We start from the raw sequence: 1,153,433 nt of genomic DNA, 5'->3' as shown, positions 1-1,153,433 counted from the left end.
AATTTAAATCTTTTTGAAGTTAAAATATGCTAAGCAACTAAAACATAATTACATCACTCTCTAAAATTTAGGGAGTAACTAGCAGGGTTTCTTTAATTTTTTTTTTTTTTACTTTTTTTTAGTTTATTTCTTTATCTTGGAGTAGGGGGAGGGACAGAGAGAGAGGGAGAGAGAAAGAATCCCAAGCTCTGTCAGCGCAGAGCCCAATACAGGGCTCAAAGTCATGAACTGTGAGATCATGACCTGAGCAAAAATCAAGAGTCCAATGTTCAACCCACAGAACCACCCAGGTGCCACAACGGTCAGTTCTTAACAGCTAGAGTTATCAGGAAAGAAGCTGTCTAAATTCTAGTTAATGACACCAATAGTCTTCCTTCAACTGTATATACAGATTGCAACAGGGGTTCCATAGCATGATGAATGGATTAGCCTCACAAACAGCCTACGTCTTTTAGGTTTGAGTTACATCTAACTGAATTCTGTATGAAAACCTGCTACCCCTATTCATGTTGCTATATCACTTAGCTAGGTTTTCCATTCATTTCCTTCATACAAACATTTAATTGTCTTTTCACAAATTTAAAGGCCTTGAAATTGATAGATTTATGTTTTTGTCATATTCTCCCTGTTATGACCACGTAATCTTTCTAAATAATAAGATGCTGTCCAGTTGAATCCTAGCTAGTAAAAAGAGAGTTTACAACCAGATTTCCATGAGTTGGAATTCCAACCCTGTCATTTGATAATTTGGTGACCTCGGTTAAGATAGTTAAGGTCTCAGGGCCTCAGTTTTCTCATCTGTAAAAGCTATAATTTAGGGATTGTTGTGAGGTTTAAATAAGTTAATCTAGAAAAAGCTCTTAAAAGCTCCTGGCACATAGGAAGCATTCTATAAGCATTAGCAATGATCATGAATCTTTCATAAGGAAGGTTATTTTATTGATGGAAAGTCTACCCATTTTGTAATCCCATAGTATCAGCCATAAGATGGGCTTGGTGAGAGAGGCATTGTGTATTTCTCTACTAATTCTAATCTTACTAAGCTGTAATGATTTTTTCAGAGAAGAAAATAATCATGTTAAAGTTTTTCAGGAGAAATGCCCTGCTATTTATAAAAAGCTTTAATGAGGCCTTTTGCTTAGCCAAAGTTCAGTTTCTCCATATTTGGGTCCTATTGGGAAGTCTGAGGCTTAGGAGAGAGGTGGACCTGTAGACTGTGTCCATTCTAGATGTGTCTAGCAAGTGTTCCTTCACTGCAGAGGGGAAAAGCAAACCGCCACATTACCTAAACACACTTGTTACAAGGGTTCAGCAAGTCATTTGGGTTCCACCAATAAGATGCACACGTACAAAGTTTGGATCATGGTCATGAAGGTCTTGAAGTGTAACTGCCCTTAGATCTCAGTGCCCAGTCCCTGACTTTGCCAGTGTTGAAAATCAGCAAGCAAAAAATACCACCTTCTTCCTTGCTCTACTCAAAAGTTTCCTCTATTTGTTTCCTAACCCATGCACAATCTGGAGCAGTGGTTCTCAACTGGGGGTGATACCCCGTCCCCCAGGGGATAGTTGTTCTTACTTGGAGACATTTTTTTAATGTTTATTTTTGAGAGACAGAGACAGAGACAGAGTGCAAGCAGGGGAGGAGAAGAGAGAGAGGGAGACACAGAATCCAAAGCAGGCTCCAGGCTCCAATCTGTGAGCACGGAGTCCGATGAGGGGCTCGAACTCACGAACCGCAAGATCATGCCCTGAGCCGAAGCCAGACGCTCAACCGACTGAGCCACCCCGGCGCCCCACTTGGAGACATTTTTGATTGTCAGGAGCCAGCACGCTGCTGGGGAGATAGAGGTACAGTCGGAATATTACTGCCATCTGGTAAGTAGAGGCCAGGGAGGCTCTTCAACATCCTACGAGATGGCCCTCCACAGCAAAGATTTATCCAGTCCAAAATGCTAATAGTGCCAAGGTTTGAGAAACCCAACAACCCTATAATGTGCTCAATATCTGCTCATTAAGTGGCTCTTTAACTCTGTGAGTTGCTTGTATTCAACCTCGAGGTAAAGAGATAACAAGTATGGAAGTGGCTTGGGCCAACAGCACCAGAGCACGAGAGCAGGAAAACTTCCTGGGATGTCTGTATTTACTTAGTTTATTGATTGGTTGCATAGTTTAATTTGAATGAGTGATTCTAATTTTGGAATTCTAGTCTCTGTATGGGAAAAAAAATGGTCCTTATCTGTTCTTTTTTTTTTTTATTATTATTTTAGTGTTTATTTACTTTGAGAGAGAGAGAGAGAGAGAGAGAGAGAGAGAGAAGGACAGCACAAGCAGCGGAGGGACAGAGAGAGACAGAGACACAGAATCCGAAGCAGGCTCCAGGCTCCAAGCTGTCAGCACAGAGCCTGACGCTAGGCTCAAACGCTAGGCTCAAACATGACGCTAGGTCATGTACCGTGAGTACATGACCTGAGCTGAAGTCGGACACTTAACTGACAGAGCCACCCAGGCACCCCGTGTCCTCATCTGTTCTAAAAGAGGAGAGATGAAAGACATTTGGACTGTCTTACTAATTTGTTGAAAGGTTCCCTAGATCCTTGCTATTCAAAGCAATACCACAGCAATGGCAGCACTGGGAGTTTTCTAGAAGTGAAGACACCCTACTCCCACTCCAGAGACTTTGAATCAGAATATGCATTTTAACAAGATCCCCGGGAGACAGGTGGGCACATTGAAGATGCTCTGCAGAGGCAAAACCAGCACAAGATTGGAGAGACAACTTTTAATTGGCAAGTACCTAGATATCGAATTGCGTGGTTTCATTCTTTGGCTCTCTGGCCAGTAAAAGGCAAAATTTCCAAATCAGACACATAAATCAGTGCAACTTCAGATCTGCTTTGTTTTTATATCTGATTGCCACTTAAACACCAGTGGCCCAGAACATATCAATTATTTCTTTATCCCTCTATTAAGTATTTAATGATCTACAAATAAGCTCCGGAGAAGATGCCACATAAAGAGACCCTATGGTCCTTTTATAATGTGAGTCATTACACCCTTTATCGTTTCGCTTGTGAGATAGATGCTCAGATACCAACGTTAGGTATACTGTTAGGTAATGTAAAAGAATAGAGAAAGTCACACCTTCTTAGCAGAAATATTCCCAGCACTCTCCCCACCCCTGCATACACATTCACAGGGGTTTTTGTGGATCGTCCTTGGCTGTCAGTGTAGCACTTTGCTCTCTCCCAGATCACACACAGTCTGTAGCTCCACACATCGCTAAATTACCTCTGCAGGGATTCAGCAGGGATATCTGCCAAGGGGCTAAGACCACACTAGAGGCAAATGGGTGGTTTGCAAACTCTAGTTCACAGAAGGCTAGGGTTTTGCACAGCAGTCTCATGGACTGAGGGCAAGTTGAGTCATTGGGCTCAAGGGACCCTCCTTCCCACGCCAACCAGACACATGTATCTGTTCTAGAGATTACAGTGTATAAACTTGCGTTTGAAAAATGCATACTACTGTTTATAAAAAATAAATTAAAGAACACTGGAGCAGATGAATGCTAAGATTTGGTCAAGATCCATAATTCTATATATCGCCTAAAGAAACACAAATAGTAACAAACATGAAAATATGCTTACCCTCAACAATAAACACAATTCCAGTTTTCTCATGATATTATCACAAAAGGCATCTTTTTGAAATGCCCACATCTCATTAAGGTGTGATGAAACATATATTCATACATATGTATGATAAGGTTATAAGAGGACATAATGTTTTGAGAAGTAAGTGAATAGTAGGCATCACAATCCATAAAAATATTCATATCCTTTAATATACATATTCCACATCTTTCACTTTGTAATAGAGAAACAATTCAGAATTCATCGAACAATTCTATGGACCAATAGTTATTAAAGTTCTATTTATTATATCAGAGTATAACAATCTAAATAACAATCTAAATGTTAAAAATTGTACAATTAAATACAAGATATATCATATAATATGTATATTATATATTATGCTTATGACATCACGTTAGGTTAAGAAAAATACAATATAAGGTGGCTCAGTTGGTTGAGAATTTGACTTCGGCTAAGGTCATGATCTCGTGGTTGGTGAGTTCAAGCCCCGCTTTGGGCTCTGCACTGCCAGTGCGGAGTCTGCTTCAGATCCTTCATGTCCCCCTCTCTCTGTGCCTCCCCTCTCATGCCTGCTCTCTCTCTCTCTCTCTCTCAAAAATAAAAAACAAACATGAAAAAAAAGAAAACTACAATATAGAAAATGTGTAAACTATTCTTTCTAAAATGTCATCATGTAGAGAGAGAGCAAAATGCTCACACTAGTTTTATGGGTGATGAGATGATCATTTGTCTTTTTTCTTGTCACTATTTTTCTAAATTTTGCACAACTTGAATGGTACTTTAAAATGAAAACAAGTCCACAGGGCATCTGGGTGGCTCAGTCAGTTAAGGGTCTGACTCTTGGTGTTGGCTCAGGTCATGACCTCACAGTTCGTGGGTTTGAGCCCCGCATCGGGCTGTGTGATGAGAGCACGGAGCCTCCCTTGGATTCTCTCTCTCCCTCTCTTCCTGCCCCTCTCCCACTTGCACATGTGTTCTCTCTTTCTCTCAAAATAAATAAACATTAAAAAAATTTTTTTAATAAAATGACAGGTCTTTTTTGAAGGAATCTTAACAGACTTTAGTGATCACCATTAAAGAAGTATCACTGAGCTTTTATGTAATAGCCACTGCCCTAGGCACTTAACATTTTAAAAAAATTGTCTTTGCCCTCAGTCAACTAAACAAAGAATACAGTGACATGAGTTATGTGTGCAGGATGTGTGTACAATATGTGGGGGCCCAGCCATTGATGGAAGTGCTTCTTTTTTTTAAGTTTATTTATTTATTTTTGAGAGAGAGAGAGCACGGACGTGCATGCACACATGTTGGGGAAGGGGCAGAGAAAGAGGGAGAGAGAGAGAATCCCAAGCAAGTCCCATGCTGTCAGCACAGAGCTCAGTGTGGGGCTCGAACCCGCGAACTGTGAGATCATAACCTGAGCCGAAGTCAGATGCTTAACCAACTGAGTCACCCAGGCACCCCGAGGGAAGTACTTCTGGCAGTTATACATATATTACAATATGTGAGCCTCAAAATATATTATCTGCATGTTGATGATGCAACACATAAGAATACTTCTACCTGCATTCATTTCTGTGATTTTTTTTTTTTTTTTACCCTAAATGCATAAGAGTGCCGGTGACAGGCTTGATTTCACATAGATATTTTTACTTAGGCGATAGTCTTATCCCAGCTTCTGGGGAATTTTTCTAAATGTGAGAAAGAGGGTCAAGAAATACGACTTTGGAAAGTAAGGAATCACTGTCACGGGCAGAGGTGAAGCAGGGGTGGAAGAAGGTGACTTCCCAGATCACCAAACAGGAACAAAGATGGCGCCATGTCAGAGAATCTAGAGACACTGGTGTCCTTCCCTCTGGTCATGGCCTTTTTAGCTCAATGTTTATGAAATGGACTCCTGCCTGACTTCATAAATTGAAGGTGTAACATATGTTTACCACCAACTTTCTTGGAAGATGAGAAATGGGAAGGTACTTACCTTAACAAATTTATCTAAAGACAGAAAATGTTTTAGACCTTAATCTAATGGTTAACACCAGACCAGCCAATAGCTCACCCGCTTCCTTTTCCAGACTTCTTCCTCATTGTTTGTTTGCTTTCACAACCACACTATGCTTGATTTAATTTAGAGTAGGGTACTTAATTACTATTTAGGGTTAAAATAATCATTCCTAATTTACTATTTGGGGATGTGAAGTAATAGCCTATATTAATGTGTGTCCAGTTTTGTGCTAGGCTCTTCATAGGTTAAATTCATTAAGCGAGAAAAGATCATCTCCTTTTTTAATGTTTATTTATTTTGAGAGAGACAGAACATGAGCGGGAGAAGGGCAGAGAGAGAGGGAGAGAGAGAATTCCAAACAGGCTCTGTGCTTTCAGCGCAGAGGTCAACACGGGGCTCGAACTCATGAATCATGAGAGTATGGCCTGAGCTGAAATCAAGAGCTAGACCTTTAACTGACGGAGCCACCCAGGCATCCCAAAAAGATCATCTATTTTAAGCCTCATAAAAAATGTATTAGGCAGATGCCATTAATTCCATTTTACAGATTAAGAGACTGAGGCCCTGACAGCTTACATAACTTGGCCATGGCACACAGCTAGTGACTGGCTGGCTGTGACCTGGATTGGGTATTCATGAGCCCAATGCCCCTCCCCCTTCCCTCACATTACCAGCTGCAGTTGAGTTGGTCTCCCTTGGATTCCAGGAGGAAACAAGTGTACCCAGTGTCTCGGGTAGAACTGAGCAGCAGCAGCCCTCAGTCCCTTGCTGACTGCACTGTCTCAGTGGCATTGGCTGGCTGTGCAAAGAAAGAAATGGAAGGACACCACATGGCACACTGCCACTTGATCTTACCGGTAAATCCCCAAGTGGGTTGATGATGCCTGGTCCCCTTCTCTCCTTATGACTCTCAGGAAATGAAAAACAGCTTCTCTTCATAAAATGTCTGGCGCGCCCAGCTTGTGGTCTATAAATATCATCTCACCAAGGGACCAGGAGTCTAAGATGACCTTGGACATCTTGCCTTACCAAACAGCAACAAAGCTCTTGGTGACTACTGGGATTGACACAACAGGGCTCAGAAGCCAACATGAATAAGCCCCCACCTGGCAAAGATAACACAATAACTGCAATGGGTTGGAACCCATCAAATGTATTCAAATCTGTGAACTCACAATGATGCAATAAGAAAAACCTTGTTGGTCACCTTTAGTGGACGCTGGGGAATCAACACATTGTTGAGAATATTGGTGAATAAAAAAGGGAAATCCTCAACCATTTGTCTTGTCTTGTTTTATATAACCTGAACCTGAGCTATCCATGTGGTTGATGAGGGGCAAAGTCTCTTTATCCCAGCTAATAAACAGAAAAAGAATGATAGTCTCTCTATTTTGCAGCTTCTCAGTATTAACGAATCCAGGCAGTGATCCGATGGATAATCTGCCTCTTACCAAGTCTAAACTCCCAATTTATAGGTAGGAATTACAGGGGATGCAGCACCACCACAAGCCATTAGCATAATCAAAACTGTGGGAAATCCTCCAGAAGGAAAGACCCAGTTTTTCCAACAGCAAAAAGAACACAGAGATCCTAAGAGACACAAGAGAAATACCAACATATCACAATGTAGGAACTATATTTTCTTTGTGATTAAAACAAACTATTAAAAAGTTAATAAGACAGCCAGGAAACTGTGAACACGAACTGGTTATTTGGTTATATTAAGGTATTAATGCTAAGTTATTTAATGTTTATTTTTGAGAGAGGGAGACAGAGCCCGAGTGAGGGATGGGCAGAGAGAGAGGGAGACACAGAATCCAAAGCAGGCCCCCAGGCTCTGAGCTGTCAGCATAGAGCCTGACGCGGGGCTCGAGCCCACGAACCTTGAGATTATGACCTGAGCTGAAGTCAGACTCTCAACCGACTGAGGCACTCAGGTGCCCCAAGGTATTAATGTTAATTATTTGGGTGGGATAATAGTATTCTGATTATTCTATTTTAGAGGTTCATAAGGAAATATTCAGATAAAATTAGAAGGTTTGGTCTGGGGTTTGGTTGAAAATAACATTGAAGAGAATATAGTTCAAACAAGATTGCCCAGACATTAATAATTACAATTGTGTATGATATATATATATATATATGTATGTAGATATATATATATATAGATATATATATATATATAATGACATATCAGGTTCACCATAGTATTATATATATGTGTGTATATGTATGTATATATATATATATATTATATATATATATATATATAATTTGAAATTTTCAATAATAAAAAGCATTCAAAGCTGGAAGACCCTCCCAAAATCTTTTCACCCTTCCAAACTTAAGGACAAATTATTTGTATTGATCCTGTAAAATAGAACATATGCAACCTGAGCTTATTTGCCAATTTAATTCTTTCTTCAACTACAAAGATGAACTGTTCCACACAAACCATTACCACAAGGGAATCCTGAAATGTCTTCCTTATCTTCCTATGTAACTTTAAATTGACACTAATTTTTAGTGACAAGGCCACCTCGGATGACCAGATTTGGTGGTCCTGTCCGAAGAGGGATTATGCATTTGGTCTAAAGGTAGCTGTGGCTCTGGTGCCCGCACCATTAACATCCAAAGGGCGGCTGGGCTGTGGAGAAAAGGCCTAAAGCTCCCCCATGTGGCCAGTACAGGTTAAAACAAGCCATGCCTTAAACGGAAAAGCGGCGCAAGCCTCCTGACCCCTTCAGTCCTTACACGCAGATACAGCCAGAAATCTAAGAGCGTACTCTTTGCCAGGCCTGATACACACTTTTTTTTTTAATATTTTATTTTGTTTTTGAGAGAGCGCAAGCAGGGGAGGGGCAGAGAGAGGGGGCTGATAGCAGAGGGCGTGATGTGAGGCTTGAACTCACAAACCTGGAGATCACCACCTGAGCCAAAGTCAGTCTCTCAACCGGCTGAGCCACCCAGATGCCCCCCAGGCCTGATACATTCTTGAATGTGAATCCAGCTCTCCCATCTAATAGTAATAAAACAAATTTTCCAAAGAAATAAGTTTCCTTAGTCGGAGAACAATAAAAAAATATTTCAATAATAATCGTCCTAAAAGGTTTAGACATTTTATGTGTTTAAGGTCTTATGTGTCAGCTTTTGCAAATGTTTTATGTGATTGCCACTAAATTCTGGCATGGAAAAAGGGTTGTAGACATTTTGTTCTACTTTATAACAAATTATTAATGTGTCCAAATGGTGAAAGGATAATCTTAAAAAGTGAGCACTGTGAAAAATTTGACTTTCTCTGATAGCACTGACTTTCTGCAGTTCGCTGGGAATTAGAGCAGGAAAGAGGGAGTAACCGCTCTGGACTCCATCCTCAGGGCGGCTCCAGAGGGATACTGTTTCAGTGCTCGTGATGGAGAGGGCCGTGACCCGCCTCAGGAACACACAGCAGAGCGGACCCCAAGGCCAGGCCTGTCTCCCCCCAGGCGTGCCCTTCCCACAGCCTTACACACCCGGGACTTCCCTCTCTGTATGAGGCCTCAGGGAGCTCATGGCTGCCTTCAGCCTCCACTTCCTCTTCTGCAAAATGAGTGCACTGGGCTAGATGATCATTCTGTTCAAAAGCTAAGCCTTTACCATTTCTCTAATGTCTGTGGAGCCCAAGATTCTTTGCTTGACCAAACTTTAGTTAGGTTCCTGAGGTTTCCCATAGGTCCATCAGTGGACTTCAGCAAGAACCCCCCACCCTTCACATCTGATTAGGTCCTCACCCTCCCCCATTCCCCAGGAATGGATCACCCCAGCCTACCTTCAGCCAAGATCCTGCTAGGCCCCTTTAGCCAGAATCCCCTCCAACCTCTGATGTTTCCTCTTAGTAATTTTTCATCCATTGACCCCCACCCTGTTCCTTGGCCATAAATCCCCACTTGCCTGTGCAATAATTCGGAATTCAGCCCAGTTCTAAACTGAGGTCTCTTTTCCCTGATTGTGAGAGTCCTGAATAAAATCTGTTTTTACTACTTTAACTACTGTCCAGCTCTGGCTTTTCTTTGACATGAGCCCCTTCTTCAAATTGCTCTGGGCCAAGGGAAGCCTCCTTGTCCGGAGGGACGCTCCTAAGGAGGGGCAACTCAGCCCCAATGACTCAAGGAGGCGTACAGAGGCCAGGACTTATTGCCCCATACAGGGCAATTCTGAAGGGCTGTCCTTGCTCCAAGGTTCCCCATGCCTCAGCTGTGACTATACCAAATTTTAAATAGTCCCTCTGCCCAATCTTACCTCCTTTACTCCCCACAGTGGATGAATCACAGCTTGGGGTCAAGGGCACACCCCAATAGACCTCCTTAGGCACACAAACCTCCACTTTGGCAGGAGCTCATTAAAGGTAGAACCAAGGGAATAAGAGGCAGCGTCTGGGGTCCCAGGAGCCTGGTGTATTAGTTGTATGTTTGAGACTTTTATACCCTTGGTCAGGAGTCTGCATCTCCAACGTGAGAGTGATCCTCAGGCATAGGCTTCTCATAAGAATTAAATAGGACCATAATAAAGACAGGTCGGTAACATTTTTGTTCTTAGTAGTGCTGATGTTGACAATAATAATGATGTGATGATGATGATGACGAGGTGGTCATGATGGTCGTGATGGCGATGGTGATGACGAAGAATGTAAATTAGTGGCTCAATGCCCCACCCATCAGATTAACTATTTCCATTAACGTTCTTTCAAAACTTGACCTAACCTTGTGGTTCCTGAGTTTGGATGCAGAGCAGGATCCCTGGGAAGGTGAAGAGGGGTGAACAGAGAGTCTCCTTTAGTAGCTTAGTACAGCCCCAGGTGAAACAGGGATCCCTGGACTGTACTCTGAGAAAACTGCCTCAAGCACATGGCCTCCTTCAGCTAAGGCTCCACCTACAGACTCAGGTGGCTCCAGGACCTAATCCTGACCCTAATCTGAGGGGATCAAAAGAGAGCCTTGAGCTCCATTCTAGAAAGGGGGGTTCCACATTATTCCAGAAGATGGCAGGATACAATGAAGAGAAAATGAGATTGTTGAGAACGTAGGTAGGTGTGACTAGGGACCGTAAAGGGGAACAGTCAGTCTGGAGTTTAAGTAGGCTCCTTCCCCAGGACCCAGAAATCCCACTCCTTGGGATGCACCCCAAGAAACTCTCATGTGTAGGTCCTGGTGCACACCAGGATTTTCATCCCAGAGTTATCTGAAGTCATGGGAAGTTGAAGGCAATCTAGAGGTCCATTGCAGGAAAATAGATAAATAAATATGACAGATGCAATTAGAAGCAATAACCTAAAGGTGAATAAAGCAGAGTGGATAGTTGATGGAAAGAGTACTGAGTGGAAACAGTAGGAACCAAAACAAGATCTTTATAGCACAGGTTTGTCTATATTTTCTAGAAACTCATACCCACACCGGAGCACAAGAGACAGGGTACAAGGACATATAAGAGCACCAAAGTAGTTACATGGGAAGGATATATTTGTTATCAAGAAGCAGCTGCAACATTAATATTTTCAAATATTTGCATGAAAAACACCCAAGGTGTACCATTCTAATGTGTTTCTCTCCTTCCCACCCTATAACACTTGGTTCCCAAACTCTCTAGTACATCAGAATCATCCAGAGAGCTGATGGAAGATATTGAGAGCTGATGCAAGAAATTGGTCCCACATGGACCACGGATGAGAATGAATTGAGGAGTATAGTTAATACACAACTCTGTATTTGCACTTGCAAGGAAGGGAAGAGAGGGAGGAGAGAAGCAAGGGTAGGGATATTAGACACCAAAATGCTTGAACCTCACCGCTATGCGATAGAATTACATTCAGGCTCTCTGATCCTGTTTCTCTGGTGAGAGTGGAGATGCACCCCTGTGCGTCACTGCTGTCCTTGTTTAGTGACTCGGCCTCTGAAAAGCCTCTGGCATGTGGTAGGGGTCTAATGTTAGTTCCGTTGTCTCCTTTTCTGAGACTATGTCTCCACCCCCTGCTTCTGGTTCCTGAGTTCCTGCCTGGCTAACCTACCCAGAAAGACTTGGGTTGAGGTTCTGCAGGCATGGTCGATGGCCAGGAAGTGGGTGGGATTCAAGATGCACAGATGACATCTACTGTCACTGAAATGGAGTGACTGCTACAGGGTGGCCCTTTGCTCCAAGGCTTCAGATTGCACTACATGAGTTCATTATTGATAAGAAATAGGTCCAGGATTCAAAAGGCACATAAACAGTAACTCTGGTCCACAGGCCCTTATCTGAAATTCTGAGACCCATAAAGCCCTTAAAGCTGCATAAAAACAATCTCAGGTAGCCACAAAACCTGGGCTGGCTTGAGGAGAAAAGATTTATATTCTTTACATATCCCATTTAATTTAATGTGACTATTCACATGTGTGTGTGTGTGTGTGTGTGTGTGTGTGTGTGTGTATTTCACTGCTGAAATGTTAATGTGGTTTTTGCACAGAGTGCTGTTCCAGATGCTACTAGGGGATATGCAATACATGTTATAATGTTTTTTTCTTAAAATCCAAAATAGTCCGAGATCCAAAACACATCTGACTACAAAGATTTGAGGTATGGGATCATAGAGAAAGGCAGTATGAACTAAAGGGATGAAAAGTAAAAAATCAAGTCGCCATGTCAGGATTGTCTCCTGTGCCCCTTGGGGAGTAGCAAGAGCTGTTGCAAGTGTCCGCTTAACTAGTGTGTCCTTGCTGCCAGGTCGCTTCCAGGGGAACTTGGGTATGTGGGTGTTATCACCTCCCTGATACCATGTGATCAGCTGACGAGAACATTCTGGCCTGCTCGATAGTCACAGTCTTCCAGAAGGACTCACGCATGAGCATCCCTGGCTTTCATCATTTTCCCAGGAGTTTTGTTTTGGCAATTCTGCCCTTGCTCTGGCCCCTGATGCGGATGAGACTAAATTTACAGACTTAGGAGGTTGAGACCCAAACTTAATGGTTTGCTGTGGCAACTGCTCCCTCGGGCCAGGCTGCCTCCTCCACTAGCATCAGGGACAGCCCATCCCTTCATGCAGTTGCCAGGGTTTTCTCAAGGTCTTACTGTTTCCGAACTTCACTTACTCACTCCCAGTTCCCAGCCAAGAACAAAATCTGCTTGCCTCAGGGTTGAGACTCCATAAAGATGCCAGGCCTTTTTTCTTCCTCACACTGTGAAACCAACCAAATCATTTAGAAAGATTTAGTTAGGACAGTTTCTTCACACTTTATATCATATCTTTGGAACAGTATTAAACATATTGTAGGCACTTAATAAAGAGTTATTGGCTGTTTATGCCTGATTTTGATTATTTTCACATTTTCTATGTCTGTCCCAATTCAACTTTGCAAGTGAACCTCTTCCCCAAAAGCTCTGTAATTTTTACTGCTTTGCCACATCATCACTTGTTCCCTGCCTTCCTTCCGCTCTCAAGATAATCTGGAAATAATATAATGTTTTGTATAACTTTTCCCCCCAACGATACCACTATAATTTTTTTCTGATGGTTGGTAACACAACTGAAGGGTTGACAACCTGAGCCCTGAATGGTGTTGGAGACTTAACCTGGATCCATTTAATTACTCGATGTCACCTGGCCAAACGCAACAGGGAGCATCTATGAATAAGGAGGTGACACACACCAGAATCTCTTAAAAGAAAATGATGTGCAGGTTGGAAATCTAAGAACCATTGAAAAAGAACCAATGTTAAATTTTCCCAAGTCAATATGTATGGACTGAGTCACTTTCTTCCAAATTGGTGAACATGCCAATTTGCTCTCAACTATTTGAATAAGAAAATCTCAATCCCCCCAACAGTATTTCTCACAGAAATAGAATAAGAGCAAAATTTGTATGGAACCACAGAAGACCCTGAATAATAATAATCTAGAGAAATATCTAGAGATATAATCTAGAGAAAATTATCCAGAGAAAAAAGAACAAAGCTGGAGGTATCACAATCCCTGATTTCAACATATACTACAAAAATATAATAATCAGAGCAGTATGGTACTGGCACACAAATAGGCACACAGATCAATAAAACAGAACTGAGACCAGAGAGAGACCAGAAATAAACTCACACTTATATGGTCAACTAATCTATGACAAAGGAGGTAGGAATAGACAGTCTCCTCAGCAAATCATGCTGGGAAAACTGGACAGCTACATGCAAAAGAATGAAACTCAACCACTTTCTTACACCGTACACAAAAATAAACTCAAAAGTGGATTAAATACCTAAATGTGAGACATGAAACCATAAGGCTCCTAGAAGACAACATAAGCAGACATTTCTTTGACATCAGCTGTTGCAACATTTTTCTACATGTGTCTCCTTGAAGCAAGGGAAAGAACAAAAATAAACTGTTGGCACTACATCAGAATAAAAGGCTTCTGCACAGCGAAGGAAATCATCAATAAAATGAAAAGGCAACCTACTGAATGGTAAAGGATATTTGAAAATTATATATCAATATGGGGTTAGTATCCAAAATATATAAAGAACTTACTTGTACAAGTCAACACCAAAAAAATAAAATAATCTCATTAGAATGGGCAGAGGAGGGGCGCCTGGGTGGCTCAGTCAGTTGAGCGTCAGACTTCAGCTCAGGTCACGATCTCGCAGTCCATGAGTTCGAGCCCCGCGTCGGGCTCTGGGCCGATGGCTCGGAGCCTGGAGCCTGCTTCCGATTCTGTGTCTCACTCTCTCTCTGCCCCTCCCCCGTTCATGCTCTGTCTCTCTCTGTCTCAAAAAAAAATAAATAAATAAACGTAAAAAAAAAAAAAAAGAATGGGCAGAGAACATGAACAGACATTTCTCCAAGGAAGACACCCAGATGGCCAACAGACACATGAAAAGATGCTCAACATCATCAGGGAAATGCAAATCAAAACCACAACAACTTAACACCTTATCCCTGTTGGAATGGCTAAAATAAAAAAGACAAAAAACAAGTATTGATGAGGATGTGGAGAAAAAGGAACTTTTGTGCACTGTTGGTGGGAATGCAAATGGTGCAGCCACTATGGAAAACAGTCTGGAGGGTCCTCAAAAAATTAAAAATAGAATTACCATATGATCCAGCAGTTCCACTACTAGATATTTACCCAAAGAAAATGAAAACACTAATTTGAAAAGATCTATGCACCCCTATGTTTAGTGCAGCATTCTTTACAATAACCAAGATACGAAAGCAACCCAGCGTCCAATAATGGATATTGAAAGATGAATGGATAAAGAAGATGTGGTATATATACACAATGGGATATTACTCAGTCATAAAAAAGAGTGAGTTATCCCTTTTGTAACAACATGGATAGATCTAGAGGGTATTATGCTAAATGAAATACGTCAGTCAGTCAGAAAAACACAAATATCATCTGATTTCACTCATATGTGGAATTTGAGAAACAAAACAAATGAGCAAAGAAAAAAAAGAAACAAACACACAAAAAAATTCTTAAATACAGAGAACAAACTGGCGGTTACAAGAGAGGAGGTAGGTGGGGGAAATGGGTGAAATAGGTGAAGGGGATTAAGAGTACACCGATCATGATGAGGACGAAGTATAGAATTGTTGAATCATAATATCACACATCTGAAACTAATATAACACCGTATGTTAACTTTTCTAACTTTTCCTCAATTTAATGAAAGAATATCTCAATGCCCTGTACTCTGTAGAATTCAGCTTTTTTCTTTTCACCACCTAGAGCTGGATGTTCGCTACCACCTGATGTGACCAAGATTTTGAATCAAGTGATCCATTTAGAGTGTCTCCTACAAACCACTTTATCCTCTTACATATCAGTGGCTGTTTGAAGATATACAACTGTTTAAATAACTCCTTTCTCTCTCAGAAGCTAAAGAAAGTCTCCTCCCTGTGCCACACCCTGCTACCCTATACAGACCCAAGCCCACCCTCATCCTACTTATTACTCTTCTTTACCCACCATCCCTGGGTCTGGGGGCCCGGCACTCCTAGTCTCCTGAAGGCAGACCTGGTAGGAAAAAAGGAAAAAGGAGAGAGAAGACAGTGAAAGAAAGGGAAGGGAACCCCCCATTGTTTCCCTTCCCCGACTCCCACCACTTCAGTGCCCCCAGGAGTGGCCTGGAGGAGATGGAGAAGGGGAGGAGGAAGGCAAAAGAAGAGAGAAGCACCCACAGAGAAAGCCCTCCCTGGACATCCATTCTATTCTCCCCATCTGCCTGCTGCTCACTTTCACCTGCCGATGCCGCCCAGCCCAGCCCACGACCCTTAACCAGACCATGGACTTGGAAGGACCAGCCCTTCTTCAGGGAAGGTATCCCTCTGGCTCCCAAGTCCCACCTCCCAGCACAATCTACAAATGACCTTTTGTAACACAATGTTTTGTAAATAGACACTATTTAAATTCCACCTTAAGTTCTGGGATGTGTATGTTTATACTTCATACTAAGTAAAACTGTCTTCCAGCATATATTAAATATAGCTATTTTAGTCTGTCAGTGTAATTAGTTACATCTGAAGACAAGCTCCATCATTTTAACCCTATTCCTTATTTTAAAAATCAACTGTCTTGGGGCGCCTGGGTGGCGCAGTCGGTTAAGCGTCCGACTTCAGCCAGGTCACGATCTCGCGGTCCGGGAGTTCGAGCCCCGCGTCGGGCTCTGGGCTGATGGCTCAGAGCCTGGAGCCTGTTTCCGATTCTGTGTCTCCCTCTCTCTCTGCCCCTCCCCCGTTCATGCTCTGTCTCTCTCTGTCCCAAAAATAAATAAAAACGTTGAAAAAAATAAAAATCAACTGTCTTTACTATATATATTTTATAATAACATTTGGGTAATTTTTATTAATGTTACTACTACAAATGTACAAATTACTATATAAATATATATATATATATATATAGGCACAGTGATGTTCATATCTGTGATATTTACATATAAGAAATTACATATAATATATTACATACAATATAGATTTTAATACATATACAATATTAAAAGACAAAAGACAAAAAGACTGGCAGAAACTACTAAAATTTTAACAATGATACTAGAATTATGGGATATTTTTAAATCATTTCTACTTTCTATAGTTCTCAAATTTCTTCTCCTAACAAATACTACTTTTAGAATTGGAAAAATAAAAATAAACATAATTCTATATTTTAATATGTTAATTCCTATTAACTATGAAACCTGGCTAACACAAGTGAAACAAGGGTACTTTTGAGTCAATCTTCCAAATTTGGATTTTCAAAAACAAGAATACCTATTACAACGCTTTAAAATATGACTGTAGCAGTGCCTGGGTGTCTCAGTCAATTAAGCATCTGACTCTTGATTTCAGCTCAAGTCATGATCTCACAGTTAGTGAATTTGAGCCTTGCACTGGGCTCTGTGCCTATGGCATGGAGCCTGCTTAGAATTCTCTCTCTCCCTCTCTGCCCCTCCCGACTTGTGCTCGCTTTCTCTCTCAAAATAAGTAGACTTAAAAAATTTTTGAAAACATATGACAGAAATTTGGAAATTGTCAGAGTGATAGAAACCTATAATTAAGAGACTAAAGAAAAATTATCTTTTCAGGATTATCTGTGGTAGAAACAAAATCTAGCTAATTCTTAGAAAAACAAACCCTTGTCTGGATATATATCTCAAGTAATAGAAAATCATTTCACTTCATGAAGTCTTACATTCTTGGTGGATTTTCTGATTTAAAGACACATGTATATTTTCATCATTTCTGAAGCATAAATGTGTTTTTAACTCAAAATCAAAACCATGATGAGATACCACCTCACATCTGTCAGAATGGCTAAAATTAACAACACAGGAAACAACAGAATGTTGGCGAGGATGCTGAGAAAGGGGAACCCTCTTACACTATTGATGGGAATGCAAACTGGTGCATTCTGGAAAACAGCATGGAGTTTCCTTAAAAAGTTAAAAATAGAACTACCCTACAACCTAGGGATTGCACTGTTAGTGTTTATCCAAAGGATACAAAAATACAGATTCAAAGGGACATATGCACCCCAATGTTTATAGCAGCACTATCAACAATAGCCAAACTATGGAGAGAACACTTTAAATGTCCATCGACTGATGAATGGATAAAGAAGATGTGGTTTATACAGACAATGGAGTATCACTCAGCCATCAAAGGGAATGAAACCTTGCCATTTGCAACGATTTGGATGGAACCGGAGTGTATTACGCTAAGTGAAGCAAGAGAAAAACAGATACCATAGGATTTCAATCAAAAGTGGAATTTAAGAAACAAAACAGATAAACATATGGGGAAGGGAGAAAAGAGAGAGATAGAGAAACAAACCATAAGAGACTCTTTACGATAGAGAACAAACTGAGGGTTGATGGATGGAAGGAGGTGGCTGGGGGGGTGGGCCAGAAGGGTGATGGGCATTAAGGAGGGCACCTCTTGGGATGAGCACTGGGTGTTGCACATAAGAGATGAATCGCTAAATTCTACTCCTGAAACCATTATTACACTATATGTTAACTAGAATGTAAGTGAAAAGTTGAAAAAGAAAAAAAATTTCTCAACTGTGCCCATCTTGCCTGGTTATATCAGTCTCCAGCAAAGCTGTATTTGTGGACAGCGGGAACGGAAGTGAACAGGAATTAGGAGAACTGGTCTTTTTGCCCCGGCAGCTTGAGAAGAACCCTGTCGCTGTGGGCTGGTGACTCAGCAGCCCAGAGCCTCAGCTTCCTCACCTGGAGACTGGGTTTGACAGTACTGAGCACCTCAGCACGTGGCCATGAGGGCCCCACACCTGTCAAAGGGCACCATCCATAACCTCTGGTGTGGCTGGCCTTTTGTGTCCCTCTTGCTGAGAAGTGAGCCAATTCTAGCGGAAAGCACAGAGTCCTGGAGGGCAGACGGTACCGTCAAGGAGCTTTGGGGATGCTTCAGAGCACCTAAAAAGAAGAGCCTTAGAGGGTAACAGTGTCATGTGACACACGAGACATGGATGCAAAGGAGAGAATGGGGAAAGGGAAGGTGCGGTAGGAGGGACATTGGTTTGTCTCCTTTCCCAAGGCAAAGGGCAGTTGAAAGAACCAGGTGATAGCATTTTCTAAAGCAGTCCCCGTTAAGACCAGTGATGAGTTAGAGCAGGGCCACGGTGTGTGCGACCACGAGGACAGACAGTGGCCAGTAGGCTTCCTGGTGAAGTTCTTAAAGAGGCCGCTCAGACGTCTGGCCCAGCTCCCGTCCATGACTCAGACGGGAGGGAGCCTGAGGGGCCGTGGGTTGTGGTGAGAGCCTCCGGTTCACTTGTAGGTGACATCTGTAGCTGCTGTGCCTGGTTCCTCAGACACCTTACTAAAATATTGTGATAAGAAAGCTGTTAGCAGGACACTCCGGGATGTAGGTTGTGTGTATTTTCCCAGGTGCAGGATGGGACCTTCTTCTTCTCTTCTCGTAGACCAAAGAGAAATGCAAAACCTTTCATCTGAGCCACCGGGCTGGTCAGAGCAGGGACATCTCCAATCAAAAGGTTAAAAGGTTGCTATTATGTCTACAGAGCAAGACAACCCCCCTGCCCGCCCGCCGATAACTGAGACCTTGTAGGGGATGTTCGAAGGCAAAATAAAATGCTCATAAACCAAATGCCCTCACTCACATTTCCTGACTATCTAACCCAGATGGCTAATTGGTGAGCCATTTCACGTTGCCTGTCTTCAGGCCCCTTGGAGGTTTCTCCGACAGAACCAACAAGTCAGTAACAATCTCACAGGCTAAGGGACAGAAACAAGGAATGGAATAGATCACAAAAGTTTCAGCAAAGAAACCCGAAATTATTTTGATAAGTCAATGATTCTTTTCTCAGTTTAGAATTCTCATGAATCTCCTTTCCTGTCTGTTTCACAGCAGAGAGTCTGGGCTTTTAGCTTCCTGTCTAATGTCTATTGATTGATATTCGTAAATTTTATGGAAAATATATTGCTACTTTAAGGCTGGACCACCATGTTTCTAGATCCTTAATGGCATCCTGAAATTTCAAGGAAAGAGAACTAATAAAAGTTTCAGAAATATGCTGCCCTGGTTCTAGGGAAAGCCTTTCTTTAGAAAGGCGTTTATTTTATCCTTCTTTCAGGCCTCTTTATCTTAGAGAGAAAAGAGATAGATACACAGCGTCTTCAGTTAGCATCACACAAGGGTGAGTTCCTCCAAAAACTAGTCTATTTATGTAATGCAGGAACATGCTCTAGAAAGAGAAAAGGTACATTTCTATAGAAACAAAACAAAAAATTTTGGGGGCAAAAATTGGCCCTTTGCCCTGGGATAGCTGAAGACGGGTTTTTGGAACTGATGTGATTAATGCCCAAGATTTTAATTGTAATTTTAATGAACTGCATTTTAATTGGGGGCTTGGAGGAAAGTGAATTCCTAAGCGATATCTATAACATTCCCCTCGCTTATAAGGATAATGTAGCACATGAGATGAACGTGCCTGGATGGAAGTGTAACCAAATGGTTGACAAAAACCTTTCAAGATCTTATTTTACGTATTTCTGGGAAGCTTCCATTTTTAAGCTTTTGTAATCAGAACAAAAAAGGAGACAGAAAGACTTTGGCGTTGGCTTTACTTTAGGTGCTCTATGGATGGATACTGGAAATAGGTTATTTTGATCAAAAGCACAGATCTGCCCACACAAATGAAACTAGTAGAGAAAGGCTGCCCAATAACCACTTATGCCAGAAAAGGCTTGGCCCTGTATGTAGGTACAGAGGGGGCGAGGCCGTGTGCCCCACACCTCGGGTCCCCAGCCCTGCAGTGACCAAGGTTCACTCAAGAGGCCTTTGTTAATGAATCCATTAACCGGTGGGGGGGAGGGGATGTTCACAGTTGGCCCAACTCTTGCCTGCCTCAGAGAGTCTTGTGCTTGTCAGCCTCTGGTCCCCATTCCATGAGCTTATCCAGCACTGCACCTATTCTCACCAGATGCCTCTCGGCTAACAGGGGAAGGTCCACCCCACAAGACCAGTTCCTGCGGAAGGTTCCACGAAGAGGAAAAGTACATAGAGAAAGAGGGTGGGGGGTCTGAGGCTGAGGAAGAATGGGGGATAGGTGTGGAGAAAGGGTGGAAGAGGAGGATGAGGGTGGTGCATGGAGAATGAAAAACTCTATAGTTTGCGGGAGGGGGAGGGCATAAAATGGGAAGGGTCCTAAGGAGGCATTCAAAGTGCTTCTGGGGTTGAAACACTGAACCCCCGCAATGTCCTCACTCATGACTTCTGCCTATTGGTCTGTGTTTCTTAAAGCACGGTGTTCCTCTGAGCCTGGGCCATTGGGTCACTCAAGTGACAGAGGCAACAAGTCCAACAAGGACCCAGGAAGGGCACAGGGGCGAGGTACACAAAAGGAGGAGCTCAGGTCCTGGGAAGGCCGCCCTGTTGAAGATGAGAAAATGCTCTGAGCACTGGAAAGGGCCCCAGGTGGCCTCAGGAATGGTACTGAGGCAGGAGAAATGATTAACTAGATCTGAGAAGAAATATCCAACATAGAGAAGCAGCGGGAATGGAGGGAGAGCTCAAAAGATCCATCTCATCTATCTCCCTCACACCTTTGTGTGAGGGACACAGTCCCCCAGGGATGCATTTGGAGGCGGTCCCCCCACCCCCCCCAACGTGCGCCACCAAGGAAAGATGGAGGGAAAGGTGGGTGATTAATCATTGCCTGGGCTGACCGGAAGTCACAGACATTGTGATTGGAACGCAGTGTTAATTATTAGCTGCTGGGCCTGGTAACTCAGGCAGCCATCCTTCTTGCCCACCTTTGGTGGCCTTAATGATGGCTGGGCCCCGCACCTGAGTTCGGTTGCTCCCAAAACTGAATTTGAATTTTATTTTTTCTTTCCTTTAGTGAACCCTTTAATGAGGCTCATATTTTCAGAACAAATGACTTTATGTTCGAGTCCTTAAACAGATGTAGTGCTTTCATCCTCTAGCTGACTTTGGGCTGCCAGACATCTTAGCTTTCTTTCAACCATATTTAAATTTTTTTTTTAACGTTTATTTTTTGAGAGACAGAGACAGAGCATGAGCAGGGGAGGGGCAGAGAGAGGGAGACACAGTATCTGAAGGAGGCTCCAGGTTCTGAGCTGTCAGCACAGACTCCCACTCGGGGCTCGAATCCATGAATTGCAAGATTATTACCTGAGCCCAAGTCGGATGCTTAACCGGCTGAGCCACCCAGGTGCCCCTCAACCATACTCTAAACTATTATAAAGAGCACCTCCCGTGTTATCAAGTGGGGACCACGGTTAGAGTGGTTTCTCGGTGACAGGAAATCCGCGGCTGCCCTTACGTCTTAAAATATTAGAGACACAGGCTTTGTACTTAGAAGGCCTGGGCTTCGGGCTCCACTCACTGTTGGGCAAGCGAGTTGCCTCTCTGAGCGTCAGTTTGGTCATCTGTCAAAATCAGATGAGGGGAATAATTCCAAGAGCTTTGGTCAGGAGTAAATGAGACAGATCAGTGCCTGGCAACGTGCCCAGCACATCCTGTTAGTTTTCTTCCCTTTCCGAAACATTATTAATTTGCTTTGCAAACCTGTTTTCACCCCCCTCCACAGTGCAATAAATGCCACATGAGCACCTTAGAATTTCAGGTAAATTTAAATGGTCGGGGTATTATTAATTAGACTTAGTTATAACTACTTATTGCAATCAATATTAAATTGCATGATAACAATTACTGTCTCCTCTGCAACACTCACGCGTAAAATCAGATGCTTCTATTCAACAACCTGCTCTCAGTCCCTGGTGTGACGATAATTTTATCGATTGTCTGTCCTGGACCTGTAATAGGGTAGCACGTGCTTCTCCATTCTGGGGAGGACTTCTGTCCCACATCTGCCTTTGGACCTGTATGTAGACTGCACCTTCCTGAGATGAGCAATGCAGGCTTGTCATATGTGACACCTCTTTCTCGAGTTTAAGATGTGCAGAAGCAACAGGGGGAGAGTCTGCAGGTGGTAGTCCTAAGGGGACAGTCCCTCTTTGCCACTGACACCTCCCTGAGGAGCCACCCCCAGGGAAGTCTTGGGAAAGAAGCCTGTGGGATGAAATTATTTCTGGCCATGTCACTTGCAAGTAATTTTTCTTTACGTTTCAAAATGTTAGCTGAAATCCAGAGTGTGGTACTGTGGCCATTACCAAAGGTTAAAAGCTGAAGGCAACGTTGTGGTGATTCCCTAAGTTACAGGAACAAACACAGAGTTTAAAACTGGGTGTCCTGCTATATTTGAATCTTGTCCCACCTATCATGGGTCCTACACCCGAGGCAGAGGCCCCCCAGCTCCCAGATGCAGAGGCAAAATGCCAAGACAGGTCCATTCCTCAACAAGCTGGTGACGACTTTCCGGAAAGTCAGCCTCCCTCATCAGCCTCCACCAGCCTCCAACAATAGGACCCGCCAGGATGCCCTGACGTCTGGCCAGCCCCACCTCCTGGCCTCTTCCATAACTGCCATAATGCCTGCTCTCCTCTGCTCTTACACCTTCATACCTCATGCTTGGGCCCTTCTGAATGGAAGCGCACTGAAACTTCCAGATTTTTCTGTGGTGATGGGACTGGAGGAATCTGCACTTTTACTTACAAAGTGTATTCATGTTTGCAGCAACATTTCAAAATGGGTGGAGAAACTAATAGCAAAGAACAAGGGTCTCTAAATATGACTAATTTGACTCAACTAGCTGCCAACATGCCTCAGTTTCCTTCTCCTACTCACACTTTCAAAACCTTGCACAAATGCTGAAGCATCTTTGAACTTTTCAGGTTTAACAGGGGCAAAGTAGATATTACCTTTATTTCTCTTTACTGGCTTGTATTTTGTTTTGTCAATTTGTAGTCGAAAAAAAAATTTTAATTAAAAAAAATTTTTTAATTTATTTTGAGAGAGAAAGACAGAGCGTGAGTGGGGGTGGGACAGACAGAGAGGGAGACACAGAATCCAAAGCAGGCTCCAGGCTCTGAGCTGTCAGGCTCTGAGCTCCAGCCCGACACTGGGCTCCAACTCACAAACCTCGAGATCATGACCTGAGCCAAAGTCGGATGCTTAACCAACTGAGCCACCCAGGCGTCCCTGAAGTCAAAAACATTGTATTGTTCTATACTTTTTTGGTGTAGGAGTTCACTAATAAGATAATATAGCTTTGTTCCCTCTCGAATGAAAAGTTTATTCTCCATGTTGCTGGATTGGAACAGTCCCATCAATGGCTAAGCTTAGAACACTCCAGTCACCTAAACCACTGTCTGAATAGATTTGAACCAGGAAAAGCAAGGATGTTAAGGGAAATTATTTGGGAAATTAACTGTATTGGGTTGATTGTTGTACATTTCTATTGATTTCTTATATAGAAAAGATTATTTCCCTTCCTTGGAGACATTCAAATACAAAGATTTTATAAAAAAGACATTACCTGATTTAACATATAAAATGCCTTAGAAGGTGCAAATTTGGTAAGTTCATTACTTTCCAGACCTAGTGATCTGATCACTTGTATCAGCAGTTAGAGGCCAAGAACAATCCTTGCAAAAGAGAGTGGAGGAGAGCTCACATTACCTGGACCGTTGTGACGCAGGCATGATTTTGAAGGGAAAGCAAATTTTTCCTAAAATAGTTTGTCATTGTCCCCTTTCTATTATCTAATTGCCTTGATTTAAAAATAGGATAAACTCAGCAGAGTGAAGAAAACAGTCTAATACAGAGCCACATTTCATTAGCTGTCCTTACAGTTGTTGTCATTGTTGTTATTCCTCAGATTTATCTTAAACTTTGCCACCTGAGACCATAAGTCCAATGCTCACAGAAGAAATAAAGATTCCACCTAGCCAAGGCTCAATGGATGACGAGTCTGTGATTACAGAGCCAGTGGAAAACAAAGCAACCACAGACAGAATATATGCCACGTCTACTGAGGAGACCAGTAAAAAGCCAATCTAGGAGCCAGATACGAGCCACCTTACCGACTTGGGTGACAATAGCTCAGAGTCCAGTGGCACCAACAACAGACCTGCTTGGGGATTCCACTGCCTGTAAGGACACTCTGCTCCCTGACTTTACACAGAGACTCTTGGTTGACTTTCCAGTTTGAATTTTGCTTTTGTTTCAATTAGCCCATTTTTGTGGGTTTTCCCTCTTCACTCATGCACCTTTTAAAGTTTATTTATTTATTTTGAGACAAAGAGACCACGCATGTTGGGGGGCGGGGCAGGGGTGGAGAGAGAATCCCAAGCAGGCTCCGTACTGTCAGCTCTGGAACCCCACATGGGGCTTGATCTCGTGAACCACAAGATCATGATGTGGGCTGAAAGCAAGAGTCAGATGCCAAGCACCCCACTTCTACACCTTTTATAATCCACCACTCTGCTTGGCTCCCATCCTATCACCCTGGATAAATGTGGAAATAAAAACAACCCCTCTGTGGGGAGCCTGGGTGGCGCAGTCGGTTAAGCGTCCGACTTCAGCCAGGTCACGATCTCGCGGTCCGGGAGTTCGAGCCCCGAGTCAGGCTCTGGGCTGATGGCTCAGAGCCTGGAGCCTGTTTCCGATTCTGTGGATCCCTCTCTCTCTGCCCCTCTTCCGTTCATGCTCTGTCTCTCTCTGTCCCCAAAAAAATAAATAAACGTTAAAAAAAAAATTTAAAAACAACCCCTCTGTGGTAGTAAGCCATAGCCTGACTCCGTGTTCAGGACTTCAGAAATGAATAGGATCTATTAGCATCTCCCATTTAATTTTCTTCCAGCAGGATTTTCTTCAGGATTGTAACCTTCTCCTACTGTCACATTTTTTTTTCTTTTGAACCAATGTTCTCTATTTTAAAAATTATGCATGAAGAGTAAGTCCCCTCAGTTCAATACACATTGTGCAAAATCAAAAGAGAATGGGGCACAGCCAAGAATGCACAAGCACCCTTTTAAGCAGACAGAACTAAATTTACTTTCTGGTCCCAACTCACACGTTATCCATTTGTTTTGCTTTTATAGACTAAGATCACAAGAATCTTCAACAGAAGAAAGGCCAAGAGGGCTAGAATCTCACCAGATGGTGGTATTTAATAATGGAGCAAATAGAACCGATGACAAAGTCGGGAAATGACACAAAGAATATAAATACGGTGAGATGGCTCTCTCCATCCCAAATAAGCCTATTTGACAAATATTTTCATTCCCTTTGTAATGTTCATGGTAAAATACGGACACAGAATCACACATCATATCTAAAAATGCTCTGCTGGTGACACTGTGTGATTCACTCTTTGTGTCATATGTGTCTTTAAATAATAGATTGACGGGTATTAAAATCACAAAAATATTTAGTAGGAGCTGATATGACTTGTATCACCACTTTGATTAAAAAATAGATTTAAGGCAGTTTATAAGTTGAGAAGGAAAAATGATAAACAAAGCCTAGAGCGTTTACTAGAACCAGAACTGAAGTTGACCTTAAGAACTTGATGCCTCCGTAGTTCTCCATCCTTCCTCTGGGTGGCGTCAGTGTGCACGGCTGAGAAGGGGCTGCAGCGTCTTCCCCACCACTGCCTGCCAGAAGGCTCCTGGAGAGTGGTGGGTAGAGGTAAAACTCAGAAGTGGTTGGACAGGTAGGAAGCAGCACACGTGTAAATGAAGTCTTGAATCTGGGCAAAAAGATCTATTTTGTGTATCTTGGAGTCTTTGAATAGTTTGACATCAGCATTTAAACTTCTCTCCACATAGAATTTACCTGCCCACAAAGGCCCCATCCTTCCCCGCATTCCATACCCCTGTACCCCCAAATCCACAAAGACACACAGGAAAGGTATCCCGAGCCAGTATTCTCTTCATCACAGAAAATTAAAATAGCCCTCATTAAAACTTGTTAGGACCCTGCTCTAGGACGTGCGTGGTCATGGAGTGCCAATGTCAAGTTTCACAAGGTCTTCCACAGGCCGAGTAGGGTTCCAACCACCTGTAATTAGCACAAATTCAGAGCAATTACATAAAAAAAGGTATAGGAAGTATGATAACTAAATAACAATTGATGGTTACTAGGCCCTGTCATTGTGCCAGATTCTGCTTTAAACGCTATGCATACAGTATCTTATTTCATTTAAAGCCTCAAAACAATCCTACAAAATAAATACTATTCTTATTCTACAGACAAGGAAACCACAGCTCGGTGAGGTTAAGTCCTTGGCCCAAGGCCCACGCAGAGTGCGAACTGAGGAATCAAACCAGAGTCGGCTGGACTTCCAAGGTCTGACCATTCCGCGGTGCTGCCCCCCAGTGGGAAGAGCTGGTAATTAGCAAACCGGAATTCTGGTTCTGTTTCTCTTCGTTTCTCCTGAACTCTGTTTTCACCTCAGAGATGGGCTGGGAAAACATGATCCCCGAAGTTCTTTTTATTCCCAGCCTCCTTCATTGCACCAGAGATAGGGAAATACGTTCAAATAGCAAACTGATTCTTAAGTATCCTGACTTTATGGCCAAACTGATAGTAATTCATTGAGCCTGGATTTATAAATTACATATTAAGGCTAATCGGTGTCTTGCATGTGAATCCTGATACTATAATTATTAGGATATACATAAATCTCCATGAGGACCAGAACCGAGACTTCATCTGTCTTTGCATTCCTCACACTGGGAACTGTCTTTCACACCAGAGGGGCTCCTAGATGACTAGTTCATCCTCAGAGATTAATGTAAGATCATTAAACCAGCTCTATACTCACTTTTGGGGGGGAGGGTGAATAAAAGAAAAACTGGAAACCACGGAGCTAGAATTGAATTTAAAGACAATTTATGTAGTTCCCTCTGTTTTATAAGTGACTAAATTAGGCCCTGAGATGACATTTTTCTTATCACTGTATTGTTATTGTTAATAATATGTAGTTATTATCGCCATCTTCAACTTCTAAGGGGCTCCAACTGGCTAAGAATTCCTTTTTCATCCTCTGCCAAATATCCTAGGAAAAGAGTCCTCAAAAGCTCTCTGCTTTTTTCTTCTGAGCTAGAGATTAGGAACCACAACCCTCTGGCCACCTTGACTGCCCCCTACACACACACACACACACACACACACACACACACACTCACCACTCAAAATGAATTCCACCCTTAATTCTTAATGATGGACAATTATTTTCTTTTGCAGAAAGTTTTTGAAGACAGTTTTGTAGAAAAGTTTCATTTTGCTTTTTTATTTAAAGGGAGAAAACACCGCATCATATACACATACACGTGTGCATGTGCATAAGTGCATGTCTGCATTGTGGGTGTGTGTTGTTTTTACTCTGTAGTTCACTGGTAGATGCAGTTCTGCATCAAAAGAAGAAAAGAACAAAAATGTGCAATTTGAAATTAATTTTAGTTTGGATCTGTAGGCATTCTGTTATGAGCCTTCTGTTTACATATGCCTGGTTGGAGATGCAAAAACTCTTTCTTAAAATGAACTGTTTTGTGGGAAAAATGTTTGTCTCCTGGGCTAATCCTACATCCAAGGTGGAAAACCTCATATAGTCCTATCTGTATTGCTTTCTTGTCAGGATGATCCAAACAGTCAGCCAAAACTCTGGGAAGAGAGAAAAGATCACATCCAAGGAATTCCTTTCAAACTGCAATGAAGGGTGAAGATAATACCCCAAAAAGCTGCATGGAGTCCAGTTATGAAGAAAAAATGGAAGCACAATTCTGTCAGACCCAGTGGAAATGCTCTTTAAATAGTTTTCAACAGTTTAGCAGAATATCAACTTTAAGCATCTATGAGAAGAGTTCATTTATATTGGACTGGTCCTCAAAATTATGTTGCGGTACATATAAAATGTTATTTTATTAGTATAATATGGAAGCCCAAAATAGATTTTGTTCATGGAGAAAGAATACAATTAAATAAAAAGAACTAAAAGACTGATACTCATTTTATTTTGGAAAATATTTTAAAGGTTCTGACTTCGTGTGTATGTTACATACATAGTGAACATATGCACACTGAAATCAAACCATATAGACACTAGAAAGATGTATAGGGGAATTTTATTTTTAAAAGTAATTTTGGATGAAGAAGGCCTTTCTCAACTTGACACAATCCAGAAGCCATAATGAAGAATAAAAGCCAACATAGTTTAATACATAAAAATTCAACACATCTGTGTAACAAAAAAAAAACACCTAACATTGAAAGACTAAAACAAAAATCAGGAATATGCAATGTATTTAACAGGGAAAGGTTTGAATCCTCATGGTGGATTAAAAATGGTCACAAATTCTATAATAGGCTTTCCATCAAGTGCTGGGCCCTATGTCCCCTCCCACTGAAGTGAGCCCCTGGCCTGCTTTAACCACTAGAGTAGGGAAGATGCTGTACTGATTTCTGGGCCCAGCTGGGTCTTAAGAGACTGCATGCTTTCCCTTCCTGTCTTCTGGTGTTACAGCAAATACTCGGCTCCCAGGAAAAGACAAGCGGCATGCCCTTGGGGCATCAGAAAAGACTGCTTATTTCACACTGGTGCCAGCCCAGCACAGTCATCCCCAAAGGCTGAGCCCCGAGCCCTGGCGCTGGCCTTCTTTTATGCCTGGCTAGCTTCTGGGCACTTGGAATCTTTCTATTGGCTTCACAGAGGAAGCACTATCGGTTGTGCTCCTGGAGCAGTTGGTTGATGCAAGAGGCTGCTGGAGAGACCACATGAGGAGGGAGAGGGACCAGCTGAGCACAGCCTCCCAGTCATCCCTGCCAAGGTGACAGCCATGTGAGCAGAGCCACTGTGGAACCTCTAGGTCATGCGAACTTCCAGTTAAGTACCACTGAGTGACAATGCCAGGCAATGCCACTCAGAGCAGAAGAATCACACAGGAAGTCCTGCTTGAATTCCTAACCGACAAAATCATGAGGTGCAACAAAACGGTGATTATGTTAAGCCACTAAATTGTGGGATAGCTTGCCATATTAGATAGATAACTGATACAATCCTTAATTTGTATAAACAGATATTATAAATCAATGAAAAGTAAAACATCTCAGTTGAGAGAGAGGAGATACTAACAAGCAAATTATGACAGAAATACAATGATCATTAAACATATATAAAGAGTCTTAGACTCACTAGTAACCAAATAAGTGAGATTTCTTTTCTTTCTTTCTTTCTTTCTTTCTTTCTTTCTTTCTTTCTTTTTTTTTTTTTTTACCAACTGAAAAAATATAAAAAGTCCAATCCTGGTAAGGCCATAGGGAGCTAAGCACTGCCATATATTATTTATGGAAATGGAAACTGGCAATCTGACAAGAGAACTTTCAGAAAGCCTTTTCAAGACTGATGCAGAATCCAGGAAGAAAGAGAGACTAATAATTTGATTGTATGAAATGCAAAACATCTCCAAGACAAGAGAAATACCATTAATTAAGGCAAAGCGTATATTTATCAGTGGATTATCGACAGTGTTAGACTCTGCTCATGTAGGTAGACTTTGCTCACCAATGTTAAAAAATTTAAAAAAAATTCACCCGAGTAAATGTAAAGATCAAATTGGTTTTATTCAAGGATTCATGAATTGGCAAGCATCCCATCTAGCAATAGGAAAGAGCTTTGCTGAGCCGTACAAAGGGAAGGGTGTTTAAAGGCAGAAAGGGGCAGAAAAAGGAAATTATTAGCAAAAAAAAAATGCATTGTTTTAGGCAAGGTCATCCTTCTAAGGGGAATGGAAGGGCTGTATTTGGTGAGGATTATCTCACTAGTGCTGAATGGGTAATTACAGGCTCATTGGTTAAAGGGTATATCCTGGAAAAGGTTGAAACTGAAGTTATGTTAGGTATTAGGTCTTGGGTTTGCTGACATGGGGCTTAGCACAGGTGACTCCTTTTCGGGCCTGTTGTTTCTTTTTTAACACCATAGACACCATTAACCCAGTTCCCTTTATTTGGTACCTCCACCAACCCACAGGCTCCAAGTCTTTCACTAATTCTTTTGTATCTGGCCACAAAAGAGAAAAAGAGTGTGAAGGATTATGCAAGAAGGTTTAAAGCCAAACCTGGAAGTAGTGTATTTCACTTCTACCCATATTCCATGGTCCCATCTGATAAAAGTCAGCCCATTTATCAGAGGAGGCTGATAAATGTGGTTCAGCTGTGTGCTCAGGACAAAAAGGGCAATGGGGTTTGATAAACATAACAGCATTTTCTTAGTCATACACACACACACACAAACTAGATTTTACCAATATGTAACACATAAAAAATATAATTTCCTTCTTATACAAAGAGCACCTATAAATCAGTAAAGAAATAGAAAAACATAATAGGAATGCTCCAAAAGATATAAAGTAATTCAGGGCCACCTGGGTGGCTCAGTCTGTTAAGCAACCAACTTTGGCTCAGCTCACGATCTCACGCTTTGTGGGTTCAAGCCCTATGTCGGGTTCTGTGGCTCTGTGCTGACAGCTCAGAGCCTGGAGCCTGCTTCAAATTCTGTGTCTCCCTCTCTCTCTGCCTTTCCCCCACTCACACTCTCTCTCTAAAAAATAAATAAACATTTTTTTTTAATTTAAAAATATATATAAAGTGATTCAGAGCAAGGGAAACATAAATGGCAAATAAACCTACCAACAACCTGACTCACAATTAAATACATGTTCTTTTAGATAATGAAATCTTTTTTATATACTTGTTAAATTTTTCTAAAGTTTGTATGATACTCAGTATTCCTAAGTATATGGGTTAAAGACGCCTTCACAAACCATTTCTGTAACTGTAAATTGGTTCAATTTATTGGAGGGCAATCTGGCAATAAATTGGTATAGGCACATAACACTTAATATTTTAATTCTATTGTTAGGAATTTATGTGTTGTGTAAGGTAGAGTGTCCAATTTTCCCAGGACAGCTGGTTCAAGAAGCTAGCCCTGTTGTCTTAGCATCTTCTTGTATTTTCAAGTTTCTTGGTTTAGACAACAAATTACACAACGGTAGCCCTAGTGATGGATAGATTTTTTTTTCAGAACTGCTTATAATAGCAAAGTCCTATAAATTCTTAAAAGTCCGTCAATAGATTGTATAGTAGTTCATGAAAATTATGATATATATATTCAATGGGAGCTATTAAACAATTAATGACAGACACCTAGAGTCATCTTCACTACTGCTCTCCTCTAAACCATATGGAACAAAAAGGAGAGCAAATAAAACACCCACAATCTACTCCTATGGCATAACTATAATACAGAGAAGAAAACAAACTCCTACTTTACAAATAAATGGGGAAATGCACACCTAAAGTCAACAGAGTTGGAAGAAACTTCATGGAAAAGCAGAGATGTGGAAGATTCCTGGGGAAAATAGACCTGAGAGAAAACAAAAATGTTCCATTTCCAAAAGTAGAGGACAGCACTAGAAGTGGGAACTATCTCCATAGTCAATCTGAGACCAGGAGGGTCTGAGGGCTAGGAACACCAGAATCAAAAAGAAAAGACTTGGAAAGTACTCCTTACTAGACATGGCAGTATGGAGCAGGCACTGAGTTTGGAAGAAAGCAAGGCTGTGGAATCCCTTGGAGAGAGAATCTGATGACAAAGGAAGGAAGGGAGAAGCTGATGATAACAGCCCTACTAAACTGTGTTAACACTGAAGAATTATAGGGACCCAGAACAAACATACACACACATACATATGTGGCACAGTGTATTTAAAAAATAATTTTAAAGAAACTGCATCTACATCACCAGAAGAGATCACCCTTGAATTGTGAAACCAGAAATTAACAATCTAACTTTACACCGCAAGGAACTAGACAAAGAAGAACCAACTAAGCCCAAAGTTAGGAAAGAAGGAAATAACAAAGATCATTATGAAAATAAATGAAAAGAATAATGAGACTAAACTGGGTTTTTGAAAAGGTAAATAAAACATACATACTTTAGTTAGACTTGCCATGAAAAAAATGACAGGACTCAAATAAATAAAATTAGAAATGAAAGAGGAGACATTACAACAGATAATACAGAAATGCATATGATCATAAAGACTACTATAACAATTATACACCAACACATTGAACAATCTACAAAAAATGGAAAATTTCTAAAACGTAAAACCTACCAAGACTGATTCATGAAGAAATAGAAAATCTGAACAGATCAATTAATAATAAGGTGATTGAGTTAGTAATCAAAAACCTTTCAACAAAGTCCAGGACCAGATGGTTTCATTGGTGACATTTATCAAACATTTAAAAAAGGATTAATACCAATCCCTATACTCTTTCAAAAATTAAAGAGGAAGAAATACTTCCAAACTCATTTTATGAAGTCAGCATGATCCTGATACCAAAACCAGACAAAAACACTGCAAGGACAGAAAATTACAAGCCAACATCTGTGATGAACATAGGTGCAAAAATATTCAACAAAATATTAGCAAACCAAATTCAACAATTTAAAAGGATTACATGCCTTAATTAAGTGGGATTTATTCTAGGCATGCAAAGATAGTCTAACATCCATAAATCAATCAGTGTGATATGCCACATTAACAAAATGAGGAATGAAAATCATATGATTACCCCAATAGACACAGAAAAAGCATTTGACAAATTTTAACATTCATTCATGATAAAAACTCTCAGAAAACTGAGGTTAGAGGGAATGTACCTCACCATAATGCAGGCCATATAAGGCAAACCCACAAGTAACATCCTACTCAAAGCTACAAACTTTTCCTCTAAGATCAGGAACAGACAAGGAAAGGATGCTGACTCTTGCCACTTTTCTTCAACGTAATATTAGAAGTCCTCACCATAACAATCAGGCAAGAAAAAGAAATAAAAGGCATTCAAATAAATAAAAAACAAGTAAAGCTTCTAAAAAACTTATCTGCAGATGATGTATTATAGATAGAAATCCCTAAAGAGTCCACACACACACAGACACAAAACTATTGGAACTAAAATTAATATTCAGTAAAGCTGCAGAATACAAAATCAATACACAGAAATCTGTTGTATTTTGATACATTAAAAACAAATCTTCAGAAAAAGAAATTAAGAAAACAATTTCACTTATAATTATATCAAAAGAATGAAATCCCTAGTAATAAAATTAAACAAAGAGGTGAAAGATCTGTACATTGAAAACCATAAGACATTGATGAAAGAGATTGAAGATGAGACACATAAATGGAAAGATATTCCATGCTCAAGGATTAGAATTAATATTGTTAAAATGTCCATATCACCCAAACCAATCTACAGGTTCAATGAAATCCTTATCAAAATTCTAATGGTATTTTTCCCAGAAGTAGACAAAGCAATCTTAAAATGTGTATAGAACCACAAAAGACCCCAAAGAACCAAAGCAATCTTGAGAAGAAGACAAAGCTGGAGCCATCACACGTCCTGATTTCAAACCATATTACAAAGCTAGGAGTAACCAAAACACTATGGTATTGGCATAAAAACAGACACATAAGTCAATGGAACAGAATAGAGAGTCCAGAAATACGCCCATGCATTTATAGTCAATTAATTAAGGACAAAGGTGCCAAAAGAATATGTATGGGCAAAGAATAGTTTCTTCAATAAATGGTGCTGGGGAAACTAGAAAGTCACATGCAAATATTAATGAAACTAGACCCCACCTTACACCATGCACAAAAATCAAATTAAAATTAATTAAAGACTTGAACATAAGACCTGAAACCATAAAACTCCTAAAAGAAAACATAGGAAATAAGCTTACTGGCCTTGGTCTTGGCAATGATTTTTTGATTTGACACCAAAAGTAAAGGTGACAAATGCAAAATTAAACAAGTGGGACTAAATCAAACTAAAACCTCTACACAGCAACGGAAACCATCAACAAAATGAAAAGGTAACCTACAGAATGGGAGAAAATATTTGCAAATCATATCTCTAGTAAGGAGTTAACATCCAAAATATATAAGGAACTCAAACAATTCAACAGAAAAAATAAATCCAATTAAAAAATAAACAGAAGAGGGCCTGGGTGGCTCCATTGGTTAAACATCCGACTTTGCTCAGGTCGTGATCTCACAGTTTGTGAGCGACTCACCCGGGCTCACTGCTGTCAGTGTGGAACCTGCTTCGGATCCTCTGTTGCCCTCTTTCTGTCCCTTCCCTGCTCATGCTCTCTGTCTTTCTCAAAAACAAATAAATATTTTAAAAAGTAAGCAGAGGAACTGAATAGACATTTTTCCAAAGAAGATACACAAATAGCCAACAGGTACAGGAAAAAGTGCTCAACATCAGTACACATCAGGAAAATGAAAATCAAACTACAATGAGATCACCTCACACCTGTTACAATGGCTATCATCAAGAAGACAAGTATAACAAGTGTTGGCAAGGATGTGGAGAAAAGGGAACCCTTGGGTACTGTTGGTAGGGAATGTAAACTGTCTTAGCCATGATGGAAAACAATATGGAGGTTCCTCAAAAAAATTAAAAATAGAACTGCCATGTGATAGAGCAATTTCACTTCTGGGTATTTATCAGAAAGAAACAAACTCACAAATATATCTGCACTACCAAGTTCAATGCAGCATTATTTACAAGAGATGAGACATAGGAACAATCTAAGTGTCCATCTATGGAGCAATGAATCTATATATATCTATATCTATCTATCTATCTATATCTATATAGATATAGATAGATAGATAGATATAGATATAGATAGATATAGATATATTGATATATATATTGATATATAATGAAACATTATTTAGCCATTAAAAAGAAAGGAAATCCTGCCTGACCTTAATGCCTGTTAGAAATATTTCAACTACATGTAACTGAAAAGCCGAGGTGGCTTAAATAAATTGAGGTTTTATTTTTCTACACGGCAACAAATCCTGAAGGAAGAACCATGTTGGTCAGCACCAAAGTGTACAAGATTCCATTGGCCTTTCTCTCATCCTTATAAAATTATTTAATTCAGAATGACAAAATGGTGACTTCCCCAATTTTCTCATCCCCTTTACACTTCTTAGCTATCATTTTCCCATAAGTGAGCCTCACCATCACCCACACTAACCAGGAGGAAGACACAAAGAGGAGGCAGCACTAACAGAACCCCACTTCTGTCTCATTGGCAAGGAATTTGGGCACTTATGGATAAGACTGGGGGGATGAGTGTTTGCAGCCTCTACAGGACTGGCAGGCAAAGGAAGTGAGAACTGGGGCCAGGCTCAGAGTGCCAGCCTATATCTGCTGTGACTCTTGTTGGATATTCCTAAGTGTCCTCTTTGTCATCCGGTCACATTTTCCAACACTTAACTTTTTTTGTTGAATTCTGGGAAATATATTAAGATCTTTATTTCAACTCAGAATTTTTTCTTTAGGTTTGTCTAATCAACTTTTTAAAAGTTTGTTTCTCAACTATTAATTTTAGTGAGAGTTTTTATATTTCTAGAAGCCCTGTTTGCCCGCACACTTATGTTCCTTAATCCCTTTTATTTGGGTGGAGACAGAAATGTCTTTTTCCTATTGTGATTTCCATGATGGTAGAAGGGCGGGGGTACACCCCAGTACACTCCTGGCCTTGTTCCACTGTGGGAATATAGAGCCATTTATGTGATCACTAAATCTGAGGGGACAGCATGGGATGCTTGGCTCATCTCTTTTTCCCTCTTGGAAACAAGTTTCTCACAGATGCGGTGTTCTCTGCAGCTCTGCAAGGGACAAGCTCTCCGGTCACAATGTCAGCACAACCTGTGACTGGGTAGGTAGCATCTGCTACCTGAGCTAAACCCTACCTGAGCTAACCCAGCTCTCTTTCTGTAGATATAAACCACATCCTCCAACTTAGCTGCACCCAACGTTTTGTTGCAAATGGTATTTTAGCCTCCATTTGCCATTCTGGATTATTCCTCTTGTTCCCAGAGCATACATGTGGAACACATCAAAGACCCCAATACTGAGGAAATCTTTGCGTTGCTGATCCACTGATGGTGGGTTTCCTCATGTTTTCAGGATGTCACACTGAAAGCTCATCCACGCCAAGTTTGGTTTTTCCATTGGACTCTGTGACGCTTATGTGAGACTTGGGAAACTGAAGTGTCCCCAAGCCCAAAATGATGCCACATACGTTTCTGTCAGGTGTCTGAGGGATAGTACTTGCCTGAGACAACTTTTATACTAATTTTACATCCCCGGAAGCTACTAATAGAATTTGGACTCTAAACCCATGTACAGCATGGGCTGGGCAAATCAAGCCCAAATCTGACTTATTTTCTTCTGCTCAGAGCCACTAGAGTCAAATTTCCTTGCTGCCTTCCTGGGCAATGTTTGCACGATCTTCTTTCATGGGGCCACAGATTTTCAAAGGTTCTGGCTTTACACAGGCGTCTTGGGGATAACCTCATCTCAAGTGAGCCTTATGTCTCTGATTCTACCCCAGCATGGAGTTTAATCCCCAAACCCCCAGTATTAAGGTTGGGGACTCATCTCTGCCTTTCATCCTCTGGGAAACAATATTCCCACGGGGTGAGGTGTTCTCTGCCTGGGCTCCATTTTAACTGAGATGTTTGTGCATATAATCTTAAAACTGAAACTTGGCTGTAGCTTTTTTTTTTTTTCAAGATACAATGTCAGGTTTCAGTATCAGAATTATGCTTATATTCGATAAAATGAATTTGAAAACATTCCTGATACAGTAATGACGTAAGATGACCAGCCTACTGTCACATGAATTCCGACATAGCCAAAGGGCTCCAGCCCTCCACAGAGGCCCTGCCCTCAAGCAGGAGCAGGCCAGAGCTCTCTTCAGACAGGAGAGGGGCAGTAAAGAGAACACCACAGCGACCGTGTTGCATATTTTCCATGTGGCTTATAGTGTTGTGCTCCATGTTACTTTTCAAGCAAGAGCATTATTTGATATTTAAAAGTAAGCAAAAACTTATCTAATGAAGCTAACTGGACCTGGACATTTTTTGGGTCATTATTTAATAACTCTGTAATTTTTTCAATGGCTATTGGTTAGTTAGGTCTTCTATTTCTTCAACTCTATTTCATTGAGATTTCCAAATTTATCCAGACAATATACAAATACAGTGTATTTCCCTATACTAATGTATCTTCTCCCCAGCTATTTTATATCCTTCTTGGTCTTACATGTCTTATTTTATGCTTTCTGGTTTTTCTGCTCCCTTGAGAGTTCTTCTGGCTTGTCTTTACCTATATGGACTAGATTTATTCTCCATCCTCACCCCTCATTTGAAAGCGAGTCAGCTTGGTTTAACTTACACCATCAGTCACATTTCCTGTTTGACACTTCAAATTATATTGTTCTATTTTTCAATGGCAAAAATGACAAAGTTGCTGTTGACTCCCTTCTAAAGAAGATGAGGCCTTAACATGCTTTTACTTTCCCCCACCGCGTTTAATTCTTGGTCGTAGCCATAGTTTTTACATTATGTATATCCACTCTTCATAACATTTTGGACATCTCATTTCCTTTATAACCATAGGATTCCTTGGACTTGACAGTTTTTAACTGCTATTTGACAACATTCTCTTTTCTCATTCTTTTATTAATTTTTTACCTTTGCTAATTTTTTTTCCTTTGGTCAGCTGTAACAGGTCTAGGATATATATAGGTGGAGTGTGCATGTATGTCTTTCTAGAGAAGGCACTTCTTTATATTTTAGGATCCAGTGCCCCACCACGTGTCCATATCTAGTGCTTGCATTATTGACTAGATTGCTGGGAATTGTTAACAACTGGATGTCTAGAAAAGGTTAATGATCATGGGAGAAGCACAGGTATGGCCACTTCAGAAATCAATTTCTTCAAAGAGTACTGTGGTTGTACACATCGTGGCTGGCAAAGATTCAAGTTTTTTGGTGCCAACTCATAGCAGAAAGGAATAAAAATCTACCTTCTTCCTGCTACTCCTTGAAAGCTCAGCCCTTCATACTGTGCCTGACACATGACAACACTCAATAAGTTAATCACACTTCAGTTGTTCAGCTCCATTTCAGAATAAGAATTCCTTAATGCAAAGACCAATAATTCATTTTTTTTTTTTAGACCAAACTATTATAATAATGCTCGGTACTTAATAGTACCAAGCACTTCAGTACCTTAATAAGTGCTTGAAAAGGCCCAAGCCCAATTTCTAACACTACACAATTTCAGTTGCAATACAAGTTAAATCCACCTCTCCCCACTAAATGCGAACCCCAATCCCAGCCTCTTCCCCTAGGAAATGTGTTCCTAGTTAATAATGGAATCTCTCCCAAGAGAAACACCCCCGAGTTTAGTTTTTCATTTCATCTCAGTGTTCACGGACATCCTATAACCAAATTCTACCCCCTGCCCCCAACAAACACTGTGGCTAGAAGCTGAGTTTCCCTTCTCACAGAACAGTAAAGTTGGCGCAACAGAAAGAGGTTAGGCTGTGGCAATGTGTTCTAATACCATTTCCTACGCTTAGCTTGCATTAACACTTAAGCTCCAAGGTGTAATGTCCCATTTTTTAAAATGCTGTCAGTACCTATCTACTTTGCTAATTTTGTTTTGCTTTGCTGTAAATGAAGCACCTAGGGCAATGTGGACATAAAAATTTATTTTTAATTACAAATTGTGTCGTGCAACAAGTATGGAATCTCCCCTACCACCATTTCACAAGAGTGAAGTAATGCAGTTGTTACTTGCCACTTGCAAAAGAAACAGTAAAGGCAGTATTTATAAGTCAAATACTTGCACTATGGGAACTATTTGTACTTTAAAGTAAAATGTGATTTAAATGCTTAATTCTTTTACCATTTATTCAAATTACGATTTTGCCTTAAATGTCCCAGCTTTACAGGAGTGGGACTGCTGCTTACCTTTCTTTTCACAAAGGCGTATCCATAGGCTCATGGGACTCCCATGACCAGTATTCACTTTATTTTCCTCTACATTAATGTACTCTTTAACCACCAGAGTATGCCTGACACATAGCAACCAAGGAAGTTCCTTTTCATTGATAATGGCCATAACTTTACAATCTAAAACTAATCATAGGGGCGCCTGGGTGGCGCAGTCGGTTAAGCGTCCGACTTCAGCCAGGTCACGATCTCGCGGTCCGGGAGTTCGAGCCCCGCGTCGGGCTCTGGGCTGATGGCTCAGAGCCTGGAGCCTGTTTCCGATTCTGTGTCTCCCTCTCTCTCTGCCCCTCGCCCGTTCATGCTCTGTCTCTCTCTGTCCCAAAAATAAATAAACGTTGAAAAAAAAATTAAAAAAATAAATAAATAAATAAAACTAATCATAAACTATTACTTCCCAGCCTCAACCCACATCAACTGATCAATCACCATAATGAAAAACAAGCTTCAAGAGTTTTCTCCAGATATTTAATGCAAGATGCAGTGTAGCCATATTCCATGAAATGCTGATGACCACTAGGGGGCTGTTGCCCTACTCAATCAAACAAAAGTACCACAACACAGCTAAAAGCTTTAATATAGATGTATTTCTGTTCTTAACTGCTATCATGTAGACAGTCTGATAAATAAGGTTGTCTCTTGTGCTTTTGCTACTGCTGTAGGAGGTTATATATTTTATAGATGACACACACAATCAACTCTACTGGTTTAAGAGTTCTAAATGTTATGTGTACTATAGACCTTTTTTTCTTCCCCATTTAAGATGGGAAGACCCAGCCTTTGGTATAAGTAACTTACTTCCATGACAATATTTAAAGGATATCATTAGTGTTCGCTGTCAGTTGTGTCGTCTTTTGGTAAGGGGGTGGCCAGGGCCTCTTTGCTCTCAGTAAGCGCTCTGGGCTGGTGGATAAACACACTAAATTTAACACCCTGGTTGTTGGCAGCTCTGACAAAACCACTATTGGCAGTCATTGTGATGGCTTTTAGAGTGTCTCCCGTCCCAAAAATTGTTAATGAGCGGCTATTGATTTTTGAACTGGCCACTAGTCTCAAGGCACGCTCAGAAGGCTGGTCTGGCACCACATTAATTTGCTTAATTAGCATAGTGGCCCTCTCTCTCTCCCCAGGTCCTCCTAAGGTATCTAGAATAGACTGAAAGTCCTTGACAGCAGATTCACAAGCAAACAACTCTTTGTCCTTCATAAACGCCTCCAGCTGTGGTAACACCTGCTCTTTCCTCTCTTGCTCGGCTTGTTCTGTGAGCACTTTTTCTTTGAAGATAAAGTGGCAGCCTCCATAGCTGAGGGCAGATACGTATGTGATTAAAGTAGTAATGTCCAGATTTACCCTTTTGCACACATCAACCTTAATTTCTGTTGGAAACGCAACACTTGCTAGTATATTTTCTCGGTCTACTCTGGTCACTTGCAAAAGTTCAGGGCCTTCGTCATCGGACTCACTCTCGCTTGGTTGGAGCTCTTCAGGGTGATCTAACAGAGAGTTAACCGCTACTATGTCCCCTCGCACGGATATGCCCATTTCTTGGAGCTTCTCCGCCATGGGGCTGGAGACACTGTTGTAAAACGCAAAGATGATGTGAGGATTGCTATACTGCACTGGCTGCTGGTGACTGGCCTGGAGGAAGTCTTCAGCCTGCTCAATGATGCTCTTGTCACCATACTGGCCCCTGCCCAGCCAAATGTTGTGTAGAGCTTCAGCCTTGCGGCCAATGGCTTTCACCCACGTATGACCACCGTTTGCAACTACATCCACCACAAGGGTCTGCTTTTCTCCCAAGGTATCTGTGTAACCAAAGACATGAAGAACACTAACAACTTCTTCCAAGTTTTCTGCTGATTCCACAATGGCTCTTAGGTGTGTTAGATTAGTGCTCTGTAAATGGGATTCCTTAATAGCTACTTTCCCAGCTTCTACTTTCTGTAGGAATTTTAATTCTGCCTTCAATTTGCTGCACAGCTTTGCACCACCTTCTATACCACCTTTCCTTGATCGAGAAAGTGATTCCGCTCTCTTGATCAGTTCCTTGGCTATGGCGATTCGTTCACAGAGCATGGCGTGTGCAGACATGCTGACGGCATTATTCCTTTCCTATGAAAAGAAACAAGACAAGGCAAATTGAAATAGTCCTCAAAAATCATGGCAATCAATTCTTCACTGAGGACTACATAAGTTCAATCTAGCAACAAAGCTTATGGAGTCTGAGTCTATGAACCTGGACTTGGGCATGACTGATTTGGGAGTGACTCCCTCCTCTGACAACTAAGGATGATACCTGTATTTCTGAACTCTTCCTTTGGTATGCCGGGTTCGACACACTTTTTAGACCTTTATTTTTTTTTTTCAGTTTGAAGGTAGTATTCGGCACGTCCCAGGTCAGAATAAAGTGCAGTTGTTCAGCAATCTACTACATAAGGGATTCGCTCAGCAGCAGCTTTGCTGTTTGGTGGGAGAGCAATTTTATAAAAGGCTGGGAAAGTGTAGAGAACGTGACTAGATTAAAAATGACTAGCCGGTTATAGCAAATTGTCCAAACCCATACTGTAAGCCTTTCTAACCTTTTCCTCCTTCGTGAGTCGCTCTCCTTGACGTGACTGCCTCGTGCTATGCCACGGGCACACGGTACACCCGCCGAGGAATCAAGACTGCCCCGTTCCTGCATTTGACGTCAACACAGTATATTTTAAAAGAGCTACGGGACCCACCAACTCGGCTCCCGCTCACACCAGGAAGGAAGGACAAGCCGAAGATTAACTAGACCCCACGAGTGCAGCCCGTGACGACCCGAAGGTCTGCGGAGCCTTCCGGGGGCGGAGGGGGCGGTGGGCATTGGGCCCTGGAACCCTAACGGGTCCGCCCGCACAGCAGGACCCCGCCACGCAGACTCGGGCTCAAACAGCCCCCGAAACCAGCGCCGGGCGTGGAGGCCAGAGCGGGGACGGAGGGGGCAGGGGGGAGGACGCGGCGGCCGGGAGCCGGCCCCCTCCCCCCGCCAGGCCGGCCGGCCCAGCCCCCTCCCGGTCTCGGTAGTGGCGCCCCGTTCCCTCCCTCTGCCTCCCCGGCTCCTCACCGGCAGCGCCAGGACCGGGAGCGCGAGCAAGCGGGCACGTGCGTGCGCGAGGCCGGGACCCGCCGGGAAACCTCGTCTGGCGGACCCCACCCCACTCTAGCCGCCGCGGCTGCTCAGCCCGCGCGAGCGCCGCCGCCTCGGCAGCCTCTCGCGTCACGTGGCCCCGCGCCGGGTGACGCCGAGCCCGCGAGTCCCAGGCGGCAGCGCGATCTACCGAGCGTGGCTGACGCTAACGCGGCGGCCATGTTTGTTGAGGGCACCCGGCTTCTCGCACGCACGGAGCAGGGAGGCACCGGGGGATCGCGGCCACTTGGGCCCAGGAAAGGAGCGGAGGCGAAGCTCGCGGGGCTGGGCATCATTCCCAGTGGGTCGTCGGCCCCTCGGTCTAGGAGGCTGACCCCGCACCCTAGGTCTTAGGCTCGGTTGGACTTTCCCTGGGGCGGGAGTCGTGCATTTTGGTGGAGAAAACTCCCAGTTGTGCCCAAGTACCCCACTCCTGCTGTCAAGCTCAAACCCCTACCAAGTGACAGGCAGCGGTGGTTCCAGAAAGATTTTCAGCTCATTTTAATATAAGAGGAGACAGGCAGGAAGCTTGTCAAAGGTGTCACAGCTGGTAAGTGCCGGAACTGGGAGTCCGGATTCCAAGCCAAAGCACTTTCTACTGCACCATCCTGGGCTCTCCATTGAAAGTGTGGTATCAGAGATATGCTGCCTTTCTGAAGAGGACAAATAATCGGATGGCTTCTGAGGGAGGAACTTATATTAGGCTAACAAGAGTGTCCAAAGTCAACCAAAAGGTTAGGACTTTTGATAAAGCTAATTTTAAAAAATTAAAATGGGCTTCAAGTTAATATTAATCCCATGTGTGCCTGCTCCTTCCCCAAGCCTTACTTGAATGGCAGTCTTAGGAAAGAAAAAGCAACAGACCCACGAAAATAAAAAGAACAAGAAATGAGACTGCACATGAGATATGTCAACACATTTTTGGAAGGCCAAGAGCAAATAATAACATCTATTCAATGCTTATTATATGGCAGGTGTTACTCTAAGTACTTTTCACATATTAACTTATTTGATCCTCTTCGCAAACTGAAAGGTAAATATATTTTACAGGTAGTCACCACAAAGAGGTTGTTTAACCCAGGCAGCCTCTCTGTAAATGGAGCAGTGAGCACAGTGGAGAAAGTGTCTACAGCAAGTGACTGACAGAGCAGAGCCCAAAAAGGTTTTGGAACTGCAGGTGCCTGGAAGACAGAAGGGAGGAGAGCAGTGAGGCAGGACTGAAAATGGGCACGGCTTCAGTCTGTGAGAACAAACAGCCAAATGCTCTCTCAGGTGCAGTGCAAGCTGGACAGCTAGCCACCCTTCCCTGGGTAGAAAACTAGAGTTTACCATGTCGAAGGCAGGGAGTCAGAGGGATTCGAGACACATTATGAAGTGACAGTCTCCTATGGAATGTGAAATACTATTAGTCCCTCCTCTGCCCCTCCCAGGATGCAGACGCTCCTCTCCCTATTTTTCTCTGGAGAAGCCGAGCAAATGAAAGACCACAGAAAATGGCCTATAGCAGGATCCCTGAGTAAGTAGGCGCGGGGCTCGCAAACACAGTGCTTCCAAACATTCTTCTGTTTGAAATTTGAAGTAAACATAAAGCAGAACAAATGGCTTTGAAAAGTATTCTATAACTAGCATCCTCAGATAAAAGGTGTTCCATTCATGAAACACGAGGACTTTTTTAAGGGAAAGGTGACAAAGAATGAGTTTTCTTTTTTTTTTTTTTTTAATGTTTATTTTTGAGAAAGAGCATGCACGCGAGTGGGGGAAGGGCAGAGAGAGGGAGACTGAGGATCAGAAGGGGGCTCCGCACTGAAAACAGAGAACCCAGTGCAGGACTCATGAACCAAACCATGAGATCGTGACCTAAGCACAAGTCGGAGGCTTAACCAACTAAGTCACCCAGGCGCCCCAAGAATGAGTTTTTCAAAATTAAAAATGGTATCGCCAATGTTAAAGTATCAATGAAAGAGTAGGAAGAATGGGTAAAACTGTACTAGAATGCACAATAAAGACAGGTGAAAACCTTAGCAAAAAATGTTTCTCAAACACTATGAAATTTACCAAAACTGAAAGATCTTAGTTTCTACAGTGAAAAGGCCTCCTGAGTTAAGAAACCCAAAGACAGACATGTCATTGTGAAATTTCAAAATGCTGCAGATAAAAGTCCTAAGAACTGCAAAGGAGAAAAAAGTTATACCAGCCAATGGAGAGAGAACATAGTTTCAAAACTGCAACTGGCTGGATTAGGGCAGAAAGACAGAAGGTTCCAAGACAGAAACTTCTGGAGGTGTTGGGGAACCAGGGTGGGGGATTGGAGGACTGAGGAGAGAACCGTTAAGGTCACTTGACACGATATACTGAGGAAAACGGTATGCAGGTTTTACGATCCTGTCACGGGAATCTGGGAGTTGGTGATGGCTACACAGAACACAAAGAAGTGAAGCAGTATTACCTGCAGGAAGATTATTTAGGAAACGGGGTAACAGCATACTTCCATAGCCATAACAGAAACTTTTAAACTGAATATTATGATCTAATTAAACTGAGGCAGAGAGAAGGGAGGGAGAGTTCTGAATTCCCATCTTGCAGGATATAAAGTTTATATAGTGGCTCAACTTCAGGAATCTGGAGATAACTGGATAAGCCTACTGTGTGAAATATGGAGGACAGTACCTGCTGGAAAACCTAAAAAAGTTCAAAGTGATGAAACGCAGGGGCACAGCCTTTGATGAAGTGTTAGAATTATCGAACTTTTTAAATATGCTCATGCTTAGGAAGCTGTCGCTCACGTGGAGTTACGTGACAGAGGTGGGGTTAAGGGCTGACTTGGCGGTTTCAGTCCCTGAACACGTGAAAGCTCTTTCGATCCTCCTTATCATCCAGTCAGTGCCCAGTGAACCGGTGCTCGAGAACTATAAAGGTCAGTATTGCCCCTCATCCTTATCTCGCCTTTCCAACTCCCTCCTGCCCCCACATGTGAATTTTAAACATTTCCATGGTTCATAACTAATTATTCTGCCAACTTCAGTGAGGAACTAGAAAAGAGGAAGGACAGCACAAGTGGAGGCAAACTTTTTAAGACTGGGAAGATACAAAATGAACTGAGAATGGAGGGGGCTGTGCACATGAGGAGCACTGTGACACGTAAGTGGATTAAAAGCGGCTCAACTCCACAAGCTAGAGATGACTGAAGGGTTGTGGGGCATTCTGGGATGCAGTGGGTCATAAGTCCAAAGAACTGAGATCCCCAAGAACTGAGACAAAAAGGAATGGCTTAATTTTAAGGTTAATGAAAAGAATAAACTGAGAACAAAGGTAAAAGTGTTCTAGGCAGCTTCAGTTGAACTAGGCTTTGCATTTAGTGGGGCAAGAGGCAAGAACAGAATATGGACATAAATCTGCTTCAGTGAGTTTTTCCTCCCTTTATTCTGCGGACTTACTCTGTTAGCCCCCATTAGGAATCTTACACACATTTTCCTTTTGTCCCTAATATGCCTGCCTTATGTTTCCCTTCTTTGATTTGTAGGATTTTGGCATTCCTCTAGTTTTTGAATATTGGATAGAAGGGAGGGCTTATGCAAATCAAAGGCAGCTAAACCTTAGAGTACTTGACCATCAACCCTGCCAGGCCTTTCATTGGCATCATCAAATTCTGTCCTTAGAAAACCCTCTGAGATAAATACCTGTACAGTCACTTAGCCTGTAAATGAGAGTTAAGACCTGACCCCAAACCCATTCCTTTTTACCACTATGTTCTCTTTCCAGTGTGCAATATACCAAGAGCCCATGACAGGACAGATGATTAGATAAGGCCTTCAAGACCAACATCTTGATGTTGGGTATCAAGTTGCCATCTTCCATCTTTCATAATAATCCTGCCACTGCCTATGCTAAGATATGGTGCTGTCGTGATTGTGGGAGCAGAACTGGGAATCCTGACCAAACTGTCCAAGGTAAGACTCTTTTCTCCTACACTCAGCTAAATCTTAATCAAGATCTTTTGAGCCACATTTAAATCATAGAACTACATACTGTATCTTTGTTGGTAAGAATGATGTTCATAATCTCTGTTCTGTGAGCCAAACTAATGATGATTTCTCTTATCCTAAGAAGCTTTAAAAAACAAAAAAACTAAGCAAATGTCTACACATCTGATGAAAACAGAGTTCGCGTTATTTGCCTGTTTGTATGGGCCTTAATTTAAAGCCAAAGTTCTGATTACACTGAGATAACATGAATAAGGGAGACCCTTAAGCCATAGTTTTGATGCTTAAGTATTAGGATTTTATTTCCATACTCACGTTTATCCTCGAGTTTAAAAAGTCTAGTAGAATCTAAGGGACTCCTTTTAAATACATTTACCTACTTGTGATGGAGAAACCAATAGGAACCAGTACATCATTTTTATCCACTTGCATCATGTATCTCCTATAGGAGACTCTTTGGCCTGGCACTCTTCACAGCTCCAGTGCAATTTCAGTGTGCTACAGTTTCACTGATCCACACCTAATGGTGCCTACAAAGCACCCATGCTTCCCATCTTGTCTCATGAATCCATGAAAGCCTGCAGATTCTCCCAGCTCTAAAAGCAGTGTTTACTAAAATCAGCATTTTGCTTTCCTGAAACATGGACAACATCTGATAGTAAAGAGGTTAACAAGATTTGACTTAACCAAAATTGCATGAAGATTAAAGAGTGTGTCACCATTCTGCTCTGCAATGTAGTTTCCAGAAGTCAACTGTGATAAAAAGCAGGAGATAACTATTTTAAAATTCTACTAACTCCTAAAAAGCTGAAGTTGGATTTAACAGTTTATTATGATTTATAAGTGTCATTTTAAAAACATCTGTCCATTAAACCATGTAGAAATAAGTATGCAAAAAGTCTGCAAAACAAAACATACTTTAAACATGTTTAAGTAGAGGGATTATTTGAAATTCCGGATTTTTCAGTCACTTCATTATTATGCTATTGCAGCCAAGTAATCCTTAACTTCAGTCGGAGTAAGCCTCCTGAATCCGGCTTCATTGCAGATTCCAACCTCTATGTTGTCTTCTGTCATCTGCCCTTCAAAGCTTTCCTATTGAAGAGGAAGGGCAAAAGGTCAGTTTTCCAAGCACTTAATTATAAACTCATTATAAATCCCATTGTTAGAAATTGTGCTAACCTTTAGAGTTAATATGGCTGTGTGAATGGCATCTTCAAGTTCCAGGTCTTCGTTATATCTAAAGAATTTTTTGGAAAGGCAATGATTTATAGCAGAACTTACATTATTTATGGTTACTTAAACATGACAGCAGCAATGAGAATTTCTCAAAATCTAAAACGCTCCTAAAAATACTAAGCTACAGATTAATTCTTTTAGTCCACTCATTGTGATAGCTGTCCCCCAATAATAAATTGATGCTTGTAATCGTAATAGCAGTATAAATATTTTAATATAATCAGAATGTGGTGGCAATATTATAATTTTTTTAAATAAAGAAATCAGACCTTTGCTAAAATTTCTTTTGTTTGTTCTTGTAAGTTTTAACTTCATGTGAAATGTTTAAAGACTATTAATACGTAAAAGGAAAAGGAAAGTGCTTTAGGAAAGATCTTAAAATTATTTGTTTACTGATTAATCCCATGTCTAAAATTTTTCATAATCTTTTAACATTATGTGAAAAATGTACTGAAAGGTTCATCTGCTGGTTATATAGAGTTAATTATAAATTTTTGCCGTTCAAAATGCGTGTAGGACATTTTTCGGTGGACCAATGCTGAGAAGATAGCTGGAAATAAGAGCAGTGACAGCAGATTTTTACACAGTACCACTTTTCATCCAGCACATACAACAATCCACTGCCAATACCAGGAACTCAGCTTCACCATTTTTTTCTGTAACTGTCATAAGGTAAACGGTTATCACTTACGTCACTTAAATTTTCCACCCCAATTTTTTACTCCAATTCCAACTATTTTTTCTTTGAGATTGTAGGAGGAAAAATGAAGTAAAAAATAAAAACAATTAAATTTAGGAAAAATCCCAAAGAATGCAGAAATAAAAGTTCTTAAGAAATAAATAATATTACCACTTAATATACTGAAGACTAGGGAGCCAGGGTGAAGAGAAGTTTTTACTTTATTTGTAACTAGGCTAAACAAATGAGTGTTTGAATATAAAGTAATAAATGTGTTTAGATTCGGGATACTAATTGTTTAAAAACACTGAGAACCATAAAGTGAGATTGCTAAGAAATTGAGTTTCAGTAAGCCTACCTTTTCTCTAGGAAAGTCTTCCCATTCACATAGTTCTTTCCCATTGCTGTGGCTTTCCATGCAAAGTAAGCTCCCTAATCAGGAAGAGAAGGGAAACACATTTTAAATCATTAATCTAGTTATATCACTCTGCCGTTTCTTTTTTAGGTCTATAAATTTGTCTCTAACAGTTCACAGAATATTTGGAATATAATGAAGTATGTCACAAGAGAGGCTACTTTCTAAAAAGATTAGAGAGCTAAACAACAAAGAGGAACAAAGATACCTCTGGAGATTATGGAGAAGTTCAGTAATTGACAGCTTTCTCAGCTATTTACATCCATCAAAACTCATCAAATTGTACACTTTGCATATGTGTGATTTATGGTTACAATTTATGTGAAAAAGTCAGTTAAAGGCTACAGGTTCACTTACAACAAATAATCAAAAGTAATATTTCAGCATATTAGGATTGAAGGACTCTAGAATCATATATATATGTATATATATGTGTGTATATATATATATGTGTGTGTATATATACACATACACACACACACACACACACACACACACACACACACACGTGAGAAAAATGGTAACCAAGTCTTTATCATCACTGCTGAACAAAGTAAAAAGAGACAGTATTTCATTAAAAATATTTTGAAGTTTTGGGCCACCTGGATGGCTCAGTCAGTTGAATGTCCAACTCTCAGTTTCAGCTCAGATCATGACCTCATGGTTTCATGAGTCCAAGCCCCGTGTCAGGCTCTATGCTGACAGTGCGGAGCCTGCTTGGGGTTCTCTTTCTCCCTGTCTTTACTCACACTGTCTCTGTCTCTCTCAAAAATAAATAAATAAAACTTAAAAAAATTTTTTAAAAATATTTTGTAATTTTGGTATTTTGTAATCTAATGTTTAATGAAAGCAGCAATATGTTGTATATAACATGGCCTCATCTGTTGAAAAAAATACATATGCACACACATTAAGAAAAATACTGAAAGAAATACACCAAACATTCTTTAAAAGAAACAACTGCCTTTGAAATAAAGCAGGGAAGAAAAGGGCAAAAGATGAAACCTGGATTCCAGTGATGATGGCTTCTGCTACCCACTGGGAAGAAAGCTAAGAGGGCATGTCATTTAGTTTCAGAGGCTCAGAGATGGGGTAACAGACACTGTCAGAACTCCCAGAATACTTGTTTTTTCTTCCGGCTTTCCTCAGACAAGGAAGAAACTTGTGGAAGAAACTTCCTCACACAGTTGCAGAGCACTAGTAGCCCCTCTGAATGCCTTCTAACTCAGATGCCGATCTCCTGCTTTAGAGTAGACGGACTCACCCACTTTGCACAACACTGTCTTCAAGAGTCATGTCTGTGTGTGTAATTACAGTCATACTCCAAGTCGGCCCCAGGATTAAACAGATGGCAAGGAGTGCAGCACTGTCTTCTAGACCCAAATCTTTCATCGGAATATTTCTCAAAGTAATAAAACTCCACAGATTTAAAGAGATTTGATAACTATTTCAAGAAATCATTCCACCGTGTGAACTTAATGAATACGAAAAGGAAGAAGAACAGAGAGCGCAGACCTAATGTACCCTCTTCAATCAGAAGACTGAATTACCAACATTTTAAATGTACAAATGCACTACTCCACATGTTCTAAAGCCCAAATGAAAAAGAAAAAAAGAAAATACTGCTAAATTTTAAACTTTTTATGGTTTTTGTTTTTATTAGCTGTTCAAAGGGTACTTTAATCCCTCCGGTATATCTGATAATACTTACAGATGGATCTGACTGAAATAAATACGGTCGCCCCTCATTCCAACCACAAATTAGTAAAGAAACTCCAAATGGCCGAACACCACTAAAGAAAGGAGAAACAAAAATTATTTGGCATCTTCATGGTGTTAAAATCAACCTAAGGTAGGAATTTATTAACACTTTCAAGTCTTAACAAAGCAAATCATCAGGTAAAATGAATTAGACTTTTAAGTTCCTTAAACAGTATTTAGTATCTTTCTGAACAAATCAATTCAAAAACAAATTCTCTTTATGGTACTAAGGAACACTAGTCAAATCATTTTGGTAAATGGAGTGACACAAATTTTGGAGTTAATAAGCGTGGAGTAACATTTTGTGTCTTAACAAAGGACAACTTTCAACAAATGCAGTTTTTTTCCACTAGCTTTACACGTTAGCAAGTACTTTTATACTATCTCATCCACGTGTATACCCAGATTCAAGAGAATTACAATGAATATGGATGTGTCCAACAGCTATTGCTTTCATTATGTGCTTATAATCATTTATAGTTGGAAAGATAAATTTGGAAGCAGAAATAACTGCCTGCCCATAGGGAAGTGTTTCAGTCACTGGCAAAAGGGTTTTATTGAGAAGCCGCATTTTGCTAGTACATCAACAGCAAGAAAACACTCCAATCTCTTCCTTAAAAAATATTCTAGCTCCAACTAAGATCAGAAATATTCATCATAGTAATTTTCTCTACTTGTTCAATAAATACAGGAATAGTAAGTCCTCTTTTTAAATACACCTACTCTTCTAAAATGTTTTCTTTTTTCTAATTCATGATGCATTTCAAGTAATAAAATCAACTTACCCTGACTGAGTATATTCTTGCATCACAGAAGCTACTCTCTGTACCAACTGAGCTGTGGGAATGGGTTCTTGGTACACGAGATAGTACTGCTGAGCTAGTTTTCGAGCTCTGTGCACAAGCACTCTAACAAACAGGGAAGAAATAAGACTTCATGAAAATCTTGACACTCGGCTCCTTAACGACTCTTCTTCTACAGGCATATACCTACAGCACAAGTCTTACATGCTTCTATGGAATAGTAACGATCAGCTCAAAGCCAGTCTTGCTCTTACATCTGGTTACAGTTATCTTACACGAAAACAGAGCCACACAGAGGAGCTGAGCCACAGGAGACGAGACAAGGACAAGGCAAAAGGAAGAAAATTAGGGACAAGGGGTACCAGTCAGCTCGGTACTAACAGATTTAGCATACAAAATGGGAGCCTCATCTCCCTCCATGGCTTCTTCAAGATTGTGCCCCCTTTCCTGAGGGCAGTCACCCTGTCTTTGTATCTTAGTCAAGCCAACACACATAAATGCCCACACGATCACTCACTCGCGCGCGCACGCACACACACACACACACACACACACACACACACACACAATTTGGGGCATATCTTTCTCACTCTACTTCAATCTTTTTGCTACTCTGCACTTCAAAGAGTACCCTTAAGAGATTAAGGAACAGCAAGAAACTACTTAGAACATAAAAAATAACAAATGTATTAAATAATAAGAATATTCTATATAATAATCAAATTAGCAAGACAAATAGATGTACCTTTACCTGCTCCTAAACTACTCATGTGAACCATCACCCCCAGTGTAATACTCAGTTTGTCTTCCGCTGTCCTGTCCTCACACTTTACCCCATCAGTGCACTGCAGCATCCCTTCTACACAGTGGCAACGGGATCCACTGTAGTGAGGCTTGACCACATTCCAGCAACTGTGGCTTTTTCCAACTCATGAAAGTGAAACTTTGGTTGTCTTGTTCCCCCAAAATCAGGAATGAAGTTAATTGTTTTTTCTTTCCTTACTTTCTTTACTTCCTTTGCTTTACTCGTTAAGTGGCAAACATACAAAGTTGCCAATCTCTTTCAACTTGCTGGTACCCTGATGTTTCAGGGGCCTTGAGAATTTTGTCCCTTTGCTAAGAACAAAAATATAATGGGGATAACTCTGAATGGGATGGTAATGTTTTCTTTTGCTGCCTTGTAACTTTTTTTTTTTAAATATAGTTTACTATAACTTGTATTGGTTTGGTTTTTAAAATACATGAGAGAACAGCAAATCCTCTGAAGCCCAGCCCTTGGATGGAAAAAAAGGGGTGTGATCAGAGGGGAAAAACCACTAAACAGATAAGAGAATTACTGGATCTCCTCTTTTACAATGCAGTGGCACTGAGTTATCCTTAAAGCAACCCTTGGTCTATTCCATGCAGACAGACTAAATTCAGCTGCCCGTGATGCTGCTGTTGCTAAGAAAAGCACAAAAATGAAGAGTTGGGAGATTAAAGGAAAAACATCCCTTGATTTTTCTCCTCAAAGTGTATAAGCAGCTCATAAAACAGTGAGGAAAAACAAATAGTCCAAAGTACCTGTAATCTGGGCCCATGCCACTATACACCAAGCCTATATGCTTGGTGATTGGTTCCACTTTGTGTACACTTCGCTCGTCATACAGAATGGATTTCTGTTTCTTCTCGGTTGCCAATACCACACCATTTGCAGCTTTAAAAAAACAAAACAAAACAAAACAAAACAAAAAACAGTGCTAAATGTTTAGTCACTTAAAGATTCTGCTTCAACAGTTTTCTACTTATGGATGCATTTTACCCAAATTCCTTTATTTCTTATTTATAAAACTTTTTCTGTATTAAAATCACCTAAGAAATGATAAATTCAGTGGGGCGCCTGGGTGGCGCAGTCGGTTAAGCGTCCGACTTCAGCCAGGTCACGATCTCGCGGTCCGTGAGTTCGAGCCCCGCGTCAGGCTCTGGGCTGATGGCTCAGAGCCTGGAGCCTGTTTCCGATTCTGTGTCTCCCTCTCTCTCTGCCCCTCCCCTGTTCATGCTCTGTCTCTCTCTGTCCCAAAAATAAATAAACATTGAAAAAAAAAATTTAAAAAAAAAAAAGAAATGATAAATTCAGGGCATCTGGGTGGCTCAGTCAGTTAAACATCTGACTCTTGATTTCGGCTCAGGTCATGATCTTAGGGTTCATGGGACTGACCCCCCTGTCCGGCTCAGTGCTGACAGCTCAGAGCCTGGAGCCTGCTCTGGATTCTGTGTCTCCCTTTCTCTCTGCCCCTCCCCTGCTTGTTCTCTCTCTCTCTCTCTCTCTCTCAAAAATAAATAATCAAAAAAAATTTTTTAAAAATGGTAAATCCATTTTTCCCTCATTGGTCATCTCTATTATGCTAAGGAATCCCTATAGGTAAATGCATTACCCAATATTCCAGAACACCGAAGAGTCCAAAGAGTCTGTACCTTTTAGATCTGCTTGGCTATTGTTCTTGTAATTTGAAATTTAAAATCAATGATACAGGCTTTTTTTAAAAAAAGGGTATCTTTAGATGAAGTTTTATAATTAAATTTTTCTAAATTATAGAAAGGATAAAAACTGCCACAGAATAGTGATTATTATCAGTGGAAAAACAAAAGAATGCTCAGTTTTTCTCAATGGGAAAGACTACTTGTGGGTTATTACAACTAAAAGATAAAGGAGCTATATTTATTTTGAAAAAAAAATTAATCATCTTCTTGTACTCATTGGCTTATTACTTTTCTTTAAACTTCAAAATACTGTAAATCAACAGAAAGAACTATTAAAAATTATGCTGCCCTATTTATTTATATTAATCACTAATTAATTCCAAAAGCACTTTAGGATAACTATTAACAGGCATGTGAAATGAATGAAACATTTAATTACCTTTAATTCCCACTGAAGGGGCTCCTCCAGCTACAGCAGCCAAAGCATATTCAATCTGGACAAGTTTACCAGATGGGCTTAAAAAGAAACAAAGGTATTTGCTAAATTCACATATTTTCAAATATGTATAATAGGAATATCTCTAGGAGAGGGCAGATATATAAGTCAAATCCATTAACCAAATACCAAGGAATAGCTGGGCTTTCACATTATAAAGCTGTACAGAAATTGAGGATACCAGGCAATTTGTACATATACATAGTAAAGCACTTAGCTTTCCTTTCCCCCCCCCTCCTTCTTGTCTGACTCTTTAAGCACCATCATTATTACTGTTGCCTTTTATCACTCACCAACCTTGTGACTTCAGGCAAGTTACTTAATCCTGCTGTGTCTCAGTTTTCACATCCATAAAATGGGGATAATAGTACTACAGCCATTTTAGAAGTTTGTTGTGAAGATTAAATAAAGGGATGCCTTTTGTTCCTGGCACAAAATCAGCAGCAAGTAAATACCAAATAGTGTTATTAAGAACAGGTATATGTCGGGGCGCCTGGGTGGCGCAGTCGGTTAAGCGTCCGACTTCAGCCAGGTCACGATCTCGCGGTCCGTGAGTTCGAGCCCCGCGTCGGGCTCTGGGCTGATGGCTCGGAGCCTGGAGCCTGTTTCCGATTCTGTGTCTCCCTCTCTCTCTGCCCCGCCCCCGTTCATGCTCTGTCTCTCTCTGTCCCAAAAATAAATAAACGTTGAAAAAAAAAAATTTAAAAAAAAAAAAAAAGAACAGGTATATGTCTGTTAAATACCAAATAACAGCATAGATTTCATATCGGTGGAGTTCCACATTTTAGAAAGTAGGCATAGCCTAAGATGTAAGACCTAGAGAGTTATCAACCACGACAAAGTATCTTCTATATAAGCTATTTCTAGAAGCTGTGAGCTGGCGATACCTAACATACCTGATTTCATGGGTTTGGTAGCCAGATTCTAGCCCTAACCTGGCTTTTAAGATCATACTTTATTTCGAACCAGTTGTTGAGTTAAAATCATCGTAAACTAACCTGATTTCACAGTTAAAAAGTTTTTGAGTGAAAGTAGTTTGTCCAGAATGACATAGCTTGGTCTGTGTCTCTAGTCTACTAGTGAAAATAAAACTTGAGTTTCAGAAGGTCATTTATCTTCATAAAATTATGGATACTCTCATGTCACCCAAGCCTCAGCTTTGTTCCAGACACACAGACTACTCTTAGAATTCAAAAACCCCTTTGACAAGCTAACCCCCTCTGTCTGCAATGCATTTCACCCTTGTCTGGTGAACTCCTTCCTCCTGGTCATCCTTTAGTCTTCAGTAGAAATGTCATTCATGTCCTTAAAGAAGCTGTCCTGTCACAGGGACTAGGCTGAATCCCACACACTCATGCCTATGGTGCCCCATACTTCCTCTCTGGCTAAGATTCATCATGCTTAAATTACTCATACAATGTTCGCCTTCCTCAACAAAGTCTAAGCTCTGTTTGGTCAGTATCCTAACGTACAACCTAGTACCAGGAGTCCGCATCATTTAGCTGACAGAGACACAAAGGAGACCTATTTAAGGGATAAGCCTAAGTGTGACAGTTTAAAGACTCTTAAGTGACAAAAGCAGTTAACTTGAGTGGAATAACATTAATAGGTATTTAAATTTTTAAATTAGGCTGTAGTTGTTAGTCACTATTTCAATAATCATATGACCCACTAGGTCCATCTGGCTTTCAATTATTGCTCAACATCGAGCTCAAATACACTTGGGAACATTTTATAAGGCTCAGGTAAACTTAAACTTACCTTTTCACTGTTCCCCACAATCACCTGCATGAACATCTACTGTTACATCTTCCTGTATGAAAGCTCGCCCATCTGTGAGCTCACTGAGCAATCAACCATCTGTGTATTCAGTCACACAACTAGCCCATTCCAAAGCACCAGCACCTCTACCTGGGATAACCGATACAGCCTTCTAACTAGTTTTCCTCTTTCCCACCCTTACTTTTATCCCACCAGTCAGTTACCTTTGTACCAGGTCACCTGTCACTTAAATATAACTTCCTGGTTCACTTAAAATACAAACTTCTGGGGCGCCTGGGTGGCTCAGTCGGTTGAGCGTCTGACTTCGGTTCAGGTCATGATCTCACACGGTCCGTGAGTTCGAGCCCCGCGTCGGGCTCTGTGCTGACACCTCAGAGCCTGGAGCCTGCTTCGGATTCTGTGTCTCCCTCTCTCTCTGACCCTCCCCCCGTTCATGCTCTGTGTCTGTCTCAAAAATAAACAAACATTAAAAATTAAAAAAAAAAAAAAAATACAAACTTCTTCTGGCCTGCCAGGCTCTTCAAGATCGGCCCTACCCACACTAACTCTTTGCTCACTATACTCTAGCACACTGGCCTTATTATCAATTCCTGTAAGAGTTCAAGCTCTTTCCAACTTCAGGACTTTCATTTATCCTCTTTCCTCTGTCCATAAGTCTCTCTACCCCTAAATCTTCAAATTGTTTGCTCTTTTTCACCTTCTTGTCTCAAAAATCACCCTCAAGCACTGGCTTTTCCTGACTATCCAATCTACAGTTATGCTGCTTCTTTTAGGCTCTTTCAATAAAATTCCTGAGTAAAACATTTTTCAGAATGTATTAGTAGACACCAATTTGTTTACTCATTTACTGTCAATATCCTCAACTGAATGTAATTCACATGAACACTTTTTCATCCTATAACACAGCCTCATCACTTCCATCATTAAGAGTTTGATTCTAATTACAACAGGCGAGAAACACATTTTTAAAATCTAAAACAGAGTTGAACCATTATGTTAAAAAAAAGTTTATTTTACTAAAGACATTATTACAGAAGGATTTAGCTCCTGATGATATTTGATTGTTTCGGCTCCAGTTATTCTAAAGAAAGAATTACACTCTCTTAAAGATACAGAACCAAGTTTGCTTTGTTCACAAATATGAACAGTGACTAGCAAATATTGTTCTCTATCATTGTATATAAGACCTTTGATTTACAAAATTTCATTTCATTCAAAGGTTAAAACACCCTCATTTATCACTGAAAACTGTGAAGTTTACACTTGGAAAGTACTTTACTTTTTTAGTATATTACTATTTTACTATTTTAAAAAGATATCTAACAGTAATAGGAAATGTATTAATTTTGTCATCAGAAAGAACCCAGTTTGAATGTGACCTCAGCTACTCATCTAAGACCCTGGACAAGTAACTTAATTTGACCAACCTGTGGTTGGTTCATCTGTAAGATATTGAGATAACGTTTATCTCACATGATAGGAGGAAGAAATGGAGTAGGTTAAGTTGCACCCACACATAAAGTACTCAACAAGTTGGATCCTGCTTGCCTTCAGTTGCCAGATACAACTACATTTCAACTAAATGGGAGATTACCGATCCGTAAGAAAATGGTTAAAACTGAATCATTACCCGGTCGATTTATTAAACCCTTCGCTGCGCTGACGGTTTCTTACATTGTGAGCAATATTGAAAAGTGTACGTATTATTTTAATCCTTTGTTCTAAAACAGAAAAGCCTACAATCTTTTACAAAGTAAAGACATTCCCCTCCCCCCCCCAAATGTAAATGTAGTGTAGTAGTTTGGGGCCCACAAACACTAAGTGACACAGAGAGATTCGCGCTTTCCTTTTTAGTCCTTAAACTTCTAACAGGGGCATGGAAGAAACCGAAAGCGGGAAGAGGTTTCTAAGTACCAAAGGGAGACTAAGACTCAGACCAAACTGTAACGGTGAGGTTTTCAGAAGAGAAAAGGGGACCTCAGAGATTTGACCAAGATTCTAAGCTCCAGAAGCTCCCCAATCAGGCCTACGTGGTGGGTCTGGAAGGAAATCCCGAGTTCCGAACGGGACACCCGGAGACAGCTAATCCAAAACTGCCTTATTCTCTAGTTTCCAAAGAGAAAGCAAATCCCTGACTGAAGGCCTTACCCTCCCTCAGCCCCAAGGTCGCCCTGGATCCCCAAAACCGCGTTCCCGCGGCTTCCCGGCATCGGGGTTTTCAGGCCGCGGGCGAGCCAAGCAAATGACTTTGCAAACTCGCGTTTCCATCCCTATTTCCTACTGTGCCCCCCGGAAGCATTAAGCCAAAGACTAGGCCGGAAAGAAAACTAGAAGCCGGGGAGTTCCTGCAACCTCGACTACGCGGAGGGCTTTCGGTGCCCCTTCCATACCTGAATGTAGTCAGCGAAAAGCTGTAACCGCGCTCCGCCATCTTTGCCTGGAGTGCCAAAGCACATCCGCACACATGCGCACTGGCGCCGGTTTCTTTTCATTTCCCCTCCCCGCTCCTTCCTTTCTCTCTCTCTGATTGGAGGAGAGTCAGAGCCGTTCCAGGGACCTGCTGGGCGTTGTAGTTCCAGTAGCCAGGTTTGTCGGACTCTGCATCTGTGCGCATGCTCGAGATGGGGCCGGGAGCCAATAGCCAGGTGGGAGTGGTCTTCAGGCGAGGAAGATGGCGTCGGCCATGCTGGTCCTGGTGGTTCCTCCGTGGCCGGCAGCCCGGGGACTCCTCCAGAACTGTTGGGAACGACTGCAACGGAAACTTTGGCAGAGCTGGCGAGGCTTTCCCAGTTCCCCGTGGGGTACGTAAGCTATGCCGCCGTGGAGGAGGGATTAGATGAGAGGACCCCAAGCATCGTGGTGAACGCTGCTCATATTTCGCCCTCGTCCCGCGCTTTGATCCGCTGCCGCCGGTGGGGACGTTGTCCGGGTTAATTCCTTACTTAGAAACTAAAAACAGCTGGTTTTGCTTCCCTTCGCACTGAAAAACAGAAAACGTTCTTTGTCCTTTTCGCACAAGCAATGTAACCGAAGCCCATCTTAGATCAGGGGCGCTGCTGTCTGGATCCTGTTTCCTTATCAGCCTCTCAACCCCTGAAGCGATTTGCCCTCCTTTGTGGTGTTTGAGCTCGGCAGTTGAATACTGTTGATATCGGTGTGTTCCCTGGGAACTAATTTCAGTTAGAAGTATCTTGAAGGTTAAAATTTCATTGCTTTGACATTTACATCTATCCTTAATTCTAAGGTATTACGCACATAATACCCCGGGAGTCTGAACCGAGAGTCCCCGATATGCCAAAGCCTACATGTGCTTCCTAGGAAATCTCCACACCATCCCTTTAGGTACCACTGCTTTTCAACGGAAGAAGTAGGCTCGTGAGGGCCTCAAGGTCACACGGGCCAAGCTGTTAACCACTGAGCTATGCCTAACAATACTTCTACAGATATACTGAAAAGGAATATCGGTTGTTAAATGTTAGCTTTGTATATTTTTAAGAGCTCCTAAAACCAAAAGAAGTATTCCAGGTTTGAGGAACAGCAGGAAAAGGATAAAGGAGTCTTTTTGACTTGATCAGCCATTTAGGAAAACAAAACCTGATAGTTTATAGTCATATAAGTAAATATTATATAGAGTGGTGAGTTCTTTAGAGAATGGATAATAAATATTATGAAGAACTAAGTGATGTAAAGGGCCTACCAGGTTATATGACAAAGGAGCTAACTCAATTGGAATATAAAAAAAGGGCGGGGGGCACGGTGGCAATAGACAGTTACTTGAGTGAAGGTTGGAAGTACATTTTGGGAATCTCAAGCTTAGATTGACTTGTAAAGTAAATAGGAACTGCCTACCCAGTAGCATGTGGAGTTTGAGTGATTTATTCATGTTTACCAAACCCGTGGGTTCTGTATTTCAAAAGGTGAGAAGTCTGGGTAGAATTTCACAGATTCATTTCAGCAGGTGCCTCTAAAAAAAATTCTGTTTGTGTTGTTTAAAATTGTGTATAAGTTTTAGTGTATTTTAATAGCCAAGGTTTCTGTTAAATGCCTATTGAATGTAATATTCTAAACTTTATATAGGGCTGTTGACATCACTGTTGGTTGTTAAGGAGAATGATACCTGTAAACAGTCATTTTGAAGCTAGAAATCCATTCTGCATTTCCATGTTTTGTTTTTATAGGACCAGCATTAGCGGTCCAAGGTCCAGCAGTATTTACAGAACCAGCAAATGATACTAATGGAAGTAAGGAGATCTCCAGCCTTTTGGATAGTATTTTTTGGATGGCAGCTCCTAAAAACAGACGCAGCATTGAAGTTAACCGCTGTAGGAGAAGAAACCCTCAGAAGCTTATTAAAGTTAAGGTAATACACTGATTTTTGTGGGTTTGCTTTCTCTCATATCCACCACTGCATGTCTTCTGGTACTTATATGGCCTATCAGTAAATCATCCTTAGAGCTTATATGTACTTTGCTCTGGCCTCTTCGCTATGTATGTATGTATGTCAATTGTCCTATAGCCTAAATATTAGGACCACAGTTGAGAGTTTGGAATCTGGGCAGAGGACTGGGTTGTGAAGAACCTGTGTGACTTTTGTTAGGAGCTGGTGATTTGGAATTATATGTGGGTAAACATCTTAATTAGGGCAGAACCTAAAATTAAAGTCAGGAGCAGTAGATATATTGGGTCCTGTGTTTTACTAGCCCTTACGTATTTATTCTCTTCTTCACTGTGATCATTAAAATGCTGTGAAGGAAAATCCTTAGGTAGGTAATAAAAATGGCTAATATCTGTTAAATACCTACGATGGATATAAGTGCTTTATGTGAATTATCTCATCAAATCCTCACAACAGCCCTCCAAAGTAAATATAGCTTTGCTCATTTTTAGGATGAAGACATTACTGCAAAAAGAATTTGACTGTAGTCACAAACTGTCAAGTGATAGAGCCAGGATTTGAGCCTAGGCAGTCTGATTGTTGAACTCACATTCTTCTCTTGAAACTTTCTGGTGTGTTCCTGTCCTCAGACAATTCCAGGTCTCCACACCCGCTCCCTGCCCCCATAGATACACTCTTCATTAATCTAGTAGACAGAAATTAGAGTGTTTACTACCTTTGATTTGTTCACTTAAGGCTTTACCAGCCATCATTTGAGTGGTTCTCCTCCATAACATTCCACAGCAGCTCAGTACAGGTGAAACTCAAGAACAGAGAATCGACTTGCATAAACTTCCACATTCAGTATTAAACCACACCCTTAGAACTGAAGCCAAAAAGTATTACTGAGTCACATTTGGAACTGGACTTAAAGTCTAGAGCTGAAAAGTATGTCCTTAATTAAAGCAACAATAATTTATACAATTTGGTTGAGAGAACCGAAGATTTTCAGAATGAGAGCCTATACCAGTCTGCGACATGATTTTATTTTGAGGGAAAAGGATATCACCCTGTGTATTCATTTTCCTCACTAAATTGTTTTCTGCCACACACGGTACATTTTGTTGCTGTTGTGGTCAGGAAGAGAGCACCGACTTCACGTATAGCTCCTGTACCTCTGGTTAGACATGCAGTCCAGTGTCGTGAGGAAAATGAGAAATTGGCGAGGCAAGTCATTTGCAGGGTTCTTTGCTCCTTTCGAAAAATGAAGTTGTTTTTGTCCTTGCCTCACAAACGTTTATATGTTAATCTCATGAAGTGGTTGGAATTTCTTTGATGCTCCTATTTACAATTTTTCTTTTCTATTTCAAATCTACCTTTAGAACATTGTTGAAGAGATTTCTATAGAGGTTATAAATGCCTTATGAAAGTAGGGCAGACATGTATAAAAACTCATTAAATTACTTTCAAATTGTAGCATAACAAGAGAGTTTTATGTTAAGGATTACAATCAGTCTTCATTCTTAAAAAGAAAAATTATACCATATGCCAACTATTATACCATATATGATACATATACTATTATACCATATGTTTCATACAGGAATTTAGGGTACACCGATAAATAGGGGAAGCCAATTTTAATGTTTGTCGCCTTGTTTTCCCCACAGTAAATTGAAAGAAAAAATGAGTTCCATATCCCTTGGCTACATTTAGATGCCAGCCATATGGATCTCCCCATTGTGTTGAAGGACTCCTTATTAGATGTTTAGTATTTGAAGGTGGGGTAATAGAGTTCATTTTACATAATATGCCTGTATGGTTAAGAAAAATGTACCAAGTTCATACTTGGTAAACCTGAGTTCTAGTCCCACTTTTTCTATGAATTGAAATTCATTTGTCCTCTGTTTCCTTATTAAAGTGAGGTTGAACTACATGGTGCATGACCTTATGCAACATGAACAGTCCAAGAAAGTTCAAGTGTGAGCGTCATTCCTGTCCGTGATTGATGTGCATTATTATGCTTCTTGTTAAAACAGGATTTTGTTGTTTTTTTGTTTGATTTTTTAAAGAACAATATTGATGTGTGTCCTGAATGTGGTCACCTGAAACTGAAGCACGTCCTTTGTGGCTATTGCTATGAGAAGGTGTGCAAGGAGACGGCAGAAATCAGAAGACAGATAGGGAAACAAGAAGGGGGACCGTTCAAGGCTCCTCCCGTGGAGACTGTGGTGCTGTACACAGGAGAGGCACCATCTGAACAAGATCAGGGTAAGAGAATCATTGAACGAGACAGGAAGCGACCGTCCTGGTTCACCCAGCATTAAGACCAAAGGTATTCGAGGAAGATAACTTCATATAAAACACTTGTCCTGGAAGAAAGGAAGATGCTTTGTTTTCATGTTAATTTTATGCTTGTTTTAAAATCACCAGTATTGGGGCGCCTGGGTGGCGCAGTCGGTTAAGCATCCGACTTCAGCCAGGTCACGATCTCGTGGTCCGTGAGTTCGAGCCCCGCGTCGGGCTCTGGGCTGATGGCTCGGAGCCTGGAGCCTGTTTCTGATTCTGTGTCTCCCTCTCTCTCTGCCCCTCCCCCGTTCATGCTCTGTCTCTCTCTGTCCCAAAAATAAATAAACGTTGAAAAAAAAAAAAAAAATTAAAAAAAAATAAAATCACCAGTATAGTTTAAAACATTCTCTGAAAGCAGTTACTTTTATGTGGGTTAATTTGAAGAATATACCAGGAGTAAACTCTGAAAATGCATGTTTATGCAGAGGCACAATGGATTAATATATGCGTTTCTGTTACACTGTAAGGTTTTGAGTAAACCTAACATTTCCAGTACAGAAAAATAAACAATGTAAAATTCTTAGCAAAGATCACATGTTTTGGAGGTGCCTGGGTGGCTCAGTCGGTTAAGCGTCTGACTCTTGATTTCAGCTCAGGTCATGATCTCGGGTTCATGAGGGCGGGCCCCACATCAGACTCTGTGGGCCTGCTTGGGATTCTGTCTCCCTCGCTCTTGGCCCCTCCCCTGCTCAGTCTCATTCTCTCAAAATAAAAAAAATTTAAAAAAAAAAGTATGTGTTCTGGTTCTGGTTTTGTTTTCTAGTGATTTGTCTTACACAAAAATACACAGATACTTTTAGTTAAGTAACACCTGAAAATAGGTTAATTTGAATTCTGGGTATTGTTTCTTCAAATGGTGGTAGTGGCAGTAAGAGAAGGTTTGTTCGGTTTTGTTTTAGCAAATTAGAATTTCCTTTGGTGGAACTCACTTTATATGGGTATATTATGTTAATTTAGATAGAAAGCTCTTCATATCTTGCATTAAATCAAAATGACGTTCAGAATTTATTGGATAGCTCATGAGATTTGTACTTTATAGTTTTGAAAGAGATTTTTTTTTATTTTTTATGTTTTTATTTTATTTTTGAGAGAGAGAGAGAGAGAGAGACAGAGTACAAGCAGTCAAGGGGCAGAGAAAGGGAGACACAGAATCCGAGGCAAGCTCCAGGCTCTGAGCTGTCAGCACAGAGCCTGACGCAGGGCTCAAACTCACGGACCGTGTCTTGAGCCACCCAGGCGCCCCTGGAAGAGATTTTTAAAAGATGTGAGTAAATTCACTAGTCCGCAGAAAATGTACTAAGAATGTTGTCTTTTGTGTTTTTCTTCTAGAATGTCCCTTTTATTTTATTTTTCACTTTATCTCTTTGTAGCAATGACATTTTTAACATAATTCATTTCAAATTTCCCTCTTCGTGCCCCATTCTTGTGTCTATCCTGAACCTGAAGTTAGCTATTTTATGTGTCTCCTGCCTCATCAAAAAAAAGAAAAAGTGAGAAAACTTATTAAAACACAAAAACACACAGATAAATAAGGGAATTACAATTAAATGGAAAATTAGTAGGCAAAATAATATAAAACCTAGAGATACATTTAAATGCATGCCACTGTAGCCTGAATATTTTTTGGAAGTAGGCAGGGAATTCAACTAGGAACTTTTTTCTTGAAAGAACCTACGAGGATAAACCCTCACAAGGTAAGACACATGATCCAGAAATATACCACATTCTTCATACTCAAACCTGAGGGCTGTTTCTCCCATGGGATTTCATAGTGAGGATTCTGTGATGCAGTAATCCATGTTAGTATTCCTAGAAGGAAATGAACCAATTTCATGAGGTACAGTATAGACCAGTACTGCGTTGTGGTACAATTTAGTAAAAGCAAATCCTTAAAACTTCCAAAGTATTGGAATCCCAGTAAGTAACTTTTGACTCTATCCAAGCATGAAATTAAGATTCTGGAAGAATTAATTATGTGGGTAATCATATGAAGGCAGTCATCTGCAGATCATTATTTCTTAATGTTGATAAGCTTTAGAAGTGCTGTGTGTCGAACTTAAGGTGGAATAGGTGATTCATGAAAGCTGAGGCCAGTGAAATACATGCCTGAATCTTCCCACCACCTACTCAGCCTCCCCGTGGACAACAGGTTGTGTAGTGTGCCCCTAGGTAACGTGCTGTCCTTGATTTAGCGGCTCCACACAGACCTGGTGAGCATATGTGGGCAGGTCACTTTGCTATTCATGGATAGATAAATGTTATGGAATAGATCCCCAGATTTGATGTCAAAACCAGATGTTTATGTTAGGAAATGGTGTCATAAAAGATTACCATTTTTTTTTTAATTTTTTTTTAAACGTGTATTTATTTTTGAGACAGAGACAGAGCATGAATGGGGGAGGCTCAGAGAGAGGGAGACACAGAATCCGAAACAGGCTCCAGGCTCCGAGCTGTCAGCACAGAGCCCGACGCGGGGCTCGAACTCACAGACCGCGAGATCATGACCTGAGCCGAAGTCAGCCGCTTAACCGACTGAGCCACCCAGGCACCCCAAATTACCATTTTTTTTAAGAAGCCCCCTCAAAGTTATCTGTGTAGTACATTTTATTAGTTCATTCTTAAAAATTTTTTTTTTTAACGTTTATTTATTTTTGGGACAGAGAGAGACAGAGCACGAACGGGGGAGGGGCAGAGAGAGAGGGAGACACAGAATCGGAAACAGGCTCCAGGCTCTGAGCCATCAGCCCAGAGCCTGACGCGGGGCTCGAACTCACAGACCGCGAGATCGTGACCTGGCTGAAGTCGGACGCTTAACCGACTGCGCCACCCAGGCGCCCCTATTAGTTCATTCTTCCAGTTTTTAGTATTAGAAGAAAAAGGGCATCATGAGTTTGAATTAAATTATTCATGTACCTGATGTGTTAATGTTCTGAACATTAGAAATGAACTCCTTCCCTACTTGTCGCCTGCTCTCAAGACGCTGAGACATTTTGCTAGGCACTCTTGGAGAAGAACTCCACAAGGGTTCAAGTTGTGGTTGGGAGAGGCTGGGGCATGCCCCCTCTGAGCTTGAGGCACTCCCCTCCTCCTTCCTGACTTGTGTTTAACCTGGTCCTAGCAGATTAACCAAGTCCTAGTGGATTCTGAAAATCAGGTGTCTGACTTCATTCCATCTTCCTGCCAGTGTCCTCATTCTGACCCTGTCCTCCTTCCTGAGCTGTTGTTACCATGTGCTTCCCAATTATTAGTTTCTAGTCTTCTCATATTTCTAATTTTCTTCAGTAGTTTTTAAATTACAAAAGTGACACGTCATTATGGCTAATGAAACAATGCAAAGTATGTAAGCAAAAGTTGAGAATCATTTCTCTCCCACTATGCCTTCTACCACACCGCCTGGTGTCTATGCTTCTAAATGTCACACTGCCACTAGATGCTTTCTAAAACCCATGTCTGATTGTATCACTACCCTGGTCAGAACCAGGCTCCTGGTTAAACCCTCCCTCATCTTCACAGTCCGTCCAAGTCTTCATGCCTGCCTCCTACCGCAGTGTAGTGTGCCGCCCATCCCTCAGATTGTTGAAGTCAACCATCTGCAGCCGCTAGTTGACCACATTCTCAGCAGGCTTCACTCCTCTCTCACTGTGTTCACTTGGCCTCACTGCCTCTCCGACCTCAGCATCCTTCAGACTCCCTTACTGATTGCACCTCTTGTCCCTAGCCCTTTCACCTTCTAGTGCCCAAGGCTCCCTCCTTGGTGATCTCATCCAGTCAATGGCCTTAACTACATGTTGACACCTTCCAGTGTGGTGTTTCTGGCATGGGCCTCGCCCTTGAACTGCAGACCCATGCTCAACTGCGAGAGTCTTCTACACTCTTCTACATGACATCTCCAGTTGAATGTCTAGAAGATGTCTTCAACTCCCTATCTCCAGTTCAGAATCCCTTCTCTCCCAGTCTACTTTCTGCTACTCCCTAGACCTTTTTCATCCCAGCTGATGGCAACTCCATTCTGGGTGCTCAGTCCCACAACCCACCCCAGTCATCCTTAAATTGGCCATCTACCCGTCTCTTCCTCTCATATTCAATCGGAGCAAATCCACAAATCCCACTGGTTCTACATTTAAAAATATACTTAGAATCTGACCTCTCACCACCACCTGCCATCCCAATCAAAGCCCCTATCATCTTGTCTAGAATACCAAAGTATCCCTCTCACTGGTGTCCCTGTTACCACTTGGTCTCCTATAGTCTGTCCCCAACACAGCAGCCAGAATCCTTTCAAAACTGGGCAAGCCATGGCTCTCCTCTCTTCAAATTCCTTTATTCAAAATGTTAACTCGGATGAAACGTGAGGATACATACGTGAGGACTTTTGCATTACGTAAATATATACCTTTTGTGGATAAACTGAGTTTTGAGATTTAGGTGTACTGTGGATGACCCCCACTTAAAGAAATTGTAATAAATCTTTTAAAAATGTGAATCATTCTTCATAATTTGTCAGGCATGACTTTCAAATTCAAGATTTCTTTTTATATATACGAAAAATAGAGGGCTTTCAGCCATTCCTGGTAGGGGAGTGGGTCACTTTAACACTCTTCTAACTGGAGAACTCTTCTATCCGAGCCCCCACCCTCCCATATGCAGTTGTTATGTTTCAGGGACAGGATTATTCCCTCAGAATTTCTAAAACTGTGCTTAGGAACTCTACCATCTATGATTAGTGTTTCTTTTCCTGGCACGCACACCAAAATAGATGCTCTGCCTTTGGGCGCAGCTCACAAGGAGCAGTGTCATCCTGTGGCCTATATTGGTGCATAGCGTTTTAACTTGTGCCTTTCTAATGGAATGGTGCCTCTTCCAGCTGCTGTCTTCACTCCTGTCTACGGCAGAGGGCAACAGAGAGCGTGTTCTGGCACCAGAGGCTCTTTTTACCTTACTGGAAACACTTCCTGTAATGGCCATGCCCCTGTGTCACCCTGCTCCTCTCCTGTCCCATTGACCTCCTTTGCCTTCCCCCTTCTCAATGTTTGGTAAGTGGCTAGAGAGTGTTAGGGAGGCAGGTTGGAGCCAGGACGGGAAGAAAGCTAGGCGACCAGCATAATCTGGTCTCCTGGACCCTGTTTCTCAAGCTCTGAAACAGCTTGACAGTTCTCAGCCTTGAAACCAAACCCTGGAAGTGCCACAACGTACCAGGCATCCCGAGCTGCCTCACTAGGGGGCAGCAGGTGAACTGCACTGCCTCTTCTCCAGAGAAATGGCCTGTCAGGTCCTGCAATGCAGGGGACATTTTTTTCTGATTCTACCAAAGCCATACATTTAAAGCCATGGAGACGAATGAGATTATCCAGAACAAGTACTCAAGAGTGAGAGGAAAGAACCCTAAACGGAGGAGGAAATCAGGATGGTTGTTCAGCCACGGATTCCAAGAGAGGAGAGCATGTCAGGAAGAGGGAGTTCCCTATTCTGTCAAGTGCGGCTGGGGTGAGGATCGAAGGGGGCCCAGCGATCAGGACAAATCTCATTTGTGACCTGGCAAAACTGCTATCATTTGAATGTTTGCGGCCAGAGCCAGATTGAAGTGGGCTGAAGAGTAGACAGACTGAGGAGGGAAGCAGTGTTCCTAGAGAGTTCTTTCCAAAAGTCTTCCTCTGCAAGGGAGTAGAGAGATGAGGGGAAAGCTGGAGGAAGACAGGGAAGGAAGAGGCCGGTGTAGCACACACATGCGCTATGAACTTACAGCTCAGACATGTGTTTATGCTTATGGGAATTATCCAGTAAAAGAGGGTACTTGATGAAATGATGGACAGACAGAGTCTAGTTCTGTATTCATTGAGACTTTGCTTGAGATGTTAACCCTAAACTTTAATGGATTTGGTATAGTCTTTCCACATGGCAACATGGTATTTTTCTATATTTATTCCAATCTTATTTTCCAGCCTTAATTAAGGTCCCACACATTCATTGCAAGGGCCACCTCGATGCCCTTGACCCAAACCACTGTCAGTGGAGAGGAGACTGTCCTGCTAGTTAGCCAGAGAAACTTCCACCTCCATCAGGCATGGAATAAATAGTGATCAGACATCAGTATTTACTAAAGTAGTCCCAGAAGCTGGAGGAAATCTGAGAAGGCTGATTCATCTTCATACTTTTCTGGAATATGCCTAAGACGCCTAGGTCTCTGAATCTGTGCTCACCACAGCCCAATCTATAATTTTGCTTTTCCCATTTTCCTGCCATTAGATTTAGGTAAAGCAAATACTTCTATTCAGTCCAATGTATTGATGATTTAATGGCTGGTGTTGTAAGTCATGTATCATTTGGGAAGCTTAATGGTTATTTCTGCTGATACTATTTTCCAGAACATAGAGGCCAGGGACATTGAATTGTACACTTAGAGTTAGCACAGGATATGGTTTATAGGAGGTAAAAATGAGCAACAGGAAAGACAAATTCTCAAAGCTTTTAAAAAATTATTATTTCCAGTTAATGTCCTCATTCAAAAACCAATACTAGTCTTTATAATAAGCTCAAAATCATTTTTCTTCAATGTGAGTGATGTTTACTGAACATGTCAGGCATTTTGCATGTTATAAATAACCTTTAAAATAATATTGTAGAGTCGTTACTAATAATTACAGCTGAGTGTGTATAATGCATGAGGCACAGTGCTGAGTGTTTTATATACACTACTATTTAAATATATGCTGTAAAGCAATATATGCTGTCAAAATTTAATGTTTTTTTTCTGTGATACTTCCTGTATCTTTTGGCCTTTATCTGAATCAGGGAACTAGAACACCTTATTTACTTTCTCAAGGAAGGAAAGGCAGAAAGAGAGAGAAAGAAAAAAAAAAAAAAAAAGACTTCAAAATCTTGGCCGTTAGGGGAAAAAGCAAAGAATTAAGGAAAATGATTGGGGAAGGCACACATTTATGTAGTAGGTTAGCTTCCCTGCCTGAGGGACCAAATGAAAAAGCCCTGAGCCAGAGAACAAGAAGGCAGGAGTCTGAGGAAGTTTTCTGTGTCCTGCCCACCCCACCCAGTCCCCAGTCAAATTCTAACTCTGGAAGGAGGCCTGGAGTTTTTTGTTTTTGTTTTTGTTTTTTCTTGGGGGGAGGGGGAGGGCGGGTATAGCCTCAGGGAGGCAGAAAGACTCCAGGGAACAAGTGTCTGTGTGGTGTTTTTAGTCAGGCAGTGCCTTTTACAGTATCACTGAGAGGTGAAGAACCATGGAATGTCTGGTCCTGACAGGGTCTTATAGACAGGAACCAAGGATGACTCTCCAGATATATGTGTGGTGAGGCAAAGCAGGATCTGTTGACCTTGAATTGGCGGTTGTGTCTGTCACCTGGTAGAATGGAGCCTCACAACAGAAACTAAGCAACACCGTGAGGTAGACTTTGGCACACAGCAAAGCCTTGCCATTGTCAAACCAGCAAAGAGGCTAAGAATTGAGATTAAACCGATTCTAAATCCTAAATCCTAGTGACTTTGTTACTATGGTAGACACACTTGGGGTTTATAGATGGTGAACATGACAGAAACTTGCCCACATCCCGGAGCTTCTGGAAGGGAGCTGGTATCTGAAGCTAGCCTGGGCTCTCCCATGTGCCTCATTGCATCTTTGGTGTTGGCACATGCTAATCGTAAAGCTGTACTTTTTAATTCTATAGAACAAATGTTGGCGAGCCTCCCAGATGGTATATAGATATTTATAGTAGAATAGGTTGTTAGAGCTTGAAAGAAAATGATTTAGTCCAGTGGCTTCATTTTGGAGCTCAGGAAATTTAACCCTAGATTTAACCAAGATCACAAAGCTAGTGAACGTTAGAGATGGGTCTAGGACTATCTATTTGGACCATAATCCCAGCCATACTTGACTTTTAAAATATTCTTTTTTTTTTTTTCAAATTTTTCTAATGTTCTAAATTGTTTTTTTTCTTTTTAATGTTTATTTTTTTTAAATATAATTTATTATCAAATTGACTAACATACAGTATGTAAAGTGTTCTCTTGGCTTTTGGGATAGATTCCCATGGTTCATCGCTTACATACAACACTGAGTGCTCATCCCAACAAGTGCCCTCCTCAATGCCCATCATCCATTTTCCCCTCTCCCCCACCCCCTGCCATCAACCCTCAGATTGTTCTCTGTATTTAAGAGTCTCTTATGGTTTGCCTCCCTCCCTCTCTATTTGTAACTCTTTTCCCCCTTGCCTTCCCCATGGTCTTCTGTTAAGTTTCTCAATATCCACATATGAGTGAAAACGTGATATCTGTCCTCTAACATTTCACTCAGCATAATACCTTCCAGTTCCATCCACGTTGCTGCAAATGACATGATTTCATTCTTTCTCATTGCCAAGTAGTATTCCATTGTATATATAAACCACATCTTCTTTATCCATTCATCAGTTGATGGTCATTTAGGCTCTTTCCATAACTTGGCTATTGTTGAAAGTGCTGCTTAAACATTGGGGTACATGTGCCCTGCATCCTTTGGATAAATTCCTAGTAGTGCTATTGCTGGGTTGTAAGGTTGTTCTCTTTTTAATTTTTTGAGGAACCGCCACACTGTTTTCCAGAGCAACTGCACCAGTTTGCATTCCCACCAACAGTGCAAGAGGGTTCCCTTTTCTCCACTGTTGTGGAGTATCTGTTGTTTACTGAGCTGTTAATTTTAGCCAATCTGACCAGTGTGAAGTGGTATCTCAGTGTGGTTTTGATTTGTATTTCCCTGATGATGAGTGACATTGAGCATCTTTTCATGTTTCTATTGGCCATCCGGATGTCTTCTTTGGAAAAGTTTCTATTCGTGTCTTCTGCCCATTTCTTCACTGGATTATTTGTTTTTCAGGTGTTGAGTTTCGTTAAGTTCTTTATAGATTTTGGATACTGATCCTTTAACTGATATGTCATTTGCAAATATCTTTTCCCATTCCATTGGTTGCCTTTTAGTTTTGTTGTTTCCTTTGTAGTGCAGAAGCTTTTCATCTTGATGAGGTCCCAATAGTTCATTTTTGCTTTTAATTCCCTTGCCTTTGGAGATGTGTTGAGCCAGAAATTACTGCATCTGAGGTCAAAGAGATTGTTGCCTGCTTTCTCCTCTAGGGTTTTGATGGTTTCCTGTCTCACATTTAGATCTTTCATCCATTTTGAGGTTTTTTTTTTGTGTATGGTCTAAGAAAGTGGTTTAATTTCATTCTTCTTCATGTTGCTGTCCAATTCTCCCAGCACCATTTGCTAAAGAGACTGATTTTATTCCATTGGATACTCTCCTGCTTTGTCAAAGATTAGTTGGCCATACATTTGTGGGTCCAATTCTGGGTTCTCTATTCTATTTCATTGGTCTATGTGTCTGTTTTTATGCCAGTACCATACTGTCTTGATGATTACAGCTTTGTAATAGAGGCTAAAATCTGGGATTGTGATGCCTCCCGCTTTCGTTTTCTTTTTCACTTGGCTATTTGGGGTTCCATACAGATTTTAGGATTGTTTGTTCTAAGTTTGAGAAGAATGCTGGTACAATTTTGATTGGGATTGCATTGAATGTGTACATTGCTTTGGGTATTATTGACATTTTAACAATATTTATTCTTCTAATCCATGAGCATGGAATGTTTTTCCATTTCTTTGTGTCTTCTTCAATTTCCCTCATAAGTTTTCTGTAGTTTTCAACATACAGATCTTGTATATCTTTGTTAGGTTTGTTCCTAGGTGTTTTATGGTTCTTGGTGCAATTATAAGTGGGATCAATTTCTTGATTTCTTTTTCTGTTGCTTCATTATTGGTGTATAGAAATGCAACCAATTTCTGTACACTGATTTTGTACCCTGTGACTTTGCTGAATTCATGTATCAGTTCTAGCAGACTTTTGGTGGGGTCTTTTGGATTTTCCATGTAGAGTATCATGTCATCTGTGAAAAGTGAAAGGTTGACTTCCTCTTTGCCAATTTTGATGCCTTTTATTTCGTTTTCTTGTCTGATTGCTGATGCCAGGACTTCCAACGCTATGTTAAACAACAGCAGTGAGAGTGGACATCCCTGTCATGTTCCTGATCTCAGGAGGAAAGCTCTCATTTTTTTCCCATTAAGGATGATATTACCTGTGGGCTTCTCATATATGGCTTTCATGATGTTTAGATCTGTTCCTTCTTTCCTGACTTTCTTGAGGGTTTGTATTAAAAAAGGATGCTGAATTTTGTCAGATTTTTTTTCTGCATGTATTGACAGGATCACATTGTTCTTATCCTTTCTTTTATTAATGTGATGTATCACATTGATTGATTTGCAAATATTGAACCAGTTCTGCAGGCCAGGAATGAATCCCACTTGATCATTGTGGATAATTCTTTTTATATGCTGTAGAATTTGATTTGCTAGTATCTTGTGGAGAATTTTTGCATGCATGTTCATCAGGGACATTGACCTGTAATTCTTCTTTCTAATGAGGTCTCTTTCTGGCTTGGGAATCAAGGTAATGCTGGCTTCATAGAATGAGTCCAGAAGTTTTCCTTCCATTTCTATTTTTTGGAACAGCTTGAGAAGGATAGGTATTAACTCTGCTTTAAATGTCTGATAGAATTTCCCTGGGAAGCCATCTGGCCCAGGACTCTTATTTGTTGGGAGATTTTTGACAACTGATTCAATTTCTTCACTACTTATGGATCTGTTCAAATTTTCTATTTCTTCCCATTTGAGTTTTGGTATTGTATGGGTGTTTCGGAATTTGTCCATTGCTTCCAGGTTGTCCAGTTTGTTGGCATATAATTTTACATAGTATTCTCTGATAATTGCTTGTATTTCTGAGGGATTGGTTTTGATAAATCTATTTGCATTTGTGATTTTATCTATTTGGGTCCTCTGTTTTCTTTCTGAGAAGTCTGGATAGGGGTTTATCATTTTGTTTAATTTTTTCAAAAAACGAACTCTTAGTTTCATTGATCTGTTCTGGTTTTTTGGATTCTATATTGTTTATTTCTGCTCGGATCTTTATTATTTCTCTTCTTCTACTGCCCTTGGGGTTTCTTTGTTGTTCTGCTTCTAGTTTCTTTAGGTGTGCTGTTAGAGTTTGTATTTGGGATTTTTCTTATTTCTTGAGATAGGCCTGGATTGCATTGTATTTTCCTCTTAGGACTGCCTTTGCAGCATTCCAAAGGGTTTGGACTATTGCGTTTTCATTTTCATTTGTTTCCACATATTTTTAAATTTCTTCTTTAATTGTGTGGTTGACCCATTTATTCTTTAGCAGGATGTTCTTTAACCTCCATGCATTTGGAGGTTTTCCAAACTTTTTCCTGTGGTTGCTTTCAAATTTCATAGCATTGTGATCTGAAATGTGCATGGTATGATCTCAATTCTTTTATATTTATTGAGGGCTGTTTTGTGACCCAGCATGTGATCTATCTTGGAGAATGTTCTGTGTGCACTCGAGAAGAATGTGTATTCTGCTGCTTTAGGATGAGAAGCTCTGAATATGTCTGTCAAGTCCATCAGGTCCAGTGTATCATTCAGGGCCATTGTTTCTTTATTGATTTTCTGTCTGGATGATCTGTCCATTGTTGGAAGTGGAGTATTGAAGTCCCCTGCAATTACCACATTCTTACCAATAAGATTGCTTATTTTTATTATTAATTGTTTTATATACTTGGGTGCTTCCAAATTTGGTGCATAAACATTAACAATTGTTAGCTCTTCTTGAAGGACCGACCCCATAATTATGATATAATGCCCTTCATCTCTTGTTACAGCCTGTAGTTTAAAATCTAGTTTGTCTGATATAAGTATGGCTACTCCAGCTTTCTTTTGACTTCCAGTAGCATGATAGATCTCCATCCCCTCACTTTTAATCTGAAGGTGTTCTAAGGTCTAAAATGGGTCTCTTGGAAAGACAGATACCATATGTTTTCACTCTTATGTGGATCCTGAAAAACTTAACAGGAACCCATGGGGGAGGGGAAAAAAAAAAAAAAAAGAGGTTAGAGTGGGAGAGAGCCAAAGCATAAGAGACTCTTAAAAACTGAGAACAAACTGAGAGCTGGTGGGGGGTGGGAGGGAGGGGAGGGTGGGTGATGGGTATTGAGGAGGGAACCTGTTGGGATGAGCACTGGGTGTTGTATGGAAACCAATTTGACAATAAATTTCATATATTAAAAAAATTTTTTTAAATAAAATAAAATGAGTCTCTTGTAGACAGTAAATAGATGGGTCTTTTTTTTTTTTAAATCCATTCTGATGCCCTATGTCTTTTGATTGAAGCATTTAGTCCATTTACATTCAGTGTTGTTATTGAAAGATATGGATTTAGCATCATTGTCTTATCTGTAGGTTTCTTGCTGGTAGTGATGTCTCTGGTCCTTTGTGGCCTTTGCAACATTTCCCTCACAGAGTCCCCCTTAGGATCTCTTGTAGGCCTGGTTTAGTGGTGATGAATTCCTTTAGTTTTGGGGGAAAACCTTTATCTCTCCTTCTATTCTGAATGGCAGGCTTGCTGGAGAAAGGATTCTTGGCTGCATATTTTTCCTATTTAGCACATTGAAAATTTCTGGCCTGCCAAGTTCCAGTATATAGGTCTGCTACTACCCTTATGTGTCTCCCCTTGTAGGTTAAGGCCCATTTGTCCCTAGCTGCTTTCAGAATTCTCTTTATCTTTGTATTTTGCCAGTTTCGCTGTAATATGTCCTGTCTGGAGGGAGTTCTCTGTGCCTCCTGGATTTCAGTGTCTGTTTCCTTCCCCAGATTGGGGAAGTTGTCAGCTACGATTTGTTCAAGTACATTCCACCCCTTTTTTCTCTCTCTTCTTCTGGAAATCCTATGATATGGATATTATTCCATTTCATTGAATCACTTAGTTCTCTAATTCTCCCCTTGTGGGCTGGAATGTTTTTATCTCTCTTTTTCTCAGCTTCATCTTTTTCCATAATTTTATCTTCTATTTCACCTATTCTTCCCTCTGCCTCTTCAACCTCACTGTCACCACCTCTAGTTTATTTTGCACCTCATTTCCAACATTTTTCAATTCATCATGACTGTTTTTTAGTTCCTTAATCTCTGCAGCAATAGATTCTCTGCAGTCTTCTGTGCTTTTTTCAAGCCCAGCAATTAATATTATGACTATGACTCTAAATTCATTTTCAGTTATATTGTTTATATCGGTTTTGATCAACTATTTAGCCGTCATTTCTTCCTGGAATTTCTTTTGAGGAGAATTCTTCCGTTTCATCATTTTGGCTGATTTTCTGTCCCTTATGTGTTTTAAAAGTTTGTTATATGACTTGCACCTGTGAGCACTACTGTATTAAAGAGGGGTCATACACTGTCCAGGGCCTTGCCTTTCAGGAGGTGTTTTTGGAGTGTGTTACTTGTTGTCTGTTGTTGTGACTCTGGTTGCTTTATCTCCCTACTCGTAGTGATGTTTTGGACCCTATACCAGGCGTGCTTTGATTTGTTCTCCAAAGTAGCCCTGGAAAAGAAAACAAACAAACAAACAAAAAAAACCCAGGAAAAACAAAAACACGCACTACAGCAAAACAACGAGGTGGCCACCTTGTTGGAAGAGGGCTTATCTCATACAGAAAGAGAGATAACAAGGTGGGGGGAAAATAAAAGAAAACTGACTAGGCAGAGGAACTCTATGGCTTAATACAGAGAGAGGCAGAGGAAAATAAAGAAGGAGCTATAGACCAGCTATAAAGAGAATAGATTGAATATGTCCACTTAAACAAATCAACAATAACCAGACTATAGGAGGGAAGAATAACCAGACTATAGGAGGGAAGAAATAATAAGGAGAAAAAGGAAGAGGGAAAAAATATCTATATCTATATCTATATCCATCTATATATGTATATATAAAATAAGAATTGTCCAATAATTAAATAAGGAAACGCAAAACCACTGAGTGCCTTGGAACCAGTGGCAGCACTGGTGTGGAGGAGGGGCCGTCTGGTTCGACAGTTGCAATCTCACTCCAGTAGATAGGCAGCTACCAGGCACGGAGGGGCGTGGCTAGGTGTAGGTGGGTCCTGCCTCCCCTGTGGAGAGCTGTCCATTCCCTGAAGCCCCACCTTGTCGGCAACCGGGAGAAAAATGGTGACACCCCAGCCTCTCCTCCCTGACCAAGTGTCCCAAACCACTCTGCTCAGGCCGTCCTTGCAGTGCCGCGGGCACGAACGAGGCGGTTTGTCCCACTGCACCAGTTCTTGTGCCTCCCTGGAGCTCGGCTGGGATTTAAACCCGATGTCTTAAAAGATCCCTCTCTGTGCACCCCGGTTCCAGGGAAGAGCCGCCCCATGCCACCTCACAGTGTCGCGAGAGGTTTGTCCCAGTTCCTGGTTATCCTCAGGTACCCAATCCAAACTAAAGTTCCTCTCCTTATAAATACCATTTTGTGGTTGGGTTGTCTGAATTAGGAAGCAAATAAACCCACACACTATGTTCAATCATTAAGTCTCTTACATATTGCTAATCTAGTGTGGTCCCCACCCCCATCTCTGTCATGCTTTGGTTTGCTGTTCTGTGGAATGTCTCACATTTTAAATTAAAAAAAAAAATTTTTTTTTAATGTTTACTTATTTTTGAGGAAGAGAGAGAGACAGAGCGAGAGTGGGGGAGGGGCAGAGAGAGAGAGACGCACACAGAATCCGAAGCAGGCTCCAGGCTCTGAGCTGTCAGCACAGAGCCCCACGCGGGGCTTGAACCCACGAACGGTGAGATCATGACCCAGCCGAAGTTGGATGGTATACCGACTGAGCCGCCCAGGTGCCCCTCACATTTTGAATTTTTAAAAAATGTTTATTAATTTTTGAGACAGACAGAGGGTCTGTGCGCCCATGTGTGTGGGAGGGGTAGAGAGAGGGGGAGACAGGATCCGAAGCTGACCGCAGAGAGCCCCACGCAGGGCTCAAACTCAGGAACCGTGAGATCATGACCTGAGCCAAAGTTGGAGGCTTAACCGACTGAGCCACCCAGGAGCCCCGCACGTTTTGAATTTTTGTTTTACTTCCTTCTGTTATTCATTTCCTTCTGTTCCCTCCTTCTGTTCCACTGTCCCCATGTGAACAGGAAGTTAGCCTTAATGCTTGATTAGATGCAGACTCAATTGTGTTTGGCATAATTAATATATAGGTAGTTCTGTGTCCTTAACATATTGCATTAGAAGTCACGTGATGTGTGGTTGACCGGCTCTCAGTGATGTGAAGTCCCATAAATGGGTTCAGGTAGCAGCAGCCTGATTTTTCCACTGTCAAGTTCCCCATTAACTTATCATCTAAGGGTTTCATCTATTGGTGGATCTTCACCTGAATCAATTATTTTATTAGGACTTGCAAAATGATGGATTTCTAACTATGATCTACTCATTCTTAGCAGTTGGAATTATCCTGTAAATAAACTTTCCCTTATCAATGAGGATAAACATTGGTCATACAGGAAAATCAGGAGAGATGTGGAATCCCCCCCTTTATTGGCCATTTTTTAGAACATGGAGTTGGTGCCCTAGTTACCAATAATGGTGACCAGTCTTAAATAATTTCTTGAATATCAGGATAACTACACAGTGTTTTAAATGTTTAATATGTTTTTTAATCATTGTTTGACTCTTGCATCCTTTCTTATTCAGGATTTTGTTTTTTAAATGTTTATTTATTTTGAGAGAAAGAGAATGCATGCTCGTGCACACAAGCAGGGGAGAGGCAGACAGAGGGGGAGAGACACAATCCCAAGCAGGCTCCCCACTATTAGTGCAGAGCCCCACACGGGGCTCCAGCACATGAACTGGGAGATCATGACCCGAGCTGAAATGAAGAGTCGGACACTTAACCAACCGAGCCACTCAGGCACCCTGTTTTGAGAATTTTTAAACATAAAGGCAGTTTGGAAGAATTGTACAGTGAACATCTATACCCACCTACTGGATTCAACCAGTTATTAACATTTCAGTATACTTGTTTTTTCTCATGTATCCATCTATCCATCAATCCTTGCTATTTTTCTAATGGATTTCAGAGTAAGTTGCAGATACCATACACTTCCCTTAAACACTTCATTCTGGATAATATTAATTAGATTTCAGTATTAATTATAGTGTTTTTTTTTTATGTTCTTTAGACATTAGTTCATAATATTTTAGACATTGGTGTTTAGGCCATGTAGCTTCTGCTGTGCAATTAACCATTCCAAAACCAAGTGGCTGAAACCAATTTTTTAGCTCATGATTCTGTGGGTTGTGTGGGACTGCTCATGTTGTCTCTGCTGAGCCCTCTCATACATCTGTCGTAAACAATGCAGGTAATTAGAGGATCGAGGATGGCCTTATTCACATGTGGGGCTGGGTTTGTGACCTATTCAGGCACACAGAGCCCCATGCTCTGAAGGGCCTCATACTTGGCCCCAGAGATCTGCTGTTGCAGTTTTGAAATTAATATGTGAAAGGGCCCCACATTTTCACTTTTTTCTAACCCTGAAATTTATGTAGCTGGTTCTGCTCCCATGGTAGGCCTTTGGTGGCACTAGGCTAGGACACCAGGAGCAGACAGACCATATTTCTTTCATCCAGTCCGTTTGTGGGGGGCTTCTTCATATGCTGGTGGTCACAGAGTTCTCAAGAGCAGCAAGAGAGTAAATCTTAAGGAGAACGTGCTTTTCAGCCTCTGCTTGCATCACCTTTGCCAGTGTTGCAACCGTGAAAGCAAGTCACATGGCCAAGCCTAGACTCAAAGGGAAACACTCGAGCTTGCGAATACCGGGGGAAGCTGTGACGTTACTGCAGTCTATCCCCAGAGTGAATGGCATTTAGAGGTCCTGATCTGTTTACTTGGGGTGCTCATTGCTCCCAACTTGTCACTGCCTTCAGGATTTTTAAATGGAAAACAACTAAGAAATGTACTGCTTTTAAACGGAAAATACTAATGACCTTATAGTGTTATTTTCATTTTGAATGCAGTGTTACAGGACTTTTATTTCTTTAATTTTATACTTGCAACTCTGTTGCAGAATGCTGAGAATCTTAGTTCCTAACAGTATTAACATAGTTACTTATTTGCTTTAGCTTACAATTTAGCTATAGCCATACCACTTTATAATGATAGTAATATTACTGAATGAAGTTATGATTTTTTCATAGCTGGAGCACCTGGCTGGCTCGATTGGCAGAGCATGTGACTCTTGATATCGGGGTTGTGAGTTTTAACCCCATGTTGGGTGTAGAGATTACTTAAAAATAAAACCTTAAAAAAAAGACTTCTTCATAGCTTAATTTGCCCTTATGACACGTTTCACTAACAATATGCAATCAAAATATTTGTTCTAAAGTTATTTGAAATAATACTGTTCTTCATATGATTATATCACTAACTTGAGATACAACTGAATCATTTGATACAATTTCATAGTCAGGGAATGTTTTTTATTTTTCTTGATATATTTTGATATTTAATGAAATAGTCATAGATTTGCATGCAGTTGTAAGAAATAGTACAGAGAGATCATGCGTACACTTTACTCAGTGTCCCCCAACAGTAACATTTGCAAAACCATAGTATAACATCGCAGCCAGAATATCAACATTGATCCAATCCACGGATCTTGTTCAGCTTCTGCCAGTTTTCCTTGCACTTGTGTGTGTGTGTGTGTGTGTGTGTGTGTTTAGCTCTAAATAATTTTGTCACCATCAACATACTGAACAGTTCCATCACCACAAGGGCCCCTTCTCATGATTTACTTCTATATTTTGAATACAGAAGATAATTACATGATTTAAAAGTGAAAACTGTATACTAAGGTACAGTCAAAGGAGTCTGGCTTCTCTCCATGTCTTCTTATCTCTTTTCTCCTTTTCATTATGAGTGATTTCTTAAAAATTGGTATTCTTCCACTGTTTTCTTTCTGAAAATATCAGCAAATATATGTATCTATTCCTATTCCTTCCCTTTCTTTCATACAAAGATACAGAAGAAAAGCAGTTTGCCTACCACTTGCTTTTCGTACCTAACAATTGTTACCTACCAGGATAGGCTGGGGTCTATGTGTAGGTTTGGGTACAGCACTGACACCTCAGTGGTTTGAAACACAGTTCACTTTGCATCTCACAGTCCGTGTCCCCCTCGGGGGGCTGGGGCTCTGCTGCCACCGTGGGCTCCCTCCGGCCTAAGCTGAGAGACCAGCTCTCCCTGGACTGTTGCGGAGGGAAGGGAACGTGGCAGAGCCCACACTGGTTTTCAGAGGACTCACTACCACACACTTCATTGGCTGTCGAAATTGTGGCCATAGCTGATTTCAGAGAAGTGCGCTTTTATTATATGCTGGGGAAGAGAGAAAGCCAGCACACCTGTGAACAGCCATAATAACTATCACAGTCCACTTTTCTTGGCAGTAAGTACTTGGTTCCAATTCTTCCCTGCATACAAATATGCTTGTCTAACCTGAGGATGCTACGCATTCCTGGCATTCATCTCCAAGTCAGACTCTTTGGGATGATTGGTGGTAGCCCTACACCAAGGGTCAGGTGTGTGTCTCTACACTGGATCCAGATGTGGCTTATATATATATATATGATATATATATATATATATATATATCATATATATATATCATATATATATATCATATATATCATATATATCATATATATATCATATATATGATATATATATCTATATATATCATATATATCATATATATATAATATATATCATATATATATGATATATATGATATATATATCATATATATATCTATATATATCATATGTGTATATATATGTATTTTATATATCATATGTATATATTATATAATATATACATTATATATATATAAATGTTTATTTTTGAGAGACAGAGCATGAGTGGGGGAGGGACAGAGCGAGAGGGAGACACAAATTCTGAAGCAGGCTCCAGACTCTGAACTGTCAGCACACAGCCTGACCGTGGGGCTCGAACCCATGAACCATGAGATCATGACATGAACTGAGGTCAATTGCTTAATGGGCTAAGCCACCCAGGCACCCCTTTAAAAATTGTTTTTAATGTTTATTTATTTTTGAGAGAGAGAGAGTGTGTGTGTTCATATTTTATTTTATTTGAAATTTTTTTCTTGAGATATAACAGAACACTTCCAGAACCCTGAAAGGTTTCTTTGTGCCCCTTTCCCAACACAGAGATAGCTATTATTCTGATTTCTATCAATATAGTTTGTCTGTTCTTGAACTTCGTATAGATAGAATCCTATAGTATATAATCTTTTATGTTTGGCTCCTTTCATTCAACAGTGTGTTGTTAGGTAGTATATTGTTAAATACCATTCTATTGTATAAATACCACAATTTATTTATTCATTCTATTGATGAGCATTTGGACTGTTTTTTTATTTTGGATTATCATGGATAAAGATGCTATACACATTTTTGTACATATCTTTTGTTGATTATATGCCCTCTTATGTTTTTTATATAGGAGTGAAATTGCTGGGTTATGGAATAGGAATATATTTCATTTTTAATGGTTCATATCATGCTTATATTTACGTATTAAATAGTTCTTGAAAGTGGTTGTTATCTATTCACATTTGATGCATTTCCTGGATCCAGAGACTTAACAAGTCATCTGACCATCTGTCCACACACAGCAACAACACACCCCGACAGGATGGAGTAAGATTGTCCTGGTGGACATTCCCATTTGGGAAGTAGACCAATGGGATGAAGAGCAATCTTTACAGCAACTCTGGCATACCACCGGGCAGTTGTCTGAGGACCTCTACCCTGGGGCTGTTTCTTGAGTAGGACTGTTCTGGGGCTCCATTGTTTTTATGACTCTTTGACTTTAACCTCTGGAAGACTTTTCTCTACGCATTATCTTCTTGGTCCAAATGTGACCAGGCATTTTACTACTGCATAGTATGGATCCCCCTCCTTCCAGCTTCTACTCAGTTTCCGAACCCTTTACAGCTGAGCCTTAAGACAGTATCACCTCCCACTTTTTTTTTTTAACCATAGCACCCTACTTCTGTTTACAAGTTGATCTATCTGTCAAGATACTGTGTTAAGCTGCAGCAACACCCTAACACAAAAATCTCAGTGGTTTTATGCAACAAAGATCTATGTCTCACTCATGTTACATGCCCCTTGCCATTCCAGCTAAGAACCCTATTTTGTGTCATTGTCATCCTGACTTTGGGACCCAAGCTAAAGGAGCAACTACCATCTGGAACATTGTGTGGGCTCAGCGGAAAGGAAAGAAAGGCTAGTCACACCGTGCCGGGCAACAGCTCCACACAGGGGTGAGGAATGATGCTTCCACTGACATTGAATTGGCAAAAGCAAATCCAAGTGGGCATGGAAGTGCGTTCCCGCCATTGTCTGGAGAGAGAGAACACCTAAATGACTACTACAGCTGTGTGTCCTGGCAGCATCTCCATGGCAGGATAGAGAGACCTTCTATATACCATCAAAGGCCCGAAGGGCACACAGTTCTATGCTGTGCAGATGTGGCACAGATCACCCAACAGGTGTCACAGTGGTAGACATTGGGTGTTTGTATTCCTTTGGTATTATTAACGTCATGGTGAACAACCCTGTGTACAAATCATTTTACATTTTACATTTTTGCTAGTGTATTTATTTTTTTAACTTTTCTGTGTTACAATATTTCATTTTCCTTTCGACTAGCATTTTTAGCTTCATCTGATATTTTTGCATTTTAATGGTGTTAACTCACACTTAGTCAAATGATTAGGTTTTCTATACATCTGATGCCTATTTAAAAGAAAAAGTTTAATGGTTATTTATTTTTTAAAGAGAGAGAGAGAGAGAGGGAGACACAGACTCCAAAGCAGACTGTAGGCTCTGAGCTGTCAGCACAGAGCCTGACACGGGGCTTGAACTCACAAGCCATGAAATTATGACCTGAGCTGAAGTTAGACACTTAACTGACTGAAGGATTCAGGTACCACAATGTCTGATGCCTACTAAAGCATATTAAAGCATTGTTTCCTTCTTTTTCTTCTTTGCTGTGCAATTTGTTTTCTATCTGGTATAGGCTATGTGTCATTTTTTATCTCTTGAAGTACAGATGTTAGAAATCATGCTTTAAACCATTAGTTTAATACCATTTTTCTCTTAAGAATATCAAGTAAGGGGCGCCTGGGTGGCTCAGTCAGTTAAGCGTCCGACTTCGGCTCAGGTCATGATCTCACGGTCCGTGAGTTCGAGCCCCGCGTCGGGCTCTGTGCTGACAGCTCAGAGCTTGGAGCCCGTTTCGGATTCTGTGTCTCCCTCTCTCTGACCCTCCCCTGTTCATGCTCTGTCTCTCTCTGTCTCAAAAATAAATAAACGTTAAAAAAAATGAAAAAAAAAAAGAATATCAAGTAAATAACAAACTTCTATATTAGGATAAGACAATAAATTTTGTCTATTCTTTAAATATAAAGGTACCCTTAATTCTATGATTCAGTCTTTATTTCATCTGTGACTTACAGGTCTAGATCATTATTGTGATTTCCCCTTTTTTACATCAAAAACTGCCCTATCCCCGAAATCTTTTTTTGCCTTGCATTCAGTTTGTTAACCACACCTCACTGGTCATTTTTACTTAACAGTAAAAGACTTCCCAGTAGGTTTTAACTTCTTTCCTGATTTTTTGGTTTAGATTGATCAATTGCAGTGTATTTTACAGGGCTGTTGGTTTTCTTTTACTTTGTTTCTGCAAGGAGGGGGAAGGTGGGTTGTACTGAACTTCAGTCACATCATTGTTTCTCCCCTGATCTCCTAAAGTCCTCTGGTTTCTACATTCTTTCCCCCTTCTCCCTTGGTGTCCTCCAGTGCTGTGTCTTTAGCCTTCTTTCTTCCCCATCCTTTGAGCAGAGTCTTCTATGTCCAGGACTCCAGCTGTTTCCCACCTCTGACAAGGACTCCAGTACCTCTATCTCTAACCAGAGGCACCCTACCAAATACCACATGTGTATTTTCCAAATGCTTCCAGATGTCCTGTCCAGAATAGTTTGAGGATAATGCAAATGTAAACTTTTGTTCTTCTCTCAATCTGCTCTTGGTCTTGTCTTGCCTTCATTTTGGTCACCAACATTCTTCAAGCCTCTGAAGCTAATATCCTTGAAAAATCCTTTAAAATCCTTTGGATCTTTCATTATATCCAGTCTGCTCCTAAATCCCATCGATTCACTCCTGGGTGTCTCTCAAATCCACTAGCTCCTTTCTGTTTCCACAGTTGGCACCATATTGGATCCCTCTTTACCTTCCCTTGGACCCAGCAATAATCTCTTTGGTTTCCCTATCCCCACTCTTTCTCTGATCTGTTTATCTAAATCTTCATGAAGATACTCATGCATAAAAGCTTTCCAGTCTGACATTCAAGGGCTTCCACATTCTGGTGTGCCCACCTGCAATCAAAATATCTATTTCAAAAGCCACCCTTGTCCAGGAATCCTTTATTGACATCACTCATCAACAGATCGTCTTTTTAAATATATTTTTTTTATTTTAGAATAATTTTAGATTTCCAGGAAAATTTCAAAATTAGTACAGAGTTGCCATACACCCTTCATGCATTTTTCTCTATTACTAGCAATTTACATTAGTATAGTGCATTTGTCACAATCAATAAACCAATATTGATACATTATTATTAAATAAAATCTGTACTTTACTCAGATTTCCTTACTTTTGCCTACTGTCATTTTTAGTTACAGGATCCTACTTAGGAGACCACATTACATTTAGTCATCATGTTTCCCTAGGTTCTGTGATAGTTAATTTAATGGGCACACATTATTCTGGGTGTTTTTGTTTGGATGGTTTTATTTTTGCTTTCCTGTTTGTTTTTTGTGCTGAAACCCCAGAACAAACCAAGTAGGTGTTTCTGTGAGGGTGCTTTTGGTTTGTTTTTTGTTTTTTGTTTTTTTTAATTTTTTTCAACGTTTATTTATTTTTGGGACAGAGAGAGACAGAGCATGAACGGGGGAGGGGCTGAGAGAGAGGGAGACACAGAATCGGAAACAGGCTCCAGGCTCTGAGCCATCAGCCCAGAGCCTGACGCGGGGCTCGAACTCACGGACCGCGAGATCGTGACCTGGCTGAAGTCGGACGCTTAACCGACTGCGCCACCCAGGCGCCCCTGTGAGGGTGCTTTTGGATGAGAAGAACATTTAAAGCAGTAGACTGAGTAAAGCAAATTGGCCTCCCAATGTGGTCGGCCTCGTCCAATCAGTTGAGGGCTTGAACACACCAAAAGTGTAACTCTCCCCCAAGTAACATAGAATTTCCTCTGTCTGACAACCTTTGAACTGGGACATCAGCTCTTCCTGGTTCTACAGAAGTCTGGCAGCCTTTTGGACTTGAACTGGGACATGTATTGGTTGTGCAGATTTTGAACTTGCTAGCCTTCATGATTGTAGGAGCCAATTCTTTATAATTAATTCATTTGTGTGAGTGTGAGTGTGTGTGTGTGAGTGTGTGTGTGTGTGTGTGTGTGTGTGTGGTGTGTAGGCTTAGTCTATTCAGATTGGTATTCATACCTCAGACTGGACTGTGTGTCTTCTAAACAACAGAAATTTATTGTTTATAGTGCTGGAGGCTGGGAAGTCTGAGATCAAGACATCAGCATGGTCATGTGGTCATGCTCTGGTGAGGGCCTTCCTGGTTCACATCTGTCTCCTTACATGGTGAAGAGAGCAAGGGATCTTTGCAGGGTCTCTTTTTTCAGATAACTAATCCCATTCGTGCGGCCTCAACCCTCATGACATAAGTACCTCCAAAAGCCCCACATCCTAATATCATCATCTTTGAGGGTTAGGATTTCAACATACAGATTTGGTGAGGATGCAAACATTTACACCCTAGTGTTTTGGTTCCATCGTTGTGGAGAATTTGGGCTAATACAGGCTCCTCTTGGCTGTGATAGTTTCTCAGACTTTCCTTCTTTCTGATGACATTTGTGGAGTACAATGCCCTTCAGACTGGCTTTGTCTAGTGTTTTTCTCATGGTTAGACGGCTTGTGGGTCTTTGGAGGAAGGCTGCCGAGGCGAAATGCCTTCATCACATCCACCGTGTATGTTTTCAACACGATTTATCACGATAGTGTTACCCTTGCTCACCTACCTGGCTGAGGTCATTTCTGCCAGGTTCCTCCACTGTCAAGCTACTTTCTCCCCTCTGCCCATACTCTACCCCCTGGAAGCACGTTACTAAGCTCACCCACACCCCCGTGGTGGGGATTAGATGCTGGACCCTTGACAGGAAGTACCTACATGAAATACCTACATGGAATTCTTCTGTATGTGAGGTTCATCTCTCCCTCCTATTATTTACTTATTCAAGCATTTATTTATGTTAGTATAGACTCGTGGATGTTTATTTTAGACTTTGGATTACAATCCAATACTGCGTTATTTGTTTGGTTGCTCAAATTGTTTCAGTGCTGGCCATTGGGAACTCCTTCAGGTTGGCTTCTTATTCTATTACTTTGAAAAATACCACGTTGCAGTTTATCTTGTCCTTAACTACATGCTTGACTAAGCCTCACCATTAATCATGAATTCATTGTATTCATCTTCATTCTCTGCAATGACCAAAGCATGTACCTATTCATTAATTTGTTCATTTGTACAACTAACGTCTCCCACCGTGTGGCTGCATGCTATAAGGAGTGAGGACTTGGCAGTGATGAGGTCCAGTGTCACAGAGCTTTTACTGTCTCATGGGGAATAAACACACACACACACACACAGAGAAACGTGTATTGATAGAAATCGTAATTAGTGCTATATAAAGAAAACAACATGGGTGCGATGAGAGAAAATGGTGGGGGAATCTGCTTCAGAAAAAACCTTCTCTGTGGGCATGGGACATAAGGTGAGAGTTGGAGGGTGAGCGAGAGATGGGCCATGAGCAGAGGAAAATTCCATGCAGAGGGCAGATAGAAATTTCCCGAAGTAAAAAGGAGGTTACAGTGTAAATGATAAATATTTTCCAAACTAAATTGCCCAAATGTAAGTTTTATTTTAATTGGTACTATCCACTGGTTCCTTTAAGCAGTAGATGAGAATCTTGGTCATGGTCTGTGTTACCGTGATTCATGCCAGTCACTAATACAATCCATAATGTGTCTGACATATCTCAATGGCAGGGTTATATCTCATGCACATCACAGCCTAACAGAGAGTTTAGTCAGTCCGGTCTCCAAGGTGACTCTCCAAGTGGTGAACCCAGATAGTTTGACCTCTTCTATTGTGTGGCTCCAGATTCTGAAACCTTCACTCCAGAGCAGAGTGAGAGGGGTGTGGTGGGAGTGGGGGGTGCGTTGGGGGATCTCAACGGTTTTCAGAGGCAGAGAAGGTGGTCACATCCCTTTCATCTGCATTCCGTTGGCAATAAGTCACATGACCTCATTTCTTTTGTATGTGTAGAAAACATGTTTTAACAGAAAAGACCTATAGTTCTATCTCTTCTTGGCAGCCACAGCAGCCTGGTTGGCCTTTGACATGAAGTCCAAGGTGGTAGAGGTAAATTATGGGCAATTAAGAAACTTACTGCAATATGGGAATACACCATGGGAAGTGGTGCAGCCCTCATGGGCCTGAATCTTCAGTCAATCCAGGTTCACAGGGCTTGTTGTCCAGACCGTTGGCCTGACCTGGCTGTACTTTTCCGTTCCTCACCTCCTGTCTTCTCAAGACCCAGTCTTCGATCCTGTACTGGTGTGGATTGTGCATAATGGTGATCACATGCCCCACCCCATCCTCAGTGAGCTCTCCTGAACTGTTGATGAGGTTGACATCTGCTTTCCCACACAGCACATGTGCATATCTGGGACCATACCCTCAACTGCAGCGACGGCAAAAGCTATTTTCCACCGCCCATCGGTGTTGGTGCGGAGGGCCCACAACAGCGCTGGAGCTTCTCAGGGGTCACCAGAGACAGGGCAGCAGCCCCTCCTGTGGAAGACAAAAACACAACACTGTCTCTGCCACATGTTTCACAGTGTGATGCATGCAGAGAGTCTTGAGGAACACTATGGTAAAAATACTTTTGAAATGACTGAAGAGTTAGTTGCATGCATTTCAAGCTGTCATGGTTATCTCATTTAGAGATAGAAGACAGCTGTTTTCCTTGAGCCCCGAATGTGTCCCCTACCACCTTCTCTGGCATTGGGAAGGCCTCCAAGCCCCTGGTCATTTCTCACCAGTCAAGCTTCCCACAGTGCTGTTCACACTTTCCTCAAGGTTGCATCTCACAGGACCCAAGTTTAGCTATTGCTTTTAGAAGGCACAGTGAATCATCCCCTTCAGCAAATATCAAATGCCCTATGCCCTCTGCAAATGTCCTACCATCTCCGCTGCTGAGCCAGAAGAAGAAAAGCCAGGAATGGGAGGACTTCGTTGTAAGCAACCATCGTTATTTATTCCAGGCCTAATGGTGGAGTCAGATACAGAAAACAGCTCTACCAGTTATGTCTGGGAAAGAGTAGTGGCTTTAGAGTTGAAAGAATGAATTTGACACATCTGGATCCTTGACCTATTGAGTGACCTTGGGCTAATCATCAATTCTAAACATGTATTAAGCACCTACTATAAGCCAAGTACATAAGAATGGAGGTTGTAAAGTAAATTATGGGCCATCAAGGGACTTACTGCATTGCAGTATGGGAAATGTTTTCTCATTCCCCTGATGGGTCTACCCTGGCCCACAGTGGAAAGGATGTCTGTCCCCTCTATCTTGTAACCATTGCCAACTTCAACATCTGGATGCTTTTACTGCTGCTCTCACCAGTCGAATTGATGCCTCACAAGAGCCTGTTTCTTTACATTGCTGACTTCCAAAATAAGGTCTCAGATGGATGAGCTTGACCGGGGCACCTATGTGATAGGTCTGTGGTTTAGTTGTAAAGAAGGCCAGGAAAATGAGGGTGCAATTTTTTTCTTAATTTTCCAACTACTAGATGGGCATTTAAAATGTGCCAGGCAGAAAATATGGCACATAAAAAGATTTCCAAATGGCACTGAAGAACCACTTGATCTTTCATGGAGGCCATGCTTTTGTTTTGGCATGATGGTGAAATCGCTCTCAGGTGTTCTGAGCAAAGACAGACAGGAACATAGACCAGGGATGGTTTGGTCTTGGGTTTGCCACATTGGGATAGTTGCAGCAGAAGAACAAGGCTACTAGATGTCAAGTGGCCTAGAAAGAGGTAAGTAATGATGTTCTCAATGAATAGGGAGAGCAGATGGTAACAAGAATGAGAATAGTTTTCTGGAATTTAAGATCTCAAGCATTATGCAATTCTGAGTAATCATCTGGTGTAAGAATGTGGATAAGTGTCCCCTTGGTTGCACTGTGTTGAGATGGTACCCTACCTAGGTCAGGGGAAAGAATAATATGACATCTCGAGTATCACTTGACTTGTTCAGTGTATTTCAATCACCTTTTCCTTAAGAACTAGACCCAAATCCTTCAGGAGCTGGTCTGGAGACACCCGAGTGACAACCTAAAGTTTTGCGTACAAAGTTCTCTATTTCTGGGACAAGTTTTCAGGCAAATGCAAAGGGAAATAAGCATTCCAATGAGAGGGATCTATCAGAAGAAAGTCTTGTATGGACCATCTTATGAGACAGGAATATAGTAAAGAGCTGGAAAGGAAACTTCTGCAGGCAGCATCACATTAGGGAGTAAGGTTCATGGTGTCAGCCTCTTAGAAACTGGAACTGAACAATTCTAATGTGGAACTGAACAGATCACTGGTGATGGACTGACAATAACTAGAATCACCTGAGACTAGGTGTAAAATCATGCCACACTGTGGTAAGGATACGACAAAGTCTCTATAAACCCTCAAAATGTCCCCTTTGCAGTCAACCCCTCCCTCACCCCTTAACCCCTGATGGCCATTGATCGCTTCTCTATCCCTCTAGTTTGCTTTTTCCAGAATGCCATATAAATGGAATGCAATATGTAGTCTTTTGGATCTAGGCAATATACAGTGAAGATTCATCAATGTTGTTGAGTGTATCAGTAGTTCTTCCTTTCCGTTGCTGAATACTATGACATTGTATGGATGTACTGCACTTGTTTATATATATCTTCCAGTTGAGGGACTAGGGAGAGAGTCATGGCAGCCATTTTGGCAAACAATCTAGCACACATGTTAATGATTCAAATTAAACACAGTTATGTATCCTTTGTACAAAAGAAATTCAAACAAATGTAGAGAGAATAATACAATTATTCCCCATATAGCCTTCACTTAGCTTCAGTAGTCACTAAGATGTGTTTCATGTAACCTATTTTGCTTTTTTTCCCCTCCTTTGCTGAAGTATTTTAAGGCAAATAGTGGACATGCATAGTAAAGGATGCAGGGATTACTTGGTTTGCATCTCCAAACATTATGGATGTTTTTCAAATAGCATTAATGGATGAGCAAATTATTTTCTGTAAAGGGTCAGACTTTGTGAGCTCTATAGCCTTTATTGTAATTATTCAACGTCTGCTATTATGGGAAGAAAGCAGCCTTAAATGATACATAAATGAAGGAATGTGGCTGTGTTCTACTAAAGTTTATTTATAAAAACAAGGATCAGGCCATAGTTTGCCAAACCCAATCTAGTATCCAGTCCATGATCAAATTTCCCAGATTGCAAAAGTGTCTTTTTACTATTTAACAATTATGACACCAATTATTTATTTTTTTTAATTTTTATTTTAGAGAGGGAGAGGGGGGGAGAGAGAGAGAGAGAGAGAGAGAGTGTGTGTGTGTGTGTGTGTGTGTGTGTGTGGGAGGAGGGGCAGCAGAAGAAGAGAGAGATAATCTTAAGCAGGCCCCGTGTTCAGCACAGAGCCTGACTTGGGGCTCCATCCCATGACCCTGGGATCATGACCTGAGCCAAAATCAAGAGTCAGATGCTCCACTAACTGAGCCATCTAGGTGCCCCTGACACCAGTTCTGATGGGGGTTTTCCCACAGTGATGAAGTGTGGGAAACGAAGTTTTGGGGTAATGGGGGGCTCGTGGGATCCAGAGCTGATGGCCAAGAAAGAACTCTTGAAGTCATCTTTGGTGCAAAAAGATGATTTTATTAAAGCATGGGGGCAGGACCTATGGGCAGGAAGAGCTGCACTATGGTCATGAGAGGTAACTCATTATGTACCCTCAGGTTGGGAGGGGGTCAGGGATAAAGTAAGTCTCTAAGAAATTTTGGAAGCAAGGTTTTCAGGACTGTGACAGGCTAGCTGTTCCTAGGGAAACACCATTTATTACCATTTAATAAAACCTCAGTCATGAGATCTTTTAGATGTATATCAGGGTCTATAAGCTTGGAGTATGATTGCCAACACATATCTTGGGGCAGTTGAGATAAAGGAAGTTGACTTCAAGATCCACCAGGTTGGGATAATGTTAAGCTAAAGTTATCTTTTGACCCCAGAAAAGTGTCATCCTTGAGGTAGCTGAACTCGTTAGAGGGAGGTCACTCTGCCAGTCTCAAGGACTTGTCAATGGGCTGTAGGCAGTAAGGGAATTTAATTTTTCATTTGCCTTAGTTTTCCACATTGCCATGGCAAACACTTAAACGCCTTTCCTTTGTTCTTGGGTAGCCAGGATTGTCTGAGGAATATCATACATATTCTACCTGTGGGGCAGAGAAGTGTGCCAGCCTATATTTTGCCCTCAGCTTGCCCCAAGCTCCCTCATCAACACTACCAAGCAGTTCTGGAACAGCAACTGAGTGTCTTTCAGTTTAGCTCAATTCTGACACCATCTACCCAGAGATAGTGTCAGATTCCATGACTAAAGGCTCAATCCTACAAGACTGTCCTCCACTTTAGATATCAATTTTAGGTCCAGGTTTTTACCTCTGCTTCTAACCAACTGGCTTTAGATCTCAGGTTGCAATGACTCCCCTCAATTCATTTGCTAGAGCAACTCACAGAACCCAGAAAACCAGTTTACTCACTAGATTATTGGTTTATACAACTCAGGAACAGCCCTATGGAAGAGATGCATAAAGCATGTCACAAAAGCTTCCATGCCCTCTCTGAGTACTTCAGTCTCCCCAAATTTCCAGGTGTTCACCAACCTGGAAGCTCTCTGAATCTTGTCCTTTTGGGTTTTTATGGTGGTCTCATAACATAGACACAATTGAATAAATCATTGGCCGTCTGTTACCGAATTTAATCTGCGTCCCCTTTTCCCTCCCCAGAGATAAGAGTTGGGACTCTAAGTTCCAATCCTCTAATCACATGGTTGGCTTGCCTGGCAACCATCCCCATTCTTGGGTTTTATAGGGGCTTCCCAAAAGCTGCCTAATTAACATAACAAAAGACATCTGTGTTGCTCTCATCACTTAGGAAATTCCAATGGTTTTAGGAGCTTTGTCCCAGAAATAGAGAGGAAAACCACATACATAATTGTTATAAATTGCAATGTCACACTGGTTTTTCAGCTCACATCAGGATCCAAACAAGGTTTTGAATCCAGTCTTAAATGATTTATTTTTTATTTTTAAAATTTTTTTTAACGTTTATTTATTTTTGAGACAGAGAGAGACAGAGCATGAATGGGGGAGGGTCAGAGAGAGAGGGAGACACAGAATCTGAAACAGGCTCCAGGCTCTGTGCTGACCGCACAGAGCCCAACGCGGGGCTCGAACTCACAGACCTCGAGATCATGACCTGAGCTGAAGTCGGACACTTAACCGACTGAGCCACCCAGGCACCCCCAGTCTTAAATGATTTTAAAGTTTCTAATGATAAAGTTAATTTGTAGATCAGTACCCACAAAATAGAAGCCATCCCAGTTGGGTGGCTCAAGTTACAAATCTGAACCGAAATCAGCCACACTTACGGGAAATGCCTCATTGTCAAGGAAATCTAACCCATACCAGTCACAAGTCTCCAACTTACCCTTAGCTAGCTTACTCTACCCTAGGAAATAAGACCTCCTGGCCAACTATTTCCACATTACCTCTTCTAACTGTGTAAAACTCACTGTCCCCTAAATACCCTGGGGGGAGTGTTCCACTGCTTGTGAGGCACTGTATTACCCCAATCCATGGACTGTCTTCCTTTGAATAAAGAATATCAAACTCATTACGAAATGTTTTGGTTTTGTCACTCGACACTAACACAATGACTTAAGTAACCATATTTTCCAGTGTATATTACGTCTGCTATCCCCAGACCTTCTTCCTTGAAAATCAACTATTTAAAATGAACAATAAAGGGGCGCCTGGGTGGCGCAGTCGGTTAAGCGTCCGACTTCAGCCAGGTCACGATCTCGCGGTCCGAGAGTTCGAGCCCCGCGTCAGGCTCTGGGCTGATGGCTCGGAGCCTGGAGCCTGTTTCCGATTCTGTGTCTCCCTCTCTCTCTGCCCCTCCCCCGTTCATGCTCTGTCTCTCTCTGTCCCAAAAAAGTAAATAAAAATGTTAAAAAAAAAAAAAAATAAAAAAAAAAATAAAATGAACAATATGTATTCATCACTGAGAAATTAGGAAAAAAGCATAAGTCCCTCTAATCCTATCAAGCAGAAATAACCATTGTTTGTTTTTCTCTGATTTATTTCGCTTAGCATAAAGGCATCATATGATTTCACTCATATGTGGAATTTAAGAAACAAAACAGATGAATATAGGGGAAGGAAAGGAAAAATAAGATTAAAAACAAAGAGGGAGACAAACCATAACAAACTGAGGATTGCCAGAGGGGAGGTGTGGGGGGGGGAGGGCTAAATGGGTGATGGGCATTAAGGAGAGCACCTGATGGGATGAGCTCTGGGTGTTATATGTAAGTGAATCACTGGGTTATACTCCTGAAATCAATACTACAGTGTATGTTAACTAACTGGAATTTAAATAAATTAATTAAAAATAAATAAATAAATATATATATTTTTAAAAAGAAATAACCATTGTTATCCAGTGTTAATATTTTGGTATATATGCTTCTAAATGTAAATCCGTTGATATAGATCTATAGACAGATATAAATCCATAGGAAATTTTTAAATTAACAAGGGATCTGGCTTATATATTGTTTTATAACTAGCTTGTTTCACTTCTAATGTTATAACATAAACATCTTTTTATGTTAGTAAAGATCTTTCTGCAACTTCTGTGGAGGTTTCTGTGATAGGTGTGTTCTATCATTTTCTTTTAACTTACTTACCATCTCATGCTTTTGAGATCAAAAGAAAAGAATTAAAAACCCCGAGGGCTACTCTCCACTGATGCCAAAACTTACCTTGACAGAGTTTAGTCTCATGGCTGAAAAGAAAATAACTTTTTAATGTTAAGAGTTACAAAAGGTGGGCTTAACCATATTGCTGACTGAGCAACAGTCATCAGATGATCAGGGACTCACAGGGACCCTGCTGCCTCTTTACCATCCCCAACAGTTCCTGTGGTCACGTATGCTTTAAGGAACTCATATGTGCTCAGGGTTCTTAACAGGGCCTGAGTTGGGCCAACCACAAAACACTGTTTTGGGGTTCTCAGAGTTTTTAGTGCCTATCCCCATAGATAGTCCAAGGTTCCATAAACCAATGAGTTTTAAAGATAATAAAGACAAGGGCACTCGGGTGGCTCAGTTGGTCAAGGGTTCAACTTCGACTCAGGTCATGTTCTTGCAGTTTGTGAATTCTAGCTGTATGGGCCTCTGTGCTGACAGCTCAGAACCTGGAGCCTGCTTTGCTTTGGATTCTGTGTCTCTCTCTCTCTCTGCCCCTCCCCTGCTCTCTCTCTCTCTCTCTCTCTCTCTCTCAAAAATAAATAAATAATTTTTTTTTTTTAAGATGATAAAGGCAGAGTTTGTACTGTCCTCAATATTACAACTTACTGGCTCTGAGTCTTGGTTACCAATTGTAGTCATTTTGCAATGTCTACAATTCTTTGTCAGTCTCCTCCTCAAAAAGGTGGAGTTCACTTTCTCCTTGCTTATGAATGGGACTTAGGGATTCACATCTAACAAATGGGATGTGACAGCAAATGACTTCTGAAACTAATCATAAAAGATATGATGGCTTCATCCTTGCTTCCTGAATCACCCATTCTGGGGGAAGCCAGCTGTCACATTAGGCAGCCCTATGGAGAAGTCTGTGTGGGTGAAGAGCTGAGGCCTCTCTCCAACAGCTACATGAGAGAGCCATTTTGGAGGTGAGTCCCCTAGCCAACCCTTCAGATGACTGGTCACCATCTTTTTTTTTTAATGTTTTTTTTTTTTAATTATTATTATTGAGAGAGGGAGAGACAAAGTGTGAGCAGGGAAGGGTCAAAGAGAGAGGGAGGCACAGAATCCAAAGCAGTCTCCAGGCTCTGAACTGTCAGCACAGACCCCGACGAGGGGCTCGAACTCACGAACTATGAGATTATGACCTGGGCCGAAGTCGGACGCTTAACCAACTGAGCCACCCAGGCACCCCGACTGTTCATCATCTTGACTACACCCCCAGGAGAGTCCCTGAGCCAGAACTTCCCACTTAAGTGTTCCCCGATTCAGGACCCTATGAGATATTAAATGCATATTGTTTTATGCCACCAAGTTTTGGAGTAGTTTGTATAATGAGTAATTTGATAACTAACATGCTAATGAAGAAGTATTTTTCAGGGGGGCATAAAGAAGAGCGTGGTTTATGATAGGGTCTGAGAGGAGAGGCGTATGGAGAGGTGGCATTTCACTGGCAGAACCTCCCAGAACACCACATGACTGAGTCCACTTCTAACTCAGGGTTTCCCCTGCAGTCTCCCAGTTCCTTAGGCTGCATTTCCGCCTTTCCCCAAAGACAAGCAGATGCTCTGCTCTGACGTCCTCGGTGTTGGTGGACTGATGAGAACAATGGCGCTTGCTTCCAAGCATTTACTCCATGCTCAGCATTGTTGTAAGCACATTGTTCATCCGAAGTCATTTAATCTTCACCACAACCTCCTGAAGTAAGTTCTACAGACATAGACACTGAGCTACAAAAACCCTAAATAATTTCTTCCATGTCACAGACCTAGTATGAGTGGGTTCCAAGTTCAGGTACACAGACTCCAGAGACAACACTCAACCACAGCTTTATGTAGCAAGCGAGACTAGTAATCTCTAAGAAGAATGACAGGGTATTAATCAGTGATTGTTGTGAAGTAGGGAGCCCCATTTCAAGCAATACAAATACTTCTGCAATTTAAGTCACCCCTTTCCTCAGGTACAAGATACCACAGGTTCACCAAAGAGCATGGAAGCTGGGTCCTGGGCTGTGGTGAAATTGCTCTGCCCTGCACCAGAGATCCCCTCTCCAGGAACCAGGTTATCTGCGTTCTCCAAGTCTTTCCCTAAGACTAGGACTGAGCTTCTGTCCATATGTCTCTTCCCTCGATGTTGCCACTACCTGCCCTCCCTGGGTGCCTGGAGTAATGGCCTCCTCTCATGGGGCGAAGATGAGACCAACTTTTGGATTTGTACATTTGCCCTCTGAAGTTAAACATATGGAGCCTTGAAGAGGTGGGATGGAGTCAGATTATTCAGAAACTTAAATGCCAGCCTGGCATGTTCAGCCTTTGTTCTATAGGCATTTATTTTTCTCAATAAGAATCGCTCACGAGGTGCCTGGGTGGCTCAGTCGGTTAAGCAACTGACTTCGTCTCAGGTCATGATATCAGGGTCTGTGAGTTCGAGCCCTGGGTCGGGCTTTGTGCTGACAGCTCAGAGCCTGGAGCCTGCTTGTATTCTCTCTTGTATTCTCTCTCTCTCTCTCTCTCTCTCTCTCTGCCCCTCCCCTGCTTTCACTCTGTCTCTCTCTCATTCTCAAAAATAAATAAACATTAAAAAAAAAATTCTCTTGGGGCACCTGGGTGGCTCAGTTGGTTAAGCATCCAACTTCGGCTCAGGTCATGATCTCACGGTCTGTGGGTTCGAGCCCCACGTCGGGCTCTGTGCTGACAGCTCAGAGCCTGGAGCCTGTTTCAGATTCTGTGTCTCCCTCTTTCTCTGACCCTGCCCTGTTTATGCTCTCTCTCTCTCTGTCTCAAGAATAAATAAACGTTAAAAAAATTTAAAAAAAAAATTCTCTCACATTGCTTAAAATGTAAAGGCTCTCAGTCATGCTGCATATGAAGGAATAATCAAAACACACTTTAAAGAGGAGGAATATCCTTTTTTTCCAAAGGATTTTTCTAGTTCCTGCACAGTGCTCTGAGAATACCTGGTTTGTGGGTTTGGGGCAGGAGAGTTCAGAAGGTGTATTCCTGAGTTGGGGGGTGGGGGGAGGGGGCAGAGAAGAATCTGGGAATAAGAGAAGGGAAATAAAGAGAGACAAAACTTCAGACATAAACAGACTCAAACTTAAGGTTACCAAGATCTATAGATGTCAAAGGAGGCTTGGCTCACATTTCCACCTAACCTCACCTCTGAATTTGATCTCTACCCACACATCCAACAACCTCCTCTAAGTTAATATGTCCAAAGGAGAACCCTCAGTTTCTGCCTTCTCTGGGTTTCTCTTCCTTCAGGTTTCTCTCTTTCAGTAAACACCATCTTTATTCTAGTAGCTATGCACCCCCAGTCCTTGGAGTTCTCCTGTCTCTTAATCTTTCAGCAAAGCCTGTTGGCTTCACCTTCAGAGCACAGTGGGAACCTACCTTCCCTCCCCTACCCCGTCCTGGTCCAGCTCCCCATTACCTTTTGTGAGGTTATTGTGTGACTCCTTCCTGGTTTCCTGGCTTCTACTCTTACCCCTGTAGTCCATTCTCCTCATCACAGCTGGAGAGACTCTTTTTAAATGCTTATTTATTTATTTTGAGAGAGAGAGAGAGAGAGAGAGATCATGAGTGGGGAGGGGCAGAGACAGAGAGAGACAGAGAATCCTAAGCAAGTTCCATGCTGTCAGCACAGGGCCCGGCGTGGGGCTCAAACCCACGAACCATGAGATCATGAGCTGACCAAAGTGGGACACTTAACCGACTGAGCCACCCAGGGGCCCCTGGAGTGACTCTTTTAAAACAAAGGTCAGTTTATGTCCCCCTACTCAAAACCCTCCAATGGCATCCCAACTTTATCAGAATGAGATTTAAGCTGCTTTTTAGGCCCACAAGGCCTTACATGAATCTGTCCATCAGCTACCTATTCTCAGTCACTTTCCCCATTCCTCCTTGCACTCCAGATTCTGTGTCCTTTCTGTCCCTCACACATGCCACCCCCACTCCATCCTGGGGTCCTGGACATTTGCTGCTGCTCATGTTTGGAAGGCTGCCCAGTAGCTGCTTAGCTCTCTCCGCTTCATTCAGGTCTCTCCTCCAGGTCACCTTCTTAGAGACGCTGTCCCTGCCTACTGTGACCTCAGTTCCTTTCCCCAGCCTCATGAACCCTTTGTCCCTGGATATATGACAGACTATTTATTGGTCTGTCGTCCTCTCTGCTCCTTGCTTGCTAGCCACCGAGAACGAGGGTTTTGCCTGTTATCTCCCCGGTGTCCCCCGTACCTCCGCTGGTATCTGGAACCCACCAGGTACTCAGCAAAACTTGTTTGAATGAATGAATGTCATCGTTCTGTACCATGAACCGTAATGAATGTGCAGTGATGCAAGAGAAGGAAGACTCACACTGGGTCAGCTTAGCAGCTACTCTTAATTCCCTGAGTGATGTTGGAAAATGAAAATTTCTGGATGATAAATTAAAGCTACTAAATGCCATTTATCACAATTCTTATCATAATCAACTCTATAAACTATGGGATGCACATTGTACATCTAATTGAATGTGTGTAAGCGAGGTGTGTAATGACACAAACGTATAGCTGGTGGGTTGGAGTTAATGCATAGAAGTGTAATATTAACTGAAAACAAGAGAGCCAATGACACATTGTCTACACTGGCAGATGGATCCACCATTATAGGGAATGAGGAAATGAAATCAAAGGGATTTCAGTTTTGGCCAGAGAAAAGAATGAAATGGAGAGGGTATGGTTGGTATCATTTAAATCTATGCCTTTATGTTTTACCTCCTAATTGTGACCTATGGTTTTAAGTCAAGATAATAAAATGCACAATAATGCAAAATAAAAAAAAAATGCGTAAATGAAGGAATGCATCAACACAAACCTCTCTGCCAGAGACATCTCATTACTTTTCATTTTGTTTCCTGGCATTCAAAGATGACAGAGTGGTTTATACTTGTCTGAGAGGTTACAAGGGAGACAGAGCCTGCAGTCAAATAATAACAATGGAAGCAGAGAAGAGATCACAGAAATAAAGTTATCTTTTAGAATAAGAAGTTCAGAAGTGTTCTATGTGATGCTGGAAATCTTGCGCATAGCCCTTTGTGCTCAGACCACAACCATGAGGAGCTCACCCCCAGGTCTTAGAGGGAGGAATGGCTGTTCCTAAGGACGGTGCATTTTGGAGGTTTGGATGGAGAGGTCAGAAATTTAACCAAAGTTGGAGGGAATTAGTCTCCAGTTTAGGAGATTTCTTGCTAAATATCTACCTCCCAAGCTTCTACTGCCCAAAGGAAAGGCACTCTAGATACTCAGATTTTTCCCTTCCTTTATTAAAAGGATACAGATGTTTTAAAAAACAAACCATCACAGGACATTCTCTACAATATATAACAACAGGCCCCCAACCCCAGTGATCCTCAGCATGTGTCTCCTAAGTCCCTTGTATCTGTAATGAGAAATGGGAGGCAAAAACGGGTGATTCCTTAGGTTCCTTCAAAATAGGGGATTTTAAGCTTCTCTGAAGTCAGAAGTTACTCCCATAAAACTAACATAAGCAAATCATTTCTGTCTGCAACATTTGTCCAGAGCTCCCAACAAAGAGTGAAATCCACACCAGGGTTCTCCTTGGTCCTGCCTCGGCTTCCCTGGCTAACAGTCCTACAAAAGAGCAAGTAAAATGATCCAAACCCTGAGAACAGGCAAAGGAAGGAACCAAGGCTGAATAAAGCACAAGCTGGAACATCCACTTGGGAGAAGTCAGGAGGTGGCCGAGGCCCCGGGGCTTCCTCCTGGTTATAGAGCAAAGACAGCGAAGATCTGCAATCGGGACTCACTCCCTCGTTCCCAGGCAGCCGGCTGATGGTGCTGTGGGAGGCAAACTATGGGGGCTGAGGTGGAAGATTAGGTCCTGCCTCCCTCCCTTGCTTGTTAGTTCAGCAATCTTGAGCCTCAGTTTCCTCATCTGTCAAATGTGCACAATGAAATAATATATAAATATGCTTAAGTTGGTTCACACGCACAGCAGGTGCTCAGTAAATGCCAGTTCTCTTATCTCCTTGTTACCTTTACTTAGATACAGAGGAAAGACCTTAAGGATTTGGCAAATCCCCCAATAGATTATAAAGCACACTAATTGTGCCAGAAAAAGTCACTAATAGGGAGATTTAAAGGAGGAGGCAATAGCTGGAGGAATCAAAGGGGCCTTCCAGAATGTAGTATTCCAGAGCATAGCTCAGGGCCCCTCTGCCTGACCTCCCATTCATGTTCTTTTGCCTCCCAAACTCGACTTCAGCTTTCATCCTTGATCCCACTCCACCTTTGCTTTTCCAAGCATTCGATCCTCAAATTTCCTTTACGGGCCACTGCTCCATTCCTGATTTCTCCCTTTCTCTGAGGTGGCAGTTTCCTTCTTCCAGTCCCCTAGTCCGAGAGGCCCCACCTCCCTCTGGGCACTTGGCCCTGCTACCATACTCGCTGCAGGGTCATCTCTTCCAGTGGTTAGAAACAAGTAGAAATACCAAGTACGACAGAGCAAAAGACAGGGTCCCTTTCCCAGATCATGAATTTGCCTTTGTAAACGCTGCTGTGGTCGAATGAGAGGGAGGCTTAGAGCGTAAACACCGTAGTAGAGACTTGATTGAGCTTCATTTCCATAACTAAGACTTATGTGATTTGAAGTCATCATGGTCCTTTGAGTGCTTTGGATTGAAAAGGCATTCTATTAGAATCTGGTAATGTTAGCTGAGGCATGAGCTAATCTTCAATCAGATACAGAAAATGCCTTTTGGAGGAACCAATATTACAACTCAAATGTGCAAAACTGTATCAAGTCAGCCACCTTCCAACTGTTTCAAGTTAAAAACTTAATTCTATTCTCAAAACCTGTAAGGAAGGCAAAGAAATGGTAAGAAATTGCTGCTTATCCCTGGATGTGGTCATGAATAGACGGGGGAAAAAAACCTCTGGCTGAACAGTGTGAAATTATTTACTGTTGCATGCATTACCCACATGCATTGAGGGTATGTGCGAAATGTTGGTTGCGTGCTTTTTTAAAATTAAAAAACGTTTTTAATGTTTATTTGTTTTTTGAAAGAGAGAGACAGAGTGAAAAGTGGGGGAGGGGCAGGGACAGAGGGAGACACAGAACCGGAAGCAGGCTCCAGGCTCTGAACTGTCAGCATAGAGCCCGTCGCGGGGCTTGAACCCACGAACCATGAGATTGTAACCTGAGCCTATGTCAGACGCTGAATTTTGTGATTAACATAACCCCTTATGGATTCTCCCTACTGAATATCAAGAAAACAACTCAACTTTGTAAATAAATGTCTCTACTGAGAATCAAAGGTATGTCGAATTAAAAGCCATGGAGAAGCCGGCCTCTGGAACTCAAACTGAATATATACTAAATCTAAGTCTTGAGTCTCAGCCCCTCTCACCAAACCATCCCCACCTAAGGTCTAATCTACTACCATGGCCCCTTCGTCAGATCAGTCACCCTCCTGAATTTGTTCGGCACACCAAACTCCATGTTACCATCGGAGATCGCTTACTAAAACCACTGTTTCTTCCTGGATGTTGATGTCTACCCTCTTGCATCACACTGAATCTTGACTTCTTTACCATTTTTGGTAGAAAGGGAGGCGCTGATTGTTTTAGTGCACTTGGGAGATCCTCTCTACTGTAAATCCATCCATCTATTGCTATGTTAGGTCACACCACGTAGACCTCCCCTTCCCCCCCAGGGAGAAGCCGTTGCCTGAAATTTCCAGGGTAAAGGTAAATCTTAGAGAACTCTTAACTTTCCAGTTGCTGTAGGTTACATTCAGTGATTTTCATGTCTGTTTCAAAAGCAGAATTCCAAAATATGTGCTCTTAGGGGGGAAAAAAAGCAAGGGTGTTTGGGAATGCTTCAGTGAAATATTTCCAAACAGAAATTTTTCCCTAAGTATCTTATTTACAAACAATTTTTAAATGTTTATTTATTTTTGAGAGAGAGAGAAGGAGAGAGGCAGAAAGAGAGGGAAACACAGAGTCCAAAGCAGGATCCAGGCTCCGAGCTGTCAGCATAAAGCCCAATGCAGGGCTTGAACTCAGGTACCATGAGATCATGACCTGAGCCAAAGTTAGATGCTCAACCAACTGAGCCACTCAGGCACCCCTCCATAAGTATCTTCTTTTCAAAGTTCCTTTTGGTTTCCTAGGATTATTCCTACATCGAGAAAAGGAATCCATGTCATAATTGGTACAAGATCTAATATTTAGGGTTTTTCTAATCTCAGGCATTAAGTATACTTTTCATTGTTTTCCATTTAAAATTTTTACTTTTTTTGTCCTATATAGTTGTGAACTGGACTAATGTTTTATGAGAGTATGTACTCAAATACTGCAAGCACTGGGCTGAATTCCAACAAATATACATTTAAAATACAGTAACTCTTGGTAGTAGATCGGAAGTTTTTTTAATGGAGTCATTAAGATACATTTATGAATAAGAAATCCCAATTTCATATGGACAAGAACTTGTAATCTAAACTCCAACTCCCTTTCCTTTATAACATCTTTACATAAGAACTGATTGTAAGTGAAGCTACTTGTTTTCATCTGTAGTGTTAGCTGGACATTTTTCTTTATTACAAGTCAAGAACATTAAACACTGAATAAAAAATAAATATGGGGCGCCTGGGTGGCTCAGTCGGTTAAGTGTCTGACTTCGGCTCAGGTCATGATCTCACGCTTTGTGAGTTCAAGCCCCGCGTCAGGCTCTGTGCTGACAGCCCAGAGCCTGGAGCCTGCTTCAGATTCTGTGTCTCTCTCTCTCTCTGCTCCTACCCCACTTGTGCTCTGTCTCTCTCTCTGTATATCAAAAATAAATAAAATGTAAAACAAAAATTAAAAAAATATATATATAAAATAAATAAAAATAAATAAATAAATAAATATTACTTTACTTGCATCAAAGCCAGAAGTATTTTAGGAGGAGGGATGGCTGGAGCATTGATACTTGAATGATTTCTTTTTTCTTTCTTTTTTTGGCCTTAGAGCTATTTTGAACATCAAAGAAGAAATTCCTAATAAACTTTACTTTGCATCCACCCGCATTTAACAAGACTGGAACTATTGAAAAACAACACTGTAAAAGATGCTGAAATCGATTTTGATCAACTGCACACACATTCACGATTATCTAAGAGTAGCTATAGAATTTAATAGTCAAGCACATAGTTGGTATTCCTAACAATTCACTCACAAGGACAAATTTCTATTGATAGGAAAACCTTCTCCCCACAAAGAAAGTGAGATTGCCCCATGAATTATGAAGAGGCTGTCTCAACGTGCAGCTCTTTAATAGTATCTGACGGGCTGCTGCTCAGAAGCCCTCCTAATGCATTTGCTCCTGAATTAGTAATGGGTTTCCAGCCTCAGTGCGCTTTCCTCCAACGTTCAACCTTTTACTGTTCAGCAGGCTGAGTCCAGATATTTGAAGAGCTTCCCTTGTCTTCCTCCCTTTCTTCCTTCCTTCCTTCCTTCCTTCCTTCCTTCCTTTCTTCTTTCTTTCTTTCTTTCTTTCTTTCTTTCTTTCCATTTTTAAAAGAATTGCCAAAAGATGCAACCTGAATTTATAATGATCTGGGTGGAAATGTACTTGCAGTGCTTTAGCATGACAGGAAGTGTTTGTATTCTACCCCCGAAATCTTACTCTGAATTTACTTTGACATTTGCTAGGCTTACAAAACCTATTCAGTGAACCTTCTTGAGCTTAGATTCCTCTTGTGCTTCTGGGTTCTTTGGCTTTTGAGAAGCATCCAGATGAAGTTTGAGAGAGAAAATTTGATTCCTTTTATAATTTAGAATGGGGGGGGGCGGAGAATATTGACAAAAAAAAAAACAAAACAAAAACAAAAAAACAAACAAACAGATTTTTGGAGTTTGAACATCACATACAGTCATTAAGCTAGTCTCAGCCAAGCCTGGAATAATGCTGCCAGAAGCAGCCTGTACATCACCTCTGGAATAAAAAGAATGTAAGGATGCTTTTACTCCATCTTTGAAATTCTTACTCAGTAAGCCCAGAATGCAGCTCAGTTATTCAACTGAGATGTTTATATATACATAAAACACACTGGCTATTTCCAGAAGAAAAATTTGTTCTCTTTCTCTCAAAAGGAGAGTTACAGGGTAACATTCTAGAACAAGGAAATACTAAGAATGGTTTGGATCAGTGACTTCTGCATATACAGCTATTAATTTTTATGTCCAAATTAAAATTCACTTGTAAAGTGGAATATATTCTCTTAGCAAACTTCCTTATTTATCTTTAACCTCCTCATATCTTTAAATTAATAAACACAGTACTGTTTAGTTTGATATTTAGATTTTCCCTATTCTGTAGGTTTGGCAATATAGATGTTACAACTGGATCCCAAGCCATTTTCCTTCTGTTCTGTTTTATATTTCCTCCATTTTAAATATTATTGTTAGTTTCATATTAGTGATTTGGAATGTCTTTTTTTCTATTTTATCTAATCAAGCCCCTGAACATTCTACTACTCTGTGACTTACTGGAAAATTTTTCTAGAAAAGAAACTTAAAAAAAAAAAAAAGGAGGGAGTATCCCTGCTCTGTGCTAAGGGTTCAGCCACCATCCCCGCCTTGTTTACCCCTAGGCAACTGAAGAAAGAGCAGATCACTTCTCAGGGTAATAAATGTCCTTGTCTCCCAGGGTTTTCTTTTCCAGTCCTGAGGATGATAGTATAGCTGAGTCGTGAACTTAACCAGGAATGTAGTGGGGGAGCCAGAGAGCCCCAGGCGCCATTGCCTGCGGGGTGGGCGGGGAACGTTTCCCGGGGGACTTCAACCTTGAAGGCAAAGAAGGATGAAAGACGAAAGTAATTGCTCAGGAACAAGGACTGCCTTTACTTCTGTTGAATTTATTTGTACCACGGGGAACGATCTGAGAAACATCTAGTCTGGAGTTCTGAGGCTCTAAAATATTTCCCTTTGATTCTCAGCATAAGTTACCCAAAGGACATACTTATTTTAGACCCAGATTTCTGGAAAAGAGTGGGAGCCGGCCTGCCGGGAACGGCGGATTCTACGAAGAGAAGTTCGTTTCCTATCCTCGTTTTATTTTATATTTGTTCTCCTCTACTAACACAGTTTGCTTGCATCTCGCCACGATGACTCTTCAATATCTGCTCGTGAAATTAATAAAAGACCAAAGTCATTAATTTTGTGAAACATCACTTGAACAATGCAAACGCTTTTGCTGAAGCCCCCACTTTCTCACTGTCACCCCACATTGAATTGTGGGCGATCTCCCGGCTGTTTGGAAAACCACCCCTTCCGGCTGCCGCAAAAGCTCCCCAGTGGCTGCTGTGGATGCTGCCTCCTTGCGGGCTGTGCTCGTGGTTCTGGAACGTCTTGGGTCTACCTTCTCTTCCACCAGTGTACCTGAATTAGCAGCGTGAAAGTCCCGGTGACGAGCATGCCCGGGAGAGAGAAAAACTCCTTCTTTCTTTTCTTTCTTTCTTTCCTTCTTTCTTTCTTTCTTTCTTTTTTTCTTTCTTTCTTTCATGTTTTATTTATTTTTTGAGAAAGAGAGCGAGTGGGCACGTAAGCGGGGTAGGGGCAGAGAAAGAGAGGGGAACAGAGGATCCCAAGCGGTCTCTGCACTGACAGGCTAACAGCAGTGAGCCCGATATGGGGCTCCAGCTCATGAACCACAGATCATGACCTGAGCTGAAATCAGATGCTCTACAGACTGAGCCACCCAGGCGCCCCAAGAGAAAAACATCTTTAATGGGAACTTTTGGAAAATATGGAAAATCCACAACCTGTTAGTACAAGTTATTTCTTGGCTTTGGTCCTGACTTTTAATCTAAGCTGTGCCAAATTCATAGTGCGTTGATGACTAACTTTAGTCATTCATGATAGGTAGTGTAAATCCTCCACTTGCTTTCTTTTTCAAGATGGCTTTGGATATTCTAGGCCCTTTGCATTTCCATAATCATTTTAGAATCATCTTGTTAATCTCTACAAAAAAAAAAAAAAGCCTGTTGAGATTTTTGACAATTAATTTATTTCTCTAAAAATACATCAAAGCTCTTGATAATTGCTGAGAAAGTCTGGGCTCCTTGTCTGAGTTCTCCTGGAAACTAGGTGACTGGTATATTTGCGAATTGAGGTTGTGTCTTAGGGCTCAGGACGGGAAAGCCACAGTCAGAAGGCCCAGGGCACTAGCCTGACACTGCCCTTTACTAGCTGTGTGATTTCCCCAGAGCCCTCCACTGCCTCATCTGTAAAAACAGGGATAATAATAACACCTAGTTCATGAGATGGTAGCAAGGTAGATGAGTTCATGTACAGAAAAAATTTTCCCACAAGTTTTGATATGAAATATTGACATTTAATTAGAAAGATTTTGTTTTAATTTTTTGAAAACGTTTATTTATTTTAGAGAGAGAGAGACAAAGATAGAGCGTAAGTGGGGGAGGTGCAGAGAAAGAAGGAGACACAGAATCCAAAGTAGGCTCCAGGCTCTGAGCTGTCAGCACAGAAACCGATGTGGGGCTGGAACTCATGAACCTGGAGATGATGACCAGAGTCAAAGTCACATGCTTAGCTGCCTGAGCCACCCAGGTGCCCCTAGCATGAAAGATTTTCTGATTTTCATTACTCTTTTCTCTTCGATTTCAATTTAATTTTTATTTACTGCTGCATTAAAAATTTTTTTTAATGTTTATTTATTTTTGAGAGAGAGAGACAAAGTGTGAGCGGGAGAGAGGCAGAGAGAGAGGGGAGACACAGAATCTGAAACAGGCTCCAGGCTCCAACCTGTCAGCACAGAGCCTGACATAGGCCTTGAACTCACTGACCATGACATCATGATCTGAGCTGAAGTCTGAGGCTTAACCAACTGAGCCATCCAGGCGCCTCTGCTACATTTATTTTTTACCTTTATTTTATTTTTGTTTTCTTATTTTCTAAACATATAATGTTTTGCTAAGTTATTTTAAAATTTATTTCACCCTAATTGCCTTGTGATCAGAGAAGATAGTGTATGCTTTTCATCATTTGTAATTTGTAGGAACTTGCTTTATGACTCAATGTGTGATCAATATTTGTAAGTGGTCCATTTGCCTTTGAAAATAATGCTCATTCTGGCACAAAAACAGTCAGATCAATGGAACAGAATACAGAACCCAGAAATGGACCCACAAACATATGGCCAACTAATCTTTGACAAAGCAGGAAAGAATATCCAATGGAATAAAGACAGTCTCTTCAGCAAGGGGTGCTGGGAAAACTGGACAGCGACATGCAGAAAAATGAACATGGACCACTTTCTTACACCATACACAAAAAATAAAATGGATGAAAGACCTAAATGTGAGATAGGAAGCCATCAAAATCCTCGAGGAGAAAACAGGCGAAAACCTCTTTGACCTCGGCCGCAGCAACTTCTTACTCAACACATCTCTGGAGGCAAGGGAAACCAAAGCAAAAATGAACTATTGGGACCTCATCAAAATAAAAACTTCCGCACAGCGAAGGAAACAATCAGCAAAACTAAAAGGCAACTAACGGAATGGGAGAAGATATTTGCAAATGACATATCAGATAAAGGGTTAGTATCCAAAATCTATTAAGAACTTACCAGACTCAACACTCAAAAAATAAATAATCCAGTGAAGAAATGGGCAAAAGACATGAATAGACACTTCTCCAAAGAAGACATCTAGATGGCCAACTGACACGTGAAAAAATGCTCAACATCACTCATCATCAGGGAAATACAAATCAAAACCACAATGAGATACCACCTTACCCCTGTCAGAATGGCTAACATTAACAACTCAGGCAACAATAGATGTTGGTGAGGATGTGAGAAAAAGGACCTCTTTCGAGCTGCTGGTGGGAATTCAAACTGGTACAGCCACTCTGGAAAACATTATGGAGGTGTCTCAAAAAATTAGAAATAGAACTACCCTACGACCCAGCGATTGCACTACTAGTTATTTATCCAAGGGATAAAGGTGTGCTGTTTTGAAGGGGCACATGCACCCCAATGTTTATAGCAGCACTATCAACAATAGCCAAAGTATACAAAGAGCCCAAATGTCCATCGATGGATGAATGGATAAAGAAGATGTGGTATATATGTATATACAAGGGAGTATTACTCGGCAATCAAAAGAATGAAATCTTGCCATTTGCAACTACGTGGATGGAACTGGAGGGTATTAATGCTAAGTGAAATTAGTCAGTCAGAGAAAGACAAATACCATATGACTTCACTCATATGAGGGCTTTAAGATACAAAACAGATGAACATAAGGGAAGGGAAACAAAAAGAATATAAAAACAGGGAGGGGGACAAAACGTAAGAGACTCCTAAATAGGGAAAAGAAACAGAGGGTTACTGGAGAGGTTGTGGGAGGAGGGATGGGCTAAATGGGTAAGGGACGTTAAAGAATCTACTCCTGAAATCATTGTTGCACTATATACTAACTAACTTGGATGTAAATTAAAAAAATAAATTAAATACAAATACCAAAAGAAAGAGAAAATAATGCTCATTCTGTGATTGTTGAATGCAGCTATGTATTCATATGTTGTATGTCCTTCATATCTATTTAAATCCAAATCATTACTGATATTTTTCCTATTTGTTTTATCATTTACTGCTAATTGTCTACGTATCCTTGTATTTCTCCTACTTTTTCTTGTATATATTATAAAACTTGCTTTTAGATACATACATAGTTAGAATGTTCCAGGTGAATCAAATATTTTATCATTTTGAGGTACCTCTCCTCCTATCTAGTAATTTTTTTTGCCTTAAACTCTACTTCAATATTAATATTGCCATTTCAACTTTATTTTGTTTCTATGAAATATTTTTCTATTCATGCATTTCTAATCTCTTTGTACCTTTTTTGTAAATTTTTTTTATGTTTATTTATTTTTGACAGAGAGAGAGAGAGAGAGAGACAGCATGAGTGGGGAAGGGGCAGAGAGAGAGGGAGACACAGAATCTGAAGCAGGCTCCAGGCTCCAAGCTGTCAGCACAGAGCCTGCCACGGGGCTCAAACCCACAAACCACGAGTTCATGACCTGAGCCAAAGTTGGACACTTAACCGACTGAGCCACCCAGGAACCCCTCTCTGTATCTGTGTTTTAGATGTATCTCCCCTAAATTGCATAAAGGTTTTCTATCAGTCTCATAAGCTTTGTCTTTTGAGTTCTCATTCTTTTCTACTGAATATAATCTATAACCTTAGTATATAATTTGTTTTTCTTACTTATTTTATACTCTCTCTTCTCAACTTTTTTTGGATTAAAAATAAATGATTTCATTTATTGGCATCTTGGAATATATGCATGCTATGATTCTTCCACCAATTGTTCCTGAGATGAGAGCATGCATCCTAACTCATCAGAGTTGAACATTACTTTATCCTTTCACCTTCTTTCAGGGCAATGCAGGGATATTAGAACCCTTTAATTCAGTTTATTCTCCTTAGGTCATGCAATCTTAACCCTTCCTACAATTTTAAATCTTATGAAAATAATAATAGTCAAGGGGCGCTTGGGTGGCTCCGTTGGTTAAGTGTCCCACTCTTGATTTTGTTTCAAGTCATGATCTAAGGGCTCGTGAGTTTGAGCCCCACATCAGGCTCTGTGCTGACAGTGCAGAACTTGCTTTGGATTCTCTAGCTTTCTGTCTCTCTTTCCCTTTCCCACTCATTCTGTCTCAAAAATTCAAAAAAAAAATTAAAAAAATAATAGACAATCAATATTTATTGTGATTAATATCTATATTTATCATTTTCATTCCTCCTGCATCTCAAACTTTCTATTTAGGATAAGTTTTCTTCTGTCTGGAGAATATTCTTACGTTTTCCATGTGGGTCGGATCTGTTGAACTACCTCAGCTTTCATTTGTCTGAAAATATATTTAATTCACTTTCATTCTTGAAGGACATTTTTGTTGCAAAGTAGGATTCAGAATATTGAAGATAGTATCCCATTAACTTTAAGCTTCATTACTCTTTTGAAAGTAATCTGTGACTGCTTTTGTGATTTTTTTTTTTTTTTTTTGCCTTCTTTTTTGTCCACACTCCTCTTACTCCCATTTTACTTGGATATTTTTAGGTGTCAATTTATTTTTATTTTCTGGCTTGGGCTTTCTTTGGAATTCTTGACTCTGTGAATCTATACTTTTCATTAGTTCTGTAAAGTTCAAAGCCATTAGGACTTAAACCGTATCACCTATGTTTATTACCCTCTCTTCTGTGTTTTTCATCCTTTTATTTTATCCTGTCTTCTGGATATTTTTCTTCTAGTATTTTATCTATTTCATTAATTTTCTCTTCAAATTTTCCTAATCTTCTGTAAACCTTAACACTGAGTTTTTAATTTTAGTAATTATATTTTTAACTTCTATAATTATATTTTGTTATTTGTTTTGTTTTATTTTGTTTTTGAAATAATCTCTGCACCCAATGTAGGCTCAGACTCTTGACCCTGAGACCAAGAATTGGATGCTCTACCAGCTGAGCCGGCCAGGGGCCCCATATTTTGTTATTTTTAACATGTATTTTTTTCTAGTTTTATGCAAAAATATTCATCTTGTGTTTTAGCCCCTTGATCATATTAAGAAGAGGTATTTTAAAATCTGTCTAATAATTCCAATGTCTCTAGCTCTGTAGAAACTGTATTGTTTCTGATGGTTCTCCTTCATGTAGGAGACATGACTAGACATGACTGACTTTGATTTATATCTTTCTTTTTCTGGGGTGGGAGGGTTCCAAGAATTGTATTTGAAGTTTGTAGAAATAATTTGATGCATAGAGTCATGTCATTTTCCTCAGAACATTATTTTCATTTGCTCTTGCTACATTTTTATGGGGTCCTAGAAATACAGGCTCATGTTATTACATGTTCAAAGTTTGACATCTCCTGGGCCACTCATATGATTTGAAGTTAGAATTCAATTTGAATGAACACGAGTTTACTTCCAATTTTCCCTTACTTTTAAGATACAATCCTTTAGGACCCAAACCTAGACTACATTGAGCTTACCAGAGGCCTCATTTTTAATGGTGTTGAACTCTTATTTTCTTCTCTTAAATTCCACAGGGCTGTGAGAAATGCTGATCAGATTCTCAGCTACCTCTTCTGGATTGGCAATTGTTCCCTGGCAGAAAGATGTCCAAAGTGATAGGATTGTCATCTGGTTTTTTGGTTTCAGTTTTTTGTTTGTTTTGGTTTTGGCTTTTGTTGCTTTCTCTCAGACTTAACCAAGTAATCTTCACCTTCTAGTCAGTCTTCTGATAACTTCCAGCAGATTTAAACCACTTTTTTTCCAATTTTATTTTTAATTTTTTAATTTTTAGAGAGTGTGTGCACAAGCTTGGGAGAGGGGCAGAGCGAGAGAGAGAGAGAGAGAGAGAGAATGTTAAGCAGGCTCCACACAGAGCCCGATGTGGGTCTCAATCCCACAACACTGGGATCGTGACCTGAACCAAAGTCACGAGTCAGACGCTCAACCAACTGAGCCACTCAGGTGCTCCTATTTTAACCACTTTTAAGTGTACAGTTTAGTGACATTGAGAGCATTCATAGTGTTATGCAATCATCGTTTCATTTCCAGAGCTTTTTCATCACCCCAAACTGGAACTCTGTAACCACTAAACAATAAGCTTCTATTCCCTCCTCCCACTCCACCCTCTGGTAATCACCATTCCACTTTCTGTCTCTATGAATTTAACTATTCTTGATATTTCACATAAGTGGAATCACACAATATTTGTCCTTTTCTGTCTGACTTATTTCACTTAGCATAACATCTTCAAGGTTTATCCATGTTGTAGCATGTATAAGAATTTCATTCCTTTTTAAAGCTGAATAATTTACCATTGTATGTATATATCATATTTTGTTTATCTATTCATCCATCAATGGATATTTGGGTGGCTTCTACCTTTTGGCTATTATGAATAATGCTGCTGTGAACATGAGTGTGTAAATATCTCTTTGACATCCTGCTTTTATTTCTTTGGAGTATATACCCAGAAGTGGAATCACTGGATCATATAGTAGTTTTATGTTAGTTTTTTAAGGAGCCCCCATATTGTGTTCCACAGCAGCTGCACCATTTTATGCTCTCACCAGCATTGCATAAGAATTTCAATTTCTCCATATCCTCCCAATACTTGTTTTCTGTTTTGGTTTTCATAATAGCCATCCTAGTAGGCATGAGGTTTACAACTAATTGTGGTTTTCATTTGCATTGCTCTAATGATTAGTGGTATTGAGTATCTTTTCCTATGCTTATTAGCCATTTGTACGTCTTCTCTGGATAAATGTCTATTCAACTCTTTTGTCCTTTTTTGAACTGGGTTGTTAGTTTCTTGGTTTTTGAGTTTTAGGACTTCTTTATATATTTTGGATATTAATTCTTTATTATGTATGTGACTTGTAAATATTTATGTTTCTTCTGTAAGCTGCCTTTTACTCTGTTGATAGTGTCCTTTGATGCATAAAATTTTTAATTTTGATCAAGTCCAATTTTTCCATTTTTACTTTTGTTGCCTGGGCTTTTAGTGTCATATCCAAAAATCATTGCCAAATTTAATGTTATGAAGGCTTCTCCCTATGTGTTCTTCCAAGAGTTTTATAATTATAGCTTTTACTGTAGATCAAAGATCTACATTCTGTATATGGTATAATGTAAAGGTCCAACTTCAATCTCATGCATCTAGATATCAAATTTTCCCAATGCCACTTGGTGAAAAGATGGCTTTTTCCCATTGAATGGTCTTGGCACTCTTGTAGAAAACCATATATGTGAGGGTTTATTTTGGGGGTCTCTATTATTCCATTGGTCTTTATGCTAGCACCACACTGTTTTGATTACTGAAGCTTTGTAGTACACTTTGAAATCAGGAAGTGTGAATCTTTTAATTTATTCTTCATTTTCAAGATTGTTTTTGCTATTTAGTGTCCCTTGAGATTTCATATAAATTTGGGATGGATTTTCCCATTTTTGAAAAAAAAATCATTGGAAGTTTGATAGAGATTGCTTTGAATCTATAGATTGTTTTGGATAGTATTGACATTTTAGTAACATTACGTTTTCCAATCCATGAACATGGGATGCCTTTCCATTTATTTATTTCTTTAATTTCTTTCAACAACGTTTTGTAGTTTTCAGTGTATAGCTTTTTCACCTCCTTGTTTCAGTCAAGTGGATTTTATAATTTTATAATTATATAATTTAGTATAAGAATTTGTCTGAATTATCTCTAGTTTTTCCTTTTTTATATAGCACCTTACTAGTGTTTCATAATATTTTATTAAATCTCTGTATAGAACACACACACATATTTGCACACATACATATGTACATTCACACACACAGGTATGTAATTTTCTCATGCTCTTTGTGTTGTTATTCTTTCTTTTTTCTGTTTGTTTGGATTTGTCCCTATTTTTAATTAACATCATTTTCTTATAGACTAGTTCTCCTGGACATTACTGTTTACAAATGAAAGACATGAAAATTTATTGCAATCTTTTAATGTACTCAAATTTTGTCCTCTGAGAGTTTCTACATAGAATACTCCAGAAGGAAACTTGCAGCTTTATGAAAGGTGGCTTCATAAAGAACTTGGATTCTGAGGTGTGTTATGGCTGGATAACTGACCTTCAGTACATCAAGGTTTCTGGCAAAATTTGAGAAGACATTGAGGTTGCTTTGCAGTTTTGACTTTTACCTGATGATCGTGTGGACTTATAAGCCATTTGCAGAACACTCTAGTGGAACTGGAGAAGACAAATTGTGTCACCCTTAGTTTGTGGAATCCGCACCTCATGCATGGCAAATGATAATGGCAGTTGCATGTGACCTTTTTAATAGAACACTTAGGAGTCCCAAGAAGCTTTTGTTTCCATCTGGGCTCATGCTATATTGTCCTCTGCTCATGTAATTGTCTCTCTAATTTTTCATACTTTCCATTAATAAAATTTAACTGTCTTCATATCAGTTATACTAGTGTCACCATTCAGTAAGTAGACTTTCACTTAATCTTCCTGCTTCAGTCTGCCCCTCACACTTACCTTTCTCATGCTTGAGTAGGAGAGGGGTAGTCACCTGGCTATGTCAGGATAGGAGCAGATATATGGATCTAGGTATTTATTACAAAGTTTTTTCCTAAATCCTCCCATGTTTCATCCATTCTCCATGATGCCTCCAGTTTCTGGAATTCTGCAACACAGTCTGCTTGCTTCTTGTTGGTCATCCCTGCTTTAAACACATGGATTTAACTTTCTGTGTTAAGGAAGTTGTCAGTTTTTCTTCCACTTTTCATTTTCCAAAAACTTTCCTTCATCTGCTACCCTTTTCTTTCCTATTCTATTTTCCTTTAAGGGTGTATATGCATTTTGCTCTATTGCTTTCATTTTGATTGGGTCAAGGAGAACCCATTTTGATTGGTTCAAGCCCTTATGTTTAACCTGAAACTCATTTAGTTCTCTCAACAACACAGAGGTTAATTATACCAATTTTATATATGGAATTTCATGGTCACTCAATTAGTAGGGAGTAAAGCTATGTTTGGAACACAGATCAGTCTCATGCTGAAGCATATACCACCATGGTATACCATGACATACTTGCTCTTATGAAACACCTTCTCCTCTAATTAAAATTTGCATCTAATTAAAGAAAATAGATTCATGAATTTAATGCAGAGCAGTCTTCAACAACATCAAAAGGTTTAAACCTACTCTAAAGTCTTCAAGTAATAATGCACATCTTCAAAAAATCTTTCAGATTACATGTATTGTACATCTTCATTGTTGCCTGTAAGAATTTAGTACTCAACATAATGGCAATATTGGAAAGTATGTATCTGTTTAGTAAACCCAATATGCATCCAATTTTCTTTTTTTCTTGTTGTGTGTGTGTGTGTGTGTGTGTGTGTGTGTGTTTTTGAGGGGACAGGGAGAGATAGAGGCAGAAGGACAAAGAGAATTCCAAGCAGGCTCCACATCACATGCAGCATGGAGCCTGATGAAGGGCTCGATCTCATGACCATTGAGATCATGACCTGAGCCAAAATTGAATCAGACATTTAACCGACTGAGCTACCCAGGCACCCCAATATGCATCCAATTTTCAAAGAGTGTATATCTGGTATAATTGCAATCTTTCTCCCTCTCTGATGTATATTTCTTCTAGTCAATGTGATTCCAGGAGGCCAAAAAGCAACAATTAACCCTGTACTCTGCCAGTGACAGCAGCCCTGGAAATATTACCTAAAAGTCAAGAACCAGAAGATTATGTCAATATCTGTTATCCATGAATACCCATTGTCTAAACTCTACCTTCCTGGGGTTTTTTAAGGTTTATTTTGAGAGAGAGAGAGAGAGACAGTGAAAAGGGGAGAGAGAGGGGGAGAGAATAACAAGCAGGCTCTGTGCTGTCAGCATAGAGCCTGACATGGGGCTCAATCTCACAAACCATGAGATCATGACCTGAGCCAAAAGCAAGAGTCAGACACTTAACTGACTGAGCCACCCAGGTGCCCCTCTTGTTGTTTTTTTTAATGTTTATTTATTTTTCAGAATGAGAGAGAGAGAGAGAAAGAGAGAGAGAGAGAGAGAGAATGTGAGCAGGAATGGGCAGAGAGTAAGGGGGACAGAGGATCTATGCTGTCTGTCAGCAGAGAGCCCAATGTGGGGCTCAAATTCAAGAACCATGAAATCGTGACCTAAGCCCAAGTCAGATGCTTAACCAACAGGGCCACCAAGGTGCCCCTCTACTTTCTTGGTTTTAGGTTATAAAACCAAGGTTGGCAATTCAGTTGATTGAATATTAATTTGATTTTTTTTTACACTAGGAAAAGTAATGATGACCTCTTATTCTATGCTTCTCATAATAAGAAAGAAGAAATTATAGAGTGGTGGCTTATTGCATGGATTTTAATACTTAACTTAGCTTTGTTCAAATCCTAGAGCCCACTAGTTATGTGATCTTAGAGAATTATACATATCTAAACACAGAGGCTCCTTATTTAGAAAATGTGGGCCATAAGAATAGTGTCTATCTAATGGAGTTTTGTAAATATTAAGTACGGGAATGCCAGTAAAGATTTAGCATAATGTCAGGCACATAATGAAAATATAATTATGGGAAAGGGTTATTACAACAGAACTGTGGTTCAAAGGCCTTATTGAATAGACCCCTAGAAAGACTAATGAAATGGAGATAAAAGGAAAGAATAGACGATGGTTATGATAGAAACAAAGAGTTATTGAGGACTACAATACACCAAACATCACACTAGTCACACAGTGTGACTAATCATTTCAGTCTTGCAACCACTCTGAGCTGTGCAGGGTGTTCTCCTTCCTCCACAAGGAGGAAAGTAAGTTGGGGTCATGTGGAGATGGAACTAGGATTCAGATTCTTGTTTTCCTGACTCCAGAGTCTATTCTCCCTCTTTATAGCATGCACTCTACTAAAGCTGGATGCTAAACTGACTTGAAGTCAAGTCATCTGTGGATTTGTATTCTATTTCTGGTTATTTGATTAATGTTATGTTATTGTGTGTAAAGTACAAAATTAATTCCTCCTTCTTTCTTTAATCATCCTAAAGGAGGGTTAACAATAATTGTCTTTCATTTCTCATGGGGTGTTAAAAAATAATAATCCCATGAGCTATTTGAGAGGGCAAGTCTAGATAAAAAGAATAATCAAATTTTAGAACTAGAAGGGGCTTTAGAGATCAACTGGGAGAATTTTCTCATTCGACAGAGGAGGAAACCCAGGCTCACAGAACAAAATCTCTTGCCCACGTTCTGACAATGTCATTCGGGTGGTGGTTGGCTTCTCTGCTATTGAGGCTTAGGTTAAGGCAAGGAATGTTTGGCTGATAGCAATGGGTCATGCTTTCTTGTGACTCTTACACAATCACTTACTTTCAGGCATTCTTCCTTCTCTATCTAAAAGGGGAAGAGAGAAGCAGCATGGCTCCCTGTGGGGTCACAGACATTTGATCAGCTTCAACATTTTATAATCCATTCTTGAAAACCTTCCTTAATACTACCCATAGCTAATCAAAGTAGTTTCTGACATTTACAGTGAACTTATTATGAAGTACTAATAGTATATATAAAATATATCTAGTACATGGTAAGTCTATTATTTTCATTGATTTTCTCTTATCCTTTCATATTTACCTTGGCTAGCAGAGGCTAGGCAATGGGAGTTCTAATGTGTCCTCAAAATGACAGAAAAGACATGTGCACAATTAAAAGATTGGTTGTACAATAGATATCTGTTGAAAGGGCACAAGACAAAAGGCCCATCCTAATGATATTCCAAACCAAATATGTGTGTTGCTTTTCAACATCTACATTTCTATTTTTTTCTGAAAATTAACATATTGTTAATTCTTTCAATAGACGCCTATTCACTTTTTATCTTTCAAGAAGAGCGAGTATTATTGATGACCACAGTGGATGCGGGTATGATTTCTTTGGTCAGTTGTGAATGGGGAAAGAAACAGCGGCCCCTCTTTGTCTCTCCATGCAGGATATGCTGTGCACAGTGCATGGGGGAGGAATTAAAGTTCTCATTATTAGAAAGTGAACCGATTCCAAGCTATGTGCACATTAGCAGAATACAATAAACACAGGTTGTTGGCTGAATCTATTGTCCTGAGCTCAGCAAAGTAAGGACAAGACCATTACAATGGGTCCTATATTCAAAGGTGAGAACTGTAAAGCAATACACACACACACACACACACACACACAGTATAAAGGAATATAGTATATATAGTAATATACATATATATGAGTTTTACAATTTGAATCTAATTTACTCATATATATATAACACTATCATTAAACACCAGGAAAACACCTTTTAAAACTTCACCTTTCTTTAGAAGAATGCTTTTAATTCTGGATTGGCCTTTCTGGCATAACTCGCCAATTGATTACTGTCAGAAATCAAGGCATGTTGATTGCCCTACATGAGGGCCCTTTCTCGGAGAGACATTGGAAAAATGGAGAAAAGAGTCTCTAGTTCTGCCATTAACCCCTTAAATTTATTGTGTTCATTGTTTTTGAAAAGCATGGGGAGGAAAGGAACAATTTAGGAAGCAAAGGGATTTGGAACCAAGGCCCCAAACCCTGCAGAAGAGAGAAGGGTACCTTTGAGAGACTGTTCACACAACATGGTGACTGTCAAAGTCCTTTCTACCTCACAGGGGTGGCCTGAGTCCTATTTCTTTAGCACCCTTTGTCAAGATTCTCTGGCAGTCAGAGAAGAAAGAAAAATGATTTTTTTTATTAGACAAAAATTATTAGGGGATAAAACACTGAACATTGAAATTGGGAATTTTGCTGAACTCATAGGAATTAATGAGCACTTTTCAAGTTCTTTAAAACCCATTTCTGGGTCTCCTTAGGGAAAAAGAGTCTTTCGTGTGAGTGAGAGAGGAAGAAATTATTTGGTGCTTTTTGGTGGAAAGGGGGATGTGGTATTTCATTTAAATGGGTTGACTCTTCAGCTTTCTTCATATAGTGACCCCCAGTCATTTTAAAAAGAAAACTTTGACTTTCTCCTTGACAACACATCCTTTTTCCTTTCCTGTCCACCACTGTCCACTCTCTGTCTTGTTTTCCAATATCCTAAACTTTCTTCCTGGTCCCCCTGAAATGCAATGCTGCCTACAGCTTTTAGGAATGAAAAGAGAAGTTAAAAGTGAGGATATTCTAGTGACCAATGAGGCAAGTCTAAGAAATGTCACTCGTGCTCCATTACTGCCTGTCAACCAATATTGGAAGGCCAATAACCACAGCTCGAAATTCTTGATAGTCACCTAATCCTTGATCTAACCCTGCACTCAAGCAAGAGGGATATATGAGGCCTTGGATTAGTCATTCAAGTGACTCCACATCAAGTCAGCCCAATGGCTGTCCTCAGGCTCGCACTATGACCCATCTTGTGGACATCTGCTCTTTTTACCAGCCAGGCATCTATCCCCTTACTATGAAACGGATATTTACCAAGAATGCAGCCTGCAGTCAGTCAAGAGCCAAGCTAGTGCTTATAACTGTGCTGGAAAAACCAGTCTCAGAGGAGGACTGAAATATTACATTAAACAATTTACTGGAAAATCCTCACTTAATGGCTTCCAACCTATTGATAGTGTTGTCCACCTGCCTTACTCATTCCTCATTTCCAAAATCCTGCCCAACATCACCAGAGTTTCACTTGACCTTTTTAGCCTACTCCTATAAAAATGCTGCCATAACTTTCCCTGTTGGTGAGACTTTGTTTTCCCTTGCCTAGCAAGAATACATTTAACTTAACCAACAATTCTCCCTAGTTTCTTTGTGGGACCCTCAGCATTCCCATTTGGTGAGAGCACCTCAAATTTCCTTGGAGAACTCCTCCCCAGTCTTCACTCAAGTATTTCAAGTGTGGCTGACTTCACTTCCATTTCTATGTGTGAGCATGTGACCCAGGTCTAGGTAACTATCACATTCCTCTTAACATATGAACTAGTTTTAGGAGTATGAACTAATGAGTGTCAACCTCAAGACTATTCTAAAGCTATTGGTAAATATGTATTTTTCTTTCCACTGGGGTTGTTAAGTTGATAAACTGTAAGCCTGGGGCTTCTAGGGGCCATTTTGAAACTGTATAAAAGAGGCTAAAACAGAGAAAAAGTTATTCCTGGGGACATTATCTGTGAGCATAGAGCTGGCATCCCTTAACTCCATCCAGAGTTGTAAACCCATTAGGTCTCCTTTTCAATTTAGCTAATTTGAACTAGGTGTCTATTGCTTGTAATAAAATACACACACACACAATAGAAATTAGTAATTGAGTTATTGCCTATCTCTTGAGGACAAAACTGCTTTGTACCCCATTCTGGTAACTGGGACCCTTACTTCTTCTCCCCTCCCTTTAGCTATATTCCTTATGATATTGTTTCCAAATATTTGCTTTTATTTCAAAATACAACAATGCATCCTTACCCTGTGTTAAGTGATCTGCCCCACATACCAGGGAAAGAAGATACGTGATCAGGACTTGGCTCACCGTCCTTTAGCAGATGGGTTGCAAATCTCCATGACATTAGCTTTATTTGACTGAAAGCTTTATATTATGTGGATTGGCCCAGGCTCTATTGTATTCATGTCCTCTGCTGTGAGAATAACAGGTGTCATATAGAAATTTCTCCATCTCTGGGTGTCAGAACTAAGCAGGTCTCAGAAGAGCTTACCTATGTCAGCAGAACTGAAACAGATCTACAGCCCTCCTTTTGTAACTTAAGTGAGAAATGCTTTTGGGGTTTTTCGTAAGCCACCAGATTTCTTGAGGTTGTTTGTCATGGTTTGCAAAAGCTAACACAACTTGGTTCATCTTCTCTAGCACTGCCTTGACTCAACAATTCTGTTCTAAAACTTTCAGTTAGTAAGCTCCTCATTACCTGGTTTTTGTCTGAATATCATAACCCTAAAGAGAAAAGGGCAAGAGCCTTTGGGAAAGCCGGAACCAGGTCTGGGAATCTTCCTTTGAGACAGCATGAGTTCAAAGACGCTAGTGCTGGAGGAGATACAGAAAGAGCAATTAAACTGTAAGCACCCAGGTCTTATGTGGAGCGAGGAACCAAGAGTTTAGAATCAAGTTGTTGATGCTACTAAGAGCAGGAGAATCAAAGCTGGCAGATGTGGGAAAGGTGTAGTGTGGGGAAAGTAAGAAGTGAACAATTTGTTAAGTCCTCAAGAAAGGTCCTCGGTAGAGCAGATACAAACACCACCCCATCCCCTCACAAATTTCAGTGCTGGGGATTATCCACTGGACTGCTTTGGTGCCTCTCAGGTTACTTTTGAGATGGTGGGAAGATTCAGTAACAGTTTTTGCAGCCCACATCTTTTCTATCACCACTGGCAGTAGAACTGAGTATGATGCTGGCCAGAGTCTCATCTTCCTCCCCCATGTGCCCAATTCTTTCTCCTCTTTGTGGATGGGTTCTAGAGGAAGCTGTGGGAACAGTTGAATGCTGTGATGCTGATAGGTAGCCAAATTTTCTCCCCTGAATCCTTTGCCTGTTTGCGTTTGTTTTGTGCTAGCCTGTCGGAGGGTGTCATGGTGGTGATCCAGAATGCCACAAGAAGCAGGGCGGGGTGTGGTTGCTGTGGAATGGCACACTCTGGGTAGAAAGTGCAATGAATTACCACCTCAGTGCTGAAATGGAGAAGAAAGTCATCCACTTATACAACCTGTTGGACAGGCAGCAATAGAGGCACTTCTTTAGAAATGACCCACCTCTATGATACACGCGTGGGCGAAGGGTATAAAACAGAGAAAAATGAGAACATACTTGGAGACAAAGACCCTGAGCACCCACTCTTCTGGACAGGAAATGAGATCTAGATTCAGGTACCTGGTGGGGAGGGAAACTTCTCTTGTGTGCAAAGTGGTGGTGGCTAAAGGGATGGAGTCAAATGCTGGGAATAAAGTATGGAAGCCCAGCAATGTAAAGTGAGTGGGCAAGTGGGTGACATTTCTAATTCTCTGCTTTGATTGTGACTATTGAGGCTACAAGTTCTACCCTGTTGTTAGACTCAAAACTCTTGTATACTTTCTTATTTATCTTTCATCCCACTTTACACAAGCATTGCTTCTTGCACTACGAGTGCTCAATAATAATTTAATAACAATCATAATAATGGTGGCAGCAAATGGTTAATTAAATGAATGACCTCCATCTACACAGAACTGTCAGGGAAAAAAATAGCCTTAATATGCTGTATTCTCAAAGTACACTTATTCACGGAGTTTTCATTATTATCAGAGATGGAACATGTTTTAGTGGGAAAAAAAACCGTTAGGTGATAGCCAACAAAACACACTTAATTGTTAATTCCAGGCTAAGAAGAAGAAAACACAATGAACAGGAAGACATTAAATAAAGAGTATTGTAAATAGGTTCACAGCCATCATTTGAAAAGGGAGTCATCTTCCAAAGCAGTTCACATTTTATCACTTCCATTAAAGATATCACACCAGGGAACTGTGGTGTCTTTCTCACAAAGTCATCCTGAGTATTCAAGCCATTGTCCCATAGCAAAGCCCTTAATCCTGCAGCCTATCTTCCAATCCTGTGTGACAATATAGTTAGTTCAGAAAGCTGAAAAACAACCTTATGTAGTTGATTAATTGTCTAGGACCCGAGGGTGATTCTTAAAGGGGGAAGGTGTTAATCTCATGAACCTCATGGTAAGCTTCTGCTGATGTTTTTCTTGCATCAAGGTAAAGAGTTCATGCATCACTATGGGGTAGAGTCTCTGAAGACCTAGTCATTCTTAGAATAAAATGCCTTTGAAGAATTTAGGCTATACCCAGTCATAGTAATGGTGTATTGCACAAAGTAATCATGCACATAGAATCGTCACATTTAGAAGAAAAGTTTGAATATTTTTAGAATGAGGGTTGTTGGGTTTTATTTTGTTTTTGTTTTCTTTTTTTGCTTCAGGTACTATAATAATTATGCCATGATTGAAGAGAGTTTTAGGATTTTACCTTTGGGGTTAATTTATTAATTTTTGTATGTAAAGGGCCAGTTCGAATGAGATTAGTAAAGTATAATTCACTTTCATCTCTTTCCACACCACAAGTTTGGTTAAACAGGACTGAAATTCATGGAGGTCAGAACCCACTCGCCATTCTTAAGCCAATTGTTTTGATAGCAGAAATGGATAGGCTCTGATATATTTACATTTTCTTACCATGTTTTAGCTAATCGTTATTACATTTGGGAAGTATAATATTTTGTCTCTTTTAACACAGTATTGTAATCAACCTGTCAATAACTGATAGATATTCATTGAGATGCTTCACCAGGCACTACAGTAAATAAAAATCATAAAGAATAACTCTTGTGGAGGCTTGGGTAGCACAGTCAGTTAAGCGACCGACTTCGGCTCAGGTCACGATCTTGTGGTTCATGGGTTTGAGCCCCACATTGGGCTCTATGCTGACAGCTCAGAGCCTAGAGCCCGATTCAGATTTGGTGTCTCCCTCTCTCTTTGCTCCTTTCCCACTCACCCTCTGTTTCTCTTACTTTCTCAAAAATAGACATTTAAACATTTTTATAAAAATAAAATAAAAAGGAACTCTTGCCCTCAAGAAACTCATAATCTCATCTTCTAACCAAAGAAAATACTTAGTCCCCTTTTGTTTCCAGAAAAGGTCACCAGCCTTTGGAAAATTTAACCAGAACAATCTTAGAAATGGGAAAGAGAAGTTGATTCTAGGAGGCAGGAAGAGATAAGCAGTTTAGCTCTGGATGCATTGGGATCAAGTGAGTGGCAACATCCTAGAAGCAGCTAAAAACAGAAGACTGGAGATCACGAGGGTATTTGTACTATGTGCATACTAATCAGGATAAAAGGATCACAGTACAGAGGAAGAAAGACTCTCTTTCTCTACTTTTCTTGGCTCTATCACTGACCCTATGAAATAAACTGACAATGGGCAGATTACCAGGAGAAAAACTATACACGTTTATTAATTTTTAACATTACATGCTTAGGGCACTGCAGGGAAAAAGTGAATACCCCCCAAAGCAGTGAGATTTGAGAGTTTATATACCCATATTAATAGGAGAAGGGGAGAGGGTATGTAGACCATTTGGACAGTAATTTTTAGGAGTGTAATTTTTAGGACAGTAATTTTTAGTGATTTTTAGGAGAGACGAATGGGCCCTTAAAAGAAGAGGTGGGAGATGTGATAGTGTGTGACCGAGTGTGTCTGGGTAGGGTGTCGACTTCGAGTCTCCTCTCCTGTAATGAGTCTATCTTCCTTGGTTGATGAAACTTCCTGGAAGGGGATTTATGACAATTGAGTTCCTTTTGGAGGACCAGTCTTCAGGCAGATAAGGGGAGCTCAAAGAGAGAAAGCATCTCTCTGCATTTGTTCTTTTTCACATGTCTTCAGTTCGAAGTAACCAAAATACCAAAGTGGCAAATTTTGGGGTGGCATGTCCTGAAAGCCTTCCAAAGAAAACAAGAAAGTGAACAAGGTCCTTGTAGAGCCAAGTACAGTGAGAAACAAGCAGATGGCCTTGCATAGAGCTGCAGGACATGGCTGTAGTTGGGGGACAAGAAAGAGAAGTTAGAAAAAGAATAGTTGTTTCCAAGTTGAGCTCCCCATTTCCCTCAAGTTCCAGTTAGTCTCCATAGTTATACAAACAGTGTTTGAGAGGTTCAGAAGATCAAGGGCCAAAAGGTTATTCAATTAACCTTCATGATGACGGGGAAACTCAAAGACTAGGGGTTTGTCAGTTACTAAATGTATCAAAAACAGCTTTGCATCTCTCCAAGATGGTGGGCATCTCCAAGGGAAGGAGTACTAATGAGACCACAACTAAAGATGCAGTCTCTGAAAGGGCTGTTTATTTGCAGAATATTCTCTGTGTTTTTGGTAATAAATAAATAAACAAGTTAAATAAATTAAAAGGTCTGGGCCACTGGTCATGTGGGAGCAAGAAGCAGATGAAGGAGTTTAGTGCAATTCTATTTCAATCAGGGAATAAAAAATGCCTCACGTACATATCCCTGCATGAATGTTTAGACTGTTCATTGACACTGTAGAAAGAAAAGAGCCTTCTCTGAATACAGGATAGCATTTTAGCATCTATAAGGTACCAATATTGATTTCATGGAATTTACAACTATTTCTTTAAATCTTGCAGCAGCTAAGTTTTGAAGGAATGTGTCAATTTCTCAGTCTTCTTGCCTACTTCTCTAGCCCCAAGAAAATTAGGCCGCTATCAGAATAAATATTTTCTGGGGCGTTGTGGTGTAATTTGGGGTAAGCCAGACAAATGAAGCCACAACAAGCTACAGGAAGCCATATCACAGGAATACGGAAATGGGGAGAATTTGGCTAAACACCACCACACTGAAATACCTGATAGAGCCCAGCAGGTCCTGCACTGGAAGTGGTTCTGACATCTACTCTGGAGAGTTGTTCCCCTGCCTTTGTAGGGGACACACACCGTGTGCCATGTCTACTGGCTTCAGGTTGCTTGCTCTCTGTCCCTGTCACTTTGCTTACCTGAGAATGAAACACCGTAAGAATTTTACTGATTAGAAACAGCTTAATAAAATTAATCTGTAGGAAACTGCAACTTCACAGATTGTATTTATCACTGTCAAAAGAATAAGCACAAATATTATTTAAAAACTTTGGCCCACCAAAGGACATTTCTCTGAAAGAGAAAAGGATTCTTTATGCTCTGTGCAAGTGCCCCAGTGTGGCTTTTCATGATGTTCAGAGTTGTTTTGAGGGCAAGTGAGGCTTTTTAAACAAAAGGGAAAAGGAAGGAAACATTTTGGACCACACTCTGCACTAGATTCTATGGAAGATGCTTCATAGATAGCATTTCCATTTTATCTCATTGGTGGAGTGCTTTAAGTACACTTGCAATTGGAAGAAATATCAGTTTTCATCAGGGAAATGATAAATGGAATTGGGGATGACTGGAAGGACAAGGCAACATTGGGAAAGATATTTTGAGGCAGGTACATTTGGCAGGCAGCTCAGAATTGATGAACATGAGAGGCACCGTAGGTCAACATTAACAATCGTTTCTAAGAGCAAGCTTGTTCTAGCAGGAAGTACAATAGCAATTGTTGGTTGGATGAATCATAATTAGGTAAGAGGAAACACAAATGAACCTGTATTAAAAAGGACAAGGAGAGTCAGAAATGAATGATGGAAAAGGGAGGCTGAGAAATTAAGAACATGAGTGTTATCTAACTGCTCCAGAAATTCCTCCCAGTACTGAAGGAGAGGACTTCCCTTCCAATTTTGCAATTGCTTGATATCACAAAACTATATTGTTTGCAAACTCTGAATTCATCTAGGCTGTTAGAAGTCAGTTGTTTTGTGGAGGGGAGTAGGGTGGATGGGGCTCAAGGGGGGATTCCAGGGAGCTGGCAAGGCCCTGCTCTTTATCTGGCTGCTGGTTATGCTCAGTGTCTCAGTTTGTGGTAATTTATCAGGCTGCACAATTAAGATATATAAATATATCATACTTCAATCAGAAAGTTTAAAAAATGCTGGCAATCTAAAGTGTCTTGTTATACTTTTAACTTGGTTTCCCCCAAATACCCCAAGACTGAGCACCTTTAAAGTTTTATTGGTCATCTGTATGTCCATTCCATGCATTGATTAAGAGAGATGTCAACAAATTGCAGTGAAATCTTGATTTTCAAAGTTAAAGAAAGGATTTAACAAGTCATTCAGATACTTACATATGCACATACAAAAACAACCCCACATATAAATTAAAAATCCCACTTCAGCACAGGAAAACATTTCCACCTAACTCATTCATAGAAGAAAATCAAGCTTGCTTCAGATTTCCCCTTCATAGAAGAGGAACCAAGAGATAGCAACAGAAAAATGGTCACATATGACACAGTTCTGAAATAAACCTCATATGTAACCTTGCTATAAATATTTATCAAAAGTATTCCAGTTAATTGAGAAACCAATAAAAAGAATAGGAAATTTGTGGCATAAATAAATGGCAAGTTTATAGAACTCTTGCATGTGGAACATGGACAACTAAATATAGAATTTAAAATGAATGCATACATCAAAATCAGTCTTATAAGTAAAATATAAAGAAAGAAAAAATAGAGAATATATAACACAACATGGAGAACAAAATACTACGGACAAGGAAAATATAAAAGAAAAGCAAAACCATGGAAACAACATGAAGTTATATATACAATTATGACCAAGAAGTATAAATGTATTGGATGCTCTTATTAAAAGGCAAGATGAAGCTTAAAATTAAACAAAACAGACACCTTCAAAGATGGTCATAAGGGCATTCATTTTATTTATCTATTTATCTATTTACTTATGTATTTATTTACTTTAAATTCAAGTCCATTAACATACAGTGTAATCTTGGCTTCTGGAGTAGAACCCAGTGATTTATCTTTTACATATGACACTCAGTGCTCATCCCAAAATGTGTAGGGCATTCATTTTAATAGCCAGAAGCATACACTTCTATCTCTTCCCTTTATCTTTTTGACATCATTTTGGCATATATTTGGCCTTAAATATTTTTGACATTATTTGGCAGGTTCCACATGAATTTCTAGTATAAAACAAACACAAATGCCTCCCACATAATAATGAACAAACAGGAAATATAAGGACCTGAAAAAGTGCGATAGTTCAAAAGGAGAAAGGTTTTTAGTTAAATAATGGATTAAATATATTCTCTTAATTGTATTCCTTCCCCAAGCCCTGCTAAAATCACATTAACAAGGACATTTACCAAGAACACATACATCCATAGGAACAAGGAGAAGACAACAGCAACATATTTCTGGAAAATGGATGCAGGGAAACCAACTGGGTGGGCACAAAAGAGTCACAGAGGAAGCTGAGAACCAGGGTAACCATGTGTGGCTTGTTCACTGTGTAAATGTACCGAGCTGTGTAAATGAAATCCTGGCCACATCCCTCAGCCAAGCAATGGACCCTGGCATGCGGCTATGGGTGCCCAGATATATGTAACTGCCTTTGCCTAGAAAGGCACTCTTCTACATACACATATATTTTGTCGGGGGTCCTGCTGACAGCCCACCCTGACTTATAGTGCAGAGTCCTCATAAGGCTTGAGAACTACCAGCACTAAATCTCTGGCTCACAGGACAGAGGGGACTGCTAAAATGAGGAGGGTCGCATAGGTTACCTGGGAAATTCATCTGTAGCTCCCCACCCCATTCACTAGGCAGCTGCCCCTCCTGTTCGCCTCACCCCAACCAATAGATATCTGGGAGTGAAAACCCTAGCAACTGTAAAAGGCACTCTGTACTGGGAATACTGGGGAGAGCCTTTGGACCTTAACCCAAACCAGGGTGGTGAAATGATTGCATGTCTGCAGAGGGCTGACTCCTGAGCCACATTCTCCTCCCAGCCTCCAGAGAGCTGACAGCTAAACCTTACTTTTCAGGGGAGATGCCATTCTGTACTCAGAACAGACCCGAAAATATTGATATCAGGGTTGTCCAGGCAATGACCACCCAAATACCGTAAAGCAAAGCCCAAAGTTGACAGACCACCCTGTCAGCACAGGTTTAGAGCTTCCATTTGAAGTTTTTTTCCCCCTCCCTTAATTTTGAGCATACCTCCAAGAACTGCCATTTGTACAAGGGAAGGACCATGTATATGAAAGAAGATAGAGAAACAGAAACTACCCAGGGAAAAAGAACCATAAAATGAAGTTATTATTCTCAGTGGCATAACAAAGTCAATGAAGAGAGAATGAAATGCTGTTTAAAAAATAGGAAATTGAGGGGGCACCTGGGGTGGCTCAGTCTGTTAAGCATCTGACTTTGGCTCAGGTCATGATATCCTGGTTCGTGGGTTGAGACCCGTGTCAGGCTCTGTGCTGACAGCTCAGAGCCTGGAGCCTCCTTCAGATTCCGTCTCCCTCTCTCTCTGCCCCTCCCACGCTTGCTCTCTGTCTCTCTCTCTCAAAAATAAATAAATCTTAAAAAAATAGGAAATCGAAGAAATTAAATTATGCGGGTAGAAATGAAAAACACAAACGAAGTGTTAGAAAATAATGTTGAGAGAATATCTAGAAAATATAAGGAAAAGACTCAAAAATGGAAAGAAATGATGAGAAAATAGGCAGTGTATAGTGTCCAATATCTAAATAATTGGAATTGAAGAAAGGGAGAGGGACAAAATGGAAAAGGAGAAGGAATTGTCGATGAAATAACTCACAATTTCTCCAGGACAGAGGATGAGAGATGAAGTCAAATAGATGAAATTAGACCCAAACAGTGCATCACTGTGAAGTTTCTGAGTCCTGTGGACAATGAGAACATCCTTCAGACAGAAACAGAGATAGATGCACAGAGTGATAGAAGGACATTCTATACAGAGAAACAGAGAGAGACAGAGAGAGAGACAGCAACGGGGAAAGAGAGAGAGAGAGAGAACACAAGTCATAAATTCATAAATAAAGGAATAAAAATCAGAATGACTGTGGTTGTTCCGACAGCGACACTACAAGTTAGAAGACAAAAGAAGGGTCCTACAGGATTTCTCCAGGAACATTTATGCCCAACTTGGAGCTCTACAGTTTGTTAAGCCAACATCCATGGAACAGATAGAATAAAGAACAAAGATGCTTTCAGACAAGCCCGATTCTCAAAAAAATTTACCTCCTGCCCACCCTTTCTCAGGAGGCTACTAGAGGATGTTCTCCACCAAAATAAGGAAGTAACTAAGAAAGAAGACTTCATTAAAGACAAGAAACACAAGATTCAATAGCAGAGAAGTAAAGAGAATCCCCAGGATGGTGAAAATCATAATTGTGTGATCCACGATTATGATGGCTTAACTGAAATCCAGTGCTGAGACAATAATAACATTTTAACCTGAACTGTTACAATGAAGCACTGCCTCTCTCTCTTTTTTTTTTTATTTTTAAGTTTTGTTTAAATTCAAGGTAGTTAACATATAATGTAACAATGATTTCAGGAGTAGAATTTAGTGATTCATCACTTACATTTAACACCCAGTGCTCAACCTAGCCAAGTGCCCCCCTTCATGCCCATCAGCCATTTAGCCCATCCCCCCACCCACCTCCCCTCCAGCAGCCCTGTTTGTTCTCTGTATTTATTGCCTCTCTCTCTTTATCTTATTCTTCCTACCTTCCCTTATGTTCATCTGTTTTGTTTCTTAAATTCCACATCAGTGAAATCATATGATATTTATCTTTCTCTGAATGACTTATTTCACTTAGCATAATACCCTCTAGTTCCATCCATGTTGTTGCAAATGACAAAATTTCATTCTTTTTGGTTGCTGAGTAATATTCCATTATATATATAACAAAAATACAATTTTTAAACTTAAAAATTTAATACATAAAAATAAAAGACACAAATTTTAAAAATCAAAGCAAAAGTCTCACTTCAAAAAGAGAAATTATTAAAAATCTGTCATTTTTATTCCTAAGGAGAATAGAGAAGGCATTAATTCAAATAAAACATTTTGTTATCAAGGAGTTCTAACTAGTTCATTCAACATGCTGTTCTAGGGATAAGGATTCGACTGAACTCTGCAGAAAATTCCTCCCCTCATGTGTAATCCATCATCAGTAACAATAAGTGCCATGAAGAAAAAAAGATAGACTTGAGAGGGATGAGAGATTATTTCTTAGTTAGGGTATTGTGAAAAGGCATCTCTGAGGAGGTGAGTTTAGAGCAAACTTTTGAATGAAGGAAGAAAAGAATGCCTATACATATGAGGGAAGAGCTTCAGGCGCAGAGTAGAGCAGAGGTTGCAACACAGGCCCCTCTGTACACAAAGAACAGCTAGTTTGCCAACGTAGTGGAATCGCAAGGGATAACGAAGGGGGAGAGTGGTGGGAGAAGAGGCTGAAAGGCGGTGTTAGTCAGGGGTGACTTCTTGTAAGATGCCATCAACCTTGATAAGCGATTTGAAGGCTTTTGAGGAGGAGAATGATTGCATTTGGATTTTAGAAGGATCTTGACAGCTGGGTGGAGGATGGACCGCAGGTGGGGCAGAACTGGAGGTAGGAAGACCCATTTTGTGAGGCTATTGTGATAGTCCAGGTGAGAAATAATGTGGTTTGGGCTGGAGTCAAAGTCCTGGAAACAGTGTATTTGGGTTTGTTCTGAAGGTCAACTGAATTGTCTGATGGGTTGAAGTCAAGGTTTGAAAGAAAAAGAGGACAAGAGTGGCCCTAAGGTCTTGACCTGAGCAAATTGATGAATGGAGGTGCCATTTCTTGACATGGGGATGTCAGTGGGAAGAGAAGGTTTGAAGAGAAAAAGTTAAATAAATAGCTTTGTTTTTGAAGATACAGATACTTTCAGATATTCAATACTGAGTACACAACTGTTTGTAAGGCTTAACAATTCAAGGCCAAGTTGGAGGTTGGAGCTAAAGGTAAGACTTGTCAACAAAGCCATGGAATTGATTGTGAATATGTAGGAAATAATAGTTGGCTAAGAAAGAACAGATTGCATATGTGAGCACTGGGACACTCCAACATTGAGAGGTCAGGAAGAGAGGAGGACCCATACACAATATCCACATAAAAACCATGATTGCCAATTTTTAAGTCCTTGTTGAATGTTTGCACAAGAAATACATCAACATTTTCTCATGTAACATGTAAAAAAGCATAGAGCACAAAGTAAAACTTCTGATCATGTCCTAGTCTTATCCTCTAACAAAGAAACCTGTTAACTAATTTGTGGTATTTCTCAGTCAATTTCCTCAATGTACATGTTTGTATACGTTTATGTGTGTTTGTGTATATAAGTGTATGTATATAATTTTTATTCCTTACATACATGGGATTATTTGTTTATATTGCTATGAAATTTACTTCTATACTTAATGAATCATGGAGGGGTTTTTTTCATATCATTATAAATTTACATTATTTTTCTTTAACTTGTACAGATTATTCTACAGTATGGAGGTACAATAATCCATTCAAGCACATTCCTGTAGATAAACATATATAATGTCTCCAGGTTTTCATGGTTAGAAACAATGCTGCAATGAAAATCTTTACCCTGCTTTCTGTACACTTATTCTCACAGATGGAGATCTATTACGTAGAATTGCCAGACTCACGATACACAATTAAAAAAAAACCTAATGTTTATTTATTTTTGAGAAAGAGGAAGAGAGACAGAGAATGAGCGGGGCATGGGCAGAGACAGAGGGAGATACAGAATCCGAAGCAGGCTCCAGGCTCTGAGCTGTCAGCACAGAGACCGACGCGGGGCTCAAACTCACGAACTGCGAGATCATGACCTGAGCCGCAGTCGGATGCTTAACCAACTGAGCCACCCAGCTACCCCAACGACACAGTTTTTAAATGTTGATAGATACTATCTTATTCCTTGACAACATTGAATATTATCGATTTTGCACTGGTGACGTATACTGGGCATTATTTGCATTTCTCTGATTACTGGCTAAGTTGAACATCTTATCATAATTTGAGACTATATTTCTTTGTTAAGCCTTTTTCAACTTTAATAGACACTGACAAACTTCAGCCCCCAATTTTTCTACTAATGTATTTTCTCAACAGCACTGCATGAAAGGTTCTGACTCTCCCCGCATCACAAATACCTGGTCTATTCAGACGCTTCAAATATTGCCAATCTTAAAAGTGTACAAAGATACCGCCTTATGATTTTAATTGCTTTTCCCTGATTACTTACATGGTTGAAAATTTTTCAGATGTGTGTAAGTCATCTGGACACTTTTGCAAACTGTCAGATCATTTCTTTTACCCATTTGTTGTCAATATTGTTAGAAGTTGAGTATCTTTTTTATTATTAATTTGTATAAGATGACTTTATACATCCTGTAAACTAACACTGCCTCAATTATGCATGTTGCAAACATATTGCCCAACTTGTCGCTTGTCTTTTTCATAGTTCTTTGTAAAGTGATGGTTTTGAGGAAAACAATTTTTAAAAACATAATCATATTTGGGGTGCCTGGGTGGCTCAGTCGGTTAAGCCTCTGACTCTGGGTTTTAGCTCAGGTCATGATCTTGCAGTTCATGAGATTGAACCCCATGTGCGGCTCTGCACTGGCAGTGAGGGGCCTGCGTGGGATTCTGTCTTTCCTCTCTCTCTGCCCCTCCCCTGCTTTCTCTCTCTCTCTCTCTTTCTCAAAAATAAACATTTAAAAAGAATATAATCACATTTGTAAAATTTTGGCTTTGTATCAAGTAGTTTTTGTGTTTTAAGGAAATCCCCTTCTGCCCCAAGGTTATTAAAACATAAGTGTTAAATCGTATTTTCTTCTAAGTACTTTAACATTTTCTTTTATTCATGTAAGGAGTTATTCACTTGGAAATTAGTTTTTCTTATAATATGTGTTAGCCATAGAATTTCCTTTTTTCCGTGTGTATAACTAATTGATGTAACAGCGCTAACTAAAGAGACCTTTTCTTCTCCATTAGTTTCTAGTGCTACCTCTGTCAAATTTTGTGTCTGTATTTCTCCTTTGGAGAATTGCCTATTCACTTTTCTTAGATTTTTCTAAGGAATTGCTTTTCTGTTTCTTATCCTTGCTGTTCAGAAACCATCATTATATTTTCAGGATTATTTTTGTTTTTTTTAAATATTAAATATAATTTATTGTCAGAATGGTTTCCATACAACACCCAGTGCTCATCCCAACAGGTGCCCTTCTCCATGCCCATCACCCACTTTCCCCCAGGATATTTGTATTTGTAATATATTTTGCAATTAGTTTCTACAACTCTGTCATTTGTCTCTGGTTTGGGTATCTCACAACACAGAGGGATTTTAAAGCTTCATGTGGTCAACTCTGTACATTTTGGTGACATCTCGATTTTGAAGACTTTCTCTAACCCATGATTCTAAAAGTATTTAACAATATTTTCGACTAGTTCTTTTACAGTTTTACTTTTTGTTTTTAGATGTTTTTTATCCTCTTGGAATTAATCTTATATGTGGTATTAAGCAGTCTAACTCTTCCCAAGGGGATAATGAATTTTTCTGACACTTCAGCTTTTCTGCATTCCTCCCCCTACTCACTAGGCTTTTCCAGAATTGAAGCAGGACTGAGGAGGAGAGGGCAAGGGCAGAAGAGCTCTGACCTGGCTGGTGGTGCCAATGTAACCAATATAATCTGTAGTTAGTTTCCTCTGAACAGGGCTGCGGTTTCAAACTCACTCTTTCTCTAGGGCAACCCTGTGCCTCTCAGAGGCTCCTCTGGTTGTGCCACAGTCTTCACAGCTGCTCACTTTCACAGCCACTCACCTCGGCCCCCAAAGAGGCATATCTAGGTGCCCCAGACATACAGAGAGGTGTTCTCTCTGAGAAGTAACAGTCCCACCTGCAGCATGACTTTTGAATGTCTCACCAAACATTCCTATAGTTGAAAACGCTGTTTATAAGTATTTGGACTTGGGACCAATTCCAATTTACAAAGACACACAAAATATTCTTGCATGAATTTCATGTATTCTGGTAGCCTGAACTGAAAATCCTAAGGAAATCAAGAGACTATTGGACTTTGTGTTCAGCACTCCTCCACGGGTTGTTTGACATTTCAGAAGATCCAGCACTGATGACAGTGAAGTCCTTGAGTCACTAGAACCCGCCCCTGTATCATGTATATTTGTAGCCGCCATGTCCTTGGTGATTCCACGTATAGGTACAAACCTCCAGCCACTGCATTATGTCTGCTATTTTAGTGAGGTTCAGGCATTTACATATTGAAAATGCATTTTCCTTTTACGGTCTCCTTCATGTCATAGCTAGCGCATTACAGTGATTTTCCCTTTTTATGTAATCTTTCATTATGCTTTTCGGTAAGTTATTGTAATACAAATTTCATTTCGGAATACACTAGATAGGAGGCATTACACAGTATTTATTATAAAAAGGGTCACTGGATTTGACATGGCTGAGAATCACTGCTGTCTAGGGATGAATTCCGGACTTCTTAGCTCATCATCCAAAGCCTTTTATTTCCAGAGTTCTGCCTGTCTTCTCAGGTTTATCTCTCTGGTCCCTTCCCACAAGTGCCTTACAACCAGGCACACACAGCAGCCTGTCTTCTCAGCACGTGCCACACTCAGATGTGTTTCCATGCCTTCCTACTCACCTCAGTCCAGTAAGCCTGGCAGAGCCCCACTGGCCTTCATTCTTCAGCTCCCAGGCTGTCTGCTGAGCTTCCCCATCTTGACCTTGGCACCATCAATACTGCGTTCAGGTTGGTCAGGTGTGTTCCTCTTTCTGCCCCTGATTAAGACTTCGAGGACAAAGTCTAAGGATTCATCCTTGTAGCCTCAGATTTTTACCCGGTATCCATCTGGCCAACTGTAGGACGGTAGACAGTATTTATGACATGTATTTGATTCTCACAAGGCAAAATCAGGAAACAACCAAATTCTGTGGTGATATCAGCTCCCCGGAGAGTATACTGGTCACCATGTGGTGTTGCAGGGGTGCTGGAAAAGGGGTGAAAAGGAAGACAAATCTTCCATCTCAGCTCTGTGTCCCCTTTCAGAACCCCTTTCCCCCATTCCTCTGTTCCTCTCTTATACCCCTTACCAGTTAAAGTCGTGTCAGAGCGTTTTAGCTACCCAGTGAGTGTGATCAGAACTCACTTCGCAGCGGATGCCGAAGACAATGTGCGTGTGTGTGTGTGTGTGTGTGTGTGCGTGTGTGTGTGTCTGCGTGTGAGAAGGGGCCCAGCCAAGGTCTGAGAACTCTGGAGGACCCTGGCCTTGAAAAATAGGCTTTGGATCTTTGTGGCACACTGGCCACTTAGAAGTATCCCCGAGGACCACAGAATAGAATCACACTTAAAGACAGAAGAGCCTAATTCATGTATCCCTGCTCCTCATTCTACTGAAGGAACAACTGAACCCTGAGAGGTGAGAGCGTTTCCCGGGATCTCCACCCAGAGATGGCTAGTGATGAGAGAGGTCTGTGCAGGCTGCCTGGACTTGGTCTGCACTCACAACGTGCCAATTGTGGCCCTCGCATGTGATGTCCTCCCATTCTGTCATCCTGACTGGTGTCTCCTCCCTTGTGTCCCAACTGAGGGGTGCTCAGAATCATAGTGCCTGCTGGAAGTCCCAGAATGGTACCTGTAACAAGTCAAATAACTCTTTTAATGATATAGATATGCAGCTACTTTTTGCAGTGCTTTTAGAGTAAAAAGTAAGTCGGGTTTTTTTAAACCCAGCTATCTCGTTGAAAATGAATTTGATGAAAAAAGCTTATCTAAAAGCATGTCTTGCATTAATAATTGGGTTACATAATCAGAATCTTTTTCCAAGACTTACATTCTTCCCCACTGTAGTATGTACCTCAGAATTCAGATCCCTTTCCTTAGCACTCCAGGTTGTCTCCATGTTTCAAGGTTCAAAACTATAAGGCACTGTTTCTCTCACTGAAACAGTTCTAATCTTTTCTACCAATAACTAAAGAGCTATAGTGCTAATTTCATTCAGCAGACTTGTGGCTTAAAGACGGCTACAAAGATTTTTAGGCCAATTTATTTTTGTATCTCTTATCTCTTAACAGAAATAGTACATGCTGATTGTAGAAAATTAAGAAAAATGAGATGAACAAGAATGGTGTACGTTATTAGAGATTTTTTTTCCAATTTATGTAAAATGTTTGTCTTCCAAATCATGCTATGGCTCACTAAATGTTTGCTCTTTCTTTGAAGAGGAAAAGAAATAAATGTCTACGAGTGTCTCAATATAATTGAGCAGTATTTATGTACAATTGCAAGGCTGTGTACAAAAACCCATTTTGAAATGGCTGCACCCCGTTCTCTATAGGCTTTCTGAAGAGCAGTGTGAATGATCCATTGCTGTAATTAGAAACCTTAGGCTACGGAGAATGGTAAGAGGAAAAAGTACTCTGCCTGGTGCTGGGAAATCCTGATGAAAATAAGACAAAGGCAGCTAAATGAAATCTCCTGCGAAGAGAAATTTTCACTATCATTTTCCTGAGAGGATTCAGCTTCTGGAGTTAAAGAACTAGGCTTACTCCATGGCAGTTGGTCATCACATTGGATTCATTTAGCTGCGTTTGTTGATACCTGGATTTTTCTAGAAACACTTCTAAAGAACTGTAAATCCACAATTCAGCATCATGGACCATCAGCACAAGAGTGGGAGTCCCTGAAGGCTATAGAAGGTTGGTAAAAACCATTATTACAAATCTTTAATTATCTGACCTCAGGTTTCTATTCTAAACTGGGTTCCTGGTAAGAAGAGGAAGACAGAAGGGCATTTTCAGGACTAGGAAAAGCAGAGTCACCATCCTCTTAAATAAATGGAGGTCAGTGGAAAAAAGAACATATATGTTCCGGGGTGGTTGTCCAGCCAGCCTTGCATGCTAACATGTGCTGTTCTGGCAAGTAATTAGTTAATGCAAACCAGACATCAGTTTTGCACACTGTAATACCACTGAAAGGACAGGAGCTATGAGAAGATTTCTAGATTCTGTTGTAGAAGTTGGCCATCCCATGTGAGTTCTTCTCTCATGGTGGAGCCATTGGAGATCCCTGGACAAAATGCAGGTAACAAAAGGAATGGGCTCAATTAAGATGTCTCAGAGAAATAATCTGTAAATGGTAGAAGGATCTTTAGCCCTATTAGTTGATGGGAAGAAAAAAGGCACTCCTCAAAGTAATTTTGGGATCTCGTGTGTCAAATCCTTCCTCAAAGAGGACGACTGAGGTATAGAGAGTAGTGAGGAAGAAGAATAAAAAACAGGATAGGAGAGATTGAAAGATGGGGCTTGGACACCAACCCTTTCACTTCCATAATAATTAATAAATATGTGACTGTCTTTTGACATTTTGCTTCTCACAATGCTACCCCAGAGGTGTCAGAAAGAACAGAGCCACAGGACTAAAGCACTCCTGAATCTGGGAAAAGCAGGGTCTGAGTCCCAGTGAAAATAAGTGGAAACCCATTCTGCAACTTATTTTCTTTGCTTTAGATTATCTCTGAACACGGGCCATGAATAGGGGTATCATTCATGTTTCTTTAAGCTATTTCGAGCATTTTGGAGGCCATATGCAAAGACCATTTATGGACTTCCTGGATAAAAGGTAAAATAAAAACATAAAAAACAAAAAAAACAAAAAAAACCTAAGATCACTAACATGATCTCTGCCATTTTTCATATCACCTGAAGTAGGAATCCTTGGTCAAAAAGCTGCAAATATTTCACTGGTATATGTGGTGGCAAGAGGTAAGGAAACAACCATAACCAAAGCTTCAAAGTGTAAAAGTTATGGCCAGAGACTTCCAGAAGAAAAGGGAGGGGTGGTGTGTCCCGAAGACATTTCCAGAGAAGGGGCGCAAAGGCAGGAGATGCTCTGGAAGCCCCATTGCAGGTCAGAACTCTGCAAAGGCATCCAGAACATACTTCTTCATGGAATGCATATCTGGGGAAGAAAGAAAGGAAAAGAAATCACCCAAGACGGTGACTGAGAGTTCTGTGTACAGCAGGCCAAGGCCAGCAGCTTGATCTCAGTTACCAAGAGAAGATTCATGACACAGAGGTTCAGGGGCCACAGAAAGATGGATCTGGGGAGTCCGCAAACAACCCAAGAGTGCAGGGGTGAAGGTGCTGGGAATCCAGACTCTTTGGGAGCCTTTTGAGCACCACCAGCAGCAGCCCTGGGCTACGAGGCCACCCCTGCCCTCAGAGTGATGCTAATTTGCAAAACAGCTAAAGCCACATGCATTTCTCCCTGCCTGCTTTCCAACCTTGCAACCTTCCAGATGTGCCGGAAGAAGAGATTTAGATGGAAACTAAAATACCAGTGAAGAAAATATTGGAGTTGAAATACGAAATAAGAAAATTCACAGTGAAGAAATAGACCAAATGGAGAAAAAAACTTCAAACGACTAAAAAAATAATAGAAGTTGGGGTGCCTGGGTGGCTCTCTCAGGTTAGCATCTGACTCTTGGTTTTGGCTTAGGTCATGATCTCACCATTTCATGGGTTTGAGCCCCACATTGGGCTCTGTGCTGGCAGCGCGGAGCCTGCTTGGGATTCTCTCTCCCCCCTCTCTCTTTCTGCCCCTCCCCACTCATGCTGTCTCTATCTCTCTCAAAATAAATAAACTTAAAAAATTTTTGAAGAAATCATAAAAGAAATCCTTGAGACTTCAGATTGAAGAAACTTTTGGGGTATCAGGGTTTATTTTGGTTTTTACCTTGAGAACAAAAAGAGACTCACACCTAAATTTATCCTGGTAAAACTTCAGATGTTCAAAGATAAAGGACAAAAGCAGTAACTCCTAGTTGGTTGCAGGCCGTGGCTCATCTCCTCTGCAATGGAATTGTGCTAAGACAGCGAAACAAGATCTATAGAGTTTTTAGGGAAAAGAGTGTGGCCCAGGAATTCCACACTGTGACAATTTATCATGGCAACACTAGGAAATAACCATATTCTGAGATGTGTGAGTATTCAGGGGAGCAAACCACCCATGTCACATGAAAAATACTCAAGAAGGTAAATGCGGTCGATAATAGTGATAATAATGAAACAAAGTAAGGTCCTCAGTGAATAATTACTGTTTAGATGGTTACGTGTAATTAAAATGTCAAAATGGTTTAAGAGAAGTTACAGACTGATAAACCTAATTGTAACACCCTGGTTTTAAAATCTGAGATAATTCTAACACAATCTGAGAGGCAGAGAAAAAAGAAAAAAAAATGAAAGCAAGCTCAATTAATTCTTCTCCTTATATGAGGCATTGAGGATTTATTGATAGTATGGACAGGGCAAGAAATGGCTCCCTATTTTTAAGGAAAGATGCTCTCAAATAGACTATGAGTAGAAAGTGTTATTTTCCAAGTCAGTGGAAAGATAAAATACAACACATCCAAAAATAAAATAAAATAAAACCCAAAAAAGCAATACAACAGTCAAGCATGAAATGCAATTGCATTAAGATAGATAAGTGCCAAAGGGTCGAATTCCATCTTCAGAAGAGAATGGGTTTGGAAAACAAAATCTAGCTAAATGTTGTTTTCAAAAAACATGTAAAACAAATTGGAGAGAAACAAATTTTTCACAGAGATGGACAAAGACACACCCGAGGAACACAAATGGAAAGCAGAAGTGACAATTTTAATACTGGACCAACTAGCGTGAAGGAAAAGGAATCACTTGAACAATGACAGCCATTTCACAGATCAAAGGCAGAATCTCAAGTAAAGGTGCAATTGTCAGGAATAATGAAGGGACCAGTGAAAACAGCACTAAAAAACATGAAGCCAGTTCTCTTAGAAATTTGAGTGAGCAAAACACTGGTATTAGCTGCTTTTAAATGAAACAATTCCATTATTTAAAGCAAGTTATTGATGTTTAACACTATTTTTTCTTTATCTTTTAAAAACATGTTTATTTTGAGAAAGAAAGAGAGAGGGTGCGAGGAGGGGAGGGGCCGAGAGAGAGGGAGACAGAGAATCCAAGCAGGCTGTGTGCTGTCAGTGCAGAGCCTGGCACAGGTTTCGATCCCATGAAACGTTGAGATCGCAACCTGAGTGGAAATCCAGAGTTGGACGCTTAACTGACTGAGCCACCCGGGCGCCCCAACACTGTTTTTCCTTTACAGTGTCTTTTATTTATTTGTGTCTTCTAGGCTATTTTATTGAATCCTTACACAAATATTGTTTCTTGTTTAATAATCATATTTAAAGCCAAGGATTTTTGTGCTCCATAGGGTCTGCCTCCTCCTTCTGCCGTTCCTGGGGCTGCTTGTCACCTGCTCAGTGGGGAGCTGGTACCTCTTCATGAGGCAGCAGTGGAGGAGACTGGGGTCTGGCAAATAGCCCAAGGAAGGGGTCAAGACTGAGAACAGCGATCATTTTAATGTGAAGGTGGTGGGCAGGATGGTTCTATGGTACAACGGAAGATTAAGAGGCATACACCATTTAGGGGGACCTGGGTGGCTCAGTTGGTTAAGCATCCCACTCTTAATTTCAGCTCAGGTCACCGTCTCACAGTTGGTGAGTTTGACCCCTGCGTCCAGCTCCTCCCTGGCAGCCCAGAGCCTGCTTGGGATTCTGTCTTTTCCTCTCTCTGCCCCTTTCCTGATCTCTCCTCCTCGCTCTCTCTCAAAATGATAAACTTAAAAAAAAAAAAAGGCACACATCACTTAGTAAAGCTCTGAAAGCCTGTTGCGAAGCAAAGGATTTGTCAGTGAGGCAGATTCTGATTTGATGGGCAGCCCATGAATAAAATAGACACATCTGCACAGCTGGAAATGGAAGATGAAGCACAGTCGGTGTGTTCCAGCAGACAAAGGTGTCTACTGAGAAGGGAATCTGCTACTTTCCTCCAGAAACTCTGCTCCTCCGGACCAGGAAGACATTCTCAATCAGAAAACCGCAATTTGGTTTCACCGCATTCTGACTACTACTACAGTATAGTTGTGTCTCTTCTCTCATTGTCCCCTTCCCCCCCCTCCTTTATTGTACGTAAAGTAACTGTGTGTGCACAAAAAATAAAGCCAAGGATTTTCTTTTAAGAAGAACCTTAACCCTATCTCATTATTCTGTCTAATGTAATGTCTTATCTAATAGTCTGCAGTTTGATTTTAACTTTCTTTTTCCCTCAGGATTTATTTATGACTATCTACTTTTAATTCCCAACTCATTTTATTTTTAAAGTGAATTTGAGTTCTATCTATTGCGCTCAAAGATTGTGACCTGAGTGATTTATATAAATAGTTTGTGTTAGTCGAAAAAAATGCATTTTTTCTTTGTAACATGTAGAATTATTATCTGAATTTTCTTAATTTTCTACATTGAGCATGTACTATTTTTATTAGGAGAAAAAATATATATAATTAATTGATGTAAACATCCTTTCGGCCGTATTTAAATCATGAGCCTGTCTGTTGAAAACATCGTTATGGTTCCTTACTTGATGTAAAGTTTAGAAATAATTTAAAGAAAGACATGGTGCATTTATCGTTTTACTTGCAGGAATTAAATCCCAGATATCAAATTACTCTCTTGAAATATAAGATAGGAAAGTTCTCCTCCATGTAATCACAGAGAAACTATTTTGGTTATTTATAATGTCCAAATTCTGTTATTTTGTATAATAGAGCTAGGAATTGGCATTTTTAGCACTGTAATTGGTCTCTTTTAGAAAGCAAAGCTGAAATCAATGTCATCTTCTGCTTCTCTATTCTTTTTCCATGAAACGCACCTTGAATTGCTGGGCCTAGTACAACACCTTTAGAAAAACATTTAGTGCGACAAGACTGTAATTTTCCAAATAAAGCAACCGATAAATTGGAAAAGTACATGTGCAAAGAATATCAATCATCATATGCAATATAATTACACACGCAATAAATACTACTTAAAGTATTTTAGGTACAGACTCCTGACATGTAAAAATAATACAGGAAAAACATTGATAAATAATTCCACCGATTGTAAATTATAACAAATTAGAAGAAATAATAAGTCTTTTGTTACAATGGGTTGTATTCTAAGTTGGTTGTAAAACCAAATGAACTTTCTCATTTAAGAAAAAAAGATATGCAGGTGGGTTCTAGAAGCTCATTTGACCCATAGTTCACCGAACCTTGTCAGGGCATGAATGTGAAATTGGAAGAAGGATGTTTCTTCAGAAGAATGTCCTGGGAGCTCTACTCAGGAAGACTGGCCCACATGTGTCCCACCTATGCCAGCTGAGGGAAAGGACATTCTGACTGCACCTCTCATGGGTGCCAGTGGGCAAGACCTGGGAAGGTGTGAGTGGTTTCTCAGGTGAGGCTGATTCTCTGACACATTCTTTATTCACCCAAAGTATTGGCTCTCTCCGATCGGCTTCTCTTTTGATCTTTATATTTTTAAACGAAGCAGAGAAAGATTATTTTCTTTTTTTTAAAATTTTTTTTTAACATTTATTTATTTTTGAGACAGAGAGAGACAGAGCATGAACGGGGGAGGGGCAGAGAGAGAGGGAGACACAGAATCGGAAACAGGCTCCAGGCTCTGAGCCATCAGCCCAGAGCCTGACGCGGGGCTCGAACTCACGGACTGCGAGATCGTGACCTGGCTGAAGTCGGACGCTTAACCGACTGAGCCACCCAGGCGCCCTGAAAGATTATTTTCTAAATACCTCTATGCATATAGTCACACCTGTATAATTCAGAAGAGAAATATGCCAAATGGTGACATACCTTCAGATATATGAGGAACCCTTTTTCTTTTTAAGTTTATTTACTTTGAGAGAGAGAGAGAGAGAGAGAGAGAGGAGAGGCAGAGTGCGATCTGGGGAGGGGCAGAGAGAGGAAGAGAGAGAGAATCCCAGGCAGGCTCCATGTTGTCAGTGCAGAGCCCAACATGGGGCCTGAACTCATGAAACATGAGATCATGACCTGAGCCAAAAATCAAGAGTTGGACGCTTAACCGACTGAGCCACCCAGGTGCCCCTATGAGGAACATTTTTGAGAGTTCTTTCCACCCAGGTGCCCCTATGAGGAACATTTTTGAGAGTGCCCTTATGAGGAACATTTTTGAGGCATGTGGAAAAGAGCCAAGATACCCGCTTATTTTCAGGAAGGTCCCAAGGAGCCCTGCATCATGAGTTAGCCTGAATAAACACGTCCTCCCTTACTTAAAATGAAGCTTGAAATGAGACAAAGGGCTCAGTAACACACCTTCATGGAAACCTCGCCCCTCTCACAGGATGGAGCCATCCCCAACTGCTCTGTGCACCTGCTACAGCCCTTCACGTGGCAGGGCAAGGCCCCTTCCCGGGGTCGCAATGTCAGCCCAGGCCTGCTTCCCAAAGCTCTTAGGAGAGCACTTCCCATTCCACGCACACTGGTGCTCTAGAATGTTGGCCCTCTTCCCAACATTCAACCTACCACGTCTGCCCCCTGAGGTGCCCTCCTTTTGTCATGGAACTTTGCCATTTCTGAAGAACCCCCATCGCATGCCCAGTCACCCTCTGTCTCTTCAAGGGACCATGTCAACAAATAGTTTGTGTGAAGTCTTCTAGAGCCTTCTTCCCCACTGCATCCTCTCTTTCTGTGCTTTCAATTTTTAACTAGGCCACCCACCTCCCTCTTTCTCTTTCATCCCATCTGATGGAGTTAAATGCCTAAGGCCACAGTCCGCAGAGAGAGAAGAGGAGATGGAGGCAAAGGTCACGTACCCTGTACCTGGGGTCAGTTCAGGGTCCTGGCCCGGATGCAGGAGCTCACTGTTTGCCGGTTACGTACACCTCAGCGCCTCTTCTCCCATCCTCTGCCCACAGCTGCTCGGCAAGAGATATTGGTGATGGCAAAAGTCCGGGTCCGGCTGGAAGAGAGGAAGGGGGTCAGGAAGGGGACTGGGAATGAGGAGAACGTGGATAAGTGATAGAAGAGAGGGGAGGAGTTAGTGACAGTGGGAAAAAGAAACCAATGCCCTTTCCTCCTTGCAAACTGGAGAGTCAAAAAGAGCAGACAAGAGAGCTGGTTGCCGGGGCAGCCACATGTAGCAAAGCTTGGCAACTTGTGGTGGGAGGGGTAAAAATTGAGACGGGAGGGCGACTGCCAAGGCAAGATGTCAAGATGGAAGGACTTTCATGTTCAGCTGCTCTTCACGAGGGCAGCTGCCACACTGGGTAGGAGCGATGCAAAGCCACTGAGCTAAGGGGACCTTTAACCGCTCCTTGACATTATACTTGCATAGCTCTCTGCTCTCAGTGAGACATGTGTGGGACAGATCATCCGGAGGGGGATTAATGCTTAAGTGTGGTCGATACTCCCTGGTGTGACCCACAGGCAAGGACTAAGGTTTGTTATCAGTTCTTACCAAGGTTTTCAGGTCAGCAACAGTAGGAATGGATGTTACAAAAGAAAGAAAGAACCGACTCAAGATTGCTTGTTCTGCTTCTGAGGACGAAGTTTTCCATCGCTGATGCGATCTCTTGATGCAGGTCTCGCTGACGTTGTTTAAATCACTGTGACATTTGAAACTTATGTTGATCCCTGAATGGAGTTTGACAACTGATGTATTTCCTTTTATATTTTTTAAATAGTTTCTAAAACTTTTCCGACTTAGTTTCAAAGGATGTGATTTTGATATATTTGTATATTAACATTTTAAAATAAAATGGTTACATTACTTTGATAAATATGAAATGCATTCTGAAAATTGGAACATAAACACTGTCGCCATTTGATACCCAACATCATCCATTTTTAAAACACGTGAACATTTCTTCCTTCACAGTCAGAAAGTTTACATCAATCATTTTCCTCTTACCACCGTATTTCTATCACAATTCCCCCGTAGACTTGTATCCAAATACGACTTTTATGTATAAAGTATTTAATTTTTTAACACTATCAAATTTCTTTTAAGCAGAACTATGTCCATAAATTAAAATTATTTTTAATTTCCCCTGGTTAAAAACCTCTAAATGTAAGGGTGCCTGGGTGGCTCAGTGGGGTTGGGTATCCAACTTCGGCTCAGGTCATGATCTCATGGCTCATGAGTTCGAGGTCCATGTCTGGTTCTGTGCTGACAGCTCAGAACCTGGAGCCTGCTTCAGATTCTGTCTTCCTCTCTCTCTGCCCCTCCCCTGCTCTCGCTCTGTCTCTCTCTCTCTCAAAAACAAATAAACATTAAAAAAAAATCTCTAGAGTTAAAACTTCTATTTTAAGTAGAGTAATTATTATAAATCAAAATACCTTAAAGATATAATGAATTATGATAAATAATTTTTAAGTGTTTATTTATTTTTGAGAGTGAGAGAGATAGAACGTGAATGGGGGAGGGGCGCAGAGCAAGGAAGACACAGAATCCAAAGCAGGCTCCAGCTCTGAGCTGTCAGCACACAGCCCAACACGGGGCTCGAACTCATGAACCACAAGATCACGACCTGAGCCAGAGTCACGCACTTAACCGACTGACCCATCCAGACTCCCCACTGGTCTTTATTTTTTAAACTCCCATTTCTAGGTTTTCTACATTTTCTATGGCATAGAACATTTTCAATATAATTTTTGATATGTTGATAAAGTAGAACAAAGGCATAAATGTGAAAATCACTTGTCTGGAGCAAGTCAGCCGTGAGCATGATTGTAGAATCACATTATTCCATCCGTTTGAAGAAATACCTTGCTTATGATGGAGTTCTGAGGGGCAGGATTCCTCAAATGAGGACCACAGATGATGCGTCATAGGACTGTGAGTTCTCTGGCATAACATGTAAGTAATGAATGGTAACTTGTAACTATAGTGTAGTGTGGACCATCTGAATGACTCTATCCTGAGGCCTCCTGTAGGATTTCAGGGAACGTGTCTTCCATGACATGAAGGCCCCCAGTTGCAATCTTTGGTCCCCCATTTTTCTCTAGCTTCATCCACTCTCTGTCTTATTCATTCAGTCCCTTGGCTTTAATGCCATCTCTGTATTCACTGGCTCCTAAATTTTTATCTCCAGTGCAGACTTCTCCCCCAAACTCCAGACTCTTGTAACCAGCTTCTCCTCCACTTGGATGCCTGCCAGATGTCCCCAAATTAATCGGGTCAGGATTGAACTCCTATCTCTCCTCAACCCCACACCTGCTCTTCCGGCAGCTTCCCCAGCTTGGTTGGAAGCACCTCCATCCTTCCGGGGTGACCCTTCTAAACTGTAAGACAGATCATGTGATGCCCCGGCTCAACAAGCTTCAGTGGCTCCCCTTTCCATGCAGAATGAAAACCAAAGCAGCTGCCGTGGTTTCTTGGAGTTTACACAGCCTTGCCCTCACTAATCCGCCCTTCTCTCCTACCCTAACTCACCATGTGCAGCCACAGTGACTTCCCCCTGTTTCTTAAACACACCAGGCCATTCCCACCTGGAGGATTTTCTCCCCCTGATACCTGCTCTGGCTGCTCCCTCACATCCCACAAATGCTCTCTCCATTCTCACCTTTTCAGTGAGGTCCCACCTGACCCCCTGCCACCTGCCCCATCCTAGCCCAGGCACTCCCCAAGCCCTGTTCTACTCTCCTTTTTAAAGTGCATTTATCATTTTCCAACACACTATAAAGCTCACTCAGTAATACATCTCTTGTTTTCTGTCTACCCCTGCTAGAGGATGAGCTCCACACAGACCAGGATCTTGTCTATTTTGTTCACTGATGTGCAAATTGCCTAGAACAGTGCCTGGCACATGATATGTGCTTAGTGTTTTTGATGGATGAATGAATGAGTGAATGAATGAATAAATGAGTAGAACGTAGGCCAAATCACACATACGTTTTATGTTTTGTCATGCTTTAGAGAACAGTGATGGAAAATGTGAGTTCTCACACAGCACACGGTACAGCAGTCATAAAATTCAGAGAGGCCAAACCAACTGGGCAATTGGCCTTGGGTTCTCATTCCAGGCAGGTACACGGCATACAGTCTAGCCCATCTTGCTCTGTGCTAATGAACAATTCATTAGCAGCAACTACTAGAATTACAATGAAGATTTTTTTCCTTTTGCAATGCCAGAAATAAATGGATTAAGCACCCGTTTATTATAGATTCAATACCATCACAATGCTGACTTTATTTTAAGGTGAACTAGTCAGCTTTACGAATTACCATGTGACATTTCTTCACTCAACAATTGCTTGCTGGCAGAATTTTGGCTAAATTGGAGACCTATTTACTGAAAAAGCCTTGAAGTTATGAAATCACTTTAGCCATTGAACTTATCCAGACAGACCTTCTCTAAAATTAGTATCTTTCAAGTTAAAATACAGAAATAGAACATCCAACTGAAACTAAGGCTACTCTTTTATTAAACTCAATTTAGATGACTTCATTTCACCCAAACAACAATTCGTTAGTATGTTACATTAATGTTGTTAGTATGATTTTTTATACTTGTACTTAAGTGTTAAGTTTTAGTTTCCTGGTTGTAGAAACTCATAAGGCATTTTCACCTAGTTTCACGTTTGTCATAAGAACTAGGTCCCAACAGTTTCCATCTGTCATCCATTAGAATTTAGGACAAATTCCATAAGGAAAGAGATAAGGGATAGGGTTTATTGAGGAAAGAAAAAACTGACGAGGCCAGATTAATATAAGAGAAGGCACAGGGTTGCCCTTTTCCCATCACCCCATGGAGAGGAAAGCCAAAGCCAGTGTACTTTGATGGGCACACGGTGGAGCTTGTGTCCCAATGGAGGGACCCTTCCCCATGTGGGTGTTACTCTTTACAAGGCAGGTATACGAATCATCATCAATGGGGTATTCAGAGCACCAGCTGGGAAGTGGGTACCAGCTGTCTCCAGAGTAGTCTGCAACGGGGAATCCAGGCCCTGCTCCCAGAGGAAGACAGCTGCTGACAGAGGGGGAGGAGATGAATCCCCCGGTCCCTTCTTGTTCATTGCCCAGGCAACCCAGTGTGAGCACACGATGATTCTGCTCAGTGTGTCACAATGTTTGCTGTATTTTAAGTAACAGTATAATAAAAATAATTTAAATCAATAGCTGGTGTCTGTTACTTTCCCATAATGGGTTCTACATAATACTCGGGTTTCTAAAATGCTGCCTGATAAACACTGACATTTAAAAATAGGCTCACTCACTAAGATATTTTAGTTTACAATTGGCAAACAGTTTGGGAGACACCACTATGCAAGACCAAATAAACCCTTCACTTCAGGGAATTACGTTCTTGGGATCTGGGATGAGTACATAGTAGAAGTAAGCACCTGTCTGCTTTTCTGCTTTTTCCTTCACAGCAGTGATATTTTCCTTGGAGGGTTCTTCTGGAGCGTTATGGTTTTCCAGAGATGAACCTAATGCCAATCAAGAACCTTGTCAGATAGGAGCTGATCCATCTCTAACTTCATGTTCAAACATGGCACATCCTATGATGCAGTCAGTAAACAATAAATATTTTTCTTTTGACACAAGCAATTGTCATCAGTTTAACTAAAAACAAGACTTTTGTCATCACCTGGTCGCTGACCACACAAGGACAGAGAAATCAACAAAACTGGCATTCTTTCAATTGAGGGCTTTTTAATTAATTACTCTTCAAAAATGGCATCTGTTTATCTGACAGATGAAAACCCTACAAGATACTTTTATCTCTTTGGTTTTCCAGTTAGATCTATTAAGGGACTATTCCGGCTTCCAATAGCTAGGATACTTTTAAAGCAGAGATGACCAATTTCTAGTCCAATTAGTTAAGATACATTGGCCCTTTGGTTCTAGGAATTTGTGCAACTATTTCATCCCTTAAAGAAACAATTACCTTCTCTATGGAGCATTTGCCATTTCTTCTTCATTATTTCCACACTGCTACGTCAATGAAAATATTGTGCAATTAGCTAGGTGCGTTTGAGGTCCACCTATCTTTCCTAGGAAGCCTTGCTATGAGTCTTTATGATTACTTTGCATTTTATAAGCAAGAACTTTTCAGTGAAGACCTCTAAGGATTTCCTTTCACCACCTCTTTATATAGTTAGTGTATTTTAGAATAACATACTACCACTAAAAATGCAACCTAGATATTCTCTGGGCTTCTAATGGAGAAGTCAGCCTCAGCTCCCTGCAGGGCCTCATCAGCCCCACAGTTGCACACACACAGGATCAAGGAAAGAACTTGTTAAGTAGAAGACCAGGGGGGAGGGGGAGGGGGGGGGAGTTACAGAGAGGGAAGGAGACAAACCATAAGAGACTCTTAAATACTGAGAACAAACTGAGGGTTGATGGGGGGCTGGGAGAGAGGGGAAAGTGGGTGGTGGGCACTGAGGGGGGCACCTGTTGGGATGAGCACTGGGTGTTGAATGGAAACCAATTTGACAATTAATTATATAAATACATACATACATACATAGGGAAAGAACTTGTTTTATTTGTAGAGCCCTTTGGCAGTTTTCAAAGCATTTCCCCCTGTGATTCAATTTGTTCTTTCCAACAACCCTGGGAAGAATCTGTTGTGATTTCTATTGAAAGAATGTAATTAATCAAGACTTAGGGAGGTTGAAGTGTACCTGGTAATAAGCGACAAATGAGGAATCAATGTCTTTTGATCCTGAAGCCTGGGCACTTCCCTGCATCTCACACTACCTTTGATAGGAGCGTCAGGCCCAGTGTTAAGCACAAGCACCCTCGCAGCAGCTTTACACACGCAGACTGCCTACTGATCATGACTCCCAATTGGTGAAAGGTTGAAATATGCCTCAGCCACACCACCATGCGACCATCTCGTACACAAGAGGAGTGTGACTCCACTTCGAAGACGTGTTGGAGTGAGAAATGAAGCCGTTATTTCAAAACACCCTGAAGGTTTCTAGTGTTTGGAAATCTATTTTTAAAAATCATGTATTTTTTTCATTACTAATTTACTCTAGTACTGTTCGATCTTCCCCTGAGGGATTTCTGGTAGAGAAGAAGATTGAGTCGCAAAGCCAAAAATAAATCACATGCAGATTAATATTAAATACTATCAATACAGCTTCTGATATATGGTAGTTTTGTGGCCCTTGGGCTATAACGACCTTCTGCGAGTGGGCAGAAGATGAAAGGAAGCAAAACGGAAGGTGTCATTAGATTAAGATTAGCCAAAGGAATGCTCTTCGAATCCAGTGGCTGTTGGCAAGGTTGGAACAAGGGTGCGGTCGCTGAGGACTCGCCGTGGGCTCACAATTTAAGGGTGCTAAAAGACTCAATAGTTGAAGAAAAGTAGTATTTTAATACAGCCTTCTGAAACATCAAAGGAATGCCAAAATAAAATCCATGATGAATAAAATATTAAAAATTTTAATAAAGACAGAATTGGCATTATTGGCTTTTTCTTTTGTTGCCAGCCCCAGTTTGGCTGGGCACAACACTGCCCCTGACACTGCATGGTTACTTCATTTAACATTTTGACATCTCGTTCATGGTGGATTTTTCTCCATACATTGTGAGTTTTCAGAAATAGTGCATTAGAATATAATTTACAAATTTCACACCCAAGATGAGCGCCTACCTATCTCACCCTAGTCCTGGCTTCCAACATCCAACAGTGTCTATCCCTGGATCCCTACTTCAGTGATAACCCTTGGGCTGCTCGGTTCATCCCGAGCATGGAGATTTTCCACATCCCCCAGCCCTTTCAGAGTCTCTCAACCCCCCAGATTCCTCATTGCAACAGAGACTACCTTGTGTTAGATACAAGAAACTGAGGGGACCAAATGACCAGCGTTGTAACAAATGCCCTACCCTACAGGCTCCCTTCCCCCACAGATCAAGAAATCTGCATAATGGGAGGCATCTCCTTGTTCAATATGTATTTCCTTCTATGACTTCATGAACAAAAATGCAAACATACTCTGCCCCTCTGCATGTGCCACAAAAAAGCCTTTTAAAAAACTTCGGCAGAAGCTCTGTCAGTGTCTGTCAGGAGTGTTCAACATAACCATCTCTCAGAAACCCAACAGCTCGTTAGAAGATCTCCCAGGATGTGCGATGAGCAGAGGCTCCAAGCTTAGGCCACCTAGATTGTATGGCTGCTTCTAAGAGGCAGGAAACTATATACTCTGGTTTCTCTTCAGATCGAATAAATTTTTCACCTTTTACTAAGAGGCAGGAAACTAGGTGAAGGACATTCAGGAGGCCCACCATGCACGTACCTAGGATTGTTAGGACCCTCTGCCTGGGAGGGTATGTGGCAAAGCAGGAGATTAGCAAATGCAGCAGAGAGAATGAGGTGAACAGGATTTGAAGAGCAGGAGATATATTCAGACATAAAAAGGAATGAAACCTTGTCATTTGCAACGACATGGATGGAACTAGTGAGTATTAGGCCTAGTGAAATCAGTCTGGGAAAGACAAACACCATACGATCTCGCTCATATGTGGAACTTAAGAAACAAAACAAAAGAGGAAAGGGGAAAAAGAGAAGAAGAGAGACAATGAAGAAATGGACTCTTAACTACGGAGAACAAAGTGATGGTTACCAGAGGGGAAAGGGTGGGGGTGGGAGAAACAGGGGACAGGGATACACAGTGGACTTATCATGATGAGCGCTGAGTAATGTATAGAATTGTTGAATCACTACATTGTATACCTAAACTAATATAACACTGTATGTTAACTACATTGGAATTATAATGAAAAAATTAATAAAGAAAAAGAGCCAGAGAAGATGGAAATGAGAGCCGTGGCAGAGGAAGCACTTAGAGGAGATGAGTGAGAAACCAGGCAAGAATTGGTGCCGCCATATGCACACACCTGATTGCTAGCTTCCACCACTGCAGACCACTGACTGGTTCAGATCCAGGTGAATCAGACCTAGAGGGCATTGCTTCCTGCACTTCTTGACCTTTTCAGAAAACACTCCCTCACTGTTACAATCATGGGACAGTCTTGGGCATGAGGGGACAGAATAGCATTTGAACACGTGAGCTGAAGGAGGGATTGCGGGAGCATAGACCGTGGGAGGCCACAGGTTGTCAGGGCGGACATTGTGCAACCAGCTGCTGCGGGCCTGTACTTGGCACCTGGGCCATTGGGCTGGCCAAACATGGGACCTGTGCATCTCCAGTGACCCTAAGTGAGGAGGCAAAATGCCAGATAGCACAAGAGTGCAGGTGGAGATCCTCAGCGTCAGCTGGTGTTGTTGCCTCAGTTCCTTTCCACAGCAACCTACAAGGTGGGAGCTGTGATCCCTAAGTGAGAGAGAAGGAGGCCAGTTCAGAAAGGTTCATCAGCTTGTCTAAAGTTGTGCAATGAGGGAGTGGCAGAGGTGATACAGTCTATTTTACCTCAAAGACCATGGTCCTTCCATCCTATGACACAACCTTTAAAACCTCTTTTGCAAAAGTGCTAAAAATATAAACAAATACTTAACCCAGTAAGGTCATTTGAAAATAGAGAACTATTGCAAAGAACAACAACAAAAAATCAAGTTCCAAATTTGCTAAAGGTCATTAAGACTCAATGGCCTCAAATTAAACGGATATATCCTAAAGTAAAAGATATCAATGAACCTTGACAATGCTTTGAATTCACAATGACCTTGATTTCAACAATAGAATGACACCAACTCTGATATCAATTCAAAGATACCATTTCAAGATGCTCAGAAGAAATAAAAGTCACATTAGGATATCACTGAAGCTATCCTCTAGAGTCTTCAGGTTGGAATCAAGTGCTGAATACATAAACCACAAATATGTTTAGATTTGGGACTAAAGAATTAGATATTTTAGGGATGTCACAATAAAGTTTCCAAAACCTAATTCTACAAAAAAAAAAAAAATCAAAATTTTGTGATTTGGACATAAATAAGATTCCAATGTTTACTCTCGGTAAAAAATGTCAGGAAAATGAATTAAAATAGGTGAGATTTCAATAAAGATGTGAAGAGAGGCTGGTTCGGCCATGAGATTACACCTCACAGCCTTTAAGTACAAGAAGCATAATTGACCAAGAGCTCAGATACTTGTTCTGAAATTCATTACCATAACTGAGCCAAAGTGATGCTTCCTATGGACTGCTCCCAGCCAGCAACTGAGCACAGCAGGGATACTAAAGCAGGCCTGTTTAGGGAGACTTGGGTCTCCTCTGACAGGGAACTGTTTTTCATGAACCCACCCCCTGACAGTCGCTGCCTCTTCCTTATGGGCTGCCTGGGGATCTGCAATGTTTCCCACCCAGCCTTCCATTCCCTCTCCCCTTCATTCAGGGGAAGGCTCGGAGTCCAGTCTGATAGCTTCCTGGGCTCTTCCCAGCTCCATCTTCTATTTTATTACCCAGTAATGTCCTCACATTGAGTCTTGTCTCTGTGTCCACTTCTCAAAGGCCTCGGACAAAGTATAAACACGAGGAAAAACTAGGATAGCTAATTTTTTAAGATTTTGTCTTTATTTCTAAAGTTTTAGAGCTCAACATAGTTTCTTCAATCAAATTTGCCAAAAGAACAAACTAATCAATGAATATTATAGTAAAAATGTGTGGAATGCATAACTTCTAATGCTACTAACCTTACATATTTCTTTCAGTGTTTTATTCATAGAGGATAGGAAATATGTCCACTGAAATCTTTGGTTTAAAAAATGTTCCTAATCCTGGGGCACCTGGGTGGCTCAGTCAGTTAAGTGGCTCAGGTCATGATCTCACAGTTCATGAGTTCAAGCCCCTCGTTGGGCTCTGGGCTCACGGCACAGAGCCTGGAGCCTGCTTCAGATTTGTGTCTCCCTCTCTCTCTGCCCCTCCCCCACCTGTACTATGTCTCTCTGTCTGTCTCTCTTAAAAATAAATAAAACATTAAATTTTTTTTGTGTGTGTGATGCTCCTAATCCTAACTAGAAACCAAATACGTTTTAGGCATTAGATTAAAAAGGACCTTCAACTCATTGTGTCAGTATAGATTAGATAATATATAAATCTCTAATACCGAAAAAGAAGTAACAAGTATTTCTGTTACCTTACTTTTCCTTGTCATTTTAATGTTATCATGTCCTAAATATGAGGCTTGGAAACCACCCTTCGTTTTCCAAAATAGCATGAAAACCGTCAAATGTACGTTACCACCAGCTGAGTGGGTGCCTTGGAAACCATGCTGGAGCCTTTACTTTCCAGTAACAATCCTTTTATTCTTGCTGGCAATTCTAGGATGCTCACGAAGAGCCAAATGTTATCACAGTTTAGCCTAAGCAGAAAATAAAAGTCCCTTGTGTGCTTATCTTATCGTTTTTTAATAAAGTACTTTCTCTCTTTCATACAAGCTAGACAAAGTTAATTAGCTTGGATATGAGAAGCTGTTCCTTGTCCTCTTTCCCCTCCAAGCACTAATTAATATTAATGAGTAAAAGGATAAAAATTACTAAGTACTCCTACAATTGTACTCGTGGATCATTTCTGTAGGATGATCCCGAAATCCAGATAAATAGGACTAAATGTGGACTGTCAACCATGAGAGAGTTGACAGACCTTGGTATAAATTTCACCAAAGACCCTGATAAGAGGGCTCTCCCCACCTTGAGGGAGGATTTAAGAGGATTATTGTACAGAAACTGATTGATTTACTAACACCAATGTTCCCCTTTTCTCTTCCTTCTTATTGCTTTGGTTTTTTTGGGTTTTTTTGTTTTTTTTTTTTTCCTGTTTGGCAGGGAGAAGCGGTGGGATTTGATATTCTGCCATGCAGCCTGCTTTAACTCTTTCAGATGCAGAGCCTTGAGGTTTTTATCCCAACACTTCATGAGGCTAAGAAGACAAAAAACCAAAAAACCAAAACCAAAAACACCACATTTTTTTCCACCTCTTCAAAGGAGGGTGTCAAAGAACGTAATAAAACAGAAAGCTTTTTTGGAAACTTAGCAATCATGTCAAGAATTTTTAAAAACAAGGCCTAAGATCCTTTGGCTTTCTTGTGGGCAGCTGAAAGTCATCTTCTGCAAATGTCTCAAGTGCAATTTGAGTCGAGAAGGTATTTTCAGCATGTTAATTAGGCTGCCGTGCCTTGCGACAGAGGAAACCCACGGTCTCTAGGGAATGACACCAAGCAATGCCTAATCAACTTGGCTCGCTACTTCCAGAACTGCAGGTACTGAAATCTGACACAGAGATGTTTCATAAGGGTTAAACATTGCTACTTTCCCACTGAATATATAAACCAGGCATTTTGTGGAAGTTCTAGGTCTGAAAAAACGAGAAAAGTTTATAAGAAAACAAAGAGGCATCTTCTAAAAGGAAAGCTGTTGTGTTCGAATAAACAGACTAGTAATTTATAGTGAAGTGTATAAGTACTCATAAAAGCTATAATTGTATTTAGTAAGAAGCTTTATGAGGGAGAGAAGGTCCTCTGTAGATATACCTACTTGGAGTATATTAAGTATCTTTCTTGGTCTGCATGATAAATAGAAAGACTATGGTTGACAGAAAGAAAAAAAACCCTCAATTATACTTATAACCAATTAAATATGTGGCCAGGATTCATACAAATGGTGGAAAGTTCTTTGCAAATATTTAAGCTCCAGGGGCACCTGGGTGGCTCAGTCGGTTAAGCATCTGACTTCGGCTCAGGTCGTGATCTCACAGTTCATGGGTTTGATCCCTGTGTTGGGCTCTGTGCTGACAGCTCAGAGCCTGGAGCCTGCTTCAGATTCTGTGTCTTCCTCTCTCTGCCCCTCGCCTGCTCACACTCTGTCTCTCAAAAATAAATGTCAAAAAACTAAACAAAACAAAACAAAAAAAACAACCCCAAATAGTTAGGCTCCACAAGTCTCCCTGGCTATTGTCTGTGTTACTGATTCTGGCCTCGTCAGGGAAGCCATTCATCAACAAAGATCTTGAATTGGGTGGAAACCAAACTCGGAAAGAGTTTGAGCGATAATGTCAGGGTTATAATTAAAAACAATGGAGTGAGGCTTGAGTATGCAGATCTGCTGTGTATCCCGCTGACCTAGACAATCAGGGCAAACAACCACATCATGTTTCTTCTGTTGGCTGTAGCTGCAGAGGAGGAGACCCACAGGAAGACCATGGCACTCTTCTGGTGAGCTGGCACTTGTCAACTGTCATTGCTAGCAATTTAGGAAGACTGCTACTTTGACAGTTCTTCCTGTCCTTCCTCTTTCCAAAAAGAGTTTAAAATTAGAACAGGTGGCCAAGGGAGTTAGCAATTCATCCCATTTTTCTTTTCTACCCTCTGAATTGCTATTTGGACAAAGCTGGACTATAGATTGTAAGTGAAGTCTAACTCCAAATACTCCAGAAAGAAAAAGAGAACAAAATAAACATTTCCTTACCTTAAATGCTAATGATACAAGCATTCCTTTACTGAGGAATATTTTTTTCTATATGCCATGCTATAATAGTTCATAATCCAGGCATACCTCATTTTATCACACTTTGCTTTATTGGGCTTTGCGGAAACTACATTTTTTATTTTTTATTTTTTTTTTACAAATTGAAGGTTTGCAGCCACCCTGCACTGAGCAAGGCTTATTCGTGCCATTGATTCCAATGACATTTGTTCACTTCTTGTCTCTGGGTCACATTTTGGCAATTCTCACAATATTCAAACTTTTTCATTATTATGTATGTATTATGGTGATTCATAAGCAGCAATATTTGATCTGTTGTAATTGCCAGGAACCACACCCATATAAGATAGCAAAATTCATTGATAGATGTGTGTGTGCTGACTGTTGCACCAACTGGCCGTTCCCCCAGCTCTCTCTCTGTCCTCAGGCCTTCCTGTTTGCAGACACACAACAATACTCAATTAGGCCAATTGATAACCCTACAATGGTCTCTACATGTTCAAAAGAAGGGAAGAATTGCACATCTCTTACTTTAAATCAAAAGTTAGAAATGATTAAGCCTAGTGAGGAAGGCATGTCGAAAGCTGAGACAGGCCAAAAGCTAGGCCTCTTAAGTTGTGTGCGTAGAGGAAAAGTTCTGGAAGGAAATTAAAAGTGCTACTCCTGTGAACACATGAATGACAAGAAAGCAAAACAGGCTTATTGCTCATATAGAGAAAGTTTAGGAGTCTGGAGAGATGATCAAACCAGACTCAACATTCTCTTAAATCAAGGCCTAATCCATGGCAAGGCCCTGACTCTCTTCAATTCTATGAGGGCTGAGAGAGATGAGGAGGCTGCAGAAGAAAACTTTGAAGCCAGCAGAGTTCATTTGGTTTAAGGAAAGAAGCCATCTCTATCACGTAAGAGTACAAGGTGAAGCAGAAGGTGAAACCTATACTCAGTACACCCATTGGTTTCTCTCTCCAATCCAAGGCCATCTGGCTTTGCCTGTGGTACTCCACTCAAGTGCCTCTGTGAGAAGTCACCATGTTCTCACTGCCAAATCCAGTACCCTGTAATCACGACACGTTAGGCAGAAATTTGGCTACCTTGGACTTTTGGACCCTCTTATAAATTATAAAATTCTGTCTTTTCGTGGCTTCTGCAACCCCACCTGCTCCTGTTTTCCATCCTCCCTTTGTGACAATATTTTTATATAAGAATCCCAACTCAAAGACAGTTTTGTTTAAATTTTTAAAAATTTTTTATGAATGTAATTTATTGTCAAATTGGCTTCCATAGAACACCCAGTGCTCATCCCAACAACGGCTCTCCTCAATGCCCATCACCCATTTTCACTCTCCCTCACCACCCATCCACCCTTAGTTTGTTCTCTGTATTTAAGAGTCTCTTATGTTCACCTCCCTTTCTGCTTGAAACTATTTTTTCCCCTTCCCTTCCCCCATGGTCATCTGTTAAGTTTCTCAAATTCCACATATGAGTGAAAACATATGAAATCTGTCCTTCTCTGACTGACTGACTTCACTTCACATAATACCCTCCAGTTCCATCCATGTTGCTACAAACGGCATGATTTCATTCTTTCTCATTGCCAAGTAGTATTCCATTATATATATAAACCACGTCTTCTTTATCCATTCATCAGTTACTGGACATTTAGGTTCTTTCCATAATTTGGCTATAGTTGAAAGTGCTCCTATAAACATTGGTTTTAATAGAAGGGAGGAAATCCATGGCTGATAGTAAGGAAAGCAGGTGTGTGTGTGTGTGCGTGAGAGAGAGAGAGAGAGAGAGAAAGAGAGAGAGAGCACGTGCATGCATCTACATGTATGTACATGTACATAGGCATCTGTAAAGAACAAATTTCCTATTCCAGCTATTTCTTCCCATTTCCAAAGTGATTGGACCTATGAGACTGGAAAAGAGCTCTTCTTTTTCAAGAAGGTCTGTAAACTGATGGATCCATAATTCCTAAATGACTAGAACTTTAAGGGCTGGGTGTTACAGTTCTACTTTCCCAAAAGTCTTCATCTTCTCCATACTCTGCCCCTCCCAAAATATTTTCCATAAGAATTCCAAAACATCCACTCCCATCAGAACAGTGGATTTCTAGCACCTCATTGAGTCATTGACTTTGTCTCCTACTTAATCTGCTCATCTTATAAATTGTGGTGAGAAAGAAAGGGACTGCATACACATGTTAGGCTCCCCTGCAAACAGAAGCCTGGAAGATTATTATTGACTCCCTTGGAGTACCCAGCATTTCAGCAACACATGAGTTCCTCTTGGGACTCAGCGTGTAGCATTTCTTACCACTACTCAGTCTATTTATTCCACAGGGAGATTTTGTAAAACTGTCAGCCCTAAGTAGAGTTTCATTTCTGTCCTACATTCTTTGATGGAATTGGTCATCTGAAACCCCCATTCACCTTGAGGTCATCTGCAGACAGGCATTTATAGACATGTTAAACATGCATCAGGGTACTCTCGACCACTTTCCCTTTTTCCAAGACAGCCTCTTGGAAAGAAGAGTTTTTGACATTTCTGACTGCAAGTACGTAGTTTATGAACATATAATCACTGTAGGAAATTCCTGGCCCTTCTTAGACATATGGGCACCAAGTAGCAGAGGTACCTGGGTCTCCAGTACCAGATGGCGATCAATCCAGCACACCTTCAACAGCAAGAACTCCAGATGAAGACTGTCTGGGTTCAAGTCCTGGATCCATTACTTATTCACTAGGTGACCCTTAGGTAGCTTATTTTACCTTTCATGCCTCCATTTATTCATCTGGAAATCGGGAATAATAATAATAATAATAATAATAACAATAATAATATCTACCTTATAGGTTTCTTGTAAGAATTAAATGATTTAATGAATTCAAAGTGCTTATAACATAGAAAGTGCCATATGAGAGTTAACCATTTATTATTACTATTGCTATTATCATTATAGTGATATAAAGACTTCTGAAAATAAACATCAGTATGGTGGTTAGGGCAAGGAGAAAATCTGGCTGATATGTCTGAAATAATACTACCTATGAGGGAAGTAGAAGTAAAGAGTTTTAGAAACTCAAATTTGCTAAACAATCTGAGATCCGGGGAGTTCTCTAAAATTTCTATCCTTTGTAAACCCCCAAGTTTCAATAGATAGATAGATAGATAGATAGATAGATAGATAGAAAAATTTGGGACATTTGAGGCTTCTACTCATCCAAGATGACCTAGGCTCATTATATCCATCTTTTAAAGAGTGAAAAAACAATGATTTAATATATTTTTGTTATATTATTATTACCATTACTCTTATTGTAATTAACCCAGTGAATTAAATAATCACTGATAATGTACAAATTTAGGGATTTACAAATGATAATGATTTGCTATTTAGGTTTCTAGAGACCTAATAGCCCTACTACTATGATCGCTTTTATCCCGCATTATACTGCAGACCTTATCAAGCAAAGTGAGGGTGGGGGAAGAGAAAGCTCATAAAAACTAGAAAAGAAGAACACTGTCATTATTTATATTTGATATGGCTGCTACACAGAAAATTCTAAAGAATATACATACAAATTATAAGAAATAAGAAAGTATAGCAAGATTTCTGCATATAAGATCAATAGACCTAAGTCGATTAATTTCTGTACAGCAATTAAGGGGAGCTGCTTGGCTGGTGTTAGTCCCTCAAAATCTTTGAATAAAGGAGCCACAGAATAGGGCTCAAGCCTCTAAGAAGGGCCTTTACCCAGGTGGTAATTATACCTCTAAGGGGAGACAATTAAGTAGGGTGTGAGAGAATAGAAGAAAGCTGGAAATAGAACCCACCTGCCATGATAAAGACCCATTGCTAGAGTGATTTTGGCAAGGACAGCAGAGCAGAGATGAAGATTCTTCTTCCCTTCTTATCTTCCGCCTTTCCTCCAATATCCCTTATTGCAGAATTTAAAAAGAAGTCATTTGGCAAAGGAGACCTACAGTTTGCAGAGACCTAGCCCAGCACCATATGGCAGAGTATGGAAGGATTGGCTTGGAATAAGAGTGGCTTAATAATCTAGCCCACTCTTGTATAGATATCTCAATATTTTATATTTAGGTATTCAGAATATTAGAATATTTAGAATATTTAAATATGAAATGGCATTAAAGTAGGCTTAACTAAATGGAGAAAAATATTGTTTTCATGGGTAATATATCATATCCCAAAATTTATCTATAGACTCAATTTAATTCCAATGAAAATTCCAACAAGTTTGTTTCTGGTGAAACTTTTCAAAGTAGGATTCTAAAATTTATCATAAAAGCAAAAGCCTAAGGAATGGGAAAACCATTCTTTTTTTAATTTAATTTTTTATTTTTTTAAATTTACATCCAAATTAGTTAGCATATAGTGCAACAATGATTTCAGGAGTAGATTCCTTAGTGCCCCTTACCCATTTAGCCCATCCCCCCCTCCCACAACCCCTCCTATAACCTTCAGTTTGTTCTCCATATTTATGAGTCTCTTCTCTTTTGTCCTCCTCCCTGTTTTTATATTCTTTTTGCTTCCCTTCCCTTATGTTCATCTGTTTTGTCTCTCAAAGTCCTCATATGAGTGAAGTCATATGATTTTTGTCTTTCTCTGACTAATTTCACTTAGCATTAATACCCTCCAGTTCCATCCACGTCGTTGTAAATGGCAAGATTTCATTCTTTTTGATTGCCAAGTAATACTCCATTGTATATATATACCACATCTTCTTTATCCATTCATCTATCAATGGACATTTGGGCTCTTTCTATACTTTGGCTATTGTTGATAGTGCTGCTATAAACATACGGGTGCATGTGTCCCTTCAAAACAGCACACCTTTATTCTTTGGATTAATACCTAGTAGGGCAATTGATGGGTTGTAGGGTAGTTCTATTTTTAGTTTTTTGAAGAAACTCCATACTGTTTTCCAGAGAGGCTGCACCAGTTTGAATTCCCACCCGAAGCGCAAAAGAGATCCTCTTTCTCCACATCCTCGCCAACATCTGTTGTTGCCTGAGTTGTTAATGTTAGCCATTCTGACAGGGGTAAGGTGGTATCTCATTGTGGTTTTGATTTGTATTTCCCTGATGATGAGTAATGTTGAGCATTTTTTCATGTGTCGGTTGGCCATCTGGATGTCTTCTTTGGAGAAGTGTCTATTCGTGTCTTTTGCCTATGTCTTCACTGGATTCTTTGTTTTTCTGGGTATTGAGTTTGATGTCCTTTATAGATTTTGGATACTAACCCTTTATCTGATATGTCATTTGCAAATATCTTCTCCCATTCTGTCAGTTGCCGTTTAGTTTTGCTGATTGTTTCCTTTGCTGTGCAGAAGTTTTTATTTTGATGAGGTCCCAGTAGTTCATTTTTGCTTTGGTTTCCCTTGCCTTCAGAGATGTGTTGAGTAAGAAGTTGCTGCGGCCAAGATCAAAGAGGTTTTTGCCTGCTTTCTCCTTGAGGATTTTGATGGCTTTCTGTCTCACATTTAGGTCTTTCATCCATTTTGAGTTTATTTTTGTATATGGTGTAAGAAAGTGGTCCATGTTCATTTTTCTGCATGTCGCTGTCCAGTTTTCCCAGCACCCCTTGCTGAAGAGACTGTCTTTATTCCATTGGATATCCTTTCCTGCTTTGTCAAAGATGAGTTGGCCATATGTTTGTGGGTCCATTTCTGGGTTCTCTACTCTGTTCCATTGATCTGAGTGTCTGTTCTTGTGCCAGTACCATACTGTCTTGATGATTACAGCTTTGTAGTATAGCTTGAAGTCTGGGATTGTGATGCCTCCTGCTTTAGTTTTCTTTTTCAAGATTTCTTTGGCTATTTGGAGTCTTTTCTGGTTCCATACAAATTTTAGGATTATTTGTTCTAGCTCTGTGAAGAATGCTGGTGTGCAAAAGCTATTCTTGAAGAAAACTAACAACATATCAAAATATTATTTTGGATATTTTGAAACTTTTCTGAGTTAGCTACTGAAGTAATATTCATGTCCAGTAAAATTTAGCCTTTTTAGTTGTTCAGTTTTGAGTTTTGACAAATATATATTGTCTATAATCACGACAATCAAAATACAGAAAATCACCATGACCTCCTCTCCCAAGTTCCCTGTTCCCTTCTCATCAACCCTTTCCCCAATTCCCAGCCCTGGTAACCTCTGACCTGACTATGTCTCTATAGTTTTAACATTTCCAGAATGGTGATTTGTTTTTGTTTTTGTTTTTTAAGACAGAGAGAGAGAGAGAGAGAGAGAGAAAGCATGCACAAGTGGGGGAAGGGCAGAGAGAGAGAGAGAGAGAGAGAATCCCAAGCAGCCCTGATATGGGGCTTGATCCCATGACTCTGGGATCACGACCTGAGTCAAGATCAAGAGTTGGATTGAGTCACCCAGATGCCCCCAGTACTGTGATTTTTAAAATAACTGTTTTGATGCACAGTTAAACATGTTGACCAAGGCAACAAAGTTAAAAGCCTAGAATTATACCAGTGCATATAAGAAAATGATGTATGACAGAGATGGAATTGCCCGTCCATGAGAGAAGGTATGATTTTTCAGTAAATGATGCAGAAATAATTGACTTATCCACATGGAAAAAGTGAAATTGAATTTCTCTCTCATGCCACACACAAAATTTAATGGATTAATGACAAATACAGAAGATATATATATAAAATCTTTTTTAAAAAGCCAGAAGAAATGTTAGACACTACCTTTCTTACTTTAAGATAGAACAGTATTACTGAAACCTGACCCAAAAACCATGAACATAAAAAACAGATAATCTTAAATTAAAATTAAGACTTAACTGTTTTTCAAAAGACATTATAATAAAAAATTTAGAATAAGCCACAACCTGAGAGAAGCTATTTACAACACATATTACTAATGAAAAATTAATACCCATAAATCTAAAGAATTCTTATGAGCTAATAACAAAGAGATCAAAAATTCAATGGGAATTGGGCAAAGCACCAACTAGGCATTTTATAGAAAAAAATGGCTGATATACATAGATAGATAGATAGATAGATAGATGAGAGAGAGCGAGAGAGAGAGATAAAAAAGATGCTTAGTCAGGGAAGTACCAAAAATAAAAACACATTGTGTAAAGGAATAAATACTCAAGACTTCTAAAAACACCAACCATTAGAAAAGATGCAGAAGAAAGAAGACAGCAAAGGATGCTGCTGTTGATGAGAGTGTGAATTTGGCATCACTTTAAAAAGTTGAGCACTTGAGTTTCCTGCAATCCAAAAATTCCATTCCCAGGTACATACTTGTAAATATGTGTTCTAGAAGTCATTCGTAGAACTGTTCATAGCAGCATTATTTGTTATTTTAAAACATTCAAAATGCCCAGGTATGCACTGACAAGAGGATGAATAAATTTATTGTGGAACATTCACATGAAATATACAGTAGTGAAAATGAATATTTTGCAGTTTACTAAAACAAAATGGATGGAAGTTAGCAATAATTACTCACTTTAAAGTGATGAGTAAAAACACATCCAATTAGACTGCATTACAGATTATAAATGTATTAATTCCACTTATAATAATATAAATTACACTTGTAATAATACAAATAATACAAATTACACATTAAATGTGATAATTATGTATTATTAAATCCAATTCATATATTTTAAAAGTAATAATTACAATATATTAATGTATAGTATATCAAGTATTATAACATTTTTTAAGGCTCAAACCCAGGTAAAGGTGAACAGTATCACGTTTAAAAATTCATGAGTATGTGGCAAACTGCAAGATTTCACGGTAGGAGCGACACTGGGGAGGGAGGGAAGAGGTGGGAGCATGGAAACACACAGGTAACTTCAGTGATATTGTCAGGGTCGTTGTTCATAATTTGAGTAGAAGGTTCACAGGTGTTCATTATTATGTTTATAGCTTAAGTAAATGTTACATAAATCCAACTATTGATAACAGCAAGTCTGCAAGTGAGAACCTTTTTTTAAGGTGCCTGACTTTAAAAATAATTTACTAATTTTTGGTTCTAAAATATCTTGCTTTCAAGATATTTGTTTAAACACTTGAAAATGAATTTAAATTTGCATTGCATAAAGACTAATTTCTTGTTACAATCAGTCAATAAGTTTACCTCTGAAACTATCAACGCACATCAGAGTGAGTAAGAATCTGTAGAAGTGGTTTCCTTTTGAAATTGCATTACAGTGTGCCCTCAGCACTTTCAGAGAGTTATAGGGAGAAGTTGTCTTCTTTTTAGAGAGAAGTAAATGTGCTTTGTTAAAATCATGGAAAATAATCTACATTCTCTTTTTGTAAATATTGATGGTTTAGGGAAATAATTACTATTTCCCTTGTGCTTCCCATTTCTTAAAGTAGGCTTTTTTTTTTTCAATAAAGATTTACTTGTTGGCCCAGATCTGTCAAAACCTGATTTAATGTTCTTTTTAAATTCCTGTGATAAATACAAGCATAAAGATTCATTTCAGTGTCATGATTACTCTATGGATCAATGAATATAACAGATTAAGTGTGAAGTTAATACAAACTGCATTGTCTTTGAGGATTTTTAAAAATCTTTTGAGCAGCAGAGGAAAAAAAAACAACTCCATGATCAGATACGAAACATAACAATATAATTAAGATTATTATTAATGTACTTTTTATGTTTAACACATTTTTCCAAGCATGTTCAATATTATTATTAAAACCATCTGGCATCCCAATTTTCTTTTTCTTTTTCTTTTGCCCAGAGTTTTTAACCTGCTTATTTTTAATGTAATTTTTTCTTATTTATTTATATTTCTGAGTATCTTTAAGCCCTTTTAAGAAGATTTCAGATGTAAATGAATAAAATAACTGATAAAATACACTATACACCTATACCTATATACTATTTATTTTTTTGAATTTTTAAAATTTTTATTAACTTTTGAGAGATAGAAAGAGACAGAGCATGAGTGGGGGAGGGGTAGAGAGAGAGGGAGATACAGAATCCAAAGCAGGCTCCAGGCTCTAAATTGTCAACACAGAGCCTGATGTGGGGCTCTAACCCATGAACCATGAGATCATGACCTGAGCCGAGTCAGATGCTTAGCTGACTGAGCCACCCAGGTGCCCCTATATACTATTTAAATAAGAAATTAGACATAATTAAAGTTGACAGAGTCATTTTACCTAAGGAAAGGGGGGTTCCTGCTCAGGCAGATCTGGAGTGAATTCTGGGGTATGCTTGAAAAGAGCAGAATAGCAGGGCAGCCAACTCAGGCGGACCCAAGACTAACCAGTGAATGAAATGATGATATGACCCCATCAACATATTAATGTATCTGTATAAATGCATGGATGCAAAGTTCTATAAAAATGAACAAGGGAGAATATAAATGCTTGGCAGCGAGGATGACCTTAAAACAACAGAGAACTCAGAGGGAGGCTTCAAGGAGAGAACCCTGTACAATATTGATTGAGTGTCATGTTCTGAGACCTATTAGCTAACCTACACACAAAAATAACCAATCTCCAAAACAACCCTACAAGATAAGCATTACAGTCCCTGTTTTACAAATAAAGAAACTAAAAATTAAAAAGGCAAAGTAAACTAGCAAGTTTGGTCTTATGAATTTTATACAACCATAAAGGATGTAAGAAATAATTTTTTTTCTTATTTTCGAAATCAAATCTAACTGTGGTGCTGGATCCCTGGCTGTCGAGGCTTATACAAAAGTTCCAAAGGAATTATGCTGCCTAAAATAATTCCTGTGGCCTTTGATTCACACTAGTAACCGGAGGTGAGTTACTATTCAAAGCCTCATGATGACTTGAAAGTAGTGAGGTACTAAAAAATTTTTCTGAAATCTGGGCACCCTGGTGTCTAATGACTAGTCTTTCCAAGGTCGTACATGCCATTGCCTTCTGAAATCTGAGCACCTCTCTCCTCTCCAGCTCCCAGGTATTACCAGAAAGGGAACTGGCTTCCATTCCCCTATCTCTCAGAGATGCTCTTCTAATGTTAGCCCTTCCAACCTGAGTACTGCTTCCCAAACTCTACATGCATTCAGAAAATACAACCATCACAAAACCAGAATGCAGATAACAGAAGTTTCATAGCTGCAGGTTGTACTCAAGTGGGTATAGTTACCATAAATGAAAAATGCACCTTGGTAAATATTGCTAGACATTTTAGTGTTATACAAAAAAAAAAATTTATTAGACCCTGTTCATAGTTATAAAGCTTAAGAGCAAGAGTGATTGGGGAAATTTATACCTTAATCCAATCTCAGGAAAATTATACCTTAATCCAATCTCAGGAGAATGTCAATTGGCCTCATAGATGGTGCCTGTGATCCGGCCTCTGGTTGCACATCAGTGGGGTGAGGTTCCATCAACGTACATCAATATGACCCAAGGGCGCTTTCAGGTATCTGGTCCTATCCCACTGGGTCACATCCTGCTTGGCAGCACTGAATACATATTTGCTGTGTACATTCTGTAAGAAATAGAGATTAGCAGATGGTAAAAATGTAGGGGAAATTATGTGATTATATCTATGCTTCATTAAGATAGTTCATTGGCTTGGATAGGTTTGACATAGTAGATAATGAAAAAAGAAAGACCAAAATGTCTTTTAACATTTACAGTTGTTCTTTATTATTCGCTGATTCCAATGTTAGGATTCACCAACTTGCTGTAATTTGTCTGTAACCCCAAAATCAACACCGAAAGCACTTCCACAGTCATTCCTGGACATGTGCAGAGCAATGAAAATTTGGGGCTGTCCAACACACGTTTCTAGCTAAGGTTGAATTAAGGTGACGCTCTACCTTCTGTATGTCTTAGTAGATTTAGTGCCACATTTTTCATGTGTTTGTGCTTTTTGGTGATTTCTCTGCTTAAAATGGCCCCCAAGAGTAGTGCACAAGTACTGTCCAGTTCCAAACACGAGAAGTCTGTGATATGCCAGATGGAGAAAACATGTGTGTGGTTAAGTTTCATTTAGGCATGACTTATGGTGCATTTAGCCATAAGTTCAGTGTTAATGAATCAACAGTGTATGTAAAATAAGTTGTCTTTAAACAGAAACACATAAAACAAGGTTTATGTAAAACAAGGTTTGAGGGACTTAACCTCAAATTTCCCCTAGGAACAATGGTTCTATATTCACTAATTCAGACATCCAGGGCAACTTTATACAACATAACTATCATAAATAACAAGAATAGACTGTATGACCATATAAATATTTCATGTGTTACTTTTATTTGAAAATCTAGCAACAACAGTTATGCGCAGTGAAAAGGGTCATACAAGAAAATTAACAAATATCAGGGCAAATAGCCTGTTACACCAGAATGAGTTCAAATTGTCATGGGGGTGGGTGAGTGTGCTAAGAAAAAAGTATGCAGAAGCAGGCATAGTGGGGTAAGTATCAAAAGAAGGACATATAATTGAAGTTCTTTTACTCATATATCTTTTAGATTGGTTGGACTTTTTTCTGTATCCTCAAATCAAATTGAAAACATGATTTCTGAAATAAATCCATAAGGAGAGAAGAAGCTGAGAAAATTTTAAAGATGGAGAATGAAATTGTCAAAGTAGGAAAATCATGCAAGGAAACTCAAAATACAACAGAAGAAGTAAAGCACACATGATGGCAGGGAATGAAGAATAAAATTTGTCACCACAGAGTAAATGATATGAGGAACAAATCTGGTTAGGTGTCCTAGAGAGCAAGACAAAAGGGCAAAAACGTAAGTTACAAGGAAGTGTGGAGTCTGTATATGAGATGCAGAGAACAGAGGTGCAGCCAAGGAATTAGATTCCCTTAAGGAAGACACGAAGACAAATAAAACCAGGAAAAATTAAAGATATCATTTAAAAATTTTTCTTAGCTGATAAACCATCAAGGTACAAATTGAAAAGCTTCATAGTGTTCTAAGCAAAAAATCACCAAAAAGAGAATTGTATCTAGACCCTTCCTAACAAAAAAAATGTGAATCAAACACACACGAAAAATCTTATAGGCAAAAGAAGAAAAAAAATGTTCACAGATTCTGAAAAATTTATGTTCAGATGTACTGTAGCCAAATGGAAAAAGGAAATAGAATTAAGAACCCAGGAAGAGAAAACCATGCTCCAAAAGACTGGTGGGAACAGCACTGAAACAAGTGAAATGGCAACACAACCCTCCATAACAGTGGCCATTCTGAACATAAAACTGAATGCTGAGATGAGGAGTCATTCTTAAAAAAGAATACATATGGTATAAAAATATTGTATTACAACAATTAGAAATGGCACATGCACCCCAACATTTACAGCGGCACTTTCAACAACAGCCAAAGTATGGAAAGAGCCCAAATGTCCATCGACTGATGAATGGATAAAGAAGATGTGGTTTATATCTACAATGGAATATTACTGGGTGATCCAAAAGAACGAAATCTTGCCAGTTGCAACAAGGTGGATGGAACCAGAGTGTAGTATGCTAAGGTAAATAAATCAGTCAGAGAAAGACAACTATCATATGATTTCAGTCATAACTTGAATTGAAGAAACAAAACAGACGCAAATAGGGGAAGGGAAGGAAAAATAAAGATAAAAACAGAGACAGAGGCAAACCATACGAGACTCTTAAATATGGAGAACAAACTGAGGGTTGCTGGGGGGGTAGGTGAGTGGGGTGATGTGCTAAATGGGTGATGGGCATTAAAGAGGGCACTTGTTGGGATGAGTACTGGGTTTTGTATGTGATGAATATCTCAATTCTACTCCTGAAATCAATATTACACTATATGTTAAGTAACTTGAATTTAAATTTAAAAAAAATGTTGATGTATTAGCAATAATCTGGGCCTAGATCTTATCTTATCTTACCTTATCTTATATTATCTTATCTATATTATATATCATGAATAAATTAAATCATATAATAATATTATACCACAAATAATGCTAACAAATTAATAAACAGAATTGCATGGAAAGGGAAGGAAGAAAACTTGAAAGCTATGGTGTCCTCATCTTAAGTGGAATGGATAAAACCATACCATTTTGCTCTTCACTGACATTACAGAAACTTAAAGAACAGTTTTGAAACTTGCTGGTAACTGTATTAATTTGAGTATACAACTAGTTGCAGTAGCAAAATTACAGTAGCTTAGCACAGCACAAGTTTATTTCTCATTCATCCAAAGTCCAGTGCAGATTTTCTGTTTGAATGTCTCTTATAAAGAATTTGGGCTTCTTCTAATGTATTGGTTTCACCATCTTGGAGAGCTTTACTCCAGCCATACAGAAGAAAGGAGATAGTATGCATAAGGAAGATACTGCTGGACTTTTCATGGCCAGTTGGGGCTAACATTCCACTGGGCAATCACAAGTTCACAACCAAATGTGGGGTGGCGAAGGGATTGCTGCTGGGAAATAGTTAGCTTTGAGCCCAAGAAGGAGAGTACAACTGGATATTGGTAAATACTGACCATTTTTATCACAATAATCAATGCATATACATTTACCTTCAAAATGCTAGGGAAGACAAAGGTGAAGAAAGTATGGTCAATACAGCCACAGATAGAAAGTAAAGAGAATAGAGTTCACACCAGCAGCCAGACATTTGAATGAGGTCTCCCTAAACCAGCCAGCAGCCAAATTGCCAATTAACTTCAAATGCATGAGTTAGCACAGCTAATACCATAAGGAGCAGCATTTTCCAGTTGAGCCCAATGTACAACCATTCTGAAAAATCTGGGCTTGAAGGCATCTTGAGTCACCAACACAGAACTGTGAAGAAATAAATGGTTATCATATTAAACCACAAGTTTTTGAGAGGTTTACTGTGCAAAAATGGGTAACTGATACAATGCAGAATGCTGATTTGAAAGCCAGTTTCTGGAGAGTCTTCTGTTGTCAAACACAATAGAATAATGGAGATTAGTTATACTCCCCTTCCTTAAATAAGTAGAAACTCAGACAAAACAAAAAATGAACAAAAACCACCACCACCACACACACACACACACACACACACACACACACAGGTTTCCAAACATTAGATACCAGTCACATATGACCTGGGAGAAGAGAAATAAATGCGATAAGCCCAAACATTTTCTCAGCTTATTGCCTAGAGAGCTTCTAGACTATAATGCAGGGAGAGGAAACCCAAATAGAGCCCAGAAGTCTAACTAAGTTAAGGAGATAGACTCGAGAATTCCATAGGCCATGGAGGCTAGACTTCACAGAGCAAAGTACAAGAGAGTAGAGAACTTCTCAGACAGGAGAGAGGTGCACAAAGAGCTTTGGGGTTCTCCAGAGGGATTCTCTCATATCTTCTGCTAAGTACTAATCTGCACAAGAGTGTGAGGAAACACCAGAGGCCAATGAAAAACTTCCCAAGAGGACTAGAAGGAACAATTCTAGGAACTCACACAGGTCCAATAATGGTTTGTATTTTTATCAATCAAGTGGAACAACCATATTCGTATGTTCAAGTAGGTAGATAAGAGAATCAGCATTTAAGGAGAAACATAGAAATCGTAAAAAAAGACCCAAATTAAGCTTCCAGGGGTGAAAAAAAAAACAGTATCTGAGTTGAAAAATATATATGGTGGGATGAACAGTAAATTGGACATTACAGAAGATTTATAAAAATAAATGAGGTATCAGTAACCTGTGGGAGAACTTCAAGCTGCCTAACGTATATGTACCTGAAGTCCACATTGGAGTTGGGACTTATAGTTGAAGAAAGAATAGCTGAAATTTTTCAAAATCTCATGAAACTGTAAACCTACATATCCAAAAAGCTCAATGACTCAAGCACAAGAAACATGAAGAAAGCATCACCAAGGAACATCATATAATCAAATGGCTCAAAACCAGTGATGGAGAGAAAATTTTGAAAGCAACCAGAGGAAAAAAGATACACTATGTACAGAGGAAAAAATTTATGCATGACAGTAAACTTCTTGTTGGAAGCAATAAAAAACATCACAAACCATAAGGTGGCAGAACAATATTATTAAAATACTGACAGAAAAAAAACAACCAAAAACAAAACCCCGATTAACCTAGAATTCTATACCTAGCAAAATATCTTTCAAAAACAAAGGCGAAATAAAGAGCTTTATCGACATATGAAATCTGAATTGACTCACTAGGAGACCTATACTACAAGAAAATGAGCAAATCAGCTAGAATGCATAAAAGCAGAAGGAATCGAATAAGAAGAGGCAGAAGAGCTAAGAGATCAATGATTTATATAAATAAACTCTGCAGTTGGATGGTAAAGAGTTTTGGGTTGTGTCCTCAAAGTCTAAGTATTGTTGTTTATGAGAGTGTGTCATGGCTTAATGAAAGGTCCACAAATTATTCAATATTCCTCCCCAAAGGTGAACAGAATTCCTCTCCCCTTAGTCGAGAACTTAGTTACTTACTTCTAATGAATAGAATGGGACAGAAACGATGATATGTAATTTCTGAAACAAGGTCTCAAAAGGTGTTGGGCCTTCCTTGTTGCTCTCTTTTGTATCAGTCACTGTGGTAAAAGAAGCAAGTTGCCATGTCATGAGGATACACTGAAACGTCACTATTGAGAGGTCCATTGGCAAAGAACTGAGGCTTCCTGTCAGCAACTGGCAGACATTGGGAGAACCATCTTGAAAGCAGGTCTTTCAGCCCCCATCTGTACTTCAGGTTGATTGTCTCCTCGGGTGACATAACTGTAACCTCAGGCAAGAGCCAGAGCCACTCAACAAGCCTCTCCTAGATTCCAACACACTGAAACTGTGAAATAATAAACAGTTATTGCTTAAGCCACTACATTTTGGACAATTTGTGATGCAATAATAGCTAACAAATACGAAGTTAAAGCAAACAAATCTCAAACAAACCGATACGTTAAACCTATTACAGTGGCTACAGCATATCAGGGAAATGCAAACAAAAATTTGTTGGGATCATGATGTTAACATTAGTTGATGTAGACCAAGTCTTGAGTTATGAATACTAAAATCCCTTTCATATATAAACCTGGAAAAGAGATCTAATCACCACCTAAGTGGTGTTAAGTTCATGGTATAATTCATCATTTTTCAAAATGGGAAAATATATATGGAGAGAAAAGGCTGGTATCCAGATTTTCTCAGTCTTACAAGACTTGTTTCCTGCTGCTACAAGGTGAGAAGAGAGATATGTGCACAGAAGGCTAGGCAAACATATATCATTTGTTACTACCAAATTGGATCATTTTTCTTCTATAAAAACTGAAATTCAAAATGCAGTGATAATTTTCATGAACTTTGATATACCTAATAATACTTTGAAAAGGTATATAAAGTGCAAACTATTAGAAATACAAGAATTGACAAAAATACAATACTAGTGGTAAACTTTGCCCAATTCAAAAAGCAATTTGAGTGATCTAAAAGCAGTTGGACTTGGAATTACTTACTGTTCCAACGGTTTATTTAAAAAGACTTTGGCTAGCAGTCTGGTCATTGAAGAGATCTGCTGAGCCCAAGGCCAGGACCCAGGGCTCCTACCTGCCCTGTTTTCCCTGAGGAGTGGGGCCATTTCATATAGATGGCTGCCTGGGCCTCAAGTTAAGTGTCTGCGAGCACTTTGGCAGAAGAAGTTTTTGAAGTTCCCCTGCTAAGCATGAAAAATTGCCTGCCTACACTGTTGTTGCATAGAGCTTCCTTTTTTTTTTTTTTTTCTATTTGGCAACCATTTTGGTTAAATCCTTCTGTTTGGGTGAACTTGGCCATCTTGTTTGAAGCATTTCAGCCAACTTTTGCTTCTGCACATCAACAGTGTTCTAGAAAAATGAGTAATTATATAGAGTAATATATATGTGTGTTTTTGTATCAAAGAATTAGGGGGGGTAAGATAAAGTTATATCTAAATATAAAGATGTTCATAAAATGTTCTCAATGATGAAAAACAAGTAGTAAATCCAGGTGATGGGTAGATGATTGTTCATTGTACTAGCCTTCCAACAATTTTTATAGGTGTGAGGATTTAAAAGTTAAATGTTGGGGAAGAATACTATATATGAAAAATAACAATAATCTCAGATATGGGGGGTATATGGACAGGTGAGGGTAGAATTTGAAACAAGATTAACCTTGAGTTGATAAGAGTTGAAGCTCTATGATGGGTACATAAGAATTCATCATACTACTTGTATGGGTTTGAGATTTTCCAAAATTAAGCCTTCAAGGAAAAACAATTTGTAAACTGGGCAAAGTATGATTCCATTTTAGTACAAGCAAACAAAGACACAAAGAAACCATATACATTTAAAGGTACCTGTATGAATAAGGGAACAGAGGGCTGGCATATGGCATGCTGTTTATCCTGGTTATCTCACAGGGATGGGTGAGATGGCAGGGAGAGTGTTAGCTTTGTCATTATATATATTTATAATGTACTGGTTGTCTTATTGTATAGCATGCATATAATATTGTTATGATTTTCAAAGCATAAAATAATTTAAAAATGGTGCATTAAAAAGAAACAGACTTGAATGCTTTCAGGGATTCTCAAGATGATGTGACTGTGTGACAAGGCCTGGAATTTTGGGAAACTGTAGCAAACAGGAGTGAACCAACTCAATGAAGAAGAAATCCACTAAACTTCTCAAACTAAATACCTCCAGTATTCAATCTCTGGACAGACACACTCTCAATATAAACAACGTCAGTAACTTAACAGTGTAACAACCTTACCTTACTGAACTGGAAGGGTTTCTCTTACACACTTTCTAAAAATAATCCATTTGCAATCTCTATCACTCATGTTCATGGACTACAAACCAGTTCTTGCCGGCATCTCTCAGCTTTTAACATACTAACTTCACTCCTCGACATTTTCTAAGACATTGGCTGGAGAAGAGACATAAACCTGAATAGATCAATAATCATGAAAAATTTGGGAATATTGTCAAAAACTGTCCCAAAATGTAATAGAGTAGGAAGTTCTATTGATCATTTAGACCAATCCCTTCAAGAACAGATCATGCCTCTCTTAGATGAATTTCTCAAGGGCCTAGATAGGATAGGAAATCTTTCCAACACAATTTATATAGCTCTGAAAACCCTGACAGAGTTAGCACAAAAAGGAAAATTCTTGACCATTCCCAATGATAAATATAGGTAAGTATGAATAAGTTGAAATCAGGATTATATTTAAAGAATAATGTAGCCAAGTAGAATTTGTGTTCCATATATGCAACATAAGGGACTCTAATGTATTTTTTCACATTAGTAGGTTAAAGGAGACATTCATTAACCTTAATTAAAGTGTAAAAGCCATCTTTTGACCATGTGTGGGCTACTGTCTGGCATCTTTACATGTTTAGAGAATCCTGAACCTTGTGAGTGTTGGTGTGATATAGAAGATGAAATTAGTTTTCCCAGCTTATCCTGCATCCAGGGCTTGAGTACAAGTCCTAGATTGGTCAACTGCACTGACTCTGAGTTCAAATGGCTATTAAACAAAAAGTGGGGGAATGGCAGCAGTCATGCTCAGCCTCTGGGGCAGCAGGGCAATTGCACCAGGATGAATACGGTAGCCACAGCTGAGCCTGGAACTACCCCACCCTGTAGTGGCTACCAGCTGGACCTCCCAATCAGTCAGGCCAGAGACAAACCCTGCCCACCAGTGCACCCACGGTAGCTGCAGCCAGTCACTGCTGACAGCTAGGCTGAGGGGTGACCCCACACACTAGTACACTCACAGCAGTCATGGCCAACCACAACAGGGCTGTATGCAGCCCACAAAAGGGACACTTCTAAAATGCATGACTCTGGTGACCACAGTGATTTCATTACTGGGTGCCACAGGACACCTTCTATGTAAGGCCATTACTTTCAAGACTGGGAGACATTGCTGATCTACCTAATGCATAGTAACAAACACAGAGTTAGACAAAATGAGGACAAAGAAAAATATGATCCAAGCAAAAGAACAAGACAAAACCTCAGAAAAGGAGCTAAATGAAACACAGATAAGCAATCTACCTAATAAAGAGTTCAAGGTAGTTGTCACAAAGATATTCACCAGTTTTGAAAGAAGAGTGGATGAACTCAGGGAGAACTTCAAGAGTTAGAACATATAAAAAAGAACCAGTCAGTGCTGAAGAATACAATAACTGAAATGAAAAATAGACTAGAGTGAACCAATAGTAGATTAGAGGATGCAGAAAAATGGAACAGTAATTTGGAAGATAGGGTAGTGGAAAGCAACCATACTGAACAGCAAAAAGAAAAAAAAATAGAACAAACAAAAATAGGTTAACGTATCTCTATAAGAATATCAAGCATAATAACATTCTCATTATATGTGTCCCAGAGGGAAAAGGGAGGGAGAAAGGAATAGAAAACATATATGAAGAAATAATAGCTGAAAATCCTCCTAACACGGGGAAGGAAGAAGACACCCAGATCTAGGAAGTACATAAGGCCCCAAATAAGATGAACTCAAAAAGGTCCACACCAAGACCCATAATAGTTAAAATGGCAAAAACTAAATATAAAGACAGAATATTAAAAGCAGCAAAAGAAAAGCAAGCAGTTACATACAAGGGAAACCCCATAAGACTATTAGCTGATTTTTAGCAGAAACTTTGCAGCAGAAGAGAGAGGCATGATTTATTCCAAGTGCTGAAAGAAAAAAATCTACAATCAAAAATACTTTACCTGGCAAGATAACTGGTCAGAATTGAACAAGAGATAAAGAGTTTCCCAGACAAACAAAAGTTAAAGGAGTTCATTACCACTAAAATGGCCTTACAAGAAATATTAAAAAGATTTCTTTAAATGGAAAAGAAAAGGCTATAACTAGAAGTAAGAAAATTATGAAAGGAAAAAAATTCACTGGTAAAAGCAAATATACAGTAAAGGCAGTAGATCAATAACTTATAAAACTAGAATGAAGTCTAAAAAGATGAGAATGGTAAAATCAATTATATCTACAAAAGTAATCAAAGAAATCACAAAATAAAAATATGTAAAATATGACACCATATACTTAAAACATGGAGACAGTAAAAATGTAGTGCTTTTAGAATGTGTTCAGTTAAGCAACCATCAACTTAATATAGACTGTTATATACATAGGATATTATATATGAACCTCATGGTAACCACAAATGAAAAACCTATCATAGATACACAAAAGATAAATTCAAGCGTAACACTATAGTCATCAAATAACAGTGGAAAAGAGTAGGAGAATAAGAAAGGCTCAGCAAAAAACTACAAAAACAGCCAGAAAACAATGAACAAAATGGCAATAACCACACGACTATCAATAGTTACTTTGAATTTAAATGGACTAAATGCTCCAATTAAAAGACATCGGATTACTGAATGGATAAAAAAAAAAAGACCCATCTATATGCTGCTTATAAGAGACTCACTTCAAACCTAAAGACATAGACTGAAAGTGAACAGATGGAAAAAGATATTCCATGGAAATAGAACTGAAAAAAAAACAACAACTAGGGTAACAATACTTAGACAAAACAGACTTTAAAACAAAGACTGTAGCAAAAGACAAAGGACACTACATAATGATAAAGAGATTAATCCAACAAGAGATTAATCTGTAAATAACTATGCAGACAAAATAGGAACATTTGCATAAAGCAAATATTACCAGACATAAAGGGAGAAACTGATAGTAATACAATAATAGTAAAGGACTTTAACACCCTGCTTACATTGATAGATCATTCTGACAATCAACAAGGAAACAGTGGCTTTGAATGACACATTAGACCAGATGAACTCAATAGATATACATACAGACTATTCCATCCAAAAACATCAGAACACACATTCTTTTCAAGTGCACAAGGAATATTTTCCAAGATAGATCACATTAAGTTACAAAACGAGTCTCAGTAAATTCAAGAAGATTGAAATCATATCATGCATCTTTTTCCAGCCATAGTAGTATGAAACTAGAAATCAATCACAAGAAAAAATGGAAAAAAAGCTTAAAGATATGGAAGCTAAATAGCATACTACTATACAACCAATGAGTCAATAAAAATCAAATACATGGAGACAAATGTAATGATAAAAATAAACTCAACATGGATTAAAGACCTAAATGTGAAATATTAAACCATAAAACACCTAGAAGAAAACATAGGCAGTAAACTCTTAGACATCAGCCTTAGCAATATTTTTTCTTGATGAGTCTCCTGAGGCACAGGAAACAAAAGCAAAAGTGAACAATTGGGACTATATCAAACTAAAAACTTTGGACAGCAAAGGAAACCATCAACCAAACAAAAAGGCAACCCACAGAAATGAGACAAGATATTTGCAATTTATATATTTGTTAAGGGGCTAAAATTCAAAATATATAAAGAACTCATACAACTCCACACACAAAAAATTCAAAACAATTCAATTAAAAAATGGGCAGAGAACATGAATAGAAACTTTTCCAATGAAGACATACACATAGTACACATAGCCAACAGATCCATGAAAAAGTGTTTAACATCACTAATCATCCCAGAAATGCAAATAAAACCACAACCAGACTTTACCTCACTCCAGTCAGAATGGTTAGTATGAAAAAGACAAGAAATAGCAAGTGTTGCCAAAGATGTAGAGAAAATGGAATGCTTGTACACTGTTGGTCAGGTTGTAAATTGGTGCAGCCACTGTGGAAAACAATATGGAGGTTCTTCAAAAAATGAAAAATAGAAATACCATCCAACTCAGTAATTACACTTATGAATATTTATGCAAATAACCAAAACATTAATTTGAAAAGATATATGCACCCCTATGTTTATTGCAAATATAATATAGCTGCAATATTATATGTATTATATAAAATAATATATATAATATATATAATATAAAATATATAATATATATCATATATATTATTATATTATATATAATAACTATAATATCTATAATAGCCAAGATAGAAGCAACCCAAATATCAATCAACAGATGAATGGATAAAGAAGATGTAGTATATATACACAATGGAATATTACTCAGCCATAAAAATAATGAAATCATGTCATTTGTGATAACATGGAAAGACCTAGAGAGTATTGTGCCAAGTGCAACAAGTCAGACAGAGAAAGACAAATATTATATGATTTCACTTGTATGTGGAATCTAAAAAACAAAACAAATTAGAAAACAAACAAAAACAGAAACAGACTCATACAGACAGCAAACTGGTGGTTTCCAGAGGGGAATGGGCTTGGGTGGGAAAGGAAAAGAAGATTAGAAGGTACAAATCTCCAGTTTTAAAATAGTCACATGGATGAAAAATATAACATAAGGAATATAGTCAATAATATTGCAATAAATTTGTATGGTGACAGAAAGTAACTACACTTATTGTGGTGTATTTTGTAATGTAGATAATTGTCAAATCACTATGGTGTATACATGAAACTAGTATAATATTATATATCAATTATACTTTAAAGAAAAATAAGTAAAAGAAATTCATTTGAATAAATGTACAGATATATCCTGTTCCTGGATGTAAAAAGTTAATATTATAAACATGTCACTTCTTCCTAAACTAATGTATATTTTAAATTCTCCTCAGAACATAAGTCTAATGATATTTTTTAGAGAGTCTGAAAAAATTATTTTAAAGTTTATACCTGTTAATGAATTTATAAGAAGAGACAAGAGAATTGTCCATAATCACTACATTGAAAAGGGCCTCACTCTGTGAGCTATCAAATCATCTTATAAAATGAGGAAAAGTAAAGCAAGGTGGGATTGTTGGAGGAATAAACAGACAAATAGTAGAATAGAAAAAGAAGTCTAGAAACAGAGTCAAGTGTGTATAAGAGTGTAGCAATTGGGATAGTTGGAAGATGGCGGCGTAGGAGAATGCTGGACTCACCACGGCCTGCTGATCACTTATATTCCACCTACACCTGCCTAAATAACCCAGAAAACCGCCAGAGGATTAGCAGAACGGAGTCTCCGGAGCCAAGCGCAGAAGAGAGGCCCACAGAAGATGGTAGGAAGGGCTGCGAGGCGGTGGGGCGGAGCCACCGAGTCTGGCTTGCGAGAGCAGATGGGCCGGAGGGAGTGTGTTCCGACAGCAAATGGGACTTGACATCTGGAAGGTTATAAGCTAACAGCTCTGCTCGGAGAACGGGAGGGCTGGAGGACAACGGGAGGGAGAGTTGTTGAGCCCTAGACGACAGAGCTCAGCTTGGCGGGGAACAAAGGCGCTCGCCAGCACCATCTCCCTCGCCCATCCCACAGCTGAAATCCCAAAGGGAACTGGTTCCTGCCAGGGAACTTGCTTGCACTGCGCAAACACCCAACGCTGTGCTTCTGCGGATCCATCCCTCCAGCGGGTCTGACTCCCTCCCGGTGCCCCAGGGCCCCTCCTGAAGCAGATCTCTGAAGGAAAAGAGAGCTGAGCCTGCCCCTCCTGCCCCTGTGCACCTTGCCGATCCACCCCAGCTAATACGCCAGATCCCCAGCACCACAAGCCTGGCAGTGTGCAAGTAGCCCAGATGGACCACGCCACCCCACAGTGAATCCCGCCCCTAGGAGAGGGGAAGAGAAGGCACACACCAGTCTGACTGTGGCTCCAGCGGTGGGCTGGGGGCAGACATCAGGTCTGACTGCGGCCCCGCCCACCAACGCAAGTTATTCAAGACAGCACAGGGGAAGTGCCCGAAGTCCTGCACCACTCCAGGGACTATCCAAAATGACAAAACGAGGGGCGCCTGGGTGGCTCAGTCGGTTAAGTGTCCGACTTCGGCTCAGGTCATGATCTCACAGTCTGTGGGTTCGAGCCCCACATCGGGCTCTGTGCTGACAGCTCAGAGCCTGGAGCCTGCTTCCGATTCCGTGTCTCCCTCTCTCTCTGCCCCTCCCCTGCTCATGCCTCTGTCTCTCTCTGTCGCAAAAAAAAAAAACATTAAAAAAAAATAATAAAAAAATTCAAAATGACAAAACGGAAGAATTCCCCTCAGAAGAATCTCCAGGAAATAACAGCGAACGAACTGATCAAAAAGGATTTAAACAATATAACAGAAAGTGAATTTAGAATAATAGTCATAAAATTAATCGCTGGGCTTGAAAACAGTATAAAGGACAGCAAAGAATCTCTTGCTACAGAGATCAAGGGACTAAGGAACAGTCAGGAGGAGCTAAAAGGCGCTATAAATAAACTGCAGAATAAAATGGAGATGACCACAGCTGGGTTTGAAGAGGCAGAGGAGAGAATAGGTGAACTAGAAGACAAAATTATGGAAAAAGAGGAAGGTGAGAAAAAGAGAGATAAAAAAATCCAGGAGTATGAGGGGAAAATTAGAGAACTAAGTAATGCACTAAAGAGAAATAATCTACGCATAATTGGTATCCCAGAGGAGGAAGAGAGAGGGAAAGGTGCTGAAGGTGCACTTGAAGAAATAATAGCTGAGAACTTCCCGGATCTGGGGAAGGAAAAAGCCACTGAAATCCAAGAGGCACAGAGAACTCCCTTCAGACGTAACTTGAATCGATCTTCTCCACGACATATCATAGTGAAACTGGCAAAATACAAGGATAAAGAGAAAATTGTGAAAGCAGCTAGAGATAAACGTGCTCTAACATATAAAGGGAGACCTATAAGACTCGTGACTGATCTCTCTACTGAAACTTGGCAGGCCAGAAAGGAATGGCATGCGATCTTCAATGTGATGAACAGGAAAAATATGCAGCCAAGAATCCTTTATCCAGCAAGTCTGTCATTTAGAATAGAAGGAGAGATAAAGGTCTTCCCAAAAAAACAAAAACTGAAGGAATTCGTCACCACTAAACTAGCCCTACAAGAGATCTTAAGGGGGATCCTGTGAGACAAAGTACCAGAGACTTTGCTACAAGCATGAAACCTAAGGACATCACAATGACTCTAAACCCATATCTTTCTATAATAACACTGAACGTAAATGGACTAAATGTGCCAACCAAAAGACATAGAGTATCAGAATGGATAAAAAAACAAGACCCATCTACAAGAGACTCATTTTAGACCTGAGGACACCTTCAGATTGAACGTGAGGGGATGGAGAACTATTTATCATGCTACTGGAAGTCAAAAGAAAGCTGGAGTAGTCATACTTATATCAGACAAACTAGACTTTAAATTAAAGGCTGTAACAAGAGATGAAGAAGGGCATTATATAATAATTACAGGAAATACCCATCAGGAAGTGCTAACAATTATAAATGTCTATGCACCGAATATGGAAGTCCCCAAATATATAAAACAATCACAAACATAAGCAACCTCATTGATAAGAATGTGGTCATTGCAGGGACTTTAATACTCCACTGACAAAAATGGATAGATCATCTAGACACAGGATCATTAAAGAAACAAGGGCCCTGAATGATACACTGGATCAGATGGACTTGACAAATATATTTGGAACTCTGCATCCCAAAGCAACAGAATATACTTTCTTCTCGAGTGCACATGGAACATTCTCCAAGATAGATCACATACTGGGTCACAAAACAGCCCTTCATAAGTATAAAAGAACTGAGATCATACCATGCACACTTTCAGACGACAATGTTATGAAACTTGAAATCAACCACAGGAAAAAGTCTGGAAAACCTCCAAAAGCATGGAGGTTAAAGAACACCCTACTAAAGAATGAATGGGTCACAGAGGCAATTAGAGAAGAAATTAAGAAATATATGGAAACAAATGAAAATGAAAATACAACAATCCAAATGCTTTGGGATGCAGCGAAGGCAGTCCTGAGAGGAAAATACATTGCAATCCAGGCCTATCTCAAGAAACAAGAAAAATCCCAAATACAAAATCTAACAGCACACCTAAAGCAAATAGAAGCAGAACAGCAAAGACACCTGAAACCCAGCAGAAGAGGAGAAATAATAAAGATCAGAGCAGAAGTAAACAATATAGAATCTAAAAAAACTGTAGAGCAGATCAATGAAACCAAGAGTTGGTTTTTGGAAAAAATAAACAAAATTGATAAACCTCTACCCAGGCTTCTCAAAAAGAAAAGGGAGATGACTCAAATAGATAAAATCACGAATGAAAATGGAATTATTACAACCAATCCCTCAGAGATACAAGCAATTATCAGGGAATACTATGAAAAAATTATATGCCAACACACTGGACAACCTGGAAGAAATGGACAAATTCCTAAACACCCACACGCTTCCAAAACTCAATCAGGAGGAAATAGAAAGCTTGAACAGACCCATAACCAGCGAAGAAATTGAATCAGTTATCAAAAATCTCCCCACAAATAAGAGTCCAGGACCAGATGGCTTCCGAGGGGAGTTCTACCAGACATTTAAAGCAGAGATAATACCTATCCTTCTCAAGCTATTCCAAAAATAGAAAGGGAAGGAAAACTTCCAGACTTATTCTATGAAGCCAGTATTACTTTGATTCCTAAGCCAGACAGAGACCCAGTAAAAAAAGAGAACTACAGGCCAATATCCCTGATGAATATGGATGCAAAAATTCTCAATAAGATACTAGTAAATCGAATTCAACAGCATATAAAAAGAATTATTCACCATGATCAAGTGGGATTCATTCCTGGGATGCAGGGCTGGTTCAACATTCGTAAATCAATCAACGTGATATATCACATTAATAAAAGAAAAGATAAGAACCATACGATCCTGTCAATCGATGCAGAAAAGGCATTTGACAAAATTTAGCAAACTTTCTTAATAAAAACCCTTGAGAAAGTTGGGATAGAAGGAACATACTTAAACATCAAAAAAAACCATTTATGAAAAGCCCACAGCTAACATCATCCTCAAAGGGGAAAAACTGAGAGCTTTTTCCCTGAGATCAGGAACACGACAGGGATGTTCACTCTCACCACTGCTGCTTAACATAGTGTTGGAAGTCCTAGCATCAGCAATCAGACAACAAAAGCAAATCAAAGTCATCAAAATTGACAAAGATGAAGTTAAGCTTTCACTTTTTGCAGATGACATATTATACATGGAAAATCCGATAGACTCCACCAAAAGTCTGCTAGAACTGATACATGAATTCAGCAAAGTTGCAGGATACAAAAATCAATGTACAGAAACCAGTTGCAGTCTTATACACTAATAATGAAGGAACAAAGACAAATAAAGAAACTGATCCCATTCACAATTGCACCAAGAAGCATAAAATACCTAGGGATAAATCTAACCAAAGATGTAAAAGATCTGTATGCTGAAAACTATAGAAACCTTATGAAGGAAATTGAAGAAGATATAAAGAAATGGAAAAACATTCCATGCTCATGGATTGGAAGAATAAATATTGTCAAAATGTCAATACTACCCAAAGCTATCTACACATTCAATGCAATCCCAATCAAAATTGCACCAGCATTCTTCTTGAAGCTAGAACAAGCGATCCTAAAATTCATATGGAACCACAAAAGGCCCCAAATAGCCAAAGTAATTTTGAAGAAGAAAACCAAAGCAGGAGGCATCACAATCCCAGACTTTAGCCTCTACTACAAAGTTGTCTTCATCAAGACAGCATGGTATTGACACAAAAACAGACACATAGACCAATGGAATAGAATAGAAACCCCAGAACTAGACCCAAAAACGTATGGCCAACTCATCTTTGACAAAGCAGGAAAGAACATCCAATGGAAAAAAGACAGTCTCTTTAACAAATGGTGCTGGGAGAACTGGACAGCAACATGCAGAAGGTTGAAACTAGACCACATTCTCACATCATTCACAAAAATAAACTCAAAATGGATAAAGGACCTGAATGTGAGACAGGAAACCATCAAAACCCTAGAGGAGAAAGCAGGAAAAGACCTCTCTGACCTCAGTCGTAGCAATTTCTTACTTGACACATCCCCAAAGGCAAGGGAATTAAAAGCAAAAATGAACTACTGGGACCTCATGAAGATAAAATCTTCTGCACAGCAAAGGAAACAACCAACAAAACTAAAAGGCAACCAACGGAATGGGAAAAGATATTTGCAAGTGACATATCGGACAAAGGGCTAGTATCCAAAATCTATAAAGAGCTCACCAAACTCCACACCTGAAAAACAAATAATCCATTGAAGAAATGGGCAGAAAACATGAATAGACACTTCTCTAAAGAAGACATCCGGATGGCCAACAGGCACATGAAAAGATGCTCAACGTCGCTCCTCATCAGGGAAATACAAATCAATACCACACTCAGATATCACCTGATGCCAGTCAGAGTGGCCAAAATGAACAAATCAGGAGACTATAGATTCTGGAGAGGATGTGGAGAAACAGGAACCCTCTTGCACTATTGGTGGGAATGCAAATTGGTGCAGCCACTCTGGAAAACAGTGTGGAGGTTCCTCAAAAAATTAAAAATAGACCTACCCTATGACCCAGCAGTAGCACTGCTGGGAATTTACCCAAGGGATGCAGGAGTGCTGATGCATAGGGGCACTTGTACCCCAATGTTTATAGCAGCACTCTCAACAATAGCCAAATTATGGAAAGAGCCTAAATGTCCATCAACTGATGAATGGATAAAGAAATTGTGGTTTATATACACAATGGAATACTACATGGCAATGAGAAAGAATGAAATATGGCCCTTTGTAGCAACGTGGATGGAACTGGAGAGTGTGATGCTAAGTGAAATAAGCCATACAGAGAAAGACAGATACCATATGGTTTCACTCTTATGTGGATCCTGAGAAACTTAACAGAAACCCATGGGGGAGGGGAAGGAAAAAAAAAAGAGGTTAGAGTGGGAGAGAGCCAAAGTATAAGGGACTCTTAAAAACTGAGAACAAACTGAGGGTTCATGTGGGGTGGGAGGGAGGGGAGGGTGGGTCATGGGTATTGAGGAGGGCACCTTTTGGGATGAGCACTGAGTGTTGTATGGAAACCAATTTGACAATAAATTGTATATATTGAAAAAAAAGAATGTAGCAATTAAAAAGTAGTACAAAAATGGTTTCTACTTCTAGACGAATATATCAAATTTTAATGTTTGTTAAATGCTGCTAAAGCTATACTTATACAAAATTTATAGCCTTAAATGCACATATTAGAAAAAAGACTGAAAAACAATGATCTAAGTATTCATCTAAATAAATTAGTAAAAGAGCATCCAATGAAACCAAAAGGCAGAAAAAAAATGATCTAATATAGCTAATGAAAATATAGCTAAATGTAAAAACTGAGGACATAATAACATTAACAGTAATAATAAAATGGGGAGGTCAGTAATTCCAACAGTTGAGTCTTGGTAAATACTACTAAAATTAAACTCCTGGGAAGCTGATCAAGAACTAAGGAACCAATGTTATTCATTCATATCAGGAATGAAAAAAGGGACATCATTATGGGTCTTGCAAACATTAAAATTATAAAAAGGGACTAGTATAAAGAGATCACTGGATAGTTTGTATTATAAAGCCAGAGAAACTTTGTCACTGTAACCTGATTAAAAAAAATCTTAGTATATAGGGAAAAGAAAATACCTCACTAACATGTGGGATTCTCAGAAAGTAAAGTTGATATAAGATTAAAACCATCAAAACCACTATAGTGATTTACAATATAAATGACCAAATTAACAAGAAAGAAAATTTTATGTACTAATCTCGGTGAAAGTGAAGAAATTATTTGGTAAATTTGGATTCCAGCCTGGTTTCCAGGTCATTAGGAGGCATATTTGTTCATTAGGATGATGAAACATATTTGATGTAAGAATTGGTTTGATTTATAACTTTAAAATGTTTAGACCCAGGTATGCAGGCCAGCATTTAAAGTTTGCCCTGCCCCTCATATATTAGAGAGGGGCAGATAGCTCCCCAAAGCCCAGGTGGCAGAATGAGCTGAAGGCTAGAAAAGGGAATGCCTCTGTCATCGTCACAAGAGAGAATGAAGTGGCCCTGGGTAAGTCAGGAAACTTGTAGGTGTCATGACAGAAGTTTAGAGAGGTTGAATCTGGCAGATTTTTTTTTTCCTTCAAAGTAAGAGTTGAGAACTCAATGTGTTAGATAAAGAACTTGAGGAGTGGTGAAGGTTTGAATCTGTTAAGAAGAAAGCATAACTAAGGAGGTAGTTTTCTCACTCTCATCTTCCCCTAAAATGCCGTAAATATTTTTCCATATCATACCTAGTCTTCCTACATTAGCATTTTCAACTTCCTCATAGTAATCCATTCTAAGAATACATCATGCTATAACAAATACACTATATTGGATTTTTAAGTTGTTTATAATTTTTTTTAATTACAAAAAATACTCCATTAAGCATCTCCAGAGATAAGTATTTAAATATATCGTAGATACATTTCTAGGATAAATTTCTGTAATGGCAATTTGGGGGTCAAAGAACAAGGTGTTAAAAGTATTGCCAATTACCTTCAAACTATAATCTTTGAACCAACTCATCCTCCTATTCTATTCAACAAAAGAATGACAGTTTATCATCGTCACCATCACCCAAATCAGATATTTTTCTTTTTATTTTAGTATTAGTATTGGCGCATATGTTTTTTTAATTTTTTTTATTTAGAGAGAGTGTGTGCCATGCAACCGAGTGGGTGAGGGAAGCAGAGAGGGAGAGAGAGAAAGAGAGAGACAGACAGAGAGACAGAGAAGCCCAAGCAGGCTCTGTGCTGTCAGCACATAGCCAGATGTGGAGTTTGATCTCACGAAACCTGAGATTATGACCTGAGCCAACACCAAGAGTTGGAAGCTGAACCGACTGAGCCATCCAGCCGCCCCAGTATTGGCACATTTCTTAGACAAAAATGACCCATAATTACTGTTCGTAAATATGTTCACCTTAGATTGCTAGTAAGGTGACACATTATTTTGTGTTTTGTGGTGACTTGCTTTTCTTAACTAGATCCTTCTTTTTTTCTTAACAGATTGTTCCTTTTTCTCATTAGCTTGTAATTGTTCTTTAAATACTATGGATTTCTGGGGCGCCTGGGTGGCTCAGTCAGTTGAGCGTCTGGCTTCGGCTCAGGTCATGATCTCGCGGTCTGTGTGTTCGGGCCCCGCGTTGGGCTATGTGCTGACAGCTCAGAGCCTGAAGCCTGCTTCGCATTCTGTGTCCCCCTCTCTCTGTGCCCCTCCCGCACTCATGCTCTGTCTCTCTCTGTCTCAGAAATAAATAAACATTAAAAAAAATTTAAATATTATGGATTTCTTCATCATATAGGTGACAAAAAATTTGCCTAGTTTTTCTTACCACTTATATTTTAAATTTATTCTCAACTTTAAACTTCAGATTGCAGGATGATATTGGAGGGAATAAGAAGGCTTTTTGAGATTTTTTTCAAGAGATGTTAAGAACATAATCTGTTTTTTCCCCAGATTTTAGAAAATCATACTTTTTGGGGGAAAAAAGGCATAAATTCAAAAATTGCATTCATATTTCTTTTTTTATTATTTATTTATTTTTTACATTTATCTATTTTTGACAGACATAAAGAGACAGAGCACAAGCAGGGAAGGGGCAGAGAGAGAAGGAGACACAGAATCCGAAGCAGGCTCCAGGCTCTGAGGTGTCAGCACAGAGCCCGCCATGGGGCCTGAACCCACAGACCGCGAGATCATGACTCGAGCCGAAGTCGGATGCCTAACCGACTGAGCCACCCAGGTGCCCCTCATATTTCTAATTATAAGAGTGCTATTTAAGATACATTGCTTATCTTATCCATTTGATTAAGGCAAATGTTGAATGGAAGTCATTTCCAGGGGCCAAAGGAAAAAAAAAAGGAGCACAGTACCCAATAAGTCTCTGCCAGGACTTTGACAGTATTCTCCCAACATTCCCTAAGAGAGAAAATGTTCTTCAGCATGCATAGAAACAAGATTGTCTCTGATGGGCTCTATCCAAGAGGAAGCCCTGAAATCTGGCTGGTGTTGAGGCATGGCCAGAAAGGATGTCACATGCATCTTCTCCCCAAATCTCCTTGACCCTGTATAGCCCTCTCTTTTCCTACATCATGTATGTGTATGTGTGTATGTGTGTGTGTGTGTGTGTGTGTGTGTGTGTGTGTGTAGAAAACATGGCATTCAGTCTATTTTTTACTCTCTAGTTGGAGAGGTATTAAATTAAGTATGGGATAGAGTCTGATATTAGAAAAAAAAAAGGGACTGAGAGAGGGTATTTTGTAGAAAGTGCTATTTTAATTCTGTGCTGCCATTTTCAAAATAAGCCCTATCTTACACCTAGTTGACATTCAGAAACATTAGGCCACTTTACTTTCTACTGGCAATGAAAAGACTCTTGGGTCCAGATATGATAATCATAATTAAAATAAAAGTGAATAATGTACATCGAACCCTTTTTGTGCTAGGTAGACACCATTCTAAGTGTATCTTGTAATAAACTTATAAAGAAGACATCATTATTATTTCCACTTTTAAATGAGAGAAATTGAGACAAAGAGGCTGAAAAACATAGCTAAATAAATACACATGAGCCCCTCTTGCTGGAAATGATTAGGAAAAGAAGGAATTGGACTTCGGAGCTCCATGAGGTAATGAGGCAGAACAGGAATAGAAGTCTTTCCCTTGCAATAAGGAAACCTTGACTTCAGAAGGATAGTCTTGCTTTTTTTGTGTAAAGGTTTCCTTGAGAAAGAAATGTGTTTAGGGGCTACATGTTTTGAGACTTCTTGGGGATAATAATGAGTCACAGGATCAGAAAAGTGTGAGAGAAAAGCAAACGTTACTATTTATAATCTGTACAGCTGATAAAACAAAGATGACTTCCATGGAACAGCAGCCCTTTCCTGCTGGACTGAGGGCTTATGTGGGAAAGTTTGGGAGTAAGAATTAAGGGAAAGCTGAACTTCAGCTCTCCATAACAGTGAGGACAAAGTGCCTTTTAGTTTCCAAGGCAATCTGAGTGGGGGGAAGTGAGCAACGGAGGAAAAAGGAGAGTCGATGAGATGGGGTGGCAGGGTGACAAAAACAATTTGAGCAACATTGTTAAATGCAGAGTCAGGAAATGTTTGCAATGCCACCTCCTTTCCCCACAACCTACCTCCAAACATCCAGAAATATTTTTGTGAGTAGTTTTTTTTTTCCTTTTCTCTCCCCCTACCTTTCTGAGGGGGGTATCTGAAGAAAAGCATCACATCTATGTCAACACAGCCCATGGCAAACAAACACTGAAGACGTTGTCCATGGGCAGAGGTGGCTGTGAGATGATGAGCAGACCGGGAATTTGAAGATCTTAGTAGGCTTTGAGCTTTCTCAGGGTGTGGGATTCGAGTCTGAGCTAATTATGAAGGGTATCAAGAACTCCAAGGTAGGGAGGTCCCAGCTGATATCTGGGTTACAAAAGCACTGGACGTTTGGTTGGGTGCCTGGGTGGCTCAGTCGGTTAAGCATCCAACTTCCTCTCAGGTCATGATCTCGCGGTTTGTGAGCTCAAGCCCTGCGTCGGGCTCTGTGCAGACTGCTCAGAGCCTGGACCCTGCTTCGGATTCTGTGTCTCGCTCTCTCTCTGCCCCTCCCCTGCTCATGCTCTGTCTCTCTCTGTCTCAAAAATAAATAAAACATTGAAAATTAAAAAAAAAAAGAATCTACAAACAAAAGCACTGGACGTTTGGGTGAAAATCTGGTCAGTGAAAAAGGATGCCTTTTTAGATGCATGGTATTTGAAACAAAGCAAAACAAATTTTAACTATTTTTCTAGGTGCATAGGGATGACATCCAGGCTGGGTTGCCTTGATTGCATTAGAATCCTTTAACAAACTATCCACCAGACAGTCAGAGGTCTCCGTGACAGGGTTTGGGGAAACCCTTAGGTCTTTCAGCTATAGGGAAGACACTGCTGAAAATCAGGCCATGGATCCTATTATAAGAGATTGCTGCAAGGGAGACTGAAGGCACATCCTTGATGGGTCACCTTTGTCAAAGTGAGGTCTCTGATAATGAGACCCTGAGCCCTGGGGCTGGGACATTTGGTTGACTTCCTGGAATATCTCAGGCCTGCAGCTCTCTCTCTCTCTCTCTCTCTCTCTCTCTGGATAGAGGAGAGAAAGCTTCCTTTGTTATAGTCCTTGCTGAGGTTCACCTGAGGCAGAAACCTTACATGATGATGCTTTTCCTTCATCTCCTGTCATTATTTCCATCCTGATAAACTAGAGTCTGGTCCTAGTGATTACTGTCTGTCTTCCAGGAGGAGGAAATAGGTTTTACAGTGAAAGAATTATAAGACCTGACTAATGTATACCAGCAAGATCTGAGATTTTGCAGTTAAGATCTAGGAAGAAAAAAAAAAACAGGGAATATTTATCCTAAGAGGAAAATGTGAGGGAATGCAATGATGTTTTAATATACTAATCTATCATAATACATGGGGTATAAAAGGTTTCACTTTAGACGTTCTGGAGGTTTACTTTGTAGCCTTGTATATAATCCGTTTTCATAAAGTTTCATGGCTGATTAAATAAAACACATCTATTTGATTTTTAAAACTTAAAAAAAATTTTTATTTATTTATTTTGAGAGAGAGAGTGCAAGCAGGGGAGGGGCAGAGAGAGAGGGGGAGAGAGAATCCCAAGCACAGGGCTCCATGAGGGGCTCGAACTCACAGGCCATGAAATCATGACCTGAGCTGAAATCAAGAGTCAGATGCTTAACCAACTGAGCCACACAGGCGCCCCTGATTTTCAAAACTTTTGATAATATGCCAGCTAATTGAACTTTTACATCATATTATTCTAATCATATGTACTTCAAATTTCTCTGCATTGTAACCCACGCTGTCTGGTGTCATTGTGTGTCAACGATCTGGATCCCACAGAATAAAGCATGTGATACATAGTCTAGGAATGTACTTCTCAGTCCTTCATATCAAGGATGCAATTGTTAGATTCCTGCTCAGGTTCTGGCCAATATGATATTGTCTCTTTTGTTTCTCATACTATTGCCACTTTTGGGCCCCAATTCTCTATTCTGTATTCATGACCTTTACATTGTGAACTCACAGTTCTTCCCATCAAGAGCTGGAGTCTACTTCCCCATCTCTTGAATATAGGCTGGCCTCATTACAGGCTATGGCCAGTGGAATTTGGTGGAAATGATGGTACATCAATTCTGAGCCTAGACCTTAGAGGCCTTTTATGCTTCTTCTCTCTCTCTCTCTCTCTCTCTCTCTCTCTCTTTCTCTCTCTCTGTCTCTCTCTGTCTCTCTCTCTCTCACCCAAGCTGCTGCCATGAGAACAAAGCTTGGACTGTTTGCTGAAGGATGAGTGATCACATGGAAAAGAGCCAAGCTGTCCTGGATGAGGTTGTCCTAGATCAGCCAGCTCCCAGGAAACCTGCCAACTGTCCACATGGATGAGCCCAGCTGAGATCAGCTTAGTTGGACACAGATCAGCAATTTATAGCCAATCTACAGACTCATGAGAAATAATACATGGTTGTTGTTTTAACAAACTAAATTTTGGGATGGTTTGTTATGCAGCATAAACTAACTGATGCAGCTACATTTAAGCACATCAGCTATTTAAAGATTCATAAACAAGTGATGGATTGCACTTTAGAAGTATTAGAATAATTTGCTTTCTCACTAGCAGAAGCTTACTGCACCCTGACAAGTAACTTTTTAAATGTGTATTTTTGGGGGGGCAACTTAATGAGTGCAAAAGGTTTCTCAATTTAACTTGCACTTATTTGATTCACAGGGCTATTTAAAAGTTTTTAATGCTTTCATTATTAATTTTAAATCATCCATTAACATTTTTGAGTGTACTTTGTCCCACTTTCTTTTGCATAAGTTGGTTTTTAAAAGTCTTTATGAAAAACCATTTTACATATTTTAAATGTCTAATTTTTGTCCAGACACTTTATTTTCTTTTAGTTTATTTATTTATTTTGAGAGAGACAGCATGAGTGGGGAGGGGCAGAGAGAGGGGAGAGAGAGGATCCCAAGCAGGCTCCTCATTGACAGCATGGAGCCTGATGCAGGGCTTGAACTCACAAACCATGAGATCATAACCTGAACTAAAACCAAGAGTTGGACGCTTAACCAATTGAGCCACCCAGATGCCCCTGTCCAGACACTTTAAAACTCAGTCATATGCATTGCAGCATGTTGGAATCCCCAAATGGATTTATGTAAAAAACATTACTGATGGAACAAGCTAAGGAATATTGAATGCCACCATGCTCCATGCTATGAACTTCACATTTGTTATCCCACTTCAACCTCAACAATTTTTAAGGTAAGTAATATTAATTCAATTTCATATATAATAAAATTGAATTTAAGTAAAATTTTTAACAACACAAAGCAAGTAAATGGTAAAACCATGTTTTCAAATCCAGTCATTGATTTGCGTCTATATTCATCACCACTACTCTCTACTTCTCTCATTAGATGAAGGCTTTGTGTTTCCAAGAAAGGGGAATACAGCAATATTTGTTTCTATATTTTTGTTTTTTCTGTCTGGCTGTGTTTCTTTTTTTTTATTCTTTTTATTTTTTTTTAATGTTTATTTATTTTTGAGAGAGACAGAGACAGAATGCGAGTGGGTTAGGGGCAGAGAGAGAGGGAGACACAGAATCGGAAGCAGGCTCCAGGCTCTGAGCTGCCAGCACAGAGCCCGACACGGGGCTCCAACTCATGCGCTGTGACATCATGACCTGAGTCAAAGTTGGATGCTCAACTGACTGAGCCACCCAGGTGCCCCAGTCTGGCTGTGTTTCAATGCCTAAGCCAAGTTTGATTAGTGAAAAATCCTTCTGGAGTATGATAAATTGACAAACATTCGTAGTTCATAATGGTCTGCCACTTTTCTTTAATATGTATTTTGATGGAAAGCTGGGTGCAAGCAGATTAGCCAGCTGCCATCCTGTCCTGATAATTCTGTTATCAACACATTTTTATCAACACATGATAACACATGTTATCAACAAAATTATTACAAACTTAAAAGTGCACTGTAAATTTTACTTTACTATACATTTAAATGACAAATCTTGTTTTACTTCCTGGCTTTAAAAAGCATTATGGTTCTCCATTACTTACAGAATTAAGTTTAAAATCTAGAGCTGGGCATATTCAGTTTCATTACAGTCTATCTCAAAGCTTTCTATCCTGTTATCCTTGATCACCTCTCTTTTTGCTCCACTTAAATTGAACTCTTCACCATTTCCAAATACATTCTATCCCCTCAGCCTTTCTGCACCTCCATGTGCACTCTTCTTTCTTCTTAGTATGTATCTCCCCTTTTGGCCATTCAGCAAATTCCTATTCTTCCTTTAAAGCCCTGTTCGTGAAGGCTTTCCCTAGCTTCCCAGCCGTAATTAGCATGCTCAGTCCCATCACACTGATAGCACATCTCTGTCCTAGCACTTACATCATATTGTATTTATATATTTTACTTGACCACAAGTTTATATGCTCTCCAAGTATTATTCATCTTTACACTGAAGGTCAACAAATAATAAATTATTGCTTTAATAATATTAAAATATATGCAAGAATTAGAAAAGATAGCCAAAAAAGATAATACCAAAAGATAGAAAAGATAATACCAAAAAGGCACACAGACAGAAAAAGAAGAAATAAAATTCTCTCTATTCACAGACAACCTAATTGTCTACATTGAAAATTCCAAGTGATTTACACAAAAGCTCCTAGAATTAATAAGTGAGTTTAGCAAGATCATAGGATAAAAGATAAATGTACAAAAATAATCCTTCATTTTTTTTCTATATTCTAGTGATGACCCACTATCCATTAATCATGTTTTTAAATTTTCTGTATTTTACAATGTTTTCACATTATAGAGGCCGTGCTACCTGGGGAGTGAACAACTTTCCTGTGAATACACCTTTCACATACAAACCAACTAATTCTGAGTCCATACTCCCAACCATCTCCTTTATCTAACTCTCACACACCAAAACAATATTTCCCCTGCCCTGCGTCACCCCCGGGCCAACTTGAGACCACCTGTCTAGCCCAGAGCCTACTAAAATTATTCAAACTCTTCAATCCTAAATTTGTTCGAACTTGCCTAACCTGCTCCCCTGATTCCTTCCTACAGAGAACAAGATAAAGGCTCTGGGCCATGGTCTCCCCTTGCTCTTTCTGCCTCCTGACAGACCAGGTACTTCCCCAGGTGGCCCTGCATGGCATGTCCTGCTTCCTGTTTCTAGAAATCTGTAAACTTCCTGCTTCTTGACAATAATTTCTGTGCCTGCAAGTCCATAACTGATTAAAACTAAATCCCAGGTACATTTTAATACAAAGTGAAATTCAAACTTAAAATTAATACCTTTTACAGTAGGACTAAAAAATATAATTCTTAGGTATATATCTAACAAAACATGTGTATGGTTTGTATGCTAAAATCGCCAAATACTGATGACATAAAGAAAATCTAAATAAATACAAAGATACACTAAATGTATAGATTGGAACACTGAAAGAAATTAGAAGATTGTTAAAATGTCAGTTCTTCTGTTTAGCCTATCCCTCCACCCTCCCCCCTCCAGCAACCCTCAGTTTGTTCTGTATATTTAGGAGTCTCTTCTGGTTTGCCTACCTCTCTGTTTTTACCTTATTTTTCCTTCCCTTCCCCTATGTTCATCTGTTGAGTTTCTCAATTTCCACATATGAGTGAAATCATATGATAAGTCTTTTGCTGACTGACTTGTTTTGCTTAGTGTAATATGCTCTAGGCCCATCCACGTTGTTGCAAATGGCAAGATTTCATTATTTTTCATCACTGAGTGGTATTCCATTGTATATATAAACCACATCTTCTTTATCCATTCATCACTCGATGGACATTTAGGCTTTTTCCATAATTTGACAATTGTTGATAGCGCTGCTATGAACATTGGGGTGCGTGTGCCCCTTCAAATCAGCATTTTTATATCCTTTGGATAAATGGGTGATGGTCATTGAGCAGGGCACTTTTTGGGATGAGCCCTGGGTGTCATATGTAAGTGATGAATCACTGGGTTCTGTGAAGCTAAGACTACACGGTATATTAACTAACTTGAATATAAATAAAAAGGGAAAAATATCTTTAAATTACAAAAAAAGAAACAAAATGTCAGTTCTTCTGATGTTGATATATAAATTTAACATAATTGAAATCAAAATGCTAGCAGGAATTTCTTGTAGGTATTGATAAACTGATTCTAAAATTTATATGTAAAAGCAAATAAGTGAGAATAGTCAAAACAATTTTGGAAAAGAAGAACAAATTTGGAGGACTCTACCTGATTTCAGGACTTAGGATGATCCTATGTAATTAAGATAGTGTAACATTGGCAAGTTGACAAACAGATCAGTAGTACAGAACAGAGAATCCAGAAAGAGACCCAGGCAAACATTTATTTCTGAAAAGCTGCAAACGTATTCAATCAAGAAAAGATAGTCTTCTCAACATATAGTGCTGGAATAATTTGACATCCATTCGCAAAAACAGACAAATAAACCCCACAACTTATACCTCACATCTAAAAAAATAATCATTCCAAGTAGCCCAAAGGCCTAAGTGTAAGATGTAAAAGTGTAAAAGTTGTTAAAAAAAAATCAGCCAACCTCTTTGTAACCTTAGGTTAGTCAAAAAGTTCTTTCTTAGATATGGTACTAAATACAAGATTTATAGAAGAAAGTTGGTAAGTTGAACTCCATCAATCTTAGAAACTGTGCTCTGTGAAAGACGCTACTAAGACATTGCAAATATAAGCCACAGACTTGGAGGAAATATTTAGAAATCATGTTTCTTTTTTTAAAATTTTTTTAACATTTATTTATTTTTGAGAGACAGAGGGAGACAGTGTGAGCAGGGTAGGGACAAAGAGAGAGGGAGATACAGAATCCAAAGCAGGCTCTAGGCTCTGAGCCATCAGCACAGAGCCCTACGTAGGGCTCAAACCCACAAATCGAGAAATCATGAATTGAGCTGAAGTTGGACGCTTAACCAACCGAGCCACCCAGGCATCCCTTAAGTTTGTGTTTTTGTTTTTATTTTTTATTTTAAAGAGAGAGAAGGAGAGAGTGGGGGAGGGGCAGAGGGAGGGACAAGGATGTTAAGTAGGCTGCATGCTCAGCATGTAGCCAGACTTGGGGCTCAATCCCACAATCCTGGAATCACGACCCTGGGATCACGATCTGAGTCAAAATCAAGAGTCAGATACTTAACCGGCTGAGCCACCCAGGTGCCCCAGAAATCACATTTCTAACACAGAACTTGTATCCAGAATACAGAAAGAACTCTGAAACTCGACAGGAGAGGAAGCAACCCATTTAAAAATGGGTAAAAGTTTTGAACAGATTCTTCACTAAAAATGGAAAATAAGCACATGAGAAGAGGCTCACCCTCACTCACCAATAGGAAAATGAAAACTAAAACCACAATAAGACACTGCTACATACCTATGCATTTGTCTGCATTTCAATCAGACTGAAGTTTTCTTGAATATACTATACACCTCTCTGCCTATCTTCTGACCTTGCCACATATTCTAGCATCCTCTTTCTTCACTCCCTTCACCTGCCAAATCCTACTGATCCTTTAGGACTCAGATACTGTTAATTCCAAGAAGTCTGTCCTCTGACCCCACCCTCACTCCTCACACCTGGGTGTGAATCAGTGACCCTTGTAATATGTAATGATGGGCCTTCTGTTTTACCCATCACTCCATCTATCAAATATAGAGTGCTAATTTGTTTAATCAGAGGTTTTAGAATTCTTAACTCTGATGTCCATGAAGTCAGACTCTGTCTTCTTCAAGGTTATAGCTACAGAAATTAGCACATTAAAAAATATTGTTGAATGAGTAGATAAATTCATATAACTCCTAGGTATGAACGTCGGTCTCTGTTTGAACCACCCTTGATCCCAACCCCCCCCCCCCTTGGGTTTTCTTAGCTACCAAGACAGTCACAGCCATTCTCTAGTCATTTGCAAGCTAAAATCCTATTTCCTTCATCAGAGGAAGGCCTGGTTTTCTGGGTAACTTGTTCAGCTAACTAAAGTTGGACACCCTGGCCTCTGAATTACTATCCTTAGCCTCAGGTGTTCTCAAATGATAATTCTGTATCACTGGCTACGATTGGTCCTATGGAGACAGACTATGTCAGACATGACACCATAAACATGGGTCCAGCTGCTTGATACTACTCTATAAGACATTCACTTTGGACATTATGATGAAGTGTGCTCCCAAAGGTGATTGCTTCTTTGGTTCAAGTCACTAGCTTTCTCAGTATTTTAGAAGCCACTTACAAAGGATGCCATTTGCTCATCTTTGTCTGCATATGGCCCGGATGAGCATGCATGCTGGTCCCTCCCTGAGTTATAAAAGGTGGAAACACTAGGTTACATGACTATCATGATAACACCCAGTGTTTGAATGGGCTTCTCAAAATGCCTTCATCATCTTATGCCATTATGTAAGATTAGTATCGTCAGGGGCATTTGGGACTGTGACTTGATTTTATGGTACTTATAACACTGTTTGGAGTATATTACAAGCTTTGTAAATATGATTCACAAGTGGGTGGCTTTAAAATTTGTGACAAGTCTTTTTGTTTCTCTACCAAATATGCCTCGCTTTAAGGTTCGGTTCCACCAAATATGCCAAAGTCAGTTAATTCTAGACTTGAAGTCTTCTGCTGTCCATGAGTGGCACCTTAAGGCAATTGTACAACCCAGGGAGCCTTGGTTTTCTCCTCTGTAAAAGAGGATGATGCTATCCAGGCTGCAGTGGGGACCGTGAGGAATAAACAAGACAATGTGATTGTGGGGAATACAGAGGACAATAAGTGTGGGTTACTATGTATGTTGCCATTGCCCCCAGCACAGAGAAGCAGCTTTATAAAGAGTTTCTTTATCTACTCAACATATTAAAATGTGAAAGTTTGTATATTTCTGCTTTCTTATCTTCTGCCTTCCATATAAAAAAGGAAACTCCGCAGAGGAAAATAAAGCACACCTCAGGATTGTTGCTTCAATGGCCTTTATGAAAGGTGTTGACTCGTCAAGTTATCTCCATGACCGAAAGAACAAAGAGAAGTATCTCTGAGCCAGGTTGATGCCGTATCCCTGAAAACAAGGAGGTGTATATGTTGGCAGTTAACTGAGGTAAAGAATTTTCTTTCTTGTGGTTTGGGGATACTGTGCTAATTTAGAAACTGTGGATGCCGGGTTTTGGCAGAGTTTTTGTTTTCGTTCAAGTCTTTGGTCAGAAACTTCACACGATTGGTTGATGTTTTGCTGTTTACTGCTGCAACCTGCTCTAGTCTATTCTTGGGGGGCCTTCTTCACATACAAGGTGATAATGACCAGCGTACAGTCTGGAAAAATGTGTGGCCAGCTTCCTGCTTGGACCCTCAGCTGAGATTTGAAAAGTGATAGATTTGAGCTCAACTGACTATGGCATCTAACAGTGTCAAGCAATGGGAAGGTGTCTGTCAGGAAAAGAGGAGTCCTGGGGACCTCACCCCCAGTGGGATGCTAGGGAAGGCCTGATGATGGGTGCCTCCTTGGGGAAAAGAGTACAGCCGGTGAAACCGCCTTCACATCTCCCAAGTTCTGGTTGTGAGAGAGAATCAAGAGGTGGGTCAGTGAAAGGAGAGCCATGGAGAAGCACCCCATCGCAGTGTTTGGGGAAGGAGAAGATTTGGTTTAGAGAGGGGGGACACTGGCTTCAATGAAGAGTTCTGGAGTCAGAGGCAGCCCTTTGTTTATTCTAGAGGAGGACTGGGTTTGCAGTATGGGAAAGAAGATTTCTCCGAGTGTGTGAAATGTCTCATGGAGGGGATGCTGGGCTGGAAAATGGGGATAGATAAATAAGCATTGCGAAGAATACCATTAGTTCATGGAATCCCAGACTATGGAGATGATGTGCTCAAAACCACTGCATCTTCTATGAATACATTAGGCCAAATATCAACCAACGCACATAGATATACATACACGGAGTAGCCAGCAGCCAACAGTAACCAACATTTCAGTTCTCTGTGCCTCTCGGTTGGCTGTTACGAGGAGGGGTTTATTCTTTGCTTCCTTCCAGTTCTAGCATCCTGACACTGCGTGCAGTTTAATATAAAAACCCGGTTTGAAAGCTAGTCTTGCCCAACAATAGATTTTCCGGGGTGGGTGGGGGGGGAGTATTTTCACGCTCTGCGTTTGTAATTACAATGTTTGTTTTGTTTGTTTGCGGTGCAGACACAGGACGGTGCCCAGACATGTGTGAGCGTTTGTATCTGTGTATAGGGCAGGTGGGGAAAGTGTGTAAGGCGGAGGCCAAGAACACCTGTCATAGGGTACCTGCTGGGGTACCAGATCCTCCCTGAACACACTGTTTGCACCGACACAAAAGGGCCAATGGGCCGGGGCTGGTGCTGGATCTGCCCAGTACCCGTGCTGGGTGTGGGAAGGACGGGGCCGGCGGTAACAAGAATCAATATATATTTACGGCGGGGGCGGGGGCGGGGGGTGCGCGGAGGCTGCAGGGCGGGGCAGAGCTAATGAGAGCAAGCCCGGCCTGTGGTTGGTTCGGGAAGTCTGGTACCCACAGAGGAGCAGGCAGGGAGGGAGGGGATGCGGGCGGGAGGATAAAGCGATGAAGTGTGCTGCGTTACCGCGCATCAGGCGCCGTTGTTGGAGCCGGAATACCGTGCGTCTCTGACCAAGCCGGCCCAATCGTCGCGCACACACTCACCGAGCCGCGCGCGCCCCTCGCCGTGGCCCTGGCGGTGGCCGCCGCTCGCCCGGAGCCCCCGGAGCGCGGCGAGAACGGGTGGGCACCCAGGTCCCCCGGCAGGTCCCCGGCGCGCCATGCAGGGCACGTGCGCCCCCCGGCTCTAACCTGCGCGCTGACGGGAGCCCGATCTGTGCCCAGGCCGGGGCTGCCAAGGTAAGCGAGCGCCGTGCGGGGACTCTGCCTGCCGCCCCTACCCCCGCCCTTCTCTGGGCGGCTTCCCCGCCGCTCCCGAGGCCCCGGCAGCGCCCTCCCTCCCTAGGGCCCGGGATCCACCCTCCTCCCCACCCTCTCGCTTCTCCCGCGAGGTTCAATTGTCAGCCTGGGGCGCGCCGCCGCCCGGGCGGGGCAGGCATCCCGGGTGGCGACCCCGACTCGGGTACCGCGGGCACACCGGGCCGTTCTGCGGGGCACGGAGAGAAACAAAGAAGCCCCCAGGCGGGTTCGTGGCGCCTCCCCCGCCCCCCGGCGCCCTCCCAGTGGCGAGGAGGTGTCAGGGGAGGGGGCGGAGAGACCTACGTAATCCCCCTTCCCAGCCCACACCCACCCCTTGTGAACCACAGCTCTGATCTGGGGCTTTGCCCTGGACTCCCTTGTAGACAATTGTGTCCCATGCAATTCCGTGGTTAGCCGAGCGAGCCCCCAGCCCCGCATGACCTCGCCAGTGGTCGCTAAGGGGGCGCGTGGCAGGTCGGGGCCGTGCTCCCCTGGGTGGCGGCAGGCTGGGAGGATGCGCGCTGTGGGTGCTCCTCCAATGCCTCCCGGTCCCCGACCAGCTGCACCGCTCAGTTTTAGCGGGAGCAGCCCGTCTCGTCGCCTACCGTATTGCGACCTGCACACAGGCAGGGAGGAAGCCTCTGGGAAAAGCGCGTCCGGTGCATTTTTGGCTGGAGGTGCGCTTCCTTCTACCCCTACATTCCCGGACCATGACAATGCAGCAAAATCCGGGGGCGCAAACAATGTGGCCCCTCCAGCCCCCGCTCCTCCAGTGCCTTGTGATTGCTCTGCCGTTTTGACGTCCCGGCCACTTGGCGGATTTGCGGAGTGTGGGTGCGTGGTCTGTCTCTCCGTCTTGCACACAGAGACCATAACTTCCCTGCCCAATTTGAGCGCGTGGGGGGAGCTGGCAGGGACACAGGCTGCAGAGATGCCCGGCTTCCTGTGGTTCCGGGCACAGCGCGCCCCAGTCTGCATTGAGCTGACACCAGATAGCATGTGGGGATTTTCCTAGTTGCCGAAGATATTATTTGACGTTGCGATAGTTTTGTGCTTGCTTCTCTTGGGATCTGCAGTGGTGCAATTCTCCCCTTGTTTTTATTTTTTTCTCTTTGCAAAGCTAACAAGGCTGTGTTCAGCAGAAATGGATACAGGAGGAGCAGCGTAGTTCAAAGACTAAGGGAGGCATCGTCTCTCTTTTCCTGGGATTTAAACGCGATTTAGGAGGGCAGATGCCCTACCTGAAAAGGCCAGACTTTAAAGACCCAGGCAGTGTCGTGGTCCAAGGCGTCTCAAAGCAGGTGGCCAGATCTGCGTTTCTCATCAGCGGACTCGCTCCGGCTGTGGCTATTACGGTAATTCGTTCTAGATCGGGGATTCATTTTGAAAATGTGTGTTTTCCACTAAGAAGGGATTAGAGTCCACATGGTTATCCTGGTATGAATGTGTGTGCCTGCTTGGGAGAGCGAGAGAGTGTGGCAGAATTCCCTGTTGACCCTTCCCTCTGTTTGCTGTCTCCTCTGGAATGTGGCATCGGAAAAACGTCGCACTGTTTTAGTTCCTAGACCTACAGGCAGACTGGACTCGAGAGTGTTTCATTTAATAAACCAGAGTGTGACTAATTCTGGAATCCCAGTCCAGTGCATTTTAGCAGCTTTGTGGAATGACAGTTCTCTTTTTGTCTCAGGTAGTTATTTCACGAAGGCAATTTGCCTAAGTTTGTTTGGATTGTGACATTATTGACTTGGTAGGGCGACCACAGTCTGAGCTGGAACAGCCTATCAGTGCATCAGGACAGACTGCAGCTGCTGTGGTCTGTGGACGTAGCATCATTTGATTCCGATTACACTTCTGGCTTTTAAAGACGGATGTTTTAAAAGATCGCCTGAAGCTTTACTTTTCGTGATGCTTGCATCAGATATGGTTATCAGTACAGGAAATATTAGAAGGCCAGAGGTGATCATGGGAGGCAAGCCTCTGCCATCTCCCCTCCTTACGGGTAAAGTGAGGAAGTTGAACTGGCTGATTTCTGTGGTTCCTTCCCTCCAGCCCCAGCCTTGTGTGATAATGGTAAAGGAATAAGAAAAGTTACCCAGTTTCTTAAGGCCAATAATTACAGCCCCAATTTTGCAAACAAACCAGGGACAGGTTATAGAATTTATGGTTTATTTTTACATATCACAATTTGTTTTAGCCCCAGTATGTGCATTTTTTTCTTAAATGAAATTAGTCAACGACTCAAACAGGTCATTTTTTTTTTATTTTTATTTTTTGCCACTAGAGCAAAAGATTAGGTAGAGGCTGGGGTACTGAGAAGAATATTGGATAGTGGATTTTCTCCTTATTTGTGGATTAGTTATTTATTGCAGCTCCATCTTTGGTGGGTAATGGACAATGTAGCTTATTAACAATGTTGCTTTCGTTGTTGTTTTTAACGGAAGACTCCGAGTAGCTGTTTCATCCTGCACGGCAATTGGCAACAGCATCAGACTTACTTTCCCTGATGGGATTTGATAAAACTTGCTAGCATGGATGCTTGTTATAAAAATGAGTGAGGCGACAATTACTCTAAACAGGCAACCAAAGCATTTTTATGTGCTTGTGGTAATTTTTACAGTTTGGGGATGGTTGAGGTATTTGGTCATTGATTTATGCTTATCTACTCAATTTTCCACAGTAGTATGCCGATTTGTTTTAAAGTTACAATTAAAATAACATCCAGAAATAAGGCTATGTGGCAGGCACAATGAATCACCACCCCCTCTCTTGTTTCCATAGCCTTCTTGTTCATACTGCTAAGACAGCACTTACCATATTGCTGTTACATGAGGTGTAAAAGGGCCATAGCCCCCTTGTCTTAAACATGCTTATGAGCATCTTGAGGTCAAGGACATTGTTAAATTCATCTCTCTCTGGCACATCGCACTTTGCCCGGGACAGGAGTCATATTCTCAGGAATGTTGATTAAGTGCATTTTAAGTAAAAAAAAAAAAAAAAAAAAATGCCCTCTACTCGTTTAGGCAGGAGATAGGTGGGAATTCTTCCCTTTGTGAGTCAGATGGGCAGATCAGAGGGGTTATGTAAGCATCTGAGGGAACAGGTGAGCCAGGACTCAAATCCAGGCCTTCCCCCATGCTGCCCCAGGGAGGGGTTCGCCCCACTCTCAGTGAGAAACCAGGTAGACTGCAGATTGGCATGCTGCATGCTTGGCTTCTTTCTTACTGGAAAGACCGGGGTTGTCCTCTGACAAAATCGATCTGAGAGCTTCTTGGTTCTGTCTTGCTGTGGCCCTAGAAGGGAACTTATTCAGCCCCAGCACTCTGGCCTCCAACCTGCAATTAGACAGTGAGGGTGAGCCCCTCTTTGCCACCTCCTCTCCAGGGCTGGTTCCACCACCCACAGCTTGCTCGGATGATGGACTTTTCTAGGCAATGCCCCGGACTGCCCATTGTTTGTCCAAATCACATTTAACCACTGTGAGCTGTGCCTCTGAGATGACCCAGTAGTTAGACCAGAGACAACCATCATTGCTGGGTCAGCCCACCCTGACGGAGTCTCCTAATAGTCAGATTTCTGTGCTAACAGGTGTAACTCACAGACAGACCCTTGCTTCCATCCCATCACGTCCTGAAAAACAGGACAGGTTACCATTAGGAAACCAGAAAGTTCAAACCCATGTGTCCTACTGTAATGCAGCCCGGGGCATGTTTGACATGCATGGACTTCTAGAGACAACTGTGTGAAATGTTCCACATGGTTTTTTTTTCCAAGTCACTTTTCCTCTCTGAGGTTTAGTTTTCTTTTCTTTAAAAGTAGGGAGTTGAGGGATGCCTGGTTGTTTCAGTTGGTTAAGCATCAGACTCTTGGTTTGGGCTCAGGTTATGATCATGGTTCATGAGTTCAAGCCCTGCATCAGGCTCCACATCATCAATGCAGAGCCTGCTTGGGATTCTTTCTCCCTCTCTCTCTGCCCCTCCCTCACACGTGTGTGTGTGTGTGTGTGTGTGTGTGTGTGTGTGCGTGCACGCGCGCGCGCACGCGCGTGCACTCTCTCTCTCAAAATAAATAAACTTTAAAAAATAAATAAAAGTAGGGAGTTGAATCAGGTAATCCCAAAGGTCATGTCTAATGCCATGATTCTGGGGTTGTTTTTGTGGGTTTATTCAACTGAGTGAATTAGAGGGAGAAAAAGTTTAGTATTAATTATTACAATTACATTAATAGTGACATTTATCTATAAATTTAACTTTGTGATATGTATACACTAGAAATACTTGGGGCGCCTGGGTGGCGCAGTCGGTTAAGCGTCCGACTTCAGCCAGGTCACGATCTCGCGGTCTGTGAGTTCGAGCCCCGCGTCGGGCTCTGGGCTGATGGCTCAGAGCCTGGAGCCTGTTTCCGACTCTGTGTCTCCCTCTCTCTCTGCCCCTCCCCCGTTCATGCTCTGTCTCTCTCTGTCCCAAAAATAAATAAACGTTGAAAAAAAAAATTTAAAAGAAATACTTAAGGCGATGTGTGTTAGTCTCTGGGTTACCTAATAATCATTTTGGACCCTCTGTTAACAATATTGTCTGTAAATATCTATAGTAAATCTTTCTTAATTGCTAAATTAGATTTACTCTATTAAAGGAAAAGATTTGTAGCATTTCTGTTCCCAGTGAGGAGGGCAGTGGTGAAAAAGCAAATAATCCCCAACTCCTGTATAAAAGATTCTTAAGTTTAGGATTTGATAGTCAAGGTTCCGGGACCTACAGTAAAATATTTCTGTTCTCACCACTGAGTGTGTTTCACAGCTGAGTAGCTCTTGAGGTCAAAAGTGTTCCCTGGGATTCACCTAACAATGTTCCTTTCCATTTCCTTCTGGTTCCTCATTTTGCTCTTATGTATTTATTTACTTACTGTTTCTTGTTTTTGCCCCTTCTTGAAGCTCGGCTGGCCCTTGATTGCCCCCATGAAACATACAGTGCTGGTAACACTGCCCGCCCACCCCCTACCTGCCCCGCTAGATGCAGGAGTCAGAGCTTCATAACCTTCTGCTTATCTGAACATTTTCTACTTTCTTCATAAACGTTGCTTCTCCACATACAATGAGGTTTTGTCTGATGATTTTGATCGTAGTAGACGTGAACACAGACTTTCTGACCACTGGGCATTTGTCTTCAAGCCTCCTTAAACACTTTAGGCAGCAAAGCAGTATATAGGCGATTTATATATCCCATGCCATAATGTTTGGATGTGTGAGTATCTTTTGGGAAGTGGTTGTCGTGTTCTGTGACATGGGCATGGTGCAGAAAATGAGAAGTAGTCAGTGCAGGATGTCAATAATGTCACTGCTGTTGGCAAGATACCACAAAGACCACTGAGCTCCCAGGTCACTAGAGGAAAACCTCTGGATTCCCGTAGCTATAAGTGATGTGCACATTATTTGCTGAGAACCCATGCTTTTCCTGATTTATTGGCCCAAAGCGTGAGGTACACAGAAGACTGAAAATAAGGATATAGGGTACAGACAGGCTCTTCTGGTGTTATCCAGCATCTATTGCATTGAAGTATTTTTGGGAGCATTCAATGGATGGGACTTAAGCTGGTATTGGGATGGGGGGGAGGAGAGAGCGCTGGAAAAGGATGCCATCTGTGCCCATAATGACGAATGCCATCATGGAGACTTCACTCGGGGTCCCTTATATATATTTAGTGGAGCAGATTTTCCCTTTCACACTTTCTAGATCTATTTGCATTGCACAGATGTCAGGGAAATATCATGTGTGTGGAAGGGAAAAAAAGAAGACCGAAATTCACATCCATGGCCGGGGATTGTAATTCAATCCCTTTGTCCTTAAATTGACACCCATTTAACTTGCACACCTGTTCCCTGCGTTTGCTTTCGGGGTTTAGCAGAAATCTCAGTCTTGCACTTGAGAGGTTTTGGCGAAGGGGAGACAAGGGTCGAGCGCGGGAGACCTTGCTTGCTCGCTGTTGGTGCAGGAACTGACGGACCACGGCGGCCATCCACCACCCTCCTTCCTGGAACACACTGACCAGCTGAAAAACCACAGGACATGATCCATAGATTTTTACCCTTAAAAAGGCTTCTCTTTTTTTTATTGTTATTCTTAATTCCTTCTACCATCAAAACTTAGGACAGCTAAATTAAAAAAAAAATTTCTCCTCTATTTTGAGCACAAGCTATTTTTGTGGAAATGAGCTTTTTGAAGTTGAGAAAAAAAGTAGTTTTGAGTGTCACCTCTGTCCCTGGTGAGGCATTAGACCTGCGGGTAAAGGGGCTGAGGAGAAGGAGACAGCACACAAATATGCTGTGATATGTGACATTTACAGACCCCTCCCTGGAATCCACACGCCCTCACAGTTGAATCAGTGTTCTGGTCCCTCTGTCAGAACACGCCTGGAAAAAGTTGTCTATGCTGCCTTTCTCTGCTCTCCCCGTCTAAGCCCGTAGAAACATATTTTATCGTGTAATGTTTGATTGAGACTAACAAGATGTTTAACATATCTGTAAATTGTGAAGAAAATAAAACAAGTGTGGCCGGCGGTGCAGCCGGAGACCAGAACGCTGTCCGTTCATTTGTAGGGAGTGCCCTGTGTGCTCCTGCCTCATTTCTTCTTCTGCCTTTCAGAGCCCCCCGCCAAGCTCCAGTCCCCATCCCGCCCTTCCTCTGTCCCCCTGATGGTCACCGATGGTCTCTGCTCATCCAGTACAAGGTCAGCTCTCCATCTGGGTGCTGCTGATCGCACACTTGGGTCCACTCCCTCTGTCTTCCAGGACACCAGGTTCTCCCAGTTTCTTACTGTGTCCCTGTGTTAGGCTTTCTTGGTGGCCACTGACATTTTATCACTACTGACCTCCACATGATGGAATCCACCAGGGTATGGCTCTGACATCTCTTCTTTCCCGTATGATGAGCCCAAGTTTATCTCAGCTGTCCTGCCTGACTCATTCCTAGAATGCCATCACCAACATCTCCCTGAATGCCACGCAGTCTGAAATTTGTGCAATTCACAACCCCCAACTTTCACTGCTCAGAGCTGCTTCACCTTTGGAGTTCTCCACCTGTGTAAGGGACACCTCTGTTCTTCCTGTTGCTCAGGCTGAATGCGTTCGATCCCCTGGCTTCCCTCCCTCACCTCGTCTAGCTTTTAGCAAACGGCTCTCCCTTCTTCTCGGCCCCTCTGGCCACCAGGACAGCCTTATTTCAGCCACCATGATGTCTCAACTTCAACACTGACACCCAACCAGTCTTCTGTGTTCCTTGCCCATCTGCAATCTGTTCTTTATACGGCAGCCCAAATGATCATTCATTCATTCACCAAATATTGACTAAATGTCTGCTATGTGCCAGGCCTTATTTTTGGTGTTGGCATGCAGCATGAACACAACGCAGAACAGTCACAAATCTCTGTTATTTCTTTGCCCACCATTTTCCGATGGTTCCATCCCTCTCAGAATGAAATCCAAACTTCTTATTTGGCCTACAAGATTCTGCATAGCTGGGCCTCCTGCTCCTGCCTTTCCAGGTCAATGCCCCCAAATTTCCTGTTCTTTCTTGACCATGCCAGGCACGCTCTCATCCCACATGCTGCTCCCTTCACCTGGAAGGGGGCAGTGTGTGGGGTGAGGGGGGCTTGTCTCCCAGGTACCTGCAAGCGTGCCCCTTAACAAGGTTAATGACCTTCTTCAGAAAGTCTTGCCTTGACCACCCATTTATACTGCCTTCTCTTCCAGCTATCTGCTTTCTTTTTCTTCACATCACTTAGCCCCACATGATTTGTGATGTATTTTCTTGCTCATGTGTCTATTGTGTATCTCCCATTCTAACTTCTAAACTCACCAGAGCAGGGGCCTGTTTATTTGCCTGGTTCCTGGAACATAGTAGCCACACTCTTTACGGGATACAAATTTTTCCGAATCTGATGGTTTAGAGTTTGGATGGTATTTTCCAGTCTCTGGATCCTCCAAGAATACTCTTTTTCTTTGCCATAAATGATTCCCCCCACACCACAAGGTGGGGGTCAGGGGTCTTCATTACTGTCTGGGCATTTTGTTGGTAGTGAATCTCTGTGTTATTTATCCTGGCTGGATTCCTTTGACAGTTAAAGCTTGAACTTGTCTTTGCTTCCTCCTCAACGCCCAGCAAGTAGCAGTTGGTCACTCAATTATTGTTGAATTGAATCATTTCTTTGTTGTTGCTAGGACTTGAGAAAACTCTCTGCCCTCTGGTCTCTGCCTCCTCTGGGCCACACTGGTTTTGTCATCTTGATTGTGAGCATGTCATTCCTATGTTCAAAACTGTCGGGAGCCACAAAAATCTACACAATAAAGAGCCTACTCCCCAGACTGGCCTTGCGGGTCTGTGGGCTGTGACCAGTCTTGTCCCAGTATGCCCCATGGATCTCTGCTGATGCCAGACAGACCTTCTTTCCATGTCTCCAAGCATGCTCTGTGTTTTCCTATAATTTTGTACATTCTTCTGTATGCTGTTTTCTACCCTTAGATTCCCTACCCCTCCATAAATTTACCCATTTTTAACATCTAGCTTAACTCTCACATCCTAGCCAAAGCTGCCACTGAGTTTCTCCATTGATAGGATTTTCCCTGCACCGAGTTCCCCTGTGATAGGTATCCCTGAATGCCCGCTATTAGCTCTCCTGCCTTTCAGCCTCCCTACTAAATGATGAGCTCCCCAAGGTTAAGGACTGTGTCACATTTATCTTCGTATCCTGAATACACTTGTCCTGGTATCTGCCACTGCAGGTACGTCTCTGAATGTTAAATGAGTGAGTGCCCCAAGGAACAATCTGAGTTGAGAAGGTCTGTATTTTATTGCTTCTAGAATGATGTTATGCACAATGTATGCATCCACAAAATGTGTATCATAACAGTAAGTAGGAAGTTGGAAGAGGTGAACTCCACAAAGACAGGAATTTCTATCCTGCTTTGTTTGTTGATTCTCCTAAGTGCTTAGAATAGTGCTCAGGAACAGAACTCACTATTTAAAGATTGAATGTGGCTCATAGCTGGACCATATCTTAAATTTTTAATATCACTGTATGTAAATGAGCAAGCCCGAGGACTGGAGAAGCTTTCCCAAGATCACGCAGTAAGACACGGAACCTGTCTTCTCCCTGCTGTCCAGCCAGGTCTTGAACAGAAGAATGCCCGATAACTTTCCAGAGGGATGGTCACAGTGTTACTTTCTTACCAATATCTGGGCAACTTCTTTCTTCAGAAGAAGCCTGACTTCTTAGATCTTCTGAAAGAAGCAACAGAGAAAAAAATTGCAGCATTTCAAAGGACTCAGAGACTAGTCAATAGGAAACAACATTTATATGTTCCCTTGCTGTTTGCCTGGTCCATTCATTTTTGGAAATGCCGAGAAGATCTAGCCCCTTTGCTCCGGTGGGCCATCCTCAGGAATTTTGCTTAAACCTGGTGTCTGCTTGAAGCGATGAGGTGGTCGGTGTTTCTTAGAATCTCTCTGATGGCATAAACAATTCACAATGAAGTCATCTAGTTTAATTTCACCAGGGAATTTTATTGGCAATGCTGCTCTCTATCTTCATGACAAATTTGAGTAGCAAGCTAGCACAATTTTTGATGAAAATATCTCCCAGAAGAACTTTGTGAGCATTCTCCATCATTTTGTTGCAAGCAAGTAAAATGTATCTGTCTTGGAAACTTACATTCAGATTCTGGTGTGACATCCTTGGGAAAATAGTTGAAAGTCACTAATTGTTATTTTCATCTTTTTCCTAGGAGAGAGGAAAAGTATCACTATATGTATAATGAAGAGGCATCTAGCTTCTCATAAGAAATTTGACCAAGGGACTACTGGATCACAAACCAAAATAGAAATGCATTGTGTATATGTATACACACATCTGTGTACTGATAATATAGAAATACATATAAAATATTATAAGTACATGATATAATTTTTTAAAACTCTTACTATTTTCAAAGTAATTTTCAATTGTTTCATTCACCTAGAAGAAATTTCTTGAACTTCTGTTATATGACAAGTACTTATGTTTGTGCGTGGGATTTTAACATCTAGTTAAAATCTACTTGAAGGTGAAAATGTACAAAAGATACAGCAGCATAAAATCCCTGCAGTGGAGAAACATTTAGTTTGAGAAAGCAAATTGCAAAAGTTGTGTCCTTTATGATATTTTTTAAAATGACTTTTTGTTTTTAAGTAATCTCTACACCCAACGTGGGGCTCGAACTCACAACCTTGAGATCAAGAGTTGCAGGTTCCACTTACCAAGCAAGCCAGGTGCCCCAAGAGTGGTTGTTTTGTTTTCACACTATTAATGGAGCATCTGTCATGTACCAGACACTGAGCTGGGGGCTAGGTTACCCTGGTGAATGGACATGCAGCCCTAATCCTTGTCTTCACAGAGCTTAGAGTTGAGGTCCTCAAATTTGTGACCTTGCTTCTGAAAATTTACACAGTTTGGTCATTAAACAGAACATCGCCCTTGTCAGGGATTTAGAAATCATTGTGCTACTCTTTTTTTTTCTTTTCTTTTAATGTTTATTTATTTTTTGGAGAGAGAGAGAGAGAGAGAGAGAGAGAGAGAGAGAGAGAACACAAGCAGGGGAGGGGCAGAGAGAGAGAGACAAAGAATCAGAAGTAGGCTCCAGGCTCCAAGTTGTCAGCACAGAGCCCCACACGGGGCTCGAACCCACGAACTGTGAGATCACACCCTGAGCCAAAGTTGGACACTTAACCGACTGAGCCACCTGGGCGACCCTCATTGTGCTATTCTTTAGCTAAACTTAATTTTACCAAATTGAATGCTCCTGTCATTGATCTTAGGCACCTTAGGGCCAAGGCCCTGGGTCTGTTACTTGAGAGCCCACAGTGCTGTAGGATCATGTGTCCTCATGACTTGAAACTTGGCCACAAATGTTGTTTTCCCCAGTGATCCAGAGAATCTTCTGGAGGAGGAAGCACTTTTTTATCTAAGTATTTTAGATAGACTTCAGTGAACTTCAGCATTTTAGATAGACTTCAGCAGTGTGAAGGGACATTCTGGCTACCTGCTCAGGACCCATAGGCTCCCAGGACCAGGTGAAGTGAATGGTCTGGTTTGATGCACATTGTTAGCAAGGGGACAAGTCCTCAGATGGAGACTGCACTGGTCGCTCCCCCTCAGGGGCTGCTTGCTTGCTTTATGCTGTGGAATAGTGATGCCATAGCCCTGACGATGGGGTGAGTCATGGGTGGTGAAGGGAGGCAAGAGGACAGAAAGCCAGATTCTCCTCTTCAGAGGCCTGCGTCCTGCTCTGGCTTAAATGGCGTTTATCATGCAAACCTAGGATTTTTTTAGTTTCTTGAAGAAAGTATTGAACAAACCATTTCAGCTATGTAGAGAAAGTTGAAGGATTATTGCAAGAGAAAGAAAACCAGTCTAAACCCAAGCTGTGTCTGTAGACATGTGGGAGTAAAGGGGAGGGGTAGGAATTAGGTGTCAGAAGTGTCACACTTTAAGAGAAGAAAAGGTCATGCTGGGGTCCTGACTCCACCCTTTCTCAAGTATTCATTTGTCTCGGTTGAAAAATGTAATTGATTCAGTGTTTTTATAAAAACATTAAACTTTGTGGTAGGAATTTTGTCTTAATTGTAAGAGTTCTTGCCTTTGAAATTTCATTTTAGAGGCAACATAGAGTGAATGGCTTTGTTTTTACATTTAGCACATCTTGGTATGAATTTGCAAATGGCTTTTGAGGGATCCAGATATTTTATTTTTCAAATCTATTTTTTCCGAAGTGCCATTAGCAGGTGGAACTCATGACTTCCGGTATTTTTCAGGCAATGAGCTCAGTGAGATTTGGAAATTAGCTAAGCCATTTATAGATTCATAGAATGCTGGCTGGGGAAGGCACCTAAGCCGTGTCCCACTTAACCCTCTCGTGTTCTGCACAATGAAACAGCCATCTCCCAGGGTCATGGACCCCGCATTTGTGGAACCTAGAATGGGAGGCTGTCTCTGGGCTCCTGGCTTGATGCTCTGTGGCACCACTTGCTAGCTCATTTTGGGGCTGGGCTGGAAACTTGGATATCCTTGGGGTCTAGGCACATATGGATTTGGGGGTGGGAGGGGTGGTGGGCAGTTGCAGGCAGGGGACTGTGAACCACGGGCTCCTGCTGGTGGCTACTTAGTTTCAAGCCAATTGCTGACATGTGGAAATGAGTTGCTAGTTCTGATTTCTCCCAGAAAACCTAAAGGCTGGGTATTGAAGAGAATTATACTTTTTTACAATTTTTTTTTGTTTTTTACTTATTTTATTTAATGATATGGCAACACTTAGTGGGCCAGACCAGCCATAACTATAATCCTCCAAGTTGCAACTTGTGCTCTAGAAAAACTGTCCTTTGAGGATTTCTAGGATGGAAAGAAAGGACCATGAACACTGCTTCAAATTACTAAAATCTGAAATGTGGCAGAGGGACTTGCTCTGAGTCCAGAATGAAAACCAGTGGGCAGAGGATTTGGATTCAATGATAATAAGCATTTTCTGCTACTCGGAATTACTGGGGAGCAGCGAGGCATTAGTGTGCCAGGGTCCCACTGAGCAGGGTTCACTGGGCCCTTTGTTGGGATGCTGGCTAGAGGCCTGGGGTCCTGGCACCTCTGTGATAAGCTCTAAGGCTGCCGTGTAACCTGGCTTTGCAGTAATCCTGCGCGCCTCCTCCTGCTTCGGTGTGCCGTGGGAGGATGGCCCAAAGCCTTCAGGGGGAATCCATCTACGGTTGACCCTTGAGCCACATGGGCGTGGGGGGCCCTCCATGTAGTTGAAAATCTAAGTGTAACTTTAGAGTCCTCAGAAACTTAACTACTCCTTACCCATAATGATAACATAAACAGTCAATTAACACATATTTTGTAAGTTACATGTATTATATACTGCGTTCTTACAATGAAGTAAGCTGGAGAAAAAATGTTATTAAGCAAATCATAAGAGAAAATACATTTATGGTACCGTTCTATATTTATTGAGAAAAACTGGCTTACAAGTGGACCCACACACTTCCAAGCCGTGTCAGGGGTCAGTGGTATAGTTTGCTCTCACTGTTTCTTTTTTTAATACAACATGTATATATCACTATACAATGGTCTGCAAAGTAGGGCTGGCTTGCCTCCTGTTTTTGCAGTTTTACTGGAATATGGTCACACCCATAATTTGCATTTTGATCTGTGGTTCTTTCAAGCTGTAATGGCAGAGCGGAGTAGTTAAGGCAGAGAGGCAAACCTAAAATATTTACTAACTGGCCCTTTAAGAAAAGTTTACTGACTCTTGAAAAGGAAAACATGTATAAAGTAACAACCACCTGTAATTCAATGATTAGGCGGAAGAACATTGGCATCTTTTTAAATGTTTATTTATTTATTTTTGAGAGAGGAAGAGAGAAAGCAGGGGAGGGACAGCGAGCGAGGGAGACAGAGAATCCCAAGCAGGCTCCAGGCTCTGAAGTGTTGGCACAGAGCCCGACATGGGGCTTGAATTCACAAACTGTGAGATTATGACCTGAGCCAAAGTCAAGAGTCAGGCACTTAACTGACTGAGCCATCCAGCACCCAGAACATTGGCATCTTAATGCATTTCCTCTAGGCATATGCATGATACTGAAATCACACCATAAATACATTTAACAATGTATCAGATACATTCTCTTGTCATATAATTTTTGATATTTGCATGTGTTATTTTAATTGGCTATATAATAGTCTATACAACTTTCCATGCATATGTATTAGGCATGTATCTATTATGTATTGATTTTATTGTGACAGCTGTATGTTTTACATATAAAATTTTATTAATCTTTCTAAGCTTACGTAGGAAATATTACTAACTCCATTTTACAGATGGGAACACTGAGATGTAAAGTGTTTCTGTGACTTGATCAACTCACACAGTTAGCCTATCTGACACCCCGTCCTGCATTTTCAGCCATTCACCTATTACTGGGCACTGAAGTTAAACTGACCTTTTTTGTTTGTTTTGTGAGGGACACTGTGTCTTAGAAACACTACTTTGATGAATATCAAGTATACAAATCATTGACTGTGTTTCTTATTATTTCCTTAGAAATGATTCCCCAAAGTAGAACAGATAAATCCTAGAGGCACATTGCGGCTTCCTCAAATGGGTCAGAGTTGCTTTGGGCAAAGTTGTAACAACACATACCATCCACAAACACTCTGTGAGGGTGCCCAGTACCGACTGCTATGATTTAGCCATTCTGTTTTTTTTTTTTTAAGTTTATTTATTTTGAGAGAAAGAGAGTGAGCATGGGAGGGGCAGAGAGAGGGAGAGAGAGAGTCCCAAGCAGGCTCTGAATCATCAGCACAGAGCCAGATGTGGGCTTGAACTCACAAACCGGGAGATCATAACCTGAGCTGAAACCAAGAGTCAGATGCTCAACTAATGAGCCACCTGGATGCCCATGATTTAGCCATTCTGTTTTTACTCTTTAATCAAGGGAGGAGGGATACTGGAGGCTGATTCTTTGCAGGTAGTTATGGCCGATGACCCCTGGGAGAGCAACTTCTGGGAAAGATGTTTTCTGGATTAAAATAGGACAGGGTCAGCTCTCATCACAAATCTTTGCCCCTGTGCCTTTCCACTTCTTCCAGCTGTCTTGTGTGACCATGGATGGGAAGTTGCAGGCTAAGAATGGCAGGCAAATGGAAAGGTGATCTGGGGGCCTGGGTCCCTGGGGGCACCGGGTGGGGAAAAATACTCCTCTATAGTGAAGCATCTGTTGCTAGGGTTCTGATATGATTTGTCTAGAGGCAGTTCCATCCAGTGTTGTTTCTCCCACTTGCCCTTGAAGTGACAGAGAGACAGTGAAGCTCTGTTTCTGCAAATTCTTCGTACCTGTGTTTTGCCAACACCCTCTTCCTAGGAAAGGTCTTGGTATTTCTGTTTCCAATTTGTATGAAGTCATTACATATTATAGATATCAACTCCATCATATTTGATGTGGTTGTAATGTGACTTTTAATTTTATTTACGATGATCTATTGGTTAAGGTGGTGATCTTTAGGTGTCTCCATCAAAACGTACAATTTGTCTTCACAATTAGTAATAGAGACAGATTCCTATCCCCCAATAACCTTGCACTTAATTGTTTTATCATCCAGTGGATCTTTCCCTGGATCCATCCAAATTAGTGACTTTCCATGGTATAATTCCTTCCACATTTATTAGTTGTCATTCTTCTGTGAAAAAGAGCTTTCCCTTTTTTCTGTTCTCTTCTTCTTTTGGGAAGAAAGGAATCACTATGTTCTCATAAATTTTTATTTACTCAGTGTGATACAGTCAATTACAGTCATTATTATTATTATTATTATTATTATTATTTTTGATGCTCAAATTAACCCAATTTTGGCCAGTGGGAGCCTTTTATGCTATTTCTAACACCAGAAATTGAAGGCTTATATTTCTTTTTAATTTTCTATGCTTCTTTCCTCTCTTCTCCCTTCTCCTTCTCCCTCCTTTCATCTCTTCCTCCCTCCTTCCTTTGGTTTTTTTCTCTTTCATTGGAGTGGGAGGTGTTTATAACATTGGCTGAAACCAGAGCTGTATTAAGTAAAAGTGGTAACAAGAGGTCTTCTTATCTTCTTCTTGCCCTTAATTAAAATGGATTTAATTTTTTGCTATTAAATGGTATAGGCTGTTTATTTCAGTTAAAAAAAATAAGTTAGAGTTACTCTATTCCTAGGTTAGAAAGTGTTTTAGTCATGTTGTAAACATAGAATTTGGGGGGAATTTATAGTGCATTTTCTCCTTTGACCTAATGAAATGATCAATCCCATTACTATATTTCCTAATAGTGAACTATTTGTATTGTCTTCAAATTCACCCAACCTGAACATTGCTTATTATTTTTTTAATTCTGTGTTGATTCAATATGCTTAGTTTTATATATATATATATATATATATAAATTATGTATACATATATATTGCTTAGTTTTATATATATATATAATATCTTCAAAGTTAATTATAAACTACATATAAATGTACTTATATCTCTATGTATAAATGAAGAAATTAGATTAGTCTACATTTTTATTTTGCTGTATATTTAAAATTTGTAAAAAATAAATTGGGAAACTGTTGTTTTAGTCCTCCCAAAATGAATGTGCTGTTAGGATTATTATTCCCTGGAATTCAGACAGGTTTACTTGTAAAATCTCCTTGGGCTTTATGCCTTTCTCAGGCAATATGATGAATTAACTCATTAATCTCATGGTTATTGGTCTATATAGAATTGCTACTTCCATTTGAGACAAATAAATTATTTTCCTAGAAAGTTATCTATTTGCCTAAATTCAAATTGCTGACTATATTTTTTTGTAAATTTTAAATTGCCTCCTACTATGTGGTCTTACCTTTTTTTTTTAAATTTTATATTGTCCCTCCCTCAATTCCCTCTTTTCCCGTCTCCTCCTTCTTCCCTTTCTTTTAAAAGTAAAATTGGTTAGAAATTTGTTTATTTTATTTTACTTCTTGAACCCAAGAACTAGTGCTGGTATTTATTTATTTTATTTAGCACTTTCTTCTATCTAATGCTGTTACCTATGTGTCTGTTTTTAATAATGCCTTCTTCTGTGAGTCTCTTCTTTTTTTCTCTTTATGCTGTCTTGGATAAAAAGCGAATCTATTTATTTCCATCTTGTCATGCTAGTAATTCTACGCAGTTCATCGTTTTCCTGCTGAGCCCAGGTTTGGCCTAAGGATTTTCTCAACACTGAGCCATACGTTGTCACATGTAGGGTAGAAGGTGCTGCTGTGTCCATCTTTGGAAAATGCAGTTGGCTCCTAGACTTCTCTAATAGGTTCAAATTTACCCAAATCAGGTATAGCACAGGTTTCCCATTCTTAAATTATAAGACTAATTTTATTATTAAACATGAATGTAATGAGTTTCTCATTCATAGATTTGGGTGAAAAATCTATGTTGCATTAAGTTTTTATGGAGTATTTTTTGATTCTTTCACCATATGGGGGATTTTTTTCCTCTTACTTTTATAAACAGTGTTTTGACTGTGATTATCACCTTTGTGAAGTATCTTTTTCCCCAAGACTCTTGACACACTATTTTATGATCCCCTGTCTTTGGGAATCATGGAGAAGTCTGAGGAGAGCCTAAATTTAAATTCTTTGTAGAAAATTTGTGGTGGTTTTTTTTTTTTTTCCTCTCTTGGATACTTTCAGGATTTAAAATAATTGAATTAGAACATCTTATCAAGATATCTAGGTATATAGGGTTTTGTTGCTGTGGTTGTTTTTATTGAACTTTACTAGAAACATGACAAACTTTTCATTTGCAGGAAAGTCATGACCTGTTAGATTTGTGTATATTGGTTCTTTCCTTTGTCGTTCTATTTATCTCAGGAATTTTTTATAGTCTATTTATCTACCAGTATCTCCTCTTTCCTTTTTACTTACTCATAAACTCTGACTTAATTTTAGGATGATCCCAGTTTAAAAGCTTTATTTCCCAGTCTTCCTTGCAGATAGAGGTAGTCATATGACTGAAAGAGCGGACCTACGCCGGCCAACTCCATCTTGTTCTGTGTCCTCCACCTTGAGTGACTATGTCCCCGACATGCCCCCTTTCTGGGAAAATCGCAGAGCCACGCCTCCTCCCCTTGAGTAACCTCCCGCTCACCCGTTCAAACTTCCCGATCAAAACACACCTGGTGACCTGCGTAACAGGACTCCGACCCTTCCCCGGCCAATCGGCAGAGGCCACGACCCTTCCCCAGCCAATCAGCTGAGGCCACAGCCATTACCTCACCAACTGCCCCAGACCCCTATAAAACCTTTGTGCTTTTGAAACTCGCTCTCTCTCCCCGGCATCTCACCGCTGCGTCAGTGCAGGTAGGGGATTGAGCTCGAGCTAGCTCGAATAAAGGCTCTTTGCTTTTGCATGGGACTCGGCTCCCTGGTGGTCTTTGGGGATCACGAATTCTGGACATAACAATGAAATACTTGAGTCTAGTGAGATGTACATGTAAGTCATTGGGTGGGACTTCTGTGGAAGCTCTTTAAGGAGGGGGGCTCACTCATCTGGCATGCTGCATTTGCCCTCACTCTTCCGTGTTAATCTGGAATGTGCTCCTGGTGGCTGGAGTGCCAGCAGCCATCCTGTGAGCTGGTGAAGAAAGCCACTCACTAAAGCTGGTGGAAGAAGGCCTAAAATAAAGTCCGGGACCCTGGCAGGGTAGCTGCCAGAAATGTCATCTTTGGACTTCTTCTCACAGGAGAAAAAGCAAACTTGTCTCTTGGCTAAGCCACCATGAATGACTTGTTTTGTTTTGATCGGTATCTTTGAACAAAATCCCTCTCTGATAAACAAATACCTCTTTCCTAAAGGTAAACTGTCTACAACTATCATCTTTTCACACACTCCTTTGCCCCCCCCCTTATTTTTGTATTCTTAAAGAACTTTTTATTTCTTTTCTACATCTCTAATTTGAATTTCCACTCCAAAGCAGACTTTATTTCTCTTACTGCTTTTTAATTTTTCTTGATTTAATCCCCAATTTGAGCCATATCTTTTTTTAAATTTTAATTTACATTTCATCCATTTTCTCTTTTGATCTCTGAATATAAGTTTCTCTTGAAATTTTTTCTTAAGTTCTCTTTCACCTCACCTCCCATGTGCATCCACAAAGCCTTTTGCACACTTGCTACATGTATTCAGAATGCAAAATAGATTCAGTGTAGGCTTTTCTCCTATTTGCTGTACCTCCTCTCAAAGTACACTTTTCTCTGAATTCCCTGTTGTCTGCCTGTTATCAGTTATCTTTTCGGTTTATTCACCTTTGGACAGTAAAACCATCTGGGCTGATGTTTTCTAGGGGCACTTGGTCCTGTCTGTTCTCCTGGGTTCTGTGTGTGTCCTGCCCGAATCAGAGGAGTGCCAATATTACCCAGAGGCAAGGTAAAGTACCTACCTGGCTCCAGCCAGGTTTTAGTGCCTCCTTGGCATTTATCTACTGGGGTTTATCTAGCTTCCCAAGGTTAGTGTGTGTGGCTGTGTGATCACCGAATGGAAATTGGTTCCTAGATTACAATAAAAAGGGGCGAACTTGTAGGACTCTTCCTCTCCATTCCCAAGGGAGGCTGATTCCAATCCTAGGGCAGATGACACCCCTGAGTGGTGCCCCTTCCTCAGCGGGGCTGAAATAGAGGGAGGTGCTCCCATCTCCGTGCAGACAGATCACCTGAGGAAGCAGGTTCCCCACAGTGCTGGAGGAGCCAGACACGTTTTCTGGGGGCGTGTGGCTCCTGCTTCACTTCTGAAATAGGATGGTTTGCCATGTCTCCTGTTTTCTTCAGAGTCACCCTCTGAACAGACCACAGTTTTGCAATCCAGCCCATCCACATTGCAGCTGAGAGGGATTTCTTCCAGAGAGCTGGAAATACTGATCGGCCACATGATCAATTTCCAGCACCGTGCTTTCGGGAGCATTACCGTTGATGGAAGCCCACTCACACTTGTTTTAGTGGTGGCCAAATCAAGCCCAGATTTTCCAGACCTGAGTCTGATCCTGCTGAGATTTAAAGGCATTTCATCTGAGGCATCCTTTTATTACTTCAAGTTTGATATGTATAAGGCCAAATTTATGACTTCTCCTGGCAATGACATTGTAATTCTCCTGGCCCTTAAAACTTGTAGTTACGTAGTTAGACCCATGTCCAAGTTAACATATAGGAGGTAAGCAGCCAGACACAAGAAGCATTGCCTTCTAGATACCTTTGAGGTTGTTCAGAATTCCACCTGCATCTGGTCCATTCTCATTGTTGCCGCTCTTGTGCGGGATTTCATCACTTCATATCTGAATCAGCAAAGGAGCATTCCCGCTCACCTCCTTTATCCTGTCTCTTCTCCCCGTGCTCGCCTCAAGCACATCAATTCCAATTCCGGGTTCATCTTCTTTAGACAGAACCTCAGTTATGCTCTACTACTTTGCCTGGGAACTGCTGTGTCCTTCCTTTGATCTGTGGTATCAGGTTCAGAGCCTCCCCCCACCCCCATTGCTGGATTCCACGTTCATCTGCCTGTAGTGATTCCCACTGCTGTCGAGGACGGATACTCATCTCATTAACAGATCTCACACCCGTTCAGTGCTCATCCTCAGCTCTTAAATCTTATTTATGATGTTTGGTTCCCCCCTGCCCCCCTCCTGGAATATTTTCTCCATTCTTTATCACCAGTTTGGATTCTACCCCTTCCCAAAGACCAGCTCAAATCCAGTGATCAGATTGTTCTGTAACCAATGCGTTTTAAAAAATGATTGTGACCATTATAAATTAAGTAGGGTTTATGTACATTTGGAAATAATTTCACCTGATTTGTGTGTTGCTCCTTTTACATCACTCTCATCTAAGTGTCTCATTGCACAAATGAATGAGCAAAAAGAACGGGCAATAAACAGACAGTCTTTTTTCCTGCCTCTAAAAGTCAGGATAAAAACCACCCGACTTTGAGAGGTAATGCAAGAACATGCCATCCTTCTCTGTAGGTTGATATTGTGCTGCTCAGGTGGGCATGACCCATTGTATGGGCACTATTGGAATGCTTGGTGAAATTCTCATTTTGTGCTCTATACTGTCTTGGCACAGATAGTCAGTGGCTTAATCTCTGCTGAGGGTTGAATGTCTCTTTATCGAAAACATGAGTTTTTGTTTTTTCTTTTTGGTTCCTGAAGCACAGATTGCTCTAGCACTGCCAGTAAATTAATCATGAAGCACCACGTGGTTTTTCTTCCGGGAGGCAGGAGTTTAGGGTCTTTTTGGTGATGTTCATTTATCATGTCCTATTGCCCACATTTCTGGTTCCTGGATTGCTGTTACAAAAGGCCTGACTTTTCTGTCTGCATATGTACTTGTCTGCGTGATCTATTTATCACCCCCATGGAAGCTTCATTTTCCTAATCTATGTCTATGGCATCTGTTTTTAAATTGGTATGGTCTATACATTAGTAAAGACTGCCCTCCCTTTTAGACCAAGTGACCCTTTGTTAGGACCACATATTCTGGAGTGCTTTCCATAAAACTGCTTCTAGGATGAAAATAGAACTGATCCATGGAAAAAAGTTTGGGATTTTCAAGGTCAGATGAGGTGGCTTCAACAAAGAGAAACAGGTTTCTTTGTTGCAGGACTTCTCAGGGTTTTTGGTACACTGGTGTGCAGCACAAAGCTGTAGCAGGACAGGTTGTTGGACTCGGCACCGAGCAGCTCTGATGTGAACTGTGCCTCTGGAAGGGGTCCGGTGACACCACCCCAGAGGGCACTCCAGCGGCATTCCAGGAGTATCTGCCATGAGGCTCTTTTTTTTTTTTTTAGAACATATTTTAGAAATCGTCTTTTATGGGACACACCATGTCAAACAGCCTCGGCTGTCATAAACCCTGCAATCGAGGTAAAATTGGAGCTTTGCTAGAGTTTTGCCACCAGTTTGGCTTAAAAGTGCTCAGAAGGCCCCTTCTATAGCGTGATGTGTGACCAAGATGCCAGAGCTGGTCTTGGTGCCATGGGGAGACCATGCTGTGGGAGTCTGTTTCCTACAGACTCCTGTTTTCCTATTTTATTACTGTCACATTTTCTCTTTTGTAACACTTGGCATTTCAGCTTTGCTTTAACATGGTATTTTTCACCTCACTTATGCCATTTTAATTTGTTCTCTTTTTGCCTCCTTGTCTATCTTATTGAAATAACTTCCTTTTTTTGTAATTTTCCTGCTTTTGATTTTTAAAATTTTCCTTGATTTAGAAGTTTAACGTTTTTTTTTGTTTGTTTGTTTTGTTTTTTTATTTTTGAGACAGAGAGAGACAAAGCATGAACGGGGGAGGGTCAGAGAGAGGGAGACACAGAATCTGAAACAGGCTCCAGGCTCTGAGCTGTCAGCACAGAGCCCGACGCGGGGCTCGAACTCACGGACCGCAAGATCATGATCTGAGCCGAAGTCGGCCGCTTAACCAACTGAGCCACCCAGGCGCCCCTTGATTTAGAAGTTTAACACCCTTTCTCTTATTCTTCTCAGCTTTCTAGTCTTTTCTTTTTTATTATTATTATTTTTTAATGTTTATTTATATTTGACAGAGAGAGAGAGACAGAGCATGAGCGGGGGAGGGGCAGAGGGAGAGGGAGACACAGAATTGGAAGCAGGCTCCAGGCCCTGAGCTGTCAGCACAGAGTTTGACACGGCGCTCGAAGCCACAGACCTCAAGATCATGACCTGGGCTGAAGTCGGACGCTCAGCTGACTGAGCCACCCAGGCGCCTCTAGTCTTTTATTTTCTTAATTCAACTTCAGTTGAATTTTATCTTAATTGCTTTATCTCATTATTGATTTTGAGGATTTTGTTGGTGAGGGGAAAATTTTCTCCTACCCCTTGTGGTTCTCTTAACTAATCTAATAATTAAATTAACTGAGGACAGATTAACAGGAGAAAAACAAATTTAATTATGTACGTATGAGGGCCCCAGAAGAATATGAGACCCCAAGAAGTGAACCAAGCAGGCAGCTTTTATACCTATAAACATAAAAACAATACATTTCTGAAGAACTGTCCAGACAAAGAAACTTAGGCTCCGGTACTAATTAGTGAACAAAGTAAGCCAAGTTTGTTTACACAACCATCTTGTCCCTGAATTCCCTATCTCTGGCGTCTCTCCACCTCCTGGTATAGGGAGGCTACCCTTCCCATGAGAAAGTGTATTTTCTGCTTTTAGGGGGACAGAAGGGTCAGCATCCTTCTCACATCAGCTCTTTCTCAAGTAATGTTAATTCAGAATAATCAATCAATTAATCAAAAGTGGCATATTCTGGGATGGCCTGCCCTGGATGCTATCAGTTTCATCTTTGGAAAGAGAAGTACAGTGCCCTGCTGCAGGGGGCAACCTTGGGGTCAGAGCATGGGATTTTGCCTGCTCTTTCCACCAGCTCCTCTCTTGAGTATCTTTAGGCAAGCTGTTTGACTCCTGGATATGCCTCAGTTTTCTGATCTATAAAATGGAGTTAGTGATGAGTTCCTTTAAATGCTGAATGACAAAATGCGCCTAAAGTCCTTAGCCCAGTGCCTAGACGACAAGTGTCGAATGAAAGTTCCTCACAGCTATGTTGATATTAGTGCATTTTAAGCGGTTTTATCTCTCTTTGTTGTTAAATTTATACTTACTTGATATCTTCGATGATTTTCTTTATTTTTTTTTCTTTCTATTCGCCTCTAATCTTTGACATTTAGGATTTTGAAATTCATTTTTTAATTTTATTTAATCTATATTTCTCTTCATTAGTTTCTTTCAATGTCTCTCAAATGTTGTCATTTTTATTATGGGGTCTCTTTATCTAGCTACATGGAGAAGGATGAGGCAGAGCTGAAATTAAGAGGGTCATAGGACCAATGAGGAGAGCACAGGTTACAAGGGCTTTTTCTTTCACATCAAGCGACTGCTGCCCCTCTGAAAGCTCCTGTGTGTTTTCACGTCAGTTCTCCAGAAAAATCCTACTGTGCTCTACTAATGAATTCCTCCTGAGCAGAGGTCAGTCTTCCATTCACTGTGAGCGGGTCTAAGTGCTGGGGTAATGCTGCTGTTCCCTTGCAGCCCTCATCCACGCCAAGAACTCTCCAGTCTGTCACTTCCGGCTTTCGTCACCCTTAGCTTATCTTTTTTTGTTATTTTTTGGGAAGGTCGTTTCCAAAGGATGTCATGATCAGTCTAGTCTTAGATGATTATAATGGCGATTCAATATATGTTGTTCGGTTTTCTCCCACAGATCAGGAGAGCACGACGTAGAGCAGTCTGTCTTGCCCTTGTTTTCTTAGGTAAGGAGAAAGCTGGCTGGTGACATGTCTGTCTGCAGCACTGGATGGTGACATTTTCCACCTCCATTCCTTGCACCCCCAGGCTGAGCTGCTCTTTGCCTGAATCCACTGAGTGGAGTCCCGAGGAAACTCTCGATTCCACTCACTAGGGAGCCCCGCCCACCTGGTTCTGGAATCCATCAGAAGTTGCCTGTCCAGGAATTGTCCAAAGGCAAGGAACTTTGGCCCCCTGATCCATCAAACTGAGCGACATGAGGCAATCCGCTGTGCCTTTGGGGCCAGTGGTTTCCTTGGAGTGTGCCTTTCTTGGAATGTAGCCGAGAGCGTAGACATTTCTCTTGGGTTTTAATATCACACGTATGTGAGAAATTTAGATTTTAGAAAACTGATTTCCACAGTTTGTAAGGAACTGAGGAAATAAAAATCTTCTGTAACGGTAGGGAGAACTCACCACCTGAATTATGTCAGCCCCAGAGGGGCCACTGCCAGACTCTAAATGATACCACAGGATTTTTGCCTCTGGTCCTAATTTAGCCTCTGGCCTTTTGGATGCAATTGACTGCAGTGTTTTATTCCTCCTGAGAAAATGCTCACAATATGTGTGGACTGGGGTCTATCGGTCTGTCTGTATTTATCTGTCGCCCTGTGTTGCACATATTCTATGATGGAGAAAATTCTCTGAGAATCTGAACACTTGACTAGTATTGGGGTCTGTCTGATTGAGGAGTGGGATGCCTGCTTTTGTTCCTTACCATGTGGCCTGGATTTCCCATATCAGAAATACTTAAGGGACACTAATTTAAAAAGGCAGATTCCGAGCTCCTGGGAGGAGCCCTGGAATCTGTCCCCTGCTGAGGATGTTGCCTAAAATCAGCATTTTAAAACAAGTTCCTGGGTGATTCTTATACACACTACAGAGTTCCTCCGGGAGTGCAGTTTTCTCTCCCAAATAGAAACTTCTTAGAAACGGATTCACGCGCAGAATCTACTACAGGGAAAGGCGGCACCAGAGAGGAGCCTGGAGGAAGTTAGCTCCTCCTTGTGCCAGGATGATTTGCTGTTATTTTGAGGAGACCAACCTGCTTTGCTCCTGTTCACAAACAGAGCCAGTGTGCCCTCGTATTCTCAGCTCGGGAGTGACACCAACCACGCTAGCTCTGCACCTCCTACATCCCCCCGCCAACCCCCGGCCTGGCTTCTCTGCCCACCAGCTATGTCTTCTACTGTTTTGTTTTATACATGGAATTTGACAGCACAGTTTTTGGATGATCTGCCATGCTCAAATATTGGTTCTTTTAGGACCAAATTTCAGCATCCACTTAGCTTCATGTTCCTCATGCTCAGAAATGAGGGGTCCTGACTTGTCTGGGCCCCAGCCCTGTCTGTCATGGAGGATCCTGGCTGTGGGGCTGTTTTCCCTCCTACTGTGGGGGGTCCCCTAGCATGATGGTGCTCCTGGCCAGGAGGACTTGTAGGTGGATCAGGGGACCCATCATAAGAGGGCACTGGCCTGAAGTACCCCACCGAATATGGCACTGTCATCAGCTGGGATGACGGACATCTGGTGCCACATTCATTAGAAAGCTGCATGAGAAGCCCCTGAAACCCTAAGGTCAAGAGAAGTTGACCCAGATCATATTCAAGACATCTAGCACCCTAGCCAGCCATGCTGCCCTTCACACTTCTGGCCATACCACAGCTGTGCGAGGGACTCAAGCAACGAGCTCACTCACACTGCGCCCATCTACCCATGAGTGTCATCGTGTGTCTGGACCTGGCTGGCTGGGACTTGACAGATTGCCTTAGGAGATCCTCACGGAGCTTCACCACCAGGCCAGGCAGGAAATTGTGCGAGGCCTCAAGGAAAAGCCCTGCAGTTTTGCCCCAGACTTTGGAGCAGGAGATGGCCAGCAGCCTCCAGCTCCTCCCTGGAGAAGAGCTGTGAGCCTCGGAAGGTTAAGTCCTTAGCACTGGCAGCAAGTGGTTCCACCGCCCTGGGTTCTTCCTGGGCATGGGATCCTAAAGCATTCATGAAACTACCTGCAGTTCCACTGTGGGTATGACATTGACCGTCCACAACACGTGACATGTATACCAATGCAGTCTGTCTGGTGCGACCACCCATACCCAGACTTTGCCAATAGGATGGAAAGGGATCTCCCCACTGACCCCCAGCGTGAAAGGCCAGATCATCGTGCTTCTGAGTGCAGACATCTGCGTATATCAGTGGTTCCTTCCTGGCCTCACTGCCCACCTTCCAGCAGATGTGGTCAGTGAGTGGGAGAACCACGAGTCCAGCCTGTCCATCGTCCCCCTCAAATGCTTCCAGGCAGATGGCTCATTACCTCCTTTCTTGACGAGACGACACTTGCACAGAAGATGAGATGATTTTGGCATGGATGCATTTATTCATTTTTTGTACCTTGACCCAGGATTTAAAAACTGGAATGCGGAAGGTGGTAGGGGTCAGTTGGAATTTCTGTTCCCCAAAGTTGTGCAATGTGACCGAGTGTTTTGATTGTATGCTTTTTTTTTCAAGTCGTTCCAAATATGAGATGCATTGTTCCAGGAAACTCCTTGCCTTCCAAACACCTCCCCACATCTCCCTAAGGAGAATGGCCCAGACCTTGCCCAGTCTGCTCATTAAAGCATTGCTTTTATGTAATTTATGTAGTCCATTTTTTTCACCTTCTGCCTGAATACTTGTTAGTTTCTTTCTTTTCTCAACTGAATATCTAATTATTAAAAAAAAATTTGTTATGTGTTCTTCAGCTAATATCTTTTTTTTTAAAGTTTTTATTTAGGAACACCTGGTTAGCTCAGTCAGTTGAGCATCCAACTTCAACTCAGGTCCTGATCTCAAGGTTCGTGAGCTTGAGCTCCACATCGGGGTTTCTGCTGTCAGTGCAGAGCCTGCTTCATACCCCTTGTTCCACTCTCTCTGCACCTGCCCCGCTCATGCTCTCTCTCTCAAAAATAGATAAGCATTTAAAAAAATAAATAGTTTTTATTTAAATTCCAGTTCATTAACATACAGTGTTACATTAGTGTCAGGTGTATAATACAGTGATTCAACACTTCCATACATCACCTGGTGCTCATCACAAGTGCACTCCTTCATCTTCATCCCCTATTTAACCCATCCCCCCACCACCTCCCTCTGGTCACCATCAGTTTGTTCTCTATAGTTAAGAATCTGTTTCTTGGTTTGCTCCTCTCTTTTTTCCCCCATGGTCATTTGTTTCTTAAATTCCACCTAAGGGTGCAATAGCATGGTATTTGTCTTTCTCTGACTTGCATTATATTCACTCTCTAGCTCCATCCATGTCATTGCAAATGGCAAGATTTAATTCTTTTTTTACAATTGAGTAATGTTCCATTGTATATATACCACATCTTTTTTTAAATTTTTTTTGAATTTTTTTTTCAACGTTTTTTATTTATTTTTGGGACAGAGAGAGACAGAGCATGAACGGGGGAGGGGCAGAGAGAGGGAGACACAGAATCAGAAACAGGCTCCAGGCTCCGAGCCATCAGCCCAGAGCCTGGCGTGGGGCTCGAACTCACGGACCGCGAGATCGTGACCTGGCTGAAGTCGGACGCTTAACCGACTGCGCCACCCAGGCGCCCCTATACCACATCTTCTTTATCCATTCATTAGTTGATGGACATTTGGGCTGTTTCTGTAATTTGGCTATTGTTGGTAGTGCTGCTGTAAACATCAGGGTTCGTGTATCTCTTTGAGTCAGTATTTTTGTATTTTTTGGGCAAATATCTAGTAGTCCAATTGCTGGATTATAGGGTAGTTCTAGTTTTAACTTTTTTTTTTTTCTTTTTTTAAAATTTTTTTTTTTCAACGTTTATTTATTTTTGGGACAGAGAGAGACAGAGCATGAACGGGGGAGGGGCAGAGAGAGAGGGAGACACAGAATCAGAAACAGGCTCCAGGCTCTGAGCCATCAGCCCAGAGCCTGACGCGGGGCTCGAACTCACGGACCGCGAGATCGTGACCTGGCTGAAGTCGGACGCTTAACCGACTGCGCCACCCAGGCGCCCCTCTAGTTTTAACTTTTTAAGGAATCTCCATACTGTTATCCAGAGCGGCTGCACCAGTTTCCATGCCCACCAACAGTGCCAGAGGGTTTCCCTTTCTCCACATTCTTGCCAATACCTGTTGTTTCTTGAGTTGTTGATTTAAGCCATTCTGACAGGTATGAGGTGATATCTCATAACAGTTTTGACTTGTATTTCCTTGATGAGCAGTGACGTTGAGCATATTTTCATGTGTCTGTTGGCCTTCTGTATGTCTTCTTGGGAAAAATGTCTGTTCACGTCCTCTGCCCATTTTTTAATTGGATTGTTATTTTTTGGGGGGTGTTGAGTTTTATAAGTTTTTTATATGTTTTGGAAAATAATCCTTGATCAGATATGTCATTTGCAAATATCTTCTCCCATTCCATAGGCTGTCTTTTGGTTTTGTTGATTGTTTCTTTTGCTCTGCAGAAGCTTTTTATTTTGCTGAAGTCCCAATAGTTTATTCCTGCTTTTGTTTCCCCTTGCCTCAGGAGACATATCTAGAAAGAAGTTGGTATGCCAGTGTTAAAGAGGTTACTGTTTGTGTTCTCCTCTAGGATTTTAATGGTTTCTTGTCTCACATTTAGGTCTTTGATCCATTTTGAACTTATTTTTGCGTATGGTGGGAGAAAGTGATCCAGTTTTATTCTTTTGCATGTTGCTGTCTGGTTTTCCCAACACTGTTTGTTGAAGAGACTGTCTCTTTTCCAAAATGGACTATTTTGTTCAATTTTGAATAGTCAGTCATCATGACCCCCTTTTTTGCCACCAAAATTCCAATGTATGAAGACTTTCGGTCTCTCTGGGCGTTGGCTGAGATGCTGCGACTGTTCAATAAACGTACATACTTTAAGAGAGAGAGAAAGAAAAGACTTGACCAGAGTCCTGTGGTTGACTGTAGTGTGGGGCAGGCTGCTCCAGGATCTACCTCATAGTCACATCTGGAACAGAATGAGTTGCCTCTGTTATCACCTCCAATTTAAAAAAGGATTGGAGGAGTCTTATGAAATTAATGGCTCCTATTTTACCTAGCTCGCCACCATTTATTCTATCCATCCACTTAAATGTGTACTTTCTCCCTTATGATTCCTCAGCCTGGGCACACTGGCCATGCATGCCCTGGGTAAGGGAGAGATTTGGCTTCTGTGCATGAAGGCCTGGCACTTGGAGTGCCCCTTCCCTCCCCTCCCAGGACTATAGAAGACTTGCTCAAAACCCTTACTCGTCATTCCCAAAAGGACCCCATCCCTCATGCTTAGATCAGTGGGCACAAATCTCCAGGTTGAGCCTGGATTTCACGTTGTGATGTAGTGCTTAGCCAAGCTCTGGTCTGACCTGCCCCACTGCCTGCCTGGACCCAATCTGCCTTCTTGGGTATGGAGGCAACTGAATGGTCTGTGGGACGATGCCTCCACAGTGTGCATCCAGAGGTGGGGCTATAATTCATTTTTGTTGCTTCCCTGGGCCTTGGTCTTTCCTTCTTGTAAACCATCAACCCCACCCTGATGTGGACCCAAACCCTCTGCCCTATCCCAGTGTTGTCTCCAACATTGATTTTGGTACTCCTAGAAAGCTCTCTGGTACATTGGCCTGGTCTGCTACCCTGAAGAGGGGCCTTCTGATGGGATGGAGATGAGAGGCACTGTATTGGGAGGGAGGCTCTGAGACAGACAGACTGTCTGCAAACACTGAGATACCACCTCGTGTGGATTCTCCAAGCTCTCCACCTGTTCCCAACGCTGATTACAGGGAGGAAAAGTGAGAAAACTTTTCTAGGATCGGCTGCCATTTCTGCTGACCCAGGTTCTGGCCTTCATGGAGCTGGCAGCCTGGCACACCTCTCTGTCCACAGCCACCCTGCCCTCAGCAGCTCCATTGCCTGCAGCACTGGGACGTTAAGCAGCAGCGGGAGTGCACAGGGTGTCTTTTGTACTCACTGGGGACCCTCTCCTTACTGCTGGCAATGGCCTTGTGAGGAGTGGGCTGGCTGCTCCCCTTGAACGGCCCCCCGGCTGCTGCAGCTGCCTTTCCCTCATGTGGGCGAGGATGCTGCGTTAGCGCCGGGGACATCACTACCCCTTTTATCTGTCCCCTCTTTGTTGATTTTGGGCCTTCCAGCCCTCAGCAGCTGCCTCGCCCCGCCCTGGTTTCCACAGACTTGGCTCAGGGTGTTCAGGGGTGACCTCGTGACAGGGGAATGGAGCATCTAGTGGGGTGGACTGATGTGGAGGTCAAGAGCAAGGGCTCTGCACACATTTTTAGCTGTGGGTCTCGGGCAAGTTTAAAAGTTTGGTTTCTTCATCCGTGAAATTGGAATGACTGTGTACTCATTTTCTAGGGGTGTTCCTGGTGTAAATGAGACATACATGTAATATGACTAACATTGTGACTGGCCCATAGTGCCCTTAATAAGTGTTAGTCATCTTCCACTGTTACTAACAAGTGGTCATCCTGTCCTCCTCTTAACCTATACATGGGTGTCCCAAAGCTGCTCGTAACACGGGGTAGGAGAGAAAGCGGGTGATTCAGAGACCTGCTGCTGTCTGAGGAGCTCTGAAGCTTAGTCGGGGATTTCACCTAATAAGAGATAAATCTTAATAAATTAAGATGTATCCGCTCCACCTGGAGGTTTGTCTTCTGGTTCCCAGTTTGTAAATAACTATTAATGAGCTTACCACACACATATCCTCACTTCCCAACCCACATACCCCAAAACATTGACCAGGTTGGTGACAGGGCATGTGAGTCAGAATTTGAAAAGGGGACCACTGTTTTGTAGCAAATTTAAGTCTTTCTAAAAACACCCTATCCCTGGGGCACCTGGGTGGCCCAGTCAGTTAAGTGTCTGACTCTTGATATTGGCTCAGGTCATGATCTCACGGTTCATGAGATCAAGCCCCACGCCAGGCTGTGTACTGACAGCATGGAACCTGTTGAGATTCTCTCTCTCTCCCTCTTTCTCTGTACCTCCCCCACTCATGTGCTCTTTCTCTCCCTCAAAATAAATAAAAATTTTTTAAAAAAAGCAAGAAAAAAAATAAGAACACCCTATCACTCACAAAAATAAAACACAAAGCATACACAAGTTTGGGAGATGTGGTGTTTGCCTAATAGCAGTGGCTCTCCCGGGTCCAGCCCAGACTCGTTGACAATTTAACTTTTTATCTTTTGTCCCTTTATGACTCGAGGAAGATGCTTTTGAATTTAAGAAGTTTTATCAGCTTTCTATTTGAAAGACAAGTCGTTTATTTAAATATTGTAGGCCTCACACTTCTTTCTGATTGGGCATTAGTAACTTTGCTTTACTTCGCTTGATTAATCTAGAAAGTAGATAGGGGCATGTGAGGACCTTCTACCCATAGAAGTGGGACTCTGAGGGTTGGTTCATTTCTCCTCATCAACTCAGCAGGCACGGCCACATACCCACAGTGAGGTCTATCTTATTTTTTAAAAAATTGTTTTTAAGTTTATTTATTTATTTTGAGAGACAGAGAGAGTGAGCAGAGGAGGGACAGAGAGAGAGAGAGGTAGAGACAGAATCCCAAGCAGGCTCCTCACTGTCATCACAGAGTCTGAAGGGGGGTTTGAACTCATGAACCATGAGATCATGGCCTGAGCCAAAACCAAGAGTCAGACTCTTAACCGACTAAGCCGCACAAGTGCCCCATCCTAATATTTAAGATGAAGTCCCCTACTCTTTCATTCATCAACCCCTTGGTTTGCTAACTGTGATCCCCAAATGGTTCTCCCTTTAGCTCTTATTTTCAAGCCAGCTCCCTGACCAGAGCTCAGTTGTAGAAGCAGGAAGACCTTAGGTACATTTTTCATCACTAAGTGAAAAAAATCTATCAGGATAATATAATAATGTTTAAACCTTTTGCTATTTTTAAATAATATTTCTCTCTGTATATGGAGATCCATAATCATTATAGAAAATCTAAGTGTTTCTTCTATCACCATATGAATGTACATGCATAACACATACACATTTTAACCTTTTGCAAGTCATTTTTCCCCATTATTTATTGTGATAATATCTTCAAATAATGAAAGATTATTCTGACACTGTTTTTTTTGGTCCTTAGATATAGATATAATCCAGTTTAACTCATGTCCTGTTGCTGGGCATTTAGGTTCTTGCCAATTTTCACTGGTTTATTCAAAAGATAACCTTCCTTTTAAATAAATCTGTACACATTTGTTTAAAATTTTTTTAATGTTTTATTTTATTTTTGAGACAGAGGCAGAGTATGAATGGGGGAGGGGCAGAGAGAGAGGGAGACACAGAATCCAAAGCAGGTTCCAGGCTCTGAGCCATCAGCACAGAGCCCGATGCGGGGCTCGAACTCATGGACCGTGAGATCATGACCTGAGCTGAAGTCAGATGTTCAACCGACTGAGCCACCCAGGCGCCCCTATGCACATCTTTTTTAAAAATGTGACCTTTTGAGTCTGGCTTCTTTCACTTAGCATAATGTTTTTGAGGTGCATCCATGTTGTGGCATATGTCAGTACTTCATTTCTCTTTATGGCTGAATAATGCTCCACTGTATGTATATGTTCAAATTTGCTCAGCCATTCATCAGCTGGTGGACATTTGTGCTGTTTCTACCACCTTTTGGCGGTTGTGAATAATACTGCTATGCACACATATTTGTTTTCTTCTCACTTCTTTTGGGTATAAATCTGGGAGTGGAATTTCTGGGTTCTTTGGTAATTCTGTGTTTAACTTTTTGAAGGACCGTGGTATTTTAAAGATAGACTTAATTTTACAGCAGTTTCAGGTTAACAGAAAAATTGCAAAGGTATTTATTACAGGGAATTTCAGTATACCTCACACCCAGTTTTCCCTACTATTAATATCTAATATTAATATGGTACGTTTGTTACAATTAATAAACCAGTATTTGTATATTATTAACTTGAAAGCCAGACTTTCGGATATCCTTAATTTTTACCTAACATCTCTCTTCTGTTCCAGGATTCCATCCAGAATAGCAAATTACATTTAGTCATCATGGCTCCTCCTGGCTGTGACAATTTCTCAGACTTTCCTTGTTGTTGATGACATTGACAGTTTTGAGGAGTGCTGGTCAGGTATTTGTGGCATGTCCCTCTACTGGGATTTCTTCTCACAGTTGGTGTGAGGTTGTATGTTTTGAGGAGGAAGACCACAGAGGCAGAGTGCCATTTTCACATAGTATCAAGGGCACATGTCAGTGTGACTTGTCACTGTTGATGCTGACCTTGATCACCTGGATGAGGTGTGTGTCAGGTTTCTCCACTGTGAAGTCCTCTTCCTTTCTCCTTTCCACACAGGAATTCACAATGTGCTGCTCATACTCTGGGAGTGAGAGCTGTGCCCCACCTCCTTGAGGGCAGAGTACCTACAGAAAATATTTGGAATTATTCTCCACGGGAGATTTGTCTCTTCTCCTCCACTTATTTGTTCATTCAATCATTTATTTATGTCGGTACAGACTCATGAGTATTTATTTTATGCTTCAAGCTATAATCCGGTGATACATTATTTATTTTGTTGCTCAAATTGTTCCAGCTTTGGGCATTGGGAGCTTTTTCAGTTGACTTCTGTGTTCTTTTTACATACCCCATCATCATGTGGGTTTTTTGGGTTTGGTTTCGCTTGAGCACTTCCTTAGTTCCTGGTACCACCAAAGACACGCAGGCCCATCTTATATATTTCCTGTTTCAGTGCTAGCATCAGCCATTTCTCCAAGTAGCTCTGGTTTCTTTATGGGAGAGTGGAATGAGACACTGAAATCTGGGTCCAAGTTTTTATGGCATTTCTGATGTGCAAAAACCCATGACATTAAACTTGGTTTAATAAAATTATCAATATTTTATTCACTATTTTCTTGCTTTGCAAGAAGGGTAGCCTTAAAATGCCTTCTCCTTTCTAAGAATAGATGAATGGATGATATAAATTCAGGCCAAATAACATATGTCTTTTTAATTGTTTCTTGGCTATATTTTTAACATTTGAATCTTTGAGTAGATAAGCTATACATTTGGTACATGGTATCAAGTCGATATTTTACGTTTTTTCAAATACATTACTAGTTCTCTCAATAGGATTTATTTTACACTTTTTAAGTAATTTTTCCTTGGCCTTTGAATCTTGATTGGATTATGGATTAAGCTGTGCAAACTCAGTCTAGTGTCTGTTGCCCCCTTAATACAGTTGAGCGATATGTCACTGGTAAAATCAGAGTTGTTTTGCCCTCCTTTTTTCTTATATCTGAATGAACAGTTCCTACTTGCAATGGATACATGTCTTGTTGCTTGGGAAGTCTAGCTTCTGGCTGTGGCCACGGAGCACTCTTTCAGTGTACCTTGGCGGACTCCCCTTGTTGAAAATCCATCTGTTCTAACTCAGTGCTGCAGGAGATATCTTCAAACCCCCTGTTGCCCAAGTGTCACTGGGGTGTGGTTGTGAGAAACAGAGTACATGATATATTTTCTGAAAGATCTATGGTCTGCCCAATACTCTGTTTTCTACATGGTACCACCAGGGCAAAACAGAGCAGAAGTGGACTGGCTCTACCAGTTTTGGTCCTTTGTAGATTTGTTCTTCTGTTGGTTTCTGTCACATCCTTGCACTGTGGGCTGCTATGAGAGCTAGTTTCCCTGAAACCACGCTTGGATATAGCATTTGGGGCCTTTATGATGGAAGATGTGGTCCTCTCCATCACCCTGTGTCTCCTTTGTGCTAGCCTTAGGAAGAATTCTTATCAGATTTTTGGCCAGAAGAAACTTCCCCAGGGTGGTTGTGGTTAGTTTTTATCTCTTGGGCACTGTTTCCTCTACCATATGGTATTTTTCCCTCTTTGGTTTGGGTGATAAGGAGCTCAGAGCAGATTATCTGTGGTTCGTTTATAACAAAATATTTGCCTTTGACTGAATCCTACCTTCCTGCTTCCAATTTTTGCTTTGTCCTTACTTCCTTTTCCATTCAGTTTTCTACGGTATTGAATTTAGGGTTTCTCTACCTCTACACTATTGACATTCTGGGCCACAAAATCCTTCCTTGTGGGGATCTGCACTATGCTTTGTAGGATGCTTACCAGCATCCCTGGCCTCTGCCACTGGGAGCAGCCTCAACTACCCCCAGTTGTAACAAACAAAAATCTGTCCAGACATTTCCATATGTCCCCTGGAAAGCAAAATCGCTCCTTGGTTGAGACTCACTGGACTATGTGTACTCATGTCATGAAAATATTTTTGTCTATACGACAGTGTATAAAATTTTAAATTAATAATAAATACTGAATAAGCCTTAATGGGTGAAAACAATGAGGTGTGGAGCATTTATATAAGGATCCAATAGAGAGAGTCTAGAGCCTTTATAAGTTGCCCAAGCATCACTGCAATTGCGCTGGCAATTGTGAGGGTATTCACCTGAGGGTGCTAGAGCAAGATTTAGTCCACGGGGTTGTCATGTTTCTAAAGAGAGGAGCTTCTGAAGCAGAGACATGGAGGACGTGTAATGGACCAGACTTCTTTGGATACTCCCACTCTGCTATAGACAAGCAAGACAAACGGGGTGTATCAGCAGCCATCATTCACAGGGGTTGGTCAAGCCCCGTGTCCACACACAGGCAGAGCTTCCCACCGCTTCCACTGCCCAGTATAATATAGTACATAACTCAGAAAATGTGGACATGGGAAACGAAGACAAAGAACATGAGGAGAGCATAGAGATAATAAATGGGGACATAAGAATTGGGTTATTTGGCACCTCGGGGGGCCCTATTGCTTCTAAAGACTATTTTAAGGCTGCTTTATGTGCTAGTACAATTGCGTATCCCTTGAGGAACTTGCCTCTGGCCAGCAGTGGGTAATGGACATTTTGTACTTTTAAAATTTTCTCTGAAAGACCATTAAAGTTGTCTATCTTCCAAGGAAATCTTTACCAACCTTTCAAAGCCAGAGCTAAAGAATAATAGGTAGTGCCCAGGCAAGCATTTTCATGTGCCTATTCTGGTTTTTCTAATGGCAGTAGGGACTTAATCATGCAAGAATGTGGTCTGTGTGTGTGTGTGCGTGTGTGTGTGTGTGTGTGTGTGTGTGTGAATAACACTTCAGGCTAAGAGATCTTTCATCAGAGTAAATAGTTGAGTTTTACACTGTTTCTGCCTGTAGAGATAGCGATATAGAGCGCATTTTGCCCTTTGCTTGAAGAAACATGATTTCATTTCACTTTCAGGGTGCATTCCTTTACAATAGAAGCCCAATGTAGTTTTTCCTTTGTTATTGCAGAACAGCTGAAATAGAGGTGCAGAGAAACTTTATAGAAGCATTTTTAAAAAGCAGAACTACAAAACTCCACATTCTTCACAACTTGGGTGTCCTAAACTTGCTGACATCTGTCTGTGGACTTTTTTGACAAGGGTAAGCAAAGAGTTGTTCAGGAAACAATGAGTTTTTTTAGTGTAAAATTAGGTTGTTTTGTTCTGTTTTGTTAGAAAACCAGTTGTGACCCTCCCTCTGTTGGCCCAGGGTTCCCCAGTGGTGGCCCTTGATGGAGCTCTATCAGGAGGTGAATATGAGGAGAATTTGGGCTGGGAAGGCACCGCCCACTGGCCACAGTACTCTTGACAAAACCGTATTTTGGTTAATTGCACAATCTCATTTAGTTTTCAGTCTTGACAGAAAACATTGTTTTGCTGGAGTCTCTGTCTTTGTAACTAACACTGTGTGGGGTGCAACATGGGTTCTTCATGCAAGCAGGATCAAGTCGTGTTGAGTGATATGGACAATATGCAAAGGTGTTTCCCCACAAGCTTAGCAATCATATTATTATACTCATAACACCCGTTCCCAATTCTTCAGACCGTCTTTTTATCATGTGGCAGTTCCTTGTTCTCCTGAAAATGGACTGTGATATGGAGTTGGGTGTTTGGGATGTTTAGTAGGGAGTGCCTCTGGCACTGAAAATGATCACATTTCAATGATCACAGGGTTGTCTTCTGTGGGGCCAAAATGTCTGGGCCTCTGTATCCTTGTCTTTAGATATGAGTCACCTTCTGAAGGGCATGACCTTGGGTGAGGCAGCTGTCTACTACTGAGGCTGACCCTGAAGGTGTAGCTGCAGGTGTGCGCACTCCCCACAGCTGGGCACGCATGCACATGCACATCTCTGTGTCCATCACTCCACCAGTGGCTTTTCACATGCTATCTCTTGTCTTCACTGTTATCCTTAAACTTTGTTAATATTTCCTTCATTTGCATGTAGAAACTAAAGCTCAGAGAGGTTAACAAGTAAATAATACAAACAAATAATCCAAGTACAAATGGGCAAAGGATCTGAATAGACATTTTTCCAAAGCAGATGTATAAATGGCCAACACACATAAAAGGATGCTTGATCTCACTCATCATCAGAGAAAGTCAAATTAAAACTACAATGAGATATCATTTGATAACACCTGTCAAAATGGCAAAAATAAAAAACACAAGAAATAACAAGTGTTGGTGAAGATGTGGAGAAAAAGGAATAATTGCACATTGTTGGTGGAAATGCAAATAGTGCAACCACTGTGGAAAACAGTATACATATTATATATATATAAATACTTACATATATAAAAAATGTTTATATATATTTATATATGTAAATGTCTATGTAATGTAAATAATATATATGTATATATAATATATACATAGTTATAGATATTATAGATATTATATATGATATATAAATAATTATATAATTATATATAATATAATAATAATATATATATAATTATATATAGTATGTATATTATCTCATGTATATATATATATATCTCATGTGTATATATATATATATATATATATATATATATATACACATGAAGGATTGCCCAATCATAAAAAAGAATGAAATCTTGCCATTCAGGACAACACGGATGGACTAGAGAGTATAAGGCTAAGTGAAATAAGTCAGTCAGAGAAAGACAAATCCATGTGATTTCACTGATATGTGGAATTTAAGAAACAAAACAAATGAACAAAGGAAAAAAGAGACAGAAAACAGACTCTTAACTACAGAGAGCAAACCGGTGGTTGCCAGAGGGGAGGTGGGTGGGGGGCCTGGGTGAAACAGGTGAAGGGGACTAAGAGTAAACTTACTGTGATGAGCACTGAGTAATGTATAGAAGCATTTGATCACTGTATTGTACACTTGAAGCTAATATAACACTGTATGTTAATTATACTTGAATTAAAAAAAATGAATTTATATATATTTTATATAAATAGTACTAAATATTTAAATTAAATTCAGCTCTGACTTGCAGCCTGTGTGCCTTGGGTTTCTTTTGGGAATGGATTAACCAAGTAAGAAGAGGAGCATGAATTGGGAGTCAGGAGACAGATTGTTGACTGGCTCTGCTGCTCACTCCAAGTGTGGCTTCAGTTGTTAAACTCGTTAATAAACATGGAGCTAAAATGAGCTTTGAAGCACACGAATCACTCCAGAATCTTGTTAGAATACAGATTTGATCCAACAGGTCCTGGGTGGGGCCTCAGGTTCTGCATTTCTAACAAGCTTTCAGGTGATGCCAGTGCTGCTGGCGTATGAGGCCTTGGAAGAGCCTGAAGTCTCCAGCTCTGAGATTCAATGGGTCTTAAACATGTAGGGACAGCTCTTCCTTAGACAAGAATTCCAGTTGGTAAATATAGAAAAAAATTAAGGAAATGGAAAATCACCAATAGAACACCCCCCCCCCCCATGGTAATTGTTTCAGGTAAGATCTGGATGGATGCTAAATTTAGAATGTAAAAGTTTGAGAACAAACATGATATTTGCATAATATCAAGTATTTATTGATTACAGACGGAAAATAATACGTTTACAGCAGACCCCACCTTCACCAAGGGATCACAATTGGTATCACCAATAATGACGTATATTGATATGCACTTCCATATAGGATGCACTAAGAGGGACACATCACTTCCGGTACACTTATGTAAAACACGGAACTTCAATCTAATGAGAAAATATTAGATGATCCCACACTGAGAGATAGTCTACAAGATAGCAGACCAGAACTCTTTTAAAAGTGTCATTATCTGGGGCGCTTGGGTGGCGCAGTCGGTTAAGCGTCCGACTTCAGCCAGGTCACGATCTCGCGGTCCGTGAGTTCGAGCCCCGCGTCAGGGTCTGGGCTGATGGCTCGGAGCCTGGAGCCTGTTTCGGATTCTGTGTCTCCCTCTCTCTCTGCCCCTCCCCCGTTCATGCTCTGTCTCTCTCTGTCCCAAAAATAAATAAACGTTGAAAAAAAAAATAAATAAAAGTGTCATGATCATGAAAGACTAAGAAAGACTGAGGAATTGTCACAAATGGAGGACACCAAAGGAGACATGACTGGGGGATCTGAGACTGGATCTTGGAACAGAAAAAGGACAGTGAAATGTGTAAATGGAATCTCTAGTTTATTGCATTACCCAAATACTTAGTTTTGACAAATGCATCATGGTGATGTAAGGTGTTAACATTAGGGGATGCTTGGTGGAAGGTAAACTGGAAGTCGTTTATTTTTGCAACTTTTTGGTAAGTCTACACTATTTAAAAATGAATAAATTTAAAAAGTAGACACATCTCTAGGTATATTCTTCATATTTTTAAGCCATTTTTACCTGCAAAAGCACTTACATAATAGCATTATTTAGACTTTATATGTCATATCACTTGTCAATAATGATGGTTTTTCACTTAATTTTCTATTATTTGTACCTCTTTTTCTTCCCCCAAAGCTAGAACTCAAACAATTCTAAATTACTGTGGTGGTCTTAGATATCCTAGCAGCATTGCTGACTATAGAGGTTTTAGAATAAAAAATAATGATAACATTTAGTGTGTTTACTGCAAACTAAGACTGTGCTAAATGCTTTATTCTGTCCAATAGCCTATTATTACTGCTAATTTACAGAAAAGCAAATATTTAGAGAAGTAAAATAGCTTGCTCAAGTTCACAGTAATTTATAAAGCAAGGATTTGAACCAAGATTATGTGACTCTGGCACCTAAGCTTTTAGTTAACACTCTCCAATAACACTGCTTAATAATATTAGCAACTGGCTTCAGATTTTTTAACATGGAAGGGTACCATCACTTAAGCAACATTTTAAAGAGATCAGAATGACCAAGAAATCAACCAGTGATTTGTGATCCTCAACCCGGTATAGGCAAAGCAGGGTGTCCAGAGAAAAGGGTGTCCTCGCAGACCCCTCAATATCCCGGCCCTGAGTCACTGAGGTTGGGAGGGGTGGGGTAGGTGATGAAGGACTTAGACGTCTGACCCTGCATATCCACCAAGGGCAGCTGCGGCCTTGCCCCCAGGCTCCACATGGTGGCCTGCTCACTAGGTGCAGTGGGCCTGGGCCACAGCTGGCTTCCACCTGGGCAGAAGGAAGGAGGTCCCCTCTGACTGTGCTCACACAACAAATACAGAAAAGAGAAAGGAAAATCACTTCAGGTGCTCATCCCGGACTTCCTCCAGGCATCCATAGCTCTGACTGCACAAATGTCTCCATGGTCCCAAGCAGAGGCTGGAGGACCAAGCAGAGTTGAGAGGCCAAAAGACTTCAGTAATTTGGACAGAACAGAACTTATAACTCAGCAAGGCTACCTGTGTCCTTTCACCTCCAAGCAACACGCGGGGTAATAACATTTATCTCATAGAATTATTTCAGAGTTTGCATGACATAACATTTATATTATTTAGCACTCTGCCTAGCACACAGAAAGTACTTAGTAAAACCTGTTCTTGTAAAAGCAATTGATTTATACTTTCATTTGGTAAATATGGGAAAAAAATGAAGAATCTTGGCTGAAGATACTTGAAAGAGAAACAGCAGGTCAAATTGAGTGGGGGGAAGATGTGGCATGTTCAAGGAAAACACATAAAATAGAATGAATTTTTACAGAATAGAAGAGGCATTTAAATACACTCCAATTAGCTATCTGAAGTACAGTTAAGGAGGATATTGTGCCAAAAAAGTAGGCTGCTTTGAAAAAGGAAATTGAAAATTTGCTTGCTGACAGAGTCCCACCAATACTGGCAACAAATCCCAATTAAACACTGCTAGGAATTGAGTTGCGGATTTAGAATCTAATTTGAGGAATTTTCACAGAACAGAGTGAAGATGTAAATAAATAGGCATTACAAAAAATAAGTGACTAAGGATAGGTTTACAGTATCTAACATACACGTATTCCCCTCACACACTCTAACTTGGAGCAGGTGGAGAAGTAACAACACTTGAAGATATATAGAAGAGAAGAAATGTTTTTAATGTGAAATTTATTGTCCACCTGGTTTCCATACAACACCCAGTGCTCATTCCAACAGGCGCCCTGCTCAATGCCCATCACCCACCCTCCCACCCCCCATCAACCCTCAGTTTATTCTCAGTTTTTAAGAGTCTCTTATGGTTTGGCTCCCTCCCTCTCTAACCTCTTCTTTTTTTTTCTTCCCCTCCCCCATGGTCTTCTGTTAAGTTTCTCAGGATCCACATAAGAGTGAAAACATATGGTATCTGTCTTTCTCTGTATGACTTATTTCATTAGCATAGCACTCTCCAGTTCCATCCACGTTGCTACAAAAGGCCAGATTTCATTCTTTGTCATTGCCAAGTAGTATTCCATTGTGTATATAAACCACAATTTCTAAAAGAAATTTTTAAAAGTTAAGACATATAGAAGAAAATTTACCTGCGCTAAAGAAAGAGTTGTGGTTTCCCATGTAAAAGTGCCCCCCGAGCCTATATAGGATATTGAAAAAGACACACACATATACATATCCTAACAATATGTTTTAATTTCATGGATAAAGAGAAAAATCCATAAACATTTAAATTAAAAAAAAAGATGGAAGAGACCAATAGTGTTATCAAGTAGCTCATTTGCTTCACTGATGGGCTGACAAAGGAACAAGATTCACCAGGATTGTGAGGCTAGAGTATTTTATGTAAACAAATTTGTATTCGTAGAGCCACACAACAAAATATACTTTGTGACCTGGCAGTACTGTGTAAATAGTCTACCAATGCATTATTTCTGGAAAAATGTTCAGTATTCATTAAAATCCATCAAAATGCAGAACCAACAAAAGGGAAGTCAGTGCAGATAGGAAACAGTATGAAGCACTGAAACTGCTAATCTCATAGATAAACCAGAGTATGTTTTAAAACATGTATTTGGAAGAATTTTAATGTAACTCTGATAAAAAAAATCCTAAAATAAGAGACATAAATGAACAGTATTGTAATAATCTGGAAGTAAAGTTCCAACTGGTTTCAAAAAATTGTATTTTACTTTTAATTTTGAGAGCTTTATACTACTCTTTATTGTTCTTTTTTTATAGACTCCTGTTCTGGTTTCGTGGATGAACTCTCTCATATAACATTCCTTTTTTCCCCTTACTGTTGTTTTTTTTTCTGCTCCTTGATGTCTTTTTCTTCCAAATCCTTTTAATGTGTCTGTTGGTTTTAATCTCTATATTTCCTACTAGAAGCTTTTCTTCAAAATATGGTCATCCTTGGCTGTCTAGTCATATTTAAGAATGAGATTTAGTCTATCAGTTGCTGTACCTTACTTCATCGGAAGAGCCCTCCAGTCCTCATTATCTAGCAGTGTTTTCCCTTGAGCTGGTCATTTTCTCCCAGAAAAGAAGACTAGACTCCTGCCTCTGGGTTTGAGCTTGACTGCCAGAGTGCTGGGAGCTGGATCAGGTGGGGGTCAACATGGCGCAGTTCAGTGATGCACCTCTCCCCTCTTCTGTGCTTGGTGCCTTGTAATCTGGAGCTTCTTTTAAAAAATTTCCTCTGGGGATAAACTTTTTATGTATTGCTGTGGGATGGGGGAAGAAGATGTACAAGCCAACTTTCCCTATTTTCTCCTATTTCTACCCCCCCCCCCCCCCCCCCCCCCCCAGTTTGGAACTTTCTGGGATTCTGCAGTATGAATTGGCTTGTTTCTGCTGACTGCTTTTTCTTTGGGCTAGTTCTTTGGTATCTGCTTTCTTTTTTGCTAATCACATTTCCCTTTTCCACCTATGGTTCAAAAACAGGTGGGTGGGTTATCTCTCATTCATTGTCATTATCTCCTGTATTTTTTGGTTCTTCTGACTTTATTGCTTCTCAAGTTTTTTGCTATCTCATTAGCTTGAAAGAAGGGAGCAGAGGTAAGCACATGCATTCGTTCCCTGTCTGTGCCTACCCAGGAACTTTGGGGTAGCATCGCCACAAAAAGGCTCTTCTGTCAAAAAGAAAATCCCATTTGGATTTTGGCTGAAGTTGCATTAAATCTGTGCATTACTTTTAGACAAAAAAAAGTTCTTTTTAATATTGAGTTTTCCCATCTGGGAACATAGATGACTCGGCATTCAGTTCAAATGTCTTCTACAACATCTCAGTTTTTTTCTGCCTGGATCGAGGAGCTGACCCAAGGACTGTGGGGAGTGGAAAGACTTTGAAGAAAAACAAAGGTTTCTGGCCTGGCTCTCCTAAGAGCGGAGTGGCATCTGATGGCTTAGTCCATTGTCCTGACCTCCTTTTCCTCAGGCCCAGATGGGACGTTAACGACCACCCGGTGGAGCTGCAGTGGAAGTAGAAAGAGTCTGTGTAAAGCACACAGAACTGAGATAAAAGATGATGGTCCTCATTTACCATTTCACGAATATAGGATACTTCCGGGTGCATGCCTGTGTATTTTTTTTCTTGCTGTTAAGATAAAAGAGCTGTTTACTTTCAATATTTCAGTTGTCTTTTGATAGTTGTTAGAAAAGCAATTTCTCTTGGGGCGCCTGGGTGGCGCAGTCGGTTAAGCGTCCGACTTCAGCCAGGTCACGATCTCGCGGTCCGTGAGTTCGAGCCCCGCGTCGGGCTCTGGGCTGATGGCTCGGAGCCTGGAGCCTGTTTCCGATTCTTTGTCTCCCTCTCTCTCTGCCCCTCCCCCGTTCATGCTCTGTCTCTCTCTGTCCCAAAAATAAATAAACGTTGAAAAAAAAATTTTTTTTTAAAAAGAAAAGCAATTTCTCTCTGGAGAAATAGCCTTTAATCCTGATATGTTCCTTGAATTCCGTCTCAATTCTAATAGTACTTTTTAAATCAATTCTTGGGTTTGCCACCAATGAGGAAATTTTAAGAACTCTGTGTGTTTGAATGCAGGAAGCAGGAGTGTCTAAGCCATGCTCTGGTGTTTCTTACTTGAGGCTCAATCAAAGGCCAGACCAGAGTCCTGTTGGGGGGGGGGGTGTCTCAGCCATTATAGCTCTGTTTTCGGTAGGTTCTAGATGCACTTGTGCAGAGTAATGTTTCTGACGTAGTGAAACAAGAGTAATTCTCTTTGTAAATGTTCTGGCGTTCTCTTTTTGTTTTCTTTTAAAAATTATATACCATGTGATACATACAAAGAAGATATGTAACCTCAGGACTAGGACATTGTTAACAGTGTTGAATCCACCTGGATATTCCTCCTCAGCCTCCAGCTTGTATTTTGCATGACCTGCAAAGGGTACGGACTGCACCCTCAGGCTGTGCCTTGCAGTATTTGGTGAGTCTGCAGTTGGCTTTCAAACCATGCAGTAAATCCATGCACCTCTGAAGAGCAGCCTGTGGGAGACTGGTTAACTTGTAGCATAACCTTCAAAATCACAAGCCCGTGCTTTGTTCTAGTAAATTAGATCACATATAGGAAAGTCCCTAGAAATTATGAAACTGCCTATGAGTGTAAATGTCTCTATGGAGACGCTATATACTGCTATCAAATTTAACAACTCTTTCAGATGCCCTCAAGAGGTAAAATTGTTTTAAATGAACAATAAACAGAGACCACACCAAGAGGGTTAGGATCCATGGCAACTGGAAACGGGAAGAACAAAGGAGGCCTTGGAGACAAAAATGGTTTAGAGCTTGTCAAAGAAATTTTCAAGAAGGGCATACATAGAGGAGTGTTGAGTGAAATTAGTGAACAGAGCAAAGGAAATCTGTATGATAATAAATTTGAACTTCTTAAAAATTTCTATGCAGGGAGCACCTGGGTGGCTCAATGGGTAAAGCATGCCCAACTCTTGGTTTCAGCTCAGGTCATGATCTCACAGTTTGTGAGTTCGAGCCCTGTGTTGGGCTCTATGCTGACAACACGGAGCTTGCTTGGGATTGTCTGTCTCCCTCTCTCTGTCTTCCTCCTCTCTCTCTCTCTCTCTCTCTCTCTCTCTCAATAAATAAACATTTAAAAATATTACTATGCAGTGTTCATGGAAATTGTATTTTACTTTGGCAAAAGACTTATAAGTATATGTTTTTAAATACTTTGTATAGTAAACATGTGAAGATCAATTTAAACATGCTATTTGATAGACTTAACTGCATATGTATTCCTATATTTATCAAGTACTAAATTATTGTTATGGTCTTTCTCTACTATAATTATAATATCTCCAAGATAATAAAGCTGGCAGGCATTTATCATGGGATACAAAGACACCTATTTTATGGAATGGATTTGGTGGGAACCCTTGCTGTCACTGGCCTGCTGTGCTCAAATGGGCCCTGCCCATCTCATGTGCCCAGCACAATCTCACAGGTGTAATGGTTAGTGAATTTATGAATGAACAGGAAAGACATAGGCCTGGTGTCTTTGATTCATGGATGAAGCCACTTGAACTGGCAAGGAACTACATTTCACTTGTCCCTTTCTTGTTTAAGTGTTTTAAACAGTAAATCGAGAATGAATCCTATGACAGCTAGACAGGAAGAAAATTAGCAGCTGCAGTTAAGTATCTAAGAACATGCAATTAGAGAATGTAAATTACACCAATTCTGAACTCTGATGAAAAGGATAGCTAATTTTTTTAAATTATCTTTTAACAAAATTATAAAAGAAACACATGATAACAAAAGTGTAATACATGAAAAACTACCATCGAAAGAATAAATTATTCATTGTAGCACTCTAGCATGCTGGTGTGCTTGCGTTTGGGCTGAGGCCAGAATCTAGGTCTTAGCCATCCTCATGTTCCCAGAGCAGCCCTCAATAGATGTTCACTGAATTAAGTGAGTTATTTATGGGGTGTCTTCAAACCATTCTGTCTTCTCTCACCTTACTTATTAGCCATTGTTAATCAATGGTTATTTCTTTTATCTTTGTAGCTATGAAAAACCGATGAATAAAATGTATAATAAATATGAATTTATTCATATTCAAATTGCCACACGTAATGGATAAAAGTAATAGATATTTCAGCAGTAACACACCTGTAATGTCAAGGAGATAAGCCACCTGCTTCTATGTGTCTTTTGATTATTATCGAAAGAGAGAAACGGACATAGGAAACCATCACTAGCGAGTAAATATATTAATGAGTACTAATAACTTTGTGTTTCTTCCTTTAAACCTTTGAAAGCAGCCCCTAAGACTGTCATCCAGTATTTTTGGCTTCTTCATCTTCATGTGTGGTAGGATTGCACTTTCCCACACGTTGAAGTTAGGCGTGGTCATGTGCCTTAGAGTGGCCAGTGGAATATGAATGGAAGTGATACGTGTTACCTCTAGGTTGAGATTTATGAGGCTATTTACCACACTGTCTTTCCACACAGAGGTGATCCGGGCAGCATGTGTTAGGCTGAAGCTACCATCAGTGTCTGTTCCTGATAAACAGAGCTCTCTCCCTGACCAAGATTTGGCACATGGTATGATTCAGAAAAGGAACTTTTGTTGGATTGAGCCAATGAGATAAAGGTGGTTATTTGCTACCACAGTGTGATTTAGCCTGTCCTGATGGATACATACCCATTCGCAAAGCTGGGCATTTTTCTAGGCATCGTGGAAACTACTACTGATAACATATGTATCTTTACTTCAGAAAAGTTTCCATTCAAATGAGAGAGTCAGGTGCACAAAAAGTACCATTCAGTCTATAAGTACAATAAATCAAACATTCATAGGATGCATTAAAAGTGCATTAAATAGTGACTCAGTAGGTCTGGGAAAGGCGAGAGGGTCTGAATTCTTAACAAGTTCCCAGACAATATTAGAGCTGCTGGTCTAGGGACCACACTTTGAGAATCATTGCATTAAACTTTCACTCTGTTGTGTGAGTCTGACCATTTATTTAGTCAACCATCTCTCCTTTGTACAAGTAACTCTGACCTTTATATCCTTATAACTAAATCTTTACACACAGATTTGTTAGCTTCATTCAAAATATTTCAAGTAGAACTTGAGTACATGTATATGCAAATTTTTAAGGTTTTTGATCTGTGTTGCCAGATGGCCCACTCGAAAGTCTTTATAAATTTGTAAATTCCAACGTATATGAAAACCAGCATTTCCGTGCTATCTTTGCAAATATAGTGCAGCAGTTATCATTTATTAAAATCTTTGCCAATTGACAAATGAGAAAATGGAACTCTTGTTTTTCTTCAAGTTATTTTGATAACTATTGAAATGAAGCAGCTTTTCATATGCTTTTGTGGGTCTGCACTTTCTGAGTTTTGGGGTAGTGTCTTCGTGATCTTTGCCCATGGTCTATGCCTGTATTTGTTGTTTGTCTTATAATTTGAGATACTTTTTATTTGTAAATAATACCAACCTTTGCCTTTTGCACGTTTTCAATATTTCCCCCAGTTTGTTGTTTGTCTTTGGATTTTATGATTATTTTTTAGACAAAAAATATTTTGTTCCGTCTGTAGTTATAATTCTCAGCCCCTCACTTTCTAGTGTCAGGCTTTAGCCCTTATGGTTAGAAAAACAAAAGCCACCTTTACCCCCAACAGGAGGAAACTCTCTACCAGTGTTTTCTACTAATACTTTAATGGATTTCCTTTCGTGTTTCAGTGTTTAGACTTTGTTTTGGTAAGACAGAGGTATAGTTTTCCTCCATAATCTCCTAGAACCACTCTTGAGTGATTCGTCCATTCCCTGTTATTCTGAAACAGCATTTCCATCAATTGCAAAGTTTTAAGTGTATTGGTGTTTGTTTTTAGAACTTCTTTTTGTTCCACTGGTCTGTCAACACCTGTCCAAGGACAACACTGTTAATTACTGAACATTTGAAATGCTTTTAATGCATCTCCTTGACTTTCTTTTATTCCCCCCAAATTTCTTTAGCAATTATAGTGGCTTACTACTCTCAAATAAAATGACATTTTGTCTGGTTCTCTCAGAAAGGCCAATAAAAATGTGTCAAAATTTACCCCAGGGACCTTTAAAAATATTTTTTAACCTTTTTTTTCATGAATTTCAACTGTTCTGGGCCCCCATTCTTTCACTTTCTGTGTTGATTTCATTTGTTTACCTTATTCAATTTGTTTACCTTATTTAATTTTTTATAGCTTATCTCTCCTTCGTGTCTATGGCTTATTTCTCCTTCTAAATCGCCAGGTTTCTTGAGGATGTGGGCTCTGAGTGTGTGTTTCCCCGGGGCTGATCAGGGGGCAGGGCTGAAGGGTCGCAGGACCTTGACAGCTCATGGCCTTTCACAGGGGTCTCTCTTGCCTGGTCCAGGGCAGCTGTGGGTCCTGATTGGGAATGATGAGTGAGAGAATAATTTGATTTAGTGTCACTTTTCTGAAAGAGCTCCCTTTTGCATGTTTTTATGGTACTATATTTTGAGATTACTTTTTATTCAATGCTATTGATATAATTATTTTCTCTTTATTCTGTTTAATGGGATTCATATCCCTAAGGTTTTGGACTTGACCTGAGAATGAGGAGCTGGTGGAGAGAAGGTGGGCCAGGCACCGTCAGATGTGTTGAGGGTCAAGATGGGGGCATGGAGAAGACAGCAGGTAGCACTTGCCTTTCCTTGGGCTTCTTCCTGGTTCACTGTGCTCAGCTGGGCACGCCCTGTTTAAAACCAGCCCATCTGCCCCAGACACTCCCTGTCCCCCTTTCCTGCTTTACAACGTTTTATTCCATTGCACTTGTCACCTGACATACCACATATTTTCTTCTTTATTTTGTTTATTGGCCATGTCAACGATTTAATTTATTGTTTGTGTCCTGCACCAGAATGCAAGGCTTGGGTATTTTCTTTCTTTCCTTCTCTGTGCATCCTCAGCATCTAAAACAGTCCCTGACACCTATTAAATGGGCTCAAAATTATTTGTCTAAGTGAATGAAAGTCTGGATTCCCTTTGCCATGGAGTTGCCCTGCATCCTCTACAAACACACACACACACACACACACACACACACACACACACTCTCTCCTTCATCAGGCTGAGACTTAATCAGCTTTCAGGACTCAACTAATGGGTCATCTCTTCTAGAAAGCTGTCCGTGTAACCCCCTCCTCAGATATCCCATAGTAACCGTGTGAGCAACACTGCAGCGAACCTGCCTGTTCACTGTCCTCCTCCCCCTGTGTGACGGTGTGACTGGCCTGGCCCTGAGCTCAGACCAGTTCCTGAGTTTCTAGGTCCTTGTCTATTACTGGGCTTGACTCATAGCACAGACCTGGTGACTCTCTGTCAAATGAATGAATGCAAGAATTGGGTCAAGTTTTTTAATAAGAGCTGACACAAGCAGACACATGACACAGAGAGACACATTTTGTCTTGCTCTGGCTAAGAATGATATTTCAAAAAAACCTTTTAAGTAACACAGGCTCATGAGGTAGTGAACTGCCCGTTCCTGGAAGTATTCAAGAAGAGTCTGACTGACAACTGTCAGTGGGTATTGTGGAGGTGATTACTGATTTCATTATCTCGGAGGGTGAACTGGATGACCCTGTGTCACTAAGATTGAGTGATTCTATCATTCTTGGCTAATTAAGCTTATGTTTTAAGTTTTCTCTTTCACTTTTTCCTCGCCCTAATTCCCTTTATTCATTTCTCTGCGAGGTTTATTTGTCACGTTACTTGTGTGCATTTGTGTCCTCTAAATGATGACTGCAGCTCCGATCATCTCCCGTTAATTCCTTGGGAAATTCTGGTGCTTTTCATCCGCCTGCTCCTTTGGCAGCCCATTTGTCTTTATTGAATATGCAAATGTGATGGAAACATCTGTCACTTGCTCTGTGATATCTCTTTTTTCATAAATGATGGAGAGAGAAAAAATGATTTCGTGTTGTTAACACCATAAACAATTGGATACCCATTTCAGCAAACATCAAGATTTACAGACTAGTACGTTGACCTGTCTATCGAGTCACTCTTTGCTACTCTTTGTTTCATTTTGCTTTACAAAACAAGTTAAAATTCAAAAAGGAGCTAAAAATTAAATGCAAGATAATTTTCAAAACGTATTTATCAGTGTATTCGTTTCTTAGGGCTGCTGTAGCAAATGAACACGAACTTGGTGGCTTCAAATGACAGAAAGTTATTCTGGAGACCGGAAGTCTGAAATCAAGATGTGGCAGGGCTGTGCTCCTGCCAGGGGCTCTGGGAGAATGGGTTCTTTGCCTCTTGTCACTTCTGGTGGCTCCAGGCATTTGTTGGCTGATGGCTGCATGGATCTGATCTGTGTCTCTGTGGTCCCATGCCCCCTCCTCTTGTCTCTGTGTCTTTCTCTGTGTGTCTCTTATCAGGACATTTCTCACTGGATTTAGGGCCTGCCTGGGTAGTTCAGGATGATCCTCTCATCTCAAGATCTTTGGCTTAATTACATGTTCACCCCTTTTCCAAATAAAGTCACATTTACAGTGCCAGTGGATTAGGATGTGGACATCTCTTTGGTTGGGGGCAGGGGGCACCATTCATGCCACTACAGGCAGTAAACCAGGAGATCTCATAAAGAGAAAAGACAACTGAGTAAGATCTCATGTGGAGATCCCAGGTCCACCACCATAGACCATGTTAGTGGCCTCTTTACACAAAGATCCCCTCTCACTAGGATAATAATATAACCGTAATGGCAGCTACAATTTAGGGAGCACGTGTTATATGCCAGGCACTGTTCTAACTAAGCATCAGCTTGGCCAATTTTCTCGACAAGTCTGTGAAGAGGCAACTGTTGTTTTATAGATGAAGCAAAGGAGTGTTAGAGCTAAGTCAGAGAACTTTCCCAAGGTCACGTGAGCAGCAAACGGAAGAGTCACTTACCTGTGTGAGTTAGACACCAAGACCTGTGTTGGTAACCATGGCTGTTAAGTTCGTGAACAGAAGCAACCCAGTGTTGTCCCCTTGTGACCTGTCCAGCAAGGGCAGGGGAGGTGACAAGGAGCACAGTGGCACACACCACGTGAGTTAGAGAAAGACTCAAAGGTCTTGAGTGCCCGGTGCCAAGGGCTGCCAGTAAAAATAACCAGTCCAGTTCCCAGAACAATTTCCCTCCACTGCCAAGCTACTAGAGAAAAGAATGCAAACTCCATCCCATTTGATTTGGGGGAGGATCATAAATCATATGGAAAGGAGAACATGGTTATGGTTGACCAGTTTGCTCACGGGCGTGCCTGCACACCACACACACATGTACATGCACACACACACACACACACACACACCCATCCTTGGGCCCACTGAAGGATGTCTGTATGCCAGCCACCCCCCATTGTTCTGTCTGGAGGAAGTGCTGGGAAGAGTGGGGATGGACGCAGGCTCTGCTTCTGTCCGTATTCCTAACCCACCATGACCGAGCTCCAGACCTTCCATTTAAGGCCCAGGCCACAGGCTAGTCATTCAGGAACGTTCGTGGGTCCCCCACGACTCCTGAACTCCCACCTGCTCCTGGTTTTCTTTCCCTTCCTGAAAGAAAGGCCGCAGATCAGGCTGGGGAATGAGGATCAGTCCAAGGGAGCGGGCATCTTGTTCTGTGTGGGTAGGAGACACAGAAGCAGCAGGAAAGCACGGGGAGAAAGGCTGCTCCATTGCCATTCATTATTTATTAGTTATTTTTTGTTTATTTATGCCTCAACTGCTTAAGGAAAAGAATTAAGCCAGCTAAGAAAAGGTGCATAAATAACAAAACAAAGATGTGTATTTCTGAGCTGGAGGTGCAATTCTGTGTGTAGGAATTGGGTGGAGGGGGTTGTGGACCTCCTGGTCTCCCCCACTCCCCTAGGCACCAAGGTCACAACCTTGGTCTAGCTCAGGTCTCCAGGACTGACCAAGTGCAGTGCGAAGGGGAGGTGGGCACAGACTTTTCTTTACAGAATTGAAGAGATGCCCAGTGTGGAGCAGCACTTACCCAGTGCTTATTTAGAATACTGTCGTGCTGAGCGCAGGTCATTACGAGAGCTCTTTTATCAGGGTGTGCCTTAGGAGTGAGGAGTCCTGGGTGAGGGCAGAAGGAAGAATAGGTCTGTTCCCCTCTGAGTCTGGGAATATATCTGCTTTTATTTTAAACTGCCCCCCACTTCAGTACCTTTCTACTTTTTGAGAAATACCTTAACTTCGTCTACCTGTAAGTTTTGTTTTAATGTCAGGGGCTTCTCAGTCCGTCAATAATAAATAATGAAAATGAAAGATTTTAATGTTTCACTGGCATGTATTTCAAGTGTGACTATAGTGCATTGCGAAACTGTTTGTGTTTATTGTGTATATGTGTGTGTGTGTGTTCTTTTCTTTCTTATGTTTTTGAAGACTTGTGTGTCCATAGCTGGAGATTTCTAAAGTACACTGGTAACCACTTACATGAAATTTCTAATTTTAGTGTATTGTGTGTGAATTATGTCCGAGTACATATATCATAAGGTTAGGAAATTAGAAAATAATGTCAAGGAAACTGGGGTTTTGCAGACGTGTGTGTGTGTGTGTATGTGTGTGTGAATGAATACAGTATCTTCTGACATCCAGCCTTCTTCCAGTCATCACAAGTTATTAATAACAACTCAGTAGATTATTCATAAAGGTGTAAGATGTTTATTCTGTGAAATTTAGATTACTTTGAGCACATTAGGGTGTTTTTGTTTTGTCTCTTTGTGCATTTGAAAAGGCCATGGCTATCCAAGAGCTTTTTACATTTCTTTGGGGCTCTTTTATACATAGACAGGCATTGTGGACTCCGTGTAATCATTTAACTTCTTTGGCAGTGGTTTTCCTTTCAATCAATCATGCCAGCAGTTATGAAAACATGCCATGAGCTTTATAGTCAGACAAATAAAGTTAGAGGCTATGCCCGTCAATCTTTCATGCCAGAGGTAAGAAACCATGCTATAAGCCATTGGTGTGTGTTGAGATTCTGGGTCCCAAAAGGAGACCTTCTTCCAACTCCTTGTTCATCCATCCATTCATTCATTCATTCATTTATCCATGCAGTTATTCAACCAGTGTTTATGAGCACCTATATGGTTCAAGCACAGTTACAGTCACTGGGTCATAAAGATGAGCAGGACATGGTCAAAACCCTTACAGTCTGGTGAAGGAGACTGATAAGGAGTCAGAAGTCTTTAATATGGTAAATGTTAGGTCAGAAGCTGCCAGGATATAATGGTATGTATTTCTAGATGAAACACCCAATCAAACTGCGAGGCAGAAATGGGTGAAGGAAGGCTCCCTGGAAAAGCTGACCCCTGAGCCAAATCTTTAACCATTGCTGATACTTTTAGAAAGGATAGTGGTTAGTCACATTTAAGAGCCTCCCGGCCACTGGGTGGCTCAGTCGGTTAAGCATCCGACTTCGGCTCAGGTCTTGGTATCGCAGTCCATGAGTTCGAGCCTCACGTCAGGCTCTGTGATGACAGCTCAGAGCCTGGAACCTGTTTCAGATTTTGTGTCTCCCTCTCTCTGACCCTCCCCCATTCATGCTCTGTCTCTCCCTGTCTCAAAAATAAATAAACGTAAAAAAAATAATAAATAAAGACCTCCTTATGCACAAAGATACTAATAATTGTTTAATTTGTACTGTATTGTATGATCATATATTGCATTTCATATCACTCTTTGTAGATTATTATAGAAGATTAGTTACTCGATGGGGTGGCTGGGTGGCTCAGTAGGATGAATGTCCAACTCTTGGTTTTAGCTTAGGTCATGACCTCATGGTTCGTGGTCTTGCGGTGAGAATGAGCCCCACGTTGGGCTCCACTGTGTCAGTGCGGTGCCTCCTTGGGGTTTCTCTCTCACTCTCTTCTCTCTCTGCCACTCCCCTGCTCTCTCTCTCTCTCTCTCTCAAAATAAATAAGCTTAAAAAAATAGATTAGTTACTTGAAAGTATGGTAGGAATCTTTTTCATTCAAGAGTAATGAGGAATTAAGGTGAATGCCAACCATTCTGCAAGCATTCTGGTCACTGAGCAGACAGGTCAATTTGAATTCTTAATCCTAGAGAAAAGTAGGAGGTACCAGATGCCAGCTGGGCAGTGGTGTCAGGAATGGTGGCACAGGCACACGATATGTGGCCTGCATGTGTCTGGCCACGTGAGATGACAGAAGGCAGCTGCAGAGCTCAGATGTGGCCCAATAGGAAGGAGCCTGTGTGCCATGCTTGCGTGGTTGCACTTCCTCCCAGGGGTTATGCCAGCCACTGAAGAATGCTAGACGGGTAAGAGGCATGATCAGAGTGGGAAGTTTCAGAAAGATCCTGCGTGATTGCACTTTGATGGGATGGTGGATTAGTTTCCTAGAGCTGCTGTATCAAATTACCACAAATTTGGTGGCTTAAAACAACAGGCACTGATTATCTCCTAGTTCTGAGGATGGAAATCTCATGTTGATGTGAAGGTAGGGACATGCTTCCCCAAAGGCCCTGGAGACAATCTGTCCTTGTCTTCCAGTTCCTGGTGGTTCTGGGCTTTCCTTGGTTTGTGGTAGCATCTCTCCAATCCCTGCCTCTCTCTTCATATGGCCCTCTTCCCTGTGTCTGTGGCTTCTCCTCTTTTTATAAGGACACTAGTCATTGGATTTAGAACCCACCCTAAATCCAGGTTGATTGCATCTTGAGATCCTTAGTTATATCATCTACAAAGACCCTACTTCCAAGTAAGCTCACATTCTGAGGTTCCAGGTGGAATGAATTTTGGGGGCATGCTATCAACCAACTACAGGTGGGGAGAAGTTGGGAGAGGTCCAGATAATCAGATTCTGGAAGGACCTGGGAAGGTGTTATAATGAGACACCTACGAGGAGACAGAATGAGTACATGGGTAGGATGGGGTGGGAGACAGTTTCTAGGAAATGTGTGTTTAGGGAAAATGAAGGAGGAAATAGTAAAAAGAAGTTTGAGGGGTTATGGAATGAAAAAAAAACGAATCTTCACAAAATTTGCATGCTGCCCATCTAGGTGTTTTCTATCATTTATGTCCTAGCTCATATGCCACTCTTCGTCCTGTAACAATGGCTGATCACATTTTTTTCCGCCTTACTTTATGTCTAGCACTGTGCTAAGAGTGTTACCAGTATTATCTCATTTAATTCTTAGTCTTCAGAAACAGGTACTATCCTGATCACCCCCCACCCCACCGTAGAGACGAAACAATGGAGTCTTGGAGAGGCCAAGTGATATGCTAGTAGAGAAATGGAGGAGCTAGGACTTGAACCACACAAGCACACTCCAAAGCCAGCACTCCTGAACACTCACACATCACATGCCCCACTGCATCCCCATCAGTAGTTAGTTATTTCTCCTTCTTTGAACTCCCATACCACGTGAGATCTATTTCTCTTTTGGGCTTTGTCAATTTATAACTAGTTTATTTTCTTTTTAAAGTTTATTTATTTACTTTGAGAGAGAGAGAGAGAGAGTGATGAAGGAGGGACAGAGAGAGAGAGAGAGAGAGAATCCCAAGCAGCCTCTGCACTGCCAGCGCAGAGCCTGACACAGGGCTCGAACTCATGAACTGTGAGATAATGACCTGAGCCAAAATCAAGAGTCAAATGCTGAACTGACTGAGCCACCCAGGCACCCCTAACTAGTTTCTTTTTGTATATATTTGTGTGCAAGTCTTGAGGGCAGGATCTGGACCTGTTTCAACTTTTGCATGGTGCCCCCAGTGTCTTGTACCTTGCATTGCACAAAGATCATATTCCTGTGTGTTCATTGAACAAAGGGATATTATTAATTCAAGCCACAATTATATGTCCATCCTGGATGAGATACAAAGAAACATACAATTATGGAACAGTTTGTTGTGTGCCAAGATCGAGGTGAGCATGAGGACCTTGGGATGAGTCTAAGAGGAGCACTTAGCTCAGACTGGGAGGGGAGTGGAGGGTAGGTTCCGACCAGGGTAGCTTTCTGGGACTGAGGCCTGAGCCACACCTGAGGGGATGGGTAGGGGTAGCCAGGGGAAGGTTCCAGGCAGAGACAAGAGCTCCACATGTGGCTCAGAATGGCTGGAGATGGGGAAAGAAATAAACTTGGGTGGGTAGGCAGTGGCAAAGCCATCAAAACCTTTTCTGTGGTGCTGTGGAGTTTGACCTTTTTTCAGAGGAAACATCTGAAAGATTTTAGAGAGTTGAAGAATTGAAGAACCAAACCCAAGTTTTGGGGACAGCTGTCTGACAGCATGGTGGGGGATGGGTTAGGGGGGATTAGACTGGAGGCAGGAGGCTATTTGAGAGCAGCTGTGAATCTGTGAGGAGAGTGTGGGCCGTGGGAAGTGGGGTGACAGCCCTGAGGTAGAGGGGCGAGAAGTGGAGATCACTAGAAGCTAGGATCAAAAGAACCTGGTTGCAGATGGAGGAGTTGGGGAAGGAGGGAGGCAGGAGTGACTCCTGCAGTGGTCACAGGGGAGCAGCTTGTGGCGGGAGGGACGTTAATGATTTGATTTGGGACTTGATAAGTTCAGGACTCCGGGTGCAGATGTCTGAAGGGTGGCTGGGTTTTTAGGTCCTGCATCCTGGGCGTCCTGCCTTGCAGGAGCTATTTGAATGGCAGGCAGCCTTTGTTCAGAAAGAATGAATTGGAATTCGGAATTTGGAAATCACTGAGCTGGGAAGACTTCAAACAAAACAACGAAAGCAATACCTTTAAGGGAAACACTTGACAAATTTGATGCATCAATATGTGGAAAGCTTCTGTCGCAAAGAAGGTTAACAAAAGTAAATACAAGTGAAGACGTGGGACTGGGAGAATCCACTTGTAACACAGGCATATATTTGTCAAAGCATTTAGGGTACTAATCAATGGGGATAAGGGACACATTCCTACACTGACACAAACGAAGAAGGAAATGAACTGGCAGTTCTCAGGGGAACTAGAAATTGTCATTGAAGGTATGAAAAGATGCTCAGTTTCACCTGTAATTAACAATGTGCAAGTTAAGCAACAATGGATGTTATTTTACTCTGGAAGGATTGGTGAAATAAACAGTTTAAGGGGAGCAGGAAAGGGGTCTTTGTTCATAGAAAGGTACAAACCACACTGAGAATAAACGGCAGTGTCAACTTCTGAGGGCAAAGGGGGGAGTGGTTGCTAGGGAAACCTGACTTTTATCTGTGATGTTTATATTGTTTAGCAGGAGAATGTGTTCATGCATTGCTTGCATATTTAAAATTAATAAAGAAAGAAATCATTGCCTCCCCCTCATCTTACATTATTGGGTAATTACAAGGAGTCATGACGTGTGTTACTCATTGTTGCTTTCACAGCAGCAAGAAAGACTCACGATGTGCATTACTAATTCGGCTATCTTTCCACCATATTTTAATGATTAGTGATACAGAATCTGGAAGTAAAGGAAATACCAGTTAAGAGGGAAAATAGAGTCTAGAGCAGGGCTTTTCAAGAAAAGCACCATTATTTGCTGGCTGGGTTGACAACATTTCTGTTGTTAGAGGCCATCCTGTGCCATGGGGGATACTCAGCAGCACTGCTGTCCTCTGCCCACCTTCTGAGTTGGGACGAACCACTGGTCTAGGCAAAGCCCAGAAAAAGAACTTAGGCTTCCCAACTCAGCCCAATTCCACTTATAGAAGAAAAAAAAATAGGGACTTAATTATTGCATGGTAGTACTTTGCTATCCCCTACACCACTGTTGCATATTCCTTGACAACATTGTATTTTATTGCTTTTTCTTATCTTTGTATCTTAAATATATTTCCCATGCCCAGGTAGGGGCAACTCTTTGCCTGGCACGGCTCAGTGGATTTTGAGCCTGCAGGGTAGCTCAGAGCCATGAGATGATGGAAAGAAAGTGGTTATTTTGTCCATTGAACATTATCAAGAGTTTTTGGACAGAAGATGATTCCAGTGGATGCACTTGGTTTCCAGTCATAGATGCACTACAGCTCTTGGCTCTTGGGTGTAACAGAAACCCACACAAACTAGCCTAAACCAAAAGCAGGAATCGGTCACCAGGAGATGACAAAAGGCCCCGCATGGGGAGCACATGCATGCAGAGATCAGAGCGCTGGAAACCAAGTCTGAGTGAGAGCAGAGTCTGTATTTTAAGGGCCCTGTCAGCCGTGTTAGGGAGTGAGCACTGTTTGTCCAGAGAAGAGCTCTTAGGTCACAGATCACCCGGGCCTGGAGGCTATTTTGGGGAGCAAGAGCAGGGTGAGGAGGAATCTGTTAAGTAGGTGCCAGCAGCCCTGAGCAAGAAAGTGGCCCAGCTGACTGGTGACAGTGTGGATAGAGCAAGTAGCTGGATCCCAAGGAAACCAGACAGTGGGTTCAGCTGGAAGTGGGGCCTGGGTGACACATATGCAGTGCAATTGTCCTTTTGCACACAGTGAAGAGGAATATGCCCTTGAAAGTTTAGGCACCTAGGGGACATTAACGGAACCAGTGTCCTCTAACTCAGAGAAAGTGACACCAGCATGGCACGGTGTGCACTCTCACCTACTTGCAAAAGGTTGCTGGGAGCACACTGGCGGGCAAGGTGGGGAAGTGCTAGCATGGAGAGCCCTTGTGTTTTCTATTGCATTCTTCTGTTCCTCAATTTTTTTTAAAGGTTATTTATTTTGAGAGACAGAGACAGCGCAAGTGGGGGAGGGGCAGAGAGAGGGGGAGAATCCCAAGCAGGTTCTCCACTGTCAGAATGGAGCCCAATGTGGAGCTCGATCTCACAAAACCGTGAGATCGTGACCTGAGCCAATACCAAGAGTCAGACGCTGCACCACCGACTGAGCCACGCAGGTGCCCCCTCAAATTTTAAGTCTAAAATAAAAACAAGATAAGTGCGTAAATTTATAAAATAAGAGAGTATCTGACTTTCTTATATGGAACGAAGATTACAACTTTATAGTCAAGGAGTTCCAAAACCATTCTGAGGGATGGGAAATGTAACTCCCTGAGGTGCTGAGCTATTCAGAGTCACCAGTTAAACACATACACTTGTTTACATTCTGGTGTGTTGTTTTACAAAATCTCATTTTCAAGTTGCATCTCCCAGTGTCTACGTCTGGTATTTCCTTAGGTCTTGGTCAAAATTTGAGTGAGTATTTGCGTTGTAGGCATCATGGTTTCAGCAAACCCACTGTGTGCCGTCCAGTCCCCACGGACAGGAGCTCCGTGTGGACAATCTAGTGGGAAAAGACAGTCCCGTAAAATATCATTCAATGATGTGAGAAGATGTATGAGAAGCAATGGAAGGAAAATCCTTTTTCCCCTCCTGGGAGTTCTAGCTCATACCTAGAAAAATCTACAATCCTGAAATTTGAGGAATTGCCTGTGAATGATAAACTGTCAGACTGGCAAGTGTTTCATGTAGACTCTCCCTCAAAGTGTTGGGCATTCTTATCCCTTTTCCCTTTGTCAGCTGCATTGCAGGAAATCTTTTTGGTAAGATGGCACTTGGAAATAACAAAAGCAAAATGCTTTTTTGGTATTTTATCGGACAGCTTTTAAGATTAGTTTAATGTTACTTGTGTGCTGTGAGTTTTAAGTTCCGATGAGCTGAATATTTAAGCAGACACAAGACTTTCACAGTCACTGAGAGTTACTTTTATTTATTATTAAGTAAAAAACAAAAAAATCTACAACTCAGTATTTTCACCATTGGGCTTTAGAGACTGCTAGGATGTTTCTTTCATATATGCCTGTTTGACATCAAACACATATATGCACACTCATAGACAGGGTCAAATTTTACTTGTGTATTAATTAAAACAGGATTGTATGCACTCAAACGGACAGGTCAAACTATACTTATGAACTAATTACACTATTATTCTATGCACTTGAATGTAATGTGTTACTTAATGTTCAAAATCACCTTTATAGCATGCTTTAGGTTGGAGGAAAATAAGCAATCAAAAGAGGCATGAGTCTCTCCCCAACCCCCCATTCCTTCCCCCAGAACTCAGAATCCTCTTAATTGGCACAGATCCCTACAGGGAACCGATGTGACAATTAGAAGTCTGCCCTCATTATCAGAGGCTCAAAGGAATACAAGGTGTTGGGAAATACTCTTATTTTCTCAGTCCCATTGTAAGCAATCCCTGGACACAGCATGCAGAGGCTCTCTAGAAAGCCACGTGCGCAGTGAAAGGGATGCTTCTTATCCCAGGGAGGAATGGATGAGTAGCCGGAAGGATGCAAACTGCTAGACCCCCTCCCCCTCCCCCTTGTTGTTTTGTTTGCCCTTGTCCATCCCTCACTGTGCCTTTAAGTGCCCACTGCTTATGGTTCCTAACCCTCATTCCCTGCGAGGCAGTGGTTTTTATTCACACTGTGTGCACAAAAGTCTCAGGTTCCGAGGAGAGCTCAGACCTCCCATCCCTTACACCCAGAGCTGCTCTGATTCTCTGTGCATTTTGATTTTGTGTAAAATGTAATCTGAAACTAGGGTTGCCTTGGGGGGGGGCAGGGGATGAACAAAGACAACAAACCTCAGCTTTCAGATGTAAATGACAACCATGAGAATGTTCCAGTCATACCTGGGCCACTTGGGAACAGTTCTCAGGTCTGTGGCAAGTGAGGCAAGGAGTGGAAGCACCCCAGGAAGAAAGCAGTAAATCTGGGGACTCAAGAAGACAACAGTCTTCTCATTCCCAGAGGGTGGTTAGGTTCTGGCATTACATAAATCCACTCTCCTCCTACCCTGCATGAAGGAAAGATGAAAGAGCCAGAGGAAAATTAAAGGGCCACTTAGCACGTTGAGCAGGGCCAAAAGATTTTGCTGTCTGGTTTCTGGAAAGAAAGGATTGGTCTACTTGGGGATGATCAAATGCACAGTGTCCAAATGGGTTGTTTCTCCTTTGGCACCCAGTGACCGTATGCTGTCCTCCAGGGGATGTCCACTCCTAACTATGTGTTGGGAAAAACTATCTGATTAAATAGTCACCCAGGGTATGGATGTCTCCCAGTGTACCCACGACCACCTGGGTGCCTGTTATCTTCAGTGAATCTTAATAAGTGGAATCTCAGGCAAAGCTGGAAGATGGCATGAATATCCTACTGCATAGGGAAGGGGTTTGTACCACAGTGCCTGGCAAAGCCCCAGGGTCTGAGCCATCATTCTTGCCACTGGAGGATCCATGGAAATCCCTTACGAGGAAGCTGGCACCTTACCAATCTGGGTTTCCTGGGACATGGGTAGGTGGCCTCTGAGTAGTGCCCTCCCCCAACCAACCCCCAAGTGTCCTTTCTTCCTTAGCTTTAGTATCTGCCCTAGTCCTTGCTCCAAATCGTGATTCAGAGATGACCCCGGTTTCTTCTCTGCTTCTTGGGTCTTTTCCCAGTGTCAGCCTGGACCAGGAAATTACTCTCCATCCCAGCCTAGGACCTTGTGCTCAGGTGCTGGCATGAGCTCAGAGGAACCCCCCACTCACTACTTCACACCCCCCAAGTCACCGTCTCTTTTGTCAGCTTCTAGGAACAGAAACACTTCCAGAAGATTTTGTTTCTTTACTGCAGGATGCCCAAAGTTTTTATTTCAACCAACTCACTGATGTGAGGAACACTATCAAAATGTCTCTTCTGTGCTGTCTGTGGATAGGAAGCAAACGATGGAAAAATAGTTGACATTTGCTCTTACCCTAAAGCAACTCAAATGGAATACACTTAATTTCATGTCTCATTTTGATTTAATTAAAATTTAATATTTGATAAAAAGAAATAAGTGTTCTATGCATATGTAAGTGATGGGGCATATTAATGAAGCCTTTTCACAACTTAAGAATTAGAACACCTGGGCGTGCCTGGGTGGCTCAGCCAGTTAAGTGTCAAGCTTTGGCTCAGGTCATGATCTCACAGTTCATGAGTTCAAGCCCCACATCTGCTCTGTCTCCCTCTCCCTCTCTGTCCCTCCCCTGCTCATTCTCTCTCTTTCTCTCTCTGAAAAATAAATAAATAAACTTTAAAAAGAAGAATTAGAACAGGTGAAGGTGCAGGTGCCTATGTCCCCACCCCCCGGCTCATCTTCCTGATTTCTTGCTATTATTTTCCCCAGCATTTGTTACGAACATTGTCAAACATACAGGAAGGTTGAAAGAATTTCATTGTGAACATTAACATTATTTTCAAAGTAAAAATGTCTTCCAATGTTGAAGACGGAGTTTCAGCAACGTAGGACTCTGTCAATGCTGGTTGTTTCTTATTCAAGTGGGTAGTTAGGAGTTCACTTCACCTTGTGGGCTGTGAATCCTCAGATGAAAGGCTCTTTACAAGCATGAGTCACTGCCAAAATGCAGCTGATTTGAAGGTAGGCAGAGTAAATCCACTAATATTTGCTAGATCTGCTCTGTGCATGTAAGAGGAAGTATTTTTGGAAGAGTATGCAGCTTTTTATGTAACAAAGAAGTCATCAGGGCGCTGGGCTGGCATTTTACTCACTTCCTTTCAGTAGACCGATCACTTTGATAAATGCAGACCTTTCATGGGTGAATGTTTTTAATATTTTAGTCACTTTTTCCTTCTCACAGGCATACTTTATTTCAGCAGTCTCTTGGTCTTGCTACCTTTTCAATAGATAATTATGTCTCAAGTTTTTTTTTTTTTCCTTGCCCACCAAACCACATTTCTTCTTAATGTTCATAGTGGCTAATGGCCTGCTCACATTTGAGTAACCTTTTAGATAATTCTTCTCAGGGAGCCACATGGCATTTTCTTAGCATAATGTTTACCTATTTTGCAAGTACTCCTTGAGGAGGAAAAATGGATTACTTGATGGAGTTGGTATTTGCAGGTAAAGAGCGGCAAATGTGGGCAATTATTGACAAATGATAGTGGGCCTTCTGTGCCCTTGGTTCAATTCCGGAGTCCATTACTGCGTGCAGAGTGCTTTGTGGGGGGACTGGAAAAGAGGCCCCCAATGTCTCCTTTCCTATGCCTTTTTTTTTTTTTCCAAAAAGAAGAGACAGAGAGAGAGGCCACAACCAAACCTGTACAATGGAACTGTAGTGAGGGGCTAGGAAGCGGTCCTAATTTTGTATTTGGGGTCTGTTTTTCAGTGTGTATCTGTGATGCTCTAGAATAGGGGTTCTGCCCCTGAGGCCTGGGGACCCCTAGGTCAGAGTTTCTGGAATTCTCCTACAGGCCAACTGTATTAGGATCCCCTGACAATATCTGTTAACAGGCAGGCTCCTGGGCCTCATCTGTAGATCTCTTAGATTACTCTCATAGGAACTAGGGTTTGGGAATCTGCATCATCGTAGAGCTCTCTGGCTGCGCTTTATAGTGTACTAAAGTTTGGGAACCACTTCTCTATAGCTTCAGGGTTTGAAATTTCCTGAAATTGTATCCAAATATTTTTGTGGTTCGCATATGAACATTTTCCCCTGACAGTCAAAATATTTGGAACTACTACTCTAGAAAATAGAATCCGTGGGCCCTCAAGGAATTAATCCTGCTGTCTTACAGTTTGGGATTGAGTGGCTCAGCTTCTGTGGGAAATGGCACCCAGAGAGGCTTGATGGCCAGGAGAACTTGCCAGAACCCAGCCCTGGCGCTCCCTTCGCTAGACCGTCAGTGACGAGGACCTCAACAATTATTCTTCCAATACTCAGTTCTGATCATATTACCTCTCAGTCCAAAATGTCACCTGCCCCCCACTGCTTAATGGCTTTGTAGCATTCTGGGCCAGGTCGGTCCCTACCCCGGTTTTCATTATGTTTCTTCCCGTCGTCCTCACCCCAGCCAAGCTGAGCCACTCACCTTCCCATCCTTGGTGTCGTGTGGTTTGAAAAGGCTGCAGGGTAAGACACACCTGCACTCCCACCCTGGCACTGCCACTTGTCAGCTGTGTGACTCTAGACAAGTGACTTAATCACCTTGAGTCTCAATTTCATCCATAATCACATAAGAATAGTTGTACCTCCCTCAGCAAAAGTTGGGGAGCTCAGCCGTGTGTCTGGCACACAAGAAGAGCTTGAATACTGGCCCTGTCCCTTCTGTCCCTCTGCCTTCCCCCGTTCCCTCCGAGTCCCAAACCTATCATCTCCCAGAAGTTTCCTTGGGTCTCTCAACACTTCCCCTGCAAGAGGCCCTCTGTGTCTCCTCTGAGTACAGGTAATATTTTATTTTTATCTTTCTCAGCCATTTACCCCTCCCTGCTATGTGTGACTTTTAGGTACACAAAAAGTCTTACCTGCCCTGCTCCCTGTGGGCAGGATTCCTGTCTCATTATCCCCATGGACCCAGACAAAAAGGTGCTTTTTGCACTTAAAAGGTGCTCAACTGCAAGTTTATTTTAGAGAGAGAGAGCAAGAGCAAGGGAGGGGCAGAGAGAGAGGGTGATGGAGAGAATCCCAAGCAGGCTCGGCACTGCCAGCACAGAGCCCAACACGAGGCTCAAGCTCACAAATCAGGAGAGATCACGACCTGAGCTGAAATCAAGAGACAGACGCCTAACTGACTGAACCACCCAGGCATCCCTATTTGATGTTTATTATGCACTAGTCACTGTGTGAAGCTCTGTCCCTGATCAAACCTTCGCAATGGCTTTGACTTGGTTCTCCAACACCCCCAATCTAAAGGTGAGAACTAGAGGCTTAACGAGGTGAAGAAAATATGCTCAAAGTCCCACAGTTAGAGGATGTAAAACCAGATGGAGCTCATGCCTTGAAAGGCTATGCTGTGCTGATGTCCCTGCCCTACCTGGCCCACTCTTTTAAGTCTTACAAAGGTCCTTTCATTGTCCATTCTTTAAATTAGGGAGGGCTTGGCGACATGGCAGCCTCAATTAAAAAATAGTATTTTCAGAACTCTTCCTGAAAATGTTTTCCTAATGGAGGATAATACTTCCATGAGATTATAACATTTAAAGAATATTTAATTTGAATTAATAAAACCCTGAGCATAATGCTGTCTAGACGACAAAGCCTTGGAGAATATCAGCCACTCTCTTGGAAGTGCCAGGCCCTTCACGAATACCAGCAAGAAAAAAGAAAGCATTTTCTCCAGAATAATTCATCCCTATTCCTTCTGCAGTGAGAAATCATCAAAGTTGTTGACACTCCAAAGAGAATCTCGCTTTCCACAGGAAATAATAAGTGGAAAACAGCCGTCCTAGGCTGCTGGAGAGAGCAGCTGACGGCTCTACCCAAGGGCTCCGGTTTGAATCAAGCTGTGTTATTTGTGCAACATCAAAAGGAGAAGCTGAAATCTACTGCACTGAGACCAAAGGTGATTGTAACATATGGTCTTACTACCGAGTCTGAGAATCCTGGGTGCGATATTAATGCCAACCTTGGCCTGATTTGTACCGCACTTCAGTAGAAGTTCCTTGTATTCAAGAGCCTCGGCATGGTATTAAGACTGAACAGTCTTTATATTTTATTGACACCTGGACCCCTTAACGTAATTATGGTCACCCATTAAAATGACGTCCAGCAGGGGGAAGTTTTATGTATGCCATTTTTTTTTTTTAAGCCAGAGATCAAATGTATCCAAATGCAAAGATTACACTTGCAGTTTTAAGGACAAATGACTACAAAGAAATGTGTTTTTAATCTATTTAGTATTGTGTATTGTCCGTATGAGATACTAGAGTGTAGACTATGCCTTATGCCCAGGGAAAGTTAGATAACCAAATGTTCTCTCTCAGAAGCCCATACATCAGGGGCTGTGTCACTAGAACATAACCAAGAGATTGCTGTCCCCCCACAACAGAGCAAGGTTGAGCTTTATTTGTCAACATTCAAATTAGTCCTAAAAGTTTCACTAGTTAGCTCAAGGGATTTTAGAAGTAATTTTTCATTGGCGAAATGAGTTAGGGTACAGTTTGTCCAGGAAGGCTATGTAGGCACCTTTGCCTTTGTCTGCAGAAGGTAAAATAATCAGAAAAATGTTGAGGACTTTTAGCACAGGGTGCGTGTCTGTGTTTGAGGCTGCTGATAATGAGTGTTTGCTCAGGGAAGAGACGGGGCTTTACTGTCACTGCACCGTGGCTCCAGGGACAATATCCTCTAGTCCTCACGCTGTCCCATGGTTAGAGGCTCCAAAGAACCCAACAACTTTGAGTACCTAAATCGAGGCTTGTATGCGTGGAGTGTATTTTCAGTGATTTAAATGCAACGTTGGCTGTAACTTCCCAGGGAACCTCCCCAGGCATCCCTGCAGAGCACCACGAACCCTTTGCCAATTGCGGCATCTGGGCGGCTCAGTCAGTTAAACATCCGCCTCTTGATTTTGACTCAGGTCAGGATCTCACAGGTGGTGAAATCAAGCCCCGTGTTGGGCTCTACACTGAGGGCAGAGAGCCTGCTTGGGATTCTCTCTTTTCCTCTCTCTCTGCCCCTCCCCAACTCGCATGTGCGCTCTCTCTCTCTCTCTCTCTCTCTCTCTCTCTCAAATAAGCTTTGAAAGAAACCCTTGCCAATTGTATACAAGTATAAAGTGAGAGCAGCTCTCGCTTCCTCTCTATTTTCATGCAGGCATCTACCAAATATTTATCAACTATCTACTAGGCTCAGTGCCCTGAAAGGGTAGGTGCTGGATTGTGGGAGCAAAAAGTGTAAGATAAGGTCTTTGTGTGCAGGTGCTCACATGTCATTTGGATTTGCCCTCACGGCTTCTATTACAAATGAGGGCACAGTAACATGAACCAAAACCTTTCCCCTGTGAAAACTCTTGCAGCTCCTGCCACCTGCTCCTCCATCCTATAAATCTGGTAGGTGCCATCAGGCTGGGAAATAGTTACCTGATTCTCCTTCCTTGTTCTGACTGCCTCTGCTTTTGCCCTCAAGAAAGGTATCTCGAGCATCCCTGCCCCTCAGCACAGTCCCTGCCATACACAATGGTGTTCATCTGTCATAATCAGAATGAGTTAGTGGCGATGTTTAAAAACTGGCTCTTTTAAGAAAATGAAGTATATATACACACTTACATGTTTATTAAAAATTTTGCTGATATAGAGGATAGGTAGCGCACAGTTTACAAATCACATATACATCTTTTTTGTTATAAATTCCATAAAGTTGATAGATTTTTTTCATAGAATGTCGATGTTAATTTCTGCCAAATTTTTGTGTTTTGCAACCTGTGGTTGCAGTGGACAGAGTGCAATTCAAATTGCATATTGTTTGGTATTTTCATTTACCTTAACTGGTAAGATAAAAGTGAACCCATGAAGGCACGTGTTAGGACTCCACTCATTCTTCCATGTTGAATTGGGTGAAGTGTTCTGAACCCTGGAAGAATGTTTCCTCAAAGCTTTGTGCTTGTTCCAAATGCAACAGGTACAGAAATGACAGCCTATTGCAGAATAACTGCATTATTAACATTTTCCCTATCACTTCCTAAAGAACAGACAATTAAAAAAAATAGTAAATCCAGGCCAGATTTCTATTAATTCCCAGGGTATAATTACTCCCACCACAGCTGGTCTCCAGCTACCAGTGTGATTTCCCACTGAACGAGCAGTTGGGAAGAGATGTTCAGTGCAATATTTCCATCATATAGATTCAGTACACATCAGTTACCTCAAAAGCACAGAGAAGAGTATAATCTAGTAAAATAATTAGGATGTGATGAGCTATCAGTGTTTATTGCCTTTTTCTTTAATGTAACTGATTTAATCAATCACTGAAAGTATAGCAGTGTTCTCTCACAAGCCAGTACGAGCTGGCCCCAGCATGCCAGAATGGATGTGAGTTAGGTGGTGGATTTAAGAGTTCTCTTTGCAAGAGAGGATGGGCCTACTCCATTTGGTAGGTCCTAGATAAGGGATCCTTGCTGGGGTTTACCCGTTCAAAGATCAAGAGTGACGTGGTCCTGAGAGAGTTTCTCTGGGACTTTTATGCTTTGAGATCCCCTCTATCTGCAAAGAGAGGGTTCCATTAGAACATACCTTACTTGACTCCTTTCTAATACATTTGCTTATTTTAAAAATAGTTCTAGCAATTTGTGTTCATGATCTATTTCTGCTTTACAAATGATCTAAAACTTAGTAGCTTAAAAGAACACATGCTCATTTTTTCACACAGTTTCTGAGAGTCCAGTGTCTGGGGGTGGCTTCGATGGGAGGTTCTGGCTCAGTCTCTCACCAGGCTGCAGTTGGCATGTCAGCCAAGTTTAGAGTAACCGAAGGCCTGACTGGTACTGGACGACCTGCCTCTAAGATGACTCAGCACATGGCTATTCCCCTTGCTACGTGGACCTCTCCATAGGGCCACTGGAATGTCCTCACAATGTCTCTGCCAGAGCCAGAGATTCAAGATGGAGCACGCAGGAGACCACGGAGGCTTTTCTGATCTCATCTCAGAAACCACATGCCATCACTTCAGCTTTAGTCTGTGCATCAGAAGTGAGTCTCTATGTTCAGCTCACTCAAGGAGAGAGAAATTAGGCTCCACCTTTTGAAGGTGGTGTCAAAGAATGTGTGGGCATATTTTGAACCACCACATACCATAGTTTTATATAACTTTAGTTCATTCTAATTTATGTTTTCAAATTTTAGGATTTTTATTTTACTTTTTAATAGTTCCTTACATTATCTATGTTTTGTTTTCATAGATACCATTGCCTTTTATTCATTCTAAAATCTTGTTAAGTAACTTAATTTTTTTTTTTTATTTTAGAAAGAGAGAGTGCAAATGAGGGAGAGGGGTAGAAGGAGGGAGAAGAGAATCCCAAGCAGGTTCCACACTCAACATCGAGTCCTACTTGGGGTTCAATCCCAGGACCCTGGGATCATGAACTGAACCAAAATCAAGAGTCAGATGCTCAACCCACTGAACCACCCAGGTGCCCCTTGCTTTGTGACTTTTATCGTTAATATTCTTAATTTATATTGTTTGAAACTTTTGATTTTATGTGATTGAGCTTTGGGTTTTCATTTGTATTATCACGTGATTTTTTATTTCAACTATAATGATCTTTCAATAATTGGATTTATTCCTAGCTCGTTGTACTCTCCTTGCTTATCTCTCCTCGTCTATCTTCTTGACTTGGAACTTTCTACATTTTATATTTTAGTTGTTGCAGACTGATTTGATTACACAGATTTTTTTGATAACTGTGAGGCCTTTCAATAATTATTGGCAACCTCTGACATTTAAAGGTAAATGGGAGCTACATATCTCCACAGCCACACTCTCCAGTGGTATGTTACTGCAGAAACAGGTCTCAAACTGTTTGGCCACGTGTGCAATCATATTAGCAAGCAGGCATAGGCACGGAAGAGCTGCGTGTCCCATCTGTAAACCCAGGGAAGCCTCTACCTGCAAACTTTCCAGCGTTCTGCCCCACATCTTGCCGGGAAGACCAATTCTGGTGCCAACACAACAAACATTCTGATGCCGCTAAACCTGTAGTGGGTTCAGATGAGAGAATGTCCTGTGGGCACAGGACTGAGAGGAGTTCTGTGCAAAGAGGTTTGTTTCCCTGGCTCCTTGGATTCTCCAACCCTGTTCATACCAGGTTTGAGTTACCTGAATAATATTTCTGGTCAATGAAAAGTTAATCTCCAAATCCCATAGACCAATTAGTGGTCTCTCAGAGGCAGATTTAGATTGGGATTTTTGAAGGACAGTCACGCTCTGGGCTAAGGATGCTTCATTACAGCTCATCCAATGTTAGGGAGGGAGCGGGACTTTGGGTCAGGGAGCGTCGGGTATTAATCAACTACCCTTGGGTTACAGATTAACTCAAGCACTCTGCCTGTGTATTGACATGTGTTATGTTTAATTCCCAAAACGTAACATTTAATTTCTTAAATTTTATTTTACATTATATATTTATCATTCCTTTTATTCTTTTTATTGAGTTCTTCCTACCTTTAACTTCTTAGTCTCTTTTGTTTTGTGCACTTTTTAAATTTTCACATTTGTTTAACATAGATTTATTATCTGCATTCTATTTTGTTTTACTTTAACGCTGTTTTCATAATCACCAGCAATAAGCGTGGAGAGCATAGTCCACCACAATAAACAGTAGAAATGGAAAGATATTTTTCCCCGCAGCTGCATCTCCTTAATAAACTTAGTATTTCCTTAAACAGAGGTTCTCCCAGCCCACCCAAAATTTCCTCTTATTTAATTGTGGAAACCTACAGATTAAAAAGTTTGTAGGCCAAAGAGTCTCCTTTTGGAGAACCTCATTGGAATCATCGAAGTGGTATTATTTATCTTCCTGTTTCAGTCACACCTTTTGTAATCTAAATTCTGTAATGTAGCTGTGTCAGTCAGGGTTCTCCAGAGGAATGGAACCAATTGGATACATATAGATATACAAGAGGAGATTTATTGTAGGAATTGGTCCACGCAGTTACGGAGGCTGAGAAGTTCCACATCTACCATCAGCAAGCTGGAGACCTAGGAAAGCCAGTGGTATCATCTACTTTGAGGGTCTGAGAACCAGGAGCTCTGATGTCTGAGGGCATGAGAAGATGGAAGTCCCAGCTCACAAGAGAGGGCAAGAATTCACCCTTCCCCTGTTTTTTTGTTCTATTCAGGTGCCCAACGGATGGGCTAATGCCCTCCCACACTGGTGAGGACAGATGTCTTTACTCAGTCCACAGATTCAGAAATGTCTTCACAGACACACCCCAAAATAGTGCTTTCCCAGTGACCCCTTAGCCCAGCTAAGTTGACGCATGCCATTAACCATCAGAGTAGCCAAGCCAACAATTAATGACGACACACTCAGTTTAAGAGTACTGCCTCAGTCAGGAGGGACCATGTTCTGCTGTAGTAAACCTCAGAATCTCAGGGGCTTTATTTATTTATTTTTTTATTATTATTTTTTTTTTCAACGTTTATTTACTTTTGGGACAGAGAGAGACAGAGCATGAACGGGGGAGGAGCAGAGAGAGAGGGAGACACAGAATCGGAAACAGGCTCCAGGCTCCGAGCCATCAGCCCAGAGCCCGACGCGGAGCTCGAACTCAGGGACCGCGAGATCGTGACCTGGCTGAAGTTGGACGCTTAACCGACTGCGCCACCCAGGCGCCCCGTCAGGGGCTTTAAATGTCAGCACTGCTTCCTCTCTGGCTGAGTCTTTTTGACGTTTCTGGTCTTTGGGCCAAAGGAAAAGAGTGGGCTCTGGAGGGCCTCCCACTAAAAATGAGATGCTCTGGCTGGAATGATGTGTTGCTCTGGCTCACAACTCACTAACTGGATGGGCCTCCTGCCTCCAGGCCACAGTGCTCCAGAAAGGGCAATCCTGCAGGAAACGGGAGAACTGGAGACATTTGGCAAGTACACGCACTTACCTCAAATGCCTTCCCATGGTGTTGTCATTACGGTTAAAAACCATTCACCAAAATCCATCAGTGAATATTAATTATTGTGGCCGTCCTGGTGCCTTCAAACAGCTACACATAAACTACTCACTGGGTTAATAGACGCTGTCTTTCCTCTTTTGCACATCCCGAATGATGCCAATGATGTGGCGAGCATGTCACTAATCACACTCGCTCTCTTCCATTCTCACTGTGGCGTTGAATGCTTCCAGAGTCAGGTGTGCTTCTCCCATACTTGTTTATACTAGCTATGCTTACTTTCCTAGTTGCATAACTCAGTTAAATCGGATATAATATTATAAAATACAAGGACAGAAAGAAAGAGAAGATCTTCTTTGCTACTGAAAGGGCACCTGGGTGGCTCTGTCAGTTAAGCGTCTGACTCAGGTCATGATTTCATGAGTTCAAGCCTTGCATCGGGCTCTGTGCTGATGGTTCAGAGCCTGCTTGGGATTTTCTCTCTCTCTCTCTGCCCCTCCCCGCCTCAAAATGAATAAATAAACGAACAGATAAATAAATAGTTGCTGCTGAAATAAGTGTAGGCTAGATCAGTGCCACTCAAATTTTAATGTGCATAAGAACCACTCAGAGATGGCTTGAGGCAGATTCTGATTCTGATTATACTAGCTCCCAGATGAGGGTGATACTGCCCGTCGACAGATCACACTGGTAACAGCAAAATATGAGATAGTTACAGACGCTTTCTGGGACATCAGTAATGTCCAGAAGGACGTCCCCTTTAGGTTGTTTTGACCATATCTGGTCCTCTGAAGTCTCCACTTTGCAGACGCTTTTCCCGGAGTGCACGGTGGTTGCATTAGAGAGCTGGCTGTGTGGTTGAGGGCATGTGATTTCCACTTTAAGAGAAACATACTCAAAGGAAACACCTTGACCCTATTGTGAAACGTAGATGTTTGGGGCTAGAAGTCAAATTGTCAGGTGCTCATATATTGTTTTTAAGTAATTGTCTACTCAGAACCCTATTCACATTGACAGTCCAGTCATACTAGAGAAGAGCTTCTAGAGCTTCTACTGAGTTACATGGGATGTGTGATTGCCAGTGGAAGTTACCAAGACTCTTTCAGCAATTAAGCAGGCTTTAGGCAGATTCATCTCACAAGTTCTCAGTCAGGGCTACCTCGCTGCTCAACTCTAGGGGTGCCTTTTACACAGAATAGGAAAGTAGACCTGCAAAATCTCTTGAACCTTGGAGCTTTTTGTGTGTTTTGTTTTCTAATACGGGGAAGATTATTAGCTGCGGTAGATATTCGACACTTTAGAGTTAATCTGGGCAGAGAGGAAGATGTGCTGAGTGGATTCAAAGCAACATAAATGCTCTTTGCTCTGACATCGCCTTCACACACCTGTGGTCATGGCTGAGGAAATGTATTTTATAGTCACAGTAGGCAAGGGGAGGGAGAATGAATTTTTTCATTGTACTGCTAAATCCTGATAAGCTTGAGGGATTTTCAAAGAGTAGTGGCAGTGGAATACTTTGGTATGGGGAAACTTGGACCAAGAATGATTTTCATAACGTATTCAGTTGATTAGTGATGTATTTGCAACAAAGAATAATTCCAGTCCTCATCTTCTAGACTCTGCCCAAGGACCACAGAGCTTGCTGCCGTTGGGTAAATCGAGAGATGGCCCCTCTGCCAGCCACCCCAAGTGGGGCAGTCTTGTGGTTTACAAATAAACCCACCTGGAGGCACATCCTCCTCCCACCATGCTCTACCCTCCATATTCCAAACTCCTACCTTGTTCAATTCCACTACGTTTGTAAAGGATCATTACTGACCTAGGTCTAGTCTTGGTTTCTGGCTGCTAATAGGTTCATTGTATGAGTTCCTATCAAATCCCAAACCGGAGTCTGTCTGAAGCATTATTCTTGAGACTGGAGTAAAGGAAAGCACGTCCCTTCCACATTGTGTAGGGAAGGACTTCAGGCAAGAACCTACCAGGCAAGGTATTCCAGAAATCCCAAAATAGGAAGGCTCTGGGCCAAATTAAGATGCTTGAATCACACAGTTTGTTAAATCAATTTAAAATACAAATAAGGAAAAACCAGTGGGGTAGATTAATATAAATCAGGCTAAGATATCAGCAGGTAGGGCTAGTCTGAATTTGGGCTAGTAAAGTTGATGCGTCCTACCCATTGCAGCAGCCTCCCCCAGTGACATCCAGAGCTGCATTTGAGCAAGGGGACCCACAGGCTGTAGGTGCCTGGGACCATTGACACACTCTCACTCTCCCTGAGAAACATGCTTAACCAGTAGCTGTAGCTTGCCAGTTAGCTGCTAAACAGCTATGGTTTCTAATTGCACTTTTTGGGCAAAGCACCAATGGAGTCAGAATGGGGACACAAGATGTGTCACTAATGGGTGGTTGATGTGAGGGGTCACCCAGCTGTCAGTTCATGACTTGGTCTGTCCATCCTTTCCTAGTTTTAAGTAACATTTACATTTCTGCCATTATATATTCTGCTTTTTATCTTTTGTAGCATCATAGGTTTTTAACTTCCTGTCAGCATTTAGCACACACTATAATTCTGCCCATGCCTCCCAAGCCATTTGTTGAATCATTATTTGTACTTAACACATACTGAGTTCCTCCTGCGGCTCACAAGCCGCTTGCTAACTCACTGTCTATGCTTTACATTGCTTATGAATTTATTCCATTTTATTTGTTTTTCTTGTCTTCTTGAGCAAACCTGAGTAATGTCAAATGATACAGCAAATTCATGTCATGCAACAGAATAGGGGGACTGAGAGAAAAACACTGTGAAAAGACATTTTTTGATGCTTAGCCAGTAATTGCTATGGCTTCAGCAAATGGTACATCCCTGATGATTCTTTTTAAGGAAATTCTTTAATTATTGTAATTGTTAGTTGTACATGCTCATTTTAGGCAGTCGGAAAACACAGAAAAGTATAAAGAGGAAAAAAGCACCTTTGATGCCAACAACTTGTGACAATATCAACATTTGGTGCACTTTATTTTTATAATCTTATTTTAGTAGACGTCTTTCCTCACCTGTTAAGATTGTACATGCATTTCTATATCTTGATCTTTTCCCTAGATTTTATAACATATGCTGCTTCCTAGCTTACTATCAGTTCTTGTAGCCATTTAGTAGTGCAAATATATCTTTTTTAGAGTTTGCAATTTAACAAACCATGTCCTTTTTGGACATATTGGCTGATTCAGATTGTCCACAATGTACATAACACTGCATGAATGGATTTGTGCATAAGGTGTTCTCTCTCTTTCATAATATTATTATATTTTGTATGAGAAATATAATATTTACATATTATATATTATTTTTCTCTCTTTCATATTATTGTTTGTAAAGATGATTTGGGGATAACTGGTTGAAAAGACCTAAATGTTTTTCTCTTGAGATAGATGTTGAAAAATTATATTCCAGTAGGGTTGTTGCAGTTTACAGACCCAAGTAATTGCCTCCTGGTGACACACACAGGTGACTCTTGTTCCTCCCCAGTGCTAGTAGTAGGAGATCTTCCTTTTTGCTTCTTTCTTAATTTTGACATTCTATGGGACTTCAGTTTTTTGGCATTTAAAACGGTCTGGTATTTTATCGGCATCTTAATTCAAAAGGTAGACAGGGCCTCTCTTCACTTGATTTTTATCTTAACCCAAATGTGTCTTACTGTTTCAGAGGCAATTGTTTTATTAAATATATAGGGCTGGGAGAGGATTTTTCACATTCAGTTTTTTCACTTTGCATGGAGTAAACCATACTTTGATGACAATCGTCAGTGACGACCTAATTCAGCATTTATGCCGTCCAGGGTAGAGGCTTGCCATGCGTCCTGGCTATTTAGCTCTGGCCCTCAGAGGATAATTGATGTTCATGAAATCTCCTTTCCCAGTGATTTAAAACCCTCAGCGACATGGCTGCATGCTCACAGGTCAGAACCACACTGAGCCAGAGATGGGCTGGACGACATTTAAAAGAATTCTACTTTTTTCCCCTCCACTTAAGCAGGCTTCCCCCCCAAAAAAGTATATACAGTTGACCCTTGAACAACTTATAGGTTAGGGGCACAAGCCCCCTACACAAGTTGAAAATCCACTTATAACTTTTGACTTCCCCAAAACTACTAAGAGCCTGCTGTTCACTACCAAGCCTTCCCCATGACATACCAGCCAATTAACACATATTTTGTATGTTATATGTACTATATATGTATTCCTAAATAAAGTAAGCTACAGAGAAGAAAATGTTATTAAGAAAATCACAAGGAAGAGAAAATACATCAGCTGTACTGCACTGTATTTATTGAAAAAAAAATCTGCGTGTAAATGGACCCATGGAGTTCAAACTTGTGTTGTTCATTGGTCCCCGGTACATGTGAGTGCATGTGTATGTTCATGTATGTGTGCATTTCTGTGTCTGTGTGCATTTCTGTGTCTGATGCTTTCACATTTGTTTCATAAAAGCACCTGCTCCTTGTAGAATACCAGTGAGCTAGTTAGAGGACAGGTTGATATATCTTGAACCCATTCATATCATCCAATAAACCCTTAAAGAAAAAAATGTGTATCATTTGGAACACAAAAAGCACCCCATCCCTGGTCCCAGTGTACCTTTCTATACGGTGATATAATCAGAAGTATAGTTCTTAGAAAAATATTTACTGTTCTGTGTACATCCAAGCAAATTTGGAAGGAAAAAAGAAGAGAAAAGAGAATTCTTTCTTTTTTTTCTTTTTTAATTTTATTTTTTTAATTTGCATCCAAATTAGTTAGCATATAGTGCAACAATGATTTCAGGAGCAGATTCCCCTAATGCCCCCTACCCATTTAGCCCATCCCCCCTCCCACAACCCCTCCCATAACCCTCTGTTTGTTCTCCATATTTAAGAGTCTCTTATTTCTATTTGGGGTATCCGTGAGGGCACTCGCTAAGTGAGAGAGGGAGCAAACCTTTTCTATATAATGACTTCAGGCAAATTAGAGAAAGGCACTGTTTGCTCGGAGCTCTTTCCTGCCATCTGTGGGGAGTAGTAATACCCTCCAAAGCCACAGTGTCTACTGGGTGATTGGCCCCCTGCAGGTGTGCCTGTGTCTTCTCTACAGTTTTTTCCAGGTCCCCCAGCCCTGAGCATTTTCTCCCTTTCTCTGAGCTCCTAAGCCTATATAAGGCGCTTCCGAGTGAAGGAAACCAGGTGTGACACATGATCGAAGATAAGCAGCAGGACTTGGTGACCACAGGAGGTGGTGGGTCAAGATGGGTGAGGCAGGCAGGGAGAAGGTGAGGACCATTCACCCAGGGCAGCCCCTAACAGGACTGGCTACATAATTTGTGGGACCCCGTGAAACATGCAAATTTGGGGCACCTTATGGAAAAAACTATTTAGAATTTTAAGATGGTGACAGCAGGGCAATTAAAATAAATGTGGGGATCTTGTAAGAGCAGGCAGTGGAGACCGCCCTGACTCCTTTCACTCCCGTTTCCTTGTCACTGCCTCGAGAAACCCCACATGTCTCATGGTTCTGCCCCTGAGCAGTCCTGACCCTCAACACAGACACAGACACACACACACACACACACACACACACACACACACACTCCTGCTAGGATGGCTTTGGGCCTTTCATTTTATTCTCCCTGAGAGAATTGGTACAGTGGGAACTACACCTTTCCAGCATTCTTGCTGTGAGGATCAAACTGGATATTATCTCTCTAAAGACAAACTGCCCGCTTCACTCCTTGTGCCTGTCGAGTGATGTAAACGATTTTCCTTCGCGCATCCAAAGTCTAGAATGGCTTCATAATGTCTACGTAGCAGAGTCGAAACATTCTGCGTCAACACGCAGAATTCTCTAGAACCTCATTTCATACTCCCTGTCTTTACTCTCCTCCCCAGAGAAGCAAAACTATCTTTCACTCAGCCAGCCTTTCTAACACTAAGAATGTTCTGTTGTGATTGAAGTTCGCCTACCTGTCTTCGCCTCTCTCTTCAGTTCACGAGTTTCTTCAGGCCACATCATGTAGCTCTTTCTCTAGATGTTTTCTACCGTAGTGGTCTTCATGCTCCTTTATAGGAAGCTTCACAGAGATTATTTTTTGATTGATCGATTAATATTTCCTTTTTTATGTTTTTTTTTTATTTTTAAGTAATCTCTGCACCTGATGTGAGGCTCAAACTCACAATCCCAAGATCGAGAGTTGCACACTCTACCGACTGAGGCAGACAGGAGCCCCTGTTTTACGTGCGTGTGTGTGTCTGTGGTGCCAAAAACCCGGGATCGAACCAGAGAGAATTTTTTAAACTGTGTACTCTTTTGCACTTTTCAAGTTAACGTTCAAAAAAGTTTCTCAATAAGTCTAAACAGTGGGGAAATATATAACTTATTTATTTAAATAGTGACATTTTACAATATTTTTTTTTACTTTATTTTTTAATTAATTTTTTTAAATTTATTTTTGAGAGAGAAACAGAGACAGAGACTGAGCAGGAGACAGGCAGAGAGAGAGGGAGACACAGAATCCGAAGCAGGCTCCAGGCTCTGAGCCGTCAGCACAGAGCATGACGTGGGGCCTGAACCCACCAACCGTGAGATAATGACCTGAGCCGAAGTCGGATGCGCAACCGACTGAGCCACCCAGGCACCCCAATAATATTTTGCTTTAAAATACATATACTCAGGGTGCCTGGGTGGCTCAGTCAGTTAAGTGTCTGACTTCGGCTCAGGTCATGATCTCACCTTTCGTGGGTTCAAGCCCCGCGTCAGGCTCTGTGCTGACAGCCCAGAGCCTGGAGCCTGCTTCGGATTCTGCGTGTCTCTCTCTCCCTCAGCCCTGCTCCCACCTGAGCTCTGTCTCTCTGTCTCTGTCTCAAAAAAATGAATAAACATTTAAAAAAATGTAAATACATATACTCAATGGAATCTAAATACTATAGTATTTTGAAAACATCATCAATTTACAAAGTCCAGTAAAGCTTTCCTTTAACCTAAATGGAATATTAGCATTTCTCATTTTCCTCTGGAATTCCTGTTTCACTGACCCCATTTAATTTCATCCTAATACAAATATATTTTTATGCAGAGCAGTATTATTGATCGCTGTGTTATATTTTGCTGCAGCAAAATACGCATGAAAGTAGGAATTACATTTTTTAAATTTCTTGCGAACATGAAGTTTTTCTGTATGTGAAAAATATCTGAATTGGTGTATTGTTACATTTATGGTTAGCGCACAATAGTTCACAACCTAAATATGCTATAAATCTTTATCAGGAAAAATATACAATTTTATTAGAAATCTCTCTTTTCCTGAGTAGGAAGGGGCATTTAGTTTTCACATGTTCATGTACCCATAGATGAATGTTATTTGCTGCCAGAATAAGACAGTTGTCAGCATCAATTCTGTGCATTGAAATAAGAAATTTCACAGTTGAAAGTGGTGAGGACAATTGTTAGCTTTAATTCTGTTTGGTTTTGGTAACAGTAATAATCTGTGAATGACACTGAGAAGGAGTCACTCAATTTTTTATACTCTTTCTAGAGCCTGTGCCACAAATCACAATTATTTTTAAGTTTATGTCCCCTGACAATTTGATTAGATTCTCTTTCGGTGTATTTCTGGGAGTATTGAAAACCGGGAAGGCTCTCCTAAATGACTGTTAATTATACCTGTTACTCTTAAACTTAGAAGCATCTTCTGAAAGTTGGTCTGTATGGTTAGCAAAGGTGAGATTGAAGTATTGTTAACTTAGTCCACATTAGCCAACGAGATGTAATCTTTTTACATTTTATATATTTTTAAGTGTTTTTGGCAAACACTTGACTTTTTTATCTCATGTATGTCATTTAATTGGTAAAATGATCACTTCTAACCAAATTTGCAAAGCTGGCTCTCTTTGGCAAATCAATTAGCCAAATCAGATTTGCTTTTTGCAAGAAAAATCTTACCTTCCTGTTTTTTAGATTCCAACTGTGTGTGTTAATACATGTTTCTGAGACAGCCGGCTCACTTCTGAATTCTCCTTCGGAGATAATTACATAGAGAAGCCAGGGAGCTCTCCCACACATGTCTTGGCTGATAAATTAGGGCTCTTTTGCCACCAATATTTTGTACCAGACCCTTTGCTTTGCTTTTGTGGGAGGCTCCATCAGGAGCCATGCATTGTTTGCTATGAGCTGGGAAATAGAAGAGACACTTTTGTGTCCCCGTTTGATAGTATGTCTGGTTAATGAACATAGCAATGTGGGCCAAAAATGCTCATTTCTGATTCTGTGTTTCCATGCTTTACCCTTAGCAAAAGTAGCTGTAAAACTGGGAAAACAGGAAACCTTAACCAAAGCACCTTGATTGAAGGAAGCTTCAGGAAGGAGATGTTTACATCAACCCTTTGTGGAGTTCCAAGAGGTTTCAACATGGGGAGTCAGGGTAGGATTCATGGTGGGGAGAAGTACGCCTGTATTTCAGAACGTGGCAGAAGTGAGTTGTGGAAGGTGAGTTGTGTGCACACCCGGTTCAGGGACCGTGGACATGAAGTGACAGCCTTACTGTGGGCTGGGCTCAAATCCCTCACACACCGGCCCTTATGATCCTTTTCATCAAAGTCCCCCGTGACTGGCCTGCGGGGTCCTCCTGCATGCTGGGCAGAGCAATAGCTTGGTTAATTAAGGCCGATCCAGATGGAAGAGACTGTCCCAGTCATGAGGCTTCAGTGTAGAGGATTTTAGAAGCTAAAAAGGCAGGTTTCTGAGTCTTTGTCGTAAAGGTGATAGGTGAGCCATGGATGTCCACAAATCTCCAAGGTGAGATGTGAGGAGATGGGGTTTGGTGAATGTCCAGGGCAAAGCTCTGCTGTGTTCAAGACATGGAAAGCTGAAGTCATGTGATGGGGCCTTTCTATAAGTTATTAGGATAATTATATGAGAAAAACAGTAAGAGCCAGCATGAATTCATCTTTATACTTCCCATGGTGGATTATTTTTGACCTAAACTGGTTCAAGGTACCATTTTCTTCACACATTGGCCAAGTCTTTTTCCTGCACAAAATTGCCAAAGAAATCCAGCAATTCTTGTGGATCTGATGCTGGAGAATCTTGGGGAATTTGTGATGACTTACCTGTAGAGGAAGGTCTCGCGTGGAGAGACATATCTGTTATATTCTTGCTACTAAGTGAAAAGACTGCATGTACGAGGATGTCGTTAATGTTAGAATGTAAAGCAAAAAGAAAGCACCCGAGGGGGCACCTGGGTGGCTCAGTTGGTAAGCGTCCGACTTCAGCTCATGACCTTCTGGTTCATGAGTTTGAGCCCTGCATCAGGGTCTGTGCTGTCAGCACAGAGCCGGCTTCAGATCCTCTGTCTCCCTCTTTCTCTGCCCCTCCCCCACTTGTGCTTTCTCTCTCTGTCTCCCTCTCTCTGTCTCTCAAAAATAACTAAACATTAAACAAAGGAGAAAACATATTTGCTGAATGTCTGAACATATTTAAGAGAGTGTGGTAACGTGAAGCGCTATAACCCATGCCTGTGGATAGCAGCCCTGTGAAAACTCAGAGAAACTTGTTACAAGGACCTTCTTTGTAAAGTGGGTTTTTGAGAATAAAAAAAGTAACACCAAGCCAACATGGAACTGTTCCTTGTGCTCCAGATAGTTTTAAGCATTTACTTAGTCTTCACGGTAAAGTCTGAGAAGTATGCGTAGGCTCTGTTAAGATTCCCACTCTAGGGATGAGGACATCAAGGCACATGGAGGTTAAGTAATTTGCAAGGATACTCAGCTAGTTGGTGGCCAAACAAGAATCCGAACATTCGGTTCTGGCTCTCAAGCCTGTACTAGGCACACTGACGTGGAAGATTTCTCACGTGTTTTGGTCAAGATCTGTACCCTACGGATCGCTCTCACAGTTTTAAAAAGCTGCATATGTGTTTTGGGGTTTTGTGCACACTAAAAACACCATAGCAGTAATGACAATAATTATAGAATACAAGGAAGAGTATTTTCCTTTTCCACCTTTTCTGTATTCCTTTCCAGGTCCATATGCATTCATAATTATTGTAAGATTATAATCATAAGATAGTTAAACTTTGTTCTCTGCTTTTTCTACTTATTTTATTTCAGATATTTTTATTTTGCCACCTTGTCTTCATCGTAATTGTTCTGATAGCTGTAAAATGCTTCAGTAAGTTGATGTTCCATGATTTATTGAGGCAATCCCCTCCTGGTTTCTTTTTTGTGTGATACTGCAAATAACATTGCAGTGACTATCTCATAAATGATTTCTTTTCCTTCTTCTGGGCTATTTCTTAATGATAAATCCCCAGGATTGAGATTACCAAAGGCTAAGAACACTTTTGTCGCAAAAATAAAGTCACATTACTTTTCAAATGAGTAGTTGTACGTGGTCATCAGTTACAGGACACACAACCCATTCCTCTGCAATCTCACAAGGATTGGAGTATTTTTGTGTAAATCTTATTTGTTTATTTTGAGAGGGAGAGAGAGAGAAAGAGAGAGTGATCACAAGTGGTGGCGGGGGAGGGAGAGAATCCCAAGCAGGCTCTGCAGGGTAAGCTTGGAGCCTGATGCAGGGACTCAACTCCTGAACCCTGAGATCATGACTTGAACCAAAATCAGGAGTCAGCTGCTTTAACCAACTGAGTCACCCAGGTGACCCAAGGGTTGGTGTATTTTAATGTTAACATCCTTTTGCAAGTGTACCTCCGCTTTCTCAAGTTACATCTATCTAATAGCAGACAAGTTTGGCTATCACATAGTAATATCTTTTATTCATTGTGTTTAGGTGTTCATTGCTGAAAAAAAGCACCAACTGAATTATAAATGATTTCTCTTTGTCTTTCCCAAAGGAAGTACTTGGAAGTTGTAATTAATAACAAATTAAATTTTGTTTTACAAGAATGCTTATTGTGGCTACTTAGCTCAGGGTGTGAGTAATTCCTGCAATTCTTGGCAGATTCTGACTTTACCTACCCCTCCACTACCATAAAGAAATATTTTCGCTTTCTTCAACGGTAGATGTCAGAGCAGCTAATTGTGCTGCCCTATCATTATGTGAATTCATTCTTACCATGAGGAAATCTCTGAAGACCACTCTGTGTGATTCATGTACACTCTACTGAAGAAACAAAGGTAATCTAAGGCAGTGAGATCACTCCATTTCTTCATTTGCGTAGATGCATTCAAGAACCTGATGTGGAAAATGTTGGGGTTTAGAGCTGACAGCTGGGAAGGAATTCTTCAGACACCATTGGTGCGAAAAGGTGGTTTTATTAAAGCTTGGGACAGGACCCTTGGGCAGAAAGAGCTGCACTGGGGTTGTGAGGAGTGACTGGTTATATACTTGGGATTTGGGGGAGGTAAGGACAAGGGGAAATTTCCAAAAGGACTTTCATATGCTAATGAAGACTCCCAGGATCCTGCAGGCCTAGCTATTGTCAAGCTAAGGTTGTTTTTCCTTCTAGCAAAGTATTAACAGTAAGACTGTTGGGAGTTCCTGGAAGAATGTACTCTGCCTGCCTCAAGTATTTGTCAATGGGCTGCAGGTTATAAGGAAATTTTATTTTTTCTACATTTTTCTTTCTGACATTGTTTCCCACATCAAAACCTAAGTCATTTTCTTTGTGGGTTAGTTTGTGCCAGACTGTATTTAATTGTATTTTGTAAGCGAGTCACGATCAGAGTCCAAATTGAGTGGACTCTCTTAATACTCATTTATTTATTATGCAAATATTTATTGAGCACCTTTACCCTGCTGGTGGCCAATTTTGCAAAGCACGGGCCTGCCCTCCTGGGATTTATGGCCCTGCTGGGACTGTCCAAGAAAAACAAAGCTGGACATTAGTTAATGCAGTTGGACATATTCTTTTGGTTCAGTACTGCTGCAGCATAGACCTCAGTGTAACCTGAGCTCAACTCTGCCAAAATAAAAGGCCTTTTAAACTCTGCGTGTGCCAAAGAAAAGCTACAAAAGGATGTTGAGGGGGTGCGTCTATGTGATTAGGCCATTTTGTTTTACAATTGGTAATTGGTGCTTATCTAGGGGAGACACAAACTTCTCGTTTTCTTTAGGACTGGAGGTGGTCTTGCAAATTGGAGTCAGGTGCCCCATCCACGTTAGGGTCTTACTCTCCATAGGAACTGGGAGACAGGAAGCCTGCCTTCCTGGATGCCTGCATTTCAAAGAGCCAGCTTCCTGGTCCTTGAGGAGACAATTACAGCTGGTAATGGATTTATATCTCAAAGCAGCAGGGAAAGGATTTATAATAGCAAGCTTTCTAAAGTACATGCTCTCAGAAAAGGAGATGGGGGTCGCCTACAGTCAGGTTTTGGCTGGAACAAACAATAAACTTTTGGGACAGTATTGAGTTTTCTTGGGTGGGCATTTTAAAGGTCCTGGAGTCTTCTGAGGAAAACAGGCCTTGAGCTTATAGAAACTATGCTAGTGTTTTTTGTTTTTTTTTTAACATTTTTTATTTTATGTTTGAGACAGAGAGAGACAGAGCATGAACGGGGGAGGGGCAGAGAGAGAGGGAGACACAGAATTGGAAGCAGGCTCCAGGCTCTGAGCCATCAGCCCAGAGACCGATGCGGGGCTCGAACTCTCGGACCGCGAGATCGTGACCTGAGCTGAAGTCGGACGCTCAACAGACTGAGCCACCCAGGCGCCCCGCTAGTGTTTGTTTAAGTCTGCTAGTGGGAGGTGTGGACACAACTATGCTGAAAGTTGTACTTCTTATTTACTTATTTATTTTTTAGTTTTTACTTAAATTTCAGTTCGTTGACATACAGTCTAGTATTAGTTTCAGGTATACAATATAACGAGTCAACATTTCCATACAGTGTCTGGTGCTCATGGCAACAAGTGCACCCCATAAGCCCCATCACCTATTTCACCCCCACCCCCCCCCCCCCTCTGGTAACCATCAGTTTGTTCTCTGTAGTTAAGAGTCTGTTTCTTGGTTTGCCTCTCTCTCTTTTTTCCCTTTGCTCATTTGTTTTGTTGTTTGAATTCCACATATGAGTAAAATCACATGGTACTTGTCTTTCTCTGGCTGACTTATTTCACATTATTCACATTATTTTCACATGTGTGCACACACACAATGGAATATTATTGAGCCATAAAAAAGAATGAAATCTTGCCATTTGCAATAGCGGGGATGGAGCTAGAGAGTATTCTGCCGAGTGAAATGTATCTTCTGTATATGGTCCAGCTGATGGACATCTGGGCTGTTGCCATGATTGGACTATTGCAGATAATGCTGCTATAAACATTGGGGTTTATGTATCCCTTTGAATTAGGATTTTAGTATTCTTTAGGTAAATACCTAGTAGTTCAATTGCTGGATTGCAGGGTAGTTCTATTTTTCACTTTTTGAGGAACCTTAATACTGTTTTCCAGAGTGGCTTCAACAGTTTGCGTTCCCACCAATGGTGCAAGAGGGTTCCCTTTTCTCCAAACCTTTCCCAACACCCGTTCTTTTTTGTGTTGTTGATTTTAGCTATTCTCACAGGTGGGAGGCGATATCTCATTATAGTTTCGATTTGTTTTTCCCTGATGATGAATGATGTTGAGCATCTTTTTACATGTCTGTTAATTATCTGTATATCTTTTTTGGATAAACATCTATTCATATTTTCTCCCCATTTTCTAAATGGATTATTCATTTTTTGGGTGTTGAATTATATAAGTTCTTTATACATTTTGGATACTAACCCTTTATCAGATAAGTCATTTGCAAAATCTTCTCTGATTACATACATTGCCTTTTAGTTTTGTGATTGTTTCTTTTATTGTTCAGAAGTTTTTTATTTTGATGTGGTCCCAATAGTTTTATTTTTTGCTTTTATTTCCCTTGCCTTAGGGGACCTTTCTAGAAAAACATTGCTATGGCCAGTGTTAAAGAGGTTATTGCCTGTGTTCTCCTCCAGGATTTTTATGGTTTCCTGTGTCACATTTAGGTCTTTCATCCATTTTGCATTTATTTTTGTGTATGGTGTCAGGAAGTGGTCCATATTCATTCTTCTACATGTGGCTGTCCAGTTTTCCCAGCACCACTTGCTGAAGAGACTGTCTTTTTTCCCATTGGGTATTGTTTCCTGCTTTGTCAAAGATTATTTGATCATATTCTGGGTTGTCTATTCTGTTCCAATGATCTCTGTGTCTATGTTTGTGCCAGTGCCATACATACTGTTTTGATCACTACAGCTTTGTCATACAAATTAAAGTTTGGAATTGTGATGTCTCCAGCTTTGCTTTTCTTTCTCAGAGTTGCTTTGGCTATTTGGGGTCTTTTGTGGTTCCAGGCAAATGTTAAGATCGTAGGTCTGATGGTGGCATTTTGCTAGGGATTGCGTCAAATGTGTGGATTGCTTTGGGTAGTATAGACGTTTTGACAAAATGTGTTCTTCCTATCTATGAGTGTGGAATGTGTTTTCATTTATTTGTGTTCATCAGTGTTTTATAGTTTGCAGAGTACAGGTCTTTGACCTCTTTGGTTGGGTTTATTCCTAGGTATCTTATTTGGGTGCAATTATAAATGAGAGAGTTTTCTTAATTTCTCTTCCTGCTGCTTCATTATTGGTATATAGGAATGCAACAGATTTCTGTAGATTGATTTTATATCCTGTGACTTTACTGAATTTGTTAATCAGTTCTAGCAGATTTTTGGTGGAGTCTGTCAGGTGTTATATAGAGAGTACATAGAGTATTGTGTCATCTGCAAATAGTGAAAGCTTGACTTCTTCATTGCTGATTTATTTCTTTTTGTTGCCTGATTTCTGTGCCTAAGACTTCCAGTGCTATGTCAAGTAAAAGTGGTAAGAGTGGACATCCCTATCTTGTTTGTGACTGTAGTGGAAAAGCTGTCAGTTTTCCCTATTAAGGATGAGGCTAGCTGTGGATTTTTCATATATGGCCTTTATTATGTTGAGGTATATTCCCTCTAAATTTACTTTGTTCCAGGTTTGTATCGTGAATGGATGTTGTACTTTGTCAAATGCTTTTTCTGCATCTACTGAAATGATCATATGGCTCTTATCCTTAATGTTGTACTTCTTAAAAGCAAAGGTTGAAGCCTAGTTGAGAAGTGGGCTCAGAAGCCTGACTAAAGTTGGGTCAGGGAGACCGTCTTTGCCAGGACCCAGCCAATTAACATGAGACTTATTATGTTGCTGCCAGTAAAGGTGTGCAATTTGTACACTGTGCAACTCTAGAAGTGCCATTTACTTCATAGGCTATGTGAATGACTACCTACGTCTGAGCTGTGTGGCGTATAGCTTGCATGGCCAGGTGTGGCAGTCCTGTGACCACAGTGGCTTCAGCTGGTAGAAGAATTTCCAGATGGTTCCCTTTAGTTCCATCTTGGTCAGTGGGGAAGATGCCTCCTGTCCTATCCCTACCCAAGATGTCTGAGTCCCTCATTGTCATTTGAGAGGGTTGGACCGCCGGACTGACTGTGGTCTACAGTGCTGAGTGCATCCAAGTGCTGAGTACAACTTGCCTTCTACCCTGTCCCTTGGTCTTCCAGAGAGAAAGTCTTTACTTCCCTTCTCCATCCACAACACTCTCTGCCCCCACTGCTGTTCTCTTTGGAGTCTAAAATCTCTATAAGCAGACACCGTCTGACGCCTAAGACTGTGGCTCTTTCCAGTCTCTATTTCCTCTTTGCAGTAGAGGAGAGCAAAATCAGGAACACAGGAAACGTATGGATTGATACATGTAGATAATTGCCAGAAGCACTTTTTTTTTAAATTTTTTTTTAACTTTTATTTATTTTTGAGACAGAGAGAGACAGAGCATGAACGGGGGAGGGTCAGAGAGAGAGGGAGACACAGAATCTGAAACGGGCTCCAGGCTCTGAGCACGGGGCTTGAACTCACAGACCGCGAGATCATGACCTGAGCCGAAGTCGGATGCTTAACCAACTGAGCCACCCAGGCGCCCCCAGAAGCACTTTTAAGGAAGCAGTTGCAGGGTTCTGGTGGGAAAGTAAGGGAGCTCTGGGAGCAGACACCAAGACACATCAGCCAGTCTGCAGCAGAGACCAGGGGCCTTCCAGGAGACACTTCCATAAAACAAGGGTAGATGGGCAGAAGAGAGCAAAATGCAGTACAAAGGGTGGTTTGGCTAAAAAGACCTACCATGCTTTTTTTGTTATTTTGCTTTCCCTCTCTTCTGCTTTCTATTGGATCAATTATGTATCCTTTACAGCTTTCCTCCCACCTTCACAAAGCAATGTATTCTATTTGAATTCTTTTAGTGGTTAACTTTATGTTTCTAAGAGGCATAGTTAACTTTACAAGCACAAGAGCTCATTAATCTCCGCGTTATCCTTAACAACACAAAGCCTTTAAAACGCCCAGCTTTCCTTGTCTGTCTCCCATATTTGGCACTGCTTTTATTTTCTTCTTTTTGTGAACTTCCAAGTCTCTTCATTTATCATTATTTTTATAGTCAATTCATGTTTAGATGAACCAAAATGTTTGCCTGTTTCTTTGCTTCATATGGCATCTTAAATCCAGCTTACTTCTAGATTCAATATACTGTGTGCTGAAATAATGTTTAAGCTATGTAGAGTGAGGAAATGTCTCAGTCTTTGTTATATTTGAAAGCTAACCCTTACTCGTGAATTACAGACTTGCTAAGTATATAATTCTAGCCTAGCGGTTCTATTTTCCCTTGGCACTGTAAATGTATCATTACATTGTCTTCTGGAGTCCTTTGTTGCTTTGGGGAAATATGCTTTTGTCTAATTGCCATTACTTTTTAGATAATCTTTCCTTTCCTTTTGGCAATTTTTGTAAAGTATTTTTATGTTCTGCAGATTCACTCTGCTGTATCTGTGCAGGTCTGCTTAATTTATTCTCTTTGACACCTGCTATGTGGCCTTGGTCTATGGGTTGTGTCATTCTTCACATCGGAAACGTTTCCACTATCAGTTCTTCCCCATTTTCTCTGTTCTGTGTTTCCTGAAAAACATACCTGTTTGTGTATAGTGGACATTTTCATTCTCCCTCCGTATTACTTAAAGTCTTGTGTTTTCCATATCTTTCCTCTCTTGTGGTGCACTCTAGATGATTTTCTAATATCTTTCTTCCAATAGACAATTCTCTGAGGTCTGTTAATCAGCCAGTCTGTGGATTTCACTATTTTAGCAGCTTGATATTTCATAAGTAGAATGTCTTTGCATCAATTTGTTCTTTGTCCCATAGGTCCCTGTCTTATGATTCATATTTCTTCCTTGATCTCTTTGAACAATTTAAAGTGACAGTCTTAATTTAAACGTTCTCTTAGATTGTTTTATTATTTTTGGTACTCAGGGTTCAAAGTTTCCCATTTCTTACCTGCTGACTGTGTCTTATGGTGGTTTCCTCTCACAGAGTCCCGTGGGCCTGGACCATGGCTGCCTCCCATTAGGACAGTTCACATTTACCTCTCTGGGCTTCATGCAATTCATGCATTCAGGACAATCTTCTGTGGCAGTTTTTGGCTGGGGATGTCATGTGTTTTTTGCTATCCATGTATGTGAATTTTGACTCCATTTCTCTTGGTAGGTTAGGTCTGGGGCATGATGTTCTCCGATAATTCCTATCACTCTTGGCCTCTTTGAAGTCCCAGTGTCCCTGGGCTGGTGGGCAGTGTTTGTGCCTTCTCCACTGGGCAGTGTTTGTGCCTTCTCCACTAAGTGACAAGACAGCCCCCCAAATCTCCTGGCTTCCAGCAGGAAACTTGGGGTCTCCATTCATTGAAAGCCATGCTCCCGGAATTTAAGGCCTGTGTCCAGTTCTGAAATACCTGTGGCCTGGCTTGGGCTTCAGCTTTAGCCAAGTTCCTCCAGCTTCTAGTTATCTCTTCATTCCTGGCACCTCTTTTGATCTTGAACTTGGATATATACACAGAATAGTATTTCTTATTTAGTGCTTTTATGTATTTGAAGCAGGTAGGTCAGCATTAGGAGTAGGAGATGGGAGCCTTTTCATGTCAGCTCAGCTTGCCCTATTGTATGAGACCCTGAGGTGTTTCATGAAACCAGCATAACATTGACGTCAAAGCTGCTGAGACCCCTTAATAATGATGCTATGGTGATGAATGGTTTCAAGATGGCGCTGGCACACTAGCCTGTGGAAGATCCGTGCTTCCCTGTCACACCAGTCGACCCAGAAGCAGGTGACCCCTCACAGGCAGGTGTCCTCAGTCAGTGACTGGGGGCCTATGACATTCTCTAGACACAAGAAGCATTGCTCTGCTTTCTAAGCAGTTCATTCTGGATTCAGTTCCCTACCTCTTTCAGACTGGTGATTTTTTTCTTTCTTAGGACTGCTGCCTCCTCTATAAAGCCCTGCAGTATTTGCAAGGAAACTTCTTCCCCCATCTCCTGTCTCTACAGATTAGAATCTGCAAGAAGGAGCCCCCCACCCCGTTTTTTCTCTCTGAGAGAAGTTTCAATTGGAGGGTGAGATTGTAGCCAGGATACAACTGGGTAAGACTTGAGGGAGACATGGAGAAGGGAAACCAGGACCATGACTGTCCTTCCAAAAGGCTGCTGAGAAGGGGAGAAGATAGATAAATAGGTTATTTGAGTGAGACGCATGAGGGAGAGGAGTGAGCCTACCTGAGGGCTGATGGGAAGGAGCCAAGACAGCAGAAGGTAACTAACAGAACAAAGTTATGGAGGGACCAGAACAGCCTTCCCCTGTGAGGTGACCTGACATACACAGCCCCACAATGTCTCCACTTTAGGTATGCACTAGATTATGTTGAAGGGAAAACTTTCACTGAAGGGGCAATGCCACAGCTTACAGCCCTACCTTCGGATTCTTCTCCAAAAGGTTGGCAGAGTTGAGAGAGATTTGAAATCACTGTCCTTGAGTTTTGACTTTATGGGACTGGTAGTTCCTGGCCTGGCTGGAGGCAGCTGCCTATGGGGTCTGACGTGGGGCTTTCCTCAACCCGAGGACCCCTGCAGCCTGTCAGCCTGCCTGGACTGGGGCACCTTGGTGGTCAGTGAGTCTTTTACTGGAGGAATTTCTTAGAAGTTGATGGGTCTGTTGTCACTGCCCAAAAATAACTTGGGGGGATGGGTCCTTGAACAGATACATTGTGAGGGTGTATTCTAGTCAGCTGCTCTAACAAAGTGCCTTAGCCTGAGTGACTGAAACAGCAGATATTTATTTATCACAGTTCTAGAGGCAGGAAAGTCCAAGATCAAGGTGCTGGCTGGTGAGAGCCCTCTTCCTGGTTCACACATGCCCCCTTCTTGCTGTATCCTCACATGGAGAGAGTGCAGGGGCTCTGATTTCTTCCTCTTCTTGTAGGGATGCTAACCTCCTCGTCCATCCTCATGACTCCTTCTAAATCCGGTCACCTCCCAAAGGCCGCACCTTCAAATACCATCACACTAGAGGTTAGGGCTTCAACATAGGAATTTGGGGGAGATACAAACATTCAGTTCATAGCAGAATGAATGTAAGGAAACTTTCAAAGGTTGAGGCCCTGGGATGGCTTTGATAGAAAATTGTAGAGAGGGATTCAGAGCCATCTAGAAGACAGAATATGTGCATGCTTGCAGGAGGCTGACAGAGGACCCAAGAAGGGTTAAGTAGGTGTGTGTGTGTGTGTGTGTGTGTGTGTGTGTGTGTGTGTGAGAGAGAGAGAGAGAGAGGGAGAGAGAGAGAGAGAGAGAGAGAGAGAAGCAGATAGGCTAAAAATCAGGATGAAAAATCAAACATTTACAATTTTACATAAGTACAGCTTGCTCTGGATTTATTCAGGCAGTTCTCACTTTTAAGTCCTTCTGAAATGGCAGTTTTCTGTAAATGAATGAACTAATTCATTCAGCAAGTATTTATTTGTGATACTATGTGCCAGGCACCATGGGAAGGAATAGAGATGCAGAGACAGGTAAATTGCCTCTGTCCTCAGGGAACTCATAGTTTCATGGGGCAGTGGTCCTCAAACTGGGAGACATGATTCCCAGGGGCAAAAGAAGGCTTTCCAAGAGGTACTCAAGCATGGCTATTTTACAGAATTCTGTTCTCAAACCATCAACTTCTACCTATTCTTCTCTAAAATTAATCTTCTTGGATGAGCCTCTGCTCACAATAACTTTTTACAAAAGGAAGGCATTCCCCTCACCTACCCCAGGTCTTACCCTGGTGGATTACTCACAGGAAAAACTTCAAGGGCATCAAACAAAGAGAAAACCTTTTTGTAAATAATAAATCAAGACATCATAACATTTGGAGCTTCTTCTTATGTTCCTGTCTTCTATAGTTCTGTTAAGAATGAAGTGTGGTGTTGAAAGGGAGAGGTTGGCCCCATGTATTTGTGGTAGCTGATGGATGGTATGTGGGGAAATGACAGGCTTCATTTCAATGACTTCACCTCTTTATTCTCTGCCTATTGTGAAAAAAGTTCTTAAGGGACATGTGCTGGACAGCAAAGCAAGGAGAGCTTCTGTATGAAATAATAAATACTGAAAACAGGTCACATATATGTTTTTAAGTTTATTTTTTTTATTTGGAAAGATAGAGAAACAGAGTACATGAGTGGGGGAGGGCCAAAGAGAGAGGGAGAGCAAGAATACCAAATGGGGAGGGAGTCTCATGAACCGTGAGATCATGACCTGAGCTGAAATCAAGAGCTGGCCACTTAACCAACTGAGCCACCCGGGCGCCCCAAAACAAGACACCATCTTTAAATATGTGCAGCTCTTTATACCCACCCTCAGTGCCCATCCGCCAGCCAGTCACTGATTCCTGCAGATGCAGTGAGGATGTTTCCCGGCACTGCCAACATCTTCTATGCTATTAAATAAAATGCACAAATAGAACTCTTACCGACTTCCCTCAGGTGAGCAGTATGTTACTTAATTCAGATAGTCAAAACCTAGTTTCTCAAATCATATCACAAACTCTTTCTTACAATCATTATCATGTTTAAAATGTTTAATATTTCCTTCCTTCTACCGTAACACAAAATAAAATTGTAATTATATGCTAGCTAGTAGACTGATTAGCAAAATATTCTTTTCTCTTTTTAAAATAGATATAAAAATTCTCATGATGATATCTAACAAAATTATTGGAGTTATTTCAGATTTTTATACATGAGACTCACTTTATTTTCCTTCAAAACTGAGTCATATACAAACAATTACAGAAGGAATGCCAAGGGTGTTGCCAGGCTCCACTCTTCTCAAATAACTGATAATTTTAGCTGCAAATTACATTGCACTAGAACGAATTAAATAATGAGAAGGATTTATTATCTTGTTTATACAACTTACTTTAAAAAGGATAAATATATTAGATCATATAATTTTAATCTTACTGGAATATTTTTAGTGATCTAGCTTATAAATTGCATCTTTTACTTTATATCTAGTCAATTTATAATATTTTAAAATATGCATTAACACACTGATTTGAATTTAAAAATAAAATCAGAGTTTTTCTGACAAAAACGTCTGTTTTGACTTATTAGTTTGACAAAGAAGATGGCTTTACCATTTATGTTCTATGGTAAATATTGACATACATCAAATAATTAAATCTATAGCTCCAGAATTATGCCAAAAATATATTTAATGTAAAATTGTTTTGTTAAAAATGTTGGATTCATAAAAGTGTAATGAAATTAATAAGGAACTTTCCTAACTTTTCATGAATTGATGAATATACTTCCAAGTGAAAGAGGAGTATCAATCATCTGATAAACTTTTTTGTATGCTTCCCAGAAAGTGAATGACTCTGATGACAAGTAAACTTTTTCAAGTGAGATGTTTTCTAGTTCTTTACTTTTACTAAACTGAAGCAGGATCTAATTGAGTTGTTGGCTTATGAGCATTAAAAATAATTTCAACGATGAATAACTATAAGATTTGGATTATAAAACTTGGATATAGTTCAAAGACTTGTATTGTATTACTATAATAAAAGCTTTTCCAGTCACATCTACTTATTTATGTTACCAAGATATGTTACTGCTTAATTCTATAATGATAATAGTAGGATTAATAGTTTCATTAACTTAGAAGCCTGAATCATTCTAGCAATGTCATATTAATCATGGCTAGATAAGCTACTTGAGGAGAAACAGCCTTTATTCATATTATTGATAGGTGCATTTTTTATCATTTTTTTCTGTTAGTAATTTTTAAAACCAAATTTGTAATACATTTATTTTTATTTAGATCAGTTGTACACTACTGATAATAATTTTAACAACAATAATAATTGAAGTTAATAAAAGAAGTTGTTTAACACTTACAGCCTGGGATCACTGAAGTTTTTTAAATTACACTTTAGTCTCTATATTTAGATGATAGATATAGATATAGATATAGATATAGATATAGATAGAGTCACAGAAAGGCATAACTAACAAAAGAATTTACATCATAAATACATAGCATTAGGATTAAATTATGGCAGGGAATTGCAATGGCAACATGCATGCAATAACAAAAGGGATAAGATTTCTGTATGTTGTGGCCATCAAATGAGTATGTTAGAATCTGTTGGATACATTTAAAAGACGCATGCAACCATTTAATTTTACAATGTCAACACATATACAAGATTGAAGAAATCACCTCCTTTGCTGTGATTGAGATTGTTGATGAAAAAAATTTCTACTTCAATTTTAAAACGTTCATGCAATCAAATAGTTTTTCAAAATACATGTTTCCTGGTTATGGTAACCGAAATGTGTGAAGAGAACAAAAGAACTATAAGAGAGCTCACATAGAAATAAAACAATTATCACACGGTTCCATGAATGTAATACGTATAATAAGTATATGGCACATCTCTCAGGAAGGTCAGTGAAAACTTCCCGGAGTCACTAGGACTAGAAAAGGTGCACAGGAGCCAAGCTAAGCAGAAGATGGGGCCCGTCGTGGAGGACCCATTTAGGGGAACTGTGGGTGTGCAGGTATGGTGGAAGCAAAATGTATTCAATCAGTATCCTATGCTTGGTCACTGAGGTAGTATTTTGTAATTACAGTGAGGCTGAAGTGGATATTCTTGTGCATCGATATTTTCATATTCTCAAGGTGTATCTTTAGCATACCTTCCCAGAAGTGTGATTGTTGAGCAGAATTGCAGTGGGGTACTGGAGTCTGCCCACTCAGACATAGGCTTGCAAGAAATGATGGCTACAATTTCAGGAATTTTGGGAGCCTGGTGTTAAACCAGTGATAACTTGCAATTGACCAGGGTGGGGGAATTTCTACCACGGAGATTAGCAAATGCCCTCCGCCAGCCCTAGAAAGCCAGTTTACGAGCACAACACTGCAGGAAAAGTGGCAAATTCCCAACTATTCATGTATTGATTTTCTTTAAACATATTACTGAATTCATTTTCTATATCTTGATACAGAATTTTTGCATCATTTACCTTAAGAATGGGTAGGTTGTAATTTTTGAGGGGAAGGTGCGTGGCATAGGTGTTGCTTTGTTAAATAAATTAGGAAACTGTCCTGTACATTCTGAAATATGGAAATTGTATAATAATGATCACTTCATTGAATTTGTGAAATAATTTTCTGGTAAGGGATTCATACTTTTAATTTTTAAATTTTTGTTTATTTTTAAAAATTAAGTTTTTTATTTAATTCAACTGTTAACATATAGTATTATATTAAGTTCAGGTGTATAATGTAGTGATTCAACAATTGTGTACATTACTCAGTACTCATCATGATAAATGGACTCTTTAATCCCTATCACCTATTTCACTCATCCCCCCAACTACCTCCCATCTGGTAACCATTAGAGAACACTCTGTAGTTAAGAGTCTCTTTCTTGGTTTGTCTCATTCTTTCTCTTCTTTTTTCCTTTGTTTTATTTCTTAAATTCTACATATGAATGAAATCATATGGTGTTTGTCTTTCTCTGACTGGCTTATTTCACTTAGCATAATACACTCTAGCTCCATCCATGTCATTGCAAATGGCAAGATTTTATTCTTTATATATTTTGGATATTAACCCTTTATCAGATATGCCATTGACTATCTTCTTGCATTCCCTAGGTTGCCATTTAGTTTTGTTGATAGTTTCCTTTGCTGTGCAGAAGCTTTTTCTTTTGATTAAGTCCCAATAATTGTTTTTGTTTTTGTTTTTGTTTTTGTTTTTGTTTTTGTTTTTGTTTCCTTTGCCTCAGGAGACATATCTTAAAAGAAATTCATCTGTGTTCTCTTCTAGGATTTTTATGGTTTCAAGTCTCAAGTCCATTTTGAGTTCATTTTTGTGTATGGTATAAGAAAGTGGTCCAGTTTCATTCTTTTGCATGTAGCTGGCCAATTTTCCCAGCACCATTTGTTGAAGAGACTGCCTTTTTCCCATTGCATATTCTCGCCTCTTTTCTTGAAGATTAATTGACTATATAATTATGGGTTTATTTCTGGATTTTCTCTTCTGTTTCATTGATCTATGTGTCTATTTTTGTGCCAGTGTCATACTGTTTTGAATACTACAGCTTTGTAGTGTAACTTGAAAACTGGAATTGTGATACTTTCAGCTTTGTTCTTTGTCTTCAAAGTTGCTTTGGCCATTGAGTCTTGCAGTTCCACACAAATTTTAGGATTGTTCTAGCAATGTGAAAAACACTGGTGGTATTTTGATAAGGATTGTATTAAATGTGTAGATTGCTTTGGGTAGTAGAGACATTTTAACAGAATTTGTTCTTCAGTCCATGAGCATGAATTATCTTTCCATTTATTTGTGTCATCTTCTGTTTCTTCATCAGTGTTTTATAGTTTTCAGAATATAGGTCTTTCACCTCATTGGTTAAATTTATTCCTAGGTATTTTATTATTTTTGGTACAATTGCAAATGAGATTGTTTTCTTAATTATTGCTTCTATTGATTCATTATTAATGAATAGAAATGCAAGGGGTTTCTTCTGTACATTGACTTTGTATCTTGTGGCTTTACTGAATTCATTTATCAGTTCTAATAGTTTTTTGATGGAATCTTTCAGGTTTTCTTTATAGAGTATCATGTCATCTGCAAATAGTGAAACTTTTACTTCTTTCTTACCAATTTGGATGACTTGTATTCCTTTTTATTGCCTGATTGCTGTGGCTAAGACTTCCAGTACTATGCTGAATAAAAGTGGTGAGAGTGGACATTCTTGTCTTGTTGCTGATCTTGGGGGAAAGCTTTTGGGTTTTCACCATTGAGTATGATGTTAGCTGTGGGTTTTTTATATTTGGTTTCTATTATGTTGAGTTATGTTCCCTCTAAACTTACTTTGTTGAAGGTTTTCATCATGAATGGATGTTGTAATTTGTCAAATGCTTTTTCTGCATCTATTAAAATGATCCTTTGGTTTTTATCCTTTCTCTTGTTGATGTTGATTGATTTGAGAATATCAAACCACTTTGCAACCCAGGCATAAATTCCTCTTGAGTATGGTGAATGATTTTTTTAATGTATCCTTGGGTTCAGTTTGCTAATATTTTGTTGAGGATTTTTGCATCTATGTTCAACTTTTGTAATTCTCTTGTTTTGTGGTGTCTTTGTCTGGTTTGGGCATCAGAGTAATGTAAACTTCATAGAATGAATTTGGAAGTTTTCTTTCCTCTTCTGTGTTTTGGAGGACTTTGAGAAGAATTGATATTAACTCTTCTTTAAATGTTTGATAGAATTTGCCTGTGAAGCCATTTGGTCTTGGACTTTTGTTTGTTGGGAGATCTTTTTTTTTTTCTTAACTGATTCAATTTCATTACTGGTAATTGGTCTCTTCAAATTTTCTATTTCTTCCTAATTCAGTTTTGGAAGGTTATCTGTTTCTAGAAATTTATCCATTTATTCTATTTTGTCCAGTTTGTTGGCATATACTTTTTCATAATATTCTCTCATAATCCTTTGTATTTCTGTGGTGTCTATTGTTATTTCTCCCCTTTCATTTCTGATTTTGTTTGTTTGAGTCCTCTCTTTCTTTTTGTGTTCAGTGAGTCTGTCTAAAGGTTTATCAATTTTGTTGATCTTGTCCATAAAACCAGTTTCTGGTGCCATTGATCCATTCTATTGGTTTTCAGTTTTTTAGGTTCTAATTTGTTTATTTCTGCTCTAATCTTTATTATTTCCTTCCTTCTACTGATTTTAAGTTTTGTTTGTCTTTCTTTTCCTAGCTCCTTTATGTGTAAGGTGAGGTTGTTTGAGGTTTTTCTTGCTTCTTGAGGTAGGCCTGTATTACTAAAAACTTCCCTATTAGAACGACTGTTACTAAATCCCTAAGATTTTGGATCACTGTGTTTTCATTTTCATTTGTCTCCATGTATTTTTTTATTTTATCTTTGATTTTGTGGTTGACCTATTCATTATTTAGTAGCAGGTTATTTAACCTCTCTCTGTATATATGCTCTTTCTAGATGTTTCCTTACAGCTGATTTCTAGTTTTATAGAATTTTAGTCAGAAAACATACATAGAATGACTTCAGCCTTTTTGAATTTGTTGAATTTTGTTTTCTGTGTTAATATGTGATCTATTCTGGAAAATGTTCCATGTGAACTTGAGAAGAATGTGTATTCTGCTGTTTTAGTATAGAATATTCTGAATATATCTATTAAATCCAACTAGTCCATTGTTTTATTCAAAGCCACTGTTTCGTTTTGATTTTCTATTTGGATGATCTGTCCATTGATACAAGTGAGGTGTGAAAGTCCCCCACTATAATTGTATTACTAGTGATTATTTCCTTTATGCTTGTTATTAATTGTTTTAAGTATTTGGGTGCTCCCATGTTGGTTGGATGCATAAATATTTACAATTCTTATATCTTCTTGTTGGATTGTTCCCTTTATGATTATATAGTGTCTTTCTTTGTCTTTTGTTATAGTCTTTGTTTGGAGGTGTATTTTGTCTGATATGAATACTGATATCCAGTTTTCTTTCCACACTATTTCCATTATAAATGTTTCTCCATCCTGGGGCGCTCAGTTGGTTGAGCATCCAATTTTGGCTCAGGTCATGATCTCATGGTTTCTGAGTTCAAGCCCCACAATGGGCTTGCTGCTATCAGCCCAGAGACCACTTTGGATTCCCTGTCTCCCTCTCCCTACTCCTCTCCTACTTGCACTCTTTCAAAAATAAATAAACTTTAAAAAAATTAAAATATTTCTCCATCCCATCACTTTCAATCTGCAGGTTTCTTTAGGTCTGAAATGACTCTCTTGTAGGCAGCCTATATATGGGTCTTGTTTTTTAAATCCATTCCATTAACTGAAATATTTGATCAGAGTGTTTAGTCCATTTACATTCAAAGTAATTATTGATAGATATATATTTATTGCCATTTTATTACTTGTTTTTTGTTTGTTTTTGTAGGTTTTCTCTGATCCTTTCTTCTCTTGCTCTCTTTCATAGTTTCTTGCCTTTCTTTAGTGACATATTTGGATTGCTTTCTCTTTATTCTTTGCATATCTATTACTGGTTTTTGCTTTGTGGTTACCATTTGGTTTGTATATAACATGTTTTGTATTTAGCAGTCTTTATTAAGTTGAGGTCACTTAAGTTTGAACCCATTTTTTATTCCTCTTCTTCCCACATTTTAGGTATATGGTGTCACACTTTACATCCTCTTCTTGGGCTAACCTGCTTTTATTTTCTTTCTTATTTTGAAAAGTGTAAGGATTTAATTCTCATTTACTTTATTTACCTGTTGTCTCATTTCATAGCAAAAACGGTTTAACCACATATTAGTTCATTACTGGTCCTGTATAATGTCTGACCCATCGCAATCGGGAGAGTTGGTGTTCCCAGGAGAGAGGCTCGGAGTGACACTATTTGTCATCCCATACAGAAGGGTTTGTATGTTTTAGCCTTTAGATGACTGACCCAGTGAGTGCTGGTGGGGCAGAAGTCTTATTTCATGCCACAGATTCTCCTTTTGCATATAGTTCCACCTGTGTTCCTTTTGTCGCCTTCTCATCATCATCATTAATTTCTAAAGTCTGTAATTGCAATTTAAAATGCCTTTTCGCCAAAAAGCTGTTTTGGTTCTTAGTTTTAAATTGGTTAAGATGTTTTAAAACTTCAAATGTGCATTATTAGTATCTCCTCCTTGTTTCATGGTTAGAAAATGTCATCCATATCCTTTCCATATCTTTGTAATTTATCTAGTTTTTCTCTGAGGCCGTGTATAACTAGTTTCTGTAAATGGCTTATGAATATTAGAAAACAAAATCTATTCTTTGATGGTCAGAATCTTGAAGGCTTTCTTCAATAGTTTTGTTCTGGCCATGGCTGTGCCAGAGGACATGTAAGGACAGTGTGTAGACATCCAGGCAGAAAAGGGAGGAGACAGAAACTACTCTAGTTCTGGGACATCTAAGTGGCTCAGTCAGTTAAGCATCCAACTCTTGATTTCAGCTCATGCCATGATCTCATGGTCATGGGACAGAACCCCACGTCAGGCTCTGCACTGGGCGTGGAGCCTGGTTAGAAGTGTCTCTCTCTCTCTCTCTCTCTCTCTCTCTCTCTCTCTCTCTCCACACACACACACACACACACACACACACACACTCACAAACTCTCTCTATCTCTTAAAAAAAAGAAAGATGGGGTGCCTGGGTGGCTCAGTCGGTTAAGCGTCCGACTTCGGCTCAGGTCATGATCTCACGGTTTGTGGGTTCGAGCCCCGCGTTGGGCTCTGTGCTGACAGCTCAGAGCCTGGAGCCTGCTTCCGATTCTATGTCTCACTCTCTCTCTGCCCCTCCCCTCCTCACGCTCTGTCTCTCTCTGTCTCAAAAATAAATAAAACATTGAAAACAATTACAAAATAATAGTAAAAGAAACAACTATAATTCTTCATAATGCCTGACCCCCACAAAGGAGAAATATTTGCCCAATGTTTTATGGGAATAAACTCAGGCCCTCTGAGGCACAGAGCAGGTGGACTTAGAAGTCATATGGGTCTGGATTTTATGAAAGGAAATTTGAGTCTGCTGACATGAAGCAAGTTTTTAAAACCTTAAAGGTCTCAGCCGAAGCAGTAGGCAGTCCATCCGGCTTAGTCGTCAGCACTGTTGGCTTCTTCTATTTCTCCCAGGCCACAGGAAGCTGAAGATGTTGCCTGGTACTGCTCTTCAATGCTTGTGTCCATCCAGAGACAATAGCCTCCTAGCACATATCCTGTTCGCCTTTTTGGAGTCACAAAAGCTGTGCAATCTTAAAGCATCCTTGGACTAGCCTTCAAGGGAATGTTGCTCAGGATCTGGTCATAAGTGGAATTAGAGTCCTTTGTGGCACTATTTTAACAGCTCCTTCTCTGATTACTCTTTCCCATTTGTGTCCCACCCTTAGAGGATGCACACGTTTTAATGACAGCAGCAGCTTATTACCAGTTACGTTATACTAGAAAAATGTAGAGATTCACTTATTTTTATCTTCTCTTCGTATTTTCCTTCTCAGACAATTTCGGCTTGAATTCTGATCCTGAACCCAGTGCTATAAATTATAATTGAGTCTCAGATATGTAAAGTGTATTCTTGGCTCCAGCTAAATGAAGTCTCTCCCTGGGAATGCAGATAAGAAATAAGAAACATGTGTCTTCCTACTTAAAATGCATGAATTCTGTTAAATAGGGTCGGTGTTGGATTATAGTTGAATGTCTGTATTAAATTAATGAGGTCTATTGCAACTTCTTTCCCTTTGTGGATGAATCGTTCTGTCCTAGAGAGGAAGGTGTGTCTTATTCCCTCCAGAATCATTGCTTGCAAGGAAAGGAAACCAACCTGAGCTGATTCAAAAAAGGGGGAGTTGTAGAGGAGCAGTGTTGTGAAATCATACAACAGACAGATGCAATTGCAAATTCACAAGGGGCTCAGGTTTCTCTCTACTTCTCTTTTTGGACTGTATTCCTTTGCCTGTCCACGTCCTTACATGGCCTGGGGGTTGGATGACCTCACAGAACTAACACCCACCACTCATGTATCTTAGAACCATCAGGAAAAGAACTCTTTTTGGTCACTGACCAGCCAATTAATTGGCTCCACTTGGTGCGATATCCATCTCTGGCAGTCAGCTCTGGCCCAGGAGTGATGTCATCTAGGGCAAACCTGGCTACCAGCACCTGCTCCTTGTGGGGCTGGAGAGGAAAGAATTTCCCAAGAAGAGGAAATTCTGAGGCAGAAGGACAGGCAGTGAGGCTCGTGTGGTGCAGAGGAGGGAGAAGGGCAGAGGATCACTGAGGTATTAGGAGGTGTTTTACATTCTCCTTGGAGGAGACCTGTATAAATGGCCCCACAGTCTGTGTCCAAAAGGATTTTGAAGCATTAGGAACAGAATTTTGCAGGTGAAAACTGATAGTTCATCTTGTATTTTTAACTTAAAAAATCAATATCACAACGCTGGGCCATTCAACTTCAAGTATATTTAGATCACAGGTTGAATTTTGTTCCTGAGCAGCAATATGATTTCAGAGAACAGGAGGGGTGTCAGGTCCCAGTTCTAATTTCTCATGCAGTGGCACAGGGTCACCTTGAGAGCCCGGCTCTCGACTCCTGTAACGCTCATGTTGTTTTTTCCAAACAAGAAGATAAGATGTATCTTGGCTCTAAAAGTGGGCAGAGCTGGGCCAGAAATTCACAGGCTTCACTGTGTATAATCAGGTGTGGCTGGTGTCACAGAAGGAAGCCCTGAGACTTGCACATTCATGGTCAGATCCTCCTACTCGAGAGGACCATGCAGGTGCAGCTTGGTGCCCACCTATGCAAGACACTCTAGGCTTGCTCAAGAGTCTTTAATGAATCTTTCTTCTAAGGCCTGGAAGCACTTTGAACAGGGTTTGGCAGGTCCCTTATCAAATAGCGTGGTGAGTTATTAATTACCTGATCTTTAAGGCTAAGGGAGTTTAGATAGACAGTTGCCAGGGGTCTCATTTCATGTGTACTAGACAAATGTAATGGGACCTAGTATCACATTAGAGTTTTGGGGAGATTCTGTGGTTTCTGCCATTGATTTTCCAGGATTATTTTACATTTTGATCTCTTTAGGCTAAGGATGACATATCTATCAGTCAATCTGAGAAAAGACTTAAAGCCTATTTGACCTTCCTTTTGCTGGTCAGAACCCTGACTTCTTTTTCCCTCTTACCCTCTGTATCTCTTGAAGCCTCTAATGCCAAACCTCATGCATTGTACTGCCCAGTTAATATTTCCTAAATGAAATTTCTGGAGAACTAGCTTTTAATAGTTGAGTTGACTACATTTTATTATCATAGATAGGAATACTAGTTGAGTTTTGTAAAGATGATTATGAAGTGTAGATTCTTGCTCCTCGAAGTGTGGTCCTTGGACGAGATCACATCCTCCTTTGGGAAATTAATAATGATGCTGAGTCTCAGGTCCCCATCCAGACCTGCTGAATCAGAATGTGCATTTTGATAGTGTCTGTGAGAAATTCATACGCATTTAGGTTTAAGAAGCCCACTCTGGACTGTGTTTCTTAAGCCTAGTGGCAATTAAAATCCCAGACAATTAGGTCAGACTTTCTGTGGGTGGAAACAGGCTTTGGTATTTTTTAAAACTCCCAAGGAAAATCACAGGGGAGCTCACTGTAACTCCGGAGGAAGCAGCTTTGGTCACTTTGGACAACCTGGCTTTTTTTTCTCTTTAATTTTTAAATTTTATTTTACCTCCAGTAAAATTAACATACAGTATTATATTAGTTTCAGTGTACAATACAGTGATTCAACAATTCTGTACATTACTCAGAGCTCATCACCATAAGCGAACTCTTAATCCCCTTTACCTGTTTCACCCATCCCCCCACCCACCTCCCCTCTGGCAACCACCAGTTTGTCTTCTATTTTTAAGAGTCTGTTTTTTCCTTTGTCTCGATTTTCCTCTGCTCATTTGTTTTGTTTCTTAAATCCCACGTATGAGTAAAATCATATGGTATTTGTCTTTCTCTGATTTGACTTATTTCATTTAGCATTATACTGTCTAGGTCTATACATATTTTGCAAATGGTGAGATTTCATTCTTTTTTGTGGCTGAGTAATTTTCTACTGTATATATATACCACTTCTTCCTTTTCCATTCATCTATTGATGGATACTTGGGTTGCTTGTATAATTTGGATATTGTAAACAATGCTGCAATAAACACCAGGGTGCATATATCTTTTCAAACTAGTATTTTTGTATTTTGGGGGTAAATAGTACTGGAATCACCATATCATATGGTAGCTCTATTTTTAATTTTTTTGAGGAACCTATATACTGTTTTCCACAGTGGCTGCACTCGTTGGCATTCCCACCAACAGTGCACAAGTGTTCTTTTTTTTCCACATCCTCCCCAATATTTGTTGTTTCTTATATTCTTGGTTTTAGCAATTCTAACAGGTGTGAGGTGATATCTCATTGTGGTTTTTCATTTGTATTTTCCTGAAGATGAGTGATATTGAGCACCTTTTTACGTATCTGTTGGCTAGCTGGATGTCTTCTTTGAAGAAATGTCTGTTGATGTCTTCTGCCATTCTTAATTGGATTAATTGGTTTTTGGTGTTGAGTTGTATAAGTTCTTTATATATTTTTGATATTAACTCTTTATCAGATATGCCATTTACAAACATCTTCTCCCATTCCCTAGGATGCCTTTTAGTTTTGTTGATTGTTTCCTTTGCTGTGCAGAAGTTTTTTCTTTTAATGAAGTCCCAGTAGTTTATTTTTGCTTTTGTTTCCCTTGCCTCAGGAGACATATCTAGAAAAACGGTCCTACAATGGATGTCAGAGACATTACTTCCTGTGCTCTCATCTAGTATTTTTATGGTTTTGGTCTCACATTTATGTCTTTAATCTATTTTGAGTTTGTTTTTGTGTATACTGTAAGAAAGTGGTCCAGGTTCTTTCTTTTGCATGTATCTGGACAACCTGGGTTTTTATTCTAAAAATCAGATGCTACAGTAATGAACTGAGTCACCTTTCCTTCCAATAAAATCTGGCTTCATCTCTCTATCTTGCACATCTTACAAATTATAGAACATTCATGTCTGGAAGATACTTTGTGTTAGAGGTGATTGCATTTAAGCCATGTTTAATCTAGGATCAGCTGTTTTCAAAATGTGCACTTTGAAGAGTATGGTTGAAGTACTTTGAGGAATCTCATAAGAAACTTGCAAGGTCAGGTCTTTTAATAATATTTTTTTTCTGATGCCACCACTGAATTAGTGTGGAGAAATTGTTTTTCTTCTATAAAGAGCCAAGTTCAGTAGGGGGCAGCTTGCACAGATGCTTCAGTTTACGAAATTAATCTGGAAACCTGACATGTGTGAGGTTTATGACCTTCCTTTTAGCTTCCCTTGGCCACGCAATGACCTTCACGGCCATCTTGACTCCTCTGTTGCCTTTGTAGGTTCTTCTTCCTTTTCCTGTATCCTGGGGCTTAGGCCTTTGGCTTCATGTTTTCTCTGTGCTCACTGTCCTAGAGGTTCCATCCATTCTGACGACTTTCAGTTTAACCTATGTACTGATGACTTGTGAGTTTGTATTTCCACCCCACATTTCTTCTCTGAATTCCAGACTTGTATTTGTTTCTTCACCTGGATGTCTCATAAGCATTATTATTATATTTTTTATAAGAATTTTTTTATTTAAAAAAAATTTTTAATGTTTATTTATTTTGAGAGAAAGAGAGAGAGAAAGAGACAGAGCATGAGCAGGGGAGGGGCAGAGAGAGAGGGAGACACAGAATCTGAAGCAGTCTCCAGGCTCTGAGCTGTCACCACAGATCCCGACGTGGGGCTTGAAGTCACAAACCGTGATATCATGACCTGAGCCGAAGTTGGACGCCTAACCGACTGAGCCACCCAGGCGCCCCTAAATTTTTTTTTAATGTTTATTTATTTTTGAGAGAGAGACAGAGCCCAAGCGGAGGAGGGGCAGAGAGAGAGGGAGACACAGAATCCAAAGCAGCGTCTAGGCTCTGAGCTGTCAGCACAGAGCCTGATGTGGGGCTCGAACTCACAAACTGTGAGACCATGACCTGAGCTGAAGTCAGACACTTAACTGACTGAGCCACTCAGGCACCCCTCATAAACATTTTTAAACCTAAAATGTCCAAAACTGAACTCAGGTTTTTCTTCCCAGAACCTGCTCCACTCCCTTCCTATCTCAGTACATGGCAAGTCTATTCTTCTGGGTGACTCGGGTCAAACAATGGCATCCTCCTTCTCTTTTGCTCACATTCCATGGCCAATCTGGAAGCAGATCTTTTCTTCTATCTTTGATGGATGTTTACAATCCAAACAACTTCTTGCCACTATCCTAGTGCAAACCACTAACAATTCTTACTGGAATTATTTCAAAGACTCCTTATTTGTCTCCCTGCTTTTTCTCTTGGTCACCTTCACACCCTGGGAGAGCCCGTTAAAACATCTGCTCAAATCTGTTCACAGGCTTCCTATCTCTTAGGAGCAAAATTGGAGTCCTTACTAGGACTTAGGAGGTGCTATGTAGGTGGCCTTCCCACTTCCCTCCCCGTCCTTACCTCCACCTCCCTTCCCAGTCTCTGCTCCAGCTTTCCTCCAGGGTGCCGAGAATGTCCCTTCCTTAGGGCTTTGACTTTTTCTATTCTCCTGCCTGGAAAGTTCTTCCCCCAAATACCCACATATCTCCTTCCCTCCCCACCTTCACATCCATCTTCTCCTGTTGCCCCTTCTAGGATTCAGCCCTTCACAGCCTCCCGCCTCCCAGTGCCCATCCCATGTCTGAACCCTGTCCTCCCCAAGCTCATGTCACTTCTACCGCACTATATAACTTACTCAGTTTTGTTCTTCATCTGTCTTCTCAGTCTAAAGGTAAGCTCCAAGATGGTAGAAAAAGGCATTTCAACTGTTTTGTTCACTGTTGTGAACTCTTGCTTAGAAAAGGCACATACAATGAATGAATGGATATATTTGCTCTTCCAAAGAAGACTGAACCCCATTTAAAGTAAAACATCATGTGCTTGTCATCCAGTGGTTATCAGCCCCCTGCCAGCAGCATGAATCACTAAGACATTATCTATGGATTTCTAAACTCAAAGGGTCCGATGTGTGAACAAGCACAGTGTAATGTGATTCACATGCTTATGGCTTAAAAACAAATGTCCTGGGAGCTCAGAGGGGCAGCAACAATCTGGCTGAGGTAGGAGATGTGGCATCAAATGTGGTGCAGAGTAGGAGTCCCCAGGGAAAGAAAAGGGAAGCATCTCAGGCAGAGACTGAACCATGTAAAAAGGGACATGGGTAAGAAGTGTTTCTAGAATCACTGAACAGCAGGATCAGTGTGGTCTGTGGGCGGGAGCGGCTGGGATAATCCTGGAAAGAGGAGGAATGAGCCCAGCCTGTGGAGGGTGAGTTTGCCGGACTGGCAAGTTTGGATTTGATTCTGTAGGCAAAGAAATAAACAGATTAAATTGATGGCAGGTAAATATCTCTAGTGAAAGTTCAGCGAAGGATGAAGGAGAGTGAAGGCCAGTGGTTTGACAATGGAGGTTGGGCTAGGGCCTGGCCATGGAGTGAGGAGGGGCAAGCGACCTACAGAAATATGAAAGGGTGACTGGCCTGGTTCTAATAAAACCCTGACTGTGGAATAAAGGCTTAAGCACCAGTGATAAGAGAAATACAAATTAAACCCATAGTGATATACGCCCATCAGATTAAGCACAAAGGAAGCTGACAATAGCAAGTATTGGCAAGAATGTAGAAACATGGCAACCTCTCTGATATGGGAGAAGGAATGGGTTCTGCCCCTTTGGCAAGCACTGTGGCCCCTCTGGCAAAGTGAAGGATGAGCTGTCTTACTGTTCTAGCAAAGCCATGCCCGTGCACACTCTCAAGAACCTCTCATAAATGTGTGTCACCGCTTGTCATTAAGAAAGTAACATGCTGGGGCTCCTGGATCGCTCAGTCGGTTAGATGTCCAACTCCCGCTTGGGTCATGATCTCACGGTCCATGGGTTTGAGCCACATGTCAGGCTCCATACTCACAGCTCAGAGGCTGGAGCCTGCTTTGGATTTTGTGTCTCCCTCTGTCTCTGCTCCTCCCCTGCTTGTATGCTCTCTCTCTCTCTCTCAAAAATAAATAAAACATTAACAATTTTTTAAAAAAGAAAGTAACATGCTTATATGGCAAACAAAAAAAAATGGAAAAAATCCAGATGCTCATTTATAGGAGTGTAGATAAGTAAGTTTTGGAATATATGGCAATGAAATACTATAAAATGAATAAATCAGAAGTCTGGAGCTACCTTGTAAGCACATAAATATCCCAAACATAACATTGCTACTTCTAGAATGTAAGGAGCTTTTTGATAAACTAATGTGAAATCATTCATGCCACTAGAGAAGGTTAGTTAAAAACCATAAGTGATAATAGAAAAAAGAACATTTTCTGTGAGATTTCTATAATATAGAATATGCATAGGATACCTGATTACTAGTTGAAGCGATCTTTGATTTGCATTGTTAGATTATTTTTAGATACCTACCTGAGAAGTCAAAATGCCACTAAACACCATATTTTCTTTTGTAAACATAATCATAATAGGTTTTGTGTGAATTTAGGGAACATGGGATTAAAATGGAAAGAGTTTTGAATAAACACTGAAAAGATGTCAGCTCTGGCCCTGGTTCTGTCCTTAATTCTGTAGCCTTTGGGTCATTTAAACTTTCTGAGACTTCTGTTGGTTGGTGTTCATGGAAAAGTGAGGATAGGACCACCTGCCCTGATGCTGATGGTGTGATGGTCAAGGCCAAGTGAAAATGTGCAGAGAAAAGGGGCTTTGAGAAGTTGAAGTGCCCTCCAAGCTTGTCGCTCTAAATTCACTGACCACATGCTTTATGTTTTTATCTTACTGAGGTAATAGATTTTGAAATAACATTATCACTCAATTGGCAGGTGTGAAAGGACAGTAAAGCAGCCTGAATTTTCTATTCACGGACCAAAACTATTCATATCTGTGTTACTTCCGGTCCTCTGAGCAGCAGGTACAAGATGGGATTAGCCACACAGGCGACTGATTAGGAGAATCCCTTGGAAGGGGATGTGGGGAGGGAGCCTGAAGGGCTGGGAGACCCAGCAGATCGGGGCTGACCGTGGTCAGGGGAGAGGGAAGAAGAAGATTGAGTGGATCCTCAGTGTGATTCTCAGTGTGGCCTTTCAGGAGAGCCTTTCGTCTCCAGGGAATGGGCCCACACTAGCTTTCCTGCCACACCCAGCCGTTGGTAGGAGCCACCCGTGACAAGCCATGGGTTCCAGAGCACAGGACTGGGCCCATCTCCAGCAATCAGCAATCTGAGTTACATTTTCAGGCCACAGTGTCATGAAAACGCCTCATCCTATTTTATGTTCGATAACCATGATTGCCATTATTCACAGTAAAAGGCCTTATTAAAGCATGTATTCATTTAGATAATATAAGATGGGAATTAATGTCTGTTTCAAACTAATGGCCAATGTCCTGCTTTATTTTAATATATTTCTGTCACTGTCAGAAAAAAAATATAAAATTGACTGCCATTCTTAGTGATTTTTAAAAATTTTTTTTTATTAAAAAAATTTTTTTAACGTTTATTTATTTTTGAGACAGAGAGAGACAGAGCATGAACGGGGGAGGGGCAGAGAGAGAGGGAGACACAGAATTGGAAACAGGCTCCAGGCTCTGAGCCATCAGCCCAGAGCCTGACGCGGGGCTCGAACTCATGGACCGTGAGATCGTGACCTGAGCCGAAGTCGGACGCCCAACCGACTGCGCCACCCAGGCGCCCCTCTTAGTGATTTTTTAACATTGATCTTGGTGTTCAGGCTAATGCAACAAGATATAGAAAAAAAGCAATGTGGATGGCCATTGTAAAGTTGGGAAAAAAAATGATAATTATTTTTGGACAAATATTACGCAATGTTTGTATACTTGTAAAATGGAAGAGAAATAGCTAGTTAGTTGAATAATTAAGGCAGTTTACAAAATTAACAATTACAGAATGTGAAATTTAAAAGTCATTTAAAAAACATCCGATTCACAGTGGTAATGAAAACAAGAAATATCCATATGTAATCATTAAGTGCAAGAAGTATATAAATAAACGTACAAAACTTTACTGAGAAACATAAAAGATTTTGGGGCGCCTGGGTGGCTCAGTTGGTTGAGTGTCCGGCTTTGGCTCAGGTCATGATCTCACAGTTTGTGGGTTCAAGCCCCGCATTGGACTCTGCTGACAGCTTGGAGCCTGGAGCCTGCTTTGGATTCTGTGTCTCCCTCTCTCTCTGCCCCTCCCTCGCTTGCACTCAGTCTCTCTCTATCTCTCTCAAAAATAAATAAACATTAAGAAAAATTTAAAAAAAAAGAAACACAAAAGATTTAAATTAATCTATAGACATTGCATGTTCTTTCAGGAGAAAACTGAATATTGCAAAATTGAGGATATGTTTCATGGTAATTCATATACAGAGTACAGTGTTATGATGAAAATATACTCAATTTTCCTATTTAATTGCAAATTTTTATTAATTTAATTTAGTAAAATTATTCTAAAGTATTCTGAAAGGATGAAGAGGCCACAAAAGATACATCTAAAGAGGGCAAAAGAGAAAGGATGAAATAAGGTCAACATTACCATATTCAAAACTGTAGTAATGAATAAAACGTGGTCTTGACTCTGAAAACAACAATAGGTTTATGGAACTGCATAACAAGGATAAATTCTAACATGATCAGAGGCAGCGGATACCAGTAAGAAAGAGGGATGTAATTCACATGTTCCCAAATAAACTGCAAATGGATTTGAGAGGCAAGGTTTCCAACTGTGCCACGGCAGCTAGTGGGTGCAAGAGAGAGGGAGAGGAGAGCTTCCTAAAAGAACTTGTGAGGACTCCACAGAGAAAGCTTAACTGCCCCAAATTGGAGATCTTCCATTCATATCCAAATACACAAAATTAAAAGGCAAATAATACATTGGAAAAATATTTGCAACAAGCATATTGGATGAAAGCTTAATACTTTAGGGTGCGTAGAACTCATGTACTTCAGTAAAAAATAACACTAAGCTTCAGTAGATAAGCATTCAAAGAGCAAGATCAGACAGTTAACAAAAGGGCAGTAGGAGTGGCTAAGAGGAGGTGGAGGATGTACAGTCAAGAGCTAGAATCATGAGAATAATCAGTGTTGTTGAGTTTGTGGGGAGGACAAGACTCATGTGGATTGCTAATTGGTATATAAATGGGTGTAAGGCGTTTTGTGGAAGGCTCCTTGACAATATGTATTCATAGCCTGCAACTAGGCCGCGCTCATTCAGGCCCTATATTTCCGAAAGAAATAAAAAAAAATGCAGAAAATACCTTGCGTGTATGCAAGAATATTAGTCCTTTCATTATTGAATAGTGGAAACATAAACCGCCTGAATGTTCAAAATAGAGCAAAATGAACTCCATTATAGCATATTTCTAAAGAGCATCCATTAAGATTTACTTAGGAAAAAAATTTTTGACAACATTGGAAATGTTTACATTTTATTGAAAAATTGGAATGCAAAATTATATATTCAGTGTGTCTTTTTTTTCCATTTAAATTCAAGTTAGTTAACATGCAGTGTAGTCTTGGCTTCAGGAGTAGAACCCAGTGATTGATCTCTTACGTATGATACCCGGGGCACATCCCAAAAAGTGCCCTCCTTAATGCCCATCGCTCACTTAACCCATCCCCCCCACTCCCCTCCCCTCCAGGAACCCTCAGTTTGTTCTCTGTATTTAAAAGTCTCTTATGATGTGCCTTCCTCTCTGTTTTTATCTTATTTTTCCTTTCCTTCCTCTTTGTTCGTCTGGTTCATCTGTTGCGTTTCTCAAATTCCACATATGAGTGAAATCATATGATATTTGTCTTTCTCTGACTGACTTATTTCGCTTAGCATGATACCCTCTAGTTCCATCCACATTGTTGCAAATGGCAAGATTTCATTCTTTTTCATTGCCGAGTTGTATTCCATTGTGTATATATACTGCATCTTCTTTATCTGTTCTTCAGTTGATGGACATCTGGGTTCTTTCCATAATTTGGCTATTCTTGATACTGCTGCTGTAAACATTGGTGTGCAGTGCCCCTTTGAAGAAATGGGCGGAAGGCATGAATAGACATTTTTCCAGTGTGTCTTAAGATAAAGTAATAGGAAAGAGATGATGGCAAAGAACATAGAAAATTGGTTTATAGTGTTAGATTCTGGCTTATGGGTGTCGCTTTTTCTGTTTTATGCTTTTGATTGCTTTCACATTTTCCACAGTTTCACATTTTACACACTTTCTTATGAGTTTCTTTCATAATTAAAGGAAGGAAGGAAGGAAGGAAGGAAGGAAGGAAGGAAAGAAGGAAGGTGTTATGTGGAAACCAAATGTGAAATGTCTATTATAATTGAAGTCTAGAAGACTTTCTGGCAAATAAAATGTTTTCCTAGTGTTGGTCATGGCCACCTTTCCTAAATTAAAGTCTTTGCAATGAGCTGACATCAGGTAGGGACTCATGTTTTGGAAAGATGCTTTACGGTATAGCAGCATTGGTGAGTCTCATTATAAAATTCATTGCCATGGAAAGTATTCCTCAAAAGACAGAATTAAAACCTCTGTAAGAAATGGACAAGGACCATCAAGATAATAACTGATTCAGGCAAAAATAATTAATGGATGCTAGAAGAAGTGGGTGAAAGTTTAAGAAGTAATAGTGTATTTACATAATCTCCAAATATCTCTCCACAAGACAGCTATTAATTACAAAGGATAAAATAGCTTTACAGTGTAGAAGCCTGGCAGATATCACCTTATCTAAGTAATTAAAGCTAACATCAGAAATGGGGTAGTGATAGCCCACTATCACTGAATATGGTGGATGGAGAATTCAGCACCACTTCTTTGGTGTTCTGGCCCAAAAAACAAAGCCTGGAACTGATCACAAGGAAACATCAGGCAAACTTAAGGTGAGGGACATTCTACAAAATCACTGGTCTTTACCCTGGAAGACTATCAGTATCATGAAATATGCAGAAAGATCCATGATCTGGGATCTTGGATTTTCCTTTGCCATAAATGATATTATTGAAAACATTGGTGAAATCTGAATAAGTTCTGTAGATTCAATGTTAATTTCCTAACTTTTATAATTATACCATAGTTATAAAATAATAAGTTATAAAATAATTTCTTGTTTTTAGGAAAGACACACCAAACTATTTAGGAGTAAAGAGTCCACAGATGACTTTTTAATGGTTCAGAAAAAAATTAGACATGTACACATATCAATATGCATAATTATATAGATTATATATGTATATATGCATGAATGTGTATGTATGTATACACACACACACACACACACACACAGGCAGAGGGAGAGAGAAATATTAACATTATTAGCATTTGGAGAATCTGTCTGAAATATATTAGGGAATTCATTGTAATATTCTTGCAACTTCAAGTCTGGAAGTATGCCAACATGGAAAAAAAAAAAAGAAAAGAAAGAAAAACAATAAAGGAGAAAGTGGCCAGGTGCTCGCAGGCTCAGCTGAGCATTAGTACTTCTTTAGGGCCCTGGCTGGAGTGAGAAGGCCGCTCATGTCCTGAACTTCACCCTCCTTTCTTGATACTGAGCTCTCTGTCTCTCTTGGTCCTGTAGGTGCCATGGGTCTGGTACTTTCCGTATATTTTCCTCCCTAAATCTATTAACAGCACTATGGAGTAGGTGCAATCATAATCCTCATGTACAAGCGGGAACTCTGACATTTGGAGAGACTGAGTAACTTGCTCAAGATCCCAGAGCCGGAAAGTGGCAGAATCAGACTTAAACTGTGGCTTCTCTGCCTCCCTCTGCCCTTCTGCCTGTCCCACATCTGGGAACCATCTGTCTCTCCCATCACAATCCTTTCAACACCACTCTTTATTTCTAGCTATTTACAACCCTGAAAGCATCCCTGTGGTCCTTACACATGATGTGGATTCACCAAATTGATTTGTACCAACACATGTTGCCCCATTTGCTCAGTGTGCTGCCGTTAAAATCACGTTGAAGTTCTGCCCTATTATTCCTTAAACTATGAGATTCTGGATAGGGAAGACAAAGCAGTGACCTATTTCATTAAGTCTCTAAATTTGAGGTCCTTAAGGCTCTTTGGTGTAGAATGAGCAATCTCTAACATTCCCTGGTTGTGGTACGTCAGCAGCCCCTCCTGGCCATGGTAGACAGTGAAAAGAGACAAGACACTAACCTCTCCTGGCAGGTCTTCTCCCTCCTCCTGCCTCCCCATCCCAGCTGCTATGATCTCAGACTGCTCTTACTCTAAAGTGTAAATGCCTCCAGGAGGACCCCGTTTAAGTCTGTTAAACTCCAATTTTGTAATTGTGTTAGTGCCCTAAAGGGGACTTTGTGTTTGCCAGCTGGGAGATTGAAAAAGAGTCAAGACAGCAGATTCAAGTACGAAATGTAGCCTTTGGATGGTGCAAGAGACTTATTTCCCTGTTTTTATTTTTTTATGCTTTGAGGAAAAAAAGTAGTAAATACAAGAATTTAACTATGAGCCTTTATCAGCAAAACAGCACTGCCGCCACAGAGTGGAATCCAACATTCTCCCTTGTTAGCAAAGATTATTTTCTTTGTGGGAAATATTGAGGAGGGGAGGATACAATATGCGTCCTGACATGATAACTACCAGGAGAAATTTGACCTGAGAGTTGACAGTTACTAGGGGAAAGTCATTGTAAAGAGCTTGAAAGTGCAGTGAAACCAGCAAGTACCCGAAACAGAAAGTAGAGGATTTGGTGGAATGGGATGGTTTGAATGGGACACAGGAGAGAAGGAAGATGTGTCTTCGATCCTTGCCACCTCACGAGTTTATGTTGGTGCTGAAACCTCTCCCTGACTCATGAAACTGAAAACCTTTCTTTCAGAGAAGGTCGGTTTAGGGGAATGCCGAGTGCTGGTTGGCGCAGAAGAATCTGGATGTGCCCCCTTCCATTGAACAGTGGGGTCCAGTTCAAGAAGGGGGTAGAAATGGAGACTGGTGTGAGGCTGTGTTAGTCTGCTTTTGCTGGTTATGTTGTGAAACAAATATCCACACAATGTGCTTTTCCCAGGTAGGCTGTGAAATAAACATCCTTCTGCTACAAATGTTTATTTCTCTCTCACATCACATGGAGCCTGTGGGTCAGCTGCTGCTGTCCTTCAGTTTGTGGGTTGGGTTTCTGAGGCATAGGCTGGAGGCCTAGTCTAGAACTGGCACGTGCTGTTGTTGGGGAGAGAACAGGAGCAAGGGGGTTGGTGTAAACCCATGACACCTCGTAAAACTTCTTGCTCGGAAGTGAACATCATGTGTAATTGGCCAGAGCATTTTACATATTCCATGGCCACATCCGCAGCGTATGAGGTGGATGTATATGGTCTTCCTACAGGCAGCATGAGCAAGTCTCATGGCAGACAGAGATGTTTGATCCCCCCACAGAGGAGAATGGAATGATTGAGGGGCATCATAATGCACTGTGTAATAGCAAGTGGTGTTACTGTCACAGCCAACTCTCCTTCCATTGTTAAATTAAACATCTACTTGTATTCATTTATTCTGACAGAAAACATGAGGTCTTAGGATCAGTGACAGACTGATTTCTTGGCGATCTTACCATCCCCATGGGATGACGTGATAGGAGCCAGATGTCCCCCGGGCAGGCAGAGGTTTGTGCCACAGGAGAGATCCCTGAAGTTATGAATTCCAGAGCTTATATAGGTGCTATTGGAATATTTGGCTGCCTTCCTCTCTGCAGAAAGGAAGAAAGACCTTTGTTCTGGAATATAATGAAATCCTTTCCGAGGAGAGGAACCAAAAGACTCTGGGCTTACACACCTGCATGTAAACAGATGCTTCCAGAGGAGGTGGGATTACATCTTTCCAGAGGTCTCTACCTTTAGGGTGGCCATGAATCACCCTCAAACCCAGGTATCAGTGCTCTTTGCTCAGAAACCCCTAACGACCAGAGACATGATAATATTCATAGAGTATTTTTCCCAACGCTTGTGCTTTTTAATGTTCTGAGTTTTGTTGTTAAGTTTTAGTAGACCCACATTTTCAGAGGTGGAGATGAGAACCCCTCTGGTTCACAGTTCTCGGTAGGTGAATATTCTCTGGCTGAAATTCTGAGACCAGAGTGAAAATCTAACACTTGTCTTCCTATCCCAGCTGGTGGACATTATTGGGTTAGATATTACATCTGGAAACTGTTCATGTTTATACACACCATCAATGTGGAGAAAGTAAAGTTACTGAAGAAACTGCAACTTGGATATTATAATTTTTCTTGCCTCACGAGCCCTCAACATCTTAGCATTGAGTGACACAATTTGCTTACATTTAGTCCCCAGGGCTTTTGAGATGCTGTTGTGGAAAAGATAAGTGACACACAGTCACATATATCAGGGTCAGCATATGCCTATGGATTCAATATCTTTATGGATTATATGTTCAAAGAAAAGCTACTGCTTGTTTTTCAATGTCTGAGAAACTCTTCTGTGTGTCTGTAGAGTCTTAAAATGTTAACCAGTGCACTGAAGGAGATGGCGGTGATATTCAGCTACCAGACTGACTGACTGGTAGTGATGGAGGTCACTGGATGCATCTCCCTCCCCCAAGTACAACTTCTATGAATATAATTTTGTGAAAAGTTTCCGAAATGATACCAAATGATAGTGCTCTGGAGCCTAGAAATAGTGATTGATATATCTGTCTCTGGGACTGATTTCTAGGACACAGGGTGTGACTGGGGCCTGGAAGACCAGGGCTAGACCTCTGCCAGGCTGCACATTCCACCTGCCCTCTGTAGCTCTGGGCCAGCCCCAACCCACATCCTGGCCTCCATTTGCTCCTCTCTTCCTGTTTTCATTTGGGGTCCTCCCCTCCCCAAAATGCAGTAGAGCTGGAAGTGGACTTAGAGATACAATGGGCACAACGGGAGCTCTGATGACCATGATAAACAAAAGATTTGCAGAGAGACATGAAAACAGGTTACGGTGTCTGGCAAGGGAAAGAGAAGCTGCTTCATACTCTCCAGCAGGAAGTTTCATTGCAGGTAGATGAGCAGGTAAGCCGCGGCAAGCATCCCCTTCAGTCTGCAAGAGCTGCATGTGATGAAATGGCTGCTCGATGAACAGAAGCTTAGCTAGAGGCATTACAAATGAAATGTAATACAGCCTTGCCCATGACAATGCTCCGCTCTCCAGAATTCTGACTGAATTCTCACCCTCCCACTGCTCATGCCACCTTTGTGTCTGTGCTGGATTGTTGCAAGCTGTCCCAACCTCCTCCCTTGCCTCTCCTTCAGTGTGGTCTTAAACCGGCAGCTAGAGACACTCTGCTCATTGCCAGCCAGGTCGTGTCACTTCCCTGCTCGGAGCTCTCCAGTGATTCCCCACCCCACTTAGTGTGGAGACCAGAGCACTCCCACTGAACAAGGAAACCTAGCACCACCCAGCCCCATGCTACATCTTCAACTTCATTTCCTACCATTCTCCCCTCTGGTTTCTTAGCTCTGGCCACACTGGCCTCTTTGCTGTTTCTCAAAACAAGGAAACAAAGAACGAAAAAAAGGCACTTTCCACCTCAGGACCTTTGCACTTGTTCTCTCTGACCAAAACCATCTTTCCCTAGACATTTCCTTGGACACTTTCTTTTCTTCCTTCTGTTCTTTACTCCAAATCTTCTTTCCTTTGAGAAATCCAATCTAAAATGCCACCTCCTATCTACATCTTAACATTTCATTTCTCATTTATTATTTTGCCTTAAAATTTCCTACCCTCTAACATGTGTATTTTACTTATTTATTTCCAGGGGGCTTTTTTGTTGCTCTCTCCTCTCAAACATAAGCTGCACAGCCAGGCTCGTAGTCTGTGATGGTAACTAACAATGCCTCCTCATCTCCAGTGCCTGGTGTGTGGTTAGCCCTCGATGAACACTTGTTGGATATATGACTGAATGAAAAGACTCCTCCACATGAGGCCCTAGAGAGAAATGGATGCACAAGAGATGAAAACAAATGTTAGGTCACTTTGTGACTATCCAGGTTCAGGCAGCAGACCCAAAGCAAGGTCCTGTTGGTCCACCTAATCTTGTTGGCTCAAGATTGATCAGCAAATCAGATCAATCCCTGCTAGAGCCATGGTCCTGACTCAAGCCTTGACCACCGTGGTACATGCAAGCCCAGCCCCAGCACACCTGCAGGGAGAAGACCTGGGTAAGGGAGAGCCCTCACCTGGAACCAGGCAGAGCCTTGCCCAAGGGGTTCCAGAGCTCTCCCTCTGGGACGCTGTAGGAAGGTAGAGCTCACTCCCTGGGGGAACCCTACAGAGAACCACCTGCCTCTGCCTCAAGAGTGGCTGGAGGGAAGGAAATGTTGGCCCTTTGTACTGGGGAATGTAGGTAGGAGTCTGCCCTCCTGGCTGGTGATGAACCCCAGACCAGCAAACATGTTGATATTTGGCCCCACATGTAATAAAACATGATAAAACGTGAGCACGAAGACTAGGCTGATAACAAGAATCTGAAGGAAAAGGAAGGGAATAGAGTGCCATAATCATAAAACATGCAGAATTAGAAAGGCATCCATTGGCCCAAATCCATGATAATTTTAGAAACCATCTTGCAATCTTAACAAAGAAAACCTGAACTGCAAATAGCAAGGACTTTGTGGGACCTGCGTGAAGAAAGCTATGAACGTTAATTTTTAAAAAAACAAAATAGGAATTTAATAAGTGGAGAAACAGATCATGCTCTGGGTTGGAATAACTTAACGTACAAACCCTTATCATATTCATCTGTTAGTTTAACTTAATTCCACTGACAAGATCCAGGGGATTTTCATGTTCTAGAATGTGGCCAGTTGAGTGTAAGGATTGAGTTCCATTGAATCTTTGGTGGGAATCCTCTGTGTGGGTATCGCAAGCATTCCCCTGGTTCCTGCCTTGTCAGTGCCTTGTGATAAACACAGGGCTCTTATGGCATTTCCCCATGCCTAGCTTGGGTCCACAGCAACCCTGGTTCTCCAGATTCTAGACAAATAAAAATGCAAGCATTGTTAGGAGACTCTTGAGAAGAATATATTTCAAAAATTAAAAAAGGGGTTACTTGTGCTATCCAATGTGATAAATTGTTATACATATATAGTAAATAAGTGTATATGTTTGACTCTGGGTACATGTACACACACACATACACACAAACCTGAAAACTTAATGTGTCAGTATAGGAAGAGAAAGGACAATCAAAGAGATTGAGACTCTTGCAATACATATGAGTTTATTAAAAAGTTTAGTGATTTCTAATATATTAAACGATTTCTTAACACATAGCCCTTGGAAAACTATTTGTAAGGGTCAAAACCGAAAATGAAGGAGACGGCAACTGTTATAAACCATACACAAAGATAAGTTTCAGAAGAATTAGGCTATGAAGTGGAAACTAGACTAAAAAATAAAAAAGAACAGGGCAAACAAGGTGTTTAACTGAGGAGAACAGGGTTCCAGGAGGTATATCCCCATTAGTGTCATAAAGGTATTACCGACAAAAATAACTTTTCAACACTGAGCAAGGACTGCCCAGACCCCCCTCCACTCTTAAATTCAGTGACCCAAGACGTCTTGCATACTCAGGTGATGGGTCCGTGTGTTGGTTCCTTTAGAGCAGGGACCAGGTATGTATGTGCTCCAGAGCCCCGATGCCTGGGTCTGAGTCCTGGCCCTGCTCTTTATTCTTTGTGTGACACTTGGCAAGTTACATAACCTCTCCATGCTTCTGTTTCCTCACCTATAACATGCAGACAGTCATAGCAACTGCCTCTGGGGTGGCTGCGAGGGTTAGGGAGTTCTATAGGTAAAGCACTTAGAACGGGGCCTGGCACGTTGGAAGCCATAGAAATACTAGATATTAGCTTTCACGACGGCATTTTTCCAATGCCAAAATGATGCCAGGCAAGTGGTGAATGGTTAATAAATGAACAACTCTGACTCTCTAAGGATACAAGCAAGCCCCACCCCTCTAAGACCACCGGTGACAGATTTTGGAAACAGAGGCAGAAATGCAGTTCACCAACCTTTTTCTTCTGCCACTTGGAGCATGAAAAAGCACCGTGCAAGACAAAGTCTGCACATACCCGTGATGGGTGAGTCAAATAAGCTATTGAAAACAGGGGAAATGAGCTCCTAGCTGCCGAGGGCAGTGTTAAGCCCATATGTTTTGCATAATTCTGCCCCCATCGGATTGCTTATTGTACAAAGAAAATGTTTTGATAGTCTGTCACTGAAATCTGTTTTTAATGAAAACATCCTGGGATCAGCTATTATTCTTAGAAGACAGCTTTGTTGTGGAGTTAGTCAAGTATGGAGCTCTGTTATGAGAATTTCCCCGTCACAGATGTCCTGCGGCTGGAACATGAAAGTTGAGGAAAAGCAAACAGCCGTGGGCTGAACAGCAGTAAATCTCAGCCCTGGGAAGGATGGAAGTGGTAAGGCGGGGACCCAGCTCAGGGCCATGAACACTGACCCTGGCGCGAGGGCTGCTGGGGGCTGCCTCCACCCTGCCCTCACCACCTTGGCCACCAGACTCAGCTGCACGCCTCTTCCTGGCATTTCCCCTCTGCTGCTCAGAGTTGGGGTCTGAGGAAGAAGGTGCTGGATGGAGGAGGCTGCATTCACATATTTATGTTGTCTGCTCCTGAAGTTGGAACTGTCCCTGTGAGGACAAACTGGCCGTCTCTGGGGCCAGCCTTTCTTAGAACCAGCATGAGTCCATTAGGTTGGGAAGAAATAGTCAATGGGGAAGTTTGGTGAACTTGGGAGTCAAGACATCTTTATTTTCCCTCTGTGTATCTCTGTTTTTCTTTTTTTAATATATGAAATTTATTGTCAAATTGGTTTCCATACAATACCCAGTGCTCATCTCAAGAGATGCCCTCTTCAATATGTGCATCACTATTGATAGAAATTTGGTCACGGTTATGCTAGAGACCTGGAAAAATATATGCACAAATAAAATTAAAAAATATGCTGATGAAGTGAGTATAAAAAATGAATGGCTCACAGGTTCTGCCACCATGTCCATGTTCTTTGAGAAAAACCTCGCCAGTTTGTCAAAGCCTTTTTTTTTTTTTAATTTAAGAGACATGATCTATATGAGTGGTGGGGCCTGAGAATCTGGAAGGCATTATAAGTCATTAATGACAGGAAGTGATGATTTAGGTAGTGGCTCATGAAGACACCTCCTCTCAGGAAGACAAATTCAAGGAGAGTAGTTCCTTTAAGGTCATGTGATAGTAAATCTTATATGTCCTGAAGATGCAAATGGCATCAAGACAAGGGGCTGAAAGAAAGGAGCTCAGGATGAAGCCAGACTGGTTAGCCCCCCAGTAGTGCTGACACCCACCAGCCTCATGGTCACAAAATTGGTAACAGGACCAGATTCATTTGTGTCAATGCACTGTCAACGCTGACTGTTAGCAGAGGACACCTTGCCTTTGGGACACAACACGAGGGAAGATCTGGTGACACAGCATGTTCCTGGGAGCTCTCAACCAGAATCATCTTATTAAATCAGCGAATGTAATATTCTGATATCCAAGAAGAAATAAGCTTTAAAAAATCTCATTCAAAACACGTACAGTTGAGCTTAATTTGTCCTTGCAGGCGGGTCTGTCGTGTTGTATTTGGAACTGCCCACGTGCAGCTTGGCATCTCCTGTTGGAATTCAGTCGATCCTAATTGTCAATCATCCATTCTGAGGACAACCTAAAATAATTGATAGACATGATTGCAGTCTTTTATGGGGAGTGATTATGCTGGTTGACCAGCTTTCTGAGGATATCAGATACATCCACTTAAAGTGAGTGTAAAGTCTTTTTAAATATCACAGGCCTCCTCGGAAGGCCAGCAACTCTGGGCTTCTTTTCCAGGATCCCCACCCCCAGGCCAGTGGGACCTGCTGGGACCGGGCCACCCTGAAGGTGGCCCCTTGGCCAGGCTTCCTTCAACCCACTTCTTAGAAAGAAGAAACCCACTCCCAACCAGAATCTCTAGCTTTCTTCAGGGGTAGGTTTATGAGTGACTTTTTATTGTACTGTCTGTATGGTTTGGGAATTTAAATACCAAATGTACATTGTTTCTATAATTACAAAAAAAAAAAAAAAGGATTTTCCCTTTTATCCATTTCACCCATAATGATATTGACCTCTTCCTCAAAACCCTTTACTTCCTAGATGCAGGTGGAAAGGAACAGGGGAAAAGCAAAGCAACAAAAATTTTTTAGCACATTATAAATCACTGTGGTATGCTTTCTGTATTAGTTTTCAACCTTGACTCATTTGGGTAGGGGCAGGATTGATACTGGCCCTGGATTAACATCTTATATGGTTTATTTGATTTTTTTTTTTAAAGTTCTTTTTTTTCAATGTTTATTTATTTATTTTTTTGGGGGGGACAGAGAGAGACAGAGCATGAACGGGGGAGGGGCAGAGAGAGAGGGAGACACAGAATCGGAAACAGGCTCCAGGCTCTGAGCCATCAGCCCAGAGCCTGACGCGGGGCTCGAACTCCCGGACCGCAAGATCGTGACCTGGCTGAAGTCAGACGCTTAACCGACTGCGCCACCCAGGCGCCCCTGGTTTATTTGATTTTTAATAATGGTAGCTTCCACCCACGTGACCTGGAAGCAGTGTTCTGCCTTTCAGCCTTGACCCCCATGATGGGGCTGACAGAGGATTAGTTTCCAGGGCGCTTGCATGGATGTTGGATCCTCAGAGGGCTGAATCAGGGACCGTGAAGGAGCGGTCTTGTCAAGGGCTGTGCTTGTCTGCTGTTAGGGCTTCTGACTCAGGCCCTGCTGCAGTGGTCTTTAAAGGCGTCCTTCCCATTTGATTTTCCTGTTGCCCTGTAAGGTGGACTCCAAGAGTGTCCCTAAGGTTCCTAGCCCCTGGAGTGCAGTGGGAGAAGTGGATATAACCTCATATAAATGCTCATGCATTTGAAGGAAGAATTATCTAATCTCAGGTTACTTACAAGGTACAACTTTGTTGATCCTTAATACTGTCAATTGTCTATTCCTCCACTTGAAATCTTTGAAGAGCGTGGACAGATCTGTAAAGCCTGGATGGGCCAAAGGCAAAGAGTAGAGCACTTTCCTGGTTGCGTTCATGTAGACGGTCACTTGGTCTCCATTTCATTCCTTAACCTGCTTGGGTTCTAGCTTATTCCTGATGGAGGAGGTTCCATCCAGGAGGTCCTGGCTGGTGGGGTGCCATGAGATTTGGGGATCTGGAGTTGGATCCTTTTTAATCCCCGTTCACTTTACTTATAAAGTCTTCACTCTGCTATTCTCCTTTGCCAGTGTCAAGTTTTGCTGCTAAACTATTAGTAAACTGTAAAAAAACAATTTACAGGAAACTATAAAGTAAAATGACCAGTCTTCCCCCAGGTTAAGTGCTAAATTGGTAACGTGTAATTTGAATGGTCTTTTTTTTTTTTTCTGTTCTGCTTACTCTTCAAATGCGCATGTGTATGTTTGATTAATTAGATCAACATTTGGTTAAGGACAGGTGCATCAAGAAGCTTCTTTTCTGTCTTCTAAAGTCTAGACTGTGAATTCCTCAAGGACACAGATGTCAGTCCCCCATCGTTCAGCAGTTCTTTCATCTGTCCTATTCTCACTGCACGTGGTGAGCAAGCCTGTGTTCCAGGTCTGTGCTCAGCACTGAGGACGGTAGCCCGGCCCCCACAGAACTTCAGGTTGACTTTAAACAAAATACACAAATAGTTCTTTAGAATTATTTTCAAAGACACTAATGTAAGTACCAGGTATTGTTCTAGGGACATTTGTTCTGGGTGGGGAGCCCAGAGGAGCGAGGATGAAAGGTTGTGGAGAAGGAGGACTGAGGGAAGCATGTTTCAGACAGAGGGAACAGCATACTGACATCTCCCAGAAAAAGAGGAGTACCTCCGAGCAAAACTTCCCAAGTGACTGGGATGTCATGCATGGGGTGGAGAGAGACAGACAGTAGGGCCAGGGAGGAGGAAGGGCCAGATCCATTTTCCATGCTTGTATGAAATGTCTCCTCTTGTCTCAAACTTTAGCCTAAAGAAAGTGTGAGGCCATTAAAGCCACAATCTGATGTCCTTTTATAAGAATTCTACCTGTTGTACAGAATGTATATGGGGCATGGGCAGGGTGGGGAGACTTAGATTGGGGAGGGGAGAGGCTTGGGCCATGACGAAGGAGTAGAAATGGATTCTTAGAATGGTTAAAAAGCAGTAGCAAAAGTTATTGACAGGGAAAAAAAAGAGTTACTGGCAGGGAGACCCAGTGGAGAAGGAATTGTTACTGAGTATGGGCTTTGGTGGGGAGCATCACGTTTAAGGATAAAGATCCTGAGTTCCTTTTGCACTGTGTCTGGGGGCTGTGAGAAGCCCCAGTGGATGTTGGTTTGGAGCTCAGACAAGAGCTTTGAGCTGTCAGGGAAATTTGGGAATTGTCAATGTTAAGAGAGTAATTGAGGCCATGGAAGGGAATATGGGCCCCTAGTGTGAATGTGGGAGGGTCTGAGGACCTCCAACATGGAAAAGGGTGAGTGAGGAAGAGCAGGGCTGGGGAAGCCTGAAGAACAGCCATAGGGAAAGGGGTGAATGCCACGTTGTTTCCTCACCATTGAGAAGGCATGCAGTGCCCGGCGTGTGGTAGGGAGGGGCACACAGCAGGATCTGAGTACATGAGTACGTGTACCTTAAATTCTCTGACTCTCCCCTATGCAAATCTGCTCACACCAGGGCTGAGAATATAACCTACACATGCAGAATGCAAGCTTGCGACTTGTTTCTTACCCAAACCCATTTGTCAGCAAAGCTTTAGGTTTCACTGGGGTTTTTGGAAAGCTGATATTATATACCACTTTTTTCTGGAGTATAAGACGGTATCGGTTACTTTCATAGCAACGTTAACTTAATCAGAATAAAGACCCATGAGCCACAGTGACACTGGGATTGATAGGACCCTGGTGGAATACCGTCAGCAATTTTCCTATGCCTGGCATGTCTCCATTCAACTCCTAATTTTTGACACGGTTTCTCTGTACATAAGTGCAGACGTTGTGACCAGTGATGGCTATCTGAGGCAATATTCTACTGGGCACGTAAGGGACACTGCTTCCTCTTGAATCTTTCACATCCGAGTAACTACGCTGAGATGAGTCAGTGATATTTCCAGCAGCTTAACTATAGATCAGGTTCCTTTGTGGTTGAGGGAGTCTTACAAGTGGAGCATGTCTGAGGACGTCTTTAGGTAGTTTTCTCAGAGGGCTGGGGAAACAGATCTGCCCCTCCCCACAAGCCCCACACCAAATCCTTGCTTTCTGAAAGGGACAGAAAGATTTCTTTCTAGTCCTGTGATTCTCACTCCTTAGCATTAAGTTTTAAAATCTAAATCAAATGACTCATGACATAAAAGAATGTTGTTTGCTACCTTTTGTCAATTTTATGAAAATGATTGTGATCCTCGTGTAAGTTTTCCTTTTACATGTTGGTTGCCTGAGCCAGGTACCTCGGTGGGGGTGGGGGCACGGCATTCTTCTTTTGGGTAATGTCGCTGATTTTGTTTGCTCGGGATACACGCTGAGTTAACCTCGTTGGACTTTTCCCCAGGAATTGATGCGCGTGCACGTGGTGGGTCATTATGCTGCTGCACCTCTGTAGTGTGAAGGTCAGTGTGTTTTTCTGATTATAAGAACCCATCCATGTCATTCCATTATAAACCCACGCCACTCATAATGGAATGTGCCTCAGCCCACAGGCCACGGTGGTCGCCCGGCCCGGGAACTCCCGCCAGCACAGCTCGGACATTTGAGATCCATCACCCGTCCCTCCCCTGCCACCTGCATCTACCCCTTTTTGACTGTGCTCCATTCTGAGATGATGTTCTTTGCATGTCAAGTTTCCCTTGTGTGATGTGAACGTACAGTTGTCGCAAGTGAATTTGTACCTGGAAACGAGCACTCTGTGATGGTCCTTCCCAAATTATAGTGAAGCACTCTGCTGGGTTGTGGGGAATTGCCTTATAGTTGATGTGAATGCATGGAAATTCACCTGGAGACCAGAGCAGCAATCTCTCCTGCTGCCTCGGTCAAGCCAGCCACCAGGAGTTTGCCAGTTCATTGCAGGGGGGCTCTTGTAGCTGGGGGGGAGGGCTCTCCTGGGAAGGGCTTTCCCCAGATCCCCGCAGACTTTGTGCCAAGTCCTCTCCTTCCCATATCTCACAGCCTTATAACTTTCAGTGATAGTCTTGGTTTACAATAATCACAGCTTATATTACCTGGACACTCTGTGTCATGATATGTGTTAGATGCTTTTCTGCATGAATCCTCTCTACCTGCCACAATCTGAAGAGGTAGGTATGACCATTGTTCCCGTCTTATGTTCTAGGGAACTGGGTATAGAGGGCTCTGTCACTGCTGAGTCTCTGGGTGGGTAAGTGAGGAGCTGGTCCGTGCCTGTGTGAGCTGGAATCTCCATCCACAGGCCCTACTGTGGCAACCCTTAAAGGAGGCTTTTGTTTAAAAAATAATTAAAAGCTCACATCTGCATGGTGCTTTGCAGATGTGCTAAACATAGCCACGTGCATATTCAGCTAATCCCTGAAATGGCCCTGCAGTAAGGGGACCAAAGCTCTTAGATGTTCAGTGCACATCTTGGCATTTTTCAGCTCACAGGAGGCAAGAAATCTTCAGACTGAGGTCCTCTCTCCCACCACGGGGCACTGTTTCCAACTCGCTCACAGGGAGCGATCTTAATTAGCAAGTTTAAGGCAACACACTTAGAGAATGAGCGTTTTCAGTGTTGTGTTCAAGAAGCATTAATCACTACTTAATCACGTGCTGCCAAATGTACAGGGACAGTGACAGGGCAGCAATTTCAAATTTTAAATGTTAAACTTTTTTCCTGTTGTGTCTCCGAGTTTGTTGTGCTGTCGAGCAGCTGCTTTATTTCTCTGAGTTCAGTGAGCCACCCATCCCCTAGTTTTCCCCACGTGGGGAAGGCTTGACTTTTGCTAAGAGAATGCTTTCCCCAATGCACAGTGCTCTTGTCTGTTTACATTCCCCTGGGACTTCTGAATTGTCTCTTTGGCTATAAAGATACAGGAGGAAGTCGTAAAAAATACGTTTTGGATGCATTTTACATTCTAGGAGAATGTTCTTACTTCCCTCTTTTCAGGAGGGGGATCATTGGAAAATTAGGACTTTCCCGTCCCAGAAAATCTCAGCTTATGTGCCTCTTCAGATATATACGGTCTGCCTTGAATGTAACCACGAAGCTAAGTGTGCATGCAAACTATCTCAGGGGATTGTATTCAGTGATCCGGGAAATACGGTGGCCAAATATTCTCCCTCATTATTTATGTGAGTGAGCTCTCCCTGAGTAACAGGAGGGAGAAGACAGAGATCAGGACTGGTGGTCCCAGAGGACTTAGTTTGTGAAATGTAAGCATAACCACAGCCTCCTACACAGCAATGACACTAGAAACCTAAAGGGACCGAACACAGCAACCTTATTTCCAGTTTCTGTGGAAAATCAGTGCAAAACTCCTTGCCCCACAGTGCATGATAAAGGAAATGTTACAGCCCCATTACTTTTGTGGTTTTTGTTTAGATCTTCAAAACTGAAATGATCCCAAGGTGCCCTATGCCTTTCTATAATATTTTCCAAGATTCATTCAACGTGATCCAAAATAAGTCTGCATTACTAGCTGGATTTATAAAAATATCTGGAGATGAATAAGGGATCACTCAACTGACCATTTAGTGCAGATATACTTTTCAGCTTCTGGAATGATCCTCAGTAGGATGAATGTTCATCTCTCAAAGAAGCCCAGATGAGGCAGAATTTCACACTAAGACTAGTGGTTCCAACTAGGGGTCTGTCTCATCACCAATTGTAGCTTTGCGTGTGCAGCTTGGCCATCTGCATTTTGAAAAAAGTCTCTGGGGGCGATTCTTATATGCACCCCTGTTTGAGAACGGCTGGCGAAAATTGATGGGATCTCAGCCTCTCTGTGTCTGTGAATGAGAGTGGAACAGAAATTTACACTGCAGATCTTTAGGGCACAAAGAGGATCTTGTTGCTTGAAGATAAGCTTCCTGAAGCCTGTAAAAGGTCCTTTTTGGAAAAGCAAACAAATAGACTTTAGGACTTACACATTGCAATGACTAACACCTCTGTGTCTGTTGGGTCCCCTAGAACATAGATACTGGTTGTGCGAGCGAGAAATAACACCTGTGAAAGAAAAAAGGAGGAAGTAGAATTGGGCTGGGAGTTGCAGCCTGACCGTCTTCCACCCAGTGGGACCCCCAGGAGCAAATCTGTCTGCAGAAACACCTGTGTTGAATGGGGAACAGCCAGGCCTTTGGACCCCCACCAAGCTCAGGGCACCCTGAGAAGATCATGACCACACCTCATAAGCAGACCTGGACCTGAAGGAGTTGTCCGCTATAAGCAATGAGTCCTTATCTCTATTGTTTGCCCCACTCTCCAGAGACTTTAGAAAAATCAGTGCTTCTGGGCTTTTCAGAGTTTGGTCAGAAGCAGCTAGAATAGGGAGGCAGAACGAAGATGTGGTTCTTTGCTGGAATTCGCCACCTTCCTGGAGGGAGAGAGGGGAATGGAAGAAATAGGGAGACAGACTTGGCTCATTAGATTTCTCTCTGTGTCAGGGTATGTGCTAGAAGGCAGGACTAGGAAGAGTAGGGCATTAAGACTTGAGGGATCTTAAAAACTTCTCATGTAGGAAGTGAAGCCCAGAGAGGCTGTGTGCTGCTATCCCAAATTGTCCAGAGAGGCAGAGCTTAAGGAAGCCCTGGGGTCAGACCCTGCTCCACCAGCTTCACGTCTGCCCATGACTACACACTCCTCCAGATACCGAATATTCTTTGTCTGTTCATTCTCCTTGACCCCAAACTGTGTATGATAAAAGAAATCATATATCTTCATAACTTGAGTGTTTTTACATAAGTCTCCCAAATGAAAAATGATCCCAAAGTTTCCTACACCTTATCTCCACCCCATTACATGCTGGAGGTAAGCTCTGTATCTAGAATGTATGTATTAGTAGATGGAGGTATGGATCCTTGAGCATCTGAAGCCCACAGCTGGCTTACTGAAATACCCACTGTTTCTCAGTCTTACTTTTCAGTTATAGTGCCACTCAGGCATAAATGAAAAGTCATTGGAGGCCTTTAATTCCACCCCGCAATTTGTTATCTTGACAGCAGTAGAAAATCAGCGATAGTGAATCATTAATTCTCTACATTTATCGATTTGGGAACTCAGTTGAAAGGTCCACTGCACCCCTCCTGCCCCTCCTCCCCCTCTCCCTCCTTCTCCTCCCCTTCCTCCTTTACCTCCTCCATCCCTCATAGATTTCAGGTTCTGAAGTCCTAACCACTGTATTGCAATAACTACTGAAGATATAAGCACTAAATCTCCTGGCACATGAAGCCACAACCTCTAGATTCACTGAGTTGGGGACCACCAGGCTCTCCCCCTAGCCCTTCTCCTGTCACTGCCTTGAATTCAGCTCTACTGGATGATGAGAGAGCAACTGTGTAGTCTAGCACTGCTAGTGGGTGAGCTGAGTCATGCCCTTGGCCGAGTCAAGGCACTACGTCAAGGAGACCAATATCCTTGGGTGAATCTGAAGGGGCCTGATCTGACGAACGAGGCCTCCTATAGGGGCTGCTTGCCCTCTGCCCCCCAACAGGTGACGGGCACCCCCCTCCTCGCCTCCCTCAGAACTCGGATCATCTGGGGAGCATCGACTCTGCCTGATACCTGGGGGGAGCTCTGCCACCAATATTTTCCCGTGAGGAAGCAGCAATCTCAGCACAGAAATAAAACTGTCCTGCTGACTTGCCCAGAGCCTGTCCCAATAATTGTTCCAGGCGTCATCCTGACGCAGCAGCCCCGGCAGACCAGGCCCCACAGGCTCAACTCTCTCTGTGAACCATGCCAGCAGGAGCAGAGCTGCCAGCACAGAGCAAGGCTGTGGCACTGGACAACCTCTTGGTCTGCTCTTAAGAAGGTGTCTTGTTTTGAATACATAATCTGTGCTGTTCTTTCAAAGTAAGTGCTTTTATAAAAGGTCTGGACTGTCCTTTAAACATGTTTTTCTCTCACTTAAAGGGAAGTGTATTTCTAGTCTCTTTGTGGACTCAACTTGAGAGAGGGAGACAGGTAGGGGAAGGATGCTTTTGTGTGCAACTCAAAAGACTGGTTTAAACTAGGGCATGCACGTTGCAGGGCCGTTTTCCTCAGACAGCAGCTGGCCAAAAACGTGTGCGAGTAGCTAATTGTTTTGAGCTTTGCTGGTTTGAAGTAGCACGGAGTAAGTGCCTTAGTTCAGGCAAGGGAGTGTCAGCTTTATATGCAGCCACAAATGAGACGCCCCCCCCTTGCTCGGTAGTGCCGGATTTAGAACCCGAATTTTCTTTTTCGGCAAGAACAGGAAGTCCCTTGGTACCAATTTCTATCCCCTTCTGCTCGTTTGCATTGTGTAGAAGGAATTCTTCGAGAACACGGCATCGCTGGTGTCCTGCTGCTGTCTGGGTACCGTGCTGTGTGTCAGCAGATGTGGGTTCTGGGTTTGTTTGCTTAGCTGTGCTTTCTTAACGAAGGTCCTTGTTTTACACGATTTCAAACAGTAAGTCAGTGTTTTCATGATCACAGCTAAGTATATACCCTGAGTGGATATGTATTTTTTTTCTTTGTCTCTTGCAGGGTTTTTTTTGTTTTGTTTTGTTTTGTTTGGGGTTTTGTTTTGTTTTGTTTTTTTACAAAGTAGAAGTAGGGTTTTAGAGTATTTTATTCCCTGTAGAAGTTTTGGATATAGATTATCCGTGTCACTCTGGTGTCATGAACTGCTAGGAATTAGATGTCAGACCCCAGAATAAAGGTCCTATGGGACAGGCTCATCTGATTTGGATGCTGCAGATGGAGACAGTCATTCATAATTCACTTGGCAAGTATTTATTGGGCAGGGTCTGACCACACTATGTACTAGACCCTGTTGTGTGGGAGACACAGCGGCGAACAAACAGGCCCCTGCCCTCATGAAGATTCCATTCTAGTTGGGGGAGGGGAGGCACCAGAAATTAAAGTAAGTATACAGCATGATGTCAGGAACTGGGAAGTTCTAAGAGGAAAGAGAGAGCAGGGTAAGGGTAGGTGGAGAAGAGACGCCCCAGGGACACCCTGTGTTTGTCTGCTTGGCCATTGCACCCCACCTTTGGGTACAATCTCCAGAAGCCCATGCTGACCCCGAACTTGCATAAAAACATAACCCAGAGGTCGTCACCTCTATACTCCCTGACAAGATTATTTTATTTGGCCACCAGTGTTTTTGTCGTTGTTGTGGTTTTTATTTTGGGACAGAGTTTGATTTTGTAGATGACAATATAAAAAAAAAAACAGTTCTGTATAAAAATTCAGAATCTGAGCCTCTTTTGAAGAAAAAAATCAAAAGTTCTTACATTACATGAGCCACATTCTGCTTGGCGGCAATTTTCAGGAGCTGAGGGAGGGGGCCTCTGTTAGGTCGGGGGCCTATGACCTTCTGACTGTCACTGCTCCCACTTAGCTCACCTCCTGCTGGCCTCTGAAGGCAGCTCTGGCTTCAGCCCATTTTGATGCCAAATTTGATTCCATTCCTCCCTGGGCGGACACCATGGAGCTTTCTCCTCCTTCCTTGTCTCACATAGGTCAGCAGAGCAGGGGACTCAGTGCAGTCGACACTTGCTTCATTGGTGACAGTTGCAGGTCTAAATAACTAAGACGATTTGGAGTGATGGGTTCGTTACACTCCTGCCCACTCTCCAGTTATTTCATCCTTTGTCCTTTATCAGTTCAGCCTCCCAGATCCTTCCCAGACTTTCTCTCCCCCCCAAAATGTAATTAGCCAAAGCATGTTATTTTGTTCTAGTTACCATTTCTTTCAGTTTGATGCGGTTTTTCAGAGACTGATGCCATTCATTACCTGGTAAGAGTGTGACCACAGGAATTGCAAGAGGCTGCGTCCCCTGAGTTCGAAGTGGTGCTCAAGGGGCACATGCCCTGGGATCCTTGGCTCGCTCCCAAGAATGTCAGCGTTCAGGAGTGTCCTCCTCCTTTTCTTAACCGGATCAACCAGGGTTGGCCTAGAATTCACTCATTTGACTTATACAGGATGTTTGCAAGTGTACGTAACTCTCATAACCATATGTTTGCAACCCCCATAATCAGTATGTAAGTGTCATTTTCACTTAAATAATCTTTCCTTACTCCATAATGATATAATAGATTCTTTGTGGGTGATGCCTTGCCCCTGTTGCACGTGTCTTTCCTTCTGTCAGAAGCACATGTCTGAGTGTCCGCTACAACATTTTGCCCCAGTCAGTATCCCTGTCGGCGAGGGGCAGTCTGATCCTCACTCACAGGCCTGTGCTCATTCTGAGAGTAGATCTCTCCGTAGCCACCCTAGGTTGCCTCTACCCAGGAACCAGTAGCTTTGGCATCAGCTGGGAGCTTGGAAATGCAAACTGTCAGGCCCATTCAGGAAATGCTAAATCAGTACCTGCATTTTAATAAGATTCCCGGCAAATTTGTGTGGACCTTTAAGCATTGGCCACAGTATAAAATGTCCTTGGGAACTAAGTAATTCATCATAAATATCTAAATGGTCATTAGGGAAAAACTAATCTTGCAGTGTAGTTTAACACTGGATATAGAATGTGGAAAAACCAATTAAAGCCACTAAAAAAAAGTTGTTAAATTAAACAGAATATTACTACCTGTCAGGCGAGACAGAGAAGTGGTTAAGAGCTGACATGGGAGTCCAGTGGCCAATGTAGGTTAGGGTCTTGCTTCTCTCCCAGCTGTGTGACCTTGGGGAAGTTACTGAGCCCAGTCATCTGCAAGCCCACCTGCTCAGTGGGATTTGGAAATAAATTTTCAGCTGCCTGGGATCTGTCAGTAGAGACACTGGTTCAGTGGCTTTCTGCTGAGACCCAAGCATCAGGATTTTTAAAAAACCTTTGGGTCACTTTGAAGCACAGCTGAGTTTGGGAACCACTGGCATCTTCAAATGAGGAAATAAGGTGGGGTTTTGAGAGAATTTAATGGTAGCACAGAGGGAAAGGTCACGTCACATGCCTGACACAGATGATGATGATGGTGATGGTGATGACCATGATAAGGAAGATGGTGGTGGTGCCGGCAGTGACGATGACGACAATGAGTGTTCCATTTACGCACCCTCTGGACTTGCACAAATCTTCGTTCCTTTTTCTAAAATATAAGCATTACTTTACATATGGGTCTGTCTTTGTGGAGGCTTATTAACATAACTTGTCAGAATAAATATGATTATTTTATAATGGCTGCTGGTAGATCTGCATCGGACTCAAATCCTCCCTTTTAATAATGCTGGGGTTTTTATTTGCGTTTTTTAAAATTTATTTTTAATTGAAGTATAGCTGACCTATAATATTAAGACTTCCAGTTATAAAATATGTAAGTCATGGGGGTGAAAAGTACACACAGCATAGAGAATAATAGCGTGTATTGTGTTTGTTTTGTACCTTCGGCTTCTCCAGGTGCCATACCGGACATCATCACCCTTGACATTCCCTGTGATCTGCAGGCGTGCCCAGAACTCTCACATGATCTTAACCTCACTTGATAAGGACTTAGAGAAGCAAGGGGCTTGCTGAACTCTGCCCACTGCACAACCAGAGTGGGGCTCAAGTCTTTGGACTGCTGTTTTTCTATCAAAAGCTCATTTTAAAGGGAGTTTTCCTGGCAAATCTTCTCGGTTGACTGCCGATGAATCTCCCCCAATTGTTAGATTAACAACTGTTTGGGAAATAGCTTTATTTCCTGGGTCAAGCTCTAACTTAGTCTTGCATTTAGGTCTTTTCAAATCTGAGGAGGCCAAATACAGAGGAACCTTTTTTTTCCCCCCAGTGGAGAATCAATGACCAGTGAGGGCAAAAATAACAAAGGCCCACTTAAGTGAAGAAATAACATAATTCAGGTAATTGTTAGCAGCAAATATGATACGGTCCACTAACCCTGTATTCTAGCACTTGTATCTGCAGTTTTTCATGAATTCCCTAACATAATTAGTTTTAGGAGATATTGCCAGGTGGCACTTTTCTACCTTTCTACTTTCCCAACCTCTTGGAATTATCTGACGAGCACTCGTACTAGAAAGCTATGTCAAGGAGTTTCACAGGACGTAGTAGAAATCACATCTATCAAACGTTAAGTCGATATACAACCTACCGACACCACACTCATGTGAACCACAGCAAAAACCTTCTTGCCTCGTCTAGCACTGTTTTGCCCCGGCAGAGGGTTCAGCCCTTCAGCTCCCAGAACATGATATATGAAAGTGTGTGAGGAGCCAGGGCACCCTCAGCTCCACCTCTGTTGAATTATTGTCCCTCCTCTCTTTTCCACCAGCATGGGGCCAACCTCCCAGAGAAATGACCACTCTCTACTCTCTACTCTCCTGAAAACCACAGGACCAACTGTAACTGTTGGCCTTATACCCCCAAGACCCTAGTGGTGTCACTAGAAACAGGGGTTTTTCTTTCAGGTCACTTTACCGTTGCTCACTGTGCTGCCCAGTGGTGTCTCCATACTCTCAGTCCAGTAATCTGTTCTCCATTTATTTAGGATTCATGTATGAAAAGTATAGTTAAAAGTCAAGAAGGGGAGCACAGTGTCTTGGTTAATCAATACGATAGATCTAACACTATAAACCCCAACTCCATATTATTTAAGAATTAGGGCATCTGGAGGCTCAATAGGTGTGCCCAATGTGATCCAAGGTGCTAACTCATTTATGCTGATTCCTTATCAGGAATCCTACTTTCAAGCCAAAGGGTTTGCAGTGAAAACAACTGAGGAGTCAAGTGCTATTTCAGATACTACATAGATTCATTCTATACTATACTATAGATTCATTCATACTATAGATTCATTCATAAATATTTGTGGAGTAGTTACTCTGAGCCACATGTTGTGCTACATGCAGGGGATAAAATGGTGAACAAAGCCCACAGTGATTTTCCAGGTTTACAGTCTAGTGAAAGAGAAAAGTCACTCAAACCATAGCTTATAGCTTATCTGGGTGTTCAGAAGGGAAAGAACATAGCTCTGTGAGTACACATAAAGGGGATACTCTACTTAGACTGGGGTTTAGAAAGTGTACTTGATGCAGGGGGCACTTACTAGGGAATTGACATGTGGATTGTAGTTAATTAGGTAAGACAGAAAGATTTTCTTATTATTAAAATTGATGTCGTCTGCTTCCAAGAAAATCTGACCTCATTATTTAATATGGAGAGATACAAAAAAAAAAATAAAGCAAGTTAATAGTTCCTAGTTGTTCTTTCTAGAACCATCTATGTAACATTTAAAGTCTACTGCTCATTACCTTGCAAACCATCTCCTATATATCTAGGCAATTGCTTTTCAAGTTATTTCACACTCTGGATCTGTAGGAGGTTCTCATAAATATTTTGAGAGTCTTCAAGGAAGAGAATAATGACTGGCTATTTGCTTTATCATACTACCCAAACTAATAAATTTGAAGAGTTAGTATGTTGGTCACAGAGCCGTGCATAGCAGAAAAGCTCTACTGAGCCCTATAAAAAGGAAGAATTACAGTTCAAGCCAAGTAAGAATATAGTAGAGTAAAAGATGAGCACCAAAGTAATTTCTCCTAATTACTAATACCACAGTGAAATTCTGGAATAATTAATAAGTAACGCATTAGCCTAATGTGTACCAAGGGAGTGATTGGTTAAGTAAAAGCTACTGCACTAAAAGTGATATTTCCTAGAAGAGAGCATTCTGCTATCTCCTTTCTCTGAATGTGGCTTCCCTCTTCCTCCTGCCCCACAGGGAAAGAAATGTATATGGATAAGGTATTGCGAATCATTTGTTTGATTCTATTTGTGCTCTCTAAGGCTCAATTTCAACCTGAGATCTAAACATTTTAGTATAATTGATACAGAAATCATGAAACAGAAAGGAAAAATGTCTACTCTCTTCCTGTTCCAGAATTAACAATTTGTGTTACAGTGATTACCACTAGGTATTTGCTCATTCTCTCCATCATTTATTCATTCTGTGAACGTTAGTTGATTACCGTACTAAGGGCTGTGGGGCCATCCAAATGAACAAGACACAAACAGATATTTACATAAGTACAGTATATGTGTGATATTCCAAGATGAGCTATTAGTAATTGTCCATAAAAGGCTTCTGTGATCAAGTAAGCTTGAGCAGCACTGGCATAAACAAACGTAATCTGATTTCTTTGCTGCAGGACCTCTTAAGAGAGTTTAAGAGATGAGAGGGAGATTCAGGCATGCAGCATTTATATAGCATTTTTTTTTAACATCATCTACTAATTCATGATTCCTTGGGTATATTCTGAGAGTTGCACATTTAAGCCTTTGAGCAGGAATCTGCCCTCTGGGTAAGGAGGCTGATATTAGTAGGTTGGTAATTTCCTAGCAGGATGCATGGGGATCATGTGAGACAGAGTTCTGTCTCTGACGGAGGAAGCGGCAAACTTCTAGTAGGTAGAGAACCAAGAGAGAACACAGTCATATAGACCAAACAAACTTGAGGGTAACTTATTTTATTTGCATCATTAAATTTAATAATATTGAATACGAATAGTGAAAGCAAGGGGTTGAGGGTCAGTAAGTGCCAGGAATTTCAGCAGAGTGGACAAAGTCTTTAGGCTCTTGCTTCAGACTTTTAGGTTTATAGCCATATTTTGCTACTGCTGACTTCTATGACCTGAGGTAAGTTACTTTACTTCTCTAAAACTCAGTTTTTCATATGTAAATGGAAATAGTAATAATAATACTGCAAAGGAAGAAAGCATAAAAAGAAGAACCCTTATATCAGATAACTTAGGTATGTGTTGCAATGTATATAATTGCTAAGATTCTGTTTTGATCTACAAAACTGCAATTTCAGAAGGCTCACACTAGTAAGATTAAAACACCTGGTCTTTTTTTCTGACACCATTTCTCACACTGTGTGCTTTTTCTATTCTCTGTCCCCAACTGGGTATCCAAAATATCAATTCAATTCTGATACAAACTCCCAGTTAGCATACACCTTACAGCTTAAGGACTCGGTCTGACCACATTGCTCCTGCTTTAAGTCCTACCTGCACATGGGGCACCCAGGCTACCCTTCCTCAGGCCAACTATAAATTCTTCTCAGCCAAGTACCAAGTACAAATACGGGTTCCCATGACTCCTTCCTCTGGTGTTCAATAATATAGTAGAATGAGTTACAGAACTCAGAAAAACACTGTACTTATTATTACATAAAGGATTCCAGTGAACAGCCAGAAGTACATAAGGCAAGGTCCTAACAGGTTCCTGAGGCATAATGCCTCTGTTTCTGTGGAGTTGGGATGCACCACCCTCTTGGTACATGGATGTATTCCAACTTGGAAGCTGGAATTAGGGGCTTTTATGGAGGTTTCATTAGGTAGGCACGATTGATTAAATCATTGGCCATTGGTGATTGATCCAAAAGTTCCAATCTTCTGACCATATGTTGGATTTTTCTGGTGACTAGACCCATCCTCCAGCTCAGGTCGCCTCACTAGCATAAATTCAGGCACAGCTGAAAGGGATTCATATGAATACGAAAAGATGCTCCTATCATTCAGGAAATTCCAAGGGTTTAAGTTGCTCTGTGCAGGAACTGAGGACAAAAACCAAATACATATATGAAACCACACACCTCTTATAAGAATAAGTATCAATAAACATCTCCTAAGAACAGAAAATTCTCAAACTGAATCAAACTACAAAATTTATGTATATTGTATTTAAAAGAGACACGTATAAAGTAAATAAGAAAGAGAAGTAAGAGACAAAATAAATAAATAAATAAATAAATAAATAAAAGTCAGCTTACTGTGAAGTCAAGTACTGTTTGCTGGGGAAAAGTTCTTAATGTGACAAAGATGCTATTATTGTATTGATGGAAATCACAGTCCCCAGTGAGAGAGCCACGAATCTCTATGTTCCTCCTAATAATGTAGCGTTGAAATAGGTAAAGCTGCAGGAAATGAGCAGAAATGTACTTCTGTTGAGAGTTTTGGCTCATCGTTTGGCATACAAATGTGAGATAAATATTATTACACAGAAGCCAAATAATTTATGAAATTAAAAATTATACCAGTTTTTGTTCTGCATGATGCTTTCTGATTCCACATGTAAGACGCTTGGAAGTTTCCACTCCATCCTAACAAACAAGAAGCTGAACAGACTGAAAAATCAGCAACAACTCCTGAGTATTTAAAGATAGAGAAACACGGGGCAAATTGCTCCCCCCACGACTGGAGAGCCAGACTGGCAAATACACGGAGTCATGGCTTACGAGAGCAGACTCGTGAGTAGACACAGCCATGGGAATCACACATGCAGAAGTAGGAAAGCCTAAACTGTAATTGATGAATTGCTTGGAGGCTTAGGGCGGACAACTCTGAGAATTAGAAATTCCAGGGACCTAGTCTTAGGGGGCCCCCATGATTTTGAGAGATTTCTCTCCAGGAGCTGAACCAGATTTTGACAATAAGAGAATACTTTTGGCAAAGGGAGGGGAAAAGGAACATCTTGAAATACCTCAGGGTGCTCTGTTCTTAACAAGGTCTGCCTTCAGTGGAAACTAGTTAACCGGAGTCTAACCTGCTGGATTATTATCAGAACCTAATTGACTAGATGGAAGGGAAATACCCAACTCCAGTCCATTCCAGCTATCCTGTCTTACCTAACTGGGGAGAAAAATATAGGAAAACACTTGTGAACTTGTTGGGAGGAGTTTGGGTCTCTTCAAAGATCCTTCTAGTTGAACTAAGGATCAGATTGACATGAGACAGGTTAACAGAAGAAAATCAAATTTAGTAGTGTATGCACAGGGAATCCACACAGTCAGGCAAAAATGAGGTATATATGCCATTCTGAACTAAGGAGAAAGAGGTAGGGGTCTGGGATTTCAGAGGATAGGAATGCAGTTCGCAGGGAGATAAGACAAACAGATGTTTGGTAATTGGATATTTGCCCTACCATACAGATGAGTCACTCAGATAAAATTTATCTCTGCTAATACCTGTTTTCTGGGAAAAAAAAATTTAGTTTCTTCTGTGTAGTTAAGGGAGGGCAAAAGTTTCTTTTGAGCCCACAGGGTCTCAAGTGACTTCATCTTAAAATAACTCACATGCCAAGTGTCCTGAACCCCTTCAAACTTCACACTCTCACTTAAAACACAGATCTAATCATTGGACTATAGAATGTTCTCTTCCCCCCATATCTCACCACCACATTATTAGAGGCTTGTTTACCACAGTTCCTTTTATCTTGTGCATCATATCAGGCTATCAGGAAAAAAAATGACAAGGCGTACTAAAAGGCAAATAACACAATTGTTTTAAGCTTATTTATTTTTGAGAGACAGAGAGAGAGGGCATGGAAGAGAAGCAGAGAGAGCAGGAGAGAGAGAGAGAGAGAGAGAGAGAGAGAGAGAGAGAGGATCCCAAGCAGATTCTGCACTGTCAGCACAGAGCCCGACATGGGGCTCGATCTCACAAACTGTGAGATCATGACTTGAGCTGAAACCAAGAGTCGGTCACTTAACCAACTGAGCCACCCAGGTGCCCCCCAAAAACACGATTTGAGGAGAGAGTGCAAGCATCAGAACTTGACATGGCAAGGATGTTAGAATTATCAGACTGGGAATTTAAAACATTTGTTATGTATATGCTAAGGACTCTAGTTAATAAAGGACACCGTATGCAAGAACAGATAGGCAAAATAAGCAGAGAGATTAAATCCTAAGAAGACACTTAAATGCCCGAGATCAAAATTGCTGTAACAGAAATGAAAAATGCCTTTAAGATGGACTTATTAGAAGACAGGTTGCTGCCAAGGAAAGAGCCTCTGAGCTTGGGGATATGTCCGTGGAAGCCTTAAAAGATTGAAAAGTAAAGAGAACAAAGACTGAAAAAAACAACAGAACAACCAAGGACTGTGGGACAACTACAAAATGTGTGACATACATGGAATGGGAATTCCAGGAGAAGAAAGAAAGAAAAGAGCAAAATAAATATTTGAAACAATGGCTGAGGATTGCCCCCAAATTAATGTCAGACACTAAAATCACAGTTCCAGAAAGCTCAGAGAACACCAAGCAGAATAAATACCAAGAAGCTACACCTAGGCATATCATATGCAAACTATGGAAAAATCGAAGATAACTCTAAAAGAAACCAGTGTAAAATAACCTTACCTATAGAGGAACAAAGGAGAGAATTACATCTAACTTTTCCTTGGAAACCGTGCAAGCAAGAAGAGAGTGGAATGAAATATTTAGTGTTTAGAGAAAAAACCCACCAACCTAGAGTTCTGTACCTTTCACATTCAAAAGTTTTCAAAAATGAAGGAGAAATAAAAACTTTTCCAGGCAAACAAAAATTGAGGGGATTTGTTGCCAGTGGACGTGTCTTGAAAGACATGTTAAAAGAAGTTTTTAGAGACAAGGAAAATAATATAGGTCGGAGACTCAGATCTACATAAAGAAAGGAAGAGCACTCAAGAAGGAATAAGTGAGGGTAAAATGCAGGAAGTAGTTTGTTCAAAGTAATAATAGCAACAGTGTATTTAATTCTGTATGCTTATATGCATACCTTATGTACATACTTATGCATGCTTTTATGAGAGAGGTGGTTGACAGTAATGATACAAGAGAGAGAAGGAAGGAATTAGGATTCTTTTGTTATTATAAAGTACTCACACTATCCATGAAGGGGTAGGGTGTTATTTGAGAGTGGACGTAGATTCGCTGTAAATTTATATTAGAAACACTTGGACAGCCAAGAAAATAAGCTAAGAAGAAAAAATGGAATCACATAAAATTTCTGATTAATACCACCGAGACAGAAAAAGAGTGGAAGGCAGAAATAAGAACATAGAACAAAGGCAGTGAATAGGAAATAGTAACAAAATGTGAAATATTAATCCGAATATATTAGTGATCATTTTGAAGACCAATGGTCTAAATGTACCAATTAAATATCAGACATTGTCGGAGTGGATCAAAAAGACTGGACCCAACTCTATATGGTGTACAAGAAACAGTGTAAAGATGTGAAAGTAAATGGATGGAGAAAAATATGCCATACTAATGCTAATCAGAAGAAAGCAGCAGTAGCTGTATTAATTTCAGATAGTAGACTTCAAAGCAAAGAAAGTTATCAGGGATAAAGAATGATAAAGGAGTCAGTTCTCCAAGAAGACATGACAGTCCTTAATGTGTATGCACCTAAAAAACACTGTTAAACTACATGAGACAAAAACTGATAGAACTGCATAGAGAAATAAATGAGTCCATTCTTATAGTTGGATCTTTCAACAACCCTTATCAGAAATGGACAGGTCTCATAGGCAGAAAATCAGTAAGGACAGAGTTGAGCTCAATGCACCCTTGATCAGCCAGATACAGTTGATCTCTATTGGACAATTTCATCCAACAACAGCAGAATACACATGCTTCTTAACATAGAACATTCACCAAGATAGACCACATTCTGGCACATGAAACACACCTTAAAAGCTATGAAATAATAGAAGTAATACTGTATCTGCTATCAGACCACAATAGAATTAAGCTAGAAATCAGTAATAGAAAGATAACCTTAAAATCCCCAAACGTATGGAGATTAAAGAAGCACTTTTTTAAAATATTTTTAACTAATTGAAATTGAAAACCAACTGGGGCGCCTGGGTGGTTCAGTCGGTTGGGTGTCCGACTTCAGCTCAGGTCATGATCTCACCGTTTGTGAGTTTGAGCCCTGTGTCGGGCTCTGTGCTGACAGCTCAGAGCCTGGAGCCGGCTTCAGATTCTATGTCTCCCTCTCTCTCTGCCCCTTCCCCACTCACATTCTGTCTCTGTCTCTAAAATAAAATAAATATTAAAATAATTTAAAAAAAAAGAAATTGAAAACCAACTTATCAAAATTTGTGAAAAGAAACAAAAGCAGTGCTTAGAAGGAAATTCTTAGCATTGAATGGATCTATTAAGAAAGAAATCAATAATCTAAGTTCCTATCTTATGAAACTAGAAAAAGAATAGTAAATCAAAGCCAGAGTAAGCAGAAGAAAATAAATAATAGGACTTAGGGCAGAAATCAATGAAATTTAAAACAGATAATAAATTGAGAAAATCAATGAAACCATAATGATTACAATTACAATTCCACACACAATACAATTAGACAATAAGGTTTTTAAAAATTCTAACTATTTAAAATTGAAAAATAACTATTGTCCAAAGAAGAAATGGAAGCTATAATTTTCACTATTTAGGAAATAATGTTAATGTAATTATTATACATTGAAACTCATCAAATATTGCTGAAGTTATTTATAAGGAAAAAATCACAATTATGTTTTATTACTTAAAATCAGAGAAAAGAAAACTAAGCATTCAGATGAAGAAATTAGAGAACCCCCAGCCAAACAAACCTAAATTTAGAAAGAAAAATTAATTAAAATATAAGAAGAAATTGACATACTAAAAATAAAACAGGAAAAAAGTGGCATTGATCAAAAAATCTAAAAGCATTTAGTTGGGGAAGGGCAACATTGTAGCAGATCTAATTAAAAGAAAACAAATATCCTTGATTAGAATCATAAAAGGCATCTGGGGTGCCTGGGTGGCTCAGTTAAGCATTTGACTTTGGCTCAGGTCATGATCTCACAGTTGGTGGGTTGGAGCCCTGTGTCAGTCTCTGTGCTGACACCTCAGAGCCTAGAGCCTGCCAATTGACTTCTGTGTCTCCCTCTCTCTACTCCTCCCCACTTGAGCTCTGTCTCTCTTTCTCTCTCAAAAATGAATAAACATTAAAAAATTAAAAAAGAAAAGGCATCTAAAATTACAGAAAGTTCAAAGAGATATATTAACATAAATTTTTATGTTTAAACTTATAATACTATATTATAAAGTCTTGGACTGATTTTTTTAGAAAAGGAAAATTACCATACTTACAAAGTAGAAAATTTCAAAATACCAAAGCCATGAAAGAAATTATAAAACTTGCCGGGGAATTACCTATTAAAGTTTCCAGAACCACACCCTTTTAGAAATGGATGTTTATAAATTTTCAAGAAATACATAATTCCCATGATAACTGTAAGACATGAGTAGTAATTATCAGCAGTAACAATAACCAGAGAAGATAAAACACTTGTCCCTTTATTTTATGAGGCTCTCATAACCAGTGTCTAAACCTACAAGTACATCACAAAGTAAGAAAACTAGAGACTGACATCTTTCATAAATAGAGGTGCTAACATCCCTTTAGATCATTAGCAATCAAAATTACCAATCTAGATTTCATTTCTTTATTTAAAAAGTATTTACTGAGTCTCTCTAATGTGCAAGCCATTCTGCTAAGCCTGCCAAATACAGCATCTCTGCTCTCAAGGAGCTTCCTTTCTAGTAGGGAAGACTGATATATACAAGTAACTACAGAATTAGTTACTTGTTTGAGATAAATACTAGGAGACCCACTGTGTGCTAGAACAGTGCACAATGAGGTGGCTCTTGCTCATGGGCTCAGTAGTTGAGAGATGTAGTTCAGAACCAGAGCATCAGAATTTGAATCAAAGGTCTGCTGCTTTATTAGCTATCAAACTTTTGACCTACTGGTTCTCAACAGGGAGTGATTTTGTCCCCCAGAAGATGTTTGTAATGTCTGGAGACACATTTGTTTGTTACAACTCTGGAGATGCTGCTGGCATCTAGTGGGTAGAGGTCAGGGATGCTGCTAAACAACATCCTGCGGTGCACAGGGCGCCCCCCACAACAAACAATTACCTGGCTCCAAATATCGATAGTGCTGAGGCTGAGAAACCCTAGTACACGATGATGATGAATCCCAAATGTTTCTCCAGCGGGGGACAAAGAGCCAGAGCCATGTATCTAACTGTTCACTAGGCCTCTCCACTTGATATCCCACAGGAGCTTCAAACTTGAAATTTGTCATCTTCCCCTGGAAAACTTGCCTCCTTTGAGTTCTTTTTTTTTTTTAAGTAAATGACCCCACTATCTACCCATTTGCTCACACTAGAACTCTGAGTGCCATCCCTTCCCTCACCACGCAAATACTATCTTTAATGAAATTTTGACAGTCTCCCTCTTAAATATCTCTTGAATCCATCTACCATGCTCCTCTGTGGGACTTCTACTTACTTCTTCAGTCTTCCTACCATTCCTGTTCCTGCCCTTCTTGTAACAAACATGCCAGGAACCTTCTACGTTTTAGTTGCACTGGCCACAGAACCACAGAACCTCACACCTTCTCTTTGAGGCTATAACAGTTTGCATTGCCTACAATCACACACACTTCACTGATGAGCTCATTCAGGTCTTCGTGTGATGCCATTTCTTCCAGGAGGCTTTTTATGAAACTTCAGGCCTGCAGCCATCTACTACTCTCCCTTGGCACTTCTCTGACACAGTAACAACCTTTATTCTAGAGTTTCATGAAATGAAAACTTGGAACAGATTTGGGTTGGGAAGGCAATTTCAGTATAGGAGTGAAGGAACTGGAGAGGGTATTTGGAGAGTTAAAGAAAGTAAGTGAACAGAAAGGGCTAGTTCACCCATCTTTGGATAGACCAGGTCCAAGGAAAAACCAGCACATAGAACACTGAGGCATTTCTAGAGCACCTGTAACTGCTGCCACAAGTCTGAAGTGTCTGATAACACACAATTGGTCTAATGAAGCCAGGAAAATAAAGCAGTGGTTCTCACTGGGGGAGAGGGGCAGTGCCGTAAGGGGACAATTGGCAATGTCTGGAGGCATGTTCTGGTTTTCACAGTTGAGTGGCTGCTTGTGGCATCTGACTTGTAGAAACCAAGAGCCCTGCAGTGCACGAGACAGCCCCATAATAAAGAACTGTCCAGCTCAAAATATAAAGCAAGGTTGAGAAACACAGTAAACATACTGTGTGCCTGTTGGCACAGCATGGCAGCTGCCTTCCTACAGAACAGGTGAGCTAAGAGACCAAGGTAGAAGCTACAATGCCTTTATGACTTAGCCTGAGAAATGGCAAATCTGTCACTCTGCCATATTGTATTGGTCACTCAGGCCAGCTCTGACCCAGTGAGGAAGGGCACTTTGTAATGGTGTGAATACCAGGAGGTGAGGATCATTGGAAGCCATGTATGGGGCTCCCAATAAAATATTAGAAAACAAGTAAAAAGAAAATAAATTAGTATAACATTTAGAGATGTCCAATTGTCAAACTAAAAAAATACTGAAATATTATTAGAATTAAAAAGAGTTAAATAATGTGCCAGGAAACAAAATAAATACATGTCAATAGATTTCATCTCAACCAGTGATATACAGTTAGAAAATATGAGGGAAAGAAAATCCAGTTATAAAGTATCTAAAGTATCTGAATAAGAATATAAAATTTCACAAAGGGACATAAAAGATTTGAATATTATTGAGAGATACATCAAGTGGTTGTGATGGAAACACTGAACTTTATATAACTTCATGCTTCACAAATTGATATATAGGCTGGATGTAAATCTAAAATCCAAGGAGAGAGATTTATGTAAATCTAATTTCCTGTATGCCATATATATATATATATATATATATATATATATATATATTTCATTAAACAATTCCAGAAATTATGTCAATGAATAAATAGAATGACATAACCAAGAAACTTTAGGGAAAGAAGTGTGGATGTTCAGTTTAACATTAATATATTATAATGTAATTTGAGGACAGTATTAGTACAGTAATATAAAGGAAGATCAGTGGAACTACATAAATAGGCCAGAAATTGACCCTAATATAAATTTTGTAAGTAATAGTGATGGAATAAAAAACTCTTTAAGTAAAAAATATATTACACAGTAAATGTTTGATACAATTAATTAACTACTTAGAAAAAAAAACCCTAACATTTATTTCCCCCATTAGCCACACAATTGTCCCTAATACATTTGTGTTAAATATACAATGTGAAATCATCAAAGGTCAAAAGAAAATACGGATAACTATTATGTTCAGTTGGAGAGAGAGACATCTCTTAAGTATAAGTTAACAGAATTGTAACAATGGAAAAGAAATCCAGGTATTTGCCAATATAAAATGCTAGATTCTCTGTAAATTAAAAAAAAAACCCACAAACAAAATTAAAGACAAGTAAATATCAGCAAATTTTGTCATGTTTATGGAAAAGTGTGAATATTCTAAATATATAAGAGAAGTAGTAAAATATCTTTTTATGATAAGTAAAGCAGTAATATCCTATGACAAAATAGAAAAGACACAAGTTGTCTCTCCATTGATTCTTCATTCCATATATATATATATACATATCGAATTCTTCATTTTTTTTAAGTTTGTTTATTTTGAGAGAGAAAGAGGCAGCATGAGTGGGGGAGAGGCAGAGAGAGAGGGAGAGAGAGAGAGAATCCCAAGCAGGCTCCATACTGCCAGCACAGAGCCTGACAAGGTGCTCAAACTTGAAACCGTGAGATCATGACCTGAGCTGAAACCAAGAATCAGATGCTTAACCTACTGAGCCACCCAGGCACCCCCATTTAGTATATATTTATTGACCACCTATGGTGTACCAGACACTGTGATAGATGTGAGTCACACATGTAAAAATTTATTGAACCACTGAGAATATATTTAGCTGTCCTGAAACACAAAACAAAAAATAATAAAAAACACTCTGTCGTTTTGCCTATCAAACTAAAACTTTTTAAAATGACACTACTCATTGATGTGTGCTGGGACAGGCACTCAAAATATGCAGAAGCAAGTGTAAATGAGTTGATGTGAGTCATAGGTTTTGGCTAGCAGTTTGCATGCATCAGTACTATGACTGAGTTATCAGGGTCCTCAGAGAATAACTTAACAAAATACTGAGATATTGGTACAAAGAATAAGCTATAAATAATTTATTTTGGGGTGCCTGGGTGGCTCAGTCGATTAAGCGTCCGACTTCGGCTGAGGTCATGATCTCGCAGTTCGTGGGTTCGAGCCCTGCGTCGGGCTCTGTGCCGACAGCCCGGAGCCTGGAGTCTGCTTTGGATTCTGTGTCTCCTTCTCTCTCTGTTCCTCCCCTGCTCACGCTCTGTCTGTCTGTCTGTCTCTTTTTCAAAAATAAATAATGATTAAAAAAATTAAAAAAAAATAGTTTATTTGAAGCGTGCATTTACAATAATGAAAAATTAGAAATATATTACAGAATTCTAAAAAGGATTACTTAAGATACCTAAAGCAACACCATAATATGGAATAGTGTGTAACCTTTATAAAACAAATCTCCTAAGAATACTTAATAAGAATTGCCCATGGCATAATGTTATATAAGTACAATGTATACAGCACAATATTTTTTGGCTGAAAAATGCATATGCATGCATTGAAAATAGTTGGGGAGGAAATCCCGATAGATCAGCACTGAATATCTTGAGGTGATGGGGCTTGAGGTGGTTTTAGTTGTTCTCTGTATGTTTTTGTTTATTTTATAAGCTATTTATAATTAGGTGGCATTGTTTTTATCATAAAAACTGTGACTTAGAAAGAAATGGAATATATTAGTTCTGCAAAGGCAAGAGGAGGAAGTAATGTAGATGCAGGAAGCCTCTCTCCAAATTATGGAACTGCTTTGTAGCTTGATCATTAATTTATCCACATAGTTCCCCTCCACTGCTTCTCTCTCTCTCTCTCTCTCTCTCTCTCTCTCTCTCTCTCTCTCTCACACACACACACACACACACACACACACACACACCTGCAACAAATCTAATCACCATTCAAAAGAACAATGTGAAAACTGGATAGGTGGCTTTAGGTTTATTCAATCAAATGCTTTAAAGAGTTTTTGCCAATATACTGCTAATTGATCCATGGGGCCATTTCCTCTAGTGATTTATGGTATTTTATGGTGTCAGCTATAATTGAATTTCCTTACTAGATTTTGTTGTTGGAATTGTTTCATAAATTGAGATCTATTATAGGAAATGACATTCAATACTGGTGCTGGAAGGAGACAGAGGGAGGGGGAGAGTCATAAGATTTCAAGAATTGATTGTGCAGAAGGCCTCTTGTCAAAAGGCCAGTCTGGTTCCAGTTGATGGAGGCCCTGTGGCAAGAAGTGACCCTTTTATTTATTTTGCTGTCTGTGTAAAGGATACCAGAAACTGTGGGAAATCACATTACATAAAAACCATGCAACGGACAGTTTGTTTTGGATCAATCTAACAGACTGACTTACAGCCTGGCCTGTTCTTTAGAGTTATCTAAAGGCCAGCAACATTGATTTCCACGTCAAGACTCATAAACTCCCAGTATATGTGGCTCCTCTGAGAATTCCCCTTCTGTCCCAGCAATGACCAGAGACCTCCAGTGATGCTTCTCCCAGTTTGTCATTAATTTAAACACACACACACACGTGCGCGCGCGCGCGCGCACACACACACACACACACACACACACACACACACACACAAAGGTCTTACACAGTGGGTTTTAGAATTTAACTAGATGTTGAATTAAATCTTTTTAAAAACTTTTGTGTTATCAGATACTATTCAAAATAAAATGTAGGCAGAAATTCACATCATTATTATATTTTTAAGAGTTGTGATGAGTAGCCCTGTCTCTTCCTTCATTCAGGAGAATTCCATCATCTTTATGTCATTATAAATTTTTTTTAATCCCAATGAAAAGTAAGTGTTGCATTTCTTAGATGGTACTATTTATTTTTGAGCAGCTAGATTAGGTCAAATGTAGTCTTCTGGAAACATGGCAGTAGTTCTTCTCGGAATATGCCTGTCCACTATCATAGAATACATATTTGAAAATAGACCACAAACCGAAAATGATTAATGTTTTATAGTATGTGCAAAATTAGTTCTACTTTGCTGTCTCCTGAGGAGTGCTTCCCTTTATGACGCATGGTCTAACTTTTCTTTTTTTCTGTTTTGTTTTTCTACCTTGAAGTCAGCCACCTGAATCACAAGGAATGCACTGTAGCCCTCCTTTGCCTGAGGGATAGAAAGTACATTAAGCAGAAATGCAAATACCTCTTATTCCATGTACATTTGTCTCTTGGAAAATATCAGTTGGATACTCTCCATGTTGGCTGGAAGTGTCATTTGGGGTTTCTCTTGGGTCCTTGGGATGCTCGGGGCTTTTTTCTCTTCCTCCTTCTAGTCCTGCTCTTCTTTCTCCATATAAGACAAGATTTTATATTTCTGAAAGACAAATGAATTCATTTATTAATTAAAATGTGATGATGAACAGATCTTCATCATGTCCTTCTCATTGTCTCATTCAGATGAGGGATATCCCTGCTTCACATTTTGCTGAGACTATTGCAAGGGCCAGAAATGGCCAGAGAAACCTTCCTGCCTTTCAGGATAGGTGAACTGCCTACCTCCTCTCTAAACCCACTTGTACACTAGCGCCTGCCCTCTGTCTCATAGGAGGACATCAGTTCAGCACCCCCACACTCCCAGTCTCTGCTAGATCATTCCCTAAGTGTGCACCAGCAACATCTCCCTCACCTTCTCATCTCCTGCCTCCTCCCACCCTGCTGTCAGGCAGGACTTCAAAGGTATCTGGACTGCCTCCCATTCCTTTCCTTCCATCCTGTAATCAAGCTTCACTAACTCCAGCTCTTGTTACACTCACCACTGGCCTCCACTTCGGAAAATCCACGGGTCAATTTTCAGTCCTCACCTCTCAGCACCTGACACAGTGGACAGCGGCTTCCATGAAACACTGCTTTCTCCACTTCCAGGAAATCATCCTTTCCTGGTTTTCTTCCCTAATTGACTGACTGCTTCTTGGGCTCTTTCCCTGACTCCCCCAAACTGTAAACTGTGGGCTGCCCCAGAGCTCAGAACCTGGCCCTCTCCTTTCCCTTGGTGGTCTCATCCACTGCCATGACTTTACAAAACGTCCATAAGCCGGTGACTCCCACGTTTATATGTCCATTTTGGACCTTTCCCCTGAACTGTATGCTTGCACGTTCAGTTCCTGTTTGAGAGCTGCAGTTGGATACCCAGTAAACACCTCACATTTAAACTCTCCGACTGACATCCTTGTCTGTTCACCAGCTTCCTCCATTCAGTCTCCCCACTTGATGACAATGCCATCTTTCCGGTTTCTTAGGCCAAAACTGCAGAGTCATCCCTGATTCATCCTTTCTCTGTACCCCGCATCCAAACCTCCATCCTCAAAAATAGATGGTTTCTCAGCACGTCCACACTTACCACCCTGGTTGGGGGATCGGCATGTCTCCCCTGATCACAGCAGCAGCTTCCTAACGGCTCTTCCTGTTTCCACACTGAGTACATATGGTGACGCTCCTGCCAGCAGGCCCCTTTTCAAACCCAATCTGGAATATCCCACTTCTCTGTTTGAGCTTCCAATGGATGGCTCCAGAGACCGGTTCAGCAGCCTCTGAGGCTCCATGTGAACTGGTTCCCACTTTCCTCTCCTGCCTACTCTGGCCCAACCATATGGGCCTCCTTGCTGTACCTCTGGCACTCCCAGCACCCCTACTTGGGTGTTTCATGCCCGGTCTCCCCTCTGCTCCCTGATGTCCAGACAGCCTGCCTCCTCTCCTCCTCAGACACCAGCCTCCTTCACCATCCTATTAAAATTGCAACCACCTCACACTGGAATTCACTTTCCTGCCTCATTTTTCTCGATGGCCCTTATCCCTTCCTAATATAGTCTATAGTTGGTTCAGTTGACTTGTTTATGGCCTTTTTCCTTCATCAGAATTTAAGCTTCCTAATGGCAGAGATTTTTGTCTACTGTTTGCTGCTCAATCGAGAGTGCCTAGCACAGAGGCAGGAACACAATCAGTTGCATGTATGAATATATCCATCCAAAGATTTTCAGTGATTAAGAGCGAGGACACACAGGTGTGGATGCATTTTTTTATTCCTTTGAGCTAATCCAGGTTACATTTCCTCCTCATTTATCTTAGATGCAACATTTTAGGTGGGTTCAAGGAGAGGGGCATCAATTTGAATTACAAGTAAGGGCCCTTTCTTTCCAGCTGAGGGGACTCTGTGATCCTGAACTGAGTTACATTTGCATTTTCCTGAACTGATTTTGAACCAGCAGCAGACGCAGGGACAGCCTTGGGCTTTTGCAGTGGTGTCTTTTTCTTTCTTTCATTTTTTTTCCTAGTTGCTACTTAATAGACAAGGAGAAAAGTTCTAGAATGAACATTTTTATGAGTACTTTTGTGTGCGGGAGGGGTATCTCCCAGTTTCAATTAAGTGAAAAGAAGAAGCATTTTAAACAAAATGTGATTTGTTCATAACCGGAACCCCTGAACTTCCATTGGATCATGTCTGATGGCCTCAAAGCCTTTCCCACTGTATTGAGAACAAACTGCGGGTCTTCCCATGGTTCTGTGTCACCTGTCCCTGCCACCTCCGTCCTGTGCCTCTCTTTTCCTTGTTCACTATGTGCAGACTCGTGTGTCTCCAAGTTCACTGTGTGCACTGTGTTCATGCAGTCTTCATGCGGTTCCTTGAATCGTCAGCAATTCCCTTTTTTCTGTTTGCCTGCATTGTGCTTTTGCCTAGACAAGCAGAAGATCTGTAAGGTCATTACCAACTGTATAGTAATATTAAGATTTTATTTGCCTTTTTCACCTGATTCTCTCGTGTGGTGCACTGGAGTTTTTCAGAAGCTCCATGATGATCAACAGACTAAAGTCAGGAGCAGGCATGAGAATGCAGCTGTCTTCTTTTCTACCAGACCTTTACTTGCGAAATGTAAAACAATGCTACAGTTCTCTTTTTTTGTTTTGAAAAACATAGTTATTTTGCATAAAATATGTTACCCATGTTAATATTCTATGAGTTTATTCTTGTTGCTTTTATTTTTTCTAATGTTTATTTATTTTTGAGAGACAGCATGAGCAGGGGTGGGGCAGAGAGAGAGCGGGGCAGAGAATCCCAAGGAGGCCCCGTGCTGTCAGCAGAGCCTGACAAGAGACTCAAACTCAGGAACCAGGAGATCATGCCCTGAGCCAAAGTCAGACACTCAAGTAACTGAGCCACTCAGGCGCCCCTGTTCCTGTTGCTTTTAAATGATATAGGGCATAATATAAATTTTTCAGCTTTAATTACGAATGTGATGAAAATTGATAGATAAAACCCACATAAATGAAAGTTCTTTGGGATTCTCAATATTTAAGAGTGTAAAGTGATCTTGAAACCAAACGTTCAGAATCACAGATTGAGAGCTACAGCTATACTAATTTAAGGGTAATTGTATTGTCCAATATTGCCAGTGTCCCTCAGCTTCCATCTTACTAGGTTGTGAGCACCTATAGAACCCAGAATCGGAATGGGAAGAGAAGCAAGAGCTTGACCTGCTGGAAAAGATACTTTGTTATGCAACGGTCGACTTCATTCAGGCTTTCTGAGAGAAACCATTGAAAGTTCACTAAATCGTCTTTCATCTCCTTTGGGCATTTACCTGCTCAAAAACTACCCAAATCATGAGCTGCCTCAGGTCAGCAGTGGAACAGCCATGCCCCTTCCTGGTGCTCAGATACAAGGCTGCCCTTTGAGTCAAGGACCTGAGTAGAGGGGGGAGCATGTCTCCAGGGCCTGGGTAATGGTCACAAGGGGTCTCCAGTGGTAAAGGCTCACAGTGTTTGAGATATGTGACTTTAAAGCAAGTGGAGTCCCAGGACTGGGACCCTTCTCTTTTGGGTCTGTAGGCTCTATTAGTCACAGGCCATTTTACTGTAAGAAACGCGAGGCTTGTCTTTCCCAGAATCTAAAATAATTTTCATTCTATTCTTAATAAAATAATAACTTTCGGGGCACCTGGGTGGCTCAAGCTTCCAACTCTTGGTTTCGGCTCAGGTCATGATCTCACGGTTCGTGGGTTCAAGCCCCGCATTGGGCTCTTTGCTGACAGTCCATGGGAATCTGATTGGGATTCTCTCTCTCCTCTCTCTCTCTCCCTCTCTCTGCCCCTACCCAAATGATGCTGTCTCTCTCTCAAAATAAATAAACTTAAAAAAAATTAAAAAAATAAAATACTAACTTTACGAGATACATTCACAAGCACTTAGTCCACGTTCTTCCTACCTGTGAACTCATAGTATTTACATTTTGCTGTTACAAATGAGGACATTAAGGAACAAGAGGGTAGGAGACTTGCCAAAGTTTAACAGATCAAGCCAGAGGCGTTGAGCCAGAACAGGGGCAGGATTTATAATTCAAAACCTCAAAGGGGTCTGATTTTATTCCCTTTGTGTTTTATTCACATATGTGAGCTTTCTATATGGATTTTTTACTTGCTTTAAGACTTAATTTTTATTCGAATTTATTAAACTTAGTTGTATGAACTTAGTATATATAACTTTTGGTTACAAAATAAGTTGCCTGGCTTTTTAAAAGGGAAGATTTTACCAATAACCGGGAATTGCTGGGAGATTATTTAACATAGTGTGAGTCTTGGAGCCCTCACTCTAAAAAGCAGCTTAAAACAAAGGACCAGGAGGGGGTCTGTTGTCAGAGCCTCCCAGGATTAGATGTTGAAACAAATGGAATCAGGCTCTCACCTGGGGAGCTTTGTGTACCCAGGCATGACCAGGAGCCAATTAAGTCAGAATCCCTGGGGCTGGGGTCTAGGTATTTACATGTATTTGTTAAAGCTGCTTGGGCTAGTCCAAGCACTATTGACAACTAGTGGGCTAGAAAATCAAAATACAGCTCTGCAAAGGTCAGTGAGGCTCTCTGAATTTCATGAAGCATATGCCACTTGGATTCCAACTATTTACGAGGAGTACAGTCAGGAATGAACTTGCTCAGAGTCATAAAAAACAAAGGACCCAGACCAGTCTGAAAAAAAAAAAAAAGCAAATAACAAATAGCAAGCTTTAATCTCTGATCCCAGGAAAATGCCTAGACATGGAAGAATAAATCATAGTGAAAGCACCAGGAATCCAAGTTGGGCAGAGGCCAGTGGTCTAATGGCGAGAACCGGTCAGAGGTCTCTTGGTGTATGGTGTGTAAGTCTATACTTACACCTTGCCTATAAATGGGACACCATAAAGAGAGATCACAAGAGACTTTGAAGCTGTGTCCAAGAGGGAAAGGACAGGCTGACAGCAAGTGCGTCCCTGCCCTGGTTGCAAAGGAGGAGCTCAAGAGCCTGGAGGGTGGGAGCTCAAGGAGGGCAGACAGAGAAATGAATTGAACAGAGATGAAATGAGAAATCAAAACAGTCCAAAGGAGCTTTCAGTGAGGGGCGCCTGAGTGGCCCAATTGGTTAAGCATTTGACTTCAGCTTAGGTCATGATCTCACTGTTCGTGGGTTTGAGCCCCTCATCAAGATCTTTGCTGTCAGCACAGAGCCCGCTTCAGATCCTCTGTCCCTCTCTCTCTCTGCCTCTCCCCCACTCTATCTCTTCCTCTCTCAAAAATAAATATTTTTTTTAAAGTAGCTTTCAGTGAAGAAGAGACATAGCAGCAGGCTACAGAGACCCAACACCTGGGACTAAGCCAACCACAAATCATCAAGCCCAGTAATCATGCCAGCAAGACCAGCCTCTGCTAAAGCAGCAAGGAGCCCCGTGATGCCCTTCCTTTAGTTTGTGGCTCAGCTGGTCCTCAAGCCTTCATAGCTGCGGCGTTTCATGCTCTCACTTCTGTTCTCCTGATGGTGCAGTTGATCTCTGCTCAGTTGATTCCTTATAAGAATGAATATGTCAGTTTCTTTTTAGAAAATATTTAAAATAATATTCAGCCAGTGCTGGTAAATTTTTCCCTCTCAAAAACGGTAGCTGTTATTTTTTTCTTTTCTACTCCTATTGGCAAATGCAGAGTTTCTGTTTGCCACTTTTAAAATGGTTTTGTGTCCAACAGAAGTCTGAACTACCACCAACCTAATGACCACCCAGAATCAAACCTTTAACTGCTGGAAAGTCATAGCCCCAGGCTACTTACAGTTTGAAGGTCACAGAATTCAGGAAGCTCCATGAGGCTACAGAAATGCTTGCCCTGAGTTACTGAAGCACCCTGAACTTCCTGGTCCTTTAACTTCTTCATACTAATTAACGGGAAAGTCAATAGATTTGCAAGTGATTCACATACAATGACAGCAGTAACATTCATTTATTCACCCTTCCAAAGTAATCAAGGGGTTTGCTGTAGACACCAGGAGGACACAGCAGTGAGCAAACAGTTGTGGCACTCATGAAACATGCCCTTGTACTGGAAGAAGATAGACATACAAACAAATGGATCTATATTTGTTTGTCCACGTTAAGTGCTATCAAGACAGCACAAGGGAGGGGTGCCCAGGTGGCTCAGTTGTTTAAGTGTCTGACTTCGGCCCAGGTCATGATCTTGTGGCTCTCGAGTCGGCCTCTGTGCTGACAGCTCAGATCCTGGAACCTGCTTCAGATTGTGTCTCCCTCTCTCTCTGCCCCTCCCCCACTCATGCTCGCTCTCTCTCTCTCTCTCTCTCTCTCTCTCAAAAATAAATAAACATTGGGGGGGGGGCGGGAAGACAGCACAAGGGAAAGGGGAAAACTATTAGCCACAGGGAAAAGATGCTACTTGGTGTGCGATGGTTGGGGATGAGTAGATGCGCTGAATTGGATCAGAGGTGTGAGAGGGAGAGTCAAGAATGTCTCCAAATGTTCAGCCTGAGCAGGGGAAGGAGTGGAGTTACTATCTACTGAGATGGGGAAAGGCAGATTTGGGGCTAGGTTGACCAAGAACTTGGTTTTTTTGGACATGTTGTGCTTGAGGCTCCTAGTAGATATCCTATCCAAAATAGATGTAGCTAGTTGGGGGGAAAACCCACCAGCAGTAATCATATGATTCTCTGCATGTTACAAATGGGGACATGTTCTCCACGCCTTTTCTCATTGATAGTATTATAGTAACATCTGCACTCTTTCCTGGGCTTGCACGATTGAACACACAGCTGAAACCACCAGGACTGAGCTGCCTCAGGACTCAGCTGGGGGAGGGGGTTGGCAGGACTTGCTGCAGTGAACGCTGATAAATAGCAGAGTCAAGGAGCTCTTGCAAATCAGATGCACCGCAATGACACTGTCAGAATTTGGGAGCAGAGGAGGGAGGGAGGAACAGGATGCCCATATGTATTTGGAAAAAATCCCCAGGTAATTCTAATAGTATTCCTCCCTCCTGACATTTTTGTGGGAATGTTGTGATAAAGCTTTCCAGATTTTTAAATTGAGAGGTTTTTTTTAAAGAGAAAATGTGCATTGTATTTGGGGTAAATAAAATTATTGCGAGGAAAAGAAATATAAGCTAGAAGACCAGGGGTCACAAGCCAGAGGTTTGAAGCCCCACTTTACGGCTCACTGGGACCCCAGGCAGGACCCCCCCCCCCCCCAATGGACTGTAATCTGTCTTCCTGGGCCACTGCCACTGGGACGATTGTGTGACATGACAAAACCTGGGCCACTGCCACTGGGACGATTGTGTGACATGACAATTGAGGACATTTCTTGGAAACTGGAAAATGCTGTGCAAAATCTCATTGTTATCATTCCCTCATTGTCTTCTGTCGGTCTTGCTTTTCCAACAGTTCATTTTCATCCTGTTACTCTCCATCCTTCCTGAAGAACTTGCAATGAATGGCATGTTCTTCCCTATCGGGGGCAATGAATCTCAAAGACAATTCCTAACACTCAAAACTCCCCAAACCTGATCCCAGCCTGCCTCTCCCACCTTACCCTCCCATTCCAATTAGGTTCATGTCCTTGCACAATCGAATGCAAGCTTCACGTGGGCGGAGCCTTTTGCCTCTTTAATTCTCTGGTTTATCTCACTGCCCACAACAGCGCCTGGTTGGTAACAGGCACTCAACAATCTTTGTTCAACGAAGGAATGGAGTACAGTCTTTTAGTGCCTGCTGATGCCAGGCCCCTTTGGAGGGTGGGTTCTAGCCCCTTTCTGAGACCTCCCTGGTCTTCTCACTTGCCAGAATGACAACTCAAGGGTTCAGGAGGTCATGGGTTAGAGTAGAGGAGAACGAGGATCCGGAGACAGTTATTCAAGCACTCTCAATGGACCAGGTGTGTGCAGGATTGACCTGGCCCACAGGTGGTATAAGGGAAGTAGGCAAGAATGTTGTAATGTCCAGAGCCAATAACCCTGGTCACAGGTCACAGCAGAATAGAAGCAAATTGAATTCCCTGCTGTGTCGCCCTACTTCCCCATGATGGACTAGTCACAGGGGTGGCCAGGTACCACCAGCAGCAAGTGGCATATTGTGAGGTGAGGAAGGGCTGGCAGAGCTGGGCAGGTCGCTCGTGGATGACCTTCTTCTCCATCCAGTACTTGTCACACCACCCTGGACTCCTGACTTTATCATGTGTGTGAGGCAGTGTTTACTGGGGGTTGTGGGTGCTCTGTATTGAGCTCAGGTTTTCTGATAGTTCAAGGCAAAACCTAGGTGTTTGTGTCAGATAATGCTCCATTGCTTTCACCAGCACTTTCCCAAGGCCCCGTCTCCAGTCTTCAGTATCGCATGCTCTAGGGCGCTGTCCAGATCTCAAGAGAGTCCTCTGGAGTAGAGGTGGGATTTTGTGTTTTTAAATTAGAAACAACTTAATTTTAGTGTATCACATAACCTTTAAACCCCTTAGGGGAAAACTCTTAGACTCAATCAAGTGGCAACCTCCAAGTGCTGCCTGGCAGAGACCTTGCTGCATCCCCCGTGACCTCAGACACTCTGGTACCTTTAACATGGCATCACCTTTTCTCAAGAGCAACACGTGTGGCCACACAGGTGACCACAACAGGGGAAATCTTCAAGACAATGGCAACAGTCCTACAACCAGCCTTTCTGGAGACTGGAGCAGGTAGTGGGAGAAAGGGTGATTTTTTTAATATTTATTTATTTTTGAGAAGAGAGAGACAGAGCATGAGTGGGGGAGGAGAGAAAGAGGGAGACACAGAATCTGAAACAGGTTCCAGGCTCTGAGATGTCAGCACGGAGCCCGACGCGAGGCTCGTGACCTGAGCCGAAGTCAGATGCTTAATCGACTGAGCCACCCAGGCGCCCCAAATGTTTATTTATTTATTTATTTATTTATTTATTTATTTATTTTTTTAATTTTTTTTTCAACGTTTATTTATTTTTGGGACAGAGAGAGACAGAGCATGAACGGGGGAGGGGCAGAGAGAGAGGGAGTCACAGAATCGGAAACAGGCTCCAGGCTCCGAGCCATCAACCCAGAGCCCGACGCGGGGCTCGAACTCACGGACCGCGAGATCGTGACCTGGCTGAAGTCGGACGCTTAACCGACTGCGCCACCCAGGCGCCCCTGTTTATTTATTTTTGAGGTGTGTGGGGGGAACAGAGGATCCAAAGTAGGCATTGTGCTGACAGCAGAGAGCCTGAAGTGGGGCTCAAACTCACAAACCATGGGATCATGATCTGAGCCAAGGTCGGACACTTAACCGACTGAGCCACCCAAGCACCCCAGGAAGGGCATTTCTGAGAAAGCATCTCTTGGCAGGAAGAAGTAACTTGATTCAGAGAAGCCCCAGAGGGATTGGCTGCCACTGTCGCGGTGAAGCTAGCTCCTTCCAGTCCCACTGAAGCAGCAAAGGTGTGCTACTCAGCTTGCTAATACCTAGCTCCTCAGTCCTCATCCCTGTCACCACTCTGGCTGTAGCAACCATTTCCTGAGGAGGTCAGGTCTTATTTTATTGAATCAACTGAAGCTTGGGGAGGTCAGGATCATGCAACAGTTAGAAATATATTTAAGGCCAGTCAGTCTGACTTCAAGGGCTTTTGCCCCCATCCCTCGCCTGTGTGTTACTGGGACACCTGTTCTCTTGTTCGGCCATCCTTGAGCTGCCAGCAAGATTGAGGACTGAGAACCATTCTGGGCAGGGGACCTGGATCAGCAAGCACACTCTTGGAGGGAGGTTTTCTACAGAATGAAAGGAAAACCAGAGGACGAGGAGAGGGCAAGAGGCAAGGGGGGCAGGTGGCCATGAAAGAAGAGGACCTCCGTCTTGCATGAGTATTTTCCAGCCCATCTAAAGACTTTCAAATTGACCTTTGTTTATCCCCGATTATCCGTCGTTGCTGCAAGTGGTAGCTCCCAGGACACTTTGGTTAGAGAGAGACAAGTGATTGTAAGCCCATTCCTACCAGACAAACACAGATCCACTAAATTGTTTTTAAGTTTTAATGGCATCGGTGACAAAAGCATATGGTTTTAAATTATTTTTAACATCTCAAATTATAGATTATTGTTTTTAAAATCTCAAAATGCCGTTTTTGACTTGGACATTTTCACTAGTCCGTGGTCATGCCAGCTCAATTAGCATTACTTACAATGGAGAAAAATTCAAGCCATCTAAATTTCCAAAAATAAAATTAGTGTGATAATTACTATAAATATCCATGTGCTAATTATGGTTATTGAAATGACTTTTGTAGCATATTTTTAGTGACATGGAGAAATTCTTATACTCTGATAGTTATGCATAAAAACTGGATACAAAAATGTGTAGTCTCAACTACCTGACAAAATGAGCAAAGCAAAAAGGAAGAAAATATTGTAAATAACCATTTGGGGAGCCTCTGAGTAGTATGGTTATGGGGGCATGATAAATATTTAAAAAAAATTTTTTTTGGTAATTTTCCAGTTTTTAGCAAGTATTATTTTTATACACCAAAATCCCAACCTGGGACTTCCTTAGGTCCTGGGAATTTACATGATGTGGCTTGAGTTTTCTTCCTGCCCAGGAAAGGCTGTAGTGAGAGTGAGGCCCATGGTCGAGGCACACACCTGAATGTTTGGCTCTGAGGTCGGCAGCACAGCCATGGTCCCCCATGGGATGATGAAGCTGAAATAAGGGCCAGGGTGTGACATTGTCCCTGCTCATCCTCCGCTGGGTCTCTCAGGTCCAGAGGAAACGCACCTATGCCATTTCGCTTATCTTGGTTCACCTTATGGTCCCTTTGCACCATTCTAGATTGAAAAGTGAGGGCAAAGGTGCACTGAGCCTGGTGAATCCATTCAGTAACCATTCCAAGGTTCTCCCTGGCACCTCTCAAGACGTTTGAACCTTCAGGAGGCACTTGGCTGCCTTGGTATCTCTGGTCCTGGCTGGTGTTAATAAAAATTCAGCTAAGTAAACTTGAAGATCAAATTGGTGTTATTCAGTGATTCATGAATTGTGTAGCATCCCATCTAGCAACAGAAAAGAGCTCCACCAAACTGTAGAAAAAGAGAGGTTTTGAAAGGCAGAAAAGGGAAATTATTACCAAAGAATGCATTGTTTCAGCAAGATCGCCTTCCTAAGGGGAATGGAAGGGGTCTGTTGGGTGGATGAACTCACTAGTGCTGACCAGGTAATTTCATGCTATCTCCTTAAAAATTACAGTCCTGGAGGGGTTGAAACTGCAGTTAGATTCGGCATTAAGCCTGGGTTTGCCGGCATGGGATTTGGCACAGGCGAGTGACTCCATTTTGGGTATGCTGTCTCCTTTTTAGCAGTTCTCTCTTTTTGATCAGATTCAGCTTGAATGAAAAATGTGATTAAAATGTAAGGCATCAGCACCACCCAAGGACTCTGTAGTCCTTGCAGCTTTTGTCAATTCATTGAGTGGGGTCACAGGTCATGAAATCCTTTACCTAATCTCTGTGATAGTCACAGGCCATGAATTCAGGTTCACAATTTTAAGTCAGCCATTTTCTTTGCTCCTTTTCTGACATTCCAGTCCTAGGGAGATCATATTCTTGGTGGTTAGCAGCTGAAAAAAGCATTTAAAAGCTTTTGAGAGACTATAATGCACCAGGGAGATCATTATGACTACTATAAACAGGATAATTCCCAATATCTGGAGTGCACTTTGGAGTCATCGTCCCCAAGACCCAAACGATCAAAATCAAAGAAGTCAAAGAAAGGGTCTGCTGAAGGAGTCACCTTCTAAAGCCAAGTAGCTTGCTCAGTGACCTTACATAACTGAGCTTCAGCTTCCTCAGAAGTATTAATCCAGGTGAAGTAATCCATGGATACCTCTCTGCTCAGATAAAGGATAATCAAGGGTTATCCTATTACCAAGAACGACTTTGGCCAGAGAGTCTAAGACTCTTTGTGGGCAGCTACTGTTTTAGCTATGGATTCTGCAGTATCTTTAAGGAGAGGTTTCTGACCATATTCTCATTTACATTCACTCCTAACCAGAAAGTATGGCCCTGCCAAGGGGAGTGAATCTTGATTCTGAGTCACAAAGGCCTCCTGGTAGTTCCTTTCTAACTTGATCGTGTAAATCCAGGAAAGTCAACAAATGAGGTGTCTTAGTTTGTGTGTGTGTGTGTGTGTGTGTGTGTGTGTGTGTGTGTGTGTAAAGTTTTTTTGTGGAAAGTTAGATAATCTGAAAGACATTGCCTGGTTATGTCCAGCCATCTAGGCCTTCATAGGCTCAAGGAGCATGATGACCACCGCAGCTAAAATTAATTCCTGTCAGGGCACAAATCACTCCAACTAAGGTGACACTATTAATGGACAGATAGGAGTTTTTGATGATAAAGCCAGTAGTCTGAAAGGCAAAGTTATGCCCCCATTCCTTAGCAATGTCTTGAGAGAAACAAATGGGGGCATTATCTTTTCAGGCCAATGCCAGAGTGAGGGAAAGAAAGAGGAGAAAAGAAGTTTAATGTTCAGTTAAAGTATGAAGTCTTGATCTGGCTTCTTGTGTGTAAGTGGTCTACCAAGATGTCAGCTTCTTCTCTTCCTCGTTGGTTTGGTTTGGAGGTTTCTAGTGTTTTTATAGGACCAGATGTCAGGTGGAGCCTTCTTCAGCTGTGAGATGTGTATCTAAGTTTCAGGTCCCTGAAGTTTGGCTACCATCTGAGGAGTAAAGAGGATCTGGTATCTCCTGCCAAGGAGATTCAAGGGCAGTCTTTGGTTTTAGTGATTCCAAATCAGAAGGATTGGAGAAAAGTGAGAACATTAGTTTAGTAAGTTGTTATCAGATATTTCAGGAAACTAGAAGGATTCAGGATCCAGTCCAGTTTATAGGTATATAACAAAATTTCAAATAAAATGAACAGGATCACAATCTAGTATAGACAAGTGTATGTACTTTTTTTTCTCTACAATTATCCCCATTTTTTCCAAGGATAATCACAGTAAAACTTAATTGCTTACTTTAGACTTGAACTGGTCATTTACATAAGTGCAGCAAGAATAGTGTTTGACCATATAAACTCTTTTTAGGATAGCTTTGTTGGAACCTTGTAAGCAAGGTACAAGGCCATTTTTTCCAAGGGGCTTCATTGGCTCCATAAAGTCAACTTGAGTTCCTTAAAACTATCTGGTCAAATCTGAGTCCATGCATAGCTATATAAAATACGACATTCTCGTCAAAGCCTGATAATATAACCAGTGTTTCCAATTGTGTCCTGTTACAAGGAGAACAGATTCTTTTTTTTTTAATTAATATAATTTATTGTCAAATTGGCTATACAACACCCAGTGCTCATCCAAGGAGAACAGATTCTTATTGAACTCATATAATAAGTATTTTAACCATGAAGAGAATACTCAAGAGTTTCCAAATTTTGGATGGATCTGGTAGGGAGAAGAAGTAAATGTTTCATCTTTGTTTGCAAGGGTATGCTTTACCAAATTGTTGTAAGCCATAGATAGCTTAAGACAAAAGATTTCCTTAGATCTGGAAAAACAAAACATTAAAGGACCAGCACTGTTTCAAACAAAAAGTCATAAAAATTATAATCATCCTCCTCAGTTCGTTCAGTCCCATGTAATTAATTCTTATTTTTCTTGAATCCAGTTTTTCCATTAGCTCTAGAAATTCTTACCCAGTTCAGCTTTATGATCTTACAGGCTTCTTATGATCAGAAAGCTGTACTTACCGTAATTCTTTCTTTGAATCTCCTTAAGATGAAGTACTTTTGCAGGAACACTTCAGCAAATCATCAGAGTAAAACAGTAACTGTCTGTAAATGACAAAAACTAAAAAAAATGTCTGTTGCTAGAGATCTGATGAGAGTTCATTAAATGACAAATTGACAAAGAAAGTTGGTTATTTTTGTAACATAAACATTTTGAGAAAATAACTAGAATCATGACTGATAATATTATGCCAGGACCTAACAGATTTTAGAGATTTCATACAATTTCTAGGAAACTAATAACATATACACACACAGCATAAAGAAGGCCTAGTATTATTTCTTATTTGACAGTGTTTCCCATGTAACTTAACATATCAAATATGCCTGGGGAGCCTGGGTGGCTCAGTCAGTTGAGCATTCGACTCTTGATTTCAGCTCAGGTCATGATGCCAAGGTCTTGGGATTGAGCCCCATTTCTGGCTCTGTGCTGAGCATGGAGCCTGCTTGAGATTCTCTCTCTTTCTCTCTCTCTCTCTCTTTTCCCCCTCTCCCCTTCTCCCTCTTTCCCTCCCCCATTTGCACATGCCCTTTCTCTAAAATAAAATTTTAAAAAACATATCAAATATGCCTCATTAGTTTATCTCTTATTTTATAAGGAAAGAGAATAAATCTTGTACATGTTCCAGGGATCCTCTAAAAAAAATTCCTAAACTTAGTTTGATTTCAAAAACACTTTATTTAGAATTTGATTTGGGGAAAGTTTGTCAAAAATTTCAAAAGGTTTGGGGTGCCTGGATGGCTCAGTCGGTTAAGTGTCCTACTCTTGATTTCAGCTCAGGTCATGATCTCACAATCGTGGGACTGAGCTCCCGCATTGGGCTGCATGCTGAGTGTGGAGCCTGCTTGGGATTCTCTCTCTCTCTGCCCCTCCCCTGCTTGCAGGGGTGTTCTCTCTCTCTCTCTCTCTCTCTCTCTCTCTCTCTCAAAAATAAATAAATAAACTTTAAAAAAATTATCAAAAGGTTTTAAAACATTTGGAAAATAGGATTATAGGCCATTGTAAAACAGTACTTATCCATTTACTTATAGTGACAAATGAAGATTTCACAGGCAAATACAGAAAGTTGAATAGTTCTGTGGCTTGGCAAATTGTGAAAAACAACAAAACAAACGAAACTTAGGTTTTTAAATAGACTCACTTTTTTAAGTAATGAAAGAACTGATAAATACACAGGAACTCGGGAAAATATTTTGACAAGACATAAAATATATTTCTAGGCAGATTACTTAAAAGGTCAAGAAAAACTTTTTACAGTTTCCTAAGAACAAATCAAGAAAACTTTGTCCAAGAAAATGGTGTCCTTTTAAGAGAAAGAAAATCAAATTTAATTTTGTACCAGTTTATTTTGGGTATCAAAATTCATTTAACTTAATTAAGTTCATTCTAATCCTAGCTTGATCACACATTAAAATTCTTTTATAAAATACCTTTCCATAAGCCTTTCACAACGTTCTATCTTACATTAAGATTTTGTCCTATATTTTTCTTCTTTCCCATTTTGAAATAATTAGCTTCTTTTTAGGATGAAATTACTTTCATTTCCCTCCACAAAGATACATTTCCATTCCTCACACCTTCTTTTCCTGGAAACACACATCCTACTTGACTTGCATTCACAGATGTTTCCCTGGTAGTTTAAATTTCTAACAGCTTTAATTATGTAAGAACTTTAAAATTCTTAAAAACCTTAATTTTTAGTGAAAATGAAGAAGTAAACAACTATGACTTGTCTTTTATATTAGCATTCTGTGGTTTGGCAAATTTAAAAATACTTTTTATAATTTCTAGAAACATGTTTTCTCATAGTAAATTCTTTTTTTGCATGGCACAAAACACACTGATTAATAACCCAAATATCTTTAGTTCCTCTGTAAAAGGAAACCTATCTTTAGTAACTAATGTTTTAGTATTTTATCTTATTTAGAAATGACCTAGGTATTTAATTTTTTATGTTTAATATTTAATGACTATTCATCATTTAACTCCCCAAAACTTTAAGATTGCAGGTTACCAAAAAGATTTGGGGGGAACTATTTAAAAAGTTTGGGAGCAACTGGGCAGCTTAGTTGGTTGAATGTCTGACTCTTGATTTCAGTTCATGTCATGATTCCAGGGTCATGGGATCAAGACCCACATCAAGTTCTGCACTGAGCGTGGAGCCTGCTTGGGATTCTCTCTCTCTCCCTCTGCCCCACTTCCATCTCACATACTCTCTCTCTCTCTGAAATTAAAAATAAGTAAATAAAAAAGATCACCTAAAACCTTTTCATTCTATTTACACCCATTTAACTCACAAAAACTTCATGAGACATCAAAGTCAGCCATTATCCCAAGCTATTTATTTTTCTTGCTGACAAGTTTTATAAGATAACAAGTTCATGTTATCTTATTTGACTAATAAAGTCAGGTAAAAGAGAAGTTGTATGTCTGCATTATATTTAATGCTGGCAACTCTGAAGACATGCCTATTTTAATTAAACCAAACCTAAACTACCTTTTATTTGCAAAGATTATCCCAGGTCACATGAACCTGAAAAATAGTTGGGTTAGTTTCTATTATATTTTTGAGATTTTTTATGAATAATTAATTCACATAAGGGCTTATTTAAGTCAAATAAATAAATAAAGTTCTTTTACAAGTTAATTTTAGCAATGTCATCCGAAGGTAGAAAATACCACACATCTATGGGACGCCTGGGTGGCTCAGTCAGTTAAACATCCGACTTAGGTCCAGGTCATGATCCTGTGCTTCATGGGTTCAAGCCCTGCGTTGGGCTCTGTGCTGACAGCTCAGAGCCTGGAGCCTGCTTCAGATTCTGTGTCTCCCTCTCTCTCTGCCCCTCTCCCACTCGTACTCTGTCTTTCTCTCTAAAAAATAAATAAATGTTAAAAAAAATCTTTTTAAAGAAAATGCCACACATCTAGAGCACATATATGCAGACACATGTAACAAACAAATATGTAAACAGAAACTTTATAGCTTCCTTTTTATGAAAATAAGCAGGATTGAAAAATAGAATCAAAAGAAATAGGATCTAAGTTGTTTTTCTGGTAGATGGAATAAGTGAAGCCTTCCTGCTCAGATGTCTAAAGCTAAGTTTTAAATGACCTTTCCCTACTTTGGTTCTTCTTTTGATAAGGGTTACCTCTCTGAAATGTGTACTTTAACATTTATGTCTCAAAAGCACAGGGAAAGAAGGCAAGTTACAAGCCTTTTAATATAAATAAGGGAGGCTTGGAGAATGGTTAAAAGGATTGGGTGATCTTTGAACTGCCCTTAGAGTTACATTTCTAGTTTTGCAAAGATTTGTAAGGTAAGAACAGTTGCTCACAATTTCTCAAAGAATTGGATTGCAACTTAAATGACACCGTAGGTTGATCCATATATCCATCTTTCTATAAAGGCTTTAGAAAATCCCCCACGCACACGCCCCTCAGCCCAAGAAAATTTTATTTAAGCCTAGGGGAGAAGGCCGAAAATAAAAAAATTTTCTTTTAGGCTTTGTGGTTTGGCCAATTTATAATCATGGAACCACTTTGTAATTTTGTCTGGGACAAACAGCATACATTTTTGGCAATTTTGAGTAGCTCCTTGGACTCAACAGGTGACCTCAAAGAAGGTACAAGAGTTATTACTGTCCCAAGATCCAGAGTCACAGCCAGAAGAAAGAAGTGACAGTCTGCATGTCCCAGGCAGTGAGAAACCTAAGCCACGCCCTTAGACAAGCTAGAAGGCAGTAACTATCTCTGGCAAAAAAGACCAATAACCAATGGGTGTGGGTTTGGAAAGGAACGGACATTATGAAATTTTATTTTCCTGTAAAGACTGGGGATTATAGACAGATGTTCATAAAGGCTTACCCTATAAGCATTCTCACCTTTACCCAGCTTTTGCCAATTTTTCCAGGCTCCCATCTGAAGCTCTGATATTTCCCAGAATTCGGCAAGAGTTTTCATTATTTTTAGTTTTAGTTGTCCTTTGGCCATTTAAGATGATAACATAGAAGTTGACCAGAAAAATCTCTCAGAGTCTCCTTAACTCTGGGAAGGCTTTGAAGGTAGATATGGGGATGTCTGTAAGGCCATTAACTTGGAAGACTTTTGTTAACAGTTGTATAAAGACAGTTCAGACAAAAGATAACTAGAACAAGTACTTAAATGAAGAAAGATGGAGGAGAGCAGTAGGAATTACATAAGTCTTATATTCCTTTGTTTTAGGTACCTCTTGTTTCTTCAATTTTTCATTAGCCTTTTATGAAAAATATTTCAATGCACCTATTTTGGAATTGTGAAACCTTTTGGATCTGGTTCATGCCAATTAAAATAAGTATTCCATTCTGTTTTTTTAATTTTAGAATTCCTATGTTTAAGTGCACTTCTTACATGATCTTATCTAATTGGAAAGTTCCAAATTCTGGATTGTTTTTAGGAAGGTTTTGCCATTTTTATAGTTTTATAGTTTCTAAGGCCATAGATTTTAGACATAAAATAAGTAGGTGTGCCAGGAGGTGGCATGCCTGGCTCTTTAAGATTTAAGGATCCCATCGGCCAAGGCTTTGGGTTTCTCAAAGCCAACCTGTCACCTAAAAAGGATGTGTCACTGTGTTGTGCAGTGTTTTACAGTGTACCTTGTTGCATGGAAATTTTCTTGAGCTTGGTGGGGGAGCTAGTATCAATCCGAACCCATTCTGTGACCAACTTATCCAAACATTCAATGTCTTCTTGAGACATTGAGCACTCCAGCAACCTTTAAATGCTCAACCTGTGGGGTTTAAGATGGCAGCATAGAAGGATCTGAACTCATCTCTTCCCATGAACACAGCAAAGCTACAGTTACACATAGAACAGTTAAGGACCTGAAGGCTAGCTGAATAGCACCTCCACAAGGATAGAAGGGCCACATCAAGATAGGTAGGAGAGGCAAAGACATGGTCTCACAGAAACCCCATCCCAGGCACGCCCCCCCCCCCCCCAGTCATGCAGGATCTCATAGTATGGAGCTTGTTTCTGAGGCGCAAGAGTTCTCTGCCACACATCAAACATCCCAAAGCATTTGTCCTTGAAAACCAATGAGGCTTAATTCCAGGAGAACCACAGGGCTGTAGGGAATGGAAAATCTGCTCTGCGGAGGCTCATGCACAGATTCATTCTCAACAATTTGAAAAGTGCCTAGACCATATGTGAAGGAGTCTCTCTCATTTGTTAAACTTAAAGAATCTGCCAGAGGGCCAAGAACCTGTTAGGAGCTCTTTCTGGATAGAATGGTGGGCACCATTTTTGCATTCTCCTTTTGCTTTGTTGGTGCTGTTGCCAGTGGGCAACATTTTGGCACCCCACTTTTAGCCTGCTAACTCTGATAGGAGTGCCCTGCTCCTGTGTACTGCAGCTGTGGCCAGCCCTACCACAGCTGGTGGGCATGCACAGCCCACACAGGGAACACTCCTTGAGCACCAGCCTCTGGTGGCGGGGGGCTGTGGGGGGCGCTGTGCTTCTGGGCCTCATGGGTCTGAAACAGTCAGAGAGACAGTCCTCATCAGGCTACCACCCCCAAGACACTGTACTAACAGCAGAAACGCATCCCCAGTCTTCATGTAAAAAAAACCCTAGTTTCTTGTCTTGGAACCTCAGCTTGTGGGTCAGGCATCACGTTTGTCACACAAGAGGCTATAGAGGTGCCCACAGGGAACATGGGCAGGGAGACACCCAAGTCCACATGGAACATTCTCCAGGATGGATCACATGTTTGGGCACAAAACAAGTTTCAATACATTCAACAAGACTGAAATCATATCAAGGATCTTTTTCAATCACAATGGTAAGAAACTAGAAATCAATTATAGGAAGAAACTGGAAAGATCACAGATATGTTAATATTTAACAATATGCTACTGAACAACCAATGGATCAATGAAGAAATCAAAGGAGAAATAAAAATACCTGGAGACAAATGCAAATGGACGTACAACAGTCCAAACTCTGTGTGATGCTGCAAAAGCAGTTTTAAGGGGGAAGTTTGCAGCTATACAGTCCTGCCTAAAAAAACAAGAAAAGTCTCAAATAAACAATCTATACTTAAAGGAGTCAGGAAAAAGAATGAATCCCAAGTAAGTAGAAAAAGGAAATAAGGGTCAGAGTAAAAATAAAGAAATAGAAACTAAAAGCACAAAAGAAAAGATCAATGAATGAATTCAAAGATCATTAAAATGTCCATACTACCCAAAGCAATCTACAGATATATTACATATAGAAAACCCTTGAAGACTCCACGAAAAAGCTGTTAGAACTAATATATAAATTAAGTAAACTTACAGGACACAAGATCAATATACAGAAATTTGTTGAATTTCTACCCACTAATAATGAACTATAAGAAAGAAAAATTAAGAAAACAATACCATATACAATTGCATCAAAAGAATAAAATTCTTCAGGAGTAAATTTAACCAAGGAGGTGAGAGATCTGTATGCTAAAAACTGTGAGACACTGATGAAAGTAATTGAAGAAGATACAAATAAATAAAAAGATATTCTGTGCTTGTGGATTCAGAGCAATCCCTATCAAAACCCCAATGACATTTTTCATTGAACTAGAATAAATAATTCTAAAATTTGTATGGAATCACCCTCTTGTATAAGGGTGTCTTGTATAAGACCCCCTCAAAAAGGCAAAGCAAGTAACCTTGAGAAAGAAGAACAGAGCTGGAGGTATCACACTCCCTGATTTCAAACTATAGTATAAAGCTATAGTAATCAAAACACTATGGTGTTGGCATAGAAACACATAGATCAATGGAGCAGATAATAAACCCATACACATATATGGTCACTTAACTTACTACAAAGAAGCCAAGAATATAGAATAAGGGAAGGAAAGTCTCTTCAATAAATTATGCTGGGGGAGGGGGGGGCGCCTGGATGGCTCAGTCGGTTAAGCAGCCGACTTTGGCTCAGGTCATGATTTCGCTGTCCGTGAGTTCGAGCCCCGCGTCAGGATCTGTGCTGACAGCTCAGAGCCTGGAGCCTGTTTCAGATTCTGTGTCTCCCTCTCTCTGACCCTCCCCCGTTCATGCTTTGTCTCTCTCTGTCTCAAAAATAAATAAACGTTAAAAAAATTTTTTTTTTTAATTATGCTGGGGAAACTTGAGAGCCACATGCAAAAGAATGAAACTAGACCACTGTCTTACACCATATACAAAATAATTCAACCTGGATTAAAGACTGGAATTTAAGACCTAAAGCCATAAAATTCCCAGAAGAAAACATAGGCTGTGGTCTTCTATCATGTCATCTTCAAATAGTGATTATTTTCATATTTTGGCTGTTGTAAATAAAGCTGTACTGAATACAGGGGCGCATATATCTTTTCAAATTAGTGTTTTCATATTCTTTGGATAAATACCCAGAAGTGGATTAACTGGATCATAGGGTAGTTATATTTTAATTTTTTTAATTTATTTATTTTGAGATAGAAAGACAAAGAAAGAGAGAGAGAAAGACAGAGACAGAGAGAAAGCAGGGGAGGGGCAGAGGGAGAGGGAGAGAAAGAATCCCAAGCAGGCTCCATGCTATCAGCACAGAGACCGATGGATGCCAGGCTCAAACTCATTACTATGACATCATGACCTGAGCTGAAATCAAGAGTTGGACGCTTAACCAACTGAGCCACCCAGGAGCCCCAGTTATATTTTAATTTTTGGAGAAATCTCCATTCTGTTTTCCACAGTGGATTCACAGATTACATTACCACAAACAGTGTATGAGGGTTCCCTTTTCTCACATCCTCTCCAACACTTGTTATTTCTGTCTTTTTTATAATAACCATCTAAGAGGTGTGAGGCGATATCTCGTTGTGGTTTTTAATTCATATTTCCTGATAATTAATGATGCTGAACATCTTTCATATGCCTCTTGCCCATCTGTATGTCTTCTTTGGAGGAATGTCTGTTCAGGTCCTCTGCCCATTTTTAAATCAGGTTTTTTGGGGTTTTGTTGTTCACCTACATGAACTCTTCATATATTTTGGATATTCATTCCTTACTGGATATATATGACATTTTTCACAGCAATTTTTTGGTGGGGCGTGGGTGAGTGGGTGGGATCTGACTCCAACGGCAAGGGAAACCAAAGCAAAAGTAAACAAATTGGGCTGCATCAAACTACAAAGTCTCTGCACACAAAGGAAACCATCAACAAAATGAAAAGGCACCTACTGAATGGAAGAAGATATTTGCCAACTTAAATTGGGTAGGGCTTCAAATATTTCCTGGTTTCTTTACATTCTGATTGGCTTGCACCATTCTCCCTTCAGGAACATCCACCCCACTCTCGCCCTGCATTTGTTTCTTCTGGTAACTCTCACCTTGTCAGTAGAGTATGACTCCACAGAGGACCTTGGGTTCACTGATTTTTCACTCAGGTGTGTTCTGGTTTTCCAGGGCAGATGCCATAGTTTCTACTCCTGTTCATTTTCCAGCATTTGACACATGCATTTGTTGACCGAATGAATAAATACATGAAGATTGGCTGGGAAACCCGCCTTTAGCAGCTTAAAGCCATCCTGAAATGTGGCTCTAGCCACCTTCAAGTAATGTTAATAAAGCCAGAATAAAATGCTGGCCTCTGACTGTGGGTCTTAGTTGAGGTTTTGACATGGAGCGCATGTTACAGAGGCGATAAGACCTGTCCTCTGCAAAGAACAAAGCTAATGTATTGGAAATGCATGCACTTAAGACTCATTAGCAGGTACCTGTGACTCTTATTTCATGGGAACTAATGTTTCATCTTGAACAGCCTTTCAGAAACCCATATTACTTCATTTTCTCATTTCCCTTTTAATACTGCTGTCTCTGGGGGTTTTGTGAAAAAGCCTAACGAGCAGTTTGAATGGCAACCCAGGCATCTCGTTGTGATGACACTGTCTCTGTTGCTGCCTCCCTATGAAGGAGGGCTGTGTCTGCTGCTCCTACATCCCGTGGCTTCTCCTACAGCTGTCACTCCCTGGAAGGATACAAGACTTTAATCTCTGATGTTTCCCACCTACGAGGTAGAAGGGAAAATTAGAGATGTTATCTGAATAATTAATTCAAGCCTCAGATGGAAAAAAAAAAGATTTTTTTCTAAAATATCCAGATCATTGAGACTCCTGTGTTCTATTTATCTGGGTAGGCGGCTTATCTTTTAACTAATTGAAATGGCAGCAAGTGCTCTTGAATATATTACCGTATCATTGAGACCCACAACTTCTAGGCATCAGCTTAAGAGTGGAAAATGTCTTAGCCAGACGATAATCATCTAGTTCGCCTTCTGGTGATTGCCACAGAGAATCAAATTAAATGGTCTTCTCACTGAATTTAATGTAAACCTATACCATACTATTGAGGAAAGATTCCCCGTGGCTGGGAATTGTTGGGAGAAGCACTTGTGCGGGCTGCATCTTTTGTGTATCACAGACAAGCTCAGGTGATGGTCCCAGGCATCCAAACAAGAGATGGACTAGGAGAAAACCATTCTATTCCTTTAGTCTGGAAAACTGAAAACATTGTCAAAAATCCTCAGCAGACTATAGCTTTTGTCCATGATTCCAAGGTTCCTAGCAGCCTCAGTTGATTATCCCTTCTCCTTAGTTCTGAAAAATCAAAAAAGGGTGGATTTGTATGACAAATGTCGGAAGGGATTCTCTGTAAAGATATTCAAGAATTTCAGCAGTGTGTCATGTTTGAAAAAGGGATGGCTAAGTGTTTCTTTTCTCTTAATATTCTTTTAGAACTAAGCAAGACACACATGAGAAGTCAAGTAGGGAACCCAGTTATCTGGATAACCACAGCCTGAATGCCAGCTCCCAATCCACTCTGGCCATAATCTTAGTGATGCCTCCCCCAGTGCCATCAGAGCTGAATAACGAATCCTATTTTTTGTTTTCAAAATAGAATTCTTCCTTCCTTTTGACATTTCCATAAATAACCGGTAATAAAGTAATATGGTACTTATCTAGGTCACTTGATTTGCTGTTTTGACCATGGGGATATCCTGATGCTGTGGGAACTTTCAAGGGACTTTCGCAGATCTAGACACTTGTCCATTTAGTTGCGGTTCACTTAGAATGCAACGCTTTGTCTCTGCTCTTGTATTAACTCTCCTATAGATGTTCAAATCTTGATGGAGATGCTGGTGGATTGATTTTTCTCCCTATCGTTCCAACTTTCCCAATAATATTATCTTAAATCACTGAAGGGGCTCCCGGGTGGCTCAGTCAGTTAAGCATCTGACTCTTGGTTTCGGCTCAGGTCATGATCTCACAGCTTCGTGGGTTCAAGCCCCGCATCGGGCTCTGTGCTTGCAGCAGGGAGCCTGCTTGGGATTCTCCCTCTTTGTCATTCTCTGCTCATCCCCCACATGCACTGTCTCTGTCTCTCTCAAAATAAATAAATAAACTTAAAACAATAAACTAAATCACTGAAGATAGGCCTCATCCTTTTTAATAGCATCAGTTCTTAATTATTTCCTTCTTCTTCCAAAGGATATCTCTTGATTTAAACCATCTCTACCGGCTCTTGTATTATAGCCTCGGTGCTGAACTGGTACAACCTGGTGTGGCTAAGAGAATGAGTGACAGCTAGCATTGGATTTGAATAGCCTGGACTGGAAATATCAGGAGTGGGCACAATGAGGGGAGGAGAGGGACTTGGGAAGGAATGTCTCACCCACGACCCCATCTGGGATGTGAACTGGCCGTGCCACTTCTCAAGTTAAGGGAGAGGCATAAGTATGACACAGAAGGGAGAAACCAGATGCATTTATGTTGCCAGATGCGATCTGTGTTTGCCTCTTTATTACTGCTCTAAGTTGTCTTCCAAAAAAATGGTCTCACGTATGAATGCTGAATTAATACCAACTATGGATGTGTTCATCTGGGGCACTTTGATAGCAAAAGGAAATGTTGCTGTGGCTGGTTCAGCACCCCTGTATACTGATCGTGGTCCATCCTGGGTCATATTTCCAAGGATTGGCTCTTCTGTTAGAGCTGCAGTCCAGGGTGGTGCCTTCCTCCGTCCTGACGGGTGATCTAAAAAAGCCATGTTGATGACCACCTATCCTCCTGAGGGGAGAGATGTGCATGTCTATATACCTGGCCAGTAGTTCCTCTAGGACCTTGGCAGAAACTGTCTGCCATGTTCCTTCTGCCCAAAGGACAGTGTTCAGAATCACAGTACTCATGAAAGCACAATGTAGGGGAGTCCCCCACTACTCCTTCCTGTCTTCAAAAGGGCTCAGTGTCTCCCAAAGAGCCTCTCTCCTTACCTGGGCTTTCTTGGCCTTAAAATTGGTCTTGATTCTGCTCCAGCCTCACACCCCCCGCCCCCTCCCTGCTCCTGCTCTGCATACCCTTTGCTTCAGACACACTGGTCTTTCAGTCCCTGGACACACGTGGGCAGTCTTTGTAACTCTCTTCACGCCTTTCCATATGTTCTTTCTGCCTAAAACATTTCTCTCCAAGTCTTATTTCCTTCCCTAACAAAATGAGTAATTACCTTCCTATCCTGCAAATCCCTCTAAACTTGTTTCTTTGTCACTCTATATTAAAATGATTAATTTATGTATCTTCTCACCACTAGATAGTATCCAGCTCATAACATATGCCTCATCTCCAGTGTGGTACAAGCCACACTGTATGTGCCCATATGTGTTCAAATTACATATTAGTTAGCCATAATATACCATTGGTGATGTTACTTTGCACTATAATGGTACAGAATAGCCTTTGTACTGTATTCTGTGGCAAAATAAGATTTCAAATACAGTACGTTCCAGAAAACCAATCCAATTCAGTTTGTATTGTCGTAAATGTTGGCAAAGCTGTGAAAATGAAGGATGCGAAAATCCTGACATTTATTTCTCCTGATTAGTTCTGAGGAGCAAAGTGTCCCAGGGCACATGTTATTAAGTGATGCAGTGTCCCCGACAATAAAATTAGGCACAAGTACCACTTGCCTTAGATGCACTGACACTGCCAGATTCCAGAGTGAATGCAAGGGCCACGAGATCCCAGTGGAAACAGGCCACACACGGTGATGTCCATGGTCTCCATGACTGTGCCTCCTTCATTTACACACTCCCCTCAAGGACCCCCTCAAGGACCCCCTCAAGAACCTTGTTCCTTTACCTCTCATCCTTCCGTGAGACTTAGAGCCTCGGTTGCAGATGGCACTGTGGGTTCAACTTAATCATTTGATGAAAGTGCTCCCTACAGGTGGACTTGGCTTTCAGGATTGATGTAGTATGGGCTTCCCCAGACATAGCAGGCTCCGTGCCCCTAGCTCTCCTCTCACTGATGCAGGCTGATGTTTCTAAGGTGAACAGACTGTATCCTTCCCCAGATAAAAAATCTCCTGTGGCCCCTCCTCCAAGGGAGGAGGTCCTATGTCTTGGTGTGTTGTGGGACCCTCTCCCCTCTCACCCCCTGGCTTCCCCTAAATCCACTGGTATGCCATGCTTGTCAAGCTCTGCCTTTTAAAAAAAATATAATTCATTGTCAAATTGGTTTCCATACAACACCCAGTCTTTATATACAGAGCTCCTTCTGCTTAGATTGGATTTCCCTCTGCCCAGGTCCAGTTGGTGACCTTCCCACTTCTCCTTCCAAACACGGCGGCTCTGCTCTCCCATCTGGAAGGTTATTTCCAGCATCTCTCTCCCTCCCACAAGGACCTTGCCTACCTCTCCTGTTGTGGTCCTTGTTGTTGTGTCAGAGTTGACTGCTTAAATGCTCGCGTCCTGTGCAAAACTCTTTGAGGGTAGGAGCACTGTTTAATCCATCCCTCTGTGCGTACTCAATACTTGGTGCAATGTTTTGTACACACTAATGATTCAATAAACATCTGCTCGTTGAATGGGCTAAAGGAAGGAAGAAAGCAAAATACAGTTTTTTACTTAAAAATCTGACCAACTCTGCTGGACCTAGCCTCCCAGGGGGTGCCACAACTTAAGAGAGTATCTCTATGGTGCCCTGAGCCTCCACAACAAGTAATAAGGTATTTGAGGATTAACTTCAATATGGATGCAAACTTAGCACCTCATTTGCAATCCTGCAGAAATGTCCTTTTTAGAACTATATTCATTGCCTGACCACACTGACGATTAGTCAGCAAATCTGAACAGGATTGTGAACAGAGGAGCAAAACACACCATGGCTTACATTCTTTGCAAGCTTGATGCTCCCTCCTGAGTAAGGCAGTGGGGTCCTAGCCATGGAGCCTGGGTTCCAGGCGTAGCTCCCCTGCTCACGTGCTGTGCTCAAGGCAGGCCACTGCCCTTCTAGAGCAGCAGGAGGGACTGGACACGATCCCACTACTCACTCTGGGGGGGTCTCTGTGACTTGGTTTTATGGGTCAGGTTTGTTAGGCAGGTGGCGGTGCCCTGGGTGTGGAAGAGACATAGTTACCTTGCTTGGCACAGCAGCCCTGTGTGGCTCCAGGAGTGGAGTTGTGGTGGTCGGGGGTTGGTTTATGGCTGCCCAGTTCCACAGCCTCGTTGCTCCCTCACACTCCCACCGGGGGCTTCCAAGTGGTCAGCGGGGTCCCTGGGGCTTGGGCGCCATGACCTGCTGGGAGTGACACTGTGGTTCTGGGAAACGAGAGCATATTCTTTGCTTTGGCATGTGTCAACACCTAAAGAAGGGACCTTTCCAACTTGCATCAAGATGAGACTCTCCTGAGGAAGACAAGGACATGTCTGAGATCGAAAAGGGAAAGGCATCTGTGCATTTCTATTCATTCTCTGTCTCTTGTCAGTCTGTCCATCTGTCTGCCAATCTTTCTCTCTCACAAAGACACACACACATATACACACACAGAGGAAGACCACTTTCAGCGATGTCTCTTTTCAAGTAGATCAGAAGGAGATGCTTCCCTTAAATAACATGGGACGGCCCCCCTTGCCTCCTACCTTCCTCTCTCTCCTTACCCTGTCCCTCTACCCCTGCCCAGACTTTGACAGCTTTGTTCTTGAACACCTTCAAGCATAAATCTCCCAAGTGGCCCAGAGTTGCACCAAGAATTCCAGATTTGACCGAAATGGTGACAGGTACATATCCTCGAAGCACGGCCGGGCCTCCTGCTCACCTCTCTTACATACAAGCTGCAAGAATGGCACTAGAGCAACAAGAAACAAAGACGTCCCTCTGCCACCATCACTGGGGGCCCCAGAGAGAAGTGCGGGTGGGGGCTGTTCAACTCTCTTAAACCTATTGTTGGATTTTTTTTTCCGTTAGGGGTAAGGCTTTTTGTGTTCCTAAAATAATTCATTTGACTGTCATTTTAACAAGTCCCTTGCCTGTTAAATCATGACTTCCTATGTGGATATTCCTTGACTTAGTTTGATTTGCTTATTAAAATTTCTTCCGCCTAATGTTCCCTTCCAGCCGGCAATGTGTGGGATTCTATTTCTTCTTCAAAGAAAAGGAGCCCACACAATTTAGTTTATGTAATTCTGTGATATTCCTCTGCACAATGGCCACCACAAAACACAGCTTTTTCAACACATGGCTTCAAGGCTTAAAACACAGTTTTGAGGCACAGTCTCAGGGACAGGTGTCAGGAGCTAAAGAGTTGGATAGAGATGGTAATATTGCAGCTACCTCCTACTTTCCTCCTCGGAAGTGCTTGGCCATTTGATGATCTGTCAGATCAGCCACCTCTGTCCCGTGAGCAAACATGCAAATGTACAGGCTAGACTTGGATTTCAGGATGTGAGATGCGGAAGGAGACCCAGGATTGGGACCTCATCCCCACCTTTCCCTTCTTACCAGTGTCATTCAGGAGCCTGTCATGGGGATTCTGGACAACAAGCCTTGTGCTTTAGGCAAAATAGGCACTGAGAAGGGTTCCTGAACTCAAACAGCAAAGCATCATGTCATGGCTCTGCAACACAGAGGCAGATATGCCCCATCCCGAACCATCCACTCACTCATTCATTCATCCGACAGAACATCTACTGAGCACTCACTACCTTCTCACCAGGCACCACGTTAGCTGGAAATGCAGATCCAGAAGAGCTGGGCAAGGCCCGTGTTCTTTTGGCACTTGCTCATTAATAGAAGGGAACTGATAAGAAATAAGTAAGACCGTTGCAGATAGAACAGGTCATTCAGGCTCTGGTTTATCTGCATCAAGGCCGGACAGAGAGATGTGGGATTAGGAATAGGAACTGAACTGAGAGCAGGAGGTTTGGAGCATAAAGGGTGGAATAAGCCCAAGGGGCTTTTGCATGTGGTCAGAAGGAAACACAGCGAAACACAGCCCCAAATAGACCTTTTCTATTATAACCTTGACTTTCGTCAAAAACTTGTGCGAGAATCTGCCACCGTTTGTGATTTTCAAGTTTTTTAAAAGATAATGTTCACCACATCCTGTGGTATTCCCCATGTAAAGTCTAAAGTGAAGCATTTTATTAAGAACCTGGAGGGAGCAAAAATTCTAATATTCTGATCATGAGAACTATGCTTTCTTTATGTCTTCTTGGTTGTCAAGAAGATCAGAGGAATATTTGAATCAGTTTCTGCAACTATATCTGCCCAGGTTATAATTTGGAGAGAGTGTTCAAGATTGATAAAAGCCCCCACTTCAGTCACACAGAGCAGGCTCACATCCCCATTTCCTACTGTAAGAGGACCTTGGGAATGTTTATTAACCACCTTTCTGAGCTGAGTTTTCACCGACAAGGAAGGGGTGATACTCAGGAGGTTTCTAATGTGATAATTCACCACGCTCCCAGCATAGAGTAAATGCTCATAATTATTATCCTTTTCCGTATTGCTACTTTGCAATTTCTGTCAGGTCTCTATTCCTCTATTTCCCTGTACGTTTCTTTTGTTGCAAATTTTCTCAAATCCATTGTAGAAAGAGATAAGTTACATGTAAATGTTTTTTAAGTTCCATTACCCCCTGATGGCAAAACCAGAGCTGAGACTAGGATAAAAAAGCTTCAGGCATGTACTTGCTCAAAATAAAATCTGTTCCTGAACTCAAAAAACTGTTATGGTCCTTCTTCCAGCTAAATAACGCCAGTTTCTATAACCTCGTCTCATATACTTTAATGAGGTTTCCTTCAGGGCCTGTGTTTTCCACTCACTGTTTTTGATTTCTTAGTGTAGAGGCAATTTTTAAGAATCATTTTCTCTATTGTAGATATGGCTTTTGTCCACTTTCTTTTCATTTCTGAGATGGTACTCACTCACGACTTTATATATTCCAAAACAGAAAAGCTATTAATGACTTTGTCAGTTAGAAATTGGCAAAGCAGAATCTTTTGTCTCCCTGTGTTTTGAAAAAAAAAATCTATGATAACATGTCCCTTCCCTAGAAGTGACAATTTTTTCCTTTAAGATTCCATCTCCTTACAGAAGGTTTTGTTTTTGCTAATCTACTATAGTGCATAAGAATAACTTAAAACATTAAACATGCAAGGCCGGCCCAAGATTTTTTAAAAGTCCAAGAATATATCACTTAATTAGAAACATTTTAACAATTTTGAGTTATTTCAGTTGGAAAGCAAAACAAGTAAACAAAATATCATTGTTGGATCCTTGCTGCACATAGGAAAACAGCCAGCAAATGCAAGCTTACTCCCTATGAAGTAGGTCACAATGTGATAGATTGTTCTCAGCAGCTCACACATTGGATTCACTTTTTCAAGGGTCAGTTAAAATCTATGCTTAACATAGCCCACAACCAGAGAGCCTTGATTACAACCAATAATTGGAAAATTACAGTGTTGCTGAAACTGTGACTAATATTCTCTTGGTTTCTTATCAGTGTCTGTTACTCTTCACCCAGGCAAGAGAAAATAAAAGACACTTGAATTACTTAGTGGGATGGAGAAAAAACTGGAAGCAATTTAGTGATACTGTTAAAATCCTCCTTATACAGAGAATGGGAAAGCCACTCCTCTTTGCAGGGAGGAAGGAGAAGTCAGGTCTCTGTCCCATGAGATTTGCCTTAGCAATTACGAAGAATTGCGAGATGGTAAAACAGTGGAATCACTGTCTGGGAAGAGTGGTCTTTTATCCACGGCCATTTAAAAACAGGACAGATCCACCTCTATCTCCCACGGTTCAGATGTGAAGGGAGAATGATTAAATTATTTCTTCCACCCGGATGAGTCTATAGTGTGAGCTAGGAACACTTGTGAATGCCCGGGAAAACATAGCCACAAAGGAATCGCACGTTGGGAATCAGCTATCCACCTGCTGCGTTCAAGAGGCAGCTGTCGTGAGTCTTTAACGATAACACCTGTTTAGGGACATGATGGCATTTAGTTTTATGTTAGCCTTTGTACATAACTTTTTGTCTCTATTTTCTTCTGTCTCTGCACTATCTACTAACTTGTCATGTCTTTCTGTATTTTATCTATTTTTAATGGCAAACTTAAACACTTTCTGCAAAAAGAAATGACATGATTGAAGAAAATCCATCATATTAATTAAAGTTTTGAAGTTCTGCGCGTGTGTGTGTGTGTGTGTGTGTGCACCAGGAATCATGCCAGTTCCAGGGGATATAAAGAGCAGGGAACACTGGCTTCAAGTCTTCACAGCATAGGGATGCACATGAACAGGTCAACTAGCAATAATACAGTAAGGATCTCTGCAGGGGAAGGGGATTCCTGTGGGATCAGGGAGCAGAGGCCCATGTTTTCAGGAATGGGAAAAGGCTGGAAGGAGAGGTTATAGCAGAGTTGGTGCTGGAGCGTAATCTTGAAGCAGGAATACCATTTCTGCTGCAAGTACAAACAGAGAGAATGTGGGCAAAGACAGGGGTGGGAGAGTGCAGCCTTCAAGGAACAGCTCCGAGGGCGCCCTTCTTATTCCAGGCAAATGCCATTATTCCAATCAAGTAAATTACTGACAAATGTCTTCCTTGACTAATGTTTCCTTCTATGCCTTAGTTCCCACCACGTGGACAGGGATCACTGGTGTAACTTGACAGTTTCAGGAGAGTTGCCTGGTTTCCAGGGAATTCTGATAAAAATACCACAGCACAAGTGTCTTCAACAAAAGAAAAGCTCTCTATAATCTCTTTTGAGGCCGTGACTGATACTATGTCAATAAAAATCCCTCTGCCTCAACATTAATGCATAAATACCCTTTTTCAAACACAAACTTTTCAGATAAAGGGATGCTCCCCTCCAAAAAATTGGTATGATACCTTTACAAATACACTAGACTGTTTAATGTTTGGAATTTCAGTTTTGTGATTAAACCTGCAGGGCCATGACTAGAAACGATTTGTGGGTTTGTTGCAGGAGGATTTAAGTATGAGGGCTCTGGGGATGGTGTGAGGGGACCCTTGGCCAGTGAATGAGCCTCGCCAACTGCCCAAGACCTGTGTTTCAGTGAGGCTTTTTTAGTAAAGCAATATCAGTAGTATTTTAGTAGTAGATTTTCATTTGTTGAATACTCACTATGCTAAGGGCTTGATTTGCACTATCTCATTAAGTTCTGACAACAGCCCATTTACAAATGGTTACTGAGGACCAGAAGGATTAATTAAGTAAATCGTCTCAGAATACACAGGTTGGAACTTGGTAGGTGCTGCACCAACTTTGGTTTAACTTGCAATTATATTCTTGAGTATTTAATTCCTAGTTGTTTTTAATCTCCTTAATAATACTTTAAGATGTTATCAGTCCACATGAAGTTTATATAAACTGCAGAAATCTTATGCTCTAGCAGCAGCCTTTCTTTGTTGGAGATTTACAAAGGTCTCTGGACAAAGCCCCTGGAGGATGGTCAGGTAACCGAGGTCTCTGAACTGCCCAGAAGAGCCAGGGCACCTGGGAAGTGCACAGATAGCTCATGCTTCCTGGGCTTTGCCAGCCTTCCTGACAGGAAGACTGGTTTCCAGGTGACAATGTGGTCTGTCCATGTTCATACTGTCGTAATGACAAGCATTAAAAAAAAAATGACCACATGGTACCAATAGTGTGATGAGATGCTTTCTGAAGTCTGGCTTTTCTGCCTATGGTAAATTCCATGGTTACCGCCAGTGGGGCCAGAAGAATGCCTAACAAGAGACTCAAATAATGAATGAATAGGCATGCCACATGGCCATTAAGGACCGAGACACAAAATGCCAACACTGTGCTTCATCAGGTTAATGGACTTTTTACAAGTGCCCTGTTCTTGGAAGATGGAAAAAGTGCAGGCCTAAATTGCTGCTAAATAGACTTATGTAATCCAAAGAGTAGACTGTCGCTGAAGCCTGGTCCTCATGATGTATAAACAAAAAGTCAGGAACTTGCATTTGATTGATGTGTGTAATAAGTAACTGCCCCTGGGATCTAAACTGCATGACTCAACACATTTTTAGGCCTTAATCTTCTCTTGAAAACAAAAGTCTTATTAGTTGTAGAATAGCATGTACTTTTATAGCCAGGAACCCCAAAAATGCACATTTAAATCCCAGTTTTAATATACTTTGATGGAGTCAGAACACTTGCTTGTTTCAAAAAAGAATCCCTTGTGCAAGATGTTTTTCCCCATGTTTTAAAAGCTACAAACAACCCAGCTATTGCTGAGTATCAGCTCAGCTCACATGGAATGCTCAATGTTGCAAATGATAAAAAAAAAATGCATTTTTTCTCATCAGATACAATGGTTTCTACAATAACATTGGCTCCAAGGGAGACATGGTTCTCTGAGATTGGATTTTGTTGGAAATTATGGTGTTTGAAGATTACTAAGGTATCAGAGGTCCTTAATAGAAATCTCAGATGACCGGGACATTCTGTAGGATAGAGATTTGTAATGCAAGACTGGTGGCCTCACCCAGCAGGGACCGCCTCTAATTCCGGGTTGTGTATAGGGTGTCGAAGGCTGCAGGGATCACTAAAATGTTCAGTGATAATAACCATAATCAACCCTAAAGAAGGATAAAATTGGATCCAATTGAATTGATGCCGGATTTCTCAAAGGACGGCACTCTGGGGGCAGTCACACCGCTGGGGCCATTTGGTCCTCCTAATCCCTGTGGGCTAGAAGGAGCGGGGAGAGACAGACCCCAGCAGAGCATGGAAAAGCATGGCCCCTCGGGGAGCTTGCATTTTTGTTCTTGCCATCCCTGTGTGGACCCTTAGGAAGATGCTTTGTGTCATATTTCAGATCTCCCTTGGAGAGCAGCTCTCTCACAGCCTATCTCTCCCAGCATATACTTCTTTCCCTGGGAAGACAGTGATTGTGGAGCTGGCATCTTCCACCCCTGCTCATTGTCTGTTTGCCCCCACAGAATCTGTACCAGAACAGGTTTTTAGGCCTGGCCGCCATGGCATCCCCATCTAGAAACTCCCAGAATCGCCGCCGGTGCAAGGAGCCACTCCGTCACAGCTACAACCCTGGCCAGTTCCACAGCATGGCCATCAGGACCGGCCCCCACGGCACCGTCACCATACCCCGCTCCACCAGCGACACCGACCTGGTCACCTCAGACAGCCGCTCCACACTTATGGTTAGCAGCTCCTACTACTCCATAGGACACTCTCAGGACCTGGTGATCCACTGGGACATCAAGGAGGAAGTGGATGCTGGAGACTGGATTGGCATGTATCTCATTGGTGAGTAGGACAGCACTTAGCCAGACTCGCTGACAGAGTGCTGCAGACAGAATGGTCTCGGCCATGTGGGTCGGGTGGTCAACGAGCGTAGCATTCACAATGCACTTTTAGGTATGCTTTAATATTTCAACAGACTCCATACTTTAATTAAAGTGCACAATTTACAACCAAATGTGTTATACACCAAATTCTTTTTTTTTTTAAGTTTATTTATTTATTTTGAGAGAGAGAAAAACAGAGCACACAAGTGAGGGAGGGGCAGAGAGAGAAGAAGAGGTAGAGAATCCCAATCAGGCTCCTCCCTGTCAGTGCAGAGCCTGATGCGGGGCTTGAACTCACCAACTGTGAGATCATGACCTGAGCCGAAGTCAAAATCCGGACTCCTAACCGACTCTTAACCCAACCCAGGCGCCCCTGTACAGCAAATTCTAACACACTGGAGACCCATTCACTAAGGCTTCTCTTACCATCTCTATTCAGTGGAAGAAAACCATGAGTTAGAAGGGCCAGCTATGGTTGAACACAAATGTTATTACCATTTGCAAGTATAGACGCTCTTGTAATTATGAATAAGTTAATATCAAAAGCCTGTTTTCAAGTCTATACGTTTTTAAGACCAAAGCAACACCATATACACAAGCAAAGGACACACATCTCTACGGAGGGGGTTCTACTTTGTTTCCAACGTAATCATGTGCCTCTTTTCACCTGTTCTTTGACCATTCTTACTGCTTTGTATTCAAAAGATGTAATGGGCTTCAGTGGACAGTGACAGCACTGCAGGCTGGGAACAGAGTGATGGTTGAGAGGAAAATGGCCACACAAGTCTGTGTGCTGCAGAAAACAGATCTCACAAATTTGAAATCCCATGAAAAAATGTATTTGATCTATTTTACATGATAGAATTGAATGTGTTAGAAATTGATGCATTTATGCTGGTTAACTGGCAAGCAGAGGTGTGGTTGCTGGGTGGGGAAGGGGAGTCGCTCAAGTCAGGCACTAAGTTCAAGGGAGACCAGGCCTTCTGCCATCAGTCTGTGCAAGGAGCAATTTACACATTCTGACACACAATGCTGATTTAACATGGAATATCACAGAAACCAGTGGATTGTTCTAAGTATTTTGCAACCTGGACTGTTTTTCTGATAAACTAAAGGGGATCCTATCTAACTAACTAGCTGTGAGGGAAATATTTTTAGATCTCTTAACAGCTTTGCAGTCAGCTTGGCTGATATATTTACAATATATGCATTATCGTAAAGATGGAGAAACATAGTTTTTTAAATTTGTACACAAGTAATGGTTACCAGCTAAGTTGGACTTAGGTAAAATTGAATTTGCTGAAAAAATAGTTCTTGTGTAAAATTGTTTGGATACCATCAATCTAACACAGAGCTTGCAAAATAACAGCCCACCAAGCATATTTTTAGTCCACATTGTTTTAAATTTGATAAGTTATCAACATTGAAAAATGTAGAGATTTCACATTGAAATCCAAATTTCTAGGTTCTTTCACAAAAGCCCTCAATTTGGCAGACTGAACCTGTAATTCTACTTGGCTTTAGTTTGCTAAAGTTAAGCATTAACTGCCTCATTTAGCCTGGTCTGCACCCTTTAGTTTTGCCACAGTCTCCCTCCCACCCATCCCTACTTTCATTGTGAAATGTTACTTGTTTAGCACCTTAGGCAATTAGGGTTTTGGCCCCAGATCTAGTTTTGAACCAGCTCTTTAAAGCTGCACCTTCCTGCAGTGGTGAGTCCTGTTGTCATTCATTCATTCATTCATTCATTCATTCAGGGAACCATTGGAGTAGGAGAGTGTTTTGTGGGGAAGGTGAGAAATCCAAAGACATTCATCCAAGGTGAAGGAATGGGCAGATCTGGAGCTCAGCCCTAGATCCAGGCTGTGGGTGGAGGTTTGGGGTAACTGGCACCCCAAGAGTCAATTAAGTCATTGTGGATTGTGTAGAAAAGAGGACCGGAACACCTCTGTCAGAGGGACGGACAGGAGAGGTGCTCACAAAGGAGGTGGAGGAGGGATGGAGACTTAGACCACGTCACAGAAGTCAAGAGAAGGTGGCGGAGGAAGGAAGGGGCAGTCAGCAGCATCGAATGTCGTAAAACTCTAGGAATGAATAAGATCTGGTGTTAACATGACATTCTGATGGAGACAAAAGTAAACACAGCTCGTCATCTTAGGATCTTAACTTGACAGTTTGCTCTTCTCATAGTAGCTGCACATATATAACTGTGAAGTTATTTAATGCAGAACGCCAACACTTTCGGCAACATAGCATTTCAGAAATAATTTCCAAATCCAAAATTATCTGTGTGCCTTAAGAGTTCATAATTTGTAGGTCCTTAGTAACGTGTCTGTCAGATTTGCAGTGTCTTGCCAAAGATCGAATCACCATTCTAGGCCTAAAGATTTAGAGGTGATGATTTCATTTAATCTGTAATTTCACCACTGAAGAAATGCTGATGCAGTGGCTCCCAAGGCCACACAGCTGCCCTCGCCTGGTGGCAGACCCCATGCTGCCCATAGGAACATCTCGGTGGAACCTGGTATGGTATCATTCCACACCAGTGGACCATCTGTCCACGTGAGGCCAGGTTTGTGATGCTTTTAGCTCTGGCCTCTAGAGCTCCAGGAATACACGACTTTTCTTCTGCCATAGAGAGTGAGACACCTGCATGTGGACGGGCATGTGTGGCCCTCTCACCAACACCAGTGCTGTCCTTAGCCAGGAACCCAGTGATGGGACAGTGACAGTAGCATTACCGTTATTATCCATGAAATCCAGTTTGGTTGCCCTCCTTTATGAGTGGCCATGAGCTCGATACAGAGTAACGAAGGATTCTCTCTCTGGTGACACAGAATGGGGAAAGATCATGTGGTTTCAGTGACAGCTTGACCTCGTTTAGAATTCTACCCTGCCACTGGCCAGATGTATGGCCCCAGCTGTGTACTGTCATCCAAGCTCTAGGTTTCTTATCTCCAAAACAGAGGGGAAAACATAACTTTCTTCTCAGGATCATTGAGCAGAATTGATGAGACACTGCACATTTACTGCCCGTTGATCAATACTTCATGTCTTGATCTACCTTGTCAGGGAGCTCTATTCTCTGGATGTGTGATAGCAAATTACCTTAATTCCCAGGCTTCGTTCAGCCTAGCCTTCACCCTTAGATGGGTACTCAATCGTTGTAACTATGTATTATAGACAAAAGCTTCTTACCAAACCAATAGGAACATGGAAAGAGATTTTAAAGTTCAGTAAGTGGGAAGAAGGTCATCACCTGGTCAAAAATAAGTACATAGAAGCATGTTTATTAGAAATAGGCATTTTCAGAAAATAGTTCTGCCATTATTCATTTGAAAATGCCTACTTGACTTTGACAAATAAAACCTAATTATTTATGAGTTCTATATTTAGGGTTAGAGAGTCAGCAATGCCCATGGCTTACTCACACTAAGGGAACAGTCTTGTATAATTGAGTTAGGATACATAAGTTGGAGGATACAACTAATACCTCTAGTAATTAGAATGCTAAGTCAATGAGAATGTATCTATTCAAGTATTTTTCACCTCTTCATCTCACATTCATGTTAAAATAATATAAAATAATCTGCTTACTAGTGATGTCTAATAATGTTCTCTGACCAGTACCTGTATTCACTCGTTCAGTCCTCACAACAGACTTTTGAAGCTGGTATTGATATTATCCCCGCACTGTAGTGAGGCAGCAAAGACACAGAGGGATTAAATAAGCTACCTAGGTTCACATAGGTGCTAAGGTAGCCTAATGTTCCTGCTTCAAGGGGTTGTCAATATCCCTGTAATCACACAAACATTGCTCCCACAAAATGACTTCCACCATGACAAAAAAATATGGAAAAAAAGAACCTTGGGACAGATGGCCCAGGGCCTATCAATCCTCAGGGTGGCAGGGAGCATGGCTGGGCCCCCACCATCCATTCCAGGCCTCTTCTTTTCTCCAGTGCTTTCCTCTAGTGCAGAATCCTGTCCCTAAAATTTGTATATCTCAGACTCCTGTGCAACCATGTCCCAGATGCACACTGGTCCCTTCATTAGGCGCACCTGTGCAAGACAGGGAAGGAGGCAGCAAACTGTGGGGTTCCTCCTCCTACTGGTTAGCCTGTGGCTGCCTCAGTCATGGCTTTGGAAAGTTCAGCCATCCACCACAGCGCCTTGCTATCCACTCACTCACTTCCTGGGTGATGTGGTGGTGGCAGGTACCCATCTTGCTACAGGCTGGTTGCTCTCTGTGGGTGGAGAGGCAATCGCTGTGGCCTGGGAAGCAGCCTCTTGCTCTCCTGCCCACTGGCCACCGCTGCTCTATGAGGTTCTTGAGCTGAGCAGTTCCCATGAGGCCACTCTGAGTGAGGTGGAAGCAGGGCCTTGGAGAACCAGTTATTCTGGGGCTGTTCCCAGAGACCCAGCCTGGAGTCCATTTCTCTAGGAACCCAATCCTCTGCATTGAATCCCCTTCTGCATAAAATATCTGGAGTGATTTCTGTTTCTCTGCATCTGACCCCCACAATACACTTGAATTCCCAAGCAAAGACCAATAACTTTTCCAACAATTGGCAATGAATGCCTTTGGGGAAGGAGTTGACCTCTCAGCACAGATGGTTCAGGCAGGAATATCGACTATTCTTTTTTCTTATGTGCTATGTGTTATGAAGTATTATCAATGTAAGAGAATGGGCTATTTATCAGGACCAATTGACAGTCTTTTAAAAGGTGTCATGTTTAATTTTTTTTTTTTACTTTTATTTATTTTTGAGACAGAGAGAGACAGAGCATGAACGGGGGAGGGTCAGAGAGAGAGGGAGACACAGAATCTGAAACAGGCTCCAGGCTCTGAACTGTCAGCACAGAGCCCAATGCGGGGCTCGAACTCACGGACTGCGAGATCATGACCTGAGCCGAAGTCAGAGGCCCAACCGACTGAGCCACCCAGGCGCCCCAAAAGGTGTCATGTTTAAATGTGTACAGTGAAATGTATCTTGTTTTCTTTAAAATGTGTGTTATTTTGCTATCCTCATTAGTCTTTGCAGATTCTTCCCACCTACTCATCCCATCCTTTTCTCTTTGAGGTTCTCCTTGTGCTGCTGTGGGTCCTTAATAGTTAACCTATTCTTAAACTTACTATAGTGTAATGAAATTGCCTGTTTTCTTGAATAAGTCCCCAAATCTATTAGAAACTTCCCGAGAACATAGACCATATCTTGTTCACCAGTGTGTCCGCAGGGTTTAGCACAATGCCCAGAGTGGAGGAGATACTTACTGCACATTTACCTAATGCATGAATGAGCATCCCTTCTAGATATTATTTACAGGGATACCTGATCATAACTGTTAAAATGAATATTCTGGTGATCAGAGTGGAAGATTCAAGTAAATACCTCTCCTTAGAGAATTGCTATAATGAGGCAAATCTCTACACTGAAAACCCAGGGAGCTAGGAAAATATTATGCCTTTTTGGCAGAAATGAGGCAATTACGGTAAAAGACATATTATGCAATCATCTTAGTAACCCAACCAGGGCTGTGAGCACACACTGTGAATATTAAGACTGGCAAATTTTGCAACCAAGTGATTTTCCAGGGGATACAGTGCCTGCCGTTAATGAAGCAGAGATAGTGTTGCTGTGCCCAATTATCTTTACCAAAGACGAGATAGCCAAAAATGTGCAGTCAACATGGGAGGGCACAAGCACGTTGACCAGTTGTCTCATTTACTCCTCCACTAGGCGGTCCCAGTGATTAGTACCCCACCCCCATTTTGCAGGGGAGGACCTGAAGATGTAGACTCGATGCCATTGGTATATGGCACAAAGAGCCTTGATAACTGAGTCCTTTGCTACAAGTCCTGCCTTCCTTTCACCTCCTTCTTGCCTGTTTTCCCAGTCTAGGCAGATACAATCTTAGTTGCAAAAAGGACAACCATGACCTTGCTCCTCTTGGCAGAGCTGGAACTTGGAGCCTGCTCTCAGGAACCCCTGAGTTCTGTTTATTCGTCTTGTCACTGCAGTGGATCTGTATTCTCAAAGCCACAGACCCATCTAGCTCAAGTGTTTACTTTCTACCAGGGCCCCATAGATAACCAAAGTAAAATTCATATCCCTGTCTTAGCCTCCACTGAAAACATGAGGTCTGGAACCAGAGAGGGGGCAGTCAGCTTCTCCTTCACAGATCAGTCCTCTCCAGGAACGCTGTTCCTGTCTGGACACCAACTTTAAGGAGGATATTGGCAACTGCAATGTGATGAGCAGAGAAAGAGCAGGAAAGGAAAAGTACACAGTCCCCCACAAGCTCCTCTTAGTGCCTCCATGCAGGAGGCTCTCCGTCATCTTAGGTCCTGGACACCACATCAAGGCCTCTCTCTGCCCCCTCCACACCCACCCTCCATCTCCACCCTTGTGGCTTCTTATCCCTCAGTGCTTCCCTGAACTCCAGGTGGCCTCCCTCCTTCAAACTCCCTGTTAGAGCACCCTGTTCTTTTCCTTCCCATCCCCTATCACAAATTGTAATAATACCTTTATTTCTTCACTTAGTGTTTAAAGTCTGCATCCTCGGGGTGCCTGGGTGGCTCAGTCAGTTAAGCGTCCGACTTCGGCTCAGGTCATGATCTCGAGGTCCGTGAATTCGAGCCCCGCGTCGGGCTCTGTGCTGACTGCTCAGAGCCTGGAGCCTGTTTCAGATTCTGTGTCTCCCTCTCTCTCTGACCCTCCCCCATTTATGCTCTGTCTCTCTCTGTCTCAAAAATAAATAAATGTTAAAAAAAATTAAAAAAAATAAAGTCTGCATCTTCAATTGTTTGAAAGCTTTAGCTCAGAAAGGACCATATTGAGTTTGCCCAACACCATGGCTCTTGCATTTTTCCCAGCATGACAGATGGTTCAGTCTTGATAAGTATCTGTTGAATGAACAAATGAATGCATGAGTGCATGAAGGATGGATGGATAAATTCATGGATGAGTCCCAGGTATTAGATGATAACAGGTATCCAGGCTGGAGAAGAGATGCTATAAAGTGGGGTCTATGAGAGCTGGGCCCCAAACAGAAAGTGTGATTGAATGTTTTCTTTATGCCTCATTCACAAACCCAAAGCGAGACCAATTCCTGGAAGCTTTAGGAGGAAGATTTTTGCACTCAGATTTCACACACGTAAAGACTATTCAAAAGTGAAATGGCCTGCCATAGAAGCAATTATTTTCTGTTTGTGGAAGTGTTTGCAAACCAGCTAGATGATTGCAGGAGTATTGAAGAGCGGGGATTGGCTCTGTATTACAAAGGGTTGGTCGAAGGGTACCTGAGGATACTTCTAGCTCGCTGATTTGGATTCCATGTGCTTTTTCGTCTGTTGAGTTAGAGATAGCATTAATATCCTTTGCTCTTTTTCTTTCTTTCTTTTCCCTAAATATACTGTTAGCTGATACATTTTTCTACTCTGCTTTCTTTCTTTCATGGGAGTATAGATGAGGTCTTGTCAGAAAACTTTTTGGACTATAAGAACCGTGGAGTGAATGGTTCTCATCGGGGCCAGATCATCTGGAAGATCGATGCCAGCTCTTACTTTGTGGAACGTGAGTACTTTTCCCATTCCTGTTGCTCGCGATGGGGTTCAACTGTTTCAAGTCCTTCGTTCTATTGCATTGCTTCCCTGAGAAATGTGCTGTGTAAGAGAGGCATATGTTTAATGAAATGCTTAAAAATAATGAAAGGTGAGGTCTAGAGCATTTGGGCAACAGCCGTACAAACCAGCCCAGACGGCCATTCCTTTTGTTTCAAAGAGATGTTTGGTTCATGGTGATTCATAGGCCTCTGGATTCAGAACCTTTTGGCTCAGATCTTTTAACTTTCACTCTGTGCTCCTCCACGTGCTCTCCAAATTTGCGATAGTTGCCCCTTCTGTATCCTGTAGTGCAGTGTTGGCTTTGCTTGAGCCAGTTCTTCAAGACTCTCTGATCATGGCCCCAGAATATTGGGGATATTCCACACTTCACCCTGATTTTCGGCTCTGGCCATAATTCCCCGGGGTGGAGGTGATACGTTACTACTACTGACCTGTTTCTTTGATTCCTGATCTACTGATATCTCTGGGTGTATAAACTTGTCATCATGTATTTTACTGAGATATTTCCTAAAATTTTATGCTATCTTTGAAAATAAGTCATTTTTGTAGTTAAGGAAGGATTCTTTTCCAAAATCCCCATACTGGTGCATTTCCCATTGCACAAGGAAATATCTATGTGGGCCTCATGTTTACCAACTGAAGGAATGCACAGAATACCCTTATCTGCAAGTTCTTCCCTTCCCACTTGGGTATGGGAGAGTGCTAACTGTACAAATCCCTCCTGCATCTTCTGGTCCATAGCAGGGATTCAGTCAGTATGTCACTTTTTAAAGGTAATGATGGAATAGTCCCTTGTTCCAACTGTCCAGTTCTCAGAGGAAAGGATACATGGCCAGGAAACTAAAGTCTATAATCATTTGACTTGTTCAGGAAAAACTATAGTCTCTAGCATGTTTTGCTCCCATTTTTATTTACTCTCATTTCCATTTGTTCACTTAGTAAGCATTTTGTAAGACCTACTATATTCCAAAAACCAGAGATTTGAAGATGAAATGTCTGGTGTCTTCCCTTTAGAAGCTTTTGGTGTCTCTGCTCCTAGAAATGACACAAATGCCCCCCTTTTTTATTGGCAAACATATGTAGATAGGAGATTGGTACTATCAGATGTAGAGGGGACATGATTTTATGAGATGTGGTTGGGCCCTTGACTTTGGATTAGTCATAATGAAGTTCCCAACAAGAGATTCCCTTTTCCTTAGTATTTATCTCCCTGCCTCTAGCTTTTCTCCTCCTAATCCATTCTGATTCTGATACCAGACAAAATGCCTTTATATTCAACTCTGATACCATCTGCTCAAAAGCCTCATGGCTCTGCTTTCTGACTACATCAGCTGAAACCTCTCTGCCTTGTTGCCAAGCCCCAACAAAACCCACCCTCATCCCTCAACCCTATTTCTCCACCCTCCCCAGCATGCCCCCTTTGCCCAAGTCATGCCAGTATCTTCCCCATCCCGAAAATAGCATCATTTATCATAAAGGACATAGGTGGGCTTGATTTGGGGACAAAGACAGGTTCCAGCTAGTAGTACTTAATATGACTTCCCAAATGCCAGAAAGAACAAAAAAGGTAAAAACTTGCATTAGCAATGAATATTAAACACAATAGCTGACTATATGCCCTGATCTGATCTACATTGGAAGTTTGGTAGGAAAGGACTTCTTTACTACGCACCTGTTTCCTTCTTTGGAGTTCCAACTAATTGGGAAATCGATACCATTTAGGGTCAAAATATAGTCTCAGCTCAAAATGGTGCAGGTATGAGCACAGCTTCCAAGTTTTTGTCTTTTTAGAGTCAAGGAAATAAGTACTAAGGATAATGTGAAATCTTATGAGCTAACGTAAAAAAGATGAGTCTGTGTATAAAGTCATCTAGCAATAGTGCCATTCTTTTCAAGATTTCCAAGATTTCTGTGACATATAGAATATTTTGTGTATATTCATCTCAAATAACAAGCCATATCATATAATTGTCTTCATGAAGAAACATTTTAAATACCACTAGAAGATATTATAATATAAAAGCAGCTCTGTAAATTATAAAAAATATTGCCATAACTGAGTGCAAGTGTATTCAAACTTGGTTAAGTAGCAATGTCCTATAGTAAACAAATGGCTTGCCACGTCATATTCAAAATAACTAAAAATCGAACACTTTAGAAAAATGGAATTTTATAAGTGTTCTGGTGCAAATCTGAGACAATCTCACTCTGCAGTATCCCTGTTGGACTAGCAATATCTCAGTGTTTTAGACAAATGGATGAAATTGAGAAGGCGGATATTTACATTTTGCAAATACGTCAAAACAGTGCTCAATATACAAAGAATGTAAGATTTTGTACAAATGTAATATAATTTGTCAAAAACTAAAAATGTATCCAGAAAAAGATTAATTGAGTTTAAAAATGATTAGAATATTAGCTCAGGGCACACATATAAATCAAATAAATTAAAATGCTGTGATGGACTATAGCTTTAGGAGTCTGAATGCATTAAGACTATAAGTATGCTGTATGAATTTATATTTTAATGTGAAATCACTTATATTTTCAAAAATGTATGATTGAAAAAGTGCCAAATTAACAAACAGGAAGAAATTGGATGTACAAAATGTTCTACTATCACTATCTTTCAATAATGCAGCAAAGCATCAAAGGTCCTCTTGCTATAATAAAAATGCAGAACACAGTCCATTAACCAGAAGTTTACAGAAGTTTTTGACGTTAATAGAAATAAGACTCTTGAAGTCTCTAAATAGTAATAAACACATTATTCTAATTGGTAAATTATACCTTCTTAAAATTAAAAATTATTTTACAAACTTTGCACATAGGCCAGATTTTAAATGTTGAAATACAACAGGAGGTCATTCTTTCTATCTGAGGGTTAAAGTAATAAAATAAATGGGGTTGTTATTTCATTTTTACTTTCCATTTTTGTCTTTATTTTTTCCTTTTATTATTTCCTTTTATAAAAGTAGAGATACATCACTGATTACTTGGAGTCTATAATGTTCTAACAGTACATTTCTTCAGGGTTATGATTCAATTTAGAATTAGGTAATTGCTGTTGATTTATACAATTTTTTTTAAGGTCTGGCTAAATCGGATTTTGAACATACTTCCAAATTAGGAGCATTCAAAACAGATTATTTTCTGCACTCTTTAAGGAATTACATGCATGATAAAACACAAAAGAAATAAAACCTGAATTGTTTCCTTTTCTCTGGCATAACTTTTCCCTAGTGGGCCCCTGGCTGTTTGACTATACTAATAATTGCTGTAATATGAGAACTGCGAAAAGATGCAAATTTTAACACTGACAAAAGAAAGAACTAGTGAAGTTTCAGCTTTACTCATCCTGATCAAATCTTAAAATGCCGTATCATTATAGTAACTCCATTACTATTTTTTAATATGTGCAGTCAGGCTTAGAGCAGGCTAGGCTTAATCCTCAGGAGTCACCACAGTCCTTGCTGATCGTGTGCTCCTATCAGAACTCCTTCAAAATTGGGGCTTATGTTGCCCAGAAGCAATGACAAGGGTGATGATTCTACAGGGAAGGCATCTTTGTGTTGATCCTTGGCCCAAATCTGTTCCATGTAGCTCCCTGTTCATTGTTGCTCCTCATCGGTAGCAGGAAGAAAAATGTGCCTGCTGCCACCACTGATTACAGCCAAAAAGAGTTTCTCCCGAAGGGATCTCCTTTCTCCACCCACTTTTGTGTTGTGTCCTGTTATCACGGTCAGGAGCTCTGCCTTCTCACAGCTGTCTGGATGCCAACCAGAAATCCACAGTCCTCTAACTGCTCTGCCTTGCCTTGGTTTCCTGCCCCTGCTCAGGTCACTGGTCCTGCCCTGCTCCCACATTGGATCCTTCCCCACTGTGTCCTCGTTTCCAGAATCACTCCCTGCTACTGCCCACTTTGATTCTATCATCCTGCATTTGTCAGAATGTCCGTCAAACATTAGCACATTCCCAAGATCCTTTTCCATCCAGCCTCCCAAAGTTAAAAAGCACACAGTGGCCCCTGATTATACTTAACAGCAAATCTAAGCACCTAGTTTTTAATGACATCCATTGAGCCTGGTGAGGTGAAATTTACACAGGTGGGAGGGGTCAGCATTTGCCTCTCAGTCCACACTTGGGCAAGGGGCTTCCCAGTGAGAGACAGGTGGGCTCAACATCAACCCCGGTGTGGCCTGCTCTGTCTCTTCATCTGTACAATGAAGTTAATGTGTACTGCCCCCAATGCAGCCCCATAAGGATGGATGATTCACCCAGGGAAGGCCAGGTGTGTCTGGTGTAACCAGATCCGCTGTGTAAGAAGAAGGCTTTGAGTTAGGGATTGCGGTGCCACTTGGAAAGGGAGTCAGATCAGCAGTGCACATTGCACTTGGCATTTCTCCTCAGGGAATGGACAAGGGAGTGTCATGGTGACAACTGTGTGAACTGAATGGCTTTATTTGGAGAGTTTTCTGTGAGAAATGCTTTGCAGCTAGAGTTGAAGACCGAAGGCACTGGAGGAAAAGCAGGGCTCCAGGAGAACCAGCTGGCTTCCCCTCATTAGCATTTCTGGCACATGCTTTCTCCTCTCCGGCAATGCAGCAAGAGCAAGGGAGGCCACCCAGATCCATGATTAGACACAGGGGTCTCATCAGGTGGACAATCAAGTTTGTTCAGGTGACACATTGTTACAGCCTTTTATTTGAACCTGAGCATATTTTCACCAGCACTGCTCTGCTGTTGGAACCAGTATGGCTGAGAACTGCACTGCAGGCTGCCATTTTCAATCACTGTTTTGTGATTTCCAAGGAGGTGTCTCCATCTGTACTACAGTAAACATTTGAGCCATAGACTCCAAGCCCTCAGGAAGTCTCAAGTCTACTTGGGGAGACTAAACATAAGCCCGGTACTCATGCTGCTTCACAGGTTTTCTGTGAGGAACAAGAATGGCTCCATACAAATATTTGCAAGATAGTGGACATCAATATTATTATGTCATCTTATTTTTATTCCATAATTCCTGGGACACCATGACTATCTCCATTGTCCATCCAGTTTAATACTGTCCCAAAGGGAAATCATGGTCAGCATTGTACTCTACAACATACTGCTTATGTTCTTACTTATATTTCTTCAAGATTGAGGAAAAAAATGGATAGTTCACAGCAATACTCCTAAAATTCATTTTTCTCTTTCACCACACAATTCCCCTGGTTTTCCTTCCACCTAAACTTCTCCATAAACCTACTCCTGGTTGTAGCTCACACTCAGGGTGCTCTTCTTCCCTTCCTTTTTTCCTTCACATTTTGCTTTAGAAGCCTAAAAGTAATCGTTCTGGAGATAAATCTCTGGGAGTGGTGGAGAAAGGAATCCACATCACCAAAGACACAATCACTCACTCTTCAATAGACCAGAGTGAAATGGTTGGAGATATTCACATAATAATACCATTTGGCTGCCAAGCCAATCTAAGTGTGCAGTGGTTCTGGCTGAACAGGGCCAATAAAACGATGGGACTGTGGCAGTGGAAGGGCAGGGGTCCAGGTGGGAAAACAGGACATACAAGTAAGGAGACACACACAGCCGGCTTGCCCCCAGTCTACCCAATGTGAGAAGCCAAAGTGTTGGGTGCAATCACTTCTTACCATGTCGAATATTCCATTACATCAGGGGCAGCAAAATTGATCTTCAGTCCACAGAAGTGTCAGTCTATCAGATTAAATAACAGACCATACAAAGAGTGACTCAGCATTATTACAGAAAACAGAAAGATATAACCAAACAGTCAATTCAGATTTGCAGCAATACAGATAGTGCTGACTTCTAGTTGGATATGTGTCAGATTCTCCCAATGACATGAAAGCTCTTCATCAACACAAATAAATGGTCAGGCCCTATTATCACAGACTGAGACCTTTCTGGATGAGTCACCATGTCAGTAAAAGAACATACAGATTCACCTGCCTCTCTTAACCCTATAGTGCTGGAGGCCTGTTGGACTGTACTAGTCTTCAGGACCTCCGATCTAGAGGTAAAGGCTTGGTCCCTGCCAAAGCTCTTGCATTCTAGTACAGGAGACTAGCATATACCTCTTATAGTGTCCCATATCAGTGAAGACGGAGGAGCACCCAACCCAGCCTTGGGACACAGAGTTAATTATCCCCATACATAAGAGGAGCTCATAAGGCAGACTGGGCCAGTGGGAAGGGCTGTGTTGGGGGTCAAGTGTAGAGAGGTCATTTCAGGAAAGGGACAGCACCTACAAAGGCATGAAGGCATGGGGAGTGGGCAGGCGGGGATAGGTGAGAGTTAAGACAGATTCCTGACAGAAGGAGGAGAGGAAGAGGAGGAGGGGGAGGAAGAGAGATCATCAAGTGTGGAGGATTAAGTGTGGCCACAGATTCCTTGGCAGTCCTCTTGAGAGGAGGGTCCATGTCTCCTCTCCCGTGAGAGTTTCCATGCTGAAGTGATGCTGTGCCAACTTCCAGGCCCAGGCTTTAAGAGACTGGTAGCTTCCACTTCCTACCCTTTAGAATACTCACTCTTAGAACCCTGAGACAGCAGTGCTGTAAGAAGCCCCGGTGGCCACGTGAAAGGTTGCATAGAGAGATGGTTCACCAGCTCAGCTGCTCCAGCTGTCCCCACCCAAGGGACGGTGGGGCGCAGCCCGGCTATTATACATGGCAACAGCATGTGAGACCCCCAAGGGAGAGCTGTCCAGCTGGACCCAGTCACCTCACAGAACCTTGAGAGATCACAATATAGTACTGTTTTAAGTTGTTAAGTTTTTGATTCCTTCGTTATGTAGCAAGAGTTGCCGTAGCACCAGAGAAATGGAAAGAGTGGGGCCATGGGAGTCAGGGAGGAGAACCTATCAGAGAGGCATCGTCAACACAACCTGGTGAGTGCCAACGGAGGGGTCACGGGAGACACGGTCTGGAATGCATCTATGCACAGTTGCCATATGGGGGCTGTGGTGGTTATCGTAAAAAGAAAATTCAACAAGCTGATGAGAAAGAGTAGGGTGAACAGTTCATCCTGCCTTGCTCAGAGCGATCCTGGTTTTGGCTTTGAAAGTTTCCAGTCCCAGGAAACCTGTCCATCCTGGGCACACTGGAATGGTGATGGCCCTCTGGTACATCTGCACTGACAGAGGAGAGCGAAGTGTCCTGGCGCTCCTCCAGCGAGGAGGCTGTGAGAGACTCTGAGGTGGCAGCATGGGGAATATGACTGAGATGGGCTTGAACATGTGTACAGAATGAGGGGAAGGAGCCATAACATAAGAGCTCTCATTGATTTAGTACCCACTCGTGTCCACTTTTTTACACCCTGTTATGCTGATGACAGCACCATGAGGAGGGTGCCAGCACCATTGTTTCTGAGGAGAAAACAGACGTGGTAGTGTGTGTGGTACAACTGGGGTATGAACCAGCCTCACCTGCTTGTGCTCATCAGCCCCAGGGAAGAGGTAGGGGATGTTGGATGTTCGATGGACCGGGGCCCATAAGCAGTCAGAAGGCACTGGATGCAGAGAAAGTTAAGAGCCCAGCCTTTCCTGGAATTCCTTGACCTGCTAGGGACCAGGAGACTGGAAGTGTGGTGGGGCAGGATAGGGACAGGACTTGGGGTCAAGACGTGTGTGCTGACCACCTTATAGCACCCCTTTCCTACCAAGAAGGGAAATAAGAAGAAACCGGAAAGACCCAGGAGTGATTTTCACCTGTATAGGTGTGGTGGAGTAAAATACCACTCTACAAAAAAGACTCTCTCGGTCCCTCTCAAAGCCACTCTGTACACAAAATGAGTCTCTTTCTCTCCATGCCATAGACACAGGGAGCTAGAAACAAGCAGGGCTGCTAAGATTCTCCATACCCCTGCCTCTGGACAGTGCTTCAACAAGAGAAGGAGGAAGTATTCTGCCCATTTTAATGTCCATGAGATGGGGCATGATAGCTTTCTCCTAAAGGCCGGTGTGGGACAAAGCGGAGAGACACCGCGTTTGGCAGGAGAATATGTAGGGCAGACAAGGGAACCTGACCTAACTAGGACGCTGTGTCTGGACTTGCAGCCAGGTGGGTGAGGCCGTGTCTGAAGGGCATGCCCAGCTGATTACCGTGATGTCCAATTAGACAGATATAGCAGATGGGAATGAAGGCGGCTGCAGCCATCCCACGGACGGTGGCCTGTGCTTGTCCCTGGGGACCTGAGCCTGGCTCATAAGATCTGATCCCTGAACTGCCATTTGGGGAAAGACTGATGTCCTGAATAGAGGAGTAATAATAGTAATAGCAGAACTGAAGATCTCTGAGCTCTCCTGATGTGCCAAGCACATGCTGAGCACCCTAACACGTATTGTCCCATTTAACCTTCATGAGAACCCTAGGTGGCAGATAATACTTTCCCTTTTTGTTGATAAGGAATCTGAGATGCAGGAAAAATGCAGCTGCTCCACTATTCACAGGGTGGGACCCGTCAGACCTTGGCAGTGTGACCTTGGAGCCTGCTCTTTTCACTCCTGTGATGTCCTGATAAGATCAAAGTAGGCCAGAAGGGCCACCACCAGGAGGATGGAGATTCAGTGCAGGGTTCTGGTCCCATGGGGGGTGGGGTACTACATCCAGGTATCATATCCAGGCAATACACTGGATGGAACTTTGAAGTTGGAGTCAGTGCTGGGGGCTTACCTCCCAGAGTGACTGGCAGGGGATTATTTGGGCATCAAAATGGGGACCCAGATGTCACTGGGATAGTAAGTCCTTGACCAGAGGAAGGAAAGTAGAAGTGATTAACATATGGCCTTCCTCCCATCCATATGATTCTGAGTGAGGGGTTCAGTAAGCTCCACCATAAAAAGCTACAGAGAAAGTTCAAATTAGAAGACAGACGCTATCCAAGATGTCAGTTACTTCCCCACGCATAAACCCAGAACTTCTCCATTTCAATATAGTTGTTATGTGTGTATGAATCTCATTTGTATATGCATTTTTTAAAGTTTACTGATTCCCTACAGAAAATTTGAAGAAAAGATCAAAGTAAAAATCACCCATAAGTTCAACACGAGATAATATTTTTAGAGATTTTTTTTTATCACTAGTAGCATCTCCCTAAGAGGGGCCTAATAAATATTTATTCAATTAATTAATGAATTACTTAAGCTAGTGCTCAGAACTCCTGTGTAGAAAGCAAGAGACTCATGCTCAAGGACAACAACTGTTATGTCTTATCTTTCCCACAAGTGGCCTCTGAGCCATCTAGAGGAAGAAACAGGGAAATATGGGTGAGGGAGGGAACCAAGTGGTCCCTGGTCAGACACATATGGCAAGTGGGTACCACAAAAATGGAGTACACCATACAGATATGTCCAACTTCTTGGAATAAGGAGGGGGCAGAGAGGTACAGCCTTTCATTTTTTAATTTAAAAAAAAAATTTAACAATACTTATTTATTTTGAGAGAAAGAGAAAGGGAGAGGGTGAGAGTGGGGGAGGGGCAGAGAGAGAGAGAGAGAGAGAGAGAGAGAGAAAGAGAGAGAATCTCAAGCAGGCTCCACACTGTCAGCACAGAGCCAGACTCAATCCCATGAACTGTAAAATCATAACCTAAGCCAAAATCAAGAGCCAGAGGCTTAACCAACTGAGCCACCCAGGTGCCCCCCACCTTTTAAAGAAGAGTTATTCTGCTCTCCAATAAACATGGCTCAGTCCACACTGGGAATCTGACCAACCAGTTTAGTGATTAGCAGTTCCTCCTTTGATTAGTTAGAAGCTGATGCTAGACAAGCAATAGGAAGGGAGAATTTTCCCTTTTCCACCTCATCCCCAACTTACACTGCTTCCTTTTGACCCATTGAGACTTTCAGCTGAGTCTATGGTCAGGCACAATTGTAGGTAGTGTTCTTGGTGAGAACAGAGACCCACAGAAGTAAGGGAAGCCTGCCTGAACACCATGTGTGCCTCCCTAGACACTTGTCACTGCTCCCTTGCACCTACCTGGGGCCAGTTCAGAGGTCACTCCCAGGAGTTGCTGTCATCAGCCAAGACAGGTCTCTTCCAAGTCAACTCCAAGGCCATTTTCGAATGATGCCAGCAATGTTGTCCACATGGGCTTTGTACAGCCAAAAAAGAGTTCAGAGTTCATATACTATATAAATAGCACTAACTCCTCACAATTTCTCATTAATCCAGACCTCAGTATCTCATGCATCCCACCTTCCCAAAATTCCAGAGTTGATATGGTACCCAAGAATACTGCAAAACCCACCAACACCCACAAAGTCTAGAAAATGCAAACACCTTGTCCATTGTGGCAGCTGCTAATTCAGCCTTGTTTCCCTCTTTCCAAGCAAAACCAGAGTTTGCAGGTACTGGGCCACATTCAGACCCACATTGCTACTGCCGGCTGTTACCTGAGAGAAGATGGCAGACAAAAAGCAGAAAGGAGGAAGGAGCTAATTGTGTTTCTTTCAACTTCACCAGAATGGGCTCCAATCTCTCCTTAAAAATCCTTAAAATCCAAACCAGAGAACTCATCTTCTAAGAGATGATCTGTGTCATTATGCCTCTCATATCTTGGAGAAAATACAGTTATAAATATCACACTGTCTACTAGAGAATGGCATCTATGAAACACTGCTATTTTTGTACAAAATCTAGAAATTTGAACCTATATATTCAAAGCCTTTCATGAGACTTCTATTCCTTATATTTAAAACCTCTCTCTCTCTCTCTCTCTCTCTTTCTCTCTCTCTCTCTTTCTCTCTCCATTAATAGTTACCCTAGAATAAAAGAGGCTTATTTTACAGTGTGGGTTTTCCATAACAGAGGACATGAGTTTCTAGTAAAGAACTTGGGGGCAGTGTGGAAACAATGAAATGAAAAATGCCTGGGACACACAAGGGGAGATTATTCACTCTTCTTGAAGTGCTTCCCTGAGATGCCACATGCATTGAGACTTTAAGGCCCAGCTGACCCTTTAACAAAGGAATAGATGAAATAATATAAATAATACAAAGTATTTTTTCGAAGGGGAAGAGTAGATTATGTAAAAAAAACAGTAATAGAAGGGCAAAAAGGCAAAAAGGGTAATGGAACATGGAAAATAAACAATAGTCAAAATAATTTATCACGAGACTGCACCCTTTGTACTACTAGCCTAATCACAGGTAGTTCTCAAATTGAATAAAATACATTTCGGGCAAACTCAATACAAAAAATGAACATTAAAACATCACAACCAGTTAAATGGAAGCTCTGGATACTTGACACAAACTAAGTGACCTCATAAGCAACTGCACAAAGCAAATTTTTACAAGAGATGGACTCTGATAGAGGATTCGGCTCCTGGGGTCTCATGAGGGTCCCCAGTTGTCTCCATCATCGGCTCAGCCCAGGTAGCCCTTGGGGTCCCTGCGCTCAGCCCCTGCAGCGCCCTCTGTCGGCGACCGAGTGAAGAGGAGCAGGAAGAAGGTCCTTTGCGCGTGAGGCTGCTTCTGTCCCCATCCCACCAAGGTTGGAAAGGAGCCAGAGAATCCGGAACTCAACTAAAGGATCAGACTGTCCTAAAACTCTTTGTATGAGACGCAAGAGAATGATGCGAAGCTTATAGGCAGCTCCAAGCTGGCAGCGGGCAAGAAGCTAAAACAGATGCAAGATAGTAAGAATTTCATAAAGCCTGTGTTTCCCGCCACCTGGAGAAAGTGTAGAAGTGACGGGATAGTTATTGGGATGTTTATGTCAAATTAGGACTGTTTGTAAGACGCATGCCCCTCTTGCTTGACCACCTCTGACACAAGCAAGAGTCTGACCTTGGTGTGTTCGAGAATCTTCTGTCACCCCTCCCACCTCCACACACTTTCCTCTAGGACAGTTCTTGGTCATCTGGTATAGACTCATCTCTAAGCCTACCCTGAAAAAGATGCTGAAATTTCCAGTTCAGCCAAGTGCCTTGCACATGCCGGTCTGGTGGAACGCAAGGCTCTGCCATCCCAGTAAAGGCTTGTGCTATTAGCCAGGTTAATATTTCTGTGTTTTATGGGATGGCATGTGTGCCTCATTCATCACTTTTTTTCTCTAATGGCTGTGACTCTAACCTGCACCATCATACCACACAGTGTCTGTAGACTTTCTTCCTGGATGGCCTCCCCAACTCAGCTGTATAGTGAAGATCAAAGCTTCCAACTCAGAAATGAGTTATTCCTCAAGTGGCAACAACTCCAGTAAATTCCAAAGCTGAAAATATATATATTTTTTCATGAAATCCTACACCAGTGGAGTGCATTGTTCCTTTCTCAGGAATTTGCTTGCTGTAAGGCTGCTTTTTTTTTTTTTTATGTCAGAGGTCCCTAAAAGGGACCCAGCATTCATTTGCTGTATCCTAGGTTTCAGAATCAACTGCACCTGGGAAAAGCAGCAAATTCAATATGCAGCATGCCAGATGGCCTGGCATGTCTATATGTGCTTTGAGCTACCACGTCCTGTGTGCCAGGGAGCCAGACTGGTGGGTGGGCTTTCCTGGGCCGGAACTGCAGGTCTGAGTATTCCTGGCCTGCAAAAGTCTCCCCACAGAAAACTGTGGTCCCATCTGCAGCCGACCACGTTAGTCCTGACTGAGCATCAAATTGTGAGAAAGCTTAATGTCTCCTAGAACCCAAGGGGAAATTGGGTAAAGGGAGAAGAGAGGCACCCTGAGGGGAAACATTTTCTACTAGGGACAGAGCAACATTTTCTACTAGGGTGGATTCCTGTACTTCTTACCAGAGAAGCCCACCTCTGAGGAGTCTACCTTGTCGTGCAGCCTATTCACAAGATTAAAACATGATTGTCTGTGCTATATGATTCCAAGAGAGCCATTTTGGTAGGTTTCCATGAGCTGTGTCTCTGGAGCTGGTAATGCATCAGTCCTGTTAAATATAGCCACAGGAATGTCTGGTGACCATGTATCAGAAATTACACTGCCTCATACTACCATCCCTAAGATCTGTGCATGGTCAAAGATATACCCTGTTAGCCTGAAGGATTAGGATACCCTCCTAACCTCATGAATAGCCATAGGTATGAAGCTCTGACCTGCTTTACTGTGGTAGTGCATTACTCACACTCCAATGTCATAAAAGCTATTTGTCACTCAGGTCTTCTGAAATAGGCCCCTGACACTTGTTCGTGGTTCTTACCTTGATCGTGTTTCATAAGTCAATATTCAAAATTCTCTTACTGGGGCGCCTGGGTGGCGCAGTCGGTTAAGCGTCCGACTTCAGCCAGGTCACGATCTCACACTCCGGGAGTTCGAGCCCTGTGTCGGGCTCTGGGCTGATGGCTCAGAGCCTGGAGCCTGTTTCCGATTCTGTGTCTCCCTCTCTCTCAGCCCCTCCCCCGTTCATGCTCTGTCTCTCTCTGTCCCAAAAATAAATAAACGTTGAAAAAAAATAAATAAACAAAATTCTCTTACTGACCAGAGCAGTTCATTTTAAATGTCAGGCTGAGATTGCTTCCCTCCTGCACCCACACACTCTCAACACTGCCCTTCACACATTTAAACCTCTTCCTAATATATCCTTGTACTTCGTGGCACCACCAATCTGGAAAAAGTTGGTTAATACCTGAGAAAAGTACATGCTGCCCTGAAAGACCTCTAGAACACACTCCAGCAGGTCAAGACCTGGCTTAAGACATTTGTAATCAGCATAGAATATAGGGAAGGGTCTCCATCTGACCCTTTCCCTTTATGCCAGGAGCTGTACTTTCTACTTTCTGGAACTTTCAGTCTGTCAGTCCTTCTGATTTATGTGTCCTACCTCAATCCTAGGGAACTCAGTTCTCCAGCATCTGACCAGTCAAGAGCCTTCCCACTACTTGGACTAACATGCACAGACCTACCCCAGTAATCCAGATTTAGGGATAAAAACATGTGGCACAGAAGGTACTGGAATCTGTGGTGTCATGGCCAATCATGTACACTTGGCCTCTGAGGATCTGTTGGGATCCCTGCTTCCAACTTGAATGCCCCCTGGGAGGCTTAGAGACAGCTCATCTAACTCCACCCAGGAGAGATAACACAAAGAAGGTCAACAGCTAAGTGTTGCTTTTTCATTTTCAGTTCTCTATTTTTCTAACTATCTCTCTCTCACCAGGGATTTTTTAATTTTATTAATCTTTACAAAGGGCCAGCTTTTGGTTTTCTTGATCTTCTGTGTATGTTTTTTGCTTAATTCGTTTCTGCTCTTATTTGTAATTTTTATGATCTCCTTCCATCTACTTTCATTGGGTTTAATTTGTTGTTGTTCTAATTTCTTGAGATGGCTGCTTAGCTCATTGGTTTTTAGCTATTCTTCTAGATGTATGCACTTAAGGCTGTAAATTTTCCACTAAGCAGTTTTTGTTTTGCTTTGTTTTGGTAAAATTCTAAGTGAAGCATAACACACACATAGTAGAAAAATGCACAAATTTAAATGAAGAGCTTATGAATTTTCAGAAAGTGAACACATCCATGTACATAGCACCCAAATCAAGAAGCAGAGCTTTACTCACATTTTAACCCATTCTGTTTCTCTTCCCTCCTTCCTATACATTGACGTGTGTGTTTTTTATCTTGCATGCTTTTTTTTTTTTTTTAGTTTTTATTTAAATTCTAGTTAGTTAACATACAGTGTAACATTAGATTCAGGTATACAATTCAGTGATTCAACACATCCACACAATAGCCATTGTTCACAAGTGCCCTCCTTAATCCCCTTCACCTATTTAACCTGTCCCCCCCTCCCTGCCCCACCACCTACCCTCTGGTAACCATCAGTTTTTCTCTATAGTTAAGAGTCTGTTTCTTGGTTTTCCTCTTTTAGTCTCCTATGATCATTTGTTTTATTTCTTAAATTCCACATATGAGTGAAATTATATGGTATTTGTCTTTCTCTAACCAACTTATTTCACTCAGCATAATATTCTCTAGATCCATCCACATCCTTGCAAATAGAAATATTTCATTCTTTTTTATGGCTGAGCAATATTCCATTCCATTCCATGTCTCTGGTATGTGCTGTGTGCTCTCTGCTGTTGTATTTTGGCTGCTTTATCCTTCAGACTGGTCATCTGCAGAGGCTCTCTTTGCTTGCAGTAGGCAGTGTTTTGTCCTTGGCCAGGATGTGACAAGTTTTAACTAGGTGTGCTTGCTCTGCTTATGAAATGAGACCTGCCACCACCTCTACTGGAACTGAGACCCTAAAGAACTGTCTGGTCAGGAGACATGGTGTGGGCAGGAGTTTCTGCTGGCCTTCAGGGGAAGGGACCCACCATGCTGGGACTGAGGTACACTTACAGGAGAAGGGCAATCTTGCCAGAGCACAGAGATATAGGACTTAGTGGAAGCCAGCGAAGCAGTCAGTGTAGAGGCTGTGCTTCCTCCCACAGGTGGCTCGGTGTTTATGCTGAGGAGTGGGGGATAGAAATGGTGCCAGTCAGTTCTTTAGTCCTTGAAGACGAGTCTCAATGCATGTGGCATCTCAGGGAAGCACTTCAAGAAGAGTGAATAATCTCCCCTTGTGTGTCCCAGGCATTTTTCATTTCATTGTTTCCACACTGCCCCCAAGTTCTTTACCTGCCTTTTCTCTAGGAGCAGTGCAGTGCCCTCTGGGCAGCCAGAGGGCACTATCCCAGCCAAGCCTGCCGACTTAAAACTCAAGGCTTCAGGAATGTAGTGTGGGCAGGGACCTGTGCTCGTCTTCTGGAGGAGCCTCTAGCTGCACTGGGACTGAGGGAGGTTTGACTGAGAATGGTAGTCGCACCAGAGCACCGGGGCATAGGACTTGGAGCAAGCAGGCTAGGCAGCCAGTGTCAGAGCCAAGCTGCCCTCCTCAGGTGGCTCTGCACCTATGCTGAGGGGTAGGGGAAGGAAATGGTGCCAACCATCTCCTTTGTCCCTGAGAGGTGCCTCCATAAATACTACCTCTCAGGCATATGCTCCAAGAAGAGTGAACAATCTCTCCACTGTGTCCCAGGTGCTCCTCAGATTGCTGTTTCCATGCCATGCCCCATAAGACCCCAGATTGCTTGCCTGCCTTCTCTGTAGGAGAGGGGCAGCACCCTCAGGGCTCTCCCAGCCAAGCCAGATCTTTAAAACTCCAGTCTTCAAGCCCCACTGATTACTAGAACTCACAAAAATCAGCCCCTCTCGCTTTCCCAGACAATGGCTTTGGGGAAATATTCTCCTGTGTGTTCCCCTCTGTACCCCACTCTCTCTCGCCTTTCTCCTCAATCACGGCTCTCCCTCCTCTGTGGCAGCCGCTGTCTGTTTCAGTCCCAAACTGTGTCTCCACACCTCGTACCTTCCTCCATGTTGGCTTTTCACTCCCTCTGGTTGTGGAGTTTGTTCTGTTAATCTTCAGGTTGATTTGATAGTTATCCAGCTGTGTCAGAGGGACTAGACCAGCCTAGGGTCCTACTGCTCCACTGTCTTAGCTTGAGCCCCACACATCTGTGTTTCTGTCTGGGATCATTTTCCTTCTAAAAGGAAAGAGCTGTTGCCTGGATGGCTCAGTCGTTAAGCATCTGACTTTGGCGAAAGTCATGATCTCATGGTTCATGAGCTCATGCCTGGCTTTGGGTGAGCTCGAGCCCTGCTTCAGGTGAGACCTGCTCCTCTCTCTCTCTCTCTCTCTCTCTCTCTCTTTCTCTTTCTCTCCCTCTTTCTTTGCCCCTCATAAGATTCTTTCTCTCTGCCCCTCACTCACTTGCACACTCTCTCCCCCCACAAAAAAAAAACAATAAAAGGAAAGAGCCTCTTTTGTGTACTTCTTTTAGTGCAGGCCTACTGGTGATAAATCCCTCAGTTTTTGCTTGTCTGAAAACATTGCTATTTGACTTTGACTTTTGAAGAATAATTTCATAGTTGTATGAAATTCTAGGTTAGCTGTTATTTTCTGTAGCACGTAAGAATGTCATTTCTCTGTCTTCCAAAAAGTCATCTGTTAGTCTCTGTCATTCCTTTGAAAATAACATGGGGTTTTCTTTCCTTCTGATGCTTTTAAGACTTTCCCCTTTTTCTTTCATTTTTAGCAGTTGAACTATGATGTTCTTATGAGTGATTCTCATTTTGATCCTGAGGCTGGATGGCAAACTATTATCATCTCCTTAAAAGCCTCTTCCCCATTCTCTGGAACCCAGCTATTCCATTGTCCCATATGTCCCTTATTCTCTCCTCTGTATTTATCATTATTTTTTCTCTTCCTTCACTCTAGATGTATTCTATGAATGCATTGTACTGACCCTTTTCCTGCTGTATTTGCAATGCTGCTAAGCCAATACATCGAATTCTTAATTGCAGCTTTTCTGTTTTTTCAATAATAAAGTCACTATTTGATTCATTTCTATTGGTTCTAATTTTCTGACAAAGGTTGCACTTTATCTGTTTTCTGCAAATATAAGTCATGGTTTCTTTAAAGTCTTTGCTTAATGACTTCAATATCAGGATCCTCTTTCCATTTTCCTTCTTGCTTTTGGTCAGTTGCTTCTGTCTCTTACCATCCTTGGCAGCTTTCTATCCATCATCATAAGTTGCGTGTGAAATGTAGGAACTTTGGCAGTAGCATCTTCCCCTGCAGAAGGTTTGCCCTTTTCTCAACGAGGCAGTGCAGATGCTGATGGGTGGTGGTCCAATTAAAGGATGAGCAGAATGAAGTGCAGTGGAGTCATGGTAAAGCCTCAGTCTCCCTCTAGCTCACCCTGTTCCTAGGGACCCCTCTGCAAGGCTTTCACAAAGAGCCAAGAGTTTTCATCAGGGACCCTTCCCTGACCCTGTCCCTGCCAGGTGTCCTCAGTACCAAGAGAGGGCTCTACTTTTCAGATGTTTTCATGATTGGATTTTTAGACTTTTGCCCTAAAAGCATAGGATTTGGCAAAGGTCTGAGGGGAAACCAGCTGGGTCTTGAGGTCTTCAGTCCTGCCCCTTTGGGCCCACATGGCCAACAGCAGCTCTGCTGGTTTTCTGCCACCAAGGGTAGAGGCTGTAGGTTATCAATTCACCTGACTAGCTCTCCTGTCCAGAATTTGTAGTTGTTGTTTCCGTTGTTATGCAGTGCCTTAAACATTTCGTTTCAAAATCAGTTTGCCAAGTTAGCAGTAGAAGCCTTAATCTGCTACAATTATTCTAGCAGGAAGAGGAAGTCTAATTTCCTTTTAGCAAATACCCCACGTGTACTGATCCTAGAGACCAGAAACACTTGCCTAATAACCAGCACTAAAGCAGGAACAAAATACATTTATGGGATTGTTTTTGGGTTTAGAATTGGCCCTCCAGCACCTGAAATAAATATTGCCCATAAATTGAACTTGTAACATTATTTTGCGTAATGGTTCATTTTGATCAATCTCTCACTTTTGCTGCAGTACCATATTTGATAGCATTAACATAAGATTTATGCTACTATTGTAAATAGGGAATTAGTTAAATAATGTTCAGTTCTTTATGTAAAAAAAGATATATCCATTATTAAAATTACTTCAGAAAGAAATCGCAATTAACTATTTTTCACCATAATTTAGCTATTAGAGAAACATGACCTTAGCACATAGCAATTTTTACAAGTTAGGCAAATCTGAAACTCTAAAGGATGTGAACATCTCCTCTGTTTATTCAAAATTTATGACTGTATTTTTTTTCAATTATTTTCAAATTACAAAGCTAATATAATTAGTCCATAATATAGCATTCTAAACCACCTCTGGAAGATATTAATTGAGATAATATCTTTACCAAATGACAACGTTTTGACAAATCAATATGATATCCTGTAATACAATAAGATTTTTTTCTATTAGAGTCATATATTACTTTAATGAGACTTTTACTACAAAAAATATCATTTGAGCCAAGTTAAAACACCATATTTCTCAGAAATATTTATAATAGAACAAAGTTGTTTTTTTTTTTTTTTGGTACAACCTCTTATGTTTACACTTACATAATTTTCTTTTTTGAATGAGTTCTTGAATGCACGCTGCTAAAATGATATGTTACGGGACAAGTGTATATAAAAGGTGACTCCTTCAATCTGGTGTAAGTCCAAAACAAGAGCCTGATGCATGAAAAGCTTTAAAACTCTACCTTCAAGATATCCAACAAACAATATCAGCTTTAAAATAAAATTACTTTTCCATTGTTAACTCTTTACATATGTCATGGAATCTTCAATGTTAGAGGCTTTTTCAATGAACACTAATCCCATTTATTCCCTTTTACTGGAAAACCCTTCCTTTTGTTTTGGTCAAAAATCACAGCTGTTCTCTAAGCTACTCATTTCTTAAGCTCTATTTAATTTTAAAATGAAAAAGCATACAAATAAACATATTGCTATATAGGATAGACTGGAAGGACCTAAGAAGATTTATATCATTAGTGTTGATTATTTTTGTAAATACTGCTCTTGGTATTTCCTCTTACTGAAGCTAAATGTTCTTCAGATTCAAATTTTAATTTGAAAGCCATTGCTTCTTTTTTTTAATTCAAGTATAATTAATATACAGTGTTATATTAGTTTCAGGTGTACAATATAGCAATTCAACAATTCTATACTTTTCTCAGTGCTCATCAAGATAAGTGTACTCTTAATCCCCTTCATGCATTTCACTTCACCCACCTCCTTTCTGGCAATGACCAGTTTGTTGTCTGTATTTAAGAGATTCTGTGTTTTTGTCTTTTTTTTTTATTTGTTTGTTTATTACATTCCACATATGAGTGAAATCATATGGTATTTGCCTTTCTCTGATTTATTTCACTTAGCATTATAACCTCTACATCCATCCATGTTGTTGCAGATGGCAAGATTTCATTTTTTTATGGCTAAGTAATATTCCATTCTGTATGTATACCAGATCTTCTTTATCCATTCATCTATTGATGGACACTTGGGTTCCTTCCATATATTTGCTATTGTAAATAATGCTGCAACAAACATAGGGGTGTGTATATCTTTTCAAATTAGTGTTTTCATTTCTTTGGGTAAATACCCAGTAGTAGAACTATCAAATCATATGGTCATTCTATTTTTAATTTTTTGAAGCACCTCCATACTGTTTGCCACAGTGGCTGAACCAGTTTGCATTCCCCCCAACAGTACATGAGGATTACTTTTTCTCCACATCCTCTCCATTGCTTCTAGATCTTTTTGAGCATGTGAAGATATTGTACTCTCTATTACCCTTTCTAAATAACTGTCAGAACTGACTCTCTCACTGTGATTATAACTTCTTGAGTTAAAAGTGCTTTACCTAGATGTTGAGGTTATGGTTTACCTTGGCTCACATCTGTTTTAGTAGATTTAAGCTCACTGGAATATTAGTAGATTTATAAATCTACTAATGGAATATTAGTAGATCTATAAATCTACTAATGGAATATTAGATTTAAGCTCACTGCTCTTGCCACAGAATGTTATTGCATAGATAATTTGGCTCTTTCTGCACAAATAAGTGTTTCACAAAGGAAGGCATTTGTGCTGATCCAAATGTCTAAGTCATCAATTCTGATCACACTTTGATTCATAAGATTTGGGCATTTCTGCATTGCATGCATTGTAACATATGGATAGCTAAAAACTTGCCATGAATTTCAAAATTCATGGTGTTGGCAGCCTGTGCAATGTTCAGACAGCAATAGGAATGATCACCTTATTCTTATAGAAGAAGACTTCTTATTTTTTCTGGGTTGAAGAATTCTATGTAACAAGGTGTTTTGGTTTTCTTTTTTTAGCACATTGAAGCTGTCATTCCTTTGTCTTCTATAGTTTCTGTTGATGTTGACTAGCTATCTGTCAAATTATTGCTCCTATGAAGATAATCCAGCTCCTTCCCTCACTGGTTGATGATGTGATTTTTCTTGTCTTTTTCAAAGTTCTACAGTGATGTCTGTGTGCTGTGTTCTTTTTGGATTCATAGGGGTTTTTCTTGACCCTGTAGCTTGATGTTTTTTTATAACTTTTGGAACTTTTTGATGAATTTTTAAGTTTTGAAGAATTTTTGGCTTTAGCACCACTGTCTCTCTCCTTTACTTTTGGATTCTAATTTATACATATTTTAGACCACCCTCTAGTATCACATATGTTTCTTACTTCTCTTTTATATTTTATACCTTTTTTCTCTGCATGCTTCATTCTGAACTTTTTCCTGACCTATATTCCAGTTCCCTAAATATTCTCCTGTATTTTGTTTAATCTGTTTTAAACCCATCTAATGAGTACACTATTTCAAAAGTGTAGTTTTTCAGATCCAGAATTTCTGGTTGGTTCATTTTTATAGACTTCATTCTTTGCTGATATTTTCAATCCTGTCTTTTATTTCCTTGAATGTTTTCAGTATAAGTTCAGTTAAAGCTTGTGTCTGATAACTCCAATATCTAGAAGTCAAATGAGTCAGCTTATAATGCCTACTTGTTCTTTCAGTATTTTGTACATTGCATTGTATCTGCAAGTGCCTGGGCAATTTTGATTGAGGACTGGCCATTGTAAATGAAAACTTGTAGAAATAATTTGAGGCTTAGAATGATGTTTCCCTCCAGAGAGGAGTTACATTTCCTTCTGGATGATATCTAGCAATCCAGAATACACTCAGTTGAATTTCAAGGCTTGAAATGATTTGAAGGGTAAGGGCAAGTGTATAGTCAACAGCATATCTGTTCTGCTATTCAGTGTGCTGATTTGAATCGTGAAGGATTACCAGAGTCTTCATCTTTGGCAAGCCCTGAACTCTTAAGTTTGATCCCCTTAGCCTCGAAAGTCTGAAAGAAGTTCTTTTCACTTTTCTAGCCTCTCAGCTGCCTTAATCAGAATCAACACAGCTCTCCCCAGCCCAACTAAAGAAATAGCAACCCCAAATACTAGGTTTATCTCTGAGTTTTCTTTTTATGGATCTTGTCTTCATATTCCCATTGTCTCACTGGATCTCTGATGCCTTCAGGCTAGGATTTCCAATTATAGGGGGGAAAACTTCCAAGACTCTCGAACTAAATTTGAGAGATTAACAATGAATATCTTTTTTTAGTACAAGTCTGTTCTATGTAATAATTGGAACAGACTTATACTAAAAACGTATTCCCTGTTTTGTTGAAACTCAAATTTAACTGGGTATCCTTTATTTTATCTGGCAACCCTACTTTAGGCAGATTTATTTTCATATTTTTCCAGCTTTTCTAGATGTTTTCTGAATTTACCCAGTACGTCATTACTGGAAGTGGAAGTTTGCTATTGCTAGCTAGTCAATAATCTTGACTTTCTAAAAATTTTAAAAGACAATCACCAGATGGAAAGTCAATGTTAATTAAATCCTAGCTGCTGTGAGCTACATCTGTGAACTTGTATAAGTGGCCTCACATTTTGGCCTCTTTGTTTTTAGATGTAGATAGATGACATTTGTTGAGGTCTTATTATATGCTAAGCATTGTGGTAAGCACTTTATTTTTTTCTTTTAATTTTTTTTAATGTCTGTTCATTTTTGAGCGAGATAGAGTACAAGTAGGGGAGGAGCAGAGAGAGAGGGAGACACAGAATCTGAAGCAGACTCCAGGCTCTGAGCTGTCAGCACCAGAGCCTCACGCAAGTCTCAAACTCACAAACCATGAGATCAAGACCTGAGCCGAAGTCAGACACTTAACTGACTGAGCCACACAGGTGCCCCTGTGCTAAGCACTTTAAAAAAAGATTAATAATAATCACCTATACTTCATAAGGATTTTATGAAGATCAAATTAGAAAATAGTATGAATGGCCTCTAATGTTTTCAGTGCTAATTAACTGTTAAGGTCAACTTGTCATAACTTTTATGTTTTTTTATTTTTGCTTTTTTTTACTTGTATTTTTATTCAGTTGTATTAAGCACATTTAACATGAGATGTACCCTCTCAACAAACCCCTAAGTGTACGATACAGTTATTTATAACTGTAGGAATAATTTCATACAACAAATCTGTAGAACTTACCTTGTGTAACTGAAACGTTACACCCATTGATTAACAACTCCCTATTTCCCTTCCTCTCCCTTCCTCTGGAAACCACAATTCTGCTCTTTGCTTCCATGATTTGACTATTTTAGATACCACATATAAGTGGAATCACACGGTATTTGTCCTGTGACTGGCTTATTTCACTTAGCATAGTGTCCTCAGGTTTCATCCATGTTGTTGCATATTGCAGATTTCCTTCTTTTTGAAGACTGAATACTATTCTGTTGTTGTATATACTATGTTTACCATGTTTTCTTTATCCATTCATTGATTGATACACCTTTAGGTGCTTTCCAAATCCTGGCTATTGTGAATAGTGCTGCAGTGAACACAGAAGTGGTGACATCTCTTCAAGAGCCTGATTTCAGTTCTTTTGGATAAATAACCAGTAGAATTATATGGCAGTTTCACATTTCTTTAAGTTTTTATTTTAATCCCACAGAGTTAATATGCATTCAGGCGTACAGCATAGCAGTTCAACAATTCCATACATCAGCCGGTGATCAGCAGATAAGTGTATTCCTTAATCCCCATCCACCCACCTCCCCTTTGGTAACAATGAGTTTAGTCTCTATAATTAAAAATCCATTTTTTAATTTGTCTCCTTCTCATATTTCATTTTGTTTATTTGTTTTATTTCTTAAATTCCACATTTGAGTAGAATCATATGGTATTTGTCTTTCTCTGACTGACTTATAGATAGATAGGTAGATAGAGATAGAGATACACCACATCTTCTTTATCCATTTATTAGTTGATGGACACTTGAACTTCTTCCATAATTTGGCTATTATAAATAATACTGTTATAACATAGGAGTGCATTTATTTCTTTGGATTAATGTTTTTGTATTCTTCGGGTAAATACCCATGAGTAAAATTGCTGGACGAAAGGGTAGTTCTATTTTTCGCTTTTTAAAAAAACTTTTAATGTTTATTTTTGAGAGAGAGGGAGACAGAACACAAGTGGGGGAGGGGCAGAGAGAGAGGGAGATACAGAATCTGAAGCAGGCTCCAGGCTCTGAGCTGTCAGCACAGAGCCTGACACAGGGCTTGAACCCAAGAACTGTGAGATAATGACTTGAGCCAAAGTTGGTTGCTTAACCAACTGAGCCACCAGGTGTCCTACAATTTTTACTTTTTAAGGAACCTCCTTACTATTTTCTACAGTGGCTTTACCTATTTGCATCCCCACCAACAGTGCACAAGGGTTCCTTTTTCTCCACATCCTCGCCAACACCTAAGGCTTCTTGTATTGTTGGTTTTAGCCATTCTGACTGGTGCGAGATAATATCTCATTGTAGTTTTGATTTGCATTTCCCTGATGGTAAGTGATGATGAACATCTTTTCAAGTGTCTGTTGACTGTCTGTATGTCTTTGGAGAAATGTCTGTTCATGTTTTCTGTCCATTTTTTAGTTGGATTATTTGTTCCTTGGTGTTGATTATACAAGTTCATATATTTTGGAGACTAACCTTTTATTGGGTATGTCATTTGCAAATATATTTTCCCATTCTGTGCATTGCCTATTAGTTTTGTTGATTGTTTCCTTTGCCGTGCAGTAGCTCTTTATTTTGATGTAGTCCCAATAGTTTACTTTTGCCTTTATTTCTCTTGCCTCAGGAGACATATCTAGAAAAAAAAAGTTGCTATGCCCAGTGTCAGAGAAATTACTGCCTGTGTTCTCTTCTAGGCTTTATTTGTTTGTTTGTTTCAGGCCTCAAATTTAGGTCTTCAGTCCATTTTGAATTTATTTTTGTGTTTGGTGTAAGAAAGTGGTCCAGTTTCATTCTTTTGCATGTTGCTGTCCAGTTTTCCCAACGCTATTTGTTAGAGAGACTATCTTTTTCACATTGACTATTCTCTCTGGCTTTGTCAAAGATTAAGTTGTGGGTTTACTTCTGGGTGTCCTATTCTGTTCCATTGATCTATGTGTCTATTTTTGCACCAGTACCATACTGGTTTGATTACTATAGTTTTTAATCTGACTTGAAGTCTGGAATTGTGATGCCTCCAGCTTTGCCTTTCTTTTTCAAGATTTCTCTGGCTATTTGGGGTCTTTTGTAGCTCCACATAAATTTTAGGATTGCTTGTACTAGCTTTGTGAAAAATGCTGGTAGTATTGTGATAAGGATTACATTAAATGTGTAGATTGTGCTTTGGGTAGTATAGACATTTTAACAATATTTTTTCTTCCAGTCCATGAGCATGGAATGTCTTTCTATTTCTCTGTGTTGTCCTCAGTTTCTTTTATCAGTGTTTTCAGCGTACAGATTGTTTACCTCTTTGGTTAGGTTTATTTGTAGGTATTTTATTATTTTAGGGCAATTGTAAATAGGGTTGTTTCCTTAATTTCTCTTTTGGTTGCTTCATTATTGGTGTATAGAAATGCGACAGATTCCTGTATGTTGATTATATATCCTGCAACTTTACTGAATTTGTTTCTCAGTTCTAGCAGTGTTTTGGTGGAGTATTTCAAGTTTTCTATACAGAGCATCATGTCATCTGCAAATAGTGGAAGTTTTACTTATTCTTACTGATTTGGATGCCTTTGATTTCTTTTTGTTGTCTGATTGCTGTGGCTGGGACTGCCAGTGCTATTTTGAATAAAAGTGAGAGTGGACATCTTTGTCTTGATCCTGAACTTACTGGAAAAGTTCTAAGTTTTCCCCATTAAGGATGATGTTAGCTGTGGGCTTTTAATATATGGCTTTATTATGTTGAGGTATGTTCCTTCTTTTTTTAATGTTTTTTTTTAATTTATTTTTGAAAGAGAGGAAGCATTAGCGGGAGAGGAGCAAATAGTGGGGGACAGGATATGATGCATACTCTGTGCTGACAGCAGCGAGCCCTATATGGAGCTTGAACTCACAAACCTTGAGACCATGACCTGAGTTGAAGTCAGAGGCTCAACTGACTGAGCCATCCAGGTGCCCTGAGGTATGTTCCTTCTAAACCTACTTTGGATTAGGAGGCAAGATGGCGGCTTAGGAGGACGCTGGGCTCACCGCACGTCCTGCTGATCACTTAGATTCCATCTACACCTGCCTAAATAACCCAGAAAACCGCCAGAGGATTAGCAGAACGGAGTCGCCGGAGCCAAACGCAGACGAGAGGCCCACGGAAGAGGGTAGGAAGGGCGGCGAGGCGGTGCGCGCTCCACGGACTGGCGGGAGGGAACCGGGGCGGAGGGGCGGCTCGCCGGCCAAGCAGAGCCCCCGAGTCTGGCTTGCAAAAGCGGGGGGCCTGACGGACTGTGTTCCCACAACAAGCGCGACTTAGCGTCTGGGAGGTCATAAGTTAACAGCTCTGCTCGGAAAGCTGGAAGGCTGGAGGACAAAGGGAGGGAGAGCTACTGAGCCCCCTGACAACAGAGCTCAGTTTGGTGGGGAACAAAGGCGCTCGCCAGCGCCATCTCCCCCGCCCATCCCCCAGCCAAAATCCCAAAGAGAACCAGTTCCTGCCAGGGAACTTGCTCGCTCCGAGCAAACACCCAACTCTGCGCTTCTGCGGAGCCAAACCTCCGGCAGCGGATCTGACTCCCTCCCGCTGCCACAGGGCCCCTCCTGAAGTGGATCACCTAAGGAGAAGCGATCTAAGCCTGCCCCTCCTGCCCCTGTGCACCTTGCCTACCCACCCCAGCTAATACGCCAGATCCCCCGCATCACAAGCCTGGCAGGGTGCAAGTAGCCCAGACGAGCCACACCACCCCACAGTGAATCCCGCCCCTAGGAGAGGGGAAGAGAAGGCACACACCAGTCTGACTGTGGCCCCAGCAGTGGGCTGGGGGCAGACATCAGGTCTGACTGCGGCCCCGCCCACCAACTCCAGTTATACACCACAGCACAGGGGAAGTGCCCTGCAGGTCCTCACCACGCCAGGGACTATCCAAAATGACCAAGCGGAAGAATTCCCCTCAGAAGAATCTCCAGGAAATAACAACAGCTAATGAGCTGATCAAAAGGGATTTAAATAATATAACAGAAAGTGAATTTAGAATAATAGTCATAAAATTAATCGCTGGGCTTGAAAACAGTATACAGGACAGCAGAGAATCTCTTGCTACAGAGATCAAGGGACTAAGGAACAGTCACGAGGAGCTGAAAAACGCTTTAAACGAAATGCATAACAAAATGGAAACCACCACAGCTCGGCTTGAAGAGGCAGAGGAGAGAATAGGTGAACTAGAAGATAAAGTTATGGAAAAAGAGGAAGGTGAGAAAAAGAGAGATAAAAAAATCCAGGAGTATGAGGGGAAAATTAGAGAACTAAGTGATACACTAAAAAGAAATAATATACGCATAATTGGTATCCCAGAGGAGGAAGAGAGAGGGAAAGGGGCTGAAGGGGTACTTGAAGAAATAATAGCTGAGAACTTCCCTGAACTGGGGAAGGAAAAAGGCATTGAAATCCAAGAGGCACAGAGAACTCCCTTCAGACGTAACTTGAATCGATCTTCTGCACGACATATCATAGTGAAACTGGCAAAATACAAGGATAAAGAGAAAATTCTGAAAGCAGCAAGGGGTAAACGTGCCCTCACGTATAAAGGGAGACCTATAAGACTCGTGACTGATCTCTCTTTTGAAACTTGGCAGGCCAGAAAGAATTGGCACGAGATTTTCAGGGTGCTAGACAGCAAAAATATGCAGCCAAGAATCCTTTATCCAGCAAGTCTGTCATTTAGAATAGAAGGAGAGATAAAGGTCTTCCCAAACAAACAAAAACTGAAGGAATTTGTCACCACTAAACCAGCCCTACAAAAGATCCTAAGGGGGACCCTGTGAGACAAAGTCCCAGAGACATCACTACAAGCATAAAACATACAGACATCACAATGACTCTAAACCCGTATCTTTCTATAATAACACTGAATGTAAATGGATTAAATGCGCCAACCAAAAGACATAGGGTATCAGAATGGATAAAAAAACAAGACCCATCTATTTGCTGTCTACAAGAGACTCATTTTAGACCTGAGGACACCTTTAGATTGAGAGTGAGGGGATGGAGAACTATTTATCATGCGACTGGAAGCCAAAAGAAAGCTGGAGTAGCCATACTTATATCAGACAAACTAGACTTTAAATTAAAGGCTGTAACAAGAGATGAAGAAGGGCATTATATAATAGTTACAGGGTCTATCCATCAGGAAGAGCTAACAATTATAAATGTCTATGCGCCGAATACCGGAGCCCCCAAATATATAAAACAATTACTCATAAACGTAAGCAACCTTATTGATAAGAATGTGGTAATTGCAGGGGACTTTAACACACCCCACTTACAGAAATGGATAGATCATCTAGACACACGGTCAATAAAGAAACAAGGGCCCTGAATGAGACATTGGATCAGATGGACTTGACAGATCTATTTAGAACTCTGCATCCCAAAGCAACAGAATATACTTTCTTCTCGAGTGCACATGGAACATTCTCCAAGATAGATCATATACTGGGTCACAAAACAGCCCTTCATAAGTTTACAAGAATTGAAATTATACCATGCTTACTTTCAGACCACAATGCTATGAAGCTTGAAATCAACCACAGAAAAAAGTCTGGAAAACCTCCAAAAGCATGGAGGTTAAAGAACACCCTACTAACAAATGAGTGGGTCAACCAGGCAATTAGAGAAGAAATTAAAAAATATATGGAAACAAACGAAAATGAAAATACAACAATCCAAACGCTTTGGGACGCAGCAAAGGCTGTCCTGAGAGGAAAATACATTGCAATCCAGGCCTATCTCAAGAAACAAGAAAAATCCCAAATACAAAATCTAACAGCACACCTAAAGGAACTAGAAGCAGAACAGCAAAGGCAGCCTAAACCCAGCAGAAGAAGAGAAATAATAAAGATCAGAGCAGAAATAAACAATATAGAATCTAAAAAAACTGTAGAGCAGATCAACGAAACCAAGAGTTGGTTTTTTGAAAAAATAAACAAAATTGACAAACCTCTAGCCAGGCTTCTCAAAAAGAAAAGGGAGACGACCCAAATAGATAAAATCATGAATGAAAATGGAATGATTACAACCAATCCCTCAGAGATACAAACAATTATCAGGGAATACTATGAAAAATTATATGCCAACAAATTGGACAACCTGGAAGAAATGGACAAATTCCTGAACACCCACACTCTTCCAAAACTCAATCAGGAGGAAATAGAAAGCTTGAACAGACCCATAACCAGCGAAGAAATTGAATCGGTTATCAAAAATCTCCCAACAAATAAGAGTCCAGGACCAGATGGCTTCCCAGGGGAGTTCTACCAGACGTTTAAAGCAGAGATAATACCTATCCTTCTCAAGCTATTCCAAGAAATAGAAAGGGAAGGAAAACTTCCAGACTCATTCTATAAACCTACTTTGTTGAAGGATTTTATCATAAGTGGATGTTATTCTTTGTCAAATGTTTTTTCTGAATTTATTGAAATGTACATATAGTTCTTATACTATCTCTTACTGATCTGATGTATTATGTTGATTGATTTGTGAATATTGAACCACCTTTGCAACCCATGAATAAATGCCACTTGATTATGGTGACTTATTTTTTTAGATGTATTATTGGATTGGGTTTGCTAGTATTTTGTTTAGGATTGTTGCATCCATGTTTACCAGGAATATTGGTCTGTAGTTCTCTTTTTCAGTTAGTCTTTATTTGGTTTTGGCATCAGGGTAATGCTGGCCTCATAGAATGAGTTTGGAAGTTTCCTTCCATTTATGTTTTTTGGGAGTTTGAGAAGAAAAGGTATTAACTCTCTAAATGTTTGATATAATTCCATCTGAAGCCATCTGGTCCTGGACTTTTGTTTGTTGGGAGGTTTTTGATTACTGATTCAATTTCATTGCTGCTTATCACTCTATTATAATTTTTTATTTCTTCCTTTTCATTTTTGGTATGAAAATGTGTTTTTATGTGTTTCTAGGAATTCATCAATTTCTTTTAAGTTGTCCAATTTGTTAGCATATAGTTTTTCATAATATTGTCTTATAATTGTTTGTATTTCTGTGGTATTGGTTGTTATTTCTCCTGTCTCATTTGTTATTTTATTTATTTGAGTTCTTTCTCTTTTTTCTTGATTTAAATCTGGCTAGAGGTGTAATTTTATTTTATTTTATTTCCCAAAGAATCAGCTCCTAGTTTAATTAATCTGTTTGATTGTTTTTTAGTTTCTGCATCATTTCTTTCTGCTCTAATTTTTATTATTTATTTCCTTCTGGTGGTTTAAGGTTTTGTTTTGTTTTTCTTTTTCTAGCTCCTACATGTGTAAGATTAGGTTGTTTATTTGAAATATTTCCTGCTTCTTGAAGCAGACCTGTATTGCTATAAACTTCCCTCTTAGAACCACTTTTGCTGCATCCCAAAGGTTTTGGCTCAGTGTGTTTTCATTTTCATTTCTTTCCATGGATTTTTATGTCTTCTTTGATTTCCTGGTTGACCCATTCATTGTTTAGTAGCATGTTGTTTATCATCCATGTATTTGTGGTATTTCAAGATATTTTTCTTGTGATTGACTTCTAGTTTCATAGCATTGTGCTCAGAAGAGATGCAAGGTATGACTTAGATCTTCTTGAATTTGTTGAGGCTGGCTTTGTAGGTTAATATGTGATCCATTTTGGATGATGTCCCATGTGTACTTGAAAAGAATGTTTTAGGATAGAATGTTCTGAATATGTCTGTTAAATCCATCTGTTCCAGTGTGTCATTCAAAGCCATTATTTCCTTGTTCATTTTCTATTTAGATGATCTGTCCATTGATGTAAGTGGGGTATTAAAGTCCCCTATTATTATTGTATTATTATCAATAGTTGTGTGTTTGTTATTAACTGTTTTATGTATTTGGCTGCTTCTATGTTGGGTGTATAAATATTTGCAATTGTTATATATTGTTTTTGGATTATTCTATTTACCATTATATCATGTCCTTATGTGTCTCTTGTTACAGTCTTTGTTTTAAAGTCAATTTTGGCTGATATAAGTATTACTACTTCAGCTTTCTTTTGACATCCATTCACAAGAAAGATGCTTCTCCATTCTCTCACTATCAATATGAAGTTGTCTTTAGGTCTAAAATGAGTCTCTTGTAAGGCAGCATATAGATGGGCCTTGTTTTTTTATCCATTCTGTCACCCTGTGTCTTTTGATTGGAGCATTTAGGACATTTAATTTCAGCATAATTGTTGATAGATATGTACTTATTTTCATTACATCATTTGTTTTGTGGTTGTTTCTGAAGATTTTCTCTGATCCTTCCTTGCTTTTCATGGTTTGCCAATTTTCTTTAGTGATATATTTGGATTTCTTTCTCCTTATTCTTTGTATATTCGTTAGTGGTTTTTACTTTGTGGTTCCCATTAGGTTTATACATAACATATTCTGCATATAGCAGTCTATATTAAATTGATGGTTGCTTAAGTTTGAACCCATTCGTTACTCTCTCCATGTTTTAGTTATATCTTGCCATTTTTTTGCATCATTTGATCTTGTGACTTCCTTGACCTACTTTTTACAGAAAAACTCATTGTTTACTGCTTTTTTGTTACCTACCTTTATACTTTCACTTTTGGTCATTCCTCTCCACTCAAAGAGTCCCTTTTAATATTTCTCACAGGGCTGGTTTAGTGGTCATAAACACCTTTAGTTTGTGTTTGGGAAGCTCTTTATCTCTCCTATTCTTGATGGTAGCCTTGCTGTATAGAGTATTTTTGGCTACATATTTTTCCCATTCGGCACTTTGAATATATCATGCCACTCCCTTCTAGGTTGGAAAGTTTATGCTGAAAAATCCCACACTAGCTTTATGGGTTTTCTCTTGTATGTTACTGTGTTCTTTTGTTTTGCTGCTTTAAAAATTTTTTCTTCATCACTATATTTTGCCAGTTTAATTACAATATGTCTTGGTGTAGATCTGCTTTTGTGGACTTTGGTGGGGGTTCTCTGTGCCCTTTTTAAATATTTATTTATTTATTTATTTATTTATTTATTTAGAGACAGAGAGACTGCATGGGGGAGGAGCAGAGAGAGAAGGAGAGAGAGGATCCCAAGCTGGCATGTGTTCAGCATGGAGCCCAAACTGGGGCTTGATCTCATGACTGTGAGATCCTGCCCTGAGCTGAAATCAAGAGTCAGGCTTTTAACCAACTGAGCCACTCAGGTTCCCCTCTCTGTGCCTTTTAGATCTAGATATCTGTTTCCTTCCCCAAATTAGAGAAGTTTTCAACTATTATTTCTTCAAAAAAATGTACTGCTCCCTTTTCTCTCTCTTCTTCTTCTGGAACACCTATAATATGAATGTTATTATGTTGGATGAAATCACTGAATGCCCTAAGTCTATTCTTATTTTGCATAATTCTTTTTTCTCTCTTTTGCTCATGTTGATTACTTTTCATTACTCTGTCTTCTAGGTTATAATATATTCTTCTGCTTCTTCTAGCCTGCTGTTCATTACATCAAGTGTGTTTCTCATTTTGTTTATTGAGCCCTTTGTCTCTGCTTTGTTATTCCTTATCTCTGTGTTAAGTATCTCACTCATGTCTTCCACTCTTTTCTCAAATCTAGTGAGTATCCTTATTACTATTACTTTAAATTCTCTATCAGGTATGTTACTTATCTGTTTTGCTTAGATCTCTGGCCAACGTCCTGTTCTTTCATTTTGGATAAATTTGTCTGTCTCTTCATTTTTTTCTGCCTCTCTGTGTCTGTTTCTGTGTGTTAGGAAACTCATCTGTCTTCTGCTCTTGAAAGTAGTTACTTTATGAAGAGGAGATCCTGGAGTGCCTGCAGTTCAGTGTCCCCTCTGCACCCAAACTTGGCACTTCGAGAAAGTATCCTATGCGTGTTGCTTATGCCCTGCTGTTGTGTCTGAGTCACCTTTCCTTTCAGTGCAGTTGTCTGCACTGACTTTGCCTGTTGTGGTCTGTGCTTGTTCTCTTTCCTGTTAGTGACACCCAGGTAAGCCAGCTCTGAGTGGGCATGCCTATCTGGAAACTTGGGAGCAAGGTGGCAGTGTCAGCAAAATTTGCACTGGGCTGCTGGCCTTATGCCAAATCCCCTGGGTTGACTTGGGTTGTGAGGCTGGGCAAGGCACATGGCAATGGCTGGGCATAGATAGGCACTTTGGGGTGGCTGGATGAGGTGGACAGAAGCAGCTGGGCACCCAGCGACTGGACAGGTCATATACCTGGCTTTAACAAAATTTGCCCTGTTCCCGGGGCCAAAGCTAGCAAGCTTTGAGTGAGCAAGTCCTCAGGAGAACTCCTGGGTGTGGTGCACTGCTAGCAGGTTACATAGCAAGTACAGCACCACTCCTTACCCCCACAGATGGCCTTGTGTTTATGCTGGGGGGCAGGGGAGGAAAATGACACCTGCCAACTTCTTCATTTTCAAAAAAATCCCCCAACATACTCCAAAATCAGTATGAACAGAGCTGTCTCCCATTTGTCTCTGGTGCTGCATAAACTGCCATTTTTATGTTGCCTCTCTGTGTGCAGGCTGTTGTCTCTTTAAGGGCAGCAACCCAGCTGTCACTCACCCTCCTGGCTTGCCCAGTGCTGAGTCAGCTGACTTTTAACAGTCCAGGTTCCAAGTCCCACTGATTATACAAAGCCATGGAATTCAGCCCCTCTGGTTTTCCAAGCCAAATGTTATGGGGATTAGTCTTCCCCAGTGAGCTCCCTAGTGCAAGAATCCATGTCTCTGCCCTCTCTAAGTGTGCAGCTCCCTCCCTCCTGTGGGTGGCTTCCCTTCACCTTCCTGATCTTCCTAACCTTTCAAATGCAGCTTCTTCTCTATATTTAGCTGTGCCAGCCTTTGGGTCACTCTCTAGTTATTTACTTGTATGTGGATTATATCTAGTTGTAAACGTTGGATGGGGAGAGTTCAGGGTCCTGCTCCACCATCTTCCCAAGCTCTTTGAGTAGTTCTCTATCATAACTTTTAAACTTAACTGAATATTATACTTCTGCCAGGTCTACTACCATCATGGCATACTGATGTCTCAGATACTACAGAAGCCTTGCCAATCCCTCAAGAGTGGAGGCGGAAAAAGCCAACAATTTTCTTGTTTGCTTAAGTGATACTATGACTGAAGTAAAATAACCTGTACTTTCTGGATACATTCCCCCAAAATAAAAATTACATTTGCAAACATACGTATTTATACAGGCAGAAACATCAGTTTTACTCCACTTTGTGAATGAGCTGGTACCCCTGCCCACATTGGAAAACAAATCATGTGCCAGGAAAAAGCAACCAAAATAGGGAGACTTACTTCAGGGCCACCATGGGCCTACGAGAGTTTACGATGTAAACTTCATCTTCTGGAATGGCAAGAACACTGAGTGGAGCCTAGGTTGGATTTTGACCCCTTACTTAACCCATAGTTGGACACCCTATTGTAGGATATATCTGAACAACTATACAAGACAGTTCTGTGGATCATAAATGCTGATCTGGCTGGCACATTTGAGAAGAGTAACTTATATGTGCTGACCACCTCATGTATAGTAGGCCTCACACATTATTCCATTTTCTCTGTACAACAACCATGTGTGAAACAACATATGCAACGTTGGCAATGACGTCGCTATTCTACATAAAGATTAAGGCTTGGAGAGTCTATGTAACTCGTTCTATTAATGACAGGTAAGTCAAGAATTGGACTTCTATCTATTTGATCCCACATTCCTTCTTTTTCTTTAGATTGCTTTCTTAAAGTTCTGTTACTACACACATAATTACTACAAATAAGCAATACAACTATTATAGCAGGGATTTCTGGTGTTAAAACTTTGAGATTTTTGAATGATTATTATTTTATCTAAAAAGAGTAGAGAAAGATGGAGCCACTGTTGGCTTCCTTAGATGAAGTATCTGCCATAATAACCAACAGCTCTTTCATATTACTTGGCCTTTGAACCTTGATACTTTTCTCAAAAAAGAGCAATAAAAGTTAAAAATGTGCCCATTTCTTAGTCTATATTTGAGTCTATTTTATAAGTCATGTGATATCAGGCCATGGAAAATTTGTGTTCTATATGAAGAATTAGGACCCATCAGGACACTATACCTGATCCTGTGTTAATAATAAGGCAGTGGAGTCAATTAAATGAAACTAACAGCTCATTTTTCAACAGGTCTTTTTGGAGGATCCCTACATTATATTGCACTGTAGATATAAAGATAAATAGTACGCAGTCTCCTTCTCCTGGAAAAACTTAGTGTGGGGTTAATCAAACAGATCAATTTAACATAACTGTCACCAAAATCAGAGTGATGTAGCATAGAATTTGTAAGATGAAGTGATTTTTAAAAATCCATACAACAGGGGTGCCTGGTGGCTCAGTCAGTTAAATGTTTGACTCTTGATTATGGCTCAGGTCATGATCTCATGATTAGTGAAATCGAGCCCTGCTTCAGACTCTGAACTGACAGTGGAGAGGCTGCTTGGGATTCTCTCTCTCTCTATCTCTCTCTGCCCTTCCCCCACTCATACTTTCTCTCTCTCTCTCAAAAATAAATAAATGAACCTTTTAAAAATCCATACAACACATCATTTATATATTATTGTGTGTGTTTTAACATTTGTGAGTGACTTCTCTTCACACTACATACCTAAAGAAGAAGAAATTTTACATAATTCAATTTCTTTCAACTTTGAGTAGAAAATCATTTTAAGCTATAGGAGATACTTATTTAGGTTAAATAAAAGGAAGATTCATTATTAATCAAGTTGCTAAATACTGGAACAGACAAAACACTTGCTTTAAAACAAGTTGTTTGGAAAAAAAAAACCTTTGCCAGCAGTTTAAGAAGATTAACATGCTTTGAAATTTTCCTTGAATTCTTGACACAAAATATGCACTAGTCTGTTCACCTAGCAATAGGATTCAATACAAGATTGTACATAATTTTTTTTTGGTATTTTATTTTATTTTTTTTTGATTGGATTGGCATTTTATTTTTTTTATATATATATGAAATTTATTGACAAACTGGTTTCCATACAACACCCAGTGCTCATCCCAAAAGGTGCCCTCCTCAATACCCATCACCCACCCTCCCCTCCCTCCCACCCCCCATCAACCCTCAGTTTGTTCTCAGTTTTTAACAGTCTCTTATGCTTTGGCTCTCTCCCACTCTAACCTCTTTTTTTTTTTCCTTCCCCTCCCCCATGGGTTCCTGTTAAGTTTCTCAGGATCCACATAAGAGTGAAACCATATGGTATCTGTCTTTCTCTATATGGCTTATTTCACTTAGCATCACACTGTCCAGTTCCATCCATGTTGCTACAAAAGGCCATATTTCATTTTTTCTCATTGCCACGTAGTATTCCATTGTGCATAAGATTGCACATAATTTTACTGATCTTTTTTACTTAAGGACATTGGGCTAATTTTGTTTGAAAAGGAAAGCTAGTAGTGCCTTTTCTGAATGCCTGTTATCTAAAATTTCATTGCGCCCAACTGTGCTTGAGGTGAGGCCAGTCACCCCTCCATGCTGATCTCACTGGCACCTACAAGCAGAGTACCTCACATTCTGAACTGCACTGGCCCAGTGGGGTTGTGTTGCTATATAGGCTCACTGCTTTATTCAGTGTTCCTCCATGATCCCTAACCTGCCTGTCAGGCTGAAGCAATAGTAGATCTGGGTGAGTATATCTAACAATGTGGGGACAACTGTGAGGTGCCTTGGAGAATATGGAACTAGGTTATAAGATTGTCCACCAAGAGCTTAAAAGGCAATTAACAATAATGCAAAATGACTGCAGGGAAAGAATGACTCAGGAGGGAAATGGAAAGTATTGACATATCTAAAGTATGGACATATCCACTAAAAGGTGAGCACCCAGGTTTTATCCAGGCAACGGGAGGTCTTAGCAACTACAGTTCAATGAATAAAAAAGAGTCAATATGTTGGCTGATCAAAATTTGATGAGGGGCACCCGGGTGGCTCAGTCGGTTAAGTATCTGACTTTGGCCCAGGTCGTGATCTCGCTGTCCATGAGTTTGAGCCCCGTGTTGGGCTCTGTGCTGACAGCTCAGAACCTGGAGCCTGCTTCAGATTTTATGTCTCCCTCTCCCTCTGCCCCTCTTTGCTCACACTCTGTCTCTGTCTCTCTCTCTCTATCTCAAAAATAAACATTAAAAAACTTTTTTTTAATTTGGTGAAAAATGTTTAATCTCACTACTAATCAAATACATGAAGTAAAAATGGACACTGTCTTAAACTCATATTTAATTGATAATGCTCAATATTGACAAGGTTCCCATGAAATAGTCAGAGCTACATTTTCTGGTGGAAGTGTAAAGTGCTTTTTGGAAAGCAGTTGGGCCACAAGAAGGGAGAATCCTTAAAATATTTACATCTTCTTGGGCACCTGTGTGGCTCAGTTGGGCTTCCAACTCTTAACTTAGGCTCAGGTCATGATCTCATGGTTCATGAGATCGAGCCCTGGGCTCCATGCTCAGTGTGGAGATTCTCTTTTTCTCTGCCCCTCCCCCACTTGTGTGCATACTTGTTCTCTCTCTCTCTAAAAAAAATTCACATCTTCTAAGGTGTGAATATTGTAGTATTCATCTTCTATGTCAAGAAGCCTTTCTATCTATCTATCTATCTATCTATCTAGTTAGGTTTACAAATAACAGAAACCCCAAAATAACAATGGAAAACAATATAAATGTTATCTGCAAGGGAGGCTCCAAAACATGATACTTCAGCTGGACATTACTATCTAAAATAAAATTGAAATTCTGTCATTAAGGAGGAAAGGGAGAATGGGTGTTTGGGTAGGTAACCAGCAGGTTTTGCTCCCTTATCCTAGGGAGCAAAATTGAACTTCAACATAATTTTCAAAAAGTCGTTCATTTTTAGGGAAAAGCCCAAATTTCCAAAATTACAGGAATATTTACAAATTACAAATCGATTCAATGATTCTATAAAACAAAGAATGTTATCAATAAAGGTTTGATCATTGAACCTGTTTGTTTAATGTTAATTTTTAAAAATGCAGTTTCATTGCATTATTATTTTATGACATTACATACTATTAAAATTTATACCCTCAAATTTGCATAAAAACACTCAGAGAAGAAATTTTATACTTTTCTTCATTGAGTTTAAAACTAGTAACTTCTGTAGTACCTGAGTGGCTCAGTCCATTAAGCATCGGACTCTTGATCTCAGCTCAGGTCTTGATCTCAAGATTTGAGTTCATACCCTGTATTGGACTCTGCAATGGGTGTGAAACCTACCTAAAATGAAATAAAACAAAACCAATCATCCATAATCAGATAGGATGGATGCTGAGAAGTTGAATATTGAATTTCACTTACAAAGAGTAATTTTTGCTGATACATTTTTAGAAAGACATCAGACCTTTCCATGGGGTCACATGTTGAACAAGTGTCATCAAGTGTGGCCTGCCTGGCTCATGGGAGGAGTTCAGTGGCAGTGTCCGGGGGTGTTCCTCTGGAGATGGTTATCTCTTCCTGGGTTATACCTGGCTTCTCAGTACCATTTGATTTTTGTCTTTCAGCCGAAACTAAGATCTGCTTCAAATACTACCATGGCGTGAGTGGAGCCCTGCGAGCCACCACCCCCAGTGTCACGGTCAAAAACTCTGCAGCTCCTGTAAGTCCCATCTCTTCCTCTTTGTCAGAGCTAACCCTGGTGCTTTTTCACTCCCATTTCATTCGTGTGTGTGTGTGTGTGTGTGTGTGTGTGTGTGAGTGTGTGTGATTATAGTGCTAGATTATAATAGGTAGTTCAATAGAAATTATCCAAAGGTAAACTTATTAAAATCACACCACTTTTTGTTTGAGGAATGTTAAGCTTAGATAGTGAGATGTTTCTAGTAGGCTCATGCATAATGTCTGTGAGTAACAAGTGTTTCTTTAGAATACATTGTTTTTAATTCCTTGCATTTAAGGATTTATATTTTCATATGTCTCGATTTCTTCTTAGGCCTATAAATAAATTTCTGGAATAACATTTATAATCTCAGATTGATTTTGAGCATAGAACGAGAAAATGGTAAGCCTAGAAAAGACTGGAATCTCTGGTCCTTTTTCCCTTTATATGAACGAAGAAAGTGCCTGAAGTGCCCAAGGAATGTACCTAAGCTCACACAGTTAGCTAGTTGCAGACCAGGGACTTAGGTCAAATCTTTTGTTTCTTACTCTCTGGTTTTTCTGAGTATTCTGAGAGTAGCTGCCGTTTTCTCCTAAATTACAGTCTAGTTTGTATCTCTGTGGTGCTTCTTTCCTTGGTTCTCAATACATCTACTTACAAGTGGCATTCCCTTTCCTTTTCACATGAATTAAAGATTACTCAGTGAAGGACGCTAACCAAAAACCAGTAAGGACTTTGTTGGGGTGGTATAAGTAAAAAAAAAAGTTTGTTTCTTCTGTGTGAAAAAAGAGAGACCGAGAAAACTTGAAATGAAATATGAATTACCCAGAAAGAACTTTGCCTCCAAAGGACAACATTTCACTGTTTCACAAGTCAGTTCTTCAGTGTGCAGAAGAAGAGTGAGTCGAGTGTGCCTCTGTTCAGGGAGGTGGTGCAGAGCTGGACACTGGCCAGGGAGGGGGGTCCCAGGACTCCTTGTCAGGGGATACACAGCAAGAGGGACGGTAGAAGGGGAGGGACCATCCGCACCTCTGACCCATTGTACCATTTTCCCCTACACTAACCAGGCAGATTGGAGGATGATATTGCCATATTACTGGGTAGAACAGGAAGGTAAGTATGGCAATTTGGGAAAGTATCCCCAGGTGCCACACCCTCCTCTCTGGGCCCATTGTGTGTGGGAAATCCTCAAAAGAAGGTGCCTGGGGAAACGAAAGAGGCCCTGACACAGGCCTCCAGTTGTCAAGGCAGTAGAGTCAGCTACATCGAGGCAATGAACCTAGAGCTGGGGCTGCACTGACCCAGAGGCGAGATGGGCAAAGCAGGGAGGCACAGAACACACAGCAGACCGAGAAGAAAAAAGAGGCTGGAAGTGGAGTCTGCTGACTCGGGAAAAACCTTTCAGATGCAGGCTTGGCTGCCTTTTGCCACAGCACAGCATGTCATGCAATTAGGCAGCTTCTTTCCGGATACACTGATTTCTCAGCCAGGATGGACCGTGCCCAGTGATGGACAAGCCTTTTTGGCTCAAGGCTGGAATGGGAGAAGAGCTCCTAATCTGCCTCTGCTCGGAGTACTACTGTGAGTGAGCTTGGCCAGCCCTTTAATCTTTAGGTAAGCCCTTTTTGGAGAAGGCTCTCTGGAGCATTTGGCTTCTCTGAACTCAGCCTACTGGAGACTCCAGCTGTAATCTGTTTCTCAGACCAATGCAAACTGCAATCACATCATCACAGAGATGTGCAGTATAAGCCTAAAAGAAAACAAGGTGCCAACTACCTGGAATACTGCCTGGATTGCACAGTAGACAAGTTTTACAAAATGGGATAAACTGTCAACAAACAAGTCTTTCCAGGGGCTGCCGACAAGAAACAAGGATGATGTCTGAGAAGAGGAAACATTATGTGAGCTGCTTCAACCTGCTATTTGACAGAAAAGTTCAGGAGATTGCATTGATTCTGAGTCAGCCCTGACCTCATCTTTGTTATTTAACCCGTGCTACCATTACCTGTACTTAAATATCAGACACCTTGGAATACTTGGACACGTTGCTGTCGTCCTGATGGCCATCTCCATAATGATTTTCTCACATAAATCAGTAGACACTTGAGTTGCCGCTTTTATATATATTCCACAGACAACTTTCGTTTCTCTTCTTAATCCCCACACATGTGAGCACCCAATCATAAGGCCAAGTGATGCCAAGGACAGAGAGAAGTCCTCCCGCTGCCGTGCTGGACGTCCTTTGCGTTGGGAGCATGCATCTTCCTGCAGACAGTATTTTAACATGCAGTTGGGTTTTATAATAGTTAACCTCATGGCTCTTACAGCACAGTGCACTCTTTAGAGGAGTTTCACTTGCCTTATTTTAGGTGATTCACAGCACATCTGTGAGACAGGCGGGAAGTGCCATTTTGGTTATGTGACCCTTTGGCTATCTGATGATCGAGTTGGAATGAATCTCGGTTTAGTTATTCATACAATCTAGCAGCCTTCTGGATTAAATAAGTATTTACAGTCTGGTCTAAGGCCTTGTGCACACTGTTACTAAGGGGAAATGCTATTCAAGTTTTCCAAAATCATTTTGCCGATGAACTTTGAGTATCCATTTTTAAGCGAGATCTCTGGTGCTGCACTAATCTCTTATGAAAAGTTGGCTGTCAGTGGCCGTTGTGTCATGCCCCAAGGGTCACTGAGTTAGTTGGTGACAAAACAGTATGCTGAAAGTAAAGTTTTTTGTAAAGGAGGAAAAGATGTCAAATGCCCATCTAGTATATAATCAGTGCTTTGATGTTTTGAGCACAGAAGATTCTCAGTATGTTTTCATTCTTTTTCTCACTTCCTCATTCCCCCTTATCCTTTGTCTTTGTCTCACTGAAAATTGTTGAAGTCCCAGTTATATGTTTTTTAAAGTTTATTTATTTATTTATTTTGAGAAAGAGAGAGAGAGAGAGAGAGAGAGAGAGAACAGGGGAGGGGCAGGGAGAGAGGAAGAAAGAATCCCAAGCAGGCTCCACACTGTCAGCACAGAGCCCCATGTGGGGCTCGAACTCACGAACTGTGAGATCATGACCTGAGCCAAAACCAAGAGTCGGATGCTTAACCAACTGAGCCACCGAGGTGCCCCAAGGTCCCAGTTATGAAAAGAGGTTGTCACCTGTCTTTATCTTTCCAAGGCTCTTATTTATGTATTAGTCCTAACTGTTTATCAGAAATTATGATGAGTGAAGGTATTAGAAATAATGAAATATAAGTCCTGATATTGAGAACTCATGGCTATTCCATGATGATTTATAAATACTGTTTGAAATGCCTGGTGCTGGGGTATAAAAACCCACTGGGCTGGTGTATAGAGAAGGCAGTGAGAAGATGCCTGCAGCAGCTGGGAGAGCTTCCAGAGGAAGTGGCATGCGGGCGGCATGAATGGGATTTGCCAGGCCTGGGAGGGAGTAAGGCACTGGCAGAAGGAACGGCATGTGCAGAGGCATGTGGGGGTATGAGGTGCCGCAGGCCTAGCAGGGAACAAGATCTACTGTGTGTTAGGTCTGAAGAACATACACCTTACTTAATTTTCACCATACAGCACCCTGCACTTTGTTTCTCATACTGTTTGTATGTCATTGGGAGCACCTCGCATATGCTTTCTGTTTTATTCTATTTTCTGTAAAAAATTGTGCTCACAATAAGCTCTTTCTCTCAGCACTTTTGCTACTTTTCCCTTGTGCATTACAGTCTCTTTTATAAGCCTCATGATATTTTTTTTTCTTTCCCTCTTTATACATCGAAGGACAGAAATCTCTCCATACCTACAAACTGCCAAAAGACAGGGAAGATAAATTGTCCTTAGCTCAGCACACTGGGAGTTTGCAGCTTTTCCCTTCAGGTCTGTGCCTCCACAGTAGCTTTTCAATCTGCCTTTCCCTCTTTGTGGACCAAGTGGGCATCCTCTAATGGGGACTGCTGGAGAGGAGAGAGCTCTCCCTCTGCCTGCTGGGTTCTCTATGGGAGTGAGATTCCGATGCAGCTTGTAGCTCTTCTCGATGTATGTTCAGAGTCCTGAGCACACTGCTTGCCACGCCTACTTTCCAGGACTTTCCCTGAAGAGTGTTTGTGTTTCCTTGCACCCAGCAGTGTGGAGGCCTAGGGATTGTAGCCTCTGGATGCAGAAAATAAGTAGCTGTTGGAAGAATGACTGTGGCAGGATCAGGAGGCAGGGTACAGGGAGTTGGGGAAGGGCCACCAGAGTGAGGGGCAGGCAGAGGATGTTATGCCCCCTTAACTGGGGCCTGCTGTAGATGTTTCCCAGGTTTACATTTAGACCAAGAATGTATTTTTTAAATGTTTATTCATTTATTTAGAAAGAGAGCATGTGCGGGCAGGAGAGGGGCAGAGAGAGGGAGGGAGAGAATCCCAAGCAGGCTCTGCACTGTTAGCACAGAGCCTGACATGGGGTTCAATCCCAGGACTGTGAGTTCATGACCTGAGCCTAAATCAAGAGTTGGACACTCAACCAACCGAGCCACCCAGGCACCCCGACCAAGATTGTATTTCTTACTCAGTCTTAATCAAAATTTTAATTTGTGGAAATTCCATCAGAATTTTGTTATTGGATTGTTATTGGATTGTTCATATCCTTAATTCGCATTGCTATTGTCTAGCTACCTGTTAGTGTTTTCAATGAGAGATTGGAAGTGAATATATCCATTTCTGCTCCTTCTTCTATCACTGTTTTTAAAATTTTTATTTAATTTATTTTTTAAATTTATATCCCAGTTAGTTAGCATATAGTGCAACAATGATTTCAGAAGTAGATTCCTTAATGCCCCTTAACCCATTTAGTCCATTCCCCCTCTCACAACCCCTCCAGTAACTCTCCATATTTAAGAGTCTTTTATGTTTCTTCCCCTTCCCTGTTTTTATATTATTTTTGCTTCCCTTTCCTTATGTTCATCTCTTTAGTATCTTAAAGTCCTCATATGAGTGAAGTCATATGATATTTGTATTTCTCTGACTGACCAATTTCACTTAGCATAATACCCTCTAGTTCCATCCACATAGTTACAAATGGCAAGATTTCATCCTTTTACATTGCTGAGTAATACTCCATCGTGCATATATACCACATCTTCTTTATCCACTCATCAATCGATGGACATTTGGGCTCTTTCCATACTTTGGCTATTGTTGATAGTGCTTCTGTAAACATTGGGGTGCATGTGCCCCTTCAAAACAGCATACCTGTATCCCTTGGATAAATACATAGTAGTGAAATTTCTGGGCCATAGAGTAGTTCTATTTTTAATTTTTTGAGGGACCTCCATACTATTTTCCAGAGTGACTGCACCAGTTTGCATTCCCAACAGCAGTGCAAAAGAGATCCTCTTTCTTGCATCCTCACCAACATCTGTTGTCACCTGAGTTGTTAATGTTAGCCATTGTGACAGGTGTAAGGTGGTATCTCATGATGGTTTTGATTTGTATTTCCCTGATGATGAGTGAAGTTGAGCATTTTTTCATGTGTTGGTTGGCCATCTGTATGTCTTCTTTGGAGAAGTGTCTATTCGTGTCTTTTGCCCATTTCTTCACTGGATTATTTGTTTTTTGGGTGTTGAGTTTGATAAGTTCTTTATAGATTTTGGATACTAACCCTTTATCTGATATGTCGTTTGCAAATATCTTCTCCCATTCCATTGGTTGCCTTTTAGTTTTGCTGATTGTTTCCTTCATTGTGCAGAAGCTTTTTATTTTGATGATGTCCCAATAATTCATTTTTGCTTTGGTTTCCCTTGCTTCTGGAGACATGTTAAGAAGTTGCTGCAGCCAGGGTCAAAGAGGTTTTTGCCTGCTTTCTCCTCAAGGATTTTGATGGCTTCCTGTCTTACGTTTAGGTCTTCCATCCATTTTGAGTTTATTTTTGTGTATGGTGTAAGAAAGTGGCCCAGGTTCATTTTTTCCATGTCGCTGTAGAGCTTTCCCAGAACTACTTGCTGAAGAGACTCTTTCTTCCATTGGATATTCTTTCCTGCTTTATCAATGATTAGTTGGCCATACGTTTGTGGGTCCATTTCTCTCTTCAATTGATCTGAGTGTCTATTCTTGTGTCAGTACCATACTGTCTTGATGATTACAGCTTTGTAATACAGCTTGAAGTCCGGGATTGTGATGCCTCCTGCTTTGGTTTTCTTTTTCAAGATTGCTTTGGCTATTCAAGGTCTTTTCTGGTTCCATCCAACTTTTAGGATTGTTTTTTCTAGCTCTGTGAAGAATGCTGGTGTTATTTTGATAGAGATTGCATTGAATATGTACATTGCTATGGGTAGTACCGACATTTTAACAATATTTGTTCTTCCTATCCAGGAGCATGGAATCTTTTTCCATTTTTTTGTGTCTTCTTCAATTTCTTTCATAAGCTTTCTATAGTTTTCAGCGTATAGATTTTTCACCTCTTTGGTTAGATTTATTCCTAGGTATTTTATGGTTTTTTTGTGCAACTGTAAATGGGATCGATTCCTTGATTTCTCTTTCTGTCACTTTATTGTTGGTGTATAGGAATGCAACCGATTTCTGTGCATTGGTTTTATGTCCTGCAACTTTGCTGAATTCATGAATCAATTCTAGCAGTTTTTTGGTGGAATCTTTTGGGTTTTCTATATAGAGTATCATGTCATCTGTGAAGAGTGAAAGTTTGACCTCCTCTTGGCCGATTTGGATGCCTCTTATTTCTTTGTGTTGTCTGATTGCAGAGGCTAAGACTTCCAATAGTATGTTGAATAACAGCCCATTCATTCTTTAGTAGGATGATCTTTAGTCTCCAAGTATTTATTTTCTTTCCACATTTTTTCTTGTGGTTGATTTCAAGTTTCATAGTTTTGTGATCTGAAAATATGCACGGTATGATCTCAATCTTTTTGTGCTTGTTGAAGGCTGATTTGTGTCCCAGTATGTGACCTATTCTGGACAACGTTCCATGTGGACTGGATAATAACATATATTCTGCTGCTTTAGGATGAAATGTTCTGAATATATCTGTTAAGTCCATCTGGTCCAGGGTCCAGTGTGTCATTCAAAGCCATTGTTTCCTTGTTGATTTTCTGTTTAGATGATCTGTCCATTGCTGTAAGTGGGGTGTGGAAGTCCTCTACTATTATGGTATTATTATCAGTGAGTTTCTTTATGTTTGTGATTAATTGATTTATATATTAGGGTGTGACACATTCAGAGCATAAATGTTTACAATTGTTAGGTCTTCTTGGTGGATAGACCCCTTAATTATGGTATAATGCCCTCCTTCATCTCTTGCTACAGTCTTTACTTTAAAGTCTAGATAGTCTGATATAAGTATGGCTACTCCAGCTTTCTTTTGTTGACCATTAGCATGATAGATGGTTCCATCCCTTTACTTTCAATCTGAAGGTGTCTTTAGGTCTAAAGTGGGTCTCTCATAAAGAACATATAGATGGATCTTGCTTTCTTATCCATTCTGTTACCCTATGTCTTTTGATTGGAGCATTTAGTCCATTGATGTTTAGAGTGAGTACTGAAAGATATGAGTTTATTGCCATTATGTTTCTTGTAGCGTTGGAGTTTCTGGTGGGGTTCTCTGGTCCTTTCTAGTCTTTGTTGCTTTTGGTATTCTTCTTCTTCTTCTTCTTCTTCTTCTTCTTCTTCTTCTTCTTTTTTCATCCGTTCTCCCCTCAGAGAGTCCCCCTTAAAATTTCCTGAAGGGCTGGTTCAGTGGTCACGAACTCCTTTAATTTTATTTGTCTGGGAAACTTTTGATCTCTTTTTCTATTTTGAATGAGAGTCTTGCTGGATGAAGAATTCTTGGCTGCATATTTTTCTGATTCAGCACATTGAACATATCCTGCCACTCCTTTCTGGCCTGTCAAGTTTCTGTGGATAGGTCTGCTGCAAACCTGATCTGTCTTCCCTTGTAGATTAAGGACTTTTTCCCCCCTTACTGCTTTCATGATTCTTTCCTTGCGTGAGTATTTTGTGAATTTGACTATGATATGCCTTGTTGATTGTACATTTTTGTTGAATCTTATTGGAGTCCTCTGTACTTCCTGGATTTTTATGTCAGTGTCTTTCCCCAGGTTAGGAAAGTTTTTCACTATGATTTGCTCACATAACAGTTCTACCCCTTTTTCTCTTTTTTCATCTTCTGGGGCCCTATGATTCTGATGTTGTTCCTTTTTAATGAGTCACTGATTTCTCTAATTCTTAAATTGTGCTGTTTTGCCTTAGTCTCCCTCTTTTTTTCTGCTTCATTATTCTCCATAAGTTTGTCTTCTGTATCACTGACTCACTGCTCTGCCTCATCCATCCTTGCTACTGTGGCATCCATTCGATATTGCAGCTATTATAACATTTTTTATTTCATCCTGAGTAGTTTTTACTTCTTTATCCCCACAGAGAGGGATTCTAATCTATTTTCAACCCCAGCTAGTTCTCTTATTATCGTGATTCTAAATTCTGGTTCAGACATCTTGCTTGTATCTGTGTTGATTAAGTCCCTGACTGTCATTTCTTCCTGCTCTTTCTTTTGGTGTGAATTCCTTCATTTCATCAGTTTGAAGGAAGAAAAGGAATTAATAAGGTAAAAAAATTAAAATTAAAAAATTAAAAACAACACATACAAAAAAAATCAAATAAATGATGCTAGATCCTAGGTGTGTTTTGGTCTGGTTACTGAAAGGAGCTTGATAGATTAGAGGAAAAAAGGGGAGGGGGAGGAAAAAAAAGAAAAACAAGAAAAAACTTTAAAAAAGGAAAACACTTGAAAATTCCAGAAAATGAATACAGTGAAATAGAATAAAATGAAATGATGGAAACAAAATAGACTTTGAAAAATTTACAAAAAAGTAAAAAATATAGTACAAAAAATAAATAAAAATATTGTTAATAAAAATTGAAAATACAAAAGAAAAGAAATGAAAAAGAAAAAAAGAAAATTGAATAGATGGATCAGTGAACAGACTGAAATACTATTGTATTTACATCATTTTTCCCTAGAAGTCAAACTATGAAGCACTTTATAGTCCATAAACTAAGCAGGCAGAGAGATTTTTGGTGTTCCTGAAGAGCAAGATTGGCACAGTTGGGCGGGGCTTAGTGTAATGGCTCCGTTCTCCACTAGATGGTGTTGTTTAGCTTACTGGGGTGGACTGTTGTATATGCACATGTGCAAGAGGGGTGAAAACGGCATCACCCAGCTACCCAGTCTCTAGTATCAGAACTCTGTGCTCTCCCCAACCAGCAATCCTGCACCTGTTCTTTGTCTCTGGCTTCCGTCCACTCCCCACTTTTACACTGTCTGTGACCAAGCTGTCAGGTTGCCAGGTGGCACCTCCCTCCTGAGTTTTATCTCAGATGTGGCTGTATTTCCCAACCCCTCACTTCTGAGGGACTATAGCTTTGACCCACTCAGATCCTCTGGGGGATGGTCTCACCAAGCAATGGCCAGGTGCCAGCTGCACCCAGGAATGTTTGCAGGACCGTGCTGCCACCAATGCCCAGAAACTGTGGCTGGGTGCCAGCTCACCCCAGAAAATGTTCATGCAATCATGTAGCAGCAGCATTTCAGGAAATGGAAAATCACAACACACATCTGGCACCAGGCTTCACCCTTAAAAACCTTGTTCCAGCACCAGCAAATGTAGTTGTTCTTTGGAGTCTGCTGGGACTGGGTGGCCACACAGCTTCTACCAAATGTCCGTCCAGCAGTGGAACCGCTTCTCCTTGTGTGGCCTGTGGACCACCTGGACCCCACTCTGCTCCAGAGGATTCACCCTTCCCACCAGAGCACCACCAGATACTGAGCTGCAGAGTTTAAGACTCTGTGCTCCCCCTGTTTTCAGGGTCTTAATAGAATTTAAGCCTTCTCCTTTCTCCTTTCTCTCTTCCTTGTTCAGTCTCTGTGGCTGTTTCCATTTTTCCACTTTCTTTCCAGCTGCTTTTGGGGGGGTGCTTTTCCCACACTCTCCCCCCATCTCTGTCCTCTCTCTGCAAACAAAAACTGCTCCCTTCCCTCCACGGCTTCTCTCTCCCCCACTTCACTTCTCTGCGCCACATACCTGCTGAGTTCTATGGTTCAGGTTGTGCAGATTGTTGTATTAATCCTCAGATAAGTTTTCTAGGTGTGCAGTATGGTTTAGTGTTGGTCTGGCTGTATTTCATGGACACAAGATGCAAAAAAACTTCCATGCTATTCCGCCATCTTGGCTCCTCCCCTTCTTCTATCACTTTGATCCAGTGTCTCTGCAACCAAGATTTTGATAACAATTGAACAGCAGAAAGTCCAAAGCAAAGTTCTCTGCCACAACACTGAAATGTATTTCCTTAAGTTCATGTTCACAGATTTATTTGCTTTGTCAGATTCCTAAAGAGTTCACATTCTCCTATTTGAAAAAAAAAACAACTCAGTAGGCCATTTCCCTGGGAATGTAGGGTAAGTTAGTACTCTAAAAATAAGATCAGGTTGAGATTTTCCTTCATAGACAGTCTGGGTCTTCTGCAATGAACAAACAAGTCAAAAGCACCCAAAGCCTAAGTCATTAAACTTGGTTCTAGTAATATTTGTCTTGGGAATTTTAAAAGCAGATTTTTCAGAAAAATATTTTAAATCATTAAAAATAACTATAGAACAATTCCTTTCAAGTTACCAAACCTCCTGGCCAAATAGTTGCAAAATTAACTCATAGGCAACTGACTGGTGAGACCAACTGTCAAGAACTGTTAGACATAAACTGATAATCTGGAAAGCATGTTGGTGTTATAGTAAATGATCTTGTGGTTTATGTGTGGCAGAGATTAAGTGGCAAGCCTAGGTGCTGATTGAAATCATTGTGATAAGCATCAATTGCAATGTATCATCAGTTCGGGGTGAAGGTCTCCCAGCTTACCAAAGGGCCCCCTTCATCCTGTGTGTCCACTTGGAGTCTCAGCTTCACCTTTAAAGTACCAAAAAAATTAATGGAGGAGCACATAGTTTATCCTCCCTTGTTAACTGGGATGGACAGCACTGCTCTACTGGAGAGGTCTTGGCATTGGATCTGGGAAAGACTGGGCAGAGGATCTCACAGTGCCCAGGCACAGGCAGCCTTGAGCAAATCTTAGGATGGAAAGAAACAGGGCCTTCTGAGGATTTAGTCAGAATTGAGTCCTTTATGATCTCACTAGACTTGTGCCCTGCAATCATATTCTTAAATCTGCCCTCTTTTCCAGTTGTGGTTCTGGAAACCTGGCCCCATGGCATTTTGAGAAGATGACATGATGTTTATTTTATGACTTGTATTTTAATAATAGCCATAGGATCCTTTGAAAATTAATTGTTTTGTTTGTTTTCTCACTAACACATTCATAATTTATTTTTGTAGCATTTCACCAGTAGCTATCCAACCAGGCACTAAAAGAGAACTTCATCAATAATCCTATGATGAAATGCAATTCCAAGACTTAGTTCCTAATAGTCTGAAAATCAGTTTCTAAATGAAAGAATCTCAGTTATGCTAGAAGGGCAAGAAGCCTGAATTAGACTTACAGTATTCTAATCTTTCATTTCTTTCTTTCATATATATGCCTGTTAGCCTTTGTTTAGGAGACAGCTTAAGAAAACATTTTGATTTGTATAGTCTATAAATTAAATGCTACTGATAAAAGAGAATAAATGTAAACTTGAGGGCTCCAGCTAAAACCACACACATGATTTATTTACATGCAAAGGATCAGTGTTACCCAGACATTTACTAGTGAGCTATAGAATGATTTTATAAGGGGGTATTTTACAGGATTTCCTGACTATTTTAACTTTAAAGTCTATCTCTATTCCACAAAGTCTAGGGTGCACTGGGAAAGGAGTTTCTCAGGGGAATAGGGAGAAGTTGATGGTCAGATGTTTTTTAAACTTTTGACTCACTGAGCCCATTTGATGGTTAGATATTGGCATAACATATCGTTTGTTTTCTATTTTTTCTTTTATAAAAATTTTTTAATGTTTATTTTTGAGAGAGAGAGAGAGTCAGAGCGTGAGCAAGGGAAGGGAAGAGAGAGAGGAAGACACAGAATCTGAAGCAGGATCCAGGCTCTGAGCTGTCAGAGCAGAGCCCGACATGGGGCTTGAACTCATGAACTGTGAGATGACTTGAGCTGAAGTCATATGCTTAACCGACTGAGCCACCCAAGCACCAAACGCAGCAGAACATTTAGACATTTGTGTTTTGGGTAGCACATTAGATGGACTCCTTCTTTTAGAAGAAAAATATCAGTAAGAGAGGTCACAGCCACATGAAGCATCTTCTTTCAGAGAATTTGCCTACACCCTGCCCACCTTTGTACCTCTGTAAAAGGCACCCTGGGAGCACCTGGGTGGCTCAGTCAGTTGAGCATCTGACTTTGCCTCAGGTCATGATCTCACAGTTTGTGGGTTTGAGCCCCACATCAGGCTCTGTGCTGACAGCTCAGAGCCTGAAACCTGCTTCAGATTCTGTGTCTCCCTCTTTCTCTGCTCCCTCCCTGCTCACACACTGTGTCTATCTCTCTCAAAAATAAATAAACATTAAAAAAATTAAAAGGCACCCTGAAAGTTTAGATTCCATTTTGGCCCAATATTAAGAAATTTGTTGTGTTTCAGGGGGAAAGGCTCAGAGCTTATTGTAAAGTGGAACTTTGGGGTCTTGAGTCTGGAGGTGGTGTTTCCTGATAATGTTCCTCTACCAGCTTTGTTTCAGCTACATTTGCATAGGGTTCATTTTCATCCTTCTTTCCTGGGATGTAGAAAGCAAAATGCCAAATAATATTCTGTGATTACCAATAGTTAATTCCAAATCATCTCTTCAATTTTCATTTTCCATAGAAACCACATTTTAAAATACCTAGACACATATCACTAGTGCAAAGTGGAGATCCTCTGTATGTTTGTAAGAGCCATGTACTTACACTGGGATCGGGATATCTGTGAAGCCCTGATGTTATATGAATGTGTTCATGCATGTCCTAAGGAGTGGATCCAAGGCAGATTCTGAACAGGGAGTGGATCTTGTTCAGATTCTGAACAGGGTTCATGGTCCCAGAAAGCTTATGTGCCACTGGTGGAGAAAACACCAATGTCATTCTTTGCTGATATACAGACCTAATTTGTCAGGCTTTTTGCTATTAAAAGTCTACTTTTGCCTTTATTGGAGTAAACACCGTAGTCTATGGCAACCCTACATAAAGCAAGGAGTGTTCTTAATGAAAGGAACCAGATAGTAAGTATCTAGATAAGAGACCCAGACCTAGAAAAGAGATGACTCTAGACATGAATATATCCAGTGAGCCTGATACAGGAGGACATGAAAATTAAATGAAGCCTTCTTAATCAGAAGGCTTTTTATTCTTACTTTGCAACAGGATACAAATGCTGACTTCCCAAGGATTAGAGGCCAGGAGCTTGGCACAGAGTCAACAAATTAAAAAGTATTGTTCTTTCCAAAACAAGCAAAATGGATGAATTCATAGGTGAAGTCTTTCAAATGACGGAGGCATAAATAAATCTGGTACAATTTAAACATTCTAGAGTAAAAAGAAAGAAAAATCTTCTAAATTATTTCTTTATCCACCGTAGATATCATTGAAACTAGAACAGCCAAAGTTAGCACTAAAATAGAAAATGATAGGTCAATCTTGTTGGTGAATGTAAATATAAAAACCTAAAGTTAAATATTGGCAAATAGATTTCAAAAGTACAAGAAAATAGAACATTACACCCAGGTTGTAAGGTTGCCTCAATATTCAGGAAGTTATTACAATAAACTATATTAATAGACAACCATATCATCCTCTCCATAGATCCAAAAAACAACATCTATCTGATAATTCTTTCTATTAGTAATCCCACTGGCTTCTACTTTCATAACAATGCCAAGTATTAGTGGTATTACTAGTGATATTACTAACAATCTCTTTGTCTTGTTCCCAATTTTAGTGAAACCATTTCTAGTAGTTCCCCAGTAAACATGGGTAAGAAATGAAGATTCAATATTGGGAAGAGAAATGAAATTATCACCACTTATAAATAACCTTATTATATGACCCAAACTAATTGATTGAAACTCTTAGAAACAATAAACTATTTCTAATATGTAAGCATTGATAACTCTACTATAAGCAAAAAAAAAACCACACCCAATTAGAAAACATAATGGCAAAAATGTTTCATTTTTAGATTAACCAAGAAAAATAAAATATCTTAATAACAAATGTGCAGGACCATGATCTCAAAGTGATGTCTGCACTCACATGTTCATTGCATCATTATTCACAATAGCCAAGATATGGAAGCAACCTAAGTGTCTGTCAATGGATGAATGGATGAAGACAATGTGATACAGACACACACACACACACACACGGGTCTTATTCAGCCATGAGAAAAAAGGAAATCCTGCCATTTGTGACAGCATAGATGGACCTTGAAGGCATCATGCTAGTAAAATTAGTCAGATAGAGAAAGACAAATACTGTATGATCTCATATGTGGAATCTAAAAAAGTTGAACTCACACAATGTTATTTGTCTATTATACTCAATAAGGGTAGAAAAATTGCGCAGGACCAATTTAATGAAAAATTTACAACTATTGAAAGATGTAGAAGATTTGAATATATGCCAAGATCAACTGTAAATTAATCTGTAAATTAATCTATAAATTCAAAACAACTTCAATTAAAATATAAATAGGATGCTTTTGACAGCAGAGTAACCCTGGTCTTGTCAGAACCAATATGTGAGAAAAGTTATAATGGTTTTGGAAAATGAAAGTAATGAGGAAAGATTAGCTTGCCAGGAATTGAAATGTGCAATGAAGCTATAATAATTAAAATAGTTGATGAAGAAAGAGACTAGTAGAACAATGGAAAAGAAGAGAGTAAGGAAATAGGCCCCAGGTTATTGGCAACTTTAACAGTTAAGATAGTATTTAAAATCAGTGTTAAAGACATTTTAAGAGACACTTAAGGAGATACTTAAAGATAGAAAGCAAACTGAGGGTTGATGGAGGGAAGTGGGTGGGGGGTGGGCCAGATGGGTGATGGGTATTAAGGAGGGCACTTGTGATGAGCACTGGGTGTTGTATATAAGTGATGAATCACTGAATTCTACTCCTGAAACCAATATTGCACTGTATGTTAACTAAATAAAATTTAAACAAAAATAAAATAAAATCAGTGTGCAAGAGATTTTACCATATACAGTATTATGGCAACAAAGCAAACGATTGAAAAATATATATATACACTAATCCCTCTTATTATTCCTAATTCCTTATGTAAAAATGGATAGAAGTTTTCAATATTAAAAAAAAACATAAAACTTCTGGTAAGAAAGCATGGATAAACAATTTAAAATCCTGGAGAGGAATAGTTCTTTCTAATCAGAACACAAAACCCAAAGCCATAAAGGGAAAGTACCAATAAATTTCATTAGATACAATTTAAAAAATTTGAATGGAGAAAAACTCTAACAAGTAAAAAGTAGAAAATAAAAAGAAGAAAGGAAACTGATGAAAAAAAATCAGGCAAAAAGCCAACTTCCTTAATTTACATAGAACTTATATTGTTTATTTACATTTATATTGTTAATTATATATTTATATTGTTAGAGAAAATACAATCAAATCAAACCATTTTAGAAGCAAGCAAAGAACCTGAAGTCAGTTTTTAGGAGGAAAAAGTATCATTGCCAATAAACACATGAAAAGACGCTCCATCAAAAGAATGTAAAAACAGCCACACTGGGAGAAAATATTTGGAAAAGATATATCTGATAAAGAACTGTTATCCAAAATATTCGAATAACTCTTAAAATCAGCAATAAGAAAATGAACAACCCAATTTAAAAATGGGCTACAGATCTGAATAGACATCTGACCAAAGAAGATATACAGATGGCAAATATACACATGAAAAAATGCTCCACATCATATGTCCACAGGGAAATGCAAATTAAACCAAGGAGATACCACTGTACACCTATCAGAATGGCTAAAATCTAGACCCTGACAACACAGAATGCCGACAAGGATGTAGAGTAATAAAAATTCTCATTCATTGCTGGTGGGAGGGCCAACTGGAAGTTTGGAAGACAGTTTGGTAGTCTCTTACAAAACCAAATATACTCTTACCATATGATCCAGTGATCACCCTCCTAGTGTTTACCCAAAAAGTTGAAAACTTAAGTCCATACAAAAACCTACACACAGATGTTTATTGTATATTTATTCATAATTGCCAAAACTTGGAAGCAACCATGATGTCTTTCATTTGGTGGGTGGATAAATAAACTATGGTACATCCAGACTATAGAATATTATTATGAGCTATCATGCTATGGAAAAACATGGAGGAATCTTAAATACATATTACTAAGTGAAAAAAGCCAATCTGTAAATGTCAAATACTGTATGACTCCAAATATACAGTATTCTGGAAAAGACAAAAACATAGAGACAGTAAAAAGATGAATGGTTGCCAAGGCTGGTGGGGAAGGAGGGATGAACAGAAGGGACACAGAGGATTTTGAGGGCAATGAAAGTAATCTATACAATATTATAATGGTGGGTACATACATGTTATTATACATTTGTTCAAACCCATAAAATATACACCACCAAGAGGAGCCCCAATGTAAACCAGGGACTTTGGGTAATAATGACTTAAGCGTGTAGGTTCATACATTGTAACAAAGTTGGAAGATGTTGGTAATGGGGGAGGATGCATGTGAGTAGGGGCACACTGTACTTCCTTCTCAGGTTTTCTATGAACCTAAAACTGCTCTTAAAAAAACGTCAATTTAAAAAAAGAGATGTTCTGATAAGAAAGCAAAAATTAAAAAGGTTAATGGTACTCAGAAATGATGAGGGTTTGTAAAAAATATGTGTACACTACTCCGTCCATTTTCCTCATCAGACATGTTGCAAAATACCTTTGAGATAGACATACAATAACATTCATTGCTGCATTGAAGGAAAAGCAACAATAGGAAAAACCAAGAGTCCATAGTTGGGAGACAGGATGATACATCCCAAGGGGAAAAGATTGGGAGCATCTGATTGTGATTATGGGGAAAGTTTTATTAAGTGAAAAACCAAGGCATAGAACAGTGTTTTTAATATTACCCTATTTATGTAATTTTTTATTGATAGTTAAAAAGATAAATACAAAATTATTTTCAGGAAAAGATAATAAATGAATAACAGTGGTGACCTTTGAGGATTTTACCTGTTTATATTTTCCAACAATGGATTCCTTCCCTTTTTTCCTGTTTATATTCCCTAACAATAGATTACTTTTTTAAAAAGCAGCAGGAGTCATCAAAATAGGGAGATTGTGAAATTTTGTGTTTTCATCATAGTTGTTTTGCCATTTTAAAATCAATATTTTTTTTTAACAAAAAGGCCAATTGCATCAAAGAAAAAAAATGTTCCCTTTCCTCCCTTCCCATTTTCTTTCCAAGACTAGGATGGCTAAATCTGGATACTGAAACATTTGTAGTGTCACAATTTAATCCATGATGTGAAGGGAAGGAATATCTCCCAGCAGATGTTAACATAAGAGCACTAAAACCACCTGCCTTTTCCACAGCTGGAAGCAGATGTCCACTGCCCACTTTAGTTTGCCCTACTCCCCCCACCTCCATTCCTACAGGAATGATAGATAAACAGAAAAAAGGCAAAAAAAAAAAAAACACTTGTCAATATTAAAAAGCATGATCAATTATTAAAACCATAGGTGAAGAAAGTGCTCAGGCCAGATATAAAAAGAAATTTCTGGTGATGACGGTGTCACTGGATGTCCCAAGCTTGAAGGGGGAAAAGCTAGAGGCAAAGCAGGTTGGCAGCACTGGGGACTCCATGGTCACCACCTGCCCCCCTGCCCACAGTAAGTGATGTGCATGCTGCTGATGCAGTTTGGTGTCATTTCCCCCTTGAAGCATGTTAATTTTAATTTGCCTATATATAAAAATACAAATTTGTGTAAAATATCCCATTTCACAGAGAACAGCTGGTGTACTTCATTTAAATTTAGAAAAGTTTTTATTGTGCTAAAATATATGTAATATAAAATTTACCACTTTAACCATTTTAAGCATACATTTAACCACTTTTAAGCATGCAATTCAGTATCATTAATTACATTCACATTATTGTGCATCCATCACCACCATCCATCGCCAGAACTTTAACATCATCCCAAACTGAAACTCTGTCCCCATTAAATAACAACTCCCCTTTCCTCCTCCCTAGCCCAGTCCCTGGCAACCACCACTGACTTATTGTCTTTATGAATTGACTTTATGAATTGAGGTATCTCATATAGGTGGAATCATTCAGTACTTGTCCATTTATTAATGGCTTATTTCACTTAGTATAATGTCTTCAATGTCCATTTTGTAGCATGTATCAGAATTTCCTCCCTTTTTAGGCTGAGCAATATTCCATTGTAGTTATATACCACATTTTGTTTATCCCTTCATCATCCATTGATGGACACTTGGGCTGTTTGGCATAGATATTTTTAGAGGGAATCAATATTGGTATTTGGGGAAGGAAAATTAAGTTGTAGGATTTCTTGCACTGAAGGATGTAACTCATTATCTTTAAAAAGTTTTCTGTAGTTCAGGGATATTTGGGTGGCTCAGTCGGTTAAGCGTCCAGCTTCAGCTCAGGTCATGATCTCATGGTTCGCTGGTTTGAGCCTTGTGTCGAGCTCTGTGCTGACAGCTCAGAGCCTGGATCCTGCTTCAGATTCTGTGTCTCCATCTCTCTCTGCCCCTCTCCTGATCATGCTCTGTCTCTGTCTCTCAAAACTGAATAAATGTTATGAAAAATAAAAAAATAAAAAATAAACCACTGGTTTAAAAAAGTTTTCTGTAGTTCAATTGAGAACTCACAGGAAACTCACAGTGTTTGGCTCCTTCTGAAGTAAATTCAATGTAATCAACAGAATAAAATTTTAGAAAATTTCACTTGTGTTCTCAATGTGATCCACAATAACATTGTATCTTTGAAACTTGGTAAGAGAATGATGAAAAGGACAGCTAGGAGATAATGGGGGCACCTTTGAAAGGCTGGTTCAGATGCCTGACATAGAGGCTACCCAAAAGGCACTCACTGAGTTAGAAAACAAACTAAGAAAATTCACCTGAAACCCAGTGGAAATAAGAGATGAAAATAGACAATAAAAAAGATCTAGAGATCAAATCTAGCAACAATAGGATATTCCAAAAAAAAAAATTACCAATGAAATAAAAGATAAAAACATTTTCTGATCTTAAAAAAATACACTTTAGACTTAACATTGAAAGTCCTAATCATACATCAGAGATCTGGAATTTATATACTAAAATACATATGTATGTTCATGGAAGAAAATTTAGTAAGCACATAAATAAGAAGAAAACTGATAACCCAACACACAGCAAGCCTCTGTAACTACATCCAGAAGAATTTTCAAACTGATGAATCCTATAAACAATCAGGAGAAACTTTCAGGATCCTTGGGAAAAAAAACAATAGCCAAGAAACTTTTGAGTGTTTCCTGTCAAGCACTAATGATTATTTAAATGATTAAAGGAAACATTTTATTTTCTACTGTTCAACTGTCAAAGGTGTGTGAGGACAAAGAAAGACAGATATCCTCAAGACTATAAGAAGACAGAAATTGCCCACACATCAGAGATACAATCCCAGGTTTGAGGAAATTGTGCATGGAAATGAATAAGGAAACTAGTTAGCTATAAAGAGATAGGGAAAATAATTGTGAGGGTACATTATTGTTTTATTATTCAAATATACATTGTATGACTTATTGCATGAATGGGTTAAATAAAAAATACTTTAACCTTAACAATCAAAAAGCCACCCTGAAAAACTCTACAAAGAAAAACACAACTCAGTAACAAGACTAACCATGGTAAAGAATACTTGTTTAAACCAAAAAGTCATATGGTATCTGTCTTTCTCTGTATGGCTTATTTCACTTAGCATAACACTCTCCAGTTCCATCCACGCTGCTACAAAAGGCCATATTTCATTCTTTCGCATTGCCACGTAGTACTCCATTGTGTGTATAAACCTCAATTTCTTTATCCATTCATCAGTTGATGGACACTTAGGCTCTTTCCATAATTTGGCTATTGTTGAGAGTGCTGCTATAAACATTGGGGTACAAGTGCCCCTATGCATCAGTACTCCTGTATCCCTTGGGTAAATTCCTAGCAGTGCTACTGCTGGGTCATAGGGTAGGTCTATTTTTAATTTTTTGAGGAACCTCCACACTGTTTTCCAGAGTGGCTGCACCAATATGTTTTCACTCTTATGTGGATCCTGAGAAACTTAACAGAAACCCATGGGGGAGGGGAAGGAAAAAAAAAGGAGGTTAGAGTGGGAGAGAGCCAAAGCATAAGAGACTCTTAAAAACTGAGAACAAACTGAAGGCTGATGGGGGATGGGAGGGAGGGGGGGTGGGTGATGGGTATTGAGGAGGGCACCTTTTGGGATGAGCACTGGGTGTTGTATGGAAACCAATTTGACAATAAATTTCATATATTGAAAAAAAATAAAAATAAAAAGTACGAAAAAACAAAATAAAATAAAACAAAAAGTCAGTGTCATACTTGTTGAGGCGCAGAGGGACTTTGATGGGGCTTTTACCCACCACTAACCTCACAGGGGCAGGTGTCCACAGGAGTAGATTGTACACATAGGTCTGATCTATTCATGTTGGAAATGTAAATTATTATTTTGAATGCATTGAAATATACCTTTATGTGTTCATGAGCTTCACTTCTAGTTCATGACTAGTTTATAAAGGGCTCTTGAGCAGCCATGAGGACTAACATGGTGACTGTATTAGTGGGCAGGATCACAAAATTCCACAGATAGCATGGCTTAAGCAACAGACATTAATTTTCTCACAGTGCTGAAGGTTAGAAATCCTAGAGCAAGGTTTTGGCAAATCTGGTTTCTCCTGAGGGCTCTCTCTTTGGCTTGCAGATGGCCTCCTTCTCACGGTGGCCTTACCTGGCCTTTTCTCTGCGCACATGCATCTCTGGTGGCTCTCCCACTTCTTATAATCACGCCAGTCTGATTGGATTAGGCCCCCGCCCTAAAGACCACATTTAACCTTAAAACTTCTTTAATAAAGGCTCTATATTCAAATATGTTAGTTACATGAGGAGTTAGGGCTTCACCATGTGAATTTGGGGGAACATAAGTCAGTTCATAACAGAGGCCTACTGTCTTCTTCGGATGACTTGATGAAATCTACCCTAGCCGTCTGGTCAAGTCTCTGTGCTCCTAGAGCTAGCTTGCTATTAACCATTATTATAAATAATATATATTATATATTTATGTAAATACATATTATCACATAAGTATAAAATTATATATTTAATATATTCTTATATACTTAATGTGTATATTTAATCTATATATATTAAAACGTAAGGATTTGAGTCTAATTTTCTGGGACTCTTTAATGATACAACACTGGAAAAGAAGGTTGACCTTAAAGTACCAGTCTTGTCTCCTTGGTCCTATAAATATAGATACAGATGTAGATGTACATATAGTTGTAGCTGTAGATATAGATATAAGTAGAGGTATACAGATATATGCATATATACAATTATATATGAATTTTTCTTTTCTTATTTATGTGAGCTTGATCATCTCTCCACAGTCCAACAAACCAAAAATATACTCATGCATTGCAGTGCTTAGCCTTGACACAGTAAAGGTTTTTACAATCAAAATTCAACCAAAATAAGTATATAGGGTATCATCCTTTTTAACACTTTAAAAGAGTATAAATAGTGTATGCTCTTTGGAAATATATATAAAGAGAAAAGTATCACCTGTAATCGTACCACTTAAGAGACTAAGGAACTCATAGAAATGAAAGGCTTTTGATTCTCTCAGCTCTGGAGCCAGTGTTTGGAGAAAATTTAACAAGTCTCCCAGTGAGGGGGTCCCAGCCAGCATCTGGGTTATGTGGACTCTCATGGCCATCTGGCACTGTGTCTTTTGCACAGTAAGTGTCCAATAAAGGGTCATCAGATTGGCAAAAATCTAGCTGAAAACTTCCTAGTTTTTAAAACCCAAATGAGCTATCTATAAAAACTCTTTTTATTAACACTTCATTGAAGGATAAAAAATTTCAAATATAAAGATCTTGATTCCAGATTTGCAACGTTCAGTTCCAGTGTTCAACTCAATGGTCATGCTCTGGAAAAACTTTCCTTCAAGGAAAAAGTCTTGAGAAAAAGTAGATTCTTACTTCCCAAAGATCTCACAGAGCCTATTAAGTAAATTAAATCTGAGCTATACACAGACTGAATGAATGTAGGGTATAAGGTATTCTGGTTTGACAGAGATACACCTGGGACTTGGAAGGGTGGGCTCAGTTCCTACTGACCTCAAGCAGAAAATTAACTGGCCACCCATAGGAGGTGCAGAGAGATAGCCATTACCAGCCGGCCTGGTCCCCACCACCAGGAGGGCCACACTTCCCTTCTGCCGACCACATTTTCAAGCTTAATTAAAAGTTCATGGTTGTGATATACAGCAAACTGCCATCGACATTTTTGCCATCCTTGGTCTATGAGGAAAGTGAAGGTTGATTAGCAAGTGATTTGATACCCATCTCTCATTTCTTTGCTTCAAAATACACCAGACTGACCAAGGAGCCAAGCTCTCAAAATGCACCTATTCAAGAGTTTGCTGTTTACCCTGTCCCCTCACAATAATTAATCTCGGGTTGTGGTGTATAGTTAAGTCCCACCTCCTCCGACCACCTGGAGGGTCCTGGATTTAAGGTGCTAACATCTGACCTGGAAGCCAGGACCAGCACTTTTAGATCAGGCATCTTCCCAGGTGCAGTTTCATTAGAGTTTCAAAAAGTCAGGATCAGATCCTTCCATTTTAATGCACAGAGATAATTTCTTTTCCCTTTTGGAGTTTTCCTGGGTTACTTTTGACAAAGATGGCAGAAGCCCTAAAATTAATAAAGTCCTCAGGCATGTTACCAGGGTGTAAATGCCCTTATCTGTGTCCCCACCAAAGAAAAGTCATAATTATCAGGTAGCCCTAGGATCTAAAGTGGAAGCCCGATCCTCTGGATTTTCTTATATTGCTCCCAGGGCTGTGGATAATTTCTCCTCCCGTATGCTTAACTATAACCATCTTTTATGAAAAATGTCTACTTTGCCGGCATTTCAGAAGAGGTCAGTAGAAACTTAGCACCAAAACTTAATGCTTTGGTGTGTGGGTATAAATGTTTATTTATACATCCAAATAGATGCATTTCTATATAGTCATTAACAGGATGCTTTGAAGAATTCCTTGAGTTTTACTGGAGCCTATTTAATTTTATTGGCTAAGTATATAATATGTGTATGTCACACTTTCAGATGAAAAAAAAATCTTGCTTGCTTAAAATTGCCAGCATTAACCTAAGGTTGTTTTTTTTTTAATCTATTTGAAATTACTGTTATTTTTCTTTCTAGACTCTAGCAATGTCTAAGTCTGTTTAGTTTGCTAAGTCTCTTTAGTTTGCCTTTTCTTAAGGACTTAAGGAGCTCATATGAGGTAATTTTGCTCTCCTATGTGCACAGGAACTATTAGGTGCGAAGAGAGGGGACTTGTCAGGAGATTTATTTCAGAATATTTATTCAAGAGCAGGGCAATCTAACTTTTCAAATGATTTGCCCAAAGTCATATGGGCTTTTTTTTTAAGTTTATTTATTTTTGAGACAGAGAGAGAGCATGAACGGGGGAGGGGCAGAGAGAGAGGGAGACACAGAATCAGAAGCAGGCTCCAGGCTCTGAGCCGTCAGCCCAGAGCCCCGTCAGGGCTCGAACTCACGGACCGCGAGATCGTGATCTGAGCTGAAGTCGGAGGCTTAACCGACTGAACCACCCAGGCGCCCTGGGAATCTAACTTTTCAAAGACCTACTTATAACCTGAAACAATCATGTGGTTTACGGTGGGAGTGCTCCCAAATAACCTGCCTTTGAAGATTCTGCATTGTTCTCTCCAATGTTCCAGATGTGCATGATGAAGCACTTTGAACTGAGAAGAAAATATGGACAATGTACATTTCAGGTGTAGGGCGTGGGGGCTAATTATTGCTTGTGTGTGTGTGTGTGTGTGTGTGTGTGTGTGTGTGTGTTTGTGCACATGCACAGGGACACACCTTGTTAGGCTAATATAAGTAGGAAGTTAAAAACACACTGAAGGCAAACAGAACCAGATTCAAACCCTTGCTCTCTGACCTACTGACTAGCTGTATCCATTTGAAGCTGAGAATAGGATACCCAACCCCAACAGTTGTGTGGGGATTTTTTGCCTTACTCCTTCATACACTTAGTTCCCACTCTTAAAATCTTTTTAAAAATAATTTAAGGGGTGGGGAGAAATGGAATTAAGAAATGGATAATACCATTTTGTCATAATTTTTCTTCTTACTTGGATTATGCAAATTAAAATTTTAAATGATGCTTTACTCATTTGTTGCCAAATATTAAAGAAAATATCCCCTTGCCCTATATTTCCCCAAATAATATACAAGGATGTCAAAAAACTGGGATGGGTTTATATTCCTGGCTATCAGGGTTATTCATGTAGAGTTAGGGTCCAGAAGCAGGCATTATGGGTTAAGGGTTTGGTCCCCTACAAGTCTAAGCCCATGTATCAGCATGGACAAAAGTCAATGACCACTGTTCTTATCACCTAGAGCTGTACTATAATATGGGGCTGAAAGATGATTCTGTTGTGATTCTTGATGATACGATGGCTTCCATGTCATCTAAAAGAGACGCCCTGTCCCACACTCTGGCTTCTCAGTTCCTAATGCCGATCTATTCCAGCAGGGACTCCCATAGTTCTAATCCACATCTTCACACCTCCAGTGACAGCATCACTTCCAGATTCAGTTTTGGGTACACGAATCTTGGGTCATCCTCCCTGCACTTTGCAGCCCGCTTCCCTTTCTGCCTTAACTATATGATTGCACCCATGTGTTCACCTTCCTCCCTGGCTAAGATTCTGCCATACCTCACTCTAATCTATCACTTGCTCCTGTTATCCTTGTGTCATTGTCACCTGGAAAAATCTAGCCCTGATTAAACGCAATTCCTTCTGCTCTTTACTTGCTTCTAAGCAGCAGAAGAGTCTTCCATTAGTCTTATGACCACAGATCTCAGGGTCCCTATAGCATTCCCCAGGAGTACTCCACCTTTACCACATTTAGAGAAGGCTGTTTCACATTTTCTTCTTTTTCCTCAAACCTCAGCACCCCTCCACTGTCAGTTGATGACCTGCCTTCCTCACTGAGAAATGGAGACAATCACAACACAGCCAACCTGTGCTCCCACCACCGGGTCTATTAGCCTGCCTGCATATGGGCAATGCCTCCTTCCTGTCACCACTGTGACATCCTATTCCATCTTGCCTTCTAAGAAACCCTGATCATGAAATTGGTAACTGTCTCCTGCATCAATTATCTCCTTTACTGGACCTTTCCCAAGCCATCACATGACATTTCTGCTCAAAACTGGCTTTTTTCCAAACAACATTCTTTCCATAGCCCTCAGTCCTAGATGGTCAGCTTCCTGCTGCCTCCTCTTTTTCCATGATTCTAGCCTCACTGGTTGTCTTTCGACCCTTGAATACAGCAAGCTTGTCTGTCCTCAGTGCCTGTCATGTAGTGTGGATACGGTGAGAATTAATTCATATGATGAGGAGCATGAGCCAATCCTATAACTGTTTCTCTGTGGGACTGCTCCAGCTCTCTGGTTGCAAAATACATAGACTTTAGTGTCCGTAGAATACAGGGTAGCTAAATGCATGTTTGGATCGTATACAGAAAGTTTGAAAGTGTTGCGGGTGCCTGGGTGACTCAGTCAGTTAAGCGTCCGACTTCAGCTCAGGTCATGATGTCACAGTTTGTGGGTTCGAGCCCCACATTGGGCTCTGTGCTGACAGCTGGGAGTCTGGAGCCTGCTTCAGATTCTGTGTCTGCTTCTCCCTCTGCCCGTCCCCTGCTCGTGCTCTGTCTCTCTCTCTCAAAAATAAATAAACACTAAAAAAATTTTAAAAAGAAAGATTGAAAGCACCAAAAATAATGAGTTAGTATCTATAAGATAGGGTTTAATTCCTTCATTTAAGATGTTTTCCTTAAAGGAATTCACTAGCTCAAGAATAGTACCTGTAAAATGGATGGATGGATGGATGGATGGATGGGTGAGTGGATGGATGGGAATAATTCAAAATGATGGCCAAATGTATGGGTTTGATTTTAACAAGTATTTGTTTGTTTTAAATGTTTATTTATTTTTGGGAGAGAGAGAGAGAGTAAGGTAGAGGAATAGAGAGGGAGACACAGAATCCAAAGCAGGCTCCAGGCTCCAAGCTGTCAGCACAGAGCCCAATGCGGGCCTCAAACCCACGAAGTATAAGATCACGACCTGAGCCGAAGTTGAACGCTTAACCAACTGAGCCACCCAGGCACCCCTGATTTTAACAAATATTTGTAAGGAAAGAACTAGATCAGAAGTATATGGATAACTTCTAGTGCACAAGTGAGTCTTGTTATTCAGAAAATCACAGTTTAGGCAATTAGAAGGAGGGCCATGGCTTTCCACAAAACCCCTAGAAATGCAGAGGTGTGAGGTAGGTGTGAGGTTCTTGGATGTTGAGCGATACTTAATGAAAGAGCAAGAACTCTCCTGCCATATGTGAAAGAAGGAAAAGTACCACTCATCTCATGATCCAGCAAACTGTAGGCAGCACGAGCCCTGTCCCCACTCCCAACCAGATGCATCTGGAGGGAAGGCAGCTGCTACTCAAGGGCCCTGAGGTGGCAGAGTGCCTGGGGGCTAACAGCAAGCCCACCCTAGGACTTAGGAGAGCTCTTCCTAGTTTCTCTTGCAAAATGAGTACCCTTCTGGCACTTCATGGGACAAAAGACATTGCACTAGAGACAGACAGACACACATTTTTGCCTGCACATAAATATATTTTTTACATGGGAACACATCCTAGAAATTTTAAAGCAAGTGAGGGGACAATGGTTTGTGTGGAAGCAAAATCATTTTATAGGCATCTTTTCAGGAACACGTTTCATTTAGTGAGGTGGAGATATTGCTGTGATGTCACCCAGCGCTGGACTGGAAGAACCATGCACATCCCTCCCTGGGTGATCCCTCACATGGCTGGACCATTCAGTCAGAGGAAGTGGGTGGTGGCAAAGAGCTCTGTGCAGAATGTAGTCCTTTTGTTTCACTCAGCGGACTTCTGACCCACAACAAACAGCAGCTGATGTACTCCCCCACCATTTAATTTACCCAAAGGTTTTCAGTAAATTAATTTAATAGTTGTTTTTAAGAAGCAGAACTAAAGCTGTTTTCCCTCCATCCTCATCGGTTTAGAGGCACAGACCTAACTCTTGGTGCTTTTATCCCCTTAGCTGCAGGGCCTGATGGCAGAGGACAAAACCCAGGGATTCAAGGAATTTCATAGTCTGTCAGAACGAGATTCTAAATTCAAAGAAAATACAAAGACAGAGGTTCCCGGACTGCCCTTATTTACCACCTAATGGAGCGAGGCCTCCTTCTCTCTGTTCTCTGTCCATGTTGTCAGGACCCTCCTCGTTATGCTTCATTTGGGCCCTTGCAAGTGCCTTGGTCTTGTGCCTTCTGTTTTCATGGTTCTCAGCCTGCAGTGTAGCCTGGACTCACCTGAGGAGCTTTCAGGACAGATGCCTGCCCTCCCCCACCAATCCCCACCCCCCAACCCGAGGGTCCACTTCCTCAGGTCTGGAAATCTCTTGCACTACACCCTCTAAGCTATGGCCAAGAGAGCCTTCAGGACACAATCTAAGTATTGTATCCTCATCCAGAGTGACACCAACTTTCTGCAATGAGTATATCTTCCTTTTTAAGGCAAATTTGATCATTTAAATACAAACTTATTTGCCAAAAAATAAAACCAAACATTCAGTGGCTCTCCCTTGCCTATAGGTAAAGGTCAAGTGCCTAAACATATACAACAATAAAAAAGAAATAAAAAAATAAAACATAAATAAATTTAAATGTTCCAAACATGGCAACACTGGCCTCCATTTCCTGACCCCTGCAGAGCCTCAGGGCTGCTAATCATTCTAGCTCAGAGATGTGGCAGTGCTTGTGGCTCCCAGAACACCAGGCTGGTTTGCATGGTCCTGCCTTTGCTGCTGCAATTCTGTCTGCTGCCTCCTTCCTCCCCTTCCTCTTCTGGCTCATTCCACCTCATCCAGAGATACCCAGTTCAGGAGTGTCCAGCCTCCAGAGCAAACCTAGGCCATACCTCCAATTGCAGAGTATTGAAGCAATCGGTTGCCTGTCTGTCAAAGATTAGTTCCATAACGGAAGATGACAAGCCCCCCATGGCACTCCAAGGTGGCAGGAGAGATGACTGAGGGCAGGCCACCAGGAAAAACCCAGGTCTGGAAGGACAGCGGATTTGAGGAATTTCATAGTCTGTCAGGATGAGATTCTGACTGACCCCTGGCCCCGCCTCTCCAACTTCTATTCTCCCCCTTATACACTCTTATGGCCACTTCCCCTGACTTCTGCCCCTGGCTTTCAGAGTGTACTCTGGAATAGCTTGACTTTAGTAAAATTATGATCTATCGGTGTGTAGAACACACAAAATGGTGGCAGATATGGGAGGAACACAGGGTAATGAAAGCATTGCTACTTAAGGGGAGGTTATCATTCAAGAATGTACATACCTATACAAGTTGATAGTATACAACAAATTATTCTATATGGTATATGATGCTTTATACACACACATATTTTCACAAAGTTGGAAAACAGAATACATTCATTTTTAGATAGGAGGTTAGTTAGTTATAGAGTAAAACCTTGGTGTGCAAGCATAATTCATTCTGGAAACAGACTTGTAATCCAAAGCACTTGTATATCAAAGCAAATTTCCCCATAAGAAATGATGGAAACTCAGATGATTCATTCCACAACCCAAAAATATTTATATAAAAATTATTTTAATACTGTAATATAATACAAAATAATAAAGAAAATACAGAATATAAATAAAAATATACAAATTAACCTGCACTTACCTTTGAAAACCTTCATGGCTGCTGTAAGGGACACAAGAGAGAGGAGGATTATCATGTAGAACGACTTTCACTATCACTAATGGAATCACTGCTATCTGTTGGCTCTATGGAATCTTTTTCTTTTCATGCAACTTTAACAAGGAACCTATCCAAATGACACTTGCTTTTGCCTCATTTTGGGGATTTTGTGGAAGTGTGGCATTGCATTGACAATCACCCGCAATCCTGCAGAGAGAGAGAGAGAGAGAAGAGCCATTGGCTCAGTTGTGATCATGTGACATTCAGAATCACATACTACCCGTTTTGCAAGACATCGCTCACTTATCAAGTTAAAATTTAGTAGAAATGTTTGCTTGTCTTGTGGAACACTCACAGACCATTACTCACAACCTAAGGTTTCACTGTATTTCCAAATAATATAGTTAATATATTTTTCTTTACCCTCCAAACACCTTTCCAGGTGTTTTTCTGTTTGTTTGTTTTGAGAGAGACAGAGCATGAGTTGGGAGGGGAAGAGAGAGAAGGAGGGAAAAAAAATCCCAAGCAAGCTCAGCACTGTCATAGGGCTTCATCTCCCAAACTGTGAGATCCTGACCTGAGCTGAAATCAAGAGTCAGAGCTTAACTGACTGAGCCACCCAGGGCCCCCCAGGTGTTCTAAATTTAAAGCAATGGATCCAGTTTTCAATTTTTGTGTCCCCACAAAGTGTCTTAAGAGTCTGGAATCACAGGGAGAAGTGTGTGTGTGTGTGTGTGTGTGTGTGTGTGTGGACGCACAAGCCCTGCCTTGCTCCAGAGAAGATTTCGGGCTATTTACAGAATACATGAGCATGTACTTTTAGCCAATGAAGAGTGGGGCTCCCAATTCAGGTGCTCCTAACAATGGTGGGCACACATTTTACAGGGGCTGTGGTGGGGGCTGAAGTCTATGTGCTCAAGTGGTCCTTGCTAACAGAGGAACAAGTCCAGTTATACAGTTCATGGTTTACCGGGGGATGAAAACTGGCCACAGTTGCTCAGGAGAAGTACACCTGTTGGTTCTAGGATACGGCAGAAATTTCTCACAAGGCAAAAAAATGTGTTGAAAATGAGCCCTGGCTCCTAAAGGAAATAGAGTGAAGAAGGCTGTAGTAGTCTCCTATTGTTTAACAAATTACTACAAAGCTAGCAGCTTAAAAAAGCACACATTAGCTCCCAGTTCTATAAGTCAGAAGTCCAGCACATGATGGCTGCATTTTCTGCTCTGTGGATTGCAGATAAAATCCTGAAATCAAGGTGTCAGCCGGGTTGAGTTCTCATCTGGGAGTTCTAGAGGAAAGTCTGCTTTCAAGCTCAGTCTTGTGGGAAAGATTCAGTTCCTTGTGGTTATAGTTCCCATTTCCTTCATGGCTCTTGAAGGTAGCAATAGTGCATTGAATCCTTCTCACTCTGAATCTCTGACTCTCTCTCTCTCTCTCTCTCTCTGTCCTCTAGACCCAAATTTAAAGGGCTTGTGTGGTTAGATTAGACTTACCATATAATCTCCCTCTCTCAAAGTCAACTATAACATATGGCATAACCTAATCATGGGACTAGCTCACAGTCCCTGGGATTATGCAGCACTGGTATGCCATGGCTAGGAAACCTTGGGACTCCTCTTAGAATTCTGCCTGGTACAGGGCTTAAAAGACCTCCCAGTATTTGACGGTTGAAGATGAAGGAGGAAAGAATTCCCAACTACCAGAATTCCCAACTACCCACGTTATGTAGACGTTCACCCCCAGGGATGCACATGGACCCTGAAGAAGCAGCGCTGCCCTGGATCAAACACCGTTCCTTCCCCATGAGCTGCCAAGTACTTGCCCTAAGTCCAGCCTTATCCCAAAGTCATCAGGGAGATGCTGAAAACTCCCTACATGTTTCCCCTGTCTTCTGATGGAACTCTTCCAGAAGTTCTGCCCACCCATAACTCCTGCCTGATGTTACTCTGTGACCCCTAATCTCAACCTGTGACCCTTCATCCAGGCCCCTGGTGCCTCAGATCAGCTCCAAGATGAGGGAGATGTGCTCATCATCTTTCTGGGCCAACTGAAGGGTGTAGAAGCTAACATATGCTTACTGCACAATTGCTTCTATCCTCTATTTCATAAAGGCCAGGTGTTATTTACAACATGATTAAAATAGCAGCTTGACATGGATTTGTTGGAAGACTGAGGATAGAAAAATATAGATAAGATTCCAAGTATATTAAATTAATCCAGATGAACATGGCATAGCAGACAATGCATTTGTTGTCCTGGGGCGTGAATTTATAAGAGAGTCTGGCTGAGCAGAAAAATGACCCAGACATACAAAGCCATGGAGGCAGCTTCCAGAATACTTTTTGGCCATGTCTCTTTTTCACAGTCAGCCAAACAGGTCCCTCAATTGATCTTTTTATGCTTCACGTTTCTCATTGTAAAGAATCAAATATTAGATAATGCTAACATAATTCTTAACAGTAAAAGGTCAGAGGCTCGAAAACAAGTAACAGTATAACAACATTGGCCTAACTGAGGGCACTTACTGTGTACCAATCTTTGTGCTAAATGCTTTGTATACACCACCTCATTCAGTTCTCAGAACTCAGAGAGGTAGGTTCTATTCTGACCTCCATTTGATAGAAAGGGAAACTGAGAGTTGGAGGAGTTGATTGCCTTGCCCTGGGCCACATGGTGAGGAGGAGCTGGCAGAGAAAGGGGTGTGCAGACTCTGGCTTGAGTTGTCAACACCCAGTAATACACCTACCTATCACAACCTACAGAAATTTTTGGTTAAATACCAGAGCAAGAAACAAACTGTGGTTGTGATGTCATCAAGATGGGGGTATAGGAGACCCCTGCTTCTGTACCCCCACGAAGATCAACAATTAGCTATCCATGAGAAGAAACAGTTCTGGGAAAGTTGTTCCTTAAGTTTCCACTTAAGAAACTTCAGCAACACAGTGAACAAAAATCCTAATAATTACTCCAGAAATGAGGGAAGAGAGCTTCGTTTTGGTTGCATCATCCCATTCCCCAGGCTGGCACTGCTCAGTACCAAGATGGAACACCCAAGTGACCCCAGTCTTTTAGGGCACCACACGAAGGCCCCACTTGGATTTCACTGCACCCAGACCAGCAAAACTGAGCTGTATAGAGATAGCTAGGAACCAGAAAGAAAAGTAGTGTCTACCAATAACAGCCATGCAGCAGGAGCGATTGTGGTTCGCAGTGAAATGCTCTATAGACAAACCCAGCAGTTTTCACCACTGTGGAGGGAACTAATGACTAGCTCAGCTGTGGCAGAACCCCTCCTGATTCTACCCCCAGGTATTTGTGTTTGCATATACAAACTACCAGAGTCCCTCCTAGCTCCCTTTCTGCTCCCTCCCACCAGAGCCTGAGAACCACACCAGCAGCCAGCCTAGGCCTCTGCAGCTGTACAAGTGCAAGATGCCATTCTCGAACCCCCATGGCTGACCTTCATCACTGTGTATGCCAAAAGGTCATTATATAATTACAAAGGGGACCATTTATCAAGAGCATATAAGCAACTGTATATTTATATATTAAATGGCACATTCCTGAACAATCAACGGGCCAGAGAAGAAATAAAAGGGAAATTAAAAAATACTTTGAGACACATGAAATGGAAATACAACATACCAAAACCTACAGGATGCTGCAAAAGCAGCTTTAAGAGGGAATTTTATAGTGACAAATGCCTACATTAAGAAAAAATAAAGTGGTGCTTGGGTGGCTCAGTTGGTTAAGTGTCTGACTGTTTGATTTTGGCTCAGGTTATGAGCTCATGGAGTGAGTTCAAACCTCACACTGGACTCCACACTGAGGGTGGAGCCTGCTTAAGATTCTCTGTCTTTCCCTCTCTGCCTCTACTGCTCTCCCACTTGCTCGCTCTCACTCGCAAAAAAAATTTTTTTAAGAAAAAAGAAAGATCTCAAATAAACAACCTAAATTTATACTGTAAAGGAACTAGAAAAAAATAACTAAGCCTAAAGTTAGCAGAAAGAAAAAAATAACAAAAATCCAAGCCGAAATAAATGAAATAAAGACCAGAGAAATAATAGAAAAGACTAAAAAAACTAAGAACTATTTTTTAAAAGATAAAAATGGAAAGAACTTTACTTAGACTAAGAAAAAAAAAGAAAGAAGATTGAAATAAATAAAATCAAAAATGAAAGAGGAGACCTTCTGATACCACAAAAATGCAAAGGATAATAGTGATTACTGTGAATATTTATACCCCAGCAAATTTGATAACCTAGAAGAAATGGATAAATTCCCGAAAACATACAACCTACCAAAACTGAATCATTAAGAAGTATAAATATAAACAGATCAATAACAAGATCAAAAACTTTCTCCAAAAAAGCTCAGGACTACATGGTTTCGTTGGTTTTTCCAATCAAACATTTAACACCAGTGCTTTTCAAACTTAAAAAAAATGAAGAGGAAAGAACACCCCAAACTCATTTTAAAAGACCAGTATTACCCTGATACCAAAACCAGATAAGGACACTATAAGAAAGAAAACTACAGACAAATATCCTTGATGAATATAGATGCAAAAATTCTCAACAAAATATTAACAAACAGAATTTAACAGTGAATAAAAAGATCATACAATATGATTAAGTGGGATTTATGCAAGAATGGTTCAACATATGCAAATCAATCAGTAAGTAAACTAAACATTAATAGAATGAAAGGTAAAAGTCATATCATGTCAATAGATGTAGAAAAAGCGTTTGATAAAATACAACATCCTTTCATGATAAAAAAAAAACACAAGTTGAGTATAGAAGGTATGTACCTCCATACAATAAAGGCTATGTATAACAAACCCAGAGCTACCATTATACTCAACAGTGAAAAGTTGAAAGCTTTTCCTCTAATACCAAGAATAAGACAAGGGTTCCCATTCTGACCTCTCCTATTCAGCATGGTATTAGAAGTCCTAGCCAGAAACAGGCAAGAAAAAGAAATAAATCCATCTTAATTGGAAAAGAAGTAAAATTGTCCTTGTTTGCAATGATATGATCTTATATATAAAAATCCTAAAGACCACACCAAAAAACTTAACAGTTTCTTAGTTCCAACGAACTAATCAATGAATTCAGTAAGTTGCAGGATACGCAATCAACATACAGTTGCTTCTGTATACTAGCAGAAAATATCAAAGAAATAAAGAAAAAAATCCCACTTACAATAGCATTAAAAACAATTAAATACTTAGAAATACATTTAACCAAGGAAGTGAAAGATCTGTACACCGAAAAATACTAAATGTTGATGAAGGGAATTAAAGAAGACACACACAAAAATAGATATTCCATATTTATCGAGGAGAAGAATTAATACTGTTAAATATCCATGCTACCCAAAGCAATCTACACATTCAGTGGAATCTTTATCAAAATTTCAATGGCACTTTACACAGAAACAGAAAAAAAACAATCCTAACAGTTGTATGGAGCCACAAAAGAACCTATATAATCAAAGAAATACTGAGAAAAAACAAAGCTAGAGATATCACACTCCCTGATTTTAAACTATATTACAAAGTTATAGTAATCAAAGCAGTATGCTACAGGCATACATTTAGAAACATAGACCAAATGAAAAGAAACACGAGCCCAGATATAAATCCTTGTATATACAGTCAACTGATATTTGACAAGGAAGTCAAGAATACTTAATGTGGAAAGGATAGTGTTTTCAATAAATGGTATTGGGAAAACTGGATAGCCACATAAATCAACTCAAATAGATTAAAGACTTAAGTGAAAGATCTAAAACACTACAACTCCTCAAAGAAAACAGAGAAAAAGCTCCTTGACATTGGTCTTGGCATTGATATGTTGGATGTGGCACCAAAACCACAAGCAACAAAGTAAAATAAGTGGGACTACATCAAACTAAAAAACTTTTGTGCCCAGCAATACAAACAATCAACAAGATGAAAAGGCAACCTACAGAGTGGGGGAAAGTGTTTGAAAATCATATACCTGATAAGGTATCAATATCCAAAATATATAAAGAAATAATGGAACTCAATAGCCCAAATGCAAACAATCCAATTTAAAAATGGGCAGAGGACTTGAATAAACATTTTCCAAAGACAGGCAAATAGCAAATAAGGACATGAAAAGGTGCTTGACATCACTAATCATTAGGTAAATGCAAATCAAAACCACAATGAACTATTATCTCACACCGATTAAAATGGCCATCACCAAAAAGAGAAAAGATTAAAAAATGGCCATCACCAAAAAGAGAAAAGATAAATGCTGGTGAGGATGTGTAGAAACAGGAAACCTTGTGCACTGTTGGTAGGAATATAAATTGATGCAGACACTATGGAAAACAGTATGTAGGTTCCTCAAAAACTTAAAAGTAGAATTTCCATATAATCCACTTGTGGTATATATATATATATATTATATATATATTATATATATATATAGTGTATATATAACATAAATATTATAAATATGTTTTATATATTATATGTATATTATATATTTACTTCTAGTATATATCCAAAAATTTGAAAGCAGAATCTTGAAGAGATATCTGCACTGCCATGTTCATTGCAGCATTATTCACAGTAGTCAAGCTATGGAAACAACCTAAGTTGTCCATCAGTGCATGAATAGATAAAGCAAATGTGACATAGATACACACACACACACACACACACACACACACTATTGGATATTATTAAGCCGTGAGAAAGAAGGAAATCCTGCTATTTCCAACTACATGGAAGGACCTTGACAGCATTGTGCTAAGTGAGATAAATCAGAGAAAGACAGACACTATATGGTGTCACTTATATGTGGAATCTAAAAGAGCAGAATTCAAAGAAACAGAGAGTAGTAGAGTAGTGGTTCCTATGGGTGGGAGGTGGGGGATGATGGGGAGATTTTGCTCAAAGGGCACAAACTTTTAATTATAAGATGAGTAAGTTCTGGGGATCTAATGTATAGCATGGTGATTATAGTTAATAATTCTGTATTATGAACTTGAACGTTGGTAGACTGTATATGTTCTCACCACAAAAATGAAATGGTAGTTATATGACATGGTGGAGGTGTTACCTAACACTATGACGATAATAATTTTGCAGTATATAAATGTATCAAATCAACACGTTGTACAATGTTGTATGTCAATTATATCCCAAAACTGGAGAAAAAAATAACTTGACAGGATTTTAACAGCAAAAAGAACATACTGTGGTGTATATATACAATGGATTATTAGATATAAAGAGGATTAACATGCTACCTCATGGGGGAACCCTTGACAGGGACACAGGGTACACTGATATTTGGTCAAACGATATTCTGGGTTTTTCAGTGAAGGTACTGTTAGATGAGCTTAACATTTATATTAATAGGCTGAGTAATGGGGCGCCTGGGTGGCGCAGTCGGTTAAGCGTCCGTGAGTTTGAGCCCCGCGTCAGGCTCTGGGCTGATGGCTCAGAGCCTGGAGCCTGTTTCCGATTCTGTGTCTCCCTCTCTCTCTGCCCCTCCCCCATTCATGCTCTGTCTCTCTCTGTCCCAAAATAAATAAAAAACATTGAAAAAAAATTAAAAAAAAAAATAGGCTGAGTAAAGCAGATTGCCCTCCCTGATGTTGGTGGGCCTCATCCTATGAACTGAAGATCTGAATGGGGCAATAATCCTAGCCATCTGTTGAATAAAAGGGGGTTCCTCCCGCCTGACTGCCTTCTAGCTGGGACATGAGTTTTTCCTGGCCTATAGACTCAGACTGGAATATCAACTGTCCTTGGGTCTTAAGACTGCTGTCTTTCAGGCTCCAACTTACACCCTCAACTCTCTTGAGTCTCCAACTTGCTGACTGCAGATGTTAGGACTTGCAAGCCTCCATAAGTGTGTGAACCAATTCCTTATCACATATGTGCATACACACACCCTATTAGTTCTGCTTTTCTGGAGAACGCTGATTCATACAAACCTCAAAAACATTACTAAGTGAAAGAATTCAGTCGCCAAAGGCCATAGATTGTATGATTCCACTTATATGAAATATGTAAAATACATAAATCCAAAGAGACAGAAAGTAAATTGGAGGCTTTCTGGGGCTGGGGAGGAGAGGTGAATGGGAAGAAACTGCTTACTGGGCATAGGCTATAAGGTTTTACTTTAAGTCGTTAAAATGTTTAGGAACTAGATAGAAGGGGTGGTCGCACAACATTGTGAATGTGCTAAATGCCACTGAATTGTTCCATTTAAAATGGTCAATTTTATGTTATGTGAATTTTGCCTCATAAATTATTTTAAATGAAACAGAAAAAGTAGAGGATGCATACATATTATGCACACACACATACATACATATGTACACACATATATACACGTACGTACAAATGTGCATGCATACATACATACATACATACACATGTACATATGTACGTACACACCAGAGGAAGGATTCAAAAGCTTGCAAGGAGCCAAGCTGGTATCACATTCATAGAATCTACAATGCTATGGATTTTAAGATCCATCATTGATGTTCATACCACCATTCTGGAAAAAGCTTTCCCGTTACAGTTATAAGGCACATTGATGATTAGCCACACCCTGATTTCACAGCATTCACATGGAAAGCAATGGGCATCTTTTTTTTTTAATGTTTATTTATTTTCGAGATAGGGAGAGTGAGTGCCCATATGTGCACATGGAGGAGGGGCGGGGGGGGGGGGATAGAGGATCTGAAGTGGGCTCTGTGCTGGTAGCAGAGAGCCTGATGTGGGACTCAAACCACAAACCGCGAGATCATGACCTTAGGCAAAGTCAGATGCTTAACCAACTGAACCACCCAGGGGCCCCTGGAAACCAATGGGCTTCTTAGGATTGATGAAAGTGGCTCCAGAGAGGAGGCCTGGGAAGGTGCCCAGCTTCAGTTGCTTACTGTTGGACATTCCAAAAGACTCTAAAACCCACAACTTAAACAAATTGCTTGATTTTGAAAAATACGTTGGAAACTAATTTTTTAAAAATTCACTTGTTGCATGGGCCAAAGAAAACCTGTCATTGGGCGGTACAGCCTGCAGCCTCATTTGTGCCCAGTGAGTGCAAAAGGCTGCCTTTTGTAGGTTTCAACGTGACAACAATGATCAGCTCAGAGAGCAGAGTGAAGGATGATCCTTCACAGACTAAGGGAGCAGCTGGCTAGGTGACAGTCATCCAGACAGGGAAGTGAGATCGGCAGAGAATTGAATTGTTTGTCCCTAATGGGTACAGGATTGAGCACTGGGCATGGGGCCTCCATGGGTCAAGGCATCACAGAACCTGCTTCTGGTGCTTGAACTAGGATCAAGACAGTTTGAGATAAGAGTTACAAAGCTAACACATCTTTCTATTACCATTTGAAAGAAGTAGACACTTGAGACCAATGCTTCTCCAAGCATCGTCTTGCTGGCCGGCAGCATCTCTCTCATCTGATAAAACTTGGTAGAAATGCAGACTCTCGGGCCCTTCCCAAACCTACAAAATCAGACCTTCTGGGATGGAGCCTGGAAATCTCTAGTTTATCAAGCCCTGCAGGAGATTTTGATGCATGCTGAAATCAGAGGATGTCAGCCCTAGGGCAAACAGAATGGTTCAGCTATTCCTTAGAATTTGGTAGTTTGTCATAAGCTTACTTTCAGAGCAGTCTGCACCACACAAGAAACTATGTTAAAAAGAATAGCTAGAAAAACTAAAAATCATCAGGGAACATCCAGGATTTGATTACTTCCAGCTAACATTCTCAATGGCACAGTGCTTCTTACACAGTCTCCTCACTTTCTTCTTAGTGAACCAAATGCTTAGCCTCTCACACACAGCAGCTCCTTGCCCCACACAGATTTGCCCCTGGTGCTAATATCTGCAATCCCGTGTTGCCTAAAGCAGTCAGAGCATCCCTACGTAATTAACATGTTTTGCCCAATTCACACAATGGAAAGTAGGAGGAATTCTTCATTTTTCCAGCGCCTCTCTTTTGCCCACAGCGATTATCGGAAGAGCCCTGCAATTAGGAAACTTGCGTCTTGCCTTCAAGGAAGAGTAGAAGCACTGAGGGCTCTGGAAGTTGACTTGGTGACAGCAGCATCAGAAAGCAGAGAGGAACAGGCAGAATAGGACCAAAATATGAATAGAATATGAACACACGACAGCTGAGCAGCCAGGCTGGGTCTGAAGAAACAACCTCACGGGTGGACAGACTCTATGTCAGGTTCTGTCGTTCATTCTATTTAAGTTGGAGGGACCAGAGTTGGATTCATCCCAGGTGAATTTGGGGAAGTCAACAAATTGGTCTTAGCTCAACTTTCACATTTGTGAACTGGTGGGGAGTGAATGATGCTTAATTCGCAAACTGTTAAGAGTGTGTCTAAAAGAACTGGCTCTGTACTTGGCACATAATCGGGTCCCATCCCTGTTACTCGTCTCTTGCCCCTTCAATGGGCCTTGTGAGTCTTCCATTGTATGTGTCCCTGAGATGGGGAAATTGCCTGGGATGCGGTTGACTGTTAGTTTTATGTTTTATTCTTTTAATGCCCCTAAAGATGACTTTGCCCTTGAGGTGTATAGGCCTTGGTGCTGGAGAACTTGGAATGAGTTGCCTGACTACCCAATATTCATATTATGAGGATTCAGTGAGGCAAATGTACCCAAAAGTGCTCTATACACATTTGTAGTGTGTGTGTTCGCTGTTTTCTGTTTGCGTGTTTGAACATTTCAGAGATTTGGAGGTGGAAATAGAATTTGAGACCTGGATTTGTTTGATATTTGTGGGTTTTTTTTAAGGTGGCTTGGAGGCATATCAGATTATTCACTAGACTTTATCTTGGAGGCAAAAGACATTGAAGTGTACGGGAACCACTGATCTCTGATCTAAAATGAAAGCTGTGACCTGTATCTTGGCTGCTGATATGCCATGGCTTGGATATTCTATTATTTGTAATGCACTGTTAGTTGGCACCTGATTTTTAGATTCACATTATCAGTCATGGAGCCCTGCATTTTTCATTCATAGGAAAATCAGAGTTATCTGGGTCAGGTGAATGAATAAAGGTCGAATGAAGGCATGGATTTCGATTTCTGGCATCATTATAGATTTAATTATTCTGTAACTAAACACAAACCTTACCAGCATTTTTAGGGGGCAGAGTCATTCTACAATTATTTAAGAATAATTGTGGGCATATAAATGGAGTTAATGCATCAGAATTGAGCATGATGTGGCCACACCCCTGTTGGAAATGCCAGGGATGCTACATGGAGTTTTTCCAACTCTTACCTGAGGAAGAAAAGCCAGGTCTGGGACATACAGAGGGGCAACTCGGAGTCGCCTTTCACCTGCGAGGAAGTTCTTTGAAAACTCCTGTGTTACGTCCAAAATGCACGCATGTTTTGCATTCGACCTTAAATCTCTTCATGTTAGTTTCTAAATTAGTTTTTACCCCAATCTTTGAGTACAGTGGATGCTCCAAGACGGGCACTCTTGCCCCCTGGGCACACCTGCCTACCTCTGGGAATGAGCACGCACCTGAGAAGCCTCCCTGGCCTCGGAGACTGGAAGGCAGAGGAGATAGGTAGGCATGCTTACATGATCGTGTGTGTGAGACACAGGTATGTTTCCAGCAAACAGTCTCATCTTCGTGTGGTGGTACCAGGAAAGGAAAAGATGGAATTTGAAGAACGTGTAGAGTTAAGGCCGAGGGCAGCAAGTCGTGGGAGCTACATGGCTTTGTACTGCGGAGGCAGAAGTTCCCTTGCCAGGGTAAAAAGGCCTGATCTTCACTCCATTTTTTGGCGAACTGCATTTTGGGAGTGTGCAACAGTGGTGTGGATTCATACTTAGAGCCTTTCAAACATCAGACGTGAAGAGAAAACCGAGAATGGGAGTAGGAGATATACATCAGAATTAACCCTAGAGACCTTAATTCAACTCCGAGGACCTTCTCAGTACCTACGGGGTCTCCTGCACACCACCAGCAGATGTGGCTTTGAATCTGCGAAACCATCTGCCAGAGAGGCTTTGCGTGGAAACGTTTGTGTGCAAAACAGTGAAGCTGCCAGGGCTGCATCTGAGAGGGGGCGTCAGGACCCAGCACCCAGTGGCTAGACTAGTAGCGAAAGGGGACTCGTGGAACGTGCAGATCTGAGAAGATGAGCAATTCCTTCATGGGCCTCTGTCACCCGAGGTTGTTCCAGAGTGAGCGATTTGGCCGCGTCATCACACCTCTTTCACGGTCAATAAATGGTAGTCTGTAAGGGCAACAGATTTGTTAACCTCGGACATGCCCCCGGAACTCATCTGGAGCAAGAAGTCAGGATGTAGAACCTTCCTGAGACAGGCAAACATCTTTACTTCCTGGAAAATGTTTATCATGGCTACTGTTGTCTCCGCGTTCATGTCATCAATCTGGCGATGACTGTAAATGATGTTAGCAAAAGGCCACGAGTTAAGTAGACTTCTGTGGAGTTTTAAATGTGTCTCTCCCCTTTGAGCTTAGTAGCTTCTGAAAAATAGACATTTTTTTTTTTTTTTGTCTCAGACCTGATTTTTGATGCCATAAAGATGAAGAACTTGCTTGTAAATATCCTGAATAGCCAGCAGGGGAATATTTAAATATGAAGAACCAAAATGTGTATGCTTTAAACAGGAAGGAAAAAATACACTATCTTTTGCTATCATAGTGCATGTTTAAGTTCGTGTTAGCCTCCTATGAAATGTGTAGTTTTACCCTACACTTTTTAAAATGGGAATGCACACGCTTTAGACTTAATAATTCTACAAGGCTCTATCGAAAGGAGTTTTTGTTGTGTCTTCAAGGAACTTATAGTCTGAGGAGACAAGCTAGATGTTGACATCGTCATTTAAAAAAAAAAATTTAATGTTTATTTATTTTCAAGAGACAGAGAGACAATGTGAGTGGGGAAGGGCAGAGAGACACAGAATCTGAAGCAGGCTCCAGGCTCTGAGCTGTCAGCACAGAGACCGATGTGGGGCTGAAACTCAAGAACTGTGAGATCGTGACCTGAGCTGAAGTCGGACGCTTAACTGACTGAGCCACCCAGGAGCTCCAGATGTTGACATTTTCAAACTAGAATTAAGAGGTTGATTGTCATTGTCCTACTTAGGCAGGTACAGCAACTTAAGGGTTGTGGCCAGCCGGCCGAGAGCTGCTGTGGCCTTCATCTGGGCATAGGTTTCACAAAGAAGAAAACTTTACAACATTAAGGAATTTTGATTTATGCCTATATATATTGGCCACTTTGACAGTTAGGAGTGTGGTCCAGCCTGAGGATGCAGGTTCTGAGCTGTTTTTTTGACTTCGATTACTCTGTGTTAACCATGCAAAGTGAAGAACAAACCCAGAGTAGGAAGGATAAGTGTCTCCAAATTGAAGGGAGATCATTCCTTGGGACCAGCTCACATTCCCAATGCATGAATCCCAGCTGTGCCTTCCTCTGATTCTCTACTATCAAATGAGACTCTTATAGACACAGACCTGTCTCTTATCTCACTTCATGCCAAGATCCATTCCATCTGCCACTCACATTGGTTCTCTCTGCTGAACCCAGCATCCCTGAGAGGCACCTTGCACTTGGGTCTAAAAGCAAGCATACTGAGGAGATTTGTACACAAGTTGTAGCCAAGCACATAGGCACACCAGGGGCAGCAGCTTCAAAGTGGGGAGGAATTCTAATAATCCGTTTGTACTCTCCTGGGCCAAAGCTGTGAGCCCAGCTTTGAGATGCCCAATCATTATGCTCAAGTCTCATAATGGCAAGCTGATGGTAACATCCAATCACACTCTTACAGCATCAAGGATACTGAGAGGCAGTAGAAAGAGTGAGAGAACAGCCCACATGACCTACAACAAAGAGACTTTGAGCTAGAGGTCATCGAGTTTTCCATTTTTTCCTTCTTTGGTACAGATTATCTTCTAAAAAGTGGATACTCTATGGATTTGCTTGATACTCAGATTTTAAAAATTATTTCCTGCAAGTGCAGTGTATTCAGCAGTAACTCTGCCTTTGAATAAATATTCAGAATTATTTCTGAGTAAAACTTTCCTAGGAGAAAATGGAAGCAAGTACTCTAGCTGTTCTGATTAATATGTTAGCAGATATATATTGAGCAATGATGGGATAGAAAACATTTTAACAACCTGGTTTGCAAATACCTACTAGACTACAGATAAGCCATTTAACAATTATGTTCTGAGATTTCCCAGGATAGCAATTAAAGAGGAGAGATCTCAGAGTAGTTTCTTAATGCTATGCTCAGGCTCCTCCCTAATAAACAGAATTTCCTGGAAATCCCTAGATAATAATACAGATCAGAAGAAATGAAGGTACGGCAGTTTAACACTATACTTTGCTAAGTGGAAACATTGTAATTACAACAGTAAACATCTATTGACCTATCATTCTATTGCCTTAGGGTTGGCTTTAATAAATACATTTTGCAAATTTGAATGTGAAAAGACGTTGTTTACATAAATAGTTACAAAGAGCCTCTAATATTACAGTAATTGTGTTTGTTGATTTCCATTACCCTGAAAAATACCCCTCATCCCCACTAGCAGATCCTCTATTACTGGGAAAGACATTAGATTGTGAGAAGCTTTTTTTAATCAATAGTAGCCTAATAAAATCACAACACTGCTGTCTTTGTAGACTGTAGCTGGAGAAATAACTGTGATTAAATGTGTTTGTATTACAATGTGAGTAGCTGTTTCAATGCTTGTTTTGCTTGTCTCCCATTTTCCTTCTTACAGATTTTTAAAAGCATTGGCTCTGATGAGACTGTCCAAGGGCAAGGAAGTCGGAGGCTGATCAGCTTTTCTCTCTCAGGTATGTTTTGCTCACCTGAAAGCCTTGTGGAGAAAATAAGAAGGTCAACCAGCAGTCAGCACACCTACTTCAATTTGACTCTTACCTACAAGTTACTTCACTTCTATGTGCCTCAGTTTTTCCATCTGTAAAAGAAAAATTAAAAATGTCTGCTCCATTTTCCTTGACCGCATGAGGATATTGGAGGAGTCAATAAGTAATAGATGCTAAGCACTTTGTGATGATGAGAAGAGAAGCCACAATTCCACTTTGCCTCCATCATCAATAGCATTAATTGAAAGTTTATAAAGTGGAGGTAGGGGAAAGCCTGGGGAAAGAAGCAGCCAGCAGACCCTTTGTCTAAATAAAATCTCACATGAAGCTCAATTGATAAAACCGAAAAAAGCCAAACTGCTCAAGCAAGTACATTTGTGGAAAAGTCAGTGAAATACAAATAAAGTATGTAATTTAGTTTTTTTTTAGAGTAATCTAATTTTTCAGTGCTCACAAGGTACCCATAGTTCTATAATATGCTAACAATGGGACAAACTGGGTAAAAGGTATGTGGGAAATCTTTGTACTACCTCTGCAATTCTTCTGTAAATCTAGAATAATTTCAAAATTAAAAGTTTAAAGAAAAACTGAGTTACCCTGCCTAAAATGATATACGAATCTCAGAGCCCTACACACTGAATTCCACCCTAACTGGGCTTTGAGGAGACACAATGGCATGAAGCTCTAGGACTCTATTGAACACAGTTTGGAAAGTACTGCCTTAGCTTGTTGTCAAACCAACAAGTGTTACAGACCATGAATGTCGGAGATCTAAGACCACAGAAATGATGAGTGTTCCTGGAAGATAGACAGTCAACTGCCATTTTTATGTCTATGTGAACCCCAGTAAAGAAAATGCATTTCTAAAGATTCATTGACAAACAATTATAGCAAGGTTGCGGGATGCAAGTCTATTGCTTTCCTACATACCAGCAATAATAAGTGGAATTTAAAATTAAATACACAATACCTTTTTATATTTGCACCTCCCCAAATGAAATATTTAGGTATAAACCTAACAAAATATGTACAAGGTCTATGTAAGGAAAACTACAAAAACTCTGATGAATGAAATTTAAAAAGAACTAACTGAGTGGAAGATACTCCATGTTGATAGATTAAAAAACTCAGTGTTGTCAGAGTTTCAGTTTTTCTATAGAATCAATGCAATCCCAATTAAAACCCGAGCAAATCACTTTGTGGATATTGATAAAATGACTCTCAAACTAATATAGAGAGGCAAAAGACCCAGAATAGCCAACACAATATGAAGGAGCAGATCAAAGTTGGAGAACTGACTTATTCAACTTTAAGACTTACCACAGCTATGGTAACCAAGATAGCATGGTATTGGTGAAAGAACAACAACAACAACAACAAAACAATAAATCAATGGAACAGAATAGAATACTCAGAAATAGATGCACATAAATTTAGTCAACTGAACATTGACAAAGGAGCAATAGCAATACATTGGAGCAAAGACAGTCTTTTCAACAAATGATGCTAAAACTACTGGGCATCCACATGCGGAAAAAAAATCTATATCCAGAACTTACACTCTTCACAAAAATTGACTCAACCCACTAAAAAACTGTTAAAACTAATAAATTCAGTAAAGTTTCAGGATACAAAATCAAAATACAAGAATCTGCTATGTTTTAATACTAATAATGAACTGTCAGAAAGAGAAATTAAGTAAAAAATCCTATTTACAATTGCATCAAAAAAAGACCAAAATACTTAGGAATAAATGTAACTAAAGAGGTAAAAGACCTGTACACTGAAAACAAGAAAACATTGATGAAAGAAATGGAAGAAGACACAAATAAATGGGAAGATAGCCCATGCTCATGGATGAGAAGAATAATGTAGTTAAAATTCCCATACTATCCAAAGCAATCTACACATTTGATGCAACCTCTATCAATATTCCAATGGCATTTTTCACAGAAATAGAATAAAGAATTCTAAAATTTGTATGGGACCACAAAAGACCCAAATAACCAAAGCAACCTTAAGAAAGAACAAAGTTGGAGAAATCATGATTCCTGATTTCACACTATATTACAAAACTATAGCAATCCAAACAGTATGGTATTTATATAAAAACAAGACACACAGATCAAAGAAACAGAATAGAGAGCCCAGAAAGAAATACACATATTATGGTCAATTAATTTACAGCAAAGGAACCAAGAATGGGGAAAGGACAATTTTTCAATAAATGGTGCTGAGAAAACTGGACAGCCACATGCAAAAGAATGAAACTAGGCCACTATCTTACACCATCCACAAAAATAACTCAAAATGTATTAAAGACTTGAACAAAAGACCTGAAATCATAACATTCCTGGAAGAAAATATAGGCAGTAAGGTCCTTGACATCAGTCTTGGTGATGATATTTTTTGGATTTAACACCAAAAGCAAAGGCAACAAAAGCAAAAATAAACAAATGGGACTACATAAAACTAGAAAGCTTCTGCGCGGCAAAGAAAAATGTCAACAAAATTAAAAGAAGTGAGAGAGAATAATTGCAAATTGTATCTCTGAAAAGGGGCTAATGTCCAAAATATATAAAGAACTCATGCAATTTATCAAAAAAAAACAATCTGACTAAAGAATGTGCAGAAGATCTGAATAGACATTTCACCAAAGAAGACATACAGATGGCCAATAAGTACATAAAAAGATGTTCAACATCATTCATCATTCGTGAAATGCAAAATATCAAAACCACAGTGAGATATCACTTCACACCTGTTAGAATGGCTAGTATCAAAAATGCAAGAGGAAACAAGTGTTAGTGAGGATATAGAGAAAGGAAAACCCTCATGCACTATTGGGGGAGATGTAAACAGTACAGCTATTATGGAAAACACTATGGAGTTTCCTCAAAAAATTAAAAGTAGAACTATCATAAGATTTAGGAATTCCACTTCTGGGTATTTATCCAAAGAAAATGAAAACATGAGCTCAAAAAAATACATGCACCCTCATGAGTGATAGTCAGCCATAAAAAAGAATGCAATTTTGCTATTTGTGACAATATGGATGGAGCTAAAGAGTACTATGCTAAGTGAAAGAAGACAGACAAAGACAAATACCATATGATCTCACTTATATGTGGAATCTGAAAAACAAAACAAAACAAAACAAACAAAACAAAACAAAATCACGCTCATAGATAGAACAGATTGGGGGTTGCCAGAGGTGGGAGGTGGGAAAAATGGGTGAAGGTGGTCAAAAGATTCAAACTTCCAATGTAAAATAAATAAGTAAAGTGGATATAATGTACAGCATGGTGATTATAGTTAATAATACTGTATTGTATATTTGAAAATTGCTGAGAGTAGATCTTAAAAGTTTTCATCAGAAGTTATAACAATGTGTGGTGATGACTATTAACTAGACTTATTGGGTAATCATTTTGCATTATATCCAAATATAATACAAGTACATGAATCATTATGTTGTATACCTGACACTAAATATAATATGTCAATTATATCTCAATTTTAAAGAATCACTCAAAATGGATCAGACCTATGTGTAAAATGCAGAGCTATAAAACTCCTAGAAGGTAACAGAAGAAAACCTAGATGACTTTGGGTATGGCAATGGCTTTTTAGATACAACATCAAAGATGTGGTGCATGAAAGAAATGACTGATAAACGATAGACCTTATTAGAATTAAAAATTTTTGTACCGTAAAAAGACAACGTCAAGAGAGTGAGAAAAATTACACTACACTGAGAAAAATTATTTGCAAAACACCCATCTGTTAAAGGAACACTATTGTAAATATAAAAAGAACTCTTAAAATTCAGTATGAAAACAAACAAAAAAAACAAATATCTTAGCAGACACCTCACCAAAAAAGATATACAAATGACAAATAATCATATGAAAAGATGCTTCACATCATATATCATATATCATCAGGGAAATGCAAATGAAATGCAAATGAAAACAAGACGCCACTACACACCTATTCGAATGGCCCAAATCCAGAACACTGACCACATCAAATGCTGACAAGGATGTAGAACAATAAGAACTCTCGTTGGTTACTGGTGGGAATGCAAAAGGGCACAGCCACTTTGAAAAGCAGTGTGGTGATCTGTTACAAAGCTAAACACACTCTTACCATAGGATTCGGTGATTGCACTCCTTGGTATTTACCCAAACGAATTAAAAACTTAAATCTGTACAAAGCTTGTACACAGATGCTTAAAGCAGCATTATTCATAATTGCCAAAACTTGGAAGCAACCAAGATGTCCTTCAGTAGGAGAAAGGATAAATAAACTGTAGTTCAGCAGATAATGGATTGGTGTTCATTACTAAAAGGAAATGAGCTGTCAAACCAGACTAAGACATGGAGGAATCTTAAATGCATATTACTAAGTTAAAAAAAGCCAATCTGAAAGGGCTACATACTATATTATGGAAAGGTCAAAACTATAAAGTCAGTAAGGAGATCAGTGGTTTCCAAGGTCTGGGAGAGGATAGAGGAGATGGAGCACAGAGGATTTTTAGGACAGTGGAAATATTCTGTATGATGTTCTAATAATGGATACATTTGGCAAAACCCGTAGAATGTACACCACCAAAAGTGAATGCTGATGTGAACTATGAACTTTGGGTGATAATGATGTGCCAGTGTAGGTTCATCAGCTATAACAAATGTACCCCTCTGCTAGAAGATGTTGATAATGGGGAGGCTCTGCATGTGTAAGGCAAGGGGTATATGGAAAAATCTGTTCTTCTGCTTAATTTTGCTGTGAACCTATAACTCCCCCCTCAAAATAAAGTCTTTCATTAAAAAAAAATCAAAATGTTGACATTAGCATATGTCTCTCTAAGTTAAAAGAAAAAGGAAGAAGAAACTCAATACTTTTGTATTACTAGGGCAGAAAACCAACAACTCCTGATTTTCCGTTCTTACCTTCCTGTTGAAATGCTTGAGAAATAACAATTATTTGTACAAAACCTGTAGGAAATTCACTAACCAAAGCTCAGTGAAATCCTGAAGCCCAAGAGGGATGCCATGCAGGATGGGCAGCATGGGCCTGGGGAAGGAGAGAAATTCTCTGTTAATTGGTTTCCATTTTGGTTCTACCATACAGACAAGGGCTGATAGAACAATTATATTCATTGTGAGACTATAGCCCTTGGTTTTCTTCCACCTCCACTTTGCAGAGGAATTTTCACCTGGACCCATAGAATTTTCAAAGTTGGATTTCCTCCCTCAGTGTACAACCCAAGTTTCCTGAGGTGATTTCAGACCCTCACCCCAGCTTGCCTGAGCAATGCCAGTAGTCCAGTCCAGTAAAAGCCAATGGTCCTCTCTTGAAACACATCATGACCACAATGCCAGTTGAATTGATTTATTTTAAGGAATGGTTTTATACATGCCAGTAAGTGTTCCATATAATGGGTTCTGTAGACATACCAGTACATATTCATAATGAGGTGAAAAGTAGACTGAAGACTGAGAAGATTTTTCCATGTTTTGGTTGGGCTTTACTCCTTGTGTAAGCCCTGATATGCTCTTTAACCTCACCAAAACACATTTAACTTAAAATATTCTTTGTTTTATAGATTTCCAGGCCATGGGGCTGAAGAAAGGGATGTTTTTCAACCCAGACCCTTACCTGAAGATTTCCATTCAGCCTGGAAAGCATAGCATCTTCCCTGCCCTCCCACACCATGGACAGGAGAGGAGATCCAAGATCATAGGCAACACGGTGAACCCCATCTGGCAGGCCGAGGTGAGTGCTGTGGGCCCTGAGAAGAAACTTCAGTGACCAACTGACCATGAAGCAGCCTACATGCTATGCCCTCCTTTCTTAGAGCCCTAAACTGCTCTGTTTGTGGCTCTCCAGTCTTGGAAGGAGGCTGTGTTTTCTGTGGGTTGTAACTCAGGGATCTTGACAGAGCCCCTCAAGGCAGTACCAGGAAACTGTTTGTTGCTCCTACACTCAGTAGCCCTGTTATAGCTCCTTCTTCTGATTCAGGACCTGCATCTGAAAGCAAGACAGCCTCTCTCTCTTCCTCTGTGTGGGAGAAGGAAGAGAAGAATTTTGATTTGAGCATTCTCACACCCCTCCTACATGTGTGGTCCTTAGGCAAGAGTGCCAAATTTTAAATGAGTCCCTCTAGACCAGTTCCAGAGATTCTAAAATTGCCAGGTTCCTGGGACAGGTAAATAGATAAGCCCCAAAATATCCTTGGGAATTACATATTGTTTGATCTAAGACATGAAACCTAATTGTGCATCCCATCTTCCCGCTAGGCAATTTAAAGGAGTATTGACAGTTTGTTTTGTCTCATGAAGGCCTGTCTCCACTCTCAAATGGGTCCTCTGCTAGCCAGGAGTGAGGAGGCTCCTGAGCAAAGCCACATGTGTGTCAGGCTGGGCTTCACAGTGGCTCAGTCCTCTCCTAGAGAACTAGCAGAAAGTTGTCACAACCCATTGGCAGCCTAGCTCACATGCTTTAGCTTGAGGGTATGACCTGCTAACTGTGTAGCTTGGGGAGCAAAGAGGCTTAGGTCATGGGAAAGGCTACAGTATAATGTAGGGGTTAAAAGCACAGCTTTGCAGCCACACAAACCTTTGTTCAAATCCCAGTGTGGCCACTTGCTAGTTGTGTAGATTTAAGAAATCCGTCATCCTCATTCTGAGCCTCAGGTTACCTTCATTCGTCTGTTACTGAAGAAAATATGTGACTCCTACCCAAGCCACTTGCTTTAGACAGGGCTCCTTCCTTTATTCTTCTGAGTATATCATCTATGATGTAGACCTTTCAAACATTCTTGAGCAAGAAAGTGTAATTAGATGTTTTGGGGCAAAGCTTTTTCATTGTCTCTTAAATTATACCACCTACTTCCTAGGCTTAATTAACCCTGACCCAGGCCTTACAGAAGAGCAACGTTACAGCTTTGAAGTTAGAGCAACATAAAGGAAATGGAATTATATTTAATCTTCCTATGACTTTGGTTATCAACAGATTCTAAAGCACTGAGAGTACCAGTAGCATGGAATAATGAATCTTAAATTATTTGTTCCTTTAGTCCAGGCTATTCTTGCCAATTATTTCTGGTCTCTTCATTGCATTCCTGGGGATAATACAAGATGCCACAGGAATTTATAGTACATGAAAAAAAAAAAAAAAAAGAAGAAGAAGAAGCCTTCTCTCTTCTGAAGGACTTCAGAGCAACTTGTTCTAAAACATTTAGTCATAAAGGTACTATAAGTCTCAAAGAACATTTCAAAAATCCAGCACCATCAGAATGTTTTTTTGTTTTAAAATGTCAACTAGAATCTGCTTTAAGTTCTGAAATTATTTCTGAGTCTTTAGTTAAGATTTACTTCTCTCTGGAAGGATCCTGGCAAACTCTTGCTCATCCTCTGCTCTTGACCTCCTGCATTCTATCCAACGTGCTGTGGTTAAAGTTGGTGTTCTAAAATAGGTTTTGCCACGTGTTTCCCTGATGAGGCTCAGATTGAGGATAACTGATTTCTCAAGTTAAACATCAAGTAACTAACTTGACTGCAAATCTGTACCTTCTTTTTTTTTGTAATTTTATTTATTTATTATTTATTTATCTTTCAATTTACATCCAAGTTAGTTAGCATAGTGCAACAATAATTTCAGGAGTAGATTCCAGTGATTCATCCTCTATGTATAACACCCAGTGCTCATCCCAGCAAATGTCTTCCTTAATGCCCCTTACCCATTTAGCCCATCCCCCTCCCCACAACCCCTCCAGCAACCTCCCGTTTGTTCCCAATATTTAAGAGTCTCTTATGTTTTGTCCCCCTCCCTGTTTTTATATAATTTTTGCTTGCCTTCCCTTATGTTCATCAGTTTTGTATCTTAAATTCCTTACATGAGTGAAGTCATATAATATTTGTCTTTCTCTGACTAATTTCTCTTAGCATAATACACCTCCACATAGGTGCAAATGACAAGATTTCATCTTTTTTGATTGCTGAGTAATACTCCATTGTGTGTGTGTGTATATGTGTGTGTATACACACACACACACACACACACACACACACACACACATATATATAAAATCTTCTTTATCCATTCATCCGTCAATGGGCATTCAGGCTCTTTCCATACTTTGGCTATTGTCGATAGCACTGCTGTAAACATTGGGGTGTATGTGTCCCTTCAAAACAGCCTATCTGTATCCCTTGGATAAATACCTAGTAGTGCAATTGCTGGGTTGTAGGGTAGTTCTAGTTTTAATTTTTTGACGAACCTACATACTGTTTTCCAGAGTGGCTGCACCAGTTTCATTTCCATCAATAGTGCAAAAGATGCAAATCTGTACTTTCTTTCTTTTTTTTTAAATTTTTTTTAACGTTTATTTATTTTTGAGACAGAGAGAGACACAGCATGAACAGGGGAGGGGCAGAGAGAGAGGGAGACACAGAATCGGAAGCAGGCTCCAGGCTCTGAGCCATCAGCCCAGAGCCCGACACAGGGCTCGAACTCGCAGACCGCGAGATCGTGGCCTGAGCTGAAGTCGGACGCTTAACCGACTGAGCCACCCAGGCGCCCCGCAAATCTGTACTTTCAACCCCTAAAGTATACTATAGTGCCCAGTGCCCTGATGGAGAAACCAGTGCCCTGATGGAGGTACTTTGCATACCTCCTATGCAAAGTATTCCAGGACTTTGGTGAACCAGCATCACTTGCCGCTTGTGTCAGGTATGGATGCATTTGGCTCTAAGCTAGAGGAACTGGGGCCAGCTCTGATATTTCTCACAAACAAGAAGTCCAGACAGAGGTGGTCCTGGCAGTGCAGCTACTGATAGAGCCATCAAGGACTCGGATCTCTGGATCTTCTCACTGCACTGTTAGCAGATGGCTTTCATCCTCCTGTCTTAAAGCCTCAAACTCAAGTACCAGGCAGAAAGAAAGCCAAAATGCAAAGAATCTTCTCCTTTTAAGACTTTGCGTCTTTATTCTTTAAGGGAAGCACTTCCCAGAAAAAGCCCTATTACCTGTCACAGGACCTCTGTTTGGGAAAACTTAGTGCTCTGATTCCCCGACTCTATAGACAGGGAGGGCAGGGGAGAAGGCGGTTGGACATGGGTGTTGAATAAAACAATTTGTAGTGTGTGCAGTGTACTTCAGCTCTATTCCTCAGTACCTTGCTCCTCAGACATTATGTGAAGGCCACTCTTGAGAGCTACAGTACCCTACTGCCTCTCATGCTTTCACATGGCTGCATAGATGTCTTTGCTTATCTGCCTAGAGTGTGCATTCCCAGCTAACCCAACTAGCAACGCCTGCTCATCCATCAAGGCTCAACTAAAATATCACCTCCTGTGTGGGCTACTCCTTGACCCCGCCCACTCCAGGCCTCAGGAGGAAAGAGCTCCTTTCTCTCTGCCCCTTTGTCCAGACCTCTACCATACTGCCTTTTATTTGCATGTCTGTCTTCCCTGTGAGAGTTTGAGTTCCTCAAGGGAAGGAATCACACCCAATTTTTCTTAGCACCTCCAGTTCCTGGAACCTACTAGCAATAGGTTATATAAGACTTATCTAGGGCTTACTATTGCAAGGGTAAACATTTTATATAATTAACTCACTTAATCCTTACAACAACTCTATGAGATATATACTATTTTTATCCCCATTTAAAGAAGGGGAAACAAAGCATGGCAAAGTTAAGTAATTTTCCCAAGGTCTCCGAGCTGGTAAATGGCAGAACGAGAATTTGAAGCAGGTCATCTGCCCTAAGAGCCTGATACTGATCAGTTTTGTGTTCAGATGGGTGTGAATAAATTCTGGAGAAAGTATCCATAGTTTATATCAGGTACTCAAAGTGATCAGTATAATTCCTCTCCTTCAGAGGAAAACTAAAGTTTAAATCTATAGCATTGGGTGATAAGGCCAAAAACAGTTATCAAAGAGCTTTATTTGGTCTTTCCAGCTAATCGTGAACTTCTGGAGGATAAGTCTGAAGGATTGATGAAAACTCTTTTAATGGGGAAATCCAGCTGAAATTCTTACGACTGATTATTCATTTAAGAAATGTTACTAAGTATATACACTGTAGTAGAAATAGAAGCCCCTGGAAGGACAGAGAATAATTGATAGGTAAGACCTCTCAGGCTGGTGGAAGGAGACAATACAATGAAATATATGTTCTAATCAAGGTGTGGACAGAATGCTGCAGCATACTGAGGGAAGACTTCCCACATGGTGAGCTGTGGACTGAGGTCTTGATGGGTGAGGAGACATTTTTGGGGAGTGAGATGGGGGTCATCCAGGTAGAAGGAACAGCACATGCAAAAGCACCAAAGCATCTCACAAACTCTTAGGGAACTGTTTAGAAGTGCCATGTGGTTGGAGCTCATGGTACACACAGATAAGTGATGGTGATTGGGCTGGGCTTACTCCAGTTGCACACATCCAGCATGGCTCTCTTATTTCTTAAAAACAAAAGATAATGTTGGCTTCTGAGTCTCACATTGTACCTTGGTGAATGAAATGAAGATTCCCTGCTCCTACAGAATTCATGCACGTCTTTAAATCTCTCTGCCAGCAGGTAAGTGAGAACCAAACTGTCCTATTTTCTATGTACTAATATACAAAGGATGTTCATGAGAAATAATAGAAGTTGCCTGCACTTAAAAGCAAGAATATCCTTTAATGTGTAGTTCAAATGCTAAATTTATTTCTGTGATTAATGCTGCATTAAAGTCTTATGTGATTTTTTTTTATTTATGCAAGTTCAAACTTGAAACATGTTTTTGCTGATTAAAACTTGCTAAATCTTAGAAAAATTATAGTTACTATCTGAATTTTAAAATAAGGAGGGAAAATGGAGAGAAATACATATTAAATGTAATATCAACTGAGAAAAATTTTAAAAGAGACTACCATGTTGATTGATTTATCTCTTTTTTATTATTATTATTACTGTAATTAGAAACTATTTTTACCCAGGGAACACTCTCCTTGATTTTCAGGTCTGTTTACTTTCCTGAATGGATATAATGAGCACTTAGATTATAGCTACACAGAGAAGTTAAATAGAAAATGGCAGCAACTGAAGATTCTTGGGTTATTTATTCAGAGTGCCTATGTGGAGAGTATATTTATACCTCTAGATCAAACAAGAAACTCCTAAAAGCAGATTCTCAGAAATATCCAGTGGATTGAGCAAATATTAAAATCAAGCCTGGGACGTTGGTGTTTGTCAGCCTCCACTCCATTCCCTCTGTCTCAGCCCTCAAAGCTGGGTGGATTAATCCCATACATGTACACTATCAGCCTGATCCAGTATGGTCACAAGATTAGAAGACAAGGCTTTGCCTCCCAGAGCTTATATTCTAATGTAAGAAAATAAATAAATAAATAAATAAATAAATAAATAAATAAACAAATAAATAAAATAACTAACTAACAAGACAATTGCAATGGAAAATAAGCAACACAAAAGAAATATTACATCGTCATATGATGTACATAATGGAGAAGAGCTAACTTAGGTGGCACAGCCCAGGAAGGACTTTCTGAATTACTGTCACATGAACTGAGAAGACAGATACACAAAGACCTGGTTAGATGTATGCTGCAGATAGAGGAAGTAGTTAGTATGAAGGGTCTGGGTGTACCAAACTTGCCATGCTTAAACAACAGCAAGAAGGTCATTGTGGCTGGAGAATAGCCATATGTGAAGGATGGGGGTGGAGTATAAGATGAGGTCAGGGAGAGAGTCAAGGTCCAGCTTCTTGTAAATCGTGGGAAGATTTTATGCTAAATGTGGTAAGAAGCCATTGGAGTAGGGAAGCATCATGTTCTGATCGAAATTTATACAAACATTCCTGCTGCTCTGTGTAGAATGCATTAAAAAGAGGCAAGAATGGAAGCAGTTGATCTGGCTGTCATGGAGCAGCATGTGGCATGCTAATACAAAACACCTAGAAAAGCCAGATAAAATTTTTTTTAAACATTTGTGATAACGTGAGAGAATGGTCAGGACAACAGACCTCATGTGGTCACGAATCTTGAGAGAAAGGAATTTCAAGTGAGCCAACTTTCTGCACCTGCTTTTATAAGAGGGCTAAGAAAGTAGGCCAAAAGCTGCTGAAGAGCAAAGAGGAGTTTTGTATAATTTGACTGCTGAAGAGCCAAAACTTGAAGTTCTGGATCCTCCAAGGGTAGATGTCCCAGCAAAACCCTAGATTCTTGGTTGGACCCCTGGCTGGCTGCAGTGAAGGATCAGGACAAACCAGTGGTAGAAAACTTCAAGACAGCTCAAACAGCTCAGTCAGTCTCTGATTAGTTAAAATAGTATCTCACCTCAGTAACAAGACAGACGGACCATGGGTGACTATTTTTGGAGTTATTAGAGGTAGATTTTAAACACTATTTTATATTTTTAAACTTAAGAAGCTCAACATAAATTTAAAAAATATATAAGTAGAAAATGCCCATTCATCTTGAAAATTAAGCAAAAAATTCCTAAAAAATACATGGGTCAAGGGATGCCTGAATGGCTCAGTTGGTTGAATGCCTGACTTGGGCTGAGGTCATGATCTCACAGTTCCTGAGTTCGAGCCCTGCGGCGGGCTCTGTACTGACAGCTCAGAGCCTGGATGGAGCCTGCTGCAGATTCCTTGTCTCCCTCTCTCTCTGCTCCTCCCTGCTCACGCTCTGTCTCTCTCTCTCTCTCACTCTCAAAAATAAATAAACATTTAAAAAAATTATATGGGTCAAAGAAGAGATCACAATAAAAGAAAATACTTTGAACTGAATAATAATGAATATATGACATATCTAAGCTTGTGGGATGCAGCTAAATTAGAAAATAAGACAAGCTTTGGGGCCCCTGGGTGGCTCAGTCAATTAAGCATCCAACTTTGGCTCAGGTCATGATCTCATGGTTCCTGAGTTTGAGGTTCCTGGAGCCTTTTTCGGATTCTGTGTCTCCCTCTCTCTCTGCCCTCCCCCACTCGTGCTCTGTCTCTCTCTCTCTCTTTCTGTCAATAAATAAATAAACATTAAAAAAAAAGAATGGGGCACCTGCGTGGCTCAATCAGTTGAGCGTCTGACTTTGGCTCAGGTCATGATCTCGCGGTTGGTGAATTCAAGCCCCACATGGGGTTCTATGCTGACAGCTCAGAGCCTGGAACCTACTTTGTATTCTATGTCTCCCTCTCTCTGCCCCTCCCCCCCTCAAAAATAAATAAACATTAAAAAGAATTTTTTTAATGAAAAAAAGAAAAGAAGACAAGCTGATCCCAGTGAACCGAGTTTTCATGTGATCAAGCTACTGTACCAGTCCAATGAAGAGGATAAATGCAGAAATCACTGAATTAGAAAACAACTAAATGTGATAGAGAAAATTAACAAAAATTATAATGTAGTGATTATACACATATTAAAAAGATGAGTATTATGAAAATATTTACACTAATAAATTTGAAAATTTCAATGAAATGGAAAACACTCTTTACACGATTATTTTTGTCATCATCTTTAAGGGATAACTTACATACATAAATACAATTTATTACATACAACAAGGGGAAAAACTGCATTAATTTAAAGCAAACAATTTGATTATAGCAAGATTTCAGGATACAAGGTTAATATACAAAACGTCCATTGCTATACAATGGTATATACAACAATAAACAAATGGAATTTGAAATTAAAAGCATAATGCATTTATATTACCATCCAATGAAACATTTAGCTGTATATCTAATAAAATATATACAAGATCTATAAAATAATAACCACAAACTATATTGAATACATCTTCAGGAATAGAAAGATACTATTGTCAGGACACTAGTTCTTTCTAACATCGCTTATAAATTCAGCGCAATCTTAAAACCCCAGCAAGTTATTTTATGTATATTGTCAAACTGATCTAAAGCTTGCATGGAGAGGCAAAAGACCCAGAATATCTAACATATGGAGGAGAAGAACAAAATTGGAAGACCAATGCTACACAACTTCAGAGCTGCAGTATCAAGAAAATGTGGTATTGGCAAAAAAAAACAAAGCAAATAAACAACAACAACAAAACAAAACAAAAAACCTAGACCAATGGAACAGAGTAGAGAGCCCAAAATTAGACCCCCACATAGTCAACTGATCTTTGGTGATCTTTGACAAAGTAATAAAAACAACACAATGGAGGAAAAACAGTCTTTTCAACAAATGGTGCTGGAACAACTGGAAATCCACATGCAAATAAAAGAATCTAGAGACAGACCTTATACCCTTCACAAAGATTAATTCAAAAAGGATCATAGACCTAAATATAACATCCAAAATTATAAAATCTCTAGAAATTAACATAGAAGAAAACCTAAATGACCTTGGATTTGGTGGTACCTTTTTAGATACAAGATCAGAAACATGATCTGTGAATGAAATAACTGACAAGCTGGACTTCATTAAAATTAAAACTTCTCTGTGAAAGACTATATCAAGAGAATTAGAAGGTAAGCCACAGACTGGGAGAAAATATTTGAAAAATACATATCTGATAAATGACTGTTATCCAGAATATACAAAGAACTCTTAAAGCTCAACAAAATGAAAACAAATACTCGATTTAAAAATGGGCCAAAGGTCTTGACAGGCACCTCACCAAAGAAGATATACTGATGGAAAATAAACATATGAAAAGATGCTCCACGTCTTATGTCATCAGGAAAGTGTAAATTAAAATAACAGTGAGATACCACAGCACACCTATTAGGATGGCTTAAATCCAGAGTACTGACAACACCAAAGATGGAGAGGATGTAGATCAACAGTAATTCTCATACATTGCTGGTGGGCTTGCAAAACGGTACATTCACTTTGCAAGAGAGTTTGGCAGTTTCTTAAAAACTAAATGTATTTTCACAATATGATCTAGCAGTCAAAGTCTTCAGTATGTATCCAAAGGATTTAAAAACATGTTCACACCAAAATCTGCACAAGAATGTTAATAGCACCTTTACACATAATTACCAAAACTTGGAAGCAACCATGATGTCTTTTGATTTTCTTATAAATTTTAGAAAGCCCTTTGAATCTGCAAAAAAATATTCTGGAATTTTGTTTGGAAATTTGTTGAATTGTATTAATGATTCCATTCTATGAAAAGATATATCTCTCCATTTATTTAGGTCTTTAGTGTTATGGAGTTTTCAGTATACAGGTTTTGCATACTTTTTATTTTTTGGTCTATTGTAAGTGGAATCTTTTTCTCATTTCATTTCTAATTATTGCTGCTAATATATAAAATTTTCTATATTAGCCTTGAATCCTGCATTTATGCTAATTTCTCTTATTCAGTAGTTATTTTGTGTGAGGATATTTAGGTAAACAATCATGCTACAGCAAATAAAAGTAATTTTACTCAATTCTTTCAAAACTTGTGTCTCTTGATTTGTTTGTTTGTTTATTTTTGGTATTTGCCTTATTACAATGTCTAGGGCCCTGAGTACAATGTTGAAGGGGTGACAGAAGTCATCTTTGCTTTTTTACTGATATTAGGGGGAAAGCATTCAATATCTCACTACAAAGTGTAGCAATACTGGATTTTTTTGTGCAGATGCTTTTCATCAGCTTAGGAATGTTTCCTTCTATCTCTAGTTTGCTGAGAATTCTTTTTTTTAATCATAGATGATATTGAATCTTATTAAACACTTTTCTACACCTGTTGAAATTATTATATAATTTTTTACTTTATTAATATGGTAAATTACCATGATTGATTTTCTGATGTTAGAGCAACCATGCATTCCTAAGATGAATTCTACTTGGTAAACTGTATCATTATTTTTATGTATTTATATTTTATGTTGGGTTCCTTTTACTAATTTTATTAAGAATTTTTGCCTGTACATTCATGAAGAATATTTATCTGCAGTTTTCTTTTATTAGCCTGGTATGATTGTAATGCTGGTCTTATGAAATGAGTTTTTGAAGTTTTCCTTATTTTATATATTCAAGAAGGGTTTGTGAATAATTATTATTTCTTCCTTAAATGTTTGTTAGAATATATGAGTGAAGACATTTTAGACTGTAGTTTTAAAATATGTGAGAAAGTTTAAAATATGAATTCACTTTTTAAAAGTAGAAATAGGGTTATTCAAGTTAACTAATTCTTCATGAGTAAGCTCCAGTAATTTGTGTCTCTCAAGGATTATTGCCATTTCTTCATGTTACTTTTCATAGGGTTGTTCAAAATAGTGTTTTATTATCCTTTAATGTTTATAAACTCATTAAGGATAATTTCTTTCTCATTTTTTAAAACGTTTATTTACTTTGAGAGAGAGAGAGCACGAGCAGGTGAGGGGCAGAGAGAGAGAGAGAGAGAGAGAGAGAATGAATCTGAAGCAGGCTCCACACTGTCATCATGGAGCCCAACGTGGGGCTCGATCTCACAACTGTGAGATCATGACCTGAGCTGAAATCAAGAGTTGGACGCTTAACCAGCTGAACCACCCAGGCACCCCATTTTTGTTAACCAATCTAGCTATGGGTTGATTGATTAATTTGTTGATTTATTTCAAAAGAACCAGCACTTGACATTGATAATTTTCTCTATATTTCTTTGTTTCCTAATTCTTTCTATTTTTACTCTTAATTTTATTTTTTGCCTTTGTTCCTTTCTTTCTACTTACTTTAGGCTTATTTTGCTCTTCTGTTTCTAGCCTCTTATGGTGACATTTTAGGTTTTGATTTTACACTTCTTTTTCTTCTCTAATATGATCATCTAAAAGCTAGTAATTTTCTTCTAAACAGTGGTTTAGCTGCATTCCATGAATTTGACATTTTTTAAATTTTCATCATCATCAGTTCAACACATTTTCTAATATTCCTTCTTTGACCCATGGATGATTTTGAACTGGATTGTTTATAGTCCAAATTTTAGGTTTTTCCTAAATAGCCTCTTGCTACTAATTTCTATTTCAATTTTATTGTGATCAGAAAATAGACCTGATGTGATCTCAAACTACTTAAATACATTGAGCTTTGTCTTACAGTCCAGCATATGGTATATTTTGGTGGATTTATTACGTGCACTTGGAAAGAATGTGTATTCTATTATTTTATGTAGTGGTCTGTAAAAATCAAATTCCAGGTACTGTTCTTTTTGTCTAGCTTTTTATCAATTTCTGAGAAAAAGATGCTTAAATCTCCTGCTATGATCAGGGAATTATCTATTTCTCCAGTTCTGTCAATTTTTGCTTCATGTATTGTAAGGCTCTTTTGTTAGGTACATGCATTCTAATGTTTTCCTGATGAATTGGCCCTTTTAACATTGTGAAATATCTCTCTTTGAAATATCTTATCTTTGATAATACCCTTTGTCTTGAAGGCTAATTTATCTCACATTAATGTAGCAACTCCAGCTTTCTTATATTTGATATTTGAATGGTGTATCTAGTTTCATCTATTTACTTTCAAGTATCTGTGATCTTACACTAAAGGTGCATATTCTGTAGACAGTATATACTTGGGTCTTGCTTTTCACCTATTATGATAATCTCTGCCTTTAAATAAGAGTATTTAGTTCATTGCCATTTAATGTAATTATTCATATGGTTGTATTTAGGTCTGTTATTTTTTCATTTGTTTTCTGTCTGTCCATAATTTTTTCAGTTTTTTCTTCTTTTCTTTCCTTTTGGATTGAGTACTTTTTAAAATTCCATTTTAATTCATCTATTGGATTTTTAGCTACACGTTTTTACATTACTTTCTTTGTAGTTGCTTTAGGGACTACAAAGACCTTACTATATTTTCATTATCTACATTGACTTAATTTATACCACTTCACAAATGTGTGGTAACATTTCAACAATATTTACCTTCATTTACCTGTGCCTGTGATCCTTTACATTATATTTGCCATATGTAGTGCATTTTACAATATGTTATAAATCCCACATGACTATTTATAATTTTTTTCTTTAAACAGACATATATATTTTAAATAAGTTAAGAAAAAGTATAGTCCCTCATGCTTCCCCCAGTTATTTCCTGTTTCTAATATTTTTCATTCATTTCTGAAGATCCAGGTTTCCTTCAGGTATCATTTCCCTTCGGTGTGGAACCCTTCCTGTGGCATTTCTTGTAGAGTGACAACTAATTCTCCTAATTTTTTGTTTATCTGAACGTTTTAATTTCATCTTGGAAGATATTTTCATTCAATATGAAGTTCTGGGTGACTGGTATTTCCACCCCCCAAAACTTTAAAAATGTTGTCCCACTGTGTTATGGCCCCACTGTGTTATGGTCTCTGTAGTCTCTAGTAAGAAATCTGCAATAATTTAAATCATTGCTCCCCTGTATGGAAGGTGTCGTTTTTCTTTGTTGGTTCAAGTTTGTCTCTTTATCTTTGATTTTCAAGTTTGATTATGAAATTTCTAGGTATAGTTTTTTTTGCATTAGTTTCCTAAGGCTACCATATACATTGTTCTGCCATATACAGAAATGTATTGTTTCATAGTTCTGGAGACAAGAAGTCCATAATCAAGGAGTAGGAAGGGTCGGTTCCTTCTGATTGCCCTAAGAGCGAATTCCATGCCTCTGCCCTACCTTCTGGTGATGCTGGCAGTCTTGGGCACTTCTTGGCTTGTAGATGGGTCACTCCAATCTCTGCCTGCTTCTTTACATGGCGTTCTAACCATATGTCTCTGTGTCCATATTACACCAGTAATACACCTTATACATAAATATACCAGTCACATTGGATTAGGGCCCACTTTAATCATCTCATCTTAACTTGATTACATCACAAAGACTATTTCTAAATATGATTACATTTACATGTTTAGGGCTTCAGCATATTTTGGAGGGACAACACAATTCAACCCATAACAGTTTTCTTATAATTTATCCTATTGGTTCACTGAACTTATGTTTTCACCAAATTGATGAAGTTTGGCCATCATTTCTTCAAATATTTTTATGTTGAATGCTCACTTTCCTTTTTTTCTTGGACTCCACATACTATGTGTTAGACCTTTAGATATTGTCCTACAGGTCCTACAGGTACAACTGTAAGGCAGTTCTCTTTCTTCCTGTAATTGGATCATTTCTATTGATCTGTCCTCAATTTCACTGACCCTTCTCTATCACCTCCATTCTATTATTATCTCCATTCAATGAATTTTTTCATGTATTAGATTTTCTTTTTTTTTTTTTTTATTTTTTTTTCAACGTTTATTTATTTTTGGGACAGAGAGAGACAGAGCATGAACGGGGAGGGGCAGAGAGAGAGGGAGACACAGAATCGGAAACAGGCTCCAGGCTCCGAGCCATCAGCCCAGAGCCTGACGCGGGGCTCAAACTCACGGACCGCAAGATCGTGACCTGGCTGAAGTCGGACGCTTAACCGACTGCGCCACCCAGGCGCCCCATCATGTATTAGATTTTCTTATTCTAAAATTGCAATTTGGTTTTGTTTATGTTATTTGCACTTTGCTGATGATGTTTTTAATCTATTTAATCATGACAAGTATATTTTCCTTTACCTCACTGAGTATACTTGCAAGAGCTTCTTTAAAGTCCCTTTCTGATAATTCTAACATATGGGTCATTTTTTTGTTATTTGTTATTTTGTTGTTTTTGCCATAACAGGCAGTTAGCTTGGTTTAGGCTTACACTGCTTTGTGTGTGGTGAGAAACAGCTCAGATCTCAGTTCAGTTCTTTAAGCCCCAACTGCAAGCTGATTTCATTTCCCCTCTGCATATATGATTCTGTGATCAGCCAGAAACTAGGGCTGAGTTTACAAACAGAATGTGGGTGCTTTCCTTCTTTGCCTCTCTTCTTTCTGGCATTCTTCTTTCACTCTTTGTTGATGCTGGTTACACCAGGCTCCTCTGCCTGGTTCTACCAGCCAAAAATATGTTAGGGTTTTTATTGAAATTTTAGCTGCTGTGCACTTCTGTTGGAATAACTGTAGCTGCATTCAGGTCAAAGACCCCCAGTCCCTTATTTCACCGAACAAGTTTTCACAATTCAACTGTATCATAAGTATAAACAATCCTTTTACACTTTTCTGGACATTGCCAGAATTTGGATTTTTTTAAACAAGCAACAATGGCTGGCTTTCTTCTGTGCTATTCTTTTTAAGGTGCTGTTAAAATTTATTAAACTTAAAAAATAAATCAATATAAGCTACCATATTGACAACATGAAGGAGAAAAATCATGTTTATCTCAGTAGACCCAGAAAATGTAGTTGACAAAACTTAATATTCATTCTTGATTTTTAACAACTTTCAGAAAACTGAGAATAGAAGAGAACCTCTTCAATCTGATAGAGGATTTAAAATATTAAGAATAATAATGATAAAATCTACATCATATTGAAATACTTTTAAACATCATATTAAAATACTTTTACTTGAAATTGAGAACAAGATAACAACAAGATAACATGCTTTAGCCACTTCATTTAATATTTTATTAAAGATCCATCCAATGGAATACAGCAAAAATAAAGAAAATATATCACAATTGGAAAGGAAGACTGTACTTATTCTCAAATAACATTGTTTAAGTAAATAGTGTAAAATAATTAATAAACCATTAGAATTAATAAGTGAATTTAACCAGGTCACTAAATAATAAAAGGTTAATATATAAACATAAATTGTATTTCTGTGTGCAAATAGAAAATAAAATTTTTAAAAAGATGCCATTTACAATAGTACCACAAAACATAAAGTACCTAGGAATAAATCGAACAAAAAGACCTCTATATGAGTATGCAACATTTCTAAGAGAAATTAAAAACAGCTTAAATAAAGAAAGATGTTATATGTTTAAGACTTAGAAAATTCAATATTGTTAAGTTATCAATTCACTCTCAAATTGATTTGTGGATTCAGCGAATCCCAACGAAATCCTAAGAGGTATTTCTAGTGTTACTTGACAAGTTAATTCTAAATCTATGTAGAAATGCAAAAGGTCAAGAATAGGCAAGAAAATCTTGAAGAAGAAAAGCAGAAGGACTTATGCTTCCAGATGCCATGGTAAATATAAAGCTATAGGAATTAAGATAGTATGCATTGGCATAGACAAATAACTATTATATTTAAGTAAATAGATTAGAATAACAAATTAGATACATACACATTGTTTCATGACAATGGTGATATATTGCAATATAGTAAGGGAAGAAGAGCCTATCCAAAATTTGGTGCTGGGTTAATGTGCTATCCATATAAAAAAACAAATGAATCTTGGGGTGCCTGGGTGGCTCAGTCAGTTAGGCATCCGACTTCAGCTCATGTCATGATCTCACAGTTTGTGAGTTCAAGCCCCACGTTCGGCTCTGTGCTGATAGCTCAGAGCCTGGAGCCTGCTTCAGATTCTGTGTCTCCCCCTCTCTCTGCCCCTCCCCTGCTCATGCTCTGTCTCTCTCTCTCTCTCAAAAATAAACATTAATTTTTTTTAAAAAAAATGAATCTTTAATGCAGTCTCATAGCATGTATAAAAATCAATTCCCAATAGATTATAAATCTAGATATGAAAGTTTAACTTTAAGCTTCTACATACAAGAATTATTTCATGACCTTATGGGAGCCAAAAAAAGGTCTTAAATAGAACATGGAAAACATTAACCATAAAGCAAAAGCTTGGTTAATTGGATGACATTGAAATTATGAGTGTCTGTTCATCAAAGCTCTACATTAAGAGCAAGCCTATGTAGAGAGCAAAGAACTAGTATCTAAAATGCACACACTACCCCTATGAATCAAGAAGAAAAGGACACATACTAACAGAAAAATGAACCAAAGACTTGAACAGGCGCCTCACAAAGGAGGTTGTCCAAATGCCAATATACACATAAAAAGGTTCTCAGCTTCATTAGTCATCCAGGACTGAAAATTAAAAGTACAGTGTGATACCACTGCACACCCACCAGAATGGCTAAAATGAAGGAGATCAACAATAACTATTGCTGGCGAGGTATGGAACAAATAAGATTCTCACATTCTGCCGATGCTGGGGTGGTGTGAGAGGGAGGAGGGGGAGAAAGGACATCAGTTAACAAGCAGTTGCAGAAGCTAGGTGGGAGATGATGAAGCTTGGACCAGAATGGTGGCAGTGAATATAGAGAAGTGTAGGTGTAGCCATAATTAGCCATTATGCCTCACTTTTGTCTACTGGGTCCCTTCAATATCCTCAGCTATTATGCACTTAAAATAGGGCTCTGGCATGTGAGAGGGACTTCAAGCAGCGCAGGTAGCTCAGGGAAGCTCCTACTTGTAAGGCCGGCTATGAGTCTATGGTAGTTACCAATAACCAGAACATTATCTTACGGTTAAGCCACAAACCACCCTGACAACTGGAAGTGTCAGATGTGGGCATGAACTCACAAGAGTCAGGCGTGGATTGACCACTTAGAGTACTCTTCTAGATACCAAGTAGGAATAGGTTGTTACCACACTTAATCACTCCAACAACATCTCGAGGAGATAAGAATGTTTACTCAACTCCCTGCTAGTAATTAGCAGGGAAATGGCCAAAACCTGACTGACCAAGCAGAGCAAGGGGATCAGGTTAGGCTACAAGCCTCATCCTCCAGAGATAAATAAAGGAGCCTGGCCAAGGCTCATGATCTCTAGAAAGTAAGGACAATTGCTAAATGATTCCTGTAATCAGCCAGCCCTAACAGATTTTAACCAAACTCTGATTGGTTTCAAATAGATTGTTAACCCCAGTCCTGATTGATTAGAAATTGAGAGATAATTTACTCAGAAATTAAATTGTACTTTAGACCTGGACTAAGTGAACAGTTTCATAAACACAAAAATCACATTTATGAAAGAAAAGCATTCTTCAAAATGCAAAGCTGACTCTGGTGGTGAGTGAGAAGCCCTAACCCAACAGCCCTGTCCCAGGGCAGTGGTTTTTGAGAAAGATTTTTTGAAGTTCTCTGATACAATGATCATCTAAGCACCAAATCAGTTATTTTAGTTCGTTAAACCAGGGGTTTAAAATCATCTGAAAGGAACTCATGAATGAACACCCATGTAAAAACACAAGAGGTTCGACTCCATAATACTGCCTCTGGTTCCCAGGTGACGCCTGAGGCTCATCCACTGAACTCAGAGGCACATTTTTTTTAATATGAAATTTATTGTCAAATTGGTTTCCATACAACACCCAGTGCTCATCCCAAGCTTTTTCCCACTTTCCCCTCCCTCCCACCCCCCATCAACCCTCAGTTTATTCTCAGTTTTTAAGAGTCTCTTACGGTTTGCCTCCCTCCCTCTCTAACTTTTTTCCCCCTTCCCCTCCCCCATGGTCTTCTGTTAAGTTTCTCAGGATCCACATAAGAGTGAAAACATATGGTATCTGTCTTTCTCTGTATGACTTATTTCACTTAGCATAACACTCTCCAGTTCCATCCACGTTGCTACAAAAGGCCATATTTCATTCTTTCTCATTGCCATGTAGTATTCCATTGTATATATAAACCACAACTTCTTTATCCATTCATCAGTTGATGGACACCTAGGCTCTTTCCATAATTTGGCATTGTTGAAAGTGCTGCTATAAACATTGGGGTACAAGGGCCCCTACGCACCAGCACTCCTGTATCCCTTGGGTAAATTCCTAGCAGTGCTATTGCTGGGTCATAGGGTAGATCTATTTTTAATTTTTTGAGGAACTTCCACACTGTTTTCCAGAGAGGCTGCACCAGTTTGCATTCCCACCAACAGTGCAAGAGGGTTCCCGTTTCCCCACATCCTCGCCAGCATCTATAGTCTCCTGATTTGTTCATTTTAGCCACTCTGACTGGCGTGAGGTGGTATCTGAGTGTGGTTTTGATTTGTATTTCCCTGATGAGGAGTGACGTTGAGCATCTTTTCATGTGCCTGTTGGCCATCCGGGTGTCTTCTTTAGAGAAGTGTCTACTCATGTCTTCTGCCCATTTCTTCACTGGATTATTTGTTTTTTGGGTGTGGAGTTTGGTGAGTTCTTTATAGATTTTGGATACTAGCCCTTTGTCCGATATGTCATTTGCAAATATCTTTCCCCATTCCGTTGGTTGCCTTTTAGTTTTGTTGATTGTTTCCTTTGCAGGAGGCACACGGTTTGATTATCAACTGGCTGAAGTGCTCCTTATACTTGTCTGTTAGCATCATTTTACAGCCTCTGAGGAAATAAGAAGTGGAGGTTTTGAGAGTGCAATAAAACCCAATGCCTCCTAATGTCTCATGAATAGAGCGAGCTGAGTGAGGGCTGGCTCAGCACATCCATCCATGGGGTCAGAGTGTGCTGGAGTTGACTTTTGTGGGCTCACAGCGTCCACTACGCACATCTCTCCCCAGCCTATTTAGTGAAGTCTGCTGTGGGAGTATTTATACCAAGAAAATTTGCAAACACTACAAATCAAAGATGGGATGGGGTGGTGCCTCTTTCACTTATCAAAATTTGTTAAGCTAATGACATCCTCTAGGGCTGATACCAAAAATCAAAAGTGAAGCTAGAGTCATAGGTACCCGATCTAGCTGGATTTCTAAGCATAAAGGCTTGAGAGGTAAAGAAATCAAGTACAGATGAGCCAAAGGGGAGGATCTAGAAACCAAGGAAGACAAGGGTCGGGGATGATGGAGCAGGCAGGTGGGAGATGCCCTGGGGAATTTCAGAGGCGGTATGCAGTTGTGCTTAGCACACCCATACAAGCTGATCACATTTATTTGAAAGAATGAAAAAAACAAAGCCAATGGGAACTAACTCATAGAAACTGCCAAATCCTGTGGTTTGCTTTCCTTACTCATTTAATAGAAATGCTGTTTCAGCAAGGCCCATCTCTGACAGTGATCCTGTCCTTTTGGGAGGCCTACAGCAGATCCCCATCTTTGCCTCCCTCGTTCTTGTCTTGCAGGAAGTAATGGCTGTGCCCCAGGGATAAATCCCAACTCATGTCAGGCTTTAATCTGTTTAGCTTTCTCAGCTTTTTCAGTGCTTTGGGTAATTCACCTAGAAAAAATAAAGATACATGAACAAAAGCAAATATAGACAACGGTATTTTTAATGTTAAAAATACCAGGGAAAATCAATAGAGTTCTTGTCATATTATCAATGACTTTAATTTGCAATTTTGTTACAACTGAATTACTGTGTTAGGCTATTGATTTCATGTATTATGAAATTATTATTATGGTACCAGCATGATTAATTAGCTAATCTCACATTTTTGGGGTTTTGTTTGTTTTAAAGACAATATATGTATCTGGAAAAATCTTCTGGTAAACATTTAGGTCACTAACTATATCCATCTTTGTCTAAGAAAACATTACATTTAAGGGAGGCATTAGTGGGTATGGGTGTAACTTAGTGCATTTGTAAGAAAGACATACAGACAGAAGTAATACAGCACAATTCCAGTGATTAACAGAGCAATTGAAAGGGAATATTATGCAGCCCACACATAACATTAAAGAGCAGATGGTAAATCCACCTGATGGTACAGGGAAGAGAAGGGAGTCTGGCCCTAGATATTGGACCAGCTCTTTAGACATGGATCCCTTAGTGACCTGACTTTTCCTCTGAGCATACAAATACCAAATCTGAGGCCACACAGCATATAAACCCTTTCAAATATTCACCTTTAAATATACCATTTTAGGGGCGCCTGGGTGGCTCAGTCGGTTAAGCCTCCGACTTCAGCTCAGGTCACGATCTCGCGATCTCGCGGTCCGTGAGTTCGAGCCCCGCGTCGGGCTCTGGGCTGATGGCTCAGAGCCTGGAGCCTGCTTCCGATTCTGTGTCTCCCTCTCTCTCTGCTCCTCCCCTGTTCATGCTCTGTCTCTCTCTCTGTCTCAAAAATAAATAAACGTTAAAAAAAAAATTAAAAAAAAAATAAAATAAAATAAATATACCATTTTAGGGGCGCCTGGGTGGCGCAGTCGGTTAAGCATCCGACTTCAGTCAGGTCACGATCTCGCGGTCCGTGAGTTCGAGCCCCGCCTCAGGCTCTGGGCTGATGGCTCAGAGCCTGGAGCCTGTTTCCGACTCTGTGTCTCCCTCTCTCTCTGCCCCTGCCCCGTTCATGCTCTGTCTCTCTCTGTCCCAAAAATAAGTAAAAACGTTGAAAAAAAAATTAAAAAAAAAAACCATTTTATATCTTTTGTTTATTTATTTACTTAGAAAGAGAGAGTGTGTGTACCTGTGTGCATGAGTGAGGGAAGGGCATAGAGAAAGAGGGAGAGAGAGAATCCCAAGCAGGCTCAGCACTGTCAGCTCAGAGCCCCATGCAGGGCTTGATCTAATGACCGTGAGTGGGATATTTAGCCAACTGAGCCACCCAGGTGCCCTATAACATACCATTTTAAACATTCAATTCTCTTCTTATTCCTGGACACCCACAAAATGCATACCATACAGCATGATAAAATATATTTAATATAAGCGAGAAAAATGAAATCACAAAAATATTTTACTACAAAGATAAAGTTAGCACATAATGTAAATGTTCAAAGCCTTGTGCACCCTCTAGAAGAACATTAGTAATGACCAAGGAGAAAAGGGCTTCTGACCACAGAGGAAGGGTCACACAGGTAGTGTTCAGCCTGGAAGCCATACTTTGGTATTTGTCATATAAATACTGCTTTTGATTTGCAGCCAATTTTATTTAGGATTTTTGCAACTATCTATGTTAATAAATGTCCTTAATTTTCTTTTCTTGAATCATTGTGCAGTTTGTATCAAAGATGATCCTCAGCAGACCATTTGGGTAGCTGTCTCTTTTTTTTATTTTTAATTTGAATAGTTTATATAAGATAGAGATTATCTATTCCAAGGAGTTTTGGTAAAATTTACTTATAAAATGACCTGGTGACAATTTTTTAATGTTGTAATTTATTCAGGTTTCCTATTTCCTCTTGAATTTACTTTATAATTTTTCTACAAAGTACCTGTTATATATTTGTTTTCTGTTTATTCTTATAAAGTTGTTCATAAAAATATATACAAAATATACACAAATGTGGAGGCTATGTTAGTGTATATATATGTATGATTTTTATATCTCTAGCATATCTCTTTTTATTAATCTGATGCCTTGATTTGCAATTTATAAATTATAAGTCTGAAAAAAGGCCCTGAAAATTTGTAGATGGTAAACTCTCTAAGTCTTTATTATTTGAAAATGTTTTTATTTTTCTTCACTCTTGAATGAGAGTTTAGTAGGTATAAAATTCTAAGTTGACATTTACTTTTCCCTCAGCACTTTGAACCATAATTGGACACAAAAACACCAATTTCCCAAACTATGATTTACCTAATAACAGTCTACATAGAACAACACACACATATACACACGTGCATGCACATGCCCAGGAAGGTGCCACAGTCAAATATGGAAACACTGCATTCTATCTTGCAGACTTATGATGCACATTTGTATAATTAAAGCCTTTGTGTTCCAGCCAGTAAAGAACGGTTTCCCCTGTTTAGCCCAGTGCTTCTCATCAGAGCTCTCTCTCTCTTTTCTTTTTTTGGGGGGAAGTCTCATCATCATGTGGAAACCAGTTCAGGAGATACTACAGTACACAGATTTAAATACTAAATATCAAAAAATAACTCCACATACATATTCAGAAAGTCTCCTCATCCTGCTGTTACTTACCCTGTTTTAGATTATTGTGTTAGGTTTCTATTATTGTGTAACGAATTACCACAAATTTAGCAACATAAAACCACAGCTATTTAGTATCTCATAGTCCTGTAAGACAGAAATCTGGGCCCACCTAACAGGTTCTCTGCTCAGGGGTCCAAGAGACTTAAATCAAGGTGTTAGCTGACCTGTGTCTTCATCTAACCTTGTTTAGAGAAAAGATTATTTTCAAGACCATGCAGGTTGTTGGTTGGAGACCACTCTCAGCTACTAGGGGCTGTTCTCTGGTCCTTGCCATGTGGCTCTGTCCATCGTCAAAACCAGTAAGGAAGACTCTCCCTTGCATCAAATCCCTCTCATGCTTTCCATCTCTCTGACTTCAAAAAATGCCCAGTCTTTTTTTTTTTAATTTTTTTTCAACGTTTATTTATTTTTGGGACAGAGAGAGACAGAGCATGAACAGGGGAGGGGCAGAGAGAGAGGGAGACACAGAATTGGAAACAGGCTCCAGGCTCTGAGCCATCAGCCCAGAGCCCGACGCGGGGCTCGAACTCACAGACCGCGAGATCGTGACCTGGCTGAAGTTGGACGCTTAACCAACTGCGCCACCCAGGCGCCCCCCCAGTCTTTTTTAAAGGGCTCACCTGATTATGTCAGGCCCACCAAGATTATCTTCTTTTGTATTAATTCAAATTAATTAATTAATTAACCTAATTGTGGATGTGGCATCTATGATGTTAACAAGCTCCACCTACTCTGTGGAGGGGATTATATGGGATGGGTGGGGAGGGAGAATCTTGAGGGTTCATCTCAGAATTCTCCCTACCATATTTATTAATTCTTCATTGACAGCCTGTGGGTATCCATATCACACACTCAAATAGAATTTCACTTTCCTTTTATTTCGGCAAAGTCCACTATAGCATAATCCTTATATTTGATTAACTATTTCTCTCTCTCCATATATACATATGTGTATATGTATATGTATATATATGTATATGTGTGTATATATATGTATATATGTATATATATATATATAATAGTTCATGTAATAGTTCACTGTAATATAATCCTTAGATTTTCTGCCAGAACAATAACTAGTATGGCTTGGACACTGATGTTTCAGTCTAGTGTTCATAGAATATTTTGGCTCACCCACCAGCTTGGATTGTATTTCACTTTTGCAGCATTGGTGTCTCATATGGAGTGGAATTACCTCAGAAGTCATTCATTACCTCATTTATTGATGTGCTCAATACAAAGGTAATGTGTGGCTTCTGTGCACAAAGAGGTTTACTAAAAGCAGATACTACATGTGTATCCTTATTAACCACAAGAATATAAATAAACTATAGAGAAGATATTGAAGCAGAAGAACATCTGCCTCTTTTGATGCTTCCCAAAGTCAGAAAAGGCTTCACAGAATAAATTTTATATGAATGGGATTTTAAAGGATGCATAGAAGTAGCATGGCCAGGAAGCTGGGAAAGAACACCTCCCAGGCAAATAGTAAGTCTGAAAATGTGTGAAAGAAAATAAGGTCTTCAGGGAACGAGTATGTTAAATGGACCTGGAAAGGTTGGCAGGAGCTGGACATGTCATTAGGACATTTAGATTTCATCCTGAAAATGAGAATAAAAATGAAGTTATTACCAGAAGAATTAAATGATCAGATCTGTGTTTCAGAGACATAGGTTTACTGGCAACCATAATGAAGACAGGGAGACCAGTTAAGAATGGCGAGGGCAGCCAAAGTGAAGAGGAGATAATGGAGAGTTAGTAAGAGAATTTAGACTCTGACTGACTGGATGGGCTCCTGCAGGTGAGAGACCATTCAGGTTGGCCCAAGACCCACAGTTGAGGAATTACATCAGTGATGATGGCAATTTACCAACAAAACATGTGCAGATGGTAAAACTGTCAGAGTTACCATGAAGTAGAGATAGAAAAGTTAGTTAAGTTGCTTATGACCACATGGCAAACTTTGGTCTTTGTTCCCAATCTAGTAATTTAATCCCATTCCTTCTTAATAGGTGTTTTTAAGGAATCGTCTTCAGAAGCCAAAGAATAGAGATGTAGTTGTAGATGTGGACAAGGACCTGGATATAGATATGGTTGAAGATAGATTGCATGTATGTATAATATGCACTTTTGCATTGATATATTTTATGTGTAATATATAATCATATACACATTACATATTTACATGCACACACATACAGATCTTGCTTCCCACCGACCAAACCATGAGTAAATCTTGGCCTAACTTTGCCATAGCAGTGCCTGCAAATAAAATTAATAATATTCTATTATGAAACTTAAGATTCTTAGAGCCTCATATAGAGATGGTTGAAGCCCTGCCAAGATCCGGTTCATTTGCTCTTATAAGAAATAGAAACTTCCTGTATATCACAAATTTGTAAGAGCAGCCCTTATTATTCAAAACAGCTAGATTCCCTGCAATTACAAGGCTCATGTCCCAGCAGGATTGTCTCTGGCACTCCCTTCCTAGCACAGAATCAAGCCACACATCGCTTAGAGGGGCAGGTCTTCTCCTACACCCAGACTCCAAGGGCACCACTTTTTAGTATAAAACAGTGTGGTTGCTAATGAGAGAAAAAAAAGTTTCTCTTGATTCAATTATTGCTCTACTAATGAATTTGTTTTTCTATCCTTGACTTTAGGCAGCCTTGTTTTTGAGAGCCATTTTTAAACTCAATGAACAGTGTCACCTGGATTGAAAGCCATGTACTATGCAAGGCTCCAAGGAAGAGTAGCTGCCCAGTTTGCATGCTCCATTTACTTCTTTCCTGCTTTCCTTCTCCTTGGAGAACTTTTGCACGGGAAGCAGCAGGCCTAGTCCATTTAACTTTCATTAGCAATGAACAATGGTGTTGGCTGGATGGTACCAGGCAGCCTCTTGTGAACAGAACTGGTGTCTTATTTCCCCTTTATGCCCCACTGCAATAGAGGAGAAGCAAAACTGGGTGCCCTTGTAACTGACCTATTTCACATAACAGTTAGGACCACTCTTACTCCCACATCACCAGTTATATAATCTTGGCTTCTAGTTGGTGTTCCTGCCTTACTCCTGATTATCTTCCTACCTCTTCAAAAGCAACATCACCTGAATTAACCATCCCTACTAATTTTCAGTTCTCAACCTTTCCTGACTTGCATAAGTTTATAAATGAGTCACTATACTTCTGCTGTCTGAGACTGGGGTCATCTTTTCTCATACCCCTCCCTAAGCATGCAAGTGAAAATACTTTCCAGATCATGTTGAACATATCTCTTAAATTTCCCACAACTGTTTACTCATTTTTTATTATAGTTCCACCCTCACATTGATATCTGTATCATCTTAGCTACATTGAGGCAATAATAAGTCCCATTACTTACTCAGCCATGGCCAATAGAGACATTTCTACCTGTGGTACTATCTTCCCTTTCTACCCAAGACCTGCTATTAGTATGGTTGATTATGGTCCATGAATGACCTATTAGAGATACTATTTTCCTCAATCTCCTTGGTCTTTCTGACCTTCACTTCCATTCATCAGCAACCATCAACTCCAATGCTTATACCCTAGATCTTGTTAAAATGTCACAAGCTCTTACAGTCAACTGTCCTTGCATATGCAACCCTCTATTTCCATCATTCTGTTCCCTGACTACTTTGGGACATTCAGTCACTCATCCCCTTTCTTCATTCCTAGCTATTAGCCCTCCCACATGTCCTCAATCTTGGGAATCCAATCTTAGGAATTTGTGGCTTCTTTCTCTCTTACATGCCACAGCTCTCACTGGCCACCCTCTCCTCCTTCCCTGCCAGGCTTCCTCCCCATATCTTACTTGTCTCACCTGATCTGCCTGCCTACAGGTCTGACCTATGTATAGGCCACCTCCTCAGCCCTACCTCATTTCTCAAATGCAGACCCTAGTGTGTCTCATTTGCATGATTCAGATCCTTTAGTTGTTCCCTGATGCCTTTGGGATAAATCCCAGCTCTAGACAGGAAGCTGTTCATGATTTGGATCCTACTTCTCTATCCAGTTTTGCCTTACAACAAGATCCCCCCTAGGGCCTAGATGCAGTGAACCACCCTCAGTCCCCAGAGGGACCTGTGAATTCTGTGAATTTCAATCCCTTGCCCATGGCACTATCTCTCCCTGGAATGTTCTTCCCACATCTTCTTCAACTGGCAGTTGTCTGTCTGCTTATCTGTTAAGTCTCAGTTAAGACATCGCATCCTCTGAGAAGTCATCTCTACCTGTCTATCAGGCTCCTCCCCACCATTATGGATCCTCTCTGTATTCCTCCATCTGGATGAGCCTTTGCAGACCTTCACTAAAAGTACTTCCTGTCTTACGGTTGTCTACTTACAGCGTAAATACTGTGACTGTTAAGGTAAAAGATCTATGGCCCCAAACACTTAAGGGTAGTGGCTGTGCCACCAGTACCCAGCTCAGAGCCAGTGCTCAACAAGTGTTTGTGAGTGTATAATGTTCCCCTTCTTCTGAGTCATTGGTTCCTTTATTAGCGACATTTAACTTCTGCCTCAATTGCCCATTATGGAACTGCTGCCAGTTTATATAATTGCCAACTAAATATTCCCTTTAGTTAGCTACTCTTTTTTTCAATAAGTTCAATTCATGGAGGTTCTTTTTATAAAAAAAAATTGCCTCTTTTTTTATGAAGCAAGATGGAACATAATAAATTATGTTATTTCTATAAATGGCCTATTGAGTAACGGTGCAACCAAAATAAATAAATTCCCTCACATATTGCAACACCAGTCTTAACATCTCTCTGGAAAACTGAATATGGACTACATCAGTGGTTCTCAACAATGGTGATTTTTTTCCCTCAGGGGACGTTGGGCAATTTCTGGACACATTTTTGGTTGTCACAACTTGGGAAGTATTACTGACATCTACTGAGTAGAGATGCACTACCATCCACTGCTATTGTTAAGAATGCCAAGACAAAAAATATATATATATTAAACTGGGGATTGAAGAATAGGTTATAAATCATTGGGCTAAATATTTAAGTCACAGAAAAAGATCTAGATTAGATCGAAGGAGAAGTTCCCAACAATAAGATTATTGGAAGTTAAAATGGATCATTATTGAGAGAACTATGGCTCTTCACCCTGGGTGCACAGCAAAATAACCTGGGAAGCTAGAAACACTACCAGGACCCAGCTCCATTCCCAAGGGAATCTAATTTAATTAGTCACGAATGGGATCCAGTCATGGGTATTTTTGTGAAAGCTCCCCTGATTATGCTGAGGAGAACCAGGGTTGAGTACCAATGGCTCAAAACAGAAATAAGAGTCCCAACAACCTGTGCTCAAGCAAAAAGTAAACTTTTTGTTTGAAAGTTTACTTTTATGTGAAGTTTCCTTTTAACCAAAAGGAAACTTGATGCTCTAGGAATACTGCATGTATCACTCCAGCTCATGCCCAGGCATTGGGCCTTGGACAGCTTTATTTCTGCCCTTGTTGACCAAGTGTAAGAGATCTGACCCTTGGTGCCTAAAGTACAGCCAAGAAAGAGAATCCGCTGCTCTAATGGAAAGGTAACCTATGGAACTTTACTATCTGACCCTGGAGACACCTTTGTTTAGGATAGTCTCATGTTTATGCAGACATAAGGAGCCATTTATGTATTGGTTGGTCCATGCATGTGCTCACAACTCTCTAGGAAGCTTCCCAGGTATAATCTGAAACTGGCCCCCATAGGCAGAGGGCAGAGAGAGAGGAGGAAAGAGGCTTGTCAGGCCAGGTTAGTAGTTGGCAGTTTTAAAAATAGCAAAGGGAACTTACATATGAGGCGTGCTTTGGGCAGCAGCAAGACAAGTAGATCCCCACGCCACCCTCCAAATCTTAAAAGCTCATAAAGAGGTTTTAACTGGGTTCAGTCACATGTGCCAGGAAGATATTTTCAACATCACATCACCATCTCAAGCCTATGTCCTTGGAGCAGGCTCTGGGAGTGAGAAAGGCAAGCCGAACCCACATTTCAAGGACAGGGTGGGGGTGAGGAGCCTCTGAACATCTGGGTCCAGCTCACAGGTCAGTTGTGGTCTTTTTGATCACATTCCCCAACACTGTTACAGTTGTTCTTAGACGCTCATGAACGAAAAGATGAAGTGGCCAGAATTTAAACCCTAAGAATGTTTAGGATTGGCTCCTTCATTTGCCACATTGGTTATCTTTCACAGGTGAACTGGGATTAAAAAAAAAAAAAGATAAAATTCCCCAAACAGGGCTTGGATCAATAGTGCATCTTTTCCAAAGACCTTTTGCAGATACATTTCATAGATTTCTCTTTTGTCCCAGAACCATGCCATTTCTCTGAATAGAATGACAGAGGGGACATTAGTTATAGGAAAATTGTAGCTTTTGTCTGTACTTGTAGGCATTTGAACCAGGCCATATAGATTACTACAAAAAGCTGTAGAATTAGTGGTTGTTAAGCAACAGCTGAAATGAGGTAGTTAATTTGAAAAAAGTACAATAATTAGAAAGTCAAAAAAAGAAGGAAGTAGCACAGATAGTTCCTGACTTAGGATGGCTGGACTTAATTTTTTGACTTCATGATGGTGTGAAAAGTGATATCCATTCAGTAGAGACCATACTACAAATTTTTTATTTTGATCTCTTCTTGGGCTAGCAATACATGTGTGATACTCTCTTGTGATGCTTGGCTTATCTAGTGATGCTCCCAGTCAGCCACACGATCGTGAGGGTCAACAACCAGAATACTTTACAACCATTCTGTTTTCACTTTCAGTACAGCATCCAATATTATATGAGGCATTCAACATTTCATTATAAAAAAGGTTTGTGTTAGATGATTTTGCCCAACTGTAGGCTGAGGTAAGTGTTTTGAACGTGTGTAAGGCAGGCTAGGCTAAGCTACTGATGTTCAGTAGGCTAGATATACTGAATGTATTTTCGACTTATGATATCTTTAACTTACAATGGGTTTATTGGGATGTAACTCCATCATAAGTAGAATCTGTAGTGGATGTGGCAGGTGGAATCTGGATAGAGCAGAAATGGAAGGAAAGAAGACAGTTTGGGGTGCCTGGGTGGCTCAGTTGGTTAGGCATCTGACTTTGGCTCAGGTCATGATCTCATGGCTTGTGAGTTCGAGCCTCACATCGAACTCTCTGCTGTCAGCACAGACCCTGCTTCAGATCCTTTGTATCCCTCTCTCTCTGTCCCTCCCCTACTCACGCTCACTCTCTCTCTCAAAACTAAACATTAAAAAAAAGAATACAGTTTAATCTAACATGGCATGGGTCTTTTTTTCCCATTCATTCTACAATTGAAGATGCTGAGCTTCAGAGAGGTTATGAATGAGACTCAAGAAGCTAGATGTGCAGAGCTAGAAATATAAGCCAAGTCCATCTCATTCCAAAGGTTCTTCAGGGTCTTCACATAAAGGCCAGGTCAGAAGAAGCAGCCAGGCTAAACAGCCCATCCACACTGTCAGTGCAGAACCCAACGTGGGGCTCAAACTCATGAACCATGAGGTCATGAACTGAGCCGAAACCAAGAGTTGGATACTTAACCGACTGAGGCACCCAGGCACCCCTGCTCACTGGTTCTTAAAAGAACCTCACATAGCTGGGGGTTTACATGGACTCCAATAACCATGGCATAGAAGTAAAGGCCTAGTGGGGAGAGCTTGATGCCTGGGTGGAGGGATGGATATATGGAGAGGCTGAGAAGGAAGTCCCTATGGAGGGAGGAGAGAACACAGTCATTGCCCCCAAATTTCAGAGTGAGTTTTGCTAAGCTGACTTCAGTGTCCTGTGCAGGCTGCTATAATCAGAAATACTCATTTTAATAAAGGTGATTACATTTTCCATCATGAAAATAACACATGCTCATTATACAAGATGTGGAAAATAAAGAGGGGGAAACAATCCTTCTTGGTAAGACAATTGCTATTAAAATTGATTGATTGTAATTCTTTCCAGTTTTTTTATTCATATAATTCATATTCTTGTGATCATGAATTAAATGTTTCCTGCTCTTATCACTTATAATTGTAAAACAAGCATTTTCTATCTTTCATTTAACATGTTATAATATTGTTATAAATTACTGTACGTTAGAAAATTATAAACTATTCTATCATATGCATTTACTACAATGTACCTAACCTATTGTTGAGCATTTAGGTAAGGATATTTATTACCGTACACTTTAGAATGGAGTTACTGGATCAAAGATACAGAAGTTTTGAGGACCTGAGACAGTTAGGGGGGCTGGATTCTTGCTTAGATAGGCCTTTTTAAAGGAGTGCCTATTCCTAGATTGATCCTCAAGCTTAGCCTGTCCATAAATGCTGTTCTGTTAGTATCAGGAATGATTGGTTCTTAGGAATTGTATAGAAGTGAACTAAACTAATGTATAATGGAAATTAGAAGCACAGCATGGAGGTATGGAAGTCATTAGTGCTGTTTGCCAAATAATTCTCCACCTCCAGATACACTATAGGATTGTCTCCTGCTGAGACATGAGTCTAGTCCTGATGAGGAGTGGGGTTTGCAAGAGAATGCTTATTTGCTGGAGGAAGACACTCCAGAGTTCTCTTTTCTCCAGTGTGGCTGGCAACTTTTGAGGGGATGTCTGCTCCATCACCCTGGCTTCTTGAATAACTAATGAGCAGAGGCCTCTGCCAGCCCTCAGTGGCAGAGTAAGCTAGGAACAAAACTTTACCATCAAAAGTCACTGAAACTCGGAATTTGGTTGTTAATGCAGCACACTATAACCCATCATCACCGTACAAAGGATATTTTAACATTAGCACGCTTAACATATTTAATCTCTGTAATTAGAAATCAACTAAAGTTAAAAGATTCCTATTAGAAATGAATCACAATAAAAAGAAATAATTATATATTTCAGCTGTTACACAGCCCTTGCTTAAGAGTACTGTGATGTTCAGTATCATTAATACTCTCTTCCCCAGATAGTCTGAGCTGGGCAATGCCAACATGTACCTCCCTCTCCTTTCCTACACTTTATTTTTATTTTTATGTTTTTACTTATCAAGTTTTATTTTAATTCCAGTGTGATTAATATACCATATTATATTAGTTTCCAGTGTACAAGATAGTGATTCAACAATTCCATAGATCACCCTGTGCTCATCAGGACAAGTGCACTCCTTATCTCCATCACCTATTTCACCCATCCCCCCACCCACCTCCCTTCTGGTAACCATCAGTTTGTTCTCTACAGTGCAGAGTCTGTTTCATGGTTTGTCTCTCTCTTTCTCTCTCTTTTTTCCCCTTTGCTCATTTGTTTTGTTTCTTAAATGCCACATATGAGTGAAATCACATGGTATTTGTCTTTCTAGGACTTACTTCATGTAACATTACTTTCTCTAGCTCCATCCACATTGTTGTAAATGGCAAGGATTTCATTCATTTTTATGGCTGAATAATATCCCATTATTCCATGAATGAATATATATATATATATACATATATATATATATATATATATATATATGCCACATCTTCTTTATCCATTCATCTAGCAATGGACACATGGACTGCTTCCATAATTTGGCTATTGTAAATGATGAAGCAATAAACATAGGGGTCATATATCCTTTTGAATTAGTTTTTTTTTTTAATTTGTTGGGTAAATACATGGTAGTGCCATTACTGGATTGTAGGGAAGTTCTATTTTTAATTTTTTGAGGAACATCCATGCTGTTTTCTACAGTGGCTTCACCAGTTTGCATTCCCACCAGTAGTATACAAGGGTTCCTTTTTCTCCAAATCCTCATCAACATTTGTTGTTTCTTGTGTTGTTAATTTTAGAAATTCTGATAGGTGTGAGGTGATATCTCATTAAGTTTTGATTTGCATTTCCCTGATGATGAGTAGTGTTGAGCATCTTTTCATGTGTCTGGATGTCTTCTTTGGAGAAATGCCTGCTCATATTTTCTGCCCATTTTTAAACTGGATAATTTGTTTTTGGGGTGTTGAATTTTAAAAGTTCTTTATGTATTTTGGATACTAACCCTTTATCGGATATGTCATTGGCAAATATCTTCTTCCATTCCATAGGCTGCCTTTTAGTTTTATTGACTATTTCCTTTACTGTACAGCAGCTTTTTATTTTGATGTAGTCTCAATAGTTTATTTTGCTTTTATTTCCCTTGCCTCAGGAGATACATCTAGAAAAATTTTGCTATACCTGATGTCAGAGAAATTACTGCCTACACTCTATTCTAGGATTTTTGTGGTTTTAGTTCTCACATTTAGGTCTTTTATCCATTTGTGAATTTATTTTTGTGTATGGTGTAAGAAAATGGTCCAGTTTGATTCTTTTGCATGTTTCTGTCCAGTTTTCACAATATCATTTGTTGAAGAGACTATCTTTTTCCCATCGCATATTCTTTCCTCCTTTGTCAAGATTAATTGACCATATAATTGTGGGTTTATTTCTGGGTTTTCTATTCTGCTCCATTGATCTATATGTCTATTTTTGTGCCAGTACCATGTTGTTTTGATTATTAAAGCTTTGTAGTATGACATGAAGTCTGGAAGTGGTTTTTCTCCAGTTTTGCTTTCCTAAGATTGCTTTCACTATTCAAGGTCTTTTGTGATTCAATACAAATTTTAGGATTGTTTGTTCCAGTTCTGTGAAAAATGCTAGTATTTTGATAGGCATTGCATTAACTCTGTAGCTTGCTTTGGGTAATAGAGACATTTTAACAATATTTGCTCTTCTAACCCATGAGCATGGAATGTCTTTCCATTTCTTTGTGCCTTCTTCAATTTCTTTCATCAGTGTTTTACAGTTTTTAGACTTTCACCTCTTTGGCTAAGTCTTTTCCTAGGTATTTTATTATTTTTGTTATAATTGTAAATGGGATTGTTTTCTTAACTTCTCTTTCTACTGCTTCATTATTAGTGTATAGAGATGTAACAGATTTATGTACATTGATTTTATATCCTGTGACTTTACTGAATTCATTTATCAGTTCTAGCAGTGTTTTGGTGGAATCTTTCGGTTTTTCTATATAGAATGCCATGTCATCTGGAGATAGTGAAAATTTTACCTCTTCCTTACCAACATGGATGCCTTTTATTTCTTTTTGTTGTGTGATTGCTGTGGCTAGAACTGACAGTACTATGTTAAATAATGGTGGTAAGAGTAGACATCCTTGTCTTGATCCTGACCTTAGGGGAAAAGCTGTCAGTTGTTCTCCACTGAGTATGATGTTCACTGTGGGTTTTCATATAAAGCCTTTATTACGTTGAGGTATGTTCCCTGTAAACCTACTCTGTTGAGGGCTTGTATCATGAATGGATGTACTTTGTCAAATGTTTTTTCTGCATCTATTGAAATGATCATATGGTTTTTTTATCCTTTCTTTTATTGATGTGAAGTATCATGCTGATTGCTTTGTGAATATTGAACCACCTTTGCATCCCAGGAATAAATCCCACTTGATTGTCCTGAATGATTTTTTTAATGTATTGTGGAATTCAGTTTGCTAGTATATTCTTGAGGATTTTTGCTCTATGTTCATCAGGAATATTGGCCTGTACTTCTGTTTATTTGTTATATCTTTATCTGGTTTTGGTATTAGGGTAATGCTGACCTCATAGAATAAATTTGGAAGTTTTCCTTCCTCTTCTATTTTTTAGAATAGTTTGAGAATAATTGATATCAACTCTTCTTTAAATGTTTGATAGAATTTCCTTATGAAGCCATCTGGTCCTGGACTTTTCTTTGTCGGGAGTTTTTGATTAGTGATTCAATTTCCTTGAATTGGTCTGTTTAAATTTTCTGTTTCTTCCTGCTCCAGTTTTGGTAGGTTATATGTTTCTAAGAATTTATCCATTTCTTCTAGGTTGTCCAATTTGTTGGCATAAAATTTTCATAATATTCTCTTATAATTGTTTATATGATGTTAGGTGTTATTTCTCCTCTCTCATTTGTGATTTTGTTTATTTGAGTTCTCTCTGTCTCTATCTCTCTGTCTCTGTCTCTGTCTCTCTCTCTCTCTCTTTCTCTCTCTCTCATGAGTTTAGCTAGAGGTTTATCAATTTTATTGGTTTTTTTCCAAAAACACAACTCCTGGTTTCATTGGTCTGTTCTATTGGGTTTTGTTTTTTTTTTTTTTAGTATCTATATCATTTCTTTCTGCTCTAGTCTTTATTGTTTCCTTCCTTCTGCTGGGTTTGGGTTTTGTTTGTTCTTCTTTTTCTGGCTCCTTTAGGTATAAGGTTAGGTTGTTTATTCTTTTTCTATACTCTCATTGCTGGCCATGCCAACTCCTGATAGTCACAATCTTCTTTAATTGTTGTTGCCTTTATTTTAAAGTCATAAGGCATGCTACTTTAAAAATGAACAATTTAGAATCAAATGAAAAAGGTCTGCTTTCTGTCCTCCCTACTAGCCTACCTCCTTGGGTTGAGTTTGGAGTAAACCCACCCAGGCATTTTCTTTGCAGTTCCAAGTACAAATGAAATCCCACTCTTCATATTCTTTTTTTTTTTTTTAATTTTTTTCAACATTTATTTATTTTTGGGACAGAGAGAGACAGAGCATGAACGGGGGAAGGGCAGAGAGAGAGGGAGACACAGAATCGGAAACAGGCTCCAGGCTCCGAGCCATCAGCCCAGAGCCCGACGCGGGGCTCGAACTCACGGACCGCAAGATCGTGACCTGGCCGAAGTCGGACGCTTAACCGACTGCGCCACCCAGGCGCCCCATCTTCATATTCTTAACATCTTGCTTTTTTACTTTGTTTTTCAATTATCTATTCATGTTGGTGCATATTTACATGTTTCTTTTAAATGAGAGCAGAGTTGTCAATTTCAAAGATTTAGTATCCTTAATTTAACTGGTTTCCTGTTGATAGACGTTTTTGGCCTTTCCAGTCTTTTGCTACTATTAATGCTCCAGTGAACATCCTTATAAAATGTATAATTTGCACACTTGTGCAAATTAATTCAGGGGGAAAATTCCAGAATTAGAATTCTGAGTTGCAGGGAATTTGCAGCTTAAACGTCAATAAATATTGTCGATTCCCGTCCCAAAGGTTGAATCAATTGAATGGGATTGTACATCAATACAGTGTGAGAGTTCTCTTTCCACTCTCAAGAATGCAAGGTACTATCAAATATTTTAAATCTCTGCCATTATAATCGTTAAAAAAGGATATTGTGTTACGGTTTAAAGTGCATTTCCTTAATAATAGGTGAGTTTGTGCTTGTTCTTTCTTTAAATATGTTAATACCTTTAGTATAGTGAGGGTTAAGTGGACTCTTTCTCCTTAAGGTGAGTTGTTTTTATTATTTGAATCTCAGAGAATAGCCTTATTTTTAAGCATTGAAGAAGTACCTCAATATTACTGTTATTCATTTACTGAATAAATAGGGCTCACAGCATTTCTAAGACCTTGATATATATATTGCCACTGGGATGTTTTATAATGACTTCATCCAAAGCAGATGGGCTGGGAATTGGCCAGCCCTTGCACCCCTCAGTTAATTGATGTGACATATAATTTCATTGCAGCAATTCAGCTTTGTGTCCTTGCCCACTGATGTACTGGAAATTGAGGTGAAAGACAAGTTTGCTAAGAGCCGCCCCATCATCAAGCGCTTCTTGGGAAAGCTGTCGATGCCCGTTCAAAGACTCCTGGAGAGACACGCCATAGGGTAAACCTGTGACTGAGACCTCACTATCACTAAGGCTTCAGTGAGCAGACAAAGGGAGGCCTGCAAGCTGCAATAATATAGCCTCATGGTGGTATTGAATCTCTTTGGCTTCTCCCATTAATTCTGTTGCTTGAGCCACAACATTCAATTAAACAAACCCTTACCTTTCCCCTTTTCTGTACCACTGGTTACTTACACAAGAGAGCAGAAAATCCTAAGACAATATTGAAAGAAGCCCTTAATGAAGCATTTTTCTAGACAGGTAGAAATTAAAAATTTGTTTTACCATGAAGAATATTATTTCTGCTTGTGGGATTTAATCATTTGAGATGTTTGTATTACAAGATCAAATGCTAGGTTACTAGAATAGAGAGACTTAGAAAATGCTAGATAGTATGTATGAAATTTTAAAAGCATGAATTGTCATGGGCAACTGCAATTATGTTACTCGCAGAATTCAGTTGTATAAAAGAATGTTTCTGTATCTTTTACATTCATCTCCACTCATGATTCTCATTAAAGTGAACTCTTACCAGGTAAAATATTTATATATAATGTGTGTTTCCTTAGTTAACAGCTACTCTATTTGAAAACACTGGGTATGGCTCTCTGGCCATAAATGTATGCTATGCTATACAATGTAATCCTTAGAAGGATATCAAAGGAATGAGGAGAATTTACAGAATTTCCAAGTGTCTTCAATTAAAGCTTTTTGGATTTTCAGGACTTTGGAATCACTAATGATTATCATGGAGACACTTAATTAGAACCACGTGTACAGCTGTATGCATATAGACATGCTACAACCATGTGTCAAACACAGGGTTTGCACTTTCCATTTATGGAAATCCTCACAGGATTAAACAAGCAAACAAATGTACATAAAGAATGCAAAGCAGTCCCTGGTACATAGAGACTAAACTGCTCTAAACTGTTCTTTTTTTTTTTAAATAGAATATTACATGATTTTTAAAATAAAGGCAACTCAGAAGGCTCCCTCAATTCCTTTGCCTGTAACACCCCAGCCCTTCAATGGCTCTCTGCTTGCCCTGAAGTCCTATAAACAGACCAGGGTGGAGTTTCAAGGTCTATATATGGGGCCGCGATGTTGGTGTAGTTGGACACCAGCCTACAAGTCTTGCTTCGGTCCATCCTGCAGCAGGCCACCTTCTGAAGCACTCCACAGCTCCTCACATGGAGGAGGTTACTCCAGTAACCGTGATGGCATATTTTGTTAGACATTACATATATGTACTGCAAGATATGTATCTGTTGCTGGCGATGTCCATTATTAACGGCATATTTGGGAAATGTCAGCCTGCACAGGAAAAGTAGGCAAAGATACCCATCTTTTTTGTTGTTATTGTTATCTTTTGGGGGGCTTCTTTTGGCTTAGAACACAGGTTGGCAGGTAACTTTCTGTTAAGGGCCAGGTAGTAAATATTTTAGGTTTTGTAGACTATATAGTCTCTGACTACTCAACTCTGCCATTGTAGCATGAAAGCAGCCCCAGATGATAAGTAAACTAATAAGCATAGCTGCATTCCAAAAAAGCTTTTATTTGGGGAACTAAAATTGGAATTTCATACAATTTTCATGTGTCACAATATATTATTCTTCTTTTGATTTTTTTCCCAACCATTTTAAAATGTAAAAAACTCATGGCTTTATAAAAATAGGTGGTGGGCCAAATTTGGCCCCTGGGCTGTAGTTTGCTGACTTCTGCTTTACAATATCCGAGAGGGATTTCCTTGAAGTTTTACATTGTTGTTGAGCAGATGTAATTTCCCATCTTTACCTTAAGACCATTTCCTATGTACCTGAGTGGATCATCACCTCCTATTAGCAGGGCCTCCCTGGGCTTGCCTACTTCATCCACTGGCATAGAAACCATGCTGTAGAATCTTTAAGGAGAGATATTGACCAGATCTGTAATGGTGCTTATTTCCTTCTAGGGATAGGGTGGTCAGCTATACACTTGGCCGCAGGCTTCCAACAGATCATGTGAGTGGACAGCTGCAGTTCCGATTTGAGATCACTTCTTCCATCCACCCAGGTATTTTGGGCATGAATTCATGTCTTGTCCTAGCAGAGGGTCAGTGTGTTCCTTTCTCTAAAATACAATAACCGTGGTTCTCTCCAGACATGTCCTAGGTTTTGTGGTTCTCTCTCTTCTCCATTTGAGGCCCAGAAGCCAGTGATCTGTTCTGGAAACCAGATTGCTGTCCCCTTGATTGAGAGGCTCCTCTTCATTCTGGTGACCCAAAGGTAGAGGGTTAGACAGTGGAGTGGGAATTGACAATGAGGCCAACGTGGGTATGGAGCCATGTCTGGTTTATCATTTTACTTCCAGCACCCACATAGGAGGTGCTCAATAGATACTTAATCATTACATACATGAATGAATGAATGGATGAGAAAATGAATGAATGTGATACATGTCATATTATTGAAAAACTATTATTATCCAATGGATTTATCACAATGAAAAACATAAGTTGGACAGAAAATTTAAGAATCATCCAGTGTCCAGTTTTTCAAGCCAAAACACATTTCCAAATAAGAATGATGAGATGCCTCCTAATTCCACTTTAGCTCTTCTCCTGAACTCCCATACTAAGTGTAGATCATGCTGAGAATTAGCCAGTCCTTCTGGGCCACATTTACGAGTTGCTGTTAAAGCTAATGAGGCTTTGAAAACTCAGGGTCTGGAGTTTATCACTGCCCGCTCATTAAAGTCCTGTTGTACTTGTCTATGCCCAATATATAATGCAGATTGGAAGAAAACATGCTGACTGTTTGGTCCTTTCACTCAGCCTTTTCTTCATCCTGAGAATAAAATTGACTCTTCCCTTACTGTAGCAAAAAAGAGGGCCTATGGCTCACCAAGATAGATCATTCCTCTTGAATGAGTCAATTGCACTAGTGCTTTTGAAATGGGAAGTTCACACTGGGCTGGGGATCCAATAGATAAAGCACCTGGGAGGAAGGAGAACTAAACAGTGATTGCTGCTCCTTAAACGGTTGCTTGATGTGGAGACTTGTTTATTTTCCATTGCAATAACCTGCAAATATTGGAGCCTCCGGGTCTGAGCTACCGAAGGACTGTGGTTGCTCCCATCAACTAGCCATTTTCTTCTCTGTAGTTGCTAAAAACCCAGGTTTCCCATTCTGCCACCTGGTGGACGCAGCCAGAGGAAACACTCTGAGCAAGTATTAACCTTACTGCCATGCGCATGACCCTATAACTCCCCACGGCTTCTCCGCAGTCTTCCGCCAAGCCAACATTGTTGAGCACCCGCTATGTGCCGGGAACTGGGTAGTTCTAGGCTTTGGATATTTTAACCAAAACTATGAATTCCCTGGAAACAGAATTCTGAAACATATCATGACAGCAAATTGTCATTAACAGAAGTCCTTACAGATTTTTTTAGCAGAGCTTTGACCTATGAGAAACCTTCATCCACCCTACATCCAATATCCTCACGCAGAAATCCCTTAGGATGGCTTACATGGCCGGCAGAGTACACTAATACACTAACCCCACAATACGCTCTTCTGGAAGAAATGACATTTTCTTCTCGCCCGCAGATGATGAGGAGATGTCCCTCAGCGCCGAGCCCGAGTCCGCGGACATTCAGGACAGCCCCATGAACAGCCTGTTGGCCAGCAGCCGTGGGGAGCCTCCCGGCGAGGCACCGGAGCTCCCCAGGGGCTCCAAGCCCGAGCCGCCGAGCCAGGGCAGCGCCGGGGACGCTGCCGGGAACGGGAGCCTGGAGCTGGCCGAGCCGGTTGAGGAAGCGGCAGGTACCAACGAGGCAGGAGACGACGGCGCGGGCTCTGTGGGACCTGACGGGGCTGGGGAGCTTCTGGGCCCGGGGCGTGAGGACTCCGAGCCCGCCCTGAGTGCGGAAGAACTGGCGGAGCGGCTGGAGCTGGGTGGGGAGGTGCCCCTACCGGGGCTGCTGGAGGACAGCGAAGGCCCGGGCGGCACCGGGGAGCCCGAGGCAGAGGAAGAGGCCACAGAGAGCCGGGCGGGGGGAGAGGAGGAGAAGGAGCAGGCGGAGGAGGAGGAGGGCGACGTGTCCGCCCTGGGGCAGGGGGAGGACAGGCTGCAGCTGCGGGCCTCGGTGAAGAGGAAAAGCAGGCCGTGCTCCTTGCCGGTGTCCGAGCTGGAGACGGTGATCGCGTCCGCCTGCGGAGACCCCGAGACCCCGCGGACACACTACATCCGCATCCACACCCTGCTGCACAGCATGCCCTCCGCCCAGGGCGGCGGCGCCGCGAGCGACGACGGCGCCGAGGAGGAGGCCACCCTCCAGGACGCCTCGGAGAAGGACGGGCTCAGCGAGGTGGACACGCTAGCTGCCGCGCCGCCTCCCCTCGAAGAGGATGGGGAGGAACTCGAGGGGGCTACTCCAGGCACGGCGACCCCCGGCCACTCCGGCCTGACCAACGGCCTGGGCCCGGACGGCGACACGCTCCCCAGCACAGGGAGTGAGAGCGACTCGAGTCCCCGGCAGGGTGGGGACCACAGCTGCGAGGGCTGTGACACGTCCTGCTGCAGCCCCTCCTGCTACAGCTCCTCGTGCTACAGCACGTCCTGCTACAGCAGCTCCTGCTACAGCGCCTCCTGCTATAGCCCCTCCTGTTACAACGGCAGCAGGTTCGCCAGCCACACCCGCTTCTCCTCCGTGGACAGCGCCAAGATCTCTGAGAGCACCGTCTTCTCATCGCAAGACGATGAGGAGGAAGAGAACAGTGCGTTCGAATCTGTGCCCGACTCGGTACAGAGCCCGGAGCTGGACCCGGAGTCGGCAAATGGCGCCGGGCCGTGGCACGACGAGCTGGCCGCCCCCGCCGCCAGCGTGGCAAGAACCGTGGAAGGTCTGGAATCCCCCGTGGCAGGGCCAAGCAATCGGAGAGAAGGTTAGACCTCAAACCTGATCAGAGTGAGAATAGGACCAGCAGGGGGACACAGGTCTCACCAACATGGTTTAAAAACAAGTGAGAGGATCAGTCTCCAGTGGGGTTGCTGGGGCAATGTACGCCTGTCCTGTACATGTATGTGTGCATGCGTATATGTGTATGTAAGTATTCGTGACTGTGAAGAGCAGACATCCACCACCTCTCAGGTAGACACCAAGAATCACAACTAGCACACTCATGTGAGTGTGCACTTGTATGTGTGCATCTCTGTTTTAACTAATCGTTAGAACTGGTTAGTGTACATGTTACCTTTCTAGTTTTGACAGTGACCAGAGCACCAACAGGAGTATCTCATGATATAAGCAGAAAATATTCATCAACATTCAGTGGATAATGTATAAATACCTGCTCACTTCCCAAAACATACTGAAGATTAGCAATAAATGTTAATATAAATTGAAAGAACATTGATTTTACCTCTGCTTTAGAATTTAACTTAGCCTGTGTGCATATGGATATGTATAGCTTACATATATTTGTCATTATTTCTGTCTGCTCAGTTCTCGTTATTGTTGGTTTTGGGTTTTTGTTTTGTTTTGTTTTTGTTTTGTTTTTTTGCTATTATTCAATCCAAAAACAAAAACAGTTCACCCATTTCTCTCACCCCCACTCCCCCCGGCAACCATCAATCTGTTCCCTGTTCTCTTGAAAAACTACAAGACAGTAATGAAAGAAATTGATGAAGACACAAATAAATGGAAAGGTATTCCATACTGATGGGTTGGATGAATCGATATTGTTAAAATGTCCATGCTACCCAAAGCAGTATTATTGCAAGATTTCAAGTTTCCATGCAATCCCTATCAAAATTCTGATGGCATTTTTCACGAAAATAGAACAAACAACCCTATAATTTATATGGAACCATGAAAGACCCCAAATAGCCAAAGCAATCTTGAGAAAGAAGAACAAAGCTGGAGGCATCATGTTCTCTGATTTCAAACTACATTACAAAGCTATTGTAATTAATTACGGTTTTGTTTTTTGTTGTTTTTTGTTAGTTTTGTTTTGTTTTGGCTATTTTGGCTAATGGAAGGAAAAATAACAGGAATTCGTAAATTGCTTTGTTTCGAGTGGGATTCTAACCTAAAAGCTACCACCTTCAGGTTTAAAATGTATTCAGTATTTTAACTCAAGATGTTTCTTTTTAGTCATGCCTGTGGAATCGTATGTAAAATTAACTCACATTTCTTTATCCAGAATTGGGAACCATTTTCCAGTCAAGTGACAGTGACATGGGGGAAATAATTCAAAGGGCACAAAATAATATGAAATAATTCAGTTGTTTTAAGAGCAAAAAATATAGATTCTGCTATTTTTCTGTTCTACTGCTTATATTAGCTTCCAAACAAAGGTGGTGGTATTGTCTCTAGATTGTAAGCTCATCAAGGGCCAGAACTGTATTTTCTTTATGTTTCATTCTTAGCACCTACACAAATTCCTGACACCTATAAATTTTTATAGGAACCAAAGTGAGCACAAAAATTCATCCTGAGTATTTAGCAATGCCCAATTCTACATTTCAGAAAGTGGTACGTGGGCTAAGGAGAAGTGCGAGGAGACTGGAAAAGAAAGAGAAACACAGAGAGGAAACCATAGTGGCATAGAATAGGAAAAGGCACAATTGAAAACGGGACAGACAATTCCTTTCTTTAATGTGGATGTTTTGAGTCCCTTTGTTCTGGGCCAGATGCTATGTGCTGAGCACAGGGAGATGGATCAGTGTCAGAACGTGTGAAAGGTGCTCAGTAATTATTAACAATTAAAAATAAGTATAGTATAAGGAGATTTGGGGATACACACATAAAGGGGGCAACTAGGAGCTGGCAGGGATATTTTAGTCCAGAGGTCGGCAAACTTTTTTTTATAAAGGGCCAGACAATAAATATTTCAGGCTTTGTAGATCAAGAGATAAAATTAAGCAACTCTTCTCACCAAAGGCTACTCTTTTTTTTTTTTTTTTTTAACAGTTTTACCTAGCTCAGAGCCATATAAAAACAAGGCCAGATTCGTAGTTTGTCAAACCTGCTGCAGCCTATGGTATATATTTTGACTGCTGCGTTGGGAGACAACCCACATATGATTAGTTGAAAATTGGCTCAGTAAACAATTGCCTTCATATATAAAGGCATTATGAAAACAAAAACAAAACAAAACAAAACGCTGCCCATGCCTTTGAGGGACTAACAGCCCAATGGGGGAAAACTCCTCTTTAACAGAAAGGACAGGAAAGCATTTCAGAGACCTAGTGGAAGTCTTTGCAGGGAAGTTTTCTAAAGACATTTCTGAATTCCTGAATTCTGCAGACTATAAACTCAGAAGAGGTTAAGAAGCACCTACAGGCTTCACTCAGGTGGTTGCAAGGGGCAATCCGAAGATTCCTGAGACTGTCAATCTCACGAAGGCTGGGCATATGTTGGCGCGTGACTTCTTCACAGCCCATCTTCTCCCCTGTCAGCAGTGAGCCCCTGAGCTACCTGTGTCAGTGATGTGGCTCTGTCCCTCACTGGCACATGCTCTGAGAAAGCAGGGCTTCACCACAACCCACCCGATATTTGCACAAGAATCTTCTTCCACAAGAATCACTGGTGCCCCCTTACTGTGACTTCTAAGATTGCAAATTCTTTCAGTTAACTTAGCAAAGGTAGACTTACCATACCCATGCCCACAAAACTGCATCTGCAGCAATTTTGGGAAGATGTGTTCTGTATCTATTTTTTGCTTTTTTTCCCCCCTCTGTGAAAACCTCCTTTTTAACCTCAACATAAAATACTTTTTTAAAAAGCTGTCCGCAGATCGAATGAAAAGAGCAATATAAAGTTGTGATTTGAGCTCGGGCCCTGGAGTCAGGCCTCCTGGGTTTAATTCAGCTCCGCCACTTTCTGGCTGTGATACCCAAGCCGAGTTACCTGAGTGCTCTATGCCCTTGTCTGAAATGGGTGCAGAGGTAGAATCTATTTCAAAAGGTTGTGGGAAGGATTAAATGAGATAATACATATGAAGCGCTTGACTCTCGTTGAGTGAGGGTTCTTCCAAGCAGATAAGCAGTGAGGCTAACTTTTTAAGTGGAGTATGTTTCCTTCTCAGGGATTCTAGCAGCTCTGAACACTTGCTTTGTGTTTGAGGCAAGGGTGAGTGTGTGGAGCCGTGGCCTCTGCAGAACAGAATCGCTTGCTTCTTTCGTGCGCTCCATCCATTCAGTAGGCTGAGCTGCGCCCGTCACATCATTGCATTTGCTTGGGTTTCACGAGCAGGCGGGGTCAGCTCCATTAACCCCAGCGAGCGGCAATATTATGTTTCCACTAGCTTGGAGGAGTAATTAACCTGATTGGTGAATTAATTACAAGAGGTAAGTTTGTTGTTCTTTTTAAGAAACCAAATTGAAAATGCAGCAGCTGGTGACATAACAACTGTGCCATTGCTTTTTAGTTTCTGACACGAAACACCTACAACGACAAACATGAGTGTGAGATCCACTAAAAACAGAACCCCTATCTGAAGCAGGAGTCAGTTCATAGGAGCTGTGCACTGAGACTCCACCCCAGGATTTGAGTCACATACCAAAGTTTGCACAAGAAACCATGCTATATACTTAACATTTAAAAGGATCTGTTGTTCCTGAATACATCTCTGTTTTTGCTTTACAGTTAGCTCTAGGAATCAAACTGCTAAATTCAACCTGCCTAACTTCCTTCCTAATTAATTTCATCAGTTTTATGGATCCAGAATGAGAAGAAATTACCGTCCTTTCCATGTATGGACATTCTAGGAAGTTTTTGAAATGTGAGATCCCATAAAGATCTTAACCACCGGTTTTCAGTTTCTACCCTTTTTGACTCAAGGGATAATGGAACACGTGATATTTCCATCAGCCATGGAGGGCAGAGGAAGGAGAAGGCCTGATCTTTGTCCTCTGGCTAATAGGGGCTATTTTGAGAGAGCCATGAGCGTGTGAGCTGGAGGGATACCAGTCTGAATGGGGGCTGTCTCGTGACCCTTCTAGCTCTCCAAAGGTCAAGAGCAATTGCCTCTGATAATATGCCCCAAACAGCTGGTGATTTGGCCTGCCTTCCACATAGCCACTCTCATGCAGTATTACCAGGACCTGAGGACGTCATGAGATAGGAACATCATTTTAGGACATTGTTCAGTCTATTACAAGTGTGAATGACAATAATATCAGCTATGTCTATAATAATCGAGGCATGCATTCTGTGGATATGTCTACTTCTAAAATCTCTCCATGTCCGTCTTTCTTCCTTCTATCCCACTTCTGTGTTTCAAGTTTTCCTGTCTCAGTCTTCCTGCCTCTTATCTACTTCCTTCGTCTCTTGTCCTTTTCTCTTTCCAGAGCACCCTGACTTGTCTGGTTTTTCCTCAAGATAATCTGGAACAATCACAAGATTCCATACCTGCTTGACTCCTCACCCCAGCCCCTACGCTCCCACACTACAGGAATATGCCTTCTTGGCCCACCAGTTTCTCAGCCCCATCTTGGAAAGGCACCATCTAAGAATCTCATTCCAAAAACAAAACCTGAAAAACAGCATCTTAGCAGCCCTGTGATGAAACCGATCCAGATAAGGACCTATGGTTTTACACTGGCTCACCGAGTTTTATGGGACCTTAGAAATGCCACACTTCCCTCAGACAGGCCTGTTTCTTTAGCTGGGCTAGAGTCAGGCTCTGCTCATTTTCTTTTGTGTCCCTGTCTGATGCCACCTTCCCATCAAAGAAAAGTCAGGTGGTTATAGAATCAGACCCTGATCCCTACATATTGGTCTGTGTGGTACAGATCATAGTCATGAAGTGTTTATTTTCTTTGGGGTTTGAAACAAAAAAGTGCCCTCTACTCCCTCTCTCATGAATGACTGTAAATGTAGCAAACTGACATAAAAAACAGATTGCCCATCCTGGGATTTTTTTTCTTGTACTAGTTTGTTTTACGGTCATGCGTTTTTGATGGCGTTGCTGCAGCAATGAGTGAATCTGAATGTCTTGACTATCTTGTCCGTAGGTGAATGTCCTATACTCCATAATTCCCAGCCAGTAAGCCAGCTTCCTTCCTTGAGGCCTGAACATCATCACTACCCAACAATCGATGAGCCTCTTCCACCAAGTAAGCTTTAGTTTTTAAAATCTATGTCTTAATTCTTCCTATCAAGTCTAAACAGGTCAGTATGAACTTGTATGTACACATCCAAACTCTTCCCCAACTCCATACTTCACACTGTGATCAAAAATCAATATGGCACCTACTACTATAAAAATGGGGCATTTTTGACTAATGATTTCAGTATGTGGTCTTGAAGAGATAACCCAGTATTTTCAGTGCCCCCTCACCTTCTGAAACAGAGTATTTCTTTACAAGACTTGACTAGTCCTTGCAAACTGTACCTGACCTTTAAGTCCTAAATTCTACTATTTCATATTTAAAAGTTCACAGGTCAAAATAGAATAATTCTGTTGTTCTCCATTGGACCTATTATGCCACAGGCACCTCCACATAATAAAACATTCCACCCAGCAGAATGAAAGAACTTGCGTTTTCCCTACTATTAACTTCCATCAATAGGAGACAGTCTCAAATTTCTTCTGTAGTTCTTAGGGGTTTCCAGAAAAAAATATATGCGTATTATCTTTAGGGATGGTATTCCACATCATTTTCTGGTAACTGCAAAACTGCAAAACTAAGAAAAAATGCCTATTCCCTGATGCATCGATTCTTGATAATGTGATATATTTTGCATTTGCACCATTCTTGTCCTATTCAGTTGTAATTTATCACTGACAAAGCAATAAATACCTTGAATATGTAAACATTTAAAAGAACACTGTATTTGTTTTGGGGGGGGGTCAAGGCAAACATTATGTTCTTTAACTTTTGATAACTGATTTCTTTATTTATACATTGATTTATGGATAGTCCACAAAAGACTAGTAAAATTTCAGTGTCTATACTTTCTACTTAGCACTTATGTAAAAATATCTATAACATGTTCTCTCCAGTGAAGGAACACTTTCCCCACAATAAATAACCTATCAATGCATGTATGCATGAATTGACTTCCAGTCCATGCAAGAGTAATAACTAGTTATGTACACAAACCTTGTAAATAATTGAATGTAAGTATATTTCAGAGAATTGCTTTATACAAGCTGCTTTCAATAATGAAAACAAGTTCACAGATTTCAATTCTCTGTTCATGCAACCCTGAAAAATATTACAGAAGCTGATAGTGAAGCCTTACAACAGAATTTTCTAGGTAATCTCATATGGTACATGGATGACTTCATTACTGATATTCATTCAACAAATATTCATTAAATGCTCACTCTGTGTGAAGCACTATCTTAGGCAAACAAAACAGACCAAAGATCCCTGCCCTCATGGAGCTGATAGTCTAGCCTGACAGAGACCTATGAGTAATAAGAAGAGTGAATGAGGCAATAGTATAACATGTTAGATGGTAATAAGTGCTATGGCAGAGCATAAGCAGAGCATGCTAAGGGGAATTTGGAGTATATGGTGGTGGCTGGTTTGCCATTTTAAATAGGGTGGTCAGGTAGGCTTCATTGAGAGGCAACATTTGAAGCTAGCCTTAGAGGAGGTAAGAGGGTTATCCTTGGGGAGGAAGAGCTTTCTGAGAAAAGAGAACTGCCTGCCTGGTAGGTTTGAGGAACAGCATGGAGACAGTGTGTCTGAAATGGATTTAGGAAGGAAGAAAGCAGTGGCTGATAAGGTCAGGGAGATATCAGGGACCGGATCACAGAGGGCCTTGTAGATCACTTAAAAGCTTCGGCTTTTACTCTGAATAAAAGGGGAACATTGTAGATGTAGAGAAAAGGAATGACATTCTCTGACTTAGGTTTCTATGGTTGCTCTGTTGGCGTTAAATTTGGAAGAGGAAGGACAGACGCATGAGACCCAACATAAGGTTATCACTGTGGCCCAGGTGAGAGGCAGTGGTGGCTTAAGCCCAGGTGGGAGCAGTGGAGATGGTGAGGACTGGTCAAGTTCTAGACATATGTTTTGTAGGTATATTTGTTGACAGATGTGATGTGATCTGTGAGACAAAAATAGGAATCAAGAATGACCTCAAAAATTTTAACCTAGAAGGATGGAGTTGCCCTCAACTGACATGGGAAGGGAAGGCTGATGATAGAGCATGTTTGGGTGGGAACGATCTGAAGTGTGGTTTTGATCAAGTTATACTGGAGATGTTATCCAGGTAGTGATGTCAAGAAGGCAATTGGATATGTGGCTGAAGTTCATGGGAAAGGTCTAGACTACAAACATGGTATTGCATTTGTTAAAGTAAAAAGAAAAAAAAGGTGGGGAGGAACAGTTTCACAGTCTTTTGTTAGTATAATAACTAAAAACGATACATTATTAGGCTCTACATTGTTCCTAGACTTCTTGGAAAAGATATACTTCTGTATCTTATAGGTCTTTCAGTCACAAATGAATGACCCTAACTTGCCCCACCATCATTAAGGTAATCACTGGCAGAAATCTATTTACACAACACAGTCCTAAATGCATCAGGACATGCTGAGGCCTGAAATTCTTTCTTTACACAATATGTGAAAGTAAATTCTTTACAGAGCAATCCAGAAAATACACTTATAATCTATAAGTGCGCTTAGCTATTGCTTTCTGAATATTTGTAAGAACTTAGCACTATGCATTTACAATTAGCACTATTTGTTGTTTAATATATTGACAGGATGGCCTGTCCACCTGGCTTGCCATCCTTTTCCATGAGAGATTTGGAAATATGGAAACTTGTACAGTGAAATTGTTATTACCACTGCACTATTCTCTAATGTTTTCCCTAGCAAATTTCTGAGACTTGAGCCATGTCTTTGAAGGAATCCTTCCTTTACTATAGGAACCTGGAGGGCAGAGGCATTAGTTTCTCAGCAGTGTGTCCAGGGGACCTGGCATGGTGTCACTCCTAGAGAGTGTTGGGAGGAGTGTGTTTAATTGAACTAGAGACCACAATACTCTTCAAAGATTAATGTTCATTCTTTGTTGGAAGACAGTCATGTTGAATTCAAGAAAAAAAGTGTCCAATTGCTACTAATTTGGGAATCACTGAAATTCCAACATTACCTAGTAGTTACACATATGCACAATTTCATCAGTGAGCTAATTAACATTTACAACTAACAGTTGAGCTGGATTATATAGTAAGCAATTTCAATCAACACCTCCTAGAATATAGTTATACAATCTGACTGCATTTTCCTTCAGTTTGTCTTAGATAAGGTAAATTTGGTGTTTTCTGGTATTTTGGTTTTCATTGGGCATTATTTGACAATTCCTCAGGTAAATGTCAGAAATAAGCCACAATCTTCACAAACAGATGTACCATGCACATGTAATACCAAAATTAAACCAAATACATTGATTTTTTTTCCTTAAGAAAATTGAGAGTTGCTATGTCATTACCTGAATAATCATTTTTCAATAGAATTGTTAATATCTGACCTACTCCCAAAAGCTATTGCTTTTTTCACTCAAAAAGCTGAATAGTTTCCCTCCATTTGCAGCCATTTTTGCTTTTTCTTCTTTAATCAAATGCATTTTTCAGCATAACTTTATCATGAAGCGGTTATTTCCAGCACGTTTTCACATGTGGACTCCAAAAGCTTTGCCCATTGCTGTACAGCAGACATTGCTCTTGTGTGTGAAGCTCAGATATGTATGTATTATTTCCAGCTCTCCCAGTTTCAAGGACTTTTCCACCCACCCACACACACCCCCATATGTATTATGTAGTGTATCATCCATGCTTCTACCTTTTAGTCTGTTGGTTTTGAAATCTGAGAAGTAAAGGAATTTATCTTAGTCTTGGGCTCCCTCTGCTGTTTGCCATGGTTATTTATCAACAAAGAGGTATTTAAGCGCTTGATGTGTGTTAATAGTCATTATTGGTTTTGTTTTGTTTTGTTTTGTTTTGTTTTGTCAAGAGATATTTGGCAGCCACAGGTGGGTTGAATATACACTGTGAACCTACAACTTGTCAAAAGGATGGTTTGAAGGGATCAAATCCGTCCATTCTTCCTCTCAAGAGGAATGGCAATCAATCAAGGTTGCTAAGTATTGAATAGAGGTCCTCTGAAGTTTCAGGTACAGTATCTTAGAACTGTAGTTAAAGGTGGTTTGAACGTGAGGGCCATCATTCCCTCACCCACTAGTTGCTGTCCCTCAGATTTAGCAAAAAAAGAATTCTCCAGCATCAGACTGTGCACTCTCAGTGCAGGATGCTTCCAGTCTTCCAGCTGTAAGTTGAGTAGCCAACAAGATTGACATGATGGAAATTGTTAAAGGAAGAAATAAAGTAAATATCAGCCTTTCTCTTTAGAAAATGTTAGACTTTTTAACACAGGTCATATTTGAGGAGACAGTTACTGTTTAAAATGGCCCAGCAGAGAGGCTGAGTCCAGTAGGCTCTCTTTTGGAATGCCAATTCAGTACCAGTACCTCAGAAGTCAGGGCAGGTTCTGTGAGCAGTGTCTGGCCTTCAGCCAGTAGTAACCAATAGGGAGTTCTACCCACAGAAGACCCGGAAGTGGTATCTGTTTCACATGAATCAATAGTTTGTCCTTGATTTTTATTTTTGCCTTTTTATTACACACTAGACTGGGAAGCTCGCATTGACAGCCACGGGCGGGTCTTTTATGTGGACCACGTGAACCGCACGACCACCTGGCAGCGGCCGACAGCAGCAGCCACCCCCGACGGGATGCGGAGATCGGGGTCCATCCAGCAGATGGAGCAACTCAACAGGCGGTTGGTGATCAGCATGCAGTGAGCCCCTGTGAAGCACTGGGAAAGGAGAGTGGCAGCCAGAGAAGCCCCCTCTTACACTTTTCTGCTCAGATTGTATGAGGAGACTGGGAAGTAATTATGTATCTTAAGAAAACCATTTACAGTAGGTACTTGGGAAGCTAGACTCAGAATTTGGTGGCAGGAGCCAAGCTAAAGTCTGAATGTCATTTAAGCATAGACAATCCTCTGAACTTCTTGATGGCACATGCTTGAAACGAGGTGTTCTTAAACCAACAGCCCCCAGAATGCCCGCCCCCTGCCCCCTTTCTGAGAGTGCCCCTATTCCATGAACCCTCCAGAAATTGTATGCAACATTATATATGGATGCACGTTTTTCTGTCCGACTGGTCCATATGAGACTCTCAAAAGGGTCCAGAACTCAAACAGCTGAAAACATGCCAAGGATGGCTCCATAGAATATTAAAAGCTGCCTGGAGACAAAAAAAAACCCTGTTATAAATCACTGTATTCATGTTTGCCCTGGTCTCCTAATTGCTATATACTCAGAAATAGTAATTCCTAAAAAGCTTTCATCTTAGAAAAAGAAATATTTAAAAACAGTTTTTGAGAATTGTTTTGTCTAAAAGCTATACCCTTACTTAACTTGTAAAGATGCCATTTTGTTTTTAACCTGTAAATGAGACCCAACATAACATTTCTCTCATGCTGTAAGCTAGCATGAGCATCGTATGACCTCTTGCTTCAGGCCAAGACTGCAGCTTTGGGATACTTTTAGTAGCCAGGAATGCAGACTTCACCTGTCTCTACATGCCATCTCATTAGTACGAAATAAAGGAATGGTTGGGAGGAATTATAAAGAATAAGGAACCCCATGGGCTTGAGGGACACATCTCTTGATAGCAGATTTCCTTTGGAAATTAACTGTATCAGCCAGAAAAATAAAGTGGACAATTTAGTCCTATGAAAAAATACACAGAGACAAAAAATTTGAACTTCTAGTTACTGTTGTACACAGAGCTGCATGATTTGGTAAAAATCATCAGGATTCTTTAATTGCTTGAGCATTGGGAAGACATTCACTTTCCACTTTTTCTCCATCAGTAGCCGAGCGTTTAAAGTCAAAATGAGAATCAGGAAGAATTTTAATTGGCAGTGTATTTCTCTACAGTCATTCCCACAGAAAGAAAACACATTACAAGAGGAACTTGTGATAACCCAGTTTTACTAGATATGAATGCACCAAAACTCCATGGGAGAGTCCTTTCATGATGATTGCAACCAAACTCCTGTAAATAAAAATGTAGAGGACACAGCAAGCTCATTTTACGTAGAGCCCGGGTTGAAATTCCACAGGCAGAAATAGTCTCTAGGTCTGTCTTGCCAGACAGAGAGGCTGAAATTGGGGGAGCATCACCAGGCTATATCTATGAGAGGTGCAGTTTGAGCACTAGAAGAAAATAATAAATCAAAACAAAGTAAGCACCTTGACCTCTGACATAAAAATCCATGAAAGTTCATCATGTTCTTGTTCTATAATATAAAAATTAGTCCAAGTCCATCCTGAATCAGGCCTCTAGAGAAGTTCTGAAGGCTTTAATGTGTAAATTCCTGTGCCCTCCATGGAGCCCAACACTCTGGGAGAGGCAGCCAGACTTTGCGGAATAGGAAGTTGTGTTTTGCTGCATCCATCTGGACAGATAAAAAGAAAAGGAATTTAAAGATTTGAGAAAGTACTTATTTCTTGTGAAAAAGCCTACTTAGGGAAGGAAAGGTCAGATGACCTTGAGATAAGTATTCAGGCTCTTCAGCACTTATCTTAAGCTATCACTTTCAAGCATGTACGGTTTTTTGGTGATTTGGCATGATAACAGCAGCCACAGAAAGTATACTGCCAGTCTTTTCCCCATCACGGATGTGATCAGTCACGGGGGTCAGTTTTTGATAACCTGCAGTTGGTTATCGGGAGGAGTTTACAGCCATCACTGTCTCACAGCAAAACGGAAATATTGTCAGTGTTGCAAGAAGATGTAGGGGAGGAAAACTTCCTAAGGAAGGAAACTTCTAGGTTCTTGACGTAAGATTAACACGAGAAAAGCAAACTTAATTTCTTATGGATGGGAGCTCCTAGAAATATGAGACTCAAAGAAGTGACCAAAGCAGACAGCTTTTATATCTTTTAGAGAAAGAAACATTTGGGGTGGGGCAGGGGGTGAAGAATTGACAAGACAAAAGTTTCGGCTTGGGGTAATAAATTAGTGAAGAGTAACAAGGTTTGTTTACACAGTCTTCCCCACCCTGATTCCGTATCCCTGATGATAAGGATGACTTCCAGCCTCCGGGTACAGGAAGGGTGCCCTTCACAAGGCGAATTCATTTCCTGCTTTCAGGAGAACAGAGGAGGGTCAGAGTGTCCTTCTGCACTGGCTGGTTTTTAAGTAACTTTAATTCAAAATAATCAATATGCCAAAATGGCATACTTTAAGGTGGCCTGCCCTGGACCCCATCAAAGGAGTTTCCCTGGACTCCTGACAGCATGATTGTGAAAGTCAGGTGTGTTCGTGCAAGGAGGCACAGACTGAGAAATGCAGAGTGCAAAAAGCAGCCTATGGTGACCACACTCAAACTTGGCCATTCCCCAAACTTAGCACACCCTTCCCAGCCTTTATAGCTTTGCCACATGCTCCTACTGCACAGACGTCCCTCACTGTCTGCCTTCCACCTGGTATCCGTCTCCATTCTGCAAAGGCTCAATGAGAACATCGTGTGGTCCCGGAAATCTTCCCAGAACCCTCCAAACAGAGCCCGTAGTCACCTCTACTACAACCTTATGACTGATCGTGCCTGCCTCGAGCACAGTCCTTACCTTCCATCTTATTCTTCTCTGTATCCCTGCCAGTGCCTGGGATGGTGCCAGAGTTTAACAGGACTCAGTGTAAGACAGTTTCTCTAGTTGATTCTTACACTTTCAGAATATCCTGAAATAATTAAATTTACCTTCACAGATATTTATTGAGCAAACAGAAGATAGAAGTATATATTCACATTTTAAATAATATACTGGTTGGTTGGTTTTTTAGTTATTTGGATGAAGTTTTTCTATTATTGAGAAGTGGAATTTTTAAATAGGAAAAAAAAATGCTGTATGCATAACTCTTCCACCCCAAGGTTGACCTTACCTCTCTTTAATCTCCATGTACATGCACAGGACTTGCATAGTTGTGATGATAAAATATAGTTTTATATTCACATTTCATTTGCCACACTATAAGCATTTTCCTATTGCTACATAGCCTTAAGAGTATCATTTAGATGGTTGCGTAGTATTCCAATGAATGGATGTACTTTAGTTAATTTGCCATTTTATTGGATGTTTTCCTGGCTGCTTTTTATCACTATTTTGGACGAGGCTAAAGGTCCTGTTAAATATTAGTATTGTCTTATGTAGAATGTTTCCTGGGGGTTATAGTCCCAAAAGAGCAGGCCAAGGGGGATCACTGTGGTTTTGGTATTTGATATCAATGCCTAAATGTTTTTTAAAGTGTTTCTGTGGTTTCAGTATGTCAGCAACAATAGCTTTACTTGGTCTTGTCTGTTGGTATGTTTTTGTTGACTTAAGAGGTGCTCCTGGTATTTTGGTTCTTCTTTAGTTTCACTTCTTACAGGGAGGGTCAACTTTTGTTTCCTTAAGCTTTTCTTTTACCAAGTGTAGCTCCTCCCTTGAGAGTTGTATGTTCTTGGGCTTCGTTTGGGTTTTGTTTGCTTTGGCTTGGTTTTGGAAGGTTTTTTCCTTGTTTGGTTTTGTGTGTGCCTGTGAGGGGAGGGCTGTTCATTTATAAATTAGATATTCCAGTTGTCTTTCTTACCAATTTCCATAAACTCTTTGTATAAAATTTGCCCTTTTGCTGAAAAAAAAAAAGTCAGTGATGACACTGAAGGATGGTTCTTGATGAAATGTAAGAGAACCTGCTTTCTGACTCCCTCTCTCATCTTTAAAGCAGAGCAAGCCTCTAAGGCTGCCATCCTGCCCTTGCTGAGTGATCCCTCCACAAACTGCTGAGTGACCTTCTTCCCCAAAACTTCCCCTATACTTCAGCAAAGATCAGGGTGGTACCTGAAATTTGAGGCAGTAAGGCACAAGACAACCAAGGTCCAACTGAGGACACAGCAGGTTGCAAAATTACTGACATCTTCATCATCAAATGAGATCATATTTATTCATTAAAATTCTCTTCTGTGGTCACTGCTCTTTGGGAAGGAAATGTGAGGCTACAACTTTGTTTGTCTAAGCTCTGTTCTGAGTATCTACTGCCGAGTAACAAACCACCCAAACCTGGTGGTGTAAAACAATGATAATTTATTGCTACCATCATTATTATTATCATCATTGTTACTTGTCATTGTTCTCATGGTTGACCGGGTTCAGTGAAGCCATTTTCTCTCGGGGTATCTTATGGTTGCAGTAAGAGTGGGCTGCGGCTGGTGACCCATATATCTGGAGGTTAATGCTGGCTGTTGGCTGGGACCTCAGCTGTGACTGTCAGCCAGAATACCTACATGTGGACTTCCGTGTAGCCTGGGTTTCCTCACAGCATGGCTACAGCATTCCATTACAAACTGTCACTTACATTATTGTCAGTTAGTCAAGGTCGCCACACAATCTTCCCAGACTCAAAGGGAGGGGACATTGATTCTACCTCTTAAGAGATGAGTCTAGAAGGTTCTAGAAGAGCATGTGGGACTAAAAATATTGTTGAACCATTTTTGGAAAATGCAACCTGCCATGAGTCATTTAGGGGATCCTCCCGACAGCAGCTCCCTTGATCTTTGGCGGGCCCCATTCTTCCCCTGGTCAAAGTTGCACACTTACTCCCACCATGGGGCACTCCCTGAGTTCCAACAAAGAGAACACCTCAGACAGCCATCCTTCCTGACCTTCCCCACAAGGGGGTAAATAAACATGGGTATTTCTCTGTATAATTCTTTGCTCATTCCTGCCCCCTCCATGTTTTCTTATTAGAGGCCTTCTCAGGAATGCCTCACAGTAATTGCTACAGGCGAAGGTGTCTTCTGACAGGTGTCAGGAGTGAGTGGCTGAGCCTCTCTAGATAAAATACAATGTAAAGAAACAACCAGTGATTCTTAAATGTAGATGTAGGTAATGCTACCCGAAGAACTTCTTAGAAATGCAGATTTCAATTTTATTTCAATATCTGCGATTATAACAGTTATTCAGCTGATTCTCTCCCAAGTGTTCAGTCTAGAGACCACACTTGAGAAAAAAATTCTTTTTTAAGGTCAGGGAAAGAGGTCACTGGTCTTCAGAAGCCCTGCCACAACAGACCTTGTCTATAATGGTACGTCCCCCTCGCCCCATGTTAGACTGCATTTGGAGACCTGGTTATTCACTGCTCCCCAGATTCTCGCTCTCCTCCTCTTCATGCCTCTTCCTCTGCCCTCATATCTCTTTCCTGGGCACAAGACTCATATAGCAACCAACGTTCCCTTGGCTGTTGTCACTTGTATGATCTTAACGACCTCCAAGTCAAATATCCAAATCCACACCAAATTTTCCCTCCCCACCTGCCTGTCCTCCTCTTAAGTGTTGACTCCTTCACCTGCCTTCACAACTGTGTCCTCTGTCTTCAACCTCCACATCCAGGCAGGCCCCAAGTCCTGTTGAGTCTACGTGTAAAATCACACAAATTCTATGGCTAAATTTCTCTTGAATTTGGCTTTTTCTCCCATTCCTGCTGTGCCTTGAGGAAAAGGGAAGCTGAATCCTGGTCGTGTGCCTCAGCAGGCTGAGACATTAGGCAAAATAGAGGTTATATGGGGAGGAAAAGGGGGCTACCCGGCATGGAGGAAGGAGAGCAGGGGAACAACACAGCTGGACATCTGCCTACAAAATACAGTGTGAATTACACAGAGCAGGCTATCAGGGGCAGGGAGGTTTAGGAAATTTCTCTGAGGATTTTGGGGGCAGAGGTAGGAGATCTTAGTATCCCTGCAGTGTGTGGGTGCCCCCCCCCAGCAGCATGCCTGCAGAGCCACCATGACCCACCATCCTTGCCTGGGTCCAAGCCTTTAGCACCTCCAGCCTAGACTGCTGCTGTGGCTGGTTCCCAGCTGCTTTCCCTAATTCACACTCTCCTCCTCCAATGGATTCCCCACCCAGATGGCATCATCATCCTCAGTGCATAGCTCAGCTTCTCTCTCTTTTTCAGCAGCTAGCCAGCCCCTACATCAGTGGTTCTCAAAGTTGGTCCCTGGACCAATAGCATCAGCATCACCTGGGCATGAGTTAGAAATGCAAACTCTTGCCTCCTCCCTCCCCAGACCTTCTGGATCCGAGAAATTCTGGGAGGGGGGGCCAGCAATCTGTGCTTTAACAAAGCTGCAGGTGATTCAGACACAGGTCAAGTTGGCAACTCTGTGCCTAGAGAATCACATTCAAACTGTGGCCGGGGCATCCTGTCAGCACTCCCCACCTCCCCCCCCCCCACCCCCAATGCCTTAGTACCGCCCGGGAACCACACACCCTGATGCCACCCCTACACATCTGAGAGTCCCCCAGATGAACCCTTCTGTGCATGGTAGTCCACGTTCTTTCCCTACAAGCTTCCCAAAAGGTTCACACTGACTTCAAAATATATACAGCTTGGGTGGGGTGCCTGGGTAGCTTTGTCAGTTAAGTGTCCAACTCTTGATTTAGACTCAGGTCATGATCTCCCACTTTGTGGGATCGAGTCCTGCATCAGGGTCTGCACTGTCAGCCCAGAGCCTGCTTAGGATTTTCTCTTTCTCTCTCTCTCAAAATAAATATATAAACATTAAAATATATATGTGTGTGTGTGTATATATATATATATATATATATGTGTGTGTGTGTATATACATATATATATGTGTGTGTGTGTGTGTGTATATACATATATATGTGTGTGTGTGTATATACATATATATATATGTGTGTGTGTGTGTGTATATACATATATATGTGTGTGTGTGTGTATACATATATATATACACACATACACATATATATATATATATATACACACACATATGTGTGTGTGTGTGTGTATACACACACACACACACACACACACATATATATATACATGCAGCTAGGTGTTTCCACATCTATGTCTTACACATCAGGACAGTTAATTCACGTTGCTGGAGTCATGGCTTATATTCTATCCCCCTCCTTGTCCTGTCTTGACTGTGTATGTTCAGAGGGTGATATCCTATTCTCATCCTGACTTTGATCTAAAAGTCCAGGATACAGCCTGGGCATATTGGAAGAGTTAGTAAATATTTAGTAAGTACCTGGCCAACTGCCAACTGACTGAATCCCCAACTGGGGAAGAAAAATAAAATGAGCCTTCAAATCAGCAGAAAACATTCATTTGTCAGCCAGCATGTGTCTAACATTTAATATTTCCACAATCCCTGCCCGTGGTATCAGTTACCTGTTGGAGAAAAGTAAGTGAGCAGGACTGTTATTCTGGCTTATAGACTTGTCACAATAACAGAAAGGTAATGTGATATCTTAGTTATAACATTTAAATTACTTCCCATACCATTATTTTGGACTTAGCCTGGTTTTGTTTAATGCAGGGCAGAGGCTGTTTTTGTGACTAGTTATTATTTGTGTTGATGTGTAAAATGTCACTATACTTGAAACTCATCACAGTTTACAAAACAAAAAGAAGTGTGGCCATCCAGATATAGTTGTCTTGTTAATTGTTTTGGTATCTTATGGGAATTTTAAGCATTTGTTTCCTGACATCCAAGACAATTCTTCACAGATTTCTCCAGTTATCTGATTCAGAACATCAGCCCCCAACAAGCCAATAAGCAAAAGTTAATTCCTGTCTTTCCATTTTCTGATGCAAAGGTATCAAAATATTCAGCGAACCATTGCAACAGAGAGACCAGAAGAAGATTCTGGAGGCCAAAGTTGTGAGCAGGTCCCAACAGGAGGCAGTGGAGGCGGTGGGAGCGACTCAGAGGCTGACTCTTCTCAATCAAGCTTAGGTATGGGAGGAGGGGGACCGAGACTCCTGGGATGGCATTCAGCGGCAGTGTGACAGAGAGTGTGAGCCCCTGCCCTGCCTTGTGGGATGGTGCCTCGCAGTGGGCCTTGGGAATGGAATTGGGGAGGTCAGGGTGGAGGGGAAAGAGGCTTGGTGCCAGCAGGGAGAAACAGACAGGAGTTTCCTACCAGGAACATCAAGGAGAAGTGCATTCACAGTAAGAGAACTCATACTTGTGCATCAAGACAATTTGTTCAGTGGCCTAATCATTTCTTGTTAAGTAAATTTATCTGTTGGTGTCCTAAGGATTTTCCACTTATAGATAAAACATGCAATGAAATTTCACAGTCTACTTCAAAGAAGCCACATGACAACACTGGGAATAATTATTTGTTTGCATTTAGAATAAAATACAATTCCCCCTGAGGGAGCAACCTGGAGTAAAGAGGTTTTCCGGAGAGTTTACCTGATGCACTCCACCCCGGAGTCTCTTTACCTAATACTGTAGGCGAGGCATCTGCCAGGGGTCTGCTTTTCATGTCTCTGAATCTGCCTGAGTGGAGCTCAGATAAGAATATTCGAAAGGCATAGGAGACTGCCTTCAGCTTTTTATACCTGTGATGACGTAAGCTTATCACCGTGACATCCTAATAATCCCCTCTCTCTTAAATTGGGTTAAATGACAGCACACTGGAAGCAGTGAGCAAGCAGGAATGTGCCTCCCGTTCTGCCAGCTCGCAGCTGCCTACAGTGATGCAGATTAGTGGACATTTTCATGTGTGTACACAGTCCCACCAACAGTTGTAACTGCATCCATTCTATTCATTTTACCAGATATGGTAGCTAAACTTACTGGCTTAGGTTTTTCTGTTATTAATTTCTTCGACCTCTGGGAGAGATGAGGTAAAGTGGTTGAGTAATGAAAAACATTAGGAAAACAATAAACAGAAAATTTCTTTCTGAGTTTGGTATTAGATCCCTTGGCATTTGCTGTGTCACAAACTATCCCAAAGCGTAGTACCTTAAACTCCATGTCCTGCATCTTTCCCACAGGTGAGCCATTGGCGCTGAGCTCCGCGGGGCTCACACATGCATCCTGGGTCAGCTATCAAACCAGCCACTGGCTGGCCGGCCTGAGAGGACCTCAGTTGGGCCGGCTTGTCCCTATTCCCCGTAGTGTCTCATCTTGCACCAGGCTAGGCCAAGCTTGTCCTCACAGAGGTGCAGGGTTCTCAGAGAGAGTGGGGACACACAGACTTCTTGAAACCCTGGCTCAGAACTTCTGCCAAATCCTGTTTCTTAATGCAAGGTACAAGGTTGGCTCAATTCACCAAGGGGAGAGGCACAAGGCTAGCCCAGTTCCCCAAGGGGAGAAGCTGCAGTCTTGTACAGGTGGGTGTGGATGCAGGGAGGGCAAGAATTGTGCTCCTTCCTGCAAACAGCCAAGCTATGGTGAGCAACTCATAAAGAGAATAAGAAGTAAAGTCATTGTAATAAAAGGGACAAGATGTTCAAGGACCTGAGCCTAACTGAAGTTATGCAGAAGGTCTCTTAGGAAGCAATGACTCTTAACTGGCACACACAAAGTGATACGACACCTGCTCCTATCACTGTGACACCTGATCAGATCACCATTCAGAACAACAGTCTGTTCCAGCTGTCTGGGTGAAGGCTTGTGTGCTGCTGTTGTAGAGAGAAGCACTGTATTTGAAATGCCTTTTCTGATGCATCCTTTGCTTTGCTTCACTTTTTTTCCAGATCTGAGGAGAGAAGGGTCACTTTCTCCAGTGAACTCACAAAAAATCACCTTGTTGCTGCAGTCCCCAGCAGTGAAGTTCATTACCAATCCCGAGTTTTTCACTGTACTACACGCCAATTATGTAAGTGCTCCAGAATGCAGAAAGAGCCCACCTGGCTCCCATCAAACCCAAAACACTCTTTTGCAAAGTTGTTTGATAGATTAAAGAGGGTAGCATTTTAACCCTGGCAAGATTGAAAAAACAAACAAACAAACAAAAACACCTCAGCCCACTGTTTTTATTCTCTGTGAGTCTCCCAAAAAGGAGAAAAGCTGGATTGGCCATGCTGTTGCTTCTTCAATTTTGTTAGGCTCAAATGTATTAATGTCAGTGATAGTGGTTCAGAAGTAAATGCATGTTTCTCTTACTGTTAAAATTTTAAAGGAACAAGATTCTGAAGTTGACAGATTCCCTTCAGCCTGGATTATATTATAAAATCACTTTCATTAAAGAAATTTTGAAATAGATTTCTCCTAGATAAATATCTAGTTTTCCTTTTAATAAAACTAGTTGTTTAAGTATCATGCTTAAGTTATATTTGATGTGAGTTTTACATATAGTTTTTCTTTTCTTTTTTCTTTTTCTTTTTTTTTTTTTTTTGTATTTTCAGGAAAGCAATGACATGCTATCACTATATTCATTAATCCTTTCATTTGACAAACATTTTCTGTGGACAGACACAGACCTAGGTGCTGGCATTACAGAGACAGTGTGACACCTGAACGGTACAAGCTGCCCAGTTTCTGCAGCAACAGACATGTACAAAGACCAGCGTGATGAGTCAGGACAGGGCTTGACCTCAGGGAGGAATGAAATGCTCTGAGAACACAGGAGATATAACACAGGGGAGCCATCCCTGATGAGGCAACTGCTGAATTGAGTCATAAAGGTTGAAAGTTGGTGGGGAGAAGCTCCAGAGAGAGGGAGAGAGGACACAGCTGTGACCCAACCCAGCCGGGGGTTGGGTCTGTGAAGGTGGGATGTGGTGACCCACAAAGCTGGGAAGAGGGGCTGGAGAATGAGTAGTAAAACGCAGGGTAAATCATGAAAAGGAGCCTGGCTCTACTTGGGAAGGAACCAACAGCAGTCTTAGGCATTTGTGTCACATGGTCCAACGTTTGATTCAACATCTTCTCGAGCAGAAGTGCAGGAAAGATGAAGAAGCTGTGAGGCTAGAGGCTGATCCAGGCTCATAAGTGAGAGATGATGGAGGCCCGCCCTAAGAAAGGGGCCAGGAGAATGGAAAGGGGGACAATTGTGATGGAGGAGTGGTGGGAGTGAGGACTGGAGAAAGTCTGAGTCCTTTCCACTTTGGGCACCTGAGTTAGGGGGTGTCTCCATTAGCAGGTGCAATTGTTTGATTAGGTGACAGAGGCTATGGCTGGGGAGGAGACCAGTTTTTAGCAGGTTATATTTGAGAAGCTACTGGGACATCCATTGTTAGACCCAGAGCATCTGCCCACTAGTACAGGGATGAGTCACGAAGGGGGACACAGATGCTGGATATTGATGCCCTGGAGCACCGGGGCAGCAAGCAGTGTTTGCTTTCACCACATGCACACCAGCCCTGTGCACCATTTGGTGTCGTAGACTCTGGTCCTAAAGTTCTTTCTTGTCCAGCAAGGAAACAGGATACAGGATTAAAATGCGAGAGATGGCTAATGTCCAGGAGGAGACAAGAGCCCTGATTAAGGGTCCTTGCTCTGTTTTTATTAGGATCAGAAGTCTTACAAACATGGTCATGGACGTGCACTAAAAGACAGTAAATCTGTGAACATTAACTCATGAGTGTGAGGGAAAGGGGGCTTTGAAGATATCCAGTGTTAGAGGTTTGGGTCAATATAAAACAAAATCCTGGTGCTGGGCAGATGGTTGTTAACGGAAGACATGAGGTGCCGTGTCTGTTTATTTTAGCTCCCTAGGGGATAAGAAAGCTACAGAATGCTACCTCAGGGTCAACAAGGTACCTTTATTTTGCTAATTAGCTCTGCTTTGAGCAACTTCATCCAGCAGAGGTCTATAGCCCTATTTACCTGTTTACCTAATCTGGTCCTTCCTTCCTGTGAAAGCAGCTTTCTGCCATAGTACTAAATTGGGGGGTGTAACCACCTTCAATACCTAATCTTATTTACCTCATATACCTTTGTATTGGGGCCTTTGCCCCACCCTCTCTATACTGGGGCCTTTGCCCGGCCCCTCTCTATACCTATTTACCTAATCTTGTTTACCCAAACTTGGGTGTGAGCATCCTATGGCTTTGTAATTCTTTATGCCTTGTTAACCCATCAGTGCAGGGTCAGGGAATTCCTAAGCTTATTTCCCACAATTTGGCACAATTGCAAACTCCTGAAACTTTCTTCCTGTCTTCTCATCTCCAACTCGTCCACACACAAAGGTCCAGCCTTAAATCCCCAGGGACCTTAAGTTACTGCTCCTTGTTACAGACCTATAAGAGGAGGGAGGGCAGACCTGTGCAGACTAGGAAGGAAGGGTGGAGAGAGGAGCAATGGTCCCAATGGTGGAGGGAGACTCAAGAGAGCCCAGTCCAGTGCTGACTGACAGAGGAGGGACGAGGGGCAGGGGAGCTTTTGAGATGCACCCGGAGGTCGACAGTGTCCAAGGTTGCAGAGGAGCTTTGGGTAGAGATTGCCAACAGGCCCATGTGTGTTTACGGTGCACATTTAATTTGGGGGCAAGATCTCCACCTCTGAGGTTTCCCCCTCAAGGCTCACAATAAATCACTGTGTTAGCTATCGGGTTACACTGCGTGGCACTCAAAGTGTACTTGGTCTGTGTTTTTCTTACCCACCCCCTCCCACACCCTACCCAAATCGTCCCTGACCCCCTCTCAGGGTGCCTACCGAGTCTTCACCAGTAGCACCTGCTTAAAGCACATGATTCTGAAAGTCCGGCGGGACGCTCGCAATTTCGAACGCTACCAGCACAACCGTGACTTGGTGAATTTCATCAACATGTTTGCAGACACGCGGCTGGAATTGCCCCGGGGCTGGGAGATCAAAACGGACCAGCAGGGAAAGGTGAGTGTGCCTGTGATTAAACAGGCTCTTTATGTGAAAGAGAAAACCCATGAGAAAGTGAGGAGGGAAATTGTGAGGACAGGAAAGTCTGTGTCTCAGAGATGTGCCATCAGCTACCAGGAAGAAGAGAGAGGTAACTATTCACAGCAGGGTTTCCATCCTGTATAGGAAGTTTAGCGGCATCCCTGGCCTCTGCCCAGTGATGCCAATAGCATCCCCACCAACTTGGAATATTGCTATATGTCCCCTGGAGGGTATAATCATCATGCCCAGTTGAGAACTATTGTTTCCATGATTTTAAATTTAGGTTTGGAACCTGAAACCAGAGTCTGTTCAATGACCTTTCTGTTGTTATGCCTCCTTAGACAGCTAACTCTCAGGGAATGAAATTATTAGTTAAATGGGAGTGACATTATTAGATTACTTGTTGTGATTTTCCTAATAAGCCTTCAGTTCTCATTAAAACAGCCTGGCAAACAGGTAGGGTGTATTAGGCCCATGTGATGTTATTGGCTTGCATTGTGCCTTCGTGTGACCTTAACCAAATTGATCTTTCCCAATGATGTTTTGGAAGCATAGTTGAGTTTGCTAAAACAAACATGTTTTTTTCTTAATCACTATCAGTGACATCAAGGTATTCATAGGACAGGCTTAACTGTTTATTAAAGAATAGTCTCTGTGTATTCCTTTATGATCTGTGGAAGGGAGAATCCCTCCCTTTTTTGGGGTCAAAGGAATCAGAAATTTTGTCAGAAGACATGTCTCAGTGGGAAACTACATTACACAGTTCCTATGCTCTGCGATGGTCAATGTGCAAAGCCGCAGTTCCCCAAAGTAGGTTGATAGGGCATCGTTGTCCCCTGGGATCCACAAATTCCTCCCCACAAACCCCTTAGCATGTCTCAGAATCTGGCTCTCTGGAGTGTGTGGAGAAAGGATTTCCACCAATGCAAGTGTGTTGGTTCCATAAGACTGTCTGATCGGCTCCTGTGTGGTTGGATGAGTTGGAAGACAGTTGGGATAGGGGGCAGGGGTGGCTTTGTGTAGTAGAAAGGCCACCATAGCCAGAATCTGCTCCTCGGGACCTCCTCTTTTACCATATGTGTCTTCCACTTGGAGAATGACAGTGGTTTATGCCGGGAGGACTTGGAAATGTGTGTTAGGGTGGGAAATAAAGCCCGAGCCAGAACAGAAAGTAAAGGAGCATCTCATCAGAGCTGGGGTGCGCATATGCCTCATCTCAGTGGTCTGTGGTGGCCCCAGATACATTTATTGGTTAACCAAGCTGCGAAGAGTACACCACTATGAATCAATGAACAGAAGGGGTCACTATGGTGTATTATGCAAATAGCACATGCTCATGCAAACACCTTGCTTAGACTCAGATCACCATGAGGCCATGACTGCAGCTCTCACACTAGGGTTCGGACAGCAGGAGGCCCAGTGGGATGCCAGGGAAACCCCCCTCCCAGTGCCATCAGTCCTGGTCCTCCGTGGTCCACGCGGCCTCCTGGTCATCACAGTAGCAAAGAAGCACAGCAGCTGAGACATACACCAAGAATTTTAGTCATCTTGAAGTGCATATTTCTGGAAAAACATTTCCCCCCTGATTTTGTTTAGTGAGATGGTATCATATACAAAAAAGAAAGAAAAAGTCTGCATCTAAAATGAAAGGGTTTGGGGAGCCTGGGTGGCTCAGTCGGTTAAGTGTCCAACTTCGGCTCAGGTCATGATCTCGCGGTCCGTGAGTTCGAGCCCCGCGGCGGGCTCTGTGCTGACCGCTCAGAGCCTGGAGTCTGCTTCAGATTCTGTGTCTCCCTCTCTCTGCTCTCTCTCTGCTCTCCCTCCCCCACTCTCTCCTTCTCTCGGTCTCTCTCTCTCTCTCAACAATAAATAAACTCTAAAAAAAATTTTTTTTTTAAATGTGTCATCACAACCCACAGAGTAAAGAGCAACAGTGGAGGATAGAGGGGAAAATAGGAGGAGGGAGATGTGTAAAAGGCTGCCCCATCCCATTCTAAACACGTTGACTGGGGGCAAGTCCCTTTATAGCTGAGCCCCACGTTATCATAAAGTAGCAGTAATAATGCCTGCCTTCATGATTTTATAGCCAGATGTAAAGAGCAAATAAGTGGATGTGGGAATCTATGATAATACAGCAGATTAGTAATATCTGCTGTTCTTCCTCTTGATGCTGTGGGAAATATCCACACACAAAAATCCAACATCAAGCCTGGCAACTGGGAAGAATGCGAGAATACCTCATTGCTAAAGCCCATCAATGATGGGAATAGGTTGAGAAAACCATTTTTAGACTATATCCTACAGGCTCAGCCCTCTGACTTGGAAAGAATGTGCTGCAAAGGAGCCTGGGATTTAGGAAACCCGCTCACTGAGAAATGGTGTGGTGATAGGTCTCTATGCAAAAGCCATCTTCATAGATGGCCAGAGCAGGTTCCAGAATGCCACATCACATTCTCATCCCATCTGCTTCTTGCTTTATTAACACATGCAGAGATGACAGCCTTCATTTTTAGTGTATACCGTAGTAGGAATAGAAGGACCAGGACTAGCTGTTTGGTGTCTTTGATCATCCCCACAAAGGGTGACAGGGACAGACCTCTGAGAGTTGCACCACTTCAAGAGGACTGGAATAAAGGGCCAAATGGCATCTGACTCATCTCTTGTCTTGGAAAGGACACAGCCTCCTACCAACTTCGGTAGAGATTGTGTGTGGGCTTCAAGTGGGTCTAGGCCTGAGCCGATGAGGGGGCTCATCCACCAGAGACGGGGTGGGGCTGCAGGTTTGAGGGCAGGTTTGCGGGCCCTATCTGGGGCCCGGATGAGGCAGAGGCAACCTCTACAAAGGAATGGACACACAACAGCAAAGTTAAAAGGAGCCTATGAAGACTAAACTACGACATGAAGGAAATAGAATCTTTATCTGAGAAAAAATATATCTCATAGTATAATATTCTTCAGAAAACAGAAACATTTCATTCAACGTTTATTTATTTTTGGGACAGAGAGAGACAGAGCATGAATGGGGGAGGGGCAGAGAGAGAGGGAGACACAGAATCGGAAACAGGCTCCAGGCTCTGAGCCATCAGCCCAGAGCCTGACGCGGGGCTCGAACTCCCGGACCGCGAGATCGTGACCTGGCTGAAGTCGGACGCTTAACCGACTGCGCCACCCAGGCGCCCCAAACAGAAACATTTCAAAGGTATCTGATTATCATCCACAAAATGTTTAGGAGAACTTGACTTCTATTGGGTGAGAAGCAGCAGCCACAAACAGAAAAAAAGAGCTGAGAGGAAGCAGATATAAGAAAAAAGAACTACCGTGGGATCTGGCGATCCCACTTCTGAGTATATATCCAAAAGAATTGAAATCAAAGTCTCAAAGAGCTATCTGAACTCTCATGTTCCTTGAAGCGTCATTCACAATAGCAAAAATACAGAAACAAACTAAATGTCCATTGACAGATGAATGGGTAAAGAAAATGTGGTATATAAGAAGGGAGGTGGGGGGGGATGGGTGAAATAGGTGATGGGAATTAAGGAGTGCATTTGTTGTGATGAGCACCAGATGATGTAAGAAAGCGCTGAATCACTATATTGTATACCTAAAACTAATATTACACTGAATGTTAACTAAGTGGATTAAAATAAAAACTTAAAAAAAAAAAGATGTGTTTGTAAACTTATGTGTAGAAGCATATGGGAATAGAGCTGCTTTTAATTCAGTGAAACTACACAGTACATAATGCATCTTTCAGGTAACATCTTTTATTAAGACCTAAGTGTTAAACAAGTGTTGGCAAGGATGTGGATGAAGGGGTACCCTCTTGCACTGGAAATGCATTTCCTCTTGGTGGAAATGCATACTGGTGCAAACACTCTGGAAAACAATATGGAGATTCCTCAGAGAGTTAAAAATAGAACTACCCTACAATCCAGCAATTGCACTACTAGGTATTTAAACCCAAAGTAATACTAATTCAAAGGGATACACGCACCCCAATGTTTATAGCAGCATGATCTATAATCATCAGATTATGGAAAGAGCCCAAATGTCCATAGACTGATGAATGGATAAAGAAGATATGGTGTATATATACAATAAAATATTACCCAGCTATAAAAAGGAATGAAATCTTGCCATTTGCAACGACATGGATGGAGCTAGAGAATATTATGCTAAGTGAAATAAGTCAGTCAGAGAAAGACAAATACCATATGATTTCACTCATATGTGGAATTTAAGAAACAAAACAGGGGCGCCTGGGTGGCGCAGTCGGTTAAGCGTCCGACTTCAGCCAGGTCACGATCTCGCGGTCCGTGAGTTCGAGCCCCGCATCAGGCTCTGGGCTGATGGCTCAGAGCCTGGAGCCTGTTTCCGATTCTGTGTCTCCCTCTCTCTCTGCCCCTCCCCCGTTCATGCTCTGTCTCTCTCTGTCCCAAAAATAAATAAACGTTGAAAAAAAAAAAAATTTTAAAAAAAAAGAAACAAAACAAAGGAGAAAATGGAAAAAAGAGAGAGGCAAACCAAGAAATAGACTCTTAACTATAAAGAACAAACTGATAATTAGTGGAAGGGAAGTGGGTGGGGGACTTGGGTTAAACAGGTGATGAGGATTATTGAGTGCACTTGTGATGAGCACTGGGCGATATAGGAAAATGTTGAATCACTATGTTGTACACCTGAAATTAATATTACACTAAATCAACTGGAATTCAGAAACTTATAAAAAAATATATGGTATATACATATAGTGGAATATTATTCAACCTTAAAAACGAAGGAAATTCTGACACATGCTACAAGGTGGTTGAACCTAGAAGACATTATGCTCAGTGAAATGAGCCAGTCACAGAGGGACAAATGCTGCACAATTCCCCTTATATGAAGTATCTGAAATAGCCTCAGGGTAACAGAGCCCAATGGTGGTTGCCAGCAACTGGTGCAGGAGAAAATGGGAGTTCAGGTTCAATAGGTGCAGTTTACCAATTATTCAAGATAAGTAAGTTCTGGAGACCTGCTGCACAACATTGTGTTAACAGTACTGTTCCATCCTGTGCACTTAATACTGTACAATTAAAATTTTGTTAAGAGAGTAAGTCTTATGTTACATGTTCTTACTACAATTTAAAAAAGAAAGAAAGAAAAGAAAGGAAGGAAGGAAGGAAGGAAGGAAGGAAGGAAGGAAAAGGGGCGCCTGGGTGACTCAGTTGGTTGAGCATCTGACTCTTGGTTTCAGCTCAGGTCATGATCTCACAGTCCATAGGTTCGAGCCCTGCATCAGGCTCCACACTGACAGCTTGGAGCCTGCTTGGAATTCTCTGTCTCCCTCCCTCTCTCTGCACCTCTTCTGCTCACTCCTCTCTGTCTCTCTCAACATAAATAAATAAACATTAAAAAGGAAAAAGCAGACAAAATAAACGTTTTAAGATTGCAAGGAAAAGCAAAGTGTAATAGCATAGGGATAAAACAGAGCAGAACTGATGCTGTGTAAAATCAAATCACTGATATAGGACATGGAAACTAGCCTCAAAGTGAGGGAGGGAACCATATTGCAAACAAAGAGGGATAAGGTTAAAAAAAAAAAAAGTAAAAACCAAAAAGAACAAATCTCACCTTTTCAGCAAGGCCTACCCTAACCACCTAATTTAATACAAAAAGCATCCCAAGATCTCTAACCCATGTGTTCCACCATATAATTTATGTATTTGTTAGATTTACTGTTTTCTCTGTTTCTCCTGGCAGAATTCTAATCTCTTTGAGAAAAGGCATCTTTGTTTGCTCATTGATGAAACCTCAAGGACCTAGAATATTCCCAGCATATAATTGGCAGTCAATAAACATCTCTGTTTGATGAATGATCTATAGATGTTTCTAAAGAAGAAACCAGAATAATAGGTACAACAGGAAAAATTAAATACTAAATATAAATATTAATTAAATTAAATTATTAATTAAATATTGAAAATAAAACTCTGTTGTAAAATAAATTGTTCAAGTAGGCAGATTAATTGGGCTCACTGAGTTATAGTAAAATCAATTAAAATAAATTCTATATCTACACATATTCTGGAATGTGTAGATGGAGATTTAAAAAGATCTTACCAATGTATAGCCATGATAATATGAAAGTCACCTAAAAAAGGGTAAAAATAAGACAAGCTTAAAATTTTCCATTTATACAACTCAACTATAGAAATCCACAGGGCAAAGAGTACAAGTTATTGGTGAGAAAATATTATAGCCCCACAATTCCATATCCAGAAATGGTGTCATTCAAGTGTGAAGACACTAGAAAAATTTCAGAGCTCACATCCTCTTTTCCCTGTCCAAAGTAAACACCAAAAGCCATTTTCCAGATAGCTCACTAATGAAGCAGAACAAGAAATCAATAATGGGGAAAACATAGTATAAATGGACTATGGTGGTGAATATTTATCAATCAAATACAGGAATATTAATACAAATAATTGATTTTAAAATGCTTTAAAATGTTTTGGAAAAAACTCAATAAAATATGGGAAAATATGTATAAGGAAAATGGAATGAATGTATAAAGACAATCTGAATCATATCTCTACCCTGGAATAAAATTGACAAGGAAGTAGAAAGGGGACCAGAGAACGGGGCAAGGAAGGTTGTGCTAAGTCCCCAGTTGAGTGTAAGAGAAGTCAAATTGGATAATTTGAAAAACAAGGGCTAAATATAGTTATTTGATCAACTTAAAAGGCAACTATTTGTACCATTGAAAACAAGATTGCTGTTTCAAATTCCTACAAAAATAAAATCAAACAAAATACAATTTACATAGTAAAACACCAAAAAATCCATCAGGAAGCAAAGAAATCAGAAATAATAAAAATAAAATAACATAAGCACAGCCAAGCATAATAGTCATAGTGGTAGATGGAAATAGGATAAACCTGCATACCAAAAGGAAAACACTTTCAGATTTAGTAACAAACAGATCCAGCTTATTAAAAGACATACCCAAGAAATGATTCAGAGAGTTTAAAAAATAGAAGAACAAATATTAATAGAATTGGAAAACATTAACAGGAAAATCAGTGGTGGTATATTAATATCATACAAAGGAGATTTCAAATCTAGAACCATTAAATGGAGTCAAAGTAAGATTTTATATTAATCAATGGCACAACTAAAAGTTACAATAATCATGTATCTTATGAGTGAAATAACATCCTACCATATGAAGAAAACTAGAAGAGAAATACAAAAGGAAATGAAATAAATACACAATAGGAAAATGTGTTTTATATCCATCAGTTTGACAAACAGATGAAATAAGTCAGGATTTGAATAATTTTGTATTAATGGAACATATATACTTTTGTTAAAAATAGAGCTAGCATAGAGCTTAATTACATACAATTTTATTTGTCAATTGTACCTCAATAAAGGTGGAAAAAATAGAGATTACATGAATGGATAAACAAAATGTGCTATGTGCAAACAGTGGAAGATTATGCATCCTTAAAAAGGAATGAAATTCTGACACATGTCGCAACATGGATGGACCTTGAAAACATGCTAAGTGAAGCAAGTCAGAAACAAAAGGACAAGTATTATATTTCACATGAGGTATCTAAAAGTAGTCAAATTCATAGAGACAGAAACTAGAATAGAAGTTCTCAGGGGCTGGGGAAGGGAGGCAATGAGGGGTTAGTATTTAATGAGTACAGAGTTTCAGTCTTGGAAGATGAAAAAGTTCAGGAGATGAATAGTGGTGATCGTTGCACGACACTCAGAATGTACTTAATGCCACTAAATTGTACACTTAAAAATTATTAAAAGGGCAAAATTTGTGTTTTGGACATTTTACCACAATCTTTTTAATAAGGAATAAATAGTTTACAACTTCTTTACAAGATCCAATGGAACATTTTTTTAGGGGATAATATTTTGTAACACAAAACAAAAAAGCATAAGACTCATGTTGCATTCCATGGCCGTAAGTAATAGAGCTAAATTTTAAACAACAAATTTAAAGTCAGTCAGAAGAAGACAAATACCATAGGGTTTCACTGGTAGGTGGAATTTAAGAAATGAAACAGATGAACATGGTGGGGGGTGGGGGCAGAGAGAGAGGCAAACCATAGTACAGACTCTTAAATGTAGAGAACAAACTGAGGGTTGATAGAAGGATGTGGGTGGGGGATGGGCTAGATGGTTGATGGGGATTAAGGAGGGTACTTGTTAGGATGAGCACTGGGTGTAATATGTGAGTGTTGAATCACTAAATCCTACATCTGAAACCAATATTACACGGTTTATTAACTACCTGGAATTTAAATAAAAACTTGAAACAGCAACAAAAATAAACAATAACTTTAAACACAATCATCGAAAACCAACTATTTGCCACTTGGAGATTCAAAACAGTATTCTTCATGACTGTTGGGTTTTAAATAAAATCAAGACTTATAAACCATTGAGAAATTACTGAAAATGCATATCACCAGTACTTAATAAAACGTGATATAGAAAGACTGTGCTCAAAGGATTTGCACATTGGTTTTTATTATCAAACAAGAAAAATTTTAAAATATAAGCTTTCAAATTAATAATTTAGAGAAGGTTAAAAAGCAACAGTAATTGAAGCAAAAATTTATTTCCAAAATTTATTTGACAATAAAAACCCAGAAGTTCATGAACTGGAAAACAGTATAAGAAATAAAGGTAAGAGTTGTTTTAGAAGAGAAATAAATCAATCTAAGGAAAATAATACATAAAAACAAGGAATGAGTTATAAGAGATGCAGGGAAATTTTAAAGAGAAAATGCATACCTACTTATATAAATGTTTGAAATCAAAGTTAGAAAATCTAGAAGATGACGTGCCTGGGTGGCTCAGTCGGTTAAGTGTCTGACTTCACCTGAGGTCATGATCTCACAGTTCATGAGTTTGAGCCCTGTGTCAGGCTCTGTGCTGACAGCTCAGAGCCTGGAGCCTGCTTCGGATCCTGTGTCTCATTCTTTCTCTGCCCCTCCCCTGCTGGTGCTCTCTCTCTCAAAAATGAATAAATGTTAAAAGAATTTTTTTTAAAAAGAAAATCTAGAAGAAATGGATAATTTAAAAATAAATATATGTGATTTAAAAATTGACTCAAGAAATATAAGAAATCAAGTGAACTTATGGAATAAATTGGAAAATGCAACAATGAATTACTTGCCCAGTGCCACGTTTCTTTATGATCTATTCCAGAGTGAAGGGAAAGATAGAAATAGAAACAGCATAGTTCATTTTTTGGAGCAGTCATATCTTTGCTAATGAAATCAGACAAAAAGCAAAAATCATTGGCACAAATTTCAGTAAATTTGCATTGTAGAATTTTACTCAGCAGTAAAGAACAAACTATTGGTACAACAACTTGGATGAAGCTCAAGGGAATTGTGCTGTGTGGGGGATAAAAAATCCCAAAAGGTTACATAGTGTGTGATTTCATTTATAGAATATTCTGGATGTGACAAAATTACAGAAATGGAGAACAGATCAGTGATTGGCTGGGAATTGAGGGGTGGAGGAATAAGGGAGGGAGATGGGTGTGACAGAGGGGCAACATGAGGGATCCTCATTGGAGAGAACCATTCAATAACTGTGGTGGTGGATACGTGAACTTACACAGGTGATGAAACTGTGTAAAACTAAATACACACACACACGAATACGAGTAAAAATAGGGAAATCTGATTTAAAAAAACAAAACAAAACTGTAGGCAAAACTCACCTGAGTTCCAGAAAGTTCATAGTAAAAAATAAAGTTGAGGGGTGCCTGGGTGGCTTAGTTGGTTGAGCGTCCGACTTCGGCCCAGGTCATGATCTCATGGTTTGTGAGTTTGAGCCCTGCGTCAGGCTCTGTGCAGACAAGCTCAGAGCCTGGAGTCTGCTTCAGATTCTGTCTCCCTCTCTCCCTGCCTCTCCCCTACTCGTGCTCTGTCTCTGTCTCTCTCAAAAATAAAATAAAACATTAAAAAAAAGTAAAATAAAATAAAATAAAAATAAATAAAAGTAAAGTTGAATTAGATAGTATATTGAAAGAGTGACCCACCACAATTAAGTAGGTTTTCTCCCAAAGATGTGAGGCTCATTTACTACTAGTAAATCTATTATCTCTAGTACATTAACCAATAGTTTATAGGAGAAATTTTAGTTGATTATTTTAAGAAATGCTATACAAGTACATGATAAAAATTAAGTATACATTTATATTTTAAAAATAAAACATAGTTTTAGTAAATTAGGGATGTAAATATGTTTTCATGACATTATAAAGAAAGTATTAATTTTCTCTTTTATGAGAAGTAATTTTAGATTTAAAGAATAACTTTTGTCATATATTGGAACATGTAATCAGACATACTGCAAAGATTTATGAATAAGAGTGTTTACTGAAGCATTATTTTAAAGCAGTAAAAAAGTAAAAAGTCCAATGACAGAAGGTGCTGAAATTATTATGCATCCATCTGAATACCATATGCTTACTAAAATTCTGTGTTAAAAGAATGTCTAATAGCTTAGGGAAATGCTCAAAAAATAATAGGTGAAAAATTCTTCCAACAAAATTGTAAGTACCAATGTGGGGAAAAGATGTAAATAATTGTATATTTGCATAAGAAAAGAAAAAATAGAAAAAAATTTATCAAAATATTTTGGTGATTACCCTTAGATTGTGACATTTGGGATGATTTTGGCTTTCTCCTTACTTTTTTATCCTTTTAAAGTTTCTTCTCAGGGAGACTGCTAATTCTTTAACCAAAAAAAAAAGAGCATTTATTTAAAAAATAAATAGAATGCTTCACAAATTATTAATTACTAGTTATTTTACTGTCTCAAAGTCTCCATTTCTCTTCTTTTCCATCGTGAATAAAATGCTGTGATCATGACTCTGTAACTGTGTACTGTAAAGTGTTTATCAATGACTGGTATTGTTTCATTCAACTACTGAGCAAACAGATGCACAGTGCCCCAGTCTTCAGTCTAGTTTTGAGCAGATAAAAAGGAGGGACAGAAATAAACATGAAGACTGAGCCCCGTCGCGTTCCCTTATATTACTGACTTCATTTTGGCTCATTCTCACGCAGTGTTCTTTTTTATTGGTCTGTCTGCAGTCTTTTTTCGTGGACCACAATAGTCGAGCCACCACTTTCATTGACCCCCGAATCCCTCTTCAGAACGGTCGTCTTCCCAATCACCTGACACATCGACAGCACCTCCAGAGGCTCCGGAGTTACAGCGCTGGAGAGGTAACACCCCGAGGCCCCCTGCCACCTTCACAGTTCCTTAGGCCCCTCCTTTAGTGGGGCCAGCACTGTTTTAATGGTTGGGATCTAGGATTGCCTGTTCCTCAAGGGCCTCTGCCATATCCACACTGCTCTGTAGAAGAATGATAAGTCAGGGACACCCACTGAACTCCCTAGACCCATCTTCAGATCGCCTTCCTTCTGCCTTCCCTTTTGTCCTAACAGTTGTCACTACAAAAAATCTGTCTAGCTTAAAGGAAATTGAAAATGCAGGGTCAGGAGATCCCTACATTATGGTTGGAGCTGTGCTTCCTCAGGCCTTCCAGTCACATGTGAATTCTTAAGAGATCATACAGTGTGTGACCGACATTAAACTTCTGGCTTTTCATAGATCCTGAAGAAGACATCAATACTATATATATGAACTAAAGATTGGGGGAAATCAACAAGGCACATGAGTACTCTGTTCCCATCCTACCCTGTGCTCTCTCCTACCTGCCTGTGGTCACCTTCCATTGAATCATGAAAAGCTGAAAAGATGAAAAACATCATCTTAAAACATGATGTTCTTTGCCTTCCTGAATTGCTATCTCTGTATTCCATACCCTTTCCTGGCCTCCTTTCTCAAGCCAAAACTCAAAACATAGCTCTTTTCTACTTCTAGTCAGTTCCTGGCAATATTACGAGCAAATCCCTTCTTATGTCCTGACTGACATTTCCCAAGTATCGGTACCATGTTTTCATAAAAATCACCAGGATCTCAGGAGATGTGGGTGCTAAGAACCACTTCTCATAAAACAGGTTGTAGAGTTGGATTACAATGAAGTAAAAAATGAATAAATAGTGTAGGAAAAAAAAGTGTATATATATGTATTGTATATACAATATATAATATATATATATACACATATATATGTGTGTGTGTGTGTGTGTGTGTGTGTGTGTGTATCCCCCTCTCCCACCCTGTCCCCCAAGAGTTATTCCTGGGGGAACTAGAGTGAACATCTCAGGAGAAATGGGTAAAATAACAATCTACCTGGCAGACTCCAGATAGCAAACGTAAGTCTCAGGGGAAGGGCCTGTTGCTGGTGCATCGGCACCACTTTACTACTTTTTAAGGAAATCATCTGAATGCTCTGACAGGCATAACTGTTTCCAACCAAGGGCATTCATGATTTAAGGCCAGTGTGATAAAATGAATTTTTCTTTCATGGCTCATCTTAGGTATTGTTTTAGGAAACTGCTGAAAACGTTAATTCTTCCTTTCTGCATATATGTAAAATGTGTATGTGACTATGCAGAGAAGGCATATTATGCATCCCCAAGGGTTATGTGCGTGTCAGGATGCTCAGGTAGCACACACTCAGCAGCAGGCACATTCACAGATTACGGAAAGCAGTGCCCTGACTTCCCAGCTCAGCATGCATTGTATCCTTCTCTGGTGGCATTTTTATAATACTTTAGAAAGTACAACATTTATGAGATAATAGTGGATAGATTCAAAACTCTGCATCAATTTGAAATATGCTGTTTATTTAAAACTTATTTAAAATTTAAATTTATTTAAAATTTTGAAATATGCTGTTTATTTAAAATTCTTTAATTTTATTAAGGCAGTTTCAGTGTTAATATAGAGTAATTACATTTGATAAAAGAATCTGAGTGCTACAGATTCAATGTCAATAAAACAAAAATGTAGATTACTCAAATGTAAGATGAACACCCTAAAGATATAGATCTCTCACATTTATAAGAAATTAACTTGAAAATACAAGTACTAAAACATTTCTGTTGAAACGAGATTAAGATCACGAGTACCACTTGCATTACCAGTTCTAAAACATTCATTTAATACAATTGAATAGCTCAAGCCCAGTTACATTGAATATCAACATTAATGACAAAGTACCACCTGCATCAGTCCAGAAAGACTGTAACACGTAACAATGAAAGGGTATCAATGTGTACCAGCGATCTGTATTCTTCCTAATTCATCCCCTCGCCAACTGATTCAATTCATCAGGTTTTCAAACCCCTCCCGTCCCCCTGTGCATCCACTCTCTGCTGGTAGCTTTGCACTGACACAGGGAGAAACCAAGAAAAGCAACAGAGACAAAAAGCTGGGAGGCAGAGACTATCTGATCTAGAAGCAGCATACCAGAGAAAACAAAGACCCAGCCTCTATGAAAACAAATATCTGATTCCTCCTGCTGAGAGAGCCGGCAGCCTGGGAATCAGAAGATAGGAGGATCTTGATATAAAAACAGAGGGAGGGGGTAGTGAGAAAGGTTAATTGTGTTTGCTGTGATGTGATTTTGCTCAACAAACATTGATTAAGTTCATGGCCTACTCTGAGCACTGTGGAATGCAAGGAAGTATGAGATATGATCCCTCCCTAGGAGAATTTTATATTCTATGTTTGAAGCCAGGCCAAAAAAACACAGAGTTAAGTAACAAGAACAATTAGAATATGATTGAGTGCCAAGAGAGATGTTAGGACAAATGCAATAGGAGTTCAAAAGAGGCCAAGGAAAGGCATCTTTAAAATAAGGTACTTGGGGCACCTGGGTGGCTCAGTCAGTTAAGCGTCTGACTTCAGCTCAGGTCATGATCTCGTAGTCTGTGAGTTCGGACTCTGTGCTGACAGCTCAGAGCCTGGAGCCTGTTTCTGATTCTGTGTCTCCCTCTCTCTCTGACCCTTCCCCCATTCATGCTCTGTCTCTGTCTCAAAAATAAATAAACGTTAAAAAAATTTTTTTTACATAAAATAAAATAAGGTACTTGACCCAACCCTAGAAAATTGGTAGAATCTAGCAAGGAACAAAGGAAGAGGAATGGCAATCCCCCAGAGACACAGCATAAGCAGAGATGCAGTGATAGGATTGAGAAGTGTCAGTAGAGAGACAACAAATAGTTTGGTATGACCAGAATACCATTTCCACTTGGTTTTTGTCTTGGTTTTTGTTAAGTTTTGAATGCCACATGGTTGGCACTTTCTTAAAAGCCCACTGAATGAGGGGCGCCTGGGTGGCGCAGTCGGTTAAGCGTCCGACTTCAGCCAGGTCACGATCTCGCGGTCTGTGAGTTCGAGCCCCGCGTCGGGCTCTGGGCTGATGGCTCAGAGCCTGGAGCCTGTTTCCGATTCTGTGTCTCCCTCTCTCTCTGCCCCTCCCCCGTTCATGCTCTGTCTCTCTCTGTCCCAAAAATAAATAAACGTTGAAAAAAAAAAATTAAAAAAAAAAAAAAGCCCACTGAATGAAATTGAGAAGAATAATATGATGGTTTTTGTATAAAAATGGCCTTTAGAGATCAAGTCACCCATTGTCCCTCAAGAAGAGAAGGTTATTGGCATTTTGAGGACAATTTTGTGAAGTGTAGAATTGTCTTATGTCATTGCTGGACCTTTTCTTCCTGGTCACATCCATTAAATGTCAGGAGTGCCCTCACCTCACCAGTCACTATGACAACCAAAACAAAAAAACAAAACAAAATACCCCTAAGCATTTCTAAATATTCCCATGTGGCAATGCCACTTTAGTTAGGAATTGTATTATAAAGTCAGGTAAACTTAAATACCAAAAACTCAGGTGACACAGGGAGTTCAAGACCACAACTCAGATCTCCTAAGTCCAAGTCCAGTGTATACTAGTATTTTAGAAAGGAGATAATGATGGCCAAGAGGAGGAAGGATTGTGGCAAAGAGTGATCTGTGAGAGAAAGACCCGTCAGGGGCCTCTGCCACAGACCAGGTATAAGGTGGGGAGGCCTTGGAAGCAGCAAAGAGACAGAAGACAATGGACACCGTGTGGGAAGAAGCCCCAGGTGGTCAAGAGGTGCAAAGGAAGGGGTACCTGGGACTTCAGTTAGCAGACAGAGTCTCAGCTCTGGCTTCTCCACAGAGGAACTGTGTATCATTGCTCCTTCCTTTCCTTTCTGGGGCCTCAGTTTCCTCATCTGCAAGTGGAGACAAGGGAATTGGATGGCCAGCTAGCTCTGTGACTCTCAGAGTCTGTGGGACTTGACTCACATTATCAACACATTGGTAAGATGAACAGGAAAGCCAGTTGGGGACAATGGTAGATTTGCTGTTAGGTAAGTTGATAATGAGTATGAAAACAGCAGGATATCCAATTTGAAAGGACAGTTAAGCAGACATAAATATGGAATAATTAGACTCAGGAATAATCAATGAATTGTTTTTATAATCCATGGTTTTTTTCTGTCACATAACAGGGGCAATGGGGGATTTGCTATAGATGTTTCTTATACTACAACCTTAGGAATCAGTTATTTTCTGTTCACCTTCATGGGCCATTCTCTCGAGTGTTGCTCAGCAGTTGATATTTTTATCAATTGAATTTAAGGATAGAATTGAAATCAGTTTCTATATTCAGGATCCTAATTGATAAAAATATTTCTCAAAACCCTTAAGATAGGTTATTAAAAGAGACACTGTTAAGTGTCTTTTGGATTAGCCTTTACTTCAAGTGAACATTTTTCAGGAAGTTGGCTGAAAGCCATTATCAGGAATATAATACTTTATGCATAAAAAGATCGTTATTTGACACTTTATCCTGCATTTTAGTACAGGGTCACATCTGTCTGCAATATACAAAAAAAAAAGTACTAACAAAACAAGTCTGTATCTTCCCATAATGTCCCAAGGGAAATGGACACAGATAAATGGAAAGAGCATATAGGGCTATAAATATTGGTTTCCATCTCTCTATCAGTAAGGAAGTCACTGGAGGTCACATTTGTCTTATTTATACTGCAATTAGCAATATAAATTAACATTAATAAGGAAGGATAACAGAGCACCTAAGTTTTATTTCTTTTACCAGTTTAGAAAATCGTTAGTCATAGAAAAGTTCTGGGAGGGTACACACATGAGTGCGTTGCCTCATGAAAGGATAAGAATCTGGCAGGGAAGAGAAACTGACTTTTCACTTTAAAAGCAGAAGTCATTCTTGGTCGTTCTTTGCAGTGAGGTTTTTTGATGACAAAAGTTATTTCACTGCCTCAGATGACACAGGGAAGTGTGGGGAGGTAACTTCTGCACTGCTTCTAAATTTTGGGGATATTTCTCTTGATTCCATGCAACCAATATTTGATTACAGTTTGGTTGGAAATTTATAAAATTCAGGCACCTATGAAAATAAACTTTTGAATTATCAACAGTAAGCAATGAGTGTAGAAAACACAGACACAGGTGGGAAAGAAGTTAAAAGGTGAGTATAATTCCCGATCTGGAGACACTTTCTGGTAACCATGGAAATAAAAAATTGAATTATGTTGTCTATGGTTCTGCATCCTATTTTACTAATACAGTACCTTGTAGACTGTCCCCATGCAATTAAAATTCTTCTATATTTATTCATATAGATCTACCACAATTTAAATCAAGCCTTTCTTTGTACATTATTTATCGCCCACTTTTCGCTTTTATAAATATGTTGAATAGCTCAAGATCTCTCTCTCTCTTTTGTTTCCTTAAGCTAATTCTGAAAACTTTGTTAATGATCTGTTTTTAGAACACAAAAGGATTCTAGAGATGAATTAAAATTCATCACTTGGGCCTTTCCTCTGAACTCACTATTTTTTTCATCATCAGATCTCCAGTGTTTTCAAAGAGAGCATTCACTGATTATTAACCCAAATTCAGTCTAAAACCTGCAATTTTCAATCACATCTTTAAAAAAATAAAACACCAGTTTACATTTCTAAATTGCAACACAGAGAGAAATTTGTTTACCAGTCACTGTAAACTATTTTCTGAGCATATCTACTTTTTTTTCTGGAGAGCTAAATGTTTGAAGTTTTCACATTTGCAATTATGATTAAAGCTATTTCAACATCAAAAGGAAAAGAAATCTTAAAAGTAGTCCCTACTGGAAACTGGGTTTTAGCCAGTCATAAAGTAGTCATAGCATGTCTGGGGAAAGGCAGGCCACTGGGGGAGTCCCTTCTTTGTCTGTCTCTCACATACATCCCTGAGAAATTCGGTAACATAGAAAGTGTCAAATGCCAGGGAATTCAGTGAGTCGTATAATTTTGGTTTTAAATGGAAAATTCAAACTTCTAGTCATTTTCAGTAGTTAGGAAAGCAAATGTTAGCATCATGTTTGCAGTGAGATCCAAATCAGTTACTCAGTCGATACCTAATATTCCTCAGGATGGACCATTTCGTATTACTTTAGGGCTACAAGGATCCTAGCACATACTAAACTCTCGCCCAATCTCGGAATTCTCTCTAACCCTGTCTGGAACTGTCCTTATCCCTATAAATTCCTGGCTCCTTGTTGGAGAAGCCTGTTTCTGTTTAACCTTCCCATCCTCCAGCTCATCTGTAGACCTTCCAGTATTACTTTGCAATCACCTCCTTTGCCCTTGGCAGTTGTTTCTGTGGTTCAGGTACCCCATATGCGGCACCTTCCCCCTGGGTTGTTTTCTCCATCTCACTCGTCATTGGCCTGAAGCATATTCATCAGTCAGTCATCTACCTTTGGGGTGGCTGGCCTTCATCTGACTTCTGAAGTTTTGCAGTCTGGCTTGGTTTTGCCGGTGAACAGGTAACCTCAGGAGAAGGCACCATTTTTCCCTAAAGCATATCTGTAACACATGAATTCCCTCTGGCAGCTAAGAAGAGAAGTGAGTTTCTTCTTGTTTCAAAGCCCCATTTATTTCAGGGCAACCCACCAACAATGACACACTTTAGCCCAGGGTGTGACAGCAGACATCACCTGAGTTCTGTATTACAGTCATGCCTTCCTGAAGTCTGCTATCAGATCCACTTCCTCAGTTTCTCTCTGTAATGCATCATTTAGATAATCTTCTGCTGAGTGGTCTTTGAGATTCCTGTCTTTACAGCATCGAAAATATTTCAAACACACAATAAAGCAGACTGACATAATTCCCTCTAAGGAAAAGAAACCTAACATTTCAGTGCCAGAAAGGCTTTACATATTTATTAATTCATGGTGGAAGAAACGTAGAGACTCGGTGTTGCATATTTGAAGAGAGAGCAAACCTTTCTTTTACCACTTTGCTTTGTAACCATTTAATTGGGACTGGAAAGTGCTGTTGTCGAAGTACCTACTTCTAAATCTTGGTGGCTGGCTACAGTACCTGAGGGCTAATGACACCGAAGCGAGAAGTCCACCACAATGGCACAGAATCCATTTCCTTGTCCCTCAAGTAAGCAGTGAGCAAGGAGAAGAACCAGGAGAGAAAAGGGATGTATCTGCATCTCTGCTACTTCCAGAAGAGCAGTTCAAAGACCGCCATGTACAGACAGTGAACTGATAGCACATCTCTGCAAAGGAAGGATGTTCATCCTGTCTGTGTGAAGTGTGGAAGTAGGACCCGAAGGAAAACCTGCAATTACTATGTCTTTAATTAGTAAGCCCTAAGTAATCCGTCCTGTTTGTCATCTGCACTAGGACACATGGTCTCGTCTTAAATGACCCCTTTGAGATTGACTTGACCTTTCTGGACTTTGTAGCATAGGATCTCAGTACCTCTCCTGAATTCTGTGGGAATGAATTGTATACTGGTCTCAGAGGGAGAATTTTCTCTCCCTTTTTGTCTGGATGTTTGAGCTTTTTATAAGTATGTTACAAAGTAATCTTCAATGTAATTCTTAAATGTTTTTAAAGCCTATTTTGGCATACTTTACCAAATATCATAGAATGAGTCATACTCTACAGCAAACCCATATATTTGTGGAAGATCTATACAGCCTCTGTTTAAATAGCTTACCCTTCAAGAGTCCTTTAAGAAACAGAATGTACATGGAATCACAGTAGAAAGTTCATCGTCATGCTCTAGGACTTAGGGGATTTCTGAAATTTAAAATTGAGCTAAATCAATCATCACAAATATCAGTTTTAAGCTGTGCAATTCTGTATTCCATGACGTTTTGTCAAAATGCCCATCCAAAACCAAGGTACTGGATGCAGGCTAGCAGCATGAGAGAAGTCAACAAATGCTTTGCAATCAAGCAAATCCTGGTTCTGCCTCTTACAGTTGAAAATTTTGTAAAAACTTAATTTTATCCAATCCTCAGATTTTCTGCTTGTAATATGTGGTTAATAATGCTTATCTTCCAGAATTTTGAGAAAATAAAAAGATACTATGTTAAGGAAGAGTAGCCAGCACAGTGAATGGAACAATAGGCAATTAGCAAAGAACGGCCATCTGAGGGTGCTACGTGCTGTTGGAAAGAGCAAGTCCATTCCACATTCAGTTCTGAAGTTCAGTACCAACTCTCACAAATTAAGGTCATAAACCCATCTTTATTGATAGTATTCATGTAGAATTTATTTATGTCTCTTGAACATATTTATGAAGAGAAATGTTCTTTAGTCAGTATGTTAACCTAGTTAACATTTAGGACATTTGGCACAATCACTTTCTTTCTTTTTTTTAATTTTTTTTTTAACATTTACTTATTTTTGAGACAGAGAGAGACAGAGCATGAACGGGGGGAGGGTTAGAGACAGAGGGAGACACAGAACCTGAAACAGGCTCCAGGGTCTGAGCTGTCAGCACAGAGCCCAACGCGGGGCTCGAACTCACGGAGCGCGAGATCATGACCTGAGCTGAAGTCAGATGCTTAACCGACTGAGCCACCCAGGCGCCCCATGCACAATCACTTTCTTAAAAACCCTAACATAGCACATCAACCATCCTACCTAATCTTTTTTTTAACTTGCTTATTTCAATTCATTTTGAAGATTGTAACTTCATTGCTTTTTAACTTAAGTGATATCTGGGTCTTTTCCCCCTCATATTGGAAAATTAGTATCAAAAGACCATCTGAATTTGATAATATTTCCAATGCTAACAATTTTATTTTGAAATTAGGCTTCAGAAGTCTCTCGAAACAGAGGAGCCTCTTTACTGGCCAGGCCAGGACACAGCCTGGTAGCTGCTATTCGAAGCCAACATCAACATGAGTCATTGCCACTAGGTATGTATCATGCTTTTGGGATCCTGGATACCCAGTCCTTAGCCTTGTTTTTCTTATCACAAGTCCTTTAATATTCAGGATTCTGTATTTTATTTTTCCTTTCCTATGATAAAATCTACCCCCTACCCTTTGCTTCCATCCTTCCTTTGCCCTTTTTCCCTTTCCCTCCCCTCCTTGATTTGTTCTTCCCTTTTCCCTGTCTCAGTTCTTTTCCAGACTCTCAGCCCCTTCTTTATTCCTTTCAGTGATTTGTTAGCTGAGTACAGGAGAGCATAGTTTAAATGAGGTGATGGATCTTATTGCTATTAGATGCAGTTTGTAATTTAGACCTCTTTTCCCATGTGTGTATAGGGACAAGTCAGTATAGTCTTCATTCCTAACCTCAGCCACCTCCTTCTAAAACACGTGCCACTTGTATCAAGGGAAATGAGGTAAGAAAGCCCAAATGGATTTGGGTATTTCCATTATGACTACTGGGAAATCAACCATGGCCACAGGTTGTAAGTGTCAAGTGTTCAGAAATGGATTTCTTTGAAGTTACAAAGAATCTTTGGCCATAATAACTATGGCAAAATGACCAAGAGAAGTCAGAAGGAAGAGAGTAAAATAGCTTGTGGAAGAATGATTTTATTCTCCTTCACCTATTCACACAGGGGTGAGTTAACACCCCGTTAAGGTCTTAGAATATTAAGGATAATTAACTTAGATCTAGTTCACTTTGGTTTGATCTTTTAGAAATGACAATGTTATTATGTCACAGACAAAGAGCCCTCAAGAGCTTACATTTTTCTGATGAGTGTGCTACCTGCCCTTCGAACTCTTGCATTAATCCTGGTATCAAGTAGCTATTTTCCAACCATTAGATAAATCATCTCTGGGCTGAAAACTCAACCACAACTTGCACTTTTGTCTGTTTCAGCATATAATGACAAGATTGTGGCATTTCTCCGCCAGCCAAACATTTTTGAAATGCTGCAAGAGCGTCAGCCAAGCCTGGCGAGAAACCACACACTCAGGTAAGGGCTTGTCCCTCACCCTGTAGCTCCAACTAGTCGTCCAGGTGGGACAACATATCTGTGGAGAGAGCATAAAAGCTTATGATGCATTTTGTTCATGCGTTTAATTATGTCTTGAATACTCCAACTGAAGGATCCAGGAATTCTAATGTTCTCTGAAGTTCCACAATGTGTTTTTTATTTTATTTTATTTTCTGTGTGTGTGTGTTTTATTTTAGTCATTCTTACAGGTGTGAGGTGATATCTTACTGTGGTGTAATTTGCATTTCTCTAATAATGAGTGATGTTGAGCATCTTTTCATGTGTCTATGGGCCATCTATATGTCTTCTTTGGAAAAAAATCTATTCATGTCCCCTGACCATTTTTAACTGAATTTTTGGGGGGATTTTTGGTGTTGAGTTGTGCAAATTCTTTATATATTTTGATATTAACACTTTATTGGATGTATCATTTGCAGATATCTTCTCCCATTCACTAGGTTGTCTTTTGTTTTGTTGATGGTTTCCTTCACTGTTCAAAGGCTTTTTATTTTGGGACAGTCCCAATAGTTTATTTTTGCTTTTGTTTCCCTTGCCAAAGGAGACATATCTAGAAAGATCTTTCTATGACTGATGTCAAAGCAATTACTACCTGTATTCTCTTTTAGGAATTTTATGGTTTCAGATCTCACATTTAGGTCTTTAATCCATTTTAAATGTTTTTATTTTTAAAATATCATTGTTTAATGGTAAACCAAAAACTAGATGAACACATTAGAAAATAAACCAACAAACAAACAAAGAGTATCAAAAATATATGTTCTAACTAGTTAAATCTTACTGTCCATTAATGTCATTGTTGCATGAGTGTCTCTGAAACTGAGTCACTGCATTTAGAAAGGATAGCCACCAAAAGTGATAAAAAGGGAAAATATCCTCCGAACTTAAATCCCACTTTCTCTCCAAGATATCTCAGTATCACTCTGCTTCAGTTGACTACACAGCATTTTGGAAGCTGGCAATGCATGATGGTTAAGTGTGTCCCCTTGGAGTTCGAATTCTTGCTCCAGCTCTTAGGAACCATTGATGGAGACATGTTATTCAGCCCAAATCTGCCCTTAATCTCCTTGGAAACAGGTCACTGTGTGGGCACTGGGGAGATGCTTTTATGGGTATGTGTATAAAGGATCAGGCAAGGTGGGTGGGAATGCAGTCACTGAATGCCTCTGATTCCTTACCTCCCATTTGGTGGTCTTTTGAATCTAGTTGACAACTGTAATACTCCGCCTTGACTTCCTCAGTGAATCACCAACACCTGAAAATAGTCTCTTTGCTATTCAAATTCCTATTAATCATGCCAGAGTGGATCATTCACTGTCCTTCCCCCTCCACACACACCCTCACTGACACCTCTTTCCCTTGTTTTTACTCTGTGTGAATTAGAACCACGTCCTCCCCACTGCCTTGTCTCAACTCCTCCCTCTTTCTCTGTCTCCACACCCAAACATCTGCCTCCTCACTTTCTCTCTTCCAGCTTTTTTTTTTTTAATTCTTCCCTGTCATGGCCTGTGTTTGGGGGCTCAGCATTTCTCTCCTGGATTTTGCAGGAATGTCCTAGAAGATACCGCGTATCTCTCTCACCCTGTTATAACCAGAATTACCTTATTTTGGCAAAGATTAAATTATACTACTACTTCCCTTCAAAAAAAAAAAAAAAAACACAACACCTTCCCATTGTGCATGAAATAAAGTCAGGATTTCAAACACAGTTTCCATGGTCTCCAAAGTCTGGCCCTAACCTAACTCGCCATCCCACACTAGTTTTTTCCTTCTAGAGTCTTCTATCTCCACCAAACAGTCTGTGTCATCTCCTACCTCTGCCCTCTGGGGAGTGGCTTTTCTCTTAAGGACCTCTTAACTCATTTTAAAGGCTCAAACCAAATGCAAAGACTCACTGACCCAGGCAAACTTTAGTATTTCTTTTACCTTGCTTTAACGGCATTCCTTTTTGTACCTCTAGGATATTTTTCCATTATCTCTTATAGTTGTCCATACTGATGTCTCCCTACAATACATAGGTTCCTTAGAGCAGGACCTTCCATTCTTTGCCTTTGTGTCACTCTCCCCTTCAGAACCTCGTCCTCTTTGAAGAGAAGAAGGACTAATTACATTTAGAGTGAATGAAAGATCTTTAGCATGAACAGATGAACTTTCGCACAAGTGATTGTCATTTCCACTTATGTTAAGCTCTACCTATTTCATTACTGTGTCATTTATTTGTGGGCTATTCTCTGACTCACAGTACATCATAATTTAAGGGAATTTCAAGGGATTTTCAGAGGAGTTGTACTACCTGAAAAATTTCTGAGAGCTTGCTGCTCTTGAACATTTTTTATGTTTCTGATTCTACCACTAAGTAATGAGTTTCACAGCTTATTTTTTGGAGGAATTTGATCTCACCAAAGGCACTAGAGTCCCATTTAAGTTATTTTAAAAGTGAAAAATGTAATCCCCTGGGTATAAGAGTGAACTGTTTTCAAGGGAAGGGAAGCTATTTTCTGTACTTTTGCATAGTATCACATGCAATAGTGATATTTTTTAAAGGCTTTTTTTAAGACTTTTTTTAAAAGACTTTTTAAAAGACTTTTTAAAGGCTTTGTTGCAGTGCAGAATTGTATAATTATGATTTTCCAGATATGGCGGAACTTGGAATTAGGAGATATTGGAATTGAAAAAATCTTGGCAATTATTTTGTACAGAAACTAATAACTTCTTTAAGATATGGATTCTTTTAAGGACCTGTAGACCCAAGATGAGAACCCAAATATCTCATCAAAAACAGAAGGCCCACAACGACTAAAAGGCCATGGATTTAAAAAGGGAGAACAAGAACAAGAAATTGCTCCTCAGGGAATCAGGCTTACAGGAAGCAGGAAGCCAGGCACTAGTTACCATGACTGGGCCTGTGCCTGCCCCTCGATGTACCATGAGGGTGCATCAGCTCCATTTTACAGGTCCAGAAGTTGAAAAGAAAACCTCCTTTTCCTATGACACTGCCCAAAGGAAGAACCTCCTGCTTCCTCTGTTGTCCCCAAGTAGAGACTGTGACCCTGTTAAGCCATTGCTCATCTCAGGGAGCCATCGATCCACTGTCTTGGGTCCACAAAGTCAGTTGCTGAGTTAAAGGGTAGAGAGTGAGTTAGCAGAAAACTGTGTTCAGCAGACAACAGTGAATCATAAGGAAGCCACATGTGGAGAGGCAAGATGGAGCCAGAAAACCCAGAGGTTAATGACATCTGTTCACATTAAGGGACATGGTAGCAGTCCTCATTCATTCATTCCTCTTTCAACTAGTGCTTTTATTGTGCCAGTATTCTGAATCAGGATTGTGCTGGATTTGTGTATGCAGTAGCATAGCAAAACAGACATTGGCCCTACTTCGCATGCTATTTGCAACCTATTGAAGAAGGCAGATGATAGGCAAATTTGACTTTTTGTTTTCCTTAAGTCAAATATATAGCTGTAGCATGTGTTTAAAGGCCACAAAAGACAAGATCAGAATTCAGTGATAATGATAGAAGAATGTCAAGGATTTCATTTGGATATTAAGCTTTGAGGTCTGTGAAGCCACAAAGGGAGATGTCAAGATTTCAGGAAGGCAGGTGGCTCTATTGAACTGAGCTCTGAGGAGACTTTTGCACTGGAGTTTTCCTGGTGAGCAAGGGATATATGTTGAAGGAGCAGATGGCCTTCTTGCCTTCAGAGATCTTTCCCAGTTCCAATGGAACTGGAGTTGAGTTCCAGAGGCATTTGGAGGCCCCCCAGACCACTGGGTCTGCATGAAATTTTCATATATGTGACAGAGGATGCAATGTCCTGTGGAGAGCCACTGAAAGTCTCAGAAAACTGTGTTTGGCTGATACATGGATATGCTTCATGTGGGTGGTGAGATAATAGAACTACTTTGCTGCCCTAGTAGAGTTGACCCCCTTTGGACTTCATTTCCTCAGGGACCCTGGGAACAAAGGGCAATCACTAGAATTTTCTCTCCATTTTTCCTGCAAGCAAGGAGACCAGGGGCTTACCCACATATGGGTACCTAGGGCAACAGGATAATCTGCCCTAGGGACATTGTCATTGGGAGGACATATGGATTGAAGAGTCCTTTGTGGGGCTGAAGTCAATTAACCACAAAAGTCTTCCAAACAAGAGGCCTGTGAGGTGGTATCAGGATTTAGAGGCCAAAGCTCAGGAACATGGAATCAAGAACATAGAGACCCGGAGGAAGAAACAGGTGGTGGAGGAGGCATGGTGTTTGCACTCTTGGCTAGGTTTCCACATCCTTCCTGCAAAATGATGTGTGGAAACATCTGCTCTATTTTTTTTTCAAACCATTAAAAACCATTGGTTGTGGCATTTGTAATATTTGAACATTTGTTTTTGTTTTTTTAAATGTTTATGGGGAGGGAGGGGCAGAGCGGGTGGGGGGGAGAGAATCCCAAACAGGTTCCATGCTATCAGCACAGAGCCTGATGCAGGGCTCAAACTCACGAACTGTGAGATCATGACCTGAGCTGAAATCAAGAGTCTGACACTTAACCGACTGAGCCACCTAGGCACCCCTGTAATATTTGAGTATTTGAATGTCAGAGCAGCAAAGTACAAAGTTCATTTGATCAAAATAAATGTTATTTATCTATAGACTCGGAATAATTTGCCAGGTTATAGTTGGAGGTCATGAAAGAATGCAAATTGTAATTAAACAGAGAAATTGATGCCTGTGCTCAGACTGACCTAGGGGAGTCTGGTATTCTGAACACCAGACCCTCCCTTACTCAGTGTGGCATTATACATTTTCCAGCAGGCGTAAGGTTTCTCAAGAGATTTCCTCCTGCTCTTTCCTCCCATGGCTCCCGAGACACCATGAGCCCATGACAGTCCTCCAGCAGCTGTCTTTATCCATCTTCACTCCTGACTGTCATTGCCATCTGAGGTCCTATCCTTGTTGTGTTCCTCAGCTTCCATCCCTGTGTGAGTCTGAGGAAGGGTAGTCCCTAGTAGAGCATCATGGGAACCTGCAATAGAAACTTAAAATGCCACAAAACTCACTGGACGTTAGAAAATTGCTATTCAGCCATATTGACAGACAAAATGAATCAGAAAGGGATTTATTCCTTAGCTTATGTATTGGTGTGTAATTCTTATTTTCTTTCCCACATTGTTCTAGGGAGAAAATCCATTACATTCGGACTGAGGGTAATCATGGGCTTGAAAAGTTGTCCTGTGATGCAGATCTAGTCATTTTGCTGAGGTAAGGGGCTAAGCCTGAAACCCTTCTGGAAAAGCTGCTCTGGGTAGTTCTCCACTACAGCTATGACTGAAACATTCAACATTTGTTCTAGAGGATTCTAGTGACTGCAACTAAAGTAGGTCCCCACCCTTATACCTGCTCCATTGCTTTCTTTACATTTACAACTGGGGTATCAAGAACTGTGTACAGTACTTGATGGAGAATTTATTTTTGTATGATTAATTAGAGTATAAAATAACTCTGAGAATTTGCATACTGTCTTTTGCCTATCTAAGTGAACCTAAGTGCTTTTGTTGCCTTGTGAGAACTGTAACCACTATCACCCCAATTCGTGAACACTCATGGACAGAAAACTAACTTTTTTCCTTCCTTTCTTTTCTTTCTTTCTTTTTCTTCCTCTTCTCCCCCTCTTCTTCTCCCTCCCCTTCCTCCCTCTTCTTCTTCTTCCTCCCTTTGTTTCTTCCCCCTTCCTCCTCCCTCTCCTCCTCTCCCTCTTCTTTTCCTCCTCCACCCCTTCCTCCCCTTCTTCCTTCCTCCCCCTCCTCCCCTTTTTCCCTTCCTTCCTCTTCCCCCTCCTCCTCCTCTCGCTTCTCCTCCCCCTCCTCCTTCCTCCTCCTCCTTCCCCTCCTCCTCCCCCCTCCTTCTTCCTCCTCTTCTTCTTCTTCTTCTTCTTCTTCTTCTTCCCCCTGCTCTTCCTCCTTCTCCTCCTTCTCCTTTACCATTTCCTTCTCTTTCTCCTTCTTCTTTTCTCACTGTGCAGTCTCTTTGAAGAAGAGATTATGTCCTACGTCCCACTGCAGACTGCCTTTCATCCCGGGTACAGCTTCTCTCCCCGCTGTTCACCCTGTTCCTCACCTCAGAACTCCCCAGGTAACTTGAATATTTGGCATTCTGTATCCTGTAGAGACATCTGTGTTTCCAGATGAAGAGGAAAAAAGGTGATTATATATACATCCTCTCTCCCTTCCTCCCTTTCAATTTTCTGATTGAAAGCACACTGTCACATTGGGTGTTGACAAATTGCTGGCTGTTTTTGTAATGCCCCCAAGCTACAATGCATTCTACATTTTTAAATAATTTGAAAATGTTTTTACAAAAACAGTATTTCATGACATGTGAAAATTATATGAAATTCAAATTTCAGTGTCTATAAATAGAATTTAATTGGACCCCAGCCACACCTATTTATTTATGTATTTTCTATAACAACTTTCATACTACAACAGCAGAGCTGAGTGGTAGCAATGAGACCAGATGGCCACGAAAGCCTAAAATATTTACTATCTGGCCCTTCACAGAAAAAGTCTGCTAACCCCTGTTCTAAATTACTATTACATTCCAAAGGTACTCTGCAAGCACTTAGAAGGGAAGAGCCCTTTCTGAAACATTCTGCCTTATGACTCTGAATATTATTAGATACCAATTTTAGTAACTTTGTGTTAACGTGTAAAGGAATTACTAGGTGATATGGTTACTAGGGACCACCATTATGTACCCACGAAGCTGTCTGTCAAAGAGTTTTCTTACATGTGAAACTGTTCCCCTACAGTTTTCTTTATGTGTTAGGATTAATTTACTCATATCACAGAAATTCGTTATAGGTAATTTCTGTTCCAAATGAGGAAATGTATACTGAACTGTTTAGTGAAAATAAAGAAGCTTTTGTTCCTGGGTTCATCCAGATAATTAGTGTAAGTCAAATTCATACTCCCAAATGGGATCCAGACACTGGAAAGTTTTTCCTCACTTGTTTGATTGCAATACCACCTTGTTCTAAGTCTTGAGGATAAACCCAAATTTCTTTTCATAACTTTAAAAGTAAAGGGATATAGATATATAGATAAATGTAAAGGGATTTAGTTTCAAAAATCTAGTAAGGGGGGCACCTGGGTGGCAAGGTTGGTTATGCAACTAACTCTTGATTTGGGCTCAGGTCATGACCTCACAGTCATAAGATCAAGCCCCACATCGAGCTCCTCACTGGGCATGGAGCCTGCTTGAGATTCTCTCTGTCCTTCTCCTTCTAACCTGCACCTGCGCATGCACATTCTCTCTCCTTCTCTTTCTCTGTCTCTCTCTCTCTCAAAAAAAAAAAAGAAAGAAAGAAAAGAAAAAAAAACCTAGTAGATTCCTATCTCACAACTTCTAGAGTCAGAATCTGATCTTGGCTTTTGAAACCAGTGGAGAAATTCACAAGAAATACAGAATTTAGCAGTGTGCTCAGTCCCTCAGAAGGGATGTCTCACTCAGCATCACTCGGTACTGCCATAGGTTTCTAAAACTAGAATATCTTTTAGTTTGCCTCTTCCAACTCATGTCACTCAGAAATGTCTCTTAGAGTTTATTAATTGCTAAAATCTGTTTCTAAGTCAGTGTCTCCTTGTCATTTCCTCCAAACCAGTGCACCAATGACATTGCTGAGGAAATGCCCAATGTGTGCTGCCTCTGACATACAACATAATTGAGATGCCATGGCCTGGGAAAAGGAGGACAAAGAGCTTTTCCAGAGCCAGCATCAGGACAGTCAAATGTTCCCATGCACACAGGATGACTTACTTTTGGGAAGCAGACCCTTCCATTTGCGGGGACCATCATCTGCATGATGATCTGCCATTTTCTTATAGAGATTGTTCCAGCCTGATAAAGTATCTGCACTTTGGTTGAAACATTTGACACTACAGTATGCTTTTAACATCATTGCATGGGGGAGATACCATATTACAAATAGAAAAATAATAGAGAATAAAGAGTTATTTGCTAAATGAGAATTACTTGTATGACTTTTATAAAAGGAATCAAGTTTCCTAATGAGGCATTACTAATACCATGAATCCAAACAATCATTCAATTCATTTTAATTCTTTATTATCCTAGCTCTGATCATGAGGTTCTAGATTACGCAATCCCAAAATTTTGATGTTAAATTTTGTAATTCTCATTTTTCTAGACTTTCATGAAATTTGTCTGGGTGCTACAGAGATAGCAAATCATAGATATTTATGCCAAAGTACTTTGTAAAGCATAAATGATTAGAAAAATACATCATGGGCAGTGGTAATACCAGAAGCATAAAAATCATATTATAAAATATACTGTAATCTACTGGACAGAAAATGATACTTGCACCTACAGACTTGTATTCTAGTTCTACCTGTAGCCTGAAACCTGGGATTTCACTGAGGATACATCTTTTCAAGTGGTGGCTGTTGGTTCCCTCACACTTCAGTTGCTGGGGAGCCCAAAGGTGGGGCTGGTGCCCTTCATGTTTCCCTGCTTGTACCATTCAGGTGTCTCTCCCCCCACCCCCAGTTGCTGTCATCTACCAGCCTTTTTCTTATTCCCAAAGACTATGGTACCTGTCTCATAGTCTCCCTCTCCTTCACTGAGTCCTTCCATCATCCTGAATGACTTCAACATCCACAAGGATCCCCATTCATTTCCCTGGCCTTCTGGTTTCTAGAATTCTGGTCTGGAATGACCTTCCCCTTCCCCACCACAACCACTTGTTCCCACAGTCACCTTCCCACCCTTGTTGTCATCTCTAAAATCACCGACTCAAGCATCCTGTTCCCGTCCAACACACTTATTCAACTGCTGTCCCCGTTACTGTCCTTTGCCTTCATCAGGACCTCTAGTTCATGCACACCTCTCCCCTCCCTTCTGTCCTTCCCTTATCTGGCATAGATTCCATGGTTCATTATTTCAGTAACATCTCTGCCAGTGATATAAATTCCACGGTCCCCTCTTTTTTTTTTTTTTTTTTTTTTTTTTTTTTTTTTTTTTTTTTGCAGAACTGTGCCCCTAGACAAGTGTACTATCTGCATCTTCTACATCTGTGCTCAGGCGTTCTTGATCAAATTCACCTGACAGGGCAGATTATAAATTATAAGTTAGTCATCTCTCACTTCACATGGACCTTGAACACCCAAAAAAAAAACTCTGCCACATTTCCTTTGTAAACTTCTCCACTGCAATCTCAAGTGTTTATGCTCCCCTCAAACCTCCAACCCTCTGTGTCTCTCCTAGCAAATATGTCCCTTCTCCCTTCACTGAGAAAATTGAAGCCATTAGATAAACATTTTCTCAAATGCCTGCTACCAATCCTACAAGCTTACAAAGCCTGCCTCTCCTTCTGCTCCACACCTGTGCATTAGAGGAGGTGTCTTCACTAAGGTCACCATGACATCTGGGCACACAGTTCACTGGGTAATTCTCACATTTAACACTAAGCCACATTTGACATTATTGACTGCTCTCCCTCCTAAGTCACCTCTTCAGTTAGTTTCTGTGACACTACTGTATGCATTTCATCTACTACTTTGGCCACCTTTTCAAACTCATCCTTCACTTCCTGCCATGCTCAAGACTCAGTCCCAGGTTTCTTCTCTTCTCTCTCAACCTATATCTCTTTCCAATCATCCATTCAAAGATAATGCCATCAAAGGCCAAGCTCATTATCTCCCCTACAGATCTGTTCTTCTTCCATTGTTCCCCTCTCAATGACTGTCACTGCAGTCCCTTCAATTACAAAATCTGAAGCCCACCTCTCCCTCACTACCTATGTCCAGTTCATTGCCTCCTAAACACACCTCCAGTCTGTCTACTTCTCACCTCCACTGACACCACCCTAGTCCAATTTAAGCTCTCTAAATCCACCTTATCCCTCTCATTTATTTTTGCCTCTACTTCAGAAAGACTGATGCTTTCATAACTCTAGTCTCATCATGTCAGCCCTCATGCAATGGCTGCCTATTGTGCTTAGCATTAAACAAAACTGTTTAACAAAGTAGACTTTATCCTGTTTGGTCATCTCCTGCCCACCTCTCAATGCTTGTGTTGCGTCACTCTGGTCCTTATACCCTGTGGTCCAGATAAACTGGAGCACCACTTTCCATTCTGCTGCAGTACCTTTGCACATGCTGATCCTCTACCTAGATTGCTCCTCTCCCAGCTCATCTCTTGTCTTAGTTCAATAGAGGCCTTTCCTAACTAGTTTAGTCTAATTCATGCTTACTTGTTCTTCAGCTATTTCTTAGGAAAGCCTTCCTGAACTTGTCCAGAGGGCAAGTTCTCAAAGAACATGATCTCAAAGAACTGAGTTCCATTCCTTCATGAGCAGCAATCATCTCAACTTGTAATTATATTCTCATTCCTGTGAGTTTGTTGGTATCAGTCTTCTTTAGAATATAAATTCAATACCTGGAATATAATAAGTAGTAATTAAAGGGGCTTCAATAACTAATAAATAGTTGTTAATAATATAACTATTAATTATATAATTATATATAATTATAACATACATTGTAATTATATATTATTATATATAATATATGATTATATGTAATAATATACAATTATATGACTATTAATATTATATTAACAATATAACTAATAAATAATACCTGTTTATAAGTAATAACTATTAAATATAACTATTTATTTGTTATTGAAGGGGCAAGCTGTATTTCTATCCATCTGTAAAACTTGGAAAAGAATGTTATTTTTTCCACTCCTTATTTTCATTAAAAAGTGTATAAAGATAATAAAACATTTACAAAGATCCTGAATGATATAAAAACTCTCTTCTATATAGAGTGAATGACTTATTGTTGTTGCTGTTGTTATTATTATTATTATTATTATAAATGTTTCTTCTATGATGCAAGGTAATCTAATTCAAATTCCTAAATGCTCTGGGCCCTACTGGACACCTATGTTTAATTTAGGATCAATATAGTTAGAGAAGTATGACATACAAATGTATTACAGTCTGACTTGCCTCATCATAGTTACAATCACTTCTTATAGTATAGAAACTTAAAGAAACATTGAGACTAGTTTGATTTATGTTGTTTTAGATTATTTAAGTACAATTAAGCCAATAGATATGCTAATCAAGGTATTTTTAAGAGAAATACAACTTGAAATGGAGTGCAAGACTTAAATGTTTATTGTCATCAGAATTCCTTTATCTCTTTAATATTTTTTCCATTTATTATAAAAGTAACTGAAAGAGTAATGGAAATCAAGGGAAACTTCTTTGAGAAGAAAAATATGAAGACATAGGAATGTGCCTCTGGTTGGCCCTTCTTCTAACATTGCTTCACGTATCAGTGATGGCCTTCAGACCATGTGCTTCTCTCTGCAGGTTTACAGAGAGCCAGTGCAAGAGCCCCTTCACCCTACCGGAGAGACTTCGAGGCCAAGCTCCGCAATTTCTACCGAAAACTGGAAGCCAAAGGATTTGGTCAGGGTCCAGGGAAAATTAAGTGAGTGCTCCCGTGCTTATTCCTGAATTCAGAAGCTAGACTTTTCTATCCTTTTCTCCCCCATAACCTTTGTGATACTTTTTGGAGATTGGATTCCGTGGTGTGGTAATATTTATGTTCATGTAAAGGAGGAAAGAAAAAAAGTTGGGAAGAAAGAAGAAAGGAAGTTAAATTGGAAGAGAAGTAGAAAGAAAGGAAAGAGAAGAGAAGGAGGGAGAGAAAAATCAGATTTCAGGCAAAGACATATATATAAAATTAATGATAAACCTTTTCAGAAAACAAAGAATCTTGAACTGAATAAAATAATGTGTATTTCCTTTTACTTATTTTGGGGACAAATTTAACTCATTGATCAAATCCATGGATTCTATAGCTTTGTAATTGGGGTCTAAGTGAATAGTTGTATTTTTCCCCTCTAGGTTTATTATTTTTATCTTTAAAATATGAGTCTAAACTGAGGTATCTAACTTAAGAGATTCTTTTTGGAATTCATCAAAAAGAATCCTAAAAGTAGTCCAGTATGATGGAATACATCCAATTATAAAAGTGTACATGTTGTCCTTGTGCTCCCAATGTTTTGCAAAGAGCATTAAAATAAGTCCATTGCTGAACTGATGGAATCTGCACCTTGTTGGAGAGGCAGGGCACCCACAGCTCACCTAGAACACCCTCCAACATCAGAGCTTGGAGCCACCACTCACCGCCCACATGGCTTCTTCTTCCCAGGCTCATCATTCGTCGGGACCACTTGTTAGAAGGAACCTTCAATCAGGTGATGGCTTATTCCCGGAAGGAGCTTCAGCGAAACAAACTCTACGTTACCTTTGTTGGAGAGGAGGGGTGAGGCACCAGCAGTTTTATGCAGACACCTCACTCAATGTGGGCAGGCCAGAGCCACCATATCTTGGTTATTTTGCTCAGGAAAGAGCAGGATGGCTCTTAGCTTTGCCCCAAGGTGATTCTGATCATGTCCTTCCAGGAGGTCTTTCTCTCTCCAGGTATTGCCAAGCTTTAGATTTCATGTTCTTCAAAAGCCTAAGATTATTGACATGTGCTAGAGTCTGAGGTTATACCCTTATACTGTGCATGAGCCAAAAATACAGACTTAAGCTGTTGGATCTTCATTTTTTCAGGTGGCATACACTTCTGAATATCTGATCACAGAGCTCCTCCTCCTAGAACACTCATACACCACTACATACCAAATTTTTCATAGCATTTCAGTGATTTCATAGAAAACCATCTCAACAGTGGAGGATCAGCCTACCTAGGAGGGTATATCAAAACAAACTGGGAAGTTCTTTCAGTTCATACACATGCACTATCACGGGAAATTCTTTTATGCCTCTCACAACAAAGTCCTTCTTTTTAATGAACCAGCTGTGTGGTTTATACAATAGGTGTTATATGATTGAAAAAAAGGTTAAGAAATACTGCCCTAAGGGTTTATTCATGGACATCTAGTAAGCAACATCCCTACCAATTACTGCATCCTCACTTTCTACAGCAAGTTATGCTTCCGCAGGGATCCACTGTAAAGAACAGAGGCTGCTCTCTGCTTTCCCTGCACTGAGTCTGAAAGAACACACTAGAACCTGGATAGAAACAGGCCCCAACCTCCCGCATGTAACGAACTTCCCGGGCCTCTGCTTCCTTTGCAGTCTGGACTACAGTGGTCCTTCGCGAGAGTTCTTCTTCCTTTTGTCTCAGGAGCTCTTCAACCCTTACTACGGACTCTTTGAGTACTCTGCAAATGATACCTACACGGTGCAGATCAGCCCCATGTCGGCATTTGTGGAAAACCATCTTGAATGGTAAGATCTGGAAGGCTGGCTTTCTGTGCTTTAAGTTCTGGTCTTTCCTGGTCAGGAGTCAGTAGGATTGTATTTCTTGAGCAGCACTATTTCCTGTTTAGAGCAGAGGCCAGATCTTATGAGGGGTGATGAGAGTGAACAGCAAAGCCCTAGAAGGAAGACTGTTAATTTTCACCCAAAACATGAAATAAATTACTAAAGACACTGCAAATTTACTATCAATTGCAAATTCATGTAAAATCCAGTAATTGCCTTCTGAGGAAACCCTAAGGTAAGTAGACACAGTTGAATGTTGAAATTTTTACTAAATATTGAAAACTCTACTAAAATCATTAGTCCTCAGTGGAGGCTTCTTAGAGGTATTTGTGGGTTTGAATTCTTTTTACTTTGGACCAGAGGTTTTAGCACTGTGGACATCAGCTTCTGCATCTTACTGGGAAATAAGGCTGTTGGGCCAGGTGCTCTCTGAGCATCCTCCTGACTTGAAAATCCAATCTCTCTTTTGTTCTCTTTTATTGAGGCATATTACCACTTAGATGTGTAAGAAGATAAGCATCAGTCAACACAATGCAATTCTGTGGGTGAGATACCTCAGATATGGGTATTAGAAGTCTCCAAAAAGCCACATAGGACATCTAGGTTGCAAGCTTTTTCCTGCTGTGGCACCACCACACCTGGATTGAAAATTACCCCCACTCTCACTGCAGGTGTTCCTGCTGTTAAGAGGGAAATGAGTCCTGGAAACTGCAGATGTGGGTTCTTATCTGGCATTGCTTGTTTATGATGTGTTGCAGCAGCTACTGGCAAAGGGAATTCCTGGGGTGATACGTGGCCTCCTGGGCTCAGAGCCCTGATCCCCGCATTTTGGTTTACAGCATCCGAATAACCCACCTCTGCTGAAGCTTCCAGCTATTGCACACGTCCTCTCTCTCCAAAAACTCTGAGCTCTGAAGTTCTTGAGCTGAGGCAGCATTGTGTCTACATCAAGTGTTTGACATAAGGGAAGAACCAAAGGTTGCCCTTTGTTGCTCCTTTTCCTGTAATTTATCAATGAGTGGATGTTGAAGTCTGTGAGGCAGAAACACAGAGACAGGGCCGGTGGAGCAGGCAAGTGGCCCTTAAGGGGACTTATGACCCTGACAATTGAATGCCAGCTCTGACTTAGGTCATATCAGGCAGGGTTCATTCCAACAGTAGAAAGTGCTGTAGTGCCCGTGGCACAAGAGTACCTACATACACAGATTATACTGTGAGCATGAAATTTAAGACGGTGCCTTAGAAGTCATGAATGAGAATGAGCAATCAATAAATATTTTCATCAAATATGATACCACATATGACTATGCTAAGGTATTGTGGGGATGCTTCATGAATTTAGCAATTATAAACCAAGTATGTTCTATGTGTCAGGATGATATAAAGGTGAAATTGTGGAGTGGGAGTGGGAGAAACACAGGAGTAGACCAAGAGCTACGCTACAGTGTCCTAAATGCCAGGTTATACCTACTTAACGTGCATGTGCATTTGTGTGTGTTAAGTCTGGGGTGCATATATAAGCCCAAGAACTGTGCTAAATCACAGGAAGAAATGTCTCACTCCACCCAAGGTAGGGCGTGGGGAGTGGGAAGTGAACCCAGTATATCTTATAAAAAAAGGGGATGATTAATTGCACCAAGTCTTAAGGAACAGTTGAACAGGAGACTCAACAGAGAAAGGGAGAAAAGACCTTCGCAGAAACCAAAATGGGAAGTAGGAATTGAAAAGCATGAAAGGGAACAGAGCCTTCAGCAAGCAGTGAAGACAGATCAGAGCAGAGAATGACCTCGGGGTTGTGGTGGGAGGTGAGGCTGGGGACGGAAGGGAGAGGCAGATGACCCTGTATGGAGAATGCTGTCACTGGATTTGTGGTTTTGAAAAACAAATCTTGCTATAGCATGGAGACACATTTGAGGAGGTAAGGCTGGAGAGAGCAAGGCTAGCTATAAAGCTGTTGATGAGTCAAGGGGAGAAATAGAGGTTCAAACTCAGGCAGAGGCAGCATCTGAAAAAGGAAGGGACTGACTTCAGGGACATCCTGGAGGGAGAAGAGATGGAGCTAGTTTGTTCACGGACAGAATGTAGAGGTGAGAGAGAGAGAAAAGTATAGCATGTGTCTGGAGTTCCCGGTTGGGTGGGCTGATACTGCTAGCTGTAACAGGAGTTATGTGAAGTAAACAATATTTAGAGGAAAGATGAGGAATTCACTCTTTTACAGGTAGTTTGCAGTTTCTGTTATAAAGACAGATAGATTGATGTATTATGTAACTGGAACTAGAGCCCTGGTTGGCAGGAGAGCATCTGGGCTAGAAATTGAGGTTTGGAAGACAGCCGAGTGACTTAGCTATGAGAGGAGGTGAGAGCCCGCAGAGCTTGGGTGGAGGGCCAGCAGAGCAGAGAACCGCGGTGAAGTGGACAACATGGATGTGCCAGGTGTGGGCAGAGTCGCGGGTCCCTGAAAAAGCTAAGAAGGAGTGGGCAGAGAGCTGTGCGCGTAGGATGAGAGTGACAACAGAAGGAGCAGCCTGGTGGAACAGGAGGTGCTCAGGGGAGACCTGCTGTGGCAGGGAGAGGAGGGCTAGAGGGGTGGAAGCAGAGGGGGTGTGCAGGCAATAGAAGGGGGGCTCCAGGGCTCCAAGGCTCCAGAACATATGATTCAGTGAACAGAACTGAGGTCATCAAGGAAGTAAGAGCGTTGAGATGACCAAGGGAGCTGCATTTGGATGGTGGCACAGGGTCACGGGGTCAGCTCTATGGTGGCATTATGGGGACTCAACATTTTGAAGAAAACCTTGCAGTTGAGCATGTTTTCGTGCAAACAGGGAGTGAGGCTACAGATGGAGGTCTAATGAGAAGCACAGAAGACTTGCTGGACTTGTGACCTGCTCATGTGCTACATGAGGGTGGCCTCAGTCACCTGCCACTGGATAAGGTGGCTGGCCAACTGCCCGGCCCCTGCTGTCAATCTGGCTGGTTGCCCTCTGCTCATCTCTGGCACAGAGGCGCTAAAGATGCTCTATCCATGTGTGAGTTACTTCACTGCATTGAGAAAGGAAACTGGCTATTTGGGGATATTGCAGGCAGTAACAGAGTTCTCTGGATGGCTCCTTCAGAAAGGTCAAAGGCCTGAAAATGACTGCCCTGGAGGTGCTAGCTAACCTCGTCTCTCCAAAGGAAGGGATGTGAGGACTTCCACCTGAGGACGTTCCCAGTCTCCTTGAGGATATTTACTGTTTAGCTTGGAACAAAATTGCAGGTAGCTTTCTGAGCAGCTAGCAGTCTATACAGAGCTCATTCAGATGAGTTCCCTGTGGTGCTGCACGTTGCACAGCAAATTGTTATAAAGTGAGCAGGGACCTCTCCTCTGAGGTGAGGCTGAAGCTCTGAACCTCCAGTCCCTCTAGCCCTGGGCTGGTGGAGACAAGGGATGCAGAACCAGCACAGGCGCCAGATCGTATGGTGAAATTCACGTGGAGTCAAACTCTTCTCTCATCCTCACCTTGGGGGTCCTGGGAGCAGGGAACAGGTTTCCTTTGGGCGGTCATGGCCGTGGCTGAGCAAACCTGAGGCACTGGGGCACAGCTTGCTTTAGCTTTGGGAGGGAAGCCTTACTGGGTTGTGGGCATCTCAGCCAAACGGTGATGCTGCAGCTATCCCTTCGGGGTATTTTCCTACCAGCCATCCTTTTGTCTTGTGGCAAATGGTTTTACAAAGAAAACTGAGCACCCTCAAGTACTAGGTTAGCTCTTTGGCAGACCTTATACTGAGGGGCGCCAAGGAGGGCTCACACCTTGATGTCACTCTAGGCCTTGCACAATGTGTGGGCAGTGAGTGGGTGCTGAGGCCCCCCCCCCCGAGGCTTTGTCACTGTCACCCTTGCAGCCAGGAGGTTGACAACACTGAGGAAACCTGAATCCCGAGTTCTCTCATCTGATGGCCCAAGCAGGTGCTACCCCCCCCCCACCCAACCTTGGGGAGAGCTGTGGCTGATCTTAGACCTAGGTGCAAAGCTCTCCTTCCTTCCTTAGTCCCCAGGACATTTTATCCCACCACCCACATGCCCAGTTTTTAGAAAGATGATTCTTGATGTGACCAATACATCACACCTAAGAAAACAGATCATAAAGATTAGGAGACCCATCACGGTCACAGCCTTGACTTTGTAAAGCTGGAAATTGTTCCTGATGTAGAACAGGCCTGTGCAGGGGTCTGCCGGGGAGGAGGAGTGACTCCCACCCCCAGCCCTCCTTTTCACTATATACACCAGAAATGAAAAGTGAGAAAATTAGTCAGCTTTGCAGGATTCAAACATCACCCAGGCTTGAAATGTTACTCAGGTGTGGCTGGAGGAGGCATCCTTGCACTGGTCACTTTTTGCTCATTTGTTATTCTAGTCTTTATCTTTCTCTGGCCTTCTTCTGTGTCTCATACTCTGTTTTATGTGATTCCCCCCTAGAAAGTAAACTCCATTGGAGCAGAGACAGATCCATCTTACTTTATTTTAGCACACACCTGCTACTTTGAGGTGTTTGAAATAACATGTCTTTGAAGATTGGCTTCATAAATGAGTATTGTTCCACAAGCCACACCTTCCTTGTACCAGAGCCATTAATATAGAGGGCTCATACCTTCCATGTGCAATTAATTGCTCAAAAGTCACACTTCTTTTTAAATCATCTATGGCTTTAAAGCTCTTACAATGTCAGCAGTAAATGCACATGTCCCCTGGGAGCTTTGCACTCTGCTCGGTGCCCAAACTCTACCTGTTACTGACAGAAAGCCTCCATCTCTTCTCACACTGCTCAGGACCTCTCCATCAGTCACTTGCAGGCCAGGAACTACCCAAAGAGATGGGCAGAGGGGCCTTCCCTGCAAGCTCCCACCTGACTGCAGCCACTTGAAATTCTCTGGCTCCTGCTTGCTAATTGTGGGCTTCACATACACTGGAAAACAGCCAGGGAAATCCAAAGCGTATACAGAGGGGTATATGGATTCCACTTGCTTCCCTTTGTTTCTAGTCAAGTGTCGAGAGATCCCAATATGAATAAATACAGTGAGGAATCTATATATACACATTAGTAAACTGAAAAAAAAAATCCAAGTTTTTGTCATAGCCCTAAAAGGATGTCTTGTAATTGCTGTTTCTTTATTTATCTGTACCACTGACTTTCCAAGGTGATAAGGATCCTGTCAATTAGCAGTGATAACACTCATGACAAGCAAGAGAGAGCAGATGGAGTTAAAGCCCCATTGGTCCTCTCATAGGACTTGTGGTCACAAAAGACAGGAGTCAGGCAGAGACTGGCTGGGAAAGAGTATCTTGACACTTTCTTCCATCTTCCAGTCCCATCAGCCAAACCAACCATAAACCAGAAGGCAAGAGATCTCCAGATTTTGTAGCCCATAGCAGCCTGTCCCAAGGTCACCATGCAAGGCAAGGAATGGTGGGAAACCCATGAAGGTGTAAGGCAGGGATTAAAAATAACCAGAAGAGCTTCTACAATTCAGGACTTTCAATCCATCCACTAGAGTTATTACCATTTGCTAAACTGTATATCTACCGTATGTGTCTTTGACTACAAAAATCTCAAACTAATACTACAAATTCCATATCTTACTTCTTTGATCATGATTATTCCATTTGCATAGTAGTGAGGTGTTCATATGCTGATCTTTTTATTCTTTTAATCTCTATTGTATGCTGATTTTATGTCCCTGGAGATACAGAAATTAATATAAAACTAAATAATAAAGCATCCATTGAAAGCTTACTAACCATGCCAGGCAATGTTCTAGACATTTTTGTATAACAATACTATAACCCAGATACTGAGTATCCTGATTTTACAGATGAAGAAAATAAGGTACAGACATAACCAAAGTCACAGAGATAGTCATCAACTAAGTTGGGATTGGAACCCAGGCAACCTGGCTCCAGCATCAGGCTCTAAACATCATACTAAGGCAAAGGCAGATACTTAATAAGGCAAATTACAATACAAAGTAATAATTGCCATATATACCTTATTATGCACATATCACATTGTATGGTAATTAGTATTAGGTATAAGGAGCTTTAAGAATGAGTGGGAATAAGGGACTTCCAGATAGAGGTCCCAACATCCACAGTGGGGTGGAGGGGTGAACAAACACGTCAGTTTGGTGTGGATGCAAAATGAGACATAAGGAGGATATAAAGGCATCCTCATGTCCGGTAGGAAAGGGCTTCTGATGGGATTCCAGGGAGTTCAGATTTTATCATGAAGATGACAATGTAATATTTTTAGAGGAATGTCTTGATCAGATCTGTATTTTAGAAGGTCAGCTCTGGTTACAAGTAGTTGAATTGGAGTGGGTGATGGGGTGTCATTTAAGAGGCTGTTGAAATAGTTCTTTCAAAAGAAAATAAACTAGGGCAGAAACAGTGGTAATGGAAAGTTATTTCAGAAGGATAATGAACAAATGAGCAACACTTGATGTCGGATTATAGATGATGGGGGTTTAAGTATATGAAATTTCCCACTTGCCAAATATGATGTATAAGAAAATATCAAGTAAGAAATTCTCATATATTTTTGAATGGAAGCAACAAAACTATAAATTTGCAAAACTCCAATCTTATTTTTGTATCTATTTTTGTATCTGAAAATTCATATATTTTCAGATTATTATGCTTGAATAGTAAAGATTCACATTCAGCTTAAACATCTCTAAGGGCTGATCACTCAATTTAAAATATCCCATCCATTTATAATTCTCCAACTTAACAGCTTTTTATAGTGACAGAATTTATTGCTATATGAAATAAAGCATATTTATATATTTAACTTATATACTTATAATTCATTACTGTTTGCCTCTCCCCCTAGAATGTAAGCCTTGTAAGACCAGGGTCTGTTTTCCTAATCACAATTTGGCACTCAATAAATATGTGTGGAAGGAAGCAAAGAAAGAAGGATGGAAGGGAGGCAAGAAGGATGGATGGATGGATGGATGGATGGATGGATGGATGGATGGAGTAACCCTCAGTTAAAAATCCTTTGCTATAAGAATTTCAATCTCATTTTAATTTTTAATTCAGAATACTTGGGATTCAGAACAAGTGCTTATTTTTGAATGTCATTAAGATTCTACCAGTTGTCCTCTCTGAAATTACCACTAGAAATTCTTTTTCTGTCTTGATGATTCTAAATGCCACTTTTCCCAGAGCAAATCTAAGATGCATTGATGTCTAAACAATTGAAATAGGTGAACACCTTCTCTATTTTGAGGCCACATGCTGGAATGTCAGACACACTCTGTTTTAAGTATTATCATGCATCATTTAAGCAGTTACTGTGGTATGAGTCACTCTTTACATAATCGTCAGCACAAGAAGAATTTTCAGAAGCCAGGTTTCAAATTTGACCCTGCTTAATCAGTTTTCATGCAACAACTAGAGTCCATGTGGTCATTTCATGTCAGTAATGGTGACAGATCTAACATTATCAGTGTCACACCAGAAATTCTAGGACCTCTCAAGCGAAAATCTCCTAAAGCCTTTGCCTCTACCCTGACCTCTCTCCCTTTCCAAGCAGACACTACTTGGGTGGTAAAAATCTTCTGCTTTCAGGTCTTTAGCAAGGGGAGGTTGGGGGGAGGAGGGAGGCTCCTTTGAACATGTTTAGAGGTTGGCCAAGTGGGTATTAAGTATAATTGTAGAGTTTTATGGAACTTAAGAAGTCCTGGATAACACAGTTTAAATATCCCTTGCTACATGTGCAGAGTCTTGAATTAGTAGTTAGAAACCACAATGTCACAAGATCCCATTGGATGTCTCCTGGCCCTTCAACCTCCCATGGCCCCTCCTTACAGAAGAGGTCAGTGTGTAGTTCTCATTTGAGTCAAGGATCAGATGAACTCCCTTGCCCCAAGTCATCCAACAGCAGTCCCTAGGATCTTTCCTAGACCAAGAGCTTCACGGCTCTCATCTGTGACTGAATCTGAGTAGCCCTCCCAACAATGCCCTAGAGTAGCTGTGGGGCATAAATCAGTTTAGATAGAAGTCACCATTCAGATGTGCATGACCAGTTGTGACTGTGTCCATTTTGTTCATCTCTTAACCCAGCTTTCTTCAGAACTTGTGAGAAATTTCTGGAAAAGTTTCAAAACCATTAGAAAGAATGCTCACTTTGAACACTTGCATTATCCGAAATAGACCTGAGGATTTAATATATGTACTTCAATTCAGCTGGAAAAGAATGGATTCATTAGTTAGTGATGCCAATACAATTAGCTGTGCAACAACAAAAATAGGTTCAATTTCTAATTTGAAAGCATATGTAAAAAAACGTAACAAAATTTCTTCAAACCTCGGTAATTCAAACCTCTAGATATTCTAGAACATAAACATTAAAAACATAAAAGAAACTCAGAAACCTTGAGTGGTAGAAACTTTTAAAATCATTATTGAAACCCTAGAATCTATAATAGAAAAGATATATTTGAATATTTAAAATTAAAATACTTTTGATGACAGAAATACCATAAATAAAGTCAAAAGGCAAGCTTTTGATTTTGAGATTGAAAATTTATAGTATGGATTTCAAAGAGATCTTACAACTTGAAAGGAAGAGGGAAGACAATTCGACAAAAATCAAAGGAGACCATGAAAAAGCTGTCCAGAGAAGAGAAAATTCCAAATAATCAAAAAGCCAAAGAATTTCAATTTTACTGTCAATTTTATGGCCATGGGAATGCAAAATAAAGTAATAAAGATTTATCACTTCATAACTATCAAATTGGCAAAAATTAAGAAGTTATATTATCGCTTTTGGAAAGGGATATGGGTAAAAGGATACTCTCATGTATTACCAGTAGGAACATGAATTATTACAGCATTTTAAAAAATGCAACGAATGATATATACTAAAAATGTAAAACCTAATATACCCCTTTGGCCCATGAATCTATCTCACAGAAACAAAATCACTACTATGAGGACTCCTATAATAATAGCTAATATTGGGGCACCTGAGTGGCTCAGTCGATTAAGCATCCAACTCTGAGTTTAAGTCCTGCATCAGGCTCTGCTCTGTGAGCTGCTTGGGATCCTTTCTCTCCTTCTCTCTCTGCCCCTCCCCTGCTCACTCTCTCTCTCAAAATAAATAACTAAACTTTAAAAAATAATTATAATAGCTAATACTTATTAAGTGCTTATTATGGACGAGGTATCTTTTAAAGGCTCTACATGAGTTACATATCTTATTATGATCTTCTATTTTACAAATGAGGGAACTGATACTCAGGTTTAATACTTTCCCAAGGTAACACAGCTAGTAAGTGTCAGAGCCAAAAATCAAACTTAGTCCAGCTCTAGAATGTAGACTTTTAACAGCTGTCCTGTGCTGCCTAATGAAACCAACAAGGGTGTTTATTTCAGCATCCTCTGCAAAGACACGGATGTAGAAGCAACCTAAATGTCCATCCTCAGGGACTGGTTAACTTCATTCCAGCAGATCCACATTGTACAGTGACATGAGGCAGCAAAGCACTGACATAGAACCTTGCCAGATGATGAAGGGGGATTTCTTCAAGATATGTAGAGAGAAGAAAGAGGTAGAAAAGTATGAACAATATGATCCAAAATTGGGAAACATTGATGCAAAACCTATGTGTGTATAAACACAGATATGTAAATATAAATAAATTAGTATGTGATTATAGGATTTATATGAAAAATGCGGGAGGATACGTCTTAGTCAACGTGAGTCACAGGAGATGAGGTGAGCAGAGAGAGGCCGATCAAGTCAGGAGAACACAAAACCAACAACAATAAAAATTTATCTAAAAATTACATGTGTGTAATTTTTAAAAAGTAAATTCCTAATAGCTAAAATGCCATTTGCTACAAAGGGCTTAGCTGATTATTGGAGGGAAGCACGTCTCAGGCATGAATTCCTCTGTGCACTCCCATTCTTGGGCACTTGGTGCTGGGCACAGGGACGGCCCCGCAGGGAGCCTCCTGGGGCATGTTGTAAGTGCCATGTATACATGTGCAACCTTGCCTCTCCCAGCCTGGTCTCCTCCTTTCTCCACCTCATTCTGCCACCCCTCCCCCTGTCACTTGGCACAAAAATCTTCACTAATTCCCACTGTCTACAGAATGAAGTACGGCTTCCTCAGATCCTCAGGACAGCCCGAGTTCTGAGACCTCTGGCCTTAAGACACCATCAGACTCCCCTGGCCAGCTCCTACTTTGTCCTCCCCCTTCATCTCCCCGGGGCTGCACTCCACTCCCTTCCACTCCCTAATGTTCCTCTGTCCCTCTTCTTTCAGTCACAGGGGTCCATGTTTCACTGGCCCTTAAAGCCCATATAAAATATTTTGTGGTTCCTTCCTTATTGCTCTCCTGAACTTTCTTCTGAAAAACAACTTCATCTTCTCTTGAGTTCTTTTAAAAACAAAGGCATTCGAATACTTTTAGCTGAAACTTTGCTTGCCAATGGAATTCGTGTTCAATCCCAGTATCCAGAACAATGAAAGCAGAGCCTGTCACCTCCAGGAGCTGGGTGGCTGCTTACCTGCGCACTCCAATCCTTCTCCTTCCCTATCTCAATGTGTCTGTTCAAAAGAGTTTGAAAAACACTGCTCTGGGTGCCTCCTGCCTGCATTTCTCTTTCCATCTCTCCCTGGCTCCTTGCATTGTAAAGATCTGTGATAGTTCTGAAACTGGATCAGGCAACCCCCCCTCCCCCACCCCCATTGTCTTTGTTTACCCTTTGCACCCAGCATGGTTTCTGGCATGGAGGCAGCTCTCCAGTTCCTAAGGCAGGGTGCCACTCAGCAAGGGTGATGACATCAGAGCCAGGCAAACACGGGTATAAATTCCTACTCCAGCTCTTCATTGCTGTGTGAGCCTGGTCAGGTGTCTTACCCTGTCTGAATCTCAGCGTCCTTGAGATAACAGTGCCTATTCTGCACTGTTGGTGCACTATTCTGCACTGCATGGTGGTTGTAAAAGTACTGAGCAAGTAATAGGCACCCCAGATGCATTTAAATGTAGATGCTATTTTTCTTTCCTTCACATTTTACAGGGACATGAGAAGGTGCTAGAGAGAGCTAGAGTGCTTCCTTCGATCTGATCCGCAATTTCTCAGCCTCAGCACTATTGACATTTGGGCCAGATAATTCTTTACTGTAGGGACTGTCCCATGTGCTGGAGAATGTTTAACAGTGTCCTTTGCCTCTGCTCACTAGGTACAGTTGCACCCCATCACCACCCCCAGTTGTGACAACCAGAAATGTCTCCAGACATCACCAAATGTCTCCTGGGAGGCAGATGTCTCCTGGTTGAGAACAACTGTTTTAATGTTCCCATATGGAAAGGGGTTCGGAAGAGATTAAGTGTCTTGTGGCTGAACCAGGGCAGCAACATTTTTGCAGGATAAAGAATATTTCTGCAGGCCTATTTTAGTGTCATAAAAACACAGTCAACATTGGAACAAGTCACCTATTAGACATCTCTGGCTACCTGAGCAGCATGACTCAGCCTCTGAGTGGGGACCAGGCAAGAACCTCGGTGCAGTCAGGCCCCTAACTCCATGCTCTGCTTCCTTCTCGTCCATCCAGAAGGGAGCCTCCCACCTACTGTAATCATCTGCTTCCACAACCATTGCCACATGGACCCAGGGGCAAAGATTAGAGGACATGCCTCTCAGGGATCAGAATACCAGTGGAGTCCTTTGGGAGGGCTGCAGGCAGCCGGTTCTCTTAGGCTGAGTGCTGTCATCTACACCACGGGCTACCCTGTCCCTTCTAGCAGGCCTACAGCTGCACAGGAGGGCCCAATACCATGCCTCAGTCTTCCTCCAGACCAGGAGGGAGCAATTACAGACAAAACCACCGGTGGAGATGCCAGGGCCAAGTGCAGCCCACTATAAGCTGTGGAAATGGGAGACTAGCTTGGGGCCAAACGCTGAACTCAGCTAGCAGGAATGTGCACCAAACTGGGAATGAAACAATGGTGGGCGTGGCACGGAACAAGGAACAAGGAAATGTCACCCCTCTGGGAGGACTAGGAGCTGCAAAGAATCAAAACCTCACTTTCCTAACACTTGTTCCAGAACAGCTCCGTAGCAGGGATGTTATTGTTGTTGCGTTTGCCCCTGATGTTTGCAAGGTGTGTTCACTTTCCAAAGGGAGTTCTGCTTCTGTAAGTTATGGGGACGTAATGTCCAGCATAGAGAATAGAATCAGTAACATTGTCATAACTTGGTATGGTGGACAGATGATAACTAAACTTCCGTGGTGAGCATCTTGTAATGTACAAATTTGTAATGATGTACCCCTGAAGCTAGTAGGTTAGTGTATATTAATTATACTTCTATTAAAAAAATTATTTTAGGGGCGCCTGGGTGGCGCAGTCGGTTAAGCGTCCGACTTCAGCCAGGTCGCGATCTCGCGGTCCGTGAGTTCGAGCCCCGCGTCAGGCTCTGGGCTGATGGCTCAGAGCCTGGAGCCTGTTTCCCATTCTGTGTCTCCCTCTCTCTCTGCCCCTCCCCTGTTCATGCTCTGTCTCTCTCTGTCCCAAAAATAAATAAACGTTGAAAAAAAAAAATTAAAAAAAAAAAAATTATTTTAGCAATCAATGGCCCTGAAAAGTGGCTCTTTCTGGGAGCCTAGCTGTGTGCAGCAGCTAGAAGCATGTAAGGAGATGATGTAAGAAAAGAGGCAAAGACTTGACTTCTAAGAGAGAGCAGAAAATTGATGGGACAAGAGCCCTGAAGGGACAGGAGGAAAGACATTGTCACACTAGTGAAGAGAGAATCTTTGAACCCGGGACAGCTCCCACTTCCTGGACAGAGGGAAAGAACTGACTAGTGTAGGCTGCAGATGCACATGTGAGGTTGGTAATGTGTAAAGGGGATTAGCTTTGGCAAAAAGAAGAACCTTCCTATTTATCGGGGTGGCAGGTGGCACAGACAGATGTGTGTGGCTGCAGGTAAGTGGGCTGAGGGGAGGCCAAGCAGGTCACTTTGTACCCTCTGCTTTGAGAAGAGACAGGGCTTTGTACCCCATCCCTTCTCTGATGTCTGTGCTGAAAGCACAATGGCTGATAACTAAGGCAAAACTTCACTTCTTACTTTCAGACCTTTTTCTTCCCATTTAAAAATAAATAAATGAAAGGACGAGGGATATGAAGCCCATGGTTCTCTTTAGTTGGCAACTGCAGAACTTGTTTTAAATGCAGATTTCCAGAACCCATCCACAGAGTCTCATCTCCAGGCACCCATATTTTAACAAGCACCCCAGGGAGTCTGATGCCAACAGAAGGGTCGCCACGCTTGAAGAAACACTGCCGTAGATGCTGGCAGCTTCATGAGCCCTCAGAGACATGGGAAGAAGAAAGCTAGAAGTTCATGCAGTTTTCACACAGAGTAATGAAATCACCACAGGCAGAAACAAGAGATTTTCACTCAATTTACCAAAGTGTGAGAAGTTAGAAAACATAAAAATCCAAAAACGAAGGCAATGATACTTGGTAAAGCATAGAAATGTACACTGTGTGGGAACATCATAAATATTGTATGCACTTAAATAATGAGGTTGAGAAAGGATAATTATGTTTAATTAATAATTGTTATGAGCATAAGGAAAGAGGAGTATCTTTGAGATAGGTTTATAAAGTAGAATATATCTTAGCAATTACAAAGGCCTTTTCATCTTCAAAGAACCTATTAACATTAAATTACTCTTGTTTTTAATTCTCCCGTGTGGTAGGTAAGCAAATGTTAACATTATTATCCCTTATTTGTAGAAGGGAAGAGAGGAGTGCAAAAGTTGTGACATGCCCATTGTAGACTTAAAATTGAAAGGATTTAAAAGAAAAAAAAAAAGTTCCCACTGTAGAGAAGATCTGGGTTTTCAGGCTGTTATTTTGCTCCAGCTCTCCCGTGTGCTTACAGTATTGGAAAAGAAGTTATAGCAGATTTTGTATGATCAATCATTGGTGGAAGGGTGGAAGAAACTCCTTGCTGCACAGGAAGGAGAGATGCCATTTACTGTTCTCTTGATTTCCCTGGTGTATTGGGATTTAAACTGAGGAACGCTTCTGAAAGAATCAGAGTTAATTAATTTGACCAGACTATTTACATTACCTGACTGCATCATATATATAAAATGGGGATTAAAAATTATGCTTTGATTATATGACTCAAACTCTTTTTTATGAATATATTCATTATGGCTTGATTAAATAAATGAGAATTGATGCTGCCCACCTTAAATATTTGCTTTGAGTACAAAGAAAAAGGAGAGCATTCTAGTAACAATGTCAAGCCCAAGGATAAATTAGAATATGTGGCCAACATCATGGCTGAGAATCCATAGGCTTGACTCTTTCTAAGTATAAAAATTAACAAAGTTGGAGCTATTGTTTAAGTCACTGAAAGATGCGCTTTCCATGAAATTTGTTCATTTTCTGATTTATTTAAATACTGAATGGAATTAAGAGAGTCAATAGCACCTTGTCTATTGAGAGAAACTGAAAGAGACATAAGTTATGTGAAAATATAGAGGTTTATTTTCTGTTTAGCCTCAATCTCGTGAGATGAGATGTATATTCATGGCAGGGGGAAGGGTGGAGTTTGGCAGCAACAGAAACTGGAGTGAACAGAGGGTTGGGATCAATGTGAACCACCTAGAATGGGTTTCCTAAATTGAAAATAATAAAGCTGTTTGAGAAAAAGTGTTGAGAACGGCATTTGCAGAGGTGAGCCAGGGACAGATGTTTAACCTTAATCAAGTTGACAGCAGGATCAAGGGATCCAAGTGATCTGAGGAGGGAGATCATTGGTTTCTAAGGAAGTACCTAATATGATCCAGGAGACAGACCCCCAGGCATAGGCTGGGCAGATGCCTTGGGACTTTGGGATCTTTAAGGGCAAAAAGGGCAAGAAGGGCTTCCAGTTTTCAGATGATGAGTAACAAATGTAGACCCCAAAATTGGCTTTCCCTACTGTCCAGGTTCCTAGGGACTTTGTCTTTATATTATAATCTCAAAGAATATCAACTAATTCCATCATCTAAAGAAAAGTACAGTTACTAGATAAATCTTCAAAACACTGAAGCCAAATAAAACATAGTTGCAAGCCTCAATATCATATTTGTTTATTATTTTGTTTGGTTTATGTTTCCCATACTCTCCCTCTATCAATACAGTTAATTCAGAACCAATTACTTAAGTAGCTTCAAGTCACCCTGCTTTCCTGGTTACATCAGTACATGTGTAGAACTCGGTGTTGTCAGAGCCACTGTTATTTTGCCAGTCACATGAAAATTAAAGAATGTCACTGTAATTGAGGCTTTCAGTAATTCTAATAATTTCCTGAACCCTAAGTCGCTAGATAGTATGCTCCATGGGAACTTGGGAGCCTTTTCTGTTGTGTTCATTCAAGTAGGCCAACAACCAGCCAGTGCCCAAAGATGGTAGGTACCTCATTATGATTTTTCGGAAAGAAGGCAAGCAGGCCTAATAGTTGTTTAAGCAATATCAAATTGATTATTTTTTAACCTGAGTTTTAGTGAAATATTGTGCATTGCTCAATGAGTCATAGGCAAGAGAGGGACGTAACGTTTAAAGGGTCCGTTAGGCATTGTGGATTCTGCTTAGAGCACAGCGACATTGCTATTCCTATATTCTCTGCTCTGTGTAGCTTAGACAGTTAAGATTTTTGAAACTTAACTTTCCTAAATTACTTAGTTAGATGAGAATATAGCAGATTTGAGAGTATTTTAGTGATCCAGGCAAGCAGCCCTTTTCGGCCAACTTTTCTGCATAATTCTGGGCATGGAACTAGACTCCATGTCTCATTCAAAATTAGATAAATTTTGTTCTTTCATAAAATTAAATATTATGACTTTAGTGGATCAACTTACAAACTACATAACAATATGCTTATTGAGAATATACAATATGCATTCCAGAAACCTGAAGAAGAGGATTTTTGGATTCTATATTTGTGCTCAATATTACTTTCCTAGGGTTGCCATACCAAATTACCACAGACTGGACATTCTTAGTCCGGAGGCCAGAATCCCAAAATCAAAGTGTTGGTGAAGACATGCTCCCTCTGAAGTCTCTAGAGGAGAATCCTTTCTTACCTCATTCAGCTTCTGGTGGCTCTAAGCACTTTTTGGCTTGTGGCTGTCACTCCAATCTCTGTTTCTGTCTTTTTGTGGCCTTTCCCCTGTTTCTATGTCTTGTCTTCTGTCTCTAGTAAGGACATTTGTCAGTGAATTTAGGGCCCATGTAAATAATCCAAGTGATCTCGTCTTGAGATCCTTAATCATATCTGCAAAAGACCCTTTTTCCAAATAAGTTCACATTCCCAGATTCCAAGGTTTAGGAAGTGGATGTATATTTTTGGGGGGCAACATTCAACCCACTACAGACACAGATAATTTGCATTATATACTTCTAGAAGAGATTTCTCTAAAAAGAAGTCGTTCATTTGGCCGCCATGTTGAGGAACAAGCAGCCTTGTTCTTACTCGTTTGCCCCCTGCAAGGCTGATATTAATAGCGGGCACTTGGCAGGCATCAGGGCTAGACATTCATTTTAGTTGCTAATTAGCAATCAGAAGATAATATCCTGTCATTATCTTGTGTTGGCAGAGTCTCTTTCATGGCAGATAAGGAAAATTTCAAGGTTTCTCAGCAACACTGTTTCCTTACACATGGCGCTATGAAAACCAAATAAAAATGCCTTGCATATGCAATATTTAAACAACTTTGGCAATATGAAGGAGGGGATTCTTTACACATTCCTTGAAACATTATGTAAATAAAGGTGGGTGTAGAGAATAGACCTAACTTCCCTAACCCCAGAGGCCTTGACCTACATTGCACTTCATCCACCTGCTCCCATAATGGCTCTCCCAGACTCATTATCACCCAGAACTGTGCCATATTTGAAATTGAAAACTCTAAAATCCCACCATCAATCATTCTAAAGCCAGTGTTCCCACCTCCTCCCCCTATCACAGCTGCTCACCAAGTTCATTTGCGCCTCAGACTCGCCATCTCCTTCCCATCTGGCATGGCTCCCTTCACCCCAGGCCTCCATGCTTACACTCCATCTGATGGGCAAAACGCCACCTTGGTTCAATGTCAAAACACACTCTCCCACATTCAGTGCCAGAGCTGTCTCCTGTACCTCTAGAACCAAAGAAAATGAAATAATCCTGAGAAATGGTACAGTCCTAAATCACACTCTTTGACCTCAGCAGGTTGTACAGCAAAGCTCACCAGTCCTTGGACTGATGAGTCTTGCATTCCACTGGCCTGAAAGCCCCTACCAACCAGACTTTTTCACTTTGGGGAGATGACTTCAGATCCTACTAAGGTAGAAACACTGAGGTGACCACCTCAAGTTCCCACCCCAGCTACAAATTCCCAGTGCTGACACCTTCTCCGCATTGCCCTCCTCCTGTTCAGGACAGACCCTTCCACTTAGGCTCTGGATCCATCTGCTCCCATCTCCTCCATACCCTTGCTCCAGCAATTTTCTCTTTCTCATCCATCTTTATAGTTTACCTTCTCCCCCTGGTTATGATTCCTTTCCCTCATTCAATCTCCTACTGAATCTGATGTCAGTATCAGATCAGTATCAGATCAGTTTCGTCACCAAAACTGCCTTTTCTTTGAGCACCTAATCAACAAACCCAGTGAACGATTATCAGTCCTTCCCTTAATGGAAACTTTAACTTACATATTTTTTACATAAATAAACATATATAATTTTATAATATCAGTATTGTGCATTCATTGTAAGAAATTTAATTCACATAAGGAAATATCTCCACACAGAAGTAGGTACTATTAATATTTTGTCTCAAGTCCTTCCATGATATTTTATAAGCGGTTGGATAGGTGGGAAGATAGATATAATTCTATAAAAATATAACAATAGAATCAAAGTTTATAGTTTTATAAAGTTCTCTCCATGTTACAATATGAATTCTAAAGCTATTTGTAGCCTGACCTCTCTGTTGAGCTGCAGACTCTTTTATCCACATACCTACTAGACATCTTTATCTTGATCCTCCTCCAAGTTAGCATCTAATCTCTCCCATGAACCACCTCCTACCATCCTTCCCTTCTTCTACTCACATAAAGCTCCAAGTCCTGACATTTTTACCTCCAAAATTTTTCTCACAATGACCTGAACATACTTAATACACCCTCCTATCTGCCCTCCTCAAGTCTACTCTCCATTTGACTGCAGACTGATTTCTTAAATCACAAACCAAATATATCACTCCCTTGCTTGAACCCTTCAGTGGGTCCCCATTCTCTATGATTTAAAGGCTGAGTTTATTGGCGTGGAAAATAAGACCTTGCAGGACCTCCTACTTCCTCTTTCTTCAGCCTAATCTTGCCCCTCCTCACTCTTTGTGCTCTAGTCATGATGAATTGCATGCTTTTCTAAACACATTCCATTCTATTTCCTGCCTCTTTCCTCACGTGATTTTATTTTCTTGGAAACCCCTTCCCTGCCTTAAAGTGATCTAATTTCTACTCATTCTTCCAAGCTTACCTCAGTCATCACTTCCTCCAGGAACCCTGCCTAGATTTAATCCCTCCCAAATCAGCAAGTGTCCTTCCTCTGTGTTTTCACACACCCTGTGTACTTTTCTACAGCACATCTCATGTGGCAATGAAATGCTGCATTGTTATGTCTCTCCTCCTACTGTCCTGTAAACTCTTCAGAATGAACATTTACCTTTGTCATCTTTCTACACACTTCATACATAGAAGGCACTCAGTAAATTTGTTGAAGTTGGAAATTGATGAACACACCATAATTTGTCTCATGTGAAAAATAAACCCAAGCCTTCTTTGGTGTCACACCCTTTTCCACCTACCACTCTGATTTACTGCTCCTCTTTAGGGACACATTCATATAGAGTATCTGTGCTTACTTTGTCCACTTCCTCTTCTCCCATTCTCTCTAGCTAGCCTTTCCTCCCCTTTACCCCCACGGAAACAGCTCTCATCAAGGTTGCCAAATCCACTGGGTAGCTCTCAGACTTCCTGTGACCTGATCTCAGAGGCACTTGACACAGTTGGTCTCTGTCTCCATCCCAAAACATGTTGTCTTGGTTCCTCTCCAAACTCATTGCCATTTCTTCTCAATATATTTTATTGTGCCTCTTCATCTTTCAGCTCCGTGAATGCTCAGCCCTTGGCCCACCTCTCTATCTGCATACACTTCTTTGGGGAAATCCTATCCAGCTACATAACTACAACTGCAATCTACATCCTGCCAACCCTTACATTAATATCTGCAGCCAGGCCCTGTTCCCGGAAGTACTGACTCATTGGTACAGCTGCCTACTCAACAGCTCTACCCAGATATTTAATGGGCATGACAATCCTAATATGTCTGAAAGAGAACTCTCAAGTTTTTCCTGCAACTTTCTCTTCTGGTGTTTTCCATCTTGATAAATGGCACCACAATCTACACAATCGCTCTGGTCCAAGATCATGGAATGTCTTTGGTGTCTCTCTTTTTCTCACATCTCCCATCCAGCCCATCAACAAATCCTCTTGGCTCTATCATGAAAATACATCCTGAATCTGACTTCATCGCCTCCACTATCACAACCTAGTATAAGCTACCATCATCACCCATCTGGATTACTGCAGGAACCTCTAAACTGTTCTCTCTGCTTCCACTCTTGCCAGACTCACCTCTCTCCACACAGCATCCAGAGTGATCATTTCAGCATATCAATCAGTTCATTCATAGACCCTACATGAAATCTCCAGTGGATTCCTGTCACACTTTGGATAAAATCCTAAGTCCTTACCATGGACTGCCCCCTGGGTATCTCTCCAAACTCATGTTCTACCATTCCCCCTTTGTCTCTCTGCGGTCCAGTCACACTAGGCTCTTCTCTGTTATTCAAACAAACTGTATGTGTCCCCCTTGGACATTGCTGTTCCCCGAGCTTATAATGCTCATTCTCTTGGAGGCTTAATTCAGATCAGGTGTCATCTACTCAGAAAGAATGACATAGTCTGGTGCTCTTGGAAAGAATCATTCTTGCCTCCCATCGGTTCCCCAAGAGAAACCTAGAGGCCAAGTTCCTGGTGGGAGTCTAAAATAACATCTGGTGGAGTAGGAAGGTATACTTAGAGATTCTAGGAGTACTGAACAACTGCCCAGGTATTGCAGAGTAGAGCATAAAGCCTTAAGATTGGTGAACCTCATTGCCTCAGAAGGTCCAGGAGAGGCAAGTGGTGCCTATGTGTCAGTTAGAAAGGAGACTCTGATCACCTAATTGGATATTCTTCCCCTGAGAGGATGGCTTTGCCGCCATCTCCACCAAGGGATATTGAGCAATGTCTGGGGACAATTTGGGTTATCACAACAAGTACTGGAATCTAATGGGTAGAGGCCACAGGTAGTGTCAGACATCTTAGAGTGCATTGGACAGCAGTAGTCAATAGTGCTGCAGTTGAGGAACCAGTTCTATTCTTTTGAGACCTCATAAAAGACCTTAACCCCACAAGTCTGGTCAATTACCAGTGACCTAAGACAGTCAAGAAAGTAGCAGGAATGGAAAACATGGTTTCTGTAGAGAGAGCCTTCTAGAATTCAGCTGATACAAACCACCTGCTGTCAAGTCTGCAAGTGTTAGGCAGGGCACAGGTGGGTGCAGTCACAGAGTCACAGCTTGGGAAGGAGGCCAATGCTCCCAGGTGTTCTGGGAGCATTCTGGCATGGGTGTAGTTTTAGCAGCCCTATGACCTCATTCATTGATTCAACAAAATGATTTTGAGCCCCTCGGATTTGCCAGTACATTGTTGCTTCTGACAGGTGTTTTTGATCCAGGAGATGCTGTGGCATTTGGAAGAGGCCTCCAAAGTCTGAAAACTGTACTGGATTTGGGGCAAATCTCTGTTTCCTGTCAGATGTTCCCACATCTACTCCAGTTGCTATCCCCTCACCAAAGGCAGCAAGAGCCAAGCATGTTATAACCAAGTGTCCAGCCTCTTTACTGTTCTCAATATACTGATTACTCAATAATCTGATTACCTTTCTAGGCAGGAAGGCCAGGAGATGGGGTCAGCTTTGGGTCTTTCAAGGCTGAAGCTGATGCAAGGGGCCTCTGTGATGCTGAGTAGTGTTGCATCAAAATATCCAGAAACCAGAGAAACCAGAGTCACACAGAGGGAGACTGAAGGCTTACTTATAAGTCAAGAAGAAAATGAGAAGATCACCAAACCCAACGACACCTTGAGACAATTATTAGGGGGGCAAGTTTAATGCCAGATACATACTACAGAATCTTTTAGACTTAGCATATTGCCTGGATAGTGCACTGAGGGTTTTATTCTATTTTTATATCACTTTTATATAAAGGGATTAATTAGAACCTTTTAAGAGTGTTTCGTTTCACTTTCCAAATTGTCCTTCCAAGGTGTCATTTGGTCTTTTATTTTCTTCCCTTGGCAAGCCGTCTGCTTTCACTACCCTAAATTCAGCCTGTGAACAAGAAATTCCTCTCCTAAACTTCCTGACTAAATTTTTTGCCATTGCACAAACTGTTTTTGTTTAAAGAATCAGTTGAAAAATACACTGTGAAATCATTACATAATACCTTCCTGCTAAAACATGCTCTCACGCAAAGTTCCATTGGAGAGATTGAAGAGGGAGAGGGGGAAGGAGGAAGAAACCTGCTACGTCGGCTTCTTGGTGTAAAACATTCACCACGTCTTTCAATACGTTGCCTCAGTCACCTAGTCTCCTCTGCAGTTCAGTCTTTCTTGCTTTCTTCTTGACTAGAGACCTGCTATCAATACTGGGAATGTGAGCAATTAACCTAATCAACAGGCATCAAGTGATCTATGATGTTTCAGAAATTTTCAGTAGGCTTGTTTAGTTGTGCTCCGCTGGGATAAAATCAGATGATAATTTTTAATTCATTTCAACAAATCATGCACTGTGACGCCTGAATGCTATGTGTAAACAGAGCAAAAGCTTGCAGTTCTGCAGCAGCAGCAAACAGCAGACTAGTCCACTGGCTTAGTCCAATTCTCATCCTTCAGTCCAGCATGGGTGTACAGCCCTGGGGTTCTGAGCCTGGTATAAGGGATCTGCAGATCATATGTATTAAATACCCAGGTAGACTGACCTCCACTAGTCCTTGGACAGAGTCTTTTAGTGTTTTAGCAGTTGCTCTATACAAGCGGTACCATCATGACCCCCATTTTGCAGATGAGTAAACTGAGGCTCATGGATGCTCAGCAGCTTGTCCAAAGTCACACAGGTCAGAAGTGTTAAACTGAGGCAGCCTGACACCAGAACTGACAGTTTTTTCTTTCCCATCAAATTGCCTGTTTTGAATTATTAGCAAACAGCCCAAAGAGTAATGAGTCAACAAACAATAATACATTCAAGGGGAGTCAAGTCTTTGTTGGGCCTTTAAGCCACGTGGGAAGATGTGCTAGAAAGTGTGAAACTCCATTACCTTTTGAACTCACTAAAATGAACAAAATGCAGATGGAACTGAGATAAATCTGTGCCAGTAACATTGGTTCCTTTTAGATCTCCTGCCATAATCTCCCTCCATGTCTTTATGAGAACAGAGGCAACTCCGTTCATCCTCCAGACATCTAGTGAGGTATTGAGGAGGCTGTTTGAAGACTGACATCTGCCCATTTCAAAAGTCCTCTGATGGGCCCAGAGTTAACTGGCTGCATGCTGCCTCCCCCAATACCTGTGAGCAGATGGATAAAGATGAGAAATACTTATGTTTCCATCAGAGCAGGAGGGGCCAAACCAAGTGAAGAACATTTATGAAATGTAATACTTTGCCAGTTTACTTAAATCTCACGATGAAAATCTATATTTGCAGATATGTGAGGGCCTCTGAGCTGTCCTGTGGTGTGAAAAGAGGAAGCTGCAGAGGAGCAGGAACCCCATAAACACACACAAGTGTGTCTGTGCTCATCCAGGGATACGCAGGGGAAAGACCCATCAGGGTGAAAGATGTCCCCCCATGCAATGGAATTGATGTACTTTTATTTGGTATTTTCTATGTTGTTCATATTTTTCTTTACACTAAAAAAATGCCCAATTCTGTTTCGTTTGGTTTGGTTTGATTTGGCAGGAGGGTAAGTGTCGATGACGCCAATAACAGAAACTTGCAATGCATGGAAAATCAATGCATGGGAAAGAACTAGGGTCCAAGTGCTATTTCTACAAATCACAAAGTTGGTGGGGTTATGTCGATAAGTCTGCTTATAAGCTGTGCATATTCTTCCCCTGAAGGAAAACAGACCATTCCTTCTTACCAGTGAAACCTGTTGTTGATTGGCTCTCAATAGAAGTGATTTTTTTTTCTATTAAATATAGAGTTCTTGGTATTTTGCTACATTGATCATATGTTTGTGGTGTCTTGGGTCCAAATGGGTTTCTGTGGATTCATCTCTGATCAGTAAACAAATAGGAAAAATGGCTTCTGTGTTTTTAAAAAGTCAGGAATATATCTTAAGGTGCTGGCATATCTGAATATCCTGGGGAGTTTTCATATTACATGCAAGATGGAGCTAGAGGGAAACTCTGTCTTCCCACAACCTGAGGATTACTGATGCAAGGAGGCCCCACTCCTGACCCATCAGAGTGCTGTATCCTTCAAGTGGCTGGAATGGAGGAAAGGTTGAGACCCACCATCTGGTATAAGGGGAAGGGCCCCTGTGGGACCTGCCATGGTATAGCTGGTGTGTGGATTTAGACATGCCTTGTACATGCAGTTGAGGGAGATGCCTTGTCTCCTCGTGTCTTCAGATATCTCCATGCTGTCTGCACTTGCACCTGCTGATTCACCTGGGGTCCGAGGTCCCTCCTGTGAAGAGAAGTTGAATGGTGTCCCTCAGTGGAATTGAACACATGTGGGCATGTCTGATATGCTTGCAAAGGGAAGCCAACAAAAAGCAAGTGTGACCAGGGAATCTGGGGTCCTCAGAAATAACACAGCTCAAGAGAAGCAGAAAAATGGCACAGCAAGCCTGAGTGGCCAGCAAGCCTGAGCTGGAGATGTGAATGAGGGGTGGTAGCTGCTCCCTAGGCCCACCATGGCTTTGCCAGCCTAGGAATTCAAGGACAATGAATGCACTTCAAAAAGAGTCCCAGGAAACTCTCAGGTCCCCAGAAACTGCGCTGTGAAGTCCCTCTACCAGAGCAGGTCAATACCGAGGAGCTGTTTCCCTACCAGCAAAATAAAAATGAGCACAAGCCTCTTCGAAGCGTAGATCTTGGGCAGCAGCCTGGGGGTCGATGGCAGTGGCACCAGAACATTCAGCACATTAACTATCTCTGGGATTTGCTGAGATCAGTATGGTTTTAAGAATGGCGGCGCAGCAAAGAAGGAGGAACAGGACCACACCCCGAGAGCTAGGCTGGTCTGAGTATCCGATGAGACTCCTTATGGGGTCCCTGAGGAGGAAGGAAGGACGGAGGCCCTGCAAGTTCACTCATGGGGGCTCTGCAACGGGGGCTTGGGGTCTGGATATTAAAGTGACCCATGCATACTCACAGGCAGGGAAGGCATAATCTCGTACTTCTGTAACAATTTACTTTTTTTTGTTTGTTTTTAATGTTTATTTTTGAGAGGGACAGAGCATGAGAGGAGGAGGGGCAGAGAGAGAGGGAAACACACAATCGGAAGCAGGCTCCAAGCCTCTGCGCTGTCATCACAGAGCCCAGCGCGAGGCTCGAACCCACAAACCGCAAGATCATGACCTAAGCTGAAGTCAGACGCTTAACTGCCTGAGCCATCTAGGTGCCCCCTGTAGTGACTTACTTTTATCTGTCCTTAAAACTATTTGTGCCAGGGTGCCTGGGTGGCTCAGTCAGTTAAGCATCCAACTTCAGCTCAGGGCATGGTCTCAGGATCTGTGAGTTCGAGCCCTGCATTGGGCTCTGTGCTGACAACTCAGAGCCTGGAGCCTGCTTCGGATTCGGTCTCCCTCTTTCTCTACCCCTGCCCCACTTGTACTCTCTTTCTCTCAAAAATAAATAAACATTTTTTAAAAACCCATTTGTGCCAAGTAACTTAGATCAAAACAAACTTTTTATTTATTTATTTATTTATTTATTTATTTATTTATTTATTTTGCTTAAATTATGTGCACAGTAGGGGTACCTGGGTGCCTCAGTCAGTTAAGCATCGGACTTCAGCTCAGGTCATGATCTCACAGCTCATGAGTTCGAGCTCTATGCTGACAGCTTAGAGCCTGGGGCCTGCTTCAGATTCTGTGACTCCCTCCCTCTTCCTCTTCCTGACTCACTTTCTGTCTCTCTTTTTCTCTTAATAAATAAATAAGCATTAAAAAAAAGAACACTTTAAAATAAAAAAATAAAATAAATTATGTGCATAATTTCTTCAATTATTAATACAGAAGTAAAGAGACATAATTTCTTTCCATTTCATAATTCCTACACATTTGTAACAACACATACAATCACTCTCTCAACAAGTAATTGTTCAAGCTAAATGAGGTAAATAAAGGAAGTGCAGGATCACTAGAAGATGTTTTCTCATAAATGAAATTAAGCACCATGGCAATTCATCAACTGGTAAAGGCGGCTTTCCATTCCAATCTATGCTTTTTAAGCTATTGTTTTGGGTTTGAATTGTACAGTTGTATTGTGCTTTACACAAACTCATTCTAGATTACAGTTCATCACTCTGGAATATATCTTACTATATGTATTTTGGTCTGGCTATGAGCCATCTTGTCTGTGTTTATGCAAAGCCAAACCACATTATCATAGATTGCTTGCACAGCTACAAAAAAATATCTAGAGCTTACTAGTGGCCTGCATCAGCCTATACTGTGAAACCAGTATAATTTGGTCTTTAGAAATTCCATCTTATGGTCTACTCCTTTCAAAGCAAACAAACAACTGTCTATTGGTCGTCTGCATTGCAAGTCCGCTGTGCTAGAAACCATGCCATCTGCCACACTCCATCTGGTCACAGCCCTTTGTTGAGAGGTAGGCAGTGGTGATCTTTGCTGCACAGTGCTGAGCAAGACACCAAACCCTGAGATATCCTCCCCAGACCTTGATTTCCTGATCACTTACAATTGATCCAAGGTGAGCATCCAACCTGAGTTGCAACAAGCAAGAAATCATGCTGGAAATTTGGACCTAGGACAAAGAGACTCAAGTTGCTCTTGAACTCCAGGATGAAAACCATGAGAAGCGTTGATGGCAAGAGAGAAGAAGGGAGCAGATGTGCACAGAGAGGAGCCAAAGGGAAAAGGTGGATGCAGAAGGGAGAAGTCACTTGAGTCCCTCATTTTTCTGATGCCCAACTGCATTCCTGACCCTGGATTCTGTGAGACACCACTAGGGACTTATAAAGAATTTCCCCTTGGCTTAAGCTAGTTGAAGTTTACTTAAACTGAAATATTTCTAATTACCACAAGTTGGTGTTGGAAGCCCACATAAAATAAGACAATGATATCATTTAAAGAGTGCAGTTTTCCAGAAGAGGAAATGGAAATCAGGTAGTTAAGTCCTTGCACGAGGTCACATACCAGGTATATTGTAAAGGGTGGTGGTAACCAGCATCCTTCTGTGTTTTTACTGTTAAATAGTGTGCTGAACTAGATGTTCCTCATTATGGTAGGGAAGGATTCTTCTCATCCTGGTTACTACAAAGATTTTTTTTCCTCAGAGATTGATGGCAGATACTAACAACTAACTTTTCAGCTTCTAACAACAACAAAAAATGCCATATGACTTTTGTCTTTTGACATCATAATTTATTCTAATAATAGAATACCTAATATTAAACTGTCCTCAGTTTCCTAAAATCAAATATCTTTAATCACTTTGCATTGTTCTGGGAATGGATTGGTAGGTTCTTGTGTTTTATTTATGATTTTTTTAATGTATGAGTGAGATGTCTTTAGTTTTCTTTCTTTTGCTCTTTTCCAGATTCAATTTATGGTGATGTAACTCATAATGATGAACTGAGTTTTCTATACTTTTCTGATTTCTGAACTATTTATGTAGCAAGGGAGTTTTCTATCTGTGAAGGGTTTGAAAGACTATGTCTTTAAATATATGGGTATATATATCCATTCCCAGCATCAATTTTGTAGAAGTCCTTTTTCCTTATAATTTTCTAGTTCACACTGTCATTATTGGTCTATTTAAGTTTTCTACTTCTTCTTGAATAGGTTTGAATAATTTTATATTTTGTTAGAAAATTCACAATTCATTGAACTATTCCATTTTTTCAACATTGAGTTGAAACTTGGATTTTTGTGTAATATTTTTATCTACTCCATATCTGTGGGTACTTACTCCCTGCTGAGATTACAGTATTTCTTTAGTAGGCCCTTTGGGGCCACCTCCAAATGAGGAGGGTACTTAGCCAGGCACCTGTATTGATCTTTGCTGTCTTTCTGCTTTGGGTGGCCTTGGTCATCTCCATCTGGATGGTCACCAACCCCACCATCATGCTAGAATTATCAGCTGTAATGCTTAGAGTACAGTTAGAATGGGTAAGCCTATATTGGAGTAGAAGTAAACAGGATTGTGGTAACCATGTTTGGGACTGATTGGGCAGGGCAGGAGAGAGCACTGAGGGATGAAGCACTGGTGGGGCACCCTGGCCGCAAGGACTCAAGGACTCTAAGATGTCTAATTATCTTATGAACTTCTCCATCCACGGTGCAGCCCATAACACCTTCACTGAGCTTCCCTTCGCCTCTAGTCTCTTTGGAGTCAATAATATTTCTATGTTAATATTTCCATGTTGTTTCCTGCAAATACAATTGACCACCTGAAATACGCCAATTTGTTTTTTCCTTTGTTTTTTGAGTTTTTAAAAAAATTTTTTTTAATGTTTTTATTTTTGAGAGAGAGAAAGAGAGACAAAGTGTGAGCAGGAAAGGGGAAAGATAGAGAAGGAGACACAGAATTAGAAGCAGGCTCCAGGCTCTGAGCTGTCAGCACAGAGCCCGACATGGGCCTCGAACTCAGGAGCTGTGAGATCATCATCTGAGCCAAAGTTCATCCCTTAACCAACTAAGCCACCCAGGAGCCCCAGAAATATTGCCAATTTGAAGTGTTATTTATAATTATGCTTATTCTATGGGATCAAATGATCCATTAATTTAAACAATTTTTATAGTAAAGAGTAGGAAATCTTCTGAGCCTGAAAAGAACCTCATGAAAGGTAGTAAAGATGGGTTAATTGGAAATTCCAACTAAGACCATCTGAAAAATCACAATTAAGTTCACACTTAGGTGAAAAATCTACTTAGATGGAAAGAGACCAGGGAGACCCCTGTTATATGGACATAGGAGCCAGAGATGGGCAAGGCCCACACAGTGAGGAAACCAGGGTGTTAGACCAAGCAGATAAGAATCTGGTTGCGGAGCAGGGTCACAATGGGACCAAGGGAGCCTCAGCACTCAGCCAAGCAGGTTATTAGCAAAACTTCCAGGATATTAGAAAAATCCCAGGATTTGCCCCAACAAGGATTTAAATCAGTAAAGGCCCTTACATCTGGAGGTAGCTAGATCTACAGGACCAATTCTTCCAGCAGAGACCTGTTCTTTGTTTGCATGTGGCTGGCAGTATTTAATAGCAATGTCGGCTCAGCTTATTGCTTATCACAATGTGATTCAATGTAACTCTTCCCACTGACTGTAAGCACAACTGCCATATGGGACTCATACTCAAATTCTCCACCTCTTGGCAGGTATCAGGTGCACATTTGACCTTCAGGTGGTATCTCTGGAATATCTGAACAGATAAGGATGGACGGTCCAAAAAAATTTTCTGTGTCTTGGGTTCAGGTCCTCCTCAGGTTCAATGTGGATTGTTTATCTAGGTTCCAGACTTCCCCTTTACAGTGCATTTCTTCTCTTGGGTCCTTATACCATCAGTTCTGAGGAGAGAATTCCAGCCTAATGACTCTATTCTGGTACCTGGGGGAAAGGAGTGTTCCTTTAGCACATACCAAGCACATAGGCATTGTTTATGGTAAAGAGTAAGGAGGAGAAGGAGAATGGGTACCTCCCTTGTGTCATTAATTGGCAAATTCCTTAAACAACTTACAATGAGTATTATCAAGAAATACATCAAACACAAATACAAATTGAAATTTTTAACAGTGTAAATTTCTACCTGGCCTTAAATTGCTCTGCCTTGTCTGTGTTCCAGGTTCAGGTTTAGTGGTCGGATCCTAGGCCTGGCTTTGATCCATCAGTACCTTCTTGATGCCTTCTTCACAAGGCCCTTCTATAAGGCACTCCTGAGACTGTAAGTGTATTGCAGGCCATGGTCCGCAGCCCTGCCTATGGGACAACAGTCGCTGACCTCCCTGGCACCACTGACCCTTTGTCCCTGTTTTGCCCTAACCATTCCTGTTTGTTCACTTTCCTGAATGCTCAGATATCACATAAACCTTTTAGTACAATAAAAAGGCATTTGGAGTTTTTATGTAAGCATAGGAGTAGACAATTATAACATCATATAAAGGATATGAATCAGTTTATATAAATAATTACAGTAACATTACAAACTTTGCATTAAACTACTAAGTAGAATTTATCTAAAACTTAGTTATTTTTAAATGTTTTAAAAAAACTTTTATCCAATTGCCATCAAGAGTTCCTGAGTCAGTAACTATCCCATGTTTATTACTGTCATTCGCAAAAACAAAAAAAAGCATTGAATGGATGGAAAGATTCATCAATGTATTCAAAAGTATCAAATTGTTAGACTCAGTGTATATTGTTTTAGCCAGGTCTGGGCAGCCGTTTGTTTAACAATCTGTTTACCTTTCACCCTTGGGATGCATCCAGGCCCTGTGATTTAAGTGATCTGGAATATCTGGATGAGGAATTTCACCAGAGTTTGCAATGGATGAAGGACAACAACATCACAGATATCCTAGACCTCACTTTCACTGTTAACGAAGAAGTTTTTGGACAGGTTTGTGAGATGTGGTGCTTGGAAAAGACCATTTGTTTTTTTATTGTGGAAGATTCACATAACACAAAATTTACCACCTTAACCATTTTTATGTCTACAGTTCAAACCTGTGAAGTATATTCACACTGCTGTATAATCTCTAGTACTTGTTCCTTTGGCAAAACTGAAGCTATAGCCATTAAACAATTATTCCTCATTTTTCCTTCTCCCCAATCCCTTGAAACCACCATTCTACTTTCTCTTACCGTGGATTTGGCTGCTCTAGATACCTCACATAAATAGAGTCATAGAGTATATGTCTTCGTGTGACTGGCTTATTTCACTTAATACAATGTCCTCCAGGTTTATCCACATTACAGCATGTGACAGGATTTCCTTACTTTTTAGGGCTGGATAATATTCTGCTATATGTATATACCGTATTTTATTTACCCATTTATCTGTTGATGGACCCTTGGGTTGCTTCCACATTTTGGCCATTGTAAATAATGCTGCTGTGAACATAGGTATACATTTACCTGTTCAAGTTCTTGCTTTCAATTCTTTTGGATAGATACTGACGAGTGGGATTGCTGGATTGTAAAGTAATGGGATTTTTTTTTTAATCTAGAAAACAAAGAATCTCATCCATTTAAAATACAATTCTTTGAGGACTACTTCCTTGTCTTCTTTCTTTTCCTTGTTATGACATGGATCTGCTTTAGAGAGTTTTTTGAAAATCAAATGTGATAATGGATCAGAAAACATTTTTTGAAGTGTGAAATACACTTGTAAGGTATTTCTGTTATCTGCGCAACTACAAAAATACTTTTTTTTTATCACTAGCATCTAGATGTTTGCTCCTCCAAACTGCATGTATCTCAATACTATTAATAAGATAAAGCTTTGCATTTTTTTTTTAATTTTAACATTTATTTATGTTTGAGACAGAGAGAGACAGAGCATGAACAGGGGAGGGGCAGAGAGAGAGGGAGACACAGAATCTGAAACAGGTTCCAGGCTCTGAGAGGTCAGCACAGAGCCCGATGTGGGGCTCGAACCCACGGACCATGAGATCATGACCTGAGCCGAAGTCGGATGCTTAACCGACTGAGCCACTCAGGCACCCCAAAGCTTTTTTTATTTTTATTCCCACCAGTATATATACCTTTAAATCTTCTGGGTTACAGTTTTATCAGGTTAACCATAGCCTGAGTCACTTACAAGAGATTTCAAAAGCCTCTGACACATGATAATTTGAAATGGCTTGTTGTGAGAATTGAGATGATAGGCTCTATAAGTATCTTGATGAATGTGAACAGTGTGCTGAATCTGTGTGAGAGGTACCCACTGACCTCTGCAGCACCATACCATAATCATAAATTTTGGACAGGTCAGCATTCTGTTGAATTTCCTTTGTGTAAAGGACACTCAGGTATTCTGAATAATACCCTCTTCCATATTTAAGGAAAAAATTATTTCTCCTTGTAACTATAAAGGGTACATGTAAATATGTTCAAGAATATATGATTCATTGGGCACCTGGTTGGCTCAGTCAGTGGAGTATGCAACACTGGATCTCAGAGTTGTAAATCCAAGCATCACTTTGGGTGTAGAGATTACTTAAAAAATAAAATCTTTAAAAAAAAAGAATATACGATTCACATGACTGTCCTACCTTGTACTAGATGAAAGTATAAAATACACTGTTCCCTGTGTGTGACTTCTTTTAGTTCATTCTTTATATCTGTCCTGTAGTAGAAGGTAAATTTGTAAAACAAACTCTATCATTTAGAAAGTTTTATTAAGACAAATGGGTAGTCCTCTTAAAGTTTAAGTTACACTCCTAACCTAACTCATTACACCAAAATTAATTCCACCTGGATCAGAAAGCGAACTGTTAAAAATAAATAAATAAGAAGACGAAAATGCCAAGATTTTTATTTTTAATCTTCCAGTAAGGAATGCTCCTGTAGATATGACCCAACTTTCAAAGTCATAAAAGCAGAGATTGACATAGCAAACTAAAATTATTGTTTTAATTCTATGTGGCCACGATACAACATAAGCAAAGTCAACATGGCATAATATCGAATACGCTGTAATGTATTACACAGACAAAAACCTATTCTTTCAACATTGGAAGAGATCCCACAGATCAATAAGAAATGACCAATGACACAATAGAAAATTAGCAAAAAATAAATGGTTCCCAGAAACGGAAATATGAAGAAATACTCGATCTCATTCACAAGTTGTAAAAATGTAAATTAAAGCATAGTAAAATGCCATTTTCTCTTATGAGATTATCTTGAGTCAGAAAGTTTAGCAGTATTCTGTTTTGGAGATGGTGTAGAGAACAGACACGCTGTATGGGAGTGTAGATAGAAGTTTGGTTTACTCTCTATGAAGGGCACCTTGGGATAGCTACCCTCATTCTAAATGGACCTACCCACACCCCCACCAGGTGTTGTATGTAAGTGGTGAATCACTGAATTCTACACTTGAAACTAATATTACACTGTATGTTAACCAACTGGAATTTTAGAAAAAATTTTTTACATTTATTTATTTTTTGAGAGACATAGAGAGACAGAGCACAAGTTGGGGAGGGGCAGAGAGAGAAGGAGACACAGAATCCGAAGCAGGCTCCAGGCTCCCAGCTGTCAGCTCAGAGCCCGATGCAGGCTCAAACTCACAAACCATGAGATCATGACCTGAGCCAAAATCGGACGCTTAACCGACTGAGCCACCCAGGTGCCCCTAACTAACTGGAATTTAAATAAAAATTAAAATAATTAAACGAAGAAAAATAAGAAAATAAATGCACCTGCCCTTGACTCAGCACCCATGTCTAGAAATTTGTCCTGCTAATATATTTATTCACACCTAATTCCAATGAGTAATGTATCAAGATCTTCACTGCAGCATTGTTGATACTTGAAAAAGATCTGAAACAATATAAATGTCCAGCAACGGAGCATTGGTTAAATAAATTATGATACATCCACACAACAGAATAGTGAGCTAGTGGGATGTGTGTTTAAAAAATGCAAGACATCCCAGCCCATCAACTTACATGTAAATCATAAACAATAAATAGGGTATTATAACAAAAATAGAATAAGTCAATTCTAAATTGGTAAAACAATTCTTACATTTTTAAGTGAAAAGTATGGTGATGAACAGTGTATATAATATGCTACTGTTTGTGAGCAAAAAGAGATGATATATACATATTCTCTGATAAATACATAGAATCTTCCTGGAAGAGAAGTAAGGGCAATTTTTCTCCAGGTGGGGAGATTGTATGGCTGGGAGATGAAATGAGAAAGAAGCTTGCTTTTCATTTATGGCCTTTTATGCCACTTGAATGTTATTCCATGGATGCATATTACCTACTTAAAAAAATGAGGTAAACCACAAACAACTGAATATATAAAATTAGAAGGAAAAAATAATATCTAAAAAACAAAGAGCCATCCTTCACGGGTATGTGGCATAGGAACAACTCAGAAAAGTTTAAGATGTTCCCAAAGAGGATGTGCCATAGGTCTAGAATAACTCATATCTCTGTAAATGGGTGTCTCGTTCCTCTTCAAATGAGGTCACTAAGAACTATGACTTGGGTTTTAGGAAACCAAGTTACAGCCCTTCTTTTGGCAAGTTATGAGACACTGCGGAGCAGACAGATAGATGCAGGTGAAAGACATGATGGGCGTTTCCTGGGTGTGTCAGGATTAGAGTCAGCTGCCAGAGAAGAAACCCAAAATGACCCAGCTGAAACTAACAGTTTATTCTTCCCTCACAGAAAAGTGTAGAGGCAGGCAACCCAAGGCTGCAACACCTACCAAGGGCATCTGCACTTATGGCCCAGATGCTAATAGTTCCTGAACCATCATGTGTCTGTCTGAGGCATCAGGACAAAGGAGCAACAACCCCTCCCTTTCAGGGGGTTCCTGCAAGTGCCATACAACATTCCCACTTACAGAGTATTGGCCAGAATTTAGTTACAGGGCACACCCAGCTGCAAGTGAGGTTAGGAAATAAAGTCTTTTACTGGGCAGCTAAAACTCAGAGGTTCCAAGGAGTGTGGAAAATTAGTGGCAACTAGGATGTTATAATCGGCCAGTATTTTGTGATTAGTACTAATCACCTAAGTGCTGGAGAAAAAAATAACTGTCAGACTTTTGTGGACTATTCAGGTAGCTGTGTCAATGAGTGCAAATATACATATCTATGTTTATTAAGCCAATGACTAAGTAGAGGTATGTCTTACATGTCTTATAGCTTTGAGACATGAGGTGAGCCCCTTAAGTGAATTTAAGATGACCCCCTCCAAACACCAAAGCTTTCTGATAAAAAAAAAAATGTCTAATATGTTACCCACCCTCTTGCCTTTCAAAAGACAGAACACAGATCGTAACTTTTCTCAGTGACTCGTTTGTCCTAACAAACAAGTGTCACTACGTTAAGTGGCATTGTCATTCTGTTTCCTTTCTCAGTCTGTCATTCTTCAGCCACTATTACACTGGGATGTAAAAACCATCTTCTCATTATCTGCTATTTTTCTGCCAATGATCTGCTTCCGGTGGGGAGGCTGGTGGCTGTTGAGAATTTGATCTAATTGGGATTTGGGGAAATTGAATGTGTGATTATGGTATAAGGACATTCTGGTCCATCTGTTCCCCTGGGACAACCAGGAGCACTTTTCTTTTATTTCCATTATGCCTCTTGAGTTAAAGAAACATGTTTCCTCTTTATAAAACAAAAACTGCAGTAAGGTGCATCAGTATCATCTTAGAACACGCAGAGCTTTTTTTAGTAGCTTCCAGGAAAGGAACAAGAACTAAGGAGGCAATAATGCGGAAGCCACGTTGAAGAAGACTTTTTGTAAATAGTTCATCCTCCTAGAATTGATGTGAGTCACTGCACGATCCACTGAGTTGACAAGCATCACAGTCTCTCTGTTTCCCCACAAGGTAACGGAAAGGGAGTTGAAATCTGGAGGAGCCAACACGCAGGTGACGGAGAAGAACAAGAAGGAGTACATCGAGAGGATGGTGAAGTGGCGGGTGGAGCGCGGTGTGGTGCAGCAGACCGAGGCCCTGGTGCGGGGCTTCTATGAGGTGAGGAGGGTGGCTTGTGGGGAAAACGGAGAAGAAGAACCAAGGCGGGCAAAGGGCTCAGCTCCCGTCACCAGAGGGCAAAGAGGACACCCTTGGGGTAGATGAAGAAGGTGTCAGAGTTCTCTGGGAAACCAAACTCTTACGGTAGGTGAAAAATGCTCTCACAAAGATATTGTTGTGGCCCCAGTGTGCCAGATAGGAAAACTTTTGTTATCTCCTGTCAAGAGCTATGCGTGTGTGTTTCCTTTCATTCGGTGAAATAAAAATAAGTGAGGCGAAGGCATTCGAGGGCATTGTCCGCTCTTGGTAGATTTCTCTTTTGTTGTAGTGTGACTCGGTGCCACGTAATCCATACTGAGGTGGTAAATCAAGAGGACAGGGACAGCTTCCAGCTTCCTATGCTCCAAAGGTCGACATCCTTAAACTTTTGCAATTAAGAAACAAGACACTGTAAATGTTTTCTCAAGGCTCGAGTCTTGGAAAGTTTTCTTTCCCTGCCATGATGGACAACAACATGGCTCACTGGCTTGTCCATCTCTACTTTGATTAGAGGAGGTACCGACTGACCTCAGGTGTTCAGTTGTGTCTGACACATTTGGCAATAAGGTATAAAGTCAGAGCTTAGCGCCCTCACAAAGAAGGTGTTCCCTCTTTAGAGGGAGGAAGGAAGAGAGGGGAGAAAGGAAGGAAAATACAGTTGTTTTAAGAAAGAATGCCCATTCCTAGGAAACAAGTCATAGTTTTATGTGGAAGAGAGGATACCTTTTAAGTGAAGTGATAATACTAACATCAAGTCACTTCACAGTGTTTGGATTTTTGCCTTTAAAATGCAAGGATACTTGGAACTTAAATGTGACTAGAGAAAGTCAAGTCAGGTTTGCCCATAACATCATTCTGAGAGGGAGCATCAGAGGGAGTGAAAACCCTGGGACCTTTTTTGAGTTCACAGCTCGTGAATGGGTTGTGTTTCAAAATGTGTAAGTCACGATTTTGAACTTGAGCATGATAGTACATTTTTTAAAAAGTTGTAGGGGAGACTGGGTGGCTCAGCCGGTTAAGCAACCGACTTTGGCTCACGTCATGATCTCTGTGTGTGGGTTTAAGCCCCACATCAGGCTCTATGCTGACAGCTGGGAGCCTGGAGCCTGCTTCAGATTCTGTGTCTCCCTCTCGCTCTCTGCCCCTCCCCCACTCTCTCTCTCTGTCTCTCTCAAAAATAAATGTTAAAAAAAAATTGTTTTAAAGAGAAAATAAAAGTTGTAAATGATGATCAGTTTCCCAGCTTAACCCACAGAAGTAATAATAAGTGAACAAAACCTTCAGTGTGGTTGTACCTGAAGCCTAATCTGTATTTCAGGTGGTAGACTCGAGGCTTGTCTCTGTGTTCGACGCCAGGGAGCTGGAGCTGGTGATAGCGGGCACGGCGGAAATCGACCTGAATGACTGGCGGAATAACACAGAGTACCGGGGAGGTGAGACACAGCGCCCAGCACAGACACAGGGCACCACTTTTTAAAACATGTTATATTGAAGTGAAATTGACAGATCGTAACATTAACCATTTTAAAGTGAACAGTGCGGTGGTATTTGGTACATTCACAATGTTGTGCAACCATCACCTCTCGCTGGTTCCAAAACATTGCCCTCACCCCGAAAGGAAACCCCGGACTCATTCGGCAGTTGCTTCCCGTATCTGAGAGCCGTCACTCTGCGTTCTGTCTCTGTAGATTTACCTATCCTGGATATTTCATACAGAGTCATACAATATGTGGTCTTTGGGATCTGGTTTCTTTCATTAGGCATTCTCCTTCAAGGTGTGTTTCGCTGCTTCATTCCTTTTTGTGGTTGAATAATATTCCTTTTATATTTATATTCCATGTATAGTTATATATATAAGATAATATGCCATGTTATAGCTATATATATGATATATATTTCAGAACTTCTTAAAGGGTGAATAAAATTTGGCCTTACTTCGATTTGGCCTTCAACGCAGAGTAGGTTCTCCTAACAAGCCTTCCAGTGACTTCCATCCTGAATGTTCCTTCAGGTGATCCCCATTACTGTAATCTCTGGCCTAACTGCATGTAGATGCATGACCGAGATGGCCACCCAGAGACCAGCTCCTGAGCTAGGTTACATGCTGGCAAGCAAGCGTCTCCGCTCCAGCTGGAACTGCAATCCTCTTCCCCTCCGTCTCAGTTCGCCGCAACCTGGTTCTGTTGTCTCTCCAAACCCTAAACTTCTCCTAACTATTGGCCTTCACGCTGCCAAACTAGTCTTCTTGAGACATTTTCACCAAGCCATTTCCTTATCCACAAAACAAACTCCGTATTACTTTTGAAAGTGTTTTGTTTTTAAGGCTCAAAACCATTTCTTTGTGTAAAATATGACAGAGAAACCTCGGTCGGAGCCATAGACAGAAAGCTGGGCCCGCCATCTCAGCCTCCCTCGTCTCCCCAGTGTACTCAGCCATGAGAAGCCTGTGTGGGACCACTGGGCACTTCTTGGCATGGCAGGGAAAAACCAAGGAGTCGAGTCCCAGTGTCTCTGCCTGGCTGCTACAGCCCTCTATGGCCCTCAGCCAGTTTCCCTGAGACCCCTCTCTGCACTAGTCAGCTTGCAATTCCCTGCATATTTCTTCCTCATTCTTGTTCTCCGTTTCTCCTGTTCTCCACTCCCACAAAGCCTTCCTGCGCTCACGTACACCTCACTTCCCTCTTTCTACCCCGGCTGACGTACATCTCTCCCATCTTGGAGTGCCTCTTGCATTTGCAGGGGTGGTGAATCATTTACCTGAATCAGGTGACCCAAGCTTGCTCTCCCAACTGTACAGTGACAGCAGCTCAATACCTCTTCCATGGGCCCAAATGGCCTGAGAGCAGCTGTTCCTGGAGCACTAATCACTAATGCCCACTGGAGATTCCAGCATCTTCTGTTCTCTACGCTTGTCGTTTACCTTCCGTCCTTCTTAAGTCTTAGACTGTCCCACGGTATACAGTTACCAAGAGCTAAGACCTCAGAACAGAGAAAATACAGTGAAATATTATGTTCATAGAGGGTTTTGTCTCTTAGGGTCCCAAGGATATCTAGCCACTCCTTGTCTCATTTATATGAGGCAGGATAATGACTAGTGTGGTCCCAATTGTTTACATAGAAAGCAGACATCTCTGAGGACACCCCTCAGAGCATAAAATCTTTTAATAAAATGGCTACTTTCTAAATCTGCTTTTGTTATAAAATTTGACCTAGCTACACAGATGGTCTTAGACTTGTGTGAAGGCCGTCAGAGAAATCGGCAGGCCAGCAGCAGCTAGTCGGTCCCCATTGCGCCTGCTGCGTGTTTCGCCTCTCTCCCTTCCTCCTCCTCTCTGCACATCCTCCCTTCCTCCTTCTGCCCCATTCAGGTTATCATGACGGGCATCTTGTGATCCGCTGGTTCTGGGCCGCCGTGGAGCGCTTCAATAATGAGCAGAGACTGAGATTACTTCAGTTCGTCACGGGAACGTCAAGCGTGCCCTACGAAGGCTTCGCAGCCCTTCGAGGAAGCAATGGGCTTCGGCGTTTCTGCATAGAGAAGTGGGGGAAGATTACGTCTCTCCCCAGGTACGGGCTCCTGCCAGCCTTCAGGAAACCCACCAAGTATACTTTGTTATTAAGTTTGGATGATGATCCTTTAGGATAGAATTCTCTGCCACCTACAGTTTGTTACAAGTTACTGATGAAAGGTGCCAATGAAGAGTCTCTGGGATGTGAATTTAGACCGTATTCTTAGTTATTTTTGGACTATTGATGGTGTTTGGGCAATAATGTCATGGTCCATGTGTGAGTTGTGGGAAGCTTTCCAATCTGTACATAGCCCAGTTTAATTTAAGGAGGAATGTCTCACCTGGTGAGGGTGGGAGGAGAGGCTGGAAGCCCAAAATAACCCTTCCAACGCCGTATCTGTACTCCTCCAGCATGTCACTTGATACTCTGTAGGATAGTTATGCATGTACGTGTCACATTTTTCCTACTATGTTTTCCTAATGTTTATTTATTCTTGAGAGAGAGAGAGACAGAGAGACAGGAAGCAAGTGGGGGAGGACAGAGAGAGAGACATGGAATCGGAAGCAGGCTGCAGGCTCCAAGCTGTCAGCACAGAGCTCAGCATGGGGCTCAAACCCACGAACCGCAAGATCATGACCTGAGCTGAAGTCAGACACTTAACCAACCGAGCCACCCAGGTGCCCCTATCCTACTGTGTTTTAAACCATGTGAGGACAAGACTGTATGTATCACAGGCCTCTAGAGAGACTTCTATATAGCAAGCTGTCAAGGAGATTATTGTGGGATAAATGCAAAAAAGGAGACACTAAAGATCCCGGCAGTTTAACAGATGAATTTCCTACACTGTGAGTTTTAATCCCTACACTTCCTGGGTCCTTCATAATCCACTCTGGGCAGCCTTTTCCTGCCCTGAAATAAAGAGCACTAAAGACATGCTTCTGTATAGGTACTACAGTAATAAATCCTACTCAACAACAAAAGAAAAGATTGATCCATACTACTTTCTTCTATGATACTTTCTAATTATAAAAGGAGATTCACATTTCATTCAGCTCTATTTCCACATGACTTCCCAGATACCATTGCTAAATCCCGATGGAAGGACTTACTGAACTATGATTTGCATCCAGATCTCCCACACCTTCTAAAGTCCTGAAGACAAGTCACCTGATGCCAGTGAGCATCAGGAGGCCCAGGAAACAGAGCTCATGCCCAGCTGGTTAATAACAGCCAAAAGCCTTGGCACAATTTTCAGCCCTGGCTTCACCCACTTGCTCAGCAGCCCCTCAGTGCTCATTTGCATGGTTCTGCTGATGGCTGAACCTACTGAATTAAATCTGGCAAGAAAATAATGCTAAAAAGGCAAGATTCCCATTTGTCTAGTTTAATGAAAGATTTGAAAGACAAGGTTATTTGGAAACATTCTGTTCTTATTTTGGAGAATGTGTTGAGTCACCATTTGATGATAGCCTCTGCCCCAAGGAGGGACTAAGATACAACCACCTACCTTCCCAGAGGAGCTTATAGTCTAGGAAAGAGGGCAGCCCAGTAGTAATAAATTACAACACAAGGTGGAATCCAAGGGGCACTGAGAAGGGAAGATAAAAACAAGACGCTATGAGGATGTAGAACACAGACCTAATAATCCCAACTGAGCTGGTAGGAGGAGATGCCACAAAGAAGCTGGTAGTTAGGTGAGCATTGAAGGCCAAGGAATGGGTGGAGGGGAACTCTAGGCTGAAGCAGCAGCTTGAGCAAGGCCTGGGGGTGGGAGGTGGCCAGCATGTGTTCAGGAAGGAGTGCTGGGCCAGCATGGAGGACAGAATGTCCTAAGTGATACTCATAAGGGATAAGGTTGAGAGAGATAGTTTGGTGAATCACAGAGAGAAGCCCCTGCTGAGGAGTCTCAGTTTTGTTCTTTAGGAAATGGAAATAGGAATTGCTTTTGTCATTTGGGGATCACAGATTGAGTCTAATTACGTATTTGCTTTGAGCAGCTTTGAATTGTGCATTAATTCTATTCACCTACACAAACAGCTTATGAGGTGGATGTTGGGCTTATCGTTAGGCTCTTCACATCAGGGCCGAGGCATCCCTAAAAAGTCTGCTATTCCACAAACCCCAGAGAGGATTCTTTGGGGAGGCAGGGACTTCACCCTGGACCAGGAAGAAGAAGCAAAGGCTGAGATACTCCTGGGAGGACGGTTAAAATGACCCCCTGGATAGTAACCCCTAACTAGTCTTCCTTGTGCATTTTCTGAAGATCCAAGAACCTAAAAAGTGTCACCAATGTGTGAAGAGACAGAAGTAACTTCTGACTTCTAAGAATGGTAGTTTGGAAAGACCTGGCCAGATGACATGGCAGGTGGCAGGAGGCCCTGAGGTGGGCGGGAGCAACATCTGCAATGAGTTGGGGCGGGGAAGGGCCCAGAGGCTGGCAGGAGATTCAAGCAGACACAGGATGACCCAGGACTTCCCAGAGAATGTGAGCTCAATGCACACTGCCCACACTGGGAGGAGAGGTGGTCTGGAGCTCCTTTGTCTGCAGATCTCCCCTCTACAGACAACTGGCTGCCCAGATGAGAATGCCAAATACTGATGCAACCAAACCTGAATCATAGCCCAGGCTAAATAAAACCTTTACATCAATCCAAGCCCTTGCCTCCCCAAAACTATAGGAGGGTTAGGAAAGAGGACTTTGAGAATAATGGTTTCTAGGATGTAATTTTACAGTGCCTGATAAACTTCAGTATAAGACAGGTGGGACAGTCACTAAGGTTGAGGTCAAGGAGCTAGCATGTTAGGGCATTGAACAGGTCATCCATGTGGACTCAGAAGCTACACAGTCTGTTGAGAATGTGTTGAGAATGGGAAGGATTTAAGCAAAGTAATAGATATTTTAATAAATGTAATTATAGCTGGAAGGTCAGAAGGTATGGAAGGTATATCTAGAGCACTGATTTGCAAACTTTTTAATCATAGGCCACAGAAAGAAATACCTTTTACATACGTCACAACCCAGTACATGTGTATCTACCTCTGTGTGTGTGTGTGTGTGTGTGTGTGTGTGTGTGCATGTCTGTCTGTCTGAAATACAAGTTCCTCAAAACAACACTTTACCCTGGGGCGCCTGAGTGGCTCAGTCGGTCAAGCGTCCGACTACGGCTCAGGTCATGATTTCATTGTTCATGAGTTCAAGCCCCACATCAGGTTCTGTGCTGACAGCTCAGAGCCTGAAGCCTGCTTCAGATTCTGTGTCTCCCTCTCTCTCTGCCTTCCTCTGCTCATTCTGTGTCTCTCCTTCTCTTTTAAAAATATATAATAAACACTTAAAAAATTAAGAAAAAAAACAATACTTTACCCTTATTACCTGCAGGTAGCACACTCTTCTAATCTATCCTATTTGATTGAAATAAAATGCCAAATAAAACCTGTAATTATAGAAAAAAATCTAAGTGGCACAAGATTCAGAGAAATAGAATTTTTTAAACATTTGTTTCCCTTTTATTTTTATTTATTTATTTTAATTGAAGTATAGTTGCTACAAGATGTTATATTAGTTCCAGGTGTACAGCATAGTGATTGGATAAGTCTGTTGGTTATGCTGTGCTCACCATGAGTGTCACTACCATCTGTCACTATACAATGCTATGACAGTGCCATTAACTATGTTCCCTGGGTTGTGCCTTTTATTCTTGTGACCTATTCATTCTGTGACTGGAACTCTGTACCTCCCACTCTCCTTCACCTATTTTGCCCAACCTCCCTCCCCACCCCACCCCCGGCAACCATCAGTTTGTTCTCTGTATTTATGAGTCTGTTTCTGCTTTCTGTTTGTTTGCTTTGTTTTGTTTTTAACATTACACATATAAGTGAAGTCATTTGATATTTCTCTTTCTCTGTCTGATCTGTTTCACTTAGCATAATACCTTCAAGTTCCATCCATGTTGTCACAAACGGCAAGATCTCATCCTTTGTTATAGCTGAGTAAAAGGAACAGAAATTTTTTATCAAAGACTCAAAAGTAATGATCTAGAATTGGTAGTGGAGAGTGAGCAAAGTGCTCATTCACATCAAAGAATGTGGCAGGATGACCATTGACCATCTCTACTCATGGGGACTGAGACAGGATACTAAGACTTGTAGGCCACGTCCAGAAAGGGAGAGTGGGAGAGTTTCCTTACTGTACAACAAGGACTGGGGAGGGAACAGAGGAGAGGCTCCAAAGAAAGAAAAGTGTGGAAGCTAGTCTGAATAGACACATCACAAGGCAGCATGGAGATGGAATAAAGGAGAGGAGGGGAACTTAAGGGATTCCAGAACTATGAGTCATGGGCAGATTGGCCTAAAAGTTGCAAACAGAATTCTAACAACATGCTCCACTGCAGATGTAAACTGAGCCCAAGCCCAGGTGGAGGGGAAGGCCTGGTTGAGGTAGATATTGACTTACTCTATAGGGATGGCTCTCAAGAGGGATGGGAGAGATCACTTTGCCCCCCAGGGGACATTTGGCAATGTCTGGAGACATTTTTGGTTGTTGGGGAGGGGCTAGTGGCATCTAGTGTAGAGGCTAAGGATGCTGCTAAACACCTGCGATGCACAAGACAGCCCCTCATAATGGAGAATTATCAAGTTTAAAATGTCAGTCGTGCCAAGGTGAAAAACCCTGCTCTGTAGGCTATAAGGCTACAAAGGAGGCTTGAGGGAGCCATTGGGAGTTTGGAAGGGAAACTGACAGCCACTGAGAAGCCATAGAGAAGGCAAGAGGAGAGAGATGTTCAAGAAGAAAAGATATCAAAGACTTTTAAAAAGCTTGAGGAGGTGTGGGCAGAGAATGGGCCTCTGGATTTGGGGATCAAGAGGTTCAAGTTGAAAAAGAATAGGTTTAGTAGTGCTGAGAGTGAGAACCATCTGTTATTCTCTCTCTCTCTCTCTCTCTCTCTCTTTTTGAGATCATAAATGGGGGAGGGATAGCGAGAGGGGGACAGAGGATCCAAAGATGACTCTGCGCTGAAAGGCTGACAGACTGACAGCAGAGAGCCTGATGCAGGACCTGAACTCATAAATCATGAGATCGTGACTTGAGCCAAAGTTGGACACTCAACTGACTGAACCACTCGGGCACCCCTGAGAGTAAGAACCATATGTACAAGGAGGCTATGGTTGGACAGCAGAATAAAGTGACATGAAGGGGAGACAGGACTTCTAAAATTGGCCTCACAACTAGCTGAACAACCAGCAGCAGAGAGCTGCTTTGTTTGCTTTTAGTAGTGTTGTTTGCTTTTGGCCAGCCTTAAAGTGGTCTCTTCTGGGGAGGAGCATGCTATCATTGGTTACCATTTTAATCAACAACTTGGAAAAAATCAAGGAGACACTGTAGATGTTACAAAGTATAAGGGCAAATAATACAGTGATTGGCACAATCTAAATCCTGAATTATCTCAAAATGCTGGAACCCTAGATTAACAACAACAGAGTGAAAATTGACCTGGCATGATTGAAAAGATTCATGTGGAGTTCCAAAATATCAGTTGCACAAATGGGAGATCAGGGTGGGTGATTCATTTACCAGTGGTTTATATGAAAGAGGCTTTTGAGTACCCACAGGTGTGACACAGTTCCGGAAATTATAACTGCAGTTGTGGTTGCATTATTAAGAGAATCTTATGTTTAGATGATGATTCACATGGGAATGCAAGCTGGTGCAGCCACTCTGGAAAACAGGGAGGTTCCTCAAAAAACTAAAAATAGAACTACCCTACGACCCAGCAATTACACTACTAGGCATTTATCCAAGGGATACAGGTGTGCTGTTTTGAAGGGACACATGCACCCCCATGTTTATAGCAGCACTATCAACAATAGCCAAAGTATGGAAAGAGCCCAAATGTCCATCGATGGATGGATGAATGGATAAAGAAGATGTGTTATATATATACAATGGAGTATTACTTGGTAATCAAAAAGAATGAAATCTTGCCATTTGCAACTATGTGGATGGAACTGGAGGGTATTATGCCAAGTGAGATTAGTCAGTCAGAGAAAGACAAAAATCATAGGACTTCACTCATATGAGGACTTTAAGAGACAAAACAGATGAACATAAGGGAAGGGAAACAAAAATATAAAAACAGGGAGGGGGACAAAACAGAAGAGACTCATAAATATGGAGAACAAACTGAGGGTTGCTGGAGGGATTGTGGGAGGGGGGATGGTCTAAATGGGTAAGGGGCACTAAGGAATATACTCCTGAAATCGTTGTTGCACTATATGCTAACTAATTTGGATGCAAGTTTTAAAAAATAAAAAATTAAATTAAAAAAAATAAAACCAGAAAAAAAAGAAAGGAAAAGTTAATAAATAAATAAATAAATATTCACAGATTACAAAAGGCATTTATGTGCATTCTAACATTGGTCCTCACTACAACCCCCTGACGTACACAGAGCATATATTATTGCCCTCATTTTACAAGTGAGAAAACTGAGGCTTAGAAAGATTAACTGACTTTCCCAAGGTGATAAAGCTAGCAAGTGGCTAGGCTGTAAGCAGAATAGAGGTCTTCCTACCCCTGGTTTTGTGCTTTCTCTGCCACCTACTGCACACGGGAGCACTGGGCCCAGAGCCTAGGGAGGGAATGAGCAGGTGTTCTATGCCGTCAGAACCATGCCTGGAGAACTGCAAGCATTTAAGAATACTGAATCAAGGGCACCTGGGTGGCTCAGTCAGTTAAGCGTCTGACTTCACCTCAGATCATGATCTCATGGTTCGTGAGTTCGAGCCCCACATTGGGCTCTGCACTGAATGGCTCAGAGGCTGGAGCCTGCTTCAGATTCTGTCTCACCCTTTCTCTCTGCCTCTCCCCTGCTCGTGCTCTGTCTCTCTCTCTGTCTCTCTCTCAAAAATAAATAAACATTAAAAAAAAGAAGAAGAATGCTGAATCAAACCATGATTTTATTGTGTTCATTCATTCTCAATTACAAACTACAGTCTACTTAAGAGAATTAACCAAAGCTGGTGATAAATGCAGTAAAAGCAACTCGAAGAAACTGGGTAGCCATGCTAGGTCTTGAAGAGGTGCCATTTGCTAATGCTTTCAGATTATTCCCAGAAATTATCTTCTACACAATTAATTTGGTTCCAGCTATTTTGCAAATATGGGATTTTTGACATAACATTTCCACTCATGAGTGCCAGTTAAAATGGCCAGAGGAAGAAAACCAAGGCAATGATGGCTGCTCATACCTTGCTCCTAACTAGTTCAGCTAGTTTCAGAAGCATACTTGGGATTTTCCCACCCTACTTAACTTGGTTAGCCAGAAACCAGAGCATGTCTTTGTTTTAATCTTTCTAAACATAGAGAAGGGTCACTGTAATTGTCATCCTACATTGAGTGCTCTTCCACTTTTACTCAAATGAGTTTAGGTAAGATATTTTAATTATTCTCTTGTGAGGTCAACAGAGGCCTGTTTGAATCTTCAATCATAATCTGAGACTCTGCTAATCTTGGTCTATTTTTATGCTTCTTCCCAGGTAAATCCTTAAGACCTAAGGCCAGATACACTCCTATCCTGTGCCCACCCTTGGAGCTTGTGGGGGCACAAGGAGTTCGGGGGTTAGTTTTCCAAGAATAATGAGGGAGCTGTGGCCAGGAGAAGGAGGAATGGATGCTGAGAGGCAAAAACATCAGCATCCTCCCACTATTCTTCCCGTGCAGGAGAACCCACCTTCCCTCTTCCCTCTTCCCACCTCCCCATCACCCAAATAATCTCTCTCATACCCTGAGCACTGCATCAGCCTGATCAGGAACTCTGAAAACAAAGGTATAAACAATACACAACTTCCCTAGGGATCTTGTAATTAAAAGAAGAATTCAGTATCCCAAGTGAAATTCAAATGAAGGGGAATGGTCTCTTTGCTTAGAGTTGTGTTTAGTCTTATTGTGTATATGTTTGTTTTGTGATGTTTTATCTTCTTCTCTTTTATTGTTATTTTATTTGTTTCGTTCCATTTTCATGTGCCCTTCTTCTGTGCTGGTTGGCTTCTCAAGACACCATTGCAACACACCTTTTAGGAAGCAAAAGACATTAAATTGGCCTTGAGCTGCACCCATCCACCTTTCTCCCTACTTTGGTATAGACCTTGGCCTCAACCAACAATTCCATAAAAACAAAGCACATCTGACAGGAAGAAATTAGTCAGGTTATTTGAAGTTCCACGAGGGGAAACTGTCCTGGGCCTCTCGGGCTCACCACTGAGCCCTATGTAGGTAATACAGGGTCTGGTCCTGGTCCGTGCATTAGTGCAAGGCAAGGAAAGCCATTTGTTATCTAGACCAGATACTGGTGTGCGTGGGCCCATAGGATGAATGAAGAATATGACAAATAAGGCAGAACTCAGGGCACAGGGATGCTCCAGGCAACCAGGGAAGACTATTCCAAAAGCTCAGCTGTTCTTGGAAGTGACACACTCTGATGTCAGGTTAGCTGTGTCCCCCTGAAACAGAAGAGTCACACTGTCTCCAGGGCACACCTGACTTGATAGAGCATTGGATCTCAGAATTTCAGGGCATCCGGTGGCATCTCTACATCAATACACATGGTTTACTGTGGCCCAGAAATCAGAGCTAGACAAGGAGACTTGGGAATATGATCCTGTAGTATTAATGACATTTCTGCCTCCTTCACTGATCACATCCAATTCATATTTCAACTGCAGAATAAAACTGATATTGTCGATTGATGAGTGTGGTTTGTTTGTAAATGTTTCTAGTTATTCTACTCCCTCAACTAGTTTATTCATGCCTAGAAGGCCATCGTTCTTAGTTGCAATCTTATATGGTGGTCCAAAACCTGGTTGTGCTCATTTTTTATTCCCTTTTGCTTCATACCTTCAGATTGATCACAGATACATACAGATACATACAGACCAGTTGTACCTTGAAACAAACACCTTCACCAATCTTTTCTCCCCATTCAGGGCACACACATGCTTCAACCGACTGGATCTTCCACCTTATCCCTCATACTCCATGTTATATGAAAAGCTGCTAACAGCAGTAGAAGAAACCAGCACCTTTGGACTTGAATGAGGAAATGGAAACTCACCTGACATTTTCCTGGCAATCACATCACCCTTTCTGGGATCATCCCCTTGCCCTTTCCCTGAATCAACTCTCCTTTGATTTTGGTATTCCATGATTTTTATTTTCAAACCAAATCAGGATTGACAAAAGCTGTGCATGAAGAACTGCCTTCTTCTGAGATCCTACCTTCAGGCTTATCTCCTCTACTCTCAATGAACTGCTAGCCTGTATGCAATATTAAACAACAGCTGTCTCAAGGTCTGTGTGTATCTCCACATACCTCCATTACTAACAATGAAATACGAATGCAAGTTACGCTACACTTGACCAAATGGTAATAAAAGTTTACTTCCATTTATATAATTTTAGGGAAATTTGAGCATTAAGCATTCCGAGCTTTTTTATGCCCATGTCTTCTGAGCAGAGCCACCATTTTTTATAATTTCTAACGAGCAACTCCAGGTCTAGGAGTCAATCAACATTTTCTTTTGCTCCCACTCTACTTTTCCCTGTGCACACTATCCATCCAGAAACAGCAGTGACAAAGCTGCAGTTTTTATACATTCAACTCATGATTCATATGTGGCATCAGTCCCATTAGCTGGAACGAGCCTAGGCATATGGTGCAAATATTACACTTTCCAACAAAAAACAAAAGCAAGAAAAACGCCTCCTGCTGATGCAATGTGGTGCATCTCAATGGTTGTGGGGATTGTGGCTCAACCTGAGTTTAGAGAAGTCTAGGAGGGGTGCACCCCTCATGAGCACTTACCACACAAGAAGCAGAAAACTTGTGCACACGAAGGAGATCTCATTATGTAGCATAAAGGACGAGGCTTCTCCCCACATTGTGTTGTGTGGAATGTGATGGTGCAAAGAGGAGAGAGGGAAGAAGGCCATGTTAGGTTGGTTTGAATACCTGAGTTCTGTACTGTTTTGTTCTGTTTTGCTTTGTTCGGTCTAGCTACAGTTCTCCTTCACAAAGGAAAAAAATGTATAGATAATCTCATGACTTTGTTAAAGCCAGGTAATTATTGCTTGGCAAACAAACTTTGTTTTAACTTTGATACTGTTTTTTTCATGCTCTTTTCTTTTATTTCTTTTCTTTATGATGGTGTTCAAATTCCTTCACATCTGATTGTCCCATGGGGACCACACTAAACAAGAAGCTGCAGAGAGTGATGGTGCTTGTTCGGGGTCAAGGGCAATATAATACTCCTTCTTCATCCATAGCAATCCTCCTGGGGCAGACACCTAACACCCCCAGAGGCACATTGATTTGTCAGAATAGAGATCCAGTTTCTTTTAGCACTCAGTAAAGAGGTATCTCAGAAAACAGTGTTTTCAAGAAAACAGTTGCAGGCTCCAAAGACAGCCTAACCTCTTGATTCCATTTGGAATAAGTGCAAACATAATGGTGAATCTCTATTTTTCTAAACTTGTTATCCATGTTGTCTGAAATATGTCGTGAGTGAAAGTGTTTTTCTTCACTGGGAAAAGAAGAGCTAAAGGGGCCTCACTGTTGAAACATCACATCGTTTGTTTCCAATATACTAAACAAGGGATAAATGTGAGACATTTAAGACAAAGTCAGTTTCACAGGAAGCCATGCCTCCTGCTCCTTGTATGGGTTTGTGTACAGGCAGCACATTGTATTTCCTGCCCTCCAAAATGAAACTTCTTTTAGTAGGAATTATTTATAATGTCCAGCACACCTTGCTGCTGTGTATTGTCAATCAGGAAGTAATACGTTCAGAAATTTAGCTTCTATTATTGTCTAAAAGAGTATTTGCCAAGGTAAGATGGAATGTGCAAGTTACATAATATAAATTTGAGGGATCTGTAAAATTCAGTACATATTTCAGTGTCTGAAAAGTTATGAATTCCATTGAAGCTGTTATTTATAAAATCAGAGCATAAGAATAATACAAATCATTTCACCATTTTAACTCTTTGAACATCATATCTAGTGTAGGGAGCATCTTTCATTTTTAGAACTTGGTGTTATACATGTGTAAACACTCATTAATTCAAGCACTCCATTCTCTTTTTAGTATTTCTCTTATTTGTTAGGCATTGGCAAGGGAGGAAGATGTTCAAAAGATGGAACCTGCTCGTGAGGAGCTTTACATTTACACAAACATCTAATTAACATATTAATTAGATTACTTGATGTCTATTCCACCCATACACAGAAGGAACAAGGTATCCTAGAAAATATATACAGATAGATATCTCGGGCATAAATGGATTTTCAACTAACTTTTCCTTCTTCCTGTTCCTCCTCCCTCCTGCCCTGGTGCCATGGCTCTAAATGTGTCCCACGAAGCATTCATTACAAGATCAGTATTTGATAAAAGTATAAAATTCCAAAAAGAAATACTGATGTCAAAGTCAGCTGAAACGAAGCAAATCTTGCTTGACAGGGTCCCAGATTGTATGACAGTCTTGCACAGAATCGTAAACAAAGGGAAGAGGAGAACAGACAGTTGTTATGGAATGATTCTATGATTTCCCATGTCCCAAGTCATGTTTCTTTAGTTATTATTCCCTAACATATGAAGCTGGAATACATGAAAATTATGTATAATTTTTCATTACATGTATAATTATGCTATTAATTCCATCAGCTGGAGGTGTAAACCTCCCCCAATCATGTGACTCAATGGGCAAGGCAGATCTGTTTGTTACCACTTCTAATTTTTTTTTTTTACTAAAAATATGAATTTTCTCCATGGAGACATTTTATATTAATCACTTATAAACCACAATTCTCCTAAAACAAAACGTTTTAGAGTTAGTTTGGTAAGAGTGTATTACCCTTAACCAGAGGATAAACAAGAACAATAAGCAAGAGAAAATTTATCTTTCAAGTAGAAAAATGCTTTTAAAATGCTATGAAGTGTCACAATAATTTTATGGATATGACATTTTATTCTATCACATGAAAATGATACTCCTAAAATTAGAAATTGCCTCTTCAGGGTAGGAGTTCTCTGTAACTTCCTATGTAGAGAGAAGTTGGCAGTGGTTGTGAGAACTTTTCCTTCCCATCACCGCTGTAGCACAGTTTCTTGCGGGCCATGAGAAAATTAAGAAAAAGAGATCTGGGATTCTTTGGCAGGCTTCTAAATCTTTTTCTCTTTTAATCTATGACCACATGTCCATTCATGGTAAGTATATTTGTGTGTCAAGTCAATAAGCCAGACTTTCCAGAACAGTTTTAATGTTACATCTATGGCATTGTCAGTCCATGTGTCAAACTGTGTGTCCAAAATTTGGGTTCAAAAAATTTCTCAGTTGCCACAAATGATTTCCCAGTCAAGATGAAACACTTTCAAATGAAAGTAGTTAGAACTTTACATAACAAATGTGGTGCTTTATTATTATTATTATTATTATGTACTTCAGTGTTCATTATTAAATCTACTGCAATACTATATCATAAAAATCTGGGATGGATGTTCTAGCCATCATGAGGTCCAAAAGAGAAAGTGTTATTTTCCTGTTAGTGACATGTAGTCCCTTTGTTCTAGTAGAAAAAAAAAGGTGCCTAGAGGTAGTATATAGAGTAAATATTGTTCCATTAGCCTACTTCCTGCAGCTTCCAATTTATCTAAGGAAATGTCTATAACAATTTTGTTAAAAGTCTTTGTTCTAGTCAATAGCAGGAGAAGTCCACATTACTGGGCTGATTTTGCTTACATCAGCAAGAGAAATGTCACGTGATACTCAGGCAGAGCTTTCTCTTCCATCATACCACCTTCAAGGAATGTCAATAAACTCACTTTGGTATGGCATTGTGTGTGTTCCTTCTTCCAAACAAAAGCCAAGATAATGCATAACAATTTGTATTATGCCTATGTTCTCATTGGATATAAGCAATAAAACAACATGGAAGGCTACCAGCGCTATGAAGAACAATCCCTGGAAAAATTATTTATCGAAAAAGCATAGTCTGTGTTCAAAAACCCATGAATAAAGGAACGGCTTTTGTAACAAGTTCCTTGTGTAAGCCTATTAGAACTGCACAGAAGCCACGTGGGCTTCCTTTGTGAGTGTCCTTTATGTTGAACCACGCATACACTGGCTTATTGAATTACTACATGTTGAGATGCTTCTCAAAGACTTCAGGACACAGCCTAATACCAAGTGTGACCCTAGGAAAAGGTTTAGCACCAGGCAAAAATGTTGTGTCCAATGACACATATCATTACTCCCAATATTGCAGTGGTATTACTTCCTTTCCAACTTCTAAAAGACAAGCCGTGTGGCTGTCACTGGGCAGTCAGAAGCTGATTTATTCTTTGAGGGAAAAAAAAAAACATTAGAAAGTGCAGATATGGGGCACCTGGGTGGCTCAGTCAGTTAAGTGTTCGACTTCGGCTCAGGTCATGATTTCACGGTTCGTGGGTTCGAGCCCTGCGTTGGGCTCTGTGCTCACAGCCTGGAGCCTGCTTCAGATTCTGTGTCTCCCTCTGTCTCTTCTCCTCTCTCTCTCTCTCTCTCTCAAATAAATATTTTTTTTAAATTTTAAAATAAGAGTGCAGGTAGGACTGAGAAAGGGAAAAATCTAAGAAGTCTCAATATTTCATTTCATGCACGTGCTGGGTTTACTTTCATTCATTCTAACTGAAAATGATTTTTCTCTTAAGGCATAAGAAAAAAATTAGCCTAAACCATAATTTATAGACAGTAAACGATATTATTTTATATTTTAATCTGATAATTATTCTGAGATCAAGATTAGATTTCAGATCTCCTGATTTCTATGGCCATGTTTTTCCAATAGGCTATGCTGACAGCTGTAAAAAAAAAAACAAAAAAACAAAAAAACAAAAAACCACACACACACATATAGTTTATATTCCAGATGAAGTTTGTTTATAGAGGCTGGTTCTCTAACAGAATAAACGAAGAGAGTTATGGAAGGTCAGGCTAACCTTTATCACTGCTGCAGGAATCATCACATTTTTAGCTGGAGAGAGACACTTAGACACTTTTGCCTGAAGAGTTTCATCTTGGAGATAAAGAACCTGAGACCAGGAGGGATGATTTGCTCAAGGCCAGAAGCATTATCTTGAGGGTTAAAGGTATGCCCTCAAAATATCCTTTGGGGTCCTGAGCTCCTAGACCTGGCAGAACCATTAAGAAATTGACCAGAAAGGGGGCACCTTGGTGGCTTAGTCAGTTGAGCGCCGACTCTTGAATTCAGCTCAGATCATGATCCCAGGGTTGTGGGATCGAGCCCCTTGTCAGTCTGGGTGTGGAGTCTGCTTAAGATTCTCTCTCTCTCTCTCTCTCTCTCTGCCCCTCTTCCCCACTGGTGCTCCCTCTCTCAAGAGAAAAGAAAAGAAGAAAGAAAGAAAGAAAGAAAGAAAGAAAGAAAAATAAATTTGCCAGGAAGGTGGGAGAGATGGAAGCTGAAATCTATCTGGCATACCATAAGGAATGCCAGGAATCAATGTGTACTCACCAGAGAAGGATGCAGGCTGCCTATGGCTATAGCCCCTCTGAATGAGTTTGCTGGGGTGGCTACAACAAAGGACCACAAACTGGGTAGCTTAAACAAGGGTAGAAGTCCAAGATCAAGGTGATGGTGGGATTGATTCCCTCTGAGAAAATACGTTTCATCCCTCTCTCCTAGCTTCCAGGAATTTGCTGGCAATATTTGTCCTTCCTTGGCTTGGAGACCTCAGCCTTCTTCTTCATGTGACATTCTCTGTGCGTGTATCCAAATCTCTTCTTTTTATAAGGACAGCAGTCATATTGGATTAGGGCCTGTCCTATGACCTCATTTTAACCTGATTACCTCTGTAAAGACCCTAATTTCAAATAAGGTCACATTCTGAGGTGCTCATATTTTCTATGGGGGACACAATCCAGTCCATACTATCCTTTTTCCTGCCACATTGATAGCTGTCATCAGCCCCAACAGTAATTGTAATAATAATAAAAGCTAACATACTTACAACAACACTATTCACTAGGCTCTCTAATTGCTCTAATACTAATCACAGAAGGAATAAAAAACATTGCCTATAAGTTTACTGCTTTTTAAAATAGTTTAATATAGTAAATCAATAATTAATATTGTGGTGTCAGTTTAATCACTGGATTAATGAAGATGACTGTGATCACAATAAATTTTTTCACTACTTAAGAAAAACCTAATTTGTGCTTTTCATGTATCACCCTATGAAATAACTTACAACCCTATCTTAAGCTGAAAAAAAAACCGTGAAACATAGAGAAGTTAATTCATTTGTCCACAATAAATGGTATAGGCAAGATTGAACGAGAAAGCCAGGCTCCAGAGCCCAAACACTCAAGCACCACCCCACACTACCTTCCTTGAATACTTATTACACGCTGTGTCCTGTGCTAGGTACGGGGGGGGGGGGGGGGGGGGGGGGGGGGGGGAATAGCAGTCTTTGCCCTCAGTGAGTTCTGGTCTAGCAATATGCAGTGCATTCTTCTGCTTCATGTGAGATTTGGCCCTTGTTTTTTATATGAATAGTCCCTCGCACCCAACCCTACCCCAACTCCCGAGTAAGATATGATGTCATTAAAAAACTAATAATAAATAAGCAAAATGCTATGGGGAAAAGAAAACAGGAGCCATTGGCTCCACCGGAGAGGAAAGGCAGACAGGAATGAAATAGTAAACAGAGAAAGGATTAGAAGTGACTGAATCAGCCTAAGCACCTTCATATCTTAAACAGCTGGGGGATTACAGCTACAAAGAGATTTATTTTAATGTCTGGAACCTCTGAGTGAGTTAGTGTCAAAACTTTTTGAGATTAATCATCTTATGTGTGCCCAAGAATTTGTATTTCTTTCCATTTTATTCCAAAAAGTACGTCACATAGTTTTCTTTTTCCTCTATAATTACGTAATCCTTATGACTTTTTTAAATGTAATAAAAATTGGGTCATGATTTTTATCACATCCAGACTTTTATATTTGTCCTTTATAAAAAGAGCTACTCTTCTTTTAAGCTTATTATTTTAGCAGGAAAAAATAAATGACAATAGAGAATGTCTCTTTTCTAAGATTGTGATAGATCGCATAAAATGGCCTCAATTCTTCATCCCTCTCTATAACCATACCCTTTACCTGTAACTGTGCAGTCACCTCCTACTGGGAGTCAAGTACAGAGTCATGTAAATTACTTGCACAATGAGCTTGACCTCTCTCCTGATGCTCTACTGTCATGGGGAGTACATGTGTGGTATAAGAGGAGGATAAACACGTGGGGAACACTGCTGAGACCAGGCTAAATCAATCAACAGCCAGTTGACCCCCAGGTATTTGAGTAAATGCAGCCAAGATTATGAAAGCCACCTAAGCCAAATTGCAGCTGACCCCAGAAACATGAAATGAAAGTTTATGGTTGTATGTCAGTGGTATTTTGTGATTGTTACACATCATTTTTGTGGAAGTAGATAATGGATTCAAAGACCAGGAGGCATCTTTTCCTCTCCGGGGTAACTTTTGAAACCCAGCACTGGAAGTTGAGTTTAATGTTATAAATGCATCCACACTAGGCACGGTAGCCACTATTTAATTTAAATTAATAATGATACTGAAGAGAGAAGACAATTGACATCTTTATATGAGCTCATCAACAAAAATATTAGAAAATAATATTTTCTAGGAACTCCACTGCCCAGAAAGAGAATCCACAGATAGAAGGAACAGGAGGAATTTGAAATATATTGCAATCTAAAAGAGGCATAAAATAAGTACTTTGAAATGTTCAAATGGACAAGGAAGTAATAAAATACATAAATCAGAAACAGAAGATTATAAACCTAGAAAGGCAGGCTTGACAAGGACAACAGTGTGCTTCTTTCCTTTTTATTTTTTTTTTTTCTTTTTTCTTTTTTTGGTCTGGAACAAGCCACTTGAATTCTTTAAGTATTTAACTTGTATGAAAATGTATGTAACAGTTCACAACACTTGGAAGATGTAGCTTCTAAAATAAGTGAATCTGTATTTTTCATATGGATGTGTTTATAAAATGTAATTTTATCAGAATTGCATGGTAAAAACAAATATTCCTCAGTTGGTTTTTATTTTATAAATTCAACTATCAGGTTGAGATAAGAACATACAAATGCTGAACTTCTACCCTTAGAGTGCTGACCTTCAACTTTCAAAAAGTAGATGTGTAGCTTAATAAATGTTATTTAAATTTCATTTTGTTACAGGAAATACAATTTGCTTCATTGGCATAGCAACACACATATACATAAATATGACTTGATTTGTTAATTTTTGTTATTAATTTGTTTAATTTGTGTAATTTATAAATCAAAATTCCTTGAATTTGTAGTTCACTAAGATTCATATATTTTGAGACTATGTATTACATGTATATAAGTTAATGATTGTTATGTCTTGTTTATTTTACAAATATGTAATGACCTTCTTATTCCCCATCAATATTCACCTAAAATTGTACTATCTTGCTTATTAAGAGTTATTAAGGATTCTATGGATATCTATGTTCACTTATTGTGTAAATACCCATAAGATTCAACAAACGGAGAATATGCATTCTTCCCAAGCACAAGAAATATTAAAAAAAAAAGTAGTCCCACATTCTCTGACCACAATACAACATAATTAAAACCAAACTTAAAAAAAAAAATGTTTACCACAGGATAGTAACAAAGCATGAAGCATCCCTAACTCGTGGAAACAGCTAAAATATCTCTTACACTTACATGTTCAACTGGTCAATGAACATCTCTATTCAGTGGGCTAATAAACATATCATATTTGATTAGTCAGGGTTTTGATCAGGAAAGTATAGTTACTCCAAATGATTCAGAATAAGGAATTTATTATAAAAATAGACCTTACATAGTTGTGGGAGCTGGTGAATAAATCTGTGGAAGCTTTGCAGCTGCTGGTTGGCCTGAATCAGGAAGAAAAGTCAGACATAAAGCAGGGGTGACTAGAACAAAGAACTAAGATAAACTGAAACCCATGAGAACAAACTAGAAGCCTCTTCAGGTTGGTGACCTGCCAAAAGTGATGGTTCTTTTCATCATGGAGCTGCACATATTCCTGACTCAAGACTCAGAGAAACTGCAGAGAAACTCGGAGAAACCCTTCATTGAATCCACCAACAATTCCTGTTGAGCCTAGCTTGACAGAATTCCACTGCTTTTCATCAATCCCACTGCCACATCCCTGGTCTGAGCCACAGTAATTTCTCATCTGTATGATTGTCATAGCCTCCTAGCCAGCCTTCCCACATCCAGTTCACAATGCTACAGCCTATCCTCCACACCGTAGCCAAATAATCATTATAAAACATGTGTTAAATCATGTCATTCTTCACTTTAAGCCCTCCAATGATTTTCCATCAGTTTATAAATCCCTACACGACCTGCTGCTACCTCTCTTATCTCTTACCTCACTCTCCTAGCCACACCCCCCAAACACGTTTTTCACCTGAAAGCATTTGTAGTCATGATTTGCTCTGCCTGAGATGCTTTTCTGCATGTCTGCAAGATTCTCTTCCTGTCTTTATTTGGGTCTCTCCCTATTTGTCACCTTCTCACAGAGATGTTTCCTGGCCAGTGTATCTGAAGTACTGCCTCCAGTCCCTCCCTATGTCCTATTCTTGCTTCATATTTTTCCCTATTCCTGCTTACTTATTTGTACCTGACACTGTGTTATACAGTTGGCCCTTGAACCACACTGAGCTTAAGATGCTGACTCCCCATGCAGTTGAAAATCCAACTTTTGACCCCCTAAAACTTAACTACTAATAGCCTACTATAGACCAAAAGCCTTACCAATTATATAAACAGTCTATTGACACATATTTTGTATGTTATGTGTACTCTTACAATAAAGCAATCTAGAGAAAAGAAAATGCTTTTCAGAAAATCATAAAATACAAGTATAGCACCATACTGCATTTATTGAAAAAAAGTCGCATATAAGTGGACCCACACAGTTCAAACCCATGTTGTTCAAGGGTCACCTGTATATCAGTTTTTTTTTTTATTGTATCACCTCCATAATAATGTAAACTCCAGGAAAGCAGGGATATTTTTTTGCTTTACCCTTACAGTACCAAGAGCAGTTCCTGGATGAGTAAATATTCACTGGATATTTCTTAAATAAATTAATGAATTAATTTTCTACAGAGTATCGAAAACTAATGAGGCTTCCAGTTTCCAGTTCTGCATGTAAGGTGCTTATAAACTGCCACTCTGTCCTAGCAACACATAAAAACCTGAACAGACTCAAAAATCAACTCTCCCTGGATCCATAACAGAGGGAAAGACACAGAGAAAGCTAAGCAAAGATTCTTGAGCAGAAATTGCTGCAGGAACTTTTGCCAAAGTAGGAAACCCTGAACTGTAATTGACAAATTGCTGGAAGTTCAATGTGGACAAATCTGAGAGTCAAAAACTCCAGTCACAGGGAAGCCTCCACAATATTATAAGAGCTACTTTCAGATATTTAACAGGTCCCCACAGTAGATATCAGAGAATAATCTCATCAAGCTTCTGGCGGGGAGAGAGCAAATGGAACCATTATGAAACATCCCAGAGCACTTTGGGTGCTTTGGTTTGTTTGTTTGTTTTTAGTTTATTTATTTTGAGAGAGAGCAAGGACGTGTGCATGCGTGAGCATGCGCGCGCGCACACACACACACACACACACACACACACGTGTAAGAGAGAAGGAGAGAATCCCAAGCAGGCTCCACACTGTCAGTGCAGAGCTTGATGCAGGGCTCAATCTCACAAATCATGAGCTCATCGACCTGAGCCAAGATCAAGAGTTGGACACTTAACTGAGCCACTCAGGTGTCCCTAGAGCACTTTGTTCTTGTCAAGGCCTGTCCTCATAGGAAACTAGTTAATCAGATCTTAACCTGCTGGGGTGTTATTAGAGTGTAATTGACTTCAGGGAAAGGAAATACCACAGACTCCAGGCCAGTCTAGAATTCCACTTGGGAGAAGAGAAAATACCCAACTCCATACTCTGCCAGCTAAGGAAAGAGAAGCGAACTGACTTAGAAACATTTGTGAAACTCACAGTCCAGAGGCACAGGCTCACTGAAAGACTGAGCCCTAATCATGGATTATAGAACACTTCCCTCCCCAACATCACACCACCACATTACTAAAGGCCTATGTACAGCAATTCCTTTAATGCAGTACCTCATGTTTGACTATCAAGAAACATTATGCCTATCAAAAGACCAAAATGGAAGACACAATTTGAAGGGAAAGAGCAAGCAAACATCAGAACCAGAAATGCCAGGGATGCTGGAATTACTAGACTGGGAAGCAACCACGACCAATATGCTACGGGTCTAACGGATAGACAACATGCAAAAACAGATGGGAAATGTAAGCAGAGAGATGGAAATACTAAGGCAGAGCCAAAAAGAAATGCTAGAGATCAAACACAGTGCAACAGAGATGAAGAATGCCTTTTATGGGCTTATTAGTAGACTGGACACAGATGGGGAAATAACCTCTAGAATTGAGGATATCTCAATTGTAACCTCAAGACTGAAAAGCAAAGAAAACAAAGACTGGGAAAAAAAACCAGTAGACCAGACTATGAAAGCATTGTGGGACAATTACAAAAGGTGTGGGTCCACGGTCAGGTCTGTGGTTGGCAGGAATGTTACCAGGAGCACGAAACAAGTGTAACTTCTGCCAGGTCCCTAAAGCATTCTCATTTTGGATTCCTGGGCTGGTGCCTGCATATGCAGGACTGTCTCTGGACTGCAACAGAGCACGTCTGGAGTAAGGTCATAGGACTGCTTCAAGGAGCACAGACAGATCTGAAGCTGGTGGACCTGTTTAGCAGAGATGCCCAAGGGCTTGTCTACTGCTGGGTCCCTGAGCAGGTTCCTGGGCAGGTATAACTGCCTCAAGATCCTCTGGAGTGGAGCTAGAGTTGGGTCACATGACTACTTCAGGGACTATAGTTGGGTCTGAGGTCAACATGCCCTATTACTAGGGGCATGGACAGGCATGGCTCCTGCACCCCCTGGCAGGAGGGGCTGGTAGCAGAACCAAGAACAAGCAGAGACTGAGCCAAGTCCACAGAGGGACAAGGTGGCTTCTTCTTCTTCTTCTTCTTCTTCTTCTTCTTCTCCTGGCTGCTTCTTCTTCTTCTTCTTCTTCTTCTTCTTCTTTAGTTCATTTATTTATTTTGACTGAGAGAGTGAGAGAAAGCAGGGCAGGGGCAGAAAGAGAGAGAATCCCAAGCAGGTTCTGCACTGTCAGTGCAGAGCTTGATGAGGGACTCAGTCTCCTGAACCATGAGATCATGACCTGAGCCCAAGTCAAGAGTCATATGCTCACGAACTGAGCCCCCCAGGACAGGGCTGCTTCTGTTCCACAGCTGAGATGATAGTCAACAGGCCTGCCAATGGTGCATGAGCCTGCTTTTTCTCAAAGTGGCTGTCCTCAGTCTTGGGTTCCACTGAAGTGTTACAACCTCCTTCCCAGATCCCAAAATTCTCACAGTCACTTTTGTCTGAGGGTAGCTATCAAATATTTGCTTCTGTGGGAGATGTGATTTGGGAACCTGTAATTCTACCATCTTGCTGATGTCATCAATACCAATTGTCTTGATTACTGTAGCTTTGTGATAAGTCTTGAATTTGGGTTATGTCAGTCCTCTGGCTTTGTTCTTTCCCTTCAACATTGTGTTGGATATTCCAGGTCTTTTCCCTCTCCATATGAATTTTAGAATCAATATCTACAAAATAATCCAGTGGGATTTTTATTGAGATTATGTTTAATCTACAGACCAAGATGCTGTTATTTTGAGGCCTCAAGAAAGTACCTGAAGCAAAGTCTTAAAAAAACAGTGCCTAGAATACATTTAGTCAAGGGATTTAATAAATTTCATTTCTGAACAGTCTTATCTTTTTAAAAATTCTTTTAATGTTTATTTATTGTTGAGAGAAAAAGATAGCATGTGTGGGGAAGGGGCAGAGAGAGAGGGAGACGCAGAATCTGAAGCAGGCTCCAGGCTCTGAGTGGTCAGCGCAGAGAGCCCAACATGAGGCTCAAACTCACGAACTGCGAGATCATGACCTGAGCCAAAGTCGGACCCTTAGCTGACTGAGTCACCCAGGTGCCCCTCAACCACCTTATCTTGCATAGGAGACAGAATTTAGGAATGAAAACATTCCTAAACATTCCTGCATCAGGTCAGTAAAGTCCAGTACAAAACAATTACGTCTGTGTCTGCAGTCTTCATAGAACATAAGAAGGCTGACCTTTACTCTCCTTTCATTTCCTGGGAGATATCATCAGAAAGGATTTTGTAAGTAAATGTACTAGTCTTCTTTCTTAATGTTGTGCCTTCAGATATCGAACTGTAAATAGTAGAAACTAAGTCATGGGGGGGGTATTTTTTTTAAGTGTTTATTTTAATTCCAGGTAATTAACATACAGTGTTACATTAGTTTCAGGAATACAGTATAGTGATTCAACACTTCCATACCACACCCAGTACTCCTCATGACACGTGCACTCCTTAATCTTCATCATCTGTTTAACCCAACCCCTGCCCCTCTCCCCTCTGGTAACCATCAATTTGTTCTCTATAGATAAGAGTCTGTTTCTTGATTTGTCTCTCTTGTAGAGTCATTTTTATGGTTGATTTTATTTCTCTTTTATTTTTCAGAATTCATGAGTGTATTTCTTCCTCATCCTCTTCATGAGTATTTATTTATTTAATATAATTTATTGTCAAATTGATTTCCATACAACACCCAGTGCTCATCCCAACAAGTGCCCTTTTCAACGTCCATCTCTCCATGAGTATTTAAATAGGATTTAGGAGAAGGACTCTAGGCACCTAAGCTGCTGCTCTTTAGGCGGTCTTGATGATGCCCTCTGCCTCTTGCTCAAAGATTTACATAAATCTGTTATGTATTTTATGTAATAATAACCCCCAAAACTCCAAACATTACAGCCAATAAAATACCAGTTATATTATGTTCTCAACCATTCTGAAGTGGATCCACCTTTTCTCTCATAAGCTGACATGCTCTCATTTTAATATTTACATTGTAAAACACTGAACTGCAAGAATTTCATTCAACTTATGAAAATATTTCTTATGCTTTTCATTATCTCTTCTACATGAATTAAGATATTTAATTTTCTGGGGCACCTGGGTGGCTCAGTCAGTTGAGCGCCGACTTCAGCTCAGGTCATGATCTCATGGTTCATGGGTTCCAGCCCCCCATTGGGTTCTGTGCTGACAGCTCGAAGCCTGGAGCCTGCTTCTGATTCGGTGTCTCCCTCTCCCTCTGCCCTTCCCCCACCCATGCTCTCTCTCTCTCTCTCCCTCTCTCTGTCTCTTAAAAATAAAATTTAGGGGCGCCTGGGTGGCGCAGTCGGTTAAGCGTCCGACTTCAGCCAGGTCACGATCTCGCGGTCTGGGAGTTCGAGCCCCGCGACAGGCTCTGGGCTGATGGCTCAGAGCCTGGAGCCTGTTTCCGATTCTGTGTCTCCCTCTCTCTCTGCCCCTCCCCCGTTCATGCTCTGTCTCTCTCTGTCCCAAAAATAAATAAACATTGAAAAAAAAATTAAAAAAAAAATAAAAAAATAATAAAATTTAAAAAAACATCAAAAAAAGATATTTAATTTTCTTAGCCAATAAACACTTCAAAGTTATATAGAAAGTTGTAATCTAGGAATTGAGTTGCACATTTATCAACATATCAAAGAGTATTAGCTGATCATTTCACTGGATTCCACAACATTCATCAAACAGCTATTGTATTACATGGTACAGCGGCTTCATTTATGTTCTCACATTCCTGTGCTATCAAGCCTGAATCCTCAATATTTGTGAATTTTTCTTTAGTTTCACAACAAATCTCCTCACAGGATTTATCATATATAACTCTGATAGAACAATTGTCATTCTTTCAAATGTCATCTTGGCTTAGAAATGCTAAATGGCAAAGAAAATGAAAAAAGAGATGGCCATCATGAGCTACTCCTTTCTAAACAGAATTCTGAGAAATAGTCACTGACAGATTAGAGCCCAGTCTTACATTTGACCTAAATGCTAATTTTGGCACCCAAATGAGAAGTACAAATCAATCTTTTTTCTTTGACAGCAGATATCAAAGGAAATTATGTTTTTCAGTTGACCTGCCGGTCTCACAGGCATACTTATCCTCAAAGAGCTTAGATCTGTAACTTGCACATCATTTCCCAGAACAGTGCTCTGATATTTAAAAAATGACAGAGGTTTGCACATATGGCAAGCTTCCATTTGAATTGAACTGGGAGAAAGAGGCTGTGACTTAAGCCCCCATCAATAAATGGAGAGATAGGGAGCACCTGAGTAGAGGTGAGTGGTGTTTAAAATAACCATTGTCTGTGCCTGGATGGCTGCACTATGGAATATTTATTTTAAAAACAAAGCTTTAAATTTAGTTCAATAAAAAAAGTAACATAGTAGTTGAAAGACATTTAGGAAGTACAAAACAAACGAAAATTACTCAACAATAGTCCCCTCACTCAAAGACAATCACAGAATGATAATTCTGTGTCTTCTCTCTTCAGTGCACTTTTAAAATATAATAGAAATAATATTGAACCATTTTTATGGCTATAATTGCAAAGCAAGTATAGTTCAGTATTATTAACCCTTTGAACAGTGTTGCCTAATAGCCTATCTGTTAAATACATCATAATTCATTTAATTTTTCCCTTATTGAAAGATAACTGAGTGTTTTGTATTCAGTTCAGCCACATTTATTTATTGATACTTATGGAGTGTCAGTTATACACTGAGGGTACAGAAATAAATGGTCTCCATCCTATCTAACTAGGAAGAGAGAAAATTATTCATTTATAATGCAGTTTGATAAAGATAAGCTCATGATGATATAAAAGCAGACAGGCCACATTCTATCTCAGTCTGATAGAATCAGGTAAGGTGCCCTATAGAAAGTAATAATCAGAGTTGTTGGAAACGTGCGGTAAAATACACATAGACTCAAACAAGGAAATAAAAAGCAGCTGTGTTTTTATCCTTCTGGTCTTTTCCTCCATTACCACTGATGATGGGAGTTGAATAGCACTAAAAATCTTTGCTAATTTTACTAGCAAAAGTGGAACCTCTGGCTAATTTATATTTCTTTGATTCCAGGTAAATTTGACCATTGATATGGATTTATTATATCTGTCCTTTTAAAATATCTTCTTCTTCTTCTTCTTTTTTTTTTTTTTAATGGATGCCTGGGTGGCTCATTCAGTCAGTGTCTGACTTCAGTTCAGGTCATGATATCACGGGTTGTGAGTTTGAGCCCCACATTTGGCTCCGTGCTGACAGCTCAGAGCCTGGAGCCTGCTTCAGATTCTGTCTCCCTCTCTTTCTGCCCTTCTCCCACTCATGCTCTGTTTCTGTCTCTCTTTCTCTCTCTTTCTCAAAAATAAACAAACATTTAAAAAAAAATTTTAATGTCTTTTTTTGGACCTCCTTCTAATATAGTTTTAGCATACCTCTTAGTGATTTATATGTTCTTTATAAATTTACTATGATTTTTGTCTATAATGTTTGATACAAATGTTTCTATAGTTGGTCTGCCTTTAATTTTGTATATAACATTTTTTGATATGCAAGAATTTTTAAGTTTTTGGTAGCCAAATGTTTTCCTGTGAGTTTGTCCCCACTACTTTACTGTTTATAAATTATTTCTCCTTTAGAAATCAGCTAATTGTTACATACTCTTTCTAGACTTTATAGTCTTGTTTTATTACATTTAATAATCTAGAATATTTGGGGCCCATTTAAGTTTCTTTCTTTTTAAGTTTTTATTTAAGTTTTATTTAAGTTTTTATTAAGTTTTATTAAGTTTTATTTAAATTCCAGTTAGTTAACATACAGTATGATATTAGTTTCAGGTTTACAATATGAGTCAACATTTCCATACATCACCTGGTGCTCATCACAAATGCCCTCCTTAATCCCTATCACCTATTTCACCCATCCCCCTACCCTTCTCCCCTCTGGTAACCATCATTTGTTTTCTGTTAAGAGTCTCCATCTCTGAGGTGCCTGGGTGGCTCAGTTGGTTGGGCAACCAACTTCAGCTCAGGTCATGATCTCACAGTTCATGGATTCAAGCCCCATGTTGGGCTCTGTGCTGACAGCTCAGAGCCTGGAGCCTGCTTCAGATTCTGTGTCTCCCTCCCTCTCTCCACCCCTCCCCCCACCCCTCCCCCACTCACACCTTGAGTCTCTCAGTCTGTCAATAATAAATAAACCTTAAAAATTTTTTTAAAAAGTATCTCAAAACTGCATACTGTGCTCTATTATGTTGAGCTGTCTTATCTCATACTACATTTTAGTATCTGTTAGGATAATTCTCTTCTTACAAACTTTCTAAAAATTTCCTTACTATTCTTATTTGAACATACTTTATAATAACTTTTGGATAGCCTTAACAAGTTCCAAAAGAAATCTTGTTGGGTTATTAAACTTTGTTAAATGTATTGATTGATTTACAAAAAATTACAGGATCCAATCTCTTTAAGAACAGATTATGTATCTCTATTTGTCTTTTTTAATGTCTTCTAGAATAATTATATTCTATATCATTATAAAATAAAATGTAAGCTTTGTGCATTTTTATTAGGGTTGTTTCTGCATGCTTTTTTTTTATTCTATTGCAAATGGGATAGTATCCTCACTATCCTGCATGCCTCATATTGTTTTGAGGTAAAAGAGCTGTTGATTTATTTTTATTTTATTATATCTAATCACCCTTCTTTAATTTTTTTAATTTTAATATTTTTCAGTCAATTCTTTTGGATATTTTAGAAGTGTAATTGAATTGTCTATATTTAATGACTTTGTCTTTTCCTTCTTGACCTTTTTAACTCTTCTAATATTAACACCATTTTAGTCTTACGGCACTGCTTCCTTTCTCTACTGCAACGCTGAGTAGGAGTGACTAGGAGTGAATAGGAGTGGCAAGTATCATTGTTACGCCCCTGACTTCAATAACAATGCTTCTGTACGTTTTTGAGAGATACACCTTATTTTTTTTTTTTCAACATTTATTTATTTTTGGGACAGAGAGAGACAGAGCATGAATGGGGGAGGGGCAGAGAGAGAGGGAGACACAGAATCGGAAACAGGCTCCAGGCTCTGAGCCATCAGCCCAGAGCCCGACGCGGGGCTCGAACTCCCGGACCGCGAGATCGTGACCTGGCTGAAGTCGGACGCTTAACCGACTGCGCCACCCAGGCGCCCCGAGATACACCTTATTAAGGCATTCCTTTTAGGGGCACCTGGGTGGCTCAGTGGGTTAAACATCTCACTTAGGCTCAGGTCATGATCTCACGGTTCCGGTGTTCCAGCCCTAGGTAGGGCTCTGTACTGACAGCTCAGAGCCTGGAGCCTGCTTCAGATTCTGTGTCTCCCTCTTTCTCTGCCCCTCCCCTGCTCACACTTGGTGTCTCTCTCTAAAAAATAAACATTTTTTAAAAACCCGACCTAACATTTTTTTAAAAGACCAGATGAGAACACCATGTTAAAAACCTAGTAGACTACAGACAGTTTCAGTGTCTGTTGCATAGGGCTAGTGTGAGGGCTTAATAATATTTATCCCAACTCCTGCTTCCAGATTTCCTCCTAATGGTATGAAGGAACCAGGTGTCCTGGCCAACTCCCACGTGCTGTACAGCAGCTGAGATCAGAGTCTCATCACCATTCCTCACCCGCCCAAAGTAAAGCTCCAGCTGGCAACTCATATGCCTTTCACTGAGGAGGGATCGGGTTTTGGAACACTCGGGTTCTCAACAGGTGTGTTAACTGGCTGAGGCAGTGGGTACTACCTCCCCCCCCCCCAACTCCCCCGCCAAGGCAGAAGGGTGGTGCTGTTTCTCTTCTCCCCGAGGCCAGGGCGGCCCCCAGGCTGCACCTTCTCCTTCTCGGCTGCAGAGGGCGCGCGTGAGGTATCCGGCGCTCTAGAAGGCAGGCGAGCTCCACGAGGGGACGGAGAGGGGTAGGGCCAGGGGGCGGGGCGGGACATGGGGCGGGGCACCCGGGAGTCTGGCAGGGCGGGGCATGGGGCGGGGCATGGGGCGGGGCACCCGGGAGTCTGCCGGCAGTAGTTTAAGCGCGCAGAGGAGGAGAGCGGGTTCCGGGAGGTCTTTCGGGCCGGCGCGAGGGAGCTGCAGGTGGGACCGTTACCCGCCCGGCACCTGAGAGCGAGAGGGGCGGCCGGAAAGGAAGCGTGCCTGCGCACCATGATCCCCTTGGAGAAGCCGGGCAGCCGCGGCTCCCCCTCGGCAGCCGCCTCAGGGGCGGGCCGGAGTCTGGGCGCGCCGCGCCGGCCGCCGCCCCCACCCCAGGCCCGCGGGCTGCTGACGGAGATCCGCACCGCCGTGCGCACCGAGCCCTTCCAGGACGGCTACAGCCTCAGCCCGGGCCGAGAGCTGGGCAGGTGAGGAGGGCGGGGGCCGGGCGGGCCGATAAGTGCCGAGGCCGGCGGGCGCGGTGGCTTGGCGGCGCCGGGGCCGATAGCGTGCTCTGTGACATGGCACAAACTTGGGTGCGGGCGGCGATATCGGGGCGGTCGAGTGGCACCAGCCAGCCCTCCGCTGGTTCCCGACGCCGGCGCGGCGCTCCCGCGACCGTGCGGCTTTCACTTGGTAGCGGGTGTGAGAAAGTCTCCAACGGCGGGCCGCCGAGACGGTCCCCCCTGCCTCCGCTCCCAGCCCTCTCGGCATCTGAGGTGTTTTCGCGGCGGCGGAGCGCGGGGAGGGGGGGAGCGTGTGAGCTGCGCCGCCGCCTTTTCCCGGAGCCAGCGAGGCTCAAGCAGACCCGGAGCTGTGCAGGCGGCTTTGGCTTTGCCTTCCGGCTCGTGCGTGTTCTCCGTCTTCTTGTGTGGCTGTAAGAACGGATCGTTCCAGACGTGACAGCTTCCTCTGAGTCAGTGCTGTGTGAACCTCTCAGCCTTCGGCGGACTTCAGTTTCGGTGCCTTGGCTTTGTGCTGTTTTACTTCTAGAATATTCAGGTCCTTGTGGCTGTTAAGTTCACAGGCGCCTGTCCTTGCCTCGCTCTTTCTACTCTGCTGGGAGCTGGCCCTAGCCTTCTCCTCCCCACGCCGCTCTTGATTCGGTCTTTTCAAATTGTAAACGGCGAAGCCTGTTTGGATACTTCACTTTTTGTGTGAAGAGGGATGATGCAGTGATAGGGGCCTGAGGACTGACTTCCTTTTTGCTTTCGAACACTTTGGAGAAGTTGTCGAGAGCGTCGGCTTTGGAGTCCGACCTGAGTGAGCTTAAGTCCCGGCCTGCTTGTCATGTGTGCCTTTGAGTGGGTGACTTAGACTCCCCAGCCTCCTGTTTTTCACCCATAAAATCCTATAATGACGGTACCTGTCTCGTGGGGGGTGTTATGCAGATGCCTGTAAAGCACGTGCTGCGGGTCCTGGCACATAGCCTTCAAGAAATGGTGGTTGTTGCTGCAAAATAACACCATGTTGCGATGGGGAAAGGGCCTGACAATTGTGACGGCCTTCCTCTGGAGTCTTGGAAAAGGAGAGTCTTGTAACACTGGTTACAAACAATATCGAAAATGTGCTACCTTACAAATGTTAAGGTAGCGTTTAGAAGTAGCTTTTTTTGTGGGGCGCCTCTGTGGCTCAGTCGATTGAGCGTCCGGCGTCGGCTCAGGTCATGATCTCACGATCCGTGTGTTCGAGCCCTGAGTCGGGGCTCTGTGCTGACAGCTCGGGGCCTGGAGCCTGCTTCGGATTCTGTGTCTCTCTCTGCTCCTTCCCTGTTCATGCTCTGTCTCTGTCTCTCAAAATAAATAAATAAACATTTAAAAAAATTAAAAAAAAAAAGAAGTAGCTTTTTTGTTGTTGTTTGCTTGGTTGGGTTTTGTTTTTGGGTTTTTTGTTTGTTTGTTTGTTTGTTTTTGGAGGGGATCCTACCATTTTAAAATGTCATACTTATTCCAAATGTTAACAAAAGGAAAAACATCCGTCAGAACAAGAGGTAATGCTTGACCGTGGCAGGCACTGATGAACTGGATCTGTGCACACTTTAAATATGACAGGGAAGACCTAGGGACCTACTCAGCTAGGTATTCTAATTCATCAGAATTCCAGACATTCTGAAGTAGCCCTGATCTCTTGAAGAAAGAAAACTAAGACTTTACATTATTATTTGCTTGTCTGGCTTCATTCCACAAAAGGAAAACTGGTATTACAAAACTGAAAGATCTTCGGGTGGCAAGCACTGTCTTGTAGAGTTTAAAATGAATGATTTAGGGGCGACTGGGTGGCGCAGTCGGTTAAGCGTCCGACTTCAGCCAGGTCACGATGTCGCGGGATCCGTGAGTTCGAGCCCCGCGTCGGGCTCTGGGCTGATGGCTCAGAGCCTGGAGCCTGCTTCCGATTCTGTGTCTCCCTCTCTCTCTGACCCTCTCCCGTTCATGCTCTGTCTCTCTCTGTCCCAAAAATAAATAAAAACGTTGAAAAAAAAATTTTTAAAAAAAATGAATGATTTAATCTGAAAAAATTGATTTGTGCCCTACCAGGTGTTGCTACTGATTCCTGTAGGAATGTTCCTTTCAACTCTTGTTTTTATCTGCATTATGCAATTCACTTGCCTATAGGTGTTTATCTTCTATACATATTTGCTTATGTAAATTTCTTTACGCAAGTAGTAATTCCTGAAGCAGCAGAACAATGCAGTTAGATACTTGATATAAAAAAAAAAAATCTAAAATTGAAAAACAAAATTATTTGTTTCTTTTTGGTTCCTCCTCCTCCTCCTCCTCCTCCTTTTTTGTTTTTTGTTTTTTGTTTTTGTTTTTTTGATCACAGGGAAGTTTAATGCAGTGGTAAAGAACATGGGCTTTGGAGTCTGATGGTTTGTGGTTGAATCTTAGCTTTTTACTTACCAGTTATGTACACTTGAGTGAGTTACCTAACCATTTATTGACTTAGAGTTGTGGGGAGAATTAAATAGAACACGTGTTTATAGCACTAAGTCTGTGCCTGCCTTAGGAGGAGGACTCAATAAATATAATTCATTGTGTAACAATAAATGTACATTATTTTTAATGTAACCAGAAAGCCAAAACAAGAAAACCTGCACAACTTCATGCTTCTCTCTATGGCAAAAGTGATGAAATCTCATTGCAAAAGGTAGAGGAACTGTTTGGAACTCTCAGGAAGCAAGAGTTCCGTTTTGTGTCATAAACAATCTTTGTTCCAAGTTTACAAATTCTGCCTGTATATTATGGTTCTGACATAATTGAGTGTTAATTCATAAACCTTTCAGTAGTAATGAAGTTGTCTCTTTTTCCAACTATAAACTGTGGTTGCATTTCTGATATAACTCCTCTCCTTCTGATATAGAACTTACAAAGTTACCTGTGTTACATTTTAATGAGGAATAGATCTTAAGGTTTTCCTAGGACATTATATTCTGTGGTCTTTCATTTAGTCAAAAATGTTGAAGAGTGAAGAGCCAACTGTTCAAACAAAGAAATTGAGTTCTTTCAGGAGTTACCATTATCTTACAGAAAATTAAAGCTTTCAGTGAAATGGTTGAAGAGGATTTTTGAAATGGTCAATATTCGTTCTATATCCATCTAATGACAGGATGTGATGTTGATTATTTTATGAAATGTCACATTCTTTCATGTCTCCAACAGAGTCCATAGCAACCTAAATGTGGGTAAATATATGATGTAAAATTTTCTTTTGTTGCTAAAAGCTTGACTTGTTATTCATAAAGCTTGTTGCCTTTACTTGAGGCAGGATATGTGCCAGTGTAAACCACATTAATGATTATAGATGTGGGAGACGTGACCTTCGGTTCTGAGAATATTTTCATAATGTTGATTTTCTTTGAGTTTGAGAGTACAGAAACAAGAGGTTTCTAGAAATTTAAAATTATAGTAATTTCACATTGACTGATTTGCTTTGCATGTGATCTCATTATCTAATCCTCAACTTTAACATTTTTTGATGTATTCATAAATTTTATCTTTAAAAAAGGATTTTTAAAGCCAAAAGAATATATTTTTTCTTTATATTATATACTGACAGTTGAATTTCCCTTTGGGACAAAAGAGATGAATTCTCTGCTGAATGAGTACTACATAAATGTACAGGGGCGCCTGGGTGGCGCAGTCGCTTAAGCGTCCGACTTCAGCCAGGTCACGATCTCGCTGTCCGTGAGTTTGAGCCCCGCGTCAGGCTCTGGGCTGATGCCTCGGAGCCTGGAGCCTGTTTCCGATTTTGTGTCTCCCTCTCTCTCTGCCCCTCCCCCGTTCATGCTCTGTCTCTCTCTGTCCCAAAAATAAATGTTGAAAAAAAAAATTTTTTTTTTTTTTAAAAATGTACAGTTACACAAGTGCTTTCACATGCATTATCTTATTTAATTCTCATCACATGCATGTTTGGTAAATCCCATTTTCTATGAGAAAACCAAGGCAGAAATTCATTCTTATGATAGACCGCTTAGCTGGGACTCTGAAATCCCTGCCATTATAGAAGTCGTGGATGTTTCTCAGAGAATAATCTGAGGTTTATCTTGTAGCTAAAGCATTTTCCCAGAGTTTTTATGAGTTCCACGTTGGGACAAACCCTGTGTTTGTTCAAATTAGACCACCCTCCTCATTTATAGTTCCCTCTTCATTTGGGCCTTATGGTGGGTAGGGATGTTGTAGCTTTCTCTTCAAAGCAGTTGAGAGTAACAAGAACAAGGAAGGATTTTTATCAGAGAATAATGAGTGTTCAAGCTGAAGCAGATGCAGGGGCAGGTGTATTTCAAGAACTGTGTGTTCTTTACCTGGATTCATGGCTGTAGGTAATGGCTTCAGGTTTTTGTATGTTACAGCTACTTAAGCATGTGTCATAAATTGTAAGTCATAATTTCTTTAGAAATTAAAACCCTTATTAAATAATATCCATGTAGAAATTGCCTTGTTTTAGGATGGATATTCTTATTTAAGATTTCCTGGCTACTAGGTATTAGTTTGAAGAATATTTACCAATAGTTGTGTGTAATCTGATATTTTTGGATGGATTTAAAAAATTGGCTATGTATGTGGTTCAGCAACGGGAATTACTTAGGAAGTATGGCTTGTGTTCTAAGGCAGAAATATTTCATTAAGTCACCTATCTTAATTTTAAAAAGTTCGGGCTTATGAAGTTAAAATCGTAATTTAAAATGCATAAACTTAAAGATTTAATGAATTTCAGCCTTTTTACAAAGCCATAAGTAACAAAATTTTATACAGTCGGATTATTGAGCCAAGTGTGTTAGAAAGCTAAGTAGGTACTGTCATTGATTCACCTATTCAGGTAAAGAAGGAACTAGATTTATTGAGGGAACTTTTGCATCAAGTAGAGAGTTCAAATTAGACCACCTTCAAAACTCCTCTGTTCTAGGATTCTTTTTTACAAATTACTATCATTATCGTAGAACTGAGTTTAGTGCCCCAAACAATAAAAGTAGCTACTGATTACTGATCATTTTCTGAATGCTGCACACTATAGAGATGTAATTTTGTTTAGTCTTTACTGTCTTTCAAGGTAAGTGTCATCAACCTCATTTTACAGATAGGGTTAAATTAAGGCTCAGAAATGTTGAGTAAATTGCCTCAGATTACATCCATATTTATTAGCCAGAATTTAAAAGTCTGACTTTCTTTTTTTAAATTTTTTTTTTCAACGTTTATTTATTTTTGGGACAGAGAGAGACAGAGCATGAATGGTGGAGGGGCAGAGAGAGAGGGAGACACAGAATCGGAAACAGGCTCCAGGCTCCGAGCCATCAGCCCAGAGCCCGACGCGGGGCTCGAACTCACGGACCGCGAGATCGTGACCTGGCTGAAGTTGGACGCCCAACCGACTGCGCCACCCAGGCGCCCCAAAAGTCTGACTTTCAAAGCCCTGCCAGTTCTTGTTACTCATGGTGATATCTGGTCTGATGGACTCAATGAATTTTTATACGTAGAGTCAACAGATATTTTGGGTTTTGTTGTTTTCCTTTCCGAGGTAAAGAAGACAGGTAGAATATATTCTAGGTCTTTCTTGAATGGAACTTCTTTACATTTAAGGTATTACTCCAGTGCTATTAAGTAAATGTTATATCTTAAGCACATAAGGCACTTTACTAGGCTCTGGAAATTATTCTCAAATGTAACAAATCAATCACTACTCCCTTTATCAGCAAGGTGACATGCCACATGGGAAAATATGGGGAAAATAACATTTGAGCTGAGCCTTAAAGAATGGATGGAATTTCAGTAGTAGTGATGAAAGATATTCCTCTCACCTTTGGCAATAAAATAAATAAGCACAGTGGCAGAAAAAGTCAATAAAAGAGGGCATAGCAAGTAGTCTAATGTGGTTAAGATATTAAACTTTATGAGATTAAGTTGCCTTAGAACTTTTATTTAATAAAATAACAAGAACAGTTGTATATATTCACCATGCTGATATCCTGTTTGAGTACCTGCCATGTGCAGGGCACTATGGTGATACAAAGATGAATGATAAGGGAGGTCTCGCTAGGGAACTCAGTTTAGCTAGGGAGACAGGCGTAGTGAACAAATTGTACTATGTCAGACCAACTTAAATAATATAATACAGATATAAACAAAGCACTTTGTTGTAATCTAGAACCAAACCCAGAACCTCAGAGATCACTTTTATTTTGCTTCCTCTATATACCACTTGAATTAGCATCTCCAGTTTTTGATCTTTGACTAAACCTTATGTATTCTATTATTTGTTCACCTTTGTCTATAAGACAGCACTGGAACTTATATTTGGAATCCATCCAGTAAATAAAACTTCTCCCATCCAAAACCTAAGACATTATCCCCTTATCCATACCATTCTTATAATCAGTCTCAGTTGATGGTACCACATTTATCCAGTATTCAGGTAAAAATCTACAGGTTGTCCTCTGCTTCTACTTTTCTCTTTTCCCCTCATCTCTGCCTGCAATTCCAGGGGTGCTAATGAGCCTTGACCTTCTTTTAAATGCATTGTCTTTTCCTAGCCTCTACTGCTGCTGTTTTAGTTGAGTCCCACTGCCTTGAATTATTTTATTGGTTTCCCTGATTTCTTGTTAACATTTTGCAATACACTCTTCACAGCCCTATTGGAATTATCTTTTAAAAACAATTATTTTAAAAATTCTAATGTACTTATTTTTACCATGAGAAAGCTCAAACTCCTTAGCATGTCATACATACTTAAAGATGCTCACCATGCCTTCCTAAGCTTTACCACTTAGGCACTGGCAATGCAAAGTTAACTAAAACCTAATCCTTGTTCTTAGGAAGCTTAGACTGGTGTCTAACTCAGATGTCACTTTCTCTTGTAATAATTGTTGATGTATCTTTCCTTTACCACCGCTCTGCAATATATTATCATTAAGTAATTCTGAAATATATTGATTTTTTTTATATTCCCCCCAAAACTGTTTAATGAAAACCTGGGTTCTCAGTGTGTAATAGTGAACCATAGATGTTTGTGAAGTAGATGAAGAGCTCAGGAAGTTGTAAAAACTATGTAGTCCAGGAAGAATTTTGGCTAAATAGATAAAGTAGATGAGCAACAAACATCTTATGTCCTTTGAATCTCATCTACCTCAAGTCTGTATATAACTGGCTGTTAGTGTCAGAGAAACATTTATTTTTATGCCTTTGTCTCAGTAACCTAAAATTAAAGGATTAGGTACAATCACAATTTTTACCATGAAGCTGTGGTAAAACATACATATTAGAATCCTTGTGGGGTGTGCTGTGATAATGTAATTCTTAATGTGTTCACTAGGACTCCTCACCTTGAATGCTGAATCTCACATTCCTGTGTACTGTGTTGCTCTACACAAAGAATAGTTCCAGAAATGTCTTGATCTCCTTTGGACTCCTCCTTGAGTAGTTTTAAGAGTTCCCTACTCATTGCACCAGTCATTTAGAAATGAAGGCAAGACAAGTTTCATCAAAACTTTCATGATCTGCTGTCTTACTCTCAGTTTCCGTATCAGAATGATGGACGAGTTTCTTCAGTGTGGAATAATGCAGGGATTGGCAAACTACTGCTGGCCACCTATTTTTGTGAGGCTCACAAGCTGTATAGAATGATTTTTACATTTTTTAAATGGTTCAAAATCAGAAGAGTGATATTTCATGACATGGAAATTATGTGAAATTCACATTTCAGTATCCCTAAAGTTTTTTGTTTTTTGTTTTTTAAACCCAGATCCACCCATTAATTTACCTTTTTCTATGTCTGCTTTCATTTTATAATAGCAGACTTGAACAGTGGCAACATAAACCAGCAAAAGAAAATTTTCTGTCTGGCCCTTAATAGAAGTTTGCTGACTCCCAATATAGTGCATGACACAGTGGGAAGAATAAAACTAAAACTGTGAGGATAGCTTCCACAGAAACAAAGATGATGTCAAGAGTAGTCACTGGTGTAGGAAGAGAGCTCTGGGACCTGTGCTGGTGACCCTAAGAAACAGTTGCATGGCCCCAGTTGTCGAATATGTCTGGGTTTCTTCCCTGTATTTGCCTCTGGTCCCTGAATTTAGCAACAGCTCTTCTGTAAGAAGGGCTTCCAGAGTTTGCAGTTTAGTGATGTGTGTGGATTCTTTTCTCTATTGGGTCATTAGTCTCCCTATCTATTCAAAAATACATATTCTCAAGGCTCCTAGTGGCTCAGTCGGTTAAGGGTCCAACTATGGCTCAGGTCATCATCTCATGGTTCCTGGGTTCGAGCCCCGCGTCTGTCTCTGTCTGGACAGCCTGGAGCCTGCTTCAGATTCTGTGTCTCTGTCACTCTGCCCCTCCCCCGTGCTTGTAAGCGCGTGCTCTCTCTCTCTCTCTCTCTCGCTCTCGCTCTCTCTCTCTTTCTCTCAAAAATATACATTAAAAAAATACACATTCTGGCCAGAAATAAAGTAGTGTTTTACTTAACTGCAGAGTACTGTATTGCCTGGAATTTTAAGTGTGTAACAGTAAACATTGGTATGTTTGATGTGGGAATATTTTGAAGGCAAGTTCAACCGAGTTATTTCTGATATACCAGGCATATGCTTGCTATCAGTTATATATGTTGGTCAGTTTTCTACAAATGAACCTTTCTCTTTTTTCTCTTCTTTTAAAACTTCTCACAGCTATTAAAAGAAGTCATGTTATTAATGATTTTTTTTCTCAAAAGAACCCAAAGGTCATTAGGAACCTTTTAAAATCTGGTGGAGGGGTGTTCAGGTGGCTCAGTCGGTTAAGTGTCCAACTTTTGATTTCAGCTCAGGTCATGATCTCATGATGAGATGGGAGCCTCAGGTTGGGCTCTGCCCTGACAGCACTGATTGGGCTTGGGCTCTCTCCCTCTCTTTCTGCCCCTCCCCCGCGCCTGCACTCAAGTGCACACTCTCTCAAAATAAACACTTAACATTTGATGGAAATGTTAGTTTAATGATTTTGTAGGGTAAAATAAAAGGAGGCATTAGTCTGTGATGGATATGTTTATGATTTAATCCCTCCAAGCATCTGTAGAAATCTTTCACATTTTTCTGAACAAAAAGAACTTTGATCTGAACAAGGGTGCTGTTAGGTAGATTGTTACTTATTTGAACAGCTAGAGAGGTCTATGCCTAAGGATGTATCATTTAACATTTTTATTTGTGGTGGTTGCAAAAATACAGAGGGCATGAAAAACATGTTTCTGGTTAATACTAGCTAGGAAGAATTAGTACTCAAAATTACATCAGTAGTGTCAAATGCTGGGGCTGAACCTAGAAATTAGAATTTAACAGAACAAATGAAAACCTTGCCTTTAAATAAAGTATGAGTACACCAGCTTGAAAATTTTCAAAAGGAAAAAGATCTAGGTGGTTTGTTTACCAGCCCAATATGAACTATGAAAAACCTGTCAAGTTTTTTTTAAAGCAATATTGGATTAACAAAATAATAATCATGCAACCCTTTGATTCAGTTGTACTTGAAGTAGGTTGCTTCAAATTTGGTTGGCACGGTTTATTTTATCAGCAGTTCTGATGAGGCGTGATAGTGAGAAAGTCTTAAAAACCTTTATGGGGTTAAAGAATGATTGAAAGTTGGAAAAGGGAGTGGCAGTTAACAGATCATGTTAGCTGCAATCAATACCTGACAAACTGGTCTTTGAAATTCAGGAAAGAAACGTCTTTCTATACTGTTCAGCAAAAGACCCAGACTTAACAACCCTTCACTTTAGGCCTGTCATGAAAACGTATTAATGAGGTTCCTGGGTGGCTCAGTCAGTTTCGCGACAGACTCTTGATTTCAGCTCATGTCATGATCTCGCAGTTCTTGGATTCAAGCCACACATCAGGCTGTGCCCTGACAGTGCGGAGCCTGCTTGGGATTCTCTCTCTCTGCCCCTCCCCCACTCATGCGTGCGCTCGCGTTTCTCAAAATTAATTAATTTTCAAAAAATGTACCCAGGAGTGGAAGAGACTGCTTCACAGTTTGAAAGAAGGCATTGGCATCTGGCAATAGGTTAAAAAATAAACAACCCTGTGATTTCTAAGTTGTCTTCCAGTATAAAGATTGGGTATTTATGGGTGATGACTATCACAAATCAATGATTTGTTTAATAATATTTTATTTAGCACTTACCATGTGGCAAGTCCCATGCTAAGCAATTGATTTGTGTTTGTACTTGAATTCTCACAGCAACCCTAGGAACTGGATTCCAGTGTGTTCTCTTAACAGATAAGGAAAATGAGATTTTAAAAAGGTTAAATAAATTGCCCAAGGTTATATGTCAGGTGAGCTGTAGAGCTATTTATGGGATTCAAGCTCACATCTGATTTCAGAGCTCATACCCTTAGTTTGCTTAGTTCGACTCCCCTGTGACTTGCTTTATTAGTTTAATAACAAATGATAGTGTAAGGTATCAAAATAATGTGTGTTGTATCTGTCTTTATAGGAAAACAAGACATTTCCAGCTATGCTGTAGTTGAAATATATAAATGAGATCCCTAACTTTTTTAATTTTGGAAGGTTATAGTATTAGAGTCAATTCAATTCTTTTAGGAGTTCTGATAACTAGTTTCTAACAAGTCAAGTGGCTTTTTAAAAGATTTAAATCATTCTTATGTATAAATGTGTAACAAATTAAATTATGTATAGCTACAAAAATATTGAGTTTAATATTTGGTTATCCTCTGTTTAGAAGGAATTTTGCAGATTTGCAGTTACATTTTATTATAGATAGATGTATCCTATTAAATTCCTAAATGATAGTGCTGCTTTTGTGTTTGAATATAATCTAAATTTGAATATCCACTGATGAATATTTGGAAGTTTTATTAAAATTATTACCATTTCTAGAAAGTTGTCAAGTTTAACAGTGAATGTTTTTGTTTAATTCCAGGGGGAAATTTGCAGTGGTGAGGAAATGTATAAAGAAAGATTCTGGAAAAGAATTTGCAGCAAAGTTCATGAGAAAAAGAAGAAAAGGCCAAGATTGTCGAATGGAAATAATTCATGAGATTGCTGTTCTTGAACTAGCACAGGATAATCCTTGGGTCATTAATTTACATGAAGTCTATGAAACTCCATCAGAAATGATTTTAGTTCTGGAATAGTAAGTATTATTTTCCTTAAATGGAGTTTATTTGATAGTTCATACTTCCTTTATAGGAAGCTAGTCATCTGTGATACGTGTTGGGGCCTGGCTGTGGAAATCTGAAGAATTTCTAGAACTTTTTCATGTATTTCTCATATTAATTTGACATTTTTCAAATTAACAAGAATGCATGTAGATTAGATTTTTCATTTTCATTCTTTAATGAAATTCTCCTGATAGTAGGGTAAAATTCTCTTATATTCTTAGAGGCATTCTTGAGAAAGTAAGTGATACCAAGGTAATATTAAAAGACATTCTACAGTCCTTTATATGTTCATATAGTCTGAGTTAATCTTTCAGAAACAATTTTTTTGATTCATACCATGTTTTCATTTGAGTAAGGAGGGACAGTATAGGAAACAGCTTTGGAAAATGAACAGTTTTTTCTTCCTAAGAAATCCTGTTTTCCTCTCTACTTCTCCTACCAAAGGAAATGATTGATAGATTTGAATACATTAAAATCCTCACTACATCAAGAAACACAAAGGAAAAGACAAGCTCAGGGAAAGTACTTCTCATACCTGTTCACCCAGAATGCTTAAAATTTCTTTATTGTGTGTAACTAGATCTTACAAATTACACAAAAACATGAACCTCCCAGTTTAAAAACAATGGGCAAAGGATATGTTAAAAATTTTTTTCAACCAGATAAAATTGAAGATCTAATCAATGTTATTAAATGATTCTAGCAAGTGGAGGGCAGCTCCAAGGCATTGTACAAAATGGATAGGTTTTCTAGGAAGGAGGGTGTGGCAAGAAGTTATTAGCAAAAGAAAAGAAAGGGTTATTTCAAGCAAGATCCATTACCTTCCCTTATGGAAAGAGCAGAGGGTCTCATTAGGTGGATTACCTCATTTTCTTTTGGGGGATGGATAGGCCCCATGTGAGACTCCTATTGATGCTGATCAGAAATTTTCTGACTGACCGATTAAGACTTAACATTTCTTGGGGGGAGGTTGAAACTGTACTTGGGTTAGATATTAAGCCCCAGTTTGGTGACTTGGTATAAGTGACACCATTTTGAGCCTGCTTTTCTTTTTAAAAGATATGAAGAGAATTCCACATAGACATACATATATAAATGGTCTATATGTACGTGTAAGTATTGATTCTTATAATTTTTATAATGTAAATTTAAAAATAAGTTTTCAATTTCCCCTTATAAGAGTGGCAAAGATGATAAAGAAAAGGTGATATTCATGGGTTGAACCATCTGATTTATACTACAGGTGGTAGTCTGTCTTAATGGTACAACTTATCTGGGGGACAGGCTAGAGTTCTATATCAAAAGCTTTAAAAAAAAAAAACAACAGCAACACTATTTCATCCAGCAATTTCACTTAAATATTTTTTCACAATAGGCCAGTTGTGCAAAGATATATTAGAAAATGTTCAGTGAAGTTTTTTTTTTTAATGTAACAAAAAATAATCTAATTATTAACATAGGAGGGAGTTGGTTAAATAAGTGATAATATTACAAAATTAATTACTGTGCAGTGATTTAAAAAGATAAGGTAGATATAAATGTATTGACATAGATTTTTTTTTAAATATTGTTAAAAATTTTTAAAGTTAATGTGTAGTATTATTTTTAAAAGCTTTAAAAGTTTGTAGGAAGCAAATTCTTGGTGGCTAAAATAGTGTCTTCCTCTTGATGATGTACTTCAAGAACACTATGTTCATATATTTTAATTCAGTAATTTCACTTATATGAATCCCTTCCAAAAAAATTATTAAATGTGAACAGTGAGAAGCACAAAAGTGTTTCACCCAAGGTATTTTTAATTACAATAGTAAAAATATTTAAATTGGTGGATGGTTAACAAATGTAATATATGTGAATTATATCTGAATAGAGCTGTTTTATGATTTTTTTAAAATGTTGGTATAGGAATCTCATACATAAATCCCCTGCCTACCTAGGTTTTTGGTTTCCAGTTTGTTTTGGAGAGGATCAAGGCAGAATTGGAACTTGATCTAGAGGAGACTTTGCAAAATACTATTCTCTGACCAGATCTTGTTCCTCTCCTGTTCTCACCAAACCTGCTCTTCAGCCTTCAACCCTGAACTCTTAGGTCTTTCAGTCTTTCAGCCACCTCCTGCCTTTTTTCTTTCCTGTGATTCCCTTCTCTTCTTCAGTAGTTATTTTAGCTAATCTCTCATCAGCACCTTCCATTATTTCCTTCTTCCTTTTCATCTTCCTCTGCAACTTGTTTTGCCCGTTTACCCTGGCCCGTGCTGTGTCCTGCACACTCTGGGGAGGATTTTGTATAGTATGTGACCTGCTCCTTACAAGTGTGAGAGTCCTCAGTTGGGCTCTCGCTGTCATTGGGTGATTTTTTACCTAATCTCTCATCCCCTTCTATTAATGTACACCCCGGCCCCAAAAGGAGCTAATCAGAATCTTTAATACTCTTGCTACATCACTTCCTTCCCATCTTCTATTAGATACCTAATTCTTTCTCCCCTCATGGAGAAAATAAAGGATGGCACACACTCCCTCAGTGTCCCTCTGCTTTTACTCCTCTCAGTCCTTCCCTTCTGTTCAAAGAAGTTTTCACTACTTAACTCCAAGGCTTAAACCTTTACTTGTGCTCTTTAATTCTCTTCCTTCCTTTTCTAGCGCCATTGTTTTGTTTTTTAATCAGTTCACTGACTTCTCGCAGCCTTTCAAGGTGCTCTTGAAAGAACACCTCTCCCAAGGTGGTTCTTTTCCCTCATCTTCCAGTGTTTCTGTCCCTCCTATCCTCAGATTCCTTTTCCTCATCTCTGACTGTCTTTAAACCATGGTCCTGGCTTACTCTTTACTGCTATCTATAGTCCTTAAAGGAGCAGTCTGAATTTATAGCTTTCCTCACCTTCTGGTCTGTTTTGTTCTTCATTGACCCATGAATCTGCCATGTGCCAGTTCTCCCATTATTCCTCGTCTGCTGCACCTGCTCTTCTCAAACCCTGTTTGCCAAAATCAGTCTCCTCATTTTAGTGTTCATTCTACTCTCTGTAAATATTTTATTATACTTTCTTGAAATGATGTTTTTGGTTTTCATGGTCCTCTTTAAAAACAAAAAACAAAAAACTTCTCTCTCAGCCTTTTACCCTTCTTCTGTATGAATACAAGTGCTCCCCCGAGTTCATTAGTGTTGTTCTTGTCATACCTTCATTCTGTACACTTACTCTGAATGGTAACAGTATATGTTTGTGGCTTCAGCTATTCTTTACATGCAGTTATTTCCAAATCTTTGTCTACAACCTTGGACCTTCTGAAGTTCCACCTCCCTGCTGCATATCTCTGCATCCAACCACACATCATTACCAATTCAGGATCAATATGTGTGCACTCCTGCATTACCCTAGTAATGCCTGTTTTTCTTTTGTTCCCCATTTCCAATAATAGCCCCATTTATTTCATAGCTCAGGCTAGAAACTTTGAATCTATCCTTGTTTTGTTTATCTCCTTTAAAAGCTCATGTATAATAAATCACCAAGTCTTACACTTAAGCCTTTCCCCTACTGGTCCCCTTTTCTTGGTACTTGCTATTTCTCTTCTGTATTGGGTTCTCATTGTCTCTCCTGTGGACTCTCACAGGAGAGAGATCTTTGCTGATCACCCTGGCTTCAGTTCTAGGATGTTCCTCAGACTGCTGCTAGATAGTTAAGACATAGATGTGGTGATATTATTCCCTTGCTTAGAAACCTTTGGTGGCTTCTATTACTTCAGTGATCATGTTTTTATAACCACAAATGAGTATGATTTGGCTAAAAATGTTTGTGTTCTACTTTTTGTTTGAAGGGAAAGTCTTAGAAATATACTTTTAGATACTGAGGTATCAAAATTCATGGCAAACATCAATAGATTGTTGTTACAGAAACAGGCAGGTTTATGATCACTATTTAAGTAATGCATTTCACATACACTTAAATACCTGCCATATGCACTAGTGCTAATAGGTATAAAAGTGAAAAGTGGTATAAAAGTGAAAACAGCATAGTCCTTTCCCTCCAGGTGCTACAGGTTTAGTGAAAGAAATATAAATGATTGCAGCAGTGTTGGTGTTTTACTTGAAATGCTAGTTGCTGTGGGAACACAAATTGTAACAGTCATAATGTGTTAAGAATTTACCATGTGCCAGGCACTAAGCTAAGTCAGCCAACTTTATGTAAATTATTTACATGCTTCATATCATTATTTTATTTTAAAATTGTTTTCCAGCTTTATTGAAGTATAGTTGACATAAAACATTTTGTAAGTTTGAGGTGTAGGGTGTGTTGATTTGATACACTTATGTATTGGGTAAGGATTACCACCATAGCATTAGCTAACACCTGCATCAAGTCACTTAATTACCTTTGTGTGTACGTATGGTAAGAACATTTAAGATTTATTCCCTTAGGAACTTTCAGGTATATAATTTTGTATTAAGTATATATAATAAGTATTAACTATTATCACTATGCTGTATGTTAAATTTCCAGAATTTATTCATCTTATAACTTGAAGTTTGTACCCTTTGATCAGTAGCTCTCCTTTTCTGCCACCTCCCCCCACCCACTGGTAATCACCATTCTGTCTGTTTCTAGGAGTTTTACTTTTTTAGATTCCACATATAAGTGGAATATGTTTATTTGGGTGAATAATATTCCATTTTATACATAAGTGTATAAAATATATATCTTAATAGGTGTGAGATGGTACCCAGTTGTGGTTTTGATTTGTAATTCCCTGATGATTAATGATGTTGAGCAACTTTTCAAGTACCTGTTGCCTATTTGGATGTCGTCTTTGGAAAAATGTCTCTTTAGTTTCTTAGCCCTTTTTTAGTCAGATTGGTTGTAGGAGTTCTTTATATATTTTGGATATTAAGCCATTATCATTTAATATGATTTGCAAATATTTTCTCTCATTTCGTAGGTTACTTTTCGTTTTGTTGATGGTTTCTTTTGCTCTGCTGAAGTTTTTTTCATTTGATGTAGCCCCCACTTGTTTATTTTTGCTTTTGTTGTCAAATTCAAAAAAGTTGCCAACACTGATGTCAAGGAGCTTACTGCCTGTTTTCTCCTCAGAGTGTTATAGTTCAGGTTTTACATTCAAGTCTTTAATCCATTTTGATTTGACTTTTGTGTATGATGTAAGATAAGTGTTCAGTTTCAGTCTTTTGCATGTAGCTACCCAGTTTTTTAAAAACCATTTATGGAAGAAACTCTCCTTTCCCCATTGTACATTCTTGGCTCCTTTTTAGTAAATTAATTGACCATATATGCATAGTTTTATTTCTGGACTTTCTATTCTGTTCCACTGATAGATCTGTTTTTATGCCAATACCATACTGTTTTCATTACTATAGCTTTGATACCTACATACACCTACGCACATTTTTTTCCACAAGAAATTTTTTACAAATGGTACATAATTGGTATAAAACATGTTTTGGGTATGCAACATAATTTGATATCTGTATGCACTACAAAGTGATCACCACTAAAAGTCTAGGTACCATCCATCACCTTCTAACTGTCCCCCTTTGCCCATTTGCCCACCTCTCTCCCCTCTTCCCCTTTGATTACCACCAGTCTGTTCTCTATACCTATGAATTTTGTTTCTTGTTTGTTCATTTGTTTTTTTAGATTCCATATATGAGTGAAATTTTATAGTATTTGTCTTCTTCCTTCTGATTTATTTCACTTAGCATAATATCTTCAATGTCTATCTGTATTATTACAGGTAGCAAGATTTCATTCCTTTTTTTGTTGAGTAGTACTTTGTAATATATTTTGAAATCGGAAAATATTCTCAAATCCAGACTTGTTGTTTCTCAAGATTGTTTTGGCGTTTCAGAGTCTTTTGTGGCTCTATGAAAATTTTCGGATTGTTTTGTCTGTGTCTCTGAAAAATGCCATTGGAATTTTGGTAGGAATTGTGTTGAATCTGTAGATCACTTTGGATAGTATAGACATTTCAACTGTATTAATTCTTCCAACCCATGAGCATGGTATATCTTTCCATTTACTTGCATCTTCTTTGATTTCTTTCATCAGTGTCTTACGGTTTTCATTGTATAGATCTTTCACTTTCTTGCTTAAATTTATTCCTGAGTATGCTTTCTGACGTCATAGAAAATGGGATTGTTTTCTTAATTTCTCTTTTTGGAGATTCATTTTTAGTGTACAGAAGCACAATAATTTTGATATATTGATTTTGTATCCTGCAACTTTACTGAATTTGTTTATTTATAAATTTTAGAACAGGATTTTATATGAGAAAAACATTCAGAGAAGTAATCAAACCTAACTAAGGTCACACTGCAAATAGAGCTGGGATTTAGTCTGGAAGTGTGTGACTCCAAAGCTTTTAGCCATGTGTTGTCCTGCTTTCCTCTGCTTGGGAGAGTGGGGAGTGCTTTTGGAGGAGACATTTAGCTTTATATACTAGCACTTTTATTGCCTTACCTAGGATGTTTCAGATTGTTCTGACCTCATCTCATGCTTTCCTGTCTGACTTCTCTATTCTGCCTCATCTCCTGCTAGTCTTTTTCCAACCTCATCCTGCATTTTAGACACACTTTCTTTTGTCTGCACTTAAAGATAGCATTGCATTGTCATTTGCCTTGCATTGTTTATGACAAGAAGTCTGTTTTGATTTTTAGTTCCCTTATAAGTATCTTTTTAAATATTTTTTTTCTTTCAGTAATTTGTGCATAATGTGCCTTGATTTGCCTTGTGTTTATCCTGCTTGTGATTTATTTTGAACTACTTGGATCAATCTTTCTCTGTGTAGCTCACTCCTCTCTGGTACTGTCCCTATGAAATCCAAGTTTGTCAAACTCCTAGTCTGTTTCCTCAGTTTAGCAAGGCCGCCATATTCTGCTTGGGTTTCTCCTTCACCTTATACCACAGTCCATAAATTACTTCCAAGTAGGAAGACAGAAACAGTAGAGCCCATCTTGTTTGTGTCCCTCTTTTCAGGGATCATGGTCCTAACTGCCTATGTTCTGTCTGAAAACAGTTGGCTTATATACTTTGCTCATTTTCTAGTTGTTCATGGCTAGAGGGTAAGTTCCATACCATTTGGCTGAAAGGGGAAGTAACAGCTTACTTAACCTTTAGTGAGTCTGTATCCTGTGTTTTTGATACCGCCATGCCCTTTTATTTGTGTTCACTATGCTGGGGATGTGCTCTTACCATTTCATCTGGTGGATTCCTATTCATTCTACAGGGCTCAGAATAAATGTCATTTTTCTAAGATTTTTTTTTTCTCCTTTCCAATTAATTGCTCAGTTGCTAAATTATTACATCACTTTATATATAATTTCACACCCATATATATTTATGCGTATATATTCTTTAAAATGTGTTTCATTTTCTCTCTCTCCTACTGGTACATGAAGTCATAAGCCATACTTACAATTAATTTATCTTTCTGTCCATAGCACATTGCACAAGACCTAACATGTTTGATTGGTATTTGTTCATTTTTAAGAGTGAAGGAATAAAGATCTAAACCAACCCTTTAAGCAGGATGGAAATGGAAATGCTAGTTTCTATAGAAATAGGAGTGTTTGATGTTCGAAGTTGGGAGCTAAAATCTAGACAAGGTGCAGGCAACCAAGAAAACGCAGTGACTCTTAGCCTGCAAATATCATGTGTATGGCTCTGCATAATGTTGATCAAAAAGATACTTATCCCCTAACTTTCTAAGGGCCACTAGAAAGTTGAAGTTAAAAGTTCTTAATATGTTTTATAAAAATAGGTTTTTGTAAAATTTTTTGTAAAAAGTTTTTGAATTAATGTTTTCATAAAATTTTTTTTTGGTAAAAAATTGTGTGTAATTCATAATAAAGTTAATTGCTGAGTTTCTGAATAGTTTTAAAGTAGTGGAAAACAAGTACTACTGAAGTAAATATACCATAATATACATGAAAATCTTGCTGTAGTTAAAAGATAGGCACAACAAAATGTAGTGTTTCTCTGGCTTTATGTAAAGGAAGATACTTCCTGTGAAGTAGTTGATAATATTCTCACATTTCCTGTAACCATGCCTAACAAATGCTTTTAATGTCGCAAATTGTTCTTAGTATAATTTTGTTTAGATCCACTAGTAAATATGACAATGAGTTAATGGGCCCAACTTACATTTAAGCAGGTATAAAATAGGGTGATTGTATCAGAGGGTATATGCAAGTCTTGCTGGTCACTGAAGGCTAGCTTTTACAGCTTCGTTAATAGTCTGCATTTGAAATACATCCTTGAAAATTTTCAGAAAATGGTAGTTTTGTGCTTCGTATCTTGTGCTTATGTAAAGTACTTAAATTATGTTAAGGCAAGAATGGGTAAACTTTATAGTGAAAAGAACTAACAATAAATTGCTCTTAAATTTTAGGTAAAGAAATCATTGTACTTCTGTAAATTGACCTATAGTGAATTTTATTGTGGATGCTAGTAATGAGCGGAAAGACTCAGGACAATAAATTGTGATTGGAAAACTTTTTCAACCAAAAATACAGTTCTTTGTTTTAGTTGAGGAACACGGACAGTTCTGAGTGTAACAGGCAAATAGTGGTGTGTGTATGCAGAGGGCTACGTGGGCTATATGTTATATAATGGTGCATCGTGCTGCTTAGACTGAGTTGACACAGTTCATACTGACTTTTACTTTAGATCATCAAATCCATATTAACAGTATATGGTACTCCTAGGCTGCCATTATTACTCTGTAATTGTGTTGTGAATGTTCACCATTTCCTTTCTTCTGACTTGTATATTACTTTAACTGTGCCCAGATGCACGATGGCCATTTTACACTTAAATAACAAAAACGGTTTTGATGCTTTCACATATGGTTTTTTTCATGCTATAATCAAAATGTAATAAAAATTCAGTTGTGTAGGTTTAGTCAAAATGAAAACCTTATCAGCCAATGAATTATTCTTTCACTTTCGTCACCTGCAGCTGCTCAGCTAAACTTAAATATGTTCTTATCTAATTTTGGTGACAAATTGTGTCTCCTTATATGGGCAGAATTTGGAAATAGGTTGCTTTAACAGGAAAGGAAATAACTAAATTATCTTCTGAAAAGGAATTCAGTAAGTAGCTCTTGTCTGACAGCAGCATGGCTGTTTGCAGTTAGGTATTCCATGTCAATTCTATAGCAACTTTATGAAAGCAATCTTGCCTTTTTTTTTTTTTTAACACATAAAAGAAATTTTGTGATATGACACGAGCTGTTATTTATGGTATGAATGAATGTTTAAGTATGGACTTTTTGCTGAAGGGAAATGAACATTTTTTAATGTTGTTCCCCCCCCACACCCCCCCCCCCCCCCCGCCCCACCTTATTGGCAAAATTAGTTAGAGAAAAACTGAGATGCTTTGGCCAGAGGTTGAAAGAAAATTTAAATCAGTACTGCTCTTTTGGAGAGGATAGGCTCTTCCTATTAAAATTTTAAATGCACATTCCCTTCAGTCCAGCTGTTTCTTTCTAGATGTCTACCCTTGAGAGCTCCTCACACATGAGTAAACATATGAGAAATTGTAATGTGCCTTCTCATCACAGCATTGTTTATAGTTGTGAATCATTAGGAAGAAAGTAAATGACCTTCAAAGGGGAATGGTTACATCAAGTATGGTTTATCTATTCACAGGGATGTAAGAGTTCAAAATTACAAAATAGATAAATATAAAACCATCATGGAAAGATTCTTAAGACATGTTTAAAAGTAAGGGTTGTGGAACAGTATCAGGAGAATGTGTCCTATATTACCATTTGTTTTTTAAAAATCCAGGCAACTAATATTTTTGTATGCATTTAATAAGTATATATTTTTAGAAACTCTGGAAGGATATAGTACACCAAAGGGAGAATAGTGTTTATCTCTAGATGTGGCTGTAGGATTGGGGAAGGGGTCTTTAATTCATTGAAGAGCATTTGCTTTATTTTCATCGTTTGTATTTTTTCTAAAAATAATATTTCTATGTGTTTTTCAACCAAAAATTCTCAAAAAATTTTCACTTGAGAGTGTGTTAATACATTTTCCCATTAAAGTTTAATTTTTGAAGTTCTTAATCTGAACTCATCTTTGAGGCTTCACATTTTTATTTTAAAAAGACAAAAGAAAAATGGATATAGGGACACACTCAAATTATACTTTATGTAAATAAAGACACTTAATATGTAAAATATTAAGAACAAAAAGGCTAAATATTTTTAATGAGTCCTTTTCCTTTATAATTAAAGTATGCTTCTACCCTTCTCTAGTGCTGCTGGGGGTGAAATCTTTGACCAGTGTGTTGCAGACAGAGAAGACGCCTTTAAAGAAAAAGATGTTCAAAGACTCATGAGGCAGATATTAGAAGGTGTTCGCTTTTTACATGCTCATAATGTAGTACATCTTGATCTGAAGGTAAGATCTAGATTACTTTACAATTTTGAGATTGCTAGAGAATGACACTACAGATGTAAAATATTTTTAACAGTGATTTATTAAAACATTTATCAAGGTTGTGTATTTTATTAGGTAATAAGGATATAAAGGTTGTGTCTGTTCGTATCCTCTAACCAATTAGTTATATTAAGGAGGTAATGCACATCTGTGTACATAGAAAGATAAATAATAATACTTTGCTCAAGAAACGGAGCTTAGAGGATATTGGTGGGATAGGTGAACTCTTCCTGGTAAGAGACAGTGTTTGAGCTAGACCTTTAAAAAAAAAAAAAATAGGATTTAGATAGAGAAAATATAGGAAAATGTAGAAAATAGAGGATAAAATTAATTCACAAGAGTTAAGAGTACTTGTTGGGCAAACATAAATGGAATAGTGTCACTGGAATTGAGAGATGAAATAGGAGATGCTGACAATTGAGGAAAGGCCAGGTTCCAGGGGTTTCAAATATCATGAAGTGGTAGATGACTTTTTAGCAGGGATATCTGAAAAACTATGTTGTAGAAAATTAGGCTGCAGTAAATAAAATAGAGAACTAAAGAAATTAGAGGTGGGTAGATTTCTTTTTCTTTTTTTTTTTTAATGTTTATTTATTTTTGAGAGAGATAGAGTGTGAGCAGGGGAGGAGCAGAGAGAGAGGGAGATACAGAATCGGAAGCAGGCTCCAGCCTCCACGCTGTCAGCACAGAGCCCAATATAGGGCTCATGAGAGACATGAGATCATGACCCCAGCCGAAGTCAGACGCTCAACTGACTGAGCCACCCAGGGGCCTCGGAAGTGGGTAGATTTCTAGTTTAAAATTATCAAAGAAGGAAGGGGAAGAGGGAGGAAAGAATACACAAAGGGCAGTTTTGATGCTTTCAAGTGATCAAAATGCCAGCTGAAAGTAAGGGAAGCAAAAAAGGAAATTTTATTAGCTAAAAATTCCAGGGGCAATTCCAACTTAAGGAATGCCACTATTCGTTAATTCAAATATTGCAAGTACATAGTTGGTTTTTCTTCGGTCTCCAGCTCTACCTTCTCAAAATGGCAGTAAGATGGTAGTAAGTTAGATGCTGCCATTTTAGCCTTACAGTTGTCCAGAGATTCAGCAGGAAGGAGCCAGGTTCTATTTATTAGCTCTTTCAGAAGTTCTGAGATTCACTCTCATCAAAGTGACTTAGATCAGTCTGGAACTAGTAAGTGTGTCAGGGGGATGTTGGGGGTGCTGGGTTTTGACTGGCCAGGCCAGCATTACCAGTGTCCTTTGCTCCAACCTGGGAGGGTTAAATTCGCCCTCCCATCCCAAGTTTTTTTTGGACTGAGAGTGGGGAAAGGATGGATTCTCAGACCAGTTCTGTTTCAGAAAGAATAGAGAGTAGGTGGGTGATCAGGAGACAGACAGTGAATGTCCACTACAAGTATCCTTAGCATAGTCCTTCAGGCATCTGGGGTAGAAAAGTCTAAGATCCCTGCTGATGGTTGCTACCACATGAAGTCCAGGTGTAGCTATGGGGAAATGAAACATTCCTCAAGGACTACACCAGTGGCTCCAGTTCCTTATTAGCCAGAGGAGTTCAGGTTAGGAAGGAACGTCACCTGAGGAGGCTGAACCCCTGGACCCAAAAAAGGCTTTCCTATCTTGGACTTCTGCCTCATTTCACTCCTCATCCTCTCCCAATCTATCTTGACCTCTGCTGTAGTTTGCCCCGTAGCAGAAAGTAGACACTTACGGCAGCACTTCTCCAACTTGGACAGGGATCAGGATCACCAGAAAAGGCTTATTAAAGCAAATTGCTAGGCCCCAATTCTAGAGTTTCTGATTCAGGGAAGGGGTGTGTGATGCTGATACTGTGGGTCCAGGCACCATTTTGAGAACTCCTGCTGTAGGGCACACCGTGACACCTGATAGATAGAATACTGTATAAATAACTGTGTCTAATCTTTACTGCATGAAGGAACACTCTCAAGAGTGAAAAATGTGTACTCTGGAGGTTGACTTCTAAAGTAAACTTGATAAAATTCCATTTGAAATAAGGGGGAAGGGTAATAGATATTCCCTCAAATAGTAGTCCTACCGAAAAATATAGGGGAAAGAAAACAGTTCGGAAACTTTCTTGTTTTTTTCTGAAAAATGCCAATTTAAATTCATTCTGTAAACATATTTTTCTAAAAGATAATTAATTTTTTAGTACGGTAGCTAAAACGCATGATTATAACACTGTAGACTATGGTAGTTATAGTCTCATTTTTTGAAGGTAAGTGTGGACATGTGTGTACCCACATGTAGTCCCAAGGTATTAAAGCTGAAGTGGCCTTAGAGATGATCTAGGTACAACCCTCATAGCAAGAGTGAGGGAACTGGGGCTTTGTTTTTTTTACTTTAGCCTGTCATATGGTTAGAAATTCAAAGATCCTTGCTGTAAGAAATACCCAACTGTGCTTCCCTCAGGAACACAGAGAAAGAGATGGTCTCTGCAGTCCAGACTTCAGTGGACTCAGACTATAAGAAGCCTCAGTTAGTCTCAGCCATGCAGAAGAATTCCCAAAAGTAAAGTTTGTGCTATGCTTGTTTCCATATTTGGTTTCACACACTTAACTTTTATTTTTTATGATGTTTTGCTAGTTTTGTGAAGTAAAAAGGACTTCTAGGAATGAACCCCAATTTAAATAACATTGCATTTATAGGAAATATGCTTTCGATTTATGACAGCTCAACCTATGACTATTATTTAGGAACTAATTAAGTAGCAAGTCAGGTTGCCAACACTATGTGTCATGGATCTTTGATGTTACTTGAAAGCAGCCAAGGGTGAAAATTAAGTTCTTGAATACCAGGTTTAACTGGAAATTATATCCCTTTCTCCCCAATACACTCAGTATAAATCATATTCCTTTCTCCCCAGTACACTTAGTGTAGAATTCTTTCTGGATTTAATAGAGGCTTTGATGATGGGCCTTTGATGTTGGAAGCTGGACTCTTCATGTTGCCTAGGCCCAGAGGAACTAGAAAGAAGACAGGGTGGCCCGATAGGTCCTCAGCCTTTCTTCTGCCCTCACAGTCGTCACATGTGCAGTCAGAATTTGTCTCTAAGTGAACTGCTGGAGGGGGAAGGTTGGAGGTGGGGTTGGTGTGGCAAGAGTGCAGATAGGAATGATTTCTACAAAAAGGTCATCTGCAGTTGACTTTCTGTGACTTCTGTGAATCTGGACAGAGGGTCTACTGTCCTACACCGTTTAACAGCTGTCCGCCCAATGACAATTTATGCTTGTAATGTTGACTCTGAGTTTCTATAAGAGCTTGAAAGCTACAAAGCTAAATATGTTTTCTAAAGGTTTAATTCTGTGAATTAGAGAAAAAAATAGTTTTAAATCTGTGAAACTTGGTAATCCCCATGTATAGGGTAACTTTGAGTTAGTAGACTCTTTGTTCTCCATTATGGTTAAAATGGGAAATTCTTGTCACAGAGACAAGTAGTAGTTAGAAGTTAGAATAACTATTATAGTTGCTCCTATAAAAGAGATAATTGACACAATGGGAAATCTGCTACTTGGCTTCAGATCAGACTCCAAATGGGCAGTTTGCCAAAAGACTGATTCACTGAAGACTCTCAGCCAAATATCTTAAATTGAATATGGCAAATGCTTTGAGGGGTAGCAGATGCAGATTTTGGAGTGTTTCTAGGACGACAAAAATAGAAAAGACACTAGATTATGATTAGGGGAAAGCCCATTCATTTCATGTAAATCATGGCGGGACTGACAAATCTGAGAAACAACAACTCTACCAAAGTCAGAACAAACCTAAAAGCCTCAAAATAATCTCAGTTGGTGAATTAGTCATTGGCATAGTGGCCTGCTTTTACTTCAGTCAGAGGAAGGTCTTGACCAAAAAGAACACAAAGAAATCCAGTCTTAAAACCCAGTGCTCCTTGTGTTTGGATGGTCTTCTGTTGGTAGGTGTTCAGTTGTTAGCTTGTCCACCCTGGTAGATGTATATGATGAGAAGCTCAGGAGCAGACCAGGAACTAGAAGCCAGAGCTTTCCCTTCTGAGATTTAAGTTGATCATTGACAGTTTGAAACTGTAACATTTACTTGAACATTTCTAAACAGCCCCCCAGACTGATTTAGACAGTATTATTAACCTATTTCTGTACTATGACCTGGGTTTTAATAAATAAAAAGCCAATTAACTTGAATTCTCATTGCCTGATAAAAATGTTCCTTAAAATTGTATCCATGGCACCTTAAGGCTAATTAATAAGCAAGTTAGCCTCAACTTTACAATGATCTTACCCAGAAGTGGTTGTTCAGTAAATGTTAAATGGGTTATGTACAAAGATAAAGATACCAAGATAAAGGATTCCCCCATGAAACAGAGAAATAAGATTTTACAAAGACCTCCCTACTGCCTTTGTCTATTTGAGGACAGTTTGTGTGTTTCCTTTTTTTCCCCCACTTTCATTGCCTCTCAATTGACCATGTCATTTTCTTTCTTACCACCTGGGATTCATGCATCTTAAATAGAATTAAATATTGGGAACCACAACTTCTTTATCATGAACTGGATTCCCTAGAAAGGAGGCCTAAGCTGTAATGCTAATGCACTTCTCTTTGTTTTCAGCCCATATATTTCACTTGAAGTGGGTATATTTTGCCATCAAAGACTGACAGATTATAGTCCTGTAATTGTACTTGTTTTATTTAGAGGAGTAAGATCTGTTTTTAAAATGTACCTCTGTTCAAACCAAGGCACAGTTGATAGAAACTACATAATAAACATTAACTGAAATTCCATGAAAGAGTTCTGATTTTATGAGATGTATTTTTTCCTAGCAACATCTCTGTCAACTGTTTAAGTTCTCTCACATTGGTAGGTGATAGATGCATGTGACTGGGCCTAGATTTCAAATACAGTAACGTTTTAATAATTTGATCACACTAGTTGAGAATTTACTACATTACCACCACACCCAACTAGTGTGGGTTTTACTAAAGAAAGCATTTCCCAAGTAATGTAAAGTATAAACAAAACATAAGCTGTTTTAAGCTTATGAAAACATGTAAGCTGTTTTAAGTGAATAAATGATATTTAAGAACATTTCACAGAATGTGCATGTTTTATTAATCATAAAATGGACCTTAAGATATGGTGAAGATTTCCACTTGGCAATATTTCTTTTGGCATTTTTTATGTACTGGGAAGGGCAAAACACGTTCAGTGATGAATATATATAACAGAACCAAACTTCGCTCATCTAATTTGCCTGAATAATGACATTTTATTTTACTATAGTATTTCATTAATAAAATAAAACTAAAATTACCTTGAGAAGTCTTGGGACTCATAATCCTAGTTTTTTTCCTTGAAGAAATTGCTAGAAGCTAATTAACAAGGAGAATGTCACTTTATAATGAAGTTTGTTTATATATATTACTAAAACCTCTCGTTATTTTATCATTGAAAAGAGAGATTGATTCTAACACTGATCAGCTGAGCATTTTTACTCCTTGTGTGTGTGTGTGTGTGTGTGTGTGTGGCAAGGCAGGGGTGCTTTACCTGGTTTGGGTATTTATAACAATTTAGCATGCCTCTGCAGCCCAAGCTTCTATAGTGACAGCAATTTGGTTTTGTCTTTTTGTTCAGTTCTAGGTTTTTACTGTAGCCAAAACTTTCTATGGTTTTAAAAAACAGGTTTTTATATAAAATCACAGATTACACTGAGCCATGGTATGGTTATTTTCACTGTTGAGAAGTCTGTTTTTGTGAATGAAGTTTTCAAAACTTCATATGTTTTCAAAATGAAGTACAGTCTGTGATTGCATAGTGGTAATATGGACATTATGCAAGAGATGTTAAGAATTCCTAAACATTTACTGGGATATCACTTAGATCCTTTTTTATTAACAACGTTTATAGCTGCAGTGTTCAGTCCAGTACCACTAACCATTTGTGGTTGTTGAGTACTTGAGAACTGTGATGTATTCAAAGTGTGAACTCTACACCAGATTTCAAGGACTTAGTATGGAAAAGAAAAAGCAAAATATCTCAATAATTTATATATTACATGTTGAAGGGATATCTTAGACATATTGAATTAAAAAATAATTTCATCTGTTTCATTTTACTTTTTATAATATGGCTACTAGACAATGTTAAATTACATTCTGTGACTTGCAGTACCTTTCATAGGACAGCACCAGTTTAGAGAGTATCCACAGATAATTAAGCCAGAATGGCCTGTAACGTAAAGATCGCTTAGTCTTTCAACTTACTTTTCAACCTATTACAATCTAGCTTTTTCTCCCATGGTTTTACTAAAAATTACTTTCTCAGAAGTCTTTCAGACTTTGGTTATTTGCTATATTCAGTAGCTTTTTCTTAGTCCTCATTCTTCCCCTCATCCCATTTGATGATCCTCTCCTTCCTTTCTTACTACAACACGATGCCTGTGTTCTTTGCCTCCCTCTCAGACTGCTATTTCTGAGTGCCTTCATCACTCTTGTTGTCTCTCGTTAGATGTGGTTATCAGCCAAAACTCCTCTTGGCCACTTCTCTTCTGCCATATTCTCTTCCTCTTGTTTACTTCCATGGTTTTAGTCTTGCCTCTGTGCCCTTGCTTTCCATAGCAGTATCCTCAGCCTTTTATTCTCTCCAGACTGAATTTCCAACTGTTCTGGGTGGTTCTGCGGGCACCTCAGATTCTGGGTCTGAGAATCAAAATTGAACCAGTTGTCCTCTCTTGCTGACCTGACTATATTAGTCAGTGAATGACATAAGCACCTTATTGTTCCTGCTCCTACACAGCAACAGTCACAATGGGCTGTGGATTTTGCCACTGTAATGTGTAAAGTTTCTTCTGTGTTTTTTCATTCCATGCTTCATCATATCCCTCACTCACGCTCTCCCTGTCAAGACTTTAAAAATAGGATAAAGGCACATTCTTCAGAGACATTCTTGTATTTGATGATACTTTGCATGTGTCATGCTATATATTGGCTCACCTGTATGTATTCTTTGGCATGTGACGTTTTCATTTCCTGGAATGTCCTCTTGCCCTCCCCTGTGGTCTGACTTCTTCCAGTTCTTCCAGAATGGCTCAGAAAGCCCTGATTCTTGTCCGTCCACCCTCTTTGTGCCTGCCACCACTTTTGTCCCTTTCACCTTTGTGCTGTTCTCCAGTGTGCAGTCCCTCCACTAGTAGCTTGTCCTTGCCTTGGGTGAGGTCTTTCCTCTCCCTGGAATGCTCCCTGCCTACCCCACCCCCCAAAGTATTCTGCCATGACGTACCTTCTTAGCATTGTTTTCTCCCCAAATACTGTCTTAGAGAAACCTTCCCCAACTATTCTGAATATAACATGCATATGCACACAAACACACACAACAGGCACTGTCATCCATTACCCTACTCTGAGTTCTCCTTGGTGCTTAAAACTACCTGAGGTATTATTATTTATTCATATTTGTTTGTCCCCATTAGAATGTAAGGTTCCAAAAGAACAGGGAACTCACGTCTTATTTTCTGTTATTTTTCCAGTATGCAGTCCATAATTTTTTTTTTTTTTTAATAAATGTCAAAATCCTTTTTATCCTTCAGGGTCTGCTCACTTACCTCCTGTGTAATTCTCCAAGGCTGAATTATTCCCTCTTATTTATTTGTTATACCTGAGCACTTTGTCTATGACAGCACTTAAAATGCACAGCAGAGTTAGTCAAGCCTGATATAGGTGCTTCTGTTTTCTCTTCTGATGGTGATCTCTCTGTCAGTAGGGACTTGTTATCACTCATATTTACAGTGCCTCCACTCCTGACACAAAATAGACACCCTTCAAATTGTTTTTTATAGTTAGTTATGTTTTTTCCTTTCTTTCAAACAGCAAATAACGTGTGCCTCCCATGTGCTGGCATGGATCCTGGTGCTATCACAGTGACCAGTACGGTGGCGCATGGATCTTTAGATTCTCCCCATCCTCTGTTTCTGAATCCAGACCTTGAATAATCTACAAGTATTTTCTGATAAGGGCAGAATGGATGGTTGGGTCAACATTGAACGCCTTTAAAAAGGGACTGTCTACACTTCAACTTCTTTTTTCATATTGCAGCTCTTCACTGTTGAACATTGTTAGAATCTGCTTCACTGCCCTCCTGGGCCTTCCCAGCAAGTTGACACCAGGAAAAGAAGAATGAGGAAAAGTATACAAAGACACTTTTGTGAGAGAGAGCATGGCAAGTAGGAGAGACTGAACAGTGTCCATTGAGACTCACTGTCCCTGGGCCAAGGGCAGCAAGTTTATAATGAGGCTAGAGAGCTAGGCAAGAGCTCGAATTAGCGGCTTCCAAATACATTTGGAAGTTAAGAGTAATGGGAAGCTACTGAGGGGTTTAGGCAGGGGGGTGACCGATCAGATTTATATAGTGCAAAAGCTCCTTCTGGCTAAGTATGGGCAAAATAGATCCTAGCAAACCATTTAGGGTCTGTTGCAATTAAGCAAAAACTGATGGTAGCTTGAATGATTGTTTTCTAGTTGGAGAGAAATAAGTAAAGTTTAGAAGTGCTTACATTTATGATTTAAAATCAGTAGGATATGGTGACACGTTAGTTAAATGAGGAGAAAGTGGGGAGAGAGGAATGACCAAGGTGATTCTTAGTGCTTTCTTCTGCCCTGCTGGGTGAGGATGGCATTCCCTGGGGTGTAATGACCATTGACATACAGGAAATCTGATTTGGGAGGGAAAATAGGAGTCTGGTTTGGGCATGTTGAATTCGAGATAGCCTTGAGACATCAAAGGAGAGAGATTAGGTAAGCAGTTGGTTGAAGAGTCTGAGCCAGAGATAAAATCTGTGACTCCTAATGTATAGGTGATAATTAAGCCTTGGGTACAGATACCTTGTATGAAGTGAGAGTGTGGAGTGAAAAGAGCAAAAAGCCTCAAGATCAGGCTGTGAGAAACCCACCATTTAATGGGCCAGTTAAAGGAAGATGAGGAGACACACACAGCAGCCAGAGTATTAGGAGGAAGACCAGGGTAGTGTTTGTTCTGGAAGCCAAGAGAAAAAGAGTTTGTAAACAAGGAAGGAGTGGCGGCAATGCCAAGCATTGCTAAGGTGGTAGTCCAGAAAGCATGGAAATATGTCGCTGGATTTTAGTGACCTGCGGTAGAGGAATGAGGACACAGAAGCCCAGTGGAGTGGTTGAATATGCATGGAAGGAAAGGAAATGTTAACATTCATTGTAAAACTCTGGAGAACCACAGTGTGATGGAGAAGACAGAAAAATACAATTAGCTAAATAGTGTGATAAGTTTGCGATGTATAAGATGTTGTGGAATAGAGAGGGGTCAGGCATCAAACCCTCCCTGGAAGACCAGAGGGGGCATCAGAAAAGGCTGTATTGAGGAATCAGTGCTTTGTTGAAAGCCACCATGCATGGAGTGAATGACGAAACTAAATTTGTCCGGGAGAGAGCTTCCTGAGAAAAGGCAATACATAATGCAAAAGCATAAGATGTGGGAGTGCACATCTTGTTTAGGGATTACAGCTTGTTGGATTTGGAACACAGATTGCCTACAGAATAGTGACAGGAGGTTAATCTTAGAGAGGAAGCAGAAGCTGGGTTATAAAACACTTGGGGTGCTACAGTGAGGTATTTATACTTTATTAGTACTGGTGCTTCTCAATTTATCTTTGGAAATTTTCTTAATGGCAGAAGACAGTAAGTGTAGACTTTCTGAAGCAACACAAACTTTTCTTTCAAGTGCCATTTCAAAAATTCTAATGAATTTTATATTCTAGTCCATAATATATCTGTTTGACTTTTTATGTAAAAGTATCTTAGGTTATTTTCATTTGGGTTAAAAAAAAATGACTCCAGGAATATGAACCTTACTGATTTTGTGGCCTTGGGTAGTTCTCTCTCACCCATGGTCAAATACATCCCATTTGAGAGTGTGTCCATTGGTGAGGACTAGCATCAGTATCATGATCAGACTTACATTATGGTGAGATCGTTGTACAGTGAAGGATGGATTGAGGGTGGGGGCAGTTAGAGGCAGGAGTGTAGTAGTCCAGGTAAGAAATAATGAAAGCCCAAACTTTAAGCAGTGGGTTTTTTGCAATTTAAGAAATAGCATTGGCATGCCAATGACTTCACTAAGGGTGAGACATGGTTGAAAATGAAGGAGATGAAGTACTGTAGGATGATTCCCTAGTTGCTGAGCTGGGCATTGAAACTGGGAGTACAGAAGGGGAGGCATGGGTTTAGTGGGGTTTGAAGGAAGAACCTGTTCTTGAGGTGTTTACTGAACTGATGGCCTTTGCTCAGTAGTGGGAGCTGAAGGTGTGGCCCATTTCAGCCAAATGACAAGATCGATTTTAATTGGACCTATGAGTCGGCCAGGGGCTTAGGGTAGAAGGTAGATAGAGGTCATCAGCAGGTAAGTGGTAGCTGAAGCCTTGATAGTAGATGAGATTGCTGAAAGATAGAGGGCCAGTAGGCAAGAGATCTGGGGCAACACCAATATTTAAAAGGAAAGAAGGGAAAAAAATCCTAAGAAAACAGTGAGGGATCTATTGAGGAGGAAAATGTCCAAGAGGGCATATAAGGATGGTTGCCAGTAGTACATTATATAGCAATCAGTGTGTATAAAATGGTGCGTAAAAGACATCCATTGATTTGGTGGGTCTTTGATTATTAAAGATTTTATGATCTTAGGACAGATCTAGGAGAGGGGGCAAAATCCAGAATCAACTGCATTGAGAAGTGAGGGAATAGCAATAAGTATGTTGGCTAGAAAGAAATGCAGAGTCATAGGGGATTCCTTTATGAGTAGCTTGGTCTTGTTTTTAAAATAGGGGTAGATGCACATTATGGTCTGAGCAGGAGCCAGTATAAAGAAAGAGATTGTACAAGGCCTGTTGCCTTACACATCGTAAGTACATTGTAAAAATATTTGCTTAATGAATGACTGCTTATTGTTAAATTTGTCAATCTCAGTTTCACAGTTGAAATGTGTATGTTTTATGCACTACTTGCTCTTTCTATTCAGTCATGGTTTCATTAATTTGGAGAGTGGGATGTTATGTTTTTAGCCTCAGAATATTCTGCTGACAAGTGAATCTCCACTGGGTGACATTAAGATAGTTGATTTTGGTCTTTCAAGAATAATGAAGAACAGTGAAGAGCTCCGAGAAATTATGGGTACTCCTGAATATGTGGGTAAGTATTCATAAGATTGGGTTGTGTTGTGTGTTTGGGGTCAGGCATCATCTTCATTAGCAAATTCACATGTGGCATGATTAATAGTGGGGCCAGCCATCTGCTATGTTAAAATTCTGCCATCAGAGACTCCTTCCTTTGTATTAAATGTAAAAATGGTAAACTTTAAGGTACCAAACTGATGATCCCTTTCCCGAAAGGCTAACAGAATTTGAAGGTATTACTTCTAAAAAGAATAGAAGAGGATTTTCTTCACAAAGTGTAGGATATCATATTATCTGAAAGTGGGAGGATATTTAACAAGTAAGGGCCTTTAAAGAATTTCAAGTTCATAGTAAACATTGTTAAAGTAATTGCAAGCCCTGCAATTCCATAGATGTGTGAAACAGAGGGTATTTTGTTGGATTGATACAAGGTTGAGAACCTCTGCCAGAAAGAAAAAGGAGATTAAACTGTGAAGGTACTAGTAAGAGAGCAGCTGAAGTGATGAACTGTGGCTCTTAACGTTTGGTACAAAAATAAATAAACTGTGACCTTTTTGATAAACTGGAAGAAAAATAGGATGCAAAAGAATAGTGGTTTGAATGAGTAACAACAACAACAAAAAAGATACCTGTACGCAGAGCAAGGCAGTGAAATAATCTAAAGGTTGTGACCAGAGATTATAATATTAACATTTAAAATTTCAGAGATGAGGGCGCCTGGGTGGCGCAGTCGGTTAAGCGTCCGACTTCAGCCAGGTCACGATCTCGCGGTCCGTGAGTTCGAGCCCCGCGTCAGGCTCTGGGCGGATGGCTCGGAGCCTGGAGCCTGTTTCCGACTCTGTGTCTCCCTCTCTCTCTGCCCCTCCCCCGTTCATGCTCTGTCTCTCTCTGTCCCAAAAATAAATAAAAAACGTTGAAAAAAAAATTAAAATTTCAGAGATGAAACAGCCCTTTGTAATTTTAAGGCCTTGGATGTAGCTGTGGAAGGGCAGCTCTTTAGACCTGTAGGTCAAGAATCATAGATATGCTGGTGGCTGCGTGGGTCATGAACACGAGTGTGGAAGTTGTCAGAGGTGATGGCAGGCAGGTTAAGGAGGATGGTTTTTGTGTCCGATGACAGCAAGCACCCAGGGCCCATGCCTGAAGGGAAGCATATTTACCTGATAGAAGTGTCAGGTGGGCAGACAGGCTGCATTTTACAGGGTTTGGGGCGGCCTAGGCCTCCTTTCACAGAAGAGACAGTGAAAGTCATTGTTGAAGGAGCGGAGGATAGCGGGACTTTGTTTACAGGGGAAAGTTCATTCCAAGGACACAAGGCTGGGAGGACGATAGGGTTGAGGAAAACCAAGCTGTTTGGCAATGATAGTACAAAAAAATAACTCAAAGCTTTAACATAAGTCCTGCGATTTGAGAGGCGCCTCAGTGGCTCAGTCAGTTAAGCATGTGTCTTTGGCTCAGGTCATGAACTTGTGAGATCGAGCCCCGCATCAGGCTCTGTGCTGACAGATTCTCTGTCCCCCTCTCTCTCTGCCCTGCTTACACTCTCTGTCTGTCTCTCTCTCCCTCTCTCTCTCTCTCTCTCTCTCAAAAATAAACATAAAAAAATAAGTTCTACAATTTGAAATAGATCTTTAGTTAGGTAATAAATGATACCACAGGCAGAAAAACAACCTTGAAAATGTTGATGTATTCTTTGTGGCTAGAATACTTAAATTTCAGCAAGTGTCATGACCACAAAGTAAGGTTTAAGAATGTGGCTTAATAGGGCTTCATCTGGGAAAGAGGTAGTCCAGATATTTCAGCCAGTTTAGAGCATTATAGACTAGAATGAAGGGTTGTGAGCTGAGAATCTTATAGTAATTATTGCCCTGAATGAGTTTTGTTTTGTTTTATGCTTTCTGTGCTTTGGTAAATTCTAAATTTTCTACCAAGAGAGCTTTTTTTCCCTCCAAAAAATAGAAGTATCTTTATTATAAAAGTAATACAAATGCAATCCCAAACAACTAATCCCAATTAAATGGTTCAAAAGTATATAATAGAGAAAAACAAGGGGGCCTCTCCTCTTTCTTTCATGGACTTTTAGCGATGAGTGTAAGACTCCCACCTTGTTTTCTACACAGTATCACCTGCCTGGGAACGGTATACTATCTACTGGCTGTGTATGTGACCTCAGTACTGAAATCTCCGTACCTCATATTCCTCTGTCCATAACATGGGGCCATAATAATACTGCCTTATTGGATTTGCTATACCAAGCTCTTATATCAGTGTTCAGCATATAATCACAAAAAAGGAAGCTGTTTTTATTTCCTACCCCCTCTTCCCACCATCTTTTTTTTAATGTTTCAAGTTTTTATTTAAATTCTAGTTAGTTAACATACTAATAATCTTAGTTTCAGGAGTAGAATTTAGTGATTCATCACTTGTATACAACACCCAGTGCTCATCACAAGTGCCCTCCTTAATGCCTATCAGCCTTGTAGCTCATCCCCCGCCCCCCGGCTCCCTGCCCACCTCCCATCCAGCAACCCTCAGTTTGTTCTCTGTAGTTAAGAGTCTCTTTTATGGTTTGCCTCCCTCTGTTTTTATCTTATTTTATTTTTCATTCCCTTCCCCTATATGTTCATCTGTTTTGTTTCTTAAATTCCACAAATGAGTGAAATCATATGGTCTTCCCACCATCTTTTGCTCTGTGGTCTCTTATTTTACTTTTTCCCCTCCAGTAATTTGGATGCTATGCATTTCATTTTAAATTTCCTAGTAGTTTCTTTTAAAACTTTTAAATTTGAACTATTAAAAATTGTTTTACTGATAAAGTAAAACTTTTAAATAATACTTGTAGCTTCTGTTTCACAAGTCAGTTTCAGAAGTAGAAGTTGAGGAAATTTAACCTACTTAACATTTTCTCCCAACCTGTCATTCCTCATATTCAGGGGACGAGGGGAGAAGGTTGTCCCCAACCAATAATAAATATGTGACTTGAGTGTTTTGTCTTTTCCTAGAATTGGAACATCTTCATTCCCCCCTTTTTTTAAATCATAATTACAACAGTTGTTTAGTCTTTAATCTGTTTTTAAATGGATCCAGTACTTGATTGCCTATCTTTTCTTCCTATTTGCATATTTTTGAAAAAAAAATCATCTTTTGGTTGATTGGATTGTATCAATGAGTAGGTTTTTCTTTAAAGGAGGATTTTCATAAACCTCTCCTAAGTTTTTAAACATTTGCGAATGTCTTTCTATTGCTGTATGTGTGACAGCAGTTTAATTAAATATTATCAAAGCAAACTTGTTTTTTACAAACTCCACAGAGGCAACTTTGTGGTCTTTGTGTGTGATGCATGTCATCTGAGAATGCCCAGGACTCTTTTTTTTTTTTTTTTTTTTTAACTTTGTTGGCTGACTTTTTGTCAGTGGGTAGACCTTTTAAAGCTACAGCATGGAAAATAGATCAGGCATGTGGAATGAATGGGGAAGTCAGGAGGGGAAAGTACCCTGGACTGGGGTGGGAGGTAGGGAAGGAGAGTCACAGATGCATTGAGAAAGATTTGAAAGTAGTAATCTGTTAGATACAATGCATGATTATAGAGGATATGGGAAGAGAAAGGTGTCAGTTGTCAGTTTCTATTACAGTATTTATGCATTCAGATATTTTAAAAATATTAAGACCCAACAATGGAGGGTGCAGGTGGGAAAAATAAGCAAGTTAATTATATCTAGTTAGACTTTATAATAATTCAGATTAATTTACACAATATATATAATGTTAACTTATTTTAGCCCAAATCTTGAATAGTGTCTTAGAATTTCTGGTGGGTTTTTAAAAAAAAAACTTTTATCTTGAAAAGCAAATTAGGAATTTTTTTCACACACCTAAATGTTTTCTTCTGTTTCTGATACTAGCTCCTGAAATTCTTAGTTATGATCCTATCAGCATGGCAACAGATATGTGGTAAGAGCTATTTATGAAAAAATTTATCAAATTAGTTTCAAGAAATGAATAAGTCACTAATTTTTCTTACATTTTCATTCTGATTTAGGAGCATTGGAGTGTTAACATATGTCATGCTTACGGGAGTATCGCCTTTCTTAGGTGATGATAAACAAGAAACGTTCCTAAACATCTCTCAGATGAACTTAAGCTATTCTGAGGAAGAATTTGATGTTGTGTCTGAGTCTGCTATTAACTTCATTAAGACGCTTTTAGTTAAGAAACCTGAGTAAGTATTAGTTAATATTGATCTTTGTCAATTTTTGAGTGATATGCTCTGAACAAAAGCAGGTTAAACTGAAACACAAAAGTGTACACATTAAGCTAGATAAGACCTTGAGCTTATTATACCTATTGAAAGAAAAAGTGTCAAAACTGAGAATGTTTCGGAGCGCCTGGGTGGGCTCAGTTGGTTAAGCGTCGGACTTCGGCTCATGTCACAATCTCACAGTTTGTGGGTTTGAGCCATGTGTCAGATTCTGTGCTGACAGCTCAGAGCCTGGAGCCTGCTTTGGATTCTGTGTCTCCCTCTCTCTCTCTGGCCCTCCCCTTCTAGTGCTCTGTCTTTCTGTCTCTCTCAAAAAATTAATAAACATTTTTAAAAAAATGAGAATGTCTCTAGAAAATGTAAGCTGCCTCTCAGTATAACAGATATCCTCTGCTGTGTTTGATCTTCCAAAAGGACTTTTCAGAGACATTTAACTTAAAATATTTTTCATGATTGTGGGAATGGCATTGCACATAAACACCAAAACTTCCAGTCTTATCCAGGAATCACAATAAGATTCTTGTTAACTCTTCATAACTCCCAAAATATAATACAATAAATCTATCTTACGTTCTGATTTATTAAATGGGTTGATTTATAGATTTATTTATTCATTCACTTTTTTTTAAGATTTTATTTTTTTTTAAGTAATCTCTACACCAAATATGGGGCTTGAACTCACAACCTTGAGATCAAGAGTCTCATGCTGTACCAATTGAGCCACCCAGGCACCTCTCTTATGCTCCAGTTTATAATTGAAGTTTTAAACTACTTAAGTGTGAAATGTGTATCTTTTTATAGACATCGAGCCACAGCTGAAGAATGTCTAAAACATCCGTGGTTGACAGAGAGCAGTATTCAGGATCCTTCTTTCAAGGTGAAAGGGACATTAGAAGAAGCAAATGCACTCCAAGAAGGTGATTCTGTGCCTGAAATTAATTCAGATACTCAGAAACCAGAAACCGAGGAATCAGTTGTAACAGAGGAGTTAATTGTATTTACTTCATATACTTTAGGACAATGCAGACAGTCTGAAAAAGAGAAAATGGAGCAAAAGGCCATTTCCAAACGATTTAAATTTGAGGAACCTTTGCTACAAGAAATTCCAGGAGAATTTATCTACTGAGCAATACTTCCCTTTAGAACTTTAAGATTTCTACATTGAAAACATTAATATTATTTATGGACTTCTGGCCAAATGGTACATGTACTGAAAGTGGACAAACCAGGTATCACTGATAGAAAAAAAACTAAAATTACTTTGTCAAACTTGTGGATTTAGATATATCAAGACAGATTTATAAAGTTGCCAACCAGGAGTTTTAACGGGTAAAGTTATCTGTGTCAATGTTATTTTTAAGAAGGGAGATGTTTGAACCTTTTATTTCTAAATCCTATTTCTCCAGAATGAAAATTTGTTATGTAAAGATAATCTGTATTTACTTTCTTTAAAAATCCAAGTAAAAGTGCCAAATTAACATCTTTGTAAATCTATTTGCATTATTCTTGTGTATCTATATATGCATATATGTATTGATATCTTTACTAAAATTGATACTTTTTCACTTTGGATTTTTTTGGAGGAGTAAGATTTTAATTAGGTATCTTTCAAATTTTGAGACCTAGAATAACATCCATGATAGTTTAATAATGTCTTATTTTTATATTTTATTACTGCTTTGTATCGACTTGATTTGACTTCTTTTGTCTTTGTTTTTGCCTAATGCTTATAACCTATCAGTGAAAACCCTTGCTCATTTTTTTTTCTCTTCAATGTCACTAATAAGAGTGGTGGTGATTTTTCACTTCCCATTATTCTGGTTTTAAGGTCAAGGTAGGTTAAGTAATCCTGTAATATTAAACCAGCGTTGGCTTCTTGGCTGTTTCCCTCCTCACACCTTACATATTTACCCCTTTCATAAGGCTGTTCCCTGCCACCACCTCACATGCTTATCACCTAATTGTGGTCACTTGCAAGTGTCAGTGTGATCTGATCAACATGATGGTTGCTTTGATCAATGCAAAGACGCTGTTGTATTGTTTTTGTTAACAAAATACCCCAGAGAGGGGTAAGACTGGAAGCATATTCATCTTGGCCATCGAATCTCTATTTCTGTTGAGTTTATTAGACCTCAGATTGTATTAGGAAAAGTTCTAAAATGCCAAAATATTTATAAACTTTTATTTTGTTCATAAAAAATTTGACATTGGATACTTTGTCATTAGGGAGGAAGCCTTGTTCCCTAAAGATTTATAAAAATATACTCAGTAGAATGTAATTTGATTGGGATTGAACACTTCAATTGTAAGTAGGCCCCACAGTGAATAGTAAATTCTTATTTAAAAACATGGAAATGTAGGGGCGCATGGGTGGTTCAGTCGGCTGAGCGTCCGATTTCGGCTCAGGTCATGATCTCACAGCTTGTGGGTTTGAGCCCCGCATCGGGCTGTGTGCTGACAGCTCAGAGCCTGCTTCACATTCTGTGCCTCCCTCTCTCTCTGCCCCTCCCCCACTCGTGCCATGTCTCTCAAAAATAAATAAACACTAAAAAAATTTTTTTAAATGGAAATGTAAAAGTGTACACTGTGTAACTTGAAGCAACTAAATCTCTTTTTCACACAAAGTCTTAGTAGTGTCCTTATTTATCTTTCGCTAGGCTCAGGGTGTTAGATGCTCGTGAATGCAGTTGGTCTTTCCCGCGTGTACTTTGTGCACACGCCAGGCTTGTGCTGTGCACTGTGCCCTATACTGTGTACAGTTCAGACCAGTCCCTTTGCAGGCTGCTCTTTGGAAGTCACATGATGCTCTCTTCCTAGCATGGGTTCTCAGATGTCACATCCTGACAGTGGCAGCACCTCACCACCCGTTTCAGGTGTGTGCGGAGTTCAGTGTTACACATTTACCCTGTGGTCTGTAGTCACACCCAGCCCTGCTGGGCAGGTGCAGGGGCACCAGCAGATGAGATTGCTGAGGCAGTTCCATACATCAGGTTGCACTATTTTTTCATTAAATTGGCTTTATTTACACAGTTTCTAAATAAGTTCTAGAAGGAGGAAGAGGAAATTCTGCCATAGTGGCAGGGTTTTCGGTGAAAACTTCGGTTAAGCCTCAGGTAAGTCTTGGAAGAAATAAGACACAATTCGAGACAAATTTTTGTAAATATCTCTCTGACAAAAATAGGAGGGAGGTGAGAATACCCACTATTGAATGACATATTTTTATACTTGATAGATTTGTCCAGTTTTAAAATCAGAATCATTCAGATAACATTTAGACTTTTTCCAAGCCATTTTATATTACATTCAAAATAAATACATTTACTACAGTTGCTGTATTTGTTTTCCTTTAGCTGACCACTTAGCTGATTGCAGTGTGCTGATATCCCTACTTGCTTTTGTACCTTGAATTCAGAGTTGTACAGTGCCTTTTTTTTAGAAGCATTTATACTTGTAAAAGTATACTGAATTTTTTGTTTTATATGATATAAATAGAGCATGAAGAGTCTTCACAAAATTAGGCCAAATAAAAATCTTTCCATTAATGACTAACCAACTAGCTTTATACTTACCTAATACTGGTAATTTTGTCTTTTAACAAGTTTACAAAGAACTAAACAGTATTATTGAATTTAGTCATAGAATTTATAAGTCCAGTTTTAATTATAAAATTCACTAATAATTTAGCTTGATGAGAAGTTTGTGAAATATGCAAAATGTATATGTGGTTTTAGTCAATTGGGAAATTGTTGTTTTTTTTTTTTTTAATTTTTTTTTTTCAACGTTTATTTATTTTTGGGACAGAGAGAGACAGAGCATGAACGGGGGAGGGGCAGAGAGAGAGGGAGACACAGAATCGGAAACAGGCTCCAGGCTCTGAGCCATCAGCCCAGAGCCCGACACGGGGCTCGAACTCACGGACCGCTAGATCCTGACCTGGCTGAAGTCGGACGCCTAACCGACTGCGCCACCCAGGTGCCCCAGGGAAATTGTGTTTTAATGTTGTTTTGTGGTTTTCACATGAAAAGTAAGAGCAAAATGCCACTGTCCAGTGGTTGGATGCTAATTAAGAGACACCACAAACTCTTAAACTTTTACAACTGACCTCAGTTTGGAAGAAAATTTACTAGAGAAAAAGTCATAAAGGTTACTTAGAGAATGTTGGGCAAGAGGTGAATAACAGTCCTAGTAACGTAATGGGGTTGTATACAGCTCAGTTCATGGAGGCCTAAAGCAAGATCGATCCATGGCATCAACATAGATTGTTTTATATAGGGGGAAAGGTCAATATTCAGGGTACTAACAAACTAATCTTAAATATATTTTAAGCTCACACTTGTAGGAATTTGAATTGCACTGATGAAACTAAAAATAGTCAAAATCATTCAAAGTCATTTACCACCTAGTACCTTCAGGTTGTTGAATAATTTAAAAAACTAGATGAAAACTCTTAATCTTTAGGGGCCTACTCTCAACTATTGTTTTATCGTGGGAAGTGGGGATATAATTTGCAAATAAGGAAATGTGTAGATCTAAATCTACACTAGACTGCATCAGGCTTGCCATGTGTACCCTATAACCCCGCTCTTACTCTATTCTTATAGTTTGACTTATCCTCAGATTCACATGGATTGAATCATATGGAATGTGCTCTTTGCTTTTTGGTGTCTGGCTTTCCCTCAGCATGATGTTTTTGAGATGCCTCCATGTTGGGGCTTACATCAGTAGTTTGTTCCTCTTTGTGTGTGTGTGTGTGTGTGTGTTTATTTTGAGAAAGGGAGAGCATGAGCAGGAGATGAGCAGAGGGAGAATCCCAAGCAGGCTCCGCGCTGTCAGTGCAGAGCCCAATGTGGGGCTCAAACTCCTGAACCATGAAATCATGACCTGAGCTGAAATCTAGAGTCAGACACTCAACCGACTGAGTCACCCAGGTGCCATAGTAGTTTGTTTTTTCTATTGCAGTGTCATACTCTGAATATACCACAGTTTATGTGTCCACACCTCTGTTCATGGATCCCTCAGCTGTTTCAGGTTTTGGTTATTCTGAATAAAGATGCTTTCTATATTCTTGTCCAAGAATTTTTGTGGACACATTGTTATTTATCCCCAGTTAAATAGGCATAGGATGCTAGGTCATAGGATAGATGGTTACTGAACTTTTTAAGAAGCTGAAGAACGGCCTCCCCAGGTGATTGCCCCATTTTCCATTCCTGTCAGCAATACCTGAGTCCTGGCTGCTTCACCTTCTTGCCAGGATCTAGTGTTGGCCATCGTCTTCATTTTAGCCATCTTTGTGGGTGGGCAGTGGTATCGGCCACTGGCTAAATTTGCATTTCTCTGGTGACTAATGAGGAACACTACTTCATGTGCTTATTGAACCATTCTTTTGTCCTTTTTTCTCCTTTTTAATTTAACAGTTGTGATAGTCCTTTATATATTCTGGATACAAGTCATTTGTCAGATTTATGTATTAAATATTTTTTTCCCACTCTGGCTTATCCATTTTCTCAACAATGCCTTTTCAGAAGAAGGTGGTTTTCATTTTGATGAAGTCCAGTTATCACTTTTTGCTTTATGGCTAATACTTTCTGTATCCTCTCTAAGAAGTCCTTACCCCAAAGTCATGAAGATATTCTTTTTTTTTTTTTTTTTTTTTTTTTTTAAACTTTAATAGTTAGGGCTAGTACGTTAGGTCTGTGATTCACTTTGAACTACACTTGTTTGTGGGGACAGAGGCTTTTAGGTAGGTGTCAAGTATCTTTGAATATTCAATCATTCCAGCACCATTTGTCAGAGATTTTCCTTCCCCATTGAATTGTTGCACTGTGCTTATCTAAGGTCATTTCTGTGGATCTACTTCTGGACGTTCTTCCTTTCCATTTATTTGCTTATACTTTTGTCAGAACTTTGTCTTGATGTCAAAATAGGACTTCCAATTCCTTCTTTTTCAAAACTGCTGTTGATTCCAGGTCCTTTGTAATTCCAAATAAATTTTAGAGTTGGCTTGGCAATTTCTACCAAAATTACTGCCCCCCACCACCACCAAAAAAAAGCCTCAAAGGATTTTGACTGACATTGATTAAATCTGTTGATCAATTTGATATTTTAACAGAATCTTCCACTCCATAAGCACAGTATATGTTTCCATTTACAGTAAAACCATGGTTTATGAGCATTATTCATTCTGGAAACATGCTTGTAATCCAAAGCACTTATATATCAAGAGAATTTCAAGAACCATTGGCTCAGTTGTGATCATGTGACTTTTGGTGTCACGTGCTACTTGTATTGCAAGATATCACTTGTTTATCAAGTTAAAATTTATTAGAAATGTTTACTGGTCTTGCAGAACACTCAGAACAAGTTACTATATTTAATTTTTCTCAGCATTGTTTTGTATTTTTTAACATAGAGATCTTGCACATCCTTTAGCTCTGTATATTTTGTTGCTTGATGCTATGGTTTTGGACTCTGCTTTTACCTTTTTTGTGTTTTTGATACTTTATCTTCCAGTGGTCATTTTTAACTCCTTGTGCTTAGACCTATGTTAGAACTTATTTAAATAACAATGAGTCTACCTCCTGACTGCTAGGGAAGGGCTTTTACCTATGGATTGTACTCTGGCTTCATTTCCTTCCTTTCTCTCATTTACATTTACCTATGTTTATTCATTTTACCTTTGGCTACATTTTAGCTCGGGTCCATAACTCAATTTTTAAAAATTAGTTGTGTGTAACTTGGTTATGTATGGATTTTTTTTTTTAATAACTGGAGAATGAGTAACCTGAGCTCAGGCTAGTGCAGAGGTTAGCATTCTATGGCCCTTGTTGCCTGTTTGTTAAATGAGGTTTTATTGGAACACAGCCTGACCATTCATTTATGTTTGGCTGTGGCTGCTTTCATACTAAAGCTGTAGGGTTGAGCAGTTTCAACAGAGATCTTAGGGCCTAAAATAGTTACTATCAGGCCCTTTAAGAAAAAGTTTGCCAACTCCCAGGCTGTTGTAACCTAAATGTATTTGAAATATGGGATATTTCCTATTTAAAGCCAATATTGATACAGTCCTTCAGAAACCAGTTTCTTTCACGTGGCAGAATAATCTTACAACTTTGGTTGCATTCCTTCTTATGCATTTTATCAAAATATGGGTTTTACTTACTAAAACTAAACTAGTTTTCCTAAATATGTTATCAGTGGTAACTTTTTTCTTCTTTAACTTTATTTATTTTGAGAGAGAGGGGGCCAGAGAGAGCAGGGTAGAGAGAATCCCAAATAGGCTTCTCCTGGTCAGCGCAGAGCCTGACAACATGGGTCTGGAACTCATGAACCATGAGATCATGACCTGAGCTGAATGAAATCAAGAGTGAGCCTCACTTGAGTAAGATGTGCTTAACCAACTAAGTCACCCAGGTGCCCACACCCAGAGTACATTCTTAATGTAAAATGTTGTTATAGAGCACCTGGGTGGCTCAGTCGATTCAGCACCTCTCGCTCAAGGTCATTTGACTCTTGATTTCATTCAGCTCAGGTCATGATCTCATGGTTCATGAGTTCCAACCCCACGTCAGGCTCTATGCTGACCAGGCTCTGTGCTGACCAGAAGGAGCCTGCTAGGTATTTTCTCTGCTTCTCTCTCTGCCCCCTCCCCTGCTATCTCTCACATACTCTGTCTCTCTCAAATAAGCTTTTAAAAAAAATGTAATCTTAATTTCAATAAACTGTGATGGGTTTTTCTACTGGTAGTATCTCTCTAGTTATCTGTTGTTAAAATAACCAGCCTTCTAACAAATTGTGAGAGAAATGTACCCAGCAGAAAATAAAGGAAGATATTTGGGAAGAGATCAGTTTAATCTCTGAGAGCTGGAAATTACTCAGGAGGAGGGATTATCACTTCATCCCTGCCCCTCTCAAAGTAGCATAGTCAGTGTCTTTGTCCTATACCCTTTAAAAACTATTTTGAAGTAAAGATTTGTGAGTGAACCAAAACAACATGAGTTCACTCGTTGATGAGTCAGAAACTATAAGGTTGAGTTTTCACACAAAGAAACTTTTATTTGCCACAACTAAGGAGAGTTCCCAGGGAATGGCTTCCAAAGCTGTTACTCCCTGAGAGAGGGTGAATGGGTTCCTTTTGCTTAGGGTTAGGTTGTATATTTAGTTGGGGGAGCCTGGTCATCCTATTTAGAAGCAAGCGTAAGGTCATGCATGCCCATACATTGTATACTTTGTAAATGAGGCTGAGTTTCCTTCTTAGACGGAGAGTTTAGTATTAAAATGAGGTAAAAAGGTAATAGTACTCATTCCAGAGGTCACTCCATGGTCCATCTGTGCAGGAGTGAGTCAGGTTTGGCTCAAATGGGATGGTCTAGGCAGGCCAGAGAGTCCAGGCAGTTGCATCTGGGGAGGTGGGGGGTGGGTGGTTCTCAGATTTCATTTGAGTGAAGGGGAAAGCTGAAAAGGAGAGCTTACAGTAAAATGTAAGAGAAAGGTTAGTACAAGCAGCTGGACAGTAAAGGCCAGGTTTGGGGGCCTAGATGGTGACACGGGGAATTGCAAAGATAGTACAGTATGTCTTCGGTGACTACAAAACAGTATGAAAACCCGGAAGTCAATGGTAGTACAATGTGTCCGGTTCTGTGCCACTTTATCAGGTGTAGATTCCTGTAACCACCACCACAATTAAGATCCAGAACTGTTTTCATCACAAAAATCAGTTGAGGTCAACATTTTCCCAGATTGAGGAAAGTCTTACATCAGACAATGTTATATATCTTGTTTCTACCATCAATTCAGAAAACTCAAGAGGAGAAGGAGAGTCTATTACATTTACCCATATCTTCACTCTTTTCATTGTTCCTTGATGTTCCAAGACTTCTCTTTTTTTAAAAAACATCCTTTTCTGTTTTAAAAACTTCCTTTAGTCCTTCTTCTTTCAGCATAGGTCTATTCAAGCAACAATTTTAGTTTGCCAGAGTCTGAGGATGTCTTCCCTCCCCCCCCCCCCCAATTCCTGAAGGCTAATTTCACCAGATATATTCAGAGTTGACAGTTCTTAGAGCGCTTGAAAAATTGTATGCATTTTCCTGGCCTCTGTGGTTTCCAAGGAAAAATCTGTGATCTCAATTATCTTTCCCTTATTGGCAAGCAGTTGTTTCTGTCTTGATGATTTCAAGCTTTTTTATCTTTAGTTTTCAGAAGTTTGTCTTATCAAGATTTCTTAGAGTTTATGCTGTTTGGGGTTCACTCAGCTTCTTGAATATATAGATTTCGGTCTTTTGCCAAATTTGGAAACTTTTCAGCCTTTTTTTTTTTTTTTTTTTTTTTTTTTCAAATACTTCTGCAGCCCCACCTTCTCTTTCTGGGACTCTGATGACATGTTAGATCTTTTTGTTACAAACCCATAGATACTACCTTCAGGCTGTTATCCCCATTCACGTTGAGTCATTTCTGTTTTAACTTTGAGTCTCTGATTCTTTCCCTTTTCCTCTCCACTCTGGTGTTCAGCCCTTCCAGTGAGATTTTTATTTAATTTCAGCTTCAAATTTCCATTTGATTCTTACATTTCTTTGCTGAGACTTTGTTTTTTCAGGTTTCAAGCATGTTCATAGTTGCTTAACGAAGATTTCTAAAATTTTTTTAAGTTTTTAAAAAAAAATTTTTAGTGTTTATTTTTGATACAGAGACAGAACATGAGCGGGGAGGGGGCAGAGAGAGGGAGACACAGAATCCAAGGTAGGCTCCAGGCTCCGAGCTGTCAGCACAGGCTTGAACTCAGGAACTGAGAAATCATGACCCGAGCCGAAGTCAGATGCTTAACTGACTGAACCGCCCAGGTGACCCTTTAAAGTTTATTTGAGAGAGTGAGAGTACAAGTTGGGGAGGGGCAGAGAGAGAGTCCCAAGCAGTTTCCATGCTATCAGTGCAGAACCCAACATGGGGTTCTGTCTCACAAACCGAGAGATCATGACCTGAGCCAAAATCAAAAATTGGACCCTTAACTGATGGAGACACCCAGGTGCCCCGATTTCTAAAATGTTTTTGATGGCTGCTTTAATAGCTTTGTCCAATAATTCCAACATCTGTGTCATCTGCATCTTGGTATCTGTTGATCGTCTTCTCTTTCAGGTTGAGATTTTCCTGGTTCTTGGTATGGAAGTGTGACTTTGTGTACAGTGAGACTCTGGATCGTATTTAAATCTTCTGTTTTAGCAGGTCTTCTTCTCTGACACCACACTGGCGGGCACAGTCGGGGTACATACAGTGCCTCCCCACTACTGCCAGGTGGAGGTGAAGGTTCAGGCTCACTGCTCAGCCTCTCTTGACACCGAGGCAGGGATAGAGGTACGTCATTACTGCTTCCTACTGGAGAATGTGGGCTCCAGTGGTACCAAGGGGTTGGGCGCTTATTCCTGCTGGAGTGGGGAGAAGTGTAGGCTCTCCAGGTGGCCTCCACTGACACCAAGGGGCAGGGGTGGGGGGTGGCATACCATCAGGCAGGGATGAGAGTCCCAGCTCTCTCTTAGGCCTTCTCTGCCACCACCCCAATAGGAAACTGGGTTGGGGAGACCTCATTGTAGCCAAGCAAGGGAGGAAGTCTAGACTCCACTTGGCCTTTGCTGACAGGGTGGGACTGAGGTTTTTCCATGTGTTTGGCTAAGATCCACAATTACTGTATAAAAGTTCTTTGCCTTTCTAGGTTGCCACTTTCGGGTCCTTTGGCTTGAGAGAGCAGGCTGTTCTTGGCTTTTGTTGTCTGCTCTCATTGGTGTTTCTGGGTTGCTCATTCCATTTACACCCCAGTCTGAGACATGTAAGCAAAACAAAACAAAGAAACAAAAAACACAAGGAACTCACTACTGTGTTCTTACTGAGGTACTTTGCCAATCTGCATTCTCCTCTTCATCTTTCAGAAGTGTCTCATGTTTATTTTATCTATGTCCAGGGCTTTTAGCTGTATTTAGTGGGAAGAATTCCAGGGAAAAACATATCTACTCCATCTTGTCCCTCCTACTCTGTTATGAATAATGAATTTGCTGAAAGTGTCCTAGACTGGCTTTGTGTAGACTTAATTTGTAAAATGGAAGCAGTATTTAAGTATTGTTTAACACAGATGAACCATTATAACACTCCCACTGGCTTCAGGCACACCACTAAGGACACATTCTGTAATCAGCTCCCACACCCTGCAACCATAGGATGCTGTAGCAATAGGAGTAAGGGAATCATCAAACTGCTGGGAAGTTTGAATGACAGATATCTTGGAATGACATATCTTAAGACAAAAGTAAAATCAAAGTTTTAAAAATCTAAATTTGTAAAATCATACAAAAGGATCTTTGGCTAAAATTTACAATGATCGTTAGAATACTATAATCATCTCTTTCTCTCAGCTACATCTTCAGTAGTGGTCTTTACCCGGGCAAATATAGATACTGAATTCTCAATGCCAGGACTAGAACTAGGAATTAGTCTTGTCTTCTAATCTACTAACTCTTGCACTCATCAAGAGCAACTTTTTTTATAAAGCCACAATTCCCGATATCTGTGGAAAGGCGATGCTGTTAAAGTACCATCAGTCAAGCAGACATTTCATAATGCTTGTGATTAATTTGTGCTGATCTTGATAGCACCGCGCTCTTGTGGCCAACATTTACATTTGCAAAATGGGAGAATTTGAAAGATGGTTTACTGGTATAATCAGTACAATGGCAAAGAAAGATGCTACCTGGGCTATAAAAAGTACATCAATGGGGACCCCACAAACTGGGATATAAATTAGTACAAAGTACATTAAATGTATTATAGAAACGTTATTTTTTTTTTCCCCAGTTGGATAGCAATGGACAAATCTGATATTTTCCTTCGTTGTGCTTCTTAAAAATAGTGAGAACTCATGAATATCTTTCAGGGAACACCTTTAAGATTTTAGTGTCATGTGGGGAATAGTTTAGATGACAGGTAGGGTCATTTTTGTGACAAATGATACAATGGAAGAGAAATTAAATGACTTAACTTTTTAAAAATGCTTTATTTGCTGGTTTAAAACACAAGATTCTAACAACCATCCTACAAGACTTTCCCACCAGTCCTAGGTGAGGTCCTAGATAACTAGGGCTTCTCCAAATGGATCTGCGTGCCAGGTCCCTGGACTTGCCCGGAACATGTTTCCTATACAGAACCCTTGATGTGTTCTCAAAGCTTTCAGCTTTTGTTGTTTTCTCCACAAACCGTGAATTCTTTGTGTTTCTAGATAAAGAAACCCAACACAAACTAGGATCATCTTTAATATTAAAATTTCAGCAAATGACTCTCAAATTCACTATACTTTGCTTCCAAGTTCCTTTTCTAGGGACTGAGAGGAGTTTTTAACAGTTTTAATTTTGGTATGAACTTGGCTATCTTGCTTATCCCATGTGTTTAATAGAAGCAGAAAACAACACAGTCTTCCCCTTTGAGATGTTTGTGGCCTTTAAGTTCCCTTTTCAAAGAGTGGTGTAATTTTCTTAGATGTTTTCTTTTTAAAGTATCCTGGATTATGTTAGATCTTTCTTATCCCCATTTAAATCATGCCACTGAAACTGGGACCTAAAATACTGTCATATGTAAGATATCTGCCACCCAACTTGATAAGGGATTCTTAGGTAAACAAGTATAGAGCTTTATGATAGTAGTTTGGATATATTGATATTAAAAAATGGTTAATATTAAAAGCTTCCTTCTTTGAGCTATTAAGAGTAAATCTTGCTGATCTAATGTCTCAAATATTTTATATAAACATGATGTTAAAGCAAATTCCTGCCATAATTCCCTCCCTTAGATGAAATCACTTGCTTTATGAGAAAAGTGGGGAGGGAGGGGCTGGGTGGATATTGGAGAGAAGGGATGTGTTTTGCCTGAGATGTTATGATACTTGTCTAATTTATCACTCACTTTGAAAACCCATGGTTTATGGTAAGAATTCATGAAAGAACACAGAGTGGCACTAATACTTAGGAAAGGAGACTGCCCCTGAACAAACACTGAAATACTACTGAACATAAAAACTGACAATTTCAAAAATTCTCATAAGTAGAGAAAATGATAAAATAAACCCCATACACTCATCAATCAATAACATTCAACAATCACAATTTTTTAAGCTAGATTCATTGATGTGTGGAGTGTTTTTAAAGTAAATCTCAAGCACCAAAGTTTATGTGAAAAAAATCAATACATGGTTCTCTCTGGGATCAGAGTAGGAGCAGGAAATCGACTATAGTGGGGCCTGAGGGTATTTTCCCTGAGGATGGAAATGATCACAATCTTCATAGAGTATGGATTACATGAGTGCAAGCATTTGTAAATATACATGGAATTGTACACTTTAATATTTGTGCGTCTCACTGTTTATAAAATTTGCCTTTACAAGTGTAAAAAAACCATGTGAAACCCTCTAGTTATTAGGGGTTTTTTTTTGTTTTTTAGAGTTAGCAATTCTGGAACTCCTTTCTGTATATTCTAGATTTGAGCAAATTAGTAAATATACCTAGGATAATGAGAGCCAAGTTCTTTCTCTTGGAGATGGAAGTTACATTTGTGGAAGGGAGGAAGTCTCAATTGTGTATGTAAGTGAATGAGTATATGCTCATGTATGCTCACACTAGGAGGAAGTCTCGATTGTGTGTGCGAGTGAATGAGTGTATACTCATGTATGCTCACACTAGCCCACTGAATGGAATTTAAGATTTCTTGGGGTTTCTTTTTGCCATTTGGATATATCCTACCAAAGATGCTGAGTCAGAACTGTTAAACTCACTAGAAATATTTCTTCACTACAGATTCTCGTTTCAATATTGTGTGTGTGTGTATATATATACACACACACATTTTAAAGATTGTGATTTAATTTTATTTTTAAATTATGTAAAAAAAAAAAAAAACAGCATGGTTTCAAAGTCAAAAGTACAAAAGAAGATACATTCAGGTAAGTAAAGTTTCTATCCCTGTTCCCTACCTATATCCCCTGGCCCTTTGTTTGCTTTCTCTAAGGTAGTAATTATCCCAGTGTTTCTTTTTGAAAATAGGAGCTAATATATACATACATACATATACACACACACATGCATATACAATATGCATTATACACACACTCTTCAATCGTGTGAAAGTATCAAAGGTTTCAAAGTTTATTTAATCAGTTTTCTATTAATGGATATTTTGGTTATATTTGGGTTGTCTCCAGTTTTTGCTATTACAAATAGTATTGCATTAATAATACTATTTAAATGGCATTTAGTATTTTTGCCATCATATCTTTGGCAGAGTCTCAGACATGGGATTGGTGGGTCGAAGGGTAAAGGCATGTAACATTTTTCTAGGTCTTGTCAAGTTCCCCTCTATACAACTCTATAGGAGTTGTATCACTGTGTGCCCACCAGCAATTTAAGAAAGGCTGATTCCTCCCAGCCTTTCAAGAAAGTAGGTTCTCAAATTTAGGTGTTATTGCCAATTTGCTTGAAGAAAAATGGTATCTTCTTTTAATTTGCATTCTTTCTAAGAATGAAGTTGAGCCTTTTATCCCCCCCTGAATGTTTAAAATTCACTTGCATTTCTTTTCTGTGAACTCATTAATATCTTTTGGCCACTTTTCTACTGGGTTACTGTTTTTCTCCACTTTTTCTCTTTAAAAATCAGGGATATTAACTTTTGTGATTTACGTTGTAAATCATTTCCAAGTTTGTCATTTACTTTTTGCTTTGTTTTTGTTATTTCCAGACATGCAGAAATTTGTTTTTATATAGTCAAGTTTATCAGTCTCCCTGATCACTTACAGATGATGACTCATGGTTGGAAAAGTTTCTCCACTTCCAGGTTCTAAGAGTTTACCAATATTTTTGCTAGTATTTAGATAGTTTCATTTTTACATTTAGATCTTTGACCTAACTGGAAATTGTATGCTGAGCAATGGATCCAATTCTATCTTTTTGCATATAGCTGTTTTTTCCAACATCATTTTTCAGAGGCCTTCCACTCCCTCCCCTGACTTAGATGCTGCCTTTATCATAACCAGGTTTCTGTATACACTTGGGTACTTCCGTGTTCTCTATCCTGCAACACAGCATCATCTCTTCATGTGTCAGTACTTCATTATTTCATTTACAAATATGTTTTAACGTCTAGTCCTCCCTCCTTGCTCTTGCTTTGCAAGGATTTCCTGGCTACCTTTGTTTATTCTTCCAAATGGGTTTATAACTCATTAGCTTGTCTAACTTTAAAAAACCACTAGTGATATTTTTATTGGCATCACATTAAATTTAACTCTGGGAGAACTGGCATCTTTCTGATGGAGAACCTTGCTATCCACAAATGTGATATGCCCTTTCATTTGTCCATTTCTACTTTTTTATCTTGCAGTAGTGTTTCAGCACTTCTCATATAAGTTTGCAGATTTCTTGCTAAGTTTTTACTATTTTGGGTTTGTTTGTTTGCTACTGTAAATAGGGTCTGCTCTCCATTATCTTTTTTCTTTTAATTTAAGAGAGCACAAGAGGGGGACCGGAGCAGAGAGAAAGATCATCTTAATTTTTTTTAATGTTTGTTTATTTTTGAGAGACAGAGCATGAGTGGGATAGGGGCAGAGAGAGGGAGACACAGACTCCGAAGTAGGTCCCAGATTCCAAGCAGTCAGCACAGAGCCTGACACAGGGCTCAAACCCACAAACCGCAAGATCATGACCTGAGCCTAAGTCCGATGCTCAATAGACTGAGCCACCCACATTCAGGACGCGGGGCTCAATCCTGCAATCCTGGGATCATGACCTGAGCTGAAATCAAGAGTTGGATGCTCAACCAACAGACTGAGCCACCCAGGCACAAGATTGTTTCTAAACATTAATGTCCTCTACTAAATACTCTAGTTTTCCACAGATTCTTTTGGGTTTTGCAGATATATAATGATACCATCTACATAAATAGCAACTCTCCCTAATTTTTAGGTCTCTTGTTTTTGTTTTGTTCTTTTGCCTAACTATATTGGATACAGCATAATGTTAAATAATAGTGGATATAGTGTATCCTTATCTTGTTTCTGACTTGAATGGAAAAAAACCTCTAGTAGTTTTCCAGTTGGGTAAGATGATCGCTTTGGGAATACATGTACGTGCACACACTCTCCTCTTATGAGAGGAACTATCAATTCTCATTTGTTTTTAATGTGAACACTTAATGAGTTTTTGTGAAATGACTTTCTGTATCTATAAAAGTATCACATGGGGCTCAGTTGGTTAAGTGTCCAACTTTGGTTTCAGCTCAGGTCTTAACCCTCAGGATCGTGAGTTCAAGCCCCATGTTGGGCTCCACACTGGGCATGAGGCCTAATTAAAAAAAAAAATGAAATATAATTTTCCTCCTTAGCTCTGTTAATATGATTAGCTCTATCAATAAATTTCCTTATATTGAACCACCTTGCATTCCTGAAATAAATCTTAGTCACTGTTTACAGAATTGGCTAGGTTAAGCTGATGTAAAAATGGCCCCTAATTTTAGGGGCTTTTAAGGGTTTATTTCTCACCCATGCTACATGTCCCATTGTGGGTCAGCTGTAAGCTCTGTCACATATCATCTTCATTCCAGAACTCAAGTCCCTAGAGTAGCTACCATCTAGAACATTACTGAATTTTGGGAAGAGAGAAAAGAGGGCATGAAGAACCAAGGGCTGGCACTTAAAACTTTTACTCAGAAGTCTTGCTTATCACTTCCACTCACAAATCAATTGGCCAAAACAAGCCACCTGGTCACACCTGAGTTCAACAAGACAGGGATATATAATCTTCCCATAGAGGAGGGCACTGCAAAGATATAGGCACCACATTTTGTGAAAAATAATGTACCACTTATTATACGTCCCTGGATTCAGTTTGCTAGTGTTTAGAATTCTGCAACCACATTCATGGGAGGAATTGGTTTCTCAAACTGACGTGGAAGTACAAAATTACTTTCTTATTAAGGCTGCAAGGTGATTGACACATGGTAGCTGCACTTAAAAGCTAAGTGTTACAGGTCTTTTTTGCGGCGACTCGGAGGCAGTAGGCTGCTTCAGGATGAAGCTGAACATCTCTTTGCCAGCTGCTGACTGCTAGAAACTCATTGAAGTGGACGATGAATGGAAACTTCATACCTTTTTTGAGAAGCGAATGGCCACAGAAGTTGCTGCTGATGAACTAGGAAGAATGGAAGGGTGATGCGGTCTGAATCAGAGGTGGCAACGGCAAACAAGGCTTCCCCATGAAGCAGGTGTCCTGACCCATGGCCGTGTCCGCCTGCTGCTGAGCAAGGGGCATTCCTGCTACCAACCAAGGAGGACTGGAGAAAGCCCATATCTGTTCAGGTTGCATTGTGGACCAACCTCAGTGTTCTCCATGTGGCCATCGTGAGAAAAGGGGAGAAGGATATTCCTAGACTAACTGACACTACAGTTCCTCATTGCCCGGGGCCCCAAAAGAGCTAGCAGAAACCTCAGACTTTACAATCGCTTGAAGGAAGATGATGTCTGCCAGTCTTTGTGAGAAAGCCCCTAAACAAAGAAGGGAAGAAACCTAGAACCAAAGCTCTCAAGATTCAGCGTCTTGTTCCTCCACCAGTCGTCCAGCACAAACGTTGGCATACTGCTTGGAAGCAGCAGACTGAGAAACATAAGCAAGAGGCTGCAGGATATGCCAGACTGGTGGCCAACAGAATGAAGGAGGCCAAGGAAAACACAAGGAACAGACTGCCAAGAGACGGAGGCTGTCTTCTCGGAAAGCTTCTATCTCTGAGTCCTGTCAAAAATGAGATTGTTCTAAGAAGAATAAGATCAGATATCAAAATAATAAAAAAGCTAAGTATTATGTGGTGGAGGAAAAAAATTCTGCCTCAAAGGCTGCTTATTTAATGGTAAAAGGCATTTAATATACCACATGTGATATGTGATACATACCTATGTCTGAGAGGCATGTTTTTAATATTTTCATCTGCCACTTTTCTACCCTGGATTGTAAAATGCCACAGCTTTTCTCTACATGTTCCTGAATGTACTTTCACCTGAGCAACTCCGACGCTGGCCAAAAAACAAGCCTGGATGATGTACAGGTTACTAAGGAGGCAAGAATCCTGTAGGTGGGCCTAGAGGTTTTCCCATCATCCTCCCGCCTCCTCCCTGACCTCCTCAGCCATCAGGCCTCCTGTGTATACGGCAGGTTTGCCAAGCATCTCAACGAGCGGTAAAAGCATTGCCTCACTTGTAAGATAGTTGCTTGGTAAGTATTTCTTCATATTTTTCATACAAACTGAAAACCAAACAGTCAAGTGGCCTAAGGCTGCCTGACTTCAGGAAACCCTTGTGCTGCTGCCTATTGAGCATTACCTCGGCCTTCCCACTGTGCCAGCAGACAGAGGCCACTTTGTCAAGTTCTGGCTGTTTTGTATACATGTATTTTATTTCAGCTTCTTCATCTTTACTGTTAAAAACTACCAAAACCGGGAGTAATAAAACGTCTCATCAGGTATAATTAAATCAGTGAAGGGGGGATGGTTGAAGGGAAGAGAGGTAGGAGGAAGCCAATCCTAGAAAAATGGAATCAATGACAGTAAAATGTGTGATTTATCAAAAAGTCCTATCAGCCTGTCAGGACGTATTCATCATAGTCTCTTAACCATCCATTAACTGTGCAATCATATGCTTACTCCCAAATCTATGATGGCCACAAGCCACATGCAAAATGCTAACACTGGCACATGTGGTGGCCAACTCACCTTTCCAGGGCTTTCTTTTACTGTGGCTTCAGCTAACCTGTCCCCTGGCCAAAATGGGTATCTTCGTTCTGGGGCATAGCTCATATTTCTCCTCCTGAGGCCTTTTTTCGTGTGTGTGTTTTCTTTCCATTTGCAGGCCACTCTCTTATCATGTCTGAAATCTTAGATTTCAAAAAAAAAAAAGAGAAAAATCTTAGATTTCAAGGCCCATCAGATGACTGCTCCCTCCAGACTACCTCCTGGATTCCTCCTAATCAGTATCTCAGTCTTCTCCATCGTTTTAGCACCAGTGCTTGAAACTCTTCTGGCACAGTGTTCCTAACACTCTAACTCCCCAGGCCCTCCCCACCCACTCAGCATGCCAGCTGGTAGGCAATTTGCAGGGGAAGACATGCCACATCCTGTAGAGTAAAGGATGTAGCAGTCATACTACCATTTGTTGGCTGTGATTTCTGATTTGTTGACTGTGCTCTCTCTTCCACAGTCTTTATGGAATTCTTACAATTCTAGTGAAGCCCTTTTCCAGTCCCTGAGCTGGGTGTGCAGGGGGCACTTGCTCAAACTCTGCTTGTGGGCAACAGTTGCCTTTTCTTCTGATGACAATGTGCATTATCCAAGATGTCTTCAAGGTAGTGGGAGTCCAACGGCTGAGTCACAGTGATTACTGGATACATAGGAAGTGGTGGGCTGCAAATACACATCACTGCTATGCTCAAAGCAATGAAAGACAATGTCTGTCTGCAATGGCCAAGTCCCAGCCTGTTCACAATCGCCCAAGGTGGATGGAAGTAAACTTAACTGGAAGAAGTACTCAAGATGGTGATTTCCAAATAGAAATCAAGGATTTTTTCATGACACAATACTATTTCCTGTCACTTGGGTTAGAAAAGCCTCTTAATTCAAATTCTACACAAACAAAAACTGTCACTTGCTTTTACTTCAGAACAGATGGCCCATCCAGGCCCTGGCTTTCTATGATTTGGCAATAGCAAGAAGAAACAAGCAAACACTGAAAGGAAGTAAAAGAGAACAATCAAACATGAAACAATATGTAAACTAACACATATGCAATAAACAGTGTGTAGCTGTTCACGAATAAAGCAGCACAGGGGTGCCTGGGTGGCTCAGTTAAGTGTCCGACTTTGGCTCCGGGCACGATCTCACAGTTTGTGGGTTCAAGCCCCGTGTTGGGCTCTGTGCTGACAGCTCAGAGCCTGGAGCCTGCTTAGGATTCTGTGACTCCTTCTCTTTCTGCCCCTCCCCTCCTCACCCTCTGTCTCTGTCTCTTACTCAGAAATAAACATTAAAAAAATAAAAGCACAAAAGTACATGCACAGTATATCATTTGCAGTAAAACTTTGGATTGCATGTAAAAGTTCTGTGTTTCACAAGACTAGCAAGCATTTCTAATTATAACTTGATAAATGAGCTATGTCTTGCAATATGAGCAGTATGTGATGGTGAATGTCACATGATCAAAACTGAGCCAATCGCTCTTGAAATTTGCTTTGATATATGAGTGTTTTAGATTACAAGCATGTTTCCAGAACAAATTATGCTCGCAAACCAAAGATTTACTGTACTTTAAAAGATTGTTCAGACTGTACTATCTGCAAAAGTGCTTTCAGGGAGACTCCTATTTCACTCTATAATCTATTCAAAGAATGTTTTTAAAGAAACAAGCTCCAGAACAGAAATAACTTCCAATGATCAAAGGCCTCATGCTCTATATTGAATTTAAGCTTAATATTTCTGGAAAGTCTTCCCTCCAATGAATATTAAGAATGTAGGAAAAGAGGGAACCTGGGTGGCTCAGTTGGTTGAGAGTCCTACTTTGGCTCAGGTTGTGATCTTGCAGTTCGTGAGTTCGAGCCTCATGTCGGGCTCTGTGCTGACAGCTCAGAGCCTGGAACCTGCTTCAGATTCTGTGTCTCCCTCTCTCTCTGCCCCTCCCCCACTTGTGCTCTGTCTCTCTAAAATAAACATTAAATTTTTTTTAAGTTTTTCTTGGACCTCTTTATAATACGGTTTCAGCGTACCTCTTAATGGTTTATATGTTCTTTATATATTTAAAGTATTTTTGGTCTCTCAAAAATAAACATTAAAAATTTTTTTAATTTAGGAAAAGATCTAATGAACATCCTTTATTGTAGGCAATTATAACTACATTAAGCCTAATAACAATAAGGGAGTGATACTGGCCTTTTCAAAGCAAATGTATCAGATTTCTGGATTTCATCAGCTCTGGTGCTCAGAGGGGAGGAAGATGGTCGGCTTCATAATGTTCACTTACAAAAAAGGTACCACCTAAAGGTGTGCTCCTCTAATACGTGGCTGTTTGCAGAGCAGAAGGATAAGGACCTACTAGCTTTGAACTACCATTCCCAAGTTAGTTTTGCATGTGCTATGTACACCTACATATTTTTTAAGCTTCTAAAATGTTTGGACTAAAGCAGTTATTTTGCAAACCTTCATCAGGCAGACAGCTGACAACTAAAACAGAAACAAGAAGATAAACCGAAAGCAGTGAAGCAAAAAGCATTTCAAAGGGACTGACAATGTTCGCAAGCTACTTAACATGAATTCAGGGTCGGGCATTCTCATGTTAACAGTTACAGACCTCTTCAGAGCTGCTAGTAAGACTTGCCTTCTCATTGATGGAACTGAAAACTATGGGGGTCCGGAGGGGGAGGCAGGGAGCAGGCAGGAAAGAAAGAGGAGAACTAGCAAAAATCAGCGAACATTATCTTATTAACACTGATTCCTTTTACTCTGTGCTTTGCTTTTAGACAGTGAATTTGCAGATAAATTCTTATAAACTTATAGTAAAATGTCCATTTTTGATTAAATTAAAAACCTGCAATAACCGTGGTCAAATTAACATTATACCAAAATTACCACATGCCAGCACGTACAGTCACCCCTGGTGCTGGACACCCGGCTCAAGGCCCTGGAGGGACCCGGTGAGGAGGGGAGGCCACTCTTGGAGAAAGCAGAGTCGTTTTGATCACCTGTCCTCCTTCATCACCAGTGTCCCTGCTGAGCTTAAACACGGGAATCTGCTGACCACCCTTGAGCTTTAAGACCTTCTGAAGGTGCCACCTGAGAGAAAACAAAAGAATAGCCTCTAGTCACAAACACCAAAGCAAAAGACATGGTCAAAAGAAAAAAAAAAAACAGTTGTTTTTGAATAACATCTTAAAAATTTTACACACTATTTTGTTAGAGCTATAAGATAACGTTTTAGCATTTTCTTAAGGACTGTCATAGTTTAACCAGCATCACTGTCAAGGCAAGTTTAACAAAGAATGAATGACCGGTGAATGGAGGGGGCACCAGGAAAGAGAAGGAGCTTATTCCCCATTTCCTAATTCACATCAACCTTCAATTCTTGGCTGGAACTCTGCCAGCTCCTGCATTAATCCCAGGCTCGGGGGTCAATGAGCCCAGGGGGAGCCGGCTGGGGGCTGCCTGAGGGCTGCCTGCTCCTTTTATCCTGGGGAATTAAAACACAACTTGGCTAAACAGCAAGCATCTCTGGAGAGACTTCCAGAAGAGGGAGTGAGTGAATGTAGCTATTGGCAACCAGACAAGAAAAGCCAATTAATGGGGTGGAGATCTTCTATAAAGAATGTGATGAATACTTCTGGAACAGGAACCCATGCCTTTGTTCATCTGTGACGACTGAGGCAAGTGTTAGAAGTTGTAACACAGCATCAATATCATAGATCTAGATCAGTAGAGCTGTCAAGTTCTTCACAGTCAGCAGCATAAGGAGAGGACAATTCAAGAGGCTGCCCTGCATAAAACATCTGGACTGAGCTAAGAGCCAAAGCACTGGCTTGGTGTCCAGGCCATGAAACTTTTCAAGGTTTGAAAAATGAATTCTTACTATTGCAATCATTTCACTACAAATGAAAATGAGAATCAAGATTGTTTCCATTGGAGGGTTCTCTTCCTGTTCCCCCATTCCCACTCACCTTCCCATAATACCTCTGAAAGGGGGCATCTCTGGATGAGCTGACATAGATATGGCCCTCTAACTTGGTTCCAGAGACTGGAATCTTCAACTGGGGGTATAAAATGCCAGATACAATTGGATACATTGTTGTCCTCCCAAGAGATGAAAAAGTGATGTTTTCTAGAGCTAACCCTATGAAGTCCAATGATCATTCACAGAATTGGTTGTTTTCTAGCTGGAGAACTGACCTGATTTTCCATCTGGCTCCAAATGTCCTGCCCCTCTTTGGATGGTTTGGTGAGGTCAGTGGCAGTCCTCCTATTTGGCAGGGACCTTATGTGCAAACTCAGGGCTCTGAGTACTTACAACCATATTCAAAAATCCACTGTTAAGAAAGAACATAACTACAGATACATGCAACAATATGGACATCAAAAACAGGCCAAGTGAAAGAGCCTTACCCAGAAGCATATAATTTAATTTTCTAGAACAGGCTAAGCTATGTTGGAAAAATGTATCAGAGAAGTGGTTGTCTCTAGCAGGGCTGAGGGATGTGAGAGGACCAACTGGGAAGAGCATAAGCGACTCTCAGGTGATGTGAATAGGCTACATCTAGATGGGGGCTTGTTACATTGGTGAATGTATTTATTAAAATTCATCAAATAGGACAGATCTGTACCTTTCCCAGAATGCAAATTTTACCTCAAAAAAAGAAAGAACAATAAATATATATTAAACTCTGGTTAATGATATGTTGCTTATGTGTTTAAATGAAGTGTATGGATGTTTGAACATGATGTGTTCATGGACACAGATATGGCTAGACGAACAGATATGAGATAAAGCAAATCAAGGAAAATATTACAGTCGACCCTCGAACAACACATCAAAAATCTGCACGTAACTTTTGACTCCCCCCAAATTTAATTATTAATAGCACACTGATGACTGGAAGCCTTACTACTAATATAAGCAGTCGACTAACACATGTTTGTATGTTCTATGTATTCTGTGCTGTATTCTTAGAATAAAGTAAGCTAGAGGAAAGAAAATGTTAAGAAAATCGTAAGGAGAAAACACATTTACAGTTCTGTACTGTATCAACAAAAATCTGTGTATGAAGTGGGCCCACACAGTCCAAACCTGTGTTGTTCAAGGATCAATTGTAATCGGAGAATCCAGGTAGCGGCTACCTGGGTACCAGAGTGTCAATTCTTTTATCTTCTCTGTACGTTCAAAACTTTTCATAATGAAAGAGAGGATCCAGCCCATGGGGAAGCACAGAGGAGCCACGCCGCATGGTGTGAAAGACTTGATGACATGCACATAAGGCCACCTGGCACACAGTGGGGCACTCTGTACCTGTCCACCCCTTCCCTTTGTCTTCTGGGCTCCCTCTCTCACTTAGTGGCACCGCCACCTTCCCACTCACCCATATCGGACATTAAACCATCACCTCTGACGCAGTCCTCTCCTGATCTAAGCAGGCCATAGCTCCGGTTCACACTCTCACAGCTGCACAGCTGCATAGCCACACTGCTTTCCTAAAGGCAGTCCCCGGGGTCCAGTATCTGGGTATTTCCAATCGGCATGAATTGATCTTCTTTTAAAGCCAGATCAAATATTTTTATCAAAATACTCAAGTATGAGTGGCTTTTGTCAGAAAAAAGTCCCAATGAAACTATTCCCATTAAAAAATTAATAAAAACAACACTGACAAAAAAAAAATAGATCAGAGCATCTCACTCTTACCCATGGCTTCCGCTGGCCCCACAATCTAGTGTGTCTATCTCACACAATGATGTCACGGCCCTGTGGTCCCAGCCCGTCCTACCCACCACACCTGCCTGGGAAGCCTGCACCTCTGTGGAGGTCACACTGGCAGGGGGCACAGCCACGTGGCTTCTTGGGCACACTGATCCATAGCTGGCATTCCTTCTTTTCACAACAATGTCCCAGGTGGCTAACTGCTCCCTCCCAGGTTGCTACCACAGCATTCGCTTCAGGGTACCCTGTCTTACTTGGGAGTTTTAAACCATAACCCCCTGGAAACCCTTCTGTATCTCTGTATTGCCCACACAGCTTCTAATCATTCCTCTAACTTGGTGTGGGCTCAAAACATATTTGTTCAACAGAAGAATAAACGCATCTCATATTCAGGTGACTTTACTGGCTGAAATATAAAAGCGGATATAGCTGAGAAAATGGACTGGCATTTCGTGCCAGCAATGGAATAAATGAGCATTAAAACTACAGTTGAAAGAGTTGCTCACACTTGAATGAGCACTGACTGGTCGTAGATGTATTTCAAGTTCAAGGCAGAAGCTGTGGCACACTGCTGCTGCTCACTTCCCTACAACAGTCAGTTCCAGATGGTGCCCTGAGCCCGAACACTGCCTTCCCTGCCACAGTTATCCCCCAGAAAGGAAGACGAGTATGTGAGAATAAATTCACCCATAATGCTTTCACAGAAGGTGCTCAGTAATACCTAGTGGAGGTTTTACTTCGTGCATGTTCCCATCCCGAATCCTCCAAGACCGTCCCCCCAGCGATGGCAGCCCTCTCCCGGACTTCAGTCTGCATGGGGAGCACGTTACCTGGGCATCGGCAATGTCCACGAAGCTGTACTTGTCGGTGAGGTGGAGCTAATGGACAAAAGCGGAGGGCCCAGAGCCGCCAGGGCCTCGGGGTAGCTGTGCAGCTGCTCCAATGCTAGCTGGTAATAGGAAGCCCTGGAAAAAGCTTCTAAGGGGGAAAGACAGTTGTTACATTTATTTTTCTTTTTTAAACTCAGTCAGGTAGACTCTCTATAGAAAGTTGGAGGATACAATTCATGTACAGCATGGAAACAGAAACAAATGTGAAATTTCTGGATGGAAAATAATTCGGGAACATTTACCCTAAACTGTCCCTTTTAGAGACTCCAAAAGCAAAGTATAGAAAATCAGTGTTAGGATGTCCCCGGAAGGGGGCGGCCCTCTTGCCAGCGCGCCGGGACAAACTGAAGGTCAACCAATCACCGAGCGCCAGCACAACCCAACGGAAAGCCCTGAGCGGCTCTCCAGAATGAACTGAAGGTCAACCAATCACCGAGCGCCAGCACAACCCAATGGAGGGCCCCGAGCAGCGCGCCGGGACAAACTGAATGAAGGTCAACCAATCACCGAGTGCCAGCACAATCCAACAGAAAGCCCTGAGCGGCTCTCCAGAACGAACTGAAGGTCAACCAATTACCAAGCAACAGCACAACCTGGCTCGAGAGAAAGACCCACCCGAGCCTAAACCTGGAACTGCTGCAGCTTAAAAACCCTCCCCCACTCATCTCCTACTGACTGTTATCACGGACGACACAGACCACAGCCTCAGCCCACACCCAGACCTCCCAATAGACCCAATCGTATGGGATACATCCACCCCAACAATCGCCACCCATCACCAACCTGTCCTCATTAGACTCAAAAATCCATCACAATTCCCATCTAGACCCCAATACTCAATCTCCCACACTCCAGCTAGGCCTAAAGCCCATCATCGATTGCCTACTCAAGGAGGGCCTCCTAATCCCATGTCATTCCCCCTGCAACACCCCAATCTTGCCTGTAAAAAAGCCAAATGGCTCATATAGACTAGTTCAAGACCTCCAAATAATCAATGAAGCTGTAATTCCCATCCATCCAGTAATGCCCAACCCATATACCCTCCTCTCCCAAATCCCCCCATCCACGACCCATTTTACAGTGCTTGATGTCAAAGATGCCTTTTCCACCATTCCCTTACATCCTGAGTCCCAATTCCTCTTTGCCTTCACATGGCAAGATCTAGTCACTTCTCTGGCCTGCCAACTCACATGGACGCTACTTCCCCAAGGATTTCGTGATAGTCCCCATCTCTTTGGGCAGGCCTTGGCCAGGGATCTCCTCAAAGCCCCACTCTCCAGTCACTGTACTCTACTACAGTACATAGATGACCTTCTATTATGTGGAACCTCTTTCGACCACACCAAACAAGATACAGTCCAAATCCTAAATTTCCTGGCTAACCTGGGGTATCAAGTCTCCCCACACAAAGCCCAAATCTGTACTAATACAGACATATTCCTGGGAGTCTCACTCACACCTACTACCAAGGCCCTAACCCAAGATCATCTTCAAGCCCTCCAGACCCTGTCCCCACCTACCAATGCAGACGAAATCCTCTCCTTCCTGGGTCTAGTAGGCTTCTTCCGACACTGGATCCCTAACTTTGCTATACACGCAGCCCCCCTATACAGAGCAGCCAAAGAAACCCCCCAAGGCCCACTCTCCATCCCAGGATCAGGCGCAAGGGCCTTCCAACGGCTGGTCACATCTCTAGTCACTCAACTGGTCCTTTCCCTCCCTAATGTTTCAAAGCCTTTCCTCTTATACACAGATGAGAGGGCTGGAATTGCAACAGGGCTTCTAACCCAACCCTGTGGCCCTATGTTACAAGCTATCGCCTACCTTTCTAAACAACTGGACCCTACGATCAGGGGGTGGCAACTCTGCCTCAGAGCACTTGCAGCAGCAGCCACTCTAACCCAAGAGGCATTCAAACTCACCCTACACTGCCCCCTAACAGTACTTTCACCGCACCATCTATCTGATCTCCTTACACATAAGGCCCTGGCACACCTCTCCCCATCACGCATACAATTGTTCCATCTGCTCTTTATTGAAAATCCTGAAATATCTCTCCAACTCTCCCCCAGACTCAATCCTGCCACGCTACTTCCACAAATCAACCCCAAAGACACTTCACAGCCACCCTTCCACTCCTGCACTGAACTTATAGATATTCTCTCCAAACCTCCATCTAACTTAAAGGACCTTCCCCTCACTTCCCCTGATCTCACCCTATTTGTAGACGGCAGCTCACTAGTTGACTGCAAGGGCCACCGACGAGCAGTGTACGCTGTAGTTACATTAAACCAAACTCTAGAGACCCAGACTTTATCCACAGGAACCACATCCCAGAAGGCTGAACTCACAGCCCTCATTAGGGCTCTCCAATTGTCCAGAAACAAAAGGGTCACAATATACACAGACTCAAAATACGCTTTCCTTATTGCACATACACACTCCCACTTATGGGAAGAAAGAGGATTCCTCACAACTAAGGGTACCCCCATCATCAATGGGCCATTCATGGCGAAACTCCTTGAGGCCCTCAAACTCCCACAGGAAGTGGCCATTGTCCACGGCAAGGGCCATCAACCCCTAACCACAGAGATAGCTACAGGAAATCACAAGGCTGACAACACCGCTAGACAAACAGCTCTCTCTCTCGACCCAGTTCCTATGGGCATCCTCACCGAAGATACCACTCCCTATTATACCCCAGATGAACAAAAACAATACATGGCCCATCCCAATGCCCACGCCAACGCAGGCTGGACCATGCTGGGCCCCCGACTGGCCCTCCCAAATAGCCTAGTCCATTCCCTACTAACAAAAATCCACAAAACCCTACACATTGGGCCGGAGGCCACCTTCCGCTTCCTTGAGCCCTTTATGTACCACCCCCACCTACGACAACTGATCACCAAAACACACCAACAATGCACCACATGCGCTGCAGTCAGTTCCCAAGGGAGAATGAGACACCCAGGCCCCACTCATCAGATGCGGGGCCATCTCCTGGGTGAAGACTGGCAAATAGATTTCACTCACATGCCAAAACACAAAAAATTACGGTATCTCCTTACTATAATTGACACCTTTACAGGGTGGGTAGAAGCCTTCCCCACCTCATCTGAAGGGGCCTCCACAGTGGCTGAGATCCTACTCAAGGACATCATTCCCCGCTTTGGTCTACCAAGAAGGATACAGTCTGACAACGGGCCCGCTTTCATCTCAGCAGTCACCCAACAGGTCTCCAAAGCTTTGGGTATTACTTGGAAACTCCACATACCACACCACCCCCAGTCCTCGGGTAAGGTTGAAAGGGCCAATGGCCTCATAAAAGACCATCTCACTAAACTCCCCATAGAGACTCGGCTTTCTTGGCCTCAACTCCTACCTATAGCACTCACCTGACTCCGAGCTGCTCCCTGAGGACCCACAGGCCTCAGCCCATTTGAACTCCTATACGGGCGACCCTTCCTGTTACCCCAACCCTACCAAAAGATCCTCCGCCTTTGGCTGCCTATCTCCCTTACCTCAGCCTGCTCCGACACCTGATTTGACAGTACGCTGACCTCACTCTACTAGCTCCCATCGATCTCTCCTCTCCCTCACTATCTGTAAACCCAAGAGACTCAGTGCTCCTTCGAGTAAGACAAAAACCAACACTTGCCCCCCAGTTGGGAGGGTCCCTACACAGTCATACTCACAACCCCCACGGCTGCTAAATTATTGGGCCACACCCCATGGGTTTACACCTCCAACCTCAAACGGGCCCCCCCTTTACCCCCTATACCAGAAGAATCGTGGACCTCCCAACCAACCGGCCCCCTCACCCTCAAACTAACCCGACAGGCCCCTTCATGACGGACCCTTCCCCTCGGTTTCCCACCTTCACACTCACAATATTACACGAGCTACAACTCTCCCACTCATCCGACCCCATCACCCTCCCCTTATTTCTCTCCTGGGTCTCTGACTGTTGGCTTCAGGGAACTCTCTCCTATTTCTCCCCCGTCGAAATCTCCTTCTTTAGCTTTTTACTAACGATACTTCTATATCATGATGATACTTCCCTTGTTACTCCTTGTTAACATCATCCCCCTTATACCCTCACAACCCTCCTATAGGTGGGTTTTTTACCTATCCGAAACTTTTAATGGACACACCTCTATCATACCCTCTACCCCTTGCCCCATTGTTGGATGCCAAAATCAAGTCACCTTTAAATTCCCCTCTTTCAACACCCTCCAAGCCTCTACGCGGATTACTCCTGCCATTTGCTTCTTATATGACCAAACCGACAAAATATGCTCCCAAACCTCCCCCAGCCAATATGGAGGATGCCCCTATCACTATTGTAACATACACTGGCTCAACCTATACTGTTTCACAGGACCAAGGACAGGCGGCTTCTGCTTAAAAAATGGCAACTTTACCCTTACTGTCCCTGATCCATGGGATACCCGCTGGCAAACCGGAATAAAGGGCAAACTGTATCAGAATGACCATTTCTCTAACCCCATCTCCTTTTTAACCATCTATCAAACCTATGAGCCCTCAATGTCTCCTTTCCTCTCCAACCTTAAAGATCTTACCCAAGTAATCACGGACCAAAAAGACCAGCTCAACACACAACTACAGACACCCCCTGCACAACATCCCTTCTCATGGCTTACATTGATCAGACAAGGAGCCATCCTGCTTAATCACTCAGGCTTAACCAACCTGTCACACTGCTTTCTTTGTGCATCCCTTCAGCAGGATCCAGTAATAGCCGTCCCATTACCCACCCCCTTTCCCAACACCACTAACTCCATCAACCACCCCAGAAGTCAAATCTCCCTACAGATTCCCATCCTCACTGAGACCCCTCAAGGCAACACGTCTCACCCAATATGCTACTCCTCTCATGCCTCCCCAACTTGCCCCTCCCCCCTGCCTATGCCTAGCCACGACCCTCCCCCAGGGGGATTCTATTGGTGTAAGGGCACAGCTTATAAACAAATGCCCCAAAATGCTTTTATCTGTCTCCCAGTCACCATTATCCCCCAACTCACCCTATACGGACAGGAAGAACTCCATCAACTCCTCGAATTCCGTCTCCAAAAACGAGTCGTTTTCCTCCCACTAATGGTCTCTCGCTAGCCACGTCCCTATTGGCCGCCAGGGTTGTGACCGGCTCCCTCACACACTCCATTACCTCCTCCAGGGACCTGTCAGACAGGCTCCAGATCGCAATAGAAGCCTCATCAACCTCCCTATCCGACTTACAAAGGCAGATCAACTCCCTAGCACAGGTCACTCTATGAAACCAACGAGCCCTAGATCTCCTGACAGCAGAAAAAGGGGGAACATGCCTGTTCCTGAGGGAAGAATGTTGCTACTACCTCAATGAGTCAGGCTTAGTTGAAACCAATATAGAACATCTAAAGGAAATCCAAAAAACTCTATCCGCCCACCCAGGATCCTCAGACCCCCTAACCTCCTGGTGGCAATCACCCCACCTAGCTTGGCTCCTCCCCATAGTCACCCCACTAGTTTCTATCTGTATAATACTTATGCTCTTACCTTGTTTTCTCCGTTTCGTATGGAAACGAATTCATGAAGTTTCCCAGGTCGCATTTCATCGGATGGTGGTCCAGCCCTATTCCTGCATTCCAACCTCAGACCCCACATACTATGGCATCACCCTTACACCCGCAGGAAGCAGCCAGATCAGATCCCTCGCCCATTATCACCAACAAGAGGTTGGAATGTTAGGATGTCCCTGGAAGGGGACGGCCCTCTTGCCAGCACGCCCGAACAAACTGAAGCCCCAAGCAGCGCGCCGGAACAAACTGAAGGTCAACCAATCACCGAGCGCCAGCACAACCTGGCACAAGAGAAAGACCCACCCGAGCCTAAACCCAGAACTGCCGCAGCTTAAAAACCCTACCCCACCATACCCGGGCGCGACTTCCCTGACTCCTCTCTCTCTCTCTCCCTGAGTCACGGAACCTCGCCTGAGACCTTAATTCCCAAATAAAGCCTTTGCTAAAATTTTTTAGCCTCTGACTCCTATCTTTACCCTGCCTTACACCTGACCCTAACAGTCAGTATCTGCGGGAACGTGGCAGATGACCTTGAGCAAGGTACTTGATTCTTTCCGTACCTCAATTCCTTCATCTCTCATTTCCCACCTTATTCATTGCCTCGTTTCTTCATCTAAGGGGTTTGCCCAGATCCTTTCTGGCTTTCCTTTCAGTTCTAAAGTCCTGTGATTCCATGACTTGCTCAAAGTGACATGGCTCGTCCATGGTAGAGCTGGGGCCAAAATCTATGACTCTGGACTTCTAAACATTGCTCCTTTCACTAGGATGAAGGCCCCAATAAACCAGCATAAAATATCCCCCAACATCAACAGCAACAAAACCTTTGGGCCAAGAAACAGAACGTGAAAATGCTGGTTTGTCAAGTTTATAGATTTAAGGCAACATTTCATGTAGGTAAAGCTGCTTATAAGCTGCTCTCAGTCTCAGGTACATTTCTTGGGCCAAAGGCTACCAGAAACCCCAGGAAGTTCCTCCCTGAAGGTATAAGGTAGACGAGCTGCCTTTGGGAGAGAGCAAAGGTAGGCTTCCCAAGTAGGGGTTTCAGTTTGGCAACAAGAAAGAGCTTCCCTCCTGTAGGCCCCATCCCAGTATGAAAGGGGAGGATGGCCTGAGACAGGAGAGGCCAGGGAGGATGCTCACCCTAGGCTACTTCCCAGGACTGGGAAGTATGAGCATGGTGCCAGCCAAGACAGGAAAAGGAGGAGCACAGGTCGGGTCCAGATTTCCATGGCGAGACACCGTTCTCAGTATCTCCTACAATTTATCTCTTACAATTTATTTAATTTTACAACAACCTCATGCACAGGCACTAGTGTTGCCCCTCATCACACAGATAATGGAGGTGAGAGATCCTCCCACAAGGCTACACAGCCAGCGCAGAGCTGGCTCTGGCATTCAACTCAGGCGGTTGGCTATAGATGCCAGCTGGGCTATCTCTCCTGGACGAGCCCGGCCTACTGAGGAGGAAAGACCTCGGTCTCCTGACCCATAAAATGTACCCATTCCTGTTGTGTCCTGCTCCCACCCCTTTGGCAGAGGGGAGAGGAGGCTGAGCTATTCCAGTCTGAATTACCCCTGGCTGTGCTCGCCTCAGGCCACCTCAAGACTCAGAGAGCCCTGGGCCAAGGCAGAAGGAAGGTGGGGGAGAAGGGATGCACAGGACACTGAGCTCTCTCTGCCTGTCTGCTGGTGATACGTCCTGGCAGGAAGTGAAAATGGTGCAGAGTCAGGGTGAGAAGCCAGGCTGGGTGGGCATAAAGGATCTTCAAAGAAAGGCAGTCTAGAAAAAAGAAAAAGAAAAAAACTGCTGCTGCTTTGCAACTAGTAGCACTGAAATGACCTTAAATGTCTTGGCTGCCCACAGTAATTGTGGCTTGTCTTTACAAATTCAAATTTGTGTGCAGTGGGGCTGGAAGCAGCATCTGTCAGGAGTTTGCATCCCGGGCTCTTCTTTTATTTTCTCCCCTCACCAGAGTACCTTGCTCAAGGTCCCCTCCTCCACTAAATCTACAGCAGAGAATGGCAGGGCAAACAGGCTGACGACTCTTGAAAAACAGCCAGTTTTCCCCACCTGTGAACCATCTGGTACTGCCCTTCCCTCTCTTCTTTACATAATCTCAGAAATCTTAAGGGATCTCTTGTGTGTGCACTGGAGTGAAAGCCCATCTTGCTTTTTGCAAGGCTTGTGATGCAAACGAATCCTGGTCCTTTCATTTGCGCTTGGAGATCCAGGAAAAACTGGGATTATAGGATAAACAGGAAGCTATAGCCAAAGGAATGGTACTGGCTACTAAAAATAGCCCTTTCTCTAATCTCCTGAAAGCATCTCAAGTATTTCCTTTGATGGAGGAGCAGGGCAGAGAGAGCTGGGCGGAAGCTACGCCTTGGCGGCTGGGTTCACTGGATACTTACTTCGTATAAGGTAATATATAAGGGTGCAGCTCCCACTGGCCACCACACTGGAAAGAAGGACCAGTTTCCCCAGAGGCAATGGCATCTTGCTTCCTGGAGACTTTACAAACAAAAGACATGAATTAGTCTTTAAATTCAAGTTTAGGACAAGGGACTTTGGCTGGATTGGGCCCCACAGGGAAAGGAAAGCTAAAGAGGAAGCCAGCAAGGAGGGGAGGCCACCTTCCCCATTTGCTTCCTTTCAGAAAACCAGGGCTGGTTCTGGAGCCAAAGCAAAAGTGCCCTCCCGAGGGTGGCCCACATCCAGGACCCAGGCCGTGGGGGCGACGGCTGAGCACAGAGCAAGCATTCAGCACTTGTCTTTTCGGACGGAACCTAGCCCGTGTGCCAAGTCCTACATGGCCAGGAAGCACAACCACTTTGTCTCCTGCCTGCTGGTAAACAGGAAGCTTATCCTTTTGTGGCAGTAGTTGGTCTTATGAGCCTACCAATAGGCCTGCGTGGTCACTGGCTGCTTTCTTTCATATTTTGAAAAATGTCCTACCCCCCTGGATGAGGAAACTGTGGTCATGACTCTCAGGATGAATGAACAGATGGAGAGGAGCCAGCTCAGCAAATTCAGCATACCATGGCCACCCTGGCCTTAACTCCTGTCTCCTGAAGGCCTGGGTGGGGCTTTGAGCAGCACTAGGGCCTCAATGGTACCAATTATGCTCCTTCCGGTGGCCATTTAACCACTGCTCACAACTGGCCTAAGCCTTTCTGTGAAGCTGTAAGATACCCGGCCATAAAGCAGAGCAGGACACTGGCTTAGGACTGGATAAATCACATAAATGAGAGCAGACACTGAAAAGTGAGGAGTGCATGGCGCAGCCAAAAGGCAGCTTCGACCCAGCTCCAGTTGACAATGGTTATGTAGGCTAAGTCTGGATGGATCTTCCAATACTCCAAGAGACCTTTTATGTTAAACCATTCCAATTCTAAGTGTTGACAACCAACTAAAAAGAAAAACAAACAAAAAAAAAACCAAAACAACAACCAAAAAAAAAAAAAAAAACCCAACAAAATGCATATGAGTCAGGTTCTTTCTGTAGGCTTCTGGTTTGCTTTGACCACCCAAGCTGCACCAGGGCATCCTCACCCTCCATGAGATTTAGGTAAATTCCTCTGTCTGTCTTTGCTGATATTTCTCCAAGAAGAAATGAGATTTTGGACAGAGATGGAAACCTCAGTTATAAACTGGGAAGGAAAAGACGAAAAGTGTTTATATCCCCATTTCAAGATTTAACGTTAGCGTTTTATGTGCTTCTTTAGGACCAAGCTTTTGATGTGACCTAAAGGGGTCCAAGGCATTACAGTGCAAAATACTGGGCATGATGCTAGTTTCTCTGCTAGCTAGATCTGTGAGTCAAGGTATCCATATTCTCACCATCTACTCCTCCACCTTCTAGAATACAGATACTACTAACAACTGTCTACTTATTTCTGAAACCTGAAGGTAAATGAATCCTTAGGAAGGGCTGTTGGAGAAAGTTCCTCATATGGATATTCCTTCTGGGAACTGAGAACTAAATATACCCTCAGGGCTAATGTTGACCAGCTCTACACTAAAATAACACTAAATTGAGGTTTCTGTATAAAAAGTATTTTGATCAACATATCAAATTAAGGAAGATGAAGCATTAGATCATCCTTGTATTATTTATTTATACGCATTTTATCCAACAGAGAAGGCTGCTGAAACCCCAAATACATGTACCCAGATCGCTGTGACAGTTTTGGCTGGTGCTGGGTAGTATGTAAGAATATTTATCAAAGTTGCGTGTAAGCTAATTACAGCAATGTAATCTGGGAAAAGCCATTTAGTCTCATAATGGAAAGGGTCGGAGCATCTCCAAAAAATGCATGAGTCAGATCTTGCTTAATTTGAAGGATAACTCAGGAGGGTGGGGCCGTGAGCATGAATCACATAGAACTCCCCAGAAGGTTGTAGTTTCTACAGCTGACATGAGACATGAGAAGGAAAACTGTCCTGAAACAATTCAGAGAATAGCCACCCATCTCTCATGTGAAATTACAGCCACAAGTGGACACTAGAGACCAGGAAAAACTCACAATTATTAAGGGAGCAACTTACATCTATTGTCTAACTTGAGAATACTCTGGCAGGTTCTAAGGGGGAACACGGCCCCAGAACATTCATTACCTTTGCCACTTCACAGCACGGCTTTCTTGAAAATCATCAAAGAGAAGTCGCTCTGCAATTAAAGATTTTACATTAAAGTCACTTTTCAAAACCAATTCTCTCTGATTTCCAGTTTAAGACAGCCAAGTTTTATTACCAATCCAAGCTTTGGAACACGAATAAAAAGTTTAAATTTCAAAACAAGCCTTGTCTATACAGGGCTCTGGTTTTCCCCCCTTCTCTTCTGCCATGTAAGGAAAAGAAGAAACAACAAAGCCTGATGGTCTCCCGCGTGTGCACTATGTACTTCATAACAACCAGAAAACTGGTGTGGAGGGGCAGGCATACACGGCACGTGTCTGGCCACAATGCACACGATCCTGGATACAGGCAGCTGCCCACCAAAACAAGACGCCATCAATATAAGCTGTACAGCATGGATTAAAGCAGTTTTTTAGGGTTAAAAAGAAACAACAGTGTATTAAGTGTATACATAGGCTTTAATAATAATGATACGAGGTAACATATCTCTATTAGGTGCTTGGTGCCTATATGCTAAGCACAGTACATACAATAATTCATTTAATTCCCACAATCACCCCATGAAGTAGGAACTATTGTTATTATCCCTATTTTATAGATAAGTAAACTGAGGCACAGAGAGGTTAAGTAGAGTGTCCAAAGTCACTGATATGTGTCTCAGTGGTAGAACTGGGATTCAGACCCAGGCAGTCTGGTACCAGGGTCTGTGTTCTTAGGCACCATGATGCACTGACTTTAAGATGCCTGCTGATTTCAGAAATACTGAAAAGTACATATATACACATACATATACATATACACATATGTGTATGTCTCTGAATTAAAATATACTCATGTTCAGTGCAAAAAGACCTCATCATATGTGCCTTTTGCTATTTTTCATGATAAGAATGAGGCGCATACTTGTACTTTCACTCTTTCATTTAGCAAATGGTTGTGGAGGGCCTGCTCTGGTCAGACAAACAGTGCTGAGGGGAATAAAGACAATTCACAAAAGGGCCGTCAAGTATAACTATGCAGTACAGCACAGCACAATCCTAGCAGGCTTCCACTTCCAGGTGAAACATCCTAGATTCCTCATTATTAAGACGGTTTTCCAACAGTTGGAAGTTGTAGAAAGTTACTTGAGGAAGGGGCAGTTACCTTTTCCTAATTTGCACAAAGGTGCCTATGGGCGAGCTGCAGCCCGGTTAGTGCAGGCAGAGTCCTGAGCACCAGGAGAGGAAGCGACACCCAGGAAGTGGTCAGCTCTTCCTGGAGGGGGTCAGCAAAGGTTTCACAGAGGAAATCAGCTCGGCAGAGAGAGCAGAGCTGAAGGAAAGGGTGACAGGCTTCAGGTCGGTGGAAACGATGAGCGAAGGCCAGCAGCAGAAATGAGAGCTGGGGGTGTGGGAGGAGTCAGAGCCACACGACAGTGGTCTGGGAATGGAGGCAGTTCCTGCTGAGGAAGGCCACCCACTCTGAGCTGCTGGGCTCTACCCCATAGAAGGGGCCGCAGGCAGGAGCAGCAGCAGTGGAGTAGAAAGAGTACATGAGAAGGGCAGTTTCTTAAAATATTTATTTGCTCATTTGTACACCAGCTCATTCTAAAAAGGATGATAGGGCTAACAAGGATGCAAATTTTAGAAGAGAAGAAAGAAATGAATGAGGAAATGAAGCCAAAGAGAAAATAATTTTAAGAAAAGAAATACAGCTGGGGTAACATTAGTGCATATAATTACACACTCTGGTGCACTAGACATTTCTTCAAGGCAGCCAGGAGGGAAGTCTGAGCAACTACAAGGCCCAGTGTCCATGGGGTCATGGGACACAGCAGCTGAGGAGGAATACAATTCCTAATAACACACAAAGCCCGAGAAAGATCTCTCCCACACATGCTCAGCAATGGAGTCTCTGAATTGGTTAGCATTGCAAACAACATCCCTAGAATTGTTTTTAAAAGTTCACAAATTCCAAATAATCACCTTTTGGATAACATCCCCTAATAAAAGCCACAACCAGAGTCCAAGCAGAAACATAAACAATTCTACAAGTGGCCCAAACATTGGGGCCTAAGTGGGAAGTTCTGACCAGCTACCTTGACTCAAAGGAGAACTAAGGCAGTCATGACTGACCGGGTCTCCAGGGAGCCCCTCCATGTGTGACAGTGAGGTGAGGGATTTGGGGTTGAGGTGGGGAGAGGAGAACAAGGACTCAACCTCTGCCCCTTTCAATCAGCTTCCGTTTACCTACCTCATCTGCAGCCTTGAAAATAGTGGTCAGCAGCCCCCAACCTCACACACCACAAATTCAAAAAGGCATGCTGGAGAACTAGCGATAGATTTGAGGCTACCTCCAGGAATGTTGTATTTTATAACTAAGCTTTTGATCACTGAAAATTTGTTAATCTGATGTGAAAATCTGCAAGAAACTCAAATTCAGTTAGCCTAATACACAGCCAATCAGGGGAAGATTTTTTTGCTTTACAGTTAACTAAGAGGCAAGGGTTGTGACACATCTTGAAAATGAAGCTGGTTAGCCACAGGAAAGCGGAACAAAGTACAGGCAGGCTCTCTTCAGAAAGCAGTCAGTAACTCTGCTCTGACACATGAAGGGTGACTTAGGCCCCCAAAGGCTAATGGCTTACAAACTCTTCTCAAAGGAGTGAGCACCTTTCCGGAGCCAAAGGGCAATCTGTGAAACAGGGTCGAGGACCCTCCTGTCACCTCCCTCCGAGCCCAGATGGAGGAGATCCATAGGAAGTATCATTAGGGAGATAAACAGAAGCAGCTAGACAGTTCAAGCCACAGTCATGATCTGACCAGGGGAGGATGGAAGCAATCTGGTGGTACGATCTCAAACTGGGCTGCACATCAGAATCCTGTGAAGAGCTTAAAAAAAAATTTTGATGACCAGGCCACTCCTCAGATCGACTGAAATAGAATCTATGGGAGTGGGATCCAGGCACTGGTGTTTTTTAACCTCCTCAGGTGAGCCTAATACACAGCCAAATTTGCAGCCAGTGGTCTACAGAAACAACACCCTGCAAGTCAAGCACATGGGCTGTGGTTCAAAGGCTGGTCAGATGATCCTGTAGGGGGTCCTGGGACATTAGAGAAAGGAGACAGCTGTTCTCTCCACGCCACACACACCACCTCCCCGACCACATCTTGAGAGATTTAGAGGCTGTGGCAATAAATGAAATAGACTCCTCTTCCCAAGTGTTCTGGCCCTGGATAACAGGCACACAACCCTCATGGGCCCTGGTCTGATGGCGGGAACCTGAAGCAGCAATCTGCCAGTGTGTGAGATAAAATCCTTGAGTTTAATAAGAGGTAAGCTCAGGAGGTCCTTATAGCAAGACAAGCACCCCAAAACCCAGCTGAGAAAGATGGACTGATCTAAGATAATAAATCCTTGATTTTTATGAGGCAGTTTTCTCACATTGTAATATTTCTGAAATCAGGCTATGTCTTACAAGCTGGGTCTCTTTAGTAAAGTGATTCTTTTCTCAACACTACCATCCCCAAATTGTTAAAACCATAATTTGCCTTAATACGTTAAGAGTGGGCATAATAGGCAGCTGAAGTTGCAGCAGGGCCAGCCTGTATATGAACTCAGGACCATGTGAGCTTCCCAGCAAGACTATTAATATCCCATGGTTCTTCTTTAACTCTGGGCTTTGCTCAGGGAGACCCAGTCCAGGAATAATCTACCCACTCAATTTCCTCTGGATGACATATGGCTGGTCTGGCTTGTCCCACATCTGAGTGACTACTATGGGCCAGGCATAAAGCAGGATATTTTATATGCACTACTATTATTTCTTATAATATCTACAAACGGTAAAATATTTTTGCCTTTTTTGAGCTAGGAAAGAAGTCTTAAGAAAGGTTCTAAAAGTTGTTCATGGTTACATAGCTATTCCACAACAGAGCTATCACATGCATCTGTCTGATCCCAGAGGCCACGATTTTTCCATCAAGTAACAAAACCCATGTTATGGGTTTCCTAACAATCAACTTCCCATACAGGTAATATGTGCTGTCCAAAAGCCACTCCAAAAGTTCACATGTTCTTTCTGCAAGAAACAAGCCATCCCTACCAACACACTAGCTATGTGAATGAGCAACCATGGACATTCATGAGCCACCAGATGACTATAGTACCAGCAGACTATCGATGGAGCAGAAGGACCATCCACCTGTTCCAACCATGAATCACAACAGATAATAAATTGTTCTAGTTTGAAGCCGCAAAGTTTTGAGATGGTTTGTTATGCAATAGATAACCAAAATATCTTTTAAAAGCTTTTCTGAAAAGATTTTAAAAACTCTGTAAAACATATGTTAATTTTTTTAAGTTTATTTATTTTGAGAGAGAGAGCACGAGCAGGGTAAGAGGCGAGGAGAGGAGAGAGAGAGAGAGAGAGAGAGAGAGAGAGAATCCCAAGCAGGCTCCACAATGTCAGGACAGAGCCTGACATGGGGCTCCAATTCATCAACTGTGAGATCATGATCTGAGCCAAAATCAAGAGTCAGACACTTAATTGACTGAGCCACCAAGGTGCCCTGTAAAATATACATTATTTCTAAGAACAACAATTTAAAAAAGCAATGAAAGGCTTAAAAAAAGAAGACTTATATTCAAACAAAAACAAAGCAGAGTGGAAATATTCAGAGTAGAATTCAAGGCAAAAAGCCTTTAATGGAGTCAAAAATAGACAAAAATATAATACCTATGATCAGTAGTAGCAAACAACATAACAGTAAAATATATAAAGCCAAAAACTAGTAAAAATAAAAGAATAAATGAAAAAAACTACAGCAGGAAACCAACATGTCATTTTATATTTTTAACAAATCCAATGAACAAAAAAAGCAATCAAGAACCAAGAATCTGAATAACTTTTTTACCTTGCAAGGTTCAGTGTGTGTGTGTGTGTGTGTGTGTGTGTGTGTGTGTGCGCGCACGCACATATCTGTGAATACACATTTGAACATACTAAGATTTTCCAGTGTCTAGCATAAGGCTTTGTGGGACTGACATAAACATTCTACTGTTCCCATTGCCCAGTCCTGTGATTACCTCCTGGAGAATAAATCTGTACAATTTTTGAGAAGACAAAGCAAGTACAGATCAGCAGTTATGTATCTTAAGTCAATTCATATACACAACGATGGAAATTGACCTTCCACTACTGCAAGCAGCTATTATCCTTAATTTTGAAGATTAAAATGACAAAATTTGAAATTGAGTTTCAAATAAGATGGAAGAAATTAAAATCAGCTTAATGCCATTTTCATTAAGAATAAAACAAACTGAAAATGTTAACAGTTGTTATCCATTAATTCAATCAACAAATATTTTCCAACTGCACTCAAAATACCAGGCACCATCTATGCACTGGAGATACAGCAGAGAACAAAATAGACATGTGGTTTGTGGACCTTACATTGTAGTGGGAGGAGATAAACAATAATAAGATTAGTTTAGTTAGTGATAAATACTTTGGAAAAAATAGAGTGTCAAGAGAATGAGAAGATAAACTACAGACTGGGAGAAAATATTTGCAAAAGATGTATTTGATAAAGGACTGTTACCAAAATATACAAAGAACTCCTAAAAATCAACAACAGAAAAATAAACCTAATTAAAAAATAGGAAAAAAAATTGAACAAATGTCTCACCAAAGAAGATACACAGATGGCATATAATCATATGCAAAGATACTCAATGTCATCTGTCATCAGGGAACTACAATTAATACAAAGAGATACCATGACACATCTATCAGAACTACTAAAAGCCAAAACACTAACACCAAATATTGGATGTGGAGCAAACACTGATGGTGGGAATGCAAAATGGTACATCTACTTTGAAAAAACAGTTTGGTAGCCCACCTACCAACCTAAACAAACAAATATATGCATGTGACATATGTGAAAATCAAGAAAAGGAAACCACACTAAAATGGAGTCGGGGAGGGGAGGTTGGCAGAGGAGCTCTTATGCCCTACCACCCATCCTCAAATGCAAATCCAACAGGAAGGGAGGGACCTTGCAGGTGGATTCTACTTTCCCATCCCAGCAGGTGGAACAAAGGTTTTCCTCACCACCTATGCACCACCACCCAGCAACAGATCAGCCAATGAGAGACAATCACCACTCAGCCAATGAGGAGCCACTATACTTCCAACTCTCAGTTTACTGAAATGGGCTATGTGTTTATAACAGCCTCCCCAAGTCCCCGTTTTCCTCTATAAAAGAGTGTGCCTCTCCTTTGTTCTCCTAACTTCCCTATGGTTCTGACATAGCTTACTTGACCCAGATTGCAATTCTTCGCTCTTCGCCACCACCACCCCCCCCCCAAAAAAACATCTTTTGCTGGGAAATAACTGGCAGTTTTCTTTTAAGGTTAACTCATGCTAGAGTATAAAAGGAAGAAAGAGCAGTTTATTATTTTTTTTAATTTTTTTTTAATGTTTACTTATTTTTGAGACAGAGAGAGACAGAGCATGAACGGGGGAGGGGCAGAGAGAGAGGGAGACACAAAATCGGAAGCAGGCTCCAGGCTCTGAGCCATCAGCCCAGAGCCCGACGCGGGGCTCGAACTCACAGACCGTGAGATCGTGACCTGAGCTGAAGTCGGACGCTTAACGACTGAGCCACCCAGGCGCCCCAAAAGAGCAGTTTAAACTGTGGGGTGAAGGAAGGCATTTGAGTTGAGATTGAAGGAGTAATTTGAAACCCAGAAGAGGGGCAAGTAGAGCAGGCTAAGGCCTCCAGGCAGCCGCCAACTTGGTATGTTCAAGAACCAGAAGGCAGGCTAGCATGTTAACTGAGGGCCGGCAGGAGGGCACGGTCTTCATCATGTAGACCTTTTTCGGGTATCACAGACAGTTTGGATTTTATTCCAAGTGTAATGAGATGCTGCTGAAGACTTCAAATGGGATGATATAGTCTGGCTTGCCTTTTCTTTTTTTAAAGATTTCTCTAGAAGGGGCAGGATGGAAGCATGAAAACCAATTAAAAAGCTCCTGCAGTAGGAAATAATAGCAGCTTGGACTAGATGGTAGCAGCAAAGATGCAAAAAAGTGAAAACATATGAAGTAGGAAGCAGAACTAACAGGATACTGGAGGGATGGTGAAGGGCAAGGCAGAGTGATTTCACAGGATTTATCATTATTATCCTTAAGCCTCCTTACAAGTATTACCAGCATTCAAAATTACCATGCACTTAGACTTTAGAAATGATAGAGTTGTGGTAGAAAGCTTAAAATAGTAAACTTTGATTGCTAAATCTGATTACTCATGATGTCTCATACATTTGAATAAAAAACGTTTCAAGGCCATTCTCTTGCAGATTTGAAAACACAGCAAAAAGATATTCAGTATTTTCTGGCATCAAAAACTTTAGATAAAGGACTCTGATTCATAACCATTTTTCAAGGGAATATGAGTAAGGAAAACCCTATTAAACGTTTACTTCAGCATTTCTATTAAAACCCTCCATTTTAGAAAAAGAAAGTATATAGGAAAATAAAACAATTTGGCATCAGTGATTAGAAGTAGAATCTGGGAGGCTCGTGGCTGAATGTTCCCTCCCTGAAACTCTCCTATCATGTTCACTCAACTCTCTACCTGTTTTCCTTTTACCTCTCTGGCCAGTCCTCTTAAGTTCCTTATTGAAATTTATACCCTCTATCTCTTCTATATTGCCCCTCATTCTGTTTTATGGGCTGAATTGTGTGCCCTGCCATCCACTCATATGTTGAAACCCTAATGCCCAGTACCTCAGAATATAACCATATTTGAAGACAGGGAATAGTTTTTTATGTTAAAAAGTACTCTTAATCATTCATCATCAGGGAAATAGAAATCAAAACCATGATGAGATACCACCTCACACCTGTCAGAATGGCTAAAATTAACAACAAAGGAAACAGGTATCGGCAAGGGTGTGGAGAAAGGGGAACCCTCTTACACCACTGGTGGGAATGCAAACTGGTACAACCACTCTGGTAAATAATATGGAGGTTCCTGAAAAAGGCAAAAATAGAACTACCCTATGATCCAGCAATTGCACTGTTAGGTATTTACCCAAAGGATACAAAAATACTCATTAGAAGGGATACATGCACCCTGATGTTTATAGCAGCATTATCAGCAATAGCTAAATTATGGAAGAGCCCAAATGCCCACTGACTGATGAATGGATAAAGAAGATGTGCTGTGTATGTGTGTGTATATATATATTAATACATACACACATATATATAATGGAATGTTACTCAGCCATAAAAAAGAATGAACTCTTGCCATCTGCAATGACGTGGATGGAGCTAGAGAATATTATGCTAAGTCAGAGAAAGACAAATACCATGTGATTTCACTCATGTGGAATTTAAGAAACAAAACAAACAATCATAGTGGAAAAAGTAGAGAGGCAAGAAAGACTTTTTTTTTTTTGAGACAGAGACATTGAAAGGACTATAAACCATCATCAAGTGAGATTTATTCCAGGGATGCAAGGAGAGTTCAATATCCACAAATCAATGTGATTTACCACATTAACAAAATGAGAGACAAAAACCATATAATCATCTCAATAGTTGCAGACAAAATAGCATTTGATAAAACTCAACATCCATTTAGGATAAAAACTCTCAACAAAGTGGGTATAGAAGAAATACGCCTCGACATAATCAAGGCAAAATATGACAAACACACAGCTAACATCATACTCCTTGTGAACAACTGAAAGCTTTTCCTGTAAGATGAGGAACAACACAACGATGCTCACCCTCACCACTTTTATTCAACATAGGACTAGTAGCCCTGGACACAGCAATTAGGCTTAGTAAATAAATAAATAAATGGATCCTCATTCAAAAGGAAGAAGTACAACTGTCACTATTTGCAGATGACATGACACTATATATAGAAAACCCTAAAACCCCCATCAACAAACTGTGAAAATAAATACATTCAGTAAAGTTGCAGAATACAAAACCAATCTGTTGTATTTCTGTACACTAATAACAATCAGAAAGACTATACTTTCAGGGATCATTTCTATAGTTCGTTACTAATAACAATCAGAAAGAGAAATTAAGAAAGTCCTATTTATAACTGTATCTGAAAGGATAAAATACCTAGGAATAAATTTAACCAACAAAGTGAAAGACCTGTACTCCGAAAACTATAAGACACTGATGATAAAGGGGAAGCCAAAACAAACAAATGGAAAGATATACCATGCACATGGATTGGAAAAATTAATGTTGTTAAAATGGCCATACTACCCAAAGCAATGTACAGATTCAGTTAAATCCCTATCAAAATAGCAATGGCATTTTTCACAGACCTAGAAAAGACCATCCTAAAATTTCTATGGAACCAGAAAAGATCCCAAATAGCCAAAGCAATCTTGAACACAGCTAGATGTATCCACACGTCCTAGTTTCAAACTCTACTACAAACTCTACTACTACAAAATTATAGTAATCAAAACAGTATGAAACAAGCACAAAACAGACAAATGGATCAATGGAAGTGAATAGATAATTCAGGAATAAACCCACACATATATGGTCAATTTATAAAAGGACACAAGAATATACAATAAAGTCTCTTTAATAAATGGTGTTGGGAAAATTGGACTGTTATATGGAAAAGAATGAAATTGGACCACTCTGTTATACCACAGACAAAAATAAACCCCAAATGGATTAAAGATCTGATTCTATAAAACTCCTAAAAGAAATTATAGGCAGTTAGCTCTTTGACATTGATATTAGCAACAATTTTTGAGATATGTCTCCTCAGGAAAGAATGACAAAAGGAGGGGCGCCTGGGTGGCGCAGTCGGTTAAGCGTCCGACTTCAGCCAGGTCATGATCTCGCGGTCCGTGAGTTCGAGCCCCGCGTCGGGCTCTGGGCTGATGGCTCAGAGCCTGGAGCCTGTTTCCGATTCTGTGTCTCCCTCTCTCTCTGCCCCTCCCCCATTCATGCTCTGTCTCTCTCTGTCCCAAAAATAAATAAACGTTGAAAAAAAAAATTAAAAAAAAAAAAAAAGAATGACAAAAGGGACTACATTAAACTAAAAAGGTTTTTGTACAGCAAGTAAACCATCAACAAAATGAAAGGGCAACCTATTTGCAAATGATATATTTGGTAAGGGATTAATAACCAAAATATATTAAAAACTCATTCATCCCAATATTAAAAAAAAAACAATCCAATTAAAAAATTGGCAGTGGACCCGAATAGACATTTTTCCAGAAGAAGAAATAAAGATGGCCAACAGATACAAAGAACGATACCCAATATCACTAATCATCAGAGAAATGCAAATCCAAACCTCAGTAAGCTATCACCTCATACCTGTCAAGATGGCTGTCATCAACAAACACAAAATAACAAGTGCTGGCAAGAATGTAGAGAAAAGGGACACTCATGCACTGTTGGTGAGAATGTAAATTGGTGCAGCCACTATGGAAAACAGTATAGGTTTCTCAAAAAATTAAAAATAGACATACCATACAATTCAGCAATTTCTCTTCTGCATCTTTTTCCAAAGAAAATGAAAACACCAATGCAACAAGACATAAGCAGTCCTATGTTCATTGTAGCATTATTTACAATAGGCAAGGTATGGAAGCAACCTAGGTGTACACTGAGAGATAAATGGGTAAAGATGATGTGGTATATATACACAATGGAGTATTACTCAGCCATAAAAAGGAATGAAACCATGCCATTCACAACAATATGGATGGACCTAGAGGGTGTTATGTTAAGTGAAATAAGTCAGAGAAAAAAAAAAAGCCTGTATGATTTCACTTATACATAGAATCTAAAAAGAAAAAAAAAAAAAAAAAACGAAACAAATGGGGGTGTCTGGGTGGCTCAGTCAGTTAAGCCTCCAACTCTTGATCTCGGCTCAGGTCATGATCTCACGGTTGTGGGATTGGACACTGTGTCAGGCTCTGCACTGATAGCATGGAGCCTGCTTGGGATTCTCTGTCTCCCTCTCTCTCTCTGCCCCTCCCCTGCTTGCTCTCTCTCTCTCTCTCTACCTCTCTCTCTCTCTCAAAATAAACATTAAAAAAAATAAAACATTGCTTAAAAAAAAAAGAGCAACCAAAAGAGAAACAGATTCATAGTTACAGAGAACAAAATGATGGTTGCTGGGGAGGGGAGTTTGACAGACAAAACAGGTGATTAAGAGGTACAGTATTCCAGTTCTACAATAAATAAAACACAGGATGTAATGTATAAATAGGGAATATAGTTAATAATATTATAAGAACTTTGTATAGTGACAGATGGTAACTAGACATGTGGTGACCATTTTGTAATGTATATAAATATTTAATCATTAGGCTATTCACCTGAACCAGTACAATATTGTATGTCAATTATTCTTCAATAAAAAAATAAATGCTAAAAAATTAAATTAAATTTTTTACAATAAGGTAAAATAATAAAAATTTAAAAGGCAAGAAAATGGTAAAATTGAGGACAGTAGTATTTCTGATGGGGAGGCTAGAGAATGGAATGGGAAAAAACACACATGTGGACAAACAATGTAGGGTGGGTAAAATTTTACCTCTACCATCTTACAGTCTCCAGCTGGGCCTGAGAATTAAATTGAGTTAAAACAGATTAACAGGAGAAAGGCACACAAATTTTACTTTTTACATACACTTGGAAGTTCCCACAAGAAAATGAAGACCTAAAGAACCGGCAAAATCCAAGTTCTTCGATATTAGGTTGAACAAGAAGAGATGATTTTGGAAAGACAACTAGAATATATGGCAAACCTAAATGAAAATTGTTATTTTAACAAGGTCTGTTTGTACAGAATACCCAGTCTCAACTCCTTACTCCAGTGATAAGCATGTTTCTTCCCCTATAGGGAGGGCATCTTTCACATGGGTGATCAGAGCATTCTTCTCTGCACCTGCTGTTTTTCACGTGCCTCTAGCTAAAAATAATCCTTATGCCAAAGTGGCATATGTTTAGGTAGCATATTCTGCCACCCTTCAATATTATTCTACATTCTCACATTGTTCTCACATTAGGTGATCCATTCACAGAAATCCATAACCCATGTGTATGTGATGCCTAGATCCCTTTGCATGTATTTAATGGTACAGATTTTTAAAATAAAATCTTCAAAACATAATATTACCTCTGTGCCAAACATATAGTTAATGCCCAAGAAATATTAACTATTTTTAACGTGAGGTGAAAGTCCCTACATAAAAATATAGTACAATTTGGACCCATATTTTAAAGCTTAAAAAGGAACTGGAGGAAATAGATCAAAATGTTCACAATGACTACTTCTGGGTGATGAGAGGCAGAGTAAATTAATTTTTTTCTGGACCTTCATATTTATCTGTACTTTGCAATCTTCTGCATCAAGCATGCTTAGATTACTAAGAATGACAACAAAACCAAATAGAACAGTCAATGAATACAATGCCTGAAGCACATTATGTATCTGTTATGATAATAAAGAAATGTATATATCTCATCTTGTCAATATTATCAAATCACTAAATGGCTTTGCTTCACCATTTTATCCTAGCAAAGTCACTCAAAGATCAATACAGGATATATTCTAAAGGTCCCTTGTGCTTTTCTACATAGTTTATTAATAGCTTATCTGACTCAGCATTTTCTAAAGATACTGCAGAAACACAGGAGTGGGACTAACCACCTCCTCTATTCTCCATTTAGTCTCAGCCTTTGAAATGTAAAACGCCAACAGTACTGTCACAAAGAAAATGGAGAAGGATGTCTGGGTGGCTCAGTCAGTTAAGCATCAGACTTCAATTCAGGTCATGATCTCATGATTTGTGAGTTCAGGCCCCAGGTTGGGCTCTGTGCTGACAGCTCAGAGCCTGGAGCTTGCTTCAGATTCTGTGTCTCCCTCTCTCTCTGCCCCATCCCGATCCCATTCTCTCTCTCACTCTCTCAAAAATAAGTAAACATTAAAAAAAAATTTTAAGGAATAATGTAGATAATATAATATCAAACGCAATTTGTATTCTGTAAAGGGCAATGCAGTTGTTCTTGTGTCCTATACTTTTGAGTATCTTGGGAGCATAATCAGGTTTGTAACCGCAGTGACTATCAAAGAGTTTCTGAAACAAAAAAAGGGGTTCATTAATGGCTTCTTAAATAGAATTTTTAAATGTGTCTTCCTCTTCCCTCACCCAATAGCAGTTCTAACACTTCTGTTTTATAGACTATAAACCTCCAATGACTAAGATGGCCTTTGATAAAAATAAAAACTATTCTTAAAATTCAGCTCTGGATAAACTTCTGTCTCATGTGTGTTATATCTTCCTAACAATACTCTGTGTTTACCAGCAAGTAGAAACTGTGTATTAACTTGTCTCCAGTTCAGCATAATACAATGTTTGGCAAATGGTAAGCATTCAATACACAACAAAGATTCTTTATTACTTGTTCCAAAAGTGAAAGCTCAATAGCTTTCAGGCAGAGTTGGCAGAATTTACCCTAAATACATAAAACTGCTGGTGATACTACCATAGGCAATTTGATGATAAGCCACCCTTTGTGTTATAAAAGAATGAACATAGCAGCATGCTTTGTTCATAATTTCAGCCTGACGTAATCCTAAAATTGAAGTGTATGATTTGTGACAAATGGATCTGAGTCAAAGACAAGATTTCCTTGATGAATAGGCTTTATTCACTGAGTTAGTCGCAGAGGGAGTAAATATACACAATTCAGTATTAGGGCTTATCTTCAGGAGTTTGAAGGGCAGGCTTCCCATGACCATTCTCATTCCAACCCAGTCTGCGCTTTCTATAGCTGAACCATGGCATAAGTATTAGGCATTTTCAAAACTGCTGATAAACTGATAGAGTTGCTTGGCTGAAGGTAATTTTAAAGGTTAAAGGTCATTAGCCAAGTTTATTTTTCAACAGATATTACACTTTGTTTTTCTTAGATACCGTCTGTCTATACAACAGTAGTCCTTCATGGTTTTTTCTTGCCCCAACACACATACCACATGACATTGAGATGCACATATACATGCCAGGCTATAGAATAAACAAGGGCATTCACAGTAACACCGTCTCCTTCCCCATGATCAAGGAAACAAGTCAAAAACTATTATAAAATTAAGTGTTAATCTACCATAATTTGTATTGTAAAAGTAAATTAATTACAAACTTAATCGAATTCCTAGATTTAACAAATTACTTGCTGAATATCTCATGACCATTCACTACTCTGAATTATAGGGGGATAATGTCACGCAGAGAAAGTTAGATTATACTTTAAGGTGAAAAAAGGGGCTACTGGTACACAGTGCAAGAGAATTTACATGAAAAATCTTATCAAGGAATCTTCCAATGAATTTGAACAAAGCCAGATGTTATTCAGTGTCTCACTTGTACTCACTGGAATAAAATAATTAATGTACTGCTCTGCTGATTCCTTTAATAAGAAGCCCTCTAACAGATTTCTAAAAATTACTCCCTTTAATATTTCATATTCATATGGGAAACTACAATTCTAAGAATAAGTTTTCGGAAGCTTTTTTTGTGGGGAAGTTGGCAGGAGCCATTCAAAACAGACAGCAATTCTTTATTTAACATGTACTTAATCAAAACTTACTGCTCGGGGCGCCTGGGTGGCGCAGTCGGTTAAGCTTCCGACTTCAGCCAGGTCACGATCTCGCCGTCCGTGAGTTTGAGCCCCGTGTCAGGCTCTGGGCTGATGGCTCGGAGCCTGGAGCCTGTTTCCGATTCTGTGTCTCCCTCTCTCTCTGCCCCTCCCCCGTTCATGCTCTGTCTCTCTCTGTCCCAAAAATAAATAAACGTTGAAAAAAAATTAAAAAAAAAACAAACTTACTGCTAATTCCTCTGCCAATTTCAAAGGGTTTGGAAAGACGAGAGTGGAATCCAGGGAACTAGAGAATCAGGCTATCTAGAGACTCTCCAATGTGAAATCCTTCAGAATCAGATCTTTGGCGAAAGCCAGGCAAACTCAAGGTGCAAACTGACTGACTGGACTGAACACCTCACCCTTCATCAGGCACCAGAAAAGACTAAAGTTTTAAAGTGGTAGAGTTATTACTTGGATTGGGAACAAATACCTCTCATCATCAGTTCCTTAGAACACTATTCTAAAAACTTTGGCATTACCAAAGAATTTCCATTAAAAATGGAAATTTTTTGTTACAAATAATAGAATCAGTATCTTCAATCAAGTATTGGTTGATACAAAGGGAAAAATTAAGAATGCCTTCTCTCTATTCTGGCTTATATACTGGGTAAAGGCATGAAAACACACCTATAATGTATTTATGGTTTATTTAGAGAAACATTCTGGCAAATTAGCATGGTTAAGTGTTACTTATTTGGAAATACTGATGTAGCAGTAATTTGAAAAAACAAAAACTACTCTACCAGTTTATTTGAAGATTTCAAGTCAAATTTTCATTCTCAGTAAAATTTCTATTAAGGCAAACAACTTGGGCTAGGCTCTTAAACATCAAACAGTAGAGGAGACATTTAATGAATAAACTTCCTTGTTAACACTTTGCCTAAGTAGACTTTTTCAGAGGTACCGTGTTCTGGCTAAATGAGGCTGGCTTTGTTTCTTTCAATAAATTAGAGAAGGGAAAAAGGTGGGGAAGGGAATGTGACAATCACACTTAATCCAAACCAGGCTGCCATATGTCACTTTTTGTCCTTTGCCGGTTCGTTGATTATTCATGAATTCACTACCTGACAAGTGCTATATTTATCTTTACAGCCACAAAGCTGTCAATTCAGTTTCAAGCAAGCCTGTCTTTGTTTTCAATGAAACACACAATTTACGCAAAAAAAGGCCTTGTGTATGCGACACTGCCCTATGCTGTAATACAAGTATTAAAAAAAAAAACAAAAACACAACACTGATATAATATAAGTGAGTTTCCATGTTGGTCCTGGCCTGAGCCTTATTACTATTTTTTAATGACTGTTACATCAAAAGAAAAATGAAATAGTCTCAGCTTTTAGAGCCTTTGGCCTCTATGGATTCCCACAGAGGCCCTGAAACCTTCTCCCTGTATTCTGTTATCAATGGTCTTACTGTTTCCATTTCTTTTATTCTTTTATACATGCTTGTTTCTGGCAAGTTTACTCTGCTATTAACTTACCTGCTTAAAGCTACCTGAGTTCCAAGCACTGCTTCCCTGGGATGCATTACATCAGCTCTAACTCAAAATCTGCCCCAGAGTTTCCTTTTCCCATATACAGTCCCATGAAAGATATCACAGGTCAAATTCCAGCTTGTTTGCCAGCATCTAAAAAAGACATATTTTTTCAAAGGTATAAAAAGAGACACACTTAAGGGGCGCCTGGGTGGCTCAGTTGGTTAAGCATCCGACTTTGGCTCAGGTCATGATCTCATGGTTTGTGAGTTCATGCCCCACATCGGGCTCTGTGCTGACAGCTCAGAGCCTGGAGCCTGCTTCAGATTCTATGTCTACCCTCTCTCTGCCCCTCCCCAGCTCGTGCTCTGTCTCTCTGTCTCTCTCAAAAATAAATAAACATTAAAAAATTAAAAAAAACAAAAAGACTTAGCTTTTATTACTACCAGACAAGAAGATAGGGAAAACAAGCTTGCCTAAAGACATTTTAAATGCTTCCTTGATGGCAGTAAGCTTAAAACTACCAACACAAATCCACTCACTATATTTGTCCTGAGGGAGAAAGTCAGAGGGAAAAAATAAATTAAAAATAAACTTGCATCCTAAAAATTCCTTGACTAGCCTGAAGAATAAAAAAGCAAAATGAAATCTACAATCCAAAATTACTGTCATTTAAAAGTTTTATGATAATAAATAATGCCAAAAATGTAAACTGCATTTAATTCTCCCTAGATGTGCTCAACAATAATTTTGACATGAGAGTTCAAAACATGTGATAAAGATTAACAGTTAGTGATTGAGGGCAAAGACCTACTCCAAAGTAAAAATAGCACCTCATAAATAATTCCAACATATGATGCATTCCTCCATGTTTTATTTCAATTTATCTTTTGAGGATCCCAAAACTTAAAAATTTTTTTATAATTCAAGAATGTGATTAAGATCTATCCCTCCACTAACAAGAAAATGAAGCCGAGACAGCATTAATATTTCAGAACTCCACTATGTTCTAAGACAAAGTCATCAAATTCCTAAAGTAATTAAGGCATGAGATCAGTGTTTATGCCTAAGAAAATAAAAGGAAAAAAAAGATTCAAATACAGGTTGAATGTTTTCATGATTTAAGACTTATCCAGGTCAGTGTATAATTGTTTTATTGGATAATCTATGTCCAGAAGTTCCTAACTTGTTTATTCTTTACCAAATGCATCACTACTTGTTCCATCATCCAAGATAAAAAAAACTTAGGCTCTTCTATCACCCTGTTTTCATTAGTCAGGATTAGGTGCAGCTGCAGATCACCATCTACAACAAGAACAAAACAGATATACAGACAAAACCGACGGCTTACATAAGACAGAAATCTTTTTTTGTCCACACAAAAAAGAAGCCCTGATGTAGTCAGTTCAGTGTATAGCAGTTCAGAGTGTTGGACTCTTTTCCACTTGATGATGTGCCATTCCCAATGTGTGCCTTCCACTTTGAGGTCCAGGACCTCAAGATGGCTGCCTGAGCTCCTGGTATCACATGCACAAAACAGCCAGTAGGAGAGGGGAAGCAGGATTCATTCAATCCTAAGATTTTTCCAGAAGTTGCACACAATGCTTCTACTTTCATCTCATTAATCTGAATTTAGTGATATGGTCACATCCACTTACTAAAAGAACCTGAACATGCATTCTTTGCACTAAGCAAAAATAAGTCCAGCTAAAAACTAGGGTTCTATTACACAAAAGAAGAAAATGAAAGCTGGGATTGGCACAGTCGTAAGCTCTGATACTTCTCCCTTACCTTGCACATCCAAGTCTCCTCAGTTCTTTATCATTATCTAGTTAAGTCAACCCCATCAGCCTGGTTTTAATTTACCTCATCATCACCTTTGCTTGAACTATAGCATCCTACCTGATCTCCTTCACCAAGGTGTAAATTAGAAATTCCATTTGGGCACAGAAACTAAAGAATAATACTAACTGGTATAAGCATGGAAAGAGCCATCTGAGTGAGAGGCACTATGCCTTTTCCTTCAGACTTGTCATGCAAGACAGCCTAGCAAAGGAAGAACTCCCCATTCTTCCACGAGAATGTATTAAGACCCCTACTGAAAGGCACAGAGATTGACTATAATCTGGTGTCTTTGTGTTTGTGGAAAATCTTCCTGGGGGTTAGTGGTCAGAGATGAGGGTCTTAACAGGGCTGGAAATCAGTCTGTTTTTCAGAAAATACTTCCTAATGGGCAGAATGTTGGGCCAGAATTTAAAAAAAACAAAAAAACAAAAAAACAAGAAAACCCAAAAACTGTCAACCTAGAATTCTATACTTGGCATAAATATTTTTCAAAAATGAAGGCAAAATGGGACGCCTGGGTGGCTCAGTTGGCTAAGCATCCAACTTCAGCTCAGGTCATGATCTTATGGTTTTGTCAGTTTGAGCTCCACATGAGTCCCTGTGCTGATAGCTCAGAGCCTGGAGCCTGCTTCAGATTCTGTGTCTCCCTCTCTCTCTGTGCCCCTGCCCAGCTCACGCTCTCTCTCTCTCTCCCAAAAATAAATAAACATTAAAAAAACAATTTTTTTAACGAAGGCAAAATAAATACTTTTCCAGACAAATAACAGCTAAGAGAATTCACCAAGAGCAGATTTACATTATAATTAATGCTTTTTTAATTAAAATACATTTGATATATAACATTGTGTAAATTTAAGGTGCACACATTAATTTGATACGTTCATATGTTGTAATAACTGCTGTTATAGCAATAATTAGCATCTCTATCACATTACATAATTATTATTTCCTGTTAGTGGTTGGAATAATTAAGTTCCTGTCCCTTAGCAAGTTTCACGATTATAATACAATACTGTTACCTATGTTCACTGCAGTGTCCATTAGCTCTCTAGGACTTATTCTTATTGCAAGTCTGTACCCCTAAACAACATCTGTCCAATTTCTCTGCTGCACCCCCATTTCCTGGTAAATGCTATTTTAGTCTCTGTTTTAATGAGTTTGTCTTTTTAGATTATACAGTTAAGTGATATCATACAGTATTTGTTTCTCTCTGTCTGATTTGTCTCATGAGAAATTTTAAAGTTTTTCTGGCAAAAGGAAAATATCAAGTGGAAATTTAGAACTAAAAACATAATGAAGAGGCTTATGATGACAAATATGTGGCTAAATGTTAAAGACGGTTTTTCTCATTTTTAATTTCTTTACAAGTTGAAGTGACATTGAAGTGACATTAGCAAGATGGTAGAATAGGAGTTTTCTCTGTCTTTTCACCAAAGAAAAATTATGACAATCACCAATAAAAGAGTACTTTTGAGGAAGTCCAGGAGTCTAGCAGAGAAGTTCCAGCACACCATCAGAGCAAAAACTTCTGACATTAGCTTGGAGAGAGGGAAGATGGGAGAGTAAGAGGATCATGAACTCACCTCCTCCCACAACACACCAAGGCAACAACTACATGTATTGCAACTCACACTGAAAACAACCTGAAGACTGGCAGAATCTTCTACAGCTAGTTATAGAGAGAAGGTGACATCAAAAAGGTAGGAGGGACAGAGAAAGGGTAGGAAGCCAAACCCCCTAGCCCAACTACTCACAAAGGAGACAGACATCACAAGCATGGAGGAGTCAGGGGATTAGGGCCCACACTGGACACCCATCACCCTGGGGACCCATATTGAGAAGACAAGTCCCCCTAAAACATGCTTTTAAAAATCATTAAGGTTTAACTTCAGGATAACTGTACTGCTGCTACAGGAAACCAAGTTTCTGCCCTTAAAGAGCCAGCATGCTAAATAACTCAGCCCAACACAGCACAGGAAGGGGGGAAAAAAGAAAGAAAAAAGAGAGAGAGAGAGGGAAACAAACCATAAGAAACTCTTAATGATAGAGAACAAACAGAAGGTTGATGGAGGGAGGTGGGCAGGGGATGGGATAGATGGGTGATGGGTATTAAGGAGGGCACTTATGACGAGCATTTAGTGTTGTATGTAAGTGATGAATCACTGAATTCTACTCCTGAAACCAACATTGCACTGTATGTTAACTAACTAGAGTTTAAATCATTTTTTTTAAATTTTGCCTTTTGTGACAACATGGATGGACCCAAAGGGTATTATACTAAGTGAAATAAGTCAGAGAAAGAAAAATACCATGTGATTTCACTTATATGTGAAATCTGAAAAACAAATGAGTGAACAAGCAAACAACATAGAAAAAAAGACTTATAAATACAGAGAACAAACTGGTGATTGCTGGGGCTAGGGGGGTAGGGTTGCTGTGGGAGGGGATAAGGTGATAAATAAGTCACAAGGATGAAAAGTACAGCATAGAGAACATATCTGATAATATTATAATAACTTTGTATAGTGATAGATGGTAAATACACTTTTTGGGGTGAACATTTCATAACATACATAATTGTCAAATCACTATGGTGTACACCTAAAATAAAATTATACATCATCTATACTTTAATTTTTTAAAAATTCTGACATTTGACTCATTGAAGAGGGTAAGAAGAACAATTTCACTTTACCCACATTACCCTTCCTCCAAGGTAGGGTACCATATATACCTTATGGTAGAGCTCAGTACCATAAGACCCACTCACCTGCAATTTTTCCCACAAGGGAAACAGAGCATGTAAGTGAGTATCCAGCTTCCCCAGCTGTGTTATAATCTGCCAAAAAGACCCACTTCTTTCTTATCTCATCCAGAATATTGAGGTGAACTGCACAACTGAAGGGTAGGTTGGGCACCCAGGGCTAAAATGTATCAAAGAGACGTGTATCCTACAAACCATTTCATGGACTGCATCAGGAAGCCTACCGCTGAGGTGCTGGGGATGCCCTGCCTGCAATTCCTCCAACTGACCCATGTACCTACCCCCAGCACTTCGCATGCCTCACTCACACATACTCCCACCCTGTGGCAGGCTCTCTATGTGTGTCACCCCATCCCATACTTTCAGTAAATGGATGTGTTCAAAATTCTTTATGCAAGCAAAATTGTGTTTAAAGAGATGTATATATATAAGTATATACAACGGAATATTATTGAGCCATTTAAAAAAAAAAAAGGAAATCCTGCCATTTGCAACAACATGGTCAAACCGGGAGGACATTATGCTAAGTGAAATAAGCCAGAGAAATGCAAATACTGTATGACCTCCCTTATATCTGGAGTCATTAAAAAAAACAACAACAAGAAGTCAAACTCACAGAAACTGTAGAATGGTGGATAGCAGGGAGCTGCAGGTGGAAAAATGGGAAGAGACTGGTCGAAGAGTACAAATTTTCAGTTATAAGTTTTGAGTATCTATATACAGCATGGTGATTGTAGCCTATAGCCTATATAGCAAAATGTATAGTATAATGACTATTTTATATAAGTGAAATTTGCTAAGGAAGTTTACTTTAAGGGTTGTCTCACACACACATAAAAAGGTAACTATGTGAGGTGATGAATGTGCTGGTTAACTTGATTGTGGGAATCCTTTCACAATGTGCATGTATATTAAATCATCATGTATATTAAATCATCATGTATATTAAATCATCATGATTGTACATGATGATGTACACTTTAAATATACTAATTTTATTTGTCAAGTATATCTCAATAAAGCTGAGAAAAAGTTACTTGGCTATTTAAAGCAAACTTAGTAAAGTATATGGTTTGTCACATGTAGAAGAAAAGATGTGATAAAAATAGCATCAGAGGGAGGTGCATAGACAGAAGTATATTGTTGTAAGGCTCTTGTGTGAAATGATACATTACTTAAAGGTAAATTGATAAAATTAGATATATATTGTAAACCTTGGAGTAACTACTAAAAAATTTAAAAGGTATAGCTAATATGCCAATACTGCAGATAAATGGAATCACAAAAAAAATACTCTATTAATCCAAAAGAAAGCAGGAAAACATGAAAGAAAAGGGGGGGAACAAAGATAAAATGCAGAAAATAAAGAGCAAGATGGCAGACTTAAACTATATTGATAATTAGATGTAAATTGTCTAAACACTATGATTATAAGGCAGACATTATCATAATGGATTAGAAAAGAAAACAAGATTCAACCACATACCATCTGAAAGAATTAGTTGGCCCATGATGATGACCAGTGTCCCTCAGGTCTACAAAAATATGGAATATCCTCTTCTCTCTGGAAAATCAGTTACTACAGAAAGGAGGGCACGGTAGGGTTCTCATTTCACAGTGGGTCAAGAAATTTTTCATCAATAAACAATTTCCCTGCCATGGAGTAAACAAGTGCAGAAAGTCAGAATTATGAATTCTGCCTTTCTGGTAGCCTTAACATAGAATCAGATCTCCTGAAAAGAGGAGGCACCTGGCTGGCTCAGCTGGTAGAACATGCAACTCTTGATCTCAGGGTTGTAAGTTCAAGCCCCACGTTAGGTGTGGAGATTACTTAAAAATAGAATGTTAAAAAATTATCTGAAAAGACAGAAACTTTGGTTGAATTCAAGACTCCCAGCCACATAAAGAATTACATTAATTTGAAAAGGATAAGGGATTCACTTATCCCACTGAGGCTTTCGCAAAGTTCAGCCCTCAACACCAATTAACAGGCCATTGAGCAATGAGAAAAAAACTTGATGCTGCATCAAGTCAAGGATTTTACAGGAGTTAATAGATGTGTTGGCCATATCTTGGCAAGTCAGGCTGTCAAACGTGTACTTTAGTCTACTGAGCAAGTCAGCCTGATAAAACAGGTAACCAGACAATGGCCCAGCATTTTCCTCCTCTGTCAGGTAAGAAACAAGATATACATCTCACTCAGTCTGTTTCATAAATAGCAAAGCCATAAGCAGCTTCATTTACAACCATAAACATCACAAGGTGACAAAAATAATTTCTTAGGAATTAGGTCAGGACAGTTATGGGTTCTGAATCACTATCTGACCTTGAATTCCTGAAAAGCAGCAGCAAACAGCAAACAAAGTAGTTTCACAATTTTACGTAGCCTCTTAACACTGGTTGTGTTTTGTAAAGCTAGTGACCAAATACTGAGAAAGTGCGTTCTAAAGACATTCATAGCTGATTCACAGTGAATAGTCTTACAGTGGGTTGTTTGATCCAAGGATCTAGATGAGAAACATGGAGCCAAGATGTGTAAGGGAAACCAAGGTAGCTAATGAAATAAAATAATCAGATGACCTGGGAAGAGGGAGAGCCAAAGTGACTTTTTCTAAGAAGCAGTGTAAATTCTTATATCAGTACTTGTATCAGTTATCTATGGCTACTGTAACAAATTACCACAAACTCAGTGGCTTAAAACAACACAAATATATTATCTTCTATTTCTGTTATTCGGAAGTCTAACATAGATCTTACTGGGTTAAGATCAAGGTGTCTGTAGGATGCACTCTCTTCTGAGGGCTCTATGGGAGAATTTGTTTCTTTGCCTTTTCTAGCTCATAGAGGTTTTCCACTTTCCTTGACTTGTGGCCCCTTCCTCCATCTTCAAAGCTAGCAACAGCAGGCCTATTCCTCACGCTGCGATCTTAAGACGTTTCCCTTCCAATTCCTTCTTATGCAGAGACCCCTGCGATTACACCGGGTCCACCAAATTAATCAAAGATCATCTCCATATTTTAAGGTCAGCGGACTAGCAAACCGAATTCCCCTTTCCCATGTAACCAAACATTTAGAGTTTCCAAGGATTAGGACGTGGACACCTTTGGGGGAGGGGGCATTATTCTGCATACCACAGAGCCCTGAACAGCTTCTTTTTCTTCACTGCTTTGCATGGATAAAGCAATGCTGTTTAAAGAGGAAAAACGGTGGTTTTTTTTGCAAGATGGCGGCTTAGGAGGACGCTGGGCTCACCGCGCGTCCTGCTGATCACTTAGATTCCACCTACACCTGCCTAAATAACACAGAAAACCGCCAGAGGATTAGCAGAACGGAGTCGCCGGAGCCAAACGCAGACGAGAGGCCCACAGAAGAGGGTAGGAAGGGCGGCGAGGCGGTGCGCGCTCCACGGACTGGCGGGAGGGAACCGGGGCGGAGGGGTGGCTCGCCGGCCAAGCAGAGCCCCCGAGTCTGGCTTGCAAAAGCGGGAGGCCTGACGGACTGTGTTCCCACAACAAGCGCGACTTAGCATCTGGGAGGTCATAAGTTAACAGCTCTGCTCGGAAAGCGGGAAGGCTGGAGGACAAAGGGAGGGAGAGCTGCTGAGCCCCCTGACAACAGAGCTCAGTTTGGTGGGGAACAAAGGCGCTCGCCAGCGCCATCTCCCCCGCCCATCCCCCAGCCAAAATCCCAAAGAGAACCGGTTCCTGCCAGGGAACTTGCTCGCTCCTCGCAAACACCCAACTCTGCGCTTCTGCGGAGCCAAACCTCCGGCAGCGGATCTGACTCCCTCCCGCTGCCACAGGGCCCCTCCTGAAGTGGATCACTTAAGGAGAAGCGATCTAAGCCTGCCCCTCCTGCCCCCGTGCACCTGGCCTACCCACCCCAGCTAATACGCCAGATCCCCAGCATCACAAGCCTGGCAGGGTGCAAGTAGCCCAGACGGGCCACACCTCCCCACAGTGAATCCCGCCCCTAGGAGAGGGGAAGAGAAGGCACACACCAGTCTGACTGTGGCCCCAGCGGTGGGCTGGGGGCAGACATCAGGTCTGACTGCGGCCCCGCCCACCAACTCCAGTTATACACCACAGCACAGGGAAAGTGCCCTGCAGGTCCTCACCACGCCAGGGACTATCCAAAATGGCCAAGCGGAAGAATTCCCCTCAGAAGAATCTCCAGGAAATAACAACAGCTAATGAGCTGATCAAAAAGGATTTAAATAATATAACAGAAAGTGAATTTAGAATAATAGTCATAAAATTAATCGCTGGGCTTGAAAACAGTATACAGGACAGCAGAGAATCTCTTGCTACAGAGATCAAGGGACTAAGGAACAGTCACGAGGAGCTGAAAAACGCTTTAAATGAAATGCATAACAAAATGGAAACCACCACAGCTCGGCTTGAAGAGGCAGAGGAGAGAATAGGTGAACTAGAAGATAAAGTTATGGAAAAAGAGGAAGCTGAGAAAAAGAGAGATAAAAAAATCCAGGAGTATGAAGGGAAAATTAGAGAACTAAGTGATACACTAAAAAGAAATAATATACGCATAATTGGTATCCCAGAGGAGGAAGAGAGAGGGAAAGGTGCTGAAGGGGTACTTGAAGAAATAATAGCTGAGAACTTCCCTGAACTGGGGAAGGAAAAAGGCATTGAAATCCAAGAGGCACAGGGGCGCCTGGGTGGCGCAGTCGGTTAAGCGTCCGACTTCAGCCAGGTCACGATCTCGCGGTCCGTGAGTTCGAGCCCCGCGTCAGGCTCTGGGCTGATGGCTCAGAGCCTGGAGCCTGTTTCCGATTCTGTGTCTCCCTCTCTCTCTGCCCCTCCCCCGTTCATGCTCTGTCTCTCTCTGTCCCAAAAATAAATAAACGTTGAAAAAAAAATTAAAAAAAAAAAAAAAAGAAATCCAAGAGGCACAGAGAACTCCCTTCAGACGTAACTTGAATCGATCTTCTGCACGACATATCATAGTGAAACTGGCAATATACAAGGATAAAGAGAAAATTCTGAAAGCAGCAAGGGGTAAACGTGCCCTCACATATAAAGGGAGACCTATAAGACTCGTGACTGATCTCTCTTTTGAAACTTGGCAGGCCAGAAAGAATTGGCACGAGATTTTCAGGGTGCTAGACAGAAAAAATATGCAGCCAAGAATCCTTTACCCAGCAAGTCTGTCATTTAGAATAGAAGGAGAGATAAAGGTCTTCCCAAACAAACAAAAACTGAAGGAATTTGTCACCACTAAACCAGCCCTACAAGAGATCCTAAGGGGGACCCTGTGAGACAAAGTCCCAGAGACATCACTACAAGCATAAAACATACAGACATCACAATGACTCTAAACCCGTATCTTTCTATAATAACACTGAATGTAAATGGATTAAATGCGCCAACCAAAAGACATAGGGTATCATAATGGATAAAAAAACAAGACCCATCTATTTGCTGTCTACAAGAGACTCATTTTAGACCTGAGGACACCTTTAGATTGAGAGTGAGGGGATGGAGAACTATTTATCATGCGACTGGAAGCCAAAAGAAAGCTGGAGTAGCCATACTTATATCAGACAAACTAGACTTTAAATTAAAGGCTGTAACAAGAGATGAAGAAGGACATTATATAATAGTTACAGGGTCTATCCATCAGGAAGAGCTAACAATTATAAATGTCTATGCACCGAATACCAGAGCCCCCAAATATATAAAACAATTACTCATAAACATAAGCAACCTTATTGATAAGAATGTGGTAACTGCAGGGGACTTTAACACCCCACTTACAGAAATGGATAGATCATCTAGACACACGGTCAATAAAGAAACAAGGGCCCTGAATGAGACATTGGATCAGATGGACTTGACAGATATATTTAGAACTCTGCATCCCAAAGCAGCAGAATATACTTTCTTCTCGAGTGCACATGGAACATTCTCCAAGATAGATCATATACTGGGTCACAAAACAGCCCTTCATAAGTTTACAAGAATTGAAATTATACCATGCTTACTTTCAGACCACAATGCTATGAAGCTTGAAATCAACCACAGAAAAAAGTCTGGAAAACCTCCAAAAGCATGGAGGTTAAAGAACACCCTACTAACGAATGAGTGGGTCAACCAGGCAATTAGAGAAGAAATTAAAAAATATATGGAAACAAACGAAAATGAAAATACAACAATCCAAACGCTTTGGGACGCAGCAAAGGCAGTCCTGAGAGGAAAATACATTGCAATCCAGGCCTATCTCAAGAAACAAGAAAAATCCCAAATACAAAATCTAACAGCACACCTAAAGGAACTAGAAGCAGAACAGCAAAGGCAGCCTAAACCCAGCAGAAGAGAAATAATAAAGATCAGAGCAGAAATAAACAATATAGAATCTAAAAAAACTGTAGAGCAGATCAATGAAACCAAGAGTTGGTTTTTTGAAAAAATAAACAAAATTGACAAACCTCTAGCCAGGCTTCTCAAAAAGAAAAGGGAGATGACCCAAATAGATAAAATCATGAATGAAAATGGAATGGTTACAACCAATCCCTCAGAGATACAAACAATTATCAGGGAATACTATGAAAAATTATATGCCAACAAATTGGACAACCTGGAAGAAATGGACAAATTCCTGAACACCCACACTCTTCCAAAACTCAATCAGGAGGAAATAGAAAGCTTGAACAGACCCATAGTCAGCGAAGAAATTGAATCGGTTATCAAAAATCTCCCAACAAATAAGAGTCCAGGACCAGATGGCTTCCCAGGGGAGTTCTACCAGACGTTTAAAGCAGAGATAATACCTATCCTTCTCAAGCTATTCCAAGAAATAGAAAGGGAAGGAAAACTTCCAGACTCATTCTATGAAGCCAGTATTACTTTGATTCCTAAACCAGACAGAGACCCAGTAAAAAAAGAGAACTACAGGCCAATATCCCTGATGAATATGGATGCAAAAATTCTCAATAAGATACTAGCAAATCGAATTCAACGGCATATAAAAAGAATTATTCACCATGATCAAGTGGGATTCATTCCTGGGATGCAGGGCTGGTTCAACATTTGCAAATCAATCAACGTGATACATCATATTAACAACAAAAAAGAGAAGAACCATATGATCCTGTCAATCGATGCAGAAAAGGCCTTCGACAAAATCCAGCACCCTTTCTTAATAAAAACCCTTGAGAAAGTCGGGATAGAAGGAACATACTTAAACATCATAAAAGCCATTTATGAAAAGCCCACAGCTAACATCATCCTCAACGGGGAAAAACTGAGATCTTTTTCCCTGAGAAATGGAACACGACAAGGATGCCCACTCTCACCGCTGCTGTTTAACATAGTGCTGGAAGTTCTAGCATCAGCAATCAGACAACAAAAGGAAATCAAAGGCATCAAAATTGGCAAAGATGAAGTCAAGCTTTCGCTTTTTGCAGATGACATGATATTATACATGGAAAATCCGATAGACTCCACCAAAAGTCTGCTAGAACTGATACATGAATTCAGCAAAGTTGCAGGATACAAAATCAATGTACAGAAATCAGTTGCATTCTTATACACTAACAATGAAGCAACAGAAAGACAAATAAAGAAACTGATCCCATTCACAATTGCACCAAGAAGCATAAAATACCTAGGAATAAATCTAACCAAAGATGTAAAGGATCTGTATGCTGAAAACTATAGAAAGCTTATGAAGGAAATTGAAGAAGATTTAAAGAAATGGAAAGACATTCCCTGCTCATGGATTGGAAAAATAAATATTGTCAAAATGTCAATACTACCCAAAGCTAGCTACACATTCAATGCAATCCCAATCAAAATTGCACCAGCATTCTTCTCGAAACTAGAACAAGCAATCCTAAAATTCATATGGAACCACAAAAGGCCCCGAATAGCCAAAGGAATTTTGAAGAAGAAGACCAAAGCGGGAGGCATCACAATCCCAGACTTTAGCCTCTACTACAAAGCTGTCATCATCAAGACAGCATGGTATTGGCACAAAAACAGACACATAGACCAATGGAATAGAATAGAAACCCCAGAACTAGACCACAAACGTATGGCCAACTCATCTTTGACAAAGCAGGAAAGAACATCCAATGGAAAAAAGACAGCCTCTTTAACAAATGGTGCTGGGAGAACTGGACAGCAACATGCAGAAGGTTGAAACTAGACCACTTTCTCACACCATTCACAAAAATAAACTCAAAATGGATAAAGGACCTAAATGTGAGACAGGAAACCATCAAAACCTTAGAGGAGAAAGCAGGAAAAGACCTCTCTGACCTCAGCCGTAGCAATCTCTTACTCGACACATCCCCAAAGGCAAGGGAATTAAAAGCAAAAGTGAATTACTGGGACCTTATGAAGATAAAAAGCTTCTGCACAGCAAAGGAAACAACCAACAAAACTAAAAGGCAACCAACGGAATGGGAAAAGATATTCGCAAATGACATATCGGACAAAGGGCTAGTATCCAAAATCTATAAAGAGCTCACCAAACTCCACACCCGAAAAACAAATAACCCAGTGAAGAAATGGGCAGAAAACATGAATAGACACTTCTCTAAAGAAGACATCCGGATGGCCAACAGGCACATGAAAAGATGTTCAGCGTCGCTCCTTATCAGGGAAATACAAATCAAAACCACACTCAGGTATCACCTCACGCCAGTCAGAGTGGCCAAAATGAACAAATCAGGAGACTATAGATGCTGGAGAGGATGTGGAGAAACGGGAACCCTCTTGCACTGTTGGTGGGAATGCAAATTGGTGCAGCCGCTCTGGAAAGCAGTGTGGAGGTTCCTCAGAAAATTAAAAATAGACCTACCCTATGACCCAGCAATAGCACTGCTAGGAATTTATCCAAGGGATACAGGAGTACTGATGCATAGGGCCACTTGTACCCCAATGTTCATAGCAGCACTCTCAACAATAGCCAAATTATGGAAAGAGCCTAAATGTCCATCAACTGATGAATGGATAAAGAAATTGTGGTTTATATACACAATGGAATATTACGTGGCAATGAGAAAAAATGAAATATGGCCTTTTGTAGCAACGTGGATGGAACTGGAGAGTGTGATGCTAAGTGAAATAAGCCATACAGAGAAAGACAGATACCATATGGTTTCACTCTTATGTGGATCCTGAGAAACTTAACAGGAACCCATGGGGGAGGGGAAGGAAAAAAAAAAAAAAGAGGTTAGAATGGGAGAGAGCCAAAGCATAAGAGACTGTTAAAAACTGAGAACAAACTAAGGGTTGATGGGGGGTGGGAGGGAGGAGAGGGTGGGTGATGCGTATTGAGGAGGGCACCTTTTGGGATGAGCACTGGGTGTTGTATGGAAACCAATTTGTCAATAAATTTCATTAAAAAAAAAAAAAGGAAAAACACCACAGATTGGGGAAGATATGGGTAACCATTGTGGTTCCAAGTCCACACTTTTATAGATCTTTAGAAGAGGTGTGGACAAGACTGCCAAGGAAGCATTAACATTACTGCACATTGTATTGGCCCAAAATAGAGTGGCTGGAGAACATTAGTGCCAACTATCAGAAGCACAAAAAGACAAAATAAAAAGAGAGAAAGGGGGCTGAGGGTCAGGGTTTGATACCAGAGTCCACGATCTGTCACTAGCTACAAGATCTTACTTAGGCGAGGCACTTAACTTCATGTTTTATTTTCCTCATCTATAAAATGAAAAGGTTGACCTAAATTATCCTCTAAAGTCTATCCCAAGTCAAAACATAATGAAATATGGGAGAAAGGAAGAAAACAAGGACCAGAAGTTTATTCTCCTTAAATTTGAAACCAGGGCTTAGCACTTCATCTTCCCATGGGAATGGAGAATAGAAAAGTAGACTTTAAAATTTTGAGGCCAAATGATACCTTCAAAATAGTAAGACTGTGGGAAAAAATCTGACTATAGCATTTTCATCACTTAAATTTTCTTTCCTTTTTTTCTCAAGTAGGCTTCATGCCCAGTGCAGAGCCCAATGCAGGACTTGAACTCATGACCCTGAGATCAACACCTGAGCTGAGATCAAGAGTCAGACGTTTAACCAACTGAGCCACCCAGGCACCCCATATCACTTAAATTTTCAACGTAATCCATTTAAGTTAAAACAGCCACAATAGATGACATATTTTGATGATTCTAATAATAAAAATACATAAAATGATAATATTATGCCATTAAGAAAGGAAAGAAAATTTTAGAAGGTTAACCATTCTTTAGTGTTGGGCAAGAAGGAAAGAGAAAGGTAGAGGAACCAGTTGCTAGGAAATAGAAAGTGTCATTCAGCAAGAATAATTTACGAGTTATGAAATGGTAATCAACTGATTAATAAATACCTTAGAATACAAACCTAAAAACAAACATGCAAAATTAATCAAATGAACGGCCATTCCCCCATGATCTCAGAATACTAATTTTTTTAAGTTTATTTTTTTTTTAATTTTTTTTTCAACGTTTATTTATTTTTGGGACAGAGAGAGACAGAGCATGAACGGGGGAGGGGCAGAGAGAGAGGGAGACACAGAATCAGAAACAGGCTCCAGGCTCTGAGCCATCAGCCCAGAGCCCGACACGGGGCTCGAACTCACGGACCGCAAGATCGTGACCTGGCTGAAGTCGGACGCTTAACCGACTGCGCCACCCAGGCGCCCCAAGTTTATATATTTTTGACAGACAGAAAGGGAGAGAGGGCCAGAGAGAGAGGAAGAGAGTGAATCTCAAGCAGATTCTGTGCTATCAGTGCAGAGGCCGAAGTGGGGCTCAAACTCATGAACCACGAGATCATGACCTGAGCCAAAATCAAGAGTTGGACACTTAACCGACTGAGCCACACAAGTATTCCTCTGAATTCTAATTTTAAAATGATAAAGTATTGAAATATATTATGCAGTTAATCCCTATTACAAAAGAATGTTGTATATGATATGTGAATACTTATTGATTATAGCAATTTCATGTATTTAATATAACTAAATCCCTAGAGATAGTTCCTAGACTTTTTTTTTCCAGAAAGAACTGATTATAATTATTAACCATCTTATACTAATTTACCAGAGGAACACTGAAAAGTATAAAAATTACAGTCAACCTAAAAGCAAAGGGAAATCCTCTCTGAAAGTAATAATCCAGATGGCTACTTTTTGGCCTCAACTAACACTTACATAACCATTAGTAAGGTAGGCTTTGAGAATTCAGAAATGTTTATGCAAATAATTTACACATTAAGAGCTATAGTTTTTTTAATAAATGATTATCTGTTCTACATGGTGAGTATGTGGCTTCTGCACAGCAAAGGAAACAATCAACAAAACTAAAAGGCAGCCTACAGAATGGGAAAAGATATTTGCAAACGACATATCTGATAAAGAATTAGTATCCAAAATCTGTAAGAAACTTATCAAAATCAACACCCAAAAAACAAAAACAAATAAACAGTAAGAAATGAGCAGAAGACATGAATAGGCATTTTTACAAAGAGGACATCCAGATGGCTAACAGACACATGAAAAGATGCTCAACATCACTCATCATCAGGGAAATACTAATCAAAACCACAATAAGACATCACCTCACTCCTGTCAGAATAGCTAAAATTGGGGCATGTGGGTGGTTCAGTCAGTTAAGTGTACAACTCTTAATTTCATTGTAGGTGATGATCTTGCAGTTCCTGGGACTGAGCCCTGAGTCGGGCTCTGTGCTGACAGTGCAGAACCTGCTAGGTATTCTCTCGCTCCCTCTCTCTGTCCCTCCCCTGCTCTCTCTCTCTCTCAAAATAAATAAATAGTTTTAATAAAATAAAATAAAGTTAAGTGAAATGAAATAAAAGAAAAAGAATGGCTAAAACTAACAACACAACAAAAAACAGGTGTTGGCGAGGATGTGGAGAAAGGGGAACCCTCTTATATGCTGGTAGGAATGCAAACCAGTGCAGCAACTCTGAAGAACAGTATGGAGGTTCCTCAAAAAGTTAAAAGTAGAACTACCCTATGTTCCAGCAATTGTACTACTAGGTATTTACCCAAAGGATATAAAAATACAGATTCAAAGGGGTACATGCACCATGATGTTTATATAGCAGCACTATCAACAACAGCCAAGCTATGCAGAGAGCCCAAATATTCATTGGTTGATGAATGGATAAAGAAGTGTGTGTACACACACACACACACACACACACACACACACACACACTTGAATATTACTTAGCCATCAAAAAGAATGAAATCTTGCCATTTGCCACCATGTGGACAGAGCTAGACAGTATTATTATGTTAAGCAAAATAAGTCAGTCAGAGAAAGACCAATACATGATTTCACTGAATATGTGGAATTTAAGAAACAAAACAGATGAACATATGGGGAGGGGTGGGGAGAAAGGGAAACAAACCATAAGAGACTCTTGAAGATAGAGAACAAACTGAGGGTTGATGGATGGAGGTGGGTAAGGGATGCGCTACATGGGTGATGGGAGGACACTTGTGATGATGAGCACTGGGTACTGTATGTAACCGATGAATCACTGAATACCACTGAGCTGTCAGCACAGAGCCCAACATGGGGCTCAAACTCATAAACTGCAAGATGACAACCTGAACTGAAGTCAGACGTTCAACCGACTGAGCCACCCAAGCCCCCTCAAATTTTATTTCTAGAGAAAGTTTAGTTTCACAGAGAAATTGAGAGAAAATACAGACAGCTCCCAAATGTCCCCTGTGTACACCTCCTCCACATACAGTCTCCCCTACTACCAATATCCTGCACCAGAATGGGCCATTTATTTCGATCAATAAACCTACAGAGACGTCATTATTATCCAAAGTCCATAGTTGAATTAGGGTTCACTCTTGATGTTATATATCCTATGGGTTTTGACAAATGTATGGCAACATGTATCCACCATTACAGCACCATATAAAATACTTTCACTATTATAAAAGTCTTCTGAGATTTGCTAGTTCATCCCTACCTCTCACCAACTCCTGGCAACCACTGATCATTTTATTCAAGTGACTTTTTTTAAAGGCCAAATATTTACCCTAGGAAAATGTAGCCTAAAGTTGGGAAGACTTGTTATATGATGGTTTAATTTCCTAGGCTGTTTCCACTCACTGTCATACACCATCACAGGGTACCTGATCTATGTCACTATTATATAGACAATACAGGATGAGGAAACTGACAAGAGTAGGAAAATATTTCACCCATGAAACTTAGCATTAATAAGTTATTTAAAAAATTTTTAATGCTTATTTATTTTTTTAGAGAGAGAGAGAGAAAGCATGAGCATGGGAGAGGCAGAGAGAGAGGAAGACACAGAATCCGAAGCAGGCTCCAGCTCTGAGCTGTCAGCACAGAGCCTGAAGTGGGGCTTGAACCCACAAAGTGCGAGATCATGACGTAAGCTAAAGTAGGATGCTCAATTGACTGAGCCACCCAGGCACCCTTATTAATAAGTTTGATGTATCTAACAATATTCTGATATTATCTTCACCTAAACCTCAAAGAATTTTAGAGAATGTGGTACAATATGACTATTTAAAAGCAAGCAAGCAGTACTTTGTTTTAAGATTTTAGTTTTTAATTAATCTCTACACCCAACATGGTGCTCAAACTCACAACCCCAAGATCAAGAGTTTTATGTTCTACCGACTGAGCCAGCCAAGTGCCCCAAGCAAGCAGTATTTTTGCCTTCACCATTTTTCGAGTGGTCTTTAACATTTACGATGTAACTTTCAATTAACTTTATTCTTCAACGATGGAAAGAAAGAACTAAAATAAAAAACTGGTATTTCCTGCTCCTGATAGTAATAAAAAGTCTTTATGATATTCTCCCAGCTTTTCGCTTCCCAGCTTTCTGTTAAAAATGAAAAATTAAGTTCACTGTGCTGCACATTCTACAGATCAAAAATCCAGTTATTTTCTTTTCTTTCTTTCTCTCTCTCTCTCTCTCTCTCTCTTTTTTTTTCTTTTTTTATACAGCAGGGGTCAAAATACTGGAGATGAATAGTTGCAAATGCCAAAAGCATAATCTGGCAATTTACATCTATTTAATATATTTTACAGTTAAGAAAAACCATGGTAACCATTCTTCAGGGGTCTTCCCTGACTCAAACCTGGTTTACAGCTATTTTTCAAGCCCGAAATCCCAGACTCAGAACTGCAATCAGGCAGGTATGGAAAACCCAAACTGTCTGGGCCAACTGGGTGAGGCCCTATCACTTAGAGCATGTTTCCACTTGCCAAAACAACTCATTGCCAGTCAGAGAGGAAAAGAGATGATGAAGGAGCAGCAGAAAATACCATGGTATCTCCAACTACAATGCATTTCCAGGAGGCCAGTTTTCAGATGAAAAAATGTCATCTTGTAATTTGTGAGCCCTCTTCTATGTATTCTATGTACTTTAAGAAAAAAAGAGAAAAAATCGTGTTGGGGACTATTTTGGTTTACTCTATAACCTAAGGCCAGTATACTTTGGTATGAAGTCTATTATGCTATTCAAGACAGGTAGCATAAGATCCTTTTTAATAATCAAATCTTCCCCAGTGAAGAGATAGTTGATATAATGGGGGCACAACTTTGGCTTCTAGATGCAAGTAATGATCAGTTTCTTGATATGGGTGCTCATTACACAATATGTGCAGGTGCATACTTTTCAGTATTCACGTAATACTTCAATAAAAAGCTCAAACCAGGGGCACCTGGGTGATTCAGTCAGTTAAATGTCCAATTCTTGATTTCAGATCAAGTCATGATCTCACACTTTGTGAGATCAAGCCTGGAGTTGGGCTCTGCATTGATAGCTCAGAGCCTGCTTGGGATTCTCTCTCTCCCTCTCTCTCTCTCTGCCCTTCCTCGGCTCATTCTTTCTCACTCTCTAAAAAAAATTTTTTTTTAAAAAAAGCTCAAACCAAAACAAAAATCAAACATGTACCAATATAATAAAAGATTCATGGGTATGAAAATGTAATTCACAGAAACTCAAAGGCCAATTAACTTTTAAAGATGCCCCACCCCTCTTGAACTCCCAAACCTTTTACCTATGCCCTTAGAAACACATCTGTCATCTTTAATTACTCATCCTTTTCTCAGAACATTCCTGCTTGGGACACAACCCTGTCTGTACACACAATCACTTGGGAGTTAAAAAAAATTTACTTAAGCCTGAGCTCCACCTCAGATGGTCTTGAGTCAGAATCTCTGGGGGCTGGGACCAAGGAAATGGTATGTTTACAAGCCCTCCCCGGTGATTTTAATGCACAGCCAGGGTTGAAAGCCAATGCCAACTGAAACTTGGCTCTCCCTATAGCCCTCTTCAGTTTTGGCTGTCTTTGGGAAGACCTTTATCTCTCCTTCTATTCTAAATGACAGAATTGCTGGATAAAGGATTCTCGGCTGCATATTTTTTCTGTTCATCACATGGAAGATCTCCTGCCATTCCTTTCTGGCCTGCCAAGTTTCAGTAGAGAGATCAGTCACGAGTCTTATAGGTCTCCCTTTATATGTTAGAGCATATTTATCTCTAGCTGCTTTCAGAATTTTCTCTTTATCCTTGTATTTTGCCAGTTTCACTATGATATGTCATGGAGAAGATTGATTCAAGTTACATCTGAAGGGAGTTCCCTGTGCCTCTTGGATTTCAGTGCCTTTTTCCTTCCCCAGATCCGGGAAGTTCTCAGCTATTATTTCTTCAAGTACACCTTCAGCACCTTTCCCTCTCTCTTCCTCCTCTGGAATACCAATTATGCGTATATTATTTCTCTTTAGTGCATCACTTAGTTCTCTAATTTTCCCCTCATACTCCTGGATTTTTTTATCTCTCTTTTTCTCAGCTTCTTCTTTTTCCATAATTTTATCTTCTAGTTCACCTATTCTCTCCTCTGCCTCTTCAATCCGAGCCGTAGTTGTCTCCATTTTATTTTGCAGTTCATTGATCGCATTTTTTAGCTCCTCCTGGCTGTTCCTTAGTCCCTTGATCTCTGTAGCAAGAGATTCTCTGCTGTCCTTTATACTGTTTTCAAGCCCAGCGATTAATTTTATGACTATTATTCTAAATTCACTTTCTGTTATATTGTTTGAATCATTTTTGATCAGTTCGTTAGCTGTTGTTATTTCCTGGACGTTTTTCTGAGGGGAATTCTACCGTTTCATCATTTTGGATGGTCCCTGGAGTGGTGTGGGACTGTGGGGCACTTCCCCTGTGCTGTCTTGAATAACTTGCTTTGGTGGGCGGGGCCACAGTCAGACCTGATGTCTGCCCCCAGCCCACCGCTGGGGCCACAGTCAGATTGGTGTGTGCCTTCTCTTCCCCTCTCCTAGGGGCAGGATTCACTGTGGGGTGGCGTGGCCCGTCTGGGCTACTTGCACACTGCCAGGTTTGTGGTGCTGGGGATCTGGCGTATTAGCTGGGGTGGATCGGCAAGGTGCACAGGGGAGGGAGGGGCAGGCTCAGCTCGCTTTTCCTTCAGAGATCCGTTTTGGGAGGGGCCCTGCGGCACGGGGAGGGAATCAGACCCGCCAGAGGGACGGATCTGCAGAAGCACAGCATTGGGTGTTTGTGCGGTGCAAGCAAGTTCCCTGGCAGGAACTGGTTCCCTTTGGGATTTTGGCTGGGGGATGGGTGAGGGAGATGGCGCTGGCAAGCGCCTTTGTTCCCCTCCAAGCTGAGCTCTGTCGTCCGGGGCTCAACAACTCTCCCTCCCGTTGTCCTCCAGCCCTCCCGCACTCTGAGCAGAGCTGTTAGCTTATAACCTTCCAGATGTCAAGTCCCGCTTGCTGTCGGAACACACTCCGTCTGGCCCCTCCGCTTTTGCAAGCCAGACTCGGTGGCTCTGCTTGGCCGGCGGGCTGCCCCTCTGCCCTGGCTCCCTCCCACCAGTCCATGGAGCGCGCACCGCCTCTCCGCCCTTCCTACCCCTCTTCCGTGGGCCTCTCGTCTGTGCTTGGCTCCGGAGACTCTGTTCTGCTAGTCTTCTGGCGGTTTTCTGGGTTATTTAGGCAGGTGTAGGTGGAATCTAAGTGATCAGCAGGATGCGCAGTGAGCCCAGCGTCCTCCTACGCTGCCATCTTCCCAGGATTCCCCCGTCTTGGCTGTCTTCAATCTCACAGTCCTCTTCACATTAGGCCTGGAGACAGGGTAGGTGTTCTTATTTCTTGTTGCTACTCTGAAACTACCATCTCACCTGCCTCCCTAAAATTCTAGCTTTCAATCTCACATTATCAGACCATACCATCCCTAATTCTTGCTGTAGTCATTGGCATGACACCCCCAACATCATTCCTTAAATATTTTAGCTCCTGGCCATGACTCTGTCCAACACTGTTCTTACCAAAATCCGTGATGATCTAAGAAGTCAAAAAATACCTTGAGACAAATGAATATAGAAAAACAACATACTAAAATTTATGGGATGCAGCAAAATCAGTTCTATGAGAGAAGTTCATAGTAATAAATGGATACCTCAAGAAAAAAGAAAAATCTCAAATAAACAAGCAAACATTATCCCTCAAGGAACTAGAAAAAGAAGAATAAATGAAGCCCAAAGTTAGTAGAAGGAGGGAAATGACAAAGATCAGAGCATAAATAAATGAAATAGAGACTAAAAAGACAATGGGAAAGACCAATGAACTAAGAGCTGCTTCTTTGAAAAGACCAGCAGGGGTACCTGGGTATGACTCACTTGGTTAATTGATTTTGGCTCTTGATTTCAGCTCAGGTCATGATCTTATGAGCCACATTGGGCTCTGCACTGATAGCATGGAGCCTGCTTGGAATTCTGTCTTTATCTCTCTCTCTGCCCCTCTCTCACTGTGTCTCTCTTAAAATAAGTAAATAAACTTTAAAAAAATCAACAAAACTGACAAATCTTTAGCTAGACTCACCAAGAATTAAAATGAGAGGACTCATGTAAAATCAGGAATGAAAAGAGACATTACAACTGATGCCACAGAAATAACAAAGAATCATAACTGACTACTATGCACAATTATATGCCAGCAGATCAGATAACCTAATAGAAGTTGATAACTTCCTAGAAACAAAATGCATGAATATTTAAATATCCACATATATGAACCTTAATATCCTCCTTTCCTCTCAGGGTCCAGTCTTTCGCTTGACCACAGCTACTCATTCTCAGTCATACTCTAGAACTTGTCACCAATAACTTGATCCCCTGTACAGTCTCAATTTCTAGCTTCCCACTCTTGAGCCAGCCTCTGTCTTTTCAAATCACCTCTTCAAATATCTTTACTCCAATATTTTTAAACTCCTGCTCTGTAATTCATTGATCCTACCACCTTTGCATTGTTTTTCACCCAAACTTAGAGTCCATGGTCCATTATTATAATCCCTCTCCTTCTAATATACCCTCAACTATCCTGCCCCTCTTCCTCTATCATTACCACCAGGCAAACCTTAATCTTAGATAAATACTCTTCTCTACCTTATCAGCACAAGTTGTGGCCTTGTAATCACAAACAAGTTCTTTAGTCTCCTGAATGATCAGGTCATACTTTTAGCTCTTTTTACTTCTATATCTCCTTCCCCCTTCTCAAGCTCAGTAGATGAACTTGTTTCCCAGTTCTTGCTTCCAAGCAATCAGAATCTATCAGTACCTACATTTGTCCCTGAGTACTCCTGCCCTCCCCTTGCCATTATGGATGAATGGTCTGTGTTACTACTAAAAACAATCCCTCCACTGTATGTTAGATCCCATCTCCTCAACCTCCTTCCAGAAATTCTCCCCATCTTTTATGCATCATCAATTTCCCCCTCTTTATTATACTATTTATATCAGCATCAAACACACTATAATAGCTCCTATCTTTGAAAAAACTCTCTCTCTCTCTCATATCTTCTTCTAGAAATAGTCTCATTTTCTATTCCCCTTTGGGAAGAAATTCCTCAAAAGAGATACCTATTTTTGCTGGCTCCCATTCCTGTCTTCCCATTCCTTCTTGAGGGCACTCTATCCTAGCCTTTATCTCCTTGCTACTCCAAAGAGACAGCTCCTATGAAAGTCATTAATGACTTCCATATTGTTAAAACCAAAGGTCTCAGCACTCATCTTACTTGATCTATCTGAGCATATTTAATATCATCAACCAGTCCTCCTATGAAACAGTTTCTACACTAGGCTTCCAGGACACGACTCACTCTTGGTTCTCCTCCACCTTACTGAGCATTTATTTTCAGTTTCTCTTATTGATAAACCTCATCTTTCTGACCTATAAACACTGGAATGACCCAGGGATCTTCTTGAACTTCTTTTCTACCTTTGCACTCATTCCTTCATCCAATCTCATGGCTTTAAACATTCTTCTATGCTGGCATCCATATCTCTCGCTTGGACTTCTTTGTATTCCAGACTCATGAATCTATCTGCCTAGTCAACATCTTAACCTGAATGTAAAGGAAGCATCTAGAACTTGCTGGTTCAAAAACAACAAATTCTGATTAATCTCTCCTCTCCCAAACCTGCTTCTCCCACACATCCTTTCAATGAATGGCAACTCTAGCCTTCCAGTTGTCCAGGCCAAACACTCTGTACTTATTCTCTCACATCTCACATCTAATACTTTAGCATGCCTTGTTCACTCTACTTTCAAAATATATCAGACTGAGAACACTTTTCACCACCTTTATCTCCACCCTAGACTAAGTCACCATCATCTCTTGCCTGGTTTATAACAACAATCTCCTAATTAGTCTCCTTGCTTCCTCCTTTAGCCTCCCTTACATTGTCCTCTTAACACAGCAACTAGAGTGATCCTTTTATTTATTTATTTTTAATGTTTATTCTTGAGAGAGAAAGAGACAGAGTGTGAAAAGGGGAGGGGCAGAGAGAGAGAGAGAGATAGAGAGATAGAGAGAGAGAGAGAGAGACAGAATCCAAAGCAGGCTCCAGGCTCTGAGCTGTAAGCACACAGCCCAATGGGGAGATCGAACTCAAGGACCCTGAGATCATGACCTGAGCCAAAGTCAGACACTTAACCAACTGAGCCACCCAGGTGCCCCTAGAATGATCATTTTAAAACCTAAGTAAGATTACATCACTCCTCTGTTAAAAAAAAAAACTTCACATTTCAGATAGTAATCACACTCAAGGTAAAAAATAAAAGTCTTTACAATAGCCTATGAGCCTCCCTATTAATTCTCTCACCTCATCTCCTTTTACCCCTTTACTTACTCTATTCCAGCTGCCCTGGTTTTCTTGAAGTTTGGGACATGCTACATATGAAAGTCTTCTCATTTGTTTTTCTCTCTGCCTGGAATTTAAGTCTGATAAAACCAAGAATGATCAGAATATGGAACAAAATCTTTTACACACCAATGGTGGGAGTATAAATTAATGCAAGTACTTGACAGAACAATCTAGCAATATCTAGTAAAAATGAAGATACACCCTTCAATCCAGGAACTGCACCTCTGCATACATATCCTAGATTCCAGGGCCTAGAGCAACTCTCTCACAAGTACACATGGAGACCCTACAAGAATAGTCACTGCCACATTGTTGTAAAAGCAAAACAACCAGAAACTTGAATATCTACCACTAGGAAATGTACAAATTATAACAGATACATATACTAGAATACTATATAACAGCTAAATGAATGACCAACCCATGAATATCAACATACTGTAGTTAAAACCATAATGGTAACCTAATGAAAAGCAAGTTACAGAATGAGATATATTACAATATGATCCTATGAATATATATTATTAAAGACCTGGAAAATGAAGCTACCTTATGTGTGACCATATTCATACATAATAATATATATCAGGACAGTGGTTAGTTACCTCTGAAGAGGAAGGGAAGAGAGAAAAATACATTCAGGGAGGATTATATAGAATGTTTCAACTATATATGTTTTATTTCCTAAAATAAAACATACTAGCAAGTATGGAAAAATATCAAGATTTGACTGAAATTGATGATAGGTACATGGGTATTTGTTGCTTTAGAGAATAAAGTCTTCTGTATGCTTAAAATATGCATAATTTTAATCAAGCATATTACATTCTAAGAAAACTTATATGATTAAAATTCCACACTTTCCAAACTTCACAAATAACAATGGTCACCTTAGCTTCTTCTAACTGAAGTGAATGGTAAGGTTGTCAGGGCTTTTCTGAAAATTCTGGAATTCCACAAAAAGATGGTCGGTTGCCATCACACTCAGTATTCCACCTCAGCTTCCTTTTCGTAAAGTAGCATATTTCTACTTAAATATTAATCATCTGTAAACACTACCACATAAACACACTTCCCTAGGTAAGGACTGTGAAGTGGAAATGTAATTTAAAGCAGACACAGCAACAGGCATGAAGATTCACGTGAGCTTGTAAAATCACCAGTTGGTACAGATGACTAATATAAAGGTAGATAAAAGCTCTTTCTTTTAGAGTCTTGGGTTTCCGGATTGTAGCAGAACCAGTGATCTCTCTTCTGTTTTCTCAAACCTTTACCAAAACCAGAAAGTGCCTATTCAAGTTGAACTCTGGAAAAATGTTCCTTAGGATCATTTATTAATTAGATTAATACGGAATGGAAATTCACGAACACTAAAGCATAATCTTTAGGAAAACTGACTTTTGCAAGATCAAAACAAACGTTATGGAATCACATACAATATGAAAAAGAAATGTTTAGCCTGCAAATAAATCGCAGGTTAGATTAATTTCAGTGACTCAGTACAACCCACTTGCTCTTTTAGCAAGATTGTTTTTAAAAATCTCAAACACAGGGGCACCTGGGTAGCTCCCGTCAGTTAAGTGTCCAACTTCAGCTCAGGTCATGATGTCGTGGTTCATGAGTTCAAGCCCCACGTTGGGCTCTCTGCTGTCATCACAGAACCTGGAGCCTGCTTCAGATCCTCTGTCTCCCTCTCTCTCTGCCCCTCTCCTGCTCTCTCTCTCTCTTTCAAAAATAAAAACATTTTTTAAAAATTAAAATAAGATCTCAAACATGAAAACTGAGCCATAGTTCACAGATGCAGAGGCATAAACCCAGCTGACTGGTATAAATGACAAACCTCTTAATGTTATGGTTTCCTTGCTTTTATACACTTTTAAGATACTGAATACTTGCCACTATTTATATTTTCTTTATATTTATTTATTTATATTTATACAGAAACTTTGAGAATCTCAGGACAAAAGGCAATGCAAAACCTGCTTTGTAACCACAGTGAAAGTTAAAAGAGTTGATGCAGGGGCGCCTGGGTGGCTCAGTGGGCTAAGTGTTCAACTTCGGCTCAGGTCATGATCTCACTGCTCGTGAATTCGAGCCCCACATCGGGCTCTGCGCTGAAAATCTGGAGCCTGCTTCAGATTCTGTCTCTGTCTCTCTGCCCCTCCCCTACTCATGCTCGCTCTCGCGTTCTCTCTCTCTCTCTCTCTCTCAAAAATAAAATTTAAAAAAAAACATAAAAAAAAGAGTTGATGCAATAGGTAGTCATGAGCCAAAAATGACAGTAAAATAGCAGGAGAATAATTCTATTATGCTAATTATTTTGTATAAATTCTGTTAGTGGCTATGAGGTGTGAATCATCAAGAGTCTGTCATACTTGCACATGATCTTGGGTACTTAGTTTCCAAGGAACTAATCAAAGACTGAATGTGCTTTAAAGGCCCATTACCAGTTGTTGCTGATTAAATAAACTTCACAATTAGATATTGCTAGGAGGGCACAGCAAGTGCCACACACATGATCCATCTGCAAAAGGGCTGATATATCCATTCTGAAAAAGTATATGCATATTTGAAAGCTACAAGTCTTCACGACCACCATTTTTTTTTATAGTAGCATAAACAGCTTTGCAATTGTCAACCAGAAAGTTTCAAATTCCCCAGAGCTTTATTTTAGCACTGCAGAGATATCTAGGGCTTGGGAAAATTCAGAACAGGGTGGGTTAAGGAAGCTACAATTATATCTTTGCTGCCTTCATCAAATTATAGGAGTGGGAGGTAAAGACATTAATCAAGACACTCATAAAACGACACACCCTTAAAAGTGAACCCTGCATTCTGATAAACTAGAATCAAATGCAGAAAAAAGCCACATTTACCCATCACTTGGTGAATTTTACAGGAAGCACAACAATGAGGAGTGCTTAATTCATAGGTGTCTAAGAAAAGAAATTCATGCTTTTAGCTGTAACCAAGGTAGTTATTATGATGTAATTAAAAGTTCTTATTCACTTTATTAATTACAGAGTTAATTATATCTGTTTAAAGTGAGCCATGGGATTTACAGAGTCAACCTGTTATTTGTAAAAAAAAAAAAAAAAAAAAAAAAAAGTGAAGACTTTTCTAAGTACTAATCAGCATGGGTGTGTTTTATAGTTGCTCTTAATACAGTTTCCAATCTTGAAAGACTGCCTAGATTTCCACTCAACTCTCTTTACCACTGACAACACCACTGTCACATAGCCACAAAAAAGGAAATGTTAAACAATTCTGTTAGAAAATGTTTTAATTGATTCAATATGTCCTACATAGGTTATTTGATATCTTACAAGTAATACCACACATATTTAGAATGTTATTCATTTCATAGGCACTATCATTTCAGAATGAGAGCTACCTTAGAAGTTATGGCCAGAGGCCTTTGAGAAATATGCTGAAAGAAAAATTAGGCAGGAGGTAGGGAATTCTTGGAGCAATACTAGAGTTGGCCTAATGTTTCAATTATACAACTTCCAGGTCTTGGGACTATTTGGAGGATATTTTCAGTCTGTCCTTTTGATTCCTCATCTAATGGATTGATGTTAAAAATATAAGTATATTTAAACATATATACACATTTGACATCACTTTGTAAGCACGTAAAAGGTGAGGGAAGACTTAATTTCTACCTCTTTGGTGTCCCTCCTGAAACAAAAATCAGGACTATGCCAGCAAATCCACAGTTCTGTGATCTTGATGGATCTTATCCAAATTAGGCTCTAAATATTTAGTATCATCTGGTGGCAAATTTATTCTTTGAACTGGAGAATAAAGTATGGATCACAAAAAGTAATGTAAAACTTCAAATCAGTAATAATATTCCAACATCACTGCAAGTTAAAGTTTTTGGCATGCGTTGAATTTGGGTCATAAATAAATACATGGGTGTCTGTTATACCATGCTCTCCAATTTTGTATATGTATGAAATTTTCCATATTTATTATGGGAAATGAATGAAAAAAACAAGCCTCTGGAAATAACAAGATTTGTCTCATAGAAAAACTCTTTAGACATACATTCTAACTAATTCTGTCCTCCAATTTCTTTCTTTTTTATTTTTTTTAATGTTTATTTATTTTTGAGACAGAAGGAGACAAAGCATGAGTGGGGGAGGGGCAGAGAGCGAGGGAGACACAGAATCTGAAACAGGCTCCAGGCTCTGAGCTGTCAGCACAGAGCCCAATGCAGGGCTCGAACCCACGAACCATGAGATCATGACCTGAGCCAAAGTCGGACGCTTAACCAACATAGCCACTCAGGCACCCCTGTCCTCCAATTTCAAATACAATTTTCAAGTTTCAAAAATCTCTGGTAATATCACAGGGGGAAAAAAAACTGGCAGAGAAGCACTGAGTAGCTTTCTAAAAATGTAGGAAGATCCCTATATACATATGATGGAAAAAAAAAAGTACCTTAAATTTATAACTTAATACTCAAGTTCACACTGACTTGTTGTATTTTATCACAACAGTTCAATTCTTAAAAATGGGATGAAAATATTCTTTACAGTTTACAATGTAGTGAGTTAAGAAAATAAAGCCATAGCTGAGCTGGCCAGAACACAGACCTCCCTGCTAGATATTCTGTAAAGAAGTTAAGTACTTCTCGGGCCATCAGAGGCTTAAAAGGGTTCCTTACTTCAAAGAAATTATAATATGGACTAACATGTCATTTTATCAACAGCAGTAATGAGTTTATGCTGACATATATCCCGCCTATTTTATCTGTTTGCATTCCCACAAAAGAAAGCTACAAACAAAACCAAGAATTTTATGTAGACTTCAAGCAATTACATTACTTTGAAGAATCCTTTTCATAAAAATAACCACTTTTTTATTCTAAGTTATTAGTTTAAAAAAAATTTTAATGTTTATTTTTGAGAGACAGAGAGAGAGAGAGAGAGAGAGAGAGAGCATGAGCAGGGGAATCTGAACAGGTTCCAGGCTCTGAGCTGTCAGCACAGAGCCCAACGCGGGGCTTGAACTCACGGACCACAAGATCATGACCTGAGCCAAACTCCGATGCTCAACCGACTGAGTCACCCAGGCGCCCCTATATATTAAAAATTCTAAACTTTAACAGAGAATATATGTAACTTTTATAAAACCACAAACCTCCTGGGTTAAAATAAGGTTTAAAACAATAGAAGAAAGTACTAAAAAAAAAGTGATAACTTTTTTCACAATTAGACTTTTCTTCAGTGAAAATTAAAAGAAACAACAAATGTGGCATAAGAGTGTTTCGTTACACTTCTGTCATCTTTTAAAAAATGTATGCTCTTTGTGGGTCATACAAAAAGTTGGAGCATCTGAATTTTGAAGGGCAGAGTGACTTTGTGTATGTGTGCTGGCTAAAACTATCCCTATCTAATCTTTGAAGAGTTTACAAGTATAATATCAAGCCTAAAAGTAATCATTAATCAAAGGACATAGGCAAGTATTCACAAATTAGATTGAGAGGTCAAAAGGAAAATTTCATACTGAATATTTGCCGGGTATTATAAAGCTGGGTTATTCTTTCCTTATTTTTCTATTGAAGTTTAACACTCAAAAGCACACAAAATATAAATGTTCAGCTTAATAAGTTATAACAAAGCAAGCATCCACATACTCACAACCATTAAGGACTAAAAATAGAGCACTGTCACTACGACACAAATGCTTCTTGTTTCTGCCTAATCATTTACCCCTTCCTCCTCTCCAAGGGTAACTACCATGACCTGTAAACACTGAGATCATAGAGCATGCATTCTTTTGCATGTGGTTTTTTTGGATCAACATTATGTATTCCAGATACATACATTTTGTTACGTGAACAGTGTCTGTTCATTTTTATTACAATATAATATTCCAAGGGGAACATATAATGCCTTACTAATTACTATAAAATTGATGCACACTCTCCCACCCAATATGGAGCTAGGTCAAATTATGCTGCCATAAACATTCATATACATAGCACTTGATTACACACATGCGTGGCATTTCTGTGGGGAGTTGAACTGCTGGGTCACAGAGTATACCTACATTCAGCTTCTACACTGCCAGTTCACCAAAGTGGTTCTACCAATACATATTCTACTAATAGTGTATGAGAATTTAATGCTCCACATTCCAACAAACTATTATCAGTCTTTTTAATTTTACTGTTCTGGTAGAACTGTGGTAGTTGTATGCCATCATGGTTTTAATCTGTATTTTTCTAATGACTTGTGGTCTCAAGCAACTTTTCTGATTTTTACTAGACATTGAACAGTCTTTTCATGAGTATCTGTTCAAGTCTCTCACTTATTTTTCTATCAGGCTTTTCTCTCATGAATCTGTAGTCTTAATTATAACCTCTTGGGGTCTTTGTCAGAGTGGTACAATTATCTTCTACTCTGTAGAAATAGCTTGTTTTTCACTCTCTTAATTTGGAGAAATGGAATTCTTCATTTTAATAAAATTCAATTCATTGTTTTTACTTTTAGGTTTAAAATGCTTTCTGTGTCCTGTGTAAGGAAAGTTTTTATATTATAAGGTCAAAGATATTTTCCTATACTGTCTCGCAAAATATTTACTGTTTGCCTTTCACAAGTAGATCCACAATCCACTGGGAATTTATTTGGTGTGTGGTGTGATATAGATCTTTGTTCCATATAAATATGCATGATGCTCCAGCACTATTTACTGAAATACCATGTTTCTATTGTTCTACCGGCTGCCTCTCCTGTAAACCAAGTGTCTGTATATACATGTGCTTGTTTTTATATTCCTTATTTTGTTCTATTCATCTTTTGAACAAAGAACATTGTCTTTATTAATCTCGCTTCATTAAAATCTTGATATCTAATCAAATAAGTTATTCCACTTTGTTCTTGAAGAATGTCTGGACCCTTCTTAGCCTTTTGCATTTTCATATAAATTTACCTGTTTCAATGATTATGGCAACCCTGTGTGTAACTAAATCCTATTAACCTACTTTAAAAAATATGATACAGCAAGTATAGAAGAATTATGTAACTTGCCTGAGGCTATAAAATTGCAAAGTCTAGACTTGAACTCATGAGTATCTTTGTACAAAGTGTACGCTTTATAACACAATATCCGGCATGCCCATAAGCTCACACTCAATTTTTTAGGTAAAAATCTTAAGCCTAAAAATAAAAATATACACAAGTAAAAAATATTATTTTAATACCTATTCAACTTACTATGGGCAATGTTAAGATAATTAATTCTGTCAATGATGGCAAATTTATGATGAATTGGTACTATACCAATTAGTACTATTAGTACCAATTTTGCCAGTAGAAGTGAAAATTACTTCTGAACTGAATTGAAAATTATTACAATCACAGAGCCTGGGTGGCTCAGTCAGTTGAATTCCTGACTTCAGCTCAGGTCATGATTTTGTGGTTTGTGAGTTCAAGCCCCACATAGGGCTCTGTGCTGGCATCTCAGAGCCTGGAGCCTGCTTCGGATTCTGTGACTCCCTCTCTCTCTCTGCCCCTCCCCTGCTCATGCTCTCTCTCTCTCTCTCTCTCTCTCTCTCTCTCTCTCTCAAAAATAAACATTAAAAAAAAATTTTAATTAAAAAAATAAATATGTTAAAAAAAGAAAAGAAAATCACTACAATCCTTTTAGAGTTCTGGAAAACTAGTAATGCTTACTACTAATAAAAGTGCAAAAGAACTTGGGTGTCCTAAAGGATTTATTTACTGCCTGTTTAATGTCCAATTATTAAAAAAAAATGTGGGTTATGTCAAACTCCCATTCTAGGCCTATTAAGATGAACTGGATAGGGGTACCCAGGCGGCTCAGTCAGTTGAGCATCCAACTCTTGATTTCAGCTCATGTCATGATCCCAGGGTCATGGGATCAAGCCCTGCATTGGGCTCCACACTGAGCATGGAGCCTGCTTAAGATTCTCTTTCTCTCTCCCTCCCTCTACCCCTCTCTCCTGCTCATGCTCTCCCTCTCACTCTAAAATTTAAAAAAAATAAAAAAAGATGAAATGGATAGATCTTTTTTAAAAAAAATTTTTTTTTTCAACGTTTATTTATTTTTGGGATAGAGTGAGACAGAGCATGAACGGGGGAGGGGCAGAGAGAGAGGGAGACACAGAATCAGAAACAGGCTCCAGGCTCTGAGCCATCAGCCCAGAGCCTGACGCGGGGCTCGAACTCACAGAGCGCGAGATCGTGACCTGGCTGAAGTCGGACGCTTAACCGACTGCGCCACCCAGGCGCCCCGAAATGGATAGATCTTTGATAGATAAAAGAGACAAAAGATTCGTGGATGATTCTTAGATATCTGGCTTGAGAAAAGCATGCTCATAGAACTAATACACTATGAACTAATATTTCGTTAGCAACTAGGCAGTGTGGTTACTGCTTGACCTACATGATCTCATTTCATCTTTCCAACTCTAACATATTACTGCCTCAAATTACAAATGAAAAAAAAAAGGAATGGGAAAGAAAATACTAGATATTAGATCTTAACTAAAGCCTTCATTTGCTAAGCTTTTTCTATCGTTGCAAACTGCTAATATCCATGTGATATTTATTTCACAACTGAGCTGAAAGACTAGATTTTCCACTGGAGGATATATAAAATGACACTAAAACAACAGCCAGGCAGGTGTCAGGGTTTCACTGTAAATAAATACAGTAAGTCACATGGGAGTCTTTTGACATTACTGCCCCTAACAAAGTCACTTTTGAAAACAACACTAGATTTGTCTCTTTGGTTTTCTTTTTTTCTTTCTTTCCATTTTTTGTTTTTGTTTTGGGTTTTGTGGGGATTTTGCCTTTCTTTTTCCCCTTGAATTTTGGTACCTGAAGCTTAAACGATTTTTTAAAAAAATAAAGATATTTAGATCTTTAACACATGATGAAGATCATGTAATATATCTCATCCTACACTTTTTAAGTTTATTTATTTATTTTTGAGAGAGGGAGTGTACATGTATGAGCAGGGGAGGGGCAGAGAGAGGGAGAGAGAGAATCCCAAGCAGGCTCTGTGCTGTCGGCACAGAACCCAATTCAGGGTTCAAACCCAGGAACTGTAACACCATGACCTGAGCCAAAATCAAGAGTCACAGGCTTAACCAACTGAGCCACCCAGGCGCCCCTCACCCTACACTTTTTACAATTCCATTTCAGTGACAGAAGAAATCCTGGGATTTGGTTTTTAACATAGATATAAATTAAAACTATTACAGGACCATCTAAAGATAAGGGGTCCCTATGATCCATGTTAGTGTAACTGGGCAGAAGAGAACAATTTCCTTATATAATGAGAGCATGGGAACTACATTCAGGGGAAAAAATACACCCACTTCATTCTGTACTCCTTGGACCACATCAGTAATACAAGGCAATACACTTAAGATCAACCAGACTAACCATTTTTATCTGTGAGTACAATTTATATGGTGATTTCCTAGAAATTATAAATTAAACAGGTTGAAGGCAGGACCTAAGACTCTACTTTTTAAAAAAGTTTCTACAAGGCACCTGGTTTAATGGACACCAGCAAATTGGACACCCTAGAAGAAATGGATAAATTCCTAGAAACATACAACCTACCAAGACTGAAACATGAAGAAACAGAAAGCTAAACAGATCGAATACTAGTAAGGAGATTAATCTGTCACCTAAAACCTCCCAACAAACAAAAGTCTAGGACCTGATGGCTTCACTGGTGAATTTTTTGAAATGTTTAAGAAAAATTAATAACAAACCTTCTTAAACTTTAAAAAAAAATAGAAGAGGAGGGCACACTTGTGAACTCATTTTATGAAGCCAGAATTGCCCTGCTAAAAAAAACAGACAAGGACACCACAAGAAAAGAAAATTAGAGGCCCAAATCCTTGATGAACAAGGATGCAAAGATACTCAAAAATATAACTGAATTCAACAATACATTAGAAGTATCAAATACCATGATCAAGTGGGATTTAGTCAAGGGATGCAAAGATGGTTCGACATCCACAAATCAAACAATCAACAACACGAAAGATAAAAATCACATAATTTTAACAATAGATTCAGTAAAAGCATTTAATAAAATTCAACATGATAGAAACTCTTATCAAAGTGGGAATAGAAGAAATATACCTCAACATAAAAAAAGGCCATAAATGACAAGCCCACATCTAAAATTATACTCAATGGAAAAACACTGAAAATTTTCCTCCTAAGATCAGGAACAAAATGAGGATGTCCACTCTGGCCACTTTTACTCAACATAGTATGGGAAGCACTAGTCAGAACAATTAAGCAGTAGAAAAAAGTAACAGACATCCAAATCATAAAGGAAGAGCTATAACTGTCACTATTTGCACTTGGCATGAAAACCCTAGAGACTCCATCAAAAAAAAAAAATTGTTACAACAAAAAAAATTCATCATTCAAAGCCAATATACAAAAATCTGTTGCATATCTATGTGCTATAATATCAAACTACCAGAAAGAGAAAATAAGAAAGCAATCCCATTTACAGTCCCATAAACAGAATAAAATACTTAGGAGCACATTTAACCATAGAGGGGGAAAAACTGTATATGAAAAAAAAACCTGTCAGATATTGATGAAACAAAGTGAAGACAACAAAAATAAATGGAAAGTTACTCCATGCTCCGGATTGGAAGAATATCGTTAAAGTGTCCATACTCCCAAAACAATCTATTGATTCAACACAATCTCTATCAAAATGCCAATAACACCTTCACAAAAAGAAAACAAAACAATCCTAAAATTTGTAAGGAACCACAAAAGACAGTGAATAGCCAAAGCAATCCTGAAAAAACAATGTGGAAGTATCACAATTCCAGACCTCATGTTACATTACAAAATTGTAGTAATCAAAAGTATGGTACTGGCACAAAATAGACACATAGCTCAACCGAACATTAGAGAAAACCCAAAAATAAACCCACAATTAAATGACCAATTAATTTTTGACAAAGGAGGCAAGAGTATGTAATGGGAAAAGACAAACTGTGTTGGTAAAGCTGGATGGCTACATGGAAAAGAATGAAACTGGACCACTTTCTTACACCACACATAAAAATAAATTCAAAATGGATTGAAGACCTAAATGTGAGACCTGAAACCATAGAAATCCTAGAAAAGAGCACAGGCATTAATTTCTCTGACATCAGCTGTGAACATTTTTCTCAATAGGTCTCCTGAGGCAAGGGACAAAGCAAAATTAAACTTTTGGGACTATATAAAAATAAAAAGCTTCCATACAGCAAAAGAAACAATCAACAGAACCAAAGACCTACTGAATGGGAGGAGATATTTATTTGCAAATGACATGTCCGATAAAGGGTTAGTATCCAAAATATATAAAGAACTTGTACAAAACAACACTCTCAAAACAGACAACCCCATTTAAAAATGGGCAGAGGACTCAAATAGACATTTTTCCAAAGAAGTCACACAGATGGCCAACAGGCACATAAATAGATGTTCAACCTCACTAATCATCAAGGAAATGCAAATCAAAACCACAATGAAATATCACCTGACCCTTTCTGATTGACTGTTTTCAAAAAGACAAAAATAACAAGTGTTGGCAAAAATATGGAGAAAGGAGAATCCTCATACACTGTTGGGAATGTAACTCCTGCAGCCAATATGGAAAACAGTATGGAGGTTCCTCAAAAAATTAAAAATAGAACAACCAGAGTGCCTACGTGGCTCAGTAGGTTAAGTGTCCCGCTTTGGCTCAGGTCACATGATCTCATGGTTCATGAGTTCGAGTCCCACATTGAGCTTGTTGCTATCAGTGCAGAGTCCACTTTCGATCCTCTGTCCACCTCTCTCTCTGCTCCTATCCCACTCAGTCTCTCTCTCTCTCTCTCTCTCTCTCTCTCTCTCTCAAAAATAAATAAACACACAAAAAATAAAATAAATAAAAATAAAAATAGAACTACTGTGAAATCCAGCAATTCCCAGAATATAAATTCTGGGTATTTGTCCAAAGAGATACATGTACCCTTATACTCATTACAGCATTATCTGAAACTGCCAAGATAAGAAAGTAACTTAAATGTCCATCAATAGATAAATGGACAAGAAGATGGAAAATATACATTAAATGGAATATTACTCGGCCATAAGAAGGGATGAAATCTTGCCATTTGCGACAACATGGATGAACCTGAAGGGTATTATGTTCAGTGAAATAAGTCAGACAAAGACAAATAGTGTGTGAGTTCACTAATATATGTATCTAAAACAAAACAAAACAAAACAAAAAAACACTGGGGCTCCTGGGTGGCTCAGTCAGTTAAGCATCTGACTTCGGCTCAGGTCATGATCTCATGGCTCATGGTTTCCAGCCTGATGTCAGGCTCTGTGTTGACAGCTCAGAGCGTGGAACCTGCTTTGGATTCTGTGTGTCCCTGTCTCTGTGCCTCTCCCCAACTCACGATCTGTCTCTCTTTCTCTCTCTCTCTCTCTCTCTCTCTCTCTCTCTCTCTCTCTCTAAAATAATCATTTAAAAAATTTTATTTACAAAAACACTACAACAAATGAACCAATAAACAAAACAGAAACAGACTCATAGATACAGAAAACATGCTGTTGGTTACCAGAGTAGGAAGAACAAAGTAAATGAAGGGGATTAAAAGGTACAAACTTCTAGTTATAAAATAAGTATGTCATGAAGGTGAAAAGTACAGCATAGGGATATAGTCAATAATATTGTTAATAACTTTGTATAGTGACAGATGGTAACTAGATTGGGGGGAACATTTTGTAATGTATAAAAACATCAAATCACAATTATGTACACCTGAAAGTAACAGGATATTGTACATCGATTATTCTTCAATTAAAAAAAAAAAGCTCAAGGGCATGGTTCCAGGCTCTGAACTGTCAGTCCAGAGTCCAACACAGGGCTCAAACCCATGAAGAGTGAGATCATGACCTAAGCCAAAGTCAGGTGCTTAAACTACTGAGCCACTCAGGCACACCCAGAACAAGCTTTTGCAGGTAAGCATGCCTGGAAAGCCAGTCCTGGAGAAAACTTAAGCATTCAGCATCACCCTAGGGAAAGCAAGAAGGAAGCTGTCAACATCTAGTCCAGCTTTGCACGATTGAGAAATGGCATACAAGCTTAAGAATTCTTTCTGCCATAAGAGGGAGCAAGAAGTGTGGAGCAACTGTAGAAGAGTTCTGAGAAACACTAAATCTCTCACAGAGCTGAAGGAAGATATTTCTCTCTCAAAACCAGTGAATAAACACTGGAGGAGGTGACTGCTTCTTCAAATGTAAAGACAGCAATGCAAGACATGAAGAAATATGAATATCAAGAAACAGAACAACACAAAAGGAATACAATAATTTTCCAATAACTGAACCCAAAGAAATGGAGATCAGAAATTTACCTAATAAGAATTCAATATAGTGGGTTTTAAGGAAGCTTAGTGAGCTACAAGAAAACACAGAAAGGCAATTCATTGAAATCAAGAAATGGACAAAAAAAATGAGAACTTTATAGAAAGGTAGAAATCATAAAAAAGAATCAAACAGAAATTCTGGACCTGAAGAATACAGTGAATGAAATAAAAAACACAATAAAAAACTTCAACAGGAAAATGAATCAAACAGAAGAAAGAATCTGTGAAACAGAAGGCTTTTGAAATTATCATTGGAGTAGAACAAAGGAAAAAAAGAATAAAAAAGAGTGTTGATTGCCTATATGAACTATAGGATACCATTAAGAAAAATTACCTATGTAGTATTGCAGTCCCAGAAGGGGGTAAAGGGACAAAGGAATATTTAAAGAAATAATAGCTGAGAATTTCCCAAATCTAAGGAAAGATTTAGACATCCCAGTTCAATCCTAAATAACTTTTTCCACAATGCATTAAAATAAATCTGTCTCAAATCAAAGAGAAAGAATTGTAAAAGCAGGAGGGGAAAAAAGTCCTCAGTTACAAGGGAAATCTCATAGGCTATCAGCAAATTTTTCAGCAGAAATCTTACAGGCCAAGAAAGAATAGTATGATATATTCAAAGTGCTGAAAGAAAACAAACTTACAATCAAGAATATGTTACCCAGCAAAGTTGTCCTTAAGAAATGAAGGCGATAAAGACATTCCCAAACAAAAGCTGAGAGAGTTCATCACCACCACACCTGCCTTACAAAAAATGTTAAAAGGAGTTCTATGAATTAAAATGAAAGGATGCTAATTAGTAACATGAAAACATACCACGGTAAGGTAAGTACAAGTCAAACTTAGAATATTCTGGAATTGTAATATGTGGGTGTAATAACCACTTAACTTCTAAATAAAGGTTAAAGGACAAAACTATGAAAAATAACTATAGCTACAATAATTTGTAAATTAGTCATAAATTGTGGCATCAAAAACATTAAAGATGGAGGGAGGGGTAAAATGCTAGTTTTTGTATGTGTTCAAAGTTAAGTTGTTATCAGCATAAAATATACTATTATATCTATAAGCTGTTTTATTGAAGTCTCATGGTAACCAAGAAGCAAAAACTTGCAGCAGATAGAAAAAAGATTAAAAAAAAGGAATCAAAGCTATAGAAAATCATCAATTCCCAAAGAAGATAGTAGGAGAAGAATGGGAAGGCTTACAAAACAGCAGAAAACAAAAAGATGACATTAACATTCTTTACTTATCAATAATTACTTTGAACGTACTTGGATTAAATTCTCCAATCAAAAGGCATACCATGGCAGTGCAGATAATAACAAAACCCAACTATGTGATATATACAAAAGGAAAACTTCAGGTTTAGGTACATACAGAAGCTAAAAAATGAAGGAATAACAAAGATATTCCTTGCAAATAGAAACCAAAAGAGAGCAGGGTGCCTGGGTGGCTGAGTCAGTTAAACGTCTGACTCTTGATTTCAGTTCAGATCATGATCTCACCATTTGTGAGATCAAGCCCCACATCGGGCTCTGTGCTGAGAGCATGGAGCCTGCTTGAGATTCTCATTCTCTCTCTCTCTCTCTCCCTCTCTCTCTTTCTCTCTCTCTCTCTCTCTCTCTCTCTCAAAAATAAATAAACATTTAGGGGCACCTGGGTGGCTCAGTTAGTTGAGCATCTGACTTTGGCTCAGGTCATGACCTCACTGTTTGTGAGTTCAGCCCTGCATCAGGTTTGCTGCTGTCAGCACAGAGCCTGCTTCAGATCCTTTGTCCCCCTCTTTTTCTGCCTCCCTCTCTCTCTCTCAAAAATAAACATTTAAAATAAACAAACATCAAAAAAAAAGAGAGAGCAAGAGAACACAGACTTTAACTGTAAAGTTGAAACCAGAAACAAAAGGTTATAATATAATAATTAAGGGATCAATTCATCAGAGGATATATCAATCCTAAATATATATATATATATATACATATATATAGACACAGATACAGATATACATATACATATATATACAAATACAAATATTTGTAAATAATAAATACAAACATATACAATACAAATATACATATGCATACAAATATATACATATACAAATATACATATACACAAGAATATATAATATATATACATATATACATGCATATAAGTATGTATATTTATATACAGCCAATAATGGAGCATCTACATATACTAAGCAAATACTAACAGATGTGAAGAAAGAAAATATATTAATATAAGAGGACTGCAATACTCCATTTTTCAACAATGGATAGCTTACTTGGAAAACCAATAAGGAAATCTTGTACTTGAACTATACATTAAACAAAATGGACTTAACAGACATTTACAGAACATTCCACTCAAAGGCTCAGAATACACATTGTTTTTAAGTACACACAAAATATATTCCAAGATAGAGCATATGATTGGTCAAAAAACAAGTCTTACAAAATTTAACAAGATTGAAATCACAGCAAATATCTTTTCTGACCAAAATGGCATAAAACTAGAAACGAATTACAAGAGAAAAACTGGAAAATTACCAATGTGTGGGAATTAAACAACATATTCCTAAACAACCAGTGAGTCACAGAAGTCAAAAGGGAGATCAAAAAGTATCTTGAAACAAATGAAAAAGGAAACACAACATACCAAATTCATGAAATATGATGCAGTTTACAGCAATAAAGGCCTACCTTAGCAAAAAATAAACCACCTAGCCTTACAGCTAAAGGAACTTTCTAGTTCAAACTAAGATCAAACTAAGATCAAACTAAGCCTAGAAAAGGCAGACGGAAAGAAATAAAAAAGATGAGATCAGAAATAAATAAATTTACTGTAGGAAAACAAAGAAAAATCAACAAAACTAAGAGTTTTTTCACAAAATTCGCAATCCTTTAGCAGACTTGGGAAAAGAAAACAAAGATTCAAATAAATAAAGTCAGAAATTAAACAGGAGATATTAAGTCTGACACCACATGAATACAAATGATCAAAAGAAACTACTATAGATGCTAACAAAATTATTTGCCAACAAACTGGATAACCTAGATAAAATGGACAATTTCCTAGAAACATACAACTTACCATGCCTGAATCATGAAGAGAAAATTTGAAGAGACCAAAAATGAGCAAGGAGATTGAATAGCTAATGAAAAGACTCCTAACAAGTCAGAATCAACTGGTTTCACTAGTGAATTCTGCCAACATTTGGAAAAGAGTTAACACCAATCCTTAAAGTCTTGCAAACAACAGAAAAGGGAACACTCACAAACTCATTTTACAAGGCCAGCATTATCCTGATACCAAAGCCAGATAAGAACACTACAAGAAAAGAAAACTACAGGCCAATATGCCTGATGAATACGGATGCAAAAATTCTCAAAAAAATTACTAGTAAGCCAAACTCTATAGCACATTAAAAGGTCATATACCGTGATCAAGTGGGACTTATCCCTGAGATGCAAGGATGGCTTAAACATTTGCAAATGAATAAATGTGATTTAACAGAATGAGAATTTAAAATCATATGATCATCACAATAGATGTAGAAAAAGCATGTGAAAAAACAATTACATCCTTTCATAATAAACATGTTCAATAAATAGAAGGAATGTACATCAACATAATAAAGGCCATATATGACTATCCAACAGCTAATAACACACTTAACAGTGAAATACTGAAAGCATTTCCCCTAAGATCAGGAACAAAACAGGAAGCCCACTTTCATCATTCCTATTCAACATAGTACTGGAAATCCTAGTCAAGACAATTAGGCAAGAAAAAGAAGTAAAGGCATCCAACTCATAAAGCAGAAAGAAATTATCTCTGCAGATAACATGGTCTTACACACATATGAAATCCTAAGGACTACACCAAAAAAACTATTAAAACTGATCTTATTAAATTTATAGCACACAAAATCAGCATACAAAATCAACAATCAACACAAATGCAATCAATCAATTGCATTTCTATACATTCACAATGAAATATCTAAAAAGGAAATAATAAAAACAATATCCATTATAATAGCACCAAAAATAATAAAATACTTAGAAATATATTTAACCAAGGAGGTAAAACATCTTTATTCTTAAAACTATGACACACTAATGAATTAAATGGAAGAAGACACAAATAAATGGAAATATTCCCTGAGTTCATGAATTAAAAGATTTAATATTGTTGAAATAGACATACTACCCAATGTCATCTATAGTTTTAATGCAATCCCTATAAAAATTCCAAAGGCATTTTTTACAGAAAAATCATATGAGAGGCACCTAGGTGGCTCAGTTGGTTGAGCATCCAACTCTTGATTTCAGCTCAGGTCATGATCCCAGGGTCATGGGATCAAGCACTGTGTTGGGCTCTATGCTGAGTATGGAGCCTGCTTGGTATTCTCTCTCTCTCTTTCTCTCTCCCTCTCTCTCCCCCCCCCCACCTCTCTATATGGGAAAAAATTTTTTTAGTAAAAATAAATTAAAAATAAAAAATAAAGGGGTGCCTGGGTGGCTCAGTTGGTTTAGTGACTGACTGTAGCTCAGATCATGATTTCACAGTTCATGAGTTTGAGCCCCACATCAGACTCTGTACTGACAGCTCAGAGCCCAGAGCCTCCTTCAGATTCTGTGTGTGTGTCTCTCTCTCTGCCCCACCCCTAGTCACACTGTCTCTCTCTCTCTCTCAAAAATAAACATTAAAAAAAATTAAAAATATAATAAAATAAAAAATCACATGGGGGGCGCCTGGGTGGCGCAGTCGGTTAAGCGTCCGACTTCAGCCAGGTCACGATCTCGCGGTCCGTGAGTTCGAGCCCCGCATCAGGCTCTGGGCTGATGGCTCAGATCCTGGACCCTGTTTCCGATTCTGTGTCTCCCTCTCTCTCTGCCCCTCCCCCGTTCATGCTCTGTCTCTCTCTGTCCCAAAAATAAATAAACGTTGAAAAAAAAAATTAATCCTTGATTTTCAAAAAAAAAAAAAAAAATCACATGGAACAATAAGACCCAACACAAACCAATCCTGAGAAGTAAGACCAAATTTGGAGGTATCAAATTTCCTGATTTCTAACTATATTACAAAGTTATAGTAATCAAAACAATATGGTACTGGCATAAAAACAGAAACACAGAGCAACAGAACAAAATAGAAAGCCCAGAAATAAAGCTATGTTTATATGGCCAACTAATATTTGACAAGGGATCCAAGAATACTCAATGGGGAGAAGATAGTCTCTTTTATAAATGTTGCTAGAAAATCATATTCACAGGCAAAAAAATGAAATCAGAACATTATCTTACATCATTCACAAAAATTAACTCAGAAATTGAGTAAAGATGGGGCACCTGGGTGACTCAGTTGGTTAAGTTTCTGGCTCTTGATCTTGGCTCAGGTCATGATATCATGGTTCATGGGACTGAGCCCCACATCGAGCTCTACTCTGATAGGGCGCCTGGGGGGTTAAACATCCAACTCTTCACTTCAGCTCAGGTCACGAACCCAGGGTTGTGGGATTGAGCCATGCGGGAGCCTGCTTAAGATTCCCTCTCTCTGGGGGCACCTGGGTGGCTCAGTTGGTTAAGCATGATCTCATAGTTCGTGGGTTTGAGCCCCAAGTCGGGCTCTGTGCTGACAGTTCAGAGCCTGGAGCCTGCTTGGATTCTGTGTCTCCCTTTCTCTGCCTCTCCCCCGCTTGTGCTCTGTCTTTCTCTTTCTCTCAAAAACAAATAAACATTAAAAGAAAAAAAAATTATCTCCCTCTCCTCACCCCTTCACCCCCACTCACACTCTCTCTCTAAAACAAACAAACAAACAAACAGGCCACATAACTATCATTTATTCAAGATGCCACTAATAATAGCATCTAAGACCTAGACTGGTTGCTGAGGCAGGGCAAACACATGTGAAAAATAAAATTTGCAAATGATGAAATGTTAGAAGTATGAAATTACAAAACTAAAACCTAGGTAAACTGAGAGAAAGCTCCCAAATATAAAGAACTTCCCACACTTAGAATATAACAGGTAATGACTCCTAGTACTAAATTTCCTTTTCTCAGTTGAAAAATAATTTCTTTCACCACACAGAATCTGCGCTCAGATGTGCATTTATCCCTAGATTTAATTGAACAGTTGAAAAGTGGCAAAGCGATGATGGGTTCCTAACTGCTATAAAAATGTCCCTATGAGCTGCAAACTTTAATATATTACTAAGCATCTTTTTCTTTGCCTAAAATGCCTGTTGGCTTAAAAACAAGTCTCCCTGCATCTATTCACCTCACTTCCTCCAATCAAGGAACAAATGGGACACCAGAGAGGATGGAGCACAGTGAACTAGGGAAAAGTGGCATGATATGAGGCTGTAACAATAAGCAGAGAGATCACAGGGTAGGCTTGTGAAAGAGGAATATTGTGGTTCAAGTTAAATATTTCTAGTTTATATTAAGTATAGTAGTAAATAATAGTGGGGTCTCAAGCAGGAGATTAATATGATCAGATTTTATATTTTTTAAATGGCTTTATGGGGCGCCTGGGTGGCGCAGTCGGTTAAGCGTCCGACTTCAGCCAGGTCACGATCTCGCGGTCCGTGAGTTCAAGCCCCGCGTCAGGCTCTGGGCTGATGGCTCAGAGCTTGGAGCCTGTTTCCGATTCTGTGTCTCCCTCTCTCTCTGCCCCTCCCCCATTCATGCTCTGTCTCTCTCTGTCCCAAAAATAAATAAACGTTGAAAAAAAAAATTTAAATGGCTTTTGTGTGAAAAATAAAGTCCAGTTATTAATACATTTTGGCAGACCAGTTAGGAAGCAGTATTCAGATAAGAGACAATAGTAGTTTGGACTAGGATGATAAAGGTAGATATGACCACATTTGCGAGGAAGCAAAAGAATGTTGAGAGATCTTAAAGATGATCCCAGATATTTTCTGTGAGCACCTGGGTAAATGATACCAAAACCAGATAAAGACCCCAGTAAAAAAGAAAGCTAAAGGTCAATATCCCTGATGAACACAGATGGAAAAATTCTCAATAAAACACTAGCAAATCAAATTCAACAATACATTAAAAAATATCATTCACCATGATCAAGTAGGATTTACTCCTGGGTTTCAAGAATCATTCAATATATACAGGTCAATAAATGTGATACATCACATCAGTAAGAGAAAGGATAAGAAACATATGATCATTTCAACAGACACAGAAAAAGCATTTGACAAAGTACAACATCCATCTATGATAAAGACTCTCAACAAAGTGGATTTAAAGTGAATACACATCAACATAATAGAAGCCATATATGAAAAACCCACAGATACCATCTTTTTATTTTTTATTTTATTTTTTGCTAACATCATCCTTAATGAGGAAAAACTGAAAGCTTTTCCCCAAAGTCAGGAACAAGACAAAGATGTTCACTCTCACCACTTTTATTCAACATAGTACTGGAAGTCCTATCCACAACAATTGGAAGACAAAGAAATAAAAGGAATTCAAATCAGTAAGGAAGAAGTAAAACTTTCACTCTTTGCAGATGATATTTTCCCTCTATTTAGACATTTCTACTTTATGTAGAGAACTCCACCAAAAAAGTGCTAGAACTGTTAGACAAATTCAGTAAAGTTGTAGGATACAAAATCAATGTACAGAAATCTGTTGCATTTCTATATACCAATAATGAAGCAGCAGGAACAGAAATTAAGAAAACAATCTCATTTCCAACGGCACCCACAATAGTTAAGATACCTAGGAATAAACCCAACCAAAGAGGTGAAAAACCTGTACTCTGCAAACTATAAAACACTGATGAAAGAAATTCAAGACAACACAAAGAAATGAAAAGACATTGCATACTCACAGATTGGAAAAACAAATATTTTTGAAATATCTATACTACCCAAAGCAACCTACCCATTTAATGCAATCTCTATCAAAACACCAACAGCATTTTTCACAGAACTAGGACAAACAATTGAAATTTCTATGGAACCACAAATGATCCAAATAGCCAAAGCAAAAGAATCTTGAAAAAGAAAAGCAAAGCTGGTGGCATCACAATTTCAGTTTCAAGTTATATTTCAAAGTTGTAGTAATCAAAACAGTATGGTACTGGCACACACACACACACACACACACACACACACACACACCCCACATAGATCAATAACAGAACAGAAAATCCAGAAATAAGCCCACAACTATATGGTCAATTAATCTTCAACAAGCAGGAAAGAATATCCAATGGGAAAAAGACAGTCTTTTCAACAAAGGGTGGTCGGAAAACTGGATAGCAGCATGCAAGAGAATGAAACTAGACCACTTTCCTACACCATACACAAAAATACATTCAAAATGGATTAAGAATCTAAATGTAAGACCTGAAACCATAAAAATCTAGCAGGGAACACAGGTATTAATTTCTTTGACATCAGCCATAGCAACTTCTTTCAAGACAGGTCTCCTGAGGCAAGGGAAACAAAAGCAAAAACAAACTATTGGGACTACATCAAAAGAAAATACTTCTGCACAATGAAGGAAACAATCATCAGAACTAAAAAGTAAAAAGTAAACCTACTGAATGGGAGAAGATATTTGCAAATTACATATCCAAAAAAGGGCTGGTATCTAAAATATTATAAAGAACATAAAACTCAACACCCAAAAAACAAATAATCCGATTTCAAAATGGGCAGAAGACATTAACAGACATTTCTCCAAGGAAGGCATACAGATGGCCAACAGACACATGAAAAGATGCTCAACATCAGTCATCATTGGGGAAAACAAATCAAAACTACAATGAGATATCACTCCAAACTGTCAGAATAAAAAAATCAACAACGCGAGAAACAACAGTTATTTGCAAGGATGTGGAGAAAGGAAAACCCTCTTACTCTGTTGGTGGGAATGCAAACCAGTACAGCCACTCTGGAAAACAGGACAGAGGTTCCTCAAAAAGTTAATTATAGAACTACCCCATGATCTAGCAATCACACTATTGGGTATTTTCCCAAAAAATACAGAACACTAATTCAAAGGGATACATGCATAGAATGTTTATAGCAGCATTATTTACAATAGCCAAGATATGTAACAACCCAAGTGTTCACTGACTGATGAATGGATAAAGAGGAGGTAGAACACACACACACACACACACACACACACACACACACACACACAGAAACACACACAATGGAATATCATTCAGCCATAAAAAGGAATGATACCTTGCCATTTGCAATGACATGGATGGAGCTAGAGAGTATAATGCTAAATGAAATAAATCAGTCAGATTAAGACAAACACCATATGATTTCACTCATATGTGGAATTTAAGAAAAAAAAAGCAAAGAGAAAAAAATAAGAGAGAGAGACAGAAATGAAGCAAGGAACAGACGATTAGTTATAGAGAACAATCTGATGGTTACCAGAGAGGGGGGGAGGGGATGGGTTAAATAGTGATGGGGATTAAGGAGTGCACTTGTCATGATGAGCACAGGGTGATGTATAGAACTGTTAAATTATTATAGTGTACGCCTGAAACTAACATAACACTGTATGTTAACTAAGTGGAATTAAAATAAAAACTTAAATCTTAATTGTTTTTCTGAAGTAAAAACTTAAAGCAATTATTTTCCAGCTGACAAGAAGCATTACAATCTTTGTTAGCATGTCCTATTATGATACGACACTGCCACCTGTTGGAAGATGTCACTAACGAAATGTTTTTATTCCTAATCAAGTTTGTGGGGAAGTTTGTGAATTTCTGAAAGAACGTGAAAAGGCATATGTTTTTATCCTTTCTAGCCAATCACGCTTGATAAAAACAATTAGTGAAGAGTCTGGTCCCTGGATTTTGCATCTGCCACTTAGGAGATACCCATTGACTGAATGGCTCTGGTGGCAATGGGGCTTGCATTTCCTGGGTCCCACGGGACCACAATAATTAGAAACATTTCTTGGTAAGGGCGCCTGAGTGGCTCAGTCAGTTACATGTCTGACTTTGGCTCAGGTCATGATCTCACAGTTCATGGGTTCAAGCCCTGTGTCAGGCTCTGTGCTGACAGTTCAGAGCCTGGAGCCTGCTTCTGATTCCATCTCTCCCTCTCTCTCTGCCCCTTCCCCACTTGCAGTCTGCCTCTCTCTCTCAAAAATAAAAAAATAAAAAACATTAAGAAAAAGAAAAGAAACATTTCTTGGCAGGCTACCAAGGCTACCTTTTCATGAAAGGCCTACTTGATAGTTCTGGAGCTTCGGCCTTGGGAAGGGCTTCAGGTTTGGCACACATCTGGAGGCCACACAAGTACTCTTAAGAAATAGGCTGGATAGGATGTAAATTAAAAAAAAAAAAATAAACTAAACAAAAAATAAAACAAAATTAAAAAAAGAAAAGAAAAGAAACAGGCTGGAGGACCACCATTTTTGCACTTTCCCTATGCCTTGCTACAGCTCACTAGTATCTCCCAAAATGAAGTTTTACATTCATCCAGAATCTTGATTTTTGTAACTCTTGGCAACAAGACACCTCCAGACTGCCTGGCTCTGGTGGCCAGCAGGGCTTATGTTAGTGGTGCCACAGAACTATACATATGTTTGCATACTTTAAAAGCTGTTGAGGGTATGGCTTCCAATCACCTGAATGTAGGTGCTGACTGACCTCCCCTTTGAGACACCCCCAACTACTGGGAGCTACTAAAATAAAATAGGCTACTTGGACAATCAAATAGGTTTGAGAGACAACTATGACCTATGGCAAGGGTTGAACAATAAGGTTCATCACTTACACAAGGCTTATACTTCAAGACAGAAAGAAGTAGCTGTTTCATGTAGTGCACAGAAACCAACACAGAGAGTTAAGTAGTCAAACAAAAGGAAGAAACAGGAATATGCTCCAAATGAAAGAACAAGATAAAACCTCAGAAAATAAAACTTAATAAAAACAGAGATAAGTAATTTATCTGATAAATAGTTCAAATTAATGGTCATAAAATGCTCACCAAACTCAGGAGAAGAAAGGATGAACACTGAGAATTTCAAAAGAGGTATAAAATATAGGAAAATTCCAAAAAGAAATCACAGAACTAAAGAATACAATAATTAAACTGTAAAATATTCTATAGGAATTTAACAGCAAACTACACGAAGCAGAGGAAAGGATCAGTCAACTTGAAAACAGGGCAGAGGAGCCAAAATAGAAAAAAATTATGAAAAAATATAAAAATACCTTAAGGGACTTCTAGGACATCGAGTGGGCTAGCATGTGCATTGTAAGGGTTGCAGAAAGAGAACAGAGTGAAAGATGTAGAAAATTTACTTGAAGAAATAATAGCTGAAATTTTCTGTAACCTGAGGAAAGAGACATCCAGATCCATGAAATAGAGTTTCAAATAAAATAAGCCCAAAGAGATCCACATCAAGACACATCATAATTAAAATGTCAAAAGTTAAGACTCAGAGAATCTTAAAAGAAGGAAAAGAAAAATAATTTGTTATACAACATGGAACCCCCCTAAGAATATCGGCAGATTTTGCAACAGGAGTGCCACAATATGTTCAAAGTGCTGAAAGAAAAACATTTCCAACCAAGAATACTCTACCCAGAAAAGTCATCATTCAGAATTGAAGGAAAGATAAAAAGTCTTCCAGGCAAACAAAACTAAAGGACTTCATCACCACTAAACCAATCTTACAAGAAGTTTTTAAAAGACTTCTTTAAGCTGAAAAGAAAGGGCATTAATTTAAAAAGAAAACATGAAAGCATTAATCTCACTGATAAAAGTAAATATGTAGTAAAGGTAGAAGATTAATCACTTATATGGGGAACCTGGGTGGCTCAGTTGGTTAAGTGTCCAACTTTGGCTCAGGTCATGATCTCACAGTTTGTGAGTTCAAACCCCACATCAGGCTCTGTGCTGACAGCTCAGAGCCTGGAGCCTGCTTCAGATTCCCTGTCTCCCTCTCTCTCTGCCCCTCCCCCCGCTTGTGCTCTCTCGCTCTCGCTCTCGCTCTCTCTCTAAAATAAATAAACATTAAAAAATTTCAAAAAATCACTTATAAAGCCAGTATGGAAGTTAAAAGACAAAAGTAATAAAAATAACATAATTACAGTAATTAGTTAAAGAATACACAAGATAAACAGACATAAAATGTATAATCAAAAACATAAAACATGAGGGAGAGAGTAAAATGTAGAGCTTTAGAATGCAATTAAACTCATTATCAACTTAACATAGACCATTATAAATATAAGTTTTTATATACAAGATTCATGGTAACCACCAAGCCAAAATCTAGAGTAGATACACAGTAGAGTAGATACATAGAAGGTAATGAAAATGAAAAAGGAATCAAAGCATACCACTAAAGAAACTCATCAAATCAAAAGAGAAGGAACAGAAGAACTACAAAACAGCCAGAAAACAAGATAGCAATAAATACATACCTATCAAAAATTACTTTGAATCTGGGGCATCTGGCTAGCTCAGTTGATAAAATATGCAAACCTTGATCTTGGGAGTTTAAGTTTGAGCTCCACATTGGGTGTAGAGATTACTTAAATATAAAATCTTAAAAAAAAATTACTTTAAATGTAAGTGGCCTAAATTTTCCATTAAAAGGCAGAGGGTGAATGAATGGATAAAAAAAACAAGACCCAGGGCTCCTGGGTGGCTCAGTCAGTTGGGCATCTGACTTTGGCTCAGGTCATGATCTCACTGTTCATGGGTTTGAGCCCCGCGTCAGGCTCTGTGCGGACAGCTCAGAGCCTGGAGCCTGCTTCTGATTCTGTGTCTCCCTCTCTCTGCTCCTCCCCCACTAATGCTCGCTCACTCTCTCTCTCTCAAAAAATAAATAAATAAATAAAATAAAGCTTAAAAAAATTAAAAAAAACAAATAAGACCCATCATTCTTTTAAAATACATATGAAATATTTTCCAGCATGGATCACGTGTTAGGTCGCAAAACAAATCTCAATATTAAAGAAGATTGAAACAATTCAAGCATCTTTTCTAACCACAGCAGTATAAAACTAGAAATCAATTACAAGCAAAAAAAAAAAAAACAAAAAACTAGAAATAAACACAAACACGTGAAGGCTAAACATGGTACTAAACAACCAATGAGTCTCAAAAAAAAAACAAAGAGGAAATCAAATACCTGAAGCAAATGAAAATGGAAACACCATGGTTCAAAATCTTTGGAATGCAACAAAAGCAGTACTAAGAGGGAAGTTTATAGTAATACAGGCCTGGTCCATGTCAAGAAACAAGAAAATTTTCAAACAAACAATCTAACTGCATAAGTAAAGAAAATAGAAAAAGAACAACCAAAGCCCAAAGTTAGTAAAAGGAAGAAAATAAAGATGAGATTGAAAATAAATGAAGTAGAGACTTTAAAAAACAGCAAAAAAGAACAATGAAACCAAAAGTTGATTCTTTGAAAAGACAAACAAAATTAGCCAGGCTCATTAAGGAAAAAAAGAGAGGGGACTAAAATAAAATCGGAAATGAAATAGAAGTACCCACACCAGAAACCCACACCAGAAATACAAAGGATTGTGGAAAGTATACAATTATATTCCAACAAATTGGACAACCTAGAAGAAATATGTAAGTTCCTAAAAACATACATTTTTCCAAATAGGATTAGGAAGAAATAGAAAATGTAAACAGACTGATTACTAGTAATGAAATTGAATCAGTAATCAAAAAACTCCCAACAAATAAAAGTCCAGGACCAGATGGCTTCACTGGTAAGTTTTATTAAACATTTAAAAATCAATTTACTCCAAAAACTTAAAGCAGTAATGGTTCCAAGTTCATTTTTTAAGTTAACATTATCTTTCTACCAAAACCAGACAAATACAAAAAAAAAAAAAAAAAGAAAGAAAAAAACAAAAAAACTACACACTCTATCCTTGATGAGCATGATGCATGATGCAAATATCCTCAACAAAATATTACCAAACTGAATTCAACAATTCATTAAAAGGATCATTCACCATAATCAAGGGAGATTTATCCAAGAATGTAAGGACGGTCCAATATCCACAAATAAATCAACATGATACATCACATTAAGAAAATGAAAGGCAAAAATCATATGATCATCTCAATAGAAGCAGAAAAAAACACCTGACAAAATTCAACATCCATTCATGATAAAACTCTCAACAAAGTGAACATACAAAACGTACTGCAACATAATGAAGGCCATTTATGAAAAACATACAGCTAATAACATACTCAGTGGTGAAAGCTAAAAGCTCTTCCTCTAAGATCAAGGGCAAGACAAGGATGCCCGCTTCTGCCACTTTTATGCAACATAGTACTAGAAGTCCTAACCACAGAAATTAGGGAAGAAAAAGAAATAAAGCGCATCTAAATTGGTAAAGAAAAGGTAAAACTGTCACTATTTGCAGCTGACATGATACTACATAAAGAAAACCCTAAAGACTAAGCAAAAACAAACAAAACAAAAAAAAAAAACTGTAAGAGTAAATGAATTCAGTAAAATTGCATGACACAAAACTACTATACAGAATTCTGTTGCATTTCTATATGCTAATAATGAACTAGCAGAAAGAGAAATTAAGAAAAAATTCCATTTACAATGCATCGTAAAGAATAAAATGCCAAGGAATAAATTTATCAAAGGAAGTGAAACACCTGTACTCTGGAACCTAAGAAACAGGTGAATGAAATTGAAGATGACACAAATAAATGAAAATATATTCTGTGGTCATGGATTGGAAGAATTAATATTATTAAAATGTTCGTACCACCCAAAGCAATCTACAGATTCAATGCAATCTCTGTCAAAATACCAATAGTATGTTTCACAGAACTAGAACAAATAATCCTAAAATTTGTATGGAACCACAAAAGACCTAAAAAGCCAAAGCAATCCTAATAAAAAATAAATCTGGAGGTATCAAAATCTCAGATTTCAAACTATATTACAAAGCTACAGTAACCAAAACAGTATGCTACTTGCACAAAAACAGACACACAGGTCAATGGAACAGAATTGAGAGGAAGAAGTAAAATCATGCTTATACGGTCAATTAGTATATGACAAAGGAGGCAAAAACAGAGAAAACTGGTACTGGGAAAACTGGACAGCTACATGCAGAAGAATGAAATAAATGATATTTATTACTGTACCATTATTTTTTCAACTATTCCCCTGATGTTTGAACTGTAAATTTTTGTGGGTATTGGGACCGTTCTGAACAACTGTGACCTCCCTGAGACCAATAGGCAAATGTAGAAAAAAAGGCAATAGTATAGTTCAACAAAACCTTAGAAAATTGAAATTGCTTGCTGCCTGCCTGACCCTCCTTAACCCCTTTGCCTCCAACTGCAACATCTTTCACAAACTGCTGTTTAATATTCCCTCCTCACTGTTACAGCCCATACCCCACAGTAAACAGCAACCTACATTCTTCACTAATAAATATCATGGATATTTTTGCAGTGGGGGAGAAATCTCACCTATCAGAAGCAGCAGTAGTCACACCATACCAGAGTAATTGCCAAAACATTCACCTAGAAGAGCAGAATAATAGAGTAATCCAGACCTTTGGAACTATACAAGTATGCAAAATCACCTCCATTTTAGAGTATGCCATCATGGGTAACTTGCCCCCAAAGATTAAAAACATAGAATTGACGAAAAAAGAAACAAACAACAACAACAACAATAACAACAACAACAACAACAAAAACAGAGCATGGATGACAAAGATGTTTAGGATTTGGGACACTGTCCAGGTAAAACATTCATTTAATCCAAAATCTAATAATTTTAATAAACTCCAAGATCCACATGTCTTAAGACAAAAACTTCTATATCCCTTCAATTACGAGATGGCTCCTTGAATTTACATTTATAGAAAGGTAAATGTGATAATACATGCCTAAATTACATAGTTCTTTTAAATTTCATATTTTATGTGAATGACAAAAATCACTGAAGCATATGTGCAATTCCTCAAAAAATTAAAGAGAGAATTACCCTGTAATCCTGCAATTCTACTTCTGGGTTCACACTCAAAAGAATACAGATATCTGTATACCAACGTTCATAACAGCATTATTCACAAAAGCCAAAAGACGGAGACAACCCAAATATCTATCAACTATAATTTGAAGCAGATAAACAAAGTGATACATACATACAATGGAATATGCTTTAAAAAGGAAGGAAACTCCGCAATATACTATAACATGAATGAACCTTAAAGACGTTATGTTATGTAAAATAAACCAGACACAAAAGGACAAATACTGTATGATTCCACTTATATGAGGTACTTGGAATAGCCAAACTCAGAGACAAAAAACAGAATAGTGGCTGCCAGCAACTGGAGAGAGGGGCACTAGAAAGTTATTACTTTAATGAGTACAGAGCTTAAGTTTGGAAGATGAAAGTTCTGGAGAGGATGGTGGGGATAGTGCACAATAACATAAATGTACTCAATGTCACTGAATTGTACACGTAAAAATGGTTAGAATGCTAGATTTCATGTTATGCATATTTTGCCACAATTAAAACAAACAACCAAAAAAGAAACACTGGATCAAGAAATATAGAGTCCTCCTAACAAATCAGGCCAAAGGGTGATAATGAAACTTTGGACACTGTATGTAAAATAGAGATGCAATTTTTTCTAGGAAGCTATGTTATATAGCTTTCCTCAGTTTCTCAAAATGTTCAGAGATCCTAGAAATATTCATATTCCCACTACCTTTAATCCAACGAAGTGAGAAAAATATGAAAATAATTTTAGTAGGACTTTTTAAAACTATATCCAGGATGTCCCAATCAATATATAGAATACAGTATAGTTACATTCAAGCCCTGCACACACAAAATCTTCAAATAAACTCCTGCTGGTATGAGGTAAGTACCTACTATTTGACCAACTGTCCAATATAGTTCTCCAAAATCTAATGCAGTATATTAAACATGAATAAGAGAATAAGGGAATAACATCTAGGAATCTTTCAAATAGAAAATTAAATGAACCAACAAAGCTAAAGAAGATTATAGTATTGTTTCAAGGCAGAGAGATAAGGAGGCATCAGTGTCTTCAGTGTCTGAAACAATGAAAGCTATAAAGTTAAATATAGTACCTGGGACTCAGATACTAATGCTAACCAGTGTCAGTTTCTGTAACTCCTATAATTTAAGAACAGTATCCCCAACTTTCACCTGGAAGCCTTTCATAGGAAAAGACTGGCAGTCTCGACAACACAAAAATGCAAACCATTAGTATAGTAAAAGATACAAAACAAAGTTAACAGGCAAATAGACTGAAAATATCTGCCACATATCCAACAGTCAATGGATTAATATCTCTACACAAAGAACTCCTACCAATCAATAAGGAAAAGGTGAAACTCAATAGGGAATGGACAAATTATAAAAACTGTTTCCCCCTGCTTCATTTTTCAACTCTTAAAATGCTGCTCACAGGTTCTTCACAGCATGGTTTCCTAGGACTGGTCTTCCACACATAAAAGTTGTCATCAACTCACTCCCTGAATTACCCCCACAGACCTGATTTTTACCTGAGTAAAAATTAACCTCATTTTTTCTGGCAAAGGACTTGTAGTTAGAGTATATAGGTACAATTCCATGATGAAAAGACAACCTAATTTTTAAAATGGGCAGAGGATATGAATAGACATTTCTCCAAAGATATACAAATGGCCGATATCACATGAGAAGATGCTCAACATCATTAGCCATCAGAGAAATGAAAATCAAAACAAGGAGATACAGTTTACAGCTACTAGGATGGCTAGAATCAAAAAAAAAAAAACCAATAATGACAAGTGTTGGCAAGGATATGAAGAAATCAGAACTTTCATATACTGCTGATGGGAACTGCAGCTGCTTTAGAAAACAGTTTGGCCGTTCCTCAAAATGTGAAACGTAGAGTTACCATATGGCCCAGCAATTCTAATCTTAAGTATATATCCAAGAGAAATGAAAACATGATGTTCGCACGAAAACTTGTACATGAATTTTCACACCCCCATTATTCATAACAGCTCAAACTCAAATGTCTACCATTGGCCAATGGATAAACAAATGATGGTATATTCATATAGTAAGATACTATCTAGCAATAAAAAGGAATGAAGTACCGAAACAAGCTACAACATGGATGAACATGAACATTTGGTGAAAGACAACAACCAAAAAAGACCACATATTGCAGAATATCATTTTATGAACTACCCAGAATAGGCATATATATAGGCAGTAGATGTAGTTGCATAGGGCTAGAAGTGGGTGGGGTAGGAGTAAAAATCCAAACACTCCTAACAGGTACAGAACTTCTTTTGGGGGTGATTAAAACACTTTAAAATTGATTGCAGTGATGGTTGCACCATTTTGCTAACGTACTAAAAATCAATGTATATTTTAAATGGGTAAATTCTATGGTATGTGAACTATATCTCAATCAAACTGTTACTTTTTTAAAGGATTGTTTTTTTCTATTATATCCCTAGCTCCTAAAATAGTGCCTAGAAATATCAGGAATTCGAAAAAATTCTGATGGAATGGAAAAATAAATTTCAAAAGGCAGATAAACCATTATAAAACTTTCATACCCAAAGTGATGAAATTACTGCATGTTGGCATCGCTGGAGCAATGTATATGTGCGGGCATGTTTTCCGTGAAAGGAGAAGAGACTGAAAAACTCAGCATGAGCAAGACCTTAAAAACAGTCTGGAAGCCAGGCTAAGGAATTTATATTATCCTGAATCAATGGGCAGGGAAATAAGATTTTGAGGATGGTAATAACATAATCAGATTTGGGTTTTATACATGCAAAGTTTAAGTAGAGAGTCATTACTTCTATCCAAAGGTGAAATTGAGCAATAAAATGCCTTACAAGCAGAGCAATACCCCACAGGTAAGAATGAGTAAAAGTTGGGTGTAGATTCAAGAAGCAAGTATCAAAATATAAGAACTTGGGGCGCCTGGGTGGCTCAGTCGGTTAAGCACCCGACTTGGCTCAGGTCCTGATTTCACCAGTTCCAATCGCGAGTGGGGCTCTGAGCCTGGAGCCTGCCTGTCTCTCTTCTCCTACCACCACCCCCCTCCCCACGCTTGTGTGTGTGTGTGTGTGTGTGTGTGTGTGTGTGTGTGTGTGTGTTCTCACGTGCTCTCTCTGTCAAAAATAAATAAAAACATTTTTTAAAAATTTTAATATGTAAGAATCTTTAAAAAAATTGTTTTCATATTTGTTCACTTCTGAGACAGAGAGAGACACAGCATGAGTAGGTGAAGGGCAGAGAGAGAGGGAGACACAAGAATCCAAAGCAGGCTCCAGGCTCGGAGCTGTCAGCACAGAGCTCAACGTAGGGCTGGAACTTACTAACGGTGAGATCAGGACCTGAGTCAGATCTTAACTGACTAAACAACTCAGAAGCGCCTCAACACCTAATCTTTATGGATTTTTATTATTACACACAACGCACCCCCTCATACACAAACACACAGACTGACATCCATACACACACATTAATGCTGGCCCCGGCACTAAAATCACTCCCATAGTCAAAACCCTGTATGGACCTCAAGTGTGATGGGGACAAAATTCACTATGACCACTATCAGAAAATTATTTAATACAATCATCTAGGCAGGGTCTTCCTCAGTATTGTAACTTAGGACCACCAACTAAGTGCCCTGTTCTACCTCTTTGAAAGGACTCCAACTCATCACAAATGTGGTCTCAGGGACTGCAAAGCAAGGCCACTGTCAGCTCCTCATGGCCTCATAACCACAGGGTGAGGAAGCATCTCAAGGCGCTGAGCCCACCAAGGGTCCCCACGCACCAACCAAAAGCAGAAGGGAGGTAGCGACCCAGAGACCGCGCAAGCCGCTGGGAGGTGATACCTAAGGGCATTCCCCTTGCCGAAACCCACGTGGCACACAAACGCAGCAGCCCAGACTGCGGGGACAAACGTTTCCGGGGATAAAAGATACCGCGACGCTGGGGCCCGCAGAGCATCTAACCTGTCAGAGATATAAACACAATTCAGCCAAAAGCGTGTGCTTTCCTCCCGGAAGTGGGAGAGTGGGTGGGACTAGCCCGCAGGCCCGCAAGCCCCGCAGAGAGCAGTTGAGACTTCCAGTGCGTCATCCTCCAGGGGCTAGAGCGCCGAGGTGCGCCCGCCGCTCCAGCGCTGCGGCTCTGTGTTAGGGCATCCAAGTTGGCGCTCCAGTCTGAGAATGGTAGATTGTGGCTTCATCATCGGTCCCCGCACGGGGAAGGGAGTCGTCTCTTCAGATCCCCTCTTTTTGTTTTGTGTCCCCAGCATACTCAGTCCAGCAGCGCTAGGCGAGGAAATTTAAACCCCTGGCTTCTATTGCTCCTCATAGGATCTGGAGCTTTAGTTGAAGTCCAAGTGATGATGTTTTGGGGTGATGGTGGGGCTCGGAGCTGACAGCCAAGAAAGAATTCTTGAAGACGTCTTTGGTGCAAAAAGGTGATTTTATTAAAGTACGGGACAGGACCTGTGGGCAGAAAGAGCTGCGCTGGGGTTGTGAAGAGCAACTGGTTATATACTATGGAATTAGGAGAGGTTAAGATACAAGGGAGGCCTCCAGAGGGACTTTCCCATGCTAAAGATGACTCCTAAGATATGAGGCCTTGCTATTATCAAGCTAAGATTGTTTTTCCTCTAGTAAGGCGTTAACATTAGGACGGTAGGGGGTTCCTGGAAAAAAGTTGTACTCTGTGTTTGTCTCAAGTATTTGTCAGTGGGCTGTAGGTTTTAAGGAAATTTAATTTTACCTGCCATTTCCTTCTTGTCTTTCTTCCCCACATCACTGCCGAGGGGAGAGTGATACTAGGAACTTCCGGAAACTGAGTCTATGGGTTTCTGAAGATTAGGCTATTGATAAGATTGCCTTTTTCTTGTAATTTACTAAGATATTTGTAAACTGATGGAGACTCTCGTCCTGTATGACTATGAACTCTATTATTTAACCGTTTGTTTTCTTTCCTTTTTTCTTGGGCAGCCAGGAGTGCCTGAGGAATGTCACACATATCCTGGTGGGGGGCGGGGTGGGGGGAACAGTAGCTTGTACTTTGCCTTCAATTTACTTTATTCTCCCTCATTACAAAGATGTGGTTTCAGGCCATCTGAATCCCATTCTGGCTCTGAAGTCCATCTTGCCCCATGTAGCTGAGAAATTTGTCAACACTAAATTTTCTTTTATTCACCAAATATTTATTAAGCCTACTATGCTCCAGGGAATGCAGGGGTAAGAAAAAGCTTTAAACTCCGTGAGTTAAGTAGTAAAATGGGTAATAGCAGAATTTACCTCATAGATTTGTAAAGAGGATGTAAATCACTTAGTGTTTGGCACTTTGTAAATGAGCCATAACTGTTAACTATCCTTATTTTCATTTTGATTTTTTCACTGCTGTCATCACCCCTATTACCATCCTTTACTTTTTTAATGTCAAATGTGAAGTCCAAGAAGTAGAGTCTCTCTATTGGTCAGTCCCCTAAATTTGATGTGTTCCATAACCAGACTAATCAAGTTTAATCTAAGGTGGTAATCTTCAAACTCTTAATCAAACATCCCTATTAGAAATCAAATAAGAGGGGTGCCTGGATGGCTCAGTAGTTCGAGCCCCACGTCGGGCTCTGTGCTGACAGCCCAGAGCCTGAAGCCTGCTTCGGATTCTGTGTCTCCCTCTCACTCTGCCCTTCTCCTGTTCATGCTCTGTCTCTCTTTCTCAAAAATAAATAAACATTAAACAAATTTAAAAAAATAAATCAAATAAGGGGCGCCTGGGTGGCTAGGTCATTTAAGCATTGGACTTCGGCTCAGGTCATGATCTCATGGTTCCTGAGTTCGAGTCCTGTATTGGTCTCCACAATGACCATGGGGAACTGGTTTGGGATTCTCTCTCTCTCCCTCTCTCTGCCCCTCCCCAACTTGCATGCACACTCTCTCCCTCTAGCTCTCTCTTTCAAAATAAATCAATAAACTTTAAAAAATCAAATTAAATTATATACGTGTACTATGTATGGTATTGATATATATTGTGCACACAATAAAACTTTCACAAGGGGCACTTGGGTGGCTCAGTTGGTTAAGTGACCAACCCTTGATTTCCACTCAGGTCAAGATTTCATAGTTCTTGAGTTCAATCCCTGCATCAGGCTCTGTGCTGAGAGTGCAGAGCCTGCTTGGGATTCTCTCTATATATATCTCTCTCTCCCCCCACCCATGCCTCCCCTACTCTTGCTCTCTCGAAATAAATAAACTTAAAAACTTTCACAAAAAGTCGAGTTTTTAAAAACTGAGATAAAATTTTAATCAAAGTTCTATTATTTTCTTCCCATGCAACAAATGGGTTGTGGTACATAACTTCCATTACTTTGGAGTCTCCTGGCTAAAGAGCACATTATCAAAGTGGCCTGTCTTTAAATTAGGAATCTCCAGAATAGGTGTTTAGGAAGAATTTAATCAAATTTTGAGGTGCTCGAACTTATAAGAACTATTTGAGTACAACAGAGGAAATAAAATGGGCATCCATTGCATAATCATCATCAATCTGACACTAACTATTGACTTCTTAAATTTCCAAAGAAAGATTGAGATCGCAGTGCCTTACATGAAGTTTGATATTAAATCAAATAACAAAAACCTTATGAGGTTTTGTGTATGTGTATTTCATGCAATATTCATGAAAATGAACTCTGGATCAATTAGTTCTGCATGTTTACTTTGCAAATAGGAAAGCATAAAATATACTTTCTTTGACCATTTGCTTGAAAACTCGGAATTTACATTACTATCACTGGACTTACATCTGCTAAAGTTTTAACCTAAATTTAATATGGAGTTCAAAATACAGTGAATAATGTTGGTATGTATCCAACAGATACTTATTCCTCTCTTACTCCTTTGTAACAAAACTCATATTTTGTTCAGATGGCTATCCTATTCCCAGCATTAAAAAATAATACTAATTAAATTTAAAACAATAACCATAATGAATTCTTCTAAGAATGTTATTGGTCAAAGGATGAGCAAGTGACACAAGTTGGTTCAATCAGACTGAAGGGAAAATACTTCCATTTCTTGCTTAGGGCAGTTTCTAACACATTGTCCTCTTGATGTGGAAACATCTAGCCCATGCTGCCATCTTGCCAACCACAAGAGAATAAAGCTGATGCTGAGGACAACTGAATGAAGTGATAGAAATGTCATTCCAAAGCTGGAACTCACCCTCTTTCTGAAGTTCTTGTAGGGTTATCTAATACGTTTCCCTATTTTCTGATAGAGGTGGTATGAAGATTAAATGAGTTTAGATAGCACTGGTAATGTTGTAAGTGCTCAAAAATATTAGTTATCGTTATTGTCCAGTCAGCTTGAGACAGAGTTTCTAATTCTTATAGCCAAAATTATCCAATCTGATACTCTCTGTTTCCTATATGTTTAAGAAAAGTATCTGTTTTGCTACCTCTTACCTTATAAGGAACCAGGACAGGGATAGGAGGTGGAGAGATGAGAGGGGTTGACTATAGTGCTGTCAATGTGGGGCACTATTAAGTGGTGAAATGTCTATTTTCAGAAATGCACTCAATATGCTAATCCAGCATATCCAGTCTATCTTTCAGCAGCAGCCCAGAACTATCAAATCTGGATAGTTACTACATATGGTGGTTGTTCATATATATGGAAATATCATTTTCAGCATATTAATGTTCTACTACCTTACTAAGTTGTCTTATTGTTTGGAGTTGATTCTTTTAGATTTTCTATGATTATAGTATCATTGAGATAGAGTTTTACCTAATCCTTTCCAAGTTTTATACCTCTAATTCCACATATCTAATTGTATTGGCTAGTTATTTCCAATAAAAATATTTAATAATAGTGAAGACAGTGGGACTCTTTGTCTTATTCCTACCTTTAATGGGATACCTCTAGTTTTCCCATTAAGTATGCTGCTGGTTTGGGAGACTGAGGTAAATCTTTTCTCTTTTATCACATTAAGGAAGTATCCGGCTATTAAGAGAATAGGGAAAATTTTGACACAGGGGCCTTGAGAAAACAGAATTAAGCATGCCACTACATCTTGTCATAAAAGTAACTGTAAACAGACAATATTTACCTCAAAGACACTAACAAAATTAACATTAGCTGGGTTGGAATGAATGTCCTTTCTTACTTATCTTGCATACTATCATCATGAGATTGAATGATGACTAGTTTGTTTACAAGAAATTCCACCATGATATCCTGTTTTTTAACCCCGGGAAAGTTCTTTGTTCTTACAGAATGTCACCTTTAATGCAAAGTCTATGCTTGTTCTACACATTTGTTATGGGAATTACATGCTTTACTATAGTCTGATTATAAAGTTGCATCTGTTCAAATATGCTGTAGAAAATAGGAACAATTTGTAATGATAAAGAGATTAGGTTGTCAAGAGATCTAACAATCCTAAATTTGTATGCAACTTACAGCAGAGGTTTGATATATGTGAAACAAAAAGTGAAAGGAGACTTAGAAAAATCAACAATTATAGTGAGTGATTTTAACCTTCATCTCTCAGCAATTAATAGAACAAGTAGACAAAAACAACAGTGAGTGTATAGAAGACTGGAAAACATTATCAACCAACTTGACCTATTAATATTTATGGATTACTTTGTAAAAAGCAAAATGTATCTTTATTATGCTGGTTCATAAATCTCAATAAATTTAAACATTAAAATTACTTAATATGTTATCTAGCTGTAATATAATTATATAACAATTAAATTAGAATAATATAATCAAATCATATTTATATTACAGAATATAATTAAATTAGAAATCAGTAACAGAAAGATATCTGGGGAAACTCCCAATATTTTGAAATTAAACAACATGTTTTAATGTTTATTTATTTATTTTGAGAGAGAACATGAGCAGGGAGAGGGCAGAGAGAGAGAGAGGGAGAGAGAGAAAATCCCAAGCAGGCTCCATGCTGTCAGCACAGAGCCCAACATGGGGTTCAAACTCACAAACCCTGAGATTATGATCTGAGCTGAAATCAAGAGTCTGATGCTTAACTGGCTAAGCCACCTAGACGCCCCCAACATATTTTTAAATAGCCCATGGGTCAAAGAAGAAATCACAAGGAAACTGAAAAATATGTTGAACTGAATAAAAATAAAAACATATCAAAATGTGTAGAACACAGTGAAAGTGGTGCTTAGAGGGAAAAATCATAGCTCTATATGTTTCATTAGAAAAAAGGAAAATCTAAAATGAATTAGACTCCCACTTTAAGAAATTAGGAGAAAAAAAAAACAAAAGTAGGAGTGAAGGAAATAAAGATACTTTTGGAAATTAATTGAATAGAAAATGTGCTTCTTCTAAAAGACTAAATTAGTAAGCCTCTAGCTAAAGATCTGATCAATCAAAAAAAAAGGGGGTGGGGGAGGACACAAGTAACCAATATTGGGAATGAGAGAAATGAGCACAGATCTTAACAGACATTAGTAAAAAAATAAGAGATTCTGCTTCTAGTGGTAGCTGAGTACTTCCTATTGGACTAGCTCTCCTGTAGGTAAAAACTGTAAACTCTGGACCAAGTAGAAAAAATAACTACCTGAAGGTAAAGAGAGAACACCACAAGAAGATGTATACAGGAGAGGAGTTAATCCTTTCGTAAAAAAAGAAAAGGAAGGGGCGCCTGGGTGGCGCAGTCGGTTAAGCATCCGACTTCAGCCAGGTCACGATCTCGCGGTCTGGGAGTTCGAGCCCCGCGTCGGGCTCTGGGCTGATGACTCAGAGCCTGGAGCCTGTTTCCGATTCTGTGTCTCCCTCTCTCTCTGCCCCTCCCCCGTTCATGCTCTGTCTCTCTCTGTCCCAAAAATAAATAAACATTGAAAAAAATTTTAAAAGAAGGAAAAGAAGAAAAAAAAAAGAAATGGGACACTGTCAACTTCCCATTTGTATGGCTTTTTGTTTGAGGGAAAATCCCAGTTGTTATCCTCAGTCCCAGGAGACAGAGTTTGGGACAACTAGAATAGCTGGAAAGTAGGGAATAATCTAAGAAAGGAAGTCCCAATTAGGAAAGAAGTCAAAAAGGAAGAAGACCAAATTCTGTGTACAAACTGCCCATATTTTTGGCTGACACCTGAAACACACATGTGTGGAGCAGGCTTTTAAGGTATCTAAGACTCAAAAATTGAAAAGAGACATTATCTCCTGTCTACCACAGCTGAGACTGACAGAACTGAAAAGAGAAATAGACAAATCCACAATTATAGTTGGAACTTTCTTTCCTTTTTTTTTTTTTAACTTATTATAGTTGGAGATTTCAACACTCTTCTCTTAGTAGTTAGTATGAGATCTAGATTAAAATTTAGTGAAGACTTAAAGGTCTGAATAGTATTATCAACCACATTGACCTGTTACTATAAAGTAACATCAAGTGTCCTATAAAGGATACTGCACTTGACAACTGTACAATACACATTCTTTTCAAATACACATGATTTGTTCACAAAGATAGATCATTTCCAGGCTATGAAACAAATCTCAATAAATTTTAAAAGATTAAAATCATACATTATGTTTTCTAACAATAATGGAATTAAATCAGAAATAAGTAAAGCAAAATACCTGGAAAATCCCTAAATATTCGTAGCTACTTAGAAGGTAATTTATAGCTTTAAATACTTGTTTTAAAAAAGAAGAAATGTGTAACTCAAGATCTAAATTTCTACCTGAAGAAATTAGAAAAGGTAAAGCAAGTAAAGCCAAAGAAAGTAGAAGGAAGGAAATAATAAAAATAAAAGTATAAATCAATGAAATAGAAAACTAAAAACAGATTATATTTACAAGACCAAAGATTAGATCTTTGACATGTCCACAAAACCCATAAATTGCTAGCTAGACTGATTAAGAAATAAAACACAAATTAACAGTATCAGGAATGAAAAAGGAGTTATCACTAAAGATCCCACAAACATTAAACATTTTGAAGATTGAATCAACATTCCAAGACATCCTGAGAGGCAAGAGGTCAGCCATAGGATTTTGGCCACTCTAGGAAAGGAACATAGCCATGAGTGAGACAGTTCTCTTGAACTGAGGGAGCTCCTAGAAGGTAGGGTAATGAGCTCTTCATGCCAGGTAGTGTGTCTCAACAACTACCACCAACTTGTGAGAGGAAGAGAAACAAATGTGGGGAGAATCAGGTATTTAAGACATAAGAATTATTCAACAAAAGAAGGGGGCACCTGGGCAGCTCAGTTGGTTAAGTGTCCAACTTTGGCTCAGGTCATGATCTCATGGTTTGTGAGTTTGAGCCCCACGTCGGGCTCTGTGCCGACAGGTCAGAGCTGGAGACTGCTTCAGATTCTGTGTCTTCTCTCTCTCTCTCTGCCCCTCCCCTGCTCACACTCTGTCTGTCTCTCTCTCTCAAAAATAAATAAACATTAAAATTTAAAAAAAAATTTTAAAGGAAAAAATAAATTAGGTAAAGCTTCCTGGAAGATGTCCTAAAAAAACAGGCTGGATTTAGACAAAGGAAAAGAAGAACATTTCCCCCTGAGGAAATACTGTGACACAAAGCATAGAACTGAGAAAAGTAACAGCTAATTTCTAAAATTATATAAACTTTATGTGAGTTTACAAGTATGCTGTGGGCAGTCTTTTAAAAAACTTTTTATTTTGAAATAATTATAGATTCACGGGAAGCTTAAAAAAAGAATGTAAAGGGAGGTCCTGTGTACCAGGACCCAGTTTTCTCCAATAATAACACCTTTTGTTGACTATACTACAATATTGAAACCAGGAAATTGATGTTGGCATACTCTAAGAACTTATTCAGATTTCACCAGTTTTCCACACACTCGTGTGTGTGTGTGTGTTTGTGTGTGTGTGTGTACATGTGTGTAGTTCCATTCAGTTTTATCACATGTTTAGATTCATGTAACCACCATCCCAATCAAGGATCCCTGGTGCTACCCTTTCATAGCCAGTCAATTCCTGTCTTTACTGCCCCCACCCCCACCTCGTAACCCCTGGAAGCCACTAATCTATTCTCCATCTCTATAATTTTGTGGCAAGCATGCTGTCTTTTCAGTTAAAATATAGCTTTAATCAGACCCATTGTTATTTTGTGAGAGCAAAATTTTGTGTGAGCATCTTCACCTGGGACTTTCAAACTTCTCTTGAATCTTTTCATTTAGTTGTCAAATGTTCCAGGACAAGTTTTACCAAAGTTATTGCAAACCAACTGTCTTTAAATTTGCATTCTCTAGTTCTTCCCTCTTACTTCTAGAAGATGATTTTGTCAAATACTTTATACACCAACTGTGCCCATCAGATGTGAGTGTTTTTTACCTCATTAGGTGTGGCTGGTTTTTATTTTTGCTTTTATTTTGCTTTTAGTTTTGCTTATTTTTGGTTTTATTTTTGACAGATTTACTGTCAGTATATCTTTATTGATGCTTTCTTCCACTTAAAAAGCATAAACATTCTTACTAATATCTGTTATTTACTGTGGAAACTTTCTCTGAAAGTGTTCCCTCCTCTAAGATCATTATCTGATTCCCCCATTTCTGTCATCCCCATTTAACTGCTGCTTTCATGTGCACGCATGTTCTTAACCCTGTTGCAAGTGAATATTGATTATCTGTGTCAGACAAAGTCCTAGCCACAAAGAGAGATGCAAACTGTATATAATAACAGCTTAAGTTCAGCCAGGGCACACAAGTGTGATCCTATTAACTAATAGGATGCCAAAATATTTCTGTACTAGTTGATAAATAGCTGATACCATAAGACCCTAGTTCCCTAACCCACAACAATAACCTTAGGCACAACTAGGTCCCATCTCTGAGACTCATATGACATCCTATTATCCAGCAACCAAAGGTCTGGCATTATAGACAGCTTTTGTTATGATATTTTGAATATCATTCCTTTTTCTACCACTAAATACAATGTGGGAAAATGTGATAAAATGCTATATTAATGATTTTTAAAGTTTTATGAAAACTCAGAGAATAGAGTACTCTTTGACAATAGCAGGTAAGGTGAAAAGTGAAGAGAACATCCAGGAAAAGTTTACAGAGTATATTAGTGTTTCCCAATTTTTTATAAATAACTGTAATAATAAATACCATTTATTAAGTGTTTACTATGTCATGCTCTGCACCAAATTCCTTTTACAAACATTTATTACATTTATTCCTCACAAAACTGCAAGACATATATAATTACAATTTTGTTTCACAGATGAGCATTGTTGGTCTTCAGTCAATTCATACTGATACAGCTGAACCAGTTATTCAAAGCCATCCATTTTTATTAGTCACAGTGTTTGTTGTTATCCATCAGCACATGGACTACTCCAATTATTAAGAATTTTGAACATCATTCCTACAGGTAAGAAAATGGAGACTAAGAATAAATCAGTGGCCAAAGATCATGTAACAAAGAGCTAAGTTTTTCGTTCTTAAGTCTAAAGTTCATGCTCTAAATCACTTTCTTAACTACATTTCAGAAATGTGGTTTTTCCTCATATCTTTTAGGAAGATAAAATGGTACCATATGTTTTTTAACTTCCTAAAGCCTGCCATAAAAACAAACAGAGGAAGTAGGGTAGGGAAGCCAAAACATCAATAACACACTAGGTGACAAAGTATTCTCATGAACTAAAATTTGAGTAGGTAGGAATCAATCTCCAATAGTAACAAACATGTATGGCATTATCAGCAGCTACACAGGAGGAAGCAGAGAAAAAAGAGGGTCTTCTGATAGCCCTGAGAGCTGGGAAGTCCCCAAATTACTATAAGTATTCTCAGAAATACTCATAAGGCCAATCTGAGAATAGCCAAAACTGGATGAAGTTTTGAAGACTCCCAGTCCCAAATAACAGTAGGACTAGAGCAGTCTGAGTCCTATAAACTCTCAATTCTAAGTGATGGAAGTTTTCTTACAGGACAAAGCCCACATTAAGAAACTGCTGAAACTAAAATTGAGCAGAGCAAATTGAGCAGTTAGGAATAGAGAAGGCAAAGGAAACAAGAGATGCGATCATAGGGGGAGGAGCACTTTATGAAAACAACATAAGAGGGAGCTCTAGAACTGAGACATTAAGAAGGTTATCCTTAGGTTACATCCTCCACTAATATAGAAATATCTCACTTAAGCATGAGCAAGCAAATAGATCACACAACTGAATCCTTTATAAAGTTATTGTTGAAGAGGGTCGTTAAGAAGACAGTGACCTGTGAGCTGGACTCAGGCACTAGGTGGCTCCTCATCCCCTTTCTGTCCTTGGAATGTGGGTTCTACTTGACTTTCTTATGCCCAGAGGCTGCCCCAGAACATAGTATTGAGATGGCGATGTGGTGTTGAGAACACCTGCATGGTATATGTGACTGAATCCAGTTAAGGCCTCTATATAAACTTTTAAGAGTTGGCAGGCCAGCACAGAGACTCACTTATCTTGCTGCCACCAAACACAAACCTTGTATATAAGTTCCTTTTGCTGCCACCTACTAATCTAGAATGGCTTGTGTTTTTCTTTGGTCTCTTCCTGCCCTCTGTGTACAGGGGCTAGTTTCAGATTTCACCTAGGAAGCTCCTGAGAAGTTTCAAACCAATGGTTACTGTGAGAAAAAACGAGTAAGGAACAAAATAACATCTCTATACACAATTAAGGCACACTAAAAAGAAATGCCCGCAAATAGGTGAAAACATCGCAATTCCCAAATCAGGCAAAAAAAGTGAAATATTAGCCCAAACTTTATTAATCTGATTTAAAACAATAGGGGCGCCTGGGTGGCTCAGTCAGTTAAGCATCTGACTCTTGATTTTGGCTCAGGTCATGATCTCATCGTTCATGGGTTAGAGCCCTGCATTGGGCTCTGTGCTGACAGTGCAGAGCCTGCTTGGGATTCTCTCTCTCCCTCTCTCTGCACCCCCCCTGCTCTCTCTTTCTCAACATAAATAAACTTAACCTCCCCCCCCCAAAAAAAAAGATAGCAACAGCAAGAACAGACAGAGACAGGGAGCTCAATAATCCCTCAGGAATTTCAAAAAAAAACTTAGGTATATAATAAAAGAAGTACTGAAAGCCTAAAGAGAAGAGAAAATGCTAAAATAAGAAAGAGGAGGGAGAAAAGGACATAAGTATAAGAAGGATGGCTGATTTTACTTCAGAAAAAGATGAAAGTCAGAAAAAAATGAAACCTCTCCACTGTGATGAAAGGGAAGAAACTGTCAACCTAGAATCTAGATTTATGTTTGAAGACATACTATTAAACATGCTTGGTAAAAGAAAATATAAAATAAATTTACAAAGTTTACAAAAAAGACAATAAAATCACTACACACTGAAACCTATGGGATGTATGTAAAGTAGTGATCAGAAGAAAATTCAATACACTAGATACTATTGTCAATCAAAATTAAAGAATTAAAATAAATGAATTAAGTTCCCAGATACAAAATGAGGCAAAAAAGCCCTATAAGCCAAAAGAAATCAAAAGAAGGAAATAATGAGAGTAAAAACACAAATTAGTGAGGTAGAGAATAGAAAAGCAGCAGACGTAATTAGGTCAAAATCTGGTTTGAATAGATTTATTGAAATTCATGTAATCACTTAAAGTGAACAATTCAATGGCTTGTACTATATTTGTTTGTGCAACGATGACTGCAATCAATTTTAGAACGTTTTTTTAAAGGTTATTTATTTTTGAGAAAGAGAGAGAACCAACAGGAGAGGGGCATAGAAAGAGGAGGACAGAGGATCTGTAGCAGGTTCTGTGCTGACAGCAGAGAGTCAGATGTGGGGCTCAAACTCATGAACTGTGATATCATGACCTGAGCTGAAGTCAGACATTTAACCAACTGAGCCACTAGGAACCCTTCAATTTTAGAACATTTTAATCACCTCAAAAAAGAACTCCTACATGCCTTGGCTGTCAATCCCCAATATCCTCACTCACTTTCCCAGCCCTAGGCAACTAGTACTTTATTTCCTGTCTCTATAGATATAAACTATTCTAGCTATTTATAAAAGAATCATACAATATGAAGTCTATGTGACTGGTTTACATTTAGCGTAATATTTTCAATGTTCATCACTATAGCAAAATTATTTATAAAATCTATAGATAAAAGAGAAATGAGAAAATTTTGCATATAGATGTTAACTATGGTATTCTTTAAAATATTAATAATTGGAAAATTGTGAAAATCAGGGCACCTGAGTGGCTCACTCAGTTAAGCTTCTGACTTTGACTCAGGTCATGATCTCATCATTCATGATTTCAAGCCTCACGTCAGGCTCTGTGCTGACAGCTTAGAGCCTGGAGCCTGGTTCAGATTCTGTGTCTCCTTCTCTCTCGGCCCCTTCTCTGCTCATGCTCTGTCTCTCTCTCTCTCACACACACACACACAAATTACATGAAAAAAATTAAATTGTGAAAATGCCTAATGGTAGGAGAATGATTAAATAAGGATTTGGGAAGATGGTAGTGGAATAAGAGAGCCTTAAGTTCACCTTCACCTATGAATACAAATAGACGACTGTCAATTTATCTTAAATACCCCAGAAAGTGACCTGAAGACTGACAGAACAAACTCTACAACTAAAGGGAGAGAAGAGGCCACATCAAAGAAGGTAGGAAGTGCAGAGATTGAGTTTGGGAGAGAGACAGATCAAGGTTGCTGTGGTAGGGAAGGAGCTGTGGTCATGGACAAGGGTGAGAGACAGACTAGCACTTGGAGAAGCCCACACAAGGCATATTAATTCCCCATAGCAATTGTCCTGGAAAGCAAGAGGGGCCAAATTTCATGAGTTCTTGCAACCAGCAGGGCATAAAGCTAGAGTTTTAGGGTCAGTGGCTTGGCTCAGGGAGAGCCCAGGGAGCGTTTGGGTTGCTTTTGGAGAAAAGGCAGGGCAAATAGCCTGTGGACATACAGCATGGAAATAGTGATCTGTAGAGCACCTGGAACACACAGGGGTAAGGTTATTTGCTCACCTGAGACCATGTTCTGAAGAGACAGAGTTCACAGAGAGACCCCTCCGGAAACAAAGGAACTGGCAGGAGACATTTCTCTCCCCTGCCCTTCAACATAAGTACAGGGCCACCTGCAGGAATCAGCACAGCACTGACCCTCATACCTAACTTGCTTATATCAAGTCACACACCCCACACACACCCACCCCACCCTGTGCTCCAGTGGAAACACTGTGCCAAGTCAGGCTTGCTTCAGTTTTCACCTTGGCAAGCTCCTTCCCCAAGAAAGATCAGCCCAAACACCTTCCAACACAGCATCTCCTGAACTGGGAGGTTTGCAGAACCTCAACTCCAGTGGTGGGGTGTCAGGTCTCATTTCACAAGCATACCAGAGCATACCTAGTTAAAATACATCACATTCAGTTCAGGGACCAAATACTGCCCACAACAGGTAAAGAGAGCCTCTGCAGATGACAGGCTTGAAGGACAAAGCAGCCAGGACACAATAGCAAAGCACACATAGCTCACATTGAAGACACTCCCAAAAGCACCAGACCCTGGGAACAGGGGACACCACACTGCAGGTCACTACATGACCTCTTTTCATCAAGACATTACCCTTTAAGAGCAGGAGACATAGTTGACTTTCCTAACACAGAAACAGGCACAGAAACTTAGACAAAATGAGAAGACAGAGGAATTTGTCCTAAATGAAGGAAAAGGACAAGGCCATGGCCAGAAATCTAAGAGGAACAGATATAAGTAACATGCCTGATAGAGAATTTAAAGTAATGATCATAAAGATACTCACTGAATTTGACAAAAGAGTGGAAAACATCAGTAAGACCTTAACACAGAGATAAGGAATAACATAGCAGAGATAAAAGTTTCAATAAATAAAATGGGAATCACACTTGATGGAATAAGCACCAGGCTTGAAAAAAGCAGATAAATGAATTAATGATCTAGAACACAGAGTAATGGGAAGTAATGAGGCTGAACTAAAGAGAGGAAAAAGAACTATGCAAAACAACAATAGACATACAGAAATCAATGATGCCATCAAGCATAATAACATTAGTACTATAGGGATCCCAGAAGAAGAAAGAGAAAACAGGGCAGAAAATGTATTTGAAGAAATAATAGCTGAAAACTTCCCTAATCTGGCAAAGGAAACAGATATCTAGATCCAGGAGGCACAGAAAACACCATCACCACCACCACCACCCTCCCGCCCCCCCCCCCCCCCCCCCCCCGGCAACAAAAGCTGTTCCATACCAGGACATGTTGTAATTACAATTGCAAATTGTAGTAATGAAGAAAAAATTTAAAGTAGCAAGACAAAAGAAGACAGTTACATATAAGGGGAAACCCCATAAGGTAATCAGCAGATTTTCTGCAGAAACTTTGTAAGCCAGAAGGGTGTGGCATAATATATTCAAAGTGCTGAATGGGAAAAATCTGCAACCAAGAATACTCTACCCAGTAAGGTTACCATTCAGAATATAAGGGGAGACAAACAAAAACTAAAGGAGATCATGATAACTAAACCAGCCTTCAAGAAATACTAAAGGGAATTCTGAGTGGATCTGAAAGACCAAATGTGACATTTTAAAAATAGGAAACATAAAAGCAGTAAAAATGAATATATCTATAAAAATCAGTCCAGGAATTCACAAAATAACAGGATATAAAATATGACACCATATACCTAAAACATGGGGAAGAGAGGAGAAAAGAATATGTTCAACGTAAATAACCATTAACTTAATATAGACTACTTTATGCAGAAGATGTTATATACAAACCTAGTGGAAAACACAAATCAAAAAAACCACTAATATATATGCAAAGAATAAGAGAAAAAAATTCAACTATATCACTAAAGAAAACCAGCAAACCATGAAAGAAAGAGAAGAAAGGACCAGATAAAAACTTCAAAAATAACCACAAAACAAGTAACAAATTGGCAATAAATACATATCTCTCAATAATTACTTTGAATGTAAATGAACTAAACACTCCAATCAAAAGACATAGAGTGATAGAATGGATAAAAAAGAAAACCAAGACTCATCTGTAAGCTGCCTACAGGAGATTCATTTTAGACCTACAGACAATTACAGATTGAAAGTGGGGGATGGAGAAATATTTATCATGCAAATGGATGTCAAAAGAAACCCATAGTAGCAATACTTATATCAGACAAAACTGACTTTAAGACAAAGACTGTAAAAAGAAACAAAGAAGGGCACTATATAATCATAAAGGGGTAATTCCAACAAGAAGGTATAATAATTATAGCTATGCAACCAACATGGGAGCGCCCAAATACATATAACACTTAAAAACAAACATAAAGGAACTAGCCAATAGTAATACAATAATAGTAGGGGACTTTAACACCCCACATATACCAATGGACAGATCATCTAATCAGAAAATCAATAAGGAAACATGGTTTTGAATGATACAGTGGACCAGATGGATTTAATAGAACATTCAATCCTAAAACAGAATGCACATTGTATTCAGCTATACATGGAGTATTCTCAAGAATAGATTATATATTAGGCCACAAATAAGTCTCAACAAATTCAAAAAGATCGAACTCATCACTATGAAACTAGAAGTCAACCACAAGAAAAAATGTGGAAAGACCACAAACACATGGATGTTAAATAACATGCTACTAAACAATGAATAAGTTAACCAAGGAATCAAAGAAAATATCCAAAAGTACAAGGAAACAAATGAAAATGAAAACACAATGCAATGGTTTAAAACTTTTTCTTTGCTTAGAATCAGCCAGGGGTTCTAAGAGGGAAGTTTATAGCAATTCAGGCCTACCTCAAGAAACGAGAAAAATCTCGGGGCGCCTGGGTGGCGCAGTCGGTTAAGCGTCCGACTTCAGCCAGGTCACGATCTCACGGTCCGTGAGTTCGAGCCCCGCGTCAGGCTCTGGGCTGATGGCTCAGAGCCTGGAGCCTGTTTCCGATTCTGTGTCTCCCTCTCTCTCTGCCCCTCGCCCGTTCATGCTCTGTCTCTCTCTGTCCCAAAAATAAATAAACGTTGAAAAAAAATTTTTTTTTAAATAAAAAAAAAAAAAAAGAAACGAGAAAAATCTCATTTAAACCAGCTAACATTACACCTAAAGGAGCTAGAAAAAGAACAACAAACAGAAGCACCTGGAGGGTGTAGTTAAGCAACCAACTCTTGATTTCAGCCTAGGTCATGCTCTCACCATTCTGGCATCGAAACCCATGTTGGACTTCATGCTAGATGTGGAGCCTCCCTCTACCACTTGTGCTCTTTCTCTCTAAAAAAATGAAACAACACAAAACAAACAAAACCCAAAACTTGCAGAAGGAAGGAAATAATAAACAGTAGAACAGAAATAAATGATATAAAAATAAACAACAACAAAACAGTAGAATAGATAAATGAAACCAGGAGTTAGTTCCTTGAAAAGGCAAACAATATTCATAAATTTCTATCCAGACTCATAAAAAAAGAGGAAGTATTCAAATAAGTAAAATTACAAATGAAAAAGGAGAAATAACAACCAACATCAAAGAAATACAAATGATGGTAAAAGAATATTGTGACAACTATATCCCAACAAATTGGATAACCTAGAAGAAATGGATAAATTCCTAGAAACATGTAACCTACCAAAACTGAAGTAGGAAGAAATAGAACATATAAATATACTGATTACCAGTAAGGAGACTGAATCAGTAATCAAGAAACTCCCCCAAAACAAAAGTCTAGAACCAGAATTCTATGAAACACTTGAAGAAGATTTAACACTATTCTCCTCAAACTATTAAGAAAAAAAGTACAAGAGGAAGGAAAACTTCCAAATTCATTCTATGAAGCCAACATTACCTTAATACCAAAACCAGATAGACTCCACCAAAAAAGAGAACTACAGGCCAATATCTCTGATGAATATAGCTGCAAAAATCCGCAACAAAATACTACCAAACAGAAGTCAACAATATATTTAAAAAATCATTTACCACAATCAAGTGGGAGTTATTTCTGTCATGCAAGAATGGTTCAATATTCACAAATCAATCAATGTGATAAGCACATAAATAAGAGAAGGATAAAAACCATATAATCATTTCAGTAGATGCAGAAAAAGCATTCAACAAGTAAAACATCGCTTCATGATAAAAGCCCTCAACAAAGTAGGTTTAAGTCAGGAACAAGACAAGGATGTCCTCTATCACCACTTTCATTCAACATAGTACTGGAATTCCTAGCCACAGCAATCGGAACACAAAAAGAAATAAAAGGCATCCAAATCATCAAAGAAGAACTCAAATCTTCACTCTTTGCAGATGACATGATATTCTACATAGAAAATCCTAAAGACTCCACCAAAAATACTAGTGGAACTGGTAAATGAATTCAGTAAAGTTGCAGGATACAAAATCAATGTACAAAAATGTGTTGCATTTCTAAAAACTAATACTGAAGCAATAGGAAGAGAAATTAAGAAAACAATCCCATATATAATTGCATCCAAAATAATAAGACACGTGGGAATAAACCTAACCAAAGAGGTGAAAGACCTGCATTCTGAAATCCATAAAACATTGATGAAATAAATTGGAGATGACACAAAGAAATGGAAAGACATCCCATGCTCATTGATTGGGAGAATAAATATTGTTAATAAATATTATTCCAAAGCAATCTACACATTTAATGTAGCTGCTATTAAAAGACCAACAGTACTTTTCACAGAATTAGAACAAAACTTTTTTAAAATTTATTTGGAACCACAAAAGACTCTGAGTTGCCAAAGCAGTTTTGAAAATGAAAAGCAAAACTATAGGTATCATAATTCCTGACTTCACATTATATTACAAAGATAGTAATCAAAACAGTATGGTACTGGCACAAAATTAGACACATAGATCAATAGAACAGCAGAGAAAATCCACTAATAAACCCATTATTATATGATTAATTAATATTCAACAAAGCAGGAAAGAATATCTAATGGGAAAAGGACAGTCTATTCCAACAAGTGGTGTTGGGAAAACCAGTCCAGGTACATGCAAGAGAATGAAACTGGACTACTTTTTTAAACAATACACAAAAATGCATTCAAAATGGGTTAAGGACCTAAATGTGAGACCTAAGACATAAAAATCCTATAAGAGAACACAGGTAATAGTGTCTCTGACATTGACTGCAGCAACATTTTCCAGATGTGTCTCCTGAGGCAAGGGAAATAAAAGCAAAAATAAGATATTTGAACTATATCAAAATAAGAAGTTTCTGCACAGTGAAATAGTCAACATAACTAAAAGGGAAACTATGGAATGGGAGAAGACATTTGAAATTGACACATCTGATAAAGAGTTAGCATCCAAAATGTATAAAGAACTTATAAAACACAATGCACCCAAAACAAATGATCCAATTAATATATGGGCAGAAAACATGAGCAAACATTTCTCCAAAGAAGACATCCAGATGGCTGACATGTGAAAAGATGCTCAACATTGGTCATCATCAGAGAAATACAAATCAAAACTACAATGATATAACACCTCATACCTGTCAGAATGGCTGAAATCAACAACACAAAAGACACCAGGTGTTGACGAGTATGTGGAGAAAAAGAAACCCTCTCACATTGTGGTGGAAGTGCAAACTGGTGCAGCTACTGCAGAAAACAGTATGCAGGTTCCTCACAAATTTAAAAATAAAATTACCCTATGATCCAATAATCATACTATGGGGTGTTTACCAAAAAAACAAACAAAACAAACAAAAAACACTAATTCCAAGGGATATATGCATCCCTGTGTTTATAGGAACATTATAATAGCCAAATTATGAAAGTGTCCATCAATAGATAAATGGAAAAAAGAGATGTGAGATTATATATATATATATATATGCAATGGAATATTATTCAGCCATAAATAAGAATGAAATATTTCCATTTGCAATGACATGGATAGAGCTACAGAGTATAATGCTAAGTGAAATAATCCAGTCAGAGAAAGATAAATACCATATGATTTCACTCATATGTGGAATTTAAGAAACAAAACAAATGAACAAAGGGAAAAGAGAAAGAGAGGTAAACCAAGAAACAGACTCTTAACTATTTAGAACAAACTGTGGTTACCGGAAGGAAGTCAGGGGGAAGTGATGATATAGGTGATGAGGATTAAGAAGTAAACTTGTCATGATGAGCATTGGGTAATGTATGAAATTGTTGAATCATGATGTTGTACACATGAAACTAATATAACACTGTATGTTAATTAAACTTCAATTAAAATAAAATTTTTAATATGAAATTAAATATACACAAAAATACTTATTTTAACACTATTTCTATTAATAGAATACTGGGATTTACTCACTTTATTAACTAAAGACTAGTCTAATAAATTAACATATATCTATTCAATGGAGATCTATGAAGCTGTGAAAGAAGTTATGAAGATCTCTTCATAGGTCCAAGGAATGATATGATATTCAGAAAGTAGTGTCAAAAAAAAAAAAAACCCAGGAGTCAGAATAGTAGAAATAATACGCTATACTTTGTATAAGAAATGGGAGGGGAGGGAGAGAGACATGTATTTGCTAACTTTTGGAAAAATATTGATAAATAAAATATAATCATTTTATAGGAAGTGGGGAAGGAAGAGAAGAAAGGAAACAGGAATGGAAGCTAGACCTCTAAATATATCAGATTTTATAATTTTTATTTTGGGTACAACTGTCTATCTTACATAATTGAAAACCCAAATTATATTTTTAATTATTTGTTTATTGAATTTTAGTTAATATACAATTCAATATTGGTTTCAGAATTAGAATTCATTAATACATCACTTACATACAACACTCAGTGCTCATCACAATAAGTACCCTCCTTAACACCCATCTAGCCCATCTCACATCTCCCTCCTTCCAGGAACCCTCAGTTTGTTCTCTATTGTTAAGAATCTCTTGTGGTTTGTTTCCTTTCCTTCTCTTCCCCTTTGCCATATGTTCATCTGCTTTGTTTCTTAAGTTCCACATGAGTGAAATCATATGATATTTGTCTTTCTCTGATTGACTTTTTTAGCTTAGCATAATACATTCCAGCTCCATCCATGTTGTTGCAAATGGCAAGACTATTCTTTTTGATGACTGAGTAAAATACCATTCTATATATATACCACTTCTTCTTTATCCATTCATCAGTCGGGAATTTGGGCTCTCTCCATAGTTTGTCTATTCTTGAAAATGCTGCTATAAACATTGGGGTGCATATACTCCTTTGAATCTGTATTTTTGTATCATTTGGGTAAATATCTAACAGTGTAATTGCTGGATTATAGGGTAGTTTTATTTTCAGTTTTTTGAGGGCTCTGCATACTGTTCTCCAGAGTGGTTCCACCAGTTTGCATTCCTACCAGCAGTGTTAGAAGGTTCCCCTTTCTCTGTATTCTCACCAACACCAGTTGTTTCATGTATTGTTAATTTTAGCTAATCTGATAGGTGTGTGGTGGTATCTCATCATGGTCTTGATTAGTATTTCCCTAATGATGAATGATGTTGAGCATCTTTTCATGTGTCTGTTAGCCATCTGGATGTCTTCTTTAGAAAAGTGTCTATTCACGATCTCACGGTCCATGAGTTCGAGCCCCGCGTCGGGCTCTGGGCTGATGGCTCAGAGCCTGGAGCCTGTTTCCGATTCTGTGTCTCCCTCTCTCTCTGCCCCTCCCCTGTTCATGCTCTGTCTCTCTCCCAAAAATAAACGTTGAAAAAAAAATTAAAAAAAAAAAGAAAAGTGTCTATTCATATCTTCTGCTCATTTATTAACTGGGTTGTTTGCTTTTTGGGTGTTGAGTTTGATAAGTTCTCCATAGATTTTGAATACCAGCCCTCAGAAACAAACAAAAAAACCAGGTCAAAACCACAACATATCATAGTGAAACTTTCAAAATACAAAGATAAAAAGAGAATTCTGAAAGTACCTAGGGAAAAATGGTCCTTAGCCTACAAGGGTAGACACGTAAGATCAGCAGCAGGCCTGTCCACTGAAACTTGGTAGGCCAGAAGTAAGTGGCAGGAAATAGTCAATGTGCTGAATGGGAAAATATGCAGCCAAGAATTCTTTATCCAGCAAGGTTGTCATTCAGAATAGAATGAGAGATAGTTTCCCAGACAAACAAAACTAAAGGAGTTCATTACCACTAGACCAGTCCTGCAAGAAATTTTAAGGGGGACTCTGAGTGGAGTGAAAAAAAAAGACCAAACCAACAAAGACTACAAAGGATGAGAGAACATCACCAGAAACATTAACTTTACAGGTAACACACCGGCACTAAATTCATATCTTTCAATAATCCACCTGAATATATATGATTTCACTCATATGTGGAATTTAAGAAACAAAACAGATAAATATAGGTGAAGGAAAGCAAAAACTAGATAAAAACAGAGAGGGAGGCAAACCATTAAATACAGAGAACAAACTGAGGGTTGCTGGAGGGATGTTTAATGGGGGGATGGGCTAAATGGGTGATGGGCATTAGGGAGGGCACTTGTTGGGATGAGCACTGGTTATTGTATGTAAGTGGTAGATCACTAAATTCTACTTCTGAAATCTTTATTACACTATATGTTAACTAACTTGAATGTAAATTTTAAAAATTAAAAATAAATAAATAAATTACAATATTGGAGGGACACCTGTCTGGCTCAATCAGTGGAACATTTGGCTCGTGATTGCAGAGTTGTTTGAGCCCCACTTTAGGTGTAGAGATTGCTTTTTTTTTTTGGTGTAGAACTTAAAGTTTTTAAAAATAATAAATTGTAACATTGGAATTACAAAAAAAATCACCCTGAATATAAAGGGAATAAATGTTCCAATCAAAAGACATAGGGTATCAGAATGGATAAAAAAAAAAAAAAGATCCATGTATAGGCTGTCTACAGGAGGCTCATTTAAGACCTAAAGATGTTGGCAGACTGAAAATGAGGGGATGGTGGGGCACCTGGGTGGCTCGGTTGGTTAAGCATCTGACTTCAGCTCAGGTCATAATCTCATGGTTCATTGGTTTCAGCCTTGCATCAGGCTCTGTGCTGACAGATCAGAGCCTGGACCCTGCTTTGGAATCTGTGTCTCTCTCTTTGCCCCTGCCCTGCTCATTCTCTGTCTCTCAAAAACAAATAAATATTAAACAATTTTTTTTAAGTTTAAAAAAAAGAAAGTGAGGGAATGGAGAATCATCTATCATGCTAATGGACATCAAAAGAAAGCTGAAATAACCATACTTGTATCAGACAAACTAGATACTACAACAAAGACTGTAACAAGAGATAAAGAAGGACATTATATCATAATTAAAGGATCTATCCATCAAAAAGACCTAACAATTGTAAATATTTATGCCCCCAACTTAATGCAACCAAAATATATAAATCAATTAATAACAAATATAAAGAAACTTATTGATAATAATGCCATAATAATAGGAGGATTTAATACCCTACTTACAGCAATACGCAGATCACCTAAGCAGAAAATCAACAAGGAAACAATAGCTTTGAATGACACACTGGACCAAAATTTAATTTTAAGAATATTTAAGGAGAGTGGGGCATCTGGGTGACTCAGTTGGTTAAGGGCCCAACTTACAGTTGGGTGATCTCACGGTTTGTGGGTTCAAGCCCTACATTGGGCCCCACGCTGGCAGTGCAGAGCCTTCTTGGGATTCTTTCTTTCTCCCTCTTCTCTCTGCTTCTCTCCCCCTTGTACTCTCTCTCTCTCTCAAAATAAATAAATAAACTTCAAAAAAATATTTAAAGAGTAGACTGTCTAAAGCAAATTAAGGAAATAAACTTAACTTTGTATGAGGTTAGTGGTATAACCACTTGGAGAAAAATTATCATAACTTTAAAGCACTACATTTTGACTATCCATCTAAAGACAAAAATACCAGCAAAAAAAGGCTTAAATTGAATTCAGTAGGTTTGTACTAATTTTGAAGCTATTTTGTATTTATTTTGAAGCTATTACAATATTATATATATATAATATTCAATGTCTATGTGAGTACATTAGAATAAAATCAAATAAGTAATTACATTAGTGTTATCGGGATTTTTTTCAAAATAAGAAAATGAGTTGCAAATATAAAAATGAAGAATTAAAAACCTGATAATCTTTAATTTGAATAAAAAATATAGCTATAAGGTTAGAATTTATTTTTCTTTTCCTAAATTAATACGTATTTCCTAACCCTGTTCACTAAAAAGGACTAAACATAATTACAATCTATTAGCAATGAATAAATATTTCTAGTGCATAGATTGTGGTCTTAAAATGCTATTCCTTTATAAAAGAAACCAGGACTTTTGAAGAAATGGCTGACTCCAAATATGGCACAGGAAATAGAAAAAAATGTACCTGGGATATCTTGTCACTTCTGAAAGCAAGGTAACTATCAAAGACTACAGACATCACTGTTAAGAGGACAAAGGCATCATTTTTATCTGGACAAAAATAAGACAAATTTGTAAAGTAATGACTACTTTTAATCATTTAAATGCATTTAATATGCATTGATTAATGCATTTAATATGCAAAATGCATATTAAAATCTATGAGTTCAGGGAGATCCAAGATGGTGGAGAAGTAGGGGGACCCAAAGTTCCCTCATCCCTCACACACAGCAGTATTGAGGCCAAAGGATTCTAGATACCAAGAGTCCGGGCTGCAGAGTGACAGAGTTGTCTCCAGAGACCCACGGGGACAACCTGGTGGGCCATAGGTGTGTCATTGTGAACTGGGAGAGATAAAATGGACAGCATAGGCACAGATGGGAAGGATCCCCGTCTTCAGAGAGACAAAGGGAAGAAAAGAGAGGCAGGGGAAGCATAAGACTGTATCTGGACAAGAGAAAAAATCACGGACCTGGAGGGAGAAAGATCCAACCTCTAACCGCAGAGTTTTCTCCGGGCTGGGGCCAGTTGCCCTGTTTGTGCACCTGGGGAGGAAGGAAGCCAGCTCTGGGCTCAGTAACTAGTTCAGAGGCACATTCCATAGTGGGAGAAAGCAATCCCCTCCCTGGAGTGCTGTGAGAAGAAGGTATACAACAGTTCAAAGGACAAAGACTGCCTGTGCCTGCCAGCCAGAGGCAATATATCATTGGTGGCATGGAGTGGCACTTCTCTAGTACTGAATGCACAGAACAGGACCCCTTAAGACATCAGGGTTTAAATCCCCACCAAGTGCCAGGGAGGTGCAGGAGTCCAGAGCTAGACAAACTGGCCTCGTTCACTCTGATGGCACCGTGAGGATGGCCTGAACAGAGTGGTTTGGGACACCTGGTCTGTGAAGGAGAGACTGGAGTGTCACCAATTTTCTCCCTATCACCAACAAGGTTGGGCCTCAGGGAACAGACAGCGGGCCCACAGGGGAGGCAGGCCCACCTACACCAAACCACATGCCTCAGCACCTGGTAACTGTGTATCTACTGAAGCAAGATAGATGCTGATGAACAAGACAGCCCCTCCGTCAGACCAGTGCTGCCACTGGTTCCAAGGCACCCAGCAGTTTTGCATTTTCTGATTTAATTCGTGGACAATTCCTATTATATATATATATATTTTTTTTTTCTTCCTTTTATCCTTCTTATTTCTTCCCTCCTCTAGTCTGGTTATTCTGGTTATTGGTTTGTTTAAGCAGACATATTTAATCTATTCTCTTTATACCTGTTCTATATCTCCTTCTTTATTTTCCTCTGCCACTCTCTGGATTAAGCTGTATGGTTTCTCTGCCTGGTCAATTTTCTTTTCTTTTCCTTTTCCCTGCCCCATTGTTTTCTTGTAGCTGGTGTTTTTGTTTGTTTTGCTTTGTTGTAAAGGGTTTTTTTTGTCTGTCTGGTTTTTGTTTGTTTGTTTCTTTTCTTTTCCAGGGCAACATCAATGAAAAAATCAAAGTATACCTGGTAAAGGGTCCAAAACATCACTATGAGTAGGAAGATAAAGCAACCAAAGTCACAGCAAGAGAGCAAGTAACACATTCCAAAAAACAGGCCTGAAGGGCCAGGCCCGGGACAGTGTATAACCCCTCTTTAATATAGTAGTCTCACAGGTGCAGGACCATAACAAGCTTTAAAACACATAAAGGATAAGAAAAGTAGCCAAAATGATGAAATGGAAGAATTCTCCTCAAAAGAAATTCTAGAAAGAAATGACAGCTAAAGGATTGATCAAAACAGATATAAACAATGTAAGTGAACAAGAATTTAGAATAATCATCATAAGATTAATCACTGGGCTTGAAGAAAGCATAGAAGACAGCAGAGAATCTACTGCTTCAGAGATCAAGGAACTAAAAAATAGTCATAATGAATTTAAAAATGCTGTAAATTAGGTGCAAAATAAACTTGAAGCAGTGACAGCAAGAATTGAAGAGGCAAAGGGGAGAATAAGTGAAATAGAAGATAAAATTATGGGAAAAAATGAAGTTGAGAAAAAGAGAGACAGAAAAATTCTGGACCAGGAAGGGAGAATTAGAGAACTAAGTGATTCAATGAAACTTAATAATATCCATATCATAGGATTTCCAGAAGAAGAGAGAGAGAAAGGGGCAAAAGGTGTAGTTGAACAAATCATAGCTAAAAATTTCCCCAATCTGGGAAAGCAAACAGACATTGAAATCTAGGAGGCACAGAGAACTCCCTTCACATGTAACTTGAATCAATCTTGTGCATGACATATCATAGTGAAACTAGCAAAATACAAAGGTAAAGAAAGAATTCTGAAAGCAGCTAGGGACAAACTGGCCTTAACCTAAAGGGGTAGACACATAAGGGTAGTAGCAGACCTATCTACTGAAGCTTGGCAGGCCAGAAGGGAGGGTCAGGAAATATTCAATGTGCTGAACAGGAAAAAAATGTAGTCAAGAATACTTTATCCAGCAAGGCTATCATTCAGAATAGAAGAGGGGAATAAAGATTTTCCCAGCCAAACAAAAGCTGAAGGAGTTCATCACCACTAAACCAGCCCTACAAGAGATCCTAATGGGGGACTTTGTGAGTGGAATGCTGCAAAGACTACAAAGAACCAGAGACATCACTGCAAGCATGAAACCTACAGATAATACAATTATTCTAAATCCATATCTTTCAATAATAACACTGAATGTAAATGGACTAAATGCTCCTATCAAAAGACATAGGGTATCAGAATGGATAAAAAAACAAGACCCATCTATTTTCTGTCTACAAATGACCCACTTTAGCCCTGAGAACACCTTCAGATTGAAAGTGAGGGGATGGTGAACCATCTGTCATACTACTGGAAGTTAAAAGAAAGCTGGAGTAGCCACACTTATATCAGAAAAACTATATTTTAAACTAAAGGCTGTTACAAGAGATGAAGAAGGGCATTATATCATAATCATGGGGTCTATCCACCAAGAAGAGCTAGCAATTATAAATGTTTATGGACCCAATTTGGAAGCACTCAAATATATATAACAATTAATCACAAACATAAGCAATCTTATTGGTAAGAATGTGGTAATTGCAGGGACTTTAATACTCTACTTACAACAATGGACAGATAATTTAAGCAGAAAATCAATAAGGAAAAAATGGCCCTGAATGATACACTGGACCAGATGGACTTGACCGATATATTCAGAGCTTTTCATCCTAAAGCAGCAGAATTCATTCTTCTCGAGTGCACATGGAACATTCCCCAAGATAGATCACATACCAGGTCATAAAATAGCACTCAATATTTATAAAAGAATTGAGATCATACCATGCACATTTTCAGGACACAATGCTATGAAATTTGAAAGCAACCAGAGGAAAAAGTTTAGAAAACCTCCAAATGCATGTAGGTTAAAGAACAAAAGAATGAATGGGTCAACCAGGCAATTAAAGAAGAAATTTAAAAATATACGGAAACAAATGAAAATGAAAACACTGCAGTCCAAACCCTTTGGGATGCAGCAAAGGCAGTCCTGAGAGGAAAATATATTGCAATCCAGGTCTATCTCAAGAAACAAGAAAAATCCCCCAACAAAAAATCTAACAGTACATATAAAGGAAGTAGAAGCAGAACAGCAAGAAATCCTAAGGCCAGCAGAAAAAGAAAACTAATAAAGATTAGAGCAGATGTGGAGTTTGGTGAGCTCTTTATAGATTTTGGATACTAGCCCTTTGTCTGATATGTCATTTGCAAATATCTTTTCCCATTCCGTTGGTTGCCTTTTAGTTTTGTTCGTTGTTTCCTTTGCTGTGCAGAAGCTTTTTATCTTCATAAGGTCCCAGTAGTTCATTTTTGCTTTTAATTCCCTTGCCTTTGGGGATGTGTCAAGTAAGAGATTGCTAAGGCTGAGGTCATAGAGGTCTTTTCCTGCTTTCTCCTCTAGGGTTTTGATGGTTTCCTGTCTCACATTCAGGTCCTTTATCCATTTTGAATTTATTTTTGTGAATGGTGTGAGAAAGTGGTCTAGTTTCAATCTTCTGCATGTTGCTGTCCAGTTCTCCCAGCACCATTTGTTAAAGAGACTGTCTGTTTTCCATTGGATGTTCTTCCTGCTTTGTCAAAGATGAGTTGGCCATACGTTTTTGGGTCTAGTTCTGGTGTTTCTATTCTATTCCATTGGTCTATGTGTCTGTTTTTGTGCCAATACCATGCTGTCTTGATGATGACAGCTTTGTAGTAGAGGCTAAAGTCTGGGATTGTGATGCCTCCTGCTTTGGTCTTCTTCTTCAAAATTACTTTGGCTGTTTGGGGCCTTTTGTGGTTCCATATGAATTTTAGGATTGCTTGTTCTAGTTTTGAGAAGAATGCTGGTGCAATTTTGATTGGGATCGCATTGAATGTGTAGATAGCTTTGGGTAGTATTGACATTTTAACAATATTTATTCTTCCAATCCATGAGCATGGAATGTTTTTCCATTTCTTTATATCTTCTTCAATTTTCTTCATAAACTTTCTATAGTTTTCAGCATACAGATCTTTTATATCTTTGGTTAGATTTATCCCTAGGTATTTTATGCTTCTTGGTGCAATTGTGAATGGGATCAGTTTTTTTATTTGCCTTTCTGTTGCTTCATTGTTAGTGTATAAGAATGCAACTGATTTCTGTACATTGATTTTGTATCCTGTGAAGAAATGGGCAGAAAACATGAATAGACACTTCTCTAAAGAAGACATCCGGGTGGCCAACAAGTACATGAAAAAAATGCCCAACGTCGCTCCTCATCAGGGAAATACAAATCAAAACCACACTCAGATATCACCTCACGCCAGTCAAAGTGGCCAAAATGAACAAATCAGGAGACTATAGATGCTGGAGAGGATGTGGGGAAACGGGAACCCTCTTGCACTGTTGGTGGGAATGCAAACTGCTGTAGCCACTCTGGAAAACAGTGTGGAGGTTCCTCAAAAAATTAAAAATAGACCTACTCTATGACCTAGCAATAGCACTGCTAGGAATTTACCCAAGGGATACAGGAGTACTGATGCAGAGGGGCACTTGTACCCCAATGTTTATAGCAGCACTCTCAACAATAGCCAAATTATGGAAAGAGCCTAAATGTCCATCAACTGATGAATGGATAAAGAAATTGTGGTTTATATACACAATGGAGTACTACATGGCAATGAGAAAGAATGACATATGGCCCTTTGTAGTAACGTGGATGGAACTGGAGAGTGTGATGCTAAGTGAAATAAGCCATACAGAGAAAGACAGATACCATATGGTTTCACTCTTATGTGGATTCTGAGACACTTAACAGAAACCCATGGGGGAGGGGAAGGAAAAAAAAAAAAGAGGTTAGAGTGGGAAAGAGCCAAAGCATAAGAGACTCTTAAAAACAGAACAAACTAAGGGTTGATGGGGGGTGGGAGGGAGGGGAGGGTGGGTGATGGGTATTGAGGGCACCTTTTGGGATGAGCACTGGGTGTGGTATGGAAGCCAATTTGACAATAAATTTCATATATCGAAAAAAAAAATAATAAATAAATAAATAAATAAATAAATAAATAAAAATAAAGATTAGAGCAGAAATAAACAATATAAAATCCAACAAAACCCAGAACAGATCAATGAAACTAAGAGCTGTTTTTTTGAAAAACAAACAAACAAACAAAAACAAAATTGATAAGCCCCTAGCCAGATTTCTCAAAAAGAAAAGAGAGAGAGGACTGAAATAGATAAAATCATGAATGAAAATGATTTACCACAACCAATCCTTCAGAAATACAAAGTTATCAGAGAATACTATGAAAAAAAATTTTTTTTTAACATTTATTTATTTTTGAGACAGAGAGAGACAGAGCATGAACGGGGGAGGGGCAGAGAGAGAGGGAGACACAGAATCGGAAGCAGGCTCCAGGCTCCGAGCCATCAGCCCAGAGCCTGACGTGGGGCTCGAACTCACGGACTGCGAGATCGTGACCTGAGCCGAAGTCGGACGCTCAACCGACTGAGCCACCCAAGCGCCCCAGAAAATTTATATGCCAACAAACTGGACAACCTGGACGGGGTGGACAAGTTTCTAGACTCCCACACACTATCAAAACTTGAACAGGAAGAAACAAAAAGTTTGAACAGAACCCCCTAGTGAAGAAATTGAATAATTTATCAAAAATCTCCCAACAAATAAGAGTCCTGGGCCAGATAGCTTCTCAGGGGAATCCTACCAGACATTTAAAGCAGAGTTAATACCTATACTTCTCAAGCTCTTCCAAATAAATAGATATGGAAGGAAAGCTTCCAGACTCATTCTATGAAGCCAGCATTGCCTTGATTCCCCAAACAGACAAGAGACCCCACAAGAAAGAATTACAGGCCAATATCCCTGATGAACATGGATGTAAAAGTCCTCAACAAGATACTAGCAAATTGAATTCAACAGCATATAAAAATAATTATCCACCATGAGCAAGTGGTATTCATTCCTGGGCTGCAGAGCTGGTTCAATATTTGCAAATCAATGTGATACATCTCATTAATAAAAGAAAGGATAAGAACCATATGATCTTGTAAATAGATGCAGAAAAAAGCATTTGACAAAATACGGCATTCTTTCTTAATAAAAACCCTCAAGAAAGTCGAGATAGAAGGAACATACCTAAACATCATAAAAGGTGTATATGAACAGCCCACAGCTGGTATCATTCCCAGTGCAGAAAACCTGAGAGCTTTCCCTGAGATCAGGAACACGACAGGAATGTCCACTCTCACCACTGTTGTTTAACAGTGTTGGAAGTCCTAGCATCAGCAATCAGACAACAAAATGAAATAAAATTCATCAAAATTGGCAAAGAAGAAGTCAAACTTTCACTGTTCACAGACAACCTGATACTCTACACGGAAAACCTGAAAGACTCCACCAAAAGGCTTCCAGAACTGATATATGAATTCAGAAAAGTCTCAGTGTATAAAATCAATGTATGGAAATTGGTTGCATTCCTATACACCAACAATGAAGCAACAGAACGAGAAATTAAGAAATTGATCCCATTTACAATTGCACCAAGAACCATAAAATACCTAGGAATGAATCTAACCAAAGATGTAAAAGATATGTATGCTGAACACTATAGAAAATTTATGAAGGAAACTGAAGAAAACACAAAGAAATGGAAAAGCATTCCATGTTCATGGATTGGAAGAATAAATATTGTTAAAATGTCAACATTACCCAAAGCAATGTACACATTCAATGCAATCCTAATAAAAATTGCACCGACATTCTTCTCAAAGGTAGAACAAACAATCCTAAAATTTGTATGGAGCCACAAAAGATCCCAAAAAGCCAAAGTAATACTGAAAAAGAAAACCAAAGTAGGAGGCATCACAATCCCAGACTTTTTAGCCTCTCTAAAAAGCTGTAATCACCAAGAAAGTATGGTATTTAACACAAAAACAGCCACATAGACCAATGGAATAGAGTAGAGAACACAGAATTAGATCCACAAATGTATGGCCAACTAATCTTTGACAAAGCAGGAAAGGATATCCAATGGAAAAAAGACAGTCTCTTTAGCAAATGGTGCTGGGAGAAGTGGACAGCAACATGCAGAAGAATGAAACTAGACAACTTTCTTACACCATACACAAAAATAAACTCAAAATGGATAAAAGACTTAAATGTGAGATAGGAAACCATCAAAATCCTAGAGGAGAAAGCAAGCAACCTCTTTGACCTCAGCTGCAGGAATTTCTTGCTCGACACATCTCCAAAGACAAGGGAATTAAAAGCAAAAATGAACTATTGGGACCTCTTCAAGATAGAAGCTTCTGCACTGCAAAGGAAACAATCAACAAAGCTAAAAGGCAACCAATGGAATGGGAAAAGATATTTGCAAATGACATATTGTATAAAGGGTTAGTATCCCAAATCTATAAAGAACTTACCAAACTCAACACCCAAAAAACAAATAATCCAGTGAAGAAATGGGCAGAAGACATGAATAGACACTTTTTCCAAATAAGACATCCATATGGCCAACAGACACATGAAAAGATGCTCAACGTCACGCATCATCACTGAAATACAAATCAAAACCATATTGAGATACTACTCACCCCAGTCAGAGTGGCTAAAATTAACAACTCAGGAAACAACATATGCTGGCAAGGATGTGGAGAAATGGGAACTTTCTTGTGCTGTTGGTGGGAATGCAAACTGGTGCAGTCACTCTGGAAAACAGTGTGGAGGTTCTTCAAAAAATTAAAAATAGAAGTACTCTATGACCCAGCAATAGTACTACTAGGAATTTACCCAAGGGTTACAAGATTGCTAATGCAAAGGGGCACATGCATCCCAATGTTTATAGCAGTGTTTTCAAAAATATCCAATTATGGAAAGAGCCTAAATGTCCATCAACTGACGAATGGATAAGGAAGATGTGGTTTATATATACAGTGGAAAACTACTTGGTAATAAGAGTGAAATCATGCCATTTGCGGCAATGTGGATGGAACTGGAAGGTATTATGCTAAGTGAAATAAGTCAGTCAAAGAAAGACATATATTATATGTTTATGCTCATATGTGGACCTTGAGAAAATTAACGGAAGACCATGGGGAAAGGGAAGGAGAAAAAAATAGTTACAAACAGAGAAGGAGAGAGGCAAACCGTAAGAGACTCTTAAGCACAGAGAACAAACTGAAGGTTGATAGGGGGGTGGGGGAGAGGGGAAAATGGGTGATGGGCATTGAGGAAGGCACTTGGGATGAGCACTGAGCATTGTATGTAAGCAATGAACCATGGGAATCTACCCCCAAAACCAAGTGTACACTTTACACACTGTATGTTAGCCAATTTGACAATAAATTATATTAAAAAAATAAAATCTATAAGTTCATAGTGATACTTGAAATGTTTTTCCATTTTCTTGAAATGTAATTGACATATTACATTGTGTAAGTTTAAGATATACAATATGATGATTTGGTCTTCATATATATTGTAAAATGATTACCACAATAAGGTTAGTTAAGCCTCTCATCACATCGCATAATTACCCTTGTGTGTGTGTGTGTGTGTGTGTGTGTGTGTACATTTAAGATATGCTCTCTTTAGCAATCTTAAGTATATAATAGAGTTAAGCTAATAAGTTACAGTTACATAGTATTCCATTATGTATATAAACTACAATTTCTTTATCCATTCATCAGTTGATGAACATTTAGGCTCTTTCCATAATTTGGCTGTTGTTGAAATTGTTGCTATAAACATTGGGGTACAAGTGCCAATTTGAAAATAAATTTCATATTAAAAAAACATTTCCTTAAAAAAAGTAAGTAAATAAATAAATAATAAGTCATGGTTATAGTTAAGTATAGGTACTATGCTGATCATTAGATACCCAGAACTTATTCATTTAAAACATGAAGTTTATACCCATATTGTCCCATTTCCTCCACTCCCCAGCCCCTGGCAACCACTATTCCACTCTCTGGAATAGTTTGGCCTTCTTAGATTCCACATATAAGTGATAGATACTGCAGTATTTGTCTTTGTCTCTGACTTATTTCACTTAACATGATGCCTTCAAAATCCATCCATGTTGTTGCAAATGGCAAGATTTCTTTCTTTCTTATGGCTAAATAATTATATACATACGATAATTACATGTACATATGATAATTTTATATATATAATTAAATATAAATATAAATATGTATATTTCTTTATCCTTTCATCTGTCAGTGGACACTTAGGTTGTTTCCATGCCTTGGCTACTGTGAATCATACTGCAACAGGTCATATGGTAGTTATATTTTTTATTTTTTTGTGGAAACTTCATACTGTTTTCCCTAGTGCTATACCAATATATATTTTTATCAACATTGCACAAGGGTTCTCTTTTGTCCATATCCTCACCAACATTTGTTATCCCCTGTGTTTTTGATGATAATAACAACTCTAACAGGAGTGCTTTGTGGCTTGATTTCCATTTCCCTGATGATTAATGATGTTGAGCACCTTTTCATGTACTTATTGGCTATTTGTATGTTTTCTTTGGTAAAAAAAAATGTCTATTCAAATTCTTTGTCTATGTTTGATTGGATTATTTCTTTTTTGCTATTGAGTTGTATGAGTTCCTCATATATTTTTTATTTTTATTTATTTTTTTTAATTTTTTTTTTCAACGTTTATTTATTTTTGGGACAGAGAGAGACAGAGCATGAACAGGGGAGGGGCAGAGAGAGAGGGAGACACAGAATCGGAAACAGGCTCCAGGCTCTGAGCCATCAGCCCAGAGCCTGACGCGGGGCTCGAACTCACGGACCGTGAGATCGTGACCTGGCTGAAGTCGGACGCTTAACCGACTGTGCCACCCAGGCGCCCCGCTCATATATTTTTTATATTAACCTCTTATTAGATACATGGTTTACAGATATTTTTCCCATTCTGTAGGTTACCTTTTTAATTGGTTGATTTCTTCTTTTGATGTACATAGTGCTACCTAGGAACTCTCTTTTGGTGGTTGTTAGAGCACCAGAACCGCATTCTGAATTAGAATAGGAATAAATAAAACATTCATCTGCTTTTTCTGTACATACTTCATTTCAGGGTACCCAAGTAGCTGATGAGGGTAAATTCTTTTTTGTTGTTGTTTGTTTTTTAAATGTTTATTTGTTTTTTGAGAAAGAGAGAGAAGGAAAGAGAGAGCGAACGTGTGCACCAGCGTGCGCGCTTGAGCGGGGGCGGGGCAGAGAGACTGGGAGACAGAGAATCCAAAGCAGGCTCCGTGCTATCAGTGCAAAGCCTGATGCGGGGCTGGAACTCACAAATCATGAGATCATGACCTGAGCTGAAGTTGGACACTCAACCAACTGAGCCACCCAAGTGCCCTGAGGGTAAATTCTTTTGAATGGAAGAATTCTAATAGATACAAGGAGATACAATAGATGATGGATTTAGAAAATCATCTGGAATAAGATAAGCAGTTGGGTGTAAAGGGTTTAGAACTTCAGAGAACAATTAAGCCTGGAGTTACATATTTGGAAGTCATTAGAACATGGTGCATGATGAAAGCCTCGGGATTTTGTAGGACTCTAGGATCAACTGAAAGAGAACCAAGGGTGCCACTGGCAATATTATCTACATGAAGACCTAGGTAGCAGATGAATAACTGCTAAGATTAGCTATGCTGAATTGGCCAGAGATAAATGTAGAGAAAGATTTAAGAATATACTATTGTTACAGAAGCTAAGGAGGGACAGTTTCATGAAAGCACGAAAGAGGAGGATTTGGCAGTAAAGGTTGTAGAAGATGATCATCGTGATAAATACAATGGAAGGTTTTGTTGCATCCACACGACTCCTGAAACAGAATGCTGCGGGCACCAGTGACAGTCACAACAAAGTTTATTGCAATGAGAGGCAAGGCCCACTGATCAGGACCAGCACTCTTGACCAGAGTGCGGCCTCGAACAGCCGGGGTACAGAGTTTTTATAGCCGACCACATCGCCTTATCATCACCTGGGAACAGAACAAAGAAATAGTTCCCAGATGGGGGTGGAAACAGTTCAGATATGCCCTTGCCCCAATCCAATCAAACACTAATCCAGTTGATTTTCCTTGAACTTTTGTTCCCTTGATTGATAGGACAAGGCTGTTATCTCTTAACCTACAGTGTCAAAACAAAGCTGTTATTTCTCAAGACTGCAGGTTAGCCCTACACTACAATTTAACCCTTACAGTTTCAGTAGAGTGAAGTTGGAGAAGATCTCAGTGGCAATGTGATCTTCAGTTGCAGCAGAGACAGAGGTAGAAGCCAAACTTCAGTACAGCAGAAATATATGTAAGTAAGGAAAAATTTTTGCTGGTAAAAAATGAAAGAATGAGATGAGAACAATTTAGGATTCATAAAATAATTTTTACAATGCAAGTAAATTTATAACCAGAGAGAAAAGGGCCTGTGAGGAGAGAGAGATAGAAAGAATAAAGGAGAAAGAATGAGAGAATATTTGTCATATTCTAAGTTAAAAAATGCTGGCTTCATGGTATTAAAAAATACAAAGATATTTCTGCTAAAACAACTATTCCCCAAAATACAATGGCTTAACAAAAGGTAACTCTTTCTGTAGAAATACAGTTAATTTTCCTCTATCATACAAAACTTGAGAGTTTTGGAGATACGGGCTTTTTTAATGTTGTTGCCTCACTGTGTTCTGAATCAAAGGTCAGCAAACAATGGCATATGGGCCAAATTTGGCTTACTGCTGGCTTTTATAAATACAGTTTTATAAGAATACAGTCACATCCATTCCTTTACATATTGTTCATGGTTGCTTTCACCCTGGAACAGGGTTGAGCAGAGTTTGTATGGCTCATAAAGCTGAAAATAGTTAATATCTAACCCTTTACAGAAAAAGTGTGTCATCTCTGTCCTAGAATGTTGCTCTCTTCCACACAATCAAAAGACCATGCCACCATGTGTACTGGATCTATATTCCATCTAAAAGGGAAGGGAAAATGAGCAGTTGAGGGAACACCTTTGTCCTTTTAGGAAATTACCTGGAAATTGTGTGAATCACTTCAGTTCACATACTTCCAATTAGAACCTAATCTCATGATTATTCTGTAAAGGAGGCTAGGTAATATAGTCTGTTCTTGGAAGCATGTGCCCAGGTAAAATTTGTGGCACCAAAAGCAGGAGAATGGATACTGGGGTTGGTTAGTAGTTTCTACCACAGTATTCTATTTATAGCTAATTATGAATACTGGACAGACATCTACTCCAAACACTTATAGAAAAAGTGATAGACAAAATCCAGTTTTCAAATGCAAGGGAAAGGAGAGGGATACATTTCCATATGTGGCTTAAATCAAAATTAAGATATGAGTTAAGAAAAAGAGCAAGAATAAGAGTTAAATGTGCAAAGTCATGACAATCATGAAGAGATTAAGACTTTATTATATCCTACTGTACTAGAATTGAAGGGCAAACTTAGAACTTGAAATAAGCTTTAACTGGGGTAGTGGGTGGGAATGATGATCTGATAAGGTTTTAATGACTAAATACAGTGCCAGGCAGTTGGAGGCTAGAACTAGGCCAAGGGAGATTTGCCACACTGGTCTGACAGACTGGTTGGGTTCACAGTCACAAATTTGAAAGTAGATGGAAAAGTGGAGCTGGGGTATGGCAGGAGCATCTGCCCTAATGAAATCAGCACTGTCATCAGAGCCCAAAGTGTCTAAGGAAAGTCCAAGCAAAGGGCTGGGAGTGAAAGGCACTGAAAGGAGGTAGCAAATGCTATTTGTGGAGTAGGAATTATCCTCAGAGCTAGTGTTATGAGCATTCAGTGTTTCTACCTGCCCCAAATCCATTCCCCCTACTTTTGATACTCATCTAGTTTCTCTTTAGAGAGCTCCCTTTTCCTACTCAGTCCACTGCTATGTGTGAAGTGTAGGACCTAGAACTCCCAAATCATGTCACATCACATCACATCACATCACATCACATCATATCACATCACATCACTGCATTTCTCTGGGATAGTGAGTGACCCAGAGATAAATATATAATCTATTCAGAATGAAGGGCTCTATGGGACTCTGAGAGAAAAACAGCCACTATTTGCCAGCCACTAGTCTTGAACTTGGGAGGATATGAAAAAATGCCTATTGTGGCCATCAGAGAGATTCTGTCCAAAGACAGTGATAAGAAGCTGATGGACATAGACAGAGAAACCAGGTCCTGAGACTTTACTTGCAGACTTGAGTCCAGCTGTGCCTGGAGCCAATGCTACCTTTAGAATTTTGTTATTGTCAGGGTGCCAGAGTGGCTCATTTGGTTAAGCATTTGACTTTGGCTCAGGTCATGCATGATCTCGTGGTTTGTGAGTTTGAGGCCCATGTGGGGCTCTGTGCTGACAGCTCTGAGCCTGGTGCCTGCTTAGGATTCTGTGTCTCCTTTCTCTCTGCCTCTCCCCCACTAGTGCTCTGTCTCACAAAAATAAATAAATGTAAAATAAAAAGAATTTTGTTATTTTCTGTCACAAGCTGATACATATTATTTTTGTTAAAGTCATAATAGATAAGGTTTTCTCTCACTTTCTTTTTTTTTTTTTTTTTTAACGTTTTATTTTTATTTTTGGGACAGAGAGAGACAGAGCATGAACGGGGGAGGGGCAGAGAGAGAGGGAGACACAGAATCGGAAACAGGCTCCAGGCTCCGAGCCATCAGCCCAGAGCCCGACGCGGGGCTCGAACTCACGGACCGCGAGATCGTGACCTGGCTGAAGTCGGACGCTTAACCGACTGCGCCACCCAGGCGCCCCTTTTCTCTCACTTTCAACAGAAAAATAGTTAATACTGCTTGACACTAAATATATTATATCATTTAATTTCACAACACTTGCAGCGCATTAGTATTATTATTATCATTTTGAGTGAGGCAACTAAAACTTAGAAAAATTTAGTAGCTTGTACAAGACGTACAGCTCATTGAACCACATTTCAAATTCATAACTAGTTCCAAGCTACCACAATACAGTAGAAGCCCTCTTACTCATGTACTCTGCATGTAAATGATTAATTAACCCAGAGTCAAGATGGAGAATTACTTAAAAATAATACACACATCGTTCAAATGGTTTTTTTTAATGCTTATTTATTTTTGAGAAAAAGACAGAATGTGAGTGGGGGAAGGGGCAGAGAGGGAGACACAGAATCTGAAGCAGTCTTCAGGCTCTGAGCTATGAGCACAGAGCCCTATGTGGGGCTCAAACTCACAAACCGTGAGATCATGACCTGAGCCAAAGTCGGACACTTAACCGACTGAGCCACCCTGGTGCCCCACATTTCTCAAATATTTTAACTTAAAACACATAAATGTGTATTTGTCAATCTTTTTTGTAGGTTCAAGGCATTTGTTTGGATTAGCATTTTTCTTGCACGAATGACACCAAGCATCATGAAAGAGGTCCAGTTTTTATTTCTTTAAAGGAGAAATACTTTCAAAGTAATCTGAGTGCTGAACCTCACATAGGCTCACTTCTTGGTTTTTTGTTTTTGTTTTTTTTTAAATTAAATAGTCTCCACACCCAAAGTGGAACTTAAACTCACGTCTCCAAGACAAGAGTTGCATGCTTTACCTTACCAACTGAGCCAGCCAGGTGCCCCTCACATTGACTCACTCCTATCCAGTCTTTCCAAAGCATTCAACTTAAATCTTAGAAACAATAGCTTCTTTTTACATTAATTCTTTGATATATATTTCAAATATATATTTGGACATATATATTTGAAATATATATAAATATAAATTTCAAATATATTTGAATTATATCAAATATATATTTGAATTCAAATATATATATTTACTTAAATAACATTATATGTTTATATATATTTACTTAAATATATTTATATATATTTACTTAAATAACATTATTATGATAATTAATATAACTGTCATTGACATACACAGACTGCATTAGCTTTCTATTGCTGAGATAACAAACTACCACAAACTGGGATCACTTAGTACAAAGCTACTGTCTCACAACTCTTAAGGCTAGAAGTCTGAATTCAAGGTATCAGTAGGCCATGTTTTCTATGAAGCCTGTAGAAGGTATATTTTTTTCTTGTCTCTTCCTAGCTTTACATAGTTTGCTGGAAATCTTTGGTATTCCTTGGCTTGTAGAGGCATCACTCCAATTCTTTGTCTTTACGTGTCTTCTCTCTGTGTATGTCTATCTCTGTATCCAAATTCCTCTGTTTCATAAGAACACCAGGGATAATGGATTGGAGCCTGCCCTAATGACCTCATTTTAACTTGAATAGCTCTGAAGACTTCACCTCCAAATAAGGTCTCATTCTGAGGTCCTGGGAGTTAGGACTTTAACGGATCTTTTTTATTTTTATGGGATGTCATTCAACCTATAACAGTCCATTTACTGCTTGGTGAGTATTGCCCAGGGGGTTGGTATAAAAGTGGGTACCGTACTAGAACTGTGAGTATTTAGCATTAGTTAGTATATTTTGCAGAGAAAAAAGAAAATATGGGGCCAATACAAGGAGCCAATAAAGACAGCCCAATGTCAATTGTGGAAGAACCTTAAGGGAAAGAAAGGGGTAGAGAGGTAAATGATGAGGCAGATAGTTGAGAGCCATTTCTCTGGGTAGACAATTTAAATAGCATAAAATGGAGACAGTTTTCTTAAGCAGTATTTCCAGGAAAGGAGGAATCCCTCCAAATCTTAAAGGGGATTCAGATGTAACTCTTTTAAGAGCACAAGTTTTTGTTTTTGTTTTTGTTTTTTCTCAGGAAGGAGGTGGAGCTTGGGGCTAATGTGTTTTGATCTGCTCTAAAATGAAGTTATCAAAGGCAGGGCTAAGTCTACAGGAAGTTTTATATTGGGAAAGTCAAAGGCAGATGTACTGTGACTCCTTCCTCAGCCTCTACAAATCTGACATTCACATTATAATGGATAATATGGTAATCCCTTCCCAACTTTGTGTTGCCAACATTCAAAATTTAAAAAAAATTTTTTTTTTAACATTTATTTATTTTTGAGACAGAGAGAGACAGAGCATGAAGGGGGGAGGGGCAGAGAGAGAAGGAGACACAGAATCGGAAGCAGGCTCCAGGCTCTGAGCCATCAGCCCAGAGCCCGACGCGGGGCTCGCCTCACGGACTGCAAGATCGTGACCTGAGCTGAAGTCGGACGCTTAACCCACTGCGCCACCCAGGCGCCCCGCCAACGTTCAAAATTTTAGACTATGTAGATATATTTCCAATGTCCTCAAATTTCCCCCACCTGTTTCTATAAATAAGGTCACATTTGCATTTATTTTCCTTTTTTTTTCATGATCATTCCTACCTACATATACAGGACCTTATGCAACACCCCCTCCTCAGGCAGTATCTTAGAAGCGTTCATAAACAGGCCATAAACAGTATCCAGTATGCTGGATACTGCACTCTCCTGACTTCGCCTGACATACTTCCAAAGCTACAACACTCTCAAAACTCTGTTGTATAGAACTATTTCTTTTTTTTTTCAACGTTTATTTATTTTTGGGAAAGAGAGAGACAGAGCATGAACGGGGGAGGGGCAGAGAGAGAGGGAGACACAGAATCGGAAACAGGCTCCAGGCTCTGAGCCATCAGCCCAGAGCCTGACGCGGGGCTCAAACTCACGGACCGCGAGATCGTGACCTGGCTGAAGTTGGACGCTTAACCGACTGCGCCACCCAGGCGCCCCTAGGACTATTTCTTTAACACGTTTTCCCAGTGCCTTGTACCAGTTCTCATAGTATATGCCCAATAAATATTTGTAGAATGCTGGATGACATTATGGCCTTAGATAGCAGAGAGAGTATGACCTACTAAATATTCCATTTGGTCCCCTATATTCTCCAGTCTGTCTAGCAGTTAGATGAAGCCATGGGCTAGTTCTAACCAATGGGCTGCAGAGGCTTAAAATTGCATTCAGAGGTCTTTGGAGGAGGGAGCTGGAGCTTGTAGCTAATGTGTTTTGATCTACTCTAAAATGAAGTTATCAAAGGCGGGCTAAGTCTACAGGAAGTTTTGTATTGGGAAAGTCAAAGGCAGATGTACTGTGACTCCTTCCCTGGCCTCTACAAATCTGACATTCACCTCCAGCTTCTTGCTGAGGGGATCTTTTTCTCCTTTCAGCCAGCTTTACTGGATTGGACCCAAGAGGACTCTCCCTCCTGCATCGCCCATACCAACAGGAAACTCAAATTTGTCCTATGAACTGACCCTCTGTGTATGCTGACCAACTCCACAGCAGCACACAGCTGGCTTGCCTGCCTCAGTGTCTGAATCCTGTCTCTCCCAGATGGGAGACAGATGACAGTCCAGAAAGTTCCCCAAGTGCACTGACATACTTACCAAGTTCCCCAGCTGAACTCTGGTAGCCTGTAGGTGTGATAGTAGGGAAATAGCCTGGCTGCAGCTTCCCTCAAACGGGAAGAAGGGAAAGTCACAGCACAACAAGAACTCATTGGAGATTTCTTGGCCAAATCATCTCTTCACTTTGATTCCTTCTTCTATCTTGGAGATCTGATCCTAGAATTTTACATCTAGTGTATCCTTTTGTTTTAACCAAAACCGATACAAAATCTGTTACTCATATGGGGGGGGGGGGGTATGCAAAGAGAATGTTAGAGAAATGGAACTGGAGCCCTAAAAAAGGTTCTTATATGTTTAATGCTGTTTGAGTAGGGTTTTCTGTTACTTGTGGCCTAAGGAAGTCTGTTACTGTCCCCAAAACCTACCACCTCCAGACTCCTTAGGCTGGAGAATTCTTCAGGCTGTACTACCTTGTACCTTGAGAAGTTCCTATTCAAAAATGGCATAGAAACTGAAAGTAAAATCAGACTTCATAAGGTTTAAAATAAGTAAGCCAATACATTTGTAACACATCATTACCAGAAAGTTAGGATGTTAGTGGTTCCATCTTTCACTTTATATGTGAGGACACATATGGCCCCTCTTACAGGCTTTTTCAAAATTCGTCTGGGTATGCTAGTCTGACTCAGCAAGTGAACATCTGTGAGTTTTGCTTAGCCAGCATCTCTCATCCTAGTAACAGAATTCAGCATTCCATTTTTGGGGAACCACTTCTCCATACAGATTATTTAAAGTGACCTTGCATTCAGATCCCAGAGTTTAGTGACCTAAGCTTTGCCAGTGAAAATATGGCATCCTTTTGTGCAGTTATTTATTTTTAAGAAAAGTTATATATCATGGCACAAGAGGAAAGAATTAAGGTGGATAGAAGAGACAGGCAGTAAATAATAAACATAATAAATAAATAATAGAATACATTAGAAAGTGAAAGTGCTATGGGAAGAGATATAGTAAACTAAGGAAGTCAGGAGCAGAGCAGGTGATTATTTTGAATGGAGCTGTCAGAGTAGTTCTCACTGAGGTGCAATTTGAGCAAAGATCAGGAAGAGTGGGAATCAGTCATGCATTACAGAGGGATCAGCAAGTGCAAAGACGCTACAGCAGAATCCTGTCTGTCTTGCTCAAGGAGGAGCATGAAGTTCAGAATGACTGGATCAGAGCAATCCAAGGGGAAGGTCATAGTAGATGAGGTTGCAGGAGTAACAGAGAAGTAGATCATATAGGGCTTTGTAGGGTCTTTTAAGTGTTTGGCTTCTACTCTAATTTAAATGGGAGACCATTGGAGGGTTTGAACAGAGAAGGGACATGATATTTCATTTTTTTTAAGGTCCCTCTTGTGCTGCAGGAGGGATAAACTGCAGGAAGAACAGAGAGGAGACTTCAGTGACTCAGGTGGGTGATGATGTAATGTAATGTAAGAAGTAATCAGATTCTAGATATGCTAGGAAGATCCAGCCAACTGAATTTCCTGACCCATAGATGTGGGATAGAAAAGAAAGATGAGGGGCACCTGGGTGGCTCAGTTGGCTGAGTGGCAGACTTCGGCTCAGGTCATGATCTCACGGTTTATGGGTTTGAGCCCTGCATCGGGCTCTGTGCTGACAGCTTGTAGCCTGGAGCCTGCTTCGGATTGTGTCTCCCCTCTCTCTCTGCCCGCCCCTCACTCATGCTCTCTGTCTCTCAAAACTGAATAAAAATTTTTAAAAAAATCAAAAAGAAAAGAAAGATGAGTCAGGATAAGACGAAAGGTTTTGGCCTGAACAACTGGAAGGATGGAGTTGCCAATGATATGGTGATAATACGGGAAGGATAAATTTTGGAGAAAAGTTCAGGGGCACGGATTAGAACATGTTAAGACTGACATATATTTGATACACCCAAGAGTTGAGACTAAATAGAGAGCTGGATAGAGAAATATGGAGTTCAGGAGACAGGTATGGACTGGGGATAAAAATTTAAAACCAAGATAAAAAAGGTTTGCCTTCTCTCTCCACACACAATGAAAACCTCATTTAGTTAAGCAAGATTGTTAGGTCATAGGATAAAGGATAAGAACTCTTTGTTGAGGGAAAAAAACTAGTCAGCTTAAAGGCCAGAGTCCTGCTTCTGGGAAGATGGTAGATTCAGAAGCATCAGAAATCAGTCTCCCCAATTTAGACAATAATTACACTGGCAGAATCTGTCTAAGGTAACTATTTTGGAATTTTTGAGTCCTAAGAAGGCTTGCAACTTAGAAGGAAAGATGTGGATGGTAAATTGTGGTGAATTTCAGTTAATTTCAGCTCTTAGCACAGTAGTAGCTGCGCATCTCCTATCCCCAGCCACGTGGCAGACAGGTGGGCATGTGTTCTTGTAGCAGCTTATTTGGAGCTTGCAGAAGCCAGAAGCTTGTCCTCAAAATATCTGTACTCTGGTCACTGATTGCCAATTATAATCACAGAAGTTCTGGCAGAGAGGTGGGTAGCCATTATTGTTGCAATTCCTTTCACTGTTACAAACCTCAACTGAAGTGACTTCTGGCAGATTTAAAGGGCCACTGCCATTTCCCCCCATTCTTTTTTCGTTTCATCCCCTTTGGGGAGCCAGATATTAAAGACTAGGACATAAAAAAAGCAACTGCGTATATGTGGAAAATTAGAAAGTGATTGTACATGCCCACAGAAAGGCTCTAAAAACACCTGAGGAGACCTTAAATTTACACCTCAGGCTTATCTTCACCATAGAGGCAACCTATTAATATTTTAAAAATAATAAACAAAAACAATAAAAATAACAAAAATCAGCCTGCCCTCGGGAAGGGGGAGGCTCTAATTTCCAGTATTACCACACTATTAAGTTCAAATGATCAGTGTTCCACAAAAAAATCAAATGATATACAAAGAAATCGGAAAATATGGCCCATTCAACCGAAAAAAGTTAATAGAAATTGTCCTTGAAAAAGGTAGCCTCGGTGGCTCAGTTGGTTAAGCATCTAAGTACTCATTTGGGCTCAGGTGATGATCTCACAGTCATGAGATCAAGTCCCATGTCCAGCTCTGCGCTGACAATGTGGATTCTCCTTGGGATTCTCTTTCTCCCTCTCTCTGCCACCCCATCAAAATAAATAAATAAACATTTTTTTTAAAAAGATAGATATACTGGAAATATCTTCAAAACAATTGTCTTAAATACGTCCAGAGAACTTGTGGTAGGGTCCTCCTAAGGAAAAAAAAAAAAAAAAAACCCTCAAGGCAACCTGGCTATCCCAGTAGGTGACAACATCCCTCACGACCTTGTAACATGAGACCACTTAATCAGACTGCATGTTTGTGTGTTATGGGAGACAAAGAAGTAAAAAATATATTAAAAACTCGCCACGTGGCGTTTGGGGCTCAGTTCTTTGGGTATGAACCCAACTGAGTGGTGCCTGCAGGAATAAAATTGCTTCCTGAAAAGAAAAGCCTTAGTGTCACAACTCTCTGTGTGAGAATCCTCCTACAAACTAAAGGAAGATGTAAAGTAAATAAAATGATACATGAACAAAAGGGAAACACCAACAAAGAGATAGAAACCTAAAAAGAAAACAAGAAAAGATTCTAGAGCTGAAAACTGCAATAACTGAAATTGAAAATTCACTAGAGGGCTTCAGAGAGAGACTTCAGTAAACAGAATAAAGAATTAGCAAATTTGAAGATGGGACAATGAAAATTATGGGTATGAGGACGAGAAAAAAAAATAACTGAAGAAATGTGAGCAAAACCTAAAGGACCTGCAGGATATTATCAAACAGAAAAATATATGCATTGTGGTAGTCCTAGAAGGAGAATAGAGAAAGGGGCAGTGGGAATATTTGAATAAATTCTGGCTGTAAACTTCCCAAATTTGATGAAAAACATAAATATAAATGTCCCCAAAGCTCAATTAATTCTAAGTATAAGCTCAAAGAAACCCACACCAACCCACATGGTAGTCAAACTTTCAGAAGGCAAAGACAAAAGAATCTTGAAAGAACCAAGATAGAAGTGAATCTTCATATATGAGGGATCCCCAATAAAATTATCAGCAGATTTCTCATCAAAAACTTTGGAAGCCAAAAGGCAGTGGGTGGATATATTTAAAATGCTAAATGAAAAAAAAAAATCCACCAAGAATACTATATCTGAAACAATTGTCCTTCAGAAGTGAGAAAGAAAAAAAAAAGGGAGAGAGAAATTAATACATTTCCATATAAACAAAAGCTGAGGGAATTTGTGACCACCAGACATACTTGTCAAGAAATGGTTAACAGAGTCCTGCAGAGTGAAATGAAAGGACAGTAGACAGTAACTCAAAGCCATACAGAAAAATAAAGATCTCAACAAAGGTAAACACATGCAAGATTATAAAAGTTACTATTATTATAACAATGGTTTGTAATTGCACTTTTTGTTTTCCATATGATTTAAGAAACTAATATATTTAAAGAAAATTTGTTATTAATGTAAAAGTTAGTATTACTTTAACATTGGTTTGTAAGTCTAAATCATATTGTCTATATAATTTAAAAGACTAATATATTTTGGGGCACCTGGGTGGCTCAGCTGGTCAAGCACGTGACTTGGGCTCAGCTCATGATCTCCCAGTTCATGGGTTCAAGCCCTGCATCAGGCTCTGTGCTGACAGCTTAGAGCCTGGAGCCTGCTTCAGATTCTGTGTGTCCCTCTCTCTCTCTGCCCTTCCCCCACTCTCACTCTGTGTGTGTCTCTCTCTCAAAAATAGATAAACATTAAATACATTTAAAAAAAAGACGATTTTTAAAAATCATTAGTTTATGTTTTAGGGCACACAAAGTATAAAGAAATAATTTTGTGACATCAACAACCAAAAGGAAGAGGGAACAGAACTGCAAAGGAGAATAGTTTTTGTATGTTATTGAAGTTAAGCTGATATAAATTCAAATTATAGTGTTATAATTTTTGGATGTTAAATGTAATCTCCAGCGTACCCACAATGAAAATAGTTATAGAATATACACAAAAGAAATGAGGAAGGAATGTAAACATTTCACTACAAAAAGTCAACTAAAAAAAGAAAACAGTTATGTAGGAAATGAGGAACAAAAATAAGCTACTGGGTATGTAGAAATCAAATAGCAAGTGACAGAAGTATGTCCCTCCTCATCAGTAATTACTTTAAATGTAAATGGATAAACTCTCCAATCGAAAGACAGAGATTGGCAGAATGGATAAAAACACATGCAAGAGACTCATATGAGGTCCAAAGACACAAAGAGGTTGAAAGTGCAGGGATGGAAAAAGATATTCCATGCAAATAGTAATCAAAAGAGAGCAAAAGTAGCTTTAATAATATCAGACAAAACAGACTTTAATCAAAAAAGTTTATAAGAGACAAAGGAGGACAATATATATTAATTAAACTTTCAATACAGCAAGAATATATAATAATTATAAACATTCATGTACCTAGTGACAGACCATTAAAATATATGAAGCAAAAATAGATAGAATGGGAGGGCAAAATAGACAGTTCCACAATAATAGTTGCAGACATCAATACCCCACTCACAATGTGGATAAAGCAATCAGAATACAAGTAATGAAATAGAGGATTTAAAGAACACAATAAGCCAACTAGATCTAATAGACATACACAGAATGGTTAACTTAACAATAACAGAATACACATTCTTCACAAGTACACATTGGACGTTTTCCAGATGATGCTAGGCCACAAATGGAGTCTCAATAGATTTAAAAGATGATGATATTCTGTAGCATTAAAAAGAATAAAATACTTAGAAATTAACCAAAGAGGTGAAAAACTTGCACAATGAAAAGTATAAAACCTTACTGAAAGAAATTAAAGAAGACATAAATAAATGGAAATTAAAGTGTCAATACTACCCAAAGTAATCTACAGATTCAATTCAGTCCCAAAAAATTCCCATGATTTCTTTTTCATACATAGCAAAGCTCATCAAAACAGTGTAGTACTGGCATTAAGACAGATATATTGACTAAACAGAATAAAATAGGGACTGCAGAAATAAACCCTCACATATATGTTCAAATAATTTTTGACAAGAATGCCAAGTCCATTCAATGGGGAAGGGATAGTCTGTTCAATAAATGGTGCTGGGAAAACTGAATATCCACATTAATTCAAAAATGGGTCAAGGACCAAAATAAGACCTAAAACAATAAAATTTCTAGAAGAAAATAGGACAAAAGTTTCATGACATCAGATTTGGCAATGATTTCTGATATGATATCAAAGGCACAGTGACAAAAGGAAAATTGGAGAAATTGGACTTCATGAAAATTTAAAAATATTCTGTATCAAAAGACACTATCATCAGAGTAAGAAGGTAACTCATAGGGCCACCTGGGTGGATTAGTTGGTTAAGCATCTGACTATGGCTCAGGTCATGATCTTGAGGTTCATGAGTTTGAGACCTGCTTTGGGCTCTGCTCTGGTGGTGCAGAGCCTGCTTTGGACTCTCTCCCCACCCCTCCACCCCCTGCCCATCCCCCACTTTCACTCTCTTGTCTCAAAATAAATAAACTTAAAAAAAACCCTCAATGACTTTCCATCTCTTAAAAAAAAAAGGAACTCACAGAATGGGAGAAAATATTTGCTAATCGTATCTCTGATAAAGGATTAATATCCAGAATATATAGAGAACTCCTAAAGCCAACAACAACAAAAAAACCTGATTCAAAATAACTTGAATAGGTATTTCTCCAAAGAAGAGATAAAATATGCTCACAAAAAGGGGTTCAACATCACCAGTTATTAGGGAAGTGCAAATCAAATCCACAGTGAGACACAACTTCATACCCATTAGGATGGTTACCATCAAGAAAACAGAAAAATGTGTGTTTGCAAGGATGTGGAGAAATTGGAACCCTTGTGCGTTATTGGTGGGAATGTAAAAATGTTTAGTCATTATGGAAACCGGTATGGTGGTTCCTCAAATAATTTAAAATAGGATTACCATATGATCTGATAGTTCCACTTCTGGGTATGTACTTTATATAAAAGAACCGAAAGCAGGGTCTCAGGTATTTGTACACCACTTTTCATAGCAAGATTATTCACAACAACTAAACTGTGGAAGCAGCTCAAGTGTCCATCAATGGATGAATGGATAAGACTTAAATGTTTAGTGGTAAAAGGGGAAGACATTCTGCAGTATGCTACAGTACGGATGAACTTTGAGGACATTATGTTAAATCAAATTAGCCAGTTACTGAAAGACATATACTGCACGATTCCACTTATTGGAGGAACATAAGAGTAGTCAAATAATAAAGACAAAAAGTATAATATACTTTTGTTCTTTTGGCAGGGGGTAAGGGAGTTACTGTTTAATGGGTATAGAGTTTGCGTTTTACAAGATCAACACAGGGGATGGATGGTGGTGATCATCGCACAATGTTACCGTACTTGACACCGCTTAACTGTGCACTTAAAATCATTAAGATGGTAATGGAAGAAACACCAAAAGAAAAAAGAAAAAAAAAGTTTTGCTGCCTCTTTGGTCTGGGCCCAAAAAGAACCGAGCAGGTTTCACGTGGTTGCGGTGCGGCCAAGGAGAGGGACAGAGCACTCGGTGAGGCCCCCACCCCTTTCCCCCTCAGGCCTCGCAGGTCCCGAGCACGGCCTAAGGTCATCTCCTCCTGTTCGCAAGCTCCCAATGGCCCCGCAGCGGAGCAAGGCAGAAGTCCGAGGGGCAGGCTAGAGGCAGCTCAGGTTCACAGCCAGCCCTGCGGCCCTCTAGCGGAGTGGAACGCTAGAGCCGGGCTCTCCCAGAAGCGGGCGGGAGACAGGGCCCCTCCCCTCCCAGCCCCATTTGCTCTCCCCCCACCCCCTCGCCCCCGCGCGCCCTCGCGTCCTCCGGCGCCGCGGCCAATCCGAGCCCGGCTCCCGCCTCCTACAGCAGTGCGGTCAGGTGGCAGCAAGGCGGCTGCGCGCAGAATCCGAGCTTTGTGCCCCGCGGCAGGTAAGGCTCCCGTCGCGGAGTGGGGGTCGCGGGCAGCTTTGATAATGCCTTCGGGTTAGGAGCTTGGAGAGCGCGGCCCCCCGGAGGCCGGCGCCGGCCCTGCGGTCTCGGGCCCAAGCCCCAAACCGCAGGCGCAGCCTCAGCGCCTCCTATCTCGCTCCGCTGGGCCCAGAGGGAAGGTAGCAGTCCGGAGGCTTGGTGATCGCGACGAGCTCCCTCGGGAAGGGGCTTCCTCCAAAATGCAAGAGTGTTTAAAAAATCTGTTTTTTATCTAAGAAGAGTTTATGGTTTCGGTTTTTACGTAGACTGGTGCTGCGTACATCTACGGTGTAGCCTAGGGGACTGAGGCTGAGCCAGTGGTTCTGTCGAGGCAGCTCCAACGTGGGGGAGACAGCTCGGCCCACAGGAGATGTGCGGGGCCGGGTTCTGCTCCTCGGGTACGAATCCTGCGCAAGCCCCGTAGCTTCTCCTCGCCACACTTTCCTCTTGGGAAACTGGGAAGTATCAGGTATTTCACAGACCCCTGTGAGGGTTACGTGAATTAAGTGCGCTCTAAAAAACTAAGGCTGAGCTCTCAGCAGCAACAGGGTTAAATATATACACAGATATTTCGAAGTACTGATACCCTGAATTGTTTGACAAATAAATTAACGTAGTTTACGACAACATCACGTAGAATAGTAACACATAAATATAAAAAGTAAATGACTAAGATACTGGGGACAGAGACGATGTAAGAACAAAATAAGTCTGGGTGAAAAAGAGAGTAGGTCAGTGCTGTCCAATAGAACTTTCTGTGGTAATGGAAATGGCCTATATTTAACATTTACATAGCTGTACGTGTCAAGTGGCTACCTTATAGCACAGGCAGGTCTATATTGTTTTGCGGGCTGAGTATCCTAGGACGGTTAACTTCAGTTACACAGTTCTAGTCATTTGGTAGTAAAGCATGCTAGAGACTTCTTCCCACCTTCCCTCTGGCAACCACCGCTTTGTTTTGTGTATGTAAGGACTTTTTAAAATATTAAAAACAAAAAGTTACTCCTACACGTTTTGCCTGTGTGGAAGCTCTGTGTTCCTTTGTCCACCCCCACTCCTCAGTTGTGCTGTGGTCAGCTCTTCGGTAGTTAATGGTTTCCTCCTACAGAAAGAACTAGTCTTTCAGTAAGAGGGAGTCAAGGTTCAGATCTTTCTGGGGGATCAATGCCTAACAACATGTATCAGCCCAGAATGTCCTGATCTCAACCCGATTTTGAAACTGAGTTGCACATTGCTTGCAATTTGAATTAATAAGTCATTTAAAAAAAAAAAATGGATGTATCCTTACAAGTTTCAATACAGTAGACGTTTATTCCTTAAAAGTATTTTGACTTCTGCTATCTCCTTTCTCTCTTATTATGTCAAGATCACTTTATTTTTTATTTTTTTTTAAATTTTTTTTTTCAACGTTTATTTATTTTTGGGACAGAGAGAGACAGAGCATGGACGGGGGAGGGGCAGAGAGAGAGAGGGAGACACAGAATCGGAAACAGGCTCCAGGCTCTGAGCCATCAGCCCTGAGCCTGACGCAGGGCTCGAACTCACGGACCTCACGGACCGCGAGATCGTGACCTGGCTGAAGTCGGACGCTTAACCGACTGCGCCACCCAGGCGCCCCTATCAAGATCACTTTAAAGAAAAGGTAGAACGTTTTGAAATGGTGATGAGGAATAGGAGGAACATTGAGCAGGAGGGGCAAGAAGGTGGGATGGGGAAGAGAGTGGCTTAGGTGTAGAGGGAGTGTTCAAGAAAGCTTCCCTGGTTCTGATAACCCAAGCCTTGTCCCAGTTTACTTGTGTACAGTTCTGCCCAGGAGAGAACCAGGAGAGAAGCTAATAACCTCCAGTTAACCAAGACAAACACTGAGGAAGCTAAGGCCAGAGGAGAAGAAAAAATAGAAGTGAAGTGGGTTAGAATTATAGCATGTCAGCACTGAAAGAGAGCGTAGAGATCATCTAAGTTTGTGTAAAGTTCATCTGCCCCCTTTCCTTTCTTGTGGTGGAGAAACCAAGGCAGTAAGAGGCCATGTACGTTGGCCTTGGTCGGAGTGGTAGTGGGTGCCCATGCCAGGTGTAGAATTCTGGGCTCTTGAGTCACAGGCAGGCTCTTATCCCCCAGAGGGATAACTTGTCTGTGTGTACCTCAGTGCCTCATATTTTGGGGTCAAAGCTCAAACTCCACCTCTGTTTAGTTAGTAGACCTGCCACAGTAGGGGAAAGGAGAAACCTAATTTAAATTGGTTTAAGAAGGTCTTTTATGCAAAAGTGTTGCCTTTTTTCTTTATCTTTCTAGTGAACCACTGCAGCCTGAACTATCATTTGTTATTATGTGGTAATTCAGGAACTAACTCAATATTCTTCTGTTTTGTAATTTTTCTTAAAGTGCCTGCTCCTAGACAGGCATACCATATATTTCTCGATGAGAAAACCTATTAATTCACATTAATTTAATTTATACGTTTGATGCAATGATAGGCACAATCCCAGTGAAATTGTTTTTTGTTTTTTTGTGTTTTTAACTTGATAAAGATATTCTAAAATTAATCTGTAAGTCCAAACAGGCAAGACTAGATAGGAATACTCTACAAGTTAATGAGAGAACTTGAACTGCCAGATAGCAAAACATTGTTAAGCCACAGTTATGTAAACAATATATTATAGGCATGGGAATAAAGGTCAGTGACACAGTAGGGGAAGTGAAAAAAAGAATAACTGTGTTCATAAAAAGTTATGTATGAGTCATTGGGGGAAAGGATGAAATATTCAATTAATGATTTGGGAACAACTCAACTATTTGGGGGAAAAGTATAGTTAGAGTCTTATGCCATCACCACAATACTATTTAGATTGATTAAAATATAAAAGTATAAAAGAATTAAAAATCAAGGAAAAAGAATGTCTATAAGTATTTCTAAATATAATACTAAAAGTCAAAAACTTAAGTTTTTTTGGCCCAACTTAAGTTGGACCATTTAAATATTAAACCCTTGAAATAAACTAGCAAACAAACCTAAATCTTCTTGTTATAGGATCAGGTCTTAGATATTTAAGAATATATTAAAATATAGAATAAAATTCTCCCTGGGTTCTTTTCAAACCTTAACTAGTCTTGGCAAGACAGTGGGGAGGAAGAGAGAGCTGTGTGATGAGCAGGGAAGATGTGGAAAGGCAGAGCCAGATCTCACCTGTGCATTTCTCCAAATCATTTTTTGTTTGTTTTCTTTTGTTTTGCTTTCCCAGATTCTTTGGGGAAGCAGTCTAGTTTATTAACAATGTTTTGTAGACATTTTTTATAGGAAAACTTTCCTGGAAGTTCTCATGTGAGGAGCAAGTAGTAGCAATGTTTCTATGAAGACAGAGGACTTAGGCAGTTTAATTTCTCTTGAATATGATTTGGGGATTGGAGACAAATTGGAAGCAGTGGAATGGCTATGTCAGAGGTTGCCTGAATTTAGATTTGTAATAGACATTGCTAAGCTGCCCACTATGGAGATGATACCCATCTGTAGTCCCCCTGATATTGTCAGAGAGTCTATTCCCCACACTTTGACCACTGCACTGTGGCAAACATTTTGATCTCTGACAGTCTGATAGAGCATCAGAAATAATTGTGAAATAATAATTTGTATTCTGTGATCATGACTGACTGAGGTTGAGCATTGTTCCGCCTATTTTAAGAGTTATCTGAATTTCCTTTTGTGGAAATCAGAACATTTTAGAGCTGGAACAGACCTTAGAGATGAAGTCCAGCCACACAGCCTATGATGAATCTGTTTGGACATGGCTGCTTGGCTAGCCCATGACTGAAGCAGGGCAAACACTCATTCTCCTGTTTGTCATAATAGCTGTCTGGCAGGATCTGTAAAGTTCTCCGGAGCACTCTGGAATTTGGCTCTAGAACCAGAAAGTCTGAAAATTACAGTGCAGTGCCACAGTGCCTTGACTGTGAAAGACCAAACGCTTTTACCCACCCTGCACTTCAGGTATCTCATCTGTAAAATGGAGTTAGTGTTGGCCTTTTTGTCAAGGGTTTTATGGGTTAGTGTGAATATAAAGTAGTTGACACAAGTAAGCTCACAACTGTTATTATCCTCATATTTTTGCATTTTGTTATCTGACTTTTCCACTCACATGTAAGCTCTAAGCAGGCTTAGACTAAAGTTGTTAAGAACATAAGTAAAGCACAATAGAGTTTAGGATAGGGCATCTATGCAGGGGAGGGCAACCAAGTGTGTTCTCTGGGGAGTCCCTGTGGTCAAGACTGTTGCTTAACACACATCCTTGCCTTAGTTTTGGCTTTTTTCCCTGACTTTGCTATCAGTGTGTTAGTCATACCTCTGAGATATTTTATGCACAAGATATCACACCTATACTGACTCCCAAGATCTGAGAAGAAAGCTTACCCACTTTGTCACTTCCTGCTTTTTAGGGTTTGTCTTCTAGCAGTTCCCTTTTTCATATTTTTTCAGGAAACATGAAACCTCCAGATTATTAAAGGAAAGATTGCATGTGTGCAGGCTAGGTTGGGTCATGAGACCCGATCTCAAAACAGGAGGAATGAGAAGAGAGAAGGGAGGGGAATTACTGAAAATGGGTTATTTTCAACACACAGCCTAGGTGACCTCCCAGGTGTTCATAGGATTGTCAGGAGTCAAGTGTTTTTGTTTTTGTTTTTTTAATTTTTTTAATGTTTATTTTTGAGAGAGAACGCGCTCGAGCTAGTGGGGGGAGGGCAGAGAGAGAGGGAGACGTAGAATTGAAGCAGGCTCCAGGCTCCAAGCTGTCAGCACAGAGCCCGATGCGGGGCTTGAACTCCAACCGAGAGATCATGACTTGAGCAGAAGTCAGACACTTAACCAACTGAGCCACCCAGGCACCCCTGTTTTTGTTTTTTCAAATAATTGATGTTATTATTTCATTGTTCTTATTCATGGTTATCATCACTGTGCTCAACTCTTTCTATATTTTGAAAGAGGACAAGATCAAATTCAGGGATGGGTCCAAGGATTGAGGCTACCATGGCCTTTTCTTCCCAGAGGACTTGGAGAGCCCTCCTTCTCCTCCAGCTCTGAGCAGTCATCTGCATTGGCGTCCTGGACATCCCACGCAGGTAGAGGGGCTAGAGAGGCTTTAGCTCTTTGTCATTTCTGGTTACCCAGTCACCCTGCCATTGCCTGCCCAAGTCTTAGTTGAAATAAAGTGGCAATTCTAACAGCTCTGAAAAACAAATGAAAAAGTTAAGTTTTATAGGCCTCTCTATTCTAGTGTTTCTCCAAGTGTGGCTGTCTGACCATGTGTGCATGATCTCTTGGATGACTGTTGAAAATACCCGATTTTTAGCCTCCCTTCCCCTGTAGACTTCCTGAGTCAGACACTGGGGGTAGAACCCAGAAATATGCATTTTCAACAAGCAGTCCTTGGAGTACATTAAAGTTTGGAGCCACTATTATTCTGTACTAGTTTTTTATTTCTTTTCCTTCTCTCTCCTGTTTATCCTTCCCTTCCCTTTTTCCTTCCCCATTTCTTCCGACTCCTGATGACTTGTTTGTTCCTTCCTTCCTCCTCCTTAATGCTGCAGGTTCAGATTAGCCTATCAAACTGTTTGTTCGTAATAAATTTCATCCTTTAGAAAGTCAGCTGGGAGGAAAAAAAAAGAAGTATGTATTTCCTGCTGCACTGCTTGTCTCCATAAAAGAAAGGCAGACCCGAAGCTATCCTCTCCAAGCACTAGCTTTGGGACAAGCATTATTCTTTTAAGTACACATGGCATTGTGTTTACAGTCCCTCATCTAGTATAGGAGGTGTGCCTGGGGGTTGGAAATGTCCTTCTTCAGAGAAACATCACGGGCATGACATCCCAGGGGAGTCCACCACCAGCAGCCTCAGAATCAGACACTGGCCTGGGTCCCCTTACTGGAGGGCTCAAGGTGGTGGAGGCATTTGGGGAAGATAGGGCCAGTGGACAGTAAGTAGTGTGGGAGAGAGTGGGGTGGCAGCGGGGAGTGTCTGCCTGGAGTGTGGGGCAGGTGTCATCTGAGTCCTGACCTCTGCTTTTGTCTTCACAGCCACTGAAGGAAGGGACCAAGATGAATGCAGAGGTAAGTTCTTTAAAAGGACCAGTTTAAGGAATGCTTTTCTTGCAGTATTCCTCATTTGTCTTTCACAGAGTGTCTTGTCTCCCTAGAGAGCTTTCAGAAACATCTGCACAAACTTGAAAACATTTCTCCTCCAACCTGCCCACGTGCACATGGCTCTGGGTGATATAGGAGGAATTAGGCTCTTCTGAGTTCTTATCTGTGTCTGTCCAGCCTCAGTTAGATTAGAATTTATCTATTGCAGTTAATCCTGAAACAATAGTCAAGAGCTAGGCATGGAGTGGACAGTGGGGCGGCGTTGGGATGCTGGGCCTAGAGCCCTGCTTTGTGTTATTCTGGGGGACACTTACTCTCTGCATTGTCTCCTGGGGGTTCTCCATTCCACTGTCCCTGTTCTTTGATCTGGTGAGATGTCTAGTCACTTGGCTGTTTTGTTCTTTTTCCTGACTAACCAGCTTCTTCCTGTCTTTACTCCTTTCCAAGCCACTGAATTGTGGGGTCCATCTCTTCAACCACTCTTGGTCTGATGTCCCTAACTTTTCTTTTCCTCTTGTCCTGTTGATCCACCAATCCAAACCCAGGACAGTGGTCTGAGGTGAGTGGTATAGCTTCATGCTGTTTACAGCTTGCAGCTATCTCTAAACCCTCAAGTGGGTACTCAGCACTGCCAGCCTGGCCCCCATGTAGCTGCAGGAGGCCCCCTTTCCCATTGCCCTGGATGGCCAGGTCCAGTCTTCTCACCCTTCCCTGCTCTCTCCTTACTGTTAGCATCTGGACCACCTTTTACCTTACAGAGAAAAATTAGAACCATCAGACATCATCTCTCTCAATTCCTACCTTCCCATTTGTCTTACTACTCTTCTCACAGTGGAAGGGATGTCTGTCAGTGAGAGAGCTCCAGGCTGTGAGCATAGGAAAATCCAACTTCATGTGTTTTTTTATCTTGGAAGTCCAAATGGAGGGCAGGCTTCAGGGCTGGTTGATCTGGTGACTCGGCAATCTTGAGGATCCAGGATCGTTTCACTGCTCTGCTTCTTATCCAAGTGTTAGCTTTATCCTAGAGATGGTTCCCCTTATGGTTATGGGATGGCTGCCAGTTAACCCGTTGGGGCTACATGCTTCCTCATTCACTTTGAGCAGGAGAAAGAGATAACTTCCTGTGGCTCTCCCAGAAAAGTAGGAACTTCTTTTTTTTTTTTTTTTTGAAGTCCTACCAAATGCCTCCTTAGGTTTTATTAAGAATTATGTCACATGCCCACTCCTGGACTAATTATTGGGTTAGAGGAACCAAGATTTTGCCAATTAGCTTAGACTAGTCAGGCCTGCCCTCAAGCAGTTCCCCACCCCATGCTTTGGCTGGATATAGAAAGAAAAAAGGGAACCTATAGCATCTAGTCCAAGACATTTCTATTGTCCCATGAGACCCCTGTCCATACTCTGAATTGCAAATTCTGCTGCCTCTTCAGACCTCTTATGGCTTCCCTAGTTATCTCCCTTACCACCTGCATTATTAACCTCATTTCTACTAATTCGTTCTCATTAATATTTCAAAATGCCTTAGTTTTTACTTTCTTCAGAATAAAATAACACATGACATCTTGTCAAGCTACTGTAATCTTACTGTTCTCAATCTCTTTCAAAGGGAGGCTTGAAAGAGATGTCCATGGGTAATTTCTCCATTTTATTCCTCTCTCCCAAGTCATTCTCAACCTGCTGCAGTCGGGCTTCTTTCTTACCATTATACAGAAATTCATCGTAAATAATAATTTTTAAAAATTATTTTTGTAGTAACGTCAATACAAACACCTAGTACAAAACTCAAAAGCTACAAAATTATAAAAGTCAAAAGTAAGTCTCCCTACTGCCTGATCCCCTGGCCTTCCTCACTTCAGGGCTGACTTCTCTTAACCACTTTCTGGTGCCTCTGACCCCTTATTGTGAAACCCCCTGTGACTCACTTAAATTCTTATGGTCTTAGGAGTCCTGAAGAAAAAGTAGGAACTTTGCATTAATATTAAGCCTAAAATGCCTGGCCCACCAACAGTGGCCTTTTCCTGTCAACCTTTGAAAACATTCCTAGACCTTGGATTCCCTTTAACTATCTTCCCTTCTCTTCTGCCTTAAACACTCATGGTTCAGCGTCTGTGACCACTTCCTCGCTTTCCTTTTACGTTAGTCTCATTGCAGTCTGACATGGTTCTCACTGTTCCACCAGAACTTTACAGCTGAAAGTCACCAGTAGCTCATATTGCCAAATTTTGTGGAAACTTTCTTCTTGAGGCATTTGACACTATCGGCAATGTTCTTGCAATGTTCCCATGATATCTCAGGATTTCTTCCCATCTCTCTGCTCACTTCTTCTCATACTTTTTCTTAGGCTTCTCTTCTGCCTGCTTCTTAAAACTTTGCATTTCCCAGGACACTTCTCACCCTACCATTGTTCTGGGCTGCTCATCCAGTCCCACAGATTTTATTGATCAGATTTAGGAATGCCCCAGATGGATCTGTTCAACCAGATCCTACTCCTCAACGTCAAATCCATCTATCTGGAAGCCTGGATTGCTCATCTTCATTGAGAGGTGCCACAGGCACTCCCAGCTCAGTATCACCCAAGCTGGACCTGCTGTTTTTCACCTGACCCATGTAAGCTTCTCTTAATGGGACCCTGTACGGAAGGGCACTAGTGCTGTCCATTTCCATGGCCTAGAAGCCTGACATCCTCCTAACTCCTTTCCCACACTCCATCCCGTAAATCCTGCTCTTTTCTTTATTTTGATCTAAAATTTATGAAACAGTACATTGTACCAGACTCTACACTTGGCTTTATGCCTGTAATTGTAAAAAATACAGATGTGGTACTTGTACTCATGGAATTTGCTGAGAAGTGAGACCATAATATCTTTCACATCTGCCCTTTTCTTGCTTGACTTTCTGCCTCCTTATCACTTCCTCACTTCTGTACTTATTCTCCTTTCCATTTTTTTAAATGTTTACTTATTTTTGAAAGAGAGTGAGCACATGCACACAGGTGGGGGAGGGTCAGAGAGAAGGGGACAGATGATCCGAAGTGGGCTCTATGTTAACAGCAGAGAGCTCAAGGCGGGGCTCAAACTCACGAACCCTGAGGTCATGACCTGAGCTGAGGTTGGACACTTGACTGACTGAGCCACCCAGGTGCCCCACTGTCCCCTCCTTTTCTTACCCTCTTCTAGGTCTTTTGAGGGGCAGAGGAGGAGACCTTAGGCATAGAACAGACTTCTCAGCCTCTGTTTGTGACATGTTGTCTTTGTTGGTCTGTGCAAGGCTCCTCTCTTGTATGTATGTTCTCATTCCTTTTGGTCTTCATCCCCATTCTCACCCTCAAAGACAGCTGTTCTAATGTATTCAATGATTGTCTTCTTGTTTTCATGTATTTAGGAAACTATATGTCACTGTCTTTGTATAAATACCCTTCACATTTACATTTGGTGAGATTAGCTTTTTAATTTTTTTTGGTGTACAGTTCTGTGAATTACCACAATCAAGATTTAGACCCTTACTCCAAAATATTCCTTTCTGTTGTTGCTCCTTTGTTTGTCACAGCCTTCCCACCCCTAACCCCTGGCAACCACTGTGTAATACACTTTTAATTTTAGTAATTGTATTATGTTACAGTTTATATCTAGTTCTCTTTCTTTTTTTTCTACTCAGCACTACATTTTCAAGATAAAACATATAGTTAATCTGTTGCACAGTATCCCTTGATGTGCATCTGTTTAATCCTAACAAGACACCTAGGAGCAAGATGCTATTATTGTCTCAGTTTTGTAGATGAGGAAAATGAGGGTTAAGTAAATTGCTCAAGTCACAGGGTATTGGGGGCCTAATGGTGATGCAAGCCCTGATGTCTCTGACTCCATGAATGTCTTTCTTCTTGTGTATATTTAGTTAATCCTGTCCATCCAGTTCAAATGTTGTTACTGTTGCATGAAAAGTTTCTCAGGGCTTTCTCTCTAGAAATGGTATCTCCCTCTCCTTGATTCTCATTGCTCTTTACTTTTTGGTTACTTTCCATTCTCTGACCTCAAATATAGCTGTCTGTGTATCTTGTTCACCTTAGTATACCCACAGCATCTGGCATGATGCCTCATACTTAGTTTGTCCTCACCAAGTGTCAGTCATCATTTAGTCAAATGATCAGATGGCTCAGAAACTGTTCAGTAATCCTGTAATGCAATCCAGAACTTGGGTGGGTTAGAGAAAATGTAGAGGAAGGAAATCATATGACAGAAAATTTCAAGGAAAATTTGCTGTGATTCAGAATCTGGCTGGAGTAGAAGGGCGGAGAAAGATTGTCAGACTCAGCAAGCCCTTGGATCTCAGAGGAACTTTGCTGAGTACATGAATGACTCCCAGGATTTTGAGCATTTCAAGCTGGGTGCCTGATAGAATTCGTAGAGCCATTGGCATTTGCCCAGAATTTCAGAGCATAGCCAGTCAGGTAGAGAGGATGGCTGGCATCTAGCACAGAGCGGGATGATCCAGGTCAGAATGAGATGGTCAGGTGGAAATTGGAAATGCCCAGTTGGCATTTCTTCTTATGATTGGAACTTGGAGGAAAGCATGGCTCACAGCTCAGGATGTTGGAGTCTTTAGCATAAAAGTGGTCATGGTGAAGGGACTCCCCCCTCCCCCAACCTCTGGGAATATGGGGAAGAGAGGAAAACAGAGGGACAAGGATTGAGTGCTGGGAATTATGCACTTCCAGGGGGCAGGGTGAAGAAGGAAAGTGAAGTATGAAAAGAAAACCTCAGTATGAGGTGAGAAAAACCAAGAAAGGAGGGAAGGTCCATTTGAATTTTAAATAGGTCTGAGGTCTAGGGGAATTCAGTAGAGAAAAAGCCCTTGAATTTAACAACAAGAAGGTCTCAGATCTGTGATGAAGCAGAGAAGCATTGAAAACCAGATTACAACTGGGCCAGAAAGTATGGGTGGAAACAGCAGTTGTGAGGAGTCAGATGATTGGGGACATTGGACAGGACACCGTCAGGGGCAGAAAGTCCCCAACATGGGACAGCAGAAGATTCTGGGCCTTATAGAGGGAACTCCAGGAAGGGAGATGGGAGTAAGCCAAAGAGTCCATAAGCTGTCAAGTTCGTATCTACTTGGAGCATCCCTTAGATATTTGTATGTATTTTAAGTGTTTTTATTTTAGGTAACTAACATATTCAGTTGATTCAAAATTTTAAAGGCTTTAGAAAAAAATTCTCTTCCCTCCCAGCTGTTCTGTTTCTCATGCTCCCAGGTAACTTTGTGTTCCTGGAATCTTTCTTTCAGAGAGATTCTAAACATATACAACAAATATTTTTTTTCTCTCCATATGGCTCCTTCTTTTTTGTACAAACTATAGCACACAACTTAACACTGATCTGTTTTTTGCTATTCTCACCTAGCAATCTATCTTGGAGATCAATCCCTTTAAATACAAAAAGAACTTCCTTGTTCTTTTCTATAGCAGTGTAATATTTCATTAAGTTTTTTTTAATGTATGTTTATTTTTGAGAGCAAGAGAGACAGAGCATGAGTGGGAGAGGGGCAGAGAGACAGGAAGACACAGAATCCGAAGCAGTTCCAGGCTCTGAGCTGTCAGCAAAGGCCCGATGCGGGGCTCGAACTCATGGACTGCGAAGTCATGACCTGAGCCAAAGTTGGCTGCTTAACCAACTGAGTCACCCAGATGCCCCTGTAATATTCCATTTTAAGAGCATACCAAATGTACATAACCAGCCTGCTATTATAATATATAATATAATATATAATACAGTACACATGTTATTTTCGATCTTTTGCTATTACAAATAAGGTTGCAATAAACCTAAATCATCTCATTGTGTATCTCTATAGGATGCATTTTTAGAAATGGATTTATTGGAGCACAGAGAATTTGCATAAGTATTTCCAAGTTGCTCTCCACAAATTTGCCCATTTTTCTCTCCCACTTGCAGTGTATGACTATTACCTCTTTTTCCACACCCACCAATGTGCTGTCAAACTTTTTGATCCTTGTGAACAGTGGATGAAAAACATTAGATTGTTGTCCCTGATTATTTGGAATCTCCTTCCCCCCCTCCCAGAGTGGTAGTTCAGCACGTGTCCCCATGTCTCACCTCTCGAGGTTTCTCTAAAATTATTTTACATTTTCTCTTACCTTTTTCATCTGAAAACAAGTTTTTTCTAAGTTAGCAGAGCATGTTCTCTTAATCCTAACTTCCTTCAAATGCTGTGATCAGATCTGGAGCTCCAGACCCCAGTCTGACTCCAAAAGAGGGAGCAAGTTCATTCCATGACTATGATTTGGCTCTGAATTTTTGAGTCACTTTGCTGTCCTGTATGTGTGTCCTTTTTCTGCTGTCTTGAATCTGCTCCTTTTCCTCTACTGTAGTGGCATTTACCCAAAGGTTCAAGATAAAGTAAAGCAAACAACTGAAAATGGAATTTTAGATATCCTGGTTGCTAGAAATCCATTGCCCACCCTTACTGGCTCCTTTCTGTTACCTTCAACCTCCTCATAACCTGTGTGCATCTTCTCTTTCTGCTCCTCTCTATTGCCCTTTCCTCTGTCTTCTGCTAGTTCCCACCCTCTAATTTCTTACAACTTTATGCTAAGAACACTTAGAATGATTTCTTTTTTTTAAGATCTGTTCCTAACTGATACCTTGTGGAGTTTAATCAAAAGTAGAAGTACATTGGGGCACTCGCTCTGTGTCTCTTTCTCTCAAAAATAAATAAAAACATTAAGAAAATAAAAAATTAGAAGTACATTGTGTAAAAATGGTAGTATAAAGTTTGGGAGAGAGGAGATGGAAGTATAATATTGTAAGAGTCTTATATGTGAAATGGTATATTGTTTTCAGGTAGCTGTGATAAGTAAAATATGTATAATATAAAAGCCTTTAAATAACCACTAAAGAGAAGTTGCAGCTATAGCCAATAAATGAGGTAAAATGGAATCATAAGAAATACTGTATTAATCTAAAAGAAGGCAGAAAAAGAGGGACAGAATAGATTGGACAAATAGAAGACAAACAATAAAGTGTTGGTTTAAACCTAACCATCTCAATGATTATAATGTAAATTGTCTAAACACTTCACTGAAAGGCAGAAACTGTTAGATTGAACAAGACCTGACTATATGCTGCTTAAAGAAACTCACTTTAGATATAAAAACACACAAAGGTTAAAGATAAAAGATTGGGGGAAAAAAGTACTATGCTAACACTAATCAGTGGAAACCAGAAGTGGATTGTTAGTATCAGACAAAATAAATTTAAGGGCAGAAGTATTAACTGGAAAAAAATGGTCATTTCAGAATGATGAAGGAGTCCATTAATCAAAAAGACATAACCAACCTAAACATTTATATATCTAATAACAGAAGGTATTATGGAAAGGTCCACCCAACAACTGTAGAATATACATTCTTTTCAAATGTGCCGAAAACATTTACCAGGATAGGCCGTATTCTGGATCATAAAGTGTGTTTCAAAATTTTTTTGATGATTCAGATCATTTAAATAATTTTTTATTTTTTCTTTTTCTTTCTTTCTTTCTTTCTTTCTTTCTTTCTTTCTTTCTCACTTAAAGGATGTTTTGTGACTGCAATGCAACCGAATGAGAGATCCATAATAGAAAAATATCTGGAAAATCTGTAAACATTTGTAATCCAAATAACACATTTCCAAATAATCCATGGCCAAAGAATTAATCAAAAAGGAGATTAGACAATAAACTGAATAAAAATGAAAGTGTGGCATTTTACAATTTGTGGGATGCAGCTAAAGCATTGTCATCCCAGAGAAATTTATAGGACTAAATGCTTATTTTTGGGGGGGGAAAAAAAAGAAAAAAAGGGGTTTCAAATCAGGGACCTAAACTCTTATCCTCAAACTAAAAAGAAGAAAGCATGTTAAATTCAAAATAAGCAGAAAATTTGAAGTAACAAAAATAACAAGAGAAATCTATGTAATAGGAAACAAACAAAAACAATTGGGAAAATCAGGGAAAGCAAAAACTTTTTGAGGTCATTAGAATTTATAAACCTTTAACATGGCTTTGGAAAAAGAAAAGCCAGAAGTTAACAAATATCAGAAGTGAGATTCACACTGTCTGTTTCCAAGCTGTCCACCTGCCAGGTGGTGCCTCCCTCCAGAGTTTTATCTCAGTTGCCACTGTGTTTCAAAAACCCCACACTGCGGAGACACCTGTGGCTCATGTCCACGTTGATCCTCTGGGGGAGGTTCTTGCCATGCTCTGGCCAGCACTTGCTTGTTCCAGAAAATGTTAATGTGACCGTGCAGTGGCAACAGCTCAGAGTTTATGGTAAAATCACAACACACAGCCTGTACCAGGGTTTGCTGCCTTCAGCCTGTGTCTTTGTTCCTATACCAGTGAACAGGCAGTTCTATGACACCCACCGGGTCTTTTGCTCATGGAGAGGCTGTATCACCTCTACTGAATGCACTCCTAGCAGTGGAGCCACTTCTCCCTATGAAACCTAGGGGATCCTCAGACTGTGCTGCCTGCTCCCGGGGCTCTGCCCTGCTTCCTTATTGGAGCATGAGTTCCAAAATTTCAGCCTGAGCTCCACTGTTTGCAAATAATTGGCAGTATTGAAACCCTCTCTTTTTTCCCCATCAATGGTTTTGGGAAACAGTTTTCTTGTGTAGTCCCCTGCTCGTGTTTTCATTTTTTCTGCCTTTCTTTCTCTCTACCTACTTGCAGGGGGAGTACTTTTCTTGCATGATCCCAATGCAGTGCCTTATCTCCCCCTCTCTCTTTCTCTTCTCCATGAAATAGCTCCATGAAAACAGCTCCTGCCCCTCCACGACAGCATGGCTCTTCTCTCCCCTAGTTCACCTCTCCACACCACATACCTGCCACATTCTTTCCCTCAAATTATACAGAATGTTCTGTTAATCCTTAGATCTGTTTCCTAGGTGTTCCAGATGTTTCGATGTTGTAGCTGTGTTTGAGGGACAAGACATGCCCAGTGTCTACTACTCCACTGTCTTCTGGAAAAAGTTTTTTTTTTTTTTTTAAGTTTATTTATTTTGAGAGAGAGCTGATAGGGAAGGGCAGTGAGAGAGGGGGAGGGAGAATCTCAAGCAGGCTCTGCACTGTTAGTACAGAGCCTGACATGGGGCTCGATCTCACAAACCATGAGATGATGACCTGAGCTGAGATCAAAAGTCAGATGCTTAACCAAGTGAGCCACCCAGACACTCTTGGAAAAAGTCTTAATAGTAATAATAATAATAATAATTAATAATCAATAATTGAGCATGTTTTCCAAAATGAAGATTCATAATAAACTGAGTTTATCAAGTGTCTTAATCTAAAAGAAAAACAATGGGCAACTTTAATGTATGTATATTCCAACTATACCTATTAAATAAGTTGAATCGTTTTTAACCAAAAAATGTTTCTACTGAGAGAAATTCTGCTGGATTGAAGACACAGGTTGCTATGATGGGCACGCCTATGGAGAGGGACATTTGTCAGGGAACTGATGGTGGCTTCTAGGACTTAAGGGACTCTGTCCTACAACTGTACGGAACTGAATTCTCTTGGCAGTCATAGGAGCTTGGAAGAGAACCCTGAGCTGTTATGGATGAGAACATAATGTGGTCAACTCCTAACTGCAGCCTTGAGACTCTGAGCAGAGGACCTACCCCATGGTAATTGTGAGATAATAAATTTGACAAAGGGTCAGAGATTGGTGTGCTTGGGCAGACTCCTTTCTGGTCATTTGCAGCTGAAAGACATCTGAAAACAAAATGAGTGTCATATAGTTTATCATTTGTGTACTTAGTGAACTCCTGTCAGTTTCCAAAACACAGTACCAATAGAGAAAATCATGAAGTGTTGGCATCAGCAACAATTCCAGTTCAAACAACTCAAGATCAACCTCTCCATCATCCAGTTAGAAACCTATGTTTAGAGCTGCCTATTTTTCCTCAGATGGATTAAGACAGTGTAGGCAAGCTATGATCAACCTGACCATGGTCGAACTTGCTTAGATGAGTTCAACTCTGTACCATTCCAAAAAGTAATTTTCAATTATTTATTTATTCTAGAGTAAGTGACATGTGTATTTATTTGAAACCACTTACCTAGGGTTGCCTAGGTGGCTCAGTTGAGCATCTTACTCTTTATTTCGGCTCAGGTCATGATCTCATGGTTTGTGAAATCTGTGCTGGCTTGCTTCAGATTCTCTCTCTCTTACTATCTCTCTGCCCCTCCTCTGCTGGTGCTCTCTCTCTCTCCATCTCTCTCAAAATAAAAATAAAACCACCTACCTATAAAGCATCATAAAATTACAAATAGTTCATCACGAAAAGGCAAACTCAAGTAATCAGAATCATGTGTTGCATGTTCAATAAATACTCAAGAGACAATAGCAGACAGATGAGTCTATAGGCCTGGAAGATTTGTTCAGGGTCATTGCAATGCAGATTTTCTCCACCTTTCTCAAAAGCCATGGGACTATATAATAAAACCCGAAGTTCGTAATTATCCTAAGGCATTGTCTAGTGGAAATGTAACCAGTCTGGAATATCTAGAATATTCAGTTCAGAAACAAAAATGCCCCCTTTCTGGATAAATGAAAAGTCTAATGTATTTTTTCCTTTCAAATTGATTAAATGACAAATATTATGAATTCTTAAGTGTTACTTCCTTAAAAGAGGAAAGTGGTATCTAATACTGGCAAACGTTTTATTGCCCCAGTTTTGCAATAATTATAAGTGAAAAAAAAGAGGAGTAAGAGAAGATAAACAGTACAGAAAAACAATAAAAGCATTCAGACTTTTCAATTGTGCAAAAAATTTTGTATACTTCTGTTAGTTGTAAGCAATTGCCACAAAGAAAACAGAGTACATCTTCTTGTGGTATCTATGTAACCTGAAAATTTGTGGAGGGAAATGTTATAGAATTTAACTTGTAATTAATATTAAACATTATGTTTATACTAATGAAACACATAATTTATGGACTATGAAGTAACATGTATACAATATTTTTTAAAGTTTATTTATTTTGAGAGGGAGGACCAGAGGGAGAGGGGGAGAGAGAATTCCAAGCAGGCTCTGCATTGTCAGCTCAGAGCCTAATGCAGTGCTCGAACTCATGAACCATGAAAACATGACCTGAGCCAAAATCAAGAGTCAGATGCTTAACTGACTGAGCCCCAATATACGTACAGATTTTTAAGATACAGCTTGAGACTTAAAGAAGCTTAGTTTTTGTGGCTGTGGGTTATATTCCCAGACCCCTAAGCTTTTATTCCTTTTATTGTATAGAATAAAACTTTGGTGGGAAACTTTGAGAAGCATGTCTTAAGATATTAGATAATCCTTTTAAAAAACACCTTTATTGAGGTATACTTGATATATAATACACTGCACATATTCACCGTGCAGTTTGATAAGTTTTGATGTATGTATACATCTGTGAATACATCCTAGCAATCTAGGTAATGGGGTTATGCATCACCTGCAGAAGCTTCTTCATTTTCCTTTGTAATTTCTCTCTTCATCCCTCCTCACCATCTGTCAACTAGGCAAGTGATCTCTAATCTGCCTTCTGTCAGTATAGATTACTTTGCACTGCCCAGACTTTTGTATAAATGGAATAATACAGTATGTGTTTTTTGAGGGAGTGTGTTAAAAAAAAAAGGACAGAAAGAAAAGAAAAGAAAAGAAAAGAAAAGAAAAGAAAAGAAAGAAACCTTGTTTAGAGCTTCCAGTACTTTAGAAGGATTGAGACAGTGCACGCTTCTACAAGCACAAATGGATCCTATATAGAGTTACCAGTTCCCACGTGTAATGTAAAGAAATGGAGATAGCTAGTTTCTCGGGCAAACTATTCCACCTAGATTCCCAGTGTATCCTGCTTTTAGCCCCCCTGCAAGTGTTACGATGACAAATACGTATGCTCATTAGTATTATGTGCAATATCGAACAGTAGTTTCAGCTCAGGCCACATCAAATGCCAACCCAGCTCAGCCTACTGCTTCACAGCCTCTACATTTGGCACATGTTCCTGGGGAGTAATCTCACCACCTCCAAATCTAGTGGTTAAAGAAAATGGATCCAAAGGAGGATGTTCAAATGAATGCACAGGGAGGGTCAGTGCTAAATGAAAATGTCAGTTGACACTGGCTAGATTGGAGGTACATGTTTTCATAAGCTGCAGTTCCCTTCAGCACAGTATATTTCTTTTCTTCCTTTTTTCAGTTTATCATGGCAACGAAAGTCATGTTACTAGTTTATGTACAGCAAGTTGGATGATTTCCTGTTAGGCAAGAAAGAGGTCAGCAACAGGCTCCCTGTAACATTGTCACAGTTAACAGTGATGGGAAACAAACATGAAAAAGTAGATCATTGTATGGATGATGGGCTTAATGGTGAGGGCTGTGAAGGTGCAGATGAAGATGACCATCAATTTAAAGACCTCGAGGGCTGCCTGGGTGGCTCAGTTGGTTAACTGACCGACATGGGCTCAGGTCATGCTCTCGCAGTTTGTGAGTTTGAGCCCCACGTCAGGCTCTGTGCTGGCAGCTCAGAGCCTGGAGCCTACTTTGGGTTCTGTGTCTCCCCCTCTCTTCCCCTCCCTTGCTCACGCTCTGTGTCTCTCTGTCTCTCAATAATAAATAAATGTTAAAAAAAAAAAAAAAAGACCTTGGTTAATGGCTTTTGCTTGGTCTTTTATCACTGCGTTCTGTACCTAATACCAGAGGGGCTACCAGATGTCAGCAGTTAAGCATGAGAAGTTATTGCAGCTGAAGAGAAGGGTTTGACTTTAGGAAAGTGTTTTAAATAATAGTGTAGTATATATGTGTGTGTGTGTGTGTGTGTGTGTGTGTGTGTAAACACACATACATGTTATATATAATTAAATATATAACCTTTTTATTATGTACAGAGGTTTTTTTTTAAATGTAAGCTTATATATATGAATACCATAAACAAATGGATTGCTAATTGTGTGACTTTTAAAGATGCTAACAGAACATAGTGTAACAACATTGATCTTCCAAACTTTATTCATCTCAATTATATATATTATACCAAGACAGACATATTTATGAATCTTACTTTTTGTTTTAAGTTTACTTATTTATTTTTGAGAGAGACAGAGACAGCACGAGGAGGGGAGGGGCAGAGAGAGAGAGAAAGAGAGTGAGAGAGAATCCCAAGCAGGCTCTGCAGTGTCAGTACAGAGCCCAATGGAGGCTTGAACTCCTGAAGCATGAGATCATGACATGAACCGAAACCAAGAGCTGGATGCTTAACCAACTGAACGACCCAGGTGCCCCTATGAGTCTTCTTTCTTTTTTTTTTTTTTAATGTTTATTTATTTTTGAGACAGAGCGAGACAGAGCATGAACGGGGGAGGGGCAGAGAGAGAGGGAGACACAGAATCTGAAACAGGCTCCAGGCTCTGAGCGGTCAGCACAGAGCCCGACGCGGGGCTCAAACTCACGGACCGCGAGATCATGACCTGAGCCGAAGTCGGACGCTTAACTGACTGAGCCACCCAGGCTCCCCGAGTCTTATTTCTTAAAAGAGCTGCTTTGTGTATAAATATCTATGGTTAGTAGTTCAGTGTGTGTACCATTCAGTGTGTAATTTAATATACTTTCTATGAATTATTCTGAAAGTTTTAAATGGATGATCTCACAGTTATTAATGAAGAATGTTACTGAGTTTAAATGTGCTACTAGCTTCTTGTCTAGCCATAAACCAAGAAACTTAGCAGTGATCTTAATTTTGTTGGGTAAGGGACACCTATTTTAAGAGCATGTATCATCTATTGGAGTTAGTACCTTAAAGAAAAGATAGCTCTTCAGTGGAATCAACAGTGGTATAAAATATCTTATAAAGGCAATATAAAAGATAATACTTTTATAAAATCAATTATTCTAGAAATCATTTTACATTACAAGAAAATTACGGACCAGTAACTCTCATGAGCATAAATGCAAACACTCTTAATAAGATTTTAGTGAATAGAATCATCAATAAATAAAAAGGATAATACATGGTGGCCAAGTGATGTTTATCCTAGGAATGAAAGGCATCATCAGATCAATAGACTTTAAGAAGAAAAAAAATTATATGATCATCTCAATAGATCAGAAAAGGAATTTGATTAAACTGTTTTTAGTTTAAAAAACCATAAAAACCATTTATAGTTTTAAAAAACAGCAAAAATATGAATAGAAGGAAATATTCACATCATGATAAAGGGTATCTACAAAAAAATCTACAGCTAACTTAAGTTTTCATGGTAAAAGACCCAAAGTTTTTTCCCTTAGATTAGAAAGTAGCCAAGAATGTCTACTGTCACTAATCCTAGTCAAAATCATAGTGGAAGACCCACCCAGTGCAATAAGGCAAGAAAAGTAAATAAAGCACTGCAGATTGGGAAGGAAAAAATGAAACCATCTCTATTTATGTCTGACTTTATGGTCTATCTAGAAAATCTGACAGAATCTACAAAAAGAGCTGCTAGAAGTAATGAGTTCAGCAGGATTCCAAGATCCAAATCGGCATATAAAAATCAATTATATCTTTGCAATAAACAATGAGAAGTGGAAACTAAAAAAACATACTATTTACTAGCACTAAAAATCATAAATACTTAGGTATAAATTTAACAAAACATGGCAAGATTCATACACTGAAAGTGATAGAATGAAAGAAGTCGAAGAAGACCTAAATAAATGGGGATATATACCATGTTCATGGATTTGAAGATTCATTATTCCAGGATATTTGCCCCCCCCCCCCAACTATATTCAATGTAATCCCATTCAAAATCCTGGCAGTTTTTTTCTTTTTGGTAGAAATTGACAAGCTCATCCTAAAATTTATATGTAAAGCCAGGAAAACTAGAATTTTTGAAAAGAAAAAAAAGTTGGAAGGTTGACAGTAACTGATAGTTAGGTTTATAGTAAGGTTATAGTTAACTTTGTAGTAAGGTTAAAACTTACTATAAAACTACAATAATTGAGACAATATCCACCCCCAAAAATGCAAAGGCATTTAAATGGAAAAAGAATAGTTTTTCTCAATAAATTTTTGTTGGAACAATTGAATATCATATGCAAAGAGGAAAAAAAAAAAAAAAAAGAACCCTGCTGGCCTCCAGAGGAGATGGCACATGAGCTGGGTGTGAAGTCTGGGTATATTTACCTACAAGCCTGGCATACTTCTGCCTCATTGTAGGCAGTTGGTATAGAGCCTGTGGAATACACATTCTAGAGGCTGCATCTCTACCTATCAAGAGCCCTTATATCTACCTTAACACCATATATAAAAATTCAAATCAGAATATAAACTATAACATAACTAAAACTGTAAATCTTAACTATAAAACTGCTAAAAGAAAGCATAGGAGAAAACCTTTGTACCCTTGGGTTAGCCAGAAGAATGATATATTAAAATTTTTGTGATAAGTTGGACTTCATCAAAATTAAGAACTTTAACTTTAGCCTCTCAAGAGCCATTCTTAAGAAAATGAAAAGACAAGCTACAGACTGGAAGCTGTTTGCAAATTACAAATTTGATAAATGAACAAAATGAATATATTAAAAACACATAACTCTAAAAACTCAATAACAATCCAGCAGAAGGTGGCAAAAGATTTTAACAGATGCTTTAACAAAGAAGATACAGACATCTATAGGCAGGTGGCAAATAAGCACACAAAACAATGCTCAACATCACTAGTCATTATGGAAATATATGTAGAAATCAGAGATACCACAACATACCAATTATACTGGCTAAAAAGAAGAAGAGGAGAAAAACCTGATAGTACCAGGTGTTGGTAAGAATGTAGAACTCAGACATTGGTGGTGAGAATGCAGAACAGTACATATAGCTTTGCCAAGGTTCACTTCAGTAAATAGTTTCACAATTTCTCATAAAATTAAACCCATACTTAACATGTGACCCAGCAGACATAACATATGTATGACTTAACATAATTCACAAACATATGACTTAACATATGACCCAGCACTCTTATACCTAGGTATTTACCCAAGTTAAATAAGAACTGTGTTTATACAAAAACTAGTCCATGATTGACTATAGTGGTTTTATTCATAAAAGAATGAATTATGAATTCACTCGAGCTTGGAGCATCAGAAATGTTCTTCCTTTGCTAAATGGATAAACAAACCAGGATATGTATACAATGGACTACTACTACTTAGTAATAAAAAGAAAGAAATTACTGCAACATGTAACAACACAGATGAAAAATGCATTGTTCTAAGTTGAAGCCAGACTCAAAAGACTATATACTGTATGACTTCATTTATATGACTTTCTGGAAAAGGCAAAACTGTTGACACAGTAAGCCAATCAATGGTTGCCTGGAGTGGGAGTTGGATTTGACTTTTACAAAGGACGTAGGTAATTATGGAGGAGGCTGATAGAATTATTCTATATCTTTACTTGTGGTAGTAATATGTATGTTGGTCAAAACTCATGGAAATGTACACTAAAATGGGTGAATTTTATTAGATACAAAAAATCTAACTGATAGCATCAAAAAGGGCTTCGTAAGATCCTTGGGTCTTGAAAGTTTTGAAGGTGTCCTGGTGGGGAGTAGGGAGGAGCTCAAGGGACAAAGGATTTGCAAAGACTTAAATAAAGGTAGCAAACAGTGGTGCCTGGGTGGCTCAGTTGGTTAAGCATCCAACTCTTGATTTCGGCTCTAGAGACTTGAGATTTGAGATTTTTGTGAGATTGAGCCCTGCATTAGGCCCCACACTGTCAGCATGGAAACTACCTGGGATTCTCTCTCCCTCTCTGTCTCTGCCCCTCCCTCGCTCATGCATTCTCTATTTCTGTCTCTCAAATAAGCATTAAAAAATTTTTTTTAATGTTTATTTATGGGAGAGAAAGAGAGACAGCACAAGCAGGGAAGGGGCAGAGAGAGAGAGGGAGACACAGAATCTGAAGCAGGCTCAGGCTCTGAGCTGTCAGCACAGAGCCCGACAAGGGGCTTAAACTCAGGGACTGCAAGATCATGACCTGAGCTGAAGTCAGACACTTAACCAATTGAGCCACCCAGGTACCCAGTAAATAAGCATTTTTTTTAAAAGATACCAAACATACAAAGTTTTACATACTTTCACTTGTTTGGGAAGTCAGAAGTATAAAAATACACAGTGGGAGAGGTGACCAGGAGAAGTAGACCGGATCCAGATTTGGAACACCTCAATTGTTTGGTAAAGAAGTCTTTGTAAGACTTTCATATTTAATTACAAGACTTATATTGTTTCATGTTTTATGATTATATCCATTATTTCCAAGCCCTGCAGGCATCTGCCCCCCTTGAAGCCTTTGAAAGAATACCTTCCTCTGTCCCATATACCCCCAGATAACAGTGTGGCTCACCTCAGTTCATTCAGGTCTTTGTTCAAAGCTGCCTCCTCAGAGAGGCCTTCCCTTACCACCCTATCAAAACTGAGACACCCCCTCCCTGCATCCCCACCCCATCTTCTCCTTTCTATTCCTTTTACCCTACTTCATCTATCCTGGTAATGCTCACTATCTCTTGACATTTATTCATGTGTTGATCTATTTGCTCTCTTCCTTCTTTGAAATTTCTTTAAGAGCAGGGTTTGTCTAAGATATATCCCCAGAGCCTCACACTTTTTGGAGTAAACCATATATGCAAAGGCCCTGAGGTACAGATGACCATGACATGTTAAAAGAGCAGGAAGTGGGGCGCCTGCGTGGCTCAGTCAGTTAAGCGGCTGACTTCGGCTCAGGTCATGATCTCGCGGTCCGTGAGTTCAAGCCCCACGTCAGGCTCTGTGCTGACAGCTCAGAGCCTGGAGCCTGTTTCAGATTCTGTGTCTCCCTCTCTCTCTGACCCTCCCCTGTTCATGCTCTGTCTCTCTCTGTCTCAAAAATAAATAAACGTTAAAAAAAAAAAAGTTTTTTAAAAAAAAAGAGCAGGAAGAAAGCCAGTATGACAAGAGGGAGGGTGCTAGGTGATGAGCTGAGAGAGGCAGGGGACAGGTCATGAAGGCTTTTGTAGACCACAGCAAATGGTTTGGGTTTTATTCTGCATATAATAGCCTCTGGAGAATTGTAAGCTGGGGGACAAGGAGGGGATAACATCATCTGATTATATTTAGTCTAAAGATTCTTGCTGCTATATGAAGAATAGAACAGGGGCGCCTGGGTGGCGCAGTCGGTTAAGCGTCCGACTTCAGCCAGGTCACGATCTCGCGGTCCGGGAGTTCGAGCCCCACGTCAGGCTCTGGGCTGATGGCTCAGAGCCTGGAGCCTGTTTCAGATTCTGTGTCTCCCTCTCTCTGCCCCTCCCCCGTTCATGCTCTGTCTCTCTCTGTCTCAAAAATAAATAAACATTTTAAAAAAATTAAAAAAAAGAATAGAACAGGGCAAGAAGTAAAGCAGTTATAAAAGCTATGGGAACAGTCCAAAGGATGAGATGGTAGCTTGGATTAGGGGGTAGCAATGAAGATGGACAGAAGTAGATAGAAGGCTTATGGATGGATCTTGGCCATTTATGGGTGAATTCGGTATGGAATGTGGGGCAGAGAAAAAAGGCCAGGATAACTCCCAAGTTTAAGGACCTGAGCAACCTAGTAGATGGTGGTGGCATTACTGAGATGGAGAGTGAGGGAAATATACCTTGGGTGAGGGGTTGGAGTAGAGAATGAAAAACTTTTCATGTTTTTGTTCCATGAACAACAAGGGGCAGAGGGTTTTTTTTTTTTTTTTTATGTTAAAGTATTTTTTTTGTTGAGATATAATTGACACATAATAATACATTAGTATCAGATGTACAGCATAATGATTCAGGATTCTTTTCTTTTTTAAAGAACTTGGGCTTTGGTGTTTTTCTCTCTTTAGCTGGTGTCTCAGTTTAGGCTGCTATGATAAAGCAGAGAAAGTACCACAGACCAGATGGCTTATAAATAACAGAAATCTATTTCTGACAGTTCGGGGGCTAGAAGTCCAAGATCAGGCTGTGTGGTGGGGTTCTGGAAGGGTGCTCTTCTGGATTGCAGATTGCTGACACCTGGGCAGAGAGCAGGGTGAGGAAGCAAGGTCTTTTGTGACTCATAAGGGCACTAATCCCATTCATAAGGGCTCCTACCTTATGCACTCATCTAATCCTAATTACCTCCTAAAGGCCCTACTTCCTAATACCGTTATATTGGGGGTTAGGATTTCAACATACGAATTTTAGGAGGACACAGTCAGTAACAGTTAGGAAAATGGAGGCTTTAATCAGGGGAGAGACTTAGTTTTTATCTTAAGCAACTGCTCTGGCAGGCCTGTCGATGAGACATGGAGAGGGTGACATTAGGAGTGAGAGCAGTTGGTGATTTAGTGTGGCATCAGGTGGAGACAAAGAAATCCTGGGTCAACACTAGAGCAGTTTACACAGGAAGGGGCAGAATTAGTGGGAAATGGTGATACCAGATATCTCAGGTGACAGGTGAGTCCTAGGTGATGTTCCCATTTCTATGCTTAGAGACATCCAAGAAGAACTGGGTGTAAGGAATGTGTAGATAATTTTTTATCAGTTTGGATTATATTAAGTGGCTCTATACCTTTAAAGAGCTGACTTGATTTTTTCATTCTGATACTATTTGCATACAGCACCTAGCAGTATACCTGAGTAATAGGTAAGCTACCACAGTACCGTGGGAGTGAAGTTGGTTGGAATGCAGACAGCCAATGTGGAATCTGAACAAGGTGACTGCTCATGGTTTTCCCTGTGTTCTGTGTGCCAGCATCTCACTAAGCACCTGTGGCCTCGGAATGAATCCCAGCTGTATCAGATTTGTATGTCCACTGGAGGAAGGATTCAGGGAGTACAGAGGTACAGCTTAACGAGGAAAATCTCTTATCTTTGGAAAGGTGGCAAAGTGGAGTACCAGATGTGAGGAGCCTTCTCCATGGATGATACACTTGAGCTCCTGTAGAAATATATCTTGGGTGGAGCTGACTTCTCTCCGAGCTCTCATTTCAGGGAGTGTCCTATTTGCCCCTTGTATGCTGCAACTTTTGGTTCTGGGTTGTCTCCTTTCCTTCCTTTTTTTTTTTTTTTTTTTATTTTATTTTTGAGACAGAGAGAGACAGAGCATGAACGGGGGAGGGGCAGAGAGAGAGGGAGACACAGAACCGGAAACAGGCTCCAGGCTCCGAGCCATCAGCCCAGAGCCCGACGCGGGGCTCGAACTCACGGACCGCGAGATCGTGACCTGGCTGAAGTCGGACGCTCAACCGACTGCGCCACCCAGGCGCCCCACCTTTCCTTCCTTGTCTGGACTCTGACTGGTCCTGGTCACAGGTCTTTGTTTTGCTGTTCTCTGCTAGATGCATGGACTGTTTTTAAATCCTACCATGGTCCCATGTTTTTCAGCCTGAGAGAAAGTTTGGAGTGGTGGTGGTTGGCGTTGGCAGAGCTGGCTCAGTGCGGATCAGGGACTTGCGGAATCCACATGCTTCCTCGGCGTTCCTGAACCTGATTGGCTTCGTGTCCAGGTGGCTGGCATTTGTCTTGTGCCTTGTAATTCATGGGAAGACCAGTGAGAATGGATTAGGGCTTGGGACATAGAGACTCTCCAGACCCAGGAGAGAGAAAGCCAGCTCTGGGGTCATTCCAGAGAACTGTGCTCAGGGTCAGCCTCACAGGATCTCAAGTTTGGATGGCTTTGGGGTCTGGAGTGCTGGGCCTACAGCTGGGGTGTAAGGCGAGTCAGCCTTGATGGGACTGTGAAGACAAAGGCAGAGAAGATGAGAGCAGTGCCTAATAGTTACAGAAGGGTCACAGTGAACACATGTGGATTGGCTAAAAGAAGGCATTAGGTGTGTACCAGTTAATCATTATGTCAGTTATGATGGCCATCTATGTAGTGGCCCTGGGTTTTATAAGCCTTTTCAGCTATTTGACATAAATACCATTATCAACCCTACTTTACAGATACAGAAACTGAGCCACAGAAGGGTTAAATAATTTGACTATGTACACACAGCTGGAAAGTCTAAGACCTGGATTTGCATGCATGTCTATTTGATTCCAAAGCCCTTCATCTAAGCAACATGTGTTCTTTTCCTTTTGATAATTTTGAGCCTTACTTTTCTTTAAGGTTTCGTTTATCTCCTAGAACTCAATCAAAACCAGACTTCCCACCATGTTTCTTCTTCCTTAACCCATAGGGAAGGTGCTCAGCACCTTCCTTCACCACTTACCACTTCCTCATACACACCATTCACTGAACTAACACCATATAACATCATTTAGAAGTGTTAATTTATGAGTGAACAAGATGTAGGCACTTTCTTGGCTAAGGAGAGGGGGTGGCATGCAACTTAGACACCTCTCTGCTTTCTAGCGCTTTAGAGAAATCAAATAAATAGTGGCCCAAAGCATGTTTTAACTCCTGTGATGGTCCCTGCAGATGTTTTTTCCATATCTTAATTCATGGGACCTACTTTCCTCCAGTTTACCTGTCTCAAACCTGGCTTTTCCCTTAAGGATATAAAGTGGGTTTTGGGACAGTAGAGAGACCCAGAAGTGCTAGGAGTCTGCCCTTGGGCAGTCTTCTCCTCTCAGTAAGATTCTAAGGGAGTTGCACACAAATGGGAGATCAAAATTATTATTAGCACTGTAACTCCCATTGCACCCCTGCCTGAAGCCAGGTTGAACACAACACTTGGGCTCAAGGCTGAAGCAGGGCCTCTCTTTGTCCCATAAGCCCCAGTCCCCTGCTAGCTGGCTGCTGTGACTGATACAGTCGAAACTCCTAAGCTACCCAAGTCAGGAGGGAAGATGGCCTGCTTTACAGTCCTGCCATTCTCACACTGTTCCCCATTCTTCATGACCTACCCGCTGTGTTGTAGCATCTCCCCTGGAAGCCTACTCTGAAATCTTAAAGTGGATGTTCCCTGCCTTCCTTGAATTACCCACCTATACCCCCAACACAACATTTCTCGTATTAATGTTGTGATGTTGCTACATTTATGCATGTGTGCCTTCCTTCCTCTTTTAGACTGTGAATGAAGTCTGGTATAGTCAGTGTTTGGCCAAATGCTTGGAGCTAGCTATGATCATAGAGACCACTTCTCATGAGATAAAAGGAGATCAGTTGTTTTTATTTTAGAGATGGAATAATTCAAAGACCGCCATGTCATATAGGCTGTTAGCAGTAGTGTTGACACTCAGTGCCAGATCTCTTGACTTAAACCCTGAGGCTGTTTTTCTCACTCCATGTTGGAAACTGTCCTGGAAATGGGACAGAGGAAATTAATTTCTTTATATCCAAAAGCTAATTATCAGGACATTTTTGGGAGGAGAAGAGAAGGATAAATACAAATATAAATATAAATATAAATACAACATATATATATGTATGTATACATGTGCTCATTTATTTATTTGATATTCTTTTGAATATCAACTTTTGAGTTGCATTTCTATTATTCTTAACTAGACGAGAGCTCGGGAACATTGATGAAGTCCAGCAGATTTCTTTGGAAAATGCTCTTTCCAGCCCAGAGGTAGAGGTTGCTTATATCTGCAGTGAGAGCTCCAGCCATGAGGACTATATCAGGTGGGTTTTCAATGTAGGTATTCCTTGCCTTGCACAGTAGTGCAGGAGTATAAAAATGACTGGGAAAGCTGAAATCTTGCAAAGAAGTTTTAATAATCAAAGGGAAAAGGGGCACCTGGGTGGCTCAGTTGGTTAAGTGTCCAACTTCAGCTCAGGTCATGATCTCATGGTTGGTGGGCTCGAGCCCCACGTCAGGCTCTGCGCTGACAGCTCAGAGGCTGGAGCCTGCTTCGGATTCTGTGTTTCCCTCTCTCTCTGCCCCTTCCCTACTCGCACTCTGTCTCTGTCTCTTGAAGATGAATAAATGTTAAAAAAAAAAAAAAGAAAAATTTTAAAAAGGGAAAAATCACAGTGGGGCCATTACCTTTAAAAATTGTCAAAATCCTAAAAACTCTAAAAACTCTTACTATTGGTTATAAAAATATAAGAAAATGAAAATTATGTAAAACTAAAATTTATTTAGTACACTGTAATTTAAAACAATAGAAACAAAGAATTAGAGAGTTTTCTTTGTAAAAAAACTGACAGTAGTTTGAATAGTGTTGGTTTCTTCTCATGGTAGGATGTGGAGCCAGCATCTATTCTGTGCCTTGGCAGATTGTTGTAATCCTTTCTTGTGCTTTTAATATTGTTAAATATCTCCAAGAGTTCCTTTAATATGAAATATTTTTCCAAGAGGTGAGGAAAGAAGTAGTGGTGGCATCGATATCATAGAGCAAGGGAGGTGACATGTTCCTCTGCCCCAGCTTCAAATGCAAAGCTTAGCGCCCTTCAAGCATTGGGTGGTACTGACCCTGGAAGGAGGAGCCCCACAGGATCTGGCGGCTAACAAGGCAGTACCAGTTGCCTCCCTGAATCTCACTGCCCTCTTAGGTCCTTACATTAAATTGAAGCTGCCACCATGCTATTCCCCAGGAGTAAGCTGCTCCCTCCTTGTCACTCCAACTCTAGTGTGGAAAGAAACACCTTTCCTTGGTTCCCTTTAACCCACTTTGGCACCAGAATGTATTTCCTTAAAAAGGTAATTGTGTAATTTTCATCTTATAAATGTTTGTACCTTAAGAGTATCTAGAAAATAAAATCCAAACTTCTGAGTGTGGCATTCTGGGTACTTCACAGTCAGACTCTCAGCTACTTTCATGATTTTGTTTCCCTCTCATCCCTGAGTCCACTTCCCTGCCATATGCCGAAATTCATACTATTATCCAGATGGACAAATTTCCCATAAATATCCACGCCTCTGCATATGCTGCCCAAAGTGAAATTCCCTCATCTTGCATGTTGCACCTGGAAAATGCCTCCTATTTCAAGACCCAATTCAGATGTAGTTACTGAAATCTTCTCAAACTGCCTCAGGCAGAGCTGCTGTCATGGGTTCATGGGTTTGGTAGTCTTTATTTATAGCAATCATGTGGTAATAGACAATTTTCATATTAATGTCTTTTATTTCTCCTCCAGAGTAGCTGATAAATAGTGCCTAGTTGAATACATGAGTAGTTGAATGGATGCATGTTCAAATTAACACATAACTGGAAAGTCATTCTCCTCTAGCACATTAGAAAATAATAGGAAGTACAATTCATCCTCCTTATCCTCTGGCCCCATTTCTCACTGATTCTCATCTGTAGTCCTACATAACTTGGAGATTTATGTGTATTTATAACATTCCATTCTCTGTTATGCAGGGCATTTTAATGAAGCTTACTTGAATATATTTTCTCTCTCTTTTTTCCAAAGGCAGTTCCTTAATGCTGGTAAGCATGTCCTTGTGGAATATCCAATGACACTGTCTTGGGAAGCAGCTCAGGACCTGTGGAAGCTGGCTGAGCAGAAAGGTGACGTATGTTCTGTCTGGAGCACAGACTCTCGTTTAGAGTTTCTGCCTGTAAGATGTCTTTGGTACCATCTTTATGCCTTTAAAACTTAACCCTATGTCAGATATGTTACTGGTCCTGTGGGCTCCCAACCCCCTACTCATCCCCAAAATTGTAGGCACGCATAAGGAGCACGTGTGGAGGGCCAGCAGGGCAGAGGGATGCGTGGGAATTTGCACATTTTTGTTAGAGACTTATCAGAGTCTTTTACTCTAATGAAAAGCATGAATTAGCTTTGCCCTGTGCCAGTGCCATGATATTATTTTGGTGTTATTCATATGAAACATTGCTAGTAGAAAAATGCCCAAGTCAGAGTAATGCATGCCCAAGTCTTATATGCATACTTTTTTAAATTTTTTATTCAAAAAAAATTTTTTTAATGATTATTTATTTTTGAGAGAGAGAGAGAAAGAGACAGAGTGTGATTTTGGGAGAGGCAGAGAGAGAGGGGGACATAGAATTCGAAGCAGGCTCCAGGCTCCAAGCTGTCAGCACAGAGCCTGAGGTGGGGCTTGAACCCGTGAGCAGTGAGATCATGATCTGAGCCGAAGTCAGACGCTTAACCAACTGAGCTACCCAGGTGTCCCTATTTTTTTCATTTTTTAATTAATTTATTGTTTAATTTACATCTAAGTTAGCATATAGTACAACAGTGATTTCAGGAGTAGACTCCTTAATGCCCCTTACCCATTTAGCCCATCCCCCCTCCCACAACCCCTCCAGCAACCCTCTGTTTATTCTCTATATTTAAGAGTCTCTTATGTTTTGTCCCCCTCCCTGTTTTTATATTCTTTTTGCTTCCCTTTCCTTATGTTCATCTGTTTTGTATCATAAAGTCCTCATATGAGTGAAGTCATATGATATTTGTCTTTCTCTGACTAATTTCGTTTAGCATAATACCTTCCAGTTCCATCTGTGTACTTGCAAATGGCAAGATTTCATTCTTTTTGCTAGTGCTGCTATAAACATTGGGGTGCATGTGTCCCTTGGAAATAGTACACCTGTATCCCTGGGATAAATACCTAGTAGTGCAATTGTTGAGTGTAGGGTACTTCTATTTTTAATTTTTTGAGGAACCTCCATACTGTTTTCTAGAGTGGCTGCACCAGTGTGCATTCCCACCAGCAGTACAAAAGAGATCCTCTTTTCTCTGCATCCTTGCCAACTCTGTTGTTGCCTGAGTTGTTAATTTTAGCCATTCTGACAGGCGTGAGGTGGTATCTCATTGTGGTTTTGATTTGTATTTCCCTGATGATAAGTGATGTTGAGCATCTTTTCATGTGTCTCTTAGCCATCTGGATGTCTTCTTTGGAGAAGTGTCTATTCATGTCTTTTGCTCATTTCTTCACTGGATTATTCACTTTTTGGGTGTTGAGTTTGATAAGTTCTTACAGATTTTGGATACTAACCCTTTATCTGATATGTCATTTGCAATTATGTGCATACTTTTGTAGTTTGTGTTGTTTCTCAAGAGGATTATTTATCAAATATCTCCTACATGTTAGGAACTTGGGAACTCTACTACGTGCTTCATATATTATTTTGTTTAATTCTAGAAACCCTTGGAGGTAGGTATTTTCTCTTATGTATAGGAGCTTATGTATAGGAATCCATAGCTCAGAGAAGTTAAGTAATTTGTGCCAGATCACAAAGCTAGTAACAGGACTATATTGGAAGATAGAGATTTGAATTCAGTCCTTTCCAGCTCTGAAGTCTACATTCATTCCTCTAAGCCATACTGCCTTCCAGAGATTTTTGTTTTTACATTACCTGCACAAGTCCCTCTATGGAGGCAACAAGAATTAACTATAATGTTTAATGATTAAGGGACCTAGTTACATGAAGTTTAAATTAAAAACTCTTTGTTTCAACATTTGCTATTGAAAAGCTTTAATATATGAGCAAAGTATCATGAACAATTGCATGAAAATCACCAAAGAAAGCACCTTGTGCTTATCACCAGTGTAGACTGGTCAGACTTTATTGAAACTCTTGTAGCACTCTGTAGCACTGGGATGTGCTGCTGAAGGACAGAGCCCATCGCCACAGCAGCTAAGCAGTGCCTAGAACTGAGTAGACCTTCAGGAGGTGTTTGAATGAGGAGATAGAGAATTACTGCTGTGAGTAAGAGGAGCTTTGAAGCCATCACCTTTGTATATTATTTTCTTATAGCACAGATATCCATGGACAAAGAACAAGACACTATAGCATACACCATAGATTTCTTGCTAACCGCAAAGGAAAGAAAAAAAATGTGCCTTTACAATGAAGAGCTCTGTTGTTTTCATCCTAACCGAATGATTGCTGATATGGGTCAGTCTGATGATACATACCATCTGATGTGATGTACACAGTGTCAATTATATAATTGAGACTTACAGGACATGCAAGGATAAAGGAGCAAATTAAATGGCACTGTAAAAAATCAAGCAAACTAGAATGTGGAACATGCTACAAAATAACAGGTTAAATTTTCTCAGAAAGGTAATATCCTGAACATAGTGACTTCCTTCCAAAGTGTAAATATAGAAAGGAGGGGAAAAGAGTACACTTTACACTAGAGAAACCAAACACTACCTTAGCTAGTTGATCAAAAGTAACATCAACAGTGGTAAGTTATGATAATGGGACGTATTCTTGATATGATATGATGAGAATGGTTCATTACCTCTGTAGTTTTCCTCCCCTAACCATAACCCCAGTGTGATCATGAGAATAACATCAGAAAAATCCCAGTTGAGGGGCATTCTACAAAATTCCTGGCCAATACTCTTCAGAACTGTCAAAGTCATTAAAAAACAAAGGAAGTTTAAGACACTTTCTAACCCAAGAGGAGCCTAAGGAGATATGATAACTAAATGTGATGTGGTATCTGGAAACAGAAAAAGCACATTAGGTGTAAACTAAGGAAATCTGAACAAAATATGGACTTTAGTTAATTAAAAATAATAAGCTTAGTTTTTTAAAAACTAAGGATAAGTGTTATATTAGAGCCTTGGTATTATCTCCATTAGCAAGCACAATCTGGGTGGATATGTTTAGATCATTAATGGCTTTTAAAAAGAAAAAGGTTCTTAGCAATGAAACTGACATTTTTTCTCTAGGCAAGTATTTATAACTCAGAGCGTTCATTAAGCAGTTTTTACACAATAGTTATTATGTATGAGATACCGTACTTATTAACAATAGAGATAATAAAAAGATGACCCTTGCTTTTGAGGAGCCCACATTGCCATATGTTCACAACTAGGTAACATTAATCTGCTGAAAATGAGTTGAAAATGTAACTATAACATTTACATTGTAGCCCAGGGAAGTAATAATTTTATTCAACTTGGAATACCTAAATGCAATATCATTTTGTATGGCAAAAGTTAAGGATAATTTGGGAGTAATGTCAGCAAGATGGTGGAATAGGAAGCACTGGGACCTCATTCTGCCGTGGAGACACTGACTTAAGAGCAATATATAGACCATATTGCCTTTGTGAGAATTCCAGAAACAATTTAAGTGGTTGTAGTCACCCAGGCATACACAAAGCCAAGAAGAGCTGCATTGAAGCCGGTAAGAAGGTTCATTGCATTTGCTCGGCTTCACCCTGGCACAACAGGGTGTGATCAGGACAAAACTCCCAAGTCTTAACTTCTCCCTTGGGGGAAAAAAGAAGAGTGGAACCTGCATCTAGTGTTCTGGTTTTGCAAGGGCTGCTTGAGAGACTGGTTTCTATCTCTCTTGACTTGGGGTGCTGAAGGAAGCAGTAGTGTACTTTAGATGCGAGATTAGAGGCTGCCAAGAACAAGGCAAACTCTATGATTTGTTATAGCAACAGAGAGACTGCAGTACTGCATAAAGAAACCAGGGTGAGCAAGATATTAGGTTTTTGAGAACAGGGGCAAACCTCTTTCACTTGGAAATTATACACATAATCCCAGAGAAGATACATCCCCAGGAAAGATTTGAGAATTGCTAGCCTGTCTGGAGAAGGTCTTTCCTTATAAAAAGTCAGTCTGTAAAGACTGGGAGAAGTGGCTGTTTTTCCAAATATTCAGATCTCAACAAATGATCACAAGGCATAAAAAGAAACAAGGAGGGCGCCTGGGTGGCGCAGTCGGTTAAGCGTCCGACTTCAGCCAGGTCACGATCTCGCGGTCCGTGAGTTCGAGTCCCGCGTCAGGCTCTGGGCTGATGGCTCAGAGCCTGGAGCCTGTTTCCGATTCTGTGTCTCCCTCTCTCTCTGCCCCTCCCCCGTTCATGCTCTGTCTCTCTCTGTCCCAAAAAATAAATAAACGTTGAAAAAAAAAATTAAAAAAAAAAAAGAAACAAGGAAAAATTGGCCTCTTAAAGGAACAAAATTAATCTCCAAAAACTAATCCTAAAGAAATAGAGACCTATGAATTATCTGATAAAGAATTCAAAGTAACTCTAAAAGATAGCTAAAAGAGGACACAGACAAGTGAATAAAATCAGGAAAACAGTGCATGAACAAAATGAATATATCAACAAAAAGCTGTAAACTATAAAACACAAAAAAATTCTAGAGATGAAGAATAAAATGACTGAATAGAAAAATGTGCAAGGGTTCAACAGCAAACTTGATCAAGTGAAAGAATTGGTACATTTGAAGATGGGTCATTTGAAATTTGAGTCAAAGGGGCAAAAAGAAAAAGAATGAAGAAAAGTGAAGAAAGCTTAAGGGATTTATGGTACACCATCAAACAGATCAATATATGTATTATACAAGTCCCAGAAGGGAGCAGTGAGCTTATTTGGAATAATCATGGCTGAACACTTCCCAAATTTGAGGAAGGAAATGGAATACAAATTGAAGACACTTAATGAACTCCAACTAGAGTAATTCCAGAGATCCACACCAAGACACATAATCACACTGTAAAGACCATAAAGGCAGAATCTTGAAAAAGGCAAGAGAAAAGTGACTTCTCAAGGAGCTCTTAATAAGCTTATCAGCAGAATTCTCCGCAATCTTGTAGGCCAGAGGGAGTTGGATGATATATTCAATTTGTTGAAAGAGATACAACTGCCAACCAAGAATACTGTATTCATCAAGACTGTTCTTCAGAAATGAAGGTGAAATTAAGACTTTCCTGGAAAAACAGCAACTGAGGGAATTAATCACTACTAGACTTATTCTACAAAAAATGCTAAAGGGAGTCATTTAAACTGAAGCAAAAGGATTTTAAACAGCAATTAATCATATGAAAATAAAAAGTACTCTGGTAAAGGGAAACATAAAAAGAAATATAGAATCCTGTAGTATTTTGTTGGTTCATAAATCATCAAACAATTTTTTTAATGTTTATTTTTGAGAGAGAGAGCAAGAGCATGAGCAGGGGAGGGGCAGAGAGAGAGGGAGACACAGAATCCGAAGCAGGTTCCAGACTGTGAGCAGTCAGCACAGAGCCTGTGTGCGGCTCAGACTCATGGACCATGAGATTATGACCTGGGCCGAAGTTGGACATTTAACTGACTCAGCTACCCAGGCACCCCAATCATTTTTAATTCTAGTAGGAAATTGGAAAGACAGAGCATAAGAAATAACTATAAATCTATGTTAATGGATATACAATATAAATAGATATAATTTGTGATATGAGTAAAATAAAGTGGGAGGTTGGAAATGTAAAGGAATAAAGTTTTTGTATGCATTTGAAGTTTTTATTAGTTTAAGTTAGATTACTATAATTAGAAGCTTTATTTAATTCCCACAGTAACCACATGAGATGTGCAAAAGGAAATGAGAAAGGAATCAAAACATGTCACCAAAAAAAAAAAAAAAAAAAAAATCAACAAAACACAAAAGAAGGCAGTAAGAGAGGAAAAGAAGGACAAAATACTGCAAGAATTTATAGACAACAGTTAACAAAATGGCAGCAGAAGTTTTTTTTTTCTGTCAGTGATTACTTCAAATGTAAATGGTTAAACTCCTTAATCAAAAGACTTAGATTGGCTCAGTGGATTAAAACAAAACAAAAACAACGTCCAACTGTATACTGTCTACAAGAGACTTCAGATCTAAAGACACATATGCACTAAAAGGATGGAAAAAGATATTCCATGTAAATAGTAACCAAAAGAGCAAGAAGACATAAATTTATCAAACAAAATAAGCTTTAAATCAAAAAGTGTCATAAGAGATGAAGAAGGACATTATATAATGATAAAAGGGTCAGTTCACCTAACATTAAAGCTCCCAAGTGTATGAAGCAAACATTGTTGAAGGGACACAATAATAGTAGGAGACTTCAGTACTCCACTTTGAGTAATGGATAGGAAAACCAGCCAGAAGTTCAATATATGAAACAGAGGACTTGGACAACACCAATTGAACAGACATATAGAGAATACTTCATCCAATAATAGCAGAATACACATTCTTCTCAAGCACACATAGATTGTTCTCCAGGACAGACTATATGTAGGCCACAATAAGTCTTAACAAATTTAAAAAGATTGAAATCATGCTAAGTGTCTTTTCAGAACACAATGGAATGAAACTAGAAATCAACAGCAGAAGAAAAACTGGAAAATCCACAAATACATGAAAATTAAACAGTATACTGTTAGTTAGCCAATGGGTGAAGGGAAAAATCACAAGAGTGATTAGAAATATCTTGAGAAAATGAAAGTGAAAATGCAGCATACCAAAATATATGGGATATAGTAAAAACAGTACAAAGAAGGACATTTATTGTGGTAAACACATTAAACAAGAAGGAAGATCTCAAGTCAACAACCTAACTTTACACCTCAAGGAACTAGAAGACTGCACTAAATCAAAAGTTAGCAGAAAAAAAGGAAAACAATAAAGATTAGAATAGTAATAAATAAATAAATAAATAAATAAATAAATAAATAAATAAATAAATAAATAGAAAATTTCAAAGAAACTAAAATCTTTTGAAAAGATTTAAAAAATTGACAAACTCTTAGCTAGAATAACTAGGAAAAAAGATTCAAATAAACTCAGAAGTGTAAAGGAGACATTATGACATGCTACAGAAATAAATGTATTACAGGAGACTACTATGAACAAGTATACTCCAACAACTGGATAACATAGAGTAAGTGGATAAGTTCCTAAAAACAGACAAAATACCAACTGAATCATAAATTCTATACATACCTATAACTAGTAAGAAGACTGAAACAGTAACTTCCTAACTAGAAAAGCCCAGGATCAGATGGCTTCACTGGAAAATACTACCAAACATTTATAGAAGTAACAACAATTCTACTCAAAACTTTCCAAAAAATTAAAGAGGAAAGAACACTTCCAGACTTATATGAGGCCAGCATTGCCTGATACCAAAGCCAGACAAAGTTAACTACAAGAAAAGTAAAGACCAGTATATCTGGTTTCTGCAGATGCAGAAATTCTCATCAGAATGTTAGCAGCCTAGATTCAGCAGGAACAAGTGGGATTTATTCCTGGGATGCAAGAATTGGGTCAACGTATGAAAACAAAGAATGTGATACACCACATTAAAAGAATGAAGGACAAAACCCACATGATCATCTCAATTGTTGCAGAAAAATGCATTTGACCAAATTCAACACCCTTTAATGATAAAAGTATTCAACAAACTAACAATAAATAGAAGGAAACTACCTCATGATAATAAAAACTATATATGACAAACCGCAAAACATTGCTGAAAGATATTGAGGTGACTGCTTCAAATTCACAGACATCAATGCAAAAGCCATCAGAAATAGGAAAAAAACCAAGCATAACATTATCAGGAACACAATAATTTTCTAATAACTGACACAAAAGAAGTGGAAATCCACAAGTTACCTGAAAATTCTAAATAATTATTTGAAGGAAGCTCAGCATGATTCAAGAGAACAATAAACAAACTCAGGAAAACAATGTATGAACAAAATGAGAAATCATAAGACAAATACATTTTGGAGCTTAAGCATATAAGTGAATGAAATGAAAAATTCAGTAGAGAGCTTCAACAACAGGCCCAATCAGGTAGAAGAAAGAATCTATGAATGTGAAGACAGGTCTCTTGATATTATCCAATCAGTGGGAAAAAAGAAATTAAATTGAAAAAGAGCAAAGAAAGTGTATGTGAATTATGGGACAACGTCAATTGAAACAATATTCACATTATGGGAGTCCCAGAAGGAGAAAGGAGAGCAAAAGACAGGGAAAACTTATTTGAAGAAATAATGGCTAAAAACTTTCCAAAACTAGGGAGAGATGCAGTCATCCAGGAACATGAAGCTCAAGTGTCCCCAAAATGATTTAATCCAAAGAGATCACATTGTAGTCAAGCTCTCAAAAAAATCAAAGAATTCTAAAAGCAAGAGAAAAAAGACTCACCACATACAAGGGAATCCTGATACAGCTGTCAGCAGACTTCTCAGCAGAAGGCCCAACAGGCCTTCCATGTGCTCAAAGAAAAACACAATCAACCAAGAATACTTCAGAACTGTCAATCACAAACTTTAGAAATGAAGGAGAGATAACGTCTTTCCCAAGCAAATAAAAGCTGGGGTAATTTATCATCATTAGATCTGCCTTATAAGAAATGCTAAAGGGAGTTCTTCAAGCTGAAAGGATGTGAATTAGTAACATGAAAATATATGGAAGTATAAAATTCACTGTTAAAGGTAAATATATAAATATATAGTTAATTTTCTGAATATTGCAATAGTGAACTCTAGCACATAGGTTAAAAGACAAAAGTGTTACCTATCAATGATGTAAATGACTTACATTCTCCACTAAAAGACATAGGGTGGCTCAATGAGTTACAAAAAAAAAAAAAAAATCCAAGTATATGGGGCCTATAAGAACACTCATAGACCAAAACTAAAAGGATGGAAAAATATTCTATGCAAATAGAAACCAAAAGAAGCTGGAGTAGCTATACTGATATTAGACAAAATAGACTTTAAGTGAAAAGCTGCAGCAAGAGATAAAGAAGATAAAGGGATCAATTCACTGAGAGGTTGTAACAATAGTAAATTTTTAGGCATCCAATAGGGGCACCTGGGTGGCTCAGTTGGTTGAGCTTCAGACGTCGGGTCAGGTCATGATCTTGCACTTGACGAGTTTGACCCCTGTGTCAGGCTCTGTGCTCACAGCTCAGAGCCTGGAGCCTGCTTTGTACTCTGTGTCTCCCTCTCTCTCTGCCCCTCCCCAGCTCATGCTGTGTCTTTCTCTGTCTCAAAAATAAACATAAACATTAAGAAATATATATATATTTAATATATATATATAAATATATATATTTATATATTTATATATATATTTATATATATTATATATAAATATATATATTATATATTATATATATATAAGAAATATATATATATATAGAGAGAGAGAGAGAGAGACACACATCCAGTATTGGAACACCTAGATACATTAAATAGTTTATAGATCTGAAGACAAAAGTAGATAGCAATGCAATAATAGAGGATTTCAATACCCTGCTTTCAACAATGGATAAATCATCCACATAGAAATATAATATGGAAATAATGGATTTGAATTACACTTAGACCAAATGGACCCAATAGACATGTACAGAATACAGAGCATTTCAACCACCAACAACAGAATATACATTCTTCTCAAGAATGGAACGTGGAACATTCTTCAGGATAGATCATATGTTAGGCCACAAACAACTCTTAACAAATTTAATAAGAGTGAAATCTTATCAAGTATTTGACCACATGATATGGTATAAAAGTGAATAATAGGAAAGCTGGAAAATTCATAAATATGTAAACCGCACACTTCTGAAAAAACAGTGGGTCAAAAGAAGAAATCGAAAGGGAAATTTAAAAAAAATCTTGAGATGAATGAAAATGGAAACAAACATACCAAAAATTATTGCATCTAGCAAAAACATTTCTAAGAGGAAGATTTATAGCGGTAAATACTTATATTAAGAAAAGAGAAAGATCTCAAACAACCTAATTTTACATTTCAAGGAAGTAGAAAATGAACAAAGCAGAAGAAAATAATAAAGATTAGAGCAGAAATATATGAAATAGAGACTAGAAAGATGATGGAAAAGATAAATGAAACTGAGTTGGTTTTTTGAATAGGAATACAAAATTGACAAACCTTTAGCTGCACTTAACCAGGAAAAAAAAAGATGACTGGAATAAGTGAGGGAGTAATATAACTGATACCGCAGAAATACAAAGGATCATAAGAGACTACTATGAACAATTTTATGCCAAAAAATTAGATAACTTAGAAGAAATGGATAGATGCATAGAAATGTAATTTACCAAGATTTAATCATGAAGTAATAGAAAAATGGAACAGACCAACAATGAGGAAGGGATTAGATGATGATGATGACAATAATAAATAATAATAAATCCCAACATATAAATGTCCAGGATGAGATGGCTTCACAGGTGAATTCTACCAAACATGTAAAGAATTGTTACCAATCCTTCTCAAACTCTTACAGAAAATTGAAGAGGAAAGAACACTTTCGAACTCATTTTACAAGGCCAGCATTACCAAAATACCATGATCCAAGACAAGAACATTAAGAGAAAAGAAAATTACAGGTCAATATCCATAATGGACATAGATGCAGAATCTTCACCAAAATACTAGTGCCAAATTCTAGAACACATTAACAGGATCATACACGAGGATTTAATGATGTTCCTCCCTGGGATGCAAGCATCATTCAGGGTATGTAAATCATTAACATAATGAAGGATAAATATATCATCATCTCCATAGGTGCAGAAAAAGTATTTGGCAATTCTTTTATGATAAAAAAAAAATCTGAACAAATTAGGTTTAGATGGGATGTTTCTCAGTATAATAAAATATTGAAAAGCCCACAGCTAACCTCATACTTCGTGGTGAAACACTGAAAGCTTTTCCTCCAAGATCAGGAACAAGACAAGGATGCCCACTCTTACCACTGTGTTCTGTTTAATGTAGTACTGGAAGTCATAGAGCAAGTAGGCAAGAAAGAGAAATAAAAGGCATCCAAATCAGAAAGAAAAAGTAAAATTGTCTCTGCAGATGACATGCTCTTATATGCAGAATACCCTAAAGACTCCACCAAAAAACTGTTCGAACTAATAAGCAAGTAAAGTTGCAGATACAAAATTAGCGTGCAGAAATCATTTGTGTTTCTATATACTAACAAATTATCTGAAAGAGAAATAAGAAAGCAGTCCCATTTGTAGTACCATTAAAAACAATAAAATACTTAGGAATAAATTTAACCAAGGAGGTGAAAGACATGTACACTGAAAACTGTAAGACATTGATGAAAGGGATTAATGAAGATCCAGCAATTGCACTAATAGATATTTACCCCAAGAATACAAAAATACGAATTCAAAGGGATACATGTACCCCGAATGTTTATAGCAGCAGCATCTACAATACCCAAATTATGGAAATGACCCAAAGGTTCTTTGACTGATGAATGGATAAAGAAAATGTGGTATATTTATATACGATGGAATATTACTCAGCCATAAAAAAGAATGAAATCTTGCAAAAAAGACGTGGATGGAGCTAGAGAGGTTTATGCTAAGTGAAATAAGTCAGTCAGAAAAAGACAAATACCATATAATTCCATTCATATGTGGAATTTAAGAAACAAAACAAATGATCATAGGGGAAAAAAAGAGAAAGAGAGGTAAACCAAACACACACTTTTAGCTATAGAGAACAAACACATGGTTACCAGAGGAGAAGTGGGGGGGGGGGGTGGGAATGGGTTAAATAGGTATTGAGGATTAAGGAATGTACTTGTAATTGAGCACCATGTGTTATATGTTAAGTGTTGAATTACTAAATTGTACACCTGAAACATACAGTATAATGAAACTAACAATACACTGTATGTTAACTGAAATTTAAATAAAAAATTTTTAAAAACAGATTGAAGAAGACACAACTAATTGGAAAGGTACCTCATGTTCTTGGATTGGAAGGATAGATATTTTTAAAGTTCATACTTTGTAAAGCAATTTATAGAGCCAGTGCAATCCCTAGCAAAATTCCAATGGCATTATTTTTACAGAAATAGTAAAACCGTTTTGAAATTTGTGTGGAACCATAAGAGACCCTCAATACCAAAAACAATCTTGAGAATGAAGAATAAATCTGGAAGCATCACACTTCCTAAATTACAATTTATGATACAAAGGTATAGGAATCAAAACAGTGTGGCACTGGCATAAAATCAGGCACATAGACCAGTGGAACAGTATAGAGAGCTCAAACATAAACCCATGCATACGTGGTTAACTAATATTTGACAAGGGCACCAAGAACATACAGTGGGAAAATGGTAGTCTCTTCAATCAGTGGTGTTAGGAAAACTGGATATGCACATGTAAAAGAATGAAACTGGACTCCTGTCTTACATCAGTCACAGAAATTGTCTTGAAATGTATCAGAGACATATGAAATCATAAGAAAAAGAGACTTATCTGACACTGTAAAACTCCTAAAAGAAAACATAGGGGGAAAATCCTTGACTTTGTTTTTAGCAGTGTTAGCTTGGATAAGACACCAACTTCACAGGCAAAGAAAGCTAAAATAAACATAAACACATCAAACTAAAGAGCTTCTACACAGTAAAGGAAATATTCAGTAAACTGAAATGGCAACCTATAGAATGGGAAAAAATATTTGCAAACTATATATGTCATAAGGGTTTAATATCTAAAATATAAAGAACTCACACAGCTAATAGGGGAAAAGCAAACAATCCAATTAGAAAATTGGCAGAGGAATTTAAGAGACACATTTCCAAAGAAGATATACAAACAGGTATGTCAACAGATGTATGAAGAGGAGTTCACGGTCACTAATCATCAGGCATACCCAAACCACAATGAGATATCACCTCACACCTATTATGGGAGCTATTTTCAAACAATGAGGTAACAAATGTTGATAAGGATGTGGGGAAAAAGGAACTCTGATGTACTCTTGGTTGGAATGTAAACTGGCATATCCAAAATGGAAAACAGTATGACGGGTCTTCAAAAAATTAAAAACAGAACTGTCAGATGATCCAGAAACCTACTCCTGGGTATATATCTGAAGGAATTGAAATCAGTGCATTGAAGGGATAACTGCACACCCATGTTCATTGTAGCATTATTCACAATAACCAAGACATGGAAGCAACCCAAATGCCCATCAACAGATGAATGTTAAAAAAAAAAAAAAGGTGTGATACATATATAAACTGGAATATTATTCAGCAGTGGGAAAGGAGGATATCCTGCCATTTGCAACAACACAGATAAACCTTGAGCACATTATGCTAAGTGCGATAAGTCAGAGAAAGACAAGTACTATATGATTATCACTAATTTGTGGAATCTAGAAAGTCAAACCTATAAAAAAAAATAGCCAGTGAAATGGTGATTACCACCAGGGAATAGGATGTGTGAGGGGTAAGATTCATAATGTTTAAGGGCACAAACTTGTAACAAGTAGTAAATAAGCCAGAGAGATATAAAAATAAATAAATAAAAATAAAAGGGAAATACTGAACAAAACATATTTGAACAAAAGAGCTTTCTTGTACTTTAAGTTTTTCCTGAGTTTTGTTTTGTTTTGTGTACCTAGAGAGGTTGGTAATATGGAAGGAATATATATTAAAAAAAAATAGTCATGTGGGATTAGTTGAAAATAAAGAACTATTGAAGAAGGGGAACCAGTTCTGGTATTTTATGAATCTTCTAACCTAGATAAGAAAAAGCCACCAGAGCAAAAAATTTTAACAGCTTTCTTTTATAATCCAAAATTTTAGTTACGAATATTATCCATCCACCCTCCAACCTGGGTAATTTGAAAAAGTCACTTGGTTCTTCCAGTTTTTGAAATAAAGAGTCTAATTTTAGCTTCTCTTTAGTCCTCAAAATTGCTTTTCTTCTCCTTGTTTCTTAGATTTTTATGCTGCACTGCCCCATTCTGGCTAGAAGAGAAGTTAGCACTCAGCTCAGATACTTCCCAGATCTCATCTTGCCTTTGGGGCAGGTAGATATCATGTTGCTTTCTTAGACTTTCATTTCTGTTGTAAGTTGAGAACTGACATCACCTCCAGGTGGGGTGTGTAAGGGTATAGTGGTACCCCAGGTGGTTCTGCAGTCGCTGTGTCCTTCTGTGCTGGTAGAAGACAGACCTAGACTCTGGGATGCACATCTATACATGACTGATGATGACTGCCCTTTTTACTCCCATTTTTGTCATGACAGGAAAGGTCTTGCATGAGGAGCACGTTGAACTCTTGATGGACGAGTTTGCATTCCTGAAAAAAGAAGTGGTGGGAAAAGACCTGCTAAAAGGGTCTCTCCTCTTTACAGGTCAGTTTGAGGTGGGATCACAGGTCATGTGTAACTGGTGAGGCCAGAAAGCTAACTAGGTTCTTTCCTAGTTCTCTAGGATGTTAATTTGGATTCATTTTTTCTAAAGACTGTGTGACTGAAGGCCAATTTAATATAATCTTCCCATGCTTCCACAAACAATAAAAATAGCCATTTTTTTTTTCTTTCCTCAAATGAGATTTAAGTGCTTGGTGGACCTTAGGTAAAAGTATGTTAGAAATCTTAAGCTTACAAATGCTTCTGTCCCAACCTTTTAGATAGAATTTTCCTCATTAAATCTTAACAAATTGGAGACTATTTTTCCACAGGAGGTTGAACATGGACTCAGGTTCTTGGAGAGGAGAATATTTTTGTTCTCTTTGCAGAGTAAACAATATTCATAGCCCCTTTCTTCCTCCAACACGTTACAAGGACATGGGCAGCCCCCAGAATATTTGGTCTACACTATATTTGATTATTTGCTCTATGTTGGTCATTATTTGAGGAGCTCCATTAGCAATAGGATATGAGCATCCTGGAGCCTCCTGCTCTTTGGATGACCTTCTTATCTGGCTATATCCTAGAGTATTTGGAACCTTTCCTGAGGGCTTTCCTTATAGAAGCAAAACCCTGACATGGTCAGGCATTGCTAAGTGGTAAAACCATTTATCTCCTCATGAATTTTCAGAAAATAACAGTGAAACCTCTTTTTAAAATCCACCTTCATCTTTTAAAATAATGATAGAGTTGTAACAATAACCATGAACCTGTACAAGGAACTGTGCCACGTATGTGACCTGCATTAATTAGTTCATGTTAATTCATATATGATAATCCTATAAAGTGAGTATTTATACCCCCATTATACACACAGAGAAAAGGAAGCTCAGAGAGGTGAATAGCTTCACAAAGTTGTCAAAAACAGCTTTGTGGCAGAGCCAGATTGGAGCTCACGCCTCTGACTTCATGGCTCAAACATTTGGTGGCTGCTCTGTCCTCTCCAAAAAGCCCAAGAGCAGACAGTAACCAGCTGAGAGGGAGAAACCTTTCTTTTGTAACTTTGATATTTAGGTCCTAGTGACTTCAAACCATGTTGTCTATGAAACTTATAAATTTTTTTGCTTTTATTTATAGCTTGTTCTTTTTTATTTTTTAAATAAAAATTTTTTTATAACATTTATTTATTTTTGAGACAGAGAGAGACAGAGCATGAATGGGGGAGGGGCAGAGAGAGGGAGACACAGAATCGGAAGCAGGCTCCAGGCTCTGAGCTGTCAGCCCAGAGCCCGACACGGGGCTCGAACTCACGGACCGTGAGATCGTGACCTGAGCTGAAGTCGGACGCTCAACCGACTGAGCCACCCAGGCGCCCCTGTTCTCTTTTTTAAAAAAGAGAACATTCATTAGTCATAATATGAATTCTTTTCAAGTCAGTATCAAATTTGTAAGGAATTAGTTTATAAACAACGTAACAGGTTACGTAGCCTTTTAAGTTTGGGTTATGTTTAAAATTGGGGCTGGATGGGGCGCCTGGGTGGCGCAGTCGGTTAAGCGTCCGACTTCAGCCAGGTCACGATCTCGCGGTCCGGGAGTTCGAGCCCCGCGTCAGGCTCTGGGCTGATGGCTCAGAGCCTGGAGCCTGTTTCCGATTCTGTGTCTCCCTCTCTCTCTGCCCCTCCCCCGTTCATGCTCTGTCTCTCTCTGTCCCAAAAATAAATAAACATTGAAAAAAAATTAAAAAAAAATAAATAAATAAAATAAAATAAAATTGGGGCTGGAGAGAGTCGGGAGCAATATCTTAACCACACATATTTCTCACACAGATATTTTTTTTAATGTACTTTTGTGTAGGAGATTATGAAGACTAAGGAAACACTTACTGTATCAGTTTTTTTTTATATTGACATAGTTTATCGGTATTGCTGTTTTCTTCATAGCTATCATGGTGCCTTCACCCTATTGTCATTTACCCTATTGTTAGTTAGATGGTATTTATAGGAATATAGGCTTGGGGGCCTAAAATACCTTGGTTCTTTTTCTTTTATAAGACTTCTTTAAATCACTAACTGAAGAGGGTATGTATGTATGTGTGTGTATGTTTACTATATGTAAACCACATGTGCATAGTAGAAGCCTGAAATATTTTTATTATCCTATGGGCTAGATGGACTGCTGTTTCCAATAAAATGTTTTATTTTCCTAAGAAAATTGAATCAAGTAAACAAGAAAAAAGAGAAATGCTTTCATGAAGTTTTCATTCAGGCACCTAAATATTAGTAGTCATCTTGCATATCATGCTGTAAGGCAAGGTTGCTTTGTCTTGAGGACCTAGCCACACACCTGCCCACTTGCTCCCTCAGCTCTCCAGCTATCAGTCCTTACTTCCCACTTCCCATGGTATTTGTGATTCCCCACAGCTGGCCCATTGGAAGAAGAGCGGTTTGGCTTCCCTGCGTTCAGTGGCATTTCTCGCCTGACCTGGCTGGTCTCCCTCTTTGGGGAACTTTCTCTTATATCCGCCACTTTGGAAGAGCGAAAGGAAGATCAACATATGAAAATGACTGTGTGCTTAGAGACAGAGAACAAACGGTAGGTTGTGAGAAACTGTGAGGAGGAAACTTGAGGACATTGTCATATGTTCACAAAGGTGAATCTAGACAGAGCCCAGAGGCCCTAGACCCCCAACCCCAACTCCAGAAGGACTGTCTGCTTTTGTAGACACAGTAGGTGCTGGGATTTCACTTATGTTGGCCTTATTCATCCTCACAGCAGCCTTGGAAGGAAAATAAGACGAACATGATCCCCTTTGCCAAGTACATAGAGGCTTACGGAATTTGAGCAGGTTGCCTAAGCCACACAAGTGAGCAAGATCAGATGAAGTAACAAATCCAGTTTACCCCTGAGACCTGAATTTTTTCCACCATTTTATTATGAATGTTTCAGACATATGGTAAAGTTGGAAGAATTTTGCAGTGAACACCCATACAACTACTACCTAGATCTTGCCATTGACATTTTATCTTGCTTGCTTATCACGTGTCCAAATATCCATCCCTCTTTGTGACTACAATTTAAGGTTCTGTTTCTCAGCTTTATCTTATTCTGTCATACTATTCCCAAAGTGTTCTGATTCTTTATTTTTTATACCAAGTCTTTTAAAACAAAAGCATATTCATAATTCTCCTTGAAAAGCACTTGGGCTCTATAAAATATTTAAAATAACAAGTGTTTTGGAGTGTTTCTAAATGTGCTTCCAGCTGGTGGGGCTCTTGGTAGTAAAAGAAACAGACCATTGGGTATTTACAAAAAGAGAAAAGTATTTGGGTTCCTGAATGAAGCCTGATCTTTGTCCATTTTGAGGAGTTTCCTCTTTGCTGGGGAAAGGCAGAGGTCACAGATGAAGGAAGATAAAGCATGCGGAACCTGCAAGGGCTGCATTTGGAGTAATAGCACTAGCGGACCCTGACCTTGTAAGTGTAAGAATTGCAGCTATGGTCTGACCATCCCCACAGATAGGTGCTGTCCCCAGTAGCCAGAGCTAAACATAGCTCAGGGTGCTTCTGGAGCACAGAAAAGGGGAATGTGAGAGGTCAGGTCATGCTTCTCAGAGGAAAATGTGCTCTTCTCAGTCCTTGACAGGAAATAAGATGTGAGGGAAGCAGAGACTAACTCATTATTGCAAAGGCGGGGCAGGCATCAGATGACAGGTTGGGACAGATGGCAAACAACATATTATAATAAGTTGTTAATTACATATAATACTTTCTACTTCACAGATTGTACTTTTACTGTCACACCACCACAATAGCATAGGTGAAGCTGTATATTTATTAGTCATGTCCACTGATTAGGAAATTGAAACAGAGGAAACATCCTTGATGTTTGGCATTTCCTCAGACTTTTAAGACTCCATGTTCTATGGAAGGATATGAGAAATTTTCTTAGGTAGATCAGAACCTTTGGAATATCTCAAATTTCTTTTTATTCCCTTTTTAAAAAAAATATTATTTATTTTATTATTTATTTTATTTGAGAGAGAGGGATAGAGAGCGCAAGCAGGGTAGAGGGGCAGAGGGAGAGAGAGAAGATCCCAAGCAGGCTCCATACTCTGCCTGGAGCCTGATGTGGGGTTCAATCCCACAACTTTGGGATCATGACCTGAGCTGAAATCAAGAGTCAGATGCTCAACTGATAGAGCCACCCAGGTGCCCCTGTCTCAAATTTATTTGTATCCAACGTTAAAGCAGTGAATAAACAGCATTAATGTTCATCTTTGTTATCAAATTCTGGAATGTTTTAAAGCATGTACCATGTGCTTTTAAAACTAGCCATGAGCTGAAACTAATACAGTGTTAATGTCACCTACCTCAGTTAAGTAAAACAAAACTAGCCATGGAGATTAATGTTTTAGAAGTGAGACCAACTTTTTGATGATAGAGTTTGTAATAATTTATTTTTAAAAATTGGAGTCATAATCAAAAATTTTTTAATGATAGATTGAACACCTTAGTTTTACTAGTTTACTAATCTAACTACTATCTTTTAGACTCTGTCTGACCTGAATATGAATTTTTTATGTATGGGCTATCATTGATTTATACATGAATCATCTTATCATTTAAAATTTTTTTTTTCAACGTTTATTTATTTTTTTTGGGACAGAGAGAGACAGAGCATGAACAGGGGAGGGGCAGAGAGAGAGGGAGACACAGAATCGGAAACAGGCTCCAGGCTCCAAGCCATCAGCCCAGAGCCTGATGCGGGGCTTGAACTCACAGACCGCGAGATCGTGACCTGGCTGAAGTCGGACGCTTAACCAACTGCGCCACCCAGGCGCCCCTCATCTTATCATTTTAATGACTTCCAGAATAGACGACTTGGTGAAATGTAGCTCTTCAAAGCAAATAAGTCCCTGCTTGGTTTACATGCTGCTTAGTATAGTGTCCTCTGTGACAGAGAAAGGCCATCTTATCCTGTAAATGTAGTTATGGCTTCTGACTGTGCTTGGGAAGAATGCTTGGGATCTGTGGGCTTCTTTCTCTCTCTCCCCCAAAACTTGACTCAGTCTGCAGGCCTGAGTTTCAGCTTTCAACTATAAGTAGATGTCTTTCTAGGGTTGTTAACTGCACATTAGGAGCCTGTGCCAGTTGTTTCCAGACACAACTTTTTAAGTTATAGCTATTTTCAAACAATAGAGTAGAATAGAGCAGAACCATAACTGGGAATGGGGAAGAGGCTGGCGGGGGGAGGGGGTGGGGGGGTGGGGGGTGGGGGGAGGGGGTGGGAAGCATGATTTTGAGAGGTCACAATAAAAGGACTAGCCAGACAGGGATCATTACTTGAATTCCTGTTGTGGAAGTGCTGGTGTTAGAGACTGTTTACTGAGTGCTTACTGTGTGCCAGGCACAGGCCTAGCCCTTTAACAAGGATTTTCTCATAGAATCTTTATGCGAACTCTCTAAGTGGGAATTATTATGATCACCTGGGAAACTGAGGTTCAGCACTGTTAAGAAACTTGCTAAAGGCACAGAACTAAGTGTTGTGTGAGAATCACACTTAGGCAGTCTGTCTCCTGTCCCCAGATTGTGACACCTTCCCCCCAAAACTTCATGGGAAGGGCACAAGAAAGGAAGGTCTTAGAAACCACATCAGGTCTCGTCTTTCCCTTGTTGCAGTCTTCACCTGCCAATGACGTAGGTGTCATTGTCTTAGAGCCCAAGGTCATCCAAATAACCCTAGTGCAGCTTAATTCTCAAGCCCGTGTTCTTTCCATCTTACCAACAGTTTTCACACTTTGTAAAAATAAACAATACTTTTTTAATCCAAATGTCATGTGGATAGTCAATGTATAGAAGAGTTACACGTTTCAGCTCTCCTGTCAAAGACAGCTGGTAGGAGTGTGGTCCCTGCCTGCTCATCCTTAAGAGCCTGGGGAGAGCAGTTAGAAATCACCACCTCCACCGGGTTTGCAGATGCAGGCTGAAACTCGGGATATGGATGTGGTTAAACACCTCCCTGTGGAAGGGGAGACCTAAGAAGCTTTTTGTTGGTAGTCTATGCCCAAGTTGACAAATGCAAATATTTGCAAATGAAAGTTCTCGCAGAGAGAAAGAGTGGAGGAGTGGTCTGTGAATTTAAAACTTGTGTTTTGGGTTGGGATGTCTGGAGCTAAGTGTTGTCCAAGCCCAGAACGTGTGTGGACAAGGTCCCATCCTCAACCCTACTCTATTCAGTTGACAGTAAAGTGCTAACAGTCAGTATGCACACACCGGATAATGTATGGAAGTGTTTAATCACTATATTGTATGCCTGAAACTAATATATCGTACACTGTTAAGTAACTGGAATTAAAATAAAAACTTTTTTAAAAAGTTACAGATAAGACAGTCACAAGAAAAAACAAACTGATGTTCACACAAAATCATTGAGTGAATTCCCTTGCCTGATGGCAAAATTAAATGAAGGACTGTTTGGCCCTGAAGTTGGAAACAATCACCCAAGGCCTTTGGGAGGCTGGTAGAGGTCAAGATGCCACCTGAGCCACTACATTGAGCAGCAGCTTCAGGGAAGATAGGTACAATATGCAGACCTGTTACCAGGTTCTCACGGGCTAGCAAACATCCACCTGCACTCTCTTGTAATCTCTAACATTTATGATTCTTTTGTCTTTGCAGTCCGCTCACATGGATTGAAGAGAAAGGACCTGGTCTAAAACGAAACAGACATTTAAGCTTCCATTTTAAATCTGGGTCCCTGGAGAATATGCCAAATGTAGGAGTCAATAAGAATATTTTCCTGAAAGATCAAAACATATTTGTCCAGAAACTCTTGGGCCAGTTCTCTGAAAAGGAACTGGCTGCTGAAAAGAAACGCATCCTACACTGCCTGTGGCTTGCAGAAGAAATCCAGAAATACTGCTACTCAAAGAAGTAAGAGAAGGAAACATGCGGCACATCTAAGATGGGACCATAGTTTGCTTTTTATGAAGAGTTGACCTCTATCTCTATTCTTAAAATTAAACATATCTTGGGCAAACAGGATTTGCTTACTGTCCCGAGCTGTGTTGGGAGTGATATTTGGGAGTTGGGACACATGTAATAGGGATGAGAGAACTAACCTTGGTAGAGCTGAGCCAAGTGCTTCGTATGCCTGATTTAATTTACTCTTCCCAACAGCCCTATCAGATGGGTATTACCAGGTTTGTTTTCATTAGTGTATTGGAAAATTTTATTTGAAGTCACCCAGATAGTAAATATGAGAACCAGCCTTTAAATCTTACTCATGCACTGAACCACTGCAAAATAGCCTCTTCCCTGCTTTAAGGAGTTATGTTTCACCCAACAAACTGTCACTGGGCGAGTATGCTAGGTGCTAAGGATTCTAAAAATGAATAAGACATAGCCGCTTTCCTCGCTAACCTTGTCGAAAGCAAACCAGTCATACAAACTGGTCACTGTAATGTAATAGGTCCAGTAAAAGAGATATGCCCCTGGTCATCTGGAGGAAGGTTTGGGGAAAACCTACAAACCAAATCTTCATAACTAGGTTAGTTGTGTACAGGTGAGAGGAAGGCTTTTCTTGGCAGAGTGCTGACATGACCAAAGAGAAGGAAGTGAGAAACAAGCTGGTGAGTACCCTGGGAACAGTGTTGCTAGAGCATTGTGTCTGGAGGAGGGAGTCCCAGAGATTAAATCTGTGGGGTCCCTATAAGCCAGATCAAGGAGCTAGGGTCTTATTTCTTAGGCACTGAAGGCTCTTATTTAACAGGGGAGTGGCATGGTCAGTTTTCTAGTTTAGAAATGAAAACTTCCAGGAGGAAATGAGACTTGAGACCAAGGAGGAGGCATCCCGTTAAGAGCCAACAAATGTGTTCATACTTGCAGCCCTTGGCTTATCTAGACTCACTGCTTCTGTTGAGACACAGCTGACTTGAGGCAGAGCTGATTCCCAGGAATCTTCCCTTTCATTTCATTGGTTGTCCTGTTGCATTTTCTTTGAAGCTTGTGTTAGATTTCTTGCCTTTGTGAATGTCTCCCTCTTGCTTTTTGCCTACTACCTTCCCATTGTGAGGTTTAGGAGCTGGGAAGTCATTGGTGTCAGCACTCTATTTTCTACCTCGATTTCCATGATTCTGTCACCATATACCTCAAGGTAGAAACCAAAACTCCTTAAGGTTGTTCTTTTATTTGCCATGTAAAACAGTTTAATAAATATTGGTCAGTTAGTTCTCTTGTTTTATTATTCACATCAAATATCCTTTGTGGCCAAGAAATACTGTATCTATTTTTGTGTGTTGTACAGCATCTAGCATGAGGCAAATATGTGATTAGAATGTAGTGCAATGGCGTCTCCCATTTGGGCCTGATAACTGCTATTTCAAAAATATTGGCCATATTTGGTATTAGAGGTGGGGGTGGGTGTCAAAACCAGAGCTGGATAGTAAAGTGGTATAAACTGGTTTTATTTAATTAAGACTTGTGATAGATGAAAACAGATCTCAGTATAGAACCAGGCTCAATTCCAAATTGTATTTTCAGTGGATGGAAAATTACTAAGAGGAAACATGGGGAGGGAATTCTGTCTAAACCAACTTGATAAGGTTCTTGCTGAAGGCAGGCCAGTGTACTCAAATACCAGGGGTGGGGGACAAGGGATTTGATCAGATATTGAGGGTAGGGATTCTCATGGAACTGACTTAAGAGTTTTGCTAAATTGGGTGATGCAAAGACAGACGTGGAAATCCAAAGTTTGAGGCCTAGTTTGAGAAGAGGGTTCAGAGGAGCCTGACTAAAAGTTTGGTCAAAGTCTTTGTCATGGGTTATGTGATTACTAACTGATGACTACTCATCTTAAGCTTGTTTTGTGTGTGGTCAAGAGATTAAAATGAAAACATCCATTAGTTTTACTAATTGGTAAGAATTGCAGAAGGAGAAGGAAAAGATGGGAGAAAATAGAATCTGGAGAGATGGAGCAGGAGTCCTTCTTCCTCTGCTATTTACAACTGCCCTCATCATCCTTTGGGGCTACTGGAGCCATTCTGGCCCCAGCCTACTGCAGCATTTCCCAAATACTCCTTCCTCTGAAACCCCACCCCCACCCCCACCCCCAATCTATCACTGTCTTCCAGAGCTTCACTGAAGTTAAGCCACAAGTATCCCCTGCCATTTGTTTACCCAAAAAATGGTGACCTTTGTTTTTTCCCTTGACTTTCATGGAAGGCTTAGTGAGAAAAGAGGGATTTGAGGTCTGAGATTTCAGAACAAATTAGGCTTTTAGTCCAACTAGAAGAAAAAAGCCCTTTATCCCACTGTACTAATGCTTTGTGTTAGAGGGTCTTCTGGAAGAAAAGTAACATAGTAGTGCCTTTGATCCCTCTCTGCTCCTCACCCACTTCTGTGGTAGGAGCAACCTGCCTTTAGTGATAAAGCTGAAAAAGAAACTAAGCAGCAAAGCCCAACCTCCCTCTAGGTGCACCTGAATTCTCCATTTGTCCATGTGGTAGGTGACAGGGGTAGGCTCTTCCTCTGTAGTGGGGTGGCTTGAAGCTTTGAAAGAAAGTTACTTTCAGAGTAGCAAACCTATTTGGCTTTGGATCCCAGCTACATTTCCCAATCTTTGTCATAATAAAACTGGTACTTTTTTAAAAAACTTAGTCTCTCTCCTATGTTTATAGCTGAATTGGTCCCCAGAATTGGGAAGGAGAAAAAGGAATGCACCTTGCTGGCACCTTAAATCCCAACAATAGATTCTCTCCTTAGGGTTTACTGCCTGAAGGAATCAAGTGGAAAAAAAAAGAGAGTGGGGAGGAAACATTTTAGTCAATGGCTCTACGGTTCCTCAAGAGAGGGCTTCTGTTTGGGAAATTCCTTGCTAAGCCAGTCCATAAGTAGTGGTGGTGTTGGAGATGGAGGGGGATTGACTGTAATAAAAGGAGAAGCTTTGGGAACCTAGGTTGATGGGTTGAAGGGGAAAAAAATAGACACTCCTCTCTGCAAAAGTAATTAATAGGATTTAATGGGAAAGAAGGTAATTAAGAGGTCTAGGATAATGAAGCCTTTGATACTCAAAATGTGTGCTGACCAGTAGCCTTGGCTTTGGCATGGCCTAAAAACTTGTTAGAAATGCAAATTCTTGGGGCGCCTGGGTGGCGCAGTCAGTTAAACGTCCGACTTCAGCCAGGTCACGATCTCGCGGTCCGTGAGTTCGAGCCCTGCGTCAGGCTCTGGGCTGATGGCTCAGAGCCTGGAGCCTGTTTCCGATTCTGTGTCTCCCTCTCTCTCTGCCCCTCCCCCGTTCATGCTCTGTCTCTCTCTGTCCCAAAAATAAATAAACGTTGAAAAAAAAAATTAAAAAAAAAAAAAAAAAGAAATGCAAATTGAGGCCCACCTTAGACCTACTGAACCAGAATCGGCATTTTAGATTGCATGGTGATTCCTGTGCATATCAAAGTTTCTTGGAGCTTGTGGACTAGTAAGGAAGAAAAGTGTTACTCATAATGTTAAAGCACAGCTATGAAGAATGCCAAAGGAGGATTTTATTTATTTTTTTTCTTTCTTTTCAACGTTTTTATTTATTTTTGGGACAGAGAGAGACAGAGCATGAATGGGGGAGGGGCAGAGAGAGAGGGAGACACAGAATTGGAAACAGGCTCCAGGCTCTGAGCCATCAGCCCAAAGCCCGACGCGGGCTCGAACTCACGGACCGCGAGATCGTGACCTGGCTGAAGTCGGATGCTTAACCGACTGCGCCACCCAGGCGCCCCAAAAGGAGGATTTTAAAATCTTGTTCTAGGGAGAGTTTTTCTAGTCAAGAATTTAGGAAAACCTTCCCTAAAGAATGCATTGAAATCTGAACGTTGAGAAAGACTTTTGGCAGGTGTAGGCAGACAAGGATGTGGAGAACATTTCAGGTGGAAGGAATAGCACATGCAAAACCCTTATGTCCAGCTATGCCTGAGGCCAGCAATACCCCTGGATGTTACAGGTGTGGGCACCTTAAATTCCCTCTTGTTAATTCCATTTGGCTTTTCTAAACCTACCTTTTTTTTTTTTTTTTAAGTTGTGAAATGAGAATCGGCTACTAATATTGGAGAGTCTCTTTTACTGACTTCAAAAAAGTATATTACTATTTATTAAACAAGCAATATCCAGGCCTGATGCTAAGAGGCTTACATACCTTATTCCATTTACTTTTTATAATTCCTATAAAAGGCCATATGCAGTAAGCACTTTTCCTTCATCTTTTTTTTTTAACACATGAGGCTCAGAATTTAAGCTGCATGGCTGAGTTCCTTTACCTAAGTCAATGCAAAGTGCAGCCTACATGCTAGGTCCTGTGGCCCAGTCCCTATTTGTGTAGTTTTATGGGTAACACAGCATGCTCATTTATTTATGTATTGTGTATTAATGCTATCATGCTACAAAGGCAGAGTTGAGTAGTTGTGACAGAGACCGTATGGCCCACAAAGCCTAAAATATTTATAGTCTGGCCCCTTAGAGAAAACATTTGCCAGTCCCTGTTCTAGGTGGGAGCTCAGGTCTCTCTGAGGAAAGGACTAGGGTACAGCAGTCCAATTCTGTGGGAACCTGGAATTATGAATAATTCCCCTTTGCTTAGACAACAGCTACAGAAGAAGAGGCTTCAATGTTTTTCCATAGAGAGTTATGTTACCAGTGGGTTTCTCCAGAGTTGCATATAATCATAAATGCTCAATTGGCCTTGGCTCTCTATCAGTGACTCACTGTGTTCTGAGATACTGTAGAAATGCTCTACATTTGTTGGAAGTCTTTGAGAGCCTAGAGGCTTCGGGAATTGGTTTGTTGAGGACTTGGGATAGGGAAGGACATGTCAGAGCAGTGTATACTGAGTCTAGAGTCCAAGCACAATATCAGTCCTTGTTGGACACCCAGAGTCTTCATTTGGAATCAAAGGAGTCATTGTCCTGGCAACCTGAGGATGCCCATGAGCAAAGACTATATACTGGGGATGGACAGAGTAAGGGGAATGGCTGAAGCCTGAGTTCCCTTGCACAGTCCTGGAGTCTGTAGGTCCTGAGCTTTATCCTGGGACCTTAAAGGGCCACTACCTTCCTCTCAGTCACATAAAAGTGCTGATTTTGTTTGGGGATCTTCATGCCTGTGGCTCCAGTGCTAGTGCTGGACATCAGGGAACAGGCAGCCTCCAGTGTCAGTGGTGTCCACTGAGTTTTGCTGGAGAAACTGGACCAGGGAAAGGTCATTCAGAGGTCATTCTGGATACAACAGGAATCTCCCATTACTAGCAGCTATCTCCACAGATTAAGCTGGTCAAAATCTAGATGGAGTGTTCCATGGTCTTTCTATTTCTTCGTTCAGTAACTGTCCCAAGCACTCACCTTGTGCTTGGGGATCTGGTGGGCCTAAGTGCAAGGCTTACAATGACAAAGTGGTCCCTGCCTGCCAGGTATTCACATTTTGGAGGGGGAGATGAACAAAGGTATGAAAGACATGGAAAAAAAAAAAAAGCCAGAAATATAATTGTGAAAAGAATGAGTGTGATGTGAGGACAGGTTGGGGAGTCACTGGAGTATATGAAAGGCTGCACTGAGGTGACATTTACTGGAGCCAGAATGACAAAAGGAATCCACACTGCACATGTCTGCAGTGTGTCAGGGAGAAGATATTGCTGGTGCAGAGAATAGGAGACAAAATTGTGTTTGTCCGTTAGAAACATTAAAAAGGTGGAAAATGTGCCTGTAGGATCCTGGAAGGGGAGAGGCAGGGAGAAGGCAGATCATAGACCAGATGCTGGGACCTATTAGACCGTTAGTTATCCATTCCTCTCTGACAGCATTATTCGAATACCTTGAATCTTAAAACTACGAATATTTAATAGCTCACATTTTTCTGGGAGAAAATCCAGGTACAGCATAGCTGTGTGATACTGCCTCAAAGTCTCTATGAAGCCAGGGCTGTGGTCTCAACGGAGACTGAACAGGGTGATATTTTACTCCCAAGCTCACTGATATGGGCAATATCAGAATATCAGAATATCAGAATTCAGTTTGAACTGAGAGCCTATTTCAATCTTTTGACCAGGGAACGTATATCTTTCTCTCCTATATAGGGGTCTCATAGGGTAGCCCCTAAGTTAAGTATTTGATCTCCCCATTTCCAGGGTTCATGGAGAGACAGAGGGAGCAAATGAGGACAGAAAGCAGAGAGTTAGACACACACAGAGAGAGACAGAGAGAGTAGAGATACAGAAAGAAGGGAGGAGAGAGAAAGGGCAGGAGGGAGACAGCGGAGTAGAGAGACAGGACAGAGAGATGGAACAAACACAGGACAAAGTAAAAAGAAAGTGACAGAATTTTTGTCATGAAGTCTTGAAACTGATCTCCCATCACTCCAACTGGGTTTCACTGGTTAGAAGGCAGTCACTAACAGTGTAGTGGTTTTACAAGGAGTGAAGTTTCTTGACTGGACATGCATCACTGTCTGCATCCCCTGGGAAAGTCCAGGAGAGTATGTTGGCATACTCGCAGGCATACCCCAGAAGCGAGAACAGTGGCCATTTCCAAAATGGCTGTAAGTGATGAACGTCCAGCCTCACTCATTATTAGAAAAGTGAACATAGGACAATGGATTTGTCCACCAAACCAGCAAAAACATTTCACCAAACTCCTGAAACTAGACCCCTTTTTGGGCATTAGAGCTAAGGGCACTTATGTTTCAGTAGTGAGAGGGACCTCAACTCTCTTACCGGAGGGTGATTGTTGCCATGATTTCAGTTGCCATCAGCTTTGATTATGGTGAGAGGTTCTGCTTTTAGAAACCAAAGACAGTGATTAGAAATTTGCACAAAGAATTCATGTAGGCATTTGTGATCTGTGCTTGACTCTAAGAGCCTTCAACGGGACACCTCTTTCTCAGACAGAGAGGATCCATTTCCCCTGGAAGCAGGATCATGATACAACCATTTAAAATGATGGTGTCAGACAGAATGTCTCACACCATTGTCAAAACACTTTAATGGACCATGACCTAGTAAGTGATCTGTTAAGACTTTCTTTTTTCTTTTTTTAATTTAAATGTTAGTTAGGAGGTGCCTAAATTGCTCAGTTGGATAAGCATCCGACTTTAGCTCAGGTCATGATCTCACAGTTTGTGGGTTCGAGCCCCAAATTGGGCTCTGTGCTGACAGCTCAGAGCCTGGATCCTGCTTCTGATTCTGTCTCTCTCTCTCTCTCTCTCTCTCTCTCTCTCTCTCTCTCTCTTTCTCTCTCTGTGCCCCTCTCCCACTCATATTCTGTCTCTCTCTCTCTCAAAAATAAATACACATTTAAAAATTTTTCTTAAATAAAAAAAAGTTAGTTAACATGTTTTCAGAAGTAGAATTCAGTGATTCATTACTTACATATAACACCCAGTGCTCATCACAAGTGCCCTCCTTAATAACCATCACTCATCTAGCTCATCTCTCACCCACCTCTGTCCATCAATCTGCAGTTTGTTCTCTATCATTGTCTCCCTTTCTTCTCCTCCCCACCTTCCCATATGTTAAATTCCATGTATGAGTGAAATCATATGATATTTGTCTTTCTCAGATGACTCATTTCGCTTAGCATAATACATTCTAGTTTCATCCACGTGTTGCAAATGGCAAGACTCCATGCTTTTTGATGGCTGAGTAATATTCTCATCAAGATAAAAAGCATTTGCACAGTGAAGGAAACAATCAACAAAACTCAAAGCAGCCTGCAGAATGGGAGAAAATATTTGCAAGCGACATATCTGATAAAGGGTTAGGATCCAAAATCTAGACATGACTTATCAAACTCAACACCCAAAATTCAAACAGCCCAGTTATGAAATGGGCAGAAGATATGAATAGACACTTTTCCAAACAAGACTTCCAGATGGCAAACAGACACATGGAAAGATGCTCAACATCACTCATCATTAGGAAATGCAAAGCAAAACCATGATGAGATTCCACCTCACACCTGTTAGAATGGCTAAAATTAACAACAGAAAAGACATCGGTTGTTGGTGAGGATATGGAGAAAGGGGAACACTCTTGCGCTGCAGGTTGGAATGCAAACTCGTGCAGCCACTTAGGTATGGTTTATTTAAGGAAAATGTTAGAGAGTATTCCTTCTATGGTTACTTGTTGTTCTCATTTCTGTGTACTATTTAGGGCACTGTCATCAGGTGAAGATTATTCTTTATGATGATTAGAGTAAAAAAGGTTGACAACCTATATATATATATATATATATATATATATATATATTTTTTTTTTTTTTTTTTTTTTTTTTTTTTTAGTTTTTTTTCAACTTTTTTATTTATTTTTGGGACAGAGAGAGACAGAGCATGAACGGGGGAGGGGCAGAGAGAGAGGGAGACACAGAATCGGAAACAGGCTCCAGGCTCCGAGCCATCAGCCCAGAGCCTGATGCGAGGCTCAAACTCACGGACTGCGAGATCGTGACCTGGCTGAAGTCGGACGCTTAACTGACTGCGCCACCCAGGCGCCCCGACAACCAATATAAATGGATATTTAAAGATATGGACTTGAATTTACCCTGTTAAAATGAAAACAATACAATAACAAAAACAAACAAAAACAAAAACAATTTACTCAACCAAATAACCTAATTCACATTGAGATTCCACTCTGAAAATAATGTTCATATGTAGAAAAATAACCTAGGCTGTGATTGCCTTCGAATGCCAGGATTTTTATTTTCTTCCTTATCCTTATTTTGTCTTTCTAAATAGCACATCAAGCTACTGGAAAATGTAACATGGTTTGTAAGCTGCTTAGAGTTTGGATTCAGGATCCACAAGATAGTGTGTGCCAAGGTTAGGCAAGGACCTTAGGCAAGGACCATCTCCTCCTGCAGTTCCATCCTGGTCATGGAAATGTTGTGGTGAAATGCTGGCTTCCAGGCTGAGATATTCCCTGTTGTCCACCTGGACAAATCTATTCTTTTCTCAGACCTCGATGGCAGGGCCACTTAGGGTCATAGTCCAGGCTAGGATTAGGAAAAGGACCCAGGAGGCACTGGGAGTTGAACTACCAGCAGCACAGTGGTCTCCAAGGTGGGCTGGGTTGAGGGCGCATGGTCTGATACCAGTCAGGCTTAAGGTTTGAATTCCAGAGCCACAGGATTGTGTGGACCAGGGTTAGACAAAGTCTTGGGATCCCCTCCAGCAGCTCTATTCCAGCCATGGAAATGTCATGGCAATATTCTGGCTTCCACACTGAGATATTCCCCGTTGGCCACTGGGACAACATCTATTCTTTTCCCAAACCTCCATGTGGGCCCCCGTAGGACCAGAGCACTGCCAAATGTTCAGGTTAGGTCCCAGGAGGCACCAGGGCCTAAAAGCTCAGTAGTGCAGTGGTCTCCCCAGAACACTGAGTTGAAGGCACATGGTAGGGTGCGGGTCAGGCTTAATCTTTGGGTTCCAGGGCAGGTCTTATCCATGGCAAAGCTTAGATTTGCCTTCATAAGGCCCTGTGAGAAGTTCCTTCCCTGCTTTGGAAATTGCATAGCGATTTTCCAAATCCCATGTTGAATATTCTTGCACTGTTTGTGGGCCCCAAAACTGTTCTGCTCTTAGACCAAGGAATTGTACCCCCATCATGAAAGAGCATTGGCTAGTGTTATGGTTAGGTCCTGGAAGTTTTCAGGTACAGAACCATACTAGTCCAGTGATCTCCCAGAAGGGCATATTTGAGTGCGACTATTAGTGTGCTGGACAGGCACAGGATTTGGGTGCAGTGGATGGCCCCATTATGTGTTCCATGCTTAGCACTTTGCCCCACTTTCAGGCTTTAGAAAACCCATGGTCAACTCCAGTGTTACTCGCTGAGTATTTCAACACCCATCATGTGGTCCAAATCTGTTCTTTTGGTAAAAGGTGGGCCCTCTTAGAAGCAGAGCCATGGCTAAGGTTAAGGATGGCTCCCTGGAAGTGCCAGAGACACAAACAACAACAATGTGGTCATCTGCCTTGAAGGCTGAGTTGAGGGTGCATGGTTGGGTACATGTCAACTTTTGGGTTTAAATACAGGAGCCAGAAGATTTGTGGGCCAAAGTTATGTAAGGTCTTGGCATCATCTCGTGCAGATCCACCCCTCCTTTGGAAATGTCATGGTGAAATTCTGACTTTCACCCTGAGATATTCCCCATTGGTCATTGAACCTAAATCTGTTCTTTTTGCACATGTCCATGTTGGGCTCCCTTATGGCCAGAGCCTTGGCTGGGATTATCATAAGGTCCCTGGAGGCTCCAGGGGCTGAAACCCCAACAGCACAGGGTTCTCCCTGGGGACCGTGGTGAGGGCGCATGTCAGGGTGTGAGTCAGGTTTTGCCTTTGTGTTCAAGGACCAGCCCAAGGTATGTGCCAAGCTTAGCTTTGGCCTCAGGATCCCCCTTGGGAATCTCCATCCCTGTTTTGCAAATGGTCTGATGAGTTTACAAGTTCCATGCTGAATAATCTTGCACTGGTTATGGGCACCAAATCTATTTTCTATTCTCAGACCTACAGATTGGTCCCCCATAGGGAAAGAGCCTTGGCTAGGGTCAGGGTTAGGTCCAGGAAACTTCAGGGACAGAACCTACACCAATATAGGGATTTCCCAGGAGGGGTGAGTAAGTGCACCTGTTAGGGTGCATAACAATAATAGGCTTTGGGTGCAGTGAACAGCCAATTGTGTGTTCCAGGCTTAGATTTAGGCACTGGATCCCCTTTGAAGCTCCATTCAGGGCCTGGAAATCCCAAGGTCAAATTCAGCATACCTCACTCAATATTTCAGCACCCATCATGAGTCCCAAGTCTGTTCTTTTTTCAGACCTAGGACGTGATCCCTCTCAGAAGCAGAGACATGGCCAGGGTTAGGGTTGGCTCACAGGAAGTGCTAGGGGCACAACCACCAACAGTGCCTTGAATTTGCAGGAGGGCTGAGTTGAGTGCTCAAGGGAGGCTGTGGGTCAGGCTTAGTCTTCGGGTTCAAGGGCCAGCCTATGATGTGGGCCAAGCTCAGGTCGGGCTTCAGGATCCCCCTTGTGCAGCTCCATCCTTACTTTGGATATGACATGGTGATTTCACAACATCCATGCTGAATAATCTGCATCTGTTATGGGCCCCATATCCATTCCTTTCAGACCTGCAAATTTGGCCCCCATAAGTAAAGATCCTTGGCTAGGGTCAGGGTTAGGTCCCAGGAGGTTTCAGGGACAGAACTGATACCAGTGCACAGATCTCCCTGGAAGGCTGAATTGACCATGCCTGATAGAGTGCGGGAGAGGCATGAGGATTGGGTGCATTGGACAGCCAATTTTGAATGCCAGGCTCAGCATTTTTTGTAAACATAACCCAATTCTTGTCCTTAATGAAGAACTCTTGCCTTAGGTATATCAAGTTTAATGACATTGTTTATTATCCATCAAGATCTTCTCAGGGTCTATACAAATTCAGTCTTTCAGAGTACTATCTCTGGCTTGGAGATGTCCAATGTGGATCAGCCCTTGTGACTGTGGGATAGGTTGAGCCAAATGAACCCTGACCTTCTGGTTTCAGGACTACTTAGACATGTAGAGCCATAGGGCCTTGGCAGTGGTCCACCCGAGACCAGTTTGTTTGGAGGCTGGACCAGACAGTATTAGAAGGGAGCTGGCCTCCTTGCTGCACCTAGGGGACATGAAGAAACACATCTCCATGCCATATTGGTTTCACTCCCATTGTGGAAATATTGAATGCCCTTTGGTCATGGCTGTAGCCATTCCATCACCCTTACTGTGTCTCTGACTCTGCCTTCATTCATGCTTAGGAGCCATGGAGCTGGCACACACTCAGTGGGCTCCTAGGGATGGATGTTGTGTTCTCACTGTCCCGTGCTCAGTGACAGCCATCAGCATCGTATATACCAAATGAGAATAGCCCTCCTATTCCTGAGCTTGGTGCTTGGCTGTTTGTAGCAAGGGGTGGGGGGAGTGTAGACAGCTTGACCCATTGCTCTGCCTGATTGAGGTTTCTTCCCCCTGAAAGGCAGACAGTTCACACAAGAGCAGTAGCTGGTGAGCTGGTGATCTCCAGAAGCTGGTGAGCCCAGAAACTTCCCTTGACAGGAAGTGGGCACCAATGCCTCTCTCCACACTTTGGAGCCACATCTGGGGCACCTCCCAGCTAAAACACTGTCAGAGCTCACTCCAGTCAATGATGGAGAAAGCAAGAAAAGCAGACCAAGTCCCAGGGCTCTCTAGGTCCTTCTGAAGGAAGAAGTCAGGCCTGGTGCCAACACAGCTCCCAAATGGAGATTCTAGGGAGCATATTTCCCTAAGACCTCTGGTGTTTCTTCTTCCCACAGCCATGTTACCAGAGCTCTTGCTGGGCACTCACTTTTCCATAGAATTCCCCTTCCAATCTTTGAAGAGTTCTGGTTTTCCTTATTCAACTTCACACATCTTTGCTCCTTCTCTAAAAACAAGGTTCTTCCCACAATCCGTTCAGAGTCAATGTCTCCAGGCCCTATCCTCTGCCTTCCACCTGGGAGTCTGGTCCAGTCCTTGTGACTGGTGGAGAGATTTTGCCACAGGGCTCCTATTCAAAAGCCTTGTGACTGGCTTTCAGAAGGATACAGCCATTCAGGGCATTTTTAGCGGCCAAGCAAAGGATGTTTCATATGTAGGCTGGGCCAGAGGTCTGGCCAGGGAGCTGGTATCTTTCTGGGCTGAGGGTAAATGAAACAAGACATCTTCTTTCCAAGTGTATCCCCATTCCCACTGGAAGTGTTGAGCTTTGGCTCTCCTTGCATTTCCTTTTCCTTTCTGTATTTTGATAATTTTTTCTCCCTTAGGAGCCATGGGGCCATCACTCACTCAGCTGGCACTACTGGGTAGGCTGCAAACTCCCACTATGCTCCTGTGGTAAGTGAGAGCTATCAGGCTTTGTTCTACCAAAGGAAAGAAAGCCTTTACTCCTTTGGTGCTTGGTGGTTGGCCTGCTGTGCTATGTAAGGTAAAGGGGAGCCAGCTTGCCTGACTGACCTGGACGATTGAGTTTTCTTCATTCTGAGAAGCAGAAAGTTAGCACATGGGCAACATGAATGGGAGGGGGTCAGCACTAGAAGAGCCCTTGCCAGGATGGAGGGAACCAAATCCTTGTTCCAGAATCCTGAGCAAGAGCCAGCAGAACCCAACAGCTACAGCTCAAACACTGCTGCCTCGCTCAACTGATTGAAAAAGGGGGAGGGATACCCAAAGCCATAATTCACTGGTTCCTATGGAAAAAAATGCAGGCTTCTTGCTGACAGGGCTCCCAGATGTAGTCCTTCAGAGGCTTCTTTTGTCCTAAGCCCACAGGCATTTCTTATTCCGGATATAACTTGGTTGAGAGGAGACTGCACTGGGTACTTCATTCTCAACATTCTCCAAATCTCATGCGTGAAGAACTCTCGCAGTCTGTGCCTCCATCTCCACCACTTAACCCTTTTTGTGAAGAAACATTCTGCATATAATTTATTCAGAGCCAGTTTCTCAGAACAATGTCCTCTTGTTTCAGCTTGGGAATTTGGTGGTATCTTTGTGATGTTGATATAGGTATTGCTTTGGGTCCTTCTTAATTTCATTTTATAATTACGTGGCCACCCCAAACCTAAGGTGTGTAAAGATGCCCACGGAGAATCCTTGAGGGTAGTTTAAGCCAGTGTTTAGGGGAGGATCCTGCATCCTGGGTGGGACAAGAGGAAGGGATGTTAGAGATATCTCCTTCCTCAATTAGACCTGTGCCCATTTGAATGGAGAACTTTGGCCTTGTAGTCATTCCTCTCCCATTGCTGCTTTTCTAACTTGCTCTCTGTTCACACAGAAAGACAATGTGGCTGTCTATACCCAGCCATGTTCCAAGGATTGGAAGTCAGTTTCAGTCAGTTCCTGAGCCAGTGGAGGACTCTCAGAGTCTGATGTCTCAGAGAACAACTGACCCTCATGTCCTCAAACTCTTCTTGCTTAGCGGGCTATTATAGGAATAGTGAATAACTGCTCTTCTTTTGAATCAAGGGATTCCCTGGAATCCTTTCAGAGCCAGTGTCTCAGAGTCATATCTTTTCCTATTAAGCAGGGAGTCTGGAACAATTTTGGTGAGTGTGCAATAGGTTTGGTCACAGGGGCTTTGGGAGTTGTGTTTCAGAATTTGTAGACATTGCCAGGCCTAGAGCATTTGCAGATGCCCACTGGAAAATGCTTGTGTGTAGGCTAAGCCAGAGGTTTTAGGAAGGGAACCATCCTACTATCTGCATCAAGACTTAATTAAGAAAGATATCTCCTTTGCAGATGGATGCTATTCTCTTTGGAGATGAAGAACTTTGGCACTGCTTGTACTCATACACATCCCATTGCTGATTTTCTTTTTTTTTTTTTTTTAATTTTTTTTTCAACATTTATTTATTTTTGGGACAGAGAGAGACAGAGCATGAATGGGGGTGGGGCAGAGAGAGAGGGAGACACAGAATCGGAAACAGGCTCCAGGCTCTGAACCATCAGCCCAGAGCCTGACACGGGGCTCGAACTCACGGACCGCGAGATCGTGACCTGGCTGAAGTCGGATGCTTAACTGACTGCGCCACCCAGGCGCCCCCCATTGCTGATTTTCTAGCTAGGTCTCAGTTCATGTTCCAGGACCATAGGGCTGTTATTAACACAGCCATGACTATATGAATGGTGCCAGGTTCCCAGTCAGTTTTTGTAAATTGAAGGTTCTCTGGGTCTAATATCTAAGAGGAAACCTGGCCCTTCTGTCCCTGAGCACATGGTGTTGCTTAGCTGGCTAGTGTATGCACAAGCATCACTATCCAGTTGCCCTCCCTCCCCTCACTAATATAGATCCATTCATTTTGAAGAACAGGCAGTTTTCATGTGGGCATGATGCTCCAAGATCTGATCACCACATAAAGTCCCCTTGGATGGAATCCTGTACCATGTACTGCTTCCAAACACTTACCCATCGGCTGGGAGTACATCCCTGCTACAGCTGTATCACCACTGCCCCTATGTCCTGATGGCAAGGATAGAGCACATAAGTAGAACCAGCTCTTTCCCTCTGATTCTGAAAAACAAAATCGGAAGGCTTCTTGATGACAGGGCTTTAAGGTGGAACTTATACATGGCACTGTTGGCCAAATCCTGCTGGCGTTTCTCTATCCTGAGTCAGTCAGTGAACTGGGGAAGACTGTGCTAGTCACATAACTTCCTATATTATCTCACTCTTATCTCTGATGCAGACTTCTTGGATTCCCTCTATGTGTTTTCACCCCTTTGCTCTATTTTAGTGCTGAGCCCATGCTGGGGTCCATTCCATGTGATTGTCTTACTGTCATATCCTGGGCTCTCCACTGGGGTTCTGGTCCATTTATTTTGACTGTGGCATATGTTGTCCCAAACGGCCCCAGGGTCTTTACAGGATAGACTTCCCTATATGCTTGTTCATCTCTGCATGAGTCTCAAACTCAGGTTTCTGGCCAAGTAGGCCTATGTTTTTCTTTTTGTTTTGCCATGAACAGATCCTCAGAGCCTCTTGGGTTTTGAAACATCTTGAAAAGACAAGAATAACTATAAAATGGGAAGGTGTTACAGTGTCTGAATGATGCTCAGGTCAGTATCTATTTATTTTAAACCAGTGAAACCTTAGTAATATGGGAATAGACAAAGCAACCCTGTTCTAGTTCGTTCCTCTGCATTTCTCCAGGCATACTGCACACTGGCCAGCATCTTGACTAAGTATCTCCTCACATAGTTTATTCCTGGTCCTCTTACACATCACAACATGCATATCCATTTCATGTGAGGGTAAACATGTGAAAGCACTTTAATCCTCCAAATGTGGGCTGGGAGAGGTGAACTGGTAAGGAGGCAAACACTAAGTGTTGCTCTAATGGGTTCCACCCTATCTGCAGGCCCTGCCTTCTGCCACTGTCCTTGGGGCTGTTGTGGAACTAGTCCTGCCAGCCAGAACTATCACTGTTGTTACTGTTGAGTATGTTGAAGGAGGACAGTACTGCATAGGCCAATGCCATGGCTGCCACACCATGACCACAGAGTGGCTTTGCTGGGCCACTGAGGCTGCTATGGAACTGCCTGATGCACAGGGTTGTTCATGCCTTGGCACCTGATGCAGAAACCTCATTGTGGTGGTGACCTGCACCCACCACTGATGCCTGTGGTCCTGCTGACCCTCTGTGCCCCCAGATGGAAGGTAAATCCAAGTCTGAATAAGTGCAAGTGCTGCCATTAGCAGTGGCTGGGCTGCCTTGCTTGCTTGCCAGTGGAAGTGGGCTGCCCACTTCCAACATGCACAGGCTTGTGTGAAAATCTATGCCTGGGCGCCAGTTGAGTTAGTGACAGCTCCAACACTCCTAAGTCTAAACAGGTACATAGTTAGACATAGAACCATGGAAAGCAAGTGTCCATTATGAGGGCCAATATTTCCAATGGGAATGGGAACAATCTGGAAAGGGGATGTGTAACTTCATGTCCCCTCAGCCAAGAAAGGAGGCCAGCTCCCTTCCCAGTCCTCTGGCCTAGTCGAAGTGCAAATGTTCCAACCTGGGCTCTTCCATTTACCTAGGCATCTGAATGCCTGAATGGTTTTGACACCAACTTCCCAGGGGCCCTGTTACCAAACCTATTGCACAGTCACAAGGATGGGACTAGGATCCCCAACTGAACACCAATTTGCCAGGGTACGTTTACTCGGACTTGTGCAGGGATGACTCGTTCTTGCACTGCTGCAGGATATATTAACGTTTCCTCAGCACAGCCTTGTCAGACCCTCCCCTGGTGGAGCTCCGGACCCAGTTGTCGCACCTTGAATTTTTCTATGGAGTCCTTGCTCATGTCATTCCCATTTTTGTTTCATGTTCTTTCCATCTTCCTGGCTAGACCTTGAACTCCTAGAGGGAAGACGTGGCTGCCTTACCAGCACTGGCACTATGTGAATGCTCAGATGCTCATTCCCAGTGGCTGACTGAAGAGGTAAGGGGATACATCCCACCATTTAGCAGCTCAGTCATCGTAGCCTAATTTACCTGGGTCATTTTTCAATACTTATTTTATCGTATATTTGTTCACTCCAGTATAGTCATAATTTTGGGCGTGAAATCACACTCCAAGATCAAGAGTCTCATGCCCTACTGACTGAAAGAACCAATTTTAATGGAAATAGACTGATTTCTAAGTTATCTTGCAGGTTAACATTTTGTACATATATTAGGTTATGCTGAATTACAAGAGAACGTGCCACATTTCAAAAGCATGTCCCCATAGATTTCCTCACATGACGGTGCTGGGTGTGTGTTTAGATTGGAGACTAAAGTCCTTCATGTGGTCATTGAGGAACCCAGAGTTCCTCCATTTTACCCTTCTCCCTCCCGAGGTTATCAGGTACTTGCACAACCAGCAGCACAAGGGGCGATCAAGGGGAAAGAGAACAAGGAAATGCACCTGGGAGCATGTTATCAGCCTGGTCTAGAGTGCCTAAAATATCCACCTTTTCACTCATTCCTTGCTTTAAAGGCAAGGAAGTTTTAAGTAATGATCTGTGTGAAACCATGTCCCACAAAACATAGAAAATGCATCCCTAGATATGCACCACAAAACATACAAAGGTAATTCCTGAGCTGAAGGAAAATTTTATCCCTCCGGGACACATTGTATGAAGGAACTAAGAAGAGTAAACATCTATGTGTGTGTTTGTGTGTGATTTCTACATATTAATGAATATGACGTTTTATCACTATCTCTGAATATCTTTAAGAAGTGAAGGATCATTGACTTTTAAATAGAAGAATTAGGAAAACATTAGGTTAAAAATCATAATTTGTGAGCTTACAGACATATAGTATTAAGATATATGACAGTATCGGGGCGCCAGGGTGGCTCAGTGGGTTGAGCGTCCGCCTTCATCTCAGATCATGATCTCACAGTTCGTGGGTTCGAGCCCTGCATCGGGCTCTGTGCTGACAGCCTGTTTCCGATTCTGTGTCTCCCTCTCTCTCTGCCCCTCCCCCACTCACGCTTTGTCTTCCTCTGTCTCAAAAATACATAACCATTAAAAAACATTTAAAGAAATTACATTAAGATCTATGCCAGTAGGAATTAAACGACTGGTGGTTGAGAAATCAATGAAGTGCCTCTTAAGATTGATTGTTTTCAAGTACGAAAATTCTCATAAACCACATGGCTGCAAGTAGTATAGTGTAAATTTTGAAACTGCAGCCCAGTTAGCCAGTTAAATGGAAAGAATTCTACATATCTGTGTTCACTTACACTTCAGCACCCCACTCTTTCTTTCTGGTGAGGTAGTGAGAATGCTGAGAGAGGAAGTTGGAAGGAGCCCCCTTGTGTCTGGGTGCTGGTGACATGGAGGGAGCTATTGTGGGCCTCCATGTTTTCCTAGGTGTCCACGGTCCAGGAATATTACAGCCCTCCCTAATTCCCCTGCACAAACCAGGCTAGGAGAGGAAGTTCTGGCTGCCGCAACTTCCTGTGAGATGTGGCCTGAGATCTCGACAGAGTTGACCTAAGATCTCATGAGATTTGCCCCTCAAACTCATGACATCTGTCGACAGGACAGAGTTGGCCATTTGCTCTGAGATTAGAAGAAACACAGAGTGCTCTCAAGGTTCCACAGCCTGGGAGAATCAACGAGGGCTTATTATGTGTCCGGGGGAGCCAGGTGTTGTGCACTTTCCTTTCCCCCGCACCTCCTCACCTCCTGTTTCAATCCCCTCTAGCTTCACAGAAAGCAAGGGCCACCAGCCAAGTCTTCCCTATTTTAGTGGTGGTTGTTACCCGGCTGCTCTTGGAATGCTGGATGAGTTGGAAAGGATGAGCCAGGGACCTCATATCCTTTGGGTGGTGGCCTTGGGTTGTTTGTGGGACCCTGGGTGTTGGTAGCAGTCCACAAAGCAGGAGTGTCCCAACCCTGCCTATTTACACTGCACAAAGGTGACTACACTAAGGAGTTGTCGTGCCTGCCCCCTTCTGGCTATATTTGGCCTGACATCTCGTGAGATTTGACCTGGGGATCTCACAAGATTTGTCAACCGAGCAGAGGTGGCTGCATCTTTTCGAGTCACGACAGACACAGACTGCGCTAAGTGTCCATGGCCTAGGACAGCGCTCAGGGATACTTTTTCTGTGTTCACACGAGTCCATTTCTGGGCACTGTGCTTCACCCCACTCCTCCTCCTCTGCTGTGTCTTGTGCCTCTAATTTACTGGGAATAATGGGTCAATCTGGTCCAGCAGCCCCTGTTTCTGTGGCCAGGTGTTTCACCCACCACATCTAGGGTGCTGAGACAGACAGGAAATACAAACACGACCCCTCGTGTCTTGATGCTGGTGACATGGCAGGGTCTACTGTGGGACCACAGGTTTTCCAAGGTGTCCCCAACCCAGGCAGAGCACAAGTCGACTTCTTTATCCTGCACAAAAGAGGTTAGGCTACCTAGTTCCTGCTCCTGCCAAGTTCCCAGGAGGTTGGAAAAGATCTTGCCAAATTTGGCCATGGATCTCATGAGATCTGCCCCGAGATCACAGACTTGTCAACAGGGACAAGGTGGCTGTGTTCTCTGGCGGCAAGAGAGACACAGAATGCCCTCAAGTTCCTGCACCCTGGGAGGTGCAATGGCAGGCCGCCTGTGTGTTCAGAAGAGGTGGCTCCTGTGCACTTTGTTTCTCTCTGCACCTCCTGACCTCCTGTTTGCATCACCTCTCATTTAGCATGAACAATATGCAGTCCAGCTGTTACAGCACATACTCAGCACCCAGGAAGAGCCAAGCCACACTCATTCAGGCAATGAGAAAACACTGTTTATGGGGCAACATTGCCGGCCCAGTGGAGTTCCCTCCAAAGGCTGAGCCCCACACCTCGGCCTTTGCCTCCTTTTCTGGCGGTGATGTCAGGGGCTTGAGAGACAAAAGAAAAACGGGAGGGGGTACTTATCAGTGGTGTGCTCTACGGGTAGTTGGTGGAGGCAGGAGGCAAAGAAGATCACAGAAGCTATTAGAAAGCATGGGGAGTATCCAGCCTCAGTCATCAGGCTGGCCCCTTTTATCTTTTTTTTTTTTCCCTAGGTTTTCTTCTCACAGTCATTCTTTCCTATTTCAGTAGTCCGTGTTACCGCCACTGCTCCTAGAATGCTGAAAGGCTTGGGGAGTACTGGTGAGACACCTCGGGACACTTTGGTGATGGTGCCTGGAGACATTTGTGGAAGTCCAGGAGTTCCTAGGTGTCCCCAATCCATGAATGTCCCTGTCCTGCACAAACCAGACTAGGTGAGTGAGTTCCCACTCCTGCTGAGTTCCTGTGAGATTTGTCCCAAGATCTCCTGAGAGGTGCAGTTAGATCTCGCATGATATGGCCTTATATCTCACGAGAATTGTCCCTAGATCACGGGATACTTGTGACCAGGGGACTGTGGCTTCGTTTTACAGACTCAGGATAGACACAGACTATGCTCAAATGTCCAATGTCTGGGACAGCTCTCAGGTAGCCTCTTAGTGTGATCACAGAAGCCACTTTCTGTGCACGTTGTTTCTCCCTTCCCCTCCTGCCGTCAGGTTTCTCTGTCCTGTAGTTCGGTGTGACAAATGTGCCTCCGGTCCATTTGTTCTTACTTCATTGGTCCGTGTTTAGCTGTAGTGTACCTTAAGGCTGGGAGTGGCAGAAAGTACGAGCGAGGCCATTCGTGTGAATTGCTTCTGGTGTCTGTTGGCTTTTGTACACCCCTGGATGTCGCAGCGGTCCCCATGCAGAAATGACCCAGCCCTGGCGGTGTGCCTTGCAGGTACAGCCAAGACCAGGAGGTTCCTCCTGCTGCCAATTTCCTGTGAGATGTGACTCAAGATCTGGTGAGCTTTGGACACACGTGTTCTGAGATATGACCTTAGATCTCAGGAGATTTTCCCTTCATCAAGCGCTAGTGGTCACCAGGGAAGAGTGGCTGTGAATTCAGGGGCAGGACGACACAGACTACCCTGAAATGTCCAAAGCCTGGGAAAGTTCTCAGGGACTCGGTTCGTGTGCTCATGGCCAGTTCCTATGTGCGTTGTCTCTCCATACTCCTCCTACAGGTTTGTGTCCCCTGTATTTGTGTGTGGAAAATGGGCTGTCTGGTTCATCCCTTCCTATGTCTTGGTCTGCATCTCACCCTCCTGCACCTAGGACACTGAAAGGCTGGGGGTATGAGCCAGGCACCTGATGTGGAAGTGCTGGTGGCATCTTTGAGCTTTGGCGCAACCACAGTTGTTCTTAGCGGTCCTCAATCCAGGAATGTCCCACACCTGCCAGCATACCCTGTGTGCATCAGGCAAGGCTAGGAGTTCCTGTTTCTTCTGACTTCCTGGAGATTTGGCCAAATTTCTTGCAAGAGTTGACCTTAGTTCCCTTGCGATTTCCCCCTAGATCATGGGAGATTTGTCAACAGGGAATCGTGACTCCTTTTGAGGAGGGCAGGACATATGATCCTCTCAATCGATGGAGAAGAAGGAATTAACAAAAGACAGCATTCTTTCTCAAATGGAAACCCTCAATAAATTAGGAACAGAAGAAACATCCCTCAACATCCCAAAGACCATGTGTGAAAGACCCACAGCGAATATCATCCTCAATGGGGAAAAACTGATAGCCTTTTCTGGGCTTGAGTTGATTTTCTTGCAGAGTCCAGAAGGAATATCTCCAGCGCTTGCTCCCTGAGTCTCACAACTCATGTTAAAACCTGGAGTAAACGTCTCTGATTGGGATTGGCTGGCATCTTAGCTCTTAGGGAAACTAAGAAACCTGGTATGTGAACATTCAGGTTTCAAAATGTGGGAAATTCCTCATACATGCAAAGGGATTTCAGACACTGAATGGACAGGATATGACAAAAGATCCTCCAATGCCCAACACCATGTAGACAGCCTTGTGGAGAACATTCTAAACCCAGTGCCAATCGCTCCCCGACCCTCTCCCAAACACACACCTGTGCACAATACAACTCAGACATTGATACTGCCCAGAGCTTAGGGTCAGGGCATAGAATCCTTAGTGTGGATGGTTGATTCAACCTTCAGTATTATTTAAATTATTTACAATGAAACTTGAAAACTTTTAAAGTTCACATTTCTCGGAATAGAGCAATTATTCTAAAGCCATGGTACCAAATAGGCATTAGAGCGTGTTTTCAATCATCTGTATCCATCAACCACCACTCTAGGAGCCTCCTACTATTGTAACAGATTCCCACAAACTCACTGGCTTAAAACCACACCAACTAATTGTTACGCTCTGGACATGAAAAGTCCACAGTGAGTCTCCTGGCACTAAAGTCAACATGGCAGCAGGACTGAATTTCTTTCTCTGGACTCCATGGAAGAATCTGTTTGTTGTCCCTTCCAGCCTTTAGAGGATGCCCACCTTTATCTCTTGGAGCCCGTGACATCTCCAAAGCCGGCCATGTCTGATCAGTTACTCTCACATCACATGATCTTGACACTGACTCTCCCTCTTTCACTGACATGGACCCTTGTGATTACATTGGCCCCTCAAGGCTAATCTCCCCAGCTCAAATTCCTTCATCTTATCACAGCTACAAAGTCTCTATCACCGTGTAAAGTAACGTATTCCCAAACTCATGGGGTGAGCATGTGGACATTTGTGGGAAGCTCAGTGAACACATCTCTAAAGCATGTCAATCAATGCAATCTCCTCATTCCTTAAATCAGCACATTACCACCCGTCAGTCTACTGCTTTTGAGAGCCAACCTGTCAGCAGCTGACACCAACTCATGTATGTCCCCGACATCCACCATTTCCAGAACTCCACACTTCCCAAAAATTCTACATAAGATCAGCAGTGTGGCCAGTTCAGAGAGACCGTGAGTGACTGACAGGGCTTGCCCTTCCTGAAGGAAGCAATACATTCAGCTCTGTGCTTGCTGCTGCAGAAATTATGAGCAGAGCTTGTCATTTTTCAAACTATTTCAGTATGGCATGTATACATTTCCCAGAACATAACTGAATGAAAGGAAAAAGGGAAAGAAAGACCGTGCACATGCCAGTGTTGAGGCATTTGAATTGGGGAGAGAGAAGGAGGAACCCTGTGGTGGGAGATCCAGTGCCTTGAAGGTTCTCAGGGATAAGAGCTGTGTGCTGCAAGCAGATTTCATGGGGGGACAGGGCTGGAGGAGTGTGTGTGGATTGACTGTGTCCTGTTAAAAAGTCACACATTGAACTCTAATGCCTAATGTAACTCTAATGTGACTGACTTTGCAGAAAGGCCTTTACAGAAGATATAAGGTTAAATGAAGTTAGGGGCATGGGGCCCTTGATCCAATAGGTTTAATGTCCCCAAAACAATGAGCTTGAGCTCCCCACCTCCCACCCGTGCACAAGCACCCAGAAAAGGACACGTGAGACCACAGGGCAAAGAGGGCCCTGTGTGAGGATGGGAACAGAGCTCTCACTGACACCTGAATTGGTGAAAACTTCCCATTTTGATCTTAGATTTCCAGCCTCCAGAATTGTGACAAACAGATGTCTGGTAAACCCAGACATGGTGTTCTGTGGTATTCTGTGAAGGTAGCCTAAGCTGATTAAGGTGCATGACACTCGGGCATCGGCCTCAGCAGCTTATCCTACCTGGGCATTTCCAGAATCTAACTCAGTTTTGTCTGTGTTCCGGAACTGGCACTCACAATCCACTTCCCCCCTGTGAAGAATGATCTGTGAATTTACTTTTTTTCAGTTAGCTCCATGCCCAGTGTGGGGCTTGAACTCACTGACCCCAAGATCAAGATTCACATGCTCTACCAATGGAGCCAGCCAGGTGTGACTGACCTGTGACTTGTCACATGGTTGATGATTTCATAGCACAATCTCTTACATGTAGGAATGACCTAGACCGAAGATCTTCTTGGATTTTCTTGTCATCCAGTTTGACCTCAAATATCAACCTAGAATGACCTGGGAAATCTAGGTCCAGATTCTGCAGGGTGACTCCTTGACCCCACATGGCATGCTCTTCCTTTTCTCTTGGGAAATTTCTGTGCTTCTGACTCTCCAGAACCACAAGACACGTATTTTACTGCTGTGGAGAGAGCTGGGCTTAGTCTTGGGGAGACACAGTTGAAAAGGAAAGAATCCCCAGAATCAGGGTATGTTGTGGTGTATGGAATTATAGAGGATGTTCCTGTGGGAGGAACAGAAGCTGAGGATGAGAGCCCCTCTCCCACTCCGCTTTTCAGCGGGCCCAAACCTTCCTTTTGTGGGAGCAGCAGATGAGACACTTCCAGCAATAGTCAAAAACCATCATAATAATTTATAGAAGCAAGGATTCCGTGCAGCCTCTAGATTTGAAGGCCTGGAGGCTCTTACATAGATGGAAATCCAGCACAGCAGAAGAGGATCTCAAAGTCCGAGAAGTGTGAGTTCACCAAGCGGATAAGGAGCCCTTTGCAGATAGGTGGAGTGTGCTTAGTGGAGGTAATCTCGCAAACGAAAACTCAGGTGGGAAGAACATGCACAGGCCAATGGCACCGCGGCCTGAGGGAGAAGACAGTCTGTGCCACCACAGGTGTATCTGCACATGGCCACCAGCTCCATTTGGGCAGGCACAGGTACTCTGCTCATCTAGGTTTGCCTGGCTCCACCTTGAAATTGTCTTTCACACAGGCCAACACAGGAAAGGCTGTGTCAGCGTGAGGGGAAGATGAGGGAAAACTTTGCACCAGCAAGAGAAGCACTCATTTTTCTCCCTGTTTGATCAGATCCTGGGGAGCTCAGCATTCATGGCCACCTGCCCCCCAACCCTTCCCCCGCAGGCCTGGGCACGACAGGCTTTAGGCCACTGTTGGGGGAAGGGTGACCAAAAGTCAGGAAGCCCTGGGCATTCAGGATGACACCTGCCTGCAAAATCTCCACGCACTGAACCTCTGGATTCCTGCTTCTACACTGTGGGTTCCGAGAGCAGGACCACGGTGCCCCTCGTAGCCTCTTGCGGGAGGCGCACAAGGATCCCAGGATTGAGGCAAGGGCAGGTCCAAAGGATACCATCCCACCTTCCCCTTTAGGCCCAGCTGAGAGTTGACAGCAGGGGGTGAACAGGGTTCCAGGCACACCTCATTCTTCCCTTGAGTTCCTCCACGACTGCACCTTGGATGAGATTTGTGCAATCCAAATCAGCCTTTGGAGGGAACAAAGCCATGTCTTGAAAACAAAGCCAAACAACTATTCTGAAGACACTAGAAGCATCTGGGCAATTTTATGGTCATCAGCAGAGCACTTCTGGGGTCTGATTTGCCTATGTCGTGATTGCGCCTCTAGGTACTGTCTTACTTTTCCACATACATACATATACATATACATATGTATATGTATATATATTTACATAATTAATTGCTCTAGTAATGAACCCTCTACCTTCATTGCCCTCTTTTAGCTTCTCTTGGTCTTTTTTCTTGCTACCATTCTCCTTTCAGCATGGATTGGGTCATTATTATGGCTGAACTGCCAGAATCTTTGTCCCTTTCATAGGCTTCATGGGGTAGTGCATCTTCGTGAGATCTGCGAGATCATTTTGCTGTCCATTTGTGTGGTATTTGTGGTGTACTCTCCTATGATCCTGTTGCCAAAGATTGATTCTAGAGCTGCTTTCGTTAAGTGGGCTGAGTTGTTGGTACACTACTAAGAAAGAATGAGTTCAGCGGTAAGTATATTTTGTCATGAAGCCTTTGGCTTGCCTCCTATGTCTTCCCATTATGTCTTACTTGAACATTCAGGACACTCTGTTCTATAGGCGTGATCTGACTGGCTCTATCAGAACCCTCCTGTGGACCTTGTCATATGCAGATAAGATAAGCCAAGAGAGTCACATTGAGTTTTCAGTGGCATTAAAATCTTTTGACAAGGGCTCCTGGTAACCCACAAATCCTCACAACAGTTGTGGAGATGTGTAATGTAATGTATATATTTTTCAAACTCTAAATGGGGTACCTAGGTGGTTCAGTCCGTTGAGTGTTTGACCTTGGCTCAGGTGGTGATCTTGCGGTTTGTGTGTTGGAGCAACTGAGTTGGGTACTGTGCTGGGCCTGGAGCATGCTTCAGATTCTGTGTCTCCCTCTCTCTCTGCCCCTCCCCTGTTTGTGCTCTGTCCATCTGTCTGTCTCTCTCAAAAATAAAACGTTAAAAAAAAAACCTGAAATTGAGGTCAATGTATTTATTGTAATTCTATTTCACATTAGCATTCTTTATCTCATCTAGTTAAACTTGTCAACATCTGTTTGGGTGGTGTCTCAGACCATTCGGCCTGCTCTAACAAAATCGAATACAGAAATTTCTTTCTTATGGCCCTGAGGGCCAGGAAGTCTAAGATCAAGGCCCCAGCATGGTTGAGTCCTATGAGGGCCATCTTCTTGATTCATAGCCAAACACTTTAGGGCTGTGTCCTCACTTGGTAGAAGGAGCAAGGGGTCTCTGTGGCGTCTCTTTTACAAGAGCACTAATCCCATTCATGAGGACCTTATGATCTAATCAACTTCCAGAGGCCCACCCGCTAATACCATCACATCAGGCATCAGGATTCCAACATATGGATTTTGAGGGGAAATGAACATATGGATGTTAGCAGATGATGACATGACCATGTGTTGTAGAATCTCCACTTTGTGTGCCTTGGCTGGGAGTCTTTGAGGAAATTACTGAAGCTCTCATTGACTCAGTTGATTCACTTGTAAAAGAAGTGCCTTAGTGTTGTGGGAGGCCATGGAAAAGTCCCCCACTTGAACCTTAACTCTTTGTGTAGGCTGGATCAACAGATTGTGAACTTGTCTCTAGGCAGGCCCTCTGGCATCTTTATTTCTTAACAGATGCACAGTGGCTCTGAGGGGATGAAGACTTGGCATTCTTTAGTCAGCGACTAACCTGAATGCTGCAGGTCCCTGAAAGTACCACATGATCTCTGCTTGTTTCCCTCCTCTCTTCCTTTGCCATTTGAACTGCCACCATACTTGTAGATGCTCAGGTGACTGATGTCTGGGAAGAGGATGCTGACTGTTCCCTCAGGTATGAGTTAAATGCGAGACCTGGGCAAACCACATTGAGGACCTCCTAGCTCAGGTATTTTAATGGCCTCTTTGTGGTGTGTGAACCTCTTAGACCTTAACCTAGAGGACCTTGGTGCAGAAAAGCTTAGCAGATGGAGGGGAAAATGGAAACAGAGTTGGATGTAGATGTTAGCCTCAGGGGAAAGAATGTGGTTTGAGTTGGGAAATGAGGAGGTGGGTAAAGGGAAGGTGCAGATATATATCTGGTGGCCCTCCTGCCATCTCACTCCCTCTCTCTCCATAGTAAAGAAAAATGAACAAATATTAACAGAACGTTCCCCAGGGCAGGTGCTGGCCCCGGTCACAGCCATTCATTCGCTTTATAATTAACTCGACGGTGTTACTTTAGCATTATTGAGTATTTGAGTATTATTATTTGAGGAGCACTGGGTTCATGTACAGCCACCTCCCTGGGAAACCAGCTTTGCAAACGCTTCCTGGGTCTCTTGAGGGGTGACAGGGAGGTGTCCACCTTGGGAGGAGACACCTGCCAGTCCCTGTCCCACTGGCCTGGTCTGTGGAGCCCTCTGCCTGGCTCCCGGCTGTCAGGCTGGCGGGCAGTCGGTCAGAGCATCTGGTGGGCACAGGGAGGTGCGGTGGTGCAGACCCTGGCGCCCAGGAGCTCTGCCCGCTGCGAGGGGGTGGGTGTGGGGGTGGGGGGGGAATGGGGCGGCTTGGATCCTGGGCCCAAGCAGGTGTGCGGGAGCGCGCGCATGAATGCGCGCACGTGCGTGGGCCAGGGCCGGAGCCCGGTGAGGGACAAAGCTGAGGCTGCAGCGGTGCTGTGAGTCCTGGCTCCCAGCCCGCCTGCCGCCCCAAGCCCCCAAGTGTCTGGGCCAGCCAGGGACTGACGCCCACCTCAGCCCCCGACCGGGGACATGCTGCTGCCTGGCTCCTGCGACCCGGTAGCCATGGCATTGGCTGTAGGGGTGGCGGTAGTGCTCGTGGGAGTGCTCGCGGGAGCGCTCACGGGAGCGCAGGCGGAGCCCCGCGTGGAGAAGACTGGGAGCCATGAGCCTCCAGCCTCGGAGGGTGGCGGCCCTGCTGCTCCTGCTGCTCCTGGAGCCAGAGGCCAGGGCGCGGGACGCGCTTCCCGGGCACCTCGGTCTTTGGCCACGCTGGTGGAGTGCCAGCAGTGGCTGGGACAGAGCGCGATGCGATGCCCCCCGGCGCCCCCGAAAGACCATCTGGGAGAAGCCTAAAGGTGGAGCAGCTGAGACCCACAGCCTCCCTCCAGGACCTGCCTCAGTCGCGGTGCTGCCAAGGTAGGGACCCTAGCGACAAGGTCGCACGAGGCCTTCCCCCCGTGCCCCTCTCTGTCTTCCCCTTCCATGAGCAACCCCCCCCCGGTGCTCCGGGCTTCTTCTTGGGCTCCTTTGCGGCTGCGGTCTGGAGGCCTCAGGAGTGGGCTTTCTGGGTTGCACCCCGGTTCCCTGGAGGAGGAGGGCCCCAGATCCAGTAGGGGGTTAGGCTCAGGCGGTGGGGAGTGGCTCAGGTCGAAAGGGGGCCTCCCTGAGAGCCCATGGAGGTCTGACTGGGTTGGTGGTTGGCGGGTGGATGTGGGAACGAACGAACGAACGAAGGAAAGCGTGGACCTGCGGTTGTGGGAAAGTGTCAAGGCAGGGCCAGGGAGGTCGCAGCCATGAGCAAGAGGAATCATTCCTGCCTGTGAAAATGAAGTACAAGGGACCTGAGATTCCAGAGAAACATTCCAGGCAGAGTCAGGGTGGTGGGCCTGAGTTGCTGGAGGCCAGCAGGGGACGGTGTTAAAGGGATTGAGAGTGGAAGCAGCAGGTGAACACAGGCCTCCTGCCTCCCCCCTCCACACCTGCTCTCCTGGCCTGCCCAGCCTCGCCCTGCCCCGCCCCGCCCTGCCCCGCCCCTGGTGGCAGAGTTGCACCCTCTGATGGGGAGGGCGAGATCTCACCCCGCTTGTGGCGAAAGGGGGTCCTCTATCGTGGGAGTCCATGGGACTAGGGGGTAGGAGTCTGGGTTAGGGCAAGTTCAACTCCTGGTTGAGCTTTTCATTTCTGAAGGCAATGTGCATTCCATCAGTGAACTCAGAGCCAGGGAGCCAGGAAGAAGTGGCGCTTCTGTGTTTTAGAGGGTGGTCCAGACTCTTTCCTACTTGGAGCTGTGTGCTGAAGAGAACTGGGTGTTGTGGATGGAGTCCAAAGTCATCTCTTTGGGACATGTTGGGTGGGAACGTCTTCTTCGCACTCTGGCGAGGAAGGTGGATGGAAAAGCTCCTTGTCCAAGGCAGATGTGTGGGTTTTGTTCTTCCTATCCGTGGGGCATGGTGCTTCCCGTTTCCCTGGAGCGCCTCCTGTCTTGCATTCGTTCCGTGTTTCCAGAGTTTCAGTCCTTGGCAATCACATCTCCTCCGGGACTCCCCAGGCAGCACGAGGGAGAAGTGACTCGGAGCCCGCCGGGTCCCTAGAAACCAGTGCGTGTGTACTGGAGCAGGCAGTGCTCCTCTCTCAGCCTCCTTTAGAAATGAGGTCTTGGGCAAACGGTCTTTCATTGCATGGGTTGTACCTCTCCCCGGTTGTTGGGGGGAGTGTGTGTGCGTGAGTGTGGTGCTGTGGCCTGTGTGGAGTCCGGACCGCGTCAGGGACCCAGTTCTTTGCAAGGAATGCGTTTTGTTGCATGGGAAGATCTCATTTCACTAGAGAGTTCCAATCCTGTCTCAAAGGCTGAACACATCCTGAAGGCAGCACCTTGACCTCACTGAAAGCAAAGGCCTAAGAGCAGAGGCTTTCCCACACTTCCCTCTCGAGCTGATTGGTGCTTTATGTTTTCAGGAAGATGGTGTGGTGTCCGCCACTTGGAGCAGCTCAGGCTCCTAAGCGTGTGTTTGGTCCCCGAGGGGTGAGTTGTGTCTCTCCGGAATGAGGGAGATTATGGTGACCTTGAGTATCATTACCTTCATGATTACCATGATTATTCTGCCTAAGTCATCGCATGGATATTGATCCATGAGCTCGCCATGTGAGAGGTTTCCTTGGTAAAGTAGTCGCCGTGTGTGTCCTCGAAACTTGGTTGTGGTCCGAACACCTTTGATGCTTTGCAAGTCCTGAAGCGGCTCCACGGGTGTGCAGTCCCTGTTGCCATATAGGTGAGGAGGCAGAGTCTGTTGACCTGAAGCCCGTCCAAGTATCCAGGGAGATGTGCGAGGGCCTCTCCCTGAGGCACTGGGTTCCTAGCCGGCACCACCCAGAATCAGGCAGGGAGGTTTTCTTGATGCCAGCTGGAAGTCCTGAGGAGGGAGGGGGAGCCGGACACCGTCGGGGGAAGGAAGGGATCCCTCCCCTGCCTCACCATCCCCAGCAGTTGCCTAGGTGCTGGCCACGAGGGAGGGGACTGCCTAGGCGTGTTTGTTTTCTCTTTGATCTTATCCCACCTTGGTAGAGCGCTTAGCATGCTCCAGACACTGTTCTGAGCACTTGAGAGATCTATGCTGACGACACAGAGTACCTCGGCAAGGACTCTGGTCCCCGTTCGTATATCCAAGGGAAGATGTGAAAGAATGTGTGCCGGGGGTCACTGCTGTGAAGCGGGAGGACTCGAGGCATGAAGCCAGGCAGTCGGGCTCCACATGAGCGTGCTGCACCGCTGGCTTTCCCACCGCTGCCTGTCGAGAGGCAGGGAAAGCATTTGCACCTAGCGTGCGTGTCCTGCGAGCAGAGGTGGGCTTGGAGACGTGCGTGTGCCCTCCAGCGGGGAATCCAGCAAAACAGGCTCTAGGGCCTGAGTCACGCTCCCTGCGGGGAACCCTATCATTTCACATCCAGCCTGAGACACTTTGGACAGTGACACGCGGGGCTCTTAGTGAGGGTGGCGGCATAGCGAGGGGCATGGGTCAGCGGGACCTTCCTAGGACTCTCGCCCCCTCCCCCCCCCCCCCCCCCGGTGCTGTGCTCCCCCTGAAACCCAGGCAGGGCTGGAAGGAGGAACAGGCTGTCGATGGCACCATCCCTTCCGCAGGGAGGCTTCTTGGGAGCTGGTGACTGAGGTGACCTTTGCGAGTTCCCCCTCTGAATTGCAGGAGAAGCGGCCGAGGGCCCTCGTTTCATGCGGTCCACACTCCCCGTCGCCCTGTGTGCCAGTTGCCAACGTCGCAGGCGCCCAGGTGGTGAACGTGGTCCCCGAGTAGGGGAACCCCAAGGCCGTTTCTGCGTCCTCAAATGCTAACGTTCTCTGCTTGCGTCCTGTGCCCTGGCTGGTCCGAGACCCTGAGCACAGGGCCTGCAGGAAGGGTGAAGGGTGCGAAGCTGTCTCCTGGTAGGTAGCTGCGGTGAGGTCGTTCCCGGTGGCCTGCGCTCAGCTGCAGGGCACTTTGGAACCCAAAGCCACGACGTTTCCAGTGGGACAAAGTGCACTGCAAGGGGAACCTGGGGAGTCATCAGGCCCTAAGGGTAGGCAGGCATGACCTTTATCCGTGGGCCTTTTGATCAGAGCGCCCTCTTTGCTACCTATCGTCAGGGCAGCCTCTTTGGAAGACAGAGGGCAGGTTGTGGACAGTTGTATAGCATCCTTCCTGGTGGTATGTGTTGTAAGGGCTCTGACCTTGCGGAAATGGGCGGGGATTGATGGAGTGGACTCCTGAATGGAACCTTCCCCGGGCGCCTGGGTGGTTCAGTGGGTTGAGCTTCCGACTTGGGCTCAGGTCAGGCCCTCGCGGTTCCTGAGTTCCAGCCCTGCGGTGGGCTGTGTGCCCACAGCTCAGGCCCTGGGGCCTGTTTTCAGATTCTGTGTGTCTCGCTCTCTGCTTCTCTGCCCCTCCCCCACTGGCGGTCACTGGCTTGTCAGCTTGCTCTCTCGCTCCCGGTGTCTCCAGAGTGAAGAAACATGAACAAATAGGAAATAGAACGTTCCCCAGGGCAGGTGCTGGCCATGGGCACAGCCATTCATTCGCTGTAGTAATGAACTCGACGGTGTTTTCGTGTTATCATTTGAGGGTCTTCGTTTCTTTCATTCATTCTGAGAGATGGAGAGAGAGTGGACGCATGCATATGTGCCTGTGAGCAGGGATAGGGCACACAGGGAGGGAGAGAGAGAGGAGGGCCAGCGGACTCCGCATCGTTGACACCCATCTTGAGGTGGGCCTCCCTGTGGAGGCTCAGCCTCACAAACTGTGAGATCGTGACGTGAGCCGAGATCCAGAGCCACATGCTTTTGTTTCTTTTTTAATGTTCACGTCTGAGAGAAAGCGAGAGAGACAGAGAGAGCACAAGCGAGGGAGGGGCAGGGAGAGAGAGAGGAAACCCAGAAGGGAATCAGGTTCCAGGCTCTGAGCTGTCAGCACGGAGCACTAGGCGCGACTCAGCTCAGGAACCCTGCGAGCCTGATGTCACCCGAAGTCGGACCATTACCCAGCGGAGTCATCCAGGCGGCCCACAGAGTTTGCCGTGTGTATTTTCAAAAGAAAACACAGCTACGTTTATATATAGATCTATCTACCTGTGTGTCCATAGGGATACCTATGTACATACACATACATGTCTACATATACGTACACACGTTCGTGTATGTGTATATATATGTATACGCATACACACTCGCGCGGGCGCGCGCACACACACACACACACACATACACACACACACACACACACACACACACACACACGCACACGCACACCATGTAATCTGAGCCAAACAGTCTTCTCAGTGGAGACGCAGAGCCAGGAGGGAGGCATCAGCACAATGTTCAAAATGAAAGGGAAACGTCATTCTCGTATCTCTCAGTACGTGCCATGACAGGGAGACACACGTGAGGGTTCTGGTAGGATAGGAAGCTGCTCCCACGGAGAATGCAGGCAAATGGCCCCTATGGAGCCAATGGAACCCTAGTGCACTTGTGGTAGGAGACTGATCAAGGAGGCCCAAAACTGGTGACCTTTGTAATGCTAGCAGAGGGCATTTGCATTTGTATAGCATGCGATCATTGACGTTGCCCCTGGGGGGAGAAAGGTTTTGCATCTCTCTTCTCCTAGGTTTGTGGCTTCGTTTTGTCTTCCCTTGTGCACTTGAAAGAGTCCTGACAGGTCCTGATGGTCCACAGTAAGTCCCAGTCACCAGAGTCCAGAGTCCCTTGGTGGGGCTTGTGGGATGGTGTCCTTCCCATGACCATGAAGTCCACAGACCAGTCTTGTGCTTTTGCTGTAAGTCCTGTTTCTACCAGGTCCAGTCTGGGGGTGCCTCTTTGCAAGTCCTCAGGTGAGGACACGTGATGAAGGCTGCCCATTGGGACTGGCCTTCCATGATCCTTATGTCCGTGACTCCCTGCTCTCCTTCCAGGGCTGCGTAGGTTCGTGCCCTTGATGCTCCTTTTGTAGAAAGGCTTGACTGCTTGGTCTCTCTACTCCTCCTCACCCTGGACGGTAGTCCTGTGATTCCCCTTGAATCCTCAGGCATACGTTTCCTTGCCCACCTCTGCACACTGGCCCTCCAGAGCAGGGTCTGGTACGCCTTGCACGTTCAGTCGATGCTTGCTGCACAATCGCATGGGTGATGGCCTCTCTCTCTCTCTCTCTCTCTCTCTCTCTCACCAAAAGAAAGAAACGTTGAAAAGCAATTGAAACCCAAGAAAAGAAAAATGGCACGGAGGAGTTGGGATCTGAGGCACACTGTGAAGAAAACATGGGGGTTGGGAGGTAGTGGAGGTGGACAGGCGGTTCCACAGAGTTGAAGGACGTGCCACAGTCCGCGGTGGCAGGGTGGACTTGAGGGTGGGACCGCTGGTGGTGCAGTCCAGGTAGGGCCATGGGAAGGGCATGCAGAGCTGAAAAGCACCGGCCTTTCAAGGAGAAGGGAGGTGGAAGGAGTCTCGTGTGCCCAGTGTGTCTCCCTGTCCCTTAGGGCTGCCCTTGCGGTCACGGGTCACGAGCGAGGAGGGTGCACGGCTGTAGATGTCCACGGTTGGCGGGAATGGGAGGCAGAGTGAAGAAAAAACACAGAGGCCTGGGATGCAAGAGGGATCACTGGGTTCACGTCCAGCCACCTCCCTGGGAAACCAGCTATGCAAAAGGTTCCTGGGTCTCTTGAGGGGTGACAGGGAGGTGTCCACCTTGGGAGGAGACACCTGCCAGTCCCTGTCCCACTGGCTTGGTCTGTGGAGCCCTCTGCCTGGTTCCCGGCTGTCAGGCTGGCGGGCAGTCGGTCAGAGCATCTGGTGGGCACAGGGAGGTGCGGTGGTGCAGACCCTGGCGCCCAGGAGCTGTGCCCCCTGCAGGGGGGTGGGGGTGGGGCGATGGGGCGGCTTGGATCCTGGGCCCAAGCAGGTGTGCGGGAGCGCGCGAACGAGTGCGCGCACGCGCGTGGGCCAGGGCCGGAGCCCGGTGAGGGACACAGCTGAGGCTGAGGCTGCAGCGGTGCTGTGAGTCCTGGCTCCCAGCCCGACTGCCGCCCCAAGGCCCCAAGTGTCTGGGCCAGCCAGGGTCTGACGCCCACCTCAGCCCCTGACCGGGGACATGCTGCTGCCTGTTGGCTGCGACCCGGTAGCCATGGCATTGGCGGTAGGGGTAGCGGTAGTGCTACCGGGAGCGCTCGCGGGAGCGGGGGCGGGGCCCCGCGTGCAGAAGACTGGGAGCCATGAGCCTCCAGCCTCCGAGGGTGGCGGCCCTGCTGCTCCTGCTGCTCCTGGAGCCAGAGGGCAGGGCGCGGGACGCGCTTCCCGGGCGCCTCGGTCTTTGGCCGCGCTGGTGGAGTGCCAGCACTGGCTGGGGCAGAGCGCGATGCGATGCCCCCCGGCGCCCCCGAAAGACCATCTGGGAGAAGACTAAAGGTGCAGCAGCTGAGACCCACAGCCTCCCTCCAGGACCTGCCTCAGTCGCGGTGCTGCCAAGGTAGGGACCCTAGCGACAAGGTCGCACGAGGCCTTCCCCCCTGCCCCCCTCTGTCTTCCCCTTCCATGAGCACCACCCACCCCCCCTCCCTGGTGCTCCGGGCTTCTTCTTGGGCTCCTTTGCGGCTGCAGTCTGGAGGCCTCAGGAGTGGGCTTTCTGGGTTGCACCCCGGTTCCCTGGAGGAGGAGGGCCCCAGATCTAGTAGGGGGTTAGGCTCAGGCGGTGGGGAGTGGCTCAGGTAGAGAGGGGGGGACCCTAAGTGCCCTTGGAAGTCTGACTGGGTTGGTGGTTGGCGGGTGTAGGTGGGAACGAATGAAGGAACGAAGGAACGAACGAAGGAACAAACGAACGAAGGAAAGCGTGGACCTGCGGTTGTGGGAAAGTGTCAAGGCAGGGCCAGGGAAGTCGCAGCCATGAGCAGGAGGAATCATTCCTGCCTGTGAAAATGAAGTACAAGGGACCTGAGATTCCAGAGAAACATTCCAGGCAGAGTCAGGGTGGTGGGCCTGAGTTGCTGGAGGCCAGCAGGGGACGGTGTTGAAGGGATGGAGAGTGGAAGCAGCAGGTGAACACAGGCCTCCTGCCTCCCCCCTCCACACCTGCTCTCCTGGCCTGCCCAGCCCCGCCCCTGCCGCCCCTGGTGGCAGAGTTGCACCCTCTGATGGGGAGGGCGAGATCTCACCCCGCTTGTGGCGAAAGGGGGTCCTCTATCGTGGGAGTCCATGGGACTAGGGGGTAGGAGTCTGGATTAGGGCAAGTGCAACTCCTGGTTGAGCTTTTCATTTCTGAAGGCAATGTGCATTCCATCAGTGAACTCAGAACCAGGGAGCCAGGAAGAAGTGGCGCTTCTGTGTTTTAGAGGGTGGTCCAGACTCTTTCCTACTTGGAGCTGTGTGCTGAAGAGAACTGGGTGTTGTGGATGGAGTCCAAAGTCATCTCTTTGGGACATGTTGGGTGGGAACGTCTTCTTCGCACGCTGGCGAGGAAGGTGGATGGAAAAGCTCCTTGTCCAAGGCAGACTTGTGGGTTTTGTTCTTCCTATCCGTGGGGCATGGTGCTTCCCGTTTCCGTGGAGCGCCTCCTGTCTTGCATTCGTTCCGTGTTTCCAGAGTTTCAGTCCTTGGCAATCACATCTCCTCCGCGACTCCCCAGGCAGCACGAGGGAGAAGTGACTCGGAGCCCGCCGGGTCCCTAGAAACCAGTGCGTGTGTACTGGAGCAGGCAGTGCTCCTCTCTCAGCCTCCTTTGGAAATGAGGTCTTGGGCAAACGGTCTTTCATTGCATGGGTTGTACCTCTCCCCGGTTGTTGGGGGGAGTGTGTGTGCGTGAGTGTGGTGCTGTGGCCTGTGTGGAGTCCGGACCGCGTCAGGGACCCAGTTCTTTGCAAGGAATGCGTTTTGTTGCATGGGAAGATCTCATTTCACTAGAGAGTTCCAATCCTGTCTCAAAGGCTGAACACATCCTGAAGGCAGCACCTTGACCTCACTGAAAGCAAAGGCCTAAGAGCAGAGGCTTTCCCACACTTCCATCTCGAGCTGACTGGTGCTTTATGTTTTCAGGAAGATGGTGTGGTGTCGGCCATTTGGAGCAGCTCAGGCTCCTAACCATGTCCCCGTGGGGTGAGTTGTCTCTGTCAGCAATTCAGAAGATTATGATTATCTTGAAGATCATTATTTTCTTGATTACCATGATTACTATATTTTGCATAATCCATGGCATGGAATTTGATAAGGAGCTCAATACCCCGAACCTTTTCGTCACCAAAGCTCACTACAACAAGGAGTAAAACAATCACTGTTGTGCGATGGACAATGCACCTTACCTTTATTATACTATTTTAGTGGTATATACATACGTTTGGAGCAATGAAATTGTTCACTTAGATCTAAGGAGTTTTTTGTGACATCATGGTACTTCAAGAAACCATGAAAATAATGGAAAATCTAAGTTACCTAGTAATCTAAGCACTGTGTTCTTTTGGATACGAAATCCTAAGTAAAGAACTCATCATGCAAAAACTGTCAAGTCCTGATAATTCCTTATTATTCCAGTAGGTCTAGTTAAATGGAATGGACTGAACTAAGGTCTCTGAAAAAGAGGAAACTAGAATTTGAGATATTGAGTCACCTTACTCTGTCTTTCCCTGTTGACATGGTCTTATTTTATTCGGTGATGTCTTTTGACCTTTACCCTATTTCCCTCCTTTCTGCCCCCCCACCTTTGCAATCATCTTTATGTATTGATGGGCTTGTTTCATTCTGGTTTGAGGATTTTTGTTTTTTGTTTTCTTAGTTTTTGTTTCAGATTTCCCATATATGTGCGAGCATTTATATGTGTTTTTCTCTATGTGAATCTTTCACTAGGCATAATGCCCTCCAGGCTATTATAAACACTGTGGCATGATAACAGGTGTGAAGTCATTTTCGGGAGTTAGTGATTTCATGTGTTCTGAGTAGTACCTAGGGGGGTAATTGAGGGAAGTTGCTGGATGATATGGATGTTCTCCTCTGAATTGTGTGAGGAAACTTTACATTGTTTGCGACTGCCTCTGCACCAAGTTCCAATGCCACCAACAGGGCACAATGATTCGCTTTCTTCCACATTGTACCCGACGCTTGTGCTTTCTAGTCTTTTTTATAAAATTTTTTTTTTTCAACGTTTATTTATTTTTGGGACAGAGAGAGACAGAGCATGAACGGGGGAGGGGCAGAGAGAGAGGGAGTCACAGAATCAGAAACAGGCTCCAGGCCCTGAGCCATCAACCCAGAGCCCGACGCGGGGCTCGAACTCACGGACCGCGAGATCGTGACCTGGCTGAAGTCGGACGCTTAACCGACTGCGCCACCCAGGCGCCCCAAGTCTTTTTGATAAGACCGTTCAGACAGGTTTCAGGTGATATCTCTTTGGCTTCGGACTTTCATTTCCCTAATGTGGAGTGACATGGATCTTCTCTTCATGTATGTGGTGGCCATCTGTATGTCTTCATTGGAAGAATGCCTCTTCGGGACTCTGCCAGGTCCGTCATTGCTCTTTGCTTTTGCATTGTTGCGCTGTAGGAGATCTTGATACCTTTTGTGTTTTAACCCTTGACCATGTATGTAGTTTGCAAGTATTTTCTCCCATTCACTATGTTGCCTTCCCATTCTGTGAAAGATACTGTTGCTGTGCAGACCTTGTTTTTTTAGTTTCATGTAGTCCCGCTTGTTTAGTTTTCCTTTGTAGCTTTGTCTTCTGGTGTCAAATCCCAAAACTCAGGTCAAGACTGAAATCCAAACATTGTCGTGGGTTTGGCATTTGACTTTGTCTAGCAAAGCCAAGGACAGCAGAAAGGATTGCTTCAGACTCTACACAAGTCAAGAGAAGTGAGAGGGAGTTTAAGGGACGTCTCCGCGAGCTGCTCTCAGGCTCCCACATTGATTAAGCCTACAAACGATGTACAACACGTCAGCGGGCCACATGCTAGAAAGAACGTATTGAATATTCTGCAAACCATATCTAGACAGGATAAAATATTCCATGTGGCAACACGATCCAAGAACTTGGTGAGCCCATGCAGAACCCAACCCCTAGATACACACACACTAGATCAGCCAAGTCTCGTCTGCCCCCCAGATACACACCAACTAGGTAAGTGAGCTGCTGCTCGCTCTTTGCAGGAAGGCCAGAGAGCAGTGATCTGCTCTGCAAAGCGTTCCCTAGAACCTCCCAACTCAGGACATCGTTGTGCGATTTCCCACACCTGCTGCCCAAGGTCTTATCCAGGAATTTCTGGTTTCAGGTCTCAAGTCTGTAATACATTTTAACTTCGTTTTTGTGTGTGGGGTTAAATAGGTGTCAAGTTGTTTTTCCATGCCTGTTGTTTTTCTGTGCCCAGTGATTCGGACACCACCTGTTGAGGAGACTGCCTTTGCCTCAGGTTATACTCTTGGTTCTTTGGTTGTGAATTAATTGGTTACATATGTGTGGGTTTCTTCCTGGGCCTTCAGTTCTGGTCCAGTGTCCTATGCGTCTGCTTTTACCCCAATAGTGTACTGCTTGGGTTATTGTAGCTTCGATATCTAGTTTCAAATCAGAAAGCATGGTGCTTCCAGCTGTTTTCTTCCTTCTCACAATGACTTTGGTATTCAGAGCCTTTTGTGGTTCTGTCCACCTTGAAGGATGATCCTATTTTTGGGAACGTGCTTAAGCTTTGATAGGGATTGCACCTAGGGAATATGTAGATGGCTTTAAGTAGTGTGGACATTTTGAGAATGTTAATTCTTTGGATCCACTAGCATAGAATGTCTTTCTGCTTATTTCTGTCTTTTCAAATTCTTTCTCCACTGATTTCTTCTTTTCAGGAAAAAGGTCTTCTCCTTCATGGTTAAAGTCATTGTTTCTTTTTTAAGTTTTCTATCTTTTTCTTGAAAGAGAGAGATACATGGAAACACACACATACACACGCACACACACACAAACAGAGAGAGAGAGACAGAGAAAGAGAGAGAGACAGAGAGAGCACACATGAGTGGGGAAGAACTGGGAGAAAGGAGACACAGAATCTAAAGTAGGCTCCAGACTGTGAGTTGTCAGCACAGAGCCCCACACAGGGCTCAAAACAACACCATGAGATCACGACCTTAGCCAAAGCCAGATGCTTCACTGACTGTGCCACCCAGGTGTTTGTAGGCTCAATTTACTCTTAAGTTTTTTCTTCTCTTGCAGTGATTTTAAATTATTTTCTTTATTTCCCTCTCCGATACTTTATTATTCATGTACAGAATTGAAGGATGTTATGTACAACGACATAGATATCTTAACATGACTGAATTCATTTATTAGGTCTACCAGTAAGGTTGTGGAGTTTCTGCAGTCTCTCTAGAGCATATCATGCACTCCCAATAAGTGAAAAAGTACCTGGGAACATAGGATGATGCGATCGAATTTAGATGAGAGTAAGAAGATATATGGAGTGAGAGTATGCAAGTTTTCTGAATGTTTTGTGGTTGACACAATCCAACAAGTCCATAAACAAGGTTTGTTTGGATATATGTTTCCTTTACACCAACAAGTCCATAAACAAGGTTTGTTTGTATATATGTTTTCTTTAAACCAGAACCAGAGAGCTGTGACATTGACATATGCTTCCCAACACATTCCCACAATGTGCCCTGTGCATTTGGGAGGTACCCCTTGTCTCTCTTTTCTGTCCTGGAACCCAGTGCCTGACTCCACCACTCAGTGAATTCATCTCAGAATACTGCAGTTGGGAAGAGACCTATGTTTTTCATAGACTTCCTGAAAGGCACCTAAAAACATTGGATTTTACAGAGTTGTGTCTGATCTGTCTGGAATCCTCTGAGGATGTGTCAGTTGGAATGGCACTTTCTTTGCCGTGAGATCAGGGAGCCCTGCAGTATTCCTGTGTGCCTTGTGGTCGGTCAGCAGAGGGTGCTGTGTGGCTGCTCATGACAGGGACACTGCTCCCCAAAGATGGGGCTGGCAGGTGCCGGGCGTCACTGCTGGAGGAGCCTGAAGGGTGGAGGGGCTTGACTCGCTATCAGAAGCCTGACTGAGTCTCCATCCTGCAGTCTCCTTGAGTTCCTGATGTGCTGTGTAAAGGACTCTCTGGCTTGTCGAGGTCCAAGTGGTTCTTGCTGTTGCCACTCAGTCGTCAGGATGAACACATTCAGGTCCTGGTCTTTAACTCATTGACCTGACCTGCACTTAAGGTGCTTTCCTGAGAGTAAGCGACCCAGCCTGGGAGGAGAGCCAGCAAGCAGACAGCAGTGGCCCAGCCTGTATCCTCCCCTGGCCTGAAAGCAGGGACTGGATGCTCTACTGAGAAGCAAAGCTATGGAACAGGAGGTGCACAGGCAGTTGGAGTTTGTCATGGTATGGGGCCTGGATGGGTGTGTTCCAGGGCATGGGGCAGGTATGCTGTGCAGGAGGTCAGAATGAGGGAATGTGGTTTCTTTCCTGCCCCATGGGTCACTCCTAGGTACCCTGATGGCCTCAGTGCTGGCTTGTCCTCCAGATTCTTCAGGGATCCACTCAGTCCCAGGGGTCCCTGGTTTCCACTTAAGACCCCAACGGAATCAAGAGTCTGTAGATATCGGAACCTGGAGGCAGCGCCCGACAAATGCATATAAATTTTTTCCCCAAAGTTGTGCTAGGTGTACACGCCTACAGAGAGGGAGAGTTTCGGTACACATGTACCTTTCTGTACAATGATGAGAGTCAAAATATTGGAATCGGCCCAGTCATTCAGCTTCTGGAGACGCAGAGTAAAGGATGATGTGTGGCCCCTGAGAATGCAGAAGGGGACAGGACTGTGCCTGTCCACCGTGGGGACATCCCATAGTACAAGACCATAGTCCTGGAGGGATGCCCAACCTGTCACACCACTCATGAACACAAACACAGACACCTGGTGCACTCAAAGCCAAAGGACTGTGAAGATGACACCGTGTCTTCTGGGCCAATATTTCTTGAAAGAATATACATTTTTTTCTGCGTATGTACTTGTTGTTTCCTAGTTATTTATTTATTTGGAGAGAGCGAGAAGAAGAATCCTGACCAGGGCTTCAAGCTGTCATTGTAGAGCCTGACTTGGGACTTGATCTCAAGTACCGTGAGATCATGACCCGAGCCAAATTCGACTCGGAAACTTGCCCATTGAGCCACCTTGGTGCCTGTCCTCATTATTAAATCTTCATTTTACTGAATACATGTCACCTGTAGGAAACCCTTCAGAACTTTATACTTTATTGCCTAATAGAATAGCATAAATGGCATATTGACGGTTTCATTTGTGTGTTTTTATAATATGCACGTTAGACCAATATCACCATGGCCAGTCGAGGAAAATGAAAGATTTTCAAGGTATTCGCTCTGGTCCAGACATTTCTCTTCTGGCTTCTGCTCTTGTGTCAAACCTCAGAGGGTCCCCATGCCAGATAATGAAGATATTTCAAGTGGGGGCTTCACCTAATCTTTGTTCTTTGAGGACTATTCCTCTAGTGGATTCCTTTAGTGGAATATTCCACTAAAATATTAGTGCCATTGAATATTTAAGCAATATTAATCAGTCTCCTGTCATGTAGCCAGACACAACAGGCCATGTTGTGTGTTTGCACACACATGGAAAACCCAGAGGAGCTAAAGCAGGAGAAACCGAGATCGCTGGTTGCAGAGACTGGGGTGAGGGAATGAGCTGTGGGTGATTAGTAGTCCACGTGTCTCTGTGATGGAAATGTTCTAGGAGTACATAGTGGTCACGGGTGTAAAATCCTGCGAATGTACGTACTGACACTTGAAGTTGTAATTTCAAAGGATCAGAGTAAATTGTTTGGAACTTAGTTTATCTTTTATTTATAAAACACTAATATATAAGGACAGTAAATACTTCTATAACAACTACAGAAATGACAAAGAACGCAATGACAAGGTCAGGGAATTCATCCTGTGGGGCTGCAGCGGACATGAGCTGCTGTTGGGGAGCTGAGGCTGGTTGCTCAGCTGCAGGAGGTGTTTGCTCCAGCCGTTCCGTGACCCCGCTGGCTGGGGCTGGGGGCTGCTCATGTTCTGGGGCCACGAAAGGGGCAGGTGGCTCTTCCAGCTCCTGACTGTCAGCCAGAGCTGGGAGTACCTCCTGCCCTGGTGGGGACGCTGCAGTGAGGGTCTCCGATTCTCGTACCCGCTGAGCTCCAGGAGAACTGGTGGCTTCAGGCAGCCTGGGCCGCGAGGCTGCAGTGGGCACCACAGAGATAGCGGGGGCTCGCTCGCGAGGCACGTCTGGACGGGGCTCTAGAGCTGATGCCAAAGCTTCAAGAATAGAAAGTGTCATCACCGTGAGTGCCATTCCATGGCAGGAAACCTCTCCCGCAGACATTGTCATCTGAGTCAAAGAACCCACCAGGAGGAAATCTCCCAGACGGCAGGCTAATGGAACAGTGATCTGAGACTAGTCCCTACGCCTGGCCCACCTACAGTCTCAGGAAACATGTTCTATGTGGCATACCCCGTCCCATCCACATGCCCACATCTCCCACCCGGAGTCCTCCTCGCCCAGAGACTCTGGCTCATAGGGCTCACGGTGTTTCCGCCATGAGTAGAGAAGGCGGGCGCGGCGCTGCAGCTCGGAGCCCGGCATGTGGACCCCTACATATGCCTGCAGCAACTTCAAGCTGGTGAAGTCTGGAGGCTGGAAAAAGTCCTCGGGGTAGTGATCCAGCCAGGTGCCCAGGATGGAGGAGATGGCCCTGGGGATACAAAATAGCCAGAACAATCACCATGGTTTGTTCCCCCCACTGTTGTCTCAGGACAAGCCTGTGGGACTTGGCCTCTAGGCCTCCTGCCTCTGGACGTCCAGAGTGTGGTTCTATACGTTGTCCACCTGTGATTTGGCAGTCCCGCCGACGAGAGACCTGGTCACTGAAGAGGGACCGTCAAGATTCTGTTTGACGGGAACCCCTTAACCAATGATGTGGTGGTCTCTGTCCTTCTTGGGGAAGCCAGCCAGACTCCTCGGTGTCTCCCCCTGCTTACCTCCCACCGGAATTCAAGTCCGTGCGTGAGTGGAGGGGTGGTGTCGGGGTGAGTCAGTGCCTTCACTGCATACCCTAGCGCTCCATGAAAATCTGCACCAATAAAGGACAAGGGGACTCTGTTTCTTACCTGGGCTTGCTAGGACCCTCCTGATGCCTTCAACGTGACGACCTGTGCCTCTGTGCTGCCTCATGCACTCAGTGCACAAGTGGGTGTCATCCCGCTGACACCGTTCTCCCATCGTGTGGGCGATATGTGCTCCTTGAGCCCTCACTGTGTCTCCTGTACCCTTGCTAAGCACGCACCGTGGATGTTCCCCAAGGTGGTGAGTGTGATGCTCCCCAAAACCGTTATTCTGGGTCCCCTGATGGGATCTAGGCAAGGCTGTGAGTGGGAAGGGATGGGGTTGGACTCTCTAAAGGGATGACGCGGTGTCTGGCGCCCTCTGCTGCCTCCTTGTGCCCACAGCCCTACCTCTACCAGACAGGACAGAACCCCTTTCCTTGCCTCCAAGAGAAAGCCCTCAGAACTTTGCCCTCTCACAGGACTCTCAGACGTGTGGGATGCTGGGTCCTGCAGCCCGTCCCATGCACAGTCTCAGCACTGCCCTCTTGGAGAAGGAAGGCCCTCCAGCCTGAGCTCAGCCTACTCACAGTTTCTCCTGCTCCCGGGTTCCGCCATCCTCCTCAGCCTCTGAATGGAAGCATCCGTATCTGGAGGAGGCCAGAAGGACATCATATGAGCTGTCCTGTGGATGCTATGTCTTGTCCTATCCAGAGTCCGTGATTGCTGACTAGAATGGAGCTCTGGAGGGGAGGGTACAGTCCGCTCTGCACATTGGATCCCAGTCAGCTCCTACAGAAGTGCCTGCACCTAGTGGGGCTTCCTGCGTGTTTGAAGAATGATAGGGCCCCAGTCAGCTCCATCACACATATTGGTGTGGGTCTGGGCGTGCTGCTCATCCTGGGCATCCTTGACTGGTTTGAGCCAGGACTCAGACACACAGATAGAGCCTCCAGTCTCCTTTTCCAATGGGAAAACAGCCCAAGTCAACACCTGGCGAGAGTGAGGGATGAGGCAGAAAGTTGATCATGGGGAAGAGGACAAAGATGACCCAGCAGAGACACAGCCCTGCCAGCAGAGCTTTCCTCAGGCCAGGGTGACTTTCCCTGCAGTGCCCCCATTGAGTACCTGGAGTTATTCTACCCCGATCAGAGGAACAAATGGAGACTCAAGGATGTTTGGTGACTTTCCTTAGACTCAAAGCTTTAAGGGGCTGAATCACACTGGGCTGTGAAGGGCAGGGTGCTCACCTCATAAACAACACTTCCAAGACCTTTTGGGTGGTAGTAAAGGTTGTGTACGTGCCCAAGAATGTGGAGACATATGTGGGGTCTGTCCCCAGGAAGGCGGGCACGAGGTGTTCCACTCGCTGCTTCAGCAGGCCTGCATCGATGGTCCACCGCACACAGTTCTCATTATCATCCCCGGGTGTGACCTTTGTACCCTGAGGTAGAACACAGGAAGGACATAGAATCAGACACAGCACTATGGCCAGCAGGAGGATTGGAGTCCAGAATGCAGACCAAACCCCCAGACCCCAGTGACTTTGTGAAAGCCTGAGACGTGGGTGCCCAGAGTAGGAAAAGGATCTTGGCATTCACACGAGAATTTGAGGTGGGAAATGACTGAACATAGTAGGTTCTCAGGTCAGATTTCTTGATGAGTATGCACGGCACCTCCCCACATGAACAGCAGTGTCCCTGTGATTTCTAACAGCACAGTCCATTCTGGGGATCCGAAGAGAGGGACAGTACCTGGCAGAGGTTGGATCAGGATAATAGGACATGTAGGATGTTCAGTGCAGCACTGTGGCATGGCAAGAGAAGGGAATCCTGTCACAGTCCCACATTTGTGAAGGGCTGAATGGGTGAGGTGAGTGGTCACATTTCCAGAATGTTGTCTAGGTGGTAAGGCCCTTGCTCCTGATCTGGAGGGGCCCCAGGGGCATGTTGCTTGGCCACCAAAGTGCAGAGCATTAGACATAATGCAATGAGCCCCATGTCCTTTGGGTAAAAATCTCCCTGCTCGTCACGAACGTGTGTCAGACGTGGAGAAGGTGTGGAAGGATGGTCGGGCGACCCGGGACCCCTGGGAACGTTCGTCGGGGAAACGTGTACAACAATGCCAATACATTCTAGACAGAATGGGACGTGAAATGGTCTCACGCCTCTTTTCTGATCTTCCTGCAAATAAGTGGAGAGTGACGTTGCGTCTGGCCGTGGCAGGGGCTGGGCCCTGCTGGCATGTTTGGGGAGCAGATGGGGTTCCAGGTTCATCTGGGACCAGGAGTCTCCGAGAACTACCAGGGGAGCAGCAGTGTGTTTTCTGGGCCCTGGGATTCTTTGCATTGGCTCTGGGCCCTTGGTGTTGGGTTTCCCTGGTACCTGCACTCACCCTGAGCCAGCGGGGCTTCGTGCTGATGGCATGGGGCTTCCTCCTTTCCTTCAGGGAAGTAGAGCAGGGGCTCTCATTCAGCTTGTCCTCCATCTGTGGCATGTGGCTCTGTAAAGACAGTGCCCAGCAGGCAGGCAGGAGTCCTCAAAGCCGTGTCTGCTTGCTTTCACTTGTCCTCAGACCCATAAGAATTCATTCCAGATATGACACCACAGTGTGCACTCACCTCCCCCACGGAGGAGAAGCAAGGTGGCGTGAGGGCCTTGGATTCAACCTGTTACAGGTTAGAGGCCCCTCAGAGATCCCTTTTCCCTCCTTCCAGCATGACATGTGCATGGCCATGATGGGTCCACCAGGTGGTCCACTGCCATCGAACCTGCTCCGGTCCCGGGGAGGACCGGCCCCCATGTCCCCCTTTCCCCGAAACTGAACATGAGGGGATGGGGGTGCCCAGGGAAGGCTCCGAGCTGTGACCTGACCTGACCTGGCCTGCTCTAGGCTGCTCTGTGTTACCTTATGTGACCTCCCGGAAAACATCCTGAGGCATCGCCAGCATGGGTCAAGGAAACCTCTCCAACATCTGAGTAATCCTGCGCACTGGGGTTTCTGGCATCCAGAGTCCCGGTACCTGGGAAAACAACAAGAGAACATCCTCAAGTCTCTGTGTCTGTAGGCAAGTGAGCCTGGGATGGGACCTTCCTAGAACATGGGTGCCAGGTTACAGGAGTTCCAAGCTTTCCTGGGGCCTATTGTGAGCAAAGTGATGTCACGGCCTAGGATCCACCTCCTGAGTCCCCCTCTGGGATAACACCTTTGCAAATAGTCCTCTCTTTGCTGACTGCTCACCCCCATTCTCCATGAAATGTCCCATCGGTACACAGTTCCACCAATGCACCCCTCTCCACAGTCCCCTGAGAAGCTCTGGGGGCAGCCAGGGTCCCAGCTGTGAGACCTATCTGGGTTGAGACAGAACTCTTCTTTCTTACCTCTTTCTGGTCCCAGATTCGCGACTGTGCTTCTCAGGGATGGTCCGTGTCTTTTCCGCCCAATGGAGATCATTCTAGCATGTCCTCAGGATGTCCTCAGGCATATGTGGGATGATACCTGTGAAATTGGAGCAGCGGTGTCACCTGTTGGAAGTTTATCCAACCACATTGACTTCAACTTCTCACCTCCTCTGATTCTGCTGCTCCTCTGATCCCAGCCCACAGTCCTTCCAGGTGTGCGTACGTGCGTGAGTGTGTGTGTGTGTGTGTATGTGTGTTTACCAGTGCTTGTTTTCTGGGGTCCCAGGAGGTCACATCCCCACCTAGCGAAAGATGGCCAAACATTTCCTAGGAGCTTAGGTTCTCTACTTTCTAAAGCAATCCCTACAGAAGGGATTGGAGTTGGAGCCTAGTAGGACAGAACTCTCTTTTACGTAGACTTTGTCAGTAGTGTGGCACGAGCCATTCCCTGCCTTTCCACTGGGTACATACAATGGGGACAGAGTGACACTCAGTGGGTTGCCCTGGCCTGGGGGTCCTCCTCAGGGAAGAACGTGCTGGGATGTCTTCTGTGACGCTCCTCTTCAGCCTCACCCCCACGCCACCTCCATGTCTGCACCCAGTGACAGTAACACACCCTTTTCCAGACCCCCTTCGAAATCCTGGGTCAAATCCAGGACCCCATTTTGAGGACATGAAGTTGGGGTCATGCCTGGTTCTGACTCTCTACCCGTCTGTGATTCTGGGCAAGGCACTGACCCTAGCAGAGTCTTCACTTTCCCCCCCCCTCAGTGGCTCCCTGGGATGCCCACATCCTGTCAACACATCCTTGTGGGATTTCCTTCCTGGAGTGTGGTATGGACGTAGTGTTTGATTTCTGTTGCAAAGAAGATGGCACCGTGGCTCCAGACCAAACAAGTTTAGGTGATAAAATGTGCATGGCATGGCCATGTGCTCACTGTCACTCTCTGTGTTGTCTCTCAGCTCCTCACAGTGGGGACCAACCCCCGTGTTGAGTCATGACACGGACAGGTACACACAGCCTGGCCCTGAGAGACAACAACAGACAGGGAAGAACTAAGGCACTCGATGTGGACTGAATCCTGCCACCACCCTGAAGTGGGCTCAGGGGTTGAGTGAAGCAGGTTCTGTCTGAGTGATGACAGCAGCCCCAACCTCCTGAGAGGCTCTGGCAGGAGCCCTCAGCTGAGCCCTGCTGAATTCCTGGTCCCCTGGGCCTGTAAGGTGGGAAGTTAATGGGGAAGCCACTAAGGGTGGGGGAATATTGTCCCACGGCACTAGAGCAGAGTAGTGACAACGTCCTCCTGCCCCAGGCCCTGGCCCTCCTCACCCTCCCTCTCTGCTGTCCTCCGCAGCTCTTTCCGGTCTCCCTGGTCTCCTTTCACACGTCCCCTCTGAAACAACGACCCCTGCCTCCGAGTGTCTGCCCCACTGTGCCTTCTGCCGGGATACATTCCCTCGGACTTGAGCAGGGCTGACTCGTCTTGCACTGCGGCAAGAAATATTAACGTTTCCTCAGCACAGCCTTGTCAGACCCTCCCCTGGTGGAGCTCCGGACCCAGTTGTTGCACCTTGAATTTTTCTATGGAGTCCTTGCTCATGTCATTCCCATTTTTGTTTCATGTTCTTTCCATCTTCCTGGCTAGTCCTTGAACTCCTAGAGGGAAGATGTGGCTGCCTTACCAGCACTGGCACTATGTGACTGCTCAGGTGCTCATTCCCGGGGGCTGACTGAGGAGGTAAAGGGATCCCACCCACCAATTAGCAGCTGAGTCATTGTAGCCTAATTTACCTGGGTCATTTTCCAATACTTATTTTATCGTATATCTGTTGAGTCCACTCTAGTCGTAATTTGGGGCGTGAAATCACACTCCAAGATCAAGAGTCTCATGCCCTACTGACTGAAACAGCCAATTTTCATGGAACTAGACTGATGTCTAAGTTACCTTGCGGGTTAACATTTCGTACGTGTATTAGGTTATGCTGAATTACCAGAGAACGCGCCACATTTCAAAAAGCATGTCCCCATAGATTTCCTCACATGACAGAGCTGGGTGTGTGTTTAGATTGGAGACTAAAGTCCTTCATGTGGTCACTGAGGAACCCAGAGTTCCTCCATTTTGTCCCTTCTCCCTCCCGAGGATATCAGGGACTTGCACAACCAGCAGCACAAGGGGCGATCAAGGGGAACGAGAACAAGGAAATGCACCTGGGAGCATGTTATCTGCCTGGTCTAGAGTGCCTAAAATATCCACCTTTTCACTCATTCCTTGCTTTCAAGGCAAGGATTTTTAAGTAGTGATCTGTGAGAACCTATGTCCCACAAACCATAGAAAATGCATCCCTAGATATGCACCACAAAACATACGAAGGTAATTCATGAGCTGAAGGAAAATATTCTCCCTCCGGGACACATTGTATGAAGGAAATAAGAAGAGTAAACATCTATGTGTGTGTTTGTGTGCCATCTCTACGTATTAATGAATATGACGTTTTATCGCTATCCCTGAATATCTTTAAGAAGTCAAGGATCATTGACTTTTAAATAGAAGAATTAGGAAAACAATAAGTAAAAAATTGTAATTAGTGAGCTTACAGACATACAGTATTAAGATATATGAGAGTATCGGGGCGCCAGGGTGGCTCAGTGGGTTGAGTGTCCGCCGCCTTGTCAGATCATGATCTCACGGTTTGTGGGTTCGAGCCCCGCATCGGGCTCTGTGCTGACAGGCTGTTTCTGATTCTGTGTCTCCCTCTGTCTCTGCCCCTCCCCCACTCACGCTTTGTCTCCCTCTCTCTCAAAAAGAACCATTCAAAAACATTTAAAGAAATTCCATTAAGATCTAGGCCAGTAGGAAGTAAACGACTTGTGGTTGAGAAGTCAATGAAGGGTCTCCTACGATGGATTGTTTTCAAGTACGAAAACGCTCATAAACCACATGACTGCAAGTATAGTGTGAATGTTGAAACTGCAGCCCAGTTCGCCAGTTAAATGGAAAGAATTCCATATATCTGTGTTCAGTTACACTTCGCCATCCAGAGCAGGGTCTGGTACACCTTGCACGTTCAGTCGATGCTTGCTGCACAATCGCATGGGTGATGGCCTGTCTCTCTCACCAAAAGAAAGAAACGTTGAAACGCAATGAAACCCAAGAAAAGAAAAATGGCACGGAGGAGTTGGATCTGAGGCACACTGTGAAGAAAACATGGGGGTTGGGAGGTAGTGGAGGTGGACAGGCGGTTCCACAGAGTTGAAGGACATGCCACAGTCAGCGGTGGCAGGATGGACTTGAGGGTGGGACCGCTGGGGGTGCAGTCCAGGTAGGGCCATGGGAAGGGCATGCAGAGCTGAAAAGCACCGGCCTTTCAAGGGGCCGTTTTCCGTGGAGCGCCTCCTGTCTTGCATTTGTTTCCGTGTTTCAAGAGTTTCAGACCTTATGAATCACATCTCCTCCAGGATTCACCAGGCAGCATGAGGGAGAAGTGACTCTGAGCTGACCGGGTCTCTAGAAACCAGTGCATTTGTACCTGAGCAGACCGTGCTGGTCTCTCAGCCTCCTTTGGAAATGAGTTCTTGAGCAAATCTCTTTCATTGCATGGGTTCCACCTCTGTCAGGTTGTTGGCGTTTGTGTTTGTGCATCTGTGTAAGTGTCTGCGATGCCGTGTCCTGTATTTCGTCCGGACCGCGACAGTGTCCCAGTCCTTTCCAGAGACATAGTTTGGTTGCATAGGAAATTCTCATTTCAGTAGTGTGTCCCAATGCTGTTACAACGGATGAACACTTCCTGCAGGCAGCACCGTGACCTCACCGAAAGCAAAAGTCTAAGAACTGAGGCTTTCCCAAACTTACATATCAAGCTGACTGGTGCTTTATATTTTCAGTAAGATGGTGTGGTGTAGGCTACTTGGAGCAGCTGAGGCTCCTAGGCATCTGTTTTTCCCTCGGGAGGTGAGTTGTCTCTGTCAGCAATTCAGGAGATTATGATTCTCTTGAGGATCATTATTTTCTTGATTACTATGATTAGTATATTCTGCATAACCCATTGCCTGGAACTTGATAAGGAGCTCGATACCCGGAACCTTTTCGTCACCAAACGCTCGCTACAACAAGGAGAAAAACAATCACTTTTGTGCGATGGACAATGCACCTTACCTTTATTGTACTGTTTTAGTGGTTTGTACATATGTTTAGAGTAATGAAAGTGTCCACTTAGATCTAAGGAGTTTTTTGTGACATCATAAACCATAAAAATAATGGAAAATCTAAGTTACCTAGTAATGTATAAGCACTCTGTCCTTTTGGATACGAATTCTTACGTAAAGTACTCATCTTGCAAAAACTGCCACGTCCTGATAATTCGTTATGATGCGCATAGGTCTAGTGAATGGAATGGACTGAACCAAGGTCTGTGACATACAGGAAGCTAGAATTTGAGATACTGAGTCACCTTTACTCTCTCTTTCCCTGTTGACATGGTCTTTATTTATAATCTAAGTCTTTTTTATAATCTACACACTGTGTCTTTTTGATACGAAATCCTAAGTAAAGAACTCATCTTGCAAAAACTGCCAAGTCCTGATAATTCGTTACTATTCACGTAGGTCTAGTGAATGGAAGGGACTGAACTAAGGTCTCTGAAATAGAGGAAGCTAGAATTTGAGATAGTGAGTCACCTTTACTCTGTCTTTCCCTGTTGACAAGGTCTTTTATTATTCAGTGATGTCTCTTGACCATTAACCTATTTCCCTCCTTGCTGCTCCCCCCCCACCTTTGCAATCATCTTTATGTATTTATTGATGGGCTTGTTTCATTCTGTTTTGAGGATTTTTGTTTTTTGTTTTCTTAGTTTTTGTTTCAGATTCCCCATATATGTGCGAGCATTCTGTATGTGTTTTTCTCCGTGTGAGTTCTTTCACTTGGCATAATGCCCTCCAGGCTATTATAAAACACTGTGGCATGATAACAGGTGTGAAGGTATTTTCGGGAGTTAGTGATTTCATGTGTTCTGAGTTGTACCTAGGGGGGTAATTGAGGGACGTTGCTGGATGATATGGATGTTCTCCTCTGAATTGTGCGAGGAAACTTTACATTGTTTGAGACTGCCTCTGCACCAAGTTCCAATGCCACCAACAGGGCCCAATGATTCGCTTTCTTCCATAGTGTCCCGACGCTTGTGTTTTCTTGTCTTTTTGATAAGACCGTTCAGACCTGTTTCAGGTGATATCTCTTTGGCTTTGGACTTTCATTTCCCTAATGTGGAGTGACATGGAACTTCTCTTCATGTATGTGGTGGCCATCTGTATGTCTTCATCGGAAGAAGCCTCTTCAGGACTCTGCCAGTTTCGTCATTGCTCTTTGCTTTTGCATTGTTGCGCTGTAGGAGATCTTGATATCTTTTGTGTTTTAACCCTTGACCATATATGTAGTTTGAAAGTATTTTCTCCCATTCACTATGTTGCCTTTTCATTCTGTGGAAGATATTGTTGCTGTGCAGAACTTGTTTTATTAGTTTCACGTAGTCCCACTTGTTTAGTTTTCCTTTGTAGCTTTGTCTTCTGGTGTCAAATCCCAAAACTCAAGTCAAGACTGAGATCCCAACCTTCTCGTGGGTTTGGCATTTGGCTTTGTCCAGCAAAGCCAAGGACAGCAGAAAGGGTTGCTTCAGACTCCATGGAAATAAAAGAGAGGTGACAGGTAGTTTAAGGGACATCTCCGGAGCTGCTCTCAGGTTCCCACATTCATTAAGCCTACAAACGATGTACAACACGTCAGCGGGCCACATGCTAGAAAGAACGTATTGAAGACATGGTGCGAACCACATCGAGACAGGATAAAATATTCCACGCGACAACACGGTCCAAGGACTTGGTGAGCCCATGCAGAACCCAACCCCTAGATACACACGCACTAGATCAGCCAAGTCTCGCCTGCCCCCCAGATACACACCAACTAGGTAAGTGAGCTGCTGCAACTGTTTGCAGGAAGGCCAGAGACCAGCGATCTGCTCTACAAAGCGTTCCCTATGATCTCCCAACTCAGGACATCGTTGCGCGATTTCCCACACCTCCTGCCCAAGGTCTTATCCAGGACTTTCTGGTTTCAGGTCTGAAGTCTGTAATACGTTTTAACTTCGTTTCTGTGTGTGATGCTAAATAGGTGTCAAGTTGTTTTCCCACGCCTGTTGTTTTTCCGTGCCCAGTGATTCTGGGCACCGCCTATTGAGGAGACTGCCTTTGCCTCAGGTTATACTCTTGGTTCTTTGGTTGTGAAATAATTGGTTACATATGTGTGGGTTTCTTCCTGGGCCTTCAGTTCTGGTCCAGTGACCTCTGTGTCTGCTTTTACCCCAATAGTGTACTGCTTGGGTTATTGTAGCTTTGATATCTAGTTTCAAATCAGAAAGCATGGTGCTTCCAGCTGTTTTCTTCCTTCTCACAATGACTTTGGTATTCAGAGCCTTTTGTGCTTCTGTCCACCTTGAAGGATTATTCTAGTTTTGGGAACGTGCTTCAAGTTTGAAAGGATTGCACCTAGGGAATGTGTAGATGGCTCTAAGTAGTGTGGACATTTTGAGAATGTTAATTCTTGGGATCCACTAGCATAGAATGTCTTTCTGCTTATTTCTGTCTTTTCAAATTCTTTCTCCACTGATTTCTGGTTTTCAGTAAAGAGGTCTTTCATCTTCTTGGTTAAATTCATTCTTTTCTTTTTGAATTTTTTTATGTTTATTTATTCTTGACACAGAGAGGTACTTGGAAACACACACACATAGACACACAGAAAGAGAGAGAGAGAGCACATTTATGAGTGGGGAAACTTGAGAGAAAGGGAGACACAGAATCTGAAGCAGGCTCCAGACTCTGAGCTGTCAGCACAGAGCCCATCCGACGTCTCATAACACAAATCATGAGGTCACGACCTGAGCCAAAGTCAGATGCTTCACTGACTGTGGACAACCAGGGGCCTGTAGGGTGATTTGTTGTCAAGTATTTTCTTCCTTTGGAGTTATTTTAAATTATTTTCTGAATTTCTCACTCTGATAGTTTGTGATTCATGTACAGAAATGAAGCACATTATGGAAAACGACATACATATCTTAACATGACTGAAATCATTTATTAGGTCTACTAGTAATGTTGTAGAGTCCCTGCGGTCTCTCTAGAGCATATCATGCACTCCCAGTAAGGGAAAAAGTATCTGGGAATATAGGATGATGTGATCGAAAGTAGATGAGAGTAAGCAGGTATATGGAGTGAGAGTGTGCACATTTTCTGAAATGTTTTGTGGTTGATATAATCCAACAAGTCCATAAATAAGGTATGTTTGGATGTATGTTTTCTTTCAACCAGACCCAGAGAGCTGTAACATAAATATATGGTTCCCAATACCTTGCCACGACACGCCCTGTGCATCTTGGGAGCTGGCCACCTTGTCTCTCTTTTGTGTCCTGGAACCCAGTACCTGACTCTACCGCTCAGTGATTTCATCTCAGAATACTGCAGTTGGGAAGAGACCTACATTTTTCATAGACTTCCTGAAAGGTACCTCAAAAGCATTGGATTTTACAGAGTTGTGTCTGATCTGCCTGGAATCCTCTGAGGATGTGTCAGTTGGAATGGCACTTTCTTTGCTGGGAGATCAGGGAGCCCTGCAGTATTCCTGTGTGTCTTGTGGTCGGTCACCAGAGGGTGCTGTGTGGCTGCTCATGACAGGGACACTGCTCCCCAAAGATGAGGCTGGCAGGTGCCGGGCGCCACTGCTGGAGGAGCCTGAAGGGTGGAGGGGCTTGACTCGGTATCAAAGCCTGACTGAGTCTCCATCCTACAGTCTCCCTGAGCTCCTGATGTGCTATGTAAAGGACTCTCTTGCTTGCCGAGGTGCAAGTGGTTCTTGCTGTTGCCCCTGAATCCTCAGGGTGAACCCATTCAGGTCCTGGTCTTTAACTCATTGATCTGACCTGCACTTAAGGTACTTTCCTGAGAGTAAGCGACCCAGCCTGGGAGGAGGGCCAGGAGGCAGACAGCAGTGGCCCAGCCTGCATCCTCCACTGACCTGAAAGCAGGGACTGGCTGCTCTTCTGAGAAGCAGAGCTATGGACCAGGAGGCACACAGGCCACTGGGGTTTGTCATGGGATGGGGCCTGGATGAGTGTGTTCTAGGACATGGGGAGGGATGCTGTGCAGGAGGTCAGAATGAGGGAGTGTGGTTTCTTCCCTGCCCCATGGGTCACTCCTATGTACCCTGATGGCCTCAGTGCTGGCTTGTCCTCCTGAGTCTTCAGGGATCCACTCAGTCCCGGGGGTCCCTGATTTTCACATATGAACGCAACAGAGTAAAGAGTCTGTAGATGTTGGAAACTGGAGGCAGCCCCCGAAAAATGCCAGAAATTATGTCCCCAAAGTTGTGCTAGGTGTACACGCCTGAAGAAAGAGAGAGTTCCGGTACACATGTGCCCTTGTGTTCAATGATGAGAGTCAAAATATTGGAATTGGCCCAGTCGTTCAGCTTCTGGAGACGCAGAGGAAAGGATGATGTGTGGCCCCTGAGAATGCAGAAGGGGACAGGACTGTGCCTGTCCACTGTGGGCACATTCCGTAATACAAGACCATAGTCCTGGATGGATGCCCAACCTGCACACCACTCGTAGACACAAACTCAGACACATGCTGCACTCAAAGCCAAAGGACCGTGAAGATGACACCATGTCTTAGGGGCTATTATTTTCAAAGAATGTATATTTTTTCTCCGCCTGTATTTGTTGTTTCCTCTTTATTTATTTGGAAAGAGCAAGAAGGAGAATCCTGACCAGGGCTTCAAGCTGTCATTGCAGAGCCTGACTTGGGACTTGATCTCAAGAACCATGAGATCATGACCTGAGCCGTACTCCACTCAGAAACTCGACTGTCTGAGCCACCTTCGTGCCTGTCCTCATTATTTAAATCTTCCTTTTACTAAATAAACATCACTTGTAGAAAACCTTTAACAACTTTACACTTTATTGCCTAATAGAATAGCCTAAATGGAATATCGACTGATACATTTGGGTATTTTTATAATATGCACATTAGACCAATATCCCCATGGCCTGTCCAGGAAAATGAAAGATTTTCAAGGTATTCGCTCTGGTCCAGACATTTCTCTTCTGGCTTCTGCTCTTGTGTCAAACCTCAAAGGGTCCCCATGGCAGACAATGAAGATATTTCAAGTAGGGGCCTTCACCTAATCTTTGTTCTTTGATAAAATGTCCATATCATAGAAATTCCAGAAGAGTCAGGGGAAAAGGGGCTGAGGGTGTACTTGAACAAATAATAGCTGAGAACTTCTCCAATCTGGGGAAAGAAACATGCATTGAAATCCAGGAGGTACAGAGAACTCCCTTCAGACATAACTTGAATCGATCTTCTGCACGACATATCATAGTGAAAGTGGAAAAAGAAGGATAAAGAGAATCCTGCAAGCAGCTAGGGATAAATGGGCCCTAACATACAAAGGTCGACACAGAAGGGTAGTAGCAGACCTGTCTATTGAAACGTGGCAGTCCAGAAAGGAATGGCAGAAAGTCTTCAATGTGATGAACAGGAAAAATATGCAGCCGAGAATCCTTTATCCAGCAAGCCTGTCATTCAGAATAGAAGGAGAGATAAAGGTCTTCGCAAACATACAAAAACTGAAAAATTCATCACCACTAAACCATCCCTCCGAGAGATCCTAAGGGGGATTCTGTGAGGGAAATGTTGCAAGGACCACAAAGTACCAGAGACACCATGACAAGCATAAAACGACAGATGTCACAATGACTCTAAACCCATATCTTTCAGCAATAACACTGAATGTAAATGGACTAAATGCTCCAACCAAAAGACATAGGGTATCAGAATGGATAAAAGAAAACAAGACCCATCTATTTGCTGTCTACAAGAGATTCACTTTAGACCTAAGGACACCTTCAGATTGAACGTGAGGGGATGGAGAACTATCATGCTACTGGAAGTCAAAAGAAAGCTGGAGTAGCCATACTTTTATCAGACAAACTAGTCTTTACATTAAAGGCTGTATCAAGAGATGAGGAAGGACATTATATAATAATTACAGGGTCTATCCATCAGGACGTTCTAACAATTAAAAATGTCTATGCGGCAAGTATGGAAGTCCCCAAATATATAAAACAATTAATCACGAACATAAGCAACCGCATTGATAAGAATGTGGTCATTGCAGGGGCTTTCATACTCCACTGACAACGTTGGATAGATCATCTAGACACAGGATCATTAAAGAAACAAGGGCCCTGAATGATACATTGGATCAGATGGACTTGACAGATCTATTTAGCACTCTGCATCCCAAAGCAACAGAATATATTTTCTTCTCGACTGCACATGGAACATTCTCCAAGATAGATCACACACTGGGTCACAAAACAGCCCTTCATAAGTATAAAAGAACTGAGGTCATACCATGCACACTTTCAGACCACAATGCTATGAAACTTGAAATCAACCACAGGAAAAAGTCTGGCAAACCTTCAAAAGCATGGAGGTGAAAGAACACCCTCCTAAAGAATGAATGGGTTAACCAGGCAATTAGAGAAGAAATTAAAAAATATATGGAAACAAATGAAGATGAAAATACAACAATCCAAACTCTATGGGATGCAGCGAAGGCAGTCCTGAGAGGAAAACACATTGCCATCCAGGCCTATCTCAAGAAACAAGGAAAATCCCAAATACAAACTCTAACAGCACACCTAAAGGAAATAGAAGCAGAACAGCAAAGGCACACCAAACCCAGCAGAAGAAGAGAAATAATAAAGATCAGAGTAGATATAAACAATAGGAAAAAAAAAAAACACAACTGTAGAGCAGATCAATGAAACCAAGAGCTGTTTTTTTGTTTGTTTGTTTGTTTGTTTTTTTGAAAAAAAATAAACAAAATTGATAAACTTCCAGCCAGGCTTCTGAAAAAGAAAACGGAGATGACCCATATAAATAAAATAATGAATGAAAATGGAATTATTACAACCAATCCCTCATAAATACAAGCAATTTATCAGGGAAACCCATGAAACATTATATGGCAACAAACTGGACAACCTGGAAGAAATGGACAAATTCCTAAGCACCCACACACTTTCAAAACTCAAACAGGAAGAAACAGAAAACATGAACAGACCCATAACCAGCGAAGACATTTAATCAGTTAAAAAATATCTCCCAACAAGTCAGAGTCCAGGACCAGATGGCTTCCCAGGGGATTCAACCAGGCATTTTTTTTTTCATGTGACATTTATTGTCAAATTGGTTTCCATACGACACCCAGTGCTCATCCCAACAGGTACCGTCCTCAGTAACCATCACCCACCCTCCCCACCCTCCCACCCCCCATCAACCCTCAATTTCTTCCCAGTTTTTAAGAGTCTCTTAAGGTTTGGCTCCCTCCCTTTCTGTTTTTTTCTTTCCCCTGCCCCATGGTCTTCTATTCAGTTTCTCAGGCATACACATTTTCAATAAAATAGTTGACTGAATCCAAGACTGCATTACAAAACTGAACTGAGATCAATTAGTATTTATCCCAGAAATGCAAAGATTTTTTTTTAATTTATTTTTTAATATGAAATTTAATTTCAAATTGGTTTCCATACAACACCCAGTGCTCATCCCAACAGGTGCCCTCCTTAATACCCATCACCAGGCATGTAAAGCAGAGATAATATCTATCGTTCTCAAGCTGTTCCAGAAAATAGAAAGGGAAGGAAAACTTCCAGACCCATTCTATGAAGCCAGCATTACTTTGAACCCAAACCAGGCAGAGACCTAGCAAAAACAGAGAACTACAGGCCAATATCCCTGATGAATATGGATGCAGAAATTCTCAACAAGATACTAGCAAATCGAATTCAACAGCATGGAAAAAGAATTATTCACCATGATCAAGTGGGATTCATTCCTGGGCTGCAGGGCTCGTTCGATGTTCCCAAGTCAATCAGTGTGATACATCACATTAACAAAAGAAAAGATAAGAACCATATGATCCTGTCAATCGATGCGGAAAAAGCATTTGATGAAATTCCGCATCCTTTCTTAATCAAAACCGTCAAGAAAGTTGGGATAGAAGGAACATACTTAAACATCACAAAAGCCATTTATGAAAAGCCCACAGCTAATATCATCCTCAATGGGGAAAATCTGAGAGCTTTCCACCTGAGATCAGGAACACGACAGGGATGTCCACTGTCACCAGTGTTGTTTAACATAGTGTTGGAAGTTCTAGCATCAGCAGTCAGACAACAAAAGGAAATCAAAGGCGTCCAAATTGGCAAAGATGAAGTGAAGCTTTCGCTTTTTGCAGATGCCATGATATTATACATGGAAAACCCAACAGACTCCACCAAAAGTCTGCTAGAACTGATACATGAATTCAGCAAAGTCGCAGGATACAAAATTAATGTACAGAAATCAGTTGCATTCTCATACACTAATAGTGAAGCCACAGAAAAACAAATAAAGAAACCGATCTCATTCACAACTGCACCAAGAATCCTAAAATACCTAGGAATAAACCTAACGAAAGATGTAAAAGATCTGTATGCTGAAACTATAGACAGCTTATGAAGGAAATTGAAGAAGATACAAAGAAATGGAAAAATACTCTGTGCCCGTGGATTGGAAGAATTAATATTGTTAAAATGTCAATACTACCCAAAGCAATCGACACATTCAACGCAATCCCAATCAAAACGGCGCCAGTATTCCTCTCAAAGCTAGAACAAGCAATCGTAAAATGTGTATGGAACCACAAAAGACCCCGAATAGCCAAAGTAATGTTGAAAACGAAAACCAAAGCAGGAGGTATCACAATCCCAGACTTTAGCCTCGACTACAAAGCTGGCATCCTCAAGACAGCATGGTATTGGCCCAAAAACAGACACATAGACCAATGGAATAGAATAGAAACCCCAGGGTGAGACCTACAAAAGTATGGCCAACTAATCTTTGACAAGGCAGGAAAGAATATCCAATGGAAAGAAGACAATCTCTTTAACAAATGGGGCTAGGAGAACTGGACAGCAACATGCAGAAGAATGAAACTCGACCAACTAGACCACTTTCTTACACCATTCCCCAAAATAAACTCAAAATGGATGAAGGACCTGAATGTGAGACAGGAAACCATCAAAACCCTAGAGGTGAAAGCAGGAAAAAACCTCTCTGACCTCAACTGCAGCAGTTTCTTGCTTGATGCATCTCCAAAGGCAAGGGAATTCAAAGCAAAAATGAACTATTGGGACCTCATGAAGCTAAAAAGCTTCTGCACTGCCAAGGAAACAATCAACAAAACTAAAAGGCAACTGATGGAATGGGAAAAGATATTTGTAAATGACATATCGGATAAAGGGCTAGTATCCAAGATCTATGAAGAACTCACCAAATTCCACACCCCAAAAACAAATAATCCAGTGAAGAAAGGGGCAGAAGACATGAATAGACACTTTTCTAAAGAAGACATCCAGATGGCCAACAGGCACATGGAAAGATGCTCAACGTCGCTCCCCATCAGGGAAATACAAATCAAAACCACACTCAGATACCACCTTACGCCGGTCAGAGTGGCTAAAATGAACAAATCGGGAGACGATAGATGCTGGCAAGGATGTGGAGAAAGGGAACCCTCTTGCACTGTTGGTGGGAATGCAAACTGGTGCAGCCGCTCTGGAAAACAGTGTGGAGGTTCCTCAAACAATTAAAAATGGATCTGCCCTATGACCCACAATAACACTGCTAGGAATTTACCCAAGGGATACAGGAGTGCTGATGCCTAGGGGCACTTGTACCCCATGTTTATAGCGGCACTTTCAACAATAGCCAAATTATGGAAAGAGCCCAAATGTCCATCAACTGACGAATGGATGGAGAAGTTGTAGCTTATATGTACAATGGAATACTACTTGGCAATGCGAAAGAAGGAAATCGGGCCTTTTGTAGCAACGTGGATGGAGCTGCAGAGTGTTCTGCTAAGTGAAATAAGTCAGGCAGAGAAAGACAGATACCATATGTTTCCACTCCTATATGGATCCTGAGAAATTCCACAGAAGACCTGGGGGGAGGAGACGGGGGAAAACAAGTTACAGAGAGGGAAGGAGGCAAACCATCATTGAGATTCTTAAAAACTGAGAATAAACTGTGGGTTGATGGGGGGTGGGAGGGAGGGGAGGGTGGGTGATGAGCATTGAGGAGGGCACCTGATGGGATGAGCACTGGGTGTTGTGTGGAAACCAATTTGACAATACACTTCATATTAAAAAAAAAAAAAAAAGAATTAAGAAAAAGAAACCAAAGCTGGACTTGGCTGCAGCTCATAGTCTCCAGGTAGAATTCCTGAGGCTTACAGATTGTCATCCTCCTACAGGTCTCTCAAGGACTTTATTTAACGTTTTACCACTAGAGCTTGGCCCCGGTTAGTGTCACTTTCCCTGATAGCCATAAACACTTCCCCAGATAGATGCTAGCAATTACCTCTCAAGCCTATGGCCTACTGATACACATCGGAAGGGTTTCAAGACTGATGTTTTCATAGCCAGTAGTAAACAACCTTATCTTAGCAGCAGCTAGCTCCTCCTGGTCCTGAAAGTGCTACTTCTAAATTCCTTAGAGACTTGCATTACCCTTAGCCCCCACTAAGTAGAAAGTATGGAATCAGTCACTTCTCACAAACACAAGTGCAGCTCTTCCTACCCATGGGTTCTAGCTCCATCCTGTAATAGAAGCACGTTGTTGCACCGAAAATGGCTCAAAATTCTTTCTTGACTGTTTGCTCCCAGCCCACATCACACCAGCAATGCTACATATTAGCTCCTGGTGCATTGATCTGTTCCTTTGTTTGTTTACTTTGAATTTTGTTTATTTCTGCTCTGCTCTTCATTATTTCCTTCCTTCTAATGGTTTTGGGTTTTGTTGTTCTTTTTCTAGCTCCTTTAGATGTAAGGTTACATTGTTTATGAGGGAGTTTTTCTTGCTTTGTGAGGAAGTGTATTGCTATAAACTTCTATCTGAGAACACTTTTGTGGCATCCCAAAGATACTACCTATGTCAGATACTACATACTTAGATTCTTTGTTCTCGAAAGGTTTGAAAGCATTGCTTCTACTTGGATGATAGATGATCATAGTAAAGTGAGTCATGTGTTGCAGAGAAGTAGGAAAGCTTGTTTCAGGGCACCCATTTAGAGATGGAATTCCTGGCTGGGTGTAAGATTCAGTGGACTATACGCTGATGTGGTCAGGCATTTTGATGCATTCAATCTCAATGACTTCATGAAGCCATCTTATAAATTCAGTAGGGAAGACAGACGATCTTGTTTTAGAAATAAGACAGCTGAGGTGCAGACTGACTGGCACCATGGCTGATAAGTGGCAGTCAGCTTGAGAACCCAGCTATGTTCTGATTCATCTTTCCTCAGTGGGATGAATCCACCCTTATCCCTTGATGCGGGTGTGTTTTCCTAGTGGACCCTAACACAAATGCCTTCCTTCTGCCTCTCCCCATACCACGCATCCATTTGCTCACGAAGTCACTTCTGAGAGCCTTTGTTGGTAGACATTCACTTGGCGGAACCGGCTCTCAAACCTGGGTGGTTTCTAGCAGGGATCTTCCTTTCCACCCACGGCCCTACGGTACCTGATCTTCAGTCCTACCATGAAGCTCTTGGATTGGTGTGCAAGCTGACTTAGACACCTGGGATTCAGTTAACAAGCATTTAGTGAAGGAAAGACTCGATGATGAAAATTCCCAGAACTTCTTAGTCCTCATTCAGTGTTTTCAGCTGACTCATGAAATATGTCATTCTGTGTTCTTCCAATTATCCAGCTGTAAAAAGGAATAATACCCCATTCTAACGTAGCGAAGTATTATCTGTGTGTATTATTATATAATATTTCTTATACAAGAAAGCTGTTGTAAAAGTCCAGCTACCAAAAATAATGAAGAAGTTACCTGGATGTTTGCAAATGTCAAAAGCTTAAACTAGCTTCAAGTAGCGATAAATGAAACTATGTTTTAATGGCAGATAGCTCAGCTTCAAAAGTGTTTATCTCTTCTGCTTCAGGAAATGTGGCCACAAAATGTTCTGTTTGGTAAAGATTATTTTTATTTATTTTGAGAGGGGGGAGAGAGAAAGAGAGAGAGAGAGAGAGAGAGAGAGAGAGAGGGAATGAATGTGCACAAGCAAGGGAGGGCAGAAAGAGAGAGAGAGAGAATCCCAAGCAGGCCCCACACTGTCAGCACGGAGCCCAACACGGGACTCCATTTCAGGAACTGTGAGATGATGACGTGTGCTGAAATCAAGAGTCGGTTGCTTAACCGACTGAGCCACCCAGGTGCCCCCACAATAACATTTTCTGAAGAGAATGTTTTCTAAAGGAACAAATGGAGGTTGATACTTTTCAAACTAGGTTTTATTTGACTAGCTTAATGAAAAATGGTAAAAAGGTGATTAGCAAATAACTGTGAACAAAAGTAATGACCAAGGAGGCCCCAGTGAGGTTACTGAAGATCTCAGCAAAAACACCAGAAACAACATTTTGAGATCAGAGGGAGAATGGGATGGAAATAGTGTCCTAACATCTGAGGGCATTGGGAGGGTGTGAAGAGGAGTGTGTTCTCCTCACACGTTTCTTGTGAAGCTGTTCTAACTTCCCAGCTGTTTGCTGTGTCTGCTTCCTTCCGGCAAAAAAGTGATGTGTGCGTGCAGTGCCCTGATAGTCCTTAGTCGATTTTTGTGGTCTGAGAAGAGTAGATTTTTTACAAATTCTTTTTCACTTAACCTTATTTTTCTCAACGTGAAAGAATTTTACATGATTCCAAAGTCAAACTGTGAATAAAAAAGTATACACAGAGAAATGTGCCATCACTCTCTCTCCCATCTCCTAACGCAGCCCCCATGGGGTAAGCGTTCTCATTAGTTTTTAGTATACCTTTCCTGTAATTCGTTTAGTAAGAAATGAACCAAATGTAGAATTTTCCTTTTCCGTAACAAGGAGCATAGTGGATGCACACTTTTGCCTATTGTCTTTTGAGTAACGCTGCATCTTAGAAACCATTTCATACTGTTTCCGAGAGACCTCGGGACAAGAGACGTCTTGTTGGCCACGTTGTGTACATTTCTCGTCGTGTATTTTACCAGCCTGCTGTGAGTATCTGTGTCATTGCCGAGATTTTGCTATTAGAAATAAGGCCATGATCAATAAACCTTTGCATATTATGTTTCATATTTGTAGAGAGATAGTCAGTGGTTAAAGAGAAATACATTCATCGTTTTCCAGGCACTGCTAGATTTCCTTCCCAATCGTCATGTCTGATAGTGCCTGGGAGCTGTTCTGTACGTAACAGTTTGGTGCTTTTCGATACCCTGTCGTAGTTCTGAAGTTTCACACGTACCGCCATAGGTCCCATACACACATCTGTGCATGTCACAGGCCCCACCACACGGGCAGCTGAGTGTCGAGGGCAGAGAGAGCCTCCTTTCACAGAGTCTGTTCAGGCTTAGAGAGAGAGCTGGGAGCAGGATCCTGATGTCTTGGTCTGGAGCTCTCTCTGCCACCCTGTAGTCATAGGGCAGTATGGGGAGAGCTGAGTGTCAAGTACTAAGAAAGTGTGCCTGTCTCCGATAGTGATGGAGAATAAAGAAGGAACATTTAACATGCCACCGGGAAGAACGCCCTGGTTGCTCAGCTTTTAATGGAGGACTCTAGTGAAATAAATTTTAATTTAGGGCAGACACTTGAAATTTCTCTTTCTTGCCAAAATAAATTAATTTCTTCAGCTGTCTGAATTTCCTTTCTTAAACTGGACAGGAACTAACAGAGTCTAAATTAAACTCATTTTCCATTCATACAGCTGGGTCACTTTGGGCTGCCCGAGTGTGCTTCTGGGTGTCCTAAAGCACATTTAAACCACCCCCCCACCCCCGGTGTTTCACGCTGTTTTCATAACCCATCTGATTTAGCCAGTGTAACACATAATATTTGCTTTCGCCTCTCCACTCTAGAGTCAGGGTCTATTTCTGAAACGTCTTGAGAGCTATTCGGGAAGACTGTTATGGGAAGGCATCGCCATACACCTGCTAGCACTGGGCAAGGCAGAGGGCAGATGGCGGGGGGTCAGGCTGGGGAGCTGGGTGAGACAGACCCTGCCTTGCCCAAAGAAAGCTTTGTTTTCGTGACGCCTTTCCCTGTGTTCCCACTGGTAGCTTTGCACTACTATTTGGGAGGTATTGTTTATACATAGGGTCCAATGAACTGGATCATGAATGTAGGGAGTTGTGAATTAAAAAAAAAAATGGTACAACAAGCCGAAGAATTTTAGAAATATCTTGTTTAGGTCCAGGACAGTGTTTCTGCTTGGAGCTCTCACTGAGCACTTGGTGCCGTCGGCTTGCTCTCACTTGTTGGAGGCGTGTGAGGCAGTCTGTGCAACAGGGCAGCATTTGCACCTGCTGTGCCCCCCATAATGTCAAGTGTGACACTTCCTTGGAAAGCACTCGGGAAGCTCTTAGTCTCTTTCCTCATCACCCTCCCTGTTTCTCATCCCTGGGAATGAGGGCAGGGGGCAGTACTGATGCTGGCAAGTGAATCCTGCTTTACGCAGTCTACCAGATGTGGTTCCCCATGGGAGGAGCCATGATTTGAATATGCCTTTTGGAATATTCTGAACTAGAAAGATCTGGAAAGGTCAAAACTGTGGGAAATACCTTTCAAACACGAAAGTTGGGGAGAAATTTAAATAATTATAATATTTTAGTTCTAGCATATTTTAGATTTTGGAGTATCGTAATATGTGAATTTTAAATTTTGTTAACTTTATATTTATTTTGAGCGAGACAGTGAAAGGGGGGGGGGGGCAGAAAGAGAGAGAGGGAGAGACAGACTCTCAAGTAGGCTCTGTGCTGATGTGGGGCTTGAAACCGCAAAACCGTGAGATGATAACCTGAGCCAAAACCAGAAGTTGGGCACTTAACCAACTGAGCCACCCAGGTGTCCCCACACTGTGTGAATTTTTAAAAACAGATTGTCTTTAGTTTACTTCTGAATGAAATGGTCATGCCTGTGTATGTAGGGAAATAGAAAGCTAGAAGAAATACAGGCAAAGGTTTGTTTTCCTATGTTTTCTTCTTCCCTTTTAAGAAATATAAAGAAATAAAAAGTCATCGTAGAGGGTGAATCTCCCTCTGATTCATGGTCTCCACCAACCCTCTTTTCCCTGCTTTCCTCTGCTTTCCCTTGGATCCTGGGCCCAAGCAGGTGTGCCCAGGGCAGGTTCAGATCCGCGCATGCGCATGGCCAGGGGCGGAGCCCGGTGAGGGACACAGCTCAGGCTGCAGGGGTGCTGTGAGTCCTGGCTCCCAGCCCGCCTGCCGCCCCAAGCCCCCAAGAGTCTGGGCCAGCCAGGGGCTGACGCCCACCCCACCCCCCGACCGGGCACATGCTGCTGCCTGGCGCCTGGGACCCGGTAGCCATGGCATTGGTGGTAAGGGGTAGCGGTAGTGCTCGCGGGAACGCTCGCGGGGCCCTCGTGGAGAAGACAGGGACCCATGAGCCTCCAGCCTCAGAGGGTGGCAGCCCTACTGCTCCTGCTGCTCCTGGAGCCAGAGGCCAGGGCGCCGGACGCGCTTCCCGGGCGCCTCGGTCTTTGGCTGCGCTGGTGGGGTGCCAGCACAGGAAGGAGCAGAACGCCATGCGATGCGCGCCCCCCGCCCCCCCCCCCGGGGCCCCCGAAAGACCATCTGGGAGAAGCCTAAAGGTGGAGCAGCTGAGACCCACAGCCTCCCTCCAGGACCTGCCTCAGTCACGGTGCAGCCAAGGTAGGGATCCTAGTGACAAGGTCCCACGTGGCCTTCCCCCTGCCCCTCTCTGTCTTCCCCTTCCATGACCACCCCTGCCTCCCTCTGCTCCGGGCTTCTTCTTGGGCTCCTTTGCGGCTGCGGTCTGGAGGACCCAGAGTGAGATTTTTGGGTTGGACCCAGGACCTCTGGAGGAGGAGGGCCCCAGATGGAGTAGGGGGTTAGGCTCTGGCGGAGGGGAGTGGCTCAGGTCGAGAGGGAGGGCACCCTGAGTGCCCATGGAAGTCTGACTGTGTTGGTGGTTGGAGGGTGGAGGTGGGAAGGAAGGAAGGAAGGAAGGAAAGCGTGGACCTGCGGTTGTGGGAAAGTGTCAAGGCAGGGCCAGGGAAGTCGCAGCCATGAGCAGGAGGAATCATTCCTGCCTGTGAAAATGAAGTACAAGGGACCTGAGATTGCAGAGAAACATTCCAGGCAGAGTCAGAGAGCACTCCAGCCTGAGTTGCTAGAGGCCAGCCAGGGAACTTGTTGAAGTAATTGAGAGTGGAAGCAGCAGGTGAACACAGGCCTCCTGCCTCCCGCCCTCCACACCAGCTACCCTGCCCCGACCCACCCCGCCCCGCCTCTGCTGGCAAAGTTGCATTAGCTTAGGTGGGGGGGGGGGGGAGATCCCACCACGCTTTTGGCTAAAAGGGGTCCTGTATCATGGGAGTCAATGGGACTGCGGGGTGTGGAGTGTGAAGTAGGAGTAGTGTAACTCCCTGTTGAGCTCTTCATTTCTGAAGTCAATTTGCATTCAATCAATGAACTCTGAGCACATGGGCCAGGAATAAGTGGCGCTTCGTTCTTTGAGAGGGTGGTCCAGACTCTTTCCTACTTGGAGCTGTGTGCTGAAGAGAACTGGGTGTTGTGGATGGAGTCCAAAATCATCTCTTTGGGACATGTTGGGTGGGAACGTCTTCTTCGCACTCTGGCGAGGAAGGTGGATGGAAAAGCTCCTTGTCCAAGGCAGACTGGTTGGTTTTGTCTTCCTATCCCTTGGCGTGGTGCTTCCCGTTTCCGTGGAGCGCCTCCTGTCTTGCATTCGTTCCATGTTTCCAGAGTTTCAGTCCTTGGCAATCACATCTCCTCCGGGACTCCCCAGGCAGCACGAGGGAGAAGTGACTCGGAGCCCGCCGGGTCCCTAGAAACCAGTGCGTGTGTACTGGAGCAGGCAGTGCTCCTCTCTCAGCCTCCTTTGGAAATGAGGTCTTGGGCAAACGGTCTTTCACTGCGTGGGTTGTACCTGTCCCCGGTTGTTGGGGGGAGTGTGTGTGCGTGAGTTTGGTGCTGTGGCCCGTGTGGAGTCCGGACCGCGTCAGGGACCCAGTTGTTTGCAAGGAATGCGTTTTGTTGCATGGGAAGATCTGATTTCACTAGAGAGTTCCAATCCTGTCTCAACGGCTGAAAACATCCTGAAGGCAGCACCTTGACCTCACTGAAAGCAAAGGCCTAAGAGCAGAGGCTTTCCCACACTTCCCTATCGAGCTGACTGGTGCTTTATGTTTTCAGGAAGATGGTGTGGTGTAGGCCACTTGGAGCAGCTCAGGCTCCTAAGCGTGTGTTTGGTCCCCGAGGGGTGAGTTGTGTCTCTCCGGAATGAGGGAGATTATGGTGACCTTGAGTATCATTACCTTCATGATTACCATGATTATTCTGCCTAAGTCATCGCATGGATATTGATCCATGAGCTCGCCATGTGAGAGGTTTCCTTGGTAAAGTAGTCTCCGTGCGTGTCCTCGAAACTTGGTTGTGGTCCAAACACCTTTGATGCTTTGCAAGTCCTGAAGCGGCTCCACGGGTGTGCAGTCCCTGTTGCCATATAGGTGAGGAGGCAGAGTCTGTTGACCTGAAGCCCGTCCAAGTGTCCAGGGAGATGTGCGAGGGCCTCTCCCTGAGGCACTGGGTTCCTAGCCGGCACCACCCAGAATCAGGCAGGGAGGTTTTCTTGATGCCAGGGGGAAGTCCTGAGGAGGGAGGGGGAGCTGGACACCGTCGGGGGAAGGAAGGGATCCCTCCCCTGCCTCACCATCCCCAGCAGTTGCCTAGGTGCTGGCCACGAGGGAGGGGACTGCCTAGGCGTGTTTGTTTTCTCGTTGGTCTTATCCCACCTTGGTAGAGCGCTTAGCCTGTTCCAGGCACTGTTCTGAGCACTGGAGAGATCTATGGTGACGACACAGAGTACCTCGGCAAGGACTCTGGTCCCCGTTCGTATTTCCAAGGGAAGATGTGAAAGAATGTGTGCCAGGGGTCACTGCTGTGAAGCGGGAGGACTCGAGGCATGAAGCCAGGCAGTCGGGCTCCACATGAGCGTGCTGCACCGCTGGCTTTCCCACCGCTGCCTGTCGAGAGGCAGGGAAAGCATTTGCTCCTAGCTTGCGTGTCCTGCGAGCAGAGGTGGGCTTGGAGACGTGCGTGTGCCCTCAAACGGGGAATCCAGCAAAATAGGCTCTAGGGCCTGAGTCACGCTCTCTGCGGGGAACCCTATCATTTCAAGTCCAGCCTGAGACACTTTGGACAGTGACACGCGGGGCTCTTAGTGAGGGTGGCGGCGCAGCGGGGGGCATGGGTCCGCGGGACCTTCCTAGGACCCCCGCCCTGGTGCTCAGCTCCCCCTGAAACCCAGGCAGGGCTGGAAGGAGGAACAGGCTGTCGATGGCACCATCCCTTCCACAGGGAGGCTTCTTGGGAGCTGGTGACTGAGGTGACCTTTGCGAGTTCCCCCTCTGAATTGCAGGAGAAGCGGCCGAGGGCCCTCATTTCCTGCGGTCCACACTCCCCGTCGCCCTATGTGCCAGTTGCCAACGTCGCAGGCGCCCAGGTGGTGAACGTGGTCCCCGAGTAGGGGAACCCCAAGGCCGTTTCTGCGTCCTCAAATGCTAACGTTCTCTGCTTGTGTCCTGCGCCCTGGCTGGTCCGAGACCCTGAGCACAGGGCCTGCAGGAAGGGTGAAGGGTGCGAAGCTGTCTCCTGGTAGGTAGCTGCGGTGAGGTCGTTCCCGGTGGCCTGCGCTCAGCTGCAGGGCTCCTTGGAACCCAAAGCCACGACGTTTCCCGTGGGACAGAGTGCGCTGCAAGGGGAGCCTGGGGAGTCATCAGGCCCTAAGGGTAGGCAGGCATGACCTTTATCCGTGGACCTTTTGATCAGAGCGCCCTCTTTGCTACCTATCGTCAGGGCAGCCTCTTTGGAAGACAGAGGGCAGGTTGTGGACAGTTGTATAGCATCCTTCCTGGTGGTATGTGTTGTAAGGGCCCTGACCTTGTGGAAATGGGCGGGGATGGATGGAGTGGACTCCTGAATGGAACCTTCCCCGGGCGCCTGGGTGGTTCGGTGGGTTGAGCTTCCGACTTGGGCTCAGGTCACGCCCTCGCGGTTCCTGAGTTTCAGCCCTGCGCTGGGCTGTGTGCCCACAGCTCAGGCCCTGGGGCCTGTTTTCAGATTCTGTGTGTCTCGCTCTCTGCTTCTCTGCCCCTCCCCCACTGGCGGTCACTGCCTTGCCAGCTTGCTCTCTTGCTCCCTGTGTCTCCAGAGTGAAGAAACATGAACAAATAGGAAATAGAACGTTCCCCAGGGCAGGTGCTGGCCACGGGCACGGCCATTCATTCGCTGTGGTAATGAACTCGACGGTGTTCCTTTCGTGTTATCATTTGAGGTTCTTTGTTTCTTTCATTCATTCTGAGAGACAGAGAGAGAGTGGACGCATGCAAGTGTGCCTGTGAGCAGGGATAGGGCACACAGGGAGGGAGAGAGAGAGGAGGGCCAGCGGGCTCCGCATCGTTGGCGCCCATCTTGAGGTGGGCCTCCCTGTGGAGGCTCAGCCTCACACACTGTGAGATCGTGACGTGAGCTGAGATCCAGAGCCACATGCTTTTGTTTCTTTTTTCATGTTCACGTCTGAGAGAAAGCGAGAGAGACAGAGAGAGCACAAGCGAGGAAGGGGCAGGGAGAGAGAGAGGAAACCCAGAAGGGAATCAGGCTCCAGGCTCTGAGCTGTCAGCACGGAGCACTAGGCGCGACTCAGCTCATGAACCCTGAGAGCCTGACGTGACCCGAAGTCGGACCATTACCCAGCTGAGTCATCCAGGCGGACCACAGAGTTTGCAGTGTGTATTTTCAAAAGAAAAAACAGCTACGTTGATATATAGATCTATCTACCTGTGTGTCCATAGGGATACCTATGTACATACACATACATGTCTACATATACGTACACACGTTCGTGTATGTGTATATATATGTATACGCATACACACTCGCGCGGGCGCGCGCGCACACACACGCAAACACACAGAAACACACACACACACACACACACACAGAAACACACACACACACAAACACACACACATACCATGTAAACTGAGCCAAACAGACTTCTCAGTGGAGACGCAGAGCCAGGAGGGAGGCATCAGCACAATGTTCAAAATGAAAGGGACACGTCATTCTCGTATCTCTCAGTACGTGCCATGACAGGGAGACACACGTGAGGGTTCTGGTAGGATAGGAAGCTGCTCCCACGGAGAATGCAGGCAAATGGCCCCTATGGAGCCAATGGAACCCTAGTGCACTTGTGGTAGGAGACTGATCAAGGAGGCCCAAAACTGGTGACCTTTGTAATGCTAGCAGAGGGCATTTGCATTTGTATAGCATGCGATCATTGACGTTGCCCCTGGGGGGAGAAAGGTTTTGCATCTCTCTTCTCCTAGGTTTGTGGCTTCGTTTTGTCTTCCCTTGTGCACTTGAAAGAGTCCTGACAGGTCCTGATGGTCCACAGTAAGTCCCAGTCACCAGAGTCCAGAGTCCCTTGGTGGGGCTTGTGGGATGGTGTCCTTCCCATGACCATGAAGTCCACAGACCAGTCTTGTGCTTTTGCTGTAAGTCCTGTTTCTACCAGGTCCAGTCTGGGGGTGCCTCTTTGCAAGTCCTCAGGTGAGGACACGTGATGAAGGCTGCCCATTGGGACTGGCCTTCGATGATCCCTATGTCCGTGACTCCCTGCTCCCCATCCAGGGCTGCGTAGGTTCGTGCCCTTGATGCTCCTTTCGTAGAAAGCCTTGACTGCTTGGTCTCTCTACTCCTCCTCACCCTGGACGGTAGTCCTGTGGCTCCCCTTGAATCCTCAGGCATACGTTTCCTTGCCCACCTCTGCACACTGGCCCTCCAGAGCAGGGTCTGGTACGCCTTGCACGTTCAGTCGATGCTTGCTGCACAATCGCATGGGGGATGGCCTCTCTCTCTCTCTCTCTCTCTCTCTCACCAAAAGAAAGAAACGTTGGAAAGCAATTGAAACCCAAGAAAAGAAAAATGGCACGGAGGAGTTGGGATCTGAGGCACACTGTGAAGAAAACATGGGGGTTGGGAGGTAGTGGAGGTGGACAGGCGGTTCCACAGAGTTGAAGGGTGTGCCACAGTCCGCGGTGGCAGGGTGGACTTGAGGGTGGGACCGCTGGTGGTGCAGTCCAGGTAGGGCCATGGGAAGGGCATGCAGAGCTGAAAAGCACCGGCCTTTCAAGGAGAAGGGAGGTGGAAGGAGTCTCGTGTGCCCAGTGTGTCTCCCTGTCCCTTAGGGCTGCCCTTGCGGTCACGGGTCACGAGCGAGGAGGGTGCACGGCTGTAGATGTCCCCGGTTGGCGGGAATGGGAGGCAGAGTGCAGAAGAAACACAGAGGCCTGGGATGCAAGAGGGATCACTGGGTTCACGTGCAGCCACCTCCCTGGGAAACCAGCTATGCAAAAGGTTCCTGGGTCTCTTGAGGGGTGACAGGGAGGTGTCCACCTTGGGAGGAGACACCTGCCAGTCCCTGTCCCACTGGCCTGGTCTGAGGAGCTCTCTGCCTGGCTCCCGGCTGTCAGGCTGGCGGTCAGTCGGTCAGAGCATCTGGTGGGCACAGGGAGGTGCGGTGGTGCAGACCCTGGCGCCCAGGAGCTGTGCCCCCTGCGGGGGGGTGGGGGTGGGGGTGGGGGGATGGGGCGGCTTGGATCCTGGGCCCAAGCAGGTGTGCGGGAGCGCGCGCACGAGTGCGCGCACGCGCGTGGGTCAGGGCCGGAGCCCGGTGAGGGACACAGCTGAGGCTGCAGCGGTGCTGTGAGTCCTGGCTCCCAGCCCGACTGCCGCCCCAAGGCCCCAAGTGTCTGGGCCAGCCAGGGACTGACGCCCACCTCAGCCCCCGACCGGGGACATGCTGCTGCCTGGCGCCTGCGACCCGGTAGCCATGGCATTGGCGGTAGGAGTAGCAGTAGTCCTACCGGGAGCACTCGCGGGAGCGTGGGCGGGGCCCCGCGTGCAGAAGACTGGGAGCCATGAGCCTCCAGCCTCGGAGGGTGGCGGCCCTGCTGCTCCTGCTGCTCCTGGAGCCAGAGGCCAGGGCGCGGGACGCGCTTCCCGGGCGCCTCGGTCTTTGGCCGCGCTGGTGGAGTGCCAGCACTGGCTGGGGCAGAGCGCGATGCGATGCCCCCCGGCGCCCCCGAAAGACCATCTGGGAGAAGCCTAAAGGTGGAGCAGCTGAGACCCACAGCCTCCCTCCAGGACCTGCCTCAGTCGCGGTGCTGCCAAGGTAGGGACCCTAGCGACAAGGTCGCACGAGGCCTTCCCCCCTGCCCCCCTCTGTCTTCCCCTTCCATGAGCACCACCCACCCCACCCCCCCCCCTGGTGCTCTGGGCTTCTTCTTGGGCTCCTTTGCGGCTGCGGTCTGGAGGCCTCAGGAGTGGGCTTTCTGGGTTGCATCCCGGTTCCCTGGAGGAGGAGGGCCCCAGATCGAGTAGGGGGTTAGGCTCAGGCGGTGGGGAGTGGCTCAGGTCGAGGGGGGGGCGCCCTGAATGCCCATGGAAGTCTGACTGGTTTGGTGGTTGGCGGGTGGAGGTCGGAACGAACGAAGTAAGGAACGAACGAACGGACGGACGAACGAACGAAGGAAAGCATGGACCTGTGGTTGTGGGCTAGTGTCAAGGCAGGGCCAGGGAAGTCGCAGCCATGAGCAGGAGGAATCATTCCTGCCTGTGAAAATGAAGTAGAAGGGACCTGAGATTCCAGAGAAACATTCCAGGGAGAGTCAGGGTGGTGGGCCTGAGTTGCTGGAGGCCAGCAGGGGACGGTGTTGAAGTGATTGAGAGTGGAAGCAGCAGGTGAACACAGGCCTCCTGCCTACCCCCTCCACACCTGCTCTCCTGGCCTGCCCAGCCCCGCCGCGCCCCGCCCAGCTCCTGGTGGCAGAGTTGCACCCTCTAATGGGGAGGGGGAGATCTCACCCCGCTTGTGGCGAAAGGGGGTCCTCTATCGTGGGAGTCCATGGGACTAGGGGGTAGGAGTCTGGATTAGGGCAAGTGCAACTCCTGGTTGAGCTTTTCATTTCTGAAGGCAATGTGCATTCCATCAGTGAACTCGGAGCCAGGGAGCCAGGAAGAAGTGGCGCTTCTGTGTTTTAGAGGGTGGTCCAGACTCTTTCCTTCTTGGAGCTGTGTGCTGAAGAGAACTGGGCTTTGGGGATGGAGTCCAAAGTCATCTCTTTGGGACATGTTGGGTGGGAACGTCTTCTTCGCACTCTGGCAAGGAAGGTGGATGGAAAAGCTCCTTGTCCAAGGCAGACTTGTGGGTTTTGTTGTTCCTATCCGTGGGGCGTGGTGCTTCCCGTTTCCGTGGAGCGCCTCCTGTCTTGCATTCGTTCCGTGTTTCCAGAGTTTCAGTCCTTGGCAATCACATCTCCTCCGGGACTCCCCAGGCAGCACGAGGGAGAAGTGACTCGGAGCCCGCCGGGTCCCTAGAAACCAGTGCGTGTGTACTGGAGCAGGCAGCGCTCCTCTCTCAGCCTCCTTTGGAAATGAGGTCTTGGGCAAACGGTCTTTCACTGCATGGGTTGTACCTCTCCCCGGTTGCTGGGGGGAGTGTGTGTGCGTGAGTGTGGTGCTGTGGCCCGTGTGGAGTCCGGACCGCGTCAGGGACCCAGTTCTTTGCAAGGAATGTGTTTTGTTGCATGGGAAGATCTCATTTCACTAGAGAGTTCCAATCCTGTCTCAAAGGCTGAAAACATCCTGAAGGCAGCACCTTGACCTCACTGAAAGCAAAGTCCTAAGAGCAGAGGCTTTCCCACACTTCCCTCTCGAGGTGACTGGTGCTTTATGTTTTCAGGAAGATGGTGTGGTGTAGGCCACTTGGAGCATCTCAGGCTCCTAACCGTGTCCTCGTGAGGTGAGTTGTCTCTGTCAGCAACTCAGAAGATTATGATTACCTTGAAGATCATTATTTTCTTGATTACCATGATTACTATATTTTGCATAATCCATGGCATGGAAGTTGATAAGGAGCTCGATACCCTGAACCTTTTCGTGACCAAAGCTCACTACAACAAGGGGTAAAACAATCAATGTTGTGCGATGGACAATGCACCTTACCTTTATTGTACTATTTTAGTGGTATGTACGTATGTTTAGAGTAATGAAAGTGTCCACTTAGATCTAAGGAGTTTTTTGTGACATCATGGTACTTAAGAAACCATAAAAATAATGGAAAATCTAAGTTACCTAGGAATCTAAGCACTGTGTCCTTTTGGATAGGAAATCCTAAGTAAAGAACTCATCATGCAAAAACTGTCAAGTCCTGATAATTCCTTATTATTCCAGTAGGTCTAGTGAATGGAATGGACTGAACTAAGGTCTCTGAAAAAGAGGAAACTAGAATTTGAGATATTGAGTCTCCTTACTCTCCCTTTCCCTGTTGACATGGTCTTTTTTTATTTGGTGATGTCTTTTTACCTTTACCCTATTTCCCTCCTTTCTCCCCCCCCCACCTTTGCAATCATCTTTATGTATTGATGGGCTTGTTTCATTCTGTTTTGAGAATTTTTGTTTTGTTTTCTTAGTTTTTGTTTCAGATTTCCCATATATGTGCGAGCATTTATATGTGTTTTTCTCTATGTGATTCTTTCACTAGGCATAATGCCCTCCAGGCTATTATAAACACTGTGGCATGATAACAGGTGTGAAGTTACTTTTGGGAGTTAGTGATTTCATGTGTTCTGAGTAGTACCTAGGGGGGTAATTGAGGGAAGTTGCTGGATGATATGGATGTTCTCCTCTGAATTGTGTGAGGAAACTTTACATTGTTTGCGACTGCCTCTGCACCAAGTTCCAATGCCACCAACAGGGCACAATGATTCGCTTTCTTCCACATTGTACCCGACGCTTGTGTTTTCTTGTCTTTTTGATAACACCGTTCAGACAGGTTTCAGGTGATATCTGTTTGGCTTTGGACTTTCATTTCCCTAATGTGGAGTGACATGGAACTTCTCTTCATGTATGTGGTGGCCATCTGTATGTCTTCATTGGAAGAATGCCTCTTCAGGACTCTGCCAGGTCCGTCATTGCTCTTTGCTTTTGCATTGTTGCGCTGTAGGCGATCTTGATATCTTTTGTATTTTAACCCTTGACCACGTATCTAGTTTGCAAGTATTTTCTCCCATTCACTATGTTGCCTTCCCATTCTGTGAAAGATATTGTTGCTGTGCAGAACTTGTTTTTTTAGTTTCATGTAGTCACACTTGTTTAGTTTTCCTTTGTAGCTTTGTCTTCTGGTGTCAAATCCCAAAACTCAAGTCAAGACTGACATCCAAACATTCTCGTGAGTTTGGCATTTGGCTTTGTCCAGCAAAGCCAAGGACAGCAGAAAGGATTGCTTCAGACTCTACGCAAGTCAAGAGAGGTGAGGGGCGCCTGGATGGCGCAGTCGATTAAGCGTCCGACTTCAGCCAGGTCATGATCTTGCGGTCCGTGAGTTTGAGCCCCGCGTCGGGCTCTGGGCTGATGGTTCAGAGGCTGGAGCCTGTTTCCGATTCTGTGTCTCCCTCTCTCTCTGTCCCTCCCCCGTTCATGCTCTGTCTCTCTGTCCCAAAAATAAATAAACGTTGAAAAAAAAAATTAAAAAAAAAAAGAGAGGTGAGAGGGAGTTTAAGGGATGTCTCCGCAAGCTGCTCTCAGGCTCCCACATTCATTACGCCTACAAACGATGTACAACACATCAGCGTGCCACATGCTAGAAAGAACGTATTGAAGATATTCTGCAAACCATATCTAGACAGGATAAAATATTCCATGCGACAACACGATCCAAGAACTTGGTGAGCCCATGCAAAACCCAACCCCTAGATACACACGCACTAGATCAGCCAAGTCTCGCCTGCCCCCCAGATACACACCAACCAGGTAAGTGAGCTGCTGCTGGCTCTTTGCAGGAAGGCCAGAGAGCAGTGATCTGCTCTGCAAAGCGTTCCCTAGAACCTCCCAACTCAGGACATCGTTGTGCGATTTCCCACACCTGCTGCCCAAGGTATTATCCAGGACTTTCTGGTTTCAGGTCTCAAGTCTGTAATACATTTTAACTTCGTTTTTGTGTGTGGGGTAAATAGGTGTCAGGTTGTTTTTCCATGCCTGTTGTTTTTCTGTGCCCAGTGATTCTGACACCACCTGTTGAGGAGACTGCCTTTGCCTCAGGTTATACTCTTGGTTCTTTGGTTGTGAATTAATTGGTTACATATGTGTGGGTTTCTTCCTGGGCCTTCAGTTCTGGTCCAGTGACCTCTGTGTCTGCTTTTACCCCAATAGTGTACTGCTTGGGTTATTGTAGCTTTGATATCTGGTTTCAAATCAGAAAGCATGGTGCTTCCAGCTGTTTTCTTCCTTCTCACAATGACTTTGGTATTCAGAGCCTTTTGTGGTTCTGTCCACCTTGAAGGATAATTCTAGTTTTGGGAACGTGCTTCAAGTTTGAAAGGATTGCACCTAGGGAATGTGTAGGTGGCTTTAAGTAGTGTGGACATTTTGATAATCTTAATTCTTGGGATCCACTAGCATAGAATGTCTTTCTGCTTATTTCTGTCTTTTCAAATTCTTTCTCCACTGATTTCTTCTTTTCAGGAAAAAGGTCTTCACCTTCATGGTTAAAGTCATTGTTTTCTTTTTTAAGTTTTCTATCATTTTCTTGACAGAGAGAGATACATGGAAACACACACATACACACGCACACACACACACAAACAGAGAGAGAGAGACAGAGAAAGAGAGAGAGACAGAGAGAGCACACATGAGTGGGGAAGAACTGAGAGAAAGGAGACACAGAATCTAAAGTAGGCTCCAGACTGTGAGTTGTCAGCACAGAGCCCCACACAGGGCTCAAAACAACACCATGAGATCACGACCTTAGCCAAAGCCAGTTGCTTCACTGACTGTGCCACCCAGGTGTTTATAGGCTAAATTTACTCTTAAGTTTTTCTTCTCTTGCAGTGATTTTAAATTATTTTCTTAATTTCCCTCTCCGATACTTTATTATTCGTGTATAGAATTGAAGGATGTTATGTACAACGACATAAATATCTTAACATGACTGAATTCATTTATTAGGTCTACCAGTAAGGTTGTGGAGTTTCTGCGGTCTCTCTAGAGCATATCATGCACTCCCAATAAGTGAAAAAGTACCTGGGAACATAGGATGATGTGATCGAATTTAGATGAGAGTAAGAAGATATATGGAGTGAGAGTATGCAAGTTTTCTGAAATGTTTTGTGGTTGATCCAATCCAACAAGTCCATAAACAAGGTTTGTTTGGATATATGTTTCCTTTCCACCAACAAGTCCATAAACAAGATTTGTTTGTATATATGTTTTCTTTAAACCAGAACCAGAGAGCTGAGACATTGACATAGGCTTCCCAACACATTCCCACAATGCGCCCTGTGCATTTGGGAGGTAGCCCCTTGTCTCACTTTTCTGTCCTGGAACCCAGTGCCTGACTCCACCACTCAGTGAATTCATCTCAGAATACTGCAGTTGGGAAAAGACCTATGTTTTTCATAGACTTCCTGAAAGGCACCTAAAAACATTGGATTTTACAGAGTTGTGTCTGATCTGTCTGGAATCCTCTGAGGATGTGTCAGTTGGAATGGCACTTTCTTTGCCGTGAGATCAGGGAGCCCTGCAGTATTCCTGTGTGCCTTGTGGTCGGTCACCAGAGGGTGGTGTGTGGCTGCTCATGACAGGGACACTGCTCCCCAAAGATGGGGCTGGCAGGTGCTGGGCGTCACTGCTGGAGGAGCCTGAAGGGTGGAGGGGCTTGACTCGCTATCAGAGTCCTGTCTGAGTCTCCATCCTGCAGTCTCCTTGAGCTCCTGATGTGCTGTGTAAAGGACTCTCTGGCTTGCCGAGGTCCAAGTGGTTCTTGCTGTTGCCACTCAGTCGTCAGGATGAACACATTCAGGTCATGGTCTTTAACTCCTTGACCTGACCTGCACTTAAGGTGCTTTCCTGAGAGTAAGCGACCCAGCCTGGGAGGAGAGCCAGCAAGCAGACAGCAGTGGCCCAGCCTGTATCCTCCCCTGGCTTGAAAGCAGGGACTGGATGCTCTACTGAGAAGCAGAGCTATGGAACAGGAGGTGCACAGGCAGTTGGAGTTTGTCATGGTATGGGGCCTGGATGGGTGTGTTCCAGGGCATGGGGCAGGTATGCTGTGAAGGAGGTCAGAATGAGGGAATGTGGTTTCTTTCCTGCCCCATGGGTCACTCCTAGGTACCCTGATGGCCTCAGTGCTGGCTTGTCCTCCTGATTCTTCAGGGATCCACTCAGTCCCAGGGGTCCCTGCTTTCCACATAAGACCCCAACGGAATCAAGAGTCTGTAGATATTGGAACCTGGAGGCAGCGCCCGAAAAATGCATATAAATTTTTTCCCCAAAGTTGTGCTAGGTGTACATGCCTACAGAGAGGGAGAGTTTCGGTACACATGTACCTTTCTGTACAATGATGAGAGTCAAAATATTGGAATCGGCCCAGTCATTCAGCTTCTGGAGACGCAGAGTAAAGGATGATGTGTGGCCCCTGAGAATGCAGAAGGGGACAGGACTGTGCCTGTCCACTGTGGGGACATCCCATGGTACAAGACCATAGTCCTGGAGGGATGCCCAACCTGTCACACCACTCATGAACACAAACACAGACACCTGGGGCACTCAAAGCCAAAGGACTGTGAAGATGAAACCGTGTCTTCTGGGCCAATATTTCTTGAAAGAATATACATTTTTTTCTGCGTATGTACTTGTTCTTTCCTATTTATTTATTTATTTGGAGACAGTGAGAAGAAGAATCCTGACCAGGGCTTCAAGCTGGCATTGTAGAGCCTGACTTGGGACTTGATCTCAAGTACCGTGGGATCATGACCTGAGCCAAATTCGACTCCGAAACTTGCCCATTGAGCCACCTTGGTGCCTGTCCTCATTATTAAATCTTCATTTTACTGAATACATGTCACCTGTAGGAAACCCTTCAGAACTTTATACTTTATTGCCTAATAGAATAGCATAAATGGCATATTGACGGTTTCATTTGGGTGTTTTTATAATATGCACGTTAGACCAATATCACCATGGCCAGTCGAGGAAAATGAAAGATTTTCAAGGTATTCGCTCTGGTCCAGACATTTCTCTTCTGGCTTCTGCTCTTGTGTCAAACCTCAGAGGGTCCCCATGCCAGATAATGAAGATATTTCAAGTGGGGGCTTCACCTAATCTTTGTTCTTTGAGGACTATTCCTCTAGTGGATTCCTTGAGTGGAATATTCCACTAAAATATTAGTGCCATTGAATATTTAAGCAATTATTAATCAGTCTCCTGTCATGTAGCCAGACACAACAGGCCATGTTGTGTGTTTGCACACACATGGAAATCCCAGAGGAGCTAAAGCAGCAGAAACCGAGATCGCTGGTTGCAGAGACTGGGGTGAGGGAATGAGCCGTGGGTGATTAGTAGTCCATGTGTCTCTGTGATGGAAATGTTCTAGGAGTACATAGTGGTCACGGGTGTAAAATCCTACGAATGTACGTACTGACACTTGAAGTTGTAATTTCAAAGGACCAGAGTAAATTGTTTGGAACTTAGTTTATCTTTTATTTATAAAACACTAATATATAAGGACAGTAAATGCTTCTATAACAACTACAGAAATGACAAAGAACGCAATGACAAGGTCAGGGAATTCATCCTGTGGGGCTGCAGTGGACATGAGCTGCTGTTGGGGAGCTGAGGCTGGTTGCTCAGCTGCAGGAGGTGTTTGCTCCAGCCGTTCCGTGACCCCTCTGGCTGGGGCTGGGCGCTGCTCATGTTCTGGGGCCACGAAAGGGGCAGGTGGCTCTTCCAGCTCCTGACTGTCAGCCAGAGCGGGGAGTACCTCCTGCCCTGGTGGGGACGCTGCAGTGAACGTCTCCGATTCTCGTACGTGCTGAGCTCCAGGAGAACTGGTGGCTTCAGGCAGCCTGGGCCGCGAGGCTGCAGTGGGCACCACAGAGATAGCGGGGGCTCGCTCGTGAGGCACGTCTGGACGGGGCTCTAGAGCTGATGCCAAAGCTTCAAGAATAGAAAGTGTCATCACCGTGAGTGCCATTCCATGGTAGGAAACCTCTCCCGCAGACATTGTCATCTGAGTCAAAGAACCCACCAGGAGGAAATCTCCCAGACGGCAGGCTAATGGAACAGTGATCTGAGACTAGTCCCTACGCCTGGCCCACCTACAGTCTCAGGAAACATGTTCTCTGTGGCATACACCGTCCCATCCACATGCCCACATCTCCCACCCAGAGTCCTCCTCGCCCAGAGGCTCTGGCTCATAGGGCTCACGGTGTTTCCGCCATGAGTAGAGAAGGCGGGCGCGGCGCTGCAGCTCGGAGCCCGGCATGTGGACCCCTACATATGCCTGAAGCAACTTCAAGCTGGTGAAGTCTGGAGGCTGGAAAAAGTCCTCGGGGTAGTGATCCAGCCAGGTGCCCAGGATGGAGGAGATGGCCCTGAGGATACAAAATAGCTAGAACAATCACCATGGGTTGTTCCCCCCACTGTTGTCTCAGGACAGGCCTGTGGGACCTGGCCTCTAGGCCTCCTGCTCCTGGACGTCCAGAGGGTGGTTGTATACGTTGTCCACCTGTGATTTGGCAGTCCCGCCTACGAGAGACCTGGTCACTGAAGAGGGACCGTCAAGATTCTGTTTGACGGGAACCCCATAACCAATGATGTGGTGGTCTCTGTCCTTCTTGGGGAAGCCAGCCAGACCGCTCGGTGTCTCCCCCTGCCTACCTCCCACCGGAATTCAAGTCCGTGCGTGAGTGGAGGGGTGGTGTTGGGGTGAGTCAGTGCCTTCACTGCATACCCTAGCGCTCCATGAAAATCTGCACCAATACAGGACAAGGGGACTCTGTTTCTTACCTGGGCTTGCTGGGACCCTCCTGATGCCTTCAACGTGACGACCTGTGCCTCTGTGCTGCCTCATGCACTCAGTGCACATGTGGGTGTCATCCCGCTGACACCATTCTCCCATCGTGTGGGTGATATGTGCTCCTTGAGCCCTCACTGTGTCTCCTGTACCCTTGCTAAGCACGCACCGTGGATGTTCCCCAAGGTGGTGAGTGTGATGCTCCCCAAAACCGTTATTCTGGGTCCCCTGATGGGGGTCTGGCAAGGCTGTGAGTGGGAAGGGATGGGGTTGGACTCTCTAAAGGCATGACGCGGTGTCTGGCGCCCTCTGCTGCCTCCTTGTGCCCACAGCCCTACCTCTACCACACAAGACAGAACCCCTTTCCTTGCCTCCAAGAGAAAGCCCTCAGAACTTTGCCCTCTCACAGGACTCTCAGACGTGTGGGATGCTGGGTCCTGCAGCCCCTCCCACGCACAGTCTCACTGCCCTCTTGGAGAAGGAAGGCCCTCCAGCCTGAGCTCAGCCTACTCACAGTTTCTCCTGCTCCCGGGTTCCGCCATCCTCCTCAGCCTCTGAATGGAAGCATCCGTATCTGGAGGAGGCCAGAAGGACATCATATGAGCTGTCCTGTGGATGCTACGTCTTGTCCTATCCAGAGTCCGTGACTGCTGACTAGAATGGAGCTCTGGAGGGGAGGGTACAGTCCGCTCTGCACATTGGATCCCAGTCAGCTCCTACAGAAGTGCCTGCACCTAGTGGGGCTTCCTGCGTGTTTGAAGAATGATAGGGCCCCAGTCAGCTCCATCACACATATTGGTGTGGGTCTGGGCGTGCTGCTCATCCTGGGCATCCTTGACTGGTTTGAGCCAGGACTCAGACACACAGATAGAGCCTCCAGTCTCCTTTTCCAATGGGAAAACAGCCCAAGTCAACACCTGGCGAGAGTGAGGGATGAGGCAGAAAGTTGATCATGGGGAAGAGGACAAAGATGACCCAGCAGAGACACAGCCCTGCCAGCAGAGCTTTCCTCAGGCCAGGGTGACTTTCCCTGCAGTGCCCCCATTGAGTACCTGGAGTTATTCTACCCCGATCAGAGGAACAAATGGAGACTCAAGGATGTTTGGTGACTTTCCTTAGACTCAAAGCTTTAAGGGGCTGAATCACACTGGGCTGTGAAGGGCAGGGTGCTCACCTCATAAACAACACTTCCAAGACCTTTTGGGTGGTAGTAAAGGTTGTGTATGTGCCCAAGAATGTGGAGACATATGTGGGGTCTGTCCCCAGGAAGGCGGGCACGAGGTGTTCCACTCGCTGCTTCAGCAGGCCTGCATCGATGGTCCACCGCACACAGTTCTCATTATCATCCCTGGGTGTGACCTTTGTACCCTGAGGTAGAACACAGGAAGGACATAGAATCAGACACAGCACTATGGCCAACAGGAGGATTGGAGTCCAGAATGCAGACCAAACCCCCAGACCCCAGTGACTTTGTGAAAGCCTGAGACGTGGGTGCCCAGAGTAGGAAAAGGATCTTGGCATTCACACGAGAATTTGAGGTGGGAAATGACTGAACATAGTAGGTTCTCAGGTCAGATTTCTTGATGAGTATGGACAGCAGCTCCCTGCATTAACAGCAGTGTCCCTGTGATTTCTAACAGCACAGTCCATTCTGGGGATCCGAAGACAGGGACTTTACCTGGCAAAGGTTGGATCAGGATAATAGAACATGTAGGATGTTCAGTGCAGCACTGTGGCATGGCAAGAGAAGGGAATCCTGTCACAGTCCCACATTTGTGAAGGGCTGAATGGGTGAGGTGAGTGGTCTCATTTCCAGAATGTTTTCTAGGTGGTAAGGCCCTTGCTCCTGACTGGAGGGGCCCCAGGGGCGTGTTGCTTGGCCACCAAAGTGCAGAGCATTAGACATAATGCAATGAGCCCCATGTCCTTTGGGTAAAAAATCTCCCTACTCCTCACGAACGTGTGTCAGACGTGGAGAAGGTGTGGAAGGATGGTCGGGCGACCCGGGACCCCTGGGAACGTTCGTCGGGGAAACGTGTACAACAATGCCAATATATTCTAGACAGAATGGGACGTGAAATGGTCTCACGCCTCTTTTCTGATCTTCCTGCAAATAAGTGGAGAGTGACGTTGCGTCTGGCCGTGGCAGGGGCTGGGCCCTGCTGGCATGTTTGGGGAGCAGATGGGGTTCCAGGTTCATCTGGGACCAGGAGTCTCCGAGAACTACCAGGGGAGCAGCAGTGTGTTTTCTGGGCCCTGGGATTCTTTGCATTGGCTCTGGGCCCTTGGTGTTGGGTTTCCCTGGTACCTGCACTCACCCTGAGCCAGCGGGGCTTCGTGCTGATGGCATGGGGCTTCCTCCTTTCCTTCAGGGAAGTAGAGCAGGGGCTCTCATTCAGCTTGTCCTCCATCTGTGGCATGTGGCTCTGTAAAGACAGTGCCCAGCAGGCAGGCAGGCGGGCAGGCAGGCAGGAGTCCTCAAAGCCGTGTCTGCTTGCTTTCGCTTGTCCTCAGACCCATATGAATTCATTCCAGATATGACACCACAGTGTGCACTCACCTCCCCCACGGAGGAGAAGCAAGGTGGCGTGAGGGCCTTGGATTCAACCTGTTACAGGTTAGAGGCACCTCAGAGATCTCTTTTCTCTCCTTCCCAGCATGACATGTGCATAGCCGTGATGGGTCCACCAGGTGGTACACTGCCATCGAACCTGCTCCGGTCCCGGGGAGGACCGGCCCCCATGTCCCCCTTTCCCCGAAACTGAACATGAGGGGATGGGGGTGCCCAGGGAAGGCTCCGAGCTGTGACCTGACCTGACCTGGCCTGCTCTAGGCTGCTCTGTGTTACCTTATGTGACCTCCCGGAAAACATCCTGAGGCATCGCCAGCATGGGTCAAGGAAACCTCTCCAACATCTGAGTAATCCTACGCACTGGGGTTTCTGGCATCCAGAGCCCCGGTACCTGGGAAAACAACAAGAGAACATCCTCAAGTCTCTGTGTCTGTAGGCAAGTGAGCCTGGTATGGGACCTTCCTAGAACATGGGTGCCAGGTTACAGGAGTTCCAAGCTTTCCTGGGGCCTATTGTGAGCAAAGTGATGTCACGGCCTAGGATCCACCTCCTGAGTCCCCCTCTGGGATAACACCTTTGCAAATAGTCCTCTCTTTGCTGACTGCTCACCCCCATTCTCCATGAAATGTCACATCGGTACACAGTTCCACCAATGCACCCCTCTCCACAGTCCCCTGAGAAGCTCTGGGGGCAGCCAGGGTCCCAGCTGTGAGACCTATCTGGGTTGAGACAGAACTCTTCTTTCTTACCTCTTTCTGGTCCCAGATTCGCGACTGTGCTTCTCAGGGATGGTCCGTGTCTTTTCCGCCCAATGGAGATCATTCTAGCATGTCCTCAGGATGTCCTCAGGCATATGTGGGATGATACCTGTGAAATTGGAGCAGCGGTGTCACCTGTTGGAAGTTTATCCAACCACATTGACTTCAACTTCTCACCTCCTCTGATTCTGCTGCTCCTCTGATCCCAGCCCACAGTCCTTCCAGGTGTGCGTACGTGCGTGAGTGTGTGTGTGTGTGTGTGTATGTGTGTTTACCAGTGCTTGTTTTCTGGGGTCCCAGGAGGTCACATCCCCACCTAGGGAGGGATGGCCAAACATTTCCTAGGAGCTTAGGTTCTCTACTTTCTAAAGCAATCCCTACAGAAGGGATTGGAGTTGGGGCCTAGTAGGACAGAACTCTCTTTTACGTAGACTTTGTCAGTAGTGTGGCACGAGCCATTCCCTGCCTTTCCACTGGGTACATACAATGGGGACAGAGTGGCACTCAGTGGGTTGCCCTGGCCTGGGGGTCCTCCTCAGGGAAGAACGTGCTGGGATGTCTTCTGTGACGCTCCTCTTCAGCCTCATCCCCACGCCACCTCCATGTCTGCACCCAGTGACAGTAACACACCCTTTTCCAGACCCCCTTCGAAATCCTGGGTCAAATCCAGGACCCCATTTTGAGGACATGAAGTTGGGGTCATGCCTGGTTCTGACTCTCTACCCGTCTGTGATTCTGGGCAAGGCACTGACCCTAGCAGAGTCTTCACTTTCCCCTCCCCTCAGTGGCTCCCTGGGATGCCCACATCCTGTAAACACATTCTTGTGGGATTTCCTTCCTGGAGTGTGGTATGGACGTAGTGTTTGATTTCTGTTGCAAAGAAGATGGCACCGTGGCTCCAGACCAAACAAGTTTAGGTGATAAAATGTGCATGGCATGGCCACGTGCTCACTGTCACTCTCTGTGTTGTCTCTCAGCTCCTCACAGTGGGGACCAACCCCCGTGTTGAGTCGTGACATGGACAGGTACACACAGCCTAGCCCTGAGAGACAACAACAGACAGGGAAGAACTAAGGCACTCGATGTGGACTGAATCCTGCCACCACCCTGAAGTGGGCTCAGGGGTTGAGTGAAGCAGGTTCTGTCTGAGTGATGACAGCAGCCCCAAGCTCCTGAGAGGCTCTGGCAGGAGCCCTCAGCTGAGCCCTGCTGAATTCCTGGCCCTGGGCCTGTGAGGTGGGAAGTTTATGGGGAAGCCACTAAGGGTGGGGGAATATTGTCCCATGGCATTAGAGCAGAGTAGTGACAACGTCCTCCTGCCCCAGGCCCTGGCCCTCCTCACCCTCCCTCTCTGCTGTCCTCCGCAGCTCTTTCCGGTCTCCCTGGTCTCCTTTCACACGTCCCCTCTGAAACAACGACCCCTGCCTCCGAGTGTCTGCCCCACTGTGCCTTCTGCCGGGATACATTCCCTCGGACTTGAGCAGGGCTGACTCGTCTTGCACTGCGGCAAGAAATATTAACGTTTCCTCAGCACAGCCTTGTCAGACCCTCCCCTGGTGGAGCTCCGGACCCAGTTGTCGCACCTTGAATTTTTCTATGGAGTCCTTGCTCATGTCATTCCCATTTTTGTTTCATGTTCTTTCCATCTTCCTGGCTAGTCCTTGAACTCCTAGAGGGAAGATGTGGCTGCCTTACCAGCACTGGCACTATGTGACTGCTCAGGTGCTCATTCCCGGGGGCTGACTGAGGAGGTAAAGGGATCCCACCCACCAATTAGCAGCTGAGTCATTGTAGCCTAATTTACCTGGGTCATTTTCCAATACTTATTTTATCGTATATCTGTTGAGTCCACTCTAGTCGTAATTTGGGGCGTGAAATCACACTCCAAGATCAAGAGTCTCATGCCCTACTGACTGAAACAGCCAATTTTCATGGAACTAGACTGATGTCTAAGTTACCTTGCGGGTTAACATTTCGTACGTGTATTAGGTTATGCTGAATTACCAGAGAACGCGCCACATTTCAAAAAGCATGTCCCCATAGATTTCCTCACATGACAGAGCTGGGTGTGTGTTTAGATTGGAGACTAAAGTCCTTCATGTGGTCACTGAGGAACCCAGAGTTCCTCCATTTTGTCCCTTCTCCCTCCCGAGGATATCAGGGACTTGCACAACCAGCAGCACAAGGGGCGATCAAGGGGAACGAGAACAAGGAAATGCACCTGGGAGCATGTTATCTGCCTGGTCTAGAGTGCCTAAAATATCCACCTTTTCACTCATTCCTTGCTTTAAAGGCAAGGATTTTTAAGTAGCGATCTGTGAGAACCTATGTCCCACAAACCATAGAAAATGCATCCCTAGATATGCACCACAAAACATACGAAGGTAATTCCTGAGCTGAAGGAAAATATTCTCCCTCCGGGACACGTTGTATGAAGGAAACAAGAAGAGTAAACATCTATGTGTGTGTTTGTGTGCCATCTCTACGTATTAATGAATGTGACGTTTTATCGCTATCCCTGAATATCTTTAAGAAGTCAAGGATCATTGACTTTTAAATAGAAGAATGAGGAAAACAATAAGTAAAAAATTGTAATTAGTGAGCTTACAGACATATAGTATTAAGATATATGAGAGTATTGGGGCGCCAGGGTGGCTCAGTGGGTTGAGTGTCCGCCGCCTTGTCAGATCATGATCTCACGGTTCGTGGGTTCGAGCCCCGCATCGGGCTCTGTGCTGACAGGCTGTTTCTGATTCTGTGTCTCCCTCTGTCTCTGCCCCTCCCCCACTCACGCTTTGTCTCCCTCTCTCTCAAAAAGAACCATTCAAAAACATTTAAAGAAATTCCATTAAGATCTAGGCCAGTAGGAAGTAAACGACTTGTGGTTGAGAAGTCAATGAAGGGCCTCCTACGATGGATTGTTTTCAAGTACGAAAACGCTCATAAACCACATGACTGCAAGTATAGTGTGAATGTTGAAACTGCAGCCCAGTTAGCCAGTTAAATGGAAAGTATTCCATATATCTGTGTTCAGTTACACTTCGCCATCCAGAGCAGGGTCTGGTACACCTTGCACGTTCAGTCGATGCTTGCTGCACAATCGCATGGGTGATGGCCTGTCTCTCTCACCAAAAGAAAGAAACGTTGAAACGCAATGAAACCCAAGAAAAGAAAAATGGCACGGAGGAGTTGGGATCTGAGGCACACTGTGAAGAAAACATGGGGGTTGGGAGGTAGTGGAGGTGGACAGGCGGTTCCACAGAGTTGAAGGACATGCCACAGTCAGCGGTGGCAGGGTGGACTTGAGGGTGGGACCGCTGGTGGTGCAGTCCAGGTAGGGCCATGGGAAGGGCATGCAGAGCTGAAAAGCACCGGCCTTTCAAGGAGAAATGAGGTGGAAGGAGTCTCGAGTTCCCAGTGTGTCTCCCTGTCCCTTAGGGCTGCCCTTGCAGTCATGGGTCATGAGCGAGGAGGGTGCACAGCTGCAGATAGATGTCCACGGTTGGCGGCAACGAGAGGCGGAGTGAAGAACAAACACAGAGGCCTAGGATGCAAGAGGGAGCACTGGGTTCACGTCGAGGCACATCCCTGGGAAACCAGCTTTGCAGAAGCCTCCTGGGTTTCTTGAGGGGAGAAAGGGAGTTGTCCACTTTGGAGGAGACACCTGCCAGTCCCTGTCCCACTGGCCTGGTCTCTGGAGCCCTCTGCCTGGTTCCTGGGTGTCAGGCTGGCGGGTAGGCGGTCAGAGCATCTGGTGGGCCCAGCGAGGTGCAGTGGTGCAGACCCTGTCGCCCAGGAGCTGTGCCCCCTGAGGGGGGGCGGGGGTGGGGGGATGGGGGGATGGGGCGGCCTGGATCGCGGGACCAAGCAGGTGTGCGGGAGGGCACGCACAAGTGTGCGCATGCGCTTGGGCCAGGGGCGGAGCCCGTTGAGGGGCACAGGTGAGGCTGTAGTGGTGTTCTGTATCCTGGCTCCCAGCCTGTCTGCCACCCCAGGCCCTCAAGTGTCTGGGCCAGTCAGGGGCTGACGCCCCCCACTCCGCCTCCCCCGACCGGGGACATGCTGCTGCCTGTCGCCTGTGACCCGGTAACCTTGGCGGTTGCCCTAGGGGTAGCCCTAGCACTAACGGTAGCGCTCGCGCCCCCCACGCGGTTAAGGCTGGGAGCCATGAGCCTCCAGCCTAAGAGGGTGGTGGCCCTGCTGCTTCTGCTGCTCCTGGACCAGAGGCCAGGGTGCGCGACACGCTCCCGGGTCGCCTCGGTTTGGTTGCTCTGCTGGGGCCAGCCATTGCAAGGGCAGAGCGCGATGCGATGCCCGCCCCCCCGCCGCCCCCGAAAGACCATCTGGGAGAAGCCTAAAGGTGCAGCAGCTGAGACCCACAGCCTCCCTCCAGGACCTGCCTCAGTCGCGGTGCTGCCAAGGTAGGGATCCTAGTGACAAGGTCCCATGTGGCCTTCCACCCTGCCCCTCTCTGTCTTCCCCTTCCATGACCACCCCCCCCTCACTCGTGCTCCGGGTCCTTCTTGGGCTCCTTTGCGGCTGCAGTCTGGAGGACTCAGGAGTGAGCTTTCTGGGTTGGACCCGGGTTCCCTGGAGGAGGAGGCCCCAGATCCATTAGGGGTTTAGGCTCCGGTGGTGGGGCGTGGCTCAGGTCGGGGGTGGGGGGGGGGGCGACCTGAGTGCCATGGAGGTCTGACTGGGTTGGTGGTTGGCGGGTGGAGGTGGGAAGGAACGAACGAAAGAACGAACGAAGGAAGGAAGGAAAGCGTGGACCTGCGGTTGTGGGAAAATATCAAGGCAGGGCCAGGGAAGTCGCAGCCATGAGCAGGAGGAATCATTCCTGCCTGTGAAAATGAAGCACAAGGGACCTGAGATTCCAGAGAAACATTCCAGGGAGAGTCAGGGTGGTGGGCCTGAGTTGCTGGAGGCCAGCAGGGGACGGTGTTGAAGGGACGGAGAGTGGAAGCAGCAGGTGAACACAGGCCTTCTGCCTCCCCCCTCCACACCTGCTCTCCTGCCCTGTCCGGCCCACCGCGCCCCACCCCTCGTGGCAGAGTTGCACCCTCTGATGGGAAGAGGGAGATCTCACCCCACTTGTGGCTAAAGGGGATCCTCTATCGTGGGAGTCAATGGGACTACAGGCTAGGGGTCTGGATTAGGGCAAGTGCAACTCCCTGTTGAGCTCTTCATTTCTGAAGGCAATTTGCATTCAATCAATGAACTCGTAGCCAGTGAGCCAGGAAGAAGTGGCGCTTCTGTGTTTTAGAGGGTGGTGCAGACTCTTTCCTCCATGGACGTGTGTGCTGAAGAGAACTGGGTGTTGTGGATGGAGTCCAAAGTCATCTTTTTGGGACAGGTTGGGTGGGAATGTCTTCTTTGCACTCTGGCGAGGAAGGTGGATGGAAAACCTCCTTGTCAAAGGCAGACTTGTGGGTTTTGTTGTTCCTATCCGTGGGGCCTGGTGCTTCCCGTTTTCCGTGGAGCGCCTCCTGTGTTGCATTTGTTCCGTGTTTCAAGAGTTTCAGACCTTATGAATCACATCTCCTCCAGGATTCACCAGGCAGCTTGAGGGAGAAGTGACTCTGAGCTGACCGGGTCTCTAGAAACCAGTGCATTTGTACCTGAGAAGACCGTGCTGGTCTCTCAGCCTCCTTTGGAAATGAGGTCTTGAGCAAATGCTGTTTCATTGCATGGGTTCCACCTCTGTCAGGTTGTTGGCGTTTGTGTTTGTGCATCTGTGTAAGTGTCTGCGATGCCGTGTCCTGTAGTTAGTCCGGACCGCGACAGTGTCCCAGTCCTTTCCAGAGACATAGTTTGGTTGCATAGGAAATTCTCATTTCAGTAGTGTGTCCCAATGCTGTTACAACGGATGAACACTTCCTGCAGGCAGCACCGTGACCTCGCCGAAAGCAAAAGTCTAAGAACTGAGGCTTTCCCAAACTTACATATCAAGCTGACTGGTGCTTTATATTTTCAGTAAGACGGTGTGGTGTAGGCCACTTGGAGCAACTGAGGCTCCTAGGCATCTGTTTTTTCCTCGGGAGGTGAGTTGTCTCTGTCAGCAATTCAGGAGATTATGATTCTCTTGAGGATCATTATTTTCTTGATTACCATGATTAGTATATTCTGCATAACCCATCGCATGGAATTTGATAAGGAGCTCGATACCCGGAACGTTTTCGTCACCAAACGCTCGCTACAACAAGGAGAAAAACAATCAGTTTTGTGCGATGGACAATGCACCTTACCTTTATTGTACTGTTTTAGTGGTTTGTACATATGTTTAGAGTAATGAAAGTGTCCACTTAGATCTAAGGAGTTTTTTGTGACATCATAAACCATAAAAATAATGGAAAATCTAAGTTACCTAGTAATGTATAAGCACTCTGTCCTTTTGGATACGAAATCTTAAGTAAAGTACTCATCTTGCAAAAACTGCCACGTCCTGATAATTCGTTATGATGCGCATAGGTCTAGTGAATGGAATGGACTGAACCAAGGTCTGTGACATACAGGAAGCTAGAATTTGAGATACTGAGTCACCTTTACTCTCTCTTTCCCTGTTGACATGGTCTTTATTTATAATCTAAGTCTTTTTTATAATCTACACACTGTGTCTTTTTGATACGAAATCCTAAGTAAAGAACTCATCTTGCAAAAACTGCCAAGTCCTGATAGTTTGTTACTATTCACGTAGGTCTAGTGAATGGAAGGGACTGAACTAAGGTCTCTGAAATAGAGGAAGCTAGAATTTGAGATATTGAGTCACCTTTACTCTGTCTTTCCCTGTTGACAAGGTCTTTTTTTATTCAGTGATGTCTCTTGACCATTAACCTATTTCCCTCCTTGCTGCTCCCCCCCCCCCACCTTTGCAATCATCTTTATGTATTGATGGGCTTGTTTCATTCTGTTTTGAGGATTTTTGTTTTTTGTTTTCTTAGTTTTTGTTTCAGATTCCCCATATATGTGCGAGCATTCTGTATGTTTTTTTCTCCATGTGAGTTCTTTCACTTGGCATAATGCCCTCCAGGCTATTATAAAACACTGTGGCATGATAACAGGTTGAAGGTATGTTCGGGAGTTAGTGATTTCATGTGTTCTGAGTTGTACCTAGGGGGGTAATTGAGGGATGTTGCTGGATGATATGGATGTTCTCCTCTGAATTGTGCGAGGAAACTTTACATTGTTTGCGACTGCCTCTGCACCAAGTTCCAATGCCACCAACAGGGCCCAATGATTCGCTTTCTTCCATAGTGTCCCGACGCTTGTGTTTTCTTGTCTTTTTGATAAGACCGTTCAGACCTGTTTCAGGTGATATCTCTTTGGCTTTGGACTTTCATTTCCCTAATGTGGAGTGACATGGAACTTCTCTTCATGTATGTGGTGGCCATCAGTATGTCTTCATTGGAAGAATGCCTAGTCGGGGCTCTGCCAGGTCCGTCATTGCTCTTTGCTTTTGCATTGTTGCGCTGTAGGAGATCTTGATATCTTTTGTGTTTTAACCCTTGACCATGTATGTAGTTTGAAAGTATTTTCTCCCATTCACTATGTTGCCTTTCCATTCTGTGGAAGATATTGTTGCTGTGCAGAACTTGTTTTATTAGTTTCACGTAGTCCCACTTGTTTAGTTTTCCTTTGTAGCTTTGGCTTCTGGTGTCAAATCCCTAAACTCAAGTCAAGACTGAGATCCCAACCTTCTCGTGGGTTTGGCATTTGGCTTTGTCCAGCAAAGCCAAGGACAGCAGAAAGGGTTGCTTCAGACTCCATGGAAATAAAAGAGAGGTGACAGGTAGTTTAAGGGACATCTCTGGAGCTGCTCTCAGGTTCCCACATTCATTAAGCCTACAAACGATTTACAACACGTCAGCGGGCCACATGCTAGAAAGAACGTATTGAAGACATGGTGCAAACCACATCGAGACAGGATAAAATATTCCACGCGACAACATGGTCCAAGGACTTGGTGAGCCCATGCAGAACCCAACCCTTAGATACACACGCACTAGATCAGCCAAGTCTCGCCTGCCCCCCAGATACACACCAACTAGGTAAGTGAGCTGCTGCAACTGTTTGCAGGAAGGCCAGAGAGCAGTGATCTGCTCTGCAAAGCGTTCCCTATAATCTCCCAACTCAGGACATCGTTGCGCGATTTCCCACACCTCCTGCCCAAGGTCTTATCCAGGACTTTCTGACTTCAGGTCTGAAGTCTGTAATACGTTTTAACTTCGTTTCTGTGTGTGATGCTAAATAGGTGTCAAGTTGTTTTCCCACGCCTGTTGTTTTTCCGTGCCCAGTGATTCTGGGCACCGCCTATTGAGGAGACTGCCTTTGCCTCAGGTTATACTCTTGGTTCTTTGGTTGTGAAATAATTGGTTACATATGTGTGGGTTTCTTCCTGGGCCTTCAGTTCTGTTCCAGTATCCTGTGTGTCTGCTTTTACCCCAATAGTGTACTGCTTGGGTTATTGTAGCTTTGATATCTAGTTTCAAATCAGAAAGCATGGTGCTTCCAGCTGTTTTCTTCCTTCTCACAATGACTTTGGTATTCAGAGCCTTTTGTGCTTCTGTCCACCTTGAAGGATTATTCTAGTTTTGGGAACGTGCTTCAAGTTTGAAAGGATTGCACCTAGGCAATGTGTAGATGGCTCTAAGTAGTGTGGACATTTTGAGAATGTTAATTCTTTGGATCCACTAGCATAGAATGTCTTTCTGCTTATTTCTGTCTTTTCAAATTCTTTCTCCACTGATTTCTGGTTTTCAGTAAAGAGGTCTTTCATCTTCTTGGTTAAATTCATTCTTTTCTTTTTGAATTTTTTTATGTTTATTTATTCTTGACACAGAGAGGTACTTGGAAACACACACACATAGACACACAGAAAGAGAGAGAGAGAGCACGTTTATGAGTGGGGAAACTTGAGAGAAAGGGAGACACAGAATCTGAAGCAGGCTCCAGACTCTGAGCTGTCAGCACAGAGCCCATCCGACGTCTCATAACACAAATCATGAGGTCACGACCTGAGCCAAAGTCAGATGCTTCACTCACTGTGACACCCAGGGGCCTGTAGGGTGATTTGTTGTCAAGTATTTTCTTCCTTTGGAGTTATTTTAAATTATTTTCTGAATTTCTCGCTCTGATAGTTTGTGATTCATTTACAGAAATGAAGCACATTATGGAAAACGACATACATATCTTAACATGACTGAAATCATTTATTAGGTCTACTAGTAATGTTGTAGAGTCCCTGTGGTCTCTCTAGAGCATATCATGCACTCCCAGTAAGTGAAAAAGTATCTGGGAATATAGGATGATGTGATCGAAAATAGATGAGAGTAAGCAGGTATATGGAGTGAGAGTGTGCAAATTTTCTGAAATGTTTTGTGGTTGATATAATCCAACAAGTGCATAAATAAGGTATGTTTGGATATATGTTTTCTTTCAACCAGACCCAGAGAGCTGTAACATAAATATATGGTTCCCAACACATTGCCACAACATGCCCTGTGCATCTTGGGAGCTGGCCACCTTGTCTCTCTTTTGTGTCCTGGAACCCAGTGCCTGACTCTACCGCTCAGTGAATTCATCTCAGAATACTGCAGTTGGGAAGAGACCTACATTTTTCATAGACTTCCTGAAAGGTACCTTAAAAGCATTGGATTTTACAGAGTTGTGTCTGATCTGCCTGGAATCCTCTGAGGATGTGTCAGTTGGAATGGCACTTTCTTTGCTGGGAGATCAGGGAGCCCTGCAGTATTCCTGTGTGCCCTGTGGTCGGTCACCAGAGGGTGCTGTGTGGCTGCTCATGACAGGGACACTGCTCCCCAAAGATGAGGCTGGCAGGTGCCGGGCGCCACTGCTGGAGGAGCCTGAAGGGTGGAGGGGCTTGACTCGCTATCAGAAGCCTGACTGAATCTCCATCCTACAGTCTCCCTGAGCTCCTGATGTGCTGTGTAAAGGACTCTCTTGCTTGCCGAGGTGCACGTGGTTCCTGCTGTTGCCCCTGAATCCTCAGGGTGAACCCATTCAGGTCCTGGTCTTTAACTCATTGACCTGACCTGCACTTAAGGTACTTTCCTGAGAGTAAGCGACCCAGCCTGGGAGGAGGGCCAGGAGGCAGACAGCAGTGGCCCAGCCTGCATCCTCCACTGACCTGAAAGCAGGGACTGGCTGCTCTTCTGAGAAGCAGAGCTATGGACCAGGAGGCACACAGGCCACTGGGGCTTGTCATGGGATGGGGCCTGGATGAGTGTGTTCTAGGACATGGGAGGGATGCTGTGCAGGAGGTCAGAATGAGGGAGTGTGGTTTCTTCCCTGCCCCATGGGTCACTCCTAGGTACCCTGATGGCCTCAGTGCTGGCTTGTCCTCCTGATTCTTCAGGGATCCACTCAGTCCCGGGGGTCCCTGATTTTCACATATGAACGCAACAGAGTAAAGAGTCTGTCCATGTTGGAAACTGGAGGCAGCCCCCGAAAAATGCCAGAAATTATGTCCCCAAAGTTGTGCTAGGTGTACACGCCTGAAGAAAGAGAGAGTTCCAGTACACATGTGCCCTTGTGTTCAATGATGAGAGTCAAAATATTGGAATTGGCCCAGTCATTCAGCTTCTGGAGACGCAGAGAAAAGATGATGTGTGGCCCCTGAGAATGCAGAAGGGGACAGGACTGTGCCTGTCCACTGTGGGCACATTCTGTAATACAAGACCATAGTCCTGGATGGATGCCCAACCTGCACACCCCTCGTAGACACAAACACAGACACCTGCTGCACTGAACGCTAAAGGACCGTGAAGATGACACCATGTCTTAGGGGCTATTATTTTCAAAGAATGTATATTTTTTCTCCGTCTGTATTTGTTGTTTCCTCTTTATTTATTTGGAAAGAGCAAGAAGGAGAATCTTGACCAGGGCTTCAAGCTGTCATTGCAGAGCCTGACTTGGGACTTGATCTCAAGAACCATGAGATCATGACCTGAGCCATATTCCACTCAGGAACTCGACTGTCTGAGCCACCTTCGTGCCTGTCCTCATTATTTAAATCTTTCTTTTACTAAATAAACATCACCTGTAGAAAACCTTTAACAACTTTACACTTTATTGCCTATTAGATTAGGATAAATGGCCTAGTGACTGTTACATTTGGGTATTTTTATAATATGCACATTGGACCAATATCACCATGGCCTGTCCAGGAAAATGAAAGATTTTCAAGGTATTTGCTCTAGTCCAGACATTTCTCTTCTGGCTTCTGCTCTTGTGTCAAACCTCAAAGGGTCCCCATGGCAGACAATGAAGATATTTCAAGTAGGGGCCTTCACCTAATCTTTGTTCTTTGTTCTTTGATAAATTGTCCATATCATAGAAATTCCAGAAGAAATTCAGAGAAAAAGGGGCTGAGGGTGTACTTGAACAAATAATAGCTGAGAACTTCTCCAATCTGGGGAAAAAAACATGCACTGAAATCCAGGAGGTACAGAGAACTCCCTTCAGACATAACTTGAATCGATCTTCTGCACGACATATCATAGTGAAAGTGGAAAAAGAAGGATAAAGAGAATCCTGCAAGCAGCTAGGGATAAATGGGCCCTAACATACAAAGGTCGACACAGAAGGGTAGTAGCAGACCTATCTATTGAAACTTGGCAGTCCAGAAAGGAATGGCAGAAAGTCTTCAATGTGATGAACAGGAAAAATATGCAGCCGAGAATCCTTTATCCAGCAAGCCTGTCATTCAGAATAGAAGGAGAGATAAAGGTCTTCGCAAACATACAAAAACTGAAAAATTCATCACCACTAAACCATCCCTACGAGAGATCCTAAGGGGGATTCTGTGAGGGAAATGTTGCAAGGACCACAAAGTACCAGAGACACCACTACAAGCATGAAAGCGACAGATGTCACAATGACTCTAAACCCATATCTTTCAGCAATAACACTGAATGTAAATGGACTAAATGCTCCAACCAAAAGACATAGGGTATCAGAATGGATAAAAGAAAACAAGACCCATCTATTTGCTGTCTACAAGAGACTCACTTTAGACCTAAGGACACCTTCAGATTGAACGTGAGGGGATGGAGAACTATCATGCTACTGGAAGTCAAAAGAAAGCTGGAGTAGCCATACTTTTATCAGACAAACTAGTCTTTACATTAAGGGCTGTATCAAGAGATGAGGAAGGACATTATATAATAATTACAGGGTCTATCCATCAGGACGTTCTAACAATTAAACATGTCTATGCGGCAAATATGGAAGTCCCCGAATATATAAAACAATTAGTCACGAACATAAGCAACCTCATTGATAAGAATGTGGTCATTGCAGGGGCTTTCATACTCCACTGACAACGTTGGATAGATCATCTAGACACAGGATCATTAAAGAAACAAGGGCCCTGAATGATACATTGGATCAGATGGACTTGACAGATCTATTTAGCACTCTGCATCCCAAAGCAACAGAATATACTTTCTTCTCGACTGCACATGGAACATTCTCCAAGATAGATCACACACTGGGTCACAAAACAGCCCTTCATAAGTATAAAAGAACTGAGGTCATACCATGCACACTTTCAGACCACAATGCTATGAAACTTGAAATCAACCACAGGAAAAAGTCTGGCAAACCTTCAAAAGCATGGAGGTGAAAGAACACCCTCCTAAAGAATGAATGGGTTAACCAGGCAATTAGAGAAGAAATTAAAAAATATATGGAAACAAATGAAGATAAAAATACAACAATCCAAACTCTATGGGATGCAGCGAAGGCAGTCCTGAGAGGAAAACACATTGCAATCCAGGCCTATCTCAAGAAACAAGGAAAATCCCAAATACAAACTCTAACAGCACACCTAAAGGAAATAGAAGCAGAACAGCAAAGGCACACCAAACCCAGCAGAAGAAGAGAAATAATAAAGATTAGAGTAGATGTAAACAATAGGAAAAAAAACCCCACAACTGTAGAGCAGATCAATGAAACCAAGAGCTGTTTTTTTGTTTGTTTGTTTTTTTTTTGAAAAAAAAAAAAAAAACAAAACAAAATTGATAAACTTCCAGCCAAGCTTCTGAAAAAGAAAAGGGAGATGACCCAAATAAATAAAATAATGAATGAAAATGGAATTATTACAACCAATCCCTCATAAATACAAGCAATTTATCAGGGAAACCTATGAAACATTATATGGCAACAAACTGGAAACCTAGAAGAAACGGACAAATTCCTAAGCACCCACACACTTTCAAATCTCAAACAGGAAGAAACAGAAAACATGAACAGACCCATACCAGCAAAGACATTTAATCAGTTAAAAAATATCTCCCAACAAATCAGAGTCTAGGACCAGATGGCTTTCCAGGGGAATTCAACCAGGCATTTTTTTTTTTCATGTGACATTTATTGTCAAATTGGTTTCCATACGACACCCAGTGCTCATCCCAACAGGTACCGTCCTCAGTACCCATCACCCACCCTCCCCCCCCTCCCACCCCCCATCAACCCTCAATTTCTTCCCAGTTTTTAAGAGTCTCTTATGGTTTGGCTCCCTCCCTTTCTGTTTTTTTCTTTCCCCTGCCCCATGGTCTTCTATTCAGTTTCTCAGGCATACACATTTTCAATAAAATAGTTGACTGAATCCAAGACTGCATTACAAAACTGAACTGAGATCAATTAGTATTTATCCCAGAAATGCAAAGATGTTTTTCTTTTGTAATTTATTTTTTAATATGAAATTTATTGTCAAATTGGTTTCCATACAACACCCAGTGCTCATCCCAACAGGTGCCCTCCTCAATACCCATCACCAGGCATGTAAAGCGGAGATAATATCTATCGTTCTCAAGCTGTTCCAGAAAATAGAAAGGGAAGGAAAACTTCCAGACCCATTCTATGAAGCCAGCATTGCTTTGAACCCAAACGAGGCAGGCCAATATCCCTGATGAATATGGATGCAGAAATTCTCAACAAGATACTAGCAAATCGAATTCAACAGCATGGAAAAAGAATTATTCACCATGATCAAGTGGGATTCATTCCTGGGCTGCAGGGCTCGTTCGATGTTCCCAAGTCAATCAGTGTGATACATCACATTAATAAAAGAAAAGATAAGGACCATATGATCCTGTCAATCGATGCGGAAAAAGCATTTGATGAAATTCCGCATCCTTTCTTAATCAAAACCGTCAAGAAAGTTGGGATAGAAGGAACATACTTAAACATCACAAAAGCCATTTATGAAAAGCCCACAGCTAATATCATCCTCAATGGGGAAAAACTGAGAGCTTTCCACCTGAGATCAGGAACACGACAGGGATGACCACTGTCACCAGTGTTGTTTAACATAGTGTTGGAAGTTCTAGCATCAGCAGTCAGACAACAAAAGGAAATCAAAGGCATCCAAATTGGCAAAGATGAAGTGAAGCTTTCGCTTTTTGCAGATGCCATGATATTATACATGGAAGACCCAACAGACTCCACCAAAAGTCTGCTAGAACTGATACATGAATTCAGCAAAGTGGCAGGATACAAAATTAATGTACAGAAATCAGTTGCATTCTCATACACTAATAGTGAAGCCACAGAAAAACAAAGAAAGAAACCGATCTCATTCACAACTGCACCAAGAATCCTAAAATACCTAGGAATAAACCTAACGAAAGATGTAAAAGATCTGTATGCTGAAACTATAGACAGCTTATGAAGGAAATTGAAGAAGATACAAAGAAATGGAAAAATACTCTGTGCCCGTGGATTGGAAGAATTAATATTGTTAAAATGTCAATACTACCCAAAGCAATCGACACATTCAACGCAATCCCAATCAAAACGGCACCAGCATTCCTCTCAAAGCTAGAACAAGCAATCGTAAAATGTGTATGGAACCACAAAAGACCCCGAATAGCCAAAGTAATGTTGAAAAGGAAAACCAAAGCAGGAGGCATCACAATCCCAGACTTTAGCCTCGACTACAAAGCTGGCATCCTCAAGACAGCATGGTATTGGCCCCAAAACAGACACATAGACCAATGGAATAGAATAGAAACCCCAGGGTGGGACCTACAAAAGTATGGCCAACTAATCTTTGACAAGGCAGGAAAGAATATCCAATGGAAAGAAGACAATCTCTTTAACAAATGGGGCTAGGAGAACTGGACAGCAACATGCAGAAGAATGAAACTCGACCAACTAGACCACTTTCTTACACCATTCCCAAAACTAAACTCAAAATGGATGAAGGACCTGAATGTGAGACAGGAAACCATCAAAACCCTAGAGGCGAAAGCAGGAAAAAACCTCTCTGACCTCAACTGCAGCAGTTTCTTGCTGGACGCATCTCCAAAGGCAAGGGAATTCAAAGCAAAAATGAACTATTGGGACCTCATGAAGCTAAAAAGCTTCTGCACTGCCAAGGAAACAATCAACAAAACTAAAAGGCAACTGATGGAATGGGAAAAGATATTTGTAAATGACATATCGGATAAAGGGCTAGTATCCAAGATCTATGAAGAACTCACCAAATTCCACACCCCAAAAACAAAGAATCCAGTGAAGAAAGGGGCAGAAGACATGAATAGACACTTTTCTAAAGAAGACATCCAGATGGCCAACAGGCACATGGAAAGATGCTCAACGTCGCTCCCCATCAGGGAAATACAAATCAAAACCACACTCAGATACCACCTTACGCCGGTCAGAGTGGCTAAAATGAACAAATCGGGAGACGATAGATGCTGGCAAGGATGTGGAGAAAGGGAACCCTCTTGCACTGTTGGTGGGAATGCAAACTGGTGCAGCCGCTCTGGAAAACAGTGTGGAGGTTCCTCAAACAATTAAAAATGGATCTACCCTATGACCCACAATAACACTGCTAGGAATTTACCCAAGGGATACAGGAGTGCTGATGCCTAGGGGCACTTGTACCCCCATGTTTATAGCGGCACTTTCAACAATAGCCAAATTATGGAAAGAGCCCAAATGTCCATCAACTGACGAATGGATGGAGAAGTTGTAGCTTATATGTACAATGGAATACTACTTGGCAATGCGAAAGAAGGAAATCGGGCCTTTTGTAGCAACGTGGATGGAGCTGCAGAGTGTTCTGCTAAGTGAAATAAGTCAGGCAGAGAAAGACAGATACCATATGTTTTCACTCCTATATGGATCCTGAGAAATTCCACAGAAGACCTGGGGGGAGGAGAAGGGGGAAAACCATCATTGACACTCTTAAAAACTGAGAATAAACTGTGGGTTGATGGGGGGTGGGAGGGAGGGGAGGGTGGGTGATGAGCATTGAGGAGGGCACCTGATGGGATGAGCACTGGGTGTTGTGTGGAAACCAATTTGACAATACACTTCATATTAAAAAAAAAAAAAAGAATTAAGAAAAAGAAACAAAAGCTGGACTTGGCTGCAGCTCATAGTCTCCAGGTAGAATTCCTGAGGCTTACAGATTGTCATCCTCCTACAGGTCTCTCAAGGACTTTATTTAACGTTTTACCACTAGAGCTTGGCCCCGGTTAGTTTCACTTTCCCTGATAGCCATAAACACTTCCCCAGATAGATGCTAGCAATTACCTCTCAAGCATATGGCCTACTGATACACATCGGAAGGGTTTCAAGACTGATGTTTTCATAGCCAGTAGTAAACAACCTTATCTTAGCAGCAGCTAGCTCCTCCTGGTCCTGAAAGTGCTACTTCTAAATTCCTTAGAGACTTGCATTACCCTTAGCCCCCACTAAGTAGAAAGTATGGAATCAGTCACTTCTCACAAACACAAGTGCAGCTCTTCCTACCCATGGGTTCTAGCTCCATCCTGTCATAAGCACATTTTTGCACCAAAAATGGCTCAAAATTCTTTCTTGACTGTTTCCTCTCAGCCCACATCACACCAGCAATGCTACATATTAGCTCCTGGTGCATTGATCTGTTCCTTTGTTTGTTTACCTTGATTTTTGTTTATTTCTGCTCTGCTCTTCATTATTTCCTTCCTTCTAATGGTTTTGGGTTTTGTTGTTCTTTTTCTAGCTCCTTTAGATGTAAGGTTACATGGTTTATGAGGGAGTTTTTCTTGCTTTGTGAGGAAGTGTATTGCTATAAACTTCTATCTGAGAACACTTTTGTTGCATCCCAAAGATTTAGGACCTGTGTATTTTCATTTTCTCTCTCTCTCTCTCATATATGTGTGTGTGTGTGTGTGTGTCTGTGTGTGTGTGTATGTGTGTGTGTGTGTGTGTGTGTATGTATATATATATATATATATATATATATATATATATGTATAAAATCTATATCTATCTCTAAAATTTCCTCTCTTATTTCTTGGCTCACCTTTTAGCTCTTTGATCGCATGTTATTTAACCCCCATGTAATTTTGGTCTTTCCAAATTTTTTCTTGGGGCTGATTTCTACTTTCATAGCATTGTGATCAGAAAAGGTACGTTGTATGACTTCACTCTTCTTGAATTTGTTAAAATTTGTTTTGTGACCTAAGATGTGATCTATTCCAGAGAATGCTGCATGGACGCTTGGGTGCAACGTACCATGTGTATTCCATTGTTTTAACATGGAATGGTCTGCATCTACCCATTAGATACATTTGGTCCAATGTGGCATTCAAATGCACCCTTTTCTTGATGATTTTCCTTTTGGATGTTCTGTGCATTGATGTAAGTGTGCTGTTAAAGTCCCCTACTGGTATTGTGTTCTTGTCAATGCTTCCATTATGCTTTCAATAGCTGCTTTATGTATTGGGTGCTCTCGTGTTGGGTGCCAAATTATTTGCAATCACATCTTGTTGGACTGTACCCTTTATGATTGTATAGTGCCCTTCTTTGTCTCTTGTTACAGTCTTTGTTTTGTAATTTTTGTGGTTTGTATAGAGATATTTACTGTCCTTATGTATTTTTAATAAGGTAAACGTAAATTAACTTCAAAATAATTTTACTCTGATTCTTTGAATGTACACATTGAAGTGCCATTACATATATTCACAGAATTATACAACCATGACCACTATGTTCTCCTAGAATATTTCCATCACAGACACATGTATACTACCCGTCAGCCATGGCTCAACCCTCACCCCGGTCTCTGCAACCACTGACCTCGGTTTCTGCTGCTTTAGCTCCTCTGGGGTTTTCAGGTGTGTGCAATCACACACCATGGCTTATTGTGTCTGGCTACATAACATGAGAGTGATTAATAATTGGTTAAATGTTCAATCAAAGTAATATTTTTAGGACAGAGGAATATTCCCCAAAGAACAAAGATTATGTGAAGCCCCCTACTTGAAATATCTTCATTATCTGGGATAGGGATCCCATTTAGAAGTTTGACTCAAGAGCTAAAAGCCACAAGAGAAATGTCTGGAGCAGACTGGGTGGCTCAGTCGGTTGAGCGGCCGACTTCGGCTCAGGTCATGATCTCACAGTCCATGGGTTCGAGCCTTGCATCGGGCTCTGTGCTGACCGCTCAGAGCCTGGAGCCTGTTTCAGATTCTGTGTCTCCCTCTCTCTGACCCTCCCCCGTTCATGCTCTGTCTCTCTCTGTCCCCAAAATAAATAAGAACGTTAATAAAAAAAATTTTTAAAAATAAAATAGTCTAAGGTGCATATTAAACAAACATCAAATTCAAATAAGAAATCTTCTCATTTACTACTGATATAGGTTTTATACGGATGTTGTTTCTTAAATGAAATAAAAATCTGAATAATAAGGACAGGCGCCAAGGTGGCACAATTGGTTGAGTGTTTTGACTTGATTTTGTCTCAGGTCATGATCTCATGGTTCATGGGATCAAGCCCCAAGTCAGGCTCTACAATGAGAACACGAAGCCCTCCTCAGGATTCTCTCTCTCTCTCTCTCTCTCTCTCTGAAAATTAAGAATTAGAAAAAAAAAATAAATACAAATACATATGAAGAAAATGATATACCCCTGTCAAGAAATATTTGCCATTAGACATGGGGTCCCTCCTTCCAGTCCTTTCGCTTTGAGTGCAGCAATTGTGTGTGTTTGTGTGTGTGTGTGCGTGCGTGCGGTTGTGTGTGTGCGTGTGTGTGTGTGTGTGTGTGTGTGTGTATCAGTTGTGTGACAGGTTGTGCAGGAAGGGTTTCATGAGTATGGTCTTTAGTACCTGATGTCCCCATAATGGACAGGCTCAAGTTCTGTCCCCTTCTGTATCCTCAGGGGCCACACATCATCATTTACTCTGTGTCTCTACAAGTTGAATAATTGGGCCAATTCCAATATTTTGACTCTCATACCTGTACTGAAGGGTACATGTGTACCATTAATCTCTATTTCTTTAGAATGGCACACCTAGCACAATTTTGGGGACATAATTTGTACATATTTTTCAGGTGTAGCCTGCAGTTTCCAATATCTACAGACTGTTTATGACGTTAAGGCCTTCTTTGGGAAGGGAGCAACCCCTGAGACTGAGTGGATACCTGAGGAATTCAGAGGACAAGCCAGAACTGAGGTCATCAGGGTACCTGGGAGTGACCCAGGGGGCAGGGAAGAGCCCACACTCCCACTCATTCTGACCTCCTGCACAGCACCCCTGCCCCATGTCCTGGAACACACTCATCCAGGCCCCATCCCGTGACACACTCCAGACCCTTGTGCACCTCCTGTTCCATAGCTCCGCTTCTAAGTAGAGCAGCCATTCTCTGCTTTCACGACAGGGGAGGATGCAGGCTGGGCCTCTGCTGCTCGCTTGGGTAACTAACTAGGAGTGTAATTGCCGGATCATAGGGTCGTTCTATTTTCAACTTTTTCAGGCACCTCCATACAGTTTTCCAGAGTGGTTGCACCAGATTGCATTCCCACCATCAATACAAGACGCTTCCCCTTTCCCTGAATCCTCACCAACACCTATTGTGTCTTGGGTTGTTAATGTTAACCATTCTGACAAGGGGGAGGTGGGAACTCATCAGGGTTTTGATTGGTATTTCCCTGATGCTGAGGGATGTTGAGCATCATTTCATGTGTCTTTTAGCCATCTGGCTGTCTTCTTTGCAAAAATGTCTATTCATATCTTCTTCATATTTCGTTTGTAAAAGATTTATTAATTTATCGTGAGACAGAGATACAGAGAGTGTGTGGGTGTGTGTGTGTGCGCGCACGCGCACTCACATACAGGAGAGACAGAGAACGAGGGAGAGAGAGAATCCTAAGCAAGCTCCATGATGTTGGCACAGAACCGGATGAGGGGCTCAATCCCATAAGCCATGAGATCATGCCCTGAGCGGAAATCAAGAGTTGGACACAGAACTGTGCTACCCAGCATGCCTCTTCTACCCATTTGTTAACTGGATTCTTTGTTTTGGGGGCATCGAGTTGTGTAACTTCTGTATGTATGCTGGATGATAACCTTTATTGGATATGTCATTTGCAAATATCTTCTCCCATTCCATAGGCTGTCTTTTACTTTTGTTGATGGTTTCCTTCACTGAAAAGAAGTTTTTGTTTTGTTTTTGTCTGTTATTGTTGTTGTTGCTGGTGGTGGTGGTGGTGTTTTATGTTTTATCTCGAGGAATTCCCAATAGTTCATCTTTGGTTTTGTTTCCCTTGCTTATGGTGATGTGTGTGGTAAGAAGTTGCTATGGCCAAAGTCAAAGATGTTGCTGCCTGTGTTCTCCTCTAGGATTTTGATGGTTTCCTGTCTCACATTTAGGTCTTGCATCCAGTCTGGATTTCTTGTTGTGTACGCTGTAAGGAAGTAGTCCAGTTTCCTTCTTCTGCATGTTGCTGTCCAGTTTTCCCAACACCATTTGTTGAAGGGACGGTCCTTTTCCCATTGGCCATTCTTCCCTGCTTTGTTGAAGATTAGAAGACCATAGAGTTGTGGATCCATTTCTGGGTTTTGTATTCTGTTCCACTGATCTATGTGCCTGTTTTTATGCCAGGACCATACTGTCTTGATGACCTACAGCTGTGTCATATAGCTTGAAGTCAGGTCGGCCAGTCCTGTCCATACGTAATTTTTTTCGAAAATTTGCCTTCACATGCTTCTCCAACTTTCTCTTTCATTGAGATTTGGGCCTAAGTTTTTCCCTTTCCAAATAATCTGTCTTGTTTCCTGGCAAAATTACATTCTTTTCTTTCCAGAAAAATGTATTCTCACTTCTCATTCCTTTTATGCATGTCTCCTAATTTCTTACATACAAGATTCTTTCCTTCAGGGTGCCCTGGTGCCTCAGTTCAATAAGCATCCAACGCTTGGTTTTGGCTCAGGTCCTGACCTCATGATTTGTGAGTTCAGGCCCCAGTCAGGCTCTGCACTGACAGTACAGAGCCTGCTTGGGATTCTCTCTCTCTCTCTCTCTCTCTCTCTCTCTCTCTCTCTCTCTGTCTCTGTGTGTGTGTGTGTGTGTGTGTGTGTGTCTTCCCCACTCCTGTTTGCTCTCTCTCTCTCTCAAAAATAAATAAAAAGAAAAAAGAAAAGATTTTTCCTTACAGTATTCAGTAGTTTCAATTCCATTTATCTGATGAAAACTAAGTAGTAACCAGTTGTGAATTACCACAGGAGAATTCTTTAGGTTAGCCAATTCATGAATATTTTGTAATTGTTAGAACATGTTCTTTCATAGGACAACTCTTTCGTAATGAATGAAACATGTTTCCAATACACCCATATTTACCTTTACATCTCTATAATAAGAAGCCAACAAATGATAAACCTCTGTTTAGCAATGAATGGTTTAGCGTTTTAGCTTCTTTGGAAAAGACTTAGACATCTAGTGACTTTAACTCAATTTACAAAACATTATGAAACCAGCGAATACTTAATAAAATAGGCAAAATCAGTCAGCACTTTCAGGAATCCTTGCTGACAGAGAGCAATAATTACAACATGAACTTAACTAATAAATTCAGGCAGAGTAAAAGTGGATTATCTATATCACGTTTGACACCCGATAACTCAGGAAGACGTATCTCTCTTCCTTGAAAGAACAATGTTTAGTATGGAATAATATGTGGCATCTGCACCCCCTGAAAGTTAATCACTTTGTTGCACACTGGCAATTTTACCTGGGGCTCCCATGGGGAAATCTCAAGTGGGCAATTTAACCCCAAAGCAGGCCCGGAGCCTTTTCATGTTGCTTTGGTAGATGCTCCACTCTGAAGCTCATAAGGCTGCGACCCAACAGCCTGGGGTACTTTTGCTCCTCAACAGTGAGGGGAGGAGAAGCAAGATCTGATAGTGGCAGAAATGCGGAGGACGGAGTCCACTGTGACAGTGGAAGCCTTGCGGGTCGCGCAGGAACTAGAAGAGGGGAAGGCGGGGGCGGAGGTGTGCTGGTAGGGATGCCACCAGCAAGGCCAGAAGCAGGTTCAAAGTTTGCACTAACATTCCGCTGTCACCGACTCCTGTCTCTTCCTCCTGCAAAACATGTCGTTTTCTCTACTTGGTTTTGAGCCCTCTGGTGGAGGCAGAGGAGCAGGAAATGGGTTGGACAGCTGGTGCTCGTGCTTGAGGAGGTGGATGGAGTATTTCCAGTGTCGGCCTGCCTGCCTTCTTCTTTTTCTCATTATTCTGACGATTGGCAAGGGTGTCCGGTGTCGTAGATTTTCACCCATCCTTATCTTTCTGGACCATAAATTGGGATCCTCCCCACCAGGCATCTTTATGATGGAGTCACAACAAAGCCTGAATGTAGGTGATTTCATCCCAGATCGGGTGAACTTGAAAAACACTTTGTTTAGTTTTTATTTTTCTGAGTGTTAGAAAGCACAGTCTTCCTCCACAAGTGCTTGATTTTAAGCCAATTACGTAGAGCTCATCTATAAATTATTTTTTGGAATACTATCCAGAGGTAGAAAAAATACCGGTCACACTTGTAACACATATGGGCACATACACACAATCCAGATGCCAACAAAATGTAGCCTTTGTTTCACTGATATTCGTGGAGTGAACATTAAAGATCCAACTTCCAATGATCTCCCGGTTATTAAAGCAAATCAAATGGCAAGACAGCATGTCAATTTAGGGACGTATGAATTAGCTATTTTCCAGTTTCCGACTAGAATACGACCAGTTTTGTCCAAAGATGCCAAATGCTGCAGCCACCAGCACAGCAAGGGAAGCCCAGTCTGCTTCTGTGAGCATCGGCTCCTCTCAAGAAGTCAGGGGTTTCACTGACAGAACTACATGGCTTCCTAGTCTCTGGTTGCTTAGTGTTAGAGCAGGGTTTCTCTTAACTCTGTGTAGAAGAAAACTCATTTCGACATGTCAACAGGAGCACGTCTGAGTCATCTGTGACCCAAGTTATTCTTGGTTAGTTTTCCCAGTTAAGTAAGTACTTCCAAAGAGAGGTTGCATATACATTGTATCTATATCCTGTGGCATTCCTGTGGGGGGTGGTTGCTTTTCCAGAAGCCGTTTGGCTTTGAAAGCACCATTCCCCATTCATTTAGTTTCAGTTTTAGAATAAAGCTTGAGCAAAATCAAAAATGGTATGTATAGTGGGTTGGGAGGGTGCTGCCTGTGAGTGTCTCTTACAAATGGCCACAATAGACTCTCCTGGGTGTCAGGTTCTCCCAGAGAGGGCTCAAACCGTCGAGGGGGCTCAGAGCACTGGAAGATCAATCCGGACGTGTGCGTCTCTGGATGAGCCAATCACTAATTACGGTATGGAATAGGAAGTTCCTCTAGGACTGATACACATGTCAAGGAATATCCTCAGACATTTGCACTAGGCTTTCAGCCAGCAAAAGGTGACATTCAGCTGGAAGGAACAAGTCCTCGTCTTTTATTGGAGAGGAATGCCTTAGTCTCTCATACTTCTAGCCAGAAAATTGCAATCAGTATGAAGTCAAATTCAAACAACCAACCCATCCAGGCCAACACCTCTATGGTATTCCCACCTAGAGAACATTAACAGTAACACTTAACACCTGGAATAAAAGTCAAGCCCACCAACGGAAACTGGGGAGTTCCAGACGTCAGCAGAACTCATGGATACACTTTCAGATGGTGAGAAGTCACAGGGGCACAAAGAGCCTGTGCTGGTCCCAAGCACTGAGTTCCCAAAGACCTCCAGGTGTTCTCAGGCAAGTTTCTGTGATATCCTGCCCACTATGCCAAGAAATGTCGACACTAAATGAACAAATTGGGGCAAACAATGAAAAGAAAATGGGTTTTATCTGAGCTCCAGTTAGAAGAGCTGCTCGGGATACACAATTTTCTCGAAAAACCTGTGCTCCCCTGAAGGATCCCCTGGTGTGAGGGTATATAAATATGCATACATATGTGTAAAGGGTAAGGAATACGCATGAAGAAAGACATTGCAGAAAGTTACAGACTTAATCTTAAGATTTTAGTATATGGAAGGCTATATGAATTTAATCATATGGGAACAGGGAATTTTTTTCTTTTTCTTATTTTTATGATGGGAATGAACCTTTTTTGTCATTTTTAAAACCTATCAGAGGTACAGTATGTCCTCACGGGCGTAATAGAGCCCATGCTTTGAGGTTTTGCAGGGTTATTTTGACCTTGATCGCTGTTAAAGTATACCTTCCCTGGGAATCTCACGACGAGGCCCACAAACAGGAAAACTGGAGAATTGCTTGTATTATACCTGTTCCCATGTGTGAATGGAGCCTGCCTATAAGCCCACACTTTGAATTCCTCTGTCCCCACAAACCTGTCCCACATTTGAATCCCTTATTCACAGCCGCACTTCCTGATCATCTCTTTCGCTCAGTTCTGGACAAAACAACACCTGTGTTCACCTCCCTCGTGGGAAAGAAGTCCTAGGGTGGAGTACCTTGACGTGCGCCCAAGTCCACTTCCGCACACTGAAACCAGTCTCTCTCATCCCTTACCATCAACATTGTGCCCTTTTCCTTCCTGGATGCAGGGGTGTGTGGAACATCTAAGGTGCATTTTAAGGGAGTCATACACATGAATTATACTACTGTTGATTTCTTTTGCTCTTAAAATGATTTACTGTTGAAATTGTCCTGGAACCATCAGGGCCTCTGGATCCCTCAGGCGGTGTTTCCTGAAACCTATCACAGAAAAACATGTTCCCGCTCCCCCACGTTGCTTGTTTCAGCTTCCTGCTAAATGTGGTGTTGCAGACCCTGGTGCCCTGATCAGTGTCCCCTGCGGGAGAGGGCCGAGGCGGGGGCTTGTATCCCAGACCCAAGCACATGTGCAGGAGCCCGGGCACGGGTGCCAGCAGGCGAGAAGGCCAGGGGCGGACCCTGGTGAGGGACACAGCTGAGGCTGCAGCGGTGCTGTGAGTCCTGGCTCCCAGCCCGCCTGCCGCCCCAAGCCCTAAGAGTCTGTGCCCGCCAGGGACTGACGCCCACCTCAGCCCCCGACCGGGGACATGCTGCTGCCTGTGGCCTGCGACCCGGTAGCCATGGCATTGGCGGTAGGGGTAGCGGTAGTTCTCCCGGGAGCGCTGGCGGGAGCGCAGGCGGGGCACCGTGTGGAGAAGACTGGGAGCCATGAGCCTCCAGCCTGGGAGGGTGGCGGCCCTGCTGCTCCTGCTGCTCCTGGAGCCAGAGGGCAGGGCGCGGGACGCGCTTCCCGGGCGCCTCGGTCTTTGGCCGCGCTGGTGGAGTGCCAGCACTGGCTGGGGCAGAGCGCGATGCGATGCCCCCCGGCGCCCCCGAAAGACCATCTGGGAGAAGCCTAAAGGTGGAGCAGCTGAGACCCACAGCCTCCTTCCAGGACCTGCCTCAGTCACGGTGCTGCCAAGGTAGGGACCCTAGCGACAAGGTCGCACGAGGCCTTCCCCCCCTGCCCCCCTCTGTCTTCCCCTTCCATGAGCACCACCCACCCCCCCTCCCTGGTGCTCCGGGCTTCTTCTTGGGCTCCTTTGCGGCTGCAGTCTGGAGGCCTCAGGAGTGGGCTTTCTGGGTTGCACCCCGGTTCCCTGGAGGAGGAGGGCCCCAGATCGAGTAGGGGGTTAGGCTCAGGCGGTGGGGAGTGGCTCAGGTCGAGAGGGGGGGCGTCCTGAGTGCCCATGGAAGTCTGACTGGGTTGGTGGTTGGCGGGTAGAGGTGGGAACGAACGAATGAACGAACGAACGAAGGAAGGAAGGAAGGAAGGAAAGCGTGGACCTGCGGTTGTGGGAAAGTGTCAAGGCAGGGCCAGGGAAGTCGCAGCCATGAGCAGGAGGAATCATTCCTGCCTGTGAAAATGAAGTACAAGGGACCTGAGATTCCAGAGAAACATTCCAGGGAGAGTCAGGATGGTGGGCCTGAGTTGCTGGAGGCCAGCAGGGGACGGTGTTGAAGGGATTGAGAGTGGAAGCAGCAGGTGAACACAGGTCTCCTGCCTCCCCCCTCTACACCTGCTCTCCTGGCCTGCCCAGCCCCGCCCCTGCCGCCCCTGGTGGCAGAGTTGCACCCTCTGATGGGGAGGGCGAGATCTCACCCCGCTTGTGGCGAAAGGGGGTCCTCTATCGTGGGAGTCCATGGGACTAGGGGGTAGGAGTCTGGATTAGGGCAAGTGCAACTCCTGGTTGAGCTCTTCATTTCTGAAGGCAATGTCCATTCCATCAATGAACTCGGAGCCAGGGAGCCAGGAAGAAGTGGCGCTTCTGTGTTTTAGAGGGTGGTCCAGACTCTTTCCTACTTGGAGCTGTGTGCTGAAGAGAACTGGGTGTTGTGGATGGAGTCCAAAGTCATCTCTTTGGGACATGTTGGGTGGGAACTTCTTCTTCGCACTCTGGCGAGGAACGTGGATGGAAAAGCTCCTTGTCCAAGGCAGACTTGTGGGTTTTGTTCTGCCTATCCGTGGGGCGTGGTGCTTCCCGTTTCCGTGGAGCGCCTCCTGTCTTGCATTCGTTCCGTGTTTCCAGAGTTTCAGTCCTTGGCAATCACATCTCCTCCGGGACTCCCTAGGCAGCACGAGGGAGAAGTGACTCGGAGCCCACCGGGTCCCTAGAAACCAGTGCGTGTGTACTGGAGCAGGCAGTGCTCCTCTCTCAGCCTCCTTTGGAAATGAGGTCTTGGGCAAACGGTCTTTCATTGCATGGGTTGTACCTCTCCCCGGTTGTTGGGGGGAGTGTGTGTGCGTGAGTTTGGTGCTGTGGCCCGTGTGGAGTCCGGACCGCGTCAGGGACCCAGTTCTTTGCAAGGAATGCGTTTTGTTGCATGGGAAGATCTCATTTCACTAGAGAGTTCCAATCCTGTCTCAAAGGCTGAAAACATCCTGAAGGCAGCACCTTGACCTCACTGAAAGCAAAGGCCTAAGAGCAGAGGCTTTCCCACACTTCCCTCTCGAGCTGACTGGTGCTTTATGTTTTCAGGAAGATGGTGTGGTGTAGGCTACTTGGAGCATCTCAGCCTCCTAACCATGTCCCTGTGGGGTGAGTTGTTTCTGTCAGCAATTCAGAAGATTATGATTATCTTGAAGATCATTATTTTCTTGATTACCATGATTACTACATTCTGCATAATCCATGGCATCGAATTTGATAAGGAGCTCGATACCCTGAACCTTTTCGTCACCAAAGCTCACTACAACAAGGAGTAAAACAATCACTGTTGTGCGATGGAGAATGCACCTTACCTCTCTTGTACTATTTTGGTGGTATGTACATACGTTTAGTGCAATGAAATTGTCCACTTAGATCTAAGGAGTTTTTTGTGACATCATGGTACTTCAAGAAACCATGAAAATAATGGAAAATCTAAGTTACCTAGTAATCTAAGCACTGTGTTCTTTTGGATACGAAATCCTAAGTAAAGAACTCATCATGCAAAAACTGTCAAGTCCTGGTAATTCCTTATTATTCCAGTAGGTCTAGTGAATGGAATGGACTGAATTAAGGTCTCTGAAAAAGAGGAAACTAGAATTTGAGATATTGAGTCCCCTTTACTCTGTCTTTCCCTGTTGACATGGTCTTATTTTATTCGGTGATGTCTTTTGACCTTTACCCTATTTCCCTCCTTTCTGCCCCCCCACCTTTGCAATCATCTTTATGTATTGATGGGCTTGTTTCATTCTGGTTTGAGGATTTTTGTTTTTTGTTTTCTTAGTTTTTGTTTCAGATTTCCCATATATGTGCGAGCATTTATATGTGTTTTTCTCTATGTGAATCTTTCACTGGGCATAATGCCCTCCAGGCTATTATAAACACTGTGGCATGATAACAGGCGTGAAGTCATTTTTGGGAGTTAGTGATTTCATGTGTTCTGAGTAGTACCTAGGGGGTAATTGAGGGAAGTGCTGGATGATATGGATGTTCTCCTCTGAATTGTGTGAGGAAACTTTACTTTGTTTGCAACTGCCTCTGCACCAAGTTCCACTGTCACCAACAGGGCACAATGATTCGCTTTCTTCCACATTGTACCCGATGCTTGTGCTTTGTTGTCTTTTTGATAAGACCGTTCAGATAGGTTTCAGGTGATATCTCTTTGGCTTTGGACTTTCATTTCCCTAATGTGGAGTGACATGGAACTTCTGTTCATGTATGTGGTGGCCATCTGTATGTCTTCGTTGGAAGAATGCCTCTTCGGGACTCTGCCAGGTCCGTCATTGCTCTTTGCTTTTGCATTGTTGCGCTGTAGGAGATCTTGATACCTTTTGTGTTTTAACCCTTGACCATGTATGTAGTTTGCAAGTATTTTCTCCCATTCACTATGTTGCCTTCCCATTCTGTGAAAGATATTCTTGCTGTGCAGAACTTGTTTTTTTACTTTCATGTAGTCCCACTTGTTTAGTTTTCCTTTGTAGCTTTGTCTTCTGGTGTCAAATCCCAAAACTCAAGTCAAGACTGAGATCCAAACATTGTCGTGGGTTTGGCATTTGGCTTTGTCCAGCAAAGCCAAGGACAGCAGAAAGGATTGCTTCAGACTCTACGCAAGTCAAGAGAGGTGAGAGGGAGTTAAGGGACGTCTCCGCAAGCTGCTCTCAGGCTCCCGTAGTCATTAAGCCTACAAACGATGTACAACACGTCGGCGGGCCACATGCTAGAAAGAACGTATTGAAGATATTCTGCAAACCATATCTAGACAGGATAAAATATTCCATGCGACAACACGATCCAAGAACTTGGTGAGCCCATGCAGAACCCAACCCCTAGATACACACACACTAGATCAGCCAAGTCTCGCCTGCCCCCCAGATACACACCAACTAGGTAAGTGAGCTGCTGCTGGCTCTTTGCAGGAAGGCCAGAGAGCAGTGATCTGCTCTGCAAAGCGTTCCCTAGAACCTCCCAACTCAGGACATCGTTGTGCGATTTCCCACACCTGCTGCCCAAGGTCTTATCCAGGACTTTCTGGTTTCAGGTCTCAAGTCTGTAATACATTTTAACTTCGTTTTTGTGTGTGGGGTAAATAGGTGTCAGGTTGTTTTTCCATGCCTGTTGTTTTTCTGTGCCCAGTGATTCTGACACCACCTGTTGAGGAGACTGCCTTTGCCTCAGGTTATACTCTTGGTTCTTTGGTTGTGAATTAATTGGTTACATATGTGTGGGTTTCTTCCTGGGCCTTCAGTTCTGGTCCAGTATCCTGTGTGTCTGCTTTTACCCCAATAGTGTACGGCTTGGGTTATTGTAGCTTTGATATCTAGTTTTAAATCAGAAAGCATGGTGCTTCCAGCTGTTTTCTTCCTTCTCACAATGACTTTGGTATTCAGAGCCTTTTGTGCTTCTGTCCACCTTGAAGGATGGTTCTATTTTTGGGAACGTGCTTAAGCTTTGATAGGGATTGCACCTAGGGAATATGTAGATGGCTTTAAGTAGTGTGGACATTTTGATAATCTTAATTCTTGGGATCCACTAGCATAGAATGTCTTTCTGCTTATTTCTGTCTTTTCAAATTCTTTCTCCACTGATTTCTTCTTTTCAGGAAAAAGGTCTTTCTCCTTCATGGTTAAAGTCATTGTTTCTTTTTTAAGTTTTCTATCTTTTCCTTGACAGAGAGAGATACATGGAAACACACACATACACATGCATACACACACAGAGAGAGACAGAGAAAGAGAGAGATTCAGAGAGAGCACACATGAGTGGGGAAGAACTGGGAGAAAGGAGACACAGAATCTAAAGTAGGCTCCAGACTGTGAGTTGTCAGCACAGAGCCCCACACAGGGCTCAAAACAACACCATGAGATCACGACCTTAGCCAAAGCCAGATGCTTCACTGACTGTGCCACCCCGGTGTTTGTAGGCTGAATTTACTCTTAAGTTTTTTCTTCTCTTGCAGTGATTTTAAATTATTTTCTTAATTTCCCTCTCCGATACTTTATTATTCATGTACAGAATTGAAGGATGTTCTGTTCAACGACATAGATATCTTAACATGACTGAATTCATTTATTACGTCTACCAGTAAGGTTGTGGAGTTTCTGCGGTCTCTCTAGAGCATATCATGCACTCCCAATAAGTGAAAAAGTACCTGGGAACATAGGATGGTGCGATTGAATTTAGATGAGAGTAAGAAGATATATGGAGTGAGAGTATGCAAGTTTTCTGAAATGTTTTGTGGTTGATACAATCCAACAAGTCCATAAACAAGGTTTGTTTGGATATATGTTTCCTTTCCACCAACAAGTCCATAAACAAGGTTTGTTTGTATATGTATTTTCTTTAAACCAGAACCAGAGAGCTGTGACATTGACATATGCTTCCCAACACATTCCCACAATGTGCCCTGTGCATTTGGGAGGTAGCCCCTTCTCTCTTTTCTGTCCTGGAAGCCAGTGCCTGACTCCACCACTCAGTGAATTCATCTCAGAATACTGCAGTTGGGAAGAGACCTATGTTTTTCATAGACTTCCTGAAAGGCACCTAAAAACATTGGATTTTACATGGTTGTGTCTGATCTGTCTGGAATCCTCTGAGGATGTGTCAGTTGGAATGGCACTTTCTTTGCCGTGAGATCAGGGAGCCCTGCAGTATTCCTGTGTGCCCTGTGGTCGGTCACCAGAGGGTGCTGTGTGGCTGCTCATGACAGGGACACTGCTCCCCAGAGATGGGGCTGGCAGGTGCCGGGCGTCACTGCTGGAGGAGCCTGAAGGGTGGAGGGGCTTGACTCGCTACCAGAAGCCTGACTGAGTCTCCATCCTGCAGTCTCCTTGAGCTCCTGATGTGCTGTGTAAAGGACTCTCTGGCTTGTCGAGGTCCAGGTGGTTCTTGCTGTTGCCACTCAGTCGTCAGGATAAACACCTTCAGGTCCTGGTCTTTAACTCATTGACCTGACCTGCACTTAAGGTGCTTTCCTGAGAGTAAGCGACCCAGCCTGGGAGGAGAGCCAGCAAGCAGACAGCAGTGGACCAGCCTGTATCCTCCACTGGCCTGAAAGCAGGGCCTGGCTGCTCTACTGAGAAGCAGAGCTATGGAACAGGAGGTGCACACGCAGTTGGAGTTTGTCATGGTAATGGGCCTGGATGGGTGTGTTCCAGGGCATGGGGCAGGTATGCTGTGCAGGAGGTCAGAATGAGGGAATGTGGTTTCTTTCCTGCCCCATGGGTCACTCCTAGGTACCCTGATGGCCTCTGTGCTGGCTTGTCCTCCAGATTCTTCAGGAATCCACTCAGTCCCAGGGGTCCCTGCTTTCCACATAAGACCCCAACGTAATCAAGAGTTTGTAGATATCGGAACCTGGAGGCAGCGCCCGACAAATGCATATAAATTTTTTCCCCAAAGTTGTGCTAGGTGTACACGCCTACAGAGAGGGAGAGTTTCGGTACACATGTACCTTTCTGTACAATGATGAGAGTCAAAATATTGGAATCGGCCCAGTCATTCAGTTTCTGGAGACGCAGAGTAAAGGATGATGTGTGGCCCCTGAGAATGCAGAAGGGGATAGGACTGTGCCTGTCCACCGTGGGGACATCCCATAGTACAAGACCATAGTCCTGGAGGGATGCCCAACCTGTCACACGACTCATGAACACAAACACAGACACCTGGGGCCCTCAAAGCCAAAGGACTGTGAAGATGACACCGTGTCTTCTGGGCCAATATTTCTTGAAAGAATATACATTTTTTTCTGCGTATGTACTTGTTGTTTCCTATTTATTTATTTATTTATATGGAGAGAGCGAGAAGAAGAATCCTGACCAGGGCTTCAAGCTGTCATTGTAGAGCCTGACTTGGGACTTGATCTCAAGTACCTTGAGATCATGACCCGAGCCAAATTCGACTCGGAAACTTGCCCATTGAGCCACCTTGGTGCCTGTCCTCATTATTAAATCTTCATTTTACTGAATACATGTCACCTGTAGGAAACCCTTCAGAACTTTATACTTTAGTGCCTAATAGATTAGCATAAATGGAATATTGACGGTTTCATTTGGGTGTTTTTATAATATGCACGTTAGACCAATATCACCATGGCCAGTCGAGGAAAATGAAAGATTTTCAAGGTATTCGCTCTGGTCCAGACATTTCTCTTCTGGCTTCTGCTCTTGTGTCAAACCTCAGAGGGTCCTCATGCCAGATAATGAAGATATTTCAAGTGGGGGCTGCACCTAATCTTTGTTCTTTGAGGACTATTCCTCTAGTGGATTCCTTAAGTGGAATATTCCACTACAATATTAGTGCCATTGAATATTTAAGCAATTATTAATCAGTCTCCTGTCATGTAGCCAGACACAACAGGCCATGTTGTGTGTTTGCACACACATGGAAATCCCAGAGGAGCTAAAGCAGCAGAAACCGAGATCGCTGGTTGCAGAGACTGGGGTGAGGGAATGAGCCGTGGGTGATTAGTAGTCCACGTGTCTCTGTGATGGAAATGTTCTAGGAGTACATAGTGGTCACGGGTGTAAAATCCTGCGAATGTACGTACTGACACTTGAATTGTAATTTCAAAGGATCAGAGTAAATTGTTTGGAACTTAGTTTATCTTTTATTTATAAAACACAAATATATAAGGACAGTAAATACCGCTATAACAACTACAGAAATGACAAAGAACACAATGACAAGGTCAGGGAATTCATCCTGTGGGGCTGCAGCCGACATGAGCCGCTGTTGGGGAGCTGAGGCTGGTTGCTCAGCTGCAGCAGGTGGTTGCTCCAGCCGTTCCGTGACCCCGCCGGCTGGGGCTGGGGGCTGCTCATGCTCTGGGGCCACCAAAGGGGCAGGTGGCTCTTCCAGCTGCTGACTGTCAGCCAGAGCTGGGAGTACCTCCTGCCCTGGTGGGGACGCTGCAGTGAGGGTCTCCGATTCTCGTACCCGCTGAGCTCCAGGAGAACTGGTGGCTTCAGGCAGCCTGGGCCGCGAGGCTGCAGTGGGCACCCCAGAGATAGCGGGGGCTCGCTCCCGAGGCACGTCTGGACGGGGCTCTAGAGCTGCTGCCAAAGCTTCAAGAATAGAAAGTGTCATCACCGTGAGTGCCATTCCATGGCAGGAAACCTCTCCCGCAGACATTGTCATCTGAGTCAAAGAACCCACCAGGAGGAAATCTCCCAGACGGCAGGCTAATGGAACAGTGATCTGAGCCTAGTCCCTACGCCTGGCCCACCTACAGTCTGAGGAAACATGTTCTCTGTGGCATACCCCGTCCTGGCCACACGCCCACATCTCCCACCCAGAGTCCTCCTCGCCCAGAGGCTCTGGCTCATTGGGCTCACGGTGTTTCCGCCATGAGTAGAGAAGGCGGGCGCGGCGCTGCAGCTCGGAGCCCGGCATGTGGGCCCTTACATACGCCCGCAGCAGCTTCAAGCTGGTGAAGTCTGGAGGCCGGAAAAATTCCTCGGGGTAGTGATCCAGCCAGGTGCCCAGGATGGAGGAGATGGCCCTGGGGATACAAAAGTAGCCAGAACAATCACCATGGGGTGTTCCTCCCGCTGATGTCTCAGGACAGGCCTGTGGGACCTGGCCTCTATGCCTCCTGCTCCTGGACGCCCAGAGGGTGCTTCTGTACGTTGTCCACCTGTGATTTGGCAGTCCCGCCGACGAGAGACCTGGTCACTGAAGAGGGACCGTCAAGATTCTGTTTGACGGGAACCCCTTAACCAATGATGTGGTGGTCTCTGTCCTTCTTGGGGAAGCCAGCCAGACTCCTCGCTGTGTCCCGCTGCCTACCTCCCACTGGAATTCAAGTCCGTGCGTGAGTGGAGGGGTGGTGTCGGGGTGAGTCAGTGCCTTCACTGCATACCCTAGCGCTCCACGAAAATCTGCGCAAATACGGGACAAGAGGACTCTGTCTCTTACCTGGGCTTGCTGGGACCCTCCTGGTGCCTTCAACGTGACGACCTGTGCCTCTGTGCTGCCTCATGCACTCAGTGCACATGTGGGTGTCGTCCCACTGACACCGTTCTCCCATCGTGTGGGTGATATGTGCTCCTTGAGCCCTCACTGTGTCTCCTGTACCCTTGCTAAGCACGCACCGTGGATGTTCCCCAAGGTGGTGAGCGTGATGCTCCCCAAAACCGTTATGCTGGGTCCCCTGATGGGGGTCTAGGCAAGGCTGTGAGTGGGAAGGGATGGGGTTGGACTCTCTAAGGGGCTGACGCGGTCCTCTGGCGCCCTCTGCTGCCTCCTTGTGCCCACAGCCCTACCTCTACCAGACAGGACAGAACCCCTTTCCTTGCTTCCAGGGAGAAGCCCTCAGATCTTTGCCCTCTCACAGGACTCTCAGACGTGTGGGATGCTGGGTCCTGCAGCCCCTCCCACGCACAGTCTCAGCACTGCCCTCTTGGAGAAGGAAGGCCCTCCAGCCTGAGCTCAGCCTACTCACAGTTTCTCCTGCTCCCGGGGTCCGCCATCCTCCTCAGCCTCTGAATGGAAGCATCCGTATCTGGAGGAGGCCAGAAGGACATCATATGAGCTGTCCTGTGGATGCTACGTCTTGTCCTATCCAGAGTCCCTGGCTGCTGACTAGAATGGAGCTCTGGAGGGGAGGGTACTGTCCGTTCTGCGCATTGGATCCCAGTCAGCTCCTACAGAAGTGCCTGCACCTAGTGGGGCTTCCTGCGTGTTTGAAGAATGATAGGGCCCCAGTCAGCTCCATCACACATATTGGTGTGGGTCTGGGCGTGCTGCTCATCCTGGGCATCCTTGACTGGTTTGAGCCAGGACTCAGACACACAGATAGAGCCTCCAATCTCCTTTTCCAATGGGAAAACAGCCCAAGTCAACACCTGGCGACAGTGAGGGATGAGGCAGAAAGTTGATCATGGGCAAGAGGACAAAGATGACCCAGCAGAGACGCAGCCCTGCCAGCAGAGCTTTCCACAGGCCAGGGTGACTTTCCCTGCTGTGCCCCCACTGAGGACCTGGAGTGTTTCCACCCGGATCAGAGGAACAATGTGAGACGCCAGGACGTGTGGTGACTTTCCTGAGACTCCTAGCTTTCAGGGGCTGAATCGCCCTGGGCTGTGAAGGGCAGGGTGCTCACCTCATAAACAGTATTTCCAGGACCTGCTGGGTGGTAGCAAAAGTTTTGTATGTTCTCAAGAATGTGAAGAGGTAGGAGGGGTCTCTACCCAGGAAAGCAGGTACCAGGTGCTCCACTCGCTGTTCCAGTAGCATCCAGCCTCCTTCCATGGTCCCTTCCTCACGGTTCTCATTGTCGGGCATGGGTGAGATGTTCATACCCTGAGGTAGAACACAGGAGGGACACAGAGTCAGACACAGCACCATGGACATCAGGAGGCTTGGGGTCCAGAATGCAGACCAAACCCCCAAGCCGTCAGTGACTTGTGGCAAGAGTGAGACCTGGGTGCCCAGACTCTGAAGAAGGATGTTGGTAATCACACGAGAATTTGAGTTGGGAAATGGCTGAACACGTTAGGATCTCCGATCTGACATCCCCACAGGCGAGGGAATTAAAAGCAAGAATGACCTATTGGGACCTCATGAAGATAAAAAGCTTCTGCACAGCAAAGGAAACAACCAACAAAACTCAAAGGCAACCAATGGATTGGGAAAAGATATTTGCAAATGACCTATCGGACAAAGGGCTAGTATCCAAAATGTATAAAGAGCTCACCAAACTCCACACCTGAGAAACAAAGAATCCACTGAAGAAGTGGGCAGAGAACATGAGTAGATACTTCTCTAAGGAAGACATCCGGATGGCCAACAGGCACATGAAAAGATGCTCAACGTCGCTCCCCATCAGGGAAATACAAATCAAAACCACACTCAGCTATCACGTCACGCCAGTTAGAGTGGCCAAAATGAACAAATCAGGAGACTATAGATGCTGGAGAGGATGTGGACTAACAGGAACCCTCTTGCACTGTTGGTGGGAATGCAAACTGGTGCAGCCGCTCTGGAAAACAGTGTGGAGGTTCCAAACAATTAAAAATAGACCTTCCCTATGACCCAGCAGTAGCACTGCTAGGAATTTACCCAAGGGATACAGGAGTGCTGATGCAGAGGGGCACTTGTACCCCAATGTTTATAGCAGCACTCTCCACAATAGCCAAATTATGGAAAGAGCCTAAATGTCCATCAGCTGATAAGTGGATAAAGAAATTGTGGCTTATATACACAATGGAGTACTCCGTGGCAATGAGAAAGAATGAAATATGGCCCTTTGTAGCAACGTGGATGGAACTGGAGAGTGTTCTGCTAAGTGAAATACGCCATACAAGGAAAGACAGATACCATATGTGTCCACTCTTTTGTGGATCCTGAGAAACTTAACAGGAACACATGGAGGAGGGGAAGAAAAAACAACAGCTTAGAGTGGGAGAGAGCCAAAGCATAAGAGACTCCTAAAAACTGAGAACAAACTGAGAGCTGATGGGGGTGGGAGGGAGGGGAGCGTGGGTGATGGGTACTGAGGACGGCATGTGTTGGGATGAGCACTGGGTGTTGTATGGAAACCAATTTGGCAATAAATTTCCTATATATTTTTTTAAAAAAACCACCAAAGAAAAAGAATCTCAGGTCAGATTGTTAGATGAGTATGCACGGCACCTCCCCACATGAACAGCAGTGTCCCTGTGATTTCTAACAGCACAGTCCATTCTGGGGATCTGAAGAGAGGGACAGTACCTGGCAGAGGTTGGATCAGGATAATAGGACATGTAGGATGTTCAGTGCAGCACTGTGACATGGCAAGAGAAGGGAATCCTGTCACAGTCCCACATTTGTGAAGGGTTGAACGGGTGAGGTGAGTGGTCACATTTCCAGAATGTTGTCTAGGTGGTAAGGCCCTTGCTCCTGATTAGGAGGGGCCCCAGGGGCGTGTTGCTTGGCCACCAAAGTGCAGAGCATTAGACATAATGCAATGAGCCCCATGTCCTTTGGGTAAAAATCTCCCTGCTCCTCACGAACGTGTGTCAGACGTGGAGAAGGTGTGGAAGGATGGTCGGGCGACCCGGGACCCCTGGGAACGTTCGTCGGGGAAACGTGTACAACAATGCCAATACATTCTAGACAGAATGGGACGTGAAATGGTCTCACGCCTCTTTTCTGATCTTCCTGCAAATAAGTGGAGAGTGACGTTGCGTCTGGCCGTGGCAGGGGCTGGGCCCTGCTGGCATGTTTGGGGAGCAGATGGGGTTCCAGGTTCATCTGGGACCAGGAGTCTCCGAGAGCTACCAGGGGAGCAGCAGTGTGTTTTCTGGGCCCTGGGATTCTTTGCATTGGCTCTGGGCCCTTGGTGTTGGGTTTCCCTGGTACCTGCACTCACCCTGAGCCAGCGGGGCTTCGTGCTGATGGCATGGGGCTTCCTTCTTTCCTTCAGGGAAGTAGAGCAGGGGCTCTCATTCAGCTTGTCCTCCATCTGTGGCATGTGGCTCTGTAAAGACAGTGCCCAGCAGGCAGGCAGGAGTCCTCAAAGCCGTGTCTGCTTGCTTTCACTTGTCCTCAGACCCATAAGAATTCATTCCAGATATGACACCACAGTGTGCACTCACCTCCCCCACGGAGGAGAAGCAAGGTGGCGTGAGGGCCTTGGATTCAACCTGTTACAGGTTAGAGGCCCCTCAGAGATCCCTTTTCCCTCCTTCCAGCATGACATGTGCATGGCCATGATGGGTCCACCAGGTGGTCCACTGCCATCGAACCTGCTCCGGTCCCGGGGAGGACCGGCCCCCATGTCCCCCTTTCCCCGAAACTGAACATGAGGGGATGGGGGTGCCCAGGGAAGGTTAAGAGCTATGAGCTGACCTGACCTGGCCTGCTCCAGGCTGCTCTGTGTTACCTTATGTGACCTCCCGGAAAACATCCTGAGGCATCGCCAGCGTGGGTTAAGGAAACCTCTCCAACATCTGAGTAATCCTGCGCACTGGGGTTTCTGGCATCCAGAGCCCCGGTACCTGGGAAAACAACAAGAGAACATCCTAAAGTCTCTGTGTCTGTAGGCAAGTGAGCCTGGTATGGGACCTTCCTAGAACATGGGTGCCAGGTTACAGGAGTTCCAAGCTTTCCTGGGGCCTATTGTGAGCAAAGTGATGTCACGGCCTAGGATCCGCCTCCTGAGTCCCCCTCTGGGATAACACCTTTGCAAATAGTCCTCTCTTTGCTGACTGCTCACCCCCATTCTCCATGAAATGTCACATCGGTACACAGTTCCACCAATGCACCCCTCTCCACAGTCCCCTGAGAAGCTCTGGGGGCAGCCAGGGTCCCAGCTGTGAGACCTATCTGGGTTGAGACAGAACTCTTCTTTCTTACCTCTTTCTGGTCCCAGATTCGCGACTGTGCTTCTCAGGGATGGTCCGTGTCTTTTCCGCCCAATGGAGATCATTCTAGCATGTCCTCAGGATGTCCTCAGGATGTCCTCAGGCATATGTGGGATGATACCTGTGAAATTGGAGCAGTGGTGTCACCTGTTGGAAGTTTATCCAACCACATTGACTTCAACGTCTCACCTCCTCTGATTCTGCTGCTCCTCTGATCCCAGCCCACAGTCCTTCCAGGTGTGCGTACGTGCGTGAGTGTGAGTGTGTGTATGTGTGTTTACCAGTGCTCGTTTTCTGGGGTCCCAGAAGGTCACATCCCCACCTAGGGAAGGATGGCCAAACATTTCCTAGGAGCTTAGGTTCTCTAATTTCTAAAGCAATCCCTACAGAAGGGATTGGAGTTGGGGCCTAGTAGGACAGAACTCTCTTTTACGTAGACTTTGTCAGTAGTGTGCCACGAGCCATTCCCTGCCTTTCCACTGGGTACATACAGTGGGGACAGGGTGGCACTCAGTGGGTTGCCCTGGCCTGGGGGTCCTCCTCAGGGAAGAACGTGCTGGGATGTCTTCTGTGACGCTCCTCTTCAGCCTCACCCCCACGCCACCTCCATGTCTGCACCCAGTGACAGTAACACACCCTTTTCCAGACCCCCTTCGAAATCCTGGGTCAAATCCAGGACCCCATTTTGAGGACATGATGTTGGGGTCATGCCTGGTTCTGACTTTCTACCCGTCTGTAATTCTGGGCAAGGCACTGACCCTAGCAGGGTCTTCACTTTCTCCTCCCCTCAGTGGCTCCCTGGGATGCCCCCATCCTGTCAACACATCCTTGTGGGATTTCCTTCCTGGAGTGTGGTATGGACGTAGTGTTTGATTTCTGTTGCAAAGAAGATGGCACCGTGGCCCCAGACCAAACAAGTTTAGGTGATAAAATGTGCATGGCAGGGCCACGTGCTCACTGTCACTCTCTGTGTTTTCTCTCAGCTCCTCACAGTAGGGACCAACCCCCGTGTTGAGTGACATGGACAGGTACACACAGCCTAGCCCTGAGAGACAACAACAGACAAGGAAGAACTAAGGCACTCGATGTGGACTGAATCCTGCCACCACCCTGAAGTGGGCTCAGGGGTTGAGTGAAGCAGGTTCTGAGTGATGACAGCAGCCCCAACCTCCTGAGAGGCTCTGGCAGGAGCCCTCAGCTGAGCCTGCTGAATTCCTGGTCCCCTGGGCCTGTGAGGTGGGAAGTTTATGGGGAAGCCACTAAAGGTGGGGGAATATTGTCCCACGGCACTAGAGCAGAGTAGTCACAACGTCCTCCTGCCCCAGGCCCTGGCCCTCCTCACCCTCCCTCCCTGCTGTCCTCCACAGCTCTTTCCGGTCTCCCTGGTCTCCTTTCACACGTCCCCTCTGAAACAATGGCCTCTGCCTCCGCGTGTCTGCTCCACTGTGCCTTCTGCCGGGATACATTCCCTCGGACTTGAGCAGGGCTGACTCGTCTTGCACTGCGGCAAGAAAAATTAACGTTTCCTCAGCACAGCCTTGTCAGACCCTCCCCTGGTGGAGCTCAGGACCCACTTGTTGCACCTTGAATTTTTCTATGGAGTCCTTGCTCATGTCATTCCCATTTTTGTTTCATGTTCTTTCCATCTTCCTGGCTAGTCCTTGAACTCCTAGAGGGAAGACGTGGCTGCCTTACCAGCACTGGCACTATGTGAATGCTCAGATGCTCATTCCCGGGGGCTGACTGAGGAGGTAAAGGGATCCCACCCACCAATTAGCAACTCAGTCATTGTAGCCTAATTTACCTGGGTCATTTTCCAATACTTATTTTATCGTGTATCTGTTGAGTCCACTCTAGTCGTAATTTGGGGCGTGAAATCACACTCCAAGATCAAGAGTCTCATGCCCTACTGACTGAAACAGCCAATTTTCATGGAACTAGACTGATGTCTAAGTTACCTTGCGGGTTAACATTTCGTACGTGTATTAGGTTATGCTGAATTACCAGAGAACGCGCCACATTTCAAAAAGCATGTCCCCATAGATTTCCTCACATGACAGAGCTGGGTATGTGTTTAGATTGGAGACTAAAGTCCTTCATGTGGTCACTGAGGACCCCAGAGTTCCTCCATTTTGTCCCTTCTCCCTCCCGAGGATATCAGGGACTTGCACAACCAGCAGCACAAGGGGCGATCAAGGGGAACGAGAACAAGGAAATGCACCTGGGAGCATGTTATCAGCCTGGTCTAGAGTGCCTAAAATATCCACCTATTCACTCATTCCTTGCTTTCAAGGCAACGATTTTTAAGTAGTGATCTGTGAGAACCTATGTCCCACAAACCATGGAAAATGCATCCCTAGATATGCACCACAAAACATACGAAGGTAATTCCTGAGCTGAAGGAAAATATTCTCCCTCCGGGACACATTGTATGAAGGAAATAAGAAGAGTAAACATCTATGTGTGTGTTTGTGTGCGATCTCTACGCATTAATGAATATGACATTTTATAGCTATCCCTGAATATCTTTAAGAAGTGAAGGATCATTGACTTTTAAATAGAAGAATTAGGAAAACAATAAGTAAAAAATTGTGATTAGTGAGTTTACAGACATATAGTATTAAGATATATGAGAGTATCGGGGCGCCAGGGTGGCTCAGTGGGTTGAGTGTCCGCCGCCTTGTCAGATCATGATCTCACGGTTCGTGGGTTCGAGCCCCGCATCGGGCTCTGTGCTGACAGGCTGTTTCCGATTCTGTGTCGCCCTCTGTCTCTGCCCCTCCCCCACTCACGCTTTGTCTCCCTCTCTCGCAAAAAGAACCATTCATAAACATTTAACCAAATTGCATTAAGATCTATGCCATTAGGAAGTAAACGACCTGTGGTTTAGAAGTCAATGAAGTACCTCCTAAGATGGATTGTTTTCAAGTACGAAAACGCTCATAAACCACATGACTGCCAGTATAGTGTGAATATTGAAACTGTAGCTCAGTTAGCCAGTTAAGTGGAATGTATTCCATATATCTGTGTTCAGTTACACTTCACCATCCAGAGCAGGGTCTGGTATGCCTTGCACGTTCAGTCGATGCTTGCTGCACAATCGCATGGGTGATGGCCTCTCTCTCTCTCTCTGGGTGACTGAGCCACCCGGGCGCCCAGGAAGAAATTCATCTTTAAGTGGAGACCTGATGGAGAGTGGCAGTTAGCTGATGTTGGGGTGGGTGCTAGGGAGTCGTTGTGGGCCTGCACTGGTCAATTGTGAAGGCCCAGGGAACTGTTAACAGTATGCACCTTTCTGGGACAAAGGTGCTTGGCATGAGAGGAGGCATATGTCGTACCACCTTCTGAATGTGGATGATCCCGACATTGTTCAGCCTCTCGTTGTGTTTAGCCAAATCTCAGCTCTTTTTAAGAGCTTCCTCCTTACAGTCCAAATCCAGACTTAGAGCAATCTATATGTCAGCAGACAATCCAACTCACTTTCCCTCTAAAATATAAGCCAAAAAGGGAGGCTAGTACACAGCCCAACTTAGGAAGTCCTTATTTACTTTTTGGCATTTTGCTCTTGAAGTGCTGTGCTTATGAATCTTTGCAGGCATTTCTGTCGACAACAGAGAAGAAGTTGGTATTTTCTCACCAGTCTGGTGGTTAGCTTTTGGATCTGTTGGCAAACAAAGATTTAGTTCTGACGTAATGTAACAGTAAATGGACTGTTATCCATTTGGGCTGCGCTGTGGGATGTAGTCACTTCCTGTGATATGTATCATACAAGCAGGGTGCACCAGTGATAGATCAGGTGGTTGCTGAGCTGATCTGCTGACTTTTTCATAAGGTCATTCTTGTACTCTGCAGGCACATTGTTGAAAGGGGTGACTTCCCTGGATTAGGCCCTTGGGGCCATTGGGGAGAGTATCTAAAGGCTTCATGTCTATTCAGTGCTTCCTTTTTTAGCCTTTGGCCCATAACAAAGGTTGATTATTAATTTGTTGCCGGCAAGTAACAGTAGCTCTACTATTTCCACCTGTTATCACTGCTTTCAGATCATTCTAATGAAATCTCCCAGTCATCAGTTTTTGAATGAATGATGTTTGGTGGCATTTGCAAAATTTGTCACATAAACTTTTTTGGCTGGCACCTGTGAATTCACTCTGTGCTATAAAGTTGCAGCTCTGAGTGTTTTTAGCAGCTAAGAACACTTTCTGAGCGGAAAAGAGATTGGTTTGCCTGCAGGTAGGCTTTGGGCTCCTTTGGTTTGGGATTGTCTGAGGCAGGTTGGCCAAGTCTTGGCAAAGCTGCTAAGCACCCTTGTCTTTTTTGCTCTTGGAGATGCAGTAAATGATAGTGCTGAGAGCGGAGGGGTGCTCCAAGGTATGATTTCTAGTAAGGTTTATTTTGGGAGGATGGAATGAGGACTTTCATGCGGTTTCAGGCATCATTTTTGTTTCTCCTAGGCAATGAGATGATGCCTAAAATAAATCTCATTCTGGCTCCCTGTGGGAGACGCGACAGACAGAGCAAAGAATGGGATTATGAATTATCGTGACACAGGAAAGTGCGACATCTGTCCACTGTCAGAGAAACCACATTGATTTTAGAAACCCACCGGCTTTATTCAGACCGCAACTCTCCGCTTGTTTCCTGTGTTGCCTTGGCCAAGTTAATTCACCTCTCAGAGACCTTCATTTACTTGCTTCTAAGTACCTCTACTGCCTAACTCTCAGGGTTGTTATGCTGTTAAGTGAGGTTTTACCTGCAGAGTACCTGGAGGATAAGAGGCATTGCATCAATGGCAGCTACTATTTTCACCTTAGAATTGAGCTAGCGTGAAGAGATGCTCTGCCTCATTAGTCGCTAGGGAAATTCCAGTTAAAACCACGGCGGGATACCAGTACAGTGTCAGAGGGCTGAGATCAGAAATAGTAGTCACGATGGTGAGGATGTGGAGAAACTGGAGCCCTCACACTGCACGCAGGAATGTAAGATAGTGCAGCTGCTTTGGAAGACAGTGTGGAGATTCTTTAAGAAATTAAACATTGAGTCACCATATAGCCCAGCAATTCCACTCCTAAGTATCTACCCAGGAAATGAAGACATATGTCCGCATGAAGATCGTCATGTGAACGTTCATAGCAGGCTTGTTCATAATAGCCCGAACAAGGAAACAACACGGATAAATAGATAAACAAAGTGTGGTGTGTCCATTCAACGGAATAGTATTCAGCACTAAAAATGAGTGAGCTGCTGACAGCAACAAACACAGATGGACAGAATCCAGACATAAAAGACTGTAAGTTTTATCGTTTCATGTAACTAACTGAACCTTGTAGAAAAGGCAAGAGGTAAAGTAGTCGACGTGCGTGTCCTCAAAGCTTGGTTATGGTCCGAACACCTTTGATGCTTTGCAAGTCCTGAAGCGGCTCCACGGGTGTGCAGTCCCTGTTGCCATATAGGTGAGGAGGCAGAGTCTGTTGACCTGAAGCCCGTCCAAGTGTCAAGGGAGATGTGCGAGGGCCTCTCCCTGAGGCACTGGGTTCCTAGCCGGCACCACCCAGAATCAGGCAGGGAGGTTTTCTTGATGCCAGGGGGAAGTCCTGAGGACGGAGGGGGAGCTGGACACCGTCGGGGGAAGGAAGGGATCCCTCCCCTGCCTCACCATCCCCAGCAGTTGCCTAGGTGCTGGCCACGAGGGAGGGGACTGCCTAGGCGTGTTTGTTTTCTCGTTGGTCTTATCCCACCTTGGTAGAGCGCTTAGCCTTTTCCAGGCACTGTTCTGAGCACTGGAGAGATCTATGGTGACGACACAGAGTACCTCGGCAAGGACTCTGGTCCCCGTTCGTATTTCCAAGGGAAGATGTGAAAGAATGTGTGCCGGGGGTCACTGCTGTGAGGCGGGAGGAGTCGAGGCATGAAGCCAGGCAGTCGGGCTCCACATGAGCGTGCTGCACCGCTGGCTTTCCCACCGCTGCCTGTCGAGAGGCAGGGAAAGCATTTGCACCTAGCGTGCGTGTCCTGCGAGCAGAGGTGGGCTTGGAGACGTGCGTGTGCCCTCAAACGGGGAATCCAGCAAAATAGGCTCTAGGGCCTGAGTCACGCTCTCTGCGGGGAACCCTATCATTTCAAGTCCAGCCTGAGACACTTTGGACAGTGACACGCGGGGCTCTTAGTGAGGGTGGCGGCGCAGCGGGGGGCATGGGTCAGCGGGACCTTCCTAGGACCCCCGCCCCGGTGCTCAGCTCCCCCTGAAACCAAGGCAGGGCTGGAAGGAGGAACAGGCTGTCGATGGCACCATCCCTTCCGCAGGGAGGCTTCTTGGGAGCTGGTGACTGAGGTGACCTTTGCGAGTTCCCCCTCTGAATTGCAGGAGAAGCGGCCGAGGGCCCTCATTTCCTGCGGTCCACACGCCCCGTCGCCCTGTGTGCCAGTTGCCAACGTCGCAGGCGCCCTGGTGGTGAACGTGTTCCCCGAGTAGGGGAACCCCAAGGCCGTTTCTGCGTCCTCAAATGCTAACGTTCTCTGCTTGCGTCCTGCGCCCTGGCTGGTCCGAGACCCTGAGCACAGGGCCTGCAGGAAGGGTGAAGGGTGCGAAGCTGTCTCCTGGTAGGTAGCTGCGGTGAGGTCGTTCCCGGTGGCCTGCGCTCAGCTGCAGGGCTCCTTGGAACCCAAAGCCACGACGTTTCCCGTGGGACAAAGTGCGCTGCAAGGGGAGCCTGGGGAGTCATCAGGCCCTAAGGGTAGGCAGGCATGACCTTTATCCGTGGGCCTTTTGATCAGAGCGCCCTGTTTGCTACCTATCGTCAGGGCAGCCTCTTTGGAAGACAGAGGGCAGGTTGTGGACAGTTGTATAGCATCCTTCCTGGTGCTATGTGTTGTAAGGGCTCTGACCTTGCGGAAATGGGCGGGGATGGATGGAGTGGACTCCTGAATGGAACCTTCCCCGGGCGCCTGGGTGGTTCAGTGGGTTGAGCTTCCCACTTGGGCTCAGGTCACGCCCTCGCCGTTCCTGAGTTCCAGCCCTGCGCTGGGCTGTGTGCCCACAGCTCAGGCCCTGGGGCCTGTTTTCAGATTCTGTGTGTCTCGCTCTCTGCTTCTCTGCCCCTCCCCCACTGGCGGTCACTGGCTTGCCAGCTTGCTCTCTCGCTCCCTGTGTCTCCAGAGTGAAGAAACATGAACAAATAGGAAATAGAACGTTCCCCAGGGCAGGTGCTGGCCACGGGCACAGCCATTCATTCGCGGTGGTAATGAACTCGACGGTGTTCCTTTCGTGTTATCATTTGAGGTTCTTTGTTTCTTTCATTCATTCTGAGAGACAGAGAGAGAGTGGACGCATGCATGTGTGCCTGTGAGCAGGGATAGGGCACACAGGGAGGGAGAGAGAGAGGAGGGCCAGCGGGCTCCACATCGTTGGCGCCCATCTTGAGGTGGGCCTCCCTGTGGAGGCTCAGCCTCACAAACTGTGAGATCGTGACGTGAGCTGAGATCCAGAGCCACATGCTTTTGTTTCTTTTTTCATGTTCACGTCGGAGAGAAAGCGAGAGAGACAGAGAGAGCACAAGCGAGGGAGGGGCAGGGAGAGAGAGAGGAAACCCAGAAGGGAATCAGGTTCCAGGCTCTGAGCTGTCAGCACGGAGCACTAGGCGCGACTCAGCTCAGGAACCCTGAGAGCCTGACGTGACCTGAAGTCGGACCATTACCCAGCTGAGTCATCCAGGCGGCCCACAGAGTTTGCAGTGTGTATTTTCAAAAGAAAAAAACAGCTACGTTGATATATAGATCTATCTACCTGTGTGTCCATAGGGATAACTATGTACATACACATACATGTCTACATATATGTACACACATTCGTGGATGTGTATATATATGAATATGCATACACACTCGCGCAGGCGCGCGCGCGCCCACACACACACACACACAGAAACACACACACACACAGAAACACACACACACACACACACACACACACACACACCGCCCATGTAAACGGAGCCAAACAGACTTCTCAGTGGAGACGCAGAGCCAGGAGGGAGGCATCAGCACAATGTTCAAAATGAAAGGGAAACGTCATTCTCGTATCTCTCAGTACGTGCCATGACAGGGAGACACACGTGAGTGTTCTGGTAGGATAGGAAGCTGCTCCCACGGAGAATGCAGGCAAATGGCCCCTATGGAGCCAATGGAACCCTAGTGCACTTGTGGTAGGAGACTGATCAAGGAGGCCCAAAACTCGTGACCTTTGTAATGCTAGCAGAGGGCATTTGCATTTGTATAGCATGCGATCATTGACATTGCCCCTGGGGGGAGAAAGGTTTTGCATCTCTCTTCTCCTAGGTTTGTGGCTTCGTTTTGTCTTCCCTTGTGCACTTGAAAGAGTCCTGACAGGTCCTGATGGTCCACAGTAAGTCCCAGTCACCAGAGTCCAGAGTCCCTTGGTGGGGCTTGTGGGATGGTGTCCTTCCCATGACCATGAAGTCCACAGACCAGTCTTGAGCTTTTGCTGTAAGTCCTGTTTCTACCAGGTCCAGTCTGGGGGTGCCTCTTTGCAAGGCCTCAGGTGAGGACACGTGATGAAGGCTGCCCATTGGGACTGGCCTTCCATGATCCCTATGTCCGTGACTCCCTGCTCTCCTTCCAGGGCTGCGTAGGTTCGTGCCCTTGATGCTCCTTTCGTAGAAAGCCTTGACTGCTTGGTCTCTCTACTCCTCCTCACCCTGGACGGTAGTCCTGTGGCTCCCCTTGAATCCTCAGGCATACGTTTCCTTGCCCACCTCTGCACACTGGCCCTCCAGAGCAGGGTCTGGTACGCCTTGCACGTTCAGTCGATGCTTGCTGCACAATCGCATGGGTGATGGCCTCTCTCTCTCTCTCTCTCTCTCTCTCTCTCTCTCTCTCACCAAAAGAAAGAAACGTTGAAAAGCAATTGAAACCCAAGAAAAGAAAAATGGCACGGAGGAGTTGGGATCTGAGGCACACTGTGAAGGAAACATGGGGGTTGGGAGGTAGCGGAGGTGGACAGGCGGTTCCACAGAGTTGAAGGATGTGCCACAGTCCGCGGTGGCAGGGTGGACTTGAGGGTGGGACCGCTGGTGGTGCAGTCCAGGTAGGGCCATGGGAAGGGCATGTAGAGCTGAAAAGCACCGGCCTTTCAAGGCGAAGGGAGGTGGAAGGAGTCTCGTGTGCCCAGTGTGTCTCCCTGTCCCTTAGGGCTGCCCTTGCGGGCACGGGTCACGAGCGAGGAGGGTGCACGGCTGTAGATGTCCCCGGTTGGCGGGAATGGGAGGCAGAGTGCAGAAGAAACACAGAGGCCTGGGATGCAAGAGGGATCACTGGGTTCACGGGCAGCCACCTGCCTGGGAAACCAGCTATGCAAAAGGTTCCTGGGTCTCTTGAGGGGTGACAGGGAGGTGTCCACCTTGGGAGGAGACACCTGCCAGTCCCTGTCCCACTGGCCTGGTTTGTGGAGCCCTCTGCCTGGCTCCCGGCTGTCAGGCTGGCGGCCAGTCGGTCAGAGCATCTGGTGGGCACAGGGAGGTGCGGTGGTGCAGACCCTGGCGCCCAGGAGCTGTGCCCCCTGCGGGGGGGTGGGGGGATGGGGCGGCTTGGATCCTGGGCCCAAGCAGGTGTGCGGGAGCGCGCGCACGAGTGCGCGCACGCGCGTGGGCCAGGGCCGGAGCCCGGTGAGGGACACAGCTGAGGCTGCAGCGGTGTTGTGAGTCCTGGCTCCCAGCCCGCCTGCCGCCCCAAGGCCCCAAGTGTCTGGGCCAGCCAGGGACTGACGCCCACCTCAGTCCCCGACCGGGGACATGCTGCTGCCTGGCGCCTGCGACCCGGTAGCCATGGCATTGGCGGTAGGGGTAGCGGTAGTGCTACCGGGAGCGCTCGCGGGAGCGTGGGCGGGGCCCCGCGTGCAGAAGACTGGGAGCCATGAGCCTCCAGCCTGGGAGGGTGGCGACCCTGCTGCTCCTGCTGCTCCTGGAGCCAGAGGGCAGGGCGCGGGACGCGCTTCCCGGGCGCCTCGGTCTTTGGCCGCGCTGGTGGAGTGCCAGCACTGGCTGGGGCAGAGCGCGATGCGATGCCCCCCGGCGCCCCCGAAAGACCATCTGGGAGAAGCCTAAAGGTGGAGCAGCTGAGACCCACAGCCTCCCTCCAGGACCTGCCTCAGTGGCGGTGCTGCCAAGGTAGGGACCCTAGCGACAAGGTCGCACGAGGCCTTCCCCCCTGCCCCCCTCTGTCTTCCCCTTCCATGAGCACCACCCACCCCCCCTCCCTGGTGCTCCGGGCTTCTTCTTGGGCTCCTTTGCGGCTGCAGTCTGGAGGCCTCAGGAGTGGGCTTTCTGGGTTGCACCCCGGTTCCCTGGAGGAGGAGGGCCCCAGATCGAGTAGGGGGTTAGGCTCAGGCGGTGGGGAGTGGCTCAGGTCGAGAGGGGGGGCGCCCTGAGTGCCCATGGAAGTCTGACTGGGTTGGTGGTTGGCGGGTGGAGGTGGGAACGAACGAAGGAACGAAGGAAGGAAGGAAGGAAGGAAGGAAGGAAGGAAGGAAGGAAGGAAGGAAGGAAAGCGTGGACCTGCGGTTGTGGGCAAGTGTCAAGGCAGGGCCAGGGAAGTCGCAGCCATGAGCAGGAGGAATCATTCCTGCCTGTGAAAATGAAGTACAAGGGACCTGAGATTCCAGAGAAACATTCCAGGGAGAGTCAGGGTGGTGGGCCTGAGTTGCTGGAGGCCAGCAGGGGACGGTGTTGAAGGGATTGAGAGTGGAAGCAGCAGGTGAACACAGGCCTCCCGCCTCCCCCCTCCACACCTGCTCTCCTGGCCTGCCCAGCCCCGCCCCTGCCGCCCCTGGTGGCAGAGTTGCACCCTCTGATGGGGAGGGCGAGATCTCACCCCGCTTGTGGCGAAAGGGGGTCCTCTATCGCGGGAGTCCATGGGACTAGGGGGTAGGAGTCTGGATTAGGGCAAGTGCAACTCCTGGTTGAGCTTTTCATTTGTGAAGGCAATGTGCATTCCATCAGTGAACTCGGAGCCAGGGAGCCAGGAAGAAGTGGCGCTTCTGTGTTTTAGAGGGTGGTCCAGACTCTTTCCTACTTGGAGCTGTGTGCTGAAGAGAACTGGGTGTTGTGGATGGAGTCCAAAGTCATCTCTTTGGGACATGTTGGGTGGGAACGTCTTCTTCGCACGCTGGCGAGGAAGGTGGATGGAAAAGCTCCTTGTCCGAGGCAGACTTGTGGGTTTTGTTCTTCCTATCCGTGGGGCATGGTGCTTCCCGTTTCCGTGGAGCGCCTCCTGTCTTGCATTCGTTCCGTGTTTCCAGAGTTTCAGTCCTTGGCAATCACATCTCCTCCGCGACTCCCCAGGCATCACGAGGGAGAAGTGACTCGGAGCCCGCCGGGTCCCTAGAAACCAGTGCGTGTGTACTGGAGCAGGCAGTGCTCCTCTCTCAGCCTCCTTTGGAAATGAGGTCTTGGGCAAACGGTCTTTCACTGCATGGGTTGTACCTCTCCCCGGTTGTTGGGGGGAGTGTGTGTGCGTGAGTTTGGTGCTGTGGCCCGTGTGGAGTCCGGACCGCGTCAGGGACCCCGTTCTTTGCAAGGAATGCGTTTTGTTGCATGGGAAGATCTCATTTCACTAGAGAGTTCCAATCCTGTCTCAAAGGCTGAACACATCCTGAAGGCAGCACCTTGACCTCACTGAAAGCAAAGGCCTAAGAGCAGAGGCTTTCCCACACTTCCATCTCGAGCTGACTGGTGCTTTATGTTTTCAGGAAGATGGTGTGGTGTCGGCCATTTGGAGCAGCTCAGGCTCCTAAGCGTGTGTTTGGTCCCCGAGGGGTGAGTTGTGTCTCTCCGGAATGAGGGAGATTATGGTGACCTTGAGTATCATTACCTTCATGATTACCGTGATTATTCTGCCTAAGTCATGGCATGGATATTGATCCATGAGCTTGCCATGTGAGAGGTTTCCTTGGTAAAGTAGTCGCCGTGCGTGTCCTCGAAACTTGGTTGTGGTCCGAACACCTTTGATGCTTTGCACGTCCCGAAGCGGCTCCACGGGTGTGCAGTCCCTGTTGCCATATAGGTGAGGAGGCAGAGTCTGTTGACCTGAAAGCCCGTCCAAGTATCCAGGGAGATGTGCGAGGGCCTCTCCCTGAGGCACTGGGTTCCTAGCCGGCACCACCCAGAATCAGGCAGGGAGGTTTTCTTGATGCCAGGGGGAAGTCCTGAGGAGGGAGGGGGTGCCGGACACGGTCGGTCGGGGGAAGGAAGGGATCCCTCCCCTGCCTCACCATCCCCAGCAGTTGCCTAGGTGCTGGCCACGAGGGAGGGGACTGCCTAGGCGTGTTTGTTTTCTCGTTGGTCTTATCCCACCTTGGTAGAGCGCTTAGCCTGTTCCAGGCACTGTTCTGAGCACTGGAGAGATCTATGGTGACGACACAGAGTACCTCGGCAAGGACTCTGGTCCCCGTTCGTATTTCCAAGGGAAGATGTGAAAGAATGTGTGCCGGGGGTCACTGCTGTGAGGCGGGAGGACTCGAGGCATGAAGCCAGGCAGTCGGGCTCCACATGAGCGTGCTGCACCGCTGGCTTTCCCACCGCTGCCTGTCGAGAGGCAGGGAAAGCATTTGCACCTAGCGTGCGTGTCCTGCGAGCAGAGGTGGGCTTGAAAACGTGCGTGTGCCCTCAAACGGGGAATCCAGCAAAATAGGCTCTAGGGCCTGAGTCACGCTCTCTGCGGGGAACCCTATCATTTCAAGTCCAGCCTGAGACACTTTGGACAGTGACACGCGGGGCTCTTAGTGAGGGTGGCGGCGCAGCGGGGGGTATGGGTCAGCGGGACCTTCCTAGGACCCCCGCCCCGGTGCTCAGCTCCCCCTGAAACCCAGGCAGGGCTGGAAGGAGGAACAGGCTGTCGATGGCACCATCCCTTCCGCAGGGAGGCTTCTTGGGAGCTGGTGACTGAGGTGACCTTTGCGAGTTCCCCCTCTGAATTGCAGGAGAAGCGGCCGAGGGCCCTCATTTCCTGCGGTCCACACTCCCCGTCGCCCTGTGTGCCAGTTGCCAACGTCGCAGGCGCCCTGGTGGTGAACGTGTTCCCCGAGTAGGGGAACCCCAAGGCCGTTTCTGCGTCCTCAAATGCTAACGTTCTCTGCTTGCGTCCTGCGCCCTGGCTGCTCCGAGACCCTGAGCACAGGGCCTGCAGGAAGGGTGAAGGGTGCGAAGCTGTCTCCTGGTAGGTAGCTGCGGTGAGGTCGTTCCCGGTGGCCTGCGCTCAGCTGCAGGGCTCCTTGGAACCCAAAGCCACGACGTTTCCCGTGGGACAGAGTGCGCTGCAAGGGGAGCCTGGGGAGTCATCAGGCCCTAAGGGTAGGCAGGCATGACCTTTATCCGTGGGCCTTTTGATCAGAGCGCCCTCTTTGCTACCTATCGTCAGGGCAGCCTCTTTGGAAGACAGAGGGCAGGTTGTGGACAGTTGTATAGCATCCTTCCTGGTGCTATGTGTTGTAAGGGCTCTGACCTTGCGGAAATGGGCGGGGATGGATGGAGTGGACTCCTGAATGGAACCTTCCCCGGGCGCCTGGGTGGTTCAGTGGGTTGAGCTTCCCACTTGGGCTCAGGTCACGCCCTCGCCGTTCCTGAGTTCCAGCCCTGCGCTGGGCTGTGTGCCCACAGCTCAGGCCCTGGGGCCTGTTTTCAGATTCTGTGTGTCTCGCTCTCTGCTTCTCTGCCCCTCCCCCACTGGCGGTCACTGGCTTGCCAGCTTGCTCTCTCGCTCCCTGTGTCTCCAGAGTGAAGAAACATGAACAAATAGGAAATAGAACGTTCCCCAGGGCAGGTGCTGGCCACGGGCACAGCCATTCATTCGCGGTGGTAATGAACTCGACGGTGTTCCTTTCGTGTTATCATTTGAGGTTCTTTGTTTCTTTCATTCATTCTGAGAGACAGAGAGAGAGTGGACGCATGCATGTGTGCCTGTGAGCAGGGATAGGGCACACAGGGAGGGAGAGAGAGATGAGGGCCAGCGGGCTCCGCATCGTTGGCGCCCATCTCGAGGTGGGCCTCCCTGTGGAGGCTCAGCCTCACAAACTGTGAGATCGTGACGTGAGCTGAGATCCAGAGCCACATGCTTTTGTTTCTTTTTTCATGTTCACGTCGGAGAGAAAGCGAGAGAGACAGAGAGAGCACAAGCGAGGGAGGGGCAGGGAGAGAGAGAGGAAACCCAGAAGGGAATCAGGTTCCAGGCTCTGAGCTGTCAGCACGGAGCACTAGGCGCGACTCAGCTCAGGAACCCTGAGAGCCTGACGTGACCCGAAGTCGGACCATTACCCAGCTGAGTCATCCAGGCGGCCCACAGAGTTTGCCGTGTGTATTTTCAAAAGAAAAAACAGCTACGTTGATATATAGATCTATCTACCTGTGTGTCCATAGGGATACCTATGTACATACACATACATGTCTACATATACGTACACACATTCGTGGATGTGTATCTATGTGTATATGCATACACACTCGCGCGGGCGCGCGCGCGCACACACACACACACACACACACAGAAACACACACACACACACACACACACACACACACACACACACACCATGTAAACGGAGCCCAACAGTCTTGTCAGTGGAGACGCAGAGCCAGGAGGGAGGCATCAGCACAATGTTCAAAATGAAAGGGAAACGTCATTCTCGTATCTCTCAGTACGTGCCATGACAGGGAGACACACGTGAGTGTTCTGGTAGGATAGGAAGCTGCTCCCACGGAGAATGCAGGCAAATGGCCCCTATGGAGCCAATGGAACCCTAGTGCACTTGTGGTAGGAGACTGATCAAGGAGGCCCAAAACTCGTGACCTTTGTAATGCTAGCAGAGGGCATTTGCATTTGTATAGCATGCGATCATTGACGTTGCCCCTGGGGGGAGAAAGGTTTTGCATCTCTCTTCTCCTAGGTTTGTGGCTTCGTTTTGTCTTCCCTTGTGCACTTGAAAGAGTCCTGACAGGTCCTGATGGTCCACAGTAAGTCCCAGTCACCAGAGTCCAGAGTCCCTTGGTGGGGCTTGTGGGATGGTGTCCTTCCCATGACCATGAAGTCCACAGACCAGTCTTGAGCTTTTGCTGTAAGTCCTGTTTCTACCAGGTCCAGTCTGGGGGTGCCTCTTTGCAAGGCCTCAGGTGAGGACACGTGATGAAGGCTGCCCATTGGGACTGGCCTTCCATGATCCCTATGTCTGTGACTCCCTGCTCTCCTTCCAGGGCTGCGTAGGTTCGTGCCCTTGATGCTCCTTTCGTAGAAAGCCTTGACTGCTTGGTCTCTCTACTCCTCCTCACCCTGGACGGTAGTCCTGTGGCTCCCCTTGAATCCTCAGGCATACGTTTCCTTGCCCACCTCTGCACACTGGCCCTCCAGAGCAGGGTCTGGTACGCCTTGCACGTTCAGTCGATGCTTGCTGCACAATCGCATGGGTGATGGCCCCTCTCTCTCTCTCTCTCTCTCTCTCTCTCTCTCTCTCTCTCTCACCAAAAGAAAGAAACGTTGAAAAGCAATTGAAACCCAAGAAATGAAAAATGGCACGGAGGAGTTGGGATCTGAGGCACACTGTGAAGGAAACATGGGGGTTGGGAGGTAGCGGAGGTGGACAGGCGGTTCCACAGAGTTGAAGGATGTGCCACAGTCCGCGGTGGCAGGGTGGACTTGAGGGTGGGACCGCTGGTGGTGCAGTCCAGGTAGGGCCATGGGAAGGGCATGTAGAGCTGAAAAGCACCGGCCTTTCAAGGCGAAGGGAGGTGGAAGGAGTCTCGTGTGCCCAGTGTGTCTCCCTGTCCCTTAGGGCTGCCCTTGCGGGCACGGGTCACGAGCGAGGAGGGTGCACGGCTGTAGATGTCCCCGGTTGGCGGGAATGGGAGGCAGAGTGCAGAAGAAACACAGAGGCCTGGGATGCAAGAGGGATCACTGGGTTCACGGGCAGCCACCTGCCTGGGAAACCAGCTATGCAAAAGGTTCCTGGGTCTCTTGAGGGGTGACAGGGAGGTGTCCACCTTGGGAGGAGACACCTGCCAGTCCCTGTCCCACTGGCCTGGTTTGTGGAGCCCTCTGCCTGGCTCCCGGCTGTCAGGCTGGCGGCCAGTCGGTCAGAGCATCTGGTGGGCACAGGGAGGTGCGGTGGTGCAGACCCTGGCGCCCAGGAGCTGTGCCCCCTGCGGGGGGGTGGGGGGATGGGGCGGCTTGGATCCTGGGCCCAAGCAGGTGTGCGGGAGCGCGCGCACGAGTGCGCGCACGCGCGTGGGCCAGGGCCGGAGCCCGGTGAGGGACACAGCTGAGGCTGCAGCGGTGTTGTGAGTCCTGGCTCCCAGCCCGCCTGCCGCCCCAAGGCCCCAAGTGTCTGGGCCAGCCAGGGACTGACGCCCACCTCAGTCCCCGACCGGGGACATGCTGCTGCCTGGCGCCTGCGACCCGGTAGCCATGGCATTGGCGGTAGGGGTAGCGGTAGTGCTACCGGGAGCGCTCGCGGGAGCGTGGGCGGGGCCCCGCGTGCAGAAGACTGGGAGCCATGAGCCTCCAGCCTGGGAGGGTGGCGACCCTGCTGCTCCTGCTGCTCCTGGAGCCAGAGGGCAGGGCGCGGGACGCGCTTCCCGGGCGCCTCGGTCTTTGGCCGCGCTGGTGGAGTGCCAGCACTGGCTGGGGCAGAGCGCGATGCGATGCCCCCCGGCGCCCCCGAAAGACCATCTGGGAGAAGCCTAAAGGTGGAGCAGCTGAGACCCACAGCCTCCCTCCAGGACCTGCCTCAGTGGCGGTGCTGCCAAGGTAGGGACCCTAGCGACAAGGTCGCACGAGGCCTTCCCCCCTGCCCCCCTCTGTCTTCCCCTTCCATGAGCACCACCCACCCCCCCTCCCTGGTGCTCCGGGCTTCTTCTTGGGCTCCTTTGCGGCTGCAGTCTGGAGGCCTCAGGAGTGGGCTTTCTGGGTTGCACCCCGGTTCCCTGGAGGAGGAGGGCCCCAGATCGAGTAGGGGGTTAGGCTCAGGCGGTGGGGAGTGGCTCAGGTCGAGAGGGGGGGCGCCCTGAGTGCCCATGGAAGTCTGACTGGGTTGGTGGTTGGCGGGTGGAGGTGGGAACGAACGAAGGAACGAAGGAAGGAAGGAAGGAAGGAAGGAAGGAAGGAAGGAAGGAAAGCGTGGACCTGCGGTTGTGGGCAAGTGTCAAGGCAGGGCCAGGGAAGTCGCAGCCATGAGCAGGAGGAATCATTCCTGCCTGTGAAAATGAAGTACAAGGGACCTGAGATTCCAGAGAAACATTCCAGGGAGAGTCAGGGTGGTGGGCCTGAGTTGCTGGAGGCCAGCAGGGGACGGTGTTGAAGGGATTGAGAGTGGAAGCAGCAGGTGAACACAGGCCTCCCGCCTCCCCCCTCCACACCTGCTCTCCTGGCCTGCCCAGCCCCGCCCCTGCCGCCCCTGGTGGCAGAGTTGCACCCTCTGATGGGGAGGGCGAGATCTCACCCCGCTTGTGGCGAAAGGGGGTCCTCTATCGCGGGAGTCCATGGGACTAGGGGGTAGGAGTCTGGATTAGGGCAAGTGCAACTCCTGGTTGAGCTTTTCATTTGTGAAGGCAATGTGCATTCCATCAGTGAACTCGGAGCCAGGGAGCCAGGAAGAAGTGGCGCTTCTGTGTTTTAGAGGGTGGTCCAGACTCTTTCCTACTTGGAGCTGTGTGCTGAAGAGAACTGGGTGTTGTGGATGGAGTCCAAAGTCATCTCTTTGGGACATGTTGGGTGGGAACGTCTTCTTCGCACGCTGGCGAGGAAGGTGGATGGAAAAGCTCCTTGTCCGAGGCAGACTTGTGGGTTTTGTTCTTCCTATCCGTGGGGCATGGTGCTTCCCGTTTCCGTGGAGCGCCTCCTGTCTTGCATTCGTTCCGTGTTTCCAGAGTTTCAGTCCTTGGCAATCACATCTCCTCCGCGACTCCCCAGGCATCACGAGGGAGAAGTGACTCGGAGCCCGCCGGGTCCCTAGAAACCAGTGCGTGTGTACTGGAGCAGGCAGTGCTCCTCTCTCAGCCTCCTTTGGAAATGAGGTCTTGGGCAAACGGTCTTTCACTGCATGGGTTGTACCTCTCCCCGGTTGTTGGGGGGAGTGTGTGTGCGTGAGTTTGGTGCTGTGGCCCGTGTGGAGTCCGGACCGCGTCAGGGACCCCGTTCTTTGCAAGGAATGCGTTTTGTTGCATGGGAAGATCTCATTTCACTAGAGAGTTCCAATCCTGTCTCAAAGGCTGAACACATCCTGAAGGCAGCACCTTGACCTCACTGAAAGCAAAGGCCTAAGAGCAGAGGCTTTCCCACACTTCCATCTCGAGCTGACTGGTGCTTTATGTTTTCAGGAAGATGGTGTGGTGTCGGCCATTTGGAGCAGCTCAGGCTCCTAAGCGTGTGTTTGGTCCCCGAGGGGTGAGTTGTGTCTCTCCGGAATGAGGGAGATTATGGTGACCTTGAGTATCATTACCTTCATGATTACCGTGATTATTCTGCCTAAGTCATGGCATGGATATTGATCCATGAGCTTGCCATGTGAGAGGTTTCCTTGGTAAAGTAGTCGCCGTGCGTGTCCTCGAAACTTGGTTGTGGTCCGAACACCTTTGATGCTTTGCACGTCCCGAAGCGGCTCCACGGGTGTGCAGTCCCTGTTGCCATATAGGTGAGGAGGCAGAGTCTGTTGACCTGAAAGCCCGTCCAAGTATCCAGGGAGATGTGCGAGGGCCTCTCCCTGAGGCACTGGGTTCCTAGCCGGCACCACCCAGAATCAGGCAGGGAGGTTTTCTTGATGCCAGGGGGAAGTCCTGAGGAGGGAGGGGGTGCCGGACACGGTCGGTCGGGGGAAGGAAGGGATCCCTCCCCTGCCTCACCATCCCCAGCAGTTGCCTAGGTGCTGGCCACGAGGGAGGGGACTGCCTAGGCGTGTTTGTTTTCTCGTTGGTCTTATCCCACCTTGGTAGAGCGCTTAGCCTGTTCCAGGCACTGTTCTGAGCACTGGAGAGATCTATGGTGACGACACAGAGTACCTCGGCAAGGACTCTGGTCCCCGTTCGTATTTCCAAGGGAAGATGTGAAAGAATGTGTGCCGGGGGTCACTGCTGTGAGGCGGGAGGACTCGAGGCATGAAGCCAGGCAGTCGGGCTCCACATGAGCGTGCTGCACCGCTGGCTTTCCCACCGCTGCCTGTCGAGAGGCAGGGAAAGCATTTGCACCTAGCGTGCGTGTCCTGCGAGCAGAGGTGGGCTTGAAAACGTGCGTGTGCCCTCAAACGGGGAATCCAGCAAAATAGGCTCTAGGGCCTGAGTCACGCTCTCTGCGGGGAACCCTATCATTTCAAGTCCAGCCTGAGACACTTTGGACAGTGACACGCGGGGCTCTTAGTGAGGGTGGCGGCGCAGCGGGGGGTATGGGTCAGCGGGACCTTCCTAGGACCCCCGCCCCGGTGCTCAGCTCCCCCTGAAACCCAGGCAGGGCTGGAAGGAGGAACAGGCTGTCGATGGCACCATCCCTTCCGCAGGGAGGCTTCTTGGGAGCTGGTGACTGAGGTGACCTTTGCGAGTTCCCCCTCTGAATTGCAGGAGAAGCGGCCGAGGGCCCTCATTTCCTGCGGTCCACACTCCCCGTCGCCCTGTGTGCCAGTTGCCAACGTCGCAGGCGCCCTGGTGGTGAACGTGTTCCCCGAGTAGGGGAACCCCAAGGCCGTTTCTGCGTCCTCAAATGCTAACGTTCTCTGCTTGCGTCCTGCGCCCTGGCTGCTCCGAGACCCTGAGCACAGGGCCTGCAGGAAGGGTGAAGGGTGCGAAGCTGTCTCCTGGTAGGTAGCTGCGGTGAGGTCGTTCCCGGTGGCCTGCGCTCAGCTGCAGGGCTCCTTGGAACCCAAAGCCACGACGTTTCCCGTGGGACAGAGTGCGCTGCAAGGGGAGCCTGGGGAGTCATCAGGCCCTAAGGGTAGGCAGGCATGACCTTTATCCGTGGGCCTTTTGATCAGAGCGCCCTCTTTGCTACCTATCGTCAGGGCAGCCTCTTTGGAAGACAGAGGGCAGGTTGTGGACAGTTGTATAGCATCCTTCCTGGTGGTATGTGTTGTAAGGGCTCTGACCTTGCGGAAATGGGCGGGGATGGATGGAGTGGACTCCTGAATGGAACCTTCCCCGGGCGCCTGGGTGGTTCAGTGGGTTGAGCTTCCCACTTGGGCTCAGGTCACGCCCTCGCCGTTCCTGAGTTCCAGCCCTGCGCTGGGCTGTGTGCCCACAGCTCAGGCCCTGGGGCCTGTTTTCAGATTCTGTGTGTCTCGCTCTCTGCTTCTCTGCCCCTCCCCCACTGGCGGTCACTGGCTTGCCAGCTTGCTCTCTCGCTCCCTGTGTCTCCAGAGTGAAGAAACATGAACAAATAGGAAATAGAACGTTCCCCAGGGCAGGTGCTGGCCACGGGCACAGCCATTCATTCGCGGTGGTAATGAACTCGACGGTGTTCCTTTCGTGTTATCATTTGAGGTTCTTTGTTTCTTTCATTCATTCTGAGAGACAGAGAGAGAGTGGACGCATGCATGTGTGCCTGTGAGCAGGGATAGGGCACACAGGGAGGGAGAGAGAGATGAGGGCCAGCGGGCTCCGCATCGTTGGCGCCCATCTCGAGGTGGGCCTCCCTGTGGAGGCTCAGCCTCACAAACTGTGAGATCGTGACGTGAGCTGAGATCCAGAGCCACATGCTTTTGTTTCTTTTTTCATGTTCACGTCGGAGAGAAAGCGAGAGAGACAGAGAGAGCACAAGCGAGGGAGGGGCAGGGAGAGAGAGAGGAAACCCAGAAGGGAATCAGGTTCCAGGCTCTGAGCTGTCAGCACGGAGCACTAGGCGCGACTCAGCTCAGGAACCCTGAGAGCCTGACGTGACCCGAAGTCGGACCATTACCCAGCTGAGTCATCCAGGCGGCCCACAGAGTTTGCCGTGTGTATTTTCAAAAGAAAAAACAGCTACGTTGATATATAGATCTATCTACCTGTGTGTCCATAGGGATACCTATGTACATACACATACATGTCTACATATACGTACACACATTCGTGGATGTGTATCTATGTGTATATGCATACACACTCGCGCGGGCGCGCGCGCGCACACACACACACACACACACACAGAAACACACACACACACACACACACACACACACACACCATGTAAACGGAGCCCAACAGTCTTGTCAGTGGAGACGCAGAGCCAGGAGGGAGGCATCAGCACAATGTTCAAAATGAAAGGGAAACGTCATTCTCGTATCTCTCAGTACGTGCCATGACAGGGAGACACACGTGAGTGTTCTGGTAGGATAGGAAGCTGCTCCCACGGAGAATGCAGGCAAATGGCCCCTATGGAGCCAATGGAACCCTAGTGCACTTGTGGTAGGAGACTGATCAAGGAGGCCCAAAACTCGTGACCTTTGTAATGCTAGCAGAGGGCATTTGCATTTGTATAGCATGCGATCATTGACATTGCCCCTGGGGGGAGAAAGGTTTTGCATCTCTCTTCTCCTAGGTTTGTGGCTTCGTTTTGTCTTCCCTTGTGCACTTGAAAGAGTCCTGACAGGTCCTGATGGTCCACAGTAAGTCCCAGTCACCAGAGTCCAGAGTCCCTTGGTGGGGCTTGTGGGATGGTGTCCTTCCCATGACCATGAAGTCCACAGACCAGTCTTGAGCTTTTGCTGTAAGTCCTGTTTCTACCAGGTCCAGTCTGGGGGTGCCTCTTTGCAAGGCCTCAGGTGAGGACACGTGATGAAGGCTGCCCATTGGGACTGGCCTTCCATGATCCCTATGTCTGTGACTCCCTGCTCTCCTTCCAGGGCTGCGTAGGTTCGTGCCCTTGATGCTCCTTTCGTAGAAAGCCTTGACTGCTTGGTCTCTCTACTCCTCCTCACCCTGGACGGTAGTCCTGTGGCTCCCCTTGAATCCTCAGGCATACGTTTCCTTGCCCACCTCTGCACACTGGCCCTCCAGAGCAGGGTCTGGTACGCCTTGCACGTTCAGTCGATGCTTGCTGCACAATCGCATGGGTGATGGCCCCTCTCTCTCTCTCTCTCTCTCTCTCTCTCTCTCTCTCTCTCACCAAAAGAAAGAAACGTTGAAAAGCAATTGAAACCCAAGAAATGAAAAATGGCACGGAGGAGTTGGGATCTGAGGCACACTGTGAAGGAAACATGGGGGTTGGGAGGTAGCGGAGGTGGACAGGCGGTTCCACAGAGTTGAAGGATGTGCCACAGTCCGCGGTGGCAGGGTGGACTTGAGGGTGGGACCGCTGGTGGTGCAGTCCAGGTAGGGCCATGGGAAGGGCATGTAGAGCTGAAAAGCACCGGCCTTTCAAGGCGAAGGGAGGTGGAAGGAGTCTCGTGTGCCCAGTGTGTCTCCCTGTCCCTTAGGGCTGCCCTTGCGGGCACGGGTCACGAGCGAGGAGGGTGCACGGCTGTAGATGTCCCCGGTTGGCGGGAATGGGAGGCAGAGTGCAGAAGAAACACAGAGGCCTGGGATGCAAGAGGGATCACTGGGTTCACGGGCAGCCACCTGCCTGGGAAACCAGCTATGCAAAAGGTTCCTGGGTCTCTTGAGGGGTGACAGGGAGGTGTCCACCTTGGGAGGAGACACCTGCCAGTCCCTGTCCCACTGGCCTGGTTTGTGGAGCCCTCTGCCTGGCTCCCGGCTGTCAGGCTGGCGGCCAGTCGGTCAGAGCATCTGGTGGGCACAGGGAGGTGCGGTGGTGCAGACCCTGGCGCCCAGGAGCTGTGCCCCCTGCGGGGGGGTGGGGGGATGGGGCGGCTTGGATCCTGGGCCCAAGCAGGTGTGCGGGAGCGCGCGCACGAGTGCGCGCACGCGCGTGGGCCAGGGCCGGAGCCCGGTGAGGGACACAGCTGAGGCTGCAGCGGTGTTGTGAGTCCTGGCTCCCAGCCCGCCTGCCGCCCCAAGGCCCCAAGTGTCTGGGCCAGCCAGGGACTGACGCCCACCTCAGTCCCCGACCGGGGACATGCTGCTGCCTGGCGCCTGCGACCCGGTAGCCATGGCATTGGCGGTAGGGGTAGCGGTAGTGCTACCGGGAGCGCTCGCGGGAGCGTGGGCGGGGCCCCGCGTGCAGAAGACTGGGAGCCATGAGCCTCCAGCCTGGGAGGGTGGCGACCCTGCTGCTCCTGCTGCTCCTGGAGCCAGAGGGCAGGGCGCGGGACGCGCTTCCCGGGCGCCTCGGTCTTTGGCCGCGCTGGTGGAGTGCCAGCACTGGCTGGGGCAGAGCGCGATGCGATGCCCCCCGGCGCCCCCGAAAGACCATCTGGGAGAAGCCTAAAGGTGGAGCAGCTGAGACCCACAGCCTCCCTCCAGGACCTGCCTCAGTGGCGGTGCTGCCAAGGTAGGGACCCTAGCGACAAGGTCGCACGAGGCCTTCCCCCCTGCCCCCCTCTGTCTTCCCCTTCCATGAGCACCACCCACCCCCCCTCCCTGGTGCTCCGGGCTTCTTCTTGGGCTCCTTTGCGGCTGCAGTCTGGAGGCCTCAGGAGTGGGCTTTCTGGGTTGCACCCCGGTTCCCTGGAGGAGGAGGGCCCCAGATCGAGTAGGGGGTTAGGCTCAGGCGGTGGGGAGTGGCTCAGGTCGAGAGGGGGGGCGCCCTGAGTGCCCATGGAAGTCTGACTGGGTTGGTGGTTGGCGGGTGGAGGTGGGAACGAACGAAGGAACGAAGGAAGGAAGGAAGGAAGGAAGGAAGGAAGGAAGGAAAGCGTGGACCTGCGGTTGTGGGCAAGTGTCAAGGCAGGGCCAGGGAAGTCGCAGCCATGAGCAGGAGGAATCATTCCTGCCTGTGAAAATGAAGTACAAGGGACCTGAGATTCCAGAGAAACATTCCAGGGAGAGTCAGGGTGGTGGGCCTGAGTTGCTGGAGGCCAGCAGGGGACGGTGTTGAAGGGATTGAGAGTGGAAGCAGCAGGTGAACACAGGCCTCCCGCCTCCCCCCTCCACACCTGCTCTCCTGGCCTGCCCAGCCCCGCCCCTGCCGCCCCTGGTGGCAGAGTTGCACCCTCTGATGGGGAGGGCGAGATCTCACCCCGCTTGTGGCGAAAGGGGGTCCTCTATCGCGGGAGTCCATGGGACTAGGGGGTAGGAGTCTGGATTAGGGCAAGTGCAACTCCTGGTTGAGCTTTTCATTTGTGAAGGCAATGTGCATTCCATCAGTGAACTCGGAGCCAGGGAGCCAGGAAGAAGTGGCGCTTCTGTGTTTTAGAGGGTGGTCCAGACTCTTTCCTACTTGGAGCTGTGTGCTGAAGAGAACTGGGTGTTGTGGATGGAGTCCAAAGTCATCTCTTTGGGACATGTTGGGTGGGAACGTCTTCTTCGCACGCTGGCGAGGAAGGTGGATGGAAAAGCTCCTTGTCCGAGGCAGACTTGTGGGTTTTGTTCTTCCTATCCGTGGGGCATGGTGCTTCCCGTTTCCGTGGAGCGCCTCCTGTCTTGCATTCGTTCCGTGTTTCCAGAGTTTCAGTCCTTGGCAATCACATCTCCTCCGCGACTCCCCAGGCATCACGAGGGAGAAGTGACTCGGAGCCCGCCGGGTCCCTAGAAACCAGTGCGTGTGTACTGGAGCAGGCAGTGCTCCTCTCTCAGCCTCCTTTGGAAATGAGGTCTTGGGCAAACGGTCTTTCACTGCATGGGTTGTACCTCTCCCCGGTTGTTGGGGGGAGTGTGTGTGCGTGAGTTTGGTGCTGTGGCCCGTGTGGAGTCCGGACCGCGTCAGGGACCCCGTTCTTTGCAAGGAATGCGTTTTGTTGCATGGGAAGATCTCATTTCACTAGAGAGTTCCAATCCTGTCTCAAAGGCTGAACACATCCTGAAGGCAGCACCTTGACCTCACTGAAAGCAAAGGCCTAAGAGCAGAGGCTTTCCCACACTTCCATCTCGAGCTGACTGGTGCTTTATGTTTTCAGGAAGATGGTGTGGTGTCGGCCATTTGGAGCAGCTCAGGCTCCTAAGCGTGTGTTTGGTCCCCGAGGGGTGAGTTGTGTCTCTCCGGAATGAGGGAGATTATGGTGACCTTGAGTATCATTACCTTCATGATTACCGTGATTATTCTGCCTAAGTCATGGCATGGATATTGATCCATGAGCTTGCCATGTGAGAGGTTTCCTTGGTAAAGTAGTCGCCGTGCGTGTCCTCGAAACTTGGTTGTGGTCCGAACACCTTTGATGCTTTGCACGTCCCGAAGCGGCTCCACGGGTGTGCAGTCCCTGTTGCCATATAGGTGAGGAGGCAGAGTCTGTTGACCTGAAAGCCCGTCCAAGTATCCAGGGAGATGTGCGAGGGCCTCTCCCTGAGGCACTGGGTTCCTAGCCGGCACCACCCAGAATCAGGCAGGGAGGTTTTCTTGATGCCAGGGGGAAGTCCTGAGGAGGGAGGGGGTGCCGGACACGGTCGGTCGGGGGAAGGAAGGGATCCCTCCCCTGCCTCACCATCCCCAGCAGTTGCCTAGGTGCTGGCCACGAGGGAGGGGACTGCCTAGGCGTGTTTGTTTTCTCGTTGGTCTTATCCCACCTTGGTAGAGCGCTTAGCCTGTTCCAGGCACTGTTCTGAGCACTGGAGAGATCTATGGTGACGACACAGAGTACCTCGGCAAGGACTCTGGTCCCCGTTCGTATTTCCAAGGGAAGATGTGAAAGAATGTGTGCCGGGGGTCACTGCTGTGAGGCGGGAGGACTCGAGGCATGAAGCCAGGCAGTCGGGCTCCACATGAGCGTGCTGCACCGCTGGCTTTCCCACCGCTGCCTGTCAAGAGGCAGGGAAAGCATTTGCACCTAGCGTGCGTGTCCTGCGAGCAGAGGTGGGCTTGAAAACGTGCGTGTGCCCTCAAACGGGGAATCCAGCAAAATAGGCTCTAGGGCCTGAGTCACGCTCTCTGCGGGGAACCCTATCATTTCAAGTCCAGCCTGAGACACTTTGGACAGTGACACGCGGGGCTCTTAGTGAGGGTGGCGGCGCAGCGGGGGGTATGGGTCAGCGGGACCTTCCTAGGACCCCCGCCCCGGTGCTCAGCTCCCCCTGAAACCCAGGCAGGGCTGGAAGGAGGAACAGGCTGTCGATGGCACCATCCCTTCCGCAGGGAGGCTTCTTGGGAGCTGGTGACTGAGGTGACCTTTGCGAGTTCCCCCTCTGAATTGCAGGAGAAGCGGCCGAGGGCCCTCATTTCCTGCGGTCCACACTCCCCGTCGCCCTGTGTGCCAGTTGCCAACGTCGCAGGCGCCCTGGTGGTGAACGTGTTCCCCGAGTAGGGGAACCCCAAGGCCGTTTCTGCGTCCTCAAATGCTAACGTTCTCTGCTTGCGTCCTGCGCCCTGGCTGCTCCGAGACCCTGAGCACAGGGCCTGCAGGAAGGGTGAAGGGTGCGAAGCTGTCTCCTGGTAGGTAGCTGCGGTGAGGTCGTTCCCGGTGGCCTGCGCTCAGCTGCAGGGCTCCTTGGAACCCAAAGCCACGACGTTTCCCGTGGGACAAAGTGCGCTGCAAGGGGAGCCTGGGGAGTCATCAGGCCCTAAGGGTAGGCAGGCATGACCTTTATCCGTGGGCCTTTTGATCAGAGCGCCCTCTTTGCTACCTATCGTCAGGGCAGCCTCTTTGGAAGACAGAGGGCAGGTTGTGGACAGTTGTATAGCATCCTTCCTGGTGGTATGTGTTGTAAGGGCTCTGACCTTGCGGAAATGGGCGGGGATGGATGGAGTGGACTCCTGAATGGAACCTTCCCCGGGCGCCTGGGTGGTTCAGTGGGTTGAGCTTCCCACTTGGGCTCAGGTCACGCCCTCGCCGTTCCTGAGTTCCAGCCCTGCGCTGGGCTGTGTGCCCACAGCTCAGGCCCTGGGGCCTGTTTTCAGATTCTGTGTGTCTCGCTCTCTGCTTCTCTGCCCCTCCCCCACTGGCGGTCACTGGCTTGCCAGCTTGCTCTCTCGCTCCCTGTGTCTCCAGAGTGAAGAAACATGAACAAATAGGAAATAGAACGTTCCCCAGGGCAGGTGCTGGCCACGGGCACAGCCATTCATTCGCGGTGGTAATGAACTCGACGGTGTTCCTTTCGTGTTATCATTTGAGGTTCTTTGTTTCTTTCATTCATTCTGAGAGACAGAGAGAGAGTGGACGCATGCATGTGTGCCTGTGAGCAGGGATAGGGCACACAGGGAGGGAGAGAGAGATGAGGGCCAGCGGGCTCCGCATCGTTGGCGCCCATCTCGAGGTGGGCCTCCCTGTGGAGGCTCAGCCTCACAAACTGTGAGATCGTGACGTGAGCTGAGATCCAGAGCCACATGCTTTTGTTTCTTTTTTCATGTTCACGTCGGAGAGAAAGCGAGAGAGACAGAGAGAGCACAAGCGAGGGAGGGGCAGGGAGAGAGAGAGGAAACCCAGAAGGGAATCAGGTTCCAGGCTCTGAGCTGTCAGCACGGAGCACTAGGCGCGACTCAGCTCAGGAACCCTGAGAGCCTGACGTGACCCGAAGTCGGACCATTACCCAGCTGAGTCATCCAGGCGGCCCACAGAGTTTGCCGTGTGTATTTTCAAAAGAAAAAACAGCTACGTTGATATATAGATCTATCTACCTGTGTGTCCATAGGGATACCTATGTACATACACATACATGTCTACATATACGTACACACATTCGTGGATGTGTATCTATGTGTATATGCATACACACTCGCGCGGGCGCGCGCGCGCACACACACACACACACACACACAGAAACACACACACACACACACACACACACACACACACACACACACACACACACCATGTAAACGGAGCCCAACAGTCTTGTCAGTGGAGACGCAGAGCCAGGAGGGAGGCATCAGCACAATGTTCAAAATGAAAGGGAAACGTCATTCTCGTATCTCTCAGTACGTGCCATGACAGGGAGACACACGTGAGTGTTCTGGTAGGATAGGAAGCTGCTCCCACGGAGAATGCAGGCAAATGGCCCCTATGGAGCCAATGGAACCCTAGTGCACTTGTGGTAGGAGACTGATCAAGGAGGCCCAAAACTCGTGACCTTTGTAATGCTAGCAGAGGGCATTTGCATTTGTATAGCATGCGATCATTGACGTTGCCCCTGGGGGGAGAAAGGTTTTGCATCTCTCTTCTCCTAGGTTTGTGGCTTCGTTTTGTCTTCCCTTGTGCACTTGAAAGAGTCCTGACAGGTCCTGATGGTCCACAGTAAGTCCCAGTCACCAGAGTCCAGAGTCCCTTGGTGGGGCTTGTGGGATGGTGTCCTTCCCATGACCATGAAGTCCACAGACCAGTCTTGAGCTTTTGCTGTAAGTCCTGTTTCTACCAGGTCCAGTCTGGGGGTGCCTCTTTGCAAGGCCTCAGGTGAGGACACGTGATGAAGGCTGCCCATTGGGACTGGCCTTCCATGATCCCTATGTCTGTGACTCCCTGCTCTCCTTCCAGGGCTGCGTAGGTTCGTGCCCTTGATGCTCCTTTCGTAGAAAGCCTTGACTGCTTGGTCTCTCTACTCCTCCTCACCCTGGACGGTAGTCCTGTGGCTCCCCTTGAATCCTCAGGCATACGTTTCCTTGCCCACCTCTGCACACTGGCCCTCCAGAGCAGGGTCTGGTACGCCTTGCACGTTCAGTCGATGCTTGCTGCACAATCGCATGGGTGATGGCCCCTCTCTCTCTCTCTCTCTCTCTCTCTCTCTCTCTCTCTCTCTCTCACCAAAAGAAAGAAACGTTGAAAAGCAATTGAAACCCAAGAAATGAAAAATGGCACGGAGGAGTTGGGATCTGAGGCACACTGTGAAGGAAACATGGGGGTTGGGAGGTAGCGGAGGTGGACAGGCGGTTCCACAGAGTTGAAGGATGTGCCACAGTCCGCGGTGGCAGGGTGGACTTGAGGGTGGGACCGCTGGTGGTGCAGTCCAGGTAGGGCCATGGGAAGGGCATGTAGAGCTGAAAAGCACCGGCCTTTCAAGGCGAAGGGAGGTGGAAGGAGTCTCGTGTGCCCAGTGTGTCTCCCTGTCCCTTAGGGCTGCCCTTGCGGGCACGGGTCACGAGCGAGGAGGGTGCACGGCTGTAGATGTCCCCGGTTGGCGGGAATGGGAGGCAGAGTGCAGAAGAAACACAGAGGCCTGGGATGCAAGAGGGATCACTGGGTTCACGGGCAGCCACCTGCCTGGGAAACCAGCTATGCAAAAGGTTCCTGGGTCTCTTGAGGGGTGACAGGGAGGTGTCCACCTTGGGAGGAGACACCTGCCAGTCCCTGTCCCACTGGCCTGGTTTGTGGAGCCCTCTGCCTGGCTCCCGGCTGTCAGGCTGGCGGCCAGTCGGTCAGAGCATCTGGTGGGCACAGGGAGGTGCGGTGGTGCAGACCCTGGCGCCCAGGAGCTGTGCCCCCTGCGGGGGGGTGGGGGGATGGGGCGGCTTGGATCCTGGGCCCAAGCAGGTGTGCGGGAGCGCGCGCACGAGTGCGCGCACGCGCGTGGGCCAGGGCCGGAGCCCGGTGAGGGACACAGCTGAGGCTGCAGCGGTGTTGTGAGTCCTGGCTCCCAGCCCGCCTGCCGCCCCAAGGCCCCAAGTGTCTGGGCCAGCCAGGGACTGACGCCCACCTCAGTCCCCGACCGGGGACATGCTGCTGCCTGGCGCCTGCGACCCGGTAGCCATGGCATTGGCGGTAGGGGTAGCGGTAGTGCTACCGGGAGCGCTCGCGGGAGCGTGGGCGGGGCCCCGCGTGCAGAAGACTGGGAGCCATGAGCCTCCAGCCTGGGAGGGTGGCGACCCTGCTGCTCCTGCTGCTCCTGGAGCCAGAGGGCAGGGCGCGGGACGCGCTTCCCGGGCGCCTCGGTCTTTGGCCGCGCTGGTGGAGTGCCAGCACTGGCTGGGGCAGAGCGCGATGCGATGCCCCCCGGCGCCCCCGAAAGACCATCTGGGAGAAGCCTAAAGGTGGAGCAGCTGAGACCCACAGCCTCCCTCCAGGACCTGCCTCAGTCGCGGTGCTGCCAAGGTAGGGACCCTAGCGACAAGGTCGCACGAGGCCTTCCCCCCTGCCCCCCTCTGTCTTCCCCTTCCATGAGCACCACCCACCCCCCCTCCCTGGTGCTCCGGGCTTCTTCTTGGGCTCCTTTGCGGCTGCAGTCTGGAGGCCTCAGGAGTGGGCTTTCTGGGTTGCACCCCGGTTCCCTGGAGGAGGAGGGCCCCAGATCGAGTAGGGGGTTAGGCTCAGGCGGTGGGGAGTGGCTCAGGTCGAGAGGGGGGGCGCCCTGAGTGCCCATGGAAGTCTGACTGGGTTGGTGGTTGGCGGGTGGAGGTGGGAACGAACGAAGGAACGAAGGAAGGAAGGAAGGAAGGAAGGAAGGAAGGAAGGAAGGAAGGAAAGCGTGGACCTGCGGTTGTGGGCAAGTGTCAAGGCAGGGCCAGGGAAGTCGCAGCCATGAGCAGGAGGAATCATTCCTGCCTGTGAAAATGAAGTACAAGGGACCTGAGATTCCAGAGAAACATTCCAGGGAGAGTCAGGGTGGTGGGCCTGAGTTGCTGGAGGCCAGCAGGGGACGGTGTTGAAGGGATTGAGAGTGGAAGCAGCAGGTGAACACAGGCCTCCCGCCTCCCCCCTCCACACCTGCTCTCCTGGCCTGCCCAGCCCCGCCCCTGCCGCCCCTGGTGGCAGAGTTGCACCCTCTGATGGGGAGGGCGAGATCTCACCCCGCTTGTGGCGAAAGGGGGTCCTCTATCGCGGGAGTCCATGGGACTAGGGGGTAGGAGTCTGGATTAGGGCAAGTGCAACTCCTGGTTGAGCTTTTCATTTGTGAAGGCAATGTGCATTCCATCAGTGAACTCGGAGCCAGGGAGCCAGGAAGAAGTGGCGCTTCTGTGTTTTAGAGGGTGGTCCAGACTCTTTCCTACTTGGAGCTGTGTGCTGAAGAGAACTGGGTGTTGTGGATGGAGTCCAAAGTCATCTCTTTGGGACATGTTGGGTGGGAACGTCTTCTTCGCACGCTGGCGAGGAAGGTGGATGGAAAAGCTCCTTGTCCGAGGCAGACTTGTGGGTTTTGTTCTTCCTATCCGTGGGGCATGGTGCTTCCCGTTTCCGTGGAGCGCCTCCTGTCTTGCATTCGTTCCGTGTTTCCAGAGTTTCAGTCCTTGGCAATCACATCTCCTCCGCGACTCCCCAGGCATCACGAGGGAGAAGTGACTCGGAGCCCGCCGGGTCCCTAGAAACCAGTGCGTGTGTACTGGAGCAGGCAGTGCTCCTCTCTCAGCCTCCTTTGGAAATGAGGTCTTGGGCAAACGGTCTTTCACTGCATGGGTTGTACCTCTCCCCGGTTGTTGGGGGGAGTGTGTGTGCGTGAGTTTGGTGCTGTGGCCCGTGTGGAGTCCGGACCGCGTCAGGGACCCCGTTCTTTGCAAGGAATGCGTTTTGTTGCATGGGAAGATCTCATTTCACTAGAGAGTTCCAATCCTGTCTCAAAGGCTGAACACATCCTGAAGGCAGCACCTTGACCTCACTGAAAGCAAAGGCCTAAGAGCAGAGGCTTTCCCACACTTCCATCTCGAGCTGACTGGTGCTTTATGTTTTCAGGAAGATGGTGTGGTGTCGGCCATTTGGAGCAGCTCAGGCTCCTAAGCGTGTGTTTGGTCCCCGAGGGGTGAGTTGTGTCTCTCCGGAATGAGGGAGATTATGGTGACCTTGAGTATCATTACCTTCATGATTACCGTGATTATTCTGCCTAAGTCATGGCATGGATATTGATCCATGAGCTTGCCATGTGAGAGGTTTCCTTGGTAAAGTAGTCGCCGTGCGTGTCCTCGAAACTTGGTTGTGGTCCGAACACCTTTGATGCTTTGCACGTCCCGAAGCGGCTCCACGGGTGTGCAGTCCCTGTTGCCATATAGGTGAGGAGGCAGAGTCTGTTGACCTGAAAGCCCGTCCAAGTATCCAGGGAGATGTGCGAGGGCCTCTCCCTGAGGCACTGGGTTCCTAGCCGGCACCACCCAGAATCAGGCAGGGAGGTTTTCTTGATGCCAGGGGGAAGTCCTGAGGAGGGAGGGGGTGCCGGACACGGTCGGTCGGGGGAAGGAAGGGATCCCTCCCCTGCCTCACCATCCCCAGCAGTTGCCTAGGTGCTGGCCACGAGGGAGGGGACTGCCTAGGCGTGTTTGTTTTCTCGTTGGTCTTATCCCACCTTGGTAGAGCGCTTAGCCTGTTCCAGGCACTGTTCTGAGCACTGGAGAGATCTATGGTGACGACACAGAGTACCTCGGCAAGGACTCTGGTCCCCGTTCGTATTTCCAAGGGAAGATGTGAAAGAATGTGTGCCGGGGGTCACTGCTGTGAGGCGGGAGGACTCGAGGCATGAAGCCAGGCAGTCGGGCTCCACATGAGCGTGCTGCACCGCTGGCTTTCCCACCGCTGCCTGTCGAGAGGCAGGGAAAGCATTTGCACCTAGCGTGCGTGTCCTGCGAGCAGAGGTGGGCTTGAAAACGTGCGTGTGCCCTCAAACGGGGAATCCAGCAAAATAGGCTCTAGGGCCTGAGTCACGCTCTCTGCGGGGAACCCTATCATTTCAAGTCCAGCCTGAGACACTTTGGACAGTGACACGCGGGGCTCTTAGTGAGGGTGGCGGCGCAGCGGGGGGTATGGGTCAGCGGGACCTTCCTAGGACCCCCGCCCCGGTGCTCAGCTCCCCCTGAAACCCAGGCAGGGCTGGAAGGAGGAACAGGCTGTCGATGGCACCATCCCTTCCGCAGGGAGGCTTCTTGGGAGCTGGTGACTGAGGTGACCTTTGCGAGTTCCCCCTCTGAATTGCAGGAGAAGCGGCCGAGGGCCCTCATTTCCTGCGGTCCACACTCCCCGTCGCCCTGTGTGCCAGTTGCCAACGTCGCAGGCGCCCTGGTGGTGAACGTGTTCCCCGAGTAGGGGAACCCCAAGGCCGTTTCTGCGTCCTCAAATGCTAACGTTCTCTGCTTGCGTCCTGCGCCCTGGCTGCTCCGAGACCCTGAGCACAGGGCCTGCAGGAAGGGTGAAGGGTGCGAAGCTGTCTCCTGGTAGGTAGCTGCGGTGAGGTCGTTCCCGGTGGCCTGCGCTCAGCTGCAGGGCTCCTTGGAACCCAAAGCCACGACGTTTCCCGTGGGACAGAGTGCGCTGCAAGGGGAGCCTGGGGAGTCATCAGGCCCTAAGGGTAGGCAGGCATGACCTTTATCCGTGGGCCTTTTGATCAGAGCGCCCTCTTTGCTACCTATCGTCAGGGCAGCCTCTTTGGAAGACAGAGGGCAGGTTGTGGACAGTTGTATAGCATCCTTCCTGGTGGTATGTGTTGTAAGGGCTCTGACCTTGCGGAAATGGGCGGGGATGGATGGAGTGGACTCCTGAATGGAACCTTCCCCGGGCGCCTGGGTGGTTCAGTGGGTTGAGCTTCCCACTTGGGCTCAGGTCACGCCCTCGCCGTTCCTGAGTTCCAGCCCTGCGCTGGGCTGTGTGCCCACAGCTCAGGCCCTGGGGCCTGTTTTCAGATTCTGTGTGTCTCGCTCTCTGCTTCTCTGCCCCTCCCCCACTGGCGGTCACTGGCTTGCCAGCTTGCTCTCTCGCTCCCTGTGTCTCCAGAGTGAAGAAACATGAACAAATAGGAAATAGAACGTTCCCCAGGGCAGGTGCTGGCCACGGGCACAGCCATTCATTCGCGGTGGTAATGAACTCGACGGTGTTCCTTTCGTGTTATCATTTGAGGTTCTTTGTTTCTTTCATTCATTCTGAGAGACAGAGAGAGAGTGGACGCATGCATGTGTGCCTGTGAGCAGGGATAGGGCACACAGGGAGGGAGAGAGAGATGAGGGCCAGCGGGCTCCGCATCGTTGGCGCCCATCTCGAGGTGGGCCTCCCTGTGGAGGCTCAGCCTCACAAACTGTGAGATAGTGACGTGAGCTGAGATCCAGAGCCACATGCTTTTGTTTCTTTTTTCATGTTCACGTCGGAGAGAAAGCGAGAGAGACAGAGAGAGCACAAGCGAGGGAGGGGCAGGGAGAGAGAGAGGAAACCCAGAAGGGAATCAGGTTCCAGGCTCTGAGCTGTCAGCACGGAGCACTAGGCGCGACTCAGCTCAGGAACCCTGAGAGCCTGACGTGACCCGAAGTCGGACCATTACCCAGCTGAGTCATCCAGGCGGCCCACAGAGTTTGCCGTGTGTATTTTCAAAAGAAAAAACAGCTACGTTGATATATAGATCTATCTACCTGTGTGTCCATAGGGATACCTATGTACATACACATACATGTCTACATATACGTACACACATTCGTGGATGTGTATCTATGTGTATATGCATACACACTCGCGCGGGCGCGCGCGCGCACACACACACACACACACACACAGAAACACACACACACACACACACACACACACACACACACACACCATGTAAACGGAGCCCAACAGTCTTGTCAGTGGAGACGCAGAGCCAGGAGGGAGGCATCAGCACAATGTTCAAAATGAAAGGGAAACGTCATTCTCGTATCTCTCAGTACGTGCCATGACAGGGAGACACACGTGAGTGTTCTGGTAGGATAGGAAGCTGCTCCCACGGAGAATGCAGGCAAATGGCCCCTATGGAGCCAATGGAACCCTAGTGCACTTGTGGTAGGAGACTGATCAAGGAGGCCCAAAACTCGTGACCTTTGTAATGCTAGCAGAGGGCATTTGCATTTGTATAGCATGCGATCATTGACGTTGCCCCTGGGGGGAGAAAGGTTTTGCATCTCTCTTCTCCTAGGTTTGTGGCTTCGTTTTGTCTTCCCTTGTGCACTTGAAAGAGTCCTGACAGGTCCTGATGGTCCACAGTAAGTCCCAGTCACCAGAGTCCAGAGTCCCTTGGTGGGGCTTGTGGGATGGTGTCCTTCCCATGACCATGAAGTCCACAGACCAGTCTTGAGCTTTTGCTGTAAGTCCTGTTTCTACCAGGTCCAGTCTGGGGGTGCCTCTTTGCAAGGCCTCAGGTGAGGACACGTGATGAAGGCTGCCCATTGGGACTGGCCTTCCATGATCCCTATGTCCGTGACTCCCTGCTCTCCTTCCAGGGCTGCGTAGGTTCGTGCCCTTGATGCTCCTTTCGTAGAAAGCCTTGACTGCTTGGTCTCTCTACTCCTCCTCACCCTGGACGGTAGTCCTGTGGCTCCCCTTGAATCCTCAGGCATACGTTTCCTTGCCCACCTCTGCACACTGGCCCTCCAGAGCAGGGTCTGGTACGCCTTGCACGTTCAGTCGATGCTTGCTGCACAATCGCATGGGTGATGGCCCCTCTCTCTCTCTCTCTCTCTGTCTCTCTCTCTCTCTCTCTCTCTCTCTCACCAAAAGAAAGAAACGTTGAAAAGCAATTGAAACCCAAGAAAAGAAAAATGGCACGGAGGAGTTGGGATCTGAGGCACACTGTGAAGGAAACATGGGGGTTGGGAGGTAGCGGAGGTGGACAGGCGGTTCCACAGAGTTGAAGGATGTGCCACAGTCCGCGGTGGCAGGGTGGACTTGAGGGTGGGACCGCTGGTGGTGCAGTCCAGGTAGGGCCATGGGAAGGGCATGTAGAGCTGAAAAGCACCGGCCTTTCAAGGCGAAGGGAGGTGGAAGGAGTCTCGTGTGCCCAGTGTGTCTCCCTGTCCCTTAGGGCTGCCCTTGCGGGCACGGGTCACGAGCGAGGAGGGTGCACGGCTGTAGATGTCCCCGGTTGGCGGGAATGGGAGGCAGAGTGCAGAAGAAACACAGAGGCCTGGGATGCAAGAGGGATCACTGGGTTCACGGGCAGCCACCTGCCTGGGAAACCAGCTATGCAAAAGGTTCCTGGGTCTCTTGAGGGGTGACAGGGAGGTGTCCACCTTGGGAGGAGACACCTGCCAGTCCCTGTCCCACTGGCCTGGTCTGTGGAGCCCTCTGCCTGGCTCCCGGCTGTCAGGCTGGCGGCCAGTCGGTCAGAGCATCTGGTGGGCACAGGGAGGTGCGGTGGTGCAGACCCTGGCGCCCAGGAGCTGTGCCCCCTGCGGGGGGGGTGGGGGTGGGGGTGGGGGGATGTGGCGGCTTGGATCCTGGGCCCAAGCAGGTGTGCGGGAGCGCGCGCACGAGTGCGCGCACGCGCGTGGGCCAGGGCCGGAGCCCGGTGAGGGACACAGCTGAGGCTGCAGCGGTGCTGTGAGTCCTGGCTCCCAGCCCGCCTGCCGCCCCAAGGCCCCAAGTGTCTGGGCCAGCCAGGGACTGACGCCCACCTCAGCCCCCGACCGGGGACATGCTGCTGCCTGGCGCCTGCGACCCGGTAGCCATGGCATTGGCGGTAGGGGTAGCGGTAGTGCTACCGGGAGCGCTCGCGGGAGCGTGGGCGGGGCCCCGCGTGCAGAAGACTGGGAGCCATGAGCCTCCAGCCTGGGAGGGTGGCGGCCCTGCTGCTCCTGCTGCTCCTGGAGCCAGAGGGCAGGGCGCGGGACGCGCTTCCCGGGCGCCTCGGTCTTTGGCCGCGCTGGTGGAGGGAGTGCCAGCACTGGCTGGGGCAGAGCGCGATGCGATGCCCCCCGGCGCCCCCGAAAGACCATCTGGGAGAAGCCTAAAGGTGGAGCAGCTGAGACCCACAGCCTCCCTCCAGGACCTGCCTCAGTCGCGGTGCTGCCAAGGTAGGGACCCTAGCGACAAGGTCGCACGAGGCCTTCCCCCCTGCCCCCCTCTGTCTTCCCCTTCCATGAGCACCACCCACCCCCCCTCCCTGGTGCTCCGGGCTTCTTCTTGGGCTCCTTTGCGGCTGCAGTCTGGAGGCCTCAGGAGTGGGCTTTCTGGGTTGCACCCCGGTTCCCTGGAGGAGGAGGGCCCCAGATCGAGTAGGGGGTTAGGCTCAGGCGGTGGGGAGTGGCTCAGGTCGAGAGGGGGGGCGCCCTGAGTGCCCATGGAAGTCTGACTGGGTTGGTGGTTGGCGGGTGGAGGTGGGAACGAACGAAGGAACGAAGGAACGAAGGAAGGAACGAAGGAAGGAACGAAGGAAGGAAGGAAGGAAAGCGTGGACCTGCGGTTGTGGGCAAGTGTCAAGGCAGGGCCAGGGAAGTCGCAGCCATGAGCAGGAGGAATCATTCCTGCCTGTGAAAATGAAGTACAAGGGACCTGAGATTCCAGAGAAACATTCCAGGGAGAGTCAGGGTGGTGGGCCTGAGTTGCTGGAGGCCAGCAGGGGACGGTGTTGAAGGGATTGAGAGTGGAAGCAGCAGGTGAACACAGGCCTCCCGCCTCCCCCCTCCACACCTGCTCTCCTGGCCTGCCCAGCCCCGCCCCTGCCGCCCCTGGTGGCAGAGTTGCACCCTCTGATGGGGAGGGCGAGATCTCACCCCGCTTGTGGCGAAAGGGGGTCCTCTATCGTGGGAGTCCATGGGACTAGGGGGTAGGAGTCTGGATTAGGGCAAGTGCAACTCCTGGTTGAGCTTTTCATTTCTGAAGGCAATGTGCATTCCATCAGTGAACTCGGAGCCAGGGAGCCAGGAAGAAGTGGCGCTTCTGTGTTTTAGAGGGTGGTCCAGACTCTTTCCTACTTGGAGCTGTGTGCTGAAGAGAACTGGGTGTTGTGGATGGAGTCCAAAGTCATCTCTTTGGGACATGTTGGGTGGGAACGTCTTCTTCGCACGCTGGCGAGGAAGGTGGATGGAAAAGCTCCTTGTCCGAGGCAGACTTGTGGGTTTTGTTCTTCCTATCCGTGGGGCATGGTGCTTCCCGTTTCCGTGGAGCGCCTCCTGTCTTGCATTCGTTCCGTGTTTCCAGAGTTTCAGTCCTTGGCAATCACATCTCCTCCGGGACTCCCCAGGCAGCACGAGGGAGAAGTGACTCGGAGCCCGCCGGGTCCCTAGAAACCAGTGCGTGTGTACTGGAGCAGGCAGTGCTCCTCTCTCAGCCTCCTTTGGAAATGAGGTCTTGGGCAAACGGTCTTTCACTGCATGGGTTGTACCTCTCCCCGGTTGTTGGGGGGAGTGTGTGTGCGTGAGTTTGGTGCTGTGGCCCGTGTGGAGTCCGGACCGCGTCAGGGACCCCGTTCTTTGCAAGGAATGCGTTTTGTTGCATGGGAAGATCTCATTTCACTAGAGAGTTCCAATCCTGTCTCAAAGGCTGAACACATCCTGAAGGCAGCACCTTGACCTCACTGAAAGCAAAGGCCTAAGAGCAGAGGCTTTCCCACACTTCCATCTCGAGCTGACTGGTGCTTTATGTTTTCAGGAAGATGGTGTGGTGTCGGCCATTTGGAGCAGCTCAGGCTCCTAACCATGTCCCCGTGGGGTGAGTTGTCTCTCTCAGCAATTCAGAAGAGTATGATTATCTTGAAGATCATTATTTTCTTGATTACCATGATTACAATATTCTGCATATTCCATGGCATGGAATTTGATAAGGAGCTCGATACCCTGAACCTTTTCGTCACCAAAGCTCACTACAACAAGGAGTAAAACAATCACTGTTGTGCGATGGACAATGCACCTTACCTTTATTATACTATTTTAGTGGTATATACATACGTTTAGAGCAATGAAATTGTTCACTTAGATCTAAGGAGTTTTTTGTGACATCATGGTACTTCAAGAAACCATGAAAATAATGGAAAATCTAAGTTACCTAGTAATCTAAGCACTGTGTTCTTTTGGATACGAAATCCTAAGTAAAGAACTCATCATGCAAAAACTGTCAAGTCCTGATAATTCCTTATTATTCCAGTAGGTCTAGTGAATGGAATGGACTGAACTAAGGTCTCTGAAAAAGAGGAAACTAGAATTTGAGATATTGAGTCACCTTTACTCTGTCTTTCCCTGTTGACATGGTCTTAGTTTATTCGGTGATGTCTTTTGACCTTTACCCTTTTCCCTCCTTTCTGCCCCCCCACGTTTGCAATCATCTTTATGTATTGATGGGCTTGTTTCATTCTGGTTTGAGGATTTTTGTTTTTTGTTTTCTTAGTTTTTGTTTCGGATTTCCCATATATGTGCGAGCATTTATATGTGTTTTTCTCTATGTGAATCTTTCACTGGGCATAATGCCCTCCAGGCTATTATAAACACTGTGGCATGATAACAGGTGTGAAGTCATTTTTGGGAGTTAGTGATTTCATGTGTTCTGAGTAGTACCTAGGGGGTAATTGAGGGAAGTGCTGGATGATATGGATGTTCTCCTCTGAATTGTGTGAGGAAACTTTACTTTGTTTACAACTGTCTCTGCACCAAGTTCCAATGTCACCAACAGGGCACAATGATTTGCTTTCTTCCACATTGTACCCGATGCTTGTGCTTTGTTGTCTTTTTGATAAGACCGTTGAGATAGGTTTCAGGTGATATCTCTTTGGCTTTGGACTTTCATTTCCCTAATGTGGAGTGACATGGAACTTCTGTTCATGTATGTGGTGGCCATCTGTATGTCTTCGTTGGAAGAATGCCTCTTCGGGACTCTGCCAGGTCCGTCATTGCTCTTTGCTTTTGCATTGTTGCGCTGTAGGAGATCTTGATACCTTTTGTGTTTTAACCCTTGACCATGTATGTAGTTTGCAAGTATTTTCTCCCATTCACTATGTTGCCTTCCCATTCTGTGAAAGATATTGTTGCTGTGCAGAACTTGTTTTTTTAGTTTCATGTAGTCCCACTTGTTTAGTTTTCCTTTGTAGCTTTGTCTTCTGGTGTCAAATCCCAAAACTCAAGTCAAGACTGAGATCCAAACATTGTCGTGGGTTTGGCATTTGGCTTTGTCCAGCAAAGCCAAGGACAGCAGAAAGGATTGCTTCAGACTCTACGCAAGTCAAGAGAGGTGAGAGGGAGTTAAGGGACGTCTCCGCAAGCTGCTCTCAGGCTCCCGTAGTCATTAAGCCTACAAACGATGTACAACACGTCGGCAGGCCACATGCTAGAAAGAACGTATTGAAGATATTCTGCAAACCATATCTAGACAGGATAAAATATTCCATGCGACAACACGATCCAAGAACTTGGTGAGCCCATGCAGAACCCAACCCCTAGATACACACACACTAGATCAGCCAAGTCTCGCCTGCCCCCCAGATACACACCAACTAGGTAAGTGAGCTGCTGCTGGCTCTTTGCAGGAAGGCCAGAGAGCAGTGATCTGCTCTGCAAAGCGTTCCCTAGAACCTCCCAACTCAGGACATCGTTGTGCGATTTCCCACACCTGCTGCCCAAGGTCTTATCCAGGAATTTCTGGTTTCAGGTCTCAAGTCTGTAATACATTTTAACTTCGTTTTTGTGTGTGGGGTAAATAGGTGTCAGGTTGTTTTTCCATGCCTGTTGTTTTTCTGTGCCCAGTGATTCTGACACCACCTGTTGGGGAGACTGCCTTTGCCTCAGGTTATACTCTTGGTTCTTTGGTTGTGAATTAATTGGTTACATATGTGTGGGTTTCTTCCTGGGCCTTCAGTTCTGGTCCAGTATCCTGTGTGTCTGCTTTTACCCCAATAGTGTACGGCTTGGGTTATTGTAGCTTTGATATCTAGTTTTAAATCAGAAAGCATGGTGCTTCCAGCTGTTTTCTTCCTTCTCACATTGACTTTGGTATTCAGAGCCTTTTGTGCTTCTGTCCACCTTGAAGGATGGTTCTATTTTTGGGAACGTGCTTAAGCTTTGATAGGGATTGCACCTAGGGAATATGTAGATGGCTTTAAGTAGTGTGGACATTTTGATAATCTTAATTCTTGGGATCCACTAGCATAGAATGTCTTTCTGCTTATTTCTGTCTTTTCAATTTCCTTCTCCACTGATTTCTTCTTTTCAGGAAAAAGGTCTTTCTCCTTCATGGTTAAAGTCATTGTTTCTTTTTTAAGTTTTCTATCTTTTCCTTGACAGAGAGAGATACATGGAAACACACACATACACATGCACACACACACAAACAGAGAGAGACAGAGAAAGAGAGAGATTCAGAGAGAGCACACATGAGTGGGGAAGAACTGGGAGAAAGGAGACACAGAATCTAAAGTAGGCTCCAGACTGTGAGTTGTCAGCACAGAGCCCCACACAGGGCTCAAAACAACACCATGAGATCACGACCTTAGCCAAAGCCAGATGCTTCACTGACTGTGCCACCCCGGTGTTTGTAGGCTGAATTTACTCTTAAGTTTTTTCTTCTCTTGCAGTGATTTTAAATTATTTTCTTAATTTCCCTCTCCGATACTTTATTATTCATGTACAGAATTGAAGGATGTTCTGTACAACGACATAGATATCTTAACATGACTGAATTCATTTATTAGGTCTACCAGTAAGGTTGTGGAGTTTCTGCGGTCTCTCTAGAGCATATCATGCACTCCCAATAAGTGAAAAAGTACCTGGGAACATAGGATAGTGCGATTGAATTTAGATGAGAGTAAGAAGATATATGGAGTGAGAGTATGCAAGTTTTCTGAAATGTTTTGTGGTTGATACAATCCAACAAGTCCATAAACAAGGTTTGTTTGGATATATGTTTCCTTTCCACCAACAAGTCCATAAACAAGGTTTGTTTGTATATGTATTTTCTTTAAACCAGAACCAGAGAGCTGTGACATTGACATATGCTTCCCAACACATTCCCACAATGCGCCCTGTGCATTTGGGAGGTAGCCCCTTCTCTCTTTTCTGTCCTGGAACCCAGTGCCTGACTCCACCACTCAGTGAATTCATCTCAGAATACTGCAGTTGGGAAGAGACCTATGTTTTTCATAGACTTCCTGAAAGGCACCTAAAAACATTGGATTTTACATGGTTGTGTCTGATCTGTCTGGAATCCTCTGAGGATGTGTCAGTTGGAATGGTACTTTCTTTGCCATGAGATCAGGGAGCCCTGCAGTATTCCTGTGTGCCCTGTGGTCGGTCACCAGTGGGTGCTGTGTGGCTGCTCATGACAGGGACACTGCTCCCCAGAGATGGGGCTGGCAGGTGCCGGGCGTCACTGCTGGAGGAGCCTGAAGGGTGGAGGGGCTTGACTCGCTACCAGAAGCCTGACTGAGTCTCCATCCTGCAGTCTCCTTGAGCTCCTGATGTGCTGTGTAAAGGACTCTCTGGCTTGTCGAGGTCCAGGTGGTTCTTGCTGTTGCCACTCAGTCGTCAGGATGAACACCTTCAGGTCCTGGTCTTTAACTCATTGACCTGACCTGGACTTAAGGTGCTTTCCTGAGAGTAAGCGACCCAGCCTGGGAGGAGAGCCAACAAGCAGACAGCAGTGGACCAGCCTGTATCCTCCCCTGGCCTGAAAGCAGGGCCTGGCTGCTCTACTGAGAAGCAAAGCTATGGAACAGGAGGTGCACAGGCAGTTGGGGTTTGTCATGGGATGGGGCCTGGAAGGGTGTGTTCCAGGACATGGGGAGGGATGCTGTGCTGGAGGTAAGAATGAGGGAGTGTGGTTTCTTTCCTGCCCCATGGGTCACTCCTAGGTACCCTGATGGCCTCAGTGCTGGCTTGTCCTCCTGAGTCTTCAGGGATCCACTCAGTCCCAGGGGCCCCTGGTTTCCACTTAAAACCCCAACGGAATCAAGAGTCTATAGATATTGAAACCTGGAGGCAGCGCCCGAAAAATGCATATAAATTTTTTCCCCAAAGTTGTGCTAGGTGTACACGCCTACAGAGAGGGAGAGTTTCGGTACACATGTAACTTTCTGTACAATGATGAGAGTCAAAATATTGGAATCGGCCCAGTCATTCAGCTTCTGGAGACGCAGAGTAAAGGATGATGTGTGGCCCCTGAGAATGCAGAAGGGGATAGGACTGTGCCTGTCCACCGTGGGGACATCCCATAGTACAAGACCCTAGTCCTGGAGGGATGCCCAACCTGTCACACCACTCATGAACACAAACACAGACACCTGGGGCCCTCAAAGCCAAAGGACTGTGAAGATGACACCGTGTCTTCTGGGCCAATATTTCTTGAAAGAATATACATTTTTTTCTGCGTATGTACTTGTTGTTTCCTATTTATTTATTTTTTTGGAGAGAGCGAGAAGAAGAATCCTGACCAGGGCTTCAAGCTGTCATTGTAGAGCCTGACTTGGGACTTGATCTCAAGTACCGTGAGATCATGACCCGAGCCAAATTCGACTCGGAAACTTGCCCATTGAGCCACCTTGGTGCCTGTCCTCATTATTAAATCTTCATTTTACTGAATACATGTCACCTGTAGGAAACCCTTCAGAACTTTATACTTTATTGCCTAATAGATTAGCATAAATGGAATATTGATGGTTTCATTTGGGTGTTTTTATAATATGCACGTTAGACCAATATCACCATGGCCAGTGGAGGAAAATGAAAGATTTTCAAGGTATTCGCTCTGGTCCAGACATTTCTCTTTTGGCTTCTGCTCTTGTGTCAAACCTCAGAGGGTCCCCATGCCAGATAATGAAGATATTTCAAGTGGGGGCTTCACCTAATCTTTGTTCTTTGAGGACTATTCCTCTAGTGGATTCCTTGAGTGGAATATTCCACTAAAATATTAGTGCCATTGAATATTTAAGCAATTACTAATCAGTCTCCTGTCATGTAGCCTGACACAACAGGCCATGTTGTGTGTTTGCACACACATGGAAATCCCAGAGGAGCTAAAGCAGCAGAAACCGAGATCGCTGGTTGCAGAGACTGGGGTGAGGGAATGAGCCGTGGGTGATTAGTAGTCCATGTGTCTCTGTGATGGAAATGTTCTAGGAGTACATAGTGGTCACGGGTGTAAAATCCTGCGAATGTACGTACTGACACTTGAAGTTGTAATTTCAAAGGATCAGAGTAAATTGTTTGGAACTTAGTTTATCTTTTATTTATAAAACACTAATATATAAGGACAGTAAATACCTCCATAAGAACTACAGAAATGACAAAGAATGCAATGACAAGGTCAGGGAATTCATCCTTTGGGGCTGCAGCGGACATGAGCCGCTGTTGGGGAGCTGAGGCTGGTTGCTCAGCTGCAGGAGGTGGTTGTTCCAGCCCTTCTGTGACCCTGCCGGCTGGGGCTGGGGGCTGCTCATGCTCTGGGGCCACCAAAGGGGCAGGTGGTTCTTCCAGCTCCTGACTGTCGGCCAGAGCTGGGAGTACTTCCTGCCCTGGTGGGGACACTGCAGTCAGGGTCTCCGATTCTCGTACACGCTGAGCTCCAGGAGAACTAGTGGCTTCAGGCAGCCTGGGCCGTGAGGCTGCAGTGGGTACCACGGAGATAGCGGGGGCTCGCTCCTGAGGGACGTCTGAACGTGGCTCTGGAGCTGGTGCCATGGCTTCAAGAATAGAAAGTGTCATCACCGTGAGTGCCATTCCATGGCAGGAAACCTCTCCCGCAGACATTGTCATCTGAGTCAAAGAACCCACCAGGAGGAAATCTCCCAGATGGCAGGCTAATGGAGCAGTGATCTGAGACTAGTCCCTAGGCCTGTCCCACCTACCGTCTCAGGAAACATGTTCTCTGTGGCATACCCCGTCCCCTCCACATGCCCACATCACCCACCCAGAGTCCTCCTCGCCCAGAGACTCTGGCTCATTGGGCTCACGGTGTTTCCGCCATGAGTAGAGAAGGCGGGCGCGGCGCTGCAGCTCGGAGCCCGGCATGTGTACCCCTACATATGCCCGCAGCAACTTCAAGCTGGTGAAGTCTGGAGGCTGGAAAAAGTCCTCGGGGTAGTGATCCAGCCAGGTGCCCAGGATGGAGGAGATGGCCCTGGGGATACAAAAGTAGCCAGAACAATCACCATGGGGTGTTCCTCCCGCTGATATCTCAGGACAGGCCTGTGGGACCTGGCCTCTATGCCTCCTGCTCCTGGATGTCCAGAGGGTGGTTCTGTACGTTGTCCACCTGTGATTTGGCAGTCCCGCCGACGAGAGACCTGGTCACTGAAGAGGGACCGTCAAGATTCTGTTTGACGGGAACCCCTTAACCAATGATGTGGTGGTCTCTGTCCTTCTTGGGGAAGCCAGCCAGACTCCTCGCTGTGTCCCGCTGCCTACCTCCCACTGGAATTCAAGTCCGTGCGTGAGTGGAGGGGTGGTGTCGGGGTGAGTCAGTGCCTTCACTGCATACCCTAGCGCTCCACGAAAATCTGCGCAAATACGGGACAAGAGGACTCTGTCTCTTACCTGGGCTTGCTGGGACCCTCCTGGTGCCTTCAACGTGACGACCTGTGCCTCTGTGCTGCCTCATGCACTCAGTGCACATGTGGGTGTCGTCCCACTGACACCGTTCTCCATCGTGTGGGTGATATGTGCTCCTTGAGCCCTCACTGTGTCTCCTGTACCCTTGCTAAGCACGCACCGTGGATGTTCCCCAAGGTGGTGAGTGTGATGCTCCCCAAAACTGTCATTCTGGGTCCCCTGATGGGGGTCTAGGCAAGGCTGTGAGTGGGAAGGGATAGGGTTGGACTCTCTAAGGGGCTGACGCGGTCCTCTGGCGCCCTCTGCTGCCTCCTTGTGCCCACAGCCCATCCTCTACCAGACAGGACAGAACCCCTTTCCTTGCTTCCAAGAGAAAGCCCTCAGAACTTTGCCCTCTCACAGGACTCTCAGACGTGTGGGATGCTGGGTCCTGCAGCCCCTCCCACGCACAGTCTCAGCACTGCCCTCTTGGAGAAGGAAGGCCCTCCAGCCTGAGCTCAGCCTACTCACAGTTTCTCCTGCTCCCGGGGTCCGCCATCCTCCTCAGCCTCTGAATGGAAGCATCCGTATCTGGAGGAGGCCAGAAGGACATCATATGAGCTGTCCTGTGGATGCTACGTCTTGTCCTATCCAGAGTCCCTGGCTGCTGACTAGAATGGAGCTCTGGAGGGGAGGGTACTGTCCGTTCTGCGCATTGGATCCCAGTCAGCTCCTACAGAAGTGCCTGCACCTAGTGGGGCTTCCTGCGTGTTTGAAGAATGATAGGGCCCCAGTCAGCTCCATCACACATATTGGTGTGGGTCTGGGCGTGCTGCTCATCCTGGGCATCCTTGACTGGTTTGAGCCAGGACTCAGACACACAGATAGAGCCTCCAATCTCCTTTTCCAATGGGAAAACAGCCCAAGTCAACACCTGGCGACAGTGAGGGATGAGGCAGAAAGTTGATCATGGGCAAGAGGACAAAGATGACCCAGCAGAGACGCAGCCCTGCCAGCAGAGCTTTCCACAGGCCAGGGTGACTTTCCCTGCTGTGCCCCCACTGAGGACCTGGAGTGTTTCCACCCGGATCAGAGGAACAATGTGAGACGCCAGGACGTGTGGTGACTTTCCTGAGACTCCTAGCTTTCAGGGGCTGAATCGCCCTGGGCTGTGAAGGGCAGGGTGCTCACCTCATAAACAGTATTTCCAGGACCTGCTGGGTGGTAGCAAATGTTCTGTATGTTCTCAAGAATGTGAAGAGGTAGGAGGGGTCTCTACCCAGGAAAGCAGGTACCAGGTGCTCCACTCGCTGTTCCAGTAGCATCCAGCCTCCTTCCATGGTCCCTTCCTCACGGTTCTCATTGTCGGGCATGGGTGAGATGTTCATACCCTGAGGTAGAACACAGGAGGGACACAGAGTCAGACACAGCACCATGGACATCAGGAGGCTTGGGGTCCAGAATGCAGACCAAACCCCCAAGCCGTCAGTGACTTGTGGCAAGAATGAGACCTGGGTGCCCAGACTCTGAAGAAGGATGTTGGTAATCACACGAGAATTTGAGTTGGGAAATGGCTGAACACGTTAGGATCTCCGATCTGACATCCCCACAGGCGAGGGAATTAAAAGCAAGAATGACCTATTGGGACCTCATGAAGATAAAAAGCTTCTGCACAGCAAAGGAAACAACCAACAAAACTCAAAGGCAACCAATGGATTGGGAAAAGATTTTTGCAAATGACATATCGGACAAAGGGCTAGTATCCAAAATGTATAAAGAGCTCACCAAACTCCACACCTGAGAAACAAAGAATCCACTGAAGAAGTGGGCAGAGAACATGAGTAGATACTTCTCTAAGGAAGACATCCGGATGGCCAACAGGCACATGAAAAGATGCTCAACGTCGCTCCCCATCAGGGAAATACAAATCAAAACCACACTCAGCTATCACGTCACGCCAGTTAGAGTGGCCAAAATGAACAAATCAGGAGACTATAGATGCTGGAGAGGATGTGGATTAACAGGAACCCTCTTGCACTATTGGTGGGAATGCAAACTGGTGCAGCCGCTCTGGAAAACAGTGTGGAGGTTCCAAACAATTAAAAATAGACCTTCCCTATGACCCAGCAGTAGCACTGCTAGGAATTTACCGAAGGGATACAGGAGTGCTGATGCAGAGGGGCACTTGTACCCCAATGTTTATAGCAGCACTCTCCACAATAGCCAAATTATGGAAAGAGCCTAAATGTCCATCACCTGATAAGTGGATAAAGAAATTGTGGCTTATATACACAATGGAGTACTACGTGGCAATGAGAAAGAATGAAATATGGCCCTTTGTAGCAACGTGGATGGAACTGGAGAGTGTTCTGCTAAGTGAAATACGCCATACAAGGAAAGACAGATACCATATGTGTCCACTCTTTTGTGGATCCTGAGAAACTTAACAGGAACACATGGAGGAGGGGAAGAAAAAACAACAGCTTAGAGTGGGAGAGAGCCAAAGCATAAGAGACTCCTAAAAACTGAGAACAAACTGAGAGCTGATGGGGGTGGGAGGGAGGGGAGCGTGGGTGATGGGTACTGAGGACGGCATGTGTTGGGATGAGCACTGGGTGTTGTATGGAAACCAATTTGGCAATAAATTTCCTATATATTTTTTAAAAAAAACCACCAAGGAAAAAGAATCTCAGGTCAGATTGTTAGATGAGTATGCACGGCACCTCCCCACATGAACAGCAGTGTCCCTGTGATTTCTAACAGCACAGTCCATTCTGGGGATCCGAAGACAGGGACTTTACCTGGCAAAGGTTGGATCAGGATAATAGAACATGTAGGATGTTCAGTGCAGCACTGTGGCATGGCAAGAGAAGGGAATCCTGTCACAGTCCCACATTTGTGAAGGGCTGAATGGGTGAGGTGAGTGGTCTCATTTCCAGAATGTTGTCTAGGTGGTAAGGCCCTTGCTCCTGACTGGAGGGGCCCCAGGGGCGTGTTGCTTGGCCACCAAAGTGCAGAGCATTAGACATAATGCAATGAGCCCCATGTCCTTTGGGTAAAAAATCTCCCTACTCCTCACGAACGTGTGTCAGACGTGGAGAAGGTATGGAACGATGGTCGGGCGACCCGGGACCCCTGGGAACGTTCGTCGGGGAAACGTGTACAACAATGCCAATACATTCTAGACAGAATGGGACGTGAAATGGTCTCACGCCTCTTTTCTGATCTTCCTGCAAATAAGTGGAGAGTGACGTTGCGTCTGGCCGTGGCAGGGGCTGGGCCCTGCTGGCATGTTTGGGGAGCAGATGGGGTTCCAGGTTCATCTGGGACCAGGAGTCTCCGAGAGCTACCAGGGGAGCAGCAGTGTGTTTTCTGGGCCCTGGGATTCTTTGCATTGGCTCTGGGCCCTTGGTGTTGGGTTTCCCTGGTACCTGCACTCACCCTGAGCCAGCGGGGCTTCGTCCTGATGGCATGGGGCTTCCTTCTTTCCTTCAGGGAAGTAGAGCAGGGGCTCTCATTCAGCTTGTCCTCCATCTGTGGCATGTGGCTCTGTAAAGACAGTGCCCAGCAGGCAGGCAGGAGTCCTCAAAGCCGTGTCTGCTTGCTTTCACTTGTCCTCAGACCCATAAGAATTCATTCCAGATATGACACCACAGTGTGCACTCACCTCCCCCACGGAGGAGAAGCAAGGTGGCGTGAGGGCCTTGGATTCAACCTGTTACAGGTTAGAGGCCCCTCAGAGATCCCTTTTCCCTCCTTCCAGCATGACATGTGCATGGCCATGATGGGTCCACCAGGTGGTCCACTGCCATCGAACCTGCTCCGGTCCCGGGGAGGACCGGCCCCCATGTCCCCCTTTCCCCGAAACTGAACATGAGGGGATGGGGGTGCCCAGGGAAGGTTAAGAGCTATGAGCTGACCTGACCTGGCCTGCTCCAGGCTGCTCTGTGTTACCTTATGTGACCTCCCGGAAAACATCCTGAGGCATCGCCAGCGTGGGTTAAGGAAACCTCTCCAACATCTGAGTAATCCTGTGCACTGGGGTTTCTGGCATCCAGAGCCCCGGTACCTGGGAAAACAACAAGAGAACATCCTAAAGTCTCTGTGTCTGTAGGCAAGTGAGCCTGGTATGGGACCTTCCTAGAACATGGGTGCCAGGTTACAGGAGTTCCAAGCTTTCCTGGGGCCTATTGTGAGCAAAGTGATGTCACGGCCTAGGATCCGCCTCCTGAGTCCCCCTCTGGGATAACACCTTTGCAAATAGTCCTCTCTTTGCTGACTGCTCACCCCCATTCTCCATGAAATGTCACATCGGTACACAGTTCCACCAATGCACCCCTCTCCACAGTCCCCTGAGAAGCTCTGGGGGCAGCCAGGGTCCCAGCTGTGAGACCTATCTGGGTTGAGACAGAACTCTTCTTTCTTACCTCTTTCTGGTCCCAGATTCGCGACTGTGCTTCTCAGGGATGGTCCGTGTCTTTTCCGCCCAATGGAGATCATTCTAGCATGTCCTCAGGATGTCCTCAGGATGTCCTCAGGCATATGTGGGATGATACCTGTGAAATTGGAGCAGTGGTGTCACCTGTTGGAAGTTTATCCAACCACATTGACTTCAACGTCTCACCTCCTCTGATTCTGCTGCTCCTCTGATCCCAGCCCACAGTCCTTCCAGGTGTGCGTATGTGCGTGAGTGTGAGTGTGTGTATGTGTGTTTACCAGTGCTCGTTTTCTGGGGTCCCAGAAGGTCACATCCCCACCTAGGGAAGGATGGCCAAACATTTCCTAGGAGCTTAGGTTCTCTAATTTCTAAAGCAATCCCTACAGAAGGGATTGGAGTTGGGGCCTAGTAGGACAGAACTCTCTTTTACGTAGACTTTGTCAGTAGTGTGCCACGAGCCATTCCCTGCCTTTCCACTGGGTACATACAATGGGGACAGGGTGGCACTCAGTGGGTTGCCCTGGCCTGGGGCTCCTCCTCAGGGAAGAACGTGCTGGGATGTCTTCTGTGACGCTCCTCTTCAGCCTCACCCCCACGCCACCTCCATGTCTGCACCCAGTGACAGTAACACACCCTTTTCCAGACCCCCTTCGAAATCCTGGGTCAAACCCAGGACCCCATTTTGAGGACATGAAGTTGGGGTCATGCCTGGTTCTGACTTTCTACCCGTCTGTAATTCTGGGCAAGGCACTGACCCTAGCAGGGTCTTCACTTTCTCCTCCCTTCAGTGGCTCCCTGGGATGCCCCCATCCTGTCAACACATCCTTGTGGGATTTCCTTCCTGGAGTGTGGTATGGACGTAGTGTTTGATTTCTGTTGCAAAGAAGATGGCACCGTGGCCCCAGACCAAACAAGTTTAGGTGATAAAATGTGCATGGCAGGGCCACGTGCTCACTGTCACTCTCTGTGTTTTCTCTCAGCTCCTCACATTGGGGACCAACCCCCGTGTTGAGTCGTGACATGGACAGGTACACACAGCCTAGCCCTGAGAGACAACAACAGACAAGGAAGAACTAAGGCACTCGATGTGGACTGAATCCTGCCACCACCCTGAAGTGGGCTCAGGGGTTGAGTGAAGCAGGTTCTGAGTGATGACAGCAGCCCCAACCTCCTGAGAGGCTCTGGCAGGAGCCCTCCGCTGAGCCCTGCTGAATTCCTGGTCCCCTGGGCCTGTGAGGTGGGAAGTTTATGGGGAAGCCACTAAGGGTGGGGGAATATTGTCCCACGGCACTATAGCAGAGTAGTCACAACGTCCTCCTGCCCCAGGCCCTGGCCCTCCTCACCCTCCCTCTCTGCTGTCCTCCACAGCTCTTTCCGGTCTCCCTGGTCTCCTTTCACACGTCCCCTCTGAAACAATGGCCTCTGCCTCCGAGTGTCTGCCCCACTGTGCCTTCTGCCCGGATACATTCCATCGGACTTGAGCAGGGCTGACTCGTCTTGCACTGCGGCAAGTAATATTAACGTTTCCTCAGCACAGCCTTGTCAGACCCTCCCCTGGTGGAGCTCAGGACCCAATTGTCGCACCTTGAATTTTTCTATGGAGTCCTTGCTCATGTCATTCCCATTTTTGTTTCATGTTCTTTCCATCTTCCTGGCTAGTCCTGAATTCCTAGAGGGAAGATGTGGCTGCCTTACCAGCACTGGCACTATGTGAATTCTCAGATGCTCATTCCCGGGGGCTGACTGAGGAGGTAAAGGGATCCCACCCACCAATTAGCAGCTGAGTCATTGTAGCCTAATTTACCTGGGTCATTTTCCAATACTTATTTTATCGTATATCTGTTGAGTCCACTCTAGTCGTAATTTGGGGCGTGAAATCACACTCCAAGATCAAGAGTCTCAGGCCCTACTGACTGAAACAGCCAATTTTCATGGAACTAGTCTGATGTCTAAGTTACCTTGCGGGTTAACATTTCGTACGTGTATTAGGTTCTGCTGAATTACCAGAGAACGCGCCACATTTCAGAAAGCATGTCCCCATAGATTTCCTCACATGACAGAGCTGGGTGTGTGTTTAGATTGGAGACTAAAGTCCTTCATGTGGTCACTGAGGACCCCAGAGTTCCTCCATTTTGTCCCTTCTCCCTCCTGAGGATATCAGGTACATGCACAACCAGCAGCACAAGGGGCGATCAAGGGGAAAGAGAACAAGGAAATGCACCTGGGAGCATGTTATCAGCCTGGTCTAGAGTGCCTAAAATATCCACCTTTTCACTCATTCCTTGCTTTCAAGGCAAGGATTTTTAAGTAGTGATCTGTGAGAACCTATGTCCCACAAACCATGGAAAATGCATCCCTAGATATGCACCACAAAACATACGAAGGTAATTCCTGAGCTGAAGGAAAATATTCTCCCTCCGGGACACATTGTATGAAGGAAACAAGAAGAGTAAACATCTATGTGTGTGTTTGTGTGCCATCTCTACGTATTAATGAATGTGACGTTTTATCGCTATCCCTGAATATCTTTAAGAAGTGAAGGATCATTGACTTTTAAATAGAAGAATTAGGAAAACAATAAGTAAAAAATTGTAATTACTGAGATTACAGACATATAGTATTAAGATATATGAGAGTATGGGGGCGCCAGGGTGGCTCAGTGGGTTGAGTGTCCACCGCCTTGTCAGATCATGATCTCACGGTTCGTGGGTTCGAGCCCCGCATCGGGCTCTGTGCTGACAGGCTGTTTCCGATTCTGTGTCTCCCTCTGTCTCTGCCCCTCCCCCGCTCACGCTTTGTCTCCCTCTCTCTCAAAAAGAACCATTCAAAAACATTTAAAGAAATTCCATTAAGATCTAGGCCAGTAGGAAGTAAACGACTTGTGGTTGAGAAGTCAATGAAGGGCCTCCTACGATGGATTGTTTTCAAGTACGAAAACGCTCATCAACCACATAACTGCAAGTATAGTGTGAATATTGAAACTGCAGCCCAGTTCGCCAGTTAAATGGAAAGAATTCCATATATCTGTGTTCAGTTACACTTCGCCATCCAGAGCAGGGTCTGGTACACCTTGCACGTTCAGTCGATGCTTGCTGCACAATCGCATGGGTGATGGCCTGTCTCTCTCACCAAAAGAAACGCTGAAACGCAATGAAACCCAAGAAAAGAAAAATGGCACGGAGGAGTTGGGATCTGAGGCACACTGTGAAGAAAACATGGGGGTTGGGAGGTAGTGGAGGTGGACAGGCGGTTCCACAGAGTTGAAGGACATGCCACAGTCAGCGGTGGCAGGGTGGACTTGAGGGTGGGACCGCTGGTGGTGCAGTCCAGGTAGGGCCATGGGAAGGGCATGCAGAGCTGAAAAGCACCGGCCTTTCAAGGAGAAGGGAGTTGGAAGGAGTCTCGAGTGCCCAGTGTGTCTCCCTGTCCCTTAGGGCTGCCCTTGCGGTCATGGGTCACGAGCGAGGAGGGTGCACAGCTGCAGATAGATGTCCACGGTTGGCGGCAACATGAGGCAGAGTGAAGAACAAACACAGAGGCCTAGGATGCAAGAGGGAGCACTGGGTTCACGTCGAGGCACCTCCCTGGGAAACCTGCTTTGCAGAAGCCTCCTGGGTTTCTTGACGGGAGAAAGGGAGTTGTCCACTTTGGAGGAGACAACTGCCAGTCCCTGTCCCACTGGCCTGGTCTCTGGAGCCCTCTGCCTGGTTCCTGGGTGTCAGGCTGGTGGGTAGGCGGTCAGAGCATCTGGTGGGCCCAGCGAGGTGCAGTGGTGCAGACCCTGTCGCCCAGGAGCTGTGCCCCCTGAGGGGGGGCGGGGGTGGGGGGATGGGGGCATGGGGCGGCCTGGATCGCGGGACCAAGCAGGTGTGCGGGAGGGCACGCACAAGTGTGCGCATGCGCTTGGGCCAGAGGCGGAGCCCGTTGAGGGGCACAGGTTAGGCTGTAGTGGTGTTCTGTATCCTGGCTCCCAGCCTGTCTGCCGCCCCAGGCCCCCAAGTGTCTGGGCCAGTCAGGTGCTGATGCCCCCCACCCCGCCTCCCCCGACCTGGGACATGCTGCTGCCTGTCGCCTGTGACCCGGTAACCTTGGCGGTTGCCCTACGGGTAGCCCTAGCGCTAACGGTAGCGCTCGCGCCCCCCACGCGGTTAAGACTGGGAGCCATGAGCCTCCAGCCTAGGAGGGTGGTGGCCCTGCTGCTCCTGCTGCTCCTGGACCAGAGGCCAGGGGGCACGACACGCTCCCGGGTCCCCTCGGTTTTGGTTGCTCTGCTGGAGTGCCAGCCCTTGCAGGGGGAGAGCGCGATGCGATGCCACCCCCCCCCCCCGGCGCCCCCGAAAGACCATCTGGGAGAAGCCTAAAGGTGCAGCAGCTGAGACCCACAGCCTCCCTACAGGACCTGCCTCAGTCGCGGTGCTGCCAAGGTAGGGATCCTAGTGACAAGGTCCCATGTGGCCTTCCACCCTGCCCCTCTCTGTCTTCCCCTTCCATGACCACCCCCCCCTCACTTGTGCTCCGGGTTCTTCTTGGGCTCCTTTGCGGCTGCAGTCTGGGGACTCAGGAGTGAGCTTTCTGCGTTGGACCCGGGTTCCCTGGAGAAGGAGGCCCCAGATCGAGTAGGGGTTTAGGCTCCGGTGGTGGGGAGTGGCTCATGTCGGGGGTGGGGGGGGCGACCTGAGTGCCATGGAGGTCTGACGGGGTTGGTGGTTGGAGGGTGGAGGTGGGAAGGAACGAACGAAAGAATGAACAAATGAAGGAAGGAAAGCGTGGACCTGCAGTTGTGGGAAAATACCAAGGCAGGGCCAGGGAAGTCGCAGCCATGAGCAGGAGGAAACATCCTGCCTGTGAAAATGAAGCACAAGGGACCTGAGATTCCAGAGAAACATTCCAGGGAGAGTCAGGGTGGTGGGCCTGCGTTGCTGGAGGCCAGCAGGGGACGGTGTTGAAGGGATTGAGAGTGGAAGCAGCAGGTGAACACAGGCCTCCTGCCTCCCCCTCCACACCTGCTCTCCTGCCCTGCCCGGCCCCGCCGCGCCCCGCCCCTCGTGGCAGAGTTGCACCCTCTGATGGGAAGGGGGAGATCTCACCCCACTTGTGGCTAAAGGGGAACCTCTGTCGTGGGAGTCAATGGGACTACAGGGTAGGGGTCTGGATTAGGGTAAGTGCAACTCCCTGTTGAACTCTTCATTTCTGAAGGCAATTTGCATTCAATCAATGAACTCGTAGCCAGTGAGCCAGGAAGAAGTGGCGCTTCAGTGTTTTAGAGGGTGGTGCAGACTCTTTCGTACATGGACGTGTGTCCTGAAGAGAACTGGGTGTTGTGGATGGAGTCCAAAGTCATCTTTTTGGGACATTTTGGGTGGGAACGTCGTCTTCGCACTCTGGCGAGGAAGGCGGATGGAAAAGCTCCTTGTCCAAGGCAGACTTGTGGGTTTTGTTGTTCCTATCCATCGGGCGTCGTGCTTCCTGTTTTCCGTGGAGCGCCTCCTGTCTTGCATTTGTTCCGTGTTTCAAGAGTTTCAGACCTTATGAATCACATCTCCTCCAGGATTCACCAGGCAGTATGAGGGAGAAGTGACTCTGAGCCCACCGGGTCTCTAGAAACCAGTGCATTTGTACCTGAGCAGACTGTGCTGGTCTCTCAGTCTCCTTTGGAAATGAGGTCTTGAGCAAATGCTCTTTCATTGCAAAGGTTCCACCTCTGTCAGGTTGTTGGCGTTTGTGTTTGTGCATCTGTGTAAGTGTCTGCGATGCTGTGTCCTGTATTTAGTCCCGACCGCGACAGTGTCCCAGTCCTTTCCAGAGACATAGTTTTGTTGCATAGGAAATTCTCATTTCAATAGTGTGTCCCAATGCTGTTACAACGGATGAAAACTTCCTGCAGGCAGCACCGTGACCTCGCCAAAAGCAAAAGTCTAAGAACTGAGGCTTTCCCAAACTTACATATCAAGCTGACTGGTGCTTTATATTTTCAGTAAGATGGTGTGGTGTAGGCCACTTTGAGCAGCTGAGGCTCCTAGGCATCTGTTTTTCCCTCGGGAGGTGAGTTGTCTCTGTCAGCAATTCAGGAGATTATGATGCTCTTGAGGATCATTATTTTCTTGATTACCATGATTACTATATTCTGCATAACCCATCGCATGGAATTTGATAAGGAGCTCGATACCCGGAACCTTGTCGTCACCAAACGCTCTCTACAACAAGGAGAAAAATAATCACTTTTGTGCGATGGACAATGCACCTTACCTTTATTGTACTGTTTTAGTGGTTTGTACATATGTTTAGAGTAATGAAAGTGTCCACTTAGATCTAAGGAGTTTTTTTGTGACATCATAAACCATAAAAATAATGGAAAATCTAAGTTACCTAGTAATGTATAAGCACTCTGTCCTTTTGGATACGAAATCTTAAGTAAAGTACTCATCTTGCAAAAACTGCCAAGTCCTGATAATTCGTTATGATGCGCATAGGTCTAGTGAATGGAATGGACTGAACCAAGATCTGTGACATACAGGAAGCTAGAATTTGAGATATTGAGTCACCTTTACTCTCCCTTTCCCTGTTGACATGGTCTTTATTTATAATCTAAGTCTTTTTTATAATCTACACACTGTGTCTTTTTGATACGAAATCCTAAGTAAAGAACTCATCTTGCAAAAACTGCCAAGTCCTGATAATTCGTTACTAATCACGTAGGTCTAGTGAATGGAATGGACTGAACTAAGGTCTCTGAAATAGAGGAAGCTAGAATTTGAGATATTGAGTCACCTTTACTCTGTCTTTCCCTGTTGACAAGGTCTTTTTTCATTCAGTGATGTCTCTTGACCATTAACCTTTTCCCTCCTTCCTGCTCCCCCCCACCTTTGCAATCATCTTTATGTATTTATTGATGGGCTTGTTTCAATCTGTTTTGAGGAATTTTGTTTTTTGTTTTCTTAGTTTTTGTTTCAGATTCCCCATATATGTGCGAGCATTCTGTATGTGTTTTTCTCCGTGTGAGTTCTTTCACTTGGCATAATGCCCTCCAGGCTATTATAAAACACTGTGGCATAAAACAGGTGTGAAGGTATTTTCGGGAGTTAGTGATTTCATGTGTTCTGAGTTGTACCTAGGGGGGTAATTGAGGGACGTTGCTGGATGATATGGATGTTCTCCTCTGAATTGTGTGAGGAAACTTTACATTGTTTGCGACTGCCTCTGCACCAAGTTCCAATGCCACCAACAGGGCCCAATGATTCGCTTTCTTCCATAGTGTCCCGACGCTTGTGTTTTCTTGTCTTTTTGATAAGACCGTTCAGACCTGTTTCCGGTGATATCTCTTTGGCTTTGGACTTTCATTTCCCTAATGTGGAGTGACATGGAACTTCTCTTCATGTATGTGGTGGCCATCTGTATGTCTTCATTGGAAGAATGCCTCTTCGGGACTCTGCCAGGTCCGTTCTTTGCTCTTTGCTTTTGCATTGTTGCACTGTAGGAGATGTTGATATCTTTTGTGTTTTAACCCTTGACCATATATGTAGTTTGCAAGTATTTTCTCCCATTCACTATGTTGCCTTTCCATTCTGTGGAAGATATTGTTGCTGTGCAGAACTTGTTTTTTTAGTTTCATGTAGTCCCACTTGTTTAGTTTTCCTTTGTAGCTTTCGCTTCTGGTGTCAAACCCCAAAACTCAAGTCAAGACTGAGATCCCAACCTTCTCGTGGGTTTGGCATTTGGCTTTATCCAGCAAAGCCAAGGACAGCAGAAAGGGTTGCTTCAGACTCCATGGAAATAAAAGAGAGGTGACAGGTAGTTTAAGGGACGTCTCCGCAAGCTGCTCTCAGGCTCTCACATTCATTAAGCCTACAAACGATGTACAACACGTCACCGGGCCACATGCTAGAAAGAACGTATTGAAGACATGGTGCGAACCACATCGAGACAGGATAAAATATTCCACACGACAACACGGTCCAAGGCTTGGTGAGCCCATGCAGAACCCAGCCCCTAGATACACACGCACTAGATCAGCCAAGTCTCGCCTGCCTCCCAGATACACACCAACTAGGTAAGTGAGCTGCTGCAACTGTTTGCAGGAAGGCCAGAGAGCAGTGATCTGCTCTGCAAAGCGTTCCCTATAATCTCCCAACTCAGGACATCGTTGTGCGATTTCCCACACCTCCTGCCCAAGGTCTTATCCAGGACTTTCTGGTTTCAGGTCTCAAGTCTGTAATACATTTTAACTTCGTTTCTGTGTGTGATGCTAAATAGGTGTCAAGTTGTTTTTCCATGCCCAGTGATTCTGGGCACCGCCTATTGAGGAGACTGCCTTTGCCTCAGGTTATACTCTTGGTTCTTTGGTTGTGAAATAATTGGTTACATATGTGTGGGTTTCTTCCTGGGCCTTCAGTTCTGGTCCAGTGACCTCTGTGTCTGCTTTTACCCCAATAGTGTACTGCTTGGGTTATTGTAGCTTTGATATCTAGTTTCAAATCAGAAAGCATGGTGCTTCCAGCTGTTTTCTTCCTTCTCACAATGACTTTGGTATTCAGAGCCTTTTGTGCTTCTGTCCACCTTGAAGGATTATTCTAGTTTTGGGAACGTGCTTCAAGTTTGAAAGGATTGCACCTAGCCAATGTGTAGATGGCTCTAAGTAGTGTGGACATTTTGAGAATCTTAATTCTTTGGATCCACTAGCATAGAATGTCTTTCTGCTTATTTCTGTCTTTTCAAATTCTTTCTCCACTGCTTTCTGGTTTTCAGTAAAGAGGTCTTTCATCTTCTTGGTTAAATTCATTCTTTTCTTTTTGAATTTTTTTATGTTTATTTATTCTTGACACAGAGAGGTACTTGGAAACACACACACATACACACACAGAAAGAGAGAGAGAGAGCACGTGTATGAGTGGGGAAGAGTTGAAAGAAAGGGAGACACAGAATCTGAAGCAGGCTCCAGACTCTGAGCTGTCAGCACAGAGCCCATCAGAAGTCTCAGAACACAAGTCATGAGGTCACGACCTGAGCCAAAGTCAGATGCTTCACTGTCTGTGACACACAGGTGCCTGTAGGGTGATTTATTGTCAAGTATTTTCTTCCTTCGGAGTTACTTTAAGTTATTTTCTTAATTTCTCGCTCTGATAGTTTGTGATTCATGTACAGAAATGAAGCACATTATGGAAAACGACATACATATCTTAACATGACTGAAATCATTTATTAGGTCTACTAGTAATGTTGTAGAGTCACTGCGGTCTGTCTAGACCATGTCATGCACTCCCAGTAAGTGAAAAAGTATCTGGGAATATAGGATGATGTGATCGAAAGTAGATGAGAGTAAGCAGGTATATGGAGAGAGAGTGTGCAAATTTTCTGAAATGTTTTGTGGTTGATATAATCCAACAAGTCCATAAATAAGGTATGTTTGGATATATGTTTTCTTTGAACCAGACCCAGAGAGCTGTAACATAAATATATGGTTCCCAACACATTGCCACAACACGCCCTGTGCATCTTGGGAGCTGGCCACCTTGTCTCTCTTTTGTGTCCTGGAACCCAGTGCCTGACTCTACCGCTCAGTGAATTCATCTCAGAATACTGCAGTTGGAAAGAGACCTACATTTTTCATAGACTTCCTGAAAGGTACCTCAAAAGCATTGGATTTTACAGAGTTGTGTCTGATCTGCCTGGAATCCTCTGAGGATGTGTCCGTTGGAATGGCACTTTCTTTGCTGGGAGATCAGGGGGCCCTGCAGTATTCCTGTGTGTCTTGTGGTCGGTCACCAGAGGGTGCTGTGTGGCTGCTCATGACAGGGACACTGCTCCCCAAAGATGAGGCTGGCAGGTGCCGGGCGCCACTGCTGGAGGAGCCTGAAGGGTGGAGGGGCTTGGCTCGGTATCAAAGCCTGACTGAGTCTCCATCCTACAGTCTCCCTGCGCTCCTGATGTGCTGTGTAAAGGACTCTCTTGCTTGCCGAGGTGCAAGTGGTTCTTGCTGTTGGCCCTGACCCTCAGGGTGAACCCATTCAGGTCCTGGTCTTTAACTCATTGACCTGACCTTCACTTGAGGTACTTTCCTGAGAGTAAGCGACCCAGCCTGGGAGGAGGGCCAGGAGGCAGACAGCAGTGGCCCAGCCTGCATCCTCCACTGACCTGAAAGCAGGGACTGGCTGCTCTTCTGAGAAGCAGAGCTATGGACCAGGAGGCACACAGGCCACTGGGCTTTGACATGGGATGGGGCCTGGATGAGTGTGTTCTAGGACATGGGGAGGGATGCTGTGCAGGAGGTCAGAATGAGGGAGTGTGGTTTCTTCCCTGCCCCATGGGTCACTCCTAGGTACCCTGATGGCCTCAGTGCTGGCTTGTCCTCCTGATTCTTCAGGGATCCACTCAGTCCCGGGGGTCCCTGATTTTCACATATGAACGCAATAGAGTAAAGAGTCTGTAGATGTTGGAAACTGGAGGCAGCCCCCGAAAAATGCCAGAAATTATGTCCCCAAAGTTGTGCTAGGTGTACACGCCTGAAGAAAGAGAGAGTTCCGGTACACATGTGCCCTTGTGTTCAATGATGAGAGTCAAAATATTGGAATTGGCCCAGTCGTTCAGCTTCTGGAGACGCAGAGGAAAGGATGATGTGTGGCCCCTGAGAATGCAGAAGGCGACAGGACTGTGCCTGTCCACTGTGGGCACATTCCGTAATACAAGACCATAGTCCTGGATGGATGCCCAACCTGCACACCACTCGTAGACACAAACACAGACACCTGCTGCACTCAAAGCCAAAGGACCGTGAAGATGACACCATGTCTTAGGGGCTATTATTTTCAAAGAATGTATATTTTTTCTCCGTCTGTATTTGTTGTTTCCTCTTTATTTATTTGGAAAGAGCAAGAAGGAGAATCCTGACCAGGGCTTCAAGCTGTCATTGCAGAGCCTGACTTGGGACTTGATCTCAAGAACCATGAGATCATGACCTGAGCCATACTCCACTCAGAAACTCGACTGTTTGAGCCACCTTCGTGCCTGTCCTCATTATTTAAATCTTCCTTTTACTAAATAAACATCACCTGTAGAAAACCTTTAACAACTTTACACTTTATTGCCTAATAGAATAGCATAAATGGAATATTGACTGATACATTTGGGTATTTTTATGATATGCACATTAGACCAATATCCCCATGGCCTGTCCAGGAAAATGAAAGATTTTCAAGGTATTCGCTCTGGTCCAGACATTTCTCTTCTGGCTTCTGCTCTTGTGTCAAACCTCAAAGGGTCCCCATGGCAGACAATGAAGATATTTCAAGTAGGGGCCTTCACCTAATCTTTGTTCTTTGTTCTTTGATAAATTGTCCATATCATAGAAATTCCAGAAGAAATTCAGGGAAAAAGGGGCTGAGGGTGTACTTGAACAAATAATAGCTGAGAACTTCTCCAATCTGGGGAAAGAAACATGCATTGAAATTCAGGAGGTACAGAGAACTCCCTTCAGACATAACTTGAATCGATCTTCTGCACGACATATCATAGGGAAAGTGGAAAAAGAAGGATAAAGAGAATCCTGCAAGCAGCTAGGGACAAATGGGCCCTAACATACAAAGGTCGACACAGAAGGGTAGTAGCAGACCTATCTATTGAAACTTGGCAGTCCAGAAAGGAATGGCAGAAAGTCTTCAATGTGATGAACAGGAAAAATATGCAGCCGAGAATCCTTTATCCAGCAAGCCTGTCATTCAGAATAGAAGGCGAGATAAAGGTCTTTGCAAACATACAAAAACTGAAAAATTCATCACCACTAAACCATCCCTACGAGAGATCCTAAGGGGGATTCTGTGAGGGAAATGTTGCAAGGACCACAAAGTACCAGAGACACCATGACAAGCATAAAACGACAGATGTCACAATGACTCTAAACCCATATCTTTCAGCAATAACACTGAATGTAAATGGACTAAATGCTCCAACCAAAAGACATAGGGCATCAGAATGGATAAAAGAAAACAAGACCCATCTATTTGCTGTCTACAAGAGACTCACTTTAGACCTAAGGACACCTTCAGATTGAACGTGAGGGGATGGAGAACTATCATGCTACTGGAAGTCAAAAGAAAGCTGGAGTAGCCATACTTTTATCAGACAAACTAGTCTTTACATTAGAGGCTGTAACAAGAGATGAGGAAGGACATTATATAATAATTACAGGGTCTATCCATCAGGACGTTCTAACAATTAAACATGTCTATGCGGCAAATATGGAAGTCCCCAAATATATACAACAATTAATCACGAACATAAGCAACCTCATTGATAAGAATGTGGTCATTGCAGGGGCTTTCATACTCCACTGACAACATTGGATAGATCATCTAGACACAGGATCATTAAAGAAACAAGGGCCCTGAATGATACATTGGATCAGATGGACTTGACAGATCTATTTAGCACTCTGCATCCCAAAGCAACAGAATATACTTTCTTCTCGACTGCACATGGAACATTCTCCAAGATAGATCATACACTGGGTCACAAAACAGCCCTTCATAAGTATAAAAGAACTGAGGTCATACCATGCACACTTTCAGACCACAATGCTATGAAACTTGAAATCAACCACAGGAAAAAGTCTGGCAAACCTTCAAAAGCATGGAGGTGAAAGAACACCCTCCTAAAGAATGAGTGGGTTAACCAGGCAATTAGAGAAGAAATTAAAAAATATATGGAAACAAATGAAGACGAAAATACAACAATCCAAACTCTATGGGATGCAGCGAAGGCAGTCCTGAGAGGAAAACACATTGCAATCCAGGCCTATCTCAAGAAACAAGGAAAATCCCAAATACAAACTCTAACAGCACACCTAAAGGAAACAGAAGCAGAACAGCAAAGGCACACCAAACCCAGCAGAAGAGAAATAATAAAGATCAGAGCAGATATAAACAATAGGAAAAAAAAAAAACCACAACTGTAGAGCAGATCAATGAAACCAAGAGCTGTTTTTTTGTTTGTTTTTTTTTTCTTCTTTTTGAAAAAAAAATAAACAAAATTGATAAACTTCCAGCCAGGCTTCTGAAAAAGAAAAGGGAGATGACCCAAATAAATAAAATAATGAATGAAAATGGAATTAATACAACCAATCCCTCATAAATACAAGCAATTTATCAGGGAAACCTATGAAACATTATATGGCAACAAACTGGACAACCTGGAAGAAACGGATAAATTCCTAAGCACCCACACACTTTCAAAACTCAAACAGGAAGAAACAGAAAACATGAACAGACCCATAACCAGCGAAGACATTTAATCAGTTAAAAAATATCTCCCAACAAATCAGAGTCCAGGACCAGATGGCTTCCCAGGGGAATTCAACCAGGCATTTTTTTTTTCATGTGACATTTATTGTCAAATTGGTTTCCATACGACACCCAGTGCTCATCCCAACAGGTACCGTCCTCAGTACCCATCACCCACCCTCCCCACCCTCCCACCCCCCATCAACCCTCAATTTCTTCCCAGTTTTTAAGAGTCTCTTAAGGTTTGGCTCCTTCCCTTTCTGTTGTTTTCTTTCCCCTGCCCCATGGTCTTCTATTCAGTTTCTCAGGCATACACATTTTCAGTAAAATAGTTGACTGAGTCCAAGTCTGCATTAAAACACTAAACTGAGATCAATTAGTATTTATCCCAGAAATGCAAAGATGTTTTTTTTAATTTATTTTTTAATATGAAATTTATTGTCAAATTGGTTTCCATACAACACCCAGTGCTCATCCCAACAGGTGCCCTCCTCAATACCCATCACCAGGCATGTAAAGCAGAGATACTATCTATTGTTCTCAAGCTGTTCCAGAAAATAGAAAGGGAAGGAAAACTTCCAGACCCATTCTATGAAGCCAGCATTGCTCTGAACCCAAACGAGGCAGAGACCTAGCAAAAACAGAGAACTACAGGCCAATATCCCTGATGAATAGGGATGCAGAAATTCTCAACAAGATACTAGCAAATCGAATTCAACAGCATGGAAAAAGAATTATTCACCATGATCAAGTGGGATTCATTCCTGGGCTGCAGGGCTCGTTCGATGTTCCCAAGTCAATCAGTGTGATACATCACATTAACAAAAGAAAAGATAAGAGCCATATGACCCTGTCAATCGATGCGGAAAAAGCATTTGATGAAATTCCGCATCCTTTCTTAATCAAAACCGTCAAGAAAGTTGGGATAGAAGGAACATACTTAAACATCACAAAAGCCATTTATGAAAAGCCCACAGCTAATATCATCCTCAATGGGGAAAAACTGAGAGCTTTCCACCTGAGATCAGGAACACGACAGGGATGTCCACTGTCACCAGTGTTGTTTAACATAGTGTTGGAAGTTCTAGCATCAGCAGTCAGACAACAAAAGGAAATCAAAGGCATCCAAATTGGCAAAGATGAAGTGAAGCTTTCGCTTTTTGCAGATGCCATGACATTATACATTGAAAACCCAACAGACTCCACCAAAAGTCTGCTAGAACTGATACATGAATTCAGCAAAGTCGCAGGATACAAAGTTAATGTACAGAAATCAGTTGCATTCTCATACACTAATAGTGAAGCCACAGAAAAACAAAGAAAGAAACCGATCTCATTCACAACTGCACCAAGAATCCTAAAATACCTAGGAATAAACCTAACGAAAGATGTAAAAGATCTGTATGCTGAAACTATAGACAGCTTATGAAGGAAATTGAAGAAGATACAAAGAAATGGAAAAATACTCTGTGCCCGTGGATTGGAAGAATTAATATTGTTAAAATGTCAATACTACCCAAAGCAATCGACACATTCAACGCAATCCCAATCAAAACGGCGCCAGCATTCCTCTCAAAGCTAGAACAAGCAATCGTAAAATGTGTATGGAACCACAAAAGACCCCGAATAGCCAAAGTAATGTTGAAAAGGAAAACCAAAGCAGGAGGCATCACAATCCCAGACTTTAGCCTCGACTACAAAGCTGGCATCCTCAAGACAGCATGGTATTGGCCCCAAAACAGACACATAGACCAATGGAATAGAATAGAAACCCCAGGGTGAGACCTACAAAAGTATGGCCAACTAATCTTTGACAAGGCAGGAAAGAATATCCAATGGAAAGAAGACAATCTCTTTAACAAATGGGGCTAGGAGAACTGGACAGCAACATGCAGAAGAATGAAACTCGACCAACTAGACCACTTTCTTACACCATTCCCAAAAATAAACTCAAAATGGATGAAGGACCTGAATGTGAGACAGGAAACCATCAAAACCCTAGAGGCGAAAGCAGGAAAAAACCTCTCTGACCTCAACTGCAGCAGTTTCTTGCTGGACGCATCTCCAAAGGCAAGGGAATTCAAAGCAAAAATGAACTATTGGGACCTCATGAAGCTAAAAAGCTTCTGCACTGCCAAGGAAACAATCAATAAAACTAAAAGGCAACTGATGGAATGGGAAAAGATATTTGTAAATGACATATCGGATAAAGGGCTAGTATCCAAGAACTCACCAAATTCCACACCCCAAAAACAAAGAATCCAGTGAAGAAAGGGGCAGAAGACATGAATAGACACTTTTCTAAAGAAGACATCCAGATGGCCAACAGGCACATGGAAAGATGCCCAACGTCGCTCCCCATCAGGGAAATACAAATCAAAACCACACTCAGATACCACCTTACGCCGGTCAGAGTGGCTAAAATGAACAAATCGGGAGACGATAGATGCTGGCAAGGATGTGGAGAAAGGGAACCCTCTTGCACTGTTGGTGGGAATGCAAACTGGTGCAGCCGCTCTGGAAAACAGTGTGGAGGTTCCTCAAACAATTAAAAATGGATCTACCCTATGACCCACAATAACACTGCTAGGAATTTACCCAAGGGATACAGGAGTGCTGATGCCTAGGGGCACTTGTACCCCCATGTTTATAGCGGCACTTTCAACAATAGCCAAATTATGGAAAGAGCCCAAATGTCCATCAACTGACGAATGGATGGAGAAGTTGTAGCTTATATATACAATGGAATACTACTTGGCAATGCGAAAGAAGGAAATCTGGCCTTTTGTAGCAACGTGGATGGAGCTGCAGAGTGTTCTGCTAAGTGAAAGAAGTCAGGCAGAGAAAGACAGATACCATATGTTTCCACTCCTATGTGGATCCTGAGAAATTCCACAGAAGACCTGGGGGGAGGAGAAGGGGGAAAACAAGTTACAGAGAGGGAAGGAGGCAAACCATCATTGAGACTCTTAAAAACTGAGAATAAACTGTGGGTTGATGGGGGGTGGGAGGGAGGGGAGGGTGGGTGATGAGCATTGAGGAGGGCACCTGATGGGATGAGCACTGGGTGTTGTGTGGAAACCAATTTGACAATACACTTCATATTAAAAAAAAAAAAAAAGAATTAAGAAAAAGAAACAAAAGCTGGACTTGGCTGCAGCTCATAGTCTCCAGGTAGAATTCCTGAGGCTTACAGATTGTCATCCTCCTACAGGTCTCTCAAGGACTTTATTTAACGTTTTACCACTAGAGCTTGGCCCCGGTTAGTGTCACTTTCCCTGATAGCCATAAACACTTCCCCAGATAGATGCTAGCAATTACCTCTCAAGCCTATGGCCTACTGATACACATCGGAAGGGTTTCAAGACTGATGTTTTCATAGCCAGTAGTAAACAACCTTATCTTAGCAGCAGCTAGCTCCTCCTGGTCCTGAAAGTGCTACTTCTAAATTCCTTAGAGACTTGCATTACCCTTAGCCCCCACTAAGTAGAAAGTATGGAATCAGTCACTTCTCACAAACACAAGTGCAGCTCTTCCTACCCATGGGTTCTAGCTCCATCCTGTAATAGAAGCACGTTGTTGCACCGAAAATGGCTCAAAATTCTTTCTTGACTGTTTGCTCCCAGCCCACATCACACCAGCAATGCTACATATTAGCTCCTGGTGCATTGATCTGTTCCTTTGTTTGTTCACTTTGAATTTTGTTTATTTCTGCTCTGCTCTTCATTATTTCCTTCCTTCTAATGGTTTTGGGTTTTGTTGTTCTTTTTCTAGCTCCTTTTAGATGTAAGGTTACATTGTTTATGAGGGAGTTTTTCTTGCTTTGTGAGGAAGTGTATTGCTATAAACTTCTATCTGAGAACACTTTTGTGGCATCCCAAAGATACTACCTATGTCAGATACTACATACTTAGATTCTTTGTTCTCGAAAGGTTTGAAAGCATTGCTTCTACTTGGATGATAGATGATCATAGTAAAGTGAGTCATGTGTTGCAGAGAAGTAGGAAAGCTTGTTTCAGGGCACCCATTTAGAGATGGAATTCCTGGCTGGGTGTGAGATTCAGTGGACTATACGCTGATGTGGTCAGGCATTTTGATGCATTCAATCTCAATGACTTCATGAAGCCATCTTATAAATTCAGTAGGGAAGACAGACGATCTTGGTTTAGAAATAAGACAGCTGAGGTGCAGACTGACTGGCACCATGGCTGATAAGTGGCAGTCAGCTTGAGAACCCAGCTATGTTCTGATTCATCTTTCCTCAGTGGGATGAATCCACCCTTATCCCTTGATGCGGGTGTGTTTTCCTAGTGGACCCTAACACAAATGCCTTCCTTCTGCCTCTCCCCATACCACGCATCCATTTGCTCACGAAGTCACTTCTGAGAGCCTTTGTTGGTAGACATTCACTTGGCGGAACCGGCTCTCAATCCTGGGTGGTTTCTAGCAGGGATCTTCCTTTCCACCCACGGCCCTACGGTACCTGATCTTCAGTCCTACCATGAAGCTCTTGGATTGGTGTGCAAGCTGACTTAGACACCTGGGATTCAGTTAACAAGCATTTAGTGAAGGAAAGACTCGATGATGAAAATTCCCAGAACTTCTTAGTCCTCATTCAGTGTTTTCAGCTGACTCATGAAATATGTCATTCTGTGTTCTTCCAATTATCCAGCTGTAAAAAGGAATAATACCCCATTCTAACGTAGGGAAGTATTATCTGTGTGTATTATGATATAATATTTCTTATACAAGAAAGCTGTTGTAAAAGTCCAGCTACCAAAAATAATGAAGAAGTTACCTGGATGTTTGCAAATGTCAAAAGCTTAAACTAGCTTCAAGTAGCGATAAATGAAACTATGTTTTAATGGCAGATAGCTCAGCTTCAAAAGTGTTTATCTCTTCTGCTTCAGGAAATGTGGCCACAAAATGTTCTGTTTGGTAAAGATGATTTTTATTTATTTTGAGAGGGGGGAGAGAGAAAGAGAGAGAGAGAGAGAGAGAGAGAGAGAGAGAGAGAGAGAGAATGAATGTGCACAAGCAAGGGAGGGCAGAAAGAGAGAGAGAGAGAATCCCAAGCAGGCCCCACACTGTCAGCACGGAGCCCAACACGGGACTCCATTTCAGGAACTGTGAGATGATGCCATGTGCTGAAATCAAGAGTCGGTTGCTTAACCGACTGAGCCACCCAGGTGCCCCCACAATAACATTTTCTGAAGAGAATGTTTTCTAAAGGAACAAATGGAGGTTGATACTTTTCAAACTAGGTTTTATTTGACTAGCTTAATGAAAAATGGTAAAAGGTGATTAGCAAATAACCGTGAACAAAAGTAATGACCAAGGAGGCCCCAGTGCGGTTACTGAAGATCTCAGCAAAAACACCAGAAATACCATTTTGAGATCAGAGGGAGAATGGGATGGAAATAGTGTCCTAACATCTGAGGGCATTGGGAGGGTGTGAAGAGGAGTGTGTTCTCCTCACAAGTTTCTTGGGAAGCTCTTCTAACTTCCCAGCTGTTTGCTGTGTCTGCTTCCTTCCGGCAAAAAGTGATGTGTGCGTGCAGTGCCCTGATAGTCCTTAGTCGATTTTTGTGGTCTGAGAAGAGTAGATTTTTTACAAATTCTTTTTCACTTAACCTTATTTTTCTCAACGTGAAAGAATTTTACATGATTCCAAAGTCAAACTGTGAATAAAAAAGTATACACAGAGAAATGTGCCATCACTCTCTCTCCCATCTCCTAACGCAGCCCCCATGGGGTAAGCGTTCTCATTAGTTTTTAGTATACCTTTCCTGTAATTCGTTTAGTAAGAAATGAACCAAATGTAGAATTTTCCTTTTCCGTAACAAGGAGCATAGTGGATGCACACTTTTGCCTGTTGTCTTTTGAGTAACGCTGCATCTTAGAAACCATTTCATACTGTTTCCGAGAGACCTCGGGACAAGAGACGTCTTGTTGGCCACGTTGTGTACATTTCTCGTCGTGTATTTTACCAGCCTGCTGTGAGTATCTGTGTCATTGCCGAGATTTTGCTATTAGAAATAAGGCCATGATCAATAAACCTTTGCATATTATGTTTCATATTTGTAGAGAGATAGTCAGTGGTTAAAGAGAAATACATTCATCGTTTTCCAGGCACTGCTAGATTTCCTTCCCAATCGTCATGTCTGATAGTGCCTGGGAACTGTTCTGTACGTAACAGTTTGGTGCTTTTCGATACCCTGTCGTAGTTCTGAAGTTTCACACGTACCGCCATAGGTCCCATACACACATCTGTGCATGTCACATGCCCCACCACACGGGCAGCTGAGTGTCGAGGGCAGAGAGAGCCTCCTTTCACAGAGTCTGTCAGGCTTAGAGAGAGAGCTGGGAGCAGGATCCTGATGTCTTGGTCTGGAGCTCTCTCTGCCACCCTGTAGTCATAGGGCAGTATGGGGAGAGCTGAGTGTCAAGTACTAAGAAAGTGTGCCTGTCTCCGATAGTGATGGAGAATAAAGAAGGAACATTTAACATGCCACCGGGAAGAACGCCCTGGTTGCTCAGCTTATAATGGAGAACTCTAGTGAAATAAATTGTAATTTAGGGCAGACACTTGAAATTTCTCTTTCTTGCCAAAATAAATTAATTTCTTCAGCTGTCTGAATTTCCTTTCTTAAACTGGACAGGAACTAACAGAGTCTAAATTAAACTCATTTTCCATTCATACAGCTGGGTCACTTTGGGCTGCCCGAGTGTGCTTCTGGGTGTCCTAAAGCACATTTAAACCACTCCCCCACCCCCGGTGTTTCACGCTGTTTTCATAACCCATCTGATTTAGCCAGTGTAAGACATAATATTTGCTTTCGCCTCTCCACTCTAGAGTCAGGGTCTATTTCTGAAACGTGTTGAGAGCTATTCGGGAAGACTGTTGTGGGAAGGCATCGCCATACACCTGCTAGCACTGGGCAAGGCAGAGGGCAGATGGCGGGGGGTCAGGCTGGGGAGTTGGGTGAGACAGACCCTGCCTTGCCCAAAGAAAGCTTTGTTTTTGTGACGCCTTTCCCTGTGTTCCCACTGGTAGCTTTGCACTACTATTTGGGAGGTATTGTTTATACATAGGGTCCAATGAACTGGATCATGAATGTAGGGAGTTGTGAATTAAAAAAAAAAATGGTACAACAAGCCGAAGAATTTTAGAAATATCTTGTTTAGGTCCAGGACAGTGTTTCTGCTTGGAGCTCTCACTGAGCACTTGGTGCCGTCGGCTTGCTCTCACTTGTTGGAGGCGTGTGCGGCAGTCTGTGCAACAGGGCAGCATTTGCACCTGCTGTGCCCCCCATAACGTCAAGTGTGACACTTCCTTGGAAAGCACTCGGGAAGCTCTTAGTGTCTTTCCTCATCACCCTCCCTGTTTCTCATCCCTGGGAATGAGGGCAGGGGGCAGTACTGATGCTGGCAAGTGAATCCTGCTTTCCACAGTCTGCCAGATGTGGTTCCCCATGGGAGGAGCCATGATTTGAATATGCCTTTTGGAATATTCTGAAATAGAAAGATCTGGAAAGGTCAAAACTGTGGGAAATACCTTTCAAACACGAAAGTTGGGGAGAAATTGAAATAATTATAATATTTTAGGTCTAGCATATTTTAGATTTTGGAGTATCGTAATATGTGAATTTTAAATTTTGTTAACTTTATTTATTTATTTTGAGAGAGACAGTGAAGGGGGGGGCAGAGAGAGAGAGAGGGAGAGACAGACTCTCAAGTAGGCTCTGTGCTGATGTGGGGCTTGAAACCGCAAAACCGTGAGATGATAACCTGAGCCAAAACCAGAAGTTGGGCACTTAACCAACTGAGCCACCCAGGTGTCCCCATACTGTGTGAACTTTTAAAAACAGATTGTCTTTAGTTTACTTCTGAATGAAATGGTCATGCCTGTGTATGTAGGGAAGTAGAAAGCTAGAAGAATTACAGGGAAAGATTTGTTTTCCTATGTTTTCTTCTTCCCTTTTAAGAAATATAAAGAAATAAAAAGTCATCGTAGAGGGTGAATCTCCCTCTGATTCATGGTCTCCACCAACCCTTTTTTCCCTGCTTTCCTCTGCTTTCCCTTGGATCCTGGGCCCAAGCAGCTGTGCCCAGGGCAGGTTCAGATCCGCGCATGCGCATGGCCAGGGGCGGAGCCCGGTGAGGGACACAGCTCAGGCTGCAGGAGTGCTGTGAGTCCTGGCTCCCAGCCCGCCTGCCGCCCCAAGCCCCCAAGAGTCTGGGCCAGCCAGGGGCTGACGCCCACCCCACCCCCCGACAGGGCACATGCTGCTGCCTGACGCCTGCGACCCGGTAGCCATGGCATTGGCGGTAAGGGGTAGCGGTAGTGCTCGCGGGAACGCTCGCGGGGCCCTCGTGGAGAAGACAGGGACCCATGAGCCTCCAGCCTCAGAGGGTGGCAGCCCTACTGCTCCTGCTGCTCCTGGAACCAGAGGGCAGGGCGCCGGACGCGCTTCCCGGGCGCCTCGGTCTTTGGCTGCGCTGGTGGGGTGCCAGCACAGGAAGGGGCAGAACGCCATGCGATGCGCGCCCCCCCCCCCCCGGGGCCCCCGAAAGACCATCTGGGAGAAGCCTAAAGGTGGAGCAGCTGAGACCCACAGCCTCCCTCCAGGACCTGCCTCAGTCACGGTGCTGCCAAGGTAGGGATCCTAGTGACAAGGTCCCACGTGGCCTTCCCCCCTGCCCCTCTCTGTCTTCCCCTTCCATGACCACCCCTGCCTCCCTCTGCTCCGGGCTTCTTCTTGGGCTCCTTTGCGGCTGCGGTCTGGAGGACCCAGAGTGAGATTTTTGGGTTGGACCCGGGTCCCCTGGAGGAGGAGGGCCCCAGATGGAGTAGGGGGTTAGGCTCCGGCGGAGGGGAGTGGCTCAGGTCGAGAAGGGGGGCACCGTGAGTGCCCATGGAAGTCTGTCTGTGTTGGTGGTTGGAGGGTGGAGGTGGGAACGAAGGAAGGAAGGAAGGAAAGCGTGGACCTGCGGTTGTGGGAAAGTGTCAAGGCAGGGCCAGGGAAGTCGCAGCCATGAGCAGGAGGAATCATTCCTGCCTGTGAAAATGAAGTACAAGGGACCTGAGATTGCAGAGAAACATTCCAGGCAGAGTCAGAGAGCACTCCAGCCTGAGTTGCTAGAGGCCAGCCAGGGAACTTGTTGAAGTAATTGAGAGTGGAAGCAGCAGGTGAACACAGGCCTCCTGCCTCCCGCCCTCCACACCAGCTACCCTGCCCCGACCCACCCCGCCCCGCCTCTGCTGGCAAAGTTGCATCCGCTTAAGTTGGGGGGGGGGGGAGATCCCACCACGCTTTTGGCTAAAAGGGGTCCTGTATCATGGGAGTCAATGGGACTGTGGGGTGTGGAGTGTGAAGTAGGGGTAGTGTAACTCCCTGTTGAGCTCTTCATTTCTGAAGTCAATTTGCATTCAATCAATGAACTCTGAGCACATGGGCCAGGAATAAGTGGCGCTTCGTTCTTTGAGAGGGTGGTCCAGACTCTTTCCTACTTGGAGCTGTGTGCTGAAGAGAACTGGGTGTTGTGGATGGAGTCCAAAGTCATCTCTTTGGGACATGTTGGGTGGGAACGTCTTCTTCGCACGCTGGCGAGGAAGGTGGATGGAAAAGCTCCTTGTCCAAGGCAGACGTGTGGGTTTTGTCTTCCTATCCCTTGGCGAGGTGCTTCCCATTTCCGTGGAGCGCCTCCTGTCTTGCATTCGTTCCGTGTTTCCAGAGTTTCAGTCCTTGGCAATCACATCTCCTCCGGGACTCCCCAGGCAGCACGAGGGAGAAGTGACTCAGAGCCCGCCGGGTCCCTAGAAACCAGTGCGTGTGTACTGGAGCAGGCAGTGCTCCTCTCTCAGCCTCCTTTGGAAATGAGGTCTTGGGCAAACGGTCTTTCACTGCATGGGTTGTACCTCTCCCCGGTTGTTGGGGGGAGTGTGTGTGCGTGAGTTTGGTGCTGTGGCCCGTGTGGAGTCCGGACCGCGTCAGGGACCCCGTTCTTTGCAAGGAATGCGTTTTGTTGCATGGGAAGATCTCATTTCACTAGAGAGTTCCAATCCTGTCTCAAAGGCTGAACACATCCTGAAGGCAGCACCTTGACCTCACTGAAAGCAAAGGCCTAAGAGCAGAGACTTTCCCACACTTCCATCTCGAGCTGACTGGTGCTTTATGTTTTCAGGAAGATGGTGTGGTGTCGGCCATTTGGAGCAGCTCAGGCTCCTAACCATGTCCCCGTGGGGTGAGTTGTCTCTCTCAGCAATTCAGAAGATTATGATTATCTTGAAGATCATTATTTTCTTGATTACCATGATTACTATATTCTGCATATTCCATGGCATGGAATTTGATAAGGAGCTCGATTCCCTGAACCTTTTCGTCACCAAAGCTCACTACAACAAGGAGTAAAACAATCACTGTTGTGCGATGGACAATGCACCTTACCTTTGTTGTACTATTTTAGTGGTATATACATACGTTTAGAGCAATGAAATTGTTCACTTAGATCTAAGGAGTTTTTTGTGACATCATGGTACTTCAAGAAACCATGAAAATAATGGAAAATCTAAGTTACCTAGTAATCTAAGCACTGTGTTCTTTTGGATACGAAATCCTAAGTAAAGAACTCATCATGCAAAAACTGTCAAGTCCTGATAATTCCTTATTATTCCAGTAGGTCTAGTTAAATGGAATGGACTGAACTAAGGTCTCTGAAAAAGAGGAAACTAGAATTTGAGATATTGAGTCACCTTTACTCTGTCTTTCCCTGTTGACATGGTCTTATTTTATTCGGTGATGTCTTTTGACCTTTACCCTTTTCCATCCTTTCTGCCCCCCCCACCTTTGCAATCATCTTTATGTATTGATGGGCTTGTTTCATTCTGGTTTGAGGATTTTTGTTTTTTGTTTTCTTAGTTTTTGTTTCAGATTTCCCATATATGTGCGAGCATTTATATGTGTTTTTCTCTATGTGAATCTTTCACTGGGCATAATGCCCTCCAGGCTATTATAAACACTGTGGCATGATAACAGGTGTGAAGTCATTTTTGGGAGTTAGTGATTTCATGTGTTCTGAGTAGTACCTAGGGGGTAATTGAGGGAAGTGCTGGATGATATGGATGTTCTCCTCTGAATTGTGTGAGGAAACTTTACTTTGTTTACAACTGTCTCTGCACCAAGTTCCAATGTCACCAACAGGGCACAATGATTTGCTTTCTTCCACATTGTACCCGATGCTTGTGCTTTGTTGTCTTTTTGATAAGACCGTTCAGATAGGTTTCAGGTGATATCTCTTTGGCTTTGGACTTTCATTTCCCTAATGTGGAGTGACATGGAACTTCTGTTCATGTATGTGGTGGCCATCTGTATGTCTTCGTTGGAAGAATGCCTCTTCGGGACTCTGCCAGGTCCGTCATTGCTCTTTGCTTTTGCATTGTTGCGCTGTAGGAGATCTTGATACCTTTTGTGTTTTAACCCTTGACCATGTATGTAGTTTGCAAGTATTTTCTCCCATTCACTATGTTGCCTTCCCATTCTGTGAAAGATATTCTTGCTGTGCAGAACTTGTTTTTTTAGTTTCATGTAGTCCCACTTGTTTAGTTTTCCTTTGTAGCTTTGTCTTCTGGTGTCAAATCCCAAAACTCAAGTCAAGACTGAGATCCAAACATTGTCGTGGGTTTGGCATTTGGCTTTGTCCAGCAAAGCCAAGGACAGCAGAAAGGATTGCTTCAGACTCTACGCAAGTCAAGAGAGGTGAGAGGGAGTTAAGGGACGTCTCCGCAAGCTGCTCTCAGGCTCCTGTAGTCATTAAGCCTACAAACGATGTACAACACGTCGGCGGGCCACATGCTAGAAAGAACGTATTGAAGATATTCTGCAAACCATATCTAGACAGGATAAAATATTCCATGTGACAACACGATCCAAGAACTTGGTGAGCCCATGCAGAACCCAACCCCTAGATACACACACACTAGATCAGCCAAGTCTCGCCTGCCCCCCAGATACACACCAACTAGGTAAGTGAGCTGCTGCTGGCTCTTTGCAGGAAGGCCAGAGAGCAGTGATCTGCTCTGCAAAGCGTTCCCTAGAACCTCCCAACTCAGGACATCGTTGTGCGATTTCCCACACCTGCTGCCCAAGGTCTTATCCAGGAATTTCTGGTTTCAGGTCTCAAGTCTGTAATACATTTTAACTTCGTTTTTGTGTGTGGGGTAAATAGGTGTCAGGTTGTTTTTCCATGCCTGTTGTTTTTCTGTGCCCAGTGATTCTGACACCACCTGTTGAGGAGACTGCCTTTGCCTCAGGTTATACTCTTGGTTCTTTGGTTGTGAATTAATTGGTTACATATGTGTGGGTTTCTTCCTGGGCCTTCAGTTCTGGTCCAGTATCCTGTGTGTCTGCTTTTACCCCAATAGTGTACGGCTTGGGTTATTGTAGCTTTGATATCTAGTTTTAAATCAGAAAGCATGGTGCTTCCAGCTGTTTTCTTCCTTCTCACAATGACTTTGGTATTCAGAGCCTTTTGTGCTTCTGTCCACCTTGAAGGATGGTTCTATTTTTGGGAACGTGCTTAAGCTTTGATAGGGATTGCACCTAGGGAATATGTAGATGGCTTTAAGTAGTGTGGACATTTTGATAATCTTAATTCTTGGGATCCACTAGCATAGAATGCCTTTCTGCTTATTTCTGTCTTTTCAAATTCCTTCTCCACTGATTTCTTCTTTTCAGGAAAAAGGTCTTTCTCCTTCATGGTTAAAGTCATTGTTTCTTTTTTAAGTTTTCTATCTTTTCCTTGACAGAGAGAGATACATGGAAACACACACATACACATGCACACACACACAAACAGAGAGAGACAGAGAAAGAGAGAGATTCAGAGAGAGCACACATGAGTGGGGAAGAACTGGGAGAAAGGAGACACAGAATCTAAAGTAGGCTCCAGACTGTGAGTTGTCAGCACAGAGCCCCACACAGGGCTCAAAACAACACCATGAGATCACGACCTTAGCCAAAGCCAGATGCTTCACTGACTGTGCCACCCCGGTGTTTGTAGGCTGAATTTACTCTTAAGTTTTTTCTTCTCTTGCAGTGATTTTAAATTATTTTCTTAATTTCCCTCTCCGATACTTTATTATTCATGTACAGAATTGAAGGATGTTCTGTACAACGACATAGATATCTTAACATGACTGAATTCATTTATTACGTCTACCAGTAAGGTTGTGGAGTTTCTGCGGTCTCTCTAGAGCATATCATGCACTCCCAATAAGTGAAAAAGTACCTGGGAACATAGGATGGTGCGATTGAATTTAGATGAGAGTAAGAAGATATATGGAGTGAGAGTATGCAAGTTTTCTGAAATGTTTTGTGGTTGATACAATCCAACAAGTCCATAAACAAGGTTTGTTTGGATATATGTTTCCTTTCCACCAACAAGTCCATAAACAAGGTTTGTTTGTATATGTATTTTCTTTAAACCAGAACCAGAGAGCTGTGACATTGACATATGCTTCCCAACACATTCCCACAATGCGCCCTGTGCATTTGGGAGGTAGCCCCTTCTCTCTTTTCTGTCCTGGAAGCCAGTGCCTGACTCCACCACTCAGTGAATTCATCTCAGAATACTGCAGTTGGGAAGAGACCTATGTTTTTCATAGACTTCCTGAAAGGCACCTAAAAACATTGGATTTTACATGGTTGTGTCTGATCTGTCTGGAATCCTCTGAGGATGTGTCAGTTGGAATGGCACTTTCTTTGCCGTGAGATCAGGGAGCCCTGCAGTATTCCTGTGTGCCCTGTGGTCGGTCACCAGAGGGTGCTGTGTGGCTGCTCATGACAGGGACACTGCTCCCCAGAGATGGGGCTGGCAGGTGCCGGGCGTCACTGCTGGAGGAGCCTGAAGGGTGGAGGGGCTTGACTCGCTACCAGAAGCCTGACTGAGTCTCCATCCTGCAGTCTCCTTGAGCTCCTGATGTGCTGTGTAAAGGACTCTCTGGCTTGTCGAGGTCCAGGTGGTTCTTGCTGTTGCCACTCAGTCGTCAGGATGAACACCTTCAGGTCCTGGTCTTTAACTCATTGACCTGACCTGCACTTAAGGTGCTTTCCTGAGAGTAAGCGACCCAGCCTGGGAGGAGAGCCAGCAAGCAGACAGCAGTGGACCAGCCTGTATCCTCCACTGGCCTGAAAGCAGGGCCTGGCTGCTCTACTGAGAAGCAGAGCTATGGAACAGGAGGTGCACACGCAGTTGGAGTTTGTCATGGTAATGGGCCTGGATGGGTGTGTTCCAGGGCATGGGGCAGGTATGCTGTGCAGGAGGTCAGAATGAGGGAATGTGGTTTCTTTCCTGCCCCATGGGTCACTCCTAGGTACCCTGATGGCCTCTGTGCTGGCTTGTCCTCCAGATTCTTCAGGAATCCACTCAGTCCCAGGGGTCCCTGCTTTCCACATAAGACCCCAACGTAATCAAGAGTTTGTAGATATCGGAACCTGGAGGCAGCGCCCGACAAATGCATATAAATTTTTTCCCCAAAGTTGTGCTAGGTGTACACGCCTACAGAGAGGGAGAGTTTCGGTACACATGTACCTTTCTGTACAATGATGAGAGTCAAAATATTGGAATCGGCCCAGTCATTCAGTTTCTGGAGACGCAGAGTAAAGGATGATGTGTGGCCCCTGAGAATGCAGAAGGGGATAGGACTGTGCCTGTCCACCGTGGGGACATCCCATAGTACAAGACCATAGTCCTGGAGGGATGCCCAACCTGTCACACGACTCATGAACACAAACACAGACACCTGGGGCCCTCAAAGCCAAAGGACTGTGAAGATGACACCGTGTCTTCTGGGCCAATATTTCTTGAAAGAATATACATTTTTTTCTGCGTATGTACTTGTTGTTTCCTATTTATTTATTTATTTATATGGAGAGAGCGAGAAGAAGAATCCTGACCAGGGCTTCAAGCTGTCATTGTAGAGCCTGACTTGGGACTTGATCTCAAGTACCTTGAGATCATGACCCGAGCCAAATTCGACTCGGAAACTTGCCCATTGAGCCACCTTGGTGCCTGTCCTCATTATTAAATCTTCATTTTACTGAATACATGTCACCTGTAGGAAACCCTTCAGAACTTTATACTTTAGTGCCTAATAGATTAGCATAAATGGAATATTGACGGTTTCATTTGGGTGTTTTTATAATATGCACGTTAGACCAATATCACCATGGCCAGTCGAGGAAAATGAAAGATTTTCAAGGTATTCGCTCTGGTCCAGACATTTCTCTTCTGGCTTCTGCTCTTGTGTCAAACCTCAGAGGGTCCTCATGCCAGATAATGAAGATATTTCAAGTGGGGGCTGCACCTAATCTTTGTTCTTTGAGGACTATTCCTCTAGTGGATTCCTTGAGTGGAATATTCCACTACAATATTAGTGCCATTGAATATTTAAGCAATTATTAATCAGTCTCCTGTCATGTAGCCAGACACAACAGGCCATGTTGTGTGTTTGCACACACATGGAAATCCCAGAGGAGCTAAAGCAGCAGAAACCGAGATCGCTGGTTGCAGAGACTGGGGTGAGGGAATGAGCCGTGGGTGATTAGTAGTCCACGTGTCTCTGTGATGGAAATGTTCTAGGAGTACATAGTGGTCACGGGTGTAAAATCCTGCGAATGTACGTACTGACACTTGAATTGTAATTTCAAAGGATCAGAGTAAATTGTTTGGAACTTAGTTTATCTTTTATTTATAAAACACAAATATATAAGGACAGTAAATACCGCTATAACAACTACAGAAATGATAAAGAACACAATGACAAGGTCAGGGAATTCATCCTGTGGGGCTGCAGCCGACATGAGCCGCTGTTGGGGAGCTGAGGCTGGTTGCTCAGCTGCAGCAGGTGGTTGCTCCAGCCGTTCCGTGACCCCGCCGGCTGGGGCTGGGGGCTGCTCATGCTCTGGGGCCACCAAAGGGGCAGGTGGCTCTTCCAGCTCCTGACTGTCAGCCAGAGCTGGGAGTACCTCCTGCCCTGGTGGGGACGCTGCAGTGAGGGTCTCCGATTCTCGTACCCGCTGAGCTCCAGGAGAACTGGTGGCTTCAGGCAGCCTGGGCCGCGAGGCTGCAGTGGGCACCCCAGAGATAGCGGGGGCTCGCTCCCGAGGCACGTCTGGACGGGGCTCTAGAGCTGCTGCCAAAGCTTCAAGAATAGAAAGTGTCATCACCGTGAGTGCCATTCCATGGCAGGAAACCTCTCCCGCAGACATTGTCATCTGAGTCAAAGAACCCACCAGGCGGAAATCTCCCAGACGGCAGGCTAATGGAACAGTGATCTGAGCCTAGTCCCTACGCCTGGCCCACCTACAGTCTGAGGAAACATGTTCTCTGTGGCATACCCCGTCCCGGCCACACGCCCACATCTCCCACCCAGAGTCCTCCTCGCCCAGAGGCTCTGGCTCATTGGGCTCACGGTGTTTCCGCCATGAGTAGAGAAGGCGGGCGCGGCGCTGCAGCTCGGAGCCCGGCATGTGGGCCCTTACATACGCCCGCAGCAGCTTCAAGCTGGTGAAGTCTGGAGGCCGGAAAAATTCCTCGGGGTAGTGATCCAGCCAGGTGCCCAGGATGGAGGAGATGGCCCTGGGGATACAAAAGTAGCCAGAACAATCACCATGGGGTGTTCCTCCCGCTGATGTCTCAGGACAGGCCTGTGGGACCTGGCCTCTATGCCTCCTGCTCCTGGACGCCCAGAGGGTGCTTCTGTACGTTGTCCACCTGTGATTTGGCAGTCCCGCCGACGAGAGACCTGGTCACTGAAGAGGGACCGTCAAGATTCTGTTTGACGGGAACCCCTTAACCAATGATGTGGTGGTCTCTGTCCTTCTTGGGGAAGCCAGCCAGACTCCTCGCTGTGTCCCGCTGCCTACCTCCCACTGGAATTCAAGTCCGTGCGTGAGTGGAGGGGTGGTGTCGGGGTGAGTCAGTGCCTTCACTGCATACCCTAGCGCTCCACGAAAATCTGCGCAAATACGGGACAAGAGGACTCTGTCTCTTACCTGGGCTTGCTGGGACCCTCCTGGTGCCTTCAACGTGACGACCTGTGCCTCTGTGCTGCCTCATGCACTCAGTGCACATGTGGGTGTCGTCCCACTGACACCGTTCTCCCATCGTGTGGGTGATATGTGCTCCTTGAGCCCTCACTGTGTCTCCTGTACCCTTGCTAAGCACGCACCGTGGATGTTCCCCAAGGTGGTGAGCGTGATGCTCCCCAAAACCGTTATGCTGGGTCCCCTGATGGGGGTCTAGGCAAGGCTGTGAGTGGGAAGGGATGGGGTTGGACTCTCTAAGGGGCTGACGCGGTCCTCTGGCGCCCTCTGCTGCCTCCTTGTGCCCACAGCCCTACCTCTACCAGACAGGACAGAACCCCTTTCCTTGCTTCCAGGGAGAAGCCCTCAGATCTTTGCCCTCTCACAGGACTCTCAGACGTGTGGGATGCTGGGTCCTGCAGCCCCTCCCACGCACAGTCTCAGCACTGCCCTCTTGGAGAAGGAAGGCCCTCCAGCCTGAGCTCAGCCTACTCACAGTTTCTCCTGCTCCCGGGGTCCGCCATCCTCCTCAGCCTCTGAATGGAAGCATCCGTATCTGGAGGAGGCCAGAAGGACATCATATGAGCTGTCCTGTGGATGCTACGTCTTGTCCTATCCAGAGTCCCTGGCTGCTGACTAGAATGGAGCTCTGGAGGGGAGGGTACTGTCCGTTCTGCGCATTGGATCCCAGTCAGCTCCTACAGAAGTGCCTGCACCTAGTGGGGCTTCCTGCGTGTTTGAAGAATGATAGGGCCCCAGTCAGCTCCATCACACATATTGGTGTGGGTCTGGGCGTGCTGCTCATCCTGGGCATCCTTGACTGGTTTGAGCCAGGACTCAGACACACAGATAGAGCCTCCAATCTCCTTTTCCAATGGGAAAACAGCCCAAGTCAACACCTGGCGACAGTGAGGGATGAGGCAGAAAGTTGATCATGGGCAAGAGGACAAAGATGACCCAGCAGAGACGCAGCCCTGCCAGCAGAGCTTTCCACAGGCCAGGGTGACTTTCCCTGCTGTGCCCCCACTGAGGACCTGGAGTGTTTCCACCCGGATCAGAGGAACAATGTGAGACGCCAGGACGTGTGGTGACTTTCCTGAGACTCCTAGCTTTCAGGGGCTGAATCGCCCTGGGCTGTGAAGGGCAGGGTGCTCACCTCATAAACAGTATTTCCAGGACCTGCTGGGTGGTAGCAAAAGTTTTGTATGTTCTCAAGAATGTGAAGAGGTAGGAGGGGTCTCTACCCAGGAAAGCAGGTACCAGGTGCTCCACTCGCTGTTCCAGTAGCATCCAGCCTCCTTCCATGGTCCCTTCCTCACGGTTCTCATTGTCGGGCATGGGTGAGATGTTCATACCCTGAGGTAGAACACAGGAGGGACACAGAGTCAGACACAGCACCATGGACATCAGGAGGCTTGGGGTCCAGAATGCAGACCAAACCCCCAAGCCGTCAGTGACTTGTGGCAAGAGTGAGACCTGGGTGCCCAGACTCTGAAGAAGGATGTTGGTAATCACACGAGAATTTGAGTTGGGAAATGGCTGAACACGTTAGGATCTCCGATCTGACATCCCCACAGGCGAGGGAATTAAAAGCAAGAATGACCTATTGGGACCTCATGAAGATAAAAAGCTTCTGCACAGCAAAGGAAACAACCAACAAAACTCAAAGGCAACCAATGGATTGGGAAAAGATATTTGCAAATGACCTATCGGACAAAGGGCTAGTATCCAAAATGTATAAAGAGCTCACCAAACTCCACACCTGAGAAACAAAGAATCCACTGAAGAAGTGGGCAGAGAACATGAGTAGATACTTCTCTAAGGAAGACATCCGGATGGCCAACAGGCACATGAAAAGATGCTCAACGTCGCTCCCCATCAGGGAAATACAAATCAAAACCACACTCAGCTATCACGTCACGCCAGTTAGAGTGGCCAAAATGAACAAATCAGGAGACTATAGATGCTGGAGAGGATGTGGACTAACAGGAACCCTCTTGCACTGTTGGTGGGAATGCAAACTGGTGCAGCCGCTCTGGAAAACAGTGTGGAGGTTCCAAACAATTAAAAATAGACCTTCCCTATGACCCAGCAGTAGCACTGCTAGGAATTTACCCAAGGGATACAGGAGTGCTGATGCAGAGGGGCACTTGTACCCCAATGTTTATAGCAGCACTCTCCACAATAGCCAAATTATGGAAAGAGCCTAAATGTCCATCAGCTGATAAGTGGATAAAGAAATTGTGGCTTATATACACAATGGAGTACTCCGTGGCAATGAGAAAGAATGAAATATGGCCCTTTGTAGCAACGTGGATGGAACTGGAGAGTGTTCTGCTAAGTGAAATACGCCATACAAGGAAAGACAGATACCATAGGTGTCCACTCTTTTGTGGATCCTGAGAAACTTAACAGGAACACATGGAGGAGGGGAAGAAAAAACAACAGCTTAGAGTGGGAGAGAGCCAAAGCATAAGAGACTCCTAAAAACTGAGAACAAACTGAGAGCTGATGGGGGTGGGAGGGAGGGGAGCGTGGGTGATGGGTACTGAGGAGGGCATGTGTTGGGATGAGCACTGGGTGTTGTATGGAAACCAATTTGGCAATAAATTTCCTATATATTTTTTTAAAAAAACCACCAAGGAAAAAGAATCTCAGGTCAGATTGTTAGATGAGTATGCACGGCACCTCCCCACATGAACAGCAGTGTCCCTGTGATTTCTAACAGCACAGTCCATTCTGGGGATCTGAAGAGAGGGACAGTACCTGGCAGAGGTTGGATCAGGATAATAGGACATGTAGGATGTTCAGTGCAGCACTGTGACATGGCAAGAGAAGGGAATCCTGTCACAGTCCCACATTTGTGAAGGGTTGAACGGGTGAGGTGAGTGGTCACATTTCCAGAATGTTGTCTAGGTGGTAAGGCCCTTGCTCCTGATTAGGAGGGGCCCCAGGGGCGTGTTGCTTGGCCACCAAAGTGCAGAGCATTAGACATAATGCAATGAGCCCCATGTCCTTTGGGTAAAAATCTCCCTGCTCCTCACGAACGTGTGTCAGACGTGGAGAAGGTGTGGAAGGATGGTCGGGCGACCCGGGACCCCTGGGAACGTTCGTCGGGGAAACGTGTACAACAATGCCAATACATTCTAGACAGAATGGGACGTGAAATGGTCTCACGCCTCTTTTCTGATCTTCCTGCAAATAAGTGGAGAGTGACGTTGCGTCTGGCCGTGGCAGGGGCTGGGCCCTGCTGGCATGTTTGGGGAGCAGATGGGGTTCCAGGTTCATCTGGGACCAGGAGTCTCCGAGAGCTACCAGGGGAGCAGCAGTGTGTTTTCTGGGCCCTGGGATTCTTTGCATTGGCTCTGGGCCCTTGGTGTTGGGTTTCCCTGGTACCTGCACTCACCCTGAGCCAGCGGGGCTTCGTGCTGATGGCATGGGGCTTCCTTCTTTCCTTCAGGGAAGTAGAGCAGGGGCTCTCATTCAGCTTGTCCTCCATCTGTGGCATGTGGCTCTGTAAAGACAGTGCCCAGCAGGCAGGCAGGAGTCCTCAAAGCCGTGTCTGCTTGCTTTCACTTGTCCTCAGACCCATAAGAATTCATTCCAGATATGACACCACAGTGTGCACTAACCTCCCCCAAGGAGGAGAAGCAAGGTGGCGTGAGGGCCTTGGATTCAACCTCTTACAGGTTAGAGGCACCTCAGAGACCCCTTTTCCCTCCTTCCAGCATGACATGTGCATGGCCATGATGGGTCCACCAGGTGGTCCACTGCCATCGAACCTGCTCCGGTCCCGGGGAGGACCGGCCCCCATGTCCCCCTTTCCCCGAAACTGAACATGAGGGGATGGGGGTGCCCAGGGAAGGTTAAGAGCTATGAGCTGACCTGACCTGGCCTGCTCCAGGCTGCTCTGTGTTACCTTATGTGACCTCCTGGAAAACATCCTGAGGCATTGCCAGCGTGGGTTAAGGAAACCTCTCCAACATCTGAGTAATCCTGCGCACTGGGGTTTCTGGCATCCAGAGCCCCGGTACCTGGGAAAACAACAAGAGAACATCCTCAAGTCTCTGTGTCTGTAGGCAAGTGAGCCTGGTATGGGACCTTCCTAGAACATGGGTGCCAGGTTACAGGAGTTCCAAGCTTTCCTGGGGCCTATTGTGAGCAAAGTGATGTCACGGCCTAGGATCCGCCTCCTGAGTCCCCCTCTGGGATAACACCTTTGCAAATAGTCCTCTCTTTGCTGACTGCTCACTCCCATTCTCCATGAAATGTCACATCGGTACACAGTTCCACCAATGCACCCCTCTCCACAGTCCCCTGAGAAGCTCTGGGGGCAGCCAGCGTCCCAGCTGTGAGACCTATCTGGGTTGAGACAGAACTCTTCTTTCTTACCTCTTTCTGGTCCCAGATTCGCGACTGTGCTTCTCAGGGATGGTCCGTGTCTTTTCCGCCCAATGGAGATCATTCTAGCATGTCCTCAGGATGTCCTCAGGATGTCCTCAGGCATATGTGGGATGATACCTGTGAAATTGGAGCAGTGGTGTCACCTGTTGGAAGTTTATCCAACCACATTGACTTCAACGTCTCACCTCCTCTGATTCTGCTGCTCCTCTGATCCCAGCCCACAGTCCTTCCAGGTGTGCGTACGTGCGTGAGTGTGAGTGTGTGTATGTGTGTTTACCAGTGCTCGTTTTCTGGGGTCCCAGAAGGTCACATCCCCACCTAGGGAAGGATGGCCAAACATTTCCTAGGAGCTTAGGTTCTCTACTTTCTAAAGCAATCCCTACAGGAGGGATTGGAGTTGGGGCCTAGTAGGACAGAAGTCTCTTTTACGTAGACTTTGTCAGTAGTGTGCCACGAGCCATTCCCTGCCTTTCCACTGGGTACATACAATGGGGACAGGGTGGCACTCAGTGGGTTGCCCTGGCCTGGGGGTCCTCCTCAGGGAAGAACGTGCTGGGATGTCTTCTGTGACGCTCCTCTTCAGCCTCACCCCCACGCCACCTCCATGTCTGCACCCAGTGACAGTAACACACCCTTTTCCAGACCCCCTTCGAAATCCTGGGTCAAATCCAGGACCCCATTTTGAGGACATGAAGTTGGGGTCATGCCTGGTTCTGACTTTCTACCCGTCTGTGATTCTGGGCAAGGCACTGACCCTAGCAGGGTCTTCACTTTCTCCTCCCCTCAGTGGCTCCCTGGGATGCCCCCATCCTGTCAACACATCCTTGTGGCATTTCCTTCCTGGAGTGTGGTATGGACGTAGTGTTTGATTTCTGTTGCAAAGAAGATGGCACCGTGGCCCCAGACCAAACAAGTTTAGGTGATAAAATTTGTATGGTATGGCCACATGCTCACTGTCCCTCTCTGTGTTGTCTCTCAGCTCCTCACAGTGGGGACCAACCCCCGTGTTGAGTCGTGACACGGACAGGTACACACAGCCTAGCCCTGAGAGACAACAACAGACAGGGAAGAACTAAGGCACTCGATGTGGACTGAATCCTGCCACCACCCTGAAGTGGGTTCAGGGGTTGAGTGAAGCAGATTCTGTCTGAGCGATGACAGCAGCCCCAACCTCCTGAGAGGCTCTGGCAGGAGCCCTCAGCTGAGCCCTGCTGAATTCCTGGTCCCCTGGGCCTGTGAGGTGGGAAGTTTATGGGGAAGCCACTAAGGGTGGGGGAATATTGTCCCACGGCACTAGAGCAGAGTAGTGACAACCTCCTTCTGCCCCAGGCCCTGGCCCTCCTCACCCTCCCTCCCTGCTGTCCTCCACAGCTCTTTCCGGTCTCCCTGGTCTCCTTTCACACGTCCCCTCTGAAACAATGATCTCTGCCTCCGCGTGTCTGCTCCACTGTGCCTTCTGCCGGGATACATTCCCTCGGACTTGAGCAGGGCTGACTCGTCTTGCACTGCGGCAAGAAATATTAACGTTTCCTCAGCACAGCCTTGTCAGACCCTCCCCTGGTGGAGCTCAGGACCCACTTGTTGCACCTTGAATTTTTCTATGGAGTCCTTGCTCATATCATTCCCATTTTTGTTTCATGTTCTTTCCATCTTCCTGGCTAGTCCTTGAACTCCTAGAGGGAAGACGTGGCTGCCTTACCAGCACTGACACTATGTGAATGCTCAGATGCTCATTCCCGGGGGCTGACTGAGGAGGTAAAGGGATCCCACCCACCAATTAGCAGCTCAGTCATTGTAGTCTAATTTACCTGGGTCATTTTCCAATACTTATTTTATCGTATATCTGTTGAGTCCACTCTAGTCGTAATTTGGGGCGTGAAATCACACTCCAAGATCAAGAGTCTCATGCCCTACTGACTGAAACAGCCAATTTTCATGGAACTAGTCTGATGTCTAAGTTACCTTGCGGGTTAACATTTCGTACGTGTATTAGGTTATGCTGAATTACCAGAGAACGCGCCACATTTCAAAAAGCATGTCCCCATAGATTTCCTCACATGACAGAGCTGGGTGTGTGTTTAGATTGGAGACTAAAGTCCTTCATGTGGTCACTGAGGACCGCAGAGTTCCTCCATTTTGTCCCTTCTCCCTCCCGAGGATATCAGGTACTTGCACAACCAGCAGCACAAGGGGCGATCAAGGGGAAAGAGAACAAGGAAATGCACCTGGGAGCATGTTATCAGCCTGGTCTAGAGTGCCTAAAATATCCACCTTTTCACTCATTCCTTGCTTTCAAGGCAAGGATTTTTAAGTAGTGATCTGTGAGAACCTATGTCCCACAAACCATGGAAAATGCATCCCTAGATATGCACCACAAAACATACGAAGGTATTCCTGAGCTGAAGGAAAATATTCTCCCTCCGGGACACATTGTATGAAGGAAAAAAGAAGAGTAAACATCTATGTGTGTGTTTGTGTGCCATCTCTACGTATTAATGAATGTGACGTTTTATCGCTATCCCTGAATATCTTTAAGAAGTGAAGGATCATTAACTTTTAAATAGAAGAATTAGGAAAACAATAAGTAAAAAATTGTGATTAGTGAGCTTACAGACATATAGTATTAAGATATATGAGAGTATCGGGGCGCCAGGGTGGCTCAGTGGGTTGAGTGTCCACCGCCTTGTCAGATCATGATCTCACGGTTCGTGGGTTCGAGCCCCGCATCGGGCTCTGTGCTGACAGGCTGTTTCCGATTCTGTGTCTCCCTCTGTCTCTGCCCCTCCCCCACTCACGCTTTGTCTCCCTCTCTCTCAAAAAGAACCATTCAAAAACATTTAAAGAAATTCCATTAAGATCTAGGCCAGTAGGAAGTAAACGACTTGTGGTTGAGAAGTCAATGAAGTGCCTCCTACGATGGTTGTTTTCAAGTACGAAAACGCTCATCAACCACATGACTGCAAGTATAGTGTGAATATTGAAACTGCAGCCCAGTTAGCCAGTTAAATGGAAAGTATTCCATATATCTGTGTTCAGTTACACTTCGCCATCCAGAGCAGGGTCTGGTACACCTTGCACGTTCAGTCGATGCTTGCTGCACAATCGCATGGGTGATGGCCTGTCATTCTCACCAAAAGAAAGAAACGTTGAAACGCAATGAAACTCAAGAAAAGAAAAATGGCACGGAGGAGTTGGGATCTGAGGCACACTGTGAAGAAAACATGGGGGTTGTGAGGTAGTGGAGGTGGACAGGCAGTTCCACAGAGTTGAAGGACATGCCACAGTCAGCGGTGGCAGGGTGGAGTTGAGGGTGGGACCGCTGGGGGTGCAGTCCAGGTAGGGCCATGGGAAGGGCATACAGAGCTGAAAAGCACCGGCCTTTCAAGGAAAAGGGAGTTGGAAGGAGTCTCGAGTGCCCAGTGTGTCTCCCTGTCCCTTAGGGCTGCCCTTGCGGTCATGGGTCATGAGCGAGGACGGTGCACAGCTACAGATAGATGTCCACGGTTGGCGGCAACGTGAGGCGGAGTGAAGAACAAACACAGAGGCCTAGGATGCAAGAGGGAGCACTGGGTTCACGTCGAGGCACCTCCCTGGGAAACCTGCTTTGCAGAAGCCTCCTGGGTTTCTTGAGGGGAGAAAGGGAGTTGTCCACTTTGGAGGAGACACCTGCTAGTCCCTGTCCCACTGGCCTGGTCTCTGGAGCCCTCTGCCTGGCTCCTGGGTGTCAGGCTGGCGGGTAGGCGGTCAGAGCATCTGGTGGGCCCAGCGAGGTGCAGTGGTGCAGACCCTGTCGCCCAGGAGCTGTGCCCCCTGAGGGGGGGGCGGGGGTAGGGGGATGGGGGGATGGGGTGGCCTGGATCGCGGGACCAAGCAGGTGTGCGGGAGGGCACGCACAAGTGTGCGCATGCGCTTGGGCCAGGGGCGGAGCCCGTTGAGGGGCACAGGTGAGGCTGTAGTGGTGTTCTGTATCCTGGCTCCCAGCCTGTCTACCGCCCCAGGCCCCCAAGTGTCTGGGCCAGTCAGGGGCTGACGCCCCCCACCCCGCCTCCCCCGACCTGGGACATGCTGCTGCCTGTCGCCTGTGACCCGGTAACCTTGGCGGTTGCCCTAGGGATAGCCCTAGCGCTAACGGTAGCGCTCGCGCCCCCCACGCGGTTAAGACTGGGAGCCATGAGCCTCCAGCCTAGTAGGGTGGTGGCCCTGCTGCTCCTGCTGCTCCTGGACCAGAGGCCAGGGCGTGCGACACCCTCCCGGGTCGCCTCGGTTTTGGTTGCTGTGCTGGAGTGCCAGCCCTTGCAGGGGCAGAGCGCGATGCGATTCCCCTCCCCCCCCCGCGGCGGGCCCGAAAGACATTTGGGAGAAGCCTAAAGGTGCAGCAGCTGAGACCCACAGCCTCCCTCCAGGACCTGCCTCAGTCGCGGTGCTGCCAAGGTAGGGATCCTAGTGACAAGGTCCCATGTGGCCTTCCACCCTGCCCCTCTCTGTCTTCCCCTTCCATGACCCCTCCCCCCTCACTTGTGCTCCGGGTTCTTCTTGGGCTCCTTTGCGGCTGCAGTCTGGAGGACTCAAGAGTGAGCTTTCTGGGTTGGACCCGGGTTCCCTGGAGGAGGAGGCCCCAGATCCATTAGGGGGTTAGGCTCCGGTCTGGGGCGTGGCTCAGGTCGGGGGTGGGGGGGGGGCGACCTGAGTGCCATGGAGGTCTGACGGGGTTGGTGGTTGGAGGGTGGAGGTGGGAAGGAACGAACGAAAGAACGAACAAACGAAGGAAGGAAAGCGTGGACCTGCGGTTGTGGGAAAATATCAAGGCAGGGCCAGGGAAGTCGCAATCATGAGCAGGAGGAAACATTCCTGCCTGTGAAAATGAAGCACAAGGGACCTGAGATTCCAGAGAAACATTCCAGGGAGAGTCAGGGTGGTGGGCCTGAGTTGCTGGAGGCCAGCAGGGGACGGTGTTGAAGGGATTGAGAGTGGAAGCAGCAGGTGAACACAGGCCTCCTGCCTCCCCCCTCCACACCTGCTCTCCTGCCCTGCCCGGCCCCGCCGCGCCCCGCCCCTCGTGGCAGAGTTGCACCCTCTGATGGGAAGGGGGAGATCTCACCCCACTTGTGGCTAAAGGGGATCCTCTATCGTGGGAGTCAATGGGACTACAGGGTAGCGGTCTGGATTAGGGTAAGTGCAACTCCCTGTTGAACTCTTCATTTCTGAAGGCAATTTGCATTCAATCAATGAACTCGTAGCCAGTGAGCCAGGAAGAAGTGGCGCTTCTGTGTTTTAGAGGGTGGTGCAGACTCTTTCCTACATGGACGTGTGTGCTGAAGAGAACTGGGTGTTGTGGATGGAGTCCAAAGTCATCTTTTTGGGACATGTTGGGTGGGAACCTCTTCTTCGCACTCTGGCGAGGAAGGTGGATGGAAAAGCTCCTTGTCCAAGGCAGACTTGTGGGTTTTGTTGTTCCTATCCGTGGGGCGTGTTGCTTCCCGTTTTCCGTGGAGTGCCTCCTGTGTTGCATTTGTTCCGTCTTTCAAGAGTTTCAGACCTTATGAATCACATCTCCTCCAGGATTCACCAGGCAGCATGAGGGAGAAGTGACTCTGAGGTGACCGGGTCTCTAGAAACCAGTGCATTTGTATCTGAGCAGACCGTGCTGGTCTCTCAGCCTCCTTTGGAAATGAGGTCTTGAGCAAATGCTCTTTCATTGCATGGGTTCCACCTGTGTCAGGTTGTTGGCGTTTGTGTTTGTGCATCTGTGTAAGTGTCTGCGATGCCGTGTCCTGTAGTTAGTCCGGACCGCGACAGTGTCCCAGTCCTTTCCAGAGACATAGTTTTGTTGCATAGGAAATTCTCATTTCAATAGTGTGTCCCAATGCTGTTACAACGGATGAAAACTTCCTGCAGGCAGCACCGTGACCTCACCGAAAGCAAAAGTCTAAGAACTGAGGCTTTCCCAAACGTACATATCAAGCTGACTGGTGCTTTATGTTTTCAGTAAGATGGTGTGGTGTAGGCCACTTTGAGCAGCTGAGGCTCCTAGGCATCTGTTTTTCCCTCGGGAGGTGAGTTGTCTCTGTCAGCAATTCAGGAGATTATGATTCTCTTGAGGATCATTATTTTCTTGATTACCATGATTACTATATTCTGCATAACCCATCGCATGGAATTTGATAAGGAACTCGATACCCGGAACCTTTTCGTCACCAAACGCTCGCTACAACAAGGAGAAAAACAATCAGTTTTGTGCGATGGACAATGCACCTTACCTTTATTGTACTGTTTTAGTGGTTTGTACATATGTTTAGAGTAATGAAAGTGTCCACTTAGATCTAAGGAGTTTTTTGTGACATCATAAACCATAAAAATAATGGAAAATCTAAGTTACCTAGTAATGTAAGCACTCTGTCCTTTTGGATACGAAATCTTAAGTAAAGTACTCATCTTGCAAAAACTGCCAAGACCTGATAATTCATTACTATTCACGTAGGTCTAGTGAAGGGAATGGACTGAACTAAGGTCTCTGAAATAGAGGAAGCTAGAATTTGAGATATTGAGTCACCTTTACTGTCTCTTTCCCTGTTGACAAGGTCTTTTTTTATTCAGTAATGTCTCTTGACCATTAACCTATTTCCCTCCTTCCTGCTCCCCCCCCCCACCTTTGCAATCATCTTTATGTATTTATTGATGGGCTTGTTTCATTCTGTTTTGAGGATTTTTGTTTTTTTTTTCTTAGTTTTTGTTTCAGATTCCCCATATATGTGTGAGCATTCTGTATGTGTTTTTCTCCGTGTGAGTTCTTTCACTTGGCATAATGCTCTCCAGGCTATTATAAAACACTTTGGCATAATAACAGGTGTGAAGGTATTTTCGGGAGTTAGTGATTTCCTGTGTTCTGAGTTGTACCTAGGGGGGTAATTGAGGGACGTTGCTGGATGATATGGATGTTCTCCTCTGAATTGTGTGAGGAAACTTTACATTGTTTGCGACTGCCTCTGCACCAAGTTCCAATGCCACCAACAGGGCCCAATGATTCGCTTTCTTCCATAGTGTCCCGACGCTTGTGTTTTGTTGTCTTTTTGATAAGACCGTTCAGACCTGTTTCAGGTGATATCTCTTTGGCTTTGGACTTTCATTTCCCTCATGTGGAGTGACATGGAACTTCTCTTCATGTATGTGGTGGCCATCTGTATGTCTTCATTGGAAGAATGCCTCTTCGGGACTCTGCCGGGTCCATCATTGCTCTTTGCTTTTGCATTGTTGCGCTGTAGGAGATCTTGATACCTTTTGTGTTTTAACCCTTGACCATATATGTAGTTTGCAAGTATTTTCTCCCATTCACTAGTTGCCTTTCCATTTGGTGAAAGATATTGTTGCTGTGCAGAGATTGTTTTTTTTAGTTTCACATAGTCCCACTTGTTTAGTTTTCCTTTGTAGCTTTGGCTTCTGGTGTCAAATCCCAAAACTCAAGTCAAGACTGAGATCCAAACCTTCTCGTGGGTTTGGCATTTGGCTTTGTCCAGCAAAGCCAAGGACAGCAGAAAGGGTTGCTTCAGACCCCATGGAAATAAAAGAGAGGTGACAGGTAGTTTAAGGGACGTCTCCGCAAGCTGCTCTCAGGCTCCCGTAGTCATTAAGCCTACAAACGATGTGCAACTCGTCAGCGGGCCACATGCTAGAAAGAACGTATTGAAGACATGGTGCGAACCACATCGAGACAGGATAAAATATTCCATGTGAGAACGTGGTCCAAGGACTTGGTGAGCCCATGCAGAACCCAACCCCTAGATACACACGCACTAGATCAGCCAAGTCTCGCCTGCCCCCCAGATACACACCAACTAGGTAAGTGAGCTGCTGCAACTGTTTGCAGGAAGGCCAGAGAGCAGTGATCTGCTCTGCAAAGCGTTCCCTATAATCTCCCAACTCAGGACATCGTTGTGCGATTTCCCACACCTCCTGCCCAAGGTCTTATCCAGGACTTTCTGGTTTCAGGTCTCAAGTCTGTAATACATTTTAACTTTGTTTCTGTGTGTGATGCTAAATAGGTGTCAAGTTGTTTTTCCACGCCTGTTGTTTTTCTGTGCCCAGTGATTCTGGGCACCACCTATTGAGGAGACTGCCTTTGCCTGAGGTTATACTCTTGGTTCTTTGGTTGTGAAATAATTGGTTACATATGTGTGGGTTTCTTCCTGGGCCTTCAGTTCTGGTCCAGTGACCTGTGTCTGCTTTTACCCCAATAGTGTACTGCTTGGGTTATTGTAGCTTTGATATCTAGTTTCAAATCAGAAAGCATGGTGCTTCCAGCTGTTTTCTTCCTTCTCACAATGACTTTGGTATTCAGAGCCTTTTGTGCTTCTGTCCACCTTGAAGGATTATTCTATTTTTGGGAACGTGCTTCAAGTTTGAACGGATTACACCTAGGGAATGTGTAGATGGCTTTAAGTGGTGTGGACATTTTGATAATCTTAATTGTTTGGATCCACTAGCATAGAATGTCTTTCTGCTTATTTCTGTCTTTTCAAATTCTTTCTCCACTGATTTCTGGTTTTCAGTAAAGAGGTCTTTCATCTTCTTGGTTAAATTCATTCTTTTCTTTTTGAAATTTTTTATGTTTATTTATTCTTGACACAGAGAGGTACTTGGAAACACACACACATACACACACAGAAAGAGAGAGAGAGAGCACGTGTATGAGTGGGGAAGAGTTGAGAGAAAGGGAGACACAGAATCTGAAGCAGCCTCCAGACTCTGAGCTGTCAGCACAGAGGCCATCAGAGGTCTCAGAACACAAGTCATGAGGTCACGACCTGAGCCAACGTCAGATGCTTCACTGACTGTGACACCCAGGTGCCTGTAGGGTGATTTATTGTCAAGTATTTTCTTCCTTTGGAGTTACTTTATATTATTTTCTTAATTTCTCGCTCTGATAGTTTGTGATTCATGTACAGAAATGAAGCACATTATGGAAAACGACATACATATCTTAACATGACTGAAATCATTTATTAGGTCTACTAGTAATGTTGTAGAGTCACTGCGGTCTGTTTAGACCATATCATGCACTCCCAGTAAGTGAAAAAGTATCTGGGAATATAGGATGATGTGATCGAAAATAGATGAGAGTAAGCAGGTATATGGAGTGAGAGTGTGCAAATTTTCTGAAATGTTTTGTGGTTGATATAATCCAACAAGTCCATAAATAAGGTATGTTTGGATGTATGTTTTCTTTCAACCAGACCCAGAGAGCTGTAACATAAATATATGGTTCCCAATACATTGCCACGACACGCCCTGTGCATCTTGGGAGTTGGCCACCTTGTCTCTCTTTTGTGTCCTGGAACCCAGTGCCTGACTCTACCGCTCAGTGAATTCATCTCAGAATACTGCAGTTGGGAAGAGACCTACATTTTTCATAGACTTCCTGAAAGGTACCTCAAAAGCATTGGATTTTACAGAGTTGTGTCTGATCTGCCTGGAATCCTCTGAGGATGTGTCAGTTGGAATGGCACTTTCTTTGCTGGGAGATCAGGGAGCCCTGCAGTATTCCTGTGTGTCTTGTGGTCGGTCACCAGAGGGTGCTGTGTGGCTGCTCATGACAGGGACACTGCTCCCCAAAGATGAGGCTGGCAGGTGCCGGGCGCCACTGCTGGAGGAGCCTGAAGGGTAGAGGGGCTTGACTCGCTACCAGAAGCCTGACTGAGTCTCCATCCTACAGTCTCCCTGCGCTCCTGATGTGCTGTGTAAAGGACTCTCTTGCTTGCCGAGGTGCAAGTGGTTCTTGCTGTTGGCCCTGAATCCTCAGGGTGAACCCATTCAGGTCCTGGTCTTTAACTCATTGACCTGACCTGCACTTGAGGTACCTTCCTGAGAGTAAGCGACCCAGCCTGGGAGGAGGGCCAGGAGGCAGACAGCAGTGGCCCAGCCTGCATCCTCCACTGACCTGAAAGCAGGGACTGGCTGCTCTTCTGAGAAGCAGAGCTATGGACCAGGAGGCACACAGGCCACTGGGCTTTGTCATGGGATGGGGCTTGGATGAGTGTGTTCTAGGACATGGGGAGGGATGCTGTGCAGGAGGTCAGAATGAGGGAGTGTGGTTTCTTCCCTGCCCCATGGGTCACTCCTAGGTACCCTGATGGCCTCAGTGCTGGCTTGTCCTCCTGATTCTTCAGGGATCCACTCAGTCCCGGGGGCCCTGATTTTCACATATGAACGCAACAGAGTAAAGAGTCTGTCGATGTTGGAAACTGGAGGCAGCCCCCGAAAAATGCCAGAAATTATGTCCCCAAAGTTGTGCTAGGTGTACACGCCTGAAGAAAGAGAGAGTTCCGGTACACATGTGCCCTTGTGTTCAATGATGAGAGTCAAAATATTGGAATTGGCCCAGTCGTTCAGCTTCTGGAGACGCAGAGGAAAGGATGATGTGTGGCCCCTGAGAATGCAGAAGGCGACAGGACTGTGCCTGTCCACTGTGGGCACATTCCGTAATACAAGACCATAGTCCTGGATGGATGCCCAACCTGCACACCACTCGTAGACACAAACACAGACACCTGCTGCACTCAAAGCCAAAGGACCGTGAAGATGACACCATGTCTTAGGGGCTATTATTTTCAAAGAATGTATATTTTTTCTCCGTCTGTATTTGTTGTTTCCTCTTTATTTATTTGGAAAGAGCAAGAAGGAGAATCCTGACCAGGGCTTCAAGCTGTCATTGCAGAGCCTGACTTGGGACTTGATCTCAAGAACCATGAGATCATGACCTGAGCCATACTCCACTCAGAAACTCGACTGTTTGAGCCACCTTCGTGCCTGTCCTCATTATTTAAATCTTCCTTTTACTAAATAAACATCACCTGTAGAAAACCTTTAACAACTTTACACTTTATTGCCTAATAGAATAGCATAAATGGAATATTGACTGATACATTTGGGTATTTTTATAATATGCACATTAGACCAATATCCCCATGGCCTGTCCAGGAAAATGAAAGATTTTCAAGGTATTCGCTCTGGTCCAGACATTTCTCTTCTGGCTTCTGCTCTTGTGTCAAACCTCAAAGGGTCCCCATGGCAGACAATGAAGATATTTCAAGTAGGGGCCTTCACCTAATCTTTGTTCTTTGATAAAATGTCCATATCATAGAAATTCCAGAAGAGTCAGAGGAAAAGGGGCTGAGGGTGTACTTGAACAAATAATAGCTGAGAACTTCTCCAATCTGGGGAAAGAAACATGCATTGAAATCCAGGAGGTACAGAGAACTCCCTTCAGACATAACTTGAATCGATCTTCTGCACGACATATCATAGTGAAAGTGGAAAAAGAAGGATAAAGAGAATCCTGCAAGCAGCTAGGGATAAATGGGCCCTAACATACAAAGGTCGACACAGAAGGGTAGTAGCAGACCTGTCTATTGAAACTTGGCAGTCCAGAAAGGAATGGCAGAAAGTCTTCAATGTGATGAACAGGAAAAATATGCAGCCGAGAATCCTTTATCCAGCAAGCCTGTCATTCAGAATAGAAGGAGAGATAAAGGTCTTTGCAAACATACAAAAACTGAAAAATTCATCACCACTAAACCATCCCTACGAGAGATCCTAAGGGGGATTCTGTGAGGGAAATGTTGCAAGGACCACAAAGTACCAGAGACACCATGACAAGCATAAAACGACAGATGTCACAATGACTCTAAACCCATATCTTTCAGCAATAACACTGAATGTAAATGGACTAAATGCTCCAAGCAAAAGACATAGGGTATCAGAATGGATAAAAGAAAACAAGACCCATCTATTTGCTGTCTACAAGAGACTCACTTTAGACCTAAGGACACCTTCAGATTGAACGTGAGGGGATGGAGAACTGTCATGCTACTGGAAGTCAAAAGAAAGCTGGAGTAGCCATACTTTTATCAGACAAACTAGTCTTTACATTAAGGGCTGTAACAAGAGATGAGGAAGGACATTATATAATAATTACAGGGTCTATCCATCAGGACGTTCTAACAATTAAACATGTCTATGCGGCAAATATGGAAGTCCCCGAATATATAAAACAATTAATCACGAACATAAGCAACCTCATTGATAAGAATGTGGTCATTGCAGGGGCTTTCATACTCCACTGACAACATTGGATAGATCATCTAGACATAGGATCATTAAAGAAACAAGGGCCCTGAATGATACATTGGATCAGATGGACTTGACAGATCTATTTAGCACTCTGCATCCCAAAGCAACAGAATATACTTTCTTCTCGACTGCACATGGAACATTCTCCAAGATAGATCACACACTGGGTCACAAAACAGCCTTTCATAAGTATAAAAGAACTGAGATCATACCATGTACACTTTCAGACCACAATGCTATGAAACTTGAAATCAACCACAGGAAAAAGTCTGGCAAACCTTCAAAAGCATGGAGGTGAAAGAACACCCTCCTAAAGAATGAGTGGGTTAACCAGGCAATTAGAGAAGAAATTAAAAAATATATGGAAACAAATGAAGATGAAAATACAACAATCCAAACTCTATGGGATGCAGCGAAGGCAGTCCTGAGAGGAAAACACATTGCAATCCAGGCCTATCTCAAGAAACAAGGAAAATCCCAAATACAAACTCTAACAGCACACCTAAAGGAAATAGAAGCAGAACAGCAAAGGCACTCCAAACCCAGCAGAAGAAGAGAAATAATAAAGATCAGAGCAGATATAAATTAGGAAAAAAAAAACCCACAACTGTAGAGCAGATCAATGAAACCAAGAGCTGTTTTTTTGTTTGTTTTTTTTTCTTTTTTTTGAAAAAAAAATAAACAAAATTGATAAACTTCCAGCCAGGCTTCTGAAAAAGAAAACGGAGATGACCCAAATAAATAAAATAATGAATGAAAATGGAATTATTACAACCAATCCCTCATAAATACAAGCAATTTATCAGGGAAACCCATGAAACATGATATGGCAACAAACAGGACAACCTGGAAGAAATGGACAAATTCCTAAGCACCCACACACTTTCAAAACTCAAACAGGAAGAAACAGAAAACATGAGCAGACCCATAACCAGCGAAGAAATTTAATCAGTTAAAAAATATCTCCCAACAAATCAGAGTCCAGGACCAGATGGCTTCCCAGGGGAGTGTAACCAGGCATTTTTTTTTTTCATGTGACATTTATTGTCAAATTGGTTTCCATACGACACCCAGTGCTCATCCCAACAGGTACCGTCCTCAGTACCCATCACCCACCCTCCATCAACCCTCAATTTCTTCCCAGTTTTTAAGAGTCTCTTAAGGTTTGGCTCCCTCCCTTTCTGTTTTGTTCTTTCCCCTGCCCCATGGTCTTCTATTCAGTTTCTCAGGCATACACATTTTCAATAAAATAGTTGACTGAATCCAAGACTGCATTACAAAACTAAACTGAGATCAATTAGTATTTATCCCAGAAATGCAAAGATGTTTTTTTTAATTTATTTTTTAATATGAAATTTATTGTCAAATTGGTTTCCATACAACACCCAGTGCTCATCCCAACAGGTGCCCTCCTCAATACCCATCACCAGGCATGTAAAGCAGAGATAATATCTATCGTTCTCAAGCTGTTCCAGAAAATAGAAAGGGAAGGAAAACTTCCAGACCCATTCTATGAAGCCAGCATTACTTTGAACCCAAACCAGGCAGAGACCTAGCAAAAACAGAGAACTACAGGCCAATATCCCTGATGAATAGGGATGCAGAAATTCTCAACAAGATACTAGCAAATCGAATTCAACAGCATGGAAAAAGAATTATTCACCATGATCAAGTGGGATTCATTCCTGGGCTGCAGGGCTCGTTCGATGTTCCCAAGTCAATCAGTGTGATACATCACATTAACAAAAGAAAAGATAAGAACCGTATGATCCTGTCAATCGATGCGGAAAAAGCACTTGATGAAATTCCGCATCCTTTCTTAATCAAAACCGTCAAGAAAGTTGGGATAGAAGGAACATACTTAAACATCACAAAAGCCATTTATGAAAAGCCCACAGCTAATATCATCCTCAATGGGGAAAACCTGAGAGCTTTCCACCTGAGATCAGGAACACGACAGGGATGTCCACTGTCACCAGTGTTGTTTAACATAGTGTTGGAAGTTCTAGCATCAGCAGTCAGACAACAAAAGGAAATCAAAGGCATCCAAATTGGCAAAGATGAAGTGAAGCTTTCGCTTTTTGCAGATGCCATGATGTTATACATGGAAAACCCAACAGACTCCACCAAAAGTCTGCTAGAACTGATACATGAATTCAGCAAAGTCGCAGGATACAAAATTAATGTACGGAAATCAGTTGCATTCTCATACACTAATAGTGAAGCCACAGAAAAACAAAGAAAGAAACCGATCTCATTCACAACTGCACCAAGAATCCTAAAATACCTAGGAATAAACCTAACGAAAGATGTAAAAGATCTGTATGCTGAAACTATAGACAGCTTATGAAGGAAATTGAAGAAGATACAAAGAAATGGAAAAATACTCTGTGCCCGTGGATTGGAAGAATTAATATTGTTAAAATGTCAATACTACCCAAAGCAATCGACACATTCAACGCAATCCCAATCAAAAAGGCGCCAGCATTCCTCTCAAAGCTAGAACAAGCAATCGTAAAATGTGTATGGAACTACAAAAGACCCCGAATAGCCAAAGTAATGTTGAAAACGAAAACCAAAGCAGGAGGCATCACAATCCCAGACTTTAGCCTCGACTACAAAGCTGGCATCCTCAAGACAGCATGGTATTGGCCCCAAAACAGACACATAGACCAATGGAATAGAATAGAAACCCCAGGGTGAGACCTACAAAAGTATGGCCAACTAATCTTTGACAAGGCAGGAAAGAATATCCAATGGAAAGAAGACAATCTCTTTAACAAATGGGGCTAGGAGAACTGGACAGCAACATGCAGAAGAATGAAACTCGACCAACTAGACCACTTTCTTACACCATTCCCAAAAATAAACTCAAAATGGATGAAGGACCTGAACGTGAGACAGGAAACCATCAAAACCCTAGAGGCGAAAGCAGGAAAAAACCTCTCTGACCTCAACTGCAGCAGTTTCTTGCTTGACGCATCTCCAAAGGCAAGGGAATTCAAAGCAAAAATGAACTATTGGGACCTCATGAAGCTAAAAAGCTTCTGCACTGCCAAGGAAACAATCAACAAAACTAAAAGGCAACTGATGGAATGGGAAAAGATATTTGTAAATGCCATATCGGATAAAGGGCTAGTATCCAAGATCTATGAAGAACTCACCAAATTCCACACCCCAAAAACAAAGAGTCCAGTGAAGAAAGGGGCAGAAGACATGAATAGACACTTTTCTAAAGAAGACATCCAGATGGCCAACAGGCACATGGAAAGATGCTCAACGTCGCTCCCCATCAGGGAAATACAAATCAAAACCACACTCAGATACCACCTTACGCCGGTGAGAGTGGCTAAAATGAACAAATCGGGAGACGATAGATGCTGGCAAGGATGTGGAGAAAGGGAACCCTCTTGCACTGTTGCTGGGAATGCAAACTGGTGCAGCCGCTCTGGAAAACAGTGTGAAGTTCCTCAAACAATTAAAAATGGATCTACCCTATGACCCACAATAACACTGCTAGGAATTTACCCAAGGGATACAGGAGTGCTGATGCCTAGGGGCACTTGTACCCCCATGTTTATAGCGGCACTTTCAACAATAGCCAAATTATGGAAAGAGCCCAAATGTCCATCAACTGACGAATGGATGGAGAAGTTGTAGCTTATATATACAATGGAATACTACTTGGCAACGAGAAAGAAGGAAATCTGGCCTTTTGTAGCAACGTGGATGGAGCTGCAGAGTGTTCTGCTAAGTGAAAGAAGTCAGGCAGAGAAAGACAGATACCATATGTTTTCACTCCTATATGGATCCTGAGAAATTCCACAGAAGACCTGGGGGGAGGAGAAGGGGGAAAACAAGTTACAGAGAGGGAAGGAGGCAAACCATCATTGAGACTCTTAAAAACTGAGAATAAACTGTGGGTTGATGGGGGGTGGGAGGGAGGGGAGGGTGGGTGATGAGCATTGAGGAGGGCACCTGATGGGATGAGCACTGGGTGTTGTGTGGAAACCAATTTGACAATACACTTCATATTAAAAAAAAAAAAAAAAGAATTAAGAAAAAGAAACAAAAGCTGGACTTGGCTGCAGCTCATAGCCTCCAGGTAGAATTCCTGAGGCTTACAGATTGTCATCCTCCTACAGGTCTCTCAAGGACTTTATTTAACGTTTTACCACTAGAGCTTGGCCCCGGTTAGTGTCACTTTCCCTGATAGCCATAAACACTTCCCCAGAAAGATGCTAGCAATTACCTCTCAAGCCTATGGCCTACTGATACACATCGGAAGGGTTTCAAGACTGATGTTTTCATAGCCAGTAGTAAACAACCTTATCTTAGCAGCAGCTAGCTCCTCCTGGTCCTGAAAGTGCTACTTCTAAATTCCTTAGAGACTTGCATTACCCTTAGCCCCCACTAAGTAGAAAGTATGGAATCAGTCACTTCTCACAAACACAAGTGCAGCTCTTCCTACCCATGGGTTCTAGCTCCATCCTGTAATAGAAGCACGTTGTTGCACCGAAAATGGCTCAAAATTCTGTCTTGACTGTTTGCTCCCAGCCCACATCACACCAGCAATGCTACATATTAGCTCCTGGTGCATTGATCTGTTCCTTTGTTTGTTTACTTTGAATTTTGTTTATTTCTGCTCTGCTCTTCATTATTTCCTTCCTTCTAATGGTTTTGGGTTTTGTTGTTCTTTTTCTAGCTCCTTTAGATATAAGGTTACATTGTTTATGAGGGAGTTTTTCTTGCTTTGTGAGGAAGTGTATTGCTATAAACTTCTATCTGAGAACACTTTTGTGGCATCCCAAAGATACTACCTATGTCAGATACTACATACTTAGATTCTTTGTTCTCGAAAGGTTTGAAAGCATTGCTTCTACTTGGATGATAGATGATCATAGTAAAGTGAGTCATGTGTTGCAGAGAAGTAGGAAAGCTTGTTTCAGGGCACCCATTTAGAGATGGAATTCCTGGCTGGGTGTGAGATTCAGTGGACTATACGCTGATGTGGTCAGGCATTTTGATGCATTCAATCTCAATGACTTCATGAAGCCATCTTATAAATTCAGTAGGGAAGACAGACGATCTTGTTTTAGAAATAAGACAGCTGAGGTGCAGACTGACTGGCACCATGGCTGATAAGTGGCAGTCAGCTTGAGAACCCAGCTATGTTCTGATTCATCTTTCCTCAGTGGGATGAATCCACCCTTATCCCTTGATGCGGGTGTGTTTTCCTAGTGGACCCTAACACAAATGCCTTCCTTCTGCCTCTCCCCATACCACGCATCCATTTGCTCACGAAGTCACTTCTGAGAGCCTTTGTTGGTAGACATTCAGTTGGCGGAACCGGCTCGCAATCCTGGGTGGTTTCTAGCAGGGATCTTCCTTTCCACCCACGGCCCTACGGTACCTGATCTTCAGTCCTACCATGAAGCTCTTGGATTGGTGTGCAAGCTGACTTAGACACCTGGGATTCAGTTAACAAGCATTTAGTGAAGGAAAGACTCGATGATGAAAATTCCCAGAACTTCTTAGTCCTCATTCAGTGTTTTCAGCTGACTCATGAAATATGTCATTCTGTGTTCTTCCAATTATCCAGCTGTAAAAAGGAATAATACCCCATTCTAACGTAGGGAAGTATTATCTGTGTGTATTATGATATAATATTTCTTATACAAGAAAGCTGTTGTAAAAGTCCAGCTACCAAAAATAATGAAGAAGTTACCTGGATGTTTGCAAATGTCAAAAGCTTAAACTAGCTTCAAGTAGCGATAAATGAAACTATGTTTTAATGGCAGATAGCTCAGCTTCAAAAGTGTTTATCTCTTCTGCTTCAGGAAATGTGGCCACAAAATGTTCTGTTTGGTAAAGATGATTTTTATTTATTTTGAGAGGGGGGAGAGAGAAAGAGAGAGAGAGAGAGAGAGAATGAATGTGCACAAGCAAGGGAGGGCAGAAAGAGAGAGAGAGAGAATCCCAAGCAGGCCCCACACTGTCAGCACGGAGCCCAACACGGGACTCCATTTCAGGAACTGTGAGATGATGCCGTGTGCTGAAATCAAGAGTCGGTTGCTTAACCGACTGAGCCACCCAGGTGCCCCCACAATAACATTTTCTGAAGAGAATGTTTTCTAAAGGAACAAATGGAGGTTGATACTTTTCAAACTAGGTTTTATTTGACTAGCTTAATGAAAAATGGTAAAAAGGTGATTAGCAAATAACTGTGAACAAAAGTAATGACCAAGGAGGCCCCAGTGAGGTTACTGAAGATCCCAGCAAAAACACCAGAAATACCATTTTGAGATCAGAGGGAGAATGGGATGGAAATAGTGTCCTAACATCTGAGGGCATTGGGAGGGTGTGAAGAGGAGTGTGTTCTCCTCACAAGTTTCTTGGGAAGCTCTTCTAACTTCCCAGCTGTTTGCTGTGTCTGCTTCCTTCCGGCAAAAAGTGATGTGTGCGTGCAGTGCCCTGACAGTCCTTAGTCGGTTTTTGTGGTCTGAGAAGAGTAGATTTTTTACAAATTCTTTTTAACTTGACCTTATTTTTCTCAACGTGAAAGAATTTTACATGATTCCAAAGTCAAACTGTGAATAAAAAAGTATACACAGAGAAATGTGCCATCACTCTCTCTCCCATCTCCTAACGCAGCCCCCATGGGGTAAGCGTTCTCATTAGTTTTTAGTATACCTTTCCTGTAATTCGTTTAGTAACAAATGAACCAAATGTAGAATTTTCCTTTTCCGTAACAAGGAGCATAGTGGATGCACACTTTTGCCTATTGTCTTTTGAGTAACGCTGCATCTTAGAAACCATTTCATACTGTTTCCGAGAGACCTCGGGACAAGAGACGTCTTGTTGGCCACGTTGTGTACATTTCTCGTCGTGTATTTTACGAGCCTGCTGTGAGTATCTGTGTCATTGCCGAGATTTTGCTATTAGAAATAAGGCCATGATCAATAAACCTTTGCATATTATGTTTCATATTTGTAGAGAGATAGTCAGTGGTTAAAGAGAAATACATTCATCGTTTTCCAGGCACTGCTAGATTTCCTTCCCAATCGTCATGTCTGATAGTGCCTGGGAGCTGTTCTGTACGTAACAGTTTGGTGCTTTTCGATACCCTGTCGTAGTTCTGAAGTTTCACACGTACCGCCATAGGTCCCATACACACATCTGTGCATGTCACATGCCCCACCACACGGGCAGCTGAGTGTCGAGGGCAGAGAGAGCCTCCTTTCACAGAGTCTGTCAGGCTTAGAGAGAGAGCTGGGAGCAGGATCCTGATGTCTTGGTCTGGAGCTCTCTCTGCCACCCTGTAGTCATAGGGCAGTATGGGGAGAGCTGAGTGTCAAGTACTAAGAAAGTGTGCCTGTCTCCGATAGTGATGGAGGATAAAGAAGGAACATTTAACATGCCACCGGGAAGAACGCCCTGGTTGCTCAGCTTATAATGGAGGACTCTAGTGAAGTAAATTGTAATTTAGGGCAGACACTTAAAATTTCTCTTTCTTGCCAAAATAAATTAATTTCTTCAGCTGTCTGAATTTCCTTTCTTAAACTGGACAGGAACTAACAGAGTCTAAATTAAACTCATTTTCCATTCATACAGCTGGGTCACTTTGGGCTGCCCGAGTGTGCTTCTGGGTGTCCTAAAGCACATTTAAACCACCCCCCCCCACCCCCGGTGTTTCACGCTGTTTTCATAACCCATCTGATTTAGCCAGTGTAACACATAATATTTGCTTTCGCCTCTCCACTCTAGAGTCAGGGTCTATTTCTGAAACGTCTTGAGAGCTATTCGGGAAGACTGTTGTGGGAAGGCATCGCCGTACACCTGCTAGCACTGGGCAAGGCAGAGGGCAGATGGCGGGGGGTCAGGCTGGGGAGTTGGGTGAGACAGACCCTGCCTTGCCCAAAGAAAGCTTTGTTTTCGTGACGCCTTTCCCTGTGTTCCCACTGGTAGCTTTGCACTACTATTTGGGAGGTATTGTTTATACATAGGGTCCAATGAACTGGATCATGAATGTAGGGAGTTGTGAATTAAAAAAAAAAAATGGTACAACAAGCTGAAGAATTTTAGAAATATCTTGTTTAGGTCCAGGACAGTGTTTCTGCTTGGAGCTCTCACTGAGCACTTGGTGCCGTCGGCTTACTCTCACTTGTTGGAGGCGTGTGCGGCAGTCTGTGCAACAGGGCAACATTTGCACCTGCTGAGCCCCCCATAACGTCAAGTGTGACACTTCCTTGGAAAACACTCGGGAAGCTCTTAGTGTCTTTCCTCATCACCCTCCCTGTTTCTCATCCCTGGGAATGAGGGCAGGGGGCAGTACTGATGCTGGCAAGTGAATCCTGCTTTACACAGTCTGCCAGATGTGGATCCCCATGGGAGGAGCCATGATTTGAATATGCCTTTTGGAATATTCTGAAATAGAAAGATCTGGAAAGGTCAAAACTGTGGGAAATACCTTTCAAACACGGAAGTTGGGGAGAAATTGAAATAAATATAATATTTTAGTTCTAGCATATTTTAGATTTTGGGGTATCGTAATATGTGAATTTTAAATTTTGTTAACTTTATTTATTTATTTTGAGAGAGACAGTGAAAGGGGGGGCAGAGAGAGAGAGAGGGAGAGACAGACTCTCAAGTAGGCTCTGTGCTGATGTGGGGCTTGAAATCGCAAAGCCGTGAGATTATAACCTGAGCCAAAACCAGAAGTTGGGCACTTAACCAACTGAGCCACCCAGGTGTCCCCATACTGTGTGAATTTTTAAAAACAGATTCTCTTTAGTTTACTTCTGAATGAAATGGTCATGCCTGTGTATGTAGGGAAATAGAAAGCTAGAAGAATTACAGGCAAAGGTTTGTTTTCCTATGTTTTCTTTTTCCCTTTTAAGAAATATAAAGAAATAAAAAGTCATCATAGAGGGTGAATCTCCCTCTGATTCATGGTCTCCACCAACCCACTTTTCCCTGCTTTCCTCTGCTTTCCCTTGGATCCTGGGCCCAAGCAGGTGTGCCCAGGGCAGGTTCAGATCCGCGCATGCGCATGGTCAGGGGCTGAGCCCGGTGAGGGACACAGCTGAGGCTGCAGCGGTGCTGTGAGTCCTGGCTCCCAGCCCGACTGCCGCCCCAAGCCCCCAAGTGTCTGGGCCAGCCAGGGGCTGACGCCCACCCCACCCCCGACCGGGCACATGCTGCTGCCTGGAGCCTGCTACCCGGTAGCCATGGCATTGGCGGTAGGGGTAGCAGTAGTGCTACCTGGAGCGCTGGCGGGAGCGCGGGCGGGGCCCGCGTGGAGAAGACAGGGACCCATGAGCCTCCAGCCTCAGAGGGTGGCGGCCCTACTGCTCCTGCTGCTCCTGGAGCCAGAGGCCAGGGCGCCGACTCGCTTCCCGGGCGCCTCGGTCTCTGGCTGCGCTGGTGTGGTGCCAGCACAGGAAGGGGCAGAACGCCATGCTATGCGCAACCCCCCCCTCCGGGCCCCCGAAAGACCATCTGGGAGAAGCCTAAAGGTGGAGCAGCTGAGATCCACAGCCTCCCTCCAGGACCTGTCTCAGTCGCGGTGCTGCCAAGGTAGGGATCCCTGTGACAAGGTCCCACGTGGCCTTCCCCCCTGCCCCTCTCTGTCTTCCCCTTCCATAACCACCCCTGCCTCCCTCCTGCGCCAGGCTTCTTCTTGGGCTCCTTTGCGGCTGCAGTCTGGAGGACTCAAGAGTGAGATTTCTGGGTTGGACCCGGGTCCCCTGGAGGAGGAGGGCCCCAGATGGAGTAGGGGGTTAGGCTCCGGCAGAGGGGAGTGGCTCAGGTCGAGAGGGAGGGCGCCCTGAGTGCCCATGGAAGTCTGACTGTGTTGGTGGTTGAAGGGTGGAGGTGGGAACAAACGAACGAAGGAAGGAAAGCGTGGACCTGTGGTTGTGGGAAAATGTCAAGGCAGGGCCAGGGAAGTCGCAGCCATGAGCAGGAGGAAAATTCCTGCCTGTGAAAATGACGCACAGGGACCTGAGATTCCAGAGAAATATTCCAGCGAGCGTCAGGGTGGTGGGCCTGAGTTGCTGGAGGCCAGCCAGGGAACTTGTTGAAGTAATTGAGAGTGGAAGCAGCAGAAGAACACAGGCCTCCTGCCTCCCGCCCTCCAAACCAGTTGCCCTGCCCTGACCCACCCCGCCCCGCCTCTGCTGGCAAAGTGGCACCCTCTTAAGTGGGGAGGGGGGGAGAGATCCCACCACACTTTTGGCTAAAACGGGTCCTCTATCATGGGAGTCCATGGGACTGTGGGGTGTGGAGTGTGAAGTAGGGGTAGTGCAACTCCCTGTTGAGCTCTTCATTTCTGAAGGCAATGTGCATTCAATCAATGAACTATGAACACGTGGGCCAGGAAAAAATGGCGCTTCCTTCTTTGAGAGGGTGGTCCAGACTCTTTCCTACTTGGACGTGTGTGCTGAAGAGAACTGGGTGTTGTGGATGGAGTCCAAAGTCATCTCTTTGGGACATGTTGGGTGGGAACGTCTTCTTCGCACTCTGGCGAGGAAGGTGGATGGAAAAGCTCCTTGTCCGAGGCAGACTTGTGGGTTTTGTTCTTCCTATCCGTGGGGCGTGGTGCTTCCCGTTTCCGTGGAGCGCCTCCTGTCTTGCATTCGTTCCGTGTTTCCAGAGTTTCAGTCCTTGGCAATCACATCTCCTCCGGGACTCCCCAGGCAGCACGAGGGAGAAGTGACTCGGAGCCCGCCGGGTCCCTAGAAACCAGTGCGTGTGTACTGGAGCAGGCAGTGCTCCTCTCTCAGCCTCCTTTGGAAATGAGGTCTTGGGCAAACGGTCTTTCACTGCATGGGTTGTACCTCTCCCCGGTTGTTGGGGGGAGTGTGTGTGCGTGAGTTTGGTGCTGTGGCCCGTGTGGAGTCCGGACCGCGTCAGGGACCCCGTTCTTTGCAAGGAATGCGTTTTGTTGCATGGGAAGATCTCATTTCACTAGAGAGTTCCAATCCTGTCTCAAAGGCTGAACACATCCTGAAGGCAGCACCTTGACCTCACTGAAAGCAAAGGCCTAAGAGCAGAGGCTTTCCCACACTTCCATCTCGAGCTGACTGGTGCTTTATGTTTTCAGGAAGATGGTGTGGTGTCGGCCATTTGGAGCAGCTCAGGCTCCTAAGCGTGTGTTTGGTCCCCGAGGGGTGAGTTGTGTCTCTCCGGAATGAGGGAGATTATGGTGACCTTGAGTATCATTACCTTCATGATTACCGTGATTATTCTGCCTAAGTCATGGCATGGATATTGATCCATGAGCTTGCCATGTGAGAGGTTTCCTTGGTAAAGTAGTCGCCGTGCGTGTCCTCGAAACTTGGTTGTGGTCCGAACACCTTTGATGCTTTGCACGTCCCGAAGCGGCTCCACGGGTGTGCAGTCCCTGTTGCCATATAGGTGAGGAGGCAGAGTCTGTTGACCTGAAAGCCCGTCCAAGTATCCAGGGAGATGTGCGAGGGCCTCTCCCTGAGGCACTGGGTTCCTAGCCGGCACCACCCAGAATCAGGCAGGGAGGTTTTCTTGATGCCAGGGGGAAGTCCTGAGGAGGGAGGGGGAGCCGGACACGGTCGGTCGGGGGAAGGAAGGGATCCCTCCCCTGCCTCACCATCCCCAGCAGTTGCCTAGGTGCTGGCCACGAGGGAGGGGACTGCCTAGGCGTGTTTGTTTTCTCGTTGGTCTTATCCCACCTTGGTAGAGCGCTTAGCCTGTTCCAGGCACTGTTCTGGGCACTGGAGAGATCTATGCTAAACGACACAGAGTACCTCGACAAGGACTCTGGTCCCCGTTCGTATTTCCAAGGGAAGATGTGAAAGAATGTGTGCCGGGGGTCACTGCTGTGAGGCGGGAGGACTCGAGGCATGAAGCCAGGCAGTCGGGCTCCACATGAGCGTGCTGCACCGCTGGCTCTCCCACCGCTGCCTGTCGAGAGGCAGGGAAAGCATTTGCACCTAGCGTGCGTGTCCTGCGAGCAGAGGTGGGCTTGGAGACGTGCGTGTGCCCTCAAACGGGGAATCCAGCAAAATAGGCTCTAGGGCCTGAGTCACGCTCTCTGCGGGGAACCCTATCATTTCAAGTCCAGCCTGAGACACTTTGGACAGTGACACGCGGGGCTCTTAGTGAGGGTGGCGGCGCAGCGGGGGGCATGGGTCAGCGGGACCTTCCTAGGACCCCCGCCCCGGTGCTCAGCTCCCCCTGAAACCCAGGCAGGGCTGGAAGGAGGAACAGGCTGTCGATGGCACCATCCCTTCCGCAGGGAGGCTTCTTGGGAGCTGGTGACTGAGGTGACCTTTGCGAGTTCCCCCTCTGAATTGCAGGAGAAGCGGCCGAGGGCCCTCATTTCCTGCGGTCCACACTCCCCGTCGCCCTGTGTGCCAGTTGCCAACGTCGCAGGCGCCCTGGTGGTGAACGTGTTCCCCGAGTAGGGGAACCCCAAGGCCGTTTCTGCGTCCTCAAATGCTAACGTTCTCTGCTTGCGTCCTGCGCCCTGGCTGGTCCGAGACCCTGAGCACAGGGCCTGCAGGAAGGGTGAAGGGTGCGAAGCTGTCTCCTGGTAGGTAGCTGCGGTGAGGTCGTTCCCGGTGGCCTGCGCTCAGCTGCAGGGCTCCTTGGAACCCAAAGCCACCACGTTTCCCGTGGGACAGAGTGCGCTGCAAGGGGAGCCTGGGGAGTCATCAGGCCCTAACGGTAGGCAGGCATGACCTTTATCCGTGGGCCTTTTGATCAGAGCGCCCTCTTTGCTACCTATCGTCAGGGCAGCCTCTTTGGAAGACAGAGGGCAGGTTGTGGACAGTTGTATAGCATCCTTCCTGGTGCTATGTGTTGTAAGGGCTCTGACCTTGCGGAAATGGGCGGGGATGGATGGAGTGGACTCCTGAATGGAACCTTCCCCGGGCGCCTGGGTGGTTCAGTGGGTTGAGCTTCCCACTTGGGCTCAGGTCACGCCCTCGCCGTTCCTGAGTTCCAGCCCTTCGCTGGGCTGTGTGCCCACAGCTCGGCCCTGGGGCCTGTTTTCAGATTCTGTGTGTCTCGCTCTCTGCTTCTCTGCCCCTCCCCCACTGGCGGTCACTGGCTTGCCAGCTTGCTCTCTCGCTCCCTGTGTCTCCAGAGTGAAGAAACATGAACAAATAGGAAATAGAACGTTCCCCAGGGCAGGTGCTGGCCACGGGCACAGCCATTCATTCGCGGTGGTAATGAACTCGACGGTGTTCCTTTCGTGTTATCATTTGAGGTTCTTTGTTTCTTTCATTCATTCTGAGAGACAGAGAGAGAGTGGACGCATGCATGTGTGCCTGTGAGCAGGGATAGGGCACACAGGGAGGGAGAGAGAGAGGAGGGCCAGCGGGCTCCGCATCGTTGGCGCCCATCTCGAGGTGGGCCTCCCTGTGGAGGCTCAGCCTCACACACTGTGAGATCGTGACGTGAGCTGAGATCCAGAGCCACATGCTTTTGTTTCTTTTTTCATGTTCACGTCGGAGAGAAAGCGAGAGAGACAGAGAGAGCACAAGCGAGGGAGGGGCAGGGAGAGAGAGAGGAAACCCAGAAGGGAATCAGGTTCCAGGCTCTGAGCTGTCAGCACGGAGCACTAGGCGCGACTCAGCTCAGGAACCCTGAGAGCCTGACGTGACCCGAAGTCGGACCATTACCCAGCTGAGTCATCCAGGCGGCCCACAGAGTTTGCCGTGTGTATTTTCAAAAGAAAAAACAGCTACGTTGATATATAGATCTATCTACCTGTGTGTCCATAGGGATACCTATGTACATACACATACATGTCTACATATACGTACACACATTCGTGGATGTGTATCTATGTGTATATGCATACACACTCGCGCGGGCGCGCGCGCGCACACACACACACACACACACACACACAGAAACACACACACACACACACACAGAAACACACACACACACACACACACACACACACACACCATGTAAACGGAGCCCAACAGTCTTGTCAGTGGAGACGCAGAGCCAGGAGGGAGGCATCAGCACAATGTTCAAAATGAAAGGGAAACGTCATTCTCGTATCTCTCAGTACGTGCCATGACAGGGAGACACACGTGAGTGTTCTGGTAGGATAGGAAGCTGCTCCCACGGAGAATGCAGGCAAATGGCCCCTATGGAGCCAATGGAACCCTAGTGCACTTGTGGTAGGAGACTGATCAAGGAGGCCCAAAACTCGTGACCTTTGTAATGCTAGCAGAGGGCATTTGCATTTGTATAGCATGCGATCATTGACGTTGCCCCTGGGGGGAGAAAGGTTTTGCATCTCTCTTCTCCTAGGTTTGTGGCTTCGTTTTGTCTTCCCTTGTGCACTTGAAAGAGTCCTGACAGGTCCTGATGGTCCACAGTAAGTCCCAGTCACCAGAGTCCAGAGTCCCTTGGTGGGGCTTGTGGGATGGTGTCCTTCCCATGACCATGAAGTCCACAGACCAGTCTTGAGCTTTTGCTGTAAGTCCTGTTTCTACCAGGTCCAGTCTGGGGGTGCCTCTTTGCAAGTCCTCAGGTGAGGACACGTGATGAAGGCTGCCCATTGGGACTGGCCTTCCATGATCCCTATGTCCGTGACTCCCTGCTCTCCTTCCAGGGCTGCGTAGGTTCGTGCCCTTGATGCTCCTTTCGTAGAAAGCCTTGACTGCTTGGTCTCTCTACTCCTCCTCACCCTGGACGGTAGTCCTGTGGCTCCCCTTGAATCCTCAGGCATACGTTTCCTTGCCCACCTCTGCACACTGGCCCTCCAGAGCAGGGTCTGGTACGCCTTGCACGTTCAGTCGATGCTTGCTGCACAATCGCATGGGTGATGGCCTCTCTCTCTCTCTCTCTCTCTCTCTCTCTCTCTCTCTCTCTCTCTCTCACCAAAAGAAAGAAACGTTGAAAAGCAATTGAAACCCAAGAAAAGAAAAATGGCACGGAGGAGTTGGGATCTGAGGCACACTGTGAAGGAAACATGGGGGTTGGGAGGTAGCGGAGGTGGACAGGCGGTTCCACAGAGTTGAAGGATGTGCCACAGTCCGCGGTGGCAGGGTGGACTTGAGGGTGGGACCGCTGGTGGTGCAGTCCAGGTAGGGCCATGGGAAGGGCATGTAGAGCTGAAAAGCACCGGCCTTTCAAGGCGAAGGGAGGTGGAAGGAGTCTCGTGTGCCCAGTGTGTCTCCCTGTCCCTTAGGGCTGCCCTTGCGGGCACGGGTCACGAGCGAGGAGGGTGCACGGCTGTAGATGTCCCCGGTTGGCGGGAATGGGAGGCAGAGTGCAGAAGAAACACAGAGGCCTGGGATGCAAGAGGGATCACTGGGTTCACGGGCAGCCACCTGCCTGGGAAACCAGCTATGCAAAAGGTTCCTGGGTCTCTTGAGGGGTGACAGGGAGGTGTCCACCTTGGGAGGAGACACCTGCCAGTCCCTGTCCCACTGGCCTGGTCTGTGGAGCCCTCTGCCTGGCTCCCGGCTGTCAGGCTGGCGGCCAGTCGGTCAGAGCATCTGGTGGGCACAGGGAGGTGCGGTGGTGCAGACCCTGGCGCCCAGGAGCTGTGCCCCCTGCGGGGGGGTGGGGGTGGGGGTGGGGGGATGTGGCGGCTTGGATCCTGGGCCCAAGCAGGTGTGCGGGAGCGCGCGCACGAGTGCGCGCACGCGCGTGGGCCAGGGCCGGAGCCCGGTGAGGGACACAGCTGAGGCTGCAGCGGTGCTGTGAGTCCTGGCTCCCAGCCCGCCTGCCGCCCCAAGGCCCCAAGTGTCTGGGCCAGCCAGGGACTGACGCCCACCTCAGCCCCCGACCGGGGACATGCTGCTGCCTGGCGCCTGCGACCCGGTAGCCATGGCATTGGCGGTAGGGGTAGCGGTAGTGCTACCGGGAGCGCTCGCGGGAGCGTGGGCGGGGCCCCGCGTGCAGAAGACTGGGAGCCATGAGCCTCCAGCCTGGGAGGGTGGCGGCCCTGCTGCTCCTGCTGCTCCTGGAGCCAGAGGGCAGGGCGCGGGACGCGCTTCCCGGGCGCCTCGGTCTTTGGCCGCGCTGGTGGAGGGAGTGCCAGCACTGGCTGGGGCAGAGCGCGATGCGATGCCCCCCGGCGCCCCCGAAAGACCATCTGGGAGAAGCCTAAAGGTGGAGCAGCTGAGACCCACAGCCTCCCTCCAGGACCTGCCTCAGTGGCGGTGCTGCCAAGGTAGGGACCCTAGCGACAAGGTCGCACGAGGCCTTCCCCCCTGCCCCCCTCTGTCTTCCCCTTCCATGAGCACCACCCACCCCCCCTCCCTGGTGCTCCGGGCTTCTTCTTGGGCTCCTTTGCGGCTGCAGTCTGGAGGCCTCAGGAGTGGGCTTTCTGGGTTGCACCCCGGTTCCCTGGAGGAGGAGGGCCCCAGATCGAGTAGGGGGTTAGGCTCAGGCGGTGGGGAGTGGCTCAGGTCGAGAGGGGGGGCGCCCTGAGTGCCCATGGAAGTCTGACTGGGTTGGTGGTTGGCGGGTGGAGGTGGGAACGAACGAAGGAACGAAGGAACGAAGGAACGAAGGAACGAAGGAAGGAAGGAAGGAAGGAAGGAAGGAAGGAAGGAAGGAAAGCGTGGACCTGCGGTTGTGGGCAAGTGTCAAGGCAGGGCCAGGGAAGTCGCAGCCATGAGCAGGAGGAATCATTCCTGCCTGTGAAAATGAAGTACAAGGGACCTGAGATTCCAGAGAAACATTCCAGGGAGAGTCAGGGTGGTGGGCCTGAGTTGCTGGAGGCCAGCAGGGGACGGTGTTGAAGGGATTGAGAGTGGAAGCAGCAGGTGAACACAGGCCTCCCGCCTCCCCCCTCCACACCTGCTCTCCTGGCCTGCCCAGCCCCGCCCCTGCCGCCCCTGGTGGCAGAGTTGCACCCTCTGATGGGGAGGGCGAGATCTCACCCCGCTTGTGGCGAAAGGGGGTCCTCTATCGTGGGAGTCCATGGGACTAGGGGGTAGGAGTCTGGATTAGGGCAAGTGCAACTCCTGGTTGAGCTTTTCATTTCTGAAGGCAATGTGCATTCCATCAGTGAACTCGGAGCCAGGGAGCCAGGAAGAAGTGGCGCTTCTGTGTTTTAGAGGGTGGTCCAGACTCTTTCCTACTTGGAGCTGTGTGCTGAAGAGAACTGGGTGTTGTGGATGGAGTCCAAAGTCATCTCTTTGGGACATGTTGGGTGGGAACGTCTTCTTCGCACGCTGGCGAGGAAGGTGGATGGAAAAGCTCCTTGTCCGAGGCAGACTTGTGGGTTTTGTTCTTCCTATCCGTGGGGCATGGTGCTTCCCGTTTCCGTGGAGCGCCTCCTGTCTTGCATTCGTTCCGTGTTTCCAGAGTTTCAGTCCTTGGCAATCACATCTCCTCCGGGACTCCCCAGGCAGCACGAGGGAGAAGTGACTCGGAGCCCGCCGGGTCCCTAGAAACCAGTGCGTGTGTACTGGAGCAGGCAGTGCTCCTCTCTCAGCCTCCTTTGGAAATGAGGTCTTGGGCAAACGGTCTTTCACTGCATGGGTTGTACCTCTCCCTGGTCGTTGGGGGGAGTGTGTGTGCGTGAGTTTGGTGCTGTGGCCCGTGTGGAGTCCGGACCGCGTCAGGGACCCCGTTCTTTGCAAGGAATGCGTTTTGTTGCATGGGAAGATCTCATTTCACTAGAGAGTTCCAATCCTGTCTCAAAGGCTGAACACATCCTGAAGGCAGCACCTTGACCTCACTGAAAGCAAAGGCCTAAGAGCAGAGGCTTTCCCACACTTCCCTCTCGAGCTGAGTGGTGCTTTATGTTTTCAGGAAGATGGTGTGGTGTCGGCCATTTGGAGCAGCTCAGGCTCCTAAGCGTGTGTTTGGTCCCCGAGGGGTGAGTTGTGTCTCTCCGGAATGAGGGAGATTATGGTGACCTTGAGTATCATTACCTTCATGATTACCGTGATTATTCTGCCTAAGTCATGGCATGGATATTGATCCATGAGCTTGCCATGTGAGAGGTTTCCTTGGTAAAGTAGTCGCCGTGCGTGTCCTCGAAACTTGGTTGTGGTCCGAACACCTTTGATGCTTTGCACGTCCCGAAGCGGCTCCACGGGTGTGCAGTCCCTGTTGCCATATAGGTGAGGAGGCAGAGTCTGTTGACCTGAAAGCCCGTCCAAGTATCCAGGGAGATGTGCGAGGGCCTCTCCCTGAGGCACTGGGTTCCTAGCCGGCACCACCCAGAATCAGGCAGGGAGGTTTTCTTGATGCCAGGGGGAAGTCCTGAGGAGGGAGGGGGAGCCGGACACGGTCGGTCGGGGGAAGGAAGGGATCCCTCCCCTGCCTCACCATCCCCAGCAGTTGCCTAGGTGCTGGCCACGAGGGAGGGGACTGCCTAGGCGTGTTTGTTTTCTCGTTGGTCTTATCCCACCTTGGTAGAGCGCTTAGCCTGTTCCAGGCACTGTTCTGAGCACTGGAGAGATCTATGGTGACGACACAGAGTACCTCGGCAAGGACTCTGGTCCCCGTTCGTATTTCCAAGGGAAGATGTGAAAGAATGTGTGCCGGGGGTCACTGCTGTGAGGCGGGAGGACTCGAGGCATGAAGCCAGGCAGTCGGGCTCCACATGAGCGTGCTGCACCGCTGGCTTTCCCACCGCTGCCTGTCGAGAGGCAGGGAAAGCATTTGCACCTAGCGTGCGTGTCCTGCGAGCAGAGGTGGGCTTGGAGACGTGCGTGTGCCCTCAAACGGAGAATCCAGCAAAATAGGCTCTAGGGCCTGAGTCACGCTCTCTGCGGGGAACCCTATCATTTCAAGTCCAGCCTGAGACACTTTGGACAGTGACACGCGGGGCTCTTAGTGAGGGTGGCGGCGCAGCGGGGGGCATGGGTCAGCGGGACCTTCCTAGGACCCCCGCCCCGGTGCTCAGCTCCCCCTGAAACCCAGGCAGGGCTGGAAGGAGGAACAGGCTGTCGATGGCACCATCCCTTCCGCAGGGAGGCTTCTTGGGAGCTGGTGACTGAGGTGACCTTTGCGAGTTCCCCCTCTGAATTGCAGGAGAAGCGGCCGAGGGCCCTCATTTCCTGCGGTCCACACTCCCCGTCGCCCTGTGTGCCAGTTGCCAACGTCGCAGGCGCCGTGGTGGTGAACGTGTTCCCCGAGTAGGGGAACCCCAAGGCCGTTTCTGCGTCCTCAAATGCTAACGTTCTCTGCTTGCGTCCTGCGCCCTGGCTGGTCCGAGACCCTGAGCACAGGGCCTGCAGGAAGGGTGAAGGGTGCGAAGCTGTCTCCTGGTAGGTAGCTGCGGTGAGGTCGTTCCCGGTGGCCTGCGCTCAGCTGCAGGGCTCCTTGGAACCCAAAGCCACGACGTTTCCCGTGGGACAAAGTGCGCTGCAAGGGGAGCCTGGGGAGTCATCAGGCCCTAAGGGTAGGCAGGCATGACCTTTATCCGTGGGCCTTTTGATCAGAGCGCCCTCTTTGCTACCTATCGTCAGGGCAGCCTCTTTGGAAGACAGAGGGCAGGTTGTGGACAGTTGTATAGCATCCTTCCTGGTGCTATGTGTTGTAAGGGCTCTGACCTTGCGGAAATGGGCGGGGATGGATGGAGTGGACTCCTGAATGGAACCTTCCCCGGGCGCCTGGGTGGTTCAGTGGGTTGAGCTTCCCACTTGGGCTCAGGTCACGCCCTCGCCGTTCCTGAGTTCCAGCCCTGCGCTGGGCTGTGTGCCCACAGCTCAGGCCGTGGGGCCTGTTTTCAGATTCTGTGTGTCTCGCTCTCTGCTTCTCTGCCCCTCCCCCACTGGCGGTCACTGGCTTGTCAGCTTGCTCTCTCGCTCCCTGTGTCTCCAGAGTGAAGAAACATGAACAAATAGGAAATAGAACGTTCCCCAGGGCAGGTGCTGGCCACGGGCACAGCCATTCATTCGCGGTGGTAATGAACTCGACGGTGTTCCTTTCGTGTTATCATTTGAGGTTCTTTGTTTCTTTCATTCATTCTGAGAGACAGAGAGAGAGTGGACGCATGCATGTGTGCCTGTGAGCAGGGATAGGGCACACAGGGAGGGAGAGAGAGAGGAGGGCAGCGGGCTCCGCATCGTTGGCGCCCATCTCGAGGTGGGCCTCCCTGTGGAGGCTCAGCCTCACAAACTGTGAGATCGTGACGTGAGCTGAGATCCAGAGCCACATGCTTTTGTTTCTTTTTTCATGTTCACGTCGGAGAGAAAGCGAGAGAGACAGAGAGAGCACAAGCGAGGGAGGGGCAGGGAGAGAGAGAGGAAACCCAGAAGGGAATCAGGTTCCAGGCTCTGAGCTGTCAGCACGGAGCACTAGGCGCGACTCAGCTCAGGAACCCTGAGAGCCTGACGTGACCCGAAGTCGGACCATTACCCAGCTGAGTCATCCAGGCGGCCCACAGAGTTTGCCGTGTGTATTTTCAAAAGAAAAAACAGCTACGTTGATATATAGATCTATCTACCTGTGTGTCCATAGGGATACCTATGTACATACACATACATGTCTACATATACGTACACACATTCGTGGATGTGTATCTATGTGTATATGCATACACACTCGCGCGGGCGCGCGCGCGCACACACACACACACACACACACACAGAAACACACACACACACACACACAGAAACACACACACACACACACACACACACACACACCATGTAAACGGAGCCCAACAGTCTTGTCAGTGGAGACGCAGAGCCAGGAGGGAGGCATCAGCACAATGTTCAAAATGAAAGGGAAACGTCATTCTCGTATCTCTCAGTACGTGCCATGACAGGGAGACACACGTGAGTGTTCTGGTAGGATAGGAAGCTGCTCCCACGGAGAATGCAGGCAAATGGCCCCTATGGAGCCAATGGAACCCTAGTGCACTTGTGGTAGGAGACTGATCAAGGAGGCCCAAAACTCGTGACCTTTGTAATGCTAGCAGAGGGCATTTGCATTTGTATAGCATGCGATCATTGACGTTGCCCCTGGGGGGAGAAAGGTTTTGCATCTCTCTTCTCCTAGGTTTGTGGCTTCGTTTTGTCTTCCCTTGTGCACTTGAAAGAGTCCTGACAGGTCCTGATGGTCCACAGTAAGTCCCAGTCACCAGAGTCCAGAGTCCCTTGGTGGGGCTTGTGGGATGGTGTCCTTCCCATGACCATGAAGTCCACAGACCAGTCTTGAGCTTTTGCTGTAAGTCCTGTTTCTACCAGGTCCAGTCTGGGGGTGCCTCTTTGCAAGTCCTCAGGTGAGGACACGTGATGAAGGCTGCCCATTGGGACTGGCCTTCCATGATCCCTATGTCCGTGACTCCCTGCTCTCCTTCCAGGGCTGCGTAGGTTCGTGCCCTTGATGCTCCTTTCGTAGAAAGCCTTGACTGCTTGGTCTCTCTACTCCTCCTCACCCTGGACGGTAGTCCTGTGGCTCCCCTTGAATCCTCAGGCATACGTTTCCTTGCCCACCTCTGCACACTGGCCCTCCAGAGCAGGGTCTGGTACGCCTTGCACGTTCAGTCGATGCTTGCTGCACAATCGCATGGGTGATGGCCTCTCTCTCTCTCTCTCTCTCTCTCTCTCTCTCACCAAAAGAAAGAAACGTTGAAAAGCAATTGAAACCCAAGAAAAGAAAAATGGCACGGAGGAGTTGGGATCTGAGGCACACTGTGAAGGAAACATGGGGGTTGGGAGGTAGCGGAGGTGGACAGGCGGTTCCACAGAGTTGAAGGATGTGCCACAGTCCGCGGTGGCAGGGTGGACTTGAGGGTGGGACCGCTGGTGGTGCAGTCCAGGTAGGGCCATGGGAAGGGCATGTAGAGCTGAAAAGCACCGGCCTTTCAAGGCGAAGGGAGGTGGAAGGAGTCTCGTGTGCCCAGTGTGTCTCCCTGTCCCTTAGGGCTGCCCTTGCGGGCACGGGTCACGAGCGAGGAGGGTGCACGGCTGTAGATGTCCCCGGTTGGCGGGAATGGGAGGCAGAGTGCAGAAGAAACACAGAGGCCTGGGATGCAAGAGGGATCACTGGGTTCACGGGCAGCCACCTGCCTGGGAAACCAGCTATGCAAAAGGTTCCTGGGTCTCTTGAGGGGTGACAGGGAGGTGTCCACCTTGGGAGGAGACACCTGCCAGTCCCTGTCCCACTGGCCTGGTCTGTGGAGCCCTCTGCCTGGCTCCCGGCTGTCAGGCTGGCGGCCAGTCGGTCAGAGCATCTGGTGGGCACAGGGAGGTGCGGTGGTGCAGACCCTGGCGCCCAGGAGCTGTGCCCCCTGCGGGGGGGTGGGGGGATGTGGCGGCTTGGATCCTGGGCCCAAGCAGGTGTGCGGGAGCGCGCGCACGAGTGCGCGCACGCGCGTGGGCCAGGGCCGGAGCCCGGTGAGGGACACAGCTGAGGCTGCAGCGGTGCTGTGAGTCCTGGCTCCCAGCCCGCCTGCCGCCCCAAGGCCCCAAGTGTCTGGGCCAGCCAGGGACTGACGCCCACCTCAGCCCCCGACCGGGGACATGCTGCTGCCTGGCGCCTGCGACCCGGTAGCCATGGCATTGGCGGTAGGGGTAGCGGTAGTGCTACCGGGAGCGCTCGCGGGAGCGTGGGCGGGGCCCCGCGTGCAGAAGACTGGGAGCCATGAGCCTCCAGCCTGGGAGGGTGGCGGCCCTGCTGCTCCTGCTGCTCCTGGAGCCAGAGGGCAGGGCGCGGGACGCGCTTCCCGGGCGCCTCGGTCTTTGGCCGCGCTGGTGGAGGGAGTGCCAGCACTGGCTGGGGCAGAGCGCGATGCGATGCCCCCCGGCGCCCCCGAAAGACCATCTGGGAGAAGCCTAAAGGTGGAGCAGCTGAGACCCACAGCCTCCCTCCAGGACCTGCCTCAGTCGCGGTGCTGCCAAGGTAGGGACCCTAGCGACAAGGTCGCACGAGGCCTTCCCCCCTGCCCCCCTCTGTCTTCCCCTTCCATGAGCACCACCCACCCCCCCTCCCTGGTGCTCCGGGCTTCTTCTTGGGCTCCTTTGCGGCTGCAGTCTGGAGGCCTCAGGAGTGGGCTTTCTGGGTTGCACCCCGGTTCCCTGGAGGAGGAGGGCCCCAGATCGAGTAGGGGGTTAGGCTCAGGCGGTGGGGAGTGGCTCAGGTCGAGAGGGGGGGCGCCCTGAGTGCCCATGGAAGTCTGACTGGGTTGGTGGTTGGCGGGTGGAGGTGGGAACGAACGAAGGAACGAAGGAACGAAGGAACGAAGGAACGAAGGAAGGAAGGAAGGAAGGAAGGAAGGAAGGAAGGAAGGAAAGCGTGGACCTGCGGTTGTGGGCAAGTGTCAAGGCAGGGCCAGGGAAGTCGCAGCCATGAGCAGGAGGAATCATTCCTGCCTGTGAAAATGAAGTACAAGGGACCTGAGATTCCAGAGAAACATTCCAGGGAGAGTCAGGGTGGTGGGCCTGAGTTGCTGGAGGCCAGCAGGGGACGGTGTTGAAGGGATTGAGAGTGGAAGCAGCAGGTGAACACAGGCCTCCCGCCTCCCCCCTCCACACCTGCTCTCCTGGCCTGCCCAGCCCCGCCCCTGCCGCCCCTGGTGGCAGAGTTGCACCCTCTGATGGGGAGGGCGAGATCTCACCCCGCTTGTGGCGAAAGGGGGTCCTCTATCGTGGGAGTCCATGGGACTAGGGGGTAGGAGTCTGGATTAGGGCAAGTGCAACTCCTGGTTGAGCTTTTCATTTCTGAAGGCAATGTGCATTCCATCAGTGAACTCGGAGCCAGGGAGCCAGGAAGAAGTGGCGCTTCTGTGTTTTAGAGGGTGGTCCAGACTCTTTCCTACTTGGAGCTGTGTGCTGAAGAGAACTGGGTGTTGTGGATGGAGTCCAAAGTCATCTCTTTGGGACATGTTGGGTGGGAACGTCTTCTTCGCACGCTGGCGAGGAAGGTGGATGGAAAAGCTCCTTGTCCGAGGCAGACTTGTGGGTTTTGTTCTTCCTATCCGTGGGGCATGGTGCTTCCCGTTTCCGTGGAGCGCCTCCTGTCTTGCATTCGTTCCGTGTTTCCAGAGTTTCAGTCCTTGGCAATCACATCTCCTCCGGGACTCCCCAGGCAGCACGAGGGAGAAGTGACTCGGAGCCCGCCGGGTCCCTAGAAACCAGTGCGTGTGTACTGGAGCAGGCAGTGCTCCTCTCTCAGCCTCCTTTGGAAATGAGGTCTTGGGCAAACGGTCTTTCACTGCATGGGTTGTACCTCTCCCCGGTCGTTGGGGGGAGTGTGTGTGCGTGAGTTTGGTGCTGTGGCCCGTGTGGAGTCCGGACCGCGTCAGGGACCCCGTTCTTTGCAAGGAATGCGTTTTGTTGCATGGGAAGATCTCATTTCACTAGAGAGTTCCAATCCTGTCTCAAAGGCTGAACACATCCTGAAGGCAGCACCTTGACCTCACTGAAAGCAAAGGCCTAAGAGCAGAGGCTTTCCCACACTTCCCTCTCGAGCTGAGTGGTGCTTTATGTTTTCAGGAAGATGGTGTGGTGTCGGCCATTTGGAGCAGCTCAGGCTCCTAAGCGTGTGTTTGGTCCCCGAGGGGTGAGTTGTGTCTCTCCGGAATGAGGGAGATTATGGTGACCTTGAGTATCATTACCTTCATGATTACCGTGATTATTCTGCCTAAGTCATGGCATGGATATTGATCCATGAGCTTGCCATGTGAGAGGTTTCCTTGGTAAAGTAGTCGCCGTGCGTGTCCTCGAAACTTGGTTGTGGTCCGAACACCTTTGATGCTTTGCACGTCCCGAAGCGGCTCCACGGGTGTGCAGTCCCTGTTGCCATATAGGTGAGGAGGCAGAGTCTGTTGACCTGAAAGCCCGTCCAAGTATCCAGGGAGATGTGCGAGGGCCTCTCCCTGAGGCACTGGGTTCCTAGCCGGCACCACCCAGAATCAGGCAGGGAGGTTTTCTTGATGCCAGGGGGAAGTCCTGAGGAGGGAGGGGGAGCCGGACACGGTCGGTCGGGGGAAGGAAGGGATCCCTCCCCTGCCTCACCATCCCCAGCAGTTGCCTAGGTGCTGGCCACGAGGGAGGGGACTGCCTAGGCGTGTTTGTTTTCTCGTTGGTCTTATCCCACCTTGGTAGAGCGCTTAGCCTGTTCCAGGCACTGTTCTGAGCACTGGAGAGATCTATGGTGACGACACAGAGTACCTCGGCAAGGACTCTGGTCCCCGTTCGTATTTCCAAGGGAAGATGTGAAAGAATGTGTGCCGGGGGTCACTGCTGTGAGGCGGGAGGACTCGAGGCATGAAGCCAGGCAGTCGGGCTCCACATGAGCGTGCTGCACCGCTGGCTTTCCCACCGCTGCCTGTCGAGAGGCAGGGAAAGCATTTGCACCTAGCGTGCGTGTCCTGCGAGCAGAGGTGGGCTTGGAGACGTGCGTGTGCCCTCAAACGGAGAATCCAGCAAAATAGGCTCTAGGGCCTGAGTCACGCTCTCTGCGGGGAACCCTATCATTTCAAGTCCAGCCTGAGACACTTTGGACAGTGACACGCGGGGCTCTTAGTGAGGGTGGCGGCGCAGCGGGGGGCATGGGTCAGCGGGACCTTCCTAGGACCCCCGCCCCGGTGCTCAGCTCCCCCTGAAACCCAGGCAGGGCTGGAAGGAGGAACAGGCTGTCGATGGCACCATCCCTTCCGCAGGGAGGCTTCTTGGGAGCTGGTGACTGAGGTGACCTTTGCGAGTTCCCCCTCTGAATTGCAGGAGAAGCGGCCGAGGGCCCTCATTTCCTGCGGTCCACACTCCCCGTCGCCCTGTGTGCCAGTTGCCAACGTCGCAGGCGCCGTGGTGGTGAACGTGTTCCCCGAGTAGGGGAACCCCAAGGCCGTTTCTGCGTCCTCAAATGCTAACGTTCTCTGCTTGCGTCCTGCGCCCTGGCTGGTCCGAGACCCTGAGCACAGGGCCTGCAGGAAGGGTGAAGGGTGCGAAGCTGTCTCCTGGTAGGTAGCTGCGGTGAGGTCGTTCCCGGTGGCCTGCGCTCAGCTGCAGGGCTCCTTGGAACCCAAAGCCACGACGTTTCCCGTGGGACAAAGTGCGCTGCAAGGGGAGCCTGGGGAGTCATCAGGCCCTAAGGGTAGGCAGGCATGACCTTTATCCGTGGGCCTTTTGATCAGAGCGCCCTCTTTGCTACCTATCGTCAGGGCAGCCTCTTTGGAAGACAGAGGGCAGGTTGTGGACAGTTGTATAGCATCCTTCCTGGTGCTATGTGTTGTAAGGGCTCTGACCTTGCGGAAATGGGCGGGGATGGATGGAGTGGACTCCTGAATGGAACCTTCCCCGGGCGCCTGGGTGGTTCAGTGGGTTGAGCTTCCCACTTGGGCTCAGGTCACGCCCTCGCCGTTGCTGAGTTCCAGCCCTGCGCTGGGCTGTGTGCCCACAGCTCAGGCCGTGGGGCCTGTTTTCAGATTCTGTGTGTCTCGCTCTCTGCTTCTCTGCCCCTCCCCCACTGGCGGTCACTGGCTTGTCAGCTTGCTCTCTCGCTCCCTGTGTCTCCAGAGTGAAGAAACATGAACAAATAGGAAATAGAACGTTCCCCAGGGCAGGTGCTGGCCACGGGCACAGCCATTCATTCGCGGTGGTAATGAACTCGACGGTGTTCCTTTCGTGTTATCATTTGAGGTTCTTTGTTTCTTTCATTCATTCTGAGAGACAGAGAGAGAGTGGACGCATGCATGTGTGCCTGTGAGCAGGGATAGGGCACACAGGGAGGGAGAGAGAGAGGAGGGCAGCGGGCTCCGCATCGTTGGCGCCCATCTCGAGGTGGGCCTCCCTGTGGAGGCTCAGCCTCACAAACTGTGAGATCGTGACGTGAGCTGAGATCCAGAGCCACATGCTTTTGTTTCTTTTTTCATGTTCACGTCGGAGAGAAAGCGAGAGAGACAGAGAGAGCACAAGCGAGGGAGGGGCAGGGAGAGAGAGAGGAAACCCAGAAGGGAATCAGGTTCCAGGCTCTGAGCTGTCAGCACGGAGCACTAGGCGCGACTCAGCTCAGGAACCCTGAGAGCCTGACGTGACCCGAAGTCGGACCATTACCCAGCTGAGTCATCCAGGCGGCCCACAGAGTTTGCCGTGTGTATTTTCAAAAGAAAAAACAGCTACGTTGATATATAGATCTATCTACCTGTGTGTCCATAGGGATACCTATGTACATACACATACATGTCTACATATACGTACACACATTCGTGGATGTGTATCTATGTGTATATGCATACACACTCGCGCGGGCGCGCGCGCGCACACACACACACACACACACAGAAACACACACACACACACACACACACACACACACACACCATGTAAACGGAGCCCAACAGTCTTGTCAGTGGAGACGCAGAGCCAGGAGGGAGGCATCAGCACAATGTTCAAAATGAAAGGGAAACGTCATTCTCGTATCTCTCAGTACGTGCCATGACAGGGAGACACACGTGAGTGTTCTGGTAGGATAGGAAGCTGCTCCCACGGAGAATGCAGGCAAATGGCCCCTATGGAGCCAATGGAACCCTAGTGCACTTGTGGTAGGAGACTGATCAAGGAGGCCCAAAACTCGTGACCTTTGTAATGCTAGCAGAGGGCATTTGCATTTGTATAGCATGCGATCATTGACGTTGCCCCTGGGGGGAGAAAGGTTTTGCATCTCTCTTCTCCTAGGTTTGTGGCTTCGTTTTGTCTTCCCTTGTGCACTTGAAAGAGTCCTGACAGGTCCTGATGGTCCACAGTAAGTCCCAGTCACCAGAGTCCAGAGTCCCTTGGTGGGGCTTGTGGGATGGTGTCCTTCCCATGACCATGAAGTCCACAGACCAGTCTTGAGCTTTTGCTGTAAGTCCTGTTTCTACCAGGTCCAGTCTGGGGGTGCCTCTTTGCAAGTCCTCAGGTGAGGACACGTGATGAAGGCTGCCCATTGGGACTGGCCTTCCATGATCCCTATGTCCGTGACTCCCTGCTCTCCTTCCAGGGCTGCGTAGGTTCGTGCCCTTGATGCTCCTTTCGTAGAAAGCCTTGACTGCTTGGTCTCTCTACTCCTCCTCACCCTGGACGGTAGTCCTGTGGCTCCCCTTGAATCCTCAGGCATACGTTTCCTTGCCCACCTCTGCACACTGGCCCTCCAGAGCAGGGTCTGGTACGCCTTGCACGTTCAGTCGATGCTTGCTGCACAATCGCATGGGTGATGGCCCCTCTCTCTCTCTCTCTCTCTGTCTCTCTCTCTCTCTCACCAAAAGAAAGAAACGTTGAAAAGCAATTGAAACCCAAGAAAAGAAAAATGGCACGGAGGAGTTGGGATCTGAGGCACACTGTGAAGGAAACATGGGGGTTGGGAGGTAGCGGAGGTGGACAGGCGGTTCCACAGAGTTGAAGGATGTGCCACAGTCCGCGGTGGCAGGGTGGACTTGAGGGTGGGACCGCTGGTGGTGCAGTCCAGGTAGGGCCATGGGAAGGGCATGTAGAGCTGAAAAGCACCGGCCTTTCAAGGCGAAGGGAGGTGGAAGGAGTCTCGTGTGCCCAGTGTGTCTCCCTGTCCCTTAGGGCTGCCCTTGCGGGCACGGGTCACGAGCGAGGAGGGTGCACGGCTGTAGATGTCCCCGGTTGGCGGGAATGGGAGGCAGAGTGCAGAAGAAACACAGAGGCCTGGGATGCAAGAGGGATCACTGGGTTCACGGGCAGCCACCTGCCTGGGAAACCAGCTATGCAAAAGGTTCCTGGGTCTCTTGAGGGGTGACAGGGAGGTGTCCACCTTGGGAGGAGACACCTGCCAGTCCCTGTCCCACTGGCCTGGTCTGTGGAGCCCTCTGCCTGGCTCCCGGCTGTCAGGCTGGCGGCCAGTCGGTCAGAGCATCTGGTGGGCACAGGGAGGTGCGGTGGTGCAGACCCTGGCGCCCAGGAGCTGTGCCCCCTGCGGGGGGGGTGGGGGTGGGGGTGGGGGGATGTGGCGGCTTGGATCCTGGGCCCAAGCAGGTGTGCGGGAGCGCGCGCACGAGTGCGCGCACGCGCGTGGGCCAGGGCCGGAGCCCGGTGAGGGACACAGCTGAGGCTGCAGCGGTGCTGTGAGTCCTGGCTCCCAGCCCGCCTGCCGCCCCAAGGCCCCAAGTGTCTGGGCCAGCCAGGGACTGACGCCCACCTCAGCCCCCGACCGGGGACATGCTGCTGCCTGGCGCCTGCGACCCGGTAGCCATGGCATTGGCGGTAGGGGTAGCGGTAGTGCTACCGGGAGCGCTCGCGGGAGCGTGGGCGGGGCCCCGCGTGCAGAAGACTGGGAGCCATGAGCCTCCAGCCTGGGAGGGTGGCGGCCCTGCTGCTCCTGCTGCTCCTGGAGCCAGAGGGCAGGGCGCGGGACGCGCTTCCCGGGCGCCTCGGTCTTTGGCCGCGCTGGTGGAGGGAGTGCCAGCACTGGCTGGGGCAGAGCGCGATGCGATGCCCCCCGGCGCCCCCGAAAGACCATCTGGGAGAAGCCTAAAGGTGGAGCAGCTGAGACCCACAGCCTCCCTCCAGGACCTGCCTCAGTCGCGGTGCTGCCAAGGTAGGGACCCTAGCGACAAGGTCGCACGAGGCCTTCCCCCCTGCCCCCCTCTGTCTTCCCCTTCCATGAGCACCACCCACCCCCCCTCCCTGGTGCTCCGGGCTTCTTCTTGGGCTCCTTTGCGGCTGCAGTCTGGAGGCCTCAGGAGTGGGCTTTCTGGGTTGCACCCCGGTTCCCTGGAGGAGGAGGGCCCCAGATCGAGTAGGGGGTTAGGCTCAGGCGGTGGGGAGTGGCTCAGGTCGAGAGGGGGGGCGCCCTGAGTGCCCATGGAAGTCTGACTGGGTTGGTGGTTGGCGGGTGGAGGTGGGAACGAACGAAGGAACGAAGGAACGAAGGAACGAAGGAACGAAGGAAGGAAGGAAGGAAGGAAGGAAGGAAGGAAGGAAGGAAAGCGTGGACCTGCGGTTGTGGGCAAGTGTCAAGGCAGGGCCAGGGAAGTCGCAGCCATGAGCAGGAGGAATCATTCCTGCCTGTGAAAATGAAGTACAAGGGACCTGAGATTCCAGAGAAACATTCCAGGGAGAGTCAGGGTGGTGGGCCTGAGTTGCTGGAGGCCAGCAGGGGACGGTGTTGAAGGGATTGAGAGTGGAAGCAGCAGGTGAACACAGGCCTCCCGCCTCCCCCCTCCACACCTGCTCTCCTGGCCTGCCCAGCCCCGCCCCTGCCGCCCCTGGTGGCAGAGTTGCACCCTCTGATGGGGAGGGCGAGATCTCACCCCGCTTGTGGCGAAAGGGGGTCCTCTATCGTGGGAGTCCATGGGACTAGGGGGTAGGAGTCTGGATTAGGGCAAGTGCAACTCCTGGTTGAGCTTTTCATTTCTGAAGGCAATGTGCATTCCATCAGTGAACTCGGAGCCAGGGAGCCAGGAAGAAGTGGCGCTTCTGTGTTTTAGAGGGTGGTCCAGACTCTTTCCTACTTGGAGCTGTGTGCTGAAGAGAACTGGGTGTTGTGGATGGAGTCCAAAGTCATCTCTTTGGGACATGTTGGGTGGGAACGTCTTCTTCGCACGCTGGCGAGGAAGGTGGATGGAAAAGCTCCTTGTCCGAGGCAGACTTGTGGGTTTTGTTCTTCCTATCCGTGGGGCATGGTGCTTCCCGTTTCCGTGGAGCGCCTCCTGTCTTGCATTCGTTCCGTGTTTCCAGAGTTTCAGTCCTTGGCAATCACATCTCCTCCGGGACTCCCCAGGCAGCACGAGGGAGAAGTGACTCGGAGCCCGCCGGGTCCCTAGAAACCAGTGCGTGTGTACTGGAGCAGGCAGTGCTCCTCTCTCAGCCTCCTTTGGAAATGAGGTCTTGGGCAAGCGGTCTTTCACTGCATGGGTTGTACCTCTCCCCGGTTGTTGGGGGGAGTGTGTGTGCGTGAGTGTGGTGCTGTGGCCCGTGTGGAGTCCGGACCGCGTCAGGGACCCCGTTCTTTGCAAGGAATGCGTTTTGTTGCATGGGAAGATCTCATTTCACTAGAGAGTTCCAATCCTGTCTCAAAGGCTGAACACATCCTGAAGGCAGCACCTTGACCTCACTGAAAGCAAAGGCCTAAGAGCAGAGGCTTTCCCACACTTCCATCTCGAGCTGACTGGTGCTTTATGTTTTCAGGAAGATGGTGTGGTGTCGGCCATTTGGAGCAGCTCAGGCTCCTAAGCGTGTGTTTGGTCCCCGAGGGGTGAGTTGTGTCTCTCCGGAATGAGGGAGATTATGGTGACCTTGAGTATCATTACCTTCATGATTACCGTGATTATTCTGCCTAAGTCATGGCATGGATATTGATCCATGAGCTTGCCATGTGAGAGGTTTCCTTGGTAAAGTAGTCGCCGTGCGTGTCCTCGAAACTTGGTTGTGGTCCGAACACCTTTGATGCTTTGCACGTCCCGAAGCGGCTCCACGGGTGTGCAGTCCCTGTTGCCATATAGGTGAGGAGGCAGAGTCTGTTGACCTGAAAGCCCGTCCAAGTATCCAGGGAGATGTGCGAGGGCCTCTCCCTGAGGCACTGGGTTCCTAGCCGGCACCACCCAGAATCAGGCAGGGAGGTTTTCTTGATGCCAGGGGGAAGTCCTGAGGAGGGAGGGGGTGCCGGACACGGTCGGTCGGGGGAAGGAAGGGATCCCTCCCCTGCCTCACCATCCCCAGCAGTTGCCTAGGTGCTGGCCACGAGGGAGGGGACTGCCTAGGCGTGTTTGTTTTCTCGTTGGTCTTATCCCACCTTGGTAGAGCGCTTAGCCTGTTCCAGGCACTGTTCTGAGCACTGGAGAGATCTATGGTGACGACACAGAGTACCTCGGCAAGGACTCTGGTCCCCGTTCGTATTTCCAAGGGAAGATGTGAAAGAATGTGTGCCGGGGGTCACTGCTGTGAGGCGGGAGGACTCGAGGCATGAAGCCAGGCAGTCGGGCTCCACATGAGCGTGCTGCACCGCTGGCTTTCCCACCGCTGCCTGTCGAGAGGCAGGGAAAGCATTTGCACCTAGCGTGCGTGTCCTGCGAGCAGAGGTGGGCTTGAAAACGTGCGTGTGCCCTCAAACGGGGAATCCAGCAAAATAGGCTCTAGGGCCTGAGTCACGCTCTCTGCGGGGAACCCTATCATTTCAAGTCCAGCCTGAGACACTTTGGACAGTGACACGCGGGGCTCTTAGTGAGGGTGGCGGCGCAGCGGGGGGTATGGGTCAGCGGGACCTTCCTAGGACCCCCGCCCCGGTGCTCAGCTCCCCCTGAAACCCAGGCAGGGCTGGAAGGAGGAACAGGCTGTCGATGGCACCATCCCTTCCGCAGGGAGGCTTCTTGGGAGCTGGTGACTGAGGTGACCTTTGCGAGTTCCCCCTCTGAATTGCAGGAGAAGCGGCCGAGGGCCCTCATTTCCTGCGGTCCACACTCCCCGTCGCCCTGTGTGCCAGTTGCCAACGTCGCAGGCGCCCTGGTGGTGAACGTGTTCCCCGAGTAGGGGAACCCCAAGGCCGTTTCTGCGTCCTCAAATGCTAACGTTCTCTGCTTGCGTCCTGCGCCCTGGCTGCTCCGAGACCCTGAGCACAGGGCCTGCAGGAAGGGTGAAGGGTGCGAAGCTGTCTCCTGGTAGGTAGCTGCGGTGAGGTCGTTCCCGGTGGCCTGCGCTCAGCTGCAGGGCTCCTTGGAACCCAAAGCCACGACGTTTCCCGTGGGACAGAGTGCGCTGCAAGGGGAGCCTGGGGAGTCATCAGGCCCTAAGGGTAGGCAGGCATGACCTTTATCCGTGGGCCTTTTGATCAGAGCGCCCTCTTTGCTACCTATCGTCAGGGCAGCCTCTTTGGAAGACAGAGGGCAGGTTGTGGACAGTTGTATAGCATCCTTCCTGGTGGTATGTGTTGTAAGGGCTCTGACCTTGCGGAAATGGGCGGGGATGGATGGAGTGGACTCCTGAATGGAACCTTCCCCGGGCGCCTGGGTGGTTCAGTGGGTTGAGCTTCCCACTTGGGCTCAGGTCACGCCCTCGCCGTTGCTGAGTTCCAGCCCTGCGCTGGGCTGTGTGCCCACAGCTCAGGCCCTGGGGCCTGTTTTCAGATTCTGTGTGTCTCGCTCTCTGCTTCTCTGCCCCTCCCCCACTGGCGGTCACTGGCTTGCCAGCTTGCTCTCTCGCTCCCTGTGTCTCCAGAGTGAAGAAACATGAACAAATAGGAAATAGAACGTTCCCCAGGGCAGGTGCTGGCCACGGGCACAGCCATTCATTCGCGGTGGTAATGAACTCGACGGTGTTCCTTTCGTGTTATCATTTGAGGTTCTTTGTTTCTTTCATTCATTCTGAGAGACAGAGAGAGAGTGGACGCATGCATGTGTGCCTGTGAGCAGGGATAGGGCACACAGGGAGGGAGAGAGAGATGAGGGCCAGCGGGCTCCGCATCGTTGGCGCCCATCTCGAGGTGGGCCTCCCTGTGGAGGCTCAGCCTCACAAACTGTGAGATCGTGACGTGAGCTGAGATCCAGAGCCACATGCTTTTGTTTCTTTTTTCATGTTCACGTCGGAGAGAAAGCGAGAGAGACAGAGAGAGCACAAGCGAGGGAGGGGCAGGGAGAGAGAGAGGAAACCCAGAAGGGAATCAGGTTCCAGGCTCTGAGCTGTCAGCACGGAGCACTAGGCGCGACTCAGCTCAGGAACCCTGAGAGCCTGACGTGACCCGAAGTCGGACCATTACCCAGCTGAGTCATCCAGGCGGCCCACAGAGTTTGCCGTGTGTATTTTCAAAAGAAAAAACAGCTACGTTGATATATAGATCTATCTACCTGTGTGTCCATAGGGATACCTATGTACATACACATACATGTCTACATATACGTACACACATTCGTGGATGTGTATCTATGTGTATATGCATACACACTCGCGCGGGCGCGCGCGCGCACACACACACACACACACACAGAAACACACACACACACACACACACACACACACACACACACACCATGTAAACGGAGCCCAACAGTCTTGTCAGTGGAGACGCAGAGCCAGGAGGGAGGCATCAGCACAATGTTCAAAATGAAAGGGAAACGTCATTCTCGTATCTCTCAGTACGTGCCATGACAGGGAGACACACGTGAGTGTTCTGGTAGGATAGGAAGCTGCTCCCACGGAGAATGCAGGCAAATGGCCCCTATGGAGCCAATGGAACCCTAGTGCACTTGTGGTAGGAGACTGATCAAGGAGGCCCAAAACTCGTGACCTTTGTAATGCTAGCAGAGGGCATTTGCATTTGTATAGCATGCGATCATTGACGTTGCCCCTGGGGGGAGAAAGGTTTTGCATCTCTCTTCTCCTAGGTTTGTGGCTTCGTTTTGTCTTCCCTTGTGCACTTGAAAGAGTCCTGACAGGTCCTGATGGTCCACAGTAAGTCCCAGTCACCAGAGTCCAGAGTCCCTTGGTGGGGCTTGTGGGATGGTGTCCTTCCCATGACCATGAAGTCCACAGACCAGTCTTGAGCTTTTGCTGTAAGTCCTGTTTCTACCAGGTCCAGTCTGGGGGTGCCTCTTTGCAAGTCCTCAGGTGAGGACACGTGATGAAGGCTGCCCATTGGGACTGGCCTTCCATGATCCCTATGTCCGTGACTCCCTGCTCTCCTTCCAGGGCTGCGTAGGTTCGTGCCCTTGATGCTCCTTTCGTAGAAAGCCTTGACTGCTTGGTCTCTCTACTCCTCCTCACCCTGGACGGTAGTCCTGTGGCTCCCCTTGAATCCTCAGGCATACGTTTCCTTGCCCACCTCTGCACACTGGCCCTCCAGAGCAGGGTCTGGTACGCCTTGCACGTTCAGTCGATGCTTGCTGCACAATCGCATGGGTGATGGCCTCTCTCTCTCTCTCTCTCTCTCTCTCTCTCTCTCTCTCTCTCTCTCTCACCAAAAGAAAGAAACGTTGAAAAGCAATTGAAACCCAAGAAAAGAAAAATGGCACGGAGGAGTTGGGATCTGAGGCACACTGTGAAGGAAACATGGGGGTTGGGAGGTAGCGGAGGTGGACAGGCGGTTCCACAGAGTTGAAGGATGTGCCACAGTCCGCGGTGGCAGGGTGGACTTGAGGGTGGGACCGCTGGTGGTGCAGTCCAGGTAGGGCCATGGGAAGGGCATGTAGAGCTGAAAAGCACCGGCCTTTCAAGGCGAAGGGAGGTGGAAGGAGTCTCGTGTGCCCAGTGTGTCTCCCTGTCCCTTAGGGCTGCCCTTGCGGGCACGGGTCACGAGCGAGGAGGGTGCACGGCTGTAGATGTCCCCGGTTGGCGGGAATGGGAGGCAGAGTGCAGAAGAAACACAGAGGCCTGGGATGCAAGAGGGATCACTGGGTTCACGGGCAGCCACCTGCCTGGGAAACCAGCTATGCAAAAGGTTCCTGGGTCTCTTGAGGGGTGACAGGGAGGTGTCCACCTTGGGAGGAGACACCTGCCAGTCCCTGTCCCACTGGCCTGGTCTGTGGAGCCCTCTGCCTGGCTCCCGGCTGTCAGGCTGGCGGCCAGTCGGTCAGAGCATCTGGTGGGCACAGGGAGGTGCGGTGGTGCAGACCCTGGCGCCCAGGAGCTGTGCCCCCTGCGGGGGGGGTGGGGGTGGGGGTGGGGGGATGTGGCGGCTTGGATCCTGGGCCCAAGCAGGTGTGCGGGAGCGCGCGCACGAGTGCGCGCACGCGCGTGGGCCAGGGCCGGAGCCCGGTGAGGGACACAGCTGAGGCTGCAGCGGTGCTGTGAGTCCTGGCTCCCAGCCCGCCTGCCGCCCCAAGGCCCCAAGTGTCTGGGCCAGCCAGGGACTGACGCCCACCTCAGCCCCCGACCGGGGACATGCTGCTGCCTGGCGCCTGCGACCCGGTAGCCATGGCATTGGCGGTAGGGGTAGCGGTAGTGCTACCGGGAGCGCTCGCGGGAGCGTGGGCGGGGCCCCGCGTGCAGAAGACTGGGAGCCATGAGCCTCCAGCCTGGGAGGGTGGCGGCCCTGCTGCTCCTGCTGCTCCTGGAGCCAGAGGGCAGGGCGCGGGACGCGCTTCCCGGGCGCCTCGGTCTTTGGCCGCGCTGGTGGAGGGAGTGCCAGCACTGGCTGGGGCAGAGCGCGATGCGATGCCCCCCGGCGCCCCCGAAAGACCATCTGGGAGAAGCCTAAAGGTGGAGCAGCTGAGACCCACAGCCTCCCTCCAGGACCTGCCTCAGTCGCGGTGCTGCCAAGGTAGGGACCCTAGCGACAAGGTCGCACGAGGCCTTCCCCCCTGCCCCCCTCTGTCTTCCCCTTCCATGAGCACCACCCACCCCCCCTCCCTGGTGCTCCGGGCTTCTTCTTGGGCTCCTTTGCGGCTGCAGTCTGGAGGCCTCAGGAGTGGGCTTTCTGGGTTGCACCCCGGTTCCCTGGAGGAGGAGGGCCCCAGATCGAGTAGGGGGTTAGGCTCAGGCGGTGGGGAGTGGCTCAGGTCGAGAGGGGGGGCGCCCTGAGTGCCCATGGAAGTCTGACTGGGTTGGTGGTTGGCGGGTGGAGGTGGGAACGAACGAAGGAACGAAGGAACGAAGGAACGAAGGAAGGAAGGAAGGAAGGAAGGAAGGAAGGAAGGAAGGAAAGCGTGGACCTGCGGTTGTGGGCAAGTGTCAAGGCAGGGCCAGGGAAGTCGCAGCCATGAGCAGGAGGAATCATTCCTGCCTGTGAAAATGAAGTACAAGGGACCTGAGATTCCAGAGAAACATTCCAGGGAGAGTCAGGGTGGTGGGCCTGAGTTGCTGGAGGCCAGCAGGGGACGGTGTTGAAGGGATTGAGAGTGGAAGCAGCAGGTGAACACAGGCCTCCCGCCTCCCCCCTCCACACCTGCTCTCCTGGCCTGCCCAGCCCCGCCCCTGCCGCCCCTGGTGGCAGAGTTGCACCCTCTGATGGGGAGGGCGAGATCTCACCCCGCTTGTGGCGAAAGGGGGTCCTCTATCGTGGGAGTCCATGGGACTAGGGGGTAGGAGTCTGGATTAGGGCAAGTGCAACTCCTGGTTGAGCTTTTCATTTCTGAAGGCAATGTGCATTCCATCAGTGAACTCGGAGCCAGGGAGCCAGGAAGAAGTGGCGCTTCTGTGTTTTAGAGGGTGGTCCAGACTCTTTCCTACTTGGAGCTGTGTGCTGAAGAGAACTGGGTGTTGTGGATGGAGTCCAAAGTCATCTCTTTGGGACATGTTGGGTGGGAACGTCTTCTTCGCACGCTGGCGAGGAAGGTGGATGGAAAAGCTCCTTGTCCGAGGCAGACTTGTGGGTTTTGTTCTTCCTATCCGTGGGGCATGGTGCTTCCCGTTTCCGTGGAGCGCCTCCTGTCTTGCATTCGTTCCGTGTTTCCAGAGTTTCAGTCCTTGGCAATCACATCTCCTCCGGGACTCCCCAGGCAGCACGAGGGAGAAGTGACTCGGAGCCCGCCGGGTCCCTAGAAACCAGTGCGTGTGTACTGGAGCAGGCAGTGCTCCTCTCTCAGCCTCCTTTGGAAATGAGGTCTTGGGCAAGCGGTCTTTCACTGCATGGGTTGTACCTCTCCCCGGTTGTTGGGGGGAGTGTGTGTGCGTGAGTGTGGTGCTGTGGCCCGTGTGGAGTCCGGACCGCGTCAGGGACCCCGTTCTTTGCAAGGAATGCGTTTTGTTGCATGGGAAGATCTCATTTCACTAGAGAGTTCCAATCCTGTCTCAAAGGCTGAACACATCCTGAAGGCAGCACCTTGACCTCACTGAAAGCAAAGGCCTAAGAGCAGAGGCTTTCCCACACTTCCATCTCGAGCTGACTGGTGCTTTATGTTTTCAGGAAGATGGTGTGGTGTCGGCCATTTGGAGCAGCTCAGGCTCCTAAGCGTGTGTTTGGTCCCCGAGGGGTGAGTTGTGTCTCTCCGGAATGAGGGAGATTATGGTGACCTTGAGTATCATTACCTTCATGATTACCGTGATTATTCTGCCTAAGTCATGGCATGGATATTGATCCATGAGCTTGCCATGTGAGAGGTTTCCTTGGTAAAGTAGTCGCCGTGCGTGTCCTCGAAACTTGGTTGTGGTCCGAACACCTTTGATGCTTTGCACGTCCCGAAGCGGCTCCACGGGTGTGCAGTCCCTGTTGCCATATAGGTGAGGAGGCAGAGTCTGTTGACCTGAAAGCCCGTCCAAGTATCCAGGGAGATGTGCGAGGGCCTCTCCCTGAGGCACTGGGTTCCTAGCCGGCACCACCCAGAATCAGGCAGGGAGGTTTTCTTGATGCCAGGGGGAAGTCCTGAGGAGGGAGGGGGTGCCGGACACGGTCGGTCGGGGGAAGGAAGGGATCCCTCCCCTGCCTCACCATCCC

General features: G+C 42.6%; 12 protein-coding genes, 3 long non-coding RNA genes and 1 pseudogene across 31 annotated transcripts; 5 read left to right on the top strand and 11 right to left on the bottom strand.

Moving 5' to 3' along the window:
• Positions 1-39,914: 39,914 nt before the first annotated feature.
• Positions 39,915-42,773, bottom strand: CA2H7orf25 (chromosome A2 C7orf25 homolog). Of its 2 annotated transcripts, none has more exons than XM_047849255.1 (2): positions 42,629-42,773; positions 39,915-41,649 (listed from the first exon to the last, which is right to left on the bottom strand). In XM_047849255.1, the coding sequence occupies exon 2, from the start codon at positions 41,626-41,628 to the stop codon at positions 40,363-40,365; it is 1,266 nt and encodes a 421-aa protein (XP_047705211.1). In that variant the 5' UTR covers positions 41,629-41,649; positions 42,629-42,773; the 3' UTR covers positions 39,915-40,362. The 2 variants fall into 2 exon arrangements, with proteins under 2 accessions (XP_047705211.1, XP_047705212.1); XM_047849256.1 differs by lacking the exon at positions 42,629-42,773 and adding an exon at positions 42,117-42,526.
• Positions 42,774-47,484: 4,711 nt separating this feature from the next.
• PSMA2 (proteasome 20S subunit alpha 2) lies at positions 47,485-58,814 on the bottom strand. The gene is made up of 8 exons (XM_047849257.1): positions 58,697-58,814; positions 54,468-54,544; positions 53,132-53,264; positions 51,551-51,673; positions 50,716-50,797; positions 48,948-49,021; positions 47,854-47,911; positions 47,485-47,766 (listed from the first exon to the last, which is right to left on the bottom strand). Exons 1-8 carry the CDS (start codon positions 58,735-58,737, stop codon positions 47,650-47,652), a joined length of 705 nt encoding a protein of 234 aa, XP_047705213.1. The 5' UTR covers positions 58,738-58,814; the 3' UTR covers positions 47,485-47,649.
• A 128-nt stretch (positions 58,815-58,942) lies between these two features.
• On the top strand, positions 58,943-63,240 carry MRPL32 (mitochondrial ribosomal protein L32). Its single transcript, XM_047849258.1, has 3 exons — positions 58,943-59,107; positions 60,485-60,666; positions 62,754-63,240. Exons 1-3 carry the CDS (start codon positions 58,978-58,980, stop codon positions 63,006-63,008), a joined length of 567 nt encoding a protein of 188 aa, XP_047705214.1. The 5' UTR covers positions 58,943-58,977; the 3' UTR covers positions 63,009-63,240.
• Positions 63,241-219,530: 156,290 nt separating this feature from the next.
• HECW1 (HECT, C2 and WW domain containing E3 ubiquitin protein ligase 1) lies at positions 219,531-628,723 on the top strand. The gene is made up of 32 exons (XM_047850881.1): positions 219,531-219,571; positions 220,555-220,637; positions 248,211-248,303; positions 250,302-250,403; positions 326,759-326,816; positions 384,499-384,823; positions 392,334-392,441; positions 431,018-431,112; positions 475,101-475,176; positions 480,818-480,987; positions 516,439-516,581; positions 518,537-518,637; positions 520,173-521,510; positions 526,588-526,689; positions 531,222-531,372; positions 539,276-539,415; positions 541,173-541,294; positions 544,066-544,251; positions 555,402-555,536; positions 564,402-564,507; positions 565,427-565,523; positions 570,730-570,813; positions 571,574-571,683; positions 576,962-577,082; positions 577,809-577,922; positions 578,744-578,896; positions 608,179-608,277; positions 608,823-608,952; positions 613,914-614,060; positions 615,418-615,532; positions 617,468-617,666; positions 626,589-628,723. The coding sequence occupies exons 5-32, from the start codon at positions 326,790-326,792 to the stop codon at positions 626,698-626,700; spliced, it is 4,806 nt and encodes a 1,601-aa protein (XP_047706837.1). The 5' UTR covers positions 219,531-219,571; positions 220,555-220,637; positions 248,211-248,303; positions 250,302-250,403; positions 326,759-326,789; the 3' UTR covers positions 626,701-628,723.
• A 17,112-nt stretch (positions 628,724-645,835) lies between these two features.
• Positions 645,836-685,306, top strand: STK17A (serine/threonine kinase 17a). Of its 2 annotated transcripts, XM_047832682.1 has the most exons (8): positions 645,836-646,186; positions 657,153-657,365; positions 667,657-667,801; positions 678,913-679,039; positions 682,926-682,974; positions 683,063-683,242; positions 684,083-684,198; positions 684,298-685,306. In XM_047832682.1, the coding sequence occupies exons 1-8, from the start codon at positions 645,990-645,992 to the stop codon at positions 684,405-684,407; spliced, it is 1,137 nt and encodes a 378-aa protein (XP_047688638.1). In that variant the 5' UTR covers positions 645,836-645,989; the 3' UTR covers positions 684,408-685,306. The 2 variants fall into 2 exon arrangements, with proteins under 2 accessions (XP_047688638.1, XP_047688627.1); XM_047832671.1 differs by having other exon boundaries at positions 645,837-646,186; positions 684,083-685,306.
• A 7,924-nt stretch (positions 685,307-693,230) lies between these two features.
• Positions 693,231-793,438, bottom strand: LOC125151533 (cytochrome c oxidase assembly factor 1 homolog). 12 transcript variants are annotated; one of them, XM_047832728.1, is made up of 6 exons: positions 793,383-793,431; positions 718,862-718,913; positions 716,656-716,755; positions 708,605-708,752; positions 704,962-705,148; positions 693,231-694,079 (listed from the first exon to the last, which is right to left on the bottom strand). In XM_047832728.1, exons 3-5 carry the CDS (start codon positions 716,738-716,740, stop codon positions 704,989-704,991), a joined length of 393 nt encoding a protein of 130 aa, XP_047688684.1. In that variant the 5' UTR covers positions 716,741-716,755; positions 718,862-718,913; positions 793,383-793,431; the 3' UTR covers positions 693,231-694,079; positions 704,962-704,988. The 12 variants fall into 12 exon arrangements, 5 of the variants coding, with proteins under 5 accessions (XP_047688684.1, XP_047688649.1, XP_047688675.1 ...); XM_047832693.1 differs by lacking the exon at positions 693,231-694,079 and adding an exon at positions 699,025-702,207 and having other exon boundaries at positions 705,058-705,148; XM_047832719.1 differs by lacking the exon at positions 693,231-694,079 and adding an exon at positions 699,025-702,207 and having other exon boundaries at positions 705,058-705,148; positions 708,605-708,749.
• On the top strand, positions 727,917-728,013 carry LOC125161427 (uncharacterized; annotated as a pseudogene).
• Positions 793,439-842,655: 49,217 nt separating the features above from the next.
• BLVRA (biliverdin reductase A) lies at positions 842,656-894,863 on the top strand. 3 transcript variants are annotated; one of them, XM_047842577.1, is made up of 9 exons: positions 842,770-842,786; positions 847,798-847,934; positions 848,890-848,922; positions 869,392-869,513; positions 871,463-871,582; positions 873,320-873,417; positions 887,716-887,823; positions 890,241-890,412; positions 894,498-894,863. In XM_047842577.1, exons 3-9 carry the CDS (start codon positions 848,911-848,913, stop codon positions 894,754-894,756), a joined length of 891 nt encoding a protein of 296 aa, XP_047698533.1. In that variant the 5' UTR covers positions 842,770-842,786; positions 847,798-847,934; positions 848,890-848,910; the 3' UTR covers positions 894,757-894,863. The 3 variants fall into 3 exon arrangements, with proteins under 3 accessions (XP_047698522.1, XP_047698533.1, XP_047698540.1); XM_047842566.1 differs by lacking the exon at positions 847,798-847,934 and having other exon boundaries at positions 842,656-842,786; XM_047842584.1 differs by lacking the exons at positions 847,798-847,934; positions 869,392-869,513 and having other exon boundaries at positions 842,771-842,786.
• Positions 894,864-937,166: 42,303 nt separating this feature from the next.
• On the bottom strand, positions 937,167-941,337 carry LOC125153459 (ral guanine nucleotide dissociation stimulator-like). Its single transcript, XM_047836634.1, has 7 exons — positions 941,303-941,337; positions 941,016-941,063; positions 940,790-940,897; positions 939,646-939,839; positions 938,986-939,045; positions 937,880-938,046; positions 937,167-937,609 (listed from the first exon to the last, which is right to left on the bottom strand). Exons 1-7 carry the CDS (start codon positions 941,324-941,326, stop codon positions 937,167-937,169), a joined length of 1,044 nt encoding a protein of 347 aa, XP_047692590.1. The 5' UTR covers positions 941,327-941,337.
• A 34,260-nt stretch (positions 941,338-975,597) lies between these two features.
• On the bottom strand, positions 975,598-976,381 carry LOC125153453 (predicted GPI-anchored protein 58). Its single transcript, XM_047836622.1, has 2 exons — positions 976,311-976,381; positions 975,598-976,040 (listed from the first exon to the last, which is right to left on the bottom strand). Exons 1-2 carry the CDS (start codon positions 976,366-976,368, stop codon positions 975,598-975,600), a joined length of 501 nt encoding a protein of 166 aa, XP_047692578.1. The 5' UTR covers positions 976,369-976,381.
• Positions 976,382-978,121, bottom strand: LOC125160277 (uncharacterized). The gene is made up of 3 exons (XR_007150188.1): positions 978,074-978,121; positions 977,414-977,473; positions 976,382-976,477 (listed from the first exon to the last, which is right to left on the bottom strand). It is a non-coding gene; the product is annotated as an uncharacterized LOC125160277 (long non-coding RNA).
• Positions 978,122-1,013,018: 34,897 nt separating this feature from the next.
• Positions 1,013,019-1,015,690, bottom strand: LOC125153448 (ral guanine nucleotide dissociation stimulator-like). Its single transcript, XM_047836608.1, has 4 exons — positions 1,015,557-1,015,690; positions 1,014,897-1,014,956; positions 1,013,788-1,013,954; positions 1,013,019-1,013,517 (listed from the first exon to the last, which is right to left on the bottom strand). Exons 1-4 carry the CDS (start codon positions 1,015,688-1,015,690, stop codon positions 1,013,054-1,013,056), a joined length of 825 nt encoding a protein of 274 aa, XP_047692564.1. The 3' UTR covers positions 1,013,019-1,013,053.
• Positions 1,015,691-1,015,698: 8 nt separating this feature from the next.
• On the bottom strand, positions 1,015,699-1,018,542 carry LOC125148813 (uncharacterized). Its single transcript, XR_007145703.1, has 3 exons — positions 1,018,320-1,018,542; positions 1,017,807-1,017,914; positions 1,015,699-1,015,756 (listed from the first exon to the last, which is right to left on the bottom strand). It is a non-coding gene; the product is annotated as an uncharacterized LOC125148813 (long non-coding RNA).
• Positions 1,018,543-1,062,182: 43,640 nt separating this feature from the next.
• On the bottom strand, positions 1,062,183-1,068,063 carry LOC125160232 (ral guanine nucleotide dissociation stimulator-like). The gene is made up of 6 exons (XM_047848991.1): positions 1,067,839-1,068,063; positions 1,067,326-1,067,433; positions 1,065,076-1,065,275; positions 1,064,416-1,064,475; positions 1,063,308-1,063,474; positions 1,062,183-1,063,037 (listed from the first exon to the last, which is right to left on the bottom strand). Exons 1-6 carry the CDS (start codon positions 1,067,974-1,067,976, stop codon positions 1,062,595-1,062,597), a joined length of 1,116 nt encoding a protein of 371 aa, XP_047704947.1. The 5' UTR covers positions 1,067,977-1,068,063; the 3' UTR covers positions 1,062,183-1,062,594.
• A 3,997-nt stretch (positions 1,068,064-1,072,060) lies between these two features.
• On the bottom strand, positions 1,072,061-1,099,967 carry LOC125153438 (ral guanine nucleotide dissociation stimulator-like). The gene is made up of 6 exons (XM_047836597.1): positions 1,099,834-1,099,967; positions 1,099,174-1,099,233; positions 1,098,065-1,098,231; positions 1,097,376-1,097,794; positions 1,072,831-1,072,914; positions 1,072,061-1,072,126 (listed from the first exon to the last, which is right to left on the bottom strand). Exons 1-6 carry the CDS (start codon positions 1,099,965-1,099,967, stop codon positions 1,072,061-1,072,063), a joined length of 930 nt encoding a protein of 309 aa, XP_047692553.1.
• An 8-nt stretch (positions 1,099,968-1,099,975) lies between these two features.
• On the bottom strand, positions 1,099,976-1,103,147 carry LOC125148491 (uncharacterized). 2 transcript variants are annotated; one of them, XR_007145584.1, is made up of 4 exons: positions 1,103,070-1,103,147; positions 1,102,597-1,102,711; positions 1,102,084-1,102,191; positions 1,099,976-1,100,033 (listed from the first exon to the last, which is right to left on the bottom strand). It is a non-coding gene; the product is annotated as an uncharacterized LOC125148491 (long non-coding RNA). The 2 variants fall into 2 exon arrangements; XR_007145578.1 differs by lacking the exon at positions 1,103,070-1,103,147 and having other exon boundaries at positions 1,102,597-1,102,737.
• Positions 1,103,148-1,153,433: the final 50,286 nt, after the last annotated feature.

This window comes from Prionailurus viverrinus, chromosome A2, assembly GCF_022837055.1.
Source record: "Prionailurus viverrinus isolate Anna chromosome A2, UM_Priviv_1.0, whole genome shotgun sequence".
NCBI classification, from domain to species: Eukaryota; Metazoa; Chordata; class Mammalia; order Carnivora; family Felidae; genus Prionailurus; species Prionailurus viverrinus.
Note: the sequence above shows the minus strand (reverse complement) of the source record. Positions and strands in the feature narration are given on the sequence as shown.

What these genes read in the sequence shown, in the direction of transcription:
- CA2H7orf25 (XM_047849255.1), bottom strand. Translation starts at nt 41,628, where the DNA reads ATGTCTGCACACGCCATGCTCTGTGAACGAATCGCCATAGCCAAGGAA.
- PSMA2 (XM_047849257.1), bottom strand. Translation starts at nt 58,737, where the DNA reads ATGGCGGAGCGCGGTTACAGCTTTTCGCTGACTACATTCAG. An exon ending in TATTTCAGTCAGATCCATCT is followed by an intron (nt 49,022 to 50,715) that starts GTAAGTATTATC and finishes CTTCCTGATTAG; the next exon opens with GGAGCTTACTTTGCATGGAA. An exon ending in AAGACTTTCCTAGAGAAAAG is followed by an intron (nt 47,912 to 48,947) that starts GTAGGCTTACTG and finishes AAAATTCTTTAG; the next exon opens with ATATAACGAAGACCTGGAAC.
- MRPL32 (XM_047849258.1), top strand. Translation starts at nt 58,978, where the DNA reads ATGGCGTCGGCCATGCTGGTCCTGGTGGTTCCTCCGTGGCCGGCAGCC. An exon ending in CTTTCCCAGTTCCCCGTGGG is followed by an intron (nt 59,108 to 60,484) that starts GTACGTAAGCTA and finishes TTGTTTTTATAG; the next exon opens with GACCAGCATTAGCGGTCCAA. An exon ending in AGAAGCTTATTAAAGTTAAG is followed by an intron (nt 60,667 to 62,753) that starts GTAATACACTGA and finishes GATTTTTTAAAG; the next exon opens with AACAATATTGATGTGTGTCC.
- HECW1 (XM_047850881.1), top strand. Translation starts at nt 326,790, where the DNA reads ATGCTGCTGCACCTCTGTAGTGTGAAG. An exon ending in GCGAGAAACCACACACTCAG is followed by an intron (nt 565,524 to 570,729) that starts GTAAGGGCTTGT and finishes ACATTGTTCTAG; the next exon opens with GGAGAAAATCCATTACATTC. An exon ending in TAACACAGAGTACCGGGGAG is followed by an intron (nt 615,533 to 617,467) that starts GTGAGACACAGC and finishes TGCCCCATTCAG; the next exon opens with GTTATCATGACGGGCATCTT.
- STK17A (XM_047832671.1), top strand. Translation starts at nt 645,990, where the DNA reads ATGATCCCCTTGGAGAAGCCGGGCAGCCGCGGCTCCCCCTCGGCAGCC. An exon ending in ATGATTTTAGTTCTGGAATA is followed by an intron (nt 657,366 to 667,656) that starts GTAAGTATTATT and finishes ACCCTTCTCTAG; the next exon opens with TGCTGCTGGGGGTGAAATCT. An exon ending in TAGTACATCTTGATCTGAAG is followed by an intron (nt 667,802 to 678,912) that starts GTAAGATCTAGA and finishes TTATGTTTTTAG; the next exon opens with CCTCAGAATATTCTGCTGAC.
- LOC125151533 (XM_047832709.1), bottom strand. Translation starts at nt 716,740, where the DNA reads ATGCCATTGCCTCTGGGGAAACTGGTCCTTCTTTCCAGTGTGGTGGCC. An exon ending in TATATATTACCTTATACGAA is followed by an intron (nt 708,753 to 716,655) that starts GTAAGTATCCAG and finishes TTTCCCCCTTAG; the next exon opens with AAGCTTTTTCCAGGGCTTCC. An exon ending in TGGACATTGCCGATGCCCAG is followed by an intron (nt 705,149 to 708,604) that starts GTAACGTGCTCC and finishes GTTTTCTCTCAG; the next exon opens with GTGGCACCTTCAGAAGGTCT.
- BLVRA (XM_047842566.1), top strand. An exon ending in AGCCATGAGGACTATATCAG is followed by an intron (nt 871,583 to 873,319) that starts GTGGGTTTTCAA and finishes TTTTTTCCAAAG; the next exon opens with GCAGTTCCTTAATGCTGGTA. An exon ending in AGGGTCTCTCCTCTTTACAG is followed by an intron (nt 887,824 to 890,240) that starts GTCAGTTTGAGG and finishes GATTCCCCACAG; the next exon opens with CTGGCCCATTGGAAGAAGAG.
- LOC125153459 (XM_047836634.1), bottom strand. Translation starts at nt 941,326, where the DNA reads ATGTTTTCCGGGAGGTCACATAAG. An exon ending in GCTTCTCCTCCGTGGGGGAG is followed by an intron (nt 940,898 to 941,015) that starts GTGAGTGCACAC and finishes CTGTCTTTACAG; the next exon opens with AGCCACATGCCACAGATGGA. An exon ending in CGAAGCCCCGCTGGCTCAGG is followed by an intron (nt 939,840 to 940,789) that starts GTGAGTGCAGGT and finishes GTTCTACCTCAG; the next exon opens with GGTACAAAGGTCACACCCGG.
- LOC125153453 (XM_047836622.1), bottom strand. Translation starts at nt 976,368, where the DNA reads ATGCCGGGCTCCGAGCTGCAGCGCCGCGCCCGCCTTCTCTACTCATGG. An exon ending in CTACTCATGGCGGAAACACC is followed by an intron (nt 976,041 to 976,310) that starts GTGAGCCCTATG and finishes CTATTCTTGAAG; the next exon opens with CTTTGGCATCAGCTCTAGAG.
- LOC125153448 (XM_047836608.1), bottom strand. Translation starts at nt 1,015,690, where the DNA reads ATGCTACTGGAACAGCGAGTGGAGCACCTGGTACCTGCTTTCCTGGGT. An exon ending in CTGGAAATACTGTTTATGAG is followed by an intron (nt 1,014,957 to 1,015,556) that starts GTGAGCACCCTG and finishes GGCCTCCTCCAG; the next exon opens with ATACGGATGCTTCCATTCAG. An exon ending in CTACTCATGGCGGAAACACC is followed by an intron (nt 1,013,518 to 1,013,787) that starts GTGAGCCCAATG and finishes CTATTCTTGAAG; the next exon opens with CTTTGGCAGCAGCTCTAGAG.
- LOC125160232 (XM_047848991.1), bottom strand. Translation starts at nt 1,067,976, where the DNA reads ATGTTCTCTTGTTGTTTTCCCAGGTACCGGGGCTCTGGATGCCAGAAA. An exon ending in CGAAGCCCCGCTGGCTCAGG is followed by an intron (nt 1,065,276 to 1,067,325) that starts GTGAGTGCAGGT and finishes GTTCTACCTCAG; the next exon opens with GGTATGAACATCTCACCCAT. An exon ending in CTACTCATGGCGGAAACACC is followed by an intron (nt 1,063,038 to 1,063,307) that starts GTGAGCCCAATG and finishes CTATTCTTGAAG; the next exon opens with CCATGGCACCAGCTCCAGAG.
- LOC125153438 (XM_047836597.1), bottom strand. Translation starts at nt 1,099,967, where the DNA reads ATGCTACTGGAACAGCGAGTGGAGCACCTGGTACCTGCTTTCCTGGGT. An exon ending in CTGGAAATACTGTTTATGAG is followed by an intron (nt 1,099,234 to 1,099,833) that starts GTGAGCACCCTG and finishes GGCCTCCTCCAG; the next exon opens with ATACGGATGCTTCCATTCAG. An exon ending in CTACTCATGGCGGAAACACC is followed by an intron (nt 1,097,795 to 1,098,064) that starts GTGAGCCCAATG and finishes CTATTCTTGAAG; the next exon opens with CTTTGGCAGCAGCTCTAGAG.